At 39.8% G+C, this 1,087,145-nt stretch overlaps 3 protein-coding genes and 1 pseudogene across 7 annotated transcripts; 1 reads left to right on the forward strand and 3 right to left on the reverse strand.

The window, feature by feature from the left end:
• Positions 1-77,324: 77,324 nt before the first annotated feature.
• On the forward strand, positions 77,325-156,054 carry LOC136862753 (dual specificity protein phosphatase 23). 2 transcript variants are annotated; one of them, XM_067138983.2, is made up of 3 exons: positions 77,325-77,632; positions 87,642-87,702; positions 153,851-154,054. In XM_067138983.2, exons 1-3 carry the CDS (start codon positions 77,342-77,344, stop codon positions 153,925-153,927), a joined length of 429 nt encoding a protein of 142 aa, XP_066995084.1. In that variant the 5' UTR covers positions 77,325-77,341; the 3' UTR covers positions 153,928-154,054. The 2 variants fall into 2 exon arrangements, with proteins under 2 accessions (XP_066995084.1, XP_066995083.1); XM_067138982.2 differs by lacking the exon at positions 87,642-87,702 and having other exon boundaries at positions 153,851-156,054.
• A 112-nt stretch (positions 156,055-156,166) lies between these two features.
• On the reverse strand, positions 156,167-158,532 carry LOC136863492 (uncharacterized; annotated as a pseudogene).
• Positions 158,533-160,775: 2,243 nt separating this feature from the next.
• On the reverse strand, positions 160,776-800,192 carry LOC136864010 (uro-adherence factor A). Of its 4 annotated transcripts, XM_067140506.2 has the most exons (14): positions 800,060-800,192; positions 752,811-752,933; positions 520,257-520,387; positions 463,364-463,512; positions 460,984-463,079; positions 390,954-391,029; positions 390,827-390,868; positions 325,538-325,703; positions 294,216-294,384; positions 285,643-285,771; positions 268,559-268,683; positions 239,205-239,366; positions 232,072-232,221; positions 160,776-172,229 (listed from the first exon to the last, which is right to left on the reverse strand). In XM_067140506.2, exons 1-14 carry the CDS (start codon positions 800,060-800,062, stop codon positions 172,043-172,045), a joined length of 3,708 nt encoding a protein of 1,235 aa, XP_066996607.2. In that variant the 5' UTR covers positions 800,063-800,192; the 3' UTR covers positions 160,776-172,042. The 4 variants fall into 4 exon arrangements, with proteins under 4 accessions (XP_066996607.2, XP_066996608.2, XP_066996610.2 ...); XM_067140507.2 differs by lacking the exon at positions 390,827-390,868; XM_067140509.2 differs by lacking the exons at positions 752,811-752,933; positions 800,060-800,192 and adding an exon at positions 595,430-595,554.
• Positions 797,329-799,998, reverse strand: LOC136864011 (DNA-directed primase/polymerase protein). Its single transcript, XM_067140510.2, has one exon. It carries the CDS (start codon positions 799,889-799,891, stop codon positions 798,356-798,358), a length of 1,536 nt encoding a protein of 511 aa, XP_066996611.2. The 5' UTR covers positions 799,892-799,998; the 3' UTR covers positions 797,329-798,355.
• Positions 800,193-1,087,145: the final 286,953 nt, after the last annotated feature.

Consider the following 1,087,145-nt stretch of genomic DNA (forward strand, 5'->3'; position numbering starts at 1 on the left):
CTGTAAAAGGATTGTTTCGATGGTAAAGCACGTTCTTCGAGGCGTTCTAAGCAGTCAAGATATTCATAACAAAAAACACCCTCACGCCGAAGTAAATTAAACTGCGCTTCTTCGGGAAAAACGCGTCGAATTTCCGTAAATTGTTCTGGCTGTAAATGACTAGAAAGTTTATCGAGGCTACTCGCCATAAAGCAAAACGAGTCAAGGAATCTCAGTTTTATAGAATGCTCCGCATCTACTTTTACAGACTTTGCAAACGCAATGTACCGCTCTTTATTCTGAGGGATTATATCTACTTTTTCATCTGAAGCTCCTAATTGTGAAATGATGAAATGTGAGTCGTAACCAGATAAGTTATGAAAAATTGCAGGGATAAATTTAGGAACTCTGTACTTAAGATTACAGCTATAATGAGCGGCACATCTGTAGAAACCAGTTAAATGATCATGATCAAAAACTTTAGGGTCATTTTCGGAAAATTCCCCATCACAAATGCTACACTTTGTAGCACGTTCATGATCATTTAAGTGGATTTCGGTGAGTGGCTTCATAGGAATATTACTATTTAGAATACGACCAAGACGAACTGCATCACTTTCAAGTCTTTCTAAAAATACTTTAGCAGCATCAGGTCCTCGATACAGCTCTAACTTGTTAAGCGTACTATCATAACTACACTTGATGTAATACGCGAAACTATACGGGACATGCATGTGCGTAGTATTAGTGAAAGAGTTGTCAGGATTAGGTAAGCATGTGTTGCATGGCGTGAGGATGGCTTCAAAGTCTGCATAAATCACGAAAGGTACCCACATCTACTTGTGAAAATTTGTAAATTTTAAAACATTATTGCCTGTAGTAGGTATCTCTGTACGTACATGATTGCAGTCATTCTTGGAATGCTTCGTTAACTGATCTTCAGTTCTAAAATACTGCAAGCATCCATCACATAGCCACTTTTTACCATCATGTTTTGACAACTGACTACCAACAAGTCTACTCAGATTTTTAATCCAGCAAAAGTGGCTATTCTCACTGTTTTCGATATAGAGTAAGTTAACATGAGTACTCTTCTTATGACATGTATAATACAGAGGGCCTACTACAGACTTTTTCTCTACACTATACACATTAATGCTAATGTTATTTAGTTCTTCAAAGCGCTTAATATCTTTTAACTGCACAGGAAATTCTATACTATCGAAATTTAGCTGCGTTGAATAGTGTGGATACGATGATGTTCTATTCGCTACATTCGATTTAGCAGGATTTAAAGCCGACATCACCGCCTATGCAAAACATGCTTCGTCATTGTTTTGGATGTTTACAACAGCTTCTTTTCGCTGAATCCATGTCGGCAGCTCGATGTGTGAAGATTCTCGCATAGGATTGTACTTATTGATGTTAACTTCTAGATACATTATTTCAACTAAAGCCCACCCTGATTCCTTTTCCTGAAATTCCTCGCTCTTAGTTGAAATAATGTTAGAGACATCCCCAAGTACATCACCAAAATTAGTCGACTCACTTATGACAAAATTCTTCGTATTAAATGATTTAATGTCCGTTATTTCGGATTCATCCGTGCTTTTAATGTACAAGGCGAAAAGTTCAAAATTAACTTTAAATAAATTATGATTGGACAAAGATTTAGCAAGAAGCTGTTGTACATCCGGTTGAACACAATTTAAAAAGTTTGAAGTGCTCTGAAACTTTTGACTGGGGCGAATTCTGTAACTAGAAATCCTACTTTTAAATGCTGTATTAATTTCCTCGATGTTTGCGTTACTACCACTTTTACACGCATTATTGTTATGCGCATTACTCCGTAAGTGCCCCTGAAAATGTGAAGATGGTACATCAGTGTTACAGTGCTCGCAGTGAATAGTTTGAAGTTCATGATTTTTTCTAGGTTTTTTACTACTAGTACTTTCTACAGCTACATCCGTTTTTTTACGCTTTTCTCCTATTACCTGAGGGCAAGTAGATACCAGATGCGCTTCTACTAAGTGAGCCTCGTATCGCTCTACGTTAGCGAAATACACACTACAGACTTTACATAAAGCAGATGTTATGCTAGGGTGTTTTGATTTCATATGGCGCATGAAGTTATCTCGCCTTGTAAACGTTACATTGCATTCCTCACAGCAGGGGAACATCTGAAAAGAGAACAACCAATAGAGATTAGGCGAAAGTTGCTATGTTCGAAAGAAACCAAGTTTCAACCTATAGAAGTCAGACATTGCTGAAAGTTTGAAATTATAAGATTAACCTCTTCTACAGCATGCTGACTGAAGAGAACAACTATTTATCAATAGACTAAAGTTGCTATGTTCGGAAGAAACCAAGTTTGAACCTGTACAGGTCGGACATGGCTGTGAGTTTGAAATTATAAGATTAACCTCTTCTACAGCATGAGGATTGAAGAGAACAAGTATTTATCAATAGAATAAAGTTACGATGTTCGGAAGAAACCAAGTTTCAACGTATAGAGGTCAGACATGGCTGTGAGTTTGAAATTATAAGATTAACCTCGTCTACAGCATGAGGATTGAAGAGAACAACTATTTATCAACAGACTAAAGTTACGATGTTCGGAAGAAACCAAGTTTCAACGTATAGAGGTCAGACATGGCTGTGAGTTTGAAATTATAAGATTAACCTCGTCTATAGCATGAGGATTGAAGAGAACAACTATTTATCAATAGTCTAAAGTTACGATGTTCGTAAGAAACCAAGTTTGAACCTGTACAGGTCGGACATGGCTGTGAGTTTGAAATTATAAGATTAACTTCTTCTATGACATGAAGATTAAAGAAAAAACTATTTATCAATAGACTAAAGTTACGATGTTCGGAAGAAACCAAATTTCAACGTATGGAGGTCAGACATAGCTGTGAGTTTGAAATTATAAGATTAACCTCGTCTATAGCATGAGGATTGAAGAGAACAACTATTTATCAATAGTCTAAAGTTACGATGTTCGTAAGAAACCAAGTTTCAACGTATAGAGTTCGGACAATGCTGTGAGTTTGAAATTATAAGATTAACCTCTTCTACAGCATGAAAGATTGAAGAGAACAACTATTTATCAATAGACTAAAGTTGCTATGTGCGGAAGAAACCAAATTTGAACCTGTACAGGTCAGACATTGCTGTGAGTTTGAAATTATAAGATTAACCTCTTCTACGGCATAAAACATTGAAGAGAACAACTATTTATCAATAGACTAAAGTTGCTATGTTCGGAAGAAACCAAGTTTGAACCTGCACAGGTCAGACATTGCTGTGAGTTTGAAATTATAAGATTAACCTAATCTATGCCATGCAGATTAAAGAAAATAATTATTTATCAATAGACTAAAGTTACGATGTTTTAGAAGAAACCAAGTTTCAGCCTGTTGAGGTCAGACATAGCTATGTGTGTTTGAAATTATAAAATTAACCTCGTCTATAGCATGAAGATTGAAGAGAACGACTATTTATCAATAGACTAAAGTTACGATGTTCGGAAGAAACCAAGTTTCAACGTATAGAGGTCGGACATTGCTGTGAGTTTGAAATTATAAGATTAACCTCGTCTATAGCATGAGGATTGAAGAGAAAAACTATTTATGATTAGCTTAAAGTTACGATGTTCGGAAGAAACCAAGTTTCAACGTATAGAGGTCAGACATACCTTAAAATCTTCGGGCTGCAAACTGTTACTCGGATGAATAAAATGCGTGCGTTCAAGCCTGAAACTCGAATGATAATATTCTGGTCGTACCTAAGAAAAGAAGAAACATATATGAATGTAGTGTAGGTACATCAGCTAGCCTAGCTATCTTTACAACTCAAAGTTCGAAAACATACCTTAAAAATGCTCGTGCTGCAGACTGTTACTCGGATGAATAAAATGCGTACTTTCAAGCCTGTAACTCGAATGATAATATTCTAGTTGTACCTAAAAAGGAAAGAACAAACATTTATGAATGTAGTGTAGGGTACATCAGCTAGCCTAGCTATCTTTACAGCTCAAACTTAGAAAACATACCTTAAAAATGCACGTGCTGCAGACTGTTACTCGGATGAATAAAATGCGTACTTTCAAGCCTGTAACTCGAATGATAATATTCTAGTTGTACCTAAAAAGAAAAGAACAAACATATATATGAATGTAGATGTTTATTACCTAGCGTAGAAGTTGCTTTGCAAACAGTAACTAACAGTTCAGGCTTACCTTAAGTTGAAGGCTGAAGAATAATATTCACAGCGGACAGTACTTAGACGGGAGATGTGCACGTAATAAACACATACAAAGAACTGTGAGCGCTTCACGCAGACTGCAGCGAGTAAATATGCTCCTTGTTACCAAGCGGATATCAAGAATTGCAGACGTTTGCAGTACAGTTAGAACGAAATGTTTATGCAACAAGAGCTCTCCTGAGCGTCTTACGCTGAGTTCTGCAGGCTGACGTATTTAAGCCGGGATCGAAATGCTGTTGATGCCGAGGTGTCAGAATTTAAGAGTTCTGCAGTGGATCGAGCCTTGGAAAGTTAGCACGTGTTTGCAATGTTTGAGGAAGAAACCAAGTTTCAACGTATAGAGGTCAGACATAGCTGTGAGTTTGAAATTATAAGATTAACCCTCTTGGAGCCAGGAGCTGATCTGGTCGGCCGCTCACTAGCAGCTGGAAGAGGCCAGAGCTCCGCCTGCACTCTACTACTGTAAAGTGCCAGGCCGTTTTTAGTAGAATTACGTGCATTTTAACATTCGCGTATATCTACCGGTGTATGTCAAATACCGGCAAGAAATTTTCTACACGTCGACTACATAAAATAAACAACTGATTTAGAGTAATATAAATAATTAAAAAGTATTATTGTTGATATTATGGTTGTCGATAACGTTTACTTTTAGGAAGAGAAAAACCTTGTTGCACTTTCTCTCTCAATATCTACTTTGAAAATATCATCTACGATACAAAAGAATATACGTCTAAATGCAGAATTTATTTCTAAATATAATTCTATAAAATAATTATTTTGAACGCGAAAAATAAAAATATAAAAAATTAAAATGCAAACGTATGTCCCTAATGAAAATAAGACAATTTTACTCACCGATAAAATTCATGTATATATCGATGTATGGCAAACACTTAATATAAATTTTATATATGTGGTGTAGATTGTATAAAAATAGTTCTGAGTTATTAAAAAGTAAAAAATAATAGTTGAGATTATAGTTTTTATTTTATCGGAAATCCCCCTTTTCTAGTTTACTGTTTCAGTATCTATTTTTAAAAACATCTTAAAATACAATACAATACAATACAATACAATATGCGTAATTAAAACATCTATGGCACTAAAGCCCTGATGGGCCTTGGTCTACTAAGCGACCGCTGCTCAGTCCGAAGACCTGCAGTTTACGAGGTGACGCATGGTCAGTGAGACGAATTCTCTCGTTCATTATTCATGGTTTTCTAGACCAAGGTAGCTCTCTTAACCTAAGATCTCTCCTCGATTGTCATCACTTAGTTTGAGTGGACCTCGAACCAACACTCAGACCCAGGTAAAAATCGTTCCCCTGTCCGGGAATCGAACCCATGACCTCCGAGTGAGAGGCAGGCACACTACACTTGACCCGTGGGGACCGGCATTTACGTAATGATAGAGAATTCATTTATGAACAGAATAATTGCTCTGAACGAGAAAAAGAAAAACAAAAAATGCAAACACAAATTTACTATGTCACTAGTAAAAAAGAAGGAAAATGACAAAATAAATTTACTCACCGAAAATTTTTGAGAAGAAGACTCGTCACCGCTATATAATGTTGTTCAAAGTTTGAGACCACTGTTGAAGCACTTAAGGTTATTTACACTAACACTAATCACTTATCTCTAACACTAATCCCTTATCACTAACACTAATAGGAACAATAAAATGCGTAACGCAACATCATATAAAATCTCTGTTTTTTGTTCAAGTAGAACTTTAAATATATTTTGTTTACTTAGGGCATTTATGAAGAGCTGCGCATTTAGTATGCAGGCCTTTATCGCACTTGATGCACACAGTTCGCGACCTCTTTCTCTGTTGCGGAGAGCTACATACAACGCACCGTCTTTCTAATGTACCTGACAAAAGTTTTACGCCACACACGGGAATATTCGTGATAATCTTTTGTCTATTATCAAACCATTCAGTACTCAGAGATTCAATTATACTGGAGTAGAACTGGAGCCTAGTCATTTTCTTTCCGTTATAGTTTTCTAAATACATCAAATAAGCATTTAAGACCATTCTCGAAATTATATTGAATGCAACTTTTTTCCAGAATTTCAAAGTTCTACGTTCATCTAAATAAAAATACACCATCATGTCATTTGTATCAATGCCACCCATATAACGATTATAGTCTAAGATCACGTTAGGTTTCCTCTTGGGTTGATTAATGTTTCTAGCAGTTGTAGGCACTTCTGTTTCTATTGCAGCTCCGCGTGTACTTATAAGCACCACCTGATTTTTCTGAGATTTTTTCTGTTTGGATCCCACTAGTAAAATTGGCCCCTGTCTGAAATATTTATTACAAACTAATTTAAATGGCTTTTTCACAGCATCTGGTAGTCCCTTCCTGTTTCTCCGTATAGTGCCGGTAATAAATGTTCCAAGTGAGTATAAATGTTTTGCAAGGGGGATTGACGTAAAATAATTATCTGCGTAAACGTGAAAACCTTTCATAAAATAATACCCTAGGGACATGAGTTTGGTCACTACAGTGTAGGCCAGTCCATTAATTCTGATTTCGTTTGTGTCTTCAGTGGATCTTGCTCCTCGGTAGGTATAAAAACCAACACAATACTTACTAACTGCATCACACAACATCCAAAATTTTATCCCCCACTTGTGATGGTGCTTATTCGGCATGTATTGGAGTAGTTGTGTATGGCATTTAGTTCCAACTAAACTTTCTTCTATGGAAAGTTGCTGATGAGGAGTATAATAATGTCTAAATAGCCTATTAGCATGATCTACAAGAGGCTGGAATCAAGCACAGGGATCGTAGTTTGGAGAGCCAGGAGGAGAAAGCTTACTGTTGTCAACTAAATGAAAAAATTTCAAAATAAGCAGAAACCTATTCCTTGAAAACATTTCGCCAAACCAAGGGGTAATGAAATGGTCTACAGTACTCCAGTACGAAACAATGGTAGGTTTTCTTATTAGTCCCATATTCATGATGACAGCTATGAACGCCCTTATTTCGTCAATTGTAGTGCGTCTCCAATATCGAGAGCGGGAATTAGGTGACAGTTCATTACAAGTAAGGAGTTGGTCAGCGTAGCGATTGGTCTCGGTGACTATAAGGTTTAGCAGAGAAAAAGTGAAAAATAAATTGAAGTATGATATGGGCGGAGAATCAGGCGCAGGGGCATGTTTAGGTCCAGGAAGTTCCATGAACGAAACAGGAGACTGAGGAACGTTGTCAGGTTCATTGGGAGAAATTTCCACAAAATGTCCTCCAGAGACATCATCATCATCATCATCATCATCTTGGTCATCACTAGTTTCATCAACAACAGTATTTACAGTAGCCTTACTGCCATTAGAAACAAATAAACGCCTCTTATTTAACTGTGGTGATCCCGGGGGCGTGTCTGGTATAATTTCATCACTACTCTCTGAACTAAATTCACTATCGCTATCCGATAAATCATCCGCGTTCACTTCGCATTGTTCCAAATATTCCATTATTTTATCGTCATCAATACCTGCTGAAAATATATCACGTCAACTACTTGCCATTCTGCTGTCAAGAATCCACTCACTGCAAGGAGCAATCTTGTACTGACCGGTTAGCGGTATTTCTAAACACAGGAAACAACTCTTGTGAAAGCTAGAACACCCTCTTAGAAATTCCAAAGCAAGGTCAGGCACACAATAACTTGTAGCCCCTTTACTACAGGTTGTCATAAAAGTATGCACGTCACTATAGACTGCCAAAAAAGTATGTATATCACAGAATTTCCAGCCGGCCGATGTAATCGGCTCTGGCAACTTCCGCACGGATATTTAAAGGCCGATCTCATCGGCTCTGGCAATTTAAAGGGCGGACGCTCGCAGTACCGCCTGGCTCCAAGAGAGTTAACCTCGTCTATGGCATGAGGATTGAAGAGAACAACTATTTATCAATAGTCTAAAGTTACTATGTTCGGAAGAAACCAAGTTTCAACGTATAGAGGACGGACATAGATGTGAGTTTCCTCTCCTACAGCATGCGGATTGAAGAGAACAACTATTCATCAATAGAAATGAGCTAAATGTTACGATGTTCGGAAGAAACCCAGTTCAACCTATAGAAGTCGGACATGGTTGTAAGTTTGAAATTACAAGATTAACCTCTACCATGTCTACACCTTCTAATCCTAGAATGCTAAAAAACCAAAGCGCGAGTCAGCTAGCCTAGAGTTGCGATGTTTAGAAGAAACCAAGTTTTAACCTATAGAGGACGGACATAGTTGTGAGTTTCCTCTCCTACAGCATGCGGATTGAAGAGAACAACTATTCATCAATAGAAATGAGCTAAATGTTACGATGTTCGGAAGAAACCCAGTTTCAACCTATAGAAGTCGGACATGGTTGTAAGTTTGAAATTATAAGATTAACCTCTACCATGTCCACACCTTCTAATCCTAGAGTGCTAAAAAACCAAAGCGCGAGTCAGCTAGCCTAGAGTTGCGATGTTTAGAAGAAACCAAGTTTTAACCTATAGAGGACGGACATAGATGTGTTTCCTCTCCTATAGCATGCGGATTGAAGAGAACAACTATTCATCAATAGAAATCAGCTAAATGTTACGATGTTCGGAAGAAACCCAGTTTCAACCTATAGAAGTCGGACATGGTTGTAAGTTTGAAATTATAAGATTGACCTCTTCTATAGCATGAGGATTGAAGAGAACAACTATTTATCAATAGACTAAAGTTGCAATGTTCGGAAGAAACCAAGTTTCAACCTACTGAGGTCGGACATTGTCGTGAGTTTTACTAAGCTAAGTCTACATCCAGAGTACCCCTACCCGTTAGCAACAACACGAAACGCTGGGGTACCGAAATATACAAGTTCTACAAGCAGACGTATTTGTACTATGATTAAACGGGAAGGTTTGAGCTCAGCTCGAGAAGCTGCTAATAATTTTAATGCGAACTGTACGCGTGCAGCGGACTTCGTACTCTGCTGAGGCAAACGCATTCCAGGTAGGAGCTGGCTAGCCGGATGCAGCTTGCGCGCGCGTGTGTGTAGGCATGCTTCAAAAACACATCCCAGATATTTTTTCTCGTTCTAGATTCTGCTTATTCTAAATCCGGTGCTAGTACATAGCTACTCGTAAGGCATAACACCTGAAATACACTAGGAAGCAGCTAGCCGCTGCTGTCCTCCTGTTTTTACATGAGATTTTAAATTGTAAGAACCTATTTTACGGCCAGATGCCCTTCCTGACGCAAGAATCTGTTTTACGGCCGGTTGCCCTTCCTGACGCTGAAAGACCATGATTTAGCCAGTTACCCTTCCTGATACAATAACTCTAGGATTTATTTTTAGACTGCACTTGACTAGAAATAGCCACACGAAATTAATATATAGAAAGAGAATTGCCGGCTCCTACTGTTTGGTTTAGTGTGCTTGCCTCTCACCAAGCAGTCTCGGGTTCGATTCTCTTAGAACGAAGGTGCACCCCAAACACATCATTCAATGTTCTGGTAATATGTTGTATCGATTATATTCTTAATCACTTATTTTGTAATATAATCTTCAAGAATTCGATAAAGCTATGCCTTAACAGAGCAGGGAAAAGGAGGTTATAACAATCGCTATCTTACGCAAGCCGTTCAGAACCGTAGTCTTGTTTTCTTTTAGAACAAAGGTATTCCTTGACATGTTCTTTTTAAATTGTCCGCCACAACGAAGAGTACGTCACGGTGCTCTCAGATTGTGGATGTAGAATTTGCCGCCACCACATGTCAAAGAATAAAGATGCCAACACAAAGATGGCAGCACGGTGCTCTGTTCATTAAAGATGGCGGATGACAGCTAACGAAATTGCCCCGCATGAGGGCAGCACTGTGCTCTGTTCATTAAAGATGGCGGATGACAGCTAACGAAATTGCCCGCATGATAGTAGCAGAGTGCTCTGTTGGTTAAAGATGGCGGGTGACAGCTGTCAAAAAACACGTGGCTTTGTTTATCTCGCGCTAGTTAGGTTAAGTTGGTACCACTGAGGTTTAGGCCCGTCAGGATGGCAGCAGTGAGGTTAGTGATGCGTTGTTGTCGATGACAGCTGTCAAAAAAGCACGTGGCTTTGTTTCCAAACAAGAGCTCGTAGAATTTACCACCACCACATAGAGGGCAGCATGGTGCTCCCTGGATTAAAGATGGCGGATGATAGCTGTCAAAAAAAGCGCATAGGTTTGTTTCCAAACAAGAGCATAAAGAATTTTTCAAATTGCCGCCACTACTTTTCAAAGGTATCCAGCTAAAGAGTGCAGCACTGAGGTTTGCGATGCAAGATGGCGGATGACAGCTGTGACGTACCACATTTCAAAGGTAAGTAGCTAAGGAGGGCAGCACGGTGCTCTCTGGATTATAGATGGCGGATGATAGCTGTCAAAAAAAGCGCATAGGTTTCTTTCCAAACAAGAGCATAAAGAATTTTTCAAATTGCCGCTACTACATTTCAAAGGTATCTCGCTAAAGAGTGCAGCACTGAGGTTTGCGATGCAAGATGGCGGATGACAGCTGTGACGTACCACATTTCAAAGGTAAGTAGCTAAAGAGGGCAGCACGGTGCTCTATGGATTAAAGATGGCGGATGACAGCTGCACGTGGATTTGTTTATCTCGCGCTAGTGATGTTAAGTTGGAAGCACTAAGGTTTAGGCCAGCCAAGATGGCTGCACTGCCGATGACAGGTGACGAATTTGCAGCTACTGCGATAAAGAGGGCAGCACGGTGCTCTGTAATTTAAAGATGGCGGATGACAGCTGTCTAAAAAGCACGTGGCTTTGTTTATCTCGCGCTTATGAGGTTAAGTTGGTACTAATGAGGTTTAGGCCCGTCAAGATGGCAGCAGTGAGGTTAGCGATGCGTTTTTGTCTGTCGAAAAGCACGTGGCTGTCTAAAAACACGTGGATTTGTTTATCTCGCGCTAGTTAGGTTAAGTTGGTAGCATTAAGGTTTAGACCCGCCAAGATGGCAGCACTGCCGATGACAGGTGACGAATTTGCAGCTACTGCGATAAAGAGGGCAGCACGGTGCTCTGTAGTTTAAAGATGACGGATGACAGGTGTCAAAAAGCACGTGGCTGTCAAAAAACACGTGGATTTGTTTATCTCGCGCTAGTGAGGTTAAGTTGGTGCCACTGAGGTTTAGGCCCGTCAAGATGGCAGTACTGAGGTTAGCGATGCGTTGTTGTCTGTCAAAAAGCACGTGGCTGTCAAAAAACACGTGGATTTGTTTACCTCGCACTAGTTAGGTTAAGTTGGTACCACTGAGGTTTAGGCCCGTCACGATGGCAGCAGTGGGGTTAGCGATGCGTTGTTGTCGATGACAGCTGTCAAAAAGCATGTGGCTTTGTTTACAAATTCAAATCTCGCGCCAAAATTCAAATTTCCCGCCAAAAATTCAACTTTCCCGCCAAAATTCGAATTTCCCGCGGGTGGTGGAGGGACCCCTGGGAGCCAGGAGGAGGAGGAGGCGGCCGAACTGTCGAATTATACTACTTCTGGAGAGGCACTAAAACTCGGGGGTGAGGTGATCCTACCGAACTAAATAAGAATCTGAACAATACGAAGGTTCCAGACGATTGGAAATCGCCAATGAAGTTCCTATTCACGAAGGGGGTGTCAAGAGCGACTTGAATAACTACAGACCGGTAAGTTTGTCGTCAATCGTATGCAAACAAATGGAACAATTACATAGAGATTGTTTGAGATTAAAGGGGACTCTTTAGGAATTATATTTAAGGGGCCGCATGGATTTAGGGAATGCTTCTCCTACGAAATCCAGCTCTGTTCGTAGGTACGTCAAAATCGGATAAACTCGACAATAGGCTAAGGATTTATGCAGTAGTAATTGATTTTGCATAGGCATTCGATCTTATGCCTCATGATACCCTCCTTAACAAATTATCACGTACGGACATTGGCATCACAGTCGTAAAATGGATTCGAGAACTCCTTATTTGAAGATTTCAGAGGGTGCGAATGGGAGAAATGCTACCTTCCAAAATAACAGTATTATTATTTGTACGGTTTTCGGAGACGCTGAGGTGCCGGAATTTAGTCCAGTAGGAGTTCTTTAACATGCCAGTAAATCTACCGTCACAAGACTGGCGTATTTGAGCACCTTCAAATACCACCGGACTGAGCCAGGATCGAACCTGTCAAGTTGGGGTCAGAAGGCCACCACCTCAACCATCAGAGCCACTCAGCCCGGCTCTTCACAAATAAATGTTACGTCTGGCGTGGCTCAGGATGGCGCTATTGGGCCAATTCCTTCCATACTTTTCATTTATGGTATCCCTAAATAGGTACCGTCGGAGGTGCGCCTCCTTGAAGATTATCGCGTCATATACCGGGAGATAAAAACAGAGAAGGACGAACTCTTGCTTCAGTAGTATTTAGATACGATTAAAATACGTGCACGTTAAAAATAGAATGGAAATCCACAGTGGAAAAAACAAGAATTTTTCTTTCAATAAATATGACGGGAAAGAGGGATTACGAACTTGGGGTAATGTGTTGTTGAGGTAGATAGTTGAAAGTACTTAGGTATGAATATTAGAAAAATTAAACTCGTTAGCGCATGTGGAACATGTAGTTAAGGAATCCTAGAGATCCTTACATTTTATTATGCGGAATCTCAAGCAAGCTATTTCTGGTGCCAAAAGTAAAGCTTAAAAATGTTTGGTAGAACAGTTATGGAATATAGATCTGCATACTGGGATCCGTACAGGGTACGTCTAATACATTCTATGAAAGTTCAAAGAAGAGCGGTGCATTTCGTAAAAGGGAATATGTGGAATACCATTAATTGGGAAAGTATTGAATCTAGGATAAATAGAGCTCGCCTATGTGCACTTTACAAGTCATACACGAGAAGGACTGCCTGGAGTAGTATTAGGAATTAGCTTGGAACCTCCCTCGTACTTATAGAGAAAGGATATCCGGGTCCATTGCTAAATTGTTAACGTGCTGGACTTTGGTCACAGGAGCCCCGGGTTTGATTCCCGCCAGGGTCGGGAATTTAATCATAATTGGTTAATTTCGCTGGCACGGGGATTGGGTGTAGGTGTCGTCTTCATTATCATTTCATCCTCATCAAGATACGCAGCTCGCCTACGGGGGTCAAATCGAAAGATCTGCTTCTGGCGATCCGAACTTGTCCTCAGACACTCCCGGCACTTAAAGCCATACGCCATCTCATTTCAGAGAAAGGGTTATAGGGAGGTACATTCAGGGAAACGGGGTGGCCTAGGGAGCGGTGATAAGGGAACAGGGAACTGGAAACCAGGTAGGATGACATAAAAATGTTAGTGCTCAACTCTAGAAGTACGGTATTGTAAAGAAAGGAATAGAATTAGGTAATTTAATAGATAAATACTCACCAGACATTGTAATAGGAGTTGAATCATGGCTGAGAAATGATATAATGGATGCAGAAATGTTTTCACTGAACTGGAGTGTTTACACTGACTGACAGAGAAAATGCAACACCAAGAAGGAGTGGTCAGAACTTTATGCCAATTGCAGGGTAGACTGACGTCACTGAGGTATGCTCATGATGTGAAATGCGCCGCTGTGCTGCGCACGTAGCGAACGATAAATGGGACACGGCGTTGGCGAATGGCCCACTTCGTACCGTGATTTCTCAGCCGACAGTCATTGTAGAACGTGTTGTCGTGTGCCACAGGACACGTGTATAGCTAAGAATGCCAGGCCGCCGTCAACGGAGGCATTTCCAGCAGACAGACGACTTTACGAGGGGTATGGTGATCGGGCTGAGAAGGGCAGGTTGGTCGCTTCGTCAAATCGCAGCCGATACCCATAGGGATGTGTCCACGGTGCAGCGCCTGTGGCGAAGATGGTTGGCGCAGGGACATGTGGCACGTGCGAGGGGTCCAGGCGCAGCCCGAGTGATGTCAGCACGCGAGGATCGGCGCATCCGCCGCCAAGCGGTGGCAGCCCCGCACGCCACGTCAACCGCCATTCTTCAGCATGTGCAAGACACCCTGGCTGTTCCAATATCGACCAGAACAATTTCCCGTCGATTGGTTGAAGGAGGCCTGCACTCCCGGCGTCCGCTCAGAAGACTACCATTGACTCCACAGCATAGACGTGCACGCCTGGCATGGTGCCGGGCTAGAGCGACTTGGATGAGGGAATGGCGGAACGTCGTGTTCTCCGATGAGTCACGCTTCTGTTCTGTCAGTGATAGTCACCGCAGACGAGTGTGGCGTCGGCGTGGAGAAAGGTCAAATCCGGCAGTAACTGTGGAGCGCCCTACCGCTAGACAACGCGGCATCATGGTTTGGGGCGCTATTGCGTATGATTCCACGTCACCTCTAGTGCGTATTCAAGGCACGTTAAATGCCCACCGCTACGTGCAGCATGTGCTGCGGCCGGTGGCACTCCCGTACCTTCAGGGGCTGCCCAGTGCTCTGTTTCAGCAGGATAATGCCCGCCCACACACTGCTCGCATCTCCCAACAGGCTCTACGAGGTGTACAGATGCTTCCGTGGCCAGCGTACTCTCCGGATCTCTCACCAATCGAACACGTGTGGGATCTCATTGGACGCCGTTTGCAAACTCTGCCCCAGCCTCGTACGGACGACCAACTGTGGCAAATGGTTGACAGAGAATGGAGAACCATCCCTCAGGACACCATCCGCACTCTTATTGACTCTGTACCTCGACGTGTTTCTGCGTGCATCGCAGCTCGCGGTGGTCCTACATCCTACTGAGTCGATGCCGTGCGCATTGTGTAACCTGTATATCGGTTTGAAATAAACATAAATTATTCGTCCGTGCCGTCTCTGTTTTTTCCCCAACTTTCATCCCTTTCGAACCACTCCTTCTTGGTGTTGCATTTGCTCTGTCAGTCAGTGTATCCTAGAGATAGGATAGGAATGGTAGGAGGGGGAGTATTCATTCTGCTGAAAGAAGAATTTGTAAGCTACGAAAAAGTTAAAGGTGATAAACATGAAATTATAGGTGTAAGGCTCATCCCTAAAGATAATAGGCAACTTGATGTCTTTGGAGTGTACAGACCGGGAAAGGGTAGCGCAGGCGCTGATTCAGAATTGTATGATAAGATAATCAGCTATGCGGGAAACGAAACGGAAAGGAACGTGATTGTAGCGGGTGATCTCAGTTTACCAAATGTCAATTGGGAAGGTAATGCGAACGACAGGAAGCATGGCCAACAAATGGCAAGTAAGTTAATATGGGAAGGGCATCTGATTCAGAAAGTGATGGAACCAACTAGAGGGAAGAATATTCTGGATGTGGTGCTGGTAAAACCAGATGAGCACTATAGAGAAACCGAAGTAGTATTAGTGATCACGAAGCTGTTTTGTGATAGTTAAAAATAAACATGAAAGAAAGGAAGATTTTAAAATTAGGACTATTAGGCAGTACCATATGGCTGATAAAACAGGCACGAGGGAATTTTTAAAAAGTAACTATGATCCCCCATAAGTCCAATCCCTCGTCCACGTCATAGGGGACAGGCAACGGTACGAAGTAGGGGATAGCCTGTAAGGGTGAGGTACAGCGAGGACCTTGTGTGCCCCACGACCGCTACGGTAGCTGTGAAGGCCTTACAGGAACCCTGAAAAGTAAAGGCTAACGGGGCTCTGGTGAAGTCCTTAACGGCAACTGAGGCGGAGAAGGAGACCTTTGGTACGGCAAAGTTGGCGGAGGAGGCAACCCTACCTCTTGGGGTAAAGTAAAGGGGAAAACCACTGCCTTGTGGTGAAGAGGTATCGTCAAAGGCTAAGGGAGACTACCCCAATAGAAAACAGCAGGCTTGGAGGCGTAGGTGGCAGCCCCACCACCAAGCTCGGGTACTGTGGGCCAATAACTCGTACAACCTTAAATTACCTTATTACAGAAACATCAACAATGAGAAACCAGACTGATCCAAAGATGACGACATTTGGCTTGAAGAGGCTAACGAAAATTGGGCTATGGAATGTGAGGACTCTGCGGGAAAGTGGAAGGCTACGACAGGCAGTGGCACGTATGAGGAGTTAAGGTCTGAACATCCTAGGTTTGAGTGAGGTAAGATGGAGTGAGTTTGGGGAATTGGCAACCCATGATGGAGCTGCATTTGTATACTCTGGAAGACCCGAGGGCGACGGAGCGAGTTATGGAGGTGTGGGTATATTAATGGATAAGGAGGCCAAGAGGAGCCTTATGGAGTGGTACCCAGTGACGGAAAGGATAATAGTGGCACGTTTTAAGACCAGTATTAAAACATTGTGTTGATAGTATGCTATGAACCTACGGAGTCGGCGGAGGAGGAAGACAAACGGACGTTCTATGGACATCTTAATAGAATGGTTAAGAAACAGAAAAGGAAGGATATCATCCTAGTTGGAGGAGATTTGAATGCAAAAGTGGGAAATGACAACGAAGGACTTGAACATATTATGGGAAGGCATGGTTTAGGGGAACGAAATGAGAATGGACAGCTGTTTGTGGACTTCTGTGCAAGCCACGATTTGGTTATTGGTGGTACTATATTTACACATAAAGACTGTCATAAGGTGACATGGGTATCACCGTATCATAGGACAGAAAACCAGATAGATCATGTGGCTACTGGACGAAGGTGGAGAAGTTCATTGTTGGATGTGAGGAACAAGAGAGGTGCGGACATTGGTAGTGATCACCATCTTGTTGTGGCTACCTTTAGAATGAAGATCCAGGAACAAAAGAGAAGGATAGAGCAGATAAGGAAGCGATATGATGTTGGAAAGCTGAGGGATAACAGAAATGTGAAAGAAGCCTTCAGGGTAGAACTAATGAATCTATTCCAAGCACTCACTGAGGTGGAGGATGAAACTATTGAGGAAAAATGGGCGAAGACTAGATCTGTATTTACTGAAGTAAATAAAAATATCCTGGGTTTTAAGGACAGGAGGAAAAAGACTGGATGACTGACCAGACATGGGAAATTATCAGACAAAGGGAAGAGATAAAGGAAGTAATGAATGCATGTAAGACACGAGCAAGGAAGGCAGAATTGCAATACAAATATCCTGCGAAGGATAAGGAAGTAAAGAGAAGTGTGAGGAGAGATCAAAGGAAATGGATAGATGACTTATCTCAACAAGCAGAGGAGGCAGCCAGAAAGGGAAATCTTAGAGAACTCTATACCATCACCAGAGTTCTGGCAAGGAAGCAGATCCAGAAAACCCGTCCAGTCAGAAACAAAGATGGTGTCCTCCTAACAAACTCATGTGGCTATTGGACGAAGGTGGAGGAGTTCATTGTTGGATGTGAGGAAGAAGAGAGGTGCGGACATTGGTAGTGATCACCATCTTGTTGTGACTACCTTTAGAATGAAGCGATGGCAGGAACATTTCTCTGCAGTGTTAAACCACTCCTTGGAGGAGCAAGTAGATGCAGAAGAAGGCGAAGAAGGAGAAGAAGAGGAAGAAACCCAGCCTGACCCAAGGATTAAAGTCTGCATTCCAGCAGTGGAAGAAATCAAGCAGGCATTGAGAGAGTTGCATATTGGTAAGGCAGCAGGTGTTGACAATATTCCAGCAGAAGTCATGAAGGTTGATATGGATACCACTGCCAATATGTTGCAGCCGCTATTTGAGAAGATATGGGTTAATGGAGAAATGCCGACAGATTGGAAATGTGGGTTGCTGGTGAAGTTGCCAAAGAAGGGCGATACGTCAAACTGTAACAACTGGAGGGGCATTACGCTTCTTTCAATCCCTAGCAAAGTCTTCACCAGGGTTCTGTTGAACAGAATTAAGGAGTATATCAATTTGAGGCTCCGACGGGAACAGGCAGACTTTCGATCGAATCGCTCGTGTGTAGACCAAATTAACACCTTGAGGATAATTCTGGAGCAGTGTGCTGAGTGATCATCTCGCCTCTATTCAGTGTTCATAGATTTTGAAAAAGCTTTTGATTCTATCAACAGAGAAGCTATGTGGAAGGAAGTGAAGCGGTATGGAGTGCCATCACAAATTACCAACCTCATTCAGGAAACATACCGTGATTATACATGCAGAGTCATACATGGGCGCCGTGCATCTGAGCCTATATCTGTACGTTCAGGAGTACGTCAAGATTGTATCCTCTCGCCAACCATGTTCCTGGTGGTGATTCATGCGGTAATGCGGAATGTAACGCGAAATGTGAAACGTGGTATCCATTGGGGATTGATTAATGGGTTAGAAGACCTAGACTTCGCTGATGATGTGTGTCTCCTGTCTGAGCAATATGGTGAAATGCAATCTTTGAAAACTTGGTAAAAGAAGGAAAAAAGGTGGGACTAACGATCAATTCAAAGAAGACCAAGGCCCTAAGGATGAACACCAACAGACTAGACCCATTTGTCTTCAGTGATGAACTTATAGAGGATGTGGATAGTTTCACCTACGTGGGCAGTGTAGTTACCAAAGATGGAGGAGCAGTACCGGATGTTTCTCAACGTATACAAAAAGTAAATGGTGCCTTTGTTCGGCTCTATCCGGTATGGAAGAATAACAAAATATCTACCAGGACCAAACTTCGCATTTTCCGAAGTAATGTCAAGGCTGTTCTACTATATGGGTCCGAGACCTGGAAAGTGACAAAAGTGATTACCTCCAAGTTGCAGACCTTTGTCAACCGCTGTTTAAGGAAGATCCAAAACATCTACTGGCCGGAAGTAATCTCCAATCATGAACTATGGAGAAGGACGGGTGAATCCGAGATGGCCATACAGATAAAGCGGCGGAAATGGAAATGGATAGGGCATACGTTGAGGAAAGAGAATGAAGCCATTGAGAGAGAGGCACTGGATTGGAACCCGCAGGGTAAAAGGAGGAGAGGAAGGCCCAAACAAACGTGGCGAAGATCAGTACACACGGAGGCTATGGGAGAAGGCAAGACCTGGAGAGAGGTGAAGAGGTTGGCTGGCAACAGGATCAGATGGAGATGCTTTGTTGATGCCCTATGTTCCACAAGGAACAAGAGGATTTAAGTCAAGTAAGTCAACTATGATCGGTGGAAAACGATAAATAAAAATGTAAAAAGACTCCGGAATGGGTTTAAATTAATTGTTGAGGAATGTGAAAATAGGTTTGTACCTTTATAGGTGGTAAGGAATGGTAAACATACATACATACATACATTATCATTATAGACTGTTATGCCTTTCAGCGTTCAGTCTGCAAGCCTCTGAGAATTTACTAAACGTCGCCACAATCCTCGATTTGCAACTAGTGCTGTGGCCTCATTTAGTTCTATACCTCTTATCTTTAAATCGTTAGAAACCGAGTCTAACCATCGTCGTCTTGGTCTCCCTCTACTTCTCTTACCCTCCATAACAGAGTCCATTATTCTCCTAGGTAACCTATCCTCCTCCATTCGCCTCATATGACTCCACCAACGAAGCCGGTTTATGCGTACAGCTTCATCCATCGAGTTCATTCCTAAATTAGCCTTTATCGCCTCATTCCGAGTACCCTCCTGCCATTGTTCCCACCTGTTTGTACCAGCAATCATTCTTGCTACTTTCATGTCTGTTACTTCTAACTTATGAATAAGATATCCTGAGTCCACCCAGCTTTCGCTCCCGTAAAGCAAAGTTGGTCTGAAAACAGACCGATGTAAAGATAGTTTCGTCTGGGAGCTGACTTCCTTCTTACAGAATACTGCTGATCGCAACTGCGAGCTCACTGCATTAGCTTTACTACACCTTGATTCAATCTCACTTACTATATTACCATCCTGGGACAACACACAACCTAAGTACTTGAAATTATCGACCTGTTCTAGCTTTGTATCACCAATTTGATATTCAATTCTGTTAAATTTCTTACCTACTGACATCAATTTAGTCTTCGAGAGGCTAATTTTCATACCATACTCATTGCAACTATTTTCAAGTTCCAAGATATTAGACTGCAGGCTTTCGGCACAGTCTGCCATTAAGACCAAGTCGTCAGCATAGGCCAAACTGCTTACTACATTTCCACCTAACTGAATCCCTCCCTGCCATTTTATACCTTTCAGCAGATGATCCATGTAAACTACGAACAGCAAAGGTGAAAGATTACAGCCTTGTCTAACTCCTGTAAGTACCCTGAACCAAGAACTCATTCTACTATCAATTCTCAATGAAGCCCAATTGTCAACATAAATACCTTTGATTGATTTTAATAATCTAACTTTAATTCCGCAGTCCCCCAGTATGGCGAACATCTTTTCCCTCGGTACCCTGTCATATGCTTCCTCTAGATCTACGAAACATAAACACAACTGCCTATTCTTCTCGTAGCATTTTTCAATTACCTGGCGCATAGTGAATATCTGATCCTGACAGCCTCTCTGTGGTCTAAAACCACACTGGTTTTCATCCAACTTCCTCTCAACGACTGATCGCACCCTCCTTTCCAAGATGCCAGTGAATACTTTGCCTGGTATACTAATCAATGAGATACCTCGATAGTTGTTGCAATCCTTCCTGTTCCCTTGCTTATAGATAGGTGCAATTACTGCTTTTGACCAATCTGAAGGTACCTTACCAGCACCCCACGCTAATTTTACTACTCTATGACGCCATTTCACCCCTGCCTTCCCACTATACTTCATAATTTCAGGTCTAATTTCATCTATTCCTGCTGCCTTATGACAATGGAGTTTATTTATCATCCTTTCCACTTCCTCAAGCATAATTTCACCAACATCATTTTCCTCCTCCCCATGAGCTTGGCTCTTCACAACACTATCAGGATGATTTCCTTTTACATTGAGAAGATGTTCAAATTATTCCCTCCACCTCTCCAGTGATTCCCTGGGATCTATTATGAGTTCACCTGAATTACTCAAAACACTGTTCATTTCCTTTTTCCCTCCCTTCCTAAGATTCTTTATTACTGTCCAGAAAGAATTCCCTGCTGCTTGACATAGCCTTTCCAGGTTGTTACCGAAATCTTTCCATGACTTCTTTTTGGATTCAACAACTATTTGTTTCGCTATGTTTCTTTCATCTACATACAAATCCCTGTCTGCCTCGGCCCTTGTTTGGAGCCATTTCTGATAAGCCTTCTTTTTACGATTACAAGCTACTCTCACTTCATCATTCCACCAAGATGTTCGCCTTTTCCCATCTTCACATACAGTTGTTCCAAGGCATTCCCTTGCAGTTTCTACTACAGCATCCCTGTATGCCACACATTCACTTTCTATATCCTGAACCTGCTTACTGTCTACTGTTCGAAACTTCTCACTAATCATATCCATGTACTTCTGTCTAATTTCCTCGTCCTGGAGATTTTCTACCCTTATTCGTTTGCAGACAGATTTCACTTTCTCTACCCTAGGCCTAGAGATACTTAGTTCACTACAGATCAGATAGTGGTCTGTATCATCGAAAAATCCGGAATGGTAAAGATCAACTATATTATAACAGAGAAGAAAAGAGGCTAAGAAGGAGGTGCAGGTTGGAAAGAAATAGAGTTAGAAATGGCTGTGGAAGTAAGGAGAAATTGAAGGAACTTACAAGGAAATTGAATCTAGCAAAGAAGTCAGCTAAGGATAACATGATGGCAATCATACACATTTTAGTGAAATTATAAGATTATGTATAGGTACATTAAGGCAGAAACAGTTTCCAAGACGGATATTCCAGGAATCATTAATGAACAACGGGGGTGTGTATGCGAGGATCTTCAAAAGGCAGAAGAATTCAGTCAGCAGTATGGAAGGATTGTTGTTTACAAGGATAATGTCCAGATAAAGGAGGTGACTAATGATAAAGAAGTATTAAAATTTACCTATGACAACAAGTTGAAAACTAGAAAAGCGGCTGGAATTGATGAGATTTTGGTGATATACTAAAGAAAATGGGTTGGGACATAGTACCATATCTGAAGTACTTGTTTGATTATTGTTTGCATGAAGGAGCTATACCAAATGAATGGACAGTTGCTATAGTAGTTCCTGTGTATAAAACAAAGGGTGATCGACATAAAGCTGAAAATTACAGGCCAGTCAGTTTAACATGCATTACATGTATTTTTATTTTATTTTATTGATAAATAGGGTTCCAGAGAGCAAGATCTCTGTCAAGAGGAAAAATACATAGATAATCACAACAATAGCGGATTAACACGTGAGGTCTAAAAGTTAAAGGCTAATAACAGTGGTTTTGCATATGCTCTGAGTATCACTATTTACCTAATGGAGAGGATTATATTAAGTATGTGAATTATTATCAAAGTAACAATACAGGAGGAACAACTTTTTGACTTTTAAGGTGTCTTTGGAAATAAAAAATATAAGAGAAATAACTGGTACACATTAATATTGCCTAACAGGTACATCTTAAGCTTATTACGAAATAGCAAATAATTTTGGAAATTATTGCTATATTGTCAGGAAGGCTGTTATATTCAGATATAAGTATGTGTTGCGCTCCCTTATTGCCAAACCTTGTAGTATAATTTTGATGAACATGTAATTTATTTTTTGCTTAGTCTTATATGCATGGATGTCTGTGACTTTAGTACATTCAGAGAAGGTGAAAATTTGATTATGCAAGACTTAATGAGTAAAAAGTTATGCATTTAATGAAATTAATTCCTTAAGAGGTAATATATTTGTTGCAGAGTACATTTTATTTCGAAAATATAGTTGATGGTATCCATACATAAATCGAATAACCCTGTCTCGTGAGACCTCCAAATTATTTAAGTTATTTTGGGTTGGTTTGCCCCAAATGAAACACAAGTAAGAAAGTCGAGATTGTATCATTGTGAAATAAATTAGACGAAGAGTATCAATTGTTAGTAGGTACTTAATCTTGCCAATGATACCAACCAAGACAGAGATTTTATTTTGTACGTTTAAAATATGAGGTGTCCAGGAGAGATCGCTATCAAACATTAGTCCAAGATATTTAACTTCTTTAAGCCATTGTAACTTCGTAGTGCCAAATAGTATATTTGTAGTTGCATTTAGGCCATTTTTTTATTTATGGAACATCATATAGACAGTTTTTTAGTAATTGGCTGTTAGAAGATTTTTTTCTCAGCCATTCATTTAAGATATGAAAGTCATGCTGGATATCTGCAACTATTTCAACTTCTGATTTTGATGACTAGAATAGCGAAGTATCATCTGTCAGAAGTGATATTTTACCCTTAAAAGAACACAGGGCTATGTCATTAATATATATGGGAAACAAAATTGGACCCAATATAGAACCTTGTGGGACACCAAAGGTGATCTTTTGTAGTTCACTTTTATCCATGCCAATCTGAACATATTGTTGTCGATTTGAAAAGAAATCTTCAAACCAGAGCGGTGAGGGACCTCTCACACCAGCCTTTTCCAAATTGTATATCATTAGTTCATGGCTAACAGTATCAAAAGCCTTTTTTGAATCGATAAATAACCCAGCAGTCTTGTAACCTATATCAACATAATTTTGGAGCTCAATTAGAATGCCCTTTAAAGCAGGAATCACCCCAGTCTTTTATCTGAAGCTATATTGAAGTCTGGAAAAATAATTGCATTTTTCGAGGTAACTAATAAGCCTAAGTTTGACAACAGTTTCTAAGATTTTAGATAATTCAGGTGGTATTGAGATTGGTCGGTAGTTTCCTGGGTCGCATTTATCATACTTTTTGTGTATAGGAACCACTCTAGAGATCTTTAATGAATCAGGGACAATGCGTTTTGCCAAAGGGCAGTGGATAAATTCAGATACTGGATCAGAGAGTGCTCGATTACAGATTTTGAGAATTTTGCTGGAAATGCCATCACTAGCAACTGAGCAAGCATGTTTGAGAGAATTGATAATTGCAGACACTTCTTCTGGAGAACATGGTTCTAAGAAAAGGGAATTAGGACGATTATTGATTGTAGCCGTACGTTCAGGACGTGGAACAATACTTGAAGATAGTGTGGCAGGAACTGAGATAAAATGATTATACAGGGCATTGCTAATGTCACTTTTATCTTCGAAACATTCATTCCCTAGCTTGATACGAGCAATGTTGATTGTTGATTTTGAAGGTTTACCAAGAACTTCATTTATGAGTTGCCAGGTGTGTTTAATGTTGTGTACAGTAGATTGTTTTTGAATTGATTATCATAGAACGAGTCCTTTTCAGGGTTGTAACTCTATTGCAATAACTTTTAAATTCTTCTTTAATTATACCGTTGTGTGGGTGTTTTCTCAATTTACTGTGTAGAAGTGTTTTATGCCTGCATTGTGATGCAAGTGCTGGTGTGCACCATGCATTCAGAATGGTGTCTGTATTTTGACGATGATATTTTCTAACTGTTGATGCATAGTCGAGACCACTTTGAATGTATCTGGTTAAAGCAGCATATGAAGGTTTTATGCTTATATGAGTGTTGTTTTGGTTCACTGGGAGTAAAAAGTAGATGTCTTTGAAATATCTAAACTAAAGTGCAAGAGATTTTGGTCTCTCATATCATCAATTATATTACCTACAGACCACTCATTAAGTTTTATTAAGTGGTCGATTAGTGAATTGTTCGAACCAAGTCTGGTAGGGCATATTGTGTTACAGTTTTTAAGGCCGTAGCTCTGCATGAACATTTTGTATTCATTAGTTAATACTGCATTTAAGTGTAAATTTATATTAAAGTCACCAACAACAATTATATTTCTATTATTTATTTTGTTTAATATTATTTCTATGTCATCCCATAGCTATGTCCAGTTTGAAGTGAATGGATTGTAAACAGCCATAACAATATAACTGCACCCTGACTTGAAATATCAAAAACCAGAATATTATGATGCTTTTGGACATTATAGATGATATTACATTGCCACGATTTGTTTTTAGCGTAAATTGATACTCCCACCCGTAAGTGATTTTTCAGAAGGAATTCTAAATGAATGAAATGCTTCATAACCTGTGATATTGTAGAAATTAGACTCTTCTGCTTCTTCTTCTTCTTCTTCTTCTTCTTCTTCTTGAAATGTCGTGTTGGGCTCCTTGTAAGTTTCGTCCAAAGTTAGACTCATCACCGTTTACACAAAACCAACAACTATAAAATCGATATGCTGAATTAACTCTATGCGATCAGCAATCATCTCTAACTAACCATTTCGTATGCTACGAGGATTGAGATATATTATTCTCAAGGATGGAGCAATTGTTTCAAGTGAGGTAACCAAGTCACTATACTGAAAGTACGAGTTCCATTGTCTTTCTCTCATTAGTGTAGTTTAAAAGAAGAGGAAGAAAAACAAACATAAATGTAAAACATAAAAAAACTGTGAAGACTGACAGCTCATTTAGGCCTAGATGCTGCGAGCCTAATCAATTTTTCAGTATCGTCTTCACATTTTATTGTAAACACTTCAAGGGAGCTGGCAGAGATGTTTGCCAAAATCCTCCCTTGTCTCCCAAATGCACGTTCAATTCCCTTTATCCTAACATCACGAGCCTTCTTGAAGAGAGATTCATTGTAGGGCGTAAGGTGTTCGTTCAAGTATATATTCACTCTTGGACCACCAAGACCTAGGAGAGAAGAGGTTAGGATCTTCTGGCGTGTTGCTGATTTCAAAAGGGCACCTTTCTTGAGCGTTGGAAAAATCTGACTATTACGGGCTTCACAGTGCTTTTGTTAAAAGAAGAAACCCTCTGAACAGTGTTGATTATAGACATGTTTGTGAAATTAATAACTGGTTTGATAGAAGGCAGTTAGGGTTTAGGAAAGGTTTTTATATTCAAGCTCAACTTGTAGAATTCCAGCAAGATATAGCAGATATCTTGGATACAGGAGGTCAAATGGGCTGTTTTGCGATTCACCTATCGAAGGCTTTTGATAGGGTAGATCATGGGAGACTGCTGGCAAAAATGAGTGCAATGGGAGTGTTCTAGGCGAACTTCGTGCCGACACAAGAGTGCGGTAAGGATCGAAGGGGCCCTGACGCATACGAATGGGCGGACATGCTTCATTCTTTCTAATGCAATCAGCTGTTCTGTCAGGCATCGAAAAGAGTGAAAAAATAATTATGGGAACTGGAATTTATTTCAGTTGAAGGCGTAACTCAGAAGAAGAAATGCGAAAGTTCATGGAAGTTAGAGTGAACTTATAAAGAATGCATGGTGCACACCAGCACTTGCATCACAATGCATGCATAAAGCACTTCTGTACAGTAAATTGAGAAAACACCCACACAACGGTATAATTAAAGAATTTAAAAGTTATTGCAATAGAGTTACAACCCTGAAAAGGACTCGTTCTTGTTTGGATTATCACAAATCATATATCATACATAAATTCCTCTACTTAGGCAGTGAATAAGAGATGAGTTCATAAACATTGTATAACACAAGGAATGTTTTGTAATCTTAATGCTGCAACATCATTTACCTTAAATGAAATCACAATTTAAGACATTTAATTTATTTTGTTACATAATTTCTGTTTTTAAAACTTAATTCCTAAAATAATAAGCACCTGTGCTCATGTCCTAAAATGCTGTAAGCCTACAACTGATCAACAAGTATAATGGAAATTGCTACACATAACTAGAATTTCTGTTTTATAGGTATTGTATTTTAAAAGTTACTTAAAACTGACTTCACTGTTACTAATCAAGCATCCTTCCCAACAATATTTCTTCTAAAATTGCAGAGCATATAACAAATAAATATGATTTCTGGTGACAAGGGAGTACTCATTGGAGATTGCAGTATTTTATATATTTTACCCAAGCCTATTAGTCTCTTAATATGTACCCTTTTACTGGCTATTTTACTGGCTCTTCTTAAAGTTTCACTTGGAAGCCTATTTATTTTCTTAAAAAATCTTGGGATGTTAACAGTCACACTATGAGGTACAAGCATATCTTGTATGTCAAATCCCTTATCAGCCATAATGGGATCACCAAAGTGAAATTTTTCCAGAATATCACTTCTTTCCATCATCTGCCTATCACTAGTTGCACCTCCATAGCATTGTGAAATATATGAAATCAATTCACCTGGTGTTGAACCAACTAAAACTTTTATTGCGTTTCTATTTTTGTAAGAGGAGAATGTCGCTTGTTGAGCTGTTGGAAGAGATGGTATTTTGAAGGGGCATTCAGTTGAGTCTATGATCAAGCGTGTGGCTGAATACTTAATTATAAATCAGTTGGCATATGAAACTTCACCAGCTGTTTTCAAGGCCGTATATCTACCTCTTGCCACTGGAGATACGTGAATCTTTTCCAAGTGTTAAAAATGTTTGAGACTTGAGAGACAGAAGTAGAAAACATGAAACTCACCTCTTTATAGGGTAGATTCCTTCTTAGAATGACCATAGTCAAAAATAATAAATCTAGAACTTCTAAATGGGTAGGTGGTGGGCTATTTATATAGTTAAGATGATATGATGCAGATCCTAGGGATTAAAAAACAAACATTAATTTCACATAACTTTCTAAACCAGTGTTATTGTGCAGCATGTTGTCATTTCCTTGAAAATTATTTATAGTGTATGGGACAAATTTGCTTTTAGTTTGGGTGAAGTGAGATTCTCTAGAAATTTCACTTTTTAACTGTAGGCCTATTTCACAGTCTGTGTTGCAGTACCAGTACTTGTAGATTGTAGCCTTGCTGTATTTTGGTTAGGAGGATGATCAGTAGTAGAAACCTCTAATTCTTCACCAATTGGAAAGGGACAAATGTCATCAATAACCTCAAAATCATTTTGGCTACTCGCTGGAGGTACACAGACACTGCTATCTTTGCCTCCTTGGATTAACATTAACTGTCTCCTGCCATGTCTCCCTTTTCGTTTCTTTGCCCTCCTTTGCTTTTGTCCATGCAAATACTGAAGGCACAGCTGTCTTTTGCAAGGTCTTCTTAAGAGGTATATTGCCTCCTGAAAATGAACGCATTGTGGTATGTTATTGAATTGCCGATCGTATTTTGGGATTAAGATTTAATGTAAATAAGTTAAGAGTAGCTATGACTTCTGCAGATCTTTCTAATATATAGGGCAATAACTGTAGGCCTACTGCACATGCCTGTTGTATGAACAGGATTAAAGGTTAGAATTAAATAGGAAATTCGTGAGGCTATTAATTAAATACCAATCAGGCAATTAAGGGACCATTCGTTTCTAAACTATGTTACTGATGATTGAATTACATGCCCTACCTCGCCAAGTATAGAGCGAAATGTGCGAAATGTTCGAAAAAAACAACACTGCTGCCAGTTGGATTCCATTTAATCCGCCGAACTTGTTTTATCCATTGTTTTCTCAAACTGGGATCCTTTGGAAATCTATGCCCTCCTCTGTTTTTACACAGTGGTACACAGCAGCACGTACTTGGCATTATTCGCGCTTGTAAATGTCATAAACTATAAAATTTACTTAACATTCGCCATTAGCCGCATAACGTATGGGACCTGTTGTGGTCATGCTGCACTCTGGTGACAACTTTTGACAGACACACGCCCATTGGACTTAACAAAAGAGTAGCTGAATTGGTGGCTAATTTTCTAGAAAATATAACTGAGATAATTAGAGTAGGCGAAGCTTTATATGGCCCTGTAATAATTAAGATGCGAATTCCTCAAGGCAGTATTATTGGACTTTTACATTTTCTTATCCCTCTACTGCATGAATTATTTTTGGTTTTCGTTTGGTGAAGAAAATTTCAAGCATTAATGTTCAACATACGTTCAGTGCTTTAGATGTACCAGCAATTCTTAACTGGGGCTAATAGCTTAACACTCATATCAATCAATCAATACTGATCTGCATTTAGGGCAGTCGCCCAGGTGGCAGATTCCCTATCTGTTGCTTTCCTAGCCTTTTCCGAAATGATTTCAAAGAAATTGGAAATTTATTGAACATCTCCCTTGGTAAGTTATTCCAATCCCTAACTCCCCTTCCTATAAATGAATATTTGCCCCAGTTTGTCCTCTTGAATTCCAACTTTATCTTCATATTGTGATCTTTCCTACTTTTATAGACGCCATTCAAACCTATTCGTCTACTAATGTCATTCCACGCCATCTCTCCGCTGACAGCTCGGAACATACCACTTAGTCGAGCAGCTCTTCTTCTTTCTCTCAATTCTTCCCAACCCAAACATTGCAACATTTTTGTAACGCTACTCTTTTGTCGGAAATCACCCAGAACAAATCGAGCTGCTTTTCTTGGGATTTTTTCCAGTTCTTGAATCAGGTAATCCTGGTGAGGGTCCCATACACTGGAACCATACTCTAGTTGGGGTCTTCCCAGAGACTTATATGCACTCTCCTTTACATCCTTACTACAACCCCTAAACACCCTCATAACCATGTGCAGAGATCTGTACCCTTTATTTACAGTCCCGTTTATGTGATTACCCCAGTGAAGATCTTTCCTTATATTAACACATAGATACTTACAATGATCCCCAAAAGGAACTTTCACCCCATCAACGCAGTAATTAAAACTGAGAGGACTTTTCCTATTTGTGAAACTTACAACCTGACTTTTAAACACGTTTATCAACATACCATTGCCTGCTGTCCATCTCACAACATTTTCGAGGTCACGTTGCAGTTGCTCACAATCTTGTAACTTATTTATCACTCTATAGAGAATAACATCATCCGCAAAAAGCCTTACCTCCAATTCCACTCCTTTACTCATATCATTTATATATATAAGAAAACGTAAAGGTCCGATAACACTGCCCTGAGGAACTCCCCTCTCAACTATTACAGGGTCACCTACTCTAACTCTCTGAGATCTATTTTCTAGAAATATAGCAACCCATTCAGTCACTCTTTTGTCTAATCCAATTGCACTCATTTTTGCCAGTAGTCTCCCACGATCCACCCTATCAAATGCTTTAGACATGTCAATCGCGATACAGTCCAGTTGACCTCCAGAATCCAAGATATCTGCTATATCTTGCTGGAATCCTACAAGTTGAGCTTCAGTGGAATAACCTTTCCTAAAACCGAATTGCCTTCTATCAAACCAGTTATTAATTTCACAAACATGTCTAATATAATCAGAAAGAATGCCTTCCCAAAGCTTACATACAATGCATGTCAAACTTACTGGCCTGTAATTTTCAGCTTTATGTCTATCACCCTTTCCTTTATACACAGGGGCTACTATAGCAACTCTCCATTCATCTGGTATAGCTCCTTCGGCCAAACAATAATCAAATAAGTACTTCAGATATGGTACTACATTCCAACCCATTGTCTTTAGTATATCCCCAGAAATCTGATCAATTCCAGCCGCTTTTCTAGTTTTCAACTTTTGTATCTTATTGTAAATGTCATTGTTATCATACGAAAATTTTATTACTTCTTTGGCCTTAGTCTCTTCGTCTATCTCGACATTATCCTTGTAACCAACAATCTTTACATACTGCTGACTGAATACTTCTGCCTTTTGAAGATCTTCACATACACACTCCCCTGGTTCATTAATTATTCCTGGAATGTCCTTCTTGGAACCTGTTTCTGCCTTAAAATACCTATACATACCCTTCCATTTTTCACTAAAATTTGTATGACTGCCAATTATGCTTGCCATCATGTTATCCTTAGCTGCCTTCTTTGCTAGATTCAATTTTCTAGTAAGTTCCTTCAATTTCTCCTTACTTCCACAGCCATTTCTAACTCTATTTCTTTCCAGTCTGCACCTCCTTCTTAGTCTCTTTATTTCTCTATTATAATAAGGTGGGTCTTTACCATTCCTTACCACCCTTAAAGGTACAAACCTGTTTTCGCATTCCTCAATAATTTCTTTAAACCCATCCCAGAGTCTGTTTACATATTTATTTACCGTTTTCCACCGATCATAGTTACTTTTTAGAAACTGCCTCATACCTGCTTTATCAGCCATATGGTACTGCCTAACAGTCCTACTTTTAAGACCTTCCTCTCTATCACATTTATTTTTAACTACCACAAAAACAGCTTCATGATCACTAATACCATCTATTACTTCAGTTTCCCTATAGAGCTCATCTGGTTTTATCAGCACCACATCCAATATATTTTTCCCTCTGGTTGGTTCCATCACTTTCTGAATCAGCTGTCCTTCCCATATTAACTTATTTGCCATTTGTTGGTCATGCTTCCTGTCGTTCGCATTTCCTTCCCAATTGACATCTGGCAAATTCAGATCTCCCGCTACAATCACATTTCATTCCATGTCGTTTCCCACATAGCTGACTATCCTATCAAATAATTCCGAATCCGCATCAGTGCTACCCTTTCCCGATCTGTACACTCCAAATATATCAAGTTGCCTATTATCTTTAGAAATGAGCCTTACACCTAGAATTTCATGTGTCTCATCTTTAACTTTTTCGTAGCTTACAAATTCTTCTTTCACCAGAATGAAAACTCCCCCTCCCACCTTTCCTATCCTATCTCTACGATACACACTCCAGTGCCGTGAGAAAATTTCTGCATCCATTATATCATTTCTCAGCCATGATTCAACTCCTATTACAATATCTGGTAAATATATATCTATTAAATTACTTAATTCTATTCCTTTCTTTACAATACTTCTACAGTTCAACACTAACAATTTTATGTCATCCCTACTTGATTTCCAGTTCCCTGTTCCCTTATCACCGCTCCCTAGGCCATCCCGTTTCCCTGAATGTACCTCCCTATTACCCTTCCAAACAAATTTCCTAACTTATACGTACCACTGCGGTTTAAATGAGGGCCATCCGAGCGCAGATCCCTTTCTCCTACCCACCCATATGTGATGTGGATTGTCATAGTGGAATATATGTACGATTTTTCACGATTTTACGCTAAGCTTTTAACATTCAAAGACGAAACACGACCGTAGGTCGGTAATGTATTTGAGGTTGAGACAGGGGTACTCCTGAAGCCTGTGGTAATGTGATGGGGAGGGCCCACGTAAAATAAACGGTGGTTGGTTCGCGTGGATGTTGACGGGGTGGAAGGAGTACCTTTGGTTGTAGGGCTGTTTTGTCTTATGTTATGTTAAAAAGAACAAGGCATCACTGGGATATATGTTTAATTGACTGTACAGTTGAAGGTGTGCCGTTAAACTACCTCTGTCTACAATATTTATCCATTTATACGGGTGAAAAGTTATTTGTTGTCTAACGGCAACTATACAGAAGAGGGTTTTATATATATATATCAATGGTATTACCCTGCAACTAACAAAAGAATCTGCGCGAAGCTCACTTCCCCGAGTGGATGTCTGACATCATAGGAAGTAGTGGAGACTTGTGTCTAGCGAATGTCGAGGTGCAGCCATCATTGACTTTGCTCGGGACAGCTCGAGAAATCTCGGCGTTTAGGACCTCCTACCTATCATGGCGATTTCGCGCCACGTGTGGAGCAGGAGGGGGAGGAGAAGAAGAAGAAGAAGAAGAAGAAGAAGAAGAAGAAGAAGCAGCTTTGTTTTGCTGTCGACGGAAGTCGAGGTGCAGCCATAAAGCATGTCCGCCTGTTTCCGCGAGGTGCAGCCGATGCAGTTTTCGTGAAGCCAACACTGTGTCGCGTGGAGTCGCTCCCACGTTTTAAAGTATGAATTTCCTTCATTCTTAAACAATAGTACAAATAAAATCTGTCTCTCCAGACGACGTACATGTTTGTATAACTTTAAAGCCTACAGTTTTAACTACGGTACTTAACTATATTTTTAATGCGTTTTCAAGTCCCTGAAAAATAATCAGGCAGCAAGATTGAACAACGAACTTTTCGTGTTTAAAAATGATAGAAATAATGAAACTAAATAATTTTTGCTTCTTTCTATTTCGATAGTTGAATGTTAATACTGATAGTAATAATAAAACTCAATGAGGATTTCAGTTTGTTCGAATCCTTGGCTGAATGGCCAGCGTTGTGGCCGTCTTTTCAGAAGGTCCCGGATTTGATTCCCATCCGGATCAGAGATTTTAATCCCGTCTAATTACTTCTGGCTCAGAGACTGGATGTTAGTGTTTGTTCCACCACTTTTCTCTTAATATTCAGACAACACACTGAGCCTCCGTGTCTCAGACAGCAGCGCGTCGGCCTCTCACCGCTGGATAACTTGTTCAAATCCCGGTCACTCTACGAGGGATTTGTACTGGACAAAGCGGAGACGGGACAGGTTTCTCTCCGGGTACTCCCGGATTTTTCCTGTCATCTTTCATTCCAGCAACACTCTCCATTCTCATTTCATAGTATCTATCAATTATTAATAAATCACCTTGGGAGTGGCGATCCCATCGCACTAATAGCCTAAATATGCTTCATTCATTTCATCCTTGACCCGGTCAAGGAAAACAGGAGGTAGGTTTTTTAAATTCAGACAACACACTGCACTCCCAACCACCGCAGAAACATGCAAGAGTGATTACTAGACTTCAGGTGTTAAAAGGTCATTCATTTTAGCTGACTAAAAGACTGTCAAGTAGTTTCTAAAATACTTTTAGGCGGTTTCAATTGTACGTATTTTGATAGGCATTAATTAAAATACTATACTTATTTTGCTAAATTAATAATCAATCAGTCACTACTGATCTGCATTTAGAGCAGTCGCCCAGGTGGCAGATTACCTACCTGTTGTTTTCCTAGCCTTTTCTTTAAGGATTGCATAGAAATTGGAAATTTATTGAACATCTCCCTTGGTAAGTTATTCCAATCCCTAATTCCCCTTCCTATAAACGTATATTTGTCCCAATTTGTCCTCTTGAATTCCAACTTTATCTTCATTCTGTGATCCTTCCTACTTTTAAACACACCACTCAAACTTATTCGTCTACTGATGTTCTCCAACGCCATCTCTCCCCTGACAGCTCGGAACATACCACTTAATATGCTTACAATATTGTGACTTTTTATTCCACCTTTTCAATAAATTGGTTTTATGTTGTTAGATCATAATGCTACAACACTATTTTATGATTAAGATCTAACAACATAAAACCAATTGTATTGAAAATGTGGAATAAAAAATCACAATATATTATAGCATATTATAGCAAATTCAATATGGGTTCAATTTGTCCAGCACAAATCCCTCGTGGAGTGACCGGGATTTGAACCACGTTATCCAGCGGTGAGAGGCCGTCTGAGACACGGAGGCTCATCGTGTTGTCTGAATATTAAGAGAAAAGTGGTGGAACAAGCACTAACACCCAGTCTCCGAGCCAGAAGTAATTAGACGGGATTAAAATCTCCGATCCGGATGGGAATCAAATCCGGGACCTTCTGAAACGATGGCCACAACGCTGGCCATTCAGCCAAGGACTCGAACAAACTGAAATCCTCATTGAGTGTTATTATTACTACCAGTATTAACATTCAACTATCCTAATAGAAACAAGCAAAAATCATTATTTAGTTTCATTATTTCTATCATTTTTAAACACGTAACGTTCGTTGTTCAATCTTGCCGCCTGATTATTTTTCAGGTTCTTGAAAACGCTTTAAAAATATAGTTAAGTACCGTAAAGTTATACAAACATGTACGGTGTCTGGAGAGACAGATTTTATTTGTACTATTGCTTAAGAATGAAGGAAATTCATACTTAAAACGAGGGAGCGGCTCCATGCGCTGCGCTCACAAGAGACAGTGCTGGCTTCACGAAAACTGCATCGGCTGCACCTCGCGGAAACAGGCGGACATTCTTTATGGCTGCATCTCGACATTCCATTATTGAAATTATACGGCAAACTCGGCGTAATGACTCGTACAGTAAACTATCACAAACCAAGCAATACTGAAATAGACTTTCGAGACACAGCGTTGGCACTTGTGTTAAAATAAATCTCATTACCCGTGAAATTAAACAGCAAACTAACCACGATTTTTTTAAAAAGACTCATTACTCGTGAAATTATACGGCAAACTCGGCGTAATGACTCGTACAGTAAACTATCGCAAACCAAGCACTACTGAAATAGACTTTCAAGAGACAGCGTTGGCTTCGCGAAAAGCTGCATCGGCTACACCTCGCATAAATGCTTTATGGCTTCACCTCGACAGCAAAATAAAACAAAGCTTCTTCTTCTTCTTCTTGCCCCACACGTGGCGCGCGCAAGCTAGGTAGGCGGTACTAAACGCCGAGATGACTCGAGCAGGCCCGAACATAGCAGATTATTGGCTGCACCTCGACATTCCCTAGACTCAAGTGTAGTGGACGGGGTCACATGCCGTCTGGCCACCGTACTGTGCACACTGTGAAGCGCGGTTACACGAGAGATTCGCTGTCACTTCTGTATCCGTTTTAGCGCTCTTGTTGTTTTGTCAGTTTTATTCACATTTCTTTCTTTAGTTGTAGTAATTGTAGTCCTATAATTCCTTCGCGTGTAGTGTGTACTGTATTGGTAAATGTTTTCATGTATATAGTGTTAACTAAACTAAACTAAATTCTTGACTGTGTAAAAAACAGAATTAGAAGTATCGGCAGTTGCGCAACTGGTATGCCAATGCACACACACATCTAAAGCCGCTCAGCAGCGAAATAAGTGACGGCAGCCCAGTCTTTCAGCTATATAGTGTTGTGTACCATGTTATTCTAGTGAGAGTGTCATTTGAATGTACAGTAGTTATGGCTGTTACTTCGAAGTCTGGTAGCAAATCTGGACGGCCTGTAAGGGGACAAGCCAGAGAAATAGTATGTAATGTAGCTGCTCACATACGAGAACAGAAAACAGTTCATAAACTGAATTATAATGTAGTGGCTTCAACAAGTGAAGCAACAGGGGTTTCAAAATCACTGGTGAAACGTATTTTAGCGGAAGGGAAGACGTCTATGGCCAAGGGTCGTTTGCATTTTTCTACACCTGATGGCAAGAAAACAGCCCACAAGAAAAGGATCGAAACAGACGACTTCACAAAAGATGTGATATGTCGGAAAATAAGCGAATTTTACGTGATGAAAAAACTGTACCTACACTGGACAAATTGAAGCGTGTGTTAAAATCGGAAAAGGTACATGACTGTAACAGAGAGTATCTTCGACGGTGTTTTGTGTTGTTCATATTATGTCCTCTGTGTGTACGCTTATTGGAACAGTAAATTTTTATTTTTTTATTTTTTAAAGTATGGTTTACAGCTTGGGTATTGTAAGCAGTTCCGTTTAACGCAATGCTTAATAATTTTGGCCACTTTACATTTACTTTCGTTCTTTTAATTGCATTGCGTGATACTACCACGTGGCGCGTCCCAAGTGGCGGATAGGGGGGTCCTTACCGGCTTGTCGGCGGACTTGAGGGAAATAAAATACCTCTCGCGGACCAAACACGGTATCCCCTGCCTGTCGTGAGAGGCAACTAAAAGGGGCGACCAAGGGATGATTGAATTAGAACCATGAAACTACTTTTGATTCGTACCATCACGCGGGGAACACCATAGGTTACCTGTACTTGCGAGTAGTACCACTATATTAGGTACGAAATAGGTTTGTGATTAGTAGCAGTATAGAGCCTGGCCTGGGGGTTTTCCAGTACCCGTGCGTCGTACCCATGTGAGCAACACCGCGGGTCTGGGCGTTGCCTGCGAGTTGTACCACTATATGAGCGACACCGTGGGTTTGCGTTGCCTGTGATTAGTACCCACTATGTGAGGAACACCACGGGGCCCGTGGGAACGGCACCCGTGACTAGTACACCTAGGTGAGGAAACTCATCGGTTTGCGTTGGCTATGAGTGGCGCCATTGTGTGAGAAACACCATAGGTCTGCGTTACCTGTACGAAGTACAATACTTGCGAGTAGTACCATCTTGTGTGGAACACCGTGAGTCTTCGCTACTTTTGATTAGTTACCCAACATGACTAATACCATGGTTCTACTTTACTCACAACATGTACCATTCTGTGGGGCCTTAGACATGGATTTTGCACCCCTTTAGGCATCAAGCATCATCGTGCTTTATGAGTGGTCCCTTGGCCAGTAATACCTTTATTTCTGATCTTTTTTGAGTCTGATCCACTGTTTTTTTTCTTTTGGTTCCTGTCCATCCATTCATTCTTCATGACATTTTTATTTTATTTTGGTCAGTGGATTAATTTGAACTTTTTGTTATTTCATTTCGTACCATTAGGGGCCGATGACGTCGATGTTAAGCCCCTTTAAACAACAAGTATCATCATCATCATGAAAGAATAACCTCAATCGAAGAGCCTGACTGCAGCTACTTGCAGTATGTGTTAACGCCAGCTTGACAGCCTGTGTGTCTGTCAGCCAGCTGCGCGTGTGCTTGTCCTTGATTCGTCGGGTAACATCGGGATGAACCGAAACAAGCTGCGCGTACCGAAGTAGCCGAGGGTTCTTTTATTTGTTGTCGGTTAATATGTATAAAGAAGTGGAATCAGAGATAAAGCTTTTCGCAGATGATGTTATCATGTTCAGAATAATAAATAAGTTTCAAGATTGTGAGCAACTGCAAAATGACCTCGACAATGTTGTAGGATGGACAGGAGGCAATGGTATGATGATAAACGGGGATAGAAGTCAGGTTGTGAGTTTCACTAATAGGAAAAGTCCTCTCACTTTTAATTACTGTGTTGATAGGGGTTAAAGTTCCCTTTGGGGATCATTGTAAGTAGCTAGGTCTTAATATAAAGAAAGACCTTCATTGGAGTAATCACATAAATATGATTGTAAATAAAGGGTACAGATCTCTGCACATGGTTATGAGGGTATTTAGGAGTTGTAGTAAGGATATAAAGGAGATGGCTTATAAGTCTCTGGTAAGACTCCAATTAGAGTATGGTTCCAGTGTATGGGACTCTCACCAGGATTACTTGATCAAGAACTGAAAAAATCCTAAGAAAAGCAGCTCGATTTGTTCAGGGTCAATTCCGACAAAAGAGTAGCGTTACAAAAATGTTGCTAAGTTTGGGCTGGGAAGACTTGGGAGAAAGGAGACGAGCTGCTCGACTAAGTGGTGTGTTCCGAGCTGTCTGTAAAGAGATGGCGTTGAACGACATCAGTAGGCGAATAAGTTTGAGTGGTGTCTTTACAAGTAGGAAGAATCACAATATGAAGATAAAGTTGGAATTCAAGAGGACAAAATGGGGCAAATCTTCGTTGATAGGAAGGGGAGTTAGGGATTGGAATAACTTACCAAGGGAGATGTTCAATAAATTTATATTTTCTTTGCAATAATTTAAGAAAAGGCTATGAAACAACAGGTATGGAATCTGCCACCTGGGCGACTGCCCTAAATACAGATCAGTACTGATTGACTGATTGATTGATTGATTGATTGATTGATTGATTGATTGATTGATTGATTGATTGATTGATTGATTGATTGATTGATTGATTGATTGATTGATTGATTGATTGATTGATTGATTGATTGATTGATTGATTGATTGATTGATTGATTGATTGATTGATTGATTGATTGATTGATTGATTGATCATAAGCATAAAATTAGGGCCAGAAACCTCATATGGTTGTGGACAATTTTCCTTCGTAAGCAGGGCCATAACGTTTTGGAATATATTACCTGCAGCATTCTTTGATAATTTCCTTTTGGTTATGAAAACGATTAAGAAGAAAAGTGAAGAGTAGATGTTCGTAAATGACGGACACTGAATTTCTGATTACCTACACTTTACAATGTCTGACTATTTTTCACCTGTTCCTGTTATTCAAAGGCCGTGATATTAAATGATATTAGTTATGGACCCATGAAGTTATATGTCTTAATACTCCACACAGTCTACTGACGTATCGACTGTATGTATACAGTTTTATCTCAACTTAATTATCAGCAGTAATTTTATTTTATTGATGTAAACTTATTTTATTATTAAGGTTTTTGTTGTGATTATTATTATTATTATTATTATTATTATTATTATTATTATTATTATTATTATTATTATTATTATTATTATTATTAATATTATTATTAATATTATTATTACAGAAATACGGTGATTTAATTTAATTCTGAATTTACTAAGTTAATAGGATTTATTAATGTTTTCTTATATTTATCGTTAGCAAGAGTATTATTGAAAACATCTTTATATCAATTTCATATAAGGGGTCATTACCATTATTACTTTAATGTTCGCTTGTCATCCAAAATCAGTATAGTGTATTTCATTCATATTATTTTATTGTGTACTTCTTGGTATTGTGCATTTTTGCTGCCGCCGTTTGTAACGCACTTGAAGCAGAATTAATTAATTAATTAATAATTAATTAATTAATTAATTGCTTGCTTACTTAAATTAAATTAAATTAAATCACACCACGGTAGACCAGTGACGGGCAACCTCACACGTTGTCGACAGGGGAGTGGCATTCCTAGAGATTGCTTTTGGATCTTCCAACTCCAGCACGAAGACGATTGAAAGACCTCCACACAATCCAAGTTTATTCATGCTCAGGCGGGAGGTTTATCGTAGGGCGAGGCCAGATACAGTTATTCTCAAGTCGAGAACAAACATTTGTCTTCGTGCTGTAGCCGATGTAGTTTGAAGGCTGCAGTGGTTTTCTGGAAACTTCACATGGATCGCAATCTTGGTGTAGCCTGTTCATAACCATACAGCGGGTAGGATTTTTAATGGACCTCTTTAGTTTTCTGTACATTGGCAGCTACCTTACGACGAATATGTGGTGGCGCTATCCCTGCAAGGTGGTAGTGTTTTACAAGAAGTGCAGGCCTCACACAACTTGTAATAAGCCTACATGTTTCTTTGAGTGCTTTGTCAATTCTGCTTGCGTGTGTAGATTAGTACCAAACTGGGAAGGCATATTCTGCAGTACTATAACAGTTCTTAGGGTTTTTGGCTGATAACTCCACGTACTAACCGTGATTTTACGATTCATAGATTCCACCTACTGCCTCGTATTCGGGCATTGCTGCTTGTAAGTCAGAGTACGATCGTGAGAGACTCCCAGATGTCTTGGATGAGACGTGTTTGCTAAACGTAATCCTTGCCATGAGATTGTAAATTCGCAACTTGCCTGATTGTGCTTATGATGAAGTGCACGAAGTTGAGTTTTTGCTGGGTTTGGACGGAGCGATTGTTATAGTAATAGGCATCCAATCTCTCAGCGCATCTATAACTTGGGCTCAACATCTTCGAAGGATTTCCTTCAGTTGCTAATGCCAGATCGTCGGCATACAAGAAACTTTTAGGGTTCACCGGAAGTGATTGGTCATTAGTTCAGATGTTAAATAACATTGGTGACAGAACACTTCCTTGGCGTAGGCCGTTTCTTAGGCATCCCAAACGACTACGTTGCCCATGGAAATCCATATAAAATCCCTTGTTTTGTAGTAGACTTTGAATAAGTTCGGTGAAACCGTAATCCTTCGTGATCCCATAGGTCTTCTGTCAAAATGCACGGTGGATGGCAGTGTCATAGGAGCAGTCAGATATATGAAAGCTATTCCTGCGATTTTCTGGTTTTGAAAACTATCCACAGTGAATTGTATAAGGTTAAAAACCTGGAATGTACAGTTTTTCCCCGGTATTAAGTCTCCTTGTCTTTGTATTAGAACTGGCTCTACAGCATGAATTAAAAGATTCAGTAACATTCGCTCGAAGGTATTAAGTAAGTTACACAACAAGGATATTGGCTTGCAGTTTTGGGATTCAGTTGACATTTTTCCAGGTCTTCAAATAGGTATGACCCCTGATTTTCTACAGATTTTTGTAAAATTACAAGATATTACACAGTTGAAGCATTCCCTCAATGAACATTGTATACCGGTATTTGGACGAGATTTTAATGGAATAAGGTAAAATATTACGTGAGAAATAACTTGGCACTAGAAGGTTGCTCTACATTCAAACAAATGAGAGAGAAAATTTTGTTTGAAAATCATCTTCCCTGCAATAACGTTGTACATCAAAAAACACGGCCGACGTCGGTAATCTGAGTATGTCACTTCCATCGATGTTAACACTGAATAAGAGCAGCAAGGGAAATATTAATCAACTGAAACGGAAGGACAACGCACGAAAAAGATTGAGGGATAGCACAAGAAACTATACATCAAAATCAGGAAGTGTATTGGAATAAACGCAATATCCAACACGTATAAGAGAAGAACGTTGTATATCACGTACCCGGTTATTTAAGGACTGTACTTGCTTTCAGTTATTTTCATAACAATACGTCAGATAATATGTTTACTATATTACAAACTAGTTTATTACTGAAATGTTTGTTTCCTTTTAGGTCCGGCTGCGCAATCCCAAAGGTTGTTTTTGAGAAGAGTATTATGCCTGTATTTCGAGGCCATTAGAGTAACAGTACACAAGTTCTATCACTCAATCACTACTGATCTGCATTTAGGACAGTCGCCCTGGTGGCAGATTCCCTATCTGTTGTTTTCTTAACCTTTTCTGAAATGATTGCAAGGAAATCGGAAATGTATTTATTGAACATCTCCCTTGGTAAGTTATTCCAATTCCTAACTCCCCTTCTACCAAACGAATATTTGCCCCAATTTATCCTCTTTAATTCCAACTGTATCCTCATATTGTGATCTTTCCTACTTTTAAAGACACCACTCAAACGTATTCGTCTATTGATGTCATTCTACGCCATTTCTCCAATGACAGCTCGGAACATACCACTTAGTCGAGCAGCTCGTCTCCTTTCTTCCAAGTCTTCCCAGCCCAAACTTGGCAACATTTTTGTAACGCGACTCTTTTGTCGGAATTCACTCAGAATAATCGAGCTGCTTCTCTTTGGATTTTTTCCTGTTTTTGAATCAAGAAATCCTGATGAGGGTCCCATACACTGGAACCACACTCTACTTGGGGTCTTACCAGAGACTTATATGCCCTCTCCTTTACATCCTTACTACAACCCCTAACTACCCTCATAACCATGTATAGAGATATGTGCCCTTTATTGACAATCATATTTATGTGATTACCCCAATGCAGATCTTTCCGTATATTAACACCTAGGTAATTACAATGACCACCAAAATGTACTTTCATACCATCAACGCAGTAATTAAAACTGAGAGGACTTTTCCTATTTGTGAAACTCACAACCTAACTTTTAACCCCGTTTATTATCATACTATTACCTACTGTCCATAGCACAATATTATCGAGGTCATTTTCAAATCAAAAAATCAAAATCTCTTTATTTGCAAATGAGGTATCTACCTCGGTGGCAAATGGTACACTAAAATACATTATTGTCAAGCACTAAATTTTAAATTAACAAGAGACGAAGAAAATTTTCCTAGAATACAATATTATACAATTTACGCTAATAATTTGTTCTATTAAACACATCGTCCTTAATAAATTTATATTGTTTACAAAATTCTACTTATAATATCTTACAAACATAGTCAACTCATATACAGTATGTGAAATTACTTCTGATAATAATATACAACTGGTATAAGATTAAAATTAACATTGAATTTATTTACATATATATATTTTACCCATTTTGGAACATAAGTAGCATAACGACCTGCTGCGTCTTAACCAGAGCCCCTTTTGCCACCACTTTTCAGAGTTCCTGAAGGGCCTTCACAGCTACCGTAGCGGTCCCAGGGCCCTCGAAGTCCCCACTGTACTTCACCCCTACAGGCAGTCCCCTACTTGGGCTGTCCAAACTCCATAGACCAGGGGATGGAATTAATTTAATCACACACATTTTTTATTTACAATATCCTGCACTGGTCGAATGCCCTCTAACATTTCATTTATTTTCTCTGTTGTTGTTTATTATCTTCTTGAATATCTGTACAGATTTTGGAAAAGGATCAAACACTACCCCTGGTAAACTGTTCCACTCCTTCACGCCCTTCCCAATGAATGAAAATTTACCCCAATCGCTTCTGCTAAAATTCCTTCTAATTTTGTACTTGTGGTCAGTTCTACCAATATAATTATTTTCCAACTGAAGCCTCTCACGGATATCTCTCCATGCTTATTCTCCTGTATAGGCTCTATATAATCCTATAAGTCTAGTTTTCTCCCTTCTCTTACTTAAAGGTTCCCAACCAAGTTCCTTTAGCATTTCTGATACACTACTCTTTCTCCTGAAATCCCCTGTTACAAACCTTGCTGCTTTCCTCTGCACACCATCTAGTTCTTTTATTAGGTATTCTTGGTGAGGATCCCAAACACTGTTTGCATATTCCAATAATGGACGAACCATACTTAAGTAACTTTTTTTTTTAATTCTTTGTTGCATCCTTTAAGTAGCCTCATTATGACATGTAACGATCTGTATGCTTTCCCAACAATGTCATCAACATGACCCTTCCAGTGCAAATTACTTTCAAATCTCACACCTAAGTATTTGCACTTGCCATCTTTAGGGATAACTACCTCATCCAAAGTATATTCAAATTCAGTTTTAAAGCTCCTGTTTGTAAATGTTGTAACAGTTGATTTGTCTCCATTAATCTTCATATTATTTTCTTCAACCCATTCTTGGATTCTCTCAAGGTCCCTTTGTAATTCTGAGCAATCCTCAATGTTATTTATTTCCCTCTAAACAATTATGTCATCTGCATACAACCTTATTTTCGATGTTATATTGTTCCCTAAATCATTTGCGTATATTAAGAAAAGTAACGGACCGATTATACTACCCTGTGCAATTCTCTTCCAAACTTTCTCTTCCTGTGATATATTATTTCCTACTTTGACTTTCTGAACCCTTGAATTTAGAAATGTTCTTATCCAACGTAAAACCCTTACGTCCAATCCTATTCCCTCCAATTTCTTTAATAATATTCCATGTTCCACTCTATCAAAGGCTTTGGAAAGATCTATGGCTATGCAATCTAACTGGCCTCCTGAATCCAACTGATCTGATATGTCCTGCTGAAATCCCACCAGTTGTGCCTCGCAAGAAAATTTCTTTCTAAATCCATACTGGCTCCTCATGAACCAATTTTTATCATCACATATCCCTCTGATGTATTTTGCTATTAAACTCTCCAGTATTTTCCAGTTGCTCACAATCTTGTAACGTATTTATTACATTTTACAAAATAACATCATCTGCAATGAGCCTTATCTCTGATTCCACTTCCTTTATTGATACTGTATTTTTACAAAACAATATATATATAGAGTTGTCATGTATTTAAAATTAAAAACTACTCACTTCATAGCCGTATCGATGATATAATCTAATGGTTTCGTTAGAAAATATTTTGCACCTAATCGATATCTTTCTATTTTGCTTTTCTCAATTTATAATACCATTAAAAATAACAGTACATGTCTCGATCGCTTTGCGATCATCATCAGCTGTATACACAAACGCTTAGGTAAAAAAGCATTAAATTTAGCACATAATAAAATTCTTGTTGACTTTAAAATTCTTGTTAGAAAAGGACGTATGGGTTGGGGGGGGCGGTGTTGCGGCGAGAAGGGAGCGGGTGTTACAAGGAAGTTAATCTAAAATAAGATAAAACTTCTATCTTATTGAGTTAAAATGTCCCGAAGGCGTAATTGAAATAATTTTTGTTTTAATACTAGAAGTGGGTGTTGTAATCTTGAAGAAATATATTAACTAGAATATGCTTCTTCTTTCATTGAATTATGGTCTTTTTCCTAGTCACATTGTACTGTGTTGGAAAATGTATACAAAAGATTGAACCACTTGTTTGTCCTTTTCTAAGTTCAAATGATGGATTCGCTGTTGGTTTGCATTAAGAGTTGTATTCACGGGCATTTCAGGTTGGATAGCTTGTTGAACGATCTGTAACCGCAGAAAAATATGCGCCAGTTAGTTGTAATCATCTCCGGAAGTGTTGTCTAAGGAATTGTTTCGTGTTAAAATAATGCAAAATGATTGAGAAATTTTAACTTACCCCTGCCCGAGTCACTTTCTTTACTCCCCTGGTTACGGGTGAAGGTCTGTATCTACTGTCCTCGACCTAGTGTAATGGCGGTGTTATGTGGTCTGCTGGCTAGCGTGATTCGGAAGGGTGGGGGGAAGCAAGGTCGTGTCGTCATCTGTAGTTTCTTGCGAGGAGAGGCTTCTGGCTGTGACATAGAGCCCTCGTGCCTGCTTGTTACACATGTTGGGCGTGTTTGTTTCCTACCTAATAAATCCATTTATCTTAGTATATGTTCGTATAAGAGATTTCTCTGTCCATTCTGCTCATTTAGGTTCTTGTCCATATTTGTTAGATTATCAAGAAAGATACGGATATTTTCTAAACTGTTCATCCGTCTTCCTTTATTTATTCTATTAATAATTATAATATTCTAATAAGATGGCGACTACTTTGTGTGATTCTGTGATATCCATAGTGGATAATGGTGTAAGATGCAGTGAAATTGAGGCAAATGCAGAAGAGTAGTTACAAATGGGATTCTGTGTCGTAAGTGTGATGAATGGTAACATTTCCGTTGTGCAAATATTGTAAATAGGACTGATAGTGAAGAAAGTATGTGGCTGTGTCCCGAGTGTAATAAAACTGACAGTGAGGCAGAACAACAAGGAGAGAGACTTACGAAACTACAGTTAAGATTTTAGGAGTGCTACAAGAAGACTTATGTGCTCTGAAACTTGAAAATGAAAGCTTAAAGGACAGAATAAAGAAACTGGAAGATAAATAAGACATTGGAGAAGAAAGATCGCCGTGGGCGGAAGTGACGCGTAGCCATTTTAGGCCTAATGTTAAACATATAGGAGAAACTACGTACAACTTAAAACCGGGAAAAAACTCTTTGCAGTGCCATAATTGATTTCAGTCTTTGCAACAAGTCCCAGAAGAAGACACATCAAGTTTTCCGAATAATTTTAAATCCAGTGGAGGTAACCTACAGAAGAAGAAAACCAACTGAAAGTCAAGATCGCCAAAAATTCATCTCTACGCAGACAGTCAAGGGCGGGGTATGGCAGAAGGCATCAAGGATGAGCTGCAGAATCCAGAAACTGAGGTTTTAGGATTAATAAAACCAGGTGCCAAAACTGAAGACGTCCTTTCAAGTTGTGATCCTGTGTTAGAGAAGAACAATTATGTGGTGATTGTTAATGGTACAAATGACATTACTACAAATGAAGGTGAGGAACTAATTACGACCCTGAAGGGTAAGATTTCCAAACTACATGTCTCAAAAGTAATTGTAGTTAATGTGTCACCCAGGTACGACCTTATAGAAGACTCGTGTGTGAACAAAGCTGTACATGATGTAAATATAAAAATCAAGAGATTATGCAAGAGTTTGGAAATGTCTATGTAGTAGATACTTTAGGTCTTGGCAGGCAAATGTTCACTAGGCATGGGTTACATCTGAATGGTAATGGAAAAGCAACTCATTGTAGACAAATTGCTACAATAATCAACAGAGATTTGCAAACTAATCTGCACTTCAGAAAACCTATGCCACTAAACTGGCACATACAGGGAAACTTTCCAGAAAACCCAGATCCTTAAATCAAATCCATGTACAAGGATCTGGGTTCTAGGGAAGTTCTCACCTCATGAGTCAAATGTAACACTAGGAAATAGTATGAATATTAATACCAGACAACATCTTTCAGTGGACCAACCTATACCAGCAGTCTAGGTTTCAAGAGAGCATTATGTAAATTCAGACCTTATTGTTTTTCATATCAGTTTTCAATCCACTAGAAATAAGCTAGGTGAACTTGAAATATTCTTGAAGTCATTTCCAATTGATATTTTATGTATTAATGAATATTGGCTTGTAAAGTATGAGGTTAGTATTTATATCCTAGCGGGATATGAGAGAGTTACATATTTTTGTAGAAGTAGGACTTCAAATGGGGGAGTTGCAATATATGGGAAAATAAACACTGATACGAAATACACTGTTTTAGATTTAGAGCAGTACTGCATAGAAGAGCTATTTGAAGTGGCCGGGGTGATATTTACAAATACTAAATTGATAATTATTTCCCTGTACCGAATACTAGATTCTGATAGTCATGCCTTTCTGAAGATGTGGGATCATTTTACAGAATACTTAGCGATGTATCGGAATTACGAAATCTATTGCATAGGTGATATTAATATTTTAGTTGAATCATCCATCAAAAACAATTTCGTGATATTCTCAGGTCTCATGATTTCTATCTTACCAATGATCAACCCACCAGGAAAAATTCTTGTTTGGACAACAAAATCACTAATGTTCAAAACATTGACTTCACATGTGGTGTTACAGAGCATATATTGTCTGATCATAGTGGCCTCTGCTAAAATTAAGAACTGAATTGGAAAAGCAACATGACAATAGGCAATTTAAACATTTCAGGAGGGTGGAAGAAAATAACATTTTAAAGGTAAGAAATGAATTAATTCACATACATTTTCAAACCATATACTAAACCTTAATAATGCTTCGGAAGCAACTGAAAATGTTATAAAGTTACTAGGTTATTGTGTGGAAGAGTGCGGCCCTAGAACTACAATGGTAATTAACGGATCATGTAAACTCAAAGGGAAGCATAAAGGGAAATTGTACACTCCTCGCCTTGCAACTATCAGAAATTAATGATGATCTATTACAATAAAGCAAAACAAGGAAAACAAACAGATAAAGAAAAGAATACTCCCATTTAAAAAATCTACCGTAAGGAAATTGAACTGGCAAAACAACAAGGTAATGATTATTTTATTAATAACTCTAAAAAGAAATGTAAGGCGGCCTGATCCATCATAAAGTATGAAATTGGGAGGGAAAAGAGGGAGAATTCTGTGTCAATAGAACCGAATGTACTTAATGAGTACTTTATAAACAGTGCCAAACATATGAATATCAGTAACACCTCGGGGGACAATGAAATTGCATACAACCCAAAGAAAGTCTGCAAAATAGTCTCAGAACTAAATTCTTCAAACTGTGAAGACTACTATGGCATAAGTAATTTTATTCTAAAACGAATTATTGACATAATAATAATTCCTTTAACTCGCCTCATCAATTTGATACTGGCTGAGGGGACGTTCCCAGACTGTCTAAAAATTACAGTTACAATTCCTGTGTTTAAGAATGGAGATCCAGGCAGCTATCGATCCATTTCAATTGTTCCAATCATATCTAAGATAATAGAAAATTTTATAAAGGAACAGCTATCTGTATATTTTGAAAATTACAATTTATTAAATGCTGCACAATTTGGTTTCAGAACATATAAATCCACAATTAAAGCCTTAGAAGCTGTTATGACTGAAGTAATTCAAGGCTTTGAGTCTCACCACATTACAAGTGCTACACTGTTAGAACACATCAAAGCACAATATATTAGTAAGTAATCTTAGCTAATATGGCGTGAACGTTTTAGAGATATTATTAATTACATCATACCTCAATGACAGGTATCAAATATTACTGGTAGAAAATCGACAATCTAGGGTTTTCAAAGTAAAAACAGGGGTGGTTCAGTGTTTAGTTATAGGAACTTTTAACTTCCTTGTGTATATATTATCGGCACACTTTATCATGGTGCATTTGTGTACGGGGGTGAGGAGTAATGGATGCAGAAAATTTCTCACGGAACTGGAGGGTGTATCGTAGAGATAGGATAGGAATAGTAGGAGGGGGAGTGTTCATTCTGGTGAAAGAAGAATTTGTAAGCTACGAAAATGTTAAAGATGAGACACATGAAATTCTAGGTGTAAGGCTCATTTCTAAAGATAATAGGCAACGTGATATATTTGGAGTGTACAGATCGAGAAAGGGTAGCACTGATGCGGATTCGGAATTATTTGATAGGATAGTCAGCTATGTGGGAAACGACATAGAAGGAAATGTGATTGTAGCGGGAGATCTGAATTTGCCAGATGTCAATTGGGAAGGAAATGCGAACGACAGGAAGCATGACCAACAAATGGCAAATAAGTTAATATGGGAAGGACAGCTGATTCAGAAAGTGATGGAACCAACCAGAGGGAAAAATATCCTGGATGTCGTGCTGATAAAACCAGATGAGCTCTATAGGGAAACTGAAGTAATAGATGGTATTAGTGATCATGAAGCTGTTTTTGTGGTAGTTAAAAATAAATGTGATAGAAAGGAAGGTCTTAAAAGTAGGACTATTAGGCAGTACCATATGGCTGATAAAGCAGGCATGAGGCAGTTTCTAAAAAGTAACTATGATCGGTGGAAAACGGTAAATAAAAATGTAAACAGACTCTAGGATGGGTTTAAAGAAATTGTTGACGAATGCGAAAACAGGTTTGTACCTTTAAGGCTGGTAAGGAATGGTAAAGACCCACCTTATTATAATAGAGAAATAAAGAGACTAAGAAGGAGGTGCAGACTGTAAAGAAATAGAGTTAGAAATGGCTGTGGAAGTAAGGAGAAATTGAAGGAACTTACTAGAAAATTGAATCTAGCAAAGAAGGCAGCTAAGGATAACATGATGGCAAGCATAATTGGCAGTCATACGAATTTTAGTGAAAAAATGGAAGTGTATGTATAGGTATTTTAAGGCAGAAACAGGTTCCAAGAAGGACATTCCAGGAAAAATTAATGAACAAGGGGAGTGTGTATGTGAGGAACTTCAAAAGGCAGAAGTATTCAGTCAGCAGTATGTAAAGATTGTTGGTTACAAGGATAATGTCGAGATAGAGGAGGAGACTAAGGCCAAAGAAGTAATAAAATTTACATATGATAACAATGACATTTACAATAAGATACAAAAGTTGAAAACTAGACAAGCGGCTGGAATTGATCAGATTTCTGGGGTATACTAAAGACAATGGGTTGGAATGTAGTACCATATCTGAAGTACTTATTTGATTATTGTTTGGTCGGAGGAGCTATACCAGATGAATGGAGAGTTGCTATAGTAGACCCGGTGTATAAAGGAAAGGGTGATAGACATAAAGGTGAAAATTACAGGCCAGTAAGTTTGACATGCATTATATGTAAGCTTTGGGAAGGCATTCTTTCTGATTATATTAGACATGTTTGTGAAATTAATAACTGGTTCGATAGAAGGCAATTCGGTTTTAGGAAAGGTTATTCCACTGAAGATTAACTTGTAGGATTCCAGCAAGATTTAGCAGATATCTTGGATTCTGGAGGTCAAATGGATAGTATCGCAATTGACCTGTCTAAAGCATTTGATAGGGTGGATCATGGGGTGTACAACTGGCAAAAATGAGTGCAATTGGACTAGACAAAAGAGTGACTGATTGGGTTGCTATATTTCTAGAAAATAGATCTCAGAGAATTAGAATAAGTGAAGCTTTATCTGACCCTGTAATAATTAAGAGGGGAATTCCTCAAGGCAGTATTATCGGACCTTTATGTTTTCTTATATATATAAATGATATGAGTAAAGGAGTGGAATCGGAGGTAAGGCTTTTTGCGGATGATGTTATTCTCTATAGAGTGATAAATAAGTTACAAGATTGTGCGAAACTGCAACGTGACCTCGAAAATGTTGTGAGATGGACAGCAGGCAATGGTATGTTGATAAACGGGGTTAAAAGTCAGGTTGTGAGTTTCACAAATAGAAAAAGTCCTCTCAGTTTTAATTACTGCGTTGATGGGGTGAAAGTTCCTTTTGGGGATCATTGTAAGTATCTAGGTGTTACTATAAGGAAAGATCTTCATTGGGGTAATCACATAAATTGGATTGTAAATAAAGGGTACAGATCTCTCCACATCATTATGAAGCTGTTTAGGGGTTGTAGTAAGGATGTAAAGGAGAGGGCATATAAGTATCTGGTAAGACCCCAACTAGAATATGGTTCCAGTGTATGGGACCCTCACCAGGATTACCTGATTCAAGAACTGGAAAAAATCCAAAGAAAAGCAGCTCGATTTGTTCTGCGTGATTTCCGACAAAAGAGTAGCATTACAAAAATGTTGCAAAGTTTGGGTTGGGAGGAATTGAGGGAAAGAAGAAGAGCTGCCTGACTAAGTGGTATGTTCCGAGCTGTCTGCGGAGAGACGGCGTGGAATGACATTAGTAGGCGAATAAGTTTGAGTGGCAATTATAAAAGTAGGAAAGATCACAATATGAAGGTAAAGTTGGAATTCAAGAGGACAAATTGGGGCATATATTCATTTATAGGAAGGGGATTTCGGGATTGGAATAACTTACCAAGGGAGACGTTCAATAAATTTCTAATTTCCTTGAAATCATTTCGGAAAAGGCTAGGAAAGCAACAGATAGGGAATCCGCCACCTGGGCGACTGCCCTAAATGCAGATCAGTATTGATTGATTGGTTGATTGATTGATTGATTGATTGATTGATTGATTGATTGATTGATTGATTGATTGATTGATTGATTGATTGATTGATTGATTGATAAAATTATTAATTTTGCAAACATGTCTTATATAATCAGAAGGAATGTTTTCTCAAAGCTTACATACAATGCATGTCAAACTGACTGGCCTGTAATTTTCAGCTTTATGCCTATCACCCTTTCTTTACATACAGGGGCTACTATAACAACTCTCCATTCATTTGGTAAAGTTCCTTCATGCAAAGAAAAATCAAACAATACTTCAGATATGGTACTATATCCCAACCCATTGTCTTTAGAATATCCCCCGAAACCTTATCAATTCCAGCAGCTTTTGTAGTTTTCAACTTTTGTATCTTACTGTAAATGTCATTGCTGTCATAGGTAAATTGTAATACCTCTTTAGTATTCGTCACCTCCTCTATCTGGACATTAACCTTGTAACAAACAATCTTTACATACTGCTGACTGAATACTTCTGCCTTTTGAAGATCATCGCATACACACTCCCCTTGTTCATTAATGATTCCTGGAATGTCCTTCTTGGAACCTGTTTCTGCCTTAAAGTATCTATGCATACTCTTCCATTTTTCACTAAAATTAGTGTGGCCACCAATTATGCTTGCCATCATGTTATCCTTAGCTGACTTCTTTGCTAGATTCAATTTCCTAGTAAGTTCCTTCAACTTCTCCTTACTTCCACAGCCATTTCTAACTCTATTTCTTTGCAACCAGCACCTCCTTCTTAGTCCCTTTACTTCCCTGTTATAATATAGTGGATCTTTACCATTCTTTATCACCTTTAAAGGTACAAATCTATTTTCACATTCCTCAACAATTGCTTTAAACCCATCCCAGAGTCAGTTTACATTTTTATTTACCGTTTTCCACCGATCATAGTTCCTCATAGTTGATCATAGGGGCAGTTCATGATGGCGACTACTATGTGTGAGTCTGTGATATCCGTGGTGGATAATGGTCTAAAATACAGTGAAAATGTGGCAAAAGCAGAAGAGTAGTTAAAAATGGAATTCTGTGTCCTAAGTGTGATGAATGGTATCATTTTCGTTGTGCAAATATTGTAAATAAGTCTCATATTGAAGAAAGTGTGTGGCTGTGTCCCGAGTGTAAACAAACTGATAGCGAGGTAGAACAACAAGAAAGAGAGACTTACGAATCTATGCTTAAGATTTTAGGAGTGCTACAAGAAGACTTATGTGCTCTGAAACTTGAAAATGAAAGCTTAAAGGACAGAATAAAGAAACTGGAAGATAAAGAAGACAGTGGAAAAGAAAGATCGCCGTGGGCGGAAGTGACGCGTAGCCATTTTAGGCCTAATGTTAAATATATGGGAGGAACTACGTACAACTTAAAACCGGGAAAAAACTCTTTGCAGTGCCAAAATAGATTCAGTCATTGCAACAAGTTCCGGAAGAAGACACATAAAGTTTTCCGAATAATTTTAAATCCAGTGGAGGTAACCTACAGAAGAAGAAAACCAACCGGAAGTCAAGATCGCCAAAAATTCTTCTCTACGCAGGCAGTCAAGGGCGGGGTATGGCAGAAGGCATCAAAGATGAGCTGCATAATGCAGAAACTGAGGTTTTAGGATTAATAAAACCAGGTGCCAAAACTGAAGACGTCCTTTCAAGTTGTGATCCTGTGTTAGAGAAGGACAACTACGTGGTGATTGTGAGTGGTACAAATGACATTGTTGCAAATGAAGGTGAGGAACTAATTACGACCCTCAGAGGTAAGATTTCGAAACTACCTGACTCAAAAGTAATTGTAGTTAATGTCTCACCCAGGTATGACCTTATAGAAGACTCGTGTGTGAACAAAGCTGTACATGATATAAATATAAAAACTAAGAGATTAAGTAAGAGTTTGAGAAATGTCTATGTAGTAGATACTTTAGGTCTGGCAGGCAAATGTTCACTAGGCATGGGTTACATCTGAATAGTAATGGAGAAGCAGCTCTCGGTAGACAAATTGCTACAATTTTCAACAGAGATTTGCAAACTAATATCCACATAAGATAACCCATACCACTAAATTGGCATATACAGGGAAACTTGCCAGAAAACCAAGATCCTTAAATCAAGATCTATGTACAAAGATCTGGGTTCCAGGGACATTCTCAACTCATGAGTCAAATGTTACCCAATTACAACAGTTTAGTTTTAGGGAGGAAGGGGTTCTGAGACTGCTCTTGGTAAACTGTCAGAGTGTAGTAAATAAACAAATAAAATTCAGTACATTGATGGAAGGTTATGAGACTGATGTGGTGACAGGAGTAGAATCATGGTTGAGAGAAGGGATGGGTAATATAGAATTATTTCCAGAAGGGTATACAGTGTATCGTAGAGACCGAGGAGATAAAAGGGGTGGGGGTGTTTATTCTGGTGAAGGAAACTTATTGTTCACATGAATGGTTTACCGATGAAAGGGATGAAATATTAGGGATAAAATAAGTTTGTGATAATATGAAGGAGGTCGGAATTATAGGAACATATAGGCCTGGAAGAGAGGAAAGAGACATGGAAATATTTGAGAAAATAATAGATTATACTCATAAAAACAATAATAATGATATGGTAATAATTGGGGGAGATCTAAACTTGCCTGAAGTTGAATGGAATGGAGCTGCAAGTGAAGCCCATGAAAAGAAACTGGCAAATAAGATACTTTGGGAGGGAGGATTTACACAAGTAGTACAAGAACCGACTTGTCTCAATAATTTGCTAGATGTAGTCTTGGTTAAACCATGGGAAATTGTTGATAAAACTGATGTAATTGAAGGAATGGATGTAGGACTTGTACCAAAAATGCTTAATAAGAGGGTCACACAAGACAAGAAATTATACAGAAAAACTAAAGTTGATGAATTTGGGACTTACCTTAAATCACAATTCAGTTGTTGGATAAGTGAAGGGAGTAATGTGGATACACTTTGGGCTAAATTTAAAGGAATCATTTGGGAAGGAGAGAAGAGATTTGTACCTGTTAAGAAAGGTAAAATGACCTCAGACCCTGTTTATTATACAAGGGAAATAAGGAAATTAAAAAGAAAATGTAGAATAGTAAACAGGAAAATCAAAGAGGGTAGGGAGAATAGAGAAACAGCTAATGAGGGAACTGTATAGAGCGAAAAAGGAAGCAAAACAGAAATATATGAATGGCACACTTCAAGAGGGTAATGACCACAAAGGGAAATGGAAAAAGATGTATTCATATATTAGGAATCAAAAAGGAAAAGGAATCCAAATTCCTACAATGGTGGGAGAAGGGGGTGTGCACTATTCAACAGATACTGAGAAAGCAAATCTATTTAGTAGGGAATTCAGAGATTCAGTAGAAGATTGTCAGGAGTTGGAAACAGTAACAGAAGTTAGAGAGGGAGAGACACATAGGGAAACAAGAAGCTTCTCATTCACAAATGAAGATATTTTCAGAGAAATCCAACTGCTTCAACAAGGGAAAGCAGCAAAAAGTGATCAAATTACTGGTGAGGTATTAAAGACAATGGGGTGGTACATAGTGCCTTTACCGGGCGAGTTGGCCGTGCGCGTAGAAGCGCGCGGCTGTGAGCTTGCATCCGGAAGATCGTGGGTTCGAGCCCCACTATCGGCAGCCCTGAAGATGGTTTTCCGTGGTTTCCCATTTTCACACCAGGCAAATGCTGGGGCTGTACCTTAATTAAGGCCACGGCCGCTTCCTTCCCACTCCTAGCCCTTCCCTGTCCCATCGTCGCCATAAGATCTATCTGAGTCGGTGCGACGTAAAGCAGCTAGCATAGTGCCTTATTTAAAATTTCTCTTTGACTATGTCATAAATAATAGTGTAATACTAAAAGAATGGAAGGAATCTATAATAATACCAATTTATAAAGGAATGAGTGATAAAAGGAAACCAGAGAACTACATACCAATCAGCCTGACCAGTATAGTTTGTAAAATACTGGAGAGTTTAATAGCAAAGTACATCAGAGGGATATGTGATGATAAAAATTGGTTCATGAGGAGCCAGTATGGATTTAGAAAGAAATTTTCTTGTGAGGCACAACTGGTGGGATTTCAGCAGGACATATCAGATCAGTTGGATTCAGGGGGCCAGTTAGATTGCATAGCCATAGATCTTTCCAAACCCTTTGATAGAGTGGAACATGGAATATTATTAAAGAAATTGGATGGAATAGGATTGGACGTAAGGGTTATATGTTGGATAAGAACATTTCTAAATTCAAGGGTTCAGAAAGTCAAAGTAGGAAATAATATATCACAGGAAGAGAAAGTTTGGAAGGGAATCGCACAGGGTAGTATAATTGGTCTGTTACTTTTCTTAATATACACAAATGATTTAGGGAACAATATGACATCAAAAATAAGATTATATGCAGATGATATAATTGTTTATAGGGAAATAAATAACATTGAGGAATGTTCAGAATTACAAAGGGACCTTGAGAGTATCCAACAGTGGGTTGAAGAAAATAATATGAAGGTTAATGGAGGCAAATCAACTGTTACAACATTTACAAACAGGAGCTTTAAAACTGAATTTGAATATACTTTGGATGAGGTAGTTATCCCAAAAGATGGCAAGTACAAATACTTAGCTGTGAGATTTGAAAGTAATTCGCCCTGGAAGGGTCATGTTGATAACATTGTTGGGAAAGCATACAGATCGTTACATGTCATAATGAGGCTACTTAAAGGATGCAACAAAGAATTAAAAGAAAAAAGTTACTTAAGTATGATTCGTCCATTATTGGAATATGCAAACAGTGTTTGGGATCCTCACCAAGAATACCTAATAAAAGAAATAGATAGTAAGCAGAGAAAAGCAGCAAGATTTGTAACAGGGGATTTCAGGAGAAACAGTAGTGTATCAGAAATGTTAAAGGAACTTGGGTGGGAAACTTTAAGTAAGAGAAGGCAGAAAACTAGACTTATAGGATTATATAGAGCCTATACAGGAGAGGAAGCATGGGGAGAAATCCGTGAGAGGCTTCAGTTGGAAAATAATTATATTGGCGGAACTGGCCACAAGTATAAAATTAGAAGGAATTTTAGCAGAAGCGACTGGGGTAAATTTTCATTCATTGGGAAGGGTGCGAAGGAGTGGAACAGTTTACCAGTGGTAGTGTTTGATCCTTTTCCAAAATCTGTACAGGTATTCAAGAAGGGAGTAAACAGCAACAGGGAAAATAAATTAAATGTTAGAGGGCATTCGAAAAGTGCAGGCTATTGTAAATTAAAAAATGTGTGTTAAAAAAATTAATTTGATCCCCTGGTCCATGGAGTTTGGACAGCCAAAGTAGGGGACTGTCTGTAGGGGTGAAGTTCAGTGGGGACTTCGAGGGCCCTGGGACCGCTACGGTAGCTGTGAAGGATCTTCAGGAACTCTGAAAAGTGGTGGCAAAAGGGGGCTCTGGTTAAGACGCAGCAGGTCGTTATGCTACTTAGGTTCCAAAATGGGTAAAAAAAAGTTAATAAATGCGATGTAAATTTTAATCTTATACCATTTGCATAGTATTATTTGAAGTAATTCCACATACTGTATATGAGTTGACTATCTTTGTAAGTATATGATATATTATAAGTAGAATTTTGTTAACAATATAAATTTATTAAGGATGATCTGTTTGTTTAATAGAAAAAAATTGTTAGCATAAATTGTATATTATTGTATTCTAGAAATATTTTTCTTCTCGTGTTAATTTAAAATTTAGTGCTTGACAATACTGTGTTTTAGTGTACCATTTGCCACCGAGGTGGACACCTCATTTGCAAATAAAGGGATTTTGATTTGAACTCCCTCATGCCTGTTTTATCAGCCATATGGTACCGCCTAATAGTCCTAATTTTAATCTCTTCCTTTCTTTCACATTTATTTTTAATTACAACAAAAACAGCTTCGTGATCACTAATACCATCTATTACTTCGGTTTCTCTATAGAGGTCATCTGGTTTTACCAGCACCAGATCCAGAATATTCTTCCCTCAAGTTGGTTCCATCACTTTCTGAATCAGGTGCCCTTCCCATATTAACTTATTTGCCATTTGTTGGTCATGCTTCCTGTCGTTTGCATAACCTTCCCAATTGACCTATGGTAAATTGAGATCACCCGCTACGATCACGTTCCTTTCCTTATCGTTTCCCACATAGCTGATTATCTTATCAAATAATTCTGAATCAGCATCTGCGCTACCCTTTCCTGGTCTGTACACTCCGAAGACATCTAGTTGCCTATTATCTTTAGAAATGAGCCTTGCCCCTAGAATTTCGTGCTTGTCATCTTTAACTTTTTCTTAGCTTAAAAATTCTTCTTTCACGAGAATGAATACTCCCCCTCCTGCCTTTCCTATCCTATCTCTGCGATACACCCTCCAGTTCCGTGAGAAAATTTCTGCATCCATTATATCATTTCTCAGCCATGATTCAACTCCTATTACAATATCTGGTAAGTATATATCTATTAAATTACTTAATTCTATTCCTTTCTTTACAATACTTCTACAGTTGAGCACTAACAGTTTTATGTCATCCCTACTTGATTTCCAGTTCCCTGTTCCCTTATCACCGCTGCCTAGCGCACCCTGTTTCCCTGAATGTACCTCCCTATAACCGTTCTAAACAAATTTCCTAACTTATACGTACCACTGCGATTTAAGTGAAGGCCATCTGAGCGCAGATCCCTATCTCGTACCCACCCATTAGGATCTAGAAATTTCACTCCCAGTTTCCCACATACCCACTCCATAGTCTCATTTAAATCCCCAATCACCTTCCAGTCAGTATCCCTCCTACACAGTATTCCACTGATAACAATCTCCGCTTCCTTAAACTTTATCCGTGCTGCAATTACCAGATCCCACACATCCCCAACTATGCTGGTACTTATATCAGCTTGCCTTACGTTGTTATTACCAACGTGAAACACTACCACTTTCTCCTTTCCCTCCTCCTTCTCTTCTACTTTCTTCAACATCTGTCTTAACCTAATTCCTGGATAACACACTACCCTGGTACCCTTTCCGCCACACACTTTCCCGACATATCTAACGATAGAATCCCCCATGACCAGAGCCTCAACCCTACCCACCTCATTTGATCCCCTCCCCTCCTGGTCAGTCCTACCTTTCCTGAGAGCTGCAGAAGCTACTTCCTCCTCCCTTTTCTCCATCCCATGACCTTGTCCCACCTGTCTTTTCCTACCCACTACTCCACATTTCCCTTTCCTACCGCTCCCCTTTCTCCTACTTCCAAACTTCTCGGCAACAGTCCCCTGTTCCTCATCTTGCCTCGGTTCTAACTGCAGTGACTCGTACCGATTTCTCACCGACACCTGTCCTGAATTTTGATCCTGAACGGAGCCCTTAGCCTGCAATCTCCTTCCCCTTAAAACATTAGACCACCTGTCTTCCACAATTCCCCCATTTCCTGCCAATCACTCTATTTCACCTACTGTATCCTGTACATTGTTTGGAGGCCTACTTTCATTCCTGTCCTCTGAGAGCATCCTAATTATCTCCCTCAAGCTCTCCAACTCCTCCCTCATACTCCTTAATGCCCGGCCACACCTACAGTTCCTACACTCGCACTGCTTAGGCATTTTTTTACTAAATAATGAAAAGAAAATGAAAAATAAGATAACTTATTCTGTGCAAAATAAAAATGAAAGGAAAAAATATTGTCTAGGTTAGTTCACAAAGAACACACGACAGTAAGTTGTTTAATATAGGCTACTACTACAATACAATACTACTTAATTGTACTATTTTTATTCCTACAACACGCTAACACGATGAAAATTGCTGTTAATTACTGGAAACAGAGAATAATACACAAGAATTACACAATTCTTAACTGCAGTTAAGTCTACCCTAATTACAACAACAGAATTTTAGTAAGAGAGTTACTACAGATACCACAGAAACGGTACTATACTATACAAATATTTCACAGTAATAGAATAAGATGCTATAATAAACTAGGATAATTTTAAACTACGTTCAGATGTATTCAAATTACAACAGGTTATTACCAAGAAAAAACAGTTCGAAATTCGAAATTCGCAAAACTACTCAATATAGAATAGGCACTCTAATTTCTAATAAGTTACTATACTACACTACAATAATGTTTAAACTACGTTCGGACGTATACTAGCTTCTTACTAAGCACAAATAGAAATGAACATTCCAATTAGGCCTAAATTTAGATATTCGCAAGAACTACCGGTAGGTACGGTACTCAAAGATTACCAACAAAGTTAAACACGTATACAGATTAATATTAGTACTACTTTGTCCTACTATGCTGTAACAGAAATGAAACCTGCCGTTTGCCCAAAAATACACACGAATTTAACAGGCAAGATACTATCTAATATACTGTATCTACACTACAATTCTCAACTGAAATGCGGTTATGTGATCTTTACAGATGGTGGATTACTAATATTTTCCCTACTCATATCCGATAGTGGCTGGTAACCTAGATGTTAGGCCCTGTAAAACAGTAATTATCATCATGCCTAAATGTACAACTATAAACTAAATGTGAAGGTCTGCGAATAAGTGTGATGATGGTGATAGCTTTTTTTTTATGACAGAACCTTGAGGTCATTAGCAACATTAAGTATTGGTAATTTCAAAGTTTCTTTGACCACAATTACTACAGGTGCAACGGGGACGGATTGCGCTATTATCGGTCACGTTTCTTGATTTATAAGGCTTAACCAGCATAAAATTGGCATTATTAGAAATGCATGTTATTGGTATGTTTTGTTGAGTTTATTATTTTCAGCACTGTGAAAATATATTAAGAATAACTATTTCGGACAAATATTACGGAGAAAATTTAAACCTGTGAAATTAGAAGACAAGTAACTAAAATAGGTTAACAACATGAGACCTATTCACGTCACCGTATCGCTTAACTGATACATAAACACATCAGAATATCACAGATATAAAATGATACTTAACAATTTTCATACAAAGAGGAACGGAAATATTCATAGGGAATTGCGTTTATCACCATCTTCAATAGTTTTAATCAATTAATAATAAGTCGCACGCTTAAATCGGGATTTAAAAACACACTGCAATGCTCTTCTTATGGGAGACCGCTTTGTTTTGCCCTACATCAGCTGATCGCTCAGAGCTTGGATGTTGGTGCCACGCTTGGCACGGAGCGCCCTCTCTATCTATTCAATGCTCGAAGTTCACAAGCGACAGTCAAGGCCGGTATAAGGAGCGCACCAGTCAGCCGTGGGAACTGAGATCTCGTGTGCGTAGAGGCCTTGTATCCTAGGTGGCGTTGCCTGGCCCCAAGTTCCTTGGCCTGACCCTGTTATTCTGAGCAGGGGGGTGACAGTCGCATAGATCCTGCGCTTCCGACGGCCCGCTCAGACTGAGTAACTTTACCCTACGACCGCCATGCGCCACTGTTGTACCTCACGTCACTTCACCGAACACCACGTGACAAATACGGTAGCTCCTATTTGTAGAAACATCTCGCGATTGCTATTGGTCGATTTCGAGTTGAGAATTCCCGGTCGATGGGGCCGTTTGTTCCTGTCCTAGTTTGTAATTATGTGTTTTGAACTTGCCAACCCGTTTTTAATTTCAATTTCACTATATGTGAGTATGTTATTAATAACAATAGCATGTGTAACATACATATTTATGTCACGTTATGGCATTTCGGCTGAAATAAATTCGTAATTATTGCTTTGATGACCACGTGTGAGACCAGTCTACTTCGTCATCTTTGTTTATCTTCTTTTTTATTTTCGTTTTCATGCTCTGCGGGTGTTTTTCAGTGAGATTCTGAGTGGAATTTCTTGTTTGAAGAAGTAGAAGATATTTGAGGTAAGAATTTCTTATTATTCTTATTTTATTAACCTCTTAAGGCCGGAATATGAAATGCATATGCCAAATAAATGAAATTCCAATAAATATAACACCAACTTTTCGGCCTACTCAATGTTATATTTAGTTTATTGTTTAAAATATTTTTTGCGGGATATTTGATTCTATTTTTAAACAGTGTCCTCTTAAAAGGACACTAGGCCACAGGATGTTATGTAAGTTGATGATTGATAGCTGTTTCTGTTCCCAAAAATATCGTTTTTAAAAGTATTTTTGCGTGGTGGTTGTTATTAATAACAATAACATGTGTATCATACTTATTTATGTCATGTTATGGCCTTTTGGCTGAAATAAATTCTTAATTAATTTATTAAATTCACTTGATGTAGCATAATATATTATTTGTGATAAGCCACTATCGTTTTGATGGTTTTGAATTTAGCAGTAAAAATATAAACTGTTGACAGTGCTCTTTATTATTTTCTTCTATTTCTTTTTATTCCTTAGATCATGCATGGAAAGTGCCAAATTTGTGGGATATACACCAATAGCGAAGAGTTCCGGCAGCAGGGAATCTTATCTTATTTCACCATTTCCCTGTTCCTAGATGTAATATTTGCAAAAAGTAGCTGGATATTGTGGGAATCCGAAAGTTGCGGCAGCTTTCTTCAAAGCAGCTGAGGAACCACACTATGTGTTTGAGACATTTTCGCTGCTCCAGCTATCCAGGACCTCTATCAAAGATACTGTCTCAGATAGAAGTAAGTAATTATTATCATTATTAATATTATTAATGGTCACAGTACTATGACCTATCAAATTTTTCTGCTGTTCATTTCAAATTGCTCTCTGGAGGTAATTATGGTAAATTCAACAGTGGCAGACGAGGTTGAACCTCGCTCTCATAATGAAAGTCACTGTAATGCCCGTCTGAACATTTGAATGTACCTTTTTAAATTTTTATCCATGTTCCTCTCAGCATGTACCGGTAGGGATCTACTTTTGGAGTCAGTGAATATCGAATTTGCAATAACAGTAAGGTTTTCTTCATTAATTTCAACCAAACATGAACGGAGCAAAATCAGTCCTTTAACATCCCTCAATACAGTCAAGTGCTTAACGAATTTTGGTGGACAAGATGCTCAATGTAATTTTATTCCTGTTATTCCTACCTAAAGAACTGTAGGAGGACCATAATAACTATAGATATATTTATAAATGAATGATGATTACTGTTGTAACCAAGGTTGAAGTTTACAGAACACAACTTTATTTGCTTCACTTTATGATATTTACACAAATAACTGAAATTTATTTTGAAGCAAAAAGGAATATTGAATCTTGAGAAAAGTCTGTCTTTATACAATATGTACAGGTTTGCAGTCTTTATATACACTTCTATCTTGAAAAGATAGTCTTTGTGAATTGACACGTTGATAGTCGAGAACTATCTGGCACACTAACATAAATGTTCATGAGAGTCCTTGTTTGTTGAAGTGCCTGAATTCCTAAAAAGCAAGTTCAATTGATTGAAGAAATTCCACCTAGCGAAACTAAGGGAGCTTGCATAAATTAGGGAATGAAAATGGCTTGTAAAAGAATTACGGAACATAGGCAGCGGAAACAGGTAAGGGAGCGGTGACCAGAGGTGAAACCTCGTACTGCCAGAAATTCAGTCCACCTGGTCGAAGCACATTTTCAAGTGGAGTAGCCTCCGTGCTCGACGTAGGGTGTATTCTGGAGCTGGACACCGGGGCAAGTGGGCAAGTGAGCAGGCCGGGAGCTCCTATTTATAGTACACTCGATGGTCAGGCACGCGCACTGAGGGCTGCGCGTCGAAGCTAGCAGAATGATACACAGGCGCGCGTGCAGCTGGCTGGCGGAGCGAGAAGGGAGCGCCGGACATACAACACCCTCCCCTCCTAAATGCGCCGGTACGGCGTGAAACGGCGGCGGCGCTGGCGGCGACTGCGATGCTGGGGCGGAGCTGCTGATGTTTCTGTTGTATTGTCCGGAGCTGGAACTGGGCGGAGTGGCGCTGTCTCGTCCTGAAAGGAACCCATTGTTATTAAATGATCTAAAGCTCGTTCAGCAATAGATTTATCTGGTTTAGCAATAGCATCAATGGCTGGACAGGGGCGGTAGCGCAGACGTATCTGATCTTGATGGCGGCAGATACGTTTCTCCGTAGTCTGTATCTCGTAGAGACGATGACCCAAAGATCTGCAGATGACTCCAGGTATCCAGAGTGGGTTGGATTTGAATGTCCTGGTGTAGACCTTGTCGTTGAGGGAGAACTTCGTTGGTGAGGTCTTATGCTGGGCCGGAAGAGGCTGTAACAGAGAAAGTAAAGTTCTGTGAGGTCGTCCATGGAGCTTCTGTGCAGGAGTGATATTATCAGCGCCGGGTAGAGTTCTGTAGTTGTTTAGGAGTTGGAGCAAGGCTTGGTCTTTAGTTAAGCCTGAAGAGACAGCTTTCTTCATACTTCTTTTAAATGTTTGTACGAAGCGTTCAGCTTCACCATTAGATTGAGGGTGAAAAGGTGGTGCCAGGATATGACGAATGCCATTATGTGTACAAAAGTTCTGAAAAGCAGTAGCTGTAAATTGAGGTCCGTTGTCTGAAATGAGTACTTGCGGTAAACCTTCTGTAGTAAAGATTTTCTGGAGAGCACGAATGGTAGCTTCGGTTGTAGTAGTCGAATGCATATCCACTACATATGGAAAGTTTGACAGTGAATCGATGACTATTAACCACATGGAATTGAGGAAAGGACCTGCGAAATCGATGTGAACTCGTTCCCATGGAGTAGTAGCAGGAGGCCATGAAGCAAGATCAGAAGACGGGGCGTTCTGATTCGTTTGACATTGCTCACAATGACGTATTAGCTTTTCTATGGCGGTATCAATACCGGGCCAGTAGCAGTGTTGACGGGCGAGTTGCTTTGTTCTGGAGATACCCCAATGGCTTTGGTGTAATAATTCGAGAACTTGTTTCTGTAGGCTAAGTGGGATAACCACTCGGAAGATGGTGCCTGCTTCTAGTAGTACAACTCCGGCACGAGTCGTGAGACGATGCTGCATACGATGATAAGGTGCCAGGTGGGCAGGAAGTGTGCTCTGAAGAGGCCAACCGTTGCGGATGTAAGTACGTACAGTAGCAAGTGTACTGTCCTTATCCGTAGCTTTAGCTATGCAGGTAGCATCAATAGGAAAACTGGATACAGTATCTTCAAGTTCTATGTCCAACTGAAGACATTCAGATTCTTGAGAATCGAAGGCAGTATCAGGACCAACGGGTAAGCGGGAGAGGGCATCAGCATTACAATGCTGGGATGTGGCTCGATATACAATCTGATAGGAATAATCAGAAAGGAACATGGACCATCTTTGAAGCTTTCTGAGGGAATTCTCTGGTATCTTATTACCAGGATGGAATAAGTGTACGAGAGGCTTATGATCGGTAATGATCAGGAAATGGTTGCCATAAAGATATTCATTGAAACGGCGAATACCAAAGATGATGGCTAAAGCTTCTTTCTCTATCTGTGAGTATCGACGTTGATGGTCATTAAGTGTTTTCGAAGCGAAGGCGATGGGGCGTTCTTGTCCATGACGATCCTTCTGGGAGAGAACTGCACCGACACCGTAGTCTGAAGCGTCAGTAGCTAGCGTGATGATCTTGTCGGGCTGAAAATAAGTGAGTTGTATAGCTTGAATTAAGGCGTTGTTGATTGTTTTCCATGCCTGTTGGCATTGCGGAGTCCACTGAAACTTAACACCTTTTTTACGTAGAGCGTTTAATGGAGCTGCCACTGTAGCGAAGCGTGGAATGAACTTATTATAATAGTTCGCTTTGCCTATGAAGGACTGAAGCTGCTTGAGGTTCTGAGGTGCTGGCATGTTTACTATCGCGGAGACATTCTGTATACTAGGACGAATTCCATTCTTATCAAGTATATGTCCGAGGTAGTGAACTTGAGGCTGAAAGAAGGTACATTTAGCGGGATTCGCTCGTAGGCCATTGTCTTTCAATTTCTGGAGAAGAAGGCGGAGATTGGTTAGATGTTCCTGATGATCTTTTCCAGTAACAATAATATCATCCAGGTAGTTAGCACAACCGGGAATTGAGGCGGTGAGTTGAGCCAAATAGCGCTGAAAAATAGCCGCTGAGGATGAAACACCGAATGGGAGCCGCTGGAGCTGTAGCAGTCCGAGAGGAGTGTTGAGTGTGAGAAATTTCTTAGATTCTTCGTCTAAAAGTAGCTGGAGATATGCTTCTTTAAGATCAACTCGAGAGAAGAATTGTCCACCAGAGAGACGACAGAATAAGTCTTCTGGACGTGGAATAGGAAAGATATCGGTTTCGAGTTGTGCGTTGACTGTAGATCGAAAATCGCCACAAAGTCGAACATTACCATCAGGTTTCTTGATTACCACAAGTGGAGTAGCCCATTGACTAGAAGTAACTGGTACTACAATTCCAGTTTGTATCCATCTTTCTAATTCTTTCGTGACCTGGTCTTGAAGTGCTAGGGGTACTGGACGTGCTTTGAGGAAGCGAGGCGTAGCTCCGGATTTCAGCTGTATGTGAGCTGTATAGTCGTTTGCTGTTCCGAGCTGAGAGTCGAAGACTTCAGGAAACTGCGCTAGGAGAGCGGTAACGTCAGAAGTAGGATGCAATGTAGATACGACGTTAATGTTGTCATGTATCTGGAAACCAAATAAGTTAAATAGATCCATGCCCATAATGTTTGATGCAGTGTAGTTGTTAACTACGAGAAGAGGAATGGCTTTCTGAATTCCTTTATAACTAGCCTGAAGCTTAATTTGACCTTTGATGTCAATTTTCTTCTTGTTAAATGTCACGAGCTGGATGTCAGCTGGAGAGCATGAAGGTGAACCTAAGTCGTGGTAGGTAGTCAGGTTAATAATAGAGACAGGTGATCCAGTGTCTAATTGAAAATCGACAGATCGATCAGAGAATGAGAGAGGAATGATGATTTTGTGAGAATCCTTTGTGGGCAGAATAAGATTGATCTGATCAACTTCCATGTCTTGGCGGGGCTGTATATGCTTCCGGCGCGCTGCAGTAGTCTTAGCAGGGCGGGGCGAACTTTGACAGACAGTCTGAATGTGTCCAAGTTTATTACATCGTTCACAAGTAGCTGTGAAAAAACGACAGTCACGACGTTCATGATGCTTGAAACAACCTCGGCAGGAAGGCAGGAGTTTCGAGGTGCTTTTAGAATTGGGCTTCCGTGTAGCATGACGAGAGGGAACCTGGCGAGAATGCTTGGTGGAGAGCGCCTTATCCGTACGGTTCACTGTAGCAGAGGACTTGCGGGCCTGAGGTGAGACTTGTGCAACTTGGTGTGGAGAAGCTATGGCTGCGGCAGTCTTGGTAGTAAGCTCATAAACCGTAGCAATACGCTGGACGTCTTCTAATGAAGGGTTACTATGCTTGACAGCGTCAAAACGTATTTTGTCTTCAGGAGTATGTAAAATTATCATGTCCCGAATGAGAGAATCAGTGTAGGATGAACCACAACCGTCCTTGGAGCAGATGAACTGGCAGGGTTTAGCTAGACCACGCAATTCAGTTATCCATTCAGTATGTGTCTGATGGGGTTGCTTTCTGCTCTGAAAAAATTTATAGCGAGCAGCCACTATGTGAGGAGCTTTGGCATAGTGTTCCGTGAGACGGGCTAAGAGCTGCGTGAAGGGTACCTCAGATAAGTGTTCTTCTGGACTTAATTTACGTAGTAATTCACACGTAGCATTGCCAACCGAACTAAGAAATAGTGCGCGGCGGCGGTGATCGTCTGTGACAGAATGGCAGATGAAATGCTGTTGCAAGCGGGCTAAATAAACTGACCATTCTTCCTTAGCCGGATCAAAAGCAGAGAACGGAGGAATAGCTGATGGCTGTGTAGAGACAGAAATAGCTTGAATAGCCTGAATTAATGCTGCCTGTTGTTGTTGCATAAACTGTTGTTGTTGCTGCTGTAAGGCTTGGAAGACCGTAGCGAGTTGTTCCGCAGTAGCCATTGCGAGATGCGTGCAGGAAAGAGTAAGGTAAGCTGTGTGTCAGAACTGGTTGGAGTGTCGTTGTTGTTTAGCACGTCGCCGTAGAGTTGACAACTGGGCCCGTTGAATTGTAGTGTTGGTTTCGTGTGTACCTCGTCGCTATAGAGTTGGCAACTGGGACCGAAGAATAGTAGTTTGTTGCTTTTTACCTCGTCGCCATAGAGTTGGCGACTGGGGCCGATGAATTGTAGTGTCGCTGTTTTTTTACCTCGTCGCCATAGAGTTGTGTTGTAACCAAGGTTGAAGTTTACAGAACACAACTTTATTTGCTTCACTTTATGATATTTACACAAATAACTGAAATTTATTTTGAAGCAAAAAGGAATATTGAATCTTGAGAAAAGTCTGTCTTTATACAATATGTACAGGTTTGCAGTCTTTATATACACTTCTATCTTGAAAAGATAGTCTTTGTGAATTGACACGTTGATAGTCGAGAACTATCTGGCACACTAACATAAATGTTCATGAGAGTCCTTGTTTGTTGAAGTGCCTGAATTCCTAAAAAGCAAGTTCAATTGATTGAAGAAATTCCACCTAGCGAAACTAAGGGAGCTTGCATAAATTAGGGAATGAAAATGGCTTGTAAAAGAATTACGGAACATAGGCAGCGGAAACAGGTAAGGGAGCGGTGACCAGAGGTGAAACCTCGTACTGCCAGAAATTCAGTCCACCTGGTCGAAGCACATTTTCAAGAGGAGTAGCCTCCGTGCTCGACGTAGGGTGTATTCTGGAGCTGGACACCGGGGCAAGTGGGCAAGTGAGCAGGCCGGGAGCTCCTATTTATAGTACACTCGATGGTCAGGCACGCGCACTGAGGGCTGCGCGTCGAAGCTAGCAGAATGATACACAGGCGCGCGTGCAGCTGGCTGGCGGAGCGAGAAGGGAGCGCCGGACATACAACAATTACATTCACTCTAGTAGGGGAGAAAAAATTCATACCTTAGTGATATTTTTTACCCATATAGATGTGCCTCGACATAAGTCTGGACGTCGGTCAGGTCCTTCAGCTGCTATGAGTTCCGCTGCTGCTGCTCCCACTGCCTCCACTCCTCCTGTTACCGGTACTGCTGCTACTTCTACCACTGTTTCTACTGCTACAGCCAATAGTGATACTGTTGAACCCTTACCAAAATGCTTAATTCCTTTTCATTTCCTACAGGCATTGGCACGGCTTTCTTCAAAGTGTTAGAATCTCGAGTCAGAACTGTGAGTAGGCTAGTGATCAAAAAGTTCGGTCCCTCATTTTTAATTAAGTTTCTTTGTCTGCTAGACTTCATTACAATGTTGCTTTGGATTAAATTGGTGGGTACAAAGACTATGAACACCTCGGATGTACCAACAGATTTGCTGTCATGCCACCGGGCGAGTTGGCCGTGCGGTTACGAGCGCGCAGCTATGAGCTCGCATCCGGGAGATAGTGGGCTCGAACCCTACTGTCGGCAGCCCTGAAGATGGTTTTCCGTGGTTTCCCATTTTCACACCAGGCAAATGCTGGGGCTGTACCTTAATTAAGACCACGGCCGCTTCCTTCCCATTCCTAGGCCTTTCCTGTCCCATCGTCGCCATAAGACCTATCTGTATTGGTGCAACGTAAAGCAACTAGCAAAAAGCTGATCATGCCTTGGTGTTCATGGTTAGAGGTCTCTTCAGAAAATGGAAGCAACCTGTTGCTTACTTTTTCTGCAGAGTCACTGTACCCACTGAGAAACTTGAAAGTTTTGATAAAGGATGTCAGTTGTGCTTTGCAGAGAACCGGCTTGGAAATTGTGGCAAGTGTGTTGCTACCAGGCTCCCACAAATAGCAGGAATGAGTAGCCAGGGGATACTATGTAAAAAATAAATATGATAAAATTTCAACTCATTCCCCTCAGGCTACTAACAATATTATTAGACAGGTAAACATTAACAGGAAAAATGAACTATTTTAGCTCTATCACGAGGAAGACATAACAAAGTAGTTTGAAGTTCTAGTGTTCTACTGCTCGTTCATAATCACTCGGTTGCTGTGAAGAGCCAGAGAGGTTTGTTACGTCCCGCGGAATCGACTGCTTGCATGCTATTTCACGCTAAACCAGACACTGTTCGCGCATGACACTACTGATTTAACTCGCGCAATTATGCTGACAATAATGAAGACTTTTTCATTTAAATAAACAGTTTTACAGTGTTTACATTTTAATTTGGAACACATAATGACTGAAAATGATGTAGCCTCTATAGCTCAGGTGGCAGCGTGGCGGCCTCTCACCGCTGGGTTCCGTAGTTCAAATCCCGGTCACTCCATGTTAGATTTGTGCTGGACAAAGCGGAGACGGGACAGTTTTTACTCCGGGTACTCTTGTTTTCCCTGTTATCTTTCATTCCAGCAACACTCTCCACTATCATTTACTCTGTCGGTCATTAATCATTGTCCCAGAGGAGTGCGACAGGCTTTGACAACCGGCAAAATTGCTATCCTCGTCGCATGATTGGGCCTCATTCATTCCATACCTGACCCGGTCACTGACTGGAAAACAGGTTGTAGATTTTCAATGACTGAAATATGTATTAATATTACGTAAACCAAGTGAGTTAGGAGCACGCAGCTGTGAGCTTTTCAGGAAATAGTGGGTTTAAACTCCACTGTACCGGGCGAGTTGGCCGTGTGGTCAGGGGCACGTGGCTGTAAGCTTGCATGCCGAATCCGACTGTCGGCAGCCCTGAAGATGTTTTTCCTTGGTTTCCCATTTTCACACCAGGCAAATGCTGTGGCTGTACCTTGATTAAGGCCACGGCCGCATCCCTCCAACTCCTAGGCCTTTCCTATTACATCGTTGCCATAAGACCTATCTGTGTCGGTGCGACGTAAAGCAACCAGCAAAAAAACCACTGTCGGCAGCACTGAAGATGGTTTCCGTGGTTTCCCATTTTCACACCAGGTAAATGCTGGGGCTGTACTTTAATTAATGGCCATGGCTGCCTTTTTCCACTCCTAGCACTTTCCTATCCCATCATCGTCATAAGATCTATCTGTGTTGGTGCGATGTAAAGCAACTTGAAATATTATATAACTAGCAGATATCTAGGTTATGATAGCCGGGCGGTCAGTGAAAGGTCCTAGGGAGAGCACCGTGTATGGGTTAAATATTGTTGAAGACTTAAAATTAAACAATTTCAATTCACAAAATCGTAATGATTGGGTATTAAAGTTTTAAATTTTGTAAACACCCAGCATGTAGGCTACACAGTGTGGTCACATATCTGTGAGATTGCGCTTGGGCAGTGGTGTGTTCGAGTCCCACTGACGGCAACAGTGAAGATGGTTTCCCTTCTTCGCAATAGGCAGGCAGATATACTAAGGCCGTACCTTAATTAAGGCCACAGTTCCTTCCTTCTGAGACCCATTCCATCGTTGCCATGAATCGGTGCTATATAAAACTCATAGCCAAAAAAAAAAAAATGGGACATCATTATGAAGCCCATAACATGATTATAATTGTTCATAAAGGTGGAAAACATGTATGTTCATGTTCTGTGTTCTAATTCAAAATATGCCCAACTTCTGCATGTTTCAGACTCCATTTGTCTTAATTGCATTCATAATGACTTTTATAAATTCCTGCCGTAGAGTTGTTGTATAATCGAACAATTTATTTAAACTTCATGGGACATTTTTTTATTATTATTATCAGTAATATTATTTTTACTATTAATATTATAAGGAGCATTAAGCATATCTGCTGAATGGGAAGTGAAAAACTGTGGCGTTATTTTTCAGAACAATGAAAGTTTCAAACGTGTGGTTTACTGTCCTCGTAGTCTGTTCCTTTATATGAGTTCATAATTTCTGTTGTGATAATGATCAAATACTGAAGTGGAAGTGTCATGTGATATTGTCTGGATGAATTTTATAAAGAAGTCTTGGTTTTGGTTTAAGCATCCATTTCTAACAAAGGTATTTTCACTGAAAATTTTGCATTTTGGAAAATTTTCTCACCAGAACACAGGAAATATGTTATGCTCTCTATCCTCCCTTATTTGCAATTTGTATGCACATCTTCCTCTACAGAAATACGTACTGGTATGTATTCAGTGTCCAAGTAACTAAATTAGTATTTGTGAATTTTGTGATGTTGGTAACTCATTTGATGTAATGGTAACAATAGTACAAACTTTCCTTACCATAGTTCTCCCCCTGTGAGTGGGGGTAGTAGAATAACACCCACGGCATCCCCTGCCTGAAGTAAGAGGCGACTATAAAGGGTCCCATGGGGGCTCCGAGCTTGGGTAGGCGTCCGTGGAGCCCTTAGGTGAATCCTGGCATTGCTTCCACTCACTTGTGCCAGGCTCCTCACTTTCATCTATCAAAATCCCATCTACCTCGGTCACCACCTGTTCTTTCTGACCCCGACTGTATTACGTATGGAAGCCTAGAGAGTCTTATTTTCACGCCCTTCATGGCCCTGGTCTTTCTTAGGCCAATACCTTCATTTTTTCGTAGTGTCGACCCCCTTCGATTTCTTCTCTCCGATTACTAATATATAGAGGATGGTTGCCTAGTTGTACTTCCTCTTGAAATAATAATCACCACCACCACCACTCTTATCGTAGTCGGTGCGATAACACTGAATAAGACATAAATGATCGGAAATTGCATTCTTTATAACTTTTGTTATGTAGTTCTTTTCGATAGGACCTATCATCCAGGGTGAATATAATTATTTTTTTTTTTTTTTGCTAGTTGCTTTACGTCGCACCGACACGATAGGTCTTATGGCGACAATGGGACAGGGAAGGGCTAGGAGTGGGAAGGAAGCGGCCGTGGCCTTAATTAAGGTACAGCCCCAGCATTTGCCTGGTGTGAAAATGGGAAACCACGGAAAACCATTTTCAGGGCTGCCGACAGTGGGGTTCGAACCTACTATCTCCCGAATACTGGATACTGGCCGCACTTAAGCGACTGCAGCTATCGAGCTCGGTAATATAATTATTTATAGCCTATATTGTAGTGGTATATTCCCCGACATAAAATACCAATTTTCATTGAATTCTGTTCAGCCATTTTCTCGTGACAGAAATTACGAAAATTTAACACCACCGGATAGTACGAGTCCCTGTGATTAGTACACCTAGGTGAGGAACACCATAGGTTTGCGTTGCCTGTAAATGGCGCCGCAATGTGAGAAACGCCATAGGTGTGTGTTACATGTGCGCATTACATTACCTGTGAGTAGTACCATCTGCGAGTCAACGCTACTTTTGATTAGTATCGCAACATGACAAATACCATGGTTCTACTTTCCCAGCGATAAGTACCATTATGAGGGGCTGATGACCTGGTTTTTGGACCCCTTTAGACTACAAGCATCATCGATTCAGGATTGTGCTTTAGAAGCAGTCCCTTGGTCAGTAATACTATTGCTTAACGCTAGTTGCTGGGAATGTGGGGCATTTCAGGTCGGATCCACTGATTGTTCTAAACTCATATCAATCTATTCATTCTTCGCCATTGTGTTTTGAACCCTGGTCAGTAGATGATTTTGTACTTTTAAATTGTTATTATATTTTGTCTCATTTCATACCATTAGGGGCCGATGACCTAGATGTTAGGGCCCTTTAAACAACAAGCATCATCATCTTAGGCAAGGAGATTTGTAGTGAAGGCGAGACGTTTGGTGGCCATGACATATACTAGGAACTGTCCCATCATTTGCCTTACTGCAGGCGAAAGGAAAACCATTCCCAGGACAGCCAGTGGTAGTGAAACAGCCTCTTTCTGTGTCCCAAATGCAGAGGTGTAGAGCCATGGTAAAGCCATGGCCACCCCTCCTTTATTCGGTTGGCTGGTCGGAGTGCAGTGCTGTCAGACCACGGATTAGCCTACTCTGCAACCACTGACACAGATTTCTACCTTCGATATACAGTAGGTACAAATGGCACTGTATTTGAAGTGAGTTTTCATTGCCTTTGACTGGCATTTTGACTAGGTCACAGCAAAGCCCCTTGTACACGGTAATGTAGCGGAAGGTAGCAGCATATTGTTCATAATACTGTACATAAATTAGCGACCAATTTCTTGGACGTAGATCTTAATAGGTTGAGCTATCTTGTGACGTGGCATGGGATTGTTTTGTGCTGGATCAGCTGCCATATTATTGTACGCAAAGACTTTAATATTACTTATCTAGACTCACAGAGCGCGCTGGTGCTATGAGGAAAATTGAATATCTTCGCGCATCGCCATGTTGCGGGCACTTCAATTTCGAATGCAAGGTTAATACGCGGTTATGTTTACAGTTCCTTGTGTGTTTTTCATGATGATTCCTATCGGTTAGCGGATCTGTGGTTGTGTTATGTGTTATGTGATCATTTATAGTACTGGCAACTATTTTTGGTGATAAGTGCGAGCTTACATTGATCGGCGATATTAAAGGAGAGTAGGCCTAAGTTAAGCCGTACGCCTAAAGTGTGGAGTGGAGAACTATTTACGATGGTTACCTATTGTGCAGCTTTCAATGGTACAAATCGCTATCAGAAAGGCGCTGGTATTTCTTTTCACAAGTGAGTAGAAATTGAAATGTTATAATATTACCATAATCGAGAATGGACTACAGAGTGGTGGATTCAGGGATGTATGGACGTGGCATTCTCAATGTTTAGGCTGCTTCTTGTTCTTGGCGTCTTTCATTTCATTAGGGACAATTCTTAAGAACCAAACATCTATTCTGAAAAAGCGCACATTTTGTTCTTACAGACTGTGTAACCGTATTAAAATTTCGATAAACACGGGCCTAGAATCTGGAAAATATGACTGATAAAGCTTGATAAAGCCTTCTATTTTTAGGTCAAAATATGGCTTCAAATTATTAACAATTATCAGGAAAATGATTTATTGACACCATTATCCGTGTTTTCACATCTCCTTTATAATAAAAGAATTGTTAAATATGCTGCTCCAGAGAAGTTTGACTAGGCTGACTCCTACTTTGCACTAGAAAACACTAATCAAACTATCTGTTTAACTGTTATATTCATCTATGCTTGATATTCAAGCTCCTTTATCTTCTTCCTTATATGAATCATAATGCTTCTGTAATAGAAAAGTTAGAATACATTTTCAATTTTAATTTGTGCTCAGACAATCTCCTTTCAGTTCGAGTTTATAAAATCAGTAGGCCTAATATTGGTATTTAAGATGAGAATAGTCTGAGAGGGAATGTTGCATCCTAAATGATATATTTTTCCTCTCTTAAACCTAACCAACTACTAAAAATATATTTAACCCAGAGAAACGCAAACTAAGCTAGGTATTCTTTTCATTGTTAGAGACATATAGAATTATGAGATAAATAGCACCATTTACAAATATGATCATTATAGTAGGCCTAATATTAGCTACATATTCTTTTTTGAAGATTATTAATTTAATGTACGGGTATACAATGTTTTTCTGTTTCTGGAGAGTGTTCTCTAAATTTAAGACATTTGTTTATCTACCTAGGTATATATTTACTATCATTAGTAGTGTATTTTGAAGTCTTCTTATCCAATTTTATAAATGTTGATTTATTACGCCTGTTACTTATAGGCTAGCTATCAAAACTATTTGTGGAGATTAGTTCAATAACAATGTAAATGTGTTCACTTTGTATGCACAAGTATCATTTTCGTGTTATTAACGTCTTGATTCTTATACGGTATATTTATTGCGTGTATTCGCGTTAGTCGGTGTATGCTGTGCCATTTATAATTAATGAATTAGGACTTGGGAATGGCTAAGATTCCCTAATGCTTGGAATGCCAGTATTATAGCTTACCGGGGATTAATGTGAAGGAACACACAGACTTTCACACTTCAAGGTCCACTTGTAGTATTCAGACCTCAGGATTATTGCTCTGTATAACTTCTGTGAGGCTTTTGATTTAAAATTAGTACAGTAGTTTTGGTTTGCGAACTGACGGGAATTTCCGTACGGATCTTCTGCTTTCTAATGCGGTGCCTTTTTAACATTTTATTTTGTACGTATCCGATGAACATCTGTTCTTACCGTGTTATCATGTATCGCAGGAATAAAAATAACCTGTCGATAGGTGTTTTCAATCGTGCGTAATGTAAGTTAATGCATGAATTCCATACTACGGTCTCCTCGGGGACTGTGGAGTGCCCGCAACATGGCGATACGCGCATGGACAGCTCTTCCTCAGTCACACGCTACTGCGCAGCCAGCGGTGTGGGGCCTTGATTGTACGTAGATCCTGATGCTACATATTTCTTTCAATTTATTGGAACTCCTCCCCTGCGGATGTACTGAAAGGAATCATTATTTGTACTTCCTGCATGTTGTAAGAGGGGAACAATCACAGAATCTGTAACCGCTTTCTTGTCTTTTAAGCCCATAAACATATTCATGATTCTATCCTTTTCCGTGTAGCAGAGAAATTTAGATATACCTTACTGTCACATAAAATAGAACATTTTAAGTACTGTAAATACAAGGAATGCATACAATTTTGTACCTTAACATTGTTTATTATCTGAATGCAGATGACTGATTGAATGATATGTTGTGTTTTGATGCAATATGTAGGAACAGAGTATCATCTATCATGTCTTGGTTTCTTCAAACACTACTCTGCCAGAGACTTGTCATCCTCTAGCAGATACAAAAGAAGTACAAATCTCAATATTCCTCATGCCTCATTTGACAGACTGAAAGATGTATCATATAGTAAGTTTCTTGAGATAATACAAATGTTGTTGCCATAAGCTTTTGACGTGTCAGTGCAACGTTAGACTGCAGAAATGTATTATGTTGTAACTTGACAGTTCCAGTCTTTCTTTCATAAATAAATGATTTTGTGTTGTATTGTATTGTTTTCTGGCTGACGAATATTAATTCATGATTAACACTACTGAACGTAACTTAATGAAATTATGATATACTATGATCACAAAAAAATGTGGAAATTTCTACACAATTTTTATACTTGTAATACTGTGAATAGTAGGTAGAATATAGCTCCATAAATCAAAAGATCATGTTTAATTTCAATTTACCTTTGAATCCTACAAACTCCCTCCTTAGCATATGAGTTTCCTTTAATCATTTTGGTTCCTGTGTATAGCTTTCTTTCTTACATTGTATTTATATTTCATTTCCTGCATAAGTGGCATATCTTGATATTATTGACTATTGAGGTTGGCTCAGTGTGTGTTAAAGGGGATCAAGGTGCGAGGTGATGTTAGTGTCTATTTCTGTCGTAGTTCATAACCAGAGATAAGGATTGCCAATCCCACTCACCTTCTGGTCACTTCCTTCCTTCCTTCCTTCCTTCCTTCCTTCCTTCCTTCCTTCCTTCCTTCCTTCCTTCCTTCCTTCCTTTGCAAGTTAGCTTCTTTTTTCCTCAGCAGAAAAAAGCAGCAAAGGTCAGTCCGGTTAGTCCCTTCCTTCATGGCTTTGTGAATTAGTAAAAAATAAAATTATAATAAGCAGCACATGCTGGTAAGCTTCTTCTCTCCAGCAAGAAAAAATAAAAAATTAAATAAATAAATAAATAATAATAATAATAATAATAATAATAATAATAATAATAATAATAATAATAAAGCACAGGCCAACCTTCAGGTGTATCATTGTTCAGAATGAAGTATTTAAAAAAGTAAGAGAAAGAAAGGAAAGAAAAAAGATATGAAAGAAAAGAAATGAATATATTTAAGAGTGGAGGGAGGATGAGAACCTGGGTACCCGACTTCCTAAACGATTTAAATCGCCCGCCCGGTAATTTTAGTTTTACCCTACGACCGCCAGAGGCGCTAACATGCAATTCCCGGCAGTATTTGCGGCAGCCGTTGTATACAGGAGTTAAAAATAACGTTGAGTGTCAACTCTTACATATTCTCTTTGATTCTGAATATATCCAGGTCGGTAGAAAGGGTGTGTTAGTATGTCAAAAGTGGAAGATTTGGGATGCAGTTATTCTCCGTGGAACTTTTCTTGGATCGATGAAAATAAACTTGCGGCTATGGCTTGGCCGCAGACGCCAGCAAATCTTCGCTTCCTTGTGGATCTAGGTATTAAGTGTCTTGTTACACTGTCTCCCGAAATGAGACCTCCTATACATGCGTTCCCAGAGCTAAGTTGGGTTGAAATACCTATTGAGGAATTTGAACCCCCGACGATTTCTCAGATTTATGAATTCATTGATGTCTGCAAAAGATATCTCATGGACAATAAGGTGAGTTAAAGTTGTGATGGTAATTGTCTTAAGGGAGAATTCAATTATCCAACCGTAACGTAAGGAGTTAGATTAAGATCATGCATGTTTGTTTGTTTTGGTGAAACTTCCATGTGGGGTAACGAACTTGCCAAAGCTCCTGCTTTCCTGGCCCTCATACTACAGTATATTGTCCTGATTCTCCTGGTAAGCAAGGGTGATTGACAAAAATTAAGAAAAGAGACCGGAAATGTAGTCGCAGTTTTGACACGAACTATGCCTAGACGCAGACCATTCAAATTCCAACACCTGCTGTAATACAGAACGGTAGTGAAAATGACACGCAAAGCTACATAAATAATGTTAATCCCTTATTGCATCAGGGGCAGACCTATAGTAACCGGTACTCAAGGTTTCGTAACACGAGTCACCACTTAACCTATACGGCTCCCGTAAAGAATTAGGGGACTGGAAATAATAATTATATTGCATTGAAAATTACTCACATGTGTTCTGGACTCTATTTTGAATAATACTAGGTCCCGAAATGTTGCATTCTTAGTGATTTTGAGGGTAATATTGGTAATAATTGCACATAAAGAGTTTGAGGATGTATTCATGATAGCCATCTTTGTTTCCAGAGATGTTATGGTATAGACTGGTTATTTTGACTTTACAGCAAAGCATGGAACTTGCGATAGGTGAGGAAAGCATGGATGTTACAACATAAAGCATGGAAGTTACAATGCAAAGATGTTATTCTCATGACAGAGCTTGGTCTGGATTTTGGAAAGATAGGTTACAGCTACTATATTATTTTTTTTCCTTGCCATGCGGGCAGTATGCGCCGCGGCGATAGTCGAAGGGAAGGTGGGGGCCACTGTTCTCATGAGAGAGCTTGGTCTGGATTTTGCAAAGATAGGTTACAGCTACTAATTTATATAATGTTTCTTGTCGTGCGGGCAGTATGCGCCGTGACGATAGTTAAGAGCCTCTCGAAGGGTGTGTGGCCTACTAAATTAGAGTTGTAACATCTGTACTTGGCATTGTAACTTCCATGCTTTCTTTTCTTTCTTTTCTTGCTAGTTGCTTTACGTCGCACCGACACAGATAGGTTTTATGGCGACGATGGGACAGGAAAGGGCTAGGTGTGGGAAGGAATTGGCCGTGGCCTTAATTAAGGTACAGCCCCGGCATTTGCCTGGTGTGAAAATGGGAAACCACGGAAAACCATCTTCAGGGCTGCTGATAGTGGGGTTCGAACCTACTATCTCCCGAATACAGGATACTGGCCGCACTTAAGCGACTGCAGCTATCGAGCTCGGTTCCATGCTTTCCTCGCCTATCATGCTTTGCTGTAAAATCAAAGTAACCAGTCTGTTCCAGCATTCAAAGATTTCCTCCCTTAACCATTCCAGTCAGATACGTTTTTCCAATATTAGCAGCATTATTTACCTTCGAGAGTATGGATTCCAAATATGACAATTTTGCTGCTATATTTTTTTGTTTTGTTTATTGTTTGTAATCTCATTTGGGTCAACATTCAAAAGACTGGTTTCATGAAGCACTCCATGATATCCTATCCGGTGCTAATCTCTTAATTTATACCTAACTACTTCATCCTACATCCACTTAACTTCTTCATGTTCTTTGTCTTGGCCTCCCCCTGTATGTCCCTCCAAAACCAATTGAACAAGCCCTAGGGGTTTCAAGATGTGTACTATCAATCTGTCTCAACTTCCATAGAAATCTTGCCAACCTCTCACGAGTCTGATTCGTTCTCTATTTGTAATTCAATTTGCCCATCTTGACTTCAGCAGTATAAGCAACTATTCCCTTTCTGTCTATGTCAGTTATTGTCCGTGCAGAGCCAAGTGCAACACAAAAGTACTCGGTAACACTTTTTTAATATCCTTGTCTATGATGAGCAAATTTCTTTCAGCCAGAAAAATATTCCTTATTTGGGCTAGTATACATGTTACGTCATCCTTTTTTAAATCATTAGTTATTCCAAGTAACAGTATTCATTTACTTTCTCTAGGACTTCATTTCCTGCATCACCTGATATCATTTGACTACCTTCCATTACTTTTGCTGTAAATTTATTTTTCATTTTATGTCGCATCGACACAGATAGGTCTTATGGCGACGATGGTACAGGATAGAGCTAGGACTGGGAAGGAAGCGGCTGTGGCCTTAGTAAAAATGCGTGGTGTGAAAATGGGAAACCACGCAAAACCATCTTCAGCGCTGCTGACAGTGGGGTACGAACCAATTTATTTATTTTCATCTTGCACTTCTTCTCATAGGGGCTGCCTGGCCGAGGCGATAAAGGCGTGCTCGGTTCGCCCGGAAGGACGTGGGTTCGAATCCCCGTCAGGAAGTCGTAAAATTTAAGAAGCGAGATTTCCACTTCCGGAGGTGCACATGGCCCTAACGTTCATTCAGCCTACACCAAAAATGAGTACCAGGTTAATTCCAGGGGGCAAAGGTGGCCGGGCGTAAAGCTAACCACTCTACCCCATCAAGTGCCGAGGTTACGAATAGTGGAAGCCTTTACCTTCCACCCCTCCAAGGGCCTTTATGGCATGTACGGAGATGACTTTGCTTTGCTTTGCTTTACTTTTTCTCATAGATCATCCCCACAACATTCAGCAGTTTCCTTCAATCTTCTGCAGAATCAGATAAAATAATATTTGATTACACTTTCGTAGCTACTTCGCATTTTTAGGAGGATAAAAATTGTGAAATAATTATGTGAAACAATACCTAAGTATGTGAGAGGAGATATTCTTAGTTTATGTTTGCCAGGGACCCACCAGCCAGCTCCTAGAAATATTTATTATATAGAAAAATGAAATTGACAATACAAAAATCTGTCGTGTGTAGCTATTTTATGTGTTGCAATTAGCTGCAGGGCAGTTTTGATTGCCTAAAATAGAGCTCTAATCGTGTCTTGGCCACTGCTACCACGTTGCATGAAAATAATGAAACCGCAAAATTCGAAAGTGGATTGTCCTGGCTTGTGACAGTTTTAGTTAAACTTATACTCTCTCATGTACTTGTCCCTAGCTAATGGTGTTTTATATAACCAGTGGGCTTATGAACAGCCAGTACTGTTTCAGGGGATACTAGAGGCCTGTGGGTCATTTTGCGGCTCTAACCTGGGCTAAGACCCACAGAGCCCCTTTTCCTTGTCCCCAGTCTTGTCTCTATCCAGACCTAACCAGTCCAGACCAATGGTCTTGTCACTAACTGGACCTAACCAATCCAGACCAATGGTCTTGCCATTAGCCTGTCCCAAGTTCACAAATTGACACCCAAGTGTAGCACGCTGTGACATAGGGTGAGCTGCGGCATGTTGCATTCTTAACGTCACTTTCGCAAACTAGTTAGTTACGATTTACCCAATATTCTTCTCTCCTCTCCCTGCTACGTTCCTTGCACCATGTTGGGGTCACGGCTGCCATAGGTTCAACATTTGTGGACTTGACCCATTTTTACGGCCATGGGGTTTTCTTGGGAACATTACAGTGGTGGTTTCCCGTTGCCTTCCACTGTCCTCCACTCCTGTTGGCTCACTGACCCATTTTTCCGCTGGGGTTGAAAACCCAACCTTCCACTGGGTTGCTCAGCTTAACAGGGGCACCACGCGTAGGTAGGATTTGGAGAATTGAGGTGTGAGAGGCTAAGTGAACTCTCTTGGTGAGTTTATATATTCTCATCACACCCCCGTTTCTAGCCATTGTCTCAAGATGTTCGGAGTTTCAAGTTCCCCAGTCGGATCTCCGGCGGGAACGACGTTGAGAGAAGCCTCAAGAAATGTGCGATGCTGCAAGGAACAGTAGGCCTACTGTTTAGGAACTTGGAATGTAAGATCCATGTATCAAGGAAAGCTGGATATAGTCAAACGAGAAATGAAGAGACTGGGCATCGATATACTGGGAATAAGTGAAGTGAGATGGATTGGTATTGGTGAATTTGCTACAGATGAGTACATAGTCTACTATTCTGGACATGAAAACCAAAGAAAAAATGGAGTTGCCCTCATAGTTAGCAACAGGGTGCGTAACACTATAATGAGGTGCAATTTTAAAACTGATAGAATGATGTCTGTACGTTTTCAAGGCCAACATCTTAACATCACAGTCATTCAAATTTACGCTCCAACCACCGAAGCTGAAGAGGAAGATATTGACCAGTTCTATGAAGACTTACGAGAATTGCTACAGTTAACACCAAAGAAGGTTGTCGTCTTCATTATTGGCGACTAGAATGCCAAAGTAGGAAATCAAACTGTAGATCGAGTAATGGGAAAATATGGCCTTGGGACAACAAATGATGCTGGACAGAGACTCCTAGAATTCTGTCAAGACAACTCACTGGTCATTACCAACACACTGTTTCAATTGCCCAAACGACGCCTATACACCTGGACCTCGCCAGATAGTAAATGTCGGAATCAGATTGACTACACACTTTGTAGTCAGAGGTGGAGGAGCGCTGTACAGTCATCCAAAACAAGGCCTGGGGCTGATTGTTGATCAGACCACGAGCTCTTAATTTCCAAATTCCGGCTCAAATTAAAAATGATTGACAAAGCCAAACCATCAAGCAGGTTTGACCTAAATAGCATACCTCTTGAATATACAGTAGAGGTTAGAAACAGATTTAATGGATTAGATTTAAGAGATATGGTCCCAGAAGAGCTATGGTCAGAAGTACGCTGTGTTGTTAAGGAGACAGCGGAAAAGCATATTCCCAAGAAAATGAACAAGAAGAAGGCCAAATGGTTATCGGGTGAAGCACTACAAATAGCAGAAGAAAGAAGGAATGCAAAAATCAAAGGGGAATGGTCGAAGATGTCTAAATTAAATGCAGAGTTTCAGAAACTAGCTAGAAGAGATAGGAATGCCTTTTTGAATGAACAGTGCAAGGAAGTTGAGGAAAATAACAGACTGGGTAAGAAAAGAGATCTTTAAATAAGAATTGGACACATCAGAGGGAAATTACAGGCGAAGATTGGAATAATAAAAGATAAAAATGGAAAAGATCTTACTGAAGCACAGGAGATTAAAGAAAGGTGGAGGGAATATGTAGGCAATTTGTATAGGAAAGATCGGAATACTCCTGATGATGAAGTTGCTCTGTTGTCAAAGCCAGAACCAGATATCCTAGAAAGTGAGGTCAGGTGGGCCCTAGAAAGTATTGCAAACAATAAGGCAAGTGGTTATGATGGAATCCCAGCAGAACTGTTCAAAATCCAAGGAGAGGATGCTGTGAAAGTCCTACATTCAATATGTCAGCAAATATGGAAAATCCAGCAGTGGCCAAAAGATTGCAAAAACTCAGTGTTCATCCCATTCCAAAGAAGGGCAGTGCTAAAGAATGTTCAAACTACCGAACAATCGCACTTACATCGCATGCTAGTAAGGTTATGCTCAAGATCCTGCAAAATAGGCTTCGGCAGTATGTAGATCGAGAACTACCTGAAGAACAAGCCGATTTCCGCAAAGGCAGAGGAACCAGCGATCAAATTGCTAATATTCGCTGGATTATGGAGAAAGCAAGAGAATTCCAGAAAGACCTATACTTATGCTTTATTGACTATGCTCATGCCTTTAACTATGTTGACCACAATAAATTGTGGCAAGTACTCAAGACTATGAGAGTACCAGATCATCTTATTTGCCTTAAGAGAAATCTCTGCTCTGATCAGGAAGCTACGGTGAGAACCATATATGGAACAACTGAATGGGTCAAGATTGAGAAAGGTGTACGTCAAGGCTGCATATTGTCACCTTATTTATTCAACTTATATGCAGAGTATGTGATGAGGAATGCCAAATTAGATGAAACAAACTGGAGCTAAAATTGGTGGGAGGCATATAAATAACCTTAGATACGCTGATGACACCACCCTGTTGGCAGAAAGTGAAGAACAACTTAAGTATCTACTAATGAAGGTGAAAGAAGAAAGTGCAAAAGCTGGACTAAGGTTGAATGTCAAAAAACAAAGATCATGGCAACTAAACCTATCACCTCCTGGCATATAAATGGTGAAACAATAAAGGTTGTTCCTAGTTTCATCTACTTGGGCTCCAAAATAAATGCTGACGGCGATTGCAGCCATGAAATTAAGAGACGGTTGCTCCTTGGGAGGAAGGCAATGGCCAACCTTGATAACATTTTCAAGAGTAGAGACGTAACCTTAAGAACGAAGATTCGTATAGTGAAGGTTATGGTCTTCCCAGTAGCAATGTACGGAAGCGAGACCTGGACAGTAAGAAAGGCTGAGCGTCGAAGAATAGACGCATTTGAACTATGGTGTTGGAGAAAACTCCTTAGAGTTCCGTGGACTGCGAAGAGATCTAATAAGTCTATATTACAGGAAATCAGCCCAGGCTGTTCACTGGAAGGTCAAATACTCAGACAAAAACTAAAGTACTTCGGTCATATTATGAGAAACATGATTCACTGGAAAAGACCTTAATGCTGGGGAAGACTGATGGTAACAGGAGAAGAGGGCGACAACGGATGAGGTGGATTGATGGCATCAAGAAAGCCACGGCTCTCAATTTAGAAAGACTTCGGAAAATAGTATACAACAGGAAGAAATGGCGCACTTTGGTCTATGGGGTCACGGAGAGTCGAAAGCGACTAAACGACTAACAACAACAGCCCCTCTTGATGTCAAACCTATGCGAAGGTGTTTATTGAAATACCATGTATTTCTGTAGTGGTTAGCAGTGAGGGATGTTCTGTGTAAATGAAGAGGTGTGTAGTAAGACAAACACTTTACATGTAGTCCCTGAACCACAGGAATTAAATTGACACTGCTTAAGTGCCTGGCCCAGCTGGGAGTTAAATCTAAATCTTCTGAACTGAATGCTGCTGCGTTGAACATCCAGCAAAGAAATTGTTCTTGGATAAAATAGCATTGTCATCAGCAAATTTTTGAGTTCTGATTCACTCTCCTTGAACTGTGAATTATTTTTCCCAATTCCTCTCCAGTTTCCTTTACTGCCTGTTCTAAAGAAACGTTAAGAAGCAGCAGTGACAAACTGCAAACCTGCTTCACTCCTTCTCGATAGTTGCAACCTTGCAAGTTGCAACCTCTTCAATATCCGCTAGTTCTTATCACTGCAGTTTGATTTTAGTACAGGTTATAGGTAACCCTTCTTTCTTATCTCATTTCTTCCAATTTTTGGCGAGTGAGAACTGCAGTATTTGAGTGGGAACTGTCGTGAAGGGGAATGACATCCTGTGTAGGTTGGTTGCGTTGTTTGCGGCATTAAGTAAGTTTGACCTTATGAAATTCTAAAATGAAAGGGTCCAGCTGTTCAATGCTTTATCTCATATATTCAGTTATATATTAGTGGGAATATGTTTCGTCTCCTATGGAGACACCTTCACTTCCTAGAAAGATAAGCATAAGATTACAAGAACAACACTTAATATTATTACATATTTGGTTTTTTAAAAGATAATGGGTCGTGTGAATAAAAATGAGCACGCACTCTTTACTCGCAAATGTAGAGCGGGCACTCGCAATGAGGTGAATAAAAACCACCGGGTGGTAGCAGTCACTCACAGCAGACCTGTGACCTTGAGCACACACTCCAGTCACTCGAGTAGCAGAGTGGGCTCTCCATATTTCTGGTGAATAAATATAAAACAGGCACTCATTCCAGTAAGCGCTTGCTCATGTTTCCTTGAGCGAATTCAGTAGGTGACTCCTAATGATAGTGTCAATTTCAATAGCATGGCAGAGTTTATGATGGTGGTTAAGCGGAAAAGAACTTCGCAGAGAATCTTCTCAACTTGATTAGAAAGTGTTATATAGTTCCAGTAAGGAGCATGTTGAATGGTTAGCGGAGCATTTCCTTGGGCTATCCGAAGAAACCAGAGGTGGTGCACTAACAAATGAAGAAAAAAATGAGAATCTTCTTGCGTTATGTTACTGACCCTGGGTTTCAGTGTGGAGTTGGTGAAGACATCTCGGAGCACTGTGTGAAAAACATTTGCGCAGGTTTGACATGAATAGAAATGAAAGCAGATTATTAGATAAAATTCCAACAAACGTTGCTCAGATGCAAGGAAGCACAGGAAGTGGCAAGAACGTTTTAGCGCCCTTATGCTGTCGGAGCTGTAGACACTACTCATGTACAAATTAAGAAGCCACATGTTCATGAGAATGAGTAGGCCTACATTTACAGAAAAGGCGACCCTAGCATTAATGTACAGGCAACTTGCAATGGAAAGGAAGAGTTCAACCAGTGTAGATGTATTATGGCCTGACTCTGTCCCTGACTCTCGAATTTGGAGGAACTCCGATGTTTGCAGAGTTACGACGCCTCTGTTGGAAGTCGAAGGGATGACGACACCTGCAGATCTGGCTCCTTAAAATTACGTTCAATTGTCAATATACTATTTGCATCATTATGAATTTTTTATTACTTTCATTATACCATTTTCCTCAATTTTTTAATGTCTTTATTTTCAGGCTATGTTTTCCTCAGATGGACGATGGTAGGGTTATTCTCCCCATGCATCAGATTCATCTGCCGCTTCTCCCATTAGTTTTAACGATGTGGGTTTGTTTCCAGTACGCTTTAAAACTATATTTCAGTCTTGTTTTAACGTTTTGTAAATTTTTAGCAAAGGTTGTTAGGCGGAAATATTTAAGTTAAATTTAGCAAGTAGTTCACACTGAACTGCATTTATTACACTTGTTTTCTTATGCTTCTTATCTGGTAACTGTGACTTTGAAAACAGAATTGTATGTTCCTTTAAAATGGAGATACAAGCGGACTGGAATTATACATTATCTTCTGCCATGTTGAGCATTGAACTGTCCGGAAGCCCTCAAAGTATACATGGCACGTGCACGACCTTAATCATTGACACTGAGTTGCTGCTCCAGACACTCAAGTTTACGCTGTGCTTCCACCCTACATTTTTATTCACCAGAAATGTGGAGTGGAAGCTTTTCGGCAGGGAGACACTCAGACACTCGGTGAGCACACGCTCATGTGCTTAGACTCATTTTTATTCACACCACCCAATGTCTTTATGTTGAATCGTATCTTGAGCACCAAATTTGCAGTCTATGTCGACACACACTTGTATTTAAATCTTGTAAGGACAACTATACAATTACTTACGTGGATGATGAGTCTGTAAACTAAACTGTATGTTGAGCACCAAGCTTGCACTCTATATGAACACACACTTTTAAAATCATATAAGATATAATCTAGCCAGGCTGAGTGGCTCAGACGGTTGAGGCGCTGGCCTTCTGACCTCAACTTGGCAGGTTCGATCCTGGCTCAGTCCGGTGGTATTTGAAGGTGCTCAAATACACCAGCCTCGTGTCAGTAGATTTACTGGCACGCAAAAGAACTCATGTGAGACTAAATTCCGGCACATCGGCGTCTCCGAAAACGTAAAAATAGCTAGTGCGACGTAAAGCAAATAACATTATTATTATTATTAGATATAATCCAGTCGGATAATATTAGAATGATTTTATAGCAATTCAAATCAAGGAATTTACTTTGTTGTTAAAATTTTCTTTAAAATAAGTAAAATGTCGAAAGGGAAACTCTTCTCAGATAACAGTTGCGTTTTTTATGGAACGTGTAATCCGACGAAAGTTCCAGTGTGTTGAGTCTAAAAATAAAAGAAATGGGGAGTATAAGTATTGTGTAAGTGAAAGTGAGTTTTTAATGGATAAGTTTTTAATATGTTACTCAGTTCCCTGCTGTATCCTTCGGAAAGATAATAAGATATGTGTGCCCTATTAAGCGGCACTCGTGGTAGTAACATTTGGTTAAATTGAATAGCTGTTCAGGAGGGACGGAGCGTCCTGTAGGCTGGAAGAGTGTTGCTATGAATAGGCGGGGAAATGAGGTGAGGGGAGTTGATGATTTCTTTCTAATACTGTAACTCTGTTTTAAATATCATTTGGGTAATAGTTTATAAACTTAATCAAATAGCATATTGTTTTCTTTAATTTCATTTACAGCAAACTCCTGATTATCCGGGTGCAGATTATCCAGTTTGCGAGTTATCTGTGCACCCCCGAGGTTTGTTATATTTTTATTTCCTTCATTGTTGTCACAGCATTTTGAATACGTGTGAACTGTACGCTTGAAATTCGAGCACGCTGTCGATTGCAAGTGTGCTGGGGACAAGCTTTGTTCAAGAACCAAACACTAAACAATGTACTGTATAGCAGTTCTTTTTTCTGTGATCCCAGTTATGGCTACAAAGCATTTAACTATAAAATAAAAGCTTAAATTAATTAACAGAGAATCAGTAAAGAAATTAGTGGATGATTATGTGGTTGGTGTTCAGACAGTTAAGATAGCCCTATATTCAAAATAGCAAACAGAAACTCTTAGAATTCATGTTTTGTACCTTGTGACTACTCCAACCACTACTCTTATACCTTCATATCTTCCACACAATATAAATAACATTTGTTTGAGCGCCAGTTGCTTTTTTAAGAAAAACAACAAAATTCGGTAGAGCATACCTCTTATATCAATTATCTCAAGGCGTGAGGTGATAAACTCACATATCTGGCAATATACAGGGATATGGATCAGGACAATATTAAATTACTGTTGCATTTCCACAATTGGGGATTGTACATGGAGCTGGAATCACTTATTATAATTAAAATAAAACTGAGTTTATGACTATAATTTACGTCACAATGAACAAGCATTGACGTCTTTTGATTTAACAAAAAAATATATATAGTGAGATTTGCGGTAAAAATAAAAGGAAAATTTAATCTAAACAAAAAAAGCTATTGGCATGAACTTGAAGTGAGATGTGATATCGCCGCTGATTACATTCTTCTTCATGTTATGAATGCATAACATGTCTGATGCTTTAATTACCTGATGTCTGCATACACCGCTGTTGAACTTGAATTTCTTGGGAAAACCTATGAGCTGAAGTCGGGAGCCGTCTGCTGTTATCTTCTTATATAACAAGGAGTTGGCCTACATACCATGTACGCGTGTAGGGAGCTCCAATGTAATTACGTCCACTCAATATATTATAAGAAATTGGAAAATATTATTGAAACATCTTGTGAAGTCCATCCTCACAAGAAGATGATGTTTCTTTATCAGCATAGTACCCGTCTCTGCTCGGATACAACCACCACTTGTAGACCTCCTCGATTATTACAAGACCTCTTGAAAACACAACTCTTAGCTCTGACCATCACACTAAGACCACTTCTTCCATTTGATACATCTGACTGTTACATATGATCTGCACGATATGATCTGAATACCTCTCACCACCGTTGCATCGACTTTTATAACCTCGCGATGACGACTCATCTCCCTACTCTCTGTTCATCCCTTCCATTTCAACATAGAGTAGCTGGCGAATACTGACACTTGGTCGCAATCACGTGCCCACGCACTGATGTCATCAGTCAAGTGTTGTCTAAGCGTGCCCAAGCGGATTGCAGATGACTAAGTTTCATGCGTCACCGGGAATTCTACTTGCACACAACATTCTCAGTTAAACATAGCCTCGATTGCAAAATACTATGCCAGCTCATCTAGCCAGAGTTACAAGCCATAGCATGATTATATGAAACCAACAAATCTCACTTACAGCAATACAGAATAATTACAAACAAATTTCACTTAAACTATGATTAAATACAATAATATGCGTGATGCCTAATTATTACAGTCTAAGTGATGAGAAACAGAATATAAAATCTAATGAATCGGGTTAATAATAATAATAATAATAATAATAATAATAATAATAATAATAATAATAATAATAATAATAATAATAATAAAAATAATAATAATAATAAATACTGAATGAAATCTGTAACCCTGTTGTACGGTTACAACCTCAAGTGTTTTACGTAAGTAATTTTTAAATTGGCCTACTTTATTGATAAAAGAGGATATAGAATGTGTTAATTGTTTGACATTGTTGCATTTTCAAACAGTATTGTATGTTCTGTATTATTATTATGATAAGATTCAATGTGCATTAAAAAGCACAAAAATGTCTGGTGATTAGCCCAGATAATTGAGAGTTTGCTGTATATTGAAAGTGCAATTTGTTCCTCGATCTAACTGTACGTTTTGCTTCGATTAGACCTCATGATAAGGTTTTTAGGGTGTTTAGGGTTTGTTGTAAGGATGTAAAGGAGAAGGCATATAAGTCTCTAGTAAGACCAGAGTTAGTGACTGGTTCCATTGTATGGCACCCTCACCAGGATTACTTGGTTCAAAAACTGGAAGAAATCAAAAGAAGAGAAGCTTGTTTCATTCTGAGTGATTCCTACAAAAGAGTAGTGTTACGAAAATGCTACAAGGTTGGGACTGGGAATACTTGGAGAAACAAGTTGAGCTGTTCGCCTAAGTGGAATGTTCTGGGTTGTTAGAGGAAAGATGACATGTAATGACATTAGTAGGTGAATAAGTTTCAACAGTTTTTTCAAAAGTAGGAAAGATGACAATATGAAAATAATGTTGTGATTCTAGAGGATAAATTGGGGCAAATATTTGTTTATATGAAGAGGAATTATGGAGATGTTCGATAGATTTCCAAATTTTGTGAAACGATTTAAGAAGATACTAGTTAAACAGTTGATAGGGAATCTGTCCCCTGGGCAACTGTTTTAAATTCAGATGTGTGGTGACTGATTTGTTTTCATGTCAAGTGCCATTATGTGTGGCACCGAGCGAGTTGTCTGTAGAGGGCGCGCAGCTGTAAGCTTGCATTCGGAAGATAGTGAGTACGAACTCCAGTATCGGCAACTCTGAAGATGGTTTTCCATGGGTTCCCATTTTCATGTCACGCAAATGCTGGGGCTGTACCTTCGTTAAAACCACGGCTGCTTCCTTCGTACTCCTAGCCCATTCCTATTCCATCGTCGCCATAAGACCTATCTGTGTCGGCACGACGTAAAGCATTGACTTATATTGTATTGAAAAAGTTGACCATCTTTGACAATTTATTTCTTATAATTGTACTTCAGTACGGAACAAAAATGAAATTTGTAGCTTATAAGTAAAGCAACTTGTAAAAAAAAAGTTTGGCCTTTAACATTTCAATTCATTCATCTAGGATGGGATAAAGAGTCAGTATTGCTGTGTGTATTCCTACATTTCTTCAGATGCCAAACTGATCTTCCAACTTTTGCTTCAGATTTTCTCTCCATTATCTTGTAAATAAATTGTATTAACATGTTATACATGTAAGAAACTAAACCATTGTTGCTGTAGTGTCCACACTTGTCAGCACCTCTGGGTCTTTCTTGTCATAAGCATCGATAATATATCCTGTTTCCATTACAGTGTCATCTACGCTCCCTTGATATATTTGCTGAATATGTTCCTTTCGTGTTCCTGCCTTGTCTTCTATCTCTGGAAGTAGTTTTACATCTGAGGTCCTAATATTCATGTACCTATTTAATTTTTCCTCCCGAAGTTTCTTCGATTTTTCTGTTTGCGGCATCTGCCTGACCTGCATCTACACAATCTTAAATATCTTCACACTTCTTCGTCAACCGTTCCTCCTTAACTGCCTTAGACTTTGTCTACTTTTACTGTACTTAGCCCCCCTGTATTTCGTTGTGTGCTCCTCACTTTTCTATTCTTGTACATGTCGTTCATTCAAGGCTAGGATCTTACAATTTATCCACAGATTTGTATTTTATCTCTCTGTTTTCACTTGCCCTGCTGATCTCCTCCTCAGGTCTGTCTGCTCTACCTCTATTGTATTTCACCATTTTCATTTAGTCCTTGTGCAACATATTCATTGAAATATTCCCTTTCATTCTTTTCCTTCAACTTTTCTAAATCTCTCTCACTGTTTTCCTTCCTTTCTTCAACTTCAGTCAGTTTTTGATGACCAAGTTGTGGTTGAAGTCTATATCTGTTTCTGGGAATATCTTGCAATCCAACACCTGGTTTCTGAATGAAGGGTATTTGTACCTTCTAGTGTCAGCAGGTCTTGTCCATGCATTTGGGGTTTTGAACAATGTTATCTCGGGCTACATTTTGACCAGGGCAGACTGCATCATCTTTCATTTCTTTGTCCCAGTCCATATTCTCATACTACCTTACCTTCCATTGCCTACCACTGCATTCCAGTGTGTCATTACAAGTTTTCGTTTCCTTTTACATATTGCATAAAATCCTTAATGTCTTCATATATCGGTACTTTTTTTAAATGTGAACCGCAACGCTGTGATTGGCTTGGTGTCATGGTGTCTACCTAGACAGCAACAATCCATAGTCATAGTAACTTACGTATTGTCCTATTTTCTTATTCATTAATAAACGAACTACTTCATTTCCCCTGGTTGATTTCGTGTAAATAATTCTGTAGTTGCCTGTTCAGAAATCCTGAAGTTCTTGCCAACAAACCTGATACCAACTACCTCCAGTTTCCGTCTATCTAAATTTCCCTTTCAGATTCTCTAACCCACCATGACGATTTCACGGTCTGACTCGAAAAATTTTGTTATTCATGTGGAGATCGGAGTGGGGAGGCTATGTATCCTGTACCCTATGTAGTATACTTTACCCAGAAGGAAGCCATAATCAGCACAGAATGCTACAAATCTAGCAGAGTTACGGCTATAGTTTCCTGTTGCTTTCAGCTGTGCACCTGGATCAATAACACTAAGCCATAATGAGTGGTGTTGTAAGGTCATTTCAGTCAGTCTTCCTGACCGCCACCCTTGCAACTTTCCAAAAGGCCGCTATCCCCTCTCAAAAAAAATTAGTTTGTCTGATATCTCAGCAGATACCCATCAAATATGAATGCACCTATGAAGGCAAAATCTTATGGATGATATATTGTGTGCATTTACATCCTCCCATTGTTTTGAAAATCACAGTAATTGTTAATAATACATCTTGTTTGATTTTTTTTTGCTAGTTGCTTTACGTCGCACCGACACAGATAGGTCTTATGGCGACGATGGGATAGGAAAGGGCTAGGAGTGGGAAGGAAGCGATCATGGCCTTAATTAAGGTACAGCCCCATTTGCTTGGTGTGAAAATAGGAAACCGCGGAAAAACATCTTCAAGGCGGCTAGTAGTATAATAGGGCAGTTCGGCCGCCACCACCTCCTCCGGGCTCCCAGGGGTCCCTCCACCACCCGCGGGAAATTTGAATTTTGGAGGGAAATTTGAATTTTGGCGCGAGATTTGAATTTGTAAACAAAGCCACGTGGTTCTTGGACAGCTATCATCGACAACAAAGCATCGCTAACCTCACTGCTGCCACCTTGACGGGCCTAAAATTCAGTGGTACCAACTTAACCTAACTAGCGCGAGGTAAACAAATCCACGTGTTTTTTGACAGCCACGTGCTTTTTGACAGACAACAACGCATCGCTAACGTCATTGCTGCCATCTTGACGGGCCTAAACCTCAGTAGTACCAACTGAACCTCACAAGCGCGAGATAAACAAAGCCACGTGCTTTTTTGACAGCTGTCATCCGCCATCTTTAAACTATAGAGCGCCGTGCTGCCCTCTTTATCGCATTAGCCGCAAATTCGTCACCTGTCATCGGCAGTGCTGCCATCTTGGCGGGCCTAAACCTTAGTGCTACCAACTTAACCTCACTAGCGTGAGATAAACAAAGCCACGTGAATTTTTTGACAGCTGTCACCAGCCATCTTTAATCTATAGAGCGCAGTGCTGCCCTCTTTAGCTACTTACCTTTGAAATGTGGTGGCGGATAATTTGAAAAATGCTTTTTTGACAGCAGCCATCTTTAAGCACCGTGCTGCCCTCTGTAGTTACATACCTTTGAAATGTGGTGGCGGTAAATTCCACGTGCTTTATAAACCTATATGCTTTTCTGACAGCTGTCATCCGCCATCTTTATTCCAGAGAGAACAGTGCTGCAATCTTTAGTTGAAATGTGGTGGCGGAAAATTCCACGTGCTCTTGTTTGGAAACAAATCAACATGCTTTTTTGACAGCTGTCATCCGCCATCTTTAATCAACAGAGCACCGTGCTGCCCTCTTTAGCTACTTACCTTTGAAATGTGGTGGTGGTAAATTCTACGCGCTCTTGTTTGGAAACAAACCCATGTGCTTTTCTGACAGCTGTCAACCGCCATCTTTAATCCAAAGAGCACCGTGCTGCCCTCTTTGTGCCGGTGGCAAATTCCACGTGCTTTACAAACTCGCGTGCTTTTTGACAGCTGTCATCCGCCATCTTGCATCACAAACCTAAGTGCTGTACTCTTTAGCTAGATACCTTTGAAATGTGGTGGCGGCAAATTCCACGTGCTCTTGTTTGGAAACAAAGCCACGTGCTCTTTTGACAGCTGTCATCCGCCATCTTTAATCAATAGAGCACTGTGCTGCTATCATGCGGGTAATTTCGTCAGCTGTCATCCGCCATCTTTAATTCACAGAGCACCGTGCTGCTCTCTGTAGTAGCGGGCAATTTGAAAAGTTCTGTTAGCTGTCATCCGCCATCTTTAATCAAGAGAGCACCGTACTGCCATCTTTAGCTAGATACCTTTGAAATGTGGTGGCGGCAAATAGAAAAATTCCACGTGCTCGTGTTTAGTAAACAAACTCACGCGCTTTTTGTCAGCTGTCATCCGCCATCTTACATCGCAAACCTCAGTGCTACACTCTTTAGTTGAAAAATGGTGGCAGATAATTTAAAAAGAAAAGTTCTACAGCAGCCATCTCTCGACGCTAATTGCACAAGATGGTGGCTATACATGACTCCTTAAAGGTGGTTATGCAAGATGATCGCTATACATAGGTTCTTATGAGACTCCCTTGGGATGCTTGCGCAAGATGGCGGTTATACAAGGCTCCTTATGAGACACCCTAGGGATGCTTGCGCAAGATGGTGGTTGCTCTTATGAGGCGGCTTAAGGATCCTTGCACAAGATGGCTAGAGACGCCCCCTAAGGATGCTTGCGCAAGATAGCGGACGCAAGATGGCGGCTATAAATAGCTCCTTATGAGACAGCCTAGGGGGTGCTCGCACAAGATGGCGGCTACTCTTATGAAGAAAGCTAGCTTAGAGGCTACTGTGCAAGATAACGGTTGCCGTTATGCATGCGGTGGAGAGCAAATTGAAATTCTATGTGCTTAATCAACAGAGCACCCTGCTGCCCTCTTTAGCTGAAATGTGGTGGTGGATAATTTGAAAAATTCTTTTGACAGGTGTCATCTTTAAACAATGACGACTATACATAGGCTGTTAAGACCTTATCATTCTCCTCCTCCTCCTTCTCTACCTCCTCCTCCTCCTCCGCCTCTTATGTCAAGGCATAGCTTTATATCGGACAAGTTTAAACCTGCATCGCGAAGGCAAGCGTGTGCAGCGATAACATTATTGTACATGTTTAGACTTGCGAAACATAAGAAGAGTAGAATCAAACGCTGTACTCGATACAACATGTGATCAGAACATTGATTGATGTGTTCAGAACACAAAATAAGTGATCAAGACTAGAATCGAACACTGTAGTCGATGCAACATGTCAGGGGATACCCTTGTTCTAAGAAGATCAGATTGAAACATAACAAGACTTGAATCGAACACTGTACTCGATGTCGTTAACTTCAACATATGATTAAAACATTGTCTGGTGTGTTCAGAACACTACATAAGTAGAATCGAACGCTGTACTTAATACAACATGTTAGGGGATACCTTTGTTCTAAGAAGATCAGATTGAAACATAACAAGACTAGAATTGAACACTGCACTCGATGTCGTTAACCTTAACATGTGATCCGATTGATGTGTTCAGATCCCTAAACAAGTAGAACCGAACACTGTACTCGATACAACATGTTAGGGGATACCTTTGTTCTAAGAAAATTAGATTGAAACATAAGACTAGAATCGAACACTGCACTCGATGTCGTTAACCTTAACATGTGATCAGAACATTGATTGATGTGTTCAGATCACTAACCAAGTAGAACCGAACACTGTACTCGATACAACATGTCAGGGGATACCTTTGTTCTAAGAAAATTAGATTGAAACATAACAAGACTAGAATCGAACACTACACTCGATGTCGTTAACCTTAACATGTGATCCGATACAACATGTTAGGGGATAACTTTGTTCTAAGAAAATTAGATTGAAACATAGCAAGACTAGAATCGAACACTGTACTCGATACAACATGTGATCAGAACATTGTTTGATGTGTTCAGAGCAAAAGTACAACTTCAATGATTTACCTAGTGTAAAAATCAAAAACACACTGTGCACATATCGCGAAGCTATCTCGCCTATCACTTGCCTAGTATGAAAATCAAAAACACACTGTGCACATATCACATAGCTAACTCGGCAACACTTCAAATGATTTGCTTAGTACGAAAATAAAAAAAATAAAAATCTATACCGCGTACCTAACTCGTTCACCGCACTGCTAAGACGCTTAGTAATTGCAAATACACTGATATATGTCATGCGAAAATCAAGAAAGCACACTGCGTAGCCAACTCGCTCGGTCACTCGCTTAGTAATTGCAACACGACTAGAACACTGATACACGTTACTCTTTTTTTTCGAAACACACACACACGGATAAGAATGTTGCGAGATACTACATACTTACATGTTTTTTAAAAAAAATAGGGGGATAAAAGATCATAAATTATATGTACACATGTTGTCTCCTCCAAGTTGTAAGACGAAATAGACGCAGTACTGCGAGTTTCCGCTATAGCTGGCGAACGGAAGTAGCATGATATCTCAGCAAAAAAAATACGCGTGAGCTTGGTTAACCTTTTCTAGTCACTTTTCATCTAATTTCATAACTTTAATTTTTCTCCATAATATTTGTCTAAAATATATGTTTTAAAAATACGTTTACAGTTCTGGAAATAATAAACTCGACAAAACTTGACAAATTCTTGGTCAAGTAAATGGTCCTTTATGCCATAAAACAGGGTTCCATTCACTGACCTCAACAGCCTACAGAGGAACTTCTGATGAACTTCTTTGCTCCTTAGTACATTCATATTTCTGAGTGCATTTTTAGTCAACGTACACAACAGTTTCACATATTTGGAGGGCATGATTAATCCGTCGCCTCCAGAGTACATTTTCTCCTTGAATAGGACATAGTCTGTGTAGTTCTTTCTGGCACTTCTCAGAGCATTCAAGCGTACTGCACATCTGATAAGGCATTCCACCTTCCTCACCACAAATCCAGCAATATATATGTCCCTCTTCTAGCTGTATTTCCACTAGTTTTTCTATGTATGTCCATTTTATTTCATCACCTTCATTGTTTAAAATTGTGCCCAAACTAGCCAAAGAATTATTCACCAATTTGAGCATGTGGCACATATCTAGAAAAATAAATACTGGCTCTTGTCACTGGGTGTTCAAATTAAATTTACTCATTGGGTTGGTGAATATCCAGGCCCAGAAACTTTACCTTTAATTTGCTGGCTGCCCCATCAAATGTTGAACTGACAACATGAATATCAGTGTCATGCAATATGGTGAGAGCAGTGGTTACTAAATTTCCCTTAATTTCTTCTGACAAACTACTAGTTAAAAATAAGCAATGGGAACCCTCCAGTGGTCATTGATGTTACCCGTGGCATTACCCTCTTCCACTTTAAGCTTTAGAGCTGTTAGTTAATGATGGGCAACGCTCTCGCTCGAGACTCTCGAGACTGACGTCGCAGATCTCGAGAATCTCGCGAGAATCTCGAGACCGATCCTCCTGTAGTGCAAGCGCGTGACGTACCAGTAACTATGACTGTAAACTCATCGTTCTCATATGAAAATGTGTGAGCCAATACACTTTGTCAAAGGCCTGGAAAAGTACTGCATGTTTAACTATGAACCCCTTAATACCATTAACGAAAGTGATAACGGAATGTCAGTACCCGTATCTTAAACTGTTCATGGCTCATTTTAGGTGGACATCTTAGTTGAATAACCCTGGATAATTTGTGAATAACTGTTGATAGACTGTACACCTACTTGGATACTAGAGGCGTGGATTATTCGAACTTGAGACAGGAAAGATGTGCTTTGCTACATATGCAACCCCCATTACATATGCGTGGAACGTGTAATCTAAAATGCCCGACTTTGCTCCAATATTCTTTCAGCAGGGATGATGGGCAACGCTCTCGAGACCCGATACTAGTGTGCTGCGAGCTTTGCGACGCGACGTCCCAGTAACTACGAGTGTAAGCTTGGTAGTTATCATCAGCAGTTCTCATATGGAAACGTGTGTGACGATAAATTTTGTCAAAAGCCTAGGAAAGCACTGCATGTTGAACTATGTGCTCCTTAATACCATTTACGAAAGTGAAGACAGAATGCCAGTATCTTAAACTGTTCACGAGTTATTTTAGGTGGACTTCTTAGCTGAATAACCCGTATAATTTGTTAATAACTGTTATGAGGATGTAAACCTGCCTGGATGCCTCACAATCGTTGTTGGCAGGGAAGCTTCTTGTGATTCAGACCAGGCTGGAAGTGTTCTGTGACTATTCATCTTCATTTATATTATGTGTTTTTAAGTGTCGGATTATCCCAGAAGTATTTCTGCCGATGTACCGGTATTTTACTTCTTTTGAATAAACAACACGGCGGGCTGTTCTATGTGGCATCTCTTCAAAATAACCGACATCCACAACTGCGTTTCGGACATACTCTTCAAGTTGTCGCGTACAACTATAGACAATTTCACAGTGCATATATCAAAGTACCTAATTATGAAGAGAATACTCTGTAACATTGTAAGGAATTATTTCCTTCGTCACCAAAATATCGGTAAACACAAGCAGCGGTCATATGTTATTGAATGTGGGGTCTGATATCGAAGTACACCTATCTGTCGAAAGAATTGGAACAAACTGAAGCACTTTAGATTACACTTTCCACTCATGCGTAATGGTGGTTACATTCGCAGCAAGGCGCATCTTGCCTCGTCTCGAGTTCGAATAATGTACGCCTCTAGTATCCAGGTAGGTGTATCTGCAGTAGCCGTCAGTTTCTGTACTTAGCCTATTCATTCGTGTACTTACCACTGCGTACAATGCCAGAATGCGATCCTTTATAATTATGCTATACTCCGTCAAAATAGAACTCGGTAAAAATGAACGTCATAGTCGCTTGTTGACACGTATTTACGAAATGGAGAAGGCATACTCGGCACAAACAACATTCAGCTCCGACTATCTGTACAGTAGGCCTACGGCACTCTGCTCGCCGCACAATGCGGGGACAACGCTCTCGAGATCTCTCGTAATTTCTCGCGAAAAATAGTGCCTGCGCTAGTCTCGAGAAATCCAGAGACCTAGTCTCAGACTGCCCATCACTACTGTTAGTCCTTTTTTGTAAAGCCGGGAGAGCCATCAACAACTTGGTACAATTTCCTAAGAGGCAAGCATGCATTGAACACCTTCCTTAAATTAAGAAATATGGGTAAGTGGTTCCACCTATTCAATACTAAATACTACAAATCGTAAATTTTACTTGAATAAAAGTGCAATGTAAGGGCAAAGAGTGACTGAATGGGTTGCTATATTTCTAGAAAATAGATCTCAGAGAATTAGAGTAGGTGAAGCTTTATCTGACCCTGTAATAATTAAGAGGGGAATTCCTCAAGGCAGTATTATCGGACCTTTATGTTTTCTTATATATATAAATGATATGAGTAGAGGAGTGGAATCGGAGGTAAGGCTTTTTGCGGATGACGTTATTCTATATAGAGTAATAAATAAGTTACAAGATTGTGAGCAACTGCAGCGTGACCTCGAAAATGTTGTGAGATGGACAGCAGGCAATGGTATGTTGATAAACGGGGTTAAAAGTCAGGTTGTGAGTTTCACAAATAGGAAAAGTCCTCTCAGTTTTAATTACTGCGTTGATGGGGTGAAAGTTCCTTTTGAGGATCATTGCAAGTATCTAGGTGTTAATATAAGGAAAGATCTTCACTGGGGTAATCACATAAATGGGATTGTAAATAAAGGGTACAGATCTCTGCACATGGTTATGAGGGTGTTTAGGGGTTGTAGTAAGGATGTAAAGGAGAGGGCATATAAGTCTCTGGTTAAGACCCCAACTAGAGTATGGTTCCAGTGTATGGGACCCTCACCAGGATTACCTGATTCAAGAACTGGAAAAAATCCAAAGAAAAGCAGCTCGATTTGTTCTGAGTGATTTCCGACAAGAGAGTAGCATTACAAAAATGTTGCAAAGTTTGGGTTGGGAGGAGTTGAGGGAAAGAAGAAGAGCTGCTCGACTAAGTGGTATGTTCCGAGCTGTCATCGGAGAGATGGCGTGGAATGACATTAGCAGGCGAATAAGTTTGAATGGCGTTTATAAAAGTAGGAAAGATCACAATATGAAGATAAAGTTGGAATTCAAGAGGACAAATTGGGGCAAATATTCATTTATAGGAAGGGGAGTTAGGGATTGGAATAACTTACCAAGGGAGACGTTCAATAAATTTCCAATTTCTTTGAAATCATTTAGGAAAAGGCTAGGAAAACGACAGTTAGGGAATCTGCCACCTGGGCGACTGCCCTAAATGCAGATCAGTATTGATTGATATTGATTGACAAAGCATCACAACCCATGAGAACACTGCTGCTGTTTGTTCCACCGCATTTTCTGAAACAGTTCTTCAGCGGAGCCGGAGAGGGAAGCGTGTGAAGGTTAAAAAAAAGTATTTTCCTGGAAGGAGTGTGGGAAAACTCAGTGAAAACCATTCTCAGGGTGGCCACTGTCAGGACCAGGATTTGAACCTTCTATCGCCGGACATCCGGCTCAGCCGCACAGTCATGGTGCGCGACTTACGGCTATGATGTGAGGTCCAGAAATATATTCAGAAAATGTTCAAAGTAGGGTAAGCCCACGATGAGAATCCTGGAAAGGTTTTCGGTCTTTGGTCTTAGTACTGTAAGTCAAAACTAAACTATATCAATCAATCAATCAATCAATCAATCAATCAATCAATCAATCAATCAATCAATCAATCAATCAATCAATCAATCAATCAATCAATCAATCAATCAATACTGATCTGCATTTAGGGCAGTCGCCCAGGTGGCAGATTCCCTATTTGTTGTTTTCCTAGCCTTTCCCCAAATGATTTCAAAGAAATTGGAAATTTATTTAACATCTCTCTTGGTAAGTTATTCCAATCCCTAACTCCCCTTCCTATAAATGAATATTTGCCCCAGTTTGTCCTCTTGAATTCCAACTTTATCTTCATATTGTGATCTTTCCTACTTTTATAAACGCCATTCAAACTTATTCGTCTACTAATGTCATTCCACGCCATCTCCCCGCTGACAGCCCGGAACATACCACTTAGTCGAACAGCTCTTCTTCTTTCTCTCAATTCTTCCCAACCCAAACATTGCAACATTTTTGTAACGCTACTCTTTTGTCGGAAATCACCCAGAACAAATCGAGCTGCTTTTCTTGGGATTTTTTCCAGTTCTTGAATCAGGTAATCCTGGTGAGGGTCCCATACACTGGAACCATACTCTAGTTGAGGTCTTACCAGAGACTTATATGCCATCTCCTTTACATCCTTACTACAACCCCTAAACACCCTCATAACCATGTGCAGAGATCTCTACCCTTTATTTACAATCCCATTTATGTGATTACCCCAATGAAGATCTTTCCTTATATTAACACCTAGATACTTACAATGATCCCCAAAAGGAACTTTCACCCCATCAACGCAGTAATTAAAACTGAGAGGACTTTTCCTACTTGTAAAACTCACAACCTGACTTTTAACCCCGTTTATCAACATACCATTGCCTGCTGTCCATCTCACAATATTTTCGAGGTCACGTTGCAGTTGCTCACAATCTTGTAACTTATTTATCACTCTATAGAGAATAACATCATCCGCAAAAAGCCTTACCTCCGATTCCACTCCTCTACTCATATCATTTATATATATAAGAAAACATAAAGGTCCGATAATACTGCCTTGAGGAATTCCCCTCTTAATTATTACAGGGTCAGATAAAGCTTCACCTACTCTAATTATCTGAGATCTATTTTCTAGAAATATAGCAACCCATTCAGTCACTCTTTTGTCTAGTCCAATTGCACTCATTTTTGCCAGTAGTCTCCCACGATCCACCCTATCAAATGCTTTAGACAGGTCAATCGCGATACAGTCCATTTGACCTCCTGAATCCAAGATATCTGCTATATCTTGCTGGAATCCTACAAGTTGAGCTTCAGTGGAATAACCTTTCCTAAAACCGAATTGCCTTCTATCGAACCAGTTATTAATTTCACAAACATGTCTAATATAATCAGAAAGAATGCCTTCCCAAAGCTTACATACAATGCATGTCAAACTTACTGGCCTGTAATTTTCAGCTTTATGTCTATCACCCTTTCCTTTATACACAGGGGCAACTATAGCAACTCTCCATTCATCTGGTATAGCTCCTCCGACCAAACAATAATCAAATAAGTACTTCAGATATGGTACTATATCCCAACCCATTGTCTTTAGTATATCCCCAGAAATCTGATCAATTCCAGTCGCTTTTCTAGTTTTTAACTTTTGTATCTTATTGTAAATGTCATTGTTATCATATGTAAATTTTATTACTTCTTTGGCCTTAGTCTCCTCCTCTATCTCGACATTATCCTTGTAACCAACAATCTTTACATACTGCTGACTGAATACTTCTGCCTTTTGAAGATCCTCACATACACACTCCCCTTGTTCATTAATTATTCCTGGAATGTCCTTCTTGGAACCTGTTTCTGCCTTAAAATACCTATACATACCCTTCCATTCCATGTGCAATACCTATTTCATTTGGCCGTAATGGTACAAGTAGACATGTTAATATCCTTATCACATTTACAAAAAATACGTGCTTTTATAGGTTTGTAATATATTACAATTATACAGAAAAGGCCTCGTAGGCTGGCAATGATTATTTGAAATCTCCCGCTTATGCAGACAGCCCGAGCATATTCACCATAGGTGGCCAACATCAGCTGATTAGATCTTGGCGCCGATTTCTGTTGGCAGCGCCATCTCTATCCATTTCTATACCCGCAGGTAGTACCTCCGTCCACTAGGTAGGGGAGACCAAGCTACCTGCTATTTTCTGCCACCGCCTTTAACGACAGTGAGTATGTGTGACGGAGGGCAATGATATATTCGGTGCAGATAGCCGCTTCAGAATTTCTTGTGTGTGTAAATACGTGTGGAGTGCGTCATTTATTATGTATTACGTGTGCTAAATGCTGTTAATATATTTGTGTTAAGTATTCCACAGGGATCCAGTGATATGAACCAGCTACCTACCTCATGTCCACTATACCTACAGTCCACTTCCTTCCTCACAGTATCCTTATCTAAAAACTTGTATATATCCTAACCCAGTCATTTGGAACTTGTATATATCCTAAACCAATCAATTCACAGTCGTCTGGGCTAGATTTTTACGGAGTCCAGGTTAACATGATATTACCACGTGCATTTTGGCGGGACCGAAGCTTCATAGCAGCCATCTTGGCAAGGAACATGGCAGAGCTTCCAATGCAGCCATGTCAGTTTGTCCGCCATGGTGCTTTTCACTTGATATGATGCCATCTTGGGTCCAGTTTGCAGCAACCAGTGATCTCTTTTCAGTACCGGTAGAAATATGACAGCCACGCAGACCAACTTCGATGCACTACCGTGTGCAGCTCCTGTAAGTGCATACTCAGTTCTGATTCCTATTATTTCCTACTATGGCAATTTCTTGTTAAGACTAGAGGCCTAGTGAAAGCCAATATCACACATGTGTACAACTTCGTAAATAACTGTAAATCAGGATCAAGTATAAATGCAATCAAGGCAAGACTAGATCTACCGAGAGTAAGAAAAAGGTATGAAAATGTGCAAGATATGTTAGAACTGGAGGATGAAACAGAACCCTAGTGAAGATCGTGATAGTTTTGAATTATACTATCATGTAGTAGATAAAATTACGACATTGATAGTAGAGATTGAAGAATCATGGTTGAGACAAAGCAACCTTTGCTGCGCAACCAATGATGCTCAGTCTGGCTCATTCAAGAGAGAATTAGCACTTCCTATTATTAAATTGCTATCTTTTGTAGGCAACATATTACTGATCTTCGTCATTTTTCTGACATGTTTACCAGTTTCATTATGAACAATGACTCACTTGGAAGATTTACAAATGTATCATTATTTATTAACTTCACGTACAGATGAAGCACATGATCAAATTAAGAATCTTCCCATAACAACTACAGATTTTATGATTGCATAGCAAACAGTCTCAAAGATACAATAACCCTAAACTTATTGCAATGTCTCACATTAAAAACCTGTTAAACCTTTCCTCTGTAAGCAGAGAGTATTCCACAGATCTGTGATCACTTCAAATCAAGTGTCAGGTATTCTAAATGCAGATGTGGCACGTGAACTTGACATTCCTTTGTATGAAATTCTTGTATCACAGTTGATAATTGAACAAATTGATGAGGTCAGCATAAATCAACGGGAGCTGACATTATCAAAATTGAAGTTTACAAGACTAGACTAATCATGTCAGTTTTTAGGAGACATATAAGATGCCCTTAACCTAATCAAATCAGACCTCTAAACCAGCTGTGTCGTCCCACCCACGGCATGCTACTGTCGGCAATCTCACTAAACCGGTAAGATAGGTTTGTGTCTCTACTGGCAATAATTGTTTATTTTGTGATGGTGTCCATCCTCTCTACAAAGGTTCAGGCTTTTCTAGCAGCAGTGTCTAACAACAAAAGGGCTTTTGTCAAACAACATAGATTGTGTTCAATTTGTCTTAGGCCTGTAAACATCGTTAGTAACTGTTCTTAAAGCTCCTGTAGTTCATACGGCTTTAAATATCACACCCTACTTCTTTAAACCAAACAACCATTCACGTGAAGGTAGGCTGAAGCCACACCTGGAAAAGAAAGGCGCTGATGTCAACCAGCAACAAATTGTTACAGCCACGTATTGTTTACTAAAGGTAAAACCTCAAACCCAGATACTACTATCCACTGTATTGGTTAAGGTATGTGAAGGATATGGAAATTTACAAACTTGCAGAGTGCTCCTAGACTTACGTAGCCAGATACACTTCATTACAAATGCCTGTGCAGAACGACTCAGCTTAAGAAAGGTTCGAAACCGGACTACAAAAATGATAGTAAGAGCCAGCTTATATCCCTTAAACCATTTCTCTGCGAGCAAGAACTTCGAGTTGGTGGCAATCAGAGCTCCCTTTCAATGAACATCAGATAATCTTGCCCCCAAGGCACCACCTAACTAAATTCATTGTCGAGAACGAACATCGACGAATATTAGATGCTCAGTGCCAATTGCTACTATCTTCTCTTCACCAGCAATATTTGGTAACAAGTGGAAGGAATGCCATTCGCAAAATCATATACCGTTATCTCATCTACTATAAACTAAAGGCAAAAAATGCCCAGAAACTACTGGGCCAGTTCCCGAACTACAAAGTATCACCTGCCACTCCATTCTTACACTGTGGGGTTGATTACCTACGTAGGCCTACTGTACACAAAATCAGGCTCTCATATAAACAGTAAGGTTTAAATATTTTTTGTCAATTATTGCATGTTTGGCTAATAAGTCTGTTCTCCTAGAAATTGTTAGCAGCATGATTACCCAGGCCTTTCTTGCAGCTCTCAAATTCTTTATCTTCCGATGAGGGAGACCTGCACACATATACTCGGATAATGGCAGAAACTTTGTAGGTGCTGACAGAGAACTACAAGAACTGCAGAGATTGTTCGATCATCAGAGACATCAGTGGCACTTCATTCCATCTCTGGCTCCACACTTTGGAAGCAATTGGGAGGCTGGCATCAAATCATTCAAGCATCGACGAGTGACGGGCACGGCATACATTACCTTATAATTATTGGCAACTCGCAGTACAAATCGAAGCATCTCTAAACGTTAGACCTCTAGTCCCCCCTATCTGATGATCCCAGCGATCTAGTAGCTATCACTCCAGGCCACTTTCTGATTGGAAGACCTGTCACTATCCTTCCCAAATCAGAAATGAGTAATGTTCGGTTCAATGTACACTCTAGATGGCAGCAACTGCAACGGCAGCTCCATGGATTCTGGAAGGCGTAGTTAACAGACTACCTCTCCAACAGCAGCAGAGATCTAAATGGACACTAGCAAACAGTAATGTGCAGTCAGGCACATTCAATCAATCACTACTGATCTGCATGAATTTAGTGCAGTCGTCCAGGTGGCAGATTCCCTATCTGTTGTTTTCCTAGCCTTTTCTTAAATGATTGCAAAGAAATGGGAAATTTATTGAATGTCACCCTTGGTAAGTTATTCCAATCCCTGACTCCCCTTGCTATAAATTAATAAGTAGTATAATGCAGGGATTCTGGCGCCTCCGCCGCATCCTCCGCCTCCTCCTCCTCCTCCGCCGCCTCCTCCGCCGCCGCCGCCCGCGGGAAATTTGAATTTTGGCGGGAAATTTGAATTTTGGCGCGAGATTTGAATTTGTAAACAAAGCCACGTGCTTTTTGACAGCTGTCATCGACAACAACGCATCGCTAACCTCACTGCTGCCATCTTGACGGGCCTAAACCTCACTAGTGCCAACTTAACCTAAGTAGCATGAGGTAAACAAACCCACGTGCTTTTTGACAGCCACGTGCTTTTTGACAGACAACAACGCATCGCTAACCTCAGTACTGCCATCTTGACGGGCCTAAACCTCAGTAGTGCCAACTTAACCTCACTAGCGCGAGGTAAACAAAGCCACGTGCTTTTTGACAACCACGTGCTTTTTGACAGATTTGTAAACAAAGCCACGTGCTTTTTGACAGCTGTCATCGACAACAACGCATCGCAAACCTCAGTACTACCATCTTGACGGGCCTAAACCTCAGTAGTGCCAACTTAACCTAACTAGCATGAGGTAAACAAAGCCACGTGTTTTTTGACAGCCACGTGCTTTTTGACAGCTGTCATCCGCCATCTTTAAACTACAGAGCGCTGTGCTGCCCTCTTTCGTCACCTGTCATCGGCAGTGCTGCCATCTTGGCGGGCCTAAACCTTAGTGTTACCAACTTAACCTCACTAGCTCGAGATAAACAAATCCACGTGCTTTTTGACAGCCACGTGCTTTTTTGACAGCTGTCATCCGCCATCTTTAATCCATAGAGCACAGTGCTGCCCTCTTTAGCTACTTACCTTTGAAATGTGGTGGCGGCAATTTGAAAAATTCTATGCGCTCTTGTTGGGAAACAAAGCCACGTGCTTTTTTGACAGCTGTCATCCGCCATCTTTAATCAATAGAGCACTGTGCTGCTATCATGCAGGCAATTTCGTCAGCTGTCATCCGCCATCTTTGAGAACAGTGCTGCACTCTATGTGGTGGCGGTAAATTCCACGTGCTTTACAAACCCATGTGCTTTTCTGACAACTGTCATCCGCCATCTTTAATCTAGAGAGAACAGTGCTGCACTCTATGTGGTGGCGGCAAATTGAAAAATTCTACATGCTCTTGTTTGGAAACAAACTCACGCGCTTTTTTGACAGCCGTCATCCGCCATCTTTAATCAACAGAGCACAGTGCTGTACTCTTTAGCTAGATACCTTTGAAATGTGGTGGCGGCAATTTGAAAAATTCTATGTGCTCTTGTTGGGAAACAAAGCCACGTGCTTTTTTGACAGCTGTCATCCGCCATCTTTAATCAATAGAGCACTGTGCTGCTATCATGCGGGCAATTTCGTCAGCTGTCATCCGCCATCTTTGAGAACAGTGCTGCACTCTATGTGGTGGCGGTAAATTCCACGTGCTTTACAAACCCATGTGCTTTTCTGACAGCTGTCATCCGCCATCTTTAATCTAGAGAGAACAGTGCTGCACTCTATGTGGTGGCGGCAAATTCCACGTGCTTTACAAACCTATGCGCTTTTCTGTCATCCACCATCTTTAATCTAGAGAGAACAGTGCTGCACTCTATGTGGTGGCGGCAAATTCCACGTGCTTTACAAACCTATGCGCTTTTCTGTCATCCACCATCTTTAATCTAGAGAGAACAGTGCTGCACTCTATGTGGTGGCGGCAAATTCTACGTGCTCTTATTTGGAAACAAATTCTACTCGCTCTTCAGCTGTCATCCACCATCTTTAATCAAGAGAGCACCGTGCTGCCCTCTTTGTGGTGGCGGATAATTTGAAAAAATTCTTTTCGACAAGCAGCCATCTTTAATCCAGAGAGAACAGTGCTGCCCTCTTTAGCTACTTACCTTTGAGGCGGTTAATTTGAAAAATTCTTTTCGACAAGCTGCCATCTTTAATCCAGAGAGAACAGTGCTGCCCTCTTTAGCTACTTACCTTTGAGGCGGTTAATTTGAAATATTCTATTTAACAAGCTGCCATCTTTAATGAAAAGAGCATCGTGGTGCTATCTTGCGGGTAATATTTTACGTCACAGCTGTCATCCACCATCTTGCATTGCTAACCTTAGTGCTGCCCTCTTTAGCTACTTACCTTTGAAACAAAAAATCTATTTGACAAGCTGTCACCCGCCATCTTGCATCGCAAACCTCAGTGCTGCACTCTATGTGGTGGCGGATAACTTGAAAAAATCTTTTTGACAAGCAGCCATCTTTAATCAACAGAGCACCGTGCTGACATCTTTAGCTACCGCCATCTTACATCGCTTACCTCGCTGCTGCACTCTATGTGGTGGCGGTAAATTCGAACAAGTTTAATCACGCATCGGGAAAGCTAGAGTAAGCACGTGCTGCAGTGATGACGTCTTTGTGCATGTTTAAACCCGTTCGTTGACTAAAAGCTTTAGTCTTCGGGAAACAGTGATAGAGTGTGGAGTGCAAACACGACGAAAACATATATAGTTGTTGTGCAAGGCTTTAAAGTAAACGGAAACAAATTTGTGTTTAAAGAGGTGGCTGTGTTAGATTGCTGTGTGTTGTGGGCACCAAAACTTGTTAGTTTAGTATTTAGTCCACCGTTCCCTTACTGTTTGCAAACAGATGAAGATAAAAAGCAGACTCAGTGGATTGAAAACAATTTAGATTTGAAGTGGGAAGAAAAAGGAATACCTTATCGTTTTCTACCTTTAATGATGAATGCACATTTGTCAAGAGCAGATCTTGTTCTTTTAAAGGGTTGTGAAAAGAAAGAATGGTTGCGTGATTTTCTACCATCATCATGTGAAGTTATCGACATGCATGAATTGGGGTGCCCATCATTTAAAACTCTTCCGAAAGAGCATAGTAGAGAAACAACTAAACAGTCTTTACAACATGTATGCATGCTCTTTGATTGGTTGTGTCGCAGTGCATGCCGGGAAGTGAACAACATATGTAAACTGCAGTGTCGAAATAACCTTAGTGTAAAAGAAACATTTGTAGAGTAAAGACATCATGTCATTTCTAACAGATACTAAGTGTAACGCAGTTGAAAAGGCGATCGTAAAGTTTTATGCATGCAAAAAGAAACTAAACACTTTTACTGAAGAAGAGTTAAATGCATTACCAAAGGCATTTTTGGTCAATGTAGCTGCGAATGCTGTAAAGAAGATTTGGGATAAGGTGCCTCGTGAGTGGACTCGAGATCCTGTTTTGTCAGAGCTTCAAACGTGTAGTTTACATCATGAACACGTGAGTTTAGCTAGAAGACCTTCTGTGAGACAGTGCCGTACATGTCAACTAATTAAACTGTATCACGGACCTAAAACTAACGAGTTGTCTTCGCTTATAAACACTTATCATGGCTGTGGAGAGAGTAAACAAGGAAAAGGTGAAGAAACGTGCTGGGAGAAAGATGAGGAAGCATGTTGGGCGTGGACTCATCAATAGAGTGATTGATCTTCTTTTCTTCGTGCTTCATCTCCCCTGCGGCCCTAGAACACGTTCGCCTGACGTGTAGTTACATGCTGCCTGCATAGAGTGTAGCTGTTAAAATCTGCTTCGTAAAGTTATGCTGTGTGTGTATGTGTTATTACCTAGTGCTTTAGCTGCTCAGAAGAATATAGCAGCACTTGTTGGTGTAATAAAACGAAAACTGAGTGTCAAAGACCGTAACATAAACAAAGGATAAAAATGTATGTATATAGTCTAAAATAAATATGAGTTGTCAAAACATATTACAGGTGTTGTTTAATCCTACAGCATGTCCTAGTGAATTAGAAGAAAGGAAACGTAGAGGATTAAAAGAAAACACACATAAGATTTAAAGTACATCCTCTTTATTAATCCATGAATTAAAGCTGTTATTAAAACCAAGCCATTTAACATACAGTTTATTGCCACGACGTCGAATAACACGTTCAACTAAATAGTGATCAGGATATTTTGTTTTCTGCAGTTCTTCGATGTAGAATCCTCCTTCAATAGGCTGTCCTCTGAGATCGCGAAGTAAATACGTAACTTGATTAGTAAGCTTAACACTTCTGATTTGAAAAATTTCAGTGCTCCAGTTAGGTGTGTATCCTTTTGCAAAGATAGACTTGTGTTTGCTGATGCGAACGAAATCACCTTCTTTAAAGCGATAGCGACGTGGATCAGCTGTTTTAATTACAAGATGAATAGCATCTAGACGAGGTGTATTCTTTGTAACAAGACGTGGCTTTGTTCCGATAGTGCGATGAGGTGTATCGTTGTAGGTAGATAAAAGTCTAGGTAGCAGATCAATCCAACGATATGAACCTTGCGCTGTAAATTCTCGCCACATCATTGTTTTGAGTGTACGATTAAAGCGTTCTACAACACTTGCCTTGAGATTGCTGAACGTAGAGTAGTGTTGAATGCCAAGTAACTTGAGGTAAGAAGAAAAATCCTTGTTGTAAAACTCTTTACCTTGATCAGTTTGAAGAAGCCTTGGGCAGCGTTTCGATTCATCAACAATATGTTTAAATGCTTCTTTAACTTGAGCTGCTGTTTTAGAACGCACGGGTTGTGCAAAAGCAAACTTTGAGTACACATCGATAACAGTAAGTAGATACTTATAGCCCTTATTACTAGAAGCATATGGAATCATTTCTACTAAGTCTGCTTGCCAGAGATCATCTTTTCCTCGTGTAATAACGCGTCTGCGACAGTAGGTGCGACGTGCTGGTTTATGTAACTCATGTGCGATGTTTACCTTTACAGGTGAGATCTTCTCTTGACGAGCCATTACAAAATAATACCGGCATAACGTAGTTCTCTTTCTATTTCTAGAATTTCTGATCCGTGACCAGTGTGACCAGCCTCTTGCGATGCTCTTAAAAGTTGTAATCGTTCAACGAGTAAGTTTGGGTCATTCCAGTATCTTACATCCACATACGGCAACAAAGGCTTGTAGATAACGTCTAGACTACGTGCAGTCGGAAACAGCTTAGAAATAAACTCACGATACTGGTAACTCTTATTCGCATTTACAGCTTCTGTTCTCTTGTAATTACGTCGTGTTGCGTCAGTAGCAAAAAGTATTGCTTTATACTTTTTAAGATCATCTTGTAAAATTATATCCTTGTCAGGTATTCGTGAGAAAAGAAGTTCTAAGAGTCCTTTCGTAGGTTTATAGGTAACACCTTTTACAATGAGTTTGTTGCTATTAATCTTAACATTTGAATTTCCTATCCGGAAACAGTCATCTTCGTAGCGAATACCGTAGGTAGTGTCAGTTTGTCCTGTAAAAAGTTTTTCTATATAAGGTGCAAAGAGAGATCCATAGGTATCTTGAATAAAAGTTCTAAACTGATTGCGATACTCTGGTGTAATCATAACCTCAGACAAAGATGGTAGATTTTGCGTCGATGTAGTAGGTGTTTCAGCAATAACATCTGTAGTTAAAAACTCAACACGCTTAGATGGTGATGTATCATTAAGTTCTTCTTCTTCTTCTTCCTCCTTATCTTCCTCTTCTTGATCTACATCCTGCTTCTTCTCTTCCGCATCTTCTTCATGCTTTTCTTCTTCATGCTTCTCTTTATGATATGATGTTTGCATAGAAGCAAAACTTGAAGTAGACTGCGGTAATGAAGTAGAATTAAAAATTTCTTTGAGTGGTGTACTTAGTTGTGTTTTTAAAAATAAATCCGTGTCTGCTTGAATACGTTTAAGCTCTTTAAATTTCCGTCGAATATTGTTTCGAGCTTGGATGATATGTTTTGTGATCTCCTTGCTAGATGTTAACATGATGGTGGTTTTTAATCAAGTAGTTACTGTAATTCTGTGTTAATGCATATAAAATGATCGAAACCCATGCGATATCGTCCATGCTGTACATCACTTTCTTTATCAATAACTAAAAAGCTGTAACGGTGTAATGACCAACATTTAGCACACATACGTTTAAAGTCATCGAATGTCATATCAGTGTTAACATGATCGTTATACACATGTCGCATGTTGCGCTCATCTTGCCGAAAAAGCACAATAACATTTGCGTTGTCGCGTATCAACTGCTTAGGCACACGAGAATAGGTTTGGCACAAATAGATGCAATCAACATATTTATGCCGACCCATACTAAAGAATGCACGAATAACGTTTTGCTGTTCTGTTGCGACATCATCAAAGATCATAAGAGAATTAGGAAGCACATCGTCTGGTGATGGTACTTGCTCATGTGAATTAAATTTAAAATATCTTATTCCATCTTTAACTAGATCGTGCATTACAGTTTGTAGAATAGTATATAGCGGCTGATAGAGTGACTTTGCGAAAACATAAATATTCTCGAAGCGTACACCATTTACAGAAGTAATAAGTGTGAGTAAAAGATTTGTTTTACCGCATCCCGACGGACCTGATATAATACATCGAACAGTAAAAGGAAACAACGTTCCATGACGTTTTCTTGTAGTTGTACTAGAACTAGGTAAGAGATGTGGTACAATGTCGGTAACAGGTAGCGTGTCTTGCTGCTTTATAATCTTCATGATAACTGAATCATAAAGTACGTAATAGTAATATATATATATTAAGCGAAACAAGAGGCAACGGTTAGTTTATGATTTGCTCTTGACTAGTAAAGTCGTGTCCAGCATGGTGAAACAACGATATCCAAACGACATGAAGAAGAAGAAGAAAGTAAAAACTGTTGGATGGAAAGATGTTATAAAGGCTGCGCAAAAAGCTATTCGAGGGGAATACAATCCTCGTGTAGCTATTACTAAGGCGTTACGCGCAGCAAGAGCGAGAATTTCTCCAAAGTGCAGAGCAATATTTAGTAAACGTGCACGAATTATTCCTGTACCAAAACGAGGAGGATTTCTTCCTGCGCTGTTTGCTGGCTTAGCAGCTTTAGGGTCATTGCTAGGTGGTGCTAGTGCCGTAGCGAGAACTGTCAAAGCTGTAGAAGAAGCGAAACAACAGTTGAAAGAGAGTGAACGTCATAACAAGACGATGGAGGCAATTGCGTTACGAGGCAAAGGTGTGAACATGAAGCTAGCGCCATACAAGAAAGGGCTTGGTATCTACATTTCTCCAAAAAACGTCTACTGAATGCACTGCCATATCGAGCTCTAACGCATGATGAAGTTTTTACGTTTGCTAAACAACTAGGAATTCATTATTTTCGAGGAGTGTATATGCGCGATCAACTACCAGTGCGCCCACGTGAACGTGAAAGTGCCGTAATTAACTTGGACGACAGTCGTGGACCTGGAACTCATTACGTTGCTTATGTAAAACGTAAATCTAAAGTATGGTATTTTGATAGCTATGGAGATTTACCTCCTCCTTTTGAGCTCATACGTTATTTCGGAAGCAGTGCAGACATTGTTTACAATAAAAACCGCGTGCAAAACTTTAATACACGCATGTGCGGACGATTATGTCTTATGTTCTTATATCAAACCCAGACAGTAGAGAAAGTGCATTAGTGTCTACGTGATGACGAACAGTGAAAGAACGTTTGCTGTACGTGGAGAAGGACCTGAAACAACCGTCTATTTTAATCCACCAATCGAACTTGGTTATCAGCCGCATAGTCTTGGACTAGTATCGTTTGAAAGCTACAATAAAATCTATAATGTGCGTGATGGTTTAAACAAGTTCTATTACGATGAGTATGTGCTAACACTACCCTCAGGTAGTTATACAGTAGATGATATTCACGACTATATTGAAAGTACGTTAATTGATCAGTTTGGGGAAGATAGTTTTAGTAATCATAATTACAAGTTCTCAATCACTATAAGCAACATTACACATAAATGTGTTATTGAATCATCATTTAAGATTGACTTCAAATCACAACCTGATTCGATTGGATCACTGCTTGGATTTTCATCGAGGGAGCTCCTACCGAACGTACGTTACGAGTCTGATCAACCTATAAAACTCTTCGATGATTATAATGTGAACATTACTTGTAATATTATTACAGACTTGAATAGTAATCTACAACCTTCGCACGTCCTGCACGACTTTATTGTTACAGAGGAACGTGGATATACTATTTGTGAGAAACCAGCAGTAGTTCTTTATCATCCTGTGTCTGTAAAACAAATTAGCAACATTACTCTTAGACTTGTAAATAAACATAATCAGCTTATTCATTTAGATCAGCACGCGTACGTAGCTTACAAACTACATCTTAAACCAGTATGAAAACCATCTATAAAACACGGTGTACATTCCGAAGACATACTACATGTGTGCAGAGACTCATCGAGTTAACAGATACCCATAAGCAGATACTCCAAGATTTAGGATATACACTACTACAACAGAATGGAAGAAATGCTAGACATTACGAATACAGTAGAAAGTCGTGAAGGTGTAGTACGAAGTGAGCTTCATTCCTATCAACCTTTTACGTTTGGATTAAATAACAATGATGAAATTCATTTTATTATTAATCAACAAGATGTTTACACCTTACCACACGAAAGCTACCTCTATATTGAAGGACGATTAGAAAAGTCTGATGGAAGTGGACCAAGCACTTCACAACTAAACAACCATGCTCTAGCTTTTCTCTTTTCTGAAGCGCGATATGAAGTAAATAATGTTGAGATAGATCGAACGAAGAATGTTGGTATTACAAGTGCAATGAAACTCTACCCTTCTTTCTGTGATGAAGAAAGTAATCTTTTGCGGATGGCTGGATGGTGTCCAAAAGCTACTAACAACTGGATGATTAATGAGGATGGAACTTTTACGGGTATGTTATCACTGAAACATATTTTTGGATTCGCAGAAGACTTTACACGTATTATAATCAACGCAAAACAAGAGCTTATTCTAATCCGTGATCGAAGTGATTACAATTCTCTTAAAGCAGTAGAAACACCTGTAGAATCGAAAATAACACTGCATCGTATACTGTGGCGGATCCCACATGTAACCTTATCTGATCGTGAAAAACTTCGATTGCTCAAGATTGTAGAAAATGATACTCCATTACCTATACGTTTTAGAAGTTGGGAGCTGCATGAATATCCTGTGTTACCACCTACAAACAAGCATAGCTGGGCTGTTAAAACATCACGTTTTACTGAGAAGCCCTTGTACATTATTTTTGGATTTCAAACTAATCGTAAATTCAATCACGAAAAAGATAGCTCACTGTTTGATCACTGCAAATTAAGACACGTTAGACTATATCTCAACGGAATTACGTATCCCTACGAAAACATCGACATTAACTTTGAGAAAAATAAGTTTGGGATGCTCTATGACATGTTTTGTAAATTTCAATCATCGTATTATCAGAAAGAAGATCGTCCGCTATTTACACCTCAAGAATTTAAAAATAAAGCACCGATTGTAGTTATAGACTGCTCTTATCATGAAGAATCTATAAAAGAATCTCCAGTTGATATTCGTTTAGAATTTGAAACATCTGAAAACATTCCTGCTAACACAGCAGCCTATTGTCTTATTATTCATATGAGTGATGTTACTTACCATCCGCTAACGAATATTGTTACGGGACTATAAATAAGAATAGATCTTTATCATTTTCATTAGTGAGTGCTTCGACATCGTACGCTATGGAACAAAACTGTAAATGTGCATGCTGTTTGCATGCTCATACGCAACATCTTATTTATGTTTCACGAGTGAGTGAGGCTATTAAGATGTTCTATAAACGTAGATCGTCGATGCCGAAACATCTTATTCAATACTTACCACCAGGATTTTTATATACGTACGCTGCCTCTTACGTGCATAATTTTTGGGACATCCTTCCTCTACACAGTAAGATGTCAATCGAAGTAGCTTTATGCAGAACTTGTGAACGACATTACAAGCATCGAGGAGAAAATGGTGATGATGATTGGGATGGACCAAATCCGAGGATTGAACACTGTACACAGTGTATGAATGAACTTTCTCTAGTACCTCATGATGATGATGATGATGATTCCGAAAAGGAATAACAGCAAGGTAAGAAGTATATGATCTTCTCTGTAAAGCATAACATACTTAGTATAATATATTTCTAAATGCTTTGTTTAATTTGAATGTTGCAGGAGGCATTTCAGAAGCGTACGTTGTTAAGAAGCACACCAACCTTGTCAGCAGCAAAAACGAACACTGTTGTAGTACATTTGTAAATAAATATTTGATCGCATTCAAAAAATGTTGTACTTATTGCATTGCTTTGCACCGACTTACTCTTAAGAAAAACGATCAGGTCTAAACATGCACAATGACGTCATGACAACAGCACGTGCTTACTCTAGCTTTCCCGATGCATGTTTAAACTTGTTCGAATTTACCGCCACGACATTCCTTTACACCAACTTACTCTTAAGAAAACGGACAAGTCTAAGCATGCATGATGACGTCATCACTGCAGCACGTGCTTACTCTAGCTTTCCCGATGCGTGATTAAACTTGTTCGAATTTACCGCCACCACATAGAGTGCAGCAGCGAGGTAAGCGATGTAAGATGGCGGTAGCTAAAGATGTCAGCACGGTGCTCTGTTGATTAAAGATGGCTGCTTGTCAAAAAGATTTTTTCAAGTTATCCGCCACCACATAGAGTGCAGCACTGAGGTTTGCGATGCAAGATGGCGGGTGACAGCTTGTCAAATAGATTTTTTGTTTCAAAGGTAAGTAGCTAAAGAGGGCAGCACTAAGGTTAGCAATGCAAGATGGTGGATGACAGCTGTGACGTAAAATATTACCCGCAAGATAGCACCACGATGCTCTTTTCATTAAAGATGGCAGCTTGTTAAATAGAATATTTCAAATTAACCGCCTCAAAGGTAAGTAGCTAAAGAGGGCAGCACTGTTCTCTCTGGATTAAAGATGGCAGCTTGTCGAAAAGAATTTTTCAAATTAACCGCCTCAAAGGTAAGTAGCTAAAGAGGGCAGCACTGTTCTCTCTGGATTAAAGATGGCTGCTTGTCGAAAAGAATTTTTTCAAATTATCCGCCACCACAAAGAGGGCAGCACGGTGCTCTCTTGATTAAAGATGGTGGATGACAGCTGAAGAGCGAGTAGAATTTGTTTCCAAATAAGAGCACGTAGAATTTGCCGCCACCACATAGAGTGCAGCACTGTTCTCTCTAGATTAAAGATGTGGATGACAGAAAAGCGCATAGGTTTGTAAAGCACGTGGAATTTGCCGCCACCACATAGAGTACAGCACTGTTCTCTCTAGATTAAAGATGGTGGATGACAGAAAAGCGCATAGGTTTGTAAAGCACGTGGAATTTGCCGCCACCACATAGAGTGCAGCACTGTTCTCTCTAGATTAAAGATGGCGGATGACAGCTGTCAGAAAAGCACATGGGTTTGTAAAGCACGTGGAATTTACCGCCACCACATAGAGTGCAGCACTGTTCTCAAAGATGGCGGATGACAGCTGACGAAATTGCCCGCATGATAGCAGCACAGTGCTCTATTGATTAAAGATGGCGGATGACAGCTGTCAAAAAAGCACGTGGCTTTGTTTCCCAACAAGAGCACATAGAATTTTTCAAATTGCCGCCACCACATTTCAAAGGTATCTAGCTAAAGAGTACAGCACTGTGCTCTGTTGATTAAAGATGGCGGATGACGGCTGTCAAAAAAGCGCGTGAGTTTGTTTCCAAACAAGAGCATGTAGAATTTTTCAATTTGCCGCCACCACATAGAGTGCAGCACTGTTCTCTCTAGATTAAAGATGGCGGATGACAGTTGTCAGAAAAGCACATGGGTTTGTAAAGCACGTGGAATTTACCGCCACCACATAGAGTGCAGCACTGTTCTCAAAGATGGCGGATGACAGCTGACGAAATTGCCTGCATGATAGCAGCACAGTGCTCTATTGATTAAAGATGGCGGATGACAGCTGTCAAAAAAGCACGTGGCTTTGTTTCCCAACAAGAGCGCATAGAATTTTTCAAATTGCCGCCACCACATTTCAAAGGTAAGTAGCTAAAGAGGGCAGCACTGTGCTCTATGGATTAAAGATGGCGGATGACAGCTGTCAAAAAAGCACGTGGCTGTCAAAAAGCACGTGGATTTGTTTATCTCGAGCTAGTGAGGTTAAGTTGGTAGCACTAAGGTTTAGGCCCGCCAAGATGGCAGCACTGCCGATGATAGGTGACGAAAGAGGGCAGCACAGCGCTCTGTAGTTTAAAGATGGCGGATGACAGCTGTCAAAAAGCACGTGGCTGTCAAAAAACACGTGGCTTTGTTTACCTCATGCTAGTTAGGTTAAGTTGGCACTACTGAGGTTTAGGCCCGTCAAGATGGTAGTACTGAGGTTTGCGATGCGTTGTTGTCGATGACAGCTGTCAAAAAGCACGTGGCTTTGTTTACAAATCTGTCAAAAAGCACGTGGTTGTCAAAAAGCACGTGGCTTTGTTTACCTCGCGCTAGTGAGGTTAAGTTGGCACTACTGAGGTTTAGGCCCGTCAAGATGGCAGTACTGAGGTTAGCGATGCGTTGTTGTCTGTCAAAAAGCACGTGGCTGTCAAAAAGCACGTGGGTTTGTTTACCTCATGCTACTTAGGTTAAGTTGGCACTAGTGAGGTTTAGGCCCGTCAAGATGGCAGCAGTGAGGTTAGCGATGCGTTGTTGTCGATGACAGCTGTCAAAAAGCACGTGGCTTTGTTTACAAATTCAAATCTCGCGCCAAAATTCAAATTTCCCGCCAAAATTCAAATTTCCCGCGGGCGGCGGCGGCGGAGGAGGAGGAGGAGGCGGAGGATGCGGCGGAGGCGCCAGAATCCCTGCATTATACTACTTTAATATATGCCCCAAAATGTCCTCTTGTATTCCAACTTTATCTTCATATTGTGATCTTTCCTACTTTTAAAGACACCTTTCAAACTTATTGGTCTACGATTGTCATTCCACGCCATATCTCCACTGACAGCTCGAAGCATACCACTTAGTCGAGCAGCTCGTCTTCTTTCTCTCAAGTCTTTCCAGCCCAGACTTGGCAACATTTTTGTAATGCTTCCAAATATGCTTATATCCATTCGGACGAAGGTTGGAACTTAAATAGTGGCAACTATTTATTTACAACAGATACAAAAGAGTTACATGTTAGCAACCTTTACTGTCCTTCAATGTAGTCACCTGCGTTGTGTATAACCCGTTGCTGCGATATGGAAATCATAGTATACATGTAGCAGAACCTGTTTTGTTGATGGTACGAATGGAGCGGTCTACTGCCTGTCGAATCTCTGCAACAGTTCTGAAGCGAATGCTCACGAATCGTCTGGTTTCGATACTGTCCAGTAATGCGGCAAGGGCATGCAGTTCTTCACTCGTAGGACTGTCCGCCACAGTTTGCCGACCATCATTGAGGCTTTTACCCAACGTGCCACTGTTCTATAAGGCAATGCAAATTCCCCGCAAGCCTCTACAAGACCTTGATGACACTGTCGTGCTGTATGACCTCTGGCACATTCAATCTTGATCCAACTCCGTTGTTCCTGTTTGGAAAACATAGTGACAACGTTACGTTAGACCGCTAGCTCCAGGGGGGTGACACTTCATAGGGAGCGTCCGAAGCAGTTCTGAGATGGGCCAATCGATCTCCGCCAACTAATGAAAACTAAAATTCTCTTTTAGAGGGTTAATTTAGAAGGCAGATGTTGGCATTACACATTCAGTTGCGTGGTACAGCAAATTCAAAACACAACACCGTTATCGTTGCGCGCGAAGGGACCTTGGTCGTACGGTATGTAATAGTGCTTGTTAGACGGAAATTTGTTGAGATTCTTTCGCATTGGACGAGATTTTTGATCCAGTTTTTTGAGAGTATGGTGTGAAATTATAATTATGCGCGTTCTTAGTGTGAAGAAATAGTATTATGATCATGAACGTACTTCACATTGAACTACCTAGCTGTTGCGAGTATACGTCTGTGTGATTGTGCTTCTTACCTGCTGTTTGGAATAAATAAATTCAAAATATAAACTATGTGCATTATGCTATGTTTTACTTTCATCCTTTCCTTCTCGTGTTTTTCATTCCCATAAATAAAAGTCGTGGGAAGGGTTCAACGAACGAAAGAATGAGGTTATGTTAGATCGTGATTTAGGCAAGTATGGGCGTTTTGGAGTTTTATATGAATTGCATTAACATTTTCAGTAATCAATGTTGCATTTATCACTTAATAGATGTAAATTTACATTAAAATGCGAACGGTGAAACAACGATACAAGCTAGCGTTATAACAGTATTGCCAACATACAAATAGGGTAATTGCAATTTACTTTTCAAGTAAAAGACACGAGAGAAGCTTTAGATACAACTTTCCTACCGAAATACAATCATTATCTCTATCACAATTAAAATTTTAACAAAGTAACAACTATCATCATCGTGTTTACTACGAGGTACTATCGTGGGATGTATTTCCTTATGTTGGCAGAGAGAAAGTGGCCACTGTAGCTTCCATGACCTGTTTTCTCAGTCAACTTTATTATACAGGAGTGACGGATCTATTTCTCTTATATGATCCTTGGCTAGCTCACATGTGACTGTTTCTGTCGCTTGTGCGCACGCAGGTGATGTGGGAAGGGCGAGTCCATTTGCTCTGAGGTAAGGTAGGTATGTAACCAACGTGTGCTATCAGCGACAATATTATATTCCGTTGCGTAGCGTCTCCACAGCAATGCTGCCACTATTTAAGTTCCAACCCTCGTATAAAGGGCCATTATCAATAATATCATTAAGATTATTGTACTGATTACCTTGTTGATCTACGCATACTTTCTAGTGTGTTTAGTAGACTGTCTTTGTTTGTTGTACGTAAACTTGTCAGATCTTGCTTTATAGTAGTGAACTGATGACCGGTTGCATTCATATGTTGGCCCATAGAGGATTTTTTTTTTTTTTCATCTCAGCGTTAACGTGCTCAAGATATCTTACAGTAAAACTAAGTCAGGTCTGCCCTACGTAAGATTTTTCGCATTGGTAACAGTTCAATATGCATCACTGGCTGGCCGGTACAAGGAAAAACATGAGACGTTGCCGCGGTTGATGCACTCCCTCATTTGTACACACATTGGTAGAAGTACGTTATTTTACAACCGTTTTATACTAATAGTAGCACTAATAGCTAGTCATTTATCGCTGATAAAAGATTGCCTACGGCCTGCTGGATCCCTCGGTGTGCTCCTTATACCGACCTTGACAATCGCTTGTGAAACTCAGCATAAAACTACTTGGAAAGTTTCACCATAATGCCGCTGGAGCGCTGGCCAACTAAGTCACTGACAGGAAGTTGTATACCGCATATTTCTAGTCTCAATTACATTGTTTTCCTGTCGTAAATGTTGGTAATGCGTTCGTAATGAGCTGTTTGTTGCCTTGTTATTGAGAGTTGATAATTTTGCGCTAATGAGTTTATTATTTTTGATTGTGTAGTATGGTGATTTGATTTTTAAATTGTGTTTACAAATCTTGGAATATGCGATATTGTTGTGCACCTTTTTTGTACTTCGAGCAGAAATGTTCTGCTAACAAGAACAAATTTAATGAGTGAGTCAAAACGATTTCTCGCCTTAACTTCGTCCTAAAGATTTATTCTAATTTATGAGCTAAGTCGTTCTTCTAAATTGTGTAGTGTAGTGATTTGTTTTCCTTTAACTGTGTTTGGAAATATTCGAACATGTATTGCTGTGTGCCTTTTTGTACTTCGAACAGGAAAAAGAGCAAAGGACTCTATCATTTCATGAATACCCTGTACGTTAAAACAAAAGTAAGGAGTGGCTCAAAACAATTTCTCGGGATAACATTGTCCCTAACACTAATTCGGTTTCTTCTGTTGTCTGTAGCCTTCATTTCAAAGAACATGATTATTAATTTGTAGGCAAAAGTAGACGAATACTAAAGAAAGTTCCTGTAGCATTAGTGTTCCCTAAGTATCCTACTTATAAGGTGACTAGTAGCAAGAGTTCTAGGAAAAAATTTACTAGAACCGCACCACCCTCACCCCAGAAACGCAGCAGAGTTGAAGCTGCTTATCGTTTTCAAAATCCTGATGCTGGGCTGAGTGGCTCAGATGGTTGAGGCGCTGGCCTTCTGACCCCAACTTGGCAGGTTCGATCCTGGCTAAGTCCCGTGGTATTTGAAGATGCTCAAAATACGTCAGCCTCGTGTCGGTAGATTTACTGGCACGTAAAAAGAACTCCCGCGGGACTAAATTCCGGCACCTCGGCGTCTCCGGAAACCGTAAAAGTAGTTAGTGGAACGTAAAGCAAATAAAATCAGTATTATTAAAATCCTGATGCAAACTGTTCAACAGCCAGTACCGAAGGTATAGGCAGTTTTTCAAATGTCAGTTTCACTGTAGAACAACTAGCATAAAGTAAAGGTATGCCTGAAGCAGAAATATTACAAGCACAAGGATGTCTGAAACACTTAAGTTTGTTTTATAGTTCCTTACCGTTGAATTACCACTTTCATCTTAGTTTTACGTTTCTATTTTCGGGTATTTATTACCCTTAAATTGTCCGACTCGTTGGCTGAATGGTCAGCGTACTGGTCTTCGGTTCAGAGGGTCCCAGGTTCGATTCCCGGTCGGGTCGGGGATTTTAACCTTAATTGGTTAATTCCAATGGCTCGGGGGCTGGGTATGTGTAGCGTATTCAACATTAGAAATCATCCTAGGTAGGGCCCTCATCTTCACAGACATGCGGGTCGCCTAATAGGCCGTCTACTAGAAAAAGACCTGCACCAGGCCTCTTCGGAGGCCATACGCCATTATTATTATTACCCTTAAATTTTCTTTCATTGAATAATCCTTTAGGCGGAGTCATTTGCCACGTGACAGCTACACAACACATTTTTAACCAAGACGATCTGAACTTGAATAACATTAACGTTACGTCGTACGAACACGCCCGAATATATACGAACTATCCCGAAGGTAGTAACGCTATGCGGATTCGCACACTGCATACGAGTTATCGTTCGTATACGCGCGTTTAGGTACGACGTCCGATCACATTACAAACTTGCTGGGATTTTACTGGATCTTATGTACGAACTCCGATCAGTATGGGTGTTTGACAGTTCATAACTTTAATATATGAACGAAAATGCTTTTAGAATCAACGGGATTGTAAATATCACTTGCGTGACTATACCCTGAATCAACTCAAGTCCTAAGCGGTCCCTTTGATGTTATACGTGTGATATGAAAGCCGCTTGCATTACCCGCAGTTTCAGGAGGAGAACAAATATGGAGAAGGGAAAAGAGAAGAAGTGCTCACATGCAGAAGGATATTTTCCTCACTTTTCCAGTTGTCTAACGGTACAACATCAAAGGGACCGCTTAGGACTTGAGTTGACGCCGACGTTTTACAACAACGCAATTCATAGAAGGAAATTTCTGAAGAAATGGATATTCCTGCTAAGTAGTAATTACATTTTTCATTTATACTAGAAGTGATCTACATTTCTGTACCGGGCGAGTTGGCCGTGCGCGTAGAGGCGCGCGGCTGTGAGCTTGCATCCGGGAGATAGTAGGTTCGAATCCCACTATCGGCAGCCCTGAAAATGGTTTTCCGTGGTTTCCCATTTTCACACCAGGCAAATGCTGGGGCTGTACCTTAATTAAGGCCACGGCCGCTTCCTTCCAACTCCTAGGCCTTTCCTATCCCATCGTCGCTATAAGACCTATCTGTGTCGGCGCGACGTAAAGCCCCTAGCAAAAAAAAAAACATTTCTGTACGTATACATACATTATTACTAGGGCTGGAATTTCCGTGACGTAAGCTATTTGGTCTCTTTCCACAAATTAAATTAAACTGCACACATTGCTAGCTGTTGTGAACATTATGACTCTGTTTTTATTGGTCATATATGTACAGTACTTTATTGTAATACGTCACATTTAATCAAAATGGCAAAGAAGGCTATCTATGGTCGTATTGTAATTGCATTCTTTGTTGTCCAAGTACCGGTATTATACGCATGCTTTGTGATGAGTAATGCGAAGTGATTTTATTCGAGTTTGGTTATTACCTTTCCAGATGTGATGGAATTCCCTAATTCTTCCATTTTTCAGATATATTTCATTAAACCACTCAGTTCTACAATGCCGTCTTCTGCGTCTCAGAAAAGAATTCTCCAACAGAAATAGTTTATTCATGGAGACAGTGAAAGACAAGCGAATAATGAGCGATCGCATCGGACGAGCTCGCAACCATTGTGCAAGTTCGTACGTAACCGTACGGAACAAATACGGAGCTAGTGTGCACTCAGCCTTAAACACTGACAAGTAGGAACCATTACTGTTACGACAGTAACGCCAACGTATGAAGCGCAGTGTTACCTGAACAATGAACAATTTACCAAGTATGTACACAAAATACTTTTCTCTTACTGAATTGTTATTTAAAATTCTAGTGCAAGGTATGAACGAAATGTAATCAAACTATATACAGGGTTATTCACCTAACGTGTTACACGGAAATAACTTCTAAACGATTAAAAATATCGGCATTCTGTTTTCATATTCGTAACTTGTACCCAGGGTCCTGTAAAACACGTGCTTCTTAGTCTCATAGGGTGATTAATAACCGAGATATTGATATTAACTTCATATTTTAAAATGGAACGGCACAAATTCATACATCTGGCCTAAACGTTCTACTACGTACAAGTTCAAATATGCAAGTATTTTCAAAATCGGACAATTACTTTTTGAGATATAAATAAGAACAGCATGCGCGGTTCTGAATGCCGCATATGACGGCGTGAAGTCGGGCAAGAAGCTATTGACGCGCAAGCAGTTTCCTGGGAGTGAGTTCAGCCTCAGAATGGCATATAAGCACCACGTACACATGTGATGGGTTTGAAAAGTGTGTATGACAGGCGAACTCATGATAGGCCAGGTAGGGTTGATGTGTTTAAAAGGAATAAAGTAAGTAAAGTAAGGAACATAACGAAAGCTATCCCACTGTCGGCAGCTCTGCAGATGGTTTTCCGTGGTTTCCCATTTTCACACCAGGCAAATGCTACGGCTGTACATTAATTAAGGCCACGGCCGCTTCCTTCCAATTCCTAGGTCTTTCCTATCCCATCGTCGCCATAAGACCTATCTGTGTCGGGGCGACGTAAAACAACTAGCAAAAAAAAAAAAAAAAAAAAAAGTAGCGATTGCATGACAACATCCACATTTGTAAACACTAAATTTACTCCAGAACAGTAATGCTTATACGGTCGCACTTCCAATAATGGGTCTTATTATTCGGGTTCGTGATTAAGACACTCGAAGGGGAACAGAGAATAGTTATTTCATTTCCGGGGCTTGGACATCGTGGTCGTGAAGCCCCATGTGCTTTTGTGTGTGTGTGTGTGTGTGTCTGTCAGAATGTGTCTGATAACCTGTGTTATTATGGTGTCTTAGTAGTGTACTGTATTTGTAATTCCGGTGAGGAATCGGGACGGAGGCGGCCGTTGTCGTAAGCAACCATCCCGACATTTGCCTGGAGTAGCGGTGGGAAACCATGGAAACACTTCCAGGATAGCTGAGATGGGTGCCGAACCCACCTCTTCCCCGTTTTGCCTCACGGGGTTGAGTGAACCCCATTCCAACCCTCCAACCAGATTTAAATTGCTTATCAGAGCCGGGAATTGAACCCGGACCACCGCGGCGACAGCTACGAATGCTAGCCGCTACACGTGATAAGAAACTCGACAGGCTGCGGAGAAGCGTGGCTGTTGGTTGTTATTTTATTCCCGACTTTGATAGCGTGGACATGTAGCCCCGTTTGCTTGGGTGTGTGTGTGTGTGTGTGTGTGTGTGTGTGTGTGTGTGTGTGTGTGTGTGGTAGTAGTAGTAGTAGTAGTAGTAGTAGTACAAAGCGCACCTCGTTTTGTGCTGGGTTATTTCAGGCGAAGGAGCAGTGTTACCAGTGCTCGATTATTTGGGTTGGGATAGGTTAGACATTAGGAGACAAACAGCTCGACTTATTATGTGGGATGTTCAGAGCTGAACGTGGTGAGATGACAGCAACACTATTATTTATTTATTTATTTATTTATTTATTTATTTATTTATTTATTTATTTATTTATTTTACACGCATTAATCTCCGCGGAGCTCAAGCGCGACTGTAGTAGCGTGCATTCGGGAGAGCGCAGGTTCGAGTCCTGCCTCGCCCAACCTGAAAGTGATTTTCATGGTGTCCCATGTTCAACACCAGGCAGATGCCGGATAGGTATCTTTGGGATAGGCCACGGCCGACGTCCTTTCCAAATCCTTCCCATTCCCATCCGTGGGAAAAGACGCTAAACTGAGCGCAGCCTATTAAACATGGATGCCAAAACAAAACAAAACTATAATCTCCCTTCCCCATTGTGTGTTTGCCAGTCATACAATAACGTTGCACACCCAGGGTATGTTACCGTACATCACATTATGTTTACAGTACATGCCTGGTATCCGTTCTGTGGTTGAACTCACTCCCAGGAAACTGCTTGCGCGTCAATATGTCATTGCCCGACTTCACGCCGTCAGATGCGGCTTGCAAAACCGCACATGCTGTTCTTATTTATATCTCAAAAAGTAATTGTCCGATTTTGAAAATACTTACATATTTGAACTTGTACGCAGTTGAACTTTTAGACCAGGTGTATTCACTTGTGCCATTCCATTAAAAAATGTAATGTTAATATACCGTAAATATCTCGGGTATTAATCACCCCATGAGACTAAGTAGCACGTTATTTTACGAGATCCTGGATACCATTTAAGAATATGAAAACAGAATGCTGATATCTTTAATTGATTAGAAGTTATTTCCGTGTAACATGTTAGGTGAATAACCCTGTATATTGAAATTTAAACATGTCTGGTTCAAAATATTTGTTATCCATACACTGACTACTAAAGTAGAAAAACGAAGAATTTTATGTATTGTCCACGCCCCTTTCCAGACAGCAGCTCTTGAAGAATTTTAAAATTGTAATTGAACAATGACTCTTAATCTGAAGACTAACATCAGAAGACAAGAATAGTGGTAAGTTATGCTATTTATCTGAATGCTATGGATAATAAAAGTAATTACTATTATTCCTCACAGTTTAGGAACGTCAGATGTACTACTCCATCTCTGCGCAGTTTCATTTCACGACGTTATTTGGGCAAATATCAACGAAAGTACTCTTTAGGATTAATCATTTTAACAGTAGGTTATTAACCTATGTAACATTCTCCATACCTCTAAATTATGATAAATCGGCATCATATCTGTTAAATAGAGTAGTATGAATTTCTACCGCAAAAACTTAGGCCTTCAGTGCCATGTGTAGAGCTATGAAACTACTCCGATTACAGTGCGTGGACCCGATTGTCAAGGCCGGTAAGGCGCTGCCTCGAGCGCCGTAACAAGTCGGCCGTGGCTGGCCTGACCGTGTTCACAGTTTGGCCGCTAGATGTCAGGTATATGTTCTGTTCTAGGCAAGGTCTATGTACACAGGTCAGGACACGAATGTTTTTGTAAAAAGCTTGTCTGCCAAAGTATTTTTTACTCATCATATCTATATATATATATAAAGTAACTTGTCACCGAGCTCGATAGCTGCAGCCGCTTAAGTGCGGCCAGTATCCAGTATTCGGGAGATAGTAGGTTGGAACCCCACCGTCGGCAGCCCTGAAAATGGTTTTCCGTGGTTTCCCACTTTCACATCAGGCAAATGCTGGGGCTTTACCTTAATTAAGGCCACGGCCGCTTCCTCCCCACTCCTAGCCCTTTCCTATCCCATCGTCGCCGTAAGACCTATCTGTGTCGGTGCGACGTAAAACAACTAGCAAAAAAAAAAGTAACTTGTCCTAACTGACTGACTGACTGAATGATTCATCATCGCCGAGCCAAAACTACTGGACATAAAGGAATGAAATTTTGAGGATATATTTATATTAAGATGTAGGTGCTCGCTAAGAGAGGATTTTTGGATATTCCGTCGCTAAGGGGGTGAAAAGGGGGTGTGAAATTTTAAAATGAGTGTATTTATATCTCAAAACTTCAAAAATTTACAGATGTGAAAATTGGTATTTAGAATCTTCTTTAAAAATAAGGAAACCCGTATTTTTTTATTTTCAGAAAATCCCAATAGGATGGGTGAAAGAGGGTGAAAAAGGGGTTGAATGCCTTTTAATCAGGATACCGGTACTTATATCTCAGAAACCGCAGACATTACAGACCTGAAAATTGGAAATTTTGTTCGCTTTTAAAAGTAAAGAAGTACGTATTTTTTTGTTTTTGGAAAATCCAATTAATGGGAGGGTGAAGGGGAGGGGGGGTGAATTTTTGAAATTAGTGCATCTATATCTCAAAACTTTTAAAATTTTACAGATGTAAAAATTGGTATTTAGAATGTTCATTAAAAATAAAGAAGCACATATTTCTTTGTTTTCGGAAAATCCCAATAGGAGGGGTGAAAAGAGGTGAAAAAGGGGTTGAATGCCTTTAAAGAGAATACTTATATCTCAGAAAATGAAGATATTACAGACCTGAAAATTGGTATTTGGGATCTCCTTTAAAAATAAAGAAACAGGAATTTTTTTTTTTGGAAAATACAATTTATGGTGGGGCTGAAAAGGGGGTGAAATTTTAAAATGAGTGTATCTATATCTCAAAACTTTTAAAGCCTATAGATGTAAAAATTGGTATTTAGAATCTCCTTTAAAAATAAAGAAACACATATTTTTTTGTTTTCGGAAAATCCCAATAGGAAGGGTGGAAAAGGGTGAAAACGGGTTGAATGCCTTTAATGTATCTACTTATATTTCAGAACCTATTACAGACCTGAAAACTGGTGTTTGGGATCTCCTTTAAAAATAAAGAAATACGTATTATTTTTGTTTCGGAAAATCCAATTAATGGGGGGTGAAAAGGGGGCGAATTTTTAAAATGAGTGTATCTATATCTCAAAACTTTTAAAGTTTATAGATGTAAAAATTGGTATTTAGAATCTCCTTTAAAAATAAAGAAACATGTATTTTTTTGTTTTCGGAAAATCCCAATAGGAAGGGTGGAAAAGGGTGAAAAAAGGTTGAATGCCTTTAATGAGGCTACTTATATTTCAGAACCTGGAGATATTACAGACCTGAAAATTGGTATTGGGATCTACTTTAAAACTAAAGAAGCAGGTATTTTTTCGTTTTTGGAAAATCCAAATAATGGGGAGTGAAAAGGGGGTGAATTTTTAAAATAAGTGTGTCTACATCTTAAAACTTTAAATATTACAGATGTAAAAATTGGTATTTAGAATCTCCCTTAAAAATGAAGGAAAACGTATATTTTTGTTTTCTGTAAATCCCAATAGGAGGGGTTTAAAAGGGTGAATAATTGGTTGAATGCCTTTAATGAGGATACATATATCTCAGAAACTGAAGATATTACAGACCTGAAAATTTGTATATGGGATCTCCTTTAAAAACAAAGAAACACGTATTTTTTTTGCTTCTGGAAAATCCAATTAATGGCGGTTAAACAGGAGTGACAAATTGGGGTGAATTTTTTGAAAGACTATATCTACAGAATATCTGAGAAACGTAAAATGTTGCAGACGTAAAAAGTGTGTATTTGGAATCTCCTGTAAATGTAAAGAAACATAGGTGATTTGTTTTTGGAAACTCCACTTAAGGGGAACTGAAAGTGGTGAAATTTTAAAATGAGAATTTCTACAGTATATCTAAAAAAAGTTAGCATGTTACAGAAGTGAAAAATTGTATTTTTTATCTTATTAAAAATAAAGAAGCGTGTATTTTTAGTTTTCGGAAATACCACTTGGGTGGAGGAGGGGGTTAAATTGACAGAAGATAGTGTTGATTTCTTTTAATTAGGCTACTGATATCTCAAAAATGAAGATGTTACAGACGTGAAATTTGATATCTGGAATCTGCTTTAAAAAGTAAAGAAACGCACATTCTCGGAAAATCCAATGAGAGGGGGGGGGGGATGAAATTATTGAAAAACTAATTGACTTAATTGTATGAGAATACTTACATCTAATAAAAACTATATTTGTTACAGGCGTGAAAATTGGTATTTGGATCTCCTTTAAAATCAAAGAAAAACGCGTTTGGGGGGGGGGGCGGGAGTGAAAAGGTGTTTAATTCCTTTCATGAGGACACATAAATCAAAAGCTGAAGAAGTTAGAGTCGTGATAATTGGTATTTAGAAGATCCTGTACTATTAAGGAAACGAGTTTGTTGCAAGAAAATTCATTTAGGGGGAGGGGGGGATGTGAAAGATGTGAAAAAAGTGAATTATTTTTATGGGGATACTTATATCTCAAAACTGAAGGTTATAGACGTGAATATTGGAGTTTGGAATCTCTTTTAAACATAAAGAAACACGCCTGCTTTTCTTTTTTGCGGGGGGGGGGGGGGAATGAAACTAACGACGGTGGGGTGTAAAAGGAGGTTAGACCAATTGATTTTACTGTTTATTCATTCCATTCCTGACCCTGTCGAATGACTGGAAACAGGCTGTGGATTTTCGATGTACTTATTCTGATCATAAACCGATCATTTTTAATCTTTCCTGGGTTCGTTTTCAAGAGCCATCTTTTCCTTGGGAGAACGTTCTTAGATTACAGTAGATTCTCCTGGCATATAAATAAAAATTAAAAACATTTGAAATAAACGATAGGAATGAGATTGACCGTCAAATTGTTCACCTCTATAATAAGGTCAATAACGCACGGAAGTATGTCATTCGTATCGCCAGAAATTCCGCGTACTTGCCTACGCGCGACAATGGTGCTGGTCACAATCTCAAAAATGACAATGGCAGCAGATGGAATTTACCGCCAGTTAGCGGTCTTGCATCTTGCTGTGGGGTTCAGAACATCTATAATAATAATAATAATAATAATAATAATAATAATAATAATAATATTCTGGACCGTCGTCAAATGTGCGGACCGCGCTGGAAACGGGCCTGGACGGGTAATGACTACAAATGCAGTCCGGCCGCGGATTCAGTACTGCAAAGGCACCCAAGAAGACACCACGCTGAATCTTCTCAAGAATTTGATCCATATTAAAAATGCTTATAGGAAAAGATGGCAAACATTTAGGGACCAAACTGACCGGGTGGAATAGGTGGTCCTAGCCCGGGAAGTACGAAATCGATTGCTGGAAAGAAAGATTGAAAAACGGGAGGGAACTTGCCGTAATCTCTCAGAAAACGAGTCAGATCTCGAATTTTGACGGATTATATATAAATCGATATCCATTCAATTATAAATTTCAGTATAATACCGTAGCGAAGCGCGGGTATCTTCCTAGTCTTGAATATAATCCTTTCTTGCAGCTTCTTTTTGAGGTAGGCCCTATTAGAAGTAGAGAGAGCAGATGGAAGGTAGCTGCTAAAACGGAATGCCATCCCTACACTCTTCCTCTTCCTGACCACGATGTCACTCAATGCTTCATAAAACTTGTCAATTTCATCCTCATCTGCACCCTCACATGGTGAATACACTGAGACAATTCTCGTCCTAATTCCTCCAACTGACAAATCTACCCACATCATTCGCTCATTTACGTGCCTAACAGAAACTATGTTGCGTGCAATGGTATTCCTGATAAACAGCCCTACCCCATACTCTGCCCTTCCCTTTCTAACACCCGTCAAGTACACTTTATAATCTCCTATTTCTTCCTCGTTATCTCCCCTTACCCGAATAGCACTTACTCCTAACACATCCAGATGCATCCCCTTTGCTGACTCAGCAGTTCTATTTTCTAATATTGATAGCACCCCATCGAATTCCAGTTCATTCGCCAAGTTGTTTCCAAGGAGTCCCTCGCCTGTCAAATGGGAGTGGGACTCCGTTACTCCCATAGGTCCGAGGCTTGCTTAAAATGTTCTGAGCTCGGTAAATTCATGAAGTAGGATGCTACCCTACTTACACATAGTCCAAGTGAGGATCTAGTCTCTAACGGGTTATGGACCACCGGTGGATTGTATAGTCTTAGCCGCCTGAGCACAAGGAGGACCATGACTCAGAATATGTCCGAGATGCCCACTCCCATTCCATAGCAACTGGTGTCCCGACTTTCAGGACCACTTACTAGGCCACTCAGCCGTTGCCCATGGTTCACGAACTAGGACGTGACTACAGTAACCCACACCATGAACCATTTGGGATGGTAATTTATGCTAATTTTCTTTCTTGGGCCCGGGTTGGTGCTCTCGAACCACTTTTTATATTTCGTGGGGGGGAGGGGGGCAGCTAGTCACACTACCACTACGCCACCGAGGCGGACTATTGTAATAATTTTGTAAATTTATATAAATCAGATTCCTTAATATTTAGACACGGTTTTCTTGATTATAGTAAGCTAAAAGTTGCATAACTTATTCAATTATTATGATATAAAATTTATATCACTCTATTATAATAAACCCACGTCCTCATCCCGAGGTGGAGCATCTCATTTTTCAAGCAGACCCCCAATGGAGGGGAGCTGTATATACAATTTCGACCACATACCAGCCCTCCTATAATTCTTAAATTTCTGGCAGTACCGGGAATCGAACCCGGGCCCCGTGGATGACATCTAATGACTAACCTTTACGCTATGGAGGTGATGGTGGTGACTATTGTTTCAAGAGGGAGTACAACTGGGCAACCATCTTCTATTAACACTAATCAGACAGAAAATATGGAAGGGATCCAATACTTCGAAAAAGGAAGATTTCGGCCAAAGGAGACAAGGACCACGAAGGGCGTGAAAATGGAAGACTCCCCAGGATTCGCAAACCTAATACCGTCGGGGTCGCAAAAGAACAATAGTTGACCAAGGGAGGTTGGATAGGATAGATGAGTGAAGAGCCTGACATCCTGACATAAGTGGAAACAATGACAGGACTCAGCTAAGGGACCCGTGGCCGCTAACCCATGCTCCCAAGTTGAGAGCCCTTGGAGCCCTAATTAGTCGCCTCTTACACAGGCATGGGATACCGTGAGTATTATTCTATTGCCCCCACCCATAGGGGGACTATGGAGGTGGAGACACTGTTGTAGTGTACCGGTATCACAGTTTTCTAATAAATGCATGTTTTCCGGTTACGAGGAATGTAGTCTAAATTGCTGGCTGTAATAGTTATTTTAATGATGTTTTAGTCCACTAAACAAGCTATCAACTCAGATAATTTCCTGTCAGCAGTTTATCGCCAGATTCCATACCCTTTTATTTCGGTTCCTCCCGCGTACCTAGGCCTATATTTTAACCGTTCACACTTTTTTGATAATTATGAACTATTACTTTGTTCATGCTCAGCTACACCAAATTAGGTGTAATAGCTCAAAACATATTATGATAATTTTCTCGTATAGTCCGGTTTTAATTTCATTGCAATTGTTAAACCCGAGTTCCAATAGACGGCAAAACAGGTACCGTATCTTATAATTATACCACAATTGGCAGGTTATAAGAAACCTATTGATTACATGTAGTCCGAGGCAAGTAAAACGAATTTTAACAGCTTTTGTGTTCTTAAATATATAATTTAAAATCCGAAACTCGCCTATATCCAACACGGAAATGCTGTAGGGATTGCCCACATTGAGTCCCCGAATGGCGGCTCCGTAAGTAACATTCGTGTCCTGAACTGTGTACGTAGACCGTGGTTCTAGGCGAAATTAAAGATTGTGATGCTCGGAGTAATAGTGATGCTGGGTTGATCTTGTGCAATTTATTGTGAGTATTGTTTCGGTCTGTGAATGTGAGAATAATAATAATAATAATAATAATAATAATAATAATAATAATATTGGCTTTACGTCCCACTAACTACTTTTACGGTTTTCGGAGATGCCGAGGTGCCGGAATTTAGGAGTTCTTTAACGTGTCAGAATATCCACCAACACGAGGCTGACGTATTTGAGAACCTTCAAATACCACCGAACTGAGCCAGGATCGAACCTGCCAAGTTGGGGTCAGAAGCCCAGCGTCTCAACCTTCCGAGCAACTCAGCCCGGCACACGTAAGATGATGGTGCACTGTTGAGTACTCCTTTGTACTTTGGGTACCGTACCGCTAAAAAGCAAGAAAATTTGACGTTCATAGCTTTCCTTCAGAGTACGCTTTAAGAGAGAAAAGTAGGCAAGCTAGTTCGATGCAAGATGATAAGTATTATCTCTTTGCGTACCTAACAATTATTCACGAATGTGCAGCTTGCATTTAAATGGTATCAGATTTCAGTGTAAGCACATCAATCAAACGAATTCTTCCCAACAAATTTCCTTCTATTCATAAACAGAGAGTGTCAAACGCAAAAAGGACTGGCTCCCATAAATTAAATATTGCCATCAATATTGAGTAAAATTTCATATTCAGACAGCGATGAACATGTCATGTCTTCAGTAAATAAATGTTCTGCGTCAGCCACAAAGGAAAAAAGGTGTATAAGTCTCGTTGAGTAAAATTTCATATTCAGACAGCGATGAACATGTCATGTCTTCTGCGTCAGCCACAAAGGAAAAAAGGTGTATAAGTCTCGTTTATGTGTCAGAGAAATGCTACATGCTCTGTTAATTCTGAATATATATTGATGAAAAAATTAAATATCAGATTAAGAAAAATGGACTTTAAATTGAGTAGTAGGATACGGGTGGTGAAATCAGGAAAAAAGTTTAAGGTACCGTTATCTGAATTTCCCCAAAAAGTAAACAAAATTGGAATGAATGGTACAAATTATCATTTAGGAGCATACCTACATGGACTACATCAGCCACCAGTGGTAGTCCTCTAACGCACCTAATTAGAATGCGGTATCCATCAAGAACGTCTGTGTATTTTCTAAGGAACATTTATAAAATTAACGTGCTCCGCTTTGCGTTGCTTGGGAAAAACAAATCTTTAAAGAAGCTAATTGTCTACCGTATGTTGTGCCCAATTCCTGCAACGCTTTCACTGTGTTGGCAGTCTCTGAAACCGATTCTGAACGATCACACCAAGGAAATTTCCGATCAAGACTCGAAGAATTTCAGAACGAATCCCCCGAACCGCAGCGTGCTGAAATTATGATAGCTTCCTGCAATTCAGGTAATCTATTCTTATGTGCCGGTACGTCGCACAATATAGGCCCTATACATTACCGGTATTTCTATGAGATGAAATGAAATGAAATGAAGTGGTGCTTGTGAACATTAATGCTGCTGATATTTGTCTTAGTTTATCACAAAGTTTTCGTGAATTACGGTACTTATTTTATTTTAGCATAGTGTGAGAAATACGTTGTAGAAAGAAAGTGATACAATTGCTCTTGGTCTATTTTTATCTCATATTTGTTTAGAGTCTTCTGAAATTAATGATTTTAATGAATTTTTATAGATTCTCGTATTCAAACGTATGGTACTGAGCGGGCGAGACAGCTCAGTAAAGCGAACTCTAGTGGCGGTAGTTGGAAGTATCTCGAGGCCGCGTCCAGTATGCTGTATTTCCAGACCTTTAATATATCTTGGGAAACGTCTCAGCACAACATACTGAAGCATTTTTACTCGCCACACGTTCCCGGAGTAGGTTTTTTCCGTTTATTTCGCTGCTTCTGGTTTCTTAAAAAAATTGTTAAAATACATTTTTGCAAGTTTTACATTTTGTATTGTTACGGAGTACATGTCTCCTTTTCTATAATAAGTCCTTTCCACTCCCACTATCTTGTTGGTTCTTGAACATTCTTACATTGTTACGACAATAATTAATTACCAGTAACGACTTGTTCTTGGATAAAAACAACGAATAGTTTTTGTACCGAATCCTTCCGCACTGTTGGTACACACATAGAATACAACACCAGTAATAATATAGATGATATTACAAAATTAGCAAACAATGTCTTGGTAAAAATATACATATTGAAAAATGAAAAGTTCTCCTTTTGCCTTTACTAACTTGGCACTCTTGAAATTTTTGTTAGTAATCATTGCTATATATCAGCAAATACAGTAGAGATAATACGCGACACTTCCGGATTTAGCCTTGTTAAAATGGGAGACAAGTCGCAAGTGGCACTCCTAGTGGCTTGACCTGAAAATTCGTGCTAAATTCAAATATCAATGGAAATGTGTATACGGAAATGGATAAATAAATTACGTCTAGAAATAAAGTGTTACCAAGATATTAGCTTCAAATGTCGTCCATCCCCTTGCCCACCTTTACTCAATTAATATAGCCTAACCTTAAGTAGTTTTGAAAACGTACGGAGTCTCTGCTCTCACAGCACTAAATAGTCTTAAAAATTCCCACACGCCTCATATTACAAGTTCCCCAAGAGAGATTAAGTACTACTGCACTGTGATCACTAATCCGCCGAATTACGTCCCAAGATATAAGTATGTCGTCCTGTCTGAGTAGAAAAACATCTAAAAGTTCTCGTTTGGGAATGTTTTTTGTAACTACTTGGGAAAAGCCATTATCCCACACAAAGAAGTTAACTGCTGCCTGTGATGGGACCCCCATAGTTGGCACAAACCACTTTACTGGCGGTAGATTTAGATCCAATGCCTGAGATTATACTTCTTTTCCCGTAGCTGATATTTGCACATGTCAGTTCTGAAAGACGAGTGACCGTGTTTTAAAATGATTTTGGAGGGCGACAAGTTCCAATAATGACTAAATTCTGTTTATTTGGTGCATTATATAACCTCCATCCCAATTATTTCGCAGTCATTGAGGACCCATTTTAACTTACTTCTTAGCTCTGACCTAACACAAATAAAACTTTTCCCACCTTTGGCCCCTCCATACCATCTAAATGTTAGAAATTTTGACCTGATTATTTCTGATTATATATTGTACCATGAAATGCCCGTACTTGACTAGCTTGAAGAGCACTCCATTTACGCAGAGCGTGTGCGGTACATTGGAGTGGACTGAGTACAGAGAGGGTCATTTTGAATAACTGTTTAGTTTGAAAACTGGATTCAGTAAGAAAAAGTTCGTATCCCCTTTTTACACAGTTGATGTTGAAGAATGGTCCAGTAGTCCCCGGTCTTGCGGCTGGCGATGTCCTACGTTTACACTGCTCATCCCGTTCCTCCTATGGAACAGCCCTCTGTACCATAGCGTCATGCACCATTCCACGCACCGAAGTCAAATCACGACGTTCTAGGAGGTCTAGTTCCAGGGTCCACTCGTTCAAAATTAGGTGAACACTCGAGTCGATAGGGGTGACACTTCACATGATATTTGAGGCCTTTAGTTTTCCCATGAAGGAATTAAGGAAATGTGTTACTATCGAGTGGAATGTCAATGAGATCACACACGACCATTTCTTTAATGAAATAAACTTGTTACTTAATATTTTGAAATTAAAGAAACTTTACTTCTTCCCAATGTTAATAGAATCGAACACGTACTTCTAACATAAATTTCACTTGGCACATTCTGTAGTTTACACGCAAAAGAAATGGTTAATTGTGCACTTCACTGTTTGTTACTAGACAACGTAAATGTTTTCACTGTTCGTTGTAAGGGAACACAAAAGCATCAAGAGATTTAGTACTGTTCTATGACTGTTCAAGCATATTTACAAATTTTCCTATGGATTTAATTCACAATTTTAGGTAATAACTTCGCTGTGATTTATGAAGTTAAATACGTGCGTGAGAAATCAGTCCCATTCACACATAAACGAAGATAACACTTTTTAAATACTATTTAGAGTAATGTGAATGTAGTCCCGTCTACTGACTCATTCAAAGGCATGTAATAGTGAATTTGGTCTCGTTCACTAAATTTATCGCTTATTAATCTGAACGGTGGAGTCAAATATTCTAACATTCGAGTGTACACTCGAATGAAAGCACATGCCTAATTGCACTGCGTCTAGGAAATTATGATTATTATCACTTGGAAGATGCGAGTTACATTGCACTGTCTCTAAGATGTTGATATTATTATCATCGCTAATAAAATACCTGTTTTTTGTTTCTAAAAAATAAAAGCAGAAGTTTAGGCGCATAGTATCAGTGTTTAACGTTCCACACAGTTACGATATATGATCTCATTTATAAGTTTAATGTCTCGTCATATTTACTGCCACTTGGGAATACAAGTTCTAACAACTCTGCTAAGCTGCGAACATAAAGCCCTTTCCTACACGGAAATATTGCTATCACCAGTCGCGGTGCACTTCGTTCAATTTGTACAACACAGTTCCGTACTATTATGTTGGAGAATCTCCAACAGCCAACCGGCGTGGCTGAGTTTTGGGATACCACTGGTGACTAGGCTTTCTCATCCTGTCCCTTTTATACGAAACTTGCCGTGTGCAACACGGAATTCTACAATCGTTTCAACCTGATATAACTTTGTTGATTCTGCAGGGGTTTTCCGGAAACTAAGTAGATATGTAGGCTTTAGTGTGGGCTACACGGTGGTGTACTTCATATGATAGTACGATTAGTATTATGGAAGTTTTCAATCGTAGAAATAATGGAATATTCTACTTGACGTTAGTTATCCTTGAGCGAGTGGCTAAGAGCTCACTGGAAGTCTGTTCGGCTCTCCTCACGCCCAGCGTGTTTTGAACTTGAAATATTTCAAATAGAACGCTGAACTAGTGTTTTCGGTACAATATATTATCCGATAACCAACCTTCCGTTCCCACAATTATATCAGGGTTACTTCCATCATCTAAGTTTTCGAATTTTGCGATTATTTTTACCAATATTTCCACAGTTTACCTGCAACAATCTGAGAAACCCGATCCGGTATCGCTGCCTCCCACAGTATCCTTTTGGTGGACCGTGGTTTCCCATTTTCACACCAGGCAAATGCTGGGGCTGTACCTTAATTAAGGCCACGGCCGCTTCCTTCCAACTCCTAGGCCTTTCCTATCCCATCGTCGCCATAAGACCTATCTGTGTCGGTGCGACGTAAAGCCCCTAGCAAAAAAACCTTTTGGTGGACCCGTTGCCACTGTAGCTGCATTGAATCTGTTCCCGTCGTGTATGGTCATCCGACATCCCGTTCTGGGCCGTCATCCGGTTGGGTGGAAAATGACTCGGTAACCCTATAAAAGAGTTCACCACTCCTCGCTGGTTCAGGTGAAGACCATCCATTCTGAAGTCCCTACCGTCAATCCAAATGTTGCCGTCTACAAATAGTGATCCGGAACTTTCGGGCACCCACTGAAGTTCTTCGTTCAACTGGCCAATCTTCTTCCATGATACGTCTGATCTCCTTAGTATACCACTAATTACAGTATTTGGCTTCGGGAACTACTTCTTGGTCGAGTTCACTAGATTATAAATGTCCTCCATTATGCAATCAATCAATCAATCAATCAATCAATCAATCAATCAATCAATCAATCAATCAATCAATCAATCAATCAATCACTACTGATCTGCATTTAGGGCAGTCGCCCAGGTGGCAGATTCCCTATCTTTTGTTTTCCTAGCCCTTTCTTAAATGATCGCAAAGAAATTGGAATATTAATGAACATCTCTCTTGGTAAGTTATTCCAATCCCTAACTCCCCGTCCTATAAACGAATATTTGCTCCAATTTGTCCTCTTGAATACTAACTTTATCTTCATACTGTGATCCTTCATACTTTTAAAGACACCAATCAAACTTCTTCGTCTACTGATGTCCTCCCACGCCATCTCTCCACTGACAGCTCGGAACATACCACATAATCGAGCAGCTCGTCTCCTTTCTCTCAAGTCTTCCAAGCCCAAACTTTGCAACATTTTTGTAACGCTACTCTCTTGTCGGAAATCACCCAGAACAAATCAAGCTGCTTCTCTTTGGATTTTTCCAGTGATGGTCCCATACACTGGAACCATACTCTAGATGGGGTCTTACCAGAGACTTATATGCCATCTCCTTTACATCCTCACTACAACCCTTAAATAACCTCATAACCATGTGCAGAGATCTGTACCCTTTAGTAACAATCATATTTATGTGATTACCCCATTGAATGTCTTTTCTTATATTAACACCTAGGTACTTACAATGATCCCCAAAAGGAACTTTCACCCCATCGACGCAGTAATTAAAAATGAGAGGACTATTCCTATTTGTGAAACTCACAACCTGACTCTTAACCCCGTTTATCACCATTGCCCACCGTCCATCTCACAACACTATCGAGGTCACACTGCAGCCGCTCACAATCTTGTAACTTATTTATTACTCTGTACAGAATAACATTATCTGCAAACAGCCTTATCTCTGATTCAACTTCTTTACACATATCATTGATATATATACAGTGCATAACAGTCTTGATTGTACACCCCACTTAGCAGATATAATGTCTTTATAATTTCTAAATAGTACATAACCAGTGCACAAGACATGGATAAGTTATTGCACAAGGTGTTGAGAACTTGATGTTAGCGATCAAAAGTCTCGGTACACCATTTTTTTAAAAAATGAGTGGTATATGTTGTGTAGTGGCCTATTTGCTTGCAACAGTCTTGTTTGTACACGTTAGCTACCTCGCCGCTCGGGAACACTCCTAGCTAGCTGATGTGTACTGTATCTGTGCTGTGCTAGTGTGTATAGTTTCGCAGTTAGTGCACCAGACCGTGTGTTACATAGGCCTAATTGGTAAAAAGAACAGAGTTAAGTGACGAACTAAAAATGTAATTGTATCTCTCGGATTGCAAGGGTATTCTTTGCATGAAATTGGACGCAAACTAAATAAACCTCATTCAATAATACACTATGTGTTGAATAAATTCAGATATAGAGGAACCACGAAGAATTTGCCAAGGAAAGCAAAAGAAAAGATACCGAATAGGCAAGATGAACATTATATTGTGAAACAAGTAAAACAGAATCCACAATTAAGTGCACCTAAGATCCGCATAATGCTGGAAGAAAGAACGAAGAAGAAAATGTCAAGTCAGACAATTCGTAGGGTATCGTGGAAATATGATTATCACGGTAGACGACCACGGAAAAGGCCGTTTGTTACTAAGAAAAATCGACAAGCCAGAATGAAATTTTGCAGAGAGTATGAAAACAAGGATTGTACATTCTGGAACAAAGTTATTTGGTCAGATGAGACCAAAATATCTCTATACAGTTCGGATGGAAACAATTATGTATGGAGAAAAGTTAATACAGCCAATAAACCTGCAAATACGCTACCCACCGTAAAACATGGAGGTGGATCAATTATGATTTGGGGGTGCATGTCGTCTTGTGGAGTGGGAAATATAGAAATCATCAGTGGCATCATGGACAGATGGGGTTATTTAAACATTTTAAAGAACAATGTCAAACAGAGTGCAGTAAAAATGGGGTTGGGGTCTTACTACATATTTCAGCAAGACAATGATTCCAAGCACACAGCTGATATTTGCAAGCAGTGGCTTATATGGAACGTACCATCGCAACTGCGAACTCCTGCCCAATCCCCTGACTTGAATCCCATAGAACATTTGTGGGTCGATCTAAAAAGAAGGGTTCATGCAAGGAAACCTCAATCACTAGAGCATTTAAGAAGTATAGTCAACGAAGAATGGGGTAAAACCGACCCAAAAATATGTGAGAAACTTTTTCATTCGATGCAGCGAAGGTGCAAAGCAGTTCTCAAGGCCAGAGGATACTCATTGGGGTATTAACGAGTGTTTTTGTGTGAACATTTTGTTAACTTCTGTAAGTGTACAAACAAGATTGTTACATGATGAAACTCCCGGTTTTTGTACATTGCTTGAATTTGTGTTAAATTGTAAGATCACAGATCAGTTTTTTTATTATTTACAATATTTATTAGTGTATTACGATATGGGCAATAAAATACATCACAATTGTATACAAAAGTTTAACCATTATTTCGTTGCAATGAGTTGGTGTACAAACAAGACTGTTATGCACTATATATATAAGAAAACACAAAGGTCCAATAATACTGCCTTGAGGAATTCCCCTCTTTAATTATTACAGGGTCAGATAAAGCTTCGCCTACCCTAATTCTCTGAGTTCTATTTTCTAGAAATATAGCCACCCATTCAGTCACTCTTTTTCTAGTCTAATAACACTCGTTTTTGCCAGTAGTCTTCCATGATCTACCCTACCAAATGCCTTAGATACGTCAATCGCAATACAGTCCATTTGGCCTCCTGAATCCAGGATATCTGCTATATCTTGCTGAAATCCTACACGCTGAACGTCAGTGGAATAACCTTTCCCAAACCCAAAGTGCCTTCTGTCAAACCAGTTATTAATTTCGCAAACATGTCTAATATAATCAGAAAGAATGCTTTCCCAATGCTTACGTGCAATGCATGTCAAACTAACTGGCCTGTAATTTTCAGCTTTATGTCTATCACCCTTTCCTTTATACACAGATGCTACCACAGCAATTCTCCATTTATTTGGTAAATCTCCTTCAACCAAACAATAATCAAATAAGTATTTCAGATATGGTACTATATCCAAACCCATTGCCTTTATTATATCCACAGAAATCTTATCGATTCCAACTGCTTTTCTAGTTTTCAACTTTTGTATCTTACTGTAAATGTCATTGTTATCGTAGGTAAATTTGAATACTTCTTTAGTATTACCCACCTCACCTATCTGGACATTACCCTTGTAACCAACAATCTTTACATACTGCTGACTGAATACTTCTGCCTTTTGAAGATCCTCGCATACACACTCCCGTTGTTCAATAATGATTCCTGGAATGTCCTTTTTTGAACCTGTTTCTGCCTTAAAGTACCTATACATACCCTTCCATTTTTCACTAAAATTTGTATGACCACCAATTATGCTTGCCATCATGTTATCCTTAGCTGACTTCTTTGCTAGATTCAATTTCCTAGTAAGTTCCTTCAGTTTCTCCTTACTTCCATAACCATTTGTAACTATTTCGTTCCAACCTGCACCTCCTCCTTAGTCTCTTTACTTCTCTATTACAATATAGTGGATCTTTACCATTTCTTACCACCTTTAAAGGTACAAACCTATTTTCACATTCCTCAACAATTGCTTTAAACCCATCCCAGAGTCTGTTTACATTTTTATTTACCATTTTTCAGCGATCATAGTTACTTTTTAAAAACTCCCTCATGCCTGTTTTATCAGCCATATGGTACTGACTAATAGTCCTAATTTTAATACTTTCCTATCTTTCACATTTTTTTAACTACGACAAAAACAGATTCGGGATCACTAATACCATCTATTACTTCGGTTTCTCTATAGAGCTCATCTGGTTTTATCAGCACCACATCCAAAATATTCTTCCCTCTAGTTGGTTCCATCACTTTCTGAATCAGGTGCCATTCCCATATTAACTTATTTGCCATTTGTTGTTCATGCTTCCTGTCGTTCGCATTACCTTCCCAATTGACATTTGGTAAATTAAGATCACCCGCTACAATCACGTTCCTTTCCTTATCGTTTCACGCATAACTGATTATCTTATCAAATAATTCTGAATCAGCGTCAGCGCTACCCTTTCCCGGTCTGTACACTCCAAAGACATCAAGTTGCCTATTATCTTTAGAGATGAGCCTTACACCCAGGATTTCATGTTTTTCATCCTTAACTTTTTCGTAGCTTACAAATTCTTCTTTCACCAGAATGAATACTCCCCCTCCTACCATTCCTATCTCTACGATACACACTCCAGTTCCGTGAGAATATTTCTGCATCCATTATATCATTTCTCAGCCATGATTCAATTATTACAATATCTGTTAAGTATATATCTATTAAATTACTTAATTCTATTCCTTTGTTTACTGTGCTTCTACAGTTGAGCACTAACATTTTTACTTGATTTCCAGTTCCCTTTTCGCTTAACGCCGCTCCCCAGAAAACCCCGTTTCCCTGAATGTACCTGCCTATAACCCTTCTAAACAAGTTTCCTAACGTATACGTACCATTGCGGTTTAAGTGAAGGCCATCTGAGCGCAGATCCCTGTCTCCTACCCACCCACTAGGATCTAGAAATCTCACTCCCAGTTTCCCACATACCCAATCAGTCATTTGCCTTCGTCATTCCCGCCGCATTCGTCCTCTGTTTTCCTATTCAATTATTCCTATCGAACTCCCGCCAGGCACATCTCTTTCACTGACCTATTTTCGTGTCCTATATGCCGTACGATAGAATCACGAATCACCACACAATTCACAGGTTTAATATTCTCCCCAGACTACTGAGTGGTTCTGTTTCTCATACACACTTGCTGTAACTTATTTTGTAGTTCAGCAATTGTGAGATCTGCTTCACTTATTTCCCGCTGAAGTTCGTCAATTTTTACTTTGTTGCTATTCACATTCCCATTAATGAAACACTTGCTACATGTCATCCTCTCCGTAACACTGTACGGGACCTGTACCTTGCCACATTCGAAATTATAACACATTCCACACGTATCACACTTAGCACCAGATTTTAAGTTCCTCTTTCATCCCATACATTTCAGGTTCACCATCTCTTCTGAAGCTGCTTGAACAGGGTCCGGCTTTAACTCCAAGCCTCCTCTAACTAATAATTGAGTAATTATAGTAAATGATATAACTTCCTTACATGGCGAGTTGGCCGTGCGGTTAGGTGCGCCCAGCTGTAAGGCCGCATCCGGGAGACAGTGGGTTCGAACCCCACTGTTGGCAGCCCTGAAGATGATTTTCCGTCGTTTCCCATTTTCACACCACGCAAATGCTGGGGCTGCACTTTAATTAACGCCACGGCCGCTTCCTTCCCATTCCTAGGCCTTTCCTGTCCCATCGTCGCCATAAAATCTATCTGTGTCGGCGCGACGCAAAGCAACTAGCAAAAAAATATATAACTTCCTGGGTAACTGCCTGCTGCAGGTCCGCATCCCAGCACGCACTCCGCAACACCCTGCCTGCTCGCCCATGTCTCGATTGCTGCTCGCCAAGCTGATAATAAAATACCCATCCCTGAATAAACACGTCCGCTCCCTTCAACAGTGAATTAGCAACCCCGTAACACCTATCTGTGACTGTGCGATATAAACATTTTTAATTTAAATCTCATATCCTTATTTCGATCATGAGAAGCCCATCTGAGCAATTGCCGTTTCTTAATGACGTAGCAGGATCATGCTACAACCAAAATTTCATGTTTGAATTATTCATTATTTTAAAGGATCGAAATTACAAAATGTTTGTATTATAATGGTTATTTTTTTATTGTAGTGTACTTCAACAAGATCTTTCCGTATCGTTTGCAAGAGCCTTACTCTGTCAGATTCACCCCTTGCTGAAAACCGTTGTCTGGTGTTTGCTGTAGGGATAGTTACTGATGAGAGTTGTAAAATACTACATCATTGACACGTTTACGCAACGTAAACAATATTGTACATACACTGCCTGACAAAAAAATGTTAAGTACCTATAAGGAGTGGTCATTTCGGTATACATGCATACCATTGATATGCGAGTAAATTATTAGATTTACAAATATCTGTAGTGTGTAGAACGCCCACCAGAGTTCATTGGTGATGGCACCGTCCTGTTGTTGATAAGCTGTTACCGGTCAACTGCTGTGAGTCAGACAGTTAAGCAAGACGTGCAGAGAGAACTGCGTACAGTACGAATCACCCGCGATGCCTCGCAGACGCGTTAGTCAGCCTACCCACCAGCTGACAGCATTTCACAGCGGTTGCATTGTGAGACTACATGAGACTGGTTGGTCGTATCGTGCAATTGCCAGACATTTGGGCCATTCAGATGTCACAGTGTGTACAGGAGGGCACCCAGTCACACCGTGCAGGTTCGGGTCGACTTAGAAACACCACTCCGCAGAAGAACCGTCGTATGGTGCGCTAAGCATTGTGGGATGTCATAACTTCGGCACCCGCCATCCGCGAACATGTACTGAATACTCAACATCCTGTGAGTTCCCGAACAGTGTCTGGACGACTCGCATCCGCCGGATTGGGACCTACCGCCCCATGCGTCGGTTGTCATTGATACTAGAACACCAGCGCCTACATTTGTAGTGGTGTCTTGCCCGGGAGGCATGGACAGAGGGCGACTGGCATCGCATCATGTTCAGTGATAAGTCCCACTTCTCCATAACCTCCGATGACCAACGTGTGCAGGTTTGGCGGCGTCGAGGCCAGAGGTCAGACCCTATCCATATTGTGGGAAGACACACAGGGGTAATCCCTGGTATCATGAAGTGGGGAGCCATAGGATATGCATTCAGGTCACCTCTAATAGTGCTTCGGCAGACTTTGACGGCACAGCGATACGTCACAGACATTCTGCGTCCGCACGTCGTACCCTTTACGGCACAGCACCCTGGAACAGTGTTCCAAAAAGATAATGCACGACCATAAACAGCAGTTGTGCCTATGGACTGCCTAGAGCATGTTGAGGTCCTCCCGTGGCCAGCAAGCTCCCCGGACCTCTCCATAATTGAACACGTGTAGGATGACATTGGAAAGGGACTCTTAATCGGGAGATAGTGGGTTCGAACCCCACTGTCGGCAGCCCTGAAGATGGTTTTCCGTGGTTTCCCATTTTCACACCAGGCAAATGCCGGGGCTCTGCCTTAATTAAGGCCACGGCCGCTTCCTTCCAATTCCTAGGCCTTTCCTCTCCTATTGTCGCCATAAGATCTATCTGTGTCGGTGCGACATAAAGAAAAAAAAAAAAAAGGGACTCTGTCCCAGTACCAATCTGCGGGATCTGGAGGGACAGCTGCAACAACTGTGGACGAATTTGCCTCAGGAGAGGGTTCAAAGTCTGTTTGAAACCATTCCGAACCGCTTAAGGGCAGGCATTGCGGCCAGGGAGTTCCGACTCCCTACTGACCTGGCGCCAACATCCATCTGTAACTGCCAATGGCCTTGTCCATTTCGTCCTATATTGTCATCAGTTCAATAAAGGCACATGGTCTTTCTGCATATGTAGTTTCATTCACTTTCAACCACTCCTTCCGGGTTCTTAACTTTTTTTTTGTCAGGCAGTGTATATGTGTATGGTTTAAAATTATAGAATCTAAGGATGTTCTTGTAGAACGAAATGTCATTCTTTGTTTTTAATAGTGTGTATTTTTACAGGTATGTTAGATGTGTTATAATTAGTGATTTAGAAAGGCTGAAAATATTAGAAGTTACACTAACTAAGTCGATACTGGAAACTATGGCTTTCCTCTTAGCAAATCAATAGTCAGCGTAATGGCCGCCGGTTCAGCGGGCCCCAGATCAACTTCCGGGCCGGACCGGGGTTTTTAACTACGTGTAGAAAATTCCTCTGTCTCGGGGACTGGGTTTTGTGACCGTCTTAATATACATTTACATACAGCACAGCACACTATAAACCACCGCAGAAACTCGCAATAGTGAATACATCCGTCCACATAGGTTTGGAGTCAGAAAGGCCATCCGCCTGTAAAGCTGGGTCAAATTAATGCCAGATGTTGACCTCAATAAGTTCGGAAATGTTCGAGAATATGAATAGTTGACCGCGATTACGTTTTTTAATACCATCCTTCTACTGTGAGCCAACAACACCCAGTATAACCAGCCGCCACTGGATCTGAGAGCATCTGGGAGGATATCGTGTGCATGTTGAAATCTATTGACACTGTATATATGCCTAAAATTCTACAGTGACTGTGCTGTGTACTGACGAACAAAGATTGTGTTATTGCTATTGCAGAGCTGCTCAAAACCTAACGTAGCTCACTTTCCCTTAGGCCGGGAGCACATTGAGACGCAGTTGGCCCCAGAGCAGGGCAGAGTTGAGCACACATCGTAGCGCTGACGAAACTGTCAAGTGCATACGTATGCTCATTGCCACGTAGTGTCTCGTCGGATTTTGGAATGAAAGAACAATGTTTTCTTCAGACTCTTTGATATTAGGGCATTCAACGTAAAGGGACCCTTACCTTTTCCTTTCATGGCTTCCTCTCGTCTTATTTTCTAAGGTTCGTTCGTCATTTTGATGATCTTCACAATTTCCCTTGTCGATAAAGGCTGATTAACACACGGTTTTTCACCATGAGACAATCACTACAAAATCCACCACCGTCGCCAGTTTGCGCGATTGAACATTTACATGTTAGCGATGTTCGGCGTTTATATGGACTAAGCAACAAAAGTGTAAATTCATCAATATCTCTGTAATCATAGCCGGGAAGGTAAAACTGTGTATGGCATAGATGATCGGAAATTATATTCTCTATAACTTTTGTTATGTAGTATTTATCAATAGGACCATTAATAACATAGATATATGAACATTAAATCTGAGGCCTTCCCCTATATTACCATTTCATCCAGCGTGAATAAAATGTATAGCCTAGAACAGGGCCTCTCAGTGTGCATAGGTCCGTGCGCTGCACGGTGCAAGGTCCAGGAGACGACTTCACTAGGTTGACCAGAGTGCAAAACCCCATTCCACTCTCCCTACATCTCTCTAACCCGTTCGGCCTGTCTCCGCCTTCTTCACCTTCCCCACTGATTATCCCCTCAGTGGGAAATGTTTATGTGCGGTGAGCGGAGACACTCAGTTGTATGGGACAATGTTACCGGTGTTAAAAACTCGTCTTTCAATATGGTTTGAGCAGACAATTTATTTGCTCTAGCACTTCTTTTCCTTTTTCTTTGCAATTATACCAGTAGTATCTGGAACAAGGGATCAGCTGACAGCAATTCTGAGAGCGTTATATTACGATCAGAAATACTCGCGCGCAATCCAGTTTTCGTACAACTCAAAACAGAAAAGAATTAAAACTTTGACATATGCATGTGGAATCAAACATAGAAATACACTTAGCTGATTCTCGATGCAGCTTAGGAAAATCTTCCTTCGACAAATTTTCGTAGAATTCGAGCAAAGCCTTTGTATTGAAAAATAGCTCTTTTTTATGATCACGTAATTATTGTCCCACAGATTAAGCATTTGGCTTTATCGTCACGACGGAGAAAACAATACGAAAGTTCCCAGTTCGATTGAAATAGACTTTCGGAAGTGTTTGCTTCCTTCGAAAGAGGTTGCTCCATAATTATGTTGTTGTCTTGCGCTTATCTATTTCACTGATAAACAAGCCGTCTATCACCGAACGTTCCGTCGGTCTCAGCGCACTACACCAACCGAGTCAAGCCGAGTTGAGCCGGGTCGGACCGATGCACAGTGCACGGAGCCCTTGCGCCTCGGTTTGCGCGCGTGATTTTGGGAGTTTAAGAGGCCCTGGCCTAGAATATAGTTCCTTTTTTCCCGACTTCACATACATACATACATGAAGGAAAATTAAAAATTGCTTTTCAGTCCACATGCTTCACATCGTATTAAATATAGTTAACCGGGCGAGCTGGCCGTGCGCGTAGAGGCGCGCGGCTGTGAGCTTGCATCCGGGAGATAGTAGGTTCGAATCCCACCGTCGGCAGCCCTGAAGAGGGTTTTCTGTGGTTTCCCATTTTCACACCAGGCAAATGCTGGGGCTGTACCTTAATTAAGGCCACGGCCGCTTCCTTACAACTCCTAGGCCTTTCCTATCCCATCGTCGCCATAAGACCTATCTGTGTCGGTGCGACGTAAAGCCCCTAACAATAAAAAAAATATAGTTAGACGGAATGGCTGTGATAATTTTCCTCCTCTACTTTTCAACAAACTACGTGACACGTGCGCAGGAAACTTTGTTCCGAACACTGCGTGGGGTGGGCGAAATTAGCCGCAGAACTGTCCTGTCCTGTCTTGCTCTCTCCTGCCCTGCCCTGCCTCTCAACTAGCGCTGTGAAGAGGAGGCGGACCTCCTGTTGATTGAATCGGATAATACGATTACAGCGCTCCTCCGGAGACCTCCGGTAGTCCTCCGATTGAATTCACTGGCGGAAAATTCAAATGCTTTGATGTGGGCAATGTTGCAACGGTGATCTTAGGAGGAATTACAATTTAGATTTCAGTACTAATTCCACAGATGCATGTGTTCCCCTACGTTTGTCATTCAAATGATGTAGTAGTTTCAAGATCGCCGCATTATTTGTTACGTTATGAATAACATATTTTGATCTGCTGACGTTCAGTTTGCAATAGGTGCAGGTGGATAGAATACTGTAGATTGAATATTGGCATATATTATACCGTTGCAATTCCGACTTTGCTCGGCGGTACCTGAAAGTGGTCAGGTGTACCGGCAGTAGCGGCGATTGGGAAGTAGAAGTAGGGGGGAAAATGTAAAGACAACAAAGTACCCCAGTTTGTGGGATATAGCGGGGGGGGGGGGGGGGTATATACGTTATACGTTAAAACTGAAAAAAAAAAAAGCTACTAAATGGAATTTCGACAGAGATGTAAAGATTCTCAGCCTACCAACTTACCTGTGTTGATAATATTTGAGATTTTGATTCAATACTATACAATAAAACTTTCACGAGAGGAACAATATTACACATGTATTACAATTAAATAGACGTACGGCGTGATTATATAATTAAGATCATTTAGTATTTGACTACAAAAAAAAACTAACTGACACTAAATAGACTGCCAGACTAACGAATGCACGCGTACCCTTCCTCACAGCACATACAAAGTCTCCACTACAGTACTCGCTGTGGCGCTATACAAATCGGTTAACCGCGTGAACGACTTTGTTGCGTATTTCCGCTAATAATTTCGTTATTAATTAAAGCAAATAATTATCTGATAAGACAACAGGGCTTGTACAGATTGCTTGTTTTAATAATTCCTATAATACCTTGTTTCATCCAGCTAAAATGGAATACAAATGCAAAGTTTTCTCCACAAAGTAGGGGGGCGACTGTCCCCTCTCGCCCCCCTAAACGCCGCTACTGTACCGGCACATGAAAGAACTCCTGTGGGACAAAATGTCGGCACCTTAACGTCACAGAAAACCACAGAAGTGGTTATGGGAGTATAATAATAATAATAATAATAATAATAATAATAATAATCCTTCCATCAATTTACCCTCCAGGGTTAGGTGTTCCGTCGGATGCAGAGAGGGATCCCACCTATACCGTCTCAAGGACAGTGTCCTGGAGCGTGAGACTTTGGGTTTTGTTTTATGTCGCACCGACACAGATAAGTCTTATGGCACGATGGGATAGGTAAGGTTTGGGAGTGGGAACGAAGCGGCCGTGGTCTTCAGTTAGGTACCATCCCGGCATTTTCCTGGAGGAGAAGTGGGAAACCACGGAAAACCATCTTCAAGGCTGCCGACAGTGGGATTCGATCCCACTATCTTCCGGATGAAAGTGGGTTCGAACCCCACTGTCGGCAGCTCTGAAGATGGTTTTACGTCGTTTTCCATTTTCACGCCTAGAAATTACTCTCCTTAGCCGTTCCTATCACATCGTCGTCATAAGACGGCATGACGAAAAGCAAATTTTTACAAAAGTAATCGACAAATGAAACACGAACGATAAATGAGAATGTATATATTTCCTATATTCTCCTTCGTCATACTTATAAAGCAGTATTTACTATGTCGCTAGCACATCCGTTGCGCACCACGGATGGAACGGCAAGCGAGGCACACATTCAGTACTGTTGCTCCGTCCTCCGCTCGCGTGCCGAAGCACCGATTGGTTTCCCAGCAACAGTTTACTACCGGAGAATACCGGAGGGAGCGCCCATTCGCACTACCGATTGCAATCATAGGAGCAACTGCTCCGTTCCCAGCTCTATTCGCAACAGTGTAAGGACTTAGTGGGCTGTAATTTCAAACTTACGTCCATGAATGTAGGCGCCCTATAAAAATCGTTACCTACATAAACAAAAATTGATCTATATCACCGATATTCCATACAATACCCCTTAACAAAGAACGTATAGTCATTCAGAATAATTAATGCATCCTCTCATTTGTTATCAAGAAAATGCAATTATATCGACATATAATACATACCCCATATACCTGTAGGTACAACAAACAATATATCTAAACAGGTTCAGTTGTTTCTCAGAAAAGTGCAGGCCCTACCTGTGCAGAACTTACACAGTACATACACTTCGTTCATTATTATTATTATTATTATTATTATTATTATTATTATTATTATTATTATGAAAATATTCCCATTGTATTGGCACAAGAATACAGTAATTTCTAGTTAAATTTGAATTCGCTTTTAATTTCTGGACATCTGTATAAAACGCGAAAGACGTGCAGAAGTAAAGGATAATTATTTACGAGTGGACGGAAGAGTTCAAGCGGTTCAAGTCTGTAAGTGCTGCGCTGTGAAACATGGCACAAACAACCGGTCTCACGGTGTAAGTGGCAACGCGTCCGCCTGTCACCCGGCGACCCCGGGTTCGATTCCTGGCCGGTTCAGAGTTTATTTAAATTATTAATATCCCTGGTCTGGGGACTGGGTGTTTGTGTCATCCTTAACGTTCCTTTCATCACATTCAACACTTTACACTACCGCCATTTACATAATACACGCAGGTTTCCTCACATATGGTGCAAGTAGAGGCAAAAGATCTTCAAAGGTCGACGCCCCGAACATATAGCATTAAAAAAGTTAAAGAAGGAGTGTAGTTTCGCGCAATAATAGCGACAAGTTATAAATTCATATGAGAATGCTCGTTCATTCCTCCCGTATGAAGTTCACACTACGCGCTTGTCATTCAATGTCTTTTTTTTTTTTTTTTTTTTTTTTTTTTTTTTTTTTTTTTTTTTTTTTTTTTTTTTTTTGCTAGTTGTTTTACGTCGCACCGACACAGATAGGTCTTATGGCGACGATGGGACAGGGAAGGGCTAGGACTGGGAAAGAAGCGGCCGTAGCCTTAATTAAGGTACAGCCCCAGCATTTGCCTGGTGTGAAAATGGGAAACCATTTTCAGGGCTGCCGACAGTGGGGTTCGAACCTACTATCTCCCGAATACTGGACACTGGCCGCACTTAAGCGACTGCAGCTATCGAGTTCGATCATTCAATGTTTGTACGTAAGAATGCTATCTGTATTATCGTCCAATAATAAGGGTACCGGTATAAACTGAGGGACCTAGTTTCTCACGATAATAGTGACAAGTTATAAATTCCTGTGAAAATGCTCGTTCATTTCTCCCGTACCAAGTTCACACTACGCGCTTGACATTCAATAGGAGGTTCTGTTACATAATTATTATGTTTGTACGTAAGAATGCTATCTGTAATATCGCCAAATAACTAGAGTATTAACGGAGGGGCGTAGTTTCTCACATTAACAGCGACAAGTTATAAATTCCTGTACAAATGCTCGTTCATTTCTCCCGTACCAAGTTTAAACTACGCGCTTGTAATTCAATCGGAGGTTCTCCGGAGGCACCGATTGAAAGCGCCCGGAGCCTCCGCTCCGTAAACAACCGCTCCGTTAACAGCGCTACTCTCAACATACGATGATACAATGAATTGTGTGGATTACTAAAATCTGCTCTGCGCTTCAGCTGCTTCGCCTGCGTCCCAATGTGCGCCCAGCCTTATTCAGGATATGATTTTTCTCTGATTTTTGGTTTAACAATGCAGACAAAATGTAATAATAATAATAATAATAATAATAATAATAATAATAATAATAATAATAATAATAATAATAACCATGAAGCACAAGTCATTAGGTTTTGAAGCCTAATAATCAAGGTTATTAAGGTTTGAATCAAAGTATATTTTGATACATTTTGAATGTGTAGGCCTAATTATACTGCATGGTGAATATCAGGAATGAGTTCATTATTTTTAATTCTTTTATTTAAGTATAGAATTAGTTTTACCAATTTTTAACCATTAATTTTATTTTTCACTTAAATTTTAAATGTTCTTTATTTCCCAGCCTGTGGGGGTTCATTGTCGGATGGGCAGAGGAAGAACTGGAGTGATGGCGGCTTGTTACCTGGTCCACTTCTATAATCAAGCTCCTGAACGAGCAATATTAAATGTAAGACTCGCGAGGCCAGGATCTGTGGAAACGTATAATCAAGAGAAAGCAGTTATAGCTTACCATGATAGTCTACGACACACTTCTAGATAACTGATGTGGAATTCAACTTTCGACTTCATTTTAAGTATTTTTTTCATTCATACACGCGTGTATATAACACGTGCACTTTTTCCTGCTATGTGGATGAGTTACCGAAAAGAATTAACATATAGAGAGGCACCAGTATTGTTTAATAGCAAAGTCCTTGGCTATGTTTTCTTCAGAAGAAATAAGTTATAACATTTTCCTGTGTTGACTTCTATTTTTAAAAATCTACCAGAACATTTTGTACAAGTAAAGATTCATTTGGAACTTATAAAAATACCTATGTAATATTCTTCCTACACACAATATTCAATGAATTACATGGTAGTACCTAAAATGTATGTACGGATAGGATGGGAATTTCTCTTGCTCGAGTGTCTCGAAACAAATAATAAAAATCTCGAGAATCTCAAAGCATTCTCGAGAGAAAGTAGATAGTGCTGCACTCTCTTACGCGCATTTGCGAATTACGAGTGTTAGAACTTCTTGTTCGAAGCGCGGCATTCGGGTCATTTTAAACGACCACATTTTTGGTTTATCTGCCATGGGACATGCGGAATATTTTCTTTGACTTTATATTAACCCTTTGTTGCCTGACGGTACTCTAAAGTACCATCTCATATTTCATGGCTTTGGAATTATTCAGTAAATCCTACCCTTGTATTTTCCTCATGGTACTTTCAAGTAACTAGTTCTTGAAACAGAGATATTTCATTTTTGAGGTGGGTATTGTTGAAAAACGCGGGAGATCGTTTTATTCTTCGGAGTGTAATCATAGTGTTACCACTGTAAACAAATGACATTTTGATTGATTATTTCTTAGCTCCTATTATTACATTCGACCTGCAAGTGATCTTAGTACATGTAAGTATGCTTCTGTAATGCAATAAAATACTCAAATTGATGAAATTTGCAATTGGTGTGGATATATAGCTAGTAAATGACGAGGTACTTAGAAGTACCGTCAGGCCATATGGAGGGTCTCATGTTAGTCATATCCAAAACCGAAAGTAATGCTTTCCTTCGATGGACATCAGTGGTTTTCTACGGAAAGGCAGTAAAGGTGTGTGCTTAACATCTAATTTCCATGAAACAGAAGCCACAACTGTTTCTAGGAAACAGAAGGATGGAAGCAATGTTACTGTTGATTGCCCAGTTGTTGTGCAAGACTACAATGCACACATGGGTGGAATGGACCATGCTGACAGACTTCGAGGCGTATATGGTTTAGACCGTCGATCCAAAAATGGTGGCATAGTTCTTGTTTTCCGAGAAAACACACCACTTGAACTAACCTGCCAAGAACCAGTCTATTATGATTTACTAACTCATTATGCTTTAGAGTTGCAAGACGAGCTCTTCTGATAAGGCATGCTATATTCTACTCCTGTCGAGAAGAAGAAAACCCTCACTGTTATGAATATGTCTTTTTGAAATCTGGTGTTTTCGATGTTAGGCCCCTTTAAACAACAAGCATCATCATCAAACCATAAATAACTTTTAAAATTTCAGGAAACAAACATATTATCAGTACAATGCCAGATTAAATACTCTCAAGCTTTATTTCTGTTCAGGTATAAAAATATGATTTCTGTTAATACAGAACTACAATACAGCAAAGATATTCACACCCATAACACAAGATCAGCAAACCAGTTTTACAAAGATTCCACAAACACTACCAAATATGGTGTTAAAAGCATTTCTTATTCAGCAAGCACAGTCTTCAACAATCTACCTCCAAAATTGAACCAAATCAATAAGTTGTACAGATTTAAAAAAGAAATACCCAGGTACTTCCTTGAACAATATGTTGGAGAATAAATCGATAACCACTGTGTATTTTTCCACCTAAGTTTAGTTTATTTTGAATATCTTCTTCTATACATGTAAAATAATGATATGATGTAAATCAATATTTGTAAAACATTCCTTGTTATATGTATACCTTATCTCTTAACTGAAACTGAAACCTGCAATTGTAAAGGGCACTCCCTCCTTGAGCCACTAGCTCACTGATAAATAAATAAATAAATAAATAAATAAATAAATAAATAAATAACCAACCAACCAACCAACCAACCAACCAACCAACCAACCAAACAAATAAATAAATCTGAGAAATGAAGAAACAGTGAATGAACACATTGACACCAGAAAAGCTCTCAATACCGCAATGACGACAGAATCATTTGTAATGCCAACCCTCACAGCATTAGCATATGAAATAATTGATACCACCGTAGTACAGATGGAAATACAGTTCTGTGACTTTGAAAACTTCCATTTTGCTGAATTATTAGATGAGAATCAATGTACGGCTTACAACACAAGTTTTCCCGCAATGAAAATGAAAAAACTTCTGAAGATATACCGTTTTTTCGAAAGTAACAACTGACAAATGAACTTGTGAATGTGTACTCTGATCGAGCTAAACATCTACCTCCACAAATACTGCTAAAATATATGTTGGATAATGGTCTGGACAAGGTTTACGAACAAACAACACATTTGGTTAGTTTAGTTCTCACATTTCCAGTGCCAACATGTTCGAGTGAAAGAAGTGTGAGTGCGCTAAAACGCATAAAAACATTCCTGAGGAATTCAATGACAAACAGTAGACTATGTAATTTAAGTATACTTGCGATAGAGAAATCTCTATTGCACGAACTGTCAAATAACCAGAGCTTCAGGGACCGCGTCACTGATACATTTGCAGAGAGAAAGGAGCGCCGCAAACACTTGCTTTGTAAAGTAATTTAAGGTAAGCTTGAACAATATTCTTAGACTCCCCAAGTAATATAGCTAGCTTCACCACTGTTACATTGTTAATAACATAATTCTAAATATATGATATAAAAACAAACTTACACTTTTTTAAACACTTTGTCTTGAAAATATGAAATTGCTTGATTTACATTTAAAAAACTTAAGCACTTCCAGTGTTGGCACTTCTTTAAAACAGCATGGTATTACCACGAGAATAAATCATTGTATGCCAGAGTGTTTATTGTACGTACTTAAGCATTGGCACAACAACGACAAACATATGTATTGTTTTCCATTTAATAAAGTCGTCTATAGCTCTTCCCCTTTAGTAGCCTATCATTCATATTGTCTTTCTTACATAGGGTAGGTTCCTCCAAGAGTACGCACTTAACGTTAGGACCGCCATAACATGAGAAAGAAATCATAAAGTAACAAATAGTTTGCACAAAGGTATTTACTGATATCCTGGGCACTACATACATATCAGCAAAACACAACTCAAATGGTAAAATAGTAGAAATAATATAAAATGTAAAATATGAGAAATGCACGCTCTTGGAGGCATATGCCTGTAAGAGTGTGCAGTAGGTCCTCTATGAGTGCGCACCTAACAGGAGTCGCATTTGAACACGCCAGCGCCCTCATAGCTAGAACACGCATCATGCCACCACTGTTTACAGTCTTTACATTGAATCCAATCTTCAACTAAAGGTTCTTCATACTTTTCATCACATCCTGGGCAGAAGATACTGTCCTCAACTGGTGTGCATTTTGTGGAAGCTGTAGCATCAAAAAGCTTTTTCTTTTTTGTAGACTTGCTGGATTTTCGTCCTTTCTCACTCGCGCTTGACGTTGAAGCCATTAACGCATTTTTAAATGGAGATCCTGTCATAACTTCGGACCTTTTACCTTTCCTCTTTCGCTTCTCTTCGTGAGTTGCTTTTGGGAAAGGGAGGAGAGTTGAAGGTGACACTATTTCCTTATCTTCTGCATTAGGCATATCAGCAACGACACTGTTTTCTTCAGGTTCTTCTGAGGGTGGAGGGCGGCTCGTAACGGCTGAAGGTTCGAAATCTTCATCTGAGAAAACATCCGGGTTGTATGGATAAATCCCCGTAGCCTTGAAGGAATTATTTGCTTTTTCAAGCGTTGCTACTCTTTCATAGGCAGAACGGAAAGGAAAGGTCCTTCAGAGTGATTGCTCTTCCAGGGTGATTGAACATCCACTTGTCACATTCAGTTGAAAAAGCTGATTTTAAGGGTCCGAAAAATCCTTTGTCAAGGGGTTGCAGCATGTGACTAGCATGTGGAGGAAGTATCAGTAATGTAATGAACTTGTCCCTACAGAACATAACGGCATCCAAACTACAGTGCGAGATATGGTTGTCCATAATAAGCAAAACAGGATCTTCTTCACTTGGTTTAACAAATTGTTCAAAGAGTTTCAACCAGTCGAGAAAGAGTTCTGTATTCATGTAGCCCGAGTCTGAAATAAGTGGCAGGGTCCCTTCTGGGGGGTCTTGGTACAATTGAACATTCATTCTCTTTCGGGGGAAGATGATGGCAGGAGGAATGAAAATACCAGTGGGAGAAAAGCAACACACAACTGTCACCATCTGACCCCTCTCAGCTGAAACAACCTTTGCAACATGCCGTTTCCCTTTTGGCGAAATAACTTTTGGAAAGCGGTTAGGGACAGTGGAAATGGCACTCTCATCCATGTTGAATGTCCTGTAGGGAGGGATATGTTCCTCTTCTATTACTGTCTTCAAATTAGTGAAAAATCTCCAGCATTGTACTTTATTGAACCCTATGGCTCTACCTAGACTGCACTTCTCGGGAGCACGAACGCGAAGTGCGAGGTGGTTTCGCTTGCAAAACTCATAGACCCAGTTTTTTCCAGCCATTTTTCTTTTTTTCATTAAAATTGTTGGCGATGTTGTTGTTCTTTGTGAATTGAAACGCAAGCTGCATTAGCTGCCTCCGTGTTATGCCATAAAACCTAGCATCCAAGTCCTTCACATGCTCTACTAACATCTGCTCCTGATCGGGGCTGAATATTGGCTTCATTCTTCCGAGAGATGTCAGAACAGTGCCCTGAAAATACAACGGATTGGTGAAATTCCTATGAAATATGGACATTTCAGAGATAAAATAAGCAGGTACAAATGTTAATCAACTCTTTTTAACAAGTGTGTACTTACAGCTTTCAGTCTTTTCCGTAATGTTGATTCATTCACTCCAAGTGATTCAGCTATTTTTCTTTTACTCTCTCCTTTCTCTGGTCTTTCCCAGCAATCATTCAAAACAGCTTCGGTGAAAATAAGCTTTCGATTTGATTTTCTCTTATAATAAGACATTTTAACCCTGAAAAATAAAATGTTAAAGCATAAGACGAAGCTTAAACAAGTTGTCCCGTGAGAGTGCACACTGACGTCCTACAAGAGCGTGCGCGCCCTCTTGCAGGATAATCCACTGCGTGCTCTTAAGGGCTCGGTAGTAGTTTTATGTTTTACTCGCTAGATAGCACGAGCATGCAGGACAGAAGGTTGAACTGTGTCAATAACAAAGGTAATGAACTCTTCTCTCTTATAACACAAAAGATAAACATATCGAAGTCTTCCAGGGGTGTGCAAGTACAGGTTCAGAATATTATACGAAAATGAGTGAAAACAGATTCTTACCTGTAACAAGAACAGTAGAAATCACAAGGCTTCAGCGATACAGTACATGGACAACGGCTACACACAGTCGACTGAATACCTCATCACCGATATCTTACACTGCTGCCAACTTCGGAATTTTGAACTGCGCACTCTTGTGAGACCGCGCGCTCTTAAAGGAACTTACCCTATATGTTCCCATGATGCAAAAGAACACATTTTAGGCTGTGTTTAGAGGTACCTATAAATAACTGCCAATCACTTAGTATTTTCTTATACACAGTTTCATGAACTGGTGCAAAAAAAAAAAGGTTTTCCGTTGTGATGAAGGGTAGGATATCTGGTTCTCTTTTGCAACAGACAGTGATTTTTGTTCTAGGTAATAGACATTGTTTCTTCGCCAGCCTGGAAGCTAACAATTCAGATGACTTCCTTGGAAGACTTAGGTCTCTTAGGTGGTAATTCAATTCCTCTTGATTAAAACAAGATGCAACAGATGCAAGTCCTGCAAAATCACTGTCATTTTGCTAAGCATAGCTTTCAGCTGATTCACCCTCTTCTGATGAATCTGGAGGACTGGTAAATATTGGAACAGGTATCTCCTCTGAATGTGGAGCGTAGATCAGGATATATCCACCTATCCTGGTTATTGCTATTGACGCCCTGTACATTAACTCTACATTCTTGCCATGTCATTAGTTCCCCAAATTTCAAACCCTTCCGTTTCCCATTTGTCTACTGTCATAGATGCTCTGTGCACGTTTTACACACACTGTGTGGTGCCCAAGTCTTATTTTGGTCTCCAAATTTAATTTGAAATAGGCCAAATAAACTTTTTTTTTTACAAAGTCAGTTATGGGTTTTCTTTGCTGAATGAATGTATACTCCCCACACATGAATCAAAATACATCAGGATTATTCACACATTTTCTTCCTGATGAAGCCATGTCAGTGCCTATAAAAAGGATGAATAAATGTCAGAATAATTCAAGTACATATGCAAAGAACAACATGAATAGAGCTTGGATAAAATCCATCAGTATTATGCAAACAATCGATTAACAAATGGTGGTGTAAAAACAAAGTAGTCATAAGACTAATGTATAATGATATCATCAATATCTCAAACTAGAGCTGCTAGAACAAAATGAATGGCATTTTTCTAAATCAGCAGCGCCAAAATACCAGAATCAGGTGAAAAAATCCAGGCACCACAAAAAAAAAAAAAAAAGTTTAAGTGGAAGTACAAGCCCTGGGGATGGTTGCTCAGTTGAGGGTGGATGTCAAATTAAACATATATGTAATAGTTTAAGAACCACAATGGAGCTTTTATTTTTTAAACCTTTTTCTTTACAGGATTACCAAAATATGAATATTTTAACATATAACAGGAAGATTAGAAGTATATTACAATAGTATTTTATAAAAGGATTTCCAACCAAGTTCAGTAGGATCAGAACTGAATTGTAAATTAAAAATGCTCATACATATACAATTTTTACAACATCTTGCAAGATAATTAACATACTTGTAAGAAGAATGTAATCTGTTCACATGCTGATCACAAAGCATACCACAAGATTAAAATAACATCTGGTTAGAAGAGCAGTTGGCTATGAGAAGTGTTATAAGGTATCCCACTGAAAATTGTGTATATGGCATAGCAACATATATGTTGAAAGCTTTATTTCAGATAAAGATGTATGTTTTAATTCCATTCCCAGTACAAAGTAGATAATAAATAATAATAATAATAATAATAATAATAATAATAATAATAATAATAATAATAATAATAATAATGTACATCTTACTCTTAGATTGCACACTGAATTCGATATTTCATTTTACTTCGGTCTGTATAACATAACAGAAGCTAAATGAAAGATTATGAGATCTTGCGCCTTATCATTGAAATTTGAGCTCAAAATGGACCATGAAGGATAGGGAATTTATTAACCTTTTTTGCACATGCTTAATTGGCATACTAAATGATATAATACTCCATGAATAGCTTTTCTATCTGTCTATACAGAATATATGTCATGTTCTTTCTACATTTTTATAAAATTATTCTCTTATCGAAGCACTGAATAGTACGTGTAAGTGAACAGTCTTTTTCTTTGATACTTTTTTTCCTTTTTCATATTTTTTTTTTTTTATTACCAATGAATAATTGTCAGTTCTATATATTTTGACCAACAGGTGGCAAAGATGGTACATTAACATAATTATAGTGTATTGAAATGAACTTCGAAAATAAGTAAAGAGAAATTCAATATTATGCAGTTGTGTAGGTAGATGTAGTTTTAACTGAAATTTCCTTTGGCCAACAATGAGGAGCTGCAAGGGTTGCTGTGGCACACAACTATCCTCAAGCAATTGGATAATCTCACAAAATTCAGAAGAAAAAAAAAAAAACACTATAAAGTAAAAAATATTGTTAATGCCAAAAAGTATACAGCTATGGTACATTACATTCATATATACATATGAAGTATGTTGCACTAGTACAATACTCAACAGCAGCAAGGTCCTGGCCTGCTTAAGGCACCTTTCAATATAATTTACATTCTCCCATTCTTAGCAGCAAAGACCTATTTGCCAAATGGATGTTTCTATTTAAATAAAGCATGTAACACAGCTATTTCTCTGTAATATTGAGTGCATGCATGCACACTATATATATAACATGCAATAGAAGAGGCTAGTAAATTGGCCAGGCAGTAAATTTATAAAGTGTGATCTTTCTTACAGCAACAAGCAGATTTTGGAGGATTAGCATAAGTTATCTGAGTGTTTGGCTCCATGGCTAAATGGTTAGTGTGCTGGCCTTTGGTCACAGCGGTCCCAGGTTCGATTCCCGGCAGGGTCGAGAATTTTAACCATCATTGGTTAATTTCGCTGGCACGGGGGCTGGGTGTATTTGTCTTCTTCTTCTTCTTCGTCGTCATTTCATCATCATGACTTGCAGGTCGCCTATGGGAGTCAAATCTAAAGACCTGCATCTGGCGAACCGAACATGTCCTCGGACACTCCCGGCACTAAAAGACATATGCCATTTCATTTTTTCTGTTATCTGAGCAGATAAGATTTGAGGAGAAGAAACACAGAGTAACAAAATGAATGTAATACAAGAATTTAATGAGGACCTTTTTATAACTGAAGACTTTTTTTTAAAGATACAAGCTTGTTCTTCAGAGAGTAATGCATAGAGCAACTGGTAGAGCAGGGGAAATATAGCTATGTAGACAGTGCTCAAGAAAGATATCAACAAGGTGAGGAAATTTCTATAGAAACTTAAAGGTATTGTTTACTGCTGCACAAATAATGTTTCTATGAACATTGAAGGAAAGGTAGTTTAATGTGTGTATTACTGGGAAGAGACCTGCAAAAACTAGAACCATGTGATAAACATTATTTTGGAGATGAGGATGAGTTTAAATTATTGAATAAGTAAAGTAAGAGTAAATTTTAGGCTAAGTACAAATCTTAGCCAGTCCTCCATAATGAATGAACAATCTGAAAATTATGTTTAATGAACAATCTGAAAATTATGTTTAAGTCAGCTGTTACCTTATGTGCAACCCAACTTGATGGACAATATATGTTATCATTGCCATATTCAACAAGCCTCCTATAACAAAATAAAAAAATATACACAAGAATATTCATGCTGAAAAAAAAGAAAGAAAAGAAAACCAAACTGTTGCAGATGGTGAAGACTAAAAGAGTTTACTGTGTTAACAATGCCAGTATGACCCCATAGAGATGGTACAAGTGAAGTGAATGATCACAAGACTTCAATGCTGGTGCCATGTATACTGTAAGCATTGAAGAGAAGAAAAATCACACAAAATTCCAAGGTAAAAAGATTATAAGTCAGAAAATGACTTACTCTTCTCCCCTAAAAAGCTATTGACATGTTTACTTGTATTGTTAGGACCAAATGAAATAATGTACATACAGTTTAGTTCTGACATACCACTGTACTTAAACGAAAGACTGAAATCCCTTCCAGGACTCTCACCGTGGACTTTTCTTACTTAGAACCTTTTCTGGCGTACCTTTTTTTCTGGCAGCCGAGAATTAATACAGATGCTATATTATGAATAAGTTATTCCCATCAACGAATTACAAACTGAGGCAGAAACAAGAATTACTATAAGAAACACTTGTACCATTCCCATTAAATGATTTTGAAGGGTTTCTCCATAGTAGTAAAATAATGTAAAGCATTAAAGAAGAGATGATTAAACAAAACTAATCAGTTTTACCAGTGTTCCAACTGATTTACATTAATTTATTTTATAAATTGAACCACAGCCTCGCAACAGTTCACTGAAATTACAAGGTCTATAGGAGGTGGAAAAATCAACATTTCTCTCATATCCAATGTATAATATATGTAAACATTTTCCACTTTTCAGAAATATTTCCTCGGTACTCCCAAATCACAAGCGCAAAAAACCAAAGTTGTAAACAACTGAAGTGTAACTGCAAATAAGGGTCTATACTATGTTACCTTTCACGAGTTTTGTGAAAACATGCTCCCAAGCCATTGCTGCTTGCCGAGTGTGGGTGCCTAATATAACATAGACTCTTGTTCCGTAAAAGTGATATGGCTGGTTTCTCACGGGGGGGGGGGGGGAGAATTCTTATATAAAAAACAAAATAAATAATGCATACACAGAAATATAATACTTGTTATTAACTTATGTTTATAACTCAAAGCAATGCAAGAATGACTAAAGATTACTTAAGGCCTGAAAATATATTGTAAACCAAACATTTGAAGATAATATCTTAGTGTAATGCTATGTTCCTCACCACCCTTACTTTGTTTGCTGATGTAAGCCTTTCTGCTATCACATAACCATTTTCGCTTGATATCTTTCCATTCACTTGCAAGGGCGCCCATGCCCGGGGCCAAGGCCCCCCCCCCCCCTAGCTATCAGAGAAAGGAAAAAATCTAATTTAGTCAGGTGTTTTTCTTTCAAAAAATTATTTAAAATTCAGTATTACTTAGATGTGGTAGTACTTCCCCCCCAGTCAGGGGAAACCGTGGGTGTTATTCTACCACGGAATACAAGTCACCGTTCATCTTCCAAAATAGTGAAAAGACTACATACCCCCCGGTCTACACCCCTGCCCCCCTACAAACTGTCATATGGGCGCCCATGTTCCTTGGATTACTTTTTCTGTTTCTTCTGTCCTTGGTCATCGTCTTTATGGCACTTGGTGATAGGTGCACATGATCACTGCTATTATCAGATTGCACGTTCATTTTGGAAATGAGAATAACTTCACTTTCCAAAAACAGAATAACACTGACTGCATGGATGGTCACTGTGATTGTTGTAGTCTGGCATGAGGGAAGCAGGCACATTACTCTCATGTTCAATATAGACCCTTATTCTAAGATTTATGTCAGGCTGTAACATAGTGGTTGAGCTAAGAATGCCAAGACATTTTTAATGAAAATGCACACACTGAAGGGAAACATTCTCCTGCTTACATTTTTGGAGGTAAATCCCTGTTTTTTTTTAACCATAGCATATAGATGAATAGAGAATATGTGAGTGTGACTAACTGCAATAGAATTTCATTTTCTTCATTTAAAAGTGTACACATTTTGTAATACTTTTTAAAAACTTATTGACCTAATTTTGAATAAGAAACTAAAGTTTTATGCAATTCTTGATAGTAATTTTTGAGAAGTACAAACTTTTACAAAATTATGCACACGCAGGTTAAATACACAATAACCTATTCCTTACTTCGAATACTTGTCAGTCGATAAATTATTCTCTAGTGAATCACTTAATGTTAAAACATTTAATCATCTTTCATGTACTTATCTGTCTTTACACTACTGGAGGTAAATAAACGTATAAACAAGCGAGATAACAAGTGACATGAAGCGGTAGCGTACAGGGCTACTATGCGCAAAACTTACAATGCATCGTAAAAAAGCTGTTATAAAACTTCACAGATATTGATGTTGCATATTACAGATATTTCCAGAGATTAAAATCTTCAATCTTCCCAGCGGTATTGCTTATGCTGCCACCATGCAGCAGGAATTGAAGATATAGGCAAAAGAAAATCATAGCCGAAAGATCAGCCCCCAGAATGTTTAGCAGCAGCTTGCATGGCCGATAGATCAGCCGCCTGGCATTGTAAGAGTTGAAGCACATTTCACTTTAGAATTTTCTGCATAGTGATATCTATCACTGTAAGCTAAAACTAAGTGTACAGATAGATGGAAGAGGCATCATATATCTTTATTCCAGAAATAACTTGGTTTTTATAAGAAATTTAACACAGACCCTTGTTCACGGTTATGCTTCAATTGCAATTTTTTTTTGGACGCTAGTTGTGTATATAAATATTCTGTTTCAATGCTGGAGAGATACAATAGTTATTTTTATGTCAGAGTTGAAACATCGTATTTCCAATGAACCTATCTTACACACACATTTACAGTACCAAAATTTTATTTGAAGATGATTACCAATAATATTTCAGGAATACCATTTGCAGAGTTGTCCGAATGTATATTTACCAAGTGCATGCAGATAAGTCCTAGTTGCCGGAATATAAAGCAAGACACTGGTTAAAATCGTTACTAAAGTAATCATAGTAATCATATTGTGAATAAATTTGATGTGGGCCTGAATACCACTAGGCCCCTGAATTGTGGTAGCCTGTCTGATAGTGCACACTCCACCAGGCATTTTTGTTCATGTTCAGCATTCAGTGTGAAGACATGCGGAGGTCTGTACTTAGGCAGGAGGAGATCTCTTTGAAATTTCATCTGATACATGAACAGAGTATTCCATCTGGCATTACCGAAGTATTCAGTGTTTATTATATGTGCTAAACTTCAAACTTAAGTAATGTCAATGTAGCACCAACCTCAAAATGGCAATGTTTACAAGATAAGCATCTCTAAGATATATCTTTTCAATGAATGAATATGTGTGCTGGTGACAATTACAACCTCTCAATCCACATTAATCAGGAGAGAGAACATGTCTGTTTACTAATGTGATTGGTGGAACATTTTATTGCCCAGAGGAAATACATACAGGAATTTTAAGTCAAGTTACTCAGGATTGTAATTACTTTTATTTACGTACGATAGAATTTCGTGAAGACGATTTATTTCAGAACTCATATTTGAAGTTTTAACTAGATTTAAAAGGATGTCATTGACCTATTTTTTGATTTGTTCTTGAATTATGTCAAAATAGGATTTTGTATTAGGACTTTTTAATCAACATTAATAGGTTTTAAATTATTATGTCTGATTTAATATGTTATTTTAGCTTTTAAATCTGTTGTTCAGTTGAAAGCCCAATTAGTGCCAAAACAACAAGTCCACATGCTGTACTGAATTGGACTGACCTTGAGATTTTGTTTGAAGAAAAGTGTAACCATGCAACAGTTTAGGGAGTATCGGATTACACTAATGTTACTAAAAGATAGGATAACTAATTATCATTTCTGGACCCATGTTGTCAACCTTTTTTCTCTTGTCTCTGCACAAGAAATCTATTTCTGAAATTTTGCCATAGAGTTTTGATACAACCCATGTATTTTCCACTAATAAGTAAATACAGAAAACTGTACTGTAGCACAATACTGTAGATTCTAGAGCAAACATTTTGTATATAAAGATGCAATGAAAAGATAATGGTTAATAATGCTCATATCAACCATTTGATTAGTAACATCATTAATAATGTTATTGGGTTTACATCCCACTTACTACTTTTATGGTTTTTTGAGACATTGAGGTGCCGGAATTTAGTCCAGCAGGAGTTCCGTTATGTGCCCATAAATCTATCAACACGAGGCTGACTTTTTTGAGCCAGGATCGAACCTACAAAGTTGGAGTCAGAAAGCCAGTGCCTCAACCATCTGAGCCACTCAGCCTGACTTAGTAATATCAGTTTAAATTTTGTTACTTCAGATCATACAACAGAACGGAGCATTTTCAAAAGTCAGCATTGTGGCGAGGGGAAAAAAAATTTAAAAATGAAACTAGTCTGCACATCCTAAATTAAACATCTACTGAGAAATAGGTCAACTAACCATACCACTCATCTAAGCATACAAGGAAACTTTTTAACATGGAATGCCACTTACATATTAATTAAATTATTAATGTCAACTTTCAATAAATGTATTCCCATGCAGTCAAACTTTAACATTCCTTTAACTAGAACATCCTAAGCTATCTCCTCCTTGCTTAGAATTTGGCACCGTGGGTCAACTTCGACGATGTTCAATGTAAGAAATGAATTAATTTCATTTTTAGTCTGTGCTGACAATAATATTGATATTAAAAGAGAAGGTGTCCAGGTTTTCAAACAAGTTAATATTCAGAACAGAATACAGTTACTGGAGGTGATTTTGTAACTGTATTCTTTTCTGAATATTAACTTGTACTGAAAAGGTGGACTACTACTATTTTACTTAATGTCATTCTCAATGCAATCACTTCCAGCTTGCTTGAAAGTTTCACAGAATCAGGAGGTTTCGAAGCCTCTAAACTAGTATTCTGGTTAATTTTCATTCCATAACTTTGTCTGGCCATTAGCTAATGTTGTCTTCATCTCCGTCCACATGTCTGCAAAATTGAGGATGGAGCTTACAAAACTGGCCTGGTCTCCTAGAATGCGTTAATATCACCACCTACGTTACTGCAGTAGATTCCAGGCATTGTACAGAACGCCTTTGCTCAGTTAAAACCCTCAACGATTTAGCTGACATTCTGAGGACTGATTATGGTTACGTAGTCAGTAGAAGTGGAATTTACTTGAGACTTATACCATGTTGAATTGATTTGATCAAAGGAAAGAAGCACATTCATACTGCTCCAGTGAAGTTCATGAAGGCTCAAAACTTGTCATACAGAGAGCATTACAAGATATTAAAATCATTCCGTATTGACGGTTTTCACTTTACAATGGTGAAAAAATGAGAGTATCCTCCTAATCCAATACATCATATGATACATATGTATTACTCAGGATTGTAATTACTTTTATTTACATATGACAGAATTTTGTGAAGGTGAATTAATTCAGATGATTCATATGATTCATATGTATTGAATTAGGAGGATACTCTAATTTTTTCACCTTTGTAAAGTACAAAGGGCATGTCAATTTGAAATTTGCTGCAGCGACAATAAAAAATTTGGAACTCTTATCATCTGTCTTGGGACCTAAAGAAGTATTTTTTGTAAGTAAAAACTGAGTCTGGCCCAGTGGTGTAGAGGGCAATGCGCCCGCCTGTTACCCTGCGGCCCCGGGTTCAATGATTAATGTCCCTGGCCTGGGGACTGAGTGTTTGTGTCATCCTTAACGTTCCTTTCCTCACATTCAACACTTTACCCTTCCACCATTTACAAAATACACGCAGGTTCCTCAGCTATGGTGCAAGTAGGGACAAAAGATTTTTCTAGATCGACACCCAGAACAAACAGCATTAAAAAAAAAAAAAAAAAAAGAGTAAAGACTGTAAAGCTACGATAGCATCTAATAAACAATCACCATTACTGATGCTTACCAGACCATGACTGGGTTACTGATCCCTTGCACAAACTGATACTATCTGCGTATACTGGAACCAAAATCCAGAGCAACCAAATAAATCGCAAAGATGCTGTTACTTATCGAGTTCCCACTAGTAATGGGCAATGCTCTCGCTCAAGACTCTCATGAGAATCTCAATACAGATTCTCCTGTGCAACGTCCTAGTAACTGCGAGCATAAGCTTGATAGTATACCACCAGCAGTTATTGCGTGAAATAACAAGAAAACGTAAAAAAAGTCAAATATACTTTGTTTCCTTAACATATTGGAAAGAACATCAGAAGATTTTTTACTCTTTTAACTTCACTTCGAAAAATCAGACCAGTTCAAGTTGCTGCTAAAAGACAACGTGAGTTGTTAGCTATTATTTTGAATGAAGAGAACCAAGATGATGCTGAATGTTTGGAAGACAACATGCTGGACACTTTGAGAGTCCTAGTTCCTGCTTTTTAATTCCTTGATCAGTATCCCGTTCCAATATTTTTAACTGAAGAGTATACATGACACCACGGGATGATTAAGAGTTTGGTTGCATTCTACAAATGAAATTTATGTAAGTAGTAATACTTAGTGTTGTTTATAAAAGTGCTGATTCTAAATATGTTGATTATAAATAAAGCAGTTTTATTTAAAATATGTTGAAATACCTACTGATTTTTACATTTTCCCAGATGGTTGTGGGGGTGTTAAGAATTATTACAACAAGTTGCAATGGAGGGAGGGGGGTTATATTTTAATGGCATTTTTGTGAACTTGTTTTATGGATAACCTCTAACCTATTTTCCACAATTAATCTCTTATTATTCCTCAAAGGCTATAATGAAATTGCAATTTAACTGTGTGAATGTCCTGGAACTAACTGAAGGCTTTTACTTGAAGGAAAAATTTTATAATCCAGAGGATAATCCAGGACTTCTGGGTGTAAATCAGTTTTATTCTTGAGCCAACTTATATTGTGAAGGGAGTACAGCATTTCTCCAAGTATCCAGCAATATAACAGAAATATGATGCATATAAACTGGTACATATTTATCCTTGATGTATAAAGCACTGTTTCATACAATAAAATACTGTAACTGTGTCCATTAATTTAGTGTAGTTGTACAAGTATCTCAAGATACAAAAGCTAATGCCCATCCTGAAAGTACTACATTTCTTTCTCTCCTTGATCTATCATTGCTACGTATCACAGTACCCTCAACTCAAGATTGTTTTATTAACTTACTCCTCCTGAACGATGACAGGTACTAATTTTCTAAAATCCTAGGTCACAGTAACAAACTCGCAAGTGTTCATTTTGGTACTGCAGGTAGAGTATAGGTACGAAAAGATATAAGAAAAGACATTGGGCCATGGAAGGCAAAACTTGCATCTGCAAGAAACAGATGAACTTCCTTGGCATTATATTTTGGTTTTCCATGCCATATGTAACTAAAATATCATTGTTGTGCCTGACAAAATTGCTAATTTAAAATACTTCAGCTTAGATGTTTTGCCAGGTAAGGTTGTGTTGTTTAAAATTCAATATTGTTCCAGTAATGTCAAACAAGGCTTGCTCTTGATGTGTGTACTGCAGGTCAGCACTTCCCCCACAACATTATCACATAGTGGTTTTTGCAGGCACAGTGACGATATGCAGTATTGAGAACATATTCAATAATAATCTGTATGGTGTACATTTATTGCATCTTCCTATTCCTTTCAGAACTATGCCATCTACATTAAGCATTCACTTGATATTGTAGTTCAAATGATGTTATACAAAAAAGGAAAGGATAAGAAAGGAAATAATAATTCTCATAAGAAATTTCTTCCTTTTGCACTAAAAGATTCACTATCAGAGTTTTCTCATAAGAAAAAAAATCACTCATTCCCAATTCAGTTATATCAATTTGTTCTAACTATCCTTCTGCCTGTGTTCTGAGTAGTACCAGATATATAGGTCTAATTATCAGGGGAACCTATACTAAATCAAGTGGTTTTCCTATTTTTAAAAATAACAGTCACATATTTAAAATCCAGTATGAGAATAGTATTTAAAATTAATCTGAATTTGCTGTGATTTAGTCATTTACTACAGTTAAAAAAAGGATCAGTGATATATCTCCCACCCACACAGCTTCTGCATAATTTCAAGAAAGAAAACACAAAATATAACAGTACCAAGATTCATACAATATAAGTCATTATACTAACTTAAAAAACTTAGCACACATAATTATCTTTAAGAAATTAAAAATACGGAAATATACAATAACTGAATAATAAATTAAGCATATAATTCTATAACACTCAATTTCAACCTATCATAAATTACCAATCATCCTCCCATGAGATTTAATATTGTCAGTACTCTTATTAATGAATTAGAGAACTTAAAGGAATAGCTAAATACAAGATTTAAAATTAAATTACATGGGAAGAAATTGATTGCCTATGTCTCTTCCATACTGGGGCAAAGGATATACACATGAAGGCATACATCCAGAATCAGATTAAGTATCATTTTTCTCCAGTTTTTCTACATGCAAGGCATGCAATTATCCTTTGTTGAATTCCTAGAGAAGGTTGTAGTCATTTATCTGGCATTCCTAAGCTCTGCCTTATCAGTAGGACACTCATTCCACACAGAGTGGGAAACATTTTTCATTTATATGCTAGTATTGGCTGATCAAGCAAGAGCTTAAGAATCTCAACATTAAATACAGCTTTCAAACAATAAGTTTCTAGCTTAGGAAAAATTTTCCAATACATCTTTCACATTATACATAGGCTGCAACAGTTCCCAAAAAGTAGGACCAATCCTTCCTCCTCTTAAAATGATTTAACACTATAGAACTGAATGTTAAAATAAACTTAAACATATGTCAAGTTACACTTGTTTTCAAACATATTTAATGTTTGTTCGTTACTCAAACATTAGCCACAGAAATATTTTGTTCCGTTCAAATGGTGAATCACTTAGTCTCAACATTACCAATCAACTCGTCACATATAGTAACCAGTTCTTGATTCTCTTTTGTCTTCTGTTCTACAACTTCTTCCAATGATGTCACTTTAAGCTCTGCTTTCTTCAACATTGCTCTTAATTTTGTAAGTTCAACCTGATGGTTCCTATGCAGCATGTTTAATTCTTCATTTGCACTGAAGAGGAAAGAAGAATATATTATTTCAAAAACTCAAATTATTATCTATGAATATCTATTCTAGTCATTAATAAGCAATTAAAAACAAGTATACCAGAGAAATGTATCATGGACACAACTTTGTTATGTACACCTTCTTAAAATTCATCTTCACATGTCACCATCAAATAAGAGTTTACATCTCACTGAGCAGTTTAGAATTATGAAACTATTGTGGCTAAGTAAATAAGATTAGGTATCTGCTTCCCAGAAATTCACCCTAGCATGCTTTTTGCAACCCTAAGACATTTCATTCCACGGCAGTCTAGTCAAGTCGCATAAAATTGAGACTTATCTACCTGGCATCTCATACTAACATAAGGAAGATGGGCTGAGTAGCTCAGACAGTAGAGCGTTAGCCTTCTGAGCTCAAGTTGGCGGGTTCAACACAGAGACTATCCGGTGGTACTTGTAGGTACGCAAATATGTCAGCCTCATGTAGACAGATTTAATGGCATGTTAACACATTGAGATCTTGCTCACTTTAGTAGATTTTAATCTTCCGGACTGGCCACTTTTCACTAATTTTGGATTTTAAAATTAAATACTTTTTTGTTTCACTATATTGGAGTTCATACCGTCTATTTTATATCTGTAAAAACTGTAATACAGTTGATAGATCCCTTACATGGAAACAGTGGATTGAAACAGTAGGTTTTCCATTTTTTAGAACTTAATAAAATATGGCTAATAGAGTTTATTTGGATTTTAGGTCATTTGTACAAGAGATACATCTACGTAATAATTAATACATAAAACCAACATCACAGTCAGCAATATCTGATCCTGAATCACCCTATAATAATTCCAATAAATCACTATAGTTCAGTCTATATTCGTGCATGGCAGCCGTTAAGTGCACGATGCCGAGTCAACACGATTTGAAAGGAAAAAGAATATGGGGTGTAGAGCTGTAGTTTGCCGTCATATATATATATATATATATATATATATATATTTCTTTTTTCCCGAGAACTATATGAACCAAATGCCAGCTCCGCAGTGTAAAGATAGTGTACCTGCCTCTTGCCTGGAGGCCCTGGGTTCGATTCTCGGTCAGGTCAAGGATTTTTATCTGGATCCGAGGGCTGGCTCGAGGTCCACTCAGCCTACGCGATTACAACTGAGGAGCTATCTGATGGTGAGATAGCAACCTCATTCTAGAAAGCCAAGAATAACGGCCAAGAGGATTCGTTGTGCTGAATAAGACACCTCCATAGTCTGCAGGCCTTCGGGGTGAGTAGCGGTCGCTTGGTAGGCCAAGGCCCTTTGGGGCTGTTGCCCCATAGGGTTTGTTTTATATGAACCTAATCTTATATTGCAGCGATGAACCCACAAAGTAAGTTTGTTTCGTATTAACAGTGAAAACCAGAGAACATGCATCATGTGGGTTTCGTTCTCTGCATTAAATGGCACAACCCATATGGCATATAGCTTTCGAGGTCAATGTGTTAAAGAACTACTGCGGGTCAAAATTCTGGTACTCAGGCATCTATGAAAACAGTAAAAGTAATTAGTGGAATGTAAAACCAGTAACGTTACTACTCAACATAAGGAAATGTGATGTCCTTCACACTGAAGACGTTGCATCCAGCCTTTACATTCACTCCTGACCAGCAACAATCGCCTTTCAATTTTCTGCCAGACTGTGTGCACCTTTAATACTTGTTGGTGCTGTTTCCGCATAATTCCAAACATAACGAAAAACAGAGCTGGTGTTTGGAGACCAACAGAAGAATAATAATAATTACTAGAAGCAGCACTGCACTTTATTTGTATTTTTGTTGATCTAGTATTAAACAAAATATTAAAATACAAAAGGTGTTGAAAATGATCGAAGCAATGAATTTCAAACATTACAAGCATAAGGAAAGCAAGATTATAGAACAAGGATAAACAAGAATCAGTATAGAGGGAAGAACAGTGGTGATGAGAACAGTAAAGAGCAAAGAAATAGATATTGGAGCTATGGAGAACTTCAAATATTATAGAAATAAATAAATTAGCAACAGACAAGAAAATCAGGAAGAGGATAATAGAGGAAGATGATTTTTATCACAGAGTACAGATTTAATTATCATACAAAGATGCGCCCATTAAGACTTAAAAAAAAAATAATTGTAATGCATATTAGACAACTACCGACTGTCTGGCCCTGCTACGGAAATGAGAGCCATACAGCCAGCTCCTCAATGCCGAGTGTCGGTAAATTAGGTAACCAATGACCCCGGCAGGATGAATTTCCTTAGAAAATTACACCGGAACCCATTGAAAAGCATCCGACTCAGGTTAGGAGCGGCTGCAAAAGGAGTCTTTACTCCAAGTTAGCAGCAACCTGATCACCTGCTGGCAGTAGCTCTAAAATGCCTTTCGGAGTGGCGACCTCATCGTAATAACAGCCTAAATGAAAAGGGAACTTTTAAATCAACCTTGAAAAAGGCTAGGGAGTTCCCGGAAGCGACGTGTAGTTGTTATACTGTGGGAACTGTGAGTAGTGGGTGACCAGTAGTGAACATGATGGTGGCAATAATCAATCTTGTGTCACTGACTGAAAGAAGAAGAAGGAGAAGGAGAATATAGCTATGATGGGATTGAGTGAGGTTAAGTGGGGAGGAAAAGGAATGGAGAAGTTGAGAGAGGGATACACACTATTGGAGTGGAGTACATAAGGCAAAAAATGGAGTGGGGATAGTAACCAACAAGATCTTAAGATGAGTATGTAGATAAAGTGGACTAAGTAAGGGATAGAATAATAAAAATACAGTGGAACCTTGGATTGCGAGCATAATTCGTTCCGGCAACATGCTTGTAGTCCAAAGCGCTAGTGTATCAAAGCAAGTTTTCCCACAAGAAACAATTGAAACGCAGATGATTCGTCCACAACACAGAAACATTTATTTGCATACCATTTCTAAAACAAAATATCACTTAAAACAAATTAAAGTGCACTTTTCCTTACAATAGAATCATTGTTGGTGTGAGGGAGATGAGTGATGACATGAGAAGAGGTACTGTGCAGCACGAATTTCGCTAACGGAATCAACGTTATCTGTTGGCTCACTGGAATAGTTTTCTTTTCGTACAACTTTAACGAGGAACCTGTCCAATGTCTGTTGCTTTTGTCTCTTTTTGATTTCCCGAAAATCTGACATTGCATTGTCATTGAATTGGTTCTTCGCTCACACTGCTACAGCCTTATTCGGGTGGTGTTTTTCTACAAAATTTTTGCATCGTTTCCCATATTTTGCACTTCTCCCGAATCTCAGTTGAAGTGACTTTTCTGCCTTCTCATCCCTGGACGAAATCTCCATAACCTCCTCCTGTTGTACGCGTTGCAGGTTCATCAGTTCGTTGGTGGTCAGTTACTGGCTATGTTGTTCCACCAGCTCTCGAATGTCCTCTTCATTCATCGCCAACCCCATAGTCTTCCCTAAGGACACAATTTCATCAACAACCAGCGGCTCACTGTCACCAACAATCCCCTCGAAGTCACGTCCAAGAACACAGTCAGGCCACAGCTTTCCGCAAGTGGAAGTGAGAGTTCTCTTGGCGACTCCATCCCAGGCTTTATCGATGATCTTCAGGCAGTTCACGATGGGGAAATGATTTCCTTCAAACTCTTGGAGGGTAAGGTTTGTTCCTTTGGTCACTTCGAAGCATCGCTGAAATAGTGCTTTGCTGTATAGCTTCTTGAAGTTCGAAATGACTTGCTGATCCATAGGCTAGAGTATTGGAGTAGTGTAGGGATGAAGGAACTTAACCTTAACAAACTTTAATTCCTCCAGTAAGTCGTCCTCAAGGCCTTTATTTTTCGAAGTGTCGGATCCCTTCCATTTTTTCCTCTGATTAGTGTTATATAGAGGATGGTTGCCTAGTTGTACTTCCACTTAAAACAATCACCACCACCCCCACCTCAAGGCCATAACCAGCAAGACTGAGCGGCAGATTATTTTCTGAAAGGTATTTCTTCACTACAGGAACAACATTCAACAGAAGAACAGGGGACAGGAAAACATAGGCACACGTGACGCTCGTATTGCGGAACCTCACTCGCATATCAAGTTAGAATTTATTTAAAACGTTTGCTCATCTTGCAAAACACTCTTAGACCAAGTTACTCCCATTCCGAGGTTTCACTGTAGTTAAAAACAGAGAATGGAGTAAATAATTTCATCTAAGTGTAAACACCCCAGACTGGATGCGAAGATGATAAGGACAAACGCCTCAACACACTGGAGAGAGAAATAATGTGGTAGTGACAATATGGGAGACTTTAATGCAATGGTGGGGTATTATAGAAAAGGAATGGGAGAAGTAATTGGACCTTTTGGATATGGAAGGAGGAATGAAGGGATAGAGAAGATCGTGGATTTTTATGTGAGAAAATGTGTTAAGTATGGGGAATATATGGTTCAGGAAGAATAGTAGAATGATCACAAGATATGGGTGGGGAAACCGAAGGACAAAGACAGTAATTTATTGCTTCTTGGTGGAAAGACCAAATCTTAGACAATTCATAGATGTAAGAGCCTTGTCAGAAGTAGCTTTTGGTGGAGACCATAGAATATTGCTAGCAAAAATGAGAGTAAGAAAAATAGTGAAAATTAAATAAGAGAAGTACAGGAATTAAAAGATATGGATGTAAAAGAAAAATTCCAAAATGAATTGATAAAACGTGCCCAGAATTGAGGTGAAGAGCGTGGAAGTGCAATAGGACATGTTCAAGAAGGCATTTTTAAGCTGTGCAGAGTGTGCTTGTGATTGAATATCTGAGAGAGTGAAAGACAGACATAATGGTGGAATGAGAAGGTAAAGGAAGCAGTGATAAATAAGAAAGCATGGCAATTATGGAAAAGGGATAAAAAGAAAAGAAAGAAAGAAAGAAAGTAGAAGAAAGTGTCAGAAAATGAAAAGAAGGTGCAAGAAAGGCAGGGAATGATTTATGCGAAAATTGGATGAGGATATGTATATCGGTAAAAGGATGCTATGTGGAAAGAAAAGAGAGTAATAGTAATAATTTGAAAAATATATTATTGGGTTTTATGTCCCACTACCTACTTTATAGTTTTTGGAGACTGACGTGCCGGAAGATTTTCCTGTGGGAGTTTTTACGTGCCGGTAAAACTATTGACATGGGGCCGACATATTTGAGTACGTTCAAATATCACCAGACTGAGCCAGGATCGAACCTGCCAACTTGGGCCAACGTAGGAGTATCACCTCTCCCCCTGCTATGCCAGCATAGCAGGTTCGTGGTCCCTAAGAGACAGGAAGAGTACTTCAGCAGCTTCCTTACTGTGAAGCATCCAATGAACTGTTTGATTTCAAGATTCAACTCTGAACAAGGTCTAGAGTCAATACTAAATAAGCTGAAGAAACAAAAGCCCAAGCAAGCATGGGATCCTAGCTGAAATCATTCAAAAGAGGGCAGAGAGCCTCCATGGGAACTTTTACCAACTAACTGAGAAGATATGGATCATGGAAGAAATTTAGTGGATTGGAAAATAGCAATTACTAGCCTGATTGTCTCTGATGACATGGGGGATGGGAAAATCAAGAAACAGGAACAATAACCCAGATGGATGCAACAGAAGATGACCTTGGTGCAAGGAAGCACTATGATTTGGAACCCTAAATATAACCAGACTGACTGGTCAGGTTGGCAGGCAGTTGAATAATCAAAACACCACAGACATGAGCAACCTAAGAGCCCATGACGGCATAGAAAGAAAGACTGCTGTTCACAGACACTGGTCATAGAAACCTGTAATAGACTTGGAAATGAAGAGCTTAACAGATGTGAATTCAATACCATCAGAAGCCTTCGAGAATGGCCATCGGTTACTGGTAATGAACCTGAGAGCGGTAAAGGAAAGGGGAAGAATTGAACACCAGGAAAGAAAAAATTATGAAACTAAAAGAGAATCCAGGGCAAAAAAAAAAAATCAGGAACTGGTCAAGGAGAAATTACCAATACAGGAATCAAAGTCAGGAGAAGAAGAATGGGAAAAACCATAATGGTGGAGGCTGCTGAAGCAGTCTGTGGGAGGACTACCAATAGGAAAAGATGGAAGGAGACATCATGGTGGAGTGATCAAGTAAAAGGAATAGGAAAAAACCAAGCCTATTGTGCATGTAGCAGTTGAGGCTTTCATGGCCGGAGTCATAAACAATATATTTTCCCGCCTTGTAGGCCCCCCATGGACAACGGCCTACAAGCCTGGAAAACACAAGGCATTGTTTCTTTTGTGCATGGTTCCAGCATAGAACTAAAGAAGTAAAGGATGATTATAAAAACATGAAGGAAGCAAAGAAAGCAGTTTCACAGGAGAAGTGGGCAGAGATGAGGGAGGAGGATAGCACAGGGAATAAGAAAGTATTGTATGGAATGGTTGAAAGTAGAAGGAAAGATAAGATATTTTATTTACATAGATTATAAGATCATACGAGTTTTGTCTGTACATTGCTCAGAATTTGAAGAGAATGGTATTTCTATATCGGTTGTGTTCAGAATAACAAGGAAATGCACTTCTCAATTGTCCGTCATCTCTGTCAATGTACACGCATCACGAGAAAATGGCTTAAGAGAATTTAATGAAAATCAGTATGTAAAGTCTGAGATATAGGCACTAAAATCTAGCCTATAAATAATTTGGGAAAGGTGCCTAAAATTTAATTTCTTAAATACCTATGCTATGGGTCCTATCAGGAAGTACTACGTAACAAAAGTTAGAGAAATACAAGTTCCGACCATTTGTCTTACGCAGTTTTACCATACAGGCTGACAATAGAATTCATGAATTTAGACTTTTGTTGCTTAGTCCATAACAATGCTGAGCATTGCTAACATGGAAATATTGTTTAATCGTTTTTTGTAACTGTACCGGTTGGTAGAGTTTTCCGCCTTAAAGTACTCCTCTACAGCTAAAACTCTGAACTTTAAAACTGAATTAATTGAACCGTTTATCAGAAGATGTCACTGTGTTAATTTCAAATTGTTTTTGTTTACTAATTATCAAGAAGTGTGGACATTCTCTCACAGATGTCTCTACCAAAAACTATGACCATGCACCCTGGTGCGAAGTGACGGAACTTTTCTTGAAGATATTTTATACTCGTAAGTTTTCCTGTAACTAAATTTTGTTCTTTCATTTGTGGGTTGGCAATATAAATCTTTTCTTTCCGCCAGTTTTGAAGTTAGCCAATCAAATATTTCTGTCATTAAATTTCAGCCAATTATGTCCTTCCCCAATTTTTGATGTGTAAATTTTAGTTAGCCAATAAACGCATGTGGGTGTGTTAATTATTCATGAAAGGTCTCGAATCTTCCCCGAGAGTATAAAATCTGCTGATTTTCTTGTCTCTCGGCCACTCGTACAACATCTAGCTTAGTGTATGGAAGTATAGCAGGAGGAGGGAAGCGCCTCTTTCATCCGTCAGCAGCTCTTCTACAAGGTAATGGCCTTTTAACATCTTTATTTCTTGCTAGCTCAGCAGTTTAGCCCTTGGGGGAAGGTCCGAAAATTTTTCAATGTAACCTACCTTTCAAAAAATGTAACTTAGTGCCGGCTTATATAAAATGTTATTATTTAACTGTAAATCGGGGATAGAGAGTGCTTTACCCTCTTGAACTCCCCTTCATTTTGAGTTGAGGTGACAGTTTCCATAACCGATTTTCTACTCTTAATGTATTAAAATTTTCTTATACGAGTCACCTCCCTAGTTTGGGAATAGCCCCTGTGTCATCGGCCTAGTGCCCCTTAGGTTTTAGGTTTTATAAGGTTTCATGTAGGAGCGCAAGCTACGCCTCCATTCATATTGGTATTTTGGGCCATTTTATTAACCTATTATTTTCCTTTTAAGACCCTGTAGGCTGGGTACGAGATACCCCTGTTTTATTCTTGTAAGTTGCGCCTCGATGGCAAGTTACTGTAAAGTCTGGTATTGCCTTTAATAGGCTTGAAAGACAGAGTGGGTCAGCTCTTTCTGGTATTTTGAAAGGTGCTTCTAGGAGGCTTGACATTACTAGGTGGGAGCAAGTGCTCCATGTAATTAGGGGTTTTCTGCCCTTTGGTAAATTGTGGTTGAGAGCTGAGAGCTCAGGAATTATTGATCTTGGGGCTCGTAGCCCAGATCCTGTAATGATCCCCTAAAACTTGTGTTTTCGCTTGTAAAATTATCATTGTACCTGTGTTTTTTTTAATGGTTTTTTCACCTAGTGAAAATTTGTTAAATCTTGTTGTCTATTGAAAATATAACCTTTATTTAAATTTTAATTAATCTTTCGGCCTTGTAGTTAGACCCATTCCAGCCCGCACCTTCTTTCACCTCTGCCTTCCACGGATAATTCCTTAACAGTAACAATTGTCGTAAGGTGTAAAACTGCGTGGTCGTTGATCCACATTGACAAGGAAAATTGTGAGGATTATAAAACAGGTGAAGAAAATTGTGAAGGAACGATCACTTGAAGAATAAGACAAGAGGGAATCATGAAAGGAGGAGACACTCCCTTTACATTACATGCCCTAATATCACGGAGTGATGAAAACTAAATGTGAAGGCCTACAATCATAGGTTATGAATTTCACTAGGGTCCATATTGACAACTGATTATTATCAAAGGGTAGAGATGGGTTCACCTATTCAATACCCTAAGGGTATTGGTGATAGCAAGGCCTACAATATCAAAAGCTCAAAAAATTTAATAACATTACATTGACCACTGTTGTGATGCGGTTCGTCTCTTCTGCTACCACTCCTCTCCGATAAGTAGATGATGATTCTTGTTGTTTAAAGGGGCCTAACATCGAGGTCATCGGCCCCTAATTGTATGAAATGAAATAACAGAAAGTTCAGATTCATCCACTGACCAAAATAAAATAATAAATGTCATGAAGAATGAATGGATGGACATGAACCCAACAAAAAACAGTGGATCAGACTAAAAAAAGGATCGTAAATAATAGTATTACTGACCAAGGGACCACTTATAAAGCACAATGATGCTTGATGTCTAAAGGGGTGCAAAATCCACGTCTAAGGCCCCACAGAATAGTACATGTTGCGAGTAAAGTAGAACCATGGTATTCGTCATGTTGGGGTACTAATCAAAAGTAGCGAAGACTCACGGTGTTCCACACAAGATGGTACTACTCACAAGTATTGCACTTCGTACAGGGAACGCAGACCTATGGTGTTTCTCACACAATGGCACCACTCATAGCCAACGCAAACCGATAAGGTTCCTCACCTAGGTATACTAACCACAGGGACTCTCACTATCCCATGGTGTTCCTCACATAGTGGGTACTAATCACAGGCAACGCAGACCCACTGTGCCGCTCATATAGCGGTACAACTCACAGGCTACGCCCAGACCCGCGGTGTTGCTCACATGGGTACGACGCACAGGTACTGGAAACTCCCAGGCCAGCCTCTTTACTGCTACTAATCACAAACCTATTTCGTACCTAATTTAGTGGTACTACTCGCAAGTACAGGCAACCCATGGTGTTCCCCGCATGATGGTACGAATCAAAAGTAGTTTCATGGTTCTAATTCAATCATCCCTTGGTCGCCCCATTTAGTTGCCTCTCACGACAGGCAGAGGATACCGTGGGTGTATTCTACATGTGCGTCCCCCACCTGCAGGGGGTCCCGATAAGTAGGATTACTGCCGTGTCCCAAGAAAACAGCATGCCTGAATATTGGCGGAAAGAAGCTGGGAAGTTACATAACTTTGCACATGTTATACGATTGTCCCGACGGGTACTACAGCTAGTGAGGAATAAAAATGGAAATGCGACGCAGAAGATGAAACCTCTTAAAAGGTTATGGAAGGTGTACTTCGAGGATATTAAACCCAAATAGGCCTACAGAGCATAAAGAAGTAGGAGATACCGTACTTTCTCGCATAATTAACACCCTTTCATAATTTACGAATCCCAATATTTTTTGCTACGAAGTGAAGAATGTTCCTGTAATTGATGCTTCCACTTCTTCGGACATCAATCACGCAGCTCTGGACGAGTTTTGAAATAAAGATGTCAACTACTCGGGTGGCAGCCTTCCTATTGCAAAATCAGGCATTCCAAATACTGGGCAACGTGCTGTTATCAACCAGTAGGAAATACCACTGCACTAGTTCATTGAGAGAATCAGCCCTGAAGTGACTAGTGATGCTCTATTCCAGTCTGGAACAAAGATATTTTATGAGTGTTTTGGGTACGGGACATGCATTTTCTGTGATCTCAAAATTGTTTGTTAGTCCACAGTGAGCAAGTATTCGAGTAATACTGTATCGTATAAACTCGCGGTGATCAGTTACGCCGCAACATACAGGAATAGGGCAACGGGCCGCAAGTATTCAGTGTCCGAATGCAATGTGTGCTACCGTGGTTCCACAAAGTGCAGTTCAAGTGGCTAACAAGTCTCTCAAAGCATTTTGCGAACCAAACAGCCGCAAGTTTCCGCAAGCAGAGGAGGATATGCTTACTAAATGATTTCGTTCGCAATGTTGGATGTGCCGTTTCTCATGAAATGCTGTATTTTAATGCAGTAGCGGCGATTGTAAATTAGAAGCGGGGGGGGGGGGGCACATACATTTTTAGAAAACAAAATAGAACCGGGGGCTTGGGGAATATAGTGAGGTCAGGGTAGACAACATTGAAACATAATAGGTACAAAATGGTTAGATTTTGGTGCTCTCTCAGTGAATTTCAATAGAGACGTGAAGGTTGAAAGTTTAACTTAACTGCAGTAATAATATATTTTTTTGAGATTTTGATTCAATACTATAAAATAAACTTTCACCAAAGAAACAATTGCACGTGTACGCAACTAAGGTTTTGTGCCGTCAGATACTAATCGCGCTTCCACACGCTGCTGCGCGAGTCTCCATTACTAGCTAAGGCACTAAAAAATCGGTTAGTTGAGTCGGATAACATTTTGTGCATATTTCCATTAACTTTTTCTTAATATTTAAGGAAATTAAAGGAAATAATTAGGTAATAGTCAGCAGGATTTGCATAAATTGCTTTTCTTATAATTCCTAGTTATAGCTGGCTAAAATGGAATAAAGATGTAACTTTTCCTCCACAAAGTGGGAGAGAGGGAGGGGAGTGCCCTCCCTTGCCCCCCTCCCCAATTGGCGCAACTGTCTTAAAGGACGAGAAATGGCTGCTGCACATGGAATCAGTGTTTCAGATTAGAAGGTTAATTAATTATGAAGAGAAGAACAACATTATCCCAAAAAAAATTGCTGAACGATTTCAACCAAAAAGTAATTGATTTTCATCACTTTGTGATTGAGAAGCGTAAAGTGAAGGAATATTTGCTCTCCCAAATAGGAACCACAGGTCAGACGGCAATCGTTTCCATATGTCACAAAGTCGAACATTTGATAAGATAGGGACATCGAGTGGTATCGTATGCACTACCGGAATTTAAAACAATGATGTATTGCAATGCTTGCTGTAACAGGTGATGGCAGCAGGCTTCCACCTTCCGTCATTTTAAATGAAAAATAATGCCTAAAGTAAAATTTCCGCGAGGGATCCACGATCTTATCCAATGAAAAGGGTAGATGGACAGGTCACTCATACAAGAATGGATACGAACGGTTTGGGGAAATCTAGCAGGGTCTCTCCGTCAATATCCAGCCCTTCTCATGTTGGACAGTTTTCATTTTTTGCCTATATGTCATTATGTACTTACATGAATTGTACTTTTATTAGTTCAAGTTTATTTCACTTCAGGTCGTATTGCCAGCTTGTAATGGGAAGAATATTTTCCTGTATCGGTACTTCAAACCCACATGTCCAACTTGCCTGATGTACCCTATTAGACTTTTCAGAAAACATTAACGCCAAAATTTTACGCCAAATGACGATAACTGGAAATGAGTTGAACCAATTGTGTGAATATTATATCTAATGTATCTTTTAAATGTAAATGAATTACTGTACTTATTTTTTAAATATCTGAAATCCTTGAATAATTTACGCATCTGAAGTTTTTGCCTGTATTTTTCATCAAAAAAGTGTGTTAATTATGAGAGGAAATGATATATAACAATCCAGAAGCAGGGGTAAAAGTGAAGGCAGTGTTAAAACTTATGAAAGGAGGAAAAGCACCAGGATTTGATATGCTGAGAGCAGCTGGAGTGGTAGGGACACAGTGGCTGTGTGGAGTATTGAGAGCAGTCTGGAATGAAACTAAGATCCCAGAGGAATGGAGAAGGGGAATAATAGTATACCCATCTTTAAGAAAGTAGATAAAATTCCCAGAACTAAAGGGTGATAACTGACGTGCCACTGTGCAAAAAGTTATGTGAAGATTCTGCAGAAAGGGATAAGGAAGATAGAGAGTGAATTACGAGAAGAACAATCGGTGATGGGAAATGTAAAAGAAAAAAGTAACTGGACTGAATTTTAGTTACCTGAAAAATATTTTACTCAATTATAGTAACAAATTACTTTTTCAGGAAGTAATTAGTAAAATTACAATTATATCATGGAAGGCTAGTCTTTTTTCGTTATTCACTGTGGTCTACAATGTTACCCGAGTTTGCAAAGAAAAAGTATATTACCTTTTCCTTTGGCATGGAGACCAAGTGGATATCATCACTAAGCAACACTAAACATGATACTTCCGTACTTTCAAAATTGTTCTTATCCATTTTTTTTTTTCTTTTAGCAACTTTAAGCATTAATTTGCCATTTAATTTACAAAATAATTGGTTCTTAAAATTCTCATTGCTAAACCTGGGTGTCTTTGAAAGGAAAGCATATCTTTGCAATTGCTGAGAGATTGTCTATAAGGGCACTTGAAGTAACCTGCATTTCATTTTAAGAACATTCTCTGGATTGATTGTTATTGCAGAATAATTCTGATGTCATTGGAAGTACAGCATAGGTAAAAAAAAGAGACGCATCCAGTGCTGGTGACGTTACTGCTCCGATCTAGCAGAACTGAACAAATTATTTCCATCACAGTTTTTTTTTACCATTTCTGCTTTGAAGTGATGCATATCAATTACTAGAATGTAACAGCAATTTTATTTCAAGAAGTAAATTACAAGTGAAGATTACATTTAGTAAAAAGTTACGCTTACAAGTAAAAATTAAAAAGTTATTTCTTACAAGTAATTAAATTACTTCCCAACTCAGAGCAATATGGTTTCCAAAAAGGTACTTCAACAGTGGATCTCATATTTGCAGCAAGACAATTTCATGGGAAAAACCTTACTCGTATGGGAATTGGAGTGATCACATTTTCTCTATCATCTTTCTTAAAGATGGGTACTAATATTCCCCTTCACCAATTCTCTGGGCTATCGAGAAGGCATAGGACAGTGTGTGCAGAGTTAAGGTTTGCTCGGAAAGTAACGAGTGAATAAGGAAATAACAGAGGTTTAGGAGCATAGAAGAGAGCTGCATAAAGACGGGAAGAGGGAAGACAGCACGGTGCAGGTACAGAATGGCCTTAAGCAATGAAGTGCTCTTTTACCTCTATATTTCATTATGGTGATTGACAGAGTACTAGCCAGTTGTGTCTAAAAGGAATGAAGATAAAATGAAAGCAATGCAGATGATCTGATAATATGCAGTGATAAGAAGAAGTACAACAATAGCTAAACGTTTGGGGAAGAAGTAGCCCTTCTATATGAAATGAAGTTTTCGGCAAAGAAGAGTGAAGTAGTAATCACAACACAAATTCCGGCTCTATACCTAAATTGTTGGCATGCTGGTCTTTAGTCCAACGGGTGCTGGGTTCCACTGCCAGCTGGGTCGGGAATTTTAACCTTCACTGGTTAATTCATCTGGAGCAGAAACTCCATGAGCGAGCGAGATCTTTACAGATACGCAGGCTGCCTATACGTGACAGTTCCAAAGACCAGCACCAGACCTCGAGTCCACACATCATTACTATTACAACACAAATTAAGAATAGACCAGATGTGAAAATAACATGTAGAGGAAACTACTGAAGTGAACATTTTTAAATATTTGAGAAGAGACATTGAGGAAAGTGGGAGATCTGCAACTGTGAGGTTTTGAGTCTGTCTGAACACATGCAAAGAAATATATGCAATAAATGTATATCATTAGAAAACACGTGGAAAAAATAATCCCTGGAAAACAAAAATCAAATTACAAACACTATGGCATATTTTGTTCTTGAAAAAAAAAAAAAAAAAAAAAAAAAAAAAAAACACACCAGATTCTACCAAATCACACTTTATTATTATTTTTTTTCCTTTTTTAAAAGGAATGTATTATGAACAGGGCTTGGAAGTTGATGAAATGACTTTTGTGAGACATCACAGGGAATGCTGAATGAGAAGCTGTGTTAGGTAGAAGACAGATCCATAGTAAACTGTAAGTGATCTAGTGGAAACCGTCAATGAAGTTCTAATCTGTAATGGAAAAATGAGGTTGTGTGAGAAACGTGGGGTGATATGTAAGAAGTGTAGAATGGGTGTGAAGAAAGCTTAAACTTACGGTGTTTAGCAGGTGGTGGTCCTCTCAAGTGGCCTGGCCTTCTCAAAGTAACGGTCTCGTTCGCGTGATCGAGTCTATTGTTGGTTCGACTGTGTTTGCTAGGATGGAAGGAGCGGAGGGGGAAGGGGTGGTCCAGGGCTGGTGTGAGGAAGGGGGGAGTGGTGGTGAGTTGGAGAGATGGAGGTGGGGTTGGTTTGTGTTATGGAAATTCTGACAAATATATGGAATGAATGTTTCAAGTAGAATGTTCTTTTTCTCGCCGACTTCATTTAAACAGTGAGAGGGGTTCATAAACTGATCTAAATCGATGTGGATGCTCTCGAGAACATTGAGCAAGGTGCCTTTTTGCTCATAATGCAAGATCTTGAGGTCTTTATCTATTGAAGTGTATTCGTGGCTGGATGCTTTATGATGTTCACTCATAGCTGAGAAACGATTATATTTGAGAGCGTTGCGATGTTCGGCGTATCTTATGACAAAATTGCGGCCTGTTTGTCCAATATAGCTGGAATTACAGGATTGGCATTTTAATTTGTAAACTCCAGGGCCCTGTTTCATAACACTAACTAATAATATTAGCTAATAATATTAGAACTCATAAAAATAATTATTAGTTAACCAAATTCTGTTTCATAAACATCTACACATGACTAATAAAATATCTTCACTAATAATATTAGTTCATTAGTCAGCTGATACAAATGGAGGTTAGAATCGGTCTGTTGCATATGTTCTTGGTTTGGGTTTGTTCCTAGCAGTAGGCTAATGCTTGACTACAACCGACTATTAATCCACATCCTCAAAAGGTTCAGTTGACATTTTCGTTGTTGTGAATTTGATATTATGAAAATGGATAAAAGAAGTGAAAATAATGTGAGAGAAGAAAGTTTCTTTGCGGAAAGTGATCGAGTTAAAACGTCAACTATTCGCAGCCTTTTGCACACTATAACCCTCCTTGTTCCTTTAACTTTTTTATTACATGAGCTCTTAAATATCTCTGAGATGGATTAGCAAAATCTTTGTTTACTACCTTTTGGTGGGGGCGGCAGGATAACAGCCACGGTATCCCCTGCCCATCGAAAGAGGTGATTAAAAGGGGTCCAAGGGCTCTCAACTTGGGAGCGTGTGTTGGCGAACATGGGGCACTGAGATGAGTCCTGTCATTGCTTCAACTTACTTCTGCCAGGCTCATTTTCATCTACCCTTCTGACCTCCCTTGTTCAACTCTTGTGCTTTTCAGACCCTGACAGTATAAGGTTGCGAGGCCAAGAGAGTCTTTCATTTTCACGCCCTTCTCTTTATTTATCCGATACCTTCATTTTTCAAAATGTCAGATCCTTTCCATTTTTCTATCTGATTAGTGTTATTATAGATGATGGTTGCCTAGTTGTAGCCTACTTCCTCTTAAAACAATAATCATCACCAGCTTTATCTTGGTTTACTTATGATATAAGCCAAGATTTTAAAGGATACTTCCGAGTGTCCGAGCAGAACTGCATTAGAGAAACACAATGATAGTATCACTACCAGCCGGTGGAGTGCAATGAGAAGCTGCTATTTTAAGGTTATGCTTCATTCCTTGCAGTGGAACGTTCTATTACCAATCCTATCAAACAAATACTCAGTAGTTCTATAATCTAACCTAAATCTCCCATTGTATTCATATGTTTGTTATATGCCACGACAGGCTGTTTTCGACGTAACATTTATTGAACTGTGAATACCTACACTCGCTCCTTATCACTGTCTGAATCAGAGCCGGCCATTTCAATGATCTTCAGGATTTTATGCCAAAATATTAAAATACCGCTCACTTTGATTTCACTAATAATATGAATTATGAGTCAAAATACACTCATGGAAATAATCCTAATAATATGAGTAACTTTTATTAGTCATGTTGTCTATGAAACAATTTACTAATATTATTAGGAACATGTACTAATAATTTTGACTCAAACTAATAACTAATATTATTAGCTAATAATTTTATGAAACATAATACCAATATTATTAGTTAATATTATTGGTTTCTTACTAATAATATTAGTGAAATATGTTATATGAAACAGGGCCCAGAGTTCAAATATTTGTTGTTAATGTTGTTATAGTTATTGTTGACAGTGTGCGGATTGAAAATGAGTTTGGAGTTGGTGTGGGAGGTTCTATAAGCTATTTTGATGTTGTGTTTCTTAAAAATATTAGAAATTTGGTAAATGTTACCATTATTGAAAGTGAATGTGGAAAACTTTTCTTTAGGAGTGGAATCTTTTTCTAGGGTAGTCTTGGGTCTGCTATTATATCTTGTTGATTCTGCTGACGAAGGTTCTACTGAAACCATTGTGTTCTGCAATATTGTAAATGGTATTAATTTCTTTTTTGTAATTGTTGCGAGATAAAGGGACAGTTAATGCTCTGAGAACCATGCTATTGTAAGCTGCTTTTTATGTATGTCTGGGTGCACAGAGGTCTGATGGATGGTATTGATGGTATGGGTGGGTTTCCTGTATATATTGAAGGATAAAGTGTTGTTGCTGTTGCGCATAATGGTTAAGTCCAGGTAACTAAGGGCTTTATTGTTTTCTGACTCTATGGTGAATTTCATATGTGGGTCCATCTGCATCATTTATTTTTTCATTCCTTTGTTTTCTTAGGTTAACACAGTTTTTAGTTTTAATTTTTTTTAAATTAACACCTTTTCACTGAATTTTGTCGCAGCGAGTTGTTTTTTGCTCCGCATATTGATGTAAATATTGTATATTTGTGCTAATTTTGTTTCCGTCTAGGCTCTCTTTTGTTTGTTTTTTCATTTGCTCCTTCATTATGTTTTTTTAGCATTTTTTCAACTTATATTACGTAAATTATTTCGAACTCCCCTCATTTTTCACTGAAGATGGCTCAAACGAGCCGAAACAGGTTTGAATTTGCTTACTCCGTCTAATGACGGAATATTCATTGTATTGAATTAGGAGGATACTCTCATTTTTCACCTTTGTAAAGTGAAAACCGTCAATACGGAATGATTCTAATATCTTGTAAAGGCTTCTTAAACAATGACATTTTTGAATTTGGAACATTATAATAGAAGTGGAAATGGTACGTTCATTCATCACCAGATGGCCCCTAGGACGTGGCACACCGCTAGCGTTCGAAGCGGAAGCTGACCGAACCATCACCAACAGACTAAGCGGTTCACATAACGTGTTTGCGTAACATATGACAGGTGTAAGACACAGACATAAGCCTGGAATGAAATATCTGGCGGCGAGGAACATAAGAATTTGGAAAACACCGAGATGAAATAACAACAGTGAAGGGGCAGGGAAGGGAGCTACCTAAGTAATTTTTTTAATGGCTGGCAACCAGGTATTACTTAATTGATAGCTGGTGTCCCTGTTGAAATTGTTAGGATTAGTACGTATTTCCACAGCTTCCCGTATAATCCTGGACCTGTAGTGTCTCGAATCAAACAAGTTTTTTTTATAAACCGACCTGGGTTATTTTATGGTCAATGTTCAGAAATCTGCGGGGCCAACCATAGTTGTGGGTAAGAGCTCCAGCATCTTGGAACATGACATCATGACCTGACGATAGAGAGTGCTCAGCTATTGCCGATTTGTCAGGTTGGTCGAGACGAATATTACTTTCACGTTCTTTGATACGGGTACCAATGAACCGGCATGTTTGGCCGATGTATACTTTACCGCACGTACAGGGAATTTCATATACCCCAGGCTGTAAAAGTGGGGACAATTTGTCCTTGGTTTTACTCACACTGTGAGCAATTTTAGTGGCGGTGCCAAACACTGTTTTTATATTGTGTTTGCGGAGGACCTTAGCAATTCGATCTGTGGTGTTGCGAATGTAAGGCAAGTAGGCAGTTCCCTTCACTTCTTCCTTGTGGGAGATTTGCTTGGTCGTTTCTCTGGGATGTAGGGCTCTATGAATCTGCAAATCGCTGTATCCATTACCCTCAAACGCGACTGAGTGTGTCCATCTCCATCTGGATGTGTGATGGTTCATAAATTCGTCTCGCCCTCGGGTCGTGAGGATGCCTTGTTTTTGTGCTGGATGGTGGTGAGAATCTGCATGAAGATAGCGATTTGTATGGGTAGGCTTACGATAGAAGGTATGTTCTAAGGAGCCGTCCGGTTTCTTTCTTACTAGAACATCCAAGAAATGACGGCATCCGTCTGGCTCCATCTCCATAGTGAATTTTATTGATGGATGTTGCTGATTTAGGTGGTCTAGAAATAGATGAAGCTTCTCAGGACCTTCTGACCAGATCACAAATACATCATCAACATACCTCCACCATATCATAGGCTTATAATACCAATATAAATGGTCCGTTATTGGACATTATAAATTTTCCAGCTAACTCATTCCTGGTTGCCAGTGTTTCGCCCCGGTGTGCTAGGCTGGGCTCATCAGTTGGTACCTAGCACACCTACCAAGACGCATGGCTAGTGCATACCGTGAAGGCCACTGCGTAGGCTAATTGTAGCCACCAGCAGTGCCAATGCACTATGACAGACTTTGTCTCATTACCAAAGATTGATGCCTGCTTGGCCATCAGATGATATAGATGTTGATTCCCATAGGGAAGGCCTACGTAGTGGCCTTCACGGTATGCACTAGCCAAATGGAAATTCTAAGTTCCCATGGAGGGAATTAGATATTTTTCCACCAATAGAGTATATAAAAAATCAGATCAACAATTAGATGTATGGCTTGTGGAGTTTTATCTCCCGTATGCAGTTATCAGACTGTGCCTCATAAATAGACTTCTGATAAGTTCACCTGCATATACCCAGCATCAGTGGGTAGGGTCTGACATATCCCACTCTGAAGAGTCTAGTGTTAAACCTAAGACGAAACGCTGGTTAATAGAGCAAACGCCTGAAAAGCCATACATCTATTTGTTGATCTGATGCACTAGCCATGCGTCTTGGTAGGTACCAACTGATGAACCCAGCCTAGCACACGGGGGCGAAACGCTGGCAACCAGGAATGAGTTAGCTGGAAAATTAATAATGTCCAATAACGGACCATTTATGTTGGTATTATAAATTTACTCATTCGGAACAAATGTTTCAGGTTCCCTATGGGAATCAACATCTATATCATCTGATGGCTAAGCAGGCATCAATCTTTGGTAATGAGACAAAGTCTGTCATAGTGCATTGGCACTGCCGGTGGCTACAATTAGCCTACGCAGTGGCCTTCACGGTATGCACTAGCCATGTGTCTTGGGAGGTGTGCTAGGTACCAACTGATGAACCCAGCCTAGCACACGGGGGCGAAACGCTGGCAACCAGGAATGAGTTAGCTGGTAAATTTATAATGTCCAATAATGGACCATTTATATTGGTATTATAAATTTACTCATTCGGAACAAATGTTTCAGGTTCCCTATGAGAATCAACATCTATATCATATCATAGGCTTGACGGGCGCCAAAACAATAGCCTCCTCCTCAAAATGCTCCATAAAGAAATTAGCCACTACGGGCGAAAGTGGATTTATCATAGCTACTCCGTCCGTCTGTTCATAAAAATTCCCACCCCACAAGAAATAGCTGGACGTCATGCAGTGGTAAAATAGCTTAGTAATGTCCTCAGGGAACAGGTGTTCAATGAGAGACATGACCAAGTCAATCGGCTCTTTAGTGAACAAGGACTCCACATCGAAACTCGCCAAAAGTGCATTAGGTTGAAGGGTTATGGTTGACAGCTTGTTGACGAAATACCGTGAGTCCCTGACGTATGATTCAGTACGTCCTATGTGTGGCTGAAGCAATTTGCTTAGGTATTTAGCCAGAGCATACGTAGAACCTATCGCACTAACAATAGGTCTGAGGGGAACATCGTTTTTATGGATCTTAGGCAGTCCATGTAGTCTAGGTGGCACTGCATCCCCCGGGAAGAGATGTTTAGCCTCCTCTTTTGGAATTGAAAATTGCCTTAAGAGCTTCGCGGTAGCGTTGGACACACGACTGCTGGACCTCAAAAGTCCATTCACAGGTACGTCAGGTTATAAACCACTTGACTTTTTCCAATTATATTTCTTGACTGACAAGTTGTCGGAAATTGTGCGCGAGACTAACCGGTATGCTAGTGTAAAAATTCAAAAGTTTACGCCCCTCACACGTGAGTCTATTAGGAAGTCATGGATAGATGTTACTCTTCCTGAATTCAAAGCATTTTTAGGCATAAGCCTAAATATGGCAATCAACAGTAAGCCTAATTTATGACGTGAGACTGTGTTTTTCAGCAATACTTGCAGAAAAAAGCCTGGATTACATCCCGGCGAGTGTTTAGGGAAGTTCCACACAATGCACTATTACAGAAAAAAAGTAACAGATAATTTCAGGTTTGAAAATGCTGAACATTGCTTTTGAATACTATATTGTACTTTTATTATATTTATTTTGTTTTTGCTTTAGTTGATTTTTATACATATGCTGTCAGTATATTTGTGCTGTCTGTTATCCCTCTGCAAGCAGATTCTTAAATGGAGCTGGAGAGGCAGGAGTGTTCAGAAGAAAAGGAGGGCTAAGGGTTAATGTTATGGACAAATATAAAAAGCATTTATCAATTCTTTAAAAAACTTAGAAATAAGAAAACTTTTTTTTTTTGCTAATGGTTTTACATCGCAATGACACAGATAGGTCTTTTGGTGACGATAGGATAGGGAAGGCCTAGGAGTTGGAAGGAAGCGGCCATGGCCGTAATTAAGGTACAGCCCCAGCATTTGCCTGGTGTGAAAATGTGAAACCACGGAAAACCATCTTCAGGACTGCTGAAAGTGGGATTCGAACCCACTATCTCCCGGATGCAAGCTCACAGCCGCACGCTCCTAACCGCACTCCCAACTTGCCCGTTAATAAGAAAACAAATAATGAAACAAAGGGTAATTTGATAGAATCAGATGATCTTTCAAGAACTAAAGATGCCTTTCAGTTTTAAATTACCATATTTACTCGCCTATTAGACCCCTTTCTCCCCTATTTCTGAAGCCAAAAAGGTAAAGAGGGGTCCAACACGCAATAACCTCAAATTTTGTGCAGTGAACACATAACTTGTAGGTTATAAAGAGCTATAAATTGTACGTGTAAACATTCTACACTGCTCTATAACAAACCTATGAATATATTTGCGTTGTACTGGCTATTTCACTACGCAACAAATTTTAAGGTCACACAAACTTTTTTCGAAAATGTAGGTGTTCTTTATGTATTTCGACCTCCTGAATTCGAAAATGATACTGAAAACATCATATCACCCTCAGTTTTTGCACAAATCGCATACATTTGTAATTAAAGGTAATGCAATTTAATGGTATTACAATAATATTCTGATTGATATTCTGAGCTTCATATGGGATTTTAGTGTTTATTATAATATCCATGAAAACACCATATGAAGCTCAGAAGCGGTACATCGCTTTCAACTGCTCAACACTTGCGCTTCTAGTGGCACGTAGCGAACTGTCACGTTGCAAATGACGCTGCCTTTCCGTCACTGTGTTGTGTTTGTGGAAGGAAGTACGCGTTAGTCTTGGTGCAGAATGTCTACCCGAGGTTGCGTAAACTCTAACAGTTTTTGTTACATATGTGGTGAACTTGTGGTGAAGAAGGACAGGAGAAACATTACTACTTTTGTGAAAAAGGTCTACCATGCCTGTTTCAGAGTGAAACTCGGCAACATCGATAAACCACGGGCTCCACAGGTCGTGTGCATTGTGTGTGCAGAAGATTTACGACTGTGGGTGGCAGGAAAGAAGAAGTCATTACGATTTGGAATCCCTATGGTCTGGCGAAAGCAACAGGATCATACCAATGACTGCTACGTCTGCTCTTGTAAGGTAACTGGTTTCAAAAAAGAAAAACAAAAAGACTAGAGTATCCGAACAACATTCGCTCAGCTATTCGTCCTATTCCACATGGCCTGGATTTACCTATACCACAGCCTCCGCAGACATTAGATATGGATGACAGCGATGACATGGATGCCATGCAGGGGCGGATGATACTGACTTTGAAGTAGGCACAGATGAGGCCCCTCTTCTGTTCACTCAGCCAGATCTAATTGGTTTAGTCCGTGATCTGGGACTGTCAAAGGATAAAGCAGAGCTCCTAGGGTTAAGACTGCATGAAAGACATTTTTTAGCACCCGGAACGTCCGTTACACTTTATAGAAAAAGGGACTTGATATTCACGCAATATTTTTCTCAAAATGACGTGTTAGTGTACTGCAGTGATGTAGATGGTTTGATTGGTCAATTCAACATTCCGTACGCACCCGGTGACTGGAGACTTCATTGATTCATCTAAAAAAAAAAGCCTGAAGGCAGTTCTGCTGCACAATGGTAACATGCATGCCTCAATACCTGTTGGCCATTCTGTGCACCAGAAGGAAACATATGACAATATGAAGGTGCTTCTTACTACCATTCATTATGAGAATCACAATTGGATGGTGTGTGGCGTTACCAAGATTCCTTGTTTCATCTGTGAATGGGACAGTCGTTCTCGTGACAAACATTGGGAGCAAAAGCAGTGGCCCCGAAGGTTTGAATTGGTTCCAGGGGACAAAAATATCAAGTGTGACCTTCTAGTGGAAAGAGACAGAATACTCTTGCCACCTCTGCACCTCAAACTGGGCATAATGAAGCAGTTTGTCAAAGCATTACCTAGGTGTGGCACCTGTTTCAAATATCTATGGAACAAGTTCCCCAACCTGTCAGATGCTAAGCTGAAGGAGGGTGTGTTCAATGGTACCGATATTCAGAAAGTAATGCTAGATGAATATTTCCTTAATTCAATGAATGCCGTGGAGCAAGAAGCCGGACTGCCTTTAAGTGTGTGGTTCAAAACTTCCTGGGAAACAATCGCAGCCCAGAGTACGTCGACATAGTGGAGAACATGCTGACGAAGTTGAAAATGTTGGGATGCTCAATGAGTTTGAAGCTACATTTTTTACATTCTCACCTTGACTTTTCCCCTCCAAACCTGGGTGTTGCTTTAAGTGAGGAACAGGGTGAAAGGTTCCATCAGATAATAAAGGACATGGAACGACAATACCAGGGAACTTGGGATGTTCGGATGATGGGCGAATACTGTTGGATGCTTTACCGTGAGCACACAGAAATGCCCCATAAGAGGAAAAGCAGGGGCCACGCCATGACGACTAATAAAGTGTGGCGTTATCATTATTGAATAATCTTGAAATCTGACTAGATACGTCTTCGTATATCTGCATTATATTGCTGGACTTCTCAAATGAGCTGTTGAACTAAATGCACGGCACAGTTTATACTTCGATGTTGGTAACATTGTGTATTCAACTGACAAATGTGTACCTTAATGCCATCTACCCGTGCGCAGTGGAATTTGTTGCGAGTTTGAACGCTGATAAGACTAAGCGCGCGTGACTCGCTAGGCTGCTGTTTTTGCGCTGGCCGCTTCACGAACGTCTGTCTGCATTTTGAACCTATTGGAGAATGACGCACATAGCTGGGTCGCCGTTTTCATCTTCCAAGATGAACCTTGCTAGTACAGACATTGGATGAAAGGTGTTCTGCATCCCTTTCAGGGATTAAGGATTGTTGGTATTGTACAGTGCATCTTTTATTATGAAATAGTTTTGTGATAATATGAATATTATATTAGTTTAAGTGCAGTGTTAATTTTAGGTGTGTGACGTGGTTGCTCGGGGCATTGTTCACTATGGATTATATGGTAATGTAGTTTTCTTCATTTATGTCAGTACTGCATCTTAATTATTTGTTGGTAAGTTTATTCTAATTTTGTGTGTGCCTCGGTATTGTGCTGTACATATTTTTGTGAGGCGTGATTTGAGCTCTTTCATTTCCGTCATGTGACCTTCAGGTCATTGCCGTTATTGGGCTTTGGGTTCATTTACCAGTGACCTTTTGCTGTGTTTTGATCATTTCTTATTTTATTTTTCTTCTTATTTATTTTATTTTTCATCTTATTTATTTTATTTTTCATCTTATTTATTTTATTCTGCTAATTTGGCGTGTGCTTCTAATACGTTTCCCTTATGCGGGTGCTTACATTTAATTTATTGCTGCCCGTTGCTTGTAAATTTTTGCCGGTGTTTTTCGTAAATTTTATTTTGTCATCTTGTTCTATTTATTTTATTGCTTTTTTATGCCGGTAGTTTTCTCCCTTGTGATGGTACATGTTGAATTGTGCACCGAGCAATCACTAGTGGTCATACTCATTTTCACCAAAAATAATATTTATCAAAATTAATTTAAAATTAGATGGTTATATTTAGGTCCACTTGGTGGTAGGAATTTTGTATTATCCTGATAATGAATAATACTTGAGTAGTATATAATGGATTCTCGATGGAGGTTTCCTTACGTTTGTGTCGTCATTTTTGCATTATTGGGTTATCTTATCTCACCTCATGCGGGGCTGTATCTGTTATTGTTGATTTATCTTTTCCTGGCCGTTACGTAACTGTCACATTATTATCTTATCTCGCGTGTGGAGTCTGCCTTTGAATGCCATTGGGTACGGATCACTATTGTTGTTGCTCCTAATGAGGGTGTATTTGAGAATATGTGATTACTAATATTGTGTATTATTTGACCAGTTCTGTCTTGAAGTGTATGGCATGTGAATTATGACTTCTCTTTTCTTTCTGTTGGTGTTTTTGGTGGTGTTTAATTTTGCTATGGTAAGATGGTTCTATTTTACGGGGCTTGCTAATGTGACTGATATTTTTGCGTCAAGATATGGCTTGGTGAATTGATTCGGTGCGACGTGTTATGGTATTCATCTTCTGCTATGCATTCGCTGGTCCTGAGAAAATTTATTTACTTTTATGTGAAAATAGGATGCAAGATGGTTCATTTTATGTTAATTTAAGGAACTCCTTTCTTAGTTAGGTCACTAGGTTTATTATTTCCTTTTGAAAGATTATATTTTCTTAAAATCTGAAGTAGTCACCTCAAGTTTATTTATTTATTTACTTATTTTATTTAAGAGATATTGTATTTAATTATTTTTAAAACCTCACTTTAGGATTTATAAAATTATTATTTTAATTTAAAGGCACTATATTTTAGCAAATTTCTCTTCTTTAAAAAAATATTATTTAAATGATGATTTAATTATTTATTTATTTATTTAAATTTCTAATTAATTTTCTTCTACCTAGATAAAATAGATTTTATTTTTCAAATTTATTTCTTGCTAAAGATGTAAAGTTTTGTATAGTTTCTTGAATTAATTATAGTAGTTTTTTCTTGAAAAGGGTGTTACTTTTCTTTCTTGCAGATGCTTGTTCTGGTATCCTTGTTGATCCCACCCCTTTTAGTTGCTTGGGAAATGGGTCCTTTCTACTCAATATTCACTCATCCACATTTGGTTTTGGGTTAATTTATTCTGTGTTATTGTGGCATCTTATTTTGTTTGCTTCCTTGTTGTGATACGTCTCCCCATGGCGTTACTAGCCAGACGCCATTTTGATCTCACTAGTGGGGGCGTGTCAAAAGCACAGAATGAATTACATTAGTGCATGTTTTTACCACATTCTCTCTATGCATCTGTTCACTGTGTGCATATTTCAATATGTTGTTGGTTTAAACTTGTATTCTAGTCAGCATGATTCATGTGCCATATATATGTACTACTTCAATATGTGGTATCATTATTAACAAAGTATATGTTTTGTGCCAAAACTGTGGGTGATACGATATTTTCAGTGTCATTTTTGAAATCAGGAGGCAGAAATACATGAAGTACACCTACTTTTGTGAAAAAAGTTTTTTCCCCTGTTGCATAGTGATTTTCGTTGGAAGGCAGTATTTCTAACTGTAAAAAGTAAATAAATGGTGAACATGACTTTAGGCCTACATATAAAGTAAATATAATCCCTCATATCACGTCATTCTTTGATCTCATTAATTCCTCCCATGAGGTTGGTATCAGGAAGGGCAAACGGTCGTAAGAACTCTGAGAAGATTCGTCTCACTTCGTACTCAACCCCGTAGGCAAAAGGGAAAAGGGTGTCGTATTATCATATTATGCAAAACTGATACAAAATAATAACCACACACTGCAATCAAGACCGAGAGCATTCAAGGTACCATCTTTTTGAACTTAAAAAAAAAAAAAAAAAAGTTTTGTTCACGACTAGAGTGACCAAACTGTGTGAAGCTATTCCTAAATGGTTTCTAGAGAGGGTCTCTGATATTCCCAGCTGGTGTATGTGTAGCAGAACCCACTCCTAAATAAAACCATGTTGCTGAAAGAGTGCCAAACCAGCAGCTGGTAACTAGCGTACGTTACGAGTTATATTTCCGAATGTAGTACGTAGCGACTGGAAGTATTCATTTTATAACTGCGGCTGTTGAAAGCCAGACCCTTATGTTAAAGTATATTTCGTCCAGATTTTCCTAAACAGCTGTAAAAATGAGATAAGAGAGACCGCATTGTTTGGGTTAGGTATGGTATTGCCCCGATAGTGCCAAACTTTCACAACGGAAAGAATAAAAATAAATAACAGGAAAGTTTGCTGCATTTATGAATATCTGCAGGTGTGGCAGTAATGCATTTTATTATCATAATGTTTAATTTCGTACATTTGTTGTCTATCATTTTTTATTAACGCATACCCTAGTATGTTTTGTTTGGCATCTCCGAAAATCGATTATAGCAAGTGGGGGACATAAGGCAATATTATTATTATTATTATTATTATTATTATTATTATCATTTGCTAGGTACATTGGCGAGTAACACGATTGTGATTGGATTGTTTTTGTCACGTTTTAAACCTACTTCTCTCCCAAAAGTCTCCATATTGGCCCGAGTTACGAGATATTAAACAATCACTTGTTTAATGTCGTCGCCTGCCTATATTAACAGGCCTAGCAACAACTATGAATATTTCGTAACTAAAGTAAACTTGTTTCCTCATCTCGAGGTGGTGCAGCTCTTTTTTAGATAGGCCCCCAGCAGAAGGGAGTTACATGTACCATTTTTACTGCAAATCACCCTTCCTGCCATTCGTAAATCTCTGGCAATACAGTACCGGGAAACGAACTTGGGCTCTCGAGACCGGCAGCTAATTGTCCTAACCATTACGCTGGCAGGCATTCTTAACTACAAAACACAGACATATATACATGACTGATGTGTGCTTGGAATGCGCCGGTCAGACACGAAACTATTCACCTATCTGTGCGATGTTATCAGAGCTGCAGTAGGTCTATGCGATGGAGGTGGACGTTTCTTAACTACGAATCACAGATGTACCATATGACTTTGACACATTTTCACTGCGTGGGTCGTATGGACGAAACTATTCACAAATTTGTGTGAGGTCATCAGAGCGGCATGAGGCTTGTACCCGCTTCGAAGCGGAATCATCGTTCTTCTCTGATGAATTATGTTGGGGGGGGGGGGGGTGTGTGTCTTATATGCGAGATTTTTATTTTTTTTATTTTCTTTGTCTCGAAAAGCTAACGTGAGGGGGTCTAATACACAAGCAAATACGGTGAATGATCTCTCAGGTAGGGTCTGTTAAGAAAAGTTTTCTTTTTTCAGGTATTTTCTAATTATATTTATACTGTATTAGTTTCAGCAGACTGAAAAAACCTTACAGATATAGATTAACTACGTCAAAACTGAAAATGAATGGCTTCCACTAAGAAGTGGGATAAACAAGAGGGAAATAAATGCACAGCACAGAAAGGTAGACCAATTCTTTAAGTAAACAGATTTAAAAAGGAGAAGTTACACAGAGGTGCAAACAGATTTTACACAACACCTACTATGTTCCCATACTGGTAAGGGAAGCCACAGCTATGGGTTCACCCATTTCTTTCAAACTTGGAAACGTTGATCTGCATTTTAAAAAATAAACATGTCCGTGAGTTTGGACCATTAGTCCTTATTTAACAAGTAAATGGCTCTTTAAATTTAACTGCTTCATTGCTTTATAAAATCTTAAATGATCAATTGTTGTAAATAGCACACTTGATTTGTATCTCTTGATGAAAGATTTGTTAAAACTTTAATATGCATTCCTTAGATAGTATAATGTACTGAATGCTTCAGAATTTAAAGTCAGCTCGGGGCTGTAGTGGCAGAGTTCTTTGTGGTAATGGGTATAATTTTATTTGAAATAAAATGAAAAAAAAAGTGTAAGTAATGTGAAATGGAAGATGAAATGAATATAATGTAATAATATCATTACTTATTATTGGCCCCGATGTGCGGAGAAGGACTCCCTTCTACCGAGGTAAGTGTGCATCTGCTTTAAAACAAGTACTGGTAGTTACTACGCTGAGCGGGGAGTGTGGAGGGGAAGTAGGAGAGTGTGTCCTACGGTGAGCGACCTGAGTGTCACTGAGCGTGTAATGTGTTAAGAGTCTGACGTTTCTTCTTAACTCTGGCTTTTATTAGTTCTTCATATAAAATGTTCTACTTCTCAGAAAGTTCATTGATATTATTTGTTGGATTGCTCCTTTGGTGTAGATAAATGTAAATTTCCTCATATATGTTTAATAAATGGCTTTTATTTACGGTTTTCAGTATTTTAAGGTCATTATCTTTGTTTGTAAAAATGTGATTGGAGTCTGTCATGTGTTCGCTCATGGCCGAGTATCTGTTGTATTTCTTGGCTCTGGTGTGTTCCCAATATCTTATAATGAAGTTTCTACCTGTTTGTCTAATATAACTTTTTAAACAACTAGCACATTTCAGTTCGTAAACATCCGAATTTTACAAATTTTTAATTATTATTATTATTATTATTAATGATATGAGTGTTATAAGATAATTTCGAGTTTGTGTTGTTAGTCCTAAAAGTGATTCTTAAATTAAGTCTTTTGAATAGATTCGTAATACTATATATTTTACTGCTATTATATGTAAATAGGCAAATTTCTTATTCTCTTTTTCTTTTCGTTCTTGTACTAACGTAGTCATAGGCTTATTTTTTACTTTATTTATAATCCTGTTTACAAATTCTTTATTATAGCCATTCTTATATGCTAAATGGTATATAGTATTAATTTCTTTTTCTAAATCCTGGGTTGAAAGCGGAATATTAAAAGCTCCGTAAATCATACTAAAGAAGCCGGCTCTTATGAGCTCCCGGGTGTAAAGGATCATTTTTGATCATGTTGAGACTCTGCGTTGGTTTTCTAAAAATATTAAAGGAAAGGTTTTGATTATTTCTAGTAATTTTCAAGTCTAAATAATTTAAAGTGTTATTTACTTCAGAGTCAAGTGTGAATTTGATATATGGATCAAGAGAGTTAAGCTGGTTTAAAAAGGTCTGGCCATTAGTAATTCTTTCATCTAGTATTACAAAGGCGCCATCTACAAATCCAGACCAATGGTACAAACCATCAAGTTTATCAATAATTTTAGTTTTTTCCATGTGATAAATATAAATTTCAGCTAGGATGCCTGATGCTGGGGCGCCCATCAGAAAACCAAGGGAGGAGATAATAGAAACTCAATTCCCTCCACCCATCAAGAATATATCTGATATATCCTTCAGTACAACAGAAGAAGCTATCCTTAGTAACGGACCCGAACATAATTGGTCCCACTCTAATAAGATAAGATAGATACAGTTGCAGAAATATAACACTCGATACAAAAATTACCCTTAGATCAACAAGAAGAAACAAGATATGAAATCAAAAAGAAACTAAAGGATATTTTAGTCAATCCTGATAGCAAAATTGAACATAAACATACTAATAGACAATTAAAAGAACTTAAACGAAAGATTCAAGATAACAATCTTATAATTACAAAAGCCGATAAAGGTGATGTTACAGTCATTATGGACAAAACCCAATATGTTGAAAAACTGAACTATTCTTCACAGAAAGCAATATTACAATAGTTAAAAAAGATCCCACTAATGGACTCCAAAAATGTTTAAACAAATTTTGAAAAACGAACATATTTTTGATGAATGAACAGGAAACTAAAAAGCTGCTTAATATGAATCCTAGACTTCCTACTGCTAGAGCGATGCCCAAAATACATAAACCTGGGGTACCCATCAGACCTATTATTAATTACAGGACTAGGCCAACATATAAAATTTCACAATATGTACATAAATTTCTTCAAACACATTTCAAATTTCACAACAATAAATCTATGAAGAACTCTGTCGAATTCTGTAACACTACCAAAAATTTAGAATTAAATTCCAATCACACAATACACTCGTATGATATTAAAAGTATATATCCTAGTATTCCAATAAAAGAAACCCAACATTATGAAAGAGAATTTGATCCAATTTAGCCACTTGAGCCAACAAGAAATAAATGAATTTTTAATCGTCCTAGACTGTCTTAAACAATAACTATTTTACGTTTAACAACAAAATTTACCAACAAAAAGGTCTTCCGATGGGCACCCTAGCATCAGGCATCCTAGCTGAAATTTATATTTATCACATGGATAGAACTAAAATCATCGATAAACTTGATGGTTTGTACCATTGGTCTGGATTTGTAGACGACGCCTTTGTAATACTAGATGAAAGAATTACTAATGGCTAGACCTTTTTAAACCAACTTAACTCTCTTGATCCATATATCAAATTCACACTTGACTGAAGTAAATAACACTTTAAATTATTTAGACTTGAAAATTACTAGAAATAATCAAAACCTTTCCTTTAATATTTTTAGAAAACCAATACAGAGTCTCAACATGATCAAAAATGATTCCTTACATCCAGGAGCTCATAAAAGAGCCAGCTTCTTTAGTATGATTTACGGAGCTTTTAATATTCCGCTTTCAACCCAGGATTTAGAAAAAAGAATTTATACTATATACCATACCTCCTCTGCGAACCATGTGACCTTGCCGGGGTGGGGAGGCTTGCGTGTCCCAATGATGCAGATAGCCGAGCCGCAGGTGCAACCATATCGGATGGGTATCTGTTGAGAGACCAGACTAACGAATGGTTCATCGAAAGGGGGGTAGCAGCCTTTCGGTAGTTGCAAGGGCGGCAGTCTAGATGATTGACTGATACGGCCTTTTAATAATACTCAAAACGGCTTAGCTGTGTTGATACTGCTACACGGCTGAAAGCAACGGGAAACTACAGCCGTAACTACCTCCCGAGGACATGCAGCTCTCTCTGTATGAATGATGTACTGATGATGGCTTCCTCCCGGGTAAAATATTCCGGAAGTAAATTAGTCCCCCATTCGGATCTCCGGGTGGGGACTACACGAGAGGGGGCGATCATCAAGAAGGTGGATACTGACATTCTGCGAGTCGGAGCGTGGAATGTTAGAAGTTTGAATCGTTGTGGTAGGTTAGAGAATCTGAAAAGGGAGATGGATAGGCTAAAGTTAGATGTAGTTGGTATAAGTGAATTACGTTGGCAGGAAGAACAGGATTTTTGGTCAGGCGACTACCGAATTAACACGAAATCAAACAGGGGAAAAGGAGGTGTTGGTTTAATAATGAATAAGAAAATAGGGCAGCGGGTAAGCTACTATGACCAGCATAGTGAAAGAATTGTCGTCGTCAAGATAGACACCAAACCAATGCCCACCACAAAAGTGCAGGTCTATATGGCTACTAGTTCAGCGGATGATGATGAAATTGAAAGAATATATGAGGAGATAGAAGATTTAATACAATATGTAAAAGGTGAAGAGAATCTAATTGTGATGGGAGACTGCAATGCAGTGGTAGGCCAAGGAAGAGAAGGTAGTATAGTAGGAGAATTTGGATTGGGACAAAGGAACGAAAGAGGAAGTCGGCTGGTTGAATTCTGCACTGATCATAACTTAGTCCTTGCCAATACTTGGTTAAACACCACAAACGACGGATGTATACGTGGACGAGACTTGGAGACACTGGAAGGTATCAAATAGACTTCATTATGATTAGGCAGAGATTCAGAAACCAGGTGTTGGATTGCAAAACTTTCCCAGGCGCAGACGTGGACTCTGACCACAACTTGTTGGTCATTAAATGCCATCTGAAGTTGAAGAAATTGAAGAAAGGAAAGAATGCAAAAAGATGGGATCTAGACAAGTTGAAAGAAAAGAGTGTGAGGGATTGTTTCAAGGAACATGTTGCACAAGGGCTAAATGAAAAGGCTGAAGGAAACACTATAGAGGAAGAGTGCAGAGTCATAAAAAATGAAGTCAGTAGGGCTGCTGAAGAAATGTTAGGAAGGAAGAAAAGATCAACTAAGAATTTGTGGATAACTCAGGAGATACTAGACCTGATTGATGAACGACGAAAATACAAGAACGCTAGAAATGAAGAGGGCAGAAAAGAATACAGGCGATTAAAGAATGAAGTGGATAGAAAGTGCAAGGTAGCTAAGGAAGAATGGCTGAAGGAGAAGTGCAAGGATGTCAAAGGCTGTATGGTCCTGGCAAAGGTAGATGCTCCATACAGGAAAATCAAGGAAACCTTAGGAGAAAGGAAATCTAGGTGCATGAATATTAAGAGCTCAGATGGAAAGCCACTTCTAGGGAAAGAAAACAAAGCAGAAAGATGGCAGGAGCATATCCAACACTTGTATCAAGGTAAAGTTGTAGATAATTTGGTTCTGGAACATGAAGAGACTGTTGATGCTGATGAAATGGGAGACCCAATTTTGAGGTCAACGTTTGACAGAGCTGTGAGTGACCTAATAGGAACAAGGCACCTGGAATTGATGATATACCCTCTGAATTACTGACTGCCTTAGGAGAAACCAGCATGGCAAGGTTATTTTATTTAGTGTGCAAGATGTATGAGACAGGAGAAGTCCCATCCGCTTTTCGGCAGAATGTTGTTATACCTATTCCCAAGAAAGCCGGTGCTGACAGGTGTGAAAACTACCGCACCATTAGTTTAATATCTCATGCCTGCAAAATTTTAACACCTATTACTTACAGAAGAATGGAAAAACAAGTTGAAACAGAGTTGGGAGAAGATCAATTCGGCTTCAGAAGAAATGTAGGAACACGTGAAGCAATCCTGACTTTACGTCTGATCTTAGAGGATCGAATCAAGAAGGACAAGCCCATGTACATGGCATTCGTAGATCTAGAAAAGGCCTTTGATAATGTTGATTGGACCAAGCTATTTATGATTATGAAGATGATAGAGATCAGATACCGAGAACGAAGAATTATCTACAATCTGTATAAAAATCAGTCTGCAGTGATAAGAATCGAGGGCTTTGAAAATGAAGCAGCAATCCAGAAAGGAGTGAGGCAAGGCTGCAGTTTGTCCCCTCTCCTTTTCAATGTTTACATAGAACAGGCAGTAAAGGAAATCAAAGAGAAATTTGGAAAGGGAATCACAGTCCAAGGAGAGGAAATCAAAACCTTGAGATTTGCCGATGATATTGTTATTTTATCTGAGACTGCAGAAGATCTCGAGAAGTTGCTGAATGGTATGGATGAAGTCTTGGGTAAGGAGTACAAGATGAAAATAAATAAGTCCAAAACAAAAGAAATGGAGTGCAGTCGAACGAAGGCAGGTGATGTAGGAAATATTAGTTTAGGAAATGAAGTCTTAAAGTAGATGAATATTGTTACTTGGGTAGTAAAATAACTAATGATGGCAGAAGTAAGGAGGACATAAAATGCAGACTAGCACAAGCAAGGAAGAGCTTTCTTAAGAAAAGAAATTTGCTCACTTCAAACATTGATATAGGAATTAGAAAGATGTTTTTGAAGACTTTCGTGTGGAGTGTGGCATTGTATTGTCCCCGTTAAAATTGGCGATATTATGAATATTTTGAACAAGTGGAAGGTAAAAGTTTTATTGTCTGCTTGGAGCTGCAGCATGTCATTTGGGGAGTAGTGGCGAGCTAAGAACGAGTTTTTTTCGTCGTTCAGAGGGGTGATACACCGCAGGACTGTGCCAAGGTCAGAGCAAACCACGTGACTACCACCGCACGCGCGCAACTCACAATCTGGAATAGTCTGAGCCAATTAAATGAGACCATCAGCCAATTACCATTCTCGTTGAAGATCACACCTCCCAGGCTGATAATATAAAAAGGCCTTGTTTCGAGTAAATCGCTCTCTCTGAATATCCTGCTCTTACCCTGAATCTTCTTCGCTGTGCTGCTGTGTGGAAACCACGTTATAGGACCACGTGGAGAAGTAATTTCCAGTTCAAGTCAACGCCCGTTCTGCTAGAATTTAGCGAGAATTAGTGAATGTATATGGAATAAAACACGCCTTAAGAACCAAGTTAAGTGTGACTGTGTAGACGAGCTATTAATATTCGACGTGTGCTTGTGCAAAATACTTAATCTTGTCATCTCAGTTACAGCTTGTGACCGGCGTTCTACGGAAGTCGTCTTAGAAGTTGAACACCTCAAGATGTACAATTCCACAACTACCGACAACATAACTTCATCGAGGGACACCTGCTACAGAGCCTCCATGGAGCTGTAAAAATGTGAGGCGCATCTGGTAATTGGAAGGAGACTGACCGGAGGAAAATGCTGGAATTATTGACTGTCGACGGGACTCGAACTCCATCTAAAACTTGAGTACCCTTTTAATTTAATTTATCTGTCTTACCTTTTGTACAACTAGAGGTCTTTCTTCTTTAAGTCGTAGATCTATTAGTTTGTTGTAGTTAGCAATATTTCATTTTTCCACTTCTTAAGGTGTCGTGGTAGACTAGGTACGTGTGAATGAAATTTTGAATCTATTAGAGTAGACATGTAGGTTGTCTTTGATTTCCCATGCTTAGGAGCTTTATACTTAATCACTGACCACACGATAAATCTACTTTCCTTGTAATGTTGAAAGTTACTGGACTGAAATTTGCGTGTACATTTTGTGTGAATAGGGTCGAACCTAGTGTCTTTCAAGATCACTTGTTGTATTTATGATGAAGTCATCTAATTTTACGATATTCCACGAGGATCAGCAGATGTAATAATCACTTAAATAATAATAATAATATTGACTAAAGATCGGGTAAAACAGAATTAAATGCTCGTGAGCCATAAATTTACTGTAGAGTCCTTATATGTGAGATTGAATGTGCTCTGTTCATGAAGGGTCTGGAATATGACCAATCCTGAGGGATATTTGTTGTATAATTGAGCAATTGATGATTTAATGATGATAGTTGACTTATTCTTGTGTATTGGGAGCGCAAGATAGATTATAATTATTGGAGCACGTGTTGCGAGTGTATTTCACAGGTAGGGAATAAAAATAATACGATTAAGGCTCACGCTCGCGATAATTTCAACCTGTAGCCCAAACGATGGTAGTGCTTATGGATTTTACTAGAATCTTCCAATAAAATTTCAAGAGTTAGATGAACTTACATTGATATGTGAAATGTGTTTCTACCAAGTGATACCCATGACTTCGATCACTAGCCACCATAAATGAAGGATAATTTCAGTACACAGATTATTTCTGCTAGATATTACGCGTCCTGACCACTCGTAAAAATCATGAATAAACTTGCTAAGACAGGATTCGATGTAAATAATGTACATAAAAGACGTGTTTCCTAGTGTGAATGTGTGTATGTAAATATGTATATTTCTCTTGTGTCATGTTGGTCCCATTTAATTTGATCTGGTCGTGCACTTGCTGTGACGCAGATTACACTCGTCGTCGTGTGTTGCCTTAAGAAGTAATTTTCATGCCCTTAAGGGAAAGTTTGATCAATTTAAGTCTAGGAAGACTAGAAAAGGGATTTATTTTCTTCATTATCGAGATTTAAAAGGAAAGATCATCTCGTTATTTTACAAAGGCACTCGATTTGTAAATAAAATTTATTTAACTAGCTCACAAGTGGATAATGTAAATTTCTGACTCATTTATAGTTGAACTTTGAAATATTTTAAGATTAATTTGAATGGAAATTAAATACAAAGATCAGAAGTAGAAGTCGTCAGCAGCATGATTACTTTGAGTTATGGTGAAAAGAAGTCATAATAATTAATTGAAAATAATTATTCTGAAGTGCTAATGACGATCAGTAGGTAAATGATGCAGTGGAAAAATAATGAGAACACGATCGCGTGACAATGAAACATAGGTTAATTAAATAATGAATTAATAATAATGGTAACAATCAGAATAATTAATTAATTTTTGAGAATTTTGAAATAATTTTCATTTTCTACTGAAGTTCATGTTGGTGTCATTGGCTAATATTAAATACTGTAAATGGTAAATTCAGTTGAGTACATCTTAAAACCACGTGTTGAGACTACTTTGAATTGGTAAAACTTTGAACACATTTTTAAATTCCCTTTGGGAATCAACATCTGTATTATCTGATGGCCAGGCAGGCATCAAATTTTGGAAATGAGACATAGCTCTCATAGTGCATTGGCACTGCTGGTGGCTTCAAGTAGCCTATGCAGTGGCCTCCACGGTATGCACTAACCTTGCGTCTTGGGTGGTGTGCTAAGTCCCAACCGATGAGCCTAACTTAGCACACGAGGGCGAAACGCAGGCAACCAAGAATGAGTTAGCTGGAAAATTTATAATGTCCAATAACGGACCATTACATTGGTATTTGAACACATTTATTGTAAAACCCTCGTTAGCAAGACAGTTGTTATTTACTTTATGAACTTCTATGTTAATTTATTTAAATTCTTTCAATCAAGTATTTTGATTTGGGAAGGCAAGTGGCCTAATTATTCCTTTGGTTTTCATTACAGCACAGTAAGGCTGGAGGTTAAGAACACGTCACTCTAAATCGAGGAAGAAATGCAATATCATGAAAGTTCTATGTTATAAAACATATCAGCAAGAATATTTTCATTTGTTGTTTGCTTATGTGAATAAATGTCAGAGTGTTGTTTTAACATTTCTTTTTATCCTGCTTGGTCATCAATCCTTAACATCCCTTAAATGCCTCTAGAAAGTGATAGCCAACGATCGAACGGTCCACCTTGGGATCTCTCGCTCGATGGCTGGGCTTAGCTCGGGAAAAATGGGGGCAGTATGGAAGTGAAACACTGACGATAACTAGCTCAGAAAGAAAGAGAATAGAACCTTTTGAAATGTGGTGTTACAGAAGAATGCTGAAGGTGAGATGGATAGATCGAATCACGAATGAAGAGATACTGAATCGAATTAGTGAGAGGAGATCGATTTGGCTAAATTTGACGAGAAGAAGAGATAGAATGATAGGACACATCTTAAGACACCCAGGACTTGTTCAGTTGGTTTTCGAAGGAAGTGTAGGTGGTAAGAACGGTAGGGGTAGACCAAGGTATGAATATGACAGGCAGATTAGAGCAGATGTAGGATGCAATAGTTACGTAGAAATGAAAAGGTTAGCACAGGATAGGGTGGCATGGAAGGCTGCATCAAACCAGTCTATGGACTGATGACTCAAACACACACCATCTATATATATAAAATAACTTGTCCTGACTGACTGACTGACTGATTCATCATCGCCGAGCCAAAACTACTGGATATAAAGAAATGAAATTTTAGGGATATATTCATATAAAGATGTAGGTGCTCGCTAAGAGAGGATTTTTGGATATTCCGTCCCTAAGGGAGTGAAATTTTAAAATGAGTGTATCTATATCTCAAAACTATAAAAGTTTACAGATGTTAAAATTGGTATTTAAAATCTTCTTTAAAAATAAGGAAACACGTATTTTTTTGTTTTCAGAAAATCCCAATAGGAGGGGTGAAAAAGGGTGAAAAGGGGGTTGAATGCCTTTAATCAGGATACCGGTACTTATAACTCAGAAACTGAAGATATTACAGACCTGAAAATTGGTACTTTTGATCTCTTTTAAAAATAAAGAAACACGTATTTTTTTGTTTTTGGAATATTCAATTAATGGGAGGGTGAAAGCGGGGGTGAATTTTTAAAATGAGTGCATCTATATCTCAAAACTTTTAAAGCTTACATATATAAAAATTCATATTTAGAATCTTCATTAAAAATAAAGAAGCACGTATTTTTTGTTTTCGGAAAAATCCAATAGGAGGGGTGAAAAGGGGTGAAAAAGGTGTTGAATGGCTTTAATGATGATACTTATATTTCAGAACCTGAAGATTGGCGTTTGGGATCTCCTTTAAAAATAAAGAAACATGTATTTTTTGTTTTTGGAAAATACAATTAATAGGGGGGTGGGTGAAAACGGGGTGAATTTTTAAAATGAGTATCTATAACTCAAAATTTTTGAAGTTTATAGATGTAAAAATTGGTATTTAGAATCTCCATTAAAAATAAAAAAAACACATATTTATTTGTTTTCGGAAAATCCCGATAGGAAGGATGGAAAAAGGTGAAAAAGGGGGTTGAATGCCTTTAATGAGGCTACTTATATTTCAGAATCTGAAGATATTACAGACTTGGAAATTGGTATTTGGGATCTACTTTAAAAATAAAGAAACATGCATTTTTTGTTTTTGGAAAATCCAAATAATGGGGGTTGAAAAAGGGGGGGGGGGTGAATTTTTAAAATGAGTGTGTCCACATCTTAAAACTTTAAAAGATTACAGATGTAAAAATTGTCATTTAGAATCTCCTTTAAAAATAAAGAAACACGTATCTTTTGCTTTTGGAAAATCCAATTAATGGCGGTTAAACATGAGTGACAAATTAGGGTAAATTTTTTGAAAGACTATACCTACAGAATAGCTGAGAAACGTAAAATGTTACAGACGTAAAAAGTGGGTATTTGGAATCTCCTGTAAATGTAAAGAAGCATAGGTGATTTGTTTTTGGAAGCACTGCTTAAGAGGAACTAAAAGGGGTGAAATTTTAAAATGAGGATTTCTACAGTATATCTAAAAAAAAACTTAACATGTTACGGAAGTGGAAAATGGTATTTTTTATCTCTATTAAAAATAAGGAAACGTGTATTTTTAGTTTTCAGAAATACCACTTGGGTGGAGTGGGGGGTGGGAATGACTGAAAATGGTGTTGATTTCTTTTAATTAGGCTTCTGATATCTTAAAAATGAAGATGTTACAGACTTGAAATTTGATATTTGGAATCTGCTTTAAAAGTAAAGAAACACATATTCTCGGAAAATCCAATGAAGGGGGAGTGGGTGAAAGAATTGAAAAAATAATTGACTTAATTGAATGAGTATACTTACATCTAATAAAAACTAACGTTTTTACAGACGTTAAAATTGGTATTTGGATCTCCTTTAAAACAAAGAAAAACGCGTTTTTTTGGGGGGGGGGCAACCATCTTGGGGGCGGGAGTGAAAAGGAGTTGAATTCCTTTCGTGAGGACACATAAATCAAAAACTGAAGAAGTTAGAGTCGTGATAATTGGTATTTAGAAGATCCTTTACTATAGAAACAAGTATTTTTTGCCATAAAATTCACTTGGGGGAAGGGGCGACGAGTGTGAAAGGAAGTGAAAAAAGTGATTTATTTTAATAGGGATACTTATATCTCAAAACTGAAGGTAATAGATGTGAACATTGGTGTTCGGAATCTCCTTTAAATATAAAGAAACAGTACTTCTTTTAATTTTGGGGGGGGGGGGGTAAATAAACTTAACGGCGGTGACGTGTAAAAGGAGGCGAGACCAATTGATTTTGCTGTTCATAATGTACTTAAAAGGAGCCTCCGTTGCTCAGGCGGCAGCGCGCCGGCCTCTCACAGCTGGGTTCCGTGGTTCAAATCCCGGTCACTCCATGTGACATTCGTGCTGGACAAAACGGAGGTGGGACAGGTTTTCCTCCGGATACTCCGGTTTTCCCTATCATCATTCATTCCAGAAACAATGTCCAATATTTCATTTCATTTGTCATTCATCGATCATTTACCGCTAAGTAGCGGACTAGCATCTTGCTGTGGGGTCAGAACATCTATAATAATAATAATAATGTTCTGGACTGTCGTCAAATGTGCGGACCACGCTGGAAACGGGTCCTGGACGGGTAATGACTAAGAATGCAGTCTGGCCGCGGTTTCAGTAACGCCAAGGCACCCAAGACGACACCACGCCGGATCTCCTGAAGGATTTGATTCTTATTAAAAATGCTTATAGGGAAAGATGGCAAAGATTTAGGGACCCAACTGACCGGGTGGAATACCTGGACCTAACCCGGGAAGTACGAAATCGATTGCTGGAAAGAAAGATTGAAAATGGGAGGAAACTTGCCGTAATCTAATAGAAAACGAGTCAGATAGCAAATTTTGGCAGATTCTCGCAGAAAACGAGTCAGATTGCGAATTTCGGCGGATTATATATCTATAACAATAAGCATTCAATTATACATTTCAGTATAATACCGTAGCGAAGCACTGGTATCTTGCTAGTTTAGCATATAAGAATGGCTATAATAAAGAATTTGTAAACAGGATTATAAATAAAGTAAAAAATAAGCCTATGACTACATTAGTACAAGAACGAAAAGAAAAAGAGAATAAGAAATTTGCCGTATTTACACATAATAGCAGTAAAATATATAGCATTACGAATCTATTCGAAAGACTTAATTTAAGAATCGCTTTTAGGACTAACAACACAAATTCAAAATTATTTTATAACACTCATATTGTTAATAATAATAATAATAATAATAATAAAAATAATAATAATAATAATAATAATAATAATAATAATAAATTTCAAAATTTGGGTGTTTACAAACTGAAATGTGCTAGTTGTTTAAAAAGTTATATTGGACAAACAGGTAAACTTCATTATAAAATATCAGGAACACACCACAGCCAAGAAATAAAACAGATACTCGGCCATAAGCGAACACATGACCGACTCCAATCACATGTTTACAAACATAGATAATGACCTTAAAATACTGAAAACCGTAAATAAAAGCCATTTATTAAACATATATGAGGAAATTTACATTTATCTACACCAAAGGAACAATCCAACAAATAATATCAATGAACTTTCTGAGAAGTATAACATTTTATATGAAGAACTAATAATAGCCAGAGTTAAGAAACGTCACACTCTAACACGTCACACGCTCGGTGACACTCAGGTCATTCACCGTAGGACACACACTCCTACTTCCCTCCACACTCCCCGCTCAGCGAAGTAACTACCAGTACTTGTTTTAAAGCAGATGCACACTTACCTCGGTAGAAGCGAGTCGTCCTCTGCACATCGGGGCCCAATAATATGGAGTAAGCAATACGATTTTATTACATTATATTCATTTCATCTTCCATTTCACGTTACTTACAATTATTTTTTCATTTTACTTCAGATAAAATTATATCCATTACCACAAAGAACTTTGCCACTACGGCCCTGAGCTGACTTTAAATTCTGAAGCATTCAATACATTATACTATCTAAGGAATGCATATTAAAGTTTTAACAGAGATACAAATCAAGTGTGCTATTTTGTAACGGTTCAAATCCCGTTACAAGATATCTGTATTTTTATTATTTTATTATTTCATCTATATTATTATTATTATTATTATTATTAACATTATTATTATGTCAGTATTATTATTATTATTTTATCTGTGATATTACTACTATTATTGTAATTATCACTCTTATTCAATTCAATTTTGCAATGCTTGTCGCTTGCAGGATTGTACTTAGATGTATGCATATATACGTATGTGTAGAATAACACTCAAGATATGTACAGTGAGAATTGTTATATATCAGATATTGGATATGGCATTGCTATATTGCCCAATACTGCTGGCATTTCTGTCAAGTCATTGCCACGTCAGGGCTACGTCATTGTGCTCACTTAGCACTGAGCTCCGTTCCTTTGATTTTCTTAGGGAGCCCCAGGGGATTTCACCATTACATGTAATATCTGTTGCATTGTGGGAGTAGGTCATTGTTATTTCTGGAGATTATATAGGTGTGCCATGCAACGTCTATAAAAGGTGGTTCCATATTGTAGCGTCAGTCATTATTTAAACGGAAGCAGTACAGTGAAGAAGCCAAAATGGATAAGTGAACAGTCATTATTCAATTGGAAGCAGAGACCACAGTTGGTCGGAGAGTGAACGAAGATGGAGTGGCCTCAGTCAGTCAACGGGAGTCAATAGTTAAACGGAAGGTGAAGAGAGAAGAAGTGCATGGCGAACTGATGGACACACTTCCAAAGAAGTGATACCATACAGACTTACAAAGAGGTCATATGATATGGAGAAGAAGCAGTCACATGGATACATCACCAAATTAGGCGTGACACATCTACAGCAGACACCAGATTTAAGGAATACGTCGTAATTACACTCAAAGTGTTGAAGGTACAGTCAAGTGAAACAGTGAGGGATATATTTTGTATAAATTGTTAAATGTCCGGTCAAGAAGAATTCAAATTCATGCCTAGTTTCTTTCAGTTGCAATGTCATAATTTCATATGCTCATCTGTTTTATCACAACAAGACTCACTATTTTTTATATATTATTTAAAGAATATATTTTGTTCTATCAAACAAATTTATAGTTTTATTTCAATGACAGTAAAATATCTTAACCTCAAAATTAATGGGGAAACTGAACGCCAATCTCCTTTTCCCAGAACTTATATGGTATGTTGTCAAAAACAAGCTTATTACCCCACATCCTAGAGAGATAGTCAAGATTCTCATTCTATTATTGCTGCACTGAGTGGTAGCTGGCGCCCTTCAAATAACGTATGTGTAAGTAAGCAGGTAAGAAGTAAGCGTGAGTCCAGGGTTCGACGATTGTGTATTTCATTTAATGAATGTTAATTTTCATAATTTCCATTTTAAATGCAGATATTCCGATTTTTCAATTTAAATACAGTTTTATATATTTGTAAATTCAGTAAGAGAGTTAGGAACACCCTTTCATTTTGGCTCCGCAACGTGGTGCTCGAATAAATTCAGAATTTATTCTGAATGACAGCATATCATAGGTTCATTTTGGGAAGAGTATGCGCATATAAGCCAACGGAAGTATTACCGGTAAATGTCAGGAGTGTAATTTTGGGATATATATTTGTATTTTGGGGATATGTCAAGAGATTTGAAGAGGGAAATTAATTTGAGATCGCGTACTATTACTAGCGAACCAAAGATGGGCAAGAAAGATAGTAGTAAGTCACGTGATGAGGAGACTGTTGCTTCTAAGAACATCCAAGGTGAAGTTGAAAATAGGGAGCAGGTGAATACGATGGAAGGTTCTGAGGTAATTCAGGAAAGTGCGTAAGTCGAGAAGCACACAAACTCAAAATGTTGTTTTAGTGGGGAAGGACCTACAACTTTTTAATTTGCTGATTGCCAAATATACCGAGCTCCTTGAAAAGAATAACGAGAAGTATATGAAACAGATGGAAGAAATTAGTAGTAGTAGTGAAAATAATAATAAACAAATGGAAGAAGAGATTGGTAGCTGTAGTAAGAGGGAGAAAGAGATTGATACTAGTAATGAAAATAATAAACAGATGGAAGAAATGATTGGTAGTTGTAACGAAAAGTTTAATGTGATCGATGATAAAATAGATAGGTTAAGTGAATCACTAAATTCTAAAATAGATACTAAGATAGTAGAGGTAACTAGTCAAATATGTAAGTTAGGAAATAAGTTTAATAAAGTGTGTGTTGACTTTAGAGGAGAAATGGAGTTGAATCGGAGCGATCTTCATACTCAAATTGAGCACGTCAAAGAAACATGTACAAACAAGATCATACTGTTAAGTAATAAAATTTCAAGTAATCGGGAAGAAATTCATGAGGTAGTCGAGGAAAGATTGGACAAGATTTACAATGCAGTTTGGGAAGATACGAGGGAACAGATTAGTAGAAACGAACAAACTGAAAGCAAACTTGCGGAGGTCACTGAACTACGGAACGAACAGGAAACGCCATCACAGCAGGTGAGAGAGAGAGAGAGAGAGAGAGAGAGAGAGAGAGAGAGAGAGAGAGACAGACAGACAGAATTGCAGGAAGACGTGAGAATAGTGGAAGATAATTCTGAGAGAGCAGAAGAAGAAAAAGAAGAAAAAGTTGTAAATTGCCAGGGAGTGATACGGCAGGAATTTACAGGTAAGATGACGGGAGAAGTGATAGTGGCGAGTGGTTTGCTCAGTAGGGATCGTGATTTAACCAAGTTTTCTGGAAAACAGTTTAATCCTATAGAATTTGTAGAAATAGTTCAGAAACGATTTTCAAGTAAGTTGAGGAATAATGTTATTGAATGGGAATACGTGCTGGAAATCTTGTCGAATGTTTTTATTGGTGAAAGTAAAATATGGTTTCGAGTGTACTGGGATAATATGTCTAATTTAGGAGAATTGAAAGAGAAGTTCATTGATAGGCTTTGGGAGGAATGTGTGCAAGGGGGCGCGCACGCGAGAGAGAGAGAGCGTATGATGGCTGGGGAAAGTAGTATAGTAGAGGGGGGGGGGGGGGGAATGTTCGCCGTGTATCAGAGGAGAGGTAGTGATCATGAGCAGAGGATTAAGAGTTACGTCGATGGTGATAGGGGGTCAGATGAGTAACCAGAGAGAATCAGAAGATGGGAGGCGTATGGATTTGAGTTATAAGAGAGAGGGTCAGAAGAGTAACCAGAGAGAATATGAAGATGGGAGGCGTACGGGTTTGAGTTATCAGAGAGACTATGATAGTCTGAATATGAATGTTATCACGGTGTCATTGAGCCACAGTATTTCAGATTCACGGGGAATCGGGTAAGTTAAGTGGACAGGCTGAAGGTAGAAAATTAACAGGTATGTAGTGAAAGTAGATTTAAGAGTATAGTGCGATTGTGACCTAAGTAATGTTAAGTGAGATATTTAAGTAGTGACGTAGTCGTAGATAATGAAGTAATTAATGGTAGCAGTAAGTTAGACGTATGAAGTGATCTGTTAAAGTGATGTAAGTACTTGTAATACTGGGAATGTGATGTAAGTAGTGAGATGATAACTCCGACGATAGAAATTGTGATACAAAGAAGGTAAGCAAAGGTACTATTAGATATTATAACAGCCGTTGGGTAAGTCATAGTGAGTAAATAAGATGATAGCGGTACCAATCACGATTGAAGATAATTGTAAGTTTCAACTAAGCCTTGTTGTACCAGATATTGTGTATTCGGTTATTTTAGGAGCTGACTTGGTTGCAAATTATGGAAGTAGAGTAGACTTTGATTTGGGTAGTGTGTGTTTGTTCTATGAGGAAACTAGCAAAGAAGTACCTGGTCTGAGGTAAGTGTGTTGGTGACGTGTGTTCTTTGAAAAATATGAGAGGTAAGTGAAGTTCCTAGTGAGAGGAAATGTTAATGTGTGTTACGTGTCTATAACGACTAGTATCCGAGGGATAGTCGGTATGAGGCAGTGACGTGAGGTAATTTGAGAGGACTGCAGGAGGAGCAATTGTGTTCGATGTTAGGTAAGCATCGAGATGTATTTAGTGTTAAGTGAGGAAGAACACGTATATGAACATAAATTTGTAGTACATGACCATTCATCATTTGTGGGAGGTATGTACCCCATTCAACTTAAAAATGCTAGTGAAGTCTAAGAACAAATAAACATTATGCTGGATTACGGAATAATTGAACCATTTTGTAGCCACAGTATTGATTCTTTTTTGAGAAAGAAAAAAAAAAAACCTCTTCGGAGGCAGCCCTACCCAGGGAGTGGCGCCCCTGCCTATGTGAGTCCCAGAGCACACTGACCCGGTGTGTAACATCTGGTATGGGTCCCAGCTCAGGGTTACGAGTGAAGACCTCCACGGCATCTACGGCGGAGAAGGTGGACTTCGGTACGGCGGAGATGGCGGAAGGGGCATACCCGTAGCGTCTGTACTCCAGAGGACCGGCTACGAGAGGCGTCTGTCTCCATGTTAGGGGCGGCCTAATTTTGAACCTGGCAGTAGGTATAAAATGCCTTTGGGTGTGGCGAGCCCATCGTAACAATAGCCTATATGGACAAAGCAGATATGGTGCCTCGGAAAAGGTTAGGGCGTCCCCTGCTAAAAGCGACGCGCAGCTCTTCAGGTGCTGGGGGAATTGTGAAAAATGGGCAACCAGCATCAAACTACATCAAAATTGCAACAGTTAATGTACTGACACTGACGGGAAAGACAGAAGAACTGGTTGACTTCATGATAGAAAAAGATATAGCCATACTTGGACTGTGCGAGACCAAGAAGAGGGGTACAGGGGAGATCCCTCAGAGAAGGATACAGGCTGTATTACAGCGGAGGACCTGAAGCAAAAAATGGAGTGGCCATCATACTTAGAAGAGAAATTCAAGAATATCTGGAATATACAAAGTACGTCAGCGATAGGATGATGATGATGAGACTCCAGTTTGAAAATGGCGTGAAAGATCTATTTCAGTTGTATACCCCACAAACTGGTTGCATAGATGAACATCTAGAGGACTTCTTAGAGGAAGTGGAGAGACAGATAGAAGATAAGGAAGTACTATTGATGGGAGATCTAAATGCACAAGTTGGAATGGAAAGACAAGGAAAGGAAGATGTTGTAGGGCCCTTTGGATATGGAAATGTAAATCCAGAAGGCGAGTTGTTGGTGGATTTTTGCATGAGGAATCAAATGATTGTTGGAAACACCTGGTTTAGGAAGAAGAACAGTCAGAAGATTACAAGGTATGGCTGGGGAGACAGACGAACAAAGACCATGATTGATTATATAATCATAGAGAAAGAACACTGGAAGAACCTTGTAGATGTAACAGCCATGCCTGAAGAAGCCTTTGGTGGAGATCATAGAGTTGTGATAGGAAAATTGAAAGTTGGAAAGATTGAAAAACCCCAATTAAGAAGAGAGAAAAGAATTAAAGTATGGAAGTTGAAGGAGAAAAGCATACAAGAAGAATTTCAAAGGGAAATAATACCCTTGGTACCCAGGACAGAGGTGGGGAATGTTGAAGAGGAATGGAAAATATTTAAGGAAGCACTGGTTGGATCTGCAGAAAAGGTGTGTGGTAGAACATCAGGAAATGTGAAAGACAAAGAAACACACTGGTGGAATGATAGGGTAAAGATTAAAGTGAAGGAAAAGAAAATGGCATGGAAAGCATGGAAAACATCTAAGACTGAAGAAAGTAGAAGAAAATATGTGGAGGCAAAGAATTTGGCCAAGAAAGTAGTGGAGGAAGAAAAGAGGAAAAGCTGGGCCTTATTCACACAGAAATTGAGAGATGATACGCAGGGCAGCAAGAAATTACTGTATGGTGTCTTAAGAAACAAAAAGAGAGATCAAGTAAACACCAGATTTGTGAAGGATGAAGGTGGCTTAATTTTAACAAAGCCAGAAGAAATAAGAAATAGATGGAGAGAGTATTTTCACAAGCTGCTGAACATAAGAACGGATGACAGTCATTAAATGGACGACCAAGAAAGGCAATTAGTTGACGAAGAAATGGATAAAGAAATTACAATGAATGAAATTGAAATGGCAGTAAGAAAGATGAAGAATGGAAAAACTGCTGGAATAGATGAAATTTCAGTGGAGATGATAAAGGCAGCTGGAGCTGTAGGCCTGCAGTGAAAATATCGGGTTCTCAGGAATGTCTGGGAGAATAAGGAGGTCCCTGAGGATTGGCAAAAAGGAATAATCATCCCAATTTTCAAGAAAGGTGATAAGAAAGTTTTGAAGAACTACAGGGGAATTACTCTAATATCCCATGTTGCTAAGATAATGGAAAGGATACTGGAAAGTAGAATAAGGTTGAGGGTTGAGAAGCAGATACAGGAAAATCAGTTTGGTTTCAGAAGTGGAAGGTCAACAATAGAGCCCATTTTCATTATGAGACAACTAATGGTAAAGCATTGGGAGTACGGGAATGATATGGTGATGACATTCATTGATATTGAAAAGGCATATGACAGTGTCCCTAGGACGAAAGTTTGGGACAGTCTGGTGCAAAAAGGAATTGGACAGGGATTAATAAAAATGATCATGGCATTGTATAAGGAATGTTGTAGTTGCGTGCAAACACAAGTTGGCAGGATAAGTTGGTTCAAAATAACTAGTGGGCTGAGACAGGGAAATGTTCTATCACCAATCCTGTTTACAATAGTAATGGATGATATCATGAGAACAGCAAAAGCAGCATATGGAGGAAGAGAAATGAACATGTTATTTGCAGATGATATTGTGATTTGGGGAGAAGATGACAGGAAGGTTCAAGAACAATTGAATGTGGTTAATGGGAAGATTGAAGAATGTGGATTGAAAATAAGTGTAGAAAAGAGTAAAACTCTTGTTATGACTAGAGGGGAGGAGAAAGAAGGGAAAGGTCAGATTAGACTTGGAGACAAGCCCCTGGAAGTAGTGGAAACGTTTAAATACCTGGGGAGTGAATTAATGGAGAATGCTCGACTGGATGCAGAGATTAGTAAAAGGATTCAAGCTGGAAGTTGTTTCTATCATAGTGTAAGAAATATGTTATGGGACAAAGATGTGCCAATGGAAGCAAAGGATACTATGTACAAGATGTATTACGTACCCATAACAACTTACGGAGCAGAAACTTGGACAATGACAAAGAAGGATGAGAGTCGAATACAGGTAGCCGAAATGAAATTCTTGAGGAGTATGATACAGAAGAGTAGACGAGACAAAATAAGGAATGAGAAAAGCCGGGAAGAAATTGGAGTGGAAAAAATGAATGACAGAATAGAGAAGAGCCGACTAAGATGGTTTGGACACATAAAGCGAATGAGCGACGAAAGAATGCCAAAAAAGGTGATGGAAATGCAAATCCAAGGAAGGAGAGGCCGTGGACGACCACGATTGAGATGGAAGGATACCATCCAACGCAGCATTATAGAAAGAAACCTGGACTGGGACACAGTGTTGGAGGAGGAGTGGTGGAAAGACCGAAGAAAGTAGAGAGGAACCATATTTGCCCCTACCCGGCTACAGCTGGATAAAGGGAAATGATGATGATGATGATGAGTATTGATTCCTTAATTATTGTTGCCAAGAAGGATGTAATGTTTTGAGATATGTAAGTTAATAAGGGCAAAATTGATTCAGTTTGGGTGACAAGGTGCTACTCAGAGTTCCATTTCATCATCTGCAGAGGCAGGAAATATGTTGAAGTTATTCTTTTGTATCAGGGGTATTTCACAATTGTGAACCGTATCGGGGAGTGTGCATAGTCTTTAAATTCAGGAAGAGGATATCGTCAATATTCATAGTATTATACGTATATGTAAAGAAGTACTTCACGTGAGATTTGTTGAGGTAAGAATAAGATGATTAATTTTTGTGAGAAACTAGCAAAATAAAATTAACATATGTGAATCTGCGTGTGAACCAAGTATCGTATTGGTGTATTGGAAGAATAAGTGCTACATTGTCATGTGTTGTGTGGCAAAGCAGAGAACAAGACTTTGGGCAGTTATCTGTGATGACAAAATGCAAGGAAAGTTCTCATAAGTGAATTTTCACAAAATGTTTGAATATGTTAAAAAAAAAAAAGAAGAATGTAGTATAATCATTTAAAATTATTTGTATGTGTTAAATTGAGTGCTATACTCTTGTGATTTGTATGAGAGAAACAGAGAATGGGACACTGGACAGTTATCTACGATAATGTGCGAGAAAAATTCTCATATTTGTGATATTTTATAAAATGTATGGATGTTGAAAAAGAAAATTATTGTTGTACTGTATACTCATTTAAAGTGTTCATATGTGTCAGTGTTATATATATAATTTTGTTCATAAATCAATCGATTCTTTGTTCTTTGATTTATTTACGAGGGAGGCGAATTGTAACGGTTCAAATCCCGTTACAAGATGATATCTGTATTTTTATTATTTTATTATTTCATCTCTATTATTATTATTATTATTATTATTATTATTGTCAGTATTTTTTTTTATCTGTGATATTACTACTATTATTGTAAGTAAGTAAGTAAGTAAGTAAGTAAGTAAGTAAGTAAGTAATTCGTCTTTATTCGTGGCGAAGTTAGGGCTCAAGGCCCTCTCTTACACTTAACCACAATATTTAAAATGAGTAACGTACATATAATATTTAAATAAACAGATCTTTTAAAATAATATGGTACTAATAGAAAATTTTGAGATTGTAGTAAAAAAAACTATTATAGAATGGACAACACTACAATCTAAGTGTACATGATAATAAATATAAAACTAACACTAGTGATAATAATTATCATTCTTATTCAATTCAATTTTGCAATGCTTGTCGCTTGCAGGATTGTACTTAGATGTATGCATATATACGTATGTGTAGAATAACACTCAAGATATGTACAGTGAGAATTGTTATATATCAGATGTTGGATATGGCATTGCTATATTGTGCAATACTGCTGGCATTTCTGTCAAGTCATCACCACGTCATGGCTACGTCATCGTGCTCACTTAGCACTGAGCTCCGTTCCTTTGATTTTCTTAGGGAGCCCCAGGGGATTTCACCATTACATGTAATATCTGTCGCGTTGTGGGAGTAGGTCATTGTTATTTTTGGAGATTACATAGGTGTGCCATGCAACGTCTAAAGGTGGCTGCATATTGTAGCGTCAGTCATTATTTACACGGAAGCAGAGACCACAGTTGGTCGGAGAGTGAACGAAGATGGAGTGGCCTCAGTCAGTCAACGGGAGTCAATAGTTAAACGGAAGGTGAAGAGAGAAGAAGTGGATGGTGAACTGATGGACACACTTGCAAAGAAGTGATACCATACAGACTTACAAAGAGGTCATATGATATGGAGAAGAAGCAGTCACGTGGATACATCACCAAATTAGGCGTGACACATCTACAGGAAACACCAGATTTAAGAAATACGTCGTAATTACACTCAAAGTGTTGAAGGTACAGTCAAGTGAAACAGTGAGGGATATATTTTGTATAAATTGTTAAATGTCCGGTCAAGAAGAATTCAAATTCATGCCTAGTTTCTTTCAGTTGCAATGTCATAATTTCATATGCTCATCTGTTTTATCACAACAAGACTCACTATTTTTTATATATTATTTAAAGAATATATTTTGTTCTATCAAACAAATTCATAGTTTTATGTCAATGACAGTAAAATATCTTAACCTCAAAATTAATGGGGAAACTGAACGCCAATCTCCTTTTCCCAGAACTTATATGGTATGTTGTCAAAAACAAGCTTATTACCCCACATCCTAGAGAGATAGTCAAGATTCTCATTCTATTATTGCTGCACTGAGTGGTAGCTGGCGCCCTTCAAATAACGTATGTGTAAGTAAGCAGGTAAGAAGTAAGCGTGAGTCCAGGGTTCGACGATTGTGTATTTCATTTAATGAATGTTAATTTTCATAATTTCCATTTTAAATGCAGATATTCCGATTTTTCAATTTAAATACAGTTTTATATGTTTGTAAATTCAGTAAGAGAGTTAGGAACACCCTTTCAATTTACAACAATTGATCATTATGATTTTATAAAGCAAAACTGGTATTTTCCAAGAATATCAAGAATAAAATGGACAATTTAACTGTTTATGACTTACAATTTTAACAAAATTTCGAAGATCTTGTTTTAAAAGTCATAACCATATATCAATATTTTAATTTGTCTTTCCAATTTTAATGATATCTATTTTGTATTTCTGATATATTAATTTCAATTTATTATTAGCTGATGTCACTTAGGGGACGAAACATGTACTAAATATAATAAATTATATGTTTTATTTAATAGGCGGACCACTTAGTTATAATATTTAAGTTTATCTTTAATATTCACTAATTGATTATAGTCGATACGAGATTAGTATTACTTGAAATGAAGCTGTTAAAGCTTATCACTTGTGATGAATACATGTTTGCAATTTGGAAGAGAGTACCTGTAGTACTGCTGGTCTTGTTCCAGACTTATGCATGGGAGTGTTGAGCAAGGTGTGCCAGCACCTGATGATTTTTTTTTTCCCCCCCTTTCTTCCTGTGCATGCGATGTAGGAAATGCACAGATTACGTATGAGCTGCATTATACATTCATTTTCTATTGTCCCATCTTGCCACTCCTAATTTGACAAAACTTCGCTTTTGCTGTTAATTTTTATAACCAGTGCTGTGTGTGTGTTTTATAGCAAAAAAAATTAAACCTAGGACAACAGTAAATGTGTTTCATTGTGAGAGTTTGTATCTGTGCATTTCCTAACTAAACAAATATAAGATAAATGAAAAAAAGTATGTTGATCAACCTCCCGAAGTTTGAATGAAATCAGTGTCTCCATAGCTGTGGGTTCTCCTTCCAGTTTATGTATCAGAAGCATGGGTAGTGGAGAAAAGGGGTAAAATTACGATACAGGCCAGCAAGATGGAGTTTCTCAGGAGTACGATTGTAATGACAAGATTAAACAGATGGAGGAACGAAAGAGAGAGGGAAGTGGTAAAAAAGGGGAACCCATAACAGCTAGGATAGACAGATCAAAATTACAGTGGTATGGGCAAATGCAGAGAATGAATGATGAAAGGATGAAAAATGTAAGAAATTTATTTCTTTTCCACCTATTCAATACAACTCAATAATTAAGTTACATCCACATCCTAATTAAAATATAAAAAAATATTTTAATTAATAAGAATTTTATTTTAATTAATGAGGATTTAACTAACTTAAATATTGAGTTTTATTGAATAGGTGGAAGAGAAATAAATTTCTTACATTTTTCTTAAGATTACTTTCAATATGGATTCGCAATGATTTTCATTACTTGTAATGAGGAAATGATGTCGATACAGATGGCAGAAAGGAGTTAACGAGGGTGTAGAGGGCTGATGATTCTAATGGAGAAAGACAGAACAGAACAGAAAGCGGGCAGACAAAAGATTATGAGACTCTTATTCCCAAGAAACCTAACAGACAGTTGGTAACTGTTCAAGATGACGACGATGACAACTTGCCAGATTAACAAGAAAGATGGCAAAAAAAATGAATTGCAACACATGGCATAGTTTTCCTGAACATCTGCTACAAGATCTTGCCAAACTTGTCTCCTTGACTATTTCTGCCGAAGGCTGGATTCTGTCATCTGTTAATACCAGTGCAGAATTCAAAAGGGTCAGTCTACAATCACCTCTACAAGCTGCAATGACTCGCAGAGAAGATGCATATGCCTTTGTGGACTTTCAGAAGGTGTACAACTTGCATCTAAAGAGAGTCTACTTAACTGCTCCATTAACTTTTCGAGTACTCAAGAAGCTCATAATTCTTGTAAGTCTCTGCCTGAATGACACTAAGAGAAAGGTGAATTTCAGGAATAAACTTGCGGACAGCTTCAACAAGGATGAAGCAAAGAGACAGTCTGTTAAGAATACTATAAAACCCATTCTTATGTACACACTGTAAGTTACATTTTACTATAAAACCTTGTACTGGAGAAGATTGTGCAGAAAACATTCTGCAACTAGCACTGTGGCCTCATTAAATCCCATACACCGTATCATTAAAAAATCAATCTAAGTATCTCCTTCGTCCCTACTTCTCTTACCCTCCGTGGACAAGTTCATCATTCTCCTGAGTAACTTATCACCCTCCATTTGACTCACATGACCCCACCACCAAAGCTGCTTTATATGTACAGCTTCATCCTCTAAGTTTATTAATAACTTAGCCTTCATCTGTTCATTCTGAGCACACTCCTGTCATTGTTTCCACCTATTTGTACCTAAAATGATTCTAAGATATTGAGTCCACCCAGCTTTCACTCCCATGAGAGAGAGAGAGATAGAGAGATAGAGATAGAGTGTGTGTGTTTTTTTCATTCAGGAGCAGACTTCTTTCTTACAGAATACCAGTGATCGCAACTGCAACCTCACTGCATTAGATTGTATGCACCTTGAATTAAAAAAAAAAGCCCCATTTAAAAATCTGGAATTACACTATTAACCCTAGAACTGCGGACTGTCTTCCAGGAAGACGCTGTGCTGTTTGGTCAAGTGCGGTCGTCTCTCTGGGAGACGGTCTGGGAATTCAAATATAGTACTACTGTTAGCCAACACATGGCACTAATTTCAAGCCATGTTGGTTCCCGATGCTTTTATCTTTCGTAGCAAAAGCCTTTGGCAAAAAAATGACAATATGCAGTCTATTATTTGGCTGCAGAAGTGGAAGTACTTTCATGTTGACATTACGGTTGTATTGAGCAAAATGGCAGCCAACTATGTGGACGACTCAGAAATCGAGCGCTCGATTTTTGAAGATTCGTGTGATAGTACGGATGATGACAGTGATTATTGTGTGGATTCATATGAAAATGAAGATGGTGAAAGCAGTGGCAGTGATGCCAGTGAACAGGATGTCCCGCAAGTTATGAAAATCCCGCTCAATGCAAGCGATAGTGATCATGTTCCTCTAGACAATGTAAACTTGCCTAATGTTAGCCGTGAAGGCGTAAGTGTGAACTGGACTGATATACAACCCGATGAAAGTGACTTTCCAGGTAACAATGTACCATTTGTCGTTCATCATCCCGGGCCTGTGAACTTGCCTCCCCGTAATTCTGCACCGATTATGTACTTCAATCTGTTTCTCACACTGGGTTTTTGGAGACTTCTCGTTGAAGAGACTAACAGATTTGCTGATCAATATCTACATAAATTAGGTGTTCTGCAACGAAACAGTAGGTTTCGTTTGTGGCCTGAAGGTGGTGTGAATATTGCACAGTTGAAACTTTTATTGGACTTGTCCTCAATATGGGTCTACTAAAGAAGAATATTTTTCGTTATTGGAGTACACAATATCCCAGTCAGGATTTTAGAAAAGTAATGCCCCGTGACATGTTCTTGCTCATAAATAGATTTTTTTCACTTAGCAGACAACAGCTGTAGCAAGAAACCAGGTGATCCAGGATATGATCCACTGTTCAGAACTAGGCCTGCAATTGATCATTTCAATGCATGTTTCAAAAGACACTACATTCCTGGAAAAGTTCTAAGTACTGATGAAACATTAATAGGTACAAAGAATAGGTCTAAATTAATACAATATTTACTTAAACATCATCAGTGGGGCATAAAACTCTTCAAGGTATGTGAGCCTGGTTCGTATTACACTCTGCAGTTCAGTGTATATTCGCCTGTCAAATCTGGGTGCCCAAAATCGAGTGGAAAAGGTTTAAGTTTTGATGTAATGATTTTACTGAATTCCTTAGGAAATATATTTTGGAAGGGGTATCATAATTGTTTACAACTGGTACACATCTATTGAGCTAGCTTTGGCTCTTTGGGAGAAGAAAAAACTACTCACAGGTACAGTTTGCAGCAACAGAAAAAAATCTTCCTGGTGCGGCAAAAAATTTAAAATTGCAACCAGGACAAATTTTGTATAAAAGAAGTGGCCCTGTGTTGTTTTGTGTATGGAGAGAGAAAAAATCACAGAAGAAACCCCTGACAGTAATTTCTACAGCATGTCCTGCGATAAATAATTTAGTGAAACGTCGTTCACCCAAAGGGGCTGAAATTTCTATGCCAGCAGTGGTCAGTGAATACACAACAGGAATGAGGGGAGTTGATGTATCTGATCAGAAGATTGATCATGTGCCCTCAGAGCGGTCTAGTCATAGGAACTGGTACAAACTTTTTTTTCACTTGATAGACATGGCAGTGTTGAATTCATATGTTTTGTACAGTAAAAACACCGATGACAATGTTCTTATGCCTAGGTATGATTTTATCGTGCATCTTATAGAATCACTGTGTAGTGCTGAAAATGAAGAGGATGATATCCCACTCAACGCATCTGTGAATTCCCATACAATTGAAAAGTTAGGAAATAAACATCAGGGAAAGTGTGTGGTTTGCAATAATGGAGATAGCAAAAGAGTAAGAAGATCTAATTATGGATGTTTGAGTTGTAATGTTGGTATTTGTGTAGGGTGTTACAAAGACTTTGATCGTAATACAGGCAGAAAGAAACTGACATAAGGAAAAGGCAGAAGGTGTATTTTTCATGTATATGCAAAATCGAGAAATGTCATATTTTAAAAATAATTTTCTATTTTAGTAATTAACAGGAAAAATTTAAAGCTGGTTCTTGAAATAGTAACAAAAAACTGAACTTTTCATTTATGATGTCTCTGACACACATTTAACTTGGCAATATGGTTTTCTAGAGCAGAAAAGTCAATATATTTTTTTTATATAAAATATTTTTTTATCATTATTTCAAACTGATGACTCTGAATGATTCACCTCTATCAAAATAATATAGAACGGTCTTTCAGCTTTCTATTGATGTATGATAAGTTATATTTTATGATTACAGTCCGCTTATAGGTACCAAATTCCTTTAGTGTGTGTTTTATGGGAATTTGCTGCAGCACTTGACAGGTAAACCTGCAGCAGTTCTAGGGTTAAGAAGAAAATTAATCCTCTATCCTCCTACTGAAAAGACCTTGAATACATCATCCATACAAACAAGATATGAACAAGTGTCAGTCATCATATCATCATATGACCTACTCCAGAGTTATTTTCAGCCAAAATAAAACTGGATAAATATTTTTAATTTCTGCCAGTTAAATAGCATTGCTGAGTTGATTAATATTTTAACAGCTGTTCCTGTGTCATTTTTTGCTCTTTTTTTCTACTGGGTACATATTTCTTTGCAGTGCAAATTTTACAAGTAATGAGTAGTAATATTTGAAAGATGGGAAATTGGACAGGGTTCATATCAGTTTGGGTAGAGAGAGCAAGAAGAGAGAAGTGGAAACATTAAAACATACAATCTCCACATCTTCATCCCCCAGCACCTCTTCCCACAAGTGGATTCTCCTCATCAGTTCCAGTTGTTCTACATTCCTTTCTCTTGTCAGCCCTTGACAAGCATATTTCTGCTTCCCAGTGCCATTAACCCTAGAATCATTAAGTCCCTCCAGTATAACACGAATCAAACTTTCGTCTGTCAGACTACCAAAGAGAAAAGCACTTCAATAAGCATAAACCCAACATTTTACACAAAATACGTAATGTTATACTTAAAAACTACCACACGTAGTGATAATAATACACACTGGTCAGTTTTTCTTCAGTAGGCACATTCAATGCACTGTTTTGCCTGGTGATCAAGACAAATGTTCCTTCGGCATGTCTTACAAAGGAATCGGGTCATTCATCTTTCCTTTGATGGACAAAACGCACAAATTTTTCTTCCTTCAGCAGTATCTGATTGAGGCTCTTCAGGAATGCCATCTTTTCCAATAATTTCAGCGATGATCCTCTTCAGGCTGCGCCTCAAAGTTGGTGTCTGAAGTCTCTCTTGCAGCTTTTGGAGCCATTAGCATTTCGGATATATCCTTTGCAAACTCTCGCCTTGAAAGTGGCTTTTGGCCTTTTTGAACCATCTTATACACATAAATAATATATCCATTGACATGTGTTGTATTAATCATACTATAAGAGATACACATTGGCCATCTTCTCATTTTTCTTGAAGAGGACATCAATGTTGACATTTCATTGAAAGTGTCCATGGCACCTTTAGTCCCATTGTAGTCTTCCGCCATATCTTTTTCCGACTGGCTGTTATTGTTCCTACTTCATGGCATGTAAAAAGGAGGATTACATCCTTGTTTGGTTTTCCTTTATAGGATAACATTGTTTTTATACCAGCATAACAAAACATGGAAGACACAAGCTTTCTTCCATTGACTGTTTTCATCTGTGGTGGTATCTGTGGCTTGTCTTTTCTCATTGCTCCAATGATTGTCAGGTTATGGTCGTAATGCAGAGAATCAGCCAGATGAATTGAGGTGAACCAATTGTCGGTCGTAATATTTCTGTTTAATCCATGAATTACCCGGGTAATTTCATTCACGACATACATTTCCACTAATGTCTCCTGAAGAGAGTGGTTCTCTGTCTAATTCAGAAAGAACTGCTGCTATCAATTCATCATCGTGCGCTAGATTTTCCATTTCAGTATCCTATTAAGCTTACGTATTACGTACAAGAAACGTTACTGTAATAAACCAAATATTCACACTACTTACAGCTATGTAGAAATCACGAATACTTTCACAAATCATAAACTTTCGTCTCTCAGACGACGGTCATATCGCAGCGAACAAACAACTGGACCTTTATGCTTGAAACCAAGGTCAGCACCGATTGTTGATAGCCGGGGAAGAATAGATGGAAGGGGAAGGCACAGTTCATTAGCGTCTGGAAATTCCCGCGGAAACTACAGGCACTAACACTTATTAATTGGACCACCTTAACAGATGTTTAGTCTTCAAGATTAGCCATGATATGATTAGACCTGTAAAAAATTCACAGAAGACGTATAGAAGGAACAAAGATCTACTTGTCAGACTAGGACTTCGGGGACTACGAAAAACTCAGCAAACAAACTGGTGTTTGATGGATAGATTCAGTAATATGGAAAGAACTGGTTGCAAGCAAGAAGGAATGGGACGTGTTACAACTTGGAGATGTTTCAAGGAAAGGGGAAACAAGGTAGGAGGAGGAAATAAAGCATTTCTATAAGGTGTCAAAGAATGTAAGACAAAGGGGAGTGGAATTAATTATTCAAAAAGGAAAAAACAGCAAATAACTTTCAACATTGAAGTCATACACAGAAAATGTTCACTCAACACTTATGTATGTCATTCACAACATGATTCTTTAATACCGAACTAATGCCAAACTGTGCAACAAAGGTTCAACTTGACGCAACATTCAAACCACAAGTAACTGTTCTACTCAACAGATTAATTTCAGAAAGTGACAATGGGTTGCTGGAGGATATCTTCGAGCTGCACAAGCAAAGCCATCTCTGTATTGGTCAAGAAGACTTTTGGAGGAGTGGAAGGTAAAGGCTTTCAGTATTCATTATCTGAGCACTAACAAGTAAGAGGGATAGAGCTAGTAAGTGGAAATAAACTTCTTGTCCTTCCATGTGAACCAAGCATTCCCTTACCACCTTAGCTATACAGCCCCACTTACGAAGTGTCCAATTACTTAAATAGGACATCTGATATGAAATTGTTTCCATTTAACCAGGGAATCTGCAATGAGCAAAGACCTGCTTTAGCAGATGCCAGGAATGTTTTGAAAGGGGGTACACAATTTTGGTATGAACAAAGTTGATATAAATACTGTATAATTTCACTTATTTCTTAACATTTTTTGAAAGAATATATTTTGCTTCTTTGTGAAAGTAGAATAATGGCCATCTCTCGGAACTGAGCAATAGTATCCACATACAGACTGCAATGTAACACCGTAGGACCAGTTATTTTCTCTGTTTTTCATACTTTCTGAAAGAAAGTGTTCTCCAACAATTTTGAATTAAATCTGTTTAACCAAAATTTATTTTAGAAATAAATGATCACATACCCTTCTAACTGTGCCATTGCATGGCTTTTCAAGGCATCATACTTCTGCTCCTGCTTCTTAATAGTTGATTCATATTCAGCTAAGCTAGCTCTAAGAGCCTCTTCATTCTTGACAAATCCTTGAATCACCTGCTTGCTTTTTTCATACTTCCTGAAAGAAATGTATTTGCCATTAGCATTGATAACCATGTAAGAAGACAAAATGAAAGCATACCTGCCAACTTTCAGAAAGAGAAATCCCGAACATCCTTACGCAGAATTTTTTTAACACATGCATGCGTAACAGTCTTGGGACATAATGAAAAAGGACGGCACGCGGGGGAGGGGGGGGGGGGTGTGTTTGTGTGGAGAGATTATAAACAATAGTAATACAAGTCAAATATAGTAAAACCTCGATGCATTGTTCTCGGAACTGTCATTTTGCCGTATTCATCATTGAATTTTTTTCGGTCCCAAAAATATTCCATATAAACCAATGTTAAATTTCCCCGCATCTATCGTTTCTCGAACTATCATTTTATCGCATCGATCGTCGAAAGTTATTTGTCCTCGGTCACAATTTTCCTTCACTGATCAATCGTGAGTAAGAAAAATACACGCAAGTTTTTTGAATTTAGAGGGACTGCTCAATACTCTTAGCATATAATAGCGGCAACCCGTTACGCGCGAATGTACATGCGATTCGGAGTTAGTAGTCATTGCATGGCTTTTCAAGGCATCATACTTCTGCTCCTGCTTCTTAATAGTTAATTCATATTCAGCTAAGCTAGCTCTAAGAGCCTCTTCATTCAGAAAAATCCTTGAATCACCTGCTTGCTTTTTTCATACTTCCTGAAAGAAAGGATCTTGTAGGCTGGAGTGTTGCGTGCAGGTTATTCACGCGTAACCTCACTACGAGCCTCCTAGTGCCAACGCTTCTCCTCGGCCCACTAACCGACCCCTAGAAGTATTCTTGTTTACAAGAATTAAAACGTAGACAGCATAAAACCCAAATTTACCACCATTTTCTGTGTTAGTATAGGTTGGGTAGGGCTACAACTCCATTGAAAATAAGAAAAAATCGTGCAGTGCGCCAGATACGCTTTAATTAGTCACAGGGTGATTAATCACGTTGCACCTTGTGGAGTGTGAGGGATGCTAGAGACCTGTTGACCGCTTTGTTGCCCTCTGCCCAATAGTCTCATTACAAGCCGGACTTAACCAAGTCAGACCAATAATCTTTCCTCAAAGCCTAGTCTTGTAACTAGTTCCTAAGGTGGGAGCTTCGCACAAGCCGCTGTGACATCGTTCGAGACGCGCAGCATTGAATTTCTAACCTCTGCGACATCGTCTGAGCTGGGCTGCGGGAGCCGCGACGTGTTGGGTATCCAACTTATCGTTCGAAAAATGTCTACGGAATCTTTTCCTAAATACAGGTTATCACCGTAATATCCATGTGTATACTTTGCAATAATAGAATTGACCTTGAAGGTTTTCAAATATTACGAAATGTGAAACAAAACGGCATAGAAGTCATGCTTTTTATTTTCATTTCATAAGCCTTTATCATGGCTGCAACATATTCATACCGGTATATATAGTATGAGCTGAATGGTTAGCACGTGTTGGCCTTTGGTTCAAAGGGTCTCGAATGGGTCAAGGAATTTGAATTTGCTTGGTTAATTCCAACGGTTCAAGGGCTGTCTGCCGAATTAAACATTAGAATTCATCTTAGGTAGGGAAGCATTTTCATATGTGCATAGATCGCCTATCATCGTCAACTCGAAAGACCTGCACCCGGCTCCGGAAGCCATGCGCCATTATTGTTTTTATAATAATAATAATAATAATAATAATAATAATAATAATATATTCACATAACAAATGTCCCAACACAATACCTGTATCTTTTTATTTTGTTTCCCCCTATATTTTTATGTTGCCCGCATTTAGTTTTCCCGCATCCTTCGTCATCCCCCCCCAAAGGATGCATCGAGGTTTTACTGTATATGTTATGATCACCCCTGAAATTAAATACACAAAGTTACATCTTGACGAATGCTCATCTGTTTTCACTGAACACTGGGAACACTTTCCGTGACTGTAAAAAAAAACAAGGAAATTAAGCAGAATATGCCTCCCGAAAAGACTGATAATATCGTTTCTTAGTTGAAATCATTAAGATAACCACTAAAATTACTAAATAGCTTAGAAATTGGTCACACAATTCCATGAGTTTCAGAACTACCGCCAATGTTACACACGCTCACAAACAAAGCCTTTCAGTTGTTACGAAGCACAACGCAGTTACTAAAGTAGTTTTATATAAATTCACAGCCTGCTACTTTTCATGGATTTTTCTTCAAAATTGTAGCCTGGTACTTGTTTGGGAACATCTCATTGAATGGGGTGGCAGTTGAGGTAGAACAGGTGACAAAAGCACAGTGATAATCGATAATGTGATTATCAATGCATTTACCGGTCGAATTTCAAACACTGCATCTCGTCAAGACCAAATACAGTCAGAAAGCGAAACCAAGCGCGGATATTCAAAATCCGTAGAACAACATTCATCCGTACAACCGTAAAACCCACTCAAAATCCGTACATTTTACGGAAAAACTGGAATACTTGGCAGGAATGTGAAAGTATATAGGAAACCTACACTTAAAGAGAACTTACTTTCAAAAAGAGAGAATGTATAATAGAGAGTTCTGCACTATTATGGAACTGACATTGCTAAAAATGTGCTCAAATTCAAGGATGTTTACAACTACACTACCAAATTTTGCTAGTCATCGATCATTATAAGCAATGAAACAAGGAAATATGACAAGAATACAACTATCCAAGTGATATTTCAATGATATGCATTAACCCATTTGCATCCTATTTAACTACCATAGCAGTTCACTCAGAAAACACATTTAAATCCCGCATGACGGCAGTCGTCTGCACAGTAACTTTTTCAATAAGTTATCACTAACACCGCTGTATTTACTGAAAGGTATGTACAACGAGGATGTTGTCACTTTTTGTCCAGTTCCAATCATTCAAGTTAGTCTGCGCCCAGGTACGAACTTGTTTCGAAAGACTTGGCCCATCGCCGTCATTTGTATCACTTTCCGTGTCATCGGCACTACTACACGCATCACTCAAACTCGAACTAAGACCTTCAGGGTCTATTTCGTCATCACAAAACATCACCGTCTTCATAATCAATCTCTAAAACACTATCTATTAGCTTTTGTATTCCATCTTCATCAACACCAAGATATCTGCTTGACGCCATGATGCAACTGACGCGAGTGAAATAAGATGAACAAAGATCCTTTTATCTTTTGTTCCAGAAGTGCGTGATAACCTGAGTGTGGAGCGTGGGAAATAACCAAAGCCACATGTCTAAACTTCAGCTCCGAATGCATATAAGTGTCATCTGTGAGTTAGAAAGTGAACCATATGTATTGAAGCATATACATGCATGTATAGAAGCATATACAGCAGTGCATCACCGCGAGCTGAGCTCGTCATTGGATTCATGTGCCACGAGTAACTTTTGCGAGCTAGGGTCGTCAAATGATGCGAGTGGGTTAAAAGAGGTTTTTAGTGAAACTAGAGAACAAGTCCAAAATGTCATGCATTTCTACAGACAAAGAAAAATGGGAAAACCCACAAGAAAAATCAGACAAAAATAGAGGAAATTTTGTTCTTTTGTTGTCAGTTCCTGTAGTCGTGCCCTAGTTCGTGAGCCATGGACCACACCTAAACAGCCCAATAAGTGGTCCTGAGAGCTATGGCACCAGCGGTTAAAGGATGAGAGTAGATATCTCCAACAATTATGAATTGTGGCTGCTCTTGCGCTTAAACTAGAAGAGCAGACATGTCCAGATGTGCAATCTCTTGAGCATGTCTGGTCAGCGTGTGCTATACTACTGAGCAGTAGGGCTAGTGGAGAAAAATCAGGTATGCCAAGCTCTGCAGCAACCATTCCGTTACTGCAGAGGAATGATTAAAAATCATTTTAGTATTAGTGCTAGCAGCAGTGGTCGACTATGGCAAAAATTATGATTGTTATTGAAGACGGCACTAAGATAGGACATTTAATAACATATTTAATCCTGCTTACATTTATACAATATTTACACAGTTTTACTTCTTACATATTTGAAATATTGGGCTCCTCTACGCAATCTCTGTACCGTGACTTATTTCTTTTTTATTTCAGTGCATGGAACCAATGCCTTTAGAAGCATGCAGATGAAGCACTGCCTTTGGAAGCCTGCCTGTCATTTCAAACCTACATACATTAATTTTTGGATATATTTGGTGCAGGAGAGAAAATATATTCACATGCATATGGAATCCCTTAATTTTTATGTTAAATTGCCGCTCAATGTTAAATTAAGCTCATCAGACAGAAAGTTAGTCACCCTAGTGCGCACGCACAGATGGATCGTTAAGCCTGTACAGATGGCGCAGCGAACTAGTCCCATGCTCAACCGCATGCGCACTGCCTCTACGTGAGCAAGCATAGGACAGTAGCAGTCGGTGAGACAATGACGTTTCAAGTGGAAAATTTACGTCAACATGGGTAGATGTAAAGATGTGACAGAGTGGCAAAAAGGGGCAATAGTATTTGGCCTTGACCATGGCAATATGGTGCATGAAGTTGCTAGAGTTCTTGGGGTTTTGCAGCAGACAGTTCAACATGTTTACAAGCAATGGTGTACTACATGTGGCCACGAAACAAGTCAGAATTGTGGTTGGAGAAAGATCCTCACCGAGAGGGACTGGAGACGCACTTCACAGCTTGTGAATTAAAGTCTCTTCCAACCCAACAGAAATTGCTGCAGTCAGTGAATGAAGGTCCATCCCAACCAGAGAACAGTGTGACGGGAACGGCATGCAATGGACATTTGGACTGTCACCTCACAAACACAAAGACGCCATTGCTCACACAGGCATATAAAGCTGCGCGTCTTCACTGGGCCAGAAAGCTCTAACGTGGACAGTAGCTGACTGGCAGAACGTAATGTGAACTGATGAATGATGTTTCTGCCTGTATTCCAATGACGCACATCGGCAAGTGCACCGAAGGCTTAAATGAAGCATTTCATACTGAATGTATGCAAGGTCAGGTTCAAGCCAGAGGTGGTTCTGTAATGTTTAGGGGTTGTTTTTCGTATCATGGATTGGGCCCACTCACTGAGGTGACCACTAACATGAACCAGGATGTTTATGTAAACATTCTGGATGATCAGCTGTTGCCCTTCAGTTAACATCTGGACAATGAGTAAGCAATTGATACCCCAATTTTTCAAGATGACAACAGCAAAATTCATCAGGCTGGATGCAAATGTGACTGGTTTTATGAACACTCCCCCATTCTATTACATCTCGATTGTTCTCCAAAATCACCCCACTTGAACCCCACTGAAAATCTGTGGGAGATGTTGAAACAGTGAGTGAAACGTCTACATCAGCATCCGCGACCAAATCCTCAGCAAGTGCCTTAACCCGGATGCGACTTATTTGCACAACCTTGCGGACTCGCGTTCTAGACAAATCCAGGAGGTTATCAAGTCCAGAGGCGGTGTGGCACAGTATTAAATGATGCTTGTAATAATTTCTCCAGAGGTGACTTAATTTTTTGTCTGGTAAGATTTTGATGCAGGAAGTTGTCCGCAAACTAAACCTTCAGCAAGTTTGCCACTTCGGACAAAAAGCCATTGTTCCTCCCATTGGGATCCCTGCGATATATCTGAACCACTACATATCTTCCTTCTCTCCAACTTGAGTATCCATGTTTTATCACCCAATATAGTGCAACTGCAGTCCCCCTTCTTCACACTGCTTAATTTTCGGAACAACGTTTCACACCTTCTGCATTAGTGCTTAATGAATCCCACAGGAACTACCGTGATGTTAGAAGTCTGAAATGTGGGTTCGGATATTCTAATCTGCAATAAATTATCTTATTTTAAGCAGTGTTCTCACCACTTGATACATTTTGGTATGTTATTATTTGGGTAGTTATTATTTATCACTAAAACTGATGCCTTAGAAGATACTCGTTAATTTAATACTGCACTTTTATTGGCAAATCATTACTTTGCTTTCACCTCCGGATACACAAAATGCTATTAAAAGTTCACTTGAGTAGCACTTTTCCTTCCCTATCCAGCTAACACAGTTATTGCCTACAGCATTTCCCTCACCCCCCCGCCCCCACCCCTCCCCAACCTACATAACCAACCAAATCAACCTCAATGATCACACACGTTTTTGAAGTCCTCCATCATTTCAGCACTAAATTTTTGAACAGCATTTCACACATTTTGTATTCTATACTCAAATCATTAACAAAGTTTTTGCATTAGGGCTTAATTAATCCCACAGGAGGCTACTCCGATGCTAAATGGCTGGAATGTGGGTTAGGATATTCTTACCTGTACTATATTATCTGAATTTAGGCAGCGCTCACGCTACTCAAGACGTTTCAGTAGGTTCTTATTTTCCATTAAAAATAATGTGTTTTGATTCACTCCTTAAATCAATTCTGATCTTTTATTTCATCAAAATTATCATGCATTAACTCTTATAATAGACAAGAAGCCATCATAAGACAACCAGGATTCAGAGAAATATCCATCCAAGTGAATGGCTTCGGGTAAACATCTGGAAATCTGATTTACAATACTCTCATTTTATAAATTAAAGTCTGCATGAAAACTTAGAGATTAGCTGTGTCGCAATGTAAACTAAACACTAATTCTGGGCATATGAAGGGCTAGAAAAATAGTATGCCAATGCCAGTCAAGGAATCTCTATGATGATAGAGGGAGACCCAAGGTAACTGTTAATATTGCCAATGTTTTGGCTGTCAATAGAGAATTATGAGCAGTATTTAGTTTGTGCACATGTGTTTGAACACTGAAACCTAAAGGACACAACAGTTTATAATGAAAATACATGTATGCTCATACATGAAATTTAAATGCTGCTTCTTCATGAAGTACACAGCAGATCAAGACAGTAGTAAAGTAGGCACCCAACCTCTGTCAGGTTATCATCACCGCACATTATGCATATTTGTAATGTTACCAGAAAATATTTTAATAGAAAATAGAAGAAAAGAAATGCAAAACTACTTACTGGTGTACATCAGAGAAAGCAATTTCAATGTTCTCAAGATGAGTTGACATAGTGTCCTTTTCCTTAGTCAATCTTGCTACTTCTATACTTTGGGCTTGTTTCTCATGTTCCTTTTCAGCGACAAGTCTTGAAATTGTTTTCTCATATTCCTCCAAAATGATACTGTAACAATAAACAAACAACATTATGAATTCTACAAAATATATTTTCTGAAAATTTTCTACAGTTCAGAGAACAGTCAAAACTAGTTAGTGCATTCCTCTTCAAGACATTTTCTCACTTAGTATGCTGTAAATTCTAAGCCCTGATTCACACTGTATCACATTATATAAAAAGACATCACTTATGTCAAATTTTTCCTATCACCGCTTAAGACAATGTTTTTCCTAGCCTTGAAAATTACTTTGTCATCCCTTGTGTAAGGAACACTATTTCCAACACAGATAGGAGCCCTTGCCACAGGAGGCAGGTCGGGGAAAGTTGTGCAAAAACTGGAAATGGCCTTGAATTCCTGAATTATGCAGGGGTAAATTACACCTTCAGGGAGTATGCTGTTAACTTCAGGGAAGTTCAGTTTTGTGTACCGGTTTTCAGTGGTATTGTTGAATAATCCAGTAAGCCCGTATGTGCTTGTATTTTGCATTCCATTCAAAAGTTAAAAATTAATTCTGTGTTGAGTAATACAATGAAGAGTAGCAAATATTTATCACATAGTCTATCTACGGATTAGGAACATACCCTTGTGAAGTTGACTAATGCATTGCTTATTTGTCTTGTGGTAGCCTAGTTATGGATACTGAAATAAAAGAAGTCGTGAAATCTCTTATTAATGTAGACAAAATTAAAATCCAGGATGTGGACACGCATCTGCATCTTACAGCAGTGGCGCGTATGTTGAAACTTGTACCTTCGAGATTTGACTTGAGTCGATCAAAGCAAATCAAAATGTTGTCGAATTCAAGATGGGGGTCAAAGTCATTCTCTAGCACATGGCCTCGCTTAACCGCCAAATACTTGTACAAAAATAATGAGTCACCACCTTATCAATACACTAATTTATTTACTTCCAAACTGGTAAATAAGGTCAAGACCGGTTTCGACCCCTAAGGGATCATCTTCAGTTGACATACACAAAAATATCTACAAAAACATCACATGTAATGATTAATGTTTAAGTTAAATTCAATTGTCATTAGAATGTTGGTAGGTACATCTTAGTTTGAAAATATGTGTTATGAGATTTATAGGCCTACTCTATTTGAGCTGTTATGTATATAGGTCTTATGTTCCCCTGCATACAGTGTCAAAAGTATTGCATTGAATATAATTCATCAATTTAACAAAATGCTAGTGAATTGATTACTAAGATAGTAGAGTATGTACATTTTCTGGGGAGGTACATGCTGTTTGTTCTACATGTTATCACTTTACAATTTATATTACACAATATGAAGTAAAATTATTTTTGCATTTGTACACATTGATAATATTAAGTCCAATATAGGGTCTTCAAGAAGTACTATTGGACTGTCAGTATCCTAATTACATTTTATGTAGTGGTTTATTGAACAATAACAACTAATCATAACAACCCATAGTACTGTTGTCAAACTATGTTAACCCCATTTTATGTCTGAAGAATGTGCATATAGCACCACATATTAGTACTTTTAATGTAAAGCATTTTAACAGGTATCTCATACCAGTATTTTAGTCCTAAGGGTTCATTTTAACAAGATTTTTACATGCCTGCACCTAACAAAACAAACAGTGTCAAGGTACAACTCTATTTTAAGACATAAAACAAGAATAGAAGGTGCTACAAATTTGTATTTTAGTATTAAGGATCCATGTCAACAAGGTACTGTATACCAATACTTTAGTCATAAGAATCCAAGAATCCAAATCAACAAGGTCCTTCTACATTTTTCATTTGACTGAACTATAAAAGTGAACAAGAAAATCTTATAAACCACTACCACTACAATAAACGCACCAGATTGGAAATGTCCGAACAAAGTCTGGCCCATTTTCAGTGCAACGAACATGATTTTTTGCGCCGGTTTGTGACTACAGATGAAAATTGGGTCCACTACTATACCCCAGAGACAAGACAGCAGTCAAAGCAGTGGAAACATGCTGAATCACCACCACCAAAGAAAGAAAAGGCAGTTCGTTCGGCCGGAAATGTCATGGTCTCAGTTTTCTGGGATGTAAAAGGCATTCTGCTGATAGATTATCTTCCTACTTGCCAAACAATTACGGGGCAATACTATGCAAACCTCCTAAACCAACTACAGGAAAAGATATGTGAAACAAGGCCTCGTTTGGCAAGGAAAAAGGTCATCTTTCATCAACACAACGCTCTGCCGCACACAAGTGTTATTGCCATGGCAAAAATTCATGAACTGGGGTACGAATTGTTGCCACATCCACCTTATTCACCTGATGTGGCACCATCAAACTTTCATCTATTCCCCAAGCTGAAAATTTTCCTCAGTGGACGGAGATTTTCTACAAGGGAAGAACTGACAGAAGAATTGGAGAGGTATTTTGCAGGCCTGGAGGAATCTCATTTTTGAGATGGGATCAAGGCATTGGAACATCGATGGACCAAATGCATTAGTCTACAGGGAGACTATGTTGAAAAATAAAAGCAGTTCCACTGAGGTAAGATACTTAATTCTAGTACATTCCGAGAACTTTTCAAACAACCTACGTAAAGCTGGAATTCAAGAGGACAAATTCGGGCAAATATTCGTTTATAGGAAGGAGAGTTAGGGATTGGAATAACTTTCCAAGGAAGGTGTTCGATAAATTTACAATTTCTTTGCAATCATTTCAGAAATGGCTAGGAAAACAGATAGGAAATCTGCCACCTGCGCGACTGACCTAAATGAAGAGCAGTAGCGAATGATTGATTGATACATACTTTAACACATTGCCCTGTATTTCGAATGTCCGCTTTTGCAATAAGAAGGCTGCAATTTGAGTAGTTAACATCTCTATTTCGAAACCTTGTTTTTTCTCCACTTTGGACCCAAAAATATTGGGATGCATAAATTATGCGAGAAAATACAGTATGCAGCACCTAGATTGACCCACACTGCTCCCAACTGGTATGAGATCAGATAGAAAATGGAGAAAATTATCAGTGCACAGAACCATAAATTTACTGTACCTAGAATGTGGAGTAAATCATTATTCTAACAACATTTCAACAGAATTGCTCGAAGCTTTTAACATGTTGAGCTACAGGAAAAATTACTACTACCACTACCACCAGTAAAATTATCAAAATCAAATCCACTTAAACTACTCCAATTACAATGAACTACAGCAGAGCTCAAACCTCTTGACATTTGAGGAGCATCACCCTGCCCGGCACTGGACAGTAGCAGCAACCGGCAAGAGAACTGCGTTGCCTCATATGGACAGGCTGCCTTGCTGCTTATAAAGCTACACTAGTGTTCAAAAGTTAAGCATAATCACCAAATGAGGCCATACCACCTGATAGGAATGTCAGAGGATTGCTGAACAAACAGAAGCTGACTCGCACATCATATGTCCCACAACTTGTCAAAAAAAAAAAAAAAAAAAACAGTGTCACAAAGGTTCTGATTGCTAAGGTACATCTTTGACAACAACTAACGAAACTAGGCAATGTCTTCCACAACAAAATATGCTGTTAATAGGGTGTATGGTTACCCCTAACAGCCACAAATGCTTCGCAGCGACGTGGCATGCTCTCTATTAGATGGTCCAAGAGCTCTTGTGGCAGTCTATTCCCTTCCTCCGAAAGGGATGTGTGATGACATTTGAGGGTCCTTGTTGGAGGCTGACGGGATACAATTCGCCTCCCCAATGCATCCCAGGCATGTTCTATAGAATTAAGATCCATAGACCTCGCTTGCCAGTCCATGTGATGAATGTCCTCCCCAGCCAGAAATTCATCCACCAGAGCAGCGCGGTGCGGTCGAGCATTATCTTAAATTAAGAGGAAGTCTGGACCAACCGCACCTCTGAAGAGTCGAACATGCTGTCTCAGTACCTCATCCCTGCATCTCCAAGCGTTAACAGTGTTCCTCAGACCACCCATGAAGATGTGCAGGTCCGTATGGCCATTCAATATGACGACGCCCCACACCATGACGCGACCACCACCTTACCGGTCCCGTTCCACAACGTTCCTGTGGTTGTATCGGCTACCGGGTTCTCTCCAGATTAATGTGCGATGGGAATTGTTCTCTAAACTGATGCGGGATTCATCTGTGAAAAGCACATGCCTCCATTCATTCACGGTCCAGTTTCGATGTTGACGGCTCCACAGTAAACGAGCCCGTCTCTGTGCTGGAGTGAGTGGGATGCACACCGCTGGACGTCGGGCAAACAGCCCTGCCATTCTGAGCCTCTGGTACACAGTTTGCCGGGAAATGTCAACCCCTGAGACAGCTGCAAGCTCCGCCGACAATTGTCTTGCAGGTACACTCTGATTTCCTCAGCTGGTTAAGGCCAGATATCTGTCCTGCTGTGGAGTAGTTACCCTTGGTCCACCTGGTACTGGCCTACGACTGACATCTGTGTCTTAAAATCGTCTCCAAAGCCTAGAAATGACACTTTGTGCCACATTCAAGGATACAGCAACTTCCGTCCGTGTCTGGCATGCTTCCAGGCGGCCGAGTATTCTACCCTGCAAAACATCATCGTGCCATTGTGGTATGTTCACCACGAAACTACACTCCGCACACTATAACAGGGCAAACACGACTGAGGGAATATGGGGCGCAGGCACTGGCTGTGTTTACCTTGCGGTTACGCTGCCAGTCAAAGCAGGGAACACGCCTTTCCTATACAGAGCGAACACTTAAGGTTGGTAGGTGCATATGTTGTGCAATTTGCGGTCTATTTCCTGTTGCCCTGCTTACTCGTAACTTATGCTTAACATTTGGACACTAGTGTCAAATCAAATACCATGAAAGTTCGGAGTAACTTGTCATTTTTGAGACTTCCAGTGCAACCGACACAGATGGGGGTCATTTTAGTGAATTTATACAAACTAGAATCACATTTTTAAAGGGAGTGGTTTGCATTTTATGGTTTGTAAAAGAAAGTAGCACTAGGGCCATACCCACCTTTCCACCACCAGCCCAATCTGATCAGTTTCAGTAGCTGTCTCTTTTGCTTTGTTATATTATGATGATAGCCCTGCTGATGCAAGATTCGAGCAGAATAATGCTAATCACTATGCTAAGGAGGCAGCTTTTGTTATATGAGACAGCTCTAATAGCTGCATCTAACAATATCTTCAGCTTTTCCTGTAGTGTCTGCCTTATCTCTTATCGAGTTGTGATCTTGGATAATTCATTATTACAGAGATGGCTTCAGCTTATCAGTAAACTTGGAAGATACTGTTATACGACTTGTTTCCTTTTTGAAACACTATTCTTTGGATGGAAACGTTTGTAACTATATCATCTTAACTTTATAAACCATATCCTTAGTATCATAATTGGAAAGTAATTGAGAATACGTAACACATTACTGGTAACAATTACGTTTTAAGAAAATTTTACTTGTAATCGTTACATTTTAGTACTCAATATACTCTAGTAATCGATATACATCGGTTTGTGTGTGGCCATTTCGGAACTCCAGCACTTGCAAAGCGTGGCATCCAGTGTATAAAACAGAGGATAAAATGAGCACTTGTACATTTACTACCGAGTGAAGTAGGCTTCAGTTTAACAGCGGCTAGTTTTGGCTAGTCTTGTAGCTAGTGGCTTTACATCGCACCAACACAGATAGGTCTTATGGTGACGATGGGATAGGAAAGGCCTAGGAGTTGGGAGGAAGCGACCATGGCCTTAATTGAGGTACAGCCCCAACATTTGCCTGGTGTGAAAAAGGGAAACCACAGACAACCATCTTGAGAGCTGCAGACAAAAAAATTCGAACCCACCATCACCCGAATCCAAGCTCACAGCCGCGCACTCCTAACCGCACGGCCAACTCGCCCGGTAGCTTTGTTTAAATCTAAGAATTTCATTTTTATCCGTATTGAACTGAGAATGGAAGATAGGAAAAGGTGGACCCTTTTAAGTTTCCTATCTTCCGGTAGCTTTGTAGCTTTACATTTGAGAGGCGAACGGGTTAGTCCACACAGTCTGCTGTTCTGAGGATGATTTTCAGTGGTTTTGCATTCCAGATTGCAATGGGTCTAGTAGCGAGTGATTTGCGAGATAGTCAGTCAGTTGCTCGTGTATTTTTCGTTCAAGGGCTTTAGCAAGCGAGGGGGTATAGATATAGGGCGGTAGTCCGATGGATAATTTGACGTGGTGTTCTTTAATACTGGAATAATTTGAAATTTCTAGATTAGAACTGGCAAGGTTAATAGCTTTGTCCACAATACTTATTGCAAAAACCAGTTAAAATTTCATGCATTTGTCTTTCAATAGGTTTTCAAAATTGGATATCACATGAGGAAAATATACAACTTAAATTCTGTTCATGACTTTCGTGTCAAATGAGTTACTTAATTACTTAAACAAACAAACAAACAAAAAAACACAAAGTCCATATTCAAATTCTGATTTTTTACTATTGCCCGTTGTAACAAAACTGCCTAGGCAAAACCAAGGGAAGGATAGGGAGTTTCTGATTGGTTAATGTATACTGGGAAGCACAGCAGCTCGCTTTAAACGCATGCTCCTGCAAACGCGTGAGCGATAAATTTAACAGTTCGGAGGCAGTAATGATATTCCTATCCGTTACTTGCTGGCCAGTAACAGATATTCTTCAGTTATTCGAAGTGCTTCGTATTAGAGTTTTCAGTGGCAATACATACAGTACCTAGTTCCTAGAAACAGTTACCGTATTTTCTCACAGACCGTATTTACTCGCGTATCAGATCCCTTTTTTCCCCACATTTACACCCAGAAAAAGTAAAGTGGGGTCCAATATGTGATTACCTCAAGTTTTGTGCAGTGAACACATGATTTCTATTTATTTATTTGTCTTCATTAAATGGCAACGTTAGGGCTCTTGGCCCTCTATTACACTTAACCACATACAATTTTTTTTTTACAGCATTATTCAAAAATATCATTGTATTCAATTTCTGTTATTGAGATAAATAAGTCAGATAAGGAATAACAATAATACAATTAAGATTACTACTGATGAAAAATTATAGGATAAATAGAGAGTGGATAATAACAAAAAAATATCAACTTATGACCTAAAGAATATATCTACAACTAGCTTAAACGAAAACTTATTCAAATGTAACATACATACATTATCATTATACACTGTTATGCCTTTCAGCGTTCAGTCTGCAAGCCTCTCAATTTACTAAACGTCGCCACAATAATCGATTTGCAACTAGTGTTGTGGCCTCATTTAGTTCTATACCTCTTATCTTTAAATCATTAGAAACTGAGTCTAACCATCGTCGTCTTGGTCTACCTCTACTTCTCTTACCCTCCATAACAGAGACCATTATTCTCCTACGTAACCTATCCTCCTCCATTCACCTCACATGACCCCACCACCTAAGCCGGTTTATGCGTACAGCTTCATCCGTCGAGTACCCCCTACCATTGTTCCCACCTGCTTTTACCAGCAATCATTCTTGCTACTTTCATGTCTTACTTCTAACTTATGAATAAGATATCCTGAGTCCACCCAGCTTTCGCTTCCGTAAAGCAAAGTTGGTCTGATAACAGACCGATATAAAGATAGTTTCGTCTAGGAGCTGACTTCCTTCTTACAGAACACTGTTGATTGCAACTGCAAGCTCACTGCATTAGCTTTACGACACCTTGATTCAATCTCGCTTACTATATTAGCATCCTGGGAGAACACACAACCAAAATACTTGAAATTATCGACCTGTTCTAGCTTTGTATCACCAATCTGACATTCAATTCTGTTGAATTTCTTACCTACTGACATCAATTTAGTCTTTGAAACGCTAATTTTTATACCATACTCGTTGCACCTATTTTCAAGCTCCAAGATATTAGACTGCAGGCTTTCGGCACAATCTGCCATTAAGACCAAGTCATCAGCATAGGCCAGACTGCTTACTACATTTCCACCTAACTGAATCCCTCCCTGCCATTTTATACCTTTCAGCAGATGGTCCATGTAAACTACGAACAGCAAAGGTGAAAGATTACAGCCTTATCTAACCCCTTTAAGTACCTTGAACCAAGAACTCTTTCTACCATCAATTCTCACGGAAGCCCAATTGTCAACATAAACGCCTTTGATTGATTTTAATAATCTACCTTTAATTCCATAGTCCCCCAGTATAGTGAACATCTTTTTTCTCGGTACCCTGTCATATGCTTTCTCTAGATCTATGGAACAAACACAACTGCATATTCCTCTCGTAGCATTTTTCAATTACCTGGCGCATACTGAAAATCTGATCCTGACAGCCTCTCTGTGGTCTGAAACCACACTGGCTTGCATCCAACTTCCTCTCAACCACTGATTGCACCCTCCCTTCCAAGATGCCCTTGAATACTTTCCCTGGTATATTAATCAACGAGATACCTCGATAGTTGTTGCAATCCTTCCTGTTCCCTTGCTTATAGATAGGTGCAATTACTGTTTTTGTCCAATCTGAAGGTACCTTACTAACACTCCATGCTAATCGTACTACTCTATGAAGCCATTTCATCCCTGCCTTCCCACTATACTTCACCATTTCAGGTCTAATTTCATCTATTCCTGCTGCTTTATGACAATGTAGTTTACTTACCATCCTTCCCACATCCTCAAGCGTAATTTCACCAACATAATGTTCCTCCCCCCTTGAGCTTGGCTGTTCACAACTGGAATCACTAGAGCATCCTTCCAAATGTCTGGAAAAGTTCCTGAATTTATACAGTAATTGAAGATATGAGTAATGATCGGTAATACTGCGCATATGACATTTTTTATGAAGCCTATTGGAATACGACCCGCTCCTTTCGCTTGAGATTTAATAGAAATTAAAACTGTTTACTTCGTTTATATTGACAGTTCGCAATGAGAATGTTAGTTCAATATTCAAGTACAGTAGAACCTCGATTATACGTTCCCGGAAGCTACGTTTTCCCGTATTATCCGTTCAAATTATGTGGTCCCGCGAGCATCCTAATTAAATCATGTTGTAAAAATCCTGCATTATCCGTTCCTCGAAGAAACGATTTCCTGTATCAACCGTTCAGAAATTTCAGTCCCATCAACGCTAAATCCTCGATCACGCGTTTGTCAAGAAACTGTATCTCACGAAAGGACGGCAACGCATACTTGCGGATCATGGTGTTAACGTCCAGTCATTGCGGTAATTTGAGGAAGCGGGAAAGCGATCGGCGGTGAACTTGCAAAAGGGACCATCTTAGCGTCACATTTGGGTGGTATTGTTTAGAGAATCGAAATCAGAAAGCAGAGTGTGTCCACAACAATTGGAAGGAGACAGAGCACATTTTGACAGCTCTACTTGAAGACTGAATGAGTTTCGTCAAATGTTCGTACTTGCAAATAGTCTACATTATGTCCAGGGTTAGACGTTTACTCCCCCCCCCCGAGTGTATTGCCGAACAGGTTTTCGGCACTTCCCTCAGGGTACTGTATAGTCGCTGAGCTTTCAGGAAGAAATTTAAACTGCTCTTTCTTAAGCAACATAAATTTAGTATTTTAATTTAATATTATCGCATACGATTATGTTCAGATCAAAAATTAGATGTATGGCTTTTCAAGCGTTTGCTCTATTAACCAGCGTTTTGTCTTAGGTCTGACACTGGACTCTTCAGAGTGGGATGTGTCAGACTCTACCCACCGACGCTGGGGTGTATGCAGGTGAACTTATTAGGAGCCTATTTAAGAGGCACAGTCTGATAACTGCATACGGGAGATAAAACTCCACAATGATGAGTCTAGTGTCAGTCCTAAGACGAAACGCTGGTTAATAGAGCAAACGCCTGAAAAGCCATACATCTAATTTTTTATCTGAATTTTTATATGCTCTATTGGTGGAAAAATATCTGATTCCCTCCAAGGGAACTTAGAATTTCCATACGATTACGTTATCAAGACCAGAACAGATGTTGCACCTTCTTACATACATAAAGCCATGGGAGGTTTTGGGATTACCTATTACTGTTTTGGTCCTAATGTAAGACTAGGAATTTCACATTATAATGTTAAAATGTGAAAACCGCAGTCATTTTATTTGCGCATGTAAAAATCTTTGCATCATTTCGCACTCATACCGACTTGGACAGCGAGCGCGTTTTCCAGCTGAGGTCAAGGTCGCAAATAATCGTAAATTCGGAAATTTTGATATTTTTTCTCTTTCCAATTTAATCGTGATTAGTGACGGACATTATTGAATATAATGCATTTGAAAACTTGAGAATCGATACTTACATTTGAAACAATATTCTCAAATTCAACATAACCTTTAAAAGTCGATGTAGGCCGTAGGCCTAATTTGCGCGATAGAAGATTTCCATTAACTGACTATGAACAGTATACCAGTGACCAAATTACAATGGAAGATTTAAAGAAAAAGGGATTTCACCATCATGTTGGATGCTTTTGTATCCAATGTGCTTTATTTTACTAGATTAGAGAATTAAAAAATACTTGTAGTTGATTGTTTGGCTTGATGTTATTAGGTTTTTCGAACAGCTTGACCGATCAAAGTTGCTGAACTGAAAGAAGTTTTCGGAGGAAACCAACAAAGTTTCCCCGGTAAAAATGAACGTGAAGTTTCGAGACTTTTAAGTTGCGTACTGGTAATTAATGTTTGAAGCCGGCCCCGCGGTCAAACTTGCCTGCCTCTCACCCGGAGGACCCAGGTTCGATTCCCGGCCAGGCCAGACATTTTTACCTGGATATGAGGGCTGGTTCCAGGTTCACTCATTCTACGATTACCTTTAATTGAGGTGCTATTTAATGGTGAGATGGCTATCCCGGTCTAGATGGATAGGAATAACAGCCGAGTGGATTCGTCACACTGACCATGCGTCACCTCGTAATCTGCAGGCGCTCGGACCGAGCAGCGGTCGCTTGGTAGCCGGAAGGCCCACTGGGACTGTAGTTTGGTTTGGTTTAGGGGTGTTTGTAAGATTTTAAGTATACATATTTCTTTTTTGTGATGTTTAGCCAAATTGTTCATGGTTCATTCATTCCCGGATTTTCCATATTCCCATGTTGTACTTTTTTTTTTTTCGGTGGTCCCTCCAAAAACGGAGAATCGAAGTTCCACTGTAATTGCTATCTTCGTGTGATGGGATTCCGGACTGGGGTCGAGTTTCCTTAATTTGTTTACCAGTGAAATGAGAGTTAATTGTGTCCAGTGTTATTGTTGGAATATGAGGTTCTTTAATTTTTCCTGTTCCTTTTGAACGTAACTGATTCTACGCATTAACGGGTATTGAGATTTTTTGTTTGATTTCTGATATATTTAAATTTACTGTTTCTAATTGTTTTGTTCCGAAACGACAGTATTGTTCGAAATCAGTTTGCTCTTTTGTTGCTCTGTACTGGCGAAACAAAGCATCACAGTGGGCCACTGTTGCTTTTATCTCGGGGCAGGAGAGCAAGTAACCCTTGCGTGCAGAATGGGAGCATGCTAGTCATGGAGTCTTAACAGTAAGGAGTTAAATCGATGTACTTTCAAGTTCATATCGTGCAACCTGTCATATGTCCTTCCAAGGCAAATTATATGAGTCATGTTTTAGTTCAGTTAAGTCTGTATTTTTCATGTCTCTAGTTTATATACTTAGCTTTAAACTTCAGCACCTGCAGTGAGTAGCACAGATAAGATTGTGTGCAGAGATACCAGAGATAGAGATTTGTCCATGCTTGACAGCCTTATGGGGATTATTTGTCACTAAGTAGTCAATTATGGTGTGGGTTGAGCCGCTACGTATGTGTGCGCGACTAGTTGCGTCTGATGGTAAGATGGTCATGTCAATTGAAATGAACAGTCTACGAATTCGGTCCGAGTCATTAGTCTAGGTCAGGAGATTTATGTTAAAATCACAGAGGATTATGATGTGTTCGTAACCTGGTATCAGTTTCAGCAGATCCGCTTCAAGTGCATCTATGTTGCTTACCTTGGGTGGCTTATACAGTACTACTATTAACACTTTCTGGTGGTTGACAATCGCCTCAAGGAACATATACTGTAGAACCTCGATAATTCGAAATCGGTTAATTCAAAATCCCGCCTAATTCGAAGAAGCTCTCGTTCCCGGAAATATGAGATACAGTTTTGCATGTTATTTCAATTGTTTAATTCGAAATACGGATAATTCGTAATTCGAAGTACAATGTCGGCCCCATTACCGAAATTCAGACTTTTAATTCGAAACTGCCTTTACATTTTAAAACAATAGTACCGTATGTTACAGAGTAATTTCAACTCTAAATTTATCTGCTCCGCGTCATAATAGAACGCGCGTTCCGGAACGTGGAGGGGTAGCTTTCCGCACTTACACTCACTTCGGTGGGTCTACAGTGCGCTTCATGATTGCTAAGTTGAATGAAATCGGAACTCTTGTGTGTTCAACCTTTTAAGGAACGCCGTAATATCACGCAACATGCAGTGTGCGGGAAAACAGAATCCGCTAACACTGGCGATGCCGACAGTTGACGAAAAAACGTGGCAAATATAATAAATTCGTAGGCACCGAACAATACCGGTACTGACATTGCCGGTGAAACTGCATTGCTTTACGGTATGTTAATGCGAGCCCAAATGGCCTTATTGTTTTAAAGGAGAAATTGCCAGCCGGGAAATCGTAGTGTGAGGGATGGGGGTCATAGTAGTGCGTTGCAATGCACATGGAAGCGAGATACTTTATTCCCTCGTCATAGGAAACCGATAAGCCACAATGTTTTAAGAGTGCCGGGCACTTTCCATGCCAGTACAAAGCATCTATAATAAAAATGCAAACAGTAAAGAAATCCAAAAAATAATGCATTTGCACAGGGGAACCGGCATAATTTATCCTCGTCTTTGAATTGTGCGATTTTTTCTTTCGTTGCGCGAGGTTATGTTTGTCAGTGATTTATTCAAGTGCATTATTTGAACATTGTAAATGCACCTTGTTGGATACATTTCGGAAATAGTTTTTTCCATGGCATTTTAAAGGTTTAAACTGTGAATCGAGGTGATTGCATGTATCAATGGTTCTTAGAATACTTCGTGGCGCGGCAAGTGTTTACATTTCTGAAGTACGAGGGAAGTGCCATGGCGGGAAATCGTACAAGGATAGAGTCATAGGGAAGTTCGATTTTAAGGGCATCGGGTACTTTCTGTGTAAATACAAGGCATCTAAAATGCATACAGTATAGTAATCCAATTAATAAAGCACTTGCACATGGGAGCGAGCATAGATTTCTCCTCGTCTTTGAATCGTGCTTTTTTTTTCTTTCTTTCGTTTCGTGAGGTTATGTTTCCCAGTGAGATATCCGAGTGTATTATTTGAATACTGTAAATGGACCTTCCTGGATATTTTTTGGAAATAGTTCTTTTTTCATGGCATTTGAAAGGTATAAACTCTGAATCAAGGTTAAATGCATGCAGTAACGGGCCTTAGAATATTTTGTAACGTGGCAAGCGTTGGTACTTCTGAATTGCGAATTGGCGGTTAATTCGAAATCACGTAATTCGAAGTCCGATTTTTGAGTCCCAATGACTTCGAATTAACGAGGTTTTACTGTATTCAGCATGCGGGGTGTCATTGGGAGAAGATTTACAAATTACTTTGCTCTTAATGTCGTCTCTACAGTACACTGACACACAACTGCCTCGTTTACCTGCACAGTCATGTCTGTATAAAGTATACCCATCTATTTTTACAAGCGCGGAACTGATACTGTTAGTCAACCAACTTTCACTCAGACCGATAAAATGCATTTTGTATCAGAAATTATACAACGGACTTCATCAAAGTGACTTAAAAGTGATAAACAGTTAATGAGGCAATATTGCAGGGTTCTAGGAAACTGTGGCAAGGCACGTTTCAACAGGATTCCTGTGGCTCAGGCTGGGGTAGGGGAGCTACTGGTGATTGTGAAAGAGGGTTGTCATTGTCTTTGAATACGTCCGGGTCAGTGGTGCGCAGGAATTTGTTATCTGCTACAAGCACAAGCTCATTAGACTTAGCCATTATCATGCATAACTAAAGAAACACTTACCGAGAATTTCCCAGGTACATTCACTGACTCAATTCGCACACACTCAGAGACACACATAAATATATACCGTCAAACGGGGTGATTTTGGACGGGTTTGAGGTTATTTTCGTCTTAACTCACAAAGGGAATCTTAAACTGTATTTTTTATCATCCTAATAATGAGGAATATACCCAATTAATGTAATACCCTACAAACGAAAAATATTTGCCAATGCAGGTTTTCCTGAGATAACAAAAAGTAGTGTCTGAATTCACCCCGTACTTCGGGGCGATTTCGGACGCACATGCATTTTAAACCGCTGTCCGAAGCTTCAAAGCGTATTAGGTGATTTCGGATATAAATAGGCCTTTATTTCAATTCTTCGTTCCTTTTGCTTTAGTTTTGTGATATTTTAAGTGTTTTGAGGGTGTCCAAAATATGACTAGCTTGTTAAAATCATTGTAATGATAAATGTAATATGTTACTGATCGATCTTTTTCTTTTGACAATGTAAAGTTTTCCAGTCTAAATTGAAATATTAATAGTTATAAACTGTACAGAGATCCTACCGAGAAATCTCAATAATTTTTCTTACAAACGATACAAATCTCAGAGCAAAAAAAGGTCGAAACAATGAACATGTAGTTGCCACGGCCTATAAATCTAAAATAAGTTTTCTTTGAAAATAAACATTCCTCTCTTCTCAACTTGGACTGGAATTATTTTCAAAATTTGTTCTTTAGCTGTTGTATCCTCAGCAAGGATGTTAGGGTGCACAAATACTTTTCTGCTGTTTTTATATGGGCGCAAGTATTTGACATCCACATCCGTTGAACGAATATTTCAGGCCAGGCCAAAATACTGCCTGTATGCTCTTTGTTCCTCAACTTGTAAAGGCCGTAGAGACTATGGTATTTGTTTCATCTCAGCGGATGTCACGGCCAAAAATCGACTTCCCAGGAAGAACATTTTATTTGCGGAGGCGGGAAGTAGCAGGTTGTGTTGGGTTGGAGCATGGCCGGTGGGTGACGAGCTTCCTTGAGCATTTCCTTCTTCCTCATTTAGCATTGGTTGTCTTCCCATTTTTTGGATCTACATTCCGCACTTTATTTTGTAGGGTGGACCAAGGCATACTATAGAAATAAAATACTTTCCTACAAAACAAATTTTGGTTCATAATTAACCCCTCGAGCAGCTTCTTTCTGCCTCCGATAATTTCTAGGCATTGTCCGAAATCACGCAGACTGCTTTCGACTTTCAGTGAAATGTGCGTAAAACACTTTTCGAAAAATCACACCAAAATTCCACAGCAATCGTTTATAAACACTTCAGTCAGTTGATCTCGCTAAGAACCATAGGTACAATGCATTCCTTCCGACCGCGACAATCGAAAGTATCCACTTAATAATAATGCATGAACTTTCAACAGTGCCAGTGCATACGGGAAATTTTCCAAAGTATGAAGTCGATTCGTAATACAAAGCACAGAACGCGGGAAACATAACCTCAAGGTCAAACTAAAATGCGCGCGGAAGTGCACAGCACCGGCGGGTCATTGCTATGCGACAAAATACGGCAAATCTACCATACTGTCCGAAACCACCTCTGTGTCCGAAATCGCCCCGTTTGATGGTACATCTGAAACCTACTGAACATTTTAAGACTTAAACCTTAATTCACTGTTACACCTGCTGAGTTTAGAACTCTGTTCAAGTCACCTACAGTACTAATATATTCTTTACTTCCATTACTACTATGCATCCTTTGACTGTCCATACCTGCTTATGCCCTAGGATATCCCTAGCTCTGTTTAGGATCTGTTTCCGGATACCCGTAAGCGATTCAGTTATTAGAAATTTAGATCCCTTGAGAAGTTTCTTAACTCTCTAAACCCAGTAACCATCTTGAAACCTAAAGAATTTCAGAGTGATCGGTTGTCTTCCCATCACAACGGCTTCAGCTGTTGTACATTTCCGCTCACCAAGTCTGTGGTAGCGGTCAATATCTCCTAGTGTGATGTCCAGTTGTAGCTTATCCCTGATGAAGTCGTAACCTTTTTATACAAGTCTTCATCTGGTTCCTCGGCAACACCATGCAGTAGGAGGCATTTACGACGGCTATACTAAGCCAAATCGTCAATCATTTCTCGGCAATTTCAGTGGTCACTTGGTCCTTGAATGTTTTAAAGTCGGCAGCCAGGTTCAGTATTTCCTGTCATGGGTTGGTAGTAGTGTCGCCAGCACTGGTGGTCGCTGCTGCTAGGCGAGCTTGGAAGTCACTCAGTTGACTTTCAAAGACAGTTATTCTTTGATTAACTTCTTTAAGTGTCATGTTTTAGAGATTTATTTCAGCTAGAACACTGTACAAATGTTTTCACTGACAGAGTTCGTACCTAGATGCGGTTGTTCTTGCTGTTTTCGCAGGATATAACAAAGAGCACTTAACACTCACACTGCACAGGCCGCCATCTTATAGTTCGAGCTATACATTGTACATGCATATATTCTACGCTGTTCTTTAACAAACTCATGAATGTATTTCAGTTATACTGGCTATTTTCTTTGGAAGGCCATATTTCTAAATGTAAAAAGTCAACAAATGATGAACACTATTTTTTTTTTTTTTTTTGCTAGGGGCTTTACGTCGCACCGACACAGATAGGTCTTATGGCGACGATGGGATAAGAAAGGCCTAGGAGTTGGAAGGAAGCGGCCGTGGCCTTAATTAAGGTACAGCCCCAGCATTTGCCTGGTGTGAAAATGGGAAACCACGGAAAACCATCTTCAGGGCTGCCGATAGTGGGATTCGAACCTACTATCTCCCAGATACAAGCTCACAGCAACACTACTTTTAGGCCTACATATAAAGTAAATATATTCCGTTTTAGTTACTCCTATCAAGTCATTCGTTTCATCTCGTTAATTCCTCTGATGAGGTTGATGTCAGAAAGGGCATACAATCGTAAAAACTCGCTACGAAAATTCATCTCACTTCATACTTGACCTCGTAGAGAAAAGGTATAAGGGTAACATATTATTATATTATGCAATATTGATACAAAATAACTCGATGACCAGTCATTTGTGTCTGTCAGTTGACGAGTAGGCCCAAGGACCACAGTAAGTCTAGCGCCGCTACTGGCATGTCGTCATTCCAAGTGATGTTATCTTCACTGCCATCTCGTGTTCTCGCCAGCCATGCACTGCAATCTAGACGGAGAGCATTCTAGGCCCCATCTTTTAGAACTTTTTAAAAATAGTTTTGCTCCCGACTATAGAGTCCAAACTGTGTGAAGCTATTCCCAAACTGTTTCTGAAGATGATCTCTGGTGTATGTTTAGCAGAAGCCACTCCTTCGAATACAGCCATGTTGTTGAAAGCGTGCCAAACCACCAGCTGGTAACTACCGTATGTTACGAGTTGTATTTCTGAATGTAATACATAGTGACTGGAAGCATTCTTTTGATAACCACAGCTGTTGAAAGCCAGACCCTTGTGTTTTTAAATATATTTCATGCTTGTTCTCTATATTTATCACATCAGGAGTTACCAAAACAGCTGTAAATGAGAACATAGACTTTCGTTTATGTTAGGTATGATATCGCCCAGTTAGTACCAAAAACTCTGACAGAACGAATAAAAATAAATAACAAGGAAAGTTTGCCACATTTATGGATATCTACAGGTGTGGCAGTAATGCGTTTATCATCATAATGTTTAATTCCGTACATTCGTTGCCTCATTTTTTTTATTAACGCATACTCTAGTATGTTTTGTTTGGAGTCTCCAAAAATCGTTGAAGGTAATTGGGGACATTAAAAAAATCAATATTATTATTATTATTATTTGTTAGGTACATTGGCGAGTAAAACAATTGTGATTGGATGGTTTTTTTACATGTCTTAAACCTAGTTCTCTCCCCAAAAAACCCCTATATTGGCCCAAGTTACAAGATATTAAATGATCACTTTGTTAATGATCTCGCCTGCCTAATACGCCTAGCAACAACCATGAATATTTCCTAACTAAAGTAAACTTGTTTCCCCACCCTGAGGTGGTGCAGTTCATTTTTAGACAGGCCCCCCAGTGAAAGGGAATTGCCTGCACCATTTTTTCCGTAAATCAACCTTCCTGCCATTCGTAAATCTCTGGCAATACGGCACCGGGAATCGAACTCAGGTTCCTGTGAACGGCAGCTAATTGTGCTATTACGCTGGCGAATATTGTTAACTACAAAACACAGACATAAATACATGACTGATGCGTGCTTGCAATGCGCTGGTCAGACAAAACTATTCACCTGTTTGTGCGATATCATCAGAGCTGGAATAGGCCTACACTATGGAGGCGGACATTTCTAAACTACGAAACACAGATATACCGCACGACTTCAACACGTTTTCATTGCGTGGGTCATCAGGACAAAACTAATCACAAATTTATGTGATGTCAACAGAGCTGTAAAAGGCTTGTATCCATTTCGAAGTGGAATCGTTCTTGTGACGAATTACGTTGGGGGGGCCTTGTATGCCAGATTTATTTTTTCATTTTCTTAGCCAAAGGGGTCTAATACGCAAGGGGATCTAATACACGAGTAAATACGGTAATTAACGCACTTTCACGCATATGTTTTGAATAAAAATGTCAACTACTGAGATAGCAGCCTTCCTATTGCGAAAACAGGCATTCCAAATACTGGGCAACATGTTAACAGCCAGTAGGAAATACCACTGCACTAGTTCAGTGAGAAAATCAGCGCAAAAGTGACTAGTGACGCTCTACTCCAATCTGGTAAAAATGTATTTTGTAAGTGTTTCAGGCATGGGACATGCATTTTCTGTGATCTCAGAATGGTTTGTTAGCCCACAGTGAGAAAGAATTTGAGTAATTCTGCATCATATAAACTCGCAGCGATCAGTTTCGGCAAAACATACGGGCATAGGGCAGCGGCCCGAAAGTATTCAGTGTCCGAATGCAACATGCGCTACTGGGGTAGCAGAGAAGTACACTTCGAGGGACGAACAAGTCTTGCAAAGAATTTTGCAGACCAAAAAGGGGCACGTTTCCGAAAGTAGGAGGAGGATCTGCTTAAATATACGATTTCGATATGCAACGTTGAATATGCCGTTTCTCACCAAATGCTGTATTTTGAAGGACGAGAAATAGCTGTTGCTGCTGCATATGGAATCAGTGGCTCTGATCTGAAGGTTAACCGAAGCTGGGCGATTAATTTTATGAAGAGAAATGGACTTTCCCTTCGACGAAGAACAACAATATACCAAAAACTGCCCAATGATTTCAAACAAAAAATAATTGATTTTCATCGCTTTGTCATTATGAAGCGTAAAGTGAAGGAATATTTGCTCTCCCAAATAGGAACTGCAGGTCAGATGCCAATTAGTTTCCATATGTCACAAAGTCGAATAATCGATAAGAAAGGGACATCGAGTGTTATCGTAAGCACTACCGGAAGGGATAAACAACGATGTACTGCAATGTTTGCTGTAACAGGTGATGGCAGAAAGCTTGCACCTTATGTTATTCTGAAACGAAAAACAATGCCTAACGTAAAACTTCCACTAGGGTCCCTCTTTCAATGCCTGGCTCTTCTCGTGTTGGACAGGTTTCTTTGGGTGTTTTTTTTTTTTTTCCAGTATGTCATTATGTGTACTTTCATGAATTGTACTTTTATTAGATCATGTTTATCTCAGTTCAGGTTGTACTGCCAGCTTGTAACCGGAATAATATTTTCCAGTGTCTGTACTTCAAACCCACATGCCCAACTTACCTGATGTACCCTATTTGACTTTTCAGAAAAAAATCTCATGCCAGGATTTTACGGTGAATGATAACTGAAAATGAGTTTAACCTACCGTGTGTACATTTTATTTGATGTATCTTTTAAATTTAAATGAATTATAAATAATGTTTTAAATATCTGAAATCCTTGAACATTTTACACATAAGTTTTTGCCTGTATTTCTCGTCAAAAACGTTTGTTAACTGCATCTTGCGTTTCACTCCATGTTGTGGACAATAAGCAAAAGATACAATAGGATTTATGAGGACAGGAACTGAATTAAAGGGAAGCTGTTCGTTAGAAGCACGCTGAAGGAAGGTAACCAATAATAATAATAATAATAATAATAATAATAATAATAATAATAATAATAATAATAATAATAATAATTTTTAACCGATTAGATTCTGAATATTTTTAGAACAGTTGTGTCTTCTGGGACTGAATATTTTTCAAGTTCTCTGTGAGATAACTTATATTTAGTTCACAAAATTGGTACAACTACTAATTCACTGTTATAATTAGGTTAATTAAGATACACCAAGATAAATAAAATTTTAGAGTTTTTCCCGCATCAGAATACCTGCAATGAATAAACTTAACGTCCACCTATTCAATACAATAATATTATTTATATATGTAATTACAACATTCTAATAATATTCAGTACTAGTTTTGACGCATTTTTGAGTCATCCTCAGCTGTACAAAGAAATCGGAAAATAAGCAAATTATATAGAACTCGTGATAGATATTTAATTGTGCGTGATATAAAAACCCTATGAAATCTACATTAAAACAATGACACATAATAAAACCTTATTGAACAAGTTAAAGACTTGCAAGTCAAGCATATACTGAATGCTGAACAACAGTTCTCAAGTTGATTCATGTCCCTGTGGACATACAGTAGTAAGCTCAATAAATTTGGTGAGCGATTCACAATAATAAAATATCTTGTGTTATAAAACATTTTTACACCTTAATTCAACTGCGGTTCATAAAAAGCGGAGTCATCTTAAAATAATCGTGAATAGTGCCGAATAAAATTTGGGTATGGCGGAATTCTTCTATATCTAAGGACTATGAGGTAGAAACACATAAATAACTCCTTAATATCTAAACAGGAACCATGTTTCTCAGTTCAAATGTGGAACCTTTAAGAAATAAAAATATCCTTTCGTACTGATAATGGGAGTACTGAGGTGTTACATAATTCAGCCACTATAAATAAACCCAATCCTTATCTCAGATCAGGAGTATATAGATTTCAGTGCAATGACTGTGGTAGCGCCTATCTCGGGCAAGCTGGGCGCAACTTCAAGATAAGATACGGTGAACATATTAATGCCATTGAGATACAATAGATTCTCTGCGGTACGCCAACATGTCCACGAATTAAAACAATTTTTTTGATTAGCTTATAGTATTTCTCAAAAATGTTCAAATTCCAAACAAAAGATTAATTCTACATATTATACGCAACATGTTCTCTCAATGTTCATTTCGTGGTCCACACCCACCAGATCCCCTCCACACGCCTTACTTCTACCTACCCCTATCGCCCCTCCCTTGTCCCGTCCAGATATGCATACCCGACTCGAGCTGCTCATTGTTTACTGCAAGTTATCTACATTACGATTAGTCTACAGCCGTATGGGGCGACTCTTGCACACACTTATATTATTGAGTAGTGTCTTAAAACTTTCCGCTTCGAATTGTTATTGGTGTTTATTTTTCACAGGTTCCATATTTGAACTGAGAATGATTTTGAAGTATCAGTCCTCAGAGTGTAAATGTATCATTGCGAATATTTTCCAGGAATAGTGAAGAACATTAGTGATGAGCTGGTGAAAGGGAAAGTGGAAGAGAAGAACGGGAGATGAAGATTTAGTACTACTATTTATACGTACTTAACTAAGGTGCAGTTAAGATCTACAATAGGCAACAAGTATAGTGAATGTTCCTCCCAAAATTTGACCTGCAACTTGTATTATGTTACTTTTATATTATAATACTCCAACCTAATACTACAGTGTAACGGATACACAGAAGCATGATACTGGAAAGTAACTATTGGTCCCAACCCTACTCAACCCAGAGGACCTTACGGCCTCTGTATTCTCTTGTAGAATTTGTACACTGCATGCCTGTATGCTGTCCAATTTGAATTTTTTATATTATTAGGGTACCGGTAGATCATGGAAGACTACTGGCAAAAATGAGTGCAATTGGACTAGAAAAAAAGAGTGACCGAATGGGTGGCTATATTTCTAGAAAAGAGAACTCAGAGAATTAGAGTAGGCGAAGCTTCACCTGACCCGGTAATAATTAAGAGGGGAGTTCCTCAAGGCAGTATTATTGGACCTTTGTTTTCTTATATATATCAATGATATGTCAAAAGAAGTGTTATCAGAGATAAGGCTGTTTGCACATGATGTTATTTTGTACAGAGTAATAAATAAGTTACAAGATTGTGAGCGGCTGCAGGGTGACCTCGATAGTGTTGTGAGATGGACGGTGGGCAATGGTATGATAAACGGGGTTAAAAGTCAGGTTGTGAGTTTCACAAATAGGAAAAGTCCTCTAAGTTTTAATTACTGTGTTGATGGGGTGAGAGTTTCTTTTGGGGATCATTGTAAGTACCTAGGTGTTAATATAAGGAAAGATCTTCATTGGGGTAATCACATAAATATGATTATTAATGAAGGGTACAGATCTCTGCACATGGTTATGAGGGTATTTAGGGGTTGTAGTAAGGGTGTAAAGGAAAGGACATAAGTCTCTGGTAAGACCCCAACTAGAGTATGGTTCCAGTGTATGGGGCCCTCACCAGGATTACTTGATTCAAGAACTGGAAAAAATCCAAAGAAAAGCAGCTCAATTTGTTCTGAGCGATTTCTGACAAGAGAGTAGCGTTACAAAAATGTTGCAAAGTCTGGGCTGGGAAGACTTGGGAGAAAGGAGAAGAGCTGCCCGATTAAGTGGTATGTTCCAAGCTGTCAGTGGAGAGATGGCGTGGGAGGACATCAGCAGACCAATAAGTGAGAGTGGTGTCTTTAAAAGTAGGAAAGATCACAATATGAAAATAAAGTTCGAATTCCAGAGGACAAATTGGGGCAAATATTTGTTTATAGGAAGGGTAGTTACGGATTGGAATAACTTATCAAGGGAAATGTTCAATAATTTTCCAATTTCTTTGTGATCATTTAAGAAAAGGCTAGGAAAACAAGAGATAGGGAATCTGCCACCTGGGTGACTGCCCTAAATGCAGATCAGTAGTGATTGAGTTGAAATGAGTTGAATTTGAAATGGGTCAGCAAAAGCTAAGGTGGTTTTTGTTCTACAAGCGAGTGGTCAACTAAGATTTATGAAGACAACCTCAGGATATACCGTATTTACTCGCGTGTTAGACCCCTTTTTACCCTACTTTTATGGCAAAAAAAAAAATGTAAAAGGGGTCCAATATGCGATAACCTCAAATTTTGTGCCGTGAACACATGATTTCTAGGCTAGAAAGAGCTATAAATTGTACATATAAACATTCTACACTGTTCTTTAACGAACTTATGAATGTATTTGAGTTATACTGGCTATTTTCGTTGGAAGGCAGTATTTCAAAAAGTAAAAGGTCAATAACTGGTGAACACGACTTTTAGCCCTACATATAAATTAAATATAATCCGTTTTAGTTACTCATAGTATCGAGTCATTCGTTTCATCTCATTAATTCCTCTGAGGAGGTCGATGTCAGGACGATCGTAAGAACTCTCTACAAAATTTCGTCTCACTTCATACTCAACCCCATAGAGAAAAGGGACAAGGGTATTGTATTATCATTATGCAATACTGATATAACTCAATGGCCAGTCATTTGTCTGTCAATTGAGCAGTAGGCCTACCAGACAGTAAACCTGATCATTGCTTTCATTTTACTTGTCTTGCACCGCTAACTTCCCAGCTACCGGCGTGTCATCATTCCAAGTGACGTCATCTTCACTGCCATCTCGTGCTCTTGTCAGCCATGCACTGCAATAGGGACCGAGAGCATTCAAGGTCCAGTCTTTTTGAACCATTTAAAAATAGTTATGTTCCCGACTATAGAGTCCTAACTGTGTGAAGCTATTCCCAAATGGTTTCTGGAGATGGTCTCTTGATATTCCCAGTTTGTGTATGTGTAGCAGAAGCCACTCCTCCTGAATAAGGCAGTGTTGTTGAAAGCGTGCCAAAACACTAGCTGATAACTAGTGCTTGTTACGAGTTGTATTTCCGAATGTACCAGAAATACATAGTGACTGGAAGCATTCTTTTGACAACTGCGGCTGTTGAAAGCCAGACCCTTAAGGCGGAAACACACTACTGTCTCTTCACGCGAGTTCGGGTGTATCGTGACGCAATCGAACTTGTGAACAAAGATGTGCTATGCCTTTTCCACACTGTACGAAATGTTGAGTGATCACACTGCACTGATGTCACGACTTAACGTCGGCTGACGTAGTATCTGGTGACAGCGCTCTTAACGTGGAGCAAAATTTTCTGCTCTAGCACATATCTGGCGATGTGAAGTGTGAATAGAAGAAGGTTCTTTTAGCGATATGGAAGAAATGTTAATTGAAATGGTGCGGGTGCATGAGAATCTGTATGACATAGGTTTGATTAACTATAGAAATCAGCAAATGTGGCATGAGGCATTGTACAAAATAGGAAAGGAATTAATAAAAATCACACTCACAGTACTAATTTTACTAGGCATTCAGTTGTTGAAAACAGTCCACAATTGTACTTATTATCCCAATAATAATAATAAATGAAATGACTTATGGCTTTTAGTGCTGGGAGTGTCTTTTGATTTGATGCCCGTAGGTGGCCTGCGCATTGTGATGAGAATGAAATGATGAAGACGACACATACACCCAGCTCCTGTGCCAGCGAAATTAACCAAAGATGGTTAAAATTCACGACCCTGCCAGGAATCGAACCCGGGACCCCTGTGAGCAAAGGCCGGCAAGCTAACGATTTAGCCACGGAGCCGGACATAATAATAAATGATATACTACACAAATTACAAATACAAATTACCCTGTTGAATTAGAGATCGGTGAATAAATATTTATTGTATGAACCATTCACTACCGTACAGTTCTTTTCTTCTTCGTTCAATTTATTCTTCCTCGACAAACTGTTGGTAATTGCCATTGCGCAGAGCCTTCAAGCGAGTTCAAGGAATTTTTAAAATTTTCTCATATCTGAAAAGCCTGTGTAGGATTCCTCCGAATCAGTTGCAAATGCAGAGCGTATTTCAGCCAACAATTTCATCCTTGATGAGATTATGTAAGTAGTTGAATTCATCTTTGTTCAGCGTGAAGTACATCTGAAATCTTTCTGGATGACCATTTAGCTCCCTTACTAAATTGTGGTATTCACCGCAAATTACTTTCATGTATCCACAGTCGTTTGGGACAGGCAGTACTCATGGCAACAGGAAACCTCACAAGCAATTAAAAGATCATCAGAATCCAATGAACTAGATGTACTATTGTAGCTTACCACCGGATGAATTATACTACGATCTGTGAACGTGAGGACAGTGCATTTCCTGTCTTCAAGCCGCATGCAGTGACATAATCAACCCCCCCCCCCCCACGCTGACTCAGCTCAGAGAGCGTTCAGTAGAAGTGACAGTGTGTTTCTGCCTTTATTTTAAAGTATATTTCATGCTTGTTCTCTATGTTTATCACATCAGGATTTACCAAAATAGCTGTAAGTGAGATAAGAGAAACCACATTGTTTAGGTTAGGTATGCTATCGCCCGGAATAGTGCCAAAAAATTAATGACGGGAAGAATAAAAATAAATAATAGGAAAGTTTGCCGCATTTATGGATATCTGCAGGTGTGGCGGTAATGCGTTTCATTATCATAATGTTTAATTTCGTACATTCGTTGTTTCTCATTTTTTATTAACGCAAACCCTAGTATGTTTTGTTTGGAGTCTCTGAAAATCGTTGAAAGTAACTGGGGCCATAAAAAAGCATTATTATTATTATTATTATTATTATTATTATTATTATTATTATATTTGTTACGTACATTAGTGAGTAAAACAATTGTGAAGGGATAGTTTTTATCACATTTTAAGGCTACTTCTCTTCCAAAAAACCCTATATTGGTCCGAGTTATGAGATATTAAACGATCACTTTGTTAATGATCTCGCTTGCGTATATTAACCCAATCGCATCATTTGACGACCCTAGCTCGTCATAGTTATTCGTGGCATATGAATCAAATGACGAGCTCTGCTCGCGGCGATGCACAGCTGTACATCAATCCATGTAGTTCAGTTACTATCCCACAGACGCCACTTGTATGCATTCCGAGCTGAAGTTTACATGTGGCTTCGGATTTTTCCTTTTCACCAGGTTCTCACACACTTCCGGAACGAGAGATAAGATAATCTTTTTTCATATAATTTCGCTCCTGTCAGTTGCCATCACGGCGTCAAGCAGATGTGCTGATGTTGATGAGGAAGGAATACGGAAGCTAATAGATAGTGTTTTAGAGAGTGATATTGAAGGCAGTGATGTTTGTGACAACGAAATAGACTCTGAAGTCCTTAGTTCGAATACTAGCGATGCGTATAACAGTTCTGATGACACGGAAAGTTATGCAAATAACGACGGTGTGCCGAGTCTTTCCAAACGAGCTCGTACCTCGGCACAGACTAACTTGACTGACTGGAACTGGACAAAAAGTGACAATAAACCTGTTGTACAAAAGTTTAGTGAATACAGTGGGGTTAGTGAAAACTTACTGAAAAAGTTTGAAATGCAGCCACTATCTGAACTCTGTTTTTTGTGAATACATGAACCCTTTGTTTGACAAAATATCTGTCGAGACAAATTCATATGCAGCAAAACAGTTGAGCAATCCTGACAGAAAAAAGTTGAAAGACGATGACAAATGGTTTGAGACTACACCCGACGAAATTAGGGCATATTTTACGTTAGTTATACTAATGTCACAAGTGCGAAAATCAAGAATAGTTATACTGGAGTAAAAACAGGTGTATAAACACTCCTATTTTTCGTGAAACCATGAGTAGGGGAAGATTTATTATAATTTCACGATTTTTACATTTTGTTGACGAACAAATCGATAGTAGTGACAAACTAAGAAAGATTAGGCCTATAATACAACATTTCTGCTCCAAATTTTCAGAATTAAATTTTCCTTCACAGGACATTGCTCTAGATGAAAGTCTAATGAAATTTAGAGGCCGCCTTTCATATGTCCAGTGTAATAGGTCTAAACGTTCTAGGTTTGGAATAAAAATTTACAAAATTTGTGAATCAAGTTCTGGCTACTGTCTGTCTTTCAAAATTTATGTAGGTGATGATGTAACGGATCCAAGTCTGCCAGCAAGTACAAACGTTGTGCTCAACATGTGTGAACCCTTGTTAGGCCGAGGACATACATTGTTTTTAGATAACTGGTATTCTTCCCCAGATTTATTCAAAAGGCTACACGACAAGCAGATGAATGTAATTGGAACTGTTAGACAGAACCAAAAAGACATGCCTCGCGATATCAGTACGACAAAACTAAAACGTCGAGAGTATGAGACGTGGGCTGCCAACAGTATGTTGTGTGTGAAGTGGAAAGATAACAAGGATGTTTGCTTTCTCACCACTAAACACAAATGAGCTGACATGACAGGGACAGGCAAACTCCGACGAAAGAGAGGACAAACCCCGAGGGAAGAAGTGATAAAGCCCAAGTGTGGCCTTGAATATCAGAAGGGTGGTGTTGACTTTCAGGATCAGGTTACAGCTCTCTTCCCCGTCATGCGGCGCACAGTGAAAGGGTATAGGAAAATATTATTTTACCCCCTAAATATGTGTATTTTCAATTCCTTCACTGTGTATCACAAGATCGCTGCTAACAGAAAGACGAGCTACATGGACTTCCGAACTGGTATTGCACAGCAGCTACTAGAGACTGTTCATTTGCTGGAGTACTCGGTTCGAGGTCGACCTTCAGCGAGTACCACCCCAACCAGATTACAAGCTAAATCATGGGCCCACTTTCCCATGTGTATTCCCCCTACAGAGAAGAAATCAGAAGTCACAAGGAGGTGTGTTGTGTGCTACAGCCGGGGTAAAAGAAGCAAAAGTTGCTGGCAGTCCAAAAAATGTGGCGTAGCTCTTCACTTAGAAGAATGTTCTGAGGTGTACCACACCCAGCAGACATACTAAAATAGCTGCACTGGTAAGTTTATTACTTTGTTATCATGCATGCAAATTTTCAGAAAGGAATATTTACTGGTTGGTTTTGTATGATTTTCTAAATAATAGTGTGACGACGATGGCCGTAGAGCGGTATTTAAATGTGATTTCTTAGTGAACTCCTATGGTATTTAAATGTGAGGCGAATGGGTTAACAGACCTAGCAATAACCGTGAATATTTTTGAACTAAAGTAAACTTTTCTTCATCCCGAGTTGGTGCAGTTCTTTTTTAGACAAGCCCCCAGTGGAAGGGAATTGCTTGTACCATTTTTACTGCAAATAAACCTTCCTGCCAACCGTATATCTCTGGCAATACAGTACTGGGAATTGAACTCAGGCTCCCGAGAACAGCAGCTAATTATGTTAACCATTACGCTCGTGGACATTCTTAACTACAAAACAGAGACATATATACATGAATGATGCGTGCTTGTTATGTGCGGGTCGGACACAAAACTATTCACCTATTTGTGCGACGTTATCAAAGTTGCAGTAGGCCTACGCTACGGAGGCAGACATTTCTTAAATACGAAACACAGATGTACCGCATGATTACGACAAGTGTTTTCATTGTGTGGGTCGTATGGACGAAACTGTTCACAAATTTGTGTGATATAGCTTCATGAGGCTTCTACCCACTTCGAAGCGGAATCGTTCTTCTCTGACGAATTACGTTAGGGGTCTTTTATGCGAGATTTATTTTCATTTTCTACGTCTCAAAAAGCCAAGAGAGGTCTAATACAGGGGTAAATATGGTAGTTACTGCATCCCCTCCAAGGTACATAGGTAGCCCTCAATATACTGGAAACTTCTCTTACAACTGCCAAAATTGGATCACACGCATGAATGAGTATACTTACAAAACTTCCACTCTTCAGGCAATAATAATGCATTATTTAATGTTCCTTGAATTCTTAATCTCATTTTCATTACTTGCTCAAAACTTATGCTCTGAACCTCCTCATTTTGTCCTAACTGTTCTTTTTTTGCTCTTATAGTATGTGGAAGTGGAGTCTCAACACACTTAAGTCAATATAACAAAACAGCAAGAGTTTAAATGTTACAATGCTGAAATTATACCTCATTTGAGACAGTGACTGACTCTTCTCATTCAGAAGGCGGTCTTTTCTTCTTTCAGACTCTTCAGCCTGTCTCCTGGCCATTTCAGCATCACGTAATTTGTTCCTAAGCTCCTCCTTTTCTTGCTGAAAAAAAACAAAACAAACTTATTTATCAAGTAACCAGAAGCCATTAAATTATAAATGAAACATTAAAGGGTACACTGAAAAAGTACAGGAAAGTTCAAAAGCAAGCAGCAGACTTTTATAGTGATCGCAGCCGTGACCTCCAGGTTTTCAGACTGTGTAACACAGGAACACGACTTTTCATTTAAGACGTTCCTGAAGGCATTGGTCAGGATTCAAAATACAGCTCAAAGTCTGGGATAAGGTTGCTCAGCCACTTAGAAGTTCAGCAATCGATAGGGACCTGAAAAAAATTGCATTTGCGATAAATGCAAATTTCTGAATCTTGTACCGAATCCAAGCCTACGGTAATTCTATTGTGGAATAAAACAATTTTTACGCATAAGAAGTGCAACAAAATGCGAATTGTGACCCAAAATGCGAAATTAGTATGAATATGCAATTTTGGTGCGGATTCTACGAAAATGTGCTATTTTACTGGCGAAAACAACCTATTTTGGCAAAATCATCACAAATACTCAAAATATGACGCATAAATCTTTCGACCGTTCTGATCGATGAAGGAAAGTAGCCCATCGATTGCTGCTTTCTGACTTTAATCGATATTTACAATGGGAATAGCAGGGGTAATAAGATCTGTATCGATTATCGAAATGTAAATCAGGTGTCACGGAAATAACGAGATAGATGAGGAGTTGTTTTCCTGTTGTTCAAAATTGAAACTAGTGAAGAGTAGAAAGTCGAGCTATTGTTTAGGTTATGGGGCGCACGACAAAAACTGCGCACGAAAGGGCTCGGCAATTTGCAAAGGATGGTTTATATGCCACAGATTCAGCGACAGTGTTTTGCAAGTATTGTATTCGCTGAGTTGGGTGTGGAAAAAAGGATAGCATTGTGAAACATGTTAAATCTGAAAAACACGTGGGTAAGCAACACGATAACGAAAGTTCAATCCCTGCTGCTACTACGTCTCAAAGAAAGCAATCTTCTGTGCTTACACAGTTAGATAGTTGTAAAAGGTGAAAAATTTCCGGAGATAACTTCTTGAAACGCACAGTTGAAGTATTTGCCGAAGCAAATATACCTCTGGGAAAGCTGGAAAGCAAAGAGCCAAGAGCCTGGATCACCGAGTTTTCAAATGAAGAGCTGCCATGTGTGAGAACTCTACGTGAAGTATATTTACCGGGTAAGTTTCGATTTCATTGATCGGGTATGGTTTAGGAATTATGACATCGAAACCATGCGCAAAATTGAAGGATACCAAATTTGAGTGCGATTTCAATATCAAACTATCTTACCCGTACCCAATTGATCCAATAATTTTAAAATATTTTGTTATAATTTGAGGTCTTTCTTCCTTTCTAGAAGTTGCATCTGACCACCAGAAAAGAATAGCAGAGGCTCTAGTGGGGAAGAACATCAACATACTCTGATGAAACTACAGATAGAATGGACCGTTGTGTTTTTATCATATTCCAAGTCCCAGTTGGATCGAAAAGAGAGCTGCACGTTGTTTCTGTGAACTATCTTGATGCAGGAAATGCTACAAACTGCTCTTGTGCTGTTTTAGAAGCTCTGCGCAGTTATAGTGAACCATATGATGCAGTTACAGTGTTTGTTAGTGACAGTGCCCCGTACATGACCCGGTGTTATGAAACATTAAGTGTGGTCATAGGGGATCATGTAATGCATGTACAGTGCTGGGCACATAAGATCAGCTTGGTTGGCAATAGTTGGGTCGCAGTGGTGACAGATTTAAATAATGTGGTTGTGATGGTCAAGTCAGCATTTTTGAACACAAGAAAGCGAAAATATAATTATTTACAATTCTTAAAATCAAAGTATGGTGCTTCAAAGGAAGCAAAGCTTTTTTCTGCACCTGTCATAACCCTATGGAATACCTGGTATCAGGCTGTCTTCTATCTGAGTGCTTACTTTACTGATGTTACATTTTTCAAGATGTCTGACATGAAAGACATCAACAACTGTGGTATGAAGTACCTGACTGATCTGAGTGACCAAGAAGTGAATAGGCTTCACTCCCACATGTTTTTTTTTTGTCACAGATCATGCAGCTGGATTGGTTGACCTCCTTACTGAACTTGAAGGGTCTCTGTATACTACCTCTCATCTCCTTTACCCCAAACTGCATAACCTTGACACCAGTTTTACCTTAATTTGTGAGGGGAATTTTTCTGCGGCAACTAATGATGCTTTGATTAAGCTCACTCCTCTACAGCAGGCTGCATGTAGAGACACATTTGTCAAAGCTGCTCATTCTTCATAGTGCAAGCTAGCCACATTGAAAGCTAAAGACCCCAACCATAAGCATTTTGTGATAATTTCTCAAGCTTTGTATCCAAAAAAAAAGTAATTTTGAATAACACTGATAAATTAGATGAGCTTGAGAAATTGTTTGGAGTAACAGATGTCTCACGAAATTATATCTGGTCTGGTTACTGTTCTGTGAAACATGCAATTCAAACCCAGATGAAAGAAAGTGAAAAATGTTATGTTATGCTTTCATTAACTGCAGTTCAGACAGAGTTCAGCATATTTGCTAAATACTGTCTTGAGTTGTTGTGGACCCCAACGAACAATGTAGATAGCGAGCGCATGTTGTCTCATTACAACACAGTGGTTACAGATAGATGGTGCAATTTGAAAAAAAAAGCAATGCCGAAGTACTGTCAATGCTTTTGTTTGAACAATGATTTTGTATTGTGTGTGAACCAAGGACAATAATTGGACTTCATAAACTTGGAATCGTTAAAATTAATAATACCATGTGATTATTTTAACTTTGCAAATAGATGCTAATTTTGAAACAAATAGATGCTAATTTTTCAGGTCCCTAGCAATCTATAAATCAACATTAATTCTTTTATACATAGGTTGATTTGTAGTAGTGGAAACTATGTATTTTCTAGATGCATAGCATACATTCAAAGTTCTAGGTTTCACATGCCTTCGATGTAGCCACCGCTGTTGCATGCAACCTATTCCCAGTGACACAGAAGCCTTTGGATACTGAGGGCACTGCCTAATCTCAGTGTGGTGCAAAGAGCAAGACTGATTGCCTGCAGGAAGTCTTCAGCTGTTTGAAAGCGAATCTCATGCAATTATTCCTTCATATAAGGGATAAGGTCTAGTTGCAGGGACTTAAATCTGGAGAATGTGGAGGGTAGTAATGCACTTCCGAGCCCCAGAAATTGAATAAATCAGACACCACTCTTGCTGCACGTGCCCTTGCATAGTCTTGCAGAATGACTGGTGGGTTATGAATAAAATGTTTTCTTCTGAGCACTGTTCGCATATTATTTATCAGAAATGAGCAGTAGTACTCCATATTAATGGTCTGCCTTTAAGGAACTGTATGCTGAGTACCTAGGTACCAACTGATGAGCCCAGCCTAGCACATGAGGGCGAAACCCTGGCAACCAGGAATGAGTTAGCTGGAAAATTTATAATGTCCAATAACGGACCATTTATATTGGTATTATAAATTTACTCATTCGGAACAAATATTTCAGATTCCCTATGGGAATCAACATCTATATCATCTGATGGCCAAGCTGGCATCAATTTTTGATTATGAGACAAAGTATCTCATAGTGCATTGGCACTGCCGGTGGCTACAATTAGCCTACGCAGTGGCTTCCCAGGTATGCACTAGCCAGCGTCTTGGTAGGTATGCTAGGTACCAACTGATGAGCCCAGCCTAGCACATGAGGGCAAAACCCTGGCAACCAGGAATGAGTTAGCTGGAAAATTTATAATGTCCAATAACGGACCAGTTATATTGGTATTATAAATTTACTCATTCGGAACAAATATTTCAGATTCCCTATGGGAATCAACATCTATATCACAATTAGGTATGCCAAACAAATATTACAGTCTGTTTAAAGATGGTGGCTTTGTTGATATTCTACAAGTGAAGTGCTTTTGTCTTGCGATACGGTGATTAAGGATATGCTTGTATTAATTTGGGAATATGTAAATAAAAGTACTGTACTGAATGACAGCATCTCGTGTGCATCTGTGTGGCTAAGTTAATCTTTAAACAGAAAATGACCGAAAAGCCCATATTACAATACTCAGACTTCGAAAAGCCATTCATCCTAATTGAGGAGAGTTTTTTCAAAACTCTACATTTGCAGCAAACATCATCTTTCAGGAAATGTGTTTTTTTATTTCCGCTTAGAAGCATAGGCATGAAACATTTCAAATTTTCATCGACGTTAGTTCCAATAGAGACAAGCACGATACCTGTATAGAACTTGTTGAAACTTAAGGTGGATGAGGTAAAATTCGAAGATAATTCTCAAGGTTTTCAAAAGTTGATATATGCAAATATTCCGGTAAAATGGAACTTCACATTAATACCCTAACTGAATGATATACTTTTGTTTATGGAATTATTTACTCATTTTTATTTTTGTTATTTTGTGAATAATATTTTTTGAAAATGTATTTATTTATTTTTGAGCTGCATTGGCATACATTTTTTAATATAGGCTACTTGGTATTGTAAGATTACATAATATTAGTAGATTCTAATATACTTAGCATCAAGCAGTGCAACATAAAACAAAATAAGGTATAAACCCATAATATGAATCCTATTGTAATGAACACAATATCACACAGGTTAAATTAAAGTTAAGTCTTACAAAATAAAGTCTACTCAATTAATATTTAAGAACTCATCAAAACACACAGCCATCAGAAGGCTGTTACTTGTCTTCTAACATGACCCTGTAGAAATCCACAGCATCATCCGGTATTTCAAAAAACTTCAACAGAGCTTTAACATCCTCCTTTTCTTTGCTCACCGTATTTTTCTTTGGTAAAACAGAGGATTTTAGCAATACTTCATGGCTGGATTTCATTTTCAGAACTTAAACTTCCACTGGGTATGCGAAGTAGGTATCCTGTATTGATATGGAGACTCATATCTCTTGTTATATGTGATAACACATTGACTATTCATTTTAAATGGCAACCTAGCTTGTAGTGCCTTCTGTGAACTCTCTTTTAGATCTTTGATTTCCCAGTCCCTGGTCAGAATTTTAAGGGTGCCATGCTTGTCTAAGATATCATAGTATTGTTTGGGAGACAGTATGTTTTCCCATCTTCTGTAAGATTTCTCAATTCTACCAAACACACTGTCTGGAGCCATGTAGCTGTGTCCTCGAATAGGGAAGAAATGTAGAATATTACTGAATAATGTGCTTTTTTCCAAGAAAGCAGTAAGTGGGGCCAGGATGACTTGTTTTTGTTTTGGCTGCTACAAGAGTCTGAGAATAAATGTATCGTGGTAGGGCCATTTTTGAGCAGTTTCTTTTCCAGGTTAAAAAGAAAGTCCAATAAAGGCGAAGCAACTTTGTTGCAACCTGTTGAAGATTCTGTTTCTAGCCAAGTATAGAAAAATATGTCTTCCTTTCTCTGTTCCTTTTAGTGAATCATGATGCAGAGAATGTATAACCACACTTGTCTAGCATAGAAAACCTCACTCACTCATAACTTCAGAATTGGTTGATTCTGTTACATGTCAAAACGTATCTTGATGACACCTGGGTTTTCTTCTTTCATTATTTGATAAAACCGCTTTGCACGAAGTTTATGCAAACTATTTAGTATTAAAAACTTCATTTTTTGTCCGTATTGACTCAAGATTTTACAATGCTTAGTAAAGCTAAAGGTTCCACCTATTCAATACGTTATCGTAATGGTCTATTTAGAACATCACATATTTATTTAACTTATCATAAAATGCATCTTTGGGACCGGTTTCGGCAATCCACTATGCCATCATCAGCCACTGAGTTTTTTTTAGCAAGGAACATTCAAAAATTAAAAAATATGCAATAGCAAGTCCCATTCTTACATGAAAAACATTAAAAATATAGCTAAATAGCATAGGCCCATTGTACTGTACAAATAACATGTCTTTTTTGAAAAATACAATATTATTTAGTGCATCTAAAATTATTTTTTATATATAATTGGCAAAGTCTATGATTTGGTGTACCTTATGTACAACAGAATCATGTAAAATTGATAAAGGAATCTACTTTTGCCATTTAATCCACAGTTTTAAAACAACAAGTCCTATTTTACATGGAAAATATTAAAACTTGGCTAGTTAGTATTAACCCTTTTTTATGTTATACAAGTAACATGTCTTGTTAAAAAATATAGTATTATTTGGTGCGTCTAGAATTGTTTTTAGGTGCTTAAAAAGACTATGGTTTGATATAGTTGATACACAGGAAATTTTCTATAAAATTGATGAATGTTTCTATAAAAACCTCTGTCATTTTTTAAACACAGTTTCTTAGTTCCTCATAATATGCGACTTGTACTGTTTTAGATAATAAATACAGGTTCTTCTTCCTTAAAACTTATTGACACAACAGTCTGTTTGACTATGTAAGGAGTAGCAGATTCTGATGTGTTTTTTCTTGTTTGAGTATTTGAACCTTGCTTCTAGTATTTTCCAATGTAAATAACTGTGTGGCTGAGGCCGAAACTATGGTTAAGATCTTGAATATTATTTTATGTGCCAGATGGAAATGGGCCGTAAATAGTGTTAATCTCGAACCAGTACGGACCTAAAAAAGGAAATAGTGAAATGAGTATGAGTTATTGAGAACGATACGCGGTACTATAGATCTATAACTTGTCCTCAGTTTATTATTCTTCTCTAGGCATGTTTCTGTCTTTATTTTCATCAGACTAATTTTACAAGTCGAGCAGGTATCAGAGTGAGGAGTTTTGAATGACAGATTGAAACACTTCTAGAATATATACTTGTATTTTGACAGCGAGCACAGTTTCAATCCAGAACTTTTCCTTTCTTCACAGAATGTCTTCCACATCTTACTGACTGAGAGATATGACGGTAAATATCCTCTTTTAGACTTTCCTCTGCCATGATGGCTCTCTCTGCATTTATACCTTTTGATGTGATTCTTAATGGCAACCGTTATGTCCTTGTGTTCCTTGCCTGCTTAGGTAACTTCCCAGTATGATGAAACCTACTAGCCAAATAAGATAATCTATCCTTTGACATGCCAGAAATTCCTTGAAAAGTTGCAGTACAGACAGGAAGAATTTTACCAGTTTTCTTCCTAATGCTGTACTTCACAGAAACAGTTTTCTTCTTCCTAGCACTGAGGAAATGTGCATATACTTCAATAGAAACTTGTCTTGATCGACCTTGTATAAAGAAGTCACATGATGATGGAATTCTGTGATATCTTCATAGCAGAGTTCAGCAGCTTTGCATTGTTTCATTGTTTTAGTTTCTGTACTTGTGGGCAAGTCTGAGTCCATGAATGCATTTAATATTAGGTTCGTTTTTAGTTCTAGTCAGCTTTCCAGGTACTCTCTTCTTGTATCTATACTTTCTTCCACCGCCACATTCCTGAACCGGCACGCCAGCTTCACAATCTTCAGATTCATTATTCATACTGTTGTAGAGTGAAACAGTTCCTCACACAGGAACTTGCTTAAAACTTCTCAAGAAGCGAGTTTTCTTCTGTCGACGACAATGAGGGCTAATCGCGGGAACATATGGCATGCAGTTCCAAGAATACATCCTTTCAATAAAGGAGTCCGGCGTTCCATTGTTCCACAGAATAACACTTCCGATTATCCATGAGAATGCCACGTGATTAATAGTTAACTGCATTTATCGAGTTTTGCTGTAACTTTCCGAGAGCATATATCGACTTCTGCAAAAACCTAGCGATTTCAACCACTTCTACACATGGCAAATATTGACTTATGCAAAGGATGATTGCACAGGATGGTGAGCAAGGTCAAACTGATAACATTAGCATGCATAACTCAATTTTGAAAATTTTTGCATGTATCGAGTTTTGAAAAAATGCTCCTCAATTACGTATTTGAGTGGTGAAGTTCTTGGAGCAGTTTTATCGCAGGGTGAGCTAGGGGAAGATTTACCTATCATGTATGCGAGTAGAACTCTGAATAAGGCAGAGATAAACTACTCAGTTACGGAGAAAGAATGGCTCGCAATTGTATGGGGTGTGAAGTATTTTAGACCATACCTATTCGGGTGGCACTTCACAGTAGTGATGGATCACAAGCCACTGAAATGGGTGTTCAACGTTCAAGACCCGTCATCCAGGTTAATAAAGTTCAGATTAAAGTTAGCGGAATAAGATTTCACGATAGTATAAAAGACTGAAAGACCAACAAAAATGCTGATCCATTAAGTAGAATTCCCGCTGTGCCTGAGAAGACAGTACAAGTAGTGAGTTTGGAGGGAAATACTCCCCAAGTGACAGCTGAGACAGGTGAAACTGCAAGGATAAATAATGAGCAGAATGATAGAGGACGCAGAAGCAGAGAGATCAGGAAGGGAGGTACGAAGCAAAGACTAACTCATATGATGCAATAGCAGAGGAGAGTAATTCCGAAGAAGAAAGCGATTAACCTGCTGACGAGTGTAAGGACCTGACGGAGGAGAAAACATTAGCAATATTATGTGATGCCCACATGTCCCTTGTAGGCGGACACCAAGGAATCACAAGAACACCAGCGCGGATTACAGATGTATTGCAATGGCCAAATATGAAGAAGGATGTAGAGGCACTTATCCGCTATTGTCCTTCGTGTCAGAAGAATAAAATTACAGGTCCAGAGGTTAAAGCACCAATGGTTATAACACACACACCCAGTACTGTGTTCGAAAAGGTAGCAATCAATGTCACAGCAGAGAAAATCAAAATCAAATCAAATCAAAATCTCTTTATTTGCAAATGAGGTGTCTACCTCGGTGGCAAATGGTACACTAAAATACATTATTGTCAAGCACTAAATATTAAATTAACAAGAGAAGAAAATTTTTCCTATAATACAATATTATACAATTTACGCTAACAATGTTTTCTATTAAACACACAGCTCATCCTTAATAAATTTATATTGTTTACAAAATTCTACTTATAATATCTCCTGTACTACTTACAAATATAGTCAACTGATATACAGTATGTGGAATTACTTCAAATGATACTATACAACTGGTATAACATTAATATTTACATTGCATTTATTTATTTACTTTTTTTTTTTTTACCCGTTCTGGATCCTAAGTAGCATAACGACCTGCTGCGTCTTAACCAGAGCCCCTTTTGCCACCACTTTTCAGAGTTCCTGAAGGGCCTTCACAGCTACCGTAGCGGTCCCAGGGCCCTCGAAGTCCCCACTGTACTTCACCCCTACAGGCAGTCCCCTACTTTGGCTGTCCAAACTCCTTAGACCAGAGGATGGAATTAATTTATTCACACACATTTTTTTATTTACAATAACCTACACCAGTCGAATGCCCTCTAACACTTCATTTATTTTCTCTGTTGCTGTTTATTCTCTTCTTGAATATCTGTACAGATTTTGGAAAAGGATCAAACACTACCCCTGGTAAACTGTTCCACTCCTTCACACCCTTCCCAATGAATGAAAATTTACCCCAATCGCTTCTGCTAAAATTCCTTCTAATTTTATATTTGTGGTCAGTCCTGCCGATATAATTATTTTCCAACTGAAGCCTCTCACGGATATCTCCCCATGCTGCTTCTCCTGTATAGGCTCTATATAATCCTGTAAGTCTAGTTTTCTCCCTTCTCTTACTTAAAGTTTCCCACCCAAGTTCCTTTAACATTTCTGATACACTACTCTTTCTCTTTCTCCTGAAATCCCCTGTTACAAATCTTGCTGCTTTCCTCTGCACACTATCTATTTCTTTTATTAGGTATTCTTGGTGAGGATCCCAAACACTGTTTGCATATTCCAATAATGGACGAACCATACTCAAGTAACTTTTTTCTTTTAATTCTTTGTTGCATCCTTTAAGTAGCCTCATTATGACATGTAATGATCTGTATGCTTTCCCAACAATATCAATATGACCCTTCCAGTGCAAATTACTTTCAAATCTCACACCTAAGTATTTGCACTTGCCATCTTTTGGGATAACTACCTCATCCAAAGTATATTCAAATTCAGTTTTAAAGCTCCTGTTTGTAAAAGTTGTAACAGTTGATTTGCCTCCATTAACCTTCATATTATTTTCTTCAACCCATTGTTGGATACTTTCAAGGTCCCTTTGTAATTCTGAACAATCCTCAATGTTGTTTATTTCTCTATAAACAATTATGTCATCTGCATACAATCTTATTTTTGATGTTATATTGTTCCCTAAATCATTTGCGTATATTAAGAAAAGTAACGGACCAATTATACTACCCTGTGCAATTCCCTTCCAAACTTTCTCTTCCTGCGATACATTATTTCCTACTTTGACTTTCTGAACCCTTGAATTTAGAAATGCTTTTATCCAACGTGTAACCCTTACGTCCAATCCTATTCCCTCCAATTTCTTTAATAATATTCCATGTTCCACTCTATCAAAGGCTTTGGAAAGATCTATGGCTATGCAATCTAACTGACCTCCTGAATCCAACTGATCTGATATGTCCTGCTGAAATCCCACCAGTTGTGCCTCACAAGAAAATTTCTTTCTAAATCCATACTGGCTCCTCATGAACCAATTTTTATCATCACATATCCCTCTGATGTACTTCGATATTAAACTCTCCAGAATTTTACAAACTATACTGGTCAGGCTGATTGGTCTGTAGTTCTCTGGTTTACTTTTATCACCCTTTCCTTTATAAATTGGTATTATTATAGATTCCTTCCATTCCTTTGGTATTACACTATTATTTATGACATAGTCAAAGAGAAATTTTAAATAAGGCACTATGTACCACCCCATTGTCTTTAATACCTCCCCAGTAATTTGATCACTTCCTGCAGCTTTTCCTTGCTGAAGCAGTTGGATTTCTCTGAAAATATCTTCGTTTGTGAATGAGAAGCTTCTTGTTTCCCTCTGTCTCTCTCCCTCTCTATCTTCTGTTTCGGTTTCCAACTCTTGACAATCATCGACTGAATCTCTAAATTCCCTACTAAATAGGTTTGCTTTCTCAGTATCTGTTAAATAGTGTTCACCCCCTTCTCCCACCATTGTAGGAATTTGGACTCCTTTTCCTTTTTTATTCCTGATATATGAATACAGCTTTTTCCATTTCCCTTTGTGGTCATTACCCTCTTGAAGTATGCCATTCATATAATTCTCTTTTGCTTCCTTTTTCACTCTATTCAGCTCCCTCATTAGCTGTTTTCTAGTTTCTCTACTCTCCCTACCCTCTTTGATTTTCCTGTTTACTATTCTACATTTTCTTTTTAATTTTCTTATTTCCCTTGTATAATAAACAGGGTCTGCGGTCATTTTACCCTTCGTAACAGGTACAAATCTCTTCTCTCCTTCCCAAATAATTCCTTTAAATTTAGCCCAAAGTGTATCCACGTTACTCCCTTCACTTATCCAACAACTGAATTGTGATTTAAGGTAAGTCCCAAATTCATCAACTTTAGTTTTTCTGTACAATTTCTTGTCTTGTGTAACCCTCTTATTAAGCCTTTTTGGTACGAGTCCTACATCCATTATTGCAGCCTTATGGTCTCCTATTCCTTCAATTACCTCAGTTTTATCAACAATTTCCCATGGTTTAACCAAGAATACATCTAGTAAGTTATTGAGACGAGTCGGTTCTTGTACTACTTGTGTAAATCCTCCCCAAATTAACTTATTTGCCAGTTTCTGTTCATGGGCTTCACTTGCAGCTCCTTTCCATTCAACTTCAGGCAAATTTAGATCTCCCCCAATTATTACCATATCATTATTATTGTTTTTATGAGTATAATCTATTATTTTCTCAAATATTTCCATGTCTCTTTCCTCTCTTCCAGGCCTGTACGTTCCTATAATTCCCACCTCCTTCATATTATCACAAACTAATTTTATCCCTAATATTTCATCCCTTTCATCGGTAAACCATTCATGTGAACAGTAAGTTTCCTTCACCAGAATAAACACACCCCCTCCCTTTTTATCTCCTCGGTCTCTACGATAGACTGTGTACCCTTCTGGAAATACTTCTCTATTACCCACCCCTTCTTTCAACCACGATTCCACTCCTATCACCACATCAGTCTCATAAGATTCCATCAATGTACCGAATTTTAATTGTTTATTTACTACACTTTGACAGTTTACCAAGAGCAATCTCAGACCCCCTTCCTCCCTAAAACTTGACTGTTGCAATTGGGTAACTTGAAATTCCTTACTATCCTGAGTTTCTTTTTCTAGTTGACTGAGCCAGCTTGAAGTACAGCTGGCTCTTTCTACTAGTTTTCCTGGTCAGTATTATAACTCAAGGGAGTTGCCTGTTTTACAGTACATATCTTAAGATTAGTAAAATCTAGAACAATATTTGCTATCTTTCGTTTACCTGAATTGTTTAGATGGAGGCCATGTTTTGTATAACAGTATCTCTCAAAACTGCTGCATTCAATAACCTGAGTATTCCGAAAATGTTTACAAATTTTAACAATATCTGTATTGACCTTGTCCACTTCAATGTTCACACACGAGTCTCTACTCAAATCATGCCTGTGGGGCACGTTCACTACAAAAACGTTAGTGTGGGTCAGCTTCCCTAGTGTATGTTTAAGTTGTGATCTTACATTCTTGGCGTCGTCGCGAGCTACGTCGTTTGTCCCACCGATGATAAGCACTGCATCGCCGCTCCCGAAGTTCCTAGTTGCTGCTTCTACGTTTTCCACAACACTGCTGATAGAAGCTCCTGGATATATTTCTCCGGTTGCTGCTATATTCTCGTCGTTGATCACTCCCGCAATTCCCCTTCCTTGGTTATCACCAAACACAGCTACCTTCGCTGATTTAGGCCTAACTGGGTCTTGAATCTGAATTCTAGGCCTAAATTTTAAACTCAGCACGGCAACGGATCGCGATGATTTGGTTTCACACGCGCGATCACTTTCTTCCAGGATTAAATTATTTAGGGCAGAAAACCTATTTCTAATGTTTATTTCCAGAAATTCAGTTGTAGATTTCTTCTTAGCCGGCCATCCACTAACTACTTGACACCACGTGCTCGAGTTTGTTACTTGTACCGGTATATCACTCGAAGAATGGTCAGTCCCAAATTCTAGCGATCGCAGTCTTTCTTTTAATTGTTGATTTTCAACTTTAAGAGTCTCATTGTCCTTTTTTAGAATGTTTATAATTTCTAATGCACTTTTATATTCCTCATCGGCTGTTTTCGGTGCTTCGTCAACGCCGTCCCAAACAACAACATTCCGAACACACTGCTCACAAATCCAGTCAACATTTTCATTAGTTTTTACGTCTCTAGGGCAATTTTCACACTTATAATGCCACCATCGATCACATGAATCACACAACATTCCATTTTTCACTAATTTTCGACATTTTCCGCACTTTTCGTCACATTTTACGGTTAATTTACTCGGAGAATAAAACACTACGTCGTCATTACCGGGCGCCAGGGGAACAGGTACATACTTACTTTTTAAACTTGAATATACTTACCTGGACCAACTGTCAGAATATTAAATTGCCAGTCCGATGGTCAATCACGAACCTGATACGGTAGCAAAAGCATTAGTGATGAACGTGATCAGTATGTTCGGGATTCCTAGTACAATTTTGATGGACATGGGAAGTAATTTCATGAGTCAAACCTTTAAGAGGTTATGTAAAATCTTAAGAACTGAAAAGGTCCATACAACGGCATTTAGGCCGCAATCGAACGGGAGTATTGAGTGATCACACCGCGTGATCATAAAATATTTGCGCCATTACGTATGTGAAGATCAAAATGACTGGGACGAATACCTACCAACAGCTACCTTTGTATACAACACTTCGACGCATAGCAATACAGGATTCACACCATATGAATTAATATTTGGGCGAAAGGCTACTATACCGGGAATTTTGCAGAGGAAACCAGAGCCAACTTAAAATGAGTACAAGGATGGAATCGAAGAACTAACCCGTGGGTTGCAAGAGAACCACAAAATTGTACGAAAAAACACAACATGAGATAACCTTTCAAGTCTGTGACAAATTGCTACTAAGAGATGAAACTTTGAGGCGTGGACGATCTAAGAAGCTCGAAAAACTCGAAAGAGGTCCCTACGAAATAGAGCAAATTGACTGTGTAAACTGTCTGTTGAAGGTTAATAAGAAGGGAAAAATAATCAAAGTACACAAAAACAGACTAAAACTACATGTGTAATGGGTCGCAGAATGAGTCAGTTGAGAATTGGCTCCAATTTAGGCCGCGGTAGGCTACGCTTCTCCCTACCTCAACGGCGCTTCGAATATAGTGATGACTGCTGGTAGGGTTAATTCGAAATACCCCGCTAAGTCAGATTTCCAGATCACGACAGAATTCCCAAATATTTTTCTCAACTAAAGATATGTCATGCAACGGAAAAGAAGCAGCAAGAAAGCAGTTTAATGAACCACTGGTCTACTGGAAGTTTGTAGTAGAGGTGAACTGTGGACTGTATGTTCCTAAAGAAATTATTCAAAGCCATGGTGCCAATAATATATCTACTGCACAAAATCTATTTTTTTCAACAGCCATTCATAAAAGAGTCTGAGAGACTGAAGGGCATGACTAATGACTAAAAGTGAACTCACATTTGCTGTTCTTAAGAATGGTTCCTCTCTCAAAGATACTTTGAACTAAAGAAACCTTCAAAGACAATTCCTGTATGGTGTCAACAGTGACCACCAACAGGTATTTTCTACACTGACCACTAGCACAATACAAAGCTTGCAAATTTTAAAATATATTGATCTAGTTACCCATACAATACATTAGTCATTATCAAAGTAACCCTGGTTATTATGCTCATACTGTCTATCATAGGCACTCTAAATGTTTTTGTAGGAAAGAAGGCATAAATAAAAGCAAAACTTGTGGGTTTATGCAACTCAATATCATGATGATAGCCACAGGATCTCCAGTTTTACATAAAATCCAAACCACTGGGATATGATTTCATTTCAAGAATTCCACATGCCATTGCCACTATCAAAGAAAGCAACATGAAATAAATATAAGAATTTAAAAGTACTTGTTATAAAAATAACTAAAGAAAGTTATTTTCTGAAGAGAGTTGTCATATTTATTAATTTATTAAAGGTGTATGTCTGTCAGATTTTGTTTGTTAAGAAACCAAATGATAAGACTCAATTATCCCACGTCTCAGCCATCAGTGTGGCTTCATTTGTTTCAGTAAAATTCTGTACCTCAGACTTCAAAATCATTAAAATCCAAGCCCAACCACAACCTAGGAACAACATTACATTGATTACCTTTTCCAACTAGTTTCATTAGCCATGTAAGTCATCTTTCCTCTTTTATTCACAATACTATGTCCTGTTACCTAAGCTTGCTTCTTTATAAACTTCATCCAACATATTCATGTCTGATTTTGTATTAATTTCTTCAACATAAATGTACTGATGCCACAATCAATAGTGCTAAGGAACAATCATTAAAATTTTCCATCAGAAGATCATGATAATTTTTATGTGTTCTATAAATTAATTTATCAGTAAATAAATTGCTCAGGAATACTTGAAAATATCAATTTTTAAGTCTCAGAAGAATCACAACGAACATTTGCAATAAACTGACAGCACATTTTCCAAAGATCAAGTGATCAAATTATAAAGGTTTCAAAGAATTTAGATAGTATTTATTACATTAAAATTCCCCATCTATAAACAAACTGAAATAAATTATGAATGTCACATAAAGGGCAGCAACAAACTCTATTGTACAATTTTTCTATATATATTTATACACACATGTAGATTAATTTAGAAGACAACACCTGTCCATTACCTGTCAGCCAAAAAAGGGTACATCATAAAATAAGAAAGTTAAACGCGAACTTACGGTTGTACATTCTCTTCAGAGGGCCAAATGCACAATAATGACAAAAAGTTAAATGAAACATCAAGAATAACAGTTCAATCTCAATTAATTAATCTCAAGTAATTGAGAGCATTCTCTGTTACCTACCATATGGTCTGTTCCAAAAGATACATAATTCTGACAACAGTCATAGCCATTGTTTTATGTACATACAGCTTAATACTGACATGAAATTAATAATTTTCTGCTGGTAGTAAAATACATTTTCTGTGCTTATCTCCAAAATCAGAAACATTCAATTCCTATCACTTTGGATAATTCCAGGAACAATAATATAAAGTAGCTTCGATTTTAATGTACACATTCTGCTGCAAGGGTTGCACAAATTAGACTAAAGTAAGCGTTGTTATTCGAAGGAAGGGAACGTGTGCATGTGTCCGTGGATGACTATGTATGTTGGGGAGAAATCTGGTATATCGGTAAGCATTAGTGTTCTGTTTGAACATGAGGAAACACAAGGAATTTCTTGAGAACTGCCTAGCAACTGTTATTCAGTTTACCGTGGCAGATGTTAGCAGAGCCGATATTTACCCTTGAATGAAGGATGTGTATGGAAATGAGTTATGACTTACAGTCTTCAGATTGTATTCAGAATTTTATCATGGATGAGTAAGGAAGCGCCAAAACCATATCGGGCACAGAGTGAAAGCCTGGTGAGAAAAAAGAAAAAATCAAGGGATGGTGGTTCGCAAGCAATGGAGATCCTGAAACACCATTGCGGAATGGTTCCACAGCCAACCACAGATGTTCGCTTGGGGCATCCGTTATGAAGTGTACTCCTGAGACACTTTAATCAGACATGTCACCCATACATCACTCGTCACTTCCCGCATATTCACATATTCCAAACAAGCCATTACAGAATCCAATGAAAGTCTCAGTTTCATTTGGACTACCCTTATATCATTTCGGAGAAGAAAAATGAGTACCTTTTTTGTAGTTGTGATACAATAATAAAATTGAACCCTAGTATAAATGTAAAAAATTACCAGTAATAAACAAGACTACATACTTCAAGAACAGCAGCCTCTTCCATCATCTGCTGCTTTAACCTTTCCAACTCCTCCCGGTGGTGCAACACTTCTTCATTTTCAGTCTCTCTGGTTTCAACGGACTGTTGTTCTGGTTGCGATACTTCAACCTAATAACAGTGAAGCTACTTATGAGCCAAGGTATACCTTAAAACTGAAGAAATCAGTAAGTAATTCACTTAAAAATAAAACGTAGGACAAGTATAGTTTGAAACGCAAACAGTAACACAGTTTTTATTTATAGAATAGTAATTACAAACATAAGGTCTTCATACTCACAAAGTGAGAAGAAAATTATTTCATAGCAGGAAAACGGGTTTCGAGTCTATTACATGAGCATGTAAACAAACTGACAAGCTAAGGTACGTTTATTTAAGCTGCTAGTACGATGTATAAGAATGAAGATATGCTAAAACAACCCCAAAATAACCTAATAAGTATACCATTAACAACTTCAGTAGTTATTGAGCAATTTCAGTTTTCCCCAAATTGTATTTGGTAAAACTCAAATAAGTAATGATATTACAACGAATAGCTTATTCTGAATGAAATAACATTCTATGGATATGGATATCAAGAAGGTAAATCTACTGTTCAAGGAATAGAATTTCTTAAACAGCATGTAATTTCAGCTTCAGGAAATAAGACTGTTGCTCAGGTGATGCTTTGTGGTTTTTAGCAAAGCTTTTGATAGTCTCCCCCATTCAGTCTTAATAGCAAACATGAATTGCTAAGGTCACTTAATCTTATTTTGTAACTTGATGTGTTATTCCACCTAATCAATACATATATTTTATACAAACAGGACTAGTTTCAACCGACTGACTCATCTTCAGCTATTCAATTAAACAAGTTGAACTTAAATACGGACACAATAATTAAATAAAATGGGGTTTGTAAACCATGAGCTAAAAGTACAGAGTTCAAAAAAATGAGGGGAACATGTTTTTGAACATATGCCATGTTTCACAAAACAATACCTCAACACCCAGGTACCGTATTTACGCGAATAATCCCCGCATATTTTTTTAAAAAATTTGAGGCACGAAATTGCGGTGCAGGTTTTATTTGCATCAAGGTTGCCAACACGCTCCTGGCTCACCTAGTTTTTGATGCTGAGTGTACAGTTATGCTTTGCGCAACCGTAGATGGAAGAAAACTGTCCCCATATGTCATTTAAATGGAAAACAATTCAGACTTTTAATTCTAAACTGACTTTACATTTATTAGTACCGTATTTTACAGAGTAAAATAAATTCAAAATTTCTCCGTGTCACGATAAACCCATCTTCCGGAATGTGCATGGGTAGCTTTCCGCACTTTCACTCACTTCGGTGTGTCTATAGTGTGTTTCATAGTCGAAAATAAGAGGGAAATCGTAATTCTTTTGTATTCAGCGTTTTAAGGAACGCCACAACATCATGTAGCAGGCAGTACGCGGAAAAGCAGAATACGGGAAAACTGGCGAGGGTTGGCATTTCTGAATTACAAGATGGCTGTTAATTCGAAATCACGTAACTGGAAGTCTGATTTCTGTATTACAAAGACTTCGAATTAACAAGGCTTTACTGCATCGCACAACTAACATCAGATTTTGCCAGTGTGTCTATTTCAAGTGTTTACATTGCACGAAAATAATTATCCACCATCGGTCGTGTTACCGTCCAGTAACAGTCTTACTAATAAAAAGTTCTTATACAGTTGTTTAACACTTGTATAGTTATACAGTGAATAAACCCTGTATACACGCTGTATATTTTTCTTACTAATAAATGTGGTATACGCATTGTATTACTATACAGCACGTATACACTCGTTCCAAGCCATGGGAAACTCTTCCTGCAGTTCACCGAGGTATTTTGCATGTTCACTGCCTTTATGATTGCTTCTGCTTGTTATCTACAAGCAAAACTTTCCGGAAAGTCGTGCAGTAGCACGGCATATCGAAAAGGCAGTGGCAACACAAAGTGAGACAGCTGGAAATTGGCTTATATTGATATGAACATTTCTTCAGCTTGTTTGTGTAATGAATGCCACGAAAGAAATGGAAGAGCTTAAGAAAAGATCAAGAACTCATAACTGGGATAGTAAGGAAAACATAAGCAATTTTAATTGAATCGGTGTGTTGAAAAGGGTATGTGTATGTTTAGTCCTCAGCCCGAAGGCTGGTTGGATCCTCAACAGCTCCGCCATCAGCTGTCATAAATGGCCTAGGCATCACTGAAGAGGCGTACTAGGGAAATGAGGAGTGAGGTAGTTTCCCGTTGCTTTCCTCACCGAGCCAGCCGTTGCTATTACATAACAGTCTGCCAAGCCCACTGAAATGCATGCAACAACTGACCCTATGAGCAACATTTTCAGACCATTCATAGCAGGGACTGGCTGCATAAGGAATGGCATTACTAGTATCACTCATACCTCAGTCACTTTCATCTTGTCAAAGCCAAGGATAAAGCTGAGACAGATCAATGTAAGTAACAATATTGCTCTAGCCCATACCAGAAGACATAGTGCACCGTAAACACAACGTCCTGCCAGCAAAGGCACAGGGTACACATTCCAAAATCCTTACTTTTCAGGAGAACGGAAAAACTGCTTTTTAGCTAAAAGAAAGGTTTTAACAGAAAAGTTTCTATTAGGCATTCATACATCATATATCTGCGTATTCAACTACAAAGTATGGAAAACATATTGGGTACGGTTTTAAAGTTGTACCATTTTTTATGTGAAGGATATGTCCCTTTTTATACTCAGATTTGAGAAAGATCTTTGTAGAGGCAGATAATGTATAATAAACTCGTAATTTCAAAAGTCTATTAACCAGTAACATTATTACACAAATATTCACCCAACCATGATTTCTTTTATAGTTATTCATTGTCATTCCGTCTCTTTAAAAGTGTTTTACTTTACGAAGATGTCTAGCCTCCATAACCCCTAAATGGTGTATGTCTTCTATGTTTAAAATATCGTGAAGATAAAAAAGTTGAAAACTAGAAAAGTGGCTGGAATTGATCAGATTTCTGGGGTTATACTAAAGACAATGGGTTGGGATATAGTACCATATCTGAAGTACTTATTTGATTATTGTTTGGTCGGAGGAGCTTTACCAGATGAATGGAGAGTTGTTATTGTAGCCCCGGTGTATAAAGGAAAGGGTGATAGACATAAAGCTGAAAATTACAGGCCAGTAAGTTTGACATGCATTGTATGTAAGCTTTGGGAAGGCATTCTTTCTGATTATATTAGACATGTTTGTGAAATTAATAACTGGTTTGATAGAAGGCAGTTCGGTTTTAGGAAAGGTTATTCCACTGAAGCTCAACTTGTAGGATTCCAGCAAGATATAACAGATATCTTGGATTCTGGAGGTCAAATGGACTGTATCGCAATTGACCTGTCTAAAGCATTTGATAGGGTAAATCATGGAAGACTACTGGCAAAAATGAGTGCAATTGGACTAGACAAAAGAGTGACTGAATGGGTTGCTGTATTTCTAGAAAACAGATCTCAGAGAATTAGAGTAGGTGAAGCTTTATCTGACCCTGTAATAATTAAGAGAGGAATTCCTGCAGGCAGTATTATCGGACCTTTATGTTTTCTTATATATATAAATGATATATGTAAAAGAGTGGAATCAGAGGTAAGGCTTTTTGCAGATGATGTTATTCTCTATAGAGTGATAAATAAGTTACAAGATTGTGAGCAACTGCAACGTGACCTCGAAAATGTTGTGAGATGGACAGCAGGCAATGGTATGTTGATAAACGGGGTTAAAAGTCAGGTTGTGAGTTTCACAAATAGGAAAAGTCCTCTCAGTTTTAATTACTGCGTTGATGGGGTGAAAGTTCCTTTTGGGGATCATTGTAGGTATCTGGGTGTTAATGTACGGAAAGATCTTCATTGGGGTAATCACATAAATGGGATTGTAAATAAAGGGTACAGATCTCTGCGCATGGTTATGAGGGTGTTTAGGGGTTATAGTAAGGATGTAAAGGAGAGAGCATATAAGTCTCTGGTAAGACCCCAACTAGAGTATGGTTCCAGTGTATGGGACTCTCACCATGATTACGTGATTCAAGAACTGGAAAAAATCTAAAGAAAAGCAGCTTGATTTGTTCTGGGTGATTTCCGACAAAAGAGTAGCGTTACAAAAATGTTACAAAGTTTGGGTTGGGAAGAATTGAGAGAAAGAAGAAGAGCTGCTCGACCTATGGGAATCAACATCTATATCATAAGTGGTATGTTCCGAGCTGTCAGCGGAGAGATGGCGTGGAATGACATTAGTAGACGAATAAGTTTGAGTGGCGTTTATAAAAGTAAGAAAGATCACAATACGAAGATAAAGTTGGAATTCAAGAGGACAAACTGGGGAAAATATTCATTTATAGGAAGGGGGGGTTAGGGACTGAATAACTTACCAAGGAAGACGTTCAATAAATTTCCAATTTCTTTGAAATCGTTTAGGGAAAGGCTAGGAAAGCAACAGATACGGAATCTGCCACCTGGGCGACTGCCCTCAATGCAGATCAGTATTCATTGATTGACAAAGTTTCATTGACTGATCAACGTTATCGTACATTCCTTGAATGTACAAGTCGAATATTTCACCATGATTTTATTACCCCAGACAGTAAATACCACGAAAATGACCTGCTCACTCGTTTCCTTCTGCTACTCGCTGTTATACAATGCTTATACAAGGGTCCTGGTCTGTATAAGCAATTCAATGAATAAGTATAACATATTTATACACAAGAGGTTTATACACGGTTTATTAGTAACTAATTTCACATAAACAATGTATAAACCTTGTATAAATGTTATACACCATTTGTTAGTAAGAATGTAAAAAGAGACCATGCGTAAGAAGTGTTTTCGACGAACATCAGAATGCGCCAGTGTATCTGTTTCAAGTGTTTACATTGCATGAAAAAAATTATCCACCACCAAGTAAAAAGCGACCGCATGTCAAGTGTTTTAGACGTGGTGTGTGATGAATTTTTAAGTAATTTACGAGAGGATTCTAGTGGTGCAAAAGACAATGAATCTTCCCACCTACAGGGAATCCAGCCTAGTGCAAGGTCAGATTAATGAAATACCTGTCACGTAAATAGGCCTACTTACTCATGGAAAACATATTTCATAGCAGTGATAATGTATTTTTATCATCTCCGGCAAAGCAGCTATATCCATAATCTTACATGTTCATATTTGCCTAAAGAACACGTGGACCTCGTGGAGTAATACTAAATGTTTGTATATGCCTACGTTGCTCTTTCGATGGAAGGAATTTTAGTTCATTTCATTTTTTTTCAAAATGAGCCTTCCTAAAATGAGGGTGCGGGCATTATTCGACGGCGAGGATTATTTGGGTAAATACGGTATATTACTAACTAAACCTTTATTCTTTACTGATGAAGTATATAAAAGAACATTGATGGATTCGCGATCACTTTAAGAACACAAACTGAAATGTCACAAATAGGAGCGAAAAAGTGATAACAGTCCTCCAGTGTGGATCTGTATCACAGTTGGAGAGCTTCAGCATGGTGTATGTCCCCCACGAGCATGTAAACAGCTTGGCACCTACGTGGCATGCTCCGTGTAAGTCGACGGAGGTCACGTTGTGGTATTAGGTCCCATCCTTCAATGAGAGCCTGTTTGAAGTCTTGGAGAATCTGTGGTGGAACAGGATGGCCACGAACACTTCTAAGCCTAACCCACACATGCTCGGTGGGATTAAGGTCGGGACTCGCTGATTGGCCATTCCATCACTTGAATGTCCAGTTCTCGCAGGACCGCTCTGGTGATGCGCGCTACACGAGTCCAGGAATTGTCATGCACGAGTACAAATTCAGGGCCAACACCATATGCAGCAACAAACACATGCTGTAGCAGTATCTGCTCGATGTACCCTGCAGCAATAAGATTACCGCGGACAACGACAAGATCCGTACGGCCATCAATACTGATGCCACCCCACACCATCACAGAATCTTTGCTGGACAACATTTGGCATGTATTGCTCACCACGGCATCTCCATACACGTTGACATCCATCACGCTGTGTCCGAGGAAATCTGGACTCTTCTGTGAACAACACAGCTCTCCATTGGCAGAGTTGCCAGTTGACGTGGGTACGGGCAAACAGAAGGCGAGCTGCTATTTGCTTTATAGCTTATAAATCTCATATTTATTCCGTATTGGCTCAGCACAACTAAGGTTAAGTTATGAGTAGGTTCCCACCTTCCAATACTTATCAATTTCTATATAATAGGCTTATTAATTACATAATATAAACCATATAATCTCTAGTACATGTTTCGTTCCGATTATGGAACATCTTCAGCTAAAATTTGATAAAATGGCAAGACAATTAAAATACATTGATGTTGTGATGATACAAAAGCTAAAAGATATGATAAAATGGCTCGAAGATTAAAAACATATGATAATGATGATGAGATAAAGTTCATTCATGTTGGTTAAAAATTCAACAAGTCAGTGTTGAATTGTTGAATTTTTAACCAACATGAATGAACTTTATCTCATCATCATTATCATATGTTTTTAATCTTCGAGCCATTTTATCATATCTTTTAGCTTTTGTATCATCACAACATCAATGTATTTTAATTGTCTTGCCATTTTATCAAATTTTAGCTGAAGATGTTCCATAATCGGAACGAAACATGTACTAGAGATTATATGGTTTATATTATGTAATTAATAAGCCTATTATATAGAAATTGATAAGTATTGGAAGGTGGGAACCTACTCATACCTTAACCTTAGTTATTTGCTTTATGTCGCACTGACACAGATAGGTCTTATGGCGGCGATGGGACAGGAATAGCCTAGGAATAGGAAGGAAGTGGCTGTGGCCTTAAGGTACAGCCCCAGCAATTGCCAGGTGTGAAAATGGGAAACCACAGAAAACTACCTTCAGGGCTGCCGACAGTGGGGTTCGAACCCACTGTCTCCCAGATGCGAGCTCACAGCTGTGCACCCCTAAATGCACGGCCAACTCGCCCGGGTGAAGGAGAGCTGCGCGATGTTGCTGCGTTAAGTGGGGCACTTGAACAGGACGTCTGGGTCGTAAGGACACTTCTCTTAACCTCTTCCTTACTGTCTGGTCAGACACCGTGACTCCAGTGACCCTCCTGATGTGTTGTTGCAGTTCTCTAGCAGTTGCTGAATGACACCACAACACACAGATGGTCAGAAATCGGTCATCCTGTGGGGTTGCAATGCGTCCACGACCTTGTCCAACCCTCATTGTGAACTGGCCTGTCTCGTAGCGATTCCACAAGCGTTGAATAACTGACGGAGAGACATTGAGATCCACAGAAACACGACGAAAAGTCCACCCTTCCTGGATCAAAGTGATGGCCCTTGCGACTTGAACCTCTTTAAGATGACTCGTGTAATGTGCTGGTTGATGTACAATGTGCTCAAATGACAGCAGTAGTCTGTGAACCTCACAACACATGGACGCACCGCCATTCACTTTGTTTTGAGGGGTCACCTGACAGTTTAAGGCATTGCTACGCCTACAGATGGAGTATAACTTCGATTTGACATACCCCGAGTAGCTAAGGGCTGAAGGTATGCTGCACGACCATTGGAACCCCATCTGCCAAATTAATGTTCACATACCAGAAGTTACAAAAATGTTCCCCAAATGTTTTTGAACTGTGCATAAATACATTGTAAAACACTTTAGTCCACAATAAAATACTTGAATTTTCACTTGACACTAGTCTTCTGAAATAATGAGAATAGACTAACTTTAAAAACTTGATAGGAATGTTCCAATTGTGTACAGGTTGCATTATACAAATTAACAAAGTTCTAAAATATTAAAAACATTGACATTGATTAGTAAACATTTTTCCTCTTTTTCTTTTTAGATTTCCCCATTTAACGCCCTTAAGGACGGATGCAAACTTTAAGAACATTGGGATATCCTTAAAATATTTCATCTTCGATTATTGATAGTTTTGGCTACGTAGATGTTTCATGACCTGCATACATCCGATTCATACTATAGATCATCATCAATAGACAACATGTTACTCTCATATGACTCGGTGTGTTTCAGATGAACTAATATCTTAATGGTAAAATTTAAAATAATCCTTTCGTCCGTCCATCCGTCCACCCACCCTTCTACCCATTTTCATAATAAACAACAAAGAGAGTTAATGTGCAAAGGTCAGTGCAGACTTACACACTGAACCAGTCTAGCACTGTAATTTACAAATACAATAATTCTCAAACAGAAAGGCTGATACTTGACACCTACATTTAGCAATAATCTTGAAAGTGCCCATGAAATGCTTGAGAAAACAGGTGCCCAAAAATATGAAAAAGGTTTTCTTTACCCTAATATAAACTGAGAAAAACAGGTGATGGTATGAATTATGAGAATAAATAGGACATATATCATTGTCCAATTAACTTATAAACTCAGTATATAAACTGATTAGGTATGACACAGATTTTCAATGTAATTACCAACTGAAGTAGAAAGTACACTACTACATACCATCTCTTCCTTCTTAACTGGAAATAGCTCCTTTGGAACAGATGAAGCAGAGCGTCTGTTCATAACTTCTTGATCTCGTTTCTTTGGTGTAGGTGTAACGGATATAAGTTTCTCTACTAATTGAAGAGCTTTACTGCCACCAGTTGCAGCCACAGAAGAAATCTGCTCTCTATGAAAAAAAAGTGATTACAAATTCCATTCAGACTGTCAATGAACTTTCACAACAAAGAAAGAAAGAAAGAAAGAAAGAAAGAAAGAAAGAAAAAAAAGAAAGAAAAACACTGTAATAACTGTAACAGATTGTTAAAATGTACTAACCAGCATTTTCTTATAGCAAAGGGTTACTTTAACAAAATTCAAATTAAATCTACAATTATTTTTTTTCAAAAATTATACTTGTATGTTTGAACTACAACAACCCACTTGTCAATCTATAATGCATTCAAGACAATAACTATAAACTCTGGAACAACATTATTCTACATTTCATTGGCAAGGGTTTGGATGTTCAGGACTGAAAAAGCAAGAAATATGCTGGCAGATACATCCTAAAAATTCTTTATATTATCCAAAGAGGGTACTATGTCACCTAATAGGCTTTCTAAAATTATTTGCTTTAATTTGGGATAAAGAAGAAATACCAAGTGATCGGAAGAATGCACTCATTCATCCCTTACACAAAAAAGGGGACCAAACTAACGTCAACAACTACAGAGGTATCTCCCTTCTTCCTATACCACACAAAATCCTATCCAAAGCATTGCAGCGGAAGCTTGAAAAACATCTAAACAAACAAACTGGCAAGTACCAGGCCGGGTTCAGGAAAGGGCGTTCATGTGCTGAGCAGATTTATATTCTAAAATCACTTATAAAAATAAGATCAATGAGAACTCAGAAGAGGATAATCTTAAACTTCGCTGATTTCAAAAAGGCACATGATTCCATAGATCGCGGAGTGCTCAAGAACGTTCTGCAGGAGTTTGGATTGGATGCGAAATCTTTGTAAGAGATTGTCGAATTATGGCCAAACACCTTTTCTCAAGTCAAATTTATAGGCGATCTCTCAAATCCGTTTGTGATAAAAATGGGTTTGAGGCAAGTAGACAGCCTTTCTCCACTACTCTAATTGCATTTTTGAAAAAGTTATTATGGAATGGAGGTTGAGAATGACTGAAAATGGAATAAAGACTGGGGTAAAGATAGGTTGTGGAAAGAAAGCGATGATGTTGGACTGCCTTGCCTTCGCAGACGACATCATTCTTATTACAGACAACTGTCGAACAGCCAAGAAACAATTTGAAGAACTACAAAATGTTGCAGTCAAAACAGGGTTAAGAAACTCCTTCGAAAAATAAACAGCATTTATGTATTATATTTAAAAAAAGGCAACACGGACAGACTTGTTACACTGTATGGGGATATCCAGCGTGTGCAAAAATGTAAATCCCTGGGAGAAAACTCGCCCACAATGGAGATGAAAAGGGGGGATTAAAGGAGAGGGTGAGAAGGATGGAGCTGGCATTCAGACTGTCATGACACCTGTAAGTCCAAGTCCCTCATAATTCAGGCCAAGTTAAAACATTACTGCACAGTGGTTAGAACGGAGTGCCTTTATGGAGCAGAAACCTTGACGAGGATGGCTGACCCAGTCCTTGAAAAAAGAGAAAGAAGATTCTTACGAAAAATCATAGGCCCAAGAAAGTCGACAAGTGATCCAAACACATAGATAGAATTTGGAGCTCTACAAGACAGTAGAAAGAATCATGACTGATGAGGAAAAGGAGACCGACGTTTTATGGACATATCAAAAGAATAAACCCTGAGAGATTGGCAAAAAGAATACTACTACTGCAAGAAAAGTGGAAAAAACAACCGGGATGGCTTACACAGGTGCACAATGACTTGGCAGAAATAGGTATCAAGGAAGAAGATATAAAAGAAAGGACATCATTTAGGAAGAAGGTTGCAGGAGTGAGGGATGCATCTGAAGAGCAACATGCTGAGCCACGGAACATCTCTGTGGAAGAGCAAGGAAGAAGTCAAAGACTCAAGAATCTTTGGTGAGAGTGTAAAGAGATAGGTATCAGTCTGCGTGACAGAAGGAAGATTGTCTATACATGGACCACAGGTGGCTGTATCAATAAATAATAATACATTCTCAAAAAGGAATCTTTTCCAGTTGTCAAGTATAGTAGTTTCATGTACAGAGATGAGCTCCTGTCAACTTCGCACAATGTCACGGGTGTGTATTTAAATACAGTCTAGTCAATGCAGCTTAGATGAGGTTCATTGTCATTCATGTCATTTCCAGTGCCTTGTAAAATTTCAGTGATTTTGCACATTGTAGCGTGTAAGTTATTTCCACGAACACTTTGTACAGTTTTCTCTTCACAGAACAATCGAGGACATATCACTACTGTAAAACGGGAAACAATCTGTCTCACAACTTCGTAGTTCTCACAATAATATTCTACTGTGTTCAACCATGTGCCCCATCGAGTAAGTATTGGCTGGGGAGGAAGAGGGGAACAAAAGCACATGTTCTTTAAACTTTGTCACCCTTAGTGAAGCCTTAATGAATATTTTCTTTAAGTTTGATATGAACCTGTCAATGTCGCAAAATGTTGCTACATTTCCTTGGCGGCTACCGAGCACGTTGGCTAGATTGTTTGGGTCACGCAGCTGTCAGCCAGCATTCAAGAGATGGTGGGTTCGATCCCCATTTATCGGCAGCCTAGAAGATTTTTTTTTTAGCAGTTACCCATTTTCACACCAGGCAAATATGATGGGGTTGCATCTTAATGAAGACCACCGCCGCTTCCTTCAAAGTCCTTCCTTATCCTATTGTTACAAGACCTGCCTGGGTCAGTGTAATGTACAACAAATTGCAAATATACATATCCTCAGCAATTCTACTCGAACCAAGAGCAAGGCAGGTCAGGTGGACCATTTGAGCTTACAGGCCTTAGTCTGTCACAGCAATGTCAAAAAGTACTGTTATTTTTGAATGATTTGCTGCATCCAGAACTTCAAAATGAAGTTTAAAAGGAAAAAGAATCTCCAGGATGGTTGTCCAATAGCGTACCAACTACTATACTTGCAATGCATCTCTTGCAAGCATTCATAGTTTTGTCGACAGATCCAACTTGCTACTGTTGCCCACACAACTACTTTTTCTAAGTGCATAGTAGATAGTTTCTTCTCAGTGTTTCTTTCTCTGGAACTGCATCTGCTGTGTACATTCCCTAAAAGTTTCTGAAGAGTTGACTGTTCACTTTGTTGTTAGCGAATTCAACCAGTTCATACAAATCTGTTGAGGAAAGCAAGAGACTAGAAAACATGGAAGGTTTAGCCGCACAGAGCAAAATCTGTCTGTTGTGCCAAGCAGTTAGTCGACAGATGCTGCTGTTTTTATATATATTTTTTTTTTTTTTTTTTGCTAGGGGGCTTTACGTCGCACCGACACAGATAGGTCTTATGGCGACGATGGGATAGGAAAGGCCTTGGAGTTGGAAGGAAGCAGCCGTGGCCTTAATTAAGGTACAGCCCCAGCATTTGCCTGGTGTGAAAATGGGAAACCACGGAAAACCATCTTCAGGGCTGCCGATAGTGGGATTCGAACCTACTATCTCCCGGATGCAAGCTCACAGCCGCGCGCCTCTACGCGCACGGCCAACTCGCCCGGTGTTTTTATATTTCACTGCATAGCAGTGCTGTTGTACATGAAATAGTTTCCTTGCCGTTACTTTATCTTAGCACAGTTTACAAAAAGGTATTTTTTCTGTCGGCACTAAATTATTTCACTCCAAATGCTTTGATGTATTAAACCTTGCACATTCACTAGACTCAACTTTTACACTGTTTATGTTCATTAACACCCTTGAATCACTTGATGTGATGTTCACACAAGGATTGACCAGGCCTTCAATTAAAATGATGAGACATTTACAAGCTAAGTTATGTACTAGCTTGTATTTTTATCACCGCTGCAAGGGTTTCCCCCTTTCGTGAATTTCTATGAATAGAACAGGAATGCGGCTTGCCAGCTCTCCTAAGAACAGTCAGTCAGTCTCCTAACCATGCCTCCAGGCATAGTAAATGCCAATGACAGCAATGATATTGCTGAGTTAATTGAAAGTGTTTTAGATAGTGATTCGGAGAATGGGGATTGCGATTATGACAATATTGAAGAACAGATATTAAGTGAAAGACACACTTCATGCGATACTAGTGACTGAAATCATACCTAAAGCCCTGCGTGCAGAAGCAAAACAGTGACTGGGTGTGGGTTAGTAAGAGTGATAACTAGAGCCCGGATTTCCATGCCAATGCACGTTTTTAAATAAGCTGGTTATACTACTCAAACTTTGCAAATATTAGTTTTTAGTTTTATGGCTTGACGATTCCAAATAACTGTTCTTTTTCCCTGCATGTTTGCATGTTTTGGCCTTTTATTTGAGAAAATTCATGCATAATGCATATTTTGAAGATTTTGGATTTGACAGCGAATATTTGGACACTTAATATTGCATAATAAGACTTTCCTTCTGACTTTGGCGCATATATAATGTTAAATTCTACGATATTACCTTTGTTGGTGTGCAGAATTTGGGACCATTTTTCCACGTTATACAGTATGTCTGTTACTGAGAGACAGACAGAATGTATTCCTGGCATCCTATGTTACAACCAAAGTTAGTACATACGGTAGAAGTCCTATACAGTGGAACCTCGATTATCCATTCCCGGAAACTAAGTTTTCCCGGATTATGCGTTCAAATTACGTGGTCCCGCGAGCATCGTAATTAAATCATGTTGTAAAAATCCTGCACTATCCGTGCCTCGAAGAAAATTTTCCCGGATCAACCGTCCAGAAATTTCAGTCCCATCAATGCTAAATCCTCTATCAAGCGTTTTTCAATAAAATATCTCACGAAAGGACGGCTAAGGCATACTCATGGATCTTGGGGTTAACGTCCCGTCATTGCGATAATTAGAGCAAGTAGTGTACTGGAAAAGCGGCTGGCAGTGAACTTGCATAAGTGACCATCTTAGTATCACATTCAGGTGGTATTGATTCGAGAATCTCGGAAATCATAAAGCAGAGTGTGGCCACAACAGCTGTAAGGAGAGACAGTGCATTTCAACAGTAAATGATACCAAATTTGATATATTAGTTGTGCAATAAATTGCTACAATAGATGTTTCTGAATGACGAATGTCATCAAATACTGTTACAAGAAAAACACAACACATTCAGCCCAATTGTAAACAACCACTGAGTTCCCAAAATTCCGATGTGCACCACTGGTGGCACACAATGTGATTAGAGATACATGTTGCTTTATATTGCAGTCTGCGTTTTGTGCAAGGAATTAGAGTAATGCTTCGGCGTTATTAGGATTGTATACATTACAAGATATAACAAAAAATGGTGCACAAAAAGCTTGTAAATAACTGTCATTCAATAACTCCCTTTACTTACGCAAACATAACATTTTATCTATTTAAACAAGTTGTAAGACAACAAAATTCCATACAGTTATAATAGGGTTGATTTATTAAATTCAAATACAAATTTACTTCATAGTGTAAGAACACACAGGTTTTGATTTTTGCTAGGCAAGGTTCAACAATGGTTGGTTCCTCATTATGGAAATGCATGCACTTCAGCAGTGTCAAATCTGTCTCACAGTTTTCTTTACACAACCTCATTTCAGCAGGGTGTCAAATCTGTGTTATTTTCTTTTAACCTCATTTCCATACGTAAGATTCATAGACCAGGACATTTTTCTTTGGTGAAGAGGACAATGCCCATTATCACAGGAACTCAAGAACCTGCTTCTTTATTTCTTCTTTCGTGTAGTCCTTCCATTCAACCTATGGTGATCATCTTTTTACTCTTGTGGAGGCAGCATATTTCTGTGCATCTACGTTGGTTTCTAAAAAAATTACATCTTAGATTTCATCATCTAAAAATTACTTATGTACTGGTACAGGATCTGCTACATCCAAATTATACTGCAGCGTTGGCTGTCCAGAAAAAGGAAATTCCCCACACAAGGCTTTCAAGTCAGTCCACTCCAAAAACATTGTTTACATGATTATATTATGAAAAGCACTTACTACCATTTGTGCTGGATCACTGTCACTCCTTTCTTCATCATTTCGTTCTTCCTCACTTTATTCTACCACACTCATAAGGTATCCAATGACTATCACTTTCAGTATCTGATTAAAAATCTTCAAAATCTACTTCATTGACCATGAAATTGCATGTACCACTGGTGGAACACGACTGCATTACATTGGCGCATGATTACCAAATGCCGTCATGCACTGCTGGTGGCGCACAAAATGAAGTGGGATAAATGTCTCTAAAACTGTTATAATATCCAATAGGAAAACAACAGATAGGGAATCTGCCACCTGGGCAACTGCCCTAAATGCAGATCAGTAGTGATTGAGGACCATGATCAAGGGGTTTCATGTGAGAAACAATATTGTTGCTCTACTTGAAGACTGAACTAGTTTTGTTAAAATGTTCGCTCTTATAAAGCGTCCACATTATATCCAGGGTTAGATGTTTATATTTTTACTTTTTCGATTGTATTGCCGAAGAGGTTTTCGGCTCTTTCCTCAGGGCACTGTATAATCACTGTGCTTTCAGGCAGGAATCAGAACTGTTTCTCCTTAACACAAATCTAGTATTTTAATATTATCGTACAAGATTATGTTATCGAGACCAGAACAGATGTTGCACCTTACAAAAAGCCATGGGAGGTCTAGGGATTGCCTATTACTGTTTTGGTCCTAATGTAAGACTGGGAATTTTACATTTCCGTGTTAAAATGTCAAAAACCGCAGTCGTTTTATTTGCGCACGTTACGTTTAAATGGTTTATATCATTTCCAACTCGTAGCGACATGCGCAGCGAGAGCGCTTTCCAGCTGAGCTCAAGGTCACGAATAACCGTAATTTCCGAAGTTATGATATTTTTTCTCTTTCCAATTTGATTGAATACTTATTACCGACGGGCAGAATTGAATATAATTCATTCAAAACCATGTTCTCGAGTTCAACATAACCTTTAAAAGTCGATGTAGGCCTAATTTTCATGGCACAATATTTCCAGAAACTGACGAAGACTATGAATCGTATATTAAATTACAATGGAAGAAAAAGAAAAGAAGGGATTTCGCCATCATGTTGGGCGGTTTTGTATCTAAAGTGCTTTATTTGATTAGATGAGAGAATTAAAAACTACTTGTGGTCGATTGTCATTTGACTTGGCGTTGTTATATTTTTCGAAGAGTTTGGCTAATTAAAGTTGCTGAACTGAAAGAAGTTTTCACTGGAAAATGACGAAGTTTCCCCTGTAAAACTGAACATAAAGTATCGAGTTAGTGAACTCGCGTACCGATAATTGTTTGATGCAGGTTTCGCTGTCTAACTTGCCTGCCTCTCATCCGGATGGCCTGGGTTCGATTCCCGGTCAGGTCAGGCATTTTTACCTGGATATAAGGGCTGGTTCCAGGTCCACTCAGCCCACGTGATTACAGTAGAAGTCCGTTATAGCGAGAATTTATAATGGCGAAAAATTTACTCACTATAACGGATTGTTGTTATAGTTATATGCGATTTTTTAAAGAAGTCGGGAAAAGTTTTCGCGGATATCCACACTTGTTTGTTGTTTTTCGAAATCCGATACTACGTGAAATTGTGTGTTTAATTTCATTCTGAAAAATATATATTACCGTATTTCTCCGAATCCAAGACGACTCCAACTTCTTCCTTCAAAAAAAATAATCAGGCTTAAAAAGTGTTTTTTAAAATCATATTAATGTATTTTCTTATACAGTACGCATTTTTAGACTGTAGACGCCGAACATTGGCTTTAATTATGCCGTATTTTTTGCGGCTGTACAATTATGCTTTCTTTATTTCGGCGGGTTTAATAACCATTAACTTAAAATTGGCATCATAATATGGAAGGGAACTCGTTGAAAACTTGCCGGCAATACACATCCCACGCGTCTCTACAATACGACGATCCACCACGAAAATATTCTTGCTCACTATAAAACTGTTACCGGTACTTTCACTCAGCGTCAGATATAACTGGCTGCCGCTACACGCACGTCTTGCTTGCCAGATTCGGCCAACTTCAGCGGCTAACGACGTATAGGTCTTAATCGCGGACTGGCAATTCCGCCCATGCATTTTTGTGCACATACCTCACAATTTTATCTTCAACTTTAAAGCGTCCTTGTTGCGGGCCACTGAATGCATTTTTTGTGCAGGACGCATTTTTAAGCTATCTTTGTCTTCACGGTAACGCCGAATATGGGCTTTAATTAGGCCTATGCCGTATTTTCTTGCGGTTGCACAATTATATATTTTCGAGTGTTTAATAGCCATTAACTTAAAATTGGCATCATAACATCGACGAGAACCCGTTGAAAATTTTCCGGCAATTCTGTTCCACGTATCTTTACTGTACCGGGAGGTACACCTCCACTCCGCTAATTTAAAATGTGCGCCAGTTGAAACTCCTCTGCTGGAGGAAGTCTGAACTTTATCTACGCTATTAATTCTTTACCTTCTCAGAAGATGTCACCACGTGGAAAATTTTGAGTTTTTGAACTGTGTCATTTTTGATGTGTTTTTGTTTCGCTTGAAGTAAGAAGTGTGAACTTTCTCTTCTAGAGGACACTACTGAAGATCAACAATAGTGCACCCTAGTGCGGAGTCAAAGAACTATTTTGTTGGAGAAATTTTTATTTCAAATGTTTGTTTCTTGATAAATTTCTTTCTGTTATTGTTTAAGTTGGCTGTATACCCCTCTTTTCCCCCTTGTTTTAGATTTATCCAATCCCGAATTTCTTTTAGTAATTTCCGACCAATCCGATGTATCTTCCCCCATCTTGGATATGTTTCTGTACCCTAGCCAATAAAGTAATTGTGGGCGGGTGTTTTCGTTCCCCTAACGCCTAGAAACTTCCGCGAGAGGATTTAAACTGCTGAGTTTAGGGTCTCCGGGCCACTTCTGTTCCATCTTTCAGTGTATAAAGTACATAGCAGGAGGCGGGAAGCGCCTCTTTCCTCGGCAGCGGTCATCAATAAGGTAATGGCCGATTAATAAATTCTTTCTTTGCTAGCTCAGCAGTTTAACTCTCGGGGCGGGTGCGAAGCGTTCCACCATGTAACCTTTTCCTAAAATGTAACAATCTTTCTTCTATTCTCTTTTAAGCTACCTTCTGGGATAGAGAGTGCTAACCCTCTCGAGCTCCCACTCTTATTGTTTTGAGGTGAACTTATTTTCTCAACCTATTCTTCGTTAATGTAAAACAAATTGCTCTTTTCTAAAGTCACCTCGGTAGTATGGGATTAGCCCTTGCATTAGTGGCCTAGAGCCAGATTAGGTTTTTTTAAAAACAAGTGTATTAGGAGTGCAAGTTCGCCTCCTCTCAAATTGTTATTTTAGAGGTCATTTAATTAACCTGCTTTTCATTTAATAGACCTCAGTAGATTGGGTATTTTACCCCTGTGTTTATGTCCGCTGAGGACAACTTGAAGGTGGAGTTTGGTGTGGCCTGGGAGAGGCTTAAATTTTGAGAGCGAGTGGCTCTTTTGAAAATTGAGTGTTATATGCCTCGTGGAGGCTTTTCTGTGTAATTTGGAGCAAGGGCTCCTAGGTATGAATGGGGTTTTCTGCCCCTCTGTTAAAACTCGTGTTTGGGGTAAAACTGAGCTGATTGCCCAAGCAGTGTAAAATCAGGGCGCGAAGCCCAATTCCTGTAAATATTGTAACTGCCCTTTTGATTTGCTACTTTGTACCTGCCATGCTTGTTATTTCTTTGTTTTTAAAAGAAAATATAACCTTGTTAAATTTTAAATTAATTTTGTTTTCGTAGCTGGAGACCTATTCACACCCGCACCTTCTTTCACCTCTACCTACCACGGAAAAACTCCGTAACATTTACAATACGACGATCCATCACGAAAATATTCCTGCTGTCTATAAAACTTAATTTTACTAAGCGTCAGGTACAGCAGACGCGTTATAAGTCTGCTACTGATAGCCGTGGCCTTTTTAAGAATTCGTAGGCTCGCATGTTTTGATGCCATACTGCAGATTTGAAATCCTTTTTTGTAGAGGATAATAGAATGTCATTCTCCCTTCACTATTTTCCAAGATCCAGTGACGTTACACATAGGCACTGTACGACCGGTCGCCGTGGCTAGCGGTGTAGGCCTGGGCCTATGATAAAGAGGCTGTCGTTTATTGTCGACGAGTTTTGTGTGCGAGCGCGCGCGTGCGGGGGAGGGGTGAAAAGAAACAGCGTGGTTTGGTTACTGCGGTAGTTGCCAGTGGTGTTCATTACTATCAGGCCATCGAATGCAAAACGACCCTTGATTTTTCACACGATATTCTGAGGAAAAAACGTCGTCTTGGATTCAAAGAAATACGGTATTACTCCAGAGGCTTCTGTGGCAAACTTTCCAGTTTTCTTTTTCAAACGGTGTCACCTAACCTAACTGTATATGTATCATGGAAACCTATTTGAAACGCATGTAGAGAAAAATGATAACATCCTCGCTAAAAATAATGTCAATTATTGACATGGGAATAGCTTTCCGAAATTTAACTAGACGCGAGAAAATATAAACTGTCCTCTGAAATCAGTGATAGTACCCTGCCATATCTTGAGGTGTATCACTTTCTTACTTAATTTCAGTATAAGGTACAGGTACACCATTCAAATTAAGAGACCGTCTACTTCAGCCTTTATTTTTTTCGAGTTAACAATCGCCATCGGCCATGTTATTTACGCATTTATTACGAAAACGTCTTATCCTCTTTCATTTCGAATTTTCTTTTGAGAACAGCAGTCGACGGGTATTACTAATAGACTCCAATATCGCCTTCGAATGTTGACAAGAGAGCTCGCAAATGTACATAGCGCAAAAACTTACTGTACCGAAGATGATCGATCGCATTTTGTGGCAAACATTTCAGTTTTGTTATTCAAATAGCGTCACATATCCTAACTTATCTGTACTATATGTATGATGAAAACATACTTCAAGCGGAAGTAGAGAAATTATAACCTTCTCGCTATAAATTTACATAATAGCCCTTCCGTAATTTAACGGACGCGAGAAAATATAAACGAACCTCGTAATCAATGACGCACTTTGCCATATCTTGAGGTGTAGGCCCATCTCATTCTTACTTAATTGCGGTATTTAGCATTAAAATTAAGCGATCGTTTATTCTGCGTTTATCATTAACGAGTTAAAAACGGCTATCTGACATTTACGCATTTATTACGAAAACATGTCTCATTTTCCTCGCGGAAGAGCAGTCGACGGGTATTACTAATCGAATCCGACATTGCCTTTGAATGTCAACGAGGGAGCTCGCTGATGGGCATAGCGAGAAAAAGATACGGTACCGAAGATGATCGATCGCATGCAGTATAACGGCTGGGAGCATAAATATCGGCAACGGAAAAATCGAGCGCGCATGATCGCTCGTAATAACGGATGCGTCAGTGATAGGATTCTCGCTGTAACCGAATGATAATACACAGTTTAATATAGGAATTTTGAAGGGACGGACAAAAGTTATCGTTATAACGGGCTTCTCGTTATACGCCGTACTCGCTATATCGGACTTCTACTGTACCTTTATTTGAGGAGCTATCTAATGGTGAGATGGCGATCCCAGTGTAGAGAGCCAGGAACAACGGCCGAGAGGATTCCGCACACTGACCATGCGTCGCCTCGTAATCTGCAGGCCTTCGGGCTCAGCAGTGGTCGCTTGGCAGGCAAAGGCCCATTGAGGCTGTAGTTTGGTTTGGGAGTGTTTGTAAGATTATAATTATACCCATTTCATTTTTGAGATGTTTAGCCAAAATGTTGATGGTTTTAATTCATTCCCGGATTTTCAGTTTTCTCGTGTTGTAAGTTTTATTTTCGTGGTACCTCCAAAAACGGAGAATTGAGGTTCCACTGTAATCCAATTAACCTAGCACTTTCGTATCTGTTATTGACGTAAGCCGGAAGTCCCCACGTCGATCTCTGTAATTCTTAGGAATAAAATGCTCCAGTTATACATTGCTATAAATTGAACCTTAAATTGTGCATTACTCGTTGACTGCTTAAAATTTGTATCACAGTAATGTGACGCCATGTTACTGAGATAGCAGCTTACAAACATTGGTTTTGCACTGAACCTTCTTCCGTTATCCTGGAATTTCCTACCCGGAACTCCCACTCATCGCATGTCTTTGTTATCACAGCAGGCAATAGTTACTGAGGACATTCGAAAGTGTCTGCAATCATCGCACAGAGAAGTAGCTGTGGCAGCTAGAGATAGGTCGATCAAAGTGATCTGTTCAAATCCTGACTTTGTCAAACTTATATAAGACGGATTGTGGTGAAAATGCAAAAGACATACAATTTGACCTTACTTTGTCCCGAATGTCTTCATTTAAGTATGCACCTATCACTTCTTGCAATGAAGAAAGATTATTTTCTGTGTTTAAGAATATGCTGACAGATAAACTTATGAGCTTAAATCAAGACAATTTGGAGAAATTGCAGTAGTTGTTGTACAATGTTTGAAAAGGAACTTATTTTTGATGGTGCATATTTTCCACTTTATTGTGCATGTTTTGCCATATGATAGTGCACGAATGCATGCATATTTTGAGATTTGATAATATATGGAAATCCGTGCTCTAATGATAACAAACCAAATATTCATCACTTTACAGTCTTTGCACGGGTGTCAGGAGAATTTAGAGAGAAATATTTAGATAATTCTGTATTGCAGTTGTCTTTTTTTGGTATTCAAGGATCCGTTGTTTTCCAGCACTGTGTGGGAAATATTTATGCTATGGAAAAATTATCGGACCCTGATAGGGAAAAAAAGAATAGACTATGACAAGTGGTTTGACTCTAATGATGTTTAAATTAAGGCCTACCTTGCCCTCTGCATTCTGATATCCCAGGTTCATAAACCTCGTATCCAATTATACTGGAGCACGATAAATGTACTGAGACCCCAAAATGTGTGAAGTGCCTCTACACATACCTGAATATTTTAAGACATATCATAGAAAATCTTCGTTCTGACATCACTTTTGGCGAGAACAATTACTTTAAATGCTTTACTGAAAACTATGCAGTAAAATTCTGGTCGCTGTTCCATTTATGACGTTTATTTCAGAATAGTGCACAGTACTTCTGACCAGGTGGCTTATTCGCATTAGGGGAAATTTAAATCCAATTTCTAAGTGAGCACGCGGGACCACTGAACTTGAAGCGATAAGTTTAAGACACTGAAAATATAACTGAAGAAAGCAACGGGATCCACTACCTGAGCTACCCCAGAGTGATAACAATAAACAGGACTGGGATTTCCTTACGTCTTAAGATAAATACATTCTCGTTAAGGATGACATTTCCTCCCTGTCCAATACCCTTGACAGGGTGTGGCAATATTTAAGCGATTGACAATTTCTCACCATGTTCTCCGATCCTGTGAAGAGTTGTACATGGATTTTCCAACAAGTATCCTCATCTGATCAATACATCCTGCAGGTATTCATCTTTGGAATTTCTTCCTGGCGCCTTTCCTTCCACCACCAGTTTCCCCACGGCTTTCATTCATCTTGAAATATTTCCAAAGTATCACAGGAAGGCTATACTGATGATCTTCACGAGCCTGTCTTTTACTCAAAGTTCCTTGAGAACTGAATTGTTGGTTCCATGTTCCATTCAAGATATTCATAGAACTCAACGGTAGACCCACATTCCAAACTCTGTCAGGTTGATGCTCAGGCTGCATTTAACCCTGACTTCCACCTCTTCAATAAGTTGGCCATCAGCAGCAATCAAAGGTTTCAAGTCATATATTCAGTTATATTTTTGTCGCAACACCATGATGTATTCACGAAGACTCACACAAAATGCTGTCAGTTGCATACACTAGTTTATTTACAAAAATTATTACACAAATTCTATTTACACACGCACTAATGAACTGCCATCATGAAACAAAACACTACTACAAATGAAAAAGAAGAGACTGCAACAAACGCATGTCAACTACCAACCCAATAAGATGGTTTTCACTTTACAATGGCGAAAAATGAAAGTATCCTCCTATTCAATACATCATATATTCCGTCATTAGACGGAGTAAACAAGTTCAGACATGTTTCGGCTCGTTTGAGCCATCTTCAGTGAAAAAATTAGGGGGGTTGGAATAATTATTTACATAATATGAGTTGAAAAAATGCTAAAAAACATAATGAAAGCGTAAATGAAAAAACAAACAAAAGAGAGCCTAGACGGAAACAAAATAGCACAAATATACAATATTTACATCAATATGCAGAGCAAAACAACTTATTGCGACAAAATTCAGTGAAACAGGTGTTAATTTGAAATAATAATTGATACTAAAAACTGCGTTAACCTAAGAAACAAGGGAATGAGAAAACAAATGATGCAGATGGAAATGAATAATAGTAGCACATGGTGGGGTTGTGGACCTCATAGTTTACAAATTATTAGTTTATAAAAACGACAAAACAGTTTGAAATCGCTGTCAAAATCCTAGTGGAAACCCATCACATCAAAATGGTCAGGAGGAGAGCGGGAGCAAACATTTTGAGAGAAACCAAGCCTGAATTAACCTGCAGGCGAAAAGCCTGTGATAAGGAGAAAAAAACACCTTAAATTTAAGGCTTCAGAAATAGCAGCATTCTTAATATCTTCTCAATCTAGCGGTCCCTTTCTTCATTATTGTTTCATAATGTTGGCTGGTGTTTTGCCTTATTATAGAGGGGTCGGAAGGGCCGCATATAAAAATATGAGAAGCTGTGTTAGGTAGAAGACAGATGCATAGTAAATTGCAGTAATCTAGTGGAAACCGTCAATGAAGTTCTAATCTGTAATGGAAAAAATGAGGTTGTATGAGAAACATGGGTTGAAAAGTGTGGAATGGTTGTGAAGAAAGCTTAAACTTACGGTGTGCAGTAGGTGGTTGTCCTCTCTAGTGGCCTGGCTTTCTCAAAGTAACGGTCTCGTTCGCGTGATCGAGTCTATTGTTGGTTCGGCTGTGTCTGCTAGGATGGAAGGAGCAGAGGGGGAAGGGGAGGTACAGGGCTGGTTTGAGGAAGGGAGGGGTGTTGAGTTGGAGAGATGGAGGTGGGTTTGTTTGGCAAATATAAAGAATGAATGTTTCAAGAGGATGTTAGTTTACTCGCTGACTTCTAAAGCTCGAATGGTGTGGCCTTCTTAAAGTGACGGTCTCGGTCGCGTGATCGAGTCTATTGTTGGTTGGCTGTGTTTGCTAGGTTGGAAGGAGCGGAGGGGGAGGGGTGGTGTGAGGAGGGAGGGGGGGTGGAGGGGGAGTGGTGGTGAGTCGGGGAGATGGAGGTGGGGTTTGTTTGTGTTATGGAAATTCTGACAAATGTATGGAATGAATGTTTCAAGTAGAATGTTCTTTTTCTCGCCGACTTCATTTAAATTGTGAGTGGGGTTCATAAACTGATCTAAATAAGATGGTGTCGGCAGTGCAAGTTTCTAATGAGTGCTCCTAGATTTTGTTAGAAAACGAAGTGAAATATGCTGTAAGATGTACAGAAAATGTTACAGATGGTGAGAAGAACAGGCAAGGTATTCTCAGTAGCGAGAGTAATCACTCTTCTCCAGAGAAAGACCTTTGTACCGGTAATATCTATGAATGAGTGTGTGTGTGTGTGTGTGTGTGTGTGTGTGTGTGTGTGTGTGTGTGTAGGCCTAAAATGACTACATCTGTCCATGAAACTGTTGAATCAATACACAAAATAATAGAACTGCTACATAAGGATTTGGTAGAAGCAAACCTTGTAATTAAAAGCTACTCTCTGAAAGGCAAATCTGATTGAAGAGTTGGAAGAACTACGAAATAGCGATGGTGTTGGCGTTGGCACATCGCGGAGTGAGGTTACGTTGCAGCATAGGAAAGTGTCGCTAACTAGGCCTAATTCATCTGGAAATCATCCTGCAGTAACGAACAGATTCAGCATTTTACGCGAAGTTAAGGAAGAGCAAGGAAGCACTTCTTTCTCCCAAGACGCGAGTTCTCCGATGAAAAACACAGAATTCACGCCGATAACATGATCAAGAAAGTAAGGAAGAAGAAAATTAAACTGGTTGGTGATAGTCACGGTCGAGGCCTTTCAGCAAATCTAGCAGAACTGCGAGCCGACAATGAAGCGACAGGTTTTATTCAACAAGGTGCCCCTTTTTCAGTAGTAGTGAAACCCCTCGAGGAATGCTGATAAACTCTCGTCAGACAACGTCGTATTTATTACTGAACAACTATATTGACAAATGAGAAATTCAGGCAAATATGTAGTCACAATTAAAAATAGGAAAGAATTTCCACCAATCAATACTTGTTTTTTTATTGCTTATATTAAGCTACAGGACCGGTTTCGACCCCATATACAAGGTCATCTTCAGCTGAACCATGAATACATATTTATATGATGAAGCTTTGATTAAATTGCATTGTCAAAGGAATGTTATATGATGTGCATTTAGTCACATACAAATGGGGCGTGTCTTATCGTGAATTGGCATATATGTCAGTATGTACAATATTGCAACTGTATGTCTAAAATATTATGTTGAGGTCTTAAAATTAGTGTATAAAACATATCTTCACTTTAACTTTTATATATATATATACGAGTAAAAGACACCACAGGACAACAAGATTTGATTCTAACATAAGGATACATACATAGCAGAGCTGAACATATTTTAGCCGAATTTTATCCATACATCTGGCACCCTTGTTTTAAAATTGGAAAGTGTTTTATCCCACATGAAGACTAATCTTTTACTCACGCAATTTTACAACCATATCTTTTAAACTCCAAGAACAGCAGCTGAGTGTACAAATGTAAATGGGACTTAAATACGAGAGTTGATGAATTGACCAACAAGCAAGATACGAATGTTCATGTGCATGAAATGTTTTTTATATATTGTATTTTATCCTGTACATATATATGTTAGTTGAAGTGAAAACATGTTTTATACACTAATTTTAAGACCTCAACATATTTTAGACATACAGTTGCAATATTGTACATACTGACATATATGCCAATTCACGATAAGACACGCCCCATTTGTATGTAACTAAATGCACATCATATAACATTCCTTTGACAATGCAATTTAATCAAAGCTTCATCATATAAATATGTATTCATGGTTCAGCTGAAGATGACCTTGTATATGGGGTCGAAACCGGTCCTGTAGCTTAATATAAGCAATAAAAAAACAAGTATTGATTGGTGGAAATTCTTTCCTATTTTTAATTGTGTAATTCGTCAATACGGAAATGAAGATTATAGATTACGAAATATGTAGTCATTTCAAAAATGTTACATTATTAGACATCGGTAAATTAAACCGAACTTCTCATACGAGGCATGGCATGCACTTGAATAGACTCGGGGAGAAATATGTAAGCAAGTTAATAAGTAACATCACTACAAGTAAAGATCAGAAAAAGACTGTCCTAGAACTATCTAGTCCAAAAAACATGTGTTAAATTCTGGACCCAATAACATTTCAATCCAGAATATGGGTCCAGAATTAAATAATGACTTGCAGGGTGGGAACAGGCAGTTCAAAACATTTCATCAGAATATTCAATGTCTTAAAAATAAAATTTTAGAATTACAAGTAATTTTAAATTCAATGCAAGATGTCATGTTTATCTGTTTGGATGAACATTGGTGTAATAATGATGAATTCAAACTCATTAATATCGAAGGTTATTATCTGGCAAGTAATTACAGTCTGGTTAATAAAGAGCATGGAGTAGTTTGTATTTTTGCCAAGTCAGGAATTGAATGTGAAGAAAAGGATCTTTATTAGAATTTGAAATAACTTCAGTGGAATTTAAGCTTCCCTATGGTAAAAGGGTAATTCTGTTAACCGTCTACCATTCACCGCATGCTGACTTGGAGATTTTCTTAGGAAAATTAGATCAAGTCCTTCATAACATTTTCGGTAGGAACAGCAGCGCAGAAGTGGTGATTTTAACAAATTTTGCTGATGAAAACCTTCTGTCAACATCACAACTACTGCATGTTCTTCAAAGCTGTAATCTAAAACACTTAAAATTTTACATGCACACAGGTAACTGCCACCTCAGCTACAACGATAAACATTTGTATTAATTTCCATTGTTCTAAAATGCAAGCGTTCAATATAAATTTTGGATTATCAGATCACCATGCTCAAATTTTGCAACTAGAAATCGAGAATGTTTACAAGCATTCAACCAAAATGAAGTAAGCACAATTAACTCTCTCTGCAGTTGCATGTGGCAGTTTCATTGAAAGTCTTAAACTTCAGACCTGGGCTCCAATAACATTTTGTCATAGGATTGACCAAAAGTATAGAACCATTTTAAGCATCTTTTAATGCAATTTGAATTACATTTTCCAAAAAACTTGCAGTAATTAATGAAAACTTCAAAAAGCCATGGATCACACAGGATATATGGATTTCAAGTTAAAAATGTAAATTACAAAGTAAATTAGCACAGCAGAGTTGTGACCTGAATTTTCGTAAGTATGTTAAAAACTACAAATCAGTCTGTCGAAAAGTTCTTAGAGCAGCTAAGATAATGCACAATAACAGGGAAGTTAAAGTCTTGCAATAAATCACAAACCATATGGAATGTAATCAAGGGAGAAAACAGACACGCAGTTGGAAATAAAATTGCTGCTATAAAAAATGATAAGGCAATACAAATGAATGAATGAATGACCCTCATCATTTGGCTAATTATATAAATGATTTCTTTCTATACCTACCACACAAACTTGAAAATGCAAGTAAATCAGATGTATTACCAGAACTCCCAACCTTAGTGTAAAACTCTACGCAGTTAACTCCAGTAACAGAATTGGAAGTTCTTAAAATCATACAGTCTTTGAAGAATAAAACTTCCACAGGTGTAGATGAAATTCCCACAAAACTCATTAAAAAATGTGCTCCTTATCTGGTACAGCCTTTAACTTCTCATCAATGAATCATTTTCTAGTGGTCAGTTTCCTAATCTCTTAAAAATAGCTGAAGTTATCCCAGTCTTTAAAAGTGGAAACTTACATGATCTACATAATTTCAGACCAATATCAATACTGTTATTTCAAAAATATTTGAACGTGCTATGAAAGATTGGTTTACTAAATTTTTAATCAAATATAACTTGTTAAATAATGCACAACACAGGTTCAGAGCTGGCAGAAGTACTTCATGTGCTTTATCACATTTTACACAGTTGGTCGTAAATGCTCTTGATAATGATAAAACCGTGATAACACTATTTCTTGACCTTTCAAAAGGCATTTGATTCTGATGATCTGGAAATATTGTTGCATTAATTATATCAGACTGGGGTTAGAGGAATTGATAACGACTTCTTTAGATCATACCTGGATATCCCTTTCAGACCTGAAAGGAAATTGGAGGTGTGAATTTTTGTTTGTACGTCAAGAACTGACTAAAATGCTGCTCAATACACATATTAATAGTTTATTTTACAAAATAAAAACTAACTTCCGAAAAACAGGACCCACACAATTGTGCGTATCAAAATTCAAAACCTCGTATCACGTACGATGGTGTAGCTTCAAAATTTACGTTCACTAACCAATGTACACACTTCATTGAATATATTCCGGTATTCAGTAAAGCTTCTAGATTAATATAAACGCAGTAAATAAATACTTACTTTCGGCACTACTGCTTCCTACCATCTCGCCGATCAACTGTGCTTTTTAAACTCTTCTTCCTTCGCCCTGGCGGTCAAGGGCATACTAAAATCAATTGAAATACACGCCACGTGTCCTGCACAATCACTGCAGTCCGGTGTAGCGCCGAAAAAACATCAAATACGGTCAGGGATAACTAAAATACGAACCCGCACAATTGTGCGTACTCGGTCTGAAAGGGATAAAGGATCCCAGTTTGTTGAAATTTTTTTTTTGCTAGTTGTTTTACGTCGCTCCGACACAGATAGGTCTATCAATCTATTATCTTCATTTCCGTATTGATTGGTACTATAATATAAGGAAAATTGAGAAGTATTGATAAGGTGGAAACTTCTCAATTTTCCTTATATTACAGATAGGTCTTACAGTGACAATGGGACAGGAAAGGGCTAGGAGTGGGAAGGAAGCGGCCGTGGCCTTAATTAAAGTACAGCCCCAGCATTTGCCTGGTGTGAAAATGGGAAACCACGGAAAACCATTTTCAGGGCTGCCGACAGTGGGGTTCGAACCTACTATCTCCCGAATAATGGATACCGGCCGCACTTAAGCGACTGCAGCTATCGAGCTCGGTTGTTTGTTGAAATTACACATTGTAACAGTGAAGGGCTAAATGAGACATATCACTCTCAAGTTGGAAGCACAAGTCGAACATCACATAGGTGAATACCAAGGAGGGGTCAGAAAAGGTCGCTCAACAGCTGAACAGATCCAAAATCTGAAAACGATCATCAGATATTGTACACTAAGGTCCAAGCAGTATGTGTCTGTCTTTGTGGACTTTAAGAAAGCGTATGACTCCATTGACCGGGAAGTCCTGCTAAACATCTTAAATGAATTTGGAGTTGATTTGAAACTGCTGGCATTAATTAGAGCCACCCTGACTGATAAAATCCAAGGTGAAGTTCCACGGATGTCTCTCGCATTCCTTTGACATCAAAACAGGAGTCCGACAAGGTGATGGGCTATCCCCGATACTCTTCAACTGTGTTCTTGAAAAGATCATCAGAACCTGGCGGGTGAGATTACAGGAAACCAACTACAGTCCATTCAGAATAGGAAAAAAATCCAAGGGGATAGCAACAGACTGCTTAGCATTTGCCGATGATATTGCTGTTCTCTCAAAAGACATAGAAACCACTAGAGCTCAAGTTGAAATTTTAAAGGAAACTGCCGAACAAACTGGTTTGCAGATATCGTTTGAGAAAACAGAAGTAATGACTAACATCAAAGAGGCTCCACCAAAACTCTGTACAAAATACGGGGACATCACCTGAGTAGACAAATTCAAATACCTGGGTGAGATCATCAAGAAAAATGGACTGGACAAAGAAGCACTTCTGGAGCGAGTACGCAAACTGGAAATAGCCTACCAAACATCCCGCACAATCTACAACAAAAAATGCCTTTCCCAAAACACCAAGATACGTCACTATGAAACAGTTCTGAAGCCAGTAGTTCTATATGCAGCCGAAACCCTGTCTCTAAATGCCAACAAAGGACTCCTTGAAGAACTGGAGAAAAGAGAACGCAAAATTGTGAGAGGAAGCTTGGGATCAAAGTACAGAAATGGAATCCATCAAAAGAGATCCAACAAGGAAGTCTACAGCAAAATAGAGAAAATTACCAACACAATCAGAAAAAGACGGGCACGATTTTACGGTCATCTGAAAAGAATGGACGGAAGAAAGTTAACTAAAGAAATCTTTCACTTTTTTTGATTCAAACCCCAAAACCACAATTGCCTGGTTTAGAAATACCAAAGAAGACCTGCAAATGCTACATATCTCAGCTGAAGACGCCTTTAACAGAGATCTCTTCCGCAAGAAAATATTGACGAACGGGCTAAACCGAGACGAGCAACCGAAGAGAAGACACGGTGCCCCTTGGACAGAGGAGTGTAAGCAGGCCCACTCACAAAGAATGAGGGAAATTTGGGCTCTAAAGAAGGCCAAGTTCAGTGTCAAATGCAACAAGACTTAACGTGGTCCTTGATATATATATATATATATATTTATTATTTATTTATTATAATAATAATAATTCAAACTTTATATTGGCATTATTTACCCACGGTTAAAGAATATTGTTTTCAAGTCATCTTAGTCTATTAATCTATTACACTTGTGTCAACCAATATATTGGTTCATTTTGTATTAGGCATTGGAGATCATCAGTTAGTTCATTTTCAACAGCTAGCTTGACATCGGTGTAGATAAGGGTCTACGTTATCAGTTGAGGCAATACTGCTGTAACAGTGGCCAACATAGTGACTGCCTAGCCCACCAAGATATGGAAGAGAGAACTATCACATCTTCAAAGTGTGATGAAACCTAAGGTTCCAAGAGGTAAGCTGGCACCACCAGATTTGATAGAGTTTTGAAAGTAGACACAAGGAAACAATTTAGTGTTTTGCTAATACAGGAGTAAATCCACAAAAGTTGGTTACGGTAATTAGCACGTGCTGTGAGCAGAAACAGAAACTATTGCAAAAATGGACTGCATGCTGAAAGTCATCAGAAAGAATCCAGGTGACAATCTACACAACAATGGCTGATACACTACACACAACATGATGAAAGTAAGTCTAAACCTCTAAATGGCCAACAGCCAAATACACTGACTGACAGAGCAAATGCAACACCAAGAAGGAGTGGTTCGAAAGAGATGAAAGTTGGGGAAAAAACAGAGACGGCACGGACAAATAATTGATGTTTATTTCAAACCGATATGCAGGTTACACAATGCGCACAGCATCGACTCAGTAGGATGTAGGACCACTGCGAGCGGCGATGCACGCAGAAACACGTCGAGGTACAGAGTCAATAAGAGTGCGGATGGTGTCCTGAGGGATGGTTCTCCATTCTCTGTCAACCATTTGCCACAGTTGGTCGTCCGTACGAGGCTGGGGCAGAGTTTGCAAACGGCGTCCAATGAGATCCCACACGTGTTCGATTGGTGAGAGATCCGGAGAGTACGCTGGCCACGGAAGCATCTGTTTGCAAACGGCGTCCAATGAGATCCCACACGTGTTCGATTGGTGAGAGATCCGGAGAGTACGCTGGCCACGGAGGCATCTGTACACCTCGTAGAGCCTGTTGGGAGATGCGAGCAGTGTGTGGGCGGGCATTATCCTGCTGAAACAGAGCATTGGGCAGCCCTTGAAGGTACGGGAGTGCCACCGGCCGCAGCACATGCTGCACGTACCGGTGGGCATTTAACGTGCCTTGAATATGCACTAGAGGTGACGTGGAATCATACGCAATAGCACCCCAAACCATGATGCCGCGTTGTCTAGCGGTAGGGCGCTCCACAGTTACTGCCGGATTTAACCTTTCTCCACGCCGACGCCACACTCGTCTGCGGTGACTATCACTGACAGAACAGAAGCGTGACTCATCGGAGAACACGACGTTCCGCCATTCCCTCATCCAAGTCGCTCTAGCCCGGCACCATGCCAGGCGTGCACGTCTATGCTGTGGAGTCAATGGTAGTCTTCTGAGCGGACGCCGGGAGTGCAGGCCTCCTTCAACCAATCGACGGAAAATTGTTCTGGTCGATATTGGAACAGCCACATGCTGAAGAATGGCGGTTGACGTGGCGTGCGGGGCTGCCACCGCTTGGCGGCGGATGAGCCGATCCTCGCGTGCTGACATCACTCGGGCTGCGCCTGGACCCCTCGCACGTGCCACATGTCCCTGCGCCAACCATCTTCGCCACAGGCGCTGCACCGTGGACACATCCCTATGGGTATCGGCTGCAATTTGACGAAGCGACCAACCTGCCCTTCTCAGCCCGATCACCATACCCCTCGTAAAGTCGTCTGTCTGCTGGAAATGCCTCCGTTGACGGCGGCCTGGCATTCTTAGCTAGACACGTGTCCTGTGGCACACGACAACACGTTCTACAATGACTGTCGGCTGAGAAATCACGGTACGAAGTGGGCCATTCGCCAACGCCGTGTCCCATTCATCGTTCGCTACGTGGGCAGCACAGCGGCGCATTTCACATCATGAGCATACCTCAGTGACGTCAGTCTACCCTGCAATTGGCATAAAGTTCTGACCACTCCTTCTTAGTGTTGCATTTGCTCTGTCAGTCGGTGTATAATGGAGACAGCACAGCTACAGTCTGTCATTAAACAGGACACACACTGGTGAACATTATGATTTAACTTTAAAGTTTGTAAGTGTAGTTGAAGATTATAGTAGGCCTATATTTAATTCTCTGTTAAGGACAGATTTCCTACATATACTATTGAAGGCAATTCGGAAAATAGAGAATGTTAGCACAAATACACTACACAACTGGGTTTTTGCAGCCAGTGTATGATGTGCAGGATTTTCCCTCAAGTCCGCCGCAAGCCGGTTAGGATCCCCCTATCCACCACCTGCGATGCGCCACGTGGGAGTATCACCTCTCCCCCTGCTACGCCAGCGTAGTAGGTTCGTGGATTTTATGAATTTAGGAGAGCGATAGTGATCATTTGAGAGACCTGTGCTTAGTAGCAGCATTTGTTACTATAGAACAGTTCAGGAGATAAGAACATACAAAATCAATTAACCCGTAGCTTACACAGTGCAATAAATTTACACAACATACACTGATGGGTCCCAGGGAACCCAGGACAAATTTCTTTTTTCTCTAATCGATTTTTCTGGCTTGGGTGGCACTAAACAGATCCCTTGTGGCTCCTCTTTACCCAAACAGTGGAATACCATACCTCGTAAATTCCACGGGAGTCTCGGGTTCGAGGCTCTCTCTTCCAGGAGTGGAGAGATCAGCTGGTTTCCCAAGTGCAGCAAAAATGACCTGCGTTGTGTATCCCTCTCTCTTGGCAGAATACCATTGTAAATTACACGAGCATTCACGGCAGCGATATCCAGAACGGCGAAGAAAATTGCCATCGGCCATCTCTGAGTGCGGCGACCTGTGGTGTCGTTACGACACTTTTCATCCAGGGCATCTACACCACCTTTCGTATCATTATAAAATAAAATCATCTCTGCCTTGTTGGTTTCAAGACATACAGAAGCCTGGTGATGTATATTCGACACTAAATTTACTATATTAACTTTTTTAGGTACGAACGATAGCGACGTCTTTTTTCCCGAGAAGCCAAACATGGTTGAAGGTACTGATCTTCCTCAGGGTTGAACAAATTCTACTGGCAGTTCTCGCTTGTTTCTTCGTATAGTCCCTACATAGGTTAGATGCATCTTTTGTAGTTCATCTAATAATTCTATTGAAGTGAACCAATTATCTTCGGTCACATTTCTATTGGAACCAACAGTGGGTTGTAAAAGTCTCTTGACAACCTTTGTTGGGTTCATGAGCTTGCAGGCGTTCAAACTTTCTTCTGTTCTTTTGCCGCAGTATATTTCTGCATTGAGGCAGTAGTGCATTTTGGCATCAGCTAAGATGAAAATTTTAATGCCGTATTTTCTAGGCTTTGAAGTTATAAACATTTGAAATAGACACTTCCCTCGAAATCCTACTAGCATCTCGTCTATTGTGTTCTCTCCCACAGAGTAGTTGTCTTGACAGTGTGCTATAAACTTGTTGAATACCCATGAAATATATTTCAATTTGTCATTCTTCTTGCGCTCATCTCTTGTTGAAAAGTCATCAAACCTGAGACATCTAAGTAAAAAGTAGAGCCACTGTAACGACACAGTTGCGGGAAAAATAACTCTTCCAGTTCCATCAGTTGCATAAAGTGATGACAAGTCTTCGTTGTGGGATTTGAAAACACCCCATAAGTAACATACTCCAAGAAAAACTCTTAATTCTGTTATATTCGTTTCACTCTGATAAAACTGCTTTTGTAGATCGGCGGTGACTTAACTAATTTTTTTATTTGTGTCAGAGACTATTTCAGAGAGCATAATTATCTGAAAATAGAAGACTCCAGCATTCAGATGCAGCTGATGTTGATGTAAGGCGTAAAGCTGGGCCTGCGATGCGAGGTAAATGAAACGACTCGATATGAAAGTATGCTGAGGGGTTCTCCCACATACTGACTGCATTGCTGACCATTTATACCTATTTCGACCATAAAATGAACTTGACGGTGTGTTTTGATCGCTTTCCGTATCAACCTCGTCCTCACTTTCACAACTGCTGGAATCATGTTCACTGAATTCAAACTCACTCTCATAATCCGAAATGTCACTTATATCCTCCTCTAATAAAACACGAACTTCATCGTTAGTGTCATTATGTGCCACAAAACACAAGCAAGAATTTGAGCACACACATTTACAGAATGTCCCGTAATTTACACAGATGGGTCCCAGGGACCCGAACACTTTCATTGCGCAAACAAGGAAACTAAACGTGTCGGCAGCTGTCAAGGTCAGACAGAGGACTGAGAGGGAGGAAAGTACAGAGATGCTAAGCGCAGTGCGGCCAACGTATGAAAATTAATTCACGCAAGAAAATAGTCTTGGGTCCCAGGGGCCCAACCATGTAAGTTTCGGGTTAACATACAAAAATATCTTGTGATCATATTGCAATTATGTTTTGGACCACAATCTAGATGCAGGCCTTTGCTACATTTGCAACACACTGTTCTTGCTCTACACCTTTTTGATTTGGACTACACATGCAACAGTTAAGACTCTTATTTCTGGAAGTTTTTGCACTTTAGAAGTACCGGTAAATCCATTTATATCACTCACGGGGCCAGATGAAACCACACCAGACTGCTTATGTTCAAGCCACTCGCTTCCTAAAGTCTCAATTAGTGACACTGTATAAGCCAGTCTCTACACGGGGTGTCAGGCTCCTCCAAAATTTTCATTATATAGGCGGAAGATGATAGGGATCAGATACCGAGAATGAAGAATTATCTACAATCTGTATAAAAATTAGTCTGCAGTGATAAGAATCGAGGACTTTGAAAAAGAAGCAGCAATCCAGAAAGGAGTGAGGCAAGGCTGCAGTTTGTCCCCTCTCCTTTTCAATGTTTACATAGAACAGGCAGTAATGGAAATCAAAGAGAAATTCGGAAAGGGAATCACAGTCCAAGGAGAGGAAATCAAAACCTTGAGATTTGCCGATGATATTGTTATTTTATCTGAGACTGCAGAAGATCTCGAGAAGTTGCTGAATGGTATGGATGAAGTCTTGGGTAAGGAGTACAAGATGAAAATAAATAAGTCCAAAACAAAAGTAATGGAGTGCAGTCGAACGAAGGCAGGTGATGTAGGAAATATTAGATTAGGAAATGAAGTCTTAAAGGAAGTAGATGAATATTGTTACTTGGATAGTAAAATAACTAACGATGGCAGAAGTAAGGAGGACATAAAATGCAGACTAGCACAAGCAAGGAAGAGCTTTCTTAAAAAAAGAAATTTGCTCACTTCAAACATTGATATCGGAATTAGAAAGATGTTTTTGAAGACTTTCGTGTGGAGCGTGGCATTGTATGGAAGTGAAACATGGACGATAACTAGCTCAGAAAGAAAGAGAATAGAAGCTTTTGAAATGTGGTGTTGCAGAAGAATGCTGAAGGTAAGATGGATAGATCGAATCACGAATGAAGAAATACTGAATCGAATTGGTGAGAGGAGATCGATTTGGCTAAATTTGACGAGAAGAGATAGAAAGGACACATCTTAAGACACCCAGGACTTGTGCAGTTGGTTTTTGAGGGAAGTGTAGGTGGTAAGAACGGTAGGGGTAGACCAAGGTATGAATATGACAAGCAGATTAGAGCAGATGTAGGATGCAATAGTTACGTAGAAATGAAAAGGTTAGCACAGGATAGGGTGGCATGGAGGGCTGCATCGAACCAGTCTATGGACTGATGATTCAAACAACACATAGGCTGTAACTATTTAAAACTACCCTTGCAATGATATTGAAAGTTACTTTCTTCCAATACTTTACAGTTTTTCTCTGATCAAGGTATGTGTACAACTTATCACCAGTATCAATCCCCCAAATGTATTTATTATAATTACACACCACTTCTGGTTTTGTAATTTATTTTTGCTGACCATGGTGTTTACTTGTGAAAGTTTTATCAGCAGCCCTACCTTCACTAGTCAGTAGAACAGGATTCCTCTCACTCTTCTTTTCCCTATAGCCCATAGCTAACACAGGTCTTGACCTGAAGTATTTTGTCTCCAACACCATACTTTTGTTTCAAATACTAAGGGAATCCTTTTCTGTTTCGTCGTACAGTTCCTGTTATGAATGTCCTCATTTTATACAAATCCTTCACTAATGTCAGTGACAAAGAAATTGTCAACGAACACATGGTATGATTTCTGTAAATAATTTCTTATAGTGAGCAGGTGCAATACCACACAGTACCCTAAACCATGCTTTGCAATGACATTTTGCACCTCGGTATACATAAAATCCTAAGCAGTAATTCACTACTGAATCACATATCATCCAAAGTTTTATGCCCCACCTGTGGTGGTGTTTATTTGGCAGGTATTGCACGAGTGTTGTGCGATTCTTTGTCCCCACCAAACTTTCATCAAAAGATATTGCTGATATGGAGTGAAATGGTACCTTGAAACTCGATTGGCATGGTCAACAACAAGCTGGAATTTTCTACAGGGATCACGATTTGCTTCATTAGGGGCAGCAAGCCTCTATTGTCTGTAATATGAAAGAATTTCAACAGAAGCTGAAATCTGTTTCTGGCAAACATGTGCCTAAACCAAGGTGAATTTGGGAGAATGAAGCTGACCAGTGACTAGCTATTGTAGGCTTCTTGTTCAGTCCCATGTTCAGTAAGCAAGCCAAGAAAGCTTTCATTTCTTGAACTGTAGTGTTGTGCCAGCTGGATGCCCTTGATGCAGGTGAAAGTTTATTCTGATTTTGTTTTTTAATAGTTTGTGAAACATATCTCAGTCTCTGTTACTAATAGTGTCAGGAATGAAAGTGCAAAGAACAGATTGAAATATTCTATGGTGGAGCATCAGGTTGAGGTACATGTTTTGGACCTGGGATTTCAAAAAAAAAAATGGTGGGGATGGACTACATTACTTTCTAGGAATACGCATTCAGTCCAAGAATCATCTAATTCACTGTCACCATCATTTCCGTTTTCACTGTCATTGGTCCGGCCCAGCGGTGTAGGGGGCAACGCGTCTGCCTGTCACCCGGCAGCCCCGGGTTCAATTCCCGGCCGGGTAAGGGGCTTTTAATTGTAATGATTAATATCCCTGGCCTGGGGATTGGGTGTTTGTGTCATCCTTAATGTTTCTTTCCTCACAGGCAACACTTCACACTTCCACCATTCCAATAACACGCAGGTTCATACAATATGGTGCCAGTTGTGGCAAAAGAAGATCCAGTAAAGAGGAAAATAAAAAGCACTGTCACTTGAATTATTTATCACTCTTTGACACTGCAGGAACTGTTGTAAGCCCATTAGCCAACAGCACGGCTCCATCATTCTCTGGTGCACAATCTGAAGACCCAGAAACATCATATTCATCACTTTCACTAAAATTAGTCACATCTTCTAAGAGATCCAAAAGTTCCTCAATTTCTTTTCCCGAAACAGGCCTACGTGACGACATGCCTTGTTGTGATATACGTACTATGTAAAACTGTACTACTACCTAAACAAATTGCTATGTAACTATAACTACAGTAGAAATAATAAACTTAATATATTACGATAACTCCAATGCGTCAGAATGTAAAATTATTGAAAACAAATCACAACATACGGACATAAGCAAACAAGGAGGCTGCCACATTGGATCACAGACTTGAAGCGCTCACATACCATATACCCTCAATGGACGAGTAAAGTAGCAAAAATTTTTTTGTTAGTTGCTTTACGTCGCACCGACACAGATAGGTCTTATGGCGACGATGGGACAGGGAAGGGCTGGGAGTTGGAAGGAAGCGGCCGTGGCCTTAATTAAGGTACAGCCCCAGCATTTGCCTGGTGTGAAAATGGGAAACCACGGAAAACCATTTTCAGGGCTGCCGACAGTGGGGTTCGAACCTACTATCTCCCGAATACTGGATACTGGCCGCACTTAAGCGACTGCAGCTATCGAGCTCGGTAAAGTAGCAAATATGAAGCTATGTCAGTGCCATCTAATGACGTAAGAAGGAATTACAAACATTCTACCTTCTTACTACCTGATTTGTGGAGCAATCACTGCACAACTACACCACTTACAGTAGGGTGCCGGTCGAATCTGCATCCTGGCATTTTTCGTACAGAAAGTAAGTGCCGATACATCTTGGCACTGTAAAAGTTAAACTATGGATAATCACAATTACATTGTACCTGGTTGCTATTTCTTGATGGATGCAGCATTTTTGCATTAGTCTCTTGGCACAAGTCAGAACAAAATGTACTGCCCACAGATGTTTCAGTCTCATTTATGGCTGTGAGAGCATGGAAGGTGCTGAGTAAGGAAGGACTTCCGGAGAACGATTAGTGTCTCCGGATGTTAAGTGCAACTTGTAGGGCAAGTCAAGCTGCATTAATTGTTTCAGGCCAAGTGAACAAAGCAATGGTAAACTACCTGATCTTGCCTAATGCACTTCATTTTGGCACCAGCATTGGTTTTTGCTGTTTCCCTATCACTGTACAACCTTTGGTGCTGCTAGTTGAGAATCCAATCAGCCTCCCAGCAGATGACTTAACAGGAAGATAATCACACTGGGATAGGGTAGTTCACCCTATTAACATTAATGGCTGAACGCGAGGCCTCAAGTCGCGTAAGTCTATAAATTAAAAAATATTTTACTACTTCAGTTCGTGGAAATAACATCTCTTGGTAAGATTATGACGAAAATAATATAAGGATGTTCACTCCAACCAAGATGTGATTTTTGAAGGACCATGAAATACATAAACATACATCTGTACTCATGTGAATAATAGAGTTTTCCATATTTATTAGATCAAACTACTTCTGGAAGAACATTTTAAAAATTTTAAAACTGATTAATCCAAGAGGAAGTTTTGTTTTTCAACTCTCCTGAAGATATGCACTTTCCAATGAGTTTACTTAAAAGATATCAAATTTTGTACTTGAAACTGCTAAATCAACACCCGACACTCCGATCTCTGGGGTAAAATCTCACTCCCCAAAAATACTCTTCTGCCCGTAAAAACACACATCCCCACTTCATTATCAGGAACAGTACAACAATTTGCAAAATTACCAACATCAAAAAGAAACAACAAATCTTCCTAGTAAGTCATGCTACAAACTGCCCTGCGGTCTAGAATCTACCCATAACCAGTCTTGTACAGGTAAGCCAGTGCAAATTTATGAGAGGTGACTAGCCTACTAGGCATGCAAGGCATTTACCCAAGAACAAAGGATACATGATGATGTACACCGATTCCAACTGCATAACAGTTAGGTCAAAATACAGTGTGTCTGAAATACTCAATTACCGTATGTAATATTTAGTTTCAATGAAAATGTTTGTAAATATTAATACCTGCATGGTTCACTTGATGGGGAGGAAACTTTATTTTTTTCAGTCTGCGACATTGATTCCACTAGAGGATCAAATTTCACGTAAAGGGACTGCTTCCTCAGATCCTGTGCTGCTTGTGTACTTCCAATAGCTGACAGAAAATCAAATGCTGAAGCATCCTTAAACACTACAAAAAGAACAAGGTATGAATTATTTGAATGGAAGCTGCATTATCATGTTCTAAGAAAACAATAATTCAAGTCCACTAAAAATACAATTTCATACAAGTCAATTTTTTAACTTCTTACAGTATAACCTTTGACATGCCAGTTCTTAATGATGCTTGTTGTTTAAAAAGGTCTAACATTTATGGTCATTGGCCCAGGTGCCAGTTCTGCAGGGTACAAAACTGAGATGCTTTTCTTACAGTATAACATAAGATTGTTAAATGATTTGATTGAAGTATTTATATAATGCATTACCAAGATGGCAGCAGAGTGAATAGCACACGAAAGTTGAGCTCCTGATAATTTGTGTACATATCTAGTGTATATGGAAGTCGGGCAACAATAACAAGTAGTAACTTTAAAAAAAATATAGTTGAATGATCTAACAATTAAGCGGAAAGTTCTGAGGCAGGGAAAAACTCTAACTTCCAAAATGAATACAGGGGCTGTAACCTCAACATGAATAAGTGTGTTGAGAGCAAGAAAGAATTGGGGAAGGCAGGAAGAGTACAGTGTGGTGAATGCAAAAACTGGTATCATGGGAAGTGCACCGGTGCTGACTGAAAGAACAGTAGCTGGATCTTTAAGGACTGTGCCTCCAAAAAAACCACCGTATTTGGTAAGGGATGAGACTGAACTCTTAAACAAGTTACTGGAAGAAGTGCAAGCCATTAAATTAGAAAAACGCCACAGAGAAACTGATCTGGGGAATTCACTTAATGCATGTCATAATAAATAAGATGACAGTGTGCATATATATTTTTATTTTTTAATCCCAGCAACATGACAATCTGAGGCAAACATTAAGCTGAAAAAGGAGAAGGGAGTGAACGGATAGTGCTGACGGGAGTGTGAGTATTTCTATCATCCACCACTGTGCCAATCATCAATCACAACAGTCCTCTAGCGGGCTGCCTACCTGCTGCAGCAATGCATTAACCTTTTAAGTGCTGAGTTACCAGTTGACTGTTTGATACCTCAGTGCTGAGTTTTTCATTTGTATGTAAAAAAAATAGTAGAAGCCGCAATTTTTAACTTATCAGTGGGGAGATTAGCTTAAAATGTTTATAAATGTTTGTTGTTTATAAATCTGCATGCAAATGGAAAGTCCTATTTTTTTTTTTTTTTTGCTAGGGGCTTTACGTCGCACCGACACAGATAGGTCTTATGGCGACGATCGGATAGGAAAGGCCTAGGAGTTGGAAGGAAGCGGCCGTGGCCTTACTTAAGGTACAGCCCCAGCATTTGCCTGGTGTGAAAATGGGAAACCACGGAAAACCATCTTCAGGGCTGCCGATAGTGGGATTCGAACCTACTATCTCCCGGATGCAAGCTCACAGCCGCGCGCCTCTACGCGCACGGCCAACTCGCCCGGTGGGGAAAAGTCCTACACTTATGTTCAATATTATTTTGAGAGAAAACAAAATTAACTTATGTGCCCATGTGTGCATTATCTTTAAACAAAGTAAAGAGCCCAAAATAATATTTCCTCAAATATGTAGGCAACTAATACATGTAACTTCTTAGAAGTATATAAGTTGATATTTTAAAATACTTTCCAAACCTGGAATGTGATGATAGTTAAATGTTTTATACTGGTTGTTTGTGATACCGATTTGTTCAACTATCTGCACCAACTCCACTGGCACAAATGTTTCTAAAAAATCAATGATTTTTGGGTTGTCATCAAACACTACTTGGCCCTCAGAGCCTGTCACAGTTACCTGAAACTCTGGTGAAGAAAAGTAATCCGTCCGGCACGAAATTAGTGATAAAATAGCTTTTGTACTAGCTGTGTTTTTCTTCTTTAGTTTAGAAGGAGGCTCTATTTCTCTCTCTCATACAATATTTTCAGCACACTATCACTCTCACTATCAAAATCGCTTAATTCCTTAAAATGATCATTTCCATTATCACTTTCGCTGTGGTTAATAACTGAAAGATTCTGTGATCCGAAATAACATCGCTACAAGAGCAACTAAATTGTTGTTCCGCCATGTTTGTTTACATCACAGATGAACAACTCCACAGACGTCTACAAAAAGCTCTGTAAGTTACTTCCTGAAGCTATAATCTCTGATCAATTAGTTCTACATAATGCAGAACATGTCAGATCAAATTCGCTCTCGAAAGTAAACCGGGAAACTAAAAAAAAATTAAAATTCTCGCGCACTATCTATAGACGGGCGTAGCACTCATCGAGTTAAGCAAGGCAGGGGACACCATTTCTGTGCATGCCTGTACTCGAGATTGTGAAACAGGTCGGAAAAGCTCTCGACATGGAAGTGACGGATAGTATAGTGGATACATGCAACTGTCTGCGAAGACAGCCAAGTTAAGAGCACATTACAATTAGTGTGAAATTTGTGAAAAAATTCCATAAAGACAGTCTTGCGAACACCAGACAGAGAAGAGGAATGCGAGTACAAGACGCTTTGGGCTACCCGGAGACAACAATGTGTGTGTCAATGAGAGCCTACCTCTGGAGAGGAGGACAATGCTAGCAGCTGCATGTCAGAAGAGAAGGGAAAATGACTATGCTTTCTTATAGGTAAGGAAACAAATTAGGGTTCTCGTATTGATGATGATCTTGAAAAGATATAGAGGGAGAGGATAAAGAAGAACTTGCAGTTCGTTATCAAAATGTTTGTAAACTGAAAGCAAAATTATATTTATTCAATGAGAACTTAAGCAGTAATATAGACATTTGTATGTTAAGTGAAAGTTGGCTTGACTCTAGCATACAGGACAATGAGATCTGCAATAATGGGTAGAGAGTGTACAGACAGGAGAGAGCTACGGGGAAGAAAGAATGTGGAGTTCTAATAGCAGTAAAGTAGGGGATCAAAATTCTGAAGGCTGAGGGAGCGACAATTCAGTCAGACGTATTTGTTACGATAGCGGGGGTATATGAAACCAATCATGTATCAATACCCAGCAATTCATAAAAGGTAGTAATCCATATGACGTAATAATTATTTAAAGATACATTAGCAGGCTATCGAATAAGAAAACAGGCTGGGACCAATGAGAGGTCAGTGGTAGGAACAAGAAGAATAATAGTAAAGCTTAACCAAGACTGTATATTCTTTCTACTTGAAAGATAACCAAAATAAAACTCAAACATTTCACAATATGGAAGAGTATAAAAACAAGGTCTGAATAGAAGTAATGTATATTACAAGAAACCCCTAGACCAATTACAAAATTTTGCATTAGATGAGGCAATTCAAAAGGATATAACGAACTTCAAGCCTCAGCGGAATGAGATAACACTGTTTAAAATATAGAGATAAGGAAAACGAGGGCAACAGGGAGGGAGGAGGATGGAATCACAACTGTGGGAGTCGCAAGCATGTTAAGATGCAGAGTACAAAGTCAGTTCATAGTACGGTTGCTAAGTCCAGGCCTCATATTCAATCATTTAAACCTCTTGAGTCCATTCATTATCTTGATGCCATTTTTGTTTCTTTAAAAACACTCATGTGAACTGAAACTGGCCATGGATACAAAGTTGAAGTTAGGAACAGATTGCCGAAGTCCACTGGGCAAATAAAAATAATAATAATAATAATAATAATAATAATAATAATAATAATAATAATAATAATAATAATAATAATAATACACACTGTTGCTCACCCAATCTAGTAGAAAATAAAATAGTTTCCCAGCGGAACACTGGGAAATTGGTGAACGACCCTCCAACCTCACTCTGTATCAGCACTGGACTGAAGACCGAGGGATCGGGGGACGAATTTATAGGGTAGCAGAAAGTTCATGAAGGAACCGCACATGGCTTTGAGAAACAGCAGATAGTGACGTAGCGACAGACTTAATCCAGTGGTAGTTCAGTATGCAGTGAGATGTCCAGCAGGTCGGGCGATAAGTGAGGCAGCAGCGAATGTACAAGGCCAATTAGATGAGTGTTGGTAGTGGCGTGTGGAGCAAGACAAGTGGAGTACGAGAGAACAGTGGCCGTAAGTAGGTGAGTGACCGTTACATATTGCTACTAAAATTAGAATTTAAAGGGATTGCCTGGTATGTCTACTCTGCTTACATTAACCCTAGCTTCAAGCTGGAATCCTATGAGGAAGTGTTCTGATAGCTGGAAAGATATATGTACAGTAAAAATGTTGTCATAGCAGGAGATTCCAACATACCAACAATAACACGTACAGATCTTGCTGTCTACAATGGTAACAGCTACTGCCAATTATTAAAAGATTTTATGAGTCTACTTGAACCAGATTCATATATAACAAAGTTGGTATATCCAGACTGAAATGTGAACACCTTTCAAAATTGGTACTTGATAATGACATTGACCTAGTCACTATACAAGAAATAGATGCCATTAATGACAGTTAGCTGAGGGCAAGACGGAAAAATGTCACGTTTTGTACTGATAAGTCACAACATCCACCATACTTGTGTATCAATAACTTATGCTTGCACTAATACATAGAACGCCCAGCGTCTGTCTACAAACGATAATGAAATACACACAGCAACTGTAAATACACGAGGTATTATGGTAATAAATGTGTATAAACCACCATCTGTAATGTGACCACACACAGTGGTTACCATCTGGTACCATCCAGCTCTGGTACCCCCAAAGCTGCATATTTTCAATTTTTTTTTTACAAAACAACCTTATACACTTCAAAATACTCTCCATTGCAACTAATACATTTGTCCCACCGTTGTTTCCACTGTTGGAAATATTTTTTGTAGTCATCTTTAGAAATGGCTGACAGCTCCTCCCTCGTTCTTGATTGTCAATCAAACCTTTTATTTGGAAGTTTCAAGAAGATTGTGCAAGAGTGTTCGTCCACAAAATACCCGATTTGTGGCAGACAGGAGACTGGTTCTTCTACCACAACAACGCAACTGCACACACAGCCATCTCTGTTAGATTTTGGCCAAAAATGGCACTATTCCGCTGCCCCACGCACCTTACTCAACTGACCTGGCTCCATGCGACTTTCTTATTTCCATGCACGAAAAGGAGCATGAAAGGATACCGATTTGACAACACTGAAGAGGTCAAGAAGAAAGCGAGGGAGGAGCTGTCAGCCATTTCCAAAGATGACTACAAAAATTGTTTAGAACAGTGGAAGCACCAGTGGGACAAATGTATTAGTTGTAATGGAGAGTATTTTGAAGGGGATAAGGTTGTTTGGTAAAAAATTTGAAAATATATAGCTTTTAAAAAATAATTTAGTTTTTTTCCTGGGTACCCCCTCGTATACATGACTTCAACAGTCATCACAACTGAATATATGAGAGCGGACAAATGGCTGGTATCAACTTATGAACTGGTCAGAAGCTAACAACTTGTGTTTTGCTTCTGATGCTGAACAATGAGCTACATTTATGTCAAAAAACAAAAACCACAACATCCTGAAGGGCCTTGGCCTACCAATTGTAATAGTGTCGACTGAGCAGATCTTAATACAACCCCTCACACCCAGGTAAAATTCCCTGACCTGGCCAGGAATCAAACCAAGGACCTCCAGGTAAGAGGCAGGCATGCTACCATTACACCACAGTACTGGCTACTTTCAAGTCAGCTCAAGTGGAAATGTGAATATAATCTGGACCTCAGCCTTGTTACGCAGGATGAGTGTCAATTCTCTCAGCCTCAAGAAGAATAAGGGAAAAGTATTAACCAACAGAGATCTGTCATGACAGTTACTGGAACTCAAATACTGCTGGTCAGATTACACATCAACTGCATTGGAATTTCACTAACACAAAGGGAAACCAGTTCTCAGCCAATTTAGATGAATGTGTGCATTTCAATCCACTAGTTGTATCAAACTATGCTTGTTTTATTGATGCTGTGATCTCTACAGTAAAAAACATTTCACATGAAGGAATAAATCCCACATTGGAGTGAAACAAGCAGCAATTCATTTTATAAACGATTCCTAATCAGCGGTGACCTTGTAGCTGATAACCTGCTACAGAGCTTGGATGACTCCAGGAGACAAAAGGAACAGCATGGCTGTGTTAACAAATAATCCCATCTCCACAGAAGTCACCCTTCTAGAACCCATCTGCAAAGCTTGAAATAGACTTTACCCTTAGACATGTTAAACAAGAAAAGCAGCTGGATATGATGGAATATTCCCAGAGTTCCTCATAAACATCAGCCCTAACACTAGCCAATAATTACCTGAATTCTATTCTACATTTTGACGACTGGAAAACTACCACCTACTGATCACCATAGTAAAACCCAAGATATATATCCGATTAACCCCTTCACTGTTGGCCATTTAAATCTTCTGCTGGCACTAGCACATTGCCCAAAAGGCCTTGTGATTTCACTCCCCGCATTTAACCACCAGAACTAACGCAGCGGGCCATGCCCGACAAAATTATCCCGCACAAATCCTATGTCAGGCAATGCCAGACAACTTTTTCTCTGTACAGCTCCTTTCTCGGGTAGTACATGTATGAATCAAAGATAGAGCAAGCTACTGCCTTCTGCTGATGACAATTTGAAGCCCTGTATTGCTATAATCTCATTGAACTCAGGCTTTGTGAAGGGTTCTTTTAAGACCATGCAAATTTGTAAACAGACGCTGCTTAACAACATGGCATTGTGCGAGAAGCACGTGAAATAATTAGCAAGACTTTTAGATGAAAGTGACTATTTGAGCGACAGTGGAGGAATTTTTAACTCTTTCTGGTCTAACTGTGAGCATAGCTCGCAGCGGTCCAAATTACGCTCAGGCCGCGCTGCGGGCATAGCCAATAGTAAGGTTTGACAATTCACTAAAAAATCAAGAACGAGCTATGCATGCATTCCCATGGTTACATCGTGTTTCTTCATGTATTACTTATGAGAGTATTTAAGCAGATGGCAGTATTATATGTCTAAGTCAGAGAATTTACGATATTTTCGATCAATATGCATCGGTAGATGTCACTCAGTGAGCTCTAAGACATGGCTTCTCACGGCAAACATGTGCTTGACGAAAGTCAGATTTTCGATATTTTTAGATATATTATTAGTTTATGCGCAAATGGACATACTATTGATATATGAATTCGAAACAACTTCTTACATTTTATTATGATTGGAGTTCGTTTTATGGCCTAGCGCATGTTCCCGCGTATTTCATATTTGCGTGAATACGTAACATTGTCTACACATTAGTAAAGTTGTCTGTTTAGAAGACGATATTTTCTCTTTCACAGAAGTCTTTTGTGGTTAAATGGAACAGTAATTTTACATTTGAATAGCTTCTGACAAAATTTATGAATTAAAATAAAATTTCATAAGAGCTCCCATTTTAATTATTGTAATTATTACTATTATTCAAAATTTATTATTTTTATATCGTACTCACTATTGTTGTGGTTTTGTAATTGCAATGCACATTTTATATTAGCAAAACAGGGTAAATATAACAGTATTTCAGAAAACTGTACTTGCTTAGTTATCCATCAGATCTTTTTTTCATTCGTAAAACATGGTATAATATATAAACAATTGTAAAATCTCAAGTGATAGTTGACATGATACAAACAGCATTTTTCAAAACTAGATGCTTAAACAAGCAAAAAGCAAAAAGAATCATTTAAATATCTCCTAACGTACAGAGATATGTTTTTAAAATCCTTAAAAATGCCCAGTCCAGAACGTTTGTTAGGGATATTAAGGCCCAGACTGGAATGGGTTAATTGGTGATGAATAAACTGTGGAATTAGATTGTGTTAGTGAATTCACTGATGAAGACCCCGATAACTAGAACATTATACGAAATGACAGTGCTGGTACTTCTGACGGGACGAAGAATTACTGTGACTCGGACTTTGATCTAAACGAACCCAATTCACAGTATCCCTAGTTATAAACCACACCATGGGACTAAACGTAAGAGTGAATTTGATTCTTTTCAGTTATTCACGGAAATAGTGTGCGAAACTAACTGGTATGCCAATGTAAACATTCGGAAGTTTACACCCCCTAAGATGTCTAAATTGTTGTTCACACTTCATTTATTGACATCCACAGAGGAGAAGTAAATACTACAGTTTTCAGTGACGGAAAAGTAAAGAGACGACTACGTGAGAGTATTTTTCTGCAATTCATGTATAAGAAAGCCCGGATTACATTCAAGTGTTTTTCTGCAATTCACGTACAAGAAAGCCTGGATTACATTCTGGTGTTTTGAGAAGTTCCATACAAAGCACAATTACTGACGAAAATGTGACCAACAGATAATTTCAGGGTTAAAAATGTTGAATATTGCTCTTGCATAGTGTATTATTTGTATTATATATATTTTGTATTTGTTTTATTTGATTTTTATAAATATGCTGCCCATGTGTTTGTGCAGTCACTTATCCATCTGCAAGCAGATTTTTAAAAATGGAGTTCAAGAAGCAATCATGTTCAGGAAGAAATGGAGGGCTAAAGCCCCATTCACAATGCAAACGTAACGTAACGTAAACTTAAAATTAACGTTAACTTAGAAGTTAACGGCCATCTTATCTAATGGAACCATTCACAATGCGCCGACGTAAACTTAACTGCGAGTCCGTAAAATTAAGGGATTGCAAACTCCAAGCTCTTGCGGTTAATTTTACGTTAACTTTAAGAACCAGCCAATCAGAGCAGAGGTAAACATTGTGTGTTGTGCACGATATAGTGAGGTCTTTCGACGAAACGCTTGTACTTCTCTTTCAAAATTATCTTTGTGTGTATGCACGATAGAAGGAAAAAGAATTACAAATACGCTGTACCAAAAAAGTAATAGGTGGAAATAAATATCTTGTAGCAATGAAATCTGACGGTAAATGGGGGGAAACAAGCTCGCAGCTCTGGCGAACGGACGAGACAATCCCTGTCATAAATAAAACAGTATCCCTGTATATTTCTTAACGTTATGGCGCACCACTAGTTTACGAAAACGATATCATCCAAACATCTCATCGGAGTGTGATAGATAGGGGCATAGATGTCGGTAAAGGAGACCTTACATTTCTTTTTATTAGAAAGGGGGAAGCGAATCTTAAGAAAGGCGAACAGTTCAGGTTTCAACCGCATGTCCAAATGAACTGATGAGGGTCATTTCTTACAGTAGATTACCGAAATCGCCCTGAGATAACCTCCTTTGATTCAAGGGATGAACCCATTTTCTGCACCGTTGTTTAGATCGCCTTTTCAGGTACCGTAGGCCTACACAGCTCCCAGGAGCAAAGCAATATATGTTTGAAGAAATATGAATTCCGCTACCACGTTGTTTGATTCCATCGAGGTATTGAAATATAAAACTGCGAGATAGCCCAAAACCCGACTTCCGTGCTAAATAACATGGCAGTGTTGATTGGCTGCTGTATACTCTTTACGTTAATGTTACGTTCCTCCATTGTGAATACCACAAATTTTACGTTAATTTTACGGTTATGCCACGTCGTTAAGTTTACGGTTACGTTTGCATTGTGAATGAGGCTTAAGGGTTAATTGCAAAACTATTCATATCTTCAGTCCTTTTTATGATATTTATCAAACTAGAACTACAGTGATTGTGAATCTTTCCTCTACATATTTAGAAAGTTACAGACTTATGTCAATATTTGAGATACCATTTTTATAGTTTTATATCAGAAGTTCCTTTTTTAAGATTAGTTGTGAGAATATGCCAGCAGTAGTTTAAAAATGTGTGTTTGGAGTGTACAATCTACATGGCCAAACATTTCTGCTTGAGTTGTGAAAGAAAGAAAGAAACCTATGTCTGCAATAATGTGATTTTATCTCAAATCATATAGTGCATGTCAATTCACCATCATGAATTTCCCTGGAAAATTTTTTTAAATATATTAAACTTCTATACCGTATGTGTTAAGAAATAAAATATTTTCATCCTCTCTTAAATTTTGAAAATGGTACAGCCCTGTGAAAAATGCAATTACTCTTAAAACAGTAGAGATCTAAAAAAAAAAAAACTAATAAACCACAAGTACTGGAGACCTCGCAGATTTTTTTCTTTAAAGCTCACTCTTAGTATGTTCAAACTTAGCACACACACACACACACACACACACACACACACACACACACACTCTCTCTCTCTCTCTCTCTCTCTCTCTCTCTCTCTCTCTCTCTCTCTCTCTCTCTCTCTCTCTCTCTCTCTCATGAACTTTATTTTTACTTACAAATTTAAGAAAACTTAAGTTTAGATTTTCCTCATGCTTATTTTTTAAATTTAGAAAGTCATGGAATGCCAACTTTTTAGTTACATTGTTACTATGAACAATGTCTTCTTTGCTCCAGCTATCTGTATTACAGAAATATTCATTTATAATTTTTTAAAATAAATCTCATTTTTACGAGATTTTACAAATTATTTACTGAAAAAAAAAAAAACCTCTTCATAAAACTCATGAGAATTGCACAGTATATTATTTGGTTAGTGTGTTAGTAGTTGGTGCCATCAGAATGGACAATTTTTTGTGTGTAAATTGTTAGAAATTTTTGAATTGGTAGCTTTGTGTACATACAATCATGTCGACCGCAAGAAGTGTGTGAGAAAGAAATAAAGGACAGTAAAATTGCGCCTAGCTGTCTGGGCTGAAAATGTAGTATAGTAACTGAACTTATGCCTTCTTTTCTACTGTAAAATAAGCATAATGGCAACACTATTTTCAGCTCTTTTGTTTGTTATCATCAACAAGTTTGAACCTGCACATGAATCATTCTGCTTGGAGTTTTGTGTGTGGCTTGAACTTTGTTAGATACAGTCTCAGTGAGGTAATACAGCAGCGAAAGGGCAAGATGTGTGGACTATGAATGCAGGCACAAAAGAAAAGTGTTTAAGGAAAGTGAAAAACACTTCACAGTTGTTGGAAATCTGGCTGAGTTATTGCAGAAATATCTTGGTACTCAAGTAATTGTGTTACCATCACATCCATTGTGCACTAATTGCTATACTCACTACAAGAAATTTACGAGGGTCGAGTCATAAGTCATGGCAACTATTTTTTTCTGGCGAACAGGAGACAACATGGAAAATCTAAGAATTGCATTTGGAAACATACGGTATGTACTTGCGTATGATGCCACTAGATGGTGAATGTAAACAGTGTGGGTCTAAGCATGCCCCCAAGTTCAGTCTGTGAGCAAGAGCAATGATCGTATATTAAAATAGCAGTTCTCCGTGGCAGAAATGCACGCCAATGCCATGCAGAGCTGTGGGAAGCATTAGGTGTGCATGCCATGCCCTATAGAACAGTGGCGAGGTGAATGGAGACATTCAAATGGGGTAGAGTATCAACTGCCAAATTGCCTCGCCCAGGCCGTCCAGTGTTCATGGACAAAGATGGACGGATAATGGTGATCGATCAGTGTTTACATGAGGGCAGGCGCTGGACTCTACCGGAACTGCAAGAGCATACAGCAATACCAGTGGCAACAATACGGCGCATTTTACACAAGGACCTACAGATGCCTAAACTTTGTGCAAAGTGGGTGTCACGTCTCTTAACTGAGGTACAGAAGTGGACTAGTTACGAAACATGTCGCATCAATCTTGAGAAGTTTCAGCAAAAATGACAAGCCATGTTGAATCGCATTATTGCAGTCTATGAAACATGGGCACGAGCTTATGAACCTGAACTGAAGAGACAGTCAAGTCTGCCGCAGAGAACTGCTATTTTAACTTACGATCGTTGCTTCTGCTTGTTGCCTTCCATTTTGTGATGCTCTCACTCACACACTGAACTTGGGGATATGCTTAGACCCACACTGTTGTTTACATACACCATCTAGTGGCATCATACGCAAGTATATACCGTACGTTTCCAAATGCATACCTTAGATTTTCCGTGTTGTCTGCTGTTCGCGAGAAAAAAAATAAGTTGCCATGACTTATGACTTGACCTACGTAGTAGTCCCCAGAATATGAAACTGAAAAAAGACAATGCAGATGTTTATAGTCCTGAGAGTGAAGTTGTTGATGCACTGAATGTCAGCATTTCTGCTATAGCCCCTAATATATCCCCCACTCAAATGACCTAGCAAGATAAGAAGCACAAGAAGAAAACAGTAATGTAAAAAGAAAGATGGAAGAACTTGAAACAAGTTTTACAAAAGCAACATCTTCAAAACTTTTCTAAGTGTATAATGTAGATGCAACTGGTGCAGAACCTGAAGACACTGGCAAGTGTACCCAATGTGATGCATGGTTTCAAAACCTAAACACAGCAGTCTCAGCAGCCACTTATTCTGAGAAGGTACAATTACTGACAATGTACCAGATAGCTGCTCCAAGCAGCAGTTACAGAACTACATACCCACTTCCTCATATTACTTCAATTCCAAAGCCCGTAAAATAAAGAAGGAAAAAGGTATTTGGGTATGCCCCGATTCCTACTGTGGACATCCATTGCAAGATGATACTCTTGATGTTGCTCTGGAATATTACCTAAGTGATGATGAAGACTGTAGGAGGCCAAGCCCTAATCAGGCTGATGTTTTCTCTAAGTGAAAATGGTGAAAAAGTTATAAAGATAAAAATATGACAAGATCAGTAAAAGAAGTATATCTCCTAATGAAAAAGGGGAGCCCAAATTGTATAATTGCTCTCACAAAATTCTACTCTTTACGACCAAAATTGGTAAAATGCCAGCCAGTCAAGGATGTATGCACAAGCATTCACTGCATGTAACAGTCTCCTTTATGACACCTCATGGTCCGGGAAATGCTTTCAAATGGTCATCATGAGCTGATCAGTGTGCAAAGTGCTGCTCTTGATTCCTGTCCACATGCAAATTCACCCCGGCTACGCAAGTTCAATGAAGAGCAGATGGACAAAAAGAAAAAAAAACAACCTCTTTCCAGCAGTCCTGTGTTGACTATTACAGTGTGAGGCTCTTTCAGCAGACTTCTTATAGAGTAGTTGAAATATACACAGGGTAAAAACAAATCGTGGACAATCAGTTGATGGCCTAGTAATGTTTACATTTTAAATCCTGAACTAGTGTAATTAATTCCCATTCATGGAATGTCAAACAAATAAAATCAAGACAGAAGAGAGTAGAAATTTGTGAAAAATATACAAAACTGAAAAATGCATAAAACTAACCTGAATTTTCTATATCTAGTTTTGTTACAAAATACTTGAACAAAATCAAAAATGGTTTTCCCACTCACTTTTATCACTGTAAAACATACTTATTTTGACCAAAATACCAATTTTGCATTACATTTACTCAATGTCAGCAAATACTTTAAATATGTAAGTACCTCAGATTCTTTGACCTTGAGTGTAGATAGGCCTAACTAAATTTTTTAAAACATTTTTCACAGAAAAATATTGCCCACTCTGATTATATCTTCCATAAGTACAGTGTCCAAATATAATCCCATACATTTTTTAGAATGTTCAGGACGGGGGTTTTAGAGAAAGTAAATTTCTAAAAAATCTAAATTTCATGATCTCTCATTTTAGGGAAGAAACATTTTGATAATTTAGGAAGTGGAGATATCGAAGGCAAAAGAAAACACACCAAGTTCTTTGCTTCAACCTAGAGACAATTTTGCCATTGCTTAGAATTCCTAAAAATACTTCCCTATACAAAACACAGCTAAGACTATGTAACTTTTGAATACACAGTGGTAAGGCTGAAAGAGGACACTGCTATGTCTGCTTAGAGGGTGAGTCAGCCTGAGGGTCACAGGAGGTATCCACATGCCTGATAACATTTAATGAAACAGCTACTAGCTGTTGAAGTGATCTTGCGGTCAGATTCCCAGGAGAGGTAGAACTGAATTATAAAACGGTTTTGAGATAAAAATTGTAAAAATACGCTCCGTGTTTCCTTGTTCCAGGCAAAGCTTTCTCCCCAATGACAGTTATTTTGGGAACATAGAGTGTGCACTGAAACTTCAGCGAAGTTTGTATACAGCCGAGGACTATCTCAGAGTGACTGAATTCTGTAGGAAGAGGAATATTCTAGCACTTCACAGATGAAGCCTGATTACTTTAAAAGAGCACATTCACTTAAGAAACAGATGGTGAACTGGAAAACAAATTCTCAGAAAGAGAAGATAAACCGGCTGAAAGTAAAATATCATGCAGGTAGAATCATCATCTTGCAGGATATAAAGCCAACCAGCTGAAATAAACAGAAGAAGACAGCTGTTAGCCGTCCTTTACAAAAAAAGACAGCCTACTATTTTAGCAACGCGTTAACACCTCCGTGGCCGAATGAGAAACCAGTTTCAGAAGCAAAGCTCAGGAACATACGTTCTTTGATGTCACTTATTCTAAAAGATGCCAGTTTTTTTTATCATAAACTCTGCAGTTCCACTGAATTTCACTGTTGAAGATGAAACTTACATGATGCTGATAATATTTCCCAGTCCTGTGTCAGACAGTGCAACTTTTAACTTTCTATTATCACCAATATCAAGAAGAGTACACCCACATAAAAGAAACCAATCTGAAAATATCAATACGTAATGGCAACAGAGAATAATGAACGAAAATTTTGTTCAACATTATTCATAAAAAAATCAAATACAATTCACACTGTAAAATGTAACTAAGAGCATAATGTACATACGCACCACATGATCAGAAGACAAAACTGTCACTTGGTCAGCTGATGTGAAATACAAACATGAATTACTTCAGAAAGTGTAAACTGACAAAGCAAAATTGTATAAATAATCATGCACTTAATAACTTGCTATGCATTTGGCAATTGGCCTAAGAATACAACTGGCCATAGTCCTTATGGTGAAAGAAATCCAGAATTTCATTTGAAACTCAAATTTTTATGCCAACATACACGTTTATGTCAATATCACAAAATGACAATTTGGCACTAAGTCAGGCATAACACCATCCAATTGTAGCGTAGTTATTTATCAGTAAGAATATTGCTTGCTTTATTTCCATGAAATCCTAATGCAGTGTACAGTACTTCTTCCAATACACAGCAGTACCCCTTTTTTACACATTTCAAGGGACCCAAGCAATACTAGTGTACAGGAAGAAAGTGTAAATCACAGAAAACAACTTATATTTGTAAAAGTTAAGGAGGTAAATGTTCTACAAATACATATTATAAATGTATGGAGGACTTCCATCTTCTTCCCGTGCGAACCAGGTGACCTTGCCATGGTGGGGAGGCTTGCGTGTTCCAATGAAGCAGATAGCAGCCTTTCGGAAGTTGCAAGGGCGGCAGTCTAGACGATTGCCTGGTATGGCCATGTAATAATATTTAACACGGTGTAGCTGTGTTGATACTGCTACACGGCTGAATGCAACGAGAAACTACAGCCGTAACTAACGTCCGAGGACATGCAGCTCACTCTGTATGAATGATGTACTGATGATGGCTTCCTCCTGGGTAAAATATTCCGGAGGTAAACTAGTGCCCCATTCGGATCTCCGGGTAGGGACTACCTGGGAGGGGGCTATCATCAAAAAGATGGACACTGACATTCTGAGAGTCGGAGCGTGGAATGTTAAAAGTTTGTATCATTGTGGTAGGTTAGAGAAGCTGGAAAGGGAGATTGATAGACTATAGTTAGATGTAGTTGGTATAAGTGAAGTATGTTGGCAGGAAGAACAGGATTTTTGGTAAGGCAACTACTGAATTATCAACACAAAATCAAACAGGGGAAATGCAGGAGCTGGTTTAATAATAAATAAGAAAATAGGGCAGCGGATAAGCTGCTAAAACCAGCATAGTGAAAGAATTATAGTCGTCAAGATGGACACCAAACCAATGCCCACCACGATAGTGCAGTCTATATGTCTACTAGTTCAGTGGATGATAAGGAAATCGAAAGAATATATGAAGAGATAGAAGATTTAATACAATATGTAAAAGGTGATTAGAATCTAACTGTGATGGGAGACTGGAATGCAGTGGTAGCCCAGGGAAGAGAAGGTAATACAGTAGGAGAATTCGGATTGGGACAAAGGAACGAAAGAGGAAGTCGGGTGGTTGAATTCTGCACTGATCATAATTTAGAATATGCCAATACTTGGTTCAAACACCACAAACGACGGCTGTATACGTGGACGAGACCTGGAGACACTGGAAGGTATCAAATAGACTTCATTATGATTAGGCAGAGCTACACCACACGAATGGAGAGTCTCTACTAGCAGCCTCAGTATACAAAGGAGCCAGGCTGAGTGGCTGAGACTGTTGAAGCGCTGGCCTTCTGACCCCAATTTGGTAGGTTCGATTCCAGATCAGTCCGGTGGTATTTGAAGGTCAGCCCCGTGTCGGTAGATTTACTGGCACGTAAAAGAACTCCTGCGGGACACAATTCTAGCACCTCGCCGTTCTTCGAAAACCGTAAAAGTCGTTGGTGGAACATAAAGCCAATAACATTATCAGTATACAAGGAAAGTGTGATGAACGTAAGAGAGATAATTACAGACCAGCCAGCTTGACTGGGAAAGCATTCTTTCTAATTACACTGGACTCATGTGAAAAATAATTAACTGGTTTGATAGAAGGCAGTTTGGATTTCAGAAAGGTTGTTCCAGACAAGCTGAGCTTGTAGGATTCCAGCAAGATATAGCAGATATTTTGGACTCAGGAAGTTAAATGGGCTTTATCGCTATTGATACATCCCAAGCATTTGATAGGGTAGATTGTGGAAGACTACTGACAAAATTGAGAGCTATTTGACTAGACAAACGAGTGGCTGATTGGTGCATACATTTCTAGAAAAGAGAACTCTGAGAATTAGCGTAGGTGAAGCATAACCTGATCCTGTAATGATTTAGAGCGGGATTCTGCAAGGCAGTATTATTCAACTTTGTGTTTTCTTATGATATAAATTATATGAGTAAAGAACTGTAAACACAGATACAGGTTTTTGCAGATGATGATAAACTGTACAGAGTAGTAAGTAAATTACAGGATTGTAAGAGACTACAGGAAGACCTCAATAACGTGAGATGGACAGCAGACAATGGTATGATGGTAAACAGGATAAATAGTCAGGCTGCACATTTTACAAAAAGAAAAAGTCCCGTAAGTTTTAATTACTACGTTGATAGGGTGATTCGTACCTCATAGAGATCACTGTTATAAGCATCTAGGTCAGTGGTTCCCAACCTTTGCGAGCTGACGCCCCTCTTTTCAGATACGGGTGGTCATAGCTCCCCACCCCCGTCGCTTCTATAACCTCTCCGATGAACTGACGTGGAGGATATAGACCTAATCTAATGATACTACATAATGATTTATTCCATTATTCATGAAAAAATATGAAGTACACATTTTATATCTATGACATACTAACTTCATTTTAGCACAATACAAAGAACACACTTTTACAATAAATCCTTAAATTAGTCGACAAATGTCAGTGAGAGGGTTGACACTGTTTTCTCTTGGTAAGATTCGGTATGTTTGGTTTGATATTTGCCAGAGCACATCCGAGATCACTTGCACCATCAAGCTGACGGCGCTGCTTTGTTTTCATGATACTCAGCATTGAAAATCCTGACTTCCATAAATATGTCATTGAAAATGGGACAATGACATGCAATGCTACCTTGCCTGTTTCAGGATACACTGCAAGACAGTTTACCCAAAAGTCGCCCAGTCTTACTATTTTGTAATTATCTTTTAGCTTTGAATCACACTTAAAATCTATGGCTTCTTCTTGAAGTTGTGCTGGCAGTGCTTCAATGTCAATGGCAAACTGATTTCCTTTAACATCCAGGACCATTCATCCGACGAGATATCAGGAAAGTAGAAATTAACTTCTTGTGCCAGGGAATCCAAATGTGACTGAATTTGCACCTTAAGTTTATTAAGATCATGTTCGCTTTCCAGCAAAATTTCATTAAGGCGGTGAAAGAATGAGAAGTTGTTCAACTGAAGCTGGCGTTTCCATAACCGTATTTTTTTTCCAGGAAAGCTCTGATGGCATCATAAGCAAGCATAATATTGGAGTTTTATCCTTGGAGCTTTAAGTTAAAACTGTTCAAAGCTTCAAAAAAAATCGCAAAGATATGCCAATGAGACGATAAAATTGGCATCAGTAAACACTTCATACAGATTGTTCTTACCTTTACCAAGAAGAAAAATTTCAACTTCAGACTAATTCAAACATCCGAGCCAACATGTTCCCTTTCGATAGGCAGCGAACCTCTGTGTGGAAAAGGAGAGTTTTGTGATCGGCTTGAAGGTAAACACAAAGGGCTTCAAACAATCTTGTCTGTAAAGAACTTGTCTTCACTGAGTTCACAATTATTCTTATAGCGACTTAGTGTTATTAAAATCTTGGGGCAAGGTTTTGGCTGCCAAAGCCTGTCTGAATTATACAGTGGCTTCCCATGATGTTTGGATTTTTATCTTTGGCCAATCTGAGAAACCCAGAACGTGACCCAATCATAGCAGGTGCACCATCCGTACATACACCCAATACATTTTCCCACGAAAGTCCATGTTCTTGGAAAAAACTATCGATGGCAGAAAACACATCACAAGCTTTCGAGTTGTTTTCAAACATTGGGAGAATAACATTCCTTCTCTTAAAATTCCACTGTCAACAAATCGACAATATACAATCAGTTAACAACAATGGGCCACATTGGTTGTTTCATCACACTGAATTGAAAACACTGGAGATGCTTTCACCTTCTCCAAAATTTGCATTTTAATGTCTTCTGACAGTTCTTGAAGTCTGCACTTCACCATGTTAACAGAAATAAATTTTAGACAATTTCTGCAGACTCCCTTCAGACAAAACTATATTTGCGGCTAATAACACACATGGCTTTACTAATGCTTCTCCAATTGTGTGTGCTTTTTTGTCTTTGGCAATCAGAAGAGCTAGTTCATATAATGCTTCCACTGCTTTCTCATTTTCTTGGTTAAAAGTACCCGATGAGTCTAATTTCATACGTTTTAGTGAGTTGAGTTTAGCTGCAAAAAATTATGTGGGTTTGTCTTTTAAGCCTGAATGATTCGTGTTTAAATCTCTCCAAATGCACAGGCCTCATCGCATCGTTACTCAGAACACAGTGACAGATTACGCATTGAGGCTGTTGTATTCTGTTCCCTTCAACGACTGTGAAGCCATATTTAATGTAGTCATCACTGTACAGTCTCTTCTTGGACATCATTATCAATTTTTTTTATAAAGTCACAATATTAAATAACACAATTCACACCGTCGCACTGTTACAGCGAAGCATACACAACACTCACAATAAACAACTTGACAGACACGTCCACTGCGAAAGTATACGATGCACAGAATCAACAGTCGAAGGGCCTGGCCACTGATGGTCTATCCGTGATGTGTTGTCATGGCCATTACTGCGCCATCTCTGATGGGACAGTTGTACTATGTAGCTCTCGCCAATTTGACTGCAAGGGAAGAATAAGAATAAGAACGTGTAGGGGTGGGAAAAGAGCATTCAAGGACGAGCTACCCACAAAAGGAGTCCATATGCCGCAGAGTGAGGGGGAAGGAGGAACTTCCACTTCATTTGTTGCTTCTGAAACTGATGTTCTTTGTTCTTCAGAGTTACTGTCGACTCCTGACTGTAGTAACTTATTGCCAGTTAAGATCTTTGGTGAGAAAATGTCACTGTTTCATTCATTGCTGTGGTTAAACATTAATTAGTTGTAGCCCAAAATACCAGTAGGTCTACATAGAATTTCACGCTAACTGTGAAAGCCTAACGTGTTATATTAAATTTATCATAATTTAGCCTACTATTATTGCCTTATCTCCTGTTGTTCTCACTACTAGATCAATTTGATATAATACCGACATTTATACAAGTACCTCCTTCATGTAATCTATTTTGTTAATGAGAAAAACCTTGTACAGTATGTAACAATAATACTGGAAAATGAAAGCAACTATTACATCGTTGATGAGTTACATGTCGCGTATGGTCACAGTTTACTTTCACGCAAGTAGGTCCACAAAGTATGCAATTAAACATGCGTTGAGGGGTCTTGTTCCTGCACCGGCTCTCAGCTTCATTTTGCTCCTCACAACACAGCAAATTCCTTAGTTCACCTCCAACCTCGCGGCTCTGCAGAGGTTTGTGCTGACAGTTAGCAATTACCAGTGCTCCTGAACGACTGACTTGGAGCCACGATCACTTGGAGAGATTTGAAATATGTTTATTACACAAACTTTTAATATTCAAGTTTAAAAAAATCAATTCAGAAATCACTTTATGCCCCCACATGATAAAGCCCCACGCCCCCGAGATTAGGAACCCCTGATCTAGGTGTTAACGCAAGGATAAAACTTCACTGGCGTAATTACATAATTGAGGTTTTAAATAAAGGTTGTAGGTCTCTTCATATGGTTATGACTATTTAGGTGAGGTAGTAAGGATAGGGTTATCATATTCTGAAACCTCAAAATGAGGACACCCTCAACAGGATTGATCAACATGCTCTTAGGACTGCCGAATCCCAAATGAAACATTATTAGTTGTATTTTATGCCGTCAAATAGCGATAATTACAAAACATACAAAATAACTTGTAAGTACTGTACTGCCCTGGCACATACGAGTTTTAAATCTTTATTCATGAGCGAACGGCTAAGTTACGATGCACAAACAGCTGTGCGAGGGAAGGTTCTTGTTCTCACTGCACTGCGTGAGGGAGACCGCATGAGTGGAGCAAGGTCAACTGACGTCAGCACTGCCGGTAGCTTACCTCCCGTTAGAATTCTCTCAAAACCATTTTTAAGCTTCTCAACGACTGGATCAACAAACATGAGACCAAAACTAAATTGTAGCCCATATTTTAAAAGTGCGACCCTGCAAATATGAGAGTAATCCATCCAGTGGTTTCCAAGATATAACAAGTTAAATTTTGGGAAGTATTATCACCCCTTCGTCACCTGACTCAGAGTGTTGCTCGCAGCCGGATATAAATAGGTCAACGAACCGAGGTTATAGCCAGTGTATGTTCTACGATTACGACAGAACGACAGTATGCTCCGACGCTATCTGCGAAGACGTAGAAGTCACATTCAAGCCCTTTGAAATTGTGCGAAGACGTCGCAAGTATAGTTTCTACCGCGTCGTGACGAATGAAGTGTTATAAAATTTTCTGCGACTAAATCATCATTATATACTATTTAGGAGTGTGTTAACAGAGTGAAGTTACCATACAAATTGTGAATTGAAGTGTAATTGGAGACTCAAGTGTTTCATTTAAAAGTAAACGATATTGTGATCTTTCTCATTTTCATGTAATTCTGAACTTTATCATGGACTGTGACAGTATTCTAAGATATTGCGTGTGATAAACTAAACTTCTAATTTGCGACTATTTTAATGATTCTGAGACACATTTCTCCTATACTAGTACAATTGTGAACTGTGCGAGATACTATTCCATTAAACATTCAACAAATAACAGGGCTAAATGTGACTATTTTTTCGTGCATTTTCTCGAACTTTCGATCACTACTACGAGGAACTAACTGAATATTAAGAACTTTTTATGGCAATATTAAGTCGTATGGACTAGTGTTATGCAAATTCAGTCATAAAATCTTCTTAATCTATGAACAGTGTTATTCCAGAGACTGTTGTAGAGACATATGTTAATGACATTTTTTCAAGTGTTTTATGGACTGTGATGATTATTCTACGGTCGAACCTAAGACACAATCAGTGACTACTGTGAATTGTGACAGTGTTAAATCCTTATTCTATAAACTGTGTGTGAAAAACTGTGTTTTCCGTTTTGAAAACGATTGTAAATCATTACTTCATTAACCTGACCTATGAATCATACGGTAGCATAGACTGTGATATTCTAAGTCACGTATTCAACACCGTAACACCAACGTGAGAATACGAACTGTGCATTGAGACTTGTGCCAGTGTATCATACTAAACTTGATGATAATCAAGAGCTCTATAGTCCATTATTTGATGCCAACTGAACTTTCCGTGTTCCGACATTATCTTCAAAAGAAGATCGCAAATCTTGGCAAAGTGTTGTGAGATTCTGCTGCGTCGAATGTCCTTGCCAGCATGGGATTAACGTGGTTTCTTCAATCATGGTACCCATCGAGGGACGTCGACGAGGGATAATACGTGGTATCTTCATTGAACGGAGTTGTCACACTGCTGGTGCCGAGTAGTAAAAACCTATTGAAATTATTTAAATTTTGTGTGTGTGCGTTCCATTTAGTGCTATTTGTATAAAGGTGTTTAGTGCTTGTTGGTAGAAATTTGGAGTAGTGTTATTTATTTGAATTTCATAACATGTAATTCATTCGGTGTTCAGTAGATTACGTTTTCTAGGTTAAGTAGGCTAGCTAGGTGTACTTTGTTTCGAATTTAGGCTTAGGAATTACTTTAGGTGTTAATATTAACTTTTAAAGCAATATTTTTAAATATCTGTAGGTTTGTTGGTATTATACTTACAAAGGCAGATTATCATAAGGAGGTGTAACTCATTTCAATTTCCGCCGCTACCTTTCCGATATTTCATACAGATATCCATTCAAAATATCACGAGGGTAATAATTTATTACATTAAATAACACGATAGGCCTGTAAACATCGATTTAAAAGAGAATTCACAGTAATTTCACTGGATAATTACGGTACTTAACAGTTTCTTGGATTGTTGACGATAGTTCCCTGCATACTTTGTACTTTCCACCTTTGTTTATTCATCGAGTAAAAGTTAATCATCAAATTCCTATATCCCAATAACATTGCATTTCAAGCCCCCGGCGCGGTTTTCACAGAAATTATAGTAGGCAACCTCTTATTCTCAGCATTTAAGGACACTTTTATTCTCCGCCCCGCGTAGTAGGGAAAATAATACTAATCCACCAGCGGTAAAAGTTCATATAACAACACTTCAGCTGAAAATTGTAGTGCAGATACACTGTAGTATAGATACAGTAGCCTACATTTAGATAGTGCCGTATCTTGCCTGCTATATTCGTGTGTTACCTTTCGTGTGTATCTATTAGAGCGTAGTATAAATATAATTTGTCTAAGCATTTAGCTTTGTTGTAATCTTTGAGTACAGTAGTTCTTGCAAATTTCATTTCCGTTTGTGCTTAGTAGTGACATACGGTAACTGTATCTTAATTAGGATACGCCTGAAAGTAGTTTAAAAATTACTGTAGTGCACTGTACAGTAGTATACAAGTAATTTAGAATTTAGTGTGCTTATTTTATTATTGTAAAATATTTTGTGTAGTACTGGTGTAGTAGAGGTATCCGTAGAAACTCTTACTAAAATTCTGTTTTAATTAGGATAGGCTTAATTGCAGTTTGGAATTGTGTACTTCTTGTGTATTACTTTCGATATTCAGTAATTAACATCAGTTTTTATCCTGTTAGCGGTTGTAGGATGAAAAATAGAGTACGACTAAGTAGTATTGTAGCGTAGTCGTATATTAATTACCGTATTGTTGTGTGATCTTAAGAGTACTATCCCAGACAATATATACCTCCGTTCTTTTATTTTTTGCAAATAAGTTATTTTATTTTTATTTTCATTTTTTCCATAAGAATGGCTAAGGAGCGCGAGTGTACGGAACTGTGGGTGTGGCGAGGCATTGAGGGGTACGAGGGAGGAGTTGGAGAGTTTGAGGAAGATAATTAGGATTCTCACAGAAGACAGGAAGGAAGATAGCACTCCCTCAAACAATGTACAGGTTACAGTAAGTGTACAAGAAGGAGGGGAAGGAAAGGGGGAAGCTGTAGAAGACAGGTGGTCTAATGTTCTAAGGGAAAGAAGATTGCAGGCTAAGGGCTCTATTCAGGATCAGAATTCAGGACAGGTGTCTGCGCGAAATTGGTACGAGTCACTCCAGGTAGAACAACAGAGGGAAGATGAGGGACAGGGAACTGATGCTGAGATGTGTGGAAGTAGGAGGAAGGGAAAAGGTAGGAAAGGGAAATGTAGAGTAGAGGATAGGAAAAGGCAGGTGGAACAGGGTCATGGGAAGGAGAAAAGGGAGGAGGAAGTAGCTCCTGCAGCTATCAGGAAAGATAGGGCTGACCAGGAGGAGAGGGGATCAAATGAGGTGGGTAGGGTTGAGGCTCTGGTCATGGGGGATTCCATCGTTAGACACGTGGGGAAAGTGTGTGGAGGAAACGGAACCAGGGTAGAATGTTATCCAGGAATTAGGTTGAGGCAGATGTTGAGGAAAGTAGAAGAAAGGGAGGAGGGGAAGGAGAAGGTGGTAGTGTTTCACGTTTGTACCAACAACGTAAGGCAAGCTGATATAAGTACCAACATAGTTGGAGATGTGTGGGATATGGTAAATGCAGCACGGGTGAAGTTTAAGAAAGCGGAGATTGTTATTAGTGGAATACTGTGTAGGAGGGATACTGACTGGAGGGTGATTGGGGATTTAAATGAGACTATGGAGTGGGTATGTGGGAAACTGGGAGTGAAATTTCTAGATCCTAATGGGTGGGTAGGAGATAGGGATCTGCGCTCTGATGGCTTTCACTTAAACCGCAGTGGTACGTATAAGTTAGGAAATTTGTTTGGAAGGGTAATAGGGAGGTACATTCAGGGAAACAGGGTGGCCTAGGGAGCGGTGATAAGGGAACAGGGAACTGGAAATCAAGCAGGGATGACATAAAATTGTTAGTGTTGAACTGTAGAAGTATTGTAAAGAAAGGAATAGAATTAAGTAATTTAATAGATATATATTTACCAGATATTGTAATAGGAGTTGAATCATGGCTGAGAAATGATATAATGGATGCAGAAATTTTCTCACGGCACTGGAGTGTGTAATACCAATATAATGGTCCGTTATTGGACTGGAGTGTGTATCGTAGAGATAGGATAGGAATGGTGGGAAGGGGAGTATTCAGTCTGGTGAAAGAAGAATTTGTAAGCTACGAAAAAGTTACAGATGAGACACATGAAATTCTAGGAGTAAGGCTCATTTCTAAATAGGCAACTTCATATATTTGGAGTGTACAGACTGGGAAAGGGTAGCACTGACGTGGATTCGGAATTATTTGATAGGATAGTCGGCTATGTGGGAAACGACATGGAAAGAAATGTGATTGTAGCGGGAGATCTGAATTTGCCAGATGTCAACTGGGAAGGAAATGCGAACGACAGGATGCATGACCAACAAATGGCAAATAAGTTAATATGGGAAGGACAGCTGATTCAGAAAGTGATGGAACCAACCAGAGTGAAAAATATCCTGGATGTCGTAATGATAAAACCAGATGAGCTCTATAGAGAAAAGTAATAGATGGTATTCGTGATCATGAAGCTGTTTTTGTCGTAGTCAAAAATAAATATGATAGAAAGGAAGGTCTTAAAAGTAGGACTATTAGGCAGTACCATATGGCTGATAACGCAGGTATGAGGCAGTTTCTAAACAGTAACTATGATCGGTGGCAAACTGTAAATAAAAATGTAAACAGACTCTGGGATGGGTTTAAAGAAATTGTTGAGGAATGCAAAAACAGGTTTGTTCCTTTAAGGGAGATAAGGAATGGTAAAGACCCACCTTATTATAATATAGAAAAAAAGAGACTAAGGAGGAGGTGCAGACCGGAAAGAAATAGTTAGAAATGGCTGTGGAAGTAAGGAGAAATTGAAGGAACTTACTAGAAAATTGAATCTAGCATAGAAGGCAGCTAAGGATAACATGATGGCAAGCATAATTGGCAGTCATACAAATTTTAGTGAAAAATGGAAGGGTATGTATAGGTACTTTAAGGCAGAAACAGGTTCCAAAAAGGACATTCCAGGAATAATTAATGAACAAGGGGAGTGTGTATGTGAGGATCTTCAAAAGGCAGAAGTATTCAGTCAGCAGTATGTAAAGACTGTCGGTTACAAGGAAAATGTCGAGATAGAGGAGGAGACTAAGGCCAAAGAAGTAATAAAATTTACATATGATAACAATGACATTTACAATAAGATACAAAAGTTGAAAACTAGAAAAGCGGCTGGAATTGATCAGATTTCTGGGGATATACTAAAGACAATGGGTAGGGATATAGTACCATATCTGAGGTACTTATTTGATTACTGTTTGGTCGGAGGAGCTATACCAGATGAATGGAGAGTTGCTATTATAGCCCCTGTGTATAAAGGAAAGGATGATAGACATAAAGCTGAAAATTACAGGCCAGCAAGTTTGACATGCGTTGTATGTAAGCTTTGGGAAGGCATTTTTTCTGATTATATTAGACATGTTTGTGAAATTAATAACTGGTTCGATAGAAGGCAGTTGGGTATTAGGAAAGGTTATTCCACTGAAGCTCAACTTGTAGGATTCCAGCAAGATATCGCAGATATCATGGATTCTGGAGGTCAAATGGACTGTATCGCGATTGACCTGTCTGCAGCATTTGATAGGGTGGATCAAGGGAGACTACTGGCAAAAATGAGTGCAATTGGACTAGACAAAAGAGTGACTGAATGGGTTGCTATATTTCTAGAGAATAGATCTCTGAGAATTAGAGTAGGTGAAGCTTTATCTGACTCTAATAATTAAGAGGGGAATTCCTCAAGGCAGTATTATCGGACCTTTATGTTTTCTTATATATATAAATGATATGAGTAAAGGAGTGGAATCTGAGGTAAGGCTTTTTGGATGATGTTATTCTGTATAGAGCAATAAATAATTTACAAGATTCTGAGCAACTGCAACGTGACCTCAATGTTGCGAGATGGACAGCAGGCAATGGTATGTTGATAAACGGGGTTAAAAGTCAGGTTGTGAGTTTCACAAATAGAAAAAGTCTTCTCAGTTTTAATTACTGCGTTGATGGGGTGAAAGTTCCTGTTGGGGATCATTGTACAGTAGAGTCTCGCTCAACCGACCTTCGCTTATCCGACATTCCGTGTTATCCGACACTGGTAGACTTAATTTTGAGCTTTAGTTGGAGACTAAAGGGCCTGCCAATACCTGGCCCAATTCTGCAAGAAAAGGCGGTGTATTTCCAGAAGGAGTTTAATGAAGGGGACCCTAAATTTACTGCCAGTGCTGGGTGGCTTCATCGGTGGAAAAAACGGTACGGCATTAGGCAGCTTAATATCTGTGGAGAAAAACTGTCAGCTAAATCCGATGAGGTTGTGAAATTTATAAAGGAATATCAAGTAATAATACTTGCTGAAGGATTAACCGGTTATCATATTTTTATTTGTGTTGAGACTGGGCGAAATTTCAAGATGCTGCCATCAAAAACTCTCGCAGCCCAAGCCGAGACGTCTGCAAATGGCTACAAGCGTAGTAAGGAAATATTTACTGTTCTTGCATGTAGTAATGTTACTGGGTAATTAAAAGGAAAATATTTTATGATTGGTAAAGCAAAGAAACCTAGGGCACTTAAAAATATTTCTGTTAATGCTCTTCCAGTCCGTTAAACAAACCAGAGTCCGACTCGTTGGCTGAATGGTCAGCGTACTGGCCTTCGGTTCAGACGGTCCCGGGTTCGATTGCCGGCCGGGTTGGGGATTTTAACCTTCATTGGTTAATTCCAGTAGCCCAGGGCTGGGTGTTTGTGCTGTCCCCAACATCCCTGCAACTCACACACCACACATAACACTATCCTCCGTCACAATAACACGCAGTTACCTACATGTGGCATATGCCGCCCTCCCTCATCGGAGAGTCTGCCTTACAAGGGCTGCACTCGGCTAGAAATAGCCACACGAAATTATTATTATTATTGTTTATTATTATTATTATTATTATTATTATTAATATTATTACACGAATCATAACGCTGCCTGGACGTCTGCTGACATCTTTAAAGACTGGTTTGTTACACAGTTTGTTCCAGATGTAGAAAAATCTCTAGCTTCGAACAATCTCATTAGAGAACCTCTTCTTCAACTAGACAACGCTCCATCACACCCAAATGAACAGCAACCTAGAAGTGGTGACATCAAATTCATGTTCCTCCCTCCTAACGTGACATTATGCCAGCCAGTGGACCAAGGTGTGCTGGAAACACTGAAGAGGAAATATCGGCGGAAACTCCTTTCATCCTTGATTGTTGGCAAGTTTTTTTTCGTAAGATATTTGGAATGTTTTCGTTCAATACTGCATGTACTGTACAATTGAATTGATAATTCAATAAATAGAGCACTGTAAAACATGTCATTGTTTAAGTATTACAGTATGCCCTTCCTGTTTGTTTCAAAGTAATCCTGTATTATCCGACATTTTCGCTGATCCGACATACTCCAGGTCCCGTTTAGGTCGGATAATCGAGACTCTACAGTAAGTATCTAGGTGTTAATATAAGGAAAGACCTTCATTGGGGTAATCACATAAATGGGATTGTAAATAAAGGGTACAGATCTCTGCACATGGTTATGAGGGTGTTTAGAGGTTGTAGTAAGGATGTAAAGGAGAGCGCATATAAGTCTCTGGTAAGACCCCAACTAGAGTATGGTTCCAATGTATGGGACCCTCACTAGGATTACCTGATTCAAGAATTGGAATAAATCCAAAGAAAAGCAGCTCGATTTGTTGTGGGTGATTTCCGACAGAAGAGTAGCGTTACAAAAATGTTGCAAAGTTTGGGTTGGGAAGAATTGAAAGAAGTGCTGCTCGACTAAGTGGTATGTTCCGAGCTGTCATCGGAGAGATGGCGTGGAATGACATTAGTAGACGAATAAGTTTGAGTGGCGTTTATAAAAGTAGGAAAGATCACAATATAAACATAAAGTTGGAATTCAAGAGGACAAACTGGGGCAAATATTCATTTATAGGAAGGGGAGTTAGGGATTGGAATAACTTACCAAGGGAGACATTCAATAAATTTCCAATTTCTTTGAAGTCATTTAGGAAAAGGCTAGGAAAACAACAGATAGGGAATCCGCCACCTGGGTGACTGCCCTAAATGCAGATCAGTATTGGTTGATTGAGTTCGAGCCTTGGCTGCACGCTGCAGAATGTTCCAGTCACCAAGCCACAGGACAGTTCTTCACCAACCATTATAAGCAGATTCCACGTGATTTTCTTATATTTTGAGTGAGTAATTCCACTAACTGACTTAACAATGCACTCAGTTATTCATAGTGCTTCATCCAACAACAGAAAAGTGCTTCGTGTGAATTTCAGCTTGCTATTCCTAATAATTTAACAAGACTTCATGTCTTGTTTTTGAACTGTAAATTCATCTTTAAAATCTTTTATAACTTGAAGTAATTTCACGTAGATGAACGCTAGGGATTGCAAGTGCACTATTTATTTTCAACTTGGATGAACTGTAGGAGTATACAGCAAGTGATCAAATATTTTTTATTTGAACTATCAACTTATTCATGGAAGTGTGTGTTAATATGTTCCATAATATTAGAAAAACTGTAGGTTTGCATTGCAAGTGTTGGACTTAATGAAACTCTATGTGCAAAGTGCTATTTTGGTATTTAAATCCATCTTAGATGAACTGTAGGGTGTTTACGATCTCTAAAAAGTGATGTTTATTTTGGACATTTCTAATCAAGTGTATGTCTCAGAATACAACAGCATCGATATTTTATTTTGCATTTTTGAAAATTTAAGTTTGATGATTCAACTGCAGGGTGACTTTTATGAATATTTTTAATAAATATTGTCAAAAAGATTTTACCATCTATTATTTGCCCTGCGAAACTACCCATCTCTGTACCTGCTCCAGTAAGTAACCAAACACTACCCGAGATCCTTCCCATGCTCTGGCCCCATAATCATTTCCTGGTACAGTTCACACATCGCACATACATTTTAGAGACCATGTCTCACGGGTATTTCTCACTGGACTGAATCTTTTTTAGCAGTTCATTTTGTTGACACAAATATTTAAAATTGCTTTTGCAATTCACAAGTCTAAAATTGAATTTTACCATTGGAATCCTTTTTAAAGACTCAACTGTCAGCACAGATGCCAATCTTTGAAATGGATTGTCAGTAATTCCCCACCTCCTTCCCCTCAGAAAATATTCCAAGTAAATCCAAAGCATGCTTCTCAGCTCTCGATAATGACAGGTCCATTGCCCTTCCTATCAGCAATGTGTTCTAAAGTACAGTGGAACCTCGATATCTCTAATTACCTCCGTAGCTAAATTTAATTTTGAGATATAGAGAATACTGGTTTTTAGTATGTATAGCACATAATTGAATCATGTGTATCTACAGGCTTATATGGAATACATTATTTTTAAGAGTATTTAAAAACAAACCCTATTTTACGGCATCACTTTAATTATAACCCTTTTTATAGTAAGTCTTTAAAAGACAGGATACAGTACATACAGCAGTGAAACAAGAAACATACCGTTAACACCTATGGAAAAAATCCGTTATTTTCTTCTGTTTGTTACTGTTAACCTTTCCTTCCTTCACGTTGGAACTTCTCGTCAATACCACGCAGCCGAGATTCGTAAATGGAGCTTGTCATCTGTGACTTCGGGGGTTGCTTTTGTACGCGACCAGTAATTAATTCACACCCGAGAAACAGCGAGGCTTCACTGATTTTCCGATCACTAGAAGTTTTAATTATTCTATTTCCATCATATTAGCTCCCAGCATCACTTTCAGAAGTTGCTGAACAAGAGAAATAATGACAGTCATTCAGTGGACCACCAGGAAAGGCAATTAGTTGAAGAAATGGATAAAGAAAGTACAACGAATGAAATTGAAATGGCGGTAAGAAAAATGAAGAATGGGAAAACTGCTGAAACGGATGAAATTTCAGGGGAAATTATTAAGGCAGCTGGAGCTGTACGCATGCAGTGGACATATCAAGTTCTCAGGATTGTCTGGGACAATAAGAAGGTCCCTGAGAATTGGCAAAAAGGAAAAATCATCCCAATTTTAAAGAAAGGTGATAAAGTATTGAAGAATTACAGGGGAATTACTCTGATATCCCACGTTGCAAAGATAATGGAGAGGATACTGGAAAGTAGGATAAGGTTGAGGGTTGAAAATCAGATACAGAAAAATCAGTTTTATTTCAGAAGTGGAAGGTCAACAACAGAACCCATTTTCATTATGAGACAACTAATGGAAAAGCAATGGGAGTATGGGAATATGGTGATGACATTAATTGACCATTGAAAAGGCATATGACAGTGTGTCCAAGACTAGTTTGGGAAAGTTTGGTATAAAAAGTAATTGACAGGGATTAATAAAAATGATCATGGCAATGTACAAGGAATGTTGTAGTTTCATGCAAACACAAGTTGGCAGGACAAGTCATTTCAAAATCACTAGTCGGCTGAGACAGGGAAGTGTTCCATCACCAATCCTGTTTACAATAGTAATGGATGACAACATGAAAACAGCAAAAGCAGCATATGGAGGAAGAGAAATGAACATGTTATTTGCAGACGATATTAAGATTTGGGGAGAAGACGAATGAAGGTTCAAGAACAGTCGGATGTGGTGAATGGGAAGATCGAAGAATGTGGATTGAAAATAAGTGTAGAAGAAACAAACTCTTGTTACGACCAGAGAGGAGAAGGAAGGGAAAGGTCAGATTAGACTTGCAGACAAGCCCCTGGAAGTAGTGGAGACGTTCAAGTACCTGGGGAGTGAATTAATGGAGAATGCTCGACTGGATGCTGAAATTAGAGGATTCAAGCTGGAAGCCGTTTCTATCATAGTTACAGTTTGTGGTTTTTAGCATTTGCGAAAAATGCGAAATATGTTGAATGCATGTGCCTTCACTTTATATGACCCCTACAAGTGGTTTTTAGCAATTTTGAATTAGCGATAAAATGCAAAATTGGTTCAAAATGCGAAATTACACTATTTATGCGAAATAGATGCAAAATTCTCGGTTTTATCTGAAATAAACACTTTTTTTAAATGATTCATTTTTCTTAAAAATAAATATATATGGTTAATTATATCAGTGAAAAGAATTATTACGGCGCTGTAATCAATGTGTGGACTATCTTTCAACGGCCAAAGAGCGATGCAAAGAACAACCAATCACACAGCTTAATGCAGTACGCACAGCGATACCTACTCGATTCATAGTTTGTGTTCCAAAGGTTGCCAATACGAATCTCTAAGATAACCGAGGTCTACCGATTCAGCACTAGGGAACCTAGGTATCACTTTCAAGCATATGCGTTCACTCACTTTGTGTTGACTCTTGATCACAGTTGGTTATTTTTGACATAGGTGCTGAGTAGTAGTAGTAGTAGTAGTAGTAGTAGTACTGTTTTAAAGTAGGGTAGAGATTTATTGTCTGTTAGCCATGGGTAGAAACGAAGTGACGATCAAACAGTGTGCCGGGAGTTACAAATTGGAACATTTTTTTATAGGTGATACAGATATATTGATGTGCTGACTTTGCAATCAAAGACTTGAATGGAAGAAGAAAGATGTTTTGGATAAACACTGCAAGAGCAAAAAACCATGTGCTACTAAAGGAGCGATTTTTATCTCAAATAGCATGTGAACAGCATGGCGTCAAGCGGCAAGCTACAATAGTAGAAATGCTAGGGACTTTACGTCGCACCGACACAGATAGGTCTTATGGCGATGATGGGATAGGAAAGGCCTAGGAGTGGGAAGGAAGCGGCCGTGGCCTTAATTAAGGTACAGCCCCAGCATTTGCCTGGTGTGAAAATGGGAAACCACGGAAAACCACCTTCAGGGCTGCCGATAGTGGGATTCGAACCTAAATAGTAGAAATGGATAGAAAGGCAAAACGAGCAAAAACCGAGAAACGAACTTTCATTGAGGATACTGTGAAGATGTGTCTGCAGACTAATATCCCCATCCACAAGCTGAACCATCCTGCTTTCCGAGACTACCTTGAAAAGTAAGTGTCGAGTTCAGACATATTTTTGGGCATTATTTATATTTGTGTTAATACATTTACACCTCTTGAGTGGTATAGCCTACCCGACTGTGCAATATTCATTAACTAGCCTATATTTCTCATCTCCCCCCCCCAAAGAGAACCACGTGGATGGTTGTTTTGAAGTATTACTATTACTATACAGCCTTGTTGAATTTTAGGCAAGGTAAACTTTGTACAAAAAACCACGTAGATGCAAGTTTTTGAATATGACGATTTCACGTGGAATTTTACGTTAGGTTATTCAAATTTTCAACCAAAATACCAAACAAACGTGGATGGACATTGTTTTAAAATGTTACAATTTAATAGACCATCTAGGATGTAAAATAATAGCTTGTTTTCATGTACATAAATGGAAGTTTATAGGGAAAAGCTTTAAAACTCGTTCAGTGATTCGCTAGGCCAGCACTACACCAAATCTTTAGGTATTTGTCCTTACCTTTAAATATTATTATTATTATTATTATTATTATTATTAGCATGTTTAACGAAATGTTATTGGCCCCATAGGTACGTCCCAGGATCAGGAGATCTGCCTCAAGTCAGTACCCTTAGCAGAGATTATGTTCCACGTTGCGGATATTCAGCAAAGGCAGAGGTGAATGCTGCATTGGACGGGAAGCCCATTGTAGAAATCGCGGACAAGATGTCGGATAGCCGAGGCAGATGTCTCTTTGCTGATCTATTCAGGACAATCACGCCAACTCCAGAACAACAAGTTTATTTGGCAAGCTGTTCATTTTTGGATGCCACTAACGGGACATCATGCAGCCGAGCCATCATTGATGCTCTCAAAGACTATAGTACTGATTGTGAAAATATGCTGGGTTTAGTGTCAGACTCTGCCTGATACGTCGGTACATGTTTCCAGTCATTACAGACGATTATTGGGGACCATCTTCTTCACTTCCAGTGCTTTGCACATAAGTTGCATCTTGTAGGGGATGTTATTCTCAAGGAACTGTCACAGTTGAACAACTTAGTTTCAAAACTTAAGATGGCTTTTCTCCACTGTAGGAAGTTGAAAAACTCCTATCTAAATTTTTTGCAAGATAATTTCCCTGATTTGAATGCACTGTTGTTCCCAGCTCCTGTAATCACCCGATGGAACTCGGGGTTTTGCTCAGTCCAGTACCTTGATGAGTACTTCACACCCCTGGTAGAGTTCTTTAGCTCTCTTGATGAGAATTCCCTAAATAGCAGTGGCCATTCAGTGTTGGATATGTTTACTGATCAGGATATGCTTCCGTTGCTGAAAGTTCAGATAAAATTTGTTTCACAGATATCTGTAAAAATTAATGCAGCACTCTCAGTACTGGAGGGATCATCTTACCTGTATGCTCACAAGCTGAGGGATGATCTCAACACCATTTGTGCAGAATTGAAGAGGTGTGCTGATGGATGGTTTCCGTTGGAAACAAGTAACCTGCTGGAGAGTTTCAGAAACAGTACGAAGAAAGAGGAAATTAAGGTTCACTTTAAGCAGTGTATGCTTAAATGCATAACTAAGCTTTCGAAGCACATGGGAGTCAGTGATACTGATGTGTTTTTCAAAGAAGTGTGCAATTTATTTAATCCTGCAGTTGCCGGGCAAAACAGTGCTCTGGAACCCAAATCAATTGTGTCTTTGAAGCATAAGTTGCCATTTTTTTAAAGTGTCACTGTTGATCAGTTTGTCCAGGGCCGCGAGGCATATCACCAACAATTGCTGCAGAACACTAGAATGGACAAAACCACTGACACTCTTCAAATGTTGATGGCACTTAAGTTAAAGTTTCCTTCCTTTGCCTCGGTAGCACTGCAGTGCATTTGGGCAAGCACAACATGATTGTAACCGATAGGCGGACTCGAATGAAGGAGGACACCATTCAACCAATTGGCATGTTGTACTTCAATCATAATTGAAATTCCCCTTCCTTGTAGGTCTGCTGTACTGCGATAGATTAATACGTCTAGAATAGTGTTTTTCACTTTGAAATTGTGTTTGTAAATTTGTAAATATGCATATTCGTGTGTGTTAATATTTCTTGTAATTTTATGCTGATGTTTGTCTGATTTTCCATAGTGTATTCAAAACTGCATGATGAGCAATTTGTGATTAAACAGTGATTTTACTCTCGAATGTGTGTAATTTCACAAATTATGCCCACTTTTAACAAATTTGCTATAAAACACTATATTTCAGAAGTATAGATGCTACAAAACACTAAATTTGAAAATCAAAACGCTAAATGTCTGATTTTCATATGCTATAAACCACAAACTCTAGTGATAAGAATAGCTAAAGTGATACTCATGACAATATGGGCTTACTACAATGAAATTTATTTAATGTAATAAGGACCTGGCTGACCTGATGCGACCATTTTTGCTGGCCATTGTTTTCAAAACCCTCATTGTTGCTTTCGTATTGTACCAGGAACTGTTTTAGCCAGGTACATTATTTTATAGTTGCCGGAATATGTGGAAAAGGACGGCAGTAATATGTGTTCATGTGCCCGACACCTTATGTGAGCTCGATACCAAGTTCCTCGTGGCAAGCAGGACACGTCACGAGCGATGAACCTGCGGGTGACGTCAGTGCCACATGCTGTAAGCCTTTATGTCGAATGTACTGGAATAAAAATTTTCTAACTTTTTAACCGATGAAGATACAGAAATGAGACATGCCTCGTCATGTAGCTAGTGTTCTGAAGGCAAACATATGTCAATCTCAAAAAATTCCATCAAGAAGTTCAAGAGATGACAGGCGATAAAGAAACCACATTTCTCCTCATGACGTGGCGAGTAACCTTGGCCTTACCGAATATAAGCCGCGGTCCAGGCCGAAGCAAACCAGTTCAAATTCTTCGCTCACAGCTGGCTTGTCAGCCATGCTACTCGCGACAAGTGAAGTTAAACTCTGTGTTCATTCTACAGGAACGTCTTAATACTTGTATAATTTTCAACAGCAAGTTGACACTATGTGAACACCAGTAAGTAACCAGTGGTTTTTCTTGAGAAATTGTTGGACTAACGATTCGTCAGGGACATTTGAACTTCGGAAATGAATGTGTTTATAACGTCGAAGTTACAAGACTTGTAATATTTCGCCAATATTGGAATATTGGCAACGGCTGAGTGGCCTAGTAAGTGGTCCTGAGAGTCGGGATATCAGTTGCTATGGAATGGGAGTGGCATCTCGGACATATTCCGAGTCATGGCCCTCCTTGTGCTCAGGCGGCTAGGACTATACAATTCACCGGTGGTCCATAACCCATTAGAGGAGAGATCCTCACTTGGACTATGTGCAAGTAGGGTGGCATCCTGCTTCATGAATTTACCGAGCTCAGAGCACTTTAAGCAGGCCTCGGACCTATGGGAGTAACGGAGTCCAACTCCCATTTGACAGGTGAGGGACTCCTTGGAAACAACTTTGCGAACTAAATGGAATTCGACTAGGAGCTATCAATATTAATGGGGCTTGTGGAAGAAAGTAGAACTGGCTGAGTCAGCAAAGAGGATGCATCTGGATGTGCTAGGAGCAAGTGATATTCAGGTAAGGGGAGATAACGAGGAAGACATAGGAGATTATAAAGTGTACTTGACCGGTGTTAGAGAGGGAAGGGCAGAAGTCTTTATCAGGAATACCATTGCAAGCAACATAGTTTCTGTTAGGCACGTAAACGAGTGAATGATGTGGGTAGATTTGTCAGTTGGAGGAATTAGGACTAGAATTGTCTCAGTGTATTCACCATGTGAGGGTGCAGATGACGAAGTTGACAAGTTTTATGAAGCATTGAGTGACATCGTGGTCAGGGTCAACGGCAAGGATAGAATAGTGCTAATGGGCGATTTCAATGCGAGAGTTGGGAACAGAACTGAAGGATACGAAAGGGTGATTGGTAAATGTGGGGAAGCTAATGGGAATGGGAAGCGTTTGTTGGACTTCCGTGCTATTATGGGTTTAGCAGTTACGAATACATTCTTAGAGCATAAGGCTATTCACCGCTACACATGGGAGGCTGGGGGTACCAGATCCATAATAACTATACTTTAACCGACTTGGAATTCAGGAAATCTGTTAGGAATGTACGAGTTTTCCGGGGATTTTTCGATGACACAGACCACTATCTGATCTGCAGTGAACTAAGTATCTCTAGGCCTAGGGTAGAGAAAGTTAAATCTGTCTGCAAACGAATAAGGGTAGAAAATCTCCAGGACGAGAAATTAGACAGAAGTACATGGATATGAATAGTGAGAAGTTTCGAACAGTAGATAGTAAGCAGGTTCAGGATATAGAAAGTGAATGGGTGGCATACAGGGATGCTGTAGTAGAAACAGCATGGGAATGTCCAGGAACAATTGTGTGTAAAGATGGGAAAAGGCGAACATGTTGGTGGAATGATGAAGTGTAAAGGTAAAAATAAGGCTTATCAGAAATGGCTCCAAACAAGGACCGAGTCAGACAGGGATTTGTACGTAGATGAAGAAACAGAGTGAAACAAATAGTTGTTGAATCCAAAAAGAAGTTGTGGGAAGATTTTGGTATTAACCTGGAAAGGCTAGGTCAAGCAGCAGGGAAACCTTTCTGGACAGTAATAAAGAATCTTAGGAAAGGAGGGAAAAAGGAAATGAACAGTGTTTTGAGTAATTCAGGTGAACTCATAATAGATCCCAGGGAATCGCTGGAGAGGTGGAGGGAATATTTTGAACATCTCAATGTAAAAGGAAATCATTCTGGTGGTGTTGCGAACAGCCAAGCTCATGGGGAGGAGGAAAATGGTGAAATTATGCTTCAGGAAGTGGAAAGGATGGTAAATAAACTCCATTGTCATAAAGCAGCAGGAATAGATGAAATTAGACCTGAAATGGTGAAGTACAGTGGGAAGGCAGGGATGAAATGGCTTCATAGAGTAGTAAAATTAGCATGGAGTGTTGGTATGGTACCTTCAGATTGGACAAAAGCAGTAATTGCACCTAACTATAAGCAAGGGAACAGGAAGGATTGCAACAACCATCGAGGTATCTCACATTAGTATACCAGGCAAAGTATTCACTGGCATCTTGGAAGGGAGGGTGCGATCAGTTGTTGACAGGAAGTTGGATGAAAATCAGTGTGGTTTCAGACCACAGAGAAGCTGTCAGGATCAGATTTTCAGTATACGCCAGGTAACTGAAAAATGCTACGAGACGAATAGACAGATGTGCTTATGTTTTGTAGATCTAGAGCAGGGCCTCTCGAACGCCCAAAATCTCGCGTGCAAATCGAGGCGCAAGAGCTCCGTGCACTGTGCATCGGTCCCGCTCGGTTCGCCTCGGACCAATGCTTCGTCTCTGGACTACTCTGCTAAGGTCGGCTTAACTCGGCTAGCACTACGGAGCAAGTGAGGAAGAGGGAGGGATGCAGGCGGAGCGAGCAAGCAAGCGATTTCTGCCATGCCATACCTTCTTGTAAACTACCATATTTATGCATGGAGGTAAATAATGAACCTGTCTGTGCATTGCTAGACTCTGGGAGTAGTGTCACCTTAATGAGCAAGACCTGGTATGATTCTATGAAAACTGTTTGCAAGCTACCTACATTACAACCAGTGTCCTTAACATGCCATACTGCTAATTCCAATTCATTGAATATTGTAGGGTCCCTAGAGGTCAAGATTAGAGTCCGTGATTTCACCTGGAAAATGCCAGTGCTAGTGGCAAAAGATTTGTCTTGCCAATTCATATTGGGTGCAAATTTTATTGCAAAAACAGGCATGATTTTGGACCTCCAGTTCAACAGATTCCATTTTAAATTTTGTGCAAGAACCTTTGAGCTGTGTGATCGCTCCCCTATTCTGCCTTGCCATGTTAACGCTGTTCCCGAAGATTCCAATGAACCCAAGGCTTTTGATTTTAATCACTTACCCGAAGAGCAGGCCAATCAACTTAGGAAACTCTGCGATAAGTTCCCTGATGTCTTCACCGACAGGTTAGGCGTCACCAATGTATTGGAATACAAAATTGAGGTTACAGATAACATACCTGTTCGCTCTCCTCCGTACCGGTTGTCACCTCCAAAAATGAAAGCCCTGAAGTCTATCATTGATCAAATGCTCGCTGATGGAGTGATACGCCCTTCCAAGTCAGCCTATTCTTCTCCAATTTTTCTGGTTCCCAAACCACAAGGTGGTTATCGGCCTGTAGTGGACTATCGGATGTTGAACCGTAAGGTAGTCCTCCAATCTGTCCCACTTCCTGATTTGCACTCTTGTTTTTCTTGGTTCGCTAATGCAAAAATTTTCACCACTTTCGATTTAAATCAGGCTTATTACCAGATACCCCTTGCCGAAGAATCCAAGCATCTCACTGCATTTGCAAACGATTGGAACCTATATGAATTCGAACGCGTCCCTTTTGGCCTAACAACTGAAGCGGCTGTCCTTACACGGTTACTAGATTATGTCTTATCGGACATTAAGTTCAAGTTTGTTTATAATTACCTTGACGATCTCGTAATTTTTAGCGAAACCTTCGAGGAACACCTACTCCATCTCAAGGAAGTGCTTGAAAGACTGCGTAAAGCAGGTCTAACCCTCAAGGCATCCAAGGTTTCCTTTGCACAACCCCAGATGTCCTCCTTAGGACATATCGTGTCGGGGAGGAGCGTCTCAATCGATCAGTCTCGTACTGCCGCCATGCAGAATTTTCCCCCTCCAAAGGAGGTCAAGGCTGTAGCCAGATTCATTGGGATGGTGAATTTCTTTCGCAAGTTTATTCCTAATTTTGCTGAACGTGCAGCTCCATTGAACAATTTGAGAAGTAAGGATGCCAAATTTGTGTGGGGTGATGCCCAACGTGAAGCCTTCATGGACTTCAAGTCTGCCTTATGTAACGCCCCTGTACTGGCTATGCCAGACTTTTCTAAATGCTTCATCCTTCAGACTGACGCCTCTTCCTCAGGCATATCCGGAGTTCTTCTACAGGAATTTCAAGAAGGGCGTCGTCCTATTTCCTATGCTTCCCGTGCCCTGAATCCTGCTGAGCGCAATTATTCCATTTATGAGTTGGAAGCCCTGGCTGTTGTCTTCTCCTTAGAACGCTTCAGAATGTACCTGGAACATCTCCCTTTCGATCTGGAAACTGACAATCAGGCGTAGAGTTGGGTACTGGCCAAGCCGCGAAAGACCGGTCGTCTAGCACGATGGGCAGTGCGCATCTCAGCCTTCCAATTTGAAGCCCGCCACATTCGTGGCACGGAAAACGTTGTGGCTGATGGCCTCAGTAGGATGTTCCATCCAGACAGCTCTGACCCTCAATCCGAGCCAGTTGACTCATCTCCCGAACAAGTATCAGCTTTTGTCAATGTAGTTCTCACTGACTCTCCCTTCCTCTTCAAGGATATTGCCAAACATCAAGAGGATGATCCTGAGTTAAAAGCCATTGTCGACAGGATTAAATCCGGTGAGCATGTTAAGCCCTATATTCTTAAGAATGGTGTCTTGTGTTGTCCTGCTCGTGGTCGCAGAGACCCCAAAATTGTAATCCCAACTAACCTGGTCCCGGCTCTCTTCAAATACTTTCATGAATCCCCAGTGGGCGGTCATCTGGGCGTTTTCAAAACAAGAGAAAAAATCCGTAACCACTTTATTTGGAAATCCATGGATAGTGAGATCCGTACCCTTGTCAAGTCCTGTAAGATTTGCAACATCAGTAAACCTGCCCCGAATACTCGTCTAGGTCTCTCGTCTTCTGAGCAAGCTTCTCGCCCCATGGAAAGACTGTTCATGGACTATATTGGTCCTTTCCCGAGATCTCGGAATGGTCACCGTTTCATACTCGTGTGTGTTGACGCCTTTTCGCGTTTTACGTGGCTGTTCCCCACTCGGATGGCCGACGCCAACACCACCATCTCGTGCTTGAAACAGATATTCGCCTCGTTTGGACCCTGTCAATTCTTGGCAAGTGATAACGCAAGAGCCTTTACTTCTGCCCAGTTCCGGAATTTCTGTTTTGATCTATCCATTGCTCATGTAACCACTACCCCGTATTACCCGAAGCCCAATTATGCTGAGAGAGTGAACCGTAACCTGCGATCTGCCCTAATCGCTTATCACTCCTCAGACCACTCCAAGTGGGATTCCTCGTTGAATTGGTTGTCATTTGCATTTAACACTGCTGTCCACGAAAGCCACAAGCAAACCCCTGCTTCGTTGATGTTGCCTTTTACTCCAAATTCTCCTCTATCTAACCTATGGTCAATTAATGATCTTCTGCCCAACGATGCCAGCCCAGAAAAGATCCGAGCTAATTGGCACCGTGCACGAAAGAACTTGAAGGTTTATTACGCTAAGGTCCAGCGTAATTACAACCACGGGCGAAGACCGCACGATCTCTCTGTGGGTGACCAGGTGTTTATTAGAACTCATCCCGTCAGTAGTGCTGCGGACCATGTTATCAGTAAGTTGGCCCCCAGATTTCGAGGTCCCTGCACCATCTTAAAGTTCCTCACCCCGGTGACATTATTGGTGAGCGATCCCGAAAGGAAAAGGATCAGCAGAGTACATCTCTCCCAGATCAAGGTACCTTAAGTCTGGTAGGGAAGGGTAAATACCATTGTTGGTGACCTTGTAGATTTAGTTGTAAGTTATTTATAAGAATTTAGTTATAAAATAAGTTTATTGTAAGGTTATTTATAAGGTTTCAGTTATAAGATGATAATAATAAGAAGTTTTATTGTAAGTTAGTTGTAAGTAATTGTGTAAGTGAATACTTTAGGTATCCTCTAGTGTATTGATTTAGTATTATAAGTTAGATAAGTTTTAGTTTAGGGTCACTACTTGGAATTTTCTTCCTTTTACGGTCAGGTTTAGGGCACCCTCCTGTAGTTTCTTTTCACCCCCACCATAATCTTGTCACGTGAATTGTCGATAGCAGTGCTTACCCCGGGGCTAGTGCCCTAATATCCCTGGTGTGCGAGGGAGAGTCCCTACTGCATACTTATTAAGCCACCCATCGGGTGACTCTACGCAAGATCTTGAGCGCAGCAGCATACTTTTACCTCAAAGTATTCCCCTGTCTGCTGCAGTTTGTGTGTGTTACAGTGGCTGCAGTGACCAGCTTCTTCGGACAGCAACCTGAAGTGCCAAATTGGGAGGCACACTGTGTGCCTCGGGCGTCACCATCCGGAACCACTATCCTGCGGGGAACATCCTATTGGTGGCAGGCGGACTGGACGGTGTCTCACCCCTGCTTATTTGGTGCAAGAGACCACTGAACTGCATCTCACCTAGGTGTCGGGTTTGGACTGACATTGAAGGGAGGCTGGCGGCAAACGGCCGTGTCGGCAGCCGCGTCATCAGCAAGAACCTGTGGCCTAGCTGTGCTGTGACTGTTGTGGGAAAGTAGTGCAAAAGTGTTAGCAACAAGTGAGAAGTTTTGGTATTTCTAACATTTGGAAGAAAGTATGGTGTACATGATTTGGTGGACAGACTACAAATTATCTAATCATCTGTAAAAGAAGGCATTTTGAAGTGCAATGTGACAATCCATGTGGATTTTGTGATATTTATTCAAGAGGTGGATCTATATTATTTTTGAAAATTATGTGACAGTTTGTGTTGTTGGTTATAACAAAGTTACTTCGAGAAATCTTGTGTGTGTTAAAGTAATGTACCTTTACTATCGGTACTGTGTGAAAACGTTCTATCGCTTGCTCCCCAGTGAGGTTATATTATTGGTCGAGCAGGGCTCGACTTTCGGGGGGGGAGGAGGATGTAGCATGAGTGGAATGTAATTTTTTTTTAAGACTTTATTCGCGAAGTACTATATAATGTTTTATTTATCATGACCTAACCTGTACTGTTATTTGTAGAGCATAAGATAATTTAATGACCTAACCTGTACTGTATAATATTGTAACATAGGCATTTGTAAATAGTAGAATTCTGTTCTACAGTTCCTGGAAAGATCCAGAAAGTTACATAACTTTGTACAAGGTGTGTTACTTTGATGGTATGTGTTCTAGAAAATGTGTTCTGTCTGTTCTGGAAAAATATGATTTTCGCGATCATGCGTATTCTAGAATGTTAGTCAAAGTCCGCGATCAAAAGTAAGGTTGTGATTGGTGAGTCTAGGTGGCGATAGGGAACACGTGCTCGCTGATTGGCTGCCTCCAAGGCCAGTAATTCCTATATATAGTGAGCAAGGCAGTGTTCGAATGAATTCTGTATCCTGAATTCTGTCGGTCGTGGTCTATCTGTCTGCGAGCAGCCTATCTGGTTGACGTCCCCCGGTTTCGGGATGGCACTCTCCTCGGGTAAGCACTCTTGAATTCCGTCCTGCTAAAATTACCGTAATGTTCCGATTCGCTTTTCATACAGGAGTCTGCCCTAACCTCGCCTAGATTCACCAAATTACTTATGACGCCTTAGTTTTTCAGCTAGACTTACCTGTTCGTTTCCGAGGCATTCCCATTTCTTGTTTCACTAAAATATGTAGAATGTAGTTTAATATTTCCCTTGGGGTTTGCCTCTGGTAGTTCTGTATCACTTTAGGTACGCTAAGTTTTGGATAACCTTTTTCACGTCACTGTATATTGCATTGTACAACTACATTGGTAAATAGATGTATAGTTGATTTGAAATTTGAATTTACACTGGTACGAAATAACCTATGTATATCACTGAACTTATAGCTCATAAGTTGGAATGTATTTGTAAAATTATCTTGTAAATAATATTTTTAAAATCTAAGGATCACGGTGATTTATTCAGAATCCGCTATCTAAGCCATGTCCATGCCTTTGGTAGGTTCCCAGCCTTTTCACCTTCCCGGTTTGTTGTTCACTAGTTGGCCCTACTGATGTTTACATACATGTTTTGTTGGAGACCCGCGTGATGCCAGCTACTGTTTTTCCGAGTGTGTAGTGTTTTCTTATATTGTGTATTGTATTCTTACCTTCCCTAACAACCGTGTTTGTGCCTTGTTTGTGTTACCACTATAATCTGAGCCAAGCAAAGTCGTCTTTTGCACCATGCACAGTGCATGCACCAGGTGCATGCACTCAGAGGCCCTGATCTAGAGAAAGCATGACAGGGTACTGAGGGAAAAGATGTTCGCTATACTGGGGGACTATGGAATTAAAGGTAGGTTTTTCAAGTCAATCAAAGGCATTTATGTTGGCAATTGGGCTTCAGTGAGAATTGATGGTAGAATGAGTTCTAGGTTCAGAGTACTTACAGGGGTTAGACAAGGCAGTAATCTTTCACCGTTGTTGTTCGTAGTTTACATGGATCATCTGCTGAAGGGTATAAAATGGCAGGGAGGGATCCAGTTAGGTATAGATGTAGTGAGCAGTTTGGCCTATGCTGACGACTTTGTCTTAATGGCAGATTGTGCCGAAAGCTTGCAGTCTAATATTTTGGAACTTGAAAATAGGTGCAATGAGTATGGTATGAAAATTAGCCTCTCAAAGACTAAATTGATGTCAGTAGGTAAGAAATTCAGCAGAATTGGATGTCAGATTGGCGATACAAAGCTAGAACAGGTCGATAATTTCAAGTATTTAGGTTGTGTGTTCTCCCAGGATGGTAATATAGTAAGTGAGATTGAATCAAGGTGTCGTAAAGCTAATGCAGTGAGCTCGCAGTTGCGATCAACAGTATTCTGTAAGAAGGAAGTCAGCTCCCAGACGAAAGTATCTTTACATCGGTCTGTTATCAGACCAACCTTGCTTTACGGGAGCGAAAGCTGGGTTGACTCAGTATATCTTATTCATAAGTTAGAAGTAACAGACATGGAAGTAGCAAGAATGATTGCTGGTACAAACAGGTGGGAACAATGGCAGGAGGGTACTCGGAATGAGGAGATAAAGGCTAATTTAGGAATGAACTCTATGGATGAAGCTGTACGCATAAACCGGCTTCGGTAGTGGGGTCATGTGAGGTGAATGGTGGAAAACAGGTTACCTAGGAGAATAATGGACACTTATGGAGGGTAAGAGAAGTAGAGGTAGACCAAGCCGGTGATGGTTAGACTCTGTTTCTAACGATTTAATGAAAAGAGATACAGAACTAAACGAGGCCACAGCACTAGTTGCAAATAGAGGATTGTGACGACGTATAGTAAATTCACAGAGGCTTGCAGAATGAACGCTGAAAGGCATAACAGTCTATAATGATAATGTATGTATGTATGTATGTATGGAACTTCAGCAGATGATCCATGTAAACTACGAACAACAAAGGTGAAAGATTACTGCCTTGTCTAACCCCTGTAAGTACTCTGAACCTAGAACTCATTCTACAATCAATTCTCACTGAAGCTGGAAAAAAAAAAAAAAATAATAATAATAATAATAATAATAATAATAATAATAATAATAATAACAATAATAATAACAACGTCCATAAACGGACCATTTATATTGGTATTATAAATTTACTCATTCGGAACAATTACCTCTGATTCCCTATGGGAATCAGCATCTACATCATCTGATGGCCAAGCGGGCGGAAAAGGTGGCCCATCCTTCTGGGGGTGTACAGATGGAACCTACTGCCTTGTAGGACGAGGAAGGCATCCTCAAAGGGTAAGGGAGTAAACGCTGAAAGAAAATCCTCTTATGCGTTTGGCGTAGCAAGTCAGCAGGAGAGTATCGAGTACAGTCGCTTTCAATAAGAAAAAGAGCCTTGGAAAGAAGATTATAGATCGGATTGACACATCCTCTCAGACAACTGTAAAGTATGATGACCGCAAGGCTGATATACAATGTTCTGAAAGGAAGCTCAAAATAAATTGGAACTATGAACATTCTATCATTAACTGGAAAGGTAGAACAACTCCTAGACATGATGGATAGAAGAAAAATATCAATACTGGGATTAAGTGAGACCAAATGGAAAGGGTTTGGAAGTAAGATACTTCATGGAGGATACTAATTATACTGGAGTGGACAGGAGAAAGTAGCGAAAAATGGCGCTGGATTCTTAACGAAGGGACTGATGCTACAGCTGAAGTTATCTGCAAAAGTGATAGTGTTCTCCAGTTTCATGAACATTTTAATGATTCTGAGTACACCGCATAGAAGTGTATGCTCCACAGCCAGGCTGCAGTGAGAAAGACAAAGAGAAATTTCGGCAAGACCTGGAAGATACAGTTAATTAGGAAAACATTATATATATATACACATCATTCGCTGGGGCCATCAAAGACCACGTTAAGTCTTGTTGCATTTGACACTGAACTTGGCCTTCTTTAGAGCCCAAATTTCCCTCATTCTTTGTGAGTGGGCCTGCTTACGCTCCTCTGTCCAAGGGGCACCGTCTCTTCTCTTCGGTTGCTCGTCTCGGTTTAGCACGTTCGTCAATATTTTCTTGCGGAAGAGATCTCTGTTAAAGGAGTCTTCAGCTGAGATATGTAGCATTTGCAGGTCTTCTTTGGTATTTCTGAACCAGGGAATTGTGGTTTTGGGGTTTGAATCAAAAAAGTGAAAGATTTCTTTAGTTAACTTTCTTCTGTCCATTCTTTTCAGATGACCGTAAAATCGTGCCCGTCTTTTTCTGATTATGTCGGTAATTTTCTCTATTTTGCTGTAGACTTCCTTGTTGGATCTCTTTTGATGGATTCCATTTCTGTACTTTGATCCCAAGATTCCTCTCACAATTTTGCGTTCTCTTTTCTCCAGTTCAAGGAGTCCTTTGTTGGCATTTAGAGAAAGGGTTTCGGCTGCATATAGAACTACTGGCTTCAGAACTGTTTCATAGTGACGTATCTTGGTGTTTTGGGAAAGGCATTTTTTGTTGTAGATTGTGCGGGATGTTTGGTAGGCTATTTCCAGTTTGCGTACTCGCTCCTGAAGTGCTTCTTTGTCCAGTCCATTTTTCATGATGATCTCGCCCAGGTATATGAATTTGTCTACTCGGGTGATATCCCCGTATTTTGTATGGAGTTTTGGTGGAGCCTTTTTGATATTAGTCATTACTTCTGTTTTCTCAAACGATATCTGCAAACCAGTTTGTTCGGCAATTTCCTTTAAAATTTCAACTTGAGCTCTAGCGGTTTCTATGTCGGTTGAGAGAACAGCAATATCATCGGCAAATGCTAAGCAGTCTGTTGCGATCACCTTGGATTTGGTTCCTATTCTCAATGGACTGTAGTTGGTTTCCTGTAATCTCACCCGCCAGGTTCTGATGATCTTTTCAAGAACACAGTTGAAGAGTATCGGGGATAGCCCATCACCTTGTCGGACTCCTGTTTTGATGTCAAAGGAATGCGAGAGACATCCGTGGAACTTCACCTTGGATTTTGTATCGGTCAGGGTGGCTCTAATGCCAGCAGTTTCAAATCAACTCCAAATTCATTTAAGATGTTTAGCAGGACTTCCCGGTCAATGGAGTCGTACGCTTTCTTAAAGTCCACAAAGCCAGACACATACTGCTTGGACCTTAGTGTACAATATCTGATGATCGTTTTCAGATTTTGGATCTGTTCAGCTGTTGAGCGACCTTTTCTGAACCCTCCTTGGTATTCACCTATTTGATGTTCGACTTGTGCTTCCAAACGCTCCAGGATGGCAAGTGATAGAATTTTGTAAGTCACGGGTAGCAAAGATATTCCTCTGTAGTTCTTGATGTTCTTCATGCTGCCTTTTTTGTGTAATGGATGGATCAAAGCTATTTTCCAATCTTCGGGTAGGGTCTCTTTGTTCCAAATTTCTTCTATTTGCTTTTGCAAGATATCAAGTGATTCTTCTGGGGCATATTTCCATAGTTCTGCTACTACCGAGTCTTCCCCCGGCGCTTTGTTATTTTTGAGACGGGCAATGTGGCGCTTGATTTCATCTGTCGGGTGGTCTGGAATCTGGGTACCTGAGTAAGAATTCCTTGGTCTCAATGGCGCTTTGCGGTTTAGTGCAATTAAGTAAATTCTTGAAGTAATCTGCCAGAATGCTGCAATTTTCTTCATTTGACGTCGCCAGTGTGCCGTCCGTTCGCTAAAAGCATAGAGATGGTGGTTTATAGCCAGTGAGTTTGCGTTTGAAGGCTCTGTAGTATACTCTGCTTTCGTTCTTCCTAAAGTTTTGTTCTATCTTTTCAATGAGAGCTTTTTCGTATTTACGTTACTCAGTTCTGAACACCCTAGCTGCTTGGGCACGTTGGGTTTTGCAGGTTTCCCAATCATTTTCTGACTTCGTAGAGTTGTACTGTTTCCACGCATTGAGTCTTTCTTGGAGGACTGATTCGCAGGTACTATTCCACCAGGCATGCTTTTCACTTCTCTTGATTTCTGCAACGTCTTTGGCGGCCTCAACAAGGAGACTTTTGGCATTGTTAAAGTCACAGTCATTTGGTCTATCCTTCTCCTGGAACTCCTCGACCCTTTGCCGAAGTTTATCATTGTCGAAGCGTGTGATCTGTTTGGTTGTCTTCCTTGTGTTTGCAGGAATTGGTTTGAATTTGATAAGACATATATAATGATCTGAGGCCACATTGATGCCTTTCTTTACCTTGACATTCATAATCTCAGGGCTGTTTCTCCTGGAGATTGCAACATGATCAATTTGGAACTCTCCGAGAGCTTGGACGGGAGAACGCCAAGTCATTTGCTTTCTGGGTAGATGGCGAAAGTGGGTCGACATGACCTGCAGGTTGTGATTTTCGCAAATGGTCACCAGTCTTTTGCCGTTGGGATTGGTTCTTTTGTGAGCAGGGTAATTTCCTATAACTTTCTTGTACTTCTGCTCACGACCTAGTTGGGCATTGAAGTCACCCAAAAGAAGCTTGACATGGTGTTTGGGGATTTTGTTCAATTTTTCATCCAGTAGGTCCCAGAAATTATCAACTTCGTCTGGATCAGACTTGTTATCGTTTGTAGGAGCATGTTCGTTAACTAGGGCGTAGGTTTTGTTCGCGCATTTAATTGTGAGTATAGACAATCTGTCATTCACAGGTTCGAAATTTGCAACCGATTTAAGGATCTTGGTTCTAACAGCAAACGCGGTTCCAAGCATCACAGCTCCATTGAGGATTCCTCTTTGCGCTTTGCTCTTGGAAAATCGGTAGCCTTCAGCTTCAAAAATCTCTTCATCTGGGTACCTTGTTTCCTGTAGGGCCACTATGGATATCTGATTTTCGTGAAGAGCTTTGGTGAGGGTTTTCAGCTTGCCAGTTTGTGCAAGTGAATTTATGTTGAAAGTTGCTAGAAAGGTTTTAGATTTTGGCCTGAGTTTTTGACTCTTCGGGGTATACCGAGACGCTCCGACTCATCTCTTGCATGATGTCGAGTCTCCCCCAGAATCCGAATGAGACTCGTGCGCCGTGGCGTTCACGACGAGGGATTTATCCGAAGATTTACCCCCTGGGGTATGTTTCTTGAAATGTTGTGCCATCATGCTTTTTGACTTTGCTTTGGACGGGTACCCATCCTTTTACAACTAGGGTTGTTAGCCCTAGAGGTTGCCTCAAGATGTTTTCTGGCTTCTGGTCATTTACCAGTCTTCGCTGTAACCCTGGCAAGGGACCAGTTCTTTTTCACGGTGGTATTTTATTTCCCTACTACCCTCTGACTCTGCTGGCGGCAGAGCCAGCGAGCTTCCCCAATTACAATGGGACGCGCCCGATGGAGGTAACCGGTAAATCCCCACATGGGGGAAAACATTATTATTATTATTATTATTATTATATTATTATTATTATTATTATTATTATTATTATAGATCTAAATGCCCAAGTTGGGGTAAACAGACTGTGGTACGAGAACATCATTGGTCCACATGGAATTGGACAAAGGAACCCAGAGTGAGAACAACTATTATAACTGTGCAGAAGAAATGATCTTATAATCAAAAATACATTCTTCAAAAAAAAGAGACAGTCACGGAGTAACAAGGTACAGTTGGGATGGCCAGTATAGAACAATGATTGACTACGTAATCACGAATAAGGATGGTGGTAGATACACCACAGATGTGAAGGTCCCCTAGTGAAAGAATGGACAGTGACCACAGATTGCTGGTAGTAGACTTCAAACATAAGACTAATGAAACATAAAAAATTATAATGAATAAACCAAGGGTTAAAACTTGGAAGTCCAAATAAAGGAAGAATACAAACTAAGGATTCAACAGTCTGCCGAAGGGTGAAGTAACGAACGTTAATGAAGAGTGGCAAGCTTTTAAAGACACCTTTATGGGAGAAGCCAAAAACCTAAGTTCCATCAAAAGAAAAAAAAAAAAAAAAGGAGACGTCAGGGTGGAATGATAGAGTGAAAACAGCGGCAAAAGGAAGAAACCAAATAAAGAAGGCACTGGATAAGGAAAAAAAAAAAAAAAAACTGGGACAAGAACGCAATGAACAAGAAATACAAAGACTCGAGGAGTATACAGGAACAAGAAACATGCTGTAAAGTCATTGTAAGGGAAGAAAAAGAAGAAGTGGAATGAGTTTGCAGACAAAGTGGAAGAGGACAGTAGCGGAAATATGAAATTGCTATACAGAGTAGTGAAAAACAAGCAAAGGGATCAAGATACTATAAAAGCAATATAACGTGATAATGGAGCTCTGGCACACTAAGAGGGAGAAATTAAACAAGAACTCGAGATCTATTTCGAAAAGTTGCTGAATGGAGATACAGAAAACATAACATCGGATAGAGGAGAGCCAAGTCGAGGAACCACAACTGAACCACCAAATACATGGCTTGAGGTTGAAAACGCGCTCAAGAGCATGAAGAAAGGAAAGGCAGTGGACGTAGATGAACTAAGTGCAGATATGCTGAAAGCAGCGGGAATTCCAGGAATCCAATGGCTCTACAGATTGCTCAACAACATATGGGAGGAAAATACTAATCCCGAGGACTGGAAGATGGGCATCATTGTACCTCTGTTCAAGAGAGGAAACCAACGAAAATGTACTAATTATCGTGGTATTACACTACTGTCTCACGTCCTGAAAATATTGGAAAAAAGAGAGACCATAATCAGAGATATTGCTGAACCAGTTTTGGAAGAACAGTATGGTTTCAGACAAGGAAGGTCAACTACAGATCTTGTATTTGTAATTAGGATGCTACTGGAAAAATACTGGGTGAAGAACAAGCCTTTGTTCCTAATATTTTTGTACATCGAGAAAGCTTACGACAGTGTACCAAGAGAAAGAATTTGGAAATGCACGAAAGAACTTCAAGTGCGTGACAGGGACAAAGTGAAAATGTTGTATAGTGGGAACAGAAGTTTCATTCAAGTAGGACGTGGTTTGTCGGACTGGTTTGAAACAGAGAGAGGAGTGCAGCAGGGCAGCTCTATTACTGTGATGGATGTAGTAACGAAATCTATTAAAAGGAAAAAACATAGAGATATCAAAGCCTTCACATCTGCAGATGATGTTGCAATCTGGAGTGACTCAGAGGAAGAACTGGGAAAGAGAATGCAAAGCTGGAATGAGGAGTTTAAGAAATAAGAAGTAAAACCAAGACGGTGGTGATGACAGTGTATAGGGAAGGAGCAGAACCAAGAGTCATGTTAAATGAAGCCTAACTGGACAGCGTTCCAATTTTCAAACACTTGTGTAGCGTTCTGTCAAATAACAACCTAGCAAAACTTGAGGTGAATAAGCAAATCAATAAGGCAACACAATTTTACCACCAGGTAAGGCGCCTGCTGTGCTATGCTTATTCCACTGAAGCTCAACTTGTAGGTTTCCAGCAAGATATAGCAGATATCTTTGATTCAGGAGGGGTCAAATGGACTGTATTGCGATTGACCTGTCTAAAGCATTTGATAGGGTGGATCATGGGAGACTACTGGCAAAAATGAGTGCAATTGGACTAGACAAAAGAGTGACTGAATGGGTTGCTATATTTCTAGAAAATAAATCTCAGATAATTAGAGTACGCAAAGCTTTATCTGACCCTGTAATAATTAAGAGGGCAATTCCTCAGCGCAGTATTATTGGACCTTTATGTTTTCTTATATATATCAATGATATGTGTAAAGAAGTGGAATCAGAGATAAGGTTGTTTGCAGATGTTATTCTGTATAGAGTAATAAATAAGTTACAAGATTGTGAGCGGCTGCAGGGTGACCTCGATAGTGTTGTGAGATGGACAGCAGGCAATGGTATGTTGATAAACAGAGTTAAAGTCAGGTTGTGAGTTTCACAAATAGGAAAAGTCCTCTCAGTTTTAACTACTGCGTTGATTGGGTGATTATTGTAAGTATCTAGGTGTTAATGTAAGGAACGATCTTCATTGGCGTAATCACATAAATGAGATTGAATTTCGGCGTTAATTCATTTAACATGCCTTTACTGTCCGTGATTTCATTAAGATTCTGTTCCTTATTATACGTCTGATCTAAATAGATATATAAACTTTCTAGTTCGTTCAACATTCTCCCTTTTTCTAAGTTTCTAATTATCGCTAGGTCTTTCTCTATGGATTCAAATCGGTGACCAGTCTCCCTCATATGCAAACTCATCGCTGAGTATTTCCTATGTTTTTCCGCATTAACATGTTCCATGTATCTCGTCATAAAGCTTCTCCCAGTCTGTCCAACATATGAAAAATTACACTGTGTACATTTGAGTCTGTATACTCCTGATCCCAAATAACAATTTTTCATCATATTGAGGATGAAACATGTCCCATTTAACTGATAGTCTATTTATGTAATCACTATAAGTGAAAATAAAAGTATTGAATAGGTGGATTAAAAAACACCTTCATACTTTTTGAATTTTTTAAGTGGTATATTCCAAGCTGTCAGCGGAGAGATGGCGTGGAATGACATTAGAAGACTAATAAGTTTGAGTGGCGTCTTTAAAAGTAGGAAAGATCACAATATGAAGATAAAGTTGGAATTCAAGAGGACAAATTGGGGCAAATATTCATTTATAGGCAGGGGAGTTAGGAATTGGAATAACTTACCACGGGAGAACTTCAATAAATTTCCAATTTCTTGAAATCATTTAAGAAAAGGCTACAAAAACAACAGATACGGAATCTGCCACCTGGGAGACTGCCGTAAGTGCAGATCAGTATTGATAGATTGATAAGCAAATACCTATGAAAACAAAAATGACATTGTACAAGTCCTATTATACACCAATTCTTACATACAGTCTCGAAAACACAACGCTGAACAATAGAGATAATTCCAAACTCCAGGCAGCTGAAATGAAATTCCTACACACTATGATCCAGAAAACCAGGAAAGACAAGATTAAGAAAGAGAAAATTAGAGAAGTAGGAATAGATGATTCTCTCCTCAATAAGATTCAGATATGAAGACTGAAGTGGTTTGGTCACATGAAGAGGATGCCAGTTAACAGAACTGCAAGGAAGGAATTTGACAGAAAAGTAGAAGGAAGACGACCTGTGGGAAGGCGACGAAGGAAATGGATAGATTTTGTCAAGAATGATGTACTGCTGAGAGATCACGATAGGGACAAGTTGATGGAGGAGGAATGGTACAAGGACAGGATGAGATGGAGGAGGATCATATACCACACCCAGGAAACTGGAGATGGTTTAGGATGAATAATAATAATAATAATAATAATAATAATAATAATAATAATAATAATAATGACTAATTTATCTCTAGGGCAATTATGGGAGCAATCTGGAGGAATATCTGAGCAACATGCATCCAGACGAGTTCACAAAATTCAAATGGAAAAGGAAAGCCTTTTTACAGATCATTGCAAATTCACACCGAACTCAACGCAAAGAAGAGTAAATATGGTTATTGTTAACGGCAGACAATTTACACTACTAGATAACAGGTCTTCCATAATATCATCAGTCTGATTTCCCTGGATGCTCATGCTAGGAGCAGCATTAGTTCACATAGAATTCGTGAGCATAGTGTTAGCAGGGCACTGAGGATATGCCAAATTTAGCAGGAAAATTGTTTTTTGTTTTTTTTTTCCTAGTGGCTTTACATCGCACCAACACGATACGTCTTATGGCGACGATGGGATAGGAAAGGCATAGGAGTTGGAAGGAAGCAGCCGTGGCCTTAAGGTACAGCCCCAGCATTTGCCTGGTGTGAAAATGGGGAAACCACGGAAAAGTATCTTCAGGGCTGCTGACAGTGGGATTCGAACCCACTATCTCCCGGATGCAAGCTCACAGCCGCGCGCCTCTAACAGCATGGCCAACTCGCCCGGTAATGGTGTGTGTTAAAGGGGACAATGACTTGTATGAAATGTTCTTTCTTGGGTATCATCATTCACTTCCTTACCGACAGTCCGACTATGTTACGTACGCTTCTAATTAGAGAACTCTTCGGTAGTCATAATGCTGAAACACTGAAGAATGTAATCTTAACTGTTGAGATACAAGGTATTTCAGTGCAACAGGTATATTCGGTAGGGCTGATGACCTAGATGTTAGGCCCCATTAAACAACAAACAACTATATTCAGTAACCACGGACAACATGATTAAACTTGTCAAGTTGCTGAGACAAGAACAATTAAATCACCATGAATGTTAAAACTATGATGATGTAAATGGTGCCTTCCATGTTACTTGGGACGAAAGTGAAAATTTCGAACTGTTATTTCAGAGTGAACATTGGAAGGTTAAAATCAGGAAGGAACATTGAAGGCTATTTCACAATCAGTACATCCAAGACAGACAGATCTGCAAGATGTGCACCTCATACACTGCAATTAGCTGTAAATGATGTACTGAAGAATTCTAGAATATTATGGCAGATAAAGAATGCCAGTTCAGGCGTCAACTTTTGCGTCCTCTTGACAGCTTGTGTAGTACTCACCTGTGCTCTACAACGGCGTACCACTCACAGGGAAACTGTTCTGTGGAACATTCTCATTGCACCATGAAAGCAGCCACCAATCATCACTCACCAATGCTTTTGGTGGAAGCCTTAGCCCTGACTCTCTCAAATCTTCCGACTCAACCTCCAGTCTTTGGTAGCAGATCTTATTTATGGAGAACCTCTACACATACCAGGTGACTTTCCAGCACCTACTGCCAACCATGCGGAAACCTTCAGCCTACTTCAGCATCAGAGGGAACAGGGAGCATGACTGAATTGTTTCAGTACACCAGAAGGGTACCTGTGGAATTTTCATCCTTCAAACCCTTGTGTATACCATATGCCTGCTCTGTTCGCCAGCCTCTCAACCTTCCTTACAGTAGACCTCGCAATATGATCAACCACACGGAAATTACTTTGACACTGTCAATTAGGGGTCGAGAAGTCTCCAGTGTCTCCACTGTTCAATTTACATCAACATTCATTCCAGCCAATATCCCAGTTCAATCCAATATTCCATCAGATTCTACAACATGGATGCCTGACCACACTGTACAACTACATATTCTAACCATAAGGCCTGCTTCATGCATTTCTGAAGAGTCTAAGCAGATCTCTCTACTGGAGGTGGTGCAGATATAGAAGTGGAAAGTTGAGAGGAATAGATAGAGATGGTTTGAAAATGCTGAACAGAAACATGAATATAAAAGCAAACAACAGAAGTATAAAAAAAAGGAACAGAAGTCAAGAAGAAGACCAAGATTATGATATAACTTGGTTAAGAACAGTACATGGCAATGTGACCTGGGCTGGAACAAAGAAATGGCCAAGAAGTGCTGGGTAACTGAAGGATAAAATGCAGAAGAAACATACTTGTCCAAAGGCAGTTGCAGTTGGACGAACCCTCAAAGATAATTCTTCCATATACCACGCAATGTTAAAAACTCGGTGCACATGGAACTAAAAATTGTAATGGAAATTATTTTGAAAGTACTGACATGATAAATGATGATCTAATGAAAATGAATTTACACAGGTGCAGAAACAAGTGGAAGTTAAATTACACACCTGGTGAATAAAGTATGTGTAACTAGATATAGCTGTCAATTCTGTGCACTTTTCTTCGGATGATCAAGGATGCACAGGATTTCATGTTTTCTTGGTAGAAAAATGCTGTTCCTGTTTCAAGTTCTGGGCTCTTCTAGTGGAGGCTTTCATGCCATTTCTTGAGGTACAGTAGGTATAATGCACATCCAAACCGATCATCTAATTGTGGACGAGTATTTCATAACATAACCTACCTTTAGAAATCTAAGACACAGAAAAGAATACCATATTTTATCGCATAATTAACACACTTTTTTGACAAAAAATACAGGTGAAAACATCTGATACGTAAATTATTCAAAGAATTCAGATGTTTTAAAAAATTATTTACAATTCATTTATGTTTAAAAGATAGATCAAATATAAAAGCAATTGGTTGAACTCGTTTGCAGTTAATTGTCATTTTATACAATTTACAAAATATGCATTTAATGTTAACCTAGTCAATACTTACAATACCACATTTTGTGGTTAAATATTTATAAATAATAGAAAGGTTGTGAACATGTTTCGCCCTTCTTAATGGGCATCATCAGCACAATGGATAACCTTAAAACAAATAATTACAACTAAGAACGTTTACAATTGTTGGTCATATGAAATTGGAATGAGATGTTGAGATGTTGAAAGTTATTTTCGATATCATGATTAGAAAGTTTGAACGCGAATGTTACAAACACAAGTTAAAACTATTGTAATATTGTAGTATATATTTTTTAGACAATATTGTAAAAATGTATCGGCATTCGTCTGGAATTGAAATGGATCCTCTTCTTTTAATTTTTGGTGAAAGTCAATGTTATTGTCGTGTTCACCACCAAGCAGATTTGAAGAAAAAGATATGTATAAAACATATGTTCCTATTGTAGAAATTAGGTCAGGAATGAACAATTGGTGTTATTTCTTGAGTTAAATTGGTTAAAACACTTTTAAGTGGGAATACGTTGAAATGGAATATACGTTGAAAATTTATCCGATGTACAAGTTGGAATGGTTAACACTAAAACAGTAGTCTTCTTGATAGTTGTGTAAATCTCGATGGTTAGAACTGCAAAGAAATATAAAAACGTATTTAATTTGTATGTATAAATAATGTATGTGATTGTACAGTGTTATGGGTTACGTAAAAATGGATACTTACTCGAATGCCGTGGAGTGTCTATCTTGGTCTGTTATTAGCGTTAGTCTGACTGGCGTTCCTGCTACGTGTATTGTATGAATGTGGCGGAGGGAGGGGAGCGGGTTGAGGGAGGGAAGAATTGGGCGGAGTAATATGTATTGGTACGGGAGGGGGATTATTTGGAGGGGGAATTGTAGGTTTAGTATTCGGGGGGATAAGTGGAGTTGAATTGACAACTTTTAATGTATGCAGAATTTTCTTTTGATTTGGAACAACTGTTTTCAATAACTTAGGTATTAATGTGTATAAAGAACTCTTAATCTCCGTGTCGTCATTAAGGTTGCGATCTTTATTAAATGTTCTGTCCAGATAAATATAAATGTATTCTAATTCATTTAGTAGTTTTCCCTTGTTAGTATTCCTTATTATTGTCAGATCTTTTTCTCTTCGAATCCCACTATCGGCAGCCCTGAAGATGGTTTTCCGTGGTTTCCCATTTTCACACCAGGCAAATGCTGGGGCTGTACCTTAATTAAGGCCACGGCCACTTCCTTCCAACTCCTAGGCCTTTCCTATCCCATCGTCGCCATAAGACCCATCTGTGTCGGTGTGACGTAAAGCCCCTAGCGAAAAAAAAAAAGAAAAAAAGAAAGAAAGATCTTTTTCTATTGAGGTAAAATGGTGGCCCGTTTCCTTCATGTGTGTACTCATAGCAGAATATTTATTATGTTTGTCAGCATTGAAATGTTCCACATATCTTGTAATAAAACTTTGTCCAGTCTGGCCAACATATGAATAACCACACTGCGAACATGTCAACCTGTCTACCCCTGAACCTGAATATTTGCCGTTATTTATTTTATTATAATTGAAAAATATGTTCTGTGTAGTAATGGTTGTTCTGTAAGCTATGTTTATATTATACTTGTTGAAGGTATGAGTAATTTGGTGGATAGTTGGGCTATTATATGTGAAAACAGCATGTTTATTTCTGTTAGGCCTATCTGGTTTGAGGTTAGTGGATAGCTTATTTTTGATCTTATATATCAGACGGTTTATCATTTCAATCTCATATCCATTAGTTACTGCAAGATTTCTTATATAATTTAATTCAGTTCTCAAATTTTTGGGAGATAAGGGGATTCTTAAGGCTCGATATATCAGGCTGTAAAAATATGTCTGTTTTTGTGATCCAGGATGTAATGAAGAATTATTTATTGTAATTGACGAGTGTGTAGGTTTTCTGTGAATTTGATATTCAAAGGGTTGTTAGATCGGGTAACTTTTATATCCAAAAAAATTTTAAAGAGCCTCCATCTTCATCTTCTTGTGTAAAAATTTACGGTGGGGTTGATCTTGTTTAATTTATCTAATATTTCATTACTACTGGTTACATTCTTGTCAATTATGACAAATGTGTCATCCACAAACCTTAACCATAAACTAATTCCTTTTATGTTGGTTTTAATTTTTGTGTGCTCAATCGTATCCATATAGATATCGGCTAGGATACCCGAAATAGGGTCTCCATCGCCAAGCCGTTCTGTTTGTAAATTCTACCATTAAACGTGATATAGTTATTATGTAATGTAAATTTTAATATAGTCAAATTCTTTGATCTCCATTTTGCTGAGGTTACTGTATTTACTGATATTGTTGTATATAATATCAATAGTGTCTTTAATCGGAATATTTGAAAACATGTTAACTACGTCGAAAGAGCACATTGTAAGTGGGATTGTAAGTTGAATTTGTTAAGGGTCTCGCAAATATCAATTGAATTCTTTAATGGTTGCTTGTTAAAGGTATAGTCTCTTTTGAGGAAGCTATGAATGTATTTAGAAATTTTGTAGGTTGGGCTGTTACAACAGTTAATAATTGGACGTATTGGGATATCTTTCTTATGTATTTTGGTGAGGGCTCTAGCTTTAGGGAGGCTGGGATTCATGTTTGTGAGACTTTGTTGTTCCTGGTCATTAAAAAGAAATGTTAATTTTTTTAGCAATGATTTTATGTTTCGTTGTATTCTTGCAATCGGGTCTTTGTTTACTATTGTGTAGTTATCATTAAGAAAATCTGTTTTTTGGATATATGCATATCTATCTAATAGAACTATTGAGCCTCCTGTATCAGCTTTGGTTACAATGACATCTATTTTTGTCTTCATGTTACGTATTAATATATGCTGTTCAGGGTCAAAATTAGTGTTCAGGTTTTCTGCTAACCTTGGGAGTTTTTTCTTTATATCAGTTCTTAAATCTTTTTGTACATCACAAGGTAACTTGGAAATGTTACTTTCTATTTCGGCTATGATATTTATAATATCGACTTCTTTATTTTTGTTAGGCCAATTATGTTTGGGACCTTTGTATAAGAGTTCTATCTCTTCATTCGAAAATTGTGTATTTGTCAAATTTGTTACTATAGGTGTGACGGAATGCATTGGATTTGTCTTCCGTTTGTATTTAGCCTAGAATGTTGAGTTTGGGTTGTTTTTAGTTGCATAAGTTTTTTGTCGAGAGTTGTCTGTTTTTTGTCCATTAGCTGCGTTAGTTTCTGGTTTACATACTGCTGGAATGACTTCCATTCTAATGGGATTAATTCTTGGGATACTATTAAACGCGTTTTATATAGTTGGAAGTTCAAATGGGCTTTCTTCTGGTATCTTATTTTAATTTCATTCCTCAACCAAATGTCATTTACTCTGTTTTGTACCTTGTGTGTGGTTGTACTATTTAAATTCTTCCTTTGCGTCGATCTTAAAAATCATGATATCGAAAATAACTTAACATCTCAAGATCTCATTCCAATTTTATATGACCAATAATTGTAAACATTTTTAGTTGTAATTATTTGCTTTAAGGTTATGCATTGTGCTGATGATGCCCATTAAGAAGGGCGAAACATGTTCACAACCTTTCTATTATTTATAAATATTTAACCACAAAATGTGGTATTGTAAGTATTGACTAGGTTAACATTAAATGTATATTTTGTAAACTGTATGTAATCACTAGCGTCAATACGGACCAAAAATGAGATTAATGACTTGTAATAATCGTCATTTGGCGTGAGAGTTTTCTAAAAAGTCAAATGCAGTACATCAGGTAAGTTGGACACGTGGATTTGAAGTACCGACACTAGAAAATATTCTTCCCGTTATGAGCTGACAATATGACCTGAAGTAAAATAAACATGTACTAATAAAAGTATAATTCATGTAAGTACACAATAACATACAGGCAAAAAGAGAAGAAAACTGTCCAACACGAGAAGGGCCGGGCATCAAAGGAGGGATCCCTGCTATATTTCCCCAAACCGCTTGTATCCAATCTTGTACGAATGATGTGTCCATGCACCCTTTTTCTTTAATACGAACGTGGATCCCTTGCGGAAATTTTACTTTAGGCATTGTTTTTCGTTTTAGAACATAAGGCGCAAGCTTTCTGCCATCACCTGTTGCAGCAAGCATTGCAGTACATCCTTTTTCGCTTCTGGTAGAGCATACAATAACACTTGATGTGTCTTTTTATAGACTGTTCGACTTTGTGGCACACGGAAACTGACTGGCGTCTGACCTGTGGTTCCTATTTGGGAGCACTAATATTCCTTCACTTTAAGTTTCTCAATAACAAAGCAATGAAAATCAATTACTTTTTGGTTGAAATCATTCAGCATTTTGTGGCATAATGTTGTTCTTCGTCGAAGAGAATGTCCATATTTCATTAAATGAAACAAGCCTCAGGTAACCTCCAAATCCGAGGCACTGATTCCATGTGCAGCAGCTATTTCTATCCTTTAAAATACAGCATTTCGTGAGAAAGGGCATATTCAACGTTGTGTAACGAAATCTTATATTTAAGTAGATCCTCCCCTACATTCACAACATGCCACTTTTTGGTCTGTGAAATGCTTTGCGAGACTTGTTTGTCGCTTGAAGTGCACTTCTCTGTTACCACGGTAGCGCATGTTGCATTCAGACTTGAATACTTGCGGCCCACTGCTCTATTCCTGTATGTTTCGGCGTAACTGATCACTGCGACTTTGATGCAGTATTACTCGAATACTTGCTCACTGTGGACTAACGAACAATTTTGAGATCACAAAATGCATGTCCCGTACTCAAAATACTCATAAAATATGTTTGTACTAGACTGGAATAGAACATCACAAGTCACTTCTGTGCTGATTCTCTCACTGAACTAGTGCAGTGGTATTTTCTACCAGCTGATAACAGCACGTTGCCTGATATTTGGAATACCTGGTTTCGCAATAGGAAGGCTGCTACCCGAGTAGTTGACATCTTTATTTCGAAACACATCCGGAGCTGCGAGATGGATGTTCGAAGAAGTGGGTGCATCAAATACGCGAATAGTTCTTTTTCTCCACTTTTGACCCAAAAATATTGGGATGCGTAAATTATGCAAAGGCGTCAATTATGTCAGAAAATATGGTCATTTAAACTAACTTTCCACACCAGTATAATAACTGCAGTTCATGGACATAACTGTATCATGAAACTTTAGTAGTTTGAGGAAACAGAACTGAATGTATTCAGCCACAAAGTAATCCAACATTGAAGAGAAATAACTGGAAATCATACTCTTTGCCATCCAGGAAACAGTTTTGTCTGGATTTCCCATCTCAACTCATTATGATAGGCTGGTATCTAACACGAACCATTTCCTCCTCCTACACCCCCCCGCCCCCGGTTAATAAAAATCACACACTAGTTTAGACAACTGAGTTTCCAAGGTTTTCAGATAGACTTCACATGCGTAACATAAAAAAGTTAACTCCAGTCATAGTTGGTTATAACATAGGTGTTTTCAAGCAGTACAATGGTATAAAGAATGCATAAATATCCACTTGTCACAAACACTCAGAACTTTCAGGATATTCTGATATATTACAGTAGAACACATCAAGAGCAAGTAATACTTACTTGCCAACCGAACTTGGGTAAATTATCAGTCACTAATCAAGAAAATGTCATTCAACATCCGAAGTCCATCACTGTCAAGACTACAAAGCTCCATGCACATTATATTGCTCTCCACAAGGGTGATTATATGTCATGAAATGAGTTCACAATAATATTGTTCAAGAATTCAAAATGCAGGATATTACACAGTTTCCACGTTGCACATGCACTGTGGTGTTAAAAGAAGCTTACAGCTTGTCACCTTGACAAGAATACTATTTTTTTTTTAAGGATACATCATCTACATAGTAAAAAGGAAAATGATCAGTTATGACTAGACCTGGGATTTTAGGCTCTAAAAAAATTAGTTTTAGGCACCTAAAATAGGCTTTTAAAACAAGTAAATAGGCTTTTCACAGAGAAAACAGGCACTTAAAATATGTTTTAAAAATGTGTGGATAGGCAGGAAATAGAGTTTAAAATATTACAATATACACTTAAACTGTAACGTGATACTTTTTTTACTTTAAAAAACGTGGTATCTCTATTCTTAACCGAAATAACTGCAAAATTAAGACATAATAAAAAAAGACATTTATCAAAAACAATATAAAAAGTAAAGTGACAAAAAACGTTATGGATTGTATGATATACCATTATCAGTACTGATCTAAAACCTTAATACTAAAATCACTGTACACAATTACAGCACTGTAGGCATCCAATAACGGCAAAAACGCGAATGGAGTATGTGTTTATTATTTGTGAGGAACATTCCTACAGTACTTTAATTCGTAGTTTGCTTTACAGTACATAACAATAATCTTCTCCAAATTTTCCACAGTCAGGCTGTGTCTTTTGTCTGTTAAAATCATTTTGAAAACAGAAAAAGTGCACTCCACACTCACAGATGTTAAGAGGGGCATAGGAAAATTTATCTACATTTTTCAATTCAATTTCACTTGGTAAGTCTACCTTTTCCCCATCCATTACCTGATGTACCCTTTTCAGCACTGAATAACCTGAGTTCTTCTGCAGTACACTAGACCACTTTTCTCTTATTTTGTCCCCTACCTTGCCCCTAGCACTTGGTATGTTATTCTCAGCTTCCTCAATTACAGAAAATTCCTGTTTGAGACTGTTTCCTTTTTCCTCCATTTTTGTAATGGTGACTGGAAGAAATGAAAAATTTGCCTGAATATACACAATGTCTCTCTGAACACTGGAACAATCATTTAACAGCTCTTTGACAGACGACACACATGCAGAGTTGTCCGTTAAAGGCAAATTGTCTATCACAGTCTTGATTTCCTCAAGATGTTCTGCATAATACAGGGCAGCTTCCATCCAGGAACCCCAACGGGTGGTGATTGGCTGTGGTGGAAGGGGAATACAGGGAAGTTTCTCTCGAAAGATGGCTATTCTTGATGGAGCATTACAGAACACTTTCTTCATTGTTGAAATGAGAGTATTTACTGCAGGAAACTCGGCCCTAACTGTTTCTGCGAGTCTATGCAAGGCATGGGCCATGCAAGTAACATGAATTAAAGAAGGATAGAAAGTTTTGAGGAGAGGTGCAGTGGCAATCATGTAGGAAGCAGCATCGGAGACAAGGAGAAGGACTTTAGAATCATCAACACTCCCAGGATACAACAATTGCAACCCCTTGTTGATGAAGTATGCAATGCTTTGACTATTGACTTTCTCAAGCTGTTTAGAGCAAAGAAGGTGAGCGGTAGATGCCTGATTGGGTTCCAGTTTTCCTACTATAAGGTTAGCAATGTACCTGCCCACAGAGTCGGTGGTTTCATCCACACACAACCATATGCAAGACTCCCCAATATCCTCCCTGATTGACAAAATGACCTCATTGTAACAAATATCTAAGTAGTTCTTCTTTAATGTAGATGCTGATGGGATGTGCTGCTTGGTGTATTTCTCTAAAAAATCTCTGAAAACCGGATTATGCACAGCATTCCAGGGGATATTTGCTGCAACTAGGGCTCTACACATATCAGCATAGAAACCATTATGGGTTGTAGGAGATATAGTTTGTCTGAGCAGAGTCTGTCTAATGTTACTTTTCATAGCTGCTTTTGCTTTGTGACTGGCAGTATCTGCATGCTGCTGAAGGTGGCATTTTTTCTCATGTGAAATCTAAAACGCAATAAAGTGATGTCAATTAGAGACTAAGATGAGGAATAGAAAAGGTGAGCTATTGAATAAAATTTGTAATTTTGTACTATTTAAATTAAGCCATTATTACTCTAAAGTTAATTAAGAACAAGAACACTACAGTCCCCGAAGGGCCTTGGCTTTCAATAACGGTTGCTGCCCAGCTCATGGCCTGCAAATAATGGGTGGAGTGTGGTCAGCACGATACATCCCTCAGCCGTATTGCCTTGCCTCCGTGACCCCTGCCCACTGTAGCTTCTCAATTGTCCTCACGACGCTGGGTCAACACCGTTCCAGACCTCATAGATTTCTAAATTACTGCCGGTACTAGAAATCGAACCCAGGTCGTCTGGACTAGGTCTCTACAATTAATTAGAGGAGCCAATATAAAAACCTTAGTTTTAGATTAATATGAAATTTACGATATATGCACATACCTATTTATTGCAGTACTGGCAGAAAATAATCTTGCCATCAAAAGTCATCCCTGGAAATTGTACAAGCCATTGTTGTGCAAGTGCACTCTTAGATGATTTTGTTTTAGGCATGATGAACTATATTCACTTAAACAAATGTTCTTTCACTGGAGACTTGACACAGAATGTCCCTTCTTACTACCTGCTCCTTGTTCTTCCTAGATAATCTCCCCCCTCACCCCATCACTCGACACAGTACGTCCTTTACTACCTGCTCGTTGTTCTTTTGAGCTAATCCTCCACCTCCACACTTCACTCAGCATACCTTTGGTGACAGTTGTCTGGGAAGAGCACATTTCTGTGAAAAACCCACCCTCTCCTGTTCTGCTCGTTCCAGGATGTCCATTGTGTGATTGTAAAAATTATAGAAGTTTAATTTTATTTTAAATATAGAAAATAGGCATTTTTAGGCACTAAAATAGTAAAATAGGCTCTAAAGGTCCAAATAGGCATTTTAGGGCACTATAAAACTCTGTTAATGTAAGGTATTTATCGTGAAACGTCAACATATTTTTAAAAAATCATGTTATTTCGTAAGGAACGAATTAGGCATTTGCCTTAAAATCCCAGGTCTAGTTAAGACGCAGGTCATGCTTTTTAAAACAAGATTTGCAGATTAAACCACCCAGCTTCACTCTCAATCTGTAACATTTGTATAAACACACAATTTCATGAACATTTTGGACAAGCCTTACCATCTGCCAACTTTGATTTATTCATCAGTAACAACCAGTACACTGAAACATAAGCGGTAAATATAGGAACTTACTCTAAAATATAATAAACTATAACTAACTAATGGGAAGCAAAACTCCGGCTTACCATCCTCGGCTTTACAACTGACTTCGTCTGCAATATCTGGACCGGCTTCACTCTGGTTCACTTCAGAGTGGGCAGACTGTCAACAATGAACTGAGAATTAGAAATAATATTTCAAATACAATGGGTATATGCTCTTCTGCTAAATGTATTATGTTAACTACTTATTTGAAATCACAATTGTAATACAGACCCTGTAAGAGATAACACATCATTACTGGAAGACTAGACCTCAAATAGGCAAAGTAATGTTCAACTTCTGGAATTTTCTAACAGCAGATTTTTAAAAAATTTTGTTTGCTAGTTGCTTTATGTCGCACCGACAGAGATAGGTCTTATGGCGACGATGGGATGGGAAACGGCTAGGAGTGGAAAGGAATCGTCCGTGGCCTTAACATACCTGCCAACTTTACACAAAACAAAAAATCAGCAGATTTTGATAAGAAAATAAGGGAAAATCAGGAGAAATCAGGAGATACAATTGGTCAAAACTGCTTATTCTACATGTCTTGCACAATACAATACTATGATATATTTATAACACTTATTGTCTCAAAGCCCGACTGTTGCTATAACAAGGCTACAAGGCTAAAAATTACACATCTCTATTACCTCACAGGAAGTATATGAGTGAGATGATCAGTTTCTGATAAGCCTTGTGGAAATAGTATGAACTCGTGCTCCACATGTATGAATCGGTCATGCACTTAAATGCCATTACTTAGCAAATGCATAGATTAATATATTGCATCAAGCGCCCGCACAATTATGCGAAGCGCAATGCTATTTGTATCAAAGAACTAGCTGATGTACCCGTGCTTCACTACGGAATTCTCAGAAAGACTGTCCTTATAGTTTTCCCAACTGAAGTCAACATAGGCCATTACAATGACGGTACGAATGTCATGATTAAAAGTAATACTGTCATATGGAATATTTGATAAAATGAAAAACAGCACATTTTCTCACTTTTAAAGAAAAGTACCACAGTGTCAACCTAATAGTTCAAAGTTCCAGAGCTAGAATGACCAGGCCGTAGACTGCTGCGAACACTCCTGTGTCATTATTCCATTTAAGATGATGCCTGTTATTTAAAGGGACCTAACATCCAGGTCATTGGCACCTAATGGTACAAAATGAGATGAAATGTAATGACAATTTAAAAGTCCAAAATCGTCCACTGACCAGAATTCAAAATGTGGTGTTCCTCACATAGTGGCTACTAACCATAGGCAAGGCAGACCCATGGTGTAGCTCATAAGTGTGGTACTAATCACAGGTACTATAAAACTCGTCCTGATTCACGCACTGTCGCTACTAATCACAAATCTATTGTGTACCTAACATAGTGGTACTACGTGCAAGTAAAAGCGACCCAGCGTATTTGTACTAATTATAAGCAGACTCAGGGTTCTAATTCAAACATCCCTAGGTCGCCCCTTTTAGTCACCTCTTATGACAGGCAGGGGATACCGTGGGTGTATTCTTCACCTGCATCCCCCACCCACAGGGGGTGTGTGTTTGGTCTGTGAGAACTATTTTATTTCGCTCTTGTCCGCCGGCAAGCCAGTTAGGACCCCCCCCCCCAATCCGCCACGTGGTAGTATTACCTCTCCCCCCCTCCGCCACCTGGAATGCGCCACGTTGTAGCATTACCCCCCCCCCCCCCCTGCTATGCTAATATAGTAGGTTCATGGTTATTCCATTTAAGTGTGCACACTGTTCATTCCAATCACTGCCTCAGAGTAGGGATTGAATAGCTGGAATACTATGATGATCCGGTGTGTTACGTGCCATTAGTATCAGAAAGTTTATGAACCAGAGGAATGTTATTGTTGATCAATTTTATGAGCAGTCTATATTGCAGGCCTTCACATTTCATTTTCTTCTGACTCTGTGATATTAAAGCATCCAATGTAAAGTGAGCCGTCCTTTGTTTTACGACTGTGTTCCCTCCTGTGTTGTTATTCAAGCGATCGTTCCTTCATGACTTTTTTCTCATTCTTATAATCATCTTCACATTATTATTCAGTATGGTGAAACTGAATAAGACATAATCAGAATTGTACTCTCTAAAACTTTTGTTATGTAGTACTTTTCAATATAACCAATTAGATAGGTAATTAAAAATTAAATTTTGGCACCTTCCCCTTAAAGTACTATTTAGAACAGGGTGAATAAAATTATTTATAGCATAGACTGTAGTTCCTTATTCTCCAACTTTACATACCGATTTCCATTAAAATCTGTTTCTCCATTTTTTTTGTACCTTAGCGCTGATATGGACTTGGCAACAAAAATCCAAATTCATGAATCTCTTAATATAGACGGTACGGTAAAAATGTACAAGACAAATGATGGGAAATTTAATAATATATAAAACTTTAATTATGTAGTATTTATCAATAGGGCCAATAATAAAAAATGTGAGAATTAAAGTTTAGGCCTTCCCCTGAACTACCATTTCACTCAGCGTGAACAACTATTTATGGCCTACATTGTAGCGACTTTTTCCCTGACTTTATATACCGATTTTCATTAAATTCCCTTCAGCCGTTTTCTGGTGATGCGGGTACATAATACATACATACAGGCATTACGAAAAATTAAAACTTGCATTTCTCCTTGTTAATGTGCTCACGACAAGTACAGAAATATTCTTTATAAATTCTGAGCAATGTACAGACACTCTTATCTTATTTATATTGAGATAAATTAAAATTAGTCAGAACTTGTCTCCAAATGGCTCCTAAAATATCTAGAAAAGTCACTAGTCATTATCATTGAAATTCTATCACTACATTACTAAAAAAGACTCCATATATAGCGACTAATCCCTAGAATCGACTAACTGATGTGAACGAACACGAACATAGCACACGAAAACGAGAGATTGACGATAGATATACGCGTCGCGATATGCAGGTTTCAATAAACATCGCACATTCGCGCACATTTCTTGCATTAATAAACGTAGATATTTCGTTTGAAAGCGGCCAATGAGCGAAGGACTTCCGGCCAGTCACGTAAACAAGCTGAAATGGAGGGATTTGAAAACAAATGTTTGAAGTTCACCAAAAAATAAGCTAAATTCGGGAGAAATAATAGAATCGGGAGGCGGGAAAACTGTCGAAAATCGGGAAAGTTGGCAGGTATGCCTTAATTAAGGTACACCCCCAGCATTTGCCTGGTGTGAACATGGGAAACCACTGAAAACTATCTTCAGAGCTGCCGACAGTGGGATTCGAAGCCACCATCTCCCGGATGCAAGCTCACAGACGCGCGCCCCTAACCACACGGCCAACTCGCCCGGTGATACAATTTTAAGAACTGCTCTATGACCTCGAGATATCTAGAAATACTCGAGGGAAGAGAAAATACCACAAATTCACCCCCATCGTCACCTCCCCAATGTCATCTAGTGTTTTGATGATAATGTCCTGGAAGGGAAGAGAGACTTCACAATTACTACTAAGGCATCATAATATCAAAGTACTGAGCTAATATTTTCTGATACATAAATGGCAGGAAATTAATTGGTGGTACAGAGTTACAATGGAAGCAATCATAAATTAAACTTGCAATTATGTTCCATTTTGTTTTAATTTACATATTGCTAGTGCCAAGTACTAATGATTTTAATTATAACCATCAGAATTCATTTTTTAAAATCAGTTACATATTTATAAAGGTTTAAAATTTTAATAGAACTTATTTTCAAATATACATGTATATGTTATCTATTTGATTTCTTGTTCAGCAGGAATTTCTGGCCACTTATGTTTTCCAATTCTATAAATAACAATTATGGAGAAATAAAAATAATATATTCTAAAAGCTAATCAAAATATTTTATTCTAAAAAAACACACTTCAAGTTGAGTGCAATCCTTCTAGAAGTAGATAACTCTTAGTAAAATGATTTATCAATGGTCTATTCTATTAATTAGCTCTGTATATTCGTGCACATATGTGTGCATGAAAGGCGAAGGTGTTCAGCAATTACAGGACAAACATGACATTTTGAAGTGTCGTTTGCCAAAGTTTGAGGAGATTTCCAACAATGAGTTCCCACATCCTCCTATTCCAGAAGGTAATCCAACAGCAGGTATTATCTTATGCATCACATCCGAGTATCACCCACTGCACCCTTGCTATGCGAGCTACCGAGAGGCTAGATATGCAGCACGCGGTCTCCAGCCTATACGATACCTGCTCCTGGTTTGTGTGCGCACCTCCTGTTGTAAGGTACACATTTCTCGTATCTGTGCTCGTCTTATCGGTTCATTCGAGGAACATGTACTCATAATGAATTAATAGTGGTGCTCACAATTCCTGCAGTCATTGAGCCCATAACCACACATCTCCTTATATTACGCTGCTTTAAGGAGAGGGGCTGATATATTTCAGAACTGTGGTAAAAATGGCAAGATGCATAGAACTAGTTTGCAAGGGACTAGTGGACCACCTGGTATATTGAGTAGATCATAGCTACTTTCCACAGTTACATCTTCAACATCTTTCCCCTTGAATTTGGAGGTCCTGGAATGAACTACATTTCAAAGAGGGGCCTTCTATCTTGAGTGTTCTTACTACGGAGTGACAACTGATATTCACAGTTTTCTTTCTACATTGTGATTGCCTTTAAGATAATCTTGACTGCAAGATCAAAACAAGTCAGCAGAAAATAATTATAACATGAACTATTATCCCCAAAACAATGTCATTTAGTGGTCGTGAAGGTCTACAATTCAAGATTATGAAACACTAGAGCTTGTGACAAAATTTTCAGGGGGTTCACAACAAAATGTGTGTTCACGTCTCAAATATACCAAAACAGAATGCAAATCAGTACAAAATAACTTACTTCAATCATTTCACTAAAAGTTCCTCATACGGTTGCTTCTCCACTCACAATCTGGTAGAACCCCTATAACCGAGGATGCATTTTTCTGAGACTAATCAGTGAGTGTACAACAAAACTAAAACTACAACTGTATGGCTCAGTGGCTCAGACTGATTTCTGACCCCACGTTGGCAGGCTCAATACTCAGCTTCCTAAACGTAAAATTCACAGCAACTTTGCTACAATGCTGTAGCCTATTGTAGCGAATATTAAAAGATGTGAACATGGATTTACATAGCACAATGTAGATCAAACTTCTTCCCGTGATTACGAATCCTCTTCAGAATTACCTAGTAGCAAAATCTTCCGGCAATGTAGTGCAATAGTAACTTCTGGGAGCTGTGGCCAACAGTAACTGGGGAGGTGGCAGACCCTTGTGGTAAACTGTAATACTATGACTTGTTTGAGGGTAGTTGTAGACTGAAAGGCACATACCTTATCATGCTCCTCATTTATGAAGATATCTGTGCATAAACCATGACGTCATCTCCATGCACATGCGTATAGCCTTCAGGCTCGTAGCAAAATTTCCAGTGTGCTCCCTGCATTGTCAGTCGAAACGAGCATTGTCAGTTTAACAGAATTTCAATATAAGTCAAATGCTTTCGTTTAATTGATGAACTCGGGCAGAAACAAAGGAATTATCCATGAATGCATGTATATGCATTAGAACTGGGTGTTCACGTGCTCATGTGCTCCTTATCGTTCTACGATGCGATTTTATTTGACGTAAATAAATATCACATGAGAACACGTTCACTTCCTTGTATAAATTACTTTATTTACACTGTACGTCACAACACAAAACTATACACAGTAGCAAATGACACTATACAGGGTGAAGCGAAATTTGAGCACTCTGGCGTCGCAGCGCGACTCCTCACATGCCAGCACTAAAAAAAAATGCCTCTCAAAAGATCGTCCTGCGAGTATATCCGGCAGAAAAATAACGTTGCAAGAGTGGCAATCTGGCAACACTGTAACCATATGTAGGGTAACTACGTCTGTCAGCACATATTAGCCGTGCTGTTCAGTTGTAGTGGATAGTTTTTTGTGTTAGCATGGAGGAGGTCGAGGGTTCGATCCTGGGTCGAGGCGCTTTTTTTATTTGCTAATTTCTATCGGACATTACATACTGTAATACAGTAAGACACCGTTTCTTAGGTCACATGTATCTTACATTTACAAAATTTAGTAACTCTGAACACGTAATGCATCTAGTAGATGAAGTGGTGCGAATGAATTCACGCCCATGAAGTGGAAAGGGCCTCTTTCAAAGCTGACCAATGAAAACGAATGTTTGTCTGTTTCTAGGATCATAGTATGCAAGTGTAAATGGTTTCTAGAGGACCCGCTGCAATCGCTGTTGACGATTAAGATGCCACATACCATACCACCTGGACTACATTTACGAAATAAAAAGCATACGCCTCAACCCAGGATCGACCCCTCGACCTCCTGCATGCTAACCCAAAAGTCTATCCACTGCACCAACCGTACAGCACAATTAATGTGTGCTGACAGAGGTAGTTACCCTACATGTGGTTACAGTATTGCCAGATTGCCACTCCAACGACCTTTTTCTCCCGGATATACTCGCAGGACGAACTTTTGTGAGAGACAATTTTTTATTGCTGGCATATAAGGAGTCGCGCTGCGATACCCGAGTGAGCGAATTTCGCTTCACCCTGTATACAACACTCGATAGCGGAGTACCCTGAAGTCGATTCTGACAAGTACAGATATCAACAACACTGATGCGCGCACTATAATGTACTCTCTCTTGAATTCCCCGCCTCCCTCACTCACTCACTGACTCACTCACTCACTCGAGTCCAATGATCTGACTAACTCACTGACTTGACAGCTCGATATTTATACTATTCGATCAACCATCTAGAATGATCGACTTCTGGAAGAGTTTTTGGAACACACTATCAAACAATACGCATTTGAGGTTATACAATTTTATACTACATATTTACAGAGGAACCATATACTAGTCATGTTTGACACTTAAAAGATAATTTAGCCTTCTATAAACTATAATTAAAATATATTAAACATAATAATTGAAGGTTTTACATCAATTACGATGTTGTACGTACGACATCCTGAGAGCCCACCGCCACTGCTCTATAGGGAGAGTATTCACGATGATATGAAATGCTTTGATGGACTTCAAACGAAAAAGGCTCTTATTTTGTTTCTAACCTTTTGTGTTAGATGTCAGGATGACAAGATCATCCCTAAGTTCGCAGTGACAGATCATCCTATTGTATTGCCACATAGCTATAGAATACTATGAAGTGAGCTTCGCTCTCATTCAAGCGCACATTCATGCTTTGAGAAGAGAACTGGGTTCTATTTCAGGTGAGCTTTATATGCTTCGTATTTCCTTAGCTCAGAAGTTAGGTGACCATTTCCAACCACCTTGACCTTGTGTCTGACATCGCTCATCACTAATCTTCTTCAGAGGCTCAACATGTATCCACACTTTCTTGTTTATCAATGTGCTAGATGAAGAATTCAGTTCCACATTTGAATTTTTTTTTTTTTTTTTTTTTTTTTTGCTAGGGGCTTTACGTCGCACCGACACAGATAGGTCTTATGGCGACGATGGGATAGGAAAGGCCTAGGAGTTGGAAGGAAGCGGCCGTGGCCTTAATTAAGGTACAGCCCCAGCATTTGCCTGGTGTGAAAATGGGAAACCACGGAAAACCATTTTCAGGGCTGCCGATAGTGGGATTCGAACCTACTATCTCCCGGATGCAAGCTCACAGCCGCGCGCCTCTACGCGCACGGCCAACTCGCCCGGTTTGAATTCTTCTGAAGTAGTGGTTAATCTATCCACCACTAATCTGGATGCTACCCTGTCTGTGCTCGAAAAGGGATTATTTTTGCTGTTTCCCTTCTTAAGCTTCCAAATGAGATCATCTCCTGGTGTTGAAGCTTCTATAATACATTTAATGTATCATATCACTGAGGAGATTCATCTTGAAACTGCCATCACTATCACACTTCCACAGAGCAGCATTCTCTAAATCAACTGAAAATGAAGAAAGACTTTGTCTTGAAAGCTGATAAAGGCAATGCTACTGTGGTTATGACCATTTATTTTAATTCTTAAAAATCAACTGAGTGATTGTACCTCTTGAGTCATCAGTCCATAGACTGGTTTGATGCAGCTCTCGATTCCATCACATCCTGTGCTAACCTTTTCATTTCTACATAACTGCTGCACCTTACATCTGCTCTGATCTGCCTGTCATATTCATACCTTGGTCTACCCCTACCATTCTTTCCACCTACACATCCCACAAAAACTAACTGAACAAGTCCTGGGTGTCTGAAGATGTGTCCTTCACGAACATCTTTCAAATTTCTATAGCCTATCAATGTTTGAAGTTATAAAATTTTTCTTAAGAAAGGCTTTCCTTGCTTGTGCTAGTCTGCATTTAATGCCCTCCTTACTTCTGCCATTGTTTAAGACTTAATTTCCAAATCTAATATTAACTGAATCACCTGACTTCGTCGACTGTACTCCATTAATTATGTTCCCGACTTTTTTCTTTCTTTTTTTTCATCTTTTACTTCTTACCCAAGACTCTGCCCATACTATTCAGCAATTTCTCTGCATCTTCTGCTGTCTCAGATAAAATAACAGTATCATCAGCATATCTCATGGTTTGATTTCTTCTTCCTTCATTCTGATTCCCATTCCAAATTCCTCTTTGATTTCTTTTATGGCCTGTTCTATGTAAACACTGAAAAGGACGGGGGACAAATTGCAGCCTGGCCTCACTCCCTTATGGAATGCTGCTTGTTTTTCAAAGCCCTCTATTCTTAACACTGCAGACTGATTTATACAAAGATTGTAGATAATTCTTTGATCTCGGTATCTGATCCCGATCAACTTCAGAATCTCAAATAGCTCGGTCCTATCAACATTTTCGAACACCTTTTCTAGGTATACGAATGCCATGTTCGTGGGCCTGTCCTCCTTAATTCGATACTCCAAGATCAGACGAAGTTAAGATGGCATCACATTTTCCTACATTTCTTCTTAAGCCAAATCGATCTTCTCCCAACTCAGTTTCAACGTTTCTTTCCATTCTTCTGCAAATAATAAGTGTAAAAATTTTGCAGGCATGAGATACCAACTTAATGGTGCGGTAGTTTCCACTCTTGTCAGTACCGACTTTCTTGGGAATAGGTATAACATTGTGTCTAAAATCTGGTGGTTCTTCTATCTCGTACACCTTACACATTAAATGGAATAACCTCGCCATACTGGTCTCTAATGCAGCCTGCAACTCTAAGCGGATGACGTCAATTCCAGGTGCCTTGTTCCTACTTAGGTGTCTCAAAGCCATGTCAAATTCTGACCTGAAAATTGGGTCTCTTATTACATCAGCATCAAGGCTCTTCTTGTTCCTGAACCATATCAATTAAGTCTTCACCTTAATACAACTGTTGGACATGTTCTTGCCATCTTTCTGGCTTATCTTCTTTCCCCAGAAGTGGTTTTCCATCTGAACTCTTAATATTCATACACCTAGTTTTCCTTTCTCCAAAGGTTTCCTCAATTTTCCTGTGTGCAGCATCTACCTTTCCTAGGACCATACAACCTCTAGCATCCTTGGACTTCTCCTTCAGCCATTCTTGTTTAGCTCTCCCGCACTTTCTATCTACTTCATTCTTTATTGACCACATTCTTCACGATTGTCCATTCTTCCTCTGCAGTGTTTCGTTCAGTCTTTTCATCTTGCCTGTAAAGTGCTAAAGAATTATTCTACCAACATCACTGAAAGGAGAACAGTATTTCTTAATCCATTAGTGCTCCTAATTACAATAAATATTTTTTAAAAATATTTTTCATCCTTTCTGGTTTATAATGAACCTAGCAAGAAGTAAGAATTAAAATTTCAAAAAAATATATTCGCGTAGTCATTTTTGACTGGCAAGTTAAGTTGCTGGGGAGCACATACATAGTCAAAATCAGAAGGAAACAACTTTTTACAATCATAATCCACATCTTTTTTCCAGTTTGTGGAAATGTCATTGTCAGTTCACTGCTTGTGGAATACCTTGAAGCATTCGTTTGGACGCAGAGGTGCATCACACTTTCTACACAAATACATCGTGGGATTTCCGCATATTCTGCAATGCCTGTACTTGGATGTTCCCTTCTCAATGATGTGATCCATTCGGTCTCGCCTCAAATCATCTAACACGGGTGAGAACTCATATGTTGGTCAGATGCCTGGAGATTGCTGTGGTGTCCGAAGACTTCAGGAGACATACAACACATTGACGAAATTAGAACAATGCCATATCGTGCCCAAATCTGCGGAATAGAAGCCATGCTTGCACACATCAAGCGTCAACGGCCCAAACGAAGAATGGCCACCACCATTTCTTTGTCCTAATATTACAGCGGTATGTAGCTACGAACTGGCCATTGACATCTACACCACCCATGCGTCTATTGTACTGGGCAATGAGACTTGGAATATAAACCAATATTCTTTTCTTCTCCGTAAGTTAATATCTGTAGCACTTTTTCTTTGGTTCAATGCTGTCACAGTTGGTTAGTATTGTTACAACATTGTTGTCATTCTACCTTACCACCAAGAGGTCCTTAGTAGACGATACTGCCGTTGCAAATAGGGGCTCTTTTTTCCACGTTTTTTTGTCGGCAAGTGCATGCTTGGAAGGCATCTGTTTTCTCAGAGAGTCCCAGTGCCTCCTAATCTCCTTGTTAGCTCCTGCAGGAGAGGTATGGATGTGAACAAGTTATCAAAGTACATCTTAGTACCACGCACAGGATCTACATACTCCAATAAACATAGAACCACATCACCACCATGGCCTAAGTTTGAGGTTGTAAGCTGAGTAGACGCACCACAGTAAAGTTCCATGTGAAATATATAAACAGAAGGATCAGCAACCACACACAGTTTGTACCCGAATCTTACCAGCTTCTTGCAAATAAATTGCTTGCACTCATGCTTTCCATAGTATGGTATAATACTTTCATCAATACTGAAAGTACGCCACGGCATAAAATCTTGAATGAATTATTCAAGAAATTGAAAATTGGACGAACATTGAACATGCGATCTTCTCCTGTATTTTTGTCATTGTTGGCCAGATGGAGGTGTCGTTTAATTTCCTCAAAGTGGTTACACCGTATAGCTTTGGTAACAAGAGGTATGTGCACATCTGGTTCATTTCTCCAGTAAAGTCTTTTTGATGGAAGTGTGTGATAACCTGCGAATAGATTTACACCAATAAGGATATTTTGCTTGTTGTACATCCTAAATCATGCACTAAATCCTGAACAGCATACCTGTTAGTCTCCTTTACTATATGATGGATAAGGTCACTAATGAGGTATAGCTGAAGTGCATCTAGAGGATATGTAACATGTCCTCAGAGGTAGTTTTATATGCTGGAGTTATTTCAGGAATACTGAAAGAAGTAGACGTTTGGTGCAATTTCCATGACAAAGATTGAGACTGTTGCCTAAATCGCTTACGAGGAACGCTGGCATGAGCTGATGATGTGCTTTGTTGTGGTTGTGGCTCTTCCTCCTCCTCCTCTTCTAGGTAAGATCTACCATTGTCATTGTTGTAAGTTAGCAACACATCAGACTGTAGAACACGAGATGGAAGATGATTAAAATCTCCCGTCACCTCTGCATCTGACTTATCGGAGTCCTCGTCGCTGTCAGCTGCTGGATTTTCCATGGGCGGGCAAACCGCAATAGTATTACACAGTTCCCCATCTTCCTCATTTCCTTTAGCAAGTTCCTCGAGAATTTGGTCTAAATTTAGGCCTAGCCCCCTTGTATAAGAGCCTCTTGATGACCTGTAAAAGGCATGGTTGATTGAAGGATTGTGTTTTCTAAACTTCTAAACATTGTTACCATATCAAATAAAACATTTAGTGTTCTAAAAATTTGTAATATTTTATGTCATTATTCCCTAACTGTCCTGGGTACATCTTGTCATGTTCTTCAAATCTACCCATCTTTAGAATTTTGCCTATTCAATCGCCTCTCTCTCTCTCTCTCTCTCTCTCTCTCTCTCTCTCTCTCTCTCTCATATGTATACATAGAAAAAGGACTGTACTGAAATACTATTCCTTTTTGATAGGCTTGCTTGTATATTACTAACTGTGGAACATTGGTATTCCAAGTGCTCCTCGGCAAATTTAGTTGCCACCAATATGAAACTGTGTCTGTACATCAAGATATTCCTCATAAGTGCTTGATTATCAATTATTTCACTTGTATATACTTTCATCTAAGCTAGTAATAACGCTGAACTTAGTAAAATTATTGAGTATGGGAAAATTACTCACATATTTGAAATTCTGTAACAACAAGCAAATGGCAGCTGTGTAGTATAGTTGAATACCTGTTCACTTACGAAACAATCTGGTCTAGAACAACACTGAAGCTCTGCTGAGGTTGTAGGATTCTCCATTGTTACTATTAAGATCAACTCCAGGGATGTCAATTGTTTTCATACATCACCAGAGCATGAAATACAGCATGGCAACTGAAGTTGCCAGGTAGCACTAATGGGTTAAAGCGAGCTTGATTCAGAATGACTTTCTCGTAGTTTGCAACAACAGACTTCCACACTTCCCCGGCCATTAAAGTCTTCATAAAGATCCATAAAGACCGAGTTCCATTAAACTTATTATCAATAGTATAGGTTCCCCTACATACAACCTAGCAAAATATCTTAGAGAACTTCTTAAGCCATACATAATGGGGTATCCATCAGAAATTCATTGTAATTTATTAGCATTTTATCGAATATACATGTCTCTCCTAGTGATGTTCTAGTCAGTTTTAATGATGCGTGTCCGTTCACTAGGGCAACAATCATGGACACATTGTCCCTGTAGGATAGGATATTTCCTGGCGACATTGTTAATACATTAAGTAATAATAATTGTTATTTGGTTTCAAGTCCCACCAACTACTATTTTTAATAGTTTTCGGAGATGCCAAGGTGCCGGAATTTAGTTATGCAGAAGTTCTTTTTCGTGCCAGTCAATGTACCAACGGGAGGCTGATGTATCTGAGCACTTTCAAACATCACCGGACTGCACCAGGATCGAGCCTGCCAAGTTGGGGTCAGAAGGTCAGCGCCTCAACCATCTGAGCCACTCAGCCTGGCTGTTCATGTTAATCTGTGCCATCTTGTCCTTACAACTATGTACTGTATTTCAGTTTCATGGTACAATGTATGAACAAATGGATGTGTTGCCATGGGTTTGCCACTGGCACCAGCCATCACTCATTTCTATATGAAGGAATTTGAAGGGTGCTATCTGCAATCTTACAAACACAAGCCTCTGGTTGAGATTTGTCGATGACATTTGTTTTATGGCCCCGTGGTGAACAAGAACTATCCATATTTTTTGATCATTTTGAACAGATTATATCCAAACATTAAATTTACCAGGGAGATTGAGAATGGAGGATGTTTGTCATTCTTGAATGTTTGGGTTTCTAGGAATTATGATGGAACTGTGTCATTTGGTTTACAGTAAACCATTCATACTAATAGGTGTCTTCGTAGGACCTCTCACCACAGGCCTTTTCAAAATTGTTTTGTGCTTAACACTCTTTATCAACTGAGCAAGGGAAGTTCGTCAGGAGTATAAGTTAAATGGTGAACTGCAATTCCTAACCAGGACAATCCTGAGCAATGGCTACTCAATGAAATAGAATGACAAAGTGCTATATCCTACGCCAAAAGTGACTGTCACAGGATTCTACTCCTTTGAGTCTGGCCTTCTTGACATACGTACAATCTGCCGTGGACATGATTGGCAATAGTCTCGCAAGCCACATTATCAAGACCATCTTTAAACCTATCACCATCATAGGCAATTGCTGGCAATCTGTTAGAGATACTCTTGGTTTAAACTGTGTTGTATTGGAACATACATGATTTCTTTTTCCTGTGGATATCTCTATGTCAATCACTACTGATCTGCATTTAGGGCAGTCGCCCAGGTGGCAGATTCTCTATCTTTTGTTTTCCTAGCCTTTTCTTAAATGATCGCAAAGAAATTGGAAAATTATTGAACCTCTCCCTTGGTAAGTTATTCCAATCCCTAACTCCCCTTCCTATAAACAAAAATTTGCCCCAATTTGTCCTCTTGAATTACAACTTTATCTTCATGTTGTGATCTTTCCTACTTTTAAAGAAACCACACAAACTTATTTGTGTACCAATGTCCTCCCACGCCATCTCTCCACCGACAGCTCGTAACATACCACTTAATCGAGCAGCTCTTCTCCTTTCTCCCAAGTCTTCCCAGCCCAAACGCTGCAACATTTTTGTAACGCTACTCTTTTGTCGGAAATCACCCAAAACCCATCGAGCTGCTTTTCTTTGGATTTTTTCCAGTTCTTGAATCAAGTAATCCTAGTGAGGGTCCCATACACTGGAACCATACTCTAGTTGGGGTCTTACCGCAGACTTATATGACCTCTCCTTTACATCCTTACTACAACCCCTAAATACCCTCCTAACCATGTGCAGAGATCTGTACCCTTTATTAACAATCATTTATGTGATTACCCCAATGAAGGTCTTTCCTTATATTAACACCTAGGTACTTACAATGATCCCCAAAAGGAACTTTTCACCTCATCACTGCAGTAATTAAAACTGAGAGGACTTTTCCTATTTGTGAAACTCACAACCTGACTTAACCCCGTTTATCATCATACCATTGCCCACCGTCCATCTCACAACACTATCGAGGTCACCCTGCAGCCGCTCACAATCTTGTAACTTATTTATTACTCTGTACAGAATAACATCTGCAAACAGCCTTATCTCTGATTCCACTTCTTTACACATAACATTGATATATATAAGAAAACATGAAGGTCCAATAATACTGCCTTGAGGAATTTCCCTCTTAATTATTACAGGGTCAGATAACGCTTTGCCTACTCTAATTCTGAGTTCTATTTTCTAGAAATATAGCCACCCATTCAGTCACCCTTTTTTGCCAGTAGTCTTCCATGATCTACCCTACCAAATGCCTTAGATAGGTAAATCGCAATACAGTCCATTTGGCCTCCTGAATCCAGGATATCTGCTATATCTTGCTGAAATCCTACAAGCTGAGCTTCAGTGGAATAACCTTTCCTAAACTCAAACTACCTTCTGTCGAACCAATTATTAATTTTGCAAACCTGTCTAAACATGTCTGTTAAACATGTAGGAAGGTAGCAACGAGGGTTATGGTACATCGCAGGCACTTAAGTCTTGGTGAGCCACAGAACTCTGCTGGGGTGGAGCATGCCATACAAAATGACCATCAATCACTTCTTATGAAACATTGTCATTTGTAAGGGGAAACATTTTACAACAAGAATCATTCGTGAGCCGATAGAAATTGCTGAACACCCGAATAATTTTAACGAAGGGGACGGCTATATACTGAGTAGACCATGGCTACCTCAGTGGTGCCAACTGTTGAAGTGGATTATCAGTAATCAAACTCCGCACCCCAGAGAATTTTCGAGTCAAGTCCAAAGCATGCTCTTCCCTTCTCGATAATGACACCCCCTTTGCCCTTCCCAACAGCAATCTATTCTAAAGTATATCCATATTACACAATAACATTTGCATACTACCTCTTAATTCAGTGATAAAACATTCCTTGCAACTAGTTTCACACCCAGCAGCACCTTTACATGGTAGGCTTTCTTGAAGCATCCTTCCCCCTCTGATCAAATTTTGTCTCCTGAAATATAAGCGATTCCAGTGTAGATGTCCTTAATGTAGGTCTCTATTCTTTCTATCAACATTCCGGTACACTTAATATAGAAATACATTACTGAAGGATTTATAGGAAAGGAGAGCTTATGGGTAGCAAAAGGTAGTGATGATTGAATAAGTATCATCGTCTCACAAGCACTGAAACGAAGAGAATTTAGCAGAAACACTCAAAAGGATTGAACATTTTTCCTTTTCATTTTTTCCCCGTTGAAAAAAGATTTCGTGTAAATGTCAGCTTTTCCGTAATAATTTCCCCTCTGACCGCAATGCCGTAATCATGAGGTGAAATCCGTAATAATTCCGGACAATCCAGAATAGTTGTTACCTCTGCTACCTTACATCTTCCAACATCTTTCTCCTTTGCTCTGGAGGCCCTGTAATGAACTGCATTTTTAACAGGATGGTTCTATCTTGAGTGTTCTTATTATGGAGTGACAATTGCTAATAACTGTTTTCATTCGATATTGTCATTACTCTGAGGACTTATCTTTGTTGCAAGACGAACTAGTCAGCAACAAAATTATTATAACATGACCCAGTATCTCCAAAGCAATATAATATTATTTAGTGGTCGTGTAAGTCTGCGTTTCAAGGTTAAGAGATGAAATTTTCAATCAAGACCGGTTCATACATTGCATGAGTAAGGAAACCAAACTGGAATGCTTTGAGAAAATTTAAGATACAAATAGACATACGAATATCAGCCAGGGACATGGACTGCATCTGAAAACAGCCAATGTTTACTTTCTGGATGGAATTCTCATACAGGAATATGCATCGCATAGACTTACTATACAACCAACAGCAAAAGCATACTGCAAACCCTGCATCAGTATGATGAGCTGTAAGCTGAAGGTAGGAACAATGTCAACGTCATAGAGGAAAATGCGCATGAAAATAGCACAGGGAAAAGAAGCTGGCTCCACCTTTGTTGACCAACTTTTCCAATCCTCCCAAAAGAAATTTCCGGAGGAGAGTCTTATGCATATTATATAGAATTCTATCTTTCTCCTGACAAATACAGACTGTAACCGAACTGCAGGCATTTCAGAGCACAATGTAACGGTTCAAATCTTGTTACATTAATTTGTCTATATTATTATTATTATTATTATTATTATTATTATTATTATTATTATTATTTGTATAATTATTACTATTATTGTAACTAATATTATCGTTTCAATTCCGTAGTCTGATACTGCTATGTATTAATTACCGTTTGCTTCATGGTATTTAATTTATTATTGCCTTTGCTGGCAGGACCTAGCGTTTACAGTGCACTACGTCTTCTGGTATGGGCTAGAGTAATTTTGTTACTTTCATTGATCTGTCTGTCTTATACTTGGCTTTGACAATATGAAAGTGACTGATGTATGAGCGATGCTAGTAATGCCATTCCTTCTGCAGCCAGTCCCTGCTATGAATGGTGTGAAAATGTTGCTCATAGGGTCGGTTGGTGCATGCATTTCAGTGGGCTTGGCAGACTGATATGTAATAGCAACTTCTGGCTTGGCGAGGAAAGCAACGGGAAACTACCTCGCTCATTTCCCTAGTATGCCTCTTCAGTGATGCCTAGGCCATCTATGACAGCTGATGGCGGAGCTGTTGAGGATCCAACCAGCCTTAGGGCTGAAGACTGAACATACACATACGTGTGTGTGTGTGTGTGTGTGTGTGTGTGTTAGCATTAAAATAATAGAGCGAGAGTTGCTACCTAATATCAGATATGGATATATTTTGTGAAGTAACTATAAAACATTGCAAAATATGGTGTAATACTGTTACAGTAACTGTCGAGTCATCGCTCTGTCACTGTATGCATTTAGAACTACGAGATAATTCAGGGAGTTCCTACTTTGCCTGAGGCTATTTCAACACAACCTGTAATACTTATGAGCTGGGTGGGAGTGACATCATGTATTCTTTTTACTCTGACGTGGGTGTTATACTATGTGACAACTAGTGTCTATCCTATAGCGTAGTAGCGTAGTATCCTACAGCCGCTGGCAGCTGAATGGAGAGGCATGCCATGAAGTGTTGTAGTCAGATGGAAGTGAACTCTCAGCGAGTCTGTCAGTGAGACTGATTGTGAACAGCGAGTTGGATGCAGTACCTTGCCATCAGGAGTACTACTGAGACATGGATACGTAGTCAGTGACCAAATGGATCATATGTTTGGAGTGTGTTTTGTGTATCTGTTTGGTCGAGTTCTTGTGTCGGTTCAGTGACAGCCGAATATTGAGCCATCGTAATGCAGACTAACACTTATCAGTGAATTGCTTGTAAAGTCGATTGTTAACTGAGTATAATTTCAAGCCATGCTATATCTCGTTTGTGAAACTAAAAGGATACTTCACCAAATTAGGTTTGAGATACCTACAGCTGATACCAATTCAAAGGAATACATCGTAATAACACTTAACACGTGAGAAGTCGCGCCCACGGCACTTTGCCGCACTTTTTAAAAATTTGTTAATAATTTCATTGCTAGCTGCTGTAGGGCTTAGGGCGCTCATTTCAACCCTCCCCTCCGTTTCTCCCACCTGACGATTATTGTCAGTGTATTGCCTGCTGCATTCCGGAGTAGTTTAAGTTTTCTTTCACTCTCGCATCTGCCGTGGCAAATTGCCTTCATGCGGCCCCTCGCGTAGTGCATTCTTACATGACTGCAATTCCAAGAAAGTTTCTTACATAATTCATGAGGTTTATGGTGGCTTTCAGCGAAATGTGGTGCTGTAATTTTATCTTGAAATATGACCAAATCCATCACTGAAATGTACAAATGCAAACGTTGAGGCAATTTGTTCAGGCACAACCTCTCGCGCTCTAAAAAGTCACGTAATTTTACCCGATTTTGCAAAAAATCATTAATTTTTTTATACTGAGAAAATATTTTTACAGGGTAATTACAGTATGTTAGTACTAGTTGAAAGGCAGTTAAACAGGGTACATATTTATATTTTTATCTAAGCATTCACTGCAAAAAGAAAATAGCAGCTCATTAAAATATTAAGCCTGAGCAATTTGCCTTTGCGCGACCTCTTGCGTTGTAATACAGGTGCAACCTCTCGCATGTTAAAGTGTTCAAGGTACTGTCAAGTGATACAGTGAGGGATAAATTTCTTGTACAACTTTTAATTGCTCGGTCAAGAGGATTTCAAATTTAATGCCTAGATTTTCTTTCAGTTATAATGTCAGAGTTTCGTATTTTAAACTAACGTAACAAGTCTCACCCGTTAAAGTCAACATTTAAAGAATATATTTTGTTTAGTATCAAATACAATTAATTGTTTCATTTCAGTGGTAGAATAGATAACCTCAAATTTCAGTAGGGAAACCAAACTTCAATGGCCTTTTCCCAGAACCTATAAATATGTTATGCTGTTGAAGTAAGCTTATTACCTCATACCCTAGAGATATTCAAGATTTCCATTCTATTATCGTTACATTTATTTGTAGCTGGCGCCCAGCAACAATTGTATGTGTAAGTAATTAAGTACTAAGTGTGAATACATAGTCCGATGATTGAGTATTTTATTTCATGAATATTTTAATTCTGAATATTTTAATTCTGTTTCATTCATATATATTTACATGTATTTGTTACCTTAAGTCACAACAATCGCAAAGAAACTTTTGGAGAAGTGACAAAACTTTTGGAACCTATTATTACTGTCCCCATGACTACTTCTGAAGCAGGAAGGTTTTTTCTACTTTGAAGCAGATTAAGACATTCCTGAGAAGTACAACTGATGCTCTCACTATGTTGGCCATCAAGATGGCGATGACCCATACATGAGTCTATTTCAATGAGAAGATAATGGACTTGTTTGCCGCCAGGAAGGAGGGGAAGATTGATTTCCTGTAGAAATAGATAGCACCTGTTATTCCAACATCTTCAACATCAGATGGAACGGGATTAGCTGAAACTAATTACACCTCACATTCTCTCTCATTTCTCAATGTTTTAGCAACTTCTTTGAGTTCCAGCCATGTATCTTCAAAGGAAAGTCACACTGTTAACCAAGCAATGTCACCGTTTTGCATTTATGTCATCAACTAACATCAAATTTTGAATTATATATATATATTTTTTTTTTACAGAAGTGAACATCCAGGTGTTTTATCCATGCGTTACCACTGCTATACTTAAGAACTATGTAACATACAAATTTAATTGTTGCACTATCTGTTAATGTCTCTACAAAAATATTATCTTAAATGGGATTAAATAACAGTACACTAAGAACTACATCTATAAATTTAATTTAGGTCTACTCTTTGCATAAGTTCCCTTCTGACTGACCGTAAGAAAATAATCTCATCAAATATGACCACATGTGGCGCTTTATTAATAAGCCGACACATTCTATTCAAAGGTGAAATTAGGTAGTGATCCGTGTATGACATTTTAATAAAGAACATTAAATTCCTTGTTACTTATGCAGGGTGTATTACAATTTATTCTTTGAAGTGATTCTCGATTATCTACTTTGCCTAGGAGAGGTCTATGTATATATTTTAGAATTGCAGACGTTTTCCTAACACGCAATTTGTTAATGTCTTTATATGCCACATATTTTGTGCTAGTGTTTGTGATACAGAAATACAGATATCATAGAAACTGAACATGTTCAATTCCTTTTATATATTTATTAAATTAAATGATTAAATTTTTTCAGTGAAAACATGGTCACAAAATGATTACCAAATAAGTAGAAAAATATCATGCGAGGACAAGTAAGACAGTTTATAGTAACCTTGTAAAAGACAAAAAACACAAGAATAATACACAGCAACTAAGGTTATGTTACAAGCAGATTCCCACCTTCCAATACTTGTCAATTTCTTGTAGCTACTTTATTATTTACATGATACACCTTAATCTCTGATTATAATACTAAATAGAACATGTTTCGTTCTAACTGCTGAAAATCTTGAGCTAAAAGATTTAACAAAAATTGACAAGACAAATAAAACACTTGTGATGATTGTGATAATGACGATGATTATGATGAGATAAAATGTTCATTCTTGTTGGGTTAAAATTTTCCAAGAAGTCATTGTCCAAGTTAATGAATAAAATCGATATAAAGGGTCCTCTTTTTAGGCTGGAGAAGTATGTACTTGTTGAATCTTGAAGGTAAAATTAAAAATATAAAAGATTTTCTTAAAATATGATTGTCAGGGGAACTCTTGAAAACAACCGTAGTTGAAGTTTAAATTAAAGTTAGACTGTTGAAATAAGTCTCATTGTTGGCCGTGTTGTGTTTAACGTCCTCCCTTACACCGTGTTGTCAAATGACTAAGTTTGTATACAAACGTACAAATACACAAAATCATATGAGTTTCAACTCTTAACAACCAACTTACGTAACGCCAATAAATTACCATCTTCAATTCTTTTCGTTTTTAGTACTCTTGATTAGACACACCGCTTGCTTTTCACCTGTTGGCGGGGATACGACACTGTAAAATGTTCCAAAAATCCATCACTGGGCATATACTGAGGCATGATGGCTATAGAAACAGTTTTAGAGAAGCATACATTGTTGAGGTAGAAACATAAGTTGTCTGTGCTTGCAGTCATTTTTTAGCCTTGTGAGTCTGTCATTTGCAGTGGACATTACGTCTGCCTGGAAATGATCGTGGACATGGGAGTACTTCTCAGAGAAACCCCAGAAGAAAATGTTATGTCGAATCTGTAGCAGAGACTTCCAAGTTTGAAAGCCGAAACACGTCGTCCATGATATGTCCCCTAAAGCAGCACGACATACTTCCGACAACCAGATTGAATGAACCATCAAGGGAACATCAAGTAAAGGTTGACTCACGGGGGATGTGCTATCACACGCTGAGAACGCCGAGCCCGGACCAATCACCAAATACGCTGGCAAGTTTGAATAGAAGGAAAGTAACTATCTATGTAGTCTAATACCTATCTATGTTTATGTAAAATTATTGTATTAGACCTATACACATTACGTGCATTTAACGTATTCAGTACAGTAAAGAACATACCCGTTTCAATTTCTATTGACACCAGACGATGGATGACATAATATTAAGAAAGTAACGTGGATAAAATTATTGGGTTAAAACAATACAGTTGGTCGATAGTAGCAGTATTGTAACGGAAGTATGTTTTTGTTTATTTCAGATAACGACCATAGACAATTGCAATTAAACAATGCTTTAGTTGCTATGGTAGCTAAGGATTTCCAGCCATTATCCATAGTAGACAATGCTGGGTTTAAGCTATTTGTAAACCTCTTTGACCCGAAGTACTGCATTCCATCATGAAACAAACTTTGCAGCCTGGTTGAAGAAAAATATGAGCAGCAGCGTAAGGAAGTGGAAACCGAACTACGTGCAGCTCGTACTGTCACTCTGACAACGGACATGTGGACGACATGCTCCAATGAATTGTTTATAGCAGTGACTTGCCACTATCTCAACGAATCGTGGGTACTACATGTTACAAACCTCATTCCTGGTCCGGATTGAAAAATTTTACAGTTCAAAAATAAAGGTGTTCTTTAATCCACCTATTCAATACTTTAATTTCCATTTATAGTGGTTACATAAACAATAACACTTATTTGGGACATGTTTTGCCCTCAATTTAGGGCATCTTCAGCCTAGAATAATCTTCAAAAGTACATATAATATTACATATGGAAGCCAAAAGATTAGCTAGTTACTAAAATATGTTACATAAAATGAGAATATTGATACATTAATATAAACATGTTAATGGAGCATTGTCTATGATTATACTAAAACTATCTTGTCGGAGACTAAATCATCTTCCATTAAAAATACGTATTCTAATTAAAATGGTTCAAATAAAATTGTTAGTGGATAACCAATGTGATAATGCACGTAACTGTTACAATACAAGACACAGAGCTACCAGAAGGGCGGCTACCAACTGAACGGTAGATAACAAGTAACAACTTTCAACAAACACTGAACATTACCCCAGCATCTACTGACATTTCTCAACAAGGTCTCTGACAATATTTCCTACCGGTACAAAAGGCCACTACTTCTACAATAATTCAACTGATGCTTCAGTTTCGCCTTTACGTGCCTCTACCTTTGAATGTTTTAGTACCTTCATGCTTACAATTTCAGCAGCGGCCTTGAACATGTTTTATATATGACATACATTTTTGTACTTATGTTCACGCCCTCATTTCGTTGACATTACGTCATTATCACATTGGTTAACCACTAAATTTTATTTGAACCATTTTAATTAGACTACATATTTTATTGGAAGGTGTTTTAGTCTCTGACAAGATAGTTTTAGTATAATCATTGACAGTGTTCCATTAACATGTTTTTATTAACGTATACATTTTATGTGATATAGATGTTGATTCCCATAGGGAATCCGAAACATTTGTTCCGAATGAGTAAATTTATAATACCAATATAAAGGGTCCGTTATTGGACATTATAAATTTTCCAGCTAACTCATTCCTGGTTGCCAGCGTTTCGCCCTCGTGTGCTAGGCTGGGCTCATCAGTTGGTACCTAGCACACCTACCAAGACGCTGGCTAGTGCATACCGTGGAGGCCACTGCGTAAGCTAATTGAGGCCACCAGCAGTGCCAATGCACTATGAGACACTTTGTCCCATTATAAAAAATTGATGCCTGCTTGGCCATCAGATGATATAGATGTTGATTCCCATAGGGAATCCGAAACATTTGTTCCGAATGAGTAAATTTATAATACCAATATAAAGGGTCCGTTATTGGACATTATAAATTTTCCAGCTAACTCATTCCTGGTTGCCAGCGTTTCGCCCTCGTGTGCTAGGCTGGGCTCATCAGTTGGTACCTAGCACACCTACCAAGACGCTGGCTAGTGCATACCGTGGAGGCCACTGCGTAAGCTAATTGAGGCCACCAGCAGTGCCAATGCACTATGAGACACTTTGTCCCATTATAAAAAATTGATGCCTGCTTGGCCATCAGATGATATAGATGTTGATTCCCATAGGGAATCCGAAACATTTGTTCCGAATGAGTAAATTTATAATACCAATATAAAGGGTCCGTTATTGGACATTATAAATTTTCCAGCTAACTCATTCCTGGTTGCCAGCGTTTCGCCCTCGTGTGCTAGGCTGGGCTCATCAGTTGGTACCTAGCACACCTACCAAGACGCTGGCTAGTGCATACCGTGGAGGCCACTGCGTAAGCTAATTGAGGCCACCAGCAGTGCCAATGCACTATGAGACACTTTGTCCCATTATAAAAAATTGATGCCTGCTTGGCCATCAGATGATATAGATGTTGATTCCCATAGGGAATCCGAAACATTTGTTCCGAATGAGTAAATTTATAATACCAATAATGAGCCCAGCCTAGCACACGAGGGCGAAACGCTGGCAACCAGGAATGAGTTAGCTGGAAAATTTATTATGTCCAATAACGGACCCTTTATATTGGTATTATAAATTTACTCATTCGGAACAAATGTTTCGGATTCCCTATGGGAATCAACATCTATATCATCTGATGGCCAAGCAGGCATCAATTTTTTATAATGGGACAAAGTGTCTCATAGTGCATTGGCACTGCTGGTGGCCTCAATTAGCTTACGCAGTGGCCTCCACGGTATGCACTAGCCAGCGTCTTGGTAGGTGTGCTAGGTACCAACTGATGAGCCCAGCCTAGCACACGAGGGCGAAACGCTGGCAACCAGGAATGAGTTAGCTGGAAAATTTATAATGTCCAATAACGGACCCTTTATATTGGTATTATACATTTTATGTAACAAATTTTAGTAACTAGCTAATCTTTTAGCTTACATATGTAATATTATATGTTCTGAAGATTATTTTAGGCTGAAGATGCCCTAAATTGATGGTGAAACATGTCCCAAATAAATGTTGTATGTAACCACTATAAGCGGAAATAAAGTATCGATTAGGTGGATTAAAGAACACCTTTATTATTTTTGAATCATGGGTATTCCACACGACGGCCCTTCGAGTAGTACACTCCCCGGATAGTCACACATCCGTGCATATTTCTGAAGCTCAATAAGAAATAATGAACACGTGGAACATCGTATCTAAAGTAACATCCATAGTCACAGATAATGCCCAGACATGAAAGCTGCTGTAAGGAGTCTTCCACAGGTTCAACATTTGCCCTGTTTCGTCCATACACTAAATTTAATTGTCAAGGGTGCTTTGAACAACCCTACAATGGTAATGCTCAGGGAGAAAGCTCACGGGATTGTCAGCTATTATAGATCTAGCACCCTGGCAAATGAAATCCTCAAACTTGTACAGAAGCAGCTAGGGAAACTGTGTCTCAAGTTAGTGCAAGAAGTAGACACCACATGGCATAGTACCTATGCCATGTTTCTCAGACTGCACGAACAGAAGGAGTGCATTGCAGTGTCCTTAGCCATGCTACAGGGAGCACCCGATTCTTTGTCGCAAAACGAGTGGAACGTCAAGTCAACAGCGCTCCTGATTTTTGCGCCTTGTAAGTGCAGTTCAGGATGTCATCAGAGAAGACTGTATCACTGTCTAAAATCATACCCCTTAATCAACTCCTGCAGTTGGAGTTTCAGGGTACAGAAGTTGTATCTGGTGACCCTGTGGACAAGCTGCGGTACGATCTGGCAAGAAACCTACGCGGACGATTTGCATTCATTGAAGACGTCAAAAATATAGCACTGGCAACAATTGGGAACATGCATCATTTTCAAAAATATTTTTTTGGAAAAGTAGACCAATGAAATAGTACGTAAACGTATTACATTGTGGCATGTTGCCTTGTTTTCTACCATTAAAAAAATATTTAATAGTGCCTTTCCGCAAGGCGAGTGAAACGGCCTCTGACGTAAGCGGCGCGCTGTGACGTCACGATCCAGTACCGCATGCAGCTCTACCAGCCGTTGTGCATCAGCCGTTGCTAAATGCAGATTGTTTATTATTCATGATCGCGAATAACTTCAAAATGACAGAAGAAAGGTTCAAAACAGCACAATCAGACAATCTATCATGTGTAAATGTCATCATTCTTGAAAAATAGTGACTTTTGTGGCCGCAGAAATTCGCGGATAACAAGCAAGTTTGTAAGTGGCGTCTTTTATATACGTGCAATGTACTTTAACCCATAGTATTAGGATAACAACGAACCTGGATAGATATCACATCACTTTCAACATTTCCTTCTAGACTGATTCCCATATTAAAGAATAACATTACATTTTTGGGCTTTCAGCATTAGTAAAGTAAGAAATCGGATTTCAGCACCAACATAAACATATAGGTAGCATTATAGTACTAGTCCGCTTCTGTGGTGTAGTGGTTAATGTGTGCCACTCCCGGAGGCCCGGTTTCGATTCCCGGCTCTGCCATGCAAGTTGAAAACAAATAGTACGAGGGCTGGAACGGGGTCTACTCAGCCTCGGGAGGTCAACTGAGTAGAAGGGTTTCGAATCCCATTTCAGCCATCCTCGAAGTTGTTTTTCGTATTTTCCCACTTCTCCTCCAGGCACCTAAGGCCACGACCGTATCCTTCCCTCTTCCTTGTCTATCCCTTCCGATCCTCCCATCCTCCAACAAGGCCCCTGTTGAGCATAACAGGTGAGGCCGCCTGGGCGAGGTAATGGCCCTCCTCACCAGTTTCATCACCATACTCAAAGTCTCACGTTGCAGGACACTGCCCTTGAAGTGGTAGAGGTGAAATCCCTCGCTGAGTCCGAGAGAAAACCAACCCTGAAGGATAAACTGATTAAGAAAGAAAGAAATAAGGAAAGAAAGAAAGATCATAGTACTATAGGGCTATAATCTATCATTCCCAAAAAAATATATATTTATGGTTGGGACAACTGGCCTACCCACTTCCGGGGCCCATGAAAGAGAATTAAATATCTTTGTGGAGGGAAAAAGTTAAACATGATAAAGATAAATATGACTTCATCTAGTTTTCACAAGTCGGGCTGAGTGGTTCAAACTGTTGAGGTGCTGGCCTTCTGACCCCAACTTGGCAGGTTCGATCCTGGTTCAGTCCGGTGGTAGTTGAAGGTGCTCAAATACGTCAACCTCGTGTCGGTAGATTTACTGGCGCGTAAAATAACTCCTGCAGGACTAAATTCTTGCACATCGGCGTCTCCGAAAATCGTAGAAGTAGTTAGCGGGGCGTGAAACCAGTAACATTAATTACATTTGGCTTTTAACAAGCTGAGCATATCAGGAAAGAAAAGTGTCCTGGTGACATTGTAGTCGTTCAATACAGGAATGTCTTTGGGTGCTGTTACTTTAATTTTTTTTTTCTGTTTGCTTTACGTCACACCGTCACATAATGGCGACGATGGGACAGAAAAGGCCTAGGAATGGGAACAAAGCGGCCGTGGCCTTAGGTACAGCCTCAGCATTTGCCTGGTGTGAAAATGGGAAACCACGGAAAACCATCTTCAGGGCTGCCGGCAGTGGGGTTCGAAACCTACTCTCTCCTGGATGCGAGCTCACAGCTGCGCGCTCCTAACCGCACGGCCAACTCGCGCGGTATTTTTACCCTTCGGTTTATTGACTTGGCTTGTATAACCTAAAACTTAGGCTAAGTTGGATAATATTTTAAACACCTACATCACTATTTTCACCTGTGTGCAATTATGTTATTTATTTCATTAATATTATGATAATTATTATAATTGAGCATTGTTAACTTATAAGACCCCAACAGACAAGCATTGGTTTTGTGTAGAGTTATACATTTGTTAAATTCACGTTGTTTCCTTTCATGATGTACACGCCTATTCTTTGTTACATTATAGAGTATTTAGATATAGCCTAAATTTCTTTACCAATTAAGCTCTTCAATAAAGACATACATAACTGTCCCATGCCAAGATATATTGGTAGAATTAGAGCTGTCAAAATGGTTCATAACCCCTTTGATTTATTATCTTGACATGGATCACCCAAAACATTGGTTAGGTTTGGAGAATACTTTAATAATCAGCATTATTTAATGCACTGTTTATTACTTTCATATTCCAAGATGTAATTGAAGCATTTAAATAAAGCATCATACATTAAAATTTAAAGTTTTACCACTAGAACAGCTGACATGGAAAAGTGATTTGAAAATTCAAACAAATTCATCTTACGTTAAAATCTTCAAAAAAATAAACTGTAGACTTTTCCGATATATCACCAGCATTTCTCCAGCTCGCCAAAATCCATTTCTCCCTAGTTTTAGCGTCTTTGGAACGTTTATAAACAATTTGTTTGGTATGGTATGCGATGTGCTACTGCACATCGGAACTCTACACCATTTATAAGTTTTCTGCCTCACTGTCTGCGTAGGATTCATTTTAAGTCTAAAATATACCACTCAGATTATTATCCAATGTATAGACCTCGAATTTAACCATACTAGACACTAACGTAAAGTAGAAATACGCGAAGTGTATCCTGCTTCTCACAGCACACTATGTGTTATTTCGTTTGCTAATTCAGTCAACCTGTACGATGACGTCAGGCCAATGAGATCGCATACTTGCGTGACGTGACATTTTCGTAGATTTTTATCATGTTTGGAGTTATTATTTGTACATTCTGATCATAGTTTTGAATTCTGCATGCAATTTTGAATCAGATTAGCATATTTTTAATCAAAACCCCGGATCATGCATGTTCCCTATTCTGGACCCACGATTTAAGTGTTTGGCCTTCATCAGTGCTGCTAAGGCAAATGAGCAAGTGAAGAAAAATCAGAATGTGCCACACTAATTCAGATGGAACAAACCACCCATTCTACCACACGGCCATCTCCTGTATCCAAAATCAACCAGGACGTTTTGTCTGAAGCTAGTACTAGTAATAGTAGCATGGATACATCAATCCAGTCGCTCTGGGTAAATTTTGAAATGGAAGTTCACAAACTAAACTCCCTGCATGTACCAAGCGCTGATGCTACTGTAGAAGTTCAGAGCTACCTGTGAGTAGCCTATCTTACTTGATCAACTGATCCATGTGATGACTGGCGCCGCAAGAATGAGACTAGGTATCCCCACTTGGAAATGCTGGCTAAGAAATATTTGACAGTTGCTACTCCTGTACCGTCAGAGTGTATAATTTCAAAGACTGCTCTAATATTTACCTAGCAACGCAGTCGACTGAAAGGAAGTGTAGCAGATAAGCTCGTCTTTCTAAATTCAAATTTGGATTTTGGTAAAATGACAATGCAGTAGTTTTAACAAAGCAGGATGCAAAACATTGGTTCTTTTATTGTTTATATCTTTCTTTGACATTTGCTTGAATGCACTATTTCGACTTCTGGTGGTTATCTTTTTCAATATAACAAATACTCTCTCATTAAAGCGAGCCTAACATATAAGGTCCTGTTTATGGTACGTGCTATTTGTTTCCTACTATCTCAGCTGGCTGTGCTAAGGTAACATTTTTCAAGGTCCTTCTTGACTTTTCTTTCGACTTAATTTATATACTTTAATTATCTAGGGCTAATGTTTAGTGGCATTAACGCTGTAATACTCTATCTTACTCATATCATCTTATCTAATCTTGAGTTGTATTCTTTTAAATATTAAATCTGGTGATCACTAAATACGTTAAGTTCAAATAGGATTTCCTTGTCATTTCGGTTGTAATGTTTTTGATCTGAAAATGACTAATTGATTACTTACATATTATGCCTTATTATTTCTTAGGCATCCTCCTCTGCTGTGTACTGGTTAGTGTGATTAGCTGCCACTCCCAGATGCCCGGGTTCGATTCCCGGCTCTGCCACGAAATTTGAAAAGTGGTACGAGGGCTGGGAAGGGGTCCGCTCAGCCTCGGGAGGTCATATGAGTAGAGGTGGGTTCGATTCCTACCTCAGCCATCCTGGAAGTGGTGTTCCTTGGTTTCCCACTTCTCCTCCAGGCAAATGGTACCTAACTTAAGGCTATGGCAGCTTCCTTGTCTATTCCTTCTAATCTGGTTCAGCATAGCAGATGTGGCCGCCTGGGCAAGATACTTGTCATTCTCCCCAGCTGTATCTGCAGACCCAATGTCTCACGCTCCAGGACACTGCCCTTGAGGCGGTAGAGGTGTGGTCCCTCACTGAGTCCGAGGGAAAAACCAACCCTGGAGGGTAAACAGATAAAACAAGAAAGAAAGAAGGAAGGAAAGAAAGAAAGAAAGAATTTCTCAGGTGATAATATTACTCTAGGATAGCAACCATTCCCGGCTCGTTGTGTAATGGGTTCAATTTATTCCGTTTAATAATGTTAATAAGACTATCGTTAGAATTATCATTCCCATGGTACGAAATGTAAGAACCCATCTCTGAAACTGCCGAATGAGGATATATTTTGTTCACATTGGTTTCATTTCATTAGTATTAAAAGAGCAAAGAAGATTGCCACTCATCTAATTTCGTACAAGGAAATTGCTCATACATGGCGGGCCATACCCCCGCTCGAGTACTGTTGGAGCTACATCAAGCTGCGATGTCATCAGTTCGAGCTGCTCTCAAGCCCATCCCTACTCATATAGAGCGAGGGCATGACACTGTTGGTGATTCGTCCGTCGGATGGACATGTAAAGGCTTGAGCAGACCCCTTTGTGCTATTCGACAGGAACAGGATACGTGCTGGCACCAAGTTTTACCCCATCAGTCGTAATCATTTTAAACTCATTCTAGGTTATTGGAACCATTGTAGGAACACACATTCGGATTTAAAATTCTGGAGGGGCCGATGACCTTCGATGTTAGGCCCCTTAAAACAACAAGCATCAGCATCAAAATTCTGGAGGAGATGCACAAATTTATATTAATAGAAAAGATGGTTTTCTTTAAATGTTCCGGTAATAAAATTAATCAACCAAATCAAGCCCTATCGCACAACAGCCCTGAAGGCCATGGCCTACCAAGCAACACATAATAAAAATTCTTCGAAATAGACACACAGTTACCCTGTTTTTGATCAGCTAGCTTTAACAACTGACAAGATTGTGGTCAATGAAATCACCCTTATTTCCTGCCTGTCACATTAATACCACTAGCATGTTTGCAATATCAGCGTGCCCCTATCCAGGTACGGAATGAAAAATTTTACCCAACCAGTCACGATATAATCCAATAGTATTGAAGTTTTATTTTATAAACTTATATGTAATGTAAAATCATCAATAATTGGGAAGATAAATTAGCCTAATAATATTTACAAGAATTTAAAAAATGAATGCATCTTTATATTCGAATTTATAGTAGCAGATTTATTTTCAACTTCTGGTAACCTCTTCTTCACACATGAAAAGAGGAGGCAGTTTTCTTCTCTGCTACAATTGGTCTCCAGTATCTTCCTTTCACTGGCCATGATCAGTCCTTAAAAATTGTGCGAGTAGGAAACAAACACAAGTTGTTTCCGACGTCTCGGAACACAGTCAACTAGATCTACACTGTGTAGCTACTATCTGCATCTCGCGAGAAGTCTCAGCAGGTTGTAGGTATAGCACGAGTAACAGATACTACACTAAGTTGCTATTTTGATTTTATGTCGCACCGACACAGACAGGTCTTATGGTGGTGATGGGACGGGAAAGGCCTAGGAATAGGAAGGAAGCGGCAGTGGCCTTAAGGTACAGCCCCAGCATTTGCCTGGTGTGAAAATGGGAAACAACGGAAAACCATTTTCAGGGCTGCCGACAGTGGGGTTCGAACCCACGATCTCCCGGATGCGAGCTCTCAGCTGCGCGCTCCTAACCGCACGCCCAACTCGCCCGGTACACTAAGCTGAAATATTTAGTTATGATAAACAGTGTGAGCTCTCAAAGAGAAGCATGTTCATTACTAAATTGTTCATTCTGCAGTACTTACAGTAAATGTGTAACTAAAGCACAACTGCACTACCAATTTGAAAGTTCACAGCAGTACCTTAGTTCACAAGAATCACCGTGGACGTACCGATGTTTGTCAGGACTTGAGACTGGCGCATGCGCAGCAGCAATGCTTAACCTCTGCACCGCTTACCCCGCATGCACACGAAATCTCGTCAGATGACCATAGAAGAGTAAGGCATCAAGTCGACTGCTTAGTTTGTGGGCATTGCACATGCTCACAAGTGTATCACAATGCCTGGCAGCAATATGCATGGACAATCTCTATACACTATCTTATTATGCAGATAATCCACATCTATGAATAACATGTTCTTTGTCCATAGTTAGTCCCGCCTCAGTTGCCGGACTAGTGAATGTTAGTGAATAGCACCCCTAGTGCTGCAACTGATAAAATTCATTTCTAGGTTCCACATTTACGCTAGTATAAACAACTTTTATTACTTAATAGAATATAAACTTCCGAGTTCCACCTATTCAATAATTCATTTAACTAACCATGTTCAAATAATCGCTAATGATCATCACAGAAGATGCTCAAAATGGCCTCTTCTAAAGAAATGAAAAACTAAGGACCCAAAAAGTCCTGACTCCACTTCACTCGGAAACCAATGACAGAACCTAACACACGAAGGTTCATCTGGACGCTTGAATGCATGCACAACAGTAAATTTGTAAGGATACTAGTGCAGGTCCTTTTCGATAATGTTTTGACATGCTTTCGTAATTCCCAATTGCACAGATAAATGGCATTAAGATTTCGTTGGACTTCATTCCAGGCTTTCCTTCACTTAAGCAATTTTGTCTAGTGTCCAAACACTTTTAGGATCGTTACGGTTTTTATTCGCTACAGAGCCAGTTTCACGCCATTTTGCCACTAATTTTTGCACTGCGGACTTTGCTGGAGGTTTTGCCAAAACATTTCCAGTCTTAAGCTCTTGCACAAACAGTTCCACACAGGTTTTCGAGCAATCGTGCTGCTCATACAACTCAATAATGAAAACGCGCTGTTTCATCGTGAGCACCATTTTGTGTTGCATTCAACTGGTCACTAAACAAGCAACATACTCAGGAGATGCACATGCACAGACATGTGACAGCAACAGATTGGTGCATCAAAATCACGGTTTCCAGCATTTTCTGAGATTGGCAATTCTCCTGTTCATTAACAAGAGTTGATTCCACGTCAGTCATAAATATTTCCCGGGCCAGTTTTATTTTGCCCACGCTGTATAAAATCTAGGACAGGTTTTGGCTCATTTTGAGCCATCTTTTTCTTTCTTCTTTCTCAATCCGCTTACCCTCCAGGGTTGGTTTTTCCCTTGGATTCAGCGAGGAATCCCACTTCTACCGCCTCAAGGGCAGTGTCTTGGAGCGTGAGACATTGGGTGGGGGGATACAACTGGGGTGGGTGACCAGTACCTTGCCCAGGCAGCCTCACCTGCTATGCTGAACAGGGGCCTTGGTGGGGGATGGGAAGATTGGAAGGGATAGACAAGGAAGAGGGAAGGAAGCGGCCGTGGCCTTAAGTTAGGTACCATCCCAGCATTTGCCTGGAGGAGAAGTGGGAACCACGGAAAACCACTTCCAAGATGGCTGAGGTGGGAATCGAACCCACCTCTACTCAGTTGACCTCCTGAGGCTGAGTGGACCCCGTTCCAGCCCTCTTACAACTTTTCAAATTTCGTGGCAGAGCCAGGAATTGAACCTGGGCCTCCGGGGGGGTGGCAGCTAATCACACTAACCACACCACAGAGGCGGACTTGAGCCATCTTAAGCTAGAAAAAAATATATAATCTAGTATTTTCAACATTTTGCCATTAAAATTGGCACATTATAGCATATTCTACATATCGAAAAGTAAGCTCAGACAAAAAATTAGTCACCCTAATGTGCACACATACACGTATCGTTAAGCCTGTACAGATGGCGCAGTGAACAAGCCCTGCGCTCAACAGCACATGCACTGCCTCTACACGAGCATAAGGCAGAAGCGATCAGCGAGACGATGTTTCAAGCAAACAGTTACATCAACATGGGTAGATGTAAGGATGTGACAAGAGTGGCAAAAACGGGGTTTGTCGTGCCGATGACCATATGGTGTGTGAAGCTGCTGGATTTGTTGGAGTTTCACAGCAGACTGTTCAATCAATCAATCAATCAATACTGATCTGCATTTAGGGCAGTCGCCCAGGTGGCAGATTCCCTATCTGTTGCTTTCCTAGCCTTTTCCGAAATGATTTCAAAGAAATTGGAAATTTATTGAACATCTCCCTTGGTAAGTTATTCCAATCCCTAACTCCCCTTCCTATAAATGAATATTTGCCCCAGTTTGTCCTCTTGAATTCCAACTTTATCTTCATACTGTGATCTTTCCTACTTTTATAGACGCCATTCAAACCTATTCGTCTACTAATGTCATTCCACGCCATCTCTCCGCTGACAGCTCGGAACATACCACGTACAAGTAACAACTCTCATTATTGTTCCGTATTGAAGATGACGTTAGGCATAGATATCAAGGATAATTTAATAAAAAACCACCTATTCAATACTTTCCACGTTTAATGTGGTTATTATCTACATGATTTTATGTAGACTTATTTGGTCAGGTACATGTTTCACCCATTATTTTGGGCATCTTCAGCCTGTAAACCTTGGGCATCTTCAGCCTGTAAACAACCTCAAGGTTTACAGGCTGAAGATGCCCAAAATAATGGGTGAAACATGTACCTGACCAAATAAGTCTACATAAAATCATGTAGATAATAACCACATTAAACGTGGAAAGTATTGAATAGGTGGTTTTTTATTAAATTATCCTTGATATCTATGCCTAACATACCACTTAGTCGAGCAGCTCTTCTTTCTCTCAATTCTTCCCAACCCAAACATTGCAATATTTTTGTAACGCTACTCTTTTGTCGGAAATCGCCCAGAACAAATCGAGCTGCTTTTCTTTGGATTTTTTCCAGTTCTTGAATCAGGTAATCCTAGTGAAGGTCCCATACACTGGAACCATACTCTAGTTGGGGTCTTACCAGAGACTTATATGCACTCTCCTTTACATCCTTACTACAGCCCCTAAATACCCTCATAACCATGTGCAGAGATCGGTACCCTTTATTTACAATCCCATTTATGTGATTACCCCAGTGAAGATCTTTCCTTATATTAACACCTAGATACTTACAATGATCCCCAAAAGGAACTTTCACCCCATCAACGGAGTAATTAAAACAGAGAGGACTTTTCCTATTTGTGAAACTCACAACCTGACTTTTAGCCCCGTTTATCAACATACCATTGTCTGCTGTCCATCTCACAATATTTTCGAGGTCACGTTGCAGTTGCTCACAATCTTGTAACTTATTTATCACTCTATAGAGAATAACATCATCCGTAAAAAGCCTTACCTCCGATTCCACTCCTTTACTCATATCATTTATATATATAAGAAAACATAAAGGTCCGATAACACTGCCTTGAGGAACTCCCCTCTCAATTATTACAGGGTCAGACAAAGCTTCACCTACTCTAACTCTCTGAGATCTATTTTCTAGAAATATAGCAACCCATTCAGTCACTCTTTTGTCTAGTCCAATTTCACTCATTTTTGCCAGTAGTCTCCCATGATCCACCCTATCAAATGCTTTAGACATGTCAATCGCGATACAGTCCATTTGACCTCCAGAATCCAAGATATCTGCTATATCTTGCTGGAATCCTACAAGTTGAGCTTCAGTGGAATAACCTTTCCTAAAACCGAATTGCCTTCTATCGAACCAGTTATTAATTTCACAAACATGTCTAATATAATCAGAAAGAATGCCTTCCCAAAGCTTACATACAATGCATGTCAAACTTACTGGCCTGTAATTTTCAGCTTTATGTCTATCACCCTTTCCTTTATACACAGGGGCTACTATAGCAACTCTCCATTCATCTGGTATAGCTCCTTCGGCCAAACAGTAATCAAATAAGTACTTCAGATATGGTACTATATCCCAACCCATCAACTTGTCCACAAGCAGCGGTGTACTACACATGGCCACGAAACAGTCAGAATTGTGGCCTGAAAAAGATCCTGACCGAGAGAGACCGGAGATGTGTTTCACTGCTTGTGAATCAAAATCTCCTTCAAACCGGACAAATTGCTGCAGTCAGTAAATGAAGGTCCATCCCAACACGTTAGCGAGAGAATATTGCGACAGGAACTGCATGTAATGAACATTAGAGTCTGACACTCGTCAAAGGCCATTTTTCACACTGGCACAAAGCTGTACATCTTCAATGGGCTAGAAATCATCGAACATGCACAGTATCTGACTGGCGGAACTTAATTTGGTCAGACGAATAACGTTTTTGCCTGGATTCCAATTACGCACATTGTCGCGTGCACCGAAGGCGAAATGAAGCATTTCATCCTGGATGTGTGCAAGGTCAGGTTCAAGCCAGAGGTGGGTCTGTGATGTTTTGGGGGTGTTTCTCGTATCATGGATTGGGCCCGTTTACTGAGGTAACCACTAACATGAACCAGCATATTTATTTGAACGTTCTGGATGATCAGCTGTCTCCTTTCAGTCAACATCTGCATGATAAGTATGCTATTGATACCCCAATTTTTCAAGATAACAACAACAAAGTTCATCAAACTGGATGCATATGCGACTGGTTTTACAAACACTCCCCCACCCTATTACATCTGAAAAATCACCTGACTTGAACACGACTGAAAATCTGAGCGAGATGCTGGAACAGCGGGTAAAACTCCAGACATCAGCATCCCTCAATTTGGTGAAACTGTACTATCAAAATCCTCAGAGAGCGGCTTAACCTAGATGCGACATACCTGCACCACTTCCTAACTGAATCCAGGCGGTTAACAGGTCCAGAGGCGGAGTTGCACGGTATTAAATGCTGCTTGTAATGATTTCTCCAGGGGTGTCTCAATTTTTTGTCCAGTGAGCTTATTACAGCAATTAAAAAGATGCATTTATAAATGTAGGTCACTAAAAGTGCTTTTTTTCTTGCTCTACGTTGCACCGACACAGATTAGTCTTATGGTGACGATGGGATAGGAAAGGCCTAGGAAGTGGAAGGAAGCGGCCGTGGCCTTAAGATACAGCCCCGACATTTGCCTGGTGTGAAAATGGGAAACCACGGAAAACCATTTTCAGGGCTGCCGACAGTGGGCTCGAACCCACTATCTCACGATTGCTGGATACTGGCCGCACTTAAGCGACTGCAGCTATTGAGCTCGGTGACTAAAAGTCTTTAAAATATTTTCTCTTTACTTCGTATGTTTTAGAGTGACACCATTTGTTGAAAGATCGATGAGGATAGAAATGAATAGTCTAATGGGTACTGGAAGATATACATGTTCACATTTGTTGCCAATATTGGAATTTAAGAAAATTGTCAAAAAGGAAGCCTGAGAATTTTTTTGCTGTTGTTGATGACAATTAAGTAGGTCGTCTTAATTAGGTTATGGGAACATTCTGTCTTCCAGCTCCTGTTGCTGTTATCAGGTGAAATGCTCATTTTCTAGTACCCAACAGACTTCTACATTTCTAACCACATCAATCTTTGAACAAGTGATATCACATTCAAACATCTCATCAAACCAAGAGTTATATTTAACCAAGCATCTTTTTAATATATACTGTAACATGCCAATTTTAATGTAGATTTTTTTTGTGAATATTCATAAATAACTATTTCTTCTAGCAGAAAATGGCCCAAAATGAGCCAAAACGTGTCCTGGTTTTCATTTGAACATGAATTGTGTAGTGAAGTACTGAGTGGTTTATAATCTATAATGAATAAAAGTTGTGTACACATTAAGGTAACAATGTGAAATCTTGATATTGTGTCATTAAAACCCTCATTCTAAAATCTGTTTGATGTGCTGGTAGACAGGAGGCTGATGAATGTGCTGTGATTGAACCTAGAGATAAAGCAGCAAATAACTATTAAAATTTGGTTATCTGTGTGTATGATATCCATTTAATGCAATAAATGTTAGCATTTTACTGTGTGTTTATAGTAGTCAAGATTACTCATTTATTTAAATTTTACACTGTAGGTGCCCAGTACATTACGTATTGCAGTTTACGTAGGTTAAGTTTTTACTTTGTTCCGTATCTAGATTGAGGGGAAATAGGAAATAATATTCCATTTCTTGGTTTGAATATACATATAGTGTTGTTGATAGGATACTTATAAAGGCAGGGTGTTATGCAAATCTGTACTGCAGCAATTTCTACATTTACATTCGTAAAATCACTAGAGACAATATTTTGCATAGTACTTCCGTTGCACATATCAGAGAAGGCATCATTTCTTTAGATAATTACCGAGCGAGTTTGGCTGTGTGGTTAGGGGCATGCAGCTGTGAGCTTGCATTCAGAAGATAGTGGGTTCAAATACCACTGCTGTCGCCCCTAATATGGTTTTCCATGGTTTTCCCATTTTCACACCAGGCAAATGCAGGGGCTGTATCTTAATTAAGGCCACGGCCACTTCCTACCCAATCCTAGCCCTTTCCCATCTTATCATCCCCTTAAGATCTATCTCTGTCGATGAGACAAAGCCAACTGTAAAAGGAAAAATTAAATAATACAATGCCAATAGCATTGTAAATTTAGTGAAACAAAAGAAAAAGACTTCCAAGAATGTAAGTTATTTTGTTGATAAGATAGTTAATGGTGTTTCATTATTAGTGTTATTGCTGCTTGTTGATTTCAAATATTCCTATGATGACATACAGTCCAGTAAATCAGCTGTTTCGTATAATTCTACATTGGCAGTTCAAGTCTCGGGCCGAGTTCTGAGGAAAGTCACTGCGTCACAGTTTTACGTTTCTATCCCTGTACTTCTATACATTCATTTTCAATATTTCAGCGATTAAGGGCAGTTTTAATTTCTGTTAGCACACAGGTAGAAAAAGAATAATAACCCCTTAAGTTACAGTGTAAAAAGAATTCACAATTTTTATTTTAATCAATATCAATTATTTTTTAATTCATATTACATTTATTTTTTATTTTCATTAATCATTTGATATTAACAGATTCGTGTATCACTACTGTTTATTAAAAAACTAAGATTAAGAATGAAGAACAGATCACCTAAATTCTGTGTTTTATTAATACTGTATTTTGAATTGGTGTACGATATATTAAAATATATATATATTTTGAACCCATTACAGACACTATGCGTAAGAGGAGACTGGGATTCTTTGGACATATCATGAGGATGCAGGATTCGAGACTTCTGAAGCAACTAGTACAGCACAATCTCCTCTCAAAAAATACAACAGGATGTAAATGGATCAGAGAAGTAAAAGAGGATCTGAAGGAAATAGGCCTTACAACAGAAGACACCACAAATAAGATAAAATTGAATACAAAACTCAAGAATACAAACCTCCGCTTTACCCTCGCGCGAAACAAACCAACAACACGCACATCTTCAACCGAGGAAAGGGCACGAAGGTCAGAGCGTCTGAAGACGAACTGGGAAGACCGCAAAGCCCAAACAATCCCTTCAGAGAGACCTGAACGATGGACTGACTAAAGTGATCCTATGCAGTCATAAAAGAAGAACCAGTTTTTCCACCCCTTGACTTATTTTTGAACATAAAAAACACAAACTGGAAACTTCTTTACACTAAACCCGTTTCTAAACTATTGTAGTTGATCTTCAGTGACATTTATAGCTTCCTTATTTAAAAATGCTTATACAAAAAAAACAAGCTTGTGAGCTTTATCCACACCGAGTCTGTTTCTTAACTTAGAATGAACACCACCAAATGTAGAAAAAACACATTCTACACATGCAGATGATGCTCTGTGTGTTAAGAGTTGCATAACTGTCTATCACCAACTTGCCAATGACATTTTGTTGAGATTTCCACCACTGCAAAGCAGGCATACCTTGCGCCACTTCATTGGTAAACATAGTTGGAATGAAGGGTTGAGATTTTGATTGATATTTTGCAAGTATTGACAGGAATTAAGTTTTTTTGATTTGTCCTGGGCAAATTGAAATGCATATTCATGCTCGAATGGATGTAAAATACATTCTGAATTAATACTGAATGAACAATGAAAACCAGAAAATTTAGTGCAGCCAATGCTTGATAACATTTTTCAAACATCTTAGTATTTGCATTATTAATTCCAGATTTTGTAACACCTGAAACTCCTCAAAGCCATACTTTAGTTTTTTTCCACACTTTCACTGCTTGTCCAATGAGTCACTACTGTGGATTACATCGAGAGCCAGTGCTATTGATTTTAACACATTTAAAACTTCTTCCGCATTTAGCTTTATTTGAAAGTCGCCAACCTTTCTCTTAATGAAATCTTATCTTGGCTCTATTTTCTTCACAAATCTTCACTAGTACTGGCCACTCTTTAATGTAAGAATCTCAACAAGTACTGGCCAGTTTTTGTTAGACTGAAGGCAGTCAGACAATGCATTCCATCAAACTTCTTAAGCAGGAATAATAATCGTCCTTCACTCTTGAATTTTGCACTGGCAAAATTATTAATGCAGAAGTATTTCACGATTTCTACTACAAGTTCCTTTATATTTGAGGTTTCCTTTGTAACATCGTGGGAGAGAAAATTCAAATTATGACCAGAGCAGCCATATATAATTACATCAATATCTTCCTTTTCTTTCAGACCACTCCTGATTTTTGCTGTATTACTTACAATGTCTGTAATGAAGCTTCTCACATACAGTACTCAAATTCACTCTCAGCTTTTCACGAAATTTATTGCAAGTTCAGTTCAGTAGCCGTGTCCATGTTAACTGTGTAAAACAGATGTGCAGTGCATCCCTGTTCACACACACACGCTCGCGCACGCACGCAAAATGGGCTCATAATGCACATTCGACCATCTATCTAAGTTCATACAAACTGTATTCTCAAATAAATCCCTGAGACAAATCTCTCTCTCTCTCTCTCTCTCTCTCTTATAAATTTCTTTAAGAAGTAGCCATGCTACTGCAGCAGATGATAGCGTGTAAGTAGGTCACAACATGCTCACGAGGCTTCTGAATTCTCAACGAATAATGGAGTGGAATGAACATTTTGTTGAATAACAGAATTTTGTAACCTGTTTATATAAATCTTTCTCTTTTTCTTTTTCCATTAGTTCAGACAACGAAGTGACTGATCTGACTTTGCTTAATTTTTAGAGATGGTCCCTTAGCGGATAGCTCTGAAGTTTGATCTTCATTGCCAGATGTTGCAGTATCAACATTTTTTCTTGATTATCTTTTGTGCTGTCACATTTCTGAATATATAACTTCATTCTAGCAACAATCCCTACATTTCTTAACTGCATTATTTGCATTTAGCTTTCATGTCCTCTCCACTCGAAGTGGGAAGCTGTTTAAATCCTCACCGTACTGGATACAGATTACTCACTGTAAGTTATAAGCAAATTTCTTGCAATGCTTTTACAAGTACAGTACAACACACTCAATATAGTGACTCTTCTGTTAGAGAATTAATACTTAACCATCTCAAATAAACTGGGAGACAAAGTAAACAAAAAAAAACTTGGGAAATTAGTTGGAACAGTCTACCTGCAAGCAATAAGTCAATAAGAAAGCAAACTGATTTAAAATAGTTGAATTTTATATTAATTTTGAACAATGGACAGCAGGTAATAAGATGAGAATAAGTATGCCAACTGATTTAAATAACAGATTTTTACTACAAAGATCAATGGACTTAAATCACACTGATTTAAAAGTATTGAGTATTTAGTTTTAACTCCACTTCTACTGTTTCAGTTAACCAGTTATAAATTATGATATGTGTAAGTGCAGTTAAGAACTGTAATGTAGTAATTTTATTAGAAAGTATCTTGCCTACTTTATCCTCGTGTAATTACTGTAAATACTTCAGCAGTTAACTAAATGGCAGTTTTCATTAATATTAGAGCATACTAGGGTAAAATAATTTGTCTACATCTAGTTTTGTTGTGTAATCCTTGTGTAGTTCTCCCAAATTTCAAAATTTAACGGCAATATTCACTTCCGTTTGCATGTAGTAGTAACGTATTCTATTTTATAGTTAGGATACGTCTGAGTAGAATAATTGTACTGTACTTATGTTATCAGTTGGTTTCCTGCTTGCATTATTGTTGTGCAATCATTATGAGTATACATAACCTCTATTCATAGAATACGCTATTTAATATCTGTTGATATTTCCATATTATATCAGCTTTCTTTAAAGAGATGAATGGCCGAGGAGGCAGGTGTAAGGATTGTGGGTGTGAGTGGTAACTAAGGAAGATGAGGTAAGTGATAGAGAGTTTGACGGAGATAGACTTGTAAAGGAGGACAGGAATGAATGTACTCAATCCATGTACAGGATATGCTAGGTAGGCAACAGGGTGGGGAGGCATTGTGGAAGATGGGTGGGCTAATTTAAGGGGAAGGGGGAAAAATGGGGGGCTAACGGTTTTCCTCAGGGAGTGGCCCCAGGAGTGGTATCAGTGAGCAATCGGTACAAGTCACTGTGGGTTGATCACCAGAGGGAAGATAGAGAGGGTTGGGGCAGGACAAGAACAGAGGAAACAGTACAAAAAGGAAACTTGCACTAGAGGTTAAGAAGAGGGAGATGGAGCAGGGTAGTGAGAGGGAGAGAAGGGAGGAGGGCATAAGTTCTGCAGGCATCAGGGAAGTTAAGGGAGACCAGGAGAGGAGATCTATTGAGGAGGGTGGGATTGAGGCTCTGGCCAGGGGTGACTAAATCGTCAGGCATGTGGGGAAAGCACGTGGAGGAAATAGAACCAGGGTAGTGTGTTATCCAGGAATTAGGTTACGGCAGAGGTTGAGGAAAATAGAAGGGAAGGAGGAGGGTGAGGAGAAGCTGGTAATTTTCATGTTGGCAGCAGTAACAAAAGTCCAGCAAGAGGCTAACACAGTTGGAGATGTACGAGATCTAGTTACGGCAGCATGGAATAATTTAAGGGAGCAGAGATAATTATCAGTGGGATAGTGTGTAGGAGGGATACTCACCAGAAGGCGATTCGGGATTTACAGGAGATTATGGAATGGGTATGTGGGAAATTGGAGAGAGATTTGTAGATCCTAATGGGTGGGTAGGAGACAGCGATCTACATTCAGACGGTCTTCACTTCAACCACAATTGTACATGTAAGTTACAGAGTTTGTTTAGAGCAGTGATATGGAGGTACATGCAGGGAAACAGGGTGGACTAGAGTGGTGAGTACTGGCAGATCAAGTAAGGATGACTAAACTTTAATTGTTGAACAGTTTAAGTATTGCAAAGAAAGGAACTGAATCAAGTAATCTATTGTAATAGGAATTGAATCATGGCTGAGGAGTGATATTATGGATGCAGAAATGTTCTCACAGAACAGGAAGAGACAAGTTAAGAGCGATAAGAGAGGAGTCTTCATAGTGGTTAAAGATTTATGTCTAATTATAATAGGCAACTTGATGTTTTTAGGGTGTACAGATGTGGCAGGGCTGGCATTGATGCAGAATTATTCTATAAGACAATCAATTACAGTATGGGGCAACAACACAGAAACTAACGTTATTGTACAGGAGATCTGAACATGCCAAAAGTTAACTGGGAGAGGAATTTTTACGACAGAAAGCATGACAAAAAAAAAAAGTTGAATAAGTTAATATGGGAAGGACAGTTGAATCATTAACCCCTCAGCACCGACCTCTATACATGGTCTAGACCCACATTGTTTTGCATTTACGGCTAAAGCCCGAAGAGTTTTGGAGTTATGGATATGCAAATTGTTTTGTTTACAAGAAAACATTTTCAGGGTTTATCAGTGTTGTAAGTAAGAATTGAAAATCATTAAAATGTAGTTGTTTTTGCAAGGATAAGCATTTGTCAAGCAAGTCTGAGCACTAATCTCTGCTCTTTTTTTAAACTGTTTGCTACATTCTTTCCCACAGAATAAAAAAGAAATGAAGATCTGAGAAGTTTGACTTTTCGCGTGATATTCTTTGCTCTAATTTTACATTAAGAATGCGGTATATTTATTATAATTGTCTTTATTCCTCAGCTTGTAATATTTTTGTAACTCTCCATGAGCGCTCTGTGTAGGCATCAGTTAGTGTTGCTTTCTGTCATACGACAGGAGAACCAGTTGTTCATGGTATGTGTCTCGACTTTTTATCTGAAATATGTATCTAGTTGGTTTGTTTCATCATAAATGTTATTCCCCTCATTCAGTTTCGTCCTGCTGCTTTCGGTCTCGCTGCAGCTTCATCAGTCCGTGTGACGCGTTGCGCTCAATGGCTAGCTCCAGCCGTGGTTTGACTGACAGTTGGATTTTCATTTTTCAAGTCGCACCGACACAGATAGGTCTTATGGTGACGATGGTATAGGAAAGGCATAGGAATGGGAAGGAAGCGGCCGTGGCCTTAATTATGGTACAGCCCCAGCATTTGCTGGGTGTGAAAATGGGAAGCCACGGAAACCCATCTTCAGAGCTGCCGACAGTGGTATTCGAACCCACTATCTACCGATTACTGAATACTGGCCGCACTTAAGCGACTGCAGCTATCTAGCTCCATTTGACTGACAGTAACGTGCTTCAAATATTGTATAATTCAGATGAAAGTTTAGTCGGAAGTAGTAGTGACAGTATTAGCAGCAGTGATAATGAAATAGATCATGTGGCTGTGGCAGATGCAGTGGTAAATTATGAGAGTGAAGGTGAGGAGGATCCAGTACTTGGAAATTTTGTGTAGGAGACTATGGATAATTATACAGGTCAGAGGGAAGTTTTCAACAGAATTCTGATTCCTAAATTCTCTAATAATATTCAGAAAAGTCACAGAGACAAACATTGAGCAGTTATCTTATCGGGTTCAGCTGATGGAAGGTTTGTTTACAAAATTCGCTTGCTCGGGTGGGGAATGAAATATTCAAGGCCGGCGCGCATCAGATAATACAGTTCCAAGGTTGCAAGAAAGACATTTTATCAGGAAATTAGCGCCCAAAAGCGAGAAATCCAAACCTCAGAAATGTTGTATCGTGTGTTCAAAACATGGCGAAAAGACGGCGGTGTACTGCTGCCAGTAGTGTAACCTGGGTCTCTGTCTCGAAGAGTGCTTCGAACTCTATCACACAAGACTAAATTACATAAGGAAATGTGAAACAATTATTATGTAGTTATCTGCATGTACATATTTTATCATAAGGAATTCCAAATTTCGTGAACATCGGGCTACTCTTATACTTGTAGTAACGCTGTAAGTCAATCAATGTATTTCAGTTGCGCGTAGTTGAAATCTAATCCAGCTGCGGGTTAGGAAGCTCTTTAAATGGCTGCGACGCTGAGAGGTTAAGTGACTGAACCAACTAGAGAGAAAAATTTCTAGATGTGGTGCTGATCTCTATATAAAAAAACTGAAGACATAGATGGTGTAAGTGATCAAGAAACTGTCTTTGTCACAGTTAAAAATTAAATGTGAGAGAAAGAAATGCCTTAAAAGTAGGAAAAATAGGCAATACTATATGGCCGATAAGAGAGGTATCCGGAAATTTAAAAAGCCACTGTGATGAATGGGAAATTGTCAATAAAAATGTTAACAGCCTATGGGATGGGTTTAAAGTAATTGTTGAGTAGTGTGAAATCAAGTATGTGCCTTTAAAAGTGAAAAGGAATCATAAGGATCCATTATAACAGGGAAATAATGAGATTAAGATGGAGGTGCAGATTAGAAAGAAATAGTAAGGAATGGTTGCGGGAGTGAGGAGAGATTCAATCAATCAATCAATCAATCAATCAATCAATCAATACTGACCTGCATTTGGGGCAGTCGCCCAGGTAGCAGATTCCCTATCTGTTATTTTCCTAGTCTTTTCTTAAATGATTGCAAAGAAATTGGAAATTTATTGAACATCTCCCTTGGCAAGTTAGTCCAATCCGTAACTTACCTTCCTATAAACGAATATTTGCCCCAATTTGTCCTCTCGAATTCCAACTTTATCTTCATATTGTGATCTTTCCTACTTTTAAAGACATCACTCAAACTTATTCGTCTACTGATGTCATTCCACGCCATCTATCCACTGACAGATCGGAACATACCACTTATTACACCTGATAAAAATCATTTTTGGGTCCGTATTGAAAGTAATTTCTTAAATAAAATTAGTTAATTTTTATTGTATTGAATAGGTGGGTAAACAATAAAAATAAACTAGTTTTATTTGATACATAACACTTATGATATACTGAGAATTTGTTGGTTGTTTTGATCCGCCTTTTCAAGACAAATTACAGTTTGTGTTGCTAAGTTGTAATGTTACTACACTATTTTACCGGGACATGTTTCGCTTTATTCACAAGCATCATCAGCCTATATAATTGTCTCAAGGTTTGTCATATTTGGATTGTTGTTACAAATTTCATTACATTGAATGTAAATCTAAGTTCAGTGATAACAATATTTAAAACATAAGAATAATATACACATTAAAAATTATGACAATATGATTTGCAATGTTAAAATGGAGTAACTCTTAATTCTAAAACACATTGACGTCCAAAACAAAGGTTTTACAATTTGAAAATTTGGCTAAAAACGGTTTGCAATGTTAATATAAAACTGATTCAACTATAATTTGGCATTAAAATTTGAGTAATAAATAGAAATATTGGATGTTAATATATAGGAGCCATAGTTTCTATAGTGCGTTGCTTTCTAGAATACACTAACATGTCAGCATTGAGAATTTTAGTTAAGAATTGTGCTCTCTAAATAATGTTATTTGAAAAGACTGTAATTTTACATCATGCGTGATTAGAGTCGTGATGATAATCTAGAATTGAAGTCTTGGGTTCGTTGGAGAATGGCTTTTAGATTTGATGAGGCTTGCTGCTGCAGTTTGGCAATTTGATCAGAGGAAGTATTGACATATTAAATTCTTGTTTGTAGCGACCAGACTCTCCGTTGGAAGTTGATTGTTTTAATGTAAGTTATGGTTAAAAGGGGCTTCAATCTGATTACGTTGCTTTCGAGTTATAGAATGGAAGAAGCATCTGGAACAAATGGAAATGAACTTAAGTAATATTGTGTGTGTGTTGTGCTTGTAATGTGAGTGTTGATGTTGCATTATCACTTACCCCTGTGTGTGCTGCCACAGAATCTTGTGGACCTTATTGCGTTACTGTGACTATTGTCTGTTGTGGTTCTACTCCTTGTGTTGTACGTATGAAACAGCAGTTGTGAAGGGCGGGTAGGGGGTTGAGGGGAAGGGATGTTGGGTGGGGAGTTTGCTATTGACGTGCTATGTGGTAGGGAAATCTTATCTGTTGTTGAGGTGGGGGTAGAGGACGATCCTGCAGGCGTGTTATGTGGAGGGGGATTTTTTCGAGTTGCCGAAATGGTTTCAGTTGTGAGTGTATTTAGATTTAATATTTTAAAGAATTTGCTTTTATCTGATTTGAGATTTCGTAATTATGTTGGTAACGGCTCTATTAACGGACTTTTTATTTCGACCGCATCATACAAGTTTTTTCCTTTATTAAAGTATTGATCCAAATAAATATATATGTTTTCGAATTTTGTCATTAGCTTCCCCTTTTCGATTCTTTTGATTATTGTAAGGTCTTTGTCTATTGAGGTGTAATGATGGCCGGTTTCTTTCATATGATTACTCATTGCAGAGTACTTATTGTGTTTTAAGGCGTTAAAGTGTTCCATGTATTTGGATAGGAAACTGCCTCCAGTTTGGCCAACATATGAAGATTTACACTGTGCGCATGTTAGTCTGTATATTCCGGAGCCTTGAAATTTGTTATTCTAGGCATTTACTGTGTTATGGTTAAAAAATAAGTTTTTGTTAGTGTTATATGTTTTAAAGGCTATTTGCATATCTCGTTTTTTGAGTGGGTTTGCTATTTGGTGAATCTTTGAACTGGTATAAGTGAAGGTTGCGTATTTGGATTTTTAAGTCTTTTCCAGTGCAAGGTTTGTGGCTATTTTGAGCTTTACTTTGTTGATGATTCGATTTACTATGTCTACTTTATATCCATTGGCTAGTGCTAGTTCTTTTATAAAATTTTTTTTTTTTTTGTAAAATTCGTGGGTGATAAGGGTATTTTGTAGGCCTTGTAGACCATACTTGAAAAAGGTTCCTTGTATGTGGGATTTGGGGTGGAGTGAGTCATTTCTTATTGTTATTGGTGTGTGTGTGTTGGTTTTCTGTATATCTGATAATCAAATTTGGATTTTAAGCTTGTTACAGTTATATCTAGATAATTCAACGAGTTGTTTTTTCGTCTCCGTTGGTAAATTCTACGTATCTATCGATGTTTAAAAATTCAAGGATTTTTTCGCTGTTATTTTTTCGGTTGTCTGTTATTACAAATGTATCATCAACAAATCTCAGCCAAAGACAGATTCCTTCTATGTTCGGTTTAATTATGCTATGTTCTATGTTATCCATATAAATATCTGCTAATATTCCTGAGCTGGGGTCACCCATAGCTAAACTTAATTGGTGGTAAATTTTATTGTTAAAGGCGAAATAGTTATTTAATACAAATTTAAGTAGTGTAATAAATTCATCTACTTCTTACTTCAGTTGCTATATTTGGAAAGGTTTGAGTTAATAATTTTGATCGTTTCTTTAACGGGGATATTTGAATACATATTGGAAATGTCAAACCTGCTCATTCTATGGTGGGGTTGTAAGTTGAAGTTTTTTAATCTTTCGCAAAATTCAATTGAGTTTTTAACTGAGGAGTTACTCTGGAACTTATAATGCTTTTTGAGGAACTGATGTATAAATTTTGATATTTTATATGTTGGGCTAATTCTGCTGTTTATGATTGGTCGAATGGGTGTATTGAATTATCTAGATGTTACTGTAACACACTTAAAATCCAAATTTGATTATCAGATATACAGAAAACCAACACACACACACACACACACACACACACACACACACACACACACCAATAACAATAAGAAATGACTCACTCCACCCCAAATCCCACATACAAGGAACCTTTTTCAGTATGGTCTACAGAGCCTACAAAATACCCTTATCACCCGCAAATTTTACAAAAGAAATAAATTTTATAAAAGAACTAGCACTAGCCAATGGATATAAAGTAGACACAGTAAATCGAATCATCAACAAAGTAAAGCTCAAAATAGCCACAAATCTCGCAATGGAAAAAACTAAAAAATCGAAATACGCAACCTTCACTTACACCAGTTCCAAGATACACCAAATAACAAACCCACTCAAAAAACGAGATATGCAAATAGCCTTTAAAACATATAACACTAACAAAAACTTATTTTTTAACCATAACACAGTAAATGCCTAGAATAACAAATTTCAAGGCTCCGGAATATACAGACTAACATGCGCACAGTGTAAATCTTCATATGTTGGCCAAACTGGAGGCAGTTTCCTAACCAGATACATGGAACACTTTAACGCCTTAAAACACAATAAATACTCCGCAATGAGTAATCATATGAAAGAAACCAGCCATCATTACACCTCAATAGACAAAGACCTTACAATAATCAAAAGAATCGAAAAGGGGAAGCTAATGACAGAGTTCGAAAACATATATATATTTATTTGGATCAATAATTTAATAAACGAAAAAACTTGTATGACGCGGTCGAAATAAAAAGTCCGTTAATAGAGCAGTTACCAACATTATTACGAAATCTCAAATCAGATAAAAGCAAATTCTTTAAAATATTCAATCTAAATACACTCACAACTGAAAGCATTTCGGCAACGCGAAAAAATCCCCCTCCACATAACGCCTGCAGGATCATCCTCTACCCCCACCTCAACAACAGATAAGAATTCCCTACCACATAGCACGTCAATAGCAAATGCCCCGCCCAACATCTCTTCCCCTCAACCCCCTACCCGCCCTTCACAACAGCTATTTCATACGTACAACACAAGGAGTAGAACCACAACAGACAATAGTCACAGTAACGCAATAAGGTCCACAAGATTCTGTGGCAGCAGACAAAGGGGTAAGTGATAATGCAACATCAACACTCACATTACAAGCACAACACACACACAATATTACTTAAGTTCATTTCCATTTGTTCCAGATGCTTCTTCCATTCTGTAACTCGAAAGAAACATAACCAGATACTCAAAATTTGGATTGAAGCCCCTTTTAACCATAACTTACATTATAACAATCAACTTCCAACGGAGAGTCTGGTCGCTACAAACAAGAATTTAATATGTCAATACTTCCTCTGATCAAATTGCCAAACTGCAGTAGCAAGCCTCATCAAATCTAGAAGCCATTCTCCAACAAGCCCAAGACTTCAATTCTAGATTATCATCAAGACTCTAATCACGCATGATGTAAAATTATCGTCTTTTTAAATAACATTATTTAGACAGCACAATTCTTAACTAAAATTCTCAATACTGAAATGTTAGTGTATTCTAGAAAGCAATGCACTTTAGAAACTATGGCTCCTATATATTAACATCCAATATTTATATTTATTACTCAAATTTTAATGCCAAATTATAGTTGAATCAGTTTTATATTAACATTGCAAACAATTTTTAGTCAAATTTTCAAATTGTAAAAACTGTGTTTTGGATGTCAATGTGTTTTAGAATTAAGAGTTACTCCATTTTAACATTGCAAATCATATTGTCGTAATTTTTAATGTGTATATTATTCTCATGTTTTAAATATTGTTATCACTGAAATTAGATTTACATTCAATGTAATGAAATTTGTAACAACAATCAAAATACCGTATTTCACGGCATAATCGTCGCCACCGCGTAATCGTCGCATCCTTTTATTTTCAATACAAAAATCGGACTGTAAACCTTTAATTACATAATCGTCGCACGTCCAAATTTTGTTCACTAATCTGGTTGAAAGGTAAATGGAACTGCAACGTAAGTTGCACATGAATGCGCAATTTAAATACGTGTATGGTTTATGGGCAATTTGGCAACACAGTCACGTTTGCGACATGTTGCACAACGTATAAATAAATAATACCGGTATATGTACGACGCATGGCTTACCGGTAGACTATCGGCAGTTTGACAACGTGGTCGCGAGACAGTGTACTATTTATTCACCACCTACATATGAGTTCCCATTTGAAATACGTAAGGCTGTAAGTTATCGCTTATCGGCAACGTCGCCAGGAAATACCGGCTAGGTAGGTTGAATGGACCTCGAACCAGCCCTCAGATACAGGTAAAATTCCCTGACCCGGCCGTGAATTGAACCCGAGGCCTCCGTGTAAGAGGCAAGCACGCTACCCCTACACCATGGGGCCGGCTCCTGTGTTATTGCGCACGAAGTGAAATCCAAGACGATAACGCAGATTTCCACGGAATTATTCAGCCGAATTATTTACGATGTCTCAGTTGTCATCGCTAGACTCTTATCTTACTACTACGTCATAAGTGTCCGGGCATGGGATGAAAACTTTTATCCAAGCAGTCAAGATAATTATTATCCAATGCTATTAAAGTTTTATTTTATAAACTCGTCAGTAATGTAATGTAAAATCATCAATAACTGGGAAGAAATATTAACCTAATTACCGTATGTTTAAAAGAAATTGAAAAAAATGAATGTGTATTGTAAGTGTTTAGTAAGTATTGATTGGTGGAAATCCTCTCCTATTTTTAATTGTGCAATTGTCAATACGGAAATGAAGATTATAGATTACGATATCGTAGCCAACCAGGCAAAATGGAGCGCACATAGATTTCGAAACTTAAAGATCAAACTAACGAATGCGATTAAGAGCATTGTTTTTCTGAAGGAATGTCTAAAAAATGACTTAACACCTAAATTCCTGAGAAAACATAACAATAAACACAGACACACTAAACAAACTCAAAATACGCAAAAAAGAACAAACAAAATCTGGCTGAAAGAAGAAATTAAGTTTTTATACCGTAAAAAACAACATCTTAACAACGAACTATACCGAATACATTTAAAGGCATCTAACGAGTTACCACATAGCTATTGGGATAATTTTCAGCAGATCACGACAGAAAAAATCAGGAACTTAGCCACCAAAAAACAGAATACACTAAATAAGAAGTTAGAAGCACTTAAACAACCATCCAAACCAAACCCAAAAACCGAAACTCCGAACACGAACTCTGCCACCTTTTCCAATGAAATCACTGAACACAAATTCCACCCACCCGTAAAAAATCTCACAAATACGTCTTTTAACGAAATGGAAACGGTTATCTTGAGCAAGGGACCCAAGCACAATTGGGGTAACACATCAACTTTCCAGAACATTACAACTACTATCACCGAAATAGAAAACGCCATACAGAAAATCCCACATGAGCTACGAGACGAAGTCAGATATGATATTAAAAAAAGGCTCCCACAATATATTGACAAAATTCACAGTAACTCCCAAAATAATAAATCAACCAACAAAGTACACATAAACAAACTCAAAGACAAGATAAAACAGAATAATCTACTAATAACGAAAGCCGATAAAGGCAATACCACAGTTATTATCGACAAAGACCAATACATATTGAAAACCAAAGAATGTTTTCAAGATAACACTTTCCTCATCAAACGTAAAGACCCGACCAATAACATACAAAGGAACCTCAAAACCCTATTAAAAAATACACACTTTCTTTTAACAGAAGTAGAATCCTCTAAACTTATAGCAATGAATCCTCAAATACCTACTGCTAAAGCTTATCCCAAAATACACAAAGAACATATTCCAATGAGACCCATTATTAACTACAGAGCAAGCCCAACCTATAAACTTTCGCAATTTATTCAACGATTTCTCAAAAAGCACTACGTATTCTTAGCTAATAAAACAGTACGGAACTCAATAGAATTTTGTAATAGGACAAAAGGATTAAAGATTGAACCATATCACAAACTCGCATCATTTGACATAATAAACATGTACCCAAATATTCCCACAAAACGAACAATAGAAATCATTGAATCTAACCTAAAAAGTCATAGCAATCTAAGCACTTTGGAAATAGAAGAGTTCATTAAACTACTTAATTTTGCCATTAGTAACAACTACTTTAAATTCCATGATACTATCTATCAGCAACAGGGTTTACCAATGGGATCTCCCGCTTCTGGTATAATTGCCGAAATTTACATAGACTATTTAGAGCACACATTCATCAACAAAATAGACCATATATTTTTTTGGTGTAGATTTGTTGATGATATCTTTATTATCCTCGACAATAGGTCCACAAATGAAACTGATATATTAGATAAACTTAATGCAATAGATACCCATATAAAATTTACCATGGAATCCGAAAACAATCACAAACTGAACTACCTGGACATAACGACTACTAGACATGATGACCACCTTTCTTACAGAATATACAGAAAACCCACGCATACCTCAAATACAATTAAAATGGATTCCGTTCACCCCAACATACACAAAAGAGCAGCCTACTATAGCATGATACACAGAGCATTCAATATACCGTTAACAAAAGAAGATCTAAACAAAGAATTACAATTAATTCATGACAAAGCTAAAAACAATGGATTCAAGAAAGACATGGTTAACAAAATCATTCACAAAATAAAATCCCAACCCAAAACCAAACTAACAAAAGTAAACGAACCCAAGAAAGACTATGCACTATTCACTTTCAACAATGTACACATATACCCCATAACTAACATTTTTAAAAAACATAACCTAAGAATAGCATTCAGAACTACACACAATAGTACCAACATCATACACAATATCAGGACAATCAACAGCAACAACAAATACAACCACTCAGGGGTATACCGCATCAAATGTAATAACTGCGAGACCAGCTATATCGGACGTACCGGTAGAAACTTCCTAACCCGATATAACGAACACATAAATGCAGTGAAACACAATCATTTTTCCTCAATAGGACAACATGTCGCAGACTATAAACACAGTTTCACAAACATCGATAACGATATGCAAATCCTAAACATAAACCCCAAAGGCCCCCTGCTCAACATAACAGAAGAATTCTACATCACTTTGGATCAGTACACCAATCCAAATTACAACATAAATGAAATCACAGAAAAAACTAACATCATCTTCAATACAGTTATCCCCGCCTTAAAAAACCCTTACCTTAAGTTAATCGATAAACACAATGCAACAAGCAACAGAAAAACACCAAACAACACACCCAGCTCCATCCCTACCCCTACAACAACAACTCTCCCTACCCCTCCTTTCCTTCCCCTCACAGCAGCTAGCATAAGCCCAAGAAGAACACGAAGTAGTACATTACAAGCTCGCATGTCAAACACAACTCAGCTACACCAACAACAGTAAGTACATATTCCAATTCACACACATAACCCTTAGACATTCCTCCGCACAATATCATTTATAACTCAATCTTATCTTCCACAGATAAACATAACATCATTGCACAGCTACAAATGGGAAAGGAGCCACTACTTTGAAACCAATGTCACCCAAATTTACGGACGCCAATAAGTAAACATGAACTGGTTCTTATAAAAGGGCAACACACACAGCAGAGCTGAACATATTTTACTTGAATTTCATCCATACATTTGGCACCCTTTTTAAATTGAAAGTGTTTTATCTCACATACGCACAGGAAGACAAAACTTTTATCCATGCAATTTTACAAACTCTATGAATAGCAGCTGAAGTGTACAACTGTGAATAAGACTTAAATACGGAAGTTAGTCGCTGTATTGACCACCAAGCAAGAACGAATGTTCATGTACATGAAGTGTTTTTATGTATTGTTTTTATCTTGTACATATATATATAAGTTAGTTTAGGAAAAGACGTGTTTTATACACTAGTTTTAAGACCTTCAACATTTTAGACATACAGTTGCAATATTGCACAGAATAACATATACGCCAGCTCACGCTAAGACGTGCCCCATTTGTATGTAACTAAATGTACATCATCATCATATGGCATTCCTTCAACACCACAATCTTAATCAAAGCTTCATTATATTAATATGTATATATGGTTCAGCTGAAGATGACCTTGAATATGAGGTCGAAACCGGTCCTGTAGTTTAATGTGTACAATAAATAAGTATTGATTGGTGGAAATCCTCTCCTATTTTTAATTGTGCAAATTAACTTAATACGTTCATTTTTATTTTCAGGTTGGAAAAACGATCGCCGAATTGTTGCGAAAAATTATGAATTTTGTTTCAGACTATTTTAATTATTTTGATGTATAAACGCCAGTATTATGTGCATCCTAAATTTGTATCAAATACAATTTAGTTATAAATACATTTTTTGAGTAATACAAATACTGGTATTAAATATTCATCGTATAATGGTCGCACCCTACAATTTTTTTCGAAAATTTTGGTATAAGAAGTGCGACGATTATGCCGTGAAATACGGTATGACAAACCTTGAGACAATTGTATAGGCTGATGATGCTTGTGAATAAAGCGAAACATGTCCCGGTAAAATAGTGTTGTAACATTACAACTTAGCAACACAAACTGTAATTTGTATTGAAAAGGTGGATCAAAACAACCAACAAATTGTTAGTATATCATAGCAAAGTTCAATACGGGTCTAATCATGAGATTAGTTACATGTCACATAACACTTAGTCGAGCAGTTGATCTCCTTCCTCCCAAGTTTTCCCACCCCAAACTTTGCAACATTTTTGTAACGCTACTCTTGTCGGAAATCACCCAGAACAAATTGACCTGCTTTTCTTTGGATTTTTTCCAGTTCTTGATTCAAGTAATCCTGGTGAGGGTCCCATACACTGGAACCATACTCTAGTTTGGGTCTTACCAGAGACTTATATGCCCTCTCCTTCACATCCTTACTACAACCCCTAAATAACCGTGTGCAGAGATCTGTACCCTTTATTTACAATCATATTTATGCGATTACCCCAATGAAGATCTTTCCTTATATTAACATCTAGGTACTTACAACGATCCCTAAAATGAACTTTTACCCCATCAATGCAGTAATGAAAACCGAGAGGACTTTTCCTATTTGTGAAACTCACAACCTGACTTTTATTCCCGTTTATCATTATACCATTGCCTACTGTCCATCTCGCAACATTATCGAGGTCATTTTGCAGTTGCTCACAATCTTGCAACTTATTCATTACTCTGTAGAGAGTAACATCATCTGCAAAAAGCCTTATCTCTGATTCGATTTCTTTACACCTATCATTGATATATATAAGAAAACGTAAAGGACCAAATAATACTGCCTTGAGGAATTCCCCTCTTAATTATTACAGGGACATATAAAGCTTGGCCTACTCTAATTCTCTGAGTTCTATTTTCTAGAAACATAGCCACCCATTTAGTCACCCTTTGGTCACTCTTTGCCTTAGATAGGTCAATCGCAAATCAGTCCATTTGACCTCCCGAATCAAGGATATCTGCTGTATCTTGCTGGAATCCTAGAAGTTGAGCTTCAGTGGAATAACCTTTCCTAAACCCAAACTGCCTTCTATCAAGTTATTTATTTTGCAAACATGTCTAATATAATCAGAAATAATTCTTTTCCAAAGCTTACATGCAATGCATATCAAACAGACTGGCATGTAATTTTCAGCTTTATGTCTCTCCCCCTTTCCTTTATACACAGGGGCTAGTGAAGCATCTCTCCATTCGTTTGGTATAGCTCCTTCATGCAAACAACCAAATAAGTACTTCAGATATGGTACTATATTTCAACTCATTGTCTTCAGTAAATTGGGCCGATGACCTTCGATGTTAGGCCCCTTAAAACAACAAGCATCATCATCATCATCATCTCTTCAATAAATCCCCCAAAATCTTATCAATTCCAGTTGCTTTTCCTGTTCTCAACTTTCGTATCTTACTGTAAATGCCGTTGTTGTAATAGGTAAATTTTAATACCACTGTAGTATTAGTCACCTCCTATATCTGGACATTATCCTTGTAACCAACAATCTTTACCTACTGCTGACTGAATACTTCTGCCTTTTGTAGATCGTCGCATACACACTCCCCTTGTTCATTAATGATTCCTGGAATATCCTTCTCGGAACCTGCTTCTCCTTCTGCCTTGAAGTACCTATACATACTCTTCCATTTTTCACTAAAATTTGTATGACCGCCAATTATGCTTGCCATCATGTTATCCTTAGCCGACTTCTTTGCTAGATTCAGTTTCCTAGTAATTTTCTTCAATTTCTCCTTACTTTCACAGCCATTTCTAACACTTTCTTTCCAACCTGCACCTCCTCCTCAATCCCTTTACTTCTTTGTTATAATACAGTGGATTTTTACCATTCCTTACCACCTTTTAAGGTACAAAATATTTTCACATTCCTCAACAACTGCTTTAAACCCATCCTAAGAGTCTGTTTACCGTTTTCCACCGATCATAGTTATTTCTTTTTAAATGCCTCATGCCCGTTTTATCAGCCATATGACACTGCCTAATAGTCCTAATTTTCCTTTCTTTCACATTTATTTTGAACTACCAAATAAACAGCTTCGTGATCACTAATAGCATCTATTACTTAAGTTTCTCTCTACATCTCATCTGGTTTTACCAGCGCCACATCCAGAATATTCTTCCCTCTGGCTGATTCCATCACTTTCTGAATCGGATGCCCTTCCCGCATTAACTTATTTGCCATTTGTTGGTCATGCCTCCTGTCGTTTGCATTACTTTCCCAATTGACATTTGGTAAATTGAGATCACGTGCTACAATCACGTTCCTTTCCTTATCGTTTCCCACATAGCTGATTATCTTATCAAATAATTCTGAATCAGCGTCAGTGCTACCCTTTCCAGGTCTTTGCACTCCAAAGACATCAAGTTGTCTATTATCTTTAGAAATGAGCCTTACACCTAGAATTTTATGTTTCTCATCTTTAACTTTTTCATAGATCACAAATTTTTCTTTTAGCAGAATGAACACCCCCTCCCACCATTCCTATCCTATCTCTACGATACACACCCCAGTTCTGCAAGAAAATTTCTGCATCCATTATATCATTTCTCAGCCATGACTACTCCTATTAAAATATCTGGTAAGTATATATCTAATTACATTACTTAATTCTATTCCTTTCTTTACAATACTTCTACAGTTAAGCACTAACATTTTTATGTCATCTCTACTTGACTTCCAGTCCCCTGTTCCCTTGTATCACCGCTCCCTGCCCCCCCCCCCCCCTCTTCCTGGAATGTACCTCTGATAACCCTTCTAAACAAATTTCCTAACTTATATGTACCACTGCGGTTTAAGTGAAGGCCATCTGAGCTATTGAAAGAGCCTACTACGAAGTAAAATTTAGTTAAAAAGTCAACCAAGTATAACATGACTGCCAGCTTAATCGGCACCCATATGAACTTCAGAGAGCAATGGAACGGTACGTATGCATACTTTAAGGCAGAAACAGGCTGCAGGAAGGACATTCTAAGGGATCATTAACATCTTTAATGAAGAAGGCATGTATATGCGAGGATTTAAAAAAGGGAGAAATATTCAGTCAGCAGTATGTAAAGGTAGTTGGATATAAGGATAATGTCCAGAGAGAGGATGCTATTGATACTGGTGAATTATTGAAATTTACCTTGGATAATAAGGACATTTATAAAAAACGGAGAGAAAAGTTGACAGCTGGAAAGGCAGCTGGGATTGGTAAGATTTCTGGGGATATATTAAAGACTATGCGCTGGGATATAACGGCATATCTGAAATACTCATTTGATTATTGTTTGCATGAAGAGATACCAAATGAAAGGAGAGTTGCAATAGCAGCCCCACTGTACAGGGGAAAGTGTGGTCAACATAAAACAGAAAATTACAGGCCAGTCAGCTTGACGTGTTGGTATATATGCATGCTCTGGGAAAGCATTCTTTCCAATTATGTTGGACAAATTTGTAAGATTACTACCTTACTGGTTTCTACGGAAGACAGTTCAGGTTTAAGAAAGGTATTTCCAGTGAGGCTCAACTTGTAGGATTTCAGCAAGAATAACATATTATTAAGGAGGTCAAATGGACTGTATTTTAATTAATAAACTTCATTGTTTGCCCGTACTGAACAAAGATTACGTTTTATTAAAAAATTTTAGTCCACCTTCTTCAATACATAAAAATTTGTTGCATAGATGTAATTACAAACATATTTTCAATCAGTACTAGTTTTGATGCCTTACTGCGTCATCAGCTGATTAGATGTTTGTGGAAAAGTTGACAATTATGCAAGTTTACAATGCCGAATTCATCACAATTTAAAACCATATTAACAACAATGAAACTGTTAAAAATATACTGTCTCTATGTTCATACTTTCAACAAGTCGAGTCTTATGCCACAATCTGATAAAACCATATACAAACCGGTTTTCTCACAGTATGATATAAAGTGGATTTAAAAAAGAACAACAAATTAAAAAATAGAAATAGTCTGCGAACACTATGCGCTTAATTTATCGCACTTCTTAAAACTTTACGTAGTATCGTAGTAGAATTAGTTCAATAAAATCTACAGTGTCCGTTAAACAGTATCGTAGCCTTTAAAGACAACAGCTCTCAAGGATTCATCTTAGATCCGACTGTCAGGTTCGAGCACCACAGCGGTCAGCCAGAGGAGGTCAATCTAGAAAAGATTAAGAAATACAAACCCACTATCCCTTACTACAAATCTAAATACCACCTTCAGGAAATTGAAATAATAGGGATAATGGCTGGAGCTCGCGGTACCATTAACCCGTCACTTCGTCGCCACATGGAATCGCTTCGAACTCCCAATGAAGCTCATCCCCGAAATTGCGACTCTCGTCCTCCGAGGCTCCATCAAGATCCTGAGACACTACCTCTACAGCTACATCTCTGAAACGCTGCACTAATTATACTGTTCCTTCATACTTTAGAGTTTTCTTCAATTAATAGATCTGTACAGAAAATTTGATATGTTTTACCTTGTACTTAGTGGTAGCCTGTAAATACAGGAGGTTGTTCCTAAATAAATGGAAATGTATTAATGGAGCAAGCCTAATGAGGTGGAAACGAACACAAAGTCCTTTAAGATGCTACTAAAAATAACGTTCCCAGTTCAATGTGGACCTGTAATAACAAGAATGTTATAAACTCTCACTTCACCGATGAGGCAAGATATGAAATTGTGTCTTATAACGTAATTGTTTCTCTGCGACTCGCCTCAAAAGGTCATTGACTGTGCAAAGTTCAATGAAGCACAGCATGCAGTGTTGTAATACAATTCAAGTGTCCAAGGTGGGTTGGGATTAAAGAATGGAAGTAGGGGCAAGTGGGAGGAGCAACTGAGGAACGGCAATTTGGTGGACCTTTGGAGGGCGTTTTTAAGAAGCAACTACCAAAGCTAATATGCATAATACGAAACACCGAACTATTGACAGGGACCTGTACATTTTTTTAAAAACGCAATAAGGGAATCAAATAGAATCTTTGATTTTTCAGAAATCTCATTTAAATTAAGGTTTGAATTTAAATACTGTTCCAAGTGTATATAGCAACACTCCGTAACATCCAGCAAACTTCCTTTTCCTAAGTTCTCAAAGACCTCAATGTCATGTTCTATAGATGTTAATTTATGCTTTAGATCGTGCACATGCTGGCCTACCGCATAAAACCTGTTCTGGTATTAGTATGTTCTGTATATCTAATTTTAAAGTTTTGTCCTGTTTGACCTAGATATGTGCACCCGCAGTCATTACATCTAAATCTATACACAGCTGATTTGGAATATGGGTTCGATCTATTGACTGAGGCTGAATTATGCAATACATTGCAATACATCAATATTATTATCAGTGCGAAACGAAACCCTGATATTATGCTTCTTGATAATATTAGTAAACCTATATATTGTACTGGTAACGGCGGTACGAAACAAAGTCCCCGTAATGGAAATTTAAAAACTTACGCGTTACGCTCCAGACGAGCAGGGAAAGACTGACTGAACAGCGAGCAACAGCTGTGTGCGTGTGACGTCACAGCATGCCTCACCACAACGCAGAGCCTAGACTGGTGTGGAATGTTCCTCGAGCTTCTATGGATAATAACTTTCCCCACAATAATAATTAGACAAATTTAACCATATCATCGTGCAGCCAGATCCTTTATCTACGTTCCTGCAAAGTTGCATGTAAATCCGACATGAGACAACGATGTCATGGAACGAGATGTGAAGGCACGGATCGGATATAAATACAGTACTGTTTCGCTTAGCAGAGCAGTGTGTGACCAGCGTATGTATGTGCACACATGGCAGTGGAATTCGTGCAGTTGGTTCACGAGGACCGCGATATAGCGTGAAGCGGCCGCCATACTTCGAGTCCGTGGACTTCAACTCAATCGCGACGAGTATGAACTTGTACGAGTTTCTTTCAACTGTGAGTGATAAACTTCTGCTCCAACGGGGCGTGATATAAATTGTGCTTTATCTGAACATCATCAAGTGACTGTTTATTCTACACGAGTGTCTAAGACTTGTGAATATTTTTCAAGTACTTGTAATTTAAAGTTTAATGTTGTGGACAGGATTTGGAACAGTTTGCTCCTTACAAAGTACTGAATACTTCAAATTAACGAGACTGTGCTTTAATTCAGAATTACTCAAATTGCAAGCATGACTACGTCACTAATTTACCATTTCATGAACTGTGTAAATATTTGTAGGTAATGAACTGTCGACTGCGTGCGTGAACTGTACATTTCAATTCTATGAACATTCAGCTGTGCGTTTCGATTCTATGAACAGTCTAACCGAGGACTATTGATGCATGATTAATTTCGTTTTATTTTTTTTATGTCACTACCAATGCGTGAACAAGTCTGAATTCACGAGTGAAACACCCTTATTTTTCCCAATCCAAGTGATTACATTGAACAATGCTTCAAACTAGGAACTAAGTCATGTGGCGTAACTTCACGTTATGCCAAGTGCTACAAACTTTAAGCGACTATTTTGAAATTCGATAAGTTTCGAGTGGACTTTCATTTTATGAATGTTAAACTTATATACTCATTCAAATTTAATGACCTTTTTCATTTCAAATGATTGAGGATTTAACACGGGATAGATTTCTACCATGTGACAGACCTTCAAACATACATTCTCACGTGTCATGAACCTTGTTAAAACCAGTGATGAACCTTTCATCTGTGCAGAAGCAGTTTTTTGCATTAACTCGCCCCAAGGCTTAACGGTGTTCATTCACGTTCGTCATTTACGTGGTCTGTCTCAACGCCCTTCATCAGCACGGTATGGATCTTCTAGTCGCCAAATGGATCCTCTAGAACTTCCATCAAGGGACAAATGGTGGTCCACTGATATGGAAGGGAGAGGAGCTGCCGGAATCCAAGGACGTCGCCAGCCCTAGGACGGGGAATACTTCTACTATATCTGCTGTACAGAGGTGACATGGTTTTGAACTTATTAATAAATTCAGAAAAAAATTTGAAAGATTTTCTTCTAAACACACCCTCTCCCTCTGTATGAACTTCAACAGATTGGTACACGCCCTGCGTTTCTCGTGCTCACCGAAGTACCACATTTACTGTTACAATATATCCTTGTTATACGTAAATATTGCGAACGCCTTTTGAGGAGGTTTGTCTTTGAGCAAAGTGGTTTGTAAACGGTACTTGAACTTGATACGTTCAATAAAGCATTCACTAAAACCATTAGCCGTAGCCATTGAATGGATGATACTTTTCTTATTCAAATTACCTTTGTCATGGGGATCCTAAAAGCCCGTTCTACTGAACTATTGTATGTAAGGTTTTTTTTGATTCTGTGGGTTCTCTTGGTCTTGCCTAATAATAACAGCTGTTTGTGTAGGCTTCCTATAAATACTGTAAGCAAAAGAAGAATCTGATCTGTTGATTTTTAAGTCCAGAAAATTAATTGATTTATTACTTTCTGATTCCAAAGTAAATTTTATCTGAGGGTCAATGTTATTAAGCACATCGAGAGTAGCCATTCTGTCCCTAACACATTCGTCTATAATTATGAATGTGTCGTCCACATACCTAGACCAAAACAGAATGTTGTCAAAATCCTTGTCGTTCTCCATCATGTAGGTTTCCAAAGAATCCAAAGAGATTTCCGCCAAGATTCCTGACATCAGACCCCATTGCCAACCTGTTTATAAATGACCTTGGCAAAGATGAAGTAGTTATTGGTAAGTAACTTAACAATTTTCATGAAATCTTGTATCTCAAGTTCACTTAGCTGACTGTAGGACTTTATAGATTCTTGAAAATAATAGGAAGCAGTTTATTGGTTCTAATACTCTGAAACATGTTGACAACGTCAAATGAATGTAAGGTATGGTCAGCTTGCAATTTAAAATTGTTTAATTTATTAACTAATTCTATGGAGTACTTTATAGACTTGTTTGCAATAAACCTATAGTGTTGTTTAAGAAATTTCTGAATGAACTTAGCCAATTTGTATAGAGGACTGGGTCTGTAATTTATTATGGGTCGAATGGGGACTCCAGCCTTGTGGATCTTGGGGAGTGCTCTTGCTGTTGGAAGGCCCGGGTTCATTTTTTCTAGTTTTTACTTTTCCTGTTCGGTAAAAAGGAAGGATGCATTCTTTAATGTTTGTTTCAATTGGTGTTTAAGAGTTTGCGTTGGGTCTTTTTTGATCAATAAAAAGTCTCCATTATCAAAAAAATGTTAGGTTTTTGAATGTAATCATCCTTATGCATAGTTACCATTACATTACCCTTATCTGCTTTAGTGATAGTAAGTTCCGTATGTTCCCGTATCAACAAGTTTAGGCGTCCGCAATATTTACTTATAACAAGGAATTATATAGGTTTACTAGTATTTTCAAGAAGCATGTCAGGGTTTCGTTTTGCACCAATAATAATAATAATAATAATAATAATAATAATAATAATAATAATAATAATAATAATAATAATAATAATAATAATAATAATAATTGTTACGGAGTTATCCGTGATAGAGGTGAAAGAAGGTGCGGGCGGGAATAGGTCTCAACTACAGAATTAAAGTTAATTTAAAACTTTAACAAAGGTTATATTTTCTTTTCCAAAATCAACAAATGACAACAAATAACAAAGGTGTAACAGGTACCAAGTAGCAGATCAACAATTTAAGAATTTACAGATTACAGTCGTTACAAGATTTGGGCTTCGAGCCCCAAGTTTAATTCCTGAGCTCTCAGCTCACAACCACCATAGCTGAAGGGCAGAAAACCCTTAAGTTCGAGGAGCACTTGCTCCTAATTACAATGTTAAGAGGAAAAGAGCAGACCCGATCTCAATTTTACAAGCCTATCAAAGGCTACAACAAACTTCATTCCTAACTGCCCTTAAGGCACACATACAGTGAAACAGGGGTATCTTGTACCCAACCTACAGGGCCTTCACATGAAGAAAAACTCTGGGTTAATTAAATGGCCCAAAAAACCAAATTGACTGGAGGCGTAGCTTGCACTCCTACATGAAACTTCATAAAACCTAGGTGGCACTCTGCCAGTTATACAGGGGCTAATCCCATACTAGGGAGGTGACTCGTAGAAGAATAATTTATTACACTAAGAAGAGAAGAAAATCGGGTATGAAAACGTAGTCACCTCAAAACAACATGAGTGGGAGCTCGAGAGGGTTAAGCACTCTCTATCCCAAATTGCGGGTAATTTATATGAATATAGTAAGGTTTACATTAAAAAGGATTCGAACCTTTCCCCGCGGGTTAAAACTGCTCAGCTAGCAAGAAATAAAGATGTTAACACAATGCTGTCCGCTCACGTATCAATACGTGTTTCCAAGCACGGTGCTCTGCAGCCGGTCACGTATAAATACGTGTTTGTGCAAGTCTGTCTTCTGATGCCATCTAACGGTTATTGAGGAACTATTTGGAGATTATCGCTGATGTGCCTAAATGGTAGAAAAACTACGCTTCTTTTAGTACTGGTTTTGCCCGTTTTAGTGTGTCAGTTGCATCTGTTTTTGCCAAGACCGGTTTTTGCCTTCGAATATCTCCGTGTATCCATCAATGCTAGTAAACAAAAATGGCAGCCCCGGTAAACAAAAACAGTGGACTGACTCCTGGTGATATACATGAATTATACGCTGATAATTTGTCATATATTTCCCGTGATTGTGAGGAGAGTGAAGATGAATTGTCTAATGATAATTCTAGTGCTAATGTCATGCATTTATGTGGAAGTGATGCGTTGAATGACACGTTTATTGCACCATGTGAGCAATGACCTGATGCTTCAGATAGCAAAAATGGTCTAGATATAAGTACTGTTGATAATATTCTCCCTATTTCTGGCAGTGAGTGGCCTAACAGGATATTATACTGTTTTTGGAGTCTTTCTCGTGAACACCTGGCGTTAAAATTTCGCCGAGTGAACCTGACAATATAGGTTGTGATGTCAAGTTGTTCATTTGTAATGATTTGTAGGTAGGCGTATATGGTGGAGGAATCAAACAGATATCAATACCAGAATGAACCGAAATATAAAATCTCACCAAAAACTTTAAAGTGGACAGATATAACTGTGAATGAATCTAAAATTATTAAATTATGATACCCTGCAATAACTCCATGTCTCTGCCAAAACCTTCCGGCCACAGGGGCCAGTTATACGTCAGATGGGCCGGACAGCAATGTGTTAACAGGCCATTACCTTGTTGATGAACTGCTGCCCGAAGAAAGAGGTGCTTCTCGCCCCCTGCTACATAATCACACACTAAGAGAGATGTTACTGCAGTGGCCTGGAGACAAGAAAATCAGCAGTTTTTATACCCTCGTGGAAAATTCGAGACCTTTCAAGAATGAATAGACACACCCCTTCAACTTTATTGGTAGACTAGGAATTACACATGGAAACCTGAGGAAGAAAGCTATGATTGGAGGAAAATTAATTACAGAAATTACTGATTGGTTAAATTCAAAACTGGCGGAAAGAGAAGGGTTACACTGCCAACCCAAAAAATGAATGAAAGAAATATAACAAAGAACAAACTTATGAATACCAAATTTCTTCAAAAAACAGTTCCTTCACTTCGCACTAGGGTGCATAATTATAGTTCTTAGGCAGTGACATCTAGAAGAGGACGTCCACACTTCTTGCTAGATAGTAAACAAAAACACGTCGGAATAGACACAGTTCAGAAAATTTCAAAATTACACCATTTACCGTAGTGACATCTTTTAAGAAATAGTAGAATTAGTTCAGTTTTCAAGGTTCCAAACTTCTCCTGTAGAGGAGTTTAAATTGGCGCAATATTTGAACTAGTGGTGTGGAGGTGTACCGCCCGGTACAATAATAATACTGATGTATTGCATAATTCAGCCACAGTCAATAGATCGAACCCATATTCTAAATCGGGTGTGTATAGATTTAGATGTAACGACTGTGGGTGCACATATCTAGGTCAAACAGGACGAAACTTTAAAATTAGATATACAGAACATACTAATGCCATAAAATATAACAGGTTTTCCGCAGTAGGCCAGCATATGCACGATCTAAAGCATAAATTAACATCTATAGAACGTTACATAAGTGTTTGTAGACTATTTCTATTTTATGATTTTTTGTTCTTTTTTAAATCCACTTTATATCATAAGTGAGCAAACCGGTTTGCATATGTTTTTATCAGATTGCGGGATAAGACTCGCAAGTCTGCGACTTGTTGAAAATATGAACTTAGAAACAGTATTTTTAACACAGTTTCATTGTTGTTAATATGGTTTTAAATTGTGATGAATTTGGCATTGATAAAATTATCCGATTGTCAATTTTTCTACAAACTTCTATTCAGCTGATGACGCAGTAGGGCGTCGAAACTAGTACCGATTGAAAATATATGTTGTAATTACGTCTACACAACAAATTTTTATGTATTGAATAAGGTGGACCCAAAAAGTTTTAATAAAACATTGCAAATGGACTGTATTCGCTATTGACCTATCCAAGGCTTTTGATAGGGTACATCATAGAAAATTACTGATGAAAATGAGGCCTATTGGACTAGACAAAAGAGTGGATGAATGAGTGGCTAAATTTATAGAAACCAAACTTAAAGAATTAGAGCACATCAAGTGTTATGCGATCCTGAAATGATTATGAGTGGGTCCACAGGGCAGTACTATTGAACCTTTATGTTTTCTTATATGTATACATGATATGAGTAAAGAATTGGTATCACAGCTAAGACTATATGTAGATGACGTTATACTGTATAGAGTACAGTGAAACCTCGATTCTCCGTTTTTCGAGGGACCATGAAAATAAAACGTACAACACGGGAAAACGGAAAATCCAGGAATGAATGAAAACCATCAACAATTTGGCTAAACATCACAAAAATGAAATATGTATAATTATATTCTTACAAAAACTCCTAAACTAAACCAAACCAAACTACAGCCCCAGTGGAACTTTGCTTGCCAAGCAACCGCTGCTCAGCCCGAAGGCCTGCAGATTACGAGGTGCGCTTGGTCAGTGCGACGAATCCTCTCGGCCGATATTCCCGGCTCTGTAGATCGGGGTCGCCATCTCATCATTAGATAGTTCCACAATTAAAGGTAATCGCGTAGGCTGAGTGGAGTTGGAACCAAACTTATATCCAGGTAAAATTGCCTGACCTGGTTGCAATCGAACCCGGGCCCTCTGGATGAGAGGCGGGCATGTTAGACCGCGAAACCGCATTAATTACCGGTACGCGAGTTCAAAATCTCGATACTTTATATTCAAATTTACAGGGGAATCTTCGTCAGTTTCCCTTGAAAACTTCTTTCAGTTCAGCAACTTTGATTAGGCTAGCCAAACTCTTCGAAAAATCTAATAACGCCAAGCCAAACGACCACAAGTAGTTCTTAATTCTCTCATCTAATAAAATAAAGCACATTAGATACAAAAGCACCCAAAATGATGGCAAAATCCTTTCATTTCTTAATCTTTCATTGTAATTTGGTCTCCGGTATACTGTTCGTAGTCAGTTTCTGGAAATCTCGTACCGCGCAAATTAGGCCTACATCGACTTTTAAAGGTTATGTTGAACTCGAAAACACGGTATCGAATGTAAGTATTGATTCTTAAAAGTTCTCGAATGCATTATATTCAATTCTGCGCGTCACAAATCCAATCAAACTGGAAAGATAAAAGAAATATCAAAACTTCAGAAATTACGGTTATTTGTGACCTTGAGGTCATCTGGAAAGCGCGCTCGCTGCACGTCAGTACGAGTTTGAAATGATACCAACCATTTAAAACGTAACGTGCACAAATAAAACGACTGCGGTTTTTGGTATTTTAACACGAAAACATAAAATTCCCAGTCTTTCATTAGGACCTAAACAGTAATAGGCAATCCCAAGACCTCCCATAGCTTTCTTTTTTTTTAAATGTAAGGTGCAACATCTATTTTGGTCTCGCCAACATAATCATGTACGATAATATCAAAAATACTGAATTTGTATTAAGAAGGAGCAGTTCCGATTCCTGCCTGAAAGCCCAGTTACTCTGCAGTGCCCTGAGCAAAGTGCCGAAAACCTCTTCGACAGTACGATCGAAAAAAATATCAAAATATAAACATCTAACCATGGACATAATATGGACGTTTTATAAGTGCGAACATTTGACGAAACTCGTTCCGTCTTCAAGCAGAGGTGTCGAAATCCGCCGTGTCTCCTTGCAATTGTTGTGACCACTCTGCTTTATGATTTTCCGAGATTCTCTGAACAATACCACCCGAATGCGACGCTAAGATCGTCCCTTATGCAAGTTCACCGCCGATCGCTTTTCCAGTACCGGTACAGTACTTCCTTTAATAACGCCAAGATCCATAAATATGTCACAGCCGTCCTTTCGTGAGATACAGTTTATTAAAGAACGATTGATCGAGGATTTAGCGTTGATGGGACTGGAATTTCTGGACGGTTGATCCGGGAAATCGTTTCTTCGAGGAACGGATAATGCGGGACTTTTACAATGTGATTTAATTCCGATGCTCGCGGGACCACGTAATTTGAACGCATATTCCGGGAAAACGTATTTTCCGGGAACGGATAATCGAGGTTCCACTGTAGTAAATGAGTTGCAGGATTACAGGCGACTGTATGGGGACCTAGCCAATGTTGTGAGATGGGAAGCGGACAATGGTATGATTGCAAACTTGATGAAAAGTAAGGTTGTAAGTTTCACCAAGAGGGAAAGTCTTCTCAGATTAATTACTGTGTTGATGGAGTAATCATACCTCATTGAGAGCACTGTAAGTACCCAGGTGGTAATATAAGGAATGATCTTCATTGGGATAACCATATTAACGAGGTTGTTAAGAAAGGTTATAGATCTATTCACGTGGTTATGGGGGTATTTAAGGGTTGTAGTAAGGATGTAAAGATGAGGGAATTTTAAGTTTCTGGCATGAATCCAATTAGAGTATGGTTCCAGTGTATGAGGCTCACACCGAGACTGCCTGATGCGAGAACTGGAAAAATCTAAAGGAAAGCAGTGCGATTTGTTCTGGGTGATTTCTGACAAACGTTGCAAACTCTGGACTGGGAAGACTTGAGAGCAAGGTAATGAAATGGCGCATGGCTTTTAGTGCCGGGAGTGTCCGAGGACATGATCGGTTTGCCGGGTGCAGGTCGTTTGATTTGATTCCCGTAGGCGACCTGGGCATTGTGATGAAATTATGAAGACGACACATACACCCAGCCCCTGTGCCAGCGAAATTAACCAATGATGGTTCAAATTCCCAACCCTGCCGGGAATCAAACCAGGGACCCCTCTGACCAATGGCCAGCACGCTAACCATTTAGCCATGGAGCTGGACAGAGAAAAGTGATGAGATGCTCAACTAAGTGGAATGTTCCAAGCTGTCATGTACAGATGTTATGTAATGACTGACAAGTAAGCCTGACCGGAGCTTCTGAACATAGGAAAGGTCATAATATTAAGATAAAGTTGGAAATAAAGTGGACAAATAGGGACAAAAATTCATTTACAGAATGAGGAGTAAGGGATTGAAATAATTTATCCAGGGAAATGTTTGATAAATTTCGAAGTTCTTTGAAATCGTTTAAGAAAAGGCTAGGTACACAACTGAAAGGAAATCTACCAAATGGGTAACAGCCCTAATGCAGATCATTGATGACTGACTGAACTGTAGTGTACCTCCATCAATAAATATTAGTTTGGCATTAGACTTCCCTTCACGACTGAGGAATTTGGGTCATTTTCATTAGAAAAGTTTTCAAGATATCACAGGAAATGACATATTCAGCACATACCTTCTGGTTAATGTCTTTTTCTTTATATGCTGCAAGGTCGCTGGATGATAGAGCTGTAGAGCTCCCTTTGGGAGTACCATAACAGGAATGCACATCACATGAAGAGTTATGTTGAACTGAAGTCTTGGACTGCATTGGACTTCCAGTACAAGGAATTGTGAATTCTTCAGAATCAGCCATTTTTAAAGGTATGGATGACAAGGTATCACTCTCTGAGTCCAAATCTGTGTCTTCAGATGAATGGAGGATAGATTCTGCTACTTTACTTGCTTCCAAAGCAATATCCTCAAATTCCAGATTGTCATTATGAGCAATATTGCAACTTGTTTCTTCTTGTATCAAGGGATGACTTACAATAGCAGTCGCACATTCTGCTGGGTCAGTGCTAGTAGTTGTTAACGTATCACAAGAATTTGGAACAATACTAAATAACTGACTCGTAGGAGTATCTTGAACAAACTCAGCAATAGTCTGGTTTAAGTCTTCCTGTTGTCTGTTACATATTTCAATTAACTGATTTAATTTACGGGCATCTCCAAATTCCTCTTCCTTAATATCCAATACTAGCGTCTTAGGACGGATTTCTAGATGTCCATCATCCACAGCGGAACTTTCAATAAATGAATTGTCTCCTGGAAGATCATCTTGGGTTTGGCAGGTGTCAGAAGATAATTGTTCATCATTACTTTGAAATCCATCACTTTTCAAGGTTTCAACCAATAAAACTCGATCTTGGGAAAGCAGTCTCTCCTTTTCAAAATTCCCACTTTCTAAGGATTGTGTATTGGGCGGTAAACTTCTGCAAGTGCTAACTTCAGTTGTACACTCACTCCTATTTCTCACGAACTTGCAAACCTCTTGTACAGTTTCAGACTTCGTTGCAGGAGTTCCTTCTGAAACGTCCAAGTCACATACTTCGTTCTTTTCTGACAAATGTTTGTCATGTGGGTTCTCAACAATACAGTCGGTTGCTTGTTCAGTGATATTAGGACAGCTTGCCAAATCGCTATCTTTATGTCCTAGATCAAGCGTATTTCCCTCCTGAATTCCAGAACACTTTTCAACTGCTGGAGTTGGAAGAGGATCAGTTAAATTACCTAAAAGTACAGGCTCCACATCATGTGAAGATAGATATGATGGGGGAAGCTCTTTGGAAGGAATGTTTGATTCTTCAGTCTTATCTTCAGCACTCGTTGACTTACATAATGTCCTCTCATCAAGAAAATTAATGTTTATTACTTCAGTCTTTTCCTCCTTAGGAACCTCTACTTTCTCATCAATCAGAAGAGATGGCTCAGAAACATCCCCTACGTCAAAAGGCTGAGAAGAGACTTGCTCAGCAAGTTCATCTCTTTTGTACAACAGGCAAACATTATCAGTTTCATCTGCAAGATTGTTTACATCTGTCTCTCCAGGAAGGAACTTCTGGGCTAATGTATGCTCAACATCACCAATATCGGTTGTATTAATACTTCCTTCTTCCTGCCCAAAATTCAACAAGGAAAGATCACGATTATTATCAAGTTTGTGTTTTAACAATGTACTGTCTTCAATTTGTACAGATGGAATTACATCGAATGTCTCATCAAGGATACAAGGTGATGCTGGGCGAACAATATCCAATAAAATGTTTGTGTTCTCATTGTTCTCAGTCCATGAATTACCATCATAATCAATCTCCCCTTTGCTAGAGCTTCTGTTTGCAGGTGATGACAGACAAAGCTGGCTGAAAGCCGCACAAAGGGACAGATCTTGTGATTTAGGCGTCTTAGCAACCAGCTGAGCCAGTTCCTTGTCGTCGCTTACAATGGGAGAGTCTTGTGGATGTGTTAAATCACTCCTGCCAGCATTACAAGAACATTGCTCGTGTGTACAATTGGCTCCTTCACAAGTGATATTCTTTGCTGCATTTCCTGCGCTGGTCTCATCTTCTGAATCATCTATGAGAGTTGACCCTGGTCTTTCATACACAATGGCAACTTCATCAGAGACTTTGCCACCATACTTCTCACTTGGAGTGACGGCTTCTGAAATATCTGTTTCAGTGGCACTTTCGTAAGTATCAGCAGCACTTTCATAGTCTGCTGTGTCAGTATCTGAAACAAATCAATTGCAATGAAACAATAATTTACAAAATATTGCCTTGCGATCAAAATAAGAGGGAAAAGGATAATTTTTGTAAGCAACAAGTCTCCAAGGAATAAATAAAAGCAGAAAAGTAACTTATGATCAAAACAGCAATTGAGGTTCTTCACTGAGTATGACAGTGGTAGGATAATCACAAACTAATGATGACAATTTTATCATGTCAATAATTTAAGTGTTTGTATCAGAGACAAAAAATGTGGTCTGGAAATTTAAAGAATTCATAGAAACAAACCTGTATCGGACTGTTTTTTGTATACAGCTTCTGGCAGTAAAAGATCTGGTAGAGATAAGTTTGAGTCTACACTCTTGAATTTGGAAGAATCTTGGGCTTGTGCGACTGTCTCCAAATCTTCTGAAGACACCGTGTCTGAGACATTCTCACTGCATCAGATTCAAAAATAACAAATAGATACATACATGCCACTAAATCCATTAGTACATTACAACTGAACTTTAAAAAAATAAAAAAAATAAAAAATCAAACCCTTAAATACAGATGTATTTACAATTCAAACCACATTTCACCAACTTCACATTAACTTACAAGGCCCTCAACAAACTTGCATAAGTAAAGGGTTAAAGCATACAAGCCACGATTTACAACTCCTTGGATGGGAATGATATAGATGTTGATTCCCATAGGGAACCTGAAATATTTATCCCGAATGAGTAAATTTATAATACCAGTATAAACGGTCTGTTATTGGACATTATAAATTTTCCAGCTAACTCATTCCTGATTGCCAGCGTTTCGTCTCAGTGTGCTAATTTGGGCTCATCAGTTTGTAAATAGCACACCCACAGGGACGCATGACTAGTGCATAACGTGGAGGCCACCGCGTAGGCTATGTGGAGCCACCGGCAGTGCCAATGCACAATGAGAGACTGTCTCATTACCAAAAACTGATGCCGACTTAGCAAACTGGGGGGCAACCAGGAATGAGTTAGCTGGAAAATGTATCATGTCCAATAACAGACCATTTGTACTGGATGGGAATGACCGTATTTCCATTTAAAATAAAGTAAAATTCCTGTTATTCATTAAGCAAAAAGTAATATAATTATATAAATGCAACAACGATTTTGCACAGAGTTGTAGTGTCGACTGTCTTTCCCTGTTAACTGAATTTTGGAAATCATTTAATTTTTAATAGACGCCCGGTCATAATAGCTAGCTTCTAAATGGCGAGAGGGAGTTTCATTATGAGTGGAGACATAGATATTTACTATCCAAGATTAAAGTACAACAACAACAACAACAACAACAACAATGTATCTACCAGATATACACTATGCCTTCAAATAAGTAACCTCAGTGATCTTATTCCCAGTAAGCATGATTGGACTGTTGTTGAATTTATATGATAATTTAAACCCAAACAACTACAAGCCACAGCTATCCATGGTAACTCCGTACTATATTACAGTAGAACTGTTTCTAAAGCACTTCTTAAAATGTAATAGTGAAAATTGTAATGCATTATGTATATTAAAAAAATATTTGAGATTGTAGGCCAACTCTTTATTGTACCCAGTGAAAATATATAACCCACAATGAACATAAGTAACTTATTTCTTACAACTTAAATTGAAAATGACATGGATTTCTGCTCTCTTTCTTTCATTATTTTCTGCCTTCATTTCAAATTCGGGCATCGCATCAGTGATCAAGAGTGAGTGGGAGAACTTTGCCCAACCTTCACGGCCTGTGACGTAGCCACGTCACTGTAATTGAATAGCATACCCTCATCGCCTGCCAAGCCGCCCACTTACAGCGCTGAGCGCCTGCGGGACGGAATGCCCAGTGTGAGCACCTCTGTTGTAAACCATGAAACAGAATTTCAGTTTCTTCCCCAACTATAAATCTCTTGGATTCAATTTTTTAAATGTGAATTTTGTGTTCTTGCATCAGTCTCTTAAACAGGTTCCAAGAAGGATTTTCCAGGAATCAACGAACAAGGGGAGTGTGTATGCGAGGGTCTTCAAAAGGCAGAAGTATTCAGTCAGCAGTATGTAGAGACTGTTGGTTACAAGGATAATGTCCAGGTAGAGGAGGTGACTAATACTAAAAGAAGCATTTTTTTTTTTTTTTTTTTTTTTTTTTTTTTTTTTTCTATTTGCTTTACGTCGCACCGACACAGATAGGTCTTATGGCGACGATGGAATAGGAGAGGCCTAGGAAGTGGAAGGAAGCGACCGTGGCCTTAATTAAGGTACAGCCCCGGCATTTGCCTGGTGTGAAAATGGGAAACCACGGAAAACCATCTTCAGGGCTGCCGACAGTGGGGCTCGAACCCACTATCTCCCGATTACTGGATACTGGCCGCACTTAAGCGACTGCAGCTATCGAGCTCGGTAAAAGAGAAGCATTTAAATTTACCTACGACAACAATGACATTTACAGTAAGATACAAAAGCTGAAAACTAGAAAAGCAGCTAGAATTGATAAGGTTTCGGGGGATATACTGAAGACAATGGGTTGGGATATAGTACCATATCTGAAGTACTTATTTCATTGTTGTTTGCATGAAGGAGCTATACCAAATGAATGGAGAGTTGCTATAGTAGCCCCTGTGTATAAAAGAAAGGGTGATAGACATAAAGTTGAAAATTACAGTGCAGTCAGTTTGACATGCCTTGCATGTAAGCTTTGGGAAAGCATTCTTTCTGATTATATAAGACATGTTTGCAAAATTAATAACTGGTTTGATAGAAGGCAGTTTGGGTTTAGGAAAGGTTATTCCACTGAAGCTCAACTTGTAGGATTCCAGCAAGATATAGCAGATGGCCTGGATTCGCGAGGTCAATTGGACTGTATCGCAATTGACCTATCTAAGGCAGTTGACAGGGTAGATCATGGGAGACTACTGGCAAAAATGAGTGCAATTGGACTTGACAAAAGAGAGAATGAATGGGTGGCTATGTTTCTAGAAAACAGAACTCAGAATTAGAGTAGGCAAAGCTTTATCTGTCCCTGTAATAATTAAGAAGGGAATTCCCCAAGGCAGTATTATTGGACCTTTATGTTTTCATACATACATATATATATATATATATATATATATATGTGTTATTCTCTACAGAGTAATAAATAAGTTACAAGATTGTGAGCAACTGCAAAATGACCTCGATAATGTTGCGAGATGGATAGTAGGAAGTGGTATGATGATAATCGGGTTTAAAAGTCAGGTTGAGTTTCAGAAAAGGAAAACTCCTCTCAGTTTCAATTACTGCCTTGAATGAGGTTAAAGTTCCTTTTGGGGATAATTATAAATACCTAGGTCTTAATATAAGGAAAGATCTTCGTTGGGGTGATCGCATAAATATGACTGTAAATAAAGGGTACAGATCTCTGCATATGGTTAAGAGGGTATTTAGGGGTTGCAGTAAGGATGTAAAGGAGAAGGCATGTAAGTCTTGATGGGTAATTTAGACGCAGTCCTGAATAAGTGTTTTATATATATTTGTGTCCGAGTGATCGGAATGTACGTATGTAAATTAGGCCAATTACTAGTGTATCGGATATTACTATCGCATCTCGTGAACAGTTTTAGATCAAGCCTTCAGGCAAAGAATGAAGGACTTAACGAGGCAGTGAACATAATGAAATAACTTAACCCATATATATTCCATGTAACATGATATCCTACTTTCTCAGGTTCATTACCCATTTCTAATTTGTAAATGTTTGTTAAGAATGTCAATTCATGTAAAAGTGTGTATCACTTTCTTTGACCAACATAATGGTCAGTTCATTTTGTTTGATAAATTGTTATTTAATTAGTATGATTTTAATTCATGTTTTTACTTAAATCTATTATATCCGATAACCAGCATTCTCCTTCAGTAGTTTTATATGTACGTATTTCCTGTACATATACTTTAGTATATTTTAGTATGTAGAGATTTTATTGCCCCCATCCAGATGTACCACGCGCTTCTACCCTGAGCTAGGCCAAATGTAAGACAGGATACGGTACAATACAGCAAAACTGACTGACAGTAGCTATAAACTATTTGTTGACGTACTCCCAGACTGAGGTTATTACAGAGTAGGCCTTCTTCATCTTGTAGAAGATAGCACTGCTTCAATTTGACGAATCATTTTCTTCTCAGTGTCCAGGGTCTTTGTGATCATGCAACTTGAATATCTAGAAGAACTCTTTCTGTCAATATTCTAGCCGTTTTTAACTGCAACAAAATCTCTTGGTGCAATTGACAACTAAATAACATGAATTTTGCCTTTGGAATATTGATGAAGACACATTTCATTTCAGCTAAGTTAACCCTCTTCTATAATTTTACTGGTTTTACATAACCCCCTAACCACTTTCTTACTATTTTTGGAGATGCCAAGGTGAGAGAATTTTGTCTCATAGTTCATTTATGTGCCAATCAATCGACTGACAGGAGACTGATGTATTTCAGCACCTTCACATGCCACCAGACTGAGCCTGCCAAGAAGGCCTGTGCTCTACCATCTGAGCTACTCAGCCGGGTTAACCCTCTTCAATAGAGACTGCAGGTTCTGAAGATTGTTAGATATAAAAACAGTGTCTTCATACCTTAAATTTGCTATTGAGCCACTGATCTTTAACCCCTCAGCGCCGACCTCTATACGTGGTATAAACCCATACATGGTTTCACATTTAAGGCTACAGCGCGAAGAGTTTTGGAGTTATTGATATGCAATTTGTTTTGTTTCGGGTTTATCAGCGTTGTAAATAAGAATTGAAAAATCGTTATAATGTAGTTGTTTTTGCAAGGATAATTATTTGTCAAATAAGTCTGAGTACTAATCTCTTGCTTTTTTAAAAGTCTGTTTGCTTCATTCTTTCCCACAGAATAAAATTAAGAAAAGATGATCTGAGAAGTTTGCCTTTTCGTGTGATGTTCTTTGCTCTATTTCTTTGCTCTATTTGTAAACTTTAGCATGGTCGCCCTGCAGAAATATGCCATCTGGTCGAGTAAAATGGAACATTGAAATTCAGATGCAGCAGTCTAGATTGCTTCAAATAAAAATGCCTGCGACCAGTAACCAAGGCTATAGATGTATTTTTATTATTTTTTATTATTATTATTATTATTATTATTATTATTATTATTATTATTATTTGTCCAACCCTTGACCCGTTTCTCTACAGGGTCGAGTATGAGGTGAGGTGAGATGAATCTGTTGTGGCAAGTGTTTATGACCGGATGCCGTTCCCGACGTCAACCTCATCAGAGGAGTTAATGAAACAAAATGAATGACCTGATATATGATACTAGGAAGGGAGAGTGTGAAACCCGGTGCCAGCACGTAGTCTACTCCTTTCGAATAGCACCAAGGGGTCTGTTCAAGGCTTAACGTCCCCATCCGACGGATGAAACACCAACAGCATCATATGCCCTCACTCCGTACGAGCACTGCGGACATTTGGAATTCAATCCAGGCTTTTGGCACGCAATCTAGTGATTAGAAATTGAATACCACCATCTCCCCTACCCTACCCTACCCTACCCTACCGGCCAACATTCTGATGGTGAAAATTTTTTCAACCAGCGGGACTCGAACCTCAGTGTCAGACCGTTTAGACTTGAACACCTTAACTATCATGGCTACCAGGCGGTCTATTATTATTATTATTATTATTATTATTATTATTATTATTATTATTATTATTATTAACACATCACTGTAATTAAAAGAATTGTACTTACAGTTTCTGTTACATTGCTAAAAAGTAGTCTGATAAGTCTGATATCTTTTTCAACAATAATGCTGACAAGTTGCTCCTGTCTGAATTTGTCACAATTTGACATGGCACTGCTTTTTATGCACAAAAAAATTAAGAACAGGTAGTACTGTTAAAAATGTACGTTTGTGATAATGCAGACTTCAAGTCTTTCTTTGAAATAAGGCTCATTAAAGAGGAACTGCTGGAGTTCTGTGAAATTCAAGCCAAACATTCCATAAAATTAACTATCTCCTAATACAATTAACTCTATCTACTACTGTTCACACTACCAGACTTTCAGTCTGAAAGATTGGCAGTGGCAATAGTGAAAATGATTAAAAGTTATGTTATAATAATATTATATAGATCTGGTAATGTATACCAAGATATTCATCAACCAGTTACTGTTAATATATCAGCAACTGTTGTCACTGAAACTTCAAGTTGCATTCATACTTCCCTTAAGAGGTCAGCATTTACCTGGTTCCTTTATTTTTGGCAGCCAGTGCCTTTACAATAGGCTTCAAAAGCAACTGTCTAGGCCAGTATAAAGAGAATAGCATAGATCTCGTTGTCCATGAACATGACAACTATACAATCAGTAAATTTTGCTGGGCTCTCAATTGTAATAGCAAGAAATGTGGTGTAGGGGAAGCATGCCTGCCTCTTACCCAGAGGTTCAGGGTTTGATTCCCAGCCAGGTCAGGGATTTTTACCTGGATCTGAGGACTAGTTCGAGGTCAACTCAGCCTACATGATTACAATTGAGGAGCTATTCGACGGTGAGATGGCGGCTCTGGTCTAGAGAGCCAAGAATAACGGCTGTGAGGCTTCGTTGTGCTGGCCACATGACACCTCATAATCTGCAGGCCTTCAGGCTGAGAAGCGGTTGCTTGGTAGGCTAAGGACCTTCGGGACTCTCGCACCATGTGGTTTGGGGTTCTCAACTGCAATGTTGAGTACTACTGTTCTCTTCACACAAGAATAAATAAATATCGGAAGAACATTTTTTCCATACCCGTTTCTTTTGTCAAGAGGGATAACTCCCACATCAAAGCAATATTAAGTTTGGAGAAATTTTATAAAACAAAGGTAACAGGAATTAATCACTATTTTATTGTGGACCAGACATATAATAAACAGATGAGGGCTATTTGTCAAAAAGATTACAAGAAAAAAAAATTGAATACTGTACTCTGCAAAATTATCAATAGTGTAACAGCTCATAACACAAGTGAAATATGGATATACCTAAAAATCATCTACCACCACCACCACCACCACCACCACTTTTCCCATGTGTGGGGTCGCCCATGCGAACTTGGACCTGTTATACGGCCGGATGTACTCAATATTGCGTGTTGCTGTGGTGGTTGGTAGAGTGGTGTGTTGTCTGAATATGAGCGGGAAGCATTGGGACAAACACTAACACCCCGTCCCCAAGCCAGAAGAATTAATCCAACGTGATTAAAATCCCCGACCCAGCCGGAAATCAATCCCAGCCTAAAACTAAGAAACAGCTTAAGATTGCACTCTTTACAATTCCTTGTTGTTACATAAGATCCGAAGTCAAGACGCTTGTAGTTTCATTCACAACAACAATCTTGACCAGTCTACAATCAGTTCTAAATCTCCACTTGTGGTTCACAACAGATTTCCATATTAGTTACGTCAAGAACATGGAAATTGATATAGGTGGGTAAAATGAGCCCCCATATGAATATCCTCTTTACCAAAGACTTATGTTGGAGGAAGATGATCCATTTTAGTTTTGGAAATATTTTTAAGTTAGATAGAATAGGACCGAGAAGTTTTGTGTTAAAACACCATTAATTTATGTAACATTTATGTACTGTTCACATTTTTTAAATTATTAACCTGGCACATTAGTCTTAAGATATTATTAATGTACATATATTATACTATATATGGTTAAATAAGGTCCCGGGCCTTGACCTAAAGGTGGTCTACAGACTGAAGATGCCCAAATGGGTAAAACATGTACCTGATAAGTCTACATAGATTCATGTAGATTCAAACCACATTGAACATGGAACGTATTGAATAGGTAGTTTTATTCAATTATCCTTGAGATTTTACGCCTTACATACCACTTAGTCGAGCAGCTTGTCTTCTTTCTCCAGCCCAAACTTGGGAACATTTTTGTAACGCTACTCTCGTGTCGGAAATCACCCAGAACAAATCGAGCTGCTTTCCTTTGGATTTTTTCCAGTTCTTAAATCAAATAATCCTGGTAAGGGTCCCATACACTGGAACCATACTCTAGTTGGGGTCTTACCAGAGACTTATGATGATGATGATGATGATGATGATGATGATGATGCTTGTTTAGAGGGGCCTAACATCTAGGTCATCGGCCCCTATGGTACGAATTGAGACTAAATGCGAGTACAATTTAAAAGTACAAAATTCATCCACGGACAAGAATTCAAAACGTGATGAGGAATGAATTGATCAATATGAATTTAAAAACAATCAGTGGATAAGACGCGCAATGCCTCAAATTTCCATTAACAATATTACTGACCAAGGGACTGCTTCCAAAGCCCAATCCTGAATCGATGATGCTTGTGTAAATGGGGCAATATCTATGTCATCGATCCCGCATAAGGGCACTTATCGCTAGTAAAGGAGAACCATGGTATTACTTAACTCTCTTGGTGCCAGGCGGTAGAGCGAGCATCAACCCTTTAAATTGCCAGAGCCGATCTGGTCGGCCGTTAACAATCCAGTCGGAAGTTGCCAGAGCCGATTACATCGGCCGGCTTAAAATTCTGTGATATACGTGATTTTGAGGCAACCTATAGTGAAGCGCATACTTTTGTTACAATCTGTAGTAAAGGGGCTACACGTCATTGTGTGCCTGGCCTTGCTTTGGCAGTTCTAAGAGGGTGTTATACCTTTCACTAGAGTCGTTTCCTGTGTTTACAAATACCGCTAACCGGTCAGTAAGAGATTGCTCCTTGCAGTGAGTGGTTTTGTGACAGGAAAATGGCATGTTATTCACGTGATAATTTTTCAGCAGGTATTGATGACAAATGCAGTATTTAGAACAGTGCGAAGTTAACGCTGATGATTTATCAGATAGCGATAGGGAATTTAGTTCAGAGAGTAGCGACGAAATTATACCGGACACGTCCGCGGAATCACCGCAGCTAAAGGAGAGATGTTTAATTATGTCTAACAGCACTAAAGCTGCTCTGAATATGGTGGTAGATGAAACTAATGATAACGAATATGATGATGATGATGATGATGTCTCTGGAGAACATTTTGTGGAAATTTGTCCCAATGAACCCGACAACATTCCTCAACCTCGTGTCTCCTTCAAGAAAGTTCTTGGACCTAAACATGCCCTACCGTCTGATTCTCCGCCCGTATCACACTTCTATTTACTTTTCACTTACTCTCTGCTAAACCTTATAGTCACATATAGTCCTCTATCATTACCTAAATGCCGGACTCCGCGGGCGAAGTGTTGCGTGCCTGCCTCTCACCCGGAGGTGATGGGTTCGATTCCCGCCCAGGTCAAGAATTTTCGCCTGGTCCTGAGGGTTGGTTCGAGGTTCACTCAATCTAAGTGACCCTAGGTGATTGCAATTGAGGAGATATCTGAGGGTAGGGGACCCCGGTCTGGAAAACCAAGAATAATTACTGAGAGGATCTGTCTCACTGACCACGATTCACCTCGTAAAGTGCAGGTACCGAACTGAGCAGCGGTCGCTTAGTAGTTCAAAGCAAATCACGGCTTTAGTGCCATACATTTCTTAATTTCGTAAATTCTGTTGTATTGTAAAATTATTTTTCTAATATATACTACAACCGAAAACGAGAAACTACTTTTTCTGAAAACAAAAAAACTATAATATCAACTACTATTTTTTACTTATTTAATAATTCAGAATTATTTTAATACTGTGTTATCCACACGTAGAAAATTTGTTGTCAGTATTTGCCAAACATCGATACATACACGCGAATTTTATCGGTGAGTTAAATTGTCTTTGTTTATATTAGTGACATATGTTTGCATTTTTATTTTTTACGTTTTTATTTTTCTCGTTAAAATTATTTATTCTATAGAATTGTATTTAGAAATACATTATACATAATTACGTATATTCTTTTGTATCGTAAATTATTTTTTCAAAGTAGATATTGAGAGAGAAAGTGCGAAAACATTTTTCTCATCTCAAAAATAAACGTTATCGACAACTATAAATCAACAATAAAGCGTTTTTGACTCTCTATATCACTCCAAACCAGTTTCTTATTCTACGTAGTCGATATGTAGAATATTTCCTGCCGGTATTTGCTATACACCGGTAGATATACGCGAATTTTAAAATACATGTATTTCCAAAGAAAACGGCCTGGCACTTTACAGTAGTAGAGTGGAGGTGGAGCTCTGGCCTCTTCCAGCTGATGGGGAGCGGCCGACTAGATCGGCTCCTGGCTCCAAGAGGGTTAAGTTCCGGTACTAATCAAAGGTAGCATAAACTCACGGTGTTCCAAATATTATGGCACTACTCACAGGTATTGTACGTCGTACAGGGAACGCAGACCTATGGTGTTTCTCACACAATGGCGCCACTCATAGCCAACGCAAACCGATGAGGTTCCTCACCTAGATGTACTAATCTCGGGCGCCGGTATTCACGTGGTGTTCCTCACATAGTGGGTACTAATCACAGGCAACGCAGACCGACAGTGTCGCTCATATAGTGGTACAACTCACAGCCAATGCCCAGACGTAAGGTGTTGCTCACATGGGTACGACTCATGGGTACTGGAAACCCACCGCGTACGCACGCACGCACCTGCTACTAATCACAAACCTATTGTGTACCTAATATAGTGGTAAAACTCGCAAGTAAAGGTGACCCATGGTGTTCCCCGCGTGATGGTACTAATCAAAAGTACTTTCATGGTTCTAAGACAATCATCCATTGGTCGCCCCTTTTAGTCACCTCTCACAACAAGCAGGGGATACCGTGGATATATTTTTCGTCGGCATCCCCATCCACAGGGGGTAGAGAGTGAGAAAAAAAGGAAGAAAGAAGGGATCCGTCACTTCGAAAAATGAAGTGACGGACGAAGAAAGGCAAGGGCCACGAAGGGCGTGAAAATGAAAGACTCCCTGGGCCTCGAATGCTCTAATACCGTCGGATTCAGAAAAGAACAAGAGTTGACCAAGGGAGGTCGGACAGGATAAGCGAAAGTGAGGAGCCTGGCACAAGTAAGTGGAAGCAATGCCAAGACTCAGTTAAGAGCCCAGTGGTCACCAACCTACACTCCCAAGTTGAGAGACCCTTGGGCCCCTTTTAGTCACCTCTTACGACAGGCAGGGGATACCGCGGGTGACCAGAGACTTCGATGCCCTCTCCTTTACATCCTTACTACAAACCCTAAACACCCTCATAACCATGTGCAGAGATCTGTATCCTTTATTTACAATCCCATATATATGATTACCCCAATGAGGACCTTTCCTTACATTAACACCCACATACTTACAATGATCCCTGTACCGGGAGGTACACCTCAACTCCGCACATTTAAAAGATGCGCCTTAAAGAACTCTTATCTAACAAAGCGTGAAACTGCTACTACATGAAGTTGGAACTTTAATCAGAAGATGTCACTACTGAAGTATTAAATAATTGTGTTATTGTGAAGTTGCCTAAACTGATAAGATTTATTTGCTTTATGTTTGTTTACTTCAAGAAGTTTAAACTTTCCTCCATAGATGTCATTTCAAAAACTCAGGTAATGCACTCTGGTACAAGGTGGAAAAATAAATTAAAGAAGTTTTGTGTTTCTAGGTTTTCATAACTGAATCAATGTTCATTTATTTTCAGGTTGCAACGCTTCCTTTTCTTTCCACCAATTTTTTAATGTGACCAATCACTAATTTTCTGCACTTATTTTTCAGCCTATCACAGGCTTCTTGGTTTTTTGGGTGTAACTTTTGTATTTACCAATAAAATTGAGAGGGTGTATCTAGACTAATCCAGAATCCTCTCAAACCTCCCCTTCAGGTATATAAGCTGAGGCTTTTCTGGCTATATTGTCTATTGATCGTCGTCTTTCTGAGTGTGTGTGTGCGCGCGTTAAGGCAGGAGGCGGGGCGCCTCATCCTTTGGCAGACAGAAACAACAGCCAGGTAATCGCCACATAAATTCTATCTTTCTTGCTGTCTCTACAAATTTATCCGAGGGGAAGGTCCGAATTTCTAACTATGTAACCAGCCTTTTCTAAAATGTAAATTTTCGTTCAGCTAATGTAAAAATTTCATAAAATCTTTAACGGTAATTCGAGGATAGAGAGTGCATTACCCTCTCGAGGTCCCCTTCAGTTTGGTTCGAGGTGACTACGATTTTGCGACCATTTTTCTTCTTTTCTGTAATGCCTTAAAGTAACTTTCATTCGAGTCACCTCAGTAGCTTGGGATTAGCCCCTGTATCTCTGGGCCGAGAGCCCTGTTAGGATTTTATTTTGCATTGAGGAGTGCAAGTATACGCCTCCATTCATTTTGTGTTCGGGCCATTAATTCAACCTGTTATTCCTTTTCTACGAAGGCCCAGTAGGTTGGGTACTAGATACCCCTGTGTAAAACTATTTCCATTGGAAATTGTGTCTTGAGAGGCCAGTGATCTTAAAATTTTTTGTAATGTTGCCTTGAGTAGGCTGTAAGAAACTGAGAGCATGCAAGCTCTTTCCTGGGTTTTGTTATAGTGAGTGAGAGGTGACTCTGGAAGGCTAAATATTGTAAATTTTGGAGCAAGTGCTCTTAAATGGGGATATTTCCGTCCTTGTCTAAACATTGAGATTTCGCAAGTTTGTAAACTGGATTCGGTATCTCAGAATTTGTAAACTAAGGGCTTGAAGTCCCAAATCTGTAAAAATTCACTAATCTTGGATTTTCCAAGTCTTGTCTCAAGATTGCTGTTTGTACCTGTAACCTCATTTCACTGAGTGAAAGATTCGTTAAGTTTGTGACTAAAAGAAAAATATAACCTTTGTTAAAGATTTAATCTAATTTCTGATATCGTAGTTAGACCCATTCAACACCCGCACCTTCTTTCACCTCTTTCTGCCCCACGGATATCTCCGTAACAATCCCCAAAAGGAACGTTCACCCCATCAACGCAGTAATTAAAACTGAGAGGACTTTTCCTATTTGTGAAACTCACAACCTGACTTTTAACCCCGTTTATCAACATTCCATTGACTGCCGTCCATCTCACAACATTAACAAGTGATGTTGCAGTTGCTCACAATCTTATAACTTATTTATTACTCTATACAGAATAACATCATCCGTAAAAAGCCTTACCTCTGATTCCACGCCTTTACTCATATCATTTATATATATAAGAAAACATAAAAGGTCAAATAATACTGCCTTGAGGAATTCCCCTCTTTATTACAGGGCCAGATGAAGCTTCGCCTACTCTAATTCTCTGAGATCTATTTTCTAAAAATATAGCCACCCATTCAGTCACTCTTGTCTAGTCCAATTGCACTCATTTTTGCCAGTAGTCAAACCGAAAATCTTCATTTGTCTCCTTGATAAAACATAATTAGAGCATTAGCACAAGAAATTTGTTTCATCAGAAGAGAGCTTTAAATAGCAAAGCAAATTAACAATGTAATAATACATTCAAAGTTCATGCTTATAAGAGTTCTTACATTTATAACCCTCCAGTGTTATGAAGTGTATCTTAGAAGTCAAGTAATTACACAACTGTAACTTCAAGATTTTACATAATTTTAATTTCAGTTCCGTAGGTGATGCAAGGGTCTAAAGGACCAGCTGCGAATGTGTTAAATTACAATCCAGATAGTTCATCACCATCGTCAATTTCCCTTACCTAGTTGCAGCCAGATCTGGATGTTACTGCCACCCTTCTATCTTCTACCCAACTACCATACTTCCTCCTTTATTGTGTCCCAATTTAGGTTCATTCTTTCTATGCAGTTCTTAATCGAGTCCAACCACCATAGTCTGGGTCTACCTCTTGTTCTCCTTCCTTTAATCATAGCCTTTATCACCTCTTTTGGTATTCTACTCTCTTCCCTCTCGTTAAGTCCAAACCACCTCAGTTTATTTCTCTCCACACTGTCTAGAAGTTTTTCCACTCCAATTTCCTGCCTGATATTCTCACTTCCTTTTTTGCCTTTCCCACAATACTTATTAAAAATTCCATCTTAATGGCCTGGATTTTACTCTTCTGTCTTTTTGTCAGTGTCCAAGTTTCTACTCCATACGTATGGCCAATTTCCCTGCTACAGTAATGAAGTAGAGTGGATTGTAGAGCCTAAGTCTCAATGCTAAGTATTGGACAGTGGTAAATAACTTGACCCTCTTATGGGACCAACAGCCTCGGGCAGGCGAGTTCCTTTTGCTACCTTTGGGACACTTAAGGTCCAACAGTGGCTTGATACACTGATATAGTGGCTGCTTGGTTAACCTCTCGCATGTCCATCAGCATTTGCTGGCTAGCAAGAAACTTTTGCAAATTGTACCTTACTCTTGTTGCCATTTATGCCACGAATGAAAAACTTTGCACACTTCTCTCCAATATTTTGCTAGTTCTGTAGAATGAGAATCTTCATCCTTGAAGACCCACAGAAAGAACATTTTTAAATTCAGTTGAAAGCATATATACCACACTGTATTGTCTACCAGGTATGAGGAGTACCACAACATACAATGTAAGCTTAGAAACATTCCTCTCCCTCTTCAAACAAACAATACTGGAGTAACATTAGCTGTTAACAGAATACTTAACCCTACAACACATAGTGAATCATATTTGAATCGTACGATTTTCTAGCTTGCTGCTTTACCCTGTTACTGTAATTTTATGGTACAGCTTCAAAATTGTACAGCCTGCACAGCCAATCAGACGCATAAGTCGTATATATATTCCATTATGGCAAACCACATCACGTACAGGTGTTAAGGTATTAGCCGCACTTAAGAATTGTTGGTAAATAAGATAATGAATGCAAGTTAAACCTTAAAGCTTTAAACGTTTGCACCAAACGGATATTCATGGAGTAAAGGGTTAAAAGTATACCTTTGTACTCCATTAGCTAAGGCATAATCACTGCTTAATATACCTTCAAAAATAAACACAGTATAAACTGGTAAAATAAACTTCACTCTTCCCAGGTGTTACCTGTCTGTGAATGCACTGCTTAAAATTCTCATCTCCTTCCAACCCATCCTACATGGAGCAAAACCACCATACATCACCTAGAATTTTAAAACATAAATTAAGAATATAAAGTAAAATTACAAATATACTTAAACACTTTTCACAGTTTGTCTATTATCCGTGTATGCTCATAATTTCCAAATAATGTTGATAGATAATGTGTGAGCTGACCTGTATACTGACTAGTATCAGCTGCTATGGATGGCATAAATTCTAATTAGATCAAACTTAGTTATTCACATCCAGAGTGATTTGCTTCACCTATTTATAGTTTCTCATTCTAGTAAAAATTAGGAGTAGAATGACTGATGAAACATATGTTCCTCCTTTAATCAAAGCAAACTGTCCTTGTCATATATACCACATATAAGAAATCAATTGACATGAGGGTCCACCTTTTCAATACAATATACACTGATGTTTGTAGAAAGTGAGACACGTAGAAGCAATGGTCTGAAACACGCCAACATAGAGGACGTGTAGAAGAGTGGAACCATAATAAGAGTCTAAAATTGCAGAGAGATGGCGTGCACGTAGGCCCGGCAGTGCCCTTCTGTGTGTGACCGGCCAGGGCAGTGGTACGCAACGCTCAGTCAGTGCTGAGCTGCCATACGAAGTGGAAACGTGTACCTAAGTGCCACTATGCCTCGCCGGCATCACAGGAGGGAATATCAGTATGCGAGTGCTTTCGAACGGGGCAGAATGATAGGGCTCCGAGAGATGGGTCTTTTGTTCCATGACATTGCGGCTCGTACAGGGTACGCTGCTTCAACAGCGAGGCGTATGTGGAACCAGTGAAGAGAATAGGGCCGTACACAGCGCCGACAGGGTACTGGACGACACAATGTGACCACAGCGCATGATGACCGCCATCTTGTCCGCTTGGCCGTAACAGACAGAACAGCTTCGCCCACGGTGTTGGCTCGACGTTAGAGCACTGCAACGGATGTGGGGATTTCTGCATCGAAGGTTCAATGCCGTCTTCTGAGGGCAGGACTGGTGGCATGCATGCCACTGTGCCGGCTTCCATTGACCAGCAACCACTAACGCCGTAGACTGTAATGTGCACGTGAACACTGACACTGGCGTGCTGAGTGGCAAAATGTAGTGTTCAAGGTTATAAATTTTATTATTGGTTCCGTATTGAATTAAGATTACATATAATTTACAAAGTTTCTTCTTACTCAATACTGTACAATAATTGCAATGTGTATAAATACATTACAATATGTCATCAAGGGACTAGTTTCGACCCTATGTGGGTCATCATCAGCCTAAGATACACTTATGGATATGCCGAAGTCCTACAACAAAATTACATTGTGGAAATAAACATTTTAAAAGAGTGAACTCTGTATGTGATGCGATAATGTACTTATAAAATGCTGGAGTGATGATATGTTATAAATAACAATGTTGTACTGATCAATGACAAAATTTTCAGGTTTTACATCAATTGCAATTAGACTGTAAGAACAGTATCATACGATTTTTTACAATGATTAAAATATGCCCTTGTTTAGTAAATACTCAAATTGCACGTTGAAAGTATAAAATGCCAGTTGAATGCAAAGTCCAGATACTTCTATTGAGTTCTATATTTGAAGTGCATCTTCAGGTAGAGAATTGAATGTCGAACTCTAGTTGCACTCTACCGGTCAGGTCGTTCATATTGCGCGCAAGGTTCTATTGGTTCCAACTTGGATTGGGAATTTTCCTCATACCACAGCAAGGATCCATTATATTATAAGAATGTCGTATGGTTTTATGTACATTTAATTTCTGTATCAGAAATATTGGACAACTTCGCCACTAGGAATGACTCGGATTTCCTAGTGCCGGTCCCAAGCCCGGTAAAGGAGGGGGGTCAATGACTGGTTGAGCCTTGGGGGCGACACTGATGTCGAATACGTGAAATTCTTTAGTTGACAGTCCATCTGTCAATGTAATCAGCAAATCCTACCCCTCATGGGGATGGGTGAGGACGAGTACCTGGCGCCTTAAAACTGGGTCCCTCGGCTAAGGTATGGTAACCCCGACAGGAGAGTCTCTGGTCCTCCAGGTTGGGAGTTGTGCGAAGAGCTGGCAACTCTTCCAATTAAAAACCTACCTCACTCATAAATCTCAGATGAATAACCGGACAGATTCCATGACGACGAAGGCAAGATAGGGCAAACAATTTTGAATTAGAGATACATTAAAGTTGGGAACTTGGAACATGAGAGGCATAAAAGGCAAAGAAGAACTGGATAGGGACTGGCTAGGAAAGAAATCAATGTTGCTGTAATTACTGAGACAAAAAAGAAATTACAAGGGACATAAGAAATTGATAAATACACTATGATTAAAAGCAGAGTTACACAGGATAAAAGAGCTGCAGCAGGAGTCTCAATCAGTTTTGCCAACTTATATTTTCAAGATCCGCTAAATACTACCAAAAATGTGCTAAAATTCTGCCAAGAAATCAGATCTCAAATAATGAGCAATAATAATAATAATAATAATAATTGTTCCGAGGTATCTGTGGAACAGCAGAGATGAAAGAAGGTGCGGGGGTGAACAGGTCTCAGGCTACGAAAGTAAAGTTAATTTAAAATTTAACAAGGTTATATTTTCTTTGCAAAATCAAGAAATAACAAGCATGGCAGGTACAGAGTAGCAAGACAACAAAGGTACAATTACAGTATTTACAGGATTTGGGCTTCGAGCCCCGAACTCTCAATTCTTGGGCAATTAAGCCCAACTTTACCCCAAAACAAGTTTTAACAGAGGGGCAGAAAAACCCCATTCATGCCCAGGAGCACTTGCTCCAAAATTACACAGTAAAGCCTCCTCGAGGCATACAACACTCAATTTTCAAGAAAGAGCCACTCGCTCTCAAACCTTAAGCCTATCAAAGGCCACACCAAACTCCACTTTCAAGTTGTCCTCCACGGACACGAAAACAGGGGTAAAATACCCAACCTACTGAGGCCTATTAAGAGAGAAAAGGTTAATTACATGGCCTCTAAAATACCAATTTGAGAGGAGGCGATCCACACTCCTAATACATTTGTTTAAAACCTACTTGGCACTAGGCCGTTCTTGCAAGGGCTAATCCCATACTAAAGAGGTGACTTATAAAAGGAAACAATTTACATTACGTTAAGGAAGAAACGGTTGTGAAAAATAAGTTCACCTCAAAACAATATGAGTGGGAGCTCGAGAGGGTTAAGCACTCTCTATCCCAATATGTAGCTTAAAAGAGAATAGATACTAAGAGTCTTTACATTTTAGGGAAAAGTTACATGGTGGAAAAGCTTCGGACCCGCCCCGAGAGTTAAACTGATGAGCTAGCAAGAAAAGAAGTTATTAAACGGCCATTACCTTATGGATGAACAGCTGCCCGAAGAGGCGCTTCCCGCCCCCTGCTATGTACTTTACACACTGAAAGATGTTACAGAAGTGGCCCGGAGACCCGAAAATCAGCAGTTTATATATTCTCGCGGAAAGTTCGAGGCGTTTCAGGAATGAGAACACCCGCCCACAAAAACTTTATTGGCTAGGGTTAAGCAAGATATTCAAGTTGGAGAAGATACACCTGATTGGTCATAAATAAATTAAAGAAATTCGGGATTGGCTAAATACAAAACAAGGGGAAAGAAAGGGGTATACAGCCAACTTAAACAATAACAGAAAGAAATTTAACAAGGAACAAACTTTTGAAATAAGAATTTCTCCAAAAAACAGTTCTTTCACTTCGCACTAGGGTGCACCATTGTAGTTCTTCAGTAGTGTCCTCTAGAAGAGAAAGTTCGCACTTCTTACTACAGGTAAAACAAAAATACATCGAAAACGACCCAGTTCAGAAACTCCAAAATTTCCAAGTAGTGACATCTTCTGAGAAACTTGAAAATTAACACCTTAGATAAAGTTCAGACTTCCTCCAGTAGGGGAGTTTCAACTGGCGCAAGGTCTGAATTAGCGGCGTGGAGGTGTACCGCCCGGTACAATAATAATAATAATAATAATAATAATAATAATAATAATAATAATAATAATAATAATAATAATAATAATAATAATACAAGTAAATGTCTGCACTCACCTGATGTGCGAGTTCCACAGGGATTAGCCCCCTGCCTCGAATCCTGCGAGGTAAAACTTGGAGGTGTTTTACTGCCGGGTGCAAACTAAGTAAATCCCCTACCTCAAGGGCCGCACACAGAACAGGCCAGTTCATTAAACGGTCTCCCTTCATTGCATAATATAAATACTACTCCCTCACAGTTTCATTATCTGTCGTCATTCGTCAACTAAGATATAAGTAACCTTTCCTCACGAATTACAAATTTATGATACCATGATCTCATAACATCAAATCCATATAACATGTTTTCCTCGTGTGACTGCCAGCTCTTAAATACGGAATAGCTCGGAGACAGACTGGAGTACAAATTTTAAAAAAACGTAAAATGGATAAAACAGTAAATTCCGCTATAATAAATATCGAATTCCGCCAAAACATCCGCTGTCCACAAAATGATATATTTATCCGTCGTCCGCTAAGTTGGCAACACTGGTCGCAATATTAACAGACAGGAAGTAGAAAAACAAAATTGAAAGCTACATCATTATAAATGAAAGGATTTTGGTGCTGAGGTTGAAGGTAGAGAGAGGGAAATTAACCTTGGTAGCAGTGTATGCTCCTGAAGAAAACAAACAGGAAGAATCTGAACAGTTTTATGAATTTCTTCAGTGTCGGATAACATATGTAAAAGTGACTTTGTTGTTCTGGTTGGTGATCTCAATGCCCAAGTAGCAAACAAACAAACTGCAGAAATAGTGTGAAATAAAGGTGAATCAACTTTGAATGAAAATGGTAAATTATTGATAGAATTTGCATCCTATAATTAATTAAAAATTACAAACACCTTCTTTGAGAAGAAAGACATACATAAATTTACATGGACTGCTAGAGGACAGTGATCAATTATTGACTATATAATGGTCAATAAAAATTTTTTTTGCTAGGGGCTTTACGTCGCAGCGACACAGATAGTTCTTATGGCGACGATGGGATAGGAAAGGCCTAGGAGTTGGAAGGAAGCGGCCGTGGCCTTAATTAAGGTACAGCCCCAGCATTTGCCTGGTGTGAAAATTGGAAACCACGGAAAACCATTTTCAGGGCTGCCGATAGTGGGATTCGAACCTACTATCTCCCGGATGCTAGCTCACAGCCACGCGCCTCTACGCGCAAGGCCAACTCGCCCGGTGGTCAATAAAAAGTTAGGCCCAGACGTAACAGATGTCAGAGTACATAGAGGCAGCGATTTATATACAGATCATTATCTGGTAGTTGCAAAAATCAGAATTCTTGCTAAATGGCGGAAAAGGCTGCATAGAAATATACACAGAAACCAAGAAATCTATAAGGTATATTTACTACAGGATGATTTAATAAAATACTTATATCAAAATCGGCTGCAACAGAATTTAGGTTAGATTCAGTCAAGTACTGATAGTAACAAAGAGTGGGAAATCATAACCTCCAATTCAGAGGGCAGCAGATGAAGCCATTGGAATGAAGAAATTTAGGAGAAAAACTGGGCTTAAAATATGGAATAAAGAAATTTCAGAAGCTGTCAAGCAAAAACAAATATTATACCTGAAAATGATACAGCATCATACCCCACAAAATGAGAAATATAAAAACGGCAGGAACAAGGTCAAGTCACTAACGAGAAAATTCAAGCAAGAATCATGGAATGGGTTAATAATCTCAATAGAAGATGATATCCATGGAAGGCAAGAGATGGCGTATAAGTTAACAAAGCACCTCAAAAGTGATGAAAGAGAAACTGCTAATATAAATGTATCCACGATTCTTCGATTACAACACTACAAAGAATTGTGGCATAACGGAGAGTATGGAGAGTCAGGAAGATACAGATATCAAAATTGAAGGAATTGACCTAGTAGATATAGAAGAACTTGATACTGTTCAGACATCCTTCAAAAATAGAAAAGCACCAGGTTTAGACAATATAGAGTTGTTATGGTGGGATCATTCTTAAATTTAGAATGATACATTTAATTAATCTTTGTTGGAAAAGAAGAATGGAGAAAAGCTAAAATAAGATCACTGTTTTCAAGAAAGGAAATTAAGTCTTTGCAGTAACTATCGAGGAGTAACTATCGAGGAATAAGTTTATTAAATGTTGGCTATAAAATGTATGCTAAAATAATAAACACCGGGCGAGTTGGCCGTGCGGTTAAAGGCACACGGCTGTGAGCTTGCATACGGGAGATAGTGGGTTTGAACCCCACTGTCAGCAGCCCTGAAAATGGTTTTTCGTGGTTTCCTGTTTTCACATCAGGCAAATGCTGGGGCTGTACCTTAATTAAGGCCACGGCCGCTTCCTTCCAACTCCTAGGCCTTTTCTGTCCCATCGTCGCCATAAGACCTATCTGTGTCGGTGCGACGTAAAGCCACTAACAAAAAAAAAAAATGAACAATAGACTTAAAATCATTGCACATAATCTCTTACTGGAAGAACAATGTGGATTCAGGAAAGGCAGATCCTGTACAGATAATATATTTAGCCTCAAACAGATACTGGAGAAGAAAAGAAGAGAATTTAACTTTAATACTTATGTTGCTTTTGTCGACTATGAAAAGGCTTTTCATAGGGTAGATAGAGAACAGTTATGGAATATAATGGTAAAAAATGGATACCCTAAACATCTTATTCAAGTTATCCAAAGTCTGTAGAAAAGGAAGAGAATTGTGTTAGATCTAGGATACAAACTAACAGAAGATATATTAATTAATCAAGGTGTATGTCAGGGATGCAGTCTCTCTCCAACACTATTCAATATATATATATAGATGAAGTAATCAGAAATTGGAAAAGAATTGTGCACTCTGGAATAAAATTGAACACAGACCCATACATAAATACTATGCTCTTTGCAGAGCAATTTATCCTGCAGGATGATGAAGATGCACTCCAGAAATTAATACATCAGTTAAACACCATTTGTAAAAGTTATAATCTTCAACTATCCAGAACGAAAACCAAAGTTATGGCATGGCAAGGGAAATATCCTATCAGAGCGAAGATAGTAATTGACAATATCAAAGCGAAGATAGTAATTGACAATCAACCAGTAGAACAAGTCTCAAATGTTAAGTACCTTGCTTGTGAAAAATCTTTTAATGATTACGAGGTGAAGAAGAAGCTTCATTGATTTCAATGATGTGTGGGACAATTCGCTGAATACTGAAAGGAAAAGTAAGAGAAGATACTCAACTTAAATTCTATAAGACTACGGCTGTACCAACTTTGTTATATGGAAGTGAGACATGGGCAGATAAAAGAAGCTATAGGAATAAAATACCATCATCTGAAATGAGATTTCTATGATCAGTGAAAGGATACTCCCTAAAAGATAAACTACGAAATGAAGAGGTAAGACAAATATATTCTCAGAGAATGAAAGAATATTAAAAAATGGGATAAATTGGAAAAACCACGTTCTGAGGATGGATAACAACAGAATCCCAAAAATTGCCCTGGAATACCATCCTACGGAAAGAAGAGATATTGGTAATCCTATGCAGAGATGGAATGAAATCTGAGGTTGGAACAGGCTATTAGCCTAATCCATGAAGAGGAAGTAAAGTAAGTAGAAATATTGGACCTTAAGCAAGACAGACACCCTCTGCGCCAATGTTCAACATTCAATTCTCTACCTGAACATGCACTTGAAATACGGAACTCAATAGCAGTATCTGGACTTCGCATTCAACCGGCATTTTATACTTCCAACGTGCAATTTTAGAGTATTCACTAAACAAGGGCATATTTTAATCATCATTGCAAAAATTGTGTGATACTATTCTTACAGTCTAATTGTAATTGATATAAAACCTGAAAATTTTATTTGTCACTGATCAGTACAACATTATTTTATCTATAACATATCATCACTCCACCATTTTACAAGTACATTATCGCATCACATTCACAGTTCACTCTTTTAAAATTTTTATTTCCACAATGTAATTTTGTTTTAGGACTTCGGCAAATCCATAAGTGTATCTTAGTTAGGCTGATGATGACCCACATAGGGTCGAAACTAGTCCCTTGATAGCATATTGTAATGTATTTATGGACATTGAAATTATTGTACAGTATTGAGTAGGTGGAATAAACTTTGTAAATTATATGAAAATGTAGTGTTTTCAGACAAGTCCCACTTTAATTTGTCCTACAGTGATAGCTGCACACGTTAGACGCCACCGTGGTGAACGCTATCGGGCAACCTGTATTGTTGAGCAGCATAGCGGACGAACGCCAAGTGTGATAGTTTGGGGCGCAATTACCTATAACATGTGATCTCGCCTCCTACGTCTTTAGGGCAATTGAACAGCTACCGCTACATCAGGGAGGTTTTGATGATGATGATGATGATGCTTGTTTAAACGGGCCTAACATCGAAGGTCATCGACCCCTAACAGGGACGTTTTTCAGCCCGAGGCACTGCCCATCCTGCAGGCCATTCCAGACGCCACATTCCAGCAGGACAATGCCCGGCCGTATGTGGCGAGGAATGTGCAAGCCTTCTTCGAAGAATAACATACCTCTGCTTCCCTGGCCTGCCCATTCGCCGGACATGTCGCCCACTGAACATGTCCGGGATATGGTCGGTCGGCGCCACGTCTAGCGGCTCTGATTGCAGCACACGGTGGCGCTACGCCATACTTAATTTCTACGGTCAGCATGCGTGTACAGTTCTGTAATTGTAATCATTTGTGTCTTGTCATGTCCCTAATATGTGGAATAAATAGCACCGTGATCACAGCTCTCTGTCTTGGTGTTTCACTTTCTATAAACAGCAGTGTATATATAATTGCACTTCAGTATGGAACAAAAATGAAATTTATAGCTTATAAATATGAACCACATTCACCAACCCCATCCTCAATTTGGCATTTCAGAACACTAAGATTACACCCAATTAACCAGTTTGAATAACACCTCAATATTAACACAAATATCACTACAGATATGTTTTCAAGTGACCACTCTTGGGGGTTTCATGTTCTCTTCTAGTACTGGATATCATCATCTAGGGTAATTCAAAGGTGGCTTATGACTAGACACAGGAAAAAGAAAAGTCTGAATCCTGCAATTAAGGAAGAAGAAAAACTATGCACCCTCTGGGTACCCCTAATATAATATTTGTATGGTGGTAGGATTTTGTGGTGAAGCAATACTGAGAGTTGAATTGGTGGAAGGATTTAAACTGGTTGGATTTCCCAAGCTGCATCGGAGAAGAGGAGAGGGAGCATGAGTAACGCAGTGGCTTAGCAGCTGGCTTTCCATCCAGTTTACCACGGTGCAAGGCCTCGTCATTTCCAGATGAAATTTGCACCTGCAGAATCACGTCTATCCATTTCATCAAAAACCTGAAGTGAGCAAGGGTGTCCCCAGCAATTCCAAAAGTACCTGTGATGCACAAAAGAAAGCTTCTTAGGTAATATGGTTGACTATGGTGCAAGTTTTCACAGCCGATGTCAGCGGACAAGCTTAAACTGTTTTCAGAAATTAGGCTGTGTAGAAATTTTTAGAAGCGTCTATGTTTCAGCTACACTTCAATAGCCCTCGTCAAGACAAAATGAGAAAGGCTGGTGTGCATCCATAGTTTTACATTATCTGATCGACATGTCAAATAGCATTTGGAGGGCAAGGTCAAAATTCTACTGCTTATCTTGTACTAAGCAACACTGCTCAGGCCACCAGAATGTTATACGAGATCAGATGGCACATCAGCTCTTCAAGAATGGGAAGCCCAAGAAATTCTCTCAAAATCTCCCACCTAGTCAGAGACAGGTGAATATTCCTGTCTAGATATGTCAGGAAGGAAGTTGCCACAATCATGAAAGAGCTTTAACTAGACTGTTTTTCATCCCATACATTGACAAAAATTAAAAAATGAAGATGGTTCATCCAAAAACCCTTCTTTGGAGCATCAACTTCTTTTATACATGTATTCAAGCTGACAAGATATCCCATGAAAAGTTGTGATACTACTGAAAGCAGATAAGAGAACAAATGAACGTAAGACCATTCTCCATCCTTTTTAACAATGATTCTTTTCTGCAGACACTAAATTAATCAAGCAGCTTGATCATGTGCACACCATTTAGAACAAAGAATTCAACCATGAGAAAATCCAGCACTCACACATAACTTGAGTTACCTGACTTTTACAAACTGCAATCTATCGCAAGTCTCAAATTCTACATTGGACAATCTGGTCAAAATTCAGAAATGAGGCAAACAGATTACATCATAGCCTCCAATCATAAAGCAGAATCTGCAAGTGCCAACTACTTATCAGATATAAAAACAGACAAAGATGGGAACTGCTTAAAACATTAAATAATATGAAAAAACACACACATACACAGAGTGGCCAAAAGTCATCGGAAGGCATGTCCAATTAGAAAATGCGACGTGTATGACCACTGAGCATTGCCGCCAGCTGCGTCGTAGCTGAGCAGTCTGTCCCAGACACCAGTGTCGTGAAGATGGCAATACGTCCCAAATTAACCACGGTGCACAGGTCATAGCATTGTCGAGATCACGCGTGAAGTCGGGTTTCCAAGATCGACAGTGTCAAGGGTGGATCTTCGATATCGCAGAGAGAATGTTGGCACCCGCATAAACCCCCGTACGGGAAGACCACAGGTGTTTAACGAACGGACATCACTTCGCCTCCGCGGAACCATACTAGGTGCTCGATGGCCTACTGCGAGTCAGATCATCACCCAGTTGAATGTTGGAAGTGAGGAACCCATTTCTACCAGGACTGTAAGAAGGCAACTGCACCACATAGGCTTCACCAGCCGACAACCAACTAGTGTCCCTTGGCCGACACTCACACACAGAGCTTTTTTTTTTTGCAGGCTGCTTTACATCACACTGACACAGATAGGTCTTATGGTGACGATGGAATAGAAAATGGCTAGGAGTATGAAGGAGGCGTTCCGTGGCCTTAGGCCTTAATTAAGGTACAGCCCCAGCATTTGCCTGGTGTGAAAATTGGAAACCAAAACCATCTTCAGGGCTGCCGACAGTGGGGTTTGAACCCACTATCTCCCAAATAATGGATATTGGCCGCACTTAAGCGACTGCAGGTAGCGAGCTCGGGACATGGAGCTTAATGAGGTGGATGGGTCCACAAACATCGGCAATGGACCATGGGACAATGGCGGCATGTGGTATGGTCCAACAAATCCCGGTTCCAGTTGTACCGAGCTGATGGGCGCGCGAGTGTGTGGCGTATACGCCATGAAGCGGATCCTGCATGTCAAAAAGGTTGTGTCCAGGCAGGAGGTGGCTCGGTTCTGGTCCGGGCGGCGTTCCCATTGTCACAATTAGGCCCCATTGTCCGGTTCTAGGGAGCGCTGACAGGTGCACGTTATCTGGACATTCCTTCAGACCATCTGCATCCCTTTCTGGCCCTAGAGTACTCTGACAGATGCCATGTTGGAACAGAATAGTGCGTCGTGTCACCGCTCTGTGGTGGCAACGCAAATAGTTGGAGCACCACTCGAGTGAAGTTGCGACCATGCATTGACCCTCCAGATTCCCCAATCTTAACCCAACCGAGCATTTACGGGACGCTGTTGATGCTGGTGTGCGGTCCATGAATCCCGCACCAACTACACAAGAATAATTGTGGGTATCAGTGCAAGATGTGTGGGTCCAGATCCCTCCAGAACGATAACACACCTTGAGGCAATGCCTCACCGCATTGCTGCCATTTTGAGGGCTCGCGAAGGAGCAACTCTAACTTCACATTCAGTGTCTTCCCATGACTTTTTGCCACTCTGGGTATATCTATAAGTACCAACGTTCTAAATGAATAGACCCAAATATCATGTACTACATAACCGTGTAAAAAATCTGCCTTTACAACTGCAATGTAGAAATGGACATAAATCATGTATTCCAGTCCAGAGAGTCAGTTGTGAGGGTGGCCACACAGCAACTAAAACCACTCCCATGCCTTAATTCATTTACCATCATAGGACTACTTAAATCCGTAAAAGTTATCATGTAATGGATACGAACATTCAAGAATCAGAACTGTATGACAGGGAGAAATAACACCTCTTGAAATGTGAAAAGTAATCCTGAAAATAGAAAGAAAATAAAGAGAAAAAAGAAGTAAATGCAAAGCATTTTATACTAGACAAATGGGAGTCACTGAAGAAAAAATGTCAATAACATGACTGGCAGATTTAACAGTCATCATGAAGGACATTGGAAATGATCACATAAGCATGAAGTAAATGAAAATGCTGAAAAATATATGCAAATGTGCAAAATTGAAGAAATTCAAATTTTGGTTGGTGCAATTATAGAAAATTTGAAGTACCAGTATCTGTTATAAGGGAATGATGCACAGCAGTCATGTAGCCATTACCATAGTGTTGGCATGTTAGCAGAATTTGTAAAGTTTTCATTAATTTGCCAATGAACATTGTTTTCTGATTATACTTCTCTCCATATAAAAATTAGTATTCATACAAGTATGGTTTCAAATGGTACACAAACGGGAATTATTAGCAAGTGATTTATAACAACATTGTCCAACTCATTGGCTGAATGGCCAGCGTTTGAGGCCTTCCGCCCAGAGGGTCCCGGGTTCGATTCCCGGCCGGGTCGGGGATTTTAATCGCCTTTGATTAATTTTCTCACCCGGGGACATGGTGTTTGTGTTTCTCCTAACACTTTCCTCCTCATACTCAGGCAACACACTACACTATACTACACTACACTATACTACACTACACTACACAATAGTGATTACATCCCTTCATATACGGTTGGCGTCAGGAAGGGCATCCTGCCATAAAACAAGGCAAAATCCAATGTGCGACACAGTTCGCACCCGCGACCCCACAGGTGTGGGAAAAGCGGTAGAAAAAGAAAAGAAAAAGATGTATACTAACACTACAGATGCACCACTGTTTGACATAATTGTGCCGTACATTAGATGTACGCCCTATAGGCCTATTCCTTGCCTTCTAACGAAATATTGTTTAACGGCACACAAAAAAAGTTTTCATACAATTAGGTCGTAGTCAGTCAACCATCGCCGACTGACTGTTGAAAAAATCATTCATCATGTATCTAGTTTAACAGTGAGTATAGTGCCTGAAACTAATTGTATATGGTGTACAGGAATGGGACGTTGATCGGGCGAGTTGAAGACTGTTGTGAAGGAGAGATTAGTTATGGCAAGGGGGATTTCGTTGCCGAAACATTACTGAAAAACTGAACTTCTCGCACGTGGGTGTCCAGTATGCTTGGGAACAAACACAAGCGAACAACATTTACGGCTAATGTGCAAAGGTCTGGGCGTCCTAGAACTCTAACAGGCTGAGAATCGCGATATGTAGCACCACAAGCGCACAAGAACTCGGGCGTGAGCACCCGAATGCTTGATGAAGACGTCGTAATAGCAACAGGCAAGGAAGTAACACCAAATACAGTAGAGACAATACGCGCGACACTTACGGATTCAGCCTTGTTAAAATAGGAGACAATTTGATGGTGGCGCTCCTAGCGACTTGACCTGAAAAGTCGCGCGAAATTCAAATATCAATGGAAATGCATATATGAAAATGGATAAATAAATTACGACTAGAAAGAATTATTGAGATATTAACTACGAAGTTGCTAAAGCAATTCCGGATAAATGAATGAAGAATTAGTTAAAGTTATTTAAAAACTGAAATTAGACATATAAACAAGATGTGAAATGGACTGCTGTGAAATGGCTTGATCTTTCATTTATGCATTACTTTTTTGCTTTAGCATTTCCTGCCTGAACTTTTACGGTTAGATTTGTCTTTTTTTCTGATTTAAAAAAACATTGTATCATCACATGAAGACACTTGTCAATAAAAATATCGGCACATTCCTTACACACATGATAAAATGAATTCACATTTAAAAGCTGGACAATTTTCCTCTTAACATGAAGCCTACTAACAGAAAGAAAATCTTTAAAATCTTTAATCTGATAAGATTGATAAAAGAAAGAAAACTATGAAAATGATGTCGATAGTGATGCTTTGAGACATATTTACGTACAATTAGAATAAAAATGTAACATACCCTTGGCTGCGAGTCGAGGATTTTTAGTCACTGGCCTGGAAATGATCTGAACAGATCTTATAATTCTTATATAAGCGTAACGTCACTTCCTTCTTGTACACCTTATCCAAATCACTTCTGTGACATTTCAAAACCCACAGATCACACCTACAACAACACATCGGTATTGAAGGTTAACTGCTGCACTATACAATAAAATATGCGTATTATATTTTAAGCCACTTAAAATATGGGTCGAGCAGGTCAGAAGATTATGAAGTACTATAAAAATCTCTGTCACTGGAATAATATATATGCAAACACAATATTACTTACATTTTCTTGTCACGAGGGTAACGAAACAAAGACCGCGCATTCTTTTCTACTTCACAGTTACTGAAGCCAAACACAGCACATACCTTTCCCCTCATGTTGAGAGGAGATCTCAAAGAATGACACACGCTACTATTTAATTATGTCAACTCACTGAAAGCGCATAAATAACACCAAAACTTCACACACAAATACACGTGCTCTTATGACAGAATCAGTAGTTCTCAGGTCCACCCGCTAGAGAGAGCTCTAATAGCTGTCCTTCGATATCTCGCTGAGTGTCGCGTATTGTCTCTACTGTATTGGTAACACCTCCAACCATACGGAAATACGTTCATGAAGCTGGCTTAAAAGACAGGGACAGTGAAAGAACCATGCATTAACCAGCGCACTAAAGTGTACAGACTGGAGTTTGCTCGCGTATATCTCAACATACCTATGGACAGTGTTGCCAACTTATATTTTCAAGATACGCCAAGTACTACTAAAAATCCGCTAAAATTCCGCCAAGAAATCCGATCCCAAATACTGAGCAATAAAAATGAGCAATAATAATAATAAATGTCTGCACTCACCTGATCTGTACGTTACACTGGAATTAACCTCCTGCCTGCGAGCTGGTGAGCTAAAACTTGCAGGCGTTTTAGTGCCGGATGCAAACTCGGTGAATCCCCTATCTCAAGGGCCCACAAACAAAACACGCCAGTTCATTAAACGGTCTTCCTTCATAGCATAAATAAATCTAAATGCTACTTTCTCACAGTTTCATTGTCTGTCGTCATTCGTCAACGAAGGGATAAGTGTTCTTTCCCCATGCATTACAAATTTATGACACCATGATCTCATAACATCAAATCCAAATGACATGTTTTCCTCATGTGACTGCTAGCTCCTGATAAGAAATACGTAATAGCTCGGAGACAGACTGGAGTACAAATTTCAAAAAAAAAAAAGTAAAATGGACAAAAAAATTCCAATATAATAAATCTAGAATTCCGCCAGAAAAAAACGCTGTCCGCTAAATGATATATTTCTCCCCCGACAGTCTTCTAATTCCTCCAAATTTAGCGGAAAATCCGCCAAGTTGGCAACACTGCCTATGGAATACTGGAAGGAGGTTATATCCTCGGATGAATGCACGTTCAACCTTTTTGGATCTGATGGGCGAAGGTATGTCTGGCATCAACCAAATCAAGAATTTGACCCTAAGAATATTGTACCAACTGTCAAGCATGGCGGAGGTCATATTATGGTGTGATGATGCATGAGCTACGCTGAGGTAGGAGAACTAGTTTTTTGTTAAGGATAATATGACTGCCACAGCGCATGTGAACATACTTCGTGATCATTTGCTGGCCAGTGCTGCGAAATTAAAACTTGAGGACGAGTTTGTTTTTTAACAAGACAACGATCTAAGCATACCGCTCGTGTAAGAAAAGAATGGCTGCTGTGTAATGTTCGCGAGCAACTTCCAACGCTACTACAGCCCACGGACCTCAATCCCATAGAAAATCTGTGGGCATTGTTGGAATGGAGAGTAAAGAAACTGATATGCTCGTCAAATAAATGATCTGAAGAAGGAATGGTCGAAAATTGATGCCGAAAACATATCAAACTTCGTAAACTCCATCTCGCGAATGCTTCAAGCAGTTATAGATGCCCAGGGAAAACATACGAAGAACTGATTGTCAAACTGTGCGGGTTTGAGGACAGTGTGTCAACACGTATGAATATTACTTTTGCTGACATAAAATAATATTCGTTTTGTTGTAAAGACAGTATGTTCCGAGCTGTCAGCGGCGATATGGCGTGGAATGACATTAGTAGACGAATAAGTTAGAGTGGTGTCTTTATCTTCATATTGTGACCTTTCCTACTTTTCACGTTGGAATTGAAGAGGACAAATTGGGACAAATATTCGTTTACAGGAAAGGGAGTTGGGGATTGGAACAATTTACCAAGGGAGATGTTCAATAAATTGCCAATTTCTTTGAAATCATTAAGAAAAGGCTAGGAAACAAGAGATAGGGAATCTGCCACAGGGCGACTACCCTAAATGCAAATCAGTATTGATTGATTGAATTTATATCTGTAGATGGTGGTTCACAGTTCATTAAGAAATATAATTAATGTAGTTAGAGCATGAAGTGTATGTGTTTTATATATAAGATAATATGTGCTGACATTCATCATCGCCGTGCCCTAACTACTGAACATAACGAAATGAAATTTACAGGATACATTTATATTAACGTGTAGGGGCTCACTAAGGGAGGATTTTTGGATATTCCTTCGCCAAGGGGTTGAAAAGGAGGGTGAATTTTTAAAATATATCTATATCTCAAAAATTTAAGATATTACAGACGTGAAAACTGGCATTTAGAAACTCTCCTTTAAAAATAAAGAAACTTATTTTTGTTTTCGGAAAACCCACTTCAGGTATGCCAGCGAAAGGAAGCGAAGGAGGAGTCGAATTTTGTTTATGAGGATACTTGTATCTCGGCACCACCTTCTGCCCGCTTCATCCGGAAATTTCCTTGCTCATCCATCTGCTATAGGCCTACGAACAGCCTGGAACTGAAATTTTGCAGTCATTTTTCCATCCAGCGATCTACCAGCTTCTGGAACAATCTCCTAAGACGATGATTTCACCTTCCACTTTGTGGTGGAACAATCTAGAAGCCGAGTGTTTAAGTATTGTGCGGCGATCAGTGGTGACGTGTTTAGACTCCACCAGTCTTTTCTAACCGTATATCACCTCCAGCTTGCTTATGATGCTTGCTTTCTGAAGGGGCCTAACATCGAAAGTCATCAGCCCAAGCTTGCTTATCCAAAGCGTGAAAACCAGGTCCTTCACTCACAGACAGAAGACCAGGAAGAAGGCTTTGGGGTGGTAGGAGGAGGAGGAGGAGCGGAAAAAGGCCCAACGACGAGCCGCGAGGCTCAGACAGGTAGGAGCCTGAACACGAGTACCCACTCCACCGTCTCCACAGACATCACCGGCACCTCACTGCATCACCACCCTCCCCCCCACCAACAAAAAAACACACACACAAACCACCACCACCCACAAAAACATGACACGAAACACGACCCCTCCTCTTACGGTTCACACAGTCGACATCAAAGCAGTACATACTACACTAATTGGAGCACTGCCTCATGAGCAGAGGTGGTACTACTACTTCAAGCCGCGATAGGACGTCCCTGAAGCCGTCCGGCTGCACAGGAAGTACTTAAAGCTACGACATAGCTTGTCGAGGGCTAGGAGGCATGAAGCCTTTTTTTTTTCAATCTGCTTTAAGTCGCACCGACACAGGTAGGTTTTACGGCGACGATGGGACAGGAGAGGGCTATGAGTGGGAAGGAAGCGGCCGTGGCCGTAAATAAGGTCCAGCCACAGCATTTGCCGGGTTGTGAAAATGGGATTCGAACCCACTATCCCCCAAATGCAAGCTGATAGCTACGTAACCCAAACCGCACAGCCATTTGCTCGGTTATGAAGTTGCCATTTGTACAAGTAGTGCCTCGCAACTCTTGCGAGTTGCGCAGTGCGCGCGCGCACCCCCCCCCCCCCCCCCCCCCCGCAAAAAAAAACCAGATACTCTCCGGAGGACATGAAAATTGCAGTTCACTTCCAGGGTTTCCCTGCTGTATCTGTGTGACGGATGCGAGAACAGGAAATAGATGATGGTGGTTGTTTAAAGGGACCTAACATCTAACATCATCGGCCCGAACAGAAAATAGGCATGGCCAGAGCCCCCTTTTCCTAACAGCCGTGGCGGACGTTCCAGAAGCCGACAGTGTGGGGTGTTCGCGCCTTCTGCGGAACATGCTGGTCTCTGGTTCGTACCGGCCCTCCACCTCCGGCCGCCAATGTGGAGTGTGTCAGAGGCATGGGCACTCTGGTGCAGCCTGCACGATTAGTGAGAGATGCAGGAAGTGCGCGAGCCCCCACCTGTCAGACGACTGCCCCCGTATCATCAACTCCTGGTAATTGAAGTGCGCCATCTGCGGGGAGCCAGACGTAGGTAAATATAGGAACTGTCCCTACCGCAGGGCTTTCAAAAACGCCAAGCAAGGCAAAGGGCAAAAGGGTGAGAACAGCGTGGCAACGCTGAACCCCTATCACGTCAATGGCCCCTCAGGCAAAAGAAAGCGCACGGGGAACCAAAGCTCTTCAGGCGCCAAGGGGCGAAGCAAACACTTAGGGCCATCAGGCGGAGGCGAAGAGATATTGCAACGCCCGAAGACGAAGAGTGACCCCAACCAAGGCCATCAACCCAAACACACACCACTGCCGTCCTCAAGAAGCAGCCTTCCACCAGGAGGGCCCAGTCCCCACCCCCACCAAGGCAAACTAAGTCCACGATCAGTGATCCTTGGCTTGCGGCCAGCTCCACTCCCCGCAGGAAGAATGAACACGAACTGTCACAGCGCAAAAGTTCCAGTGGCACAACCGTAACCCCACCTTACAACCCCCAATAATCAGCCACAGCACACAAACAGGCGGAGCAACAGAGAAAGCCGCCACCCAACATGACAGAGAAAAGTTCAGGAGCCAGTTAGTTGAGTTCTTGAAATCATGTCCCCGAATCTAAACCTCAATAGGCTAACCTAGTAATAGGAGGAACTGGTATATTGAGAACACTGGCTATAAACGTGCCAATGTCCTGGCTGGGAGACCCGGCGAACGTCATCTTTGGTTTTGTAACCCGTGATAGCTGAACGTCCCAATAATAATAATAATAATAATAATAATAACAACAAACACTGGCTCCGAATCCTTATATGGAACTGCGAGGGCATCAGGAGCCATAAAATCGAACTTTCTAGTTAAACATGAAACACACGTCCAGGTACTAACGGAGAAGATTCTCCCACCGGGTAAGAAATTCATCATAAAAGGATACAAGGTGCGCAGATGCGACAGGGGCAACTCTTTGTGAGGGCGGGGCAGTTCTGCTGAGGAAAGACATCAAACATACGGCGGACTTCTCACGTTATAAGCCTGTGGAATTAGCATGCCAGTGCGAGGAACAATCAATGTCATCTCGGTATACACCGGCTCCATGGCTAAATGGTTAGCGTGCTGGCCTTTGGTCACAGGGGTCCCGGGTTTGATTCCAGGCAGGGTCGGGAATTTTAACTATAACTGGTTAATTCTCCTAGCACGGGGACAGGGTATATGTACCGCCTTAATCATTATTTCCTCATTACGACACACAGGTCGCCTACGGGCGTCAAATCAAAAGGCCTGCAGCAGGTCTCTCCGGAGGCCATACGCAATATTATTATTATTATTATTATTATTATTATTATTATTATTATTATTATCATTATCATCATCATCATCGTCGTCGTCGTCATCTCGGTATAGGCTACTCCACTGCGAGCAGTTTAAATATGCAAGACATGATAGTACTAGCGCTAGCCAGGAGCACTATCCTGAGAAAAGATCTCAACACAAAACGCGCCAGCTGGGGCTGTCTAAAGCCTAACAAAGAAGGCACTAAACGGTATAACCACGTGATATCCCAGGAATACGTGGTAGCAGGCACCAGCAAACCTACATTCACAGCATCACGAGGGCAGGTCTCCGACATACTAGACATAGCCCTACAAGAACACAGACCTCAAGAGCACAGCGTGACTAATAAACCGACCTAGGATCGACGCACAAATCAGTGCTTTAGATGTTAACACGGAGGAATACGAGCAAAACCTCAGGCGGAGGCTTGACTATACGGCATCAAAATGGGGCAAATTGGAAGTTTCTTTTCTGTTTAGAAGCAGCTTTACGTCGAACCGACACAGAGGTCTTATGGCCTGGTGTAAATATGGGAAAACACGGAAATCCCCCTTCAGGGCTTCCGACAGTGCGGTTCGAACCCACTATCTCCCAAATGCAAAGCTCAAAGCTGCGCGCCCATAACCGCATGGTTAACTTTATTAAAGTATTCTTTTCATATATATTTTTAGACTTTTTTACTGATATACACTGGCCGGCAAAAAAAGTGGATCACTTTGAAAATGTTGATTTTCTGTTCGCTAAAACAAATTTTTAAGGACATATTTCATTTTGTGATGTTCCACTTTATAAATGTTTTCAGCACTCTCTGGTAAGTGTGTGGTGCATATGGTCCGAATTGATCGACTATTAGAGATCATTTTTCATGCCATTAGCTTTTATGACGATCCCTTTTAACTTTTATGGTTTTATGACGGTCCCTTTTAACGTGGTTCCTCGCCCCCTAATCAAGCGTTAAAGTTACTGTAAACATTTGCAGTGATAAGATGTTCTTTGTAAAAACTCTGGGGAGTTCCAAATCAGTTTTTGTTCGATCCTTGACGAGTCAAGATGCCTTTAAGTAGAGAAAATGTTGCACGCGTAATCGCCTTGGTTGAAGACGGTCGCAGCCTTCGGTATGCAGCCCATGCTGTAGGAGCATCTTATGGAAGTGTACAGCGGGCCGTGCAACGTTATCGTGAACGTGGAACATGCGAAAGGAGACCGGGATCTGGACGTCGACGAATTACGAACGCCTGGGATGAACGATTTCTTGTCCTCCAAGTCTTGAGAGACCGAAGAACAACAGCGGTTCAGGCGAGAAATCGTCTAGAGGCTACAAGAAATGTCCGTGTGAGTGAGAGAACCGTAAGACGAAGGCTCCAGGAGGCTAACCTTACTTCAAGAAGGCCCGCTACAGGGCCACTATTAACGGGGCAGGATCGGAGAAGACGACTCGAGTTCGCGATGCAGCATCGAAACTGGACCATTCAGGACTGGAGCATGGTGCTTTTTACAGATGAGAGCCGCTACTGTCTGAGATCTCCAGATGGGCGAGAAAGAGTGTGGAGGAGGCCTGGAGAGCGATTCTCACCCGTAACTCTCTCCTAAAGGACACCATTTGGGGGAGGCTCTGTGATGATGTGGGGTGGCATAAACTTTGAATCCCGTACCGAGCTTGTGATTCTTGATGGCGGTTCTCTCACTGCTCACCGCTATGTGGAAGAAGTTATGCAGGATCATGTTGTCCCATCTGCACAATTTACGAGCGACAATTTCATTTTAATGCACGACAATGCTCGCCCACACGTCGCCCGTATCGTCACCCGTTACCCAGAAGAAGTTGGAATTCAAACTCTAGACTGGCCAGCAAGGAGTCCTGACCTAAATCCCATAGAGCACGTATGGGATATGATTGGGAGAAGACTTCGGTCTCAGAATATCGAGACTCTGGCTGAACTGAGGGCACGATTGGTGACAGAATGGAACAGTATTCCTCAGGAAACAATTAGGAATCTAGCGCGCAGTGTACCACAACGCCTCCAGGAGGTCATCACTGCCAGAGGCGGAAACACCAGATTTTAATGTCTCTAGTGGTTTGCTAAAACATTTTCTGACAGTGTAAATCAGTGACAGTGTTAAAATTGGAGTTAACTTAAATACAGTGAAAGACATGCAAATGAGTAAAAATTACAGGAATTACAGAAACGATAAAATGTCACAATAAAGTGAATGTCAGATAAATTTTGAAAGTGAATTTAGTGTTAAACGTGAAGGTAACAATGTTTGATTAGTATTATCAGTATTATTTATTTAGGACACTGGACTAACACTATATCCATTGAAACAATTTTTTTCAAAGTGATCCACTTTTTTGCCGGCCAGTGTATTTTTTTCAATTCCCTCTTTGTCGTGTATTTTCTGTTTAAGGACGACACAAACACCCAGTCCCCGGGCCGGTGTACATAACCAATTAAGGTTAAAATCTCCGTCCCGGCCGGGAATCGAACCACGGGCCCCTTGAACCAAAGGCCAGCACGCTAACCATTTAGCCATAGAGCCGGACAAACTCGCACAGTATTTGAAAGAAAGCTGGACACCTTACCCCAGGGTACAGAAGAGACAACTGGAAAGCCCGGTCCAAATAGATGAAGCTGTTGAAAACACCAGTTTAGGCTATCAAGGCAGCAAGGGAATGCGAGTATCCCGGTCTGTAGGAAGAAAGAGCAAAATAACGACACACCCGCTCGCATCAAAGACCTAATAAGATGGCGCAACAGAGACAGACGCAGCTGGGCGCGATATCATCGCGATTTCGATCGAGAAACGAAAAACCAGCTAAATACTGAAATATAAACATCACTTAAGGAACACAGATCGCGCGAATAGAACAACAAACAGTCTGTTCGACACAAATACCAAGCGGTGTGGAACTTTGAGAGACACTTCACACGAGAACAGCACGTAATCCCAGCAATTAATGGACCTAACGGCCCAGTATTCGAAACCCGAGTGAACGTCGAGGTCAGCAGACACGCTTGAGGAAACATTCACTCCCACCGAGGAACCGCCAGACCCTACCGTCACAAGGCGAAAAGAAGCAAAGGTAGAGGAATTCCTCACCAATCCAATCTAGGCCGAGGTTAAAAAAAAAAACATACACGACATTAAGTGGACCATAGATCATCGTAACCCAAAGAAGGCCCCCGGCCTAGATGAGATAAATATTAGAATAAGGAAACCAAGTCAAAAAGTCCTAAAATTATTCACAAGCATATTCATTCTGATGCTCGGACTTCGATACTATCCCAAGGAGTGGAAAAGTGCCAGAATTCTAGTATCTGGGAAACCTGGCAGAGATAGATCGGACCCGGGAAACCTGGCAGAGATAGATCGGACCCAAATAAGCTAAGTACAGATCAATATGCATTCTGGATGCCCTCAGCAAAGTATTCAAGGAAATACTGCTGAAGAGGCTAATAGTATATATCAAAGAAAGAGGAATTTTCGGCAACGAAACATTCGGATTTAGGAACAACTGCTCAAGCAATTCTAAAAACACACAACTCTCGGCTTTAATAAGCAAAGGCACATAGGCACGGTTTTCTCAGATATCCATAAGGCATTCGATGATTTATGGCACTAAGGCTTACTAGCGAAACTAACAGACTGTGCTACATCCTGGATATGTCAGACTAATCAAGTAATATCTGGTGAGCCGTAAGTTTCAAGTAAATGTTCACAACACACTGCCGAGCACACGAAGGATCAGATCGGGCGTAGCCGCGGGTTCCCTAATAAGCGCAATTATGTTCGTCCTATACACAACTGACATGCCGACAGCAATATCAGTGCAACACCCTCAATTCACGACGACACGGAAGATGTTACACGTAGCACTAAACACTCGAACCACGCCTAACTAAATGGCGCATAAAGGTCAACAGACTAGTGCCAAGCAATGATGTACACAAGGAAGAATAGGCGAACACATAGGCCAGCCAACAAAACCTCGCACGTAATTCGATCAACAAATAGCATGATATGACACAGCTAAATGTTGACGGGTAGTCCTAGATAAAATGCTCACCATGCTGCACCGCATCAAAGATATACATACAACGTAAAACTCACATATGACACATCCAGCTTTATCCAATTCTGAATCGAAAATCCAACATTAACACGTATAAAGCATTAATTAGGCTAATTATTATGTACGCGGACCTAGCGTGGGAAATACACTGCATTGACGAACCTGGATAAGCTGGAAAGAATACAAAACACATGGCTACCAGCAGTGGCTAAAGTTCCATTCGACACGCAGCTTCGGGACATGCATCAAATCACGAAAGTATGATCGATGCGGCACCAAATCCGTAAACAAACACTCCGAATGTACAAGAAGTCAAAGGGAAATAAGACCAACCCACTAGTAAGTGGTATTAGATGCTACGACGTCGATCGTTACAAGAAATACCAAACACCAAAACATATACTGTTCAGCCACAGGATTAGAAGGCAACAGGCCCAAACGCACCCCCTCCAACCCTCTAGCTGACACCATTTAACACACAGCCACTGCCTTCGTGATGTATAGGCCGCGTTGTAGCGAGCGCGGGAATATAATCGGCTGATCGTTAGAGTGGAAGTTTACGATGCGAGTTAGTTGAGTTACATGTGAATTATTCGCCGTTTTATTTAAATGTTTATCGTTGGCCGCATATTTATTCAGATGAATGAGGCGAGTGGTTATCGAATGCAGTATTAAGTGAAAAGTCCTTAGTTAGAAAGAAAACAGTGTGGGCGTGTATTCATGTGACGCTATAGGTAAAAAAAGACCAATCTCCAGTGTTTAGGTTTTGTAGTTTGTGTAATGTCATATCCATAGTGCAAAATTAATTTAGTACATTCAGTGTTTTATTATCAATGACGATGTGTATATAGTTAAAAATTATTATTGAGGGAAATCATCACGCTTAAGTGTTACTGTGTGCCTAACTGCAAACGGAGTACACTCCAGTATTTGCTTTCCCTTCTGATGAGGAAAGAGTTAGATTATGGAAGAAGACTATTCCTAGGGAGACCGGGCGAGTTGGCCGTGCGGTCCGGGGTGCGCAGCTGTGAACTTGCCATCCGAGAGATAGTGGGTTCGAGCCCTACTGTCGGTAGCCCTGAAGATGTTTTTCTGTGGTTTCCCAGTTTCACACCAGGCAAATGCTGGGGCTGTACCTTAATTAAGGCCACGGCCGCTTCCTTCCCATTCCTAGCTCTTCCCTATCCCATCATCGCCATAAGACCTATCTTTGTCGGTGCGACGTAAAACCAATAGCAAATATATATATGTATCCTAGAGAAAATTTAACAGTTAATCGCAACACAGTTGTGTGTAACAACAACTTTCCTGAAGACCAAATCCTGGGGGAAATAGTATCTCGTCGAGATGGTGAGTTAAAGTGTTATGTTACAAACATGGGTAACATTAGGTGTATTGGTATGTAATCACACTTACGGCTTACTTGAATTCGGTGCATTTGAAAATTCAAATCCAATTTATGCATTTTCGAAAGGTACTGTGGAATGAGACTGCTGAGAATTTTCCTATCAAACTTCATATCATAGGCAATGGTACAATGTTATTCCATGAAAATGGAATATGAAAGTAATTGCGTAGGCGTTATTTGCCGTTTAAAAATCTACATTTTAACAATAACTTCATTTTCATGACAGTGACAGTAAATGTTTTATTACTGTTTGAGGTTGGCTTACTCGTAATATCTCTTGTAGGTACTGAATTGGTGGTACAGAAATAATTTACATTTCCAGTATGTTTTGTTGGCAATTGGTTGCAGATTTTCCATCAGTGTAATGTTCTAGTTGACTAGAAAATGGATAAGAAATCGCATGAATACGTCTGAAAGTGTTAGCCGGCTCACGGAAACGAACGTACACACGCGATAAACAGAACGTTAGGGGGAAGGATATGCACTGGATATCACTAATATTTATTAATTGCTTCAGGTTTGATAAGGTATTAACAGTTTCTTAAGTAATTAAATGAGTGTGTTATTCAAGCGGAGCGAGTGCGTATCGCCTTGAGGCGTGACTTATCAGAGTTACAGTACGACCTGTTCATCACGAAGGCAGTGACACGGCATACAACACACCAAAATGTACACCGCAAAAATGTATGCATGTATGAGATATCAATTTTACAGCTATCTTCTTACCAGTGAGGTAAGATTAATAGGAAGTACATCGTGACGAACACAGCATAGCTGGATAACAATGGACGCCTCAATCCACCTAACAGTTCACCGGTAGTGACACAGGAGCAGAAAGTGAGCCCGCGCCCTACCAAGAACATTATCACATTATTTAGTGTTCTCCCTACGACATATTTAATGGGCGCACCGCCCTGCCGTTTTTACAGACCTCCCGGCTAACAATCTAAACATGGGCTAGTTACATAATAGTAATATATTAGAGTCATTAGGTCCTCCAAATTAAAATGCAAATACTGTAAAACATTTAAATGAAACATCTTCATTATTGTCAAGATAACTGCATCAATTACATTGGAGTTTAGCTTGACTATCGCGTAGTGTCGCACGCAAGCAGTCTGGATTGGCGAGAAATTACATGCGAGCAGTTTCCGTATGACAGCACAAACCTGTAGGGCACTCTACAGCAACAGAGTGGTAAGAACCCGTGTTACATGATTATGAACGAGGAGAACGCTATAAGTTCAAGTATACTCTGTTATGTCCTGTTTGTGATAACACTGAAATAGTACAGTTTTGCAGGTATGAGTAATGTTTACCTGTCTGATTTTGTTGATGCCTCGAGGGGAATATATTGAAATGTTATCATATTCGCGGTTTTACGTATTCCCCGCCTGGCTACTCATTCTGGCCACCCGGCTGACGAAAATTTCTGGGGAGAACACTTATTATGTCCCGCTCCATAGCTAAATGGTTAGCGTGCTAGCCTTTGGCCACAAGGGTCCCGGGTTCGATTCCCGGTAGGGTCGGGAATTTTAACCATCATTGGTTAATTTCGCTGGCACGAGGGCTGGGTATGTGTGTCGTCTTCATCATCATTTCACCTTAATCACGACGTGCAGGTCGCCTACGGGAGTCAAATCAAAAGACCTGCACCTGACGAACCGAACATGTCCTCGGACACACCCGGCACTAAAAGCCATATGCCATTTCATTTCATTATTATTATTATTATTATTATTATTATTATTATTATTATTATTATTATTAATTGTTCCGAGGTATCTGTGGAACAGCAGAGGTGAAAGAAGGTGCGGGGGTGAACAGGTCTCAGGCTACGAAATTAAAGTTAATTTAAAATTTAACAAAGTTATATTTTCTTTGCAAAATCAAGAAATAACAAGTATGGCAGGTACAGAGTAGCAAGGCAACAAAAGTACAATTACAGTATATACCGGATTTGGGCTTCGAGCCCCGAACTCACAATTCTTGGGCAATTAGCCCAACTTTACTCCAAAATAAGTTTTAACAGAGGGGCAGAAAACCCCATTCATGCCCAGGAGCACTTGCTCCAAATTACACAGAAAAGCCTCCTCGAGGCATACAACACTCAATTTTCAAGAAAGAGCCACTCGCTCTCAAACTTTAAGCCTATCAAAGGCCACACCAAACTCCACCTTCAAGTTGTCCTCTATGGACATAAACACAGGGGTAAAATACCCAACCTACTGAGGCCTATTAAGTGAGAAAAGGTTAATTACATGGCCTCTAAAATACCAATTTGAGAGGAGGCGATCTGCACTCCTAATACATTTTGTTTAAAACCTAATCGGGCTCTAGGCCGCTAATGCAAGGGCTAATCCCATACTAAAGAGGTGACTTTAGAAAGAAACAATTTACATTACGTTAAGGAAGAAACGGTTGTGAAAAATAAGTTCACCTCAAAACAATATGAGTGGGAGCTCGAGAGGGTTAAGCACACACTATCCCAATATGTAGCTTTAAAAGAGAATAGATGCTAAGAGTCTTTACATTTTAGGGAAAGGTTACATGGTGGAAACGCTTCGGACCCGCCCCGAGAGTTAAACTGATGAGCTAGCAAGAAAAGAAGTTATTAAACGGCCATTACCTTGTTGTTGAACTGCTGCCCGAAGAAAGAGGCACTTCCCGCCCCCTGCTACGTACTTTGCACTTTGAAAGTTGGTACTGAAGTGGCGCAGAGACCCGAAAATCAGTTTATATACTCTCGTGGAAAGTTCGAGGCGTTTCAGAAATGAGAACACCCGCCCACAAAAACTTTATTGGCTAGGGTTAAGCAAGATATTCAAGTTGGAGAAGATACACCTGATTGGTCATAAATTAAAGAAATTCGCGATTGGCTAAATTCAAAACAAGGGGAAAGAAAGATTTATACAGCCAACTTAAACAATAACAGAAAGAAATTTAACCAGGAACAAACTTTTGAAATAAAAATTTCTCCAAAAAACAGTTCTTTCACTTCGCACTAGGGTGCACCATTGTAGTTCTTCAGTAGTGTCCTCTAGAAGAGAAAGTTCACACTTCTTACTACAGGTAAAACAAAAATACGTCGAAAACGACCCAGTTCAGAAACTCCAAAATTTCCAAGTAGTGACATCTTCTGAGAAACTTGAAAATTAACACCTTAGATAAAGTTCAGACTTCCTCCAGTAGGGGAGTTTCAACTGGCGCAAGGTTTGAATTAGCGGCGTGGAGGTGTACCGCCCGGTACAATTATTATTATTATTATTATTATTATTATTATTATTATTATTATTATTATTATTATTATTATTATTATTATTATTTTTGCAAGCGAATGGACCACTAAGGATCACGCTACAACTTCATTTCTTTCTCTTCGTGTGGAGTTTTCTCTGTGTCCAATACTCCTTCATGCGTTCGCTGGCCTGCTTCCGTTGTTCATCTGTCCAGGCTCTTCCGGTCTTCCTAGTTCTTCCTGCGGCTTGAACACCTTCCAAATTCTTCAGTGTGTTCCTAAACGTATTCCTTTCTAACAGCTGGTCTTCCAAGATGCTTAACCTTTCCATATCCTCCGTTTCCTTAATCCATGCTGTAGTGGTCTTTTTTCTCCAGAAGTAATCAAATATCTGTTTGGTAAGTCTGTTTGCGTTCATTCTGTATAGATGTCTAACAAACGCCAGCCTCCTTTTCTTCATGGTCTCTGAGATTCTTTCCACCTTCTGGTAAACTACTTTGTTACTCCGAAGTTTCCATCCGCTTTCAGTTTGGACAGCTCCCATAATTTTTCTGAGTATTCTTCTTTCCAGGACCTCTAGCTTCTCCAGCTAGTAGTTCATGGACAGGCATTCACTGGCATACAGGCATTCTGTTTTGACCACTGTGTTGTAATGTTTTAATTTGGAATTCCAAGATTAGCACTTCTTATTGTAGATGTTCTTTTGTCAAGCCATATGCTCTCTCCATTTGAGATCCCATCTTCCACTGCAGCTTTTTCTAGTCCATTCTCCTGTATCGTCTCACCAAGGTACTTGAACTTCTTCACCCTTTCTATCCGTCCTATCTCTGTTTCCAAGAATTTTGGTCCATCTTTGATGTTCGTCAGGAATTTGGTCTTTTCTGCTGAGATCCTCAGTCCTGTTTGGCTGGCGATTCTTTCCAAGAGGTTAATCTGGATGGTTGCGACTTCTGGACTTTCTGATAGTATAGCAAAGTCGTCAGCAAAAGCCAAGCAGTTGACTTTAATCCCACCTGATTTTCTCCCTAGACAGATCGGTATTATCCCTTGATGTTCAATTTCTTAGTTCCATATTCTCACTATCTTTTCTAGGACACAGTTGAATAGGAGTGGGGATAATCCATCCCCTTGCCTCACGCCTGTCTTGATTTCAAATGATTGTGAGAGATGCCCGAAGAATTTTACCTTTGAGGTTGTGCCTGTTAGGGTGTCTCTGATTATATTTGCCAGTTTGCTTTTGACTCCAAATTCCCTAATGATCTTATCTAAAGTCTCTCTGTCCACCGAATCGAAGGCTTTTTTGAAGTCTATAACAGACACCACAATTTTCTTACCACTCAACATTCTGTGGCGGAGTATTGACTTCAGGTTGAATATTTGTTCGATACAGGAGCGGCCTTTCCTAAACCCTGCTTGGTATTCCCCTAGTTGTTGGTCCAGATTACCTTCTATTCTATTAAGAAGCAGTTTTGAGAGAATTTTATAGGCGATCGGGAGGAGGGACACGCCTCTATAGTTGTTGACATCCTGCTTGTCCCCTTTCTTATGCAGCGGATGGATAAGTGCTGTTTTCCATTCTTCTGGGATTGTCTCCTTCTCCCAGATTTCCTTGATTTGGTTCTGCCCATTTCAACATTTCTGCCGTTATTGAGTCCTCTCCACTTGCCCTGTTGTTTTTGAGGTTTTCAAGAGCTTCCTTGACTTCATCCTTTGTTGGTAGTTCGTAATCTTCTGAGTTCTCTGGTGTGTCTGGAAATTCTAGTTTAGAGGTTGGGGAAGGACAATTCAAGAGATTGTGGAAGTATCTGGCTAATATCTCACAGTTTTCTTGGTTGTTCAGTCCGATTTTACCCTGTTCGTTTCTGAAGCTCAAACCTGGCGCTTGGTATCCTTTGAGTTTTCTCTTGAAGGTCTGGTAAAAGTCTCTGGAATTGTTCTTGACAAAGTCGGTCTGGATCTCTTCCAGTTGACCTCTTTCAAATGATCGTTTAGTCCTTCGAAATATCATGGATGTCTCTTTCCTCTGTTGCCTGAATTGTTCCATTTGTTCCTTTCCTCTGGAGCATTTCCATTTCCTCCATTTCTCGGACCTCTCCCTGAGAGCTTCCTCGCACTCTTCATTCCACCATATTTCTTTTTTCCTCCTAGCCTGTCCGAGTGTTTTCTTTGCGGCTTCATTGATTCCTGTGCATAGTTCTTGCCAGTTCCCCTTTCTGCTGGTCCGGATTTCGTCCCTGAAGTTTCTAATTATGTCCTCAGTGATGTTCATTTTGTTTGTGCTGTATCTGATTATTTTAGGTGGGTCTCTCTTTTGTCCTATTGGGAGAAAACGGATTTTAACTTTGGAGAGATAGTGGTCTGAATCGAATTCACCGTTCCTAATCACTTTGACGTTCATCACCTCCTTTGAGTTTTTCCTTGTTATCGCTACGTGATCCAATTGGAATTCCCCTAGTTCGGGATTCGGAGATACCCATATCTTTGATTTTCTTGGGAGTTTCTTGAAGTGTGTTGACATAAGTTTCAACTGAAAAGCTTTGCAGAGTCCAATGAGCCTTTCCCCATTCTTGTTTGTCCTCTGATGTGCTGGATATTCCCCTACGATGTCTCTGTACTTTCGTTCCTTCCCAATCTGTGCGTTGAAGTCTCCCAGCAGGATTTTTACGTTGCTCTTGGGTATCCGGGTGATTTCAGTTTCCAGAAGATCCAAGAAGTCATCAACTTTCTGTGGGTTCTTCTTGTTGTCTTCGTTGATCGGGGCGTGACAGTTGATAAGAGTATCTCTTATTCTTGCATTTAATAGTTAGTAGAGACAATCTTTCAAATTTTGATGTGAAGTCTGTGAAATTGTTTACTATTTTCTTGTTTACGTACAAGCAGGTTCCGAGCAGAGGCATGTTGGTGGTTGTTCTAATCGCCGGCTTTCCTTTGAATATTCTGTATTGGTTGATGTCTATGATGTTTTCTTCCAGGAATCTTGTCTCTTGTACAGCTAGGATCTCGATTTGATGTTTTTCCAAAAGCTTTTCTAGTTCTTTTTGTTTTTCGACTCTGGTAAGTGAGTTGACGTTTATTGTTCCAATGAAATGGTTCTTCTTGAATTTGAGTTTGGAAGGTGATTCAAGACGCTCCGACTGGTCTTTCTCGCAGATGTTGGGACTCCTCAGAATCCTAGGTCCCGTTGCATTGCATAGTGCAATGGTGGATTTCTCTGCCGAGCTGCCACCTGGGGTAGTGCTTTCTTTCAGCGACATTTCCATCTTGCGAATGAAGTTGTGATTTGTGGAGGAAGGAATTAGCTTCCGAAGTAAGATCGGATTGTTAGTCCGAAATGATTCTTTTTTCGTGGTTTACTCCACTAGGTTCTTCCGCTCTCATTGCCGTTGGGAGTTAAGATTCCTCTTCCGCATTCGAGACCGTTGACCGAGCACCTTGCAGCCGCCCCTAACATGGGAGACAGACGCTGCTGATAAATAGTGTACTCATACAATTCCCTGAGTACTGGGCTGCCTCTTCCGCAATCTCCACCGTTCCGAAGTTCAACTTCTCCGCTGTAGATTCCGTTGAGGTCTTCACTGGTAACCCTGAGCTGGGACCCTTACCAGATGATACACACCGGGTCAGTGTGTTCTGGGACTCTCATAGGCAGGGGCGCCACTCCCTGGGTAGGGCTATTATTATTATTATTATTATTATTATTATTATTATTATTATCTTTGTTTTGTTACTGTTTAGTACTATTCTTCTGTGTTCATTAAGTTAGATAGTACTACAAGGACACGAGGGGGACTGGCCAGCCCGCACTCTAGAATATATACTCACCCAGAAATGTGTATTACTGTATATGCAAATACGAATGTTTATCTTAGAATTAGTTACAGATGCAGAGACATGTGTGCCACCACCGCAATAACGGGACGTCGGCAGGCGGAAGAAGATAGCACCTTACTTCACGTACGGCTAGACACTTTATTCCCTTTCTCCGGAAACGGAGATATGGCACCTGGCACCACTGGCTGCTGGACCGTGAGACCATTCTGTAGTAGTGTTGGCTACTAAATGCATGATTCGAAGCAGTGTATCGATTCATTCAAGTGTCCGAGTGAATCGATTCACAGGAAAGGCGACCTCACGGCACACGATTCAGCTTACTCCCAGCGGACAGTGCTGAGTGGCGCACTCACTGGACGTTGACGGGGAGCCGAGCTTCCGCTGCAGCGAGACAGTGTATCATGGCACATCGAAAGAATCGTGAACGAGCGCGGCTCAGTGAGACACATGATACACACGGCTCCTTATCGGCTCACTGGACACGCGGAGAGCCGAGCTTCCGCTGCAGCGAGGCATACAGTGAATCATGGCACATTGAAAGAATCGTGAACGAGCGCGGCTCATTGAGACATGATACACACGGCTCCTTTTCGGCTCACTGGACACGCGGAGAGCCGAGCTTCCGCTGCAGCGAGACATACAGTGAGCCATGCTAGACTGAAAGAATCGTATGCTATAATGGACTCGCGAGCTCAGCTCATTTGAAAATAATACCCATTTGCATTCACTGTCCTCTTCTTACAGGGAGGTTTAAATAATAGATGGATTTATTTGCAGTGTTAAAAAGTTAGTCACAACATAATTCTGAAGTAGCTAGTAAGTAGGTAGGCTATTAGGTTATACTATTTATTAGTTTAATGAATCTTAGTATTATAACTTAGTTGACATTTGACAGTTAAACTCGACTCTATCCTGCCCTATGACTGAGTCATGCTCATGAGTCATGACCACTCAAAAGTACCTGTTTTATATTGGGAAGAACGGCTCAGTATTCTCTCAGTTCATATGTCACATCGTTGCACAAGACTTCAATCATATGTGGACAGACGCAATAACAGTATGTTGAATCAGAAAACCAGCGGGCTACTGTATATCTCGGGTAGCCTATACAAAATATGACGATTTAAAAAAATCCTCAGCTGATAGAAAAATACTTTTAAAAAAAGACTGAGCGAGTTGTCGTGCGGTTAATATCGCGTGGCTATGCGCTTGCATTCGGGGGATGGTGGGTTCGAATCCCACCGTCGGCAGCCGTTAAGATGGTTTTTCCGTAGTTTCCCCATTTTCACACCAGGAAATGCTGGGACTGTACCTTAATTCAGGCCATGGCTGCTACCTTCCTAACCTTTCCCACCCTGCGTCGCCGGAAACCTTCGATGTATTAGAGTAACTAGCATTTTTTCTAAGAAAGGAGTTCATAGTATGAAGACCAGATGGCAGCTGTGAGCACTGAATGCTGTTGCTGCTGTCTTACCAGCACATACTACACAGATGCAGTAGGAGCGGTGACCAATGAGCCGTGAATCGGATCACTGTATCGATTCAGTAACGTGAACGGAATCAAATGAATCGATTCAGTAAAATGAATCGAATGTCCCATCACTATTCTGTAGCCCCAAAGCCCGGACGCTAGTGGACCCGAGCCTGGACCCGGCAGTAACGAAACCGACTGATCCCCTTAACTGACAAATGCTAGGATAATGGTTATGACATGCATGATAGACAATCCTAACTTACACTACCTCTGGAATCTTCCACCCCACATCCTTGCATATGCTATGTAGAACACACCAGGCTTTACCTGTAGGCATAATTTTATTTCCACCTATGGGGTTTTATCCTTGTTACTACCAACCTCCAGTACCACGCAACCCAATACCTAATCTGCCCCTCCCCCACAAAAAAACAATGCTACTGGCTTTACGTCCCACCAACTACTTTTTCGGTTTTCGGAGACGCCGATGTGCCGGAATTTTGTCCCGCAGGAGTTCTTTTACGTGCCAGTAAATCTACCGACACGAGGCTGACGTATTTGAGCACCTTCAAATACCACCGGAGTGAACCAGAATCGAACCTGCCAAGTTGGGGCCAAAGGCCAACGCCTCAACCGTCTGAGCCACTCAGCCAACCCCCCCCCCCCAATAATAAATAAAGCGTGTACTCTGAAAACACTGTCAGTGAAGAGAAGCGCCAGACGCATCATCTGCAAGCAAGGAAGGCTCTGAACAAGATAATGAAAATTCAATCTTCAGTTTCTTTAATGTCGTCACTACACCGACCCTACTATTTTAAAGACAGTTGGCCAAGGTCCAACCCATTTCATTCAAAAAACCATTTCCAAACTTGTCATGCCTTAGTAACAGCTTCGTTGCGCGAAATCCTTTTGAAGCTAACTGTGGGCAAACTGGTTGTTTCTTGGACTTCTAGATGACAAAATGGATCGCATGTTTAAACAGAAACGAATCCGAGTATTATTAATACGATCTTAAATGACACGTTCTCAAATATGTGCACTTCTCGGTACATTAACGTTCAGTAGTTGATCGGCCTTTCCTTCTTTATCAGTATGGGGCACAAGTCTCAGACGAACTGTTTTAATGTGGTCAGCCAAACTTTCCTTTAAAACGAAGCTTATCTTCTACGCTTGGTTGTGTTACAAAGATGAATCCTCATGTTCAACGAAAGTAAAGTAGGGCAAGAGACTTTCGTTGTATTTTCTCTTCCTTTTCTGCTTAAATATATTGTAGCCTATACGTATTTCTTTTTCGTACGTCCCTTGGCCCCTACATTAATGCTGAGTAGTTATTGTAATCAATGGTTTTCTTGTTTGACCTGGACTTGACAACTCTTACTGGCGTTTAATCCATCTGTGATAGTACATATATCACACCCCCGCACTATATGTAGAAGTGAGAGATATTGTCAGTATTATTATTATTATTATTATTACTATTATTTTCATCAGTATTTCAGTTGTATATTTTGTCACTAATATTTGTAAGCTGGAAGGTCTCCATATACGTAGTATGAGTAATTTGTTTTGCACGAGTGGGAAAACATTTATATATTGGACTCTGGTAATTTGTATGACTCATGCGGGCATCCCAGTGTTATGAGATGTGCTTGTTGTCGGGAAGTTCTATGAGTCATGCATATATCCCAGCCTGATGAGATGAGCTTGTTGTTGTACTAGGAAAGTTCTATGACTAACGTGGAACACCCGAGAGTTTGTTGATGTCTCGGGAGCAAGGAGAAGTTCAGGGCATGGTCTTGACAAGAGGATCACTCATGATTGGCTGCCGAGGACCAATCCAGACGTACCATGTGAGAGGAAGGGGAATACTGATACCTATAAAGGTTGAAAAAACGGCGGGAACCACAAATGACACACTGTACGAGAAGGAAGTAGTGCTGATACACGGTACTGGAGTGACGCGGCTGCAATGGACTGGACTTCAAACGTTCGTGGAGCGTAGTCTTGTTATGTTCGTGGAAAGTGGCTGATCGACGGATTGTGGAGTGCTTGCGCATTAAGTATTTTAGCACTTGTGGCGGCCTGGCATTATATGGTGGTGGAAGCTATCTCAGACTTTCCATAATTTATATTCAGGTTCGACAAGCGTGTTACTCAAATGTATATATCTTTACAATAAGTATTTAAGTCTGGACACAGTATTACGAGGTATAGTATCTGTGTGATGTTATAACTGCCGATTATGAGAAATGACAAGTCGTATTGATACAGAGACAGTGAAGGGTTCCTATATACGTATATGTACAGTCTTCAACGAACTATCTACAAATGGTGGCTTAGTTCTCGCTTTCGTTTTCCCACCGTTTTCATTATTGCTGTTGTAAATATGGAGTCTTCCAGCAATCATTTGTGTATGTATTATATGTATAATTGTGTGTGTTGATGAGGTGCTCATGCACGGATTTTGTTACGAACATAGTTAGCTATTTTAGAATCAGTGGAGTTATTGATGAACCTAGGTGCAGTTCCTACCTATTTAGTCATTTTCAGGAGGTTAGGTAAGGCCTGCAGCATATGTACCAGTACGCAGCATTATGTACTCGCCCTGGGATATAAAGTTTATCATGCTCGATCTAAATTTGAGGGATCCATTCTGGTGAACTCTGGCGCCCATACTACGGACATTTCGATTAACTATTTTTATGAGTTTAATTTATTTCAAGTATTTTATGAAGTTTTTTAGTAATGCTATTTTATTATAATTTTATTTATATATTTTATATATTTTTATTCATGATTTTATTTATTAGTATTCATCAAGTTGTTACACATCCTTCCTTTTAACAATTTTTATTCGAAGAATTTATGCATTGTAATCGCGGATCGTTAATAAATTTTTTTGTATGTTTCAGGGATATAAGCGCACTCCATTTCGAAACTAGTCAGTCATGTTACACGTTTATAGAACGTAACGCTGTTAAATTGAGAGGCTAAGCTCTCGTGTTTTGATCAGAATAGGTGTCTCTTGTGCGCTTAGTATAGTCCGCTCCCTTTGACTTCACCCTTTCCTTCACATTTAGAGAAAGCTTTCATGCCCAATAATATTATTAAACACTTTTTGATTTTCCATAGCGTCTGGATTATGTGGTGCCTTGTTAATCGCTTCCTTGCGTACGCGTGACTTTAAAATTTTGTTTTTATTTTGCCACAAACTAGATGTATCGTTACTATTATTACTAATTCTATACTACGTCAAGTAACCATAGCAGTTCGTTTCGTTTCGTACATTACAAAATCCCAAAAGACTAGGAACTTCGAGCCGTGGAAGCATACATCAAAACTTAACGATGGCTTTGTTTTAAATCCTCTTATGTCTCAATGCTCTTCCTGCCGATTATAGTGCTGAAGACTGGCCACACCTCTCAGCCACGAATTTATATGCGGCCCATCAAAGTAATTTTCGTTGTGATCATTTCCCTATGCTAAAGTGTAAAGGAAAATGGATCTTACCGTACCGTGTTGTAGGGATGTTGTTTGCATGGCGAATTTACGCACTCCTATAGTATAATGTATTTAACGTTCGTTTTCCTTTACACACAAGCATAGGAAAATGAACACAACGAAAATGATTCTGATAGACTGCGTGTTAATATGTGGCTGGGAGGCGTGGCCAGTCTTAAGGAATATGATGGATAGGAAAACTCCAATTCCAGGCGACGCGTGTTTACATTTGTACGTTTCTTTTTTACATATATATGAAACTTACCATCTGTACACATTGAGATTTATACATGATAATGTCTAGATGATACTTAATAATCTCCCCAAAATTCATTGTTGTAAAATCTAATGCATGCGATTTTATAAAATTCTAAACGTAGCGATCGGTATTTACATGGAACGGGCTTTTAACTTAACATAACTTTACTTTTTAAAAAGATCTGCGAATTGTGGTAACTTTTATTGGTAATGTTAATATATTGTTTACGAGAAGGACAAAGGTACATTTTGCGAAAGAAAAAAACGTACGTTGCGTAATGTCTTCGTAATATAGTTAAAAATGATCGTCGGTGTTTACTTGACAGCGACGCGGGATTACACACGCGAATCAGTGCTATGGCAACATGGCATGAGGGGCTAATAAACCTTAAACTCCGCATCAAATACGATCACTGAATGATAAAATGTACATTTAATATCGCAGTATATAATAACAAAGAAGAGGCGCGATGACGCAGCGGCCAAGCTGCTTGCAACCATCAAGACGGACTGGGTTCGAGTCCCAGTTAAGGCATGTGTAATTTTTGATGTGAAAGTCACGTCCGGTGGTTCGAATTTCGCGTAAATGATGATGTCCCGTGGCTTATGATCGCGGTATTATAGGCCACATATAACTACAAGCTTCCTTCCTCCCAATAATAATATAGATACTGACATGTGGCCTACTTAATAAAGTGAAGTGGTTTTTTATGAATTGTCGCACATTTAACACTAATAACAGTGAAGTAAAATGAACTCAAATATTTTTTTAAAACTTAAGATTCAGCGCTTAACGCAATTTGAATGAAAACTTGATCAGAAATACAAAATGCGGTATAATAAAATGAAAAATATAAAAAAGTTAATTCTGCTTCTGAGACTTGAACAGGAAGTAATTGTTGGCAAGCCCTGAAGTTTCTTCTGTGTTTCTTCACCGACGGAGACATTTTAAAAAGTTCCCATGGTTAACTTTTTACCTCCATATAAGTAGCTGGACAGGTGTCATCTTCCTTCTCCTTGCATGTCTTTCCCCTTCCTTTCTTTTAAAATCCTTATCGTCCTATTTTCTTCTCGCGATACCGTTTACAACGTTGTGAGTAAGCGGCATTATTAAAAATCAGCTCAGTCTGCCCAACCCTTGTCCCGTTTTCCTACGGGATCGGGTGTGAGGTGAGATGAATCTGTCGTGGCGGGTTTTTATGACCGGATGCCCTTCCTGACGTCAACCTCAGAGGAGTTAGAGATGAAATGAACGACGTGATATATGATAGTAGGGAGAGGGTGAAACCCGGTGCCGGGAAACATATCCTACTCCTGTCGAATAGCACCAAGGGGTCTGCTCAAGGCTTAACGTCCCCATCCGACGGACGAATCACCAACAGCGTCATATGCCCTCACTCCATATGAGCACTGCGGAGAGGTTTGGAATTTAATCCAGGCTTTTGGCACGCAATCTAGTGATTAGACATTGTACACCACTACCTCCCCTACCCTGCCGGCCAACATTCTGATGGTGAAAATTTTTTCGACCAACGGAACTCGAACCGGCTAACCTCGGTGTCAGACAGTTTTGGACTTCAGCGCCTTAATGATCATGGCCACCAGGCGGGCCTGAACACAGATAGCTGTTCTAAAAATTTTCCTTTACAAGCGAGTGTAACGCAGAAACTGAATCCTGTGGGCAGCGTGTTGCGTCATAATGCATTCCTGCATATACGCGGCTCCAGGCGACAGGAAACTCCTGGTCGCCTGCTCGCGAGAGCGTCGTAAACACGCGACGTATTTTACCATCAGCTTCGTATGAAACCATTTGAAATTTTGAACGAATGATATAGCAGCTTGAAAGGGTGTACAGTATAAGCTTTGCATACCAAATTTTATTCAAACTGAGCCACGCACTTTTCGTTTACAGAAACTTTTATACCTTTATCTCCGCGTGTTTACATGGCCTGCAGCAATAAATTCGTCGCCTTATATGAACTGTTAGTAACCTAAATAAGTACTTTACTGCGAAGAGAAAAACATTAGAATTAACATTAACCATAATTATTTTCATACCTTTTCATCATAAACAGTAATTCCTAAAATTACTGAGAAATATATGAATTCAGACTACATACAGGTTCCATTAACCACACAATTAAAAACTGAAAGACACCAATAAATGAATGCATACAATAACATTCATGTTTCATCTGTCATAAAAACATTTTTTTGAGTTTTATCGTAAACTTCACAATTTCCTACTTGGGTGGACTATTCTCTGAAATCAGTCAAGAGGAGATTTCGTTTTTTAAAGGGGCCTAACAGCTAGGTCTTCGACCCCTAATGGTACGAAGTGCAACATAATAAAACGATAATTAAAACTTCAAAAGGTATGCACTGACTAGAATCTAAAATAAATGATTATGATAAAAGGACCATGAATCCAAAACAATTAGTGGATCCAATTCACATTGCCGTATTTGCAGAGATGAAATGAAATGGCGTATGGCTCTTTTAGTGGCGGGAGATCCCAGGACGAGTTCGGCTCGCCAGGTGCAGGTCTTTTGATTTGACTCCCGTAGACGACCTGCGCGTCGTGATGAGAATGAAATGATAAAGACAGCACGTACACCCAGCCCTCGTGTCAGGGAAATTAACCAATGATGGTTAAAATTCCAGACACTGCCGGGAATCGAATCCGGGACCCCTGTCACCAAAGGCCAGCACGCTAACCATTTAGCCATGGAGCCGGTTTGCCGAGATGATGCTTTTGTCCAAAGGGGTCCGAAATACAGGTCACCGGCCCCTCAATTGTACTAATCACTAGTAAAGCAGAACCATCGAGTCCCTCCTATAGTAGTACTAATCACAGGGGGGTTCTTCGCATGGTGGTACTAATCACAGGTAATCTAGACCCATGGTATGTCGCACACAATGACAGCACTCATAACACAGACGCATGGTGTTCATCACGTAAGGGCACTAGGCCTACTCACAAGCAACGCAGACTCATGGTGTTTCTCACTTAGTCTGACCAACCACGGGCGCCGGCTAGATCCGTGGGGTTCATCACAGAGTGGTACTAATTATAGGCAACGCAAACCCACGGTGTCACTTATATGTTGGTACCAAACACAGGCAACGCCCAGACCCATGGTGTTCTCACATAATGGTACCGATTGATTGATGATGATTGATGCTTGTTTAAAGGGACCTAACATCTAGGTCATCGGCCCTAATGGTACGAAATGAGACGACAAATTAAAAACCCAAAATCCTCCACTGACCACAACTCAAAACGCGAGGACGCAGAATGGATGGATGGATGGATATGAATGTAAAACGATCAGTGGAACCGACCCACAGTGCCTCACACGCACAGAAGCTGGCGTAAAACAACAGTATTACTGACCAAGGGACTGCTTCTATAGAACGATACTGAATCGATGATGCTTGTAGTCGAAATGAGTCCAAAATCCAAGTCGGCCCCTCATAATGGTACTTATCGCTAGAAAAGTAGAACCATGGTATTTGTCATGTTGCGGTACTAATCAAGAGTACCGTCGACTCGCTGTATTGCATACGTTATGGTACTACTCACAGGTAAAGAAATTTGCACATGTATTACAGACCTACTGTGTTTCGCACATTGCGGCGCCATTGACAGGCAACGTAAACCTATGGTGTTCATCACCTAAAAGTACTAACCGCAGGGACTCGTACTATCCCGTGGTGTTCCTCATATAGTGGGTACTAATCATAGGCAAGCTAGAACCATGGGTTCCGTCATACCATGGTGTCGCTCATATAGGGTGCTACTAATCACAGGTACTGTAAAAGCCGTCGCGCTCTTGTTTGCTACCAATCACAAACCTATTTCGTACCTAACATAGTGGTACTACGCGCAAGTTAATGCGGCCCATGGTGTTCCCCGCGTGGTGGTATTAATCACAAAGAGTTTCATGGTTCTAATATAATAATTTCCCTTGGTCGCCCCTTTTAGTCGCCTCTTACAACAGGCAGGGGATACCGTGGGTGTATTCGTCTGCGTCCCCTACCCACACGGGGTCATAATGGTACTAATCACAGATAACGCAGACCCCTTGGTGTTCGTCACAATGGAACTAATTACAGGCAACGTAAATCCGTGGTATTCCGTATAGTCGTACTATAAAAGCCACAGTGACCCACCCACGATGATACTAGATACAGACCCATGGTGATCCTCGCGTAATGGTACTAATCACAGGTAATCACATGGTTCAAGATCCATCATTCTTTGGCCGCCACTTTTAGTCGCCTCTCACGACCGGACGTTGACTTCATTTCAAAACATATGGGATTTGAACAGCGGTTAATTTTATGAGTAGCCAGCGAAGATGTCAATCGGCTATCCCGTTCCCTTCTCTTTTCCCTCCCACGTAATTATTTTAAGCTACGATCCAGCAAACCCCACAAAGCCACATTCCTCAAAGGAAGGACAATAAATAAGACTGATTAATTTTAGCACTGACTACATGATAATTCGAAAACAGAAATAAGAATATAAATCAAGAAGGTACGGAACATACATACCTTAACTTAGGTGATGAATCGCAAGGTTTCTTCTCAGCTGAACTGGAATGAACGTTCTCTTTACAGCTGGAAGTCAGGCAGTCCGCAGGTACTCCAGCATTGTTGGACTGGCCGTTGCTGCCACTTCCACTCTGCCGCAGACAGACATTAACAAAATTAGAATACTGCATGTCTGAGTTGTACCTAGACAAGAAGTCGTAAAATAGGATACAAGGCAGGTCATGCACAGAATTTTATGATTATTACTGGGTTAATAGCAAATGATACATTCTAGAACTGAAATGACCTCTCTCAAATTAAATGTCAATTTGCGATCCCAAAGACATTTAAAAATGCTGAAGTTCGTGCCTGCCAAGATGTCAGCCGACAGTGTTACATAATGACATGAACTCCTCAGTCAATTTTTTTTTTTATAATGAAGGTCGTTTCCTCTACAATTAGACAGTTCAACTGAGTTTAACGAATTTCTAGACAAGCCAGAAAACAAACCCAGAGCCTCCAGCTTCAGCGCTTCCAAGTCCTGCAGTAGCCTACTTCCGTAACCCATACACCATAGCCAGGGACTGAGAGGGAAAAAAGCGTGCTACAAAATTTATATTTATTAGTGTTGATAGTTACAGTAACATGTTAGTAGCGGAGTTAAGAGAGAGCCGTTGCCAGCAAGGACATGAGGCACTACACCCATTTTCAGTAGATCTCAGGATATAAGTGACAACACTGGAGGTACAGGATCTATCGCCGAGACATGAACAATTTTGAGAATCGAACTGTCTAAAGCACACGCAATGTTACTACATAATATTGTCTATCGTTGTGAAATAGCTCGACAAAACCATGAAAACTGTCACTTCCTAAGCCAGCCGAATTGATGAGTCCTCAACCCGAAGATTATTTGGATCCTCGACAAATCCACGATCACCTATCATACGTAGCCTAGGAGTCATTGAAGAGTACTGGGAGGAAAAGGAAAGAAAAGTTTCTCGCTTTCTTCACTGACCCAGAAGATACTGTTACATACCAGTCTGCCAAGCCCGCTGACATGAACACTCCAACTGATCCTATGAACTATCACACCATTCATGACTGACAGACTGCGTAAGGGATGGAGCTGCGAGTAATTCACAGTGACAAAAACTTGAAGCACCCAGAAGAAATGGTCGGATGTCATTGTAACTTCCTACACGTACACATCATCGGCGGGTATGTGAATGACTAGAGTTGCAAATATCCGACAGGTATAACGGCCACCAGAGTGCATTAGTGCCGTTCGTGTTTAGTGTTACCAGGCCTGGTTGGGTGTATAATAGACGTGAACTGGGTCAGATGTTGAGTGATCACTGTGAAGAACACTGAGATGCCGCGTGTTCGTGTGAGACAGCGTTATCAGCAACTGACAGTTTGAAATGGGCCTCATTGTGGGTCTACGTTTGGCCGACTGGTCGAATCATGCAATATCCTGATTTGTGGGGGCATTCGGACGTGATAGTGGCCTGATGACGGACTGCATGGAAACGTGAGGGCAGGCATACTCGTCAAGTTTCCGGTCAGCCACGTCTGACCACAAGAGAGGATGGCCGTATTGAGCACCGAACACACCTTAACACCTTCATATCTGCGCCTGCCATCCGAAAACTAGTAGTGACTCTCCGGAACATTCTGTGTCATCCCGCACCACAACACAAACGGCTCCATTTGGAATGGTGTCGTGACTGAGATAAATGGACCGCTGATCAATGGCGCCGCATTGTGTTCAGCGAAAAATCGCGGTTCCGCACTACCACGGATGACCATCGCCTGCGAGTATGGCGGCGACCTGGGGAAAGGTACCATTCTTCCAGTGGTTTGGAGAGGCACATCGGTGTTATTCCTGGCGCCATGGTGTGGGGAGCCAACGGGTATGACTTCAGGTCACGGCTGGTAGTGACTGAGGGAACTCTGACGGCACAACTGTAGGTCAGGGACATTCTGAGTCCTCATGTGTTACCTCTCACGCGACATTATCTTGGTGCCGGATTTCAACAGGACAATGCCCGTCCACGCATGTCTATGAACTGTATGCGTGATGTTGAGGTACTCCCGTGGCCAGCATGATCCCCAGATCTGTCCTCGATAGAACATGTGCGGGACCACCTCGAAAGTCAACTCCGTCTCGGTGCCAGTATATCAAGGATCAGTTACAACAGTTGTGGGCCAGCTTGCCTCAGGGGAGGATGCAAATCCTATATGACACCCTTCCTAACCGAATCAATTCATGGACCCAGGCATGGGGGGAGGGGGGTTGATTTTGTTTATTCCTCGCCTTCTGCGTGCTTCATTTTGTTTTATGTTTTGTCAGACGGTGTACCAACAAAACTTGAAACAAACTTCGGCGTCACTGTAATATGTTATTACTGAAATAAATTAAAAATTGAGTTTTGCCTAGAATTAGTACTTCACACAGGGCGACGATTATCTACAGACTACTCTACAAATTTGCTTATAACCTTACCTAACCCTATTTAAATCCTTTAAATGAATCTGTCTCACATTAAACGGCGCACTAGCCGCCAGCGTCTTGGAAAGGAGTAGCAATCCAACTGATGAGCCCAATGCTACAGTGGGGCGAAACGCTGGTAATTTCACGATTGAAAATGCTCAGAGAGCTTAAATGTTTTAAACATTTGCAATCGATCAAATTAAATTATGGTTTCCTTCTAGGGATCTTATTTTTTGAGAGGCATGTTTGTTAAAGCGGAACCAAGACTAAAATGAAGAATTATATTTTTTGTTGAATATCAAACCAGCTTCCCTAGTGTGAGAGTTTCATTTTGACTCGCTGTACTAATCAACAATGTAAAAGATTCGACAGAATGTGTACTATATTGCACTTTTCAGTGCGAGAACGGCCACTTTTAGCTTAACAGATTAGGAATCTCAAATAACTCGCAGAATTGTAGAAATGTCCTTCGATATTTCCAGACCTACCTATCATTAAGGCCAGGACAGGGGCTTTCTCCATTACGTATTTCTTTTATAAATATGCTGCTGTTCACGGTCAACTTCTTGTGACTGTTCGGGGTCCGTATCAAATCGTATGGTTGGATCTAGTGTGAAACCAGACTTTTATTTCTTGTCGACTGCAACAATGCCCACTCTTATTGTACTCCCGTTGCCAGCAATGCAGTAGATTTACTCAAAAACTTCGTAATTCTTTTCTAAAGAGAAGCTGCTACCTTGCTCCTAATACCATGGTCGCAAGCGTTACGCAAGAGTTCACCGTGCGGACAAAAGCCTAGACCCCAGGACGTGTGCTACGCTTTGTCTCACTACAGTGTCAGAGAATCACGTCTTTACCATGTATACGTTGGTAACACAACGTTTTAAATTCCCGTATTCTTAAATGTCCCCGTACGTCAGACATTTTTTATATCGTGGAGCTTCCATTATCTACAGTGTGAACCCGAACTGCGACAAACTTTCGGAGGTTGTTTAGGGATACCTTCCGAGCATACTGCTATACGGGACCCGTGGTTTTTGATGGCTCGTTACAGAATAATAATAATAATAATAATAATAATGTAATGTAACCCTTATCATTCTGGTTTCTGTTGGAAATGGAGTATGGCCTTTAGTGCCGGGAGTATCCGAGGACATGTTCGGCTCCCCAGATGCAGGTCCTTCGATTTGACGCCCGTAGGCGACCTGTGCGTCGTGATGGTGAAGACGACACATACATACAGCCCCCCTGCCAGCGAAATTAATCATTTATGGTTAAAATTCCCGATCCTGACGGGAATCTAACCCAGGACTCCTGTGACCAAATGCCAGCACGCTAACCATTTAGCCATGGAGCCGGAACTTGAATTTTTTGTTTTAAAAACCTATAATATGCTTTTGAAGGGAGTTTCAAAAGGTAAATCAGTGCCGTCGTCTTCCGTCACGTTAAACAACTCCCGCGGGACAAAATTCCGACAGCGGCGTCTGTCAGTAACATTTACGACGGACATAAAACAAATATTTTTAGTGCAATACAAATACAAAGCTAATCGAGACAACAAACCAAAACGAGCCACCGGAGACCACGGGTCCCTTACACAAATATACCCTGTGACAAAGTTCGGTGAATGAAGTCAGAACGGTCGATGCGACAACACTGGCGACACACAACGCTGCACGTGTGTAGCAGCAGGTTTTGACCACCTCCTCCCAATGTTGTTCAGTTGAGCATCGTGTGTGTGCCGTGTAGGACCTGTTCGACACAGTGCGTGTTTAGTGCGTTGGTTCTGAACAGTGAATAGGAACGACCAAAAGATCAATGTACAGTTTTGTTTTAAGCTTGGCAAGACACCGAAAGAAACGCATGCGATGCTGGTACGTGTTCATGAAGATCAAGCACTATCCTTCAAGTGTGTGTAGGAGTGGTTCGCCCGTTTTCGAGGAGGCCGGGAAAATGTTTCTGACAACAACCCCCGTAGCGGAAGACTTCAGTTTTTTGATGGGATAGTTTGGGACTGGAAATCCTTAGTGAGGGGTGTAGATTGTATGGAGATGTGCTTGACTGCTGGGTGGGTGGGAGGAGGGGGAGGTTTGGGTTTGCTGGTTGACGGCCTCGGGTTCGATGGTGTATCGTTGGTTGGCTATGTTGTGGATGGGATTGATGATGGGAGTGGGGATGTTAGTTTTAAACAGAATTTTGAGAATTGGTCGGACGGAAGTGTTGCGGCGCGGGGTGAGCAGTAGTAGGTTATTATGAGTCTCTTCTATGACTGACAAAAGGAAAAAAGACAACATTGGCCGAGAAATTCACACCCGGATAACAGCGCTTAAAGAAGTCCCCAGACCCATACCCATGTTTTTCCGCCTCTCAGACGCCCACCCTCACCAAGAATCAGAAAAGGCACCTGAAGTAGAAGATGATTACGAGTACGAAGATATTGAAGATACAGAAGATGAAGAAGAAACATCGGAGGATGGTACTACACTTCGTGAATGTAGCTCCCAAACCACCACATCACCATCCCTAACGGACATCAGCACCCAACCTCTCCTTTAACCACTGAACAGGAAATCCAAACTAATCCAAACACACAACCTGCAGCCACAGAACCCACCCAAACTAATTCCTCGCTACTAAAAAAACCCCTCCTAATAACTCTCAACAATCACCTACCTGCCAAACAACACCTACCCACAGCAATCGAACCCGTACTACCCGATATAAGCTTCGCTCACAATCCACACTCATATTCATGTGCTATAACTGCCTACAGTTAAACCACTCCACCGCAAGCTGCAGTAATCAGACCCGCTGCAACAGATCTGGTGATCACCACCACAATGTCTGCCCAGTCCCAGACCAGGTCAAGTGCGCTAACTGTAAAGACAAACACGCCGCTTCATATCCAGACTGCCCGTTCTTCATGAAAGCAATAACAGCTAACCACATTGCAAATAAACAGCTCTGCCAACCTCAACCAACTAACCAAAAAATTCCCTCCTTACTAAAACTTAACCTCAACCCCTCTCCCTAGCACTATCTGGATAGCACATCACAAATCATCCCCACCCTAGAACATCTGAAAAATCTCCGCTCTCTACTAACCAGCACCACATAACCAACGCATCCCAACCCAAGACCTTTCCTACCCAGAAACTGCATGCCCCAACAACCGACAACCCATCCCTAAATATGTTGAGTCGTCAGTCGAAAGACTGGTTTGATGCAGCCCTCCATGCAACCCTATCCTGTGCTAACCTTTTCATTTCGACGTAACTATTGCATCCTAGATCTACTCTAATCTGCTTGTAATATTCATACCTTGGTCTACCCCTACCGTTCTTACCACCTACACTTCCCTCAAAAACCAACTGAACAAGTCCTGATGTCCTATTGTGTTTCCTTCAGCCTTTTCATTTAGCCTATGTGCAATATGTTCCCTGAAACAATCTCTCACACTCTTTTCTTTCAACTTGTTTAGATCCTATCTTTTTTCATACTTCAATTTCTTAAACTTCAGGTGGCATTTCATGACCAACAAGTTGTGGTCAGAGTCCACGTCTGCTCCTGGGAAAGTTTTGCAATCCAACACCTGGTTTCTGAATCTCTGCCTAATCATAATGAAGTCTATTTGATACCTTCCAAGTGTCTCCAGGTCTCGTCCACGTATAAAGCCGTCGTCTGTGGTGTTTGAACTAAGTATTGGCAAGGACTAAATTATGATCAGTGCAGAATTCAACCAGCCGACTTCCTCTTTCGTTCCTTTGTCCCAATCTAAATTCTCCTACTGCATTACCTTCTCTTCCTTGGCCTACCACTGCATTCCAGTCTCCCATCACAATTAGATTCTCGTCCCCTAAATATATCCCTCCTAAACCTCTCAACGAGCCCAACTGATGGCAGCACCCTCCGAAGTGCAGAGAAGTCACCTATTCCTAAGTCCCAAACAATGGCAAATAAATGCCACCCACCACATGTCAGTACCTCCACCATCGCCATTCCACTATTTCCCTGAAGTACCAGAAAAACTACCGAACAAACCCACCAGTCAGTGCTCTTAAGAGCCACACCTCAAAATGAGATTAAGGACGCAATCGGTCGGGAATCTAAAAATTTCCAGCTCTAGTAGAGCACATCATGGAGAGCTAGCAACCAGCACCAGCCAGCTCGCCACTGCAAGCGACAACTCGAGCCTCCGCTCTGCCTGCCTGCAAGACAATCACAGGGCAGGACCAAGACCAACAACCAATAGCCGCCGCCATACACCGACAGCCAAACCAGCCAGCCTGCCAGCCTTCCACTGTGCAGACACACGAATGAAGCAAGCAATTGTCACTAGCCCACAATGTGGTCACTTGTTCGAAACTTATCCCGGTGCAACACGGTAAAGCTACACTTGTTTCGACCGTGCCCACTGAGTGAGCGCAGTAATATTCACCAGTCCTTAAAATTGAGTTTGACCAACCAGTGCTTCACCTAAAAACAACCTTCCCAACCCCTCCAATGACCCACGAGTCATACAACCAACTACATGTCACCATGGCAAACTACCAGGCAGTAGCCCAACAATTTACTTCAACTACCACCTCGTACCTCAAATAACCAACCTTCCCCTTCCCAATTCCAACACAACAGATCTCCACCGTACGTAACCACACAAACCTACGCCCAAGCCAAACCAGCCCAACACCTGTACCAAAACGACGCCTCATCAGAAGACCAAGCAGAAGACGACATTCCCATTCCCTTCTTCTACGTCCAAAACAGCTCTGAATTCACATTCTCAGTCTAATGCCAAGTCCTAATATTTAACCTCAATAACACCGACCCAGTCCACATAACTCGTCAAAATATTATCAGCGCACTTATGCCCACATTGGACGAACATCTCGCAGTCATAGAAGAGACTCATAATAACCTACTACTGGTCACCCCGCACCGCAACACTTCCGTCCGACCAATTCTCAAAATTCTGTTTAAAACTAACATCCCCACTCCTATCAATCCCATCCACAACATAGCCAACCAACGACACACCATAGAAGCCGAGGCCGTCAACCAGCAAACCCAAACCTCCCCCACCCACCCACCCACCCACCCACCCACCCAGCAGTCAAGCACATCTCCATATAATCTACACTCCTCACTAAGGATTTCCAGTCCCAAAATATCCCATCAAAAACTACATCGCCACACAAGCCACTCCTCCTTCCAGCAAATCAACTCTCTTCCTCCAAGCCTAAAAGAAAATCCAAAGGAACCCAGACAACTTCCAAAACCACAGATTTCACCATCCAAACCACACCTCCATCAGCAGATATTTCACTACAAACCTACCCCATAAACCAAGACGCTTAATCACAAACTATACCTACGCCACCACCACCACCCCCACTCAAACCAATCCACCCCCACAATCGCAGAAGAAAAATCCACCACAAAACGAACCACCTACACCCCAGAAAACCACCCTCCCTCCAACAAAACCCCAACCGCCCCACCTCACCCTTCTCTTACTATATGTTATAACTGCTTTAAATTGAATCATTATGCCGCAAGATGCCGAAACACCATCCACTGCAACAGGTACGGCGGTCTACACAGTCACACCGAATGTAAGGTGTCTCGGGACCAGGCGAAGTTCGCGAACTGTCACGGCAGTCACGCGGCTTCGTATCCTGGATGCCCGTACTTCAAGAAGGCAGTAATTGCAAAACAAATCACAACAGTACTCCCTACCACGTGCAAAACCCGGCACCCAACCCAAACCCCCACCGCTACTCCCCGCCCCCGCACAACCAATTACTACACCTCCTCCTCAATAACCAGTCTACCCCACTTCAGGGCCACATCTGTGGAGTGAGCGGCTGAGGCCCCTGAAAACCCCAACCCAAATATCAACCACCCCACCCCGCCAAGAGACACCCTCAAGTTCTCACTTCCTTAAATAAACCACCCCACAGTCTTCAAACACCAAACGGCCTTCCTAGTACAAAGATGAAACACTGGTTCTCGGAGACGAGGCGGTGCAACGCTAAATACTGCCCATACATTGATACTATTTCTAAATTTATTAACATCCGCAGAAACTTATAATTATGTATTTAATAATAAGTTGCAATAAACAATGTAGCGTTGCAAATTTCCAAACGCAACATTAAGTAAGGTAAACCCTGTATGTACCATAAAACAGGACCGGCCACATCATATACCGCAAATGCTGTGCCTGTCAAACACAGAATGTAGCTAGTTTCCTCGGGCACTCGCATACTACAGCACAAAACACACTAACACTGAAAGCCCACACATATGGAGCTAAAACAAATACATATACGGAGTTAAGCAACATCGGGTGTGGTCACCCACCGGATGGGTGGCAGGAATTCCGCACACTTGCTGTTTACATATGACTAACGAATTACTACCAAAACTGGTTAAAATTACGACATAGTACTTTCAGTACGATGAAGCACAAAACTGACACACCCAATACAGTCCGAAAGAGGAGCTCCGATGGGAGCACCGGTATCGGTACGACACAGAGTTAGTAAATGATTCACTAGAGGTAGCATTGGCGCCACCGTCCACGAGCGAAACAGTGTAGCGAGCGGAGCATGGCAAAAAGCTCATTCCGCCGTACTCATCAATATAAATATGGGGCCTTTTAAAACTGTGTGGATATACATAAGGTTTAAAATTCTTACATGTAAATATTCTCAGATACTCCAGTATACTTGTGATGCTTCTCTCCAGTAAAAAAGAAAGCCCAAAGCATGAATACAGGATTAAATGTGTAATAAGAGGACGGTGTTCAGGTGCAGTTAAGTAACAAATCAATTTACTGTTCATATTAAGTCTTGTAACAACATACGTTTAGGAGGGGGGCTCATATATTTCGCTATTTTTTTTTTTTTTTTTTTTTTTGTAAATGACCAGAAACTTGGTATAATTCTGCCCAACGACCGAAAATGTCCTCTCTCGTACGAAGCGGATGAGTGAGATTTTAGGCCTAAAAACGTTGGCGAGATTTGGGGTAAGGTAGGCAAAATATTACCATCGCCGGTTTAGACCCTAGCTTTCTGAGCCCAAGTTGGCAGGTTCGAGCCTGACTCAGTCCGGTGATACTTGAAGGTGCTCAAACAAGTCAGCCTCTTGTAAATAACTTAAATAACTAAGATTTAGCGGCACATGAAGGAGGAAAAAATTCAGACACATCAGGGTCTCTGAAAACCGTGCAAGTACGTAGTGGGACGTAAAGCCATTTTATTATTATTATTATTATTATTATTATTATTATTACTACTGTTGATGTTTTCTAAACGTGATTAAAAGTGAAAATATGACGCTCGGTTGTGGTTTCGGCCTATTATGGAGATTTTACTTAACTTTTCCTGAAATGTATGATTTGCTTTAAGATTTTAACTTGTAAAATGATTTCCGTTAATGGAAAGGGAGAGTGGTAAATTATATGATTGAAGAGAATTGAAAAAATACAATATTTTTTACAATTTGATTTACATCGCACCGACACAGATAGGCCTTACGGCGATGATGGGTTAGGAAAGGGAAGGAAGCGCCCGTGGGCTTAATTAAGGTACAGCCCCAGCATTTGTCTGGTGTGAAAATGGGAAACCAGGGAAAACCATCTTCGGGGCTGCCGACAGTGAGGTTTGAACCCACTATTTCCCGAAAGCAAGCTTCCAGCAGCGTGGCCCTAACCGCACCGCCAACTCGTTCAGTCAATAATACATTATGCTTGTATATAGTCCTATGTGACATTTTAAGGAATAATAATATTGACGAAAGTAAAGGACTGAGATGTTCACACGGTGTGGCATATCTAGTCTCTAAATTGTAAAATGTGGTAAGGTTGAATGGGGACTGCTACACGTATTGTATGAAGGAAAAGCAACAAACTGTATATACAGAAAATATATTCAGTAGCTTTTAACAGGCCTACTATAAATACACACAAAAAGTGAAAAACGGACTACAATTCCAGGCTATCATGCAGATCCTTCCTTATTTTCTTTTTTGTACCAATTTGCTTTACGTCGCACCGACATAAATAGGTCTTACGATGACTATAGGAGAGGAAAGGGCTAGGAGTGGGAAGAAAACGACTGTGGCCTTAATTAAGGTACAGCTCCAGCATTTGCCTGGTATGAGAACTAGAAACCATCTTCAGGGCTGCCGACAGTGGGGTTCAAACCCACTATGTCCTGAATGTAAACTGACAGCTACGTGGCCTAAAGCCTGCAGCCACTCGCCCGGTATCATGCACATGGCCATTCAGTGAAAGGAAAATATCATCACTTATATTTCGTAAAACATGAATTTCAGTCTTCAAGATAAGATCCAAAGAATCTCGTTCACGCCGACAGGAGAATCAGTCGCGTAGTCAGCCCAAGTAGGCCAATTCACATGACGAGTGTCATGCAATGTATTATTTTATACGTACGGAAATGAATTTCAAGGAAAATACCTGTGCAATGATATGCTATGGCCCTTTGTGAACCTCTCTACGCAGCCATAAGCTGCACAGGAGACATTTTCCTTCAAAGAAGTATATACTTCAATTTATCGGGAAGCTCCATTAGTGACAGTGCCAAACAATCCAGCTTTTGCCAAACAGCGTGCTCGTTCAACTTCGCACGCGACTGCAGCGCCAATGCTACCTCCAGTGTTTCATTTACTAACTATGGTACGACACAACCCACCCTACAGATCCCCTGGGCAGTATAGGAGCAGCATAGCACAGCACAATAGTGACCTGCTGCCCGAGGTTGTGCCGGCAGTAAAGTTCAACTTTGTGTGCGAGTGTCTAGTCCGAACGTAGAACAAAATACCCACGAGGTACAGCCGAGAACTAACTCCGACAGCGGAATAAATCCTGCATTCGAAGTTTTTCCAAATACTTAAACATCTCGCGTGACATATAATATGCAAGTATTAGACATCGGACATGATAATACCGTGTGTGATAGGACAGTTCATTTACTTATAAATTAATACGAGTCCACGTGTTAACTTCTACAAATAAATTAACCAGATAGGACTTTATGGAAACTACATGCCAGAGCTGTGAGAGACCTGTATAGGAACAAGGCACCTGGAATTGATGACATTCCCTCTGAATTACTGACTGCCTTAGGAGAAACCAGCATGGCAAGGTTATTCTGCATAGTGTGTAAAATGTATGAGTCAGGAGAAGTCCCATCCGGTTTTCGGCAGAATGTTGTTATACCTATTCCCAAGAAACCCGGTGCTGACAGGTGTGAAAACTACCGCACCATTAGTTTAGTATCTCATGCCTGGAAAATATTTAACATGTATTATTTACAGAAGAATGGAAAGACAAGTTAAAGCTCAGTTGGGAGAAGAAATTTGGCTTCAGAAGAAATGTAGGAACACGTGAAGCAATCTCGACTTTACGTCTGATCCTAGAGGATCGAATTAAGGACAAGCCCATGTGCATGGCATTCGTAGATTTAGAAAAGGCATTGTGATAATGTTGATTGGACCAAGCTATTTAAGATTCTGAAGGTGATTGGGATCAGATACCAAGAACAAAGAATTATCTACAATCTGTATAAAAATCAGTCTGCAGTGATAAGAATCGAGGGCTTTGAAAAAGCAATCCTGAAAGGAGTGAGGCAAAGCTGCAGTTTGTACCCCCTCCTTTTCAATGTTTACATAGAACAGGCAGTAAAGGAAAGCAAAGAAGAATTTGGAAAGGGAATCACAATCCAAGGAGAGGAAATCAAGACCTTGAGATTTGCCGATGATATTGTTATTTCATCTGAAACTTCACAAGATTTCTAAAAGCTGCTGAATGGTATGGATGAAGTCTTGGGTAAGGAGAACAAGATGAAAATAAGTAAGTCCAAAACAAAAGTAATGGAGTGCAGTCGAACGAAGGCAGGTGATGCAGGGAATATTAGATTAGGAAATGAAGTCTTAAAGTAGATGAATATTGTTACTCGGGTAGTAAAGTAACTAACGATGGCAGAAGTAAGGAGGACATAAAATGCACACTAGCATGAGCAAGGAAGAGCTTTCTTAGGGAAAGAAATTTGCTCACTTCAAACATTGATACATGAATTAGAAAGATATTTCTGAAGACTTTCATCTGGAGCGTGGCATTGTATGGAAGTGAAACATGGACGATAACTAGCTCGGAAAGAGAATATAAGCTTTCGAAATGTGGTGTTACAGAAGAATGCTGAAGGTGAGATGGATAGATCGAATCACGAATGAAGAGATACTGAATCGAATCGGTGAGAGGAGATCGATCTGGCTAAATTTGACAAGAAGAAAAGATAGAATGATAGGACGCATCTTAAGACATCCAGGACTTGTTCAGTTGGTTTTTGAAGGAAGTGTAGGCGGTAAGAACGGTAGGGGTAGACCAAGGTATGAATATGACAAGCAGATTAGAGTAGATGTAGGATGCAATAGTTACGTCGAAATTAAAAGGTTAGCACAGGATAGGGTGGCACGGAAAACTGTATCAAACATGCCTAATACTTCATGGTTAGAAGTAAAGACAATGCCATTAAATATTTAACATTTCGTGGTCACAGAGTGATAAGACTGTTTCTCAACGCATCGGGAACAGACTGAATCCTACACCAAGATCACCTGTGAAGTTGAATGGACTATTTCAATTTCCTTGAACTGCATTAATCTGCCTCGAAGTGGTGTGTGTAAACCCACGCCCCATGCATACTCCGACCGCCCGTAGTGTCATGTGAACTCCCGCCGATGGAGACGTGGTAACTCCAAGGGATAGGTGGTAATGGTGTTCCTGATCTATGGTGAACGTGGTAACTTCGAGGACGTGGTGATGGTGTGTTCTACTACGGCCAGCTGTTCCAACAAATAAGAAACCAGATACAGTAGCGAACTTCAAACTCCTCTTTAACAAACACACACTGAATACTGAGAGAAATTCTATCACTTCTAAACCTTCAAAGTTTCATTAGCGGCAGCTCAGAAAATTTCTATCATCTTCCATTCTAACAGTAGATCTGATCCATAGCCACGAACATGTAATAAGTTATTTGGAGACCAAATTTTCACACTTTTCTGCCGACGAGGGACGTGGGCTCCGCCGCTCCAGAAACCAGACACAGTGAGAAATATACGGAGGGAGAGTTCTTTTATACTCTATGGGATGACGCTACTCACACCATGAAGCTTGGTTGTGCAATATGCTACATTCGCATCCGATAGACCGATGGGGTTCCTGATCCATGGTAGACATGGTACTACAGTCTGTGAGGACACAAACGGAGCCAGTTCTTCAATAAGGTGATATGCATCTGTGTCATTAAAGAATAGTGTGAGTTGTGTCTTATCAAGTAACTTTCAACTCAGCAAGTCACTTGAAAACTTTCCAGCAACTTTAATTCTCATCCAATATGATTTCGAACTCTTACATTCGAATTTTTCAAATGACTTGCTATTTCTTAAAGCCACTGTAATATTAAGTCGCACCGACGAATTTGCTAACGAGTGGGAACTCACACAAAAGTAATTACATAAGTGTAATAATAGGCCTATGCGATGAAATAGAATGTGATGCAGGTAGCCTTCTTGAAATATTAAAAAGAGGAAAGTTTCTTCAGCTTATCCCATTTACTTCTGGCATCACCAGAGCCACCCAGGCTTATTTTGCTTTTGGGCAATAGTTTAGACGAGATGCCCGTCCTCGTGCCACATGACACTTGACGAAAATCTCGAGTCAGGATAGACCGGGATTAGAACCTCACCCCTTCGGGTGGGAAGCCAAAAACTAAGCCTCTAAGCTAATCTGAAATATGACCGGGCGAGTTGGCCGTGCGGTTAAAGGCGCGCGGTTGTGAGCTCGCATCCGGGAGATAGTGGGTTCGAATCCCACTGTCCGCAGGTCTGAAGATGTTTTTCCGTGGTTTCCCATTTCCACACCGAGAAAATGCTGGGGCTGTACCTTAAGGCCACGGCCGTTTCCTTCCAACTCCTAGGCCTTTCCTATCCCATCGTCGTCATAAGACATCTGTGTCGGTGCGACGTAAAGCCACTATGGGTAGGAATACTACATGGAATGTTCAACTTGTCACCACCATCTACAAAGTTCTGAACCAATAATGAATTACTGAAGAGCAGTCAGCATGCAGTTAGTCAAATTTCATCCAAAGGAATGCACATTAATCAATAGTAGCAAATGATGGAACCTGAGAGAAGAAATGCTACAATGGCCACAGTGTAGTTTTTGCGAAAGTCACTGATACAGGTTATGTTCCGGATGTGGAAGCGTTCATTAATAATTGCTGAGGTTGCACCAGTATTTTAGGCTTAAAATTTAATCGTGTCAAAAACTCTGAAGGTTGTAGTGGGGCAGCTGGGGCTGAAGTAAATTTTAGACTGAAGTACCTAGGGGACGGAGACTCCAAACTGTTTGTGACAGTAAACCGTATGAAAGCCGTGTGGTAATTGAAAAGTTAAGTGTGTGTGTGCGGCACGTAAGAAGTTAGGCTCCGGACTAAGGAAACTGAAGGACGACATGGACAGAAACTGAATCATTGCAAATCGTTGTGGTGCAGGTCGTCTGGCAGATGCGTATTTGTGTATGTGAAAGAGAAATGTTGCACATCCATTTAAATAGACAATGAGCCGCCTCTGATTATCCCCTTGAGATACTTTCCCCTCATCGACGCAATAATTTAAACTGAGAGGACTTTTTCTCCTCGTGAAACTTAGAACTTGACTTTTCATCCCGCTTTCTATCGGACCATTTCTACTGTCCATCTCAGAACAATCATAGCATGAGGAACTAAATGTTCATGCTGGTAAGCCTTTCCATGTAATAGTGACTTCTGGTATCTACGTCAGTACTCCGCTCTCAAGATGGGTGATACTGCCAGTAGATGCCTTGTGAAGGAAGGATGCAAACACTGCTCTCCTCATAGCACTGGTATCATAACTGTACCTTCCTATTGCCAGTCCATAGGTTGGCAACAGACGGGCAGCAACCAACTCAACAGTAGTTAAGAAATAACAACTTCCACTTACATAAAACTTATTCTGCATCTGTTGACATTTTCTGGCAAGGATTCAGCCATTTTATTACCTACCGGTGCTAACGGCCTCTTACAATTTTTCAATAGATGCTTCTGCCTTACTTACTACGAATTTCATCAACGGCCTTGAAAAGATTGTATTCATGACAATCAAGTTTATGCTTGTGTACACGCCCTCATGTCGTTGGCTTTTTATTACTACCACTTTGATTTTCCAATATTTTATATGAACTGTTTTAATTCGAATTTTAATAGAAGTTTTAGTCTCTGACAAGATTATAGTTTAATCATAAGACAGTTTTCCATTAGCATCTTTTTATTTTATCATTTTTCACAATTTTATTGTTCTGAATTTTAAGAACAGACTAAACTTTTAACTTCCACTTTTTATTTTAGTTGTATTTTTGATGATTGTATTTAACGTCCACTTTTAATTTAGTTGTATTTTTGATTATTGTATTTAGGCTGAAGATGCCCTTAATTGAGGGCGAAACATGTCCCATGTAACTAAGAATTTAATTATGTAACAACTATACGTGATAATATAAGTATTGAATAGGTGGAATAAATTAAAACACCTTTATCATTGTTGAACTGTTAAATTTTCAATACGGACCTAAAATGAGGTTTATAACATGTAACTCCCCATTTCTCCATCAAAAGGTTTAGACAAAATGGCAATGAATTAAGTCCATCCTACGGTCCATTATTTCTGGCAAGTTTATCTGTTATCGGAAACGAAGGAAGCGAGCACGTGGGTTAAGTAGCGGGGAGGCAAGAGATCCGTACCCTAAAAATACCTTTCACTCAACTGACCTGGTCTAGCAAATGCGAGAATTGCACCTGACTGAGGACAAGCGACTATACAGGTTCTCCAGGAAGTGCTGCATCCTGACGTTAGCCAGTGGGGGTCAATGTTCCTTGGATTGTATGAAGGTTTCCTACACTACCCTCTGCAATTCGCAAAAGCGCATGCGCAGAACCTATCATAATTCATAGTCTTATCAAAAATGCCCTTCATAAAACCGTCTTACACCCTGCTCTCCGCAAGAAGTGTTGGTTCCACCAACTCACAGGACCCCTCTCATGAACCCGATTTTACTATTCTGCCAGGAAACTAACATGCTCGTGAGTGCTGACAATAACTGTGAGGAGAGAGCGCGCAAATTGAAAACAATTTACATAGTCGGAAACTTATTTCCTTGAATGTTATCTACTTTGATGACGTCTGTTCTTTAAAGGAGCCTATCAGCTAGGTCATCGGCTGCTAATGGTACGAGGTGCAACGAAATGAAGCAATAATTAAAACTTCAAAATGTATCCCGGACTAACATCTGAAACAAATGATGAAAAATGACTATAAATCCAAAACAATCCGTGGATACAATACGCAATGCCTTATTTTCTGGAATGATGATTTTTGTCAAAAAAAGAGTCCACAAAATTCAGGTCACCGGCTCCTCATAGCGGTACTAATCACTGGTAGACTAGACCCATGGTGCTCCTCTTATAGCGGTACTAATCACAGGTAACAAACCCAGTGTGTTTCTCATATTATGGTACTCCTCACAGATAATGCAGACCCCATGGTGTTCCTCACAGTGGTACTGATCACAGGCGCTGCCCAGACCCATGGTGTTCCTCATATAGTGGTACTAATCACATGTAATTTAGGGCTATGGTGTTCCTTATATAGTGGAACTACTCGCAGGTAACGCAGACCCATGGTGTTCGTCACATAGTGGCACAAATCACAAGTAACTTCTACCCATGATGCTTCTCACGTAATGGTACTAATGAGTCCAAATCCATTATCCCTTGGTCACCCCTTTCAGTTGCCTCTTACGACAGGCAGGGGGCATAGTCGGTTTATTCTTCATCTGCGTCCTCCACCTACAGTGGGTGTTCTTTAAAACAAATGCCATGCATATCAATCAATTCGGTTGTGAACTTGCGAGTATGCGCCTCTGGGGATCAGTCATAGAAAAGCTGACCGACATCTGAACTGATACAATATTAACAACGAAGTTCCACTTGCAGTCACTGATAAGAGTCCTCATATAGTGTTAGAAATGAATACCCAGCAATAAGCAAGAAAGCCCTCCATGCCTCCAGTCAATATGCTACTCCTCTCTGAACGTTTTCTCTGCTGAAGCTCTAATTAAGAACAAAGCTAAGATTAAAAAAGAAATGCGTGCAGCACTTCATAAAATACGCCCAGATATGTCGAATTAGAGGTACATAAGCTCATCCTCATTAGGACTAATCAGTTATTCATAGTTTTTCTGAACACAAAGCCATTGTTAGTAACGAACTTAAGAAACTTTATATTTTGAGGAAAATTTTTTTAAAGCTAATGAAATTATGTCAAAGTCTAATGTAAATACACAAGTACTGTATTAAATTCATAGGCCTACTTGTCTTCATTATTAACATATTTTAAGAAACTTTAATCTGACAATTATTGTCAATTTCAGATTTTGAAGCTAATGAAATAACTTAAAATAAATTGAAGTGCATTGTAAACCCACATATACTGTATGAAATATACACATTTGCATTATATAAATATGGTTTACGTACACGTTGATTCAAATTAGCTTGTTGTGAAATATTTACTGCTCTTACAAGGTAAGCGCGGTAATAATGTAGAAAGAAATTTACTTAGAATCTATAGGTGACTATCGTTAGAGAGCCGACGACGGACGACTACTAGCGCTAGGGCGCTTCATGTATGAATAATATTTGACAATCCCTGGCGGAAGCCCAACTCCCGACGTAAGTTAGCCGGTGCGTCAAGTTTATTTTTTTGCTAGTTGCTTTACGTCGCACCGACACAGATAGGTCTTATGGCGACGATGGGACAGGGAAGGGCTAGGAGTGGGAAGGAAGCGGCCGCGGCCTTAAGGTACAGCCCCAGCATTTGCCTGGTGTGAAAATGGGAAACCACGGAAAACTATCTTCAGGGCTGCCGACGGTGGGGTTCGAACCTACTATCTCCCGAATACTGGACACTGGCCGCAATTAAGCGACTGCAGCTATCGAGCTCGGTCCACAAGTTTTAAAAGTACTCCTGTCCATGGGTGCGATTTGCACGAATTATACCAATTAGCCAGCCAAAACATTTCCTTGCGCAAGACCGCACGAAATCCCCAACGAAGTCAATGCCACCTAATCACTGTCCGCTTATTTTCTGCGTCACGCAGTATACGCTACGCGAGATGGCATTGCTGTTATCAGATCTGGCCGATACGGGGATCTAGGATCAGCTGATCACTACGCAGCTCAAGGCCCTACCGGCTAGTAACTACACTCATATTCATAAAAAACAGAACACCTTGATAGACTGGATATAGGAAGTTCACATTCACAGGACATGTTCATTAGTATGTTCTGTAGAAACGATGAGTAGTACACTCACCTACGTTCAGCATGTGTCCCGTTCCCTAGTAGGCACTGGGTACTCCATGGGCATTTATAACTTGTTCCATGCATGATGGCATAGACGCGCAGTAAACGGCGAGAATGGTGTCCTGGGGTATAGCCATTCATGCTGCATTCACGTGGTTCCACAGTTCATCTTTGCTGGTTGGCACTGGGACACAGCGCAGCAACCGTCGGTTCACCATATCGCACACATTTTCGATCGGCGACAAGTCCGGTGATCGGGCGGGCCAGGGCAACAGAGTGACATCCTGTGACAACAAGGAGGCACGTGTTCGTGCCCTGGACAAGCACAAACTGATTTGTGGTTTTACCCAATAGCAACCCACATCCTAAGGCCTTAAGTTGGCGCTGTACGTCTTGTGCAGTTGATATGCCACTCCTCCCGTCTGCGGCGAACCAAGATGTGGCCACCATTTTCAAACTAACAGAACCTGGATTCGTCCCAAAGCACTTTCTGCTGCCATTCCTGACCCCAGTGACGTTCTATTCACCATTGCAGTCTAGCATGCTTATGCATGTTAGTCAAAGGTAGGCGGAGAAGTGGACGACGCGTAGGTAACCCAGACCGTAATAAACGGCGACGGACTGGCACTCCTGATAGCGTACGATTTGTTACACTGTTCCACCATTGCGCCAGAGCCGAGGAAGACCCAGATCTGTTCTGCAATGTCATTCGGATGAGGTGTCTGATCTTCTCAGGGGAGTGGTCTGGGTGGTACGACCAGGCCCATCTCGTCGTGTTCTGCGGCCTTCTGCGAACCATTCTGTATACACCAGTTGCAATGCCGACACACCGTCTCACGCGAGCAGCATTTTTCCGGACGGATGCATCACATTCTCTCATGCGTACTGCGCCTTCTTTCAAACTCAGTTGACGGTACGGTTCTCACATACGTCTGCGAGGCATCCTGCACGCCTGCTCAAGTCACAGTGAACCATTACCTTCGGTTTACAGCGACCACAGGAGCCGCAGGCACAGTTCACCAGTCGGTGGTGGTGCGCCGAGATATCGATGTGGAACGTGAGGGCTAACATAGTTCAAATGCTAATGATTTCTTCAGATCATACTAATGAACATATACTGTGAATATTAACTTCCTAACTTCAGTCTTACACGGTGTTCTTTTTTTATGAACGTGAGTGTATATCAATACAATTTCAAGTAACCTCTTAAATGAACGTGAGAAGAATGACAAGAAAAGGTTCAAAATTGTTGCGCCTAACCTTGAAGAAAAATACACTAATGAATGCATACTGCTAGTTATCGGATGCAAATCCTATAAGAAGAAATATAGGCGATATAATATTAAGACATATAAAGGAGAGAAGAAAAGTTACTACACGCGTTTATACATTTAAAATACGTATTGTAGTGAACCCATAATTCTACGATGAGAATTTTTTTTCCCAATATTTATTTCAAATAAAAGTTACTTGTTTGAGAGCGGCCATGTTTGCATTTCATGAGTCTGGCTGTCTCGTGGGAACGAGCTCCCCGTGTCGTGTCGAGCCGAGCCGCAAGCTCGTGAAACGCCGGGACACTTCGGTGGACTTCGAATATTCAACAATTCTTCAAATTCAAGGAATTCTTCGTAACGAGAGATTTTGGCAACACAGTAAATCCAGAAATAAAGAATCTAAATTATTCTTAAACCCTACGTGAAGACAGAACCCCCAGGGTAAATATAAATGCAGTTAAGACTAGAGACCAATCCGCGTCCGACCCGCGGACTACCGACACGTGCCAAGGTCGATGAAGAAAACCCGCGGAACGCCCGGGCAGAAATAATTTATTTCGCCTGTTGCGAGTATGGGAAAATTATGAAATTAAAACAGAAATAAATCGTAAGTCTGTCCGAAGTTATGGAACAAATTTCAGGAAAATCGGTCTATCGGATGCGGAATTAGCATATTGCACAACCAAGCTTCATGGTGTGAGTAGCGTCATCCCATAGAGTATAAAAGAACTCTCCCTCCGTATATTTCTCACTGTGTTTGGTTTCTGGAGCGGCGGAGCCCACGTCCCTCGTCGGCAGAAAAGTGTGAAAATTTGGTCTCCAAATAACTTATTACATGTTCGTGGCTATGGTTCAGATCTACTGTTAGAATGGAAGATGATAGAAATATTCTGAGCTGCCGCTAATGAAACTTTGAAGGTTTAGAAGTGATAGAATTTCTCTCAGTATTCAGTGTGTGTTTGTTAAAGAGGAGTTTGAAGTTAGCTACCGTGTCTGGTTTCTTATCTGTTGGAACAGCTGGCCGTAGTAGAACGAGGAGGTGACAGTCTTGCGAATGTAGTGGACGTCATCATTTGAGAAGAATGCTCGTCGCTTGGTAAACGTGCTGAAAGTGCGTTGTAGAGAGTTGTGTAATTTAAGTTACCTGTATAAATATAAGGAGAAATCCCAGATAGCCACGGAAGGCTAAAATAAACGAGGTTTGCTGGCTAGATGCAGCCATAATCCAGGACGATGGCTACGATCGCAGGTGTGTGAATATTTTATATCTATGTTGTAGTTAGATTATTGTTTGTCCCTACCAAATTTTTCATTGCGTGTGTTGGGTTGATTTTTGTAATGATCCGGCGAAGGTATTATATTTCTGGTCCGCGTGTGATAATCTTTAGTGTTGTAAAATTCGCAATAAGAGACTATAAAATGCGACGATTAAATAGTGTTAATATTCTTTGAGATATTGTCCGAAGTGAGGAAAATTAGGAAGGTGATAATGGTAGCGTAATCGTGGCGAATGGCTTAATTTCGAATATCGTTTGAATTCAGAAAATGTTTGTCGAAATAAATAATAATAATAATAATAATAATAATTGTACCGGGCGGTACACCTCTACGCCCCAAATTTAAACCTTCCGCCAATAAATCCTCTACCGGAGAAACTCTGAACCTTATAAACTGAATTAATTCTATCATTTATCTGAAGATGTCACTGTGTTAATTTCGAATTGCTTTTTGTTTACTAATTGTCCAGAAGTGTGGACATTCTCTCACAGATGTCTCTACCAGAAACTCTGATCATGCACCATGGTGCGAAGTGGAGGAACATTTCTTGAAGATATTTTGTATTCATATGTTGTCTTTACTAAATTTCGTTCTTTAGTTGGTGGGTTGGCAATATTAATGCTTTCTTTCCACCTGTTTTGAACTTAGCCAATCAGTAATTTCTGTAATTAATGTTCCACCTATCAGAGGTTTCTTCTTCGAATTTCCATGTGTAACTCTTAGCTACCCAATAAAGTTGAGTGGGTGTGTCTTTATTATTCATGAAAGGTCTCGAATCTTCCACGAAGGTTTAAAAACTGCTGATTTTCTCGGCTCTTCGCCACTTCAACAACATCTAGCTTAGTGTATGGAAGTACAGCAGGGGGCGGGTAGCGCCTCTTTCTTCGGGCAGCAGCTCTTCAACAAGGTAATGGCCGTTTAACATTTCTTTTTCCTTGCTAGCTCAGCAGTTTAACCCGCGGGGCAGGTCCGAAACCGGTAATAAGCTAGCTTCAACTTAAAACACGTAGATCTTTTTCCATCTTTGTAAAACTTCATATATCTTTAAATGTAAATCGGGGATAGAAAGTGCTTTACCCTCTCGAGTTCCCCTTCATTTTGACTTGAGGTGACCATGTTTTCGTAACTGATTTTCTAATCTTTCCTAATGTGTTAAAATTTTCTTACACAAGTCACCTATATAGTGTGGGAATAGCCCCTGTGTACCGGCTTAGCGCCACTTAGGTTTTAACAAGCTTTCATGTAGGAGTGCAAGTACTCGCCTCCATTCAGCTTTGTATTTTGGGCCATTAACTTGTTTTGTTTTCCTACCTCCGAAGGCGCAGTAGATTGGGTACGAGGTACCCCTGTTCCATTATAAGTTGTGCCTTGATGGCAGTTTATTGTAATAATCTATTATTGCCTTTAATAGGCTTGGACAACTGAGAGCGGGTCAGCTCTTTCTGGTATTTTGAAAGGTGCCTCTAGGAGGCTTGATATTACTAGGCGGGAGGAAGTGCTCCATGTTATGAGGGGTTTTCTGCCCTTTGGGAATTTGTGATTGTGAGCTGAGAGCTCAGGAATTGTTAAACTTTGGGGCTCGTAGCCCAGAATTTGTAAAGACCCCTTAACTTGTGCTTTCGTTTGTAAAGTTGCACTGTACCTGATTTTTCTTTGTTATTTCAGCTAGTGAAAATTGTTAAATCTTGTTATCAGTTGAAAATATAACCTTTATTTAAATTTTAAATTCATTTTTCGGACTTGTAGTTAGACCCATTCCAGCCCACACCTTCTTATCCACAAAACACGGTAATAATAATAATAATAATAATAATAATAATAATAATAATAATAATAATAATAATAATAATAATAATGTCTACCGCGGGATAAAATTTTCCTATGTTAAAAGTGGATTTAACAAGTATGTTATGCGAGGTTTGCGGGTGTCTAGAAATCTCCAGTGAAATCCGCTTAAGTTATGTTTCATTCATGGGAAGTAAAATTTTGTGACATCGTGTATGTCGATGATATGGAAAATCACGGTGTGTTGTATTCTCGAGGTCCGAAAGTTGTAGTAACAGTAAAATAAAAAGGTGTATTTTTATAAAAGTCGTTTGTCACGAGAGGGAGGTTTGAAAAAGTCTTGAGATACAAGAAAATGGATTGAGAGCGAAGAATTTATATATGTGGAGATAAGAGTGGTAGGAATGTTGAAGGCAGAGAAAGCCTGTATATTTCATATAATACCGCCATGAGAAGGCGATGAGAATGAATTTTTGAGACAAGCTATATTTACTGAGGAAGAATTTTGAGACAGGCTGTATATTAAATGTGAGGTTTATGTGGCAGGCTGTAGTATATTCCGCTAACAATCGAAAGCTGGGACCCGGAGAAGGTCGGTTCGAGATAATTATTGTGTGAAGCACAGTAAATTTCAAAAAAGATCCCAAGTGAAAAACGATTTAGTGAAGATGGTAACTCTTGGTAGTAAAAATTCAAGTGACTAGTTACGTAAGTCAATATAATGAATATTAGAATAATATGACCTCAAGGATAGAAGACTATTTCAAATACACGGTTGGTGTTGTTTGACTGTGATGACAAGTTTCCAATCAGTAAAGTTCATAAATTACAAGGCGGTAATTTATCATTAAATCGGAAACATTTGTGGAATGAGATATTGGACGTTTTAAAGCGTTATGTTTGGCTGTGTAGATTCATTGGGTTTCGTTTCACTGGATAGTCATGGATATGAATGTTTGGAAAATGACTGTAGGCGATTTGAGGGCCTCACCCTAAAATTATAGTATGGATTTTTGCGATGGTGGTGATTATTGTTGGGCGATAGTCAAGTAGTGTCATACGTATGTTGGAAGTCATTATTCTTTCCTAAACTTCATTGCGCATGCTGAGATCGTGTTTGAATTGTGGATTGTTCGCCACACGATATTTATTTTCAATTTCACGTTTAGTAACAAGATAGAGACTTATTGCATTTTCCGACTTGCGTTCGTCCTGTGGCAAGAGTTGTTTCATTGTGTGTTATTAACTTATTACTTATTAGTTTCGACCAGATTTACAGCCGAGATATTTGAGAGTTTGTTTGAAATTACGATTTCGCCTGATAAGCTAGGGGAAGCGTATACGACCCATTTTCCGCTCGACAATAGATTTAGGACGTCACATGTTATCCTATGAATATACTGATAAGACGTGCTTATTTACGCTCAACGATAGAATTAGGAAGGTTTGTGTTCATAGAGGTTAGTGTTAGGGTGTACAGACATTAAGTAAGCCCGACGATAGGTCTGGGAGGTCAGCTGTACATACTCAAGTCTTAGATTATATGTTTTTGCGAAGTGACCTGATCGATGGTAGTGTCTGCAGTAGGACACGCAATGTGAAGAGAGTTAGCTCGGTAATAACGAGGCCAAGCTAGTGCGCATCCCTCAACAGCTGGAAGGTGTTTACTCAAGATTATGGGATCACTGACGGCATGCATATGAGGGTTGTCCAACATTGGGCACTGAGCTAACGGTGATTGAATATTTTACTGCGGTTCTCCATGAGTGTTTGAGCTTAATGAACTTCGATATTTTATTTTACGGGCCTAATTGTTTTGTCGTTCTGACGTCCGTTTCGCGTCCGTTGACATATAACGTATTAGTGTGAGACTTGAGTTACGAATGCGGATTCGATTCGTCAGCCAGTAATATATTTTATTTTCAATCTTAGTCGTTCTTTCATTTTTATACGTAGTGGAGTTCGATCAATTGATAACTTGTAGGTAGTGTGTTGGGACAAACAATAAGTAGATGGATCTGTGACGGTAGTCATTGTGAAGTAGGAAAGAATTCAGTAAGTTTGTTTTTTTTCCGTGTGGACTTGTAATTTTATTAAGCAATGTAACCCTTCATAACCTGAAAGTCGATTTTATAATATTTTTTAAGTGATTTACCACTTTTTAATTAACTTCAGTGTTTGGCATTTCTTCTAAACGAGCGATGAATAATTGTTTCCTGCATTTCGCAGTTTTGTTCCTTCAGAACGACGTAACGTAAGATCCTCCCGGATCGTGCTGTTGGTTCCTTCTGAACAGCTGTTTGGGTGATGCACGTTTAGCACCGGGATTAGTTTATAACTTAAGGGTGTCATGAAATGACAAATACATGGTGGAATTTTGTTTTCAATTGTGAATGCTGCTGTTAACTTGTAGTGAACACCATGCTTTCCAATAATATTTCGCAACCTATCCAAAGCAACCGATAGTCAATTTGGTTCGATTAAGGGTCCATTCGGCGGGTGTTCCGTACCCGACAGGGTATTCGATTGGTGGATAACCTTAATTAAGAGTAAATCAGGCGTTCTACTTGCTGAAGGTCAGATTTTCCACGGAGCGTGTGGATTAATTCTCAGTTATCGTTTGTTTTCCTTTCACTTTTTCACTTTCGCTGTCCACTTATTTATGAGACTCCTACTTTCTCCGAAGAAAACTCTTCGATATTGTAAGAAATGAATTAACGCTACGCAATGTGACTGCGTTTGAAACATTTAATAATAATTATTTTTTTGTCAAGAATTTATATTATTAAAATTTTTCTTTGTGCCATTAAGAATTTAATAAAAGTTAGTAAGCAGGTATTTGCTCCTCATTTCAAGTAGTTAGACTCTCTTCTGAACCCCATAGCTTGGTTAAGATCGTGACCGAAACATTCCCGCAACGACCCCAAGATTTAAGAATTCAATATTGCTCTGCTGTAGCAGCTGAGGCCGACCAACGATGGAATGGTAAGTCAAGGGTTCAGTATAACATAAATAATATAGTTGCGTCAAATACGCAAGAAATAAGGATTAAGCAAGCCATACATAGAGAAGGAGGCATTGAACAAGCCTTGGCTTAGAAAAAGAGAGAACGAATTTAACGCAACAGCTACAAATATTAATCTATCAATTAATAACCATTAGAAGATATAACTACAGTAGACATCTTGGGAATCTGTCTCATATTTAAAGAAAAGCCGATATTAAATCTGACTACAGACAACATATTAATGTTAACAAGCTTAGTATTTGTCATAATGTCCCAGATGTCGTATGTACTTGATTCTCTTTAATGCGCAAGACAAGCTCAAGATTTTCTAAGAAGCAGAAGGATGACTGTTCAGGGCCATGCCAACCGAGATGGCCGAAGGAGAGACCGATGTACCCGTTAACGACTCTATAGGTAATCGCCCACTGCAGGGAACCGCGCCGCGCCGCGCGGAACAAGCTTGTGAAACATTCCACGGGCCATTTTCCGAGACTTCGCCCATACAGCACACCTCACCGCGCCGCGCCGCCTCTCTCCAGTTGGAGAAGTGCAGCTCACACAGAAATATGAGTTCCATTTCCGAGGAGGACTTATTATTTGCGGTTGCGATACTTGCAAATGAGGAAGAAGAAAAACGCGAAAGAAAAGTTTGGGCCCACAACATTTATGAGAAAATGGAAACGAACGGAGAGTTTCACCATTTATTTCCTGATCTACTAAAGGACCGAAGTAAATTTTCCCACTGCTTTCGTATGTCCCAAGAAAAATTCTATGAACTATTGAACCTAGTTAAGCCGTGTGTACCGAGCTCGAGAGCTGCAGTCGCTTAAGTGCGGCCAATATCTAGTGTTCGGGAGATAGTAGGTTCGAACCCCACCGTCGGCAGCCCTGAAAAGGGTTTTCCGTGGTTTCCCATTTTCACACCAGGCAATGCTGGGGCTGTACCTTAATTAAGGCCACGGCCGCTTCCTTCCCACTCCTAGCCCTTTCCTGTCCCATCGTCGCCATAAGACCTATCTGTGTCGGTGCGACGTAAAGCAACTAGCAAATAAAAAAGCCGTATGTAGAGCGAGAAAATATCACCTTTCGCCGAGAAAGACGTACAGTGCACAATACCACTAACCGCGTGAAGGTACGAGCGTGCTGGCACTAGTCGAGGACTCACGAAGACTGCCGAAACGGCACGAAACCACATTCTTTCCATTAATCCTTCCTTCTACCCTCGCCCATACAAGCGCGCCGAAAGGAAAAAGTTCCGTTCCAGAAACCTGGGGGCTTCTGGTGCGGAAATTCCACAAGCTTGTTCCGCGCGGCGCGGCGCGGCTCCCTGCAGTGGGCGTTAAGCCATTGCATTTCACAAGAAGCAGACCACGGAAATTTCTTCTCGGCTGCGCTGCGCGGCGCGGCGCGGTGTAGTGGGCGATTACCTTATGGAGTCTGGTGAAGGATGGAGCCTAACCACAGCCGACAGAGGACCAAAACCAACATGTTCCCAGCCGCTTAAAGGAATGTAATGTAGCAGAGTTGCATTTTGTTGAATAGGGAACAGGTCGAATGAATCTTAAAAATAAACCAATGTAGGTTAAGTTATCGCGAGTGACTTGATAATATACGAATGCAGTGATGGAGTTATGAACTTTTCAAAAGAAACTAGACAATCCAAACGATACGGAAAGTGATTGAAGTAGATATCACTGTTATTTCAATAATGTTATATGATCATATCAGTATTTGCCATGATATGAAGGCAAAGATTAGGAACAGAATACAGTAATATTTTAAAAGAAATGTAGGATGTGTTTCTAATATGTGAAGGTTATGTCGTAACACGTAATTGATAGGTTAGATATGGATGCCAAAACAATATGAAGACATGTTAATTTTGCAAGTGAAGTTCATGATCTGAAGGAGCACTTAAATGAGAAAGGAGTGCCATACGTTGATATGAGATATTTGAGATGAATATGTGACATACTTCAAAGAGAGAGGATATGAAATGGAAAGAGTTATGAAACGACGATATAAGACAATAATGATGAAATGGAATGAATATGTTGCTACGATGATTTCGTGAAAGAATATGAAATGTTTTAGAGGAGGTTATTAAAAATATTGGTGTAAACTCGCATCAAATGTATTTTTGGGATCAATAGTTGCATATTATTGATGGAGATCCCATATTAGATATTAAAGATAGCTTGACGTGACACTTATATGGTGGTATCGCAGGAATGAATCATCAAAATGAATCCTGTTAGGGTAAATTAGTCACTTAATTCCATATTTTCAACCTGATAATCCTACAGTAAAGTATTGTATTGTAAAATATGTGTTATGATAGATGATAGTTACGATTTAACATCCGTACGTCTTTCAGGTTATTTATATCGGATAACAGTTACTTGCAATCCTTTATAACGGTATTCCCTAATGTCTAGAATGTCTAGTTAAATCGTAGAAGATTGCAGATTGAGTTTCCATTTCGGTTATGAATTTCTGTGGTTAATTTAGTAACTTAAATGAATAGTAGCCAATGTTTGCTACAAAGATATATGAAACCTAACTTGCTTCTTTAAGCACAATTTCATGAAACGACGAAGATGAGGAAAATCTAACTACCCCGAATAACTAGTGAACTTAAGAAATTATGAAAGGATATGGATCAAATACATAAGAACGTGTAACTTAAAGAGGAATTGTTTGATTTTTACTGAATTCCCCACGATTATCTGCAAGTAATTCAATTTTACTTTTATTGATGAGATGTAATATATTAGTTCATTCCTATAAAATATTGTACATAACGAATGATGAATATGAGATTGGTATATGAATACTTAACACCTCAAACTCAAAATACCAAAGTAATTTCATAATTTTACCAATTTTTTTCACACCGTTTTTATTTTATTAATTCATATTTTTGATCAATAAATGAAAAATGATAGTATTTAAGACACGCTTGTGTATTATTTGGAGCTGCAAGCAATGATAGAATTTAGAATTAAGGAACAGCTTAATCTTCATTCATTTACATGCGATAATGAGAAGTTGGAGGAATATTTCGATTGCGTCACTGCAACTTCTGGAACTCAGGTGAAAGATACAACCTACAACTTTACTCAGAGAGAAGTGTCAACCGGAGTTTTCTTATGCATGTCGCAGTATGACCAAAATTATGCATTAAATCGGCTCACTGTATCAATTCAGTAACGTGAACGGACTCAAATGAATCAAATATCCCATCACTAGCCTGTTATGGAGCTGGTTCCCTACCTTCCGATGTGCAGCGGTGAATATCCTTATGCTTGAAGAATGTATCCGTAACTGGTAACTCCATAGTAGCACGGAAGTCCAGGAAACTCTTCCCATTACAATTAGTTTCTATATCTTCCCCACCGTCATTAGAATCGAAGATCCTATTGAATCTGCGTAGTGTGTAATAAGAGAGTAGCAACACCATTCAAAGCTTGCTGCTGCCATTTGGTCTTCATTCTATGAACTGCTTTCCTATGCGTCATCTAGCTTTCAGATTCAAGTTTCTCCTGCAGCCACTCATCCGTCACCATTTGAAATACTTCAGTTCTATTTCCACCTCTCTCACTGAAATCGTCCATCAGCACTACCCTATACCTGCTCGTTTACCGTGCGAGTTGGCCGTGCGGTTAGGAGCGCACAGCTGTCAACTCGCATCCGGGAGATAGCGGGTTCGAATCCCGTAAGTTGTTACAGGACGATTCATTACTGTTACGTCCGGCTCCATGGCTAAGGCGTTCTGGCCTTGGTCACAGGGATCCCGGGTGCGATTCCCGACAAGGTCAAGAATTTTAACCATAAGTGATTAATTCCGCTGGCACGGAGGCTGATTTTATGTATCGTCCTTCATCACCACGACGCGCAGGTCGACTATGGGCGTCGAATCAAAAGACCTGCGTCTGAAGAGCCGACTCTGACACTTCCGGGACTAAAAACTAATCGTCATTTCATTACCGTTACCATGAGTGCAAGAATCCAATTTAGTCCAACTTGAACGCAAGCAGAACCGCGGGAACTGGTGGTACACACATTTAAATAAAAGCATCTCCTAGCTGGATTACAGTGCATGCACAAGGAAAGTTCGACACAGATAGGAGATAATGCTGAATTGTTATTGTACAACAATATTTCGATACTGTATATCAGAGTACAAATTGGTGCTAGGGGCGCGCAGCTATGATCATGCATTCGCGAGATAGTTGGTTCGAACCCCACTGTTGGCAGCCCTCAAAATAGTTTTCCGTGGTTTCCCATTTTCACACATTAAGACCGCGGCCACTTCTTTCCCACTCCTAGCTCTTTCCTATCCCATCATCGCCATACGACCTATCTGTGCCGGTGCGAGGTAAAATATATTTAAAAAATAATGAAAATTCACTGTTTCAATTCAAACCATTGGAGACGAATATGGGCAGCAACCTATAACATCCAAGAGAATAACAACATTGCGAGCACTATCTGTGTAAATACACCACAAACCAAACTAAAAAAGAAAAACTGACAGCAGGGCTTGTATTACGGAGCAGAGCGATTGTAGAACTAAATTTATGGTTAAGGATTCATATCATCGATATACGTTCCAGCTAGAAAGTCAACAGTTAGAACGAAATTAAGACCCTATTTGGAAATAAAATTAATATTTGTTCGTAATATACGATTTCGGATTCCTTATTAAACACTGGACCCGTAAATTATATAGTACGGATCATCATCTACGTTGCAAAAAAAAAAAAAAAAGGCACGCCGCTCTCAATACAAAAGTGAAATATAAATTTGAAACGAAGATTTCGAATTACAGTCACGCAGTCCATATCACGTAGAGATGAATACATGGGGAAACTAAGATGTTTCAATCGCTTCTATGCCTACTGTTGGCATTCTGACAACATTTAGTTCATTAACATCGTCAGAAGTCGCACATCCACTAAAGAAGTCGCAACATAATTGAGCAAAACCGAGTAATACATATATCTTATGTGATTAACAGTACCTTACTAGGTTTCCGCTGCAGCAACTTCGAAATAAAATCCATTCTTGCAAATTCAGCGGAGCGCCGGTATTGCACACTACAGATTCTCTGCCCGTTCCATGCGAACCGCGGCCCCGTTCACTAAATATAACGTTGGCAAAACACAGGAGTTACCGATTGCAATATACGCAGACTCCGCTGACGAATAAAAATAAAAAAAGTCTCCTAGCAAAAGAAGCACGCCTTCTCAATTAGAGTGATGACGCGCAACTGTTAACATTCTCTATGTTTACAGTTAAATAAAACAAGCAACAGGAATGAAACATGTATAAACTATTTTTTCAGTATTCTAACATTTTCTCCATTAGACTTCTGTAACGCATTTCCGTATACTGATATTTTTTTTTTTTCGCGACATCGAAAATTCCGCAACAGTGAGCTTGCATACGGGAGATAGTGGGTTCGAATCCCGCTGTCGGCAGCCCTGAAGATTGTTTCCTGTGGTTTCCGATATTCACACCAGGCAAATGCTGGGGCTGTACCTTAAGGGCACAGCCTTTCCTCACTCCTAACCGTAGTTTCCCATTCCATCGTCGCCGTAAAACCTACCTGTGTAGGTGCCGTGTAAAGTAACTTGTGTGTATGTTTATATAAGCAAACTTCCCAGAATGAACATTAGTGTTACCAATCATTTAATTCACAAGCTCCTTAAGGCTGACAAGGTAACGAATAAATTCAAACACGGTAGGCACTTACCCCTCCACTGTGAACAATGCGAGCTTGTCGCGGTGAGAACGCTTGTGTGTCCCAATGAAGACTATAGTCGAGCCGTAGGTGCGACGTTTTCTGGGGGTATCTGTCAAGAGACCAGACTAACGAATGATATATCGAAAGAGGGATAGCAGCATTGCGGGTGTTACATGGGCTTTAATAATACTTAACATGGCTTAGCTATGTTTATGCTGCTGCACGGCTGAAAGCAATGGGAAACAATACCCGTAACAAACTCCCGAGACACAGCTCTCCTCCCGGGTAAAATACTTCGGAGGTAAAATAGTACCCCATTCTGATATTCGGGTGGGGAGTACACGAGAGTGGGCAATGGTCAGGAAGATGAATACTGACATGTGGTTGTTAGAAGTTTGAATCATCGTGGTGCGTTAGAAAATGGGAAGTGGGTAATGGATAGACTAAAGTTAGATTTACAGGGTGGCGCACGAATAGTTGACACATTTAATTTTAGAATAACTTTATTTTTCACAGAACTCTAATAAAATTTTAGACACAGGCAGCTTGGACCCTGGAAAAACACTGACCAAATGTTATGGGATAGCAGAGCACTGATGCGCAGGTGTGTTGTCTGCGCACCACACGCCCCCTGTGCCAGCGGCAGTTGCATAGGAGATCTTGTGAGCAGTGGCTGTGCATGTGACAGGTGTAACATGGAACGTCGTCGTGAGCTGACACCGAACGTGGTATGGTGGTCGGTGCCCGACGGATGGGAAGTGCGATTTCGGAAGTGGTGCGGGAATTCGGCTTCACACAATCAACCGTGTCCAGGGTGTATCGTGAATGGTTGAATGCGGGTGTCACCGTCCACAACAGACGAACGACCGGCCGTCCAGCCACCCTCGATGACCGTGACCGGCGACACCTGAGACGGATTATCAATAGTGACAGACGGGCAACTCTGCAACAAATCACGGCTCATATCAACACAGGCCGTGCTAGACACGTCTCCCATTGGACAATCCGTATGAACATAGGTTCTATGGGGTATGGGAGCCGGCGCTGTTAACCCAACGTCATCAGGCACAACGACGCGCATTTGTCGCCAGTCACAAGGGATGGACACTGGAACAATGGCGTAACGTGATATGGTCGGACGAATGACGATTTCAACTGCAACATGCCGGTGGGAGGCACCGTGAATGGCGCAGACCACATGAAGTCATGGATGCCGCCTGCCTTGAAGGTGTGGTCCAGGGCGCTGGTGTCTTATGGTTTGGGGTGCATTTTCCTGGTATGGAATGGACCCCCCCCCCCCTAGTTGTTCTGGAAGAGACTTTGAATGGTACGCGGTATGTTGAGCTGCTCGGAGACCATCTCCACCCAGTTTTGGTCTTCCAGCGCCCAGACGGTTCTGCTGTGTTTCAAGATGATAACGCGCCGACACATCGCTCCCACGTCGCCCGGAAATGGTTCCGGGAACATGCAGCGGAGGTCCAACGACTGCCATGGCCACCCAGGAGACCCGATATGAACCCTATCCAGCATATCTGGGATGTCCTGAAACGCAGGCTCCGTGCCATGGAACCTGCACCCACGAACAGACCAGCATTGGCGGCCGCTCTGCGAACGATCTGGTGTCAGCTGCGTCCAGAGGACTACCAGGGACTTGTCGACTCACTTCCACGGCGTCTCACTGCAGTTCGCAGGGCCAGAGGAGGCCCCACACACTATTAGGTGACTATCCCATGACATTTGCTAAGTCAGTGTACATTTCTCTAAATCACATGTTCAATGTGGCCTCCACTTAGGGCCGGTTCTACCACCTACTGGTAAAGCAGCGCGTAATTTGCCCTCCGCGTAAAAGGATGTTTCCGTCCGACCACTCCCAGGTAGCGCTATCGGCAGCATAAATCGTCGTTACCCGGCGCGTAATTTATCGGCCACTTCGAGGGCCCGATAAGACTTTACCTGCCGGGCAAGTTCTGAGAGCTGAACATTATTAGCTGTATTTCTGGTGATATGCAACTCAAATTAGCTTAGTATACTGAAAAAAATCAGTATACTGTAACAGTGATCGATATTGTATTGCAGGATTTTGAACATTACCGTAATGCTTCCCTTTAGTTGCAACGGTCACACCAGCCTCTCTCATCGGCAGCGCAGAGAACACATTTTTATACGTCAAGCTTTGGTAAAGAAACTGTAAAAGGATATAAAATCAAAATCTATTTGGAAATAATTTCAAATGGGCTTTAATTTTCTACTTTTTCAGTTTTCGGACACGGATATATATTCCTGTATGTATCCTACCTAACTCAAGCGTTTTCGTAGCGTAATGGTTAACACGCTTCCTTCGTAATACGAAGTGTGCAGGTTCGAGTCTTTATTATGACGAATCTTTTTTAATTCCATTATTAGCGTTGTGTTAATCTGTATACCTCTTTTCATACGTTCTTATCACAATATTATGTCTATTAGGAAAATTGCTTTATATGTATGCTACTTATAGCAAGTGATGTTATGATTAATAGCACATAGGACTGTCGCCCAGGTAGCAGATTCCCTATTAGTTGTTTACATAGTCTTGTAAATTATTTCGAAGAAATTGGAAACTATTCTATTCCAGAATTCCTCTTCCTATGAATGGATATTTATCCCGATTAGTTCTTTACATTTACAGTACCGGTACCTTCCAACTTTATCTTCATAAAGTTAAAAATTAAAATGAAATGCTTTATCAATAAATGGAAGCATCTGGAACTAAACGAGGTCACAGAACTAGTTGCAAATAGAGCATAGCGGAGATAATCAATTCACAGAAGCCTGCAGATAGAATGCTCAAAGGCAATAAGTCCGTAAAGAAGATGTGTGTGTATATACGTATATGGAAGCGCGTAAAAGAGTTAAGAACAACGGCAGGGAACGAAAATACATTCTAAAATGTAAATTAGAAATACGATGAAAACCTGCGTACCTTCTATTACGGAACGAGCGACTTGACCAATCTACTACGAGAATACTTTTCAAAAACGCTGCCTTACATGACAGGTTATAACTGGCGTAGGAAAATGTAATCTCGAGATTTGAATCCCAATTAGGTATTGATATTGAAGATCATAGATTAAAATCACGAAAGCTTGACATGAATCGTTGTCCATAACTCTTAAGACTCCCCTTATTAGGCTTTTTGGTGATAATCAGCAGACGCAAGCACAGGGAAATAAGACAATCGAAATGGGTTTCATGCATCTGACGATAGATAGCACCACACTCGAAAGCGAGAAATCGCTGAAAATCAGTCTAGCCAACTTCGTATATCGGTGCCTAGCTCCGGGTAGCTACCTAGCGCTTGCGCGGAGGTGGTTGGACGCAAGCCAAAGTACCAGCCGATTTACACCTCCAGGTAGTTTACCTCCCGGGCAGCTGCAAGCCACTTTACCAGCAGATGGTAGAACCGGCCCTTAGGCGGATAACCTCTTTAAGGCGAGTACGCATGTTTCTGATGACTTTGTGGCACATGTCTGCATTAATTTCACTGGAGAGCTGCACAAACGGAGTACGCATTTCCACGCGGCTTCGAGGTCTTGAAGCGAATCTTTTTTTTCTTCAAATAGCCCCATAAAAAGAAATCACAAACATTTAAATCTGGGCTTTAAGCAGGCCAGAAGAATCCGCCATAATTGCTGTGCTGTAGGTAACAATGAGACATTACACGATCAACACATATTCCCCTCAAAAACTCAAGAACATCGTTAGTTGTGAGGTGTTGCACCATCTTGCATAAACCACTGCGTATGAATAGGTACAGCGAGAATGTCCAGTTCTCGGAAGACAGCTCTGGTGATGCGCGCTACATGCGACTTGGCATTGTCGTGCACGAGTACGAATTCAGGGCCAACACCGTATGCAGTAACCAAGACATGGTGTTGCAGTATCTGCTCGATGTACCCCGCAGCGATAAGATTAACACGGACGACAAGATCCGTACGGCGATCAATACTGATGCCACCCCACACCATCACACAACCTTGTCCGAATCGGTCACCTTCCCGGACAACATTTGGCACGTACTGCTCACCACGACGTCACCCTAGACGTTGACGTCTATCACGCTGTGTCAGCGGAAACCTGGACTCGTCTGTGAACAACACAGGTCTCCATTGGCGAAGTTGCCAGTTGACGTGGGTACGGGCAAACAGAAGGCGAGCTGCGCGATGTTGCTGCGTTGAACGGGGCACTAACAGGACGTCTGGGTCGTAAGGACACTTCTCTTAACCTGTTCCTTACTCTCTGGTGAAGTGAACTCGTGTCCTCACCCCGAGGTGATGCAGCTCTTTTCAGGCACACCCCCATTGGAGGTGACCTGCATGTACCATTTTAACCAAATACCAGCCCTCCCGTCGTACTTAAATTTATTTCTGGGAATCGAACCCGGGCCCCCGAGGACGGCAGCTAATAACACTAACCGTTACGCTACGGAGGCGGACTACTGTCTGATCAGACTCCAGTGACGCTCCTGAGGTCTTGTTACAGTTCTCTCTCGGTTGCTGAACGAAGGCGCAACGCACAGATGGTCAGATATCGGTCACCCTGTGGGGTTGTCATGCGTCCACGACCTTGTCCAACCCTCCTTGTGAACTGGCCTGTCTCACTGTAGCGATTCTACAAGCGTTGAACAATTGACGGGAGATACATTGAGATCCACAGCAACACGACGTAAAGTCTATCCTTCCTGGATCCAAGTTACGGCGCTTGCGACTTTAACTTCGTTAAGATGACTCATGGTATGTCCTGGGTTTACGTACAACGTGCTCAAATGACCGCAGTAGTCTGTACCTCAAAACGACACAAGGACGCACCGCTATTCACTTTATTTTGAGGGATCACCTGGCAGTTTAATGCATAGCTACGCCTACAGGTGGAGTATAACTTCGATTTGACGTACCCTGTGTAGATAAGGTCTCAAAGTATGCTGTACGACCATTGGAACCCAATCTACCAAATTGACGTTCTCATACCAGACGTTACAAAACATGTTCCCTTAATTTTTTTGAACTGTGTAGAAGTGAAGTACGTTGGCAGAAAGAGCAAGATTTTTTGTCAGGCGACTACAGAGTTAAGACAAGATCAAGGAGCGAAAATGAGGGTGTTGGTTTAATAAGAAAATACGGCAGAGAGTGAACTACAACGACATGCATAGTGAACGGATTATTGTTGTTAAGACACCAACTCAACGCCCAGCTCAATAATGCAGGTCATTATGCCTACTAGTTCAGCAGACGAAGTCGAAAGAACATATGAGAGAGGAGATCTAATACAATATATCAGACTAACGAGCGAGATGGCCGTGTAATTAGGGTAGCACAGCTATGCGCTTGTATTGGTGACAGTGGGTTCGAACCCCACTGTCGGCATCCCTGAATATGGTTTTCCATGGAGTCTCTTCATTACGACCAAGGCACCTTCCTTCCCAATCCTACCCCTTTCCTATCCCATCATCGCTGTAAGACCTATGTGTCGGTGCGACGTAACGCGAATTGTAAGAAAAACACACACACAGACGAGAATCTAATTTTGATGTTAGATTGGAATGCAGTGGCAGGGCAAGGAATAGAAGGTAATGGAGTAGGAGAATTCGGAGTGGGATAAAAGAATTGAAGAGGAAGTAGGCTGGTAGAATTGTATTGTGCGTTTATAATTTTGGATTTTTATACGAATATTCTTAAATTGAAGTTACTGTATTGTAATAAAGTACATGTTCTGATAATTTATACTGTTAATTGCAGTATTGATTGATTGATATTTGAGCAGTAAATAATTTAGAAAAAGGCTAGGAAAGCAACAGATAGGGAATCTGCCACCTGGGCGACTGCCCTAAACGCAGATCAGTATTGATTGATTGACTGAATGTGAACTGTTTTAAAGTGACGTCCTAAGGAATCTCAGTAAGGAAGCTCTTTAAAGTTGGAGAAATGTTGTATATTACATACTGAAATGAAAATTATGAAGTATATATTGGCAGATTTAAATGCCTCACTTGATTAACAACATGACGTCTGTCTGAAAAGTAGGTTTCGGTAGTACCTGCCAACCGTGTCTAGCTGAACTACAGCGGCCTCGCTTGTTCTCTGCGGAGAAGGGATGGGAATTTATCATCGTTATCATCATCCATCACCATCATCATCATCATCATGTATTTGGAAATAATTGCAACTACAACTAGGAAGGATGTCGCCGCAGACCGTGTTTAGTACTATCGTGGCATTTCTTAGAAAATGAAGTGAGAATATAACTTCCAGGATTTTCACATATCTACCAACCTCCTCAATTGCACCGATGGTTTGCATTATGGTTTTTATTGATGTGATTAATAGTATGTTATTAGAGCTTTTAACATGCGCAACATTATCGGAATTGTACCTCACGGAAGTTCTTTAACATGTTGAAAGTCTGCGACACCGTCAACATTCCAACGACCTCGGCCAGTATCGAACCCGCTGTAGAAGAAACAAACTTGACGGCGCCAGTGAAATCAGCAATGAATGCGAGCGTTTCAGTCAGAAAGAGGAAGAGATTTGACAGTGCAGGAGTAACCACACTAGGATCTCTGAAGTATCCCCACCTCAAAACGATATTAAGCTTCACATAGAAATGCGTTTAGTGTAATATTCGAACAGCTAACAATTATAACAATAACAAAAATTTATGAACTAAGATGCTTGCATCCCGTCTGGTTTATGTTGCACACGTGTCTCGGCGGTTGTTACCTACTAGTGGAATTCGTGATTTAATTACCCATCGAATACTGTTTTTGGGTGTATTAAAAAGGGTTACAATATTAATTTGTTAGCTATCCAGTGATGTGTGATGTGGTAATGATGTATTTCTTGATAATATTTAGAGGTAATTGGTACCTACCCGTACACTATTTGCTGGTGCCTCAGCGAGTTTGGTGCATAAATGTGTTAGATCAGTATAATGAGTAGCAAATGCTTCTGTGCCTGGTTGTCGATCAAATTATGGATCTGCAAATTCTACAACCTTTACGTTTCTTAACAAGGTATTAAAAGAAAACGGATTAGGAATATTACAGTGAAAATTTTGAAGTGACATAACACTTCGATGCGCTAAACATTCTGAACTAAAGTTTATTTTAAGCGACGATGTTTTCCTGTGCTAAACGGTAATCCAATTCGAGTGCCCGGAAAAATTCTAAAAATGATTCCCGAAGCATAGCTCACTATATTTTCAAATCAGTCCCCTCTTGTGACTACTAATCACTGATCAAATAAATATATGAAACTGAATTAAAATGAAATAATATTAAAATATTCATGAAATAAAATGCTCAATCGTCGGACTATGTACTCACACTTAGTACTTACCAGATTACCGGCACATACAATTGTTGATGGGCGCCAGCTACAAATAGATGTAGCGATAATAGAATGAGAGTCTAACATCTGTAGGGTGTGATGTAATAAGCTTACTTAAACATAACATATCGGTTCTAGGAAAAGGAGGGTGGCGTTCGATTTCCCATTAAAACGTGAAATTATCTGATCTATAGAAATGGAACAATTATACTTGGTAGTGAACAAAATATATTCTTTAAAAAATTGACTTTAACGAGTGAAATTTACTGCTATAATACCAAAGAAAATATAAAACTCTGACACAGTAACTGAAGGAGACTGTAGGCATTATATTTAAAATCTTCTTGACCGGATATTTAAAAGTTATACAAGAAATTTGTTCCTCGCTGTTCACTTGACTGTTCCTCGAACACTTTAGTATTATTACGATGTATTCCTTTGAGTTGATGTCAGCTATAGGTATTTCAAGCCTAATTTGGTGATGCATCCTTTTAGTTTCACAAACGAGACATAGTATGGCTTCAAATTATATTTACACTTCAAATTATACTTTACAAGTAATTCACTGATAACTGTTAGTCTGCATTAAGACGACTCAATATTCGGCTGCACCTGACACATGATCTCAACCCAACAGATGCAAGAAACAGGCTCCGAACATATAATCCATTTGGTCACTGATGATTACGTATCCTTATCACTGTTCCCCATTCGTCTCCTTCCAACTGACTCGAACTGACTTCGTGGCAAGTCTTTCCATTCAATCCTTCCAACCAACTGCTTCAAAGCGACTAGATATCCCAACTGACTGACCGACTGAGGCCTCTCCATCCATCTGACTTCACTGACAATCTGTGGCCTTAGTCTCCAAATGACTGACTCTATAGAAGACTGGCCGTTGTATATATTGACACTAGTTGTCACACCTACGTAATCAAAAAAAATAGCAAAGATGCCACGCCCACCCAACTAAACGTGTTACAGGTTGTGGTGAAATAGCCTAAGGCGATCTATGTGTTCCCTAAATATGAACTCATCGCTGTATGCATACAATGACAGAGCGATGCGTCGACAGTTACGGTAGCAGTATTGTAACATGTGTTGCAATGTTTTAAAAGGTAGTATCAGAAATATATCCATATCCGATATTAGGCGGTAATTCACACTTTACATTATTGTTTTGATGCACACACACACACACACACACACACACACTGTATATACATAAGTAAATACCATAAAGCAAGTGATAGTTCATACATCGCGAAATCAGATTATAAAATTGAATCAAATAATAATAATTAATAATAATAATAATAATAATAATAATAATAATAATAATACAGATGCAATAATAGAAATAAAATAGATATATTTGTAACGGGATTTGAACCGTTACACTTGCCATACTGTTAGTGTTTCAAAGGAAAGCACAAATCCGAAAGAAAGGGGTTAAGAGCTATATTAAGAGTGACAAGAATTTCGATAAGTGGTCGGAAAAAAAATATGCCGATTACACGGCGTTCATCTATGAAGTTCGGAAGAATATGTTGAGCCATTCTGTTGTAATGAAGATGGAAGGTCGTTTACTAACGTTCCACACATTTCAGTGAGATTTAAGGTTTCTAATTCTTTAGAATGTCAAATATTTGACAATGTGTGTGTACCTGCGGAGCATTTTAGGTTTATATTGGAATTTGACTGTTGAAGACCTGAAGACGAAGACAGATGGACGAAGTTCAACACTGTTGTAAGTCATCTCGTAAGTTATTCACGGAACAGGAAGGACTGCCACAACTATCGAGGTATATTATTGATCAGTATACCGGGCAAGATGTTAACATGCATCCTCGAAGGGAGGGTACGATCAGTGGTTGAGAGAAACTCTGATGAAAACCAGTGTGGTTAAGACAGCAGAGAGGCTGTCAGGATCAGATTTCCATTATGCGCCATGTTACTGAAAAATGTTACGAAAGGAATAGACAATTATGTTTATGTTTCGTAGATCTAGAGAAGGCATAATTTATGACAGAGTACCGAGGGAAAATATGTTCGCTGTATTATGGGTCTACGGGTAGGGGTTGATCATTCAAATCAATCTAAGGCATTTATGTTGTAATTTGGGCTGCAGCGAGAATTGATGGTGGAATGGGTTGGTTCTTGGTTCAAGATATTTACAGGCATTAGACAAGGATGTAATCTTCCATCTTAGTTGCTCATAGTTTAATGCATCATCTGCTGAAAAAGGTATTAAGTGGCAGGGAGGGATTCAGTTAGGTGACAATGTAGTGAGCAGTTTGGCCTATGCTGACGACTTGGTCTGAATGGCAGATTGTGCGAAAATCCTGTAGTCTTAGGACTTGAAAATATGTGCAGTGAGACGTCATCTGCAGTTTCCAGCTGTTGGCAGGGTCTGCTTAGGTGCAGTGAGTATGATATGAAAATTAGCCTTTCTGAGACTAAATTTATGTCAGTAGGTAAGAAACCCACGAGAATTTAATGGCACATTGGGGATACAAAGCTACAAAATGTAGATGATTACAAGTATTTAGGATGTGTTCCACCAGAACGATAGTATGGTGAGATAAAATCAAGGTGCAGAGAGGCTAATGCAGTGAGCTCGCAGTTGCGGCCAAAAGTATTCTGTAACAAGGAAGTCAGCTCCCGATCTAAACTACACTCATGTTCATAAAAAACAGAACACCTTGAAAGACTAGAGATAGAAAGTTCACATTAACGGGACATGTTCATTAGTATGTCTGCAGAAACTATTAGCATTTCAGTCACCTAGGTTCAGCATGTGTCCTGTTAACTAATAGGCACTGGGTCCTCCGTGGGCACTGATAACTTGTTCCATGCGTGATGACATCGGCGCGTATAAGGCGCGAATGGCGTCCTGGGGTAAAGCCATCCATGCTGCATTCACCTGGTTCCAGAGTTCATCTTTAGTGGTTGACATTGGGTCACAGCGCTGCACCCGTCGTTTCACCTTATCTCTCACATTTTCGATTGGCGACAAGTCCGGTGATCGGGCGGGCCACGGCAATCGTCTGACATCCTGTGACAACAAGAAGGCACGTGTTCGTGCAACAACATGTGGTCGCGCATTATCCTGCTGAAATATGGCATCTGGGGTGTCGTGGAGAAAGGATATGGCTACGGGTCGCAGGATGTTATTTACGTAGGTCAAACTGGTCACAGTGCCCTGGACATGCACTAACTACGATATGTGGTTGTACCCAATAGCACCCCCACGCCATAAAGCCTTGAGTAGGAGCTCTGTGTCTTGTGGGAATGCAGTCAGTGTTGTGCCTTTCCCCTGTCTGCGGCGAACCAAAACGCGGCCATCATTTTCAAACAAATATAACCTGGATTCGTCCTAAAACATATGCTTCCATTCCAGTCCCCAGTGACGTAGTTCCATACACCATTGCGGTCTAGCACGTTTATGGACATTAGTCAAAGGTAGGCGGGGAAGTGCAAGACGCGCCGGTAACCCGAACAGTAATAAACAGCGACGGACTGTCACTCCTCATAGTGTACGATGTGACACTGTTCCACTGTTGCGCCAGAGCCGAGGATGACGCAGATGTGTCCTGCAATGCCATTCGGATAAGGTGTCTATCTTCTCGGGTGGGGGGAGGGGTCTGGGTGATGCGACCACACAAATCTCGTCGTGTTGTACGGACTTCTGTGAACCATTCTGTACACACCCGTTGCATTGCCGACACATTTCGTCCCACGCGAGCAACAATTGCCCGCATCACGTTCTCTCATACCAAAAATGCGCCCTCATTCAAACTTACTCATTTGACGGTACGGTTCTCGCATACGTCTGCGAAGCATCCTGCACTTCTGCTCAAGTCACACTGATCCATTACGTTCCGGTTATAGCGACGAGAGCCACAGGCACGTTTTACCGATCGGTGGCGGTGCGCCGAGATATGATTGTTGTTTAAAGGGGCCTAACAGCTAGGTCATCAGCCCCTAACGGTACGAGGTGTAACGAAATGAAAATTTTAAAATTTAGAATCTGAAACTAAAGGTGATGAAAAAATGATCGTGAAACAAAAAACAATCATCGGATCCAAGTCACAACATCTTAATTACTAGGATGATGCGTATTATCTGAAGGGGTCCAAAATCCAGGTCACGGACTCCTCATAACGGTACTAATTACTAGTAAAACAGAACCATGGTGTTCCTCACCTAGGTGTACTAATCAAGGGCGCCGATATTCCCGAGGTGTTCCTCACTTCGTGGAACTAATCATAGGCCACGTATATTCATGGGGTCGTTCACATAGTGGTACGAATCATAGGCAATGCAGACCCGCAGTGCATCACACATTATGGTAACGCCCACAGGCAACACAATCAAATGATGCTCCTCACATACTCTCTGGCAACGCAAATGGTTTTCCTCAAATAGCGGTACTAATCACAGGCGCCGCTATTTCCCGTGGTGTTTCCCACATAGTAGTACTAAACCGCCGACAACGTAGACCATGGTGTTGCCCATAAAGTGGTACTATTCATAGGTAACGCCGACCATACCGAACACAGTGGAACGGACCAGTGGAATACACATGACTACCTCTTTCAGAAGCAACACTCGGATCCATAACGTTCCGCACAGAATGGTACTGCTCCTATATAATGTAGACCCACGCAAGGTGGTACTAGTCGCAAGTAAATTAGACCCATGGTGTTCCGCACGTAATGGTACTAATCACAAGTAATCTCATGGTCCTAATATCATCCCTTGGTCGCCCTTTTTAGTCGCCCCTTACGACAGGCAGGGTATACAATGGGTGTATTCTTCATATGCGTGCCCCACCCACAGGTCACCGAGATATCGATATGGACCTCGAACCTGAGGGCCGACATGGTTCAAATGCTAATCATTTCTTCAGAACATACTACTGTAATGCACATGTCCTGTGAATATGAACTTCCTATCTCTTAGTTTGTCAATGTGTTCTGGTTTACATGAACATCCAAATCGAGCAGTAAATTTAATTGGGTCCCAGTACCGGTTTCGCTTTCGCGATCCTCACCTGGGCTGTTTGGGAAATAGGTATAAGAATAATATCTATAGATTGATAATAATAATAATAATAATAATAATAATAATAATAAATGTGCATTGAAATGTGGCATTCGTAGGAGAAGTCTGTCTATAAATGTTAATTAGGCATGATTAAACTTGCTGTGTTTTGCACCGTGGCTGTATGTTCGTTTTTAAATTAGCTTTGTTTCAGCGGCAGGTGGTAGACCTGGGTGGTCACCCACCCGGGTACTGACCATGCCCAATGTTGCTTAACTGCAGGAGTAGAGGTATCAGCATCAGTGCGCCCTGCCGCTGTTTTTACACGAGAACATTATTAGTTCGCGTATGTCGGCTGTTATTGGCACTATAAATTTTGGGGGGAAAACGTACAGCATGTATTTTTGCAGAATGTGGTAGTTCGGTTGTGGTGGATTGATTTATTGTTTTGTGGGTTTAGCGGTAGGTAATTGAATGAATGTACCTGTACCAAGTGTATATGTATAAGTCTTTCCCGGTTTCACTAAGAGATGGCGCCGTCGAAGAGTGCAAAGAGTACGCAGCGTATGAATTTGACACATACGTCAGTTTGTTCGTCTGACAAACTACCAACACACACAAGTTGAGTCCACCAAACACTAGCGTCTGTGTTATGTCGTTTAGTGATCATGTACGTTTGTGCCTGAATAAAAACATTTGCGGCACGCATTGCCTTTCGTATTTAACCAAAAGAAAACAGCTGTGGAAAGTCATCGTTTGCTGGTATAAACGTATGTTGAACATGCTTCATCGATCAGAACACGTGAGACATGGTTTCGACAATTCAAACGTGTTGATTTCAATGTGAAAGACAGTGCGCGCTCTGGTAGACCACAAAAGTGCGAAGACGAACAATTGCACGCGTTACTGGATGATGACCCAACTCAAACTCAACAGCAATTGCCACAAGCATTAAATGTGTGGAAAATCGGAAGGTCACTTGTTAAATGCTGCTTCAACGCCACGAAAGAAAATTTCTGTACCGAATTGTGACGGGTGACGAAAAATGGATTTATTTTGAAAATCCGAAGTGGAGAAAATCGTGGCTGTTACCTGGCGAAGCTGCTCTTTCAACACGAAGGCCAAATCACTTCGGCAATAAGACCATGCTTTGTGTCTGATGAGACCAGAGCGGTGTTGTGTATTATGAGCTCTTGAAGCCCAGCGAAACCGTTAATGCACAACGCTATCGCGAACAATTTTTATCACGCATTGATCGAAAGACGACCGGAATGGGCCAGAAGACATGGCAAAGTGATTTTGTTACTCGACAATGCGCCGTCTCACACAGCCAAATCAGTGATAGATTGAAATCACTTGGATGGGACATCCTTCCGCACCCGCCGTCCTAGAGCCATCTGACTGCCACCACTTCGCATCAATGGGGCATGCATTCGCAGAGCAGCACTTCAGCAATTTCGAGGAAGATGGAAAATGGTACGATGAACGGTTTGCCGCAAAAGACGAGCATTTTTTTTTTTTTGGCATGGTGTTCATAACTTACCTAAAAGATGGGCGAAGTTATAAAAGCCGAAATCCAATACTTTTCAATAAACAAAAACCGAATTTCCCTTGAAAAGTAAGCGTTTTCTTTACCACAAACCCGGCAAAAACTTATGCATACACCTGGTACATCGGTCCGTTTTCAAACCAACTTTGCTTTACGGGAGTGGAAGCTGGGTGGAATTAGGATACTTTATTCATAACCTAAAAATAACAGACATGAAAGTATTGAGAAAGAATTCTCCTACCAACTGGTGGGAACAATGACAGGAAGGTACTCGCAATGAGATCAAGGTCAAGTTAGGATTGAACTCTATGGACGGAGCTAAGCGCAACAACTAGTTTCCGTGGTAATATGAAGCGAATGGAGAAGGGTGGGCTACGAAGGAAAATAATGGGCTCTTATGGAGGGCAATAGAGGGAGATCAAGACGACGATGGTTAGATGTTTTCTAATGATTTAAAGATAAAGAGATATATAAGTATACGAGGGCACATAACTAGTTGCAAATAGAGGATTGTGGCGGCGATTAGTAAATTCACAGAGGCTTTTTTTTACAAGTTGCTTTACGTCGCACCAACACAGACGACGACGGGACAGGACAGGGCTAGGAGTGGGTAGGAGACGTCCGTGTCCTTAAGGTACAGCCCCAGCATTTGCCTGGTATGAAAATGGGAAACCACGGAAAACCATCTTCAGGGCTGCCGACAGTGGGGGTTCGAACCCACTGTCTCCCGAATACTGGATACTAGTCGCACTTACGCGACTACAGCTATCTACCTCGGTACACAGAGGCTTGTAGACTGAACGCTAGAAGGCATAACAGTCTATTATGATGTATCCATAAACCTTTTGAAAGATTCCTTTGAGTTAGACTGAGTTTTGTAAAGAAAGAACTAGTAAAATATCCTGAAACAGTTATAGCTCTCTACAACAAATCTTATTAGATTACTCCCCAGAACTAGTGATATGGGCTGCGACTTTATCTTCTTCGTACCCCGACGCATACAATTTTCAACGCAAAACGAACGTGATGTTACCACATCCTGTATACTGAAGACGATGATCTAAAATGGGCCCCAGCAGTCCAGGTATAATGTCCTGCAAAAATAGATTTTTCTCTCTTTTATAAAAATAAAAAAGAATATTAGAATGAGAAAGTAGTGTCAGCAATGCTTGATGAAGTTCACGCAGACTCAAATCACATGCAAACCTGGTAAATTAGTAGGAATTGCTGAAAATAATTCAGAATACGATACAGCATCTACCAGCATTGCTTCGTCACTGCATTCTGGGAATAAGTATCTCATTAGTATTATTCCGGAGAAGATGAATTCTCGAAACACTGCGTTATCTCACATTTACGGTGTTTGAAGTCGTGGCTAGATTACATTTTTGATGTTCTCTGCTTGAATGCTGAAATAACGTAAAACCCGGTATTCCAACATCAGCAGAAACCGGAAATCCCTGTGTTTTCGTTTGTTCCCCCCCCCCCCCCGTACACTGTACATATCCTTAAGTGTATTAGAAATAATGGGTGGAACGGATCAAATGAAACGTTCAATATACAAAACACTGATCGAACATTTGGGATTTTAAGTGAAGTGCTCAATGTTGATTTCGGTACGGAGTCAGAAAGTATACAACTGAGGACACAAATTTTCAGGCCTGAAAGAGTCGTTCTATTTAGGAAACGGACTGTTATTAAAAATGGCTCCAAACTGATCTAGGAAGGCTCTGTATCGAATACCAATAGATAGGAACAGACAATGTTTAATAAGCGGTAAAAAAAATGTATCCTAACAACGTTGCTGGTTCGGAAATATTTAAAAGAAAATATGTGGTTTTTGATGTCAAAATTCAGCTTCTAAAATTAATTCTAAACAGATGGTCCGTCCAAAGTACAAAATCCCAAGAAAGGGAAACATACAAGAGACCAATATGGTAATTCAACTACCGGGCCTGATGAGATGAAACTTGCATTCCTTAGATGTTTATGTCGATATATATATAGAATACTCCCACCTCCTAGTTCCAGATCGCCTGAAAGGAAAGAAGGAAGAAAGAAAGAAAGAAAGAAAGAACATTCCTTTATCTTTGTTACAACTATTTCTCTCATACTATATTACATAATATATGTTTAAACCTCCTAGTATTTATACCCATTCTACATGTTATCTCCCGCACCCCTTGCCCATCCCAGATTTAACAGGGTGTTACACTTTTAGGACAAACGTATTTCTTACCCTTCATTATTTTCGATAGTGCTTTTTTTGTTTTTCCTTATTTCCTTTTGCCACATTTTTAAAGATACAAAAAAGTTTGCTGTTCGCCCGGTGTAATCCATTATTTATTTAATAATGTAACAAACGTATGAAGTTCCCTTTCTAACTTCGTTTCATATTCCCTACTCAGATATTTTACTCTAATTGTATCTGTCTCCCTACAGGCTCAACAGATGCACCTCTTCCATTATTTCTCCACGAAAAAAACAATGTTTTCGTCATGTCTCTCTGACCCTTATTCCCATACAATCACATTACCCACCATATCACACCTCGTATTTCTCAGTTTGGAAGCCTTTCCGAGTACATGTCACAAGCAGAAGATAGACAAATTAAACCTACACTGATTTGATACACACACACACACACACACACACACACACACACACACACACAGTGGTAGAATTGTATAAATCTATTTTCAGGTAGTACCACTTGTCTAATACGCTTACTGCAAAATTGCAAAGGACAGTTTAGATGGAAGATTCGGTGCCTGCAAAATATCGAGTGGTTGAACTTACAATGTTCCTGTCGTACAAATTGTTGAGTCTGAAAGAAAGCACTTAGTGTCAAGTGTATTGAAGATGAGGTCTACAAAATCACGTGAATTTTTTTTGAAGGACTTTGCTCTTAATATTTATAACAATCACCAGGGTTGATTTATTAATCATTTAGATGCAATAGAGCCTACACTAGCAGTATCGTAGTTCACGTTACAGTCCCCTTAGAAACAACGGATTTCAGGAACTGAAACATCAGTCAGACCCCGCGGTGTAAGGAGCAGCGCGACCGCCTGTCACCCGGTGGCCCCGGGTTCGATTCCCGGCCGGGTGAGGGCCTGGGGACTGGGTGTTTGTGTCGTCATTAATGTTCCTTTCGTCACATTCAACACTCTACACTTCCGCAATTCCAATTACACGCAGGTTCGTATCATACGGTGCAAGTAGTGGCAAAAGATCCACGCCATGAACAAATATCTTTATTTCTAATTTTTATTTTTTATACTAAAACATTATGTAAAAGGTGTGACGACAGCTTTCAAATGCTGCAGGCTGGAAACAAATTGGTTGTGGACTGTGACAGGGAAATTATGGTTTATTTTATTCTAGTATACTGAGGTGGTTTGAAGTGTCCATCGCTGCTCATGTCCCTGTATTGTAATGGGTTAAGATTTTTTTTCAAATGTTAGAGTTACGAAACAAGACTTCTTAAGATAAAGAATCAGAGAGAAACACTGGTTGTGTTAGCATTTCAGTTCATTGAGAAGAGCACCTTGATGAATGTCAGTGCGGTATAAAATTGAAAGCAATGATTAAAAAGTGCATGAAGGCGATCGCAAATGTTTCTATCAATAATAATCAGAAAAAAAGAAGTGTCAAGAGAACTTGCAAAGAAACTACAATCTACAAACGTAAGTACCTGTGGTTCTGCAAATGAAGAACCTATGCAAAAGGCAAAGGGACTCAAGTGTTTAAACTTAGCAGTAAAAGATCACATTCAGGAGGTAATGTGTCGGTATATTTATACTTCTGCCTTTGAGTAGCGCCATAGAAAATAAACCTGATTTTCTTATAAATACGCCTTTAAGTGCATATTTTTAACTATGCTTGGGGTAGAGAATTCCGTATTTGTTGAGAATGTTATTTCACTATCCTGGGTATTTTGTATTTTTCGTGGAATGTGTTGTGCATTGTTGGGTTTCATCAACGAGTGTTTGATTTAAAGTTGCCATTTTCAGTTGCCTTAGAGTAATGTCAACGAGTGACATGCATATTTGAAGTAGGTTGCTGAATCTCTTGTTTACCAAGAATTTCATTTCACTGCTATGGGTGTTTCGAGTTTTCTTGAAACGCGTTGCGCATTATTGTTATAATAGCTATGAATTTTGGTTAAATTTCGTCATTTTCAAGGGCACTCACTGGCTGTAGGGTTGTGCAAGTTGGTGGAATGTGGTTTCGATTTTGGTACAGAGCCAAGTCTCGTAAAATGGTCGATTTCGTAAAACGGCCAAAATCCATTCAATCAAATCTACCGCGATCCTTTCTGGCACTCAAAACGATACAGTACGGTAAACACATTCCCATACCTGTTCTGCTTCCTTTGAGTTGTCTGTTTTTATAATCAGTCTGTTTTGTGCATCTCTACGAAAAAACATCCACATTTTAAAATTCAGCCTGACTAAGCTATTTTACATTTTTTCGTCTTCGTGAAATATAATTGCAGTACGAGTTCTAAATTATAAAAGACGGGCATTGCTTGTTAAAACATGGCCTCAGTGAAGATATGCGTGGCTCGGTACGGAAGATTAGTGCTGAGGACTTAAAAAAAAAGGGGCTGAGTGCAGAAACGATGACTAGTTTTAAGCCTTAGACAACTTCTAAATCGATCGCGATCTTACACTGCATAAATGATGTTCCGCCGGTGTTTAGCTAGACGAACACAGCTCAAAAAAATTAGGGGAACATGTTTTTCAACGTATATCACGCTCCACAAAACAATACCTCACATCCAGGTATATTACCAACTAAACATTTATTCCTTACCGATGAAGTATACAAAAAAAAATCGATGGATTCGCGTCCATTTTCAGATAAACGGGAATGTCTAAATAGGGGCGAAAACACAGCTGGAAACCTTCAATATGGTGTATGTCCTCCACGAGCATCTATGACAGCCTGGCACCTACCTGTAAGTCGACAGAGGTCACATTGCGGTATCAGGTCCCATTCTTCAATGAGAGCCTGTTCGAGGTCCTGGAGAGTCTGTGGTGGAACAGGACGACCACGAACACTTCTCACTCCCACATATGCTCGATGGGATTAAGTTCGGGACTCACTGCTAGCCATTCCATCTCTTGAATGTCCAGTTCTTATAAGACAGCTCTGGAGATGCGCGCTACATGAGACCTGGCATTGTCGTGCATGAGTACGAATTCAGGGCCAACACCGTATGCAGCAACCAACACATGCTGTAGCGGTATCTGCTCGTTGTACCCCGCAGCGATAAAATTACCGCGGACAACGACAAGATCCATACGGCCATCAATACTGATGCCACCCCACACTATCACAGAATCCTATCCCAATCGGTCGCCTTCCTGGACAAAATTTGGCAGGTACTGCTCACCACCGGCGTCTCCATACACGTTGACGTCCATCACGCTGTGTCAGGGGAAATCTGGACTCGTCTGTGAACACAGATCTCCATTGGCGAAGTTGCCAGTTGACGTGGGAACAGGCAAACAGAAGGCGAGCTGCGCGATGTTACTGCGTTAAACAGGGCACTCGAACAGGACGTCTGGGTCGTAAGGACACTTCTCTTAACTTGTTCCTTACTGTCTGGTCAGACACCGTGACTCCAGTGACCCTCCTGAGATCCTGCTGTCCAACCCTCCTTGTGAACTGGCCTGACTCATTGTAGCGATTCCACAAGCGTTGAGTAAGTGACGGAGAGATATTGAGATCCACGGCAACACGAAAAGTCCATCCTTCCTGGATTAATGTGACGGCCCTTGCGACTTTAACTTCGTTAAAATGTCTCATGGGATGTCCTGGTTTACGTACAACGTACGCAAATGACCGCAGTAGTCTGTGTACCTCACAACTGCACACGGACGCACCGCTATTCACTTTATCTTGAGGGGTCACCTGACAGTTTAATCCATGGGTACGCCTACAGATGGAGTATAACTTCGATTTGACATACCCTGAGTAGCTAAGGTCTCAAGGTATGCTGTACGACCATTGGAACCCCATCCACCAAATTAACGTTCACATACCAGACATTACAAAACATGTTCCCCTTATTTCTTTGAACTGTGTAGTTCAAAGTTTCAATATTGGTTCGAAAATAAAAATAGAATATCTTCCACGCAACCATTTGCTCGTCGCAACCAATGAAATTGTTCGGTGAGTGCGCCAAACTTTAGTCAGCTATTGTCTTCCTACACATTACTCAAATATGACTAAGCATGAGCATGATTTTTCCCGCAGATAAAAACTTCGCTTTCGATACAAGTAAAATTTCATAATATTACCGACACTAAAGAGACACACCACTGTACGAGGAAGTGTAGATTTGATTATAGTGTTCTTACGGTGAGTGTAATCGAAATAGCTTCTGGGAAGGGAAGATGAAACTATATTACTGTGTAGCCGAATTAGTTGCACGGAACAAATAAATGTAGCTTGCATTCTAGAGATCGTACGTTCGAAACGCACCATCGGCAGCCGAAGAGTGTTTTCCGCAGTTTCCCCATTTTTACATCGCGCAAATATTGAGGTGGTTATTATGGCCGCAGCTCTTCCTTCCAGTCCTTGCATTTTCCTATCTCAACGTTTCCGATAACTTACCTCATGATTATCCGAAAGAAAAAAAAAGACAACCTACATCTTTTGTTGCTATTAACTTTACGTCGCACCGACACAGACAGGTCTTACGGCGACGACGAGATAGAAAAGGGCTAGGAGTGGGAGGGGAGCGGCCGTGGCCTTAAGGTACAGCCTGGTGTGAAAATGGGAAACTATCTTCAAGGCTGCCGAAACGTGGGACTCGAACCCACTATCTCCCGGATGCAAACCCTGCATTTTAGTGTCACTATTATGTGTGTATTAAATGCAATTTACTTATTTATTCTTAATAACAATCCCACCCGGATGATTTATGTGATAAGACCTTTGAGACGATGGGAACAAGTTATTTTCTGGTATGGATGTAGTCGAAGTGACCTACAATTCCAAGGAAATTATACCAAATATATTAAAATACATTATATCGGTTGCTAAAAATGTTTGTCAAGTTGACAGTTATCGGACTGTCCCTTGCGTCATATGTTTCATGGTACATAACCTCGAATTGTGATTCACTTCTAAAATTTGATGTTAAACAGTGTTCTCGGCAGTATTTAAATATGGCCGGTTGAACTTCGGTTTTAGACAGTGCTACGTGATAACTTCTTTGCGTTGCGGGCGCCATACTTGGACGCTGTTTAACCTTGAACATCGACTAAATACAGTTTCCGCAATCGGCCCAAAGTATATGGAAGTGTATTGTCTTTTAACACCGGCAGCAACTTCGCCGTTCTAAAGGACTCGGCTGAAGTGTCACGGAATATGTAGTTAAAGATTTAATGTAATAAGTGACACAAATTTTTATGTTCTGTATTAATTCAAGATTCCTTTTTTATTTATAAAAGGGTAGTTATTCAAAGTCAACACAGGCACCTCATGTAATTCCGTGACATTTTATGTGGAATATAAATTGATTACGCTATGCATGAACTAAAACAGCACATTATTATTATTATTATTATTATTATTATTATTATTATTATTATTATGACCACATAGGATCACTTTAGTCAGTCCGTCGTTCAGGTCTCTTTGAAGGGATTGTTCGGGCTTTGCGGTCCTCCCAGTACTTCTTCAGACGCTCCGATCTTCGTGCCCTTTCCTCAGTTGAAAATGTGCGTGTTGTTGGTTTGTTTTGTGCAAGGGTAAAGCGGAGGTTTGTATTCTTGAGTTTTGTATTCAATTTTATCTTATTTGTGGTGTCTTCTGTTGTAAGGCCTATTTCCTTCAGATCCTCTCTTACTTCTCTGATCCATTTACATCCTGTTGTGGTATTTTTTGAGACGAGATTGTGCTGTACTAGTTGTTTCAGAAGTCTCGAATCCTGCACCCTCATGATATGTCCAAAGAATCCCAGTCTCCTCTTACGCATAGTATCTGTAATGGGTTCTAGCTCTTTGTACACGACTTTGTTAGGTATTAACCGCCACTGTCCATCTTTCTGGTATTTTTTGTTGATGCAGGTTCTTCCAATCCTCCTTTCAATTTTCTGAAGTTTGTCAGTCTTTGATTGTTTATTCAGGTAAAAGAGTTTCTGCTGCATATGTAGCTTCTGGTTTTATAACTGTGTTGTAGTTTTATTTTTGTATTTATTGATAGACATTTCTTTTTGTAGATATCCCATGTTAATTTTTGTGCTTTAGCTAATCTATTTGTTCTTATTTGGATTGAGATTTTTTCATTTAGGTTATGTGTTATTACTTCTCCAAGATATTTAAATTGAGTTACTATTTTGATTTTATTACCATTTATGGTGACTTCTTTTAGCTGTGTTGGTTTTTGCGGCATAATTTCTGTTTTTTCAAATGATATTTTGAGGCCAATTTTATTTGCAATGTTTTGAAGTTTTGTTATCTGGGTTTTTGCTTCTTTCATGTCCACTGCTAGTAATGCTAAATCGTCAGCAAAACCCAGGCAATTTGTTTTGATTTTTCGGCCAATCTTTATTTTGGGGGGACATTTCCTAAACCATTCCCTCATTACCATTTCTAGAGCACAGTTAAATAATAGTGGTGAGAGCCCATCTCCCTGCCGTAGCCCAGTTTTAATTTCAAATGTGTCTGATGTTTCACCCCTAAACTTCACTTTTGATTTGGTGTTGGTGAGAGTCAATTTTATCATGTTTATTAATGTGGGGTGTAGTCCAAGGTGTCTTAAAATTTTAAACAGAGATTCTCTATGGATGCAATCGTAAGCTTTCTTGAAATCTACAAATGTTATCACCATATCTCTGCTTCTTCTCCTGTTACAGTCCATTATCAACTTAAGACTCATGATCTGATCAGGACAGCTCCTCCAGGGTCTGAAACCTTCTTGATATTCTCCTAGTTCTTTCTCAAGTTGTAAACTTATCCTATTAAGGATGATTATTGAAAATATTTTGTATGTTATGTCTAGGAGCGAGATTCCCCTGTAGTTATTAGGATCGGTTTTATCTCCTTTTTTGTGCAGTGGATGAATGACTGCTGTTGTCCAGTGTTCTGGTAGTTCTTTAATCCAGATAGAGACAAGTTGTTGATGGAGGGCAACTTTTGCTGATGTTCCTGCATATTTCCAGATTTCCGCAAAGGTCCGATCTCCTGGCGCTTTGTAGTTTTTTAATTTATTCAGAGCTTGGTAGACTTCCTTTATTGTGGGGGGATTGATGTTCTCTGGTGATGTTTTTATCGGGGTGCTGGTGTCCAAATGAAGGAGTTCTGTAGGTTCCTCACAATTTAAAAGCTTGTTGAAATGTTTAGCCAGAATTTCTGCATTGTCTTTATTGTTATGGGCCAGCTTACCATCTTCATCCTTCATCAGTAGGGTCGGGTGTTCATATTTTTGGAGCTGCTTTCTGAAGGTTTTGTAGTAGTCCCTTGATTGAGTTTTATTGAATTGTTCTTCAATTAACTGCAGGGTGTCCTTATGATGATGTCTTTTTATTCTTCTTAAGACTTGGGTAGTTTCTTTTCTCTGTTTTCCTAGATTTTGATAGGATATTTCTGTTTTTTGGGACTGATGTAATAGCCATGCCTGATGTCTTTTCTCCACTGTTTCATCACATTCACTGTTCCACCATTGGTGTTTTTACGTGGTTTAATTGGAGCCAGGTCTTCTGCAATTTGTTTAAGGTTGTGTACTAAGTCTACAAGTTTATCTGTGATTTTTATTTTTTCGGTTGCTTTCTGGTAATTTTTGTTGTTGATTAGCTGGGTAGGATCTATTTTTCTTTTAGTTTTAAGGGCTTGCTTTTGTTGCCTCCTCTGGGGAGTGAGTTTAATTTTAATTTTAACTACGTAGTGATCTGAACCTGTGTCTATTCCTCGGAGGACTTTGACGTTATAGATCTCTTTGTGGTGGTATTTATCCATGCAGACGTGATCCAGTTGCCATTCTCCTTTAGTGTAGTCAGGGTGTTTCCACGTTTTAAGTTTGAGGTTTCCTCTTAAAACATGTAGATTTTGAGATTAAATTATGGTTTCTACACAGGTCAACAAGTCTCTCCATTTTTATTTGTTTTCTTGTGTGCTGGCCATTTTCCGACGATGTCACGGTATTTTCTTTCTCTGCCTAGTTGAGCGTTGAAGTCACCTATTAATAATTTTATATGGTGTTTGGGGATGTTATCTATGGTCTGGTCCAATAGGTCCCAAAATTCTCCTGTTTCTTCCTGGTCTTTTGAGGAGTTGTTTTTATCATTAGTGGGAGCATGGGCATTTATTATAGTATAGATTTTATTAGATGCCTTTAAGGTGAGCGTTGAGAGTCGTGGAGACCGATCTGAATTCTTGAACTGAGTTTATTATTTTAAGGCTGACCAAAAATCCCGTTAAAAATTGTGGGACATTCTTCATCACTCTCTTCCCAGGTATACCTTCATAAAGTCTGTACCCTTGAGATTCCAAGGCATCCTGGTCAGTGTTTCTAATTTCCTGTAATCCCATGATAAGAATTGTGTTGGTCCATTATGTCGGTGATCACTTTTAGTTTACCGGTTTGTATGAGCGAGTTTATATTGTGTGTAGAGAGTATGTTATCTGCTTTGGTTTGATTCTTGATTTTGTCTCGTTCCTGTATGTGGTACTGGGGCATTTCCGTGCCTCCGACTTCACGGTATCTTTCAGGTGGCAGCCCACCGTATCCGAATGCTGCCTTCTCTGAACTCTTGGTTCAGACAGTGGAGTATTCCTTAAAAGACCTTCCATGGCTGACTGTCAAGGTGTCACCTGTGTGGAACTAGGTCCCGAATTACAACTCTGGATGTGATCCAGTGAGGTGATAATGAGGCCGCTCCTCTGGAGTACAGACGCCTTGTGCAACCGCCCCTAACCTGGAGAACAGACTCTGCTTAATGGATTCCAGTGGCATTTCCTCCACTGTGGGGACCATCACCCCACCCAAAGGGGCTCATTCGCCCGAAGCCGTTGACCCCCTTAGGGAGTCAGGTTATTTCCCGCCGCCCAACACTCGGCGTATTATTATTATTATTATTATAATTACGGGGTTACCCGTGGAGCAGAAAGAGGTTAAAGAAGGTGCCGGGGTGAATGGGTCTAACCACAATGTCATGAATTGGATTAAAACTTTAACAAAGGTTATATTTCTTTTGGGACTTCAAACTTAATTTTTCACAACAATGAATGAACAGGAACAATGACAAATTTTAAACAAGACAAGGAAAATCCAAAATTTAGTGATTTTTACAAATCCTGGGCTTCACGCCCCTCGCCTTACAATTCCCGAGCTCCTAGCTCAAATTTACGAAAGAGCACAAATTTATTCAAGGCAGAAATCCCCTAATTCATGGAGCACTTGCTCCCAAAATCTAATATCTAGGTTTCCAGAGGCACTCTTTACAATTACAAAATTTGGAATTCCTTACAGCCTACTCAAGGCAACATTACATTAATCTCGGGTCTCTCAAACCACCAATTACAAATGGAACTTTATTTTTACAGGGGTATTAAATACCCAACGTACTCGGCCTTCGTGGAATAAGAATCACAGGTTAAATTAATGGCCCGAACACAAAATGAATGGAGGCGTATACTAGCACTCCTAGATATGAACACTAAAATCCTAAGGGGCTCTAGGCCGATGAAACAGGGGCTATTCCCAAACTACTGAGGTGACTCATATAGAAATTACTGTAACATATTACACACAAAAAACCGTTACAAAACGAAGTCACCCCAAACCAAGATGAAGGGGAGCTCGAGAGGGTAATCACTCTAACCGCGGTTTACAGTTAAAGATTTTATGAAGGTGTTTACATTAGCCGGAAGAAAGTTACATTTTAGAAAAGCTTGTTACATAACTAAAGAGTCGGGCCTTTCCCTCGGGTTAAACTGCGGAGGTACTAAGAAAGAAATAAGTTATGTGGCCATTACCTTGTAGATGTTCTGTTGACCGATGAAAGAGGCCGCCCACCTCCTGCTTTGATACACACACACACACACACACACACACACACACACACAGTAAGATGACGATCAATTGGCCAAGAGACATGAAAGCCGCAGATTATAAACCCTCAGGGAAGGTTCGAGATCATTTCAGATTAAACTAGCCACACCCTCTCAATGTTATTGGTGGAATTCAAAGCAACACTCCGATCGAACAAGAAGCCTGTGATAGGTTGAAAATCGGCTAAGAAATTTTATTCAGGTCTCAGCACAAACAAAAACCCCCTCATCTCCACTCTTGGAAACTATGAAACCGAGGGTCTCCGTCATAAGAGACCCAAGGCCATCCTAACGTAAACCACCCCTCGGGGTGCAGGTCACATCCTGACCAGTCCGATTCCGTTCAAGGTACCACCACCATCCACATCAATGCAGTTTAGATAACATCAGTCGAAAGCAGCACTCAAGACCGGAAGGTCGAAGGGCTAAAATGTCTCAAAGGATCCGGGTTCCAGCCCGCATATCCATTGAGACGCGTGGTCTGTCTGTCTTTTCAACACAGGAATTCGGGATTGGCTAGATTCAAAACTGGCGGAAAGAAAAAGGAAATATTGCCAACCCAAAAATAAATGAACATCAGTTAAAAAAAACTAGAAATACAAAACTTCTTTAAATTACAACTTCTTACAACTCGCACCAGGGTGCATGATCATAGTTTTTAGTGGTGTCCTCTGTGGAAAAATATCCAAACTTCTTGATGAATGTCAAACAAAACAAGTAGAAATTCACTCAGGTTAGGAAACTGCACAATAACAAAATTGCATCATATTTCAGTGGTGACACCATCTGAGTAAAGTTCTAAGTTGGTGTAGTTTCAGTTTCACTGTTTTACCAATAGAGGAGTTCATTTAGGCGTTGACTTTGAATGCGCGGCGTTGGGGTGTACCTCCCGGTACAATTATTACTAACAAATTGTTAACGATGGGCATTGAAATAGCTTACACGCACCTCTGGATGAGCAATTTTAAATTGCGCTTATTTACTATATGTGTATTTTCACTCCTTATCGTTAAAAAGTGTGAAAATAGAGTTTTAAACAGAGAGCAATACACTTAACGGTGTTATTACTGTAGTTAAGAGAATTCGTGTCCTCGGTGGTGCAGCTCTTTTCAGGCACATCAAGGGAGGTGAGCTGTATGTACAGTTTTAACCTAATAAAAAAGCCCTCATCCAATCTTAAATTTCTGGCTTATCGGATATCGAACACAAGCCCCCGAAGACGGAATCTAACAGTGCTAACCGTTACACTACGGACGTGGACATTACTGTATTAAATACTTAGTAATATTACAATAGCATTTATAAGATACTTAGCCTGTTTGCCTTTTTTCCTTCTATAATTGTTTTGTATTTGACACCGCGAGTGTGAAGACATATTCCACACATTCAGGCTTCTTGGATAATCTTTCTCGCGCGGCTGTTTTATCACTGGCGTAAAGCATGGGGAAACATTGGAATGTATTCCGTAACTGCATACTGACTTGCCCTAAAACAGCCAAGATACGAAATCAAGTATTCCCTTCAATTCCTTCCGAGGATAGCTGGGACAGTGAATCTAATATTTCGCATCAGACTATTTCGTCACTGACAGATATTCTGTACATAGGGATGTTGGAGATTAAAGCCTGTCCACTTCTTAAATATCTAGTCTTTGCTGTATCTGCGTTTTGCAGCAAATGTCAGATTTTTATGCAGAATATTCCAGTAACAACTCGCCCATCATTTACTATCCGACTGTACCTACAGTACAGTGTGTCTTTCATCGTCGGCGCGTTGATGAAAAGTTTTGCTCGTCGTACTGCTCGCTGCTTTGCTCCTCTCTCCCTCATGTTTTCAACCTTAGTCTAGGCATTGTAATCCTTCACTCCTACCGCTCGCAGTTCACATTAGAGGCCTGTTATACTCTGTTCGGCTCCGACCGGTCAGAGAACAGAATATGACAGTTGAACTCAGCCGAACATTTCATAGCGGACCGATCATTCCTCGTGTATACCATCACTTAAGAAACACAACCGCGTAGTTAACAGAATACAGCCAAATGCAGTGGTTTAATATCGCGTTACTGGGACAAACGAAATTATCTCTTGCTTATAAATTACCTGAGATATTTCACAGTATAATATCCATTCCTAAGACATCTGGACGATTTTTGCAGCTTCATGTGTTTCTTTCTGGTGTAAAATTATAATTTTGTCCTTTCGTAGTACTGGTTCTTAACGGACGATATGGAAGAAGTCCATAGGAATTTGCCATTCCCAGCTCGTTTCTCTTAAGATGAAAGTTATAACCGGGCGGATCTATTCTTGTTCTACCGTACCACTACGTTGTTGCAGGTGCTGATGTTACGATTCTACAATAAACAAAGGCATTACCTGGAGGGAGGGATTTGACGCACAGGAAGGACCAAACATAAAATGGCCCGGCCCGATCTTTCATCAATCAACCAACACTGCTCTGCAATTAGGACTTATCGTCCACGTTAACATTTCACCCAATATTTTCTTCAATTATTTCGAAGAATTTCTAAATTTACCAATTTGGTAAATTATTCCAATCCTTAATTCCTATTCCCATAAAATAATGTTGGCCCCAATTCGTCCTCTTGAATTCCAACCTTATCCCTATTTTATCTTTACTACTTTTAAAACCTCCATTCAAGCTTACTCCTCTATGAACGTAATTCCTCGCTATCTTTCCACTGAAATCTCCGAACATGTCTCTTAGTCGAGCAGCCTGTTTCCTTACTCCCAAGTCTTCCCAGCCGAAAGTTTGCCAACATGTTCGTACCACCACTCTCTTGTCGGAAATAAAGCACATAAAATGTGCTCCTCTTCATTGGGTATTTTCCAAGTTTACGAATCAAGTAAGCCTGGTGAGGAACCCATACGCCTACGCTGCAAAGAGACCCTCATTGGCCCCTTAACAATGAATTCACATGCTCTCTTTCACATACCATTCCTAACACCCCACAACTATACGCAACCTCTATTTAGCCCTTTCTTACCTCATCGTCGACGTAAGACCTATCTGTTTCGGTGCGACGTAAAGAAACTTCTACACAAATAGAATCCTATTCATGTGATTACCCAAAAATCATTCTCTATTTTAGCGCTTAGCTACTTACAGTGATCCCTATGAGGTATTTCCACACCATGAACACTGTTTTTTTAAAGTTAATTACTAATTTGTGGGTTGCAACTATGACAAAGAATACCACACAAGTCTTTACACCCATGAGGTTTTCCCTTGCTAAAAACTTATAAACCGACTTTACTCCGTTTACCATCATACATATTGTCTGTAGTCCATCTCTTAACATTATCGAGGTCTCCTTACAGTCGCTCAAAATCTTATCTTTATTACTACTCTGTAGAACATTATCATCCGCAAAGACCCTTATCTGTGATTCCAGTTCGTTACTCATACCATACATATTGACTTTTCAGCACAGTTTCACTACAACCGGCTCGGAGCTGGGAAAAAAAAGTGGGCGACTTGCCTCTTATCTGGATTAAGACACTGAACTCTAAACCAAACGTATGATGATAATCTTATTGGTTTTACGTCGAACAAACTACTTTTACAGTTTTCGGAGACGCCGAGGCACCGGAATTTTGTCCCGTAGGAGTCATTTTACGTGCAAGTAAATCTACGGACACGAGGCTGACGTATTTGAGCACCATCACGGAACACCACCGAACTGAGGCCTGGATCGAACCTGACAACTTGAGCTCACAAGGCCAGCGCACTAACGACTGAGCTATTCAGCCCGCCAAACATGTGGAGCAGCTGTTTTAATCAACGACCTACACTTAGGACATCGTCAAATCAAGCCCATGTCTTTTCTGCCTAGCTTTCGAGCAGGTTTCCACTAAATAAAGGAGCTGAATTACCCTTGACAGCATAATTTAAGATACGAATTTTGAGATGTGTTAAGTTAATACCGTATGGTTCTAACCCGAGTGAAGCTTTAGCTAAACAATTAAGAGAGGTCAGATGCTAGTTCTAGTTAGCTCGCGCTCTCTCTCTCTCTCTCTCTCTCTCTCTCTCTCTCTCTCTCTCTCTCCCCCTAGCATTCCGTCGCTCTATTATCTATTATCTAAACTCGTCCAGTCGGAAGAGTCTCATTGCGTTAGGACGTGGAGTCATCTTACTGTCTGTTACCACGTGGACCGGGATGTACTGCAGTGATATGACTTCAGATGAGTAAGAATTAATGCATAATCGTCGTACAGAGTATTGCCATTACTGCGCAGTAAAATATGAGTATAATTCAGAAAAATTTGGGCAAGAACAGAAATAATATTGTATTTCAGTGTATGTGCGTATTCTCACCTCACAAAAGGAAACCATCCCATATCATATTTTATCGTCAAAAGGAGTGTTACACAGTAAAAACAAGCGTGGATTATGACAGAATATGTGCAATGTTATCTATGCTGTTATGCCAGTTACAGATACCATGAGCAAAATAATAATAATAATAATAATAATAATAATAATAATAATAGCTTCACATCCCACGAACAACTTTTATAGTTTTCGGGGACGCCGAGGTGCCGGAATTCAGTCCCGCCGGAGTCTTACGTGGTAGTAAAACTACCGATATGAGGCTGACTTATTTGCGCACCTTCCAATACCACCGGACTGAACTAGGTTCGAACCTGCCAAGTTGGGGTCAGAAGGCCAGCGCCTCAAGTGTCTGAGCCACTCAGCCCGGCATGAGCAAAATTATACCAACTCCAAACCCCATACTAGTGGAGTGACAATGTGCAGCTACTAAATGCCCGGTGGAATTCAAAGTAACACTCAGAATCGAACAAGAAGCCTGTGATAGGTTGAAAATTAAAAACAGAAATTCGGGATTGGCTAGATTCAAAACTGGCGGAAAGAAAAAGGAAATATTGCCAACCCAAAAATAAATGAACATCAGTTAAAAAAAACTAGAAATACAAAACTTTTTTAAATTACAACTTCTTACAACTCGCACCAGGGTGCATGATCATAGTTTTTAGTGGTGTCCTCTGTGGAAAAATATCCAAACTTCTTGATGAATGTCAAACAAAACAAGTAGAAATTCACTCAGGTTAGGAAACTGCACAATAACAAAATTGCATCATATTTCAGTGGTGACACCATCTGAGTTAAGTTCTAAGTTGGTGTAGTTTGTTTCACTGTTTTACCAATAGAGGAGTTCATTTAGGCGTTGACTTTGAATGCGCAGCGTTGGGGTGTACCTCCCGGTACAATTATTATTAACAAATTTTAACGATGGGCATTGAAATAGCTTACACGCACCTCTGGATGATCCGGTGAAGGGATGCATAAAACTGGATCACAAGGGGCTGGTGGACCACCCCGTATATACAGTGCATAACAGTCGAAGTAACGGTTCAACTTTTGTATACAATTATTGTGTTGTATTGCCCATATCGTAATAGATACACTAATAAACAATGTAGATAATAATAAAGTCTGTGATCTTGCAATTTAACACAAATACAAGCTATGTACCAAAGCCGGGCGTTTCACCGTGCAACTGTCTTGTTTGTACACTAACAGAAAAAAAATGAAAATTTCACTCAAAAACACTTGTTACCTTTGCTTTAATACCCCGATAAGTATCCTCTGGCCTCGAGAACTGCCTTGTACCTGCATGGAATAAACCAGTTTCCCCACATTTGTTTTGGTCGGTTTTACTCCATTCTTCGTTGACTATACTTAACTGCTCTAGTGTTTGAGGATTCCTTGCATGAACACTTCTTTTTAGATCGACCCACAAATGTTCTATGGGGTTCAAGTCAGGGGATTGGGCAGGAGTTCGCAGTTGCGTTGGCACGTTCCATATCAGACACTGCTTGCAAATATCAGCTGTGTGCTTGGGGCTATTGTCTTTCTGAAAGATGCGGCGAGACCCCAACCCCGTTGTACTGCAAATTTTTCTTTAAAATGTTTAAATAACCCAATCTGTCCATGATGCCATTGATTTCAACACACTCCACTCCGCAAGACGACATGTACCCCCAAATCATAATTGATCCACCTCCATGTTTTACGGTGGGTAGCGTATTTGCAGGTTTATTGGCTGTATTTACTTTTCTCCATACATAACCGTTTCCATCCGATCCGTATAGACATATTTTGGACTCATTTGACCAAATAACTTTGTTCCAGAACGTACAATCCTTGTTTTCATACTCTCTGAAAAATTTAATTCTGGCTCGTCGATTTCCCTTAGTGAACAACGGCCTTTTCCGTGGTCGTCTACCGTGATACTCATATTTCCACAATACCCTACGAATTGTCTGACTTGACATTTTCTTCGTACTTCCAGCATTCCGCGGATCTTAAGCGCACTCAATTGTGGATTCTGTTTTACTGGTTTCACAATATAACGTTCATCTCGCTTATTCAGTATCTTATTTTGCCTTTCTTGGCAAATTCTTTGTGGTTACTCTGTATCTGAATGTGTTCAATAGTGTATTGTGGAATGCGCTTTATTTACTTTGCGTCCAATTTCATGCAGATAATACCCTTGCAATTCGAGAGATACAATTAGATGTTTAGTTCGTCATTTAACTCTGTTCTTTTACTCATTATGTAAGACACGATCTGGTGCACTAACTGCGAAACTATACACACTAGAACAGCACAGATACACACTAGCTAACTAGCAGTGTTCCCGAGCAAATACAAACACGACTGTTGCAAGCAAATAGGCCACTATACAACATATTTCACTCCTATTCCTTCAAAGTGATGTACCGAGACTTTTGATCACTTAACATCAAGTTCTCAGCTCCTTGTGCAATAACTTATCCAAGTCTCGTGCATTGGTTACGTACTATTTAGAAATTATGAGGACATTATATACGCTAAGTGGGATTTACAAACAAGACTGTTATGCACTGTAAATATAATATGAAGGTCCAATAAAACTGCCTTGCGGAACCACCTGTTTATCGTTACATGATCAGATAATGCTGCACCTACTCTAGTCTCCGAGTTCTACATTCTAGAAATTTAGCCGTCCATTCTATCAATCTCCTAGTCAAACGGACCTCATTTTCTTCAGCATTCTCTCGTCATCTAGCCTATCAAAAGACCTGAATAGGTCAATGACAATGCAATCCTTTTAAAATTCCGAATCTAAAATAAGGCGACTCAATGAAAGTGATACACCTAGTACGAACTGATTTATGATTAGAAATCCATATTCCCTCTAAAGGAGAACTACCAGTAACCCTGCTTATTTAATTCATTACATATCCGGCTTTTAGGGACTATAACGACGCACATCACATCTATTATTATATCTGCAAAAAATGTAAAACACTCAAACAACTGCAGATTGAACGCAACAGTGAATGTGATACAATGCCCCATACATGGCTCCCATTCGACTACCAGGCGTGTCCTGGTCTGGCTCACACTTTCAGAACCACACGTACCTTCGCTCTGTGAATGAAAGCCAGCATTACATTCAACTAACTCTCCGTACATCAACATGGGACGCTTTCGTCATCGCTTTCGTCAGTACAGTAGAACAGAGAATAAAGAGATGCGTAGTTCGAGAACAATATTCACCGCATCAGACGAATGAAAGATTCAACGCCAGATAATGGCGAATACCACTTCAGTGCATCAAAATATGCCAAGGAAGCAGAAGTCGTATTGCAGAAAACGGCCTGCCGAGAAAACGTGACGAGAGTCCTTCGTAGACAGAATTTCAATGGTCGAGTAGCGCGACACATTACAGATCCTTGTAAATCCAATAATTTACTCACACATTAATGATATGCATGAATACCAAAATGGAATAATATTGGACCACTCCTTCGGTGCTTACATTTTTTGTCAGGCAGTGTATATACTAGATGATGTGCTCGTGCTTCGCTACGGAATGAGCAGCCCGCAGGCAGCTGTGAACTCTTCTCCGCTGTATTCCATTAATTTTGCACACTGCTCATTCGTGTCAGCGCCTCAGAGTAGGGAGCGAATAGCTGGAATACTATAATGGATCAGTGTGTTATGTACCAATAGTTATCAGAAAATGTATGAACCAGACGAATGATATGCTAAAACAAGAAAGTTGTTTAACTCCCCGGCTACTTCCCACCAATGTTCTGGGTTTTTTTTTTTTTTTTTTTTTTGGCTACTCAGGAGGTTTGAGCGATTTTCGTTACAACATAAAATAAGGAAATGCAAACATTATGGCAATGTTCCCCCTACCGAGCTCGATAACTGCAGTCGCTTAAGTGCGGCCAGTGTCCAGTAATCGGGAGATAGTGGGTTCGAGCCCCACTGTAGGCAGCCCTGAGGATGGTTTTCAGTGGTTTTCCATTTTCACACCAGGCAAATGCCGGGGCTGTACCTTAATTAAGGCCAAAGCCGCTTCCTTCCAATTCCCAGGCCTTTCCTATCCCATCGTCGCCATAAGACATCTGTGTCGGTGCGACGTAAAGCAAATAGCAAAAAAGTTCCCCCTTGACAGTAGGAAAAAAGAATATTATGTATTTTTCTTTCATACTATGTGTTCTACAGTGATAACTGAAAGATAAAATGTGTGATTTTTTAATAAAATCCATATTGTTCAATAATTTGTTTACATGAAAAAATCCCTTTATAAAATGCCAAAATATCACATTACAAATAACGCGAAATTCTGAAAAATACCCCGATTTCCATACAAAATAAAACTAAAAACGCAGGTCCCCAGCTACAGGCTGAGTGCATTCAATTCACCCATTCATTCGTAGACTCGTTCAATTAGGAATGGTCTCCCTCCAGTTGGTGGTTAGCCCTGACTGGGAAAGAACTGTGCATTCATTGATGCGATTCATGCATAGTGTCTGTTGAATGTTGAGGAGAATTTTGTACAGACTTATGGGAAATAAATTAGGCTAGGTACACTAGTACTTGAATCGATCCGTAGTGTCTAAAACGCTCACGATAACAGTCTACAGCGTTTGGAGTGCTGTATTAGATGCTCAAATTATCTTCCTGGTTATGGCGATGCGTGAATTAGCATGCTCAGCTAAACTAACAAGCTAGAATCGCAGAGAGGGAATGCAATACTGGAGACAAATTCAGAACGGTTACAATCTACATACCTAATACTAGCTGTTATCCACGGCTTCGTTCGCGTTGATTTGAAGGAAACTTGCAGGAAAGTGAACCGTGCGTTCGGATCTGGTGACGTTCTGGTCAGTCCTAACATTGTGCGGTTCCTTTGTAAGTTTAGCACGTTGAGGATCGGTGGTGGTATTGATATTTTCTTCCAATAGGAAAGCTGGTTTCAACCGGTCTGCTGAATTACACGTACTTGATCCATCGACACTCCACATTGATGACCTTTATGGTGTTGCTTTATATGAAACGTACTATACCATACGAACATTGGTAAGGCTTCCCTTCATAACTAGTTCAGGACGAGAGACCCATTAAGAATCGAACACCCGCAGAGTAAGATCTTCGGTGTTAGAGATATACGTATAGGCATCGTCATAAATTTTACCACTTTTTCAAACCTTTTCACCCCATCAGTGGATTTTCGGAAAAATTGAGAAATACGTGTTTATTTTTAAATGAGATTCCAAATACTAATTTTCATGTGTCTAACATCATCTGGTTTTGAGATATAAGGGTCCTCATAAAAAAAAAAAACTCAACCCACTTTCCACACCGCATCCCCCACCCCCAAATTTTCACGTCAGTATACGGTTAAGTTTCTCAGATATAGATATAATCATTTAAACAATTCACCCCCTTTTTCCACACCTTTAGCGACGGAATACCCAAAAATCCTTCCTTAGTGAGAACCTACACCGTAATATAAGTATATCCCCAAAATTGCATTTCTTTATGTCTAGTAGTTCATGCTCGGCGATGATAAATCAGTCAGTCAGGACATGTTATTTTATTTATATATATATATATCCCAGATATAAAATAAGATGTTCGTCTCTATATAGCTCAGAATTAAAAAAGAATAGTAGGCTTGTTTCTATATCGGTCATGTCAGGGGTAAGAAGGAAAACGGAATTTTTAATTTTCCGTCATGCATGTACCGATACTGTATATCATGAGAAAAAAGGCTGAACATGATTGAATGAAAATCGACATGTAAAGTCGGAAAATACTGCACTGTACTTTAGGATATATATTTTCTTCACGCTGAGTGAAATGGTAGTTATGGGGAAGGCCTAAAATTTAATTCTCCAATATCCTATCAATAAATACTATGTAACTGTATCGGCTATAACAGCAATTTATGTTCTTGTTTAGTCCATATCAACCGAATTAAAATGTGTATGTAAAGCCGGGGAATACGGCGCATCAGTTCGACTGTGAATAACTGCATTTACCACGGGTAAAATCGTACTTTAGGGGACGGTCTAAAATTTAATATTTTATGTCTCATACATTTTTACCTTACCAGCTTCTGGAGAAGGCTGATGCAGGTCTTTCGAGTTGACGCCTATAGTCGACCTGGGTGTCGAAGGATGAGGCCCTAGCGGTCAATAATTGAATTTTTAAGAGGATTCTTTTATCTCAAAAAATGAAGATGCTACAGACGTGGAAATAGGTATTTGTAATCTCCTTAAGGAATAAAGAAACACGTATTTTGTCGACTTGGACTGTTTCTCATGTGTATAGTTCTAATTCGCAGGTTCCAAAGTTAGCTCTGCCAGTAGCCTGGTCATCTAAGCCCCAAAAGGTAATACCACAAATCAGGTTTACAAAAACGTACTTGGATTAATGAAACTATTTTTTATGAGTTTTTATACTTTGGGGCTTTTCAGCTAATGTCTTCGTACAGTACCAAGCAACGAATACTTTTATCAACCTACGAAATCCACGCGAGCGAAGCCACAGGTGACAGATAGTACTGTATAAAGTTATAATCGACAATTTACAAGATTTCGAGCGACAGCAAAAATACCGACAATGTTGCGAGGTGGACAGCAGACAAAGGTATGATGGCAAACGGGGTGAAAAGTCAGGTTGTGAATTTCACCAAGAGGAAGAGTCCTCTCAATTTTAATTACTATGTCAGGGGCGCGCAGCTATAAGTTTGCATCCGGGAGATAGGTTCGAACCCCACTGTCGGCAGCCCTGAAAATGGTTTTCCGTGGTTTCCCATTTTCACACCAGGCGAATGCTGGGGCTACACATTAAAGCCACGGCCGTTTCCTTCCCAGTCCTAGCCCTTTCCTAACCCATAGTCGCCATAAAACCTATCTGTCTGTGCGACGTAAAGCAAATAGCAAAACAAACAAACAAACAAAAAAATACTGTGTTGAGGTAAAAGTACCTATGTTAACAGAAAGGATTTCAATGAGGATATCACACAAACAGGATTGTAAACAAAGGTTACAGAACACTTCATAAGGTTATAACGACATTTAATAATAATGTTACTGATTTTATGTTCCACTAACTGCTCTTACGCTTTCCGTAGACGCCGAGGTGCCGGAATTTTGTCCCGCACGAGTTTTTTAACTTACCAGTAAATCTACCGACACGAGGCTGGCGTATTTCAGCACCTTCAAATACCACCGGAGTGAACCAGGATCGAACCTGCCAAGTTGGGCTCAGAAGGCCGAAGCTCTACTGTCCGAGCTACTCAGCCCGGCGAGGATATTTAGAAGTTGTTATAAGGATGTAAAGCAGAGGGCATATTAGTCACTGGTGAGACAACAAATAGAGTATGCTTCCAGTGTATTGGACCCTCGCCAGAATTACTTAATTGGAGAAGTGGAGAATATCCAAAGAGAAGCAGAACGATTTGTTCAGGATGATAATAATAATAATAATAATAATAATAATAATTAGTACCGCGAAGGTACACCGCCCCGTTCATTTAAATCAAGCGCCTTGTGAAATGACATCTAACACTTAAAACTTGAAACAACTAGAGCAACAAGTTTGGACTTTGGTCAACAGATGTCGCTACTAAAGTGAAAGTAATTTTGTATTCCTAGGTTTACTACACTGAGTTGATTATCTTTTGTTTTTGGTATGTTAAATTTGTCAACACTTCGACCTCCTTTCGCCAAGTTCAAAAGTAACCAATAGAAAATTTCCTGTATTCAATTTTCAACCAATCATCGTTTTCTACATATTTAATTAGCCAATAAAAATCTGGAGGGGGGGAGGTGTCGGGTCTTAGTCCAGATCTCTCTCGAACCTTCCTCTCGGGTATAAAAGCTGGCATGTTTTCGAGCTACCTTGTCTTCTTGATCGTCCGTTGTACTGAGTGTGTGCTACTAGTGGAGGCGAGGGCATTTCGCCCCTCATCGAGCAGTCCAGCGCAATAAGGTAGGCTAATGGCAGCCATTTAATAACTAGGTGATAACCTCTGAAAGCTAGCTCGAGAGGAAGGTTTCCTATTTTCTATAATGTAACTTTAAATATCCAATCTTCTAAAATGTAAATTCCTACTGTAAATTTCAAACAAGTTCAAAAGCACTTGGCTTAAATTCGGGAATAGAGGGTGTGACGCCCTCTCGAGTTCCCTATCAACTTGATTTCGAGAAGACTATGATTTTATAACCATTTTCTGTCTGTAGCTTTTGTAACTTAAAATTTTCTCCACCTAGTCACCTCTGCAGCATAGGACTAGCCTCTGTAACGTCGGGCCGTAAGCCCAATTAGGGTTTTAGTTTCTAATTGAAATTTCAAGAAGTGCAAGTGTCCGCCTCCGCATCATTTCGAAGTTTAGGCAAGTAATTCCAACCTGTGTTTTGTTTTCCTCAAAGGGCCGGAAGAATGGGTATTCGATACCTCTGTATCATTCAATTTCTTTTAGGTTAAGTAGTCTAATTGCTGTGTGTCTAAGACAGTAAATACTGTTTCAATTGTAATATGTAGGTGCTGCCTTCGATAGGCCTGGACCTTTCTAAAACGGTCTCCTATTGTAAGGTTTTAATAGAGCAAAGACGCTCTTTAATTTTTGATGGTTAAATTGTGCTTTTTGAAAGGCGTTAACATTGTGGTGGAGCAAAAGTGCTCTTGGAAGAATTGTACCTTGTAAATACTTTGTAAAAGAAATTGGGAGATCCGTCTCCTGGAGTACTGAGCATACGGAGCAATAATGCTCAAGTAACAGTTGTAAAGATTGGGAGCTTTAAGCTCAGATTGTTGAACTGTGGATTTTTCTGATTTCGCCAAACTTGGTAACTAAACTAACAAACTAATTATGTATCTGAAATATTGAATTGTCGCTGAGCGACTGGTTTTGTTAACAGCTGGCATTTGAAAAAAAAAGTCAAAAAACTTAATTTTTAAAGCTTTTAATTAATTCTTTGATTGTAGGAGATAGACCCATTCATGCCCGCACCTTCTTTCACCTCTGTGATCCACAAAAACACCGTGACAGCAATAATAATAATAATAATAATAATAATAATAATAATAATAATAATGGCGTGTGGCCTCCGGAGAAGCCTGGTGCAAGTCTTTCGAGTTGACGCCGTACAGGCGACCTGCGCGTCTGTGTAAATGGGCCCTACGGAATATGAATTCTAATGCTGAAGACGTGTCAACCCCGGAACGAGAGGAATTAACTAATGGAAGTTTAAATCCCCGACCTAGCTGGGAATCGAACCTGGGACCCCTTGGGCCAAAGGCTAGCATAGTAATTTAGCCATGGAACGGGACTTCAGGGAGGTTTCCGACAAGAGTAGTGCTACGACAATATTGCAAACGTTGGGCTGGGGAGACTTGTGAATAAAGAAACGAGTTGCTCGACTAAGCGGGATGTCCCGATCTGTCAGTGGAGATGTGGAGTGAAATGACAGTACACGAGTAAACTGGAGTAGTCTTTAAAGGCAGGAAAGTTCACAATTTCAAGATAAAGTTGGAATTAATGTGGACAAATTGGAGCTAATATTCATTTATAGGAAGAGGAGTTAGGATCTGTAATAACATACCCTACTACACAAGATGTTCTGTAAATTTCCACCTTCGTTGAAATTGTTTAAGAAAATACTACCTAAACAACTGATAGGGTATCTGCGGCGTGGGCGACTGTCCTAAACGCATATCAGAGATATCTAATTGATGATTAATCCTCTTCGCGTACACAACACACTCCAGGCTACGTACCACCTCAAACATACAAGAGTGCATACATCGTTCCGCGTAAGTTGGGCGTTAGGAAAGGCAACCGGTCGTAAAACTGGGCCAAAGCTCTTAACTGGTGCTTACCCCAATAAATTGATAAAAAGGACGAAGAGGATCGAGAATATTTATTACAGAAAAAAAAAGCAACAGTACTACATGTCATATAAGCTGTACTACAGCTCCGCACAGCTATTCGGAACCCTGAAAAAGGTAGGCACTATTGAAAATATAATAGCGAACAGAACGAGATTCTAAAACACTAAACTAACCTCGTGCAATTGCCCCCTACGCTACAATAACGGGTTAATAACCACAGAACCACCGAGAAAATTCCTGATAATCGCCATTTCTAAAACGCTATTGTCTAACACACAGATCTGCGATATTTCAGGAAAGGAAACTTTACAGCAGAGGAAATCAAACAATCCAAACCAGTTATAAAAACTCCGAAGAGAACGAATTAACAGTACTTACAGACGATAGTCGCATGAACTGGTCTTGTCTTCTGTGTGCCAAATCTAAGAATTGGGCTGCACACTTACATGGGTTAACAGAGTAAATTTATAACTTGAAAAAAACGTAAGTGCAATACGGTATTAGTAAAGTGGGACAGACTTTTTTCTTCTAATGTTGACACAGTACGTACAGCGACATCTTCACAGCGATGTTTGCCTTAACGATTTAAGACAAACTGATTTGAAATCGACAATATACTGAAAACGACAGTTTGAAAGTATACTTTACATTGTTGTCGGCAACCCCCAAATATGTAACGAACAAAAATAAACATTGGACGTTATAGTCTACGCATTTCTCCGAAAATATGGTAAAAATACGCCGTTTTTTACGATATTAATGTTACTGGCTTTACGACCCACAAACTACTTTTACGGTTTTCGAAGACGCCGAGGTGCCACAATTTAGTCCCGCAGGAGTTTTTACGTGCCAGTAAATCTACCGACACGAGGCTGACGTATCTAAGCACATTCAAATACCACCGGACTGAGCCAAGATCGAACCTGCAAAGTTGGAATCAGAAGACCAACGCCTCAACTGTCTGAGCCACTCAGCCCGGCCCGTTTTATATATAATATGTCGTAAAAGCGATGTACTACGCGATTTTTAATTGCAATGTTTATATAGGATTTAGTAAGGACCGACAGATTTCGTAGTTATATCCAATACGTCGTATAAAAGTGATGTCGCAATAAAAGGTTTCGAATGTTTATAGAAAAAATAGGCCCACAGGCCCGACGATACGAGAAGTTCTGATTAGATGAATTAGCAGAGGGGTGGGGGGATAAGCAACTTTCCTCACGATTTGAAATGAGATACATTCCCAGCTCTAGTAAAATTGAGAAACACACTAATATCTCAAGTCACTGAGATGATGAACTCAACCGATCATTATACGTCCCATACGGACAGTCTAAGCACGAACGGCGACAGAGGTGGACAGGAATGAATGAATGATTCATTACAGCAACGTAATACTAATTACAGAACTCCAGCCAGAGGTCAACTCAAGGGAAGGCTACCAGCCCAGCACCTAAAATCGTGCCTCTAGAATTGTATGTACAGTATTAAATAAGGCACAGGGAAGCACGACCCGAAAATACGTGCACATGGTCAATTTTAAACTCTAAACTTTACTCTGATTATCAGCTAGCTTCGGAATACCGACATCCTTTGCATGAGATACGCTTCTGAGTATTCGTAACAGTTGACTCGCAGGAATGTGAAAAATAAGAGGCAGAGGAATCATATGTACCGATTCAGTATCTACCTATCGAGAACTACAAGATTCAAATCTACCAGCTGTTCTCCGTGGAGCAGCAAATACAGGACATGTTTCAAACAAAGAAATATTTACGAGTCGTTTGCCCATTTCGGTAAGTGGAAAAAATAATATCGAGATACCTGCAAGAATAACTGCGAAGAATAGCGGCAACAAGTTATACTCCTCGCTGTTTTTCCAAGCGTCAATCTATTTCCGAGGTACGAAAAAAACTATAGACATATACATTTTATTAAATGAGACAATACAACTGAAGGCGAGACGCGTAGATGAGAAAAGTACATTATAATCTTCATAACCATCACGCCACTGCAACACGAAACACACGCCAAACCAACAAACAGTCCATGACCCAAACTTAATACATATTTGAAAGCCTAACACAACACAGGAAGTAATGAGCAACGTACGGTAACCCTTTCTTTCCTGCGGTACTTCCTTTCCCGAGTCATGACTAATACAGCAGGCTTGGACATGCTACTATTCTGCTCGACACGGTTACAATGCGCAAGTGAGTACTCCGCATTAAGTAATTCAACACTTCCCATTTACCGAGAATCCTGTGGTAAAGCACAACGCATCGAGAATGCTGAGCACTAGTCTTCGTACAAGGCAGTGTATTACTGGGTTTTATTTTTCCAAGGAAGCATTACCGTAAGTCTACAAACAGGTTAGTCAGTAAAAATCTTCCTTAAGAGAGGAGCAGCCACTTTCTCCCAGAAAGTCCTATCATTTATTCGTCCTCCAAATCTCAATTATGACCAAAACCCACGTGCTCAAATATAAAGCTGTACGACATCCTAGCGAAAAAGCCAACAATGTTTAGCTATCGTAGTCACTTGAAGAAATTCGAAATCACAAACTGATCTATTCTTTCCCAATGATTACATAGTTCTCCGGTCAACAGTGCAGCATAACAGCTCTATGGTTCACTCAATCATAAGAATCCCCCTCCCCCTCCAAAAAAAAAAAGCGGAACAGATTAACATCCAAATTATCATTTACCTGAATTTCACGTAATAAAGAATGCACATACTTAAGGTTTCTTGCACATGATATGGTAATCGAAGGTGTTCACAAAGGCGAAGATTCATGACAGCTCTTTGGGATACAGAATGAACAAATGTCACTGCAGGTGAACCAGAATGTATATTAATATGTAGCTCACCCTGTGGAAAACATTGCCCATGATTCTTCATTACCACTGGCTGTAAAATTAGGGTGTTGTACTCTCTTTAGTAAACACACTAGCAAGACAACACCATACTTCACAGGCGATTAGCATCACTGTCACGAAAGACTAAAGCGGGCGGGCAGGCAGGCAAGCAGACAGAACAACCGGCACAATACAGCAGTTGACAGGCGCATGCGCAAATCGACCGTGAGCTCTCCAGTCGATACCAGTGGCGAGGCCAGTAAAATCAGGCCTTCAGTCACCATTACGCATGTCCGCCAGATAATTTCAGCGAAATATTCCAGTACGGAGAGACATGTGCACGTGAAACCGCACCTGCCTAAGTTTGTGGTGGCACAGAATAAAATATGGATTTTACCAGGCGCACACTAGTTCCGCAGTAGTGTTTTAACATACTGGAAGCAAACGCATTTAAATACCCTCAAATGTCACCAACCTTGACCAGCTTCGAACCTGCAATACATCGTAAAGAATTGCTTCAGTGAAGCTTCAGATCGTTCAGAAAACCAATATCAGAGTTGTATGAAAACGCAGGAAAAAATAATTTTGCACACTGAATCAAGATCACCCAAAGAGCACGGGAGGTCGCCAAGTGTTCAACGTTGCATAGTTTCAGATCAAAGCATCCTTTTCCAGAGATGTACGAGGCTTAGTTTAATTGAGTCTAAAAGTGGCAGTAGCAGTACTAAGACCAGTAGGCAAACAAAACCGTAGGCCTATAATAATGATACTTCTACTACCCCTTGTAATTCAGGCAGCCTTCAATTTCATTTATAACGAGATCCACACTACCGATAGAGTTGATGGTGAAATTAGGTTTGTATTTTCTAGTAGTTAAACGTCGCACTGACACATTGAAGGTTTTCGGCCAACTATGGGAAAGTTCTTTATTTGTGGAAGTTTGAAATGTTTCAGCCTCACTGTTTAGTTTACACTGTCAATTTTATGAACGGTATTACAATGGAAGACTGGGATTCACCTGAATGAAAATGTTTTAACTAGTTTGGCTTGTACTGATCTTAGGGATAGGCCATCTCGAAGATATGAGTTAGAAATTGCTGAATGTGAAAATAAATGCAGCCATTATGACAAGAAGATCACCATTTTCTTGGACAAAGTGATGTTAAGGAAGAAATTTTAGAATAGAGAGTATCATAGAGAGAATGCGAAACTCAAGCAAGTAGAATATTTCAAATACTAACGTATGTAATCTATCTCCAGCAAAGCTTGAAGTGAGTTTCAGTTGCAGTCAAAAGTTGTTTCGGAAGAATTTAAGGGGAGTTCGAGGGCGAAATTACCCTTTCTTCACACTTATGTCGGGGCTATTTTGTTAAACATTATTGAAAGCCGAGTAGACTGAATATTTTACACATGCTACGTTGGAGACTGACACAGAGGTTGGGGGAATATTTTATTGCAGTTTTGTTGAACGTTTAACTAACCTACGCACGTTTTCGTTGACAATGGGACGGTTCTACCACCTACGAGTACAGTATCTAGCGGGCTAGTTTTGTGAGCTGAACATTAGCTGTATTTTTGGTGACATACAGCTTAATTTAGCTTCGTGTGTTGATGAAAACATGATACCGTAACAGTGATCACTATTGTATTGGAGGTTTTTAAACATGAATGCTTCCCTTGAGTTTCAACGGTCACACTAGCCTCTCGCATTTATAGCTTCGGGGACACAAGTCATGCTTCTGCGAAGAAGCTCTACAAGGATATAAAATCAAGACCTATTTGGAAATCATCTCAAATGGGCTTTAATTTTCGAACTGCATTGTTTCAGTTTTCAAACACCTGGTATAAGTAATTACATGACCCAGCACCTATCCAAGCGCTCTTGTAGCGTAATGGCTAAAGGTGCGTAAACACTCGCGAGCCGGTGTGCTCGCAAGTGTGTACGGGGTAATGAGCGTAAAGCGAGCATGTTGTGAGCCGCTCACTGCGAGCCGAATGGAGTCTGTTTTCTCGGCGAGCACAAAGGGATGCTCGCGCTCAGTGTGGTCGGCCAAGGAACGTGCTCGCGCACAAAGGGATGCTCGCGCTCAGTGTGGTCGGCCAAGGAACGTGCTCGCGCACAAAGGGATGCTCGCGCTCAGTGTGGTCGGCCAAGGAACGTGCTCGCAAGTGTGTACGGTTAAAGTGAGCATGCCGCGAGCATGGCGGCCTGGTCCGATGAAGATGTGCTTGCGCTGACAGACACTTATCGGACACATTCTGTTTTATGGGCCCGAAAAATGGCGATCACTTGACAAAGAATATGAAAGAGGATGCATGGCGGGATATTGGTACAATAATTGGACGACCCGCTGATGAATGTAAGAAGAAAATTATTTCTTTCTTGGGATCACACCGGAGGGAAAGGAGCAAAGAGAAAAGCAGTCGCACTACTGGAAAAGGTAAGTTCTCGTGTTTAAATAAAATAAAGCTTTAACTTCCTTTTTATACTTGATGTATTCATTTATTATCTTTTTGAAGCAACAACTGTAGTAAACGAGTATTGATATTTATTGGTTATTATATCATAAGTGAACATAGGTTGCAATTCAATAGGTAGTACCTATACAATACCGTATTCAATCATACATATTTTGTACTATTTTTTGCTTTATAGGAGCTACGGAAATTTACAAAAGCCGATGGTTTGCGTATGAAGCTTTTGGGGTTCCTCAATGAAAGATATAAACCAAGACAGACGCTAAACACAGAGGATTTTTCCTTTTCTTTATCTTTTTCAAGCGTACGTATTTTGCAATGGCAAAGCTCCTTTCGTGCAATAGTCAGCTATTTCATCTCTAATTTTGTTTACGTAAGCAGAAGATCTAGGAACATTTCGTAGCTGTCTCATGGAAGTCATTTCTTCATTGTGTCTCCAATGTTCCTTCAATAATCTCTCCGTTCGCTTCATAGTCTAGTGAACCGGGTTGTGTGTATAAGTTGGGGGAATGAATCCTCAGGTAATTATGCAAAACTACTACAGACATAATGATTTCGGCTTTGGGGGGCTCCAAAAGCATTGGTTTTCTTAAAACTCGAAACACTGAACTTCATATACCGAAGGTACACTTATGAAAATGGAAATTGCAACACCATGAAGGCATTGGTCGTTTGTGTTGATTTTCAAGATATGGAACGATGCCATGTAGGTATGTAAACGATCAAAGTTTCAGACCCATTGGATTGTTGCTACAGGTCTCCCCACGTGATTGGTCGCGGAGGAATCAACTGCAGTATACGGACTCTGGTGTAGCGTAGTTGACTTGCAGACTGTGGAGTGAAGTGTTCCGTCAAACATGCCTCGACGACAGAGAAGAGCACGCTATCAACTGTCGCCGTTTGAGAGGGCTCGAATAATTAGGCTGTGTGAGGCTGGATTATCGCTAAGGACTGTCGCTGCACGTGTTGGCCGACAGGCATCTACGGTACAACGTGTATGGCAGCAGTGGTCAAAAGAAGGTACCCCACATTCGTAGACCTGGCACAAGCCCAGCGCAACGGACAACTGTGAGAGAGGATCGCCGCATCATTCAGATGACCCGGATCGAACCCCATGCAACAGCAGCGCAAATTCGAGCAGCTGTGGCACCCCACGTTACACAACAAACAGTTTGTAATCGCCTGCGTGCAGCTGGCTTACGAGCTCGTGTCCCTGCAGAAGGTGTTCCATTGACCCCACAACAGCGACGTGTAAGGCTGGCCTGGTGTCGAGACAGATCGACGTGGGTCGACGAATGGCATAAAGTCGTCTTTAGTGCTGAATCGCGCTTCTGTCTTGCCCGCAGTGACCGCCGAAATCGTGTGCGCCGACGTACCGGGGACAGGGGCCGCCCAGATCTTATTGTCGAGAGGCACACAGGGCCAACACCAAGCATTATGGTCTGGGGAGCTATTGGCTTTAATGTGAAATCACAATTAGTGCTTGTTGAGGGCACTATGACTGCTGGACAGTGCGTTGATAGGGTACTCAATCCAGTGATTTTCACTATGATGGCGAACATTGCTAATGGGATGTTTCAGCAGGACAATGCCCGGGTTCACATTGCACGCATCTCCAGAGTAGCTCTCCACATCACAACCTTAGAGTGGCCCGCCAGATCCCCGGACCTCAGTCCTATTGAGCATGTGTGGGACATGATGGGTCGACAACTGGCCAACCGTCCTCAGCCACCCAAACTCTGGAACAACTGACCCGTGGAGTGTAGCAAGCATGGGCCACAATTCCTCAGCAAGCGATCCAGGGCCTTTTTGACTCCATGCCTCGACGAATTCATCAATGTATTGCAGCTCGTCGTAGGCACATCCTGTATTGATTGTTGTCCAAACTTGCAGTCAGAGGGACCTGAAAGTGTAATCATCGAATCACAACCGAACACTCGTCCTGCACGTTCAATTGCAGCAATGTAGCACAACTCCTTGTGGGTGTTGTATTTTCCATTTTCTTCGGTGTATTTTCCACTACTCGTCGAGCTCTGCTCAATCAATAGTTCAAGATTCTCTTGTACGTTCCAAAGGCATGATCTCCCGGGTATGGTTTCATAACATTTTCGCTGAGTGCAAATGCACTATCACCTACGAAAAGGTACGGCAACTTCATTTGACGACCCGGAAGTGGTTCTGGTAATGGCAGACATGGAATTCACAGACTGATCCTGCGAGCAAATGGCTCAAGCAGTGCTCGCGAGCCGCTCGAACTTTTAATGTTTTCCGTGAGCAGCTCATGAGCCGCTCGGCTCGCAAGATGCTCGCAAGTGTGTATGCACCTTAAGGCGCTCGCTTCGTAACATGAAGTACTTAGGGTCGAGTCGTCATTCTACCTATGTCATTTGTTTTCATAAACAGCATTCAAATGTGTTTTTGCTAGTGGCTTTACGTCGCACCGACACAGATAAGTCTTATGGCGACAATAGGTTAGGAAAGGCCTAGGAGTTGGAAGGAAGCGGCCGTGGCCTTAAGGTACAGCCCCAGCATTTGAATAGTGTGAAAAGGGAAACCACGGAAAACCATCTTCAGGGCTGCCGACAATGGGATTCGAACGCACTATCTCCCGGATGCAAGATCACAGCCGCGCGCATTCAAATGGTTTTAATCACAATATTATGTCTATTAGGCATATGCTTTATACAAGTGATGTTATGATTAATACCTAATCTTTTACGAGAAGACCAGATAAACAACTGATAGGGAATTTTCCACCTGGGTGATAGAGAACTCTGAAATCTATCGAACATTTCCGCAGATAAATTATTCCATTTCCGAATTCATTTTCCTAAAATTGGATATTTGCACCAATTTGTCCTCTTGAACTCCGACTAACTTCATAAAGATAAATGAAATAAAAGTATCTATGAAGGGAAGCATGTGGAACTAAACGAGGTCACCGAGCTAGATGCAAATATAGTGTCGTGGAGACAATTCACAGAAGCCTGCAGATAGACTGCTCAAAGGCAACAAGTCCATAAGGAAAATTTGTGTAATTATGTATATGGAAGAACGAAATGAGAGTTAAGAACGGCCGGGAACGAACATAAATAACTGTACCTTCTATTTCGGAGCGAACGCCTTGACCACTCCACTACGAGAATGATCTCCAAAATGCTACCTTACATGACAGCTTATAACTAGAGCCCTGCGCGGATATACAAAATAACATCCGCATCCGCACTTCCTTCATCCGCAAAATGGTTATCCGCGGATAATTTAAATATTCAACTACAGTATATTTCACACAAAGTATTGAAACGAATAGATCTGTAAACATAATACAATAGGCCTGACACCTGGCACCAGATTCCCTACAGTCGCAGGTTTAGGAGGGATTTTCTCTTGCTACAACTACGACGTATTGACCAATGTTCCTTCCTTCCATTAATTGCGGGCAGGAGCCAGTTACCTTAGATCAGATTTATGGCTTTGTGCTTTCCAGGCTCTTTATATATCACTATTCTCCGATACCAACGTGAAGGGTCGCCTAACCACAAGCAAAAACAAGATTATACCTGAGTGAAAAATCAATAAACGTCATTATTTAGAAATTATCAGCAAAATTGTCCGCACTGCCACACATTTTGTATCCGCCAAGACACTAACTTTGCGGATATACGCGGATAAACATGCAGTGGGATATCTGCCCTTCTCGAAAGGAATGTACAAATTGCCACATCCCGTGCTCGGTACGCAGAAGTCTTGGAAGTGTCTTTTCCACGTGGATCAACGCGTCTACATTATAGGCTACAGGAATATGAGAAAACGAGATGAACAGACTTTTTCCCCGGCGGAAAAAAGTTTTAACAGTTCCTCAGCGTTCGACAGTTCATAAAGACCACAGAGTAAAACCCCCAAGATGTTCGTGTGCTTTTCGAAAGAGTGAAACGTTATAAGCTCTGGAGACTATTCTCATCGACATGGAGACTTGAGGCGTCCGGTATACCTGATCCAGCAATATCACTCTTCGAATACAGTGAAAGAGTGAGTCAGACCATCTCTACTGACGGACTGAAAAGGTCTTTCCGCTATCAGTTTAATATTAGGGTAAATAGATCAAGACGGAGGTACTTTAAGTCTGGAATGACAACGTCCAAATTGGTGTTCGGTAAACCAACCATCGCATATACGCAGATGACACACTGTTAAGTGCAGAAAATTAACAGGAACTATAAACAGTCATGTGGACGCTCGACGAATGGAGCGAAGTATATGGTCTTGAAATCAATAACACGAAGACCAAACAGATGAATGACTGCAGACTACCCCAATAACAGACCTGACACCACGAGAACTATCGATTTCGAGGTTCATCGGTCGTTTCGAGTATCTGGGATCTGTTGTCACAAGTAACGGAAACCGTGAAACGAGATCAGATGCATTGCGCGATGGCAAGGACTTAAACAGCAAAACTTGCTCGCATTTGAAAGAACATTATCACTGCAAAGACAAAGATCCTCGAGTGAACTTTAATCTTCCATACAGCGACTGATGAAACGGAAAGTTAGATGACGAACTTGTCCGATCGCTGAAAAATTCACGCTGGAAAACCGTGGAGTTATGGGAGATTACTCCGAATACCTTGGACTGCACACAAAACTAATGAACTCTTCCAGAAATCGCTAGGCGTCGGAATGTAATAATTTCGTGTGGCTATTTCTAGCCGAGTGCAGCCCTTGTAAGGCAGACCCTCCGATGAGGGTGGGCGGCATCTGCCATGTGTACGTAACGGCGTGTTATTGTGATGGAGGATAGTGTTGTGTGTGGTGTGTGAGTAGCAGGGATGTTGGGGACAGCACAAACATCCTGCCCCCGGACCATTGGAATTAACCAATGAAGGTTAAATCCCCGGCCCGGCCGGGAATCGAACCCGGGACCCTCTGAACCGAAGGCCAGTACGCTGACCATTCAGCCAACGAGTCGGATGGCGTCGGAATAAAACTGTTCATTCTTATTAGCCAAAAGCAAAAGCTAGCTTCTAGTTTTACGCGATCGTTTATATAATTATCATAGCCACGGATCTTCCATTTTTACGTGGAATCCAGGCCGCGAGGAAGCGACTTTTCTTTTAACGCGTGTTCCGATTGGTGTTCAAGCCGCTGACGCCTTGGTGAGAAACCAGTGGCAATGACAATTGAATCAGTGGTTCTGAAAAGGGCATCAGTCACAGTTTTTACGGAATTGAGGTTAAGTAAATATGTTCCTTATAACAGTATCTATCGATTTACATTAAAAAGGGCATCAGTCCATTGCATATTGTCATAGTTACCATGGTTTCAAAATTCTCTATGTTTTGAACGGGCCTATTCAAAACAACTACAGTAGCGCTCTCATGTAATAAACCAGCAAAACTGTTCTCAATTCCGTCATTCCTTGCAGCCAATGTTATTTAGACAGATTCTAATCTTCTTGGCAATATGAATTCTGAATCCAGTTCTCAAGAAAGAATTTCTAAAAAACGTAAGAGAGGCATAAGAAATGCTGATGAATATAATAAAAATGCAATTAAAAAGTGCAAAGTTAAAGGACTTGAATACAAAAACTACAGTGGTAAAACTGTAAATGCAAGAACTACTGGACCTGATTGCAAGTACGTTGATAACCTTTGAAAGTATATCTTGAATTAAAAGTTATAAAATTAGCGTTTCGTTATCTACAGTATGTACGATAGGCCTACATTCTACAGATTCTATACAATGAATATACTAAATAATTTATCATGGTTTCATTTAAATGAAGTTTAAAAGCTTTGTCAATTGAAGGTATTGTACAGTTGTTTTCTTTCCAGGTGACAGTTGTGTATGTCTGTTGAAGGTAATGCAATTGTTTTTTTCCATGTGCAAAGGGAAGTGTTTCAGCAAATTCAATGACACAGACAAAATAGCAATTTTACAAGTATTTCATGATTTTGAGATAAAAGCCGAACAAGATATTTTTCTCCAAGGATTGCTGACTAAAACAGATATTCATCGTAAAAGACCTAGAACTGAAAACCCAAAATCAAGAGCGTGTAATGTACGTTATAGTGTTTTCTGCGAAGGAAATAAAACTACTGTGTGTAAGAAAGCTTCTCAGTTTATATGGAGTAACACAAAAAGGAATACGACGTCTCATATCACTTCTGGTAGCAGGTAAGACTCCAAAAGAACATCGAGATAAGAGTAGAAATTGTAGAACTAAGGCTGTACCTGGAGAAATTGTAGGTGAACACATTTTCCTGTAAAAGAGGCTAAATATGCAAAACGGGATATAAAATACCTCAATGCTGAGCTCACCGTTAAAATAATGCATTCTATTTTTTTTTGTATAAAATAACGGGACATCAAAGTCACCTATGGATTTTATTACAAATATTTTAATGAAAACTTGGGTTATACATTCGGTAGGCCACAGAAAGATGTGTGCCACATGTGAAGAATTAGCCATTGAAATTAAAAGTTAACTTCCTCAATGATAACGCAAAACGTGTTGCAGCCGCAGAGTTATTGGTTCACAAAAACAGATCCAAAAAGGTATATAAAAAGTTGAAAGATGTTGAAAATGTGTAAAGATCGAGACGATGTTGCATGTATGTTTCGATTAGATGCAGAACCTGCCACTACCCCCACATTCCTGTACAGGACGTGTTTTTATCTTAGACAGTTGTGGGTGTATGTATTCTGCATGTACGACATGAAGAAAGGGACATCGGAGTTTCATTTATAGCACGAAGGTTTAGGAAACAGAGACTCAAACGAAGTTTGAACTTTTCTTCACGATTATATAACAAATAATACACCAGAAACAGCTACCGAAGGACGAAACCGGAATAATACTGTAATCCGATACTTAACGACGCTCGTTTCCACTGGGCGATTCGAAAATGTTATACAATACTACCCAGTAAGAGGTCATTCCTCCCTCCCTTGTGATCGCAATTTTGGCGTTATAAAGAGGCAGTTGAAACGTTCTGATCGTGTATACACACCCACAGAGTATGCCAAAATGTTGGAGGAGGCTAGTTCAAGCTGCAAATTTACAAGGTTTTTATAAGACTAAGGTTTTATCTATTGAGTCTTCAGGGAAGAATGTTCCTGAAGATAAAAAAGGAACGGTTTAATAGGGCCTACATGAAAATACTACATGTTTGAATGTAGCAGACAACAAGAGGGCTGAAAACTTATGACTATCGACGGATTAAGATCTCATACTTTTAAGTTGACAAAATGTGAAGATATCCCATTCCCTACACGAAAGGCACACTTGGAGAAGTGCCCGATTAACTCTAAAAAGTGGATGACATTCAAAAACTTCAACAGTACATTCCAGGAGAACATACACCCTTTTATAATGAAATCTATGAGTGGCCAACCAAGGACGGAGACGAAGCTGATGAAAGGCATACCTGTAATGTCAAAACTTGTAAAACTAAGTAAATATTTTGCTTAAATATGCCGTGGTATAATACTTGTATGTATAGATATTCAGTTTTGTAAAATTTAAATAGTTTAAGCTATTTTACGTTTGTTCCATTTTTTTTACTTTATCTTAATTTTGAAAAGGCACCAGTCCCCTTGTTTGTATTTTTTAACAACCTCACCTAAATTATAAAACAATTATAAAATGCATGAGAATGTGTCTTTTTGCAATAAGTAACTAGGAAAAAAATATCTTTAATACTAAAAATAGATTATCAAAACAGTTTTTTTTTTATTTCCCTAAAGTTAGAGATTGCGGACTTACGCTCTTTTCAAAACCACCGATTCAATTATGACCCCCCCCCCCTCCCCACAGACAAGTACTTCGGTCGCAGAGCCAGGAGACCAGAGTCAAGGAGAGGCATCAACATGAAGGACGAAGTCGACGGCCAAAGGCCCAGAAGATGTTCACCACTGGGATGGATGGACCAGATCAAAAGACTTATCAGAATAAGCGTTCAGCAAACAAGTCACCACACCGTAACAGACTTCTGTAGGCAGGCTGTGTCTTGCGAGATACATCAAGGTATATGACTTCGCATTTCGGGTAATAGCTTGTCGACAAAGATGAAAAATGTTGAAATAACGTGACATCTTAAGGACAAAATTCAGCATGACGCCACTACACCCTTACGTAGGGTTAGGCCAAGAGAGGTTCTGCCTAAACACAACAAAATCTGCTGCCAGTAGTCCTGTCCTGTTTCGCATAGATGAGGTAATGTTGAATTGGGAACATGCATAATTTTCAAACATATTTTTTTTGAAAAGTACACCAATGAAATAGTACGTAAACGTATTACATTGTGGTATGTTGCCTTGTTTTCTACCATTAAAAAAATGTTTAATAGTGCCTTTCCGCAAGGCGAGTGAAACGGCCTCTGACGTAAGCGGCGCGCTGTGACGTCACGATCCAGTACCGCATGGAGCTCTACCAGCCGTTGTGCATCAGCCGTTGCTAAAAGTCGATTGTTTATTATTCATGATCGCGAGTAACTTCGAAATGACAGAAGAAAGGTTCGAAACAGCACAGTCAGACAATCTACCATGTGTAGATGTCGTCATTCTTGAAAAATGTGACCTTTGTGGCCGCAGAAATTCGCGGATAACAAGCAAGTTTGTAAGTGGCGTCTTTTATATACGTGCAATGTACTGTAACCCATAGTATTAGGATAACAACGAACCTGGATAGATGTCACATCACTTTCAACATTTCCTTCTAGACTGATTCCCCTATTAAAGAATAACATTACATTTTCGGGCTTTCAGCATTAGTAAAATAAGAAATCGGATTTCAGCACTAACATAAACATAAAGGTAGCATTATAGTACTAGTCCGCTTCTGTGGTGTACTGGTTAATGTGTGCCACTCCCGGAGGCCCGGTTTCGATTCCCGGCTCTGCCATGAAAGTTGAAAACAAATAGTACGAGGACTGGAACGGGGTCTACTCAGCCTCGGGAGGTCAACTGAGTAGAAGGGTTTCGAATCCCACCTCAGCCATCCTCGAAGTGGTTTTTCGTATTTTCCTACTTCTCCTCCAGGCACCTAAGGCCACGGCCGTTTCCTTCCCTCTTCCTTGTCTATCCCTTCCGACCCTCCCATCCTCCAACAAGGCCCCTGTTGAGCATAACAGGTGAGGCCGCCTGGGCGAGGTAATGGCCCTCCTCACTAGTTTCATCACCATACTCAAAGTCTCAACGTTCCAGGACACTGCCCTTGAAGTGGTAGAGGTGAAATCCCTCGCTGAGTCCGAGAGAAAACCAACCCTGAAGGATATACTGATTAAGAAAGAAAGAAAGAAAGAAAGAAAGAAAGAAAGAAAGAAAGAAAGGAAAGAAAGAAAGATCATAGTACTATAGGGCTATAATCTATCATTCCCAAAAACTATATATTTATGGTTGGGACAACTGGCCTACCCACTTCCAGGGCCCATGAAAGAGAATTAAATATCTTTGTGGAGGGAAAAAGTTAAACATGATAAAGATAAATATGACTTCATCTAGTTTTCACAAGTCGGGCTGAGTGGTTCAGACTGTTGAGGTGCTGGCCTTCTGACCCCAACTTGGTTCAGTCCGGTGGTAGTTGAAGGTGCTCAAATACGTCAGCCTCGTGTCGGTAGATTTACTGGCACGTAAAAGAACTCCTGCAGGACTAAATTCCTGCACATCGGCGTCTCCGAAAATCGTAGAAGTAGTTAGCGGGGCGTGAAGCCAATAACATTAATTACATTTGGCTTTTAACAAGCTGAACATATCAGGAAAGAAAAGTGTCCTGGTGACATTTTAGTCGCTCAATACAGGAATGTCTTTGGGTGCTGTGACTTTTTTTTGCTTTACGTCACACCGTCACATATAGGTCTTATGGCGACGATGGGACAGGAAAGGCATAGGAATGGGCACAAAGCGGCCGTGGCCTTAGGTACAGCCTCAGCATTTGCCTAGTGTGAAAATAGGAAACCACGGAAAACCATCTTCAGGGCTGCCGGCAGTGGGGTTCAAAACCCACTATCTCCCGGATGCGAGCTCACAGCTGCGCGCTCCTAACCGCACGGCCAATTCGCGCGGTATTTTTACCCTTCGGTTTATTGACCTGGCTTGTATAACCTAAAACTTAGGCTAAGTTGGATAATATTTCAAACTCCTACATCACTATATTCACCTGTGTGCAATTATGTTATTTATTTCATTAATATTATGATATTTATTATAATTGAGCATTGTTAACTTATAAGACCCCAACAGACAAGCATTGGTTTTGTGTAGAGTTATACATTTGTTAAATTCACGTTGTTTCCTTTCATGATGTACACGCCTATTCTTTGTTACATTATAGAGTATTTAGATATAGCCTAAATTTCTTTACCAATTAAGATCTTCAATAAAGACATACATAACTGTCCCATGCCAAGATATATTGGTAGAATTAGAGCTGTCAAAATGGTTCATAACCCCTTTGATTTATTATCTTGACATGGATCACCCAAAACATAGGTTAGGTTTGGAGAATACTTTAATAATCAGCATTATTTAATGCACTGTTTATTACTTTCATATTCCAAGATGTAATTGAAGCATTTAAATAAAGCATCATACATAAAAATTTAAAGTTTTACCACTAGAACAGCTGACATGGAAAAGTGATTTGAAAATTCAAACAAATTCATCTTACGTTAAAATATTTTAAAAAAATAAACTGTAGACTTTTCCGATATATCACCAGCATTTCTCCGGCTCGCCAAAATCCATTTCTTCCTAGTTTTAGCGTCTTTGGAACATTTATAAACAATTTGTTTGGTATGGTATGCGATGTGCTATTGCACATCGGAACTCTACACCATTTATAAGTTTTCTGTCTCACTGTCTGCGCAGGATTCATTTTAAGTCTAAAATATACCACTCAGATTATTATCCAATGTATAGACCTCGAATTTAACCATACTAGACACTAACGTAAAGTAGAAATACGCGAAGTGTATCCTGCTTCTCACAGCACACTATGTGTTATTTCGTCTGCTAATTCAGTCAACCTGTACGATGACGTCAGACCAATGAGATCGCGTGCTTGCGTGACGTGACATTTTCGTAGATTTTTATCACGTTTGGAGTTATTATTTGTACATTCTGATCACATTTTTGAATTCTGCATGAAATTTTGAATCAGATTAGCATATTTTTAATTAAAACCCCGGATCATGCATGTTCCCTATTGAAATCAATGAGCACACGTCAATATTTTATTTCTCATTTTTACTACAACTGCTCACAGATGCGTAGTTCCAAATATGGCTTACACAAAACTGGTGAGCAATCGAATCTTTCGGCATTTGTTTTAATATAACTTTTACAGTGCAATACTTAAACGGTTGCTCTATTATGGCTTAGTTATCTGCGCTTATAATTCTTGTAGTTCAACTTGTATGTTTTTCCCTGATATTTACAAAGAATGAATCGTTGAACTCCGTAATGCAGGTTTTATTAACGCCTCAAATCTTCAAACCTTTGCTCTGTAATATCGAGTTTAAAATTGTCCATATCTTCAGAATTCATTTTGAGTTGATATGGAAGATCGTGTGGCCTTCCTTCTTGGGGAAAATAATGGGACGAGCTCCATCATTAGCAACAGAAAAAAGTTTGAACCACCCCAAATTGTATTCATGCACACACGGTAAAGGACAATCAATCACTACTGATCTGCATTTAGGGCAGTCGCCCAGGTGGCAGATTCCCCATTCGTTGTTTTCCTAGAATTATATTAAACGATTTCAAAGAAATTGGAAATTTATTGAACATCTCCCTGGGTAAGTTATTCCAATATCTAACTCCCTTTCCTATAAATGAATATTTGCCCCAATTTGTCCTCTTGCATTCCAACTTTATCTTCATATTGTGATCTTTCCTACTATTGAACACGCCACTCAACTTATTCGTCTACTGATATCATTCCACGCCATCTCTCTGCTGGCAGCCCGGAACATACCACTTAGTCGAGCAGCTCGTCTCCTTTCTCCAAAGTCTTCCCAGCCCAAACTCGGGAAAATTTTTGTAACGCTACTCTTTTGTCGGAAATCACCCAGAACAAATCGAGCTGCTTTTCTTTGGACTTTTTCCAGTTCTTGAATAAGGTAATCCTGGTGAGGGTCCCATTCACTGGAACCATACTCTAGTTGTGGGTCTTACCAGAGACGTATCTGCCCTCTCCTTTACATCCTTAACTACAACCCCTGAACACCCTCATAACCATGTGCAGAGATCTGTACCCTTTATTTACAATCATATTTGTGTGATTACCCCAATGAAGATCTCTCTTTATATTAAGACGTAGGTACTTACAATTATACCCAAAGGGAATTTTCACCCCCATCAAGGCAGTAATTAAAACTGAGAGGACGTTTCCTATTTGTGAAACTCACAACCAACTTTTAACCCCGTTTATCATACCATTGCCTACTGTCCATCTCACAACATTGTGAGCAACTGCAATCGTGCAACGTATTTATTACTCTGTACAGATTAACATTTGCAAAAAGCCTTATTTCTGATTCCACTTCTTTACACAAATAATCGATATATATAAGAAAAAAGGTCCAATAATACTGCCTTAAGGAATTCCCCTCTTAATTATTACAGGGACAGATAAAGCTTCGCCAACTCTAATTCTCTGAGTTGTATTTTCTAGAAACATAGCCACCCATTCAGCCACCCTTTTGTAAAGTCCAATCGCACTCATTTTTGCCAGTAATATCCCACGATGTACCCTATCAAATGCCTTAGATAGGTCAATCGCGATACAGTCCAATTGACCTAAATCCAGGATATCTGCTATATCGTGCTGGAATCCTACAAGTTGAGCTTCAGTGGAATAACCTTTCCTAACCCCAAACTGCCTTCTATCAAACTAGTTATTAATTTCGCGAACGTGTCTGATATAATCAGAAAGAATGCTTTCCCAAAGCTTACATGCAATGAATGTCAAACTGACTGGCCTGTAATTTTCGGCTTTATGTCTATCACCCTTTCCTTTATAGGCCTACACAGGGGTACTATAGCAACTCTCCATTCATTTGGTATAGCTCCTTCATGCGAACAGTAATCAAATAAGTACTTCAGATATGGCACTACATCCCAAACCATTGTCTTTAGTATATCCTCCGAAACCTTACCAATTCCAGCTGATTTTCTAGTTTTCAACTTGTGTATCTCACTGTAAATGCCATTGTTGCCATAGGTAAATTTTAATACTTCTCTAATATTAGTCACCTCCTCTATCTAGACATTATCCTTGTAACTAACAATCTTTACATACTGCTGACTGAATACTTCTGCCTTTTGAAGATCCTCGCATAAACACTCCCCCTGTTCATTAATGATTCCTGGAATATCCTCCTTGGAACCTGTTTCTGCCAAGTACCTATACATACTCTTCCATTTTTCACTAAAATTTGCATGACCGCCAATTACGTTTGCCATCATGTGATCCTTAGCTAACTTCTTTGCTAGATTCAATTTCTAAGTTCCTTCATTTTCTCCTTACTTCCACAGCCATTTCTAACTATTTATTTCCAACTTGCACCTCCTTCTTAGTCCCTTTACGTCTGTTATAATATAGTGGACCTTTACCATTCATTACCACCTTTTAAAGGTACAAACCTATTTTCACATTCCTCAACAATTGCTTTAAACCCATCCCAGAGTATGTTTAAAATTTATTTATCGTTTTACCTAGGTCATAGTTCCTTTTTAAAAACTCCCTCATGCCTGTTTTATTAGCCATATGGTACTGCCTTATAGTCCTAATTTTAATATCATCCTTTCTTTCACATTCATTTTTAACTACCACAAAACAGCTTCATGATCACTAATACCATCTATTACATCGGTTTCTCTATAGAGCTCATCCGGTTTTAGCAGCGTCACATCCAGAATATTCTTCCCTCTGAAATGAAATGGCGTTTGGCTTTTAGGGCCGAGAGTGTCCGAGGACAAGCTCGGATCGCCAGATGAAGGTTTTTCGATTTGACACCCGTAGGCGACCTGCGAGTCGTGATGAGGATGAAATGATTAAGACGACACATACACCCAGCCCCCGTGCCAGCGAAATTAACCAATTAAGATTAAAATTTAAAATTCCCGACCCTGCCGGGAATCGAACCCGGGACCCCTGTGATCAAAGGCCAGCACGCTAACCATTTAGCCATGGAGTCGGACATTCTTCCCTCTAGTTGGTTCCATCTCTTTCTGAATTACATGCCCTTCCCATATTAACTTACTTGCCATTTGTTGGTCATGCTTCCTGTCGTTCGCATTACCTTCCCAATTGACATTTGGTAAATAGAGATCACCCGCAACAATCACGTTCCTTTTTCTCAACGTTTCCCCACATACCCGATTATCTTATCAACTAATTCTGAATCAGCGCCTGCGCTACCCCGATCTGTACACTCCAAAAACATCAAGTTGCCTATTATCTTCAGAGATGAGCCTTACACCTAGAGTTTCATGTTTGTCATCTTCGACTTTTTCGTAGCTTACAAATTCTTTCACCCGAATGAATACTCCCCCTCCTGCCATTCCTATCCTATATCTACGACACACACTCCAGTTCCGTGAGAACATTTATGCATCCATTATATCATTTTTCAGCCACGATTCAGCTCCTATTACAATATCTGGTATATATATTAAATTACTTAATTCTATTCCTTTCTTTACAATACTTCTACAGTTGGAACACTAACATTTTTATGCCATCCCTACTTGATTTCCAGTTTCCTGTTCCCTTATCACCGCTCCCTAGGCCACCCAGTTTCCCTGAATGTACCTCCCTATAACCCTTCTAAACAAACTTCCTAACCTATGTACCACTGCGGTTTAAGTGAAGGCCAACTGAGCGCAGATCCCTATCTCCTACCCACCCATTAGTATCTAGATCTCTCACCACCAGTTTTCCCACATACCCACTCCATAGTCTCATTTAAATCCCCAATCACCTTCCAGTCAGTATCCCTCCTCCTACACAGTACTCCACTGATAATCTCTGCTTCCTTAAACTTCACCCGTGCTGTATTCACCCCGTCCCACACATCCCCAACTATGTTGGTACTTATTCCCGCTTGTCTTACGTGGTTAGTACCAACGTGGAACACTACCACCTTCTCCTTTCCCTCCTCATTCTCTTCTACATTCCTCAACATCTGCCTAACTCTACCTTGTTACCTTTTCCTCCACACACTTTCCCGACATGAATAACAATGGAATCCCCCATGAACAGAGCCACAACCCTTCCCACCTATATAACTTCACTTTTAACATTACCATTTAAACGATTAATTCTAATAGATAAACTGAGTTGTCCGTCAACACCTCGTATTTTGTAGTATAAGCTCGGCTGAGAGGTATCCGTGAAACTTGTGCTTTCATCACATGCAAGAGAAAAATGTTGGAAATTAATTTTAGTACCTATATGCCTACTAAAGAGTTATGACTGCCTCTTCGAGCAACAGCTTGTCTAGAGAGGTGCAAATTTTGAAGAAACGTCGCAACTTTAGGGCATACAATTTATGTTACCGTACATTAACAATGAACGTTTCAGTAACTGCCGTTCTTTATTAGAGATTTTGTTATTTTCCTGTGATATAACATAACTGGCAAGTTGTATATTTCGTCATTGGGGAATAAACATCAGTCTGAAGACAAGGAAGTTGTTTGGTACGATCTTCCCCCGGAAGAATCAAACGATGCGAGAAATAATAATATGCACAGTGTGTGAATGACTATAGATAGTGACGTTTATTCCCTCTGAACACGTATGGCATATTACACCGACACACATCGACACAACCACACAGCACAAACACTAACCAATATTATTATTATTATTATTATTATTATTATTATTATTATTATTATTATTATTATTACACTAAAACGTACTCAAAATGGAATCCCAAGGGTGAACTTTTTTCCGAATGAGAAAAGATTCCGCATTACACAAAACATCGGTTTGCGTGCCTTGAAACATTAAACAGTAATTTTGAATATTACTTTGAGCTTACCTGTATCTGTCTACGCACGACACTTGGCTATCCAGATTGATGTACCAGTACGTAGTTCTGTAGTACACTGATTTATTATTATTATTATTATTATTATTATTATTATTATTATTGCCCTTTATTATTATATACAGGAGGATGCATAGATCATTTTGGCACTATCACAACCATTTTAGAACACTTGATTTACCAAGCAAATAAACTTAGTTTCCTCCTCTTCCTAATCGTGTTTTTCTGAATGCAGTCCTGTGCTGAGTACATTACTTCAAAAAGAGTTGAAGAATAATGCTAAAATGTTTTACAAGCACCGTCTGACCATCCGTGTTATCAATATCTCAAATACGGGCGTCAGTTGTTCAAATAATGACAATGATCGCACAAACACCAGAAATGCACAAATATTGTGCGTAGGACTACTTCAGTTCCTAATATCTTCCGCACTGTAAACGTAGATTTTAAAGAATTCCTTCATTTTTCGTTTCCGTTTCCGCGTTGAGGAGATACCACATTATACAAAAGAAAGAACGTTATAACGCCGTAAGCTTCTCCGGGACCGAGAGAATATTCCGTAGTGGACAAGTTTCCGCTTTAATGAAGTTCCGCTTTGAGCACGTTTTACTGTATTGCACAGATCAAAAAATTAGGGGAATATGCCTTTCAACGTATGCCATGCTCCAAAAAAAACAATATCTCACACCCAGGTATATTACCAACTAAACCTTTATTCTTTACCGTTTAAGTATGCAAAAGAACATCGATGGAACACAAACGGAAATTTCCAAATAGGGGCGAAAACCAAGTGATAAACAGACCCCCAGGATGGATTTTTATCACAGTTGGAGAGCTTCAGTATGGTGTATGTCCTGCACGAGCATTTATCACTGCTTGGCACCCACGTAGCATGCTACGTATAAGTCGACGGAGGTCGTGGCATACTCTATGTAAGTCGACAGAGGTCACGTTGCGGTATCAGGTCCATTTTTTAATGAGAGCCTGATCGAGCTCTTTTGAGAGTCTGTGGTGAAACAGGACGCTCACGAACACTTCTGTCAAGCCTATCCCCATATGCTCGATGGGATTAAGGTCGGGACTCACTGCTGGCCATTCCATCTCTTGAATGTCCAGTTCTCGCAAGGCAGGTACGGTGATGCGCGCTACATTAGCCCTGGCATTGTCGTGCGTGAGTATGAATTCAGGGCCAACACCGTATGCAGCAACCAACACATGCTGTAGCAGTATCTGCTCGATGTACCCCGCAGCGGTAAGATTACCACGGACGACAAGATCCGTACGGCCGCCAATACTGGTGCCACCCCATACTATCACAGAACCTTGTCCGAATCGGTCGCCTTCCTGGACAACATTTAGCACGTACTGCTCACCACGGCGTCTCCATACATGTTGACGTCCATCACGCTGTGTTAGAGGAAATCTGGACTCGTCTGTGAATAACACAGGTCTCCATTGGCGAAGTTGCCAGTTGACGTGGGTACGAACAAACAGAAGGCGAGCTGCGCGATGTTGTTGCGTTACACGGGGCACTTGAACAGGATGTCTGGGTCACAAGGACACTTCTCTTAACCTGTTCCTTACTGTCTGGTCAGACGGTGTCGTCCCATTTGCGATCAGTCTCATTTGCGATCACTCAGGTAGAATACAAGACCAGTTATTTTTGACGAGTTAAGCATTGTCCCATTTGCGATCACTCTTATCAGTGACATACAAATAGGTACAGGTTGCTGTGAGGGAACTCCCTACTGAAGAACTGGTACAGGAAGACATCCCTCAAGTAACTGGCGAAACTACATACTAGGATTCTTACGAATCGTATATTGAAACTGATAAAATTACTATGTACCGTTTGGGACTGATGCGTTAATATCAGGATTAACAGAATAAACAGGACTCAAGTGAACCTTTTATTTAGAGTTACCACATGGCTGCGGACGTAAAGGCGGTTAAATGAGTTTTAGGAAGTAGAACAAAAAATGGGAGTATTAAAACCGTTCAATTTTACAATCTCCATTTTCAAAACAAAGTATTTTTCTGTAACACTTTGCTTCTTCGATCGTGCTATCCTTTTTGAAGCAATTTTAGCTCGTCTCAAACTTGACAGTTAATTTACACTTTCTTATACAATAGGGGACACTATTAAATTACTGCTTAAATAATGCTCAAACTGTTCGATTATTCACACTGACACGTTAACAGCTGCTCAAAATATAATTAGACTACTTTCATCTATCTATGTATGTCTTCCACTTAGTCTTATTTCTTGATACCAGGTCGGGATGAGATGAGTAATTTCTACAGGATGTTCCTACAGCCGGATGCCCTTCCTGACACCAACCTCAGTTGAGGAGCTAATGAAGACGAAATGTGTTATGGTGAATGAAATTTGGTAAGGGGTGGGAGGACACAACTCTGGCCTACGGATAGGAACTGTACCGGCATTTACCTGGAAGTGAAAATATTAAACCACAGAAAACCATTCGGAGAACAGCCGACGGTGGGGTTCGAACCCACGCGTTTCCCGAATGCAGAACTTGGCTCCATAGCCGTAGCGCGTTAAAACGCACGGTCATTCAGCCTACTTTCACCTACATAAATAAAATAATTTTTGTCTATACGCTCGGATTAGATGTACAAAATTCCAGAATTTAATGTTAAGATAATGGTTAGATTAAAATAAGTTGAAAAAAAAAGGAATTCTATAATGATGGTGCGAAAAGATGAGATTATATTCGGGAAATAATGGGTTCGAATACCATTATCGGTAGCCCTGAAGATGGTATTACGTGGTTCCCCATTTCCACAACAAGCAAATGCTGGGGCTGTACCTTAAGGCCACGGCCGCTTCCTTCCCACTCCTAGCCCTTTCTTATCCTATTGTCGCCATAAGACCTATCTGCGTCGGTGCGACGTAAAAAATACCTCTAAAGGGCCCTTTACACGCTCAGACATTTACACAGATCTGTCTGTACAGACCGTGTTTGTGCAGACAAGTCGTTGCGTGTAAATGAATCGCCGACCGTAATTTTGGTCTGTACTGCGGTCTGTGTTCGGCCTGTGCAAAGTCTGGCGGAGTTTGAATTAACACAGACCACGCGCAGACAAGTCTGAGCGTGTAAAGCTTACGCAGACAACGCTGCAGACAGATAGCACAGTCCTTCGTCTGGGAGCGTGTATGTAGTGTTGTACTGTAGCGTAGTGTTTGCTCTCAATACAGGAACAGCTATGAGTGAGTTTACTCAAGATTCGCGTAATTGTACACGTACATTTATGATTGAATTCATAGAACTCTATAAATCATTGCCAAGTGTTTGGAAGATCAAGAGCAAAGAATACAGTGTCCGCAATGAAGAAAACGCGGCATATGATGTATTAATTTCTAAACTAACATTTCCTTATCACAACTTATCCATCTATCACGATATTAAACATTAAAATTAAGCCTACTAACTAGTTACACTCAATCTTGAAATTGTATTTTAATTAATTAATTCATTCATTGATTGATTGATTCATTCATTCATTCATTTTGTCCTAGATGTTAACAGTGTTATATGATCTAGGACAACATGCAGGCCTATCTTAACACTTCGTGAGTTCAGTTAGTGCTTCATGTCACAATTCTGTACTTGATCCAGTTATACTACAAGCACAACACACATTGTGAAAGACTGCATGAATAGATAAATGAATGAATGACTGCACGATTGAATTGTATTCATGCATATTTGCATGACCCAATAAATACCGCTACTGTTCTCTCCCTGTCACGGATAACCACCAGATGAAAAGAGAGCCCTTATTATTGATGAATGAATGAATGAATGAATGAATGAATGAATGGATGCACTCAACTTACAGCTACGGAACTCCAGCAGCTGAGGAAGGAACACGCAATCTATTTTATCTAAGCAAAATAATGCCTTTGAATTCTCACCTTTAAATATTCCTCTCTTAGAACGTCATATATAGCACGGCATGTTTCCGGAATGACGTGGCTTAAAGATGAAGGAGACACTATAGCAGATAATTTAAGGTCCGCATAGCTTTTTCCCGTTGCCAGAAACCTCAATGTTACTACAAGTCTTTCTAAAGTGCTTATCGATTCTCTCATTACACTATCTTCTCTCCTTATATACGGTGTGACATACTGCAACAGCACTAAGAATTTCTCTTCGTCCATTCTCAAATAGTTAAACCAGTCATCTTTTTCCAATTTTAACTCCTTCAAAAGATCAAGTTGCGAAAGCGAAACGTGTTGTAGAAGCCAGTCTTTTGTCCACCTTCTACGTTGTGATTTCTTCCTCCTTTTAACTTCCGAAATAACAACACTAGACAGAAGTACCACTTTGTAAGTTATTTGACTTAATGTGGCCATGGTCAGGAAATACTACCTGCGCTCGTCTCTGTTAGAAATACGGGACTGTGCGAAAGCTGTACTAATGGTCGGAACGTGTAAACGCAGCGTGAACAGTGCAGACCAGATGTGCAGACGGTCGTTGCAAACGTGGTCTGTGCAGGCAAGTCTGAACGTGTAAAGGGCCCTTAAGAGTGGTTGTGCGGAGTACCCCCTAATTAGCAGTCCCCGTGCTGCATGGACGTTGGAAAACCCCGATAGGCTGCTGATAATTTTATAGTGGTCGCAAATGGGACACGAACTGGTCTTTTTCACATTCTTGTTTCCCACTGTAATGGGACAACTTTTGGGACAGAACCGGTCAGACACCGTAACTCCAGTGACCCTCCTGAGATTGTTGCAGTTCTCTGGCAATGGCTGACGCAACGCACAGATGGTCAGATATCAGTCATCCTGTGGGGTTGTCATGCGTCCACAACCTTGTCCAACCCTCCTTGTAAACTGGCCCGTTGAGTAACTGACGGAGAGACATTGAGATACACAGCAACACGACGAAAAGTCCATCCTTCCTGGATCAAAGTGAAGGCTCTTGCGACTTGAACCTCGTTAAAATGTCTCATGGGATGTGCTGGTTTACGTACAATGGGCGCAGTAGTCGTATACCTCACAACTACACACGCACGCACCGATATTCACTTTGTCTTGAGAGGTCACCTGACAGTTTAATGCATGGCTACGCCTACAGATGCAATGTAACTTCGATTTGACATACCCTGAGTAGCTAGGGTCTCACAGTATGCTGTACGACCATTGAAACCCCACGTAACAGAAACGTTCACATACCTTAAATTTCTAACAATCAAGGATTTTCCAGAACATCAAATTAATTCCAAGTAATGAAAACTAGTCATACATACATACATACATACATACATACATTACATACATTATCATTATAGACTGTTATGCCTTTCAGCGTTCTGTCTGCAAGCCCCTGTGAATTTACTAAACGTCCTCGATTTGGAACTAGTGTTGTGGTCTCATTTAGTTCTATACCTCTTATCTTTAAATCGTTAGAAACCGAGTCTAACCATCGTCGTATTAGTCTACCTCTACTTCTCTTACCCTCTATAGCAGAGTCCATTATTCTCCTAGGTAACCTATCCTCACCCATTCGCCTCACACGACCCCACCACCGAAGCCGGTTTATGCGTACAGCTTCATCCATCGAGTTCATTCCTAAATTAGCCTTTATCTCCTCATTCCGAGTACCCTCCTGCCATTGTTCCCACCTGTTTGTACCAGCAATCATTCTTGCTACTTTCATGTCTGTTACTTTTAACTTATGAATAAGATATCCTGAATCCGCCCAGCTTTCGCTCCCGTAAAGCAAAGTTGGTTTGAAAACAGACCGATGTAAAGATAGTTTCGTCTGGGAGCTGACTTCCTTCTTACAGAATACTGTTGATCGCAGCTGCGAGCTCACTGCATTAGCTTTACGACACCTTGATTCAATCTCACTATATTACCATCCTGGGAGAACACACAACCTAAATACTTGAAATTATCGACCTGTTGTAGCTTTGTATCACAAATCCGGCATTCAATTCTGTTGAATTTCTTACCTACTGACATCAATTTAGTCTTCGAGAGGCTAATTTTCATACCATACTCATTGCACCTATTTTCAAGTTCCACGATATTAGACTGTAGGCTTTCGGCACAATCTGCCATTAAGACCAGACTGCATACTACATTTCCACCTAACCGAATCCCTCCCTGCCATTTTATACCTTTCAGCAGATGATCCATGTAAACTACAAACAGCAAAGGTGAAAGATTACAGCCTTGTCTAACCCCTGTAAGTACCCTGAACCAAGAGCTCATTCTACCATCAATTCTCACTGAAGCCCAATTATCAACATAAATGCCTTTGATTGCTTTTAATAATCTGCCTTTAATTCCATAGTCCCCCAGTATGGCGAACATCTTTTCCCTCGGTACCGTGTCATATGCTTTCTCTAGATCTACGAAACATGAACACAACTGCATATTCCTCTCGTAGCATTTTTCAATTACCTGGCGCATACTGAAAATCTGATCCTGACAGCCTCTCTGTGGTTTCATCCAGCTTCCTCTCAAGATCGCATCAGTGAGATACCCGGATAGTTGTTGCAATCCTTCCTGTTCCCTTGCTTATAGATAGGTGCAATTACTGCCTTTGTCCAATCTGAAGGTACCTTACCAACACTCCATGTTAATTTTACTACTCTATAAAGCCATTTCATCCCTGCCTTCCCACTATACTTCACCATTTCAGGTCTAATTTCATCTATTCCTGCTGTCTTATGACAATGGAGTTTATTTACCATCCTTTCCACTTCCTCAAGCATAATTTCACCATCATTTTCCTCCTCCCCATGAGCTTGGCTGTTCAGAACACCACCAGGATGATTTCCTTTTACATTGAGAAATATTCCCTCCACCTCTCCAGTGATTCCCTGGGATCTATTACGAGTTCACCTGAATTACTCAAAACACTGTTCATTTCCTTTTTCCCTCCCTTCCTAAGATTCTTTATTATTGTCCATAAAGGTTTCCCTGCTGCTTGACCTAGCCTTTCCAGGTTATTACCAAAATCTTCCCATGACTTCTTTTTGGATTCAACATTTTTTAATGGTCAAATATGCTTTGTTAATTGTACATTTGTTTCGCTCTGTTTCTTTCATCTACATACAACTCCCTGTCTGCCTCGGCCCTTGTTTGGAGTCATTTCTGATAAGCCTTCTTTTTAACGTTTACAAGCTGCTCTCACTTCATCATTCCACCAAGATGTTCGCCTTTTCCCATCTTTACACACCGTTGTTCCTAGGCATTCCCTTGCTGTTTCTACTACAGCATCCCTGTATGCCACCCATTCACATTCTATATCCTGAACCTGCTTACTGTCTACTGTTCGAAACTTCTCACTAACCATATCCATGTACTTCCGTCCAATTTCCTCGTCCTGGAGATTTTCTACCCTTATTCGTTTTCAGACAGATTTCACTTTCTCCACCTTGGGCCTAGAGATACTTCGTTCACTACAGATAGTGGTCTGTATCATCGAAAAATCCCCGGAAAACTCGTACATTCCCAACAGATTTCCTGAATTCGAAGTCTGTTAAGATATAGTCTATTATGGATCTGGTACCCCTAGCCTCCCATGTGTAGCGGTGAATAGCCTTATGCTTGAAGAATGTATTCGTAACAGCTAAACCCATACTAGCACAGAAGTCCAGCAAACGCTTCCCATTCCCGTTAGCTTCCATATCTTCCCCACATTTACCAATCACTCTTTCGTATCCTTCAGTTCTATTCCCAACTGTCGCATTGAAATCGCCCATTAGCACTATTCTATCCTTGCTGTTGACCCTGACCACGATGTCACTCAATGCTTCATAAAACTGTCAACTTCATCCTCATCTGCACCCTCGCATGGTGAATACACGGACACAATTCTAGTCCTAATTCCTCCAACTGACAAATCTACCCACATCATTCGCTCATTTACGTGCCTAACAAAGTATGTTCCGTGCAATGGTATTCCTGATAAAGAGCCCTACCCCATACTCTGCCCTTCCCTTTCTAACACCCGTCAAGTACACTTTATAATTTATCTCTTCCTCGTTATCTCCTCTTATTCGAATATCGCTTACTCCTAGCACATCAAGATGCATCCTCTTTGCTGACTCAGCCAGTTCTACTTTAATACTGATAGCCCCATTAATTCCATTTCGCCAAGTGGTTTCCAAGGAGTCCCTCGCCTGTCAAATGGGAGTGGGACTCCGTTAGTCCCATAGGTCCGAGGCTTGCTGAAAATGTTCTGAGCTCGGTCGATTCATGAAGCAGGATGCTACCCTACTTGCACATAGTCCAAGTGAGGATCTCTCCTCTAACGGGTTATGGACCACCGGTGGATTGTATAGCCGCGTGAGCACAAGGAGGGCCAGGACTCAGAATATGCCCGAGATGCCCACTCTCATTCCATAGCAACTGGTATCCCGACTCTCAGGATCACTTACTAGGCCACTCAGCCGTTGCCCACGAACTAGGACGTGACTACAGTAACCCACAAACATGATTATATTATTATTATTATTATTATTATTATTATTATTATTCGAGGTTGACGGGTTTGACATAATTCGATTTACCTTCCGGTTACCATTGCTATTGTGACTGCACTGCTGATACGGGTGTTTTACGGAGGGGTGAGAGGAAGAGTGATGCTTAAATCGCGGGTTGCACAGTAACTGCACAGCGAATAGTGAATCGCGTAAAGGATATTGGTGACTGACAATATGAAATCACAGATCGATCATGCGATTCACAGCATTCCAGTCAGTAAAACAGCGTTATTCAGAGGTTGTGGGAAATGCGACACTTTCTGGGTATGTCTCATTAAACCAACTTCCATTTTCTCGAGAACAGTCACTACTCACCCGGAGATATGCCAATTTGTTTTCAGGTACTCTCAATGTAAAATATTAACAATACAATGAAGACACAAGCAAGCTTGAAGATTTACAATTTGCTTCACGTCGCCGCGACACACGTGTGTTACGGCGACGACGTGATAAAAAAGGGCTATGAGTGGGACGGAAGCGGCCGTAGCCTTGATTAATCTAGACCCAGCATTTGCGTGGTGTGAAAATCTGAAACCACGGAAAATAATCTTCAGAACTGCAGACAGTGGGGTTCGAACCCACTATCTCCCAAACGCAAGCTTGAAGATTTGTAACTTAATCCAGCGATAAGCCACATGTCCTATTGAAACAGTCGATAGTGACATTTTGTTCCGATATTCTGGAATGTATGTATTAGCAACTGAACCGCAGACAATTTAGCAAGAAGCTACCGATAGTGTTCGCGTGCATGTTTCTGTTTCTTTTTCATGAAAAATTACCTGCGGAGCTGCGGCGTGTCTATTAATGTGTGTTCATATCTGACATTGAGGTTGAACATAACCACTTCTACAATACCCCACATCCTCCATAAATTCTCACAATACTGTGTTCACTCTTTACAAACCTTCGCAACCCTCACTGAAACAGTTTGATAGTGAACTTAGGAGGGAAACTACAATACTAACTCCTAGGACACAGACTGCTGGTATGGTATGGTGACATACATTGTCACTAAGTTTGCTTCCCTCAAATGCATTCTACGAGAGAGACTGCGTAAGTTATGTTTAGAAGTAGTCAGGAAAGCATAAATGGACATTGCGATATCATTTTAGACATGACAATGATCAATAGTGTTAAACATACCCTAAACTAATTTAAGTATTATGGACCTTCTTTAACGTACCAGTAAATCGACCAATACAGGTCTCACGGAATTAAATTCTGTTAAATGCCAACCAACTACGTCACGATGCATTCAGCAAATGTGAGCACAGATTGAAAGACTGAAGGGGAGAAAATTCCTTGTTAGGTAATACAGTCACTTCAACTCTCAACGAACTTCCAACTCAATTTCTTTTTCTACTTTTCCTTCACGAACGTTTCGTATTACCATGAAGACAATAGTAAAAGGAAAAATACAATGAAGATACAAGCAAACTTGAAGATATCCCAAATTTCTCGTCTTGTATAATATGTGATATGAGTAAGTCACTTAAAATCTTTCGTTGTGTTCGGCCGAAAAAAAAAACCCCACCAGATTTTATTTCGATGCACTGCCGCTATGACATCCCCATAAAGATCAAATGACATTTATCAATAAAATTACACTGCGGTACTTGCAGATCACAATAACTTAATGCACATTAGACGACAATCTCTTCAATCGCGTATACTAATACTCATTGTGAGGAGGCAGATTTTCGAAGTTATATTTAAAAAAGAGCAGTGTTCCGCGTTCTTGTGCCGTCCAGTGAGTTGTTTATCAAACGAGGGCCATTTTGCCAGCAGTAAATATACGTAGATGCATTGTTGGACGCGCTTGTGAACGGTCGGCTGTTGAGTGTGCTCTTGTATTATAGTACTGATAAAGTAGATAAATTTAGGTGCGTGATCCATTTAGTGCTATTTATGTGTTTTATTGCTTATTGATATAAATTATGAGTACTGACATTTATCTAAGTTTTATAACAAGTAGTTCAGTTGGTGTTCAGTCGATTACGTGTTCCAGGTACTTTGTTTCGCATTTAGGTTTAGGAAATAATTTAGGTAGTAATATTAACTTTTTGAACATTTAAATATCTGCAGGTTCGTTGGTCTAGTACGAAGACAGGTTATTATAAGCAGTAGTATCTTTTGCATTCGTACAGACAACAGACACAGCTTGAACGAATATCTGTATGAAACACTATCACAAAGGTAATCATTTAGTTAAATAACACGATGCGCCTGTAAACTTTGATTTTAAAAAGTTAAAGAGAATATACGGTATTTCACTGGAGAATTACTCAACAGTTTTTGGATTGTTAACGATCATTTGCTGTATTCCGAGAAGAATAGGTATACCTGCCAACCCTTCCGATTTACCCGGAAACTTACCGGTTTTTAACTAGTCTTCCGATTTATTTTACTTCCTATTTTTGACCAATATAACCTCTAGTACGGCCAATACTCTTACCCACGGATAAAAGATAAATTCTTATGTGCTTGTGTAATTTACGAAACCTCATTTTCAAGCGTATTTATTTGATGCTTTATTTCGCGAGTGTTTCGTACGTCGCCTTCGTGTATCGTGTTTTCCGCTCACCACAGCAGCGTGTGCACTTTATACAAATGGGGATTCGGGGCGGCCATCGTCCTGCAAGCAAGAAAGGCTAGCGCGCGCTAGCGACTCAGTTAATCGGGTCGAAAGAATGAGTTTGTTATTGTGTTGTTAACATCGTTTCTGTGCGTAGTTTCGTTGGAGTTGTAGGCCACATGTTTTTTCTTGCATTTTATGCCCCCCCCCTGTCAAAGCCGTATGTTAATAATGTATGGGACATATTGAATTGTTTTGTATGTGGTAGTTTCGCGTATTTAAGTGCATAATTTTAATGAGCTGAATGTTTTGAAGGGGGTTGTGTCGGTAACAGTTTCTGGTATTTTCTCCTGATGGCCAAAAAAATATAACAAACCTCATCTCCAAGTGCAGAGACACTTATAAATTTCCGTTCATGTTACCGTCTGATAAACGAAACTAAACGTATTTTCTCGCGTGATTAACGCCCTTGCATAATTTACGTATACAAATATTTTTTGGTCCAAAGTGGAGAAAAAGAAATGTTCACGTATTTGACGCACCCGCAACTTCGAACATCCATCACGCAGCTCCGGATACTTTTCGAAATAAAGATGCCAACTACTCAAGTAGCAGGTTTCCAACTGCGAAAGCGGGCATTCTAAATACAGGGCAACGTGCTGTTATTAGCCGTTAGGAAATCCCACTGCACTAGTTTTGCAAGTGTTTCGGTCTGGGATCTCAAAATTGTTTTCTCAGTCCACAGTATTCGAGTAATGCTGCATCATACAAACTCGCGGTGATCAGTAACGCCGAAACATACGGGAATAGGCCAGCGGGCAACAAGTATTCAGTGTCCAAATGAAACGTGCGTTACCGCGGTAACAGAAGTGTACTTCAAGCGGCCAACAAGTCTCGCAAAGCATTTCGCGAACAAAAAAGCGGCATGTTTGCGGAAGTAGGGGGAGGATCTGCTTGTACCTGTCCTTCCACTACCACCCTATTTCTGGACCTTGCACCATCGGGTTAGTACCAATTTTGGGCTGTCAAACCCCTGCACAAGGTGCGGAGCTTGGCGTTGGCAGAAGGAGAAATGCGCGCTATGCAGGAAGTGACCAAAGATGGAATGCAGGACCGTGTAAGTGGTAAGGGGGCCGGCAAAATTGTGTGGCGTAAATGATTCTATGTCCTCTGTAACATAAGTTTCTACACATTTTCGGTTACTTTCTGACTTTCCTAGTACGCACCAAATTTAACAAGATTACCAGTAAAATGCTTCGCTTTTAGTTTTTGAAATAATTTGTCCTGACCGACATTCATCATCGCCGAGCCAAAACTACTGAACAAAGAAATGAAAGTGAGGATAGTTTTATATGAGTGTATACATCTTTTAAAATAAGGGAACACGTATTTTTCGTTTTCGGAAAATCCTCTTAAGGGGTGTGAAAAAAGGTGAAAAATTGGTTGAGTACCTTTTATGAGGATACTTATATCTCAAAAACTGAAGATGTTACAGTCTTGGTATTTGAAATCTTTAAAAATAAAGAAATGCGTATTTTTGTTTTTGGAAAAACTTATTAAAAGCGGGTAAACAGGAGTCTATATTGGGGTGAATTTTTAAAATTTGTATATCTACGAAATATCACAAAAACGTAACACATTACAGTAGTGAAAATTGGTAGTTTTAATCTGTTGTAAAAGTAAAGTAACACTTATTTTTTGTTTTCGAAAAAAAAAAAAACCACTTAAGGGGGTTAATATGACTGAAAAAGTGGTTGAATTATTTTTATTAGGATACTGGTATCTCAAAAACTGAAATAGTTACAGACGTGAAAATCGGTATTTGGATCTCCTGTAAAAGTAAAGAAACACGCATAATTTATTTTCTTAAGAAGTGTTAAAGGGGTTGAATTTTTTAAATGGGCATATCTACAGTATATCTAAAAACTGACCACATATTACGGACATGAAAATAGATATTTTTGATCTCTCTTAAAAATAAAGTAACACGTGTTTTTTGTTTCGGAAAACACTTAAGGGGTGGGGGGGAGATAAATTAATTGAAAAATTAGTTGAATTCTGTGAGGATACTTGTACCTCGAAAACGAAGGATGTTATGGACGAGAAAATTGGTATTTGGAATCTCCTTTAAAAATAAGGAGACACGTATTTTGTGGCGGGGGAGGTGGGGTGGAACAACTTGAGGGGGCGTAAAAGGAGTTTAATTATTTGAGGATACAAATAAGAAGTGGACTTAAAACAATACATCCATAAGGGAGTTTTGTCTGGGGGTGAGGAATGATGACAAAAATATGCATTTATGTGAAACCCTTTGAATTATGAAGTTAAAATTACAAATGATATCCTAGGCGTTAAATAACAAAAGGATTGAACGAAATTTAACCGCTCAGGGAGTTAAATGGGGGTTAAGTTCCGAAAACATGTTCATTCCTTCCTCCGAAACGGTTTAACGTACGAAGACTGAATTCCAATTCCAAATCCTAGGTGTGAAATAGGAAATATTTTTTAACGTTCCAACCCTAAAGTGTTAAATGAGGTTAGCTCCGTAAACGAAATTATTCATCCCTCCACAGCTGCCTGACGTACAAAGTTGCAATTTTACTAGAAGGGTGTTCTTTTATGTCCTTGGTGTAAAATATCTTATACTTCAAAATATTTCTCCCCTATGGGGTTTAGATGGTGGTTGACCCTCCGAAACCCTTTCAGGCACTAACTTATTTTTTTATGAAAGTTTATCTTCTGCACTCTAGATGTTAATGAATATTTAAAAACATTCACCCCTTAAAAGTATTCATTCCTCCATTACTGTTCGACGTACAAAATCAAAATTTCACACGCTGGTCTTTTTTACATCCCAGATTTTAAATAAAATAGGGTTTAAAACATTCAAATTCTTCCGCAAGGGGTTCAAATGAGTGTTAGATCAGAAAATAAACATTCCCCTAAAACGTTTGACGTACGAACTGAGGGCGTATTTTACAGACTTAGCTGACAGTGGACACCCCAAAATGTAAAACTTAGAATAACAATTTTCAGTTTAAAGCCGTAGCGAAGCACGGGTATCTTGCTAGTACTATAATATTAAAAAGACCATTTTGTAAGTATTTTTAATATTAAGGGACTGAGACTTCGAACTCCTTGCTGTCACGAAGGAAACGTTTATGTCTCTATTCTTCGGAGTCTCCGTGATTCAGGGCGACGAAAAGGGCCTCGCTAGTAAAAGTACAGAATAGGGTCACTGCAAGTAGGTAATTCAGAAAAAAAAAATGCAACCTGTTCTCATAATTTCATGGAAATCAAAAGCAGCAAAAAGCCACGTTTTTCATTCTTTCAATTTTCCCCCGCACCATCACACCTAGATTCGAATTAACAGCAGAATCTTGGTACCGAGCGGTGTGGCCGCAAGACGCGGTACGGCTATGGAGCAAACTGCATTCAGGAGGCGATAGGGTTCGAACCCCACCGTCTGCTGTACTGAGAATGATCTTCTGTGGTATCCGATTTTCACTTCCAAGCAAATGCCGGGACAGTTCTTATTTACAGGCCACAGCTGATTCCTTATTACTCCTTATCCAATTTCATTCATCTTAATTTACTTCATCTTCACAGATTTACTGGCATGATAAAGAACTCATCCTGGACAAAATTCTGGCACCTCGGCGGCGTCTCCGAAAACAGTAAAAGTAGTTAGGACATAAAAGCATTATTATTTACTTCTTCAGTAGCTCTTCAAATGAGGCCGTGTCAGGAAGGGCATCAGGCTGTAAGAATATGCCATAAATTTCATCCCGCCTCATCCCCAACCCCCGTATCAGAAAACAAAACTAAGTGGTAGACATACAGGAGGATACTGCTACTGTTGGCAGAACCGGATATGCGAATGAATAGTGCCTTTATCTGTATCCATCCAAGAACGCAGATAATTTAAATGTCCCTTCCGAAATACCAGTTTAAAGGAGCTGAGTGGGACTGCAGTAACTATTTCAAGGTTCGAAACGTGTCCGATACAAGCCTGCGAATGATCATCAGCTTCTGACTGTCACATGACTAGAGTACTGCGAGTTTGGATCATACGATGATTGTATTCATAAAGCTTATATAGAATTTTAATTAAGAGAATGTGTGTTTACGACTAAATGTTTTCACAAACTGAGTATGTCCTATAAAGATGATAACTTAAAAGCTCTCCAGTCTGCCAAACATACAATTGAAATATAAATTATAACACTGTAACATACCTGTAAAAAAACAGATTCACCAAAGAATGAATTGAATCCTTTAATAGTGTGTTTTTAAGGCATGTTATAGAGTTTATAATTTATATTGAAATTGTATGTTTGACAGACTGGAGAGCTTTTCAGTTACTTTTAAGTAAGTCGACACTGGAAAATATGGCTTCCTTCTTAGTTATAAATATGGCCTCTTACTGATCTGTTGAGATTATTTCCTCATACACCACAAATCGTACGTTTCTAAAAGATATTACAATTCTACGATAATCTTTGTTAAGATCAATTATTAAAGACAACCTGCTGCTGGATTTCTGGTTTTTTTAAAAACTTTTACTACACATGTAAATCTACTGAGGGACGCCACTTACATTTACATAAATTTCCATTAGACATTTTCAGAATTTGGTCGGCAAACATCTACGAATGAAGTAAGCACATCCAAAGACCCCTATTTACCGGGCAAGTTGGCCGTGCGGTTAGGGACGCGCGGCTGTGAGCTTTTATCCGAGTGACAGTGGGTTTGAACCCCACTGTCGGTAGCCCTGAAGATTGTTTTCCGTAGTTTCCCATTTTCATACCAAGCAAATGCTGGGGCTGTACATTAAGGCCACGGCCGCTTCCTTCCAACTCCTAGGCCTTTCCTATCCTATCGTGGCCATAAAGACCTGTCTGTGTCGGTGCGACGTAAAACAATTGAAAAAGACCCCTATTTAGAGCTAGGGCATTTATGCACATGTAAATATCCATTAACGGTGCCACCTTAAACCTTAAACACAGGAGACGAGTGCCTGTTTATCATGTTATCCAACCAGACACCCGTGAATTAAACAGTTTGATGTGAAATTTGAGAAAATTAACAGATCGTTGCTATATCAATATACACAACATTATTTTCAGGTGCTGAAAGTATACATTTACAATATATCATGAAAGTAAGAAATTCAACTACTCTAATAGTTTAACGTTACTTTTTAAAATATTTTCCTTCTAATGGCCCATTAAATACAGGGGTTGGAACGCTTGCACGGACCCCTCCACCCTGTCTAACAGAAATTGGTGAGTCAGGAGTTGGATGGTGACATCTGCACGGATTAACACTTTCACTGAGCCTCGATATCCATATACTCCGGTATTAAGACACGAACAGTACTTTTCATAGCCTCACTTGAAGAGCTAGCCTACCTCCTCGGTGTAAATTATTGTAATCATACTCTGTTTTTCTAGCACATCTCTCTTTTTGGCTACACTTTCTTCTCACTTCATTCGCCGCTTCATCCCGATCGCAAACGTGACTAGCCTCGCCTAAAACTATATTACTTTTTCTTCATAGTCTTCCTTTATAACAGGTCTGAGTGGCTGGGATGGTTAAGGCGCTGGCTTTCTGAGCCAAATTGGCAGGTTCGATCGATTCTGGCTCAGTCCGGTGGTATTTGAAGGTGCTCAAAAACGTCAGCCCCGTGTCTGTAGATTTAGAGGTACGTAAAGGAACTACTGCGATACAAAATATCGCCACCACGGCATCCCCGAAATCGTATAAGTAGTGAGAGGGACGTAAACTATTAATTTTACTAAACATTTACTTATCTTGAAATATACGCGGTAATAAGTCAGTTGATATTTACTGGCATAGTCCACAATGAACTGCTGCCCATTGTAAATGAAAAAAGGCTACCTCTGGGTGATCTTAGTTCACTCCATAGCTGTAGAAAAATTATCAGCAGTTCAACACGGAGCACTATTTGTCACCAGGTATCAACTGTAGCAATTAAATCTAAAGGCTTCTATCTATTATGAATAGATATCGCGTGAGTATTCCCCTCCCTTGCTCCTGCTTTCGAAGCCTCCTCGGGCATCCGTGAAGTGTCACTGACATACCTATGATTATACTCATAATAATTAAGGGGAGTACGTACTGCCTATGCTGACAATGGTAATTTCTCCATTTTCAGGTACGCTCAGGTTAAAGGTCCTTTGTCCTACAGATTTGAAACATTGTAGTATTATTGTATGAACTTTGTACTTTACATTGCCGTCTTTAGTCTTAGGATTAGACGCATAGTTATTTTTTGGGATTTTTTTCAAACTCCAAAAATTTTCATGAGAAATTTGAATATTTTTTTCTGGTCTCATTAACATATCTAAAATAAACTGGCAGTTTTACAAAGAGAGAAGGTATGGAAGTATCACTGATAATTACTTCAGATTTCTACCTTTTATAGTTTTTTTGACTGAGCGTACCTATATAAAGAAAAAACAAAAGCAGAGAAAATTAACTTTAAAGTTTAGTTTATATAAATCTTACTTGATAGGTAGTCTAGAACCCTTGTGATAGTACATATATCACACCCCCGAATTATATGTAGAAGTTAGAGATATTGTCAGTATTCGATTTTTTATTATTATCATCATCATCATCATCATCATCATCATCATCAGTATTTCATTTGTATATTTTGCCATTTATATTGGTAAGCTGGAAGATATCTACATATGTAGGTATGAGTAATTTGTTTTGCACGAGTGGGAAAACATTGCTTTAATAACTCTGGTAATTTTGTTGAGTCATGTGGATACACCAGTGTTTGTTGTGCTGTACTTGTGTCGGGATAATCAATGAGTCATGTATATATCCCAGCCTGATGAGATGAGCTTGTTGTATTAGGGAAGTTCGTATGACTCATGATATACCCGAGCGTTTGTTATTGTCTTGAGACCAAGTATGAGTTCAGGCCTAGGTCTTGACTAGAGATCACTCATGATTGGTGGGCAAGGACCAATCCAGACGTATCATCTGAGAGGAGGGGGATGTTGATGTCTATAAAGGTGGATCATACGGCGGCAACCGGGGTGATTGTAAAGGAACGAGAAGGAAGATAACTACAACCAGTGACACTGTATAAGAGAACTAGAACTGAGGCACTGTACGGGAAGGAAGTGGTGCTGATACACGGTACTGGAGTGACACGGCAGCAATGGACTGGACTTAAAACGTTCGTGGAGCGTAGTCTTATTATGTTCGTGGAAAGTGGCTGATTGTGGAGAGTGCTTGCGCATTAAGTATTGTAGCACTTGTGGCGGCCTAGCATTATATGTTGGTGAAAGCTATCTCAGACTTTCCATAATTTATGTTGAGGATCGACAGACGTCTTCACAAGAAGTGTTAATATGTGAACACAGTAGTACAAGGTACAGTATCTGTGTGATGTGATAACTGCCGATTATGAGAATCGGTAAGTCGAATTGATATAGAGACAGTGAAGGGTATTTATCTTCATACATGTACATTGTTCATCGGACTATCTACAAATGGTACCTCAGTTCTCGCTTTCGTTTTCCCACGATTTTCATTATTTTTGTTGTTGTTGTAAATATGGAGTCTTCCAGCAATATTTTATGTGTGAATTGTATGTATAATGTTGTATGTTGATGAAGTGCTCATGCACGGAATTTGTTAAGAATATAGTTAGCTATTTTAGAATCAGTGTTATTGATGAACCTAGGTGCAGTTCCTACCTAATTAGTCGTTTTCAGGAGGTTAGGTAAGGCCTGCAGCAGATGTACTAGTACGCAGCATTATGTACACGCCTTGGGATATAAAGTTTATCATGCTCTATCAAAATTCGAGGGATCCATTCTGGTGAACTCTGGCGCCCATACTACGGACAGTTCGGTTAATTATGTTTATTTATGTTATTAAGTTTGAGTAATTTTATTTATATATTTTTTTTCATGATTTTATTTATTATGGTAGTCATCAACAGAGTTACACCCTCCTGCTGCATATTCCTCATCCCCCTTGTCCTCCAGACTCCTTTTCACTGCTCTTCTTGACTTGCTTATGATGGCTTCCACTATAAACAGCTTTTTATACTCCATTTTGATCCGACGAACATCGAAAGCTTGAAACGCACTGAGTGAATTCCACCCTAGTTGGATCCCCAGCTGTTCTAGTACCTTAATTCTGCCTGCATTTCCCATATAAAATGATAATACAGCATCATGTACTCTTAATGTTAAGGTTTTTTAGCCAACAAAAATATTTTTGGGTACACGGCTCCAAATAACATTTAAAAGACTCGTTTACACATTTTGGGTTTTCCCATGCAAAAATTTCTGCAATGAATCAGGATGGGCAAGATCCTTATAAATGGGCTTAATCATAAGCATTACTTCTTCAGGAAGTCGATGGTGTTTGTAGGTTTCCTTGTCTTTATTATACTTGCACCAAGAACCACATAAACTATGTTGGGGCTTCTCATCAGTAGAAATCTTATATAGTTGCCCACACAGCCTCCCTCATTTTCTTCAAGTCACCAACATTCTCTGTTATAGCTTTGCCGTAGTAATTTTGCAGCCTGTCTATTTCAGAAGAAGAGAGTCTGTTTCTAACCCCAAATGCCCCACCATCCCGTAATTTCTTCCCTTTCATGCCATGGACCAACCTCCGCATTCTTGAACCCATCCTCTTGTGAACATGACCTACACATTCCAACTTGGTAATTGCTACACTTTCACCATATGGTTTTTCAAACAGTACTCTCTGCTGAAGGCTTCACTGTCTCCATCTCCCAAAACTGCACATACCTCACACCCCTTGTAGCAACTGACCACTTAAAAAATCCTTGATGCACCCTTAGCTTCCATGCCCCCACTAGACCCAGCATAATTTGTCACACACACACGCTCAGTTTTCGATTTGCATGCAAGGCAGTGTTTACTGGGACACCCTACATCAATTAGTTTACCAGTATCGACGCTAGTAAGAGTAACCACACCATTCTGACTGGTATGGCCTCGCTATTGCCAGCTGCCATCAAGAGCAACAGCTATGTCATTATCACCCTCATTTTCTATTACTGCCTCCTGAGTGGCTTCCTTCATGCTGAAGTCCACTGACTTCCTCTACGGCCTTACTAATGACGTTCGTGAACCTATGGAATCTCGTGGAAGGACTAGGCAGCACACTGCCCATACCAATTGTCTGAGGCCATACACAAATCGAAGGTTCACCCCATGTGCACACCATTCACATATTTTGAAGTGGAAAACTATGTTTCTTCTCAGCTTACACATGAAAGAACCCCGGTGCAAGCTAGGCCCTTACACAATGAAGCCCTTTCAGACACCGTCACACAACATTTTTACCATTTTTACACTGCACAAATGATTTCACAGCAGCACACAAGAGCTTAATATCTATAACCTGGTATCCTACTGAAATGTTCTCAATATTTACACCACTAAACGCACTACCTGAGTCATTCTTTATATACACTTTCGGAAGTGGTCAGTTTTCTACGACACGAACTTTGAGTACTACTTGGACTTGCGTCACTGTAGTTTGAGGTTGTGGGAGTGGCGGGTACATACATATTACTCCTAATAGCAACACCTTCAAAAATCAAGCACGTCTTCCTGTTCTTATATTGATTCCCACGGCACTTCTGCCGAACTTTTTAATCCTCGGCATTTTGAAAGTAAACACGCAAAGTAACTGTATCTCACGACATGCGCCAAACTATTCGAATATAAACAAAGCGACATGACATTGCTCACAGTAGTACCAATAGCTAAGCAACAAATTACCTTCAAAATGAGACCACGTTCACTAACGTACTTGCATTTCTTAGAAAGTTATCAAAGAGTTTTTTTTGTTTTTTGTTTTTTTGCTAGGGGGTTTACGTCGCACCGACACAGATAGGTCTTATGGCGACGATGGGATAGGAAAGGCCTAGGAGTTGGAAGGAAGCGGCCGTGGCCTTAATTAAGGTACAGCCCCAGCATTTGCCTGGTGTGAAAATGGGAAACCACGGAAAACCATCTTCAGGGCTGCCGATAGTGGGATTCGAACCTACTATCTCCCGGATGCAAGCTCACAGCCGCGCGCCTCTACGCGCACGGCCAACTCGCCCGGTTTATCAAAGAGTAAAATCCAGCCTGAAGTCAGAGGAGGGCATGGCATTTGTAAATAAGAGGGGCCAGGAAATGTCCAAATTATGGGAACTTTTAACGCGATTTCGCTGAAATAAAAAACGGTGCCCTATTGTACACATACCAAAGAATACCAAAATGCTTTAAAATGAAATTCAGAAATTTTTGCAAAAAATTAGGTACGTACTCCTTAAAGATGCATTCTGACAGATGCGGCTGGAGGAAGGAGCATTGCACGTGCCATTGGATGCTGTTGCCACATTCCTGCACTCCGTCCTCCTTCCCCTCGTTTCCGGCTCATTTGTTCAGACCGCTCAGAAGTGAGAGGTTTGGCGACTCCAAGCAACTCGATCCGGCCAGCAGGCTTATCTCCATGGCAACCGCAGTGAGCACGCCCACGTTTCCATGGCAACCATATCCTCTAGTCTTCTTCCCACCTAGAGTAGGCAGTAAGCGCACCTCCCTCTAAGAACTGTCGGAATGCATCTTTCAATATTACGACCACATTAATTTCCAGGAATGTTTGGTGTTCCGTGCAAATGTCAAAATATTCCATCTCCGTGCAAGCGTAACAACTTCTTAAATCCATCAGTAAACGTGGAATGAAAAAGTAAGTTAATCTTAAAGTTTTCACAGAAATTACTTATCGTATGGCTTTTATTGCTGGAAGTGTGAGGACATGTTCGGCTCATTTGGGGCGAAGGTGAACATTAAGGAGATGTTTAAGATTGAATCCAGGCTTTTCACACACAATCTAACGATTAGAAATTCTATTCCACCACCTCTCCTATCCTGCCAGCCGACATTTAGTGAGTTTACGTGCAGGATTCAAATTGAGCTGAGTACACTTTCCGTACTGAAAACTCCATGTAAACGGGAACTCAATCCGGAACGAGTCTCAAGGTCGCTACTATAAAATCAGGGATCGTGTCGTACACAGATCGACTTCAGCTCCATGTAAACGCAGATCGTACAGAGGTGGTATTGGAAACGACCGCGCGCAAACCCCATGTTTGCTCTGCCGAAAATAATTTCCAAAATAGAACTTGCACTATTAATCTTCATTCATAATCGTTACCCGACTGAACAGAATCACGAGAAAATTACTAACAGTCATCCATAGAAGTGCTTTTAATACACCTATAATTAACTTTTGCCTTTGCTGACAGGACCTAGTGTTTTCAGTGCACTATGTCTTCTGGTATGGGCTAGAGTAATTTTGTTACTTTCATTTATCTGTCTGTCTTATACTTTGGCTTTGACAATATGAAAGTGACCGAGGTATGAGCGATGCTAGTAATGGCATTCCTTCTGCAGCCAGTCCCTGCTATCAATGGTGTGAAAATGTTGCTCATAGGGTCGGTTGGTGCATACATTTCAGTGGGCTTGGCAGACTGATATGTAGAGCCCGGATTTTTAGGTTTTAACCTATTTTTTCCTCGCTATTTAATTCACAAATTTCGATATATTTGTTCGCTTCACACTGGAGCAGAATATGTGAATTTCATTGCACCTAAAAAACCTAAATGAGGGGTTGACACCTAAAATAACCTAAATAGCTGTTTTACCTTCTTCAAATAAAGAATGTTATTTTCCCTGCATTGTAAAATTATTTCCACCGCAATTACAAGCAGTAGGACGGAGATAGTTCATGTTACTACCATTAAATGCAGCACATCCCAAGTTTCCCACTACATACGTGACATCTGGTGGCTCCTTGATGCATCGATAGGTCAGGAGGAACGTAAACAGTTCCGCCTGCAGTCGTCCATGGAGAGTACAGCCGGCAGAGTGTGTAGTGACTGGTTCCTGCAGTATTTTCTAACCGTAATTGCAGTGACTGGTTCCTGCAGTATTTTCTAACCGTAATTGCTGTATAGCGAAACAATGCCTAAATCGCGCTTACTGAGAAAATGGATTGCTACAGATGGACACTTCACTACATACGGTCGAGTAGTCTTCTGTCTGGCATGCTCCAAAGAACTAAGTTTCCCGTAACTGATCTAAAACCTGCATTGAAATACCCTAGCTCGCTTACTGAAGAGTACTTCGGATTTGGATTCTTCATTTCAGGTTAAATGTGAGCAGAAATCCCATCTTGAGCAGCATATATCTGCAGCTGCTCACATGGCTAGCGTAGCGAGGAGAAATAAGTCCAGCAGCAACAGTAAGCAAACGTGTATTTCTTCCACAATTGGCAAGCCTATTTCAGGCGTTGGTGTCTGCAAACGTCCCATAGAACGTGCTAAGTAACGTAACCATGAAAACTTTCTTAGAAGATCATCAGCGGCCGCAGTATACCTTATGAATCCACTTTAAGGAAGAATTATTTGCAACCTGTTTACCAAAAGACATTAGATGAAATAAGAAGATATAGGCGATCACTACTGTATATTTCGTGTTCTGTCGATGAAACATCTGACAGTTGCGGTCGCTTCATTGTCAATGTGGTAGTAGGTAAGCTGGATCAAAATGAACCAGGTAACGCTCATCTAATTCTTTGTAAAGAAATAGAACAAACTAACAACAGCACAACAGCCTGCGCTGTGAGGGATGCTTTAGGCATATTGTGGCCAGCAGAGAATCAAGATAGTAAGTTCCTTTTGTTAGTGACAGACAGTGCTGCCTACATGTTGAAGACAGGGCAGGTTCTACAGTCCTACCCGAGCATGCTACACGTTACGTGCTTTTACAGTGACCTTATATGTACAGTGTGGCCAAGGCCAGTCCAGCCGCCATGTTTTAGCCAAGTACCCAATCAGCTGATAGATGAAGGAGAGTGATATTATTATTTCAATAAAGAATTCACTAGGTCAATGTTTTAAGATGTTATTTATTTTGCTTATGCTGTATGTATATAGGCCTATCAGTATTTGTTATGCTCAGAGTCTGACTACCTGACGTAAGACTTCAAAATTTAGTTATACGTGGTTTAGGCCTACAAGTCACAATGAAGAGGTTAGAAATTCTGTGTTGGTAGCTAGGCCTATCATAACATTTATATTTTAATGTAGCAGAAAATAGTATAGTCATTGTCTTGAATAATATATGTGATGACTGTAAAGTTAGCCTACATTTAATTTTTTTCTATTTGCTCTACGTCGCACCGACACAGATAGGTCTTATGGCGACGATGGGACAGGAAAGGCCTAGGAATGGGAAGGAAGCGGCCGCGGCCTTAAGATACAGCCTGGTGTGAAAATAGGAAACCACGGAAAACCATCTTCAGTGCTGCCGACAGTGGGGATCGAACCCACTATTTCCCGGATACAAGCTCACATCTGCGCGCCCCTAACTGCACGGCCAACGCGCCCGGTCATTTAGATTTTTTAAAAATTGTAACATTACCATATATCAGGTTACATGGATTTACATATCAGAATACACAATGCAGTATCATAAAACTATACATAGAAAAGTACTTTTTATAGATGACTTATCGGTATGTATGTAATCTGAACACGCGCAAAAGATAGAAAATAATATGACTAGTTAACCGATGGGTATACAAAATTGTATTACCTAGCTCCATATTTATGTTAACGTAATATAAGCTGACATAATATATTGTACCATTTTACTCGTGGTGCTAACAGAAATAATAGCGAAAACCTGCTACTCTTTAGTGACGAAAACAAGCAACTGCCATGGTCCCTGGGTTGTGTATAGTGCTCCTTGAATGGTGGCAACGGTTTGATCCCTGCAACGAGGAATTAAATATAAGTATCGCTATACAACATGCCTATCCTTTGAGAAAATACTACTTGTTGCTCGGTGAAAACCATCAGTTTTTCTGGTCCCGGTGTACCTGTATTCAGGATTAAATTATCGACCACCTGCTGTTCGATTTCCGTGATGTGCGACTAGTTCTGTGCCCCGGTTCGGTTAGTACTGGTAGATATCTGCTGTATTTTAAACATTCTATTTGCTACTATCGGTTTTGCTAATGCATTGATATCACTGTTATCAATAGCTTCTTATTTTTCTACCGCTCTTCCGACAACTGTGGTGTTGTGGGTGGGAACTGCGTCACACATGTGGATTTCGTCCTGTTTAACGGCCGGAAGCCATTCCTGACGCAAATCGTATATGAAGGGATGTAATCACTATTGCGTGTTTCTGTTGTGATTTGTAGTGTGATATGTTGTCTGAGTATGAAGAGGAGAATGTTGGGACAAACGCAAACACCCAGTCCCCAAGCCCGAGCTATTAAACTACCCCCCACCCGGCCGGGAATCAAACTCGGGACACACTGAAACGAAGGGCAGTACGCTGACCATTCAACCACGGAGTTAGATTATTATTCTTATTATAATGTATGAGAAAACTCAACTTGATGCTAGGCGGCACTTATAACCACGTCATTTAATAGATGAATAGCCATAAAAGTTTGAATTCGAGAATATATCAATCATAACACCTCATACGGTGAAAATGAATGAGACAGTGAATGATCGGGAGTGACCTTTCCTGGGAGTTTTGTTAAGTACAGTTTTCAGTTGAAACATGTTTTCGGGGATAATTGAAAATTTGTGAAAAATAATATAATCTTGAAAATCTCTTATTTTCCTTACACGGTAAAATCGCACAAAACATAAAATGTCGGAAATTATATTCTAAACAACTTCCTTTATGTACAGGTTTTCGATAGGGCGAATATTAACGGAGAAATCTGACATTTACTGTCTTGGCCTCTATAAAATTACTAACTCATTTTGTTATTATTGTTACCATTATAATGCATAAAACAACTCTTTTCCTTGGTGGTGGGAGCGTCTTATAACGTGCTGAAAACAAGCAATTGCCTAATTTCGTTTTAAAAACCTTTCCTGATCTGTTTCCGCAACCATAAGCATAATAGTCTGGCGTAATTTTCTTCGAAACTCAGACCTCAGAAATACGTAAATTCGCACACATTTCTTAATTAATAGTACTAAATAATCTTCCATGTTTAATAAGAACATATTTTCGGTGTATTAAGGTTAAAACAGGTAGCCTGTACTTCGGTGAAATTGCATAAAGAGTGATCTTACCCTGTGCTGAAGAGATACGTTTAAATCAGCTGACGGGACATTTGGCTAAAACATGAAGGAGCCAATCAGAATGTAGCACTCGTTGGCCGCATTGTACATATAGAGTCACTGTACGTGCTTGGCCCACGGCCTGCACCGCCTTACGGAGGAGATTAGAAGCAACTTCAGTGACGTCAACAGCGTGGTTTCTTCAGCCAAGAAAGTTTTCCTCAAAGCCCCAACACGTATACAGTTGTTCAAAGAGAAACTACCAACAACACCTCTTCCACCTGAGCCGATACTTACCTGCTGGGGAACTTAGTTGACTGGCGCTATTTACTATGCAGAGCACCTAGAAGGAATTTAAAATGTTGTCAATGACTTGGATGAAACAGAAGCTTCCTGCATTGCAAAGGCCAAGAAAAAGCTCGAGTGCCCGACCCTTCCCTAGCAGATAGTAAGACATTGTTTTATACCAGAAGCTATTCTCCAGTTGGAAGGTGCAACCTTGCCACTCAAAAGATCATTGGCAATGTTTCCAGAAGAGAAATACCTGGGCCATTGGGAGTGGCATGTTCTTCGAAGCTGCAGAAGATTCAACGCAATCCTGGTTTTGAAGATATGAAAGTCATCAATTCACTATTACAGGGAGAAAAGTATTCAGGAAAATTACCCCTACAACCTAACGTATTAGCATCTATGTACTACGCTCCAGTGACGTCATGTTCCGTTGAAAGAACTTTTCCGCCATATAAGAATGTGTTACGTGACAACAGGAAATAATTTACGCCAGACAATTTAGGTATGTACGTTGTTATTTACTGCAATGACAAAAAAAACTTACAAAGGAAACAGTACAGTGTATTCTGTGTATTTTTATGAATATGACAATGGAAACTTTTGTGAAATAAGTACATGCATAAATTTTACAGAACTACGAAAACCAAAAACTACTGCAGCCTGGAGGCAAAACCTAAAATAACCTATTTTAAGAATACAAAAACCTAAAGTGAAGGTTTATGCCACCTAAAAATGCGGACCCTACTGATATGTAATAGCAACTTCTGGCTTGATGAGGAAAGATGATGATGCTTGTTGTTTAAAGGGGCCTAACATCGAGGTCATCGGCCCCTAATGGTACGAAATGAAATAAAAATTTCAATGTCATCCACTGACCAAAATAAAATAAAAAATGTCATGAAGAATGAAGGGATGGACACGAACCCAATAAAAAATAAAACAAAAGAACAAAAACAGTGGATCAGACTCAAAAAAGTATCGAAAATAATAGTATTACTGACCAAGGGACCACTCATAAAACAAAATGATGCTTGATGTCGAAAGGGGTCCAAACTCCACGTCTAAGGCCCCACAGAATGGTACATGTCGCAAGTAAAGTAGAACCATGGTATTTGTCATGTTGGGGTACTAATCAAAAGTAGCGAAGACTCACGGTGTTCCACACAAGATGATACTACTCACAAGTATTGTACATCGTACAGGTAACGCAGACCTATGGCGTTTCTCACACAATGGCGCCACTCAGAGCCAACGCAAACCGATGAGTTTCCTCACCTAGGTGTACTAGGCACGGGTGCCGGTCCCACGGGCCCCGTGGTTTTCCTCACATAGTAGGTACTAATCACAGGCAACGCCCAGACCCGTGGTGTTTCTCACAATGGTACTAATCACGGGTACTGGAAACCCACAGGGGAACCACTCTCTGCTGCTACTAATGACAAACCTATTGTGTACCAAATATAGTGGTACTACTCTTAAGTAAAGGTGACCCATGGTGTTCCCCGCTTGATGGTACTAATCAATAGTAGTTTCATGGTTCTAATACCAGCATCCCTTGGTCGCCCCTTTTAGTCGCCTCTTACGACAGGCAGGGGATACCGCGGGTGTATTCTACATGTGCGTCCCCCACCCGCAAGGGGTGGTGAGGAAGCAACGGGAAACTACCTCACTCATTTCCCTAGTACGCCTCTTCAGTGATGCCTAGGCCATCTATGACAGCTGATGGTGGAGCTGTTGAGGATTCAACCAGCCTTAGGGCTGAAGACTGAATGTACACATACATAATTAACTTACTAGGCTACTTCACTTCGCGAAGCTATTTAAAAAGCACCCATGAAACCGAACATTTTCTTCGCATGGAGCTAGAATAACACGCAAATTTGCAAGGAAATATTACTTCATTTTTTGTTTCTGGCACCGAGACATTAAGTGGCTATCATCAATAGCTGAGATCAAACATGATACCTTAGAAATTTCGAAATTATCACATCGCAATACGTTATACTGTTCAAAGATTATAGGCGATAACTAGATCACCGTGATTCTGTATCGTTCGCTATTTGCTTTACGTCGCACCGACACAGATATGTCTTATGGCGACGATGGGATAGGAAAGGTCTAGGAATTGATACTCAATACTACATGTAAACGGGGGTCGTATTCACTACGGTAAGAGAACTAAAATCAATTTCAATCTCCATGTACCGGTAGTAAATCCTATGGTGAAAATATTTTCCATCAACGGGATTCGGACCGACTAACCACGCTGCCAGACCATCGAGACTTGACGCCTTAACGATCATGACCACCAGGCGGTTACAGACATACAGTGTGTGTAAGTTATATAGTATATGAGAAAGTACAACTTAATGGCACTGCAACTATAATCTCCCCTAATGAGAATGACAAAGTAGCGAATAAACTATGTAAAATCATAATTATGGCACACCCATTTCTCTAAGAAAACTGTGTATTCAAATTTTAAATATACTGCAAAGCAGGAAAAATAAGAATGTAAGTAAATCATGGTAATTACACCCCCCCCCCAATCACCAACGATATAACTTCGTGCTGCCCTTGATCATAAAATGCTGTATTACTCAAACATTTGTTTAAAAATTATTTCAATAAGTTATTTTTAAAAGAAATGTGCATTGTAGGTTTTTCCACTTTACCCGCAGTTAGTAACGCCACTAATGAAAAATTTCACCTCTGGTCAAATCCGGGAATAAAATTCTAGTCTTAAAATAATTAGGAATAACGACAAGATACCCTACTGTAAAACACGCAAACCCTACTTCTTTACACCAACCAACTGCAGTGAAAGCTACTAGAAGTAACGATGTACACACATGATAGACAATGATTAAAAATGCGATTAACGAAATAAGTTGCATTCCCTGTCCACCTCTATAGTGTAACTTTTACCGTTATGAGCCGGGTTCGATTCTTGGTACTGCCAAAAATTTAAGATTGGCAGGAGGCCCAGTATACGGTTACAAATGATACATGCAGCTCGCCTCCATTTGGGGTGTGCCGCGAAAGAGCTACACTACATCGAGACGATGACACGAACCTACGTAATGTGTACTCCGGAGAAAACAAAGGGAAGAAAGAAAAGTAACGGGGAACACAAAAACCACTAAAGGTAGAGGAAAACCCTACAGGAAAATGGTAATCACTAATCAGTCGACAAAAGGACAAAGAAACCGGAGAAAATGTCACATAGGTATGGAGAGAAGACTCTCAGAAAAAGAACGAGCGCATGGTTTTGCAAGTTCGTCACATTTAATATTTAGCAGCCGGCTCCATGGCTAAATGGTTAGCGTGCTGGCCTTTGGCCACAGGGGTCCCGGGTTCGATTTACGGCAGGGTCGGGAATTTTAATTATAATTGGTTAATTCCCCTGGCACAGGGACTGGGTGTATTGGCAGATTAATAAATATAGACTTAGGTAATTCAAACTTTTAGGAAACCAAGTAAAGAAAGATTCTGAGAACGAGATATTGCCCAATCCCGGTAGTGATTTCTTCATCATTTCATCCTCGTCACGACGCGCAGGTCGCCTACGGAGTCAAATCAAAAGGCCCGCACCTGACCACGGAAGTCCTCGGACCCATCCCTGCACTAAAAGCCGTACACCATTTCATTTCAATATTTTACCAGACTTCATATAATTCACCTCCCATGCAAATACGAACTCTGTGGATACCCCACAACAAACATTATCTCTAGAAGTAAAATTGTTTCTGAGAAAAGTGTACCTGCAAGGAATGAATAAAATACTGTTCATCGAGCTCGATAGCCACAGTCGCTGATGTACGGCCAGTATCCAGTATTCGGGAGATAGTGGGTTCGAACCCCACTGTTGGCAGCCCAGAAGATGGTTTTCCGTGGTTTCCCATTTTCACACCAGGCAAATGCTGGGGCTGTATCTTAATTAAGGCCACGGCCCCTTCCCACTCTTAGTCTTTCCTGTCCCATCGTCGCCGTAAGACCTGCCTGTGACGGTGCAACATAAAAAGAAACCTTTTTGGCGACAGTACATTCCAGATTATAGATTGAGGAAATACCTGTTTATCACATGAATATTTTCAAACCACTTTTAAAGGGTTATTTAGGTGATACTCAGTCCAAAAGTCATAACACTAAGGAATTCCCACATTCCCAGCGGATAGTACAATTACTGGCAACATTGGTGATCCTTGACTACCTGAACTGATCCCTAGGATCAGTGGTGTGTGTGTTTTCATGTGAAACAGACCTTTGAAAGACGTGTGAATGTGACTCAATATTTTCCTTCTAGACACATTCCTTAAGAGGTAAGTTGGAAATGTATTGTCCTATACAACTTGTTTTATGTAGGAAGGTGAAGTTTCTTACTGTATAATGGGTTGCAGGGTTCTATGCTCTATGTATTTGCTTTAGTTGAAAAGATTAATCTTAAATCACATATGTTATGGGTGTCATATTAGTCTATGGCTATGTTAAGAGTAATTTTTAACATACATGGCAAACGTTGTTAATTTCATTATAATTTGACTTCCAGAACCAGTAGTTCACAGGGGTGTCAGCCATTGGTGTCGAAGGTGTCAGGCATTGGCTCGTTGATTCATTTTACAATTTCTGTTTTCTTATCCGTACATTCAAAATATAAAAAATAAATTTTAAATTATCCACGAGAGACCATGGCTAATGTCATACAAGTGAGAAATGAGAGTTCTATGATAGTAGCAACCAAAGGAGTTCCTAGGGTGACACTAATGTATAGTCATTTGATTTCACGGTTCGTGTGGTTTGAATTTTTAAAACTTTGAAGACTGATTTCATTGCCTTTTTACTCTTCAGACTGGTCTCATAGCTTTTTTTCATTTGAAGACATTCCATCCCTTTTTTTAACTTAGTCTGACTTTTTATACTTTTTAAGTACAAACAACCATTTTCCTTGACTAGCACTATTAGAAATGTTCTTCCTTGTAACAGTGATCTAAAAAGAAATATATTTTAAAATATGTCTTTTTTTAGTTGCTTTACGTCGCACCGACACAGATAGGTCTTTTGGCGACGAAATATGTCATCTACTGGGAATCTTGACTTGAGCGGTGTCAGCTACAGGGACGACTAATGCTAAGCGTGAGGATAAATTTAATTATCCAATAGTCGAATGAAGAAAATGGAAAACTAAACCCAAATTCCACCAGTGACCTGCCTGCTTTAGGTGCTGAGTAGCCCGAAATGTATACTGTTTGATGATTCTTTGTGCCGTGGGTCGATCACTTTTCATTACCTGTGCTGTAATTTACATCGTTTTCGTCATTCCTATGAATATAGAAATTACTGATACCACATACTATTTCTTTTCGCCACAAATGGTATTAACTCTTATATTTCTGTCTTGTAACGTGCTCTAACTCTATTTTACTTACCCCTTTTTGGGTTTGATATTTGATTGTAAGTGTGGCCTTTAATCACTATTGAAAATGGTATTAATACCTCCCCCCTTAATCAGTGTCGTTTAAAAAATGCATATAAAAATTATACTAACTGTGCTTCTCTCCCGGTTACGGTACTTGGGTTTTTGCATAAACTTCTTGGTGTTGTTCGTAAGAATTTTAAATCAAGATATGTCTTGATCGCTTTCTATTATAAAAAGGGCCGAGCCCTTACTAAAATCTGTGTGATTCCTATTCTTGGTTTGTTGCACTCTGCCTGTTCTAGTCATTTATGATTGAAATATAACTTACTTACAGCCAGTTTCTTGTTCAATTAAATAGCATTATGTGTAAGCATAGTTCTCATTTTGCCATTTTTTCTCTCAATGATGTCATCTATAGGTACCCTTACCTTATTTGCTATTCATCATATGTGGATACTTACTACTTTTAAAGCCATTCTTATTAAGATAACGGGTTTGCATTACGTAAGTAGAAACTTTCCTGGGTTTACATATCTCAAAATAACAGCAGGAGAAAGAAACCGTCACTGACAAAACAAAGTGGCAACGAAATCAGTGTAATATAAATCACAATTACCTCGCCTGCATATTAGGATGACACACACACACACACACACACACACACACACACACACACACAACCATACTGACCTCGTACAGAATTCCTTGGAATAGTGGAGGTCTCACAATCAAGTGAATCCCTCCCTCAACCCCATCACTTTTGTTAATACCGGTACAGCTTTTCCAGGCAGCTTCTGCACTGCCTCAATGAGACTGAGCCATTCCTGCCCATTTAGCACATAAGTAATTTACTTTAAAAATTCCTTGATACCCGATGTATAAAGGACAGGATATTTTTTCAGACCACTTCTAAAAGCTTCTTTACTCAAACGTAACAGGATTATGAACCCATTAACTAAGAGCTTCATTAAGAGAGTCACTAAAAATAATTATCCAAGTCTCACGAGTTTCCTTGCATTAAAATTAAATATGAACATTGTAAATGCTCCAAGATCCCGTCATGACGCAGTATTTTTTATGCATCAGTAAAATTAAGGTATTTTTGGTAAAGTTGTCTTGAATTTCAGAAGTCGTGTTCCTTCTACACTAATAACTGACACAAAAAAACCCACGCGCTCTTCATTCTGTAACGTACAAAAATTTCAATATGCTTTACAATGAGACTTCAAACGATTTATTACTTCGCAGGTGTAATTTGTTTAATCTGTATTCCCCTTAATTTGAATCTGTTAATTTCGTTTCCAGACTAGAGTAAAGAATTCAAAAGACCCTGATTATGTCAGACAAAATATAATCTTGTCTTGTAAACTGTTCGATTGCCTCCTTCCTACCTGACTACTAGGAAAGTCCTGTGGTTTTAATTCACAAGGTAAGCCGAAAAAATTACCACAACTATCACTAAATTTAATCGTAAATGCGAACTTTGAACAAAAACACATTCACATCACGATACAGAACGTCCTTCAGTTCTTTCACAGATATTGCACTAGCTAAGTTCAAATAGATACAAAATGATGTTCATCTATCAGTCAGATTAATAAATCTAGACTTTTAGGAAACCAAGTAAAAGATTTATAGACTAAGATATTGTCCAATCGCGGTAGTGAAACTATGGACAGTTTATGATTTATGAACATCCATCGAATGATTTTAACAACCTGTATGTAAACATGACGTATTAATACTTATATAAGAGAAACTATTAACCAGACGGAGATGGCAGTTTACAGTTGTAAGCGGTGTAGGTTAATTAATGGTCGAGATTGTTCCCTGTATTATTCGTAACAGAAGACAGCTCGTTCATGAGCATCAGCCCTGGAAAACAAGAACATATACAGGATATTAACTATGCGACTAAGCTAGTGAGAAAACTCGCAAGATTTCATTTAATGTGCAGCTTGTTAGAGAATTTCGAAACAAACATGTGTCACTCCTCTAAAAATCAGAAATGGCCATCACATCGATATATACGAAAAGTGGGGTTATGGATGAAACATGCAGCGAACTCTTTCGTAGGAATGTTTTTGTATCACAGGTCAAAGATTATTAACATCAACTACCCTTCAGTGACTACGAAAGTCGTGCAAAATTTTACGAATCAATTCATGGATCCATGGAGCACCATCATGAACCTCCAGTTTCCCAGTACCATACGAAAGGCAAGATTACGAGAGTCGGAGGTTCAAAACCCCAGCGTGGGAACAGAAAATTTCTGATCCTTAAAAGAGGCACAGAAAACAAATGCTCCAAACTAACCCAGGCAAGGAAGGTAACATAGCATTTAGATAAAATGTTATATACTTCACCCGTCCCCAAATATTATCTAGGTCAGTATTCATGTAACACACCCATGACACTTACCAAACGCGTAGGACGATGCTTTAAGAGAACACCTGTTATCCTTTTATGCTGTGATCCGTGAAAGGGATAAAATATTACAGTCCACTAAATATATCCTCACTAGCACACTGTAAGTCCCCAATATATTCTAGAAATATATTTCTAGACTATCTTTTTTACCGAAATTATGATTGTAACACGGCGTATTACGAATAACACTTGACAGCACAATTCTCACTTAAAGATTTTCTCTTTGTTACCACGAAGCACTAATACTTCCTTATTTGACAGCACTTCTTATAAAATAATACGCCGGCAGAAAGCATACTATTCGACCGCCACATTAACGAACACACGGAGAACTCTGCTCCACTCTAGAATGTGCCTAAACCTTGCCCAAACGAGCTGGAGGCGAAACAAACGAAGTCTGTATTTCCAATGACGTAATCGTACTGAAGACGTGCATAGGCGGGGGAGAGGAGGGACGATGCGCTCATGCGACTCCCAGCGATGACGTTTGCAACTACGGGATAACAACAAACCCCACAGCTGCGTTCAGGCGACTTGATTTGTCAAATGACTTGGGGCCTATTAGCAGAATTCCGTCAATTCTTTCACCTGTACTGTAAATATGGAAATCATTGTTTTATGAGGAGTAAATATAGGTATTCGGGCTTATACTGAAAATATTGCCAAATCTAGATAAATAAATAAGTAAATAAATAAATAATGGGACGTAAAACCAATAACATTAACTACTCCTACAGTTTTCGGAGACGCCGATATGCCGGAATTTTGTCCCGAGAGTGTTATTCTACTCACCGGTATTCATTTATCTTATGAAGTGTCCGAGGACATGTTCGGCTCGCCTGGTGCAGCCCTTGTAAAGTAGACCCTCCAACGAGGGTGGGCGGCATCTGCAGCGTATAGGAACTGCGTGTATTTATAGTGGAGCATAGTGTAGTGTGTGGTGTGACCTGAAGGAATGCTGGGGACAGAACAAGCACCCCGTCCCCGAGCCAGAGGAAAAAACCATTTAAGATTAAAATATCCGAACCGGTAAATCTACCGACACGGGGCTGATGTATTTGAGCACCTTCAAATACCACTGGATTGAGCCAGGATCGAACCTGCTAGTCAAATCAAGACAGTATTCATATCAATATTATTACGTTTATAAATAAGAGTAATAACGATGTTAAGTACGTAACTCCAGTGGTCTTTTGCGATCGGTATATACAGTGGGTAAAATAAGTATTCATACAAAATAAACATCTCTTGTAACAGGCCTTCTATGAAAAGGAAGCTCATTCTTTCAGTATCACATGAACGCTATGACCCTCCCATTTAACAGTATCATGCGAAAAGCAAGATTACGAGAATAAGCGGTTGAAAACCCCGGGTAAGAATATTTACGTCTCTAAAGCTAAACAAAATAAAAATGATTTTCTCTCAGAAGAAAAAGTAATCATACATTGTCACTTTTTGTACAATAGGTCTTTAGTATCACTGTATTTTTTGCATCATCAATACTATTTATACATTCCCCTTGCGTCCATTATGGCCTGAAGCCTTCTTTGCATGGAGCCTAAAAGTTTCGCTGTCGTTTCTTGATCAATCTGAGACCATTCTTCTTTGAAATTTCTAATTACGTCTCCCCTTTATGAATACTTCCTTTTTCGCGCACGCCTCTCAAACAATGCCCGAATATTTCCATATGTGTTAACGTCTGGTGATTGTGGAGGTGTTGATAACTGTTCCGAACATTGTACAGCAACTATTCCTTCGCTATAAGGGGCTGGATGCTATGGCCATTGCCCTGTTTGAAAATAAACGAGTCACAGATACCCAATTTGTGTACCACTGCTCTGAAAATTATCGCGGAGTATTTTCACATAACTCTTGATATCCATAACAACCAGTTCTACACCAGCGTAGCCCATATACCCCACGCCACATAAATATAAGGCCTAGTAACAACACCATGGCATGTCCTCCCCCTTGTTTGAGGGTTGGCACTGCAAGTTTCGCCTACGCTATAAGAACCCTCGTCCGTGTGATCCAAATATGTTGAACTTGGTCTCATCAATCTTCTTCCTGAATTCCAGTAGTTTCTTGATATACGAACGTGCAGAGTCTAATATTTTCACCCTGTTGCGCTCGCCAGTGAACGGCTTCTTTCTTGTTGTTCGCCGTTTGTAGCGAGCTTTAGTTTCTTACTGTCCACAGTGTCACTTCATTGCCCGCTGATGTAGCGATGTCTTCATCCAGTGCTCGGGCACTCACTTGCGAATTCTTGCGCACTTGTTACACAAAAGACCGTGATTCTGCATCTGTTGAGTTCTAAGCAGAGCAGATGTCGGATCATTCGCAACAGATCTTGTCATATTGAACTTAATAATTACATACTGTGAGAGTCGCATGAGATAAAGCCAGATTGATAGTAATTTTCCGATAACTGGCCCCTTATTGCTACAAAGAAACAGTTCCGTCTTTAGCACCGGTTGCCAACTCACCCTGTCACAGATCTATTACAATGCTGTATCTTGTCAACATGGACGTATTCTACACACGTTTGCTGGACTAGCAGAGATGTGTTAGTGGAGATTACTGAACTGAACTGCAGTAGGTTATTTCAATCCTACCACCACCACCACCCCCCCCCCCCCTCCAAGGGGGGTAAACGAACCGTCAGCTGAACTTGCAGCTCTTTGGCCGTAGAGTTAGAAAAAAATTATGATATGGTGTGATACTGCATATGATATGATATGAATACGATATGAATTAACATATAAAGTATGTATTGCACATACGTAAAAGGGTGAAAAGTGAGTGTCTGGTGCAGGGGCTAAGACAACCTCAAGAGGACCCGAGGAGAGAGACCCGCATCCCACCCCCATGGATTAAACCCCTACTAGTCCCCCGATTATTGTGATAAAAATGTGATACAGCAAGGAGTAAAATGTAAATAATGAACAAAATATACAATACATAAAAACAAAGTTCTTCTCGAAATTGTCCTAGCACAAAAACATCATGGACGCAACGTAAAAGTCCTCCTTTCGTATTTTTCGATCATCACAGGACAATAATCGTAGCGGAACATACAACAAAACATTATAACAATAAGAAATAAAATAATAACATTAATACCCAGAGCACATAGTAAGGTACCGGGATTAATTATGTGTATGTACTATAACCTACTTGAATCCCGGTCTAGAAAGCCAAGAATAACGGCCGAGAGGATATGTCGTGCTGACCACATGACACTTCGTAATCTGTAGGCCTTAGGACTGAGCAGCGGTCGCTTGGTAGACCATGGCCCTTCGGGGCTGTTGCGCCATGGAATTTGGTTTGGTTTTAAAGCCTACTTAAATGCAATGTGACTGTATGTAAAGTTACTTTGCTGGCACTATATACTATTTTTGTTTACAAAGGAAAATAAGTTAGATTTACTGGCACCTAAAAGAACTAAGCGACTAAATTCCGGCACCTCGGCGTCTCAGAAGGCCGTAAAAGTAGTTAGTGGGACGTAAAGCATTATTATTATTATTATTATTATTATTATTAAAGGAAAAGTTATTACATGTGTTCATAATTATGTCCCAAATTATCACGCCAAACTTTGGCGTACATATAACCAGAGAAAAACTGGTAACGTTGCTGCAAAATAAATACTTCGAAAACTACGTGTATGAATACTTATTTGTACCCAACGCAGGTAAACGAAACTTTAGCAAAGATATTTAGAAGTCATAACTCAGAAGTATGTATGTGTCGATATTACAGGTAAATCTAAATTATTTATTTGCTAGGGGCTTTACGTCGCATAAATCTAAATTAGAGCTTGTGGTACATAGTTCCATTTTGGGCCGAAGAACATCAACGTAATCAGCTCCATGTAACTTGTGAAACACAATATTTTGCTTTCCCCACAATGGCAAGGTCCTTGCTCAGCCCGCCGATATTAGATGATCTGGAACTGCATTATGGCCTCACAAGAATGAAATGTCTCCATAAAGCAGATGTTTATATGTCTTATGAATAATTTCGGTACCGCACTTTTGGTCGCCGGTCCCAATTACATCTAAGCATAGAAAGCAATCTTATATCTCATTACTGTAAGGCCTGTAGCACTCAAATGTACCGTAACCGGATTAAGGATATGTATTATCTAACTTGAAATAAGGCACTCTTCATCCCTTTGTCCCACGATGAAGTACGGGAACAAAAGTGAACTACAGTCGGAATAGCCGGAATTTAACCTACGTTCATTCAATGAAGGTGGATTTGGTTAAATTCACTTATTTACAGTAGAATTTTCTGTAAAGGACTAATTCATTCGTTGCTTTCATAATCCACCAGAGATTTTTTTCAGGCTTAGAGTTTAAGATTCGTTATTGTTACTTCACATACAGTAAATGACTTGAGAAATCACTCAATAGCAGACAGGACTTGCGTAGTGCAAATAGACTCATTACCAGATGTGGCACTGTAGAGTAGTGGTGGGGACGGTACGGTTCGCTTCGGAGCAAGTACTAGACGTCATTACTCGATTAAACCAATACAGAACGGAGTACAATTTAATAGCGGTAAATGTAAACTTTATATTGACCTTCTAAGCTACAGTCTACATTTATAAAGACGATTATAAATTATTATCAGCGGTACTACGCTCCGCACTTTCTATTATTGGTTAATAATAATAATAATAATAATAATAATAATAATAATAATGTAATATAAATTTAAAACATAACATAACAAACAGTGTACTTACAAATCTGTGCTTAATATGATTTATATCAAGTAGACATAAATAAATAAACATACAAATAAACAAATAAATAAAATAAATGTTAATGCACATGGATAGACGTACCGTATTCCATAATGTGATAATTGACGAAACGAAATCTAGTTCTTTGAAATGTGCCTGAACTCATGTCAAACATTTCATTGATAACTAAGTGGTAAGGATTTGAAGGACAAATCTATTAAGATAACATCAGTAAAGGAAATACGTAAATTATACAAATGAACTCAATTCTTCATCTTGTGACAAGCATTAAAATCAGACAACACGTTGTACACAGACATTACGGGAAGTACCGTTAGTGTTCTGTATTGCATGGAACAGGTGTTATATATGAGGAATTTCTATTTATAAATATGAGTTTCAGCTCGTTTTGCTGAAAGCCTCGACCTTCGGTCTGAAATAATTTTGTCCAGCACATGAAAACACCTCCTCTGCGGACACAGATGTAGCAGGTACGCTAAGGTAAGCAAGAGGAAGTTCACCTATTAGGTCGTGTTACGTACATTTAGTACGTGTTGAAGAGACGTTAAGTACAGAACAAAAATGGCCAACCAGGCACCGGTGGGATCCCGACCCACAACCTCCCGATTTTGCGTTGGTAGCTCTACCAATTGAAGTTTGTTCTGTTGGAAAGGATCTAAGCTCTGGCACTATCCTGTCCTCTACAACCCTCAGTGACTGCATGTCTTCTCATACAAAAGTAGCCAAACTCCTATGCAACTTATTTTTTCCTGCACGCTCTTTTCCATACGTAGGAAATGAAATGGCGAATGGCTTTTAGTCCCGGGAGTGTCGGAAGAGATGTTCGGCTCGCCAGGTGCAGGTCTTTTGATTTGACGCCCGTATGCGATCTGCGCGTCGTGATGAGGATGAAATGATTATGAAGAAGACACATATATCCATCCCCCGTGCGAGCGAAATTAACCAATGATGGTTAAAATTCCCGGGACCCTTGTAACGAAAGGCCAGCACGCTAACCATTTAGCCATGGAGCCGGACTACCATACGTAGGAATGGAATTACTTTCACGATGTGCAAATGTATCTTGTACCATGTCCTTACGATGCGCCCGTTTTATGTGATTCCATACATTTGACATTCCTCCACCAGTGCAATGGATTCATGTAGCGGATTTTCTACCTGGACTGCTAGTAATATACTGCCATGCTTGGGAGGACTTTCGCGGCATTATTGCTTCTTTCTTATTTCAAATATCGACAGAAAATATAGCGCAACAACTTTAAACAAAGATATACCGTATATGAATCTTCTAGATTCAAAACCCCCTAAGGACCATTTTTTTTAAAATTGAGATAAGCATAGCAGTAGATTTCCAAGGATGAGTTTGATCGGTTGGTCAACCTCTGAGTTTCAAAACTCGCTAAGTTGCATAGTACGAGCAACTTGAAAATCACTGTTAAATTCAAAATCCTCTATATCCACCACCAGTTTCTTTCAAAAGCCTCTATGTGTATCAAGCAATGAGAAATTCCAGATATATTGAGGAATAAGAATGACGTCACTTGTTTAGCAGTGCAGCCAACTCTTGCGATCTTCCCTTAACTACAGATTTTCTTATACTAATGGAACCGAATGAAGACAAAACAATATGATTGTCAGAGGATAATTTGATAATACACAGGGATTTTGATTAAAGTAAAAGGCATAATCACTGGATAAAGGAAAAGTTGTCCGTTCTTTCTGCCTCGGACAGGAGAATTCTGAAGCAGTATGTTGGCAATATGTGTTACTCTGATAGTAGGTGGCTTCCTAGTGCATTAAGGAGAAAGCGATTTGTTGTCCGTTTCCTTGGCATCATTTATTGAAAAATGAGGGACGAAACTTTTCTTGTTGCTAAAGCAACTCCAGCAAGAGGGCGAAAAAGGTTGCGGCAGGTGGATACATGGAAAAAGTCTAGGGAAAAGCGAGAAAGGTATGTTTAGCGATTAAAGTATTATTGAAGTTCTTATAGTTACATTGTTGACTGTGATGTAGAAGTTTGTATTCATGATTACTAGGCCAAGAATGCAAAACAGTTGTATAAGTTAAAATGTGATTCAGTGATCTTACATTGTTTAACATCATTTTCGTGACAAGAGCTGAAGTAAAGTGAGTTAGTTTCAAAATCCCCTATGTTAGTATTTGAAATTCAAAACACCCTATGTTCATATTTAGCACTGATTTTACTGCATATGAATATCTCTTAATGTATTTTATATAACTTATCATTGCTTCCTCTTTGCATGTTTAGATAACACAATTTGTTCAATACCATTTCAAGAATAACCTTCAAAGAAAAAGTCACTTCTTGAACAATTTATGGAAGGGGATATAGAGGATTTTGAATCTAGAGGATTCATATACCTATTCTATTCGAACGGGCTGTTTGCGTTAATACCTCAACTCACTGCCAGAAAATAATAAACCGAAAAGGATTTTATTCACTGAACATATATTCAACAAAGCTTTCAGAAAACGTATATCTACTATATCTGTTTATAAGCATGTTTACAAAACGTACAGCTTCTAATAAAGAAAAGCGCACCCATAATCCTGTATCTTTCCTATTCGTACAAGCAAACTGAACACTTGAGGTAAACATAAAATAAACGGTCCCTGAAACATTTTAGTATCTAGTGGAATGTCCCCTAGCCTTTATAACTGCCCGACATCGTAACCGCAGCGAATGCACTAATTTCTTGCAAATGTCCGGGCTGATTTTCTGCCATTCCTGAAGAATCACACTTAAGTTCCTCCTTCGTACGCACACGTTGCCTACGAATATTCCTCTTCAACGTAGCCCAAAGATGTTCGATGGGATTTAAATCCGAAGACTGGGGAGTTGTTCTAAGCTGCTTCGGTATGTTCCAGATCAACCATGCCGTATCGATGTCAGCAGTGTATTTTGGGTCATTACCATGCTGGAACATATTGTACCAGCAAAAGAGCCCGACTTTATGATTTAACTTTAAAGTTAGCATGGAGTAGTCCTCAGGGCAATACTGGGTGGTTACTAGCTAGGGCTTGGTATAGGAGGCAGGGTCCTATCTACAAAAAAACATTTTAATTCGATTGAATAATAGTTTTTATTCAGGAAATGCATTTCAAAGTGCACATCACCTTACTGTTTATAGTCGCTGTCTTCAACATCGCCTTTTAATGATCCGTGATCCCAGTTCACTAGGCTGAACGGGGCTGAAACACGTTCTGGAAGTTGCCAATACTTCGTTGAAATAAGGCCGGAACACCCAAGTCGGTTTGATATGGGTTTGAGTCTCGAACTTTCGACGTTCTACGACGTTCTCCGACGATGTTGCGGGGTAATCACTCGTCACATAACTTATACAAGTGTCCAGAATTACACAGTCCCCCGACACTTCGGTTTAATGGCACTGTCTCATTTAATATGGTTGGGATATGCCGTCGAATTCACTCTTAATCTTGTATATAGAATTTAAAAGTTCACTAAAGATGAAGATGCGATTAGCATCTAAATTGGAAGAAATAAAGCACAGTTCATGAATAGAAATAATGAAACTGAAAATTGTTCACGCACTTGGCACAGTTCGTGGTGATTTTCCACTAAATAAATTAGCACTTGACATTGAAAGAAATGTATGACTGCTCTAGAGTTTATCAAAGACACTACTGTCAGTCATGCAATAATACTAAACGCTTTGACGAAGAACTAAGGTTGAAATGAAAAGCACAGTTCGATGTTAGGCACACTTGACATTGAATAAAATAGGTGACTGTTCGAGAGTATCAAAGATACTACTGTCAGTCACACACCGATAATTTCCACACTGTTCAGAAGAATAATACACAGTTCTCTTTGAATTGGATAAAAAAACACAGTTTGAATTCACAGTGAAACACTTGTGTCGCAGCACACTATTATACTTTCATCATGGTAATCATTTGCAGTAACATTCATGGGAAAGTTCGAACACTTTCATAAATACTGGTGTCTATTAAGGAAATTATGCTGACTGGAATGTAAAGAAAAAAATATCACAGTTCCTAGAATATTGCAGTAGTGTCACATTTAAATTAATATTGGTTAAAGTGAGCTCTCCTTATATTCGGTTTGGGGGCTCCTACGTCATAATATAAGGTGATCCCTTGAGGCTGGTTATCTCACGGATCCCTCGACGGATTTACTTGAGATTCACAATTTGAGACGTTTATGTTATCCTCTTCAAAATGACGTAATGCTGAAGTCGCTGCGATTACTATCAGAGAAGTATTGAATTTTTTCAATCGAATGTTCGCGAAGGTGTGACGTTCGTATCCAGAATATACCAGGGTCAGGCAGGCTACACGTGGCGCGTCAGACGGGCAGTCTATCCTGACACTGCAGCTACGTCACACACACAGCTGTCCTCGGCTGGCCTGATCGTTCCTCCGAACGTAAACAAAGCAAGTTCGCTCTGAATATCTTGCGTGATGATTGAATACAATTAATTATCAAAAAATACGGCATGTGCAGGTCGTAAACGGTACAATATAAACAGGTGGCATCCCCATGTTTTTCGGCACTGCTTCACGTTTGCCCTCAGGATTGCATTATAACACTCTTTGTTCATTATTCCGTCAACGAAATGCATGTTACCCACATCTCTGGCTGGCATACAGCCCAAAAGCATTACAGACCCACCACCGTACTTTACAGTTGGGAGTGTATTTGCCACATCACTGCCCGTAGCAATTTTTCTCCATATTCTGTGGATGCCATCTGACCCGAAAAGGTTTATTTTTGCATCGTCAGACCAGATAACATCATTCCAGAATTCGTTCTCATTTACCATAGTCTCTAGTCTTCTTACTTCAATCTCCTTGCTGACCCCTGGGCGTTGCTCGATAGTGCTGTCTTCCAGTGCATTGCCCTCCGCTCCCTCGTGCGCCGCTGACAGTTCGACACCTGTATCCACTCCTCTTCCTTCTGCAGCATCGCTCCCACCTACGTCATCACTGACTTCTGTCAGCGTTACCTTGCTCACTTCCGCTACTTCCTCACACGTTACACTCTGCTGATGTTGGTGTTGGTGTTTTTCGTCTATTTCCTGTAGCTGAGCTGGTGTCCACGTGCGCCACCAGCGACCGTTCTCCAACGATCAAACGCTGTCCTTTAACCCTCGACTGGCGTTGTGAAAACTTTGGTACGTAAATGGCGTTGTGGGGTCGAAAATGATACCATAGATTGGATGACCTCAAACACCCTTTAAGTTAAGTTTCAAAAATAAATACATGTCAATTATATTTCCTTATACCTTTTGCATTACCTACAATGAAAAATTAATATCTTTACTGATTACAGATTGTGAGATAATGCACAATTGTTTTCCCGTCACTGATTTTAAAAGAAAACCGCACTTCCGTGAATTAAATTTAATGAAAACAAACTTCAAATGTTCATTGCTCCAAAGCCAATTCAAAAGTACATTTAAATATTATACTATACAAAACTCATGGAACTGTTGAATTTCACAGTCATTTACGTCATTTTCACAATCAATTAAAGGTAGGAACTTTGACAATATTCCGACTTTGACGTCTCACTTGCCTGTTGGGTTCGGTAGCTCACCACTTCTGTTCTTACCAGAGAAAGATGACGGCTGGTTACGAACGCCTAGGTTATCCGTGGAACTTCTCTCTTCGTCTTCCTCACTTTCTTCTTGTTCCGAATCCGTGTCGTGCTCGGAATTGTAATCTGGATCATTTTCATCTGAGAGATCTCTGTCGTCACTTCCTTCAGCATCTTTCTCTAAAACATTGCGATCCTAAGATCACACACTGGCATGCCAGTGCGAGAAGTGGGAGCCACAGCAAGGCTTACACGAAGAAAAAAGTACCAAACACGCACTTCGAACACTTACAAAATTTTAAGTCACGACAAACTTCGTAACACAAACGCCGTTGTGGGGTCGTAAACGGCACCACTCAATATTTAAATCAAGTTCCTGAGGGAATCAATATTTACCAAACGCTGTAACTCCAGATAGCAGTTGATCTTACACTAAGTAACAGCTACAGTGAACGGCGATAGCCAGAACGGAGTACGGAGGGAACGCCAGGGTTGTACAAAGTCACTGGTATCTTTAAAGACCCCACAACGCCAGTCGAGGGTTAATGTAGGCCCTTAGGCTTGAAATCTTGCTTTGCCTAGGTGCCTGCGTAAAATGATTTGTTCCTTGATGGACGCCATTGTCCATGTCCCATCTCACCCAAATTTTCTCGCCTTTTAAGTTGCTGGTATTCCTCAGCACTATTTCCGCCATCAGGGTTGATATTAGCTTAACCTTAATCGGTCTCCTACCCTTCACTTTCCCCGTGCTATATGCATCGTCTATGTCCACCTCACTAAAGTTTATCTTCATAATACTTTGTATTACTTCTACCACTTTAAATACTATTTCAACCTTGCTTTCATTGTCTCCTTCCGGCACACCATAAATAAAAATGTTTTTCCTCCGGAGCTCTTGGTTAGTCCTGTTTTCAGACCACTTGACTCAGTTCCTTCTCTAAATCCCTGACTTTGGTCTTCAGTCGTTTTACTTCCTCCGTGTTATGAGCCACTCTCTCCTTTATCACATTCATCTCCTCTTTAACACACTGCTTTAATTCTTGTATTTCCTTGGCTTGTTCTCTAATTAGGTCTCTTGTTTGCTCATCATGACATGTTTCTTTGATCAGTTCCTTCATCATTTCGAATTCTTCCCATCCGATTGCACCAACTGGTCCAGGCCCCGGGTTCAGCTCCACTCCACCAATTTCCAATAAGGTTGCTATTACTGCGGCTACCAACAAGGTTACCAATACACCCATTTTCATCTCTCCTCTCACTTTTTCACATTTCTTCACTCCATTCCACCTTCCTATAGCTGTCCTGTACCGTAACGGTTCAAATCCCGTTACAAGATGATATCTGTATTTTTATTATTGTATGATTTTATCTGTATTTTATTATTATTATTATTATTATGTTAGTTAGTATTAGTAGTATTATTATTAGGATGGTTCATGTTTGTGGGTTACTGTAGTCACGTCCTAGTTCATGAACCATGGGCAACGGCTGAGTGGCCTAGTAAGTGGTCCTGAGAGTCGGGATACCAGTTGCTATGGAATGGGAGTGGGCATCTCGGACATATTCTGAGTCGTGGCCCTCCTTGTGCTCAGGCGGCTAGGACTACACAATTCACCGGTGGTCCATAACCCGTTAGAGGAGAGATCCTCACTTGGACTATGTGCAAGTAGGGTAGCATCCTGCTTCATGAATTTACCGAGCTCAGAACACTTTAAGCAAGCCTCGGACCTATGGGAGTAATGGAGTCCCACTCCCATTTGACAGGCGAGGGACTCCTTGGAAAAGATAAGAGGTATAGAACTAAATGAGGCCACAACACTAGTTGCAAATCGAGGATTGTGGCGACGTTTAGTAAATTCTCGGAGGCTTGCAGACTGAACGCTGAAAGGCATAACAGTCTATAATGATAATGTATGTATGTATGTATATTATTATTAGGTTATCTGTGATATTGTTACTATTATTGTAATTATCCGTTTTATTCAATTCTATTTTGCAATTGCCTGTTGCTTGCAAGATTGTACTTAGATGTATGCATATATACGTATGTGTAGAATAACACTCAATACCTGTACAGTGAGAATTGTTGTATATATCACAGATTGGATGTGACGTCGTTATATTGTTATACTACTGGCGATTCTGCCAAGTCATCGCCACGCCATGGCTACGGCATCGTATTTATTTAGATATGCGCTCAGAGAGTCAGCCGCCCCCGGCTATTTCACCACTGGATGTAATATCTGTCGCGTAGGTGGGAGTATGTCATTGTTATTTCTGGAGATTACGTAGCTGTGTCAACCAACGTCTATATAAGGTGGATGCATATTGTAGCGTCAGTCATTAGTTATACGGATGCAGTACAGTGAAGTAGTCTACTAGATCAAGAGGCCTTAGTTGGTCAGTCAACCAGTGTGAACGAGAGATGGTGAAGACTCAGTGAGCCATTATTGGTCATTGAGAGAGTGAGACCAAATGGTTGGTCCGTCACTTAGTGGAAGACACGGACGCAAGGGCTTACCATGAAGTCAGAGAAGGCAACCCTGGACCTGCCAAGAGGTAATACCATATTGACTTACAAAGAAGTCAGATGATATGGAGAAGAAGCAGTCACAAGGATGTATCACCAAGTTAGGCGTGACACATCTACAGTAAACACCAGATCAATGGATTACGTCGTAATTACACTCAAAGTGTTGAAGGTACAGTCAAGTGAATCAGTGAGGGAAATATTTCGTATAAATTGTTAAATGTCCGGTCAAGAAGAATTCAAATTCATGCCTAGTTTCTTTCAGTTGCAATGTCATAATTTCATATTCTCATCTGTTTTATCGCAACAAGACTCACTATTTTTGATATATTATTTAAAGAATATATATTGTTCTATCAAACGAATTCATAATTTTATTTCAATGAAAGTAAAATATCTTAACCTCAAAATTAATGGGGAAACCGAACGCCAATCTCCTTTTCCCAGAACTTATATGATATGTTGTCAAAAGTAAGCTTACTACCCCACACCCTGTTAGTATGTTAGTAATTAAATGTTCACAAAGTGTCGCCGCAACGTGGTGCTCGAATAAATTCAGAATCTGTTCTGAATGACAGCATATCATAGGTTTATTTTGGGAGAGTATGCGCATTTAAGCCAACGAATTATTACCGGTAAATGTCAGCAGTGTAATTTTGTGATATATATTTGTATTTTGGGGATATGTCAAGGGATTTGAAGAGGGAAATTAATTTGAGATCGCGTACTATCACTAGTGAACCAAAGATGGACAAGGAAGACAATGACAAGTCATGTGACGACGAGGTCATTGCTTCTAAGAACATCCAAGGCGAAGTTAAAAATAGGGAGCAGGTGAGCACGATGGAAGGTTCTGAGATAATTCAGGAGAGTGCAGAAATTGAGAAGCACGCTGAAACCCAAAAGGAAATCGCGGGGGGAATGAACCAAGATTTTTTTAATTTGTTCATGGCCAGAATGACCGAGCTCAGTCAAAATAGTCAGAAAAGAATGGAGGAAAAGATTGATACTAGTAATGAAAATAATAAACAGATGGAAGAAATGATTGGTAGTTGTAACGAACGTTTTAATGCGATTAATGATAAATTAGATAGGTTAAGTGAATCACTAAATTCTAAAATAGATACTAAGATAGTAGAGGTAACTGGTCAAATATGTAAGTTAGAACGAAAGTCAAATGAAGAGTGTGTTGAAAATGAAGATGAAATGAAGTTGAATCGGAGCAGTCTTCATATTCAGACCAAGCAAGTCAAAGAAATATGTACAGGGGACAGTAATAATATCGTACTGTTAAGGAATAAAATTTCTAGTAATCGGGAAGAAATTCATGAGGTAGTCGAGAAAAGATTGGACAAAATTTACAATGCAGTTAGGGAAGATACGAGGGAACAGATTAGTAGAATTGAGCAAATTGAAAGCAAACTTGTGGAGGTCACTGAAGTACGGAACGAACAGGAAATGCTATCACAGCAGGTGAGAGAGAGAGAGGAAGAATCGCAGGATGACGTGAGAATAGTGGAAGAGAATGCTGAGAGAGCAGCGGAAGGAGAAGAAGAAGTTGTAAACTGCCAGGGAGTGATACGGCAGAAAGGTACAGGTGAGACGGCGAGAGAAGTGGTAATAGCGAGTGGTTTGTTCAGTAGGGATCGTGATTTAACCAAGTTTTCTGGAGAACAGTTCAGTACTACAGAATTTGTGCAAGTATTTGAGAAAAGATTTGATAGTAAGTTGAGGAATAATAATACTGAATGGGAATACGTACTGGAAATCTTGTCGAATGTTTTTATCGGTGAAAGTAGAATATGGTTTCGAGTATACTGGAATAATGTGTCTAATTTAAGAGAGTTTAAAGTGTTCATTGATAGGCTTTGGGAAGAATGTGTGCTAGGGCGCGCGCGAGAGAGAGAGCGCATGATAGCTGGAGAAAGTAGTATAGTAGAGAGAGAGGGAAAAATGTTAGCCGTGTATCAGAGGAGAGGGGGTGATCATGATGAGCAGACGATTAATAGTTGTGTCAATGGTGAGAGGGGTCAGAGGAGTAACCAGAGAGAATTGGAAGATGGGAGGCGTATGTATTTGCGTTATGAGAGAGAAGGTCAGAAGAGTAACCAGAGAGAATCGGAAGATGGGAGGCGTACGGATTTGAGTTATCAGAGGGATTATGATAGTCTTAATATGAATGTTATCCAAGTGTCGTTATCGAGTCAGAGTATTTCAGATTCACAGGGAATCGGGTAAATAAAGTGAACAGCCCGAAGGTAGAAGATGAACTGGTATTTAGTATTAATTTAGTATAAGTAGTTATGTAATGAAAGTAGATTTAAGAGTATAGTGTGATTGTGACCTAAGTAATGTTAAGTGAGATATTTAAGTAATGACGTAGTCGTAGATAATGCAGTAATTAATGGTAGTAGTAAGGTAGACGTAAGAAGTGTTCTGATAATTGATGGAAATACTTATAATACCGAGTATGTGATGTAAGTAGTGAGGCAGTAACTCCGATTATGGAAATTGTGATGTGAAGAAGGTACTATTTTATAACAGCCGTTGGGTAAGTCACAGTGAGTAAATAAGATGATAGCGGTAGTAATCACGATAGAAGATGATTGTAAGTTTCATCTATGCGTTGTACCAAAACTTGTGTATTCAGTTGTTTTAGGAGCTGACTTGGTTGCAAATCATGGAAGTAGAATAGACTTTAATTTAGGTAGTGTGTGTTTGTTCTGGGAGTAATCTAGCAAAGAAGTACGTGTTAATTATGACGGTCTGAGGTAAGTGTGTTGGTGACGTGTGTTCTTTGAAATATATGAGAGGTAAGTGAAGTTGTTCCTAGTGAGAGGAAATGTTTTGTTGGGTGTGTTACGTGCCTGTACGACCAGTATCCGAGGGATAGTCGGTATGAGGCAGTGACGTGAGGTAATTTGGGTGAATTACAGGAGGAGTAATTGTGTTCGATGTTAGATAAGCATCGAGATGTATTTAGTGGTAAGTGAGGAAGAACACGTATATGAACATAGATTTGTAGTACATGACCATTCATCATTTGTGGGAGGTAAGTACCCCATTCAACTTAAAAATGCTAGTGACGTTTAAGAACGGATAAACATTATGCTGGACTACGGAATAATTGAACCATCTTGTAGCTATGGTATTGAACCTTTAATTATTGTTGCCAAGGAGGATGTGATCTATTGAGAGATGTAAGTCAATGAGGGCAAAATTGATTCAGTTTGAGTGACAGAGTGCTACTCAGAGTTCCATTTTCATCATCTGCAGAGGCGGGAAATATGTCTAAGTTATCTTTTGTATTAGGGGTATTTCACTATTGTGAACCGTATCGGGGAGTGTGCATATTCTTATAAATTCAGGAAGGGGATATTGTCGGTATTTAAAGTATTATACGTATATGTAAAGAAGTACTTCACGCGAGTTTTGTTGAGGTAATAATATGATTAATTTTGTGAGAAACTGGCAAAATAAAACTAACATCTGCAATTTGCGTGTGAACCAAGTGTCGTTTTGGTGTATTGGAAGAATAAGTGCTACATTGTCATGTACTGTGTGACAAAAAAAAAAAAACGGAGAACAGGACATTGGACAGTTATCTGCGATAACAATATGCGAGAAAAGTTCTCATATAAGTGAATTTTCACAAAATATTTTGATATGTTAAAAAAAGGAGAAGAATGTTGTATATTATTTGAAAATTATTTGTGTGTGTTAAATTAAGGGCTATGCTCTTGTGAAATGTATGAGAATGGGACACTGGACAGTTATCTGCGATGACAATGTGCGAGAAAAATTCTCATAAATGTGATGTATTATAAAATGTATGGATGTTGAAAAAGAAAATTATTGTTGTATACTGATTTAAAGTGTTTATATGTGTCAGTGTTATATTTATATTATGTTGTTCATAAATCAATCGATTCTTTGTTCTTCGATTTATTTATGAGGGAGGCGAATTGTAACGGTTCAAATCCCGTTACAAGATGATATCTGTATTTTTATTATTGTATGATTTTATCTGTATTTTATTATTATTATTATTATTATTATTATTATTATTATTATTAGGTTATAGTGATATTGTTACTATTATTGTAATTATCCGTTTTATTCAATTCTATTTTGCAATTGCCTGTTGCTTGCAAGATTGTACTTAGATGTATGCACATATACGTATGTGTAGAATAACACTCAATACCTGTACAGTGAGAATTGTTGTATATATCACAGATTGGATGTGACGTCGTTATATTGTTATACTACTGGCGATTCTGCCAAGTCATCGCCACGCCATGGCTACGGCATCGTATTTATTTAGATATGCGCTCAGAGAGTCAGCCGCCCCCGGCTATTTCACCACTGGATGTAATATCTGTCGCGTAGGTGGGAGTATGTCATTGTTATTTCTGGAGATTATGTAGCTGTGTCAACCAACGTCTATATAAGGTGGATGCATATTGTAGCGTCAGTCATTAGTTATACGGATGCAGTACAGTGAAGTAGTCTACTAGATCAAGAGGCCTTAGTTGGTCAGTCAACCAGTGTGAACGAGAGATGGTGAAGACTCAGTGAGCCATTATTGGTCATTGAGAGAGTGAGACCAAATGGTTGGTCCGTCACTTAGTGGAAGACACGGACGCAAGGGCTTACCATGAAGTCAGAGAGGGCAACCCTGGACCTGCCAAGAGGTAATACCATATTGACTTACAAAGAAGTCAGATGATATGGAGAAGAAGCAGTCACAAGGATGTATCACCAAGTTAGGCGTGACACATCTACAGTAAACACCAGATCAATGGATTACGTCGTAATTACACTCAAAGTGTTGAAGGTACAGTCAAGTGAATCAGTGAGGGAAATATTTCGTATAAATTGTTAAATGTCCGGTCAAGAAGAATTCAAATTCATGCCTAGTTTCTTTCAGTTGCAATGTCATAATTTCATATTCTCATCTGTTTTATCGCAACAAGACTCACTATTTTTGATATATTATTTAAAGAATATATATTGTTCTATCAAACGAATTCATAGTTTTATTTCAATGAAAGTAAAATATCTTAACCTCAAAATTAATGGGGAAACCGAACGCCAATCTCCTTTTCCCAGAACTTATATGGTATGTTGTCAAAAGTAAGCTTATTACCCCACACCTTAGAGATAGTCAAGAGTCTCATTCTATTATTGCTGCACTGAGTGGCAGCTGGCGCCCTTCAAATAACGTATGTGTAAGTAAGCAGGTAACAAGTAAGTGTGAGTACAAGGTCCGACGAGTGTGTATTTTATTTAATGAATGTTAATTTTCTTAATTTCCATTTTAAATGCAGAGATTTCAGATTTTTCAAGTTAAATGCAGTTTTAAATATGTTGTAAAGAAGTCAGAGAGAAAGCAAAGTCACAGTACTGCACTAGTGAATCGCCCATATTCAGCACTCTACTCAGCACATCCGCTCACTCCACTGTCTCTCTCACGACTGTTCTCCTTATTTAGATGCTCCTTAGCGAATGTCAGTTTAAGCCGTCTGTTTTTTTCTATTTATGTATGGCCTTTACCGAGGGATTCTTCCATAGTACCCAAGGTGTTCTTAATAGTTCCTTTGTACTTACATTTATCAAGCACATATTGCACCGTAGAATGTGTTACATCAGCTTGCTGCCTAATCTTTCCTAATGAAAAACCTTTAAGTGCCAGTTTAAGTATAGTGTTCTTAAACTTTGTACTTATCTCTGCACTCCCCATGCCCACTACACATACACTAGGAAGAAGACTAGTGCACTTGACCAGTCGTATGTCGTCATTGACAAGGGGGTATTCCCTACTCGTCACCACTGATTTCGCTCAAATTTATAGAACATGCAGGGCTTGGCTAGAAATTAAAGTACCCGAAGTGGGAACTCCAGATGGCCAATCGTATAGAAAATAAAAAGTTGACGCGGCTCGCCGAGCAGTAGTTGGCGTAGCGGTAAGTGCTTGGACTAGTAATTCGATGGTCGTGGGTTCGACTCCCCGTGTGGAGATTATTTTTCTCGATGTTTATATTATTCCTTTATTTTAATTTATTGCATTTATTTATATGTAAAAGACATATAGGAAGTCATTTTTTTTAATGAGCGCACAATTGTAGAAAATTTGGAGTTGCGAACTTTCCCGACGTGTTGAAAAAGAAATTATTCTTTTTTTCTCCTTTATTGGTTATCGCTCCTCCTTGAGGAATGTGCCATAAACGTGAATAGTCGTTTCGATAGATTCGTTTTCACCCGACAAGTGAAGGTTGCTCCTGGCGGCTGTACACAAACAATAGATTCTTGGCCCAGGTAGAAAAAAGTCTGACAATGAAATCCCAATTCTTTACCTTTTCTATGCCTTTTGCGTATAAATAAATGAATAAAATAAATTATTCACCTCTTTGCGTAATTGGAAAATGAATAGTATAAAAGTTGACGGAACAAACCAGTCTCCACACGGGGAGTCGAATCCAGGACCATCGATTTACCAGTCCGAGCTCTTACCGCTACGCCAACTACTGCTCAGCGTGCGCACTAATGTAAGTGGCTTATACGTTGCGAGAGGCGCGTCAACATTTGTATTTTCTATACGCTTGGCCATCTGGAGTTCCCACTTCGGGTACTATCATTTCTAGCCAAGCTCTGCATGTTCTACAAATTTGAGCGAAATCGGTGGTGACGAGTAGGGAATGCCCCCTTGTGAGACTTTTTTGTATCGCAAACAAACTGTGCGCATCATCCTGTCCATGTGTACGAATACAACTGGTACACCCGTTTGTCGATGCCGGCACATTCATATCAAATCTTCCTGCCTGTATGTAAATATGTATGATATTGACTAACGAATTATCACTGACAAACCAGGTTTTAACCCGTAATGTACGTTTTATTTCAGTTTTTCAATCGTTAATGGGAATATACGAGACTTGATAAGAAATCGAAGCCTGTACGAACAACAGGGCCACGTACTGTATGTATAAGGAAACATACAAATAGAACAGACGTCTCAGTCTGGAGTCTGAACAACAGCACAGTGGTGTGGCGAGTGTAGCCTGGCTGGGAGGTTTACTGTGAAGCACCCGCAGCGCTCTGCGGAGTATTCGAGTTGAATCTGTGCTCCTCTGTGACGTCACGTACCCTCAAGAACCGAGTTACTCTACAGTTCTGCTCGCTCCCTCCCCACCACTACTGTAGAGTGTATGTGGCTGTGTGTATTTGTAATTAATTCATCCTAGAATTACGAAGAATGCGGACAACTGGCCAACACAGGCTGCTTATAATTTTCCGACAAGTCATTGGTTTCTAACATTTTCAGAAGTTTTTGTAGCGTAGAAATGCAGAGACTACCAAAACGAAACATGCTGTCTGGAGGAAGTTGCTTGATATAAAATATGTTTGTAAAGACAGCTTACAGTTGTTGGTTTTACGTCCCACTAGCTCATCTTCCTGTTTTCGATACATCGAGGAGCCGGAATATTGTCCCGGTGGAGTTCTTTTACGTGCCGGTAAATCTGCCGATACGAGACTTGTATATTTGAAAGATGGACTGAACGTCAAGCACGTCACCTAGAGAGAGGGTGAGTGTGTACCCACTCTATGGGCAACTTCAAATACCTCCAACTGAGCGGGATCGAACCCGCCAAAATGGGTTCACTGAACCACTCAGCCGGCTAGAGACAACTGCACAGACGTCAACCATCTCAGCTAGACGAGCGAGAAAGAAACATGGTGAAAAGAAAAGAAAGTCACATTCTAAACTGCAGCAAAGATACCAGAAGAAATGGGCAAGAGTTCATCTTTAAACTTTTCTTTTTTTTCTATTTGCTTTACGTCGCACCGACACAGATAGGTCTTATGGCGACGATGGGATAGGAAAGGCTTAGGAGTTGGAAGGAAGCGACCGTGGCCTTAATTAAGGTACAGCCACAGCATTTGCCTGATGTGAAAATGGGAAACCACGGAAAACCATCTTCAGGGCTGCTGATAGTGGGATTCGAACCTACTATCTCCCGGATGCAAGCTCACAGCCGCGCGCCTCTACGCGCACGGCCAACTCGCCCGGTGACAATGTGATAGGGAAGGCCTAGGAGTGGGAAGGAAGCGGCCGTGGCCTTAATTAAGGTACAGCCCCAGCATTTGCCTGGTGTGAAAATGGGAAACCACGGAAAACCATCTTCAGGGATGCCGACAGTGGAATTTGAATCCACTATCTCCCGGATGCAAGCTCACAGCTACGCGACTCTAACCGGACGGCCAACTCGCCCGGTTCTTCAAAACTATTAGAATGATTCACATGACAGGGGTATAGAGGAAGAGTTTCATAGGAGCCCTGTGCCGAGAGAGCTGATCACGTGGTATGAATCGAGGACGAGTAGCTGTAGATTCGCATTCGGGAGATGGTGAGTTCAAATCCCACTACTGTAGCACTGAAAATGGTTTTTCGTGGCTTCTTCTTAAACATGGGATGTATCTTAAACCCACAGCCACCACCTTTCCAGTCCTAGGCCTTTCCTACCACAGCGTCGCCAACACCTATTTACGCCTGTGCATTAGATCATTGTTATTACAAAAATTTATACAGATGAGATGAACAGGAAGAAGAGGCAAATATTTGCGAAGCATTAAGTCAGAAAAGATCAAGAAAGAAGTAGGCCTAATCATAGCAGAAGATGGTAATATTAATGGACAATCAGACAGAAAAATATATGAATAGCACAAAGTTAGAAACTAAAGGAACTTGATCTCCAGCGGACTGTGAAAGTATTATCCTGTGGGTTACAGAATGCGGTACTTTTTCTTGCACTAGAAAGCGGAACACATTTTCCTCTCAAACTTCCCACGCCGAAATTTAAGTTTCGAAATGTGGCACTCGCTGTCCAAGAATCGTAGAGGAAAATACAATTTGTTCTTTTTTTTGCTAGTGCCTTTACGTCGCACCGACACAGATAGGTCTTACGGTGACAATGGGACAGGAAAGGCCTATGAGTTGGAAGGAAGCGGCCGTGGCCTTAATTAAGGTACAGGCCTAGCATTTGCCTGGTGTGAAAATGGGAAACCACGGATAACCATCTTCAAGGCTGCCGACAGTGGGATTCAAACCCACTATTTCCCGGATGCCAGCGGTTATTATTTATAGGTTTAATATGACAATTAGAATCACATTTGCTTTAAAAGAAAATTAACAATGATTAAGGGCCGAATTCATAGACAGCACTTATACATAAGTGCCCCTTATAAGCCAGGTTTCATTTCATATAACCTACTTAAATGTCCCACTTATTGCTATAAGTGGACCTCCCACACACACTTAAGTGACTCACTTATGTTGCAGCAAGATGGAGGATGATTTTCCTGAATACGAGTATGTTGCATTTCATTCACAGGATACTTTCTGTGCACACAGTAGAGATGGAAAATCTTGTCGAAATGTAATGTGTCCAACAATTTAAAGAAGTTTTCGTTTTAGTGAAGTGAGAGTTATGAATATTCTTGTTCCTTTGATTGAGAGACTGAACGTAACCTCTAGAGGACTCGCTATCTCACCATTAAGATATTGTTTTGAGATTTTATGCCACCTCTTAATTTCAGGTTATTGTTGTTATCATCACCATCGTCATTACCGGTATTTCGCTTAATTAATTGGAAACGTGTTACAAGTTGATAAGTTATCAAGACTGTAGGCCCATGGAATAGTAAGGAACTGTACTGAGTTATAAGAAAAATGGACGTGTTGCACTACCACCATTTATTTTTAAGGTTGATGTGGGCTAATTATATCAGCTTAGTCAACCAACCGTTTGCCGGGTTTTATCAGAAGTTTCTGAAATTATGCCATCCCACATCAAAACATACTATTTACATTTTATTGGGGAAGTAATTAGGCTTATTACAACGTCAAGGCTACAGATATATTTGTCAAATCATTAAAAGCGTTGTAAGGCTAGATATACATTTGGATGAATATTTGTATAGGTTCGTGTACCTGGATAACTATAAACATATTATATTAAGAAGAAAATTAGACTCTGGGCATTTTCGTAGTTTGCATTGTCCACAACAAGTTTTTCCCACGTCGTTCATATTCTGATGAGAAACCGCGTCGGTCTACTTGTTCTATATTATGTGCATGTACTTCGACGGACGTTCTTGCAGGTTCCGTCTCAGCTCGCTGTTTTGTTATCTGTTCTGACAACCAAATACAATATAGATGATCTTTTAACCTCAAAAATGTCGCGCGCGATCGCGCAATATCCTTCGATAAACAAAGCACAGTAGATCATCACACTATTCGGTAGCCAGAACTACTGTACACGATCCAGGAAGCATGGGCATAATATACAGCACTGCCACATCTCTAGTGATACTTACTGTATCAATGAGTGTGCTCTTTAAGTGCTGTCTATGAAATGTAAACTGATATAAGTGAATACTTATTATAAGTGATCAAGTGATCCCTTATTACTTAAGGGTTCCACTTATGTGTAAGTGCTGACTATGAATTCGGCCCTAAATTGAATGTTTCGCATCAAGGAATATCAATATCTCTCTTCTTGTTTAGTGAAGCCGATAATCATATACAATATCTACTAATGATCTCCGGTACTTTCCAGATGAGACAATTCTCTTCAAAAGGTCTGGGCGACCGAGTGTTCAAAAACTTATGGAGGTCTGAACACGACATACACTGGCGGAAAATTAAAACCTAACACGAAGAAGACATTAGTTTAGAGCAGAGGTGCTCACGCTGGGCACTCGGTCCCGCGGGCGCCCTACACTGTAAAGCAGGCGGGCGGGCGACGAGCGTATGCTATTCAGCCAGTGACGCTGTGGCTATGTCACAGGCCAAGAAGGTTGGGCGAAGTTCTCCCAGCCACACTTGATCACTGCGGCGATACTCGAGTTTGAAATGGAGGCAGAAAATAATGAAAGAAAGACAGCAGAAATCCACTTGATCATCAATTAACGTTATGAGAAGGGTTATTTATGTTTACTGCAGTTTATATATTTTGACCGTATACAATGAAGAATTAGCCTAAAAACCTCAAATATGTTCTTATAATGTACGTAATTAATTACAATTTTCACTATTATATTTTAAGAGGTGCTTTAGAATCACTTCTAATATAATGCAGACTTAAGGTGGATAAGCTGATGGCTTGTGGTTGTTTGGGTTTAAATTATCTGATAAACTCACAACAATCGAATCATGCTTATCGGGAATAAAAACAGAGGTTATTTATTTGAAGGCATACTGTACATCTATTTGTAAGATGCACTTAAATTATTGTACTTTAATCTTGGATAGTAAATATCCATGTCCTCACTCATGATAAACTCTCTCGCCATTTACAGGTTAGCTCGTATCATCAGATAAGTATTAATACTACTTCCAGAAATTCAGTGAACAGGGAAAGTCACACAGCTCCACAACACTGGGCAAAATCAAGCAGTAAACTTGTTGAATTATGTAATTATATTACATATTTCTGAATGAATAACAGAAATTTGAAAAAATGGAAATACTGTCATTTCCATCCAAGGAATTGTAAATCGTAGCTTGTACGCTTAAACCCTGTACCCTTTGTAGACTTTTTATTTGAATGAGTAAATATAAGACAAAACTGACTGTTTATATCGAGCACAGTATTAAAAAAATCCGGAATATCTTGAAAAGGTCAGGGTTTTTTTTGCGATTATAGCGTTTTATTTGTATACTGTACCCCAGGTAGCAGGTAGGGACCTCCTTCGGAGGCAGCCCTACCCAGGGAGTGGCGCCCCTGCCTATGTGAGTACCAGAGCACACTGACCCAGTGTGTAACATCTGGTATGGGTCCCAGTTCAGGGTTACGAGTGAACACATCAACGGCATCTACGGCGGAGGAGGTGGACTTCGGTATGGTGGAGATGGCGGAAGAGGCAATCCTTGACTCGGGGATTAATAAGAGTACAATTTGAAGAAATCCGACTATCACCCGTGTAAGTGGTCCCCCCTCTACAAAGGGCCAACAGCCTCCTAGGAGGGTGGATGAGCGGGTGGAAAAAGGGGCACCATCTTGTCCTTGGGGTGAGAAATCACCCCTAAAGGCGGATGAACTTACTGGAAATCAACGCCATAGGATGCGGAAGGCAAGGGAAAACCACCGCATTAAAGACTCTTGTAGTATCCCTAGTCCCAATGGACAAAATCCATGTAGGCCCTGGATGGCCGTTCCTAAGAAGAAATTCAATTCCGGAGCAATACGCCCACATTCGGATCTACGGGTGGGCGTTGTATCAGGAGAACCATGCGATGTGAAGATTGAGCGGAATGGGAAGAAGACATCTAAACTGTTGAGGATTGGTACTTGGAATGTTAGAACGATGAATGAGAAAGCTAAACCCAAGAATGTTAAGAGTGAAATGGAGAAATACAACTTTAGGATTATGTGAAGAGCGATGGGAAGGAGAAGAGGAGCTTGTATCTGGAGATTACAAGATGATTTATAAGGGAGAACACAGGCAAGGAGGAGTAGAACTATCACACAGAAAAGGTCTAGATAGTAGTATAATTAATATGATGCCTGTATGTGATAGGGTACTGACAATCAAGATACAGAACGACCCTGTTGATACACTGATCATTCAAGTGTATATGCCTACAACGGTTGCGGATGAGGAAGAGGTAGATCGGATTTATGAGCAGATAGAGGAGGTGTTTGAGGAGAATGGAAAAGGTCCAGTAAGAACTGCGATGATGAGAGGCTGGAATAATGTAGTGGCAAGTGGAAGACAGAGTAATGTGGTCGGACATTAAGGATTAGGGAGAAGAAATGAAAGAGGAGAAAATCTCATTGATTTCTGCAAGAGCCTTGACCTTTGGATTGCTAACACCTGGTTTAAGAACCATAAACGGAGGATGTATACATGATAAGAGTCCTGGTGATACAGCCAGATATCAGGTAGATATTATACTCAATCAAAGGTTCAAAAATAGCATCAAAATGGCTAAAACATTCCCTGGGGCAGATACAAATACTAAATGATTATTAATTGCATAATCATGCCGTACATCTATGTAATTGTACAGGGCGATCTGGCCGTGGGATTACGGGCGCGCAGTTGTGATCCTGCACTCGGGAGATAGTGGTTTCGAATCCCATTGTCGACACCACTGAAGATGGTTTTCCGTGGTATCCCATTTTCACACCCGGCAAGTGCTGGGGCTATACGTTATTTAAGGCCACGGTCGCTTCCTTTCCACGCGTAGCCCTTTTCTGTCTCATCGTCGCCATAAATCCTATCTATGTCGGTGCGACGTAAAGCCAATTGTAAAAAAAAAAAAGTATTCAGTTGTAATCGTATTTCAACAGGAGCTAATACCAACGTTCCTAAGTTATTTCTTTGTGTTATGTTATTTATTAAGTAAATGCCCCGTAGTATGTTTGTGAGACCTGGTGAAAATTTTATTATACAGCACTGAATCAAAATCTCAAAAAAAAAACTTATTACGAATAGGCCTAATCCACGGGGCTGATTAATTACATATAAAAAAGCATAATACAAATGAAATAATTTAGTCCGGTGAATGTTCGTTCGTAATCTGTTTACCCTCCAGGGTAGGTTTTTCCCTCGGACTCAGCGAGGGATCCCACCTCTACCGCCTCAAGGGCAGTGTCCTGGAGATGCAGACTTTGGGTCAGGGATACAACTGGGGAGAATGGCCAGTACCTCGCCCAGGCGGCCTCGCCTGCTATGCTGAACAGGGGCCTTGTGGAGGGATGGGAAGTTTGGATGGGACAGGTAGGGAAGAGGGAAGGAAGCGGCCGTGTCCTTAAGTTAGGTACCATCCCGGCATTTACCTGGAGGAGGAGTGGGGAAACCACGGAAAACCACTTCCAGGATGGCTGAGGTGGGAATCGAACCCACCACTACTCAGTTGACCTCCCGAGGCTGAGTGGACCCCGTTCCAGCCCTCGTACCACTTTTCAAATTTCGTGGCAGAGCCGGTAGTCGAACCCGGACCTCCGGGGGTGGCAGCTAATCACGCTAACCACTACACCACAGAGGCGGACCCGGTGAATGTAAAGTTGGTATTCTCTCGCGTTGAAATTACAATTACAATTAAATACAGTAGGCCTAAATCTATTTTTACAATGTACTTTATGTCGCATCGACACAGATAGAACTTATGGGAAGGAAGCAACCGTGGCCTTAATTAAGGTACAGCCTCAGCGTTTGCCTGGTATGAAAATGGGATACCACGGAAAACCACCTTCAGTGGTGTCGACAATGGGATTCGAAACCACTATCTCCCGAGTGCAGGATCACAACTGCGCGCCCGTAATCCCACGGCCAGATCGCCCTGTACAATTGCATAGATGTACGGCATGATTATGCAATTAATAATCATTCAGCATTTGAATACACACTAAGAAACTAACAGACAATAAAGAGACTGACGTATGAGCGCGGCAAGCGGGTGAATTGTAACTCAGTGGCCACGACCTCGGCAAAATATTTGTACCGAGCTCGATAGCTGAAGTCGCTTAAGTGCGGCCAGTATCCAGTATTCGGGAGATAGTAGGTTCGAACCCCACTGTCGGCAGCCCTGAAAATGGTTTTACGTGGTTACCCATTTTCACACCAGGCAAATGCTGGGCCTGTACCTTAATTAAGGCCACGGTCGCTTCCTTCCCACTCCTAGCCCTTTCCCGTCCCATCGTCGCCGTAAGACCTATATGTGTCGGTGCGACGTAAAGCAACTAGCAAAAAAAAATATTTGTACCCCTACTACCCTTCCTCACAGCACATGCAACTACTTGCCGTAGCGCTATACAATAAAGGAAAGATTTAGCATGTAAGACAACAAGGCTTGTACAAATAGCCTTTTTAAAATAATTGCTAGTTCCAGCTGGCTAAAATGGAATAAATGTCATATTTACTCTACAAAGTGCGGGTGGGAGCGATTGTCCCTCCTCACTCCACCCCCTACCGCCGCTACTGTTTGTAGACACGCCGAAGATGCACTAAATGAAATCTAATAACTTATTAATTTATACACATGTAGACATCCAACTCGATAAAAGAGACGATTGCATGGAACAAAAACGAATACTGTTCGGCGAAATATGTGTGTAGAAGGCGTACGTCTGTTTGGAGCTTCTGTTGCATTCCGACCAGGTAGTCCAGATTAAAATAATGTCTACGTATTCACCGCTGCCGATCACACTAGCTACTGCCGATATGCAGACAGCAAATACAGTGCGGCTGTAGCATACATCAGCCTAGAGCTATGCGGTCGAAAACGATGTTTACTAATGCAAGGGGTGCATTCGACCGGCAACGCTGAGTAACATGCTGCGAGTGTGACTCTTCATATTCTGACGTAACCTGCCCGCTGGCAGTAGTTCCCCTGTTAACATCAGATGGTAGACACCCTACACATCACTTATGCATGTGGGACATTTATAAGTAGAAAGTACGGCGTCCGTGAGCCACCTGGTATATATACATCATTTACATTAGACGTTAAAATAACATTAAAAAACGCAACACAAACTAAAATGAAATCAATGGGATAAAAGCGCAATTGACACAAATACACTAGGACAAAGGACATCACTACACATGAAAAAACAGACCACTATCCCTCATAAAGCGGATAACGAGGTCTGCTGACTGCTCGTCATCTCGCAAGATAAGGAAGATTGTACTCGGGAGGTTAAGACTACGGCGCAGATAGACCAGGTCCACACACTCCGTAAGGATGTGTATCACAGTAAGATGATCGCCGAAAGTACACACCGGATGGGTTTCACCTTTCAATAGATGGGAGTGAGTCAGGATACCGTGGCCGATCCAAAGACGACATAATACCAATGCATCCCTACGCGAAGCCGGAAGGGAAGTCCTCCATACCTTCGTTGTACCTTTTATCGCTCTCAGCTTATTTGGAAGAGGAGTGGCCTCTCACTCCATCTCCCAATGGGACATAACAAGATGTCTCAGCTGAGAGCGAATATCACTTGCTGGAACCTTGTACGGCAACGGGGGCAGTGTAACTGCCTCCTTGGTAGCCTGATCTGCTAACTCGTTTCCCTCTACACCCATGTGGCTTGGGAGCCATAGAAATGTGATTCTGGTGCCGGCATCCGAACACCCGGCCAGCAGGTCCTGGATCTGCTGAACCAGAGGGTGCCAAGGGAAACAGGTATCAACAGACTGTAGCGAACTCAAGGAGACGGTACACACAAAGTGTCGGCGCTCATCGGACAGTGCGTACCACAGAGCTTCACAAACAGCAAAGAGCTCTGCTGTGTACACACTACAGGTTTTCGGGAGAGCAAAAAGAAACCTATCAGTGTCGACAACGAACGCACAGCCCACTTTAGTGTCTGTTCTCGAGCCATCCGTGTAAACGACGACTGAGCCTGGATACCTGCCAACAACGGACAGAAAGAGCCTCCGATAAGTCGAAGGGTCCGTGTTTTCCTTCGGGCCAGTGTGCAGATCCAGGATAATTTCAGGTCGTCGTACTACTCACGGAGGTACCCCACTTGGTTGTCGGACAAGGCAAGGAACCGAAGGTACGTGAAACAATCTGTGACTGCTATCCAAGCGTATTCCAACAGGCCGCGTTGCTCAAGGACAAGCAGCGTACAGCAAACGGTTGCCATTATTGAATACGCAAGGACAGCTTGTATGAAGTGGCATCTGTAGCAAATTTGCAGCATACCAAAGAAGCATTTGCTAGCACCTCGGGTGTAATGGCGGCACACCAGACTCAGCGAGCAGGCTAGCAACGGGGCTTGTACGAAAAGCTCCCGTGGCCAACCTAACCCCGCTGTGGTGGATGCTATTCAGCTTCGCAAGGACGCATGGTCTTGCTGAGCCATATGCTGCACTGCCGTAGTCTAGCCGGGATAAAATATGTGCCCTATAGAATGGCAGGAGCACCGTGCGGTCAGCACCCCAATTAGTGCTGCTAAGAAACTTCATGATATTCAGCTTCCTAGTGCATTGCACTTATAGCTGCCGCACGTGTGGCTCATACGATAATTTACTATCGAAAAGGAGCCCAAGATATCGGTGTCAAATACGGGAATAGCGACATTTCCTGGATAAAGTTTAGGAGGAGAGTGAAGCGTACGTTGACGACAAAGGTGGACAACAGAGGTCATTGCGGTGGAAAACCGAAAACCATGTTCTAAGGTCCACTGCTCCACAATCCTAATAGATTGCTGTAATTGTCGCTCTGTGACTGTCATATTACGCGAGCTATAGTACAGAACAAAATCGTCAACATATAGCGACTGTATTATTGCTGAACCAGCAGCAGCGACAATACCGTTTATGGCAATCGCAAACAGAGTGACACTAAGAACAGGTCCCTGTGGTACTCCATTATTCTGAACGTGATATTGCGAATATGTCGTCCCTACTCGGACACGGCATAGACGGAGGGACAAAAAGTTCGCAATAAATACCGGCAACTTACCTCGGAATCTCTATTGATGCAGGACTGAAGGGATCCCATATCGCCATGTGGTGTCGTAGGTCTTCTGTAAGTCAAAGAAAAAAGCTACCAAATGCTGTTTGCGGAGAAACGCATCCTGGGTAGAGTTCTCCAGACGTACCAAGTGGACAGTGGTCGATCGAGCGGCTCGAAAACCACACTGGTACTCGGATAAGAGTCCTTGTTTCTTCAGACACCACACAAGTCGGCTATTTACCATCCTCTCAAATAGCTTACACAGGCAGTTTGTAAGACAAATCGGTCTGTAACTTCCTGCATGCTTAGGATCTTTGGCAGGCTTCGGGACAGGAATAACTAGGCCCTCTCGCCAATGAGACGGAAAATAACCCTCTGTCCAGATTCGGTTGAACACACGAAGGAGATGTAGTAGACTCACTATCATCACTACGGTGTTTCAACATCTAGTTATGGATGTTGTCTGGTCCACGAGACGTGTCCTTGCAATGCGCTAAGGCGCCGCGGAGTTCCCACTCGGTAAAGGGCTGGCTGAAGATTGAGTAGCAAAACTAAGGTGATGACGTTCTGCCTCCCGCTTCAGAACGAGGAAATCACGATGGTAATTCCCGGAGTCAGATACATCTGCGAAATGACTAGCTTTTTTTTTTTTTTTTTTTTTTTTTTTTTTGCTAGTTGCTTTACGTCGCACCGACTCAGATAGGTCTTATGGCGACGGTGGGACAGGGAAGGGCTAGGAGTGGGAAGGAAGCGGCCGTGGCCTTAATTAAGGTACAGCCCCAGCATTTGCCTGGTGTGAAAATGGGAAACCACGGAAAACCATTTTCAGGGCTGCCGACAGTGGGGTTCGAACCTACTATCTCCCGAATACTGGATACTGGCCGCACTTAAGCGACTGCAGCTATCGAGCTCGGTAAATGACTAGCTAGATGCTTAGCAATCGAGAGGGGTTCAGTGACGACACTGCCTGCAATGGAAATTCCCGGTACAGAAGATTATCCCTGAATACCCGAAATACGCCGAAGTTTAGTCCACACTTGAGATGGAGTATGTGACGTCATAGCCGACACACATCTCTCCCACAAAGCCTTGTTGCTTTGGCGAATAAGAACTCGCGCCTTAGCGCGGAGTTTCTGAAATGTTACCAAGTTGGCCACAGGCTGCCTACGATAACGTTTATGGGTACGACGGCTTTCTATGATAGCTGCTGCAATTTCTTCGTTCCACCAAGGAACGAGTTTTCGGCGAGGAGTCCCCGAGAAGGACGAGATGGACTCTTCAGCAGCAGCAAGAATAACTCGGGTGATATAAGTTATTTGCTCGCCGAAGTTCCGCCTGATATCGTCGTTGAAGACAGCTAGTGATATGTTCTTTGGCCAATCGGCATGTTTAAGGATCCATCGACGGGGAACCTCGACGGATTTTTGTTTCAACAAAGTAAGGATGATGGGAAAATGGTCAGTCAGAGGGACCATTGTGTGTACTCCACCTGAACAGCTGAACTAACGTTCGGCTGCATAAATTTACGTCTATGCGAGAATATGTGCCGTAACGTACACTAAAGTGAGTTGGTTCCCCTGTGTTCAAAATACATAAATCCAGCTCTGTTACTAATCTTTCCAGCTCTCGTCCCCGGGGGCAAGGCGTCTCACAGCCCCATATGGGTTGATGGGCGTTAAAATCACCCAATAAGAGGAAGGGAGGTGGAAGCTGATCTATACGATCAGTGACATCATTCATATATTAAGAAGCTGGCCGGGTGGAAAATAAACATTACACACTGTTGCTATGATAGGCAGCGGAACGCTAACAGCTACCGCCTCCAGCGGGGTTCTTAATGGAACCTCTTCGCTGTAGGTATCAGAACGGACTAAAATACCAACGCCACCGGAAGTCCGGTGAGCATAATGTCGTTCTGTCGAGTATAGTCTGAAATTTCTCAAGACCGTATGATGACCTGGTCTGAAGTTTGTCTCCTGTATACAGACAATACTCGCGGCGTACTCACTAATGAGCTGACGTAGCTCAGCAAGATGCCAGTCATAACCGTTACAATTCCACTGTAACAGTGCCATAGTTGGAGCAGGGACTTCTGAGCTTTAGGTTAGAAGCAGCGTAATGCTACCTAACCTACACTCACATACCCATCCGAAGATGGAGATAAATGCTCCATGTGCATGCCTTGAATTTCTTCGACGTAGTCCGGGGGCGAGGTTTCTTCCTACGAGGTGAGCGCGCAGGTTTTCCAAGGGAAAAACCCGCTGGCGCAGAATCAGACCTCCGGGTGGAGGGCGTGAGGCCCCATTTGTAGGAGAAGTGGAAGAACGCCTGGCAAGGGAGCTCTTCTTCCCCGCCGTCGATTCTTGTTTAGACGGGCTGGGAGATGATTTCCCAGCCCTGGTCGACGATGCCGCCTCCGCCAGCTTAGGAACGGCTTTCGCCGACCTGCTGGCGTAGGTTTCTTAGCCAGCACAGGCTTACTTATTTATTTATTTATTTATTTATTTATTTGATTTATTGGTCAACAGGCATTTCTGCCCACTTACAGAACATTCCCATTTCTTATTTCTAATTTTATAAATAATTTACAATAAAAATTAAAATATAAACCTAATATTATACTTATGAACTATGGACAGTGGTAAGTGTGTGTTTCAACTTACTTTTAATTTCTCCTAAAATATACATTATTAATCTAAATTAATCTAAGGACTAAACTATTCATGGTACACAATAATGCTACTCTATTTACTTTATGTCTTCTCTCTGTGCGAGTTCCCATTCTGACTGACCTTAACAATACACTCTCGTCGTGAAATATGTCCACGTTTGGCATTGTATTAATAAACTGACATTCTGTTTAAGGTGAATTCATATGGTGATTTGTGTTTGACCTTTTAACAAAGAAAGTTTATTTCTATTGCTTCCAAACGGTGCATATACATTTATTTGGTGGAGTAACTCTCGGTTGTCTGCTTTACCTTTGAGAATTCTATGTAGGTATTTTACAAACGTTAATGTTCTCGTATGCAACCTATTTATCCCAAAATTTGTTATTAAGTCACTATATGCCACATATTTTGCACTAGTTTTAGAAATACAGATATCTTAGAAATTTACCTTGAACATTTTCTATTTCTTTTATACGTTTGATACATGATGGATTCCAGACTATAGATGCATATTCTATTACTGTTCTAACTAGTGAATTGTATACCTGTATTATCGCTTCGATATTTTTGAATTTGTTTGCGTTTCTCATTAGAAATCCTAGGTTCCTTTAGGCCTTATTTACGGCGTTATTTATGTGTATATTGAACTGAAGGTTACTAACAAATATCACTCCTAAGTCCTTTTCTTCAACTCGTTTTAGGCTGATACCATTCATTTCATAAGAATGGATTTTTGGTTGTCTTTTTTTTAGTGAAAATCATTGATTCACATTTCTTAACATTGAATTGAAAGGAACTGTGTTTTCCCCATTCCATCAGTGCTGTGAGGTCTTGTTGTAATTTTTCGTTATCTTTGTTTGAACTAATCTGCCTGTAAATTTTCATGTCATCGGCATATAACTGAAATTTAAGAGTCCTTCAACACAGAGCCAATATCGTTAACAAACAGAATGAACAACAGTGGACCTAATTTTGAACCTTGGTTTATGCCTGAAGTTACCCTGTACATGGATGAAACTACCCCTTTGAAACTAACAAATTGAAATCTGTTCCTGAAGTAGGTGTTAAAGAATTCGGCTAGTTCAGGACTAAAACTAAAACTGTGAAGCTTGTTTAGAAGTTTATGATGATCAATCCTATCGAATGCTTATGTCACGTCCGTGTATATGGCATCCACTTGCCCTCCTTGATCTAAAACAGATGACACATAGTTTGTAAAGTTTATTAAATTCGAACTTGTTGATCTTCCTTGCATAAAGCCATGTTGTTGCTCTATGATGACTTTCTCAACATGTCGATGGATATTGCAGTAAAGTATATCCTCAAACACTTTGCATAAGACTGATAGTATTGATACTGGTCTATAATTATGTATGGTTTCGATATTACCATCTTTGTGAATTGGACACACTCTTGCTATATTCCACAAATCAGGAAATATTTTTTGTTGCAGTGACTTGTTAATAATTATACAAAGTGAGTATGCAAGAGCGTCTCCGCATCCTTTCACTACATATTGGAGTATATTATCTGGACCAGCAGTTCTTTTAGATTGTAATCTTTTTATAGCACATTTAACATCATCAACAGATACCGCTGAAATGTTTAGCATGTCAAGTTCCTTATATTGCAGTTCCTCTAGAATATACTGCTCATTATTTTCAGTGCTATTTTTGGTTAATGTACTTTTGAAGTAAGAGGCAAATCCATCGGCTATTTCTGTCTTAGAAGTTAAGGTGCTATCATTCAGTACATATCTGTGACATTCTTGATAATTGGTCCTCTTTTGCTTTAAAAAATGCCAAAAGTTTTTGCTATTACTAGCTATACTACTTTCTATACCTTGAATGTATTCTTTATATGCTATTCTTATTTTCTTTTTAAGGATTGCTCTCTTTGTTTTGAACTCTGTCATACTATATTCACTACTGTCTTCTTTTCCTATGATACTCCTTATTTCGAATTAGTTGTATTATTTCTTTATTATACCATATTGGATAAGTTCTTTTACTACACTTCGAGGAACGCAATAATCAAGAATCTCAAAGTTTATTATAGAAGCAATCTAAAGCACTTCTTCAATGTCATTCAATTCTGACCAATCACAAGTGTTTAGTAATTCAAAGAGTAATTGAAAATTAGCTCTATTGTAATTATGATGCCTGAAAGTTGATCTACTGTCCAATGTAGTAAGTTTTCTTAGATTAACTTCTATTGAGACAATCAGTGCAGGATGATAAGTCATCTTCAGGTAACAAAGGCTGGTCATCTCGCTCAATGTGAATTTGCTCTGTTGTAGAGGCCAGAACTAAATCTAAACAGTATCCAAATTTATTCGTGATAGTATTTCTAGATGTTAGATCATGAGGTTTAGGAAGTTTTGAAGCTGCATTGCTGCCGGTCTTGCTTTACTTGTACCAACATCCTGATTTGTTTCTGTCAAATTGAAGTCTCCTACAATACAAATAGGACTTTTATTTCCTGGATTTACTGCTGATTCAACTATTTCAAAAAATTCACAGTATTGATCAATGTTAGAATTTGGTGGAAAATACACTACTCCTATAAAATATGACCTACATTTAAATTGAACTTTAACAATTACAAATTCGAATTCACGAGAGTAAGAAATAATCTAATGAGTTTTAAACATTTTATCAACGGCTATTACCACCCCACCTCCCCTCCGTTTACCTGTTACTTCTTGTTCTCTATCTGCTCTAAACACACAGTAATTACTAGGGATGATTTCATTATTATATACAGACTTAGTGAGCCAACTTTCGGTTATGCATATTATCTTATGGTTATTTTCAGAGGCAGCTAAAAATAGTTCTTGAGTCTTTGTCCTAACTCCTCTCACATTCTGGTAATTAATAGTTACCTCTTCTTTACTACTATACCTATCTATACTGTTATTCATGTTGTGTTTTGGCATTTTACTTTATCTTTCCAATGTCATCTGCACGTTTAATCTGTAAGACCGGATTGCCTGGCTTCCTTCTAACAAATATCTTGCCATTCCGCACCCAGCAGAACTGGTAATTGGCCGCTTTCCCCTTTGCTCTTACCTGTGCAAAGAGCTTCTTCCTGGAAGGGGAAAGGCATTCATTGATGAATACCGGCTGGCTTGTTGTCCACCCAAGGTCGAGGATCGTTATTATCTTCCCTCGTTTAGCTCTGGCATCCATCAGTTTCTCCTTATCCGCTCTCCGCACGAACTACACTATGATGCTACGAGGTGGTGTTGGAGTACCCGGTCCGGCAGATGTTCTTGAGGGAAGTCTGTGACATATGTCGATCATTGATGAATCGATATTTACCCCAGTGGCAGCAATAACTTTACCGACCACCTCCTCCGTGCTTTCGCCTTGTGTTTCTGGAACTCCGTGTATTTCTACGGAATTCAGTCTGGAGTACTGCTCAATGTCCTCCACTCGTTCCTTTAACTCATCCACTTCCTGTTTCAGTTTGTTGTTTTCCGATTTTAGAATGTCGATTACCTGTAGCAGGTCCACTAGCGATCTCTTTTGGTCATTTACCGCACTCTGTGTTGTTGTTTGTTGTTTTCCGATTTTAGAATGTCGATTACCTGTAGCAGGTCCACTAGCGATCTCTTTTGGTCATTTACCGCACTCTGTGTGTCATCTAGTTTGCAGTGACAAACCTCCAGAGAGTACCCTAGGTCTTTTTGCTCACTTCTTAGTTCTTTCAGTTGCTTATAGATGTCCTCCATTGTAACTTTAGAAGGTTTATCACCGTCTCCTGTTTTCGTTTCGCCTTTGTTACAGTCCTCACAACTCCATGTTTATACTTTTATTTTTCACAATTGCATCACTCTCACTTTTATTAAGTTTTACACACTTGCCACGGTACACAGTTCCACAGTTACCACAAGTCGCTTTCTGACCTCATGTGATCGAGTCTACACAGATCTTGCATGGGGCCATGTTAGAGGTCAGGTCTCCGTGTAGTTCTTTATAAATATCCGTAGAGCCGTTACCCACGTTACACTGGCCACACTTTCCTTAATTTACACAAATTTGCTATATTTATGGTAATGTCCTCGTTGGTGTCGCCTTACTTTGTCCAATTTACGGAGCTTCACTCGTACACACTTCTACACGACCGCCATGAACATATACCGGAATGGACCCACCTTCGAGCTCTTAGAAGTGAAGCTCCCACGGTGTGAAGAATTTTTTAAATTTAATTTCCGGGTTGAACCGTGTTGTAGTTGTCTGCACATCACGTACAGTTTGCCGACGTTTCGAATACATTGCAGTATTCTTTGTCAATGCGACTGAAATACTCCTACTCGATCCGAGGTAATCAGTCTCCCAGGCAGAAATTTACACTACCAGAGTGGCTCTGACCTTGGCCTTTTATATCCTAGCCTTTCTGGCTAACGTAAGCCCTGGCTGTCTCGTGAGTATTCTGGAAGGTATGTGTCACAGACAGGTAGTGGGGGCTTGCCCACGCTGTTATGTTATGGGGTTTCGGCCCATGTGTTTATGTTGTGGTCTGTATGTCAAACTATGAATGATGGGCATCCAAGAATTACTGATGTTATATTGTAAATTTATGTTGTTCGGATATTTCTTGATTTCGAGAGCCTCGCGGATTTTCCTTTCCAGATTCCAAGGGACAGCTGCTAGGATATTGGTCTTGTCAAATGATAATCCGTGCCTTGTTTCATAGGAATGCTTGGCTACCGCTGAAATATCTGTGTTTTGGTTCTTGGTGTGATGGATATGTTCTTTTAGGCAGGTGGAGATCAGACGTTTTGTTTCACCAACATAACAAGCTCCGCAGCTACATTCAATGAGATATACTCCAGGGGCCTGTAATTCTATTGTGTCTTTTACTGGTGGTAGATAACGCGTTAGCTTCCGGTGAGGTTTTTATGTCGTATTTGTCCAGTATCTTGCCGATCCTGCCTGTAGTATTTTTAATGTATGGCAGTATCGCTGTTTTCGGGCGGGTCAGTTCTTCTTTCCCGTTGTTTTCTCCTACGACAGCCTTTTCTTTGTTCTCTTCTGATTTTTAAGGACTCGTCGGATGTTATTGAGCGAGTAGCCATTTTTCCTGAGGGTTTTCGTGAGGTGTTCTTTCTCTTCCTCGAGGGGCTCTGCGTCAGATATCGCTATGGCCCTGTTCACCAGTGATGTTAGCACAGCCTGCTTTTATGATGGGTGATGATGAGACGAGGCGTGTAGGTATCTGTCTGTGCGAGTGGGTTTCCTGTACATTGCGTGACCCAGAGTCCCTTTGGAGTTGCGTTTTACTAGGACATCCAGGAACGGTAGTTTTCCGTCTACTTCTATTTCCATGGTGAACTGAATATTTACGTGTGTAGAGTTGAGATGGCCGAGAAATAGCTGTAGGTTATTGCTCCCGTGAGGCCAGATTACGAATGTGTCGTCCACACAACGGAGAAAACATTTCGGTTTCAGGGCAGATGTAGCTAAGGCTTTCTGTTCGAAGTGTTCCACATACACGTTTGCTATTATTGGAGAGAGAGGCGACCCCATCGCGGCCCCTTCTGTCTGTTCGTAGAACTCCCCGTTGAAATAGAAATAAGTGGCCTTAAAGCTAGTTGCTTTACGTCACACCGACACAGATAGGTCTTATGGCGACGATGGGACAGGGAAGGGCTGGGAGTGGGAAGGAAGCGGCCGTGGCCTCAATTAAGGTACAGCCCCAGCATTTTCCTGGTGTGAAAATGGGAAACCACGGAAAACCATCTTCAGGGCTGCCGACAGTGGGGTTCGAACCTACGATCTCCCGAATACTGGATACTGGCCGCACTTAAGCGACTGCAGCTATCGAGCTCGGTGGCGTTAAAGCATTCTTTAGCTAGTGTTGACAGGTCTTCTGGAAGTTTCTGGTCTAATACCGGAAATACTTCTGTTAGCAGCGCCTTTGTGAAAAGTGACGTGACGTCAAAACTTACTAATAAGTCCGTACTTTCAATTGATTGGTCCTTAAGGAGCTGGATGAAATGTCGGGAGTCCTTCACGTAGGTTTCAGTGTGTCCTGTATGTGGCTGAAGAAGTCCAGCTAGGTAACGGGCGATATCGTGCGTGGGAGTGTACGTGATGTGCAGACAACTACAACACGGTTCAGCCCGGAAATTAAATTAAATAACACCTTCGAGCTCGTTCTCTTTGCGGCATTGCTCACAGGAGCAACTGCCGCCTTGGGCGTAGCGATCTTCTGGGAAGGTGTTTCAATGGAAAATGACGAACCTGACAGAGACAGTGCTATCATGCTGAAGTCTAATGTCTTGGCCGGGGCATTCAGAGAATTAAACTTACGGCGCGCTTCCTGGTAAGAAAGACCATTCAGGCTATTCATCTCCTGGATCTTCTTCTCACTCAGATAGGTCGGACAGGTCCGATCTCGAGGAGAATGAAGACCAGAGCAATTAGTGCACTTGTACGGAGTTGTGCACTCCTCCGCGCCGTGAGCTACTCTTCCACATGTACCACACACAGACTGATTCGAACGAGATACCAAGTGTCCGAATCTCTGGCACTGATAGCATCGCATAGGAGGCGGGATATACGGCCTCACATCGCAACGATAGGTTGTTACCTTGACTTTCTCTGGCAACACTGACAATTTGAAGGAGACTATGAACGCACCCGTGGCAACGTCTTCAACGTTGACTTCGCGTGTGATACGCCGGACATAGGTCACGCCACGGTGCTTCATGTCTTCCGTCAATTCATCGTCAGTGTTCAGAATGAGACCACGGTGGAAAAGAACTCCATGAACCAGATTCAAGGTTTTGTGCTCTTCCACTTTGACGGGGATGTCGCCAAAGTGGTCGCACTTATGCAACCGATCTGCTTGGAACGCAGTGCTCGTCTTTAGAAGCAAACCACCATTGTGCATTTTCTTAAGGTCCTCACGATCACCATATACACTTTCAATGTGTCGACTGAAATGAATGCATTTAACCAGCTTGAAGTCGTTCCCATCGGTTCTGGTAGCGACCAAGGAACCTAGGGAAACTGGAACCAAGACTAATACGCTGCGCTTGTTCCCAAGGGAATCAAAAGTTAAAGACTTGGTTAGCGAACTACCAGTCCCGAGTGTCTCCACGTCTGGCTAACTGCAAAGTGATCAATTCGATTTTGTGTTCTCCCATCTGGCATGATGAAGACAACGCATACACCCAGCCTCCGTACCAGGGGAATTATTAAATTATGGTTAAATTTCCCTACCCTGCCGGTAATCGAACCCGGGACCCCTGTGACCAAAATCCAACACGCTAATCATTTAGCCATGGAGCCGGACACTAACAGTGTTTCCATCAATGAAAGTTTATCAGCTTTTCTCAATACCACATGGCCCAATTTTGTTCGTATTTATACATACAGATTCAAGACGACAGCAGGCGTGGGTTATGCATTCTTCTGTGTTGCATCTCAGGTGTCAAGAAAGCATTCCTTCCCCCACGAGACGTCTACCGTTACTACAGAAATTTTAGCTATCCAAGGGAGATGTTCAATAAATTTACAATTTCTTTGCAATCATTTAAGAACAGGCTAGAAAAACAACAGATAGGAAATCTACCACATGGGCGACTGCCCTAATTGCAGATAAGAAGCTACTGATTGATTGAGCCTATATCTATGGAATTCGTCACTTCCGTAAAAGTCTAAAACTTCCTGACTCACACTGTGCCATTCAAAAGCTACAAAATTCTCGTTGGGACCTGTCTACACATCAGTATATATAGACAATGTGAACTTACTCTATCCCACCCAGAAAGCAGTTCAGGAAGCACATCTATGGATTAAAGGACACGCTGGTATAATGATGCTTGCTGATGATGCTTGTTGTTTTAAGTGGCCTAACATCGAAGGTCATCGGCCCCTAATGGTACGAAATGAAAGAACAAAAATTACAAAGGCATCCACTGACCAAAATAAAAATAAAAAATGTCATGAAGAATGAATGGATGGACAGGAACCCAACAAAACACAAAACAAACAAACAAAAACAAAAACCAGTGGATCGGATACAATAGAGAACGAAAATAACATTATTACCGACCAAGGAACCACTTATAAAGCACAATGATGCTTGGTGTCTAAAGGGGGTGCAAAATTCGCGTCTAAGGCCCCACAGAATGGTACATGTCGCGAGTAAAATAGAACCATGGTATGTGTCATGTTGGGGTATTAATCAGAAGTAGCGAAGACTCACGGTGTTCCACAAAAGATGATACTACTCACAAGTATTGTACTTCGTACAGGTAACTCAGACCTATGGTGTTTCGCACACAATGGCGCCACTTACAGCCAACGCAAACCGATGAGTTTCCTCACCTAGGGTACTAGTCACGAGTGCCGGTCCCAAGGGCCCCGTGGTGTTCCTCACATAGGGAGTACTAATCACAGGCAACGCAGATTCACGGTATCGCCCATATAGTGGTACAACTCACAGGCTACGCCCAGACCCGCGGTGTTGCCCACATGGGTACAACGCACGGGTACTGGAATCCACCCGGCCAGGCTTTTTACTGCAACGAAACACAAACATATTTCGTACCATGTTAGTGATACAACTCGCAAGTACATGCAACCCATGGTGTTCCCCGCATGATGGTACGAATCACGAGTAGTTTCATGGTTCTAATTCATTCATCCCTTGGTCGCCCCTTTTAGTCGCCTCGCACGACAGGCAGGGGTGGGTGAATTCTTCGTCAGCCTCCCCCACCCACAGGGGGGGTGTGTTTGGTCCGCGAGAGGTATTTTATTTCCCTTAAGTCCGCCGGCAAGCCGGTTAGGACCCCCCTATCCGCCACCTGGGACGCGCCACGTGGGAGTGTCACCTTTCTCCCTGCTACGCCTGCGTAGCAGGTTCGTGGGGTATAATGATGAACGAGATAGTAGACCAGCTAGCGAAAGAAGCCACAGCTTGTGAACTCCGCCTTTACAAACAGTTACCATATTCCGATTTCCCGCCCATAATCAAACAACAGGTCTACAGGGAATGGTCTCAGTACTGGAAAATGTCAAAGCTTACAAGAGGAAAACAAACAAACATACATACATACATGATCATTATAGACCGTTATGCCTTTCAGCGTTCAGTCAGCAAGCCTCTGTGAATTTACTAAACATCACCGTTAGAAACTGAGCCTAACCATAGTCGTCTTGGTCTCCCTCTACTTCTCTTACCCTCCATTACAGAGTACTTTATTCTCCTAGGTAACCTATCCTCCTCAATTCGCCTCACATGACCCCACCACCGAAGCCGGTTTATACGTACAGCTTCATCCATCGAGTTCATTCCTAAATTAGCCTTTATCTCATCATTCCGAGTACCCTCCTGCCATTGTTCCCGCCTGATTGTACCAGGAAACATTCTCGCTACCTTCATCCCTGTTACTTCTAATTTATGACTAAGATATCCTAAGTCTACCCAGCTTTCGCTTCCGTAAAGCAAAGTTGGTCTAAAAACAGACCGATGTAAAGATAGTTTCGTCCGGGAGCTGACTTCCTTCTTACAGAATACTGTTGTTCGCAACCATGAGCTCACTGCATTAGCTTTACTGCACATTGATTCAATCTCACTATATTACCATCCTGGGAGAACACACATCCTAAATACTTGAAACTATCCACCTCTTCCAGTTTTGTATCACCAATCTGACATTCAAATCTGTTGAATTTCTACCTACTGACATCAACTTAGTCTTCAAAAGGCTAATTTTCATACCATACTCATTGCACCTATTTTCAAGATCCAAGATATTAGACTGCAGGCTTTCGGCACAATCTGCCATTAAGATCACGTCTACCGAGCTCGATAGCTGCAGTCGCTTAAGTGCGGCCAATATCCAGTATTCGGGAGATAGTGGGTTCGAACTCCACTGTCGGTAGCCCTGAAGATGGTTTTCCGCGGTTTCCCATTTTCACACCAGGCAAATGCTGGGGCTGTACCTTAATTAAGGCCACGGCCGCTTCCTTCCCAGTCCTTCCCTGTCCCATCGTCGCCATAAGACCTATCTGTGTCGGTGCGACGTAAAGCTAATAGCAAAAAAAAAAAAAAAAAGATCACGTCGTCAGCATAGGCCAGACTGCTTAATACATTTCCACCTAACTGAATCCCTCCCCGACACGTTATACCTTTCACCACATGATCCATGTAAACTACGAACAACAAAGGTGAAAGATTACAGCCTTGTCTAACCCCTGTAAGTACCCTAAACCAAGAACTCATTCTACCATCAATTCTCACTGTAGTCCAATTGTCAACATAAATGTGTTTGATTGATTTTAATAATGTACCCTTAATCCCATAGTCCCCCAGCATGGTGAACATCTTTTCCCTCAGTACCCTGACATATGCTTTATCTAGATCTACGAAACATGAACACAACTGTCTATTCCTCTCGTAGCACTTTTCAATTACCTGGCGCATACTGAAAATCTGATTCTAGCAACCCCTCTGTGGTCTGAAACCACACTGGTTTTCATCCAACTTCCTCTCAACGACTGATCGCACCATCCCTTCCAAGATGCCAGTGAATATTTTGCCTGGTATAATAATCACTGAGATACCTCGATAGTTGTTGCAATCCTTCCTGTTCCCTTGCTTACAGATAGGTGCAATTACTGCTTTTGTCCAATCTGAAGGTACCTTACCAACACTCCATGCTAAACTTACTACGCCACTTCATCCCTGCCTTCCCATTATACTTCACCATTTCAGGTCTACTTTCATCTATTCCTGCTGCTTTATGACAATGGAGTTTATTTATCATCCTTTCGACTTCCTCAAGCGTGATATCACAAACATTTTCCTCCTCCCCATGAGCTTGGCTGTTCGCTCACCACCAGGAAGATATCGTTTTACGTTGAGAAGATTTTCAAATATTCCCTCCACCCGTCCAGTGATTCCCTGGAGTGTATGAGTTCACCTGAATTACCCAAAACACTGTTCATTTCCTTTTTCCATCCCTTCCTAAGTTTCTTTATTACTGTCCAGAAGAGTTTCCCCTGCTGCTTGACCTAGTTTTTCCAGGTTATTACCAAAATCTTCTCATGACTTTTTGGATTCAACTACAATTTGTTTCGCTCTGTTTCTTTTATCCATGTACAAATCCGTGTCTGCATCGGCCCTTGTTCGGAGCCATTTCTGATAAGCCTTCTTTTTAAGTTTGCAAGATGTTCTCACTTCACCATTCCACCAACATGTTCGCTTTTTCCCCATCTTTACACAGTGTTGTTCCTAGGCATTCCCATGCTGTTTCTACTATAGCATCCCTGTATGCCACCCATCCTCTTTCTATACCCTAAACCTGCTTACTGCCCACTCTTCGATACTTCTCACTAATCATATCCATGTACTTTTGTCTAATTCCCTCGTCTTAGAGATTATCTACCCTTATTCGTTTGCAGACAGATTTCACGTTCTCTATCTTAGGCCAACAGATATTTACTTCACTACAGATCAGATAGTGGTCTGTATCATCAAGAAAACCCCGAAAAACCCGTATATTCCTAACAGATTTCCTGAATTCGAAGTCGGTTAAGATATAGTCTATTATGGATCTGGTACCCAAGCCTCCCATGTGTAGCGGTGAATAGCCTTATGCTTGAAGAATGTATTCGTAACTGCTAAACCCATACTAGCACAGAGTGCAGCAAACGCTTCCCACACCCATTAACATCCATACCTTCCCCACATTCACCAATCACCCTTTCATATCCTTCAGTTCTATTTCCAGCTCTCGCAATAAAATCGCGGATTAACCTGTCCTTGCTGCTCACCCTGACTACGATGTCACTCGATGCTTCATAAAACTAGTCAACTTCATCCTCATCTGCACCCTCACATGATGAATACACAAGGTTCATCCTAATTCCTCGAACTGCCATATCTACCCACATCATTCGCTCATTTACGTGCCTAACAGAAACTATGTTTCATGCAATGGTATTCCTGATGAACAGCCCTACCCCATACTCTGCCTTTCCTTTGTAACACCTGTCAAGTATACTTTATAATCTCCTATCTCTTCGTTATCTCCCCTTACCCGACTATCCCTTACTCCTAGCACATCCAGATGCATCCTCTTTGCAGACTCAGCCAGTTCTACTTTCTTTCTTCCATAAGCCCCATTAATACTGATAGCTCCCCATCGAAATCCATTTCGTTTGCCAAGTTGTTTCCAAGGAGTCCCTCGCCTGTCGAATGGGAGTAGGACTCCGTTACTCCCATGGGTCCGAGGCTTCCTTTAAACGTTCTGAGATTAGTAAATTCATGAAGCAGGATGCTACCCTACTTTCACATAGCCCCAGTGAGGTTCTCTCCTCTAACGCGTTAGGGACCACCGGTGGATTGTACAGTCCTAGCCACCTGAGCACAAGGAGGGCCATGACTCAGAATATGTCCGAGATGCCCACTCCCATTCCATAGAAACTGGTATCCCGACTCTCAGGAACACTTACTAGGACATTCGGCCGTTGCCCATGGTTCACGCACTAGGACGTGACTACAGTAACCCACACCATGAACCATGGAGAGCACTGTGCTAAAATTCAGCCCACCATACCAAAGGCAAATCTGGTTCAAGAAACTAAAACTAACTCGCAGACACCTTTAATCTTCAATAAGAATGCGTCTGGGCCATGGATGCTACCCGAGTCACCTACACAGGATCAAGGTCTTCGACAACCCTCACCGCCCAGAAGACCCTGGAGAAATAGCAGACTTGAACCACATCACGCTGTCATGTAAGAAGTACTCCCAACAACAGAACCATCTGTACTCTTCTTTAGTGAAGTTAAATACCCCACTGCCAATTTCAGTTGCCATCCTGTTATCAAACCTAACTCCACAATTATGCGCTCCAATTTGCCTATATTTATCAGGCTGTAGTATTAATTTATAAGCAGAACCCAGATTTCCATGCAAATCCATGTTTTTAAATAAGCTGGTTACACTTTACAAACCTTGCAAATATTCCTTTTATGACTTAAGGGTTCCAAATAATCGTTGTTTTTCCTTGCATGTTTGCATATTTTGGCTCTTTTAGAAGAAAATTCATGCATAATGCATTATTAATGATTTTGTATTTAATAGTGTATATTGGGACTTTTCTTCTGACTTTGGAGCCTATACAGGGTTATTCACCTAACATGTTACACAAAAATAACGCCTAAACCATTAAAGATATCAGCATTATGTTTTCATATTCGTAAATGGTACGCAGGATCTTGTAAAATAACGTGCTACTTGGTCTCATGGGGTGATTAACAACCGAGATATTGATACTAACTCCATATTTTTAAATGGAACGGCACAAATTCATACATCTGATTTAAAAGTTCATCTGCGTACAAGTTCAAATATGTAAGTATTTTCAAAATCGGACAATTACTTTTTGAGACTTAAGTAAGAAGAGCATGCGCTGTTTTGCATGCCGCATTAGACGGCGAGTCGGGCAAGGACATATTGAGACGCAAGCAGTTTCCTGGGAGTGAGTTCAACCACAGAATGGATACCAGGCATGTAAGCACCTCGTACACATGTGATGGGTTTGCAAAGTGTGTATGACAGGCGAACACATGACATGGCAGAAAGGGTTGATGTGTTTAAAACGAATAAAATAAGTACTTTGCCTTGAAAGGGACATAACGAAAACTATAATTGTCACTGGTTTTAGTGTACAGTTCATACTACTCTATGAGTTGAGAAATAAACATAACACAAAATACCGGAAGAGCTCCTTCTAGAAAAGCAAATGTTCAGAGCTGATCGTGGTGAGATGGCAGCAACACTATTATTTATGGTTTATTTTACACGCATTGATCTCCGCAGAGCTCCAGCGCGACTGTAGTAGCGTGCATTCGGGAGAGCGTAGGTTCGAGTCCTGCCTCGCCCAACCTGACGGTGATTTTCAGGGTGTCCCATGTTCAACACCAGGCAAATACCGGATAGGTACCATTGAGATAGGCCACGGCCGACTTCCTTTCCAAATCCTTCCCATTCCCATCCGTGAGAAAAAAACGCTAAACTGAGCGCAATCTATTACATGTCAAAACAAAACAATACAACCTTAATCTCCCTTCCCCGTTGTGTGTTCGCCAAACATACAATAACATTGCACACCCAGGGTATGTTACGGTACATCACATTATGCTTACAGTACATGCCTGGTATCCGTTCTGTGGCTGGAATCAAGGCCAGGAAGCAGCTTGCGCCTCAGTATGTACTTCCCCGACTTCACGCCGTCTGATGCGGCATGCAGAACCGCGCATGCTGTTCTTATTTATATCTCAAAAAGTAATTGTCCGACTTTAAAAATACTTACATATTTGAACTTTTATGCAGTTGAACTTTTAGGCCAGCTGTATGAATTTGTGCCGTTCTATTTAAAAATATAAAGTTAGTATCAATATCTCGGTTATTATTTGAACGTTTATGCAGTTGAACTTTTAGGCCAGCTGTATGAATTTGTGCCGTTTTATTTAAAAATATAAAGTTAGTATCAATATCTCGGTTATTAATCACCTCATAAGACTAAGTAGCACGTTATTTTACAAGACCCTGGGTACCATTTACGAATATGAGAACAGAATGCCGATTACTTTAATCGTTTAGAAGTTATTTCTGTGTAACATGTTAGGTGAATAACCCTGTATATTAACTTGCACGCGGGTGTCTTTTATGAATGTTGGTTTACAGAATTTGGGATCGTTTTTCCACACTATATTCCTATTATTGAGAGACGGAGTGGAAAAGAATGTATTCCTGGCCTCCTACGTGATAAAATTAGTACTGCACCCATACAAGTACATACGCTAGAGATCTTATAATCCAATTTGTGAATTTTCCATCAACGAACTTAATGCCACTGATTAGGCGTAATATCACAATTGACATTTTTCAGTTTTTTCTTTAAATTTACTTTTCTGGTTTTAGGTCGTAGACAGTTTTCCAGTAGATGACGCTGCTTGGATTAAAGTTGTGCAAGTGGAATTCAGCAAAAAGGATATGCACAAGACTTTATATAAAATCAAATTTTGGCAAATTGCCTACTACGGTAAAAGTTGGAAGGTACAGGTCTACCCCTTGTCGAATCTTTAGCAGTTATTGAAGACGTTTAAGTACAGTGAGTCACTTTAATATTCGGACACCATATAACATGCGACAATATGAGCATTATATTCGTACTTTTTTGACAAATACAGAAAAGATAGTTTGACAATACAAAATCCCGATGTTTCCAATATGATTACATAATAATACAAGTTTCTCAGAACAAAAATGACATGTAGGTAAAAAATAAGTCATCACTTTATCACATAACAAAACCACTTTAATATTCGGCCACAAGGATCATAATGACCGAAACAGTAGCGTAACATGGAACTCAAATCAATCTAGTACTTGGTGGCATTGCCACGGCTTTCAGTCGTTATGGCATAGAACAAACTAACTTTTCCGTGTCCTTAGGACTAACATTAGCCCATTCATGTATCAGTTTTCGTGGCAGTTCCTTCTTTGAAGTTATTCTGGAATTCTTCACTCTCTTGTCAAGTTCACTTCATAAATTCTCAATGGGATTAAGATGCTGGATCTGGGGTGGAGTTTCAAGCACCTTTAGGCAGTTCAACAACAGCCACATTCTGACTTTCCAAGCTTTATGCTTGGGGTCATTATCTTGATAGAAATGGAAAGTGTCCCTTATCCCAAGCTTTGTTTAACTTTGGTGTAAATTTCGCTTCAGGGTGGCTAGATACTGTTTATGGTCCATTGTATGTTCAACAAACGAAATTTCACCTACTGCAGCAGACGAAAAGCACGCCCATACCATTGCATTCCGGCCTCCATTGTTTGACAATTGGTTGCAAATGTTTCTGTTTTAATTTGTCACTTGGTTTGCACCAAACCATTCTCCTCCCATCCGATTCATAAATATTAAATTAGCTCTCATCACAAAATAACGCAAGTTTCCACTATTCTGTGTCCTCGTATACATATTGCAAGGCAAACTTCAGTCTTTTCCTTCGGTTCACTTAACTGATAAATGGCTTTTTCCTCGACACCCTCCCGTAAAATCTGGCCTTTCGAAGAGTCCTGCGCACAGTTTCAGGGTGCACAGATTTACCAGCTTCCTCTTATGATTCCCGTGCAAGTTGTGGCACATTCAGTTTAGCATCGTTCCTTATTTTTCTTAAGAAAAGTCTCCACGATCAATTAGCTTCTTCAGTTGACCCGTTTTGCAGTACAGACGCAATCCTGTCCTCTTCTTTAAATCGCCGTACAATGTCATTGGCAGTACTCTTACTCATACACAACATTTGCGCAATATCTCTGAAAATGCGCCCCTTCGCATTGTAGAAAATAACCAGTTGGTGCTGTTCAAACGTTGTGTTTCTGCCTTTGCGCCCCATTGTACGTACAGACTAATCCCTGTCGTTCTGTACAGCGCTGCTCACTGCAGTGAAGTTCAGGGATACGTATCCTACTCCTTATGTTTCTCCCTTGCCGCAATTGGCTAAGGTAGTCGCGTGCAAATGGAGTAACGACGACGTGTCCGAATAATAAAGTGACGTGTAGTATCTCACGATTTCATTTTCTATCACTACAGAACACTTCACCAAATTCGCCTGACATTTAATTTTGTTGTGATACGTGGGGTATATACTCATGAATTGTTGGACATGTGTTTGTTGAATATACATTTGTTCGCGAACGCATTATATCAGGAAACATTCCATTATCTGTGTTGTCCGAATATTAAGGTGACCCACTGTATGTCTGCAATCATCGCACGGGGAAGTAGCTGCAGCAGCTAGAGATAAGCTGACGTTCCTCTGCTCTCCGACCGGCCAACCGAGCAGAAGAGAGGTAGCCGCGGCTCTGCCGTGGCTTTACGCCTCTGCATTCGGGAGACAGAGAGGGGCTGGTCCCCAACGTAGGCTGTCCTGAGAATGGTTTTCCCTGGTTTTCCATTCTCCTGCAATAAGGCGAATGCCGGGATAGTATAGGCCACGGCCGCCAACTCTCTCACCTTCTCCGCACACCTCCTTCACCGTAACAAATCTCCTGGGCTGAGAGACGACATCACCGTCTAGGAGGCCCGTCTCCCACTTCAAGGGAGGAATGCAAACATTTTAGTAGTAGTATTCTGATTTTGAATTCGCCAAGCTTATAAAAGACTTATTGTTTGGTGAAAGTGCGAAAGATGTACAATTTGACCACACTTTGTCGCAAATATCCTCATTTAAGTATGCGCCTGTCACTTGTTGTGAGGTACAAAGATATTTTCTGTATTTAAGAATGCGCTGACAAACGCATGAGCTCATATCAAGACAATTCTGAGAAATTAGTAGTTGTGCAATGTTTCAAGAGAAAATGAAAATCTAAACATGTTGAACTGAATTTTGATAGCGCATATTTTCCAGTATACTGTGCATGTTTTGCCATATTGTTGTGCAAGAATGCATGCATATTTTGAGATTTGTTAGTGCATGGAAATCCGGGCTCTATTTATAAGATAAGACTCTTTTTCAGCCACGAAATGTATGTACCATAAATGTAAGCTCACTCTGTAAATGTAGGCCGCACGGTCTTCCGAGGCCTAACGCCATTAGTAGTAATAAAAAATGAAAAAGCACTACAGCTCCGCAGGACACCGGGAGAGCCTGTAGAGAAATAACACCCGCAATATGAAGAAATGGGAGCCGCAGTTTTCTTCACAGCGTTCAAATGTGTTTTGCGCATGATGGAAGCCAATTTGTATACCTCCGTTGATGTGCGAGCGAAGCAATTCATGGGACATGGCAGGTGCAGTGGCAAATGTGTATAAGTTTGTCATTCTACTGTTACTTTGATTTTTTGGGGGGGGGGGGGGCGTTGGTGACCGGGGCACATACAGAGTCTCAGTTGAGCGTGTTTTCAGGCACATTAGAGTAGGATAAATAACCACATTTTAATGAACAACTTTACCATTTTTCATCACTCTGCACTATTGGCGGAGTTGTTCTAAACTGCCGGTCCTTTGAATCACCCTGCATATGATTACAATGCTTGACAGCGTAGTAGGAAGCAAGGAGTCCGCTATCATAGCGTGAGTAGTTATCTGCACTGTTAAGCGTTTTATAGTCCGACTCGTAGGCTGAATGGTCAGCGTAGTGGCCTTCGGTTCAGAGTGTCCCGGGTTCGATTCCCGGCCGGGTTGGGGATTTTAACCTTCATTGGTTAATGCCAATGGCCCGGGGGCTGGGTGTTTGTGCTGTCCCCAACATCGCTGCAACTCATACACCACACATATCACTATCATCCACCACAATAAGGTGTTGTTTCTTTCAGTTGTCAGTGAGTCCGTGTTCATGGTGAGAGAAATGGAGCAAGAGGTAGGACCTTCGTGTGTAGTAAAGCACAAAAGAAGAAAACCGCCCAGAAGTGATCATTGTGAATGTGTTCAATATACCAAGTCAACAGATTCCAGTTTTAGTCATTTATTCAGAGGTTCAGATCTTCGCACTGCTGTCGTATGCGATGCGCAGCCCTATACAGACGTGCAAATTAATGGTGTCCCGACATAAACAATCAACACTGCCCCACGCCAGTACTGAATAGAAGGGGAGAGAGTGAAGGGGTAGTGTTGAAGGCCAATCCAGTACAAAACATGGGGGGAAGGGAGGTGGTGGTGGTGATTACTGTTTTAAGAGGAAGTACAACTAGGCAACCATCCTCTATGGGGGAAGGGAGTGAAGGGGTAGTGTCGAAGGCACAATGACTCACCTTCTCGCTTAACGCATTGCTGCATGGACTGCATGCAGACAGCCCGCTACAAGACTTCGTTGTAATCGAAATGGGCACAGTGGCGGATGTATTGAAGTACAGCATTAGGTTACCTACTCGTCCGGCCCCACGGTGTACGGGGCAACGCGTCCGGCCGCCCCGGGTTCGATTGCCGGCCGGGTCAGGGGTTTTTAATTGTAAACGATTATATCCCTGGCCTGGGGACTGCGTGTTTGTGTCGTCCTTAGCGTTTCTCACATTCAACACTCAACACTTCCGCAATTCCAATTACATGCAGGCTCATACATTGTGCAAGTAGGGGCAAAAGAACTCTATAGGTCGACGCCCCGTACAAATAGCATTTTAACATAAAAAAAATTAAAAAGTAACCTACTCTGATAATTACAGTATTAAGAGGCAAATGAGGTTTTTTTTTTTGCTAGGGGCTTTACGTCGCACCGACACAGATAGGTCTTATGGCGACGATGGGATAGGAAAGGCCTAGGAGTTGGAAGGAAGCGGCCGTGGCCTTAATTAAGGTACAGCCCCAGCATTTGCCTGGTGTGAAAATGGGAAACCACGGAAAACCATTTTCAGGGCTGCCGACAGTGGGATTCGAACCTACTATCTCCCGGATGCAAGCTCACAGCCGCGCGCCTCTACACGCACGGCCAACTCGCCCGGTAATGAGATTTTTAACCGAAAAGTATTTAGGAATATTTTGTAGCTGCGTTATATCGGGTCTACCAATCCTTCTTCACCTCGTTCTTTCTATATTTCTATCCATCTCCTAACTGTCTTAAGACTGCATGGTATTGCATGTGCTATTGCTTGGGGGACCATGTGAGCCTCCCACATGCCAATAATACGTCCTCGATTCACCTGTGATAGGATAGGAGCCATCTTATTACAATGTTACAGTATAACGCCGGAATACACACACTGTGTATTCAGCACTACCTGTTCACTCCCTTCCCCTCCTTTTCAGTACTGGAGTGGGGCAGTGTTGATTGTTTATGTCGGGACACCATTAATGTGTGTCCGTGTACGTCTGAACACGAGACGTTGACGGGGTGGAGGTCGGTACTACACGCTCAGCGAATCACAACTCTTTTTTTGGTGGAGGCGTGGACATACCATGTTTACATCAGGATTAAACTCTCGTGAAAGGTATATATATATAGTTGAGGTTGCCCTCGCTTCCTTTCCGGAGGTACCCTAATAGTACATACATTGCATCAAACAATTCGGATGCTGACTCTGCTTAAGCTTTGGATACGCAGTGATGATGAAAACCATCATAGGCGTAATTTGAGCATTTCGGTTGAAAGGGGGCGGAGGCAGAGATCACTGAGGGGTTCATGGCTCCTTCCTTTCGAGAGCAATTTGCGACTACAACATTACTGCTAATAATCTCTGTTGATCACTTAAACTGAATAACCAAACCTCTGGAGAGTGAAGAACAATCACACAGTATTAGAAAGTAGACCTACTTCAAATGTATTCGTTACTTGACCTGTTTTTATCCGTAAAAGTAAAAAAATCAAGCTGGCAACATGGACAAAAAACAAACTTTTTCTTTACTTTACGCATACATGCAAACTTTTAGAAACCAAAAATAGGAAGATTTTTTTTAATTCTTGGATTTTATTATCACATATATTCCACCACAGTCTATGAGAAAAAGGTCAGGATAAAAGGCATACATATCTACAGTTACAATGCGAATTGACCATTAAATTTAAAATCTTCAACAAAGAAAACATAAAAATGGTTACAAGAAAAAGTACCTAATCACTCTCATTTATGATGCATACGAATAATATTTATGTCACACCGATACACACAACAAAATGCATAATGCCGTATTTTCTCGCGTAATTAACGCACTTTTTTGATGAAAAATAAGGCGAAAACTTCGGATGCGTAAATTATTCAAGGAATTCAGATCTTCACAAATTATTTACAATTAAAAGATACATCAAATATAATATAAACACAATTGGTTCAACTCATTTGCGGTTATCGTCATTTGGCGTAACATTCCGGCGTGAGATTTTTTTCTGAAGAGTCAAATAGGTAAGTTAGACAAATGGGTTTGAAGTACCGACACTAGAAAATATTCTTCTCATTACGAACTGACAATACGACCTGAATGACATACCGGCAAAAAATGAAAACTGTCCATCAAGAGAAGGGCCGGACATCGAAGGAGGGACCCTGCTACATTACCCCAAACCGTTCGTATAGAATCTTGTACGGTACGAGTGACTTGTCCATCCACCCTTTTTCTTGAATACGAACGTGGATCACTCGCGGAAATTTTGCTTTAGGCATTGTTTTTCGTTTTAGAACAATGTAAGGTGCAAGCTTTCTGCCATCAGCTGTTACAGCAAGCATTGCAGTACCGGTACATCGTTGTTTTTTGCTTCCGGTAGCAATGTATGTTCCTTTCTTATCGATTGTTCGACTTTGTGGCATATGGAAACTGACTGGCGTCTGACCTGCGGTTCCTATAACGGAGATCAAATATCCCTACACTTTACGCTTCTCAATCACAAAGCGATGAAAATGGTTGGAATCATTCGTCATTTTTTGGCATAATGTTGCTCTTCGTGGAAGAGCAAGTCCATTTCTCTTCATAAAATTAATCAAGCCTCGGCTAATCTTCAAATCCGAGACACTGATTCCATGTGCCGCTGCTATTTATCATTCTTTAAAATACAGCATTTCGTGAGAAACGGCTTATCCAGCATTGCGTAACAAAATCATATATTTAAGCAGATAATCCTCTACTTAGGGAAGCTAGCCGCTTTTTGGTCCGAGAAATGCTTTGCGAGATTTGTTGGCCGCCTGAAATGCACGTCTGTTACCGCGAAAGCGCAAGTTTTTCATTTGGGCATTGAATACTTGCTGCCCTATTCCCGTATGTTTCGGCGTAACTGATCACTGCGAGTTAGTAGGATGCAGTATTACTCGAATACTGTGAACTGACAAACAATTCTGAGATCACAGAATGTCCCGTACCCGAAACACTCGTAAAACTAGTGCAGTGGGATTTCCTAACGGCTAGTAACAGCACGTTGCCCTGTGTTTGGAATGCCCGCTTTCGCAATAAGAAGCCTTCTACTTGAGTAGTTGACATCTTTATTTCGAAACGGATCCGGAGCTGAGTGATGGATGTTCGAAGTTGCGGGTGCGTCAATACGTGAACATTTCTTTGTCTCCACTTTGGACCCAAAAATATTTGTATACGTAAATTATGCAAGGGCGTTAATTCCGCAAGAAAATACAGTAGTTTCCTTTATCAGACGGTCAAATGAACGGAAATTTATAGGTATCTCTGAACACTTGGAGATAACGTTTGTTATATTTTTTGGCCATAACCAGAAAAGAAAATGCCAGAAACTGTCACCGACACAACACCCTTAAAAACATTCATGCACTTAAATATGCGAAACTACCACATACAAAACAATTCAAATTTCCCATACATTATTAACATACGAGTCTGACAGAGGGGGAAAGCATAGAAATACAAGAAAAAACTCGTGGCCTACAACTCCCACGAAACTACCCACAGAAACGATGTTAACAGCGCGCGAACAACACAATAACAAACTCATTATTTCGTCCCGATTAACCGAGTCGTCAGCGCGCTAGCCTCTTCCTTGCAGGACGATCGCTGCCCCGAATCCCCAGCTGTATCAAGCGCACACGCTGCTGTGGTGTAGTGATGGGACATTCGATTCATTTTACTGAATCGATTCATTTGATTCCGTTCACGTTACTGAATCGATACAGTGATCCGATTCACGGCTCATTGGTCACCGCTCCTACTGCATCTGTGTAGTATGTGCTGGTAAGACAGCAGCAACAGCATTCAGTGCTCGCAGCTGCCATCTGGTCTTCATACTATGAACTCCTTTCTTAGAAAAAATGCTAGTTACTCTAATACATCGAAGGTTTCCGGCGACGCAGGGTGGGAAAGGTTAGGAAGGTAGCAGCCATGGCCTGAATTAAGGTACAGTCCCAGCATTTCCTGGTGTGAAAATGGGGAAACTACGGAAAAACCACCTTAACGGCTGCCGACGGTGGGATTCGAACCCACCATCCCCCGAATGCAAGCGCATAGCCACGCGATATTAACCGCACGACAACTCGCTCAGTCTTTTTTTAAAAGTATTTTTCTATCAGCTGAGGATTTTTTTAAATCGTCATATTTTGTATAGGCTACCCGAGATATACAGTAGCCCGCTGGTTTTCTGATTCAACATACTGTTATTGCGTCTGTCCACATATGATTGAAGTCTTGTGCAACGATGTGACATATGAACTGAGAGAATACTGAGCCGTTCTTCCCAATATAAAACAGGTACTTTTGAGTGGTCATGACTCATGAGCATGACTCATAGTCATAGGGCAGGATAGAGTCGAAACACTGCAAATAAATCCATCTATTATTTAAACCTCCCTGTAAGAAGAGGACAGTGAATGCAAATGGGTATTATTTTCAAATGAGCTGAGCTCGCGAGTCCATTATAGCATACGATTCTTTCGGTCTAGCATGGCTCACTGTATGTCTCGCTGCAGCGGAAGCTCGGCTCTCCGCGTGTCCAGTGAGCCGAAAAGGAGCCGTGTGTATCATGTCTCAATGAGCCGCGCTCGTTCACGATTCTTTCAATGTGCCATGATTCACTGTATGCCTCGCTGCAGCGGTAGCTCGGCTCTCCGCGTGTCCAGTGAGCCGATAAGGAGCCGTGTGTATCATATGTCTCACTGAGCCGCGCTCGTTCACGATTCTTTCGATGTGCCATGATACACTGTCTCGCTGCAGCGGAAGCTCGGCTCCCCGTCAACGTCCAGTGAGTGCGCCACTCAGCACTGTCCGCTGGGAGTAAGCTGAATCGTGTGCCGTGAGGTCGCCTTTCCTGTGAATCGATTCACTCGGACACTTGAATGAATCGATACACTGCTTCGAATCATGCATTTAGTAGCCAACACTACTGTGGTGAACGGGAATCACGATACACGAAGGCGACTGACGAAACACTCACGAAATGAAGTATCAAATAAATACGCTTGAAAATGAGGTTTCGTAAATTACACAAGCACATAAGAATTTATCCTTTATTCTTGGGGAAGAGTATTGGCCGTACTAGAGGTTTTATTAGTCAAAAATCGGAAGACGAGTTAAAAACCGGGAAGTTTCCGGGTAAATCGGAAGGGTTGGCAGGTATGCTTACGTAATCGTATCACGTCGTATTTTTACACAAAATGAAGGGTTCTCTTTCGATATGAATTATAGGCATTAATTACTTTTGAAATGGCAACATTAATACTACTTTGACAGCTAACAGGCCAAATAGGATAACCTCTCCTGGGCGATCGTGTTCCTGCAGTATGTTTTTGAACTCCGGTAAGCAAGTTTCTGAATTCATTGGAACTGTAAAAACCGTATGGAAAGAAATTAAAAAGGAGAGTGAGTATAGTTTTCAAATACTTCTCTACAAAAACGGCAGCTCTTTCTTGGATGTATTTGTTTTTTCGATTCTTCCACTTTGTAAATTAAAAAAACACTGCAGAATGTAAAACTTACGGTACTAACATATCGTCGTTGCCGGGATAAAACCACCTATGTGATAATATTTTTGGAGATATGCTGACCCGCAGCACATACATTATGAAGAGCGAGAATGCCTTGACAATATTCATACAATATTGCACCTTAGATGACAGAACCTTACCGGCCAAAGTTCTAAGCTAAAATATTTCACACAGGAGGTTTTGTCCCATCAGCGACGATATTTTGCAGACCACGTCTACTTCGCTTCCGCTTAGAACTTGACTTACCGGTAAATGGTTGAGTATATCCAAGTTTTTTCCTGAAGCCTGATGTCTCCCTCCCTCCCTCCCTCTCTCTCTCTCTCTCTCTCTCTCTCTCTCTCTCTCTCACACACACACACACACACACACACACACACACACACACACACACACACACGCGCGTATGTCAACAACAGGAAACAACATTGTAGCTTTGTAAGTTATGTTGCACTGTCTCAAATTGAGCTTTACTTCCACAGCCAATTTTCGCCGGATTGTTGACTTTTCTTGGTAACTCTGATACCTCCGTGCAGTGATTGAAAAATAATGAATAGAAAATATTCAGTTCTGAAAGATCGTAGAACATCAAGTGGCCTGTTCTTCACTGATTTTACAACTTCGTACGGCACACTGCTGGACTGTAAGGTCTTTCATAACGGGTGATTGCCAAGTTATACTTCCTATAAAACAATAAACACCACCACTCGTAGGGTCTTTCATGAGTCACGTTGCGTTAGAACTCTCCTGAGTAAAAGCAAATCAAATAACAATTTGAAATCCTCCATGCTTTTTAACAGAGCATTGGCTTGTCTACCGCTGGCAGAGTCAGTTCGTGAAATTTCTTGCAGAGTCGACAGGGTGGCTTCAAAGTTATTTAACAAAAATATTAAATACCTATTTATTTACAAGTAAAATGCATACTGTTAGTCAAGTCTGAAAAAGTTCCTACATAAAAATAAAATTTTGACTTCAAATATATATATATATATATATATATATATATATATATATATATATATATATATATACACATACATACAATAAGAGTTTTGTCTGTACATTGCTCAGAATTTGAAAAGAATGGTATTTCTGTATCGGTCATGTCCAAAGTAACAAAAAATGCATTTTTTACTTTTCCGTAATTTCTGTCTGTCTGTCTGTACACGCATCACGAAAAAACGGCTGAAGAGAGTTTAATGAAAATCGGAATGTAAAGTCGGGTGCTGAACCGCTACAATCTAGGCTATAAATTATTTTAATCACGCTGAGTGAAATGGTAGTTTAGGGGAGGGCCTGAAATTTAATTCTTAAATATTTGTTATAAGTGGTCGTGTCTTAATGAAAATCGGTAGACAAAGATGGGAAATAAGTCGCTACAATATAGGCTATACACGCTGAGAAAAATGGTAGTTTAGGGGAAGGCCTAAAATTTAGTTGCCCAATATTTATTGTATTCGTGGTCGTATCTTCACGAAAATTGATATGCAAAGTCGGAAAATAAGTCGCTATAATCTAGGCTATCAATAATGTAATTCATACTGAGTGAAATGGTAGTTTAGGGGAAGGCCTGAAATGTAATCTATATATATAAAATAAGAGTTTTGCCTGTACATTGCTCACAATTTAAAAAGGATGGTATTTCTGTATCAGTCGTGCCCACAGTAATAAGGAAATGCACTTTTTACTTTTCCGTAATTTCTGTCTGTCTGTCTGCCTGTCTGTACAAGCATCACGAGGAAACGGCTGAAGAGAATTTAATGGAAATCGGTATACAAAGTCAGGGAATAAGTCGCTATAATCTAGGCCATAAATAATTTTACTCACGGTGAATGAAATGGTAGTTTAGGGGAAGGCCTAAAATTTAATTCTCAAATATGTGTTATTAATAGTGTTATCTTAACGAAACTCCGTAGGGGAAGTCGAGGAATAACTCACTACAATCTAGGCCGTAAATAATTGTATTCACGCTGAGAAAAATTATAGTTTAGGGGAAGGCCTACAATGGAATTCTCAAATATTTATGTTATTAGTGGTCCTATCTTAAAGAAAATAGTATAGTGACAGGATTTAATGAAAGTCGGTATGTAAAGTCGGAGAATGAGGAATTACAGTCTACGCTATAAATTATTTTATAAGACGCCCTAATATCAGAGTCGAAAGAAAACGAAAAAGGTCATAAAATTGATCAACAATAGCATTACACTGACCGTTGTTTGTTGTGATGTGCTTTGTTTTCTGTTGCCACTCATCTCCGATAGACAGGGTTACTGCTGAGTACCGAGTATTTTTTTTAAAATTTGCCTTACATCGCACCGATACAGTTAGGTCTCATGGCGACGACGGGATAGGAAAGGGCTATGGATGTGAAGGAAGCATCCTTGGCAGCATTTGCCAGGTGTGAAAATGGGAACCCACGGAATAACATCTTCAGGGCTGCCGAGAGTGGGGTTCGAATCCACTATCTTCCGGATGCAAGCTCACGCTGCGCGCCCCTAACCACACGGCCAAATCGCCCAGTCGTACGAGTGTAACAGTCTGCCTAAATATTGGCGAGAAGTAGCTGTGGAATCAGGTAACTTTCTTCTTTAGCATGCCATTCCTCTGTTTCATTAATTTCCCTACTACTGGCACGTAACACACTGGTTCATCATAGCATTCGAGCTATCAGTCCCTGCTTTGAGGCACTGATTGGAATGAGAAGTGTGCATATTTAACAGCAGAGTAATGTTTACGGCTGCCTGCGGCCTGGTCATTCCAGCTCTGAAACTTTGGACTGTTAGATCGGCACCGTAGTACTGTTCGTTAAAAGTGAGAAAATGTGTAGTTTTTCGTTTGATCGAGTATTTTATGTGATAACACTGCTTTTAATCGCTACATTCTTACTGACATTTTTGTAATAACATATGTTGACTTCAGTTACGAAAACCACTAATCAGTCCTCCTGAGAATCCCGTAGCGAAACACGGATACATCAGCTAGTACAAACTAAAGTTGTTACAGACGTGAAAATTGGTATTTTGATCTACTTTAAAAACAAAGAAAAGCGCGTTTGGGGGGGGGGGGCATCTTGGGGGGCGGGAGTGAAAAGGAGTTGAATTCCTTTCATGAGGACACATAAATCAAAAACTGAAGAAGTTAGAGTCGTGATAATTGGTATTTAGAAGATCCTTTACTATTAAAGAAACAAGTATTTCTTGCTGGAAAATTCACTTGGGGGGGGGGGGGTGAGGAGTGTGAAAGGAAGTGAAAAAGTGAATTATTTTTATGGGGATACTCATATCTCAAAACTAAAGGTAATAGACGTGAACATTGGTGTTTGGAATCTCCTTTAAACATTAATAAACTCCCTCTTTTAATTTTTTTTTGGGGGGAGTAAATAAACTTAACGGGGGTGTAAAAGGAGGTGAGACCAATTGATTTTACTGTTCATAATGCCCTTATAAGGAGAAACCGTTGCTCAGTCGGCAGCGCACCGGCCTCTCACAGCTGGGTTCCGTGGTTCAAATCCCGCTCACTCCATGTGACATTCGTGTTGGAAAAAACGGAGGCGGGACAGGTTTTTCTCCGGATGCTCCGGTTTTCCATGTCATCATTCATTCCAGCAAAACTGTCCAATATTTCATTTCATTTGTCATTCATCGATCATTGCCCCAGAGTGCTTCGGCAGCCGGCAAAATTCCTACTGTCGCCGCTAGATGAGGCTTTATTCATTCCATTCCTAACCCTATCGAATGACTGGAAACAGGCTGTAGATTTTCGATGTACTTATCCTGATCATAAACCGATCATTTTTAATCTTTCCTGGGTTCGTTTTCAAGAGCCATCTTTGCCTTTGGAGAACGCTCTTGGATTACAGTAGATTCTCCTGGCATATAAATAAAAATGTAAAACACATTTGAAATAAACGATATGAATGACATTGACCGTCATATTGTTCCCCTCTATAATAAGGTCAATAATGCACGGAAGTGTGTCATTCGTATCACCAGAAATCCCGCACACTTGCCTACGCGCGACAATGGTGCTGGTCACACTGTCAACAATGTGAATGCCAGCAGATGTAATTTACCGCCAAGTAGCGGCCTTGCATCTTGCTGTGGGGTCCAGACCATCCTTGAAAAGGTAATACAGGAATGGCGCAAACAGAAGTCTGTCCTCAAGTTTGACCAACCAACCACTCTTGGTAGGGGCAAATTAGCAGTAGACTGCCTGGCATTTGCGGACAATCTGGCAATCTTAACTCGTGACGTTTCAACAGCCATAAACCAGATCCAACTCCTGAAAGAAACAGCGGAAAAAGTCGGCCTCCAAATATCGTTTGAAAAAACTGAATACATCACCTGCAACAAAATTCATGGAGACAAAATATGGCAAAATAGAACGGGTCCAGCAATTCAAATATCTCGGTGAAATAATTCAGGAGAATGGAATGGAAACAAAAGCCAATGAAGTTGGATGCCAAAAAATGGAAACTGCGTATAGACTCACCCAAAATATCTATAACAAAAAGTGTCTCTCCAAGCATGCGAAACTAAGACACTATAATACAGTTATAAAACCAGAATGCCTCTATGGATCAGAGACACTAATTTTGAACAGGAAAACTGATCTAGAAAATATTCAGAAAAAGGAACGCAAGATCAGAAAAATTTTAGGCCCAAAACTCGTAGATGAACAGTACCGCCTTAGAGGGAAACAGGAAATCAAACAATTTTCTAACATTCACAGCGACATCAGAAAACGCAGAATAAGATTCTTTGGACATATAAAAAGGATGAACCCAGACAGACTTACCAAGCAAATAGTTGAATTTTATGAAAACCGAATTAAAGCCAAAACGGACACAATAAAATGGATTGGCAAAATTAAAACAGATCTCAAACTGGCAGGAATTACACCAGAAGACATCCAAAGCCGGGTTATCTTCAGAACCAAAGTTCATAAGTGGCAAGTTGACCAAGAGGAAAAACCAAAGAAGACCAGAACAACATGGTCTCAAGAGAGAAAAGGAGCACACAGCAAACGAATGAAGGAAGTGTGGGCACAAAGAAAGGCAAATGCCTGTCTATAAGTACTTTGCGTAGTCCTAATGGGCTCATTCGCAAAATGTAAATGTAATAATAATAATAATAATAATAATAATAATAATAATAATAATAATAATAATAATAATAATGTTCTGGACCGTCGTCAAATATGCGACCGCGCTGGAAACGGGTAATGACTACTATTGCAGTCCGGCCGCGGGTTCAGCACCGCCAAGGCACCCAAGATGTCCTCAAGGATTTGATCCATATTAAAAATGTTTATAGGAAAAGATGGCAAAGATTTAGGGAGCCAACTGACGGGCGGAATACCTCGACCTAGCCCAGGAAGTACGAAATCGATTGCTGGAATTAAAAATTGAAAATGGGAAGAACTTTGCCGTAATCTCTCACAAAACGAGTCAGATCGCGAATTTCGACGGATTATATATAAAACGTTAAGCATTCAATTATAAATTTCAGTATAATACCGTAGCGAAGCACGGGTATCTTGCTAGTATTATAATAAATATTGGCGCAATATGGCACATATTAAACTTTTTTTTTAAGAATCCCTTTACCCTCCAGGGTTGTCCTCACCCCCCCCCCCGGACTTAACGAGGGACCTCACGGCTACCATCTTATGCGCGAGACACTTTGTTGGGATACAACTGGGGAAGGATCAGTACCTCGATCAGGCGGCCTCACCTGCTATGTTGAATAGGGGCCATGTAGGGCATGGGGAGATTGGGAGGGATAGGCAACGAAGAGGGAGGGAAGCGGCCGTTGCCTTCTGTTAGGTACCATGTCGGCATTTGCCTGGAAAAGAAGTGGGAGACCACCGAAACTACTTCCGAAGATGTCTGAGGTGAGAATCGAACTCCTTGTACTCAGCTGACCTCCCAAGGCGGATTAGACCACGTTCCAGTCTTTGTACGACAAATTTCGTAGCAGCTAATCACACTAACCACTACACTACAGAGGCCATATTAAACTTACGGGACTAATACAGTAGAAAGTTTACTTACCAGTTAGCTATTACAAATATTGAAGAACGCAGCAAAACAGAACAGTCATTAAATATAACTACAGGAGGACGTCTGAACCTTTGGTCACCGAGAGAGTCGTGTAGAGCCACAGCACGCAATCCATGGCGTTCGGCGCCCAACTGTCAGCATTTTTTTCTGAACTTACGAGCGATATTTTAATTAGAATGATGGGGGAAGGTAAAATTGAAACATAACAAATCATTTCTATCAACATTATATAGGCAGCCTATACAATTTTGCAATGATAATTTTGCTTCATTGAGCTAATTTAAACAGAGAAACGAAAAATGTACTTGTAAAATATGTACTGTAATATTATGAACATTTTGCTTCCGTCGACTGACACCCTTCGCCAACTCTGAATTACGTTGATGATAATATCGGTTTTACGTAGCAAAATCTACCTTTACGGTTTTCGGAGACGTCGAAGTGCCGGAATTTTGTCCGGCAGTTGTTCTTAGATGCTGGTAAGTCTACCGACACAAAGATAACGTATCTGAGCACTCAAAAACAATCGGATTGAACAGTAACCAAATCTGATAAATTGGGTCAGCGTTTCTTCCGTCAACACCACTAAGCCCGACCTTTGGATGAGCAATGATTATTGTGTTTTACGGTGCCGAAGATCTATGTAACCGGCCCTTGTTTTATATATAACTTGCTTTACGTCGCACCGACACAGGTAGGTCTAGGAGTAGGAAGGAAGTGGCCGTGTTCTTAATTAAGGCACAGCCTGATGTGAACATGGAAAACCACGGAAAACCATCTTCAGGGCTGCCGACAGTGGCGTTCGAACCCACTATCTCCCGGATGCAAACTCACAGCTGCACGCCCCTAACCGCACGGCCAACTTGACCGGTCCGGCCTTTGTTTGGAAAAGTGAAGGGCGGGGTGGATCGACGTATTGTTGGGCAGTTATATCTAAATATTGAAGACCAAAACAATGTCATAATTTCGAAAAAATACAAAGAGTAATAACTGCTGTCAACTGGGTGCAAAGAGACTACATTCCTGTGTCAAATCTATTTAGGAAAGAATTTCTTCATTTAGTTGGCTGCCGAAGTCCTGCAAGTTAGCGAGAACGATGATGATGATTATTGTTTAAAGGGGCCTAACATCAAGGTCATCGCCCCCTAATGGCACGAAATGAAACGAAAGGGAATGACAAATTAAAAGTACAAAATCCTTCACTGACCAGAATTCAAAACGTGAGGACGAAGATTGAATGGATGGATGGATGGATGGATGGATGGATGGATGGATGGATGGATGGATGGATGGATGGATGGATGGATGGATGGATGGATAAATGGATAGCAGAAACTTTGCCTCAGCTCCTCGTAATTCACCAGGAGGATCTCTCAGTGCCTTTGTGTTTAATGGGTGTCATTTGGTAATAGTAAATTCTTGTCCTCATGCTGAGGTGGTGCAGCTCTTTTCAGGCACATTCCCAATGGAGGTGGGCTGCATTTACCAATTTTGAGCGCATACCACTCTTCCTGCCGCTCAAGTTTCTGGCAGTACCGATACTTTAGCAATGACAGCAGGACACAGTGGAAAAACCAACAGTGTGCAAAAAAAAAACTTCTGTCGGATTCAAAAGTACTGTATGGAAACTCAAATTTAAGATTCTATGAACAATGAATGGGTGCACCAATCTCAAAAATAAATTGCAATAAATTGTAGCTACATTGTCCGGCTCAATGGCTAAATGGTTAGCGTACTGGCCTTTGGTCACAGGAGCTCCGGGTTCGGTTCCTTGCAGGGTCGGAAACTTTAACCATAATTTGTTAATTTCGTTGATACGGGGGCTGGGTGTATGTGTCATCTTAATGATCATTTCCTCCTCATCACGACGCGAGGGTCGTCTACGGGCGTCAAATCAAAAGACCTGCACCTGGCGAGCAGAACTTGTCCTCGGACACTGCCGGCACTAAAAGCTATACGCCATTTCATTTTTTGTGATGATGATGATGATGATGATGATGATGCTTGTTGTTTAAAGGGGCCTAACATCTAAGGTCATCGCCCCCTAATGGTACGAGATGGACATGATATATGAAAATTAAAATTTTAAAAAGTATCCACTGACTGGAGTTTACAAAAATGGTGATGAAAAATGAGATTAAAACAATCCGTGGATCTAATTCGCAATGCCTTATTTTCTAACAAAATAATAGAAAATACAGGTGACAAAGAAATGAGGCATTAACTGGAAGTGTCTGTTAGGTCATCAGCCCAGAGGCTGTTGGATCCTCAAATAGCACCACCGAAGGTTATGCGGTTACAAGGAAACCGTAAAAACCAATGGCAGCACCAAAACGAGACGTACTAGGCAAGACGAGGAGTGAGGTAGTTTGCCATTGCTTTCCTCACTGGGCCAGAAAGTGCTATTGCAGCACGACTGACCCTATGAGCAACACCTTTCATAACACTCAGATGCACTAGTCGTGCTCTGAATGTCATTACTCAGCACCACCCATACCCCAGCAGCTTCCATATTGTCACAGCCATGGATGAGACTGGGACTTCGGTGGAAGCTACACTTTACTCTGGCCTGTGCTGGAATATATGTAATTCAACTTAGAAGTTAAAATAACGCATTAAAATAAGCAAACACGAACTAAAATAAAGTCATGAGATAAAAGCGCAGTTAACACAAATAAACTAGGACAGAGGAGATAACTACACACGATAAAAAAAGACCACTATCCCTCATAAAACGGATGACGAGGTCTGCTGACTGTTCGTCATCTCGCAGGATGAGGGAGATTGTACCCGGGAGATTAAGCCTACGGCGCAGATCGACCAGGTCCACACACTCCGTAAGGATGTATACCACGGTAAGATATTTGCCGCAAATACACACCGGAGAGGGTTCTCCCTTCAGTAAATAGGAGTGCGTTAGTATACAGTGGCCGATCCGAATAAGACATAATACCACTGCTTCCCTTCGAGAAGCCCGAAGGGAAGTCCTGAATACCTTCGTTGTTCCCTTTATCGCTCTCAGCTTCTTTCGAAGTGGAATGGTCTGCCACTCCATCTCCTATTGGGACATAACCAGATATCTCAGGTGAGTGCGAATATCACTTGCTGGAACCCTGTAATGAAACGGGGGCAGTGTAACTGCCTCCTTGGCAGCGTCAGCTGCTAACTCGTTTCCCTCTACACCCATGTGGCCTGGGACCCACATGAACGTGATTCTGGTGCCAGCATCCGAACACCCGGCCAGCAGGACCTGGATCCGCTGCACCAGAAGGTGCCGAGGGAAACAGGTATCAATAGACTAGCGAGCCCAAGGAGTCGGTACACAGAAGAAAGTGTCGGCGCTCATCGGGCAGTGCTTACCGCAGAGATTCACAGATAGCGTAGAGCTCTGCTGTGTACACACTACAGGTTTCCGGGAGAGCAAAAAAGAAACCTATCATCGTCGACAACGAACGCACAGCCCACCTTCGTTTCTGTCCTTGAACCATCCGTGTAAACGACGACGGAACCTGGATACCGGCCAACAACGGACAGAAAGAGCCTCCGACAAATCGAAGGGTCTGTGTTTTCCTTCGGGCCAGTGTACAGGTCCATGATTAGTTCAGGTCGTTGTATTATCCACGGAGGTACCCCACTTGGTAGTCTGACAAGGCAGGGAACCGAACGTAAATCAAACATTCTGTAACTGCTATCCAAGCGTATTCCAACAGGCCGCGTTGGTCGAGGATGAGCATCGTACAGCGGACGGTTTCCGTTGTGAAATACGCAAGGATAGCTTGGGTGAAGTCAGGGGGGTCTCTTCCTGCTTCGCGCTGACTTGTTTCTCTCCCTGTTCGCCTTCTGCGTGACGTCATGTGATATGAGACAGCGCTCTCCCGTCCTGTTGACACGTATTACCACGACAGTCTAAAATGGTCATAACTTCTGAACCATTCATGCAAATAATGTCCTGACAAGTTTATTGTAATCCTTATAAAATACTGGAGGAGGTCAAACAATTTATTTTGATGAGGAACTCTTGGATAATACCGAAATATTTATTTAATTTTAAGGAGTTATATTTTTTCCCGCGGACTATAGCATCGCTTCTAGAGGGCAGTCGGTTGGAAATAGGTATGTGCCATCGCGGACTTTTTTGTAGAGGTTTCTATGCTCTACATTTCGTACGCTTACACTTGGTGGTCTATCGCTGATGGTTCACGCAGCGTAAGCCAAGAAAGCAAGTGACTTACCGACCGACCGACATTTTTGTCTCTTTCTACGTATTTACTGTATCACGGATACATAATAAATTTGTAGTGGTTCATTAAGTGAACAGTGTTCGTGTTGTCAGTATCTGAAGTAGAACCACTGTACGGATTAAAATGCAGTCAACATATTATGGAAACTTGTGTGGCGCTATAAATTGTCGGCACGTAAAAGAACTCCCGTGGGGCGAAATTACGGCAGCACGAGTCTCAGAAAACCGTAAATGTTGTTAGTGAGACGTAACACAAATAACATTATTATTATTTTGCATATTATAAAGACAGTACCGACAACAACCATCATAGCCAGTTTGCTACTATGATGGCATATTTCCTCGTCAGCAATGCTTGGTTGTTGAAACACTTTGTAAAAAACTCTTGAATATCTCCATTATTACAGCTCGTACGGCAAAAAGGTGTCAGATATAAATGACTGAATGAAAATAATATTTTCTATAATTATTGTTATGTGCTAATAGCCGGGCTGAGTAGCAACTCAAATGGTAGAGCGCTGGCCTTCTTAGCCCAACTTGGCAGGTTCGATCCTGTCTCAGTCCGGTGGTGAAGGTGCTCAAATACATAGTGGGACGTAAAATCCAATAACATTAACATTATTATGAGTTAATAACTTATATTTCTGAATATATTTCGAAGCTCGTGAAATAATACAGTATCCGTGATCCGATATACAGTAAATACGAAGAAAGAGAGAAAAATGTCGTGCGAGAAGAGACCTGTTACTGGATCTCGGTTATTACAAAAGGGGACCTCACACATCCCAGTCTTGAGTGGTTAAAAAAGATAGCTCAGTACGAAATTTCATTTGGTGTGTTTCACGATAAGACTGTATCCAGATGCAAAAACTCTTATTTCTATTATTAAGTCAAAATTTCCAGTATTCCATGACAAAATAATTTGTCTCTACGTAAGGACCAGGACATTTATTAGGATATGACATTTTAATGCAAAGAGTAAGGAACTAGCACTGAGAAAATATGCCAATAAGAAGGCTAAAGTTTGGGCTTGTTCATCAAGTAATTAAGTCTCCTGACACGTACGTTTTAATAATTTAATATAATTCCATAAAGATGTCGATATGATGTATATTTTCCTATGTCATTTGATATAAATATTTACTTCATCAGAAAATAAATTATTTATTTTGAGTTGCATGGCAATATTTTATTTCTTATCGTATTATATCTTGTATTTGATAGTTGATGTTCTACCTGCTCAGCATGTGACGAAATTTAACGCATTTTCACGTTTTTAAATCTATTGGAAGTGCCGTTACTTATCGAATCGGACTACACCAGACTATTATTTGATGAAAGATTGAGAAGATGTTTCACAGGCACGAGAACTTATAGGCTTGCTGTACTGCGACTGTGTACCTTACTCGCTGCCGTTCATATCGCGTGACGTCATAGCGCTCCAGCCAATGGAAGCTTCAACCGCCAGAGTAGCAAATTTGTAGCATAGGACAGTGGCATTTGCTGGCGCCTCACCACATTCAGCGAGCAGGCTAGCAATGGGGCTTGTACGAAAAGCTCCCGACGCCAACCTAACCCCGCTGTGGTGGATGCTATTTAGTTTCGCAAGGACGCTTTGCCTTGCTGATACATATGCTGCACTGCCGTAGTCTAACCTGGATAATATATGTGCCCTATAAAATTGTAGGAGCACCGTGCGGTCTGCACCCCAGTTATTAGTGCTGCTAAGAAACTTCAATATATTCAACTTCTTGGTGCATTGCAATTACAGCCGCCGCACATGTGGCTCTCACGATAATTTGCTATCGAAAAGCAGTCCAAGAAATCGGTGTCAACTACAGGAAGAGCAACATTCCCTAAAAAAACCTCAGGATCCGCATGTTGAGTATGCTTCCGGCAAAAGTGGACTACAGTGGTCTTCTCGCTTGAAGACCGAAAGCCATGTTCTGAAGTCCACCGTTCCACTCTCCTAATAGCTTGCTGTAATTGCCGCTCGGCGACTGCCATATTATTCGAGCTGTAATGCAGAGCAAAATCGTCGACATATAGCGACGGTATTAATGCTGAACCAGCAGCAGCGACAATACCATTTATGGCAATCGCAAACAGAGTGACACTATGAACCGATCCCTGTGCGACTCCATTTTCTTGAACGTAGTATTGCGAATATGCCCTCCCGACTCGGACACGGAATAGACGGAGGGTAAAACTTCGCAATAAATACCAGCAAGTTACCTCGGAATCTCCACTGATGCAGAACTGAAAGGATACCATATCGCCATGTGGTTCCATAGGCCTATTCTAAGTCAAAGAAAACAGCCACCAAATGCTGTTTGCGGAGAAACTCATCCTAGATAGAACTCTCCAGGTGTACCAGGTGGTCAGTGGTCCAGCGAGCGGCTCGAAAACCACACTGGTACTCGGACAAAAGTCCGCGTTTCTCCAGACACCACACAAGTCGGCGATTTACCATCCTCTCAAGTGGCTTACACAAACAGTTAGTGAGACAAATAGTTCTATAACTTCTGCATTCTTAGGGCAGGAATAACTATGCCTTCTCGCCACTGAGACGGAAAATCACCCTCTATCCAGATTCGGCTGAACACTCGAAAGATATAATGGACTATCCTCACTAAGGTGTTTCAACATCTGGTTATGGACATTGTCTGGCCCAGGAGGCGTGTACTTGCAAAGCGCACAGGGGCTGCGGAGTTCCCACTCCGTAAAGGGCACGTCATAGTCCTCTGAAACTTGAGTGGCAAAACTAAGGTGATGGCATTCTGCCTCCCGCTTCAGAGCGAGGAAATCACGATGTTAATTCCCGGAGCGACACATACGCGAAATGACTTGCAAGATGGTTAGCAACCGAGAGTGGTTCAGTGACGATACTGCCTGCAATGGAAATTCCCGGCACAGAAGATGATCCTTAGATACCCGAAATGCGTCGAAGTTTAGTCCACACTTGAGACGGAGTATGTGACGTCATATGAAACATCTCTTCTACGAAGCTTTCTTACTTTGGCGAATAAGAACTCGCGCCCTAGCGCGGAGTTTTTAAAATGTTGCCAAGTTTGCCAAAGTAGGCTGTCTACGATAACGGGATGAACCCGCCTTCGAGCTCTTTCTCTTTGCGGTGTTGTTCACAGGAGCAGGACAGTTCCGATCTCGAGGAGAATTAAGACCAAGGCAGTAAGCGCACCTATATGGAGTTGCGCACTCTTCCGCGCCATGAGCTTCTCGTTCACACGTACCACACACAGATGGATTCGAACAACGAGATACCATGTGTCCGAATCTCTGGCATTGATAGCATGGCATAGAAGGCGGGATGTACGGCCTCACATCGCAACGATAGGTTGTTACATTGACTTTCTCTGGCAACACTGACAATTTGAAGAAGACAATGAACGCATCCGTGGCAACGTCTTCACCGCTGACTTTGCACATGATGCGCCGGATGTGTGACACGCCACGGTGCTTCATGTCTTCCATCAATTCATCGTCAGTGTTCAGAACGAGACCACGGTGGAAAATAACTCCACGAACAAGATTCAAGGTTTCGTGTTCTTCCACTTTGACCAAAGTGGCCACACTTAAGGAACCGATCTGCTTGGAGCCCAGTGCTAGTCTTCAGAAGCAAACAACCATTGCGCATTTTCTGAAGATCCTCAAGTTCACCGTATACAACTTCGATATATCGACTGAAAATAATCGATTTGACTAGCTTGAAATCTTGCCTATCGGTTCTGGTAGCTACCAGGAACCTAGGGAAGCTGGAACCCAGACTAATACGCTGCGCTTGTTCCCAAGGGGCTGCACCCCTTAGGGAATCAAATGTTAAAGACTTGAGTAGCGAACTACCCGAGGAGGCAGGCGGAAGTGGTTTCGACGCCATGCCCAAAACCATCCTCCCCGAATGCCACCCACTCCGATTAGGGGTGTCTCTAGCCGAACCAAGCAGCCAAAGCAAAACCGCCTGGTCGTAGCTGGTATTGCCCGGGGTCCGATGTTGAACGATGCCTAATACGGGATGACTGAGGCAATCACCCCAATAGCATGTACGCCATAGCGTGTACAAAGCGCTAAATATAGAGAAAAAGTAATAAATTAATAATAATATGTCCTTCAGGCATTCGGCTGTGCGGGGACCTGTGTTGTCAGGCGGATACTACCGCAAGGGTACAGGACACTCCCATCCGCCGATCCCTGGGTGGTCACTGCGCGGGCTTTCGAGCGTAATCGCACACGTAGGTGGCCCATCTTCAAGCAGCACACACATCGAGAATTTTGAATCGGCCTACAAGTAACATTTAAAAAATTAAAAAATAAAGAGGGGACCATGGCCACATGACCCTTGTAGGCACCTTCTACGAGAGGCAGGGATTACCTGTGAATGTATTCAGCCCCTCCCATCCACAGGAGGTCCAACACATATCAAACGGCAATCCATGTCCGCGCCTAGGTCACCTCTTACGACAGGCAGGGGATACCGCGGGTGTATTTCATTTCATTTTTTGTAGCTACATTCTTTCTACACTCCAACCGCCTGCAGAGCGCTGCGTTGTCGCACTCGCTGTAGGGCGTGCGTCATTAACACTTTCAGACGTGGTGTCCAATAAATTGGACACTAACTTTTATCCTATTTTAAACGCAGTAAACTGTTTCGAGTACCTTTAAAACCTCGTGACCATTATTCTGGACGTTTGGCAAGTGCACGGCATCGAATGTGTCTGCCCACTGTTGACAGAATTACGAACTATGAAGCATCAAAACAAGCAACCCCCCCGTGGGTGAGGGCGGTAACACCCACGGTATCCTCTGTCGTATGAGGCGACTAAAAGGGGCCCCAGGGGCTCTTAACTTGGGAGCGTGGATTGGCGAACACGGGGCCATCAACTGAGTCCTGGCATTGCTTTTACTTGTGTCAGGCATCTCACTTTCATCTATCCCATCTGACTTCTCTTGGTCAACTCTTCTTTTCCGACCCCGACGGTATTAGAGCACTCGAGGGCAAGGGAGTCTCACTTTCCCGCCCTTCGCGGTCCTTGTCTTTCTTTGGCCGATACCTTCATTTTTCGAAGTGTCGGAACCATTCCATTTTTCTCTCTGATTAGTATTGTAGAGGATGGTTGCCTAGTTGTACTTCCTCTTAAAACAATAATCACCTCCACCACCACCATCAAAACAAGCAACATGGCAGACTCATTGCCAGGACCATTAGGTACGTCATATTTCTGTATTAATTACTTGAGTAATTTGCTACAAGTGGCTTGACAAAATTAAGTGTGCCAAATAGAGTAACGTATCACTTTACAAGTTTACTTGAGTCGCCTAAGCGATTAAAGTCAATGTCCAGAATTCAGGACATCAGGTCACAATGGTAATACTACTTCTGATGTATTTGCCACAGATGCTGATGAGAGTTCGTTACTTCTGAATCTTTTGCAAGCTATTACTGGCTTAAATTACACCATAATTCTTCCAAAAAATTCTAATAATTAGGGTTTTGGCCTTCAATATTAAAAATATGAGGTTATTCTTAGTACAAATGTGATATTTTGTTTTATTTCCAGGATACAGAAAATATCAATGCTCTGAATAAAACTCATGCCAAGGAGTTCCTGGACATGCTCGAAGCTGGAGATCTGTGTGAATGATATTTCAGATGAAAAGGATAATTTTGAAGATATTCCAGCTGCTGTTGGCAGAGACATCAGGATAGGACATACAAGGATTTCAGTCTAGGAGGACATAACCCAAATGGAATTCACAGGACTGGCAGATGATATTGGATGTGAAAGCGTTGTGAATGATAAACTAATGGCAGAAGGTGGGGAAGAAGCAGATGGTGTACCTGCACAGTTAGGGACTGGTGAGACAGTTGTAACAATGGCCACCTGTAGGATTATGTCACTGAAAAGAAAGCTGAAATTCAGTAAAGGCTTCGTTCTTTCTCCTCTCCGTTTATTCAGTTCCAAGATGATTTCAGTGATGTTAATGGTTTGAACAGTATCCTATTGATTGCTTCATAAAGTATATCACAGACGATGAATTTGAAAATTTTGCAAAATACACAAATACTTATGCCCTGCAGTCTGGTAAGAAAAATGTCAAAAGTAGTAATGCCAGTGAAATAAAAGCATTGATTGCCTTACACATAGCTGTAGGAAACAGGCCATGGATCTGTATAAAGGGAACTAACTGCACAAACTGGAGATCTGTATGTCCTGGCCATCCATCAATACTTCACATCACAGCCTGCACAGTTACTAGGTAACATTGCATTACGTATTTTATTGAAAGACATTTGTGATCTTCGATTTCCCAGAGAAATACCTCATATTTTTAATTTTTAGAAGTGTACCGACTGCAAACTGGTTCAAATTTTTCGAAGGAAAACAAAAATGAAGTCAATCCTAATTTACTTTGTTTCTCGGGAGTGTTTCTTTTGAAGTAGAAAGTCAGTCTTTGTTTTGTGATTTATTTATACATATTGATATTAACACTGTATTAGTCATATTCTGGAAAAATCTATTTTTATACCTGTATATTATTCATCTAAGATTTCATGGCCTTACAACCCCCCAGACCCAATGTCCAATATATCGGACAAGAAAATATTTTTTGAAGCAATGTCAACAATTATTTTTTTCAAATATGGCTTAAAAGTATCCTAAGGGGTCTGCTAGGCAGTAAAAATGTTTGATTTCGACGCCGGAAAATAATTCGGGACTGAATGGGTTAAGTAAATAAGTTCAACTCTCTCTTTAAAACAGGGATAATAGTTAACGACATTAAACATCGACAATTTCTTATCACCATTTTGCATGAGGTCTTTGTACCTCCAACGGCAGGTTTAAAATGGTGGTCTACTTGTTTAAAAGCGATATCATTGTCCTTTTTATGTACATAAAATTCATACATCAGATTAAATCATTGCTATTCGAATTTGCATATGTACAAAATAAGTAAATAATTCATATTTAAACAATTTCCTCATCAGATATGTTGGTTCCTGCCATATTTGAGCTCAAATCTGTTCATATCCCGAATGGGAACAATAAATATCAATGACTGTGTTACGACGCGCATTCGATTAATCCCCCCTGATTCGGAGCGGGAATGCCACGTGAAAATAAATCCAACGCGACAGTGAGGAACTACAGCGTTCTGAACACAGCCATTATGTCGCTGTTGGCGCCCGCTAAATTTCCCGCTCAAATATTAATCGGTATAAAATATATGGATAAGTGTAGATTTTCTACAAATATCGATTATGAAAACAGTAATTGTAGCGCTCGTAACGATGTTAACCACAGCTCTGGCCGACTTAGCAGGACTCATAAACCCATTGCAAATTAAACTGATAACAGTTCATTAGCTATACACTCTTGTAAATTTGAAGTCGTGTTTAGGACACTTAAGACCGTGACTTAAAACGTTATTACGTTCGGATGACGCATTTTGAAGATACGTAAGTTTTAAAGTCGAGGTTGTGCGTAGAATGCAAAATAAAACGTATTTTCTTCTTCAGACTATAACAGCCTCAGAAACACATAAGACAAAAACGCAGGAAGAATGGAGCTACAATTTGGTGGAACTACTGTAGGTTTGAACATTGTGCACCCATTGTTTTACATAAGTTTAAACTCGAGTAGGCCTATCCATACTTTTAAATCCGACCGTACAGTGTGCTGAATTGTCACCCGTTTCATGTGAAATCATTACAGGGGAAAACCCAGTATACTCCAGGTTACAGATGATAGAAGAAACTGCGTGCAATGGAAAAAGCAGCAGTCCATCTCGACCATGGTAATAGCCAGTGCAGTCCATTTATTTTTTTTGCTAGCGGCTTTACGTCGCACCGACACAGATAGGTCTTATGGCGACGATGGGATAGGAAAGGCCTAGGAGTTGGAAGGAAGCGGCCGTGGCCTTAATTAAGGTACAGCCCCAGCATTTGCCTGGTGTGAAAATGGGAAACCACGGAAAACCATCTTCAGGGCTGCCGATAGTGGGATTCGAACCTACTATCTCCCGGATGCAAGCTCACAGCCGCGCGCCTCTACGCGCACGGCCAACTCGCCCGGTAGCAGTCCATTTAAAGGAGAACACAACACAAAAACACATATTTCGTTATTCATTGCTAAATATGTATTATGGGAACGTAATAACAATGCCGTTAATCCGGTGCCTCTGTGTCCAACCATTCTCAAGTTATGTGCGGAAGTAGTAACTGGTCGTGACGTCACTGCGCTGTAGAGTTTACCTGGCAGCCTTGACGCTGGCAGTAACCTCGCGCAGTCTTTTCCCGCACTCCATCTGCTACTCCCGTGTTCTTCTGTTGCCAGTGTTAGTGGGCTTATTATCATTTATAATGGATGTAAATAACATTCGTCCGTATCAGTATGAGCCAGAACGAACGAAGTTTGCTGATGTCCATTCCGACAGCGATCTTGACATGAATGTGCTAAACACTACAGACCGTGCCGGCACGCGAATTTGATGTAAATGTAATGAGTGTACCATCATGGATACGGATGAAGAAAGTGTATGCTGTTGTGAATTAGACAACGTAAAAGCAGTGAAATTTATGTGTATAACAAGAAATCCCTCGTTTACAAGGCTTATTTTAGACAATGAAGTATTGACAATGACAAGGCATAACATGAGATTAAAAACAAAGAACACGGCAAGGAAACTTTTACTGACAGCTTTAAATCCATCGAATAGAACTTGGCGTTTTATTTGTTACAAAACAGTTCACTTCGTGGGTAAATTCATGGACTGCGATTGGTAAAAAGAACAGAGGTGTCATAACATCATGTGTTAACACCATAAGGAACACATTTCCGGAACCCGATGGCACCTATGTGGGCTTCAGGCTGTAAATGAAAAAATAAAATTAAAACAGTAGAATTATGTAAGAGTTTCCTAAGCTTGTTTGTATGATAAATGTAGATAATGTATTATTTTGACATGAAGTACGGTACCTCATTTATTGTTGCGAGTGAAATCGTGAAGTGCTTCTTTATCAGGTCGTCATTGGAAGGTCGAGGTATTGGAGCGATGTTTTTAGGCAGTGACAGATCCATTGCTTGATCTTCTGGTGAGGCTATACTATAGTTAGTTTGCAAGAGATTTATTTTGTTCATTACTGCCTTCTTCCATCCATCGCTTGACGCCTCATATTTCTGTTTTATCACCCAGGCTCCTGTTGATTTTGAGTACCGAGTTTTGATACCAGCTTTCTATTTATTGATGTTCCAGTTATAGTCCAATACAGCAATCACTGACCTGAGCTTTAAGCCTCTGTACGAGAAATGAACTCTTTTTGGAGCGTATTTCAAACGAAGGTTGTGATAACTTTCTAGGCTTCCGGTGTGAACGTAGTGTTTTATATGTTCCACATCTTTTAAAAAAGATTTGTCTAAAACAATTTTCTTCAAGGCTTCATATGAACTTGAATTTCCTTCAATCCACATTTTCTTTCTCTCTTACTCCTCCGTTAATGTATCGTGCTCAAAGGATTTCCATTCACCATTTTCTAACCACTTATGCTCATTTTTACGTGGTGCAAAATTGACGTAAATTTATCGATTAACACAGAACTGTTTCCATTACATGTTTGTGCTGCCCACCATAAATGATTATTTATACTGGCCTTCCACGCTTGAACTTCTGGATGATTTTTATCGAGAGCTTTCATCTTTTCCATTAGACTTTTTGATATGTGCCAAACATCAAATTCATGTTCAATATCAGGATACCGGTACTGCGTTCTCGGTAAATACCTTACTCCTTTGCGTCTATCGGAAAGGAAGAGTTTTATATTACAATTTTCTTCCTGTACAATTTTCCTCATCGCGATTTCACGCGCAACCCTTTCAAGATCACCTTTCACCACCACTCTCTGAACAAGTTCCAAATGAGCTATGCGGCCTATATGTATATCCATTAGTGAATACACTAAATATTTGGCTGAAAAGCCGGGAGAATCGTAGTGGCCATCTCCGGCTAACCAAATGGGTTTGGCACTGCTTTTCAAACAATCAATAACATTAGTCCTTTCTTGATCCCAAGCACCCTCCACTATCGGACCAGTTACTCTATGAATAATTCTATCATATACAGTTCGTGACATCATATGTAAGTTGTAGAATGATCGAAAAGGTTCAAACAGAATGCCTGACAACAATAATGCTGATGATATTAGGACATTTGCTTCCGGTTTCTTTCCTTCCATAGTTGAGAATACCGACGGACTTTATTTCCACAATCGCAAAGTGATTTTCCGCACAACATAGTCCCTTTAATGTAATGTGAAATGTTTTTCACTTTACTTTTACAAATGTAACAAATTTCAAGGAGTGTGAGCAAACTTGTCCCCGCTACAAAGAAATATGAACCTGTAATATGTACATCGTCCTGAGTGTGTTCGTTATCAGTATCACTAATATAACTTTCACTGTCACTTTGACCTGGTTCACAGAAACTGTCATTCAACTGCTCTCCTATTAAGTCACTGTTCAAGGCTGTGCCGGAAGTTGCAACGTCGAAGTATTTTCTAGCTATTTCACTTCCTAACTCACACTGTATTTCTACACTACATTCGTGTCTGGTGAAATATTTTCACTCATATCATTCTGAACGTCGTGTACATCATTATCGTTGTCACTTTCGTTTAATACTGTGTCAACAAACTCCCTTCGTCTTTAAGCCTCATACCTTTCCGTCCTGTTCTTTTTAGTTTCTGACGAGTACTCCCACAGTGTATTTTGTGAAGCGGCTTTCGTATGAATTAGCATTCCAGCCTGAGAAGTATCTCCATCTGTCGACGCCAAACATCTTATTGAAGGAACAGACCCTGGCTTCAATTTCGGACCTTGCAGCTTTTCCGCAGGCATCACCTTCATTTTCAAAAGATGCGTTTCATCATAGTCTGTATTTTTAAAATGGACTGAGCACACAGTAGCTCCCTTACCAGAAGAAGTGTTTCCTCTTGCAAAATTGTACCCAACTGCTAAACCTTCGAGGCGACTTACTTCGATTTGGAAACCAATGGAAATTTATTTCTTTCTCTCTACACTTTCGGTTTCTACTCGTGTTGTTACAGCCGTAGACACTACAGGAAGGCATTTCGACAAACAGTCACCGCAATATTATAATAAACAACACTTCAAGTAAACGGAAGAGCGGCTGAGCGCGTACTGCAATAATCAACTGGATGGCTCGCTCAGCGCATACAGCGCAGTGACGTCACAGCTACTCGTGTTTCCTTAGTTCACCGGCCTGCGAGAGCGGAGCACAGTAAAAGCAAATATATAGTTGAACACTGTCCGATACACTCTTTGATTCTGAGGCAACTTGATTTTTGTGTTGTGTTCTCCTTTACGCTATAATCGGCACAGCTGGCCAGTTCTATCCCACGGACCTCTTCGTCCGCCGGTCAGGCAGATTTACCGGACTGATACTGAGACATTGTTACAAATGGGTGTTTTTCCACTATAAGTAACGGCAAATTTATAGTTTTGGCAGCCGGGTGCAGAATCCGATTCTCACTGTGCAGACGGCAGCTGAACGGTACACCGTGTTATCACTGCAAGGTGTCATATGGCTCAGTTTCAACATTTCGTTTTCTTCAGCTTTTGTGCCATCAGAAGTTCGATAACTACAGAGTAACATTTCCAGGTGAAGTCCTAGACTCCTTATAACCTGTGTCTGGGTCGTGATTTGACTTTATAAGAATAAAATGCGAACAATGTGAACAAACGGTAACATAACATTCAAATAAGCAATTCCGAATCTCCTGAAGTTCAGTGAGAACAATGACAATTTCGGGATTTAAAGCATTAGTGTACAAGTTGACTGAGCTGATTCTAACCATACCGAATATAACTAGTTCTGTTGAGCGCTCGCTGTTAGCGAATACACATAATAATAATTTCGTGTGGCTATTTCTAGCCAAGAGCAGCCCTTGTAAGGCAGACCCTCCGATGAAGGTGGGCCGCATCTGCCATGTGTAAGTAACTGCGTGTTAATGTAGTGGAGGACAGTGTTGTGTGTGGTGTGTGAGTTGCAGGGATGTTGGGGACAGCACAAACACCCAGCCCCCGGGCCACTGGAGTTAACCAATGAAGGTTAAAATCCCCGACCCGGGAATCGAACCCGGGACCCTCTGAACCGAAGGCCAGTACGCTGACCATTCAGCCAACGAGTCGGACAGCGAATACACAAATACTGAAAGTGTGCACAAGGTCAGAATAGACTAATTTATCACAGTAAATGTAAAAACGTGCTTCAAGAACTAAAGCTCAAAGTTTCCTTCTATGACAAGGTCATTGATTTTTTTAAATTCATAAATTCGTTATCTACAAATGAAGTTGTAACTTTCAAAGACATACATCTAATATTTAATTTAGATTTTAATTCGCAAAAAATGTAGCTATCAGTTGCATTCGGCAGACAGTGGGCTCGAACCCCAATGTGAGCAGCCCCGAAAATGGTTTTCGGTGTTTTCTCATTTTTACGCCAGGAAAATGCTGGGGCTGTACCTTCATTAAGGCCACGGCGGCTGCCTTTCTATCCCATGGTCGTCATGAGACCTCTGTGTCGGTGACGGTGTAGGGATAGCGTTTCTACCTCTCATCCGGAGGTCCCGGGTTCGATTACAGGCCAGGTCAGGGATTTTTATCTGGATCTGAGGACTGGTTCGATGTCCGCTCAGCCTACATGATCACAATTGAGAAGCTATTGACGGTGAGATAGCGGTCCCGGTCTAGAAAGCCAAGAGGATTCGTCGCACTGACCACACGACACCTCGTAATTTGCAGGCATTCGGGCTGAGCAGCGGCCGCTTGGTATGATATGGGGTAGTTATGAATATCTCCACATCTTCGTGATCAAACAATTAATTTAATCATTTTTCAACAGTATATTTCTTCAAGAAAAAAAACATGCGTATTTTGTTTCTTCTGTTGTAAGTTACGGTGCATTGCTATTCTGCAGGGAGCCCCTGCTTAAAGAAAAATAACACGATTCAAACAGTTACACTTTTCATCCTATAAGTTCACCATCTCTGTTATACCTAATGAATAAGATCTGTGTGAAATTGTCTTATTTTCCCGCTCTGTTCCGCACTCGCTTACGCAGAGCTCCGACTAATGAGGCACATTTAAGACATGGCGGTCACCAGTTCAACTTTCTTCAAAGATGGCAGCATGATATCCACTCTGCTTTTATTAATTTTGCTACTTGCTTTACGTCGCACCGACACAGATAGGTCTTATGGCGACGATGGGACAGGAAAGGCCTAGGAATGGGAAAGAAGCGGGCGTGGCCTTAAGGCACAGCCCCAGCATTTGCCTGGTGTGAAAATGGGAAACCACGGAAAACAATCTTCAGGGCTGCCGACAGTGGGGTTCGAACCGACTTTCTCCCGGATGCAGCTCACAGCTGCGCGTTCCTAACCGCACGGCCAACTCGCCCGACATGTATTATATTCCAGCTCGTTGGATCATAATTACTTTTCAAAAACTCCAGGCCTCTCTTAACTATATGGTATTGTCTAAAAGTCCTAGTTTTACAACCTTCCTTTCTATAGCACTTTTAACTATAACAAAAACAGCTTTGTGATCGTTCATACCATCTAACACTTCAGTTTCCCTATGGAGCTTACCTGGTTTTATCAGCACCACATCTAGAATATTCTTCCCTCTAGCTGGCTCCATTTCTTGATTCAATATTAATGATAACGTTATTGGCTTTACCTTCCACTAACTACTTTTACGGTTTTTGGAGACGCCGAGGTGCCGGAATTTTGTCCCGCAGGAGTTCTTTTACGTGCCAGTCAATCTACCGACACGAGGCTGACGTATTTGAGCACCTTCAAATACCACCGGAGTGAGCCAGGATCGAACCTGCCAAGTTGGGGCCAGAAGGCCAGCGCCTCAACCGTCTGAGCCACTCAGCCCAGCATTTCTTGATTCAGCTGTCTATTACATCACTTTCCGATTCAGCTGTCCTTCCCAGATTAACTTGTGTACTATTTGTTGGTCATGCTTTCTGTCATTCACATTTACCTTCCCAGTTAACATTTGATAAATTGAGATCACTTGCTACAATCACATTCCTGTGTCTCATTCCCCACACAGTCAATTATCTTATCAAATAGTTTTGCATTCCTCAGCTATCCTTTAATCTTCATAAAGCAAGCAAGATACTATCTAATAAAATAACACTTGAAGTCTAAACTGAATATACGCAAAACCTAACTACAGTAGTTGAACTCAAATAATAGAACTGAAGGTAAAACTACATACTTCATAAACAGATTATTATTTTCTACTATGCACTAACGGAAAAGATGTATACCACACAGGGACAAGGACATTAATCGCCAAAATATCGAAAGTACAAGGGAAGCTGTCGAGCGGTGACTAAATAGCTTCACTCAGAGCTATGACAGTGATTTGAACTGTAAATATTGAAATATACAAATCAGCTGATTACTGTACTCCAACAGCAGAATATTTTATTACAAGAAACAACAATAATCCCCATCAATACAAAAATTAATAATCATTGTCTGTGGAATACTGGATATACTTTTGAAGTATTTTTATTTTCTTTAAATATATTTACAATGCTACTGACATAGTATTCTTCATTTCAAGAAATCATTTCTTTCATAATATGTGCAACGGATCTTAAGGATGTTATTAAAAATATTTTGCCTAGTACCTTCAAACATGCATACAGATTCTTTATAGACCGTTATGCCTTTCAGCATTAAGTCTGCAAGCCTCTGCGAATATACTAATCACCACCACAATCCTCTATTCGTAACTGTTTTTGTGACCTCATTTAGTTCTATACCTCTTATCTTTAAATCATTAGAAACCGAGTATAATCATCATCATCTTGGTCTCCCCCTACTTCTCTTACTCTCCATAACACAGTCCATTATTCTCCTAGAAAACCTATTCTCTTCCATTCGCCTCACATGACTCAGTTTATGCCTACAGCTTCACACATCGAGTCCACTCCTAACTTTTTTTAAATTCTATTTGTTCGGGGCGTTGACCTATAGTGATTTTTTCCCCTCCATTACAAACTTACCCTTAGCCTCTGAATTCTGAGTACCCTCCTGCCATTGTTCACACCTGTTTGTACCAGCAATAATTCTCGCTACTTTCATGTCTGTTACTTCTAACTTACGAATAATATATCCTGCGTCCACCCAGCTTTCACTCCCATAAAGCAAAGTTAGTTTCATCCGGGAGATGACTTCCTTCTTACAGAATACTGTTCATTTCAACTATTAGCTCACTACATTCGTTTTACAGCACCTTCATTCAATCTCATTATGCTACCATCCTGGGAGAACACATCCTAAATACTTGAAATTATCAACCGGTTCCAGCCTTGTATCACCAATCCGACATTCAATTCTCTTAGATTTCTTACATACCAACATCAATTTAGTCTTCAAAAGCCCAATTTTCATACCAGACACACAGGCTGCAGGCATTCAACACAATCTGCCATTACGGCCAAGTTGTCAAGGCCATACTGCTTGCTAAATTTTCACCTAACTGAATCCCTCCCTGCCACTTTATACCTTTCAGCACATGATCCATGTAAACTATGAACAACGAAGGTGAAAGATTACAGCCTTGTCTAATCCTTGTAATTACCTTGAATCAAGAACTCATTCTAAGATCAATTCTCACTGCAGCCCAATTGTCACCATAAATGCCTTTGTTTGATTTTTATAATCTACCTTTTAATTCCATAGTCCCCCAGTACACTGAATGTCTTTTCCCTCAGTACCCTATCATATGCCTTCTCTAGTTCTAAGAAACATAACCATCTATTCTTCTTGTAGCATTTTTCAATTACCTTGTGCATACTGAAAATCTGATACTGACAGCCCCTCTGTGGTCTGAAACCACACTGGTTTTCATCCAACTTTCTCTCAACCACTGATCTCACTCTCCTTTCCAAAATCCCAGTGAACACCTTGCCTAGTATACTGATACGCGAGATATCTCAATAGTTGCTGAAATCTTTCCTGTATGCCACCCATTCTCTTTCAATGTCCTGAACCTGCTTACTGTCTCCTGATCATATCCATGTACTTCTGTCTAATTTCCTCGTCCTGGAGATTTTCTACTCTTTTCGTCTGCAGACAGATTTCACTTTTTCTACCCTAAGGGTTAGAGATACTTAGTTCATTACAGATAAGATGGTTGTCGAAAACTTAAAAAAATCCCTGGAAAACCTGCACATTCTTAACAGATTTTCTGAATACAAAGTCAGTTAAGATATGGTCTATTATGGATCTGGCGGATAGCCTTAAGGTATGTTCACACCGCACGCAGCAAGCTGGGCAGTAAGCAGGGTGACCGTGCTGCTTGATGAGGGGTCGTGTGCAGCAAGCAGCACGAGTGTTAACACCACTACGCTGGACAGTGTGCTGCTAATCATTTGTCTGCCGCAGTTCGTTTTGTGTAAGATGGCATTATGAAAGTTATCATGAAGAATGTATTTAATGGAAAGTGTTGCAATAAAGATGGATGATCCTATGATTTTGACCCGTACATGTGTACATGAATTTAACCAATCTAGAGGCACTCGTGGCGAGTTTAATGGTATCTACCGTGATGTTCGGAAGTACGACGATACGTTTTTTAACTACCCAACAAATGACAAAAGAGACATTTGATTACCTACTGGGAAAGTTGGAGAGACATCTTTACAGAGAAGAAACTAATTTCAGGAGGCCAATATCACCAGAACAACATATTACCCTGAGGTGAATAATAAAAATCTGCTGGAAATAATTATTTATTACTTCATCATGATATTTTATCAATTGAGAAATTTCACACACATATTTTACTCACAATTTTGAAAATAAGTATTTACATTTAAAAATAATGAGTGTATAGTAATTAGCAAAAACAAATTAAGGAATTCAAGCACAAAAATGTTCTTGTCAGTTTCTCACAGCAAACATTACATAACTACAAAGAATTGTGTAAACTGACAGAAAACTGGCATTTAAACTCGTCACTCCGTAACCATCCGCAGAAATATTACTTCCTTCAGTTGGTTTGGGAGCAAAAGAATAGGGCTGCCTCTCCAATGCATCAATTTCTTTGAAAATTATTTCTTGAAATTTCAAACGCACTGCACGATTGCGAGAACGAGGTAGAGACTTCAAGTCAGGCAGCAGAACTTCTTAGAAACAAGAGGTTGTCATTCTTTTCTTTGGCCATATCTTTCTGAAGAAATTCCAATTTTTGCGTTTCTATTGCTGTCAATGTTTCATTATTAGTCAATATTGTGTCAGTATCTGGGCGTGACCTATTTCTTTTCTCTCTACGCATACTCTGAGTGCTTACCGATGACACGTCCAAGGTATATCTTCCTGAGATAATTCACTGGAACCGGCTTTTCAATTTTGTTAATTTCCTGGCGAAAATAGTCTCGCTGTATTTTCCAGCGGGATTTGGCATGTTTGACTGAAAAATAGAACAAGAAAAGAGTGCGAGAATGATTCACTATTTAAAAGTTACGATCATGATTCAAACAATGTTGAAATATGCAACTATTCCTCTAATTATGCCATTTTAGTTCGTATCCCTGCTTTGCTAATTCTCACCGGCCGTATTTTTGAAGGTTTTTCAGTTTACCTTACTTGCCCAGACACATTCTAGGGTAATATCTTAATACAGTTACAGAAACTTTCCCCACTGTTAGTTTGTTTGCTTAACCCATCCCTGAAGGGCAAATAAATAAATGGAAAAGAACAAAAGAACAAGTCAGTCATTTATCTTAAATGTTCCATATTTTAGAAGACACCATTATTTTACTTTTCGTCTCCTTTTCGGATGTCTTGCAAGTGGTGACTCGTTTGCATCTCTCTCCCTTCACTTTAGAGTGGGGAAATCTACAGTAGCAGCTATTGTCAAAGATAGCTGTAAAAAAAATATGGGAGGTCCTGCACGAAGAGTAGGCCCTACATACCGGAGCCAACAACACAATTGTGATATTATATAGCAAAACAGTACTCTTTGTAATGGAATTTTCCTAATTGCATCGGCAGTATAGACGGAAAACATACTGAAGTGAAATGTCCATCTAAGACTGGCTCATTGTACTACAATTACAAACAGTATTTTTTAATAGTGCTTCAGTCTGTAGCTGATGCTGACTGCAGATTAATTGCAGTTGACGTGGGTGTTGGAGTGATGGAGGTACATTCAGGACATCTTCATTGTTTCAGAAATTAGAAGCTGGAATTTTGAACGTGCCTGATAATAGGGAATTGCCGGATACGTCGTACAAGGTTTCATTTGTCCTTGTAGGTGACGAAGCATATCCTCTTACCATGTATGATGAGACCGTTCCCTAGATGAAACTTAAATGATAAACAACTTGTATTCAATTACCATCTATCCAGAGCAAGAAAATGCATAGAATGTGTTTTTGGAATCATGAGTGCTAAATGGAGAATTTTGCACAAACCGATTAAAATGAACGTTGATCTTGCAATTTCTATTGTGAATTCTATTTGTGTATTACACAATTTTGTTATTGCTGAAGAGGGTATTGATCCTCAGTTCACGAGTGTTACTACGGCCACAACAGCAACAGTACGAAATAACGAGTCTGGTTCGCACTTCAGCTTCTCAAATTCAGCTAAACAAGTTAGGGAAATATTGATGCATTATTTTAGTGGACCCGGAAAGTTGACTTGGCAGAATAATTATGCTATACTGGAAAACATTGTGGAAAGAAATGCTGAAGTAAACAGAGAGGGACTAGTAACACATTAATTTTGAAGGTGTCATATTTTCACTGCTAATAAGTTATAGTGCTAAGAAAAAATGAGATTCTCTTCATTTAGTTGAATGGTAAACCTCGTGTAACTAAAGGCAGCCTTATTTTATGTATTTCCTATATTAATCGTTAAACAGAGTTGAGAAAATAAAACCAGAACACCAGTCAATCATTTTTGTACCAATATTATTTTTAATAATAATAATAATAATAATAATAATAATAATAATAATAATAATAATAAATGCTTACCATCACAACCTCTGTAGCTACTTCATCCCATAGTTTCCTACTAATCGTATTGTTTTGTACGATGCTGTTTTCGGATCCCATAAAGGTCTCCTCTTAAACACAGCACTGATCAAAACTTCTTCCATGGTGACAACTGTGCGAGCTAGTAAGCAGTACACTGGATTTAGAAACACTGCTACCTGTTGAGCTGAGAGGCAAGCAGGAGAGATGGCGTGGCATGTCCTTGAAACCTCTGCAGTGTGCGGTGTGGACGGCCTCATTGGAAGAAGCTGTGTTTTTAAACGGAGCATGCTGCTCACCTTCCTGCGTACTGCTTACTGTCAAGCTCGCTGCATGCGGTGTGAACGTACCCTTATGCTTGAAGAATGTATTCGTAACTGCTAATCCCATACTGGTACAGAAGTCCAGAAAACTCTTCCCATTCCTATTAGCTTCCGTATCTCCCAAACATTTACCAATCACATTTACGTTTCCTTCAGTTCTATTTCCAATTCGCTAATATAACAATTTATTGGCTAAGTTATCCTCCTGTTCAATACTGCAAGCGTTTTACACTTAAAAATACAGGTTTCAATCCTGATTGGGCCATTTCAGTAGAAATTTATTGTACATAATAATCATTAAAAGCACTTACAATTTATTAACAACATGCAGTCTACATCTAATGCATAATTCTTGTTTTGGATGAGTTCATGATCTTAAAAGTTGTAGTTGTTAAAATTCTTCATGTCTGCACCAGTGATCCACTTGTCTTGAGTAATATTTCTCGATGTTTTGGATAATTGAACATTAGCTAACTGGAAAAAACTAACCTCTAATAAGTGTCTCGTATAAAAGTTAGCTGCCAATAGGGAACCTAAGATGACAATTAATGCAGTGTTAAGACTGCCTGTAAATAAAAAGGGTCAAATTAATTTGTTGGAAAAGAAAAGAAATTCTAGGTGTACTGACTATGTGTTATTGCCCAGTTGATGGCATGCTTTTATGCATGGTCTAGTGCGAACCGGGTTGCTTGTTTGGTGCAGAGGACTGGAGTTCTTGAGCAGAGGGGCAAGGGTGCAGGAGTAGGTAAAGGAACTGAAGGTTAAACAAGGGACCTAAACATAACTGGGAAAAGCCCCTTTTCAAATAAGACTTAAATAGCACATTAGTCGAAACAGAGTTAGCTATCAGAAAGCTCCCTATTGATAAACAAGAAGTTAGGTTTGAAGTGAAAAGTAAAATTGAAAACATTTTAAATACAACTCTAATAAAGAACACAGGACACAATACGATTAACAAACAATTGGTCAACCTCCAAAAGAAAAATAAACAAACTTATTAATCATTATCAACATGAATAAAGGCAGCACAACATCAATAATGGACAAAGATGAATATATAAACTAACCACATTCTTTTTTCACTGATAACCAATTTCCCAGAGTCAAAAAAGATCCCACTACTAAAATACAAAGACATGAAAATTTACTAAAAAACATTTTATTTTTGCTAGATGATGGGGAAACAGCCAAATTAACAAAAATCCCAAGTTACTTACAGCCAAAGCCATGCCCAAGATCCACAAAGCTGGTGCCCCCAATTAGATCAATAATAAACTTCAGAAAACTTTCCCAATTTATACAAAAATTTCTTAAAATTCATTGCCATCTTCAAGCTAAGACTTCTGTCAAGAATACAACAGAACTGTGAAAAAATTAAAAACTTGAACATTTTAACACAGTACAGCATTCTTACTTTTGATATAATTATCATGTATCCAAACATACCCATAAAAAAGACTATTAAATTAATAAATAATAATTTAAACAAACATAACATTAAACAAGAAATAGAAGAATTTCTGCACATCTTAGAATTCACCCCAGATAACAATTAAGGAGCACATAAAATGCAGACTAGCACAAGGCCTTTCTTAAGAAAAGAAATTTGCTCATTTTAAACACTGATAGGGCCTATAGGTGTTAGAATGATGATGTTGAAGACTTTCGTCTGAAGCGTGGCATTGTATGGAAGTGAAACATGGATAATAATTAGTTCAGAAAGAAAGAGAATAGAATCTTTTGAAATGTGGTGTTACAGAAGAATGTCAAAGGTGAGATGAGTAGATCGACACACAAATGAAGATATACCGAAAAGAACTGGTGAGAGATCGATCTGGCTAAATTTGAAGAGAAGAAGATATAGAATGATAGGACACATCTTAAGACACCCAGGACTTGTTCAGGGAAGTGTAGGGGTAAGAATGGTAGGGGTAGACCAAGAGATGAACATGACGAGCAGATTAGAGCAGATGTAGGATGCAGCTATTAAGTAGAAATGAAAAGGTTAGCACAGCATAGGATGGCATAGAGAGCTGATCAAACCAGTCTGTGGACTGATAGCTTAAACAACAACAACAATTTTGTTTTCAAGAACATTATTTATCAGCAAAAATGTTTACCAGTGGGGGCGCCGTCCTCAGGGATCTTGGCGGAGATATACTTAGATAACCTCGAAGAAACCAAAATTATCAGCACTCTTAAAGATACAGGGTGCGGCAGAGACAAAGACCCATTTTGCACATTTTATTTTGGCATGAAGAAATACAACTTCACATTATTAATGTACACTGTTCGAAATTACAATTGCAATTGTTGACACAGATCACGTTTTATAAATTATGTCCTTCAGGTATCCACCATTGTTCAAGAAGCAATCTTCTGCACGAGAACGCAGATTTGTCATAACCTTGTGAAGAGTGTCGTCTGTTTTTTTTTTGCTATTGGCTTTACGTCCCACCGACACAGATAGGTCTTATGGCAATGATGGGACAGGAAAGGGCTAGGACTGGGAAGGAAGCGGCCGTGGTCTTAATTAAGGTACAGCCCCAGCATTTTCCTCATGTGAAAATGAGAAACCATGGAAAACCATCTTCAAGGCTGCCGACAGTGTTGTCTGTAATGGCATCAATTTTGGCTCGAATATTGTTTTTCAAGTTCTGAATAGTTGCTGGCTTGTTGACACACACCTTGAATTTGAGACATCCCCACAGAAAGTAATCACAAGCCGATAAATCCGGCGAACGGACTTACCAGTTGACGTCACCAAAGCGGGAAACAAGATACTCAGGAAACATTCTGCCCAAGACTGTCATGGACGATCTAGCTGTTTGAGCAGTTGCACCATCCTGTTGAAACCACAATGACTGCATATGGATACATTTACGGCGCATTTCCTGCTTACGAACTGTTGCAACATAACAAATCGATGTCATGTTACAGTAACACTGTCACCTGTGTCATTCTCAAAGAAATACAGACCAAGGATACCCCGTACAGAAATGCCACAACACAAAAGTCACTTTTGTGCTATGAAGTGGTCATTCGTGGATAAGCTTAGGATTGCTAAGCACCCAGTACCTAAAGTTTTGCTTATTCACATAGCCCGATAAATGAAAATGGGCCTCATCAGACATCACAAGATTGTTGATGAAATCGGGTTGAGTGCTCATCTCCAGAAGCTGTACACAAAATGTTTCATGGGCCTGCAGATCTCTGGGCAATAATTTTTGCACCACTTGGAGTTTGCAAGGATGGAACTTCACATCCAGATGAAACATTCGTCATACACTTCTGTCCGAGATGTTAAGGACTCGTGAATGCCAATGAACACACGGTGTTTGAACTTTGCTCGAAAGCAGCTGTTACTCTTGCAGTGTTGTCCAGGGTACGAACCGTACGTTGTCTACCAGAGGGCTTCTTGTTTGTTACAGGCGCTGTTGCTCTAAACTGCTGGACCCATCTCGTAACTGTCTTCCGGACATTGAATTTTTATACTTAATATGTTCAATACCCTTGTTAACGATTTTAAGGTCTGTACGTTCATTTTTCGACTGAAGATGTCCTGATAAAGGACAAAAGGTGTATCGAATTTTAATGTCGACTTAATACAGACAGGCAAATTGTATTGTGAAGGTGGAGCATATGATTAAGAATTTCACGGGTCAAGTATGGAATGAATGAAAACCTCCTCCAGCAGTGAGGATAGGAATTGTGCCAGCTGCCAAAGCCTGTCGTCTCCTCTGGGGCAATGATCAATGACAAAGAGATGAAATTAAATTTGAGTGTTGCTGGAATGAAAGATGACAGGGAAAACTGGAGTACCTGGAGAGTTGTTCCCCAGTATTATTCAAAATTTTGAAATTTTCAGGAAGTGACAGATGCGAGTTTTAGAGCCTTTTGAGGGGTTTTGTGATGCATGAAAAATTACGCTGAATGTAACTTAGGTTATTCCTTACACTTACGTCATTGACAACTGTGTTTGCAGCTTCAGTTGAGGCTGAATCATTGAAGCACATGATGCAGAACATTAAGCGGGCCTTACACAATCAATATTATTGATGCAATATTGGTAAAAAAAGCTGTAGCCCTCACACAACTCAATAATATTGATCAATAAAGTGTCGGTTTCAATTGTGCAGGCAGGGAGGGCAGATCTACCGGTTCTAATCACGTCTGCTTTGGTCATCAAGAAGAGGAAAAGGAGGAGGCAAAGAACAGTGTGGACAAAAAGCTGGTTAAATAGACGTACAAGTCATGGATATCGTGAATTGCTTCGAGGACTCAACAGTGAGCCAGATGACTACGGAAATTTTTAAGAATGGATGAACAACTGTTTCAACACCTAGTTGCATTGGTTTCACCATTTATAATAAAGCAGGTACGGTTATGAGGAAGGCCACTTCACCGGCGGATCGACTTGCAGTCACATTAAGATTTCTAGCAACAGGCAACAGCTTTGAAGATTTGAAATTTTCATGTTACATGACTGCAACTACCATAAGTGAAATAGTTGAAGAAACCTGTGATGCACTGTGTTTGAGTCTCAAAGATTACATTAAAGGTACGAAAACAATGGAATGTGTGTACTTTTCCTTCAAAAGCCTTTGTGAGCTTTGGGAAAAACTTTTTTCACTGAGGAAAACAAATCTACTTTGCACTTCTGTCACACAATGAAAAGTATGTGCTATACAAGTGAAAGGAATCATGTTAGGATATACGGTACAACAGATAATGCTTCTCCAGCTTTAACACGCGAGGGGTCGCACCCATTTTAGAACGCGAAAGCTCGCGCAAAGGCAAATTGCTCATGCTTAATATTCTAATGAGCTGCTACTTTCCTTTTGCAGTGAATGCTCCGATAAAAATATAAATATGTACCCTGTTTAACTGCCTTTCAACTAGTACTAACATAATTACCCAGTAACAATATTTTCTCAATGTAAAAAATTAATGAAATATTTTTGCAAAATCTGGTAAAATTATGTGAGTTTTTAAAGAACGCGAGAGGTGGTGCATTAGCAAATTGCCTCAACATTTGCATTTGTACATTTCAATGAATGATGTAGTCACAATTCAAGATAAAACTACAGCACCACACTTCACTGAAAGCCACCATAAACCTCATGAACTTAAGAAGCTTTCTTGGAAATGCAGTCATGTAAGAATACACTAAGCGAGGGGTCGCTCGAAGGCAATTTGCAGCAGCAGATGCGAGAGTGAAAGAAAACTTAAACTACTCCGGAACGCAGTAGGCAATACACAAATGATAATCAACGTCAGGCAGGAGAGAGGGAGGGGAGGGATAAAACGAGCGCCCTAAGCCCTACAGCAGCTAGTGACGAAATTATTAACAAATATTTTAAAAGTGTGGCAAATTGCCGCGGGTGCGACCTCTAGTGTGTTAAGCATATAAGATGCAGCACTGCTAATAAAAAGTAACACTATCATTCTCAGGGTCCTGCAGCCACAGAAAACCAACAGCTTCATTGAACAGTTTTGCTATGGTTGTGTTATTGCACTTTTCTGGAATATCACAGTGCAGAACAATCCACTTACCACAATCTTCATTTAACAAACCCATGATTATCTTGCCTAGTAGCCTGCCATTTTTGTCTGGGGTCTAATCAATGGAAACCTAAAATGAATCATCTTTAATTTTTTGTCTAGTCGTCTGAACAGCTTCATCGTATATGGATGAACAATAGGTTTTCTGAATATTGACTCATCTTGGAGATAGTTCTTTTAGTGTATTTCTTGAGGAATACCCTGAACCACTGATTTTTCAGTTTGAAGAGAGGCATGTCAGCAGAGATGAGAGGACAGCAGAGATCGGTACTGAACTCTGACATTAAATTCACAAGTTGTTGGTTGTCAGAAACAACTGCCCTGCGTGAAACTTCATTGCTTGTTAACTTGATGTTTACTGGTTGAAATGTGTTGTTGCAACAGGAATCTTAGAGTAGATGTCACTGTACACTGACAAAAATTACAAAACAATACCTTGCTATCAGCTGACAAACCATCATTCTTAAATTCCGATATGTAACTTTTTAAATTTCAAACTGGTTGACTGTGTTACTTTAGGCATATTGTAAGTCTTCAATTAATACCAACATACAACTGAGCACATTGTACTTATAGACACAGCGGTACGTACAAGAACAGTACAGTCCGTCTCACTGCTAAGTCACACTGTGAATGATTGTTAAGTGAACTAGATGGAGGTGTGAAGCAAAGAAAAGTAATGCCCGAGTTACAAAATAATCGGGAAACTACTGGCACTCTGTTAATGGACGGAATTTCCCGAATTACGAAATAATGGAACAAACACAGTCTCGTTAACGTAACACACTTCAGCCAAAATATGAACTATTTTGAAGGAGCCTCCGTAGCTCAGATGGAAGCCCGTCTGCCTCTCATAGCTGGATACCGTGGTTCAAATTCCGGTCACTCCATGTGAGATTTGTGCTGGACATAGCGGAGGCGGGACAGGTTTTTCTCTGGGTACTCCGCTTTTCCCTGTCATCTTTCATTCTAGCAACTCACTCCATTCTCATTTCATAGCATCTATCAGTCATTAATAAATCAATATGGGAGTGGTGACCCCATCGTACTAATAGCTTATATTTGATTCATTCACTACATCCCTGACCCGGTCAATAACTGGAAAACAGGATGTAGGTTTTCATTTTCATGGACTATTTTGATTATAATGACAAAGAATATGAATTACTTGTGCTTAATTACACAATATGGAAAAATATGGTAAATAAATACTGCATTCTTCAACTCTATATGTCGTTATTTAAAAAGATAATACATAATATACATACATTTTCATTATAGACTGTTATGCCTTTTAGCGTTCAGTCTGCAAGCCTCTGTGAATTTACCAAATGTCACCACAATCCTCTATTTGCAACTAGTGCTGTGGCCTCATTTAGTTCTATACCTCTTGTCTTTAAATCATTAGAAAATGAGTTACTATTGTTGTCTTGTCCTCCCTCTACTTCTCCTACCCTCCATAATAGAGCCCATTTATTCTCCTAGGTAACCTATCCTCATCCATTCGGCTCACATGACCCCACCACCGAAGCCGGTTTGTGCGTACAGCTTCATCCATCGAGTTCATTCCTAACAGCCTCTACCTCCTCATTCTGAGTAACCTCCTGCCATCGTTCACATCTTTCTGTACCAGCAATCATTCTAGCTACTTTCATGTCTGTTACTCCTAACTTATGAATAAAATATCTGGAGTCCACCCAGCTATCGCTCCCGTCAAACAAAGTTGGTCTGAAAACAGACCGACGTAAAGATAGTTTCGTCTGGGAGCCGACTTCCTTCTTACAGAATACTGTTGATCGTAACTCCGAGCTCACTGCATTAGCTTTACTACACCTTGATTCAGTCTCACTATATTAGCACCCTCGGAGAACACACAACCTAAATGCTCGAAATTATCTGTGTTCTAGCTTTGTATCACAAATCTGGCATTCGATTCTGTTGAATTTCTTACCTACTGACATCAATTTAGCCTTCAAAAGGCTAATTTTCATACCATACTCATTGCACCTATTTTCAAGTTCCAAAATATTAGACTGCAGGCATTCTGCACTATCTGCCATTAACACTAAGTCATCAGCATAGGCCAGACTGCTTACTATATTTCCACCTAACTGAATCCCTCCCTGCCATTTTCTACCTTTCAGCAGATGACCCATATAACTACGAACAGCAAAGGTGAAAGATTACAGCCTTGTCTAACCCCTGTAAATACCCTGAACCAAGAACTCATTCTACCATCAATTCTCACTGAAGCCCAATTATCAACATAAATGCCTTCGAATGATTTTAATAATCTACCTTTAATTCCACCGTCCCCCAGTATGGCAAACATCTTTTCCCTCGGTACCCTGTCACATGCTTTCCCTAGATCTACGAAACAAGCACAACTGCCAATTCCCCTCGTAGCATTTTTCAATTTCCTGGCGCATACTGAAAATCTGATACTGACAGCTCCTCTGTGGTCTGAAACCTCACTGGTTTTCATCCAACTCCCTCCCAACTACTGATCACACCCTCCCCTCCGAGATGCCAGTGAATACTTTGCCTGGTATACTAATCAATGAGATACCTCGATAGTTGTTGCAATCCTTCCTGTTCCCTTGTTTATAGATAGGTGCAATTACTGCTTTTGTCCAATCTGAAGGTACCTTACCAACACTCCATGCTAATCTTATAATTCTATGAAGCCATTTCATCCCTGCCTTCCCACTATACTTCACCATTTCGGGTCTAAATTCATCCATCACTACTCCTTTATGACAATGGAGTTTATTTACCATCCTTTCCACTTCCTCACGCATAATTTCATGAACGTAATTTTCCGCCTTCCCATGAGCTCCGTTGTTAACGCCACCACAATGAAAATTTCTTTCTATATTGAGAAGATTTTCAAAATATTCCCTCCACATCTCCAGTGATTCCCTGGGATCTATTATTTCACCTGAATGCTTCAAAACACTGTTCATTTCCTTTTTCCCCTCCCTTTCAAAGATTCTTTATTACTGTCCGGAAAGGATTCCCTGCTGCTTGACCTAGCCTTTCCAGGTTATTACCAAAATCTTCCCAAGACTTCTTTTTGGATTCAACAACCATTTGTTTCGCTCTGTTTCTTTCATCAACGTACAAATCCCTGTCTGCCTCGGCCCTGGTTTGGAGCCATTTCTGATAAGCCTTCTTTTTACGTTTACAAGCTGCTCTCACTTCATCATTCCACCATGACGTTTGCATTTTCCCCATCTTCACACAGAGTTGTTCCTAGGCATTCCCTTGCTGTTTCCACTACAGCATTCCTGTATGCCACCCTTTCTCTTGCTATATCCTGAACCTCCTTTACTGTCTACTGTTCGAAATTTCTCACTGATCATATCCATGTACTTCTAATTTCCTTGTCCTGGAGATTTTCTACCCTTATTTGTTTGCAGACAGAATTCACGTACTCTACCCTAGGCCTAGAGATACTTAGTTCACTACAAATCAGACAGTGGTCTGTACCATCGAAAAATCCCTGGAAAACTTGTAGATTCCTACGAGATTTTCTGAATTCGAAGTATGTTAAGATATAGTGTATTATGTGTAGCGGTGAATAGCCTTATGCTTGAAGAATGCATTCTTAATTGCTAAACCCATACTAGCACAGAAGTACAGCAAACGCTTCACATTCCCTTTAGCTTCCTTATCTTCCCCACATTTACCAATCACCCTTTCATATGCTTCAGTTCTATTTCCAACTCTCTCATTGAAATCGCCCATTAGCACTATTCTATCCTTGCTGCTGACCCCGATCACGATGTCACTCAATGCTTCATGAAACTTGTCAACTTCCTCACCTGCACCCTCACATGGTGAATACACTAGAGACAATTCTCGTCCTAATTCCTCCAACTGCCAAATCTATCCACATCATTCGCTCATTTACGTGCCTAACAGAAACTATGTTGCGTGCAATGGTATTCCTGATAAACAGTCTTACCCCATACTCTGCCCTTCCCTTTCTAACACCCTATACAATATAAAAGTAAAATAATATTCTAGCTTTTTTCTGTGTTCTGATCAAATTGCTTTAACTATTGTTCTTCTAGCATTTAGGATATCATGGGCATCTTCAACTAGTAAACCTAGAGTTCTTCACGAACACATTTTACTGCTTTCATTATCAAGAGAAATATTTGTCCACAAGGATCGCCTTTTCACGGGACAGTTACAATATTTGGGCAGATTGGGAAACATACAGGGGACTGCATCTGGCTTTAATTTCTGCCTCTTCCTTGGAATATTTATTCTTTCAACATTTATCATGGATGAGTCTACATTTACTGAGAAGTTATCAGAAAAATAAATATTGCATACAAAATAATTACAAGTTAGTTTTTTTGCCTATTCTAGGGATAGCTTTCTTCCATTTTGAAGAAGTATTGCTATCTTTAGGTGATCTACATAAATGTTTACCTGAAGGAGATCATTCATATTCAGAGCTACTATGTCCGGATACGAAATACACAGTTCAAAAAAATTAGGGGAACATGTTTTTGAACGTATGTCATGCTCCACAAAACAATATCTCACACCCAGGTATATTACCAACTAAACCTTTATTCTTCACTGTTGAAGTATACAAAAGAACCGATGGATTCGCGTTAATTTTCAGAACTCAAACGAAACGTCCAAATAGGGGCAAAAACAAAGTGATAACAGTCCTCCAGGGTGGATTTTTATTACAGTTGGAAAGCTTCAGTATGGTGAATGTCCTCCACGAGCATTTAACACTGCTTGGCACCTAGGTGGCATACCCTTATAAGTCGACGAAGGTCACGTTGCGGTATCAGGTCACATTCTTCAATGAGAGCCTGTTCGAGGTCTTGGAGAATCTGTGGTGCAACAGGACGCCCACTAACACTTCTGTCAAGCCTATCCCATTTATGCTCGATGGGATTAAGTTCGGGACTCAACGCTGGCCATTCCATCTCTTGAACGTCCGGTTCTCACAAGACGGCTCTGATGATGCACGCTACATGAGCCATGGCATAGTAGTGTACGAGTACGAATTCAGGGCCAACACTGTATGGAGCAACCAACACTTTCTGTAGCAGTATCTGCTCGATGTACCCCGCAGTGGTAAGATTACCACGGACGACGACAAGATCCGTACGGCCATCAATACTGATGCCACCCCACACCATCACAGAACCTTGTCCGAATCGGTCGCCTTCCTGGACAATATTTGGCATGTACTGCGCACCAGAGCATCTCCATACACGTTGATGTCCATCACGCTGTGTCAGGGAAATCTGGACTCGTCTGTGAAGAACATAGCTCTCCATTGGCGAAGTTGCCAGTTGACGTGGGTACAGGCAAACAGAAGGCAAGGTGCGCGATGTTGCTGCGTTAAAACAGGGGCACTCAAACAGGATGTCTGGGTCGTAAGGGCACTTCTCTTAACCTGTTCCTTACTGTCTGGTCAGACACCGTGACTCCAGTGACCCTCCTGAGGTCTTGCTGCAGTTCTCTAATAGTTGCTGAACGACGCCACAAATCATAGATGGTCAGATATTGGTCATCATGAGGGGTTGTCATGCGTCTACAACCTTGTCCAAACCTCCTTGTGAACTGGCCTGTCTCACTGATGGATTCCACAAGCGGTGAATAACTGGCAGAGACATTGAGATCCACAGCAGCGCGACAAACAGTTCATCCTTCCTGGATCAAAGTGACGGATGTAGTAGTCTGTGTACCTCACAACAACACAACTGCACACGGACGCTCCGCAATTCACTTAGTTTTTGAGGGGCCACAGATGGAGTATAACTTCGATTTTACATACCCCGAGTAGCTAAGGTCTCAAGGTATGCTGTTCGACCATTGGAACCCCATCTACCAAATTAAGATTCACATACAAGACGTTACAAAATATGTTCCCGTAATATATTTGAACTGTGTCTGTACTTAGCTTTCCCACTTTGCTCTCTTCAAACAAAATTTTACACATAATGCTGCCTAAATAATTAAGTAATAAGGAGACAACAAAACTGCCAAGACAATTTCACACTGACAATGAACAGCAAATAAAAAAACTAAAGAACTAAATAATCAGGGATAATTATAAAAACTAGAGATAACTGTGACAAAATGCTTACGGCAAAAGTAGTATGATGCCATCTGAAATGACAGAGCTGCCACTCTTCAGTTGGATTACTGGCAGAAGCGAAAGTGCGTAAACTACCTGTTCTATATGTTATGCTCCTAGAATTGCTGCAACTTGGTTTGAGAGGATTATTTTATTTATTTTTATCATCATCATCACCACCATGACTGAGCATCACCTCTCAGCTGATGGTAATCACACCCTAGGGTTTTCTAACAAGGGCAATCAGGCCATTCCAGAGTGAAAAAGCTGTTACACTGTACATTGTAACTTGTATGTTCCGAGTTGGGACATGCTAGTGTCACCTTGAACGCAAGCTGGGATGACCATAACGGGATGTCTAAAACTGTCCAGAGACAGTTTTCGTATTCTAATACATACGAGTTACCCCTATAAAATATCATATTAAATGTTGTTAGATTTCAGATTTGATGGACTGGAGAACACATGGCGAATTAATGATATCAAATTTCTATGCAAAATAATAACTTTATGGACAATCTGAGGTTTTTCTATCCACACAGAAAACAAATAGATTTTAGTTTAGATGCAAGATACTTTCTAAGAATACTGCTACTTCCATGAGATCAGCTGCTCACCAGTAACTTCTTCCATGCATTAAAAGTACTTTTTTGCCCCGTCTTTTGTTGCTTAATCATAGTTTTAGGAAATAAGAGTGGTGGAGATTGTTTTCGAAGAGCAAAAATCCTCAGGCTAATAAGATATTTAGTATATTTGTATTACCCCACTATGGTAAAAGAGTACTGCAGACCATACGGCCAATTTGTTGTTATAATTGTTACAATTTTTTTTACATTTTTAAGGTCCGCACATTCATTTTTCAACTGAAGATGTCCTGATAAAAGACGAAACATGTATCGAATTTTAATGTTGTCGTAATGAAAACAGGTAATGTGTATTGTAAAGGTGGAGTGTATGATTAAGAATTGCACAAGTAGTTGCTTATGACAATACGGAGCTTTATGATGCAGTTTATTTCATGTAATTCCTGACCCTGTCGAATGACTGCGGGTTATCATTATCATCACTATCGAACAACTGGATTGTGGTAGAGGTAAAGCTGCAAATGTACAAATGCCAAGTGGTTTGTCTTTGTACATTCAATGTATGTATGTTTTACTAATTTAGTCAGATGGAGGCAGGACAGTCGAACCCATAAACGTTCTTGTAACGGTAATATTTCATTTTCATATAAGTGTTTCATTCGTATGTGTGTGTTTTCAAACAATACAAGTGTTCCCAGTGTTCTGTGTCCATGAACGCACGACAGTTTAGGCTAGAACTATGTCTTTGTACATTTTGCATCTATGTGTGTGTATTTCATCCAATCTTTTTCAGACAGAAACAGGACTGTCAAATCCATTAATGCTCTTAGAGAGCCAAGGTTCCATACCATTATAAGTGTCCGTATTGTGTGTGTATATATTTTCAACCAGTAAATGTAATTCCAGTGTTCCGTGTTCCATGAACACAAGCGTTGCCTACGAGATATACAAGGCCGGGACATAGCTACTAATTTGTCGCTGAAAAAGCGGCCCGATCGTATTCACTGTTTGGCAGCTAGATGTCAGGTATCCTTTCTGTTCTTGGCGGACTTTAACATTGTGATATGCGGAGTAATTGTGATGCTGTGTTGATTTTGTGAAATTTATTGTGAATATTGTCTCTGTCGGTGATTGTCTGAGGTAGAGAAGAAGGTGCACTGTTGTGTACCTCTCTGTATTTCGAATGACACTAAAAAGGCATGAAAACTGACGTTCCATAGTTTCCCTTCCGAGTGTGGTCTAAGGGAGAAATGGAAGCAAACTATTTCTAAGCAAGGTGATATAGTAGGATCTCTTTAGGTACCTAGCAATTCTCATAAAACAGATTTCAGTGTAACCACATCAATCAAATTTCCTTCTGTTTTCACTGTGAATCCTGTTCACAAACAGGAAAATGTCAAACTCAGGAAGCGTCCATCTCCCAAAAATGATGTATTGCCATCAAAATTTAGTAAAAGTACCGATTCAGATAACGATGAACATACCATATCTTGATACGTCAGCCACAAACAAAAAAGGAGTACAAATCTCTTTTCTATATTGAGGAAAGTCTACGAGTATCTCTGTTAAATCTAAAAAATATAAGGATGAGAAAATTAAATACCAGATTACACAAAATAATCTGTAAATTGAGAAGTAGGATACGGGTAACGAAATCAGAAAAAAAGTTTTACGGTATCTGAACTTGACCTAAAAGCAAACCAAATTGAAAAGCATGCTAAAATTGGTCATTTAGGAGCTTTATTCCTGTTAGAATGAATTTAATTTTCTTCTTCTTTCTTCATCCGTTTACCCTCCAGGGTCAGTTTTCCCCTCGGACTCAACGAGAGATCCCACCTCTACCGCTCAAAGGTAGTGTCCTCGAGCACCAGACTTTGGGTTAGGGGATACAGCTGGGGAGGATGACCAATACCTCGCCCAGGCAGCCTCACCTGCTATGCTGAAGAGGGGCCTTGTGGAGGGATGGGAAGACTGGAAAGGACAGGCAGGGAAGAGGGAAGGAAGCGGTCGTGGCCTTAAGTTAGGTACTATCCTGGCCTTTGCCCGGAGGAGAAGTGGGAAACCACAGAAAACCACTTCGAGGATGGCTGAGGGGGGATCGAACCCACCTCTACTCAGTTGACCTCCCGAGGCTGAATGGACCCCGTTCCAGCCCTCGTACCACTTTTCAAATTTCGTGGCAGGGCCGCGAATTGAACCCGGACCTCCGGAGGTGACAGCTAATCACACTAACCACTACACCACAGAGGCGAACACAAATTTAATTTTACGGGAAGAAAAAAGAGAAATACGGTGAAACAACGCTAAATATTTGCGTAACGGGTATAACATCGCTCAGCAAACAGCGGCTTCAATACGAATGTCAAAATATCAGATGTGTGGAAGAAAAGATTGGATCGCTGATAATTGGTGAAAGGGCGATTAAACCCAAAGTTATTTATGACCGCAATCTCGATCTGCTTATCAGATAATCTGAGGCACAATTAAAGGAATCGGTAAGAAGTGATAAACTCGCTATCAGATTTCTCTGCTTCTTTCATGAATTACTTATTTCGTTTAAGCATATTGTAAGAAATACGTTGTAGAAAATATATCATACAATTGCTCTTGGTCTATCTTTGATCTCATATCTGTTTGCCTTCTGAAATTACTAGTTTTAATGAATTTTTATAGTTTTTCATATTCGAACGTGTTGCAATGAGCGGGCGAGACAGATCAGTAAAGAGAACTCTAGCGGCACTTGCCGGAAGTATCTCGAGGACGAGTCTAGTGTGCTGTATTTCCCGGCCTTGTGTATCTCGTAAGCAACGACACAAGAATGTTAGAGCCAGAACTGGGAACTTTCTAAGCTCCACGTTCTGCTTGCCAAGTGTATGTTGCATTTCAAGGTAATGTCTAGCAACTCATTGATGTGTTTCCATGCAATCACCTAAAGGTACATGGTTTTTCGTTATGATGATTGTTATCAGATTCCCCTTGATTTAATTTTCACCAAGAACTGATGATTACTCCAAGGAGTTGAAACCAGTCTTCTTATAATTTAATATATTTTTGCAATGTGTTGAATGGTGAAACATCCCTCATACTCTATTTTATTGACTAAATTGCTGCCAGTTGGTAAGAAATTCAACAGAATTGAATGTCGGATTAGCGATACAAAGCTAGAACAGGTCGATAATTTCAAGTATTTAGTTTGTGTGTTCTCCCAGGATGGTAATATAGTAAGGGAGATTGAATCAAGGTGTAGTAAAGCTAATGCAGTGAGTTCGCAGTTGCGATCAACAGTATTCTGTACGAAGGAAGTCAGCTCCCAGACAAAACTATCTTTACATCGGTCTCTTTTCAGACCAACTTTGCTTTACGGGAGAGAAAGCTGGGTGGACTCAGGATACCTTATTCTTAAGTTAGAAGTAACAGACATGAAAGTAGCGAGAATGACTGCTGGTACAAACACGTGGGGACAATGGCAGGAGGGAACTCGGAACGAGGAGATAAAGGTTAATTTAGGAACTAACTCTATGAAGCTGTACGCATAAACCGGCTTCGGTGGTGGGGTCATGTGAGGCGAATGGAGGAGGATAGGTTACCTAGGAGAATAATGGACTCCGTTATGGAAGTTAGAGAAGTAGAGGGAGACCAAGACGACTATGGTTAGACTCAGTTTCTTACGATTCAAAGATAAGAGGTATAGAACTAAATGAGGCCACAGCACTAGTTGCAAATAGAGGATTGTGGCGACGTTAAGTAAATTCACAGAGGTTTGCAGACTGAACGCTGAAAGGCTTAACAGTCTAATGATTATGTATGTATGTATGTATGTATGTATGTAGTACACAGAGTGTACTATAGCAACTCTCTATTCTTTTGGTATAGCTCCCCAGAAATCTTATCAATTCCAGCTGCTTCTCTAGTTTTCAATTTTTGAATCTTATTGTAAATATCTTTGTTGTCATAGGTAAATTGTAATACTCATACTTGGACATTATCCTTCTATCTTTACATACTGCTCACTGAATACTTCTGCCTTCTGTAAATTCTCACAAATACACTCACCATGTTCATTAATGATTCCTTGAATGCCCTTCATGGAAACTGTAGAAAGAAAGCCTATGCCTACCCTTCAATTTTTCATGAAAATTCATATGACTGCAATTTATGTTTGCCATCGTGTTATCATAAGCTGACTTCTTTGCTAGATTTTGTTTCATAGGAAGTTCTTTCAATTTCTCCTTACTTCCACAACCATTCCGAACTCTACTTCTTTCTAACCTGCACCTCCTTCTTAAGTGTCTTTAATTCTTAGTTATAATATAACAGCTTTACCATTCCTTACCACCTTTAAAGGTACAAACCTTTGTTCCAGTGCTAGCAAAGTTCAGTAATGCTATTTTGGAATTACAACTGTCTACAGATGGCGTATGTAATTTTAGTATTGGTACATAGTAACAGCTGTTAACACCACAAACTTAGGAGAGCCTGAAATTCTTACACCTTCCTGCGGATCTCCTCTGTAATTTCTGGTGAGGTTTCTTTGGTGGGCAGTGATGATGCTATATGTATCATCAGAGATCTCTTACCTGCCTAGAACAATGACAAGCAGTGTCAAGAATTTTGACCATCCTTTAAAGCTAGACTACCTCTGGCAGGAGCAAACCCAGAAACTTGAGATCAGGAGTTAGACACTACCACTGATCAACCGAGGCAGCTTGGTGACAAAGTAAATCTTGTGCACCACTCTGTACATTTAATATCATGTATAAAACCATTATACACAGTTTAGCATACATTTACCAATGTTTAAAAATATAGGGTAGGCATGCATAACACACCAAGCTATTTAAAAACTACAAATTGCTTCATAACACAGAATGTAAAAATGCAATAAAATGAAAAAAAAAAAAAAAAAAAGGATAAATGTTTAAATAACTACTGTATTGAGATTAAGCTTCAAAACTTAAATTTTTAAATTTGCTTACCTGTTTTTGGGAAAGTTTTCTTGCTGGGAGAGCCATCACATTAATGTTGAGCACTCCAAGTGGAGTTCGCTTCCGTGTTGTATCTCCAAATGGACTCTTTCCAGGAGATCTTCCTATCCGGTCCTAAGACATACAGGTGACTTTTCAGCAAGAAACTATAGATATTGATTCTTAATACAAGGTAGGCATGCGTAACACACCAAGAAAAGTGTCATCTTCTAAAAATCTCATGCGATCATTAATAACGCATTCCCTCAGCAGGATTTACTAGCATACCTGCCTACATTCCACAACAAAAAAATGGGTAAAATCAAGAGCAATAGTTTTGTTGCGTAATAATTTACAGATAGTACATAAAACAACATTCTCGCTGTAAGTACAGCACAAGAAAAATCACTCAAAATAAATTAAACATTAAGAGGTGAAAAATTTGTACATTCAAGAAAAATATTGCACGATTATTAAAAAACTTTTAGTACAAGAGTTTATCAATATTTTAAACAGTTCTATAATACTGTTTATAAGAATACTTATGCACTTTCTTAATTAAATAAAGGATCTTGAGAGGTAGCACTAAACGGCTTATCTTTTAAAAGTAAATATGGCACGAACAGTCACACAGTAGTGCAGAGAGAAGAAAAATTTCTATGGAATGCAGCACAGATGGTAGAAGACTAACTGACTAAAACAAATTAAATTTCCTTACACACAGACTGGATCTGCTTCACAGCATATTTCTACTGCTTGACAGAAGTAACTGTGGCAGATGCCTTGATTTCATAATTAACAGTTTTCCTAAATTATCATCAACCCTCAAGGATCTACATCAGGTTCTTGATTCAGTCACATATTTCAACGTTCTGCCATCATTGGCTTAAAATTAGGAGAAACAATTAACTAGGCTCCCACAAACAGCCAATATGTATCCGAGATAATCTTCCTGCTCTTTATCAGTCTATGGAAGAGTAGCTGAACTGGTAAGGTATGTAACCAAGCACTTTGACATGCTAACAACAAAGTAATATTTAGTGTCGAGATGTACTTGAAAAAGTGGTTATACAAGAAGCACTTATGTATGTTCTATAAATGCGATCTGGATGTCACTTGCCCATTGAAAGTGCTATGGTATTGTAGTTTAAGAATTGGCAAGCAAGATGTTCTGCTCCCAATAAGCAAAAGTGATGTCTGAAGTAAACTCTGGCCAATGAGATACGATATTCAAGAGTTTAAATATTATTGAGAAGAAACAGTCATGTACGATAGTACAGGAGTGTGGCATTTGTCCAAGTGCCCTAGTGAGAGGGCTCACAACTTCAAGTTTTCTCCTTTCATAACTTAAACCCCACCAATCACATTTTAAGCTTTTAAAGAGGGGTTTACAATTCATACAGACCATAATTATAGCTTTGACACTTATGTATGTTTGTCAGCAACAAGGCAAAGTTCCATTTTATCAGCTATATGAAGTCTCAGAAGACATAGAATTAAAAATCAAAATTCAGAGTCGAATTATAAGGATTGTAGGTAGGTCTCCCTCATACAATGTACAAGACAAGAAGGAACAGAAGGAAGACGAGAAGTTGTGGAAGAAAGGTGGGCTAATGTTTTAAGGGGGAGGAAAGTGAGGGCTAAGGGAGCCAGTCAGGAAGCGAGTTCAGGAGAGGCATCGGTAAGGATTTGGTTTGAGTCACTGCAGGTACAACAGCAGAGGGAAGATGTGATATGGCATCAACAGAGCCTGGAAGGACGGGAGATTTGATGCAGTTGATAAGAGCTGCCTTTTGCTCCCATGGATTCTGCCTCTTGATCTGCTAAGCGAGTTAACATACGGTGACCCTTGTTTTAAGATTTTCTGATCTTCATGTCAGAGATGAGCAGCTAGTGGGGCAAGTATCAAATGGTATAGCCACGTTGTTTACAGTTGTAAATTAGCTGAATTAGCATTGCCGAACAAGAATGAAGTCCGATTCCTGCGGCCTCCACTGGCACGTGTGTTGAGGTGACTAGCACACTTTCTTAACCACTCAACGTGCAGTGCCATACACTGCACGCAGACTCCCCAGCACTCTGTCGCGGAGTGACGTGCATTGCACGCGCGTAGCAGCTTCTGATTTGTGCTTCTAACAAACATTTCTTGAACTATTAGAAATGTAGTAAGATATATCTGCAGACGAAGCATCGATCTTTCATTTGATACATGTATCTATCAAGTTTGTACCGATTACATATGATATATTGTGTCCAAAAAACAAATAAGTTCTGTTGTTGACATCATGGCAGCTAAACGTTTTCTTGTGATCGCGAATTCGAAAATTAACGATGTTTTACCGAATGATGATACGGAAAGTTTAGTTTCGTTAAGCAAGGATTAGGATATAGAATTTGAGAGTGAAAGTAGTGATCGTGACATCGGTGTTGCTTTTGATACACGGGGAAATATCGGCCATAATGTTATTGATGGTGGGTTGTGTGAGAAGAGATGGATAATTATAGAGGGCAAAGGGAAACATTTATGGCAAATTACAGGTCTCAGAATGCTGCAAAGAACTGCACATATCCTCTGTGAAAATTCAGTTGTTTTCTACTGTCAAGTTCATAAAGATGATAGTAGTATAGGCAGATATTTATGCTCAACATCGCGTGCAGTCACAGTCCGATCTGATCAAAGGTAAATGAACGTGTACTGGTTACTGTGGAGGAAATGTATGTAGTTTTTGCATTGTTAATGAACATAGTACAGAAACCTGTATTGAGATCTTATTTCTCAAAAAATCCAGATACTAGCTACTCCTATATTTGGTTCAGTCATATCTCATATTCTATTTGAAAGCTCAGCAGATTCCTCCACTTCATTGACCTTGATAATTCCAGTAAATTGTGCTGTTTGTGTGTTCATGCGCAAATAAACTGAACATTTTGGTAAAATTCATTGAACCACTTGTCATTTACGCCCGATTAACTAAAACCCTGCACTCATAGCATGCTTGGTACTATATTCGTCCCGCAGCACAGGGTAGCCAGGTAGTGAAAGTCATCCCACGCTGAGAGGTTAAACACACCGGCCATCATTTTGTGTACCAAAACTATTGCTTCCATGGCAGTTGTCTCATGCTTCAAACATGCCCATTCAAGGTCACCATAGAGAATAAGGCAATCGTTGGAGAATGTACTGAAATTTGGTGTTGCAGCTCCAGCCGAAATTTATCCTTATCTTTCTCCTCACAGCCAATTTGTGGAGCATAAGCTGAGAATATGTCAGCCCCACGATGTAGGGATAGCGTGCTTGCCTCTTACCCAAAGGCCCCAGATTCAATTCCCGGCCAGGTCAGGGCTTGTTCGAAGTCCACTCAAACTACGTGATTAAAACTGAAAAACTATCTGATGGAACAATAGCGGCCACGGTCTAGAAAGCTAAGAACAACGGCTGAGAGGATTAGTTGTGCCAACAACACGACACCTCAATCTGTAGGCCTTAAGGCTGAGCAGCAGTAGCTTGGTAGAGCATTGCCTTTGGGGCTGTTGCACCATGGGTTTTGGCTTGGTTTACGCTGAGAATATGTAGAGGCAGTAGGCTGTAGTGTTTATAATCAACATCAAATAATCGGAGCGTTGATGGACCTTAGCGACACGGCTACAGAATCACCATTTACAAGAATAGTTACACCACTGCTGCTAGATGTCCCATTATAAAAGAGCTTTACCTATCTGCAATGTCACAAGACTTCTGCCCCTTCTATCACTCTTGTATGCAAGCAATGTTCACTTTACATTGCTTCAGCAAATCTACCCATTGATGGCTGCGCCCAGTCAAGCTATCTATGTTCAGTGAAGCAACATGAAGTTCAGGTCATTTCGCTAAGTTCTTTAGCAGGTTCCACTTTTAAACTGATAGCCCTTGCCCATTTGTGATGACGGTAAGGCAAGGCCAACACATGTCGCTTCCAGGGTATGCCCTAGCATTTCTACAATTTCTCTTGACAAACCAATCCATTTGATTGCAACAGAAATTGATGAATCACCAGTTCACCCAAACCCTGACATCTGTTAAATTTAAAATGCTCCAGACAGAGAGAACACACACATTTATTGCAGCTGCTCTGGAGAACTGATGCTACTTTTAATGGGATTTCATTAGTATTTTCTCTACTGAGGGCCTATAAACCTGCTAACAAAAACTCATCCACCTGAAGCCTTTGTAGGGATTCAGGTTATTTTATGCAGCCCAACAGTTGGCATTGTGCCGCTGCCTGTACGGTCTACTCCACTCTGTACCAGGACAAGCCCGGTCAGACACACATAGACCTGGTAACTCATACATAAAATGTATCTACATGCAGTTAGAAATCACTATTGAAAAATCCAAGAGCCTCTTTCCAGCCATTCGACAGGGTCAGGAATGGAATGAATGAAGCCCCCATCTAGCAGTGAGGATAGGAATTGTGCTGGCTGCCGAAGCCTGTCACACTCCTCTTGGCAATGATTAATGCCAAACAGATTAAATGAAATTATATTGGAGGGTGTTGCTGAAAAGATGACAGGGAAAACTGGAGTACCCGGAGAAAAACCTGCCCCACCTCCGCTTTTTCCAGCACATATTTCACATGGAGTGACCGGGATTTGAACCACAAAATCCAGTGGGGCGGCGGGCTGCCACCTGAGCCATGGAGGCTCTTTAGACATCACTATTCAAGGAGAGGCCTTTCAGAGTTCAGTCTGTAAGCATCTGTGAATTAACTAAGAACATCCTCGGTCCTCTGTTTGCTGTTAGACTTATGACTTTGTTTAGTTCTGTATCTCATATCTTAAAATCAACAAAATATGAGTCTTTAACATTATTGATTTGGTTTTCCCCTACTTCTCTTACTCTACACAGCAGAGTTCATTAGTAATTTTTTTGCTATTTTGCTTTACATCGCACCGACACAGATAGGTCTTACGGCGACAATGGGGCAGGAAAGGCCTAGGAATGGGAAGGAAGCGGCCGTGGCCTTAATCAAGGAGCAGTCACCTGGTGTGAACATGGGAAACCACGGAAAACCATCTTCAGGGCTGCCGACAGTGGGATTCGAACCCACTATCTTCCGGACGCGACCTCACAGCTGCGCGCTCCTAACTGCACGGCCAACTTGCCCAGTGAGTTCAATATTTTCCAAGTAACCTACCCTCCTCCATTAACCCCACATGACCCCACGATAGAAGCAGACTTATGCATATAGCTTGATGCATTGCGTTTATTCGTAACTTAGCATTTATCTCCTCAGTCTGAGTACCCTCCTGTCATTGTTCCCACCCATTTTTACCAGAAAGCATTTTCTCTTCATGTCTATTGCGTCTAACTTATGAACAAAATATCCTGAGTCCACCCAGCATTCACTCCTGTACATCAGTCAGTCTAAAATAAAAAGGCTGATTTAAAGATAGTTTTGTCCTAGAACTCTCTTCTTTCTAACAAAATACCGTTCATTACAATAGCGTGCTCACCAAATGAGCTTTGTTACACCTTCAATCTATTTCACTTGGTATGCTACCATACCGGGAGAATACACATCCTACATAATTAAAATGATCCACCACTTCCAGTTTTGTATTTCCTAACTAACATTCTGTCCTCACAGGTTTCTTCCCTACTGACATCATATTAGTCTTGGAAATGCCAATTTTCATATAATAATTACTGTACCAATTTTCAAGCTAAAAAATATTAAACTACAGACAGTCATCCATTTTAAGACCAACTTGTCGGCATAGGCCAAACTGTTTACTAAATTTCTACCCAAGGGAATCCCACCATGATACTTTTCAGTAGATGATTCATTGTATATTATGAGTAACAAAGGTGAAAGGTTGCTGCCATGTAACTACATTGAACCAAGAACATGTTCTAGCATCAATTCTCAATGCAGCGCAGCATTCATTATAAATGCCCGCAATAACCTACCTCTAAATCCCATAATCCCTCAATACTCTGTCATATGCCTTTTCTAGATCTACAAAACAAACATAACTATTCCTCTCATAGGGTTTTTTCAATATTCAGTGAGATCACTCTTGACAGCAGATTCATTTTGCACTGAGAAGGGCAGAGTTTTAGAAAAGCCACTCAATTCAACAGCATTAAGAGACTTGAGGATTCACAACATGGATAACGTCAGCTACTTTGCTAAAGAACATTGAAACAAGGATTCCCTCCTCATGTACCCTTTTTGTAGACAGTAAGCTAACAGGCAAGTTTCAGGCTAGGACAATTGTGTACAGACCAAGTGCTGAACATTACTCAGTACATTAAGGACAATTTCAGAAGGGCCTTGTAACTGGTACTGTTTTCGTCAATCTGACTGCCATTTACAATACAATCAACCTCGTAATTCTCATGTACACGCTGTTTAACCCATTAATGCCCACTGCATTGAAAATGATTCAGTAACTTTAAAATTATATTAGTAACTGTCTATCCACTGTTGCAGTTTGTTATCTGGTCTGCTCCACTTCCTATAATTCACTTCACACATTGTTGCTCTTGCTACACTGCAGGCAATTTGCATTCTTATGCTATAAGTGCAAGGGTTGGTGTGTAGAGAAGTCTTCTGCAGCCTGCATGTTGAGCTTCAGAAAAATATAAGTACAGTTGAACTTGTTTAAGCCTTGTACAATTCAATAATGTTTCCCATTTGTTTACTACAGAGAATCTATTTCACATCTCATGGTTTAGTGGCCATAACTGGCAGAATTATGGATGGGTCGAAAACAATCATAAAAAATATGCTTTCGCTGAAGTGGGTGACTTATGAATCTCATGCACAATGTATGCTAAGATCAATATTACACAATTGCAGAATTCATGTAAGACTGGAACAAATGTTTCAGGAATACAAATCCTATGAACACTGCTGAATTTGAGAATCCATAGTAAAGAAATATCTCACAGTCATGGTGTAGCATGAAAGTCATTCTGAATATCACATCTGTTGGATACCATATTAACTGACAAAATTCCAACCCATTATCTTTTCTTGTTACCATTGATGCTTTCACTGCCTGTAATTGTAGACATGATATAGATTTTTGGGCTCATGCTGTGTCAAGAAATTAAGGTGAATTCCATATGTTTTGCAGAGAACTTCAGAAGTTGGCCGATAGTAATAGAAAGTGGTAGTCCGGCCCCGTGGTGTACGGGGCAATGCGTCCGCCTGCCACCGGGCGGCCCTGGGTTCGGTTCCTGGCCGGGTCAGGGGCTTTTAATTGTAATGATTAATATCCGTTGCCTGGGGACTGGGTGTTTGTGACGTCCTTAATCTTCCTTTCCTCACACACAACATTCCACACTACCGCCATTCCAATTACATGCAGGTTCATGCAATATGGTGCCAGTAGGGGCAAAATATCCACATGGGTCGACGCCCCGAACAAATAGCATTTTAAAAAAATATATAAAGTGGTACGTTCACTCGTCACCAGATGGCTTATCATACGCTGGCACAGCACTAGCATTCCAAGTGGCAGCTGACAGCACCATCTGAAGTCGGTCTGGGGGAGGGCATAACAGGTGTACATACATTACACTAACACACACCTGAAAGGGAAAATCTGGTGTTGAACATACAAATTTCGAAAAACACCAAAAGTAAATAACAATAGTGAAAGTACAAAGGAAGAGAACTAACTACGTAAGGTCCTTAATGACTGGCAACCACATATTAGTAAATTGATAGCCAGTGTCCCTGTTGCAATTGTTAGGATTTCTTACGTATTTCCACAGCTTCATGTATAATCCTAGACCTGTAGTGTTTGTGATAGTACTTGTATCACACCCTCACACTGTAGGCTATTCAGAAGTTGGAGATATTGTCATTATTTGTATTATTATTATTATTATGATTATTTCATTTGTATATTTATTCCTAATATTTTAAGCTGGAAGGTCATATGTGATATGGGTAATTTGTTTTGTACAAACGGATGGGAAAACAGTACTATTTTAACTCAGAAACTTTGCGCGAGTCATACGGAACGACCCAGAGTCCGACGACACGACCTGGTTGCTATCATCATGGGATCCGGAAGAGGTTCAGTGCGTGGTCTTGACCAGCGGATCTTCTACTCGTGATGGGATGGCCAGATTCAATCTAGACATATCATGTGAGAAAAAGGGGAAGCTGAGGTTTATATAGGCATGTGATCAAACGGCAAAAAGGAATGGACTTAAAACTTTGGTGGAGCAGACGGGACTTCAAACGTTGGTGGAGAAGACTTGATTTAAAACTTCGAGAGGAGATGTAACTTTGGTGGACCGTGGCCTTATTCTGTTTGTAAAAAGTGAAGTGTGGTACTAACCTACAACTGTGGAGTACTTACGCACTTGGTATTGTATCACTTGTGGTGGCTTGGTGTTATATGTTGATGAAAGCTATGGGGTCCTGTATCTCAGACTTTCCATAATTTATGTTCTGGAACAGCGAGCGTGTGTTGCTTGAGTGAATGTATCTTTAAACCAAGTGTTATGTTACAGTTGGTGAACACAGTATTATAAAGGTATAGTATCTGCGTGATATAATAAGTGTCAATTGTGAGAATATGCAAGTCGTGTTGATACACAGAGACAAGGAAGGGTACTTATCTACATATATATGCTTTGTAATTAATCCTTATCAGTGTGACTACAAATGGTAGCTTGGTCCTCGCTTTTGGTTTCCCACTGTTGGTTTTTTGTTGTTGTAAATATGGAGTCTTTCAGCAATATTTCGCAAGTCTATTTTATGGAGATGCTCATACATGGATATTGTTAAGAATATAGTTAATTATTTTTACGATCAGTGGAGTTACTGATGAACCTAGGTGCAATTCCTACCTATTTAATCGTTTTCAGAAGGCTAGGTAAGGCCTGAAGCAGATGTACCAGTACGCAGCTTTATGTACACGCCCTGGGAGAGAACGAATTATCATGCTCTATCAAAATTCGAGGAATCCATTCTGGTGAACTCTGGCGCCCATACTACCGACATTTTGATTAATTATTTTTATTAATTTATTTTATTTTAATTATGTTAGTAATTTATTCAGTTATTTATTCATATATTTTGAATTAGATTACAATTTACGCTCAAGCATGAGGTGATTAAGTATTCTATTTTATTCATATTTGATTAGTTTAATTATATGGCAATGTAATTAATTATAATTAATATTACTGTCATTTATATAATATTACATGTTAAATGTGGGTAAGAGTTCGAACATCTTGGAACACGACATGACCCGACAATAGGAGATGCTCACCTATTGCTGATTTGTCTGACTGGTTAAGACGAATATTTCGTTCATATTCCTTGATAAGAGTACCAATGGACCGGCATGTTTGGCCACTGTATACCTTGCTACAAGTACAGGGAATTTTGTACATCCCAGTGTGTAATAGTGGGGACAATTTGTCTGTGGGTTTACCTAAACTGTGAGCAATTTTAGTGACGGTGCCTAACACAGTTTTAACATTGTGCTTGTAAAGGACCTTGGCAATTCGATCTGTGGTTTTATGAATGTAAGGCAGATAGTCCAGGAGGAGAAGGACACACTGCAAAAGTCATGGTCATGGGTAATGGTTACAGCAATGTACGGTTTCATAGAACCCTGCATCCCAAAGAGATGACTCACAGTAAGAAGAATGGAGGGGAATTGCCCAAAAACAAACGTACATTAATAATGTGTTCTATCTCAGAAACCATTCAAAATAGGGCATATGCCCATGTGAAGTTTTTTGCTTCAAATGATCGTTCCTGTCATACCCCTGAATATTGAACATTCCTCCTGGGACACCCAGTATATTATATTTTGAACTTGTGTGTTTGACAAACAGAAAAGCTTTCAAGTTACATTTAGTCTAACTCACTTCACAGTTATTCTCACTGCCGCTGCCACAGTGACAGTTCATAGCCCGCGCATGAGAGTGACATAGTCCCGTTTCACATACACTGTTTGTACTTTCCAGTTTACTTCATTCACCGTCTCATGCCGATACACAGCCAATCTCTCCCACGCCACTCCAGATACGTCCTCTACAAAGCAGCTGGACCAAGAGACGGAACTTCTCAACGACAAACAGACAGAAAGAACACCAAGTTTCATGGATAGAACACTCCACACTGCCTCTCTACTCAAATCGTCACAGTCCACAGCAGCACTCACTCGCACAGACCTCCCCATTCCAACTGAACCACTCTTAACATATCCGTCCTGCCTTAAAATGCGAGACCATCCCTTCCTCACGCTCCGAGAAAGGACCTCCAGAGTCCTCTCAAAAACGAATGCTGTAGGCATACCTTCTCGCAAGGAGATTACCGGGCGAAGGCAATAGTGGTGAGAGAAGGACTGGTCAATGTGTGCCCAGCTCTCATGATTGGTTCATTGTGTGGCGATGCACTAATTCAGTGATTTACAACTTTTTCCTCCGTTAATATTTCCATTAACAATGAACTGAATTTTCCACGTATACTATCAATGCAGATTTCTACGAAATACATCTCAAAACCCCAAGCCACACATTGCAACAGCTTAGCAATCTGGTACAACTTTGTACCTGCAAGCCTCCCTTATCCGTAGTGTGTCAGAGGGACAGACCTGACAGAGCAAGAGATATTGGGGTCAGAGTGAAACGTGACATTAGTTTGATTTGTGATCCATGATAATCTGAGGGAGGTTTGAGTTTTTGTTGTGAAGACAGCATGTATAAAACTGAAATTTGTGATTGAGTGACTGAATTAAACTGCTTTAAAACTGATGGGAAGATTATTATATGCACGTATTGCAACAAAAGTGTAAGTATCGAGTATAATAGTAGTACTTTTTATAATCTTTGTTATCGGGCAAGTTGGCCGTGCGGTTAGGGGCGCGCGGCTGTACCTTAATTAAGGTCACGGACACTTCCCTCTCACTCGTAGGCCTTTCCTATCCCTTCGTCACCATAAGACCTATATGTGTTGGTATGATAAAACCAATAGGATAAAAAAATCTATGTTTATATTATTTTATTTCTACAATTTCCTTTATATCAAACCGCACAGCCACTATCTCATTTAATACTTTTTAATCAAACAAATTTACTTAAATTCAAATACTGTGTTGCATTTCAAATATTAAGTCGCATGACCAAGGGTTCAAAACCCAGTCACAGCATGTGAGATTTGTGTTGGATAAAGTGGAGGCGGGATAACTTTTCTCTAGGTACACCAGTTTGCCCTATCTTCTTCCTTTCAAGCAACACTCCCCATAAACATTTAATTTCACATACTGGACATTATCACTTTGAAGCATGAATAGATACTTTTCAATGCAGCTACCTGCGAACATCATGTTTCAGCTGAAACAACACACACATAGTGCTCAAAATAGCTAAAATGCAAAGAGAGAGTGTTCAGACACTTCAGACAACAGCTAATGTTTCTGTGACAAATACAGTACATTTACCAATGACCTTTGTGAGTCTTTTGATATTGCAAATATCCCGCTAAATAATATTCAGAACCCCTTAGACGTAGGATTGACAAGATATGAATGTGCTGTATTGTATATAAAGAAAATTGAAATTACAAAACCTAGCATGAAAATATTTTTATCTTTAGTATGTTTTATACAAGTTTTCAATGAATATCAAGATAGAATTTAATTTTTTTAAATAGTTAGTAATTTATGAAAATAAAATAATTTCCATTATACTGTACAAATCTCCTTAGAGCATCAATTATGTATTTTTTACTTCCCAAATCTACCACTCATTGACTGCCAGGGGACTGGTTTAGTTAGTCAACATTTCTATTCGTATGCCTTATTAACGTAATTAATTTGAGAACATCCAGAAAATAAAAAAAATGAACTTGGTGAGGATCACATTTGGATTATAGTAGATCAATCGACTGATGCCTTCGGGAGGTATGAGTGCAACTGTATTGTTGGCAGTCTATCAGCAAAGAAAAGTGGTGAAGGGCATCCATCTACTGCATTTGAGAATGGTTGATAAAGCCAAATATGAAACAGTGGTTCGTTTGTGTAAAAATTCTTAAGTATTAATTTTAGGACTCCTTCTTTTAAAAAATCTGTGTTTGGACCTTTTTATTCATATGCTAAGCTAAACAATTTAATAAATGTTAATATATATTTCTAAAGCTTTAATAACATAAATTTTAAAAACATATATCTGCAAAGAATAACAAAGAGTAATTTTTCTTACATCCTTTTAGGCATCTTACGGAAATGGCCTGGTCACAAGGAGAAGCTGCTTCTGATGACCAGTGATGCTCCAAGAAATACAAGTGTGTTTCATCCAGACATTCTACATGTGACGTGTTGCACATGCTATTCATCGCGCTGCAGATATTAAGAAAGCAATTTCCTACTGTTGATTCAATCATCAACCAAATGAAGAATTTTTTTAAAAGCAGCCTTCAAGAGTTCAAGTGAACAAGGAGCTTTCAGGAGATTTTGCATTTACACATTGCTTTACGTTGCACCGACACAGGTAAGTCTTATGGCGACGATGGGATAGGAAAGGCCGAAGACTGGGAAGGAAGCGGTCGTGGACTTAATTAGGATACCATCTTAAGCAGCCGATAGTGGGGTTCAAACACACTATCTTCCGGATGCATACTCACAGCTGCGTGCCCCTAATCGAACAGCCAACTCGCCCGGTAGGAGATGTTGCCTTGTCATCCCAACCAGTCCTCACAAGATGAGGAACTTGGGTTAATGCAGCCTTATTTAGTGCTGCCAACTTTGCCACTATTAAATCCGCAAATCATTTAAAATGTTCTTTATTTGAACTTTTACTATGTTGATAGAGAACTAAACGATGAAAACTTGGAATATTTTGTTATGATTTTTAGGAATTGTGTAGATCTCGCACAGAAGGCATTTTACAGTAAAAACATAAAAGACCTGGTGTACATATAGGCACATTTTTTCAGAGTATCTACTGTGATGGAGAGGTTGGAAGCAAAGAAGTTGCCACTGCTGATATCAGTCCAGTATGTAGAAGGCCTGAAGGAAGAACTGGCACAAGTTTCAGGGGCACCTGGAAAAGCAGATTCTACCCACACAAAAATTATTGCTGGGAAATAATCCACTATACCTTCAAAACCTCTCCTTCAAAATAGTAAGATGCTTGAGGTAAGAGCAGTGAAATACTAGCAGACATTAAGCTACCAAATATAACATGATATGAGTATGTTCCCATTACATCATGTGTGAGAGCGATCCTTTTCATTGTACAAAACAATACTTACTGACGGAAGATGCAACTATTAGCCAGATAATATTGAAAAGCTGCTGGTATCATATTGTTATTCTCATTAGGAAGATAAAATACAGTGATGTCTGGGTGGAGAATTGTCTTTGTCAGCTAAAAACACTGGAGACTGCAAATGATAATGACGATGTTTGTGGTTTAAAGGGGCCAAACAGCTAGGTCATCGGCCCCTAATGGTACAAGGTGAAACGAAATGAAACAAAAATTAAAACTTTAAAATGTATGTGCTGTATAGAATCTAAAACGAATGATGAAAAGAGTTACCATGAATCCAAAACAATCAGTGGATCCAATTCACAGTGCCTTATTTTCTGAGATGATGTTTGTCCAAATTGGTCTAAAATCCAGGCCACCAGACCCTCATGAGAGTACTAGTAAATCCATATCCTCAATCCTGAGGTGGTGCAGTTCTTTTCAGGCACACCCCCAATGGAGGTGAGCTGCATGTACCATTTCAACCACATAACAGCCCTCCTGCCATTCTTAAATTTCTGACAGTATCGGGAATCGAACCCGGGCCCCCAAGGACGGCAGCTAATTACACTAACCGTTACGCTACGGAGGCAGACAGAGTACTAATCACTGGTGAAGCAGAACCATGGTGTTCCTCCTATAGTGGTACTAATCACAGGTAATGCAGACCCATTTTACGTCAAACATAATGGCACCATTCACAGGTAACACAGATCTATGGTGTTCCTCACATAAGGGTACTACACACAAACAACACAGACGCACGATGTTCCTCCCACAGTGGGACTAATCACGGTCACCGGCTAGATCCGTGGTGTTCCTTACACAGTGGTACTAACCACAGACCACGCATTCTCCAGCCTCACATGGACATGAAGTGCTGTGGCTCCCTTCATATCACAGTATTTTAAACCCCATAGAAATGATCTGGGCTAAACTGAAGTCATGTATGTATGTTTAGTCCTCAGCCCGAAGGCTGGTTGGATCCTCAACAGTTCCGCCATCAGCTGTCATAGATGGCCTAGGCATCACTGAAGAGGCGTACTAGGGAAATGAGGAGTGAGGTAGTTTCCCGTTTCTTTCCTCACCGAGCCAGAAGTTGCTATTACACATCAGTCTGCCAAGCCCACTGAAATGCATGCACCAACTGACTCTATGAGCAATATTTTCACACCATTCATAGCAGGGACTGGCTGCAGAAGGAATGGCATTACTAGCATTACTCATACCTCAGTCACTTTCATTTTGTCAAAGCTAAGGATAAAGCTGAGACAGATCAATGAAGTAACAAAATTGCTCTAGCCCATACCAGAAGACATAGTGCACTGTAAACACTAGGTCCTGCCAGCACGTTAGAAAAAATAATGTTACCCCAACTCTGAGTTTTAGTACGTCAACTTCTGCGTGAAGGAGCTAGAATAATCGGTCCCGAGAACTCAATGACGAGGACAACTAAGAGAAGTAAGGTAAATACTACATTTTTAAAAAGATAAGTTTGTTAGCTATTTTGTGTCTGAACTACACTTTATTATTTATTATTTACACTTCATTATAATTGTACAGTGAAGCATTATTTTTAAAGAGAGAGAGAGAGGGGGCAGGGGGATAAGAGAGGAACACACATAATAGGATGACAATGGCAGGTCAGTGTGGAAAGATGGAGCAACAGAAATAGAAGACGAGAATAAACATGGAAACTCAAAAGGACTACAAGGACAATCTCCACACCATCATACACTGCATCTTCAAATAGACAGGCTCTTCAGTCATCGACCCCAGTTCTTCCACATCCATCTCTTCTAAGCCCTCAACAAATAGAACAATTATGCAATGGATTTTTACACACCCTGTAAGACAGAGGTTTATTTAAATCATAAAGTACTAAAACATAACAGCCATATAGGGTTAGAGAGAAAACAAAAGTCTCTGGATGGTCTGCGAGGCGCAGCGGTAACATTCTTGAAGGCTATGCCCATGGTTACAGGATGAAATTCTGGCACAGTGAGTTGACATTTAAGGGTGCTTAAATGCCAGAAAACAGTGCCAGAGAATTAACTTATGTTAAAGATCGCCTTCAGGATAACATTCTGGTACCCCAGGATCTCTAAAGCCGCAACAGTTAAAAGGGACATAAAATCCATAAGATAATAATAATAATTATCATCATCATCATCATCCAGTCCATAGCTCATAAATTTACTTTCTTCACTGAAAGTGATGATAATGATGCTTGTTTAAAGGGGCCTAAGATCTAAGGTCATCGGCCCCCAATGGAACGAGATGGACGACATGATATATGGTAATTAAAATTTTAAAAAGTATCCACTGACTGGAGTTTAAAAAAATGGTGATGAAAAATGATGAGATTAAAACGGTGGATCATATATATATAATTCATGTCAGAGTTAAAATAACATATTAAAATACGCAAACATGAACTAAAAAAGAGTCAAAGGAAGAAAAGCGCAGTTAACACAAATACACTAAGGCAAAGGACATTATTTTACGTGATAAAAAGGCCACAATCCGCCATAAAACGGATGACAATGTCTGCGGACTGCTTGTCATCTCGCAAGATAAGGGAGATTGTACTCGGGAGTCTTAGCCTACGGCGCAGATTGATCAGGTCCACGATCTCCGTAAGGTTGTGTACCACGGTAAGATGATCGCCGCAAGTACACACCGGAGGGAGTTCTCATATCAATAGATGGGAGTGCGTTAGAATACCGTGGTCGATCCGAAGACGACATAATACCTCTGCTTCCCTCCGAGAAGCCCAAAGGGAAGTCCGCCATACCTTCGTTGTACCTCTGATCGCTCTCAGCTTACTTGGAAGTGGAGTGGCCTGCCACTCCACCTCCCAATGGGACATAACCAGATGTTTCAGCTGAGAGCGAATATCACTTGCTGGAACCTTGTAAGGCAATGGGGGCAGTGTTACCGTCTCCTTTGGCAGCCTTATCTACTAAACCATTTCCCGCTACACCCATGTGGCTTGGGAGCCAAATAAACGTGATACTGGTGCCAGCATCCAAACACCCGGCCAGCAGATCCTGGATCCGCTGCACCAGAGGGCGCCAAGGGAAACAGATAGGCCTATCAATAGACCATAGCGAGCTCAAGGAGTCCGTACACAGAAGAAAGTGGCGGCGCTCATTGGACAGTACGTACTGCAGAGCTTCACAGATAGCCTAGAGCTCCACTGTGTACACACTACACGTTTCCAGGAGAGCAAAAAGAAACCTATCAGTGTCGACAACGACCACACAGCCCACTTTCATGTCAGTTCTCGAGCCATCCGTGTAAACGACTACTGAACCTGGATACCGGCCAACAACAGACAAGAAGAGCTGACGACAAATCTAAGGGTCCGTGTTTTCCTTCGGGCCAGTGTGCAGATCCAGGATTACTTCAGGTCATCGTACTACCCATGGAGGTACCCCACTTGGTTGTCCGACAAGGCAGGAAATCGCAGGTACATGAAACAATCGGTGACTGCTATCCAAGCGTATTCCAACAGGCTGCATTGCCCGAGGACAAGCAGCGAACAGCCAGCGGTTTCCATAGTTGAATACGCAAGGATAGCTTGGGTGAAGTGGCATCTGCCGCATATTTGTAGCATAAGACAGTGGCATTTGCTGGCGCCTCAGGCATAAAGGCAGCGCACCAGACTCAGCGAGCAGGCTAGTAATGGGGCTGGTTCGAAAAGCTCCGGTCGCCAACCTAACTCCACTGCGGTGGATGCTATTTACTTTCACAAGGACACTTGGTCTTGCTGAGCCATATGCTGCACTGCCGTAGTCTAACCTGGATAAAATATGTGCCCTATAGAATTGTAGGAGCACCAAGCTGTCAGCTCCACAATTAGTGCTGCTAAGGAACTTCAAGATATTCAGTTTCTTGGTGCATTGCACTTTTAACTGCCGCACGTGTGACTCTCACAATAATTTGCTATCGAAGAGGAGCCTAAGGAATTGGCAAGTGTCAACGACAGGAAGAGCAACGTTTGCTAAATAAAGCTCAGGATGCCGGTGAAGACTGCGTTGTCGACAAAAGTGAACAACAGTGTTCTTTGCAGTGGAAAACCAAAAGCCATGTTCTAAGGTCCACTGTTCCACTCTCCTAATAGCTTGCTGTAATTGTCAGTCTGCGGCTGCCATGCTACGTGAGCTACAGGGCACAGCGAAATCGTTAACATATAGCGACGGTATTACTGCTGAACCAGCAGAAGCGACAATACCGTTTATGGCAATCGCAAACAGAGGGACACTAAGAACTGATTCCTGTGGGACTCCATGTTCATGAACATGGTATTGCGAATATGCCCTCCCAACTCTGACACGGAATAGACGGAGGGACAAAAAATCGCAATAAATAACGGCAAGTTACCTCGGACCATTGGTGCAGGACTGAAAGGATACCGTATTATCACCACGTGGTGTCATAGGCCTTTTCTAAGTCCAAGAAAACAGCCACCAAATTCTGTTTGCGGAGAAACGCATCCTAGATAGAACTCTCCAGGTGTACCAGGTGGTCAGTGGTCGAGCGAGCGGCTTGAAAGCCGCACTGGTACTCGGACAAAAGTCCGTTTCTCCAGACACCACACCAGTCGGCGATTTACAATCCTCTCAAATAGCTTACACAAGCAGTTAGTAAGACAAATAGGTCTAAAGCTTCCTGCATACTTAGGACTTCGGTCAAGCTTGAGGACAGGAATGAATATGCCCTCTCACCACTGAGACGGAAACTCACTCTCTATCCATAATCGGTTGAACACTCGAAGGGGATAAAATAGACTATCCTCACGAAGGTGTTTCAACATCTGGTTATGGACATTGTCTGGCCCAGGAGACGTGTCCTTGCAAAGGGCCAAGGCGCTGGGGAGTTCCCACTCCGTAAAGGGCAATTTCTAGTTCTCTGAAGCACGAGTGGCAAAACTAAGGTGATGACGTTCTTCCTCCCCCTTCAGAGTGAGGAAGTCACGATGGTAATTCCCGGAGCCAGACACATACGCGAAATGGCTAGCTAGATGGTTAGCAATCTAGAGTGGTTCAGTGACGATGCTGCCTGCAAAGGAAATTCCTGGTACAGAAGATGATCCCTGGTTACCTGAAATACGCCGAAGACGATGGAGCATGTGATGTCAAAGACGACACATATCTCCCCCACGAAGCTTTCTTACCTTGGAAAATAAGAACTCGCGCTTCAGCGCGGAGTCTTAAATGTTACCAAGTTGGCCACAGTAGGCTGCCTACGATACCATTTATGAGCGCGATGGCGTTCTTTGATAGCTGCTGCAATTTCTTTGTTCCACCAAGGTACGACTTTTCGGCGAGGAGTCCCTGAGAAGGAGGGAATGGACTGCTCAGTATCAGCAAGACTAACTTGTGTTACGTAAGTCATATCGCCGTCTAGTCCGCAGGGTCTCGCCATTAAAATAGCGAGTGATGCGAACTTTAGCCAATCAGCATGTATAAGAACCCATCGAGGAGGAGCCTAGACGGATTTTTGTTTCAACAAAGTAAGAATGGGAAAAAAGTTACTGTCAGAGGATCATCGTGTGTATTCCACCGAAACAGCGGAACCAACATTCGGCTGCATAGACTTAAGTCTATGCGAGTGTATGTGCTGTAACGTACACTGGAATGAGTTGTGTTCAAAATACATAAATCCAGCTCCGTTACTAATGTTTCCAAATCCCTTCTCCTGGGGCAAAGCATTTCAGAGCCCCAGATGGGGTGACTATCTGATGTACTCGTGCTTCGCTACGGAATTCTACATTGTATACAGAATTCTAGGTTAGGTAGTGTACACATTGTGAACAAAATTGTATTAAATTGCATAGCTCTTAACGTTACCCTGGAAACGCGACGGAGAAATCACCATATGAAGACTGAGTTAGGGAATTTTCATTGTAATGGTAACCCTCTTGCCTACCATCAGTCACAATCAGGTTGGGGAATTGCATTATAATGCAAACACTCACTCTCCACCTGCCTTTTTACATCCTCAGAAAGACATAGGTCATTACAATGACGTCAGTAGGAATGGCGCGAGTAACAGCAATGATTTCACATGAAATACTCAATCAAATGAAAAAACACACATTTTCTCACTTTTAACAAACAGTACTACGCTGCCGATCTAACAGTTCTGGGTGATTTCCGACAAAAGAGTAGCGTTACAAAAATATTGCTAAGTTTGGCCTGGGAAGACCTGGGAGAAAGGAGACGAGCTGCTCGACTAAGTGGTATGTTCCGAGCTGTCAGTGGAGAGATGGCGTGAGAGGACATCAGTAGACGAATAAGTCTGAATGGTGTCTTTAAAAGTAGGAAAGATCACAATAGGAAGATAAAGTTGGAATTCAAGAGGACAAATTGGGACAAATATTCGTTTATAAGAAAGGGAGTTAGGAATTGGAATAACTTACCAAGGGAGATGTTCAATAATTTTCCAATTTCTTTGCAATCATTTAAGAAAAGGCTAGGGAAACAACAGATAGGGAATCTGCCACCTAGGTGACTGCCCTAAATGCAGATCAGTAGTGATTGTGATTGGAATGACCAGGCTGCAGACAGCCGTGATAGATGAACACTCTTAATCTTTTTTCGGAGGGGGTGGGGTCGAATAGTGGAGACTCCCAGGGTAGAAACAATGTCCTTTTACTAATCTGTTTCCTAGGAGTACCCGATGAGTCGGAAAATCACATTTCACTACACTGGCGGCAAAAAAATCTATCCGACTTGGAGGCAATTTTTTCATCCAAGCCAGAGGAGAAACCCCCCCTTCACTGCTAATTTTGAATAAAATGAATGTATAATGTAATAAAAGTGAAGAGGAAGAAGCTTTTTTTAAGAAACGGCTCCTTTCAGGGTTGAATTTTGAGTTATTTAGTGAATTGTGGTACTATAATTTGGAATATGCCTAAATTGTAATTCTAGACCAGGTCATACTACTACTACTACTACTACTACTACTACTACTAAGTGAGCCACTGCCTTAAGAGTGCACACAGCTCATTCAAAACAGTGCGTCGCAGTAGAGATCAAAGAGCTGGAATACTATGTACAAACCAGAGGAATGACATGCTAAAGAAGAAAGTTTTCTAACTCCCCAACTATCTCCCACCAATATTCAGTCAGGCTGTTATACTCGGTACGCAGCAGTAATCCTATCTATCAGAGTTTGAGCGGCAACATAAGAGACGAAGAACAACCACAAACAATGGTCAGCGTAATGTTATTGTTGATCAATGTCATGTGCTTTCAGTATTGTAGGCCTTCACATTTAGTTTTCTTCCGACTCTAAAATACCACTCTTATCATAGTCGGTACGTTAAAATTGAATAAAACATAAATGGTATGAAATTGCATTCTCTATAACTTTTATTACGTAGTACTTTTCGATAGGACCAATAGCACATGTATTTAATTTTAAAACATTAGGCACCTTCCCAAAAACTACAATTTAATACAGGGCAAATAAAATGGTTTATAACTTAGACTGTAGTTTCTTATTCCCTGACTTTCATTAAATTCTGTTATCCCATTTTCTCGTGGCTTGGCATTGATATGGGCTTGGCAACAAAGATACAAAGTCATGAATATCTGTGTTATCAAAGGCGGTACGGTAACAATGTATGACAAATGATCAGAAATTTAATTCTGTATAACTTTAGTTATGTAGTATTTATCGATAGGACCACTAATAATATAAATATTTGAGAATTAAATTTTAGGCCTTCCCCTAAACTACCATTTCACTCAGCGTGAGTAAAATGATTTATAGCCTAGATTGTAGTGGCTCATCCCCCGACTTCACCTACCGATTTTCATTAAATTCTCTTTGGCCGTTTTCTAGTGATGCGTGTACCTACATACATACAGACCGACAGATATCACGGAAAATTAAAAAGTGCATTTCCTTGTTACTATGGACATGACAGATACAGAAATACAACTATTTTCAAATTCTGAGCAATGTACAGACGTGTACAGATGTACGTTAAAATCACCCAACAAGAGGAAGAGAGGTGGAAACTGATCTATAAGGTCAGTGACATCATTTATGTTAAGCGGCTGGCCTGGTGGAAAATAAACGTTACACACTGTTGCTATGACAGGCAGCGGTACCTGCATCGCAACTGCTTCCAGTGGGGCCCTTAGAAGAACCTCTTCGCTATAGGTATCAGAAAGAACAAAAATATCCACACCACCGGACGCCTAGTGAGCATGATATAGTTCTGTCGAGTATAGTCTGAAATTTCTCAAGATCGTATGATGACCTGGTCTGATGTTTGTCTCCAGAATACAGACTATACTCACCGCAAATTCACTAATGAGCTCACGCAGCTCAGCAAGATGCCTGTCATAACCATTATTAGGCACGGCATTTAATGATCAAAAAATAGCAAGAAAATGCAAAATAAAAATTGCATTATGACTTAAAAATAGTTTTAAAATTACACAAAATTTAAAAAAAGACCAATAAATTATTGGTAAATCACTTATTTATTAGTCCTTTAAAGAAACAATTAACTGATTTGGGAGAGAATTTTAATGGATGACAGTGCATTAAGTTTAAATTATTTTTGTTACTAACAAAGTAAATATCACTTTGCCACCCCTGGTGAAAAAAATGAAATATTTTAGAACTGGCATATTCTTCAAATACTCTCCTAGCAAATAGGTGTCATTTAATTACTAAAGAATATTTAAGAAAAAATTCAGTGCCTGCTTACAATATATTCCAATTGAAACGCACAATGAAAAATTTGTGTAGGTTCTCAAATGAAAACGATTGCATACTGCCTGCAAGTAACGATTTGTACATGGAGAAGCTTCTCTCTACCTCAACTGAAACAATTGGTGCATACTGAAAACAAGCAGTATCTCCCGAATTCAATTTACAGTCGGTAGAAGAAACATTTTCGCCCGACAATGCATTGCCAATAGAACACAAAGTTTTACACCCACTGCTTTTTCGCAACACCTTATTCAATTTCAAGGATACATCTTCACCCACTTTACCAAACACACGATTCAGATCATTCACAACTTTATACACAATTTCCAGCTGCTCCACTAGTGGCACTTGGGATTTTTATAGAGCACTTATTGCATTAGGAAGGAATCCAAAATTTGTTTTTAAGTACGAAAGTTTACCTGCAATTTGTTTTTCAGCCAAGAGTTCCTGCACTGTTTTTATTGATCCAGCCTCAGTTTTGTCGAAGGAATCAACCACTTCCTTTACAACTTCAAAGTTCTCGCAGTAATAACAAGCCTCAATCCACATTCCCCATCTAGTCAAAACAGGTGAAAAGGGCAAGGGAATTTCAGGAGCTTATGTTTTGAATGCTAGAACTCTACATGGGGCTTTTAAAAACACTTTCTTTATACACCCAATTAACTGGTCAACTTCAGGAAAATTATGTTGTACCTCCTCCGCGGTACAATGTAACGCATGGGCTAGGCACGTGACATGCACCATATTCGAGAAGAGCGCACGTAACGAAATTGCAGCCTTCACCATGTAGGGTGCTGCATCTGTTATTAAAAGCAGCACATTGTCATTCCGAATGCCATCGGGCCACAATAGCCTCAAAGACTGGTCAAACAGTTTGCTAATTGTTGACCAGTTACCTTTGTCCAATTGCTCACAATGTAGTATAAATGGTTCTCCAGCATTCCCTACTTCCAGGACGCCTACAATAACGTTGGCTATATATCGCCCCATACTGTCTGTTGTTTCTTCTATGCATACCCACATGTTTCCGTCTCCTACCCTTATCCTTATTTCTTGTAACGTTTTGTCATAGCACCTTCCAATGTAGGTTGTTCTTAACGATCTCGGATCTCTTATAGATTTTCCAGTCTCCTCTTCTAAGAAAGTATGCAGCTTAGGATGGTTCAATTTGTTCAGTGGAATATCGGCGCATAAAAATGCTGTACAGAGTTTCTCACAAAACGAAGAAAATATTGAAGATTCACCAAGTAGTGTCTGGTGTAAGCCAAGGTTTCTTTTATCTTCAAGTCGCTGCACACCAAGTTTTTCTCGCGACACATGTTGTTGAATTGTAAACTTCTTTTCTGCTGAAACTTGCACATCACACACTTTGCAAAATAATATTTTCCCATCAGTGGAAAAAAATATTTTCTTCATATTGTGTAACAAATTGTTTTAATTTAACAACTGCACTTCCTTTAACTTTGGGCATCTTACAGTACTTTTCAACAAAGAATTCACTTGACTCCCAGCGCGCGGGCGACTGAATCCTTCTTATCTAGCTGAAGATAAAGAGCAATGCCCAGCTTGGTCGAGTCCATTATGCGTCTTACATATAGGGGAAGCAAGTACTGCTTATAGTATGTCTTCTTGGGAGTGTAATTGAGTTGAAAATACTCTTTCCTTGAAAACTAGTGGCAGCAGGTTATGTTGCAAGTCTACTTTCTTTCTTGAGCATGTTATTTGTCTAAATTAAACATATTAGACAAGTATTGTAAACATAATATTAATTAAATATCCAAATATAGCAAAATATAACACCAGTAAACAAATAAAAATGCCAAAAATGACCTACAATTGCACCAAAAATAACCTATCCCTTGTAAACGGCAAAAAATTTAAAAAATGCTCCAACAAACTGCCCTTATTTAATCAGTCAATTCATTAAACACATGTATATATACTCTAGCTATCTTTCAGCCTTCATACAAAAAAGATGCAAAATCATCTAATTTCTTGCCCTAACCATTACAATTCCGCTATAACAGTGCCATAGTGTGGACTATAAAAAGAGTGTTAGGTTATGAGCGACAAGGTGCTGTTAAAGCTAAACACTATCAACATCTACATCCGAAGATGTAGATGACAGCTCGACATCCATCCCGTCGTTGAAAGATGGCGGGACTGACGCCCAGAACTTCGATGCTTTCCGGGGACGGGAAGTCCCCATACAAGGGAAGCGCGCAGGTTTCGGAGCAAGCGTACCTGCTGGCGCAGACTCATACCCTCCAGATGGAGGGCCCAATTTCCTCTTCGAAGGAGAAGTGCGGGAGCGTCCGGTAAGAGCGCACTTCTTCTCCGCCTTTTTTTCGAGTTTAGACGGGCTGAAATATAATTTCCCAGCCCTGATCAATGATGCTGCCTCCGCTGCTTTCGCCGACCTCTTTAGGGGGGAGACTCAGCCCTCCCCACTTTCTGTGCTGGCTTAGAACTGCCAGCCGACACAGAAGGTCGAAGGAAGGGTGGTCCTCCCCTTCGAGCTTATACTCTTCGAGACTTCGCTCTCAGAAGCAACAGCCGCCTTGGGCGCAGCGATCTCCACAGGTAACGATGTCGTGAAAAACGAACCTGGAAAACTCTGAGTTATCATGCTGTAGTCTAGTGTACTGGCAGGTTTGTTTGTGAATTAAATTTACGGCGCGCTTTCTGGTGGGAAAGACCATCCAGGGTCTTGATCTCCTGGATAATCTTCTTGCTCAGATATGTTGGACAATTCCGATCCCGATGAGAATGAAGACCAGAGTAGTTAGTGCACCTGTACGGAGTTGTGGACTCCTCTGCGCCGTGAGCTACTCTTCGACATGTACCACACACAGACACAAATTCGAATGAGATAATATATGCCCGAATCTCTGGCATTGATAGCATCATATAGGAGGTGGGATGTACGGCCCCACTTCGCAAAGATAAGTTGTTACCTTGACTATGTCTGGCAACACCGACAATTTGAAAGAGACAATGAAGGCACCACTGGCAACGTCTTCACCGCTGACCTTGCGCGTAATGCGCCGGACGTGTTCCACGCCACGGTTCTTCATGTCTTCCATCAACTCTGCGTCAGTGTTCAAAATAAGGTTGCGGTGAAAGATGACTCCGCAAACCGGATTCAAGGTTTTGTGCTCGTCCACTTTGATGGGGATTTCGACAAAGTGATCGCACTTAAGCAACTGATCGGCTTGCAGTGCTGTACGAATATTCAAAAGCAAACTACCGTTGCGCATTTTCTTGAGATCCTCATGTTCGCCCTAGACACCTTCAATGTTTCTACTATAAAGGATAGATTTCACCAGCTTAAAATCGCGCCCATAGGTTCTGGTAGCAACCAGAAACCTGGATCCCATTCCTTCAAGCTGTGAATGTTCCCAGGGAGTTGAACCTCTCAGGGAAGCAAAAGTTAAAGACTTTGGTGGGAGACCACCTTGGCAGGTCGATGACGTTTCGAAGCCATGCCCGAAAATCATCCTCCCCAAATGCCACCCACTCCGATCACGTGTCTCTGTAGCCGAAGAAAGCTGCCAAGGCAATACCCACCTGGTCATAGCCGGTACTGCCCGGGGTCCGATACTGGACGATGCCTAATACAGGATGACTGAGGCAATGAGCACTAGGACTCCCTCCAGTCACCCGCAATAGCATGTACCTCATAGCGTAAACAGAGCACTAAATATAGCGAAAAAATAAGAAACAAATAATAATAATAATAATAATACGTCGTTCTGACATTCAGCTGTGCGAGGACCTGTGTTGTCAGGCGGATACTACTGCAAGGGTACACGACGCTCCCACCCGCTGCTTCCTGGGTGGTTACTGCACGGGCTTTCGGACGTAAACGCACACGCAAAGGGTCCATCTCCGAGTAGAACACACATCAAAAATTTGGAATCGGTCTACAACTAACCCTCAAAAAACAATAAAAAATAAAGAGGGGGCCATGGCCACATGACCCTTCTAGTCGCCTTCTACGTTAGGCAGGGATTACCTGTGAATATATTCAGCCCCTCCCATCCACAGGAGGTCCAACACACGATATCAAACCGCAATCCATGTCCGCGCCTAGGTCGCCCCTTTTAGTTGCCTCTTACGACAGGCAGGGGATACCGTTGGTGTATTCTTCAGCTGCGTCCCCCACCCACACGGGGTTTCGCTGAAAGTGGGGGATGGATATTAGCAGTGTAAAAACAGTACTTTAACAGACCTACTTTGTCATGAATAAACTTAGGTGTGGGTTACTGTAGTCACGTCCTAGTTCGTGAACCATGGGCAACGGGCGAGTGGCCTAGTAAGTGGTTCTGAGAGTCAGGATACCAGTTGCTATGGAATACGAGTGGGCATCTCGGACATATTCTGAGTCATGGACCTCCTTGTGCTCAAGCGGCTAGGACTATACAATCCACCGGTGGCCCATAACCCGTTAGAGGAGAGATCCTCACTTGGACTATGTGTAAGTAGGGTACCATCCTGCTTCACGAATTTACCAAGCTCAAAACATTTTAAGCAAGCCTCGGTCCTATGGGAGTGACGGAGTCCCACTCCCATTTTACAGGAGAGGGACTCCTTGAAAACAACTTGGCGAACGAAATGGAATTCGATGGGGAGCTATCAATATTAATGGGGCTCATTGTAAAAAGAACTATCTGAGTCACCAAAGTGGATGTATATGAATTTGCTAGGAATAAGTGATATTTGGTTAAGGGGAGATAACGAGGAAGAGATAGGAGATTACAAAGTGTACTTGACAGGTGTCTAAAAGGGAAAGGCAGAGTATGGAGTAGGACTGTTCCACAGGAATATTATTGCATGCAACACAGTTTCTATTAGGCAAGTAAATGAGTGAATGATGTGGTTTGATTTGGCAGTTGAAGGAATTAGGATGAGAACTGTCTCAGTGTATTCACCATGTGAGGGTGCTAATGAGGATGAAGTTGACAAATCTTATGAAACATTGAGTGGCATCGTAGTCAGGGCCAACAGCAAGGATAGGATAGGATAGTGCTAATGGGCGATTTCAATGTGAGAGTTGGAAATAGAACTGAAGGATACGAAAGGGTGATTAGTAAATGTGGGGAAAATATGGAAGCTAATAGGAATGGGAAGAGTTTGCTGGACTCCTGTGCTAGTATGGGTTTAGCATTTATGAATACATTCTTCAAGCATAAAGCTATTCATTGCATGTTATAAATTTCATTCCGTATTGTCTGTTATCACTTTACAAATAAAAAGTATTTATATGATCCTCCCTTTCAATACAAAACAACCATCTATATTATTGCAGATGGGATGATATCTATACATGTTTTGGCCTAATCTAAAGGCCATCCTCAGTAGAAGTTCAATTATTACATTATACAAACAAATTAATACTGATGAAGTGGAAGTAAAATACAATGATCATGATTGTCAAAGTATAAAACATGTTGTGATGAAAAAAATCCTCTAGTCTGAAAAATCATTTGACTGACATAAAACTTGCTGATTCTTTTTAAAAAGTCAGACACTGTGTTGCGTAGCATAGTGCGAGCGTCAGTAACGGGATTAATAAGTGTGTATCATCTGTAGTGGGAAAAAAAAAATTGGATGAAACAAAAACAAAAGTACCGCGTGAAAAGAAAAGGCTCAAGCAACTTACTTGTTAAAAAGCTGTCGTCTCATGTGGTATGACCTTGTCAGTCCCATGTCACATTAACACTGAGCTTGTGTATAGCTTACAGTGTGTCTGTGCTGATGTGGTTGGGTAGGGAAGAGGAAGGGGGTAGGAGGAGGGGTAAAGTAAGGTATGGGAGAGGGATATTGAGGGAAGGGCGGGTATAGTTCTGGAACGTCAGTAGTGAAGCTTGTTTTTATTAATAAATTGTCATTAACGGTATGGGAATTAAAAACTATTTTGGCATTGTGTGAGTGGTTTTGAAAGTTATTTTTAACGTATGTTTTTCAAAAATATTAGAATTTGGATATATGTTGTTATTGTTAAAGGTAAATGTGGTAAACTTCTCTTTAGGGGAGGTTCTTTTTCTAAGGTGGTCTTCAGTTAACTTCTAAATGTATTAAGAATTTCGTTCACGAAGTCTTTATTGAAACCATTACATTCAGCTATTGTATAAATGCCGTTTATTTCTTTCCTAAAATTCTTTATGGGATTAAAGAATGCTTTGAAAAATCACACTATTAAAAGCTGACTTCTTCTGCATCCCCGGGTGTAGAGAATTCTGGTGAATTATATTAACTGCGTGAGTGGTCTTCCTGTAAATATCAAAGGAAAGGGTTTTGTTATGGTTGCGAGTGATAGTTAGATCGAGATAATTAAGAGAATTGTTGTTTTTGGATTCCATCGTGAATTTTATATGCGGGTCAAAACTATCAAGTAATTGAAGTACTGTATTGCTATCTATAGTATGGGAATCTAGGCTAATAAAAGTGTCATCAACGTAGTGTGTCCAGTGTTTGATACCGTTAATTTTGCCTATGATATGTGTTCAAGAGAATGAACGTAAATGTCGGCGAGGATTCCGAGGCAGGTGATCCCATTTTTTACTAACAATAATTTTAATGTAGTCAAAAAAGATCCCACTAACAGACTTCAAGGGGAACAGAAATCTTTAATTAAGAACCTCTTATTTTTTGTTTAATGACCTTGAGAAACCAAAACTGTTTGTCATGGATCCCAAGTTACCTACGGCGAAAGCGTTACCGAAGATTCACAAGGCGGACGTCCCCATAAGTCCCGTTATTAATACCAGAAATAGTCCGACGTACTGTACCAGTAAAATATAGCCCGACTTTATTATTGAATTTAAAGTTGCACGAGTTATTTCTCAAGGCTGTTCCAGGTAAATTATAGCAAGGGCTTTGTACAGGAGCAAGGGTCCTATCTACATGAAAACCTGAAAATTCTTTAAAAAATGAAGTTTAATCAAATAAATGCACGTTGAATTGCATAGAACCTTGGTGTAGATATCTGTCGTCTTCAACATCACCTGTGAGGTAACCCGTACTCCCAGGTCACCACGCTGAACTGGACCTCGTTCGGCAGGCCCCTCTCGTCACGATGAAATGGAGTTGGAACATCCAGATCGGTCTGACATGGAATTGAACTCCTACCTCTGAAGTTCTAGACGTTCTGACGATGTTGCGGGGTAATCACTCGTTTTATTACTCACACAAGTGCCCACATTTAACACAGCCCCACCCCCTTTAATTAACACCGTTTGATTTAATATTGTCGTGATATGCAGTCGAACTTTAGTAGTCCCTTGTAGATAGAATTTTAATGTGATTTAAAGATGAAGATGCGGACAGCCTCGAATTCAGAAAAGAAATAGATCGCAGTTCATGAACACAAGCTTTTAGAAATAACGAAACTGAAGACTGTTCACTATCATGCACAGTTCATGGTTGTTTTCCACTGAAATATGGTCACATTTGACAAATAAATATACGACTGCTCAAGAGTTTATCCTATGGACACTGCTGTCAGTAACGCACTAATTATTAAACACTGTGAGGATATAATAATGTTAGCAATTATTATGCACAGTTCAACATTCAGCGCACCTTGAATTGATTATCGTTCACTTTAACCCAGAATTTAAGGAAATAATAAAATTAGCAAGTATCATGCACAGTTGTACATTTAACACAGTTTGAATTGAGTACCGTTCAGAATTAATCATTTAGTCGAAGCACATGAGTATAAGTTGCATAATAGGCAATCATTTGCAGTTATGGTACTGAAAAAGTTTAAACACTTCCATGATCACTTCTACTTAATAAAGAAATTAAGCTGACTGAGCCTTCAGAAAATTCCACAGTTAATAATATAATGCAGTAGTGCGTCACTTTGAAATTTATAACACTTGTTAAGAGACTAAGTTCCACAATTGTAAAGTGGTAAGAAAATAAGTTCCAAATTTATAAAGACTTGTCGTATATCGAAGTTTCTACACGTGCACAAATTGTAAGTACCAATCGACTGTCAGAATCTAAGTCCACTGTAAGACTGGTAGAATTCGAAGATAAGTTTCGGTCAGCACTTTGTCTCGACGAACGGAGCAATTGTGTAGCGTGGCGAGTCAGACTGGACTCCCAGCTATGACTGACTGATTTGGGGTCTAATGAGCCCGTCTGATATATGATTTGTGCTCCTACGCCGTCAGATATTGTGATTTCTAAAAAGTGGAATAACTCGAGAATCCCAATCAATCAATACTGATCTGCATTTAGGACAGTCGCCCAGGTGGCAGATTCCCTATCTGTTGTTTTCCTAGCCTTTCCTAAATGATTTCAAAGAAATTGGAAATTTACTGAACATCTCCCTTGGTAAGTTATTCCAATCCCTAACTCCCCTTCCTATAAATGAATATTTGCCCCAGTTTGTCCTCTTGAATTCCAACTTTATCTTCATATAGTGATCTTTCCTACTTTTATAAACTCCACTCAAACTTATTCGTCTACTAATGTCATTCCAACCCATCTCTCCGCTGACAGCTCGGAACATACCACTTAGTAGAGCAGCTCTTCTTTCTCTCAATTCTTCCCAACCCAAACTTTGCAACATTTTTGTAACACTACTCTTTTGTCGGAAATCATCCAGAACAAATCGAGCTGCTTTTCTTTGGATTTTTTCCAATTCTTGAATCAGGTAATTCTGGTGATGGTCCCATACACTGGAACCATACTCTAGTTGGGGTCTTACCAGAGACTTATATGGCCTCTCCTTTACATCCTTACTACAACCCCTAAACACCCTCATAACCATGTGCAGAGATCTTTCCTATATTAACACCTAGATACTTACAATGATCACCAAATGGAACTTCACCCCATCAACGCAGTAATTAAAACTGAGAGGACTTTTTCTATTTGTGAAACTCGCAACCTGACTTTTAACCCAGTTTATCAACATACCATTGCCTGCTGTCCATCTCACAACATCATCGAGATCACATTGCAGTTGCTCAGAATCTTGTAAATTATTTATTACTCTATACAGAATAACATCATCCGCAAAAATCCTTACCTCCGATTCCACTTCTTTACTCATATCAATTATATATATATATATAAGAAAACATAAAGGTCCGATAATACTGCCTGGAGGAATTCCCCTCTTAATTACTACAGGGTCAGATAAAGCTTCACCTACTCTAATTCTCTTAGATCTATTTTCTAGAAATATAGCAACCCATTCAGTCACTCTTTTGTCTAGTCCAATTGCACACATTTTTGCCAGTAGTCTCCCATGATCCACCCTATCAAATGCTTTAGACAGGTCAATCGCGATACAGTCCATTTGACCTCCAGAATCCATGATATCTGCTATATCTTGCTGGAATCCTACAAGTTGAGCTTCAGTGGAATAACCTTTCCTAAAACCGAACTGCCTTCTATCGAACCAGTTATTAATTTCACAAACATGTCTAATATAATCAGAAAGAATACCTTCCCAAAGCTTACATACAACGCATGTCAAACTTACTGGCCTGTAATTTTCAGCTTTATGTCTATCACCCTTTCCTTTATACACAGCAACTCTCCATTCATCTGGTATAGCACCTCCGACCAAACAATAATCAAATAAGTACCTCAGATATGGTACAATATCCCAACCCATTGTCTTTAGTATATCCCCAGAATTCTGATCAATTCCAGCTGCTTTTCTAGTTTTCAACTTTTGTATCTTATTGTAAATGTCATTGTTATCATATGTAATTTTTAATACTTCATTGGCCTTAAGTCTCCTCCTCTATCTCGACATTTTCCTTGTAACCACAAATCTTTACATACTGCACTACAATTTTCAGCTGAAGTGTTGTTATATGAACTTTTACCGCTGGTGGATTAGTATTATTTTCCCTACTACGCGGGGTGGAGAATAAAAGTGTCCTGAAATGCTGAGAGTAAGAGGTTGCCTACTATAATTTCTGTCAAAACCATGCCGGGGGCTTGAAGTGGGGAAGGTGGAAAGTACAAAGTATGCAGGGAACTAAGACTACAAATTATTGGAATAATGAATCAGCTGAATTTGTATTTATTTACACTACTACCATGTGCTTGTAGCAACAATCGTCAATAATCCAAAAAACTGTTAAGTACCGGAATTATCCAGTGAAATTACCGTGAATTCTCTTTAACCTCGATGGATTTACTTGAAACTTATAATTGGAGACGTTTACATGATTCTCTACAAAATGACGTATCTCTTGAGTTGATACGATCATTATCACAAGAGTTTTGGAAATTTCCAAGTCGAACATTCGGGAAGGTGTGGTGTTTCTTCTACAGCACGTGGCAGAACAGACGGGTAACCTGTCTCGCTCCTACATCTACATCACTCATACAGCTGTAGCTGCTTCAGGCCGGCTCGCTCCGTCAAGTGTAAACAAACTAAGCTCGCAGTAAATGTCTTGCATGATGATTCAATATTATTTAGCTTAAAAAATACGGCATCTACCGCGCGTTACCGGTACAATACAAAATATCTCAATAAATTCACAATTTTCCCAAAACACATTATTCTTTCCATGCTAATACGTCAGTTAAAAATCCCCTAGAACATTGTAATAGAAAGCAAGATCTTACTTTACCAAAACATTACACCCTTCACTCCTTTGACATTGTTAACATGTACACGAAAACTGACCTCAATAAGTGGATGTGCGGCATACTTGACTGAAGAGCTACATTTCGATTCTCAAAGATATCCATAAAACTTGAGAAAAAGGCAAAAAGATTTATGTAAATTTGATGAAAGGAACACTCATTTTTCACATGACAAAGCATGGCTCTTAGTGTCTTCAGTAGTTTCATTTTTTTAATTGAAACTGATGAGTGGGTTTTTTTTTTAACTGAGGAGTGTGGTGAAATGTTATGACAATGCTTCACCATTTAAGACGTACAAGACACAGCTGCACTTGGACTGTGCTTAGGAATATTGTAAGTCTCCAAAAGTTCCTATCTGAGAATCCTTACTCACAATTCTGCTCCTGAATTAAGTAACCAAAGTGTCACACTGCAGCAAAATCCTATTTAACACCTTCTTAGTGATAACCATCGAGTAGGCACATGCTTCAGAATTTTCCTGATCTCTGTGTTCTGTAAAGTCTGAAATTCTCTGAAATTTTCTTTCCTCTTCACACTCCTTTCCAGATAATAATATATATTAATTATACTTTCATCTATATTTACAGGCAAGCATGCCACACCCTTCCCTGCAGCAAAAATAATTAGGTGACACGAGCAGCCTACGATGATTATGTTATTATTTTCCTGCTTCAAACATGCTGCCACACCATTCTTTAATCCGAACATTACTGGAGCATTATCAGCACCAAGAGCTAGGCAGTTTTTTCATGGAATGCATAATTACTGACAATTTGAGAGCATAAGTTTGGCAATGTTAGCTTCAGTAGCATCCCCTTCTAAATTAGGCACAGAGAGTAGACAACTCTGAATTTCATTGAGTTCAGGCCTAAAAAATGTTACAACAATAGGATATATTTTGAAGTTGCTTTTATTGCTACCATCAGTAGCAAAAGAAAATGCATTCACCTGCAAATGTGATACAATTTTCGCCCTTTCTTCCGTGCACATTTCTCTAATGATAGAGACTGTTCTCGTTCTAGCATACCCATATCGTTTAGCAATCTCCGAATCAGGAGAGATTTTGCAAAACAAAGGTCCCGTGTGGTCGGGACAATTTACAAGCAGGTTATGTTCTATGATAAATCAAGTAATAAAGCCTCGGCATTCGTCACAGGATTTACATCTTGATTATTTCGTGAAAAGTTCAGTTTCTGGTTCCTTTCTACACACTGGGCACTCTCCTTATATTTTTTCGTTTGCATATATTTGAGTATATTGCACATCCCCCCACGCACAACTGAGAAATCACACCCAGATACAGTGCAGAATGTGAACATTGGTCCCTTCCTGGATTCACTGAAATACGGAAACTCCTCCTTATAAGCGCTTTTAAACACTGCATCATATTTCTTTTTTGACATTTAGGCCAAAACCAATATTAATACAAACAACCAAGAAGCACTACTACGTGACATAACACGAGCACTTATGCAGGTCGTACCCCGGGTAGACGTCTATGGCGTGCTACTTCTGAGGTTACGTTACTCGCTTGCGACTTCCACTTCCCATTATTAAGCTATTTTGAGTATTTGACTGTATTATAGACAAAAGAGGAGCACATGACTGGTCACCGTGCCCCATACTGCCATCTGTTTATGATTATTAGAACAACGATCGATCAACCATACGTCGATAGAAAGAGGAAACTGCGGGAGTTTAAAATATGAAAATTACTGAAACTCCTCTGAAAATCGGAGGAGATCGGTCCTGGCGATCGTGACATCGTGAAGAACAATGAAAAATTGGGAGCCTCCCGCTTAAATCGGGAGAGTTGGCACGTCTGAGTAAGGCTATTCACCGCTTATGTTTTGTAGATCTAGAGAAAGCATATGACAGGGTACTGAGGGAAAAGGTGTTCACAATACCAGGGGACTATGAGATTAAGGGTAGATTAATAGATTATTAAAATCAATGTCCGACTCGGCTGAACGGTCAGCATACTGGCCTTTGGTTCAGACGGTCCTGGGTTCAATTCCCAGCCGGGTCGGGGATTTTAACCTTAATTGGTTAATTCCAATGGCACGGGGGCTGGGTGTATGTGTTTTCATCATCATTTCATCCTCAACATTACGCGCAGGTTGCTTACAGGAGTCAAATAGAAAGACCCACACCTGGCGAGCCAAACCCGTTCTGGGATATCCCGGCACTAAAAGCCATACGGCATTTCATTTCATTTTTCATTAAAATCAATCAAACGCCTTTATGATGACAATTGGGCTACAGTGAGAATTGATGATAGAATGAGTTCTTGGTTCAGGTAGTTACAGGGGTTAGACAAGGCTGTAATCTTTCACCTTTGCTGTTCATAGTTTACATGGATCATCTGCTGGAAGGTATAAAGTGGCAGGGAGGGATTCAGTTAGGTGGAAATGTAGTAAGCAGTCTGGCCTATGCTGACGACTTTGTCTTAATGGCAGATTGTGCCAAAAGCCTTAGAACTTGAAAATAGGTGCAATGAGTATGGTATGAAAATTAGCCTTTCAAAGACTAAATTGATGTCAGTAGGTAAGAAATTTAACAGAACAGAACTGAACTGAATGTCAGATTGGTGATACAAAACTGGAACAGGTACATGATTTCAAGTATTTAGGATGTGTGTTCTCCCAGGATGGTAATAAAGTGAGATTGAATCAATGTGGAGTAAAGCTAATGCAGTGAGCTCATAGTTGCGATCAACAGTATTCTGTAAGAAGGAAGTAAGCTCCCGGACGAAACTATCTTTACATCGGTCTGTTTTCAGACCGACTTTGCTTTACGGGAGCGAAAGCTGGGCGGACTCAGGATATCTTAATCATAAGTTAGAAGTAACAGGCATGGAAGTAGCGAGATTGATTGCTGGTACAAACAGGTGGGAACAATGGCAGGAGGGTGCTTGGAATGAGGAGATAAAGGCTATGATAGGAATGAACTCTATGGATGAAGCCGTACGCATAAACTGGCTTCGGTGGTGGGGTCGTATGAGGCGAATGGAGGACTATAGGTTACCTAGAAGAATAATGGACTCTGTAATGGAGGGTAAGAGAAGTAGAGGGAGACCAAGACAACGATGATTATACTCAGTTTTTAATGCTTTAAAGATAAGAGGTATAGAAGTAAATGGGGCCACAGCACTAGTTGCAAATAGAGGATTGTGGCGACTTTTAGTAAATTCACAGAGGCTCGCAAACTGAGCGCTGAAAGGCATAACGGTCTATAATGATGTATGTATGTTTTGACACACCTGTTATTAATACATACGAATAGTTCATGGCGATCATTTATGGGTATTTGAAAGTTCCCTGTTGAGTATATTTGCCAAATCTACCTTTCTTCTAACACCTGCGACCACAACCACTGTTCATGATATGCATATGGAACAAAATATACTTCAATACTGGTTTGTGCTGTGGTTCAAGAGCAGTCTTTTATATTTATACAGTGTTTTGTCTTAAGAATAAATGTTTAAACAGTTGACCCAAAATATGACAACCTTAGTATTGGTGAACGAGAACAGCAACCCCTGTCATCGGTGTCTAAAAGGAAAGAAACCAAGATGGAACCCTCATCACTACGGCAGACCGACCACACGTGAAGTACTGGAACAAAAGCACGCCGACTGTGGATTCATTGACCGTTTCACCTTTCATTTTCAATGGACAAAAATTCCTCAAAATTATTTCTCGGTGATGCCAGACTTGATAATTACGTACTGTAATACCACAACATGTTCTGTACAGCTAACATCTTGCGTCCAATTAAGAATAGTATTTTATCACAAACTCTTGTCAGTTCAGCGTGGTTGCTTCTATGAATAATTGTAAGAAGGAGAAGGGATAAATTTAATTAAGAGAACGTGGAGTGGCTAGAAGAATACTTCCTAGGCGTGAGAGAAGACAAATGCAGTGGAGCACTTTCTTCCAAGGATCGCATGAAACTATTTTTGAGGCAAGTATATTATCCTGGCAACCAGAATAGTGTGGGTGCAGAAGCAGGCATTCACGAGAGCACCGTAAGGTCATCTGGTAAAATACTGGACAAACCCAACATACAGATTAACTTTCCAAGTACACTAGAGGAGATTAATGAAGCTCAAAGAAGCTGGTCTCAAGGCAATGAATTTCCATTTGCCATAAGCATAATCAATTGTACCCATGCTCATCTACCGAAAATGAGAGGAAATGGTTATGAGCAGACCTCAGATTTTAGGCTAAAACGTAGTTTAACTTAAAATAACTTTGTATTTTTAAGTTTCATGTATTTATAAGCTTAAAAATGGTAGTGCTATAGTGCCTAAAATACCTAAACTGACCTTAGAACCAATATTTGCCTATATTCCTATAATTCTTTTTATTTTATGCCTAAATCGATTAAAAATGCTTTTCATTCATTCTGGGAATATCTTGTACAGTATTTTCTAGGAATACTTTTCCAACAAAATGTGACCTTTGAGCGTTAAGCTGTAAACCAATTAAAACTCCCCGAAACTCCTTAAGAACTTAATGCGGGGCCGATGACATAGATGTTAGGCCCCTTTAAACAACAAGCATCACCATCACCAGAACATCCCGCTGTAAACACTTCCTTAATCTCTGTGTCACGAGGCAGAAGACAGTTTCTGTCGACCTGCTGGAAACAACAATTTCCATTTCATTCTGTGAGAACATTTCAATGTGTCCATTTGTTCAGTGTGTGAATTATGCTGGAAGTGTCAGCTTCCAAATCATTTTTAATTAAACAGTGGTTACAGGAGTTTCCACCATTTCACATTGGACGCTAAAATTATATTCTATGACACTTGCAGCAAAGAGGCGAGTGTATTTTGTTTTTATATATCCCTCTAAACGATGTACTTTGGTGCGAAAATCATGCCTACTATCTCTCTGTCGTATTACATTTTATACATCAATTCAGCGTACATACATTAAACTAAACATGAATATTGGGGATTGAAGCACATCCCGATTCCTCAGTTTTTGTTTACAAAACTGTTAAAAATTGGGAATGTATTAATTTTGGAGAAAGGAATAATTTCATGTAGCTTTCAGAAGAGGTATAATAGTCCAAACATATGAAAGAGAAAAATATCATGCCACCGTAGGGGAACTAAAAATCCGAGGTGGGAATTTTAATAAAATTACACTTATCAACTGAATGAAGTGTATGATAGATTACACACATTGGAAATATAAAGTATACATACAGTAGCAAAGATTTTTTAATAAACATACACTAAATGTAAGGGAAAAAAACAAACAAAACCTATACATATGAAAGGCGGCCATGTTTACGAGTCACATTAGTAAATGGTGGCCAGCACAGTGCATACCAAACCTATAACACTGACCTTTGTACTCCTATTAATATCTGGCTCCATCAAACCATATTTAATGAATGTTTTACTCTAAAAGTCCTTAAGCACTTATCTTCCCACTCTCTTACCCTAAGATATTCTGAAGTTAAACATCAACTTGGACTCAGATTTAAGTAACATAAATGCTCGTTTTCCCCATTCTCTTGTCTCATCTATCCCTCTCCCTGTTTTACTATGATGCAACATCTTTTTCAAAAACGGTGACCAATATTCTGACTCAATTGTCCACTGACAAAGGCTGCAACCATAAATTTTCTGCTTCCACGGTTATTCAATCCACACATGCTTACAAGTTGCTGCTCACCATCTGTTACCTATGCACATAAATTTTGCTCTTGTTAGCTTGCTTACTAAAATGCTGTATGTTTAACATTCAATCAACTACTGTAGGTATTAGGAAAATCATGTTCTGTGGATGCCTTTGCTGACAGGATGTAGTGTTTACAGTGCACTATGTCTTCTGGTATGGGCTAGAGTAAATTTGTTACTTTCATTGGCCTGTCTCGCCACCTCCTTGGCTTTGACAATATGAAAGTGACCGGGGTATGAGCGATGCAGTAATGCCATTCCTTATGCAGCCAGTTCCTGTTATGAATGGTGTGAAAATATCGCTCATAGGGTCGGTTGGTGCATGCATTTCAGTGGGCTTGGCAGACTGATATGCAATAGAAACTTCTGGATCAGTGAGGAAAGCAACAGGAAACTAACTCACTTCCTTAGTATGCCTCTTCAGTGATGCCTAGGCCATCTATGACAGCTGTTGGTAGAGCTGTAGAGGATCGAACTAGCTTTCGGGCTGAATACCCAACATATTCTGTAGAAGGGTTCTTTAACCCTCGAAGTGGCAAATGCCGGATATTAGGCGCTTCACCCAGTGAATACCCGGCATTTTGACCAGAGAGTAAGAAACCTTGTCTGGAATAAGGAAGTACCAAGGAAGTCTAAAGTGATAGCCTAATGTACAAAATGTATTATGCAGCCATACTGACTTATGCGGCTGAGACCTGGACAATGACAGGTAGGGAGGAGAGTAGAATTCAAGCCAGATGAACTATGATGCTTATTGTTTAAAGGGGCCGAACATCTACGTCATCGGCCCCTAATGGTACGAGGTGAAATGAAATGTAATAATTAAAATGTTAACATGTATCCACTGATTAGAATTTAAAACAAATGATTAAAAAATTATGAATTTAATGTAATCGGTGAATCTAATTTCTCAATGCCTTATTTTCTTATAGAATGATTGAAAAATTTGATTAACATAGAATAAGGTATTGCCTTGAAGTCAAATCATACATATCAAATAAAAGTTTAAGGGACACAGGGAGTGAAATTTAGCCAAAAATTGATTTTCTGATTTTTCATCATAAATACACCTCTGACCTTCGCAGAACGATTAGCAATATTTTTTCCCATACTCCAACATTTTTAAAGGTCTACCGCAGGTTTCAAATGTGCGGCGCATGTGCCTTTCAACGCCCTCTTCTGATGGATTTGCCTAGCGAGTGTATTTTCTCTAATTTTCAAGCTAATTAAATCAAATTTCTTCCTGCCACATGCCTAGGTTTAGGGCATAAGGGAATGGAAAAGTTCAGTGCTATTATAGGAATGTCAGCTATATGGACTAAGACATTCACAAGGCATCTGTGTGCTTTGGCAAAGGAAAGTACCACTATAGGGAAGGTGTTGTCACAGTCAATATCACAGAAAAGACTGAGTATTGCTGTTTACAATGCTGTAGCAGAATTTAATATGGGATGCACTGCTGCAAATGAACTCAGGTTCTCAGCAAAAGTCCCTCATGTAACACAAGAAATTGTGGAGAGACGTGACAGTCGCAGGATTTGTTAAAGTACCACGTCAGCCTCTCGAAGGGAAAAATCAGCTGGTCACAAGAAAAAGGTTTAAAAACTGAAAAAGGAGGTTGATGGTGCAGGACAGCTCTAGTTGATAAGATAAGCTGACAATGTAAATACTGCTTGTTTTCATAAAAATGCATTTTTCTGCTATTTCTATTTTTAAAGGTAAAATGTGTTCCTAGTTCACCACTTTTAGAGCAACCAAGCTGTAAGTTTTTCTGCATGTTCCTTGCTGAATGTTCTGTAACTTCAAGCATTACTTTTGCCATTGCACAAATGGATTGTTCAGAAAAAATTTCAAGCATAAATAAATGATTCTTTTGAGAAAAAAGTATCAGAAAATTTACTGTATCACATTAATAGAAGACTGTTAAAATTAATGCTTACAGTAATGTGTACAGGAACAACACACCAGAAAGTAATTTTATGATTGTGGTAACTTTCTTAGTTTTGTGCAAGGGGAATTTTGAAATGTCGCATAATTTAAATAATTTTTTATCAATATTTCAGAAGCTATTGAAGACAGGGGTATAAAACTTTGTAGTGTGGTGTATTACAACACACACATGCAGCATGTCAAAATATATTAAAATCAGATAATAGCTAAAGAAATGAGAAAATTCACTACCTGTGTCCCTTAAGAAAGAACACATTATAATCCACAAAAACTAACTAAAACAGACTTAATAGAATAAAACATGGTTAACAAATTAAAAATAGATAGAAAACTCACTTTATGCTCAATAAACCAGCCAACTCTCCCTCATAAAACGGATGACAAGGTCTGCTGACTGCTCTTCTCTTAGAATATTGGGGATGATATGAAGTTTTAAACTATGGCACAGATCGGCCACTCGATCTCCCAATGAGACATAACCAAATGTCTTAGCTGAGAACGAATATCAATGGGTGGAACCTTGTAAGGCAATGGGGGCTATGTGACCGCCTTCTTGGCAGCGCTATTAGCTAGCTCTTTTCCCACTACACCCACGTGGCTTGGGAGCCACAAAAATGTGATTCTGGTCCTAGCACTCCTACACCCGGCCAGCATGTCCTAGATCAACAGCCCCAGAGGGTGCCAAAGAAAACATGCATCAATAGATTGCAATGAGCTCAAGTAGTCAGAATACAGCAGAAAGTACTGGCATTAATTGGAGAGTGCATACCACAGAGTTTCAAGGATAGCACTGAGCTCTGCTGTGTACACATTACAGGTTTCCAGCAAAGGATAAAGAAACCTCTGACTATCGACAACGAACGCACAGCCTACTGAATCTGGATAACGCTCAATAAAGGACAGGAAGAGCCTACAAAAAATGGACGGGACCGTGTTCACTTCTGGGCCGGTGTACAGATCCAGGAATATTTTCGGTCATCGTATTAACCACGGGGATACCTTACATGGTTGTCTAATAAGACAAGGAACTGAAGGTACATCAAATGATCTGTAAATGCTATCCAAGAGTATACCAACTGGTTGTGTTGCTCGTGGATAAGCAGCGTACAGCTGACCATTTGCAGGGTCCAATACGCAGGGATAGCTGGGGTGAAGTGGCATCTCTCACAAATTTGCAGCGTAGGACAACAGTATTTGTTGGCGCCCGAGGGGGCATACCAAATTCAGCAAGCAGGTTGGGGCTTGTACAAAATGCTCCTGTTGCCAACTTAACTTTGCTGTGGTGGATGCTATTAATTTTCACAAGGATACTTCGCCTTGCTGATCCCTGTGCTAGACTGCCGCAGTCTAACCTGGATAAAAGATGTGCCCAATAAAATAGTAATTGATGTAAAACCTGAAAATTTTATTTGTCATTGATCAGTACATTATTTTATCTATCAACATGTCATCACTCCACCATTTTATATGTACATTATCACATCGCATACACAGTTCACTCTTAATTTTTATTTTCCACAATGTAATTTTGTTTTAGGACATCGGCAAATCCATAAGTGTATCTTAGTTAGGCTGATGATGACCCACATACGGTCGAAACTAGTCCCTTGATAACATATTGTAATGTATTTATAGACATTGCAATTATTGTACAGTATTGAGTAGGTGGAATAAACTTTTTAAATTATATGTAATATAACACCAATTTCACTGTTATACATGCAAGTTCCGCCAAGTCAATTCTATTAAAATTTTCTTTATTTACATTAAACTAGATGTACCCGTGCTTCGCTACGGAATTTTACATTGTATGCAGAATTCTAAGTTAGGTAGAGTATGCGTTGTGAGCAAGATTGTATTAAACTGCATAGCTCTTAACGTAAGCCTAGAAAAACGACGGGAAATTCACCAAACGTCTTTTCTCATATGAAGACTGAGTTACGGAATTTTCAGTGTAATGGTAGGCCCGCTTGCCTATCATCAGTCAGTCAGGTTGGAGAGTTTTCATTATAATGGTAGACACTCATTCTCCACCTGAATTTGTACATCCTCAGAAACACTGTCTTAGTGGTTTTTCCCAACTGAAATGAACATACGTCATTACAATGACGTCAGTAGGAATGGCGCGATTAAATGCAATGCCTTCATATGAAATACTCGATCAAATGAAAAACCACACATTTTCTCACTTTTAACGAACAGGACTACACTGCCGATCTAACACTCCAAAGTTCCAGAGCTAGAATGATCAAAGCTGCCGACAGTCGTGATCAGTGAACACTCTTCATCTTTTTCGGCGGGGAGGGGATCAAATAGTGGACACTCCCAGGGAAGAAACTATGCCCTTTTACTAATCTGTTTCCTAGGAGTACCCGATGAGTCAAAAAATCTTAATTCACTACACTGGCAGCAGAAAAATCTATCTGACTTGGAGGCAAATTTTTCCTCCAAGCCAGAGGGGAAACCCCCTCTTCACTGCTAATTTGGAATAAAATGAAGGTAGAATTTAATAAAAGTGAAGATGCTTGATGGAATTGATTATTTTAACCATGTTGGTTAATCCTGTCCGTACTGACATATTCAAATTTCTACAGAAAACTTTCCCGCCTTGCAAATACTTTACATATTTTATTATACTTAATTACCATACATGTTTCAAGAGTAAGTAAAAGTTGAAAGAAAGAAATATTTTAACAATTTCAAGATTTATATATAAAATTGTTCTGTTGATAAGTATATTTGTACCAATGTACCAAGTCCAAAGATTAGTTGATGTTTTGGCACCGCTGAAAAAGAGAGTAGTTAGCTCTCGAAACATGTATGGTAATTAAGTATAATAAAATATGTAAAGTACTGACAAGGCGGGAAAGTGTTCTATAGAAATTTGATGCCTGATAGGCGACCTGCATGTCTATGAAAATGGGGCCCTACCTATGATAAATTCTAATGCTGAAGACACCCAGTCCCCGAAGCATCGGAATTAACCAATGAAGGTTAAAATCACCGACCCAGCTGGGAATTGAACCCGGGACCCCTTGGACCAAAGGCCAGTACACTAACCATTTAGGCATGGAACTGGACAGTGGTAGATTAACCACAGAAAGAGCGACCTCCACCCCCAAATATAGCTTAGGATGGGGGGGGGACAGCGTGCTTCCGACAAAAGTACAGAAAACTGAAACCCATGTTCCAGCAAAATTGAACACCTAAGAAGTATGATAGGAAAGACAGATTGAAAATTGAAGATGGGAGAAAGGAGGACAGCTAATTTGCACAGTTTTCCACAATCTTGACCTCTGACGACTACTTGGCTAGGACATTCTTGTGGTTTGCGATTTGGACAGATGTAATTTAAAGCCTGTGTGTACCTGATCTTTTTACTCATTGTTTGTTATGCTGGTTACAATTTATTATCACAGTTTACATTCGTAAATTCATCTGTAGACATAGCAGATGAGAAGTGCTCAATGTAGCTGTATCATATGTATTGTAAAAAAATTACGTGCTCAATGTAGCTGTATCATATGTATTGTAAAAAAATTACACCTGCTTTGTCCCAATCGATTTTCTGAACAATACATCAATTTTTCAGGCACCTTCAAGGGAAATAATGACATAACCAGAGGGTACTGTTCTACAGTATACACCCTACTTAACATTCTCCTCACTTTGATCACTACTTGTTCAATTTACTGATTTAAGAAATAGCATTAGGAGAACTTCCAAACGTATATCTTCAAAACAGATGACCACACACACAACAAAATATTACTCGCACACTTTTTAGTGATAGATGGACACCCTAGTGCTGAATCGGTCGACTTCGCCAATCTTCGAGATTGGTGTTGGCACCTTTGAAACACAAACTATGAATCGCTTATGCATTGCTGTGCGACATCTGGCGTACACTTTACGTACTAGTACTGTTGTTGTTTACACAGCAAAGCGAAACTATAGAATTCATGCTACGAACAAGATTCCATCAAGAAATGTTATATAACGTGTGTGTAACAAAGTTGTTGGCTTAAGATAATAAAGGTTTAGAAAATTCATATCGATTGATCATATTATCGATTCAATTCAGATTTCATTTCCATTCAGTTGGCAGTATTACCGGAACCGGGAGAGCTCCCTCCTTACTCCTAACGCCATACACAAACCTATCAAAAAAAAAGTGTGCGAGTAATTTTGTCATGTTATCACATGAGAAGTTAACACGTATTATATCGGGTAAAACATGCAAGAAAATACATTTTTCAAGAAGAAAAAGGAATGAAATTCATCCAAATTACCAATAAGTCAAAAAGTCGAGTCTATCTAATAATATATTTAGGCCTATAGCACAATTCCACAATCCTTAATTTGCAAATATATACTATTTCCATAACTAGCCTAGAGTTTGATATTTTGATGTAAGGTAACATGTTTCAATAGGTATTTCACAGGGTTTTGAAGTCTATTATACTGCTTTGCTGTAAGTTATCAAATAATACAGCCTATTACATCCAAAACTAATTATAAAAGGGCCTTTTTTGACAGCAAGTAAAACACTAAGTTCAAGTACTTTCGAATTTGAATTAATCTACTCATGCAATTACAGAACAGGATATTAGTTATACATCTCTCTATACATGCATACATACATACCATGTATGATTCCCAGGTACCCAGCAGGCTAACAGAAAGTACAAATTACAATTAACAGTAACTGATTCAAAGCTTTTTAATACTGTTATTGGATATACGTTCCACTAACTACTATTGCGGCTTTTGGAGACGCTGAGGTGCCAGAATTTAGTCCTGCAGTTCTTTTAGAGCCAGTGAATCTACTGACAAAGGTTGATGTATTTGAGCCCATTCAAATACCACCAGACTGAGCCATCACAGCTTTCTATTTTGCTCTCAACGTAAAATATAACTTTCTATTAATCAAATATACTTAAGCAACTATTTTTTGATGAAATTAATTTAATTCTATGTTATAAAGTATAATAATTCTCAGGTATTCAGATTTACATTTCTATCTAGTAATAGCATACAAATAACTTCTTTGTGATAAAAGAGCAAAAGTGAGAAACAGTAAATTACCAGATAAAATTCATAATCCAAATACACGTAGGCCTACTTAACTGTCAACATTCAGTAGGCCTACATAGTGTATTAGAATATCTACTTCAGAGCATTCCTCTATCATAGTCTGAGCAGAAAAAAAAAAAAAGGATCTTAATATATACAAATAACAGTACATTTACACTATACAGAATGATCAATAGATGCAAGAGCATTTAATAAAGATGAATCAGGAAGACCATAATCTGGAAACTCATCAAGAGACACATTTGTGGAAGTGTCTCCTACTACTGATCTCTCTTCATTTTCAACAATATCTAAAAAATCAACAAATTCATCTTCTGGCAACCCAAAATAACCCAGCAAGGTTTCTGGTAATTCGCTATCAACGTTTTCTACAGTACCACTTTCTAACATCAAAGACAAGTCCCCAGGTAACTTAAATGCCTTAGATCGATACCCAGAACACTCAGGGTCATAACACTTCTGGTAATAACACTTTTCATTCAAACTAACAACATACTTTATGTTATTACTTCGATGCTCACGACCTATGTTATTACAATAGCGATAGCCAACAATATTGTATACAACACAATTACCAGATGCAAAATAAAACCACCTGTAAATCTTGCCAGGTGCAACAAGCTGTTTGATAAACATATCAATATATGGATATGGAGAAGATGAACCATCACATTTCTCATTAAAACTCCTTGTACTGTGAGTATTGACAGGGGTCTGGATCCCAGACTCTCCAAACTCCAGCACCTTTAAACTGTCAACATCATTTCCAAGGTATGTAATCAAGGAGTGCAAAAAAACTATTGTATCTTCATCCATATTTGCTATGTTAAGTTCCGAACTAGAAGGATGAAATGTATTTTCTTTACTTAAAATTAGAGGAGCATTCCTTTTCCATTTAGATGAGTGATACAAACGGAAATGTCTATTCTTAGTGTACACACCTTCATCACAAAACAATCTTGATTCCCCCTTAGAATTTAAAATAAACAGTTTACTTATATCATCGACATTTAGGCAAGAGACATTCAAATTAAACGAATTACTGTCTTTCTTCAGAGCAAGGTCCTTACATATCATTTTAACAAAATTACCAACACTGTAATTGTCTTTAAAAACAGCATGTGGGAGCTGGAAAATAAGATGTCTGCTAAATTTGAATTCTGTAGTGGAATCCATATCTAGAACATGTTCCCTTTTCACCATTATGCCAAATGTTTTCTTTATATAGGAACAGACTAGCTCAATAAATACATCAGTCATTTTACCACCATCATGCAGAGGATTCAATTCTTTACTAAATTCCAAATCGAAGTACAATTTACAAGCACAACCTTCTGGAATAACTTCATATGAGCACCTATTTTCGTTTCTCATTGAATCATAATGCCAAAACATTAGAGGATGAGCAACTAGAAATAAACGCTCTCCACTTAAACCATGTTGAAACACAAATGTCATCACACCATTCTTCCGTTCTTTCGCAAATTCCAAGGCCTGTATCTGTTTCCTGAAAATTTTCCAAGTTGTTGTAGGACTGTTGACATTCAACAGTTTATATGGATATGTCTCCAATAACACAGCCTTTTCTTCATTTTGTAGTTTTTCCAGTCTCAAACTGTCTTTCAGCTTTTGTCTGCCGTAAAATGTTTTCGTAGGAACAGGAGCTGCATTAAAATTGTCACGTTCTGACATTATACGGAAATCATACTGTAGAACTACTACCACACTGAATGAATGCACCAGTTATTTTAACATTGGCGCCAAGCTTCCTGACATGAGTAATTCAAATTACGAAAGATTTTTCGAACAACACAACCAACCATCACCATTTCAAAAATTTAGCATAAACTGTTTGCTTACCATTCGATTTCTTCAAAATGAAACACTGCACTTTAAAATGTTAAGAAATTTGACACTCGATAACAAGTAAACCCTTTACACCTTTCAAACTGTTCACCACTCCGCTCCACTCATTTGAATCGCTGACAGTGTGGCCAACACTAGTGGTGTGCGCGAATTTGTTGAGGTTGAGAGAGAGAGAGACTATGGGCTTTGTTATTTCACCCAGTCACAAGCTTTCAAATAGCCAAAATACACTGATAATGACATAACCAATTCAAAAATATTCACTTATAAGTGCGCAAGTACAGAATTGAACAACACTGAGAGGCACACAACTTAAAGAAGCAGTAGAAAAACAAATGAAGTGCGTGAAAACAAACACACTGGAAGTAGGTGCATTTGACTTTGGATAGATCAGAATTACTGATGTTTAAAAAACAATTTGGGTATCATCCAAATATTAATTTATCGCGTGTATTATGACGGACTAGAAAGCAAACAGGAGACATTGGTGGGAAGGGGGTGACGGAGACGGACTAGACGAAAAAGAAACATTAGGCGAGGAGGGTCATACACCGGGCAATGAAATAATAGATGATTCGCATCAGCGTTCGGTGTTCCACATGTGCAGGAGAAAATGGGTGGTGAAGCGAAATCTGCGTTTATACAGAGGCGTTAAGGCCGGTCTCCACTGATTAACATTTAACAACAACATGTTTAATGTTAAGAGTGTTAAATGTTAACTGGTGCCACCATCAACATGTTGAATGTTAAATGTTGAATACTGTTTCATTTAACATTGTGTCCACACTTAATAAACATGTTAAACTTGACTTTCTTTGTTTATATATAGACCCTAAATAGTTCATCATAACAATCTGTGGTTATACATTTAGGTGGTGTCTAGTATTTTCAAATAAGGACAATGGACTCAGATAAAGAGGATTTCGCCCTTAGTTATTGCCACTGTTGCTTCTTGTTATGACTTAGAAATGCAGTTTTATTAGACACATTTCCTCTCTTCATCCGTCTCATTGCTTCAAAAGCAAACCAGTTTGAAGTATAAACTTCGTCCGCTCCCGCACCCAACTTATGATTTTTTTCCAATACTCGACTGTACTGGGAGCGGAGGGACGCTAGGTTTTTTATCAATGCATTCGCAGGAACAATGAAGGATAATTTAGAATTCCTGTAAAATGTCGGCTTTCTTCGCTTTATCCCTGCATTCCTTTTACGAGACATCTCATAAACAAGGCCTTTCTATTATATCATTAATTAAGTCCAAAGTAATCTTGCTCCACTCCATTTCTAACTACTATAAATTTTAGTATAGTGCAGAGAGAACGACACACGTTCGCGTATCGGTACCAGTACTGTATTTGTAGCTTATAACAAAGAGAATGAGTGTTGCGGAGTGTTGTAACTATAATCCTACTTCACGAGAAGCACGTCGTTTGCATCGTTTGGCTATCTGTTGACATGGAACCGGAAAGGAAGTTGCCGAAACTGTGCCAACATCTCACGAACAACGAATTGATTTGACATGTTTTCCACTTAAAGGCCGGTCTCCACTGATTAACATTTTACACCAACATGTTAAATTTAACATGTTACAATTGACATGTGTATTGTGATTGTGTCTTCCAATTGACTTTGCATGTTAACTCAGAATGTTGAGGTTAACACTTTTAACATGTTGGCGTGTTTTCCGCTCCAAGTGGAAAACATGTCAAGTCAATTCGTTGTTCGGGAGATGTTGGCACAGCTTCGGCAACTTCCTTTCCGTTTCCATGTCAACAGATAGCCAAACGATGCAAACGATGTGCTTCTCGTGAAGTAGGATTATAGTTACAACACTCCGCAACACTCATTCTCTTTGTTATAAGCTACAAATACAGTACTGGTACCGATACGCGAACGTGTGTCGTTCTCTCTGCACTATACTAAAATTTATAGCCAGAAATGGAGTAGAGCAAGATTACTTTGGACTTAATTAATGACATAATAAAAAAGGCCTTGTTTGTGGGATGTCTCATCAAAGGAATCCAGTGATAAAGCGAAGAAAGCCGATATTTTTCAGGAATCCTGAATTATCTATAATTGTTCCCGCGAGTGCATCGAAAAAAACCTAGCGTCCCTCCGCTACCAGTACAGTCGAGTATTGCAAAAAAAATAATCAGAAAAGTCGGGGCGGGAGTGGACAAAATTTATACTTCAAAATGGTTTGCTTTTGAAGCAATGAGCAAGTTGACGGGAGGAAATGTGTCTAATAGAACTGCATTTCTAAATCATAACAAGAAGCAACAGTGGCAATAACAAAGGCAAAATCCTCTTCATCTGAGTCCATTGTCCTTGTCTGAAAATACCAGACACCACCTGAATGTATTACCACAAATTGATATGATGAACTACCTATATATAAACAAAGAAAGTCAAGTTTAACATGTTTATTAAGTGTGGACACAGTGTTAAATGAAACAGTATTCATCATTTAACATTTAACATGTTGATGGTGTCACCAGTTAACATTTAACAAGTTGTTGTTAAATGTTAATCAGTGGAGACCGGCCTTTAGGGCATGATTGAAACGAAGGCGAATAACGTTAGTAATATGACGGCGAGAATAATTACCCTTCGTATATCAAGGGTGAGTTGGAATAACAGGCTGGATATTATAGTACAAGAATCCTTTATAAAATGCAGAATGATTCCAATCTTCTTGCGACTGACGATAGGCTGTTTTTTTAGAAGAGGATAAAAATCAGGCAAGGGAACGGCGATCTGAAGTAGGTAGCGAATTGCCGTCACGAGTGGCTCTTGTGGCTCTTGTGGCAAAAAAAAAAATAAGCTTGTTCAATTCCATAGATACTCTGGTGACTAGGGACCCAGAAACGCGTGGGAAAGACCCCAGATTGTTGCAGGGTATATATTAGGCTTTTGACATTATACAAATACCAATTGAGAGAGAAATTAAAGGACATTAACGATTGCAAGACACTGAGCAAATCCGTATAAATAGTAGCCTTGTGAATGGAACGTTGCTTGATATAATTATATGAGCACTTGTCTAATAGCAAAGAGTTCCGCAGAGTAGATAGAGAATTCAGCTGGTAAACGATAGAGCTTGGCGACGTGAGTATTGGCGATAAAGAAAGCCGCCCGACGCCATTAGGAGTTTTTGCACCATCAGTATAGATGTTTAGTCCGAGATCATTTAAGGCTGGTCTCCACTGATTAACATTTAACACCAACATGTTAAATTTAACATGTTACAGTTGACATGCATATTGTGTTTGTATCTTCCAATTGACTTTGCATGTTAACTCAGAATGTTGAGGTGAACACATTTAACATGTTGGCGTGTTTTCCGCTCCAAGTGGAAAACATGTCAAGTCAATTCATTGTTCGTGAGATGTCGGCACAGCTTCAGCAACTTCAGCGCAGTTCCCATTCCAACAGATAGAATAAACGACGCAAACGACGTACTTCTCGTGAAATATGATACTCATCCTCTTTCCTATAAGCTACAAATACAGTACGCGCACGTATGTCGTTCTCTCTACACTATACCGGTACTAAAATTTATAATCAGGAATGGAGTGGAGCAAGGAGATTAGTCTGGACTTAATTAATGATATAATAGAAAGGCCTTCTTTGTGGGATGTCTCATCAAAGGAATACAGAGATAAAGCGAAAAAAGCCGAGAGTTTTCAGGAACTTGAAATTATCAATAATTTTTCCCGCGAGTGCATCGAAAAATCTAGCGTCCTCCGTCCCAGTACAGTCGAGAATTGTAAGAAGTTCAGAAAATTCGGAAGTCGGGGGCGGAAGCGGACGAAGTTTATACTTTTTGAAGCAATGAGCAGGATGAGGGGAGGAAACGTGCCTAATAAAACTGCATTTCTAAATCATAACAAGAAGCAATAGTGGCAATAATATAGGCCAAATCCAGTTCATTTTTTTTCTTTTTGCAAGTGGCTTTAGGTCGCACCGACACAGATAGGTCTTATGGCGACGATGGGATAAGAAAGGCCTGTGATTCGGAAGGAAGCGACCGTGGCAATAATTAAGGTACAGCCCCAGCATTTTCCTGGTGTGAAAATGGGGTACCACGGAAAACCATATTCAGGGCTGTTGACAGTGGGATTCGAACCGACTATCTCCCGGATGCAAGCTCACAGCCGCGTGCCGCTAACCGCACAGCCAACTCGCCCGGTAATCCTCTTCATCTGAGTCCATTGTCCTTGTTTGAAAATACTAGACACCACCTAAATGTATTACCACACACTGATATAATGAACTACCTGTATATAGTAAAAGGAAATCACGTTTAACATGTTTATAAAGTGTGGACACAATATTAAATGAAACAGTATTCAACATTTAACACTTTTAACATTTAACATGTTGTTGTTAAATGTTAATCAGTGGAGACCGGCCTTAAGGGAAACACGTATTTTTTTCAGGTGAGGGTCATTAAAAGAAGAACCCGAAAGTGCGGAAGAAAAACGAGATGTATAGGAGACGATGATTGAGGGTACAAAAAATAAACAGTCAAAGGAAACAGAATAAGATGGAGGAGCAGGGGTGCGTAAGATCGAGTTTTTATAAGAGAGTAATACTTGGTAGGCATACAACAGGGCAGGAATTTTGAAGCGTCGTGCTTTCGGCAGAAGGGAATATTCTTGTAGTAGTGCAGTTTGGGAATCAACGGGTGCTGAGCTACAGCAAGGCGTTTAAACAAGTATTTGGATGTAATCATTATATGACGAATTGTTAGAAGAGGCTCGCCAGTCTTAACAAGGGAAGCATTAGTAGGGCTTGACGACATAGCTCCAATAAAAATTAGGAGGGCTTGAAATTGTACAGTATTGAAAAGTTTTATGGAAGAATCAGACGCAGTATCTATAACGTGCGCACATAGTCCAGTCTGGAGCGTATAGTGGCCGTGTATAATGACTTGGCTGTGACAGGATCAGTACCCCATGTTCGTCTCGTGACTGATTTGAGTATTTTAATATATGCAGCAGAGGTATTACGTAAGCGTTTGATGTGATGTTTCCAAGATAAGTTACGATCTAAAAGGACGGCGAGGTATTAATGAAAGGAACAAAAGGGGGCGACTTGTGTATCAAAAACAAGCGGATCAGAATTGAATCTTCGCTTATGAGTAAATAGCATAGAGCAACATTTTCATGTGGAGAGTTGTAAGCCGTGGGAAGTAAGCCACATAACTACTTGTTCCAGTAGCTGAGATAGATATTGACGACACACTTTAATGTCACTGTGCGAATAATAAATGACTATGTCGTCTGCGAATGTTAGGATGCGGGCTTTTTGGGTAACCAAGTGTTCGAGGTTGCTCATGTACAGGGCGAACAAGAGACCACTGAGAATGCCTCCCTGAGGAACTCCAACAGACGTCTGACGAGAAGGCATTGAAGAATGAGCGGATTTAAGAATAAGGTTCCGATGGACTAACAAATTACGTAGAATATGGAAGAAGTGGGCTGGAAATCCCTTCTGAGCAAGAATGTCCCAGAAAAGATGAAGGGGTATCGAATCAAAGGCATCGCGTATGTCCAAGAAAATTACAATGGTACTATCCGTACAAATTTTAGCTAATAGTACGTCGATAATTAAAATGTTAACAGCATCTTGAGCATTACGACCTTTGAAGGAGGCATACTGATATTTGGGGACTAAATTTTAATACTCAAGGGACCATGGGAGACGCTGAATTAGTATTTTTAGGAAATTCTTCCGAAGGCACAAACCAAGGACAATCCCTTGAAAAAGATTTGAATCCGTGGGAAGCTGACGGGGATTAAGAATAGGTACCAAAAATTCATTCCAAGAGGGGGGAACAGAAGTAGTTTTGAAGAATATTGTTGTAAAGGGTTATCAGAGCCTGTTTACAACGTAGAGGAAATAGGCGAAGCATATCATATGAGATGTTACAAGGGCCTGAAGACGAGCTATTGGCCTGATACAGTGTTGCCTCAAGTTCAGCGAGTTGAATGGGTTGTAATAATACAGAAAATCGAGAAAGGGAAGGAGACGGGGGAATGTTCAAGTCCGGCACGACGTAATCTAGAGTGAGCGAATTAAGAAACGTAGATAATATCTGTGGAGGGGTGACGTAGGGCAGTATGTGTTGGGAAGCCCTGGTTAGAGAACGAATAGTATGCTATTACTAGGAAGAGGAGATGTGGGTGTTTAATGAAGAAACTAAGGATTGCCATGCGGCACGACATTTAGAATGAAAAACACGCCTAGAATATGCGATATGTTGTTTGAGTCGGAAATAATGTTGAGGCTAAATTTTTCGATATATACGAAATAACCGCCGTCTTTTGAGCACAAGTTGATGACACTCGGTATCCCACCATCTCAAACAGTAATAGCGACGTACAGTTTGAGACGAGACCTGTTTATAGGGATGATGTAAATCAAGATAATATTGTATAATGGGAAGTACAGTGGGAAAGAGCAAAATACTATCGGATATAAGGTCGAGAGCATGAGTAACATAAGAGATGAAGGATACACGAACTATATTACGGAGAGAGCGAACATTACTGACACAAGCTGGAGGAAAAGGGGAGCGAGGGGACCGACCGACACCATACGTAAGTAAAATAGGGAAATGATCGCTGGTATGCGTGTCAGATAGGCTACGCCATGCGACAACAGAAGCCATGGCGGTTCGACATACTGATAGATCCATCGCGCTTGGACGGGAGCCGGGAGGGGTTAAGCGAGTGGGAGAACCGTCATTTAAAATGACGAAGTCGTGATATTGAGAGGCAGCAAGATGAGAACCCTGGGAGGTATCAACGCTGGGCTGGAAAGAATTGGGAGAAAGAAGACGAGCTGCTCGACTAACTGGTATGTTCCGAGCTGTCAGGGGAGAGATGGCGTGGAATGGCATTAGTAGACGAATAAGTTTGAGTGGCGTCTTTAAAAGTTGGAAAGATCAGAATATGAAGATAAAGTTGGAATTCGAGATGACAAATTTGGGCAAATATTCATTTATAGGAAGGGGAGTTGGGGATTGGAATAACTTAGCAAGGGAGATGTTCAATTAATTTCATAATTCTTTTAAATCTTTTAAGAAAAGGCTAGGAAAACAACAGATGGGGAATCTGCCTCCTGGGTGACTGCACTAAATGCAGATCAGTATTTGATTGATCGAATGATTGATTGAAGTGTATTTATTTATTTATTTATTTATTTATTTATTTATTTATTTATTTATTTATTTATTTATTATTTATTTATTTATTTATTTATTTATTTATTTATTTATTTATTATTTATTTATTTATTTATGTATGTATTTATTTATTTATTTATTTGTGTCTTTATTAAGTGGCGAAGTTAGGGCTCTTGGCCCTCTCTTACACTTAACCACATACAATTTTTTTTATTTTTACAGTATTAATCTAAAGTATCATTGTAATCAATTACTGTTATTGAGATATGTATGTCAGATAAGGAATTACAATAATACAATTAATTAAGGTTACTACTGATGAAAAATTATGGGATAAATAGAGAGTTGATAATAACAAAAAAATATATCAACTTATAACCTAAAGAATATATCTAGCTTAAAGAAAAACTTATTCAAATATAAGGCTAAAATAAATTAACTAGTATGTTACGATCTGAGTGAACTAAAATCAATGTTACTATGCAGTCTATTTCTATGAACAGTCTTTAGCCTTAAATGAGAGTAGTAAGAACGTAAATGGGATAGCCTAAGAACTTAAATCTAGTACGTCATTTTTGGTTTCATTCACACGTCATTCACTCTTACATTCATTCGAGTCAACTGTATGTACTCTGGAGGAATTTACGGTAGGCTGTTTTAAATGTCCTAGACGAGCAAGACTTTTTAATATCATCCGGGATCGTATTCCATAACCTCGTAGCGGAGACCAGAAATGAGTGACTGTAGGTATTCGTTCGATGCGGTGCTATTTCAAGTAGTGATCCGGAACGAGTGTTAATTTCGTGGAACGAAGAAAGAAGCCTAAAATTGGACGACAGGTAGGTGGGGCTGTTTGAAGAAAGCAACTGATAGACAAGGGCCATTCGGTGCATTTTTCTACGGTCATTTAAACGTGGCCATCCCAACTTTTTATAGTATGGTGTTATATGAGCATCATGTCGGAGCTGGAAGGCATATCGAATGCAAGAGTTCTGTACACGTTGTAGCTTTGTTGCTTGTTCACAGGTTAGATCAGTCAATAAACTGTCACTATAGTCAAAGATTGGAAATAGAAGTGTTTGTATGAGTTTTAATTTAAGGTCCCTACCGGGCGAGTTGGCCGTGCGCGTAGAGGCGCGCGGCTGTGAGCTTGCATCCGGGAGATAGTAGGTTCGAATCCCACTATCGGCAGCCCTGAAGATGGTTTTCCGTGGTTTCCCATTTTCACACCAGGCAAATGCTTGGGCTGTACCTTAATTAAGGCCACGGCCGCTTCCTTCCAACTCCTAGGCCTTTCCCATCCCATCGTCGCCATAAGACCTATCTGTGTCGGTGCGACGTAAAGCCCCTGGCAAAAAAAATTTAAGGTCCAGTGGGAGAACATTTTTATGACGCTTCAAAGGATAAATAGATGCGTGTACTTTTCTGCACACATTGGTTATATGCTCCGGTCAACGCCAAGGAAGCGCATTTTTGAAAGGAGTAGTTGTATGTTGACTGTATCAAATGCACTGCTAAAGTCAAGGAGCGTGAGTACCGTCACCTGTCGCTTATCCATAGCAAGCCTGATATCTTCTTCTTCTTCTTGGTTAGTTGTTGGACATCGTCGTAAGACGCTACGTCCAGTCACTGGTTTGCGGGTTAATTAATGTCTGGGAGAGGTGCCAACATTAGAAGAAAGTAGTACACTACGAAAGAGGAGGGTTAGCTATGTAAAGAAGCTAATTGCAGCAGGTAATGATGAAACTTAGGAAAATACCAATGATATATAGGCTAAACTATCAGGGCATAACACAAAAACACTGGGGCACAGGGTTCTAATTCTTCACGTCTGTGTGGTCTGTCACGACGTCTTACTACAAACAAACAAGACCGGACCAAAAAATAAGGGTTAGTATGTGCAAGTCCGTACCTAGAGAAAAGGAAAAGGATACAAACGGATGTTACATGTAACTAAAAAATTGATGATTAAGTCTACAACGTGAAAAGTCGGTTAGAACACTAAACACGAAACGTTTAACGGCAGTTGGTAACCCGCATGAAAAAGCTTACCTAGGAATTCGCGACGGTGATGTTCATATGTCTGACAGTGAAAAAAAATGGGAGTTACAGTACTGACTGCTCGGCCATATGGACATAAGGTACTTTCAAGAAGAGTAAGGCGATAGAGATGTTTAGGCGTACAGACATGATTTAGGCGGAGTCGGATGAGTGTAGAATGCTCCTACAATTCTATGGCAATAGCCGTATGTTTTACTTGGAAGGAGTGGAGTGTCCCAATAAAAGAAGAATCTCATCCTGTAATGACTTTAACAGATGCTTCACTTGGACATTTTGTCCCATGTTTTCTATTAACTCTTCAAATTTCTTAGAGACGTTGCGACATTTGTCGGTAGAAGTAACATTTGAATTACAGTGTAAAGCCGTGACAGAGGGAGATGCTGATAGTTGCGCGTGGGAATCCGAAGGTTGCCCGTGGGGTCTTGACTTCCGTGATGTAGATGCAGGCTCGTTAGGAGTAGCAGGTATCAAACGCACGACTTGAGTGCCAGAATGTTCTGGAACCGTCTTCGGATTACTTATCAAATTTAGATATGATGCCCTGTCATAACCTGGTTTAACGGGTGGGCGGGGAGGGTTACTAACCACCATAGTAAATTTACGCTTTCGAGGGAGAGTTTCTTCCGATTGGGAAGGTCTATTGGGTAAAGGAGGGAAATGTTGTGGCATCAGAAGGGGGTTAGATATGGACTGTAATGGGGCAAAATAGTTTTTCACTTCTAAATATGATTTGTTTTCAACACTCATAATGCGTTTGATTTCTTTCTGTTGTTTGTGGATTTCACAACATTCAGCCCCCGCAGGATGATTTTCTGCACAATTAGCGCATTTAACTAGGTGGTGAGTGCAATCTTCGGTAGAGTGATTAAGGCAACATTTTCCACATCTCGGCTCCCAGGAACGACAATTAGTAGCGGTATGTCCATACCGCTGACATCGTTTGCATAATAAAGGAGAGAATATAAAGGCCTGAACCTCTAAAATGACCTTAAAAATGGACACACTTTTCGGAAGTTGTTGACTTTCAAATACAACCTTTACAGTACCTGTAGGGATATATTCAGTTTTTCCCTCTTTGGGTGATCGTCTATTTAGACGTTGTACTTTCACTACAAGATATGGCGATTCTAAATAGTTGAGAATGTCGGATTCGGAAATAGTAGTGTCTACTCCCCGTACTACCCCTACTCGATGAATATTCGAGGACGGAATAAAAGCTGTCAATTTCTTTTCCTTAAGAATGGGATGAGAAAGAAAGGCGTTTGCAGCCTTACTAGACATGAAAGTAATTTGGATCCTATTTCTTCCCATCCTATGGATGGCCTTGACTTCACCAAGTGGCCTCTCAAAGAAAATCCGACCCAGAGTCATAGGGTCGATTCTACATATACTATGTAGGGGCCAAGATGAGTGTTAGAATATGTATATACAGGAACATGCTGGCGCTGATCCATGTCACGTATTGTATCTTGAGAACGGTCTCGTTGGGTATCAGTATTACTAGCGTCCATGGGTAAGTTCTCCCGCATGGCATCGTTGCCAATATCAGGTGGTCTGCCTAAAGGGCCACCGCCACTATCTATAGACATAGTACTCCGAAAGGTGAGGACACAGTACTAGCCCCGAAACAAACACAAGAGAAGAAGTACTAGGATACAAACACAAACACAGACATAAAACACTCTACTTATCTACAGACGTGAAAAAGCCGCTGCACCAGTGACCGGAGCAAGACGTGTGCACTGCACAACAGCCGAACACCGAATCGAAGCCTGATATCATCTGTTACCCGAAGGAGTGCTGTCGTCGTACTGTGGCCCTTCCTGAAGCCCGATTGCAACGGGTCTAGTAGTGAATGATTTGTGAGATATTCAGTTAGTTGCTCGTGAATTAGTCGTTCAAGGGCTTTCGCAAGCGGAGGGAGTATTGATATAGGGCGGTAGTCTGATGGATAATTTGATGTGGTGTTCTTTAATACTGGAATCACTAGAGCATCCTTCCAAATGTCTGGAAAAGTTCCTGAGTTTATACAGTAATTGAAGATATGAGTAATGATCGGTAACACTGCGCCGATGACATTTTTTATGAAGCCTATTTGAATATGATCTGCTCCTTCCGCTTGAGATTTAATAGAATTTAAGACTCGTTTTACTTCGTTTATATTGACAGTTCGCAATGAGAATGTTGGTTCAATATTCAAGTAATTGCCATCTTCGTGTAACGGGATTCCGTATTGGGGTCGAGTTTCTTTGATTTGATTACCAGTGAAATGAGAGTTAAGTATGTCCGACGATATTGATGGTATATGAGGTTCTTTAATTTTTCCTAATCCTATTGAACGTAACTGATTCCACGCATTAACTGTATTGAGATTTTTTGTTCGATTTCTGATATGTTTAAATTTACTGTTTCTAATTATTTGTTTCGTTTTGTTCCGTAGACGACAGTATTGTTCGAAATCCGTTTGCTCTTTTGTTGCTCTGTACCGGCGAAACAAAGCATCACGGTGGCCCATTGCTGCTTTTATTTCAGTGTTTAACCATGGAGCAGGAGGGCGAGTAATCCTTGCCTGCAGAACGGGAGCATGCTTGTCATAGAGTCCTAACAATAAGAAGTTAAATCGTTGTACTTTCAAATTCACGTCGTGCAATTGACGTATGTCGTCCCAAGGTAAATTATATGCGTCATATTGTAGTAGAGTTAAGTCTATATTTTTCATGTCTCTGTAGTTTACATACTTAGCTTTACACTTCGGCACCCGCAGTGAGTAGCACAGATAGATAAGATCGTGTGTAGAGATACCAGGGACAGTGATTTGTCCGTGCTTGACAGCCTTATGGGGATTGTTTGTCACTAAGTAGTCAATTAGGGTGTGGGTTGAGCCGTTACGTGTATGTACGTGGTTAGTTGCGTCTAACGGTAAGATGGTCATGTCCATTGACATGAACAGCCTGCGAATTCGGTCCGAGTCACTAGTCTGGGTCAGGAGATTTATGTTAAAATCACCGATGATTATGATGTGTTCGTAGCCTGGTATAAGTTTCAGCAGATCCGCTTCAAGTGCGTCTATATTACTTACCTTGGGTGGCTTATATACTACTACTATTAACAATTTCTGGTTGTTGACAATCGCCTCAAGGAACATATATTCAGTATGCGGAGTGACATTGGGGGAAGATTCACAGATTATTTTGCTCTTAATGTCGTCTCTACTGTACACTGAAACACCACCGCCTCGTTTATCTGCGCGGTCATTCCTGAATAAAGTATACCCATCAATTTTTACAAGCGCTGAACTGATACTGTTAGTTAACCAACTTTCACTCAGGCCGATTAAATGCATATTTGTATCAGTAATTATAGAACGGACTTCGTCAAAGTGACTTAAAAGTGATAAACAGTTAATGTGGCAACATTGGAGGGTTCTAGGAAACTGCGACAAGGCACGTTTCAATAGGATTCCTGTGGGCTCGGGTTGGATTAGGGGAGCTACTGGTGATTGTGAAAGAGGGTTGTCATTGTCTTGGAATACGTCCGGGTCAATGGCATGCAGGAATTCCTCACCTGCTACAAGCACAGGCTCATTAGTCTTAGCCATTATCATGCATAACTAAAGAAACACTTACCGAGAATTTCCCAGGTACGTTCGCAGACTCAATTCGCACACACTCAGACGCACACACAAATATATACACATGAAAACTACTGAACATTTTAAGACTTAAACCTTAATTCACTGTTACACCTGCTGAGTTTAGAGTTCTGTTCAAGTCATCTACAGTACTAATATATTCTTTCCTTCCATTATTTAGTAACACTACTATGCGTCCTTCGACTGTCCATACCCGCTTATGCCCTAGGATATCCCTAGCTCTGTTTAGAATCTGTTTCCGGATACTTGTAAGCGATTCAGTTATTAGAAATTTAGATCCTTTGAGAAGTTTTTTAACTCTCCATACCCGGTTACGATCTTGAAACCTAAGGAACTTCACGATGATCGGTCGTCTTCCCATCACTAAGGCTTCAGCTGTTGTACGTTTCCGCTCACCAAGCCTGTGGCAGCGGTCAATGTCTTCTAGTGAGATGTCCAGTTGTAGCTTATCCCTGATGAAGTCCGTAATTTTTTATACACGTCTTCATCAGGTTCCTCGGCAACACCGTGCAGTAGGAGGCAGTTACGACGGCTATACTGATATGATATGATATGATATGATATGATATGATATGATATGATATGATATGATATGATATGATATGATATGATATGATATGATATGATATGATATGATATGATATGATATGATATGATATGATATGATATGATATGATATGTCGCGAGCACCGATTCGCAACACGTCCTTCCGTGGGAAATTATGGGGCGAGCGCATCGAACGAGATTCGATCCGTGACCTTCCAGTCAGAAATCCCTAATACTCATGAGTAATTTAAGTGTAATATATAAAAGGAAGATACAGCAAGAAACAGTGGAAGTGAATGAGTAAATGTAATAGAATATCAGTTCAGTGAATAAGTGCAGAATTGCAATTATGATTAAAAGCATTTCTTAAAGCTAGTCTCAACTTGGAACATTTCAGTGAGCTGAGAATGAGGCAAACTTGTGCAATCAGAATATTGGTCAGAGAAACAAGTAAACAGACTACAAGGTCATAGTTAGAAGCTTTTAGAGGGTGGACCAGGAAAAGCAAACATGTTGTTGGTCACGTAGCAAGGTGCCCTGTAAAAATAAGAACGCATGCTGTGGTGCAATAATTCTTTCTAGAAAGAATCTCTGGAAGGTCACCAGTCACATGTACATCCATGAGACGGGTGGGACCAGACTTGAAGTAACCAATAGGAAACTAACAGATCAGTGATGTGAGGGAACATAGTAGTAGGGGATGACTTGTTCCAGAAGCTCAGAGAAATGATAAAGGGGAGTGACAAAGGAGCCTCTTGGTCATTTGGTCATTTTTGGTCATTCAGTCGTTCGGGCATTCTGCATCATTCTGGTGGTATTAATCCTGGTATCATTCAGGCAGTTATTCTATAACATTGGAAACGAACGTTCTCTTGGGAAGGGACGGACACTAGATTACTTGGCAGAGAAGAGACACTGTAGAATAACGTCAGTGAAGATAGCAGTATATGAAGTTAATCAGATTAGGCAGTAGTTGAGTCTGCCACCAGTTAGTAAAGACAGCAGTATAAGAGGTTATTCAAATTAGGCAGCAATTAAGACTGTCAAGCAGTAGAACTGGTTAGCAGTGTCCCGCAGGGTAAAGTACAGAGACAGTGCATAGAGAACTCACTGAGTGTTCGAAGGAGACTGTAGCTTCAGTTAGTATTCACCTTAGAGTTCTGTGTTCGAGTCCTGAAACCGTCAGGGAAGATTCAGAGGAACACCACAACGAGGATTCAAGAGAGAAGCAAGAAGAAAGATGCTTCAAAACCCGAGATAAGTATCAACTAGTTAAGAGACTTTAAAGACTGAAGGGAATTTATAAATGTTGTAAAGTGAATCATAGAAGTGTGTGTATTTTCCAAGGAAGTCAGAGACTGATAAACTCGTTATTTAAGAGTAATATTGAGAAGAGAATAATTACAAGTGTGATGTAATATTATTGGAAGGGTATATTTGATCGTTTGTTTAAATAAATTAGACTAAGAATTTAATGGTGTCAGAAAGTGTTTTATATAAAAGTCAATCTGATATTCGAACCCAAGTCCTCAGCCTGTCCTGTTCATAGAATACGACAGATATGATATGATATGATATGATATGATATGATATGATATGATATGATATGATATGATATGATATGATATGATATGATATGATATGATATGATATGATATGATATGATATGATATGTGAAGGAGTTGATATGATAACTGATGGTGAATAAACATGGCGACACCACCACAGCCAACACCATCGCAACGCTCCATATGAAATCCTTTAAGATGGAACTCGGAAGAAGGGGAAAGCCAAGTCTCCTGTAAGGAAATTATCTGAGGGGTCTTTTCAGCTAAAATAGATGTAATTCGCACAGCTTATTAAGAATACTCCTAGCGTTCCACTGTAGGAAGTGTAACATCTAGAGAGATCATAGTACTAAACAATCACGGAATTGATAGAGCGCATGAGTAACTTGGGGTTGGTCCCCTAATAGTCGAAAAAGTTGAAGTAGTAGTTGTTGTATACCAGGTTGTAAATGGTCCTTTTGGCGTTGCACATTTGAAATAGTCGATTGAGAAGGAACAGGGGGGACACTGAGAAATTCGGGACGTAGACGGAATAGGGGACTCGGAGGATGTAGATGGTGGTGTTGGAAGGACAGATGTATTACAAGGCAAGGGTGTAGGCCGAATGAGATTAAAATGCCCAGGCTTATCAAAGCCGGGTGGAGGAATCGGACGGGCTTCTTTCATCACCACTTGCGTAAATTTACGCTTCCTGGTGGTTTCAACAAGGGAACTAGGGTGATAAGAGGGGAGGGGTGGGGTAGATGGGAATTAGTAGACAGATCAAATTGCGACGACGGCATTCTGGCAGATGCTTCAGATAATGAAACGTTTCCCGTGCACATAAGTTTTTGATGGCAGTTTGTTGTTGATGTGCTGGACAATTAGATCAACCAGTTAGAATGTTCTTGGTGACAATGAACACATCGGCACATGTTTTCCAGACACTTAGATGTAAGATGATGCAATGAACAATGACCACAACGTGGCGACCTGACTTGACAATTTTTTGTGTGTGACCATATCGTTGGCATTTGGAGCAAATTATCGGAGAGAAAATTAATGTTTGAACTTCCAAATGAACTTGATACAACAATACATACTCTGGGAGATGCTGCGATCGGAACACAACTTTAATTGATCTAGTAGGAATATATGACACTCCACTCGGATCCACGACTTTACGGTTAAGTTTCTGTACCGATTTGACCCTAAAAGGAGATGTGAGATATTGAAGGATTTCAGCATCAGTAATATCCTTTTCCGCTCCTCGAATTATACCAACACGGTAAATATTTGAGCTGGCAATATACCCTTTGAGAGAATAAGTTTCTATCATCGAACTGCGCAAAAAACATTAGCTTGGGCACCAGAACTAAATCCCATCTGCAATCTGTCACGTCCTTTGGGTAGTATACCTTTAACAAAGATGTTACTATTATAGAATATTCGCCCTAACACCACTGGATGTAATCGACCAATATTTTAGACCTGTTTGGATTTACAAAAAAACGAAAGGACAAAAATGAGCTTGTTGATAAACCTCCCCTTCCCCGGGAGGTGGGGGAGGCGGCGTATTGCCTGTAGACTGCTGAGGTTGTAATGGCGGTTGTAGAGGATTCTCAGTGGAATTGAGATTGATCACGTCCGTATTCATTGGCACAGTTTCTTCATGATCAACGTTGACATTAGAAGTAGGATCCGGTGCCTCATCTCCTCCAATATCGGCATCCATATTGGAAACTTACGCGTACACTGCACTTACACGAAGCACACAAACCAGAGTCCTGCAGAGAGGCCCAGTCCATGAGCTGCTTCGGCAGTAGACTGCAATGGGCTTTGAAACGTTCAAACATACGAAGCCCGTGACGTCATAGCACGGGCTGGTCTGAGCAGCGCTCTGTCATTCGTACGCGGTGAGCCAAGTACAGCGCTGTGGTAGTTCTATGGGCTGACTGCTTCAATGTGTACAGTGTACTGCGTGTCAGCGGAGTGCGTTGCAATTACGATAGAGTGGAGCCGATCAAATTTGCTCTAGTTTTCAGTTTGACTTCTCCGTCTATCCTGTTATCGGAAACGAATGTGGACTGTAGTTCAAAAAGAAAAAAAACCGTGGCAAAAAATCGTGAAGTAAAAAAGTAGCAACAAACGAACTAAAAACTGCACAATACAAGACTTCTGAATCGGATCCTAAACTCAAAAGTCGTATTTGGTTGGTATTCAAGCCTGCAGTTGACGGTGTTGGGAAAGACGTTAACTTTGTGTGCTATACGATCTGCGGTGAACTTTATGTACACATTAGCAGTTACCCGCGGCTTCTCGCGTGGATTTCGTAATTTGATAAAAGTAATCGTTCCTCGGTACTGTACTAAAACATTATCTGAAAATCCCTGGAGTATAAAACCTCACTGAAAAATTGAGTTTCATTTAACCCAGAAAATCTTTGTAAACCAAGTTTGTGGTATTGCCTTTTGGGGCTGAGATGACCATGCGACATAGATCTGTACACGTGAGAACGTCTTCTCTCAAGTAAAAAAAGTTTGTTTTTAAAGTAGATTACAAATACATATTTCCACATCTGTAACATCTTCAGGTTTGGAGATATGTAAGTATCCGCATAAAAAGAATTAAACCCCTTTATCAGCCCTTCCTCCACCCCCGCCTACGTGGATTTTCGGAAAACAAAAAAGAGAGACATGTTTCTTTATGTTTAAAGGACATTCCAAGTACCAAGTTCCATGTCTGTAACCGGTACTCATTTTAAAAATTCTCCTGCTTTTTCAATTCTTTTCAGTCCCTTAAGTGGTTTTCCGAAAACAAAAAATACGTGTTTATTGATGAAGGAGCTGCTAAATACCAATTATCACGACTGTAAAATCTTCAGTTCTTGAGGTATATGTATCCTCATGAAAAGAATTCAACACCTGTTTCAAACCCCCTCCCTCCGAAGTTAATTTTACCCCCCAAAATGAGTTTCTTATTTTTCAAGGTGAACTCAAATACCCATGTTCACGTTTTTAACATCTTTAGGTTTTTTAGATATAAGTATCCTCATACAAATAATTCAAATAATATTTCATTCCTTTCATCCCCCCTTAAGTGGATTTTCCAAACCAGAAGAATACGTATTTCTTTCTTTTTAAAGGAGACTCTAAATACCAATTTTTACGTCTGTAACAACTCCAGCATTTGAGATATCAGTACCATAATAAAATTAATTCAACCCCCTTTTCAGTCACTTTTCCCCCCCACGTTAAGTGGTTTTTGCAAAAACAAAATTATACATGTTTTTATTTTTAAATTATTATAAATACCAATTTTCTCATCTGTAACATGTTAAGTGTTTGAGATATACTGTATATATGCTCATCTTAAAAATTCACGCCAATTCAACCCACATTTAAGTCCTTTTTACCCCCCACTCCCTAAGTGTCTTCTCCGAAAACAAAATAATACACGTCTCTTTATTTTTAAAAGAGATTATAAATACCACTTCACGTCTGTAACATGTTAAGTGTTTGAGATATATTGTAGATGTGGTCAGGGATTATGTGTACACATTTTGGTTGGCAGCTATGTCCAAACGTACGCGCATAATCTCGCTGCTGTAGAATCCTGCAGCTGGCGTTGCCATGCTTACGGCAGTTTATTTCCTTATCCGATTCCGGGAGCGGGGGTAGTGTGGTGCCAATATCTCCATAACGGTCAGCTTTAGGGCCTTAAAACATGGTGTTCGGGCCGGTAGGGCTTACCGAGATTTGTTCTTTCGGTCAAGGGGCTTAAAATTAGCTTAGTCTCGTACCTTCACGACAAATTGGATATTTTGCCTATATTAGCCCATTGGTTTTATATCTCTCCATCGCCCCCACCTCGAATTGTTTTGAAAATAAAATACAGCCCATGTCCCTCAGGGATAATGTATATTTACATTAGTAGAAAGGATTATTAGAATCGAATTCACGCTCTCTCTTTATTATATCAGTATAGATTAAAGGAGTCGGACTGATTTTGTCTTTTTATGATTAGATAAAAACTAACGATGAACGAGATGTGCTTGAATGACGAGCATTCTAATATTTCCGTGTCATCAGACTCCACGACTATACCACAACCTGCCAAAGTAATGAAGTTTTCTTGGTGGTCTGACATTCATGATGCTCCTATTTCAACGGATGAGCTGGAAAGATGTTTAAAGCAAAATTGTGAAATGGAAGAAGATAGATATAGCGTCTTATTGGAGAACAAATGGATAAAACTACCCAAAATTTCACAAGATCGTTAAGAAAGTAATATGTATGCAAGCATCAAGTTCAGCTTCAGAGAGAAATTTCACTTCAGCGGGATTCATTCTCAACGCACTCGCGATTCCAGGCATAGCACAGTCGTCAGAAAGGAACGGCACTGCACGGGCTGGGCTGCCGGAGCCCGTGGGTTTGAAGTGCTACGCGGTGGGCCTGGCTGCAGGACTCTGACACACACTACTTGTCACGTAACTCAGAAACAACGAACACCAGATTCCGAAGAGAAACGACGCGCTCCGTACGAAACACGCGAACGGAATGATATCAGTACCATAATAAAATTAATTCAAGCCCCTTTTCAGTCAATTTTACCCCCCACGTTAAGTGTTTTTTGCAATAACGCCTGGAATCGCGAGAATCGGTTCCTACGACACCGAGGTCGCACTCAATGTCGCATGCGAGGAATCGGTTCCGCGATGACGTCATTAGAGTGTGCTGGGCACACTCACTAGAGTGAGTCGTCCGTATATATGTGGGGCAAATTCGAACGTGCAATATTTACTAAGGATTTTTTTATACAGTATAATATAACACCCATTTGAATAAAATATCTTATTAGTTGTCATGGATGAATTATGTCACATAATAATGAAATAACAATTTAACCTGGTAGTCTGGAACTCACATAACACATTTCGACACTGAGTGTAGCAATCGACGTTGTTAATTATGCTCATACTGCATTCTGCTTCTAATGTGGTTTGCATATATCGCTAGTATAGACATATAAAATCGTTGGAATTAAGTCACATTTCCAATAAGTACACTTCTTTGGTAGCGTACCTGTCTTCCGACACCTTTAATTTGCAATGAACTTTTCATATTGCTACTAAATATTATTATGAGAAACGATTAGATTTACTATTTTTGTTTTCATCACTGCTTAACCCTAACTAAGGTTGACTCTTTAGTACAATTAATTGTATTTTGATGACATAGTAGTATTATATTATGTCATTATCCCCATACAAGTTTGGATTTATTGGAAATCCATACAATTTTATTAGTTTCGAGCAGAGAAACATTTTCTGATCAAATTACAGTCGTATTAGAGTATATAACTCCAGAACGCTACCCAAATTAGGGCAGGAATGGCTTGTAGAATGACCTGGCTATAAACCAAACCGAACTCACATTACAGAACACATTCGTGCTGCATGTGTTTATGTATCTGCATCACAAATGGTGCTACTAAATCCCCAGAATCGATTCAGGAATCGGGTACCCGATTCCCCAGGCATATGGAATCGATTCTTCGCGATTCCAGTCGCAGTCCATCACTGGCCAACACAGTAGAAGAGTGAAATCTTGTTCTTCTGGAAATTTATAGACTCTTGACGTGTCGCCCAGTCACTAAACGTGTTTCATAGCAGTATAAATATTATAACACTTTTCACTTGTTCCAAAGACATAAAAGTACTGATACTCATACATATACCGAAAAAATATTAGGGTGCACATCAAAATTACCAAAGAAAGACAAATATTGTCCACACGGATGAAATATCATCTACTACTTGGTAAAATGTATAAACTCGTGACATATGTCGCAGTCATATAACACATTGTAAAACCTCACTCTCTTGAGGGCCGTAATGTTCTCACAGCACTAAGACAGTTAACCGTATACCGTGATCCCATTCAAGAGATACGTGTAAACACATCACAAGTGGAACCAGGAGCGTATGGTCTTCAAGGAAACAAATACAATACTAATGTTTACAGAAATAATTGAGAGTTATCAAGAAAACGATTGATTATCTGAATCATAATAGGGGTGAGGTCAAGTAATATACATGAAACACTGATTGGGAAAGGAGTGTTTATGCGTGTTAATCGTGCTAAAAATATTCGCCGTGCAGAAAAATAAACAGGACAATGGAAAAGTGAATGGTTAATGTCTCCATCTTGATCTCCACAAATACAGTGAGGTAGATTGTTTAGATGAAGCGATGTTTGTATTGTGGGGGTAAGGGCATGGTTAAAGCGTAACCGTATGATGTTGGTAATGTGTCGTCGTGTGTATGAACCGTGCGTATACCACGGCTTAATAGGTATGTGAGGTTGAATTTGATAATAACATTTTCCGTTATGTCTGACAGATTTACACCATTCCTTCTGCCAAGTATGGTATGCTGCGTCCTTGATAAGTGTATAATTGTTCGGAGGGGGGGTTGGCGACTCTAAGGGGAGTTGTCCGAAGTTGTTCCGCGTGTTTTGCCGCAGAATCCGCTTGTTCATTGCCTGTTATTCCGGAATGTCCGGGTATCCATACTAAACTTAAAGAATCTCCAGATTGTTCAAGTTGATAAATGAGATGTTTGACATTATACAATTACCAATTAAAAGATGATTTTCAGGAAGTTAGGCACTGTAACACGCTTAATGCATCGGTATAGATGGTTGCTAACAGAAAGAAATGGATTTTAATATAAATTAACGTTTGACGGATCGCAAATAATTCAGCGGAATAAATGGAGAAAATTTGTGGTAAGTCATAAAATGAAATGGCGTATGCCTTTTAGTGCCGGGAGTGTCCGAGGACATGTTCGGCTCGCTAGGTGCAGGTCTTTTGATTTGACTCCCGTAGGCTACCTGCGCGTCGTGATGAGGATGAGATGATGATGAATACTACACATAAACCAGCCCCGTGCCAGCGAAATTAAACACTGATGGTTAAAATTCCCAACCTTGCTGGGAATCGAACCCGGGACCCCTGTGACCAAAGGCCAGCACGCTAACCATTTAGCCATGGAGCCGGACGTGGTAAGTGATAATGTTCCGTAACAAGAGTTTGGGAGACAAATAATGCAGCTCGGACTCCCTGTGGAATTTTGGACCCATCTGTGTAAATATCAATAACAAAGTCCGTAAGAGGTAATCGTAGCCTTTTATACCGGGGATTAATAGTTTGCGACGGCTGATGAATTCTGGGATATTCGCCGCAGGGAGTATTGTAATGTAAGGTTTATTATGAAGAATATCGGAAGAAAAGTAATGCATAGGCAAGGAAGGTGTTTTCAGTAAGGAAGAGAGGTATATATGTAATTCTGTGTATGCAAAATATATTGCTGGCGCTCGCGCGTGTCTAGGAGCTTTTGTATTATAATATTCATGCAAAAGTTGTAATTTTGGAATGAGTGGTGAATTCAGAAATGCACATGTTTTAAGTAGGGATTTTTAGTTAACATTTGACGTCGAATAATAATTGGACGTTCACCGGATTCGACAAGTAATGCGTTGGTGAGTGTAGATCGGAGGGCTCCCAAGCAAATACGTATAGCTTGATAATGTATAGTATCGAGGTGTTGTAAAGTGGAAATGAGTGCAGTGTCAATTATAGTTGCACTATAGTCCAAATATGACCTTATCGTTGCGCGATATAAGGAAAGAACTGTTGAAGGATCTGCGCCACAATTACGTCGGGTGACTGTTTTCAGTATTTTTATATACCCGTCAGCTTTTTGGCGTAAATTATTTAAATGTAGTCTCCAGTTGAGTTTATGGTCGATGATAATCCCTAGGTATGCATAATGGGTTGCGAAAAGAATTTCATTCCCGTCAAACATGATAGGGGAGCGGTCATAGTTGCGTTCTTGTGTAAAAAGGCATCGCCGCACTTTCCGTAATTTAAAGTTTTAGACCATGTAGATTGAGCCAGGTAAATCATTACTCATTACACTGGATAAATGGTTTTTACACTCATCTAAACTATTATGAGAAAAATATAAAACAAAATCATCCGCATAAACTGATAGCCTGGCAGATTTTAGGAGAAGTTGTTCAAGGTCGCTTATATAAAGGGCAAACGGAAGCCCACTTTATATATCACTGTGAGATAGCCCATGTGACTACTGACGAATGATAATGTGATGTTTGGGGGATTTTATTGTTAGCTTACGATATGTATATAATTGTTTCAAAATATATATGAATTGAAAAAGAATACCTTTTAATGCAAGTTTATCCCAAAAGAGGTGGAACGGGACGGAGTCATATGCTCCTTGTATGTCCAAAAATATTGCAATAGTACTTTGTTTGCGATGTCCCGCTAATAAGGTGTCAATAATACAAGTATTTATAGGGTCTTGTGTACTTTTTCTTTTAAAAAGCATATTGGGATTTAGGGAGCAGATTATAATAGTCTAAAGCCCAAATGGAGCGTTGCAGAAGAATTTGTAAAAAGGTCTTACGGATACACGAGCCTAAGACAATTCCGCGATAACCGGTTGGGTCAGATGATATTTTGTGGGGTTTTAGTATGGGTAATAACAAGAAATCTTTCCACGAGATGGGTGTATAGGTAGTCAGTAATATAGTATTGTAGAAAGTGAGGAGATCGTGTTTCGCTCGATCGGGTAATAAGCGCAGCATTTTATATGTAATCCGGTCCAGGTGTAGAATTGGATGCATTTGCTAGGGCCGAGTCTAATTCTCGTATATTGATCGGTTGTAGAAAAGTTGAATGTTGAGAATTTGAGGAATTTCTGTGTGAAGTCTTAGGGAGGGAAGGTGTAATCGGGGGTTAAAGAAGTAAGGAATGGAAATAGATTTGACCTGGGGATTGTTTCTTGTATGGAATGTTGCGATGCGCGTGTGAGAGCTCGTATAGCATTCCACAGTTGAATGGATGGGATATCGGTAAAAGGTACGTGATAAACACTCTCCAAAATTTTCTGCGTTTAGAATTGAAAATTTGTTTTGAATACGCAATATGGTGCTTTAGTTTTAAATAATTGGAAGTAGTTAAAGCTTTACGATATCTTCTAGATAGCAGTCGGCGCTTTTGTATCAGCTGGGCCCTGCTTCAAAAAACATCTTTCACTAATATTGTTAGTAGGAAACCAATAATATTTAATAATAACATTAGTGTTATATTTCATAGAGTTAGGAGCTAATAATATTTGTAATTAGTTTATGAGTCAAAATTATTAGTAGATATTCCTAATAATATTAGCAAATTGTTTCATAGACAATATAACTAATAAAATTTACTCACATTATAGGGATTATGACCATGAGTGTATTTTGTCTCATAATCCATATATTAGTGAAATCAAAGTGAGTGTTATTTTAATATTTTGGCATAAAATCGTGAAGTTCAGTGAAATGGTCGACTCTGATTCAAATATTGATGAGGAACGAGTGTAGGTACTTACCGTTTAATAAATGTTAGGCCAAAACAGCCTGTACTTGTATGTAACAAACATATGAATACTGGTGCAATGGGAGATTTAGGTTAGGTTACGGAACTTTTGAGTGATTGATTGATAGAATTGGTAATAAAATGTTCCACTGCAAGGAATGAAGTATAACCTCAAAACAGCAAATTCACATTGCACTTCACGGGTTGGTAGTAATACACAGTATCATTGGGTTCCCCTAGTGAAGTTCTGCTCGGAGACTCCAGGTATCCTTTAAAATCTTGGCTTAAACCACCAGTAAACTAAGATGGTGGTGGTGATTATTACTGTTTTAAGAGGAAGTACAACTACGCAACCATCATCTATATAACACCAAACAGATAGAGAAATGGAAGGGATCCTACACTTAGAAAAATGGAGGTATTGGTCAAAGAAAGAGACGGGCCACGAAGGGCGTGAAAATGAAAGACTCTCTAGGTCTCGCAAGCTAATACCGTCGGGGTCGGAAAAGAGCAAGAGTTGAACAAGGAAGGTCGGATAAGATAGATAAAGCGAGGAGCCTGGCACAGGTAAGTGGAAGCAATGCCTGGACTCACCTCAAGGTACCGTGGACGTCAACCCACACTCCCAAATTGTGAGAGTCCCTGGGGCCCCTGTTCGTTGCCTCCTCCGACAGGCAGGGGACACCGTGGGTGTTATTCTATCGTCCCCACCCACAGGGCTAGTAAACCAAGATTTTTCTAGTCCATCTCAACAGAGATTTTAAGAGCACATAAAATAAAAAAGTAAAAAGAACAAGGAGGGTTATAGTGTGCAAAGGCTGCGAATAGCTGACGCTTTATCTCAATCATTTTCTGCAAAGTAACTTTCTTCTCACATTATTTTCACTTCTTTTAACCATTCTCATATCTACCAAAGTCACAACAATGTAAATATCATGTGAGCCTATCGAACATTTGGATTAATAGCCGGCTGTAGTCAAGTAATAGCCTACTACTAGGAACAAACACAAACCAAGAACATATGCAACAGACCGATTCTAACCTCCGTTTGTATCAGTTGAGTAATGGACTAATATTATGAGTGAAGATACTGCATTAGTCATGTGTAAATGTTTATGATACGGAAATTGGTTAACTAACAATTACTTTTATGAGTTCTAATATTATTAGGTAATATTATTAGTTAGTTTTATGAAACAGGGCCCTGGAGACACTCTCGGTCCCACCAATAGATACATTGTGAGGGGCGAAGCGGAGAGTGTGGAACCGATTTGTATGAATGAAAAGTATTAATATAATCGTGTAGTATTGTAATTAATGTTGAATACGTTAATTGTTGATCATGTAATTGACTGAGGTGTGTAATGAGATAGGTGTTGTACGTTTGGGGATAAAAGTTACGCAGTGTTCGGATATTGCTCACTCGTACCGGGTCACAAGGGAGAGAAATGGATTTTCCTATACTGTATGTGGTAATAATGGGAAAATGGTCGCTAGCAAACGTATCGGATAATGTGTTCCATATGATAATGGGAGCCATAAAGCTACGACATAACATTAGATCAACCACGCTGGAAGGTTAGCCAAGAGGAGATAGCCTTGTGGGGAACCATTATTTAAAATAATAAGATAATGCTGGTGGGAGGCAGTTAGGAGTTGAGTGCCCTTAGAGTTGTCAATAATACTTCCCCACAGTGTATGATGGCTGTTCAGGTCGCCGAAGAAAATAACATGTGACATATTATCAAATTGGGAATAAAGTTGAGACCATTGTGGTACGGAATTGAAAATGTCTGGGGGACAATAGATTTTAATAAGGTGTAAGTTCTTGTACGTTCTTCCTATGGCAAAGGTGTTGGGGATGACATAGGTGATAGGTAGTATTTGATAAGGGAGGCCATGGTGGATGAATATTGCCACCCCGCCGAAACCCTGACCGTCTTGACGTTCAATGTGATATCCTGAAATATGAAAACTGATGTGGGGTGAAAACCAGGTTTCATGTATTGCGATAATTTGCGAGGAGTATTCTTGAATAATCAATTGAAATTCATACTTTTTATGAAGGACGCTCCTGGCGTTCCAGTGTGTGATGTTGATCATATAATATCGGGCGTATGGTCTCTTAGTTGATAAATGATGGAGGATACAAGTGGTTGAACCCCCAATATTTATAAAAGAAGTAACAGTGTTTGTTGTATTTGGTTTTGTAGAACGGCTTTGTGACGCCTGACTGGATGGTCCGGCTGGCGTAACGGAACACAAGGGGACATGTGGCATTCTGTTGACGTACAAGGTTGGGGTTGGGGTTGGGGTTGGGGTTGGGGTTGGGGAGAGGATGATGGTGTAAATGGAGAAACTACTGGTTGCGTTGTCGGTACAGTCTGCCCTCGAAGGAGGGCTAGGTAACCTGCCTTATCACACCCCGGTGGGGGGAGGAGTGGATCTGGGATTTTGAAATTCGACTTGCGTGAACTTACACTTTCGAGGATTTTCAATAGGGGGTGAAGTGGGTTGGCGTGAAAGTGGGGGAAATTATTGTAGATTCTGTCCAGGATAGTAGGGTGGGGGATAAATGATAGATTTGGCCTCGGGAAAAGTTATATTTTCAGTACTCATTATCTTTTTGATGAATTGTTGATGTTTGTGTTCGGGACATTCAAAGGAGCCGGTAGAAAGCGCTCCTTTACAGTGTGCACATTGACGAAAGTTTCCAGTACACTGACTTGTTGCATGTTGTAAAGAACAGAGCCCACATCTATATACTTGTGCTTTACAGTTTCTCTCCGTGTGTCCATACCGCTGAGATTTCTTACATATTATGGGAGCAAATATAAAGGTTTCAACGTCTAAATACTCTTGAAATAAGGAAACCTGCTTAGGCAGGTTTAGGGTGCGAAAAATGACTTTTGCAGATCCTGTGGGGATGTATTCAATACGATTATTTTGAAACACTTTCCTGTTAAGTAGTTGTATGGATTTTACCCCAGCTATCCATTTCAAGTTTTTGAGAATTTCACCATCTGTCAATGTCTTATCAACACCTCGGATGATGCCAACCCGAAGAATATTTGAACTAGGAATATATGCCTTAACTTTAAGGGTAGCAAGTATAGGATTACGAAGAAAGGCATTGGCTTGCACCGCATAGTTAAATGTGACCTGTAATCGATTACGTCTCTTTCGTGATATGGAATTGACATGAATATCATTATCATAAAACATGCGTCCTAAAGCCATATGGCGCAAATGACCGATGTTTCTGTCACTGTCCGATTAAACAGGCACAATAAATGGGCCATAATGTGAGGCTGGATAGGACTGTTGTTCAACTATGGGTGGAGCCTGTTGACTATTATTTTCTCCCTGATTAATTTGTGGTTGCACTTGTTGGGAATTCTCAGAAGGAGGATTCACTATTGCGTTTTCTTCCTGATTAATTGGTGGTTTCACTTGTTGGGAATTCTCAGAAGGAGGATTCACTATTGCGTCTTCATCCATATTCACTATTTCTTCATGACTCTCAAGTAAGTGTAAATGAATGGGCAGGTCAGTACCTCCATTGGAGGCCCCCATCACTCACACGTAGTGGACCAAGATATAGATGTTACAAAACACGCACCAATTAGCACTACGCCGAGCACACTCAACACCGTATTCGCACGAGACAACCTATTTGCAGCGTTGCGCAGTAAGAACTGAAGAGTGAAATCCACTAATTCTTCTCCTTCAACATTGAGTGGGCTCGTTCCATATTTCACCCATTAGGGTAGCCTTTATATCTTGTAATATTAAGGGCCAGTTCGACCATCTGCTGGAAAAGTGGCTGGCAGCTGCCCGGGAGGTTAACTGGCAGTTCTGGAGGTGTAGTACTTTGGCTTGCGTGAAACCACCTCCGCGCAAGCGCTAGGTAGCTACCAGGAGACAGACACCGATATACAGTGTTGGCAAGACAGATTTCAACGACTTCTCGCTTTTGACTGAGGTGATATCTATCCAAATACAGTAGAGATAATACGCGACACTGAGCGAGATATCGAGGGACAGCTACTGGAGCTCACTCTAGCGGATAGACCTGAACAGTACTGATTCTCTCATAAGAGCACGTGTATTTTTGTGTGAAGTTTTTGGTGTTATTTAAGCGTTTTCAGTCAGTTGACATAAATAAATAGTAGTGTGTGTCATTCCTTGATATCTCCTCTCAACATGAGGGGAAAGGTATGTGCTGTGTTTGGCTTCAGTAACTGTGAAGTAGAAAAGAATGCGCGGTCTTTGTTTCGCTACCCTCGTGACAAGAAAATGTAAGTAATATTGTGTTTGCATATATATTCTTCCAGTGTCAGAGATTTTTATAGTACATCATAATTTTCTGACCTGCTCGAACCATATTTTAACTGGATTAAAATGCAATACGCATATGTTATTCTATAGTGCAGCAGTTAACCTTCAATACCGATGTGTTGTTGTAGGTGTGATCTGTGGGTTTTGAAATGTCACAGAAGCGATTTGGATAAGGTGTACTAGAAAGAAGGGACGTTACGCTTATATAAGAATTATAGGATCTGTTCAGATCATTTCCAGGCCAGTGACTTTAGAAATCCTCGACAATACAGCCAAGGTTATGTTACATTTTTGCTCTAATTGTACGTAAATATTCCGTAAAGTATCACTATCGACAACATTTTCATACTTCTCTTTCTTTATCCCTCTTCTCAGATTAAAGCCGGTATTTTATAGATTATGTTTCTGTTAGTAGGCTTCATGTTAGGAGGAAAATTGTCCAGCTATTAAATGTTAATTCGCCGGGCTGAGTGGCTCAGACGGTTAAGGCGTTGGCCTTCTGACCCCAACTTGGCAGGTTCGATCCTGGCTCAGTCCGGTGGTATTTGAAGGTGCTCAAATACGTCAGCCTCGTGTCGGTAGATTTATTGGCACGTAAAAGAACTCCTGCCGGACTAAATTACGGCACCTCGTCGTCTCCGAAAACCGTAAAAGAGTAGTTAGTGGGACGTAAAACAAAAACATGATTATTATTAAATGTTAATTCATTACATCATATGCGTAAGGAATATCTTTCTGTTAGTTGGCTTCATGTTAAGAGGAAAATTGTCCAGCTATTAAATGTTAATTCATTGCATCATATGTGTAAGGAATGTGCCGATATTTTTATTGACAAGTGTCTTAATCTGATGGCACAATGTTTTTAAATGAGAAAAAAGACAAAATCCAACCGTAAGAGTTCAGGTAGGAATGCTAAAGTTAAAAAAGTAATGCATAAATGAAAGATCAAGCCATTTCACACCAGTCCATTTCACTTCTTGTTTATATGTCTAATTTCAGTCTTTGAGTAATAACCTTTTAAATAATTCTTCATTCATTTATCCAGAATTGCTTTAGCAACTTCGAAGTTAATATCTCAATAACACTTTCTTTCTAGACGTAATTTATTTATCCATTTCCGTATATACATTTCCATTGATATTTGAATTTAGCGCGATTTGTTCAGGTCAAGTCACTAGGAGCGCCACCGTCGAATTGTCTCCCATTTTAACAAGCGAAATCCGTAAGTGTCGCGTATTATTTCTACTGTATTTGATCTATCGTTAGATGTATGAAGATCATTTCGATTGTCACATTTTCCTGGGCTGCATCTGCTGATTATCACCAAAAAGCCTAATAAGGGAAGTCTTAGCGGTTATGGACAACGACTTACGTCTAGCTTTCGTGATTTTAATATATGAGCTTCAAAACCACCACCTAATTGGGATTGACATCTCGAGATTACATTCTCTTACGCCAGTTATAACCTCTCATGTAAGGCAGCGTTTTCGGAAAGTATTCTCGTAGTAGATTGATCAAGTCGCTCGCTCCGTAACAGAAGGTAGTCAGGCTTTCTTCGTTTTTCTAATTTACAATTAATAACTTATTTTCGTTCCCTGCCGTTGTTCTTAACTCTCTTTTACGCGCTTCCGTATGCGTGTATACACATACATCTTTCTTATGATTTTGAGCATTCTATCTGCAGGCTTCTTTGATTTTATTAGGTATCTCCTCAATCATCTATTTACAACTAGCTCTGTGGCCTCGTTTAGTTCCACATGTTTCCATTTATTGATATTGCATTTAATTCTGATGTTTAACTTTATGAAGATAAAGTTGGAACATACTGTAAGTGTAAAGAACTAATCGGGTTAAATACCCGTTCATAGGAAGAGGAATTCAGGAATGGAACAGCTTCCAATTTCTTTGGAATCATTTACGAGAAGACTATGTAAACAACTGATAGGGAATCTGTTACCTGGGCTATAAGCTTCACTACTATAATGATGATTGGAACTAATCATTTCATCACTTTCTATAAGTAACACACATATAAAGCATTTTCCAAGTAGACATAATATTGTGATAAACATTTCACGGAAATATATTATTAACAACAGAACGTATGAAAAGAGGCATACAGATAATACAACCCTAATGATGAAAATTTAAAAAAATATTCCGTATCACGCTACGAGAACGCTTGGGGTTATTAAGACACATATTGAACCATCCTGTTCATTGGGACAATTGTATTAATTTTAGTATTGGATATTAGTATCACACAAGGCCACCCACGAAGCCAGTGTCTTACAGTATCTGTCATAAAGGAGTCCAGAAGAAGCGTTCTTGTGTGAAGTGAGAGCGAGCGTCATTATGAGAAATCTCCAGAAACTCATTAAAAGGAGTTATGTCCCAAGCCAAGCCTCTTGATGAAGATTGGGGACGCTTCCCAGATCCCGGCAAAACTTATATTAGGAGGGAAGAAAGAATTAAATTAATATCTTTGGTTACGGAAGAGTTGCATTGGATTTGAGACAAGAATTGCAACCTGTATAATTTCTGCTTTATTTTGATATGCGTTAGGGCTGCATTCATTAATGCATTCGTTAATTAGAGCTCATGATATACTTAATGCGGGAAAAGCTTCGCGGGCGCGCGCAGATTGTACGCGATCAAGCGGCGTGATGACGCGATACGGGATTATAAAATAAGGCCGCCTGGCATATCAGTCTCATTCTTGGACCAGAAGACCGCTTGAACGAGTCGTCATACTACGTGTTGGTACTGAGAACAACGCTTTGTCTTCGAGCTGCACAGACGACTGGTACTGCTATATCTGCGAGGAAGTAAGTAATCTACTTGAATATTCAGCTGAATTTAAGATTTTACCTGTGAGAATATGCTATGGGGAGATGAGGTACTGCTTATAATAGACTAATGAACTAGTAGCTTCATATTTCTGTGAGGTCAAGTTATGACTGACGAACTGCTAGAATTAAGATTGGTTCAGGATAGGAATTCAGAAACGACAGGTTGTCCGAGTGAAAGGGTGAAGTAACAGCGACCTAATATAGGGAAGAAACTGTGTACCAGGTTTAAAACACTGAACGAGACTTGGTTAAGGTGACGTGTGAGACGCGATAGTAGTGGAAACAGGCATCGAGTTTGGACAGTCTGTAATATATGAATTTATTTTCAGTTACCCCAGCATCAAGTCAGAACGAGTGTTTGACATCATCATTGCAAGGAAGCCACAACCGGGAGCTGAAGCCAACACGACAACGGGCATCGATCCAGGAACGTTGGGAGCACCTGATCAGCGCGACGTCGAAGGGGACACCTTCCAACTGCAGAGGGAGCTGTACGAAGACGCCACACAAGAAAGAATGTCTCCAAGTGGTCAACAGTATCTGATGCCAGCGCCGCAGTCTATCATGATGTGGTAAATTCAGTGGTCCACAGGGAGGGCCGCTCCGTAATGTCATCGATAACATAAGGTCAGAGCTTTCCAATTCTGTTTCAAGCATGTCATTTAAATTTAGATAGGAATATGGGGGCCGTCAGTCAACAGATTAGTTATGGTAGGAAAATTTTCCTTGTAATTTAGAGCTAGGCCTCAAGCTCGAACCCCGTACTTTAAGGTAGATGATTTTTGTAGATTCCTTGTTAGCGTGTGTATTTTATTTCGATGGTATTATTTTACGTATGTGTGATTTTATGGGTCTGATCGAACTCCTGTGGTCATAGGAGGTTAGTCTAACAGATAGGCATTTTTTATATCGCATTTAGGCATTTGTTTCTGCAAACGTAGATGTGTATAGTTGTGACCAAGACGTGACCAGTAATTCACCCAGATTCACTAATAGAGCGAGCGAGTCCGAATATTTGAGAGACATGAGCCCATGAGAGGCAGAAATAAGATTTGCGATTGATATGAGAGAGCCCAGCGCAGTTGAGAGTATGTATTGGAGATGCCTAGTATGGCCATGTGACTATCGCTTAATGATGAGTGTTTTTGTAGCACCAAGGTTGAGCCCATGAGAGGCGTAAGTAAGATTTGCGATACTGCTGGTGATATTGAGACGAGGGCAGATAGCCCAGGTGTATTTAAAAGAGGGCTTTAGCAGCAGATTACGTGAGGTGTTTCTTTTGAAAGGCGAGATTTTAGCCTGCCGCCCCAGATGAGCTCATAAATTAAGGGGACTGTCGCTAGAGAAGTGGTGAGGGTGAAGGTCGTTGAGCTTGACGTCACCGGCTTGAGATTTGGTTTTTGTCGTCTGCAGCTTGTCAAGGGTGCGAAGGAGAGGAGGACCTTGATGTTTTGAAAGCAGGGAGAGATCTTTTGTATGTCCTATTTGTTTTACGTAATATTTTAACACTGGCCCGTTAGATTCTGACACCCATGTATATGTTGATTGGGTCCTATTTATATGGTTTGCATAGGTATCTTTGACGCCTTACTCGTCATGGGACTAGGGTTCGTGACCGAGTCAGGTCATTGTAAAATTTGGTGGTGATTTTTGTTTGCACCGGGGTTCGACGGTACGAGGCATAGTAAATTTTATGGGAGTCATTCAATAATGTGGATTTCAGCAGATATCCGTTTTTCTAGAGTTCGTTACTTACACTATTGTAACATGCTTGTTACAGAACAGCGGTTTTCGTGAAGGCAGTGAACTGGTTGTCATCGGCTCAGCGTTATTTTACCCTATCATATTGAAAAGCTCTTTCATTTGTAAATAATTCAATTTTGTGTAATAAATCCCTATTTGTTAAAATTTGAATGCAGCGATGTTTCTGTTAGATATTTTATTTTATTTTATTTTGGATTTAGCGAATTCTTACCTGAGTAGGCACATGTCCTAGTGTTTTATCTTTATGTTGCCCCGTTATCCCATGTTATCCCTGAGAAGAGCGCTTATCCGGCTGAGTGAAGAGGACTGTGTTCAGGTAAGACTATGCGCACCAGCTCACGTCTGTGAGAGTTCTTTCACTACTGTACTCTGGGTTCGAGACCGGCTTTCGCCTGGCCGGAACTTTAGAGTCCAGTAGGGCACAATATACTAACTTATATCTGGTGTCTGGAAACTGAAAAATTAAAATTAGATATGTAAACCCATTTGAGATGATTTCCAAATAGGTTTTGATTTTATATCCTTGTAGAGTTTGTTTGCGAAATCCTGACGTATAAAATGTGTCCCCGTCGCTGTCGATGCGAGAGGCTGGTGTGACCGTTGCAACTCAAGGGCAGCATTAACGTACAAAATCCTGAAAATCAATATCGATCACTGTTACGGTATCATTCTTTTATCAGTATACTAAGGTAATTTAACTTGTATGTCACCAGAAATACAGCGGAAAATGTTTATCTCCCAAAACTTGCCCGGCAGGTAAAGTCTTCTCGAGCCCTCGAACTGGACGATAAATGACGCGCCGGGTAACTACGATTTATGCTGCCGATTACGGTATCTGGTAGTGGCCGAATGGAAGCATCCTTTTACGCGACGGGCAAGTTACGCGCTACTTTACAGTAGGTGGTAGAACCGGCTCTAAATTAAGTTCAGAAACATAACCAAACTACACACACTGTAGGAATTACATTTTTCTCGAAGTTTATACACATGGATATGAAATACATTATATTACTTAACAGTGACCTGTTCTTTCTGCTTAATATTGTGGCTAGTTAAAATTCTAAATTACAAGATTAGCTTGATCAAGAAAATGATTGATTACATTAATTATTGCAGTAGTAGGTTGATACTTGATGGAAATGGAATGTGAACATTAATTAATTTCTGAATAAATATTCTACCAACTAGCTTATGTAATTTACATTTAAAAAAGAGTGATTTTCGTCACCCTCATAAACACCACATATACACGAAGAGGAGGCTTGAAGATGAAATCGTTGTTTGTATTTAGGAGTTCGTGCATGATTAAAACTTAAACGTATAATATTAGTTATATGTCTTCGTGTATAGTTTCCTGCAGATATTGGATTGAATATTATAGTAATATTTTCCTTTGGTTCTGTAGGATGATTTTCAATAATCATTCCACTGCTGTTGGCTGATGATGATGCTCGTTGTTTAAAGGGGCCTAACATCTAAGGTCATCGGCCCACGCTGTTGGCTGTGTTGTTTAATAAAAGGTAGAAAATCATTAAAAGGGGTTGCGATATGAATTAAGGTTTCTTTACCTGAAGCAGTTTCCTTCGCTAATTGGTCTGCTTTTATATTACCTATTATATCGGTGTGGCCAGGTATCCAAACTAAGGTTATATAATGACCTTTCTTTTCTAAATCATATCATAATTTTTTGACGTTGTAAACATACCAATTTATGGGTTTATTGATAAAAATTAGCGACTGCAGTGCGCAAAACGAATACGTGTAAATTGTTACCTTTTCTTGATGGGCGTCTTTAATGCTTAAAAGTGCCTGCGTATGGCAAAAATTTCTGCCATAAATATTGACAATGATGAGGATAATGGAAACGAATATATAAGGCATATCCTACCCAATTCTTATTTTTTGAGCCATCTGTATAAATTTCAATACCAATACCTATATGAGTTATACGAACATGTTTATTGGGTGCTGTGACAGACGTATTTTTATTAATAATATTACGGAACGACTGTATTGTATGGTTTATAATGTTATATCGAAAGTGGAAAGGCCAGGTTGTGAAGTGCTATACTTTGAATAACAGAGCGACGATATGGCAAATGTTGCACATATGCAGTAACTAGGGCAGGCTGTGATATATTACGCGCGTTGTTTCTTTGAATTTATTCGCATAATAGCTGAAATTTGGGTAAAATTGCACTTTGTATTATAGACATTTTAAAAGTTTTTTCTAACATTAATCGCCGTATATTTAATGGTTGCTCGCCGGCTTTAACTGATAATGCGTTCGTTGGTGTACTTTTAAGGGCACCAGTACAAGACCCGATGGCACTGAATTGGATTATAACTAATTTTTGTAGATTGGTCCTAGAAGTTGTTTCAAAATTATGAGCTCCATATTCTAATCTCGCTCGAACTGTAGTTTTGTAGAATGATAATGTTACTATGGTATCAGCTCCCCATTGTCGCCTTACAATCGATTTAATGGTATTGATATAATGATTGGTTTTTGTTGACGTTTATGAAAACGGGTTTTCCATTGTAATGTATTGTAAAGAAATAATCGTAAATAATTGTGGATGGTGCTAATGGGGATCTCTACTGATCCTATCGTAAGAGGTGTTTGATTGTATATTCTCTATTGAGTAAAAATCATAGATGAGCATTTGTTGATGGAAAGATGTAAATCCATTGCCCAATAGCCAGGAGTTAACTTCCTTCAAAGTGTAAATTACTTTTTTGTCTACAGAGATCTATGTTTTCATGGCTAGTATATATAAGGACATCATCAGCAAATGCTATGCTTCTGTCTGAACTTAAAACAAGATGTTCCAAGTCCTGCATATGTAAAGGAAAAAGTAAGCCACTTATTATGTCACCTTGAGGTAGACCTTAAGAAGTATATCTAGTTGGAATACTTTGGCAAGGCACTTTGATAAATAATCTTCTATATGTTAATAATTGCCAGACTATATTTATAAAGTTATTGGGAAGTTTGTTATTTTTGAGTTCCCTTAAAAGGAGGTCAATGTGAACATTATCATAAGTACATATGATATCCAAGAAGATGGTTATCATGCTATGCTTCCTTAATTTAGCTAGCAGGATATCTGTTATGAAAATAATATCAGAATCATATGTACTTCTCTCTTGGATGAAGCCATATTGGTGTTTGGGGAAGTGATTATAGAATTCCAGACACCAGATGAGACGATTTAAGATAATTTTTATAAATACTTTTCTAATAAAAGATCCTAGAACAATTCCTCTGTAATTGAGGTAGTTCATTGGATCTTTGTTACATTTCTGTATTGATATTAAGAAAAAATAATTCCATTCAGAAGGTGGCTGGGTTAAATGCAATATACTATTAAGGAATTCTACTAGTATTTCTTTTAGCTGCACAGGGCAATAAAATTATTATTGAATATGTAATGCAATCTGGTCCAGGCGAAGTAGATTTTTCTTGTTAATATTGGGACCTCGTTCACTTAAATGTATGGGCTGCATTAATATACCATATTGATAGCTGCATTCCTGCATAGTTAATTCACAATCTGGTATTAGTATATCAGTTGTTAAATGATTATAAAACTCTTGGCGTATATCTGTATCAATTTTGTTAGCTTTGTAGTTATGACTGATGCCAGCCAATGATCGGATGGCTGTCCATATACCTTTGGACTTGGATGTTATAGTTAATGATGAGGTAAAAGATTTACAGGCGCTTCTACGTTTATTATTAAAAAGCTGTCCTATTTTTGCGGGGTTAGGTCACGTCGATATTCTCCGAAAAGTTGTTTTTGTGACAATCAATTTATGGCATTGGTTTTCCCACCAATGCATAGCCTAGGCGTCACTGAAGGGACAAGCTAGGTAAATGAGGAGTGAGGTAGTTTTCCGTTGCTTTCCTCACCGAGCCAGCCGTTGCTATTACAAATCAGTCTGCCAAGCCCACTGAAATGCATGCACCAACCGACCCTATGAGCGATATTTCCACACCATTCATAACAGGACTGGCTGCATAAGGAATAGTATTACTAGCATCACTAATACCTCAGTCACTTTCATATTTTCAAAACCAAGGATGAGACTGAGGCAGGTCAATGAAAGTAACAACTTTGATATAGCCCATACCAGAAGATATAGTGCACTGTAAACACTACATCTCGCCAGCAAAGGCATCAATATATCTTAGCCACTGGATTTACAAATTAAGGTATTTTTTTCTAATAATGGATGATATTCATGCATATATTGTCGTATAATGGCCATCAATTGGAACATGTTAGTTTGGAGACTTCTAAAATTTGGATGTGAGACAAAATATAGGAAATGTAAGCACCTTTATTGAAATTTTGAGTGATCTAGTATAAAATCTACCCTTGTGAATCATATTAATCAGGTTAGATTTGCTGACTCTTACTGTAATATAGATGGGACAGATGCCTTTGCTGGCGAGATGTAGTGTTTACAGTGCACTATGTCTTCTGGTATGGGCTATATGAAATTTGTTACTTTCATTGACCGGTCCCAGTCTCATCCTTGGCTTTGACAATATGAAAGTGACTGAGGTATGAGTGATGCTAGTACTACCATTCCTTATGCAGCCAGTCCCTGTTATGAATGGTGTGAAGATATCACTCATAGGGTCGGTTGGATCATGTATTTCAGTGGGCTTGGCAGACTGATATATAATAGCAACTGCTGGCTCAGTGAGGAAAGCAACGGGAAACTACCTCACTCCACATTTCCCTAGTACGCTTCTTCAGTGACGCCTAGGCTATTTATGACAGCTGTTGGCGGAACTGCAGCGGATCAAACCAGCCTTCGGGCTGAATACCCAACATACACATACAGATGGGATAGTGATCACTCCTATGTGTATCCTTGATAGTTTGCCAAGTCTTTTTTTGAGCCAAGAAAATTCTACACATAGACAAATTGACTGCACTAGGTGGAGTTCCTGGTGATGTATTCTTAGTGTAGGAGACCGATCATTCAGGATTATTAATTGATTCTCATTGGCAGCATTAAGGATATTATTACATTTAGGTGTGTCTGGGGCACATCCCCAAGCTGTGTGATGGGAATTGACGTACCCGGATATGATTAAAGACTGATGTTTTGAAAAGTTTTGGAAAAGTTACACTGCTGTCTTGTAACATAAAGTTCTGGTGGACAGTAGATATTAACTAAACATATACGAAGGTTGGGGGCAAAAGTCATGGCTACTATTTTTATCTTGTAGATATGTGAACGGATCACAAACGTATATGTGTCGTGTGGAAGTTCTGCAGCCATAGTGTTGTGTATGCAGAACAACAGATGGCTCTGTGATAGCTGGTATTAGCTCAGCGAAGGCTGTGAAATCAGTCAGTTGGTGAGTGTCGTGCGAGATGGAAGTAACCCGTGTTGAGCAGCGCGCTTATATCAAAATAGCCGTTCTTCGAGGGAGAAATGCGATCGAATGTCACAGTGAATTAGTGGAAGTCTTTGGGAATAATGCCCTACCACACCGTACAGTAGCACGGTGGGTAGGAATTTTTTTTGCTAGGGGCTTTACGTCGCACCGACACAGATAGGTCTCATGGCGACGATTAGGAATGTTTCAGCAAGGACGTGTGTTAACTAGTGATGAGCAACGTTCGGGACGACCTGTCAGTGTGCGGACGGACGTGGCACGTGCCGTCATCGAGCAGCTCCTGGACGAAGACAGACGATGGACCCTACTAGAGTTAGAGAGGGCATGTGGCATCGAGAAACGCACCATCCACATGATATTGCGTAATGAGCTGCAACCGCGCAAAATCGCATCGCAGTGGGTACCGCATGCACTGGCGGAAGTTGAAAGGTGGGTGCGTTATGCAATATGCTCCGACCACCTTGAACGCTGGCAACAGGACGGCGATCAGTTCTTGTCTCGAATAATCGCCATCGATGAATTTGAGCCAGGGCATACGAACCAGAACTAAAATGTCAGTACGCGGAGTGGCGACATGCTGGATCACCAAGGAGGCAAACTCTGACTTCAGGAGGTTTTCGCAGGAAAGTTACAGAACACAGGCCATTGGTAAACATTGTTTTAATGTGGTATAGGCAGGAAATACACAAGACTACGTACAAAGGCAGGTCTCCACTGGTTACACACCTTCGAAATAATCACCCAAGGTTTCCACTGTGCGTTGCCAGCTGTGGGGCAAGCGCTGAACACCATTCGCTGCATGTGAATCGCAAACGTGTGACACCTCTCTCCGAAATACTGTTACGATGTCCTCTTTTTTAGCAAACCGTTGACCACGTAATGACTTCTTAACTATGGGGATTAGATCACAGTCACACACCTAATGATTGCATGGCATTGGCGAGCATTTCTGCCGTGGGTAACTGCCTTTTTAATAAACGATCGTTGCTTCTGTTTGTTGACATCCATTTTGTGGCGCTCTCACTCACAAACTGAATTTTGTGACATGCTTAGACTCACGCTGTTCACATAGACCATCCAGTGGCATCATACGCAAGTACCCACCGTACGTTTCCAAATGCGTATCTTACATTTGCCGTGTTGTCTCCTGTTCGCGAGATAAAAATTGTTGCCATGACTTATGACTCAACCTCCGTATTATGCTCGCTGAATCAAGTCAAAATAATATATCTGTTCTGGAAATATTGTATCGGTAAATAATGGATCGTCACTGTAAAAGTAAAATTTAGTAATTCGAAGATTGTCGAAAGATTTGTACGTAGTGTGGTGTATTCAAAATACTCTGTATGACAAATGTGATTTCACACTCAACAGTTGGTAAAAATGGTGGACACAGTGAGACTTACAGCTACTAATCAAGAGTTTTTTCCTCCGCATTTAACTGTAGTTTTAGCCTCTGAATACATGGATTCTCTAATCAGTTTGTGTTATTTATCAACCCATAAATACAAAAGTGTTGTCAGAATTGGGATGAATAAGTAACGTCGCGTGCACTGGAGAAAAACTGAAGTGAAACGGGCGCGCGAAACTTAACTTCAGAGGCACCACGTGCTACCGAACGTAGCTCAACACCATGCGGGTTATTGTATTAGTTAACGAGTGAACCATCCTCCCTAAGTGTGATTCACAAACAACGTCGCGTGTACCCTAGAAGTAGTGGAGTGAAACTCCTGCGAAAACGTGAAGTGAAACTCGTGCGAAAATTATCCTCAACGCGACCACGTGCTACCGAAAGAAGTTAAAAATCGCGCGTGTTAGAGCATCCTTCATCATGTCATAAGGAGTACAGCAGAACTTCTTCAGGATCTTTTAGGGATGAACTCCAACGCTCTCAGTGAATCCACCACACGAGGTACCACCGGGAACGAGACAACGTCAGCAACACAGCCTCGACCACCACAGTTTTCAATGCCGGCATATTGCCCCACCGATGAGACCACAATAGATGACTATTTCACGCGGTTCACTTGGCCGTTCGGTCTGAGTACGGTTCCAGAAGATGAGCACGCGCAGTACGCACGTGTCTACAATAGCGCCGAACTCAACGATGCTTTGAAGTTCCTCGTAAGCCCCATCGACCAGGAATTTCTCCCATACAGCGAAATCCAATCGAAACTGACTGACCATTTTGACGCCAGTCGCAATAAATATGCAGAGAGCATAAAATTCCGGAGTGTCAGGCAGAGGGCAGGTGAGATGGTCACCAGCTTCACTCTCACATTAAAGCAAGCAGCAACATACTGTGGGTATGGAGAATTTCTAGACCGCATGTTAATTGAACAACTGTTCAAAGGTTTAGAGCCGAGGGACAATTGCGACGAAATTATTGGAAAAACCCACAGAGCTTCACTGCTGCGTACGAGATAGCCTGCCCACTCGAAACCACTCGGAGCGCCGGGCTGAGTGGCTCAGACGGTTAAGGCGCTGGCCTTCTGACCTCAACTTGGCAGGTTCGATCCTGGCTCAGTCCGGTGGTATTTGAAGGTGCTCACATACGTCAGCCTCGTGTCGGTAGATTTACTGGCACGTAAAAGAACTCCTGCGGGACTAAATTCCGGCACCTCGGCGTCTCCGAAAACCGTAAAAGAGTAGTTAGTGGGACTTAAAACAAATAGCATTATTATTACCACTCGGAGCACTGCTGCTGTCGAGGTCATGAACCCAAACATATCCTCAAACCCAGTTCAAAGAACCGGATAGGCTACGCAAAGCCACAGTCGCGGAGGGGTTGCAACCAATGGCGACGCAAGAAATCGATCAAATGTCAACAGAATTCTGACCAACCTACTCCTCAACAAGTATTACATCCAGCCAGTCAGGGAACATCACGATACCAAACGTTATCGTCGTGCGGTCGATGTGGCAGGGACCATCCACACAGTCAGTGCGGGTTTTTCTACGCTGAGTGCCTGACATGTGGCAAAGAAGGGCACATTGCTATACGTCACCAGGTCCGAACCAAAGCACAATAAGACAAATCATGTGAACGAGGGAGAGGAACAAGCACATAGCACTGATGCCAATCATAATTTCAACAAAGTAGAGGTCATCGGAGCAATACAGTCTCCAGGGAAACAGCTGATAGGTGTCAACATGCAGGGTACTACCGTCATGATGGAACTTGACACCGGTGCCCTCTGTTCTATTATGAGCAAACTGAGCTTAGGTATTGTACCAGGAAAAGTTTTGGGGAAAGGGCATGAGTAGGACCTCAGGGAGTGGAACTTGGTTTTGGAGCCGATACAGAGTAGGATAGACTCGCAGAGCGAATAATAGATGGTTAAATATTTTCTTTCTTAACAATTTATTATTTCTTCACCCTGCAATATGATTATTGGACTCAAATCTGGCATTGAAATTAAAAAGTTTGAACGTAATCTTCCTGAATTCTGTTCATGAAAATTAAATGAATATCACTGATTCCAAAGTCTTTCATATGTGAGAAGACGAGGTATTAGATTTCCACCTAAAGTCTTTCTAAATATGAGCACACACTTGTAATTGCAAATTGACATGAGAAATTAAATTTCTGTTAAAAGTTTTCAGTTTTTCAGTTTGTAAACCTTGATGTATAGCACACTTGAAAAGCCTAAAGTCTTTCTATGAGATATGAAAATGCAATTTGAAATTAAATTAATCACTTCTGAGGAACTATGAGAACTCTGAAATATTTGTTCACACGCGGCACTGAAGTTTCCACTGTTCAAAATTAATGAGAAAATTTTAGTCAATTTGTTACTACTCACTTAATGAAAGAAATATTGCTACAAATGTTGAAAGATGGACATCTGGAATGTTCCGTGGAGAATCAGGATCGGCGATGTTCCCTTAACACACCATGTTGACGTTCCCGATGAGGTGATGACGGCTGGAACTGGATCATGTAGAATTGCAGCTTGTTAAGGTGATTTTTCGCACACGAAAAATTCACTTAGTGCGAGTAGTTATCACTGACACTGTCATTTACTGTTGAACACAATTTATGGCGTAATTGAACTTCAAGACGTTAAATGAAGAATCACAGTCCTTCCTGTATGAAATACTATTTAAAGTCGTTACTGAAACGTCCATAATTACACAGTTCGCACTTGAAAAGGCAAATCATAGTGAGAAATTAAATTTCGGTCGGTCTCTCCTCTGTCTCACTCACACACATCTGTATACTCGTCCTTGTACTGCGCTGCTCTGCCTGTTAGCCTTGACATATATATGCTGGCGCTGGGAGGGGTGATTTCTCTTGGCCATGTGACCGTGAGTGTTTAAATTCCTTAGACTTTAAATTATTATAACTCAACAACTCACAGTCTTTGAACACAGTCATTAAGTCACTAAGGATGATTTTCTGATTATCTTGTTATTATAACGTCATATTACCTCAGAAAAAGTTCTTAGTATTCACCGAGATTACTACTGTAAGTCGTATACTAACATGGCGTGAATAAAGAAATACAGTTCAATACTCGAAAAGAAATGAGTTCTGGTGATTCTACGCATTAGTTTCTGTAGAAGTTCAATATCATGTGAAGTAACATAAGTCTACACGTAATGATATATTCTGTGAACGTTAAATATTTGGTATTTGCACTTCAATAAGTTCACTCGTATTATATTCTCAAATGTCTTTAGAATTAGACCGTAGTCGTGACGCGACGTACGAAATACAGTGCGACGCCTTTTATAATTTTGTCGGCGATATAACTTCGTGTTCCGGAAACGCGACGGCAAGTACTTTCACCGTGACTGCGCGAACATACTGTACGCGGGTCGGTCTCTCCTCTGTCTCACTCACACACATCTGTATACTCGTCCTTGTACTGCGCTGCTCTGCCTGTTAGCCTTGACATATATATGCTGGCGCTGGGAGGGGTGTTTTCTCTTGGCCATGTGACCGTGAGTGTTTAAATTCCTTAGACTTTAAATTATTATAACTCAACAACCATGGGATGAATTAATTCGAAATTCACAGGGATTAACTTTTATGATGTCCGCTACGATTCAGCGTTTGTCCCGTTGAAATTGGTTAAGGCGTTGAAAAGCTTGCGAAAAGAAAATTCTTTTCGAGAAATATCTCTAGGGGAGGTGAGCTCGAGCGACAGGTGACGTCACTTGACTTCGCCTAGTGCACTCGTGAAGTCTGGGACATGCTGGAACATTCCTTTATTTAAATGTTCGTACGTCGGACGGATATTTTATGCTGGAATAACGTTTCTTTCGATTGATATGGGCCAGGACATAGGCTTTCCTGGTACAGTATGAAACATCCAAATTTTCTTTTGCAGAAGACTGATTGTAACTTTGCGAGCTACACTGGCCCCACTATTGACTGCATGGGCAAGACGCCAGTAACCTCATTGTCGATGATGAATTTGGTACGATACTTGGTCCAGAGTGGAGCTCTGATTTCGCGCAAGAGATCAGTTTCGAGCAGCTTTTTGGAAGACCAAGACAAAGCCTCAACTTTACTTCAAGCAGTCTCTATCCCTGGGCCGGCAAAAGGAACTTGACGCCGTCCTCAACCAGTACCAGGATGTCTTCAGCTAGAGGCCGGGAATATCTCAAGCCCACCAGCGAAGATGCACCTGAAGGATGAGCGCCACCATTATTTTCCCCCGAGCACGTTTAAGTTCCTGTGGCTTTGCGAAGTTCCTACGCCAGAGAAATCGATGCCAAAATTGAATCCGGTTTTTTTTACAGAGAGTAGAATACTCAGAGTGGGCTTCAACAATTCATGTCGTCGTGAAGAAGAAAGGCAAATTGAGAATTATGGATGATTACAAATCTATTCTCACCCCGAAGATCATCATCGGTGAACACCCAATTCCGAAAGTGGAGCATGTATTCAACTTCATGAGTGACGCTACCCTTTTCTGCCACCTGGACGCCAAGGACGCGTACACTAATCTCGAGTTTGACGATAAATTTCACCATGTCCTCACGCTCAACACTCCAACCCATGGCCTGAACCGCCCAATTCGTGCTGTCTACGGAGCAGCCAACATCCCTGCCATCTGGCAGCGGTGAATGGGCACGGTTTTGTATAACCTAACAAATGCCGTAAGTTTCTTTGACGACACTATTATTTTTGCCGATAATTTTGAAATATTGATAGAGGCCCTCACCGCGACATTGGAGCGCTTTCGCCAACACGGCCTGATGCACAATATAGCCAAGCGTAGCTTTGCTGAACCTGTCCTGGAAGCTCTTGGCCACAAGATCGATGCATTAGGCATCCGTAAGTCTGCTGCGCACATCCGAGCTGAACGAGTCGCGCAGAATCCAACGACTCCAGAAAAAATCGAATTGTTTCTGGGTAAAGCGACATAATACAGTGCCTTCATCCACAACCTGTCAATAAGCAATCGACAACTCAGGGACATGATGCTAGAGGATCCGCTCGCATGGACACCGGAGGGCGACAGAACCTACCAGGATATGAAAGACGCTCTAACCTCTCTGCAGGTCCCTATGCAGTACGATCTAGCATTACCACTTTTGCGGGCAACAGACGCCTGAAAAACCGACCTTGGCGCTGTGCTGTCACACCGGTTCAGCATAGGACTCGGACGGCTTATCGCATACGCTAGTCGAACAAGGACAGCAACAGAGCAGATGTACCCCCAGATATATAAGGAAGCGCTCGCCATATTCTGGGCAGAACAGAACTTTTTCAAAAATCTGTACGCTCGCCACTTCACATCGATCATAGATCAGAAACTCCTGACAGAAAACTTGCACACAGATATGTCATTACCAGTTCTGTGCATTAGTTGCATGGCCAACTATGCCGACTACCTCGCACACATTATCTACCCTGTGTCTTTTAAAACGCCGAAGCAAAACACCAACCATGACTACTGCTCCAGTGCGCAGTTATCATCGACTGTGAACATGAACCAAAGCACAATCCCGCACCAGATGGATGAGACAGAGGTCTGCGATGATTTTGACTTATTCACAGTTCACCAGACGAAGCAGCTATCCTTCAAAACCGAAACCATCGCACGAGAGACGAGGAAGGACCCTCATCTTGGCAGAATTGTCAAATATCTGGAAGGTGGCCAAGATCTCACGCGCCATATATTCAAGGCACCCGAGGGGAAATACACGCTCGCCGCCAACTACTTAATATTTGAACACAGAGTAATGGTCCCACCTGCACTACGAGATGCCACTCTCAATTACCATACGCAGCTCACCTCGGAAACGCCAAAATGAAGGCAATGCACGTTCCTTCGTGTTTGGGCGAGACATCGAATCCGACATTTAGAAGATTGCGAAGTCCTGCACGTGATCCGCAACCCATGCGCACGTTCAACCCAAGTTCCCCGAGTCCCCGAAGGCACCGTGGGAAAGCATCAACATTTACTACGCAGGTCCAGTAGCCCATACCATGCTTCTGATTGTTGTAAACGCCTGCATCAGGTGGCTCGAGGTAAAGCCGACGACCTCCACGACAGTAGCTACAACAATCGCCAAGGTGGATGACCTGTTTACAAGGCACGGTACTCCAGTCAATGTCGTCTAGGAAAACAGTAGGCAGTTCATCGCAGAAGAATTCAAGGCCTTCTTGCAGAACAGTGGTGTTAAGTACCAAAAGCTTACAGTACCGTACCGTTCATCAAATAATGGCCAAGCAGAACGGTATGTCCAAACAGTGAACGACGCCCTCTACGCGATGAAGACTACCAAAGGAACTCAGCAGACCAACCTGAACGTGTTCTTTCGTCAACTCCGAAAAGCACCGCACTCTAACACTGGACAATCTCCATCCCTAACTATTTCTGGGACAAGAACTTAGGACACGTCTTAACCTGGCAAGACCCAAAGACGTTCGCCTTAGAGTCTGCGAAAATCAGAAAGCATAAATGGACTCGACAGTCCGCACACTCGAAGCGGGACAGTCCGTTTACATTCTGTCTGGAAATCGAACCTGTACAAGGGGCTTCCCTGTATCATCGCAGCCCGCCTCGGAGATCTACATTATGGAATAAACCGCCAGGGGTAACGTATAAAGCGCCACATCGACCAAATTAAGCCATTTCATGGGACACTGTCAACCACAGAGGACCATGAACCGACCTTTGACGAACCTGCCGAAATTTCATCCAGGCCACGACGTGTTCGGTTCTTCCAAGCACCAACTACTGCAGCACCAGCCGAGAGGATGCAACAAGTGATCCGTGGAAATCAAACTCCAACACCAGCTATACAGGCTTCCCGAATTACACCGCGCAGATCTACAAGCACACGTCGCAGAAAAGTAAGATTTTTCACCATAGACATAACTCGTACAATTTAAAAGAGGGAGGAAATGCCGTGTATTACAAATGTAATTTCACACTCAGCAGTTGGTACGAATGGTAGACGCAGTGAGAGTAGCAGCTACCAACCACGAGGTTTGTTTCCTCCGTACTTAACTGTACTGTAGTTTTATTTTCTATATACGTGGATTCTCTAATCAGTTTGTGTTATTTATCAAATCAAAAATACAAAACGTAGGATTTCATTATAGTGAACTGCACAATTTCACGCAGGAATGAAATTCATCTACTTCTTGAATAATGTCGAATTGAAACTATAGAAGGATTGAAATTTAATGAATACTGTAATTAGTTAATGCAAGTGACTTTTGAATTTAATAATATTACTTGGTAATCGGTTAATGATACAGGGGTAAATCAAATAATTAACCTTGTGAGATGTAAAATAGGACTCACATAAATACGAGGAAAATAATATGAGTTAAAACGAACCTGGTGAAATGTAAAACCAGATTTTAGGGATCTGAGGTTAATAATAGGAGATTTTTCGTGTGAGTATTTCTAGCCGGGTGAAGCCCTTGTAAGGCAGACCCTCCTATTAGGGTGGGCAGCATCTGTCATTTGTAGGTAACTGCATGTTTTGTGGTGTAGGCTAATGTTATGTGTGGTGTGTGAGTTGCAGCGATGTTGGGGACAGCACAAATACATAGCCCCCGAGCCACTGGAATTAACAATGAAGGTTAAAATGCCCGAGCCGTCTGGGAATCGAACCCGGAACCTTCTAACCGAAGGGAATTACGCTGGTCATTCAGCCAACAAGTCGGACATAGGAGTGATATGAATGAAATTATGGAATTAATATATTTGTTGTGTTAAATTAGTGTACGTGGAAGATTTGAGGATTAACCATGTGGGTAGTCATAGATATGAGAATTAATTAATATCTACGGGAGATAGAAATTTCTGATAATACAAATTAACTTTTAAAGTAGAATGGGATAATATAGAATATTCATGTGGAGATATATTCTACTTCAAGCAATATACAGACGATATTATAAAGGTTTGGAAAAGGATAAGAGTGTAGGATTCCATTCCTTACATTTGCATCTTTTTGTAAATAAGAGATAGAATCCATATGATTGATTTTTGAACGTGTAATTTTGATAAGTGATGGCAGAATAATGGAAGTTCTGATATCAATTCCAGCGGAATTGTTAGTGGATAGACGATAAATACGAGTTTAATTCTATTTCCAGTCTTGTTAAATTTCCATCGTCGTGGACAGGAAGACATACATATTACCTTTCAAACATTATAATGTCATTGAAAATATAGGAAGTGAGAAGATAATCCAGAACATTTTGTAAATTTGAAAACCTCAAGAAAACAGAAAATTTGATTTTATAAAAATTTGATTTTAACATCACTCAATAAATAGTATTTTTAGTGTATTTTTGTGCCATATTCCTACATCATCCAAATCCCGCCACAATAATAATAATAATAATAATAATAATAATAATAATAATAATAATAATAATAATAATAATAATAATAATAATAATAATAATAATAAAAACAATAATAATAAATGCCCTAATTTTCGGTGCCGCTGACACGAAAGTTCCACCTCGGAATTCCTCATGTTCACCGGCTGTCTAGTGGGGTAGTTCGGGGGCAGAGCGTTGTACGAAAACCCTTCTTGGTATCTGTATGCTGTTTGCTAAGTTCTTGATGTACTGGATGTGGTAATTCTTAATTCCCTTTAGGATCAACTTTACCTGAGATTGTTCTGTGTGCCTTTGTCTTTTTATGGTCAAATATTTTCTTTCCCAATGATGCTTTCTGTTCCGCTTTCGTGCTCCCATAATTCGTAACAGCAGTGTTCGCCCCTTCTTTTGAAATATTTAACCCTCATTTTTTCAACGTCCAAACTAATTTCCAGTCTCTTCGAACATACCTTAAAACCAATTTTCGGAACTTCAATAACTACTTTATCTAAGTTTTTGATTGTCGAGCAGCCCAGCATTTTCAATATGAAGACAAACGTTCACTTACAGATGCTGGATAATTAAATTCACAGTTAGAACTAGTACTGGCATCTGAACTTAAATCACTTAGGCCTACATTAGCCACGTGAACATCATCACTATTTTTGTGACGAGATTGTCCAGGTTTTTTACAATCCGAACATGTGTTAAAATAACAGAATGAAGTCCCCTTCATCTTCGTAAAACAGACCTTCACTATTTATTAAATTTTTAAATAAAATACTCAACACTACCAGAAGCAAAATCCGACCAAAGCGGGACCAATGACACAACAAAAAGAAAGAAAGAAAGAAAGAAAGAAAGAAAGAAAGAAGAAAGAAAGAAAGAAAGAAAGAAAGAAAGAAACTGTGTTATTGAAAACGGCTAGCACTTTTCTTCATTTAAGAAAAAGTTCTATCACGCTTGGAATTCTGAAGTAATATTCAGTATCACACATTCCAGAGAATGATAAAGCAGTGTAAGTAAAAGTATAATTTATTGGCAGTACTGATTAAGTAAAGAAGGTCACAATTGGCCATCGAAATAGGTCTAATGCGGGAGATTCTAAAATCTTATAAAACAAAAAAAAACTTCTGTCACTTTAAAGGGAAATATATTTCAGACTGCGTTTCACCTTTCCAGATACGTACCAGACTCCGTTCCGGTGTGTTCCGGCACCACCACATCTCTGCTTCCCCTACACAAAAACTCACATTAATAACCATAGGCGTAATTCGGGTGGAAAGAGATGGTCGGATATGAAAGATGAATGTGATTAGCCTGACACAAGTATGGTAAGCAGAAGCCATGCCATTATCTGCTAAAGGAACCGTAGTTGCCAATCCAACCCCATTCCCCTTTTAGTCACTTATTACGACAGGTGCAATATACCGCGGGTGCATTCGACAACCTCCATCCACAGGGTATTTTCTGCCTATAGCTTTTGCTTTTTGAGCTCCCCCTCCCTCGTCGCCGAAATATTATATCCGCCACTCCCCTCCACCGAAAAATATTCCTGTGCACGGCCTTGTTAGTACGTAACACTGGTTCGACCATTACTAGTATATTGTACTCAAACGTGGATTCCATACTATATACTGTTGGCATTACTTGGATACAGTGTGTCCAGTATATTGTACTGTAAATGTTTAGGTATTTATTCTAACAAAATTGTTATTCTATATGACAGCATAGATGTTGAGAAATGAAAACTCTCTGGAATGTCAGTGTCTTTGAGAAAAACGTGAGAACTTTGAAATAATATTCATTCATAAACTACTCAACACACAAATCCTATCTTCTCAATCACTACAGAAAAGCACCATTTATATTCCTCCTACGTGCATGAGAACCATACGCCCACTACAGTCCAACAAAGAAAATGATGACAAATGTGAAAAAGTTATATGCTGGTATTTTCCACAGTTCACACTATGTAGTTTTTAAATGCCAGGAAACAAGTGTAAATTCATAATCTTTAGGAAATGTACATTTGAATTAAGATACTGTACTAAACGTGCCATTTAATACAATTGTTTCTTTATACCTAATGATATGTTCTTTTAGTGATAATTACATTCGTGGAGTCGCCGATGTCCGGCTGAACAAAATGGCGTACACAATTGAATGGGTTGCATTTCCCAACGCAAATCACAACTGAATAAATTACGAAACGCGCACCAATACACAAAGATAATTATACACACAAAATACAGCTCATTTCAGTGGACTCGTCCCGCCATTTGCGGGTGTCAGCTAGATACGAACTCATATCCTTCGACGGTTGACGATTGGGGTCAAATCTCTATCATAATAATCAAATAAACCAAAGTAAGCATAGAAAAGTAGTTGCTAACCCCTGTCTTTAATTAAATCTGCCGAGGAAAATGAATCATTAAAACTTCCACACCAGAACAATTGCAAAAGCCTGTCACTTGTCACTCGTGCTGACCAATTCTCTCTCCACGCAGGTTACGAGCAAAAAGACAAAAAAAAACATAGAGCTTCCCCTAGGGAAGGACATCTGCTCATTCACCCTCTTTACATGTGGGCGTGACAAACACACATAACTTTCACTTGCTCACTAACCCTCTTCACTGATTGGCGTGACAACACACATAACTTTCCACTGTTAGGGAGAGACGATGTCGCCCCTTTAAATAGCATTTCCAAAACCTCAAATTAATCGAATCTGGACCTTCATTCTATCACATAATCAACACACTTATTTCAACGAGGTGACCTATAATTCATTCCTTACTTCTCAATTCAATAAAACGCTCACATATCTCCACCAACAACATGGCTTTCAAGTTCCACACTGTGAGTCCTGACTTCAATTACCTTCTTACATCGCGGCCTAACTCATTTCTCAGCAGACTACCTATACACTCTAAACAACCTTCGCATCACAGGGCAGCTGGTAACCCAAAAGTGGACAAGAAATAGCAAATATCAGCTTATTATTGAATATTAGAAATGGGCATAACATCTAGGTCGTTGGCCTACATGATACTTCTGTACCGGGAAATAGTTGTTGGTCAAGAGCATGGGAAGGATCTCAGGTTTTGTTCGGTTGCTATTGGAGCAGGTACAGAGAAGGATGATTTCGCAGGATAGGTGGTAATACAATTTTGACAAGATTTTATTAATAATTTCAAGAAAATAACCCTGCTTCTCATTCATCAAGAATTTAATCTCCCATTGATCTCTTCAAAATGAAATTAAATGACTGAATTGTATACGCTGTCACGATTGAACAAAATAGAATCTTTGTCCTACACATCCACTTGATGTTTATATGATGTTCAGAATGAATACCAACTTTCAATAATTTCAATACATCCTACAGTTCATCTAAGTTTCCACACATAGATTTAAGTTCAAAATAAAACTTTGATCATAAATCTTCTTTCAATCACTTTGTCAATTGACCAAGATTTTTAGAATTCAAAGAAAATTACATCAATCACTTTTGTTGCAAACCTAAAGTCTGTTTAAAATTATTAAACATAATATCAAATTGCACTTGCTTTAGCAATCCTACAGTCCAATTAATGATTTCAATCACTTGTTGCAAACATCCGACAGTTCAGATAAATAAATTGAACAAGATTTTTAAATTGTGCACTCGTTGAAGAACAAGCCCTACAGTTCAATTAGGTTGTTATGAAATGACCTCAGATAACACTGAAAAAATATCCTAAAGTTCATTTAAAAAGTTATCTCCATTTATACTTGCTTTGGAGAGAAACCCAAAGTTCATTTAAATATGACCTAAAATCTTGTTAAATGACCCCCTACAATTTAAATAAGTAGTAGGATTGGAATTCATAAGATCAAAAATTATTTGGTTAGACCAGGCACTTCTCACTTGATAAACGTAGCAGTGTTGAATATTGAGAATTATTGAATGCCGAATTAATAAGTCAGTTAATGTTTAAGTGTAATTACTCACTCAAGTAAATGTAAAATACACTTATATCACCTGAGTTCTGCTTATAAGAATGGTTGAAGTACGGCTCTGCAGGTTGATGCCTGGAACTTCTGTATCGAACAGCCTGAACTCGAACTTAGCATCAGCAGCGAACCACGTTCCATCCCACGAAGTTACCACGTCTTAATTCCACGAAGTTACCACGTCTTAATCCCGCGAAGATACCGCGAATAATCCCTCGAAGATACCACGAGTAATCCCACGCTGGATACGACGTGCAAAATAGTGTGAGATTATGACACTTCGCCAAGATTTCCGGTGTTTTAAAAAGAAATGTCGAAACATGGGAAAGTTCATTTGGCACTATACTGCAAGACGTAGCATTGTCAATTATTAATAATGAGTTGCATTTCACACTGAGACAAGTTTTAATGCACAATTTGTACTTGCACTTCTATAATATGGCTGTGAATATGTGACTTGAAATAACACAGTGTAGGTCACAGTTCGTACTACACCTCAAGTTTCTGTGGTAATAAAACGAGATCACTTCTGAAGTCGAAAGCACAGTCTTTCACTACACAGCTTGTATGACATGAAATTAGACACTAGCACAGTTCATAATATCCACAGATTAAGTCGTAAATTCAGCATTAGAATGAGTACTACAGTCCATTAGATTCACTGGTAAATGCAATTAACACAACTTCTACAACAGCCTCTAGAATTCTGGCATTCACTGCTTAAGTGGATTTTATGTGTGGATTTTCATTACCTAGTATCACCATAAAATGTCCTTAATATTCAGTCCATTTCTCACTACACTGATAGAATGTTCAAGAAAACACGTGAATTTGACTACACTCAGTCCTCTTAATTACTGAATATTCGAGTGGAATAATACTTTAAATAGTTCATAATCGTAATTATTACGATCTCGAACAATGAAATTCAAAGTCCTACAATACGACTTACTCGTATCTCGCGACGAAGCAGCATGACCTTCAGTCATGACTGAGTTGCACATTTCAACTGACTATCCCTCTCAAGTCGTTGACCTATATATACCCCGCTGGAAGGGAGTTCAATGTGTCAAGCGACAGATGAGTGTTTACGCACTCCAAAATTTTACTCGCTATATCTTCTAAACGAATGGATGGATTGATCTCAAATTTTTATCATTGTACATTTGAAATATGGGATACACGTTAGTGTATGTCTTATTTTTATATGTTAAGCCGTTTAGAATTTATAAAATAATTTCTGGACTTTTCCATAGGTGGGGTGAAGAACGTGTGGCGCTGACGTCACTTAACCTTGTTCCCCTCTCTCGCTGTCTCCCTCACACTTGCACGGAACAGTAGAGATTAGATCATTCCTTCGCGTAGCTGTTTCCGATGTTACAACTCAACCGTTCTTTAATGATTAAACATTTTTAATAATAATATGCCGGGGCTTATGCATTCCTGGTACACTACTCCTACGTAATAATCTAATCCTTTCTTTAAAATTAACTCATGACAAATATGAAATCCAAACGTTATTTACACATGTAAACAAGTATGTAGTCATTCTACCACTCGGGCCGATGACCTTCGATGTTAGGCCCCTTAAAACAACAAGCATCATCATCATCATCATTCTACCACTCAAGAGAAATGGGACCTAGCTCTCGTTCAGAGGAGGGCCTTGGTTCGGATCACTGGAAAACTCACTGCACTATTTCTTCTATTCAGGCTGACTAATCTACATTAACATAACTGGTATGTAAGGCACTACCTTTGGTTGAGTATAAAACCCTGTTACATAATTATCCCATGAAAACTAATGGCGCTCACCATTTTACACTAAAATAAAAATACAAAAATGTGCAATAAAATTACTCCTCAAATTGAATGAAAGAAAAATCCAAAAACAAACCTTCCCATATTTACAAAATCTAAGTCACTCAAACATGTTGCTAAATAATACACTGTGCTATTCATTAGCACATTCGCATTCTAACATAAGAAAACCTATCAATTTCTTTGTACATAATTAATGGATTTTAATGACATTTTCAGGTACACTACGAGACATGCTTATTAAAATGGTTCTACTCATCCTCACTCCTCACGGTATCTCAGCTCGCTACGAGGCGTCCATTCTGGATTTAATGACTCGTCGTGCCCATGTTGATTGAAAAGGTGACCTGGTGCTGGGTCGGACTGCTAGGATGAAGCTACATAACCCTTGTGTCTCGGAATCCTCCGTCTCTATGGGACAAAACACACACAGTTAATTCCGCTCGACTCCTTCAAACACTCACTATACGGTACGAGTTTCGATCCGTTGTCCCAAGATCAATTGTATTATTAGAGACTGATTAAATGAACGCGCACATTAAGTTTATCAGTAACACGTTTGGTATCTACCCCTGTATCCCTGTTAACTTCATTCACTTTGTACATCAGTTTCAACCTACCAGCCTTATTCTGGCGGGGTTGAGAGTAATAATAATATTAGCTCAAGTTCGAGCCCTAATACGACTCAAATTAACCCTTCCGCGCACTAAATGATTTATTGGTGTAAGTTCCACTCCTATATTACTTGTATTTAGTTATACATGCTGATATTTATTTTCAAATTTCTTGCCCAAAGAAAAATTGCGGACCACAACCAACACACGTCCATTCCTCGCGAGTTATTCTGAAAGAGTGCCTCGGGTGAGGGTTGCCTGATTCTTAATATAATCTGGGAAAATGCCTCCAATCCAAATTTGCGTACTCCCTGTTCACGGAGTATTTCGAATGAAAGAGTTTGTCAATTAGTTGATTAGTGATCTTGGAAGCTGGTTAGACTATCCCGGACGAAATCTGATCTTACTTTTAGCGATTATAATAAAATATCTGTCTCCCTTCTCTGGATGACGCCCGAGTCTTCTCCGCTGACAAGTGCCTCGAATATATTTTCCAGATAGTCGAAGGTAATTTCCACTCTTACACAAAAGGTTGTTCCTCTTCTCTGTAGAACACTACCACAACAAAGTATTACACAGGCCCTTATAAAATCCACAATTGACGGATTGCTCGTTTCGAATCCTGTTCGATGTCTTATTTGTAAAATCCTTCATTTGCGTGGTACTGGAATCAACGTTAGCTAATCTGTTTTACGGCTGGGTCTGAGATTTTAGACCATGAAAATTTGCCCTTTCTCCTCTTACACATGAATATTGGTCGAGATAAATCCAACGCGCTCTGCCTCAGGGAATCCCTCGCTCAGTTTAATGGGAAGCTTGGGTCACGCTCTGGCTTAACGCTTGCCTTTTACGCGAACCTTGTCCTAGGTGGAACGAAATATATGCTTTGCTTTTATTCCCGTGTCCCTTGGTTCGTGTCCCTGTCTGGTACAGTATGACGATCTAAATGAATGAGCACATTGTCTTTTTCTTTCACAAACCTAAGTGTGATGTCACTAATGAGTATTACACTCACAGGATTATAAAGCACAATTCGAGGTCTCTCACGAATTTTCCACCCCTAACTAGCCTGTACTTCACTGCTAAGAGGTCACAACAAGTCTTCGGAGAACTAGACCTCATGCTGCGAACGGCCTAGATAACTTGCCGTCCAGAATTCTTCACCACTGTGCAGAAGCATTAGCACCTCTTTGTGCAATATTTAACATTTCAATGAACAGTGGGACTGTGTCAGAAGAATGGAAGAAATAAAATGTCGTTTCCGTGTTCAAAGGCGGTGACAGGGGAAATGTAGACAACTATCGCCCAGTCTCTATTACATCTGGCTTATGTAAATGCATGAAACGCCTAATTGTTAAACATGTGCTGGATTTTGTGAATGAGAAAAACCTGTTGAATAACAACCAACATGGATTCCTCCCTGGAAAATCCTGTACTACATTTTTTACAACAGTAACTGGTGAGTGGTAACATTCCCTGGACCAGTCTAATAAATCCCAAGTGGACTGCGTAACTCTCGACTGGAGTAAGGCTTTTGATCAGGTACTTCATCAACGACTGTTGATAAAACTTAACAAATATGGCATTCAAGGCAACCTGCAGTCATGGTATCGATTATTCCTGGTAGGTCAGACGCAGAGCGCTGTGTTCATTGGGGCAGGTCAGAACAAACTTTAGCCACCTCGGGTGTGATTAAAGGTAATGTGATAGGGCCGCTGCTATACACGATATTTAGGCTGGATCTGCCAGGTTGTGTATCGTCTTCAATGGCACAATAAGCTGATGATACCATCATTTACAGAGCCATTCGTAATGAGAACGACGTAAATAAGTTACAGTCAGATGTGGATGATGTGACTATTGTGCAAAATAAATAGAATGTCTATAAATGTACAGAAATATAAATATATCCGCTTAACTAGAGCAGGATCACAGTTCCAACACCAAATTTCACTGTGTGGTACAGAAATGGAATCCATCAAAAGAGATCCAACAAGGAAGTCTACAGCAAAATAGAGAAAATTACCGACACAATCAGAAAAAGACGGGCACGATTTTACGGTCATCTGAAAAGAATGGACGGAAGAAAGTTAACTAATGGAATCTTTCACTTTTTTAATTCAAACCCCAAAACCACAATTCCCTGGTTTAGAAATACCAAAGAAGACCTGCAAATGCTACATATCTCAGCTGAAGACGTCCTTAACAGAGATCTCTTCCGCAAGAAAATATTGACGAACAGGCTAAACCGAGACGAGCAACTGAAGAGAAGACACGGTGCCCCTTGGACAGAGGAGCGTAAGCAGGCCCATTCACAAAGAATGAGGGAAATTTGGGCTCTAAAAAAGGCCAAGTTCAGTGTCAAATGCAACAAGACCTAACGTGGTCCTTGATGGCCCCAGCGAATTATATATTGCGTGGTTCCCGCGTCCAGGCATGGACACAAGAGATCCTGACTAGCTCTAAATTCAATTGGTCCGTAATAGAAAAACGTCCAGGTCGGTTAATGGTAGATTCTAACTAACGTTCAAAGACGTCTCTTACCCGTAACTAGTTAGATACCATACTCTTACTAGCTCTTAGAGAAGTTGTCGTCAACTGAAACTACTATAGACTTACAACTATTACTTATTCTAGGAACACATAGAAAGAATGTTGAGGTTTCACTATCCCATATTTATTCAAATATTAAATCAGACATTTAATAAAAATTATCTCAAATTTTACCAATGAATACTTCTTGAAGTGAGTGACTCATTGTCATTCCTACAGTCTATATCCGTCATCAACATTTCAGAAATATTATGTCTTCCGAATTCATCATAAATAAATGCATCCTCGGATTACATTATTTCACTTCATAAGTCCATTGATCTCTCAAAATCATGTAATATTAGAATAAATATTATGTAACATTTGAAAACTATTGAGAAACATGTGTTTTCATCCGTATGCAACTCACTTACGAAGTTGGGCGATAACGAATTAAATTAATGTGAATGAAATTAATTATATTTACATGAGCCGTATTGGCAAGAAAATAAACATTAAAATCAAGAATACTAAGAGTATAGGATGCATCCGTTAAGAAGAAAAAAATAAAAATTGTATCAACTACTACACTGACTGACAGAGCAAATGCAACACCAAGAAGGAGTGGTCAGAACTTTATGCCAATTGCAGGGTAGACTGACGTCACTGAGGTATGCTCATGATGTGAAATGCGCCGCTGTGCTGCGGACGTAGCGAACGATAAATGGGACACGGCGTTGGCGAATGGCCCACTTCGTACCGTGATTTCTCAGCCGACAGTCATTGTAGAACGTGTTGTCGTGTGCCACAGGACACGTGTATAGCTAAGAATGCCAGGCCGCCGTCAACGGAGGCATTTCCAGCAGACAGACGACTTTACGAGGGGTATGGTGATCGGGCTGAGAAGGGCAGGTTGGTCGCTTCGTCAAATCGCAGCCGATACCCATAGGGATGTGTCCACGGTGCAGCGCCTGTGGCGAAGATGGTTGGCGCAGGGACACGTGGCACGTGCGAGGGGTCCAGGCGCAGCCCGAGTGACGTCAGCACGCGAGGATCGGCGCATCCGCCGCCAAGCGGTGGCAGCCCCGCACGCCACGTCAACCGCCATTCTTCAGCATGTGCAAGACACCCTGGCTGTTCCAATATCGACCAGAACAATTTCCCGTCGATTGGTTGAAGGAGGCCTGCACTCCCGGCGTCCGCTCAGAAGACTACCATTGACTCCACAGCATAGACGTGCACGCCTGGCATGGTGCCGGGCTAGAGCGACTTGGATGAGGGAATGGCGGAACGTCGTGTTCTCCGATGAGTCACGCTTCTGTTCTGTCAGTGATAGTCACCGCAGACGAGTGTAGCGTCGGCGTGGAGAAAGGTCAAATCCGGCAGTAACTGTGCAGCGCCCTACCGCTAGACAACGCGGCATCATGGTTTGGGGCGCTATTGCGTATGATTCCACGTCACCTCTAGTGCGTATTCAAGGCACGTTAAATGCCCACCGCTACGTGCAGCATGTGCTGCGGCCGGTGGCACTCCCGTACCTTCAGGGGCTGCCCAATGCTCTGTTTCAGCAGGATAATGCCCGCCCACACACTGCTCGCATCTCCCAACAGGCTCTACGAGGTGTACAGATGCTTCCGTGGCCAGCGTACTCTCCGGATCTCTCACCAATCGAACACGTGTGGGATCTCATTGGACGCCGTTTGCAAACTCTGCCCCAGCCTCGTACGGACGACCAACTGTGGCAAATGGTTGACAGAGAATGGAGAACCATCCCTCAGGACACCATCCGCACTCTTATTGACTCTGTACCTCGACGTGTTTCTGCGTGCATCGCCGCTCGCGGTGGTCCTACATCCTACTGAGTCGATGCCGTGCGCATTGTGTAACCTGCATATCGGTTTGAAATACACATCAATTATTCGTCCGTGCCGTCTCTGTTTTTTTCCCAACTTTCATCCCTTTCGAACCACTCCTTCTTGGTGTTGCATTTGCTCTGTCAGTCAGTGTATTTACAATATCTCTGACTATACTCTATTAAGAAATAAAGAACGCTTGTGGAATCGTCGAGTTAATGTTCAGTTAAGAATTGGAGTTCAAGTTGTCTGAATACCAGTTATTCTTGGAATAAATATGAAATTCTGTTCGTTACCACCTATTCCTTACTCTTTAAACTGACACATTATTTAATTTTCACTAACTGTCTGTCTCGATGCAGGTTTAAAATTCTCAATAAAAATTATCACAAAATTTTCTTGACTTTGAATTGACAAGTACTCTCTTGTATGTTTCACAGTTTAAATATTCACTTTCACATGCTTAATTGCTTCTTAGTTACTCATATTTCCCTGTGTCACACCATAAGCTAAGCTACGTCCATTGTAAGTCGTAATCACCCTTCAAGTATCGTTATCGTAAGATTTAACTTATAAACTTAAGGTAATGTGACCTTATTTTTAGTGATAAGTATTAGTCTACGTGCGTATTTGGTTGCAAGAAACGTCACCACACATATCCTATGTAGTTATCATCACACATACTACTAACGAAAAATCTACTTGGTCAGAAGACACTACCTCCGACTAAAAATAATTCTCTGTTGAATATCTATGTCACCAGTGATTAGTCTAGTAGGTTGAATTTTGTCCAGAATAATGTTATACACAATGAGAGTTTTCAAGATCATCCTAAATAAATCAGTGAAGACTTAAATCTTATCATGACTACATATATGATTCTCTAGGCAATCCTAAAATGGATAAACACATCGCTCTACCAGTCTCGAGATCATATCCTAAGGTATGTAAAAATGCATAGGATCAAGAATTATCACATGGAATTGGCGAGAATTCACTGACACTCCCAGAAACATCATTTGAAATCACGAGATCTCACTTCGCACAACTATGACTACCTCTCTCGAAGAAACTAATAAATATGACCATCATAAATCACTATCATCCTTATACCATATCTATAACGCGTTAATTATTACACACATTTCACGTATAACAAATCTCTCACTTCATCATATTCAAATCACTTCCTTAAACCGCACATCAACGTGCCGTGACATTCATAAAATGCATACTTTACTTCCTAGTGTCATAGTGCCAAATTTAATATCATAACTGTGAGTAGTCTACTGCCTTATTCCTTCATAAAACACTTCCTATATACGATCTCGCACCGAGTGACTTTGATTAAAATAGGGCACACGGTCTTAATGCCAACTTCACTCTTTACTCTTCACTGATAATAATAATAATAATAACTCTAACTATCTATCCTCACATATCACTGGAAACATTACGATCGGAATATCACTTGGTGACCACGCCTACTAATGGAATTGACATTTCATATAGATGAATACCTACTTCCAATCATCTCAGCTAGACGTTTATCTACGCACTGTCTTCGCACAAAACACACATATCAACATACAATAATAAAAGATAATATTCTCTTACTTACGAAAACGACTTAGATAATGGACTTAGCTTTGCTCAAGGTGGTCTCGATGTCTTCTCATCTCCGGTCATCTGAGATTAGGATCTCGTCATCTGGTTCCTCCACAAGTGATCGGGTACATCGTAGCTCCTCATCACTGATTACTGGTCATCCGGGATAGCCAACATCGTATCGCCTCATCAGGATCCAAATAGCGTTGCCTTGCTTCTTTACAGGCTCATAGTGGAATCTCGTACGTATGTAACAGAATAATAACAAAATATGTGATTCATTGCTGTCATTCTTCAACTAATATATCTCTTGTGAAGCTCAGATTGTATGGATTTCGTTATGGTACAGTTAATCCAATAAACTAGCTCCAAATCGACTAATATAGATGTTAAATATTTATTCCAATTTGAAAATGAATTTCTTTCCTCTATATTTTTGTTGGTGTGAATGCACTCAACAGCTGATCAGTAAGTTTCCCTCCCTATTAAGCGGTATCGGGCAGATTTACTGAAGCTCTGCGCCACTTCGTGACGTAGTTCTATTGCAATCTGTTTATTTCCTTTTTAATGTATTTAATCTTCCGCGCAGCGATTAAATCTTGATAACAGCTGTTTGGCGTGTAGTCGCGAATTATATTTCGTTTCCAAATTACAATATTTAGTTCAGCTGGAAAATCCTTTTCATTCTAGTCTTGCGTCTTCTTACTGCTTCGAGATCAGATTATGTAGTAGGTGATGAGCAAATTTTTCTCTTGAATAATAGGTTTAAATAATGTCCATTTGTCATTCTTTTCCTGCGCCTTCTATACACGGTTATTTCCGTAACCGACTGATGAAAATACTTACATTTCGGCCCGTACTGACGTTAAATGCATTTTATTTAACATTTTGATCGCAGAGACTCCATCTTTGTTCCTACAGCTCTTATAAAGAACTGTGAAACGGCACAATATATATATATATATATATATATATATATATATATATATATATATATATATATATATAATAAAGTTGTGCAGGACGTGGGAAATTTGTTGATGACTAAACAAATCTGTAATGATATTATAAGTGACACTTACATGAGTCATCGAAATGTTTTATTGATCAGATTCATAACGTATGTTCGGTTAATACTCTTGATGGAAGTCCAATCGAATCCGGTTGTGATTTAAAGTCAATCTTGAAAGAAGATTCAATGACACATTTATGCCTGATGTTGCTTACAGAAACAAAGGATCTGTAATTATTATTCCTAAAATTCTCATCACCAAACTGTTCGATTAACGCAGTTTCCAGGTGCTCGTGAATATCGTGTACTGTATAGAACAGAACAGAATAGATGAGAATAGAATACTCCCGTCTCCCAGTTCTGAATCGCCTGAAACTGGGGAGAGAGCACTCGTTTATTGCAATTCATTAAATTCAATACATGACTTACATTTCCCTCTCACAGTTATTTGACTATTACTATACTAAATATAATTTATTTGGTCCTAGACGTTAACAATATTATATAGTCTAGGACAACATGTGTCTTCCCCTTCCTTAGCTTATTTAATACTACAATTTCTATATTACTACATTTAATATTAATTAACCCTACTAGTACTGCTAATCTCTTTTCATCTCCTACTGCCACATTCTACTTTTAATTTATATGCATCACCAAAATATTTAATTCTCAGTACATCAGTTCCCCTACATACTAACAGTAACAGTACTTTTAGTTACTGCTAATCTCTTTTCAATTCTTTCTGCCACATGCTTCTTAAAATACAAAAAAATTAGCTTTTCTTCCTGGGGTGCTCCATTCCTTATTTAATATTTAGCTATTGTACAAAATCCCTTCTCTCTTTCTACTTTTAATTTATATTCATCACCAAAATGTTTAGTTCTCAGTGCATTAGTTCCCCTACATGTTGTCAATAGATAAGACTCTTCCATTATTTCTCCACAGAATAAACAATGATTTTCATTATGGTTCTCTCTCAGTCCCTTATTTATATATAACCCCATTAGCCACCACAACACACCTCTTAGTTCCCTATTCGGAAGTCTTTCTTTTCTTATTGACATATTTTGAATAATTCCACAAAACTCCGCTAGTGTTCTTTTGGTTTCACATTCTGCCCTAATCATCGGTTTCTCTATGTCACTCACTCTAATCGTTAATTGTTTTATGAATCTCTGCTCTTTACTGTTAATCACTTTATCCCGGTATTCTCCCATTCCTATTCTGTCTAGCATACTTTTCACTTTCGACACCCAATAATCATCATCTAGGTGTTTCATCTGGTGATGATATGTTAGGTTCAATATTTCCCTCCCCTCTGCCCTTCATATTTTTAACCAATATTTTACTACTGTGCTGCTTAAATCTGCTTGGATGCTGATATCTTCACATAAACTTCTAGCTCCCCTACTTGCTGTACATTTTGGTAGACCCATTATTATTTTACAGTATTTATTACTTATTACATCTAATTCTTTTTTGTCTGCTTCGATCCCCCATATTTCTGCACTATACAGTGATCTTGATATCACAAGAGCATTAAAAACATTTTTGTGCAGATTGTATTCCATATTTGCCATCTTCCTCTCTAAAGACCTTATACTTGATAGGGAGGCCAGTCCTTTCAATTTGGCACGTCTTATTTGTTCCTTCCACACCTCGTTCGATGTCATTACGATTCCTAGATATTCTAAGTTATTTACAACTTTTAATTCTACACCTTCTAACCACCAGCGCCATTCGTTTCTCTTTAATGTATTTCCTCTTTTACAAACCATTACTTTTGTTTTCTTGATATTTATTTTCAAATTCCTTGCACTGCATTATTCGCCCATTTCCTTAAGACTATTTTGTATACGGACTGTCTTTAGTGAGAGCAAAAGGATGTCGTCTGGGAAGACTAGGCCAGGAATTTCTTTGTTGTTTAAGCAAGGGCTTGTCCTATCCTCCTTCCCCTGACAGTCCATTACATCATTAATCAAAAGTAAATACAAAATTTGTGATAGTTTACATCCCTGCTTAAGTCCAATATTCGAGTGTATCCTGAGATCTTCCTTAACTTTTATCGAGCATATCACTTCTGCATATAATTCTACTATGGCTTTAATCATTTTATTTGACATCCCTATTGCAGCCAGCTTCGCAACGACAGCCCGTCTGCTAACCGAATCAAAAGCTTTTTGCAGGTCTATTGCTGCAATATATAATCTACCTCCTTTCCTCCTTATGTATTATATTCAACCCTCTACCCTTCCTGCCTTTGAAATGTGGCGCCGGCTCGAGACATCCCAGGGTCGCTGACTGGGTACTACCCTCAGAGATATCTTCAGATATTAAACTAACCTTAAATTAATCAAGCGGGAAGGATAAAAGAGAAGAAATAAAATAATTAAATAAAATCCGAATGAGAACATTTACGAATGCAAATTTTATTGAAAAAGCTAAACTTTGGCAAAGCAATATACTTCTATACAAACAATAATCTCTTCGGACCAAATATTGTTCACAACCTCTATCACCCTCGACTATAAAATATCAACCTCATGACTCATAGATTTCAAATCCTTCTAAACACATTACTTCATCTTTATTACAATTCCCTTTCATCTTATTCATCAACTCTACTTCAGTACTTCAAAAATTTTAATCCAATTCCATTCCACTCATTTTTTTTGTACCACCATATTTCAAAATTTTCAATAATAAAATATTATAATAATCTATCATCATGACCTTTGTTAATTTGTCAAAGTACCTTTTAAAATGTTAATACAACCAAAACTTCTTCCGTTTATTCTTTGAATAACAAATTCATATTTGCTCTCCATACCTTTAAGTTATTTCCTCACCATATTATAAACCTTGTAGTTACCATTTACTAAATACCAAATTATTTATTTAAATACACTCTTCGAAATGAAATGTATGAGGCTGTGTAAATTCATTAAGCAACATCCGCCGTGTAATTCACAACTCATCTTTTAATTAATTAAATCCATTAAATTCATTATGATTTACAAATTCGCAGTTATCAATGTCGGTATAATTGTTACCTTGAAAATCATAAATTTATCCAATCACGTTTGTTAGATTTGGTAATTCAATCCAAAATTTTATATATCATAAAATTATTCATCACAAATTTTATCTAAAAATAATCCCTATTATTATTTGAGTCCGAAACTATTTAACTTATTCTTTCTCGGTACCATCCTCCCCTCATATAATGCTGATAATATGGAACGCACGCACGAAATCGAAAAGTAACCCTGACATAAATAAATTAAATTAATTTACCCATTCATTAAAATGATAAATATCTCACATATGCTTAATTAGCTGTTTTATCATATACAAAACATATGCCTACCCTGTAGCAAGAAACCCTATACTATAATATTAAATACATCTTAACCTACACTGATTCTACAGACAATGGGATGAACCTCATTGCCGCAAGTATAAACAACCACATGAACTGAATTCAACATCAAAAAAAAATATTGCAACTGCAAAATCAAAATTTGCATTGCCCACATATTGAAGAACATATAACATAAACAAACACAACATAATTTCAATCATATAGTCACAGGGGAAATCATTATACACTGGCTCGGCCGGGCATCGAACTCCGACCCTCAACATGGCATCATTACAGTGACCTATCATTATGCTTGCCGCAACGATCTGTCACGAAGTCTGGCTATCATTATTTAATCTAATTGTGCTGTCCTGAGCTCAACAAACAGAATTTTCTTACGGATGAATGCAATATTTTGTTACTTATAAGACCTTACTACAGCTGCCATAGCCTCTCTAATACACAACGCGCCGTCCTGGTCTGTAGCCTTATCGCACGCCCGACTCATTTCATTGACACGGCATTCTAACATGTTCGCACCCACTTAAATTCTCTCTCTCTCTACTCTAAATGAAGCCATATGTTCCTCCACAATATCATGCGCCTGTGCGAACAGTTACTAATTATATAATACTCTCAATATATTTTATTCATTTCATATTTCACGTATTATTCTACATTTCTCACTCCATTATCAGGAACACGTATATCATTATGCCGGTATCTACATATATATATGGCGCTACACAATCATTGGTTCGACTCTTGCGGTCGGCATTTTGTGTCTTAGAGGTCCCTATTTCAACACTAGCTAACTACTTCTCGGACATTTTTAGGATGACAATTATTCCCTTCAGCACAAAATTTCTCATTGATTAACGGTGCACGTTACTTACTGATGACATATATTTTCCAAAATCCCACTGTAATGTGCCAGACAGTCCGGGTTCGAATCTTGGGTCAGTGAAAATTTTCTTGACGAACTTTTCATGCGACATGCCAGGTTAATCTATCTATTCCCTCTAACTAATCCTTACTGATGCCTCCTACGTCATTAAATATTCACACACGCACACGCTAATATTTGCTAGAAGATCACGCACTGAGAAAAAAAACCCATGTTTCACACCCGTAATGGAAAATCATTATTCACACACATTATTTCCACACTCGCGAAGACCATATTTTACCACACGCTAATATCACAATATGTACACCCCCCTAGGCATCAGCATAAAATAAAACCTAAAAAAAAACCTAACTATCCTTGCTACAGTACTTAAAAAGGAAAATAAACGAATAATCATGCATTAACTTATTTACAGTTAACAGCTAATCATGCACATGCTAGATAATGAATCAGGGTACTTATCGACTCGGCGACGCTCCATACTCAGCTCCACGGCCTCATGGTTTCAGGTCGGCCCCATGATGTACTTAAGCCATCATGCTAACGGCCTCAAAACCTGAACCCATACCATTCTCCACAACCATGGTCTTCACTCTCGTTGCTTTCATGAAATCACACGCTCATCACTTCTTACTACACTAAAATACATATAAAAAAAAACACAGATATAGTTAAATTATTCTAGCACATACACTTATTCACAATTGTAATATACACTTTGTCTCTGCTTTCCGCGAGTTTACACGTGGCACTGCGATGCGTCCTTGTTTGATCTCGCTCCGATCCTAATTTTCAGTTAATGTTGTAAAAAATTCACCTTCTTGAATTTTCAAAAATTTCGATCATTATTGAGTTAAATGCAAAGTCTATCGGACCCGTAGTATCTTCGACAGCTAGTTATTTGATAGGAAATGCTCTAGATTAGGGTTCTCGTGAACCACATACACGTACGTCCGACACGTTCAAATTTCCGTAGCAGAGTGTCTGTTCTTAGCGGCTCGCGTCCTCTCCATGCACGCCGGATCCTGGATAGGAAGCTCGGGGAACCCCATCAACAATGATGTAACATCCCGTCACATATGCCTGCAATTATTTATTCCAATAACTTGTTGCAAATACGCCGTCTTTAATTATTGTTCTCAAAATGGTTTAATCTTGTTTTCACCTTATCCCCTGGTGGATTTAATTATTTTAGAAGTCATTTATGCGGCACCCATCTTTAATTTACCCCCATCATTCCAAAACCTGCTCTGCTGCGATTCGCTGCCTGAAAATGTTGCCAACTTAAATCTGGTGACTTTTGTCATCACACCTCATGGAATATTCCAATGCTTTCCATTTCATCACAAGATGACCTTGACACGTGGAACTATCTTTAAACCTGGGCAAGCGTAATGGCGCCACACATCCGGCCTATAATGTAACTGCGGCTATTCCCTCATATGCCATTTTTTTTAATTTCTAATATTTTTAAAGACAATGATATGAGCCAATTGGGCTCATCTTTCCCCCACTTTCTTTTTGGAAAAATTACTGACAAGGGATTTTTCCAACCACACATCTTCCAAATATATCATTGTCTTTCCATTATTTACTTAACAAATCCAGATTTTAGACTCAAATTTTCTTCCTTAAGACGCTCATTTTCTTTTAACAATTCAACTAATTCCTTGAACTTCTCTCTTAATTCCATTACTTCTTCACAGGCATATTTTCCGTTGGCACTTCCGATTTCATCCATTTTTCCTCTAAGCATTTCTTCCATGGTATTGTAGGCTAGCATGACATCTTCTTCTTCTTCATCTTTCGTTTGATTGTCTTCTCCATCATCTTCTTCTCCTTCATCTTCTTCAGGGTGTCCTTCAAGATCGTCTTCAACTACCAACAATGTGTTTTCTTCTTTACTCCTGTTCCTTCCAAGGAAAAACCCGGAGCATTTGGATTTAAGCCCCTGGCTTCCTCTCTCTGTGTCATGTCATGATTTTCCTCAATTTCTTCTCTACATCTCCTATCCGGATTCCCTTGTTGAATCGCACTCTTCCACTGGTCTGACGACACTCCTTTCGTGGCCAACTCCTCAACATATCTTCTAGACTCATTCCTGCGTTCTTGAAGATCCATTCTGTCATTTTCTTCTCTTCTTGGTCGACCTCTTGCATCACCTGGTCTATTATATGGTGGATATGGTCTTCTCATCTCTCCAAACCTTCCATATCTATATCGGTACCCTTGTCTTCTGTTTCCTCCATAATTCTGATTATAATTTGACTCATAACTTCTATCGTTGACTCGTCCTCTTCCAAAGGATTGAGCTTTCCAATTTCTTCCCTGGTATCCTCCTCGATACTCTCTGTTCTGATTATCATCGTTCTTATTGTTGTACGTGTTGGTTCCGTGGGTCTTCTTCTCTGTTGAATTCTCTTCCTTGGTCAAGTCAATAGTATGGACTGCTTCAATATTCCGATTCCTAGGATGATACAAGTTCGATGTTTGATCTAATTGCCTCAACAATACTTCGGCCTCTACAGCTGTTTTCACGTTCGCAGCTATCAATGTCCTTTGCACATCCACAGGTAACTGTCTTTCGATTGATGCGATTAACTCTTCTTCTGGAGGCGGACAGTCTAACTCCCTAAGCTTCAAAAGTTGCCCACTGAAAAAGTCTGCGTATCTCGTGGGTACTGTGCTCTGGTATTTTCGTGAATACAGTTCAAGTCTGAGTCCTTGTTGAACCTCCTGACCCCAGTATTTTTGTAAAAAGGCACGCTTGAAACCTTCGTAGTCATCAAAACAATATTTGAATGCTTTAAACCAGATCAATGGTTGTCCATCTAGAAATCGCTCTACAATCCTCAACTGTCTATCCGGATGAATTCTATTGTCCTGAATATATTCTGTCATCTCTCTAAGGAAACTTTTCGGTGTTATCTCGGGCCCGCCAGTAAATTTCCTTGGCTTTCCCTCTGATAATCTCATCAATTCAAAATATGGAATTGGTCCCATAATCTGTGGCGTTGAAGTTCGTTCTTCAAATGGTTGGTTGGTAGTTTCAGGTAAACGGGTCTGATCTACTCCATTTCCCAATCCTACACTACTAGAATGGCTTCCTGCTTGCTCTAAGACGTTTTGTTTATTTATCATCGATCGCATGAGCAGTTCTCCCTTAGTCTCCTGTAATTTCAATATCTCGACATCTTCCTTAAGTCCCTTGATTTGTCCGATCTCCTCTTTCATTTCTTTCATTAATTCTTCGTGTATGTCCACCTTCACTTCCGTCTTATGGCATTTATGAGCCCATTCACTAATTTGCTTCGTTACTTCACAACCTTCAGCTCGAAGATCCGCTTGCACTCCATTTATTTCCTCCAAGAGTTCCTTCCTATTTTCAGCCATCTCTTCTTTCAGTTGGTCTTCTACCTTCTTAACTTCTCCATGGACATTATCTCTCAATTGCAACAACCGGTCATTGAATCCCTCGGCAGTCTTGACAAACGATTCATGTGTTTCTATTTGTAGCTTGGTGACTTTGGCGTCTGTCAATACGATCGCTTCCTCAATATCAACCATCTTATCCTTGATCGAATTTACAGCTTTCTGTTGACCCTCGACATTTATTTCGACTTGACTCAGTTTCTCCGACAACCTGGCATCTACTTGCGATACTGTTAAAGCGACCTGATCTATCTTTTCTTCCACCTTGTCACTGCGGGTAACTGCTTCCATTCGGACCTCTTCTATCTGCTTCTCTAATCTTTGAGCATTCCTATCGCAGCCCTCTTTAACTATAGTTATCTCTGTCGATAGCTGATCTTTGATACTGACCATCTGGTCCCTAACTTCTTTAAATTGTTCATTTGCACTCTCCTTAACTTCTTTAAATTGTTCATTGACACCTTGAAATTGTTGGTTAACACCTTGAAATTGTTCATTTGCACTCTCCTTAACTTCCCTAAATTGTTCATTGGTGCTCTCCTTCGCTTCCCTAAATTGTTCATTCATGTCCTCCCTCAATTCATTCATGAGTTCGGTCATAAGACCCTTCATCACCTCCACATCTACCATATTATCTTTCTGAGAAAACGGGCCTTCCCTCTAACCATGTGCCGTGGATATGAGAAAGAATAAGTTCAAATTTCCATAATTACTATTATATAATTTAATTCCAGCTTCTTTACTTTACGTTAGGTGGATAATATCAATCAAAAATTTGGCCAAACTTTGCCATCTAAAAGCTGTCCCTATTTCATCTACATTTTGCCAAAGTTTTATACAAAGAAAACAAAACCCGAAATAAATTCGCTAACAAATAATTAACACAGCCCCAAAGAAATTTAACATCGAACCACCGAATATCGCGATACTATCATTGGGCTTTCGAATTATTAAGTACTTCACATACAGTACATGCCAGTATACAAACACATGCCCTCAGCATTACGGCGGATATGACCGAAACAATGGCCCATATCGTCGTAAACTGACACCATAACATTTGTTACTGCCATTTTCCACAACTTGAGACCGAGGTCATCTCATCCTTCCACGAAAATCTACAATTATTCTTAACTACTGCCCCTGGCTGAATTTATTTGAAGAATAAACCAGACATTTTTAACCTCGTTTGGATTTAACACAATCCCTCTATTCTTTCGGGCATTTCTATTAAGTGACTGCCATGAGCCTATGTCCATAACAATGGTACTCACGATCTGTTCTCATTCAGTTTCGCAAAATAATCTACATTTACATGTCACTCATAAAATATCTAACAAAAATCGTGAAACCCGAAATTTAGGATTTTCCAAAAAAATTTCCAAAATTTCTATCATCACCATGATCAACTTGGTTCCACTTAATGGGTAAACACACAATCGTGCCCCACGTTGGGCGCCAACTCAACCCTCTACCCTTCCTGCCTTTGAAATGTGGCGCCGGCTCGAGACATCCCAGGGTCGCTGACTGGGTACTACCCTCAGAGATATCTTCAGATATTAAACTAACCTTAAATTAATCAAGCGGGAAGGATAAAAGAGAAGAAATAAAATAATTAAATAAAATCCGAATGAGAACATTTACGAATGCAAATTTTATTGAAAAAGCTAAACTTTGGCAAAGCAATATACTTCTATACAAACAATAATCTCTTCGGACCAAATATTGTTCACAACCTCTATCACCCTCGACTATAAAATATCAACTTCATGACTCATAGATTTCAAATCCTTCTAAACACATTACTTCATCTTTATTACAATTCCCTTTCATCTTATTCATCAACTCTACTTCAGTACTTCAAAAATTTTAATCCAATTCCATTCCACTCATTTTTTTTTGTACCACCATATTTCAAAATTTTCAATAATAAAATATTATAATAATCTATCATCATGACCTTTGTTAATTTGTCAAAGTACCTTTTAAAATGTTAATACAACCAAAACTTCTTCCGTTTATTCTTTGAATAACAAATTCATATTTGCTCTCCATACCTTTAAGTTATTTCCTCACCATATTATAAACCTTGTAGTTACCATTTACTAAATACCAAATTATTTATTTAAATACACTCTTCGAAATGAAATGTATGAGGCTGTGTAAATTCATTAAGCAACATCCGCCGTGTAATTCACAACTCATCTTTTAATTAATTAAATCCATTAAATTCATTATGATTTACAAATTCGCAGTTATCAATGTCGGTATAATTGTTACCTTGAAAATCATAAATTTATCCAATCACGTTTGTTAGATTTGGTAATTCAATCCAAAATTTTATATATCATAAAATTATTCATCACAAATTTTATCTAAAAATAATCCCTATTATTATTTGAGTCCGAAACTATTTAACTTATTCTTTCTCGGTACCATCCTCCCCTCATATAATGCTGATAATATGGAACGCACGCACGAAATCGAAAAGTAACCCTGACATAAATAAATTAAATTAATTTACCCATTCATTAAAATGATAAATATCTCACATATGCTTAATTAGCTGTTTTATCATATACAAAACATATGCCTACCCTGTAGCAAGAAACCCTATACTATAATATTAAATACATCTTAACCTACACTGATTCTACAGACAATGGGATGAACCTCATTGCCGCAAGTATAAACAACCACATGAACTGAATTCAACATCAAAAAAAAATATTGCAACTGCAAAATCAAAATTTGCATTGCCCACATATTGAAGAACATATAACATAAACAAACACAACATAATTTCAATCATATAGTCACAGGGGAAATCATTATACACTGGCTCGGCCGGGCATCGAACTCCGACCCTCAACATGGCATCATTACAGTGACCTATCATTATGCTTGCCGCAACGATCTGTCACGAAGTCTGGCTATCATTATTTAATCTAATTGTGCTGTCCTGAGCTCAACAAACAGAATTTTCTTACGGATGAATGCAATATTTTGTTACTTATAAGACCTTACTACAGCTGCCATAGCCTCTCTAATACACAACGCGCCGTCCTGGTCTGTAGCCTTATCGCACGCCCGACTCATTTCATTGACACGGCATTCTAACATGTTCGCACCCACTTAAATTCTCTCTCTCTCGACTCTAAATGAAGCCATATGTTCCTCCACAATATCATGCGCCTGTGCGAACAGTTACTAATTATATAATACTCTCAATATATTTTATTCATTTCATATTTCACGTATTATTCTACATTTCTCACTCCATTATCAGGAACACGTATATCATTATGCCGGTATCTACATATATATATGGCGCTACACAATCATTGGTTCGACTCTTGCGGTCGGCATTTTGTGTCTTAGAGGTCCCTATTTCAACACTAGCTAACTACTTCTCGGACATTTTTAGGATGACAATTATTCCCTTCAGCACAAAATTTCTCATTGATTAACGGTGCACGTTACTTACTGATGACATATATTTTCCAAAATCCCACTGTAATGTGCCAGACAGTCCGGGTTCGAATCTTGGGTCAGTGAAAATTTTCTTGACGAACTTTTCATGCGACATGCCAGGTTAATCTATCTATTCCCTCTAACTAATCCTTACTGATGCCTCCTACGTCATTAAATATTCACACACGCACACGCTAATATTTGCTAGAAGATCACGCACTGAGAAAAAAAACCCATGTTTCACACCCGTAATGGAAAATCATTATTCACACACATTATTTCCACACTCGCGAAGACCATATTTTACCACACGCTAATATCACAATATGTACACCCCCCTAGGCATCAGCATAAAATAAAACCTAAAAAAAAACCTAACTATCCTTGCTACAGTACTTAAAAAGGAAAATAAACGAATAATCATGCATTAACTTATTTACAGTTAACAGCTAATCATGCACATGCTAGATAATGAATCAGGGTACTTATCGACTCGGCGACGCTCCATACTCAGCTCCACGGCCTCATGGTTTCAGGTCGGCCCCATGATGTACTTAAGCCATCATGCTAACGGCCTCAAAACCTGAACCCATACCATTCTCCACAACCATGGTCTTCACTCTCGTTGCTTTCATGAAATCACACGCTCATCACTTCTTACTACACTAAAATACATATAAAAAAAAACACAGATATAGTTAAATTATTCTAGCACATACACTTATTCACAATTGTAATATACACTTTGTCTCTGCTTTCCGCGAGTTTACACGTGGCACTGCGATGCGTCCTTGTTTGATCTCGCTCCGATCCTAATTTTCAGTTAATGTTGTAAAAAATTCACCTTCTTGAATTTTCAAAAATTTCGATCATTATTGAGTTAAATGCAAAGTCTATCGGACCCGTAGTATCTTCGACAGCTAGTTATTTGATAGGAAATGCTCTAGATTAGGGTTCTCGTGAACCACATACACGTACGTCCGACACGTTCAAATTTCCGTAGCAGAGTGTCTGTTCTTAGCGGCTCGCGTCCTCTCCATGCACGCCGGATCCTGGATAGGAAGCTCGGGGAACCCCATCAACAATGATGTAACATCCCGTCACATATGCCTGCAATTATTTATTCCAATAACTTGTTGCAAATACGCCGTCTTTAATTATTGTTCTCAAAATGGTTTAATCTTGTTTTCACCTTATCCCCTGGTGGATTTAATTATTTTAGAAGTCATTTATGCGGCACCCATCTTTAATTTACCCCCATCATTCCAAAACCTGCTCTGCTGCGATTCGCTGCCTGAAAATGTTGCCAACTTAAATCTGGTGACTTTTGTCATCACACCTCATGGAATATTCCAATGCTTTCCATTTCATCACAAGATGACCTTGACACGTGGAACTATCTTTAAACCTGGGCAAGCGTAATGGCGCCACACATCCGGCCTATAATGTAACTGCGGCTATTCCCTCATATGCCATTTTTTTTAATTTCTAATATTTTTAAAGACAATGATATGAGCCAATTGGGCTCAATATATTATCTGTAGTTATCATTCCTTTCCTAAATTCTGACTGGTATACTGAGAGTATAGAGTAATGTTCTGCCCATTTCATAAATCTTTTTGCTTAATTACCGGTGTAAATCTTACTGACTGTATCCAACAAGGTAATACCCCTGTAGTTATTCGTGTTCGATTTTCCCCCTTTCTTTTATATATCGGGCAAATTACTCCTTCTTGCCAACATCTTGGAATTTTTCTGCCATCAAATATTTTGTTAATTTTTTAAGTTATTATTTCTAGCATCTGACTGTTATTCCCTATCTCTTTCCAAAATTCATACGTAATTCCATTGGCAGCACATCATTTTCCTCCCTTCCCTTTTTCAGTGTATCTAGTACCTCATCTGTGGTTATTATATCGTCTAGTACAGGCAGAGTAAACTCCATATGTCTCAGTATACCAGTCTCATTTTTCTTCCTTTCCCATGTGTCGTTACCCCCTAATAACCCCTTAAAATACGTTAAACACTCCTCATTGCATATGCTTACTTGATTATAGCTTTTATAATCTTTACATATTGTGTTAATTCTTTTCCATACTTTTCCCTTTTTCAGTGTATCTAGTACCTCATCTGTGGTTATTTTGTCGTCTAGTAAAGGCAGAGTAAACTCCATATGTCTCAGTATACCAGTCTCATTTTTCTTCCTTTCCCATGTGTCTTTACCCCCTAATAACCCCTTAAAATACGTTAACCACTCCTCATTGCATATGCTTACTTGATTATAGCTTTTATAATCTTTACATATTGTGTTAATACTTTTCCATACTTTCTTAGTATCATTTTTTGTACAGTACTTATGTAATAATTTTTCCTCATTGGTCTGCCAGTTCCCTTTGTTTTCGCTCATTAAATCTTTGATTTCCTTCCTCTTTTTACAAAAATCTCCTCGTAAATCCTGAGATCCCTCATTTCGGTACATTTTCAATGCCTTCATCACTTGATTTTTCTTCCCTTTACACTCATCAGTACCATACGTTTTGTTTATATTGCCTTCTCTTACCCACAACCATTATTTTAACAGCTACTTCTATTGATCTTTCAAGCATTCTTATTCCTTCATCTATGTTATTATCTCTACCATATACTCAATACCTATCTTCACAATTTCGAAAGGTTTACCCCTATAGTAGTCCCTAAATTCGTCTCTCTGTTCCTCAATCCACCTGTATCCTACTAATTTTCTCTGTTCATAGTTAAAATGTTGTTTTCCGTCTTGTTTACCTTCGTCTCTCAGTAATCGAATAGCAACTGGGAAATGATGAAACGCTGTCCAATTTTTTACCTGAATGTCCTTAACATAAGTAAAAGCCTCCCTAGATGTCAACACGAAGTCTTTAACACTCCCTCCTGACTCGACTATGTATGTTAAGTTACCTCATTCGTCCTCGACCAGCCCCATTCAAAATGTACAATTCCTCTATCGCACACATTTCCGGTGATTTCTCTCCATTTTTGTTACACTCTTTGTCTTTGCTTCTCCTTCTTTCTATTAATATTTCATCAATTTCTTTATCGTATAATGGATTATTTACGCCAACCATTGCGTTGAAATCACCCATTATAATTATTCCCGCTTCTTCAATTCCTAATTTAATCTAGTTTACATCATCAATAAGCTCTTCATAGAAGTTTTTCTTCTCAAACGGGGGCCCCGATGGATGATTGTAAACAAAACCAATGAAAATCTCTCTCCCACTCTGATTTCCGTCCTTCACTTTTTCCCAAATCATTTCCTCACACCCCGATTCCCATAGCTCTACCTGCTTGCATATTTCGTCTTTTACGATCACTGATACCCCTCCCGGGTAACGCACTTTCAGACCTTAAAAGCCGGCATTTGAACATTGTGGCCAGGCGGCAACCAAGTCTCCACTATCCCAATAATCTCACTATCTCGCTTTCGATATATAAATTCATCATTTCCCAGTTTGCTCAATCTACCATCGATATTTATTAATCCCACGACCCAGTCTAGTTATTTGTTCGTGGGTATATGTGATGTCGACAAGGCCTTACTTCTCGTCATTCGTGCTTTTTCTAACTGTATAATGGATCCACTTGGGGAGCTTACTATTTCCTCTTCTAACCCCCTAGCTGCCTCAGACCTTGCTAACCCCTTTTTAGCCCAAATGTCTTTCAAATTTAACGCTGGCTTACGTTTCTTTTCTTTTCTCCCAGTGTTGTCTTGCCTCCTAGGGACCACCTATTTTTCTTGAGTTGATTTTCTGGGTTGGTGATGCCTGATTTCGAGCGCCGCGTCATCCAGTTCACCGTCCGTGCTTTGTTGATTGCTACACACAGCTACTGACTCGGATCTACTGTCGTCACTCGCTAGACCGCTGGCCTTCCGTACAGCTGACACGTCAGGGCAATGCTCGCGGAGCTGACTAACAGTCCATATCCTGCTCCAAGAATCGCCCGCTGTTATAAGCCTGTTTCCACGGATAAATGCTTTTAGCACCGAATGCCGCGCCTTCCCTTGATGAAAACGTAATGTTCGCATATTTTCCATTTCTCCTTGATCCAATTATTTTTTAATCGATATTTCTGTGCACTTCAAGCTCTTCGCACTTTCCAAAATTTTTCTAGCCTTCAAACTAAATACCATACATACATTCATTGGTTTTCTTCCCATATTCCTTCCTAATCGAAAGGCACTATCGATATCACTCTCGTTGCACTCGACCTTCAAATTCTCCCTGATTAAGGAAATTATTCTGTCTAACATGTCATTAAAGTTCTATCTTTCTGTTTCTACCAGCCCGTAGATTATTATGTTTCTCTTCCTATCTTCCTTCACTCGTGTCTTTTCCTTTTCTTCGAGGTTCCTTAGCCATTCTTCTAGTTCCACGACTTTCGTCCTCATTTCATCTATCTCGTTTTTGTTCTGCAGTACGCTCTCTTTGATATACTTGAGTTCTGTTCGTATGAAGGTCTTCAAATCCTTGAATTCATTTTTTGTTCCGTTAACATTTCCTTAGTCTTCTTGCATGACCTCCTTGAGCTTCTCAATATCTTCCCATGACAGACCAGGGCCAAGATATAGCTCCACTCCACCGATCACTAGTAGCACCATCACCACCACTAATGCAAATACTATATGCGTGATGCTGAAACTGTTTTCCACCATTTGAGTTGATTTCACTTTCCATCTGCCCTGGCATCTGTCTGTAACACACCTGTATTGATCAATTAAAACTCCCACGTCAGCACACTCCTATACTTTTCACGCGCTCAGCACTACGTCCTTTCACCTAGCAAGCTAATTTGCAATATCGTGTACTGAATAAGCGCATGATGGTAGCGTTTACAGATACTCATCGTAATATAAGTTGTTTGTTCCATCTCGCACCTTAGAGATTTTAGCGTAGCTTTCAAACGATACTAGTCCACGACTATAAAATCGATGATTGAGTTCGATTGACGGATTAAAGCAGACAGTTGTTTCAGGTCCAACTCCACGTACGGTAAACGTTCTTGCAACGTTGAACATTATATGCACACTGACCTCGTTGTCTATAGTCCGGGTTTCATATAGGAACATAAGACGTAATACATCACACGTGAGTGTGTTTAATTTTTGTGCGCCGTTTTTATTATAAAATAAACCTCACTGCTTCCGAAGTAGCGTATGAGCTCAAATGTAGGTGGTAAGTCTCCATAACGATCGAAATAAAATACCTTAAATTTACGTTTAACGTAGGCAACGTAATGAGTTCCACGTCCACGACTATAAATAGATCACAGCACTCGCAAATTCGCGTGGGTATGATGGTAACTGATTTCGAATGACCACACCGCGAAAATCGTAAATTCCTAGTTGTTTGGCAAACATAGCAACTTCTTCGTGTGTAAGTGCCCGATGTAGGCGTGCATCAAGTAACTTATTTCGGCGATTTGTAGATACCAACCCCTTTCTTGTATGGTGCGAACTGCATGTGTAGGCCTACACTTTTACCACGCAATGCAATTGAAACCATCGGCTTATCATGACGTTCACTTTTTCCAACTGCCGCTTTGCCTCTTCTATAGACTTGACATTTCTTGCTACAACACTAGATCCACACAATGCCACTAGCCCTGCAATGATCGCTGAAAGGAATCCACGCCGTTTCGGTACAAGAATAATTCGAGCACGTTTAGAAAACATTGTTTTACTCTAAAGAGAAATTCTCCATTTTTCTCCTCTTAAAGTCTTAGTAGTAGTTACTTGGGTATTCTCCTCCAATAGCTTTTTGCGCTGCCATTTCAAATGCTTTCCATCCTACAGTATTCGTTTTCTTCTTCGTAATAAGGCTGGGATACCGTTGTTTCAATATTCTGTACACGACTTCTCTCAGCAACAACGATTTTCGAACTGGTAGTTACTTCTTGTCCCATTCCTTATCACATATCTTACTTAGTTCTGTTACAACTACGCAAAGTCGACACAGAACATTGTTTCCTTCTGCAATTCGATGTATTATTACTGAGCATCAGGATGCGGCAAGATCAATCTTTTACAAATTCATTACATCTTTAAATGGCATACGATTCCAGAATATTAACATTTTCGCAAGTCACTCTATCAACCGCTGCGTACGATCCTAGAACTTATCATGCGGGATCTGCTTAAAGCTGGTTTGAAGTATTTTCAAATTAATGCCCGTCAGCAAGTACTGCCATTGGATGACGTGGTTCCCAATTCTCTCATGATGTTTGATGATGTTGCTACAGAAGAGGAATACGTTATTCGTGCATACTATAGTACGGAATGTCATAAATATGTCGATTGTTCTTATTTAAGCCGAACCTATTTCCTTGTGCCTAAGAAGCTGATATTTGACAAAGCCAAAATCATTGTAATTTTCGAAATGATGAGCGCAAAATACGGCACGTGTATGGCGATCATGTTAACACTGATATGACACTCAACGACTTTAAACAATTGCTTAGATCATTTTGTAAGTATCAACATGGCTGTTACAGACTGCACTTGGTTCGAAACCAGCACCATGTAAACATCGAGCAAAGAGATTACGAAACGTGCCATCCGTGCGCGAAACAATATTCGACGTAAATTTAAAGAGCTTAGAAGCAGATACTGATTTATTCTTGAAAACGCAACTCGATATACATCTAAGAGATATTTTAAATTGTACTACATCGTCTGACCTATTACAAGTTGTTACTATGCAAACACCCGAACATAAGGAGAAGCAGGAAGAGAAGACCGAAGTGGCGATTGGGAATTAGAGGGGGGATTTACAGGCAAGAAAAAGTACCCGGGTTTGTTAATAATTACAGAAAATTACGGAACGAATTAGCCGATAAGACAACAGGGCTTGTACAAATTGATTTTTAAAAATACACTGACTGACAGAGCAAATGCAACACCAAGAAGGAGTGGCTCGAAAGGGATGAAAGTTGGGGAAAAAACAGAGACGGCACGGTCGAATAATTGATGTGTATTTCAAACCGATACGCAGGTTACACAATGCGCACGGCATCGACTCAGTAGGATGTAGGACCACCGCGAGCGGCGATGCACGCAGAAACACGTCGAGGTACAGAGTCAATAAGAGTGCGGATGGTGTCCTGAGGGATGGTTCTCCATTCTCTGTCAACCATTTGCCACAGTTGGTCGTCCGTACGAGGCTGGGGCAGAGTTTGCAAACGGCGTCCAATGAGATCCCACACGTGTTCGATTGATGAGAGATCCGGAGAGTACGCTGGCCACGGAAGCATCTGTACACCTCGTAGAGCCTGTTGGGAGATGCGAGCAGTGTGTGGGCGGGCATTATCCTGCTGAAACAGAGCATTGGGCAGCCCCTGAAGGTACGGGAGTGCCACCGGCCGCCGCACATGCTGCACGTAGCGGTGGGCATTTAACGTGCCTTGAATACGCACTAGAGGTGACGTGGAATCATACGCAATAGCGCCCCAAACCATGATGCCGCGTTGTCTAGCGGTAGGGCGCTGCACAGTTACTGCCGGATTTGACCTTTCTCCACGCTGACGCCACACTCGTCTGCGGTGACTATCACTGACAGAACAGAAGCGTGACTCATCGGAGAACACGACATTCCGCCATTCCCTCATCCAAGTCGCTCTAGCCCGGCACCATGCCAGGCGTGCACGTCTATGCTGTGGAGTCAATGGTAGTCTTCTGAGCGGACGCCGGGAGTGCAGGCCTCCTTCAACCAATCGACGGGAAATTGTTCTGGTCGATATTGGAACAGCCAGGGTGTCTTGCACATGCTGAAGAATGGCGGTTGACGTGGCGTGCGGGGCTGCCACCGCTTGGCGGCGGATGCGCCGATCCTCGCGTGCTGACGTCACTCGGGCTGCGCCTGGACCCCTCGCACGTGCCACGTGTCCCTGCGCCAACCATCTTCGCCACAGGCGATGCACCGTGGACACATCCCTATGGGTATCGGCTGCGATTTGACGAAGCGACCAACCTGCCCTTCTCAGCCCGATCACCATACCCCTCGTAAAGTCGTCTGTCTGCTGGAAATGCCTCCGTTGACGGCGGCCTGGCATTCTTAGCTATACACGTGTCCTGTGGCACACGACAACACGTTCTACAATGACTGTCGGCTGAGAAATCACGGTACGAAGTGGGCCATTCGCCAACGCCGTGTCCCATTTATCGTTCGCTACGTCCGCAGCACAGCGGCGCATTTCACATCATGAGCATACCTCAGTGACGTCAGTCTACCCTGCAATTGGCATAAAGTTCTGACCACTCCTTCTTGGTGTTGCATTTGCTCTGTCAGTCAGTGTATTTCTTATAAATCTTAGTTTCAAGAGGCTAAATTTGAACAAAAATGTAAATTTCTCTCCACAAACTGGCGGGGCCAGGGGTACACTAGGAAGAAGAGGAGGAGGAACTTAATGTTTCTTTACCATCCTAGTAGAATAAATTCTAAACTAAAATACTGTAGAATACTCCCATCGCCTAGTTCCGGATCGCCAGGAACTAGGGAGAGAGTAATCACTTATTGCAGTCCAAATTATATGATACATGCATAATTTTATTGAAATTAATTTATCTATTACTCCCTTCAATATTAGAATTACTCCTACTCACTAAGCACACCAGATCTCTAAACTGTAGTTTCTAAGATTTTTATTTTTCATTTTTGTCCCAGACGTTAACTTTATTATGTAGTCTAGGAAGACATGTAGCTTACCCTATTAATTCGTGTTAGTGCATGTATTTAATTGTCACTAATCTGAACAATGTTATCCTTAGCTTACAATTGGCATTATGAAGGGATGAATGAATGAATGAAAATGAATGAATGAATGAATGAATGAATGAATGAATGAATGAATGAATGAATGAATGAATGATTAAATGGATTATTTGCCTGAATGTGTGAATGGAAGAGTAATGCATGAATGCAGGAGTGAATGAATGAACTGAATACATGCATGCATGAAAAATGGCTTTCCCAATATCATGTTCCAACTGGAGAGAGAGAGAGAGCTTATATTATTGGATGAGTAAATGAATTGAATGAATGAATAAATGAATGGATGGATCCTTGAATGAATGCTCTCAGCCTACAGCTACGGAACTCCAGCAGCCGAGGGGGAAACATTTAATCTATTGAAACCTAAGCAGTTTCACATGCAATTAACACACAGTTATCTTACTTAAAACACACAATGATATAAACAATACAAATATAATACTAAAATTTAACGTTGTGCTTGGTTTCTTTGATTCTCTTTTGCCATATATTATTTAGTATCTCGAAAAATTTTGCTGTCCTAGTCGGTGCGGTCCATTCTTATTTTTAAAATGGTATAGTTGTGTAAATTTCTTTCTTTCTCTCTTTCTATTTCTGTTTTACAATCACTACCCAGGTATTTGATCATAACTGATTCTGGCTCCCTACATACTCTCAACAAATGTGCCTCTTCCATTTAATCTCCGCATAACAAACAGCAATTTTCTTCATTTTTCTCTCTTAGAACCTTATTCCCCTAGATACCCATTATCCACCACAATATACTTCATATTTCTCTATTAGTAAGTCTTTCTTAAGTTATGGACCGTTTTGTGCTAATTTCACAGAATTATCGCAATTATTTTTTGGTTCTACATTTTGATATAATCATCTGTTTCTCAATGTCTTTCACTCTAATAGTTACTTACTCAACTACTGTTTTCTTCGTTCTGGAACTATTTATCCGAAGCGTCTCCCGTTCCTATTCTATCCAGGATCCCTTTCACGTTGGTTACCCAGTACTCGTCGTGTAGATGTTTCATCTGATGTTGGTAATCTAAATGTAGCATTTCCCTTCTTTAGTCTTAAACAGTATTTGAATACTTTTAGTTATATCTGCGTGTATGCTTACATTTTCACAGAGAATCCTGACTGTACTGTTAAATGTAAATTGTGGTAGCCCGTTATTGTTCTGCAGAACTTACTATTATGCCCTTCCCGCGTCCAGGTTGGTGTACGTAAAAGCAATCCCAGCCAGCTTGGCAGGGTGCTTGAATATATAAGTTATTTTACGTGGGATCAGGGAAAAGTTGATACATCAAGCCTGATGTTACCTAACTTTCAGTCTACTTGATGGACATCTCCATCCGACGCATCAATGGGTCGACATAATTGTTCGAAAACACCTTGTTTAACTCTAATATTCGTTATGCTACTGAAGAAATCTATAAATAAGACTTCGAGTAAATTTTAACTACTACCGTTTATTAAAATGAAATATAAATATATTGGAAGAGAAAACTTAAATGACGTTATTAAAATCCAAAATCGATTATATATTATACAGCTGAAGTGTTAAACTTATGTGATATATGAACACATTTACCTTTGTTACCTCTCTTTGTCATCATTGAGATATGCTATACTTATTTAAAACATTGCTGAAATGAAGTTACTAGAAAATACAACATCCTCCTGGGAAAATTAAGTTGCTATCAGATAGTATTCTTTATATTTAACATCCATTGCTACCTGAAATAGTTGTACATATTCATTTCACAGTTCAATAACAATTATGCTGATATCCCTATTTCTGAATTGTACCATGAAATTTATTTTTATCGTCAGCATTGGAAACTCGACAAGTTTCTTGCTTAGTTCAGCCAATATTTGCTGTTAATAACTTACTACTTTTTTATCATTCAAAAGATATACCCTAAATTCATATTCCTCGTCAAAATAAGACAATCACAGAGTCAAATATATCATTTATAGTCTAATATTATTTAAATTGAACTATAAGATCTCGCATGTGGCAATTAGTATTAGGGAAATCTTCTCCTTGAAGCCATTAATCAACATTAACCCATTCATATTCTCTTATACAGAAGCAATGATCCGCTATCTTATTCCAATCGTCCCATGATTTACATAAAAGTATGTAGCTATCTATAAGAAGTGCAACCTTGTTAAATCCAAGCATAACGGGCATTTATTTTTGGTAGGGATATTATTAGATGACCACGAACTATCATCATATGTTTTACATTAGGTTAAATAGATTGCAATTACTGTGGTATGCGTTTTCTTGATGACATACACGTTATTCAATTACCAACATTTTTGATCCAAACTTGCGTCAGTCATTACTTAAATCATTCCGTTTCTTCCTTTATCAAGACGTAGAATAAACTTTCATTTACTTCACATTTAATTTCATTCTTATAACAACTCTATAATTCCATAAATTCTGCGTTTCAACTCGCATCTCTTCTCATTATTCACAACTCTTCATAATACAGACTTCCCTCGACGCATAAGTATTCACAGTTTCATATATTATTCATATCGGATCCATATATTCTTATTTTATCATAACCTTCGTCCTGTCTAACGATATCTCTATGCTTCATAACCTCTCTCAATAATAAATAACGTATCACCCACTTATATTCTTTGAATTCGTCACCTACATTTATCTCAACTATGGCTTGGAATCCCTTTATTCTTGTAACATACTCTTCTTATGAGAACTGCGTCTTCAACTATGGAACAACGTTACTTGGACCATTATTCTCTCTTTTCTATTACACTAAAAGTAAACTCAAGAGCTGAGGAAAAGTACCCTTCCGCATGTGAGCCCGTACCCTGTTCCCCCTATACGTCTAGGTTCTCCTTCTCAGCAACAATCAGCTTATCATTAACGTCGTGCGTCTCTCTGACAAGGACTTCATTCTCAAATACTGTGGCATCAAAAGAAATCACTTCCTTTCGCATACTTGTATTTTGATTACGTAATACACACATTTAATCCCTTATTGACCATGTAAAACCATCAGTTTACTGACAAATGCCGAGGCAAGAGAAGCAAGGTTTATTTCTATCCCATAATGCAATTTGCGTGAGCCAGGCACACGGGAACTTACAACGAAAAGTATGACAACATAAGTATACGATTCCTCTCTCGTGCAACGATTGTCAGTGGCAGTTTCTCACAGTTCAACAAGCTGAAAACCCACCTATGAGTGGGATTGAAAAATACAGTGTTTCCAGGAATGTTGTAAATATTGTAGCCTCTTCATTCGGCAGGTAAAAACGAACTCATGATCCCATCATGACAACATTTCTGCAGATGGAGGGCAGTTACGAAAATAAAATACAAATTATTATTATTATTATTATTATTATTATTATTATTACGGGCGCAGATCAGAAAAAAGTTGCAGTTCCGAGTTATGGGCATTTATTACACCACCTACACAACAGCAACACGACTATAACGACATACACTGTAACGTCAAATTTCCACATAGTTTCCAAGAGACTCCAAATATTTCTGCGAACGCACAACCAACTTGTCGATGCCGGATGCATAGAAATTTCCTCCAGCGTTCTGCAACCACTCGGAGACAGCGGCCTTCACCTCCTCATCGGTCTGGAAATGTCGACCACCGAGCTCCGTTTTGAGCTTACCGAACAGATGAGAGTCACATGGCGCTAGGTCGGGACTGTAGGGTGGATGTTGCCAGACCTCCCACTTGAAACGCTGCAGCAGTTCTCTCGTTTAGCGCGCCTTGTGACGTGTTGCGTTATCGTACAACAAAATCACACCGGCGCTCAATTTCCCCCGGCGCTTCTCTTTAATCACTTTACGCAACCGGTGTAACGTTTGACACTACGACGCCGCGTAGATCGTCGTTCCTTTCGGCATGAATTCCACGTGCAGCAAACCCTCCATGTCAAAGAACACTGTCGCCATAACCCTACCGGCTGAAGGTTGAACCTTGGCCTCCTTTCGTTGTGGTGATGAGGGATGCACCCATTCCATTGATGTTTGCTTCGTTTCGGGGGTGAAGTGGTGGATCCACTTTTCGTCGCCTGTGACGATTCGCCGCAGAAACCCGTTGTCCTCTGCGGCATAGCGTTGCAAAAATGCCAGGGAGGATTGGAAACGTTGTCCTTTGTGCTCATCGATGAGAATACGTGGGACCCATCTTTGACACAGCTTACGATATCCAAGGTCCTCGTGAACATTGGCGAACACACTGCCATACGACATGTTCAGCTGCGTCGCCATTTCTCTCAGTTTAATGCCCCGGTTCTGTCCAACGATCGCGTTCACACTGTTGACCTTTGCACGGGTCCTGGACGTTGCGGGCCTGCCTTCGCGATGGTTGTCCGTGATATCCGTGCGTCCCGCTTAGAATTGCTGACACCAATTTACGATACCTTGCCGGGAAATGGCCCGCTCCCCATACACAGCTCTAACTTCACGATGAATGTCCGTGCAATTCTTCCTTTTGGCCCATAGGTATCGGATTTCGCACGCGCCTCATATTTGGAGTGAACGTCCAGTTGACGCGCCATTGCATTTGGCCGCTATTCACACAATACTAGACGAGACACCACAGCGACCTGCGTAACAGACGTGTGGGCAGTGTCTGTCCCTTTCTCCGCTGTGCCCACGTTTGCGACACACAGCGCGCTGCTGCGGCGCGTTAGTGCAATTAATCTTTTGATCCACCTACGTATTTCGAGTACGCTAAGGATTCATACCATGTTAAGGCCTTTCCTGTTTTTCCTATGGCGAGTGGATAGTTCGAACTGAGTTGACACATAGGCCTACAGACGAACAGTCAAACTAACAAACGCTTTCTGTCACATAAATCTGACTTGGAGCTTAGTTGAGTTACGTTTGGATTCACTTCGCTTATCGCCCTGATTGCTTGTTTACATAAATCAGACTCTTCCTGAAAACAAAAATTTCAGCGACTTTAAGGAGACGTATTGTCAGAAACCCTCACATCATATATAAACTACCACAAGCCAGCATATAAGATATGGTACCGCAAGAAACCATACGAATTTCTTAAAATTCCGCGCGAGCCTTGTAAACACTCTACGTAGAAACGCCGGTCAGATGCTCAGATTTTTCACCACTTCTTCCACAGTCCACAGCGGATTCTAATCTCGTAGGCTGTAAACTTTCAAAACAATTGTTTAGACTTCCTACTTAATACCCCACCCCCACTTTTATTAGCTTTAAAGTATTTCACTTTTGACTCAAGCGTCACAGCATCACACATGTGTTGCTCACGGCTGGCCGCCATTATGAATATTGAGCATGATATTGCAGCCAGTACTGCCAACAGTTTTCTGGGATCCATCTTCAGTGCGGCAAAATTTTGCGAATTAAATGGCAATGGAATGAACTCGAACAAAGCTCATATAGAATGAATGAATTCATTGTATGTCGCACGATTCTTGCTTAGATCTCTATTTTCTTTGTTGGACATTAAAATGTCTGCTTTTATCTCAATATCTGAATTATGCTGTTTTACTGTATATAATTTAGCAATGCTATTCCTTTATCGTTTCTTCTCGAGTCTTTGGTCTTTAAAATTCCGTTGGTGTTTTACGGCAGACTGGTTATCCAGTCTTTCATATAATTTGATACGAATGCAACGCGTTTTATAAATGTTTCTTCGCTCTGTTTCGCGATAGATCACTGTAGTATTCTCGCTAGTGTATACATTTCGTTAAATATTCCTCTTTCCTTGAAGTTGTATATGTTTGATTGTGACTCTTACCTTCAATGTGTCTATCTGATGAAAATGTCAGTCATTTTGTCTCATTCTTTCTCAGTGTTGTCTCTCCTCAACAATTCAAACCTTATGTTTTTGCCATTTTGACACTGCCATCATGATGATACATATTTCACTTTTTAATTAATCTGGACTTCTGTGACATACTATGAATTCATTCATTCTATTTAACTTCGCCACGGCTAATCGCGTTTAGTCTGACTTGATTGCAATTTCGCTTTTGGAATAGTGTAATGTTACATTATCCATTACCTGTATTTCCTTACGACCTTCTTTAATGAGCCATATTTCTGCTCCGTACAATGCTTTGGATTTTTACAAGTGAATTTAGAAAACTTTTCTGTAGTGTATATTCAATATTTGGCATGTTCTTCTCCAGATATCTCGTGTTGGATAGAGCTGCCCATCCTTTCATTCTTGCACGCCTTATTTGCCCTTTCCATTTATCGTTAGATATTAGTATTGTTAGTAAATATTCTTATTTACTACTGTAACGGTTCAAATCCGGTTACAAGATGATCTCTGTATTATTATTATTATTATTATTATTATTATTATTATTATTATTATTATTATTATTATTATTATTATTATTATTATTATTATTATTGTGCCTGTATTATTATTACTATTATTATAACTATTATTATTGTTCAATTCAATTCTGTAATGATTATCGCTTGCTTGATTGTAATTAATTTGTTAAGTATATATGTGTGTGTAGATTAACATTGAAGACGTGTAAGGTGGGAGTCGCTGTATTATATCAGATGTGGATGTATTGTGTTAAATTTTGACATTGCAACATTGTGCAATACTACTAGTGTAATTGCCGAGTCATCGCTCTGTCATCGTGTGCATTTAGCGATGAGCTCATTTTCTGGGAACACCTACAGCCGCCCCAGGCAATTTCACCATAGTATGTAACAGTTTGAGTTGAGTGGGAGTAATATCATAGTTATTTTTGGAGATTGCGTAGGTGTGTCAGCTAATGGCTGTGTGAACTAGGACCAGTCTCTTATAGTTGAGTCATTGGGAGAGTGAGGCCACAGTTGGTTGGTCAGTCATATGGATGGAGAGGCTTCAGTCGGTCGGCTAGTTGAGTCATTGGGAGAGTGAGACCACAGTTGGTCGGTCAGTCATATAAACGGAGAGACTTGCGTGAAGTCAGTGGAGTACCGAGCCTTGCCATACGGAGTACTACTGAGATGATAGTAGTCAGTCATATGGATGGAGAAGCAGCAGTCACATGGATACTTAGTCGCCAGTCACCATATGGATTAAATGTTCGAAGTGTGAATATAATTTCAAGCCATGCTATATCTGATCAGTGTAACAAAAAGATACATCACCAAATTAGGCTTGAGACACCTAGAGCAGATACCAACTCAAGGGAATACGTCGTAATTACAATCAAAGTGTTGAAGGTACAGTCAAGTGAACAGTGAGGGATAAATTTCTTGTACACGTTTTAAGTGTCCGGTCAAGAGGAATTCAAATTAAATGCCTCGTTTCTTTCAGTTGCAATATTATAATTTCGTATCCTCATCTTTTTTATCGCAGCAAGTCTTACTATTTTTCTATACAATTTAAAAATATATATTGTTCTATCTCAAACGAATTTATGGTTTTATTTCAATGGTAGAATTAGATAACCTCAAATTTAATGGGGAAGCTACAGGACAATCTCCTTTTACTAGAACCTATATGTTATGCTGTTGAAGTAAGCTTATTACCCCACACCCTAAAGATATTCAAGACTCTCATTCTATTAATGCTGCATTGAGTTGCAACTGGCGCGCATCAAGTATTGTATGTGTAAGTAATCAGGTAAGAACTAAGTGTGAATACAAGGTCCGACGATTATCATATCTAATGAACATTATTTTCATATTTTTCATTTCAATACTACTTGATATCATTTTAAAATTGGTGAGTATAATCCAAAAGTTTCAAAGTATCGCCGAAACTGTGACTGGAATAAATTCAGAACTTGTTCTGAATGACGGCATATCATAGGTTCATTTTGGAAAGAGGGTGCACATTTAAGCGAACGGAATTATAACCAGTAAATGTCAGGAGTGTAATTTTTTGGTATATAAATATATATGTATTTTCGGGGTATGTCAAGGGATTTGAAGAGGGAAATTAAATTGAGATCGGGTACTATTACTAGTGAAACAAAGATGGACAAGGAGGCTGTTGTTCTTACGAACATCCAAGGTGATGTTCAAAATAGGGAACAGGTGAAGACGATGGAAGGTTCTGAGGCAACTCAGGAAAGTGCAGAAATTGAGAAGCACCCAGAAAATCAAAAGAAAGTCTTAGGGGGGATGAAACAAGATATTTTTATTAATTTGAATTTGACCAAAATGACCGAGCTCAATAATGAAAACTGCAAGAAACTGATTTAAAATAATAAGAAAGAGATGAAAGAATTAATAAGTAGTAGGAACAGTGCGATCATTAGTAAAATAGATACTAAGATATTAGAAGTAACAGATCAAACATCTAAGATAGAAAGTATGTTAGATAAAGGGTGTGTTGAAATTGAAGGTGAAATGGAGTTGAGCCGGAAAGATCTTCAAACTCAGACCGAACAAATGATATAGATGTTGATTCCCATAGGGAATCTGAAATATTTGTCCTGAATGAGCAAATTTATAATACCAATATAAATGGTCCGTTATTGGACATTATAAATTTTCCAGCTAGCTCATTCTTGGTTGCCAGCGTTTCGCCCTCATGTGCTAGGGTGGGCTCATCAGTTGGTACCTAGCACACTTACCAATACGCTGGCTAGTGCATACCGTGGAGGCCACTGCGTAGGCTAACTGGAGCCACCGGCAGTGCCAATGCACTAAGAGACTTTGTCTCATCACTAAAAATTTATGCCTGCTTGGCCATCAGATGATATAGATGTTGATTCCCATAGGGAATCTGAAATATTTGTCCTGAATGAGCAAATTTATAATACCAATATAAATGGTCCGTTATTGGACATTATAAATTTTCCAGCTAGCTCATTCTTGGTTGCCAGCGTTTCGCCCTCATGTGCTAGGGTGGGCTCATCAGTTGGTACCTAGCACACTTACCAATACGCTGGCTAGTGCATACCGTGGAGGCCACTGCGTAGGCTAACTGGAGCCACCGGCAGTGCCAATGCACTAAGAGACTTTGTCTCATCACTAAAAATTTATGCCTGCTTGGCCATCAGATGATATAGATGTTGATTCCCATAGGGAATCTGAAATATTTGTCCTGAATGAGCAAATTTATAATACCAATATAAATGGTCCGTTATTGGACATTATAAATTTTCCAGCTAGCTCATTCTTGGTTGCCAGCGTTTCGCCCTCATGTGCTAGGGTGGGCTCATCAGTTGGTACCTAGCACACTTACCAATACGCTGGCTAGTGCATACCGTGGAGGCCACTGCGTAGGCTAACTGGAGCCACCGGCAGTGCCAATGCACTAAGAGACTTTGTCTCATCACTAAAAATTTATGCCTGCTTGGCCATCAGATGATATAGATGTTGATTCCCATAGGGAATCTGAAATATTTGTCCTGAATGAGCAAATTTATAATACCAATATAAATGGTCCGTTATTGGACATTATAAATTTTCCAGCTAGCTCATTCTTGGTTGCCAGCGTTTCGCCCTCATGTGCTAGGGTGGGCTCATCAGTTGGTACCTAGCACACTTACCAATACGCTGGCTAGTGCATACCGTGGAGGCCACTGCGTAGGCTAACTGGAGCCACCGGCAGTGCCAATGCACTAAGAGACTTTGTCTCATCACTAAAAATTTATGCCTGCTTGGCCATCAGATGATATAGATGTTGATTCCCATAGGGAATCTGAAATATTTGTCCTGAATGAGCAAATTTATAATACCAATATAAATGGTCCGTTATTGGACATTATAAATTTACCAGCTAGCTCATTCTTGGTTGCCAGCGTTTCGCCCTCATGTGCTAGGGTGGGCTCATCAGTTGGTACCTAGCACACTTACCAATACGCTGGCTAGTGCATACCGTGGAGGCCACTGCGTAGGCTAACTGGAGCCACCGGCAGTGCCAATGCACTAAGAGACTTTGTCTCATCACTAAAAATTTATGCCTGCTTGGCCATCAGATGATATAGATGTTGATTCCCATAGGGAATCTGAAATATTTGTCCTGAATGAGCAAATTTATAATACCAATATAAATGGTCCGTTATTGGACATTATAAATTTTCCAGCTAGCTCATTCTTGGTTGCCAGCGTTTCGCCCTCATGTGCTAGGGTGGGCTCATCAGTTGGTACCTAGCACACTTACCAATACGCTGGCTAGTGCATACCGTGGAGGCCACTGCGTAGGCTAACTGGAGCCACCGGCAGTGCCAATGCACTAAGAGACTTTGTCTCATCACTAAAAATTTATGCCTGCTTGGCCATCAGATGATATAGATGTTGATTCCCATAGGGAATCTGAAATATTTGTCCTGAATGAGCAAATTTATAATACCAATATAAATGGTCCGTTATTGGACATTATAAATTTTCCAGCTAGCTCATTCTTGGTTGCCAGCGTTTCGCCCTCATGTGCTAGGGTGGGCTCATCAGTTGGTACCTAGCACACTTACCAATACGCTGGCTAGTGCATACCGTGGAGGCCACTGCGTAGGCTAACTGGAGCCACCGGCAGTGCCAATGCACTAAGAGACTTTGTCTCATCACTAAAAATTTATGCCTGCTTGGCCATCAGATGATATAGATGTTGATTCCCATAGGGAATATCATCTGATGGCCAAGCAGGCATAAATTTTTAGTGATGAGACAAAGTCTCTTAGTGCATTGGCACTGCCGGTGGCTCCAGTTAGCCTACGCAGTGGCCTCCACGGTATGCACTAGCCAGCGTATTGGTAAGTGTGCTAGGTACCAACTGATGAGCCCACCCTAGCACATGAGGGCGAAACGCTGGCAACCAAGAATGAGCTAGCTGGAAAATTTATAATGTCCAATAACGGACCATTTATATTGGTATTATAAATTTGCTCATTCAGGACAAATATTTCAGATTCCCTATGGGAATCAACATCTATATCATCTGATGGCCAAGCAGGCATAAATTTTTAGTGATGAGACAAAGTCTCTTAGTGCATTGGCACTGCCGGTGGCTCCAGTTAGCCTACGCAGTGGCCTCCACGGTATGCACTAGCCAGCGTATTGGTAAGTGTGCTAGGTACCAACTGATGAGCCCACCCTAGCACATGAGGGCGAAACGCTGGCAACCAAGAATGAGCTAGCTGGAAAATTTATAATGTCCAATAACGGACCATTTATATTGGTATTATAAATTTGCTCATTCAGGACAAATATTTCAGATTCCCTATGGGAATCAACATCTATATCATCTGATGGCCAAGCAGGCATAAATTTTTAGTGATGAGACAAAGTCTCTTAGTGCATTGGCACTGCCGGTGGCTCCAGTTAGCCTACGCAGTGGCCTCCACGGTATGCACTAGCCAGCGTATTGGTAAGTGTGCTAGGTACCAACTGATGAGCCCACCCTAGCACATGAGGGCGAAACGCTGGCAACCAAGAATGAGCTAGCTGGAAAATTTATAATGTCCAATAACGGACCATTTATATTGGTATTATAAATTTGCTCATTCAGGACAAATATTTCAGATTCCCTATGGGAATCAACATCTATATCATCTGATGGCCAAGCAGGCATAAATTTTTAGTGATGAGACAAAGTCTCTTAGTGCATTGGCACTGCCGGTGGCTCCAGTTAGCCTACGCAGTGGCCTCCACGGTATGCACTAGCCAGCGTATTGGTAAGTGTGCTAGGTACCAACTGATGAGCCCACCCTAGCACATGAGGGCGAAACGCTGGCAACCAAGAATGAGCTAGCTGGAAAATTTATAATGTCCAATAACGGACCATTTATATTGGTATTATAAATTTGCTCATTCAGGACAAATATTTCAGATTCCCTATGGGAATCAACATCTATATCATCTGATGGCCAAGCAGGCATAAATTTTTAGTGATGAGACAAAGTCTCTTAGTGCATTGGCACTGCCGGTGGCTCCAGTTAGCCTACGCAGTGGCCTCCACGGTATGCACTAGCCAGCGTATTGGTAAGTGTGCTAGGTACCAACTGATGAGCCCACCCTAGCACATGAGGGCGAAACGCTGGCAACCAAGAATGAGCTAGCTGGTAAATTTATAATGTCCAATAACGGACCATTTATATTGGTATTATAAATTTGCTCATTCAGGACAAATATTTCAGATTCCCTATGGGAATCAACATCTATATCATCTGATGGCCAAGCAGGCATAAATTTTTAGTGATGAGACAAAGTCTCTTAGTGCATTGGCACTGCCGGTGGCTCCAGTTAGCCTACGCAGTGGCCTCCACGGTATGCACTAGCCAGCGTATTGGTAAGTGTGCTAGGTACCAACTGATGAGCCCACCCTAGCACATGAGGGCGAAACGCTGGCAACCAAGAATGAGCTAGCTGGAAAATTTATAATGTCCAATAACGGACCATTTATATTGGTATTATAAATTTGCTCATTCAGGACAAATATTTCAGATTCCCTATGGGAATCAACATCTATATCATCTGATGGCCAAGCAGGCATAAATTTTTAGTGATGAGACAAAGTCTCTTAGTGCATTGGCACTGCCGGTGGCTCCAGTTAGCCTACGCAGTGGCCTCCACGGTATGCACTAGCCAGCGTATTGGTAAGTGTGCTAGGTACCAACTGATGAGCCCACCCTAGCACATGAGGGCGAAACGCTGGCAACCAAGAATGAGCTAGCTGGAAAATTTATAATGTCCAATAACGGACCATTTATATTGGTATTATAAATTTGCTCATTCAGGACAAATATTTCAGATTCCCTATGGGAATCAACATCTATATCATCTGATGGCCAAGCAGGCATAAATTTTTAGTGATGAGACAAAGTCTCTTAGTGCATTGGCACTGCCGGTGGCTCCAGTTAGCCTACGCAGTGGCCTCCACGGTATGCACTAGCCAGCGTATTGGTAAGTGTGCTAGGTACCAACTGATGAGCCCACCCTAGCACATGAGGGCGAAACGCTGGCAACCAAGAATGAGCTAGCTGGAAAATTTATAATGTCCAATAACGGACCATTTATATTGGTATCAGACCGAACAAGTCAAGGAGACAGGTACAGAGAACAGTGAAAATATCGTAGAGTGAAGCAATAATATTTTTTGTAATCGGGAAGATATTCATGAGGTTGTCGAGAACAGATTAGACAAGATTTTGCAATGCAGATGGGCAAGAGACGAGGGAACAGGTTAGTAGAATCGAACAGATTGAATGAAGGCGGAACAAAGAGGAAACACTATCACAGGAAGCGACGGAGAAAGAAGAAAAAATACAGGAAGAAGTGAGAATAATGAAAGGGAATGCTGAGAGAGTAGCGGAGGAAGAAATTTTGAAATGTCAGGGAGTGATGCGGCAAGAATGTAGAGGTCACACGGCGGGAGAAGTGGTAGTGGCGAGAGTTTTGTTCAGAAGGGACCAAAATTTACCCATGTTTTCTGGAAAACAGTTGAGAAAAGATTTGCAAGTAAGTTGAGGAATTATATTATTGAATGAGAATATGTGTTGGAGATTTTGCCGAATATTTTTATTGGTGAAAGTAAAATATGGTTTCGAGTGTACCGGAAAAATATGACCAAGTTAGGAGAATTTAAAGAGATGTTTATTGACAGGCTTTGAGAGGAATGTGTACAGGGTCGCGAGAGAGAGAGCGTATTATGTCTAGTGAAAGTAGTACAGTAGAGAGAGAGGGGGGAAATATTAGCCAAGTATCGGAGTAGAAGTAGTAATCATGATCAGCAGAGGATTAATATTTATGTCGATGGTGATAGGGGTCAGATGAGTAACCAGAGACAATATAAAAATGGGAAGCGTGTGAATTTGAGTTATCAGAAAGATAATGATAGGCCGAATATGAATGTTATCCAGGAGTCGTTATCGAGCCAGAGTATTTCAAACTGACAGGGAATCGGATAAGTAAGTTACGTGGACAGGCCGAAGGTATAAATTGAACAGGTAAGTAGTGTAAAAAATTGTGTAGTGCAAGTAGATTTAAGAGAACAGTGTGATTGTGACCTAAGTAATGTACAGTGAGATATTTTAAGTAATGACGTAATAATAGGTTATAGAGTAATTAATGGTAAGAGTAAGTTAGACGTAAGAAGTGATCTGCTAAGTGATGTAAGTACTTATAATACTGAGAATACACTGACTTAGCAAATGCCATGGGATAGTCACCTAATAGCGTGTGGGGCGTCCTCTGGCCCTGAGAACTGCAGTGAGACGCGGCGGAAGTGAGTCGACAAGTCCCTGGTAGTCCTCTGACGCAGCTCACACCAAATCGTTTGCAGAGCGGCCGCCAATGCTGGTCTGTTCGTGAGTGCAGGATTCATGGCACGGAGCCTGAGTTCCAGGACATCCCACATATGCTGGATATGGGCTCCTGGGTGGCCATGGCAGTCGTTGGACCTCCTCTGCATGTTCCTGGAACCATTCCCGGGCGACGTGGGAGCGTTGTGGCGGCGCGTTATTATCTTGAAACACCGCAGAACCGTCTGGGGCGCTGGAAGGCCAAACATGGGTGGAGATGGTCTCCGAGCAGCTCAACATACCGCGTACCTTTCAAAGTCTCTTCCAGAACAACCAGGGGGCCCATTTCATACCAGAAAAATGTACCCCAGACCATAACAGAGACACCAGCGCCCTGGACCACATCTTCGAGGCAGGCGGGATCCATCGCTTCATGTGGTCTGCGCCATACACGGTGCCTCCCATCGGCATGGTGCAGTTGAAACCATGATTCGTCCCGCCATATCATGTTACGCCATTGTTCCAGTGTCCATCCCTGGTGACTGGCGACAAATGCGCGTCGTTGTGCCCGATGACGTTTGGTTAACAGTGGCACCCTTGTGCGCCGCCGGCTCCCATACCCCATAGAACCCATGTTCCTAAGGATTCTCCACTGGGAGACGTGTCTAGCACGGCTTATGTTGAATTGAGCCGTGATTTGTTGCACGGTTGCCCGTCTGTCACTATTGACAATCCGTCTCAGATGTCGCCGGTCACGGTCATTGAGGGTGGCTGGACGGCCGGTCGTTCGTCTGTTGTGGACGGTGACACCCGCATTCAACCATTCACGATACACCCTGGACACGGTTGATCGTGTGAAGCCGAATTACCGCACCACTTCCGAAATCGCACATCCCATCCGTCGGGCACCGACCACCATACCCCGTTCGAACGGTGTCAGCTCACGACGACGTTCCCATGACATTTGCTCAGTCAGTGCATACTGTAAGTAGTGAGGTAGTAACTCCGACGATAGAAATTATGATATGGAGAAGGAAAGTAGAGCTACTCTTTGATATTATAACAGCAGTTGGTAATAAATCACAGTGAGTCAATAAAATGATAGCGGTACAAATTACGACTGAAAATTAATGTAACTTTCAACAATGCCTTGTGCCAAATCTTGTGTATTCAGTTCTTCTAGAAGCTGACTGGTTTACAAATCATGTGGGTGGAATAGACTTTGATTTGGGTAGTGTTTTTTGTCCTTGGAGAAAACTAATAAAGAAGTACGTGTAAATTATGATAGGTCTGAGGTAAGTGTTGGTAACGTGTGTTCTATTAAAGATATAAGAGGGATGAGTGAAGGTGTTCCTAGTGAGGGGAAATGTTTTGATTTGTGTCACGTGGCTATACGACAGAATCTGATGGATAGGCTGTATGGAGCAGTGGCGAGAGGTAATTTGAGTGAATTGCAGGAGGAACAATTTTGTTCGATGTTATTTGAGCATCGAGATATATTTAGTGATAAGCCAGGAAGAACACGTATATGAACATAAATTTGTAGTGCATGACCATTCATCTTTTGTGGGACCTAAGTACCCCATTCCATATAATATGCTAGTGCTGTCGAAGAACAAATAAACATTATGCTGTATTACGGAATAATTGAACCATCTTGTAGCCATAGCATTAATCCTTTAATCATTGTTGCCATGAAGGATGTATCTATTGAGATATGTAAGTTAATAAGGGCAAAAGTGATTTAGTATGGGTGACAATGTGCTACTCGCAGTTCCATTTTCATCATCTGCAGAGGCGGGAAATATGTCTAAATTTTTTCTTTTGTATCAGGGTATTTAACAATTGTGAACCGTATCGGGAAGTGAGCATATTCTTTAAAAGATCAGGAAGGGAAGATTGTCGGTACTTATAACATGAAAAATTCAAAGAAATACTTCAAGTGAGATTTGTTGTGATATTAGTAAGATGAATGTTTTTTGTACGAAGCTGGCAAAATAAATGTAACATCTGTGAATTTGCGTGTGAACCAATTGTCGTATTGGTACATTGAACTCCAGTACATGGAAAATAAATGCTACATTGTCATGAATGGTATGACAAGGAGAGAAAGGGGCATTCGACCGTTATCTATGATGACAATGTGCAAGAATAGTTCTCATATCTGTGATATTTTATTAAATGTATTGATATGTTGTAAAGAAATATCTTTGTATACTCATTTAAAGTGTTAATATGTTTCAAGTGTCAAGGTTAGTGTTTTATATATATATGTTGTTCATAAATCAGTCGATCTTTGTTCTTCGACTTATATATGAGGGAGGCGAATTTTAACGTTTCAAAGCCCGTTACAAGATGATATCTGTATTATTATTATTATTATTATTATTATTATTATTATTATTATTATTATTATTATTATTATTATTATTATTATTATCTCTGTATTAATATGGTGTCTGTATTATTAGATTATTATTACTATTATTGTAACTACGAAGGTTGGGGCAAAAGTCACGGCACATCTCTTTTCCTTGATAGTACCAGTCCGGTTGGCAAATGTGACATATACAGACGAAAGAGCAAGGTGTTAACTGCATGTGTGGACAATGAATTGCACTGAAATATCGTAACGCACTCATTTATTACGGTAATATACAGGATAATATGGCCTTCCCGGTGCAAAAGAATGACAACACAGTACACATATAGTTGACATGACAAAACCTGGGCCCAAAGACCCTCAAAGTAGTCCCCTGCCACTGACACCACACGCTGCCAACGATGTGGGAGGCACTGAATACCATCTGCCTCAGCATTTGCCGCACCATGTGTGAATCGGGTCACCTGTTGGCGCACAGCATTAACAATGTCCTCCCGTGTTGCAGACCGCCTACCACGTAGTGGTTCCTTAATCTTTCGAATGAGATCAAAGTCACAAGGTGAAATGTCGGGAGAGTACGGGGGGTGCTCCAATTCTTCCCATCCCCAACGTCGCAGTATCTGCCCTACACACTCTACTTTATGTGGTTTTGCATTGTCGTGCGACGATCACCTTCAATTTGACTGGGGAAGGATTCTGACGGAGCTTCCGCCTCCTTGGTGATCCAGCATGTCGCCACTCCGCGGACTGACCGTTCAGTTCTGGTTCGTATGCCCTGGCCCAAAATTCATCGAAGGCGATTATTCGTGACAAGAATTGACCGCCGTCCTATTGCCAGCCTGCAAGGTGGACGGAGCATATTACTGAGTGCACCCACCTTTGAACTTCCGTCAGTGCATTTGGTACCCACAACGATGCTATTTTGCGTAGTAGCAACTCATTACGCAATATCCTGTGGACGTTGCGTTTCTCGATGCCACTTGCCCTCTCTAACTCCAGTAGGGTCCATCGTCTGCCTTCATCCAGGAGGTGCTCTATGACGGCACCTGCCACGTCGGTCCGCACACTGACATGTCGTCCTGAACGTTGACACACGTCCTTGCTGAAACTTTCCTGCCCACCGTGATACAGTACGGTATGGTAGTGCATTATTCCCATGAGCTTCCACTAATTCGCTGTGACATTCCATCGCATTTCTCCCTCGGAGAACGGCTATTTTGATGTAAGCGCGCTGCTCAAAACGGGTTACTTCCATCTCGCACGACACTCAACAACTGACTGATTTCACAGCCCTCGCTGCGCTACTACCAGCTATCACAGAACCATGTGTTGTTCTGCATACACACTATGCCTGCAGAACTTCCACACAACACATATACGTTTGTGATCCGTTCACATATCTACAAGAAAAAAATAGTTACCATGACTTTTGCCCTAATCCTCGTTTTATTATTGTTCAAATCAATTCTGTAATGATCATCGCTTGCTTGATTGCAATAATTTGTTACATATCTATGTGTGTTTAGATTAACATTGAGGAAGTGTAAGGTGGGAGTTGCTGTATATCAGATGTGGATGTATCGTGTGAAATTTATTTTTGACATTGCAACATTGTGCAATACTGCTAGCGTAATTGCCGAGTCATCGACCTGTCATCGTGTGCATTTAGCGATGCGCTCATTTTTTGAGAACAACTACAGCCGCCCCAGGCATTTTCACCATAGTATGTAACAGTTTGAGTTGGGTGGGAATAATATCATAGTTATTTTTGGAGATTGCGTAGGTGTGTCAGCTAATGGCTATATAAACTAGGACCAGTGTCTTATAGTTGAGTCATTGGGAGAGTGAGGCCACAGTTGGTTGTTCAGTCATATGGATGGAGAGGCCTCAGTCGGTCAGTTAGTTGAGTCATTGGGAGAGTGAGACCACAGTTGGTCGGTCGGTCATATAAACGGAGAGACTTGCGTGAAGTCAGTGGAGTACCGAGCCTTGCCATACGGAGTACTACTGTGATGATAGTAGTCAGTCATGTGGATGGAGAAGCAGGAGTCACATGGATACTTAGTCGCCAGTCACCATATGGATTAAATGTTCGAAGTGTGAATATAATTTCAAGCCATGCTATATCTCATCAGTGTAACAAAAAGGATACATCACCAAATTAGGCTTGAAACACCTAGAGCAGATACCAACTCAAGGGAATACGTCGTAATTACAATCAAAGTGTTGAAGGTACAGTCAAGTGAACAGTGAGGGATAAATTTCTTGTACACGTTTTAAGTGTCCGGTCAAGAGGAATTCAAATTAAATGCCTCGTTTCTTTCAGTTGTAATATTATAATTTCATATCCTCATCTTTTTTATCGCAGCAAGTCTTACTATTATTTCTATACAATTTAAAGAACATATATATTGTTCTATCTCAAACGAATTTATGGTTATATTTCAATGGTAGAATTAGATAACTGAAAATTTCATGAGGAAACAAAACGACAATCTCCTTTTCCTAGAACCTATATGTTATGCTGTCGAAGTAAGCTTATTACCCCGCACTCTAGAGATATTCAAGACACTCATTCTATTATTGCTGCATTGAGTTTTTAGCTGGCGCCCATCAAATATTGTATGTGTATATAAGCAGGTAAGAACTAAGTGTGAGTACAAGGTCCGACGATTGAGTATCTTATTTAATGAATATTATTTTCATATTTTTCACCTTATTGCTATTTGATATTATTTTAAAATTAGTGAGCATAGTCGAGTATAGTCGAAACGTTTCACTACCTCTAACTCTACACCTTCTGCCCACCACCTTTCTTTTTCCTTTAGTATATTTTCGTTTTTACCTACCATTATTTTCACTTTCTTAATATGAATTATTAAGTTCCATTTTGTAATATATTCTGCAGTTTTTATGATGCTTCCTTGCATGCCGGTTGATGTTATTGATAACAGAAGGATGTCGTCTGCGAAGATTAAGTCAGGAAATTTTTATTGTTAAGACATTGTCTTGTCATGCTACATTTCCTTCATTTTCCAAAATATCGTTAATAAAATCTATGAATAATATCGGTAATAATTTGCACCCCTGGATTAGACCAATGTTTGCATATATCTCTCCTACCGCTAAGTCTTCTTTCAATTTAATCGTGCATTTAACCTCTGAATACGATTCTTTTTATGGCATTAAACTTTTTGATTGACACTCTTATTTTAGACAGCTTCTCAACGACTGCCCCTCTGCTTACAGAGTCAAACACTTTCTCTATATCTATTGATGTAATGTACAATTTAATCCCCTTTCATTTTAAGTATTTATCTATTATTGTTTTAATGATAAGTGTGTTGTCTGAAATACTTATTCCTTTCCTTAACTCGGACTGATGTACGGATAGTACAGAGTAATCCTCCGTATATTTTACAAGTCTCTTTGCTAATATACCAGTATAGATCTTGCTGAGTGTGTCCAGTAGAGTAATGCCTCTATGCTTATTAGTGTTGGTTATCTCTCCCCTCCTTTTGTACATGAGACATATTACACTTTCTTGCCAAAGTCTCTGGATTTTCCTTCCATCAAAGATTATATATAATATTTCTGTTCTAGTTCCCAGCATATAATTGTTGTTTTCTAGTTCTCTCCCAAATTAGTAAGTTGTTTCACTAATAACTCCTGACCTTCCCTTCTTCCCTTTCTTCCATGCCTCTAATACTTCCTCTGTTTTATTGGTTCACCTAATAAGGGTATGGTGTTCTCCATAGTTCCAAGTGTGCCGATCTCATTTTCCCTCGGTTCCCATTTATCCTGCCCCCCTAATAATTCCTTGAAATACGGTATTCATTCACTAATACTTATATTTTCTTGGTTCCTCTTATTATTATATTTACATTTTTTCATTCTGCTCCATATTTTCTTTGGTTTCATTTTCTTTGCGATATCTAATCAATAACTGTACCTGTTTGGCCTGCCAATATTTCTCATTTTTACTTAATATATCTTTGTACTCCATCCGTACCTTCCAAATTCCTCTGATCCCACATTTCTGTACTTTAGGGCCCTTATCTCTTCGGGTTTCTTTCTACATTCATCGTTATACCAAGAATTTTCATTCCTTTCCCTTCTCTTTCTTACAACATATTTTCTACCAGCTATTACTATTGCTTTTTCACCATTTTGTCGCTTCATTCGTGTTGTTATGTTTTAACATATTTTCACTACATATCTTCAAGATTTCGAACGTTTCTCCATTGAAATAATCCTTAAATACGTCTCTATATTCATCTGTCAATTTACACCTAAAGAACTCTTTCTGTGGATTTGTAAACTGTTGGTTCTCCTTTATTTTCCTTCAATCATCTGGAACATAATAACAACCGGGAAATGATGAGATGCTGCCCAGTTCTTTACCTTAGTGCAGTGGCGGCTCGTGGATATCAGCAGTGGGGGGGGGGGCGCCTTAGTTTCATAATTCCACAAATATCTCAAATCCTTCAAACCTTTTTATCAAGATACACACTTCGAACACTATACGGTGGAATGCATATGGAATTATTATTATTATTATTATTATTATTATTATTATTATTATTATTATTATTATTATTATTATTATTATTAATGCAATTTAGTACAAGAAAGCACATACCTTCATCCTCTGATCACGTTCTGGTCTAGGAGGTCCCGGGTTTGATGTCCACCTCAGCCAGAGAAATATGAAGCATTGATAGCATTTGGTTCGTGCTACCCCGTCCTCAATATAAGAAGTAGAAAATCCCCTAATGCTGTGGGTGGAAGAGCGTAGAAGAACTGACCACCCTGCCGCAAGTGAAGTCGTGCACAGGATGCTTGTCGTTTGCATGCCTCTTGTTCCGATTCCTGGCGATCAGTGTGAAGATACTTGCTGAGAAATTTCCAACGTCTCGCGAAGAGGTTATTTCTATTTCACACTTTCACAATAAAATCACGACACTTTTCTCTAACATAAGTAACTTGAACAGGTGGTTTGATATTTAATTCTATTATTTACACAGACCTAATTCACCAACCCTAATTTCTATAGGCAAAATCCATTCGCCGCTCTTTCAACTTCACAAATTTGTCTAACACTTTCATGACAAAGTCTGGAGTTGATTGTATCATATATTTGCTTATAGACATCATTGTCAAAGCGTTCAACCTCTCGTTTTTCATTGTGTCCTTAAGAAACGATTTTATGCGTTTCAAAGTGGAGAAACATCTTTCTGATTCAGCCGTTCTCATGGGGCTGGTAATGATAATTTTGAGAAGTTAATAAACTTCACTATAAACAATTGAAAATCTATTTTCCTTCAGAAATTTAAACAAATTAATTGCTCCTCTAATACTCCGGAAATCTTCTCTTCGGTACATAACCTGAAGTTCTGTTTTGGCTTTTTCTCTTTCAAGCATAGGATAAAATGAACAGACATGGTTAAAAGATTCCTGTGGGAACTTGGTAGAATGTGCCTCAAAGTGAACATCATTCAATAAAACAGAAACTTCCAAATGGCCAGTAAATGAAAATCTCTCTCTTACTTGCATTGAAACCACGTCGCATATTTTTTGGCTGACACTATTCGTCTACTATGTGGAGAAATATCATCCTTTTTCCTCTTCCGAGCCGGGTCTGGAAAGTTTTGTTCAATTTCCTTGAGAATTACATCAACTTGTGCTCTTTCTCCCATTACGTGTTTTTCGAAAGCATCAATGTCATTTCTTATTTGAGCACTATCTTTGTTTCGGGACTGAATTTGATTATATAGAAGATCAACGTGAGGAAATAGACTATGGAACACATATAGCCAGAAAACAAATTCAGGATCACAAAAAATGCGTCTTAAGCCACTTGCTTCATTTAATGTGATCTTGTTTGTACGTTTATCTTCAATTTCTTCAAGGCAATCTATTAGATTTTCTCTGTTTTCGTACACCACGTTCACAGTTCTTATGTTATAATTCCAGCGCGTGGGTACAACTTTCGGCATTTTCTTTTTAACGATTTTTCGAGGAAATCCGATCTCTGAGATGAATTCGAAGAGAATGCAGGTATCGCTGATAAATTTAAAAAGAAAGTCCTCACTTTAGGAATATGATTTTCTGATTGTTCCATGATAAGATTAAGCTTATGGACATAGCAATGCACGTATTATGCGTACGGATAGTACTCACGAACCTTTGTCTGAACTCCACCAAGAGAGCCGCTAAAAACATGGGCTCCATCATAGCTCTGTGCAGTCAACTTATCGCGAGAATGGCCTACCAGGGGATTAATCTGTTCCAATAAGGTTTCTGTTCTTCGACTCGCCGATTTGTCAGATGGATAAAAGAATCCCCAGAATCTTGCATGTACCGAGCCGTCGTGAAGGTATCTTAAAACAATGACCAACTGACAATGGTTCGAGATGTCGGTTGTTTCATCACACTGTATACCAAGAAATTCAGCCTCTTTAATCTGTTGAGATATTTCCTCCCTACAGACTGCCAGCATGCAACTTAAAATGTCATTTTGAATCATCTTTGATGTTCATTTAAATACACTACCTGTTTCTAAGTGTTGCTTCATTACGCTATCCAGATCAGCCGTGAGGTTAACTAATCACTTAAATACATCTTGATTTAAAGAATTATGTTCTTCAATGTGGCCTCGGAGCGGAAATTCAAATTCCGCACAAAAACGTACGTAAGTGATGAGTCTCTTTAATATTTGCCTCTTCTTGCCCACAATTGAATTATGTTTACGAATAGTTTCACTGTAGTGATCACTTAAACAAGACACGACATTGACTTTACCAAGCATTTCAAAGTCCATGGTACTGGTGATATGTTCTTGGGATCTTTCATGCTTTTTAATTTTCTCATTAATTTGCTTGATATCACTTACCCCTGTGGTGATCCATTTATCTCCTTTCCTAGAACGGGAGAATAGCAGGCAAGGAAAGCAGTAAAAGGTTTCTGAGATATCATTTCCACATTTCCACGGGTTCTTGTTATATACGTCACGAGAATTAATTTGTCTTTGGAAAGCCCTATTTTCATTTTCCTTGGTCTCCGATTTTTTCAGTGAGAAGTCTGGTGTCGGCCTACCACACTCCTTCAGTTCGACTTTCCTCTCGATAGAAAGAGAAGGAAACGTTAATTCTTTAATATGTTCTACGATAATCATACTGTACGAAGTGCAAACATAACACTACGCCTACACATAAATCAAAATCATTCTCCTAATTTCACCTTGTCACGGTCACCTCACGAGATCATTCATCAACACAAAGCTAAACAGCGCACACTCCAGTGAGTATGGCCAACATTGGTCAAGTGCGAGGAGACAGTAGTTACAGTCGTTACTCGTTTCGTTAGTTAATAATCCTAAATATTACAAGACTATTTTAAGTATATACTGGCACATATAACTCAGGTAAGTGCCTCAGTAAAATAGTTCCTAGTTTTAGGAGAGAAATGGCACAAACCGGCCCCTTGTTAAATAGAAATCAAATCACCAATGTTTCGGGTAGGTTGGCTGCAAGGATAGGCCGCGGCAGAAACGCGCCGGAATCTCCGTTAGAACAGCACATCTCTATTGTGCCTCTGATTGGCTCCCTCAAGGCCATTCAAGCGAGACTCGGAGCGTTTGGTCCGCTATGAGAGAGCGCCCTCCTGCGCAGGGCCAGCAGCGCACCGGGCCGCAGTACAGTACAACTCGCACCCATGATAGTAATCTTAGAGTAAAATATTTTCCTTTATAACATTTAAGATTAAAATTCCCGAATTTAATGGAACCCCGTGGGGGTTGCGCGCCTTAGCGCCTCCCAAACGAGCCGCCACTGCCTTAGTGTCTTTAATGTACTTCAGTGCTTCCCTAGGAGCTACAACTAAATCCATCATGCTGCCTCCTGCGTCCACAAGATAAGTTAAATTCCTTGTTTCATCACCCATACACCAATCATTTGGTATGCATGGTTCCTCTATGCACACCTTTCTAATAGCATCTCTCCATTCTTATTACATTCTTTGCCTTGATTTTTCCTTACCTCAATTTTCATCTCGTCTGTTTCTCTACCGTACACATGCTTTTCCTCACCCATCCTTGCTTTAAAATCTCCCATTACAATTATCCCTCCTTCATTCTCTAGTTTTATCTGGTTTATTTACCCAATGTGGTCATCAAAAACATTTTTCTTTTCGAAAGGCGATGGTTATGACCTAATCCTATAATTAATCCCCTCTCTCCCTCTTAATTATCCTAACCACCGGGAAAGTTGGCCGTGCAATTAGGGGCACGCAACTGTGAGCTTGCATCCGGGAGATAGTGGGTTCGAACCCCACTGTCGGCAGTCCTGAATAAGGTTTTCCGTGGTTTACCATTTCACACCAGGCAAATCCTGGGGCTGTACCTTTATTAATGCCACGGCCGATTCCTTCCCACTCCTAGGCCTTTCCTATCACATCGCCGCCATAAGACCTGTCTGTGTCGGTGCGACGTAAAGAAAATTGTAAAAAAATATTATCCTAACCCAGATTACTTCATCAAGGTCCGATACCACTAGTTGCAACTGTCTCGCTACTGCATCCATTACACACGCTGATACCCCCAGGGTATCGACCCTTACCTTCCCTCTTCTGTGCTTTTTTACTTCAGATATTATAACCCGGTATATGTAGTTGAAATCTTGTTGGGAGCTATGTCTCTGTAATCCCCATGAATAGAAAGGCAAAGTATATTCTAAAACAATGGGTGCTGAGTCAGCATTTCCCCACGATTTTTTCTGGGTCAACGACGTTATTGTGATGTCAAACCTTACCTACGTGAGCAGGCCTAACCTACGTAGGTAAAGTTATGACGTCAAGATGACTTCTTAACCTAACCTGCAAACGCGGACCCTAACCTAACCTCATTAGGTTAGGGAACGAGATTTTGGTTTTCTGGGAGGGTGGAGAGGGTCTTTTCCACACTCCTTCGAGGCTACCTCCCAGCCCACTACCAGAAATAGGGGAAGGATGAGACAGAGATTGCTCTCTCTCTCTCTCTCTCTCTCTCTCTCTCTCTCTCTCCCTCTCTCTCTCCCAGAGGACCAACTCCCAGTCCTCGACCAAAAATATTACCGGCTTCTTAGCCAGCCATGGCCGTCTTCCCACGCGGGAAGATGAACTGAGCTCTCGTCCGCTCCCGACATTATAGCATGGTCGTGCAGGTAGGGATACGGGTGAATGGTAGTTCACCTGCGCGGTGTGGAAGGGGAGAATACACAGCAGTCTCGAGGCGAATTGGCGAGTTACTATGTGTGCGGGGGAGGGAAGACATATCAGCGCGTTCTCGTAGGGCCTCCGTGAGTTACTGCAAACAAATATCCCACTATAGAGATAACACCGCGTTCTCGTGTCAACTTTGGTGAGTTACTGAAAACAAATTACAATCAGATCCCGCTAGAGACATTGTAACTGTTCGACCCTAAGCTTCTCACTAGAGGAGACAAAAGTTAATACCTTGGGACACATGAATATCAAATAAACTATATGTGGCTCCCCCGCAAATTGCCACGCAAATAGAAACAATTAACATTCCATGGTTTCCCATTTCTCTATGTGATGTATGGGCGCCAGCGTTCAAGCAAAATTTATATTTACTACCATAGAGACTTATACTTAAATCACAGGGGTAGGATTTTAAATAATTAACCATTAAGTATCGCTTAAGAAAGAAAATTAACGCAATATAAAATACAAATGAATTTATTATACAAAAATAATGAGATGAATCGGAAAAGTTCCTTAAAGCGTGGAGGGATATAGAATTTACGTTACTGATATTACTAATTGCTTGCTTTATCTAACTGAAGCTCACCAATTGCAGTTTCCGTTGAAGTCATCTGGTTTCCGTGGTTACTCGTTCTATTCTTCTCGATGTAGAATTGACTTCATGGACATCCTTCCTTCTCTGATGTGGTACAGGCTATCTTGTTTAGGACTCCCTAATTGCCTAGTCTTTAAATTAGACATTGGCCCTATACTTGTAAAAACTGATCAGCGTTGATCGTATGAGGAGAAAATTCAGAGATATGAATTTCTTTATGTTAATAGAAATCTCAATCCAACTGAGCTATACTATTTATACGGTACAGACTTGTATCAAATTCCATGGACTTGAACTAAGCATAGTTCTTCGTCCAGAAGATGTACTGAATATAACACAAGCCGTAAGCTTGTTTCGTCTCACGTAGATCCGATAACATTACCGCAGCTAAGTACTGTATCGAAGCGACAACACACTGTACAAAAATCACTATGTCTCGGAGAGACCACACACTGTCTCAAAATCAATAACGTTGTTCAAAGTAGATGTTCACAGTAGAAGTAGCGATGAGAGTCTGTATCCGAGACTCCGTGAATCGAGGGATGCTCCGCGCTACATAATATATCACCGGGCTCTCCTCACTCTTGATAATAGCTCAATATCAATTCTCTATATAACGAAGCATCTGATTCGTAGATCGCATTATCATCTCCCTCTTCTTTCTTCTTGACAAGACCAGTAGGCGTGGCGATGATGTAGTCTGCTGGTATGCAAGCCTCGCGCGCGGGTCGCTGTTTACTGCCTTGGCTCATGGGTTTAACCCAATGACTCATGTAATTTTCCCCCCGCTATAAGAATAACCTTTTCCGTATAAACAAGTATGAGATGAAATGACAACAACTATGTCTCAACATATTGACCATATTTACAGTACATAATGATTTCTAATCCTACCTAATATAATAATTTAAATAATAAATGATGTTATAATATATACAATATGATTGCAAAAACCATATTTACAAATGCTTGACGTTGAATAAATATGATATTACGAATAATTCCCGATGGCGGATAAACTTGATATCGAGTGATATCGCGTAAAATGATAGTATATAAAATTAGTCTGACTGGAGAAATCTGGACGGTTACAACATATCAACGCGATCCTACCCGGCGTAATCGCGATTTACTGTAATCAAATGACTATTAGATCCCGCTGGAGACATAACAGTCCACTCTCGCGGCGACTTTGTGAGATACTGCAAACAAATGACTGTTAGATCCAGCTAGAGACATAACAGGGGGAATAAGTAGTGCGCGTGTGTGCATGTACATCAGCTTGAGGTACACTCTGACGGCGAGTATGCAAGTTACTAGGACAAGAGAGATGTGAATGGAGGGGGAAATGACAGCATGCACCCTCTACCAAATAGCGGAAGTGATCGTGCCAGAATACTTAAGGACACCACGTACTCTTACACGGTGAAAAAGTCTATTTTCTTGCCATCAGTTTACTAAGTATTTTCTGGGTTTATGCTAAATATACAGCTATGATTCTTGTAACATATAAAAAGCAGTATATTCTGAGCTGTATGTGACGATGTAGTACTACATTGCTTTTATGGGATGTGTGAAATTAATACAAAATTGGATACATACATTTTCAAAAAAATTGTATATGTTACTTCAGGTACACATTTCTCAGTTGGTTTTCAATAAAATACTCTCAGAATTTGTTCACGTACTGGGAATGGATTATGGCAGACTAGTAGCCAATTTGTTTTATTATTATTGGGACAGAATGCAAGAAGAAAAATCCGAACTCTTTCTTTTTTAATTTATTCAAAAATATACTGTATATACATTTTTCTATTCCCAATCCAGACTTACTATTTTCTGGAAATGAAAATAGGTTATCAATCAAGTACTCCATTAGGCATTTTATGTACAAAAAATTGGCCATCTATCTTAATTGGTTTCCTAGTTATTGGTACCTAAACACGAAAAATGAGTATTAAGGGTAAACCGCTGGCAAAGTTAAAAGGAAAATTTTCAGAGACTCATTGTTCATTGTTGGATGCGCTTGAGAACGGTTGGCTGTTGAGAGAGCTCTTGCATTATTGTAGTGGTAAAGTAGTGAAAACCTATTGAAATAGCTTAATTTTGTGTATATCTGATTCATTTAGTGCTGTTTATATAGTGGTGTTTAGTGCTTGTTGGTAGAAATTGGGAGTAGTGATATTTATTTAAATTTTGTAACAAGTAATTCAGTTGGTCTTCAGTAAATTATGTTTTCTAGGTAAAGTAGGCTAGCTAGGTGTACCTTGTTTCGAATTTAGGTTTAGGAAATACTTTAGGTAATAATATTAACTTTAAAAATATTTGTAAATATCTGTAGGTTCGTGGGTTATACTTACAAAGGCAGATTATCATAAGGAATAGTACCGTAACTTCTGCAGCAACTTCTCCGGTATTTCGTATAGATATCCGTTCAAACTATCGCGAAGGTAATAATTTACTACATTAAAAAACACGATACGCATGTAAACTTCCATTTAAAAAGAAGTTAAAGAGATTACACAGTAATAGTTAACAGTCGTTATATTGTTAACGATTATTGTCGTTCCTCATATTCAAATATTGCATTGTTGGCTTCAGTCGTGAACAAAGGGTGTAGTGTAGTCAAGTAAATATAAATAAAAATCAGCTGACCTTGTATTCCATTCATTTGTACTTCTGAGTAGGTAGTTAAAGTATCCGTAATTTATATTTCGCTCCCTCGATCTTTCAGTATTTATGAGCGGTTAGCTAATAATAATAAAGTTCATATATCCCAGTAATTGCAGTTCAAGTCCCTGGAGTAGTAGTAGTAGTTTTAATAGAAATATTTGAGAAATTATTGTAGACAACCTCGTATTTTTCAGTAGGCGTAATTAAGGACACTTTTATTCTCCGTCCCGTGGAGTAGGGAAAATAATAGTAATCCACCAGCTGTAAAAATCACATAACCACATTTTAGTAGAATTGTAGTGAAGATAAGGTATAATATATTAGATAGTATCTTGCCAGTTATATTCGTGTCTTTCTTCGTGTACGGCAATCCTTTCGATACTTAAGCATTTAACCAAACGCAGTGTAGTGTAGTGTAGATACATTGTAGTATAAGTACAGTACATTTAGATAGTGCCGTATCTTGCCTGCTATATTCGTGTGTTATCTTTCGTGTGTATCTATTAGACCGTAATACTAATAATAACTTGTCTAAGCATTTAGCTTCGTTGGTAATCTTTGAGTACAGTAGTTCTTGCAAATTTCATTTCTGTTGTGCTTAGTAGTGACATACGGTACGGTATCGGTATCGTAATTAAGATACGTCTGAAAGTAGTTTAAAATTACTGTAGTGTACAGTAGTATACGAGTAATATCCTATTAGAATTTAGTGTGCTTATTTTATTATTGTAAAATAGTTGTGTAGTACTGGTGTAGTAGAGGTATCCGTAGAAACTCTTACTAAAATACTGTTGTAATTAGGATAGGCTTAATTGCAGTTTGGAATTGTGTAGTTCTTGTGTATTACTTTCGATATTCAGTAATTAACAGCAGTTTTTATCCTGTTAGGGGTTATAGGATAAAAAAAATAAAGCACGACTTAGTAGTATTGCAGTGTAGTCGTATATTAATTACCTTATTCTTGTGTACTATCCCAGACAATATATCCCTCCGTTCATTTATTTTTTTGCAAATAAGTTATTTTATTTTTAATTTCATTTTTTCCGTAAATAATGCTAGTTGTTTTTACGTCGCTCCGACACAGATAGGTCTTACGGCGACGATGGGACAGGAAAGGGCTAGGAGTGGGAAGGAAGCGGCCGTGGCCTTAATTAAGGTACCGCCCAGCATTTGCCTGGTGTGAAAATGGGAAACCACGGAAAACCATTTTCAGGGCTGCCGACAGTGGGGTTCGAACCTACTATCTCCCGAATACTGGATACTGGCCGCACTTAAGCGACTGCAGCTATCGAGCTCGGTCCGTAAATAATGGCTAAGGAGCGCGAGTGTACTTACTGTGGGTGTGGCGAGGCACTGAGAGATATGAGGGAGGAGTTGGAAAGTTTGAGGGAGATAATTAGGATTCTCACAGAAGACAGGAAGGAAGACAGGATTCCCTCAAAAATGTACAGGTTACAGTAGGTGTACAAGAGGGAGGGGAAGGAAAGGGAGGAGTTGTAGAAGACAGGTGGTCTAATGTTCTAAGGGGTAGGAGATTGCAGGCTAAGGGCTCTATTCAGGATCAGAATTCAGGACAGGTGTCTGTGCGAAATCGGTACGAGTCACTCCATGTAGAACAACAGAGGGAAGATGAGGGACAGGGAACTGTTGCTGAGATGTGTGGAAGTAGGAGGAAGGGAAAAGGTAAGAAAGGGAAATGTAGAGTACAGGATAGGAAAAGACAGGTGAAACAGGGTCATGGGAAGGAGAAAATGGAGGAGGAAGTAGCTTCTGCAGCTATCAGGAAAGATAGGGCTGACCAGGAGGGGAGGGGATCAAATGAGGTGGGTAGGGTTGAGGCTCTGGTCATGGGGGATTCCATCGTTAGACACGTGGGGAAAGTGTGTGGAGGAAAGGGAACCAGGGTAGGATATTATCCAGGAATTAGGTTGAGGCAGATGTTGAGGAAAGTAGAAGAGAGGGAAGAGGGAAAGGAGAAGGTGGTAGTGTTTCACGTTTGTACCAACAACATAAGGCGAGCTGATATAAGTACCAACATAGTTGGAGATGTGTGGGATCTGGTAAATGCAGCACGGTGAAGTTTAAGAAAGCGGAGATTGTTATTAGTGTGTAGTAGGGATACTGACTGGAGAGTGATTGGGGATTTAAATGAGACTCTGGAGTGGGTATGTGGGAAACTGGGAGTGAAATTTCTAGATCCTAACGGGTGGGTAGGAGATACGGATCTGCGCTCAGATGGCCTTTATTTATACCGCAGTGGTACGTATGAGTTAGGAAATTTGTTTGGAAGGGTAATAGGGAGGTACATTCAGGGAAACGGAATGGCCTAGGGAGCGGTGATAAGGGAACAGGGAACTGGAGATCAAGTAGGGATGACATAAAATTGTTAGTGTTGAACTGTAGAAGTATTGTAAAGAAAGGAATAGAATTAAGTAACTTAACAGATATATATTTACCAGATATTGTAATAGGACTTAAATCCTGGTTGAGAAATGATATAATGGATGCAGAAATTTTCTCAAGGCACTGGAGTGTGCATCGTAGAGATAGGATAGGAATGGTGGGAGGGGGAGTGTGCATTCAGGTCAAAGAAGTATTTGTAAGCTACGAAAATGTTAGAGATGAGACACATGAAATTCTAGGTGTAAGGCTCATTTCTAAAGATAATAGGCAACTTGATATATTTGGAGTGTACAGATCGGGAAAGGGTAGCACTGACGCGGATTCGGAATTATTTGATAGGATAGTCAGCTATGTGGGAAACGACATGGAAAGAAATGTGATTGTAGCGGGAAATCTGAATTTGCCAGATGTCAATTGGGAAGGAAATGCGAACGACAGGAAGCATGACCAACAAATGGCAAATAAGTTAATATGGGAAGGACAGCTGATTCAGAAAAGTGATGGAACCAACCAGAGGGAAAAATATCCTGGATGTCGTGCTGATAAAACCAGATGATCTCTATAGAGAAACTGAAGTAATAGATGGTATTAGTGATCATGAAGCTGTTTTTGTGGTAGTTAAAAATAAATGTGATAGAAAGGAAGGTCTTAAAAGTAGGACTGTTAGGCAGTACCATATGGCTGATAAAGCAGGCATGACGCTGTTTCTAAAAAGTAACTATGATCGGTGGAAAACGGTAAATAAAAATGTAAACAGACTCTGGGGTATGTTTAAAGAAATTGTTGAGGAATGCGAAAACAGGTTTGTACCTTTAAGGGTGGTAAGGAATGGTAAAGACCAACCCTATTATAATAGAGAAATAAAGAGACTAAGAAGGAGGTGCAGCCTGGAAAGAAATAGAGTTAGAAATGGCAGTGGAAGTAAGGAAAAATTGAAGGAACTTACTAGGAAATTGAATCTAGCAAAGAAGGCAGCTGAGGATAACATGATGGCAAGCATAATTGGCAGTCATACAAATTTTAGTGAAAAATGGAATGGTATGTATAGGTATTTTAAGACAGAAACAGGTTCCAACAAGGACATTCCAGGAATAATTAATGAACAAGGGTAGTGTGTATGTGAGGATCTTCAAAAGGCAGAAGTATTCAGTCAGCTGTATGTAAAGATTGTTGTTTACAAGGATAATGTCAAGATAGAGGAAGAGACTAAGACCAAAGAAGTAATAAAATTTACATATGATAACAATGACATTTACAATAAGATACAAAATTTGAAAACTAGAAAAGCAGTTGGAATTGATCAGATTTCTGGGGATATACTAAAGACAATGGGTTGGAATATAGTACCATATCTGAAGTACTTATTTGATTATTGTTTGGTCGAACGAGCTATACCAGATGAATGGAAAGTTGCTATAGTAGCCCCTGTGTATAAAGGAAAGGGTGATAGACATAAAGCTGAAAATTACAGGCCAGTAAGTTTGACATGCATTGTATGTAAGCTTTGGGAAGGCATTCTTTCTGATTATATTAGACATGTTTGTGAAATTAATAACTGGTTCGATAGAAGGCAATTCGGTTTTAGGAAATTTTATTCCACTGAAGCTCAACTTGTAGGATTCCAGCAAGATATAGCAGATATCTTGGATTCTGGAGGTCAAATGGACTGTATCGTGATTGACATGTCTAAAGCATTTGATAGGGTGGATCATTGGAGACTACTGGCAATATGAGTGCAATTGGACTAGACAAAAGAGTGACTGAATGGGTTGCTATATTTCTAGAAAATAGATCTCATGAATTAGAGTAGGTGAAGCTTTATCTGACCCTGTAATAATTAAGAGGGGAATTCCTCAAGGCAGTATTATCGGGCCTTTATGTTTTCTTCTATATATAAATGATATGAGTAAAGGAGTGGAATCGGAGGTAAGGCTTTTTGCGGATGATGTTATTCTCTATAGAGTGATAAATAAGTTACAAGATTGTGAGCAACTGCAACGTGACCTCGAAAATGTTGTGAGATGGACAGCAGGCAATGGTATGTTGATAAACGGGGCTAAAAGTCAGGTTGTGAGTTTCACAAATAGGAAAAGCCCTCTAAGTATTAATTACTGCGTTGATGGGGTGAAAGTTCCTTTTGGGGATCATTGTAAGTATCTAGGTGTTAATATAAGGAAAGATCTTCATTGGGTTAATCACATAAATGGGATTGTAAATAAAGGGTACAGATCTCTGCACATGGTTATGAGGGTGTTTAGGGGTTGTAGTAAGGATGTAAAGGAGAGTGCATACAAGTCTCTGGTAAGACCCAACTAGAGTATGGTTCCAGTGTATGGGACCTTCACCAGGATTACCTGATTCAAGAACTGGAAAAAATCCAAAGAAAAGCAGCTCGATTTGTTCTGGGTGATTTCCGACGAAAGAGTAGCATTACAAAAATATTGCAATGTTTGGGTTGGGAAGAATTGAGAGAAGTGGTATGTTCCGAGCTGTCAGTGGAGAGGTGGCGTGGAATGACATTAGTAGACGAATAAGTTTGAGTGGCGTTTATAAAAGTAGGAAAGATCACTATATGAAGATGAAGTTGGAATTCAAGAGGTCAAACTGGGGCAAATATTAATTTATAGGAAGGGGAGTTAGGGATTGGAATAACTTACCAAGGGAGATGTTCAGTAAATTTCCAATTTCTTTGAAATCATTTAGGAAAAGTCTAGGAAAGCAACAGATAGGGAATCTGCCACCTGTTCGACTGCCCTAAATGCAGATCAGTATTGATTAATTTAATTAATTAATTAATTAATTAAAAATTACCTGTGTTTTAGAACATCCCAGCTGCATAATCATCTTTCTCCAGTTCTGATTATTCCCTCTTCCTCTTTGTATTCCTATTTCTCATGCTGGCATCTTTGGTCATCTCTTCAGCATACTTTTCGGCATCCCGTACTCTCACCTTGTCAAAAGTGAAGAGACTATTTTTAATTTTAGGTCCATATTTTATTCCCACGTTCTTCAAGACATTCTTTCTACCTCTTACACCTCCACTGAAACAGATTACTGCAATCTAAAACACTCATCTTGAGAGTATTATGCCCAACGGGATTATTTTTGGTGCTCTTTCCCATATATAATTGTTCAAACTTTCATTAGGATTCTGTGTGCCACCATGTAAGCACTTGGCGAGGTGTTTTGTGTCACACAGATCTCTGTAAATTGATTTAATTGCAGCCATTACCGCTGCACGAAGAGAATGTTAATGACTGTAGGACTCACCAGATATCAGTTCTCTTTGATAATCACACCAATAGTCACTACCCTTTGGACAGAGCTAGTGAATTAGGTGATCAACTGTAGAGCACTTATGAAAGGATGTGGCCCACACTGCCCTTCTCATTACCTCTACATCATTCGATGATGCAGTACTCCTGATAGCTAGACCATAATAATTTTGAAGTAGATCTATTTCCCCATCAGTTAATCTACCTCGTCCTGACAATGGCTTCCCATTTGAAAGTTCTTTCACTTTTATGTCCTTCCGCAGCTTCCTGAGCCTCGTACCCGTGTTCTTCTGAACATGACCACAGCACTCTAGCTTAGTGACAGCAGTGTCACTTTAGCCTCATTTACATTGCTGTGAGACGTATCCTGACGGCCCATAAGAGATACTCAGAATATCATTTGGCATAATATATAAAGTTATTGAAATAAATTTCAGTCACATTTGGTAAGAGTAATGAATCACAGGATAGCGGAGACCGAAAGCCCATGGAGACATCAAGTCGCTGGATATTGCGCGATACTTCCTCAGGACCGTGAGAAAGGCTTAGCGTCACCAGAAGTTAGCACATCTCGGCACGTGTTCATGATGTTGGCCAAGAGTTATATTCAGCCAATAAGAACGCGTGGGGGTGGTAAATATGAAGTCTGAATCGCGCGAAGTCATAGTCCTAGGTTAACCAACATGGAAAGTTTCTTTACATCAGTTCTGTTGTTTGACGAACTTCCACAGGTCTACAAGTGAAATATAATCAGGAATACGCGATAGAAATATTCTGAAGAGATTTGATGTTATTTGGAGTGTGTTTTATGATATGTTATAAGTAATATTAAGTCATGATGAATGGCAAGCACGCTGATTGGTGCTTTGTCTAAACATGCGGGAATCCATAGCTACAACGGCGTTAGCCACGCTTCCTTAGCGTCACATGCTCTGGAGAGCTTCACTCTGATCGCAGAAGCCGACGTGATGTGAACGTTGTCCGGTATTGCTCCGATACCTGTACGTGAAAGTTGCCACGTGAATATATAAATAACAGTGTATGGTTTTTAAGACCGATAAACAGTGTTTTCAGTCGTGCAGTTGAATAAATTAACTGGTGCAGTGTTAAATAGCAGATTATATGATGGCGCAAAGTTCACTACAGATAAATAGACGGTAATAATTAGTCGCAGACTGGAAAGTGCAGAAGAGCCGCTCAGTTGTTTCAAATTTTCGTGTCGGTCGCATTTCGCGAGGAACTCTCGAACCGTACCGCGAGCCGCTCACAATAACTTAACTGTATATAGAAACCCCAATTTGTTAAATTTCAAGTGTATTTGTGTGTCAGTGAGTTGGCTGAGTTTATAGCTAACAAGGGTTTTTCCTGCACGTGCACAATTGAGCGGTGAAGAGATATTCATCCAAAGCCTTCTGTGTTGCATGGATGAAGGAAGATTGTTTCTATGTGTTAAAGCAGTGATCAACATGGAGTAACCACATAACGCAGCAGGGATGTGAGCCGTTGCCAGTGTCCTGAGAGTCGTCCAAAATAAAACGCATGTTTTAATTGTGGAATGTTATAAGTGTTATGTTAAAATACTAGTGCAGTTTAGTATAGGGATTTTCTTTAACGTAAATTAAGCCTGACGGCATGTGTTTCTTTCACCTTTGTAATGTTGTAGATACGGATAAGAGAGGAATACATGATCTCTATATTTTTATTTTTATTTACGATTAGTTAGAGGGGATAAAGAGGGAGTTGTTAGGATTATTTTGTTGTTATATTATGCATTAAATTAGCTTAGCATTATTCCGAATTTTTTCCTTGAATAATAGTGATAGGAGGATTAGATTGACAAGATCATCCAATTTCCAAGTTAAACCCTTGCTACGTTGAGAGTAAATTCAATTTAATTTTGGTCATTTAGAATGTTAGTAATAGTTAGATTGCATGACGCATGGTATTTCAGAAGCTGACACGTGTGGAGCTGTATAACAACATTGAAGGAATAGGATCTTTAAAAGTAGGTTGGAAACTATTTTGCCCAATGTTTTGTATGGGAATTGAACCTAGTTTCATAGTGGAAAAGGCTGATGAGATTTGCAAGAAATATAAGAGGTTTTAAAGCATGCTAATTTATGAAGTAGATTATGCAGGGCGATTGCATGCCTGATGAAATGAAAAGAATGATGTGCAGTGAATGTGTCTCTGCTATTATCTTCTGAGAGGATATTAGTTATCAGAATTGACGGAAATTGATTCCAGACCAAGGAGTCTGATGTGTGTAATGAATTATCGAAGCATACCAGTAAGAAGTACGATTGTACGTGAGCTTCCGTGTAGTTGAAGAAAGGTGATATTGCCTCACAAGCTTACTTGTTAGCCGTGTTACATAGACAGCGTGAATGAGATAGTATTTCCGTGATACAATCTTGGCGAACAGAATCCAAGCCTCAGTACAGTATTGAATTATAACATTTCCTTTCAGCCCACAGCACAGCAGGAAACATGTGTCGGATGAACGCGCTTTTGAGTGCGCGAATGCAGCGAAAGAAGGCAATGTTGCCCATTGCTTTTCAAATGAATAATGAAGTATAATAATATGTTTTCTCTTACAGGATGCTGTTTTGTGATATTTTATGTTGTTTGGAAATGTTGTCTGGTTGTTTAATGGGGAACAGCCCGAGTGCTGAGTAATATTGATGGTCAGTCTAGTTCTCACTAGATCCTTTGGTGAACCGCGTTTCACGTCGAGTCAGTGTAGTATGTAAGTCTTTCCTTTTCTTTATCCGTTGTAGATATGTGAGATATTTTGCTTCTTTTGTGTTTATTGTAAATATAGCGTAGGGAAATGCCACTAGTATTTTTAATAATTCATATCGTGTCCCATTGCGTCTTAATTTTCCTTTTTATTCGAATGTTTTATTTATCTTAATTTTTCCTTTTTACGTTTAATCTTGCGACGACTCTACATATTTAAAAACCCGTATCAATGTGATACTTTAAATGATGTGGCTCCATGCGAATCGATTACGAATTAGTATACGCGTACGTATACTATTACATAAAAAGAACACTGGACAATCAGATGAAGAATATTTTGAAAAGTTTACAAGTATTCAATGTTGTGCTTGAAATTTCACTTCACATTTAATTTTTTTTATTAATGAACGCTTTAATGTCCAGTTTCTTCCTTCAAATTTTGAGATTATGTCAATGTCACCTTTATTTTGTTTTTCATGTTTTATATTAGTATGATTCGGGGCTAGTTTGTGAATAAATTCATCCTACCCCATATTATTGTTTCTCATTCGGGTTATACCTCCATTTTCCTGTCATTTACTTATATTTAAGTGAGAAACTTCGACTTTTAGCCTGGCCCATCGACAACAACCCACTTCTCTGCCCAACCCTGAGTTAGTCGGATGTTCATACAGGAATGGAGGCATCGTCCTAGTGGGTTACGACCCCTGGGTACGGTACAGCTGAAGGCTTTGTAGTCCCCATCACCTAGCTATTTGACATATCTAGCATTGCCTCGTGCCTCTAACCTTTGAAAAATTCTGAAATCACCCTCAGTTTCCATTCCTCCACTGTACCCATCATAGTTTTTAACACACTCATGATTACTATTTGTTTCTTTATTACCATGACAAATATGGCAATACTTATATAAACATTCCACATCTATTACTTTACCATTATCTACAGAGGTGGCAGTGACAACGCCATTGAGCGAACGATGACCTCTACGCTGCCATGTCCCATCAATGGCCACAGGAATATCTCTGGATGATTAATTCAAAATCACTGCTTCCTTAATTGCTTGTTTTATTGAGGCTTCAGATACTTCAGATAAACAAGGGACCTTCTGTTTTATGCCTAATGATAACCGACAGTACACTGATGACATTTAAAGTGGGCGTGACGCTTGGGACGCTCATTTTAAAAAACGAATTTAAGGTACTTGTAGACATCTAAACCCCAACAAACTATATATATTTGGATTCAGAAAAGAATGAAGAAATGCATTGTACCGGGAACAGCGGTACGGAACAAAGTCCCCGTAATTAAATTTAAAACTTCGCGTTACACGCCGGCCCAGCAGCGGAAGACAGACTGGAACAGCGAGCAACAGCTGTGTGTGACGTAGAGCGGAATGACGTCACAGCCTGCCTCCCCGTAACACGGAGAGAGCCTAGATCAGTATGGAATATTCCTTGATTTTCTTCGGTTAATAACTTTCCCCACGATAATAACTAGACAAAATAAACCACATCATCATGTAGCCCGATATTTTATTTTCATTCCGGCAAGGTTTGATATAAATCCGACGAGAGACGACGAAGTTTTGGAGTGAGATGTGAAGGCATACTTTGGCGTGGATCGGATATAAATGGAGAGCTGCTTACCTTAGCAGACCAGTGTGTATCGCAGTGGAGTTCGTGCGGCTAGCAGCGAGCGGTCGGCTCGTGAGGACTGCGATACGACGTGAAGTGATTGTCATATTTCGTCGAGTCCTGGACTTTAACTCCGTAGCGTCGAGTGTGGACTTACACAATTTTCTTGAACTCGTGGATGATAGAATTCTGCTACGACGGAGAGCGAAATAAATTGTGCTTCATCAAACTCTTAATATTTTCAAGTGATTGTTTATTCTGAATGAATGTCTAAGACTTGCCATTATTTTTCCAAGTGCTCATAATTCAAAGTTAATGTTGTGGACAGTGATAGGATTTGGAACAGTCTTTGCTCCTTACAAAGTGATTGAATATTTCGGGAAATCTCATTGACGTGACTGTGCTTTAACTTCGAATTTCTCAAGTGGCAAACATTAACAAGTGATTGAGTACAGAATTAACTTGAACTTGGTGACTACGTTACTGACTTACAATTTCGCGTGGAGATAATTCTCTAAACTGTGTAAATATTTTGTAGATGATGGACTGTGGACCATGTATTTGAACTGTGCATTTTCAATTCTACGAACATTCGAACTAAGGACTGTTGATAAATGATCAACCTAACTTTATTTTTCATTAACATGCGTGAATAAGATTAACTTCACGAGTGAAAGATTCTTATTTCATTTCAATCCAATTAATTACAGTGAACAATGTTCAGACTAAGAAATATCTCGTGTGGAATAACTACAGATTATGTCAAGTATCACAAACTTTAGGTGGTTATTTATTAGGTTGACTTTATTGACATTCGACGACAAGTTTCTAGAGGCTATTCACTTTATGAGTTTAATTTCCGAGAGTTAAACTTGTGTGCTTATTCGAACTTAGTGACATTTTGCCGCATAGAATCCATTTCAAATGATTAATGAAATAACACGGGATAGATTTCAGTTACAATAAATAAACTTGATATTTCCACCTATTCAATACAATTGTAATGCTGTTATTCAATTACAACATATTAAATTTCACAGGACTAGTTTCGACGCGGACTTGCGTCATCTTCAGCTTTTTCGAAAAATAGGCAACCTTAAGGGGAGTTACGACTGAATTTGAAAACTTCTACAATTTACATGCTATTGGAACCAAATTTTATGTACATATGTATTGTAATACAGTTAGACCCTGTACTAAATTTTAGCTGGTTCTGAACTTATTATTTTTTGTCATTTAAAATGCACTCATGCGGAAAAGTCCCTTGCGATGAAGTTTTTGTCTGATGAAGCTAAAAATTTTCTGAAATGTAGCTCTTGCATACAGAAACAAAAGTTATAAACGGTTTTGTTATCAGAGTTATAGTTTTCCTTCCAGAAATTCTGAAATCTTCATTAAATGTTTTTTTTAAAAAATTCACAGCATGACCCAAATTCTACATCAGGAAATCAATAGAAAAAACCAGTCCATGTCAAAACCTATGATAACTTCCCATCCTAGTACATATAAGAGTAGACTCACCAAGTTTCATTCATTTCAGGTCACAATTGTGTCGCAAGGAGCATTTTTAAGACACAAATACATGAGAAAAAAACAAATGTGAGAAAAATGCATAAGAAAATCAACTACCCTTTAGAACTCTCCTGCAGCATACGTTGCACCTTCAGACCTCCTAAATCTTTTTTCTGTTGATATTTTTACCAGTTTATGATGTTTTCCCTCCTTTTTGTGTTGTTCACTGGTCCTCTTCCTGCTCCGAGCTACACGACGGTTGTCTTGTGATTTACACAATGACTGGGTGGTTGAAGAAAGAAGTGAATTCCTGATTGCATGAAGTGTCTTAGCTGTCTTGTAGTGTCCCATATTGAACTCTGAGACTGCCCTGAGTATACCTAGTTCAAGTTTTGACTTGGAAATAAATACTTCCTTCGGACACTTAGACCAAACCATACTGTGAAGTGACTCGTTGGCATTCTGGGTCTTACCAGCACAACAACGTCGCAACATTTCATCTGAAGCCAGTCGCTGATATACTGGTGCAATCTTGGTTACAACAGATGGCCTAAGCTTGCAAGTCATTCGACTATGACTGTCAACTGGTTTCCCCTCTGCCTGCTGTCTAGTAAAGAAGCACCAAGAATCGACACCTTTGGGGCAAGTTATATGCTGAGGGTTCATATCTGTTGACATGCAATGTCTAAGCGTAGAATAAATTGCCCTCTTCATTTTAGCCACATCTGGGATGTTCTTGACTATGGCATGTCTGAAATAATGCCCAAGATTGGTCATGGTGGTTTCTGTCAAGCTGCCCTCTTTCCGCCCACCTAGTGTTTCACCCTTTGCCTTCTAATCTCTAAAAGTATTGCGAAGAGCAGTGCCAAGGCGTTTTGATACATGATTAATACACTCTTCCTTTACTATGGTGATATCTGGTCCATATACTTGAATCTGATTTAAATGAACACGAGTCTTAGCATCCCCATCTGGCAACATGGTAGTGTAGCGGAACCCCTTGCCAAGTGACTTCCTCCACAGAATCTCTCCAATATCTTTTTCCATAGCATTGGAGGACCCACAATAATTCTTTTCACACTCACTAGAATTGTTATGACCTTCATACCATATATCAAATTCTGAACTATGTTTCCCCAAGTCCCTTTCAGCTACCACACACTTCTGACAGTACTTTGACAGCACATGGTAATCTAGCACAATACCAGTCTGAATGTCAATAGCAAACCCTACTCCATAGTTGGATGTGTGACAACGTTTATGCCAGCTCGCATCATATGATACACAAATATCTAATATTTCATTGTCATTAGCTCCATGAGAACTGCGTACAACTTGTGCAGCCATATCTAGTACGGTACTTCTTTCCTCATTAATTTTCCCTCATCAATGAAAAGTTTCAGATGGGCTGAAAAAGGCCTAGGTCCTAAAGTGTTCATGCCCATACCAACTGAGAATTTTTCCAACCCTCGTTGACCTTACCTAGAGCGCTAAATGTCTCAACCATAGCATTGTTGACATGGAAAGCAGGCCTCTGTGAATTATTATTTTTCACTCTTGGAGAAGTATATACATTTGCAGAAACATAATCACAATTTCTGCTTTTAACAATAATTTTAGAGGAAAAACCATGGCTTTCTCTAAATTGAATGAAAATGGACTTGGTTCAACACTCACCACATAGTAGTTCTTTCACAAGTTCACTCCACACATCACTATGTACTAAGGCGTAATTTACAGGCGCAACATAAGAACATTTAGAGGTAGGGTAAGAATCAAAAAATGAGTCGATTTTTATTTCTGAAACAGTAATAACTGGAGGTGGTAAGGTACTAGAAACAGGAACCTCCTCACTAGGCCTAAATGGAGCTGTACCTGGCTTTACCTCCTGACATTTCCTTGCTGAATATCTCAATTTTGCAGCCAGACTTTTCCTAAAAGGGCGTTTCTTTCCTGACCTATAAGAAGTTCTGGGCCCTTTATCCATCATAACACAGGATGTTTGCCTAACCTAACAAAGTATATAATTACCAATACACTCGAAACAAAGCACTGTCTCGTTATATACACTGAATTTAAAATATTCACACTATATATACACAGTAAAATGAACTTAGGTACTGCTTTTCACTGGATAAATAATTTTATCACTCAGGAATAAGGTTTCTCGAGCAAAATGTATACAAATTAAAACAGGAACATGCTTCCACAACGCGACGTAAATAAATACTAAGTAAAAAATGTAAACAAAGATAGAAGAGAAAATATGCAACATTGAAAATACACTTGTGTGGCTCAAATAAATTTACTCTTGTTTTGCAACACATTTTTAGTTCCCTTTGTTGGACTAGTAAATTATTTCTGTTATTTTAGTATTTATTTTGACTACGTAGTAAACAAATGAAAGGAGACTGCATAGCTGAGTGTCTGTCGTCCTCAGAGGGAAATGTTTCGCGCAATATTCAAAATTCCGAACAAACAACTCAACAACAACGAAGACTGTGGCGTCTCAGTAGAAAGAGGGCATGGACCGGACATTAAATCCCACGCGCTCTCCCTTTACATAGTCGCTGGGGGGTTTATAAATGGCGCTGGAAGGAAATTTATAACATTTTCTGATAGAGAAAAGACGGAGCTAATTTTAAACACAAAACTCAAAAAGTGATTTTCCAACACAAATTCCACAAATTTCAGTCATAACCCCCTTAAAATTCATGACATGTCTTAAAATGTTAGGCATGAAGTCCAGTTAAATCTATAATTAAAACCTTAACTCATTAAAAATTATTATGACAAGTAAAAACTTGCAAGTCAGTCGTATGATAAAAGTTCATTGGTTAAATGATATTCTTATGATCAAGCTGTTGTGGAGTCCTTAAATTTGTTGAACGATAGATAAAATATTGTGTTCCATTTCACTACAACTTGTATACTGCTGAACCATCTCGAAAAACGTGAAGGTTGGTCATATGGAATTTTCTGCATAAAATTTTCTATGTCTTAGGCCTATGAGGTGGAAACATTAAAGTAGTTTCTTGTGATGTTTGTGAAACCAATGAACCCGGGGCTTCCAACAGCCAAAGCACTTCCAAAAATCCACAAGGCCGCAGTCCCCATTAGGCCAATAATAAACTATAGACCAAGTCCTTTTTACAAAGTAGCACAGTTTATTCAGAGATTCCTCAAACAACATTATAAATTTAGGGCTAATAAATCAATTAAGAATACTATTGAATTAGTTAACAAGTTGAACGACTTCGAACTACGACCCTACCACACAATACATTCGTTCGATGCGGTTAACATGTTTCCAAGTGTTAATACCAATAAGATAATACCGATCATTCATAACAATTTAAAAACTTACAGTCACCTAAGCGTACTAGAGATACAGGACTTCATGAATTTATTAAGGTTGTTAATAGACAATAATTACTTTATTTTTGATAGTATAATTTATAAACAAAATGGGCTACCAATGGGGTCTCCGGCCTCGGGGATTTTAGCAGAAATTTATTTGGATTTTTTAGAGGATTCCGTGATAGATAACGGAAACACGTTCAGTAACATACACCATTGGTCTAGGTACGTTGATGATGTATTCGTAGTTCTAGATGAGCGGATAACAGATGCAAAGACCACCTTAAGTAAAATCAATGACATAGATCCGCACATCAAGTTTACCATGGAATCTGAAAAGAAGGGATCAATTAACTTTTTAGATTTAACTATTAAGAGAACGCCTCCTACTTTTTCCTTCAACATCTACAGGAAACCAACACAAACTAGCGTCACTATAAGACAAGATTCAACACACCCACAAGCTCACAAAAGAGCTACGTATTTCAGCCTCGTAGACCGGGCTTTTAGAATCCCTATGACTAAAGCTAATTTAAACAAGGAGCTGAATACTATCCGCAATATATCCTATGCCAATGGCTACACGGCCTCTTTCATCGAAAGTATAATCAATAAGATTAAACATCGTCCGCAAACCACGCTTACCAAAGATAAACAAAGTCATAATTCCTATTCAACTTTCACATTTAATAACAACATTCACAGAGTCACCAATATATTCAAAAAGAATAATGTAAAGATATCTTTTCGCACAGATAACAAGAGTACCGAAGTTTTACACAATGCAGCTACTGTAAGTAAATCTAACCCTTATCTTATGTCAGGTGTTTATAGGTTCCAATGCAATGACTGTGGCAGCGCCTACCTAGGGCAAACTGGGCGCAACTTTAAGATAAGGTATGCCGAACACGTTAATGCAGTAAAATATAATAGATTCTCCGCTGTGGGACAACATATCCATGAGCTAAGACATCATTTTACAAACTTGGAACAAGACATTAAAATATTAGAGATTTTGAGCAAGGGAACATTGCTGGACGCTACTGAATTATGTTACATTCATATAGACCAATATTTTAACGCTAATCTCAATCTCAATGATATATCTGAAACTCCAAATGTTCTCTTCGATTTCCTGACAGCATTTTTAAAAAAATGTTCAAATCCCAAACAAGAATTTAATTTTACGTATAATTCACAATAAGTTTTCCCGATATTCGTTCCGCAGTCCACGCCCACCAAACTCCCTCCACACGCGCGGCCCACTTACATCGTCTCAACCCACCCCTACTTCCCCTCTTTAGCTACGTCCGATCATGCAAACCTGCTCAGAGCCTTCATTGTTCATTGAGCGCGGCTAGTAATAGCATTGTCTCACGGCATCTTGAGGTGAGTCCTACATACAATCACTTTATCATTTTGCTGATTAGAGCCACAACACATTCAGCACTGGATCGTTAACCGCATTTTAATATATTTACAGGTTCCGCATTGAACCAGGAAACATTGGTTTCACAAACATCACAAGAAACTACTTTAATGTTTCCACCTCATAGGCCTAAGACATAGAAGATTTTATGCAGAAAATTCCATATGACCAACCTTCACGTTTTTCGAGATAGTTCAGCAGTATACAAGTTGTAGTGAAATGGAACACAATATTTTATCTATGGTTCAACAAATTTAAGGACTCCACAACACCTTGATCATACTTCCTCCATGGCTCTACGGTACTTTAAGGACCTTGGCCTCCTTGACCACAGCTCTCCAGTCGTCCCGGTCTTCAGCACGCCTACGCCACCTCCTGACGCCAACGGTCCTCAGATCAGTCTCCACATCCTCCAGCCATCTCATCCGGGGCCGACCTCTCCTTCTCCTGCCCCCAGGGTGTCCTGTCAGTGCTTTCCTTGGAAGTCTTCCCTCTTCCATCCGTTGTACATGCCCCAGCCATCCAATTCGTCTCATTTTGATTGATGTCACCAAGTCCGGCTCCTTATACAATAATCTTATTTCTTCATTTGTTCTGATTCTCCATAAATCCCCTCCTTCCCCGGTCCAAATATCTTCCTCAGTACTTTCCTTTCCCACACATTTAATCTCCTCTCTGTGGCCTCAGTCAATACCCATGCCTCACTCCCATACATAAGCACTGGTTTAATTATTGTTTTGTAGACAGTCAGTTTTAATTTCCTGCTTAAGTTTTTACTTCTCAGAAGGGGATTCAGTGCCCTGTAGGATCTGTTGGCAGCCTTAATTCAATTTACAATATCTGTCTCAACTTTATTTTCTGATGTTATTACTAACCCAAGATATGTGAAGCTATCTACTGCTTCAAAGGTGTAACCATCCACTTGGAGTTTTTCAGTGTTTCTTCCATTTCTCTCTGTTACCATATATTTAGATTTAGCCTCACTTATCTCCAAGCCCAAGGACCCAGCCGCATCTTTCAACTCCCTCAAGGCAGTTGTAAGTGCCTCGTTACTTCTAGCAGATATCACCACATAATCTGCATAAGCCAAAATTTGGATCAGTCTATTGTAAATATTACCACCCGGATTAGTAGTTACCGATCTTACAGCTTTCTCCAACACTAGATTAAATAACACTGGTGATAAGGGGTCTCCCTGCCTAAGGCCTTCTTCGGTTCTGAAAGATCTTGACAGACTTCCCTGCACTTTTACCTGACTTCTGCTGTTCTCCAGGGTCATCTTAGTCAATTTTATTAACTTCTGTGGGAATTTAAACTCGTTCATTGTTTCCTACAATGTCGATCTCTTAACTTTGTCATAGGCTTGTTTAAAATCTATAAAAAGATGCCCTAGTCGAACGTTGTATTCATATGTCTTTTCCAGAGTCATTCTCATGGTGAAAATATGGTCCATCGTCGATCTTCCAGGTCTGAAACCAGCTTGGTACTCCCCTATAATTCTTTCCGCTCTACTACTAACTCTCTTTGTTATGGCTGTAGAGAGGATTTTGTATACTATACTCAGTAAGGATATATCTCGATCATTCTTGCATTGCATGCGTGACCCCTTCTTATGTATAGGACATATATTTGCTAGTGTCCAGTCCTCCGGCATTGTACCTGTTTCCCATACCTTTTTAATTATCCCGTGTATTTTCTTCACCAACACTTCTCCTCCATGTTTTACCATTTCTGCTGTTATGAGGTCATTCCCTGGGGCTTTACTGCTCTTCAATTGTTTTATAATATCTCTTATTTCTTCAATCGATGGTGATCCCATATCGTCTTCATCCTCATCTCCATTCTCCTCATCCATCTCTTCCTCCTCACACTCATCTCCATATTCACCCTCCTCATCTCTCTCTGAAGTTTCCATATGGTCTGATCCTTCTTTTTCTTCATTTATTGGTCTGACAGACAGTAATGTTTCAAAATGTTTTGCCCATTTTTCCAGAATTCGTTCTTTCCCAACAATGAGTCTATCAGTCTCATCCTTAAGCATATTCACTCTGGGTTGATATCCCTTCTTTACTTGTCCAACCCATGGAAGAATTTTCTGCCTTGTTTGTTTTCAAAATTCTTCTGCATTTCATCCACTGTCTCCTTTTCTTCTATTCTTTTCTTGTTCCTTATCAATGTCTTTGCTATTCTCCGTTTCTCTTTAAAAACTGCAATATTATTTCGAGTGGGTCTCTGTAGCATTCTTTGTCGGGCAAGATTTCTCTCTTCCAGAACCTTATCCACTTCTTCGTCATACCATTTATTTCTACTCTGTTTCCATCTCTCTCCAAGTACTTCCTGCGCCGTTGTATTTATTGCTAGCTTGGTTTCCTCCCACGTTGTGTTGATGTCCACATCTCCGTTTCTGCCCATATGTAGCTTTCTTTGCAGCCGGTTTCCATACTCTTCCTCTTTCTTCTCATCCCTTAACAGTTCTACATTGTAGATCTTGCTCTGTTCAGCTCTGTCCCTGGGTTTAATTGCCAGTCTTTCTCGGAACTTGATCCTCACCAGTATGTGATCTGAATCACTGTCTGCACCACGCATGCTTCTCACATCCATTATATTGGAGGCATGTCGCGCATCTATCAGAACATGGTCTATCTGGTTCTTTGTCAGACAATCCGGTGATATCCATGTCTCTTTATGGATCTCCTTATGGGGAAAACATGTGCTCTTAATCACCAGCTCCTTGCTAAAGGCAAAGTCAATCAATTTCCACCCGTTTTCATTTGATTCTTGGTGTTTATTATGATATCCTGCCACTGGGTGGTTTTCTTTCTCCTTGCCTACTTTGGCATTATAATCCCCTAGGACAACTTTAACATCATACTTGGGCAACTTGTCATATACTTGCTCCATTTTTTCATAGAAATGTTCTTTCTCTTCCTCATCGGCATCCTCTGTTGGTGCATGGACACTAATTAGTGATATGTTGGCAAATCTCCCTCTCAATCTTAACCGGCATATTCAATCACATTAGGACTAACCGATTTCTTGACCATAAACCCTGTTCCTATTCTATTTTCTTCCTCCCCAATATTGAACAAAACGTAGTGCTGTAGATCTGTCACCTCGATTGTCTTCCACCTTATCTCCTGTAATGCTGCTACTACAATCTGATATTTAAATAATTCCTCCTCCAATTTTCTACTAGCCCCGGCCTGAAAGATACTTCTCACATTCCATGTTCCAATATATCCGTATCGTTGCCATTTAGCGCGCTTTAGTCGTCGTAAGCTTGGGACCGTCCGGGTATCTTGATTTGGTTTCTGAACAATATGTAGTTTTGTGGTAGTGGAGTTGTGAAAATGGCGACTACTGTGTGTGAGTCTGTGATATCCGTAGTAGATAATGGTGTAAGATGCAGTGAAAAATATGGCAAATGCAGAAGAGTAGTTAAAAATGGGATTCTGTGTCGTAAGTGTGATGAATGGTACCATTTTCGTTGTGCAAATATTGTAAATAGGACTCCTTGTTGGATGCGCTTGAGAACGGTTGGCTGTTGAGAGAGCTCTGGCATTATTGTAGTGATAAAGTAGTGAAAACCTATTGAAATAGCTTAATTTTGTGTATATCTAATTCATTTAGTGCTGTTTATAGTGGTGTTTAGTGCTTGTTGGTAGAAATTGGGAGTAGTAATAATTATTTAAATTTTGTAACAAGTAATTCAGTTGGTCTTCAGTAAATTACGTTTTCTAGGTTAAGTAGGCTAGCTAGGTGTACCTTGTTTCGAATTTAGGTTTAGGTAATACTTTAGGTAACAATATTAACTTTAAAAATATTTGTAAATATCTGTAGGTTCGTTGGTTGTACTTACAAAGGCAGATTATCATAAGGAATAGTTCCGTAACTTCTGCAGCAACTTCTCCGGTATTTCGTATAGATATACGTTCAAACTATCGCGGAGGTAATAATTTACTACATTAAAAACACGATACGCCTGTAAACTTCCATTTAAAAAGAAGTTAAAGAGATTACACGGTAATAGTTAACAGTCGTATTGTTATTGATTATTGTCGCTCCTCATATTCAAATATTGCATTGTTGGCTACAGTCGTGAACAAAGGTTGTAGTGTAGTCAAGTAAATATAAATAAAAATCAGCTGACCTTGTATTCCATTCATTTGTACTTCTGAGTAGGTAGTTAGTATCCGTAATTTATATTTCGTTCCCTCGATCTTTCAGTATTTTTGAGCGGTTAGCTAATAATAACAAAGTTCATATATCCCAGTAATTGCAGTTCAAGTCCCTGGAGTAGTAGTAGTAGTTTTGATAGAAATATTTGAGAAATTATTGTAGACAACCTCGTATTTTTCAGTAGGCCTAATTAAGGACACTTTTATTCTCCGTCCCGTGGAGTAGGGAAAATAATAGTAATCTACCAGCTGTAATAATCACATAACCACATTTTAGTAGAATTGTAGTGAAGATAAGGTATAATATATTAGATAGTATTTTGCCAGTTATATTCGTGTCTTTCTTCGTGTACGGCAATCCTTTCGATACTTAAGCATTTAACCAAACGCAGTGTAGTGTAGTGTAGATACATTGTAGTATAAATACAGTACATTTAGATAGTGCCGTATCTTGCCTGCTATATTCGTGTGTTATCTGTCGTGTGTATCTATTAGACCGTAACTTTTCTAAGCATTTAGCTTCGTTGGTAATCTTTGAGTACAGTAGTTCTTGCAAATTTCATTTCTGTTGTGCTTAGTAGTGACATACGGTACGGTATCGGTATCGTAATTAGGATACGTCTGAAAGTAGTTTAAAATTACTGTAGTGTACAGTAGTATACGAGTAATATCCTATTAGAATTTAGTGTGCTTATTTTATTATTGTAAAATATTTGTGTAGTACTGGTGTAGTAGAGGTATCCGTAAAAACTCTTACTAAAATACTGTTGTTGTAATTAGGATAGGCTTAATTGCAGTTTGGAATTATGTAGTTCTTGTGTATTACTTTCGATATTCAGTAATTGACAGCAGTTTTTATCCTGTTAGGGGTTATAGGATTTAAAAATTAGAGCACGACTAAGTAGTATTGTAGTGTAGTCGTATATTAATTACCTTATTGTTGTGTACTATCCCAGACAATATATCCCTCCGTTCATTTATTTTTTTGCAAATAAGTTATTTTATTTTTAATTTCATTTTTTTCGCAAATAATGGCTAAGGAGCGCGAGTGTACTTACTGTGGGTGTGGCGAGGCATTGAGGGGGTATGAGGGAGGAGTTGGAAAGTTTGAGGGAGATAATTAGGATTCTCACAGAAGACAGGAAGGAAGACAGGATTCCCTCAAAAATGTACAGGTTACAGTAGGTGTACAAGAGGGAGGGGAAGGAAAGTGAGGAGTTGTAGAAGACAGGTGGTCTAATATTCTAAGGGGAAGGAGATTGCAGGCTAAGGGCTCTATTCAGGATCAGAATTCAGGACAGGTGTCTGTGCGAAATCGGTACGAGTCACTCAATGTAGAACAACAGAGGGAAGATGAGGGACAGGGAACTGTTGCTGAGATGTGTGGAAGTAGGAGGAAGGGAAAAGGTAAGAAAGGGAAATGTAGAGTACAGGATAGGAAAAGACAGGTGAAACAGGGTCATGGGAAGGAGAAAATGGAGGAGGAAGTAGCTTCTGCAGCTATCAGGAAAGATAGGGCTGACCAGGAGGGGAGGGGATCAAATGAGGTGGGTAGGGTTGAGGCTCTGGTCATGGGGGATTCCATCGTTAGACACGTGGGGAAAGTGTGTGGAGGAAAGGGAACCAGGGTAGGATATTATCCAGGAATTAGGTTGAGGCAGATGTTGAGGAAAGTAGAAGAGAGGGAAGAGGGAAAGGAGAAGGTGGTAGTGTTTCACGTTTGTACCAACAAAGTAAGGCAAGCTGATATAAGTACCAACATAGTTGGAGATGTGTGGGATCTGGTAAATGCAGCACGGTGAAGTTTAAGAAAGCGGAGATTGTTATTAGTGTGTAGTAGGGATACTGACTGGAGAGTGATTGGGGATTTAAATGAGACTCTGGAGTGGGTATGTGGGAAACTGGGAGTGAAATTTCTAGATCCTAACGGGTGGGTAGGAGATACGGATCTGCGCTCAGATGGCCTTTATTTATACCGCAGTGGTACGTATGAGTTAGGAAATTTGTTTGGAAGGGTAATAGGGAGGTACATTCAGGGAAACGGGATGGCCTAGGGAGCGGTGGTAAGGGAACAGGGAACTGGAAATCAAGTAGGGATGACATAAAATTGTTAGTGTTGAACTGTAGAAGTATTGTAAAGAAAGGAATAGAATTAAGTAATTTAATAGATATATATTTACCAGATATTGTAATAGGAGTTGAATCATGGCTGAGAAATGATATAATGGATGCAGAAATTTTCTCACGGCATTGGAGTGTGTATCGTAGAGATAGGATAGGAAAGGTGGGAGGGGGGTTTTCATTCTGGTGAAAGAAGTATTTGTAAGCTACGAAAAAGTTAAAGATGAGACACATGAAATTCTAGGTGTAAGGCTCATTTCTAAAGATAATAGGCAACTTGATATATTTGGAGTGTACAGATCGGGAAAGGGTAGCATTGATGCGGATTCGGAATTATTTGATAGGATAGTCAGCTATGTGGGAAACGACATGGAAAGAAATGTGATTGTAGCGGGAGATCTGAATTTGCCGGATGTAAATTGGGAAGGAAATGCGAACGACAGGAAGCATGACCAACAAATTGCAAATAAGTTAATATGGGAAGGACAGCTGATTCAGAAAGTGATGGAACCAACCAGAGGGAAAAATATCCTGGATGTCGTGCTGATAAAACCAGATGAGCTCTATAGGGAAACTGAAGTAATAGATGGTATTAGTGATCATGAGGCTGTTTTTGTGGTAGTTAAAAATAAATGCGATAGAAAGGAAGGTCTTAAAAGTAGGACTGTTAGGCAGTACCATATGGCTGATAAAGCAGGTATGAGGCAGTTTCTAAAAAGTAACTATGATCGGTGGAAAACGGTAAATAAAAATGTAAACAGACTCTGGGGTATGTTTAAAGAAATTTTTGAGGAATGCGAAAACAGTTTTGTACCTTTAAGGGTGGTAAGGAATGGTAAAGACCCACCTTATTATAATAGAGAAGTAAAGAGACTAAGAAGGAGGTGCAGACTGGAAAGAAATAGAGTTAGAAATGGCTGTGGAAGTAAGGATAAATTGAAGGAACTTACTAGAAAATTGAATCTAGCAAAGAAGGCAGCTAAGGATAACATGATGGCAAGCATAATTGGCAGTCATAAAAATTTTAGTGAAAAATGGAAGGTTATGTGTAGGTATTTTACGGCAGAAACAGGTTCCAAGAAGGACATTCCAGGAATAATTAATGAACAAGGGGAGTGTGTATGTGAGGACCTTCAAAAGGCAGAAGTATTCAGTCAGCAGTATGTAAAGATTGTTGGTTACAAGGATAACGTTGAGATAGAGGAAGAGACTAAAGCCAAAGAAGTAATAAAATTTACATATGATAACAACGACATTTACAATAAGATACAAAATTTGAAAACTAGAAAAGCAGTTGGAATTGATCAGATTTCTGGGGATATACTAAAGACAATGGGTTGGAATATAGTACCATATCTGAAGTACTTATTTGATTATTGTTTGGTCGAACGAGCTATACCAGATGAATGGAGAGTTGCTATAGTAGCCCCTGTGTATAAAGGAAAGGGTGATAGACATAAAGGTGAAAATTACAGGCCAGTAAGTTTGACATGCATTGTATGTAAGCTTTGGGAAGGCATTCTTTCTGATTATATTAGACATGTTTGTGAAATTAATAACTGGTTCGATAGAAGGCAATTCGGTTTTAGGAAAGGTTATTCGACTGAAGCTCAACTTGTAGGATTCCAGTAAGATATGGCAGATATCTTGGATTCTGGAGGTCAAATGGACTGTATCGCGATTGACATGTCTAAAGCATTTGATAGGGTGGATCATGGGAGACTACTGGCAAAAACGAGTTCAATTGGACTAGACAAAAGAGTGACTGAATGGGTTGCTATATTTCTAGAAAATAGATATCAGAGAGTTAGAGTAGGTGAAGCTTTATCTGACCCTGTAATAGTTGAGTGGGGACTTCCTCAGGGCAGTGTTATCAGACTTTTATGTTTTCTTATATATATAAATGATAAAATAAAGGAGTGGAATCGGAGGCAAGGCTTCTTGCGGATGATGTTATTCTCTATAGAGTGATAAATAAGTTACAAGATTGTGAGCAACTGCAACGTGACCTCGAAAATATTGTGAGATAGACAGCAGGCAATGGTATGTTGATAAACGGGGCTAAAAGTCAGGTTGTGAGTTTCACAAATAGGAAAAGTCCTCTCAGTTTTAATTACTGCGTTGATGGGGTGAAAGTTCCTTTTGGGGATCATTGTAAGTATCTAGGTGTTAATATAAGGAAAGATCTTCATTGGGTTAATCACATAAATGGGATTGTAAATAAAGGGTACAGATCTCTGCACATGGTTATGAGGGTGTTTAGGGGTTGTAGTAAGGATGTAAAGGAGAGTGCATACAAGTCTCTGGTAAGACCCCAACTAGAGTATGGTTCCAGTGTATGGGACCCTCACCAGGATTACCTGATTCAAGAACTGGAAAAAATCCAAAGAAAAGCAGCTCGATTTGTTCTAGGTGATTTCCGACGAAAGAGTAGCATTACAAAAATATTGCAATGTTTGGGTTGGGAAGAATTGAGAGAAGTGGTTTGTTCCGAGCTGTCAGTGGAGAGGTGGCGTGGAATGACATTAGTAGACGAATAAGTTTGAGTGGCGTTTATAAAAGTAGGAAAGATCACAATATGAATATAAAGTTGGAATTCAAGAGGACAAACTGAGGCAAATATTCATTTATAGGAAGGGGAGTTAGGGATTGGAATAACTTACCAAGGGAGATGTTCAATAAATTTCCAATTTCTTTGAAATCATTTCGGAAAAGGCTAGGAAAGCAACAGATAGGGAATCCGCCACCTGGGTGACTGCCCTAAATGCAGATCAGTATTGATTGATATTGAAAGATCGCCGTGGACGGAAGTGACGCGTAGCCATTTTAGGCCTAATGTTAAACATATGGGAGAAACTACGTGCAACTTAAAACCGGGAAAAAACTCTTTGCAGTGCCAAAATAGATTTCAGATATTGCAGCAGTTCCAGAAGAATACACACCAAGTTTTTCAAATAATTTTAAATCCAGTGGAGGTAACCTACAGAAGAAGAGAACCAACTGAAAGTCAAGATCGCGAAAGATTCATCTCTACGCAGACAGTCAAGGGCGGGGTATGGCAGAAGGCATTAAGGATGAGCTGCAGAATCCAGAGACTGAGGTTTTAGGACTAATAAAACCAGGTGCCAAAACTGAAGACGTCCTTTCAAGTTGTGATCCTGTGGTAGAGAAGGACAATTATGTGGTGATTGTGAGTGGTACAAATGACATTGCTGCAAATGAAGGTGAGGAACTAATTACGACTCTCAGAGGTAAGATTTCCAAACTACCTGACTCAAAAGTAATTGTAGTTAATGTGCCACCTAGGTATGATCTTTTAGGGGACTCATGTGTGAACAAAGCTGTACATGATGTAAATATAAAAATCAAGAGATTATGTAAGAGTTTTAGAAATGTCTATGTAGTAGATACTTTAGGTCTTGGCAGGCAAATGTTCACTAGGCGTGGGTTACATCTGAATGGTAATGGAAAAGCAAATCTCTGTAGACAAATTGCTACAATTATCAACAGAGATTTGCAAACTAATCTGTACTTAAGAAAACCCATACCACTAAACTGGCACATACAGGAAAACTTGCCATAAAACCCAGACCCTTAAATCTATGTACAAGGATCTGGGTTCCAGGGACGTTCTCAACTCATGAGTCAAACGTTACCCAATTGCAACAGTCAAGTTTTAGGGAGGAAGGAGGTCTGAGATTGCTCTTGGCAAACTGTCAGAGTGTAGTAAATAAACAATTAAAATTCGGTACATTGATGGAATCTTATGAGACTAATGTGGTGATAGGAGTGGAATCGTGGTTGAGAGAAGGGGTGGGTAATAGAGAAGTATTTCCAGAAGGGTACACAGTCTATCGTAGAGACCGAGGAGATAAAAAGGGAGGGGGGTGTTTATTCTGGTGAAGGAAACTTATTGTTCACATGAATGGTTTACCGATGAAAGGGATGAAATGTTAGGGATAAAATTAGTTTGTCATAATATGAAGGAGGTGGAAATTATAGGAACATACAGGCCTGGAAGAGAGGAAAGAGACATGGAAATATTTGAGAAAATAATAGATTATACTCATAAAAACAATAATAATGATATGGTAATGTACCATTACGTTACAATTGACGTCAGTTGACATGAAGACAGATCGGAAGAAAAATGGCGCAGATCAGCTTCAAGCGTTGAGAATGCACGGAATAACTTTTTATGACAAGTTGATCGCAATTAGGAGGCATTGCCTGGCGAGAAGGAAAGGAAACACTATGAGAAATGAACCATTGTACGTAAAACAAATTTCAAAAAACGTTCTATTATTATCTACTTTGGCGAAAAGATTACACCAGAAACGAACTATAAATTGTGATTACTTAACCAGAAGAACAGCTATCATAATCAATACAACCATAATAGAATCCGTACGAAGGAAGAATCCAGTAACAAACTACTGAAAAATACGTAAAAACGGCAGGGAAGCACGTATAATTACTGTGCTGAAGAAGAGGTGTCGGAATACGGCATTCGTAAATAAGGCCTATACTAACTTAATAAGCGGCCAGATTTCCTCAAATAATACGAATTACCCATCTATAAGATTCAAAGAACATTATTCAGGCAATATATTTCACCAAGAAAGAACCAAGTTATAAAAATATAATTAACTCTGAGCATTATCTATAGAGAATAAGAAATATAAATACAATTAGTCAAAGTCCTTGGAAGAGCTTTATATACGGAAAATTAAGATGTATTCTGTGAAATTAACAATGTCTTTTCGTTGCATGGATATTGGACACGAAATGGAGCTAGCGTAAAGCGATGGAGGAAGGCTGACCAGATCATCGTAAGCTCAAGCCCGGCAACTTAGAGAGATCCAGCATGACGTAATCCAGCACAAGGCTAGACGTTCCGAGATGCCGTGAGGAGGAAGAAGAAACCAACGTCGGACATAAAATGGCTTGAGATAAGTAACATTTTTAAGAAATTTAACTATAAAAGTATTTCATTTAGTGTAGTATAATTGTAGGAATGTTGAAGTGCCAAAAATATAACCTGTTTGTGCCAATATGTGAATTCTAAGGCACATGCCGGAGAAAATAATCACATATACATATTATTTATGTGTAGTAATATACTGCCGTGCTCATAAGTTGATCTGAGGTTAATGTGAGCAGTATCGGGAAGTGAATAATGATGTTTTTGAACCTATATGCTTAAGAGAACGTCGTATATCAAACTAGGCGAGGCTAAGATATGAAAGTGAAGTGTATAATAATAATAAACCTAGGCTACCCAATGACCAGATCGACTAACTAGGCCAATATCGTTCATATTTACGAAGAGTTGGAATAAATAGTAGCAGCTTGCGGTGTTATGAATAGATATTGAGGTAAAAGAAGTGTTTTACTGCGACGTAATAGTCATTATGAAGAAGTTGAGTAAAGATATTCATTGTATGCGGAGGAATCGCAGTAATTAGAAGCGTGAAGGATAATATGTTGTTGGAGTTTTGAGTTGGAGTTGGAGTTATTGCAGCAAGTTCCAGAAGAAGACACACCAAGTTTTCCAAATAATTTTAAATCCATTGGAGGTAAGAAAACCAACCGAAAGTCAAGATCGCCAAAGATTCATCTCTACGCAGACAGTCAAGGGCGGGGTATGGCAGAAGGCATCAAGGATGAGCTGCAGAATCCAGAGACTGAGGTTTTAGGACTAATAAAACCAGGTGCCAAAACTGAAGACGTCCTTTCAAGTTGTGATCCTGTGGTAGAGAAGGACAATTATGTGGTGATTGTGAGTGGTACAAATGACATTGCTGCAAATGAAGGTGAGGAACTAATTACGACTCTCAGAGGTAAGATTTCCAAACTACCTGACTCAAAAGTAATTGTAGTAAATGTGCCACCCAGGTATGACCTTTTAGAGGACTCATGTGTGAACAAAGCTGTACATGATGTAAATATAAAAATCAAGAGATTATGTAAGAGTTTTAGAAATGTCTATGTAGTAGATACTTTAGGTCTTGGCAGGCAAATGTTCACTAGACATGGGTTACATCTAAATGGTAATGGAAAAGCAACTCTCTGTAGACAAATTGCTACAATTATCAACAGAGATTTGCAAACTAATCGGTACTTAAGAAAACCCATACCACTAAAGTGGCACACACAGGGAAACTTGCCAGAAAACCCAGACCCTTAAATCAAGATCTATGTACAAGGATCTGGGTTCCAGGGAAGTTCTCAACTCATGAGTCAAACGTTACCCAATTGCAACAGTCAAGTTTTAGGGAGGAAGGAGGTCTGAGATTGATCTTGTTAAACTGTCAGAGTGTAGTAAATAAACAATTAAAATTCGGTACATTGATGGAATCTTATGAGACGGATGTGGTGATAGGAGTGGAATCGTGGTTGAGAGAAGGGATGGGTAATACAGAAGTATTTCCAGAAGGTTATACAGTCTATCGTAGAGACCGAGGAGATAAAAAAGGAGGAGGGGTATTTATTCTGGTGAAGGAAACTTATTGTTCGCATGAATGGTTTACTGATGAAAGGGATGAAATATTAGGGATAAAATTAGTTTGTGATAATATGAAGGAGGTGGGAATTATAGGAACATATAGGCCTGGAAGAGAGGAAAGAGATATGGAAATATTTGAGAAAATAATAGATTATACTCATAAAAACAATAATGATACGGTAATAATTTGGGGAGATCTAAACTTGCCTGAAGTTGAATGGAATGGAGCTGCAAGTGAAGCCCATGAACAGAAACTGGCAAATAAGTTAATTTGGGAGGGAGGATTTACACAAGTAGTACAAGAACCAACTCGTCTCAATAACTTGCTAGATGTATTCTTGGTTAAACCATGGGAAATTGTTGATAAAACTGAGGTAATTGAAGGAATAGGGGACCATAAGGCTGTAATAATGGATGTAGGACTCGTACCAAAAATGTTTAATAAGAGGGTCACAAAAGACAAGAAATTATACAGAAAAACTAAAGTTGATGAATTTGGGACTTACCTTAAATCACAATTCAGTTGCTGGATAAGTGAAGGGAATAATGTGGATACACTTTGGGCTAAATTTAAAGGAATCATTTGGGAAGGAGAGAAGAGATTTGTACCTGTTAAGAAGGGTAAAATGACCTCAGACCCTGTTTATTATACAAGGGAAATAAGAAACTTAAAAAGAAAATGTAGAATAGTAAACAGGAAAATCAAAGAAGGTAGGGAGAATAGAGAAACTAGAAAACAACTAATGAGAGAACTGAATAGAGTGAAAAAGGAAGCAAAAGAGAATTATATGAATGGCATTCTTCAAGAGGGTAATGACCACAAAGGGAAATGGAAAAAGATGTATTCATATTGCACCCGTCATGCCGGGCTCAGCTCGGCCGGTGAGCGAGGATCTCCAGGGGGTAGATCGTTCGCTTATCGCCTGTGCGAAAATTTTAAAGTGCAGGGATAGATGATGAACTAGTGGCAAATAAGAGAAAGCTAAATAGGTTTCACACATTTATTACAACTACTGCTCTTCTCAAACTCTACAATAATTTACAAAATCTAGGAAATTTTTATCTGACTTGTCTTCTTTTATGGCGTTATCAACATGGACACTCCATCGATAAACGAAACAGCAAATGCCTGAATCTGTAAATATAATATTTATATTTTTAGTTGAAAATTAATTAAGTGATTAATAATAATTAATTTGAGATTATCTCTCCCATAAATAATTAAATAATCTGAAAATAAACTTTTCTTTCTCCGTGGATTTAACTTAAATCAAGTTTGAAAATTATCATTTTCAATCCTTTCTGAAAATTAAATAAAATTTTTTCTCCCATGAAATTATGGTTAAATCGTCTTCCTTGACCTTTAAATTAGTTAATAAACTCTCTTTTATAATTATTTAGTAATTGATTTTCACGTAATAACTTGGAACTTGACATCATGTCAACCCACATTTATCCATTGATCGAAATTAATTAGTTATATAACTTTTACAACTTTGATTTTGTGAGTTCAATCCACTGACATGGCCTATACTTATTTATGTGTATTCGTTAGATAAGATCCTATTCTTCCTTAAAAACGAATAAAATTCACTAAAGGTTTAAATTCAGTCAAATAATGAACCACTAAATTTGGCATAAAATTGGCCAAAAAATCCACGAAACAACGAAGAGCATCATCATAAATATGGATTGAAAAATTATAATAAGCAAAATACAGACAAATCACACACACTACACTCACACAGAGATACACGGAAACATTATATACATATTTTCACGAATGCTAGCCCTTGATTATTATTTTTCATGTTTAGTCAAAGTCAGGGAAAATATTCTCATGATGACAATATCGTGGGGACCTCCTCTCATCCACTTGAGATGTGATAGAACAATGATTATCACTTTATTGAAGAACTCAGTTATACGACGATGTATAGGGAAAATTTACGAACAAAAATCATCCGAAAATCATCGACAAAATTGCTTAAACACAGGTCAGAATCAACATTCCGCGCACGCGGTTCATGAGCTGCGATATTTATTTTTACTTCTCCACCAAAATTGTGGCTCTCAATCAATCTGCGCTCACAACGAAGAAATTACGTCAAGTAACATATTTCTTCTTAAATTGACTTAATAATGGATGCACAACTTATCTATTAAATTCAATAATATCCATCTACCAGTCAAATAATTATAACAGCACAGCGCAAATATATAAAAATGTATCGGTCAGATACTGCCATTTCCCAGGCCTAAATTACTATAAATGAGCGCACATCAACCTTATTCAATAATAATTAATATTATGCTCATGACCTTAGGTGTTCTTTTACGCGATAATTAGGTTAATTTATTTTTATTATTATTATTATTACCATCCCTGGCCGCGCAAGATCATACATGCGGAAGCTACTGCACAACAATATCACAGATGACTCTATTGCACTCGAAATCCAACCATACGTCGTATAATCGAGGAATGAACTCTGATGTAATGGAATCCACGAAATTACTGTCCCATTTGATCTCAATTCAAGTATAAAAAATATTCAAATAGTCCTAGTTTAACGTTAAGGTCGTGTTACTTTTATTTCTCCTGCCACAATGAACTCGGGACAGTTGAAACACTTCTCGATGACATTCACTCAAACAAGCTAATAGGTCCAAAATACTCACACATTCCCAAACTACCTTCACCAAGAAAGAAGAAGTGGAAAAAATTCTAACTAATAGAAATTTTTCTAAGCAAATAAGTAGAGGCTATATCATTACAATTACATTTACAGATAGGAAGAAAGAATAACAATGTTTAAATATTACTTGGTGGTGACTGTCGGTCGTAGAACTCGGGCTGATGACCTAGTGCATTACCACGTTACGCACCATCGATCCTGGTCACGCCCGTCTGGACTGCTTTACATTTTACTCGTACATCGAGGACATGCTGGCGCGCTGGAAATCACACCATTCATCTCGTAAGAAGGCAGGCATCCTGACTTGCAGTCGAACCAATGATCTCTTCTGTGGAAGTTCTTGTGAAAGCTGAAACTGAAAATTACGTCTGAGACAAGCCCAAAACACACACCGCTGTTTGATGAGATGAAAAAGTAACTTATCATTTAATATCTGGTGAGTTGTAGGTAGAATCCGTGAATATCTGAACTGCTGTTGCAACAAGTTGTAGGCTCTAAATAAGACGAAGTTCCCCAGTAAGCAAAATGCGTCTTCTCACGTCCGTAGCTGAAGTCAGAGTAATTCTCCACACGTCGCGTTTAGAGGTAGAAATTTCAGAGAAAGTTTCCTTAGGAAAATCCATAATTCACCGTCTTAAGACAGCGGTGCGTCTTCTCATTATAAGCGATTGGTTAATTCATTAACATCACACAAAATTAATCACTTGATTGGCTGCCATAGTCAGACGTCATATACCTTCACTGATATCGATCGAGCACTTGACACACATTTCGCCTGGTCACGTGGCACTCACGGCTGATTTGAAGGTTACTTGGCTAGCAGTATCTGCGCTCTCCCCCTTGCTCGCACTTGGCTGGGATTTCCGTACACCTGGTGTCTGGTTCAGCCGACTCGACGTGCTAAAACTCCCTTCCTGGTTCACAAAATAATGTTCCAACACACAGTAGAAATAAAATATTCTCCAATAAATGATTTTTACCACTTTTGAAGGGGACAATATATTAGGAATCAAAAAGGAAAAGGAATCCAAATTCCTACAATGGTGGGAGAAGGGGGTGAACACTATTTAACAGATACTGAGAAAGCAAGCCTCTTTAGTAGGGAATTCTGAGATTCAGTAGAAGATTGTCAGGACTTGGAAACCGTAACAGAAGATAGAGAGGGAGAGACACAGAGGGGAAACAAGAAGCTTCTCATTCACAAATGAAGATATTTTCAGAGAAATCCAACTGCTTCAGCAAGGTAAAGCAGCAGAAAGTGATCAAATTACTGGGGAGGTATTAAAGACAATGGAGTGGTATATAGTGCCTTATTTAAAATTTCTCTTTGACTATGTCATAAATAATAATGTGATACCAAAGGAATGGAAGGAATCTATAATAATACCAATTTATAAAGGAAAGGGTGATAAAAGGAAACCAGAGAACTACAGACCAATCAGCCTGACCAGTATAGTTTGTAAAATACTGGAGAGTTTAATAGCAAAGTACATCAGAGGGATATGTGATGATAAAAATTGGTTCATGAGGAGCCAGTATGGATTTAGAAAGAAATTTTCTTGCGAGGCACAACTGGTGGGATTTCAGCAGGACATATCAGATCAGTTAGATTCAGGAGGCCAGTTAGATTGCATAGCCATAGATATTTCCAAAGCCTTTGATAGAGTGGAACATGGAATATTATTAAAGAAATTGGAGGGAATAGGATTGGACGTAAGGGTTATACGTTGGGTAAGAACATTTCTAAATTCAAGGGTTCAGAAAGTCAAAGTCGGAAATAATATAACACAGGAAGAGAAAGTCTGGAAGGGAATTGCACAGGGTAGTATAATCGGTCCGTTACTTTTCTTAATATACGCAAATGACTTAGGGAACAATATAACATCGAAAATAAGATTGTATGCAGATGACATAATTGTTTACAGGGAAATAAATAACATTGAGGATTGTTCAGAATTGCAAAGGGACCTTGACAGTATCCAAGAATGGGTTGAAGAAAACAATATGAAGATTAATGGAGGCAAATCAACTGTTACAACATTTACAAACAGGAGCTTTAAAACTGAATTTGAATATACTTTGGATGGGGTAGTTATCCCAAAAGATGGCAAGTGCAAATACTTAGGTGTGAGATTTGAAAGTAATTTGCACTGGAAGGGTCATGTTGATGACGTTGTTGGGAAAGCATACAGATCGTTACATGTCATAATGAGGCTACTTAAAGGATGCAACAAAAAATTAAAAGAAAAAAGTTACTTAAGTATGGTTCGTCCATTATTGGAATATGCAAACAGTGTTTGGGATCCTCACCAAGAATACCTAATAAAAGAACTAGATGGTGTGCAGAGGAAAGCAGCAAGGTTTGTAACAGGGGATTTCAGGAGAAAGAGTAGTGTATCAGAAATGTATAAAGGAACTTGGGTGGGAAACTTTAAGTAAGAGAAGGGAGAAAAGTAGACTTATAGGATTATATAGAGCCTATACAGGAGAAGAAGCATGGGGAGATATCCGTGAGAGGTTTCGGTTGGAAAATAATTATATTGGTAGAACTGACCACAAGTACAAAATTAGAAGGAATTTTAGCAGAAGCGATTGGGGTAAATTTTCATTCATTGGGAAGGGCGTGAAGGAGTGGAACAGTTTACCAGGGGTAGTGTTTGATCCTTTTACAAAATCTGTACAGATATTTAAGAAGAGAATAAACAACAACAGAGATAATAAATGAAATGTTAGAGGGCATTCGACCAGTGCAGGATATTGTAAATAATAAATGTGTGTGATTAATTCCATCCCCTGGTCTAAGGAGTTTGGACAGCCCAAGTAGGGGACTGCCTGTAGGGGTGAAGTACAGTGGGGACTTCGAGGGCCCTGGGACCGCTACGGTAGCTGTGAAGGCCCTTCAGGAACTCTGAAAAGTGGTGGCAAAAGGGGCTCTGGTTAAGACGCAGCAGGTCGTTATGCTACTTAGGTACCAAAATGGGTAAAATATAAATATATAAATAAATTCAATGTTAATTTTAATCTTATACCAGTTGTATAGTATTATTAGACGTAATTTCACATACCGTACTGTATATGAGTTGACTATGTTTGTAAGATATTATATGTAGAATTTTGTGAACAATATAAATTTATTAAGGATGATGTGTGTGTTTAATAGAACTTAGCGTAAATTGTATAATATTGTATTCTAGGAAAATTTTCTTCGTCTCATGTTAATTTAAAATTTAGTGCTTGACAATAATGTATTTTAGTGTACCATTTGCCACCGAGGTAGACACCTCATTTGCAAATAAAGAGATTTTGATTTGATTTGATGTTGAATAGGTATTGTGTAAATAAATGATTGAATGAAATAGGTGCGAATTTATGCTTAGCTACGGTTATGTTGTGATTGAAAATGAGGCAAGCAATGGAATTAAGGCCTAGATACGTGAATATTAAGTATAGCAGTGAGGTTAGATGGTCGATTTGGTCGAACTTAAATGAAATATGGAGACAGGTTGATCGTAATTTACATGTGTTTGAAGTGCATATGGGAAAGAGATATAGTCGCCTAGTAATATATTTTTCTCACATAGTAGATATACAGTATTGGAGCACGCTTTAACCTGAAAATGGTAAAATTAGTAGGCAGTAGAAGGAATCATTTTAATTGAAAATGCACATAATATTTAATTGATCTGTACGATTTTGGCAGGTTATGACGATTGATGAACATGGATATGGCACTCGTAAATGAAGATAATTTTATTTTATTTTGGCACATATTTTAAATATATAAGGATGTTGGAATTGATATTAATATATTTAGGATTAATTTCTTTTAATTACTTAAGATGGCATTTTGAAGCCATTGTTGGAAAGGAGTTACTTATCTCATGCCATAAACAAGTCAATACGCATTTCCAAACCAATCCCAAAGAAAACTGCAAATAGACCTAAAGGAAAGAAAGACCACTCCCTCCTTTAATAAAGAATAAATCCTAATTATCCCCATGATGAAATAAAATCATGAAATGTGGTCACACAACAAAATAATAGTTAATGCCCAAATTAATTAATGAAACCTACCCAATTTTAATTGTGTTAATTCAAGAATTTGATTTGTCAAGAATGATAATGTGTAATATGTGAGTTTATTTTCCTCTATTACCAGAGATTGATATTATTTTATTATTTATAGTATTGGCATGCTAATAAATTAGTTTTAAGATTATTTAAGCGTTTATTTTCCAAGGTAGAGATAGGAAGATTAGTTATAAGATAATATATAGACTGGTATTTCGGAGTCATGATATTTAGAAGCTCATATTGATTCTACGATAGGATTTCGGAGAAAATGAGTAACTTATTGAACAAATACACCCTCTTCAACGGAACTTGCGAAGGTAGATAGTATTTTTGAATATATATAGATGTTTTTACCCTGAGATACTGACTAAATATTGACATGCAACCACCGCGCTTGATCTGTATATCCATCCCCGATTTCGTATTGTTAATTAGTAGCATTTAAGAGGAAATATAGCGCGGGCAATAACATATTAAATTAGTACTACAACATGAGGTGAATTGAGAGGAAGTACAGCGCGATGGTCATACCTATATTTTTATCGGTCCAACGTGGAACTTGATAAGAATTAGGACTACGATGCCACCAAAGGTTGCATTAAATTTGGCGTCCCATACGTGGGGCAAGTTTGAAGAGGTTGGATGAATAATTAGGTTTTGGATATACAGAAATTTGATAACTTGATCCTGGATCAAATCTTGAGGATGAGATATGAATGTTAGGCTTGAACATATGTCATGTGATGCCGTAGCGTCGAGCAAGTCTGAAGAGAAGGACGAATTGAGGAATGAGATAGTTTCAAGAGAAAGATACCGGGGTTGTTGAATTAAATCTTGGACAACAGCCATGAAATTAGTTTGAAGAAGGAGATGATGCCTGATAGTTTATGAACTTAGATATGGCATGCGACGCAGAACGGATTGATAGCCATGAAGATTAAGGAAAAGAGGGCTTAACTCATGGAAAAATTTATATTTTTGGATAGAGAAGAAGAAGGTAGCAAGGAATTTGATGTGGAGTTTCGCAATATTTAACAGTCTCGTGGAAGGCAAAAGTCCACTGTATATATATTTAGGTTACTTAAGGAATTTGAATGCATGAGTGATGATGAGGGAAGAGTTATATAACGCCAGTTTCATATTATTTGTTTTATATTTATGATTATGTGAATAGGACATAAATATAATTAAAATTGGGTATATAGGTCAATGTTTGGATTTACGTATGACTTGTATAGGTTGTCGTGGCTGAGTTACGATGGTCTGGGTTAGTCCTTCCCAGTTAAATAAGAAAGTACAGAGTAAACTTTAATTTACTTATAGTAATAGATATAGTTATAAGTCTGATAGACTATTTTATGTAGAGATTTGATGATTGGTTGGTTGAAGTTGAAGGATAAATAGAGAATTAGGGTTATAGATAACTTAACTGGAATTATAGAGCATTTTAAGTGAAATATTAAAAAAATGTCGAACTTAGCTCAATTAAAATCACAATTTGAGGATTACAAAAAAGAAATTGAGGAGGATAACAGGAAGAGAGATGAAGTAATACAGAAAACCGAGGAAGAGCAAATAGGTATTCGTGAAGTGTTTAGACAGATAGTTGAAGAAAATAGGAAGCAAAATGAGAAGATGCTCCAAGACATAATTAAGAGTCAGGAGGAGAGACAACAACAGGCGAATGAAAACAGGAAGCAGATGGCTGAAGAAAATAGGAAGCAGAATGAGAAGCTGCTCCAGGAGATGATTAAAAGTCAGGAGGAGAGACAACAACAGATGACTGAAGAAATTAGGAAGCAGAATGAAGAAAATAGGAAGCAAAATGAGAAGCTGCTCCAGGACATGATTAACAATCAGGAGGAGAAACAACAACAGGCGAATGAAGAAAACTGGAAGCAGATGGCTGAAGAAAATAGGAAGCAAAGTGAGAAGCTGCTCCAGGAGATAATTAAAAGTCAGGAGGAGAGACAACAACAGATAGCTGAAGAAATTAGGAAGCAGAATGAAGAAAATATTAACAGTCTGGAAAGAAAGCTCTTGGAAAGGACGAATGAGAAGAATGAGGAATTTCAGAAAATAATTAACGGACAGGATGAGAAACAAAAGCAAATGATTGAAGGAAAACTCCAGGAATTCATTAACAGGCAAGAAGAAAAACGGCAGGAAATAATGAAGGAAGTGAGAGAAGCTGTAAGAATGGAAGTGGAAAAAGTCGGAAATGAAATGACAAAATTAAAGATGATATTGACGTTTTACGTAAGGATATGCCAGGGATTATGGAAAATAATAATCAAGAGCTAAATCAAGAAATAAATAAAGTTAGGGAAGAATTGACAGAAAGCAGAAATGTCATTCAAAAGTTGAAAATGGAAGAGATGAAGAGTATAACGGATAATTTGGAGAGTTTGGGGATATATTCCACAGAAAGAATTAACAAATTGAATGAGGCAATCGAAACAACGAATAAATCAGTAGAAGTAAAGATCATTCTGGCAAGAGAGCAGGTGTCAGATAAAATTAAAATAATACAAGAAGAAGCTGAACGGAATAAAAATGAAACTGACAACAGAATCGGCAGAACGGAGAGAGAATTACATACGATTCGTAAGGAAATTCAAGAAATAAGAGTAGAGAACCGAACAACAAGGCCTAATGTAATGAGAACAATAGAAATTCAGTCTTGTGATAGGGAAACCACGCCAGCAATGACTACGGATTCTAGCCAAGGTATTAATGGAAGTTCGATGGGGAACGGAAATGGTAAATAATGGAAGTCCAGCGATAATAAATATAATTAAAACCATCGAGGATAGGCCAAAACATTTTAATAATACTGCAAGTTTATCCCCAAAACGATTTTTAAGGGAGATGGAGGATTACTTTCGAGATAATAACGTTCCAAACGAGAAACGACTTAAAGTAATTGAGAAACATTTAGATGCTAACCCGAGTATTTGGTACCAAGCATTTAAGTACAGTTTCCACGAATATGAGGATTTCAAAACGGCATTCTTAAGGAGATATTGGAGTCCGGAAGTACAACAGCAGCTTAGAATGGAATTGTATTCACGAAAATTCGCTGTTGCCGGTCAGACAAGATATAGTGATTTTTTGCTTTCCAATTTCAAAGTTTTCATGATTTGGATTATGCACCCAGTGAGTTGGAAGCTATTAAAACTATTCAAAGCCAACTTCGACCTGAAATACAAAGATTATTGGCGACCTCGTACGTTCAAACGGCGATTGAAATGGAAGATAGGCTGAGACAGATTGACATGAAGACTGCTCATCCCACGAGTAGATTAATACGTAATACAGGAAATGAAGAGTCAATCAATGTGATAGCCCATGAGAATTATAAAATTAACAAACGAAGAGGACAGAGAGACGTGGCTAGGAACCAGGAGATGGATGAAAGAAAAGAGATGAGAGGATACCAACGTCAAAGGGGTCAAGAATATCGATGGACATATCAGATGGATGGAAGATATGTGCCATATGACAGGCCAAGTAACAGATATACGAGAAATAGAAATATGATCCGAAGAAGGAATTATTACGGAGGAAGAGGTGGACGGAACTTCAGAGAAAGGGAGTTTGCAAATAGAAGATATGCCCAGGAGCTGAAAGAAGACTCGAGAAATCAAGAAAAATGGAAGCAAGCAATTAAGGACAAGGAGATTGTTGGAAATATCGAGGGCGCAGAGAGTTTAGAGCTCCAGCACTATAAAAATTCGGAAGCAGGGAAACGTCGTCTTAACCCGAATGCACAGAATTTCGATACAGGGTTAGACGTTCCTGAGAAAAGAAAAACGACAATGTTGAATTAGATCACGAGGGAAATGGTAATAGAGGAAGGAAAACGGTTAATAAAATTATTAGTGAATGGTTTGGAATTCATCAGGAACAGTTCCTAAATAATTTACCGGAAATGCGCGGAAAGGAAGGATGCATTAATTCAGAATGTCAAACAGATGGAGAAGACGAGATTGTTTAAAAAGGAATGCATAGGGTAATTACAAAGTCAACAGTCATGGAATGAAGTACGGAGAAGGAAGTTAAGTAACGTAAAGGTCCAGTTATTACACGAATGGAAGCATAGTATAAATATATTGTGACCACATATTTAAAAAAATAAGTGGAAGAAGAAAATGTACCATTACGTTACAATTGACGTCAGACATGAAGATAGATCGGAAGAAAAATGGCGCAGATCAGCTTCAAGCGTTGAGAATGCATGGAATAACTTTTTATGACAAGTTAATCGCAATTAGGAGGCATTGCCTGGCGAGAAGGAAAGGAAACTCTATGAGAAATGAACCATTGTACGTAAAAAAATTGAAAAAACGTTCTATTATTATCTACTTTGGCGAAAAGATTACACCAGAAACGAACTGTAAATTGTGATTACTTAACCAGAAGAACAGCTATCATAATCAACACAACCATAATAGAATCCGTACGAAGGAAGAATCCAGTAACAAACTACTGAAAAATACCTAAACACGGCAGGGAAGCACGTATAAGTACTGAGCTGGAGAAGAGGTGTCGGAATACTGCACCCATCGGATGAGTCTGATTGGCAATATTTTAATAATTGTATTTGTTAATAAATAGTAATAGCCAGCGTTCTTAAACAAAGGGACAGCATTGGAAATTAATGGTAGCTAGCTCGTGAGAATGAAGCCTTAATAGGAACCCACGCTTCTTTCTCTGCTAAAAATAAATTATTGGGACACCTGTTATTACATCATCTTTTGGAACTGCGTAGTTAGAGTGGAAAAGTACTGGCAGGAGTGACTGAGATGGAGAATCATGGTTCTAAATACCCGAATCCCCTTATTTTGGAATGAACTCGTCCATATAGATGAACAGCGGAGTATGTTCTCCAATCAGATTGCTGCATTTAAATAATTTCAAAATTAGCGCGACCAAATGATATGTGGCTTGTAATTAATCCCTGTCAGTATTTAAGGAAGATTATATTAAGAGGAGATGTCAGTAATTATTATAGTAATTCTGAACTAACTTATTGGTTTGTGGCAAATGGATTGGAATATTGTGTATCCAGATGTTTGTTATCACCGGCAGTGGGAACCCCTTGCCAGCGTGGAGAGTGGTTTATCAGCGCGGCAGAAGATATAATCCAACTAACGCCTACTGTATTGTAAAAGAAATTACGAACAATTTAAGAGTCACGATGCATCATGGCAGTAACAAGAATTGATGCAATTTGTGTGTACAAAGCATTTCATGTTTTTGGTAACTTTGTTTTGGAGCTACCCAGCATTCCTTTGGTTGGGATTTTTAGTGGCAAGAATTAGTGTTCCTACGCCGATTAGTGCGCCAACATCCCCGAGTAGTGGCTTCTCACGGGTCAGTCATCATCAAGAGTCCTGTGGCGGTCAGACGTGTCTTAACTTTGCTCCGTATTCAAGTACAAAGGTACAGAATTGTGTGTATTTATTACTACAGTGGAGGTGGAAATACGCTTTATAAACAGTAGTTGGGCTGTTAAGGTATTTAAAAACACCCAAGTGAGTGGAGTATTAAATTGACAGATTTTACGAGTGTTCAGTCTATGCAGGGCGAAGACGAAACTTTGAATTATGCAGTGGTTGCATCTTAGGTGACGCAGTTAGAGTGTGTAGCCCGCAGAGCAACCCAAACAGTTTAAAATATATGTGTAAGCCGTAAATGGTGGAGAACAATTAGCCTGCTACCGCGGAGCTGTTAGTATGTTTGAAACATTTGAGCGGAGGAAATACTCTCCCTCTCTATAAGTATTTAGGTCGAGTGGGGGTGGACACTTTCTCCCGCGGCTGGGGCTTTACAAAGGAAACCGTTGAACCCATGCAAGACTTCGCTTCGTGAGAAGCAGCAGTGTGTTAAAGCAGAGTACGTAAAATCCGGCCTAAGTTCCAAAATATCTGAGTACTGCGTATGTGTGTATATATGTATTACAGTGTAATGTCTAGTTTTAAAACAAGTTGTCGTGTTTAATATTATGGGTAGGAAATAAACGTGTGCAAAGTGTCAAGCGAGAGTGGAAAGTAGTAATATAAGCCAATGCCGGATACAGCAAGAATGGTCAATGATATTAACATGATGGTCATGAATCTGTAAGACAACATGGCTGCCTTTAGTCCTGGTGATCCCGAAATGGCATCAATGTGAGTACACAATCTCATGTTTGATTTAAAAATCTAAAGTTTTCCTTTGATAATGGTATCTTTATTTAGATAGGTATGCGAGTGACGATGATGTAACTGTAAACCCGAGTACACAGCCAGAAAATTAGGATAATTCTGTTTATGAGTAGTGTAAATATTTATTATTATTATTATTGTTATTAATCGTGTGTGTATTAAATTTGATCTGTTAGTATCGAACAAGTTATATTTTTGAGGCAATTATAATGGTGTTTCGCATATACCCGCACTATTATTATTATTATTATCAGTAGCATTGTCAGTATTGCATTTAGGCGGAATTTTTTTTTGTTTCACGCAAGCACAGTTATCGTGGTGGAGGAGTGATGAAGTCAATTAATGATAATAAAACATATATATATTCAATAGTTACTGTCGAAAATTCTGTTGGGACGACAGTAACACTGATACATCCACATATTGGTTGCTATGGCAAGTAACGCGGTTAGACAGTTGAGTGAACAATGCTAAACAAAAGGATTTATTTTGGCTCAGGTAAAACAAGGTGTTGTCAAATGATAAGAACGATATTGAGCAACGGTAATTTATTTGAGATGTTTGAAGGTCCGTAGTTGAGAGTATATGGTAACACATGAGGTTATTTACCTGAAGATAATTATGGAGAACAAAGAGTATGGTGAACATATTCTCAATAAAAATGGAAATATAAGTATCAGCGTGATAGCTGAGAGGTAATAGAATTCGTGCAGAATAAGAAATGATGATGACGTCGTAAATGAATAAATGTGAGGAAATAAATAAGCCAGTTAAAGAAGCTATACGAGTTAGAAGGACCAGATGATACATGTAAATGGTTTAGCCGTGACACAATATCGTTCTATTCAGAGAAAGTATAGTACGCATTTAAATGATATTTTAAAGCTAGGTTGGTAACATGGATCACGCAACTGGGCTGGTGTGGATGCTTGCCAGTAGGAACTATTTTATTGGTTTTAACAGATGATTATTATTATTAATATTAAATATATTTATTACTTTATTTGCCTCGTATTAGCCATCATTTAGGTACATTCTTTTATTGTCTGTGCATTGTCTATGCATTTTATTCTGAAGAAACCACCGTAACATTTGCAATGGGTCATGGCTGTATTTCAGCGAATTATAATATGTTGAGACGCTGAAATAAGCCAAAAGTGTGGTATGTGCTGATGACAAGGTTCATATATGTATATATTAGTGGAACTTTAGGTATTAGGTTAGGATTTCTGGCTGCGTTATCTCGCTTGGTGTACATATTAGCATAAATTAGTGTATGTTTATTTAAAGTAGGAGAGTCTGTCTTTTCTAGATTAATTTTACGATATCTAAGTAAGGGTCACTCGCATATATCGAAAGTAAAGCTTTAGATTTGTGTGCAACAACAACCAAGGTCCATTATGTGAGTTAAAGTTACTGAATTCTCAGGTTAAAGCAATTATTGTTTATTGCACCTGGAAGGAAGATATTGAAATTATGGGAACTCAGTAACGGTTTTGATAAGAGAAATATTATTATTATTATTATTATTATTAATATTGGTGAACTCTATTATGAGAATTTCATGGTTATGCCTTTACACAGTGGATTAGGTATTTCATTAAATTATGGCAAATATGGTTTTATAGATAAAGAAAACCCAATAAGCACTGTTAAGAAAGATTCTATTCAAATGGTGTTACTCATGGCAAATGAATGTTCTAAGATAACTGACATAAACATACTATAATTTATCAGGATGGTGGATCAAGAGTACCGTAATTACAGGTCATGTTAAGATATTATTATTTATTATTATTATTATTATTATTATTATTAATATTGAATATTATTATTTAACATTTTACCAATGCAATTCACAAGCAATTAGGGAGTCTTGGTGAATATCATATTAATCACTTGTGTCAATCAATTGTGGATTTATTAATTAATTAAATAATTTACATTTTATATTTTTTTTATTCAATTTATCTACGATTTGGTTAACAACAGTATTGGATTTTGGTAGGCGATTATAAATTCTTTAGGATTTTTTTATGATATCCAACATAGAAGTAACATTCATTAAGTGATATTACTATTATCGTTTCAATAATAATTATTATTATTATTATTATTATTGTTATTACAATATTATTATTATTATCATCTCGATGCATTGTAAATTCACTGATATCACTATATTGGAGGATTTGAGTCACAAGATAATGATTTCCAGTGGTCAGTTAGGCAATTAATTATGTAATTAATAAATTTGAGTACAATCAAATTAGTAAAATTAATTAATTATTATATTATGGTAACTTTTGGTATGTTTGTTTGCAAACTTATTTCACATATCTGAGAGGTTAGTAGTGACATTCCTAGATTTTGATCTGCGCAAAATCGTCGTATTATTTCAATTATTATTATTATTATTATTATTATTATTATTATTATTATTATTATTATTATTATTACTATTGTATTACATTTTAGGTTGGTTTTCCAAACTACAGATATGCATTTGGGATACACTGTGGAGACTTTCCTGTATTCTTTTAATTGGTTTACAATGTAATTCAGTGATATCAAAACAATTTTATTAATTAGTTAATCGATACTTTATTTATTTTTTATATTTATATAAAACAATTTTATCTATTATAATTATTTTGACTGATGGCAAGTAGTTTTTTTATGAATAACTTGAATTGGCTATACAAAAATTTATTCACATCAATATTATTATTATTATTATTATCATTATTATTATTATTATTATTATCATCACTAAGAATTCTCATGATTATATTGTTTTTCAATTGATCCACCTGGTTTATAAACAACATTATCCTAGTATATATGTACAGTTACACAGACATTATATAATTGGATGAATTAATATGGGAAACATCATTTAAAACATAATTTTATGGAAAATTATAAATATTATTCTTTAGGGATTAATGAGGTAGTCATGTGTGTCATTATTGAGAATTCTAGTTGTACAGTCTCATAAGGTAATAATGTAACATTAACCAATCTTATTTTACATTTATAAAATTTATTTACTTTTCTCTTTTGATTTATAAATAAAAGTTTATATACATATTTAAACTCAAATCAGTCTGAGTCATAAGTCATTGTAGTCAATAGTTTTACCGAATGCACTATCCCTATGCATCCTGATTCGACGACAGGGACTGATCGCGCCTGAGAAGAGGACCTCACCACCTTCGGTAAGTATTTTTTTTTTTAGGGCAGCCGAGGCAACGTTGACATCTAATCTACACCGAAGGAGCTCTGCAAGGGTGCAATACGGCATTCGTAAATAAGGCCTATACTAACTTAATAAGCGGCCAGATTTCCTCAAATAATACGAATTACCCATCTATAAGATTCAAAGAACATTATTCAGGCAATATATTTCACCAAGAAAGAACCAAGTTATAAAAATATAATTAACTCTGAGCATTATCTATAGAGAATAAGAAATATAAATACAATTAGTCAAAGTCCTTGGAAGAGCTTTATATACGGAAAATTAAGATGTATTCTGTGAAATTAACAATGTCTTTTCGTTGCATGGAAATTGGACACGAAATGGAGCTAGCGTAAAGCGATGGAGGAAGGCTGACCAGATCATCGTAAGCTCAAGCCCGGCAACTTAGAGAGATCCAGCATGACGTAATCCAGCACAAGGCTAGACGTTCCGGGATGCCGTGAGGAGGAAGAAGAAACCAACATCGGACATAAAATGGCTTGAGATAAGTAACATTTTTAAGAAATTTAACTATAAAAGTATTTCATTTAGTGTAGTATAATTGTAGGAATGTTGAAGTGCCAAAAATATAACCTGTTTGCGCCAATATGTGAATTCTAAGGCACATGCCGGAGAAAATAACCACATATACGTATTATTTATGTGTAGTAATATACTGCCGTGCTCATAAGTTGATCTGAGGTTAATGTGAGCAGTATCGGGAAGTGAATAATGTTTTTGAACCTATATGCTTAAGAGAACGTCGTATATCAAACTAGGCGAGGCTAAGATATGAAAGTGAAGTGTATAATAACAATAAACCTAAGCTACCCAATGACCAGATCGACTAACTAGGCCAATATCGTTCATATTTACGAAGAGTTGGAATAAATAGTAGCAGCTTGCGGTGTTATGAATAGATATTGAGGTAAAAGAAGTGTTTTACTGCGACAGTGGTATAATATAGGGATTCGGGCGCCACCACCTCCTCCGGCTCCCAGAGGCCTCCTCCACCACCACCACCACAGCCAGAGGCCTCCCAGAGGCCTCCTCCACCACCACAACCACAGCCAGGGGCCTCCCAGAGGCCTCCTCCAGCACCACCACAGCCAGAGGCCTCCCAGAGGTCTCCTCCACCACCCGCGGGAAATTTGAATTTATAAACAAGGCCACGTGCTTTTTAACAGCTGTCATCGACAACAACGCATCGCTAACCTCACTGCTGCCATCTTGACGGGCCTAAACCACAATGGTACCAACTTAACCTAACTAGCGCGAGGTAAACAAATCCACGTGTTTCTTGACAGCCACGTGCTCTTTGACAGACAACAACGCATCGCTAACCCCAGTACTGCCATCTTGACAGGCCTAAACCTCAGTAGTACCAACTTAACCTAACTAGCGTGAGATAAACAAATCCACGTGCTTTTTTCACAGCTGTCATCCGCCATCTTTAAAGTACAGAGCACCGTGCTGCCCTCTTTATCGCAGTAGCTGCAAATTCGTCACCTGTCATCGCCAGTGCTGCCATCTTGGCGGGCCTAAACCTTAGTGCTACCAACTTAACCTCACTAGCGTGAGATAAACAAATCTACGTGCTGTTTTGACAGCTGTCATCCGCCATCTTTAAAGTACAGAGCACGGTGCTGCCCTCTTTATGGCAGTAGCTGCAAATTCGCCACCTGTCATCCGCAGTGCTGCCATCTTAACGGGCCTAAACCTTAGTGCTACCTACTTAACCTCACTAGCGCGAGATTAGAATCGGTAAACAAATCCACGTGCTTTTTTGACAGCTGTCATCCGCCATCTTTAATCTATAGAGCAAAGTGCTGCCCTCTTTAGCTACTTACCTTTGAAATGTGGTGGCGGATAATTTGAAAAATGCTTTTTGACAGCAGCCATCTTTAATCTAGAGAGCACCGTGCTGCCCTCTTTAGCTAGATACCTTTGAAATATGGTGGCAGGCAATTCCACATGACAGCAGCCATCTTTAATCAAGAGAGCACCGTGCTGCCCTCTATGTGGTGGCGGCAATTTGAAAAATTCTACATCTTATTGTTTGGAAACAAACTCACGCCCTTTTTTGACAGCCGTCATCCGCCACCTTTAATCAACAGAGCACAGTGCTGCCCTCTTTAGCTAGATGCCTTTGAAATGTGGTGGCGGCAAATTCCACGTGCTCTTGTTTGGAAACAAAGCCATGTGCTTTTTTGACAGTGGCATCCGCCATCTTTCAACTACAGGGCACCATGCTGCCCTATTTATCGCAGTAGCTGCAAATTCGTCACCTGTCATCCGCAGTGCGGCCATCTTAACGGGCCTAAACCTTTGTGCTACCAACTTAACCTTACTAGCGCGAGATTTGAATCGGTAAACAAATCCACGTGCTTTTTTGACAGCTGTCATCTACCATCTTTAATCCATAGAGCACAGTGGTGCCCTCTTTAGCTACTTACCTTTGAAATGTGGTGGCGGATAATTTGGAAAATGCTTTTTGATAGCAGCCATCTTTAATCCAGAGAGCACTGTGCTGCCCTCTTTAGCTAGATACCTGTATTGGCAGGCAATTCCACGTGACAGCAGCCATCTTTAATCAAGAGGGCACCGTGCTGCCCTCTTTGTGGCGGTGGCAAATTCCACGTGCTTTACAAACTCACGTGCTTTTTTTTGACAGCTGTCATCCGCCATCTTGCATCACGAACCTCAGTGCTGCGCTCTTTAGCTAGTTACCTTTGAAATGTGGTGGCGGCAATTTGAAACATTCTATATGCTCTTGTTTGGAAACAAAGCCACGTGCTTTTTGACAGCTGTCATCCACCGTCTTTAATCAATAGAGCACTGTGCTGCTATCATGCGGGCAATTTCGTCAGCTGTCATCCGCCATCTTTAATCTACAGAACACCGTGCTGCCCTCTTTATGACATGTAGTAGCGGGCAATTTGAAAAGTTATGTTAGCTGTCATCCGCCATCTTTAATCAAGAGAGAACCTTGCTGCCATCTTTAGCTAGATACCTTTGAAATGTGGTGGCGGCAATTAGAAAAATTCTATGTGCTCTTGTTTTGTAAACAATGCCACGTGCTTTTTGACAGCTGTCATCCACCACCTTTAATCAATAGAGCACTGTGCTGCTATCATGCGGGCAATTTCGTCAGCTGTCATCCGCCATCTTTAATCAAGAGAGCACCGTGCTGCCATCTTTAGCTAGATACCTTTGCAATGTGGTGACGGCAAATTGAAAAATTCCACGTGCTCTTGTTTAGTAAACAAACTCACACCCTTTTTTGTCAGCTGTCATCCGCCATCTTACATCGCAAAACTCAGTGCTACACTCTAGGTACATACCTTTGAAATATGGTGGCGGATAATTTAAAAGAAAAATTCTACAGCAGCCATGTCTCGACACTAATTGCACAAGATGGTGACTATACATGACTCCATAAAGGTGCTTATGCAAGATGGCCGCTATACATAGGTTCTTATGAGACGCCCTTGGGATGTTTGCGCAAGATGGCGGTTATACAAGGCTCCTTATGAGACTCCCTAGGGATGCTTGCGCAAGATGGCGGTTGCTCTTATGAGACGGCTTAAGGGTCCTTGCGCAAGATGGCTAGAGCCGCCCTAAAGATGCTTGCGCAAGATGGCGGACGCAAGATGGCAGCTATACACGACTCCTTATGAGACGCCCTAGGGATGCTTGCGCAAGATGGCGGTTGCCCTTATGAGGTGGCTTAAGGGTCCTTGCACAAGATGACTAGAGACGCCCTAAGGATGCTTGCGCAAGATGGCGGACGCAAGATGGCGGCTATACCCGACTCCTTATGAGACGCCTTAAGGGTGCTTGCGCAAGATGGCCGCTGCTCTTATGAAGAAAACTAGCTTAGAGGCTAACGTGTCATGCTAGTTCGATTCATTAAATTTGGGGCTTAAATGCAAAATGTTAAATATCTCGAAAACGGTGCATCGTAGAGCAAAACGGACAAAAAGTTTCTGCCCAATTCCTTGGGTCGCAGTACGAGGAACATGATAGCATAAGAAAAACATAGTCTAATGATGAGATCAACGGTTCGGTTCCTACTTAGGCCCTTTGGCATTCGCTCTGTTTTAGCTTGTATTGAAGCAAGTCTTCGTAACATGATCAGGTCTAGCTATGGTAGAGAGTATAACGTGCCGTGCAGATTCGATTCATTAAATTTGGGGCTTAAATGCAAAATGTTAAGTATCTCGAAAACGGTACATCGTAGAGCAAAACGGATAAAATTTTTCCACTTGTTACCTAGGTTTGCAGTATCAGGAACAAGAAAAACATAGCCTAATGATGAGATAGACGGTTCGATCCCTACTTAGGCCCTTTGGCATTGGCAGCTATCTAATTCTACAAGATGGCGGCTATACTTAGCTTCTTATGAGGCAGCTTAAGAGTGCTTGCACAAGATGGCTACTGCTCTTATGAGGCTCCCTAGGGGTGCTTGCGCAAGGTAGCAGCGACAAGACGGTGAATATACACCGCTCGTTATGATACTGCCTAGAGGTGCTCACACAAGATGGTGGCTGCTCTGATGAAGAAAGCTAGCTTTGCATCGTGCAGGTATCTTTACAGCACTAAACGTCATACCTTTGAAATGTGGTGGCGGGTAATTTGAAAAATTCTATGTGCTTTTTCTTAACAGCAGCTATCTTTAAACAATAGCGGCTATACATAAGCTGTTAAGGCCTCCTCATATGTCAAGGCATAGCTCTATCGAACAAGTTTAAACCTGCATCGGTATAGCTAGAGTAAGCACGTGCTGCAGTGATGACGTCATTATGCATGTTTAGACTTGCAAATCACTAAAGAAACATAACAAGACTAGAATCGAACACTGCACTCTATGCCGTTAACTTTATCATGTGATTGGAACATTGATTGAAGTGTTTAGAACACTAAAATAAGTAGAACTGAACACTGTACTCGATACAACATGTGTTTAGAATATGTCGGGGGATACCTTTGTTCTAAGAAGATTAGGTTACCGCACATTCCTTGTAGGGCTAATAGGCTAAAGAGCTAATGGGCAAAAGGGCTAAAGGGCTAATGGGCTAAGGGGATAGGGTGCCTCTCCTCTCTTTATCCGGGCTTGAGACCGGCTCTACATCTAGAGGCGGAGTTAACACCCTAAGGAAGGGAGAATGTTGGGAAATAATCTATACGAATATAGCTACTCGATCGACTATATACTAGAGATGGATGACTTAGGTGAGGGTAAGCGCTTACTTAATAATACCTACACGACGTAATTCATGCTCTATTTCAAAAATATCTTCTTTGTACTGTGTGTAACCAGCATCATGATAGGCTCTTAGCAGTTGTAAACGTTTTACGAGTACGTTGGGATCTTTACAGTATCTTATATCTACATAGGGTAACAGAGGCTTGTTGTGAACTTTGAGTCTATATGCAGACAGTTGATGTGTAGCGACTTGTTTTGATGTAATACGTGCTTCAGCAGTAGCGTTTCTAGGTACAAACTTGTTTCGATAGCGATGAAGCGTTGAAATTTCCTTCTTCTTTACCATGCATCTCTTCTTGAGATGTTTGCACTGCGACAGAACGTGTAGTAGGCTTAGAAAATGAAGTAAAATCATCAAGCTGTAATTGCAATGAAGTTTCTTCTTCTTCTACTTCCCCTTTACTACTGTTTTGATCAACATCATTATCCTTATTATCATAATCATGATCTAGCCTCTCTTTATCTTGAAGTTTGTGCTTAGTAACAGAATTTGCAGCAGGCCTAGACAACAAGGGAGAATTAAAAATCTCTCGCAGAGGTGTACTTTTTATACATAAATCAATGTTCGCTGGAATATGGTTGAGCACTTTGTATTTTGTTCCCGATGAAGCTACATTACACGCGGCTTCTTGACGTTGAGCGTTGTATGCGTTCTTGAACTCTCTTCTACAATGTTTGCATCGAAAAATTGTCCTACATGATATCTCATGACGTCTCCTGTGATAGCTTCGGGAAAATGCTTTTCTACACTCTTCGCAAATATACCTAGAAATAGGTTTTTCTATGGCGGACTTTTATCTTCTGCTAACAGATTCTTCTTTAAATCTACTTAACGTTTGTTACTCTCTACTTCGATGATGCGAACAGCTTAGCGATTAACAATAATCTAACACAAAAGCGTATAACCAAGGTAGCAACAGTAAGGTTTAAGCCCATCAAGATGGCAAGAGTGAGGTTAGCGACGTTCTGTTGTTGGATTTTAAATTCCGCGCTATAGCATGCATAAGGTGGCAGCCTTGAGATTTACCGCCGTAAAGATGGCAGCAGTGAGGTTAGCGACGCTCTATTATCCTTCAATGTGAGGTTAGGGTCCGTCAAGAAGACAGCTGTCAAAAAAGCACGTGGCTTGGTTTACTAAACAAGAGCACGTGGTTGTGACGTCACGGTCACGTAGTATGCTGCTTCAGCATGCAAAGTTCAATGTCTACACCTACGTAGTTAACACTCTGCTATGTTCACAAGATTTTTACACATAACTATACTTCATGCTTTAAGTTCCTGTATATAGGTTATGTTAAGATAGCAGCACATGTACAAGCAATGGTCGCACGCTCGCGTAGAGGTTGTTTAGTACGATAGTTGATGTATGCATTATCAAAAGGTGATACACACTTTTAAACCTTGCTATTCTTACTGCTACTATGTTCGCAGGATTTTTAAACATCGCTATTCTTTGTGCTTTAAATTCGTTCGCTTAGGTCATGCTAAAGTAGCAGCGTAAACACATGTGAACGTTGTACATTCTAGCGTGATGTGTTTAGTACGATAGTTGATGCATGCAAAATCGATAGGTGTTGGGTACACGCTTTGAAACTTAATTATTCTTCGTGCTTTAAGTTCGTGCACATAAGTTATGCTATGATAGCAGCACACTCCAGCGGGAGAAGTTTAGTACTCTAGTTGATGCATGTATAATCGATAGGCAATGCGTACACGCTTTTAAAACATTGCTATTCTTTCTGCTGCTGCTATGTTCACAAGATTTTATACATTGCTATTCTTTATGCTTTAAGTTCATGCGTATAAGTTATACTAAGTTAGCAGCATACTTATAAGGTTGTCGCACGCTCTAGTGGAAGAAGTTTAATACGAAAGTATGCATGCAAAATCGATAGGTGATGTGTACACGCTTTGAACTTGGGTATTCTTTGTGCTTTAACTTCTTGCACATAGGTTATGTTAAGATTGCAGCACACACAAGCAATGATCGCACACTCTAGTAGAAGAAGTTTAGTACAATAGCAAACGCATGCAAAATTGACAGGTGATGTGTACACGCTTTGAAACATAACTATTCTTTGTGCTTTAAGTTCGTGAACATGGGTTAGGGATACACAAAAGCGATTGCTACATGCTCTAGCGGAAGAAGCCTAGTACGATGCATCATCAATACGTGATGTGTACACGCTATTCTTTATTCTTTAAATTCATGCACATAGGTAGCGGAACACAATTGCGAACGTTGTACACCCTAGCGGAAGAAGTTTAGTATGATAGTTAATGCATGCAAAATCGATACGTGAAGTGTACGCGCTTTAGAACATAGCTATTCTTTGCGCTTTTATACACATAGGTTAGCAATACACATGTGGAATCGTTGTACACTCCGGCGGTAAAAAACAGTCGATGCATGCAAAATCAATAGGTGATGTGTACGGGCTGTTAAACGTTATGTGTTGTGCTTTAAGTTCGCGCGTATAGGTTATGCTAAGATAGCAGTGCAATCTAGCAGAAGAAGTTCAGGGTGATGTGTACACGCTTTGAAACATGGCTATTCTTTGCATTTTAAGTTCATGCACATAGGTTATGCTAAGATAGCAGCATAATCTAGCGGAAGAAGTTTTAGTACGAGAGTCGATGCATGCGAAATCGATAGGTGATGTGTACACGCTTTGAAACATGGCTATTCTTTGTACTTTAAATTTATGGGTATAGGTTATGCTAAGATAGCAGCACAATCTAGCGGAAGATGTTTAGTACGAGATTCGATGCATGCAAAATCAATACGTAATGTGTACAAGCTTTCAAACATGGCTATTCTTTGTACTTCAAGTTCATGCGTATACGTTATGCTAAGATAGCAGCAGAATCTAGCGGATGAAGTTTAGTGCGATATTTGATGCATGTGAAATCGATAGGTAATGAGTACACACTTTGAAACATGGATATTCTTTGTACTGTAAGTTCATGTGTATAAAATTATGCTAAGATAGCAGCACAATCTAGCGCAAAAAGTTTAGTACGAGAGTCGATGCATCCAAAATCGATAGGTAATGTGTTACACGCTTTGAAACATGGCTATTCTTTGTACTTTAAGGTCATATGATGCTGGTTACACACAGTACAAAGAAGATATTTTTGAAATAGAGCATGAATTACGTCGTATAGGTATTATTAAGTAAGCGCTTACCCTCACCTAAGTCATCCATCTCTAGTATATAGTCGATCGAGTAGCTATATTCGTATAGATTATTTCCCAACATTCTCCCTTCCTTAGGGTGTTAACTCCGCCTCTAGTTGTAGAGCCGGTCTCAAGCCCGGATAAAGAGAGGAGAGGCACCCTAGTCCTTTAGCCCATTAGCCCTTTAGCCCTTTTGCCCTTTTGCCCATTAGCCCTTTAGCCAATTAGCCCTACAAGGAATGTGCGGTAATCTAATCTTCTTAGAACAAAGGTATCCCCTGACATGTTCTAAACACATGTTGTATCGAGTACAGTGTTCGGTTCTACTTATTTAGTGTTCTAAACACTTCAATCAATGTTCCGATCACATGATAAAGTTAACGGCATAGAGTACAGTGTTCGATTCTAGTCTTGTTATGTTTCTTTAGTGATTTGCAAGTCTAAACATGCATAATGACGTCATCACTGCAGCACGTGCTTACTCTAGCTATACCGATGCAGGTTTAAACTTGTTAGATAGAGCTATGCCTTGACATATGAGGAGGCCTTAACAGCTTATGTATAGCCGCTATTGTTTAAAGATAGCTGCTGTTAAGAAAAAGCACGTAGAATTTTTCAAATTACCCGCCACCACATTTCAAAGGTATGACGTTTAGTGCTGTAAAGATACCTGCACGATGCAAAGCTAGCTTTCTTCATCAGAGCAGCCACCATCTTGTGTGAGCACCTCTAGGCCGTATCATAAGGAGCGGTGTATATTCACCGTCTTGTCGCTGCTACCTTGCGCAAGCACCCCTAGGGCGTCTCATAAGAGCAGCAGCCATCTTGTGCAAGCACTCTTAAGCTGCCTCATAAGAAGCTATGTATAGCCGCCAACTTGTAGAATTAGATAGCTGCCAATGCCAAAGGGCCTAAGTAGGGATCGAACCGTCGATCTCATCATTACACTATGTTTTTCCTGTTCCTGATACTGCAAACCTAGGTAACAGGTGGAAAAATTTTATCCGTTTTGCTCTACGATGTACCGTTTTCGAGATATTTAAAATTTTGCATTTAAGCCCCAAATTTAATGAATCGAACTAGCATGACACGTTAGCCTCTAAGCTAGCTTTCTTCATAAGAGCAGCGGCCATCTTCCGCAAGCACCCTTAAGGCGTCTCATAAGGAGTCGTGTATAGCCGCCATCTTGCGTCCGCCATCTTGCGCAAGCATCCTTAGGGCGTCTCTAGTCATCTTGTGCAAGGACCCTTAAGCCACCTCATAAGGGCAACCGCCATCTTGCGCAAGCATCCCTAGGGCGTCTCATAAGGAGTCGTGTATAGCTGCCATCTTGCGTCCGCCATCTTGCGCAAGCATCCTTAGGGAGTCTCTAGCCATCTTGCGCAAGGACCCTTAAGCCGTCTCATAAGAGCAACCGCCATCTTGCGCAAGCATCCCTAGGGAGTCTCATAAGGAGCCTTGTATAACCGCTATCTTGCGCAAACATCCCAAGGGCGTCTCATAAGAACCTATGTATAGCGGCCATCTTGCATAAGCATCTTTATGGAGTCATGTATAGTCACCATCTTGTGCAATTAGCGTCGAGAGATGGCTGCTGTAGAATTTTTCTTTTAAATTATCCGCCACCATATTTCAAAGGTATGTACCTAAAGAGTGTAGCACTGAGGTTTGCGATGTAAGATGGCGGATGACAGCTGACAAAAAAGGATGTGAGTTTGTTTACTAAACAAGAGCACGTGGAATTTTTCAATTTGCCGCCACCACATTTCAAAGGTATCTAGCTAAAGATGGCAGCACGGTGCTCTCTTGATTAAAGATGGCGGATGCCAGCTGACGAAATTGCCCGCATGATAGTAGCACAGTGCTCTATTGATTAAAGATGGTGGATGACAGCTGTCAAAAAGCACGTGGCATTGTTTACAAAACAAGAGCACATAGAATTTTTCTAATTGCCGCCACCACATTTCAAAGGTATCTAGCTAAAGATGGCAGCAAGGTTCTCTCTTGATTAAAGATGGCGGATGACAGCTAACATAACTTTTCAAATTGCCCGCTACTACATGTCATAAAGAGGGCAGCACGGTGCTCTGTAGATTAAAGATGGCGGATGACAGCTGACGAAATTGCCCGCATGATAGCAGCACAGTGCTCTATTGATTAAAGATGGTGGATGACAGCTGTCAAAAAGCACGTGGCTTTGTTTCCAAACAAGAGCACATAGAATGTTTCAAATTGCCGCCACCACATTTCAAAGGTAACTAGCTAAAGAGCGCAGCACTGAGGTTTGTGATGCAAGATGGCGGATGACAGCTGTCAGAAAAAAGCACGTGAGTTTGTAAAGCACGTGGAATTTGCCACCGCCACAAAGAGGGCAGCACGGTGCCCTCTTGATTAAAGATGGCTGCTGTCACGTGGAATTGCCTGCCAATACAGGTATCTAGCTAAAGAGGGCAGCACAGTGCTCTCTGGATTAAAGGTGGCTGCTATCAAAAAGCATTTTCCAAATTATCCGCCACCACATTTCAAAGGTAAGTAGCTAAAGAGTGCACCAGTGTGCTCTATGGTTTAAAAATGGTGGATGACAGCTGTCAAAAAAGCACGTGGATTTGCTTACCGATTCAAATCTCGCGCTAGTAAGGTTAAGTTGGTAGCACTAAGGTTTAGGCCCGTTAAGATGGCAACACTGCGGATGACAGGTGACGAATTTGCAACTACTGCGATAAAGAGGGCAGCACGGTGCTCTTTAGTTTAAAGATGGCGGATGCCACTGTCAAAAAAGCACATGGCTTTGTTTCCAAACAAGAGCACGTGGAATTTGCCGCCACCACATTTCAAAGGCATCTAGGTAAAGAGGGCAGCACTGTGCTCTGTTGATTAAAGATGGCGGTTGACGGCTGTCAAAAAAGCGCGTGAGTTTGTTTCCAAACAAGAGCATGTAGAATTTTTCAAATTGCCGCCACCACATAGAGGGCAGCACGGTGCTCTCTTGATTAAAGATCGCTGCTGTCATGTGGAATTGCCTGCCACCACATTTCAAAGGTATCTAGCTAAAGAGGGCAGCACGGTGCTCTCTAGATTAAAGATGGCTGCTGTCAAAAAGTATTTTTCAAATTATCCGCCACCACATTTCAAAGGTAAGTAGCTAAAGAGGGCGGCACTGTGCTCTATAGATTAAAGATGGCGGATGACAGCTGTCAAAAAAGCACGTGGATTTGTTTACCGATTCTAATCTCGGGCTAGTGAGGTTAAGTTGGTAGCACTAAGGTTTAGGCCCGTTAAGATGGCAGCACTGCGGATGACAGGTGACGAATTTGCAGCTACTGCGATAAAGAGGGCAGCACAGTGCTCTGTGGGTTAAGGATGGCGGATGACAGCTGTCAAAACAGCACGTGGATTTGTTTATCTCACGCTAGTGAGGTTAAGTTGGTAGCACTAAGGTTTAGACCCACCAAGATGGCAGCACTGCCGATGACAGGTGACGAATTTGCAGCTACTACGATAAAGAGGGCAGCACGGTGCTCTGTACTTTAAAGATGGCGGATGACAGCTGTAAAAAAAGCACGTGAATTTGTTTATCTCACGCTAGTTAGGTTAAGTTGGTACTACTGAGGTTTATGCCTGTCAAGATGGCAGTACTGGGGTTAGCGATGCGTTGTTGTCTGTCAAAAAGCACGTGGCTGTCAAAAAACACGTGGATTTGTTTACCTCGCGCTAGTTAGGTTAAGTTGGTACCACTGAGGTTTAGGCCCGGCAAGATGGCAGCAGTGAGGTTAGCGATGCGTTGTTGTCGATGACAGCTGTCAAAAAGCACGTGGCTTTGTTTACAAATTCAAATTTCCCGCGGGTGGTGGAGGAGACCTCTGGGAGGCCTCTGGCTGTGGTGGTGGTTGAGGAGGCCTCTGGGAGCCGGAGGAGGTGGTGGCGCCCGAATCCCTGTATTATACTACTTGCGACGTAGTAGTCATTATGAAGAAGTGGAGTAAAGATATTGATTGTATGCGGAGGAATCGCAGTAATTAGAAGCGTGAAGGATAATATGTTGTTGGAGTTTTGAAATGTTGAATAGGTATTGTGTAAATAAATGATTGAATGAAATAGGTGCGAATTTATGTTTAGCTACGGTTATGTTGTGATTGAAAATGAGGCGAGCAATGGAATTAAGGCCTAGATACGTGAATATTAAGTATAGCAGTGAGGTTAGATGGTCGATTTGGTCGAACTTAAATGAATATGGAGACAGGTTGATCGTAATTTACATGTGTTTGAAGTGCATATGGGAAAGAGATATAGTCGCCTAGTAATATATTTATCTCACATAGTAAATATACAGTATTGGAGCACGCTTTAACCTGAAAATGGTAAAATTAGTAGGCAGTAGAAGGAATCATTTTAATTGAAAATGCACATAATATTTAATTGATTTGTACGATTTTGGCAGGTTATGACGATTGATGAACATGGATATGGCACTCGTAAATGAAGATAATTTGATTTTATTTTGGCATATATTTTAAATATATAAGGATGTTGGAATTGATATTAATATATTTAGGATTAATTTCTTTTAATTACTTAAGATGGCATATTGAAGCCATTGTTGGAAAGGAGTTACTTATCTCATGCCATAAACAAGTCAATACGCATTTCCAAACCAATCCCAAAGAAAACTGCAAATAGACCTAAAGGAAAGAAAGACCACTCCCTCTTTTAATAAAGAATAAATCCTAATTATCCCCATGATGAAATAAAATCATGAAATGTGGTCACACAACAAAATAATAGTAAATGCCCAAATGAATTAATGATACCTACCCAATTATAATTGTGTTAATTCAAGAATTAGATTTGTCAAGAATGATAATGTGTAATATTTGAGTTTATTTTCCTCTATTACCAGAGATTGATATTATTTTATTATTTATAGTATTGGCATGCTAATAAATTAGTTTTAAGGTTATTTATGCTTTTATTTTACAAGGTAGAGATAGGAAGATTAGTTATAAGATAATATATAGACTGGTATTTCGGAGTCATGATATTTAGAAGCTCATATTGATTCTACGATAGGATTTCGGAGAAAATGAGTAACTTATTGAACAAATACACCCTCTTCAACGGAACTTGCGAAGGTAGATAGTATTTTTGAATATATATATAGATGTTTTTACCCTGAGATACTGACTAAATATTGACATGCAACCACCGCGCTTGATCTTTATATCCATCCCCGATTTCGTATTGTTAACTAGTAGCATTTAAGAGGAAATATAGCGCGGGCAATAACATATTAAATTAGTTCTACAACATGAGGTGAATTGAAAGGAAGTACAGCGCGATGGTCATACCTATATTTTTATCGGTCCAACGTGGAACTTGACAAGAATTAGGACTACGATGCCACCAAAGGTTGCAGTAATAATTGGGGGAGATCTAAACTAGCCTGAAGTTGAATGGAATGGAGCTGCAAGTGAAGCCCATGAACAGAAACTGGCAAATAAGTTAATTTGGGAGGGAGGATTTTCACAAGTAGTACAAGAACCGACTCGTCTCAATAACTTACTAGATGTATTCATGGTTAAACCATGGGAAATTGTTGATAAAGCTGAGGTAATTGAAGGAATAGGTGACCATAAGGCTGTAATAATGGATGTAGGACTCGTACCAAAAAGGCTTAAAAGAGGGTCACACAAGACAAGAAATTGTACAGAAAAACTAAAGTTGATGAATTTGGGACTTACCTTAGATCACAATTCAGTTGTTGGATAAGTGAAGGGAGTAATGTGGATATACTTTGGGCTAAATTTAAAGGAATCATTTGGTAAGGAGCAGTGGCGGTTTCTGGTATAGCGCAATGGAGCAATGAACCTCCAGTTTATATCAAATTGTACTCAACTACGTAATTTTCATAACTCCCTTGTCAATCTCGAAGCTCTTGCTAAGTCCCTCTATCCGTAATATACTCGTACTGGCTTTCAGTTCATGTGAGCTGCGCAAGGTCTGTGGCTGGATACTTGTCTGGAATGAACCCCCTTGCAAAGGCAATCTCTCCGTCCGTACATAGGCGAAGGGAGTGGCGAGGTGCGGGGGGACGAAAGCCAGCACTAAGGCAAGACCAGGATATCGCAGAAACGGATCTCTGTTCTTTACGCATGCGCAATAGGCCACTGTCTCAAGACTAGCTAGTCGTGTTGTTGGGGTTGGGGTATGTGCCTGCCATCTGTTGGCCTTACGGGAATTTGACTAGGCAACGGAGAATAGTGCACGTAGCTAGCGCTAGTGTTGAAAAGCATCGTTACTACCAAAAGTCACATTAAACTGTCAAATTCCAATTAATATCTTGTCCCAAATATATCATTACTTACTAAACACCTATTAATTTGCCTTCTTTGGAATAATTACCTTTTGGAGAGAAACTTAACTCAAAAATCATTGAGGCAAAGAATAGCGGCAAGGTAATACCAATGAAAACTTTTAAATATAGTTGTTACTATTCCCATGACATCGGAAGCAGAAAGGTGTTTCTCTACCCTGAAGAGAATAAAAACTTTCTAGCGCAGCACAATGACCGAGGATAGACTTATTGCTCTTGCTATGTTGTCAATTGAAAGGAACTTTGTTCGAGACTCTGCGGACTTCAATGAAGCAGTTATTTCTTATTTTGCATGTGGTAAAACTCGGCATGTAGGCCTACCGTATTTTCTGCTCCTCTCGTATTTGATCACTTTCTAGAACTTATGTCATCTTAGTTTAGGAGGTTACGGCCCACGATGGAAGAGAAGCTGGCGGAGATGGGAAGAGGAGAGGTTGGGGGGGGGGAGGCAATTTTTTCTTCTTTTGAACCCCCAGTGATGAAAGTCACGCGCCGCCACTGGTAAGGAGAGAAGAGATTTGTACCTGTTAAGAAGGGTAAAATGACCTCAGACCCTGTTTATTATACAAGGGAAATAAGAAAATTAAAAAGAAAATGTAGAATAGTAAACAGGAAAATTAAAGAGGGTAGGGAGAATAGAGAAACTAGAAAACAGCTAATGAGGGAACTGAATAGAGTGAAAAAGGAAGCAAAAGAGAATTATATGAATGGCATTCTTCAAGAGGGTAATGACCACAAAGGGAAATGGTAAAAGCTGTATTCATATATTAGGAATCAAAAAGGAAAAGGAATCCAAATTCCTACAATGGTGGGAGAAGGGGGTGAACACTATTTAACAGATACTGAGAAAGCAAACCTCTTTAGTAGGGAATTCAGAGATTCAGTACAAGATTGTCAGGACTTGGAAACCATAACAGAAGATAGAGAGGGAGAGACACATAGGGAAACAAGAAACTTCTCATTCACAAATGAAGATATTTTCAGAGAAATCCAACTGCTTCAGCAAGGAAAAGCAGCAGGAAGTGATCAAATTACTGGGAAGGTATTAAAGACAATGGGGTGGTATATAGTGCCTTATTTAAAATTTCTCTTTGACTATGTCATAAATAATAGTGTAATACCAAAGGAATGGAAGGAATCTAATAATAATACCAATTTATAAAGGAAAGGGTGATAAAAGGAAACCAGAGAACTACAGACCAATCAGCCTGACCAGTATAGTTTGTAAAATACTGGAAAGTTTAATAGCAAAGTACATCAGAGGGATATGTGATGATAAAAATTGGTTCATGAGGAGCCAGTATGGATTTGGAAAGAAATTTTCTTGCGAGGCACAACTGGTGGGATTTCAGCAGGACATATCAGATCAGATGGATTCAGGAGGCCAGTTAGATTGCATAGCCATAGATCTTTCCAAAACCTTTGATAGAGTGGAACATGGAATATTATTAATGAAATTGGAGGGAATAGGATTGGACGTAAGGGTTATACGTTGGATAAGAACATTTCTAAATTCAAGGGTTCAGAAAATCAAAGTAGGAAATAATATATCACAGGAAGAGAAAGTTTGGAAGGGAATTGCACAGGGTAGTATAATCGGTCCGTTACTTTTCTTAATATACGCAAATGATTTAAGGAACAATATAACATCGAAAATAAGATTGTATGCAGATGACATAATTGTTTATAGGGAAATAAATAACATTGAGGATTGCTCAGAATTACAAAGGGACCTTGAGAGTATCCAAGAATGGGTTGAAGAAAACAATATGAAGATTAATGGAGGCAAATCAACTGTTACAACATTTACAAACAGGAGCTTTAAAACTGAATTTGAATATACTTTGGATGAGGTAGTTATCGGAAAAGATGGCAAGTGCGAATACTTAGGTGTGGGATTTGAAAGTAATTTGCACTGGAAGGGTCATGTTGATTACATTGTTGGGAAAGCATACAGATCGTTACATGTCATAATGAGGCTACTTATAGGATGCAACAAAGAATTAAAAGAAAAATGTTACTTAAGTATGGTTCGTCCATTATTGGAATATGCAAACTGTGTTTGGGATCCTCACCAAGAATACCTAATAAAAGAACTAGATGGTGTGCAGAGGAAAGCAGCAAAGTTTGTAACAGGGGATTTGAGGAGAAAGAGTAGTGTATCAGAAATATTAAAGGAACTTGGTTGGGAAACTTTTAGTAAGAGAAGGGAGAAAAGTAGACTTATAGGATTATATAGAGCCTATACAGGAGAAGAAGCATGGAGAGATATCCGTGAGAGGCTTCAGTTGGAAAATAATTATATTGGTAGAACTGACCACAAGTACAAAATTAGAAGGATTTTTAGCAGAAGCGATTGGGGTAAATTTTCATTCATTAGGAAGGGCGTGAAGGAGTGGAACAGTTTACCAGGGGTAGTGTTTGATCCTTTTCCAAAATCTGTACAGATATTCAAGAAGAGAATAAACAACAACAGAGAAAATAAATGAAATGTTAGAGGGCATTCGACCAGTGCAGGATATTGCAAATAAAAAATGTGTGTGATTAAATTAATTCCATCCCCTGGTCTATGGAGTTTGGACAGCCCAAGTAGGGGACTGCCTGTAGGGGTGAAGTACAGTGGGGACTTCGAGGGCCCTGGGACCGCCACGGTAGCTGTGAAGGCCCTTCAGGAACTCTGAAAAGTGGTGCCAAAAGGGGCTCTGGTTAAGATGCAGCAGGTCGTTATGCTACTTATGTTCCGAAATGGGTAATATATAAATATGTAAATAAATTCAATGTTAATTTGAATCTTATACCAGTTGTATATTATTATTAGAAGTAATTTCACATACTGTATATGAGTTGACTGTGTTTGTAAGATATTATAAGTAGAATTTTGTAAACAATATAAATTTATTAAGGATGATGTGTGTGTTTAATAGAACTTAGCGTAAATTGTATAATATTGTATTCTAGGAAAAGTTTCTTCGTCTCATGTTAATTTAAAATTTAGTGCTTGACAATAATGTATTTTCGTGTACCATTTGCCACCTAGGTAGACACCTCATTTGCAAATAAAGAGATTTTGATTTGTTAGCCCCACGTACCAACCCCCAACCTGGAGGACCAGGGTATCTCTCTTAGTCTGGATCATTACCTTAGACCTGTCCGGCTTGGGTGGCCCTACCAGGAGCATATGCTTCCGCCGGCATAGCTGTAAGGATCATTTGAACACGCAAGCCTCCAGAACACCCGGCAAAATGTATTTTGCCTTCATCAAGGTGGTGATACCATCGGGAGGAGCTTGATCATAAGAGTATCATTTAACCAATGAACTTTTATCATACGACTGACTTGCAAGTTTTTACTTGTCATAATAGTTTTTAATGAGTTAAGGTTTTAATTATAGATTTAACTGGACTTCATGCCAAACATTTTAAGACATGTCATGAATTTTAAGGTTGCCTATTTTCCGAAAAAGCTGAAGATGACGCAAGTCCGCGTCGAAGCTACTCCGTTGAAATTTAATATCTTGTATTTGAATAACAGCATAAAAATTGTATTGAATAGGTGGAAATATCAAGTTTATTTATTGTAATTCTTGGTTTAATACGGAAAAATGTAATTTCTTACGTTAACTAATAGATTTCAGTGACATTCTACCGTGTGATAATTCTTCAGTTATACAGTTCTTATGTGTTACAAAACTTGTTGAAACCGTTACTATATTCTTTTCTCATCTGTGCAGAAGCAGCCTTTCGCATTAACACGTCCAAGGCTTAACGGTGTTCGTTCACGTTTATCATTTATATGGTCTGTTTCAACGCCCTTACTTCTACACCGCATGGATCTTCTAGACATCGCATGGATATTCTAGAAATTCGAGATCTTCAAGAACTTCCATCGAGGGAGGAATGATGGTTCAATGGTGCAGAGAGGAGGAGCAGCCGGAATTCCAGGACATCGCCAATCCTAGGACGAGGAAAGAACACTTCCCACTATTCCTTCTGTACAGAGGTGACATAATTTTGAACTTATTAATAAATTCAGAAAAAACTTAAGAATTGTTTTTCAAAGAAAATCCCTCTCCCTCTGTAAGCACTCCAAGCAGAACGGTACACGCCCCGCGTTTCTCATGCTCATCCAAGTACCATATTTACCGTGACAGTATGGCGCCAAAATAAAAAATTGATTTTTTCATCATGCAAGAGTACGTGGTGTCCTTAATCTGATTAGATTAAGATCCTCGACACGGCGGTGAATCGAACCCTGGTTCCTCTGAACCGAAGGCCTCAACACTGACCATTCAGCCAGAGATGATGAATAGCAGTAATAGTAAATTTCCTTTATCTTACCTTATGCAATACTGGAGGTCACTTGATTTACTTATGCTGATGTTGGTTTAAACCGGTGGTTCAATAATAATAATAATAATAATAATAATAATAATAATAATAATAATAATAATAATAATAATAATAATAATAATAACAATAATAATAACAATAATAATAATAATAATAATAATAATAATAATAATAATAATAATAATAATAATAATAATAATTCTAACGCTTCTTTCTACATCTGTGGGGTCGTCGTCGCGAACTGCGTCGCACTTGAGGATGTGGCCCTATTTTACGGACGGATGCCCTTACTGTCGCAAACCCTATATCGAGGGGTGTAATCACTATTGCATGTTCTGTTGTTTTTTTTACAATTTGTTTTGCGTCGCACCACCACAGGTCTTACGGCGACGATGGGATAGGAAAGGCCTTGGAGTGGAAAAGAAGCGGCCGCGGCCTTAATTAAGGCACAGCCCCAGCATTTGCCTGGTTTGAAAATGGGAAACCATGGAAAACCATCCTCAGGACTGCCGACAGTAGGGCTCAAACCCACTCTCTCCCGGATGCAAGCTCACAGCTGAGCGCCCCTAACCGCACGGCCAACTCGCCCGGTGCATGTTCTGTAATGGTTGGTAGTATAGTGTATTATCTGAATATAAAGAGGAAAGTGTTGCGAGAAAACAAACACCCAGTGCCCGAGCCAGAAGACTTAATGCGACAAGATTAAAATCGTCGACCCGGCTGTGAATCGAGCCCAAGACCTTCTAAACTTAAGGCCACAACGCTGAGCATTCAGCAAAGGTGTCAGACATTAACAATAATAATAATAATAATAATAATAATAATAATAATAATAATAATAATAATAATAATAATAATAATAATAATAATAATAATAATAAATTACAAGCAATGCCAGGACTCAGCTAAGGACCCCGTGGTTACAACCCACGCTCCCAAGTTGAGAGCCCCTGGCCCCCTTTCAGTCGCCTCTTACATCAGGCAGGGTGTACCTCTCTACCCAAAGGGCACAAATCCCCGCCCCGGCTGCGAATCGAGCCCGGCACCCTCTGAACCGAAGCCGGTAAGGCTCCTTTCACACTACACGGTTTCGACCGTACGGCAGAAAAACCGTACGGCTCTTTGCCGTGGAGATATTGCTTTCAAACTGCAACGGTTTTTTTGCGGTACGGGTTTTTTGTTTGCCGTGGGAAGCTCAGTGCATGCCTTGATGCTAGTCATACAAGAGAGTCATTTTAATAATAGGATGATTTCTTAATATTAGTAGTTCGTGGCTGAACATTAAACTGTGAAATTGTATCATAAGTATATATTTGTGAATCTGTATTATGTAATAATATACACTATATATAGAGGAGAATCGGGTAATATGTAATAGTCGGGCAATATGGAATACCACGATATCTTGCCTGTAACGTACTCCTCTCAGGTGGAAACTCGTCGAATTACGGTAAATGTTCTCATGATGCTTTGTATTCAGTTTCGACATGCTCGTGAGTGAGGTTAGTGCGTGGAGCAAGAATATTTGTTTTTCATATTTGAAAAGCTTTTGCAGATAATTCTTTTAAAGCTTGTATTAATTACCAACACTGAGTTTAGTCCTGGGAAATCCAATGTTATATATTGTACAAGAGTTGCTTATATTGCTACACCAGTGTAACTTCCTTGTTGTGCAAAGTTTATGGCATGACGAATCCTTTAATTCAAACATGGTGTGCCGGGATATATGGAATACTGTTCGTAGTTTCAAAGTAAAATGACGTTTAAAATTAATTAAAATTAATTGCATTAATCCTGGTATATTATAACATGTAACTACCTATAGATCTCAGTTTCTGCATCTGTGACTTTTGTCACTGAATGTACAAGTGACTGTAAAAAGAAAACTCTGAATAATTAGTGTATACAGATTATCATTTAAGTTAATTACCAATTTTATTCTTTCGATTTTTTAAAATTTCTATACGTCCACCTGTAAGAACGTTCCTTAAATATAACTGAAAGAATTTATTGAAGCTGTATTTTAATTTACATATTATTTACCCTACTATTCCATATTAGCCAACTATTCCGTATTACCCACCAAGAGCAACTTTTGAAAGAAATAATTTTGACGTGAGGACATTAACAATTTACAATTTAAAAATATAGAGAACCTTGGCTAATTATTTGAATTTTCCATATTTATTTATATTTCATAACTGATTTCGGTAAGAAGTTATGCTGTCAAAAGTAAATGGTATTCCATATTATACGACTCTCCTCTATACGGTATATAATATACTGAAAAAACACTTCAGTTACCAAACACATTTTTTCTTTGTCTTAAATTAGATCAAAATTTGGTTTCATTTCTAAATAAACTTCACGCCAGACATTTCTTGTCGCATTCCGATCTTTATAAATGCAGTAGCGTCGATTAGGGTGGCGAGGGGGTGCGGTCACCCCCGTCCCACTTTGTGGAGAAAACATTACATTATTATTCCATTTTAGGTGGCTGAAACTACGACTTATTTTAATTATTTAAAAAAGCAATTTGTACAAGCCCTGTTTTCTTACCAGATAAATCTTTCTTTTATTTTATTTTATTGTTGTTGTTGTTTGAGTAATCAGTCCATAGACTGGTTTGATGCAGCTTCCATGCCACCCTATCCTGTGCTAACCTTTTCATTTCTACGTAACTATTGCATCCTACATCTGCTCTAATCTGCTTGTCATATTCATACCTTGGTCTACCCCTACCGTTCTCACCACCTACACTTCCTTCAAAAACCAACTGAACAAGTCCTGGGTATCTTAAGATGTGTCCTACCATTCTACCTCTTCTTCTCGTCAAATTTAGCCAAATCGATCTCCTCTCACCAATTCGATTCAGTATCTCTTCATTCGTGATTTGATCTATCCATCTCACCTTCAGCATTCTTCTGTAACACCACATTTCAAAAGCTTCTATTCTCATTCTTTCTGAGCTAGTTATCGTCCATGTTTCACTTCCATACAATGCCACGCACCACGCGAAAGTCTTCAAAAACATCTTTCTAATTCCGATATCAATGTTTGAAGTGAGCAAACTTCTTTTCTTCAGAAAGCTCTTTCTTCCTTGTGCTAGTCTGCACTTTATGTCCTCCATACTTCTGCCATCATTAGTTATTTTACTACCCAAGTAACAATATTCATCTATTTCGTTTAAGACTTCATTTTCTAATCAAATATTTCCTGCATCACCTGCCTTCGTCGACTGCACTCCATTACTTCTGTTTTGGACTTATTTATTTTCATCTTGTACTCCTTACCCAAGACTTCGTCCATACCATTCAGCAACTTCTCGAGATCTTCTGCAGTCTCAGATAACAATATCATCGGCAAACCTCAAGGTTTTGATTTCCTCTCCTTGGACTGTGATTCCCTTTCCAAATTTCTCTTTGATTTCCTTTACTACCTGTTCTATGTAAACATTGAAAAGGGGGGAAGGAAACTGCAGCCTTGCCTCACTCCTTTCTGGATTGCTGCTTCTTTTTCAAAGCCCTCGATTCTTATCACTGCAGACTGATTTTTATACAGATTGTAGATAATTCTTCGTTCTCGGTATCTGATCCCTATCATCTTCAGAATCATAAATAGCTTGGTCCAATCAACATTATCGAATACCTTCTCTAGATCTACGAATGCCATGTACGTGGGCGGCTTGTCCTTCTTGATTCGATCCTCTAAGATCAGACGTAAAGTCAGGATTGCTTCACGTGTTCCTACATTTCTTCTGAAGCCAAATTGATCTTCTCCCAACTCAGCTTCAACTTGTTCTTCCATTCTTCTGTAAATAATACGTGTTAAAATTTTGCAGGAATGAGATGCAAAACTAATGGTGCGGTAGTTTTCACATCTGTCAAGCACCGGCTTTAGTGGGAATAGGTATAACAACATTCTGCCGAAAATCGGATGGGACTTCTCCTGCCTCATACATCTTGCACACTAAATGAAATAATCTTGCCATGCTGGTTTCTCCTAAGGCAGTCAGTAATTCAGAAGGAATGTCATCAATTCCAGGTGCCTTGTTCTCATTTAGGTCACTCACAGCTCTGTCAAACTCTGACCTCAAAATTGGGTCTCCCATTTCATCAGCATCAACAGCCTCTTCATGTTCCAGAACCAAATTATCTACATCTTTACCTTGATACAACTGTTGGATATGCTCCTGCCATCTTTCTGCTTTGTCTTCTTTCCCTAGAAGTGGCTTTCCATCTGAGCTCTTAATATTCATACACCTAGATTTCCTTTCTCCAAATGTTTCCTTGATTTTCCTGTATGCAGCATCTACCTTTCCCAGGACCATACAGCCTTCGACATCCTTGCACTTCTCCTTCAGCCATTCTTCCTTAGCTACGTTGCACTTTCTATCCACTTGATTCTTTAATCGCCTGTATTCTTTTCTGCCCTCTTCATTTCTAGCATTCTTGTATTTTCGTAGTTCATCAATCAGGTCTAGTATCTCCTGAGTTATCCACTGATTCTTAGTTGATCTTTCCTTCCTTCCTAACATTTTTTCAGCAGCCCTACTGACTTCATTTTTCATGACTCTCCACTCTTCCTCTATTGTGTTTCCTTCAGCCTTTTCATTTAGTCCTTGTGCAACATGTTTCTTGAAACAATCCCTCACACTCTTTTCTTTCAACTTGTCTAGATCCCATCTTTTTGCATTCTTCCCTTTCTTCAATTTCTTCAACTTCAGATGGCATTTCATGACCAACAAGTTGTGGTCAGAGTCCACGTCTGCTCCTGAGAAAGTATTGCAATCCAACACCTGGTTTCTGAATCTCTGCCTAATCATAATGAAGTCTATTTGATACCTTCCAGTGTCTCCAGGTCTCGTCCACGTATACAGCTGTCGTTTGTGGTGTTTGAACCAAGTATTGGCAAGGAATAAATTATGATCAGTGCAGAATTCAACCAGCCGACTTTCTCTTTCGTTCCTTTGTCCCAATCCGAATTCTCCTACTGTACTACCTTCTCTTCCTTGGCCTACCACTGCATTCCAGTCTCCCATCACAATTAGATTCTCGTCTTTTACATATTGTATTAAATCTTCTATCTCCTCATACATTCTTTCGATTTCTTCATCATCCGCTGAACTAGTAGGCATATAGACCTGCACTACTGTGGTGGGCATTGGTTTGCTTTCTTGACGACAATAATTCTTTCACTATGCTGCTTGTAGTAGCTTACCCGCTGCCCTATTTTTTTATTCATTATTAAACCAATTCCTGTATTTCCCCTGTTTGATTTTGTGTTGATAATTCGGTAGTCGCCTGACCAAAAATCTTGTTCTTCCTGCCAACGTACTTCACTTATACCAACTACATCTAACTTTAGCCTATCCATCTCCCTTTTCAGATTCTCTAACCTACCACAACGATTCAAACTTTTAACATTCCACGCTCCGACTCGCAGAATGGCGGTATCCGTCTTTCTGATGGTCGTCTCCTCTCGTGTAGTCCCCACCCGGAGATCCGAATGGGGGACTAGTTTACCTCCGGAATATTTTACCCGGGAGGAAGCCATCATCAGTACATCATTCATACAGAGAGAGCTGCATGTCCTCGGGAGTTAGTTACGGCTGTAGTTTCCCGTTGCTTTCAGCAGCGTAGCAGTATCAACACAGCCAAGCCATGTTGAGTATTATTACAAGGCCGTATCAGTCAATCATCTAGACTGCCGCCCTTGCAACTACCGAAAGGCTGCTATCCCCCTTTCGATGAACCATTCGTTAGTCTGGTCTCTCAACAGATACCCATCCGTTATGGTTGTACCTGCGGTTCGGCTATCTGCATCATTGGGACACGCAAGCCTTCCCACCGCGGCAAGGTCACATGGTTCGCAGAGGAGGTTTCTTTAATTATCAATACAATTATTAGCGGGAATACGCACAAAATGTAGTTTGTCGCGGCTAACCGATTTGTATAGCGCCATACCAAGTAGTGGAGACTTTGCATGCCCTGTGAGGAAGGGTGGCAGGGGTATATTTTATTGCCAAGGTCATGGACACTGAGGTATAATTCACTCCCTTGCCGCGCGCATTCGTCTATATGGCAATCTCTTTAGTGTGTTAGTTTCGTAGTGTGTAGTCAAATAATAAACGAATTTTAATTGTATTATCACGCCATACTTCTGTTTAATTTTAGTGCATGTATAAAATTGTTCCTTTGATGAAAGTTTTATTGTATGGTATTGAATCAATATCTAAAAAAACTATTACCGCACTTAAGTTGGTAGTCTGAACCTTTACCTCTCTGTCGAAATTAGCCTACCACTTTGAGCTTTTTTTAAAAAGTTTTGGTGTATATACCTCCTCCCTCCCCCCATGCTATACACCACAAACTCGTGTATGTTTTGTTGTTTGTACATTTCGCCCCCTCCCCCCAACACACACGTCCAATACACAATCGCCACTACTGTATAAATGTCTAGGGTTATGTCCCAGTATGGACCAGAGTATCAAGAATTTCAGAATCTACGTCAGCCATTTCACAAAAACAACGATAAATCCTACAAAGCAATGCACTGAACATTTTAACAACAAAGTGAAACACTACGAAACTAATGCGTATAAGTTGTGTCTAGATACTCTTGCGTTATCTCCTCTACAGCTGCTCGAGAGCTGCCGTACGGTTAAAAACCGTACAGTGTGAAAGCACACATTTAGCTGTGTGCGCCACTGAGTCAACGGCAGCCGTCCATTCCAGTGGCAAGACACGGCTGCTACACGGCACGGCAACTAAGGCTCCTTTCACACTACACGGTTTCGACCGTACGGCGAAAAAACCATACGGCCACATTCCTTTAGTGGCGTGAAGAAGAGCATTAGACCTTTCACATTACACGGCACGGCAACCACGCCGTTGTCGTTGCCGTGCCGTGTAGCAGCCTTGTCTTGCCACTGGAGTGAACGGCTGCCGTTGACTCAGTGGCGCACGCAGCTAAATGCGTGCTTTCACACTGTACGGTTTTTTAATCGTACGGCAGTTCTCGAGCAGCTGTACAGGAGATAGCGCGAGGGTATCTAGACACAAGTTACAGGTATTAGTATCGTAGTCTTTTATTTTCTACTTTGTTGTTAAAATGTGCAGTGCATTGCTTTGTAGGATTTATGGTTGGTTTTGTGAAATGGCTGACGTAGATTCTGAAATTCTGATTACTCTGGTCCACGCCAGACCTGCGCTGTGGGACAAAACTCCAGACATTTATACAGTAGCGGCGATTGGAAATTGGGGGGGGGGGGCAAAAATGTGTAGACAACAAAACGTACCCGGGTTTGTGAGATATAGCGGGCGGCGGTGGCGGAGTATATACATCAACACTTTAAAAAAGGCTACAAAGTGGTAAGTTTTTTTTACGCTCCTTGAGCGAATTTCGTCACAGTGGTAAAGGTTGACAGACTACCTACTTAAGTGCGGTAATAATAGTTTTTTATTTTACTTAGATTTTGATTCAATAATATACAATACAACTTTCATCAAAGGAGCAATTTTGCACATAGAAGTACTGTGTGATAACACAATTAAAAATCGTTCAGTATTTGACTACATACTAAGAAACTAATACACTAAAGAGACTGCAGACTGACGAATGCGCGCGGCAGGCGGATGAGTCATACCTCAGTGTCCATGACCTTAGCAAAACAAAACAAAACAAAACAAAAAAAAGCACCGGGCGAGTTGGCCGTGTGGTTAGGGGCGAGCTGCTGTGAGCTTGCATCCGGGAGATAGTGGGTTCGAACCCCACTGTCGGCAGCCCTGAAGATGATTTTCCGCTGTTTCCCATTTCCACACCAGGCAAATGCTGGGGCTGTACCTTAATTAAGGCCACGACCACTTCCTTCCCATTCCTAGGCCTTTCCTATCCCATCGTCCCAATAAGACCTCTCTGTGTCGGCGCGACGTAAAGCAAATTGTAAAAATTTATATACACCCCTGCTACCCTTCCTTACAGCACATGCAAAGTCCCCGTTACTTGTTGTGGCGCTATATAAATCGGTTAGCCGCTACGAACGACTTTTTTGCGTATTTCCGCTAATAATTTTGTTGATAATTAAAGAAAATAAAATAAAATAAATTATTAGTTGATAAGATAACAGGGCTTGTACAAACGGCTTTTTTTAAAAATAATTCCTCGTTTCAGCCTAAAATGGAATAAAAATGTAATATTTTCTCCATAAAGTGGATCTTTATAAATGATACTGAATTTATAAAGATCGGAATGCGACAAGAAATACCTGGCGTGAAGTTTACTTAGAAATGAAACCAGATTTTGATGTTATTGAAGACAAAGGAAAATGCGTTTGGTAAGTGTATTTTCAGCTATACAATATTATTACATATACAGATTCACAAAAATATATCTATATAAATAAAATTGTTCGTGTCTGTTTGTTTGTTCCACCATCACGTCGAAACGGCTGGATAGATCTCAACCAAACTTCATATTTAGAGTATACTCATCCCGGGGAAGGTTTCGATATGCATATCATTTTAAAATCTTTGAATACACGGGGGGTTTATAGGAAAACCAGAATAGTTTTTCCACCATCACGTCGAAACGGCTGGATAGATCTCAACCAAACTTCATATTTAGAGTATACTCATCCCGGGGAAGGTTTCGATATGCATATCATTTTAAAAACTTTGAATACACGGGGGGTTATAGGAAAACCAGAATGGTTTTTCCACCATCACGTCGAAACGGCTGGATAGATCTCAACCAAACTTCATATTTAGAGTATACTCCTTCCGGGGAAGGTTTCGATATGCATATCATTTTAAAATCTTTGAATACACGGGGGGTTTATAGGAAAACCAGAATGGTTTTTCAACCATCACGTCGAAACGGCTGGATAGATCTCAACCAAATTTCATATTTAGAGTATACTCATCCCGGGGAAGGTTTCGATATTCATCATTTTAAAATCTTTGAATAGATGGGGTTTATAGGAAAACCAGAATGGTTTTCCACCATCACGTCGAAACGGCTCGATAGATCTCAACTAAACTTCATATTTAGAGTATACCCCTCCCGGGGAAGGTTTCGATATGCATATCATTTTAAAATCTTTGAATACACGGGGGTTTATAGGAAAACCAGAATGGTTTTTCCACCATCACGTCAAAACGGCTGGATAGATCTCAACCAAACTTCATAATTAGAGTATATTCCTCCCGGGGAAGGTTTCGATATGCATATCATTTTAAAATCCTTGAATACACGGGGGTTTATAGGAAAACCAGAATGGTTTTTCCACCATCACGTCGAGACGGCTGGATAGATCTCAACCAAATTTCATATTTAGAGTATACTCATCCCGGGGAAGGTTTCGATATGCATATCATTTTAAAATCTTTGAATAGACGGGGGTTTATAGGAAAACCAGAATGGTTTTTCCACCATCACGTCGAAACGGCTCGATAGATCTCAACTAAACTTCATATTTAGAGTATACTCATCCCGGGGAAGGTTTCAATATGCATATCATTTTAAAATCTTTGAATAGACGGGGGTTTATAGGAAAACCAATGGTTTTCCTCCATTTTCTCTTATACTATTGATTTTCTGTAAACTTCGTTTACCGTACGTGAAACGTCTCTTCATTATAAACAACTTTCGTTATGTTCATAATTTACCTTACTCTTTACATGACGGAGAAATTTACAATTTTCTGCTGGTACCATGCTCTGCATTGAGTGACCGACAGACCGACAACGAACCTACAGGTTACCATGGCAACGTCTCTGACTGCATGCCAGCAGGGAAGTAACGTATTGCCATTTCTCTCATCATGCTTTTAAATTCGTGGTTGTTCCTTGGGTAGAAGGCAAGAGAGGCGTCAATCGGCCTATCTGCGGGATATTGGCGGAATATCGTTGGATGTTATAACCGCCTTCGAATAGATTAAGTAATAACACCATTAGTCATCTTCTTATTATTTGTTTACCTAGGAATCAATGGACCTAAATTTCTCCTCTGTTACCGCTTTATTATATCCATAACTCACACTAGCATAATTTATTGAGGGGCATTTGATTTTCCAATACATTAACTTGGCATTTACATATTTGTCGTTATCCGGCTGTCCTCAGTTATAATCCATTTTCTATTACTTTCAACTTTCTTAACTGTATTATTTTCTTCCTTAATTACGCCGTATGTACGCGAGTGCTACAAACTACTGGATGTATTTCCACCAATACTCATATTTAGAATACACCTGTCCTTGATAGGTTTTAGGGCAAATATTGTTTCTAAATCCCTGAACTGAAAGCGAAACAGTGATTTTGCACTTCCACAAAATATACACAACCAACGTTAATTTAAATCTACCTGCCTTGGTAGAAATTAATTTCTAAACCTTTTTTCTCATGTGCATCATTTCGATACGAGGATTAATAAGGTAGATATCATTAACGGACCGTTTTTTTGTACAAGTCCCATCGGACTTAACTCACGAGCGGGTGCGTGTAAAGCGTATTCCTTACAACTTGAAAACTACTGAAGACATTCGAACCAAAATTCATATTTAGCATCCACCTGTCCAAAGGTAGGTTTTAAACGTAAATTACATTTCATGTTCCGGAATGGACTGGCGGTTTATAGGGAACCGAAATGGTGATTTTACTCTTCCACAATATATACAGAACAAGACCAACCTGACTGGAAATTGACCAAGCGTGATGGAATTCCACCTCTAAACCTTTTTTTCGTGTGCATTTTCTCGTCAGGAAGATTAATAAGGGAGATATCATGAATGGTCAGTTTTGCAGGTTAAGTCCAGCGGACATAGCCAAAAAGTTGTTTTACATGGAGCAGATTCCTTATCTATATAAATCAAATCGTAACGACTGTGTGCCTCTACACTGACTATTTTGGCGAAATTTTCGTACAGCTTTCCGTTTAAGGGGTAATAATGACCATCTGCATAATTTTTTGTTTAGTTTCCTGAAAGTCCTAATTTTTACCCGCCTCGCCCAAAATCCAGATTGAGGCATAATCTGCCAGAAGAAAAAGAAGATAATTGAAATTTGACAAAATTATACGTTTTAGCCTGTAACGAACGGAAAACATCCAAGATCATTAAATTTTTTACTTTTTATCCCCGAAGAATATCGAAATATGCAGGCAATTTTAATGATGGTGCAGACCTTCGGAAATTCCTATCACATAACAGATTGGATGATAGGAAAACTTAAAACGGTCCACCTTTTCAATACAAAAATGTTATAATTTATTTATAACATGTATTTGCACTTGGAACTAGTTTCAACGCTGTTTTGCGTCATCATCAGCCAAAATGTGGGAAATAGGCCAGCATGTAGGCATTTATATTACACAAGGCGTTACATTAAACAATACACATCTTACAAGGAGATAAAAACAGGGACGAATATAGAAACAAATGAATCGTTGAGAAAGCAAAAGTTATACATATTAAAAATAACCTTAACCACACATCTTGCAGTGCGAAAGTGTTCTTCTTGAATGATTCCTGAATATAAAACACACGCGCAAACATTTCTGAAGAGCCAGCAGGCAGGACAAAGTAAAGTGAAACCTTAAGAGTTCTTCTGAGAAGAGTTCATCATTTTTTCTATGTTCCGACTAACTAATGAAGTCTCCCTTGAGTTCCTGATAAACATACACAGCAGGAAATTCTCCTTCACTCTCAACAATAGCTATAAAGACCAACGGTAAATTTCATTTTAAATATTGTGCAGAGACGTGAAAGCATGATCTTGAACATGATATAACTCCTTCATTTAACCCCATTTTTTACACAAGGTGTTACATTAAACAATACACATCTTACGAGGAGATAAAAACAGGGACGAATGTAGAAACAAATGCAACGTTGAGAAAGCAAAAGTTATACATATTAAAAATAAGCTTATCCACGCAACTTGCAGTGCGAAAATATTTGCCTTGAATGATTCCTGAATACAAAACGCACGCGCACACATTTCTAAAGAGCCAGCAGGCAGGAAAAAGTAAGGTGAAACCTTAAGAGTTCTTCTGAGAAGAGTTCATTATTCTTTCTATGTTCCGACTAACTAATGAAGTCTCCTTTGAGTTCCTGATAAACATACACAACAGGAAATTCTCCTTAACTCTCAATAATAGCTATAAAAGACCAACGGTAAATTGTATTTTAAATACTGTGCAGAGATGTGGAAGCATGATCTTGAACATGATATAAATGTCTTCATTTAACCACCTTTGAAAGTCTCTCTCTATATTACATAGCTTCATTAACACACCATTCTGTAGATGCACAAAATAATCTTGTAATCTTCACAGGTCCGGTATTCAGCTCGACAAGAATATAAAATAGGTATTTAGGAATACGTTGTTGAGAGTTTGGAGGTTGACTGTGCCAGTATTTGTGGTGCAGCGTTACGTGTAGGGTGGGGGCAGGTTTCTATGATGTTTATTGCGGGACATGAGGCGGTAAAGCTATGGCGCGAGATGAAGAGGAACAGAGCGTGTTGGATAGTTTAGGTCTGGGGAGCGGCCATTGTTGGATTAGGAGGGGGGAGGGGAGGAGCGGTAGGGGAGGAGGAGTGGAAGGAGGGGAAGTATGGAGGGTGATGTGGTGAAAGTGTGTGGCGTGACAAAGTATTATGCATAATCTGAAAGACAGATCTGTTTTTCGGGATATTCATGTTTTTGAAAAATTCAATGAGAAAGTCGAATAGGATCTTTGGTTTCTCTGAGATATCATTTAAGTTTAGGTTGGGATTGAAATATTGTTCTAAATGAATATAGAGGTTTTAGTGACGTCTAGGAAAGAACCTTTGTTTAGAATATCTAATACCTCAAGATCTTGATTTATTTCAGTAAAGTTGTGCTTAAATTCTTTTTTCGTTTTTCCGCTGTCGGCATACATATAAAAGAATTTAAGCACAACTTTACTGAAATAAATCAAGATCTTGAGGTATTAGATATTCTAAACAAAGGTTCTTTCCTAGACGTCACTGAAAACCTCTATATTCATTTAGACCAATATTTCAATCCCAACCTAAACTTAAATGATATCTCAGAGAAATCAAAGATCCTATTCGACTTTCTCATTGAATTTTTCAAAAACATGAATATCCCGAAAAACAGATCTGTCTTTCAGATTATGCATAATACTTTGTCACGCCACACACTTTCACCACATCACCCTCCATACTTCCCCTCCTTCCACTCCTCCTCCCCTACCGCTCCTCCCCTCTCCCCTCCTAATCCAACAATGGCCGCTCCCCAGACCTAAACTATCCAACACGCTCTGTTCCTCTTCATCTCGCGCCATAGCTTTACCGCCTCATGTCCCGCAATAAACATCATAGAAACCTGCCCCCACCCTACACGTAACGCTGCAACAATACACCACAAATACTGGCACAGTCAACCTCCAAACTCTCAACAACGTATTCCTTAATACCTATTTTATATTCTTGTCGAGCTGAATACCGGACCTGTGAAGATTACAAGATTATTTTGTGCATCTACAGAATGGTGTGTTAATGAAGCTATGTAATATAGAGAGAGACTTTCAAAGGTGGTTAAATGAAGACATTTATATCATGTTCAAGATCATGCTTCCACATATCTGCACAGTATTTAAAATACAATTTACCGTTGGTCTTTTATAGCTATTATTGAGAGTTAAGGAGAATTTCCTGTTGTGTATGTTTATCAGGAACTCAAGGGAGACTTCATTAGTTAGTCGGAACATAGAAAGAATGATGAACTCTTCTCAGAAGAACTCTTAAGGTTTCACCTTACTTTTTCCTGCCTGCTGGCTCTTTAGAAATGTGTGCGCGTGCGTTTTGTATTCAAGAATCATTCAAGGCAAATATTTTCGCACTGCAAGTTGTGTGGATAAGCTTATTTTTAATATGTATAACTTTTGCTTTCTCAACGTTGCATTTGTTTCTACATTCGTCCCTGTTTTTATCTCCTCGTAAGATGTGTATTGTTTAATGTAACACCTTGTGTAAAAAATGGGGTTATATGAAGGAGTTATATCATGTTCAAAATCATGCTTTCACGTCTCTGCACAATATTTAAAGTGAAATTTACCGTTGGTCTTTATAGCTATTGTTGAGAGTGAAGGAGAATTTCCTGCTGTGTATGTTTATCAGGAACTCAAGGGAGACCTCATTAGTTAGTCGGAACATAGAAAAAATGATGAACTCTTCTCAGAAGAACTCTTAAGGTTTCACTGTACTTTTTCCTGCCTGCTGGCTCTTCAGAAATGTGTGCGTGTGTGTTTTGTATTCAGGAATCATTCAAGACGAATATTTTCGCACTACAAGATGTGTGGTTAAGGTTATTTTTAATATGTATAACTTTCCCTGTTTTTATCTCCTTGTAAGATGTGTATTGTTTAATTTCCTTTTGTGTATGTTTATCAGGAACTCAATGGAGACTTTATTAGTTATTCGGAACATAGAAAGAATGATGAACTCTTCTCAGAAGAATTCTTAAGGTTTCACCTTACTTTTTCCTGCCTGCTAGCTCTTTAGAAGTGTGTGCGTGTGCGTTTTGTATTCAGAAATCATTCAAGATAAAAAAATTTCGCACTGCAAGTTGTGTGGTTAAGCTTATTTTTAATATGTATAACTTTTGCTTTCTCAACGATGCATGTGTTTCTACATTCGTCCCTGTTTTTATCTCCTCGTAAGATGTGTATTATTTAACGTAACACCTTATGTAAAAAATTGGGTTATATGAAGGAGTTATATCATGTTCAAGATCATGCTTTCACGTCTCTGCACAATATTTAAAATGAAATTTTACCGTTGGTCTTTATAGCTATTGTTGAGAGTGAAGGAGAATTTCCTGTTGTGTATGTTTATCAGGAACTCAAGGGAGACTTCATTAGTTAGTCGGAACATAGAAAAAATGATGAACTCTTCTCAGAAGAACTCTTAAGGTTTCACTTTACTTTGTCCTGCCTGCTGGCTCTTCAGAAATGTGTGCGCGTGTGTTTTATATTCAGGAATCATTCAAGAAGAACACTTTCGCACTGCAAGATGTGTGGTTAAGGTTATTTTTAATATGTATAACTTTTGCTTTCTCAACGATTCATTTGTTTCTATATTCGTCCCTGTTTTTATCTCCTTGTAAGATGTGTATTGTTTAATGTAACGCCTTGTGTAATATAAATGCCTACATGCTGGCCTATTTCCCACATTTTGGCTGATGATGACGCAAAACAGCGTTGAAACTAGTTCCAAGTGCAAATACATGTTATAAATAAACTATAACATTTTTGTATTGAAAAGGTGGACCGTTTTAAGTTTTCCTATCATCCATTCTCAGTTCAATACGGACAAAAATGAAATTATTAGGTTTAAACATAACAGATTGCACAATCTCCGTTCAATTTGGAATGATCTACAACCTTGGTCTTATGATTTTTTGCCGTATCTGTATCCCTTTTACGTTTGATTTTTCTCTATTAATGGATGTTAAGTCAATTTGGAATTTTCACATGCATAATTCATACCTTCGATTACTTATATGAAATACAGAATCATCAAACTCTTCACGAAAATTGGCCCACCCAGTAGCCATATATGAGCCAAATGCTATGTATGTAGCTGTCACATAATTATCCGAAAAGTAATGTAATGTGAGATAAGCTTACAAGAACGTTACCCTGTTCCACGTTTCTAACTCAATCTGACCCAAGAATAGATGACATATCATAGGACCAGCCATTTAGGCCACTAAATCCGGCGTGTCTTATGGTATAATCCTTTGTCGATATGACGTACGTTTAGTAGCAGTTAATCTGTAAATGAAGGTCTTCAATATTGTAAACACGCATTTACTTTCGTATGTCGATCTATATATATTCACTGATGTCGATTTGTAGCGATCGAGAAAGGGTGGGTCTGCTATTGTAATCAGTAGCCTACTCCCCACACCGACTTTGACTGGCAGTATGAAAGGGTTCCTTCTCCAACTCCTGTGTAACTGTCATTAGTAAGGAAGGTCTACAATTGTAATGAATAGTTCACTTCTCGATTTGACTTGCAGAAGGCAAGTGAGCATGCAGTTTTGTTTAAAACTCCCCTACCCGATTGTGTTTGGCAGTAGGCAAGGGTGCCCGCCATTATAAAGAAATGTCCTCATCTAAAATGTGACTGGCATTAGGTATAGTGGCCTGCTATTTTGATGGAAACTCACCAACTTGGTGTGACTGGCAGTAAGCTGGCTGGAAGTAGGAAAATGGGCCTGGCATTATAATGATAACTGCACAACTCAGTTTCGAGTGATAGTAGGGTAATTGCCTGCCATTATAATAAAAACTGTAATCTGTCTGGAAGTAGGAAAGGGGGGCTGCCATTTTAACGAAAACTCCTCAAATCGATTCTGTCCGCATAGTAGGCAATGGGGCCTGCAATTATAATGTAAACTTCCCAACTCGATTGTGAATGGCAGTAGGCAAGTGAGCCTGCCGTTATATCACAAATCCATAACAAACACTTTACATTGGAAACAACGTACGGGGACCTCCCCATGCTCTTTCTCGGATAACGCTAAGAGACATGCAATTTTAAAACAATCTTATTTACTGCATGTACACTATTTACTTCGATATTCGAATACAATGTAGAATACCGTAGCGAAGCACGGGTACATTCGCTAGTTTAAGATACAATTTCACAATTTCACGTTTAGCCAAAATATACTAATATGAGGAAATCATCCTATTATTAAAATGACTGTTTTGTATGACTAGCATCCAGACATCCACTGAGCTACGCACGGCAAAAAACAAAAACAAAAAACGTTGCAGTGTGAAAGCAACATCTCCACGGCAAAGAGCCGTACGGTTCTTTTGGCGTACAGTCGAAACCGTCTAGTGTGAAAGGAGCCTAAACGCTTACCATTCAGCAAAGGGAGTCGGACATCAATAATAATAATAATAATAATAATAATAATAATAATAATAATAATAATAATAATAATAATAATAATAATAATAATAATAATAATATAATATATTTATTTTACCATTTATTTTACCATTCATCGCATAAAAATGAATCTGGGATCCTTACACACTTTTAAATTCAGAGCGAAACACGCACTCCCTACCGATCGCATAATAATAATAATAATAATAATAATAATAATAATAATAATAATAATGAAGAGAAGAAGAAGAAGAAGGCGACAATAACTCTCGTTAAAGACATTATATATATATATATATATATATATATATATATATATATATATATATAAATTTATCGCCGCATTTACAGAAGCGTAACACACAACACTGCATAAATTTACTACAAACATTGTTAATAGTGTATACGCGTCGACTATATTGAAGTAATTATTCACATCACACTTACCTTAGTTAACATAATAAAAAACTTAGAAGTAAAATCAATTAGTTCACTCCATATTCCTCCACTCCCTAGTTTTGTGAGGAAGGCAACAGTAGCTGAAAGATACACACGCACTGCAGTATGCCATAATCAGCTAGACTTAGCTAGGTTCTTTCTTTCTTAATCTGCTTACCCTCCAGGGTTGGTTTTCCCTCGGACTCAGAGAGGGATCCCACCTCTACCGCCTCAAGGGGAGAGCGTGGGACATTGGGTCGGGGAATACAACTGGGGAGGAGGACCAGTACCTCGCCCAGGCAGCCTCACCTGCTATGCTGAACAGAGGCCTTGCAGGGGGATGGGAAGATTGGAAGGGATAGACAAGGAATAGGGAAGGAAGCAGCCGTGGCCTTGAGTTAGGTACCATCCCGGCATTTGCCTGGAGGAGAAGTGGGAAACCATGGAAAAACACTTCCAGGATGGCTGAGGTGGGAATCGAATCCACCTCTACTCAGTTGAGCTACCGAGGCTGAGTGGACCCCGTTTCAGCCCTCGTACCACTTCTCAAATTTCGTGGCAGAGCCGGGAATTGAACCCGGACCTCCCGGGGTGGCAGTTAATCACACTAACCACTACACCACAGAGACGGGCTCTTGGCTAGGTTACCATATAAAATTGAGTAACGACACAGTAGGCTTAAAAACCGTCAAAGCCCAATGTCTCCTAAAGGTGACACTTAATATTAATAATATTTCCTGTTCATCAGGCTGCTTGAACCTCTCTGCCTGTTGGAAGTATTTAAAAAAAGGTCTTATAATTTGGAAAGGACCATTTTTGAACTCGCAGCCTGTACTGGTCAGTCAGCTCTCGCTCAGATAAAAGAGGAAACGTACTGGATTGAGGTGGAGTAGCAACTGCAAGTTATTATGGTATGGAAAGCCTGTGATAAAAGGTAAATTTATTTTGCATTTTATGCCTGTAAATTGCTCAAATGTTCAGTAATGAAACTGACACTTTCTTAAGCACAATATTATAATTTAAGGATATGCTATTGCCATGAAAATGCACCATCTATAGATGTCATTATGTTTCCTCCAAATGACGGGCATTTTACGGATGAGGAAAGTGGCGCTGAATCAACTAGTTCTGTCGATGTCAATTCCCTTCCTGGTAGAATGTTGAGGTTGACAGTGGAAATAAATCTGACATCAACAGATACGCTGGTACCTTCTAATGAAATGCAGCAGGTACCTGGTATTTCTAGGACAAATAAACCAACATCTCCTAAGAAAAAACACAATATGTTGTGGGCATCTACAGAGGGGAATATTATTTTCCGATTGGGTGAGGTGACGTGCGTGAGGAACCTCCTGAATATGACTAACAGCAACTGTCACCAATACAGTGTTTCGAGTTACTGTTCGTTGAAGACGAATAATCTCATTGTGAAAATGTCCAAGCTATATGCTCTGCTCAGGAACCATGTGTTAGATATAAATTCAGATGATATAAGGGTTTATATCGTAGTACTGGGTTAGATAAAAATTCAGATGATATAAGATTGAACTACTGTTGTACCGGTACTACTGTTGACCGGCTAAATGAATTTGCAAAACTAAGAATATTTTGAGAATTTAATAAAGATGTTTTCAATAGCTTAGTTTCCAACAGCATGAGAAGAAATACATTTCCAGAAATTGATCAGTATTTGTATCCTTCAGATAATATGAATATCTAAAATGAATTCCCCCACCCCCCTCAATGACAACCTGTGCTAGGTATGAGAATACTTAAAAGTTCTAAATAAAACCTTTGGTCGGTAATTTGAGGAATTCTGTTCAACTGATGTTGCAGTAGTTGAAGGAATGGTTCCCTATTACAGTCGTTCGGAACCAAGCAATATATCCACGGAAAACGACTACCGTTCGGCCATAAACTGTGGACAATTGCTACGCGATTTGGTTACCTCATAGCCTTCAAGTCTTACCAAGGATCTATGGATTCAGCATCCTGGACAGTCCGAATATGCGTTAGGGGCAGCGGTTGTCCGCGCACTTGAAAGAAGACTAATAGCATGCTGCGAACGGTAACTATACTGACCAATGTCACCTACAAATGATACCCCTTTATTTCGTTTGTACTGTAGAACATGTTTCCTGTACATTTTTAGTTTTATATTGCTTTTCGTAATGTACCTAACATAGTCTGAAAGGAAATACATAGATTTATTTCGTACATTGTGTTTGGGCTTTGACGGGTTAACACACCGATATATAATAGCATCATCTGGCTCAGTGAAGAAAGCGATGAAAGCTCTCGCTATAGATATTATATAGATATTAATCGCTGTATTTACAGAAGCGTAACACATAACACGGCTTAAATTTTATTATGAACACGAGTAGTATAAGTCAGGGGTTCGAGCGCCACCTCCCCCTCAGGCTCTGGGGAGAGGCCTCGACCTCATTGACCTCTGGCAAGGTCATGTTTGTAAACAAAGCCAAGTGCTTTTTTAACAGCCACGTGCTTTTTGACAGCTGTCAAGCTGACAGCCACGTGCTTTTCTGACAGCGGCTATCTTTAATCAACAAAGAACCGTGCTGCCCTCTTTACGGCACTAAACATCATCGTGGTGGTGGGTGATTTAAAATCCACGTGCTTTTGGCAGCTGTCATCCGCCATCTTGCATCGCTAACCTCAGTGCTGCCCTCTTTATGGCACTAAACCTCATCCTTATGCATGTAGTGGCGGATAATTTGAAATCTACGTGCTTTTTGACAGCTTTCATCCGCCATTTTGCATCGCTAAACTCAGTGCTGCCCTCTTTACGGCACCAAACCTCATCCTTATGCATGTAGTGGCGATAATTTGAAATCCACGTGCTTTTAGACAGCTTTCAGGAGCCATCTTTATTCAACAGAACATCGTGCTGCCATATTTAGCTACTACCTTTGAAATGTGGTAGCGGCAATTTCCATGTGCGTTTTTCGACAGCTACCATCTTTAATCAACAGAGCATCGTGCTGCCCTCTTTATGGCACAAAACATTATCCTTAGGCACGTGGTGGAGGGTAATTCGAAATTCCACGTGCTCTTTAAAGCCACGTGCTTTTTGTCAGCGGACATCTTTAAGCAACAAAGCATCGTGCTGCCATCTTTACGACACTAATCCACATACCTTTGAAATGTGGTAGCGGCAATTTCTATGTGCTTTTCTTGACAGCGGCCATCTTTAAACAACAAAGCATCGTTCTGCTATCTTTAGCCACTACCTTTGAAATGTGGTGGCGGCAATTTCTACGTGTTATTTGACAGCGGCCATCTTTAAAGAACAAAGCATCGTGCTGCCATCTTTACGGCACTACATTTGAAATGTGGTGACAGTAATTTCCACGTGCTTTTTACAGCTACCATCTTTAATCAACAGAGCATCGTGCTGCCCTTTTTAGGCCGCCATCTTTAATCAACAGTGCATCGTGCTGCCATCTATAAGGCACTAAACCTTATCCTAATGCATGCGGTGGAGGGCAATTCGAAATTCCACGTGCTTTTCAAAGTCATGTGCCCTTTGTCAGCGGCCATCTTTAATCAACAAAGCATCGTGCTGCCATCTTGACGGCACTAATCCACATAACTTTGGCATGTGGTGGCGGCAATTTGAAATTCTATGTGCTTTTTTGACAAGCTGCTATCTTTACGGCACAAATCCGCATACCTTTGACATGTGGTGGCGGCATAGTGCTGGCTAAATCCACATGCCTGCAGCTTTACGCATGTGGTAGTAGGCAATTTGAAAAATTCTGTCATGCAAATGGCTTACTGCTAACAGGACAAGCAAGATGATAGGAAGATGTCCTATAGAGAACGACCGGATGCCCTTGTTGACGGTCGCCATCCGACGGACCTAGTTAGGATTCGAGTTAAAGCATGCACGACGAGAGAAGCAAGCAGGCAGCATGACTTGCATCTAACATGCTTTAACTATTTTTGTGCAGCAACTGTAAAAACGCATTTTTTAGACCTACGAACTCAGAGTCAAAGCATGCAACCTCTCTGCTACTGCTTGCAAAACGGAAGTGACTTTGCAAAAATATACATTACTTTAAAATCCCGATCTTGTTACTTGCTGACGTCAGGAAGGATAACTAGCCGTAAAACAGATTCTTGCCATTCAAAATCCCGGTCTTGTTCCTTGTTAGATGTTTGATGTCAGGAAGGGTATCCGGCTGTAAAACAGATCCTTAAGGAGTTAGGAATACCAACAGGAAAGTGCTAGGAGCGGGAAGCAGCCGTTGTAGTACAGCCGCCCCCTAGCATTTGCTATCTTCGAGGCTGACGACAGCGTAGTTTGAACCCCGCTACTTCGCACTGCATAACGCTGTTGATCGTGATTTATCTGTTAGGCGTACACTGCTTGCAAATCCCGGCCCTGTTACTTGTTGTCGTCAGGAAGGGCAACTAGCTGTAAAACATATTATTGCGATTTAAAATTCAGGTCCTGTTCCTTGTTAGACCTTTTGCGTCAGGAAGGGCATCCGGCCGTAAAACAGATTCTTGCGTTGTTAACTATAGAGCAGGAAAGGGCTAGGAGCGGGAAGCGGCCGTTATAGTACAGCCGCCCCTAGCATTTGCTATCTTGGAAGCTAACGTCAATGTAGTTCGAACCCCGCTACTTCGCCCTGCATAACGCTGTTGATCGTGATTTATCTGTCGGGCGTACACTGAGGTTAGCCGGTTCGAGTCTTGTTGGTCGAGAATGTTACCTAGGACAAAACTCAAGGTCTTGAGGGTTGCTGCACCCCCTACAGCTCTTAAGGAGTTTAGCCAGGACTCAACTCAGAGCCTGCTTGCAACATCTTGAAACCTGCAAGCCTTGAGCAGGCTATGTGCCGTTACCAGGCTGTGGTTTTTTACGCTGCGTGTAAAAAGACTGCAAGCCTTGAGCAGGCTATGTGTCGGGCTGTGTTTTTTACACCTAAAAATCTGTTACACTGTTAAAAGGGGGCGTTAAGCCGACCCATTGGTGCTAGACTAGGGTCTCGAGCAATAAATACTGGGGATGTGTTAGTAATTGTTGTGGTTCAATGTTGTATATGCTGGGAGAGAGAGTGAGTGAGCTTCCTGCTGCTGCAAGAGTCGGCCAGTGTACATTCGCTTATCGAAAATAATGTCGAACACAGTACTTTTCGCCAAGTTCCAAGTCCACCGCTCGCTCGCATCTGTAACATAAGTAATTACACAGCAGCAGCAGACTTAGTTCAGAGCCCTAGAGACTTTAGGCCTGTAAGTGTTGTTCTCTCTTGCCGGGCCGGGCTGAGTAGCTCAGACGGTTAAGGCGCTGGCCTTTTAACCCTAACATAGCAGGTTCGATCTTGGCTCAGTCTGGTGATATTTGAAGGTGCTCAAATACGTCAGCGTCGTGTCGGTAGATTTACTGGCACGTAAAAGAACTCCTGAGGGACAAAATTACTGCACCTCGGCGTTTCCGAAAACAGCAGGTTCGATCCTGGCTCAGTCTGGTGGTATTTAAAGATGCTCAAATACATCAGCTTCGTGTCGGTAGATTTACTGGCACGTAAAAAGAACTCCTGAGGGACAAAATTCCGGCACTTTGGCGTCACATGTTGTCAACAAAGCAGGTTCGATCCTGGCTCAGTCCGGCGGTATTTAAAGGTGCTCAAATACGCCAGCCTCGTGTTGGTAGATTTACTGGAACGTAAAAGAACTCCTGGGGGACTACATTCCGGCACCTCGGCGTCTCCGAAAACAGCAGGTTCGATTATTGCTCAGTCCGGTGGTATTTAAAAGTGCTCAAATAGGTAGATTTACTGGCACGCAAAAGAACTCTTGAAGGACAAAATTCCGGCACCTCGGCGTCTCGTCTTGTCAACATAGCAGGTTCGATCCTGGCTCAGTCCGGTGGTATTTAAAGGTGCTCAAATACGTCAGCCTCGTGTTGGTAGATTTACTGGCACGTAAAAGAACTCCTGATGGACTAAATTCTGGCACCTCGGCGTCTCGTGTTGTTCTCGCCCCAGCCCAAAGACCGTAAGAGGTCGCTCTAAGATAACAGGCAGCGGATACCGCAGATGTTGGCTCCCTCTCTTTTTACTCAGCTCAGAGCCCGAGGATCGCCCTCCCAAACATGCTCCTAGTTATCAGCTGTTGCCGATGTCCTTCTTCAGGAAACAGAACTCGGAAAGCGACCAATCAGCTAAATATTCAATCTATAAACTTAAGAGTTTGGCAGTTTTGTTTGCACTACAAAAGTTCCCTGCTCACTCTGAAGGCCTGTGCTGAAAGAAGTCCACCGGATGTAGTAACGCATAATATTTGAAGTGCCCGTGTGTGTAACGTGCTAAAATCGTGTGTGCATATAGGCAATTTACTGTATTCCCTTACTTTCAACGAAGCAACCATCACGATTCACATCTGCTAAAAGTAAATTTAATTCTTTGATTATTATTATTATTATTATTATTATTATTATTATTATTATTATTTCGAATTTTTACGACTTTTGTCTTTGTTTTTAGAAAAATCTACGTCTACCGCCAACATTATTCCAGTAACCATTCTTCAGTTTTCAGTCTTCAACTTAAGGTAAGCCAAAACTCTTGCCAGGCAGTTCTGTTGACAATCCAACTAACCTCCGTGCTCTTTCCTTTCCTTTCATCTCTATGTGCTACTCTCTGTCAGTTATTCAGCAATAACAGGCTACCTGTTAACAAACTCGAGCCCTTTCCTATCCTAAACCTTCGAGCCCTTTCCTATCCTATGATCACTATGTGCGATGCAAGTGCTGTGCAACTCTCAGGCAGTTATTCAGTAATAACAAGCTACCTGTTAACAAACTAACTAACCTTCGAGCCCTTTCCTATCCTAAATCTTCGAGCCCTTTCCTATCCTATGATCACTATGTGCGACGCAAGTGCTAACTTCACTTTACCTTTCTAGACTATCAAGCTACAGACATACATTAGTATTTTGGTTTTTTCTAGGTACATCAAGAATGATCGTTGTTATTCATCCAAGTGGCAGTTTGCAGTCATTAATCGTTATTTATCAGAGTCGCAGTCTTGAAACGTGCGCATCTTAAGGTATGTTTCGATCTTTGTTTTTTATCGATCTCATATGTTTACATAGTTTTTAAAAAATCTAAAAAAATAGTATTTCGCATTTTGTAGAAAAAACATGGAGAAGATTAACCAGATAGGTCATATTTCAACTCCAACTACAGAGCCGCTGACAAGTCTACCGCCAAATCAGCAATTTAAGGTGAATAACAATTTGGGGGAAGAATTTTATGCGTCTGTAAGTACTTTTAAGTTTTTCTACTCAATAGATCTAGTGTGCTAACTGATTTAGAAACAGAAGTACAAAATCAACGTTCTATTGGCTAAATATACCGTAGAATAGAGAACCAATCTTGTGTCAATAGTTTTGTAGATGCGTAATTATAACCATGAATTGGGAAACTATACATAAATGTTTTTTATCGCGTGTTGTGTTAGATAGAAATTTTTTTTACTCTCTTGCTATAATGTTTTTGTAGAAAAATATGTTGTTTATGCATATAGCGCCTAATCTAAACCCTAGTCTTGCAACAAATAACATATTAGTCGGTTGTTGAGTGCAGTTTCAAAGTAAGTTTCTTATCGGTTGGTTTCTTCGATATGGCTTTGTTAACTGCACAGAAAAAAATTGTTGAAAGAATTGTGTGCGTCTGTCAGGACTTCGAAGTATTTCTACCGAGTGTGTTATCACGTATACAAGCGGTATTATATGAAATTCAGTTTTTCTTATCAGTCAGCACAAGGAACGACCAGATGCCCTTGTTGACGGTCCACATCCGACGGACCTAGTCAGGATTCGAGTCAAAGCATGCGCAACGAGAAAAGCAAGCAGAAAACTAAACCTTGCTCTACTTAGAAATAGAACTAAATCAACGTTCTATCTAAGTTCAAAGCCCGTTTAGTAGCCTCTTACGATGCTGCAGCTTCAAAGTATTGTAGTGCCGGAATTTTGTCCTGCAAGTGTTTTTTCAATATTCGCTATCATACATTGTAAGTTTGTTTTTTTCTTATCGGCCGCTTTTTAGATATGACAATGTTCGCTGCAGCATCAAAGTAATTATTGTACTGCCGGAATTTTGTCCTGCAAGTGATGTTTTTAAATATTCGCTATCAAACATTCTAAGGTTTGTTTTTCTTATCGGTCGGTCTTTTTGGATATGGCATTGTTCGCTGCAGCATCAAAGTAAGTATTGTACCGCCAGAAATTTGTCCTGCAAGTGATGTTTTTCAATATTCGCTATCAAACATTCTAGGTTTTGTTTACCTTATCGGTCTTTTTTTTCGATATGGTATTGTTCGCTGCAGCATCAAAGTATTGTAGTGCCGGAATTTCGTCCTGCAAGTGTTGTTTTTCAATATTCGCTATCAAACATTCTAAGTTTCGTTTTTCTTATCGTTCGGTTTTTTCGATATGGCATTGTTCACTGTATCATCAAAGTACTGACTGCAGCAATTTTGTCCTGCAAGTGTTTTTCAATATTCATTATCAGACATTCTAATTTTGTTTTTTCATATCGATCGCTTTTTCGATATGGCATTGTTCGCTGCAGCATCAAAGTAAGTATTGTAGAGCCGGAATTTTGTCCTGCAAATGTTGTTTTTTCAATATTCGTTATCAAACATTCTAAGTTTTGTTTTTTTCTTATCGTCGGTTTTTTGGATATGGCATTGTTCGCTGCAGCATCAAAGTAAGTATTGTACTGCCGGAATTTTTACCTGAATGTGTTCGAAAAAACATTAAGTATGTCCTAGAGTTTTTAATATTTGCAATAAAACATTCTGCAGCTTGAACTTTTTTGAGAAAGCATGCGTTTTGTTGCTCTTCTTTTAGCAAGTGCACATTATTAGTTTAGATTATAACAATTCGTTTTTATATTAGCGCGTTCTGCTCGATCGGTTTCTTGACTATTGCATGTCTATAACTCTCAAAATTCACAATCTGCTAAAAAAGCAAAAGGCGTACGTTAGCCGTTTACACCTTTAACACTATCACGATGTACTTACCTCTAGAAATGCCGCTTTCTGTATGCAAAAAAGGATTCAATCACGTAAACATCATGTGTATACGATTGAACAAAATAAATTTTTATTGCTTCCTTGCGATGACAAACGTGTATAGGATAGTAATTCCCTTACCAGTGTTCCATTGGGGTACAGCATCAACTAAAACTTGTACTTACAAGAATTGCATTAATAATTGTAAGATAAAACATGTACATACAAGAATTGCATTAAGAAGGGCGAGAAGTACACGAACATCAAGCAAAAATCACTACATCAAATGATTCAAGATAAAACTTATACATACAAGGTGTAATAAATAATGTAGAATTGGCATATTGTTTTATTTTAGATAAGGTATTCCTTTACCTCCTCCCGCTCCTTCCTCCTGAAAGTTTAGTTAAATACTCGGAGAAGAAGAATAAGGGTAAGTATGTCAAGAAGGAAGGTGTTCAGATTCGTAAGTATGTCATCATCTCAGCTTGCTAAGAAAAGAGCAGCTCAGTATGTTGAGAAAGGAATTTTTTTCTACAAAGGTATTTCTCTGAACAGTGTTCGATTCTAGTTTTGCAATGCAGTGTTCTGAATACTTACAACATCGAACTATAGTATGCGGTTTAATTATTTTGTGTTCTCAACACTTGTTCATCATCAACTATAGTATGTGATTCTAGTTATAATATGTTTTGAACAGCAGCTTCGTAAGTATGTGTTCAAGTCTAAACATGCACAATGATGTCATCGCTGCAGCACGTGCACACTCTTGCCTTCGCGATGCATGTTTAAACTTGTTCGATAGAGATATGCCTTGACAGAGGAGAAGGAAGAGTAGCTCAGTATGTTAAGAAGAAAAAGGTATCTCTCTGAACAGTGTTTGATTCTAGTTTTGTTTTTTCTTGTAATGCAGTGTTCTAAACACTTACAACATCGAACTATATTATGCGATTTACTTATTTTATGTTCTTCACACTTGTTCGATATCAACTATAGTATGTGATTCTAGTCATAATATGTTTTGAACACTCACCACATGCGATATATGTTTTAAACAACAGCTTCATAAGTATGTGATCAAGTCTAAACATGCACAATGACGTTATCGCTGCAACACGTGCACACTCTTGCCTTCGCGATGCATGTTTAAACTTATTCGTTAGAGATATGCCACGACAGATGAGGAAGTTATAACAGCCTATGTATAGCCCCTCCTCTTATCTTGTGCAGTAGCCCCTAAGCTAGCAGTTGCTATCTTGTGTAATTAGCGTCGGGAAGGGCATCCTGTCGTAAAAAAAGGATAGCCCCTTTAAGATAACGGGTATGAGGTTAAGCTTGCTCTCTTAGCTGCCGTAGAGGAGGAAGTCATATCAGCCTATGCATAGCTGCCATCTTGTGTAGTAGCCCCTAAGCTAGCAGCTGCTATCTTGTGTAATTAGCGTCGGGAAGGGGTTAGGCTTGCTCTCTTAGCCGTCGAGAATTCACTAAATTTTTGTTGTTTAAAGATGGCCGCTAACGGAATTTTTCAAATTGCCCGCCACCACGTGCCTAAGGTAACATCCATGTGGATTTACCCCTGGCAGCATGATGCTCTCTTGTTTAACCCTCAACGCCGACCTCTATACGGGGTATATACCCTCTTTTCTTCCGTAGCCGCCGACCTCTATACGTGGTATAGAGCAATACATGGTTTCGCATTTACGGCTATAGCGCGAAGAGTTTTCGAGTTATGGATATGCAAATTGTTTTGTTTCCAAGAAGTCATTTTCGGGTTTATCAGTGTTGTAAATAAGAATTGAAAATCGTTAAAATGAAGTTGTTTTTGCAAGGATAAGTATTTAACAAGTAAGTCTGAGCATTAATCTCTGCTTTTAAAAAAGTCTGTTTGCTTCATTCTTACCTACAGAATAAAATAAAGAAGTGATATTCTGAGAAGTTTGTCTTTTCGCGTGATGTTCTTTGCTCTCATTTTACATTAAGAGTGCGGTTTATTTACTATATTTGTCTTTAATTCTCAGCTTGTAATATTTTCGTAACTCTCCACGAGCGCACTGTGTAGGCATGAGTTAGAGCTGCTTTCTGTCATACGATACGAGGAACAGTTGTTCATGGTATATATCTCGTTTGAAAGACGATGTCTCGACCTTATATCTGAAATATTTATCAAGTTGGTTTCTTCGTCATAAATGTTATTACCCTCATTCAGTTTCATCCTGCTCCTTTCGGTCTCGCTGCAGCTTCATCAGTCCGTGTGACGCGCCGCGCTGAACGGCTAGATCCAGCCGTGGTTTGACTGACAGTAACGTGCTAATATTGTATAATTCAGATGAAAGTTAAGTCGGAAGTAGTAGTGACAGTATTACCAGCAGTAATAATGAAATAGATGATGTGGCTGTAGCGGTTGCAGTGGTAAATGATGAGTGTGACGATGAGGAGGAACCAGTATTTGGAAATTTCGTGTGGGAGGCTATGGATAATTATACAGGTCAAAGGGAAGTTTTTAACAGTAAATTATGATTCCTGAATTCTCTAATAATATTCAGACAAGTCACAGGGACAAACATTGAGCAGTTATCTTATCGGGTTCAGCCGATGGAAGGTTTGTTTACAAAATACGCTCGCTCGGACGGGGAACGAAATATTCAAGGCCGGCGCGCATCAGATAATACAGTTTCAAGGTTGCAGGAAAGACATTTTATTAGGAAATTAGCGCCCAAGAGTGAGAAATCCAAATCTCGGAGACGTTACATCGTATGTTCAAAACACGGCGAAAAGAAGACGTCGGTGTACTGCTGCCAGAAGTGTGACTTGGGTCTCTGTCTCGAACTCTATCACATGAAACTAAATTACTAAGGAAATGTGAAACAATTATGTAATTATCTGCATGTGAATAGTTCTGTCAAACGGAATTCCAAATTTCGTGAATATCGGGCTATTCTTATACTTGTAGTAACGTTTGAAGTGAATCAATGTATTTCAGTCGCGCATAGTTGAAATCTCATCCGGCCGCGAGGTAGGAAACTCTTTAAATGGCTGCGACACTGAGGGGATAAATACAGCCGCTGTTAAAAAAGCACGTGAATTTCAAATTATCCACCACTACATGCATAACGATGAGGTTTAGTGCCTAATGAGGGCAGCACTGAGGTTAGCGATGCAAGATGGTGGATGACAGCTGTCATAAAGCACGTAGATTTCAAATTATCCGCCACTAAATGCATAAGGATGAGGTTTAGTGCCGCAAAGAGGTCATCACTGAGGTTAGCGATGCAAGATGGCGGATGGCAGCTGCAAAAATGCACGTGAACTTTAAATTACCCGCCACCACGATGAGGTTTAGTGCCATAAAGAGGGCACCACGATGCTTTGTTGATTAAAGACGGTCGCTGTCAAAAAAGCACGTGGCTGTCAGCTTGACAGCTGTCATAAAAGCACGTGGCTGTCAAAAACACGTGGCTTTGTTTACAAACAAGAGCACGGGGGCGGTGACGCTCGAACCCCCGACTTATACTACCAACACGGTTAATGTTGTATTCATGCCATAGCCTAGTGAAAAAGCAACTGGAAACGACACATTTATGGAAGCATAACACATACACAGCTTCCATACACGCGTTTTAAATACACACACAACAATCACTTTTTAGTATTTAATTACTTACCTCATATTACCAACAATATATATATATATATATATATACACAAGTAAAAAAATTAAGGGGATTAATCATGTTTAAAATGTTGCATGTGGTCTGCAGTCAGCAGTCTTAAGAAATGAATGCCTCTGCTTCTCTACATAGAGTTTCCCGAGAGGACAGGAAACGGAAGTTTCATATTTCATCAACGATGCGCTCTTCGACACACTGTATGTTCACTGACGGTCCTTGAAACAATCACGCAAACAATACTAAGTGAACGGAAACATAATTTAAAAATAATAATAAACATATACTCACGTGTGGGGATTTACCGGTTACCTCCATCGGGCGCGTCCCATTGGAATTGGGGAAGCTCGCTGGCTCTGCTGCCAGCAGAGTCAGAGGGTAGTAGGGAAATAAAATACCACCGTGAAAAAAACTGGTCCCTTGCCAGGGTTACGGCGAAGACAGGTAAATGACCAGAAGCCAGAAAACATCTTGAGGCAACCTCTAGGGCTAACAACCCTAGTTGTAAAAGGATGGGTACCCGTCCGAAGTAAAGTCAAGTCAAAAAGCATGATGGCACAACATTTCAAGAAACATACCCCAGGGGGTAAATCTTCGGATAAATCCCTCGTCGTGAACGCCACGGCGCACGAGTCTCGTTCGGATTCTGGGGGAGACTCGACATCATGCAAGAGACGAGTCGGAGCGTCTCGGTGTACCCCGAAGAGTCAAAAACTCAGGCCAAAACCTAAAACCTTTCTAGCAACTTTCAACATAAATTCACTTACACAAACTGGAAAGCTGAAAACCCTCACCAAAGCTCTTCACGAAAATCAGATATCCATAATGGCCCTACACGAAACAAGGTACCGCGTTTGCTGTTAGAACCAAGATCCTTAAATCGGTTGCAAATTTCGAACCTGTGAATGACAGATTGTCTATACTCACAATTAAATGCGCGAACAAAACCAACGCCCTAGTTAACGCACATGCTCCTACAAACGATAAAAACAAGTCTGATCCAGACGAAGTTGATAATTTCTGGGACCCACTGGATGAAAAATTAAACAAAATCCCCAAACACCATGTCAAGCTTCTTTTGGGTGACTTCAATGCCCAACTAGGTCGTGAACAGAAGTACAAGAAAGTTATAGGAAATTACCCTGCTCACAAAAGAACCAATCCCAACGGCAAAAGAATGGAGTCCATTTGCGAAAATCACAACCTGCAGGTCATGTCGACCCACTTTCGCCATCTACCCAGAAAGCAAATGACTTGGCGTTCTCCCGTCCAAGCTCTCGGAGAGTTCCAAATTGGTCATGTTTCAATCTCCAGGAGAAACAGCCCTGAGGTTATGAATGTCAAGGTAAAGAAAGGCATCAATGTGGCCTCAGATCATTATATGTCTCTTATCAAATTCAAACCAATTCCCGCAAACACAAGGAAGACAACCAAACAGATCACACGCTTCGACAATCATAAACTTCGGCAAAGGGTCGAGGAGTTCCAGGAGAAGGCTAGACCAAATGACTAAGTTTAACAACGTCAAAGGTCTCCTTGTTGAGGCCGCCAAAGACGTTGCAGAAATCAAGAGAAGCAAAAAGCATGCCTGGTGGAATGGTACCTGCGAATCAGTCCTCCAAGAAAGACTCAATGCGTGGAAACAGTACTACTCTACGAAATCAGAAAATGATTGGGAAACCTACAAAACCCAACGTGCCCAAGCAGCTAGGGTGTTCAGAACTGAGAAACGTAAATACGAAAAATCTCTCATTGAAAAGATAGAACAAAACTTTAGGAAGAATGAAAGCAGAGCGTACTACAGATCCTTCAAACGCAAACTCACTGGCTATAAACCACCATCTCTATGCTTTGAGCGAGAGGACGGCACACTGGCGACGTCAAATGAAGAAAATTGCAGCATTCTGGCAGATTACTTCAAGAATTTACTTAATTGCTCTAAACCGCAAAAGCGCCATTGAGACCAAGGAACCCTTACTCAGGTACCCAGATTCCAGACCACCCGACAGAGATGAAATAAAGCGCCACATTGCCCGTCTCAAAAATAACAAAACGCCGGGGGAAGACTCAGTAGTAGCAGAACTATGGAAATATGCCCCAGAGGAATCACTTGATATCTTGCAAAAGCAAATAGAAGAAATTTGGAACAAGGAGACCCTACCCGAAGATTGGAAAATAGCTTTGATCCATCCATTACACAAAAAAGGCAGCATGAAGAACATCAACAGCTACAGAGGAATATCTTTGCTACCCGTGACTTACAAAATTCTATCACTTGCCATCCTGGAGCGTTTGGAAGCACAAGTCGAACATCAAATAGGTGAATACCAAGGAGGGTTCAGAAAAGGTCGCTCAACAGCTGAACAGATCCAAAATCTCAAAACGATCATCAGATATTGTACACTAAGGTCCAAGCAGTATGTGTACGTCTTTGTGGACTTTAAGAAAGCGTACGACTCCATTGACCGGGAAGTCCTGCTAAACATCTTAAATGAATTTGGAGTTGATTTGAAACTGCTGGCATTAATTAGAGCCACCCTGAGCGATACAAAATCCAAGGTGAAGTTCCGCGGATGTCTCTCGCATTCCTTTGACATCAAAACAGGAGTCCGACAAGGTGATGGGCTATCCCCGATACTCTTCAATTGTATTCTTGAAAAGATCATCAGAACCTGGCGGGTGAGATTACAGGAAACCAACTACAGTCCATTGAGAATAGGAACCAAATCCAAGGGGATCGCAACAGACTGCTTAGCATTTGCCGCTGATATTGCTGTTCTCTCAAACGACATAGAAACTGCTAGAGCTCAAGTTGAAATTTTAAAGGAAATTGCCGAACAAACTGGTTTGCAGATATCGTTTGAGGAAACAGAAGTAATGACTAACATCAAAGAGGCTCCACCAAAACTCCATACAAAATACGGGGACACCACCCGAGTAGACAAATTTAAATACCTGGGTGAGATCATCATGAAAAATGGACTGGACAAAGAAGCACTTCAGGAGCGAGTACGCAAACTGGAAATAGCCTACCAAACATCCCGCACAATCTACAACAAAAAATGCCTTTCCCAAAACACCAAGATTCGTCACTATGAAACAGTTCTGAAGCCAGTAGTTCTATATGCAGCCGAAACCCTGTCTCTAAATGCCAACAAAGGACTCCTTGAAGAACTGGAGAAAAGAGAACGCAAAATTGTGAGAGGAATCTTTGGATCAAAGTACAGAAATGGAATCCATCAAAAGAGATCCAACAAGGAAGTCTACAGCAAAATAGAGAAAATTACCGACACAATCAGAAAAAGACGGGCACGATTTTACGGTCACCTGAAAAGAATGGACGGAAGAAAGTTAACTAAAGAAATCTTTCACTTTTTTATTCAAACCCCAAAACCACTATTCCCTGGTTTAGAAATACCAAAGAAGACCTGCAAATGTTACATATCTCAGCTGAAGACGCCCTTAAAAGAGATCTCTTCCGCAAGAAAATATTGACGAACCGGCTAAACCGAGACGAGCAACCGAAGAGAAGACACGGTACCCCTTGGACAGAGGAGCGTAAGCAGGCCCACTCACAAAGAATGAGGGAAATTTGGGCTCTAAAGAAGGCCAAGTTCAGTGTCAAATGCAACAAGACTTAACGTGGTCCTTGATGGCCCCAGCGAATTATATATATATATATTTATATATTTATATATATATAAAACATATACTTACAAATAGAGAGGAAGATCCTGAGGAGGATATTAGGACCAATCAGTGGAAGGAGGTATTACAGAATCCGCCATAATGATGAACTGTATGAACACCAGGAGGACATCGTTACGTCTATAAGGAAAAGGCGCTTGACCTTTTTCGGACACTTGGACCGTCTGGATTCCGAAAGATTCACCAACAGGATATTCACAGTAACAGGAAGCGGCAAGGCTTCTAAGAACAAATGGATCACGTCAGTTGAGTCGGATATGGAACAACTAGATATCCCACTAGGACAAGCTCATGACCGACTACTGTTCCGTCAAGCCATCTGACACGGAGTTTTTCCAACGTCCCTTACAAGTAAGAAGACTACAGGAACTAAGAGGACAGAGGAGAGAAAGCTCGCTTATAGTCAGCAAATGAAGGATTATTGGAAGAAGAAGAAAGCAACAACTTTACCGAAGAGTAGATACAGCCCCGTGTTCCTCAGCAGGCCTAAACGATAAAGAAGAAGGAAAAACACATACCATTTTAAAAATATTTTGTTTGTCCATTTCTAGCCCGTTTCTCTACGGTGTCGGGTTTGTGGTGAGATGAATCTGTCAAGAAGGATTTTTATAACCGGATGCCTTTCCTGATGTCAACCTCATCAGGGAACTTAATAACATGAAATGAATGACATATAAAATGATAGTAGGAAGGGAGAGGGTAAAACCCGGTAATCGGACATTGCCTTATCCCGTCGAATAGCACCAAGTGGTCTGCTCAAGGCTTTACATCTACATCCGACAGACGAATCACCAACAACAGCGTCATATGCCCTCACTTCATATGAGCACTGCGGAGAGGATTGGAATTTAATCAAGACCTTATGGCACAAAATCTAGTAATTAGAAATTGTATACCACCACCTCCCTTACCCTGCCCGGCTGTGATTCAGACGGTTGAGACGCTGGCCTTGTGACCCCAGCTTGGCAGGTTCGATCCCGGCTCAGTCCGGTGGTACTTGAAGGTGCTCAAATATGTCAGCCTCGTATCAGTAGATTTACTGGCACGTAAAAGATCTCCTGCAGGACTAAATTCCGGCACCTCGGCGCCTCCGAAAACCGTATAAGTAGTTAGTAGAATGAAAAGCCAATAACATTATTATTATTCTTTTATCGATTTTGTCCAGCTGTGGACCACGTACGTATCTCTTCATGATTTAAATTTTCTTTGGCGCCGGTACTCCTTCATCCTCCTGCTTGCTGCTTCTTTCCTTTCAGCCATCCATTGTTGTTTCTTCTTGGTCGCTGTTTCTGGCTCTAGGAAACCCTTAAATGTGTGTAACGTTTTTCTGAAGGTGGTTCTATTGTGGATGTCTTGATGTCTGATGTTCATTTCTTGCAAATTATTATTATTATTGTTAAAAATAACTCGGAATATCTAATTTATGTTAGAAGTGAAAATAAAAATCTGCAGTCTGTTTCTAGTCACTTAACCAGGTTCGAAATAGAATGAAGCCCCATCTAACAGCGAAGATAGGAATTGTGCCAGCTCCGTCCTCGGCTGAACGGTCAGCGTTAAGGCCTTCGATTCAGAGGATTCCGGGTTCGATTCACCGCCGAATCGATTATTTGGGTTTTCGTCGCACTAACTATATTTGCTGGTTCTCAGAGAAGCATAGCTAGAAAGCGCTATCGCTTTCTAGCTATGATCATGAACGCTCATTTGTCAAGTGCAGATCTTGTTTTCTAAAGGGTTGTGAAATGAAGGAATGGTTGAGTGAATATCTACCATCAACATGTGAAATTATCGACATGCATGAATTAGGATGACCATAATTTAAAAATCTTCCCAAAGAGCATAGTGGAGAAACAATTAAACAGTCTTCACGCAATGTATGGATGCTCTTAGATTTGTTGTGTCGCAGTGCATGCTGGGAGGTGAGCAACATATGAAAATTGCGGTGTCGAAATGATGACAGTGTGAAAGAATCATTTGTAAAGTCATCAAGTAATTCCTATCTGATACTAAGTGTAACGCAGTTGAAAAAGGAATTGTAAAGTTTTATGCTTGCAATAAGAAACTAAACACTTTTAGTGAAGAATAGTTAAAGGCATTACCAAAAGCATTTCCAGTGAATGTAGCTGCAAATGCTATAAAGAAGATTTGGGAGAAACGTGTAGTCTACATCACGAAAAAGGAAGTTTATCCGAGAGACCTTCAGTGAGACAGTGTCGTGCGTGTCAACTGATTAAACTGTATCAAGAACCTAAAAATAACGATATGACTTTACTTCTGAACACTTACCATGGCTGCGAAAAAGGCAGATAAGCAGACACAGGAAAACATGAAGGGACGTGTTGTGAGAAAGATGAAGAATCATGCTGGGCATGGGCCCATCAATAAAGCAATTGATCTTCTTCGTTTCGAGCTTCATCTTCCTATCTAGCAATACTGTGGGCCTCATACTAATCTCGATGTTCGCTTAGCGCGTGGTGATCCTGGAAATATGTTGTATGCTGCTTGCAAATACCATGATCTTGCTTACCGTGCAAGTAAACGTAAATAAAAACCTGAAGTGAGACGTGTAGCTGATGAAAATCTGCTTCGTAAAGCTATGCAGCGTGTGACGTCACCTAATACTACAGTTGCTAAGAAGATAGCAGTAATTGTGGTTGCCGGTGCAATGAAAGGAAAACTGTTACTGGGCCGTGGCATTAAACAGCGAAGAGAGCAAAAATAATCTCTCTAAGAAAGGACAGAACAGATTTACTTGAAGAAATATACATACACCAAAATAAATACGATTTGATTACAAGATGAATAGCATCTAAGCATGGTGTATTCTTAGTAACATGAAGTGGCATTGTGCAGATAGTGCGATGAGGTGTATCGTTGTAGGTAGACACGAGTCTAGGTAGCAGTTCAATCCAACGATAAGAAACTTTTCCTGTGAATTCTCGCCACACATTCCTTTTGAGCGTACGATTAAAGCGTTCTACAACACTTGCCTTGAGATTGCTGTACGTAGAGTAGTGATGAATGTCAAGTGACTTAAGGTAAGGTGAAAAATCCTTGTTGTAAAACTATTTAGCTTGAGCGGTTTGAAGAAGCCTCGGACAGCGTTTTGATTGTTCAACAATCTATTTAAATGCGTTTTTTACTTGAACTGCTATCTTAGAACGCACAGGTTGCGCAAAAGCAAACTTAGAGTACACATCGAACACAGTAAGTAGATACTTACAGACATGGACCAAAATATTCATACCCCTAGCCATCCAATACAAAATGCTTTATTGCTGTACCAATATGGAGTACAGGTCAAAATTACAAACCCAAACGTATGCCTTGTACAACAGTGGACATTACAAAGCACAAAATAAACTGGAAGTAAATAACAGTACATAACAAAGCAACAAATGCGTACTCCATGACACTACTTGTCTGGACATAAGTATTCATACCTTATGTGTAAAAATGGCGTTTGAACGAGTAAAGAGGAACCTGTGTTGTTCCGTGCCATTAGTTGTGTAGTAGATGCAGACAGAGATGGACCGATCAGCTGGTCATAGACGGTACTAGTCCAATGGCGAGGAAAACCAAGGAAACGTCTGTTGAAGAGAGACGACTTATTCTAGGCCTTCACCACCAAGGAAAATCGTATTTCGAGATCGGAAACATCATTGGAAGAAGTAAACCAACTGTGCAAAGTATAATACAAAGGTTGAAAGGACAGGATGTTCTTATAAGCAAGGAAAGAAGTGGACGTCCGAGGAAACTGACCGCACGAGAAGAAAGGTTCAAAGTAATCACAATTAAAAAACAACCACACACTACATCTTCGGCAATAGCATCGCAGCTGGCGGAATATTTGCATCATGCAGTATCAAACAAAACAGTAAGGAGGGTCCTTCATCGTGCTGGGTATCGATCTAGGGTCCCAAGAAAGAAACCACACATAACGAAAGTGAATCGACGGAAGAGACTACAATTTTCAAAAGAATTTGTGATGAAAGATAATGCGTTATGGTCGACAGTGATGTTTACAGATGAGAGGAAATTTAGTATTTTCAGAAGTGATGGACGCATTTTAGTGTGGAGACACCCTAACGCAGAGCTCGATGAACAGAACCTCGTTACCACTGTGAAGCACGGCGAGGGTGGGGTTATTGTGTGGGGCTCAATGGCCGCTTCAGGTGTCGGGGAGTTGGTATTAATGGACAGATTTCAATATTTGATCATCCTGAAAGAAAACGTTCGCAAAAGCGCCGAAGAGCTTGGGATTGCTAATGAATTTTACTTCCAACACAACAATGACCCCAAATATACGGCGGAAATTGTTCGCTTGTGGGTACTCGACAACACGCCGCACACATTAAAAACACCTCCCCAATCGCCGAATGCCAACCCCATCGAACATCTATGGAGCGAATTGGAGTCCAGACTAAGAAAACACCACATAACAAGTAAAACATACTTGAAACAGTTACTACAACAAGAATGGCGAAACATTTCATCTGAACTAACACGGAAACTGGAGTTCTCAATGCCCAACAGCTTAAAATAAATAATATACAGGAAAGGCAAACAAACGCGCCACTGATCGAGTTTGTAATACCCGTTTCTTCATTGAGTTCTGAACTCTTCTGGAATACGGTATGAATACATATGTCCAGATATGGTCACTGAATTTGGGATTTTCTGCTGGATTTAGTATGTTAAACTAGTAGTATTTCTTCTAATATCTTCTCTCCATGGAACTGCTTGTTGTACTCTTGTTGTAGTTGTTGGGTAGTTATGTTTCAACTTTAATATCACTTGTAGTGTTAAGCTAGTAGGAAGCTTGACCTATAGTATTGTAAGCGGTAGTGTTAAGCACTGGAAATACTGAATTTGTTTATGAAGGTGCTGGATTTAGAACGTTAAATTAGTAGTACTTCTTGTAATATTTTCTTTCCATGGAATTGCTTGTTGTACTCTTGTTGTTGGGTAATTATGCTAACTTTACATATGACGCGAATACTCTATAACATCGTAAGGAATTATTTCCTTCGTCACCAAAATATCGGTAAACACAAGCAGTGATCATAATGTGATATTGAATGTGGGGTCTGATAACGATGTACACCTATCTGTCGAAATAAATGGATCAAACTGAAGCATTTTAGATTACACATTCCATTTCTCCCTAATGGTGGTTGCATATGCAGCAAGGCGCATCTTACCTCGTCTCGAGTTCGAATAATGCACGCCTCTGGTATCCAGGTTCTGTACTTAAACCACTCATTCGTGTACCTACCAGTGCATACAATGCCAGAATGCGTATCCTTTATAATTATGTTACATTGCCTCTAAATAGACCTCGGTAGAAATGAACACCCTAGTCGCTTGTTGACACGTATTTACGGAATGGAGAAGGCCCGTGGTTGGCTATTCGCACACACGGCACACACAACATTCAGCTCCGAGTACCTGTAGGCCTACGACACGCTGCTCACCGTACAATGCGGGGAAAACGCTCTCGAAATTTCTCGCGAGAAATAGTGTCTGCGCTAGTCTCGAGAAATCCCGAGAAATCTCCGAGACCTAGTCTCAGAGTGCCCATCACTAGTTTATAGGTAACGTCTTTTATGATGAGACTGTTGCCATTAATCTTAACATTTGCATTACCTATCCAGAAACAGTCTTATTCATAGCGAATACCGAAGGTTGTGTCAGTTTGTCCTGTAAAGAGTTTTCCTATATAAGGAGCAAAGAGTGATTCATAGATATTTTGAATAACGGTATTTAACTGATTACGAAACTCTGGTGTGATCATAACCTCAGACAAAGAAAGTAGATCTTGTGTTGATGTAGTAGGTGTTTCAGCAATAACATCTGTAGTTACAAACTTAACTCGCTTAGATCCTCTTCTTCATCCCTATCCTGCTTTTCTTCTTCTTCTTCTTCTTCTTCTTCTTCTTCAAGATTTTCTTGTTCTTGCTTCTCTTTATCATGAGATGTTTGCATAGAAACAGAACTTGTAGTAGACTTGAACAATGATGTAGAATTGAACATTTCTTTCAATGGTGTACCTAGTTGCGTTTTCAAAAATGAATCAGTGTCTGCTTGAATACGTTTAAGCTCTTTAAATTGTGTCAAATATTGTTTCGAGCCCGGATTATATGTTGTGTAATCTGTTTGCAGGATGTTGTCATGATGACGGTTTTTGATCATGTGGAATCTATTACTCAGTGTTGATGCATGTAAAATGACCAAACCCATGCGACCATGATGAACATCACTTTCTTTATCAATAAGTAAAAGCCGTAACGATGTGATGACATGTAGCACACATACGTTTAAAGTCACTGAGTGTCATATCAGTGTTAACATGATCATCATGCACATGCCGCATGTTGCGCTCATCTTGCCGGAAAAGCACAGTAATATTTGCGTTGTCGCGTATCAACTGCTTAGGCACACCAGAATAGGTTTGACATAAATAGAAGCAATCTATATATTTATATCATCCCATGTTAAAGTATGCACGAATTACGGTTTGCTGTTCTGCAGCGACATCGTCAAGGATAATAAGAGAATTGGGAAGCATATCATCCGGTGATGGTACTTGCTCATGTGCATTAAATTGAAAATATTTCAAACCAGCTTTAACCAGATCGTGCATTACTATTTGTAGAATAGTATATAGTTGTTGATAGAGTGACTTTGCGAAAACGTAAATATTCTCGAAGAGTATGCCATTTAAAGAAGTAATGAGTGTGAGTATTAGATTTGTCTTCCGCATCCCGATTGGCCAGTTATAATACATCGAACAGTAAAAGGAAACAATGTTCCATGACGTCTTTGTGTAGTTTTACCAGAACTAGGTAAGAGTGTGACACTATGTCACCAATCTTCATGGTAAGTGAATAATGAAGTAGCCCAAAATATATATATCAAATGAAACAAGAAGTAACTCTCAGTTCATAAATCGCTCTTGACGAGTAAATTCGTGTACAGAATGGTAAAACAAGATATCCAAAAGTTATGAAGAAGAGATCTAAAATTGTTGGATGTAAAAGAGTTGTAATGGCTGCACGAAAACCTACTCGAGGGGAATATAATCAGCGAGTAGTCATTGCTAAGGCTTAAGGGCACAAAGCAAGAGCGAGAATTCCTCCAAAGAATAGAGCAATGTTTTATAAACGTGCACGAATTATTCCTGTACCAAAACGAGGATGATTTCTTCCCGCGCTCTTTGCTGGACTAGGAGCTTTAGGGTCTTTGCTGGGTGCTGCGAGTTTTGTAGCAAGAACTGTTAACGCTGTAGAAGAAGCGAAGTAAAAGTTGAAGGAGTGTGAACGCCATAACAAGACAATGGAGGCAATTGCAATACGAGGGAAAGGCGTACACATGAAGCTAGCGCCATACAAAGAAGGGCTTGGCATCTAGATATAAACAAAAAACACTGTCTACTGAGCGCACTGCCACATCGAGCTCTAACCCACGAAGAAGTTTTTACGTTTGTTAAACAACTAGGAATTCATTATTTTCGCTGTGTGTATATGCGCGATCAACTACGAGCATGCCCAGGTGAACGTGAGAGTGCTGTAACTGACTTAAACAGTCACGGACCTGGAACTCATTACGTTGCCTACGTAAAACGTAAATCTAAAGTATGGCATTTCGATAGCTATGGAGACTTACCTCCTCCATTTGAGCTCATACGTTATTTCGGAAGCAGTGCCGACGTTGTTTACAATATAAACCGTGTACAAAAATTTAATAAACGCATGTGCGGGCGATTAGATTTTATGCTCTTATATCAAACCCACACAGTAGACAAAGAGTATCAATGTGCACGTAATGGTGAACGTTGTAAGAACGTTCACTCTACGCGGAGAAGGACTTGAAACAACCATCTACTTTCATCCACCGATCGAACTCGTTCATCAGCCACATAGTCTTGGACTTGTGTCGTTCGAAAGCTACAATAACATATATAATGTGCGTGATGGCGTAAACAAGTTATATTACGATGAGTATAACGTGCCACCTATAACTTCAAAAATTTTCCACACAGCTGAGACTGCTCTAAAGCTACAAGCATTCCGTCTTGTATCTAGAATCCTTGAAGTTCCTCTTACATGAGCTTCCAATTCCCTGGCAGTTTTAGGTGACTGGTGGTAAACTCTATGCTGTTTATCAAGGAAAGATTTAAAATGATTTACATGTGAGGGGAAATCTTGACTCACAACATCACCTACGGAAAGTTCTAGCCTGTGATTGGCACAATGCCAGGACAAAACATTTATTAATTACACACTTGTTCTTTCCCACCATTACTGCAGCTCCATCAGTAGAGACTCCAACATGAATCCGTTTCAGAATTTTATCATCAAACTTCAGTGCTTCCAAATAAGTCATCAATGCACTAAATATACCTTCAGCAGTGGTATCTCGCAATTCGATAATTCGCAAAAGATATGTTGGTTGGCTGATCTATATCTGGAAGTGTTGTCCTCAGGTACACTATCAGTGATGTTAGCTGAGTGTGGTACTTAAATTTATGAGTAGAGCAATTTTACTATTCCCATAAACTATCATGTTTGCTATCTTATTTCTCATTTCTGCTGCGATATTAGAAACAATATGCGTTAGTTCAATAAAGAATGCGTCCCATATTAACGCCATTCAACTCCTGCACGTCAATTTCGGTTTCGAAATCGTGGAAGGCTTGATTTTCCTTAATTACTTTATATGCTGTTCGAAATACATTGGCAGTTATTTCCATGGGCGCCCGCAAGGGGGGGCAAGGGGGGCGCTTGCCCCCCCTTGGAATTCTAAAAATGTTCGTATTCAATTGGTTTAATATCATCCAAGATTATTTCATAAACTGAACTTACTGACAGTCGTCTAGCATCTGTTATAACCGAACATTTCTGTAAACAATTTAATGTTGCTGACGTTATGTCGGTTTATATATTCAAGAACATTGTTAATGTGCCCCCTCATGGAAAGGATCCTGCGGGCGCCCATGGTTATTTCTTTTCTTTTTCCGAAAGCGTTAAGTGTATGCAGTTTCCAAAGTTTTCACTTTTTCTTATTTAACTGCAGCCTGATGAGCTGAACTCTCTTTATATTTAAATATTTTCTTGCGGAGAGGAAGCATTTGCTGATATTTATTTTCAGTTCAACCAGTTGCACAAATAGAAACTGAAACCCATTGCTGTAAAAGCTTCATCCCTCTTGATGTGCCTTCAGTTCGCAAGTCGCCAACTTCTTTGCAAATTTTTCAGCCAAGTTTCTTATTCGTACTTACTGCAAAATTACCCATTTTTCTCGAAATCCCAGCATTTGGGAATGTCTTCTGTCCCACTGTTACACGCGGCTGAAAGCTCTTTGATGTGATCTTTTGCATTACCACACGACACTCTTGGCGTTCCCCCTCGTCGTTTACGTTCGAACCACTAACTTTCAGCTTTTTCGATGCCTGGGTGGATGTAAAATAGTTCTTTATTTTATTCGTCCTTCAAAACTAACCACACACACAAAATAACAAACTAACTCACCACCAATCACTAGCTTACGTGCTTATATGAACGAAACGTCCTTTTTTGAACGATTGTTAGAGTATGTACCCTCAATCGTTTCTGTTCAAGGTGTTCGGATTACTAACACAGTCTAATACTTGCTTTACCTTCTTTAATGTTACACACGCTGTACGAAATTCAAAATCTAATCGCGAAAGACGATTGTGTGGTTTCAAAGCAAACCACACAACAAATCACATACCGGTACTCAAGAAAAATTGAAAGACACCGGTATCACATCAGACAAACGCCAGCGATCGTAAGTGCCTACATTGACTACAGCCAATATACGACAGTAAAATAGGTACTTATTTTTGCCTAAACGAGTAAAAGTTTTTCCAATACTGTAGCGATTACAAAGCTTTCGTCGGGCAGATAATAATATGGTCTAAAGTTTCGATTCTGCTGCTTAGTGTCGAGTTGCCGACCAAGAGAATCTGATTCGATAGGTCGATTTATATCGAAGATTACTCGAAATTTCATCCAGCTATTGTGAACAGCGCGTTGACGCCAACTGATAGATGAACTTTCAAGTCGAAAGTTATATTTGCCGGACTGGATAGAAATGTACCAATATTTTTCTTAAACAGTCTTGAAGTGGTACGCATACCCCTCCGTCCCCACTGAAAAAAGCCCTGCTTCTATCTCTTCCGGGGCCAGTTTTCTCTAATCAATATTTTAGTACCTTTGTGATTCTTCGCACATTTAGACTCGATACCGTACACAATTTTACAGGTCTCCTGACTGTTTTTTCCTGTTGTAATGGCATTGTCAATATTGTTTTCGTTACTATCTAACTTAAAGTTTTCCCTGATCAACGTCACATCTCATTAAAATTTTCTGCACTGGAAACTTCCAAGCTATATATTACTATATTTCTCTTCCTATCCTCCCTATCTCGTGATAGCTGCTCCATTTCAAGTCTCATGACCCTTGCTTTTACGTCTAGCACTCGATTCTTAATTTCCTCCAAGTAGGACTTATTTTGATTCAAGTTCACTTTTATGTCGCTTAACTCGGCTTGTATGTAACTCTTGAAGTTCTTAAGACCCCTGCTCTGGTCTAATAACATTTCCCTGGGCTTGTCCACTTGACACGCCTCTTTCATTACCTCCTTTATCTTTTCAATGTCCTTTAAAGATAGTCCAGGCCAGGGTTCATATCACCATCACTAATCACTAGCAGAGCCATAATCACCACTGCCATCACCACCACTTGCGCTATATTAAGGGGACTGCCGTCATCTTGGATGCATTTGATTTTTTTCCTGCAATCCCACCTCCCTACAGCGCACCTATATTGTTCAATAGATATTCCCATTCTTGTATATATGTATCAATCAATCAATCAATCAATCAATCAATCAATCAATCAATCAATCAATCAATCAATCAATGATTTGCATTTAGGGCAGTTGCCCAGGTGGCAGATTCCTTAAAAATTGTTTACCTCATATTGGCATTTATATTTATATTTGTTTACCTAGCTTTTTCTTAAATATTTCCAACAAACTTGGAAATTGATCGAATTATCCATGATAATGTATTCCAATCCCTTGCTCCTCGTCCGATAAATGAATATTTGCCCCAATCTGTCCTCTTGAATCTTCATAAATTATGACCTTTCCTACTTTTAAAAGCTCCACTCAAGCTGCTGCTGCTGCTGCTTCTACTTAAGTCATTCCACGCCAACTCATCACTGACAGCTCAAAACATACCACATATGTCACTAAGGCCGGTATTCATAGTCGGCGACTTATTTCTCTAATAAGAACGACTTAACAAAGCTGTACTTAGTCGTGAAGTCGACTTAAACGCTTCTCGTATTCATAGTCGTAGGTCAAGTTCTACTTTGTTAAGCTAGACTCGATAAAGCGTTACTTATATGCAGACGCTCTGCACAATTAAGTCTAATTTTATAGTATGAGAAATAGCAAAGCCATCATCACAGCAGTTGAATACGCGAGTCATCCTTCAGATACGGCTAACTACGAGGGCAATTTTTTTTTCAAGGTCCGATCGGTCGCGACAGTCAAACGCCCGCGATTATATGATGAACCGCTGCGCAGATGTGTTGCGCAACGTCTCTGAAATGACCGTTATGCGCCTCACCTCAGTCTCGTCAGTAGTGAACGTGCAGCGCGCTCGTAAACATGGCTACAACGATCGCTTCGCCCGCCAAGTGTGAAGTGCGCGGTGTAATTCGATTTCTTCAGGCTGAGGGGTGCAATACAGCCGAAATTCATCGCCGAATAAGTCGTGTGTATGGTGAAACGTGCATGAGCGACAGCAAAGTGCGACAATGGTGCAGGAACTTTACAGCAGGGCGTACAGACGTCCATGATGCAGGCGGCCAGGGAAGGAAGCGTGTGTCAACCGATGATCTTGTTCAGCGTGTGGATCAGGCAATTCGAGAAAATCGTCGGTTCACAATTTCTGTGTTGAGTGCTTCGTTTCCTGAAATTTCCAGGTCAGCTCTCTACACAATTGTGAGTGAGACACTTCAGTACCGCAAACTTTGTGCGGATCGTCGCCATAAGACCTATCTGTGTCGGTGCGACGTAAAGCCCCTAGCAAACAAAAATACTTTGTGCGAGATGGGTTCCGAAGATGCTGTCTGACCGTCACAAAACACAGCGAATGGGCGCCGCTTTAGCGTTTCTCCAGCGCTACCATGATGAAGGACCGGATATTTTGAACAAAATTGTCACAGGGGACGAGACATGGGTTCATTTTGAAACAGAAGAAACAAAAGAGCAATCCAAACAGTGGATGCATTCGCACTCCCCGAGTAAGCCAAAGAAATTCAAGCGAACATTCTCCAACAGAAAGTGTATGGCTACTGTGTTCTGGGACCGGAAAGGAGTTCTGTTGGTGGAATTCATGGAACGTGGTTCCACCATCGCTGCAGCCGCATACTGTGCGACTGTTCAACGTCTACGACGGGCAATTCAGAATAAGCGGAGAGGGATGTTGTCATCAGGCATTGTCCTCCTCCATGACAATGCTCGGCCGCACACTGCAGCTGCCACCACGAACCTCCTGCAGCGTTTCCACTGCGACGTTTTCGATCACCCAGCATACAGTCCGGACCTGGTTCCATCAGATTTTCACCTCTTTGCTCACATGAAATGCTGGCTAGGAGGACAGCGTTTTGACACCAACGGGGCGCTGCAGACCGGCGTACAAAGATGGTTACAGGCGCAGGCGGCGACGTTCTATCAAGAGGGCATTGACAAGTTGGTACCACGCTACGACAAATGTCTCAATCTGCGAGGGGACTATGTTGCAAAATAGCTGTGATGTATCAGTAAGTGTTACTAATAGAAAAGTGTCAAATTTGTACTGCTGTTTCATTTCGTGACCAATCGGACCTTGAAAAAAATAGCCCTCGTAGATCTGCGCTGCACTCCTTATTCCGAGTGTATTTGTTTATTTATTTGTCCTTTTACCTCTCCCTGTTATTGCCTACTCTGCGGTTTAAATTGTAGGTACTTTTTCTTAAATGGATACAAAAAGTCGACGCAAGCATTTCACTTCCGTTGAAAAGGAGGTTTTCAGGGATATATTACTGAAACATTCTCAAATTATAGAGAATAAAAAGACGGACGCAGTATCTTCTAAGCAAAGGGAAGATGCTTGGTTAAGTATTGCTGAAGAATTCAGTTCAATACATACTGTAGAAAATGTAAGTAATATTCTTATAATGGTAAAAAATACTATTACAAAAGCGAAGATTATATAAGTATTATACCTAGCACTAATTTGGTTATAATTTATTTTAGCGAGACGCCAAACAATTGCGGAAGCTATGGGCAAATATGAAATGCTATCACAGGGATTTGCTGACCAAGGCACGTCAGTCTATGAGGGCCACAGGGGGTGGTCCACCCGTAAATGTCGAGAGCATTGATCCTACTGTTGCCCAACTAACACCACATTTAATGATACAAGTTCCGGGAGCAGTGGATTCCGACATGGCCATTAGTGAATTACAAGGTAAGAGGTACCTATAGCATTCCGTATTTTATCTCTATTTGTAATTCTGAAAAACAGAACGAAATAGCATTAAAAAAGAGAGTCCTTGACAGAATATAGCAACTGATAAATGCAGCAATCAGATACAACACTGAAAATAAAATGTTTTATTATTAAAGCAACTTGTCGAATTTACATTAAAGTAACATATGTACGCTATTGTTAAGGCCAAATAATTTAATGTATGACAATTTTTACGCAATGTATTTAGTTTATATTTGATTTAAATTACAGTGCTTTACTCAGAAGAAGTAGAGGGTGCACCTAGCACAACAGTTAATTATGCGGGCTTACCTACCGTAACTGCTGGGCCATCTGGAATCACTGCCGAAGTACCGACACAAACTCCAACAACCACAAACACAGCAGCAGTGGCGACAAGAACAACATCAACAGCAAGTAACACAGCCCCAGCCACAACGAGGAAACGTACATGTGAAAACTTCAAGGAACAAAATGATCAGCTGTTCGCTTTAAAATTGAAGAAGCCGGGCTGAGTGGCTCAGACGGTTAAAGCGCTGGCCTTCTAACCCCAACTTGGCAGGTTCGATCCTGGCTCAGTCCGGTGGTATTTGAAGGTGCTCAAATACGACAGCCCCGTGTCGGTAGATTTACTGGCACGTATAAGAACTCCTGCGGGACTAAATTCCGGCACCTCGGCGTCTCCGAAGACAAGAAAGCGAAATTAGAAGTAGAAGTTGCTGAAATCACGTTGCGTGTAGCTAAAAAGAAAGAATAACTGATGGATATTGAAGTAGAAAAATATAAAACACCATAATGTTAAAATGTGTCCACAAAGTTTCCGTTACTACACCACATTATGCTGCAATTGGTTATTTCTTTCCTTTTTATCCTGTATCTGCCTATTGATGTACGGTATTTTCAAACGTTCTTTATCTTGTTTACGTTTTTCTCTGTACTTATATAGTCTGTTTCTCTTTTTAATTGACTGTTCCATATCCATCTTCAATGTAGGTTAGTATCTCCAAATTCATCTAGGTTAAGTTAAAACAAGCAATAATCCGAGCTAGTAAGTGTATGTCTATAGGCTCCGTGCGTATAGCACTGTGCTGCTGCGGGTGGATACTACCAGAACCACTTAGTGGTATCTTCATCAACAGTTTACCATAAGAAGCTGGAATGTGTGTGACTTTTACATGCATTTATTCAATTATTTTACAGAGTTGTCTTAAGATGATTATTTTTAATTGTCGCAACGTTCCGACAGAATTATGTGCTTGTGTTGGCTGCATTAATAGATACTGTAATACAGAGCTTTCCTTCACGACCTCACGAAATGGATTTGAAAAGACGGTGGACCGTAGCAGTAAATCGCAAGAAGTGTTTCAGGATTTGTACATTTATTTAAAACATAACACTTTACAAAATGTAAAGGTTAATAATTACAAACAAATTATTATAGCAATGTTAAATTTCAAAGTAAGCTATAATAGGCCATCTTTTTAAAACACACACATCACAACAGATACATTGTATTCTATTAACATAGTCTTAATGGTAATAATAATAAGAAGAAGAAGAAAATGAAGAAGAAGAAGAAGACTGAAGAAGTTGAATGTCAACACCAACTTCTGCAAGACGATGCAGAAGACGGTGGTCATTGCCACGACTGGAATTGTACGGAAATTTTTGAGTTCAAATTCTACGTAAAAATGTAGTGTAAATTAAGTTATACTGTGCTTTGATTTCCTAAAATCTGTACAATTGCTTGAATATCATTACCACAAAAGTGTGCAAAATAAATAATAATATACCGTATTGTACTACAGACCACAATGTGACATTTTATAGCGTTTTGTCACAACCTCACGAAATGGATTTAAAAAGGCAGTAGACAAATGTAATTACAGAAACAGGCCTCCATTACACAACATCAATAGTTCACAGATATTCCGCATTTTACATACGTACAATTCTGTCCTCGCCCCGAGGTGGTGCAACTCTTTCAAGCAACCTCTGCACAGGGACGTATATAAGGGGGGGGGACGATGTACACAAGTTCTTTCATTCAAAACGAACTTATTAACTTAATGCAATCAAAAATTGTAGAAAATGTCAGAAAGTCTGTTTTTATTCGATTTTAGGAGATGAAACCACTAACATCAGCCAAATCAAACAGTTTTCTCTCGGTGTACGTTATGTAGAGGAACAAACTTTCAAAATCACAGAAGATTTTTTGACATTCGTCCCCGTTTATGACGTCACTGCAGCAGGTTTGGCCAACACAGTATTGGAGACCTTGTCAACATTAGGGTTTGACCTAAACAAAATGAGACCAGGGGTACGATGGTGCTGCCACGATGAGCGGGCAATTCGGAGGAGTACAAGCTTCCATCAGAGAAAAGCTACCGTCGGCCCTGTATACACATTGTTCTTTACACACTCTAAATTTATGTTTGTCAGATGCGAAAAAAGTACCTTCTATAAGAAACTGTATGGGTGTCATAAAAGAAGTCTGTGGATTCTTTCATATATCAGCCAAAATAAACGAAATATTGAAATCAATGATTTCTGAATGTTGTCCAGAACAAAAGAAAGAAACTTATTTCAATGTGCGAAACCCGATGAGTAGAAAGGCACCACTCTGTAATTTTATTTAAAGAATTTTCGGAGCCTTTCTCTCCTTTGCAATATAGAAGAGGAATTAAGTGATTCAGCATCTAAGGCTCACACTCTAAGTGGTGCTATTAGTCAATTTGCATTTCTTATTAATCTTTTTGTTTTGAGCTGGATGCTATCAACCATGCATAACTTATCCGAGCAGTTTCAAAACAACAATATAGATCTTCCACAGGCCTTGACTAACGTCATGAGTGTCTTCCACCTTCTATCGAAGGAGAGAGCAAATGCTGATGACTCATTTAAAGCCTTGTATAATCAAGCAAAGTCATTCGCTGCCAAACTTGACATTAACGAAGAGATTCCAAGAATTTGCTGCAATCAAACAGCACGTAGCAACGTCTCTTACACCATAGAAGAAGAATACTATTGAGTAGCTGTTTATGTGCCATACCTGGACGATTTTTGTAACTCACTAAAAGAATGCTTTGAATCTCAAAAGGAAATAGTTGCATCCTTACAAAACATCCTTCCACAATTGTGTATCGTAACAGATTTCGGTTCACCGGAGGCTGCTTTTAGTTTCTACAAAGATCTGACACAAAGAGATTGTGCAAAGTGAGTTTATGTTGTGGAAAGAAAAGTGGAGTAAGGAAAATCTTTCAAATCTTCCAAAAATGGCTGTAAGTTCTCTAGAAAAATGTGACACGACTTTCTTCCCCAACATTTATACCTTTCTCAAATTACTCGCAGTTCTTCCTGTTTCTATCGCAACCGTAGAAAGAACTTTCTCTAGCCTAAGGAGACTGAAGACTTACTTAAGGAACAGCACATCTGAAAGTAGGCTTAACGAGCTTGCTTTACTCTATCCACAGACACATTATAGTTAGTGACGAAGTTCTTGATAAGTTTGCAAGTGTACCAAGAAACCTGGACTTAGTTTTGTAACCATTGGTGTACTGTATGTATGTATGTATGTATGAATGAATCATCCCAAATCAATGTTTCCTTTTTCCTTTCTGAAGTGTTTGAAATCGTCTGATCTCTTAAAATTACTTAACCTAACCTTACATCAATCTTGACCCCCCCAAAATATATTCTATATTCGCCACTGCTCTGCATGTACCCTCACGTCAATCTTAAATTTTTGTCTGTATCGGGAATAAAGCCCAGGCCCCGACGAAGGGAAACTAGTGGTGCTAACCGTTATATTACAGAGGTGGTCGTGATCATAGTATAAATACGGACACAATCATTTATTAGCAACTTTAAGATATTCTGATATTTTCTTCTCCCGCAACATTTTTTATAGTGTACATTCGGTTTCAAAATGTGGAATTTCAATTGGTCCAACATTAAACCTGTGCCTTTTTTATCAGAAAAGGTCCTCTAAGCTCTTCTTGTTTTATTTATCTTTCCCCGCTTTTGAAGTGCGAGGTCGAAAGCATTCACAGGGTTGATCAGTACGCGAGGTGACATGTTCTGAGTAAACTGTATAAATAACAGCAGAAATATTCTTTTCCCAAAGCCTCCCTGGCAACATTAACCTACGCTAACATCATAACGTACTAGAATTAGAACAAATAATTTTTCTGAAAACAGCATTGTTGAATGTGTACATGAACATTAATCTCGTTATTACCACAAATCTATATATATAAAATTACTTGTCCTGACTGACTGATTCATCATCGCCGAGCCAAAACTACTGGACATAAAGAACTGAAATTTTGGGGATATATTCATATTAAGATGTAGGTGCTCGCTAAGAGAGGATTTTTGGATATTCCATCGCTAAGGGGGTGAAAAGGGGGTGAAATTTTAAAATGAGTATCTATATCTCAAAACTTTTAAAGTTTATATATGTAAAAATTGGTATTTAGAATCTTCTTTAAAAATAAGGAAACACGTATTTTTTTGTTTTCAGAAAATCCCAATAGGAGGGGCGAAAAAGGGTGAAAAAGGGGTTGAATGCCTTTAATCAGGATACCGGTACTTATATCTCAGAAACTGTAGATATTACAGGCATGAAAATTGGTACTTTTGATCTCTTTTAAAAATAAAGAAACACGTATTTTTTATTTTTGGGAAATCCAATTAATGGGAGGGTGAATAGGGGGTGAATTTATAAAATGAGTGCATCTATATCTCAAAACTTTTAAAGTTTAGATGTAAAAATTGGTACTTAGATTCTTCATTAAAAACAAAGAAACACGAATATTTTTGTTTACGAAAAATCCCAATAGGAGGGGTGAAAAGGGGTGAAAAAGCGGCTGAATGCCTTTAATGAGGCTACTTATATTTCAGAACCTGAAGATATTACAGACCTGAAAATTGGTGTTTGGGATCTACTTTAAAAATAAAAAAACAGGTATTTTTTCGTTTTTGGAAAATCCAGATAATGGGGGTGAAAGAGGGGGTGAATTGTTGAAATGAGTGTGCCTACATCTTAAAACTTTAAAAGTTTACAGATGTAAAAAAATTGGTATTTAGAATCTCCTTTAAAAATACAAGAACATGTATTTTTTGCTTTCTTTAAATCCCAATAGGAGGGGTGTAAAAGGGTGAATAATGGGTTGAATGCCTTTAATGAGGATACATACATCTCAGAAAATGAAGATATTACAGAACTGAAAATTTGTATATGGGAGCTCCTTTAAAAATAAAGAAACACGTATTTTTTTGTTTTTGGAAAATCCAATTAATGGCGGTTCAACAGGAGTGAAAAACTGGGGTGAATTTTTTGAAAGACTATATCTACAGAATATCTGAGAAACGTAAAATGTTGTAGACGTAAAAACTGGGTAATTGGAATCTCCTGTAAATGTAAAGAAAGACAGGTGATTTGTTTTTGGAAACTCCACTTAAGGGGAACTAAAAAGGGGCGAAATTAAAAAAAAAAGAATTTCTACAGTATATCTCGAAAACTTAATATGTTACAGAAGTGAAAAGTTGTATTTTTTAAATCTCTATTAAAAATAAAGAAACGTGTATGTTTAGCTTTCGGAAATACCACTTGGGTGGAAGGGGGGGTAAAAGTGACTGAAAATGGTGTTGAATTCTTTTAATTAGGCTACTGATATCTTAAAAATGAAGATATTACAGACGTGAAATTAGACATTTAGAATCTGCTTTAAAAGTAAAGAAACACGTATTCTCGGAAAATCCAATGAAGGGGCGGGGAGGGGGGTGAAAGTATTGAAAAATTAACTGATTTAATTGTATGAGAATACATACATCTAATAAAAACTAAAGTTGTTACGGACGTGAAAATTGGTATTTGAATCTCCTTAAACAAAGAAAAACCCGTTTGGGGGGAACCATCTTGAGGGGCGGGAGTGAAAAGGAGTTGAATACCTTTCATGAAGACACATAAATCAAAAACTGAAGAAGTCAGAGTCGTGATAATTGCTATTTAGAAGATCCTTAACTATTAAAGAAACAAGTATTTTTTGCCGGAAAATTCACTTAGGGGGGAGGGGGGAGTGTGAAAGGAAGTGAAAAAAGTGATTTTTTTATGGGGATACTTATATCTCAAAACTGAAGGTAATAGACGTGAACATTGGTGTTTGAAATCTCCTTTAAACATAAAGAAACACGCCTTCTATTAATATGTTTTTTTTTGGGGGGGGGTAAATAAACTTAACGGCGGTGGGGTGTAAAAGGAGGTGAGACCAATTGATTTTACTGTTCATAACGTACTTATAAGGAGCCTCCGTTGCTCAGGCCGCAGCGCGCCGGCCTCTCACAGCTGGGTTACGCGGTTCAAATCCCGGTCACTCCATGTGACATTCGTGCTGGACAAAACGGAGGCGGGACAGGTATTTCTCCGTATACTCCGATTTTCCCTGCCATCATTCATTCCAGCAACACTGTCCAAATTTCATTTCATTTGTCATTCATCAATCAATGCCCCAGAGGTATGCTTCGGCAGCCGGCACAATTCTTATTGTCGCCGCTAGATGGGGCTTTATTCATTCCATTCCTGACCCTGTCGAGTGACTGGAAACAGGCTATATAGTTTCGATGTACTTATTCTGATCATAAACCGATCATTTTTAAACTTTCCTGGGTTCGTTTTCAACAGCCATCTTTTCATTCTTTGATTACAGTAGATTCTCCTGGCATATAAATAAAAATTTAAACACATTTGAAATAAACGATAGGAATGAGATAGACCGTCAAATTGTTCACCTCTATAATAAGGTCAATAATGCACGGAAGTATGTCATTGGTATCGCCAGAAATCCCGCACACTTGCCTACGCGCGACGATGGTGCTGGTCACATTGTAACAATGGCACTGGCAGCAGATGTAATTTACCGCCAAGTAGCGGTCTTGCATCTTGCTGTGGGGTCCAGAACATCTTTTAATAATAATAATAATAATAATAATAATAATAATAATATTCTGGACCGTTGTCAAATGTGCGGACCATCATGGAAACGGGTCCTGGACGGGTAATGACTAAGAATGCAGTCCGGCCGCGGGCTCAGTACCGCCAAGGCACCCAAGACGACACCACGCCGGATCTCTTGCAGGATTTGATCCATATTAAAAACGCTTATAGGAAAAGATGGCAAAGATTTAGGAACCCAACTGACCGGGTGGAATATCTGGACCTAGCCCGGGAAGTACAAAATCGATTGCTGGAAAGAAAGATTGAATAATCGGAGGAAACATACCGTAATCTATTAGAAAACGAGTCAGATCGCGAATTTCGGCGGATTATACACTGCCTGACAGAGCAAATGCAACACCAAGAAGGAGTGGTTCGAAAGGGATGAAAGACGGGGAAAAAACAGAGACGGCACGGACGAATAATTGGTGTTTATTTCAAACCGATATGCAGGTTACACAATGCGCACGGCATCGACTCAGTAGGATGTAGGACCACCGCGAGCGGCGATGCACGCAGAAACACGTCGAGGTACATAGTCAATAAGAGTGCGGATGGTGTCCTGAGGGATGGTTCTCCATTCTCTGTCAACCATTTGCCACAGTTGGTCGTCCGTACGAGGCTGGGGCAGAGTTTGCAAACGGCGTCCAATGAGATCCCACACGTGTTCGATTGGTGAGAGATCCGGAGAGTACGCTGGCCACGGAAGCATCTGTACACCTCGTAGAGCCTGTTGGGAGATGCGAGCAGTGTGTGGGCGGGCATTATCCTGCTGAAACAGAGCATTGGGCAGCCCCTGAAGGTACGGGAGTGCCACCGGCCGCAGCACATGCTGCACGTAGCGGTGGGCATTTAACGTGCCTTGAATACGCACTAGAGGTGACGTGGAATCATACGCAATAGCGCCCCAAACCATGATGCCGCGTTGTCTAGCGGTAGGGCGCTCCACAGTTACTGCCGGATTTGACCTTTCTCCACGCCGACGCCACACTCGTCTGCGGTGACTATCACTGACAGAACAGAAGCGTGACTCATCGGAGAACACGACGTTCCGCCATTCCCTCATCCAAGTCGCTCTAGCCCGGCACCATGCCAGGCGTGCAAGTCTATGCTGTGGAGTCCATGGTAGTCTTCTGAGCGGACGCCGGGAGTGCAGGCCTCCTTCAACCAATCGACGGGAAATTGTTCTAGTCGATATTGGAACAGCCAGGGTGTCTTGCACATGCTGAAGAATGGCGGTTGACGTGGCGTGCGGGGCTGCCACCGCTTGGCGGCGGATGCGCCGATCCTCGCGTGCTGACGTCACTCGGGCTGCGCCTGGACCCCTTGCACGTGCCACATGTCCCTGCGCCAACCATCTTCGCCACAGGCGCTGCACCGTGGACACATCCCTATGGGTATCGGCTGCGATTTGACGAAGCGACCAACCTGCCCTTCTCATCCCGATCACCATACCTCTCGTAAAGTCGTCTGTCTGCTGGAAATGCCTCCGTTGACGGCGGCCTGGCATTCTTAGCTATACACGTGTCCTGTGGCACACGACAACACGTTCTACAATGACTGTCGGCTGAGAAATCACGGTACGAAGTGGGCCATTCGCCAACGCCGTGTCCCATTTATCGTTAGCTACGTGCGCAGCACAGCGGCGCATTTCACATCATGAGCATACCTCAGTGACGTCAGTCTACCCTGCAGTTGGCATAAAGTTCTGACCACTCCTTCTTGGTGTTGCATTTGCTCTGTCAGTCGGTGTATATGTAAAACAATAAGCATTCAATTGTAAATTTCAGTATAATACCGTAGCGAAGCACGGGTATCTTGCTAGTAATACATAAATTACTATGTTGCCTCCATCATGAAATGGTAGTGTATCTAGTGAACCAAACGTTTTTCTCTTATATTTGCAGTTATTCGCTCTGTTGCTATTTCCTGCGAATTTTGAATTTGAATTTTGAACAGTTTTTCTTTAAAATGTAATACATGACCACTTTCTGGAAGTTCGGAATACTTTGGCCGCTTGTTGCATAAAACACACTGAAATCGAACTGTTATTATTTAGTCGGCCGTGGCAGCACGCTGTCAGACGACAGAGATATGTACGCGGTGATCGCATTAACTTACAGTGTTCGCCACTCGCAGCGCAGCGGTGCCTTTTTCTCATCAGCACACGGAGGCTATAGAAGTCGTCCTTCACTCCATTGGCTAACTGATTTTTAAGAAAACTTACAGCATTTCAAATGATGAATACTGTATACATCTGTATTCTAAGAACATAGGGATTACATAAGAAGCAAATAATCAGATATCCCTCACTCAAACATGAATCAATCAATCAATCAGCACTGATCTGCATTTACGGCAGTCGTCGAGATGGCAGATTTCCTATCAGTTGTTTACCAAGCCTTTCCTTAAATAGTTGCAATGAATTTGGAAATGTACTGAACATCTCCCTTGGTAAATTATTCCGATACCTAACTCCTCTTCCTATAGGGTCTATAAACGAATATTTTCCTAAATTTGTCTTCTTGAATTCCAACTTTATCTCTATATTGTGATCTTATTGTAGGTAAATTCCATTACTTTGTTATTATTAGCAACCTCCTCTATATATATGGTAATGTGCACAGTTTCCTTGTAACCAACAGTCTTTACATACAGCTAACTGAATACTTCTGTAAGTCCTCGCATGCACACTCCTTCATTAATGATTCCTGGAATGTCTTTCTTGGAACCTGTTTCTGCCTTGAAGTGCCTATACATATCAACTTTCTATCAGATGTAAATGAAGATTTAGTTAAAACCTTTTAATAATCTGTATATTTTCCAAGATTTTCAAAATGTGTTACGGATGGGACAAGATGTTAAAGTAAAATAAAATAAGACAAAATAAGATAAATAAATAAATTTCTCCTTTAACCCATTACCAACAAGCATTGGGGATCACACAGCGACCCAATAATCAACAAACACCACACCTCTGCACGGACATGAAGCAGTGATATCAATGGAGGAGGAGCTTAAGGGGAAGGCCAAGCCGCAGATAAATCGACAAAATCATCCGATATGAGGTATAATTGGAAACCGCCATAGCAACACGGCATGAGTGAAACACCCAATATGTACGGTAAGTCAATATTTCCTTATTATGTTACCTCAGTAAAATAGCTATTTGTTACAATTCCAGCACAATTCTATCAAATTATATGAGTATAATTTTCACCATGGGAAAAATCTTGTGAAGAACTACGACTGGCTATTTAACGTGTGTAGATATTGTGTTATGTGATATCTGAATAGAATTTCTGGAGCCAAGCTGTACTTAATACTAGCTATGACGTGGTCAGAACAGATATTGATTTATTTGTCGATCGAGGGAGGTGGCACGAGCCAGAACTGATTTGAGACAGTCTGTACGAGGGGGATTTTTTGTTTTTCTCTGGCTTGTTGAAATGCGAGTAAAAGCTATTTCTGATGTCTGATCTTGTTACCAGTACTGATTTTTTTTTTTTTTACGGATTTACACATCATCACCGAGTCTTGTGAACACACTGTTTATGAGTTCTCCTGAAGGCCAAACCTCCTGGTTGCTGTACAGGTTGTGCAACAGGTACAGGGTCGTAAATGGGAACAGCCACATCAGGATCCTCTTCTGGTTAGTCTTCATTTATTTCGAAGCTCAAATTGTGAAACACTGCACAGGCAACAATGATATTTGGGATATTCTCCAGCTTGTTTCTCATGCCAACCTCGAGACAAGGAATTCCATACCCCAAAACAGTCTCTCCACCACATTTCTTGCTCTGTTGTACCTATAGAATGAAAAGCATTTTACTACTTTCGTATAAATAATAGGATGTAATATAAATCTTTCGTAAAAAAAAGTAATTAACTTAAAACACACTACGTGTGTACAGCTGGAGTGACAGGATTCAATAAAGGAGTAAGCAGAATTCTCTGGCAGGCATATCCTGAGTCCCCTAGCAGACAACCAGTGAATTTTCCTTGAACATAACGCGTATAGAGCCGCGAGTTCTGAAAATTCTGCTGTCATGCTCACTTCAAGCCCAGCTTGACACAATATCTAGAAATTCGCCTTTGGGTCCAGAAACAGCCTAAATAATAAAAAAGGATAAGAATAAATATTTGTTGGACATAGCTTTAAAGGTAGATCAAATAACATGTTATAGCTCAGAAGATACCTGTGCGTTCAAGGAAAAATATCCTTTTCGTTTTCGGAACGCTTCTGCATGGGCCCCGAATTTCGTGTGGCACAAACGGATATGGGTACAGTCAATAGCACCCTCCACTCCAGGAATGAAAAAGTTGTTGGGATTGTGATCTCTGGCTATTTCCTCAAAAAGTAAGCGGTTGGCTGCTTTCACTTGCTGTGTGCTTGGTACCACGTAATATTTTGGCCAACACCCTCGATACTGTAGGTTGTGACGGTGAGCACAGGTCCCCAACAACTATCTATAAATAATACAAAGATAAACACAGATAAGCCACATATTCCTTCATTTTGAAAATAAACTGTATTTCCTTCAAGAAGCAGCAATGGGCTTTTATTGTACATTCATTTTTAAGTATTGGTCTGAATTAAATATACCGTAAGTTCAAAGAAATATGTAGATAAATATCATACTTCCATATTAAAGAACCATAACCTTACCAAGCAATATCCCATTATATTAAATTTAACTGCAAATTGTCATCGTATGGAACTTACCTGAAAGCTTCCTGTGGCATAAAATCGCAGGCAAACAAGAAGCTGCAATAGTGGAGGAACAGGCAATCCCCGTTGGTTTCTTTTCAACAGAACTGGTTCTACTTTAGGGAGTATGACCTCCAAAACGGTGCTTTTATGGAAACGGAATCTTCTTTTGAATTCCACTTCACTGTAGAATTCAAATGGGTCCATAACTTTTCGCAAGTATCGCTTTGGAGCACGGATTTCTTCTAACACGTCCTCAAAATAGTCATCCATTTTATTGGTTAAGATGTGAAATAAGTCATGGGTCTCCTTGACTTGACGAAGTTCAACTCGTAAGTAGCACTTAAATGACTATGAATTCCAATAAGTTCAGCTTCGTGAAGTTAGACTTTATGAAGTATATCGCTATTAAGTAGGATTTATTTGTGCCGGAATCTGGAATAAAGTCGAGATTTAAGTTCGACTTGAACATAAGCATTACTTATTACGACTATGAATACCGGCCTAAGTATACAAAAGGAGTATTTCATTACTCCACCTATTCAATACAATTAATTCCACGGTTATGTGGTTAAATGAACATAGAAATTACTAACTTTAAAGGGACATGTTTCGCCTTTTTTTATTGGGCATCATCAGCCTTATTTAATCTTAAAACAAGCTTTGGTTTGAGGACATTATCACTTATAAAAATTGAACTGTTGATATCCTAAAAGTATTGACACTGTGGAATAGTTTTTTATACAAAATAAAAATATTGAGACGTAACATATACAACACGTGCTAAAATTGCTTTAAGCAATTTAAAATGTTCCTCTAAAAAAGAATTTTGTGTAATATTAATTCTAAAAATAACACATGTCTGACACTGAAGCGGATCCTCTTCGTAAAAAGTTTGAACATGCGTATCGCTTGGGGATCGGATTATCGAACCCCAGACTTCAGTAGACAAAGTAGTATAATTGGACAGTTCGGACGCCACCTCCACCTCAGGCTCCCAGTGGCCACCTCCACCTCCACCTCAGCCAGAGGCCTCCCAGATGCCTCCTCCACCTCCACCTCAGCCAGAGGCCTCCCAGAGGTCTCCTCCACCTCCCGCGGGAAATTTGAATTTGTAAACAAAGCCACGTGCTTTTTGACAGCTGTCATCGACAACAACGCATCGCTAACCTCAGTACTGCCATCTTGACGGGCCTAAACCTCAGTAGTGCCAACTTAACCTAACTAGCGCGAGGTAAACAAAGCCACGTGCTTTTTGACAGCCACGTGCTTTTTGACAGATTTGTAAACAAAGCCACGTGCTTTTTGACAGCTCTCATCAACAACAACGCATCGCTAACCTCAGTACTACCATCTTGACGGGCCTAAACCTTAGTGGTACCAACTTAACCTAACTAGCATGAGGTAAACAAAGCCACGTGTTTTTTTGACAGCCACGTGCTTTTCGACAGATTTGTAAACAAAGCCACGTGCTTTTTGACAGCTGTCATCGACAACAACGCATCGCTAACCCCAGTACTGCCATCTTGACGGGCCTAAACCTCAGTAGTACCAACTTAACCTAACTAGCGTGAGATAAACAAAGCCACGTGCTTTTTGACAGCCACGTGCTTTTTTGACAGCTGTCATCCGCCATCTTTAAACTACAGAGCACCGTGCTGCCCTCTTTCGTCACCTGTCATCGGCAGTGCTGCCATCTTGACGGGCCTAAACCTTAGTGCTACCAACTTAACCTCACTAGCTCGAGATAAACAAATCCGCGTGCTTTTTGACAGCCACGTGCAGCTGTCATCCGCCATCTTTAATCTATAGAGCACAGTGCTGCCCTCTTTAGCTACTTACCTTCGAAATGTGGTGGCGGATAATTTGAAAAATGCTTTTCGACAAGCAGCCATCTTTAATCCAGAGAGAACAGTGCTGCCCTCTATGTGGTGGCGGCAAATTGAAAAATTCCACGTGCTCTTGTTTGAAAACAAACTCACATGCCTTTTTGACAGCTGTCATCTGCCATCTTTAATCTATAGAGCACAGTGCTGCCCTCTTTAGTTTGAAATGTGGTGGTGGTAAATTCCACGTGTTCTTGTTTGGATACAAAGCCACGTGCAGCTGTCATCCGCCATCTTTAATCAACAGAGCACTGTGCTGCGGGCAATTTCATCACCTGTCATCCGCCATCTTTAATCCACAGAACACCGTGCTGCCCTCTTTATGGCTACTACCTTAAGCACGTAGTAGCGGGCAATTTGAAAAGTTCTGTTAGCTATCATCCGCCATCTTTAATCAAGAGAGCACCGTGCTGCCATCTTTAGCTAGATACCTTTGAAATGTGGTGGCGGCAAATTGAAAAATTCCACGTGCTCTTGTTTGGAAACAAACTCACGTGCTTTTTCGACAGCTACCATCCGCCATCTTTAATCAACAGAGCATAGTGCTGCCCTCTTTAGTTTGAAATGTGATGGCGGCAAATTCCACGTGCTCTTGTTTGGAAACAAAGCCATGTGCTTTTTTGACAGCTGTCATCCGCCATCTTTAATCCAGAGAGCACCGTGCTGCCCTCTTTATCGTAGTAGATGTAAATTCGTCACCTGTCATCCGCAGTGCTGCCATCTTTAGCTAGATACCTTTGAAATGTGGTGGTGGATAATTTAAAAAAGAAAAATTCTACAGCAGCCCTCTCTCGACGCTAATTGCATAAGATGGCGGCTATACATGACTCCTTAAGGGTGCTTACGCAAGATGGCTGCTATATACAGGTTCTTATGAGACGCCCTTGGGATGCTTGCGCAAGATGGCAGTTATACATGGCTCCTTATGAGATACCCTAGGGATGCTTGCGCAAGATAGCGGCTGCTCTTATGGGACGGCTTAAGGGTCCTTGCACAAGATGGCTTGAGACGCCCTAAGGATGCTTGCGCAAGATGGCGGACACAAGATGGCAACTATACATAACTCCTTATGAGACGCTTTTAGGGTGCTTGCGCAAGATGGTTGCTACTCTTATGAAGAATGCTAGCTTAGAGGCTAACGTGTCGTGATAGTTCGATTCATTAAATTTAGGGCTTAAATGCAAAATGTTAAATATATCGAAAACGGTGCACCGTAGAGCAAAACGGACAAACTTTTTCTGCCTAATACCTAGGTTCGCAGTATGAGGAACAAGAAAATCATAGTCTAATGATGGGATCAACGGTTCGGTTCCTACTTAGGCCCTTTGGCATTTGCTCTGTTTTAGCTTGTATTGAAGCGAGTCTTCGTAACATGATCAGGTCTAGCTATGGTAGAGAGTATAACGTACCGTGCAGGTTCGATTCATTAAATTTGGAGGCTTAAATGCAAAATGTTAAATATGTCGAAAACGATGCATCGTAGAGCAAAACGGACACAATTTTTCCGCCTAATACGTAGGTTCGTAGTATCAGGAACAAGAAAAAACATAGTCTAATGATGAGATCAACGGTTCGATTCCTACTTAAGCCCTTTGGCATTCGCAGCTATCTATTTCTACAAGATGGTGGCTGCTCTTATGAGAAACAAGATGCCTTGAGACGTCCTAGGGATGCTTACGCAAGATGGCAGAGACAAAATGGTGACTATACATAGCTCCTTATGAGACGGCCTAGGGGTGCTCGCATAAGATGGCGGCTACTCTTATGAAGAAAGCTAGCTTAGAGGCTACTGCGCAAGATAACAGCTGCTGTTATGCATGTGGTGGAGGGCAATTTGAAATTCTATGTGCTTAATCAACAGAGCACCCTGCTGCCCTCTTTAGCTGAAATGTGGTGGTGGATAATTTGAAAAATTCTTTTGACAGCTATCATCTTTAAAAACAATGGCGACTATACATAGGCTGTTAAGGCCTTATCATTCTCCTCCTCCTCCTCCCCCTCCTCCTCCTCCTCCCCCTCCTCCTCCTTCTCTACCTCCTCCTCCGCCTCTTATGTCAAGGCATAGTTTTATATCGAACAAGTTTAAACCTGCATCGCGAAGGCAAGCGTGTGCAGCGATAACATTATTGTGCATATTTAGACTTTCGAAACATAAGAAGAGTAGAATCAAACGCTGTACTCGATACGACATGTGATCAGAACATTGATTGATGCGTTCAGAAAAACAAAATAAGTGATCAAGACTAGAATCGAACAATGCACTCAATACATCATGTGTTTAGAATATGTCAGGGGATACGCTTGTTCTAAGAAGATCAGATTGAAACATAACAAGACTAGAATAGAACACTGTAATCGATGTTGTTAACTTCAACATGTGATCAGAACATTGATCGATGTGTTCAGAACACAAAATAAGTGACCATGACTAGAATCGAACACTGTACTCGATACAACATGTGATCAGAACATTGATCGATGTGTTCAGAGCAAAAGTACAATTTTGATGATTTGCTTAGTGTAAAATCAAAAACTATGGAAACACACTGTGCACATATCGCGTAGCTAACTCGCTCAGTAAGCAATATTGCAAGACTACAACTTCAATGATTTGCATAGTGTAAAAATCAAAAACACACTGCACCCATACTGCGCAGCTAACTCGCTCGGTAAACGATATAGCCAAAGTATAACTTCAAATTATTTACCTTCCATCATTCGTCTTGTGTGTAAAAATCAGTCGAACAAGTTATCGCATAAACATGGCTGAAAAAAAAATCGTGATAGGGTATGAAACCCAGGGGTTACATCTTATCAGAAGGGCAAAAAGGATGAAAGGACTCTTCCTCCTCCTTACCGCACATTCCTTGTAGGGCTAATTGGCTGAAGGGCTAATGGGCAAAAGGGCTAAAGGGCTAAAGGGCTAATGGGCTAATGGGCTAAAGGGCTAAAGGAGCAACAACCTCGTCGATCGCTATCAGCAAGAACGCTTGTACTTTGTTAAGTGTAGAAAATTAATCTTTATTGGTAAATGGTTTCATGTTCAGAACAAGGAATGGAAAATCCCCGAGGTGCGATGAGTTACGTTTTTCGAACTAGTGTTTGGAACACTGAACTTTTCAAGATGATAGCAGAGAGTTTAGCAATGTTCTGTTGTTGGATTTTAAATTCCGCGCTACAACATGCATAAGGTGGTATCCTTGAGGTTTACCGCCGTAAAGATGGCAAGAGTGAGGTTAACAATGTTCGGTTGTTGGATTTTAAATTCCGCGCTACAACATGCATAAGGTGGTAGCCTTGAGGTTTACCGCCGTAAAGATGGCAAGAGTGAGGTTAACAATGTTCTGCTGTTGGATTTTAAATTCCGCGCTATAACATGCATAAGGTGGCAGCCTTGAGGTTTACCGCCGTAAAGATGGCAAGAGTGAGGTTAACAATGTTCTGCTGTTGGATTTTAAATTCCGCGCTATAACATGCATAAGGTGGCAGCCTTGAGGTTTACCGCCGTAAAGATGGCAGAAGTGAGGTTAGCGACGCTCTATTGTCCTTCAAAGTGAGGTTAGGGTTCGTCAAGAAGACAGCTGTCAAAAAAGCACGTGGCTATGTTTACCAAACAAGAGCACGTAGTCGTGACGTCACGGTCACGTAGTATGTTGCCTCAGCATGTAAAGTTCAATGTCTACACCTACGTAGTTAACACTCTGCTATGTTCAAAAGATTTTTTACACATAACTATTCTTTATGCTTTAAGTTCATACACATGGGCTATGCTAAGATAGCAGTACAAACACATGCGAACTTTGTACATTCTAATGGAATAAGTTTAGTACTGTGTGCATCATGGATACATGATGTGTGCACGCATTTAATCTTGACTATACGTAATGCTGCAGCTTTGTTTACAAGATTTTTATACATTGCTATTCTTTATGCTTTAAGTTCGTGCACGCACAAGCGATACTCGTACGCTCTAGCAGGAGAAGTTTAGTACGATATTCGATACATACATTATCGATAGGTGATGTGTACACGCTTTAGAACATAGCTCATCTTTATGCTTTAAGTTCGTGCACATGGGTTTGGGATACACAAAAGCGATTGCTACATGCTCTAGCGGAAGAAGTCTAGTACGATAGTCGATGCATGTAAAATCGATAGGTTATGCTAAGATAGCAGCACACTTACATGATTTTAGCACAATCTAGTGGAAAAAGTTTAGTATGATAGTCGTTTCGTGCAAAATCATTAGGTAATGTGTAAACGCTTTGAAACAAGGCTATTCTTTGTACTTTAAGTTCATGCGTACAGGTTATGCTAAGATAGCAGCACAATCTAGCGCAAGAAGTTTAGTACGAGACATGTAAAATCGATAGGTGACGTGTACACGCTTTGAAGCATGGCTATTCTTTGTACTTTAAGTTCATGGGTATAAGTTATGCTAAGATACCAGCACAATCTAGCGGAAGAAGTTTAGTGCGAGATTCGATGCATGCAAAATCGATAGGTGATGTGTACACACTTTGAAACATAGCTATTCTTTGTACTTTAAGTTCATGTGTATGAGTTATGCTAAGATAGCAGCACAACCTAGCGGAAGAAGTTTTGTACGAGAGTCGATACATGCAAAGTCGATAGGTAATGTGTACACGCTTTGAAACATGGCTATTCTTTGTACCTTAAAGTCATGCGTATAGGTTATGCTAAGATAGCAGCACAATCTAGCGGAAGAAGTTTAGTACGATATTCGATACATACATTATCGATAGGTAATGTGTACACGCTTTGAAACAAGGCTATTCTTTGTACTTTAAGTTCAAGCGTCTTAGTTATGCTTGCGATAGTCGATGCATGTAAAATCGATAGGTTATGCTAAGATAGCAGCACACTTACACGATTTTAGCACAATCTAGTGGAAGAAGTTTAGTACGAGAGTCGATGCTTGCAAAATCATTGGGTAATGTGTACACGCTTTGAAACAAGGCTATTCTTTGTACTTTAAGTTCATGCGTCTTAGTTATGCTAAGATAGCAACACAATCTACCTGAAGAAGTTTTGCACGAGAGTCGATACATGCAAAATCGATAGTTGATGTGTACACGCTTTGAAACATGACTATTCATTGTACTTTAAGTTCATGGGTATAGGTTATGCTAAGATAGCAGCACAATCTAGCGGAAGAAATTTAGTACGAGATTCGATGAATGCAAAATCAATAAGTAATGTGTACACGCTTTGAAACATGGCTATTCTTCATACTTTAAGTTCATGTGTATAAGTTATGCTAAGATAGCAGCACAACCTAGCGGAAGAAGTTTAGTACGATATTTGTTGCATGCAAAGTCGATAGGTAATGCGTACACGCTTTGAAACATGGCTATTCTTTGTACCATAAGGTCATGCGTATAGGTTACGCTAAGATAGCAGCACAATCTAGCGGAAGAAGTTTAGTATGAGAGTCGATGCTTGCAAAATCGATAGGTAATGTGTAAACGTTTTGAGACATAGCTATTCTTTGTTCTTTAAGTTCATGCGTCTTAGTTATGCTGAGATAGCAGCACAATCTACCTGCAGAAGTTTAGTACGAGAGTCGATACATGCAAATACGATAGTTGATGTGTACACGCTTTGAAACATGACTATTCATTGTACTTTAAGTTCATGGGTATAGGTTATGCTAAGATAGCAGCACAATCTAGCGGAAGAAATTTAGTACGATATTTGATGCATGCAAAATCAATAAGTAATGTGTACACGCTTTGAAACGTGGCTATTCTTTGTACCTTAAGTTCATGTGTATAAGTTATGCTAAGATAGCAGCACAACCTAGCGGAAGAAGTTTAGTACGATATTTGTTGCATGCAAAGTCGATAGGTAATGTGTACACGCTTTGAAACATGGCTATTCTTTGTACCTTAAGGTCACGCGTATAGGTTATGCTAAGATAGCAGCACAATCTAGCGGATGAAGTTTAGTTCGATGGTCGATGCATGTAAAATCGATAGGTCATGTGTACACGCTTTGAAACATAGCAATTCATACTGCTGCTCTGTTCCCAAGACTTTTAAGCATAGCTAACCCTAATACTGCTCTTAACGACGTCGAGCTAAGGATTGATTACGTGACCGTGACGTCACGACCACGTGCTCTTGTTTGGTAAACATAGCCACGTGCTTTTTTGACAGCTGTCTTCTTGACGAACCCTAACCTCACTTTGAAGGACAATAGAGCGTCGCTAACCTCACTGCTGCCATCTTTACGGCGGTAAACCTCAAGGCTGCCACCTTATGCATGTTATAGCGCGGAATTTAAAATCCAACAGCAGAACATTGTTAACCTCACTCTTGCCATCTTTACGGCGGTAAACCTCAAGGCTGCCACCTTATGCATGTTATAGCGCGGAATTTAAAATCCAACAGCAGAACATTGTTAACCTCACTCTTGCCATCTTTACGGCGGTAAACCTCAAGGCTACCACCTTATGCATGTTGTAGCGCGGAATTTAAAATCCAACAACCGAACATTGTTAACCTCACTCTTGCCATCTTTACGGCGGTAAACCTCAAGGCTACCACCTTATGCATGTTGTAGCGCGGAATTTAAAATCCAACAACAGAACATTGCTAAACTCTCTGCTATCATCTTGAAAAGTTCAGTGTTCCAAACACTAGTTCGAAAAACGTAACTCATCGCACCTCGGGGATTTTCCATTCCTTGTTCTGAACATGAAACCATTTACCAATAAAGATTAATTTTCTACACTTAACAAAGTACAAGCGTTCTTGCTGATAGCGATCGACGAGGTTGTTGCTCCTTTAGCCCTTTAGCCCATTAGCCCATTAGCCCTTTAGCCCTTTAGCCCTTTTGCCCATTAGCCCTTCAGCCAATTAGCCCTACAAGGAATGTGCGGTAAGGAGGAGGAAGAGTCCTTTCATCCTTTTTGCCCTTCTGATAAGATGTAACCCCTGGGTTCCATACCCTATCACGATTTTTTTTTCAGCCATGTTTATGCGATAACTTGTTCGACTGATTTTTACACACAAGACGAATGATGGAAGGTAAATAATTTGAAGTTATACTTTGGCTATATCGTTTACCGAGCGAGTTAGCTGCGCAGTATGGGTGCAGTGTGTTTTTGATTTTTACACTATGCAAATCATTGAAGTTGTAGTCTTGCAATATTGCTTACTGAGCGAGTTAGCTACGCGATATGTGCACAGTGTGTTTCCATAGTTTTTGATTTTACACTAAGCAAATCATCAAAATTGTACTTTTGCTCTGAACACATCAAACAATGTTCTGATCATATGTTGAGGTTAACAACATCGATTACAGTGTTCGATTCTAGTCTTGTTATGTTTCATTCTTATCTTCTTAGAACAAGGGTACCCCCTAACATGTTCTAAACACATGTTGTATTGAGTACAGTGTTCGATTCTAGTCTTGATCACTTATTTCGTGTTCTGAACACATCGATCAATGTTCTGATCACATGTTGTATCGAGTACAGTGTTCGATTCTAGTCATGATCACTTATTTTGTGTTCTGAACACATCAATCAATGTTCTGATCTCATGTTGAAGTTAACAACATCGATTACAGTGTTCTATTCTAGTCTTGTTATGTTTCAATCTGATCTTCTTAGAACAAGCGTATCCCCTGACATATTCTAAACACATGATGTATTGAGTGCATTGTTCGATTCTAGTCTTGATCACTTATTTTGTTTTTCTGAACGCATCAATCAATGTTCTGATCACATGTCGTATCGAGTACAGCGTTTGATTCTACTCTTCTTATGTTTCGAAAGTCTAAACATGCACAATAATGTTATCGCTGCACACGCTTGCCTTCGCGATGCAGGTTTAAACTTGTTCGATATAAAACTATGCCTTGACATAAGAGGCGGAGGAGGAGGTAGAGAAGGAGGAGGAGGGGGAGGAGGAGGAGGAGAATGATAAGGCCTTAACAGCCTATGTATAGTCGCCATTGTTTTTAAAGATGACAGCTGTCAAAAGAATTTTTCAAATTATCCACCACCACATTTCAGCTAAAGAGGGCAGCAGGGTGCTCTGTTGATTAAGCACATAGAATTTCAAATTGCCCTCCACCACATGCATAACAGCAGCTGTTATCTTGCGCAGTAGCCTCTAAGCTAGCTTTCTTCATAAGAGTAGCCGCCATCTTATGCGAGCACCCCTAGGCCGTCTCATAAGGAGCTATGTATAGTCACCATTTTGTCTCTGCCATCTTGCGTAAGCATCCCTAGGACGTCTCAAGGCATCTTGTTTCTCATAAGAGCAGCCACCATCTTGTAGAAATAGATAGCTGCGAATGCCAAAGGGCTTAAGTAGTAATCGAACCGTTGATCTCATCATTAGACTATGTTTTTTCTTGTTCCTGATACTACGAACCTACGTATTAGGCGGAAAAATTGTGTCCGTTTTGCTCTACGATGCATCGTTTTCGAGATATTTAACATTTTGCATTTAAGCCTCCAAATTTAATGAATCGAACCTGCACGGTACGTTATACTCTCTACCATAGCTAGACCTGATCATGTTACGAAGACTCGCTTCAATACAAGCTAAAACAGAGCAAATGCCAAAGGGCCTAAGTAGGAACCGAACCGTTGATCCCATCATTAGACTATGATTTTCTTGTTCCTCATACTGCGAACCTAGGTATTAGGCAGAAAAAGTTTGTCCGTTTTGCTCTACGGTGCACCGTTTTCGATATATTTAACATTTTGCATTTAAGCCCTAAATTTAATGAATCGAACTATCACGACACGTTAGCCTCTAAGCTAGCATTCTTCATAAGAGTAGCAACCATCTTGCGCAAGCACCCTAAAAGCGTCTCATAAGGAGTTATGTATAGTTGCCATCTTGTGTCCGCCATCTTGCGCAAGCATCCTTAGGGCGTCTCAAGCCATCTTGTGCAAGGACCCTTAAGCCGTCCCATAAGAGCAGCCGCTATCTTGCGCAAGCATCCCTAGGGTATCTCATAAGGAGCCATGTATAACTGCCATCTTGCGCAAGCATCCCAAGGGCGTCTCATAAGAACCTGTATATAGCAGCCATCTTGCGTAAGCACCCTTAAGGAGTCATGTATAGCCGCCATCTTATGCAATTAGCGTCGAGAGAGGGCTGCTGTAGAATTTTTCTTTTTTAAATTATCCACCACCACATTTCAAAGGTATCTAGCTAAAGACGGCAGCACTGCGGATGACAGGTGACGAATTTACATCTACTACGATAAAGAGGGCAGCACGGTGCTCTCTGGATTAAAGATGGCGGATGACAGCTGTCAAAAAAGCACATGGCTTTGTTTCCAAACAAGAGCACGTGGAATTTGCCGCCATCACATTTCAAACTAAAGAGGGCAGCACTATGCTCTGTTGATTAAAGATGGCGGATGGTAGCTGTCGAAAAAGCACGTGAGTTTGTTTCCAAACAAGAGCACGTGGAATTTTTCAATTTGCCGCCACCACATTTCAAAGGTATCTAGCTAAAGATGGCAGCACGGTGCTCTCTTGATTAAAGATGGCGGATGATAGCTAACAGAATTTTTCAAATTGCCCGCTACTACGTGCTTAAGGCAGTAGCCATAAAGAGGGCAGCACGGTGTTCTGTGGATTAAAGATGGCGGATGACAGGTGATGAAATTGCCCGCAGCACAGTGCTCTGTTGATTAAAGATGGCGGATGACAGCTGCACGTGGCTTTGTTTCCAAACAAGAACACGTGGAATTTACCACCACCACATTTCAAACTAAAGAGGGCAGCACTGTGCTCTATAGATTAAAGATGGCAGATGACAGCTGTCAAAAAAGCATGTGAGTTTGTTTTCAAACAAGAGCACGTGGAATTTTTTAATTTGCCGCCACCACATAGAGGGCAGCACTGTTCTCTCTGGATTAAAGATGGCTGCTTGTCGAAAAGCATTTTTCAAATTATCCGCCACCACATTTCAAAGGTAAGTAGCTAAAGAGGGCAGCACTGTGCTCTATAGATTAAAGATGGCGGATGACAGCTGCACGTGGCTGTCAAAAAGCACGCGGATTTGTTTATCTCGAGCTAGTGAGGTTAAGTTGGTAGCACTAAGGTTTAGGCCCGTCAAGATGGCAGCACTGCCGATGACAGGTGACGAAAGAGGGCAGCACGGTGCTCTGTAGTTTAAAGATGGCGGATGACAGCTGTCAAAAAAGCACGTGGCTGTCAAAAAGCACGTGGCTTTGTTTATCTCGCGCTAGTTAGGTTAAGTTGGTACTACTGAGGTTTAGGCCCGTCAAGATGGCAGTACTGGGGTTAGCGATGCGTTGTTGTCGATGACAGCTGTCAAAAAGCACGTGGCTTTGTTTACAAATCTGTCGAAAAGCACGTGGCTGTCAAAAAAACACGTGGCTTTGTTTACCTCATGCTAGTTAGGTTAAGTTGGTACCACTAAGGTTTAGGCCCGTCAAGATGGTAGTACTGAGGTTAGCGATGCGTTGTTGTTGATGAGAGCTGTCAAAAAGCACGTGGCTTTGTTTACAAATCTGTCAAAAAGCACGTGGCTGTCAAAAAGCACGTGGCTTTGTTTACCTCGCGCTAGTTAGGTTAAGTTGGCACTACTGAGGTTTAGGCCCGTCAAGATGACAGTACTGAGGTTAGCGATGCGTTGTTGTCGATGACAGCTGTCAAAAAGCACGTGGCTTTGTTTACAAATTCAAATTTCCCGCGGGAGGTGGAGGAGACCTCTGGGAGGCCTCTGGCTGAGGTGGAGGTGGAGGAGGCATCTGGGAGGCCTCTGGCTGAGGTGGAGGTGGAGGTGGCCACTGGGAGCCTGAGGTGGAGGTGGCGGCCGAACTGTCCAATTATACTACTAGGCAAAAATGGTATGACAAACCCAAAAGCTGAGGCTGAATACTGTTTTTTATGAAAAACACAGGAGCTAAAAATAATTGGCCAGAAAGAAGGCGAAGGGTTAAAATTATCTTATGTAGAGTAAACAATATTTATCGTATGATGACTAATGCAAGAAGACAATCGATATGTTGGTTAAGGACGCTGCTGAGACGAACTTATCGGAGTATTTGACGGGTTTATATGACAGTCTTATGAAAATGGGGTCCCTCTTGAAGTTGTAGACATCCAAGGAAAGGAACGTGGTTACTCTTTAATGAAACAAAAAAACGAACTTGATGGTGTGTGAAACCCTAAGAGTTATTTCCTATGTAAAACGGGTACTTATTCACTGTAAACTATGTCCGTCTTAATGTATCAGCAACGTTAGTCTGTTTGGAGTTCCTATTCCTAGTGTTGTATCGATGCGGTAGAGGTGGCGGGGAATGCTGAGGGGAAGCGGAGCATTACATGCCGATGTTAATGTGGAAGGGGGGCTGTTTGGAGGAGCAAGTGTAGACTTAGTATTTGGTGAGATAAGGGGAGTTTTTTAATTCAAAGGATTCAAATACTCGTGGAACTCTCTTATGGCTTGGGTTGACCGTTTCTAATAACTTAGGCGTTGAAGTATATAGGGGACTTCTGACTTCCGTGTTGTCGTTAAGATTTCGATCTCTATTATGTCTCCTCCAAAAAAAAAATCATTTAAAAGTTTGCCTTTGCTTGTATTCCCAATTATTGTGAGATCCTTTTCAATAGAAGTGAAACTGTGACCAGTTTCCTTCACATGCGTACACATTGCCGAATATTTTTTGTTTTTCTGCATTGAAGTGTTCCATGCACCTTATATAGAGGCTTCGTCTAGTCTGTCCAATATACGAAATTCCACACTGAGAATACGTTAATCTGTAGACTCTTGAACCTGAATATCTATTGGTTTTTTTTTGCTAGGGGCTTTACGTCTCACCGACACAGATAGGTCTTATGGCAACGATGGGATAGGAAAGGCCTAGGAGTTGGAAGGAAGCGGCTGTGGCCTTAATTAAGGTACAGCCCCAGCATTTGCCTGGTGTGAAAATGGGAAACCACGGAAAACCATCTTCAGGGCTGCCGATAGTGGGATTCGAACCTATCTCCCGGATGCAAGCTCACAGCCGCACACTATCTATTATTATTATTATTATTATTATTAATTTTATTATAATTGAATATATTTTGAGTTGTGTTGATTGTTCTAAAGGCTATGTTCATATTACATCTGTTGAAAGCGTTAGAAATTTGGTGGACAACTGGACTACTATATGTGAAAGTGGCTTATTCAGTTCTTTTAGGTTTGTCGGGTATAAGATTTGTGGATAACTTGTTCTTGATTTTATGAATTAAGCAATGTACCATTACAATCTTAAAATCATTAAGTTTGGCAAGGTTCCTTGTGTAGTTTAACTCAGTCTTTAAGCTAGAGGGGGAAAGTGGGATTCTTAACGCTCTATATATTAAACTATGAAAAGAAGCCTGTTTCTGAAAACCAGGGTGTAATGAGGAATTATTTCTGGTTACATACGAATGTGTAGGCTTTCTTTATCTGGAAATCAAAGGTGTTAAATGGTTCGGGTGACCTTTATGTCTAAAAAATTTAAGGAGCCCTTGTCTTCATCTTCCTTAGTGTAATTTAAGTTAGGATTGATATTATTTAAACTTTCTAAGATTTTGCTACTATTGTTGACATTCTTACCGATTATTACAAACGTGTCATCCATGTATCTCAACCACAAACAAATTCCTTTGATATTAGTTTTTATTTTTGTGTTCAATCGAGTCCATGTAGATATCTGCTAGGATGCCAGATATTTTTTTGCTATTTGCTTTACGTCGCACCGACACAGATGGGTCTTATGGCGACGATGGGACAGGAAAGGGCTAGGAACGGGAAGGAAGCGGCCGTGGCCTTAATTAAGGTACAGCCCCAGCATTTGCCTGGTGTTAAAATATGAAACCACGGAAAACCATCTTCAAGGCTGCCGACAGTGGGGTTCGAACCCACTACTGATACCGGCCGCACATAAGAGACTGGAGCAGTCTCAATCGAGTGAGCAGTGAGGACGAATGTGCTGAAGTATGGGCATGGCGCTAGAGCTCTATCGAGTGAGGATTGGGAGTTGGCAATACAGGAGGAAGAAGAAAACGGACCTGAGTAAGAAGGTGAAGGGTGAGGAAGTAGGGGCGATGGCAGGGCTGCTGGTGGCGGTGGTGCTATCAGCGCTGCTCATAATAGGTGGAGTGGAGTTAAACCCAGGGCCAGGCCCAATTGGTGCCCTAGGGTGGGAAGAGCTAGAAGTGCCAAAAGAAGTGGCGAAGGTGTGTCAGATAGACCAACTGAAGATGATACGTGACCATTCCAAGGAGCTAAAGAACTTGAGACAGTGCGTTAAAAGTGAGGTGGACGAGTTGAAGGAAAAGGTGGGGAGAAATGGGGTGGAGATGGAGAAAATGCGATTGAAAGTCCAGGTGCTGGAGGGGGGGGGGTGGCGAAACTAAAGAGAGAAATAGTCGATGGGATCCAGCAACGAATGAGAAAAAATATTTTTATATACTGTCCCCTTCAAAAGTGGTAATATTTTATTAGAAAGAAAATGATTTATTTCATCAGTGTGTTGAGACATTATTTTAATCGGCAAGAGGGTGAGATTCCGTATTTCGTGCCAGTACGAGCTAGTCACTTCGCGAACCGGTTTTCCCGACCTACAGAGAGCACGAGGGAGCAGGCTGGAATTCCTGTTATGTGGCCTTCAGACACATGTGTGCGTACCACGTGACACGGCGAGCAGGCAGATCTCAATCGATCAATAAATGGAAAGTCAAGTGACGTAAAACTGCAGCAGCCAATAAAAGTGACAACCTTCACTGGAATTCAACAAATCCACCAATTAGATGTAATTAAGAGACACACCTATGTCTTACGACAGGAAATTAATGGTAATTCCAGAGGAAAATTTGGTAGAGGGTTTTATACTTCTGAACGCTAAATTTGAGCATTACTCTGACTGCAGCAACCGAAGAGACTGGACGTCGTTTGCTTCATCGGAAGACTTTACATTGGAGAAGGCGTCGAGGACTATATAAACAGCAATTCAGACACTCGAAAATTTTCACTACGATTAATTTAGGGTTGTTCTAAGATAAGTGTCTTCAGCCAGATTATAAAGCATCGAGAGTGAATCCTGGGCTATTTCTAAGACTTTTTGTTAGTTTCAGCTTTCTACAAGAACTTGGAAGAAGAAAGGTCCTGAGTTCGAGTTTACGGCAAGATGGTTATCCAGCTCCACGAAGAATACTGCAAGTTCCTGTACATCGTCAACGCCTCCATGAGTCACTAAACATGTAAGGCATCGGACATGGGCGAGACTTCGTTCGATGGAAGGTGATGTGACCACGTGCTAGGTCATCAGCCGCAATCCAGTTCACACCAGTCACATGAGTATTCTTTAAGAATTCAATTGCTTTCTATCTTTGTAAATATCTGTAAACGTAGCCTTACTTATTCCTTTGGATTTCTATTAGTTTTGCAGTAGTTTGATTTTTCATTCTTCTTTCTTTGGTGAGAGGTAGTTAGAACCCTTGGAATGAGTGTGTGTTTGCTCTATTAGTTAGAAATTAGTGTGAGTCATCGAGAGAGACCTTAACTGTCCTAAGAATTTAGAAGACAGGTGAGATAAAAATTAAATGAACCCCGCGTTAATTTTGATTAGTTTTGAAATAATTTGAAAGTTATTTAAAACAAATTAGGACAGTGTTCTAGTGTTTTTCTTCGTGTAGAATTTCATTCTATGATTGTACGACATGTTCATGGGTTCGAATTTATTTAGAGTCATCCGAATAACTTCACACGACAACTTTGCGAATGAGATTATGCACGGTCAGGAATATAATAATAATAATAATAATGAGTAAAAATAATTAAAGCTAATTACGGGCTAAAATGATTTAATAAGGTCATGAGTTTAATGTTAGTTATTTTTGGAAAGTATTATCGTGTGCTCACTTTATGTAAAGTAAGCCTGGGACATGGCAAATTCTCCGGACGGAGTATCGACGAATTATAGGTATATTTCTGCGCTATGAATTTGAGTATGACTTGCAGATGGGCATTATATTTTGAGTAATAATTTATGCACCCATTAGAGTCAATTTTGGGAAGAGATGTGTCACTGGACATGATTTCTTCGAGCTTCAGTGCAGAATAATTGAGAGCCACGACATTATGATGAATAAAAATAAATGCCGCAACTCATGTACCGTTAGTGCGTATTCTATTATTTTGACCTGTGTTACAATTATTCTATTCGCTAAATTAGGATGATTTCTGTTTAAAATACTCCTTGAACATCGTTGTATAGTTAATTTCTTTGTATAAGTGATAACCTTAATTCTATCACACTCTGAATTGATACCTGGGATGTGTGTGATAGTGTCATCTGGAGAATGATTTCCCTAATTCGCAGTAAAATCCTAAAATTAATAATAATGGGTTAGTGTTCGTGTAAATAATGTTATAATAATGCCGTGTACCCCTGTGTGAATGTGTGATGTGAGATTTGATCCTATTCTGTGTTTTTTAGAATATTTCATGTACGATTTTGTGAAGGTAATTTTCATTATGTGCGTCAAAGTTTTGACCGACTTGTATTATTTCGTGTGTCCGTAATTGGATCAATTTTGAATCTTTAGAAGATTTTATCGTAATTTAAGGTTGATTAGGGCCTAATTTACTAACTCAAAGTGAATAAGAGAAGGCAACGTCCGTGGACTGATGTCACGAGATTTAATTGTTAGATGTTGTACAGTCACTTTCTGCATAAAATTGAGCAAAAGTTAAGGTGATATAAGTTCAAGTAAAAGTTATCAGAAGAAGTTTATTCAATCAATAATTATATAAACGAAGTAATTGTTGAAAGGAAAGTCTAGGGAAGACTTGCTAATCATAAATTAATGAATTAAATAATTTTCAATAATTTAAATAAGGAGGAGAAAATAGTCATTTTCTTGGAAAATAATTGAAACCCAGGAGGGAAGATTTTAATTTTAATAATTGGATTATCATCATAAGAGAAGGATATTAGATATTATTTTGTTTTCCAAGCAATTTTTCAGTAAGTTAATGGTTTCTATATTTATTATTGCAGAAAAGAACAATCATTGAAAATTTATTTGAGCGAGATCCCTCACGAATGAAAGCACGAGGAGAAGATGTTTTTCAAGAATCCAACCCAGATTTTGTTAATTTAATTGTTTTCTTTAAAAGAGTGTTAGTTTAATAAATGTGTAAACCTAATTTAGTCTCCTTTCATTTGTCGCTAGTCCTTCATCTATCCCTGCCTTTAAAATTTTCTGCGCAGCCGATAGCGAACGGTCCACCACTGAGACCCTCGCTCTCCGGCGAGCTGAGCCCGGCATAAAGGGGGTAATACGGAGTTGAAGCAGCGAAAGAAGATAAGGTGGCATTCGTTTATAACGTAGTGAACTTGATACGGGACAGAATGAAGATCAATTTTAGAGTAGATATTGATGAGGCACAGAGAGTGGGAAGAGTGAAAGGCGGAGGTGGGAGACCAATTAAGCTCACGCTGATGTTTACCCTGATGGCGGACATCCTATGGAACGCAGGGAATTTAAAGGAAGAGAAGATATGGTTGAAACAGGACATAGGTAGTGAAGCGAGCAGAGTTGAAAGTGCTAACAAGACACATGTGGTGTGCAAGGAAACAAGGATTGAGAGCGTTCATTATGGGGAACAAGTTGGTGGTGGGAAATGGTCGCTGGGTAAGAGAATGGTCAATGGAAAGGTTGCAACATAGTGGCCAATGGAAAGGTTGCAACATATGGACCAAAATTATTTACTGACGATTACGGAAAAGAGAGCGATAGGCGTGACAAGAGAAGAGGAGAGCTCGGTGGTGGATGATGGAGAAATGGCGGTTGGCGAGAGGGGGTACAAGGGCCAGCGTGAAGAAAGAAGAGGAGGCAAGAGTGAAGATGGCCGGGAAGAAGAAGTGGACAATCAGGGAGTGGAGCGAGACGTAAACAGTCGTGCGTCACCGGAAAGTGATGGAGTGGAAGAGGCGGCAAGTACCCGGAGAGAGGTAACGACCAGAACTAGAAGTGTAAGTCTGAAAGGTCTGTGGAGGAAGAGAAATAAAGGGCAGGAGGAGATGGGAAGCAAAGAGTCTGTAAGGGCGGCTAAGAAGGAAGAGAATAGAGAGGAAACAGAAGGTCTTCGTAGAACCAGAATTAAGGTAAATAACGCTGAGGTAAATAGAAATAAGGGCGATAAGGAGGCGGTAGGGGAGGGTAGTAGGTAGCTAGGGTGTAAGATAGGCGTTATAAATATTGGAGGGGTAGGAAGTAAGTTGGGGAACGAAGAGGTTTGCAAGAAGGTGGAGAGTTTTGATATCGTGGCCCTCCTAGAGACATAGCTAAAAGAAGGGATAAATCTAACCTGGAAGGGGTTCGCTAGCTGCTTTACGTCGCATCGACGCAGATAGGTCTTATGGCGACGATGGGACAAGGAAGGGCTAGGAGTGGGAAGGAAGCGGCCGTGGCCTTAATTAAGGTACAACCCCAGCATTTGCCTGGTGTGAAAATGGGAAAACACGGAAAACCATCTTCAGGGCTGCCGATAGTGGGGCTCGAACCCACGGTCTCCCGGATGCAAGAAAGGGGTTCGTGGTAAGGAATAAAATGAAGAAAAAGCAGGGAAAGGAGAGAAATTTTGGCGGAATTTCATTATTAGTTAAAGAAGAACTAAGTGATCAAGTTATAGATATAGAAAATGAGCTAGAAGAGGTTTTATGGGTTAAGTTTAAAATGGAGGGGGGAAAGAAAGAATGCGTGTTTGGGTTTTATATACAACCCACCAAGGGGATCAATATATGCAAATGATTACTTCTTTGATGGCCTGATAGAGGAAATAAATATTATTAGTGGAAAGTACGAAGAGGACGGATTGATCTTGTTAGGGGACTTAATTGCAAGAATAGGATGCTCTAGTCCGGAGTATGGTAAAGAGGAAAGGAGAGTAAAGATGGGAGATAGGAAAAGTGAAGATAAAGGGAGAAATGTTTACAGTCAGAAGTTATTAGAAGTATGTGGGGTGTGTGACTTGTATATTCTAAATGGGTGGTGGAAGGGCGATAGGGAAGGAAAAATGGCATATATTACAAATGAAGGAGGTAGTGTTATTGACCTGATTACGAGTTCGGAAGATATGTTGGACAGAATTAACAGGATGGAAGTGGTTAACTGGGTGGAATCCCACCACTCCCCGGTATATATAATCGTAAATAGGGATGGGGGTGCAGAAGAGAAGGGTTTAGGAAGAGGGGGGGAGTGTGAGAGGTCGGAGAGCTCCTAAGTATATCTGGTCAGAGGAGGGGAGAGCGAAGTTAAGCAAATACCTGGAAGGGGAAGAATTCCAGATCATGAGGGTGGGGATTGAGGTAGCAGTAGAAGGTAATTACATTGACAGGGCAGTAGAGCTACTGGAGTATCTGGGGAGGAAAACAGCAGAGGAGAAATCGTACAGGAATAAGAATAGAGAGGTGAGAGAGGGTTGGTTCGATAAGGAATATAAAGCAAAAAGGAAGGCAGTTTTGAGAGCATTGGCTGAGTTCAGGAAACATGGTGGAAGGGGGATAAGAAAAAAATTCTGCAGGATGAGGAAGGAATTCAAGAAAATGATAGGAGAGAGGAAGGTTTGGCAGGAGGCTCAAACGGAAGCTTTAAATAGGGAGTGCAAGAACAGGGAAGGAGATAAGGTGTGGGCAAGGGTTAAAAAAATTAATAGGGGGATGAGTAGAGACACGAAACCAAAAATCGAATATGGAACTTGGGTAGAGTATTTCCAGGAACTATTAGGCGAACAAGAAGGGCGGGTAAGGGTCGATGGAGGTGATAAAGTGGATAGGAGGCTAGAGAGGGGCTGCCAAGAGCTGGAAAAGAGAATAACAGGCGAGGAGGTGATGGGAGTGATAAAAATGTGGATTTGGGATAAATAATGTGTATTGGAAGGAAGTAGCAAAAAATAAGCAGATACGAGTGTTTGGTAACATTCCTAAACAAGATATTTGAAGGGGTGAAATTCCCTAAAGAATGGCAGAAGGGGATTATATGTCCTATTTATAAAAATAAAGGAGAGTGGACTAATCCCAGTAATTATAGAGGTATAACCCTGCTGGACTCCCTGAGCAAGGTGTACACAGGTATTCTAGCAAATAGACTGAGGAAGTGGGCAGAGGATTACTCAATTCTATCATGTTTTCAAAATGGATTTAGGAAGGGGAGGATGACGGCTGATAATTTAATGATCATGATAACCATAATTGATAAATATGTGAGAAAGGCAGGCGCCAAAGTATTTATTGCCACAATTGACTTTCAGAAGGTGTTTGATACAGTGAACAGGGAGGCCCTGTTTGAAAGATTGGGAAGGGTTGAGGTGGGAGAGAAGATGAGAAGAGTGATCAGAAGTATGTACGAGAAAGTCTATTGTAGCATCAGGGTGGAGGAATGGGTGGTGAGTGGAGTGATTGAGTCAAAAGTTGGGTTGAAACAGGGATGTAAATTGTCACCAATCCTTTTACTATCGTTTATAAGCGACCTACTAGGTGGCCATGTGGAGAGAAAATGGGTTTACCCGGTACTAGGCAAACAAGAAATTCCAGGATTGATCCTTGCGGATGTGTTGTTGCTGTTGTTGACAGCTGGGGGTTTGCAAAGAAGCTTGAATACAGTAGGGAGTTTTGCAGAGAAATGGTCATTGAAGAAGTCTAAGGTGATGGTATGCAGGAAAGCGAACAAACAGGAACCGGGAGTAAAGTGGGTAATAACCAGGGAAGTGACTGAGGTGGTGGAAAAGATGGAGTACCTGGGGGGTGATGCTGAGTAAAAATGGTAGCTGGATGGAGCAGATTAGGCGTGCCAAATGGAAAGGCCAAGCAGCACTCTCAGTAACTAGGATATTGGAAAATAAATTTAGGGGAGCAAGCTATGCTATACAAAACATGGTATTTAATATGGTGGTGAAGGGTAAAATGCTATATGCTTCGGAGGTTTGGGGCGTAGAAAAGGAGTGTGTGATATTAGAGCAGGCAGAGAGTAGGTTCTGCAAGATTGTTACGGGCCTACCCTTGTGCACCGCGAGTGCAGGTGTGAAAATGTTGTGTAAAGAGTATATTAAGATCGATATTTTAAAAAGAGTGCTTGGTTACTGGTGTAGATTAAGAGAAGGGGTAGGCGGCCTGATCCTACAGTCGGCCCACCAAAGTCAAATGGAGGACGGTTATGGTGATTACTGGGTGGACAAGGTGAAAAACACCTTAGATAGACTGGGGTTGGGCGAGTTTTATAATGTTGAATCGGACGGGAGTAAGGGCACGCATTGGGAACACATGCTTAAGAGGGCGAGAGATATTGCTGAACAAGAATTGGAGGCCGAATACCGGAAGAGGGCTACCCTAAAAATGCTTCTGAGGGTTAATCAGATGCTAAATTTGAGAGTGGCAAATGTAAACAGGGGGTGAGAAGAGGGTTGTTAGGTGTATATGTTAATAAAGGCTGGACAAAGTTAAAAGTAAGTACGTTGTGTGTATTATGTGGTGAAGAAAGGAAAGACTTTCATTTGCTGACAGAGTGTAAAGAAACGCTGGCAGAGAGGCGAGTTGTCGAAACCGGTACCAAAAAGTTCATAAATGCGATGATTTAACAGAAATGTAGAAATTTTCACGTAATATCTAGTACTGAAAAGTTGGTACTTATTATTTGCTTTGTTTATTGTGAATCTTGATCAATACGGAACCTAAAGAATGAAATTCTTAACGTTAAATAGTGGACGAATGGAAAAGTGCTGGAAATTTGTGTAGGTTTTTTGACAAAAATCAGAAACAGATGTACAGTAGCCTTAAAGGCAAAGTCTCAGTTGTGCCAAGTGGAGGAAGATCGTGTAGTGGTTTGTCATGACACAAGTGGTGTGTTAAAGTTAGTGAATCAGCACAGTGGAGTTGCCGGCCTTCTTAGCTGCTGACTAGCAGCGGGGAATGGGGGAGGGGAGGTGCTGGCGTGTGCCACCACAGGGAGACTTATACTAGCATATGTAATAGATGCTAGATCAGGAGGTATCGGGTGACACATGCCAACACGTACCCAGGAAATGAGGTTGTTTAACCTGGGGTTGCCGTACTTTGCCCTTTAATTTTACATTTAACTCAGCTGGCCGAGAGGCCAGTGGACTAACTTTTCCCTTGTTTTTTGTGTTATGCCCATCAGCGTGGGGTATCATTGTATCTTTATAATGCATTGTCTATGTAATCTAGGTTTCTTTGTTTTTTGTCATTGCTTGTAACTGTCTTAGTTTTGCATGGTTGATTTTTCCAAGTGAGAATTGCTATTTTTCTCCGTTAAGATCAATTAGGTTGTGTAACTGTAAGATCGGGAGAAAAATAAAGGTTTACTTACTTACTTAAGCGACTGCAGCTATTGAGCTCGGCGGATGCCCGATATTGGGTCACCCATTGCTAAACCGTTCTGTTTATACATTTTCTTATTAAATGTGAAATAGTTGTAGTCCAACACAAAATTCTATAGCCTCATGAACTCCTTTCTACTGAGGCCACTATATTTACAGATATTATTATAGATGATGTTGACAGTATCTCTGGTCGGAATATTTGGGTACATTTTAATCACATCAAAAGAGCATATTGTGTGATTAAGTTGTAGATTGAACTTACTTAGGATCTCGCAAAAATCAATAGAATTCTTTAAAAGTTGTTTGATATTAAACATGTAATGTTTCTTCAGGAAGCCATGAATGTACTTAGATGCTTTATAAGTCGGACTGTTACAGCAGTTAATAATAAGACGTATGGGGATATCATTCTTATGTACTTTAGGAAGGGCTCTTGCTACAGGTTTGTTAGGATTCATATTTATGAGTCTCTGTTGATCTTGTTCATTTAAAAGCAATGTAGATTTCTTTATTATTGTCTTTAAATCATGCTATATTTTTACTAATGGTTCCTCATTACCCACCGTAAAACTATTACTATTTAAAATCTTCCGTTTTTTGTCTGTATATTGCTTTGTCTAATAGAACTACTGATCCCCCCACCCTATGGTTTTAGTTTGATGTTTTTTCCTATCTTAGTTTCCAAGGTTTGTATTAATGTGTGCTGACTGGGATGAAATTTAGCATTCAGATCTTCTGCTAACCTTGGAAGTTTTTTCTTAATCTCTTGTTTATGTAATTTTGTATTTCATATGGGAGTATGGAAATGTTGGTCTCTATCTCGGCCACTGTGTTTATGATGTCTACGTAAGTCTTTATTCTTGTTAGGCCAATTATATTTAGGACCTTTATTCAAGAGCTCTATCTCTTTATCCAAAAAATGTGTATCCATCAGATTTACCAGTGTAAGAGTGCTGGTACCTAAAGTGTTTACATTCTGTCTATGTATATTCTGCTTAACATGTTGCTATCAATGAATCAGTCAATCAATCAATCAATCAATCAATCAATACTGATCTGCATTTAGGACAGTCGCCCAAGTGGCAGATTCCCTATCTGTTGTTTTCCTAGCCTTTTCTTAAGTGATTTCAAAGAAATTGGAAGTTTACTGAAGATTTCCCCAGGTAAGTTATTCCAATCCCTAACTCCCCATCCTATAAATGAATATTTGCCCCAATTTGTCCTCTTGAATTCCAACTTTATCTTCGTATTGTGATCTTTCCTACTTTTAAAGACGCCACTCAAACTTATTCGTATACTAATGTCATTCCACGCCATCTCTCCGCTGACAACTCGGAACATACCACTTAAAATAATAAAAATAATTTATTAATTCGTCCACCTAATTAATACAATACGAATAAAAATTATATTTATCACTTGTAATGTAACATACCACTTACTCGAGCAGCTCATCTTCTTTCTCCCAATTCTTCCCAGCCCAAACTTTGCAACATTTTTGTAATGCTACTCTTTTGTCAGATCACCCAGAACAAATCGAGCTGCTTTTCTTTGGATTTTTTCCAGTTCTTGAATCAGGTAATCCTGGTGAGGGTCCCATACACTGGAACCATACTCTAGTTGGGGTCTTACCAGAGACTTATATGCCCTCTCCTTTACATCCTTACTACAACCCCTAAACACCCTCATAACCATGTGCAGAGATCTGTACCCTTTATTTACAATCCCATTTATGTGATTACCCCAATGAAGATCTTTCCTTATATTAACACCTAGATACTTACAATGATCCCCAAAAGGAACTTTCACCCCATCAACGCAGTAATTAAAACTGAGAGGACTTTTCCTATTTGTGAAACTCACAACCTGACTTTTAACCCCGTTTATCAACATACCATTGCCTACTGTCCATCTCACAACATTTTCGAGGTCACGTTGCAGTTGCTCACAATCTTGTAACTCATTTATCACTCTATAGAGAATAACATCATCCGCAAAAATCCTTACCTCCGATTCCACTCCTTTACTCATATCATTTATATATATAAGAAAACATAAAGGTCCGATAACACTGCCCTGAGGAACTCCCCACTCAACTATTACAGGGTCAGACAAAGCTTCACCTACTCTAATTCTCTGATATCAATTTTCTAGAAATATAGCAAGCCATTCAGTCACTCTTTGTCTAGTCCAATTGCACTCATTTTTGCCAGTAGTCTCCCATGATCCACCCTATCAAATGCTTTAGACAGGTCAATCGCGATATAGTCCATTTGACCTTCAGAATACAAGATATCTGCTATATCTTGCTGGAATCCTACAAGTTGAGCTTCAGTGGAATAACCTTTCCTAAAACCGAACTGCCTTCTATCGAACCAGTTATTAATTTCACAAACATATCTAATATAATCAGAAAGAATGCCTTCCCAAAGCTTACATACAATGCATGTCAAACTTACTGGCCTGTAATTTTCACCTTTATGTCTATCACCCTTTCCTTTATACACAGGGGCTACTATAGCAACTCTCCATTCATCTGGTATAGCTCCTCCGACACAACAATAATCAAATAAGTACTTCAGATATGGTACTATATCCCAACCCATTGTCTTTAGTATATCCCCAGAAATCTGATCAATTCCAGCCGCTTTTCTAGTTTTCAACTTTTGTATCTTATTGTAAATGTCATTGTTATCATACGTAAATTTTATTACTTCTTTGGCCTTAGTCTCCTCCTCTATCTCGACATCATCCTTGTAACCAACAATTTTTACATACTGCTGACTGTATACTTCTGCCTTTTGAAGATCCTCACATACACACTCCCCTTGTTCATTAATTATTCCTGGAATGTCCTTCTTGGAACCTGTTTCTGCCTTAAAATACCTATACATACACTTCCGTTTTTCACTAAAATTTGTATGACTGCCAATTATGCTTGCCATCATGTTATCCTTAGCTACCTTCTTTGCTAGATTCAATTTTCTACCGAGTTCCTTCAATTTCTCCTAACCTCCACAGCCATTTCTAACTCTATTTCTTTCCAGTCTGCACCTCCTTCTTAGTCTCTCTATTTCTCTATTATAATAAGGTGGGTCTTTACCATTCCTTACCACCCTTAAAGGTACAAACCTCTTTTCGCATTCCTCAACAATTTCTTTAAACCCATCCCAGAGTCTGTTTACATTTTTATTTATCGTTTTCCACCGATCATAGTTACTTTTTAGAAACTGCCTCATGCCTGCTTTATCAGCCATATGGTACTGCCTAACAGTCCTACTTTTAAGACCTTCCTTTCTATCACATTTATTTTTAACTACCCCAAAAACAGCTTCATGATCACTAATACCATCTATTACTTCAGTTTCCCTATAGAGCTCATCTGGTTTTATCAGCACCACATCCAGGATATTTTTCCCTCTGGTTGGTTCCATCACTTTCTGAATCAGCTGTTCTTCCCATATTAACTTATTTGCCATTTGTTGGTCATGCTTCCTGTCGTTCGCATTTCCTTCCCAATTGACACCTGGCAAATTCAGATCTCCCGCTACAATCACATTTCTTTCCATGTCGTTTCCCACATAGCTGACTATCCTATCAAATAACTCCGAATTCGCGTCAGTGCTACCTTTTCCCGATCTGTACACTCCAAATATATCAAGTTGCCTATTATCTTTAGAAATGAGCCTTACACCTATAATTTCATGTATCTCATCTTTTAACTTTTTCGTAGCTTACAAATACTTCTTTCACCAGAATGAACACTCCCCCTCCAACCATTCCTATCCTATCTTTACGATACACACTCCAGTGCCTTGAGAAAATTTCTGCATCCATTATATCATTTCTCAGCCATGATTCAACTCCTATTACAATATCTGGTAAATATATATCTATTAAAATTTAATTACTTAATTCTATTCCTTTCTTTACAATACTTCTACAGTTCAACACTAACAATTTTATGTCATCCCTACTTGATTTCCAGTTCCCTGTTCCCTTACCACCGCTCCCTAGGCCATCCCGTTTCCCTGAATGTACCTCCCTATTACCCTACCAAACAAATTTCCTAACTTATACATACCACTGCGGTTGAAATGAAGGCCATCCGAGCGCAGAGCCCTATCTCCTACCCACCCATTAGGCTCAAGAAATTTCACTCCCAGTTTCCCACATACCCGCTCCATAGTCTCATTTAAATCCCCAATCACCCTCCAGTCAGTATCCCTCCTACACAGTACTCCACTAATAACAATCTCCGCTTTCTTAAATTTCACCCGTGCTGCATTTACCAGATCCCACACATCTCCAACTATGTTGGTACTTATATCAGCTTGCCTTACGTTGTTGGTACCAACGTGAAACACTACCACCTTCTCCTTCCCCTCCTCCCTCTCTTCTACTTTCCTCAACATCTGCTTCAACCTAATTCCTGGATAACATTCTACCCTGGTTCCCTTTCCTCCACACACTTTCCCTACGTGTCTAACGATGGAATCCCCCATGACCAGAGCCTCAACCCTACCCACCTCATTTGATCCCCTCCCCTCCTGGTCAGACCTATCTTTCCTGATAGCTGCAGAACTACTTCCTCCTCCCTTTTCTCCTTTCCATGACCCTGTTCCACCTGTCTTTTCCTATCCTCTACTCTACATTTCCCTTTCCTACCTTTTCCCTTCCTCCTACTTCCACACATCTCAGCAACAGTTCCCTGTCCCTCATCTTCCCTCTGTTGTTTTACCTGGAGCGACTCGTACCAATTTCTCACAGACACCTGTCCTGAATTCTGATCCTGAATAGAGACCTTAGCCTGCAATCTTCTTCCCCTTAGAACATTAGACCACCTGTCTTCTACAACTCCTCCCTTTCCTTCCCCTCCCTCTTGTACACCTACTGTAACCTGTACATTGTTTCAGGGAGTTCTATCTTCCTTCCTGTCTTCTGTGAGAATCCTAATTATCTCCCTCAAACTTTCGAACTCCTCCCTCATACCCCTCAATGCCTCGCCACACCCACAGTAAGTACACTCGCGCTCCTTAGCCGTTCTTTACGGGGGAAAAAATGAAGTCTATATAAATAAAATTGTAGGGGGTCCGCTGTCTGTAATTTATTTTGTTTTGCCAATTTTTCAGATATTTATCCGTTTTAGGTCAACTCAAGACCGAATCGGTGGTTTTTACGTTTCGTGTCTGTCTGTTCCACCATCACGTCGAAACGGCTGGATAGATCTCAACCAAACTTCATATTTAGAGTATACTCATCCCGGGGAAGGTTTCGATATGCAACTCATTTTAAAATCTTTCAATACACGGGGTGTTTATAGGAAAGCCAGGATGGTTTTTTCACCATCACGTCGAAACGGCTGGATAGATCTCAACCAAACTTCATATTTAGAGTATACTCATCCCGGGGAAGGTTTCGATATGCATATCATTTTAATATCTTTCAATACACGGGGTGTTTATAGGAAAGCCAGGATGGTTTTTTCACCATCACGTCGAAACTGCTGGATAGATCTCAACCAAACTTCATATTTAGAGTATACTCATCCCGGGGAAGGTTTCTATGTGCATATCATTTTAAAATATTTCAATAGATGGGGGTTTATAGGAAAACCAGAATGGTTTTCCTCCATTTTCTCTTATACTATTGATTTTCTGTAAACTTCGTTTACCGTACGTGAAACGTCTCTTCATTATAAACAACTTTCGTTATGTTCATAATTTACCTTACTATTCACATGACGGAGAAATTTACAATTTTCTGCTGGTACCATGCTCTGCATTGAGTGACCGACAGAACGACAACGAACCTACACGTTACCATGGCAACGTCTCTGACTGCATGCCAGCAGGGAAGTAATGTATTGCCATTGTCCTCATCATGCCTTTAAATTCGTGGTTGTTCCTTGGGTAGAAGGCAAGAGAGGTGTCAATCGGCCATTCTGCGGGATAATGGCGGAATATCGTTGGAGGTTATAACCGTCCTCGAATAGCTTCAGTAATAACACCATTAGTCATCTTATCTGTTTACCTAAGAATCCCTGCGCCTAATTTGCTCCTCTGTTACGGCTTTCTTATATCCATAACTCACACCAGCATAATTTATTGAGGGGCATAAGTAAGAGCAATACATTCACTTGGTATTTACATATTTGTCGTCATCCGGCTCTCCTCAGTTATTATAATCTATTTTCCATTAATGTCAGATTTCTTAACTATTATTTTCTTCCTTAATTACTCCGTATGTATGTTGATTGTTTGTTTGATTGATTGATTGAATCCCAGCAGAAAGGCGTAATTGTTCAATACAATCCTCCACACTCGGTTGGCCTCAGGAACGGCATACGATCTTAAAATTGGGCCAACTCCCGAGATCTCTCAAACATAAGAACACAAGTCGGATGAGAGCAGAGAGTGGTGATGGTGCTGATTTTTGTTTCAAGAGGAACTACAACTGGGCAACCATCCTATATTAACAGTAATCAGTGGTAAAAATGGAAGGAATCCGACTCTTCCGAAATTAAGTTATCCGCGAAGGGCGTGGAAATGAGGCCTCGAATGTTCTAATGCCGTCGGGGTCTGCAAAGAACAAGAATAGACCACGGAAGTTCGGATAATATAGCTAAAGTGAGGAGCGTGGCATAAGTAAGTGCACCTAAGGGTCCGTGGTCGCGAGCCCACCCTGCCAAGTTAAGGACCCCTGGGGCGATTTCAGTCACCTGTTACGACAGGCAGGGAATAACTCGGATGTATTCCTCCCCCCCCCCCTCCCACCTTCGCCACGCAACAGGCGGTTCACAGAAACGAACTACGATGCACACGCTACGCAAAATACAGTAGGCCACTATATACACCAACAGCAATATAAGGAAAGAAATTACGTACAGATGTTACATGGAAATCTTTCCTTTATAAGAGAGACAGCTATAAACAAAGAAATAAGATACACGTGCGGTTGTGTGCTAAACAGTCACGGTGCTCCTGTGGGGAAAACCAACATCTACTGCGCAACCAATCTGGGCCACCCGTGAGTCACAGGCAACAGCTACTTCGGTCAGCTTCAGCAGTCTATATCATCCATGTCGATAAGCGTAACCGAAATCAATATTGCTCCGAGCAAAAGGAACTTGACTGCTTAATGGTATTCACACTGGTGGCGCTTAGTTCTTCTCTGTATTACATTGTTACTTTCTAACTGAGATTGTTAACATATCTATGTGAGTGTTCATGTCAGTTGTTGCGTTTAAAAATATCTGAAATATTGTTTCCTGTTTCAGAAGCGTTGCGACGGTACGTTAATTTATTTCCACTTTAGAAATTTTCGGATACTCTAATTTCATTGGGAACCGCTGCATCTGAAATTCTCTTCTGGGCGGGGTTTGTGGTTGTTATTTGGAAGCATTTTGCGGCCTTTCCCTTTCTTTTGCCGATATCTTCATTCTTCGAAGTATCGGATCTCTTTCAATTTCGTTCTGATTAGTGATAAGGCAGGATTGTTGAGGAGTTGTCCTTCCTTTTGAAACAATCACCAATACGGCCATTTCAATTCTGTTGCTGATTGCGATTTTTAACCCCTTTGTGGACTTTATCTTCCTTTTCCGATATCTTCATTCTTCGAAGTATCGCATCTCTTCATATTTCGTTGTGATTAGTGTTAACAGAAGATTGTTGCGCATTTGTACTACCTCTCGAAACAATCATAACTACCTCTATTTTGTTGACTATTACCCCTTAGTACTTCCTGCCTTCCCAGTTTCTGCTCTGGGAGGGGTTTCTGTTTTTGTTATTTTCGAGCTCATTGCGGCCCTTCCCTTTCTTTTGCCGATAACTTCATTCTTCGAAGTATCGGATCTCTTTCAGTTTTCTTCTGATTAGTGTTAATAGAGGATAGTTGCCCCGTTGTACGTCCTGTTAAAACAATAATCACAAGCACCACCGTCACCAACAGAAAATAATCACCACCACATGCACTTTGCTGCCCATTACAGAGTTACTGATTGGGTTTCGACACTTTTGTGACTGTTCCTTTGACCATGCCTGCTAGGAAGCGAATTAACATTGGACGGTCCTTATCAAAAGCTAAAAAAGTGAAGATATTGAGGGCTTCCGAGACTGCTTCAGACCGCGAGGCCAGACTCAATGCAGACAGACTGAGGAAGAGCACTCACCGTGATTCGGAGAGTGCTTCTGAGCGCGAGGCCAGGCTTAGCTCACAGAGAGCACGCCAGTCCACATCTAGGGCGTCTGAGAGTGCTTCAGACCGCGAGGCCAGACTCAGTGCAGACAGACTGAGGAAGAGCACTCACCGTGATTCGGAGAGTGCTTCTGAGCGCGAGGCCAGACTCAATGCAGACAGACTGAGGAAGATCACTCACCGTGATTCGGAGACTGCTTCTGAGCGCGAGGCCAGGCTTAGCTCACAGAGAACACGCCAATCCACATCTAGGGCGTCTGAGAGTGCTTCAGACCGCGAGGCCAGACTCAGTGCAGACAGACTGAGGAAGAGCACTCACCGTGATTCGGAGAGTGCTTCTGAGCGCGAGGCCAGGCTTAGCTCACAGAGAACACGCCAATCCACATCTAGGGCGTCTGAGACTGCTTCAGACCGCGAAGCCAGACTCAATGCAGACAGACTGAGGAAGAGCACTGACCGTGATTGGGAGACTGCTTCTGAGCGCGAGGCCAGGCTTCGCTCACAGAGAGCACGCCAGTCCACATCTAGGGCTTCTGAGACTGCTTCAGACCGCGAGGCAAGACTCAGATCGCAAAGATTTAGACAGATGCGTTTAAGAGAAACAGAATCAGAGGATCAGTGGATGGCTCGAATGGAGCATGACAGAGAGCACCATTCCCTCATACGCGAAAACCTAACTGCGGAGGAATATTCTCAGGCGTTAACACAACGACGAAGTACCTACGCATCGTTAAACGAAATGCAAAATGTCCAGCAGGAAGAGAAAAGACAACGTGCAGCAGAAAGACGTACATCAGAGACCACTGATGAATATCTCAGACGGTTAGATGAAGATAGAGTGAGACATGCCAATGTTAGAGAATTACATTCAACGTCAATTGAATCTAGGTGTCCTAATATGATTCCATGGCATGAAAAGCAGCGAAGTGCATATGCTTATAACCCTCTTATCGACTACCATCCAAGAGCCCATATAGGGTCTTTGAGTAAAGTGTGCCCTTTCTGTAGGGCTCTCAAATGGAAGCAAGAGCCAGAGGGAATGTGCTGCTCTTCCGGAAAAATTAAATTAAATCATCTAACTCCTCTACCGGAACTTCTTATTTCTCTGTTAAATGGGACGCATACTGACTCTCGCCATTTCCTTCAGTTTGTGCGAGCCTACAACAGCGCATTCCAAATGACAAGCTTCGGAGCTACTAAAGTAGTGGAAGGAAATTTTATGCCAACATTCAAAATTCAAGGACAAGTATACCACTTAATAGGTTCACTTCTCCCTGCAAACAATGAAAATTCTAAATATCTTCAAATATATTTCATTGCAGACCACAAAGCACAGGTAGATCAAAGAACAGCAATAATACCAAATTTAAAAACCCATTTAGTTAATGATTTGCAGGGCATGTTACATGATGTGAACCCATATGTCAAGGAACTGAAGACAACTCTAGAGACAATGCCGGACGGTGACACCCACAAGATTGTGATCCACGCCGACCGAGTTCCTGCTGGTGAGCACAGAGGCTGTTATAATCAGCCGACAACAAACGAGATAGCTGTCATATTGGTTCGACACGAATGTGATAAGCGAGACATCGTGCTTCGGACAAGAGACCAGGGCCTGAGACGAATATCTGAAACCCACCGATCATACGACGCTCTTCAATATCCCCTGATGTTCCCTCGTGGAGATGATGGCTACCACTTCCTACTGTACCACGTAGACCCACGAACCGGAGAACTAAAGACCCCTCTCAAGAAAACATCTTCTCTTCAGTTTTATTCTTATCGTATAATGATAAGACAAGGCGAGGTAAACTACTTACATTGTTACCGTCAACTGTCCAATCAGTTCTGGGTAGACATGTATGCTAAAATAGAGACTGAAAGGTTAGTCTATATCAGAACACACCAAAGGGAATTAAGGGCTGAGAGCTACATTCACCTTAAAGACGCCCTGAGGAAGGACGAGGGTAACATGGCAGATTTGGGACGGTTAGTCATTTTACCGTCCACTTTCACTGGAGGACCCCGATATATGCACGAGCGATCTCAAGATGCACTCTGTTATGTGCGAAAATACTCATGTCCTGATCTTTTTATTACAGCTACAACTAATCCAAAATGGGAAGAAATTGGTAATGCCGTATATAATGGTCAGTCAGCGAATGATCGTCACGACATTATTACACGTGTATTTCACATGAAATTAAAATCTCTCATGGACTTACTAACCAGAGAACAAATATTTGGGTCAACTCTTTCTTTTATGTACTCTGTTGAATGGCAAAAGCGTGGCTTGCCTCACGCCCACATATTATTATGGCTTGAGGACAAGATACGACCCGTCGATATTGATAAGGTTATTAGTGCTGAATTTCCAGATCCTGATAAAGATCCACAGCTTTTTAACATAGTTAAATGTCACATGGTCCATGGACCATGCGGATCTTTCAACGTAGGCTCACCATGTATGAAAGGTGGACGATGCTCAAAACGATACCCACGAGCATTCGTCAATGAAACTGTCACAGGGAACGATGGGTACCCATCCTACAAGCGCAGGATTCCTCCTATGGGTGGCTTCACTGCACGCCTTATGATAAATGGACAGGATATGGAAGTGGATAATAGATGGATAGTGCCATACTGTCCTGTTTTGTCTAGGGTATTCAAAACACACATCAATGTTGAATACTGTAGCAGTGTTAAGTCCATCAAATACATCTGTAAGTACATCAACAAAGGAAGCGATCAGGCAGTCTTAGGTTTGCAAGACAAAAATGATGAAGTGTGCCAGTATCAGAGCGGAAGGTACATATCCAGCTCAGAAGCAGTTTGGCGAATTCTTTCATTTCCTATCCATGAAAGGTATCCTCCAGTAATGCATTTAGATGTTCATCTACAAAATTTTCAAAGAATTGTCTTTACTGCAGAAACGGCTCATGACATAGTAGAAAATCCACGTAACACCACCTTAATGGCATTCTTTAACTTATGTCAGACAGATGATTTTGCTAAGACACTGTTGTATGAAGACGTTCCCTCTTACTATACGTATAACAAACAGCAAGGTACATTTGTAAGAAGAAAGAAAGGAGTACCTGTGGTAGCATTTTCGGGCGTTAGAAAGCAGCACGTAATTAGCCGAGTGTATGCAGTCCATCCTAATAATTCCGAGTGCTTCTATTTACTCATGCTTCTGTTCACTGTCAGGGGACCGACATCCTTCACTGACCTTCGCACCGTCAATGGCATACTTCACCCTACATATCGGAGTGCATGCAAAGCCCATGGATTACTCCTGGATGACTCTCAATGGGAAGAGACACTGAAGGAGGCGATAGTTTCACAAAGCCCAGCAAAACTTCGCCGGCTTTTTGGCATATTGTTAGTCTTTTGCAGTCTCTCTGATCCGTTGGATCTGTGGAACAAATATAAGGAGAGCCTAGCAGAAGATTTCTTACAACTTTCCCGCTGTAACGACGGTACTGCTCATGAAATGATCGCCCATGTGGAAGACAGATGTCTTCAAGACCTCGAAGAATACGTTCTATCGATTGGCGGTCAGCCTTTGAACATTTACGGTCTTCCTTCCCCTCAGATCTTACAAACGTTAAATGCTGACTATCTCAGGGAAACAAATTACGATAAAGAAGCGTTAAGGTATTTTGTTCTATTAAATGAACCAAAACTTACAGATGAACAGACTGTAGTATATCGGGAAATATTAAACTGTGTTAGAAATAAGGAAAGTAGAATGTTTTTCTTAGACGCTCCGGGCGGAACTGGAAAAATATTCCTGATTAACTTACTGTTGTCTAAGATCAGACAGGATAGTAAGATTGCTGTAGCAGTAGCCTCTTCCGGGATCGCAGCCACTCTTTTACCCGGTGGCAAAACTGCTCACTCGATGTTTAAAGTGCCTATAGATCTTGACTGCACAGAGTCACCAATATGTAACATCACAAAACAAAGTAACATATCCAAGGTTCTGCAAGACTGCAGTCTTATAATTTGGGATGAATGCACTATGGCTCACAGAAAGGCGATTGAAGCAGTTGACCGAACGCTGCGGGACATCCGAAACAGTGATAACTTCTTTGGAGGTGTCCCTATCCTCTTTTCTGGTGATTTTCGTCAAACGTTACCGGTTGTTCCAAGAGGGAGCAGAGCAGATGAAGTGAACGCTTCATTAAGGAGATCATCACTTTGGCCAAATATCAAAAAACTGTCTCTGACACAGAATATGAGGGTACATCTAGGTGGTGATGAAAACATACATACATTCACTGAAATATTGTTGTCGATTGGGAACGGCTCACTGGGAGACAGTAACGGGATCATTACTCTTTCTGATGAATTTTGTTTGTCGCTTTCTAACCTTGAAGCTCTCATTTCATCGGTGTACCCGGACGTAGAAAATATTGGGAGCAAACCCATCTCATGGCTCTGCTGCAGAGCGATCTTAACTCCAACTAATGAACAAGCGGCGTACATTAATTCGACTATCCTCACAATGTTCCACGGCTAGGAGACAGTTTATACGTCTGTCAATCAAGTAATCAACTCTGACGACGCAGTTCACTATCCTCCTGAGCTCCTGAATTCTATAACGGCTCCGGGGCTTCCATCGCACAAAATTACCTTAAAGATCGGCGCACCAATCATACTCATGCGCAATCTCAGCCCACCTAATTTGTGCAATGGGACAAGACTTCAGGTAAACGCCCTCCACAAACATGTGATAGAGGGAACTATCATGACTGGATGCGGTGAAGGAGAGTCAGTTCTTATCCCGCGGATACCACTAATCCCAACCAACTACCCGTTTGAGTTCAAGCGTCTGCAGTTTCCAGTCAGCCTCTGCTTTGCGATGACTATTAATAAATCCCAAGGCCAGACGTTGAGTATTGCTGGACTTGACCTCAGATCACCCTGCTTTTCCCACGGGCAACTGTACGTCGCATGTTCCCGAGTCAGCAGCAGCAAGTCCCTGTTTATATGTGCACCAGAAAATAAAACACGAAATATTGTTTATCAAGAGGTTCTTCAATGACTCTGTTCTTCCTTCGCATCAGTACGTGTACTGGTGACAAATGAAATGAAATTGATCCCATAAACGAATAGACTCCGAATTATGGGAAGATCATCAGTGTTACTTAATTTTTCCAAGCATACTATTGATTATCTGGAAGTAGCAATGGGGGCATGCCAACATAATGAAAACTGGCCAAATCGACACTCACTGGGAATAGGGAAGAAGACCTAACGTTAAAATGGGAATTCTCCGAATTGACTGCGATTGGCCCTAGGTAAGGGGGTCTGCCCTTAAAATGAAAACTCCCGAGCTTGATTGACACTGGTGGTAGGCAAGGGGGAGTGCTATTATAATTAAAACTCCTCAACTCGATTGTGAATTGCAGTAGGTAAGGGGCTTGCTATTATAAAAATCCTTCCCAATTCGACTACGACTGGAAATAGGAAAGGAGATCGGCCGTTATAATAGCAACTTCAAACTCGACTGTGACTAGCACTGGTAAACTCTACCAGCATTGATGATGAAAACTCCCCATTTTGAATGTGACTGGTAGTAGGCAAGGGGAACTGCTACTATAATTAAAACTCCTCAACTCGATTGTAACTCGCAGTAGGCAAGCGGGACTACCATTATAACCAAACCTCGCCAATTACACTATGACTGAATATAGGAAAGAGGGCTGTGGCTACCGATAGGCAAGAGGGCCGGCCATTATAATGAAACCTGCGCAAGTCCATTGTGACAGGCAATAAGAGAAAGTATGCCTGTCATCATAACTAAAGGGTGTATTCTGCCCTAAGGCAGGTCCGAACCTCCGCAGAGGTGTGCCTGAGCCGGAGTTTACGTACGGTAGGGTGGCCAGTCCCTTTCCGCTCCTCCATTCCCTTAACCCCCCACCAACAGCGCGTGGCAACCCATCCAAATCTTGACCACGTCCAATGTTGCGTAACTTCGGAGATCTCACGGGATCCGGTGCTTCAACACGGCTACGGCCGTTGGCTGTCATCATAACCAAAGCTGCTCAAATCTACTGTCTGTGGCGGTAGGGAACCTTCCACCTCGACTGTGACTGGCAATAGGATCTGCCACTGTAATGAAAATACCCCACGTCGGTTGTGACTGGCAGAAGGTAAGGGGGCCTGCCAATATAATTTTAACTCCTCAACTCAATGTTTTTCGCAGTAGACAAACTGGAATAATATTACAATGAAAACTGTCCAATTTCGTTGTGACTGCCAATACGCAAGGGGGCCTGGCAATATAATCAAAACACGATAACCGGAAATAGGAAAGAAGATCTGCCGTTATCATGGGAACCCCCAAATTGACTGGGTTTGGCAGTAGCAAGGGGACCTACTTTTATAACCCACACGCCCGAACACATTTTTGATTGGTAATAGGCAAGAAGGCTTGACATTGTCATGAAAAGTCGCCAACTTGATACTAACTGGCCATAGGCAAGCGGAAATGCCATTTCAATGAAAACTTCGCAAATCAACAGTGACTGGGGACAGCAAAGACGACCTATAATGATAATGGGAACATTGAAATTCGATTGTGACCGCCTGCCCACCAGTGGGCCTGCCACTATATTGAAGAACCCTAAATACATTTCGCTAACAGTAGACAAATGGGCCTTCTTTTCTAACCAAAACTTTCCAACTTATCTGACTGGGAATAGCAAAAATGATCTACCGTAATAACGGAAACCCTCCACCTCGACTGTGACCGGCACTGAGTAAGCAACCGAGCTCGATAGCTGCAGTCGCTTAGGTGCGGCCAGTATCCAGTAATCGGGGGATAGTGGGTTCGAGCCTCACTGTCGGCAGCCCTGAAGATGGTTTTCCGTGGTTTCCCATTTTCACACCAGGCAAAAGCCGGGGCTGTACCTTAATTAAGGCCACGGCCGCTTCCTTTCACTTCCTAGGCCTTTCCTATCCCTTCATCGCCATAAGACATATCTGTGTCGGTGCGACCTAAAGCAAATAGCAAAAAAATAAGTAAGCAGAACTGTCATTATAATTAAAACTCCCAACTCGACTGACTTCTACTCGAACTCCCCAATTGGACTAATACTGTCGGTAGACAAGTCCGCTTGCCATTATAGTTAAAACTCCCCAACTGATTATCATTGGAAAAAGGAAACAAGATATCCCATTGTAATGGGAACTCTCCAACTAGACAGCGACTGGAAGTACACACGGTGGCCTGGCATTAAAACGGAAAAACTCCATCACGTTTTTGATTGCTAACACCCAAGGCCACCTGCGATTTCATGATACTTCCCCAACTACACTATGACTGGAAATAGGGAAGGTATTTTCATTATAATGGCACGTTCCCTTTACTACCGTCAGTCGCAGTCGAATTCGAGTGCTATCATGATGCCGTGTCATAAGAGGCGACTACAAGCCACCTCAGGGGCTGTTAAGTAGGGAGTATGGGTTGGCGATCGCGGGGCCTTAGCTGAGTCCTGACATTGCTTCTGTTTCTTTGTGCTAGGCTTCTCACTTTCATCTACCCTTTTCGACCTCCCTTGGTCAACTTTCGTTCTATTTCAACTCGCACGGTATTACGTGTAGAGGCCTTTCATTTTCACGCCCTTTGTGGCGAGGGGGGGGGAGTGATATATACAAATAATCGAAAATAGTGTCGAATCCATAGATTTCGGGGTCGCTGACATGAATACTGACACTTCGGATTTTTTAAAGTTCAACTTCAGCCCCCTTTGCGGTGGGGGCGTACAAATATAACCTACTATGTGGAAAAAGTACTGTGGGAGCAAGACGCCCCTAGAACCCCTCGGTAGGGGGGTGAAATATAATATATATATATATATTAATAAATTGAAGTCGCTTTGGAGCGATCTATACACACTGTAATACATATATGTAAAAATTAAGGTATAAAAACGAGACTCACCTAAGGGTCCGTGGTCGCGAGCCCACCCTGCCAAAGTTAAGGGCCTACTCACTGCCTTTACAGTAATTTTCGGAGGAATCCGTATACAGTGTAGAGTACCGTAGCGAAGCACGGGTACATTTGCTAGTTAAAAATAAAATAACTTATTTGCAAAAAATAAATGAACGGAGGGATATATTATCTGGGATAGTACACAACAATTAGGTAATTAATATACGACTACACTACAATACTACTTAGTCGTGCTCTATTTTTTTATCCTACAACCCCTAACAGGATAAAAACTGCTGTTAATTACTTAATATCGAAAGTAATACACAAGAACTACACAATTCCAAACTGCAATTAAGCCTATCCTAATTACAAGAACAGTTATTTTAGTAAGAGTTTCTATGGATACCTCTACTACACCAGTACTACAAAAATATTTTACAATAATAAAATAAGCACACTAAATTCTAATAGGATATTACTCGTATACTACTGTACAGTACACTACAGTAATTTTAAACTACTTTCAGACGTATCCTAATTACGATACCGGTACCGGAGCGTATGTCACTACTAAGCTCAACAGAAATGAAATTTGCAAGAACTACTGTACTCAAATATCACCAACGAAGCTAAATGCTTAGACAAATTATTATTAGTATTATGGTCTAATAGATACACACGAATATAGCAGGCAAGATACGGCACTATCTAAATGTACTGTATCTATACTACAATGTATCTACACTACACTGCGTTTGGTTAAATGCTTAAGTATCAAAAGGATTGCCGTACACGAAGAAAAACACGAATATAACTGGCACAATACTATCTAATATATTATACCTTAACTTCACTACAATTCCACTGAAATGTGGTTATGTGATTATTACAGCTGGTGGATTACTATTATTTTCCCTACTCCACGGGACGGAGAATAAAAGTGTCAATTAGGCCTACTGAAAAATACGAGGTTGTCTACAGTAATTTCTCAAATATTCCTATCAAAACTACTACTCCAGGGACTTGAACTGCAATTACTGGGATATATGAACTTTAGTATTATTAGCTAACCGCTCATAAATACTGAAAGATCGAGGGAGCGAAATATAAATTACGGATACTTTAACTACCTACTCAGAAGTACAAATGAATGGAATACAAGGTCAGCTGATTTTTATTTATATTTACTTGACTACACTACACCCTTTGTTCACGACTGTAGCCAACAATGCAATAAATGAATATGAGGAGCGACAATAATCAATAACAATACGACTGTTAACTATTACCGTGTAATCTCTTTAACTTCTTTTTAAATAGAAGTTTACAGGCGTATCGTGTTTTTCAATGTAGTAAATTATTACCTTCGCGATAGTTTGAACGGATATCTATACGAAATACCGGAGAAGTTGCTGCAGACGTTACGGTACTATTCCTTATGATAATCTGCCTTTGTAAGTATAACCAACGAACCTACAGATATTTACAAATATTTTTAAAGTTAATATTATTACCTAAAGTATTTCCTAAACCTAAATTCGAAACAAGGTACACCTAGCTAGCCTACTTAACCTAGAAAACGTAATTTACTGAAGACCAACTGAATTACTTGTTACAAAATTTAAATAAATATCACTACTCCCAATTTCTACCAACAAGCACGAAACACCACTACATACACAGCACTAAATGAATCAAATATACACAAAATTAAGCTATTTCAATAGGTTTTCACTACTTTATCACTACAATAATGCAAGAGCTCTCTCAACAGCCAACCGTTCTCAAGCGCATCCAACAATGCAATGCAACAACATCTGCAAAAAGCCTTACCTCTGATTCCACTTCTTTACTCATATCATTTATATATATAAGAAAACATAAAGGTCCTATAATACTGCCTTGAGGAATTCACCTCTTGCAACCCATTTAGTCACTCTTTTGTCTAGTCCAATTGCACTCATTTTTGCCAGTAGTCTCCCATGATCCACCCTATCAAATGCTTTAGACAGGTCAATTGCGATACAGTCCATTTGACCTCCTGAATATCTGCTGTATCCTGCTGGAATCCTCCGAGTTGAGCTTCAGTGGAATAACCTTTCCTAAAACCAAACTGCCATCTATCGAACCAGTTATTAATTTCACAAACATGTCTAATATAATCAGAAAGAATGCCTTCCCAAAGCTTACATGCAACGCGTAACTTACTGGCCTATAATTTTCAGCTTCATGTCCATCACCCTTTACTTTATACACAGGGGCTACTATAGCAACTCGCCATTCATTTGGTACAGCTCTTTCAAGCAAACAATAATCAAATAAGTACTTCAGATAGGGTACTATATCCCAACCCAATGTCTTTAGTATATCCCCAGAAATCTGATCAATTCCAGCCGCTTTTCTAGTTTTCAACTTTTGTATCTTATTGTAAATGTCATTGTTATCATATGTAAATTTTAATACTTCTTTAGCATTAGTCTACTCCTCTATCTGGACATTATCCTTGTAACCAACAATCTTTACATACTGCTGCCTTTTGAAGATCCTAACATACACACTCCCCTTGTTCATTAATTATTCCTGGAATGTACTCCTTGGAACCTGTTTCTGCCTTAAAATACCTTTTTTTTTTTTTTTTGCTAAGGGCTTTACATCGCGCCGACACAGATAGGTCTTATGGCGACGATGGGATAGGAAAGGCCTAGGAATTGGAAGGAAGTGGCCGTGGCCTTAATTAAGGTACAGCCCCAGCATTTGCCTGGTGTGAAAATGGGAAACCACGGAAAACCATTTTCAGGGCTGCCGATAGTGGGATTCGAACCTACTATCTCCCGGATGCAAGCTCACAGCCGCGCGCCTCTACGCGCACGGCCAACTCGCCCGGTAAAAAAAAAAAAAACAAAAAAAAAACCACCTATTAATACCCTTCCATTTATCACTAAAATTGTATCACGGCCAATTATGCTTGCCATCATGTTATCCTTAGCTGCCTTATTTTCTAGATTCAATTTGCTAGTAAATTCCTTCAATTTCTTCTTACTTCCACTGTCATTTCTAACTATTTCTTTCCAATCTGCACCTCCTTCTTAGTCTCTTTATTTCTATATTATTATTATAAGGTGGGTCTTTACCATTTCTTACCACCTTTAAAGGTACAAACCTGTTTTCACATTCCTCAACAATTGCTTTAAACCCATCTCAGAGTCTGTTTACATTTTTATTTACCGTTTTCCACCGATCATAGTTACTTTTTAAAAACTGCCTCATGCCTGCTTTATCAGCCATATGGTACTGCCTAATAGTCCTACTTTTAAGACCTTACTTTCTAACACATTTATTTTAATTACAAGAAAAACAACTTCATGATCACCAATGCCATCTATTACTTCGGTTTCTCTATACAGCTCATCTGTTTTACCAGGATATTTTCCCCTCTAGTTGGTTCCATCACTTTCTGAATCAGCTGTCCTTCCCATATTAGCGTATTTGCCATTTGTTGGTCATGCTTCCTGTCGTTCGCATTTCCTTCCCGATTGACATTCAGATCTCCCGCTACAATCACATTTTCCATGTCGTTTCCCACATAGCGGATTATCTTATGAAATAATTCTAAATCCGTGTCAGCGCTACCCTTTCCTGGTCTGTACACTCCAAAGACATGAAGTTGCCTATTATCTTTAGAAATGAGCCTTACAGCTACAATTTCATGCTTCTCATCCCTAACTTTTTCGTAACTTACAAATTCTTCTTTCACCAGAATGAATACTCCCCCTCCCACCATTCCTATCTCTACGATACACTCTCCAGTTAGTGAGAAAATTGAGATACTCTTAATTGCATTAGTTTTCTATCCAGTGTCGCCTGTTTCTTATCCAAAAAGTGCGTCAATTTGTCATATATGTGTGGTTGGAACGATTTCCATTCTAATGGGGCCAATACCTGGGCAACTATTAAATGTGTTTTATATAATTTTAAGTTCAACTGGGCTTTCTTTTTGTACATTATTTTAATTTCATTCTTTAACCAAATATCATTTACCTTATCTTGAACTTTGTTCTTATTATAACTAATTATGTTCTTTCTTTGCTTTGTTTTCAAGAATTTTGAGATCAATTTCAGTCTCAGACAATTTTTTAGGAATACTATATCCTTGATTAATTTACATATTTTTGTTTTAAGATTGAGGAATCTATTCAACTGACATCTTGCTTGGTTGGCTACTACATTACAAACCATTACTCTCATCCTTGAACTGTATTGAAAACAGCTATGTCACTAAGTATACAAAAGGAGTATTTCCTTACCCCACCTATACAATACAATTAATTCCAGTTATGTGGTTAAATGAACATGGAAATTACTAGGTATAAAGGGACATGTTTTGCCCTTCTTTTAAATGGCATCATCAGCCTTATTTAATCTTAAAACAAGCTTTGGTTTGAGGACATTATTACTTATAAAAATTGAACTGCTAATTTCTTAAAAGTGTTGACACTGTGGAATAGTCATTATACAAAATAAAAATATTGTGAATGTATAGGGGGGGGGTTTGAAAGAGGATGCGGTGTGCATTGGAAGGCTGACGGTGAGACAGAGTGCGTAGTGAGCTTGTAGAAATTACACCAAGCCAGTGTTGGTCAGTTTTCATTATCCGTAGCCTGTGAGCAATAGCAAACACACACAGCTAAAAAGTAATACTTTAATAAACTTTAATCGAGAAATTAGTGCGTAAATTTGAGATGAAATTTTCACTCTTGTACAGTACGCTCTATATGTGAGGGTAAATTACTTGTGATTCAGAGCTTTACGGGACGAAGTATAAGCCCGCATATGAGGAATACTCTACAAGATTCTGAGTCCTAACCTACGTTATGCTAAATTATGGGATTAACAGGAGTGTGCAAACAAGCATACTGATTGTGTGCATAAATTGCGGTTACCGGCGACACATGAATCTATGACCACAGATTATTAAGCACGAGACCTTCCCACAAACCAGGTGCTCAAGCAGACGGGAACACGATGGACCACACCATGATACTGAACCCAGGACCAGCAGCCAAAGACGACGTTACCAAAATGTTGGGTTAAATCCATGTGACCAGTCTAGATGGAGAAGCCATGAGGTCACAATGTCATAGATACATCTGAACAGATATTTTTCTTAGCATAAGAGAGGAATAGGTAACTTCGTTTTTGTTTCCTTGTATATAAATGTTTGACGTGCCTAAAGGGCGGTAGTGTAAATACATTAAGACCAATGCATGCGTTATACTGTGTTATTTTGTGTTTACGAGGGTAAAATATTCAGTTAGAGTTGTTTAATGTTATGTTATCCATCGATAAGCTAGTCTGAGAGTGATGCAGGGTAATTTTTGAGATGCTAAGGTCATCTGAAAGTGAAGGACGGCGATACCTTCCCGGACGTCGAAGGGGAGCTTTTACTATGAGATAGTGGCAACATAAGGAATAGGTTTGCATGGAATGTTAGGATAAGGCATGTAAATTTGAGCTACACAGAGGGAGCAATGATGATTCTACCCAACGCTGCATTAATAAGGGTTTTCAAAGTAATTCCAGGAAACGAATACAGGCTTGAGCATGAGGCACGAACCCGAATCTAGGGCATATTGATGAGAGGTACAAATAATATTCATAATACCCCGATGTGTGAATAAACATTGAGGATTATCTACAGAAAGTACGAATCAGGGGATCATTGGACCAGACGAAAGATATCGTCGTTGCCGGGACAAAAGCTCCTGTGAGATATTATTTTTGGATATACACTGACCTGCAGCGCATACATTATGAAGAGCAAGAATGCCTTGACAATATTCACACAATATTGCACCTTGGATGACAGAACCTTATCGGCAAAAGTTCTAAGCTAAAATATTTCACATGGGAGATTTCGTCCTGGCAGCGACGATTTATCGTGTTAAGAGTGATTTTGTGGCCAAGAAAGAGAGCCCATACGAGAAGTTATCTCTTCGAGTGAAGGGGGAGTGCTCAGCTGAGCGCTGCCAAGTATAGTCAATCAGACAGGGTTCCTGCCTGAGACAAGAAATATACCAGTCTTGTAAAGCTTGGCTGTGAAATACCAAACGGCTAGCCAGCTGAATGTTTTGTTTTGTATAAGCAGTTTGCAGGAGTCCTTGGTTTTCTTTTCGGCTGGCACATGGAGGTCAATGGCGTCTGTGGAGCCAGTAGGTCAAGGGCTTGAAACCATCTCTCATTATTCAAGACCAGTGTTTATTTTCATTTCCCATTGGATAGTGTTATAGGATGTTATTGATGTTTTATTTTTATTATTGAAAAATGCGCACATGCCGTGCAGAATACCATTACTACATACACATTACTTTTCTTTGCTATAAGCTACGATGGATTTCTGTCTATTACTGCATTTTACAATATGGTATCTATCACAGAATTCCAAGCACAACTCACACACACATTCGTCATTTGGTTCGTGAAATAATTTGTTGCAGCACACCTTGTGGTGGAAACCATGGATCGCCAATCTCGTCGTCACGTGTCGCATATCATGATTAGCTTCCATCCAGGTCCTGTCTTGCATAGCAGATGTTGCATAGAAGTCCTCTGGTATGTGGTTTTTCTTCTCATGCAGATCTTGTATAAGCTGTTTGAAGCTGGTACTAGCTTGAAGTATGAGCTCGCATCTCAGATCCTCTATTAAGAAGGTCTCCCTGGTAAGCTCATACACCAGCCTCGATCTTGCATTCTGCGGGACTCCTAAAATTCTCTTCAGGTATCTAGCCTTTACTCGCTCCAATTCTTCCAGCTGTTTGTACGTGAGGTATTCTGCCACTAATTCTAGGCCATAAGTCAGAACAGGTAGTATCTTTAACCTAAACAAGTCCATAGCTGTGCTGATCGATAGTTGTGTGATGTTCCTGATTTCATTCATAGCGCTAGTGGCCGCCACTGCTCTAGATCTTATATGTAAACTGAAACTCTTTCCCGTTGTTTGAATTGTGATACCTAGATATTTAAAATTGTTAGCCCTCTTGAGTAGTTTGCCATTGCATTTGATGTTCTCTGCTTCAGTGAGTCTTCCTCCTTTCCTAAATACTACCAATTCAGTCTTCTCTTCATTTATCTGGATGTCGTTTCTCTCTGCCCATTCACATAGTGTGTTTAGCGATACTTGCAGTTTATCTATATCTGTCGCTGCGATGGCCATGTCATCAGCGTATACGTATGTGCTTGTTCCTGCCGTTCCTTTGGTGACATCGTTCGTGAGAACATTAAACAGGATAGGGCTGAGTGGATCGCCTTGGAGGACACCGTTCGTCTGTGACAGCCAGTCAGATATGCCTGTTCCATCATCTATCTGTATGTAGTTTTCTGCCAGTATATTTGATATCAGGGTCGTTGTGCTCGTTCTTCCAATTAGTTCCTCCAGTTTATCTATTAATACCTTTCTGTTGACCGTATCGAAGGCTTTTGAGTAATCAACAAAAACCACATAGTTTTCCTTTTGGTCTTTCTATCGTCTGTTTTATTTGTTCCAACAGGTTTTCTACTGCCAGAGTCGTGGACCTTCCCTTTCTAAAACCAAACTGTTCCTCTGGTAGAAGGGGTTCTAGCTTCTCTGCCAGCCTTTTGGCGAGGATTCCTGTTAGGAGTTTCAGTAATGTAGATTCCAACGCTATTCCTCTATACGCGTTTGGGTTCTCTGTGTCTCCTTTTCCCTTGTATAATAGCTTGATTGTTGACTTTCTCCATTCGTCTGGTATACTTCCTAATTCTAAACATTTATTTAGAAGGGAGGTCCATATCGGTAAGTATTCTTGTGCTGTCTGCTTTAAGTGTTCACTTCTTATTCCATCTACTCCTGGTACTCTGTTATTCCTCATTTTCTGTATCGCTTTTGCAATTTCATCCGTGGTGAAGATCTCATCAGCTTGTGGAGTCATAGGTGTCTTAATCATGGGTCTTGTTTCTTTTGAGCAAATTACTATTCTTATATGATCTATCCATGTTTCCATAGGTATGTTGGGCTGTATTTTCTGCCCATTTGGCTTCAGAGCTCGGTAGGGGTCTCCTTCTGCCTCCTCTACCATTTTCTTATGTTCTTTTTCCAGGTGTTGCTTTTTCTTCTTTTTTATTAGGTCCTTGTATTTCTTTCGTTCTCGTTGGTATTCTTCGGTGGTTGCGCTTGCCATTTGTCCTCTAGTTTTATGTAGTGTTTTCAGTGTCAATTTTCTTTGTTCATAACATTCTCCGTCGAACCATGGCCTCGCCTTCCTATTTGAATCTTGTGTGGTGGCCCCACTTATTATAGTTGATTTCAGCCATGTAGCGGCCTCATCAATATTTCCTGCTCTTATTGCTCTTTCAACCTTATCTTTTTCTTTCATTTTCCCTTTAATTTTTTCCATGTCCAGGGTCTTGCCAAATGTTATATTTCGTCTTTCTTCTAATTTGCTACTTCTACTGTTTTCTATATTTAATTATACTGGAATGTGTTTATGGATGACTGCTGCTTCTTTTTTCACTGTGGTGGCAAGGTGTTTTGATCTAAAGCCCTTTGTGATTATTAGGTCTATTGTGCTAGCTCCATTATGCCCTATGTATGTCCAGTCCTCCTGTCTGTTGTGTATTGTAAAGCCTTCATTTGTTAGATATTCCATTACTTCTTTGCATTTTCTATCTTGCCTATTTATTGCGCAATTCAGATCTCCCGCAATGATTATCTTATCCATACTTCTACTATGATCCAAGGCCATCCCTAGTTTATCTATTATGTCTGTCGCGGTGTGATCTGGATTAAAGTAGACTGCTACTATAACTCCAATTCTTGTCCTGACAACCAGCATGTTTTCTTCTCTTAATAGTAGTTTGAAGGGGGCCAGTTGTGGTTTGATGATGCATAGCACACCACCTGCTGGTCTTCCTCTTCTCACACACTGTATCGCATAGGCATGAAAATTGTAGAATTCTGGGATGTTCAGTTCTGTGTCCTCTTTTACCATTGTCTCTGTGAGTACTCCAATGTCATAATCAGCCATGATATTTCTCGGAAGCAGGCTCAAGACTCCCCTCAGGCCTTCTACGTTCCATGTTATTATATTAGTCCCTGGTTGCCGGGCCTCTGAACTTCCAGGGTTGCCGAAAGGGCCGACATATTACATCTTCTGGCCAGAAGTTTCCGTCGTAAACTGTTTCTAGGTCTTGCATTGGAATGCTTATTTTGAAGGCTCTGCTTCCTATTTTGTCATTCACCAGGTTGCAGTATATTTTCCCTTTTACTCCGTTTTCCTTCAAGTATTCTATGATAGCTTCCTCCGTCGTATCTTTGTCCAGTTTTCCCACGTATAACCAGGCGTATCGTTCTGCTGCCTTTATTTTACTTTCCCCTTGTCTCATTCCCATTTTTCTTCCGTTCACTTCTTTTCCTGTCTCGTTTTCCCGCTGTCTGTTCCCGCCTCTCACCGCTGTTGTCCACTCCCTATCCTGGTTCTCCAGTTTACTCTTATCATTTACTGGTGTTCTAGGTTGCCTTGTTGCTCGCTTCCACTCTCATTTTATGTTTTTACTCGTCATTGTTGACGATTTCTCATACGATGAAGCCCGCAAGCTTCTATGGGAAGACATGTTTTATTCCTCATCTGTGCTTATAGGACTATTCCCACAGCAGACACAGTGAATTTTTTGGGGATAACAGGAAGGTCCTAAACAAGCCTATAGTTTATATTTGTGTTCCTAATGATTTGGGGAATAATTTTAACGTTAGTTTTATTTAATGCGAAGTTACTATATTCTAATCTCTGGCAGATGGACACTTGGAGTTATTTGGGGGTAAAAATTACCTTTAAAACTTACTTAATATGTCTATTTCACGTATGTGGCTAAAACTTTGTTAACTAGAGAATTAGTGAGAGTGTAAAATTGCATAGTATTGCATAGCATAAATTTGAACACTGAAGGATGGGTTACAATTCAGATGAGAAACTATCTGGACAGAACCCTTATGTTCAGCAATAAACAGTGTCCACAGAAATGTTCTCTCAAGCTTCCCTCACTTTCCCTGACCTACTATGAAAAATTTCCCTGACTCACGAAAACTGAGTGACAAGTTAATTCGTTGAACAGCATGTTTTACAAGGAACAAAAAAGGAAAAACCAGCTTCCACCATTCCTATAGCTGGCCTAATTCTCTCTCCACTTCCTTTTTTTCAGTTATTTATGGAAAAACAATTACATTGAAGGCACTTTACATATAAAGAAATATTTTAATGGCAACATGTACCGTATACCTTTATCTTATCATTTTCAAGGAACAAAGTACAACTAACTTATTAACAGAGTAACTCAAATATGAATATAAAATTATTTTACCACAGCTAACTAATACTATTTTATGTGGATTTAAAGCACTTTGAGATAAAAAAAACTGTGTTTGTAGTGTAGGTGAATATAACGAATTCCAATTAGTCTAGGTCTATTGTCAAAACAGTTTTCAAATTTGAAGACAAATCAGTCAGAAAAGATAGGAATGGAAAAAAAAAAAAAGTTTGCACTTATCGAAAATGAGTGCAAATATAAGTGCAATTGGACTAGACAAAAGAGTGACTGAATGTGTTGCTATATTTCTAGAAAACAGATCTCAGAGAGTTAGAGTAGGTGAAGCTTTATCTGACCCTGTAATAATTAAGAGGGGAATTCCTCAAGGCAGTATTATTGGACCTTTATGTTTTGACGTCATTCTCTATAGAGTAATAAATAAGTTACAAGATTGTGAGCAACTGCAAAATGACATCGATAATGTTGTGAGATGGACAGTAGGCAAGGGTATGATGATAAACGGGGTTAAAAGTCAGGTTGTGAGTTTCACAAATAGGAACAGTGCTCTCAGTTTTAATTACTGCATTGATGGGGTTAAAGTTCCTTTTGGAGATCATTGTAAGTACCTAGGTGTTAATATAAGGAAAGAACTTCATTGGGGTAATCACATAAATGGGATTGTAAATAAAGGGTACATGGTTATGAGGGTGTTTAGGGATTGTAGTAAGGATGTAAAGGAGAGGGCATATAAGTCTCTGGTAAGACCCCAACTAGAGTATGGTTCCAGTGTATGGGACCCTCACCAGGATTACTTGATTCAAGAACTGGAAAAAATCCAAAGAAAAGCAGCTCGATTGGTTCTGGGTGATTTACGACAAAAGAGTAGCGTTACAAAAATGTTGCTAAGTTTGGGATGGGAAGAACTGGGAGAAAGGAGACGAGCTGCTCGACTGGGTGGTATGTAACAGATCAGATGTAAGGTTTTTCAGGCGTTTGCTCTATTAACCAGTTCCGAGCTGTCAGCGGAGAAATGGCGTGGAATGACATTAGTAGACGAATAAGTTTGAGTGGTGTCTTTTAAAAGTAGGAAAGATCACAATATGAAGATAAAGTTGGAATACAAGAGGAAAAATTGGGGCAAATATTCATTTATAGGAAGGGGAGTTAGGGATTGGAATAACTTACCAACGGAGATGTTCAATAAATTTCCAATGTCATTGAAATCATTTAAGTTTTTTTTTTTGCTAGTTGCTTTACGTCACACCGACACAGATTGGTCTTATGGCGACTATGGGACAGGAAAGGACTAGGAGTGGGAAGGAAGCGGCCGTGGCCTTAACTGAGGTACAGTTCCAGTATTTGCCTGGTATGAAAATGGGAAACCATGGAAAACCATCTTCAGGGCAGCCGATAGTGGGGTCCGAACCTACTATCTCCCGAATACTGGCCGCACTTAAGCGACTGCAGCTATCGAGCTCGGTATTTAAGAAAAGGCTAGGAAAACAACAGATAGGGAATCTGCCACCTGGGCGACTGCCCTAAGTGCAGATCAGTAGTGATTGATTGAAAAGATTACTGTTTTTGTTTAATGTTTTCTAGAAATATCATCTTCCTTTCAATTTCAGCAGCCTGCTTTTCTCTTTCAATTTTAAACTCTTTTCTGTTTTTTCTCCAAATCTTTCAATTGTAATTTAATTTCCTTTTCCTCTAATTCCTTCCTTTCCTCTTCTGATTGCTTTTCTTTTTTTATTTGCCAGGTATGATTGATACCTTCTTCTTGAAGCTCAGATCGAGGTCAGCATACTTCTATTGACAGGAACATTCCTCAATCCACTGTGTTTCACACTATCAAAAATTATTCTCTGGGACACAAGTGATTCTTATAGAAGATTTTTGACTAGTAAATGTTTGACAGAAAGGCCTGTCTCAACAAGTGAAACAAAATTTTCATTACAGACCAGATATCTTCATATTTATCATCTTGTCCTAAAAGATTGTAGTAAAATTCTTTTAAAAATGAAGTCATTAATTTCTTTGTTGATTCCTGCATTGCTCTCAGCTTAGTGGATTAGCAAACAGAACTATCGTTTGGCCTTTTAAGCACTTTTATGCTGGCCTTTGGTCACAGGGGTCCCGGGTTCGATTCCCGGCAGGGTCGGGAATTTTAACCTTAATTGGTTAATTTTGCTGGCACGGGGGCTGGGTGTATGTGTCGTCTTCATCATCATTTCATCCTCCTCACGACGTGTAGGTCACCTGCGGGTGTCAAATCAAAAGACCTGCATCTGGCGAGCCGAACATGTCCTCGGACACTCCCGGCACTAAAAGCCATACGCCATTTCATTTCATCACATATTCTTGTATGGCTGTGCAAGTTTTCAAGAACGACATCAATCTTTTTCATCGCCAAAGTGGATTTGAGCAATATCATTTTAGGGTCTAGGGCAGTGAGACCCCTTGCTGTGAATTTAGAGGA

The sequence above is a fragment of the Anabrus simplex genome, chromosome 2 (assembly GCF_040414725.1).
Source record: "Anabrus simplex isolate iqAnaSimp1 chromosome 2, ASM4041472v1, whole genome shotgun sequence".
NCBI classification, from domain to species: Eukaryota; Metazoa; Arthropoda; class Insecta; order Orthoptera; family Tettigoniidae; genus Anabrus; species Anabrus simplex.

What these genes read in the sequence shown, in the direction of transcription:
- LOC136862753 (XM_067138982.2), top strand. Translation starts at nt 77,342, where the DNA reads ATGTCAAAAGTGGAAGATTTGGGATGCAGTTATTCTCCGTGGAACTTT. An exon ending in GATATCTCATGGACAATAAG is followed by an intron (nt 77,633 to 153,850) that starts GTGAGTTAAAGT and finishes TTTATTTCCCAG; the next exon opens with CCTGTGGGGGTTCATTGTCG.
- LOC136864010 (XM_067140506.2), bottom strand. An exon ending in CCATCAAGTGAACCATGCAG is followed by an intron (nt 294,385 to 325,537) that starts GTATTAATATTT and finishes TTTTTTTCATAG; the next exon opens with AGAGCAGATTTCTTCTGTGG. An exon ending in CAGTCACTGTCTCAAATGAG is followed by an intron (nt 239,367 to 268,558) that starts GTATAATTTCAG and finishes TTATTGTTACAG; the next exon opens with TATCATTTTGGAGGAATATG.
- LOC136864011 (XM_067140510.2), bottom strand. Translation starts at nt 799,891, where the DNA reads ATGTCAGAACGTGACAATTTTAATGCAGCTCCTGTTCCTACGAAAACA.